Consider the following 1,153,433-nt stretch of genomic DNA (forward strand, 5'->3'; position numbering starts at 1 on the left):
CCTCCTTCTTCACCCTCGCTGTGAAATGATACCTTAGAACTTCAATTTAATTCCACAAAATGTTGCTGAACATCTAAAGAAGGTGGAAATGAGACTGTGATGCAAAGATAAATAGGACATAATCTCTCGTCTTGGGATAGTTCTGATTTATGTGTGGGGAGGAGAGAGAAAGAGGAATAGAAAACCACCAGACCCAGTCTGTGCCCTCGTGCAGGGACTGAGAACCTTCTGGCCTCCAGGCCAGGTTGCAAAGCCACTGAGACCCATGGGAGCCTCCTTCAGATTCGGTGCACGCCTGACTTCTCCACTGAGCACAGGAGGAAGAATGTCTAGGACCCATGACACTTTCTGGGACCCCAAAGCTATTTTTACTTTTCTTTTAAAATCAGAAAAGAATAAAAAGCAGTAATAATGAACCTAGCTTGGATTATATTTGTCTTATGCCAACAGAGGCATAAACAATATTATGTATTTAGTCCTTTTCATAGAGGAAAGAGCCAAGGAAAGCTAAAGTGCCTGGGCCCAAAACAGTCCTCACTCAACTCTGCCATGATGGCCCAACCCCAACCACTCGATGCACCCTGGATTTTATAGGCTACAGAGAGCTGTGCTTGACTTGAAGTGAATACTCTGAAACTTGTGATAATGTTTTATTGACGATCTCAAGAAGGGATTCAACATCTCAAGATCCAAATGTGAGGGGGAAATGATTTTAGAACCATGAAACTTGGCCTCTATTATACCAGGGAAAGAAGATCTAATACCAGCATTCCTTCCATGGACCCCAGCAGTATCACTCTGATCCCTAGAATTAGTATGAATCAGTTGCTAAGAAAGAAGCCTGATCTGTTTCCCAGGCCTACTGAGGATGCAAAGCATCAAAAGCAAAAGCCACACTCTGGAAATGAGTGAGTAATCCATGCTGTCTGCTGGAGAGTCCAGAAGGCAATTTGCACCATCTCACCTGCTGAAACCTCAATGCCTGTCGATGCGGGCAGCAGTCAGGCCCCCTAGCCCACGACAGCTGCTGGCAGGGGAGATAGGCTCTTGTTACCAGCCAGGGCCTCCCTGAGAAGACTGGGGTGCCTCAGAGGAGGTGCCAAAGCTGAAACCCAGAGTATACCAGAGGGGTGGAGAATGGAATGCAGGCACCTCCAAGCGCTGGTCCCAGAGGTGGTGGGAAGGACAGGGCAGTCAGTGGAACCCAGATATCTAGGACCCAGCCTGGAGGACTGCCTGCTCCCCCAACATCTCAAAGGATGATCCTGGGTTTTAAGCTTCTTTCAAAATCACCATGAGGACTTGGAATGAGGGAGAGGGCAGCTTAGACAACACTGAGAGGGCTAAGATCAGACGATGACTCATGCTTGCAAATGCTGACCGAGTCTACCTCCTACCTGAAGGGCAAAGTGACATTTCTCATCCTTTCCCCAAATAAATCTTCCGTGTGCAGCGTTCTCTGAGGACCTCAAGGCCTGTCAAGGACTTGGCCCTGAGCTCATTGAAGCCACAGTAATTGCCAAGTTTTGCAGATGTTTGCACTGACTGCTTTATGTTTTGCAATATTCCTGAGCTGTTCCCAAGTGACGCGCATCCATTCACCAAGTTAATGCTTAATAAGAACGATCTACAAAGGGTGACCGAAAGATGAGGAGAGTGAAGACTGCCTCCAGTGAGCATGAATGAGTGAAATAAATAAATAGATGCCATGCTGATCCCAAAAGAAGGAAGGTGCAGGAAGGGGAACTTGCACAGCAATTCTGGGGAGCAGGTGGGGAGAAGGAGGACAATGTTTACTTGTGGACATGGGCATGTTTCTTTTTCTCAGGTGTGACGTGAGATCCCACCTGGGCTTGGGATGCTCCTGCCAAACTCAGGTTGAGATGAGTGTACAGATGAGTCACACTTGAAATATACAGAGATGAGCTATATCTGGAACATACATGGATGAGCTATACCTGAAATGTACATGGATGAGCTATACTTGAAATGTATATGGATTGGCAGCTATACCTGAAATGTACACAGATGAGCTATACTTGAAATATACACAGAGGAGCTATACCAGAAATATACATAGATGAGCTGCACTCCTCTGTGAACTGTGCAAGGTGAGCTCTTACAGAAACATGCATTGATTCCACAGCCAGGGAGGAGTTAGTTCCCGGGGAAAGGAAAGTTTGGTTAACTCTGAAGGAAGCACAATGATCACAAAGCTACAGAAATGAAATAACCAGTCCTACTTTTTAACCTGCTTTTGTCTATATCGTCTCATTTAATGTTTGCAAAAATCCTGTAGGCACCAGTATTAGTATCTCTACAAAACAGAGAAAGAGGTTAAAGGATTTTCCTGAAGGTCAGTCAACAATTTAGTGGTATATTTGGGATTCAAAGACAGGTCTTTATTCTTTCCCAGCATTTACATGATATATAAAATGCTATATCTCCTTTATATTTAACATATATATATATGTAATTCAATTCAGTTCAGTTGATCAGTCATGTCTGACTCTCTGCAACCCCATGGACTGCAGCACGCCAGGATTCCCTGTCCATCACCAACTCCCGGAGCTTGCTCAAACTAGGGTCCATCGAGTTGGTGATGCTGTCCAACCACATCATCCACGGTCGTCCCCTTCTCCTCCTGCCTTCCATCTTTCCCAGCATCAGGGTCTTTTCCAATGAGTCAGTTCTTCACATCAGGTGGCCAAAGTATTGGCATTTCAGCTGCAGCATCAGCATAATACATATTTTATACTGCAAGTTTTGGGAATTCCCAGGTGGTGCTAGTGGTAAAGAACCTGCTTGCCAATGCACGAGACATAGAGACATAGGTTCGATCCTTGGATTGGGAAGATCCCCTGGAGGAGGTATGGCAACCCACTCCAGTATTCCTGCCTGGAGAATCCTATGGACAGAGGAGCTTGGCGGGCTACAGTCTACAGGGTCATAAAGAGTCAGACAAGACTGAAGCGACTTAACAATGCATGCACATGTTTTACATGTAGTATATGTAATCCTCACCTCTATCCTGCAGAAGTGGTATTGTTATCTTCATTTAAAGATGGCAAAATGAAGGCTCAAGGAGTGAGATCATACAACAGATCTGAGGTCACAATTAATTTCACCAAATTTTAGACCTTGCTTTGTGCCAAGCCAGGGTTTTCTCAGCTGCCAACAAGAGCAAGCACAATTCAAGGGGGAAAAAATGACCACAAGGTCTCAGACGTCACAAGTTGAATTTTTTAAAATGTTTTAAAGGGCAAAATAATTGTCTGGTGCGTCGTGGTTTTTTTTTTTTTCCTCTCCTGCTAACAGGCTGAATTCCATGTAGGAATGGAGCAATGCCATAATTGCATAGGATTGCAAGTGTACGCTGGCTCGTTTTATTAATTAAGCAGGCCTGGATGCTAATTTAGTTGCTATGGACCACAGCTCCCAGGAGATGCACGTAGAGGCAAAACCTTTAAGGGGATTTATAGATAATGCAGGTGGGAATTTTTGAAGAGGAGGAATGTGATTGCACAACCATGTTAGCACAGAATCCAGCTACTTCAAGAGCGATGTCCATGGACTGTGCTATCCGCCAGCTGGAGGGCTTGGGGACGGATACCGGGAGTAATTATAACAATGAGAGAGCAATTTTCCTGTAACTCTGGACCTACCCTCTTTGCAGGAATCCTAGCCCGCCTTCGTCCTCCACATCTCCCCTGGGGCTTCAGGAGACTTGTCACCACAGTTCACACCAGCTTCCTCCTGCCCCAGCTCTCCCACCGCATCTCCAGTCTCTGAACCTGCAGAGCTGCTGATGCTGCTGGGGCCTGACGTCGCCCTGCAGCTGGAGGCCGCCCTGGCTGACCCTCAGCTGCCCTGTCCCTGTCTCACTCCAGAGACGGGCCTCGGGGGCAATCTTGTCTTTAACACGCGGCCTCCTCTGTTCCAGGGGTCACGGAAGACCGCCCAGAGCTCACCACGTCTCACGGAGATTTTAATGAAACAGCTCTTGTATTTATTTGTGTTGCTGCCTCCAAGGCCTGGGGCCATGACATCAGTCCCTGAGAGGGGAGGCCTGGGCTTAGGGGGACATCAGGCTTTCTGTCCAGTTGCTTAGGTTCTGACACTAACCCGGCTTTTCTGCTTCAGTCCTCCACTCTTCCCTCTGTTTTTTCTCAGGCGTGTCTGAGTCCTGGGGTGAATGCGGTTTACCTTGCACCCTGTGGCACTTGTTAAAAGTAAACAGGTTTTCCCTGAGCGTTGGCAGTTCCACCAGAAGGAGAACAAAGGTCAATGCAGTCACACGGAATCTGATTAACACCAAGCCGCAGAAACACACCCCTGGATTAGATGCTTTCCCAGCTGCCCCTGCCCTTTGGACAGAGGAGCCGTTCTAGCTGGTGTGCAGGCAGCAGCTATGCTTAGCTCGCTCAGTGGGAATGTGTTAACCCACATTTCAAGTTAGGTTTGCCTATTGTTATTTTTTAATTATATGTACCTTAAGAGTGATGTTATCATTTGAATTTTTAAAAATGTATAGAAAAAAGTTTTATTACATTGGAGTAAAAGAAAAAAGAAATTTTAATCAGGTTTACAGAGGTATAATTTACATTCAATGAATTCCACCCTCTTTAGTGGACCGTGTGATGTGGTGCGCTGAGTCACTCAACTGTGTCTGACTCTTTGCGACCCCATGGACTGTAGCCCACCAGGCTCCTCTGTCCATGGGATTTTACAGGCAAGAATACTGGAGTGGGTTGCCATTTCCTTCTCCAGGAGATCTTCCCAATCCAGGGATCGAACCTGCGTCTCCTGCATTGCAGGCAGGTTCTTTACCACTGAGCCACCAGGGAAGCCCCAACAAATATACAGGCAGCTGTGTAATCCCCACAGTCAAGCTTCCACTCCTTCCCACCCAAAGGTTTCCTGTGTCCCCTTGCAGTGAACTCCTCCCCTCTCTACCTCCAGGTCGCCCAGCCACTGCTTCGTTTTCTGTGCTTTTAGTTCTACCTTTTCTAGACTGTCGTTATGAATGGAATCACACACTGTATCTGGTCTTTTGTTTCTGTTTTATTTCAGCGAGCACAATGCCTTTCAGATTCATCCACACTGCTGCAGGAACCAGGAGTGCATTCCTTTTACTGCTGAGTAGTATTCCTTTATGCGGATGCACGGCAATCTGTATATCCATTCCCCAGCAGATGAATATTTACGTTGTTTCTAGTTCTTCTCTATTGAGAATCAAGCTGCTATGAATATTTTGTTTACAGGTCTTTGTGAAATCAAATGTTTTCATTTAATTTGGGTAAGCAACTCAGAGTGGGGTTGCCTGGCATTCGTCAAGTAATATGTAGGACTATTTTTTGAAGAAGAGGGGAGTTTAAGAATGCCATTGGGTAGTTCATACAAGGAGTAAAATACCAAGGTGGTGCATTTTAAGATAAAGTCCGCTCCGCCCTGGGCTCCATCCCACCTTCCAAGGTCTGGAGGTTAGTCGGTTTACTGCCTTACAGGTCTAGACATGAAGGGTGGGGCAGATAATTGCCATTATCTGGTGGCTCCCCCCACAATTTAGCAATGGGCAGGTACTTAAGCTCACCATGCTTTTGCTTCCTCCACTGTAAAATGAGCATTAGCCTACATAGATGTGCTGTGAGCATTTAAAGAAGTGTGCATGTAAGACTGTAGAAAATAGCGGGTACCCAATAAACACTGCCTATTTACGGTCTGGGGGAAAATCAGAACTAGCCTTTAAACTGAAAGATTAGAGCAGAGATCGTTTGTCTTCCTCAAAAGCTCTGATATTTTGAATGAAATATGCTCACCAGACGATGTGACAAAGACATTTATTCATTTAACTCATATTCATGGAGTGCCTGTTGAGTGCCAGGTGAGGCTAACAGGCAAAGTCCCCGTTCTTATGAAACTTAAGGAGAGGCAGGCAGAATGAAAGGTGTGTGTTATATTTAAGCACAAACGCTAATGAGCACAGTGAAAGTAAGGGGGTGGAGTGTGCAGCCCTTTCCAGCTTCTAATTCATCTCAGTTATGGACCCTGCATAGGAGGAACCAGAGACCAGCCCTTCCTGGTTTCCTTCATTCATTAATCATCAGCAAACATTTGCCTGACGCCCTTTAGAATCCGGCACTGAGGGCACATATAGACAGGAATCAGACATCACTTCTCCTGCTGGGGAGCTTACAGCCTCGTAGGGGATGAGACCAGGATGAATATACAGCGACAGCTCCTCTTCCTGCTGGAACTGCTCTGATGAAAAGGATCATGAAACTTTGATGAGTCCACAAGAGAGGCAGCTGAGCACTGTTTCTGTTGGCCTAGATTTAACAACGGGATGATGCCATAGGGACTAATGGCACCAACATGCTGTTTTGGGTAAATGGGATCCACAAACATGGAGGGCCTTCTCCTTGGGGTACCTGTGGAGAGGTTAAAGCCCCTGGAGGAGGAGGCAACACAAATCAGTCCCCTCCCTGCAGCCAGCTGGCATTTGCTAGAGACTTCCAGAGGAAACAGTATGAAAAAGCAGCAGCGCTGCTGTGCAGATATGCAATATGTCTTGGAAAATAACAACTGTTTCAGAAAATTGGAAAGGCACTGTGCTGAGAAGCCAGTTCCCATGCGGAGGAGTCACAGGGACTGACAGATCTGCCCTTCTCTTGGTCTAAGGCAGTGATTGGACAAGCAGTAGAGTTCATGCCACCTGGGTGTCCTGCTCCAGTTCTTACCTGGCTTTCAGCTGTGCCTATGGCTGCCTTTGAAGTGGCAGGCAGACCGCAAGCGGCCCTATGAGGGATCCAAGATATAGCCACGGGGCCCGCGGTTTTCAGCATCCCAGTTATTTGGGCACCCGTTCCTCCCCCACCCCAATCATGCAGTGCTGTGGGGTTACACATCACAGTTGCATACCCTCCTAGTCAATAGACGGTCATGACGTTCAGGCCTGAATATTCTGCCCCTTCCCCTGGTGGCAGAGGTTGGGCTTGGTGTGGTCTTATGACCTGAGCTGGGCCAGTTAGAGACTTTTCCTGGAACTTGTGAATTTGCAATCATGGGTGTGATGGCTTTATGGTGAACTACTGTCCTACATGGCATTTCCCAGAATTCCCTCTCCAGTACGTTTTCAGACAGGGTGGGCTACAAGGGATATTCTCTTCCGAGCATGAGGACAGGAGGGAAGCAGCTGCCACATACGCCACTTCTCCCAGTCATTCGATCAAACACTAACATGGGTGTTGCTGTGAAGGGGTTTTTCCCTTTGGACTTAAAGTCCTTGATCAGTTGACTTTAGGTTAGGGAGATTATCCTGGGTTGGCCTAACCTAATCAGTCAGAGAAAAGAAAGCTTAAATCTGCCCTGGACCACAGCTTCCATCCGTGCCTGTAGGTCCAGCCTACTTCTGATTTTCCTTTCTAAAGGCCGCTCTTTATGAACCCACTAGGCTCCTATGTCCATGCAATTCTCCAGGCAAGAGTACTGGAGTGGGTTGCCATTTCCTTCTCCAGGGGATCTTCCCGACCCAGGGATCAAATCCCAGTCCCTGCATTGCAGGTGGTCTCCTACATCATGGGCGGATTCTGTATTGACCAAGGAAGCGCCCTGTATGAGCTTAGCCAGCCAATTCCTCATGATAAATCTGTAGGGGGTTGTGTGTGTGTGTGTGGGGGTGTGGGTGTGTGGGGGTGTGGGTATGGGTGTGTGGGGGTGTGGCTGTGTGTAGGTGGGTGTGTGGGTGTGTGTGTGGGTGTGTGTGGGTGTGGGGTGTGGGTGTGTATGGGTGTGTGTGGGTGTGTGTGGTGTGGGTGTGTGGCGTGTGGTGTGTGCGTGTGTGGGTATGGGTGTATGTGTGGATGGGTGGGTGGGAGGGGTATGTGTGTGTGTGTGTATGGGTGTGTGTGTGGTGTGGGTGTGCGGTGTGTGCATGTGTGGGTATGGGTGTATGTGTGGGTGGGTGGGTGGGAGGGGTATGTGTGTGTGTGTGTGGGGGGGGGTGTGGGTGTGTATGGGGGGGTGTGTGTGTGTGTGTGTGTGTGTGGTGTGGGTGTGTGGTGTGTGCGTGTGTGGGTATGGGTGTATGTGTGGGTGGGTGGGTGGGAGGGGTATGTGTGTGGTGTGTGCGTGTGTGGGTATGGTTGTATGTGTGGGTGGGTGGGTGGGTGGGGGTGTGTGTGTGTGTGTGTGGGTGTGTGTGTGTGGGGGGGGTGGTATGTGGGTGTGTGTGTGGGGTGGGTGTGGGTGTGTGTGTGGTATGTGTGTGGTGTGTGTGGGTAGTGTGTGTGTGGGTGTGGGTGTGGGTATGTGTGTGGGGTATGTGTGTGTGTGTGTGTGTGGTATGTGTGTGGTGTGTGTGGGTAGTGTGTGTGGATGTGTGTGTGTGGTGGGGTGTGTGTGGGTGTGGGTGTGTGGATGGGCGTGGGTGTGTGTGTCCTATTGTTTTTTTCTGCGTGCCTGGTTGAATCCTGACTGGTACAAAGACAGGGCTTTGTGTTTGGGTTATTATTGCAGAGTCTGCTAGTTGTCCTGAGCTTCTATTCTGTTCTCTCTTTATAGGAGAATCCTTGATTTTTAGCTTGGCTCACAGCTAGTCAGAGGTTCAAAATCCAAAAGGGAAGTATTGACCCATGAGAAATAAGAACATAAAGCCACAGAAAGATTTCTGTGCTAATATTTGTAACATCTTTTTTCATAGTAGCTAAGAACCAGAAACAACTCAATTATCTATCAGGTAGTGAACAGATATATGGACCAGGTACATCTGTATAATGGAGCCTTACTCAGCAATAAAAGGGAATAACTGCTATGTACACAAAAACAGGGATGAAGCTCAAAATCATTCAAAAAGTAAGCAAGCCAGTCACAAAAAGCTACATATTTGCAAGTCATATATCTGATAAGAAATTTATATCCAAAATATCCATACAATTCTCATGACTCAAAAATAGACATATAACCCAGTGAAAAAATGGGCAAATAATCCTAGCAGACATTTCTCCAAAGAAGAAATGCAAATACCAATAAACACATAAAAAGATGGCCAACATCACTAGTCATTAGGAAATGAAATCAAAACCATAATGAAATACTCTTTCATATACACTGTGCTAAGTTGCTTCAGTTGTGTCCAACTCTTTGTGACCCCATGGACGGTAGCCCACCAGGGTCCTCCATCCATGAGATTCTCCAGGCAAGCATACTGGAGTGGGTTGCCATTTCCTCCTCCAGGGGATCTTCTCAATCCAGGGATCGAACCTACATCTCTTGTGTCTCCTGCCTTGGCAGGCAGGTTCTTTACCGCTAGCGCCACCTGGGAAACCCTTTCATATACACTAGGATGACTTAAAGAAAAGGGACAGACAATAGCAAGTGTTGGCAAGGATGCTGAGACACTGAGAATTGAAAATGAGTACCTGTCTTCAAGGCAGAAAGAGGAAGTGGAGTTACCCACAGAGATAGGGAGTATTCAGAGGTCGGAGGTCCTTTGTATTCCGAGAGAGGAAGGACTCCGGAGGAAAAGCCCAGACAGCTGCTTCGGGTGCTGTCAAGAGGTCAGCGAGGATCCAGACCAGTAAACAAGCGCATGGACCAACAAGTCATCAACGTCCCCCAAGAAAGCCCCACTGACTGCACCACCACAAAGTTCTGCAGAATTGTGGGGGCCACAGGGGAAAGCAGAAGAACCTGAAGAAGTGGGCAGGACTGAATGCTGCTCTTTAGGAAGACTTGGATGTATTTCTGGGAAGAAAGAGTCTCCTCCCCAGAGTGTGCAAAGTGGGAAGAGGCCATGAGCCAGCAGGATGGTGCGGGTTGGATAAGGAGTAGGGTAGGCCTTGGGGTCCTTTCCCAAACAATAACCCCTCTTCCTCCTTCTCTGGTAAGGATATTGGAAAGCTTAGTTTCTCTGGCTTAACAGCCCTTTGGTGTGATAAAAATAATTATCTGCTTTATTATAGATATAACTCATTGGATATAAGCAGGAAATGGTTTTACTCTTCCTAGTAACTTCTCTTTGATAAGGTCCATGTTGAATCTTCCTTTCTCATCAAGGGCCAGGTCCCTTCCTCACATGATTTTGACCAGATTGCATACATGTCCATCATTCCTGATAACTAAAATAGTTTAAATTTGGCATTTAAGATTCAGTCTTTATCGTTTAAAATGTCTGCATTCTTGAACTGGGCACATCACTGCTGTAAGAGGAGGAAGGGTGTGATGTGACTCTGAAATTCCTCCCGTCCAGTTAGAGCACCCCCCGCCCCATACGGGAGCAGGAGGGAGGTAGGGTCTGCCCTGGTGACTGTCACGGGCTGTGCCCCTGGCCTCACGTGGCTCAGCCTGGTTCTGTCTGCTCTGCGGTGGCCTCCCCTGAGGTGGTTACCTCCATGTCAGTACTGGGGGGGGGTTCTTCCTAGAGAACTCTTCGGTTTCACCTCCACCCCCGAGAATCGTTCAGCCTCACCAATAGGAACTGTTCCCCATCCGTTCTCCGCATGGGGCATCCAATTGACCTTGAAATGCCCCTGGCTCTTGTGCGTCCTGTAGCCCTGAGTTCTTTCATAGCACAGAAAGCACTGGGCTCCTCTTCCGCAACCTATGAGAGCCATGAACTTCACTCTGGAGGCCAGGCTGGGCTTCCAAAGCAGCAGCATTGAGAGACAAAACATAGGATGCCCAGGTAAATCTGAAAATTTCAGACAAACAATAAATCGGTTTTTAGCATAAGTATGTCCCATGCGGTACTGGAGACAGAATGAAAAAAAAATTATGCATTGTTTATTTGAAATTCAAATTTACCTGGGCATCCTATAGTCTTATTTGCTATTAATAAATCTGGCTGCTGTACTAAGAAGCAGACTGAAAAGGAGACTTGGATGTGGGAAGTTTGGGGGTGGTTATTCTCAGGATGGACACCCATGGGGGAGTGAAGCCAGCAAAACTGGGCAGAGAAAAAAGTTCAGCTGCGAGGCAGTCACAACAAAAGACCTCGGCCAGCTCGCCAGGGAGCTCTGGAGCTGGGATGGTCCTTGAGAATTGCCCTACACTGAGGGGAGCTGGCTGCTGCTTCATTCTCCCAAATGGATCAGTGGACCAGTCACTGGCTGTGGGCTGATCTCAGAAGGAGGCGTGACCCTGGGCAAGGCTGGGCTCTTGTACAAGAGGAAATCTGCACCTGAGAGGCTCAGCTGCGAGCTGGGAGCACCCAGCACTTCCGGTGTATGTATATTTCATCTCCAGTAAGTGGAAACCAGGTGCCTTTGGAACGTGTCCCACAAAGGGCTGACGTAGATCAAACAGCAACGAGTGGCAGGAGAATTCAAATTGTCGTGAGGATAAAGGGCAAGAAGCCAAAGTGAAAAGAAACTGCACTGCATTTGTGACAAAAACAATGATTTTCTTTCAGCCTAACACCCTTATCAGTCGCATCAGGGGAATAAAACGTGTATGAGGACTGTGGTTTATCTTGGTTGAGAACGGTAAGGCTAAAGTGTTTGTACGGAGTTTGATACCTCTTCACATTGAACCGTGGAGCTCCAGCAGAGTCCTCTGCCTGTAACAGAGGTGTGTGCCAAGCCCACATCCAGAAGCCAGGCTGGAAACCAGAGTGGGCTATCCCGGGGCATTGCTTCTCTCTGGAAGCCTGGCCTCTACCCCTGCCAGCACCCCCTCTGCTCTCCTCTCCTCTTTCCTCCTGGGTCAGCCCTGCGGCCCACTCACTTCCTTGCCTCTCACTGGCTCCCCGTCCCCAGGCAGGATCTGTCTTCTGACACACTGGACACGATTTTGGCTTGGCTCTGGCTAAGGGCTCCGAGGTGGGGCCTCCTCCTCTGGTGTCCTGGGATGCCCCGCTTCACTTCCTCCAGCACCGCTCGCTCCACAGATTCGGCAGCTACACCCACAGCCGCACCCAGCTCTTGTCATCACCGAGCCGCTCCTCAGAGACGCTCCTCTGTCAGCCCACCCGCCGGTCGCAAGCTCTGATTTTCCATTCTCTCCCTGTCTTCCTCCCCCAGCCTGTGTTCTCAGCCTGCGGCCCGGGGTCCCTCCCTAGATCACAATTCATCGCTGCAGTCTTGCTCTCACCTCAGCCTCCTCAGCCTTTTCCTCCCATCCCGCCCACTCCGGGCCGCCGCACCCCTTGGTCTCATCCCCTCTCCCCGGGCTGCTGGGGCTGCAGGAGAAATTCCCCCCACCACCCCGTCTCCCTGCAGAGTCAGAGCCCCGGGGTTGGCTGCCTCTCAAGGTCCCTCCACAGGCCTCCCTGAGAAGCTCCCTCCCTCCTGCAAGACCTTATCTGACCCCTGCTGCCGCCCACCCCCGCCCCCAAGGTGCCTCAGAGAAAACAAGGGGGCCCCTGAAGGAGACCCCACAGCCTCCTGCCATGCTCCCCCAACTCCCCCGCACCTGGCCAGCCTTGTCTCTTCCCTCTTGTCTCGGGGGGCCCTCCCTGTGCCGTGCTGCCTTCCATCTGGGCTCCAAACCCTCTCTCCTCTACACTTTCAGTCTCCTGCTAATGATTTCCTGTCTCACCAGACCTCTTCCTTTCTGCTGGCCCTGTCTGCTTTTTCTGATGTACAGACATACTCAAGATACTCCATGGCTTTAAAAGACATGATCGATGGACTTTAAACTTCTAAGAAGTGCTACTGGGTCTCAGTCCTATACTGGTTTTCAAATTCCCTACGAGAATAAGCGACACTTCAAGGGCCCATGTCCTCCGTCTACAGTTCACGTCCCAGAAATACGCCTCCTGATGCTGCCACGCCTTCCCAGTGATGTCTAAACCCTGGGCTGTTTCCGTCTCCATCTTACTGGTCTCGCTTGCTCCAGTTCTTGGTTCTGTTCTCGGGTCTCCCCTGAGACTCTTCTCAGGCTGCTCTTCCGTGGGTTCCCCTACCGGTGACTGACCCTCAGCGTTGTCAAGGGTTCTCTGCTCCATCTTCTCCCCTCCTCTCTCAGCTCATGCTCATTTTCCCAGGGCATAATCCTTTCCAAGCAGGCCCTTGACCCGCAAAGTGTCGTCCAGCCAGTCCTCTCCTGGGAGCTCCAGCCCAGACACCCAGCTGCTTCCGAGACTCCCTGCATCGGCATCCCAGGTGGAGGGCAGTTCCTTAACCCAGCGAGGCCTCAACGCACAGTCTTCTTCAGGTAGGTCCCTCGGCTTAACGTTCACACCACCTTCTACCAATGGGCTCATAACCAGAAGCCTTGGAAGTGTACTCGATTCTTCCCTCTTTATATCTTGTCTGGACAGAAAACTAACACACCAGACTGCGGTCCACCACCTGAGGCCACCCAAGATGATACCTGGAGTTTCTCAAGTGATGTTCTTATACTAGGACTCGCATCTGAGCATTCATTGCAGTGTTTGTTCATCCCTTCATTCTCTCCCTCACGTGTTCATCCAGCCACCAACCAGAGCTGAGCGTCTTCCACAGCTGGCACTGTGCTCAGTGTGGGATGCTGTCTCAGAGTCCTCCCAGCCAAGAACAAAGAGACCTGGAAACATGGTAACTGTCGTGTGGACAAGCACACAGGTGCTCAACAGATGCAGACGAGAAAAGGATACAAGGATATCCTTGTACACACCAAGGATGACGCCATTTGTACATTTTCTTTAGAAAAGGTCTATTAAAATGCTCTCTCGATTATTCAGTTGGCTTGCGTACATGTGTGCGTGCTCAGTTGTGTTGGACTCTGCGATCCCATGAACTGTAGCCTGTCAGGCTCCTCTGTCCATGCGATTTTCCAGGCAAGAAAACTGGAATGGGTTGCCATTTCCTTCTCCAGGGGATCTTCCCCACTCAGGGATAGAACCCGTGTTTCCTGCATCTCCTGCAATGCAGGCACATTCCTTCACCACTGGGGAAGCCCATTTTAATTGGCTTATTTATCTTTTTATGTTTGAGTTGTAACAGTTATCTTTATATTCTGAATACAAGTTCCTTGTCAGATATACGGTTTACAAATACTGTCTCCCATTCTGTGGGCTGTCTTTTTACTCTCTTGATTGTATTATTTTCAGCACAAAAGTTTTGAGTATTGACATAGTCCAGGTTATTAATTTACTTGTCACGTGTGCTTTTGACATCATATCTCAGAAATCACTGCCTAATTCAAGGTCATGAACATTTACTTCATTCATTGCTTTAAGCGTTTTAGTTGCCTTTAAAGTCTGTGATTTTCATGTATGTGTGTGTGTGTATATATATATATATATACACACACATATATATTTTTTTTTGCTGTCTTGGGTCTCAGTTGCAATACTTGGAATCTATGTGGCAGCCCTCAGGCTCCACAGTGTGTGGGCTTTGTAGCTGTAGTGCACAAGGTTAACCGCCCCACAGCATGCGGGATCTTGGTTCCCCAACCAGGGACTGAACTTGTATCCCCTAAATCAGAAGGTGAATTCTTAACTAGTGGATCACCAAGAAGCACCCATGATTTTCTTTATTGTATAAGGTAAGGGGAGTCCAACTTCATCCTTTCCCTCACTTGAATTTGCCTTCGGTGAAAATTAGTAGACTATATGTCTGTGTGTGGATCTATATTTGGACTAACAATCATATTCCATTGATCTTGATTACTCAGTCTTGATTACTTTATCTTTGTATTCAGTTTTAAAGTTGGGAAGCATGAGTTCTACAAGGTTTTTGTTATTTTTCATGGTTGTTTTCACTGTTCTGGATAGCTTGAATTTTCATATGAATTTTAGGATCAGCTTGTCACTTTCAGCAAAGTAGCTAGCAGGTCCTAGAAGATAATATAGGAGAAAACCTACCTGACCTTGAATATTTTAATGGCTTCCTAGGTACAACATCAAAGGCATGATCCATGAAATAAATAATTGATTAGCTTAGACTTCATTAAAATTAAACACTTCTGCTTTGCTAAAAACGAATGTCAAGACAATGAGAAGACAAGCACAGACTGGAAGAAAATATGTGCAAAAGATATCTGATAAAGGACTTTTATCCAAAATATCCAAAGAACTATCAAAACCTAACAACAGAAGAACAAATAACCTGATTGAAAAATGAGCCAAAGACATTAACGGACACCTCACCAATGATGTACAGATGACAAATAAGCACAGGAAAAGATGCTTCACTTTCTATGTCGACAGAAAAATGCAAGTTAAAACAACAATGAGATACTACTACACAGCTGTAAGAATGACCATGAACCAGGACACTGACACCACCAAATGCTGGCAAGAATGTGGAGCAACAGGAACTCTCATTCATTGCTAGTGAGAATAAAAAATGGTGCAACCACTTTGGAAGACAGTTTGGCACTTTCTTAGGAGACTATACATATTCTTATCATGCTGCTGCTGCTGCTGCTAAGTCGCGGCAGTCGTGTCCGACTCTGCAACTCCACAGACAGCAGCCCAACAGGCTCCTCTGTCCCTGGGATTCTATATGATCCAGCAAATACACTCCTTGATACGCACCCAAAGGGGTGAAAACCCGTATCTACACAAAAACCTTCATGAGGATGTTTATGGCAGCTTTACTACAAATGGCTAAACCCTAGGAGCAACCAAAGTGTCCTTCAGCAGGTGAACCAATATATAAGTTGTCAAACACTCAGATGATACAGTGTTATCCGGTGCTAAAATGAAATGAGCTGTCAAGCTATAAAAAGACTCAGAGGAACCTTAAATACGTATTACTAAGTGAAAGAAACAATTTGAAAAGTCTTCGTACTACACAACTTTATGGAAAAGGCAAAACTCTGCAGACAAGAAAAGATCAGTGATTGCCAGGGGTTGGAGGAATGAGGCTGTGAAGGCATGAATAGGTGGAGCACAGAGGATTTTTAGGGCCGTGGAAATACTCTGTACAATATCATAATGGTGGACATATGGATTATACATTTGTACAAATCCACAGAACGTATATCACCAAGACTACACTAGAATATAAATTGGAGACTGAGGATTACGATGTGTCAATGTAGGGGCATCAGTTATAACAAAAGCACTGCTCTGGGGAGGAATGTTGGCGATGTAGGAGGCTATGCGTGGGGGCAGGGCAGAGAATATACGGAAATTTTCTGTACCTTCACTTCGATTTTGCTATGAATCTAAAACTTCTCTAAAAAATAAAATCTAAAAAAAAAAAAAAGTCATGAGGGATTTGGTAGATATTGCACTGAAGCTGCACATCAATTTAGAGAGTATTACTATCTTAATAATGTCAAGCCTCCTATTCCATAAATACACCCTTCCATTTATCTAAATATCCTTTAATTTTTTTCAACAATGTATTGCAGTTTTCAGTGTATATGTATTGTATCATCTCACTAAATGTATACCTAAGTATGCTATTGTAAGTGAAATTGTTTTCTTAATTTCATTTTCAGATCGTCCATTGCTGGCATATAGAAACACAGCTGGTTTTTGTATATTGAGTCTTTTTATGATGTAAGAATTTTGGATTTTGTTAAATGTTTTGTCTGTGTCTATTGAAATGATTATGTGGTTTCTGTTCTTTATTCTATGGTTTATTACATAAATTGCTTTTTATATGTTGAGCCAACCTTGCAGTCTCAGAATAAGCCCCACTTGGCCATGGTGTATAATTATATATATCGCTGGACTTGGTTGATTAGTACTTTGTTAGGATTTTTGCATCTGTATTTATAAGGAATATTGGTCTGAATTTTTTTTTTTTTTTAACTTGTAATGTCTTTGGGTGGTTTTGGAATTAGGGTAATTCTGTAGCATTTTCGCCAAAAATACATAACTAACTCAATGATGAAGTAACATCAGACATACCTAAATTGAGAACAATTGTATAAAACAACTTGCCAGTGTTCTTCAAAAGTGTGAAGGTCATGAAAGATAAAGGAGGCCAGGAAAAACTGGCCCACGTAGACTAGGCTGACATGAGAGCTGAAAGCAAAGCATAATAGCAGATTGGGAACTGTAACATAAGAATTACATCAGTGGGGCAATCACTGAAACTTGAAGGAGATGAGATAATAACATGGAATCAGCGCTACGTTTCTGATTTTGATAATTACACTATTTAGGGAGGATGTTAACATTTGGGGAATTCTTTGTATTATTGTCACCAACTTTTTGATGTCTGAAATTATTACAAAATGAGTTAAGAATTATTTTTTTAAATGTAAGTATATGTGTATGTGGTGTCCTTGGTTCAACGAAGGAAAGAATGTGTTTGAGAGCCAGGAAAGCATGAAAATCAAGGCCGGAGTTCAGTATTTCTGGCAACAGCAAGTGCTGAGTGTTTCTGGAACAGAAAGTGTGGGGAAGTGGATGAGACCACTAGGAATGAGCACAGCCTGAAGGCCGTGGGCAGCGTGGAAGGACTGGGCCTTGGGAGACCAGGGGGAGACTCGGGAGAGGAAGTGATACAAATGGGAAAGTTACAAAGACTGGCCAAGAACTTGCAAAGAGAAATTCTGCCCAGGGATGTTAGAGTCTCCTTTTAGAATTTTACTGTAGATTAAAAAAAAAAAAAAATCTAATACTGGAAAGGAAAATAAAAGGCTCATGTTTTGTATCTAGAACAATAGCAATGTTCAACCCCCAATTCAATCTCAAGAGGATTGAGCCATTTGCTTGAGGGGCAAGAGTTGAAATGTGGGCTTTAAATGTGTTACTGCAGGAAGGGCTGAGGTGGGGAATTTCTTCACCATGCTAATGAGATTGAATCTAAGGGTCTGAAGATCCAGTTTTTAGGAGCTGAAAGTCCTTTTACTGAGGATGGAGGAGTCTCATGCTGGCCTCTAGAAGAGACTTGAGGGAATATCTCTCAGACAAGAACTAAGGCAAACTGAACATGAGCTGCCCTGACTCTGAAATAAACAGTTTGAGCAGAGAACTAAGGAGCTAAAAGGAATCATGGCCTGTAATGGGAAGAGCAGGGTAGAGAATGAAAAGCGAGGGGTTGTCCCCTCTTCAGCCAGATCCCTGGAGGTCCAGAGACTCCTGAAGAAAATGTTGAAACAAGCTCACACACGTTTTGCTGTATTTTAAAATGTTTATGTCCAAGAATTTTCTCCCCCTATATTTCAACTATATCCACTGGGTTGAACCATATGAAATTGACAAGCCAGTGGCAGTGAATTGTCAGGGAAACCGGATGTTAATATAAGACTAGCAATGGCCTGGGTAGGACACAGAGGAACGCAGGTAAGAGACAGTGAGAGCCTGAACTGAGGCTGAAGCTGCTTTGTGGGTAGACTCCCCGGAACCTGAACGCTTGACTGGCTGTTGAGAACTGGATAAATGAGAGTCAATGGAAGAGGAGATTCCAGAGCGAGTGACCAATGGAACAATGTACTTCTGCCAGGAGACACAGGGACTGAGAGATGCCAAACAGATTCGTCAATGAGGAGCTCTTGGAGACTGTTTCAGTTTTCTGTAGCCATTGTAATAAAATCCCATGAACTTGGTGCCTTAAAACAATACACATTTATTTTCTTAACGTTCTGGAAGCTGGAGGTCTGAAATGAGTCTCTATGGGGTAAAGTCAGGTTACCAGCAGGGCTGGGTCCTCTGGGGGCTCTCGGGGAAAAATCTCTGGGGGTGGGGAGTGGAGACACTGGTCACTGCGGTCTTGGCTTCCACTGTCACACTGACTTTTCCTCTTCTGCTTCTGATTTCCCTCTGCTTTGCTCTTATGAGGACGCTTGGGATGACATTTAGGGTCCACCTAGATAATCCAGGATAAGCTCCCCATCCCAAGATCCTTAACTTAATCACACCTGCAAAGTTTCTTTTGCCCTGTGAGGTGACACCCATGGCTCCCAGAGATTAGGATGTGCATATCTTTGGGGACTAATACTCCGCCTACCACTTGGCAAGAATATTTCCCTGCAGCAGCTGGGGGTACAGCAGCAGAACGCAGAGGCTGACAGGTGGCTGGGGCCTGATCTGAGACTTGAGGTGGATGTAGGAGGGAAGACACCAGCCCCTGAGGATGGGCAAAGGGTAAGAGTATGCACAGGACAGGGAGAATCAGCAGTTACAGCAGGCAGAGGGGAGACAGGGTGTGGGGAAGCTCAGAGAGGAAGGAGATTCTAGAAGGAAGAGGTCAGCACCATCAGGCACCACAGAGAGGATGAGAGAGGGACCGAAAGGAACCCACTGCTTTTGGTGCTTAGAGGCCACGGATAAACTGCCGGGGCAGGAGGGAATAGCAGGGTGTAGGGCAGGAAAGTTCATTAACAGAGGTCTGTATGGGAACACGAGGTGAGGCCGAGGAGACACAAAAATAGGCTGTTTTTGAGGAACTTAGCTAACATGAACATAGGGGTACAGTGAGGATAAGGATGGGCTTCACTGCAGCACCATTCACAATAGCTAGAACACGGAGGCAGCCGAAGCGTCCATCGACAGATGAGTGGATAAAGAAGTTGTGGTACAATGGAATACTACTCAGCCATAAAAAGGAACACATTTGAATCAGTTCTGATGAGGTGGATGAACCTAGAACCTATTATACAGAGTGAAGTGAGTCAAAAAGGGAAAGATAAATATCATATTCTAATGCATATATACGGAATCTAGAAAAATGGTACTGAAGAATTTATTTATGGGGCAGCAATGGAGAAACAGACATAGAGAACAGACTTATGGACATGAGGAGAGGGGAGGAGAGGGTGAGATGCGTGGAAAGAGTAACAGGGAAACTTACATTACCATATGTAAAATAGATAGCCAATGGGAATTTGCTGTATGGCTCAGGAAACTCAAACTGGCTCTGTATCAACCCAGAAGGGTGGGATGGGGAAGGAGATGGGAGGGAGGTTCAAAAGGAAGGGGATGTATGTACACCTATGGCTGATTCAAGTTGAGGTTTGACAGAAAACAACAAAATTCTACAAAGCAATTATCCTTCAATAAAAAATTATCCTTCCCTTGTGGCTCAACTGATAAAGAATCGGCCTGCAATGTGGGAGACCTGGGTTCAATCCCTGGGTTGGGAAGATCCCCTGGAGTAGGGACAGGCTACCCACTCCAGTATTCTGGCCTGGAGAATTCCATGAACTGTATAGTCCATAGGGCCGCAAAGAGTCGGACACGACTGAGCAACTTTCACTTCACTTCACTTAGGATGAGGATGAATGGTCCCAGGCTGTTAGGAATGGAGACAACATCCAAGTCTGTGAGAAGGCAGCCAAAATCTCAGCCTTTCAAGCTGACAAAGACATAGATGGACAAGGACATAGTCCCGAATGCTTCCACCCTTACTGCTAAGACATTCTACTATCTTCCATGTGTACAGTCTGTTAAAGCTCTGTTACAAGAGCATAAAATGACCAAGAAAATTCTGAAGACGTTCAGGTCTTTGTGCGGTTCCCTCTGGGCACGCAGCACCAGACAATTAGGAAACAGAGAGTTTGCAACCATGGCCCCCAGAGATGGGACGAGATGTGCTGGATGGGCAGCCAAAAAGATGCCCCTGTCTCTGGGCAAGAAGTTAGTAAGTCAGGGAAAAGTTCTTTCGAGAATAAAAGCTCTCTATGTGCCCCTATATGGGCAAAACACCTTTCTTTCTCTTTCTAAACACCCTTCCCTTTGAATGTTGAGGGCGCAGCAGATGTTTGAAAGAAAACAGGATATTCAACATTTCTCGTTAATCAGGAGAGAGCACAATAATCTGACCTTGCCTCTCTGGGATTAGTTTTCATTGTGTCTTTTAAAAACTGAAACAAGTCTTGTTTTTTAGTTTTACATCCCTTTCCCTTTCTTCTTCCCTGGGTTTGCTTATCCCTCCTGTTCTGGGAGAGCTCTGTCTTGGGTTGTGATGGTTTGTGTTGTACTCTTCTGCTTTGCTCCCCACTCTCTTTATTCCTGCCTGCCCTCCCCCCCCCGGCCCACCACTTGTCCTCTCTTATCCCTTTGATTCAGGAGGAGCTGCTCCCTAAATATCTGAGAATGTCTTCGGTCCAAGACATGCCAGGGAGACACCAGCATCCCTGCCTTCAGAGGGAAGGAAGGCCCAGGCCGGGCTGGCGCCCAGCAGGGACAGAGTGGCAACCCTCATCAGCCAGAGGCTGCGGGATCCCAGAAACACATTCGGGTCTGTCTTTGTGAAAGAAAATGATACTTGTGCAGGCAGGTGGTACTATTTTGGGGAACATTTTTATGTGCAGTTTAGAGTGCACATTCTATGCACAGCTCAGACAGAAATAATCAGTTTAACGTGTGTCTGCACCATCATGTGGTCAAGCTGTAGGTGAGAGCAGATTTACACACCGAAATCAAAAGGAAATAGCGGGAGCCGTCTTCTGCTACATTCCTTGACAACAAATGGTCATGCGGTGGAGGGCAGCCAACCCAGCGCTCAACTCCTTTCTCTCCTTCCCAGAAAGGGCTTTGAAAGAAAAACTGGTTTCCAAGGTGCTTGAGTGCATCTGTTAAATATAGATTTTTATTAACAGGGGGCACATGTAAACAAAGTCTACATAAACAGAAAGACGCCTGGCATCAAGGGGGAGTATGCTCAGTGTCAGGGAGTTTTTCTTAACATGAAGTGTACGGCAGTTTATGGGAATTCTTGAGCCAACATTTCAGTTCAGGAAGACATCCTGCTTCTCTGATGCCTGCTACAGAAGATGGTCAGACGGAAGAGCTTAATTTCCATGGCACCGAGCGGTTGTCATTGTGTGTTTTTGTTAAAGAGAAAAGGGTTTGTTCTCTGAGGGGCCAGGATGCTGGAGGAGCCACGGTAAGAAAATAAAAACAAAACATACTAAGGTTCACTGCGTAATTTTTCAGAAAGTTCAACTTGCAAATGAAAGAACTGTATTGAGGATTGTTTTTTTTTTTTTAAGTATAAGTTCCACTGAAAGTAGCCACGTGTGCACACCTCAAGGAGAAGCGCTTTCAGTCAAGCCACTATGCAGATCTACACCCAGGGTCACATTCAAAATATGTATGTGTCACCCCTTGGCTCCCCAAGCAATGAATCAGTGCAGACTCTGCAAAAAAAAAAAAAAAAGCAGCTGTATTGAGTCTTCGAGTCACCTTGGCCACAGCATTCAGAGTTGGAGAGGAGAAACTTTGAGATTAAAGGGCAACATTTTCCCTCTGAAATGGAATAATTGTGATATGGGATTTGCGTTTTTTTTCTCCCCTCCAAGTTTTGAAGAAAAACAATGTTCTTCCTGCTGTGATGAATTTATTCTGAGGTCTGAAAGGAAACCCGTGTCCCGAGAGGAGGCGGGCCCTGAGTCAGGAGGGTGAAGGCCGGCCTTTCAGCACATGTGTTCCCGTTTATCCAGGGGCGGCGCTCGGGTGTGAAGGGGGGAATACCCAGGGTGAAAAGATTCAAGGGGATCAAATTATTTTTCCATTTGTCTCAGAATGAAAGAAAGAGAGGAAATAAAAGGAGGAAGGAAAATCATTTCATTATGTGGTGATCCAGTGTAACCTGGGGTAGCAGGCGAGTGGCAACTTTATTTTTCAGAGAAGCTCCCTCTAGGGTATCCTGAGCCTCCCAGGGTGCGGGCCAGCACTGTGGAATCCAAACGCAGCAGGAGCACGGGAACAGGAGTTGCACGGATGTCTACACTTGTCATCTCTCACATGACCTCTGGGCTACCAGCCTCCCTCACCCCACCTGGGTGGATGGGGTCAAGGGGAAAGAGGAAAGAGAAAACTGTTCAAGCGAACATTTACTACTTGGTACCTACCATGTTACCCGCTTTACATGCATGGTCTTCGTCACCATCACCATAAGACTGAAAAGCAGAGATAGCTATTGTTGTTGTTTAGTTGCTAAGTTGTGTCCAGCTCTTTTGCCGCCCCATGGACTGTAGCCACCAGGCTCCTCTGTCCCTGGGATTTCCCAGGCAAGAATACTGGAGTGTGCAGCCGTTTCCTTCTCTGGGAAATCTTCCCAACCCAAGGATCAAACCTGTGTCTCCTGCATTGGCAGGAGGATTCTTTACCACTGAGCCAACAGCGAAGCCCAAAGGAGAGATTACTGTCCCCATTCTAGAGGTAAGCAGAAAGTTTCAAATATTTCTGTGGGCTGTTTTCCAAGTGCCACAGTTGGCCATGGAGGGGGCATATCTGTTACCAGACTCAAGCGCTTCTTGGCTTTGATGCACTGACTTCCAGCCAGGTGGCCTTGGTATGTGAAGTGGTGGTTTGAAGGTCCATTTAGCATCAGAGGATGAAGGCCACAACTGTGTCCCCCCACAGCTCACACGCTATTAAACATGGGAAAGCAAAGACCAAGTGAATGTCCTCAAAGGGCAGGAATGAAAACCGCAATTAGGACTCATTTGGGGAACAGGAAGTGTGCCTTCCAGTTACTGCAGGGAAGGCTTAATGAGGCCAGTCCTAGGGGCTCCCTAATTTACTGGATAAAAGGTGGGGGCACAGTGATTCGGTGCCCACTGGTGATCAGCTCAGCGAGGCCCCACTGCTTGAGGCCCGCCCGCACCATGACATTTCACACTGGCTGATGATCAGCTGCTTTGACAACATTTGAACACACACGTGGAGTGAAAAGCCTCAGGCCCTGTGGCCTTTCCACCTGCCTGTCCCCTTCGTGTCCCCGCGTCAGGGGTGTGGCACCCTCATACAGGAACTCAGCCCCAAGCCCTCCCAAAGCCCGTCCTCATCTCCCACAGAGCCAGGGACACGAGAGACAGTCCTGCTGGCCCCACACCCCAGAATCCATCAGGTGGGTCACAGGCTAGACTTCAGCTTGTCCTTGAGCACGGGGTCAGAGAGAGAGGTATTCTGCCCTGGGGCTCCCCATGACAGTGGGGAGAGGGGTCGAGAGAGCTCTCTCAAAGCCCAGGCCTCTTAGGAGTCTCCCACTTGCCTCTGAAGCTTAAACGTGGGCCTACTGATTTCTCCTGATCACAAGAAGCAGGGTCAGGAAAGAAAGACAGACAAGGAAGAGGAGGGAGGGCAAGCAGCAGTCATGTCAAAACAAATATCTGAACATCTAAACTCTGCTCTGAAGGGATGTTGACATGGCTCCACGGTTGCCAGGGGAGAGAGGGGAGCAGGGCAGATCCCAGGAAGGCTGGTCATGCAAGCTGGCCCTGCAGGCCAGCTCGAGCCCCTGCCTACCCTCATCACCAAGGAACAGACCGGGGTGGGGGGAGGTTTTGAAAAGACATCAGGAGAGCCATGAAATGCAGTCACTGAGAGACCGAGAAACGAGGCCCTCAGGGTGGTAGCTCAGGGCCTCCGGGTGATGGTGACTTCTGCTGACCGCCTGCTGGGGTCAGGGGGTGGCTCACACCCACAGTACATGGCCACAAGCCACAGGCTTGTGTGGTCTAGAACCTTCTCCTCAAGATAACAGAATTAAGTGTTTGGAAAGAAAGGTGAATTGAGTGACAGCTCGTGACCAGGCTTTGCGTGTGTTACAGCAGAGCCAGGGCCCCCTGTGGTCGGGTCAGGGCGATCCCTGCGGTCTCACCCACAGACACCGCCTCTGTGCCGAGACGCAATCTCCCAGAAGGATGACTGCGTGGGCACGGACCATGGGTCCGGGGAAGTGGGGCTGCTCCCAGACGCAGGAAGAGCAGCGGTTCCAGAATCTGTGCCCCCCAGCATCGGGGTGAAAGGCCTGCCCCGGAGCCCAAGGCTTCTTGGAGACAGACGAGCTGGGAGGAACTCTGGAGTCCAGCACTCTCCGTTCATGCATTAAAAACATGGCAGCTCAGGAAAGAGCCGCCCTGAGTTCAAGACCTCCTGAATATTTAGCCAGCGGTTCCCCAGTCATGAAGATGGAAACAGAATCCCTGCCTCTGGCGATTGTTGTACCAATTGAATGAGACAGCACAGGAAACCACCTGAGTAGGCCATCACCCTGCAATCATCATTTGTCAGTATGCAGACAGAAACAACTAGGGAGACCCATAAAGGTCACAGCCCTTCCCCGAGCCAGTCCGTGGAGGGGCTGGGAAGGTCAGGGGTAGGCAGCTCCCAAGATGCCCACCAGATCCTCTGAGTATTCACAGCTAGAGTAACTCCCTCCCACAGTGTATTCACAGATTTATATTGGTTCCAAAGTGAAGGTATTAGTCGCTCAGTCGTGTCTCTTTGCGACCCCGTGGACTGTAGCCTCCAGGCTCTTCTGTACATGGGGTTCTCCAGGCAAGAATGCTGGAGTGGGTTGCCAACCGCTTCTCCAGGGGATCTTCCTGACCCAGGGATCGAACCCAGGTCTACACTGCAGGAAGATTCTTTACTGAGCCACCATATCACTTCCAAGATGAGGTTAGACGCGTCTGCAGCTTAGAGTAGAATGGTGGTTGCCAGGCAGGGGTGGGGAATGGAGAGGCATTTGTCAAAGGGTAGGAAGTTGCAGTCAGGCGAGGCGAACACATTTTGGAGAGCTAACTTACAACTCAGTGATGACTGCTGACAATACCATATTGCACGCTTGAAATTTGCTAACAGGGTAGATCTTGAGTGTTCTTGCCCCCCAACCCCAAAAAGGGAACTGTGTGAGCTGGTGTTCTTTAACCTGACTGCAGTGATCATTTCACAGTGTATACATGTATTAAAACAGTAAGTTGTACACCTTAAATATGTACAATTCTGTCAATTATACCCCCCTCCCACAAGGCTAAAAACCCCAGACTGTGGCTGCCATCTTAGGCTGTCTTAGGCAACCAGAACCCGCGTAGACCAAATATTAGGAATTATCGAGCCCACACCCCTGCCCCGCCCCCGCCCTGACATTTCTAGAGACGAGGAGGAGAAAGACTTTGGATTGGAGCTGCATTTGTTTCCTGGGGCCGCGGTAGCAAAGTACTGCGAGCTTCAAGGCGTAAACAATGGAAATGCGTCGTCTCCCAGGTCTGGAGGCCTGTGGTCAAAGCGGTGGCAGCCGGGCTGGCTCTCCTGTGAGGGACTGTCCCCTGCCTCTCCCCAGCTTCTGACGCCGCCTGCAGGCACTGCCATTCCTTGGCTCGTGGAAGCATCGCCCTCATCTCCGCCTGCCTCTTCACAAGGTGTTCCGCCTGTCTGTGTCTCTGTCCCAACTTCCCCTTTTACTAAGACACCGGTCATACTGGATTAGGGCCCACCCTAATGGTCTCATCTTACCTTGACTACCTCTGTAAAAACTCTTATTTCCAAATAAAGTCACTTGCTGAGGCACTGGGGGTTAGGACTCCAACAGATCTTTTTTAAGGGTGGGGGGGGGGATGCACAATTTAATTCTTAACAGGGATGCTGTAGATTATTGGGATAAATTGAAGGAAGCCTTTCAGAATTTCCTGGAAGTCCATGAATAATTACAGTGTCCAGATGGCTTTTACAATATGCCCTGGGCAGTGAAGGGGGCAGAAACTAAGCAGTTCCCCTGGTGTTAGAGTGAGAAACCACATGATTCTTTCCATTTGGGGGCTTGCAAGAAAACAGCCCGTCTTTAATGGGTGATGTGGGCATGGTTTCCTCCCTCAATTAGTTTGCGAGGATGCTCTAACAAAACACTCCACACTGGGGGACTTAAACAGCAGAGGTGCATTTTCTCGTAGTTCTGCAGGCTGGCAGTCCAAGATCAAGGTGCCAGCAGGGCAGCAAGGTGCCAGACGCCTCTCCTAACCCCTCTCCCCTCCGCTTGCAGATAGCTCTCTTCTGTGTCCTCACGTGCTCTTTCGTCTGTGTGCACACACCCCTGGCTCTATTTCTATAAAGACACCAGTACCATCGAGTCAGGACCCACACTAACAGCCTCATTTTAACTTAGTCCCTTTAAAAAACCTTATGTCCAAATACAGTTACATTCTCAAATACTGGGGGTTGGTTCTTCAACATATGACTCTGGGCTGGGGGGTGGGTGGTGGACACAAATCAGCCTGTAACAAGCAGCTACAGACGAAGGCGGTGTCATGACTTGTTGAGGAACAGTGCAGTAGTTTTAGGTTGGTGTTTAAGACAGGATGGCTGGCTGCCTCCAATCCCTGCCCTGGGGAGTCAGGGGGAGATTCCCAGATGGGCCTGTCTTTAATCCAGGCCACCCCAGAATGTCTCCTGACTTTTTAAGTCCTGTCCCAGCACCCCACCTTTTGGTGTGTGGGCTTTTCTGCATGGCAAGCTCCTGTATCCATCCCCAGGTTGGAGGGATGGCTCTGCGCTCTGAGAAGGTCATTCTTTGCTATCAGGGTGGAGCGGCCTCGGGCCCCTCCGGCCAAGCCAAGAGGACTTCTGTTTTGACTCTTCATTTTCTCACATTTTCCCTTTAAACACAGCCTGTCTTATATCTCTTTCTTATTTTTGCTTCTAACCCCCTCTGTTCCTCTTCAATGTAATTTTAAAGTGAAAACACATGGCTGCAGACCCGCGTCTCCCCATTTACTCAGCTGTACCTACTTATTCAATTTAAACTGGAAGGCTAGTTTACAAACTTTCAAAAATAAGTCCTGGGCCAATGTGGAGAACTATATAAACACGGGTCTAATTTCATTTCTACTTGTTTCTTTTTTTTTTTTTTTTGGTCTTTCTTGCAAATGATCTTCCTGGTATAAAAGCCAAAACATATGCATGCACACACACACACACTTCTTCTTTCTGGAAGTTCCTCCTTGATTTTGAATTCTGTAACAAAATAAACAGGTCTTGAACAGAAATTGAGAGTTTTTAAGAGACAGTTTCCAACAAACTGTCAATTAACATTAGTGACATCATTCAACACAATATCAGTTTAAAGGGCTTCGGGACAGTGTTTGAATGTTAGAAAAATGACGAACTGAGTAAGTGAATTCTGCTTTCTCTCTATGAAAGGCACATATAGACTAGTTTGTCTGTTAATCCTAATCCTTTTTAACTTTTGGAAGAAAGAGGAAGGCAGTTTGGGAAATAAAGAAAAGGACATAATTTTTGGCAATATAGCTGTTCAATAGGGAAATAAGGAAGAGCCAGTTTTAAATGTTTAGCAGAAAATATAGCAAGGAGGAAATCTCTTTAGAAATAAAGAGAGCCAAAATGAGAAAATTAACCCCGAAAAACTCTGGAAATCAACTCAAGTTGCTTTTTCCTCAAATGACCCATATTGTAGTCATGTAAGTTCCTTGTCACACTCTTGTTAGCGCGCACAGAGCAATCAAAAAGTCCTGATCAACTACACTGTTAGTTTTCTTTCACCTGCAGAGCTCAGGGCTATACATTTTCACATAAGATCTTATGTGACCCTCACAAAAACCCTCTTTAGGAACTTGCCCAAGATCACCGCAGTAGAGAAGTGGCAGAAGATTCAAAGCCATGTCTTACGAAGGCAAAGGGAAGGCTTTTCCTCTCAGCTGGGAGGTATACACAAGTCTGGGATTTTGTCATAGTCTCAAATGTCACAAATGACCCTCCATAAAACAATATTCTTTTTTTTTTTTTGACTGCATTGTATCCTCCCCAAATTCATATGCTGAAGCCCTAAGCCCAGTGTGACTGTATTTGGAGACGGGTCTTTTAAGGAGGCATTTCAGGATAAATGAGGTCATGAGTGAGGGCCCTTATCCAATAGAAACGGTGTCACAGGAAGAGGTGGGCGTCCAGCCCCCTCACCCGAGCACATAGAGAGGAAAGGCCACACGAGGAGATAGCGAGAAGGCAGGGTCTAAAAGCCAGGAAGAAAGACAACAGCCCCCATGGCACCTTGATCTTAGACTTTGAGCTTCCAGAACTGTGAAAAAAGTAAATGTCTGTCGTTTAAGCTCCTCTGTCTGTGGTGTTCGTTGTGCAGCATGAGCTGATTAACTCAGTTCTGTCGGAGACTCCTGGCTGAGGGCTATGTCCCTACTAATACCCCACTGAAGAAACCAGATGCTTGTCCTTAATGGGGCCGTAAATTTGTGAACAGAGGCCTCTGTGACAAAACGTGGAGAATTTCTTGAATTTAAGACTTTGGGTAAGAAATGGAAACTTAGATGGCTGGACCCACACTTGGAAATGAAAACCATAATCACATAATTTAAAAAATATTACTAATATAACAGTGGGGTTATAAAACTAGCTTCTATTTCTTGCTTGACTTAAAAAAATGGGTGAAAATCCTTCACCAGGTGTGACCCAGGATGTCGCTGTGATGAGACGGAGGCTGTCCCGGCCCCACCCTCCTGCAGGTCCACAGCGCGATGGCAGGCTTACATGTCACGTGTGTTTTCTTGCAGGAGAATTCAGTCCATAGCTGTGTAATAGTTAGAGTTCGTATTTAGAATGCTATCTTATAAATAAATGTTATTTTTAAAGAGATTTCCTCCTGGCTATACTCTCTGCTAAACATTTAAAACTGGTTCTTCCTTATTTCCTTCTCAGGCAGCCAGATGATTCTCTCTTCAAACCTGTTGATAGTCTGCTCAGCGTCACCAGCTCTTCCGCACGAGATGGATCCCTGATTGGGGTCCATCAGAAAACAGATCCCCTGTTTGAGGCAAAGCCCTCCCTGTGTGACGTCATTTCTCATCCCCCAACACACACAGATTCAGGGGTGCTGTTTTAAGCCATCATGTGCCTGCTCTTGCATGGGCTACTTCCTGACGAAGTCCAGAGCAATAGCTGTTCATTCTTAATCCTGACTGCTTTCCAAACAGCTGTGGAAAACAGAATCAAGGCTACTGCTGCTTAGTCACTGAGCACTTTCTTTTCCCTGGTCTTACAAAGTCTTCCCTCTGTGTACATGGGTCTCAGTCCTCCAGTTCTTGGTTTGGTAACAATCAGAAACAAAAATAAGCCCAAGCAGGTTGAAGGTAACAGATCAAATACAACACCCGAGAAGGTTCCCCTGAGTTTACTTCGTCTAATTTTTTGTTTTGGTTTTTGCCTAAGCAAAACTTGTAATGTACAACAGATGGCAAAGGGAAACCTGGAGTTTGAGTTTCTTCAGCTAATAAACAAGATGGATCAGGGGTGCATTGGGCTGCAGGGCAGTTTTAGTAATGGTGGTTGTGGAAGGAGATATCCCCTGCTGACTTATCCAGGACAACTAACTGTCCAGCCTGAGGCCTGGTCACCTTGCCCCATCTGACCAGCCACCCAAAACTGAACAAAGTCCCAAGAAAAGAACTTCTGTATTTATACTACTTACTGGCTCACTATTTCTTTTTGAAACTAGGATTGGCAAGTGACCTTCAGGTAATAGTATTTTTTCATAAAATTTACCTCTCTGGACTCATGACTCAGTTTTGACCTCCTTTAGTTTTTTTTTTTTTTTGCCAATCCCAGCATTTTAAGATGCTTTGTAGTGGGATGGTTTTTGAATAGCTAAACCTCCATATTGTTTAAAAAAAAAGTCGCAATTGTTTGCTCTGATTTTTGCCCAAATTTTTACCTGTGTTTACTCCTTCAATTATGTGCCTTTCCTTATAAGCTCAGAAGGTGATCTTTCACCCAATCTTCTCCAAGGGTTACTCCAGCATCCCTGTGCCAGCATCTCCCCTTCTTTTTCATTTGCTTCGACAGCTTTCCCCCTTCAACTTGGGCCAGTTTTCTCCTTGGAACTTCAGCTCTGGATTTCTCATCATAGTATATAAGGAACAACTGGATCTCATTCCCAGAAACACAGCACTTCCACACTACCTTTTACCTGCTGCAGAAAAGCTGGCAAGGACAATTCAGCAACTATCTGCATTTCTTTTTGGCCTATATATGGATCAAACATTAATGCCCTTATAAAATCTGCATTCTACTTACAAAAATGAGTGGAGACTCAGGATGCTCTTACTTTGTAGATAGATGTTTGAGGTTCTGAGCAAAAGATTTTCCCCCCTCATTTTCAGTTTATAAATAAATGATTTGGTCTCACATTTGGATGAACTTATCAGAGGCCCCTTTGTCAAATAAGTAGGAAGATGTTATTCCTATAATAATGAATTGTGAAGGTTTTGATTTTGAAGTCCCTCCCATAAGAAACAGATACTCTCCAAGGAAAACTGGGGCTCCTGGTAGAGGTGGAATTGTTTATGTTATTCAGCTCTAGTTTTTTTTTTTTCTGCTTCCAGAGGCAGAGCCAGGGATAACATTGTACGTTTCAAGGAAGTAGATTTTTTATAATAAGAGGAGCAAAATATTTCAGATCAGTCCAACCACAGGGTAAGTTCCCTGGGGAAGCTCTGAGCCCACCACCCCTCACAGGACCAGATAGGAGGCACTTGTGGGGATGCTCATTAAGTCCATACAGGTGACAAGGAAGAAAATGAACTTTCATCACCAGAAAGACAGGGCTTGTTTCCATCTTCATTACAATGCATCAGTGAAACTTAAGAGGAAACCAACAGCTTACCACCCAACAAAGGCAGCCACACCTTCCAAAAATCATTTCAAATCAGTCCCCAAAGAAAATCCACATGTTCAGATTTGGGGGACACAGCAGAGAGTCTGCTGCCTCAATCAGGTGTGCCCTGGGAGGCTCCTGAAGTCTGAGAGGATGAGCTTGGCACGATGTAATAGCTGCTTTCAGAACCATCCAACCGGAGTCCCTTTTGTCTGTGCACCTTCTAAGAACCCACATGCTTCCCGAGGAGCCCCTGGCTTTGCCTGCACACTTCCCACGTGAAAGAGTGACAACGAAGGAGAAGCAATTCCCCGAGTGGGAGGTCACTGCCTCTGCTTCCTCACATCCTCGTCTCAGCTAAAACCCCCATCTTTCAGATCTCGGATCCTGTTGCCACCTCCTCCAGGCAGCCTACCCTGGCCCCAAACCCAGGCAGGAGTCCCCCCTACGCTCGCTGCTCTCTGCCCACAATTGTACTGAAGCAGCAGTGGCAAGTCGGAGAGGGCAATGGCACCCCACACCAGCACTCTTGCCTGGAAAGCCCCATGGATGGAGGAGCCTGGTAGGCTGCAGTCCATGGGGTGGCGAAGAGTTGGACACGACTGAGCGACTTCACTTTCACTTTCATGCATTGGAGAAGGCAATGGCAACCCACTCCAGTGTTCTTGCCTGGAGAATCCCAGGGACGGCAGAGCCTGGTGGGCTGCCGTCTATGGGGTTGCACAGTCAGACACGACTGAAGCGACTTAGCAGCAGCAGCAGTGGCAAGACCAGCTGGCTTCCGGGATTCTGGCCTTCCACGTGCTACTGAAGAACAGGGTTGCCGGAACTTTTCAGAATTCAATCTGAAGTCATATTTATTTATACCTTGATATGTGCTTGTATAAAATAGAGACATACTGTCTTTACGTCTCATGATGAACAAAACTGCAGCTGTTGAGAAAGTGCACTGATCGCCTCCCTTCTTGGTTTCGAACCCTTCCCACAATATCTCCCTTTCATTCCCTTCTTTTTAGTGTTTTCATGTCTCCTCAAAGCAATTTGGGATTCTAATCTACTTCAATAGGCTAGAGAATCATCTAGAATGAGGGTGGGGTAGGACACCTTTAAGCAAACAGGAGGAGGGTGTTGTGAGGGGATCAGGAGAGAGGATGTGGGGTGTGTGGGGGAGAGAAGTGGTGGAAGGCGGGGAGAGAAAGGGGAGCGAAGAGGGCAAGTTCCCAGACCCAGTTCCCAGGCTTCACCTGGAGCCAGACATCGCTCTTCTCCCAGAGAGGGGTCACTCCCCTCTCTTCCCCTCTCCACTCCATCCCTGCCTGTTTTCCTTCTGAACTGAAGTCAGTCCCGGAGAGAGCCTGATCACTCCTGCCCCGGACAATTTACTTTAGCCTGGACTGCCTTCCCTGATCATCCTTCATGAAGAAAGCAGCTGAAAGGACAGAGGAGCCTCAGGCTTGGCCCCACACCTCTCTTAGCGAGAAAAGAGCCCTGGGGACCAGCTTGGAAATAGTTATTTAACTGTAGGTGCAATAGTTTGGATACAGCTTATACATATCAGCACCAACCGGCACTTTCAGGATTCCTGCTACAACCTAAGGAATTGGAGACCTGGATTGTCATTCCCCGCACTCCTCACAGCAGTCATGCTGGGGACTGGGGTGGTGAGTGAGCCCCGAGTCTCCCATGGCACTGCACCCCTGCTCCGAAGCCAGGGCCTCGCACAGACCTTGGCTACTGCAGAAAAAGTCACAATAACAGCTGCATTTGCATACATATATCCCCTCAGAAGATACTAACACAATCCTGTACAGCAATTATATTCCAATAAAAATTAAATAAACTTACCAAAAAAAAAAAAAAAAACAAACAAACCCTTGCATCTGCCTGTGCTATAAAACCACTGCTCCTTTTATTTCTGGGTGTCCCACATACAGAGAGAATTATTTTCAGAGCTAATTGTGAGGAGAGCCTTGCGTGTGGCCTTCGACAAGATCGCTCCCCCCTCAGGCCTTACTGTGGACAACAGGAATGGTGATGCCGCCTGATGTGGCTGTTTTGAGGTGAGAAACTGCATTTCTGTCCCAGGACAGCGCACACAGGGCTCATAACCATCTGTAACTGGAGGTGCTCTGCTTCCCTCTTCTGTTTTTGAAACCACAGAAATCTGAAGTTCAGCCGCAGCAGCCGTGATTATTGTTTTGGTTAGCATAGTTGCTTACTTCTTCAGTTCAGTTGCTCAGTCGTGTCCGACTCTTTGCAACCCCATGAGTTGCAGCACACCAGGCCTCCCTGTCCATCACCAACCAGACTCACGCCCATCGAGTCGGTGATGCCATCCAACCATTTCATCCTCCGTTGTCCCCTTCTCCTCCTGCCTTCAATCTTTCTCAGCATCAGGGTCTTTTCAAATGAGTTAGTTCTTCCCATCAGGTGGCCAAAGTATTGGAGTTTCAGCTTCAGCCTCGGTCCTTCCAATGAACACCCAGGACTGATTTCCTTTAGGATGGACTGGTTGGATCTCTTTGCAGTCCAAGGGACTCCCAAGAGTCTTCTCCAACACCACAGTTCAAAAGCATCAATTCTTCGGTGCTCAGCTTTTTTTATAGTCCAACTCTCACATCCATACATGACTACTGGAAAAACCATAGCTCTGACTAGACAGACTTCTTACTGTTCTCTATTTTTTAAATTTTTGCTATATATATATTTTTTTTTTGGCCGCAGCATGCAGAACTTCCTGACCTGGGATCAAACCTGCGACCCCTGCACTGGAAGTGCGGGGTCTTAACCACTGGACCACCAGGGAAGTTCAACTGTTGTCTATTTTAAAATTCCAGTGTATGGATATGCATTTTTGTGAATGTTATTATCCTCACGCTCAGCCTGCCATTTCAACTATTCCATCTTCATTAGGAAGCCAAAGATCTCCCATTTTCTCATACATAAAAAAGACACACCAGCACAGAAACAAAGCACTTTAAGACTCACGATGCCCCGGGGAGAACTAGCATGTGCTGAGCGCTCGGGGGCCTCTGGGCCATTCCCGGGCCAAGGGCACTGCTGTCCTATCTCCTTTCTTCTGGAAACAACCCTCTCCTGGCGACCCAGGCTTCCACTTTCCCCCGGGGCTTAGCCTCTAGCAGTGGGTCTTTTGACCAGCTCAGCAGTGCATTTACACAATGGTTTTAGTATATTTGATCCAATATCTTAGTCTTTCCATTTGGGAAGGAAGTATGGTCTACCACTTGGCCTGAAATAGGGGTGCTTTCTGCTACCTCACCAACAAATCACCCCTCTATTTCAATAACCAAGAACTGGTTTTCTCTGCTTGTAAGAAACCTGGGTGATGGAGGGGAAGCCCCTTCTCCAATACCCTCGGGGCTCCCTCTCTTTCTGGTGACCTAGGGAAAGAAGTGAGAGCAGGGCGTGCCGGTGGGGCTAGGCTTTGGGACACTCGCACCCCCTCTATCTGGGCTCTGCAACCCCTCCTTCTGCCTCACAGGACCGGATGGAGGAAGGTGGACAGGGGCCCTCTAGGAGCAGCAGGGGTTTCTGACAGAACCTGTGTTCTCTGTGGGTGAGGCTGAGCCAGCGGCCTCCATGGCCTCCAGTAGATGTATGTTTGGATCTAGCGCTGTTTAACCACCTGGTCAGAGAGGAAGTTAGCTTGGTTTCATCCGGGGCAGAAGCTGGCACCCCTGGCTTGTGATGCCTCATCCCAGACTTTCAGGCCTGCTCTGCTCCTGAGGAGAGGTGCCAGGCTGAACCAGAGGTGGGTTTCAGGATTTCAGGAAAGAACATTCCAAACACATTTAGGGCATTACCTTTATCTGACCAGGGCTTCCACTTCCCTCATAGCTCAGTTTGTAAAGAATCCACCTGCAATGCAGGAGACCCTGGTTTGATTCCTGAGTTGGGAAGATCCCCTGGAGAAGGGATAGGCTACCCACTCCAGTAATCTTGGGCTTCCCTTGTGGCTCTGCTGGTAAAGAATCCACGTGCAATGCAGGAGACCTGGGTTCGATTCCTGGGTTAGGAAGATATCCTGGAGAAGGGAAAAGGCTACCCACTCCAGTATTCTGGCCTGGAGAATTCCATGGACTGTATAGTCCAAGGGGTTGCAAAGAGCCAGACACAACTGAGCAACTCTTACTTTCACTTTATCTGACCAAGACAGACATGAAAAATGACTATCTACAATTTCCACACTTTCATTTGAAAGCAAATGTTCAGCACACATAAAAGGCATCATCTCAGAATAAGAATAGTTGAGCAAGTGTAGTTTGAGGAGAAACTCAATCTCTGGCCTTTGATTTCACTTCAGACCAAGGCTATCTTCATCCTGGGCTTTCAGATCAGGCTTGGGAAGTGCTGGCCTAATTACACAGGGGAATACGAGGGCGGTCCCCCTCCTCTGCCCCATGCGGGAACAGACTGTGGTCGACTGCAGCTGCTGGCACTGGCAGTGGGTGCTCAGGGCCTCCCTCCCTCATCCCACACTCTGCACCCCTGGGTGCTGGATGGAGGGTGGGGGAGAATGACCAGGCAGTTAAACAGCACCAGATCCATTAGAGGCGGTGGAAGCCACTGGCTCAGCCTCACCCACAGAGAACACGGGTTCCATCAGAAAACCCTGGCTGCTCCTGGAGGGCCCCCTGTTCACCTTTCCCCATCTGGTCCTGAGAGGCAGGGGAAGGGCTTGCAGAGCCCAAGTAGAGGAGGTACAAGTGTCCCAAATCCTGGCCCCACGGGCAAGTCCTGCCCTCACTTCCTGACTTACTGCCTGTGTGGCTGGTGGAGGCAGAGGTCCTGACCTCCGGCCATCAGCAGCCTAGTAGGACAAAACAGATGAGTGGGTTGGATGACCTCTGAAGCCCCTCAACAACACACCTAAGGGATGCTCCCCTGGGGTACCCCCAGCTCTACTCCACCCCTGTCCCAGGCATAGCCTAGGGCTCTTCTGCTTTCAGAATAATCTCCGTGGGAACCTCCTGCCATCAGAGGGGAGGGAAGTCTGTACAGAGGCATCTGAGTTTCTAACCACAGGTGTCTCTACCAGGGTTTTGGCTCTAACCACCAACAGGGAAAACAGTTTACCATCCAAAAGAATGATCACTCAGGGAAGAATAAGAATAAGACGCTGGCTCTCCCAGCAGCGTTGAGTGACCTCCTGTTCTGTTTCTGTGTGATCAGGAAGGGGCATCGCAGAACAGAACTCAATCAAAGGGCATCCTTCCTTTCCTACTAGGTGCTAAACAGACCTGAGTCCAGATTTACGACTGCAGGTGGTGGCGGGAAGCTGCCGGCTCAGCCTCTCCCACAGAGAGCAGAGATTCCATCCAAGAACACATGCAACGCAACCCTCCTGTGAGTTTTGGCCACATCATAAACACCCTCCACCTGGTGCCTGAGGGCTTCGTTGTTTGGGGGAATACTTCACGGAGAGGCAGCCCATTATGATTTGGGAAGAATGCGGCACACCTGAAGAGCCGAGCCTCCGAGAGTCTCCATTACCTGCCCAAGGTCAGCGAGCAGGAGTTAGGGCTCAGACCCAAGTCTTCAGTTTTTTTTTTGCCTCCACATGACCCAGGCATTTACTTATTCATTGGTTTATTCATTCATTCAATCGACATTTTCAAGGGCTTAGCATGTCGGTTCACAGTCCGGTGGGGAAGACAGACACATAAACGACAGTGACAGCGTGGCTGTGTGCTGAATGCCTGCCACACCAGAAGGAAAAGTCTTGGCAGCTGAGTTGTCATGTAGTGGAAGGGAGATGTGTGTCAGTGAGAATACAGGGAGATGGTGCAAAAGGAGAGGCGTGTGCAAACAACCCTGTGAACAGAGAGATGGGTACCAGCTACGTGGGGATGGGGGCTTCCTGGAAGAGGTGGCATGGTGCCAAGGCCACTGTCAGAAGGAAAAAAGTGCTCATCAAGATGGGACAGTCAAGACAGTGGACCTAAAAATCACAGGAGAAAGGGGCAGGTGAAGATCGTGGGTGCTGGCTAAGGACAGGACTGGCTCAGGGCTGACATATTCAAAGCAGGCACAGGAGCCAGCGTGAGGCAGGATACATTTCTAACTTTTATTTATTTTTTTAAGATTTTTTTTTCTTGATGTGGACCATTTTTAAAGTCTTTATTGAATTTTTTTTTTTTTTACAATATTGCTTCTGTTTTATGTTTTGCCTTTTTGGCTGCCAGGCATGGGGGATCTTAGATCCCCAACCAGGGATTGAACCTGTACCCCCTGCATTGGAAGGCAAAATCTTAACCACTGGACCACCAGGATAAATCTCCATTTTTAACTTTTAAAAGTATACTTTTTTTTTTTTCTTTTTTCCACCAGAAAAGGAAACAAACTTTTACTGGACCACTCAGTGAATGCTTACAAAGTGAATGAGCTGCAGGAAACACGTGGCTGAGGAGGAGTCCAGCACTCTACCACACACCCCCAGCGCCCAGAAACCCCCTGTATGGCCCTTAATTAGTCACGACCTCCCACCCAGTAATCACAATGCTCATTTCTGAAAGCACGTATCAGTTTCACCAGTCTTTGTACTTTATATAGCATGGAGTCTGCACTCTCTTGTGATGGGATTTTTAAGTCAACATCTATGTTTGATTACCAGGAACAAAGCTGCCAAGAGCATTCTTTTCCATGTCTTGTTGATGGATGGAAGTAGGGGTTTCTTTTGGATCTTTACCTAAATATGAGATCGTGGGGTCATACATAGGCTAGGAATAGATGCAGCTTTACCACCAAATTTGGATTTGTCACGTTTTTCTAAGCAGAGCCAGGAGCAGGGAATTGTATTAATTAAGGACACTTTGATTTGTTCTCAAGCACCGAAAAATACAGCTTTGATCAACTTGGTGGGGTGGGGTGGGGGGAGTATTCATTGGCTATTGACTAAAGCAGGGGTCCAGAATTGGGACGCCTCTAAGAATGAGGGCAATTTGGGTGCCCAGGGACTCGTGGCTGGCAGACAAGTGTTCCCGCTCTGGCATCCTTTCACAGCTTTATTCTCTATTGCACATGGGCTTTCTCTACACAGTGGAGAACTGGTTGCTGGCAGGCCCTGGTTTCTCAGTGACAGGTTAGTAGGTGACAGTCCAGTGACACTGTAAGAAAGGGAAGACATCTCTTCCTAGCTTCAAAATACAAAAAAAAAAAAATTGGTGAGGGGCTTCCCTGGTGACTCAGTGGTAAAGATCCCGCCTGCCAATGGCAGGAGACACAGGTTCCATCCCTGAGCCGGGAAGAATCCCACATGCCTTGCACCACAGCTATTGAGCCTGTGCTCTGGAGCCGCAATCTCTAAACCCACCTGCTGCGGCTCCGGAGGCCCGCGGGCCCTCGAGGCCCTGCTAGGCAACCGGAGAAGCACCAGCAGGAGAAGCCCCTGCACAGCAACTAGAGAGGAGCCTCCTGCTCCCCGGCGACTAGAGACAAGCCCAGGCAGCAACCAAGACCCAGCACAGCCAAAACCAAACAAATAAAATTATTAAAAAAAAAACACACATTTTTGGAAGGTCACTGGTAAACCTACCCCTGACCAAGCACCGGGGTCAACAGAAAAGGGGGTGATGTGGTGGGACCAGGATGGAACCATGAGGTCCCAGGGGTTGAGTGCCAGTTTAAAAAAAAAGTCATATGATAAGTAGGGGAGGAGGAGGTACCCCCAGAAAATCCACAGCAGATAAACAGGGAAAGCGACGCCAAACAGGTGAAAATGAAAGGCGCCCCCTAGACTGTGGAAAGTGACGGCTACCTCGCCAAAGCTCAACTTAGGCTTTAAAACACCCCAGCGTAGAGACGATTAGCCCCATTTTAACTGACGAGAGAACTAAAAACTTACTTCCAGAGTGAGAAGTCGAATGACGCGACCCAGCCCTTCGTTGGTTGAAAATGCCCAGAATATGAGAAGCTCTTAAAACTCTGTTGGCGTCGCTTCTTCCGACGGGATGAAAGTGGGCAGAGAGTAGGAATTTAAGGCTTTGAATAGTCCTTCTTTTAAAGTCTCGGGCACTGCTGGCATTTGGAAATTCCCGGTACCTTCACGGGAAAGGCCCCCGGCTATGGCCTCCTCCCGCGTTTTTTGCAGTCAACGTCTTTGCAGCAAATAATTATGCTGTATAATTAACTGGCGTAAGGCGATTTTGTCGTAAAAGATGACCTAGCTGACCGTCTGATACACAGAAAAGGAATCACGACAGTCGATGATGATTTGCCCCAAGTGTTACATTTCTTCTTTTCAAACACATTACGTTGGAGGAGAAAGAGGCCGAGGGCCTGGAAGGAAGGTGCAGACTGGGACTCACATCTCCCACAAAACTCTGGAACTTCTATCAGCGGAGCTGTGGCAACACACCAGTGGAGCACACAGCAGTGTGGAGGCCTTTCACTACCCAGCACAGAGCTCAGTGACAAATATGCATCCTAGAATTTGAAAAGTGATCATCAGTACCTCTTTTAATGAAGCAAGAGACTTTATGGAAAAAGCGCAGTGCCAAATGAGGAAATAAATCAACAAGCAAAAAAAAAAAAGTAGAAAATACTATGAACATAAGACTTAGGAGACAAGTGTTTAGGTACAGCCTCCAAAGTAAAATCAGTTATTTGAGCAGTATTACCATGAATCTACACACATTTTAAATGTATTAAAGTGTTTGTATTTTGCCATTACTTTTTAAAAAAAATTTTGTTACTCATTGTTCATGTTTCATTATGTCCTTCTTAATGCCCTCTTCTATATTCCATTATTTTATCTTTTACAGCAAAATTACCTTACGGACAATTAGTTACGGCAAAAATGTTCGTGGAAAAGATGTCTACAGCAAAGAAACTTGTGGCAAAAATACCTGGAACCGTCCCTGTCAGTAACTGGATTGTGCAGAGGAAACAACAAGAACTGGTTCCTTGGGGTTGCAGGTGCCCCAGACCCCTGCCAGATGGTCAAGCCAAGCAGCTCAAGTGTCAGCGAATTATGGACCATCATTAGGACTCTAGTTCATGTTCATAGATGCTCTAGGCCTTTACATGAGGTGACACTGATTTCTTAAACTTGTAGGACAACATAATGAATGCATGTAAGTGAAGTGTCCAATGAAATGTGGAACAATCAGTGAATTCTTTGCATATTTTATTTTTCTTTTTTTGATTTCCAACTCACACACATCTGGCATATTTTACATCTTTGCAATAAAACATGGTTACAATAGCTTAAGGAATTTATATATCCAAAATATTTCACCATGATCTCAAGATGAAATGAACTTGTCTTCCAGATGTTCATTATCCTCCCAATTCTAAGCTACAAACTCAAGATATTGCTTACAGCCTGGTGATGAATAACTTAATCATTACGCCGATTCCCCAGAATTTCAGAATCTCATAAATACAAACAACAATGAAGAAGGAATTCAGTGCTAAAACTTACTAGTACAAGGTGGATAACAAATAAGTAATCACATCAATAAATAATGATATGTTTCTGGTGCAAAGTGCCAATACAAAGAACCCATTATCTTGTTTTATCTTTTTAAATAAATGACTGCAAGTGAGTGTAAGTTCTGAGAAAATTACATTCCTGTAACATGCCTCATAGCCCTACCGACACAATATGTACATCTATGACGATACGGTCACCAAATATACAAAGAAGAAACATGAATAAAGTGTATATACCCCTGGGTGTATAACTTGATCAGTACAATGTATGGAAAATCATTTGATAGCGTCATTTTATATCATAAAAGATGAAGTGCCTTAGGCTAAGAATGTGGCTTTAGGTGAGAATTTCACAAGAACCTAAAAGAATAACTTCAGTTATTGTTATAATAAAGTCTGACTTATTTATTAAAGAAACTAAGCTATTCAAGAACCAAAGAGAGAGAAAAATTAAAAAACAGCAAAAAAAAAAAAAAAAAAAGTTAGCATTAGATCTCCTCCCCTAATGTACACACGCTAAGCCAGCAGGATGAGTCTGGAAGAGTTGTCCAGGAGTTGGGAAGTCATCACTAAGGAACTAACAATCGGGATTCCTATTTATACAATAAAACCAGGACCTCATCCCTAAGCCCCCTTTCTGCTGTGTCTTCAAATTATGAAGGGTAGGGCTGAATTTTCTTTGTATAAAGTACCAAAAAATGGCAAAGAATGGCTTAGTATCCAAATGCTTTATGAGCAAATTTCATGTAGAGGGATGGAATTCAGATTAAAAAGTGCAAATTATATTTTGGTGAAAATGTGAAAAATTATCGATTGAGCCCAAATTCAATCCTTTCATACAAACGGTGTCCTTGGACAGATCTTACTATTCCCTACTGTCAGTGCGCCTGTTCCATCAAGACATAGGGATTAAAGAACATGCAAGTTGTAACTCCACAATAAAATTAAGAAACAGTTTTGTTCTTTATACAAGGTTTTACTTTTACAAAAGTATCCCTTTAAATAAGATGCATCTGATGTACAAAGTATCAAACGTGGTTTTTTGTTTTTTGTTTTTTTCTTCTCAGCTTGAAAAGAGGCTGGAAATGGGATGCAGGTTAGGTTCAAAGCTTAAACTTTGTAACAACTGGACACAAGGTTCCTCAGAATTGTCAAAAGTCTCTTGTGACACGTCCTACCACCTTTTCTCAATAAACAACAATATATGAAATAATTACCAAAACATCTCCTAATTCATATAATTTACATGATATAAGCTTGCCTGGTAGCAGCTGGTGTTCAGTCGTGAAAAAACACACAAAGTAAAATGGCTGCTGACGACAATGTACAGCTATTGCTGGGTGTGATGGAATGTACAAACGGAGGTCGATGTAGACGAGTTTTTCTTCCACCAGAGATATTGCCTTTCCATGCAGCACTTGTGCTCTCAGCTTTAACTTGGCTTTTGGTTCTTCATTTGTCTTCAATATCTGTTCTGATGCTCATAATGCCACCGATTAAAATCTATATTAAAAGCTACAATGCTACCAGAAGCCATGCCAGTGATCAGAGTCCTGGAAAAGCAGAGACAGTAGTTAAGAAAGACACAAAATCACTGACATGGTTCTACTTTACACTAAACAATAGCATGATCTCAAAGTTCACCAAGTTTTTGTTTTGCGTGCCCTGAGACAGGATTAAAATTTATTCTTGGTTCTCCTGAGAGAAGCTGACTCAATCCAACACCTGGACCGCTGGGCCAAGTGTTATCAACTTGATCCCAAAGCTCATCAGATAAATACCTTTTTGAGGACAGCATCTTCACTGCATGTTTGTCTGTCAGTGTATAACTCATGTGCACGTACTACTGTTTGAACCTATCAGGGGCATTATAAAACACCAAGAACAACTGAAATTAGGGATGAGCTTGAAAAAGAAATAGAAACTTGACTAGTATCTTTCCTCACTCCTCCCGGGAGATGCTAACACGAGTGCAGCCTTGTCTGTGCGCTCATCTAGTAGAGAGTATATGAGAGGGTGAGTATCTCACAAAGCCCTTCCTGCCCTCCGGCACCCCTCGAGAGGAGCTAATCACTTCCTCTTCCTGTTCCTATGCTCCTGCCTCCCTCATATGTATTTATTATGATTATTGGAGCTCCTTGGGATTAGTGGTCTTGTTTTATATCCTCCAGACTGTGCACAGTCCTTAATATACAATGGTGGCAGAAAATGTTTGCAACATGAATACATGAAAGGGATAAGAATGCCGGGGAATCTTGAAATACTTAAGAACACAAATTATTTCAAATACTTTAGAAACATGAATCTATTTACAAATAATTACACAGTAAGCCACTCCCATTTTTCACGAATATGGACTCTGCTTAAATTTTCTTAAAAAAAAGGTTGAGCTGCAGATCAAATATCTCTTCCCCAAACTAACTTAAATTTTATTGCTTTTCTTGATGACTTCAGGATCATTTTACTATAGTGTGAAGATACTTCATCATGTAAATCTTAATATTCATACTATTTTAAAACCAATACTTATAAAGAATACATATACACATAGTTGAAATGAGTTGCCTAATGAACTTTTCTTATTTCTGTTAGATATATAGCAAAAACGAGAAATTATTTACCATATTAAGATCATATAGTTTTAATTTGTTTTTTAAATTTGGAAAATTTAGGCTTTGCATTCCAAATATTCATTTCACTTTATAATAAATGCAAAGACAAATTTTAGGAAATAACAAAATCCTGTTGCAAACTGAGGAATAACAGAAAACTATATTACTTTGTTAACATTCTTATTGATTCCTTCCAAGTAAAGATTATAGTATCTTAGGGCAATACATAAAATACCACAAAATAACATAAATGAGAGATATGTGAATAAGCAAATGGGAGGTGAGACGGTTTCAAGTAACCAGTGCCTTGTATTTGTAAAACAGAGGCCAGCTGTAGTCTGCACTTTGCATTTGGCTGCATTTAGCTAGACCTATGCCTCCAGCCAAGACTCTGCTAAAAAAATGTGTGTCTTTCACATTATGGAAGCCAGGCAGGCCTGTCTGAGACCAGGTAAAGATCTGAGAACAGAGAAGTTGGTGGGGATAACTCTACGTCTTGGAAAGTATCTAGATGAGTCTGTTCTTCTCCAGACTCATTTCTTTCTTTTTTCCCTTTATTCTCTTCCTGTTTCCTTCTTCCCAGTATCCTTTCCTAAAGTACTTACTCCTCTCCTCAATCTGCCCTTTTCAACAATAGTCCTTGTTCTATCTGGATGCTGGAGTATTTTTCATCACACGTTTCACCCTTGGTAAAATCTAAAGAACTTTCAATGACAACTCTTGACTGATTACATTTCTCCCCGACATGGCTCACCTCTGGTCATGGGATAAATCCATTGCTCTAATGCCAGCATCACAGCCAGGGTAAATGTACAGCTGCTTAAAGTCACAGGCCTGCCAGACCTCCACCACACCATTGTCCCCTCCGGTCACCAGGTTCTGCCCATCGCTGCTCAGGAGAATGGCCTTCAGACAAGGTAGAAAAGCAACCATTTCTTTCAGTGTTTCCCAAATGACCAGTGGTCACTACTGAAAGGCACTTGCCACAGGTCCCTTATCATCATCTACTTTTAGCCCTTTGTCCAAGTTTTCCAAAGTCTAACCCATAGACTTCCCAATGTAGAATTTATCAAAGTAAGTCTTACACAAAGGATCCTTTAAAACCAATTTAGGTTACAAAGTAACAGAAGTTCCAAAAAGAATATTACCCATCTAGTCCAGAAAGAACTTGAGAATTAAGTAACATGATGTTTGTTACGTTCTGAATACTAACAATGTCAAGACTTTTTAGAACAAATTGCAGAACACATTTCAAAACTGTTTTTAATAATGATAAACCAGAAATTCTAATTCATTTCTGAGTGATGGGCAATTCAGTATGTAATTTTGGTACAGGGTTTGAAAGATAAGTTTCTATGAAAATAAACTCACTTTTAAGGTCAGGAGAGTGCAGTGTAGGAATAGCTTTTTGTCAGGGGAGTTTAAGAAAAATCTCCTTAAGGGTCTAGTGAAGGAGTGAGTGAAAGTTGCTCAGTCCTGTCCACTCTTTGCGATCCCATGGACTACACTGTCCCTGAAATTCTTCAGGCCAGAATACTGGAGTGGGTAGCCTTTCCCTTCTCCAGGGGATCTTCCCAACCCAGGGATCAAACCCAGGTCTCCCTCATTGCAGGTGGATTCTTTCCAGCTGACCCACAAGGGAAGCCCAAGAATATTTGAGTGGGTAGTCTACCCTTTCTCCAGTGGATCTTCCCGACCTAGGAATTGAACTGGGGTCTCCTGCATTGCAGGTAGATTCTTACCAACTGAGCCGTCAGGGAGGCCCCCCTTAGGGTCTAACCTCTAATCAAGCAACAGCTGTCACCGTCAAAGTCTAATTCACTGAGTTAACTACTGGAGATTAAATGAACCCTGGCTTTGTTCAAAGCATCATCAATATGAATTCATATGTTTTTATAAACCAGTACACATTTACCTGAATACCTGAGAACTTCTACTACGAGTCACTGAATGCAAAATAGTCAATCTTTAACCTCTTGGCTCAGTCCCTAGTTAGACTCAACATGCAGATTTACCCGTGTTGAATCGTTGATCTCCATTTGAGCCAAAAGTTTTCCGTTGATGCTGAAATTGCTGAATCGCCCTCGTTCATAGTAGATGATACAGTGGCCTTCACTGGAAACAGAAATCAGGCGTGGAAACAAGCAGTTTTCTGGTCCTTCGAGGGCTCTGAGCAAATCTCCAGTGATTGTGTGGACGAGGCAAGGGCCCTCTGCAGAGTAGGGAACAGCAACGGCCACTCATGTTACTCTCACAAACCCGCAATCGGCACCTGAATATACACTCAGGTTTGTAGGAAGAGGCAGAAAAGAAAACTATGCTGGCAAGAGCCAAGCACTGATGTTAGATAGCAACAGACAACTGTTATGTGACACACACATGTGTCTTCCAAACTTTTCATCTGGTAAATACCTGCTCTTTTCCTTCATAGGATAATATTCATTAAAACACGATACAGTCCATACATTACATGAGAATAAAAGAGACTGTATGTCCCACAAGTGTTCTCATGTGTTTAGAAAATTTTTCTTTACAAAGTTTGGGAGAATTATCAAAACAGTTGCTAAATTTCTTTAGTATCATCAAAATTTTAACATTGTGCCACATAAAGATACATTACTGTCAATGTACCTTTTCTATGGTCTATATATAAAATGTAAAAGGCAAAATTGAGAAAATTAATCAAGTAGTTCAGACTGTAGGAACATTGTTTCAAATAAATGAAGACTGAGGCAAGAATGTAAAAGTAGCATGGGGAATGATTTATCTTGCTTCAACTGTTTCTCCCCACCCCCCACCTCAGGCAGAAACAGCACTGAGATAAAATATTCACTGCTGCTGCTAAGTTGCTTCAGTCGTGTCCAACTCTATGCGACCCCATAGACAGCAGCCCACCAGGCTCCTCTGTCCCTGGGATTCTCCAGGCAAGAACACTGGAGTGGGTTGCCATTTCCTTCTCCAATGCATGAAAGTGAAAAGTGAAAGTGAAGTCGCTCAGTCGTGTCCGACTTAGCAACCCCATGGACTGCAGCCCACCAGGCTCCTCCGTCCATGGGATTCTCCAGGCAAGAGTGCTGGAGTGGGGTGCCATTGCCTTCTCCAAATATTCACTAGCCAAGTTCATAAAAATAATTGGTTAATATAGTTTGGTATTACCTAGCCAAGGCAATGGCACCCCACTCCAGTACTCTTGCCTGGAAAATCCCATGGATGGAGGAACCTGGTAGGCTGCAGTCCATGGGGTCGCTAAGAGTCGGACACGACTGAGCGACTTCACTTTCACTTTTCACTTTCATGCATTGGAGAAGGAAATGGCAACCCACTCCAGTGTTCTTGCCTGGAGAATCCCAGGGACAGGGGAGCCTGGTGAGCTGTCGTCTATGGGGTCGCACAGAGTCGGACACGACTGAAGCGACTTAGCAGCACATCCTTTAGAAATACTCCATAAAACTGTATATGAATTTTATTCCTATTTTTCAATCAATTGATTTCAGTAGATATATATTTTTCAAAACAAGTGATATTATGAGGCTATACCCGAATTTTTTCCTGATTACTAAAGTAACAGATGTGCATTCCAGAAAATATGAAGAGTTAGAGAGAAAAATAGCAATCACTTATAATATCAACCATCATCTATAGAAAGTTATTGTTTTTACCCTATGTGTATTATGTGGCTTGTGTTTTCCTTTTCTTTCTTTTTTTTGCTTTATAGAATAGAATGATGTTATACATATTATTACTAAAACAGACACTTATTAAAAGACACTTATTGAAAATACCTTTTGTATTCCTCCCTGGGTTATTTACTCTTAAATACAAAAGCAAAGTGTCCCTGTGTTCAGACATCATATCCTCTATGTATAAAGCAGTCAGAATAAGGCCCTAGAAACAAAATCTGATCATCTCATCATCTTGCTAAAAACCTTCGATGGTTTTCTACTATGTTCAAAACAAACGCGAATTGCAAATCCTTGTGCCTCAGGTCTCCCGCCTCTTCACTCTTCTGTCTCCTCACCTCCGTGGTGTCCTCAGCACACTCAGCCCCTCTGGTTTTCTTTCAGTTTCTCTTAAGCATTAGGCTCCTTCCTGCCCCAGAACCTTCCATGGAGAATTGGTATCTGAGCCAGAATTAGAATCGAAGTTTCCTGACTTCTCCCGAAGCAGTACTTCTTCCATAAAAAGCCAAAAGAACTAAGTCATCATATTTCCTCTCCCACCTACCCAACCTTGAGAAGAAAGGACTAGCGGAGGGGGTGGACCCAGGGCTATGTCTGGTGAACCGCCTGAGCCCCCGTGATCTCCTTGATCATGGCTCTCTCCCCCTTGGCTTCTGAACGTGATTTGTAATGACTGCATCAGATGCGTGTGCTGCAGTTTGATTTACCAGTGTTCTGGCTAGAATGCTGGTGACCACAAAGTACTTCATAAAAATTTACATCTATCTTATATTAGTACTAGCAAATATTAATAAAACTAAACAGCTGCAAAGAACCTAGGGATTGCATTTGTCTACGGAGAGCCTCCTCAAGGAAACAAATCATAAATCATGGTTAACTTGTGAAAACAGTACAGTTTTTAAAGACCTAAAATGAAAGAAATGTCTCCTGACCTTTAGCACCACTGATAACAAGTCCAAGTTCTGCACAGACAGAAACGCAGACAACTTCATGGTCATGGCCCGTGAGGACAGCTCTTGGAGCAGGATAATCACCTGGAAGGGAACAACAGCAGTGAGTGTCCACAGACCAATAGCAGGAATGAAGGGTTCTACCATTAAATTCAACACTTAAAAATAACAATCATTAATGTTTAGTAAGGGCATTTACTATTAACAGCTGTGTGACCATGAGGCAGTTATTTAATCTCTCTGCTTTTTCCTCATCTGCAAAATGAGGAAACCTACTGTGCCTACCACACAGGAAGCTTTTGCTGTTGTTCAGTCACTCAGTCTTGTCCAACTCTTTGTGACCCCATGGACTGCAGCATGCCAGGCTTCCCTGTCCTTCACTGTCTCCCAGAGCTTGCTCAAACTCATGTCCTTTGAGTCGGTGATGCCATCCAACCATCTCATCCTCTGTTGCCCCCTTCTCCTGCCTTCAATCTTTCCCAGCATCAGGGTCTTTTCCAGTGAGTTGGCTCTACGCATTGTGGCCAAAGTATTGGAGCTTCAGCTTCAGCATCAGTCCTTCCAATGAATATTCAGGGGTGATTTCCTTTAGGATTGACTGGTTGGATCTCCTTGCAAGTCCAAGGGACTCTCAATACTCTTCTCCAGCACAGGAGTTTGAAAGCATTAATTCTTCTTTATGGCTCAGCTCTCACATCCATACACGACTACTGGAAAAACCATAGCTTTGACTCAGGATGCTTAGATGACGGCTAAGTCAACAAATGTGACCTACTTATAACATCATGATAGTGGTGAGAAATACTTTTTTTTCTTCCTGATTACTGTGAAGAAATAGAAATCAAGCTTGCCAAAACATAGGAGGTAGGTACAATTATTTTTTCTATTTTATAGAACTCCAAAGCTTTGAAAGGTTGTTCAACTTACACAAGTTCATATAGGAGCAGGTGTTGGAACTGAACCCAGAGCTAGGTAATTTTGCAACACTTGCTCTTACCCCTTTAAAAATGTTCCTTAAGATCTTCAACAAAACAGGCTGTGGTGCTTTGATTTTTTTGGAGATGGGAACGGAAAGTAGTAAAGCAAAGAAGAGACAATCAGATAATCATCTTAATTCTCCATCTGACTTTGGTGCGATCCTAGCCAAGAAAGAGCAGCTGAATATTCTGCATCAGCATTCTGACTGCCAAGTGCTTTGCCCTCTGTACCGAGTGCATGCCTTCTAAGTGACAGGTCTTCTCAGCGGGTTAGGAGTTGGGAGTATCAAGAAGACGTACGTTATAACCTGCAATTGCTTAGAACACATCCAACAACCACGGCACATCTTCCACAGGCTGACCACTGGAGGCACTCAACAATGACGAGTGTGAAGAACAAACGTGGGTGCACAGAGTGAAATGGGATTACACAGAAGAGAAAAGAGAAAGAAAAAATCCACAAATGAATGGAGAGAAAAGCAGAATATTGGTGAATAAACTGCATGCCTGTAAGACTGTGAGAAGGACCAGCAAAACTGAGAGGGCTTCTTGCCCAGCGACATCTTGCTGGGAAAGTCATTCGGAGAAGCCACTTTTGAGATGGAAATGAGGGATTGCTACAGTCTCCGTACAAAAGTGTGGAGGAAAAGGAAACAACAGAAATTCAGAGAGGAACTTTGGAAGGTGCACTGGGTATGCTGCCATCCTGGGTACAGTCTGGAGTGGCTGCTTTGGTACAAGCGAAAAGAAAGCCAGTGTCAGCTGTACAGGATAGGATATGAGGACCCAACAGACTCTGCAGTGAAACTCTGTTGAAGGCAGGGTGATCTGAAGAGGGACATGAAATGCTTATTAACAATTAACATCTGCCTATTCATGTCAGATCCAACAAATATTTATCAATGCCTTGTAATATCCAAACTATTTCCACTTTTCATTAACAACGTCACACTTATTAATGCCTTATATTGTCTCTTTAATTATTAAATAGTTCCAGCAAACCTGTATGATTTTGTTATTCATCTTGGATGTATTGTTCAGTTGATTCTACAGTATAATTTCAGCAAAGAGCAAGTATTATACATAAATAAGCCTTTGTGCATATATAAAAATATCATTATTTCATGTTGTCAGTATCATTTGACCATTACTTTTTCCTGCTTGAGAAGTCATGTTGTAACTTGGCTTGTGACTGCAACTCTTCCAGAATTCTTGGTATTTATCAAATTATGGTCTGTGTATCCTGGGATCTGTGGCTATTTTATTGAGACTGAAAAGTTCTATGAAAAATTTTAAATTTCAGATTTACATTTTGATGATACTCTATATTTTTAACCAGTTGTAAAGATGAAATCTCTCTCCACCATCAAAAATCTATGCTGTGGCAATTAAAAGTTGAAATGCACTTAAAGATTACGATGAGCTAATTAAGTCAATGTTTCTCAAACTAGATTCAAGGAGTCCAAGAACACATTCCTTAGAGTCAGAGATTTTTGGGGGGGTTAGTAATAATTTTGTACTTTTTAAAAGGGGTCAGTGTATTAGAAAGTTTGAGGAATATTATTGTAGACTATTTTTATTGATAATTAAAAAATTCAAGTTGGTAGCTTCCACACAACTATGTGCATTTTCATTTGCTTTTAGATTAAAATCATTAATTATATATTAAATATTTATAGCATATATAAGGTTAAGAGAATAAAATGAATTACCTTGTACTCACCCCCAGCTTAAAAATATAGACCATTACCAGTGGCTTTAATGTCCCCTTTCTCATACCTTAGAAAATATTAAGACTTTTGAGAAAGTTCTGTATTTCTCTCCTGTTCACTCTGCTTCATCCGGTTGTTGGGTCTGTGATCTTTCCTTTATGCTGCCTGAGATCCTGCATGCTAGCCTGTTTTTCTCTGTGAACTCATACTTTTTTCTGGATCAGGCTGAACCCCCTCCTCCATCTCGTTTCTCAGAGAGACATCCTACGCTTCCTGGGCTGCAATCCCCTCACCGTGAAGGAGGCAGTGGAGGAAGTGAATGTCCAAGGGCTAGAGCCTGTGCCCGGCTCCTGGGTCAGCCACTCCCCTGGCAACGATCCAGCCCTGGACAGTGCTCTGATTCCTGCCCCAAGTGGCAGGAGGGAAGGCTTCAATAGGTCATGCATGGAAAATTCTGTGAAGAAAGTACATAATGAAAGCGCCCTACCCAGCAAGGTACTCAATACTCTTTCCATCTGCCAATATCTCCTCCTTCAGACCCACTGGTGTTCTGTCTCCCCAGGAACTGCTCACTGTTTTCTGTGAGTTTCCTCACATCCATCAGCTTCCATTTTGTGTTTGAGACATTTCTTACCTAGATGGTGAGTGGGAGGGGAAGCTAAAAGCCCATGTTAGTCTGCCATTTGACTCTAAATTTATGCTTCAAAGATGCCCTACGTTCCCTGGCAAAATGAGGATTAATTACTGACACGATTTTATGTGTAATATCATCCTTAATTTTTCTAAGTGATTATTTTATCTTGGAGAGACTGATGAATTAAACATCTTACAATTATATATTTAATAAAATTTATATAGTTTTATAAACCTTTCCCCTATATGCCACAGAAAAAGTTAAAGGCAATCTAGTTCTATTGCAGGAAATTTAAAAAATGTACAAAAATAGTAAACATATTCCTTAAGTATGTAATACATTTTCTATGAGGAAGTAAGTTTTTCCAAGGCTTACCTCTGATTTAAAAATTTTAAAATGTTTTATTTTTCATTACAATTTCCCCAGGCCATTTGAGTAAACTGCGAAACTTAACTATTAGAAGATTTTGTAGGGCCCCTGAGAAGCATGGTTTCCTGCTTTCAACTACAGAAGAGTAAATAACATGTTATTCTGGGGTTTTGAGTTGGGGAATCTGCAGCGGCAGCGGGAGTGGGGGGTAAACATATTCCCTATATTTCATTTCACTGCCAGGGACAGATGTCACCCACCCGGACAATCATTCACAATCCTAGAAATATTCCGTCAGTGTCACACCACAATTGATGGATGTAGCTGAGGGTCAAAGGGCGCCGCACAGAGGGAGGTGCAGGTGAGACCTCTCCTCTGAGGACCAGAGTACCACTGCCCTCCTTTCAGAGTCACTTTCTCAGAAGAAGAGCTTTCTGTGTGATGGAATTATGATGAATGAAAAAAAAGAAGTCCGATTTTGAGATTCCTTCTAAGCAAGTATTTGGAAAGAGCAAACATACCAGGCTTACAATAAACAGATTCCATCCCATTTTTATCACAAGTCATTTCAATATTTTTTAAATGGATTGTGAAAAAAGTACAAAGGTATCCGATGCTGCTATCCACATAGAACTGACAAAAGAGCCTTTCAGCGTGATAGGCTGTGGCTTTCAGAGAAGTGATCAAAGTAAAGATTACTCATGGTCCTTATTATTTTAAACCTCATTTACGGGACTACTGATATGCAGGAGAAGCTTGAGTTCTTCTACATTAGAGCTAAACAAAAACAGCAGAGATTTTCTGTGATCCTCAGTGTGGTTCTGCTGGAGTCAGAAAATGAACCTCCTGATGATATATGACATTCAGATTTTATCCCTAGCCTTTGTGGGGTCATTGCAGAATCACTGCAGAAAGTATTTTCAGTCATGTTTATACCTATATAAAAATGATGGATTTTTGACCTGAGTTTCCAGAATAAGAGATTTGAAAGGGTGCAGTATTTTCATCAGGGCTCTCTGATTTCAAGATTTATTTTGGAAAAAAAAAATGATGCTAGACATCATTTTAGTCATGAGGAGTCCCTTCTTGAGACACTGTGTCCTTGGCCACCTGAGGGCCTGCTGCAGAGGTTTGTGGCCCAAGTACTAGAAACACCTGGGCCTGCATTTTCCACAGGTCACAAGGTAACCCACATAAAAACATTTCATGGGTTGGAAAAAGTCCCATGATGTGGTTTCATTTTATCACGCACTCATGGAGTACTTGAAAAAAACAGACGATAGATATAAACCTATCTAGTCATTAAGTCTAAGTTATTCTTTTTCTTCTTCAGAGAGGGCACTGACCACATTTTCCCCCTGAGCATTGCTGTTTCAGGGCAGATGTCTGTCCTTGAAGTCCTGAGCCTTCAAGACTAGGATCTAGGTCACAGTGCACAACTGTGCTACCATCCTCTTTCCCAAATAATCTACAATATCATCCGCCTGCCTTTCCCCAGGAGGTGCGATTCTGCATGGCGCCCAGAGATCCCGCTGGTATAGATCCGAGACACCTGGATCACGAGAGCACATTAGTCACGTCTGTTTCTTAGATTGCTTCTGGCTCAAAACAAAGACTCTTGCAGCCTCAGTTCTTTAAAGGGGGAAGGAAAAGCAGAAGCTGAGTGGCAAGCAGTTCCCTTCTTAGTCAAGAACCCTATAAAGTCTCCTAATGTTGGGCTGAGGGCACGGGAGGAGGTCTCCTGCAGAATGGGCCCTGTACTAGGGGCGCTACATTATGGACATTGTCTTTTGGCCCCCAGGAAGCCCTACAAGGTAAGAATTATTACACACGTAACTACACCTCCTCTCAAAGTTATTACACATGTAACTACTACTACTACTAAGTCGCTTCAGTCATGTCCGACTCTGTGCGACCCCACACCTCCTCTCAAAATATATAATTATATATATTATACATATAATATCTTTAGGTTGTTCTTTGTCCAAGCTTTCTTCATCCCCCATAGCACCGCTGGTTAGTGGTGGCTGTGGAGCTGGGCACCAGGATGGTCATTTGAAAAGAAGGCTGGATGCAGACAAAGCAAGGGATGTGATTTGGCAGATGTTTAGTGATAGGTTGGAGCTGGCAGGAGTGTCAGTGTCCAGAGCTGAGGCTTACACAATGGGAGCCCAGGGAAAAGATGTGTGCACAGCTGGAGTCTCCTTTTCAATGGGCTTCTCATTTCATAGTTTGTTTTGCATAATGCTCAAACGTGAGCTAAAGCCTTGTTTTTCAAAAGTGAAATTGAAAAAGCACAATAACAAGCTCTTACACATATGACTCAAAGTGTATTCGTAGATTTGATTTGCAAAGATGAACAGTAAATTCTCTTTCAAAGTTTCCTGTTGCTGATTAAAAAAAAAGTCAACCAGCTCTCTATCCAGCACCTTGTACCTGGTATAGACATTAAACCACATACTTTACAAGCAGACTGGATTTGGAGCCGAGGCCCTGATGTGTTTTAAGTGTCTGCTGAAGAGACAATGTTGACTTGCCCCTCTTGTGACTATCTCGTTGGAAGCTACAGCACGTAATGAGAAATGTCAAGTCCCAAGATCAATGAAATTTGGGGCTCTAGGGATTCAATAGGAATAGCATTGATCCTTTTAAAGAACACCAGTCAGAGATGGGCTGTAATATATTGTAGAGAAGGGCTCAGGAGGATAAGCGGCCAAGTCCAAGATACCTGCCTGACAAAAAATTCAATCAGCTTTGAGCACAGATTGCCTGCTCCGCTCGCCTTCCTTTCAGGCGGTCGCCTGCTTCCAATTAAAGTGCGCAAATTAATTTTTATCACTTCCAAATTAGTTTCACAATTTGTATAAGAGTCTGCTTCAGATCAAAGCGTGTGTCCTTCACATCTCTGCAATTCTGTTATCTCGTCAGGCACCTATTTACATCTACAGGAAAATTGTCTATGTTCGGAGTTGCAAGTTTGAAAGAGTAGCAGTGAATATTAGCCTGCAATATATTAATAAAACCAGTATAATTAATTCAACTGGAACCTAGGCCAGGTAGCCTTTGCATGTTTCTTTTATGGTCTGAAACTCTGTAATCATCTGCTTACACATTTTCATTGTCTTTGTGGCAAATTCATTAAAACTGTAAAGACAATTAGAAAAAGATTTATTTAGGAGATGTCCAAGTTAGTCACAACAATATATGTATTTGATACAATGAAGCCATTAACTTTTTCAAACTTACCTAAAAAAATGCAGAAGCATTATTTTTTTCCCTCTGTGACACCAATAGAGCTATCCATTAAAAAATAATAATGACAATGTAAAAGAAGCATACATCTATTAAAGTGCTTGAGTTTATCTTGAGGAAGTTTTAGTGATGTGCACATAAGGTGAGTACATGAATCCTATCACATTATGGTGGTGTGCTGGATAAATATGATTCAGCCTCTGACATACAAAGCGAATTTAATGTCCACAGCAAGACCAAGTCCTGAATTCTAACAGCTACTGGGATATTACATTTCATGCTAGGACTTCCCTCTTCAAGTCTAGGTTAATATATACAACCCTTGAAACCTAAGGGCACTGTGTCACACACTTTAATATGAATTTAGACGTAACTAGCTTTTTGGTCTTGTGTAGCAATGCATTATGAGAGAGAAAGCACATATAGCCTGTGAATTGGTAAAACAGATTAAACTGAAACTGGAAAAAGAAAAGCTTTTCCCTTTCATATTGTGGGTTTTCTGATGGCAAATACCCATGGCAGATCCCTGACGTGACAGTCAATTCAGTGTATACTTTGACTGCCTCTGCAAAAGGTGAATTGACCAACATATAAGGTCTCTCTAGGCATGCCTATATGAGCTGGGAGGTTGCCTTTTCTAACAGATTAAGTCAGTTACAAATCAGTCAAGTCGATCAACTACTAAAAATGACTTTTTTACTATCAGGATTTTTACTATCCATGTGGCAAAAAGCTGAAATCAGTTTTTATATAATCATCCATCTGTGCCCAAGATATAACATTAAACATTTTGTAGATACAAGTACTTAGGAAACTAAATATTATCTGATAGCAATTCATGATTCATGCAATACTCAGTACACTTGATAATTCCAAGCAGGATAAGCAGTTTTGTGACCCTCATAATCTATATACATTATAATACAGACTTTTGGGTGAACCCCAGAAAATCAGAGACTTTGACTGCCCAGCCCTCCCAGCTGCTAATATAGTACCAGGACACAGCACATGTTCAGTACATGCTTGCTGCTTGGCCAATACTTTAGCAACTCATCCTGTTTAATCTAGAAGAGCATTTCTTCCCTTTTATGTTAAGGATAACAAATACAGTGGAACCATGCTATATATGCTCACATTAAATGTCTAGGAAAGTCTTGGCAGGGTGGGTTTTATGAAAGTCCTTTAGGTTTATAATGATGATGACAGTTTTTAATAAAAAAATGTATATCCCCACAAATGGAGACAATACTGTATATGTAATATTATGCAATAATTTCTTAGGGATAATCCTGTCTTTATTTAAAGCTTAAATAAAATGCTACATTTTAACAAATCTCAGTCACAGTTTTGTTCTTAAGAATTAACATAAACATTCCTATTACACAGCTCCTACCATAGGAACTTTGAATACTCTAAATAATACTACATTTCACTCTTCTTGCTAAGTGATGGAGCAAAGATACAATCAATTGTCAACCATCATTTCGTTTAGAAGATAATTAGAAAATAAAGTAGTTAACAGATAATTACTATAATTTAACATTTTTATCTCATAGCAGGACATTATATTATCTTCTCTACTACCAGATGGTAGTTTTTAAGAAATGAATTCTTTTTGGAAACATCATTTTCATCATTTCTGAGCTTCATTTTGAAGATGTTAATTAATGGGATTTAAAACACTATTTTGCTTCTTTTTTTTAATTTTTTTAATTTTTTTTAATTTTTTTTTTAATTTTATTTTATTTTTAAACTTTACATAACTGTATTAGATTTGCCAAATATCAAAATGAATCCGCCACAGGTATACTATTTTGCTTCTTTATAAAGTTTTTTCTATCTAATAACTTCTAATTTGTGTCAATAATAGATGGAAGATACCACACAGCTCTGGTGCTCAATTCAACTTCTCTTGTAATGAATGCTAGTCTCAAAAAAGGAAATTTGGAAATATGTAAAAATACATTTAGACAAAATACATGTGATAATGTACCATGATTAAGAATGATAAAGTATAATAATAAAGTAGGTCAAATATATTTTACACACAACACAAGAATCCTGTTAAAAACAAAGCTCTTTTTTTTTTTTTTTAGGGATACAGTTTTAAAAAGAGTAAATGACTTATTAGCAGTTAGAGTATGATGTTTTGTATACTGTAGAATTGGTGGCTGATTAGTTGCGCTGGTTGGAAATCAAGCAACACTGAATATGTGTTTTCCTCAAACCAGTATCTCACAACTTGGAGCAGAGGCTAAAATGTATAATTACACATACTTTCTCTTATTCAGTATCTACAGTCAGAGACACAACTTCATAATACACTTTCAGTCGCTTCATCTACTTTTCTTCACCTCTAGCTATGGGCGACAAGACTAAATCACCGGGTCATCTAAATCACCCGGTCATTCATTCTCTCACTACCTTCATATACACATGAAGATTTCCATGCCCAGCTCTCTCACAGTTATACCTTGGTCTCCTGTACATTTCTTTTTTCTCTATAGTATTTCAGTGGCAGGTACATAGTATTCCTGGGAAATTCTTAGCTCTGTTTCGTCATAAATATTCCCAAACTCATGTTTTCAGAGTACTGTTAACATTGTGACCAGTGTATGAATTCTAATTGGAATAACCCTAGTTTAGGTACTCACCATTATTAATAGTTTACAGAAATCATTCTCTATTGTACAGGAGATACAAGCTTGGTAGTTAAAAGCAGTAATTATTTCTAGGAAATCTATTTTCTAGTTTCTCAGTCATTTAACAGTATTTATTGAAAACCTATAATGTGTGCAACTATGCCAGGAATCAGAACCTTCAGATGCAAAGAGAGGGTCTCATGGTGCGCTTCAGAGCTTCCTCAGAACAACATTTCTCAGGAATAATAACTGCTCTTTCATGAGCAAAAGGTTCCTTGGAAAACACGTTTGAGAAACCATGTGCGCGTGTGTGTGCTCAGTTGTGTGAGACTCTTCGCGACCCCATGGACTGTAGCCCACCAGGCTCCTCTGTCCGTGGGATTCTCCAGGCAAGAATACTGGAGTGGGGTTGCTATTTCCTTCTCCAGGGGAATCTTCCCAACTCAGGGATCAAACCTGTGTCTCCTGCGTTGGATTCTTTACCACTGCACCAGCTGGGAAGCCCTTGAGAAACTCTGGTTTATGCAAACATCAACAGACGTATTTGTGTGACACTTTTAGAGCTTACATAGAGAATAAGAGTATATATACTGTGTTTTCTAAAATTTATTTTACTCTGGAGTACCTCATTTTTTCCCCTATGGAGTATTTTTGGGAGCCCTGTTGAGTAAAAAACACTCAGGAATCACCCTAAACAAAGGAATCATCTTATTCAGCTTTTGCTCCCCTCCATGCCTAACCTGAAGGGGTACTCAATCATTGTCAAATAAATAAACAGAGATACTGACTATACTCCTGATAGAAAGCAGGAGGTGTCCTCAGGAGGCACAAATAAAGTGTATGGAATTTCAGAGAAGGGAGAGAATACATTCAGCTGAGAGAAATCACAGGAAGTTGAAAGGACCAGGTGACATGGACGGGAATTCCGAAAGGATGGGGACATTTGGAGACTGGGGAAGGGCAGCTGGGCAGACGGTCACTGGGAGGGGATCTGGGAGTTTCCTCAGGCTGAAGGTTACAGTGGTTGCTTTCTTTTTACACTTTGAATACAGCTATATTCCAATGCTATTTAAGCATTCATATTTTAAGATCCTTACAACCCCAGCAAAAGTTATTAGGGAAATTAAAGGAATTTACAGTCTGATGGGACAATTCCAGACCAATACTTACTGCTGTTCGGGTTGTCCCCTATGATGTGGTGTCGCCCACTCCAGTACCAGAGCAGAAGGGTGGCATCGCGAGACCCAGACACAATGTAGCAGTCCCCACCAATGTACGACTCAGACCTGGCCAAGCACGTCACCACGTCCCAGTGGCCAAACACAATCTGAGTCAGCTTCCCTGCAACACAGAAACGGCAGGTCGAATCCAATGGCTGTTTTTCTTTAAATGGTAGTAAACTTAACCTTATTTTACTAGATTTGTGGAAAGTGACTCTATAGACCTGCAAACTTGCAAGGTAATTCAAATCTAGCTACAGATTTAGGTTCTTGAATCCCTTCTGAAAAAATGATACAAGAACGTCACTTTGGTTTTTTTTTAAGGAAAGAACTTATAAAATAACACAATCATGACTTTTTTCCTCCCAGGCTAGGCTAGACTAAGGGGAGCTTTAAGGCCTTTTACTGGATTTAATTTGGGGGAGGCGGACAGTAGTCCCTTTTGTCCCATGAATTCAGGGCTCAACTCACGCTAAAATTCAGAATGGATGAAATTAGAAGCAGTCAATTACTTAAAATGTGGACATTTAATTGGAATCTTGGCATCAAGATGAAGACACCTACATTAAGAAGTATGACTTCATATGAAGCTTTAGGTGAAACAACAGGCATTCTGATGAGGATAAGGTATTTCATAGCTCAGTTTACCTGTTTCTGTAGAATAAACTCTGAAGCTCTTATCCCAGAATCCACAGATAAGAATATAGCGATTATCTGCCGTGACCACAAAACAATGTGCGTTGATTTGTATGCTCTGGTCAACGAGGTCTGTGATCTGCCGTTTATTCACACCAGAGTTATTGGCTAAACATAAAACAGATACAGTAATTTAAAGAGAGATTCTACAAAGAGTTTCACCAAGCACTTACAGAAGGAATACTTTTATGCTTCATTTATCTAGAAATGGGTTCTAATGCTATATGATTAAGATTTTAGCATTTCCTCATGAGGAATATAAACTGTTTAGTAGCAATGATTATTTATGAACCATATTATATATTTAAAAAATTGTTGGAAATTTAAGTAGTTCTTCCACTGATATGAGGAATTCAAGATGGGAATTTACAACATAATAAAAATATTTATATGCACTTAATTCAATAGATATTCACCCTGCACAAGTTCATTATTGTCCAACAAGTTCAATAATAATAAGGAATAAATATTGTATGAAGTATGTTACATAAGGAAAAAATGTCTTCATATTTGCCCCCATCTGTCATTTTCTGATGGCCTTTATGATTCATGGGAAAAGAAGAAAGTAGGGATTTGTGAGAGGGGTGTTGTTATGTAGGTGGCCCCTCAGGGAACTTTAGGTCAGCAGCTTTAAAGACCTGGATTGTCAACAAACAGAAGCCTTTCCAGAATGGGCTGGCAGGGGAGGAGGGGAGTGAGAAAGATGGGAGAGGGGCTGGGGAAGAAAGAGACAGGCAGAGCGCCATGGGCAGCACTGGGACTGAATCTGAATAAAGTCAGGAACTCAGAGACGCCCTGTGATTTCCCCAGTGCCCGTCTGCATGCCAGCCTGTCCCTTACTCCACACCGTCCTTTCAGGCCAAATCCCTGGGCTGAATTCTTAAACAGAAAATGCAGATGTAGAAGATCACCATCACTTCCTAACACCAATTAAATTTAAGTGTTACTATTTGTGGACATCGACTAACACTATAATAATAATTACTAGAGAAGGCAAAAAGTAAAAAAAAAAAAAATGTAAACAACAGCAAAGGAAAAGAAAATCAAAGGTCTGAGTCCCTTGAAAACTATGTAGTTGGTGCTTGATTAATTAGAATACAGCTATTAATCTTCCACAGTTACATTCTAGCCGTACGTGAAACTGTTGCTATTTTTTTAGCAGAGAAACAGCTAGAAGCTGGACTCCACTTGAAAAATATTCCTTGTCCTAAGCATATATTCTCCAAGAGAAATATAAGTGCTATTCTGTGTAGGAGTATAGGTAACTAACCTAAATGGCTGCCTTGCATCTTATTTCTGGGTTCAAAGATGAAGGCGGAATTAATCTAAGGAGAAAATACCATAAATTGTTTATGGCTTTATAATTTTTCAAACCACATTCTATTTTTTTCTTATTTAGCTCTCATATGATCCCATGAGAACAGGCAGAATGAACATTATTAGGAACCATCCTACAGATATGAAACTGAGGCCCAGAAAGATTAAGACACTTGTTCTGCATCACACAGCTAATAAATGTGTATGTGATTATTTAAAAATACTTTGAATACTGCTGCAAACAGTTACAGCTCCTGAGTTTGCAATTCATATAAAATCTTAAATTAAAAAAAAATGCTTAGCTCTATTAAATGGAGATTTCCAGAAAAGTTATTCTTTAGTATCAACTTTCTTAATAATAGCTTTGAGTCCTTATATATTTGAAATACTATAAAGTTGTTAAAGAAGAGTTGTGGCTGAAAGAAAGCACAGTTTGGAATTATATACCTTGTTTAGAACCAACCTAAATGACCTCTGGAAATACCAAGAAAATACCACAAATCATTATTTTAATAACAAAAAATTCTTAGATGACATATTATGATTTGCACAGCTCCTTGATGGCAATTTGACATTATTTGTACATTAATTTGTGACAGCAAAAGTATCATTCAACTGTCATTTGTGATAAATAACCACATAGGAATCTGTGGATAGGCAGCATTTATGAAAATGCATTTTTTGTTGTTAACATACCAATTAGTGGATCCATTTCAATGGGAAGATGATGGGCTTGGTCCAAGGAGTAACCTGGAGCTCCTCTGAGGCCTAAAGATTAATTAAAAGAGAAAATGACCATAAAGTTCTCAGAATGGAGGAATTTCCTAATAAGCAGTGTTTTATAACAATTATACAAAATATATATTTTCTTAAAAATTATTTGGTAAATTACTGTAAGAATCATTCAGTCACACTATATGTTTTTGAAGACAAATCTTAAAAAAAGCATTACAACAGGGACTGTTGGTTTCCACTTAAGATGGAGAAAGCTGGGAAGAGTGTTGTTATCCTAACAACAGAAAAAGCTGGATAAAATAGAAGACTATCACATTTCTGGAATCCATCAGAGAGCTGAAATCTAAGAAAAGGTTATGTCTACATGTAGAAATGGGTGTAAGCATGGGCTGACCTGGGCCAAGGCAGAGAGGAAGATGGGACTCCCATCCCTTCCAGCTTCTTTCAAAAGAAAACAAGTCAACTGAAGGTATACAACTGAGCCACACCTAAAATCTTAACCTAAAAGCTACTTTCAGAGGATTAATATTTAGAGCTTGACTGAGTTCTTTAGTCATAATTTCTTACATGGGGTAACATATAAAACTTTAGAACAACTCTAAAGAAAACAAAAATCAAATCTTTACAGCTTTCTCTCAGTGCAAAATATTTCTAGAGGCTAAGACTCCTGTGAATAATAAAGTCATATTTGGGTTGGTCTGAAAGTTCATTCAGGTTTTTCTGTAAAGTATTATGGAAAAACCTGAACAAACCTTTTAGCCAACCTCAGATATTTTTAAGAGATGTCTTCTCCATATTTCTGAGTGAATGGAACTCGCTCTACTTCATGTTGAAAGTGTTACCAATAACCATAAAACAGGGGTATTCAGAAATTCTTAGGAGATTAAGCTAAAAGTAATCTGGTTTTCCAGAGTGATGTAGAAGTCAGTAGAATTAAGATTCAGGTGAACTTGGTGTGGCTCAGCCATTCAAACTTAGAGACAGTGGGGATCTTGAGGCTTCTAGGGAGATCATATCAGTAATGAACTGGGCCAACTAAAGCATTTAGTCACATCCACTGCTGTCCTGGCTGGATAAGTATCAATTTGTTGAATTTTCATGACAGAATTATATCACTTCAAGATGTACTGGTTGGAACCTTCAGGAATGAGTTTGGAGAAAACACACATGAAATAGCTGAACAATTTAGATTTTGTCTTCTCTCGGACTCAAAGCTCCACAAAGAGAGGGATGCTATTTGCCTTGTCCACTGCTGCACTCCCAGTGCCCAGGACCACTTGACACAAAGTGGTCATTCAGATATTTCCTAAATGAGTTAATCAAGTGGGAGAAAAAGGATTTGAAACCACCTCGATTCAAACTTGTTTTTGTTTAGTATGGGATAAAATTTGTGTGTGTGTTTTTTTTTCTTCCCCTTGCAGGAGCAGGGTGGGAGGACCTGAATTATTTGTAGAACTGCTTCAATTCATCAAATACTTATTAGATACTGACCCATTAGCCAAGCATTCTGTGAGCGTCGCTGTGGCTCAGTGGGAAAGAATCTGCCTGTCAATGCAGACACAAGGGTTCGATCCCTGGGTTGGGAAGATCCCCTGGAGGAGGAAATGGTAACCCATTCCAGTGTTCTTGCCTGGGAAATCCCATGGACAGAGGAGCCTGGTGGATTACCATCTATGGGGTCACAAGAGTTGGACATGACCGAGTGACTAAACAATAACAAGCACTGCGTGCGGCACTGTAACACAGCAGCAATGAAGAAGGCAGACGAGTTATTTAGTGAAGTCTGGCAATTATTTATTCTGCTGCTTTCTGTAGCTCATTTGGCACACTCGCTAGCCCTCCACACATTTACCTGAACCACAGCGTTTTAGACCCCGCTAGTAAGTGACTCCCTTAGGCCCACGTACCTACTGTGTTGTGCCATCGGTTCACGGCGAACAGCCTGCTGCAGGTCACCGTCACCACCGCAGGGATGGTCAGGTGGGGGAGCGTGTTGGCCGCCACGTGCGTCACTGGGGAGTTTGACGGAAACTTCAGCACCATGATCACATCCTGCTGCATCTGATCTTTAAACATGAGTGGACTCTGTGGAAGGAAACACTGTTGAATAGAAAGGGAGGAGAGCAAAGAAAACAGAAAGAATAACAGAGTTAGTGACAGCGTGGGGGAGCGTGAGATTCAAACAGGCTAGCATGAGCACACGCAGGCAGCACAGCAGTCGGTGCTCTGGCCTGTGAGGCGGGCACAGCCAAAGGAGCAGGCACTCTGCACAGTTGCTGGGAGAGGACCCCAATTACTAACAACCAGCTGCAATTTAGGTGCTGCCAGACGATGGAAGAGGGCTTCCCTGGTGGCTTGCATGGTAAAGACTCTGCCTGCAATGCAGGAGACCCAGGTTCAATCCCTGGGTCAGGAAGATGCCCTGGAGAAGGACATGGCAACCCACTCCAGTATTCTAGCCTGGAGAATCCCACGGACAGAGGAGCCTGGTGGACTACAGTTCATGGGGTTGCAGAGTCGGACACGACTGAGTGACTAACACGCTTCCAGATGATTTAAGAAGTTAGCTTAGAGCTATGTCCACATGATGCAGTGTAATTTTTCAGTGTGGTTACAACACCACTGTGGTGGAAAGATCAGTCAAGCCAGTTCCTGACAGTGTTTATGTGAAATACGAAGTGAACTGATTCTTTCATTTTTTACCTGGCTGATGTGGGGGCATGGCTACAGTCTAAATAATTAAAATTCCACAGCCTCCCTTGTCCGTGCTCCATGGGCACGTTTCTGCTGTGTCTCTGATGACTGTGGTTTAGGCTCCTTCCCCTGCTCGATGGTGAGCTTCCTGAGAGACAACACTCTCTTTGCTTTTTTAATCTTTGTTTCTCAAACATCTAGTATATGACTTGACAGAAAGGAGACACTATTAGTACTACTAGTAAGTAGTATGGTGGTGGTGGTTTAGTCGCCAAGACATATCTGACTCTTTGCCAACCCATGGAATGTAGTCTGTAAGGCTCCTCTGTCCATGGGATTTCCCAGGCAAGAATACTGGCGTGGGTTGCAAAATACTATACACATTATTACATAAAAGACAGATAAGAATGCTGGAAATAACCACTATTTAGCTTTCATGCATATTTTCTAACTGTTCACTATTTTATATAGACGTATGGGGGTGTGTGTGGGGGTGTGTGTGTGTGTGTGTGTGTGAATTCTCTGCTACATAAACTTAAAAAGCTGATTTTCTTTATAAACAGTTCCATGTCAATTTAGCCTCTAACAATTTCCCCTAGGAAAGTAATGAGTTCTGATTGGGCATTTCTCCAGGGTAAATATTTTTTACTACATTATTATTAAATAGAGAAAACCAACACGGGGATAAAACTCTTCTGCCAAAGGATTTCATAAAATAAAGTATGAGAGAGATTCTCTTGGACAGTTTGTTAAAATGCTTCCTCTCAGGTCTGCAGGCTCCATGTCTACGCTGCGCCTGGGTGTGGGGCTGGGGACAGCACGCGTGGTGAAAGCCTCTCTGTTTGGTTGCATGTGAGGACCCACCTCAAGTAGCAGAGTTCATTAAACAGTGAAATTGCTCAGCTGAGTTACTGTATAGGAAAATAAATGTTTTCAAACACACACATTTGTTTATGCTTCAGTAGGTGATGGACTACCAACCCTTCGACGGTGTAGAGGATGCCTTGCCTCTGTCCTGCCAATGCTTAGTGTCATGCCTGGCATACAGAGGGGGTCGATTCAAATGTGTAAAGTAGTTGACAGGATAAATGAAAGGTATGAACAATACTTCCATCACACAATAACAACTTGTACATTTGTTTATACATATATTATGGACCATATTCCAGGGCATTTTACTCCAGTATGAGGATATCTGGTCCCTTGACAATTATCTAGAAAAGTTGATGAACTGTAATTCATTCTGCAAATACATTTTTGCCATCAAGCTTTTTTTTTTTCCCCCTCAGTAAAAACTTAGTGGAAAATCACAGTGAAAAAGTAAGTTCTAAAGTAGTTTCTTAGAAAAATTTTTACCTTCAAATTAAATAGAGAAATGTTAACTGCTAAAAACTGAAAAGGGTCGTATTCTTATGAAAATGGATCTTAAAAGATTCAGATTGAAATGAAAAGAATATTACTTCTTCCCTTGCAAACTGAGAATATAAGGCCAGCTAACATTTACTGAGTACCTGTATGCCAGGGGCTGGTCTAAGTGCTACATACAGTACTGAGTCATTGCATTTTCAGGGCTGGTGCGATTTGTTACCCTCAGGCTACACAGGCTGAAATGTAAACAAAGAGCTTAAATACCTCGCCCAATTCATTCATTAGTTCGTGGCAGACGTGGTGCTTGACCCAAATCTGGCTCTGAGGTCCTTATTTTTAATCTATTTTCTTGACTGCTGCCATGCAGAGGCTGTATATTATCTTTATATTTCTTTCCTTTTCTTAAAATGAACTACTTCCTCTACCACACTTTGACCCCAAAGATCAAACCAGCTACCTTTAGATTGTGTTTCTTTTATATTTTTCATTCTAATTTATAAGTGTAACCTAATTTTGGTGCCTGTGTATGTCTATAAGCCTGTATGTGTATGAAGGAGTTTATGTATATGAGCCAACTCCTAATAGAGAGGGCGGCGATTTTTGTGAATCCAAAATTGGGCTAGCTGAAGCCGAACTTAAAGGTAAGAACTATACTCCTTTTTCTGTTTCTTTCTAGGTAATCAGTATATCCTGAGGCTGAAGAGTTAAGCCAATACATTGAGAAGCTTTAAAATGCTGCTAAAAAAAGCACTATTTTATTTGAACTCTACTCAGGTACAAAGAAAGACAGAAATGTTCCGCAAGCTGCTACGTCTTACCAGGTGCATGGCAGAGCTCCGAGGCGGATGTGGCTCAATAAGCAACTGAGATGGCGTTTGTCCAAAGTTCTGTATCTGTGCCTCCATGGCCTGCAGGGGAAGGAGAGTGACTGTCACAATCAGTATGCATCAACGAGAGAGGTCAACACACTCTGACAACGCAAAGTGTATCCCAAGTCAGCCATGAAAAAAGTCCAGAAAATTCACCGGGTGCTCTTCTCCCAGGGTGCAGAATCATCCAAGTGTTAGTATTTTGTAGACAAGCTCTGCTTCTCCTTCCAAACATGCTTCCGTTAAGTCACTATTCTTATTTAGAAGCTGGGGTTAAATGTGGAAATGTTATCCTGTGAGTACATGCAAGCAGCTAGAGACCAGAGAACACTCTGAACACTAAATACAACACAAATACCTTAATAAAGTCCTTTGTAAGAAGAAACGTATGGGGATCTCTAATGAAATAAGCTTCTGGAATCTTAATAGGAAAAAAAAAGAATGAAACATAAAGTCCACTAAGGATACAAGATAAAATTCAAATAAGCATGTGTTCTAATCAATTCAGAGAGTAATAAGTAGAAAGAACATTAAGACTTCTGTATAGTCATCAAATACAGCAAAACTTTCACTACAAAAAATTCAGTTTAGTGTGCTATGCTATTCTAAGATATATTCTGAAATATTATTTATAAACTATGAATTCATTCCTCTCAAAAATCTTCTGAGATTTTAGAGAGAACTAACCCAAAGAGGAAATAATTCTTGGGGCATCCTGACCTATGCAATATGTCATTAAAACCTATGCAATATGTCATTAAAACCTATGCAGATGGAAATATTAACGAGACTTTGTTATTTCCAATGAATATTTCTAGATCTCAAACTGTCTGAAGTGTATAATACGCCTTTTTGGTGCATATGTCAAAGAGAAAATCTTAAAAGAGATTTAAGTATTTCTTCTGTACATACGTTTTACAGCCAAAAACTGCAATATATTAAACCAGACTAACAGAAATATTTTTCTGAAATATTTTAAGTATGTAATTTAAGTCAATAAGGAGAAGCACAATATTTACTATAATTATCACTCTGTTACCATGTTAATTTTTCCCCTAAAATTGTGTGCAGTTTGGTGGCACATAAAAGTGAAATACGAAAGTCATTGCTGAATGCTTGGGAGTCAGGTAAGTTGGTAGATGACTCTTGCCACAGCCCTGCCACTAATCGTATCACTATCTTCAATTCTCATTTATAAAGTCTTTAAATTTAACAATCTGTCCTCCTGGACTGCATTTTAAGAAAATGTTTATCAATAAAAGTGTGAATTTTCAAATTTATTAGCAATATTAAACATGAATGCATCATTATCTGCCATATTTTAGCAAGTGCATAAATGGGGCTTTGGCTCTTTATTTGCAGAGGCAACAGGATGAATTATTAAATCTCTTTAAGTACGGTCCAATTTTAATGTATACATTTATTTGCATGGTGTCCACTCACATGAGAACTGTGCTGCCGCTGCTGCTAAGTCGCTTCAGTCGTGTCCGACTCTGTGCGACCCCATGGACTGCAGCCTACCAGGCTCCTCTGTCCATGGGATTTTCCAGGCAAGAGAACTGGAGTGGGGTGCCATTGCCTTCTCCATGAGAACTGTGACTACCAACTAAATTGTGCTAACACAGATACCATCATACTTCCCCATACATACCCCAAAGCAAGATTTATGATTAGAAAGGGGAGAGACTATTTCTGGTTAGGTTCACATTATTAACAATAAATTCTGAGAATTATTTGATGTAAGAAAAAAGTAAAAAGTAAAAAAAAAAAGTAAGAATTGCATTGTTAAAAGCTGCCCTGGTTAGAAAATGTCCAATACCTAGCTTAATGCATCATGAACTAAATATAATGATATCTACTATTACTTGTGTTTTTACTCCTCCAGATAGAGGACCAGGGAGTCGGGAGGGAGACAGAAGTAAAATCAAACACATTTAAATTCCTAGATCAGTGCCCTGCATTTGAGTAGGTAGCTTTTAAATGTTCAAAACGGAAGTGAATCAATAAACATGCTTTGCTTGACTTTAACTTTTTTCCTGAAGGGGAACTATTAAAATTATATTAGAAAATGTTATGAAACTGACTTTATTTCTAGAAATCGTCTGTACAGTTTGCTTTAGTGGGTCCTGCCACTGATCCTTTTGGATTGAGGCAGAGTACACATGCACATATATATATCTTAAATGCTTCAAATGGCATCAGGGTGAATTTTAAGTTGTACTCAACCTTACCTTTTCAATAAGGCAATCTGTTCCAAACAGTCAACATTTATTTCTTTTAAGACAAAACTGAATTTCTCTTCCCTACAATCTACATCACATGCTTTTCATGACCTAAAGGTTCCTAGTTCAATATTTATCTTTAGCTATCATGTAATCCTGTCCTCCAATAATTTCTTACCCTTTGAGTTTAAATTGATCAGACCTTTCTGATCTTGAAAAAGCATGTTGTCTCTCCTAAGTCTATTAAAATGTTTGAATGGTACGTGAGCACCTACTGATTTTCTTGACTGGCTCCCCCACATTTAGAAAGTAAGCAAAGTCTTCTTTTCACCAACATGGGAGGTACTACTGCTGAATATCATTATTGGGCAAGTGGAAATCTGTTATATTATTATTTTTATATCATTCTCTCCACTTTCATATGTTCAAAGATTTTGATATTTTTTAAAAAGTGATGCTGAGGAGAAAATAGTTTTCCATGGGCAGGTTAGGCTTTGAACAGAGATACAAATAAAACTAGAGCAGAAAGGGGTGGGGAACTGATTAATTTTTATGGTTTCATTTCTCTGTTACTAGCTCATATTTTTGATTGCCTATTTCATTTCTTTAAACATATTAAATCTTTTAAAAATAAAAAAGGGAGGGAGGTACTTTCTATGGGCACATGCCCAGGGATATACACAGTCCATACTGCAACTTGTGAAGCATAAAGATTGAATAGTTGTTCTGATGGAGAAGAAAACACCTCCTTCATGCTAACCTTGGGCAGGGTTTTAAATCCTTGCCAGATGTCCTAAATCATAATCAATGTCCTCCATATTCTCACAGCATATCTTCCCCTTTATCATGGAACTCAACACAGAATTCTTTATGTGTGTCTGTTTGCTCAGCCTGCGACTCTGCAGGTTAAGGCTGTGATTTAGTCCTTCCAAAAATGTCTGAATACAGAAGTGGGGAAATGGTAGGGCATTTGGGCAAAACCAAAAGGTAGCCTGAAAAGAGAAAAGCACAGTAGCGAGGAAAACTTCAGAGCTCTTGATTTTTACAACTCAATACCACAGAAATAACTTAACGAACATCTTTTGAATGTTTACTCTACGCCAAGGAATACAAACTCATACAGCAGACTGTCCCCCAGAAGTTTTCAGCCCATGAGGACATGAGATGAGGACATCAAGGTGCATGTTAGGGAGGATCATGGGTGAGGCAAGCCCAGAGGGCCTGGGAGCCCCGAGGAGTGACAATCAGACTCAGGTGGAGGATGGGGGAGGGAGAGAAGGGCTGTAAGGACAGGGACTTCCAGAAAAAGAACAAGAGCTGAGGTTTGAAGGTTAAGTAGAAATTAGCTGGTCAACATCATAAAAAAGAATTTTTGCTATGTGGACTTTTTTTTTTGCCATGTAATGGAATTTTCCCAAAGACATCAAGTAAAAAACATCCAAACAACTACTTAAAGTTAATTATAACTTGGATTCTTTCTATATTATCAGAAATGGGATCTTAAAAAATTCAACATATTTCTATTTCTCTATATATTGCTCTGCATGGGTCAGAAAGATAATGTTATTCATTAAGATATGTATTTATTTTGCACCTACCATTCTAGAGATCTCTGATACTCAGCAAACAAAACAGATACAGATGACTACTCTTGTGGAGGTTACATTCTAGCCAGGATGTCATAGGGGCTTACGTTCAGCCAGATGTCACATACTAGCATCCCATGGGCTAGATTCAGCTCACAGGCACGGTTTCTATTTGAGTCAACATGTACAGGTCGGGAAATTTCATACAGTAAACTGGGGTTTTTTGGCTTCTCTCATAAGAATCAGAAGCTCCTGCATGACCCCATCATCATTCCTGTGTGGTAACACTCAGCTGGAGCACAGAGACTCCTTTTTAAGGCCCATCACTCATGTGACCCGTGCATAAACTGCCGCCTCGCCCAGCTTCAATAGTTTATCCCCTGCCTGACCACTTGCAGACATGAGCATTTGTGAATCCTTTTAAAATTGAATACCAAAACTTTAGTTTATGTTACAAAAAATCTATTGCATTATGTATATTGTCTATTGCCCTTTTCAGTGAAGAAAGGATAAATTAACATTTTATATGAGAGCACATGAATTGTGTAATATGTATGACACACACAGGTGTTGTACACTTGAAACACCGCAAAAATCAACTATACTTCAATAATAAAAAAAGAAACAGGTATATTCTAAAATTAGAGGGTAAAAAGACTGCTTTTAACACCTTGAGGGAAGTTCTAAGACAGGAATTCTGCAGGGAAAGGCAGAGAAGGAAAGGAAAATGTGAACCGAATTATGCTTACGAGGACAATGTAAGTACCTCTGATTTCCAGATTTCATACACACACATGACACACAACTCAGTTTTACCTGCTTACATGGAATATAAAGCTCCTACTAGGGAAAGTTCCCATGCACACTGTTTCCCTTTTGTCCTCCCTACTTTCTGATTGTTCCTCTTAGTTTTGTTAGGCTCTCTCTGTAAAATACTCCAGGACCCACCTGTCAAATTACAAAATTACCCCTGCCTTCAAGCAGCTCTCCTGTGTGTGCATGCTCACTGCTCAGCCGTGTCCTACTCTTTGCAACCCCCACGGACTGTAGCCCACCAGGCTCCTCTATTCACTGGACTGTCCCCGCAAGAATACTGGCATGGGTTGCTATTTCCTCCTCCAGGGGATCTTCCCCACCCAGGGATCGAGCTCCAGTCTCCCGTGGCTCCTGCAGATTCTCTACTGCTGAGCCACCTGGGAAGCCCCATCCAGCTCTCCCTTTCCCCACTTATTCTCAACGAGCTCTCTCTAGTCTTTCAACTTCCCCACAGGTCAGGGCACAGTGTATGGCGGGTGTCATTGAAGATGCCACGTACCAAGGTGCCCAGTTGGGGGGTAAATGAGTGATAGAATTGACCCCGATTGCCAAAGAAAGGAGCCCTTTTTGTAATTCAACCTCCTGAAGAGGGTGGCTTTTTAAATTTGCATAAAGAGGCCCTACAGTACAGTTCAGTCGCTCAGTCGTGTGCGACTCTTTGTGACCCCATGGACTGCAGCACGCCAGGCCTCCCTGTCTATCACCAACTCCTGGAGTTTACTTAAACTCATGTCCATTGAGTCAGTGATGCCATCCAACCATCTCATCCTCTGTCGTCCCCTATGTGTTTGCAATAGCTGTGACACAAGCCTTATTCCTCTGACCTGCTGTATCTCTTGCTTAACTGTTTTGTTTTTCCTTCTTGCCTTTCCTCCCAAGAAAGTTCTACCTCCTATATGAACAAAGATACAAATTTGGGATTAGAAAGAAAGAAAAGAAAGTGAAGTCGCTCAGTCGTGTCCGACTCTTTGCAATCCCATGGACTGTAGCCTATCAGGCTCCTCCGTCCATGGAATTTTCCAGGCAAGAGTACTGGAGTGGGGTGCCATTTCCTTCTCCAGGGGATCTTTCTGACCCAGGGAACAAACCCAGGTCTCTTGCATTGCAGGCAGATGATGCTCTACCCTCTGAGCCACCAGGGAAGCCCAAGTTCGGGATTAAATCCTCAGAAAAGAGAGTGAACATGCTGTGGTGCATGTGTGTTGCATGTCTGCCCATTAATACAAAAAACTTCACAACCAAGGTACAAGGAAACATGGTGACAGTTAAGTCAAAGTTCAGAATGATGTTCAAATTAATGGTAAATTCAAAATAAAAGACAAAAGTTAGGTGAACAAATGTGCTTTCTCCTTCCCTCTGTGTAGTCTGGTTATCTACTTACGCTTTCCCTGGTATGCATCAGATAAACACTTTGATTATTCTCTTTTCCTTAGTGCAGATGAATTTAGCCCAGATATATTTTTCTCTGATGGAATCTTTACAAGTTCCAGTCTTTTTTTGGCAAATGTTAATTTAGCATTGTCTTTCAGATGAAATGCCATCAGGTCTAAGTGCCATGAGAGAGATAGTAGGAGGAAGCTAATAAGGTAGGCTGTCAAATGACCTGTTTTATATCCATTTTCCTTGGTTTGTAAAATCTTTTAAATGGTTTAAAAAAAATCAGCATTTCGTAAAGTACGATAGGCTATGCTATCCATAATGCAAAATATCAGATTATGTTCAAATTACCAATTATCAGCAAATTTCAGAAAATTTAAGAAAAAAAAGTAAAAGCTTGGGAACACAGAAAAAGATTTTAAAAAAATTTACTTAGTGTTGTACTTATCTCAGTATACAGCTCTTATTTAGAATGATTTTATTTTAATGCTTGAGAGTGGATATTCTTTTTTTTCCCTTTGACAGAAAATACAACTTCAACATATAATATAATTAAAAATATATATGTGATTTTTATCACTCGGTTCTACCTCCAATTCTACCAATTCTCTATCAAATAAGAAAAATATGGAATTCTGAAAGCCTGAAATGATAAAAAGAAAGATTACTTATTGGCAGAATGCATTTTAACTGATAAGCCTTTGCTTCTGGTTTATTGTTGCAATAAAACAAGATCATATAAAGCATTACTTTTTAATGCTGGAAAAATAGCAAAATAAATCAAGCAAATAATATCTGCACTTTATTATTTCTTGCCTTATAAACATTTAACTATATAAAAAATTAAAATGCTATTTTATATTAAACTGCTTCTAGTTTTTCACGGAAACTACAAAACAGAAGAACCAAGATGTCTCCTTTGTTTTAACAATCAACTGCAGTAAGGCTAAGCCTATGCGTGCATGCGTGCTTAGTCACAAGTCTTGCAGGACTCTGCAACCCCACGGACTGTAGGCCACCTACACTTGCAAAAGTATTAGAATATTTAAGCAAATATTTGATAACTCAAGCAAAAAAGGACCATATTTGCTTTAACTATCAGACTATGTTAGAAAATATCTGAGGAAGGGGTTCCAATTTGCTCATTTACTTGCCTCAGTGCTTGCTTTTATTTTTTTGGTATAAAGCTGATATATATATATATCAGCAAATTTTTATATACACATATGTGTGTATATATATATTCTTTTGGTATAAAGCTAATACATATATATACACAGATACACACACATACTGGAGATTTCTCTTCCTACTGATTCCTACACTTCCTCCTTGGAATGATAAATTATAAGGATATTACATAATTGACTTAACAAATTAATGTGAAAAACACCACATCCTCTAGATAACAAAGCTCTGTCTGGAACATCTAAAAAAATATATTAGGTCAGTGCCACAGGTGGCAAGCTCACTCAATTTTTCTGCTGAAAAATAAGTCAAATTAGGTAGAAAAATCCATGTATTTTAATGAGAAGGTAGTGGCTGTTCTACCCTGAATGCCTTAAATAAGTTTGCTCCAGAGTGGTGGCTCACTCAGGGCACAGAGAAGTGAACTAGATCGGCATCCTTGCCCCTCAGCATCCCTGGTCCTGGGTTGGCCTCTGATTGGTTGGGACGCAAGATAGAAGGCAAAGCATTTATTGTGCGTCCCTTCATTGTCAGGTCACAGTTTGGCACTGGCTGTGTTGCAGTTCTCTACCTGAGGCCACAGGTTCTACCGGGTGACCAATTCCCAGGGCTACTTCTCCTGCCAGCTTCTGGCAACAAGCTGCCTCCCCTTACACCCTCAAGCCTAGGCCTGGTAACCAGATGTTAACCTCAGGGGGCTTCCCCTTCCCTTATCTACTTTAATTTGCCCCACATTTCTGTAAATAGGACTATTTTTAAACTCTTGATTATCCCTTTAAAATTTGTTAAAACTGTGGTTAAGATTTACCACATAAAATTTCAGTGTAAAATTTGCCATCCTAACAATTTTTAAGTGTACAGTTCAGCAGTGTTAAACACATTCATATTATTGCGCATATTCTCTAGAACTCTTGTTAGCTTGAGAAACTGAAACTCTGTACCCATCAGACAACTGCTCATTTCACCTTCCCCCAGCTCCTGGAAGGGTTTCCCTGATATCAAGGGCTTCCCTGATAGTTCAGTTGGTAAGAATCCACCTGCAATGCAGGAGACCCTGGTTCGATTCCTGGGTCGGGAAGATCCGCTGGAGAAGGGACAAGCTACCCATTCCAGTATTCTTGGGCTTCCCCTGTGGCTCAGTTGGTAAAGAATCCACCTGCAATGCCAGAGACCTGGGTTCGATCCCTGGGTTGGGAACAACTCCTGGAGAAGGGAAAGGCTACCCAGTCCAGTATTCTGGCCTGGAGAATTCCATGGACTGTGCAGTCCATGGGGTTGCAAAGAGCCAGACAAGACTGAGTGACTTTCACCTCACAGCTGCTGGAAACCACCCTTCTACTTTTCCTCTCTCTGATTTTGACTATTCTAAGCACCTGGAATCAAACAGTAATCTGTCTTGTTGTGACAGGCTTATTTCACTTAGAATAATGTCCTCAAGGTTCATTCCTGTTACAGCATGCCTCAGAATTTCCTTCCTTTTTAAGGCCAAATAATATCCCATTATATCTAAATGGCATACTTTTTTATCTGTTCACCTGCTCATGGACCCTTGGATTGCTTCTACACTTTGACTGTTGTGAATAATTCTGCTATGAACATGGATATGCAATATATTTCTTTGAAATCTTGCTATTAATTGTGGATATATAACCAGTAGTGAAACTGCTAGATCATACAGTAAGTCTCTCTTTAATTTTTTGAGGAACCTCTATATTGTTTTCCAGAGAGGCTGCACCATTTTATATTCTCATAGTACTCTCAAGGATTCCAGTTTTGCCAACATTGCTATTTTCTGTTTGTTTGTTTGACTATATCCAACCTAGTGGGTATGGAGTGGCACTTCACTGTGGTTTTGTTTTGCATTTGCATAACGATTAGTGATGTTTAGACTCTTTCCCTGTTCTTCTTGACCATTTAGATATCATTTTTCAGAGTCTTCATTATCCCTCTGAAAGGGCAATGTGCTGAGATACACGCAGCACACTGATGGACACAACTAGGATTAGTGTTCAGGTATAATAAATAAGAAAAATGCTGGCTCGCTTTTGCTTCATTTCCAAGTAGGATTGACCAAAAGGTGATTACACACAAGTTAGATTTGTATTGAAGATTTAGAATATTTGAGGGATAAACACTGCTATAAGCTTCTTGGGGGAGGCCATGGAGTCTTTTTCAATCTATGCTTGTTAACCCTCAAAAAAAGAACTATAACATTTTGTTCTGGATAATTTTCAGATTGACCTAGAAGCAAGAGTTTTAGCAGATGAGTTCTTAAGGATGCCCCCAGGTTTTTGGTTCTTTGCCCACTTTGGGTTTGATCATTCAATAGTACATAGTAGAAGACTCAGTCCAGAAATACTTAATGATATGTGAGAGGTAACAACACTACAATATCCATGCCAAATTCTCCCTTGATGAATAAATTCACATAAAGCAAACTCTATGCTGGCTGATTCAGGAAATGGAGGAGGAAGGAGGTTGAGGAGAAGGCGGCGGGGGGAAGGGAGAGTAGTATCGGTGGTGACCTGCTTCACTACACAAAATAAATTCACTTGGAGTGTCTGATCATGGAAAGACAATAATGAGAATAATAAAGCTGAAATGGATTTGTTTGGTACATAGAAAGATATGAAGACTAAGGTTCACCAGGTGTGGGTATAAACATTACAAAATGAAATCATACCCTTTCACTCAATTAAATTCAAATTAAAAATAGTACTGCATGTATTTGGCAAAACAAAATGCTCTTCTTTGACATAAATGGGAAACAATAATTTAGATATACTATACTGAGATCAAATGGCTATAAATAGACTCATTATCAATATGTTTAAAACATTTAAAAATGAGTCCTAAACATCTAACTAAAATGGTTAGGTACTTAGCTTGAGTAATACCCACTTCAAGAAACTGAAGCATGCAGTATGTTTTGAATAATTGTTAATTTATGCTAAGGTAACAACTGTGTAATATAACTGAAATCTATGTTAATTGAAGATAAGGAAGTCTCTTCCAGCTATTCCTATTACAAACAGCAGGCTGCAATTTTCACCCTTCTTCCTTGTGTAAAATATGACTTTAGATGCTTGTAAAAGCATTTGCTGTTAATTTCTGAAAATCAATAATTAGCGCTTCTCAGCACCACACAATAAAAATAACACAAAGAGAGAAGAAAAGCATACCTCACATAAATGACATACATCTCACTTTGACTAAGTGCATTATTTATGCTTTTCTATGCACAATTGATGACTATGGACTAGCTAAGGACTGCAGTAATTAGAAAGAGAAAAGATAAAACTAAAAGATTTATTCACCAATCAAAATTAAATGTGTATCATTAATTTTCTTGATACTAATTTCTATATAGAAACTGTATTCTTGAATTATCTCAATGCATGCCTTATTGCTACAGATGAGAAGCACAACAACAGATACATTTGAACCTATACTCTTACCAGATTTAGGGATCATAATATTCTTGTTGTTCCCAAAATGATTCTTTAAAAGTAAAAAAGACCCAATGTGTATTTCTACTCCAACAATTTAAAATGTATGGCTTTTCTTTCTATGTTAATTTGGCTTTTGAGTTTGTTAAGATTTTCAGCTCGTAAAATTTCTAGTAATTATAGGGGGGGAATGAAATGGTTTTAAGAAATATTTATCTGCCCTTTTGTTGATCATTTGTTATCATGCCTCAGAATAGTCGCCTAGGAGAAGAACCCTGAACATCCCCCATCTGAAGACAATTAGGCAGCACGGCACCAGTAAACACACAATATTGTTCTACAACCCACTCAAGCGATCCAGGAGGGGTGGGTGTTAATATCCCTTGTCAGATCAAAGAGAGAAGTCAGAAATGAGGGAAGGTAAAGACTAGGAATAACAGATTCTCAGAAAGAATAGGCAATTATTATAGAGGCCATCAACGTTGTCACGATAAATACCTTCATTTACATGATCAAGATGAAAAGTGGGTTCATTTTTTTTTTTTTCCTTATAAATTTTATGAGTTCCTTTTCTAGGAAAGTCAGCATTGCAGCTGTTTTGGTTAAAGACACATTTGTCTTGCTGGTTCCTGACAGCCCTATCATGTCAGTTCTCTGCAGTAGCAAGGAATGTTTCAGCAAGAAAATAAAGTGAAAACTGAAGAGATCTATTCTACTTCCTATGGGCATATTTTCACCATAGCAGATCCAAAGGAATGCTTTGTTATCCCTGTCAGATTGAAGAAAGAAAGAAATGAAGAATATATAGTCTAAGAAATACTGGTAACAGAAAATTAGACTAAAATAACCACATTTTTATGACTACTGGTAATATCAAAATGTATAAATAAATGCTGCATGGTCCATATGTTCTAATAATTTGCCAGCAAAACAAGCCTTTTATGGTAGACTTCTGTGTATATCTCTTTCACAGTCAAAGAGAAGTCATTTAAATCATTTTTCAGTTTGGCAGTGTTGACTACAGATATCATGATACAGAGAAATAAATTATTAAAACAGAAGTTCTTCCACGATACTTCATTTACTTATGTTTGGGGGTAGGAGTAATCAATGTCCAGTAGTGCTTCACGGTTTACAAAGTATTTTCACATATCTTTTCACATACAATCCTCAAGTACAGTCCTATGAGTGAGATATCATTTCAATTATATTTTAGGTGGTTAAATAAAAGTACATTAAAGTGACTCCCTTATGTCACTCAAATAATGATGCTGGGGCTGTGATATAATCTGTTATCTGATGTCCACCTTTCCATCATCTTCCATTGACTGCTAGGGATCAAACAATCATACTCTGAGGCAGACAGGCTTGACTAATTATACTCCTGATTATAACAGAGATAATTTTAAGAAACAATTTTAGAATATTTTTCACTCATAAGAGTAAAGGACAAACGAGAAAAAAAAATGGCTGATAAAGATTTCTTAAAGTTACCTTAACATTTTCTCTACAGTTACTGAAGTTTTACTGAGTTAAAAGTTTTAATAAATTTAAAAGCATAAACAAATAGAAAATCTTACAGTTTAAATTAAAATGGAAATGCCCATTAAAAAGCCTTTTACTTTTTAAAGAATCATTTTGGGAGTAAGAAGAATATCATGTCGAAAAATAAGTAAGGGACCTCCCTGGTCGGCTAGCGATTAAGACTCAATGCTTCCAATGCAGGCGGCGCGGGTTCAGTCCCTGGTCTGGCAACGAGGATCACACATGCTGCAGTGGCACAGCAAACAAACAAAACAAAACCCTAAGTAAATAATCTGTTATTTTAAAGAATTTTTTTTTTCAAAATAAACTTGCTTGAGCCCTCTTCCTGGATGTTCTGAGATACCCTTGGGATGCAGGCAAAGAGGATGGAGAGTGGATGGAGCTAGGAGACAGTGGAAGGCAGGGAAGCCTGGCGTGCCTCAGTCCACGGGGTCGCAAGGAGTCGGACATGACTTAGCAACTGAACAGCAGCACAGTGCTTCCTACACTGTAATGCCTCAGGTCACCAGGGGATTTCCTAACATTCTGATTTACTAGGCTGTGTGGGGGCATTGCTGAGAGCAGAGTATGAGGTTCTATCAAGTTCCCAGGTGATGCTCATACTGATACTGTTGGTCTATGGACCATATTCGAGTAGTAAGGAGTTAGAAAACCATGGGACCAGATATAAACCAGAACAGCCTGTTTCTCATGTAGGTCATAGGATTAAGTTTCTCGGCCATCATTTGGGGAGTAAAAACATAAAGCAAATCACATAATTTTATTAACATGAAAAAATATATATGAAAAACACTCATTATCATGCTTGAAAAATACTGCTTAAATAGTCAGATGAGCTCATCTACAAAAAAAAAAGTGTCTAGAAGACTATGATAAAAGCTCAGGCTTAAGACAATTTAAATAATACCTAATATCCCCCAGATCTAGTGTTTACATGTTATGAAGAGCTTGGTACCAAAACTGTTCTGTCATGTTTCTGCCCAGAGGCTGTCATGATAAAGTTTATTATCAATTACTGCTTTACAAGTATAAAATAAGTTAAGCTGTCATATTTTTCTCAGCCAGAGATCCTAAGCTGTCAAAGAATGTCAATTTTAAATCTGACATAGAGAAGAAAATTATCTGTTATTCTGACCTCTAATTTCTTGACATTTTAATGCTATAATTGCTGTGGTTAGTGCTGCTTCATGATTTCACCTGTCAAGGAAGAATGAATCAATAATCTTAAGACATTTTTCGAATTTTAGCCCTAACTTCAAAGTTCTAGGTAGACTGTAGATGTATATATGTGTGTGTGTGTGTGTGTGTGTGTGTGTGTGTGTATCTTTTCTATTCTCTTTTACAAAAGGGACATATGTGGATTTTTGTATATTAAATTTCTCCTTTAAATCAGCATTTGTTAAGGCATTAAAAATTATCTTCTTTAGGCTAGTTGGAGCTTAGTGTAAGATAAATGCCACTTTCTTTTGGTTTTATCTTTGTGAAATACAGTGATTTCATATTTAAAAATACTGAAATGAACTTTGGGGCTTCCCTGGTGGCTCAGACAGTAAAGCATCTGCCTGCAATGTGGGAGACCCAGGTTTGATCCCTGTGTCAGGAAGATCCCCTGGAGAAGGAAATGGCAACCCACTACAGTACTCTTGCCTGGAAAATTCCATGGATGGAGGAGCCTGGTGGGCTACAGTCCATGGGGTCACAAAGAGTTGGACATGACTGAGCGACTTCATTTCACTTTTCACTTCACTTCAACATAAACTTTATCAAATAAAAGGAATGCACTGAACTCAATAAAAGGCTCAACGTTTTGAACACTACTTTTCCCAAAAGCCTCTGTCTGATCATTTAGGTATAAAGCAACTCTCTCAAATCACAGCATCACAGAGCAGACCTCTTGGAACTCGATGTTGATGTTCTGATGGAAGGCAGCGTGCCTTGCAGACAGCCTCCTCACTGCATAGGGGCAAAAATGACCACCAAATAATGACGATACTATACTCTGTTCCACTTATCCACAGGGTTCTTTCTTGTGACAATAGACGCTAGATGCTTTTATGCTGGCAAACATATGTTTGGTATTATCCCTTCTTTATGGACAAAGCAATGGAAGTGGAAGAACACTAAATGACTTGGCCACATTAGAAAGCTCACAGGATTCAGGCAGGTTCTCATCTTTGTAGTTTCTTAAATATTAATACAGAATTTATTTTGTGGAAATATGTTAGTTGTGAAGTAAAGGAGGTGAGCATGGGGAATGTGGAGGGGGCAATTAACTCCTATTCCTTGCAAGGTCATTTCATCTGTCATATCTGCAACGTCCTAAGTGCTTCCCTAGTGGTCTTAAAGAGATAAAGCTATCTTGAGTTGACACAGGGCCTCTGGGTAGGACGGGCTTCCCAGGTGGCTCAGTGAGTAAATAATCTGCCTGCCAATGCTGGAGACATAGGAAACATGGGTTCGATCCCTGAGTCAGGAGGATCCCCTGAAGGAGAGCATGGCAAACCACTCCAGTAATCTTGTCTGGAAAATCCCATAGGCAGAGAAGCCTGGTGGGCTACAGTCCATGGGGTCTCAAAAGAGTTGGACATGACTTAGCATCTAAACCACAAAACACTGGGTGGGTCAGGGCCGGTGCTCTGCTAGTGTGTGTGTGAGCCCGTGCTGCCTGGCGGAAGTAAGGTAACAGTGTTCCAAGTACATGCTCTCTCACCTAGTATTTTGAGAACTGACAGAAGAGTTTTTCGGTGAGAGAGGTGGGCGAGGGGCTTAGGTAGGGAGGACATACATGGCACTGAGTGACTCTGGGAGCTTCTCTAATGGAACCTCAGTGTTCAGCAACTATGCCCTCAGACTGGGAAAGCTGGAACCCCTTCCCAACCATATTTTTTAATTTTTTAAATTACTCTCTTTCATGTAAAGTTTCATGGAGATTTTCTACAGTTTGACAATTCTATACAGTTTTTTTTTTTTTTTTTTACTGTCCAAAGCAATGGAGTGTTACCTTGTAGTAGCAGGTATTTTTATAGAATTCAAGTAATAAACACTATATCCACATTTAAAAAGTCTCAATCCTAATTCCATTTCCTTTTTTTTTATTTTTCTCTTTTTTTAAATTTTATTTTATTTTTAAACTTTACAATATTGTATTGGTTTTGCCAAATATTGAAATGAATCCGCCACAGGTATACATGTGCTCTCCATCCTGAATTCTTATTTATCTCTTTGTTCTCATTTAAATATGCTCAGTCACTCAGTTGTGTCTGACTCTTTTCGACCCTATAGACTGGGGCCTGCTAGGCTCCTCTGTCTGTGGGATTTTCCCAGTGAGAATACTGGAGAGGTTTGCCATTTCCTTCTTCAATTTAAGTTGGAAAGATCTGCTATTTTCAGTCAATTTTAATGCTGCTATGTTCTTTCATTATGCACAATATGCTTAAAATATTTTTATTTTGCTGAAGATGATCAACTTGCAACTTAAGGACAGCACATTATAATGGGTGGAAATGTACACTAAGATATTCAGGAGCAAAAATGTTTATGATATTTAAAAGTCAATAAACAATCTGGAGTTGGTCTTGCCATAAAAGGATAAGCTACTGTAATTCTTTTCTCTTTTTTTCTGATTCTAAAGGTACTGGTTCTGAAAAGAGAATATAGTGGTAAGGCATTTATAACACTGAGTATATGTTAAGGGTACATTGTTAAGAGAATAATTAAGCTCAGAATTAGAATTCCCAGTTGTGAACAAACTAATCAGATTATTTTGTAGACAAAATCCCTTATTTCACCTACAAATGTTCAAGTATCTGGCTCTTTTCTCACTCATCCCTTCTCTGTCCTATCTCCTTCTTCCAGCTTCAGGCAATAATTCCATTTCCTTGTGCATACAACATGGTAGAACACTACACCTAATAATATGCTTGCAACGTGTTCTCCAAATATTTAGCCCCAAGGGCTCAATGATCAAGGAGCATGAGGCTCTTCCCTTCCCTTTCCTCTCCTCTTCTCTGCTTGAAGCCATACAAATAGAGTCATTTTGTCTTTATAGAAGTCTGTAAGAAATAACTTTATGGATGCAAATTTTTCTTTTAGAGCTTTACTTCCCAAATCTATGAGTTTTCCACCTCTAAAATTAAAAAATAAAAAAATAAAAAAGCATCCTAGTGACTGGAAATGTAGAAATGATTGCTTGTTTTGCATAGAGCAGATGGCAGATATCTGGTAGAATGGAAGACTGAGATACAGCTTCCTTGAAGCAAGACTCATCTAGCAGCTGTTGCATCTTCACTCTTTTCACCTATCTGAAATAATTTTGTGCAACGTGCAAGTGATTTAAATAATATATTTTATGAATATTTTCATAAAATATACTTATACACGAACTATAGCATATAATTCCCAACTGTTAGCTATAAAATTTCAGGGTGAGAATGTGCAGGAATAACATACTATAATCTCATCTATTTTACTGATGCATTTTGAGTATTCCGTCTAGCAGGCTGTAGTTCTGCTTTTATTAAAAAAAATAGGTACTGGCAGGTTATTTTAATGTGAACTATTCATATTTAAATATTCAATGCTGCTGCTGCTGCTGCTAAGTCGCATCAGTCGTGTCCGACTCTGTGCGACCCCATAGACTGCAGCCCACCAGGCTCCCCCGTCCCTGGGATTCTCCAGGCAAGAACACTGGAGTGGGTTGCCATTGCCTTCTCCAATGCATGCAAGTGAAAAGTCAAAGTGAAGTCGCTCAGTCGTGTCCGACTCTTAGCGACCCCATGGACTGCAGAGGTTTCATTAATTTATAACGCATAAGGCATTAAGCATTTCAATGAAGATGCTGAAATAAAACAAATAAAAGAGGGATACTAAAGTGCACTGTATATGTCTGCATTTCAGAAAGGAACTACATGGTAGCCTCATTACTTGTTTTTGACATACAACACTCACTTTTCCACATTTGTCAAGAACTTGAAATCTATGTTTTATAAAATTTACATTGGAAGGAGATTTATGTAGAAGGAGATGGAGAGCCAAGTTTGTGTTGAAGGGACGGCAGAAATTTTCAGAATCATATCCAACTGATTACCTACCTCCCTCAGCACAGGGTCAGTGATACTGTCCAGGTTCACAGAGCCCTCATAGGTTAGGTAGTGAAAAACATTCAGAGCCCGCACTGCTTCCGGTCCTCTCTGCTTGTATCCAAATACAAGGTCAATCCACTGATGGAGTTGGCAAGAAACAAATTCACTTTCCAGGGCCTGAATCAGTCAGGAAAGAGATAAACAGACCATGAAAATTTAGTAAATCTCCATTCTTAGCTTGAATTATTCTATATAAATAAGTAGAATTCATTCTTTGCCCTCCTGTATTTCACCTCTATGTGTCAGACCTATTCTTAGAAATGACAAAGTACAACCTCTAATAAAACACAGACCTAAAAGAAAATTTTCTTTTTAATTATTAAACGTACTCTTGACTTAACTGAATATGTGATATAAATTTTAACATTAAATAGATTTCTTTAAAAAGACACATTCATGTTTAAAAGGAATTTGAATTGCCTGTTTTAGTGCCATGCATAATTATTTCATTTTTAATTTTTAAACATTAGTTTCAAAGTAAACAATTTCATTAGAAACTTTGATTTATATTTACTTTCCTGCCCAAAGTCTTCAAATTTACGTCTACATTACTAAAAGGGAATGACCTGATATGAGTTAACTCTGCTATTATACTGTTTAGGAACCGCTGGGTAATTTGGGGTATTTGCTAGCCAGTGGGAAATGAATGCAAATTACTGAGAGTTAGGGACTATAAGAAACTTCCAGAAAGAGTCAGGAAAAAAAAAAAGAGGCCTTTTCATTTCCTGAGAAGCCATCTAAGCGTCACAGAGGTGCCCTGGCAGGTAGGCATGCAGCCCTGTCGCAGCCGTGTAGAGCAGTGGCCATCACAGTGCGGCTCACCATGCCTCTCGCCTCCCACCCTCACTCACTGTCAGCTTCGTACTGATTTGAAGGGCACACCGATTTCAGCAACATGAGGAAAAAGCTGTAGCACTACCTTCTTAAATTTCAACTATGCAAAGCCACAGAAAACAATTTTTGCAATTACAGCTGTAACTAAATATGTGAATGAAGTCATTCTTTGGCTGCATGCCCCCTGATTTCGAAGGCATTGAAACCAGCTTGGAATTCAATTAATAAATGGTTTCTTAAATTAGCCCTTTGATAATTATATTTCATGTTTTTAATCTAAAAAATATCTGAATGATACTTTTCAACTTTTCCTGTGATCACATTTTTAAGAAATAGTTTTATTTATTTATTTACTTATTTTTGGCTGTGCTGGGTCTTTGTTGCTGCGTAGCCTTTTCTCCAGTTGCGGTGAGGGGGTGCTACTCTCTAGTTATGATGAGTGGACTTCTCATTGTGGTGGCTTCTCTTGTTGCCAAGCATGGGCTCTAGGGCGTGTGGGCTTCAGCAGTTCCGGCTCCCAGGCTCTAGAGCACAGGTTCAGGAGTTGCGGTGCACGGGCTTAGTTGCTCTGAGGCATCTGGGATCGTCTTGGATCAGGGATCGAACCTGTGTCTCCTGCATTGGCAGGTGGATCCTTGATCACATTTAACTAGTAACTTATTCCCATCAAACTCCCTTTTTATTTATTTCAAAAATTTTGGTATTTTGTTTACACCAGTGATTATGAATGTTTCTCATTCAGAAATATAAACAGATATTTTAAAAGGATAGCTTTCATACTAAAACTAAACTGAATTTCTATTCTCTGTATCTCACTGGACAAAATAGTTCGGACTAGAGAACAAGAAAAGGGATGAAAATACAAAAGATACATTGGTTAAAATCCCATAATGATTATGTCTATCATATTGGTTTGGTCAATTTGTATAAATGAGAAGACAGTAATTATTCAGTGCATGTGCAATAAATGAAAGGAAGAAAAAAAGACAATAAATGGAAGTTCATTATAGAGTAGCTATTGCACAAATCTGTTCACTGGAAGTCAAACAGTAGTGAAATTCTTTAAAGGAAGATCTTACCAACATAATTACATAATTAGCTCAGCAGTGACCATTTCAAATCAGTCTTGTAGAGACTACTAGACATATTTGGAAGAAAGGGTCAATGAAATTTACTGCATTTGAATAAAAAAATTATTGAACTAAATGCCTAATGCAACTATGAGGGGTGAAAGCAATGATCACTGTTCCCTAATTTGAGTTTTAAAACATTTATTTAGCATCTCCAACTGCTTCTTTCATTTTCCTGTGCCATGGGCAATGCTATAAAGTGTTTAATGTTTCTCCTTTTGTTTGCATGTGTCTTTATAAAACATTACACATGTAATTTTTTTTTTTACATTTTTTTTACACACAAACATTTTTTTGGTGTGTATTTTTGACTCACAAAAATGGAGTGGGGTTACAGATTTCATTGTTTCTTACTTTCTTCACTTAGCCTTGTTTTTTAGGATCTAGCTGTGTGGCTAGGCATAGCGAATCCACTGCTTTCAGGGGCTGCTCAGAACTTCCCCAGCAGTGAGCACAAGACTGCCTCCAATGTGCCGTGACACAATGCTCTGTGACGAACGTCCACTCCTGCATCCCTGTCTGACTCTTTATGAGAATTTCTTTGGGACTCATAACCTGGAGTAGGACTGATACATCCCTGCACTAGATGTGCTAAACTGAGTCTGAGTCATTAGTTAGATTGGCTGTTTCTGTCTCCACTCCCTCAAGCAGTGCATGAAGGTGTGTCTACATGGCCACATCCCCACTGACAACTGGGATTGTCCAGGCGCTTAATATTAGCCTGTGTTACAGATTCAAAACAGTATCTCACTGCTGTTACAATTTGTTTTCCTCTGATTACTGAGGGGTTTGACATGTTTTTAATATGCTGTTGGCCATTTGGGTTTCCTCTTCAGTACATTTTCTGTTCATGCTTTTTGCCCATTCTTTTATGAAAGTTCCTGTCTTTACATTTTTTTTTTTCCAGAAATTCTTTATATATTTCAGGTAGTAGTTTGTTGGCATCAAATTTTGCAATGCATTCTCCCAAAGGTCACGTCCATTAACTTTATCCATGTTGTTCTTTGTTGAATAGAAATTCTTAATTTGGAAACAACAAACCTTTTTTCTTTATGTTTATGATCTTGGGATTTTGTTTTAAAGTAACTAAAATAACTTTCTATATTCTGATGTGTCAGCTGTGTTATATTTATGGTTTTACTTTTCATATGCAGGCATGCATGCTAAGTTGCTTCAGTCATGTCCAACTCTGCAACCCTATGGACTGCAGCCTACCAGGCTCCTCTGTACATGAAATTCTCCAGGCAAGAATATTGGAGTGGGTAGACGTGTCCCCCTTCAGGAGAATCTTCTCAACCCAGGGACTGAACCTGTGTCTCTTACATCTACCTGAGTTGGTAGGTGGGTTCTTTACCATTAGAGTCACCTGGGAAGCCCTACTTTTCACACACTGGCCTTTAATCTATCTAGAGTTCAATTTCACTATATGTGGCATTAGATCAGTTCAGTTCAGTTGCTCAGTGGTGTCCAACTCTTTGCAACCCCGTAGACTGAAGAATGCCAAGCTTCCCTGTCCATCACCAACTCCCGGAGCTTGCTCAAACTCATGTCCATTGAGTCGGTGATGTCATCCAACCATCTCATCCTTTGTTGTCCCCTTCTCCTCCTTCCTTCAATCTTTCCCAGCATCAGGGTCTTTTCCAACAAGTCAGTTCTTTGCATCTGGGGGCCAAAGTATTGGAGTTTCAGCCTCAGCATCAGTCCTTCCAATGAATATTCAGGACTGATTTCCTTTAGGATGGACTGGTTGTATCTCCTTGCAGTCCAAGGAACTCTCAAGAGTCTTCTCCAACATCACAGTTCAAAAGCATCAATTCTTTGGCACTCAGCTTTCTTTACAGTCCAACTCTCACATCCATACATGAAAAAACCATAAAACTGGAAAACTGGAAAAACCATAGCTTTAGACTAGACAGACTTTGTTGGCAAAGTAATGTCTCTGCTTTTTAATATGCTGTAGAGATCCAGTATAATTTTTGTTACTATAGTAAGTCAGTTTTTCCAATACCATCTATTAAACAAACACACTTTTCTTAAGCAATGTGCACTGTCATCTTTAATGCTTGTATATTTGAAACAAAGATATAAAACTTCTGTTGTTTACAGTTAATATAATATTCTTCCTAATAGAAAAAGCAATACAACCCTTCTTCCCTTTTGCTTCTTCCCTCTTCTATCATCTACCCACCTATGTTCCTACCCTGACATTTATCTGTCTAGACATGTGTGCGTCCCCAGCTCTTTGAACCTTTTAGTTCTACTGTTATCTTAATTTATCTTTATGTCTTAGATATCTTAATATCTGGTAGATTCATTCTTTTAAGAGCCAGCTAAGCTATTTGTGGACCTTTATTCCTCCCTGTGGGCTTTACTGGTGGCTCAGTGGTAAAGAATACACCTGCCAATGCAGGAGACCTGGGTTCAATCCCTGGTCGGGAAGATCCCCTGAAGAAGGAAATGGTGATCCACTCCAGTATTCTTGCCTGGGAAACCCCATGGACAGAAGGAGCCTGGAGGGCTACTTCCATGGAGCAATAAAAGAGTCAGACATGACTTAGTGACTAAGCAACAACAATTCTTTCTTGTAACTTTCACAATAAGTGTATAGATACATCAAAATAATTTTGATTCGGATTATGATAAATTTATAGGTTGATCTGAGAAAATCGATATTAGGTTTTCCCATCCATGGTCTCAGAATGTCTCTTTATTTAAACAGATCATTTTCTAAGTACTTTGTTACATACAGAAGTTAGTATTTTCTCTATAAAGTGTGGTGTCCCAAGGACAAAAAAACAGAAAACAAAAAACAAAAAACAAAAAACAAAAAAACCAAGGAGGGCCTTGGAATGTAGGAATGGAAAAAACCAGACCCTATCATCCTTCCCTCCCCATGTTGTTAACTATTAATGAATTTCAAGTACTCCTGAACAGTATAACCTGTCTTCCCTCCTATCCCATCAGTTCAGTTCAGTTCAGTTCAGTCGCTCAGTTGTGTCCAACTCTTTGTGACCCCATGAACCGCAGCATGCCAGGCCTCCCTGTCCATCACCCTATGCCATAGGGAGAAGGTATTTGCCTTAGTCTTCCCCCACCTAGTATACGTGCCTCATACAATCAACACATGATCCTCAAGACCCCTATCCTGCTCCCTTGTACCCTGGCTCTAAAAATGGACTAAGGACACCTGTTCAACGTTGGCTCTCCCTTGAGCTAGCTGGCTGTTCTAATAGCATCTCCCACTTTAATAAACTTTATTCCCTCTCATTCTGTTTCGTGTCTGGAAATTCTTTTCCAACCCGCGCATGGACCACGACATAAAGGACATGGGTAACCCTGGTTAAGTTAATTCCCAGGAAGTTCGTAAATTTTGATACAAGTGTAATATTTTAAAAATTATATTTTAAACTCAGTTATAGATGACGTAGTAAAATGATATTGATGTCTATAAGTTGATCATGTTCCTGGTGACTCTTACTAGTTAATATCTTTATTTTTTCTTATAGAATTGTTTTCAACTTTGAGGACTATATTAAACAGTGGTGACATGGGATATCACTGTCTTTTCTCTGATCTTAAAAGGGTCAACGCAAAAAAAAAAAGGGTCAATGCACACACACACATTTAATATAGATTTAGAATTACTGGGTTTTAGATTATTATTACTTAGAGTGATATTATTACCCATAGTTTTCATACTTATATCCATACATGAATCAGCCCTATTAATTTTTTCCTTTCCTTCCCTTTAACTACTTTGGAATCAAGATCACAGTAGTCTCATAAAATGAGCTGAATGGCTTGTTATATTTCCTAGAATTGTTAGGGGAAGAACACTGACTGAAACCGCCCACCCTGGCCAGGCCCTTTAGTAACCATTCACATGAGTTGTTTTATGACAGGAGATCCTGGTAAGGAATACGGAACTAATAAGCCACCACCAACCAGAAGAGTTCCGGAAAGGTCAAAAGGAGACACCGCGAGTCCGTCCACTTCCCAGAATCCCTCTCGCTAGCACCCATCTTGGCTGAAAAATGTGTGAGCCACCAGGAAAGACTCTGATCTAGAATGATTGGCCAAAGACCACGTGGAAACTAATCCCATCACCATAAAACCCGAGACTGCGAGCCACGCGGCAGAGCAGTTCTTCTGGGTTCCCTTACCCTACTGCTCTCCACCCAGGTGCCCTTTCCCAATAAAATCTCTTGCTTTGTCAGCACATGTGTCTCCTCGGACAATTCATTTCCGAGTGTTAGACAAGAGCCCAGTTTCCGGCCCTTAAAGGGGTCCCCCTTTCCTGCAACAGAATAATCTGCCTAAGAAAGTTATTCTTTATCTCTTAAAAATTTGGTAGAATTCACCTATAAAATAATATGGCCTTGGATATTCTGGGGGCTGGAAAGATTTACCATTTAAATTTCTTTAAGGTTTGTAAGGTCTTCTGGTGCCAATTTTGACATGTGATATTTTTCCTTATATTTATCCATTTCATCTCAGTTTTCAAACTTATTAGCTCATGGCTCTCTACAAAAATCTTTAATTACATTAAAAAATTCTATGCCTGTACTTACTTACCCTATTCTATACATTAGATAGTTGAGTCAATTAATAAAGAAACAATAAAAACTAATTTTGCCTCAGGTTTTTTTTGGGGGGGTTATAAAATTAAATGACAAAGGAATAATCAGGTAACAGATTAAACAGACGGTCTTACAGATTGTCTTGCTAATCACTGCAAGAAAAAGAAAAGAAAATCTAGTCAAAACACTTAAAAGCTAAGTCTGGTTCTAAATCAAATGTGTATGTAAGAACTGAATTTTAGATATCACATAATTAGAGCATAAAGACCTATCTAAAGTTGAAGCCTGACACTGAGATTAACTGAACTTTGAACAGTATTAATCTGTTAGTAAATACATGCTATATCTACTTATTTGTTCTCTTTAGAACTGTGTTTTCATGCATGAACCTATTTTGGACTTTGAAACAAGATTTTATTGCAAACACAATTGAAAAACAAAGAAATACTTGATTACTAAGCTATTAGAGTTATAATGGTCTTAATAGCTTGTTTTACTCTCTGCTTGCATATCTAAAAGCAGAAGCAATTGCTTTAAGCCCAGATAAACCAATTCCCAATCCATAATTCTACCCTGGGGATCTGAGAGGAAGGAAATAAAGAGTGAAATTTGAACCAGAGAGGATATCTCTTAGATGAATAATAGTTACCTAATTCTAATTTCCATATTGTCCCGTGGATATTAGATTGCACAGAATTCTTTCTCTGGTAGGTTTAGGACAAAGCAGCTCAGAAACTTATGAAAAAGGAAACGAGGCTAGTGGAATTAACTGTGAGGAGGGAATGTTATTTTCTTCAGAATTCTTCTATTTAAGAATATCGAATTTCTATTTCTTCTTCTAGACTAGAAGAGGAACATTTCCAAGCCCTTTCTTGCATTGCCTCAAAAATCTGCTTCTGATGCTGGAAAATCTAACCAGATAAGAGTTGCATATATACTAGTGGACAATGACAAATTCATATTGCTACTTCTTCTGTAGTGTCTATGCTGGCTTCTCTTCATGATTAAATTGAAGTTATAGTAATGACATAGCAAAAGACTTATTTATTTTTTGGCTGCACCATGCAGCTTGCAGGATCTTAGTTTTGAAACCAGGGACTGTAATTATTTTAAATAAACATAACATCTGTTCAATTGCTAAATCATGTTCAGGTCTTTGAGACTCCATGGACTGCAGCATTCCAGGCTTCCCTGTCCATTGTCTCTCAGTTTGCTCAAATTCATGTCCATTGAGTCGGTGATGCTATCTAACAATCTCATCCTCTGCCGCCCCCTTCTCCTTTTGCCTTCAATCTTTCCTAGCATCAGGGTCTTTTCCCATGAGTTGGGTCTTTGCATCAGGTGACCAAAGTATTGGAACTTCAGCATCAGTCCTTCCAATGAATATTCAAGATTGATATCCTTTAGGATTGACTGGTTTGATCTCCATGCTGTCCAAGGGACTCTCAAGTCTTCTACACAATTTGAAAGCATCAATTCTTCAGCGTTCGGCCTTCTTTATGATTCAACTTTCACATCTGTAGATGACTACTGGAAAAACCATAGCTTTGACGATATGGACCTCTGTCGGCAAAGTGATGTCTCTGCTTTTTAATATGCTGCCTAGGTATGTCATACCTCTCCTTCCAAGGAGCAACTGTTTTTTAGTTTCATGGCTGCAGTCATCATCGGCAGTGATTTTGAAGCCCAAGAAAATAAACTTTGCCACTGTTTGCACTTTTCTTCCTTCCATTTGCCATGAAGTGATGAGTTTGTTTTAAATGTTTATTTTGGAGGCTTAAATTATTCTCTTACTTGATTGCTTTCTGGGTGTATAATGCACTGCATTATTTTCCATTCCTGCTAGCATCGTCCTAGGCTGAGCTCTCACTGCTCTCCACATGGGCTACTGTCAGCCTCTGACCTCCTCCTCCACTCCAGGTCCTGCACCCTGCTGGCGGAACAGATTTCTGAAACTATCAGCTCTTACTGTCATTCTTGATTTCAAATCTTCCAAGGCTCCTCCTAGCAAAACACATTCAGTGTAAACTTTACCTGACCCCTAAGACCTTTCAAACCTTGATCCCACCCTCTCCCACTATTTCTTTAGGCTTCTAGATACAAATCCTTGGCTCCAGCAGCATAATTTACAGCCCTGGGCACATAGCAGCTGGTATGACCTCTGAACCTCTGTTGATCCTTTCCCCTTAACATGAAAGCATTTCATCCTGCTGCTGCTTTTTCAAGTCCGAGACATCCTCACTCAAGTCCAATGTTTGTTTTCTAAGTTCTCCACCTCAGTCTATGAAGTCTTTTATGAATTTTTATGACACTTATCATGAGTACCCTCTTGTTTAATGTAGTAAATAATGTATACAAATTTACTTGTGAAAATCAATTTGCATATAAATTGTAAAGTGCTAGACAAAGGAATGGGGTTATTACTGATTAACACTTAATTGTTTCAAACAGGCCGCACGTACTACATCCTCAATTAGAATCAAAGCATTTGGAATGTAGAGACTGTATCTAATACTTCTATTCCATTTCCTATAGCTCCTAATCAGCATTAAATAATAAATATTTATCGGGTGATTATTTAAACTATGGGAAAGATGTGTTGGTCACCAAAAGAAGGAAGGAATGTCAGGAAGTGAGGGTGAGTGGGAAAGAAATTCATTCATTCTTTCAACAAATACTGACTGATGATCTGCGATGTGCCAGACATTACTGCAGATCTTAGGATTAGAGCCAAAATCCTTGTCAGAGAGAGAGAGACTGACTAAGCCCAAGATTATTAGTGAGATGGAGTGTATGTCGAGAGGTGATAAATGTTAAGGGAAAAAGAAAGTCAAGAGATATGTATGGATGGGAAGCGGATTGCTGATTTAGAGCAGGTAGTCATAGAAAGTGTCCTTGAGTTTGTGACAATTAAGGACTACAAGGAGGAAGTGAACTGTAAGGGCATCTAAAGGAAGACGATCTCAAACAGGGGGATCATTCATTCATTCATCATTTATTCATTCCATATGGAGCACCTCTTATGTAACAGGAAGTGTCCCCAGGGAGACCTTAACAAACAAGGCAAGATCTCTGACCTCCAGCACATCCCACTGAAATGCAAATAATCAAAGTGAGCCAGGTCCCAACCTACAGCCCACCTACTGCATGCCAGGCGCCAGCCTTGAAGGATATACAGATGGATAAGTAAGGCATGTACTTAAAAACGATCACAGTTTGGTAGAAGATAAACATGTTGACTTGGGCTTTTCCTGATGCTCAAATTTCTGTTAAACCTGATAGGCACTAACCCTGCCCCCCCACCCCCGGCCCATTCTCCCCTTCCCGTCATCCTAGAAAAAAGCACCAAAATGCAGTGGCTCTTTCTTCGCTGCTCTAGCCATTATGACTCTGTACACCTGGCTCCCAACCTTTCTTTATCTGACTCTGTGAGACTAGAGAAATCTGAAGGAAAATGGCCACTGCAAGGAAGTTGCAGAGGGAAACTGTTGGCTCTAACTTAAAAATTCTCCAGAGCTGATCAGTTTCTTACTACCTTCACGGCTACTGCGCTGGCCCAAGTCACCATCCCCGCTCCCAGGACCTCCAACAGATGTGCCTGATGCTACCCTGTGCCTGAACAGTTCATCCCCAGAACTGCAGCCTGAGAGATCCTCTCAGAACACAGGTAAAATCTGACATCCACTTCCATATTTCTGATCCCTTTGCCTTGCACTACTTCTTTTTTTCCACAGTACTGATCACCTGCTAAAACACCAGGTACCTTACCTATTAATTTCTGTTTATGGTCCATCCCTCTTTGATCGAGAGTAAGCTCTATGAGGGCAGAGATCTCTCTCTGTTCATTGGTACTATACCCCAAACACGCAAAATAGCACCTGGAGCTCTCAGAAGTTAGCTGCTGACTGAGCGCTGACTGAGCCTGTGTGTTTACTCGTGTGGGTTCCTAGCTAGAGGGTGACCTTCTGAATGGCCACTGGCTCTGCTGCTCACGCTTATGGCTCCAGAGCCCAGGGCAGTGTGAAGACTGGGGTAAATGAAGGGATCCCTAAATCAGGCTTTACTCTAGCTTGATTTAGAGTATGATTCATGAGCACATCTTCTCTGTGTTTTCCATCCTTGTTCAGAGCTGGTTCTCAACAAAGGTTACATGACCCGCAAACCCCCAGTTTTCAGAGATAAGGATGCTCTAAAGCTCTGAGGGATAAGGATACCCTATTCGTCCAGAGTGTCCTGGCTAACAGGTGGCAGGGCGGGCACTCACACACAATGTACCAATGTACCAATCACAATAGTGCTGATTTAGTCACTAAATCATGTCCGACTCTTTGGAACCCATGGACTGTAGGTTCTGCCAGTTTCCTCTGTTCATGGGGTTTCCCAGGCAAGAATACTGGAGTGGGTTACCATTCCTTTCTCCAGGGGATCTTTCTGACCCAGGGGTTGAGCCTGGGTGTTCTGCATTGCAGGCGGATTCTTAACTGACTGAGCCACTAGGGAAGCCCTATCTATTTTTTAAGACTGCCAGTAATTCTTATGTTACGCTATTTGCTAAACTTCATCTTTGAGCAAGGTACAATATACCCTAAATGCCGATTTTCACCTATTACAAAAGACACTTTATAAAGGATGTAATACATTCAAAGGAGAACGCCATGGCATTGCACTCTCGGCCTCAGTGCACCGCGCCTGCTCTGCAGACAGCCAGGAACACACTGAGCGGAGGGCTGGGGAGATTAGCAGTGCACACCCATGGAAGCCCTTCTTCTAAAACAAATTTTAAGAAAGGGCAGATTATGATTGATGAACCCAGCATTAGGGTAATGTTATCAGAGATACTTTCTATTTCTGCCCTTTGTGAGGAGGTCAGATTATAATCATGTTAGAACTGAACACAGTGCTTTATTAATGTTTCATGAGTGCGTCAGTTGCAATCAGCCTAGCTTCATGTGGATAAATTAAACCGATTCTTGATGTATGAACTCAATGCACTGAGAATTTATTGAAATGCCTACTCAAAGTATCTCTATCACTTTTCCAGGTTTGCTAATGAAACCAAATTTTGAATGTCACAGTTCTTCAGTGAAACACAAAGCTTGTCACCATATTTACAAAATACAAACAACTGCAATCAATTATAACTAAAAAAAATGGACTAAAAGAAACATCATTAAAAAATCCAAGTACTGCTTCATTTAAAAAAAAAATAAGAAAAGGAAATGAAGCTGTCAGGATGTAAAGACTTCTACAAACACATCAAATGCTTTTTTAATTGTTGGCATAGAATAATGAAACATCATTTATAATCAATGATATCTCTTTTTACAACATTATTTTTGTCTACTTTGCCTTGAAGTTGTTAACGACAGCTTGATAGAAGAAGGAGGGAATGTTCCTTTGTATGGATGCAGAATACTAATCCACACGAGAGCTGAAGGCCTTTTGTGGTAATGTGAGTGTCATTTCTTTGGGCTATATGACATTTTCATTTTTTAACTTAGGCTCGTTACAAAGAACTCCTTCAAATCACTGAAGATAATCCCAGTCCAAGTTATAAATATACTAAAGTACGTTTTCTCTAAACCCATTTCATAAGTACTAAATCCTGTATGAGCTTCAGAGCCAGTATAAAGACAGAAACTTTTAATATTACAAAATAATATTAAAAAATGGATGTTGTATTCATAGAATTCATGGAAAACTCATGAAAATTTAAATATTTCTATATTTTATATTACCACCCAGGCTTTGTATATTATAGAAAGATTCATCAGGTAAATATTTCTTCAGCAAAAAAGAAGAGAGGTAGATAGCTGCTTACATTTTCCAGTTTTAACACAGATGACTATTTCTTCATAATATCAGTATGATCATTTCCCATCAGTATGATGGGAAAATGGACCAGAAGTTGGAGCAAAGGAAACTATGAACAGAATGCTGTGAAGGAAAACTTCAATTTAAAGAAAAGCAGTACAGGAGACCCTGAGACAGGAGAGCAGTTGTTAGACACACCAGCTACACTTGAAAGGTGTCTGGATAGCTCTGATGCATTAAGAATCTTCCCAGAGGCAGCAGCTTGGGTCTGGCCTTTGGCTCAATTCTGATACACCAAGAATGGTGGCTACAGACACAGAATCTTGCTGATGCGTGTGGTACCTTTCCCTTTCTAGCCTATAGAGTCCCTTCAAGGAAAACCCAGGTAAAGAAGACCCAGAGAATAACCTGTTCTCAAGCCGCCTATTGTGTGCTGGCTAGGCACTTCCTATAAAGGACTGATTCAACCTGGCACTGCCTCCTTATGCCTCACGGAACCAAGATGCAGGCAGTTTGACTTTCCCAAATAAGCAGAATTTTGCGTAAAATCTTTCATTCTATGTAGAATAGGTTTAGTTCACAAGCTTTACGATATTCATTGATGCTTAAAAGATACCAAGAATTGTTTTTAAATAGAGAAAAAATATGGTGCTTTGCTTCTTTCATTTCTTCAAGAAACCAAGTTGGAACTTGTCATGTGCTCAGTTGTATTTGCTTCTTTGTGATACTATGAACTGTAGCCCTGCAGGCTCCTCTGTCCATGGAATTTTCCAGGCAAGAATACTGGAGTGGGTTGCCATTTCCTCCTCCAGGGGATCTTTCCAACCCAGCCACTGAACCCGAGCCTCTTTCATGTCCTGTGTTAGCAGGCAGATTCTTTACCACTGAGCCACCTGTGAACTGGAACTTATTACTTATAATAAAAACATTTTATGCCATTTTCAGAAATGCACATGTATTTATTTCTCATATTTTAGTTATAAAACTTATTCTTTTGGAGAGAGAACGCAAATGTTTGAGAAACAGTTACTTCACCATATTATACACAATCCTTCTAGTTCCTAGTACACTGAACATGAAGGTTGATAATATGTTTACAGTGATATTATACAGATTTATTTTGAAGAAGCACTGTATTCTGAAAATAACAAGTGTTGAAGAGGATATGGAGGGACTAGAACAGTCAGTCATACATTGCTAGTAGGAATGCAAGATACACATTCACTTTGCAAACAGCTAACTTTGTAAAAAGCTAAACATAAATTTACCACATGACTCAGCAATTCTGAATTTTAAGTCTGAATTTTGCAATACGGAGTTCATGATCTGAGCCACAGTCAGGTCCTGCTCTTGTTCTGGTGACTGTATACAGCTTCTCCATCTTTGGCTGCAAAGAATATAATCAATCTGATTTCTGTATTGATCATCTGGTGATATCCATGTGTAGAGTCTTCTCTTGTGTTGTTGGAAGAGGGTGTTTCCTATGATCAGTGCGTTCTCTTGGCAAAACTCTATTAGCCTTTGCCCTGCTTCATTTTGTACTCCAAGGCCAAATTTGCCTGTTATTCCAGTTATCTCTTGACTTCCTACTTTTGCATTCCAGTCCCCTATAATGAAAATGACATCTTTTTTGGGTGTTAGTTCTATAAGGTCTTGTAGGTCTTCATAGAACTGTTCAACTTCAGCATTAGTGGTTGGGGCATAGAACTTAGATTACTGTGATATTTAATGGTTTGTCTTGGAAACAAACAGAGATCATTCTGTCATTTTTGAGATTGCACCCAAGTACTGCATTTCATATTCTTTTGTTGACTATGTGCTACTCCATTTCTTCTAAGGGATTCTTCCCCACAGTAGTAGATATAATGGGCTCCAAAATCACTGCCGATGGTGACTGCAGCCATGAAAAGACACTTGCTCCTTGGAAGAAAAGCTATGACCAACCTAGACAGCATATTAAAAGCAGAGACATTACTTTGCCAACAAAGGTCCATCTAATCAAAGCTATGGTTTTTCCAGTAGTCATGTATGGATGTGAGAGCAGGACTATGAAGAAAGCTGAATGCCAAAGAATTGATGCTTTTGCACTGTGGTGTTGGAGAAGACTCTTGAGGGTCCCTTGGACTGCAAGGAGATCCAAGCAGTCAATCCTATAGGAAATCATCCCTGAATATTCATTGGAAGAATTCATGCTGAAGCTGAAACTCCAATATTTTGGCTACCTGATGTGAAGAACTGACTCACTGGAAAAGACCCTGATGCTGGGAGAGATTGAAGGAAGGAGGAGAAGGGGATGACAGAGGATGAGACGGCTGAATGGCCTCACCGATGTGAGGGACATGAGTCTGAGCAAGTTCCAGGAGTTGGTGATGGACAGGGAGGCCTGCCATGCTGCAGTCCATGGGGTCGCCAATAGTTGGACATGACTGAGTGACTGAACTGAACTGAGCAATTCTATTGCTGGGTATAAACCCCAAAGAAAGGAAAAAAACTTGTCCATATAGAGACGTCCATTGGAATGCTCACAGTAGCATTGTTCCTAACAGCCCAAAAGTGGAAAGAACCCAAAAGTTCATCAGCTGATGAATGGATAAACAAAATGTGGAGTATCGTTATGAAAGAGAGGAACAAAGAATTGATATACACTACAACATGGATAGACCTCAAAAACTACGCTAAGTGAAAGATGTCAAACAAAAAAGAACACATATTATATGGGTCTATTTAAGTAAAATATCAAGAAAAGGCAAACCAAGGAAATTGAAAAAAGATTAATGGCTGTCTGGGGTTGGGGGTGGGCACAGGCTCTTTCTGGGGTAAAAGCAATGTTCTAAAATTAGATTTTGGTGATGGTCACAAAACTCTGTAAATATATGAAAAATCATTAAATTGTACAAGTAAATTTTATGATAAATAATGCTTTTTTATTAAAAGCATTTTAATAAAATGCTTTTTATTTTATTAAATAAAAATACCATTTTTATTTAAATATATATAAGGTATATATATACCATATATAAGGTATTCCCACCTTACAGATGAGACATACGAGGACAAAAGATATCTCATAATTTGCTCAGGGCAATGAAGCTAGTAAATGGGAGAGCTTAAATTCCAGAGCCAGGGAACTTTTAAACCCCAAGTCAATCTCTCTCTAATATAAACACCTGGCACTTATTATGCTTACTCCTTGGAAGGAAAGTTATGACCAACATAGATAGCATATTAAAAAGCAGAGATATTACTTTGCCAACAAAGGTTCGTCTAGTTAAGGCTATGGTTTTTCCAGTGGTCATGTATGGATGTGAGAGTTGGACTGTGAAGAAAGCTGAGCACCGAAGAATTGATGCTTTTGAACTGTGGTGTTGGAGAAGACTCTTGAGAGTCCCTTGGACTGCAAGGAGATCCAACCAGTCCATCATAAAGGAGATCAGTCCTGGGTGTTCATTGGAAGGACTGATGCTGAGGCTGTAACTCCAATACTTTGGCCACCTCATGTGAAGACTTGACTCATTGGAAAAGACTCTGATGCTGGGAGGGATTGGGGGCAGGAGGAGAAGGGGACGACAGAGGATGAGATGGGTGGATGGCATCACCGACTTGATGCATATGAGTTTGGGTGAACTCTTGGAAAAGGTGAGGGACAGGGAGGCCTGGTGTGCTGCAGTTCATGGGGTCGCAAAGAGTCGGACAAGACTGAGTGACTGAACTGAACTGAACTGGCACTTATTAATTATCAGTGCCCACAGGAAAACCTGTGTTCAATCAGTTCAATCAACAGAAATCAACGAGCAAGAGAAAAGTTGGTCCAACAATTTTTGCTACTTTGCTTGCCTGAGTGCAAGATTTGCTTTATTTCACTAGTTTGGACCTGACTAGACAGCACTAAGCCATGCCCGTGGGGCAACCCAAGATGGGCGGGTCATGGTGGAGAGATTTGACAGAATGTGGTCCACTGGAGAAGGGAATGGCAAACCACTTCAGTATTCTTGCCTTGAGAACCCTATAAACAATATGAAAAGGCAAAATGATAGGATACTGAAAGAGAAACTCCCCAGGTCAATAGGTGCCCAGATTGCTACTGGAGATCAGTGGAGAAATAACTCCAGAAAGAATGAAGGGATGGAGCCAAAGCAAAAAGAACACCCAGCTGTGGATGTGACTGGTGATAGAAGCAAGGTCCGATGCTGTAAAGAGCAAGATTGCATAGGAACCTGGAATGTCAGGTCCATGAATCAAGGCAAATTGGAAGTGGTCAAACAAGAGATGGCAAGACTGAATGTCGACATTGTAGGAATCAGCGAACTGAAATGGACTGGAATAGGTGAATTTAACTCAGATGACCATTATATCTACTACTGCGGGCAGGAATCCCTCAGAAGAAATGGAGTGGCCATCATGGTAAACAAATGAGTCCGAAATGCAGTACTTGGATGCAATCTCAAAAAGGACAGAATGATCTCTGTTCATTTCCAAGGCAAACCATTCAATATCACAGTAATCCAAGTCTATGCCCCAACCAGTAACGCTGAAGAAGCTGAAGTTGAAGGGTTCTATGAAGACCTACAAGACCTTTTAGAACTAACACCCAAAAAAGATGTCCTTTTCATTATAGGGGACTGGAATGCGAAAGTAGGAAGTCAAGAAAGACCTGGAATAACAGGCAAATTTGGCCTTGGAATATGGAATGAAGCAGGGCAAAGACTATCGATAGAGTTTTGCCGAGAAAATGCACTGGTCATAACAAACACCCTCTTCCAACAACACAAGAGAAGACTCTACACATGGACACCACCAGATGGTCAACACCGAAATCAGATTGATTATATTCTTTGCAGCCAAAGATGGAGAAGCTCTATACAGTCAGCAAAAACAAGACCAGGACCTGACTGTGGCTCAGACCATGAACTGCTTATTGCCAAATTCAGACTTAAACTGAGGAAAGTAGGGAAAACCACTAGAGGCATTGAGGTATGACCTAAATCAAATCCCTTATGATTATACAGTGGAAGTGAGAAATAGATTTAAGGGTCTAGATCTGATAGATAGAGTGCCTGATGAACTATGGACTGAGGTTCGTGACACTGTACAGGAGACAGGGATCAAGACCATTCCCATAGAAAAGAAATGCAAAAAAGCAAAATGGTTGTCTGGGGAGGCCTTACAAATAGCTGTGAAAAGAAGAGAAGCGAAAAGCAAAGGAGAAAAGGAAAGATATAAACATCTGAATGCAGAGTTCCAAAGAATAGCAAGAAGAGATAAGAAAGCCTTCTTCAGCGATCAATGCAAAAAAATAGAGGAAAACAACAGAATGGGAAAGACTAGGGACCTCTTCAAGAAAATCAGAGATACCAAAGGAACATTTCATGCAAAGATGAGCTCAATAAAGGACAGAAATGGTATGGACCTAACAGAAGCAGAAGATATTAAGAAGAGATGGCAAGAATACACAGAAGAACTGTACAAAAAAGATCTTCACGACCCAGATAATCATGATGGTGTGATCATTCACCTAGAGCCAGACATCCTGGAATGTGAAGTCAAGTGGGCCTTAGAAAGCATCACTACGAACAAAGCTAGTGGAGGTGATGGAATTCCAGTGGAGCTATTCCAAATCCTGAAAGATGATGCTGTGAAAGTGTTGCACTCAATATGCCAGCAAATTTGGAAAACTCAGCAGTGGCCACAGGACTGGAAAAGGTCAGTTTTCATTCCAATCCCAAAGAAAGGCAATGCCAAAGAATGCTCAAACTACCGCACAATTGCACTCATCTCACACGCTAGTAAAGTAATGCTCAAAATTCTCCAAGCCAGGCTTCAGCAATACGTGAACCGTGAACTTCCTGATGTTCAAGCTGGTTTTAGAAAAGGCAGAGGAACCCGAGATCAAATTGCCAACATCCGCTGGATCATGGAAAAAGCAAGAAAGTTCCAGAAAAGCATCTCTTTCTGCTTTATTGACTATGCCAAAGCCTTTGACTGTGTGGAGCACAATAAACTATGGAAAATTCTTCAAGAGATGTGAATACCAGAACACCTTATCTGCCTCTTGAGAAATCTGTATGCAGGTCAGGAAGCAACAGTTAGAACTGGACATGGAACAACAGACTGGTTCCAAATAGGAAAAGGAGTTCGTCAAGGCTGTATATTGTCACCCTGTTTATTTAACTTCTATGCAGAGTACATCATGAGAAATGCTGGACTGGAAGAAACACAAGCTGGAATCAAGATTGCCGGGAGAAATATCAATAACCTCAGATATGCAGATGACACCACCCTTATGGCAGAAAGTGAAGAGGAACTCAAAAGCCTCTTGATGAAAGTGAAAATGGAGAGTGAAAAAGTTGGCTTAAAGCTCAACATTCAGAAAACAAAGATCATGGCATCCGGTCCCACCACTTCATGGGAAATAGATGGAGAAACAGTGGAAACAGTGTCAGACTTTATTTTTCTGGGCTCCAAAATCACTGCAGATGGTGCCTGCAGCCATGAAATTAAAAGACGCTTACTCCTTGGAAGGAAAGTTATGACCAACCTAGATAGCATATTCAAAAGCAGAGATATCACTTTGCCAACAAAGGTCCGTCTAGTCAAGGCTATGGTTTTTCCTGTGGTCATGTATGGATGTGAGAGTTGGACTGTGAAGAAGGCTGAGCGCCGAAGAATTGATGCTTTTGAACTGTGGTGTTGGAGAAGACTCTTGAGAGTCCCTTGGACTGCAAGGAGATCCAACCGGTCCATTCTGAAGGAGATCAGCCCTGGGATTTCTTTGGAAGGAATGATGCTGAAGCTGAAACTCCAGTACTTTGGCCACCTCATGCGAAGAGTTGACGCATTGGAAAAGACTCTGATGCTGGGAGGGATTGGGGGCAGGAGGAGAAGGAGATGACAGAGGATGAGATGGCTGGATGGCATCACGGACTCAATGGACGTGAGTCTGAGTGAACTCCGGGAGTTGGTGATGGACGGGGAGGCCTGGCGTGCTGTGATTCATGGGGTAGCAAAGAGTCGGACACGACCGAGCGACTGATCTGATCTGATCTGATCTGAGACAGCATGCTAAAATCCTTACTACCCCTATGTGATTCACTCAGCAAATATTTGGTGACTAAATACTCCTGCAGGCACCAGGGCAGATATGACTGAGAAACTGAGAATCACTCAACTCGGAAACCACTCAGTACGTAGTGGGTTCTAGGGTTGAATTTGTAGATGTAGTATCTTTACACTGATATCATAGTCAATATTCAAGTATGTGGGGCTTCCCTGGTGGCTCGTGGCAAAGAATCCACCTGCAATGCAGGAGATATGATTTTGATCCCTGAATTGGAAAGATCCCTTGGAAAAGGAAATGACAACCCACTCCAGTATTCTTGCCTCGGAAATCCTATGGACAGAGGAGCCTGGTGGCTACAGTCCACAGGGATCACAAAAGAGTCAGACACAACTTAGCAACTAAATGACAACAATAACAAATTCAAGTATGTACGGGTACTGTGGTAACAATGGACTACCTGTTCTAAAAATAAGCATAGATTGTTAGAAACATGCATCACTAAAGTACAGATCCTTCACATTAAAAGATAAATTAAAGAGATAAATCTCTTGCCCAAGAAGATAGTGTAAAATGACAACATATATCCAAAAGTACCAATTTATAGATTGAGAAGTGAGAGAAATCCTACAAAAAAATTTAGGTACTACATGATATCACCTCACTTCCCAGGTGGCTCAATGGTAAAGAAATTGCCTGTCAATGCAGGAGACACAGGTTCCATCCCTGGGTCAGGAAGATCCCCTAGAGAAGGAAATGGCAACCCACTCTTCGATTGTTGCCTGGAAAATCCCACGGAGAGAGGAGGCTGGGGGACTACAGTCCATGGGGTCACAAGCAGTCGGACATGACTGAGCACACATGCGTGTGTAGAAGATATTACCCCAGGATGAGACTAGATTACAGATGATCTATTTAGTAACTTTAAAGATAGGTTAAATGAGTCTTTAAACTGAGTCTACTGCCTCAGTACCAACTTTCTAGAATAAGTATATTGAAAGTAAAATATTTCTTAGAGACAGAAAAAATAGCTCTAAAATTGAAGGCAGCATGTGACTGACTGACTGTGACAAAAAGAGACACAAAATCAGGGGTAGGGTAGAGGAAGGGATCACATACTTCCTGATCCTGTTTATTCAGAAAAGGCAAATCTTTATAGAGACAGAAAGTAGATTAGTGGTTGCCGAGGGCTGGTTGGAAGAATGGGGGCAATTGTGAGGATGCTAAAGGGAAATGGGTTTCTTTACAGGATAATAAAAATGTTCATAACTGACTGTGGTGATGGTTGTGGAACTCTATGAATAGACTAAAACCCACTTTTTTTTAACTTTAAATGGTTGACTTGCATGGTATGTGAATTATATCTGTGTGATATATGTGAATTACACAGCTCTTACAAAAGAAGGGACTCGGGGATATATGAGATCCACTGTAATATGTGGGCATTATTTGGATTCTAATTCAAATAAATATACTGTCAAAACAAAATAAAACATATTTATGGGATAGCTGGAAAAAACTGGGAGTGAAACAGGGTTAAAAATATATTTTAGGTCATTGAGTTTATTGATCTAATTCTTCAATTGGCCAAGAACCAGAAAAAGAACACTAGAGAGGTTGTTTGGTAAATCAGTTAATTCCATATACCAAAACCACACTGAGACTAAAATCTCCTTAAATATGGATAAATATATTAAAATCTATAAAATAACCACATGCAAACATTCTATCAATATCTACACATTCTTTTACACCAGATATCTGTCATACAGATTTAAAAAGCAGTGGCATTTTCCATCTAAGAACGTTTACAGTATGAGTCTTCTCTTAAAGTCAAGTATATGATACTTTAAGGTATGTTTCACCCACTTCAGTGTTCTTGCCTGGAGAATCCCAGGGGCTGGGGAGCCTGGTGGGCTGATGTCTATGAGGTCGCACAGAGTCGGGAACAACTGAAGTGACTTAGAAGCAGCAAGGTATGTTTCACAGCTTACAATTTCTTACAGATAAATATGTTCTAAATGTACACTATTTTGTTTTGAATATTTTATGAGTGAAGAAAGAGAACAGATACAGCCAGTAGACAAAAATAAGGAATGGGCATTAATGTCAAGCATTTTAGAATATGTTGCATTAGTCAACAGATGCTCATCTGATTGTGTTCTCCTAAGGGAGCATAAATAACTAAATTACCATTCCTTTATTAGTCCTCATGAAAGGAAAATCCACTTTACAATAAAGAACACTGTCAAAAGACAACTGTAAAATCCTTTCTTTTTTCTCAAAAAATTAACCTTGTATTTATAGATGTTAAATGAAAATTTGTTAATAGCTAAAAATATAAAAAAACTACAGAATATTTTTTACTTCCTTGTGACTGCTCAAGAAAAAACAAAATTGCTCTTACCATCCTGTTGATTCGTACAAAGTCTTCAGGTTTTTTTGCCCAAGGGGGAAGATCAACATCATTTACCACTACTTCATCTTCTCTGACTCCAAGATTATATCCATTACTGTTGACAAACATCTCCGGAAGGTAATAGAACTCTGGAATTAGTTCCTGCCAGGAATAAAAAATGTAGCATATTAAACCACTTTAAAAATCAGTTGAACAGAAGTATTAATTTATAAAAACTATATAACAGAATTAATTTCTTCACTTAAATCCAGTATTTTATTACTTGATTCTAGTCTTCATTTAATTTTCTTCATATAAGAGCCTAAGAAGATATTTTTCTTCAACAATATGCTTGACAAATTATAAGATTTTCAATCTTATCTTGCCACAGATTACTTAAGAGAAATGGGTTACAGAATCAACAATAGTTCCCAACAGTATTAGTAAACAAGTATACAATGCCATATATACAAGTCTATGCTGTTCAACAAAGTTTTCTGAATACTATTAAAATACAAAAATATAAAAAAAGCTTAAAGTATTGCTAATATTGTTTAAAAATCATGCAGCATCTTCTACTTTTCTTTTTGATTCCCCTGGCAATTACAATACATGACTTTCATGAAGAGACTCAGAGTTCCACTTTATAATTTGGCAAAATAAATTATTCTTATACCTACCACTAAAGAAAACTAAGAGATAATGCAACATAATAAGTTTTAAATATTCTGCACATGCCACTTGAATAGTAAATTCTTAAACTGAATGCAAAGACAACTTGTGTTACTTAGTGTATGTACATACGACATTAACAACTGGGTTCAAGGCAAACTTGTGTTTGATGCACAATGTCTAGCATGTGGTTTGCGTAAATTTAGAATAAATATGCCACAGAAACTGATTTCACAACCTTAAAAATTTCTGTTGTCCTTTCTTTTAAAAAAACAACTGCAGGAAATGAAAACAAAAAACTACAGTTTTTATGTATACCATCGAAAACACGAAAAATACTAATCTTTACAAATATCAAGATGAGGGTGAAATTGACTTTATACTGTGAAAATTATAAGAACATTTATTTGAGTAACATGTCCAACATGGATGGCATAGTAACCAAAATTTGCATCTCACTATGGATACACAGGGATGCATAAAAACATTAAAAAAACCCCCAAACTCCCCCAAGCCACAGAAAGGAAAATAAAAACCCCACAAAACAAAGCAAGCAAGCAAACAAACAAACAAAACAGAACAGACTCTGAGTTCTTCAAATAAATTGGGTTCTTCAGCCCAAGAAATGCATACACACAAGCATTCTCTTTACGGTTCTCATACTAAAACCAACATTTATCTGCTATAGCATAAGAGAGTTTTCATGTGAGCAAATCCTCTGTGAGAAATTGATCCTTATCCATTCTTATGATGATAAATGTGAACCATAAGAAATATATAATAATGTTTACTTCTCCAGCATTATCAGAGTTTGAACAGATTCACAAAAATGAATTTTCTGTATAAGCAGAGCTTAGGTTTTTAAGAATCCATTTCTTCCATTTAAACCATTTAAACAGAAATTTCCAAAATCCATTACATAATCCCCAATATTTATTTATTCACGTAGTAAAGTCTGAATACCAGACATTTTGATGGGTACTGAGAAAACAAATAATGAACAGACATGGCCTTACCTTTGAGTGATTCATATTCTGGCCTATGGGGCAGATGTATGAACTGGTGGTTACAAGACACAATAATAATGAAAGAAGTACAAACAAGGCACAAGGGAGCAGGAAGGATAGAGCAGGCAACTCTGGCAAGTCAGAAAAGATTACACTGGAAATGGGACATTGAGTTTGATAAAGATGGGGAAGGGGCAGGGGGACCAGCAGAGAGTACTGCCAAGAAGTGGCAGGAACTGAGTATGCGTAGAGTGTAGGATATTAGGGAACAGATCAAGATAGGGGGATGAGGCATACGGAGTCAGTTGATTAAGGAAGTTTTATGTCCACCTAAGCTGTTTGGATTTTGTACTGCAATAATTTTAAAGAAGAGCTATTGCCATGGTTACATCTGTTTTAAGGCAAGACACTAAGAGTCAAAGTAAAGAATAAAGGTGGAGAGGAGGGAGCTCAGGCATATAAAAAGGTATATAAAAAGGGTGGCTCAGACAGTAAAGAATCTTCCTGCAGTGCAGGAGACTGGGGTTCAATCCCTGGGTCTGGAAGATCCCCTGGAGAAGGGAATGGCTACTCATTCCAGTATTCTCGCCTGCAGAATTCCATGGACAGAGGAGCCTGGTGACTACAATCCATGGGGTCACAAAGAGTTGGACACGACTGAACGGCTAACGCTTTCACTGTTTGAGAAAACATGGGAAATTAGTTCAAGATGTAGAACATTGCTATTTGAATGTTACCCATTTTATATATGATATAGAGTAGAAGGAGCCTCCCAAATGGTCCCAAATGGGGAGAGGAATGAAAGCTCGCACAGTTGCTCCGTGTAGAGGGTGATTTATATGTAAGAGGCTCACATAAGTCAGGGATTTCCCTTCTGTCTTTTGTTGGATGTTTGTGTTCATGTTCTGTGTCCAGAACTATACTACATAAGCTTTCTTAAGGACCAAGAGGGATATGCTGTACATCCACATGGATACGGCAACACAATTTATTTTTTTATTTAGACCGCCCAAAGAGTTTCAGTTTATCTTCAACTGTTTCGGTGCTCTCATGTTTTCCGTACATATTATTTTCCATTGTTTCCTGTGGAATAGGGTCATATAAAATATATGGTTATCATTAACCTACATGCCTCTGTAATACTATTTAATATTTCACTGAATGTTATTCAGTTATATTTGCAAAGGCATAAGAAGCCTAGGATTTTATATTAATAACAATTTGGGCAAAGCAGATTTTGAGCCTAATGTTGTGAGGTTTATATTTTGTTGAATCCCCCACAGCTTGTGGTGCTATACTCTGTACACAGCAGGTGCTCATTAAATATTAAACTGTTGAAGATGCTAGACAAAGTTATTTTAATATCACTAGAAATCCTCTGGGGAATATGCAAATGGTTGGAAGAATGCTTCAAGATAGGAAAAGAGCCAATGGAGTACTTGAGTAAACAAAAGAAAAAAGGATGCATGAAGAAATAAAATTTGCATCTCCTGACAGGAAACTTTTGAAGCTTAAAAAATGTTATCTTGTTTATTTTAGTTATGCTGAAAGGTGCAGAAGTGGAAACGAGTCCAATTTAAATTTATGAAAAGTTGATTTTAACAATGCTAGAAAAGTAGCAAATCTGAAAACGTGGAAGACCAGGTCCTTTTCATTTTAATGTGAGCGCTCCAGAAAAAACGGGCTGGAAACTGGCTGCCACCAAAGAGAACAAAGTGAGGCTGAGGAACCTCCACCCTGATGGTTATTTAGGGAGGGTTCAACAGGAACACTCGGGAAGGCTTGAATTGTGCCCAATCATGAAAAAGTAGGACCATCAGGGCCTTCGGGATGATCCTTAAGTGAGACATTTTCTCCACTCTGGTCCTCTTCTGGCCGACCAGACCATGGTCATAAATTAGGGTGTTAACTAAGATGTTGGTGTAAGCTCTTGGTGGCTTGACATTTGACAGGATGAAGAAACTCTCCCTGAATCACTCTGTCAGTTACTTTTGGTTTTTTAGGATACAGATTAAAAAAAAAACACACACACACAGACACACACACACACACATTTTAAAGCAATATGAAAAATTCCTGAGGCACAGCATATTTGTAAAACCTTGAAGCTCCAAAAGACCAAAGTTGCAGAGCTGGGGAAAAAAATTTTTTTTTCCCCCCTTTTTCCCTGAAGGGGAAGAAAGAGAGAGTAAACCACAAAAAGTCTAGGGAGAAGTTGCCAAAGTAGCTGAGTGGGTGCAAGTTTTTATGCCTTGATTTTATTGTTTTAAAATCTTGTTTCAAATGGCATTTTGATTTTAAATTTAATACATAAATACAAGGCATTTGTACATAATTTATGCTCACATTTATATTGCTTAAGACATTTATTCTTTTTAAAATTTCATGAATAAGAGAGTTTCATCGCTGAGATTCAAATGTTAGGTCCAAGAAGATAATAATCACTATGTCTGGGCTCCAAGACAAGCAAAGAGCTGAAATGTCACATCTGGTCATTCAATCTTGAAACAGCAGGAATTATCATTTGTATCTTACTGTGTCATGCACTATTCTAAGAACTTCACATCTTTCTCTTAATCTTCACAAAATCTTCCTAGGACAGGTATCCTCATTCTTCCCACTTCACAGAAATGAACATTGAGGTTAAGTGATTTGCTAATAACTATACTGCAAATAGGTGATAAAGACAGAAGCCAAGCCCAAACACTTTAGATCCAGGTCCCTGTGCTCACATTCTGTTTTTCCTTTTAAAGCAGTAACAACTCTGTATGACTTCATTCTGTTTTAATTTTCTGTGTAGCAAGTCTCCTTTTCTTTCTTTTTTTTTTAAATGTACTTATGCTCCCGAGTCCTACTGTGATGCAAATTCCATAGACACAGATCTTGTCGGTCTTGTTCACCTGTTCACCACCGACTTGTAAGAATGGTGCCTGACATATAAAAATGGCACTCAATACCTATATGTGGAATGAAAAATAAATAGATCATTGTGATATGTTCATTAAATCCTGAATTTTTGCCATGAAATAGTGGTAAAAAGTTTTGAAAGCTGTGGTTTTCAAACTGTGTTAGTTAAAGCAGTTACCTCAGGGCTACCAGTCAGTTGTAGTGAAAGGGAAGGCTGGCAGGCTGGCAGTCTGGGGACTGTCCCTTCCAGTGGGGAAGTGCAACTTTCTGTGCATTGGGATCAAATCATTCTGAGTTGAGATCCAGACTTCTTGCCAGTCTGGGCAAATTTCTTAAGCTTTAAGAAAAAAACAGTTCTTGATATACAAAATAGTGATGTATGTGACACATACATCACAGATTGTGTATGTGACAGCAACTAAATCACAGTCTGGATGTGAGGATTAAAGGGGGGTGGCATGTGTGCAACAACACATTCCATAGCTTTATGCAAAGCACATTTTTGAAGCTATTCACTCAGTTGATAGAGTTTATCCAGTATCAAAATACATCCTGTAATCAGGTTTTTTTTTTTTTAAAGTTCTGTCACTTTGGATATTTATGTTTGAATGGATATCTATGTGGACATTTCAGATGATTTAAATGTTTTTATCAAATATTTAGACTAACTTATATGTAACCTAAGCTAAGCAGATGTATAAGTTACTTGCACTTCAGATTTTGGTTTTGTCCAAATGCACAATCAGATTCAACAGAATGGTATAAAGCAAACTGAAACTTAAAAATTTCTAAGAATTAGTAATTTACAAAGTGTTTACAACCATCTCTGTAACAGTCTCTCCCATCCTGCCTGCTATCTGGTATGTCCATTTGCCCATTCCTCCCACAAAGAGGTGGACTCTATTCTCCCTACCTCTGAATACGGGCTGGCTAATTTCAACACCGAGAATGGGACAGAATGACACCCCAGGGCTTCCACAGATGCCTAAGACTTAAGAGGCTTGGCAGCTGCCTCGTTTGTTTCCTGAGAAGCCAACCATCACATAAAACTGTGTGGCTGCCATATGACTGGAAAGATTGTACGGACAGACAGACAGTCCTGGACAGTCCCTGACCACTTCATCAGCTCAGATGAGGCACAAAACATGAGAATAAAGCCATCTTGGCCCGGCTAAGCCTCTCCAGCTCCCACTGAAGCACAGACCTGACTGGTTTCTACTGAGCCTTAACTCCAATTTCATAATGGTCAGTAAATAATAGTTGATGTTGTTTTAAGATAGGTTTGGGGTGATTTGTTACACAGTGATAGGTAACTGAAACAGAAATTGATGCCTGGGAGTGGAGTCCTGAAGTAATAAAAACATGTGCCACTGGCCTTGAGACAGGCAGGAGGCAGAAGCTGGAAGGATGGAGGTAAGGAGGTGAGGAGACTGTTGGAGGCGGGTCAGTCAGGAAGTTGCTATTGGAAGCAGGAGAAAATCAATGCATGGTTTGCAGTATGGGAAAAATTAACCTGATGCATGCCTGCAATCATTTCAAAGACAGAAAAAGATCTAATGAACTTATGCTTCTGGTTAAGGATGTTTCTAAGCAGAATGTCAAAAGTGACCACTGGTTTCTTGTAACAGTATTTGTTGTTGTTGTTTAGTTGCTCAGTTGTGTTCGACTCTTTTTCAACCTGATGGACTGAAGGATCCTCTGTCCATAGGATTTCTCAGACAAGAATACTGGAGTGGGTTGCCATTTCCTACTCCAGGGGATCTTCCCAACCCAGGGACTGAACTTGTGTCTCCTGTATTGCAGGCGAATTCTTTATTGCTGAGCCACCAGGGAAGCTCCTTTACTAGTACATGGATAAAGTATTATGAGCTATGGAATAATCTGCTCAGATTTAAAGCAGTACTTAGAGAAACACAGGGGCCTAGGACAATCTTGTCAGATTCTCAAAATTAAAAAAAAAAGTTCAGACAAGGATATTCTAAGGTGCTGTAAGTAAAATATAGCCATAGGTAAAAGGGCACCTGTAAAACCCTTTGTAAGTGTTCAGGAAAATTTAAGATAGTCGTTTGCAGGCCCACTTGGCCACAAAAAGGGATTCCAAGAATCGTATGAGCATGACCAAGGGCATCCTATTCACAGCCTGGAGTAGGGAGGATCCTTCTTGAAAGAACTAGTGAGCAACTGTTTTTTTTCTGATAGTGAACTATAATTTGATACACAGAAAAAATCCACAAGTTCTTAAAGTTGCTGCACCAACTTGGGCAAAAGAGGGTTTGACCCCAACTTTCTGTGACCAGGAGTTGTACCTTCCATAGTACCCCCTTTATGAACAGAGTGTCTGTTGAGGTTTACCTGTTCCTGTCTCACCTCTGGGGGCTGAAAGTACATGGGACAGATAACTTGTCTTTTTATCTTCCAGATCCCCAAATTAGGAATTTCTGCACCTCATCTGTATCTGGACCTGATAGACATCATCAGCTACTAGATTTTGAGCCTGACCCAATAATGGGATGAGACTGTGGGGGATAAGCTGAGTATATTTTGTTTGTAGGAGGAATGTGAATTGTGACTGGAAAGAGGACTTAAGAACATTTTTTTCAAAGTTGACCACAACAATCCCATCAACCTCCATGTACTTCTGAGATGTGACTTTGCAGCTCATTTCATGGGGATGTGGAGTCCATTTATCCTGTCCCTTGACTTGGGCTGGCCCTGTGACTTGCCTTGACCAAAAACAATGCTATGGAGGTTAGTAACAGTACGTGACTTCCAAGCCTAGGCAATAAGTGGATTTGCAGCTTCTGTTTTTTATTTTCTTGGTAGGGAGACACCATGAAAAAAAATTGTGATGGTCTTCCCAGACAGACTATACAAAGAGAGGGAGGACCAGACAGTCCCCATCAGTTCCAGCCATACTTGCTAAGGCACCAGGCATGTGAAGGAAGTCATCTTGAACTTTTCAGACCCAGAGGAGCCAACCAATTGGACCCCACATGGATCAAGGACAAGCTGTACCTTGAGGAACCTTATTCTGATTGCAGAACTCTGAGAAAATAAATGGTTGCATTAAAAAAAAAATTTTTTAAGCCACTAGTTTTGAGGGGTGGTTTGTACACAGCAATTAATGATTAGAGTATGACTTGATCAGTCAATTACTCCAAACTAGTCAATGTGGCTGGGCTTCCTAGGTGGCGCTAGTGGTAAAGAACCCACCTGCCAATGCAGGAGACATCAGAGACGCTGGTTTGATCTCTGGGTCAGGAAGATCCCCTGGAGGAGGGCATGACAACCCATTCTAGTATCCTCGCCTGGAGAATCCCATGGACAGAGGAGCCTGGCGAACTACAGTCCATAGGGTCACAGAGTCGGACACGACTGAAGAGACTTAGCACCAGCTGGTATGGCTGGATATGACTGTGAGATCATGCAGAAAAACCAAAGCAGCAGACCATCCAACGGATAAAGCAGTGGAAATAACCGAATGGCCCTCAGTGCTGGTTCTGGCTCCCTCTTTACCTGTGGTGTGAACTTAGGCGAGTCACTTAATATCTGTGAACCTACTTTATGGAATAGGGATAATGATCTCTATCTTATGCTACTGTTTTGAGGACTGTATCAAATAACCAAGAAAAGAGCCTGTTTGAAAACTATTGAGAATTACTCGAGAAGAATGAACTCCCCTATTACAACTGGTAAGTGCACTCCTACAGTCACGTAAGGCACCAGCTTGCCTACTTAAAACAACAGCTCTTCTATTTACTCTCTTCCCATTGACAGATTTCCGTTAACCAGCTTCTCTTTAAGGAAAGAGGCCAAGTAGTTTAAAATTTCCTAAATGAAAAATAGTGCAGAAAGACACCAAATATTATTAAAGAAATGGCAAGATGAATATTAAAACAGGCATTTTGTGTCTGTAAATGTGATTTCTAGTATGTTTTAACAGCTATACTAAAACCCCATGGTACAGTTAATAGTATTATATGTGTCCCTCAATAATAAGAAAATATCCTCAAAAAGAATTTCTAATTTACAAGCTTATGACAAGTTCAAGCTGCTGAGAAATTGGACTTGAAAGTATGTCTTAGAATGATAGAAGACCACTATTAACACTATCATAATTGTATACCTATTGCATCAAATCTGACATTCCAGTTTAATATATTTTGCTGAGAGAGCATACCATTTTATGGCTTCCTAGTGAAATCAAATCCAACCCAGACGTTTTCACTTTTCTAATATAATTCACTGCAAGGTTTTAAAACCGCCATCTCTTTTCTTCCTTTTCCCCAAGACTGATGCCCTGGCATTCGTTAATTCCACAGGAGCTCATAATGGGTCAATGAGTCAGTGGTGAGCACCTCCATTAGCTGCATTAATTTACACTATGTCACCTTAATGACATTTTGTCACAGCTCCCTTTTCTGACATCTGCATAGCTATTCAAAAAGTAATATAACAACTTTTGAAGGCATTAAGGAAAAATTAGTATAAGAACTTCAGTAAGTTGAATGTCACTGTTACCAAAACTATGCTAGAGCAGAGAAATTTTTTAAAAAAAAGGTAAAAATGAACTGGTCTGACTTAACTCGTAAGACCTCTCTTCAGAGAGGTCATTTCACCGTGGATCCTTCTCTGCCCAGCTTGCACTCATTACCGCAGGACAAGACCGACGCTAACAAAGAGAGAATAAAACCATTCCCTTTGTCCTAGTTCTCTTTTATACAAGACCTTAAATCTACATTAGGAGATACTGCAGAGGCATTTTTCTTTAGAAATATAAAAACACTGGTCCTGGGACTGACATGTAACTAGGCGAGATATCTGGTGATCAGAAGAATCAATAAAATTCTTAGGATAGAAGGTAAAGCCTAAAACTCTACCTACATACATAAATTAGGATGACTGACTCATGTGTGGGCTTGTGAGGGTGAATGTTTGAATGAAGTTGAAAAACCAAGTTTCTGTTTCCTGATGATGTCAAGAGTCAAGAAAATGGTGTCACGAAAACAAGCATTTTCACTTGAAAGTTTGATATAATATGGACACAGGTCTGAATTAAGATAATTAATAATCTTATGTAGATAGAAAGCCTTAAAATATAGATAAGAATATTTAATTCACATTTAAAATAGCTATTGAATGCTTTTTAAAGTTACTGTGTTAATTCTAAAAGCCTACTGACTCCCCATTTTATGATAATTCTCAAAGCATTATTAAATAAGAAATGGATTCTCTTCTTGATATCATTCTTTGTAAATCAGTTTAAATGATGGTTTATGGATCTTTCAGAGTTGAATTCCTTAGTGAAATCATAAGTTTGATAGGAGGAAAATATGGGCCTTCAGAGTTTCATATAGTAAGAATGCATGTTAAATTATCTTATTTCCAAATGTGAATACATTGTACATATAAACTAATATTCATTTATGCAAACTCTGACAGCAACAAATAAGACACATAAAGATGCTGCAGTTTACTTGGATCCATTCCTTTTGTTTTCTGCTTTGAAAGAAACTAAATAAAAGTTGTACTCATTCAATTTCTTATAGTTCAGTAACACTGTAACTGCCTTTTAAAAATGTTTGCAATAGATAAGCATAAACATGTAAATGACAATTTTTACTTTAATTCACCACCTTTTGTTGGATTAAAACACTAAATGGAATGATACTATAACATTTGTATATTCAGCAGCATGAGTGGCAGTGATGAGAAAAGTCTGAAGAAAAAGGGATTAAAATAAGAAACGTATACCTATGTAATAACCGGATCATATAACCTTATCAGAAAAACATGAGGAAAAAATTGAAGAACAAATGTATTTTAATGTTTTGAATAAGACTATTTTTTTAAAAATGAAAGTCCATACAAAGGAGTAATACATCTTTACATGTACCAATAGGTAAGCCAGTAGAAACAGTAAAATGACTCTGCTCTCCGGCTGGCCCAGGATATTATGTGTGTGTTGGTTTAATCTAATGTGTATTGTTGCGTAGTATCCCCAGGCACAGTCAAGTAAAAGCTAAGGCTGTACAGAAAAGCCTACATTTTAAATGGGTCTTGTCATTAATGCTTTATTAATTGCCCCAGGCTACGTAAACCCAAAGCTGGGCAAGCTATAACAATATGACACATTAAGGTCAAATCCAATTCCTGCTGTGTTTTCTGGAATGGGCCAAATATTGAGTTAACAGCAGGAAAGGCAATTTATAGGCTTTTCTTTCCATCTACCGATTATTCGATCTAAATTAGATGGGAATTTTTTAAAATAACAAAAACATCTTAACTGAATCATATAAAAGAATCTTGAGTCATTTTCTGTGACACTCAAAATTATTTTCAAGTTCCTCTTAGGTGTACCACATAATTTTAAAATATAATGGAACAAAGCTGCAGAATAAAGTATCTTATACACCCACTTAAACAAATAAAAATTTCAACACAGTTTGAAATTAATATCAACAAATAAAAGAGCTTACCTTTACATCAGAAGTATCTCTCTGACTAGTTCTCCAAGACCTCGCGACGGACGAGAATGTTCGATTAGGATGGTCAAATTTTCCATCATTTGCATTCAGGAAGAAGGTTGTGAAGGGTTCCTAGAAGAAAAAAAAAAAGAAAGTCAATAATTTGACCCTTCCGAACACAACTGTTCTCTTTCTTTGTAAAACATGACTTTTTTGGAAACCCTTTTGAGGTGGAAACCATTTTGAAACCCTTTTGAGACCCTTTTGATCCTGTCTTTTGAGGCAGGATCCTGTCAGGAGGGGCTGGTCTGAGTCACTCTGGGTCGCTGAATCACCTGTCACTCTGCAACCTTGGCAGCTTATGTTGCTTCTTGGCCTTCAGTCTTCTGACTTATAAAATGGTGGAGTTCTAGTGCTCTGTGATTTTATGACGAATGACTTTGCATTGCTGTCAACATGTAACTCAGATCTACTTTCTCATAACTAAGGCCACACATAGTAACACTGCAAAAGGAAAATCTCTCCAATACTATGGTGTGAAAATTGCGTAGCGGATGTCCATCTTAGACTACCTGAAAGTCTCCTAAGCTTACTATATTATGACCTGATGTTTCTAAAATGCAAATCTCCTTGATTGAAATCCTGCCATAGGTTTTCAGAGCTCTTAGGAAAAAGCAGAAACTATTTGATTTGTCTTAAGAGAGCCTGAGTGATATGGAACCTGCTTAACTCTTTATCTCTTGCCATTCCCTTATTCACATCCTAGGTCTTGCCATGCTGGTGTCATTTCTTGTCCTCTGTATGGGATATTCCCTCTTCCTGCTACAAACTTAACCCTCTACCTCATCATCCTGACTTGGTTAAGCTCTTCTTATCCTTTAAGTCTCAGCCCAAGATGTTGTTTCCTTCTGAAAGACCTCCCTTGATTTGCCAAGCTCTCCTATGTTCAAATGGCAACATATATTTCCTCTAACATCCCTGAAGAATTTGTGACTGTTTTTTGAAATTGATTTTTAAACATTTTTTACTGGGGTATAGTTGCTTTATAATGTTGTGTTAATTTCAGCTGTACAACAAAGTGAATCAGCTATATGTATACATATATCCCCTCCTTTCCACCCCATCACTCCATCCCATCCCACCCCTCCATCCCACCCATCTAGGTATCACAGAGCACTGAATTGAGCTCCCTGTGCTATACAGCAGATTCCCACTAGCTGTTTTACACAGGACATATGTCAATCCCCATCTCTCAATTCATCCCCCCTTACCCTCAAGTCCACCTTTCTGTTCTCTATGTCTGCATCTCTGTTCCCGCCCTGCAAATAGGTACACCAGTACCATTTATTAGATCTCATATACATGCATTAATATATATTTGTTTTTCTTTTTCTTGTCCATCTTCCCCACTATATGAATAGGTTCCAATGCTCCCTGGAAGAAAAGCTATGACAAACCTAGACAGTGTATTAAAAAGCAGAGGCATTACTTTGCCAACAAAGGTTCACATAGCCAAAGCTATGGCTTTTCCAGTAGTCATGTATGGATGTGAGAGTTGGACCATAAAGGAGGCTGAACACTGAAGAATTGATACTTTTGAACTGTGGTGTTGGAGAAGACTCTTGAGAGTCCCTTGGACTGCAAGAAGATCCAACCAGTCAATCCTAAAGAAAATTATTCCTGAATATTCATTGGAAGGACTGATGCTGAAGCAGAAGCTCCAATACTTTGGCCACTTGATGCAAAGATCTGATTTACTGGAAAAGACCCTGATGCTGGGAAAGATTGAAGGCAAGAGAAGAAGGCGACAACATAGGATGAGATGGTTGGATGGCATCACCAACTCAATGGACACGAGTTTGAGCAAACTCTGGGAGATGGTGAAGGAAGCCTGACATGCAGCAATCCACGGGGTCGCAAAGAGTCGAACATGACTGAGCAACAACTACCAGATTCACTGTTTTATCTCCAACACTTAGATGAACTCCTGGTACACCCAAGCTGCTCAATGTATTAAAACAATCTGTTGAAGGAATGAATGAAATGACACTAAAACAAATCAGATAGGACTAGATCAACTCTAGTCCTTCTAGTATTCTGTGACTATTACCTTACTGCAACATGGTGTCCATCATTAAGTACATATTCCCTTAGCAGGAAACCTAGGAATAACGTTATCACAAGGTCCTAATGCATTTAAATTTACTGCTTTTTTGTTATGTTACTCATCATAACAAAGATGAGTATTTATTTACTTTCCTATGGTTCAGTCCCTCTCTTAAATCTAGGACAAATGACATGTCACTCCTAGGTTCAATAACGTTAAGAAATCTTTTCTACATATGTAGGTTTTATTTTTCTTAATATATGATCTCTGTTCATTCTTTTATATCTGTAAAACATACTCTGTCTCTTTAAACTCCTCTTTTTGCCACTCGTCGTAAAGTCCAGTTGTCCGGCAACAGCTATAAATATTTATATTCCTCAGTATCTTCCTGAAATTTAGTATGGCTGGATGTCATCAATTTTATAACTTTGTAACATGCCACCAATTTTCATGTCTAATACTGAATAACAGAAAAGTATGGTGAAAGAGATAAGATGAAGAATGATATAACACTATATAGGTAAAGAGGGTATTACTAATTTACCTCAAAATCAAATATGCATCCAGTAGGTCTAAATTGTTGTTTTAAGATTTTAAGTGATTTGACAGACAGATAGATGCCACCAAAAATAAGTATGGAAAAATAATTTAGGGATGTCTTTCACTAATTAATTTACTTTGTAAATTTTAGACTCCCTATTAAATATAAGGTAGTCAATGCAGCATATCTTATCACTAAATTAAAGTGGGGATAGAAAAACTCTAGAAATAGCAACAGTAAACTGAATGAAATATGACAGATCTAAGTTTGAATCTTGGTGGAACCATTCACCTCTCTTAAGCAAGTTACTTAACCTCAAGTAGGTAGCAATATGAAGTAACCACATGTCAGTTCCTTCATCTGTGTTAACTGGGAATAACAATACCTGGCAGGTAATTCAGATTAAATAATATTGAGAAAAGCTGTAGCATCAGAGATGACACAGAGTGGTGATGATGACGACCAGCTTCATGCCTGGTGTCAAGTACCCATGTTGGGCTCCAGCCAGACTGACAGTTCCTTAGGTCGTATTCATCCCTCTATCCTTAGAGCCAAGCATGGTGCTTGGGTCACAGTTAGTGCTTAATTAATGTTTTTGAACATACATAAACATACAAGGTACTGCTGGGAGAAGGAGTATGGTTGGATAAGAGTAAGATACAGTTTTTTTGGTCAGTTTTTAACTACTAGTTTGACCAAAAAGTTGCATCTTCAGAATCCACTTCTTCTTTATTCTAGGATGCTGATGTAAGGGCATTTATGTTTTCTTTGTAGGTAATAGGTAGAGAATAATTTAGAGGGATCCAAGTTGTCTTCATGATTTTTAACCTATTATAGATATGAGTGAAGACCCATTTATACATGAAGAGTCTTACTTCTTATCATCAACCACTAAAAGCTGATCTCTACCCTAGCCTGAATTATCAAACCCTTCCTTAGTTCTGAACCTTAGTGAAGTCATGCCAAGAATAAGTGCAGATGGGCACAGTGAAAATAAATCTGAAATTGAAGAATTATTACTTCTGGTCATGAAGTTGATGACTCTGGTTGTACCCAAAACACAGAATATTGAAGAATTCCACATTTTTTGCTGTTCCACATAGCCTTTAAAAAGATCTGGTTAACAACTGTTTGAGGGTCACATACTACTTTACTGATATATATTCTCATTATTTCCAAAGGCCTCCAGCTGCTACAGTGGTAGAGTACTAACAGAAAGGGATAACCTATTTGTTTATAAGTGGGTAATGATCTTTCAAGCCCTGCTCACTGCAGAGATTACCTTTTCCCATGTGTTTCCATGTTACCTTCAAGGCACAGTCCAAGGACTTTCTGTTTCATTTGATTCATGCTTGACTAACATAGAGGATCAAGCTCTATATTAAGTTTAAGAAACTTTAATATTTATTCACCTGACACATGTTGATCAAACCATTTTCAATGTGTGTGCTCAGTCACTCAGTCATGTTTGACTTTTTGTGACCCCCATAGCCTGTAGCCCGCCAGTCTCCTCTGTCCATGGGATTCTTGAGGCAAGAATACTGGAGTGGGTTGCCACTTCCTCCTCCAGGGGATCTTCCTGACCCCGGGATTGAACTCATGTTCCTTTCTTTCTATGTGTATATCACCATATTAGATATTTTATCATTCTTCTAGAAAATTTTTGCTTTGGCGATAAGGTGGACAAATAAATAAATGTTAAACAGAAATTTCAGAAATTAAATTACTTGGACTTGTTGAGCTTTAAAAACTTTAGGTTCTGTCCTGCAGTATAAATGGCTGATGGCAGACTTCTTTCTCCTGATTACATCTACCCTAACCTTCCAACTCTTCCTCGGGGACAGAAAGTCAAACTAGCCTGTCCTACATGGGAAGTACAAGGCCTACTGAATTATGTCATAACCTTCAGTGCCTGCAAGGACACTAACAACCTGTCCTGCCTTCCAATGATGTGCAAAGAAGGTGAAAGAGTTACTCGCTCAGTTGTGTGTGACTCTGCGACCCAATGGACTATAGCCCGCCAGGCTCCTCTGGCCTTGGAATTCTCTAAGCAAGGATACTGGAGGGGGTTGCCATCCCCTTCTCTACGGGATCTTCCCGACCAGGGACTGAACCCATATCTCCTGCATTGCAGGCAGATTCTTTACCATTGGAGCCACCAGAGAAGCCCTCCCATGGTCTGATCGCAGACAACTCACCCTTCCTGGGCCATCCAACTCTGTCACTCTTCCCCTCTGCTCTTTAGACAACTCCTTTATTTTTCTGTCTTACATGACTTCCGCTCAGTCATCCAGAAGAGTCTTTTTTATACCCCTCTCCCCTCTTCTTTCTCTTAGTTTCATTTGAAACAAACCTCATTCCTTGGTAATAGTGCCGGGACATAATTTTATCAAAGAAAAGATATATATACCTTGAAGTTATATAAAGCATAATAAAGACCAAAGGGAAGGGAACTAAAGTTATGAGCACTTTTTGTGCATGGCACTGTATTATCTCAGTTAACTAACTCAATCGTCCCTATTATCCTTTAAGTGGGTGTAATTATCCCCGTTTTACATCTGAGAAAGATCACATTGTCTGAAATGGAGGAATCATTGTTTACACTGTGCTGTGTCTAACTTCAGAAGTTTATTTTCTCCCAGTGTTTTCAAAAGAAGTCAGAAGTATCTTTTAGAATCTTCAGAAACCTTTGTGTTTCCCATACACCAGGCTCTTGTTTAAGAATCCTCATCTTTCTCAAAGTAAACATACATTGTCCGTTAAGTATCAGCAATCAAGAGAAACAGGATGGCAATATTCTATTCAGTAGCATTACATTTTGGTCTTAATTACAATGTTTGCATTAAGTGCTTTTACTATTTTTTTCCCCCACTACAAATATATACTGCTGAAGATACATTACAGTTTAAATAGGCTTTTGGGTAGGATTTCAAGACAACTCATAATTTATGAAGTAAGTCCCCAATTCTAAACAATTTATCAATTAACTTGTTGTACAACCTATTTAACCTCCTAAAAATCATGATTAAATGTTTGATAATGGAGTTTTGAACAGGTAGGTTGAATATACTGAATTTGGAACTTGAGTAGGTTACTAAAGGATATAAGAGTCCAATTTAATTACTTCATTGAATATATTTTATATTCAGGGTAAGATTTAAAGCAAAAGTATTCCAAGTAAAATGTGTCCTTTTATACTATTTAATGCTGAACAAACTCTAAAATTCTGTAATAGTTTATTCATCATTTGCCCAACAGCAGGTAGCAGAGAAACAGCTTTTTCAGAAACTTGCTATTTAGACAAGTGACTTTACTCGTGGTGTGTCTAAAATAATACTTTTAAATTTCAAGTAATGAGGTATGTAGCTAATTTGCATTTTAAAGCAATTATTATCAATGTCATACTAAATATATTGACTGAAACTAATAATGAGTTTAATGACTTTGGGTCTAGAAGGCTTGAAAGATAAAGAAAAGATATTTATTTTAATCTATATTTTATTTTTATGAACAAATTTTCATTGACACAAATTTTAATGTATTTTCTACTTCATAAACTCCTTGAGATGGGAGTGAGGAAATCACAATTCCCTGGGCCATTAGGTTAAACACTTAGTAAGCTATTAGACTGTGATACTTCTATTTATAACAGTACAACTTGAGATGCATTGGCTAAATGAGTTCCATAAAAGCAACCCTATAGATTTCTTCTTTCAATGCAGTAGCCAGAGGTCACATGTGACTACTGAGTACTTAAAATATGGTGAGTTCAAGCTGACTGTGCTATAAATAGAAAATACATCTGGATTTCAAAGAATACCAAAAAAAAAAAAGTGAAATATCTTATTTACAATTTTTATATTGGTTACATGTTGAAATTACAACATTTTGGATCAACTGGGCTAACAAATATATTTATTAAACTAATCTCACCTTTTTACTCTTACTCTTCTTCTTGTTTCTTTTTACTCTTTAATGTGGCTACTAGAAAATTTAAATTATATACATAAGTGGCTTGCATTACATTTCTGCTGTTCAGCACAGCTATAGACAATTCTAAAAGGGAGTGTGTAGGATAAACAAGGATAGCATTTCTGCTGTACCCCTGCAGAGAGTCAAATTTGTACTCCATTTCTCTAGAATAAGAAATAAATTTAGGGGTGAATTATAATTTATTATTTGATAAAATGTTTAGTTTATCAGGGATAGAAGTGTTAAGTCAAGCTATTGATAATAAGTATTTTTATAAATTCATATTTAAATTCTTAGAAAACCAATTTTAGACTTATTTGATTATACAAAAGCCACTGAATATCATTTTATATATCTCAAAATACTATAATACATAATATGTATAATATACTGTCATATAATTCTCAAACCAACCGACTTGATAATGGTTTTTTCAGAAATGGTTCCTGACTTGTTTTTAATCCCAAGATGCCCTAAAAAGGTGTCTTACGCCCCCCCAGGGTGATGGCTCATTACAGCAATAACTGTTTCTTGCTTTTTGTTTTCTTGTTGGTCTATTTTTGAGCTCAGATAAAATATTTTACATTTATTGTAAAGGACACCAGCTGTTTGAGATCTTGACTGGTGAATTTTTGGGTTTCTGTGTTTAGTTTTGACCTGTGGCTGAAACTGCTGCTATAAAGTTCTCTATATATGTGTGACTGTAATCAGAAAAGCCTTTACCTCTTTATATGAGCATCTAGTTATTTTCTTACACCTGGAGAGAATTAATAAGTTATTACAACCCATAAACTAAAGGTGTTTTGTTCTGATTGGTTTACAGTGGTAAACAGACACGTATAAATCTAATATTCCCCCCAAATTAACAGAAAGTTTTTTAAAAATAGAACTTCTCTAAAAGTCCTATAGTTAAAAAAATTCTTAAATGGCTAGCTCAGAAACATTTTTATAAAAGGATCCAAATTTACTTAGTTAAGGTGAATTTTTGAACAAATTAGACAAACAACTTTGGTCTAAAAAAGTTTTATGTCTTTTCCTTTAGTTTATAATTACAGACTTTGTTTTTTAAAATAAGATTTGAGTTTGTTTCCTTACAGACTAAGCTAAACTTTAATTTCTTACGTTGGTTTAGGATTATGAAAAATATAAAACAGGCATCCAATTAAACTGAATCATAATTCTGACAAGCTTTTTTCATAACAGTAATTATTTATAGTACATTACCTACCATTAATTTACAAGTTACCTAAAACATACACATACTACATGTTTGTTATGAGTTCAATTTGCTTGAGGAAACTCTCCAAACCAAACTGTTTTTTTAGGCAGTGGGGAAAAAAACCCTTGTCAGTTGGAGATGCATTCCCTACTTTGTCAATGTGTTTCTGAGGCAAATCAGCCTCATGCAACAGAGTAGTCTGAAGTATATTTTGGTAAGAGGAGATAGCATTATATATATTGATTGTATTGACTGAGAGATTTACTCCACAGTCATTTATAGTTTTAAAAATATCTGGCCATCTGACTCGAGTAATTGCTCTCAACTAAACTAGATTGAAGAGGGCGAAACCAAGGCAAAGAAATTTTGTTAAGATTTTTTGCAATAATATAGATGAGAAAGAAGAGGAACCTGAACTAAGGAAGTGCCAGAGTTAATAGAGAATGGAGATAGACTGTAGATGGTGGAACCTATCACATGTGATGTCAGACTATATGTAAGGGGCTGATAAAATGGAGAAAATATCCAGGTTAGGTAACTGGGTGCGATAAATGCAGATTATTTAGATAAGTAATCAGTAGGAAACACCCCTGCACATTTATGAGGGAGATGAGAAGTTTATTTTTGGAAATGCTCTTTATAGTACTGTGAGGTGTTCAGGTACAAAAATATAGAAAGACACAGAAATAAGCAAATATATTCATATCTTAGAAATTCAGGTTAGGAGCCCAAGAGAAATGTCTGCAATAAGAGAGAAGCTGGCAGTCATTAGTTTAGAACTGAATGATACAGTCCAGATAACACATAGGAAAATCCTGGGGAACAGAATTATTGAGAAAAAGAAAACTGAGCATGAGATAGGACAGGACAGTTAGAATGACAGGAGGGAAATCAACAGAGGATATTGTCAGAGGAGCCATGAGATGGAGAAACTTCAAGTGGGAGGAGGTGAGCAATGGTGCCACATGCTTCAGATACACCATGGAGCTCTGCCATGGTGCCCTTCACAGAGACAGCTCAGTAAAGTGGTGGGAGTGGAACCTGCATCAAGCAGGATAAAGACTGAATGTGGTGATAGACCAGCACAGTGCAGAACCGGATAGTACCTTTGACTATGCAGGGGGAGACATGGGAAGTCACTAAAGAGTGGGTGGGGGCTGGCAGGAGGCATGTACGTATGTGCATTTGTATGAAAGTATGTGTACGTGTAAACTGCGTGCTTAGTCGCTCAGTTGTGTCCAACTCTTTTATGACCCCGTGGACTGTAGCCCGCCAGGCTCCTCTGTCCATGGGATTCTCCAGGCAAGAATCCTGGGGTGGGTTGCCATTTCCTCCTCCAGGGGATCTTCTTGACCCAGGAATCGAACTCCCGTCTCCCGTGTCTCCTGCATTGCAGGCAGATTCTTAGCCTACTGAGTCATGTGTAAGTATGCATTTAAAAGATTGGAGAGATTTGAATTTATTTATGTCTTAGGAGAAAGACAAAGTAACAGAAAGTCTTCAAAAACATTAACTGTTTTTAAAATACACAGTCTCATGAAGCAAGACTGGGAGGGCTGGGAAGAACGCCAGCCGGTGACAGTGAGAAAGGAAATGCTGGATATTAAGGACACAATCTAGGAGTCTGGTTCCTTTTGTAAATGGTTTAGGTTTAAAAAACTCAATCTATCTTTCTAACCCAATTTTGCAAATAAGGCAACTCATTAACAAAAAGGAATCAGGTTTTGCTAGAGTTTGGCATCTTTCATTTCTAATTCAGTGGTCTCTAATCTCTGCTTAAAACTAATAAGTATATTTGATTTTTATTTAATTCCTTATATTAAATACTGAGATATTAAAGGCAAACTGTAACTTAATGAAGGCACTCACGATTCGAACAAGCCAGGATAAGGTGGATGTTGCCGTAGAATAATGTGTGTTGTAATGGTAGGGAGGACTCTGATCATCTTCCCAGGTCTCGTAGCGCTCTGCATAAAACACAGCTCTCTTTGGGTTCAAAGCACCGATCGGCTGTAAAAAGAGAAAAAGAAGCACTGTGTTTAATACAGTCATATTAGATATTCAACATTATAACTCTTTACTTGAAAGTATTTACTGTGAATTCATTTTAACAATAGACTATGTGTTATTTTGCATTATATTTTTACCAAATTTGATTTTGATATTGACATTTGATTTTGATAATCACTACATTTGTTAAAATTCACTCAAGAAATGATTTATGTATGCAGGGTTTCTAGGTTTTATTGAAAGTTTCCATAAACTAGATTGTCAGAGATGAGCCAGTTTAAACTGTTAAGGCAAAACCAGTATTTTGGTGTTATTTTGTCTACCTAACCACAGCCATAATGAATATTTAGCTTGATCACAGGAAATCAAGTGAGAAAGTGAAGAAGCAGTTGACCATGTGACCATCACATTAGAAAAATCTTGTCTTAATAGCCAGTTACCCAGAGTGTGAAAGACAGTAGTCACACATATGGAAACCCTGTTGGAATTTTAGTCCCATTATTATACAGATGCAGCAAGTATTCTTTTTATTAAATTCACCTGGAAATCTGAGGCTGGTGGAAATAATCCAGACAATTCAGATTCCCTGGAAAGCATTGTGTTCAGGCCATTAAGTCTTGTCCTAGCAACACCACTACACTACTGATTACGACATTAATCCCTACAGTGGAACACATGGTAAAATGCTCAGGATACTACATATGTGCGTGTGTATATATACATATATATTTTTTTTTTTTTTTTCCCAGCAAAGTATATGTTAGTTGGACCATTGTCTCCAACTTCCCAGGACACCATTTATCAAGATTTTCTAACATGTAGTACTCACGATTTCAAATAGCAAACTGCCTTAGCTTAAGTTTTTGTCTGATTTTGACTTAATGGCATATGGAACCCATTCATATAAACCTAATAGCTACAATGCTTTGTTTTAGGCTGCATACTGTAAGAAACAAAAGTTTCTCTAGAAAGCAAAAGATGAATAATATGTAAAATATATAATTCCTTTATTTCAAAATGTAATATTACTAGTTAGCTATGAAGTTCCCCCCAGGGCTTAATTTTAACAAGACAAGTAGTAGAAAATTAGTGTTTCAATGGAAGACAAATAATGTTACACAAGAGAGAAAGATTAATAAATTGCTTGTAAGCTTTTTCTTTGGGTCTCAGGGGACTAATTCAAACAATACCATGATGTCAGCAGTTAAAAAGTCTTTTAAAATTTTCATAATAAACTCTTATTTGCAAGGATTCTTATCCTGAATATTAAAACTATTTATAAATTATGTTATTTTCCCTTAAACTTAATTATGACTTAACAAAGACTAAATAATTTAATGTTTTCAAAACTTTGGCTTAAATATAGTTTTTAAATATTCTAAGGCTTAAACTTTATTCTCTGCTAAATGTTACTGCCTATCTCTCAAAAATTTTTTACTTGCATACAGAAAGCAATGTAACTTCATTAAATGTCAACAAAATATTAATAATATTTAACATAAACATATAATTTTTTGGTAAAAGGGCAATTACTACAATAAAATTAATGTTGAGTTCTATTACAAATTAAAATAGTAAGTTGTTCATTTAAACTGGCCTATATATTTTATGGTATTCTCAGGTGGCACAGAATCTGCTTGCCAAAGCAGGAGACGTGGGCTCAATTCATGGATCGGGATGATCCCCTGGAGAGGGAAATGGGAAACAACTCCAGTATTTTGCCTGAAAAATTCCACGGATAGAGGAGCCTGGCAGGCTACAGTCCAAGGGGTTGCAAAGAATTGGATATGACTGAGCATGCATGCACATATTTTACACTTTTTAGATGTGCAGATAAGTTTTTCTAACTCAATATTATAAATTATAATATAATTATTTTTTCAGAGCATTTAAATGTTGAGTACTTTATTCTGTCTTGAATAGGCTTATAGATCTTTCATATGCATAAAATGTCTACACAATCTCTCAGGATTGACCTTACCTGACACTGTTCTGCAAGGCCTCACAAAACCAAACCCCCAAAAGGGCCTCATGGCCCTTCTTCTAATCTTTTCCAGGCTTCCCTCAACTACTTGAAAGTAGAAAAAATAAAAATAAATCTGTACGCTTTTTATTTTATTCAAGTTCCATCAAAGTCATTTTATTGGAGTGTTTTACAGAATAATATGTTGTAGGAAACAGCTGCCCTGTATTAAAGCTTATATATGCCTCCACGAGTAATTTCTTAAAATACATGTCACTGTTGAATTTTCATCCAATGCATTTAGAAATACATTTTATAAAACAGGTATAAATAGTTTGGCTTGTACTTATTATTTTTCTATTATTTTACTTCAATCAAGAAGCAATACTTTATTTAAAGGAAAAATGCTTCAAAATATCTGTTTGGGAAATGAGAGCTTCATCACAGATGACATATCTTCTTATGAGATCCAAATAGATATATCTATCTATCTCTATCCATCTATTTGGCCTACGTACCATACTATCCAACTACTTACTTACCTACCTATCATCAATCAATTAGTCACCTACCTATACCTATCTACTCAGTCACTCACTTGTCTGACTCTTTGTGACCGCACAGACTGTAGCCCGCAAATCTCTCTCCATGGAAATTTCCAGGCAAGAATACTGGAGCAGGTTGCCATTTCCTCCTCCAGGAGCCCGACCCAGGGATTGAACCTACATCTCCAGCGTCTCCTCTATCGGCAGGTGGATTCTTTACCACTGCATCACCTGGGAAGCCCATATACCACCTACTTAACCCATGTATAAAGTGATAGGGCTGCAAATTTGTTACCCTTTTAAAAATTGAGCAACTAATGCAATGTCAATACCACTTGGATTTAGTAAATAAATAAGGTAGAATTATGATTTAAAAAACAAAACACCTAAAACTACACTTAATGAAATTTATACATTATTTTGCAATCTTTTTCAATTTTCATCATAACTACCATAGCAACAATCAGTTTTATTTTCTCTCAAACAGTAGGCATTTAGATATAGCCAGCTCTGGGCTTTTGAGGAATTCCCACATGAAATTTATAACTGAAAGTTTACAGCTTGCTACTAGATTTGTTATTTTGTCTTTGTGAATTTGTATGTCACAAGTTGATGCTTAACATATTGCAGAAAATTATGATAATAACAATGCAAAATTAAAAAAAATTTTACCTCTATATTTTATTATTATAATTCAAATTCTAACACTGCTATAAAGCCTGTATAGCTTGCAAAAAGCACTATTTTCAATATAAAATTGATGGAAATTACATGCGTAACATTATCATGTCCACATGAAACACTATTAAATTTACTGAAGAAATGCTGTTTGAGGATTTTCTCTGCTCTATCACTTAATTTACCTGTTTTGAATACTGAGAGAGAGATTTGTTTCAGCAATAGTATCATAAAAAGCTTTGTTTCCTGATAAACTGTGATTTTTATTGTATGGGACAAAATTCCTGACAGATGCTTATGGAGATTTACATTACTAAAGGCTCTGAGAAATATTACTGTAAATAGCATTGCTTAATTGTGTCTATTCTTACTAGAACATCATCTTTCTTTTGTTTTGCTACTAAATGCAATAGAATTAGTGTCTGCTAAAATGTACTTTGAAAAATTCTGGTTAGAATAATAATAGTATATATTTTTGACTGTTAACTTTTTTTTTGGTTTCCTTTTCCTATTTTCTTTTCCCTTCTGTTCTTTTCAGTTCAGTTCAGTTCAGTAGCTCAGTTGTGTCTGACTCTCTGTGACCCCATGAATTGCAGCACGCCAGGCCTCCCTGTCCATCACCAACTTGCAGAGTTCACTCAAACTCATGTCCATCGAGTCGGTGATGCTATCCAGCCATCTCATTCTCTGTCATCCCCTTTTCCTCCTGCCCCAAATCCCTCCCAGCATCAGGGTCTTTTCCAATGAGTCAGCTCTTCGCATGAGGTGGCCAAAGTATTGGAGTTTCAGCTTCAGCATCAGTCCTTCCAAAGAACACCCAGGACTGATCTCCATTAGAATGGACTGGTTGGATCTCCTTGCAGTCCAAGGGACTCTCAAGAGTCTTCTCCAACACCACAGTTCAAAAGCATCAATTCTTTAGCACTCAGCTTTCTTCACAGTCCAACTCTCACATCCATACATGACTACTAGAAAAACCATAGCCTTGAATAGACGGACCTTTGTTGGCAAAGTAATGTCTCTGCTTTTGAATATACTATCTAGGTTGGTCATAACTTTCCTGCCAAGGAGTGTCTTTTAATTTCATGGCTGCAATCACCATCTGCAGTGATTTTGGAGCTCCCAAAAATACAGTCTGACACTGTTTCTACTGTTTCCCTATCTATTTGCCATGAAGTGATGGGACCAGATGCCATGATCTTCGTTTTCTGAATGTTGAGCTTTAAGTCAACTTTTTCACTCTCCTCTTTCACTTTCATCAAGAGGCTTACACTACCATGAAAAAATAAATAAGTTACAGGGATATATTGTACAGCAAAGAGAATATAGCCAGTATTTATAATAACTTTAAATGGAATATAACCTATAAAAATTTTGAATCACTGTTTTGTACCTCTGTTACTAATATAATATTGTATATCAACTACACCTCAATTAAAAAAGGGATAAGAAAAAATAAATCGCTCATTAAAAAAAAAATTACTCTGTGGTCCTTGACTGAATACTATCTCGAACAAACCAATTTTTAAAGACATACAGTAGGTAACTAGAAAAACCTGACTATGGTCACAGTGTTAGATAATATTAGGGAAATACCATTAAGTTTTGTTAGGTGTGAAGATAGTATTCTGGTAATGGAGGAAAATGCATTTTTCTTATTAAAGTATTTAGGGATAAAGTGTAATATCTTTAATTTACCTTAAAAGCACTTCAGTAAAACAAATAAAAGCTAAAATGTTAATAACTAACATCTAGGTATTGGGTAAGTGGTATTAATAACTGTTGGTGCTTTTCTTTTGAAAAGTTTTATAATAAAAAGTCAAAATAAAAAAAAAATGGAATGTAAAAACAAAAAAAAATATCTTTCAAATTCTAACCAATAGTGCTTATGTTTTAAGTTGTTCTTATTGATAAGAATGCTTTTAAATTGGAAATTTGTGGTTGCAAAATGTGTGAAAATTTTGGTCTCTTAATAGATTAAATCTCCCCTTTGCAGTTTTATGCACACTATTAACTTGCTTAATATGGCCTTTCATCATCAGGTGAAATTCCGCTAATCACAACACTATTCCCACTTACATTCTTAAGAAATGGAGTCTGAAGTAATGAAGCATTAATAAAAGGAAGTGTTAGGAATTATATTTTGTTGGTTTTAACCGAGTGTATTTCTTTTAATACTTTTTCATAGGGTGAATAAACACAATTAATTATATTATGAAAAAAGATAAACTTTGAGCCAAAGTTGCAATTCGATTAGCAAAGTTTATGAGCACGTTAGTACATGGGTCGGTTCCACATGGGACCGAAGTCTCTGCAGAGGGACAGTGGCTCACTCCAGGCATTGCTGTTGCCTCCTCTGTTTCTATTTGACATGGGTGTCCCAGCGTTTAGGAAAGGTGGAGTGCATCTAGGAGATAACGTAGTCAATAGGCATTTAATTAAAAAAAAAAAGTACATTCTACCTAACTATTGTGGACAAATTATAGGTAAGAAATGAGAAGGAAATAAAACCTGTGTTAACTAGTACAATTTCTCCTAGAACTGTGGGGATAAAATGAGAAAATCTATGTACACTGCTTTAGCACTATTCCTGGAACATAACAGTATGTGTCAAATGTGGGCTGTTATTATTCAGTTCAGTTCAGTTCAGTCGCTCAGTCGTGTCCAACTCTTTGAGACTCCACGAATTGCAGCACGCCAGGCCTCCTTGTCCATCACCAACTCCTGGAGTTCACTCATACTCATGTCCATCGAGTCAGTGATGCCATCCAGCCATCTCATCCTCTGTTGTCCCCTTCTCCTCTTGCCCCCAATCCCTCTCAGCATCAGAGTCTTTTCCAATGAGTCAGCTCTTCGCATGAGGTGGCCAAAGTACTGGAGTTTCAGCTTTAGCATCATTCCTTCCAAAGAAATCCCAGGGCTGATCTCCTTCAGAATGGACAGGTTGGATCTCCTTGCAGTCCAAGGGACTCTCAAGAGTCTTCCTCAACACCACAGTTCAAAAGCATCAACTCTTCGGTGCTCAGCTTTCTTTATAGGCCAACTCTCACATCCATACATGACCACTAGAAAAACCATAGCCTTGACTGGACGGACCTTTGTTGGCAAAGTGATGTCTCTGCTTTTGAATATGCCATCTAGGTTGGTCATAACTTTCCTTCCAAGGAGTAAGCGTCTTTTAATTTCATGGCTGCAATCACCATTTGCAGTGATTTTGGAGCCCAGAAAAATCAAGTCAGCCACTGTTTCCACTCTTTCCCCATCCATTTCCCATGAAGTGATGGGACCAGATGCCATGATCTTCATTTTCTGAATGTTGAGATTTAAGCCAACTTTTCCACCTTCCTCTTTTACTTTCATCAAGAGGCTCTTTAGTTCTTCTTCACTTTCTGCCATAAGGGTGGTGTCATCTGCATATCTGAGGTTATTGATATTTCTCCCGGCAATCTTGATTCCAGCTTGTGCTTCCTCCAGCCCAACGTTTCTCATGATGTACTCTGTATATAAGTTAAATAAGCAGGGTGACAATATACAGCCTTGACGTACTCCTTTTCCTATTTGGAAGCAGTCTGTTGTTCCATGTCCAGTTCTAACTGTTGCTTCCTGACCTGCATACAGGTTTCTCAAGAGGCAGGTAGGTGGTCTGGTATTCCCATGTCTTTCAGAATTTTCCCTAGTTTATTGTGATCCACACAGTCAAAGGCTTTGGCATAGTCAATAAAGCAGAAAGAGATGTTTTTCTGGAACTCTCTTGCTTTTTCCATGATCCAGCGGATGTTGGCAATTTGATCTCTGGTTCCTCTGCCTTTTCTAAAACTAGCTTGAACATCTGGAAGTTCCCGGTTCACGTATTGCTGAAGCCTGGCTTGGAGAATTTTGAGCATTACTTTACTAGCGTGTGAGATGAGTCCAATTGTGTGGTAGTTTGAGCATTCTTTGGCATTGCCTTTCTTTGGGATTGGAATGAAAACTGACCTTTTCCAGTCCTGTGGCCACTGCTGAGTTTTTCAAATTTGCTGGCATATTGAGTGCAGCACTTTCACAGCATCATCTTTCAGGATTTGAAAGAGCTCAACTGGAATTCTATCACCTCCACTAGCTTTGTTCATAGTGATGCTTTCTAAGGCCCACTTGACTTCACATTCTAGGATGTCTGGCTCTAGGTGAGTGATCATACCATCGTGATTATCTGGATTGTGAAGATCATTTTTACACAGTTCTTCTGTGTATTTCTGCAACTTTTCTTAATATCTTCTGCTTCTGTTAGGTCCATACCATTTCTGTCCTTTATCAAGCCTATCTTTGCATGAAATGTTATCATTTTGCTGTTATCATTACCCTGGAATAATTCCTAAGGAAGTTAGTTTAAAATATCTTAGTGAAAAGTACTCAATTTTACATAAAAACAATAGAGGTAAAAATAATATACCTTAAATCTTCATGTGTCAGTTCTAAAAGATGTCAAAGTGCTAAATAGTGGGGTGATGATGAGTCTGTAAGTTTCAAGATCATCACTACTCACTGTTCCATTTCAGCTGGGAAACAAGGTTCAAAGAGACTGACTCTGGCGTAATTTTGCCACAATGATGCTATATTTTAGATGTGAGACATGGCAGGTGAAATAAAAGCACATACAGCACACACAAGAAAAGTGCTCCAGTTGTTCCCAGTTCCTTTTTTAACAGCTTACATTTTTAAAAGTAGGACAGCCTGCAGTATTTTCACCTCTCTATCTCCCTTTCTGAAAGGATAGGACACTTAGCTAAATGGGAAGGCACAAGAAAAGAGGCTAAGCGGACTTCAGCATAAGCAGACAAAGCAGGACTGGGTGCGGACTTCTGTGTAAATCCTTAAAGCTCCCTGTCACCCTCTATGTGTCCCCAACAAACAACAGTGGAGAAGAAAACAAACCAAAAATGTATCGCTATTTCTGGGTGTGTGTGCATACTAAGTTGCTTTAGTCGTGTCCAACTCTTTGAGACCCTATATATAGACTGTAGCCCGCCAGGCGCCTCTGTCCATGGGAGTCTCCAGGCAAGAATAATGGAGCCTGCCATTTCCTACCCCAGGGGCCCGACCCTGGGATCGAACCTGCCTCTCTTCTGTCTCCTGCATTAGCAGGAGGGTTCTTTACCACTAGAACCACCTGGGAAGCCCTTCTGGGTACTATGTTTCTGTGTTAGTCACTCAGGCTGGTCCAACTCTTTGCAACCCCACAGGCTGTAGTGTGCCAGGCTCCTCTGTCCATGGGATTCTCCAGACAAGAGAATGGCTTGCCATTTCCTTCTGCAGAGGATTTTCCCGCTCCCAGGAATGAACCCTGGTCTCCTGCATTGCTGGCAGATTCTTTACCGTTTGAGCTACAGGAAAGTCCTGGCTACTATAGTGAATGTGAATCAACTTGTTTCTTTGTCTGCACTTTTCATGGTTTTTCTTCTTTCCAATTAGAAGGAAAGGAGCATAATACACAACCAGGTGAACTAAAAATGACTGTCAGCTATTCAGGGTATGAGCCAGTTCTTAACTGTCTTTTTCTTTCCACTGCCTGGCACAGAGTAGCTGTGCAATAAATGCTTATGTAATGAAGGAATAAGTGAATGAATAAAATTATTAATTTGAAACTGGTGCCCTTTTGCATAGTACCCCTTGCAAATTATTGCCTTCAGTTTGGATTATTCCATGAGTTTGAAACAGTATCCTCTGCCCACAGGATTCTCCAGACAAGAATACTGGAGTAGTTTGCCATGTACTCCTGCCTGGATCTTCCAGATGCAGGTATTGAACCCAACCCCTTCATACACTGGCAGGTGGGTTCTTTACCACTAGTACCACCTGGGAAGCCCAAAACAGGATCCAGATTTTGCCAATACATACCTTGTCTTAAGCAAAGGAGAAAAGGAAAGATGTACCCATTTGAATGCAGAATTCCAAATAGCAAGGAGAGATAAGAAAGCCTTCCTCAGTGATCAATGCAAAAAAATAGAGGGAAACAACAGAATGGGAAAGACTAGAGATCTCTTCAAGAAAATTAGAGATACCAAGGGAACATTTCATGCAAAGATGGGCTCAATAAAGGAAGAAATGGTATGGACCTAACAGAAGCAGAAGATATTAAGAAAAGGTGGCAAGAATACACAGAAGAACTATACAAAAAAGATCTTCATGATCCAGATAATCACGATGGTGTGATCATTCACCTAGAGCCAGGTATCCTGTAATGTGAAGTCAAGTGGGCCTTAGGAAGCATCACTACGAACGAAGCTAATGGAGTAATGGAATTCCAGTAGAGCTATTTCAAATCCTGAAAGAGGATGCTGTGAAAGTGCTGCACTCAAGATGCCAGCAAATTTGGAAAACTCAGCAGTGGCCATAGGACTGGAAAACGTCAGTTTTCATTCCAATCCCAAAGAAAGGCAATGCCAAAGAATGTTCAAACTACCACACAATTGGACTCATCTCACATGCTAGTAAAGTAATGCTCAAAATTCTCCAAGCCAGGCTTCAGCAATACGTGAACCGGGAACTTCCAGATGTTCAAGCTAGTTTTAGAAAAGGCAGAGGAACCAGAGATCAAATTGCCAACATCCGCTGGATCATGGAAAAAGCAAGAGAGTTCCAGAAAAACATCTCTTTCTGCTTTATTGACTATGCCAAAGCCTTTGACTGTGTGGATCACAATAAACTAGGGAAAATTCTGAAAGAGATGGGAATACCAGACCACCTGACCTGCCTCTTGAGAAACCTGTATGCAGGTAAGGAAGCAACAGTTAGAACTGGACATGGAACAACAGACTGCTTCCAAATAGGAAAAGGAGGACGTCAAGGCTGTATATTGTCACCCTGCTTATTTAACTTCTATGCCGAGTACATCATGAGAAATGCTGGGCTGGAGGAAGCACAAGCTGGAATCAAGATTGCCGGGAGAAATATCAATAACCTTGGATATGCAGATGACACCACCCTTATGGCAGAAAGTGAAGAAGAACTAAAGAGCCTCTTGATGAAAGTGAAAGAGAGTGAAAAAGTTGGCTTAAAACTCAACATTCAGAAAATGAAGATCATGGCATCTGGTCCCATCACTTCATGGGAAATGGATGGGGAAAGAGTGGAAACAGTGGCTGACTTGATTTTTCTGGGCTCCAAAATCACTGCAAATGGTGATTGCAGCCATGAAATTAAAAGACGCTTATTCCTTGGAAGAAAAGTTATGACCAACCTAGACAGCATATTAAAAAGCAGAGACATCACTTTGCCAACAAAGGTCCGTCTAGTCAAGGCTATGGTTTTTCCAGTGGCCATGTATGGATGGAGAGTTGGCCTATAAAGAAAGCTGAGCGCCGAAGAGTTGATGCTTTTGAACTGTGGTGTTGGGGAAGACTCTTGAGAGTCCCTTGAACTGCAAGAAGATCCAACCCAGTCCATCCTAATGGAGATCAGTCCTGGGTGTTTATTGGTAGGACTGATTTGAAGCTGAAACTCCAATCCTTTGGCCACTTGAAGCGAAGAGCTGACTCATTGGAAAAGACCCTAATGCTGGGAAAGATTGAGGGCAGGAGGAGAAGGGGATGATAGAGGATGAGATGGCTGGATGGCATCACCAACTCAGTGGACATGGGTTTGGGTGGACTCCAGGAGTTGGTGATGGACAGGGAGGCCTGGCGTGCTGCAGTTCATGGGGACGCAAAGAGTCGGACATGACTGAGCGACTGGACTCAACTGAACCTTGTCTTAAAATAGTACTTATCCGTCAGTTTTGCAACAGAAGGCAGTCTAACAAAAATGATTTTCAAATTGGGTTCTATGTTAAGGCAACCTTCAACATACATTTAGAAAAGATTTCTTATTTGGCCATAGCTTTTTTTGGCAGATGGTATATAATTAAACTTATACATTCACATTTTCATATTCTAACCAGTTTATATCATCATAGTCAGCTACCAATATACTTAGTTTTGCCCATTTTTCATGTTTTGTTAAAGCCTGAGCATTAGGTAAATTACATGCTAATGCAAATAAAACTAACTTCATCATAGATATTGTTGATCTATAATGAGAAAGAAAGATAAAATGACCGTAGAAACTTGCACCACATTGTGTAGTTGAGCACTCCTTACGCTAACAAGGTAAATAAACCCTTTTCTATGTGGTATGTCGGCGTTTGACAATATCAAGGGTGGACAGTTGAGAGTATTCACACTTCAGTGCATCCATTTGCATTATCACATTTCTAAACCTCGAGGCATTATCACTTCCTTTTTAAAGTGGCATAATAATTTGGGAAATAATGGTAATGCTTATCATCATCTGTCAATCAAACAACTCCTGTGTTAACAAAACATATTTTTTCCACACAATGAATGGGTGTGTGTGTGATGTCCTATGCTCATGTCAATATTAGTAAGATTTGGCTCTTGTGATTAAACTATTTCGTTTATCAGAGGGCTTGACTGGGAAATAGGAAAATTCCATTTACACTTTAGTGAGCAAGGGGCTGTGCTTCATGTCAAAGCCACATAACCACTCTAACTGCAGAGTAAAATTCATGGGTGTATGTAGATAACTGAAACAGTGGCATATATCATGCTTTAAGGTAGAGTCTGCCACAAAGTCACATCTCCATGAGGAAAATCTGTATAAATTTGGAGAAAAATCTCTACACTCAGTGTTGGTTGAGTACTGAAAAGATATGTCAATGATCGGTTGTTTCATTAGCTGCCCATCATGTCAAACAATACATATGACCTCTAACCTGCACATGTAATGAATAAAACTTGAACTTGTGATGTCTAATCTGAAGAGAGGTCTAATATATTTTACTGATGAGGCACTTACTTTCATTGCTCCTGTGCTCTTCAACTGTTCAGTTAAGTGGGTGAAGGAAGAGTAAGAATATTATAAATGCAATAAAATATTTCATTTAAATAAATGTGTATCTCAAATTTAAATAAACATTTAACTTCAGTAATTTGATGTTCAAGGCTTTCGTTAACTTGGAAATCTACACAGATGAAAAAATAGTCATTTATTGCATGAGAAACATTTCATATTTTATTAAAAATTGTTGCTTTTGATTTTATTAAAATAAAATTAAACCGATCTTCATCACTAGATTGTTTTCAATCACAAACTCTCAATTGAGAATTACAGAATTTTGCTTTATTGACCCCTAGTCACTGAATGCCACTGTGTGTTGGGCATTATGACAGATGCCTTACCTACATTATTGCACTTAACTTACAACTCCATGTGAATACTATTGTGTTCATTTTAAAGAAGAGGAAACAGAGGTTCAGAGAGCTTAGGAAACAAGCCTAAGTCTGCATAGCAGGTGAGAGAGCTACAACTGAAGAGCTCACATTCTTTCCATGTTCTGTTGATGACCTCTCCCTTTTCTCCTCTCAATTTTAATACCGATACACATAAAGGAAAACTGAAAAGGTGCGATGATTCTGGAGCTAGCCTTTCCCAGCAGCCAGTACAGAGAACAGAAACCTCCAGTATTCCCCTCTCTCTATAACTGAGAGCTGAGTGCCTGCTGAAGCCGACTTTGTGAAGAGGAAGAAAGCCATCTCCAATTCATATCACTATCCTGCCCATGGCACTGAAGCCCCAGGGAAGGTATGTCTGGGGCAGACCCATTATTTTTATTTATTTTCTCATTTTTGGTTCTTGTCTGGATCCTTTAAAAATATCATTACTAATTTTTCCAATGTGATTTTGTTCAGTATTGGTGGTAGTTTAGTTGCTAAGTCGTGTGCAACTCTTGAGACCCCGTGGACTGAAGCCCACCAGGCTTCTCTGTCCATGGGATTTTCCAGGCAAGAATACTGGAGTAGGTTGCCAATTTCCTTCTCCAAGGGATCTTCCCAACCCAGGGATTTAATCTGGGTCTCGTGCACTGCAGGCAGACTCTTTACCAACTGAGTTACCAGGGAATTCCTGTTAAGTATTAGATACGGCTTAAAAATGAAACAGCCGTTGCTTTGTTAATATTGTCAGAACATTTTGGGGAAGTATGTAAGAAATGCATGTAACAGCTGAATTATGTACTTAGATCATTTATGGGAAGAAACAGACCCAGTGTACATAGATGTTTTACACCCTTTCATACCCCTCTCATTTGCTTCAGTGAAGCATCCAGGATTCCTTGAGAGAGAGATCCTTCTTTGCATTTAGAGTAGATCTGGATTTTATGATACAAGCAATTTGTAGGAGAGGGGCTCTTTAAGAAAAGGAGCATAAAACTATAGACATACAATTAGGGGCAAGTGATAAGAAGAGGCCCCTGAAACTTGAGGAGCTTTGAAGTTTAAGTTTCACTAGCTTAAAGTAATTATGATAAATTTATTTCTGACTCCACTTAATGTCATATATTACAACCATTGTGTTGTTTAGTCACTAAGTCACACTCAACTCTTTTGTGACCCAATGGATTGTAGCCTGCCAGGCTCCTATGTCTTTGGGATTTCCCAGGTAGGAATACTGGCCATTTCCTTCTCCAGGAACTCTTTCCAACCCAGGGATCAAACCCGTGTCTCCTGTACTGGCAGGTGGATTCTTTACAACTGAGACACCATGGAGATTCATATATTATAATTATTATTGTCGTTCAGTTGCCACATTGTGTCTGACTCTTCATGACCCCATGGGCTGCAGCATGCCAGACCTCCCTGTCTCTTACCATCTCCTGGAGTTTGCCCAAGTTCATGTCCATTGCATTGGTGGTGTCATCCAACCATCTCATCCTCTGTCATCCTCTTCTCCTTCCGCCTTCAACCTTTCCCAGCATTTGGGTTTTTCCCCAATGCGCTGGCTGTTTGCCTCAGGTGGTCAAAGTATTGGTGCTTCAGCTTCAGCATCAATCCATCTGATGAGTATTCAAAGTTGATTTCCCTTAATATTGACTGGTTTGATCTTCTTGCTATCCAAGGGACTCTCACGAGTCGTCTCCAGCACCACAGTTCAAAAGCATCAATTCTTTGGCACTCTGCCTTCTTTACGGTCCAGCTCGTACAACTGTACATGACTACTGGAAAGACAATAGCCTTGACTATATGGACCTCTGTTGGCAAAGTGATGTCTTTGCTTTTTAACACACTCTCTAGGTTTGTCATAGCTTTCCTAACAAGAGGCAACTGTTTTCTAATTTCATGGCTGCAGTCACCATCCTCAGTGATTTCAGGACCCAAGAAGAGGAAATCTGTCACTGCTTCCACCTTTCCCTCTTCTATTTGCCAGTAAGTGATGGGGCCAGATGCCATGATCATAGTTTTTTAATATTTAGTTTTAAGCACAGCTTTTTCACTCTCCTCTTTCACCCTCATCAAGAGGTTCTTTAGGTTCTCTTTGCTTTCTGCCATTAGAGTGGGTGTTCATTGGAAGGACTGATGCTGAGGCTGAAACTCCAATATTTTGGCCACCTCATGCAAAGAGCTGACTCATTGGAAAAGACTCTGATGCTGGAAGGGATTGGGGGCAGGAGGAGAAGAGGATGACAGAGGATGAGATGGCTGGATGGCATCACCGACTCGATGCACATGAGTTTGGGGGAACTCCGGGAGTTGGTGATGGACAGGGAGGCCTGGCGTGCTGCGATTCATGGGGTCACAAAGAGTCAGACACGTCTGAGCGACTGAACTGAACTGAACTGACGACATATCTGAGGTTGTTGATATTTCTCTTCACAATCTTGATTCCAGCTTGTAACTTATTCAGATTATATATGTAATAGGCAACCTAGTGCCAATTAGTTTGTTCTCCTTCATAACCAATCAACATTCCTTGAGAGTTAGGTCTATATCTTAAAATCCTCTTAGCACCTTGGAAAGTTCCTTTTACACAGTAGCTCTGTGCATACAAACCTGTAGTTCACTTGCTATTGTATAGATTACAGAAACTATAAAGAAGAAACTTTAAAATACAGTATATTTGATATTTTATAATAGTGAGTTAGTTTAAGCTCCCTTTCTTTATTTAGGGTATAGGAATTCAACATTCCTCTTGTCAACTCTCAGCCTTGCACATGAGGAGACATTTTCTGGGATTTCTAAGAAAGCAAAGTTTCTTTTGTCTTTCATATGAGGAACTTGGTGAGATGCTTTCTTTGGATAGTTTGATATGAGTCTGGAACTGTCATGGTCATTTTGCTCCTAAAAGGGGATTTATTGGAGCTACTGGAAGCCATCCAGTAGAGAATGAGTACGAAGCTCACAGAGGGGAAGGCAGAGCAGAATGGTGGAAAGAACTCGGTGCTTGGTGGCATTATTTGCATCAATGGAAAAAGAAACCTGACTGAAAACTAAACCTTCCTCCTCTGAATTTTTTTTTTAAATTTTATTTTTTAACTTTACAATATTGTATTGGTTTTGCCATATATCAAAATGAATCTGCCACAGGTATACATATGTTCCCCATCCTGAACCCTCCTTCCTCCTCCCTCCCCATACCATCCCTCTGGGTCGTCCCAGTGCACCAGCCCCAAGCATCCAGTATCGTGCATCGAACCTGGACTGGCGACTCGTTTCATATATGATATTATACATGTTTCAATGCCATTCTCCCAAATCATCCCACCCTCTCCCTCTCCCACAGAGTCCAAAAGACTTTTTTAGTTGTGAGAACCAATAATGTTGATTTACTGTTCAAGCCAACTGCTTAAGCTGGGCTGTCTGAAACCTTCATCAGAAGTCCTGACACAACTAGTATTTATGAAACCAATGCAGTGCAGAGGTATAAAGAAAGAAAAGAAATAATCCGTCACTTTTTAAAGGACTGTACATTTCTTAATGTCTTAACTTTTATGCAGTAAGGAACTAAAAATTAGTTGAGGCTCTAAATGTTTACTAAAACAAATTCTACAATTTATTCACTGATAGGAATTATGACTTGGGTCCTAAATTTTGTGTAGGAAAAACTTTTGTTATTGGAGAGCTTTTAGAATGTTTCTGGTTAATACTACTGTTCAAATATTCCAAATATCCCTTGAATTTCTGAAGATTAACAGACTTTTCATTAAAAATTTTATTTGTAGTACTGGTTATAACTACAAGAATTTCATGTGCTCCTCAATGGTAATCTCTTCACTGTAATATTGTTGCATCATTAGAAGTTTTTCTTTCCAGTTATATTATTATGCTTCAAATATCATTTTCCCATTAGGCATATAATATGATATATTTTCATACACTAAAATCTTATTAATGATTTTTATACAGGATGGTTTCTAGTTTCTAGCCCATTTGTAAGAAGTTCCTATTAAGAAATTCAATTAAGCATGGGAAACAATGTAAGAATAATTTATTAACAGATCAAGGTTTCAATTTGCTACCATTTTCTATCATGTTATTTTGACAGAATGTAAAGAACAAATTGCTAAAGAATGGAACATAGAATTGGAAGAAAAAGTGATCTACCTTTTAAGAACCATGGGTTCAAAAGTTCACAATATGAAGGACTCTATGTTTGCAAAAGCAGTCAGCGTTCATGTCGCCTAATTTGTTTAGGCTGTCTGTTTACCTCTTTTATTTATCTAACACTAAATAAAATCAGGAGAGCACATGTGGGTCACAAAAGGAAAAGTTCTGGCAAAAGGCATACAGGTTACATAGATCATCTTTAAAAACTTGAAGAATGTTTACATATTCTAGTTACTTTAGAAATTGTGATTTCCTCATTTAACTTATCTTTTCTATAAGAATAAACTAAAAATCTATTATTACTAGTAAATATTTTACCATATGCCTTATCTCATCCATATTAATCAAGATGAAGGCTGTATTTTCTTTGGTTGGGATAATGTTTCAAGAACCTTTGAGTCCAAATGTCTTAGTGTACTTGAGCTTGCATTTTTCAGTCTGTTCCAGCCCACACTATACCTACTGCCATAATGCTGGATTCCCAGATTTCTGGTATCTGAGTCTTCCTCTCAGCTCTGGACTGGAGTCTCTCCAAGATGGCTAAGATACGTCTTTACTGACTCCTGTACACTCCTTCACCTAGGACAGGGCTTAACATACATACAATTAAGTGTGTGGTGTGTGTTGCATTAATGACTGAAAGAATGGACACGTAAATGGAGGAAAGAGAGGAACTTTGGTCTGTAAGCCTCCTTTCATCATAATATCCCAGTTGATTTCAAAGAAAAAGGGCTTTCTTTCCTGTGCTAAAAATAATCTGAAATACCTATAGCAGTAGTTAACTCATGAGGTTATAACACTATGTAACATGCTACATGACTATCTGAATGATAAAATCATTTTCTGTAAAATTAAATAAGGATGAACTATATTATATAGGGAACTACATGAGAGGAATTCTCATGTAAGATGCTATATGAGAATCTACACTATACATTTCACTGTGTGTGTATAAATATATATATATATATACACATATGTACATGTATATACACACACAGTGTCTAATACATAATGACTTGAATTAATGTTAAATAAAACACATATTAATAAGATTTTGTTAAAGAACTAATTTAACAGTTTTAACCTCCACATTTATAAGTTAGTTTGGTCTTGTTTTACATCCAAAGATTATATCTCAATCTTAGAAATTCATGTCAGAAATGCATATCGTTCAAACATCCTAATTTCAATAAGGATGTAACAGTGTATATTTATCATTCTTATTTGAAACTTGAAAGATAATTCAAAGTATATATCAATGATTTACTACATTATATTTATACACAATGTATTAGCTAATGCTGCTATGCCAGGTGCTCTCAGTATTTTTACACTTACCAATTCAACAACAACCCTATTATTACTGTCCTCATTATACAAGTGAGGAAACTGAGGAAAAGAGAAATGAAATAGTTGTCTGAAGCCTCAAAGCCAGTAAGTGGCAGAATTAGGATCTGCCAGGCAGTCTAGCTACAGAGTTCTTGTTCCTAACCTCTATTTACTGCTTCTCATGTACTTCCCTATATAATATAGTTCATTCTTATTTAATTTTACAGAAAATGATTTTATCATTCAGATAATCAATAATCAGATTTGCTTCTGAAGGGCAGGCCTTATGAATTCTGCCTGACTCTGAATACTTATTTGTACACAGTAAATGATTAAAGATTTTTGTTCAGTGCAATCACAATGGAAAAATTATTACTTTTGCAGCCATATTGAAATTCAATTGCTAGCACTTTTCTACCAGCTATGTGACTCTCAGTAAGATGCTGGCTAACTGATCCCTTATGTCCCTGGAGTACCTATAACAGCACAGCTAAAATCAGCAATGAGCTAGCAAGTTTGATTGGAAGTCCCATAAAATATAAGAACTAGAGAGTGAAGGGCAGATAACATGGAAAAATTAGTACACAGGCTTCAGCCACAGGCCAAGAAACATTCCATATGTAATAACAGCTCATATTCATGAAGTGCTTCTATGATCCAAGAGCTATGTTACATTCTTTAAACGCACATGTCATTTGACCTTCACAACTGTACGAAGTAGGACTTATTCTCATATTACGAATGGGGATACTGAGGCAAAGAGAATGGCTTCAGCTCCCACAACTATAAGCAGTGACATAGAGAACTTCAACTTATGTGGATCTAATTTTCAAAGGCAAGAAAAAAAGGCAAGAGAAGGTGTGCTAAATTAAAAACTGACTGTGAGATTAAACTTAAATTGGTTATATCGCTCACTTTCCTGCCTTGCAGGGCTTATGCTACACTTTTTCATGAGCTCTTTAACCTCCTCCACGCCAAAACCAAAAGTATACACATATGCACATATGCCTTTCATGCTGCTGTGGAATACTAAACTAGACAACTAAGGAAGATAGAAAATCCAGAGAGGACGAGCTGAGGCTTAAGATGGCTAAACTATCTAAACTTTACGGCCTGGCTCTGACATTAGCTGAGGCTAGAGAGAAGCTTTTGGGGCTGAGTAGTTCTTCACTGAATTTCAAAGAGTTTCATATCCCACATTAAGTTTTGTCTCAGCAAATGAGGTGAACGAACCAAAAATTGGCTTTTTATTCTTATCATTCATTATGTATTTTTTTCTTGCTATTTTTGGGACAAATCTTCTCTCTTTTATCTTAACAGATCCTTGATAAATTAGTGTGTCCTACTTTCTTTTTCCTTATAAAGCTTCTCTCCAATGTATGTATGTACTACGGTTAAGATAACATGTCTATCATCTAAGAAATATATCGCATAAATTATTGGTCATATTTTGTACTAATTTGAAGTTTCTGGCCTGAACCTTTAAAACCTAGAATATCAGAACCTCTCCTTACATATGCTATTCGTCAAATAGCCATTTCATTTTGTCTATACTAGTACTAATTTAACTTCTTATAGCTTAACTCCTATGCTAAGGGTTGATGAAATTTAGATGGTGAGTGCAAAAAGAGGAGACATTCAGCTTTACCTTTCTTACAACACTAATTGAACATACATACTCTGGTAGAAATGTTTTTAGAATATAGCCTTATGAAGAAAATTGACTTCTATGTATTTAAAAGTTACCTTTGATAGATCCCTGAAGTTTCCTGGAAGAGTCAAATCCAGCTCTTCTGATTCATAGTTTGTTAATACCCATGGAAACACGGGGTATTGGTTCAGATCATTGTATGTCCGTCCTAGTAAAGAAAGAGAGACATGAAAATCTGTATACACTAACTGCTTAGGAAAGTGTTGACCATCTTTATAATCAATGAGGCAACTATTGCATTGCAGAAGTAACTCTTTTGTTTATTGAACTATGTCTGTGTTTAATCAAAAGCACTTATAACAACGTGTTTCAAGTGAATTCACTCAATAATAATTTAGAAGTAAGTAACAAGAATTACTTTTTTGTAAGATAACTTGAAGTGATTGCTAGCTATCTGTCATAACCAATCTCTCTTCTTCCTGGCCTAGACCATGTTTCTTAGGCTCCCTTATGAGTAGCTATGGCTGTGGGGCTTAAGTTCTAGTCAACAGAATGTGAAGACAGTTGGTATTGGCACCTCCAGGCTTGGTTCACTACAACTTGGCACTTGGATGCTCCATGTTCCATCTCTTTCCAGCTGTATGTGATGAAGATGCTTCTGTCACCTTGGAAGCAGAGCCTTGTAGGCCAAGCTCCCTGAAAGTGATCGTGGGGGAGGTCACCAGCTGGCCTGCCCACTTGCAGATCATGTGATGGTATTCTATTATACCGAGTATATATCTAAAAATTCTATTGCCGGCACCGAATACTACATTGTGCTTCTCTTGACAATCAAAGTAGGGAATTTTCAAGTTAATGCAAGTACACTGAAGTCAGTATGGAAAAGCAATGAGGCGGATGTCAAGCACGCTTTTTTTCACTCCCTTAAGCTCACAAATTTTCTTTTCCTATTATGTTGTTTCAGTTTAGCGGAGAGCTGCTGAAAGCTAGCTGGATATTTTTTCCTGTTTGTTTGTTTTTTAGTTTTAGACATAATAATTTTTTGGGGTTAGGATACTGAAGCCTGTGGGGCTGTGGCAAATTTAGGGAGAGCACAGCACAGGCTCACCCTGATAAACTGATACTGAAATTACAAATGATCAGATGAAATTAGGAGAAACATGATTAAGGAAACAGGGTCCAAAGACAACTTTTGTTGGACAAGATTGTTTCTTGTAAAAATATGATATGAGAACATAGGCCTTTCTAGATTTCCATTCAAGCCCATAAAAAATAGCTATATCCCTGATATTAGTGATATGGATTTCATCTTGCATGCCTTGGAGCACACACCATATTACTGTAACAGTAGCACAGATATACATACATTTTCTTATCTATCTTCAAGAACTGACATTAAATGATACCTACTCTTGTAGCAATTGCTCATTGATTGTGAAATAGAAAAAAAAAACACATAATGTGAGGAAGAACTAAATCTGTTAACAATTATAAGCATGAAATCAAATTAATTTGATTATTAAAATTATATTAAATATATATATTTATATATATTAAAAATAAAATTAATTAATTCACTGAGTAAACATTTTATTGGGTGATTGTTTTATCTGTTCTTATGCGAATCTCTGCATTTTACAACAAAAATACCTATTGTTTTAAATGCATAAATTAATGTAGGTGCTTATCATATATGAAGGCAATTGAAAGGAAGCAGAATGTCACTCCCACTTTACATTTCCTGAAATGAGGTGAGAGTAACAGGATCTTTGTTCTCTGCCATAGCACTGTTGCAGATGTGTTACAGCTAATATTCGTCTGCTTCTCCACTAGTCCTGTAAACTCCAAAATGTAGGGTCTGAGCTTTAAAAATAAAAAGCAAAACTCTTTGTGTTGAATATTCTGTTTGTCTGATGGATATCTGTTGAAAGAATAAATACATACGTGATAAAAATGGGATAAATTGAGCCAGATTTTAAAACATGAACAAACACAAGCCAAATAAAGAATGGAAACTGCAGGATAGTCCTGTTGGAGGATGAGGACTGTGTAAAGGCACAGAAGTACACAAGAGAGAGAATGGGCTCGTGAGCATGCATGTTAAACCACAAGAAGGGCATATTGGCAGCCAATGAATGTGCTTACTTTACATTTGCAACTCTATTGTGATGAATAATAGTGATGAGAGTAAACAAGAATTTGGAACCTTTTAATTAAAGTTTTTCTTTAGCAGAATATGGAGACATTCTTCTAAAGCAGTCACTGTAAGATACACAATGTGAAATTCTAAGATTTAATATTATTACTGAGAGTTCATGTTCATATTAACCTAGGACCCCTGATGACTCTCAGGTGTCTTTTCTATGCTTGTACATACACAGGGAATCTAGCCTGGCTGGGCAGAGCTATCTCTAGGGTTCTAAGTAGTTCCCTGCCATATTTAGTGCTCTGCTCTTTCAGTTACCATTCTCCTTAAAAATCTATAGATTTTAATGAAAGCGAGGTCTTCCAATATAAGTGTATTTTCCAAGATTAATTTGATGTTATTTATGTAACATATTACTTATATAAATAAATGAACAGCTGAAAATTATATATATTTAAAAAAATTTCTGATGACATTTCATAACAAGGAAAAACTGTCAAAATAAATAAAATGCCAATTTACATTAACTCAGTACTTAAATGTATTGTTTAAGCACAAACAGCATAAAAATAGAGACCATACTTGAAGACACTGGCTTTTTCTAGAAATGATTTTCTAATAAAAGACATAATGCTATTTTTAGAAAAAAAATTTTAAAAAGAAAGTATACTCTTTACCACACACACACAAATTGATGACTGCCAAACAGTCACAGCTCACCATACTTAACCTGTCCTGCATTTTTTGTAATTCACTTTTAATAATCTTTGGAAGATTCTTTAAAAATAAATGCTTAGAAAACTTTGGTAAGTTTTATATTACTAAAGCCATTTAAAATCTAATAAATACAATAAACAATAGAAATAGCTGTTCTGACAGTTACATTAAAATCTTTTTATATAAAAATCTCCACATAAAGGCTTTGCAACATGGACACCAAATATATATTCTTGATTTTAATTAAAAACTCATGATGTATTTAAAACCCTCATGGATGAAGTTGGTACTCTGGTATTTTCCATTTATAAGTTTTAGCAACAAATTAGCTATTTTACTAAACACCTTTGTGAAATGAAAAAACAACAACTGCTGTTTACAAAATTAACCAAAAAAGTGAAATATTTTCAAAGTAATACCTGTTAGGTTCTGGTAAATGTAGGTGTTTATGAATTTTTTTGGATAATTGAAATTTAGTAAATAACCTTGTGCTGTAATTGGTAGGGTTCCTTTCTTTTCCCAGTAGTAATAAGTGAAGAGCTTTTTTTTTTTTTTTTTTTTTTTTTACTAACTATGCTTATAAAGACTTATCTTGGAAGATGAATATTAAATATCATAAGCTTATGATACTAATCTACTCAAACAATAAAAGTGAACACAGTAAATGAGATCTCAAAAACACTAGATATGTTTCTTCATTTAAAAAAAAAACTTTTAATTAAACCATCCAATTTAATGTTTTTATATGGCACTTTAGTTTTGAAGGTAAAGTGATCTAGAGACAGCTGACAAAGAAATTATAACTGCAATTCCTTGGTGAAAATGTTAATGACAGCAAAATATTGTTTAATTAGATGATTGCAGCATCTGGATTAACACTCTTTAAGAGCGATGTTCCTGTGCTTGTCTGCTTCTTCACACTTTACAGACATTTTGTCATCTCTAGGTCATTAGGAAAGAATTTTTAATGATTTTTCTAGAAGCAAGCAGTTCAAGTTACATCTAATTAGATGACAATAATAAGCCCAACACATGCAGTAGCTAAATATATACATAATTAACCAGGGAGGGCTTGTACATCACAGAGAAAAAAAGTGGAAAATGCTAAACAGGAGAAAAAGGTTGGGGTTGAGGAAGTTGTGCTGAATTCATTAGCTGATCATATAGAAAACAACTCAGAAAGCTTTTTAAGAAACCTTCCAAACCTAACAGGATCACCTACATGAAGCTATGTTAGCAGTTACTCTATTTTTTTTTTAATGCCAGATTTTAACACTTTGTTCATAGTCTTATCTAATAAAGTACAAAATGAGGCATAGGCTGTATCTTTTGAAGCATAATAAACAGAAATTAGGTCAACTCTGGAAGTTAGAGGTTGAGCTCACATTTTTAGTCAAACTCGAAGCATCATTGAAAATCTTCCAAAACGTAATGTTCTTTCAGTTCAGTTCAGTTGCTCAGTCGTGTTTGACTCACTGTGACCCCATGAACCGCAAACACCAGGCCTCCCTGTCCATCACCAACTCCTGGAGTCCACCCAAACCCATGTCCATCGAGTCAGCGATGCCATCCAACCATCTCATCCTCTGTCGTCCCCTTCTCCTCCTGTCCTCAATCTTTCCCAGCATCAGGGTTTTTTCAAATGAGTCAGCTCTTTGCATCATGTGGCCAAAGGATTGGAGTTTCAGCTTCAACATCAGTCCTTCCAATATTGGAACACCCAGGACTGAGCTCCTTTAGGATGGACTGGTTGGATCTCCTTGCAGTCCAAGGGACTCTCAAGTCTTCCCCAACACCACAGTTCAAAAGCATCAATTCTTCGGTGCTCAGCTTTCTTTGTAGTCCAACTCTCACATCCATATATGACCACTGGAAAAACTATAGCCTTGACTAGACGGACCTTTGTTGGCAAAGTGATGTCTCTGCTTTTGAATATGGTGTCTAGGTTGGTCATAACTTTCCTTCTAAGGAGTAAGTGTCTTTTAATTTCATGGCTGCAATCACCATCTGCAGTGATTTTGGAACCCAGAAAAATAAAGTCTGATACTGTTTCCACCGTTTCCCCATCTATTTGCCATGAAGTGATGGGACCGGATGCCATGATCTTCGTTTTCTGAATGTTGAGATTTAAGCCAACTTTTTCACTCTCCTCTTTCACTTTCATCAAGAGGCTCTTTAGTTCTTCTTCACTTTCTGCCATAAGGGTGGTGTCATCTGCATATCTAAGGTTATTGACATTTATCCCGGCAATCTTGATTCCAGCTTGTGCTTCCTCCAGCCCAGCGTTTCTCATGATGTACTCGGCATAGAAGTTAAATAAGCAGGGTGACAATATACAGCCTTGACGTCCTCCTTTTCCTATTTGGAAGCAGTCTGTTGTTCCATGTCCAGTTCTAACTGTTGCTTCCTGACCTGCATACAGGTTTCTCAAGAGGCAGGTCAGGTGGTCTGGTATTCCCATCTCTTTCAGAATTTTCCAGTTTATTGTGATCCACACAGTCAAAGGCTTTGGCATAGTCAATAAAGCAGAAAGAGATGTTTTTCTGGAACTCTCTTGCTTTTTCCATGATCCAGCAGATGTTGGCGATTTGATCTCTGGTTCCTCTGCCTTTTCTAAAACCAGCTTGAACATCTGGAAGTTCCCGGTTCACGTATTGCTGAAGCCTGGCTTGGAGAATTTTGAGCATTACTTTACTAGCGTGTGAGATGAGTGCAATTTTGTAGTAGTTTGAGCATTCTTTGGCATTGCCTTTCTTTGGGATTGGAATGAAAACTGACCTTTTCCAGTCCTGTGGCAGCTGCTGAGTTTCCCAAATTTGCTGGCATATTGAGTGCAGCACTTTCACAGCATCATCCTTCAGGATTTGAAATAGCTCAACTGGTATTCCATCACCTCCACAAGCTTTGTTCTTTAAAAATTAATTTCTTTAAAAATTAAAAAAACCTGTTGTTTTAAAATAGTTAAATAAATTTTACAACAGTTCTATATGAGACTTTCATGTAGTTTTAAAGATTATGCTTTCAAATACTATTTAATGAGATGGGAAAAATAAAATGTAAACCTTTAGGTGTAGCAGATTCCTAAAGATTACCACACACAGAAAAATCACCAAAATCTTAAATATGATATTTATGGCTAAACTTAGGACTGATTAAATTTTTAAATTATAATTTTCTATATTTCCATTTTTCTATAGTGTATTTGTTAAATTTATAAACATAACAAAATAAAGGCCATGAAAGCATTTATGGGCCTTTAGGTGACTTTTCAAAACAGTATGTTTTCTGAATATTTGATAAGCTTCTTTTACTATGTGAAGTATTTTTACAAAATGCACATATATAAACTATTTATATGCAATTGTATATATATATACATATGTTACATGAGGGTCTAAAAATCTACATACTGTATTAATACTAGGACACTGCTGCTGTCTGCTTTAGTCTTATTTTTAAAAGACTCTATAATGGAGAAAAGACAAATTGTCCAAGTATGAGAGACCTCAAGAAACGGACAGCAAGAAATGAGTCATAAAATGTAATTCACATTTCATGTTAAAGTTATGGAGAAAAACGGTAAATCTGAGATTGTAAGAGAATTACTAGAATATTTTTTACAGAACATGTGGATTTATTAAGTCACATTGCCCTATATTTTAAAAAACTTGAAGCCAGAAAGGGTTGTTTCATCTTCTCAATCAGTTTCTATTCTGTAACTCTTTTGTTTAATCCAGGAAATTTAAAGAATCCCTCATCCGGTGATTCTAGTGCATTCACATAATAGATTATAAAATCATGCCAACACAGAGTATGAATATTAAATTAGCTCAATTTGATGAGAGTTTATAGAGCAAAACTTTGACTTCATAATCTTATTGGAAAGAAGTGATACAGACATAAAATGTTAAGGGCACATCACCTTAAGTGCCAACATGCATAGCACAGACAGTGCCACAGAAGGTGTGAATGCTATAGGAGATTAAGACAATTATTGTAAAGTATTTCTTTTAAGAATATAGGTGTAACATGGTGGTTCTCCAAATGTGGACACTGGAGCAGTGGCATCGGGATCACCTGGGGACTTATTAGAAATAGAAACTTTTAAGCCCCACCCTAAACCTAATGAATCAGAACCTGTGTTTCAGCAAGCTCTCCAGATGATTCTGAGAACCACTCCATCCTGGATGTGGGGTTGGTGACTGTGTGGCTCGTGTCGTGGCTGGTGGCATTCTCCAGGAGTTGTAATCATCAGAAGAAAGCCCTCTCACCTAAGGTTCTAAGTCTTTCCCAGGAGTCTCCATCCACTGACTGCTAACTGTAGGTAACAAAGGCCTGGCCACCTTGCCTCAGGGCAAGACATCTCTGAAAGGTATCCCAGCTCCTGGTTTCCTGTGGGACCTGCTGAGGCTTTTCCTGAAATTACTCTGGGGCTCAAGTTCTCCTGCTCTGTTCTACTTTCTTCACTCCCCTACAGACACTGATCCCAAGGACACTCTCCAATAAACTTCCTGCAAGCACATTTCTGCCTCAGAGTTTGTTTCTCTGGATCTGAGACCCAACTGAACATGTACCAGGGTCTACATTAGAGATAATACTTTAAGGCCCAGATCTAGTGCTAGCATATCCATATGGACAAAAGTCATGATGGTAAATAAACGTCAGAAGTTCTTTTGATGAAATACAAATTAAAAATGATTGTCTAAGAATCATTAATTTTTTTTTCAGTCTTAAAAGCAGCTATGGATGAAGGCCGATGAGGTAAAAATTGAACAGCACCATGAATATCCTGAGACGGTGAGGTACAGAAGTTGAGTGATGCTCTACAGCTAAACCACCTACATTAGAATCCCGACTTCACTTATTAGTTCTGTGATGTGGGCAAGTTATTTACTTCTCTGTACCTCATCTCCTCAATGGTGAAATGGGGTTAAGGACCAGGGCTATTGTTAGGACTAAATGAGTAAATACACCTAAAACACTTAGGACCACTTAGTGGAAACACTAAAGAAAACACTTAATGGAAAACACTTAGAAGGAAACACTCAGTGTTTGCAACATTATAAATGTCTCAATAAACATTAACTTTTACCATTTTTTTCTGAATGCTGCTATTAATATTAAAGAAGTGTTTAAAAAAGAAATAATAAGACTAAACAAAGAAATAATAAAAATATTTTTCCTGAATCTTGATATTAAGAGTAATTAAAGAAATGTTTAAAGAAGACTATGATAAAATATAAGCCAACCATTTGTTGCCTTTGGGTTACCCAGGAAATTAAATATAATGTGTCAATAAGAACACTGATAAATTTAAAGTTTTAATCAATTGACCTAAGTATTTACTGAACAATAACTATATCCCTAAAACTGTGCAATGAAACAACATGATTATTTAGTAGAACTGTGTTAATCAAAGTGGTCCTGGTACAGTTTAACATCTTTATAGTTCCCTTTATTCTAGGATCCTTTAGAGTCCTGCCTTTAAAGAACTGTGAAAAGTGTTCCATTAAGAAGAGATGAATGCACTGGAAATTAGATGAAAATGGAGTAATGTCTTCATGTTCAGAAGAAAAATGAATTTCATCCCCAAACTATTAATAAAGTATGAGTATAGAATAAAAAAAAAAAGAAGAGATGAATGGATATATATGATATTCTCCACAATTCAGGAAAATAGGCAATTCTAGCTGCTTCTTAATCAAGTACTCAATAGTGGCTTTAGTGAAGTTTCTTTATAAAAGCATCACCCAACTCTTTAATGCTGGGTCAGTTCAGTTCAGTCACATCCAACTCTTTGTGACCCCACGGACTGCAGCATGCCAGGCCTCCCTGTCAATCACCAAATCCTGCAGCTTGCTCAAACTTATGTCCATTGAGTCGGTGATGCCATCCAACCATCTCATCCTCTGTCATCCCCTTCTCTTGCCTTCCATCTTTCCTAGCATCAGGGTCTTTTCCAAGAAGTCAGTTCTTCGCATCAGGTGGCCAAAGTATTGGCGTTTCAGCTTCAGCATCAGTCCTTTCAATGAATATTCAGGACTGATTTCCTTTAGGATTTGATCCTTTAGGTTTGATCTCCTTGCAGTCCAAAGGACTATAGAGAGTCTTCTCCAACACCACAGTTCAAAAGCATCAGTTCTTCAGCTTAACTAATGCTGGTGCTCAATATAAACTGGCTTCTCTACTTAGAACTTCAAGACTATAGCAAACGAAGAATTTGCAGGAATACATGCAGGGTGAGTACCTCTGTATGTATTTTATAACTTTTACAGGTTGTCATTCTACTCTTATATGAAGGTTCATTTTATCCACATAATCATCTATGTATGACAAAATCCTTAGAATACATTTAAAGCCCATCTTTTTCTATGAGGCTTCCCTTGATTAGACTAGGTCATACTAATCTCTCACTTCTCTAAATTTTTATTACAGTTAACAACACTTGACTGCATGCTTTCTTGTATGTTCTGTATGCATTCATATGTAAATCTTGTTTTGATAATTAGATCTTAAATGGTTAGTTTGACCAATCATGGTCAAACTTTAAGCATAAGAACCACCTAGAAGGCTCCCTGCAATGCAGAGTGCTGGGCCTCACTTCAAGTTTCTGACTCAGTTGGTTTGAGAAGGGATCTGAAAAATTGCGTCTGTAAGTCCCCAGGTGATACAAATACTGCTGGGTGGGGGACCTACTTTGTAAACCACTAAACTAGAGTATATTACAGTGACTTCTACTTTCTGTATAATGACACTGTGCATTAAATTATTTACTTTTTTTCCCTGCCATACTTGTTACTACAACTGTAATCCAATTTTTGAGCCCACATTTTCTTTTTTCTTGGAATGACTTCTGCTTTACTTTCTAGTGAATGCTTATTCCTATTTCAATTTTCAACTTAAATGTTGCCTATGAGAGAAGCCTATGAAAGACTACAAGAAACTTTTCCTGTAAGTATATTGCCTTCTGGATTTAAGACTTCAAATGAAAGTGAAAGTCGCATCTGACTTTGCAACCAGAATAACTGGAGTGGGTAGCCGTTCCCTTCTCCAGGGTATCTTCCCAATCCAGGGATTGAACCCAGGTCCCCCACAATGCAGGCGGATTCTTTACCAGTTGAGCCACAAGGGAAGCCTGAGAATGCTGGAGTGGATAGCCTATCCCTTATCCAGCAGATCTTTCTGACCCAGGAATCAAACCGGGATCTCCTGCATTGGAGGTGGATTCTTAACCAGCTGAGCTACCAGGGAAGCCCAATAGCTTTGTATATTTTCTCATTATAATAATTACGACTTTTTGCTGGAATTGCTGGTATACATATCTGTTTTCCTGAGCATACCATGACCCCTTCAAAGGCAGAAACCATGCACTGCTCTCCTCTGAAGTGTTAGTGCCAAACACAGTACATGCCACATAGTAGAAGTGTTCAGAATGATGAACAAGTCGATTTCATATCTAGAGTCCTAAAGGCTCTCCCAATAGCTCTTCCTAACTTTAAGGAATCTGATTTCTGATTCATGTGAAATACAGCTATCAGTTTAATTTTCCTAAAATTTCATATTGCATTGCCTTCTACTACAAAACTATACTGACTCCTAGATTCAGGCTCTTTATAGTCTGGCTGTTAACCAACAGCTCCAGTAGTAGCCAAGCTGTGATACTCATGTCTACTGAACACATAACACATATTCAACTGGCAGAAATTTGTAAAGCTCTGTTCTTTTTTTTTTTTCCTCCCCAAACACATTCTTAAAATTCATCTGGTTTGCTTAGCTCTTACACCATTCACTATTTATAGCACTTATTCAACACTTAACCATCAGCTGTCTTAAAATGCTCCCTTATGTATATTTCATTCACCCGAGTAGTTGCAATGCTCTGATTCCTAAACGTAAATGTGAAGTTGCTCAGTCGTGTCCAACTCGTCATGACCCCATAGACTGTAGCCCACCAGGGTCCTCTGCCCTGGGGATCCTCCAGGCAAAAATACTGGAGTGGGTAGCCATTTCCTTCTCCAGGGATCTTCCCAACCCAGGGATCGAGCCCGGGTCTCCCATATTGCAGGGAGACTCTTCACCCGCTTTATACTTCTTTTTACTCTATTGTCTACAATAGACAGACTTTCATGTTTAGTTATAATCATATTAAGGAAAATACCCAATACATTCTTTTAAAAGATGCCTGTGGTCTATACATTTTTGATGTCACCAAATAAAACAGACCACAATTATTCAAAAGAAGTTAGGAAGACACTCAAATTCCCCTTACTATCTGTGTGTCCTGGCTCAGAAACCCAAAGATTGTCCCAACCAGAAAGAAAAGCTCTGTCTATACTGCTCAGGGTGGGCTTGCCTGGTGGCTCAGACAGTGAAGAGTCTGCCTGCAGTGCAGGAGGCCTGAGTTTGATCCTTGGGTTGGGAAGATTCCTTGGAGAAGGGAATGGCAACCCACCCCAGTATTCTTGTCTGGGAAATTCCACAGACAGAGGTGCCTGGTGGGCTAGAGTCCACGGGGTCACAAAGAGTTGGAGACCACTGAGCGACTAACACTTTCACTTCATACTGGTCAGGGAAGCTTTTAGACCAGATCATGATGTTATCTCTATCAAGTCTGCAATTTTTCTAGAGTTAGACAGAGAAACTGCCAGAAAGCAACAGGCATGAAGCAGGTAGTGGTGACAGGGGGAACTGTGGACCACACTTTGGGAAATGTAGCTGACATAAGTAAAAGGCAGTGAGAAGGGACAGAGACTAGACGTGTCCTTTAACACAGCCAACTAGATAACACTCCATCCAGGACAGGCAGAGAGAATTCCATTTTAGAACAGCAAAACCTTTTAGGAAAAATGCCAGCTCCACTGGAAACTGAACTAGGAGTGAGGCATACCACCACGTCTTTCAGTTTTAATTCCAAAAGCTCCAAAAAGGTATCAGAATCTAGGGGGAAAAGTCATACGCTTATCTATGACATATGATAGACCATGAGTCTTGACAGATCTTTGAAGGATAGATAATAGAGAAACCTAACACAGGGAATATGGAAGAATACCGCAGAAGGAAATAAAAGAGAACTTTATCCTGAAAAATCAGGTAAAGATCCATGTGAAAAGTGAAAGTTGCTCAGTTGTGTCCAACTCTATGACACCATGGACTATAGCCCAACAGGGTCCTCTGTCCATGGAATTCTCCTGGCAAGAGTACTGGAGTGGATTGCCATTTCCTTCTCTAGGGGATCTTTCTGACTCAGGGATCAAACCTGGGTTTCCTGCATTGCAGGAGGATTCTTTTGAGCTACCAGGGAAGCCCCAAAGATCCATGTAGCTGAAAACAATATACTGTATTAATGAGAAGATTTTAATAAAAAGTCAAAACGCATCTTAATATGCAAAAATATATGGACTGCAAAAACAAGTGTTTCATAATAATATGGATTCTGGTAGTAAATTATATTGAAAAAGATAAGCAATGAAGAAGTACATTGAGTGGAAGTTCTTATTTTGCATAGGACTGATTTAAAATGTTGATTCATTTTTTAGTTCAAAGGTAACAGAAATATATTTCAGAAAGTTTTTTTAAAAAATGTAAACATATCAGTATCAATTCTCTAGGAGAAGCAGTAACAAAAAGCTTATGTTATAAATCTGTAAAAAAAGTAGGCAGAAATTTATTTAAATGGCCAAAGAAAAACAAAACAGCGGGGAAAGCAAGAAAATATTACAAGCAATAGTATAGGACAAGATGATATAAGACTAAACATATCAGTTGTTAAAACATATGCAAAGAAATATCAAACATGGCTACTAAAAGATTTAAAGTCCAAGATAAAGTTAAAACTTGAAATTTCACCTATGGTCTAAGACAGGAGGTTGGCAGATTTGATATTCTATCCTTTTTTACTTTGGCAATGATACTTATGTTACATCATGCTGTTTACCTAAATATACTAATGAAATTAGGTTTTTTACATTTTAGATGTTTAAGTTCATTCTACTCTCTATATGTATATAATATGTATTAATTAAATAGTATAACATATTTCCTTTATTTTTGAGTAAGTAAATAGGTTTTTTAAAAGATATATACATTGTACAGACTATTATGTGAATATATATAAATATGTCATGAAGATATGTCTATATAATGGTTATGTGTGTATAAAGTATACAATAAGAATTAATATATGTAATAAAACAGTTCTTTGGTTGTACCCCTAGCATCCTATTTAACAAAGGCATTAATACTATAATATGTAGTAAATGATTAAAATGCAAAACCATTTTAAACAACTATTTATCCCTTTATGTCAACAAATTGAGTTATTTTGTCTATTTAATACATATCTATATCATCCGTATTTAATATAAGCCTATAGCATTCATATTATACACATATAATAGATTATAAAAGAGCTATACTACACAGTTATCCTTTTAAGCAGTGATTCAGAGAACAGGGCTCTAAATCCACAGTTCTGAGCATTCATTCACACAAAAAGAATAATCATATACATATGCTGCTGCTGCTAAGTCGCTTCAGTCGTGTCCGACTCTGTGCGACCCAATAGACGGCAGCCCACCAGGCTCCCCCGTCCCTGGGATTCTCCAGGCAAGAACACTGGAGCGGGTTGCCATTTCCTTCTCCAATGCATGAAAGTGCAAAGTGAAAGTGAAGTCGCAGAGTCTTGTCCGACTCTTAGTGAGCCCATGGACTGCAGCCTACCAGGTTCCTCCATCCATGGGATTTTCCAGGCAACTGCATAGTTATTTAAATTTATCTTATTGTAAAAAAAAAAGTTTTTGTAGAACCTGATTTACAGAAGCAAACTCTTTGTAATTCAACATGAATAAGGGCTTTGGAGCCTAACTTAAGAAAAAAAGAAACAGGTACTTAAATCTCATAGACATACTCAGCCACTGATGACCACTGATTTAGCAGAAAAATAAAACCACTACCCTCTGTTAATTTACAATGGTATTGTTAAAGTTGATGGCAGTTACTCATCATTCAGAAATGCAATCTGATTTTATATTTTCATTTGAAGATTTTTAAGGAAAAAAACATGTTGTAACCCAATCATGCCACAATCCAGGTGACATCTGTACTAGGCAGAATCCTGTTGTTATTCTCCTGTCTAGCTGCTACTGATGAGAATGACAAAGTAGTGAAATTACATTTTCCCATTATTATTTCCAGACACTCTCTGGCAATGGTTTGTTGACTCTAATAAACCTTCAGACAAAGCTGTCAGCAAAGGAAATGGCTGAAGGAGAGTAAGGAAAAGCCCCTTCAACAATAAAATGCAACTAAACCTTAGTGCTAGCTGGTATAGCTTCTGATAGCAATCTAATGTGAGTGCTTCAATATTTATTCTGATGCTGTATTTGAATCCCAAGGAGAACAATGTATTCCATCAAGTCACATTATCGAGGATTTTGATGAACATAAACATATTATGAGATTAAAGAATGAGATGTCTTACCTGCTATAGTATTAAGAAACATCAAATATTCGAAGTTTGAAATTTCCCTTCTTTGCCAGCGCTGAGTCATGTTGGAAGATTTATAAAGCTGTCGAGGAGTGGCCAGTGATATCCTCCTAGCAATTAAGCAAATTATAACAATTTCTTTAAACTCATTACCTTTATAACTCAAATAATAACTAATATATGGATTTGATATAATTTGATATATGGTGTATCCTTCTTAGATAAATTACAAAAAACATTTTAGTTATAGAATTAGCAATATTTGAAAAAATCTATTACAGAGAAGATACACATATTTATTTAGAATAAATCAATATGAAAGCACCTATTTGTATAACATTGCTCCAAGTGGATATTTTACAAGTCAACAAGAACAAAAAAGGCGAAACTGTACTCAAAATAAGTCAAAGTAGCTTTTAAACAACACAGCAAACTTACCCCATGCTAAGATGCTAGGTAGATGGTCAGGTAGCAGCTTATAAGCATTTGACTCAAACCTTATATAATAATGACCCCACTGAACTTTTTAAGCCTGTCTCCCCACAGAGTGTGCACATGAGCACAGCCTCTAACCACATGACACATAATCCTTTAGAAGGTCAAAAGCAAACAACTGAGAACTTTGAAAATAAAGGAATATCTTTGAAAATATAGGAATAGAAGAAGGAACATAAGAATATCTTAAGAGAGTAAGTCAGGAGAATTTATGTAAATTATGAACCTTTGAAGGGATGTGTTTCTCTAAAAGCTGACTGATTTTGTGAAAGCATGATAAGGCTGAGTTTCTAAAACAATCACCACTTAACAAAGAAGTTCCCAAACGTTTTGAATTTATGCCACCTTTAGTGTCTCAGGAATTTTTTCCTGGTTCCCCTAGCCCAAGAGAAACATCTAACAGTTCTCCTTATTGAGTAGTTAGAAATAACTTAACACTTGAGCCATAACAACTTAGTAGCTGTCTGAGAATACAATATTCAAAAATTGAAAGAAAAATAGTATTTTATTTCCTTCTTAAATAACCACAATTACTTACTAAAGGGGTGCAGTGCACACCTGTTGGGCACTGTACAGCTTCTTAAACCTGGGAATCATACCTGACACTACCATTTTCATTTCCTGTCCCACATGAATTTTCATGGAGTGACTGTTCTGTTTTTAAACCACAGCAACCCCTGAAAATTCGTTTCACAAAGCTAAGATGTCATCAAAAAGAATACAAGAATGCAGTGCCATCAAATGTTGAAGATTAAAACTAAGTTGAGCTGAGTTCGTGCAGCATTTGATACATGCTGCTGTATTTCCCTTAGAGAAGGCAATGGCACCCCACTCCAGCACTCTTGCCTGGAAAATCCCATGGACGGAGGAGCCTGGTAGGCTGCAGTCCATGGGCTCGCTAAGAGTCGGACAAGACTCAGCGACTTCACTTTCACTTTTCACTTTCATGCACTGGAGAAGGAAATGGCAACCCACTCCAGTGTTCTTGCCTGGAGAATCCCAGGGACGGGGGAGCCTGGTGGGCTGCCGTCTATAGGGTCGCAGCAGCAGCAGCAGCAGCTGTATTTCCCTAAAAAAACGTAAAATGCCCTGCAGTAGGCCTGAGATTTCATTGTGATATCTGAGGGCTCCATGGTGGGAGCTGCGGACCTAAGACTATTTTTATCTCACATGTTTTATTATCATGTTTACATTCACATGAGATCTTAATAACCATGGCAAGAGCTAAGACATATTTTGCTCTTTAGTTGCTAAGTCATGTCCAACTTTTTGTGACCCCATGGACTGTAGTCAGCCAAGTTCTGTTCGTGGGATTTCCCAGGCAAGAATACTGGAGTGTGTTTCCATTTCCTTCTCCAGGGGATCTTCCTAACCCAGGGACTGAACCTGTGTCTCCTGCACTGGCAGGTGGATTTCTTACCACTGAGCCACCAGAGAAACCCAAGATATAAGGGTTGAAGAAAAGGAAGGAGGAAGAAAGAATGGGAATAAACTCGGTGTGTCAAATTTAAGAATTTAAAAAATAATTATGTCTAACTCAATGCTTAAAATGTTAACTTAATATTTTGTAGCAGCCTGGTCACATATTAACATTTTTGGAGCTTTCCTAGTTATATATACTTGAGATAATAGATCCTAAGGATTCCATAAGAACTATATAATCCTAATTGCAATGGTCAGGGGAATATATATTTCATACTTAAATACTATATCTTAGTACACTTTTCAATTAACTGGCAATATGATTTTCACAGGGCTACTAATAGGGCTTCCAGATTTTAAGTCATTCCAGCACCACTATTCAAAAATTTTCCAGGCCAGATACTTTCACTTACACAATTATCTTTGTTATAAATTTTAGCCTTGATCCTGGATTTGTCATAGCAACATGCTAAAATATTTTCTGAATTATCAATTAATAAACTATATTGATCCAATTTTTATTTGCCACTATTATAATTATGTGCTTAGTCCAACTTTCACTGTATTACTATTGTAATCATATTCTTGCTAATCTGACTACAACTATTACCAGCAGTATGCTTAGTCTGCTAAAAGCAAAGTATAGAATAAAGTTGTAAATTTATTTGTTGACATTTTAAACCTAGAAAATTTAAGAAGAAAACTGCTGATATGGAAATAATCCTGAGCACCAAAAACACTCAAAAACCAAGACCTAACAAATTGTGATAAGGATAAATAATGGGACTCATGGGAGAAGGTTATCATGTCATTCTTAGAGTATGAAGTTGTGAAGAAAAATACAGGCATACGAAATGAATTTAGAAAATCTGATTACTATTAGCAAGTTCATGGGAAGGACCAGTTTTTCCTGTTTACTGCTCTCTCTTTTCTACTTAAACTCGCTGAGAGCAGGAACTATGTTATACATACTGTTACATCCTTAGCATTTAACAATACTTGAACTAGAGTGGGGTCTAAACCAAATCACTTGAGTTATTGGATTTCTAGCCCTCAAAAAAATAATGGATAAAGACAGATGAAATTCAAAAAATAAATACATAAATTCAATCATAAGAAGAAGCAAAATGGTAAACAGTAAATCAATAGGGCTATTAAAAATATCCTAAAAACATTTAGACATTTGAATGAGTATAGTTGGTACATATTTGGGCTACACAAAAATGCTTTTACAACTGGGGAATAAGAAGTAGATAAAATTGCCTTCTGGAAAAAAATACTAAGTACTATAACAAATGGTGACCATTTAAAATCATTAACTCTATATATGCAACAAGGTATATTCTTAGTAAGTAAAGAATCTAACTATACTCAACATTTATTGATTATAATGACCGCCTGAATAGAAAATAGCAATACATTAACCAAACAATGGCAATCAGTATGGAGTCTAGATAACGGACAAATTCTTTGTCAGTATTTTTCTATCATTATGCATGGGGTAAGGGTATTGCTCTTTTGACTAATGTGGACCACTTTGATAGATGACACCAAATAGAAATTAAGAGAGTGGGCTATGATCTTGGGCAAGATAAGTAACTTATCTAAACCAAAAACTTCCTATCTGTAATATGGGATAAGAACTCCATTAAGGAACTTCCTTGTCCATCTGGTGGTTAAGGCTCCATGTTGCTGCTTCAAGGGGCAACCATTTGGTCACTGGTGGAGGAACTTAATATCCCTCATGCCACATGTATGGCAAAAAAGAAAGAAAGAAAGAAAAAAATTAAAGAAATCCATTAAGAATCCCCATGGTTTTAAGAATTAAGGGCTGAGTGCCCCTCTGCCACATGAGGACACATGGACAGGATGACCATCTATGAACCTGGAGTTGGGCCATCAGCAGACACCAAATCTGCTAGTGATCCTGGACTTTCTATCCTCCAGAACTGCCAGAAGTAAGTGTCTGCTGTTTATAAGCTAAAAACTAATGCCTATAAATTTGAACACAAAGTATAGTCCCTGGGACTTAGAAAGTGCTCAGCAAATGAGACATGCATGTAAACTAAAAGGGTGTTCATTAGGCTCTGCTCAGTTCAGTTCAGTCATATCCAACTCTTTGTGACACCATGGACTGCAGCACGCCAGGCTTCCCTGTCCATCACCAACTCCCGGAGCTTGCTCAAACTCATGTCCATCAAGTTGGTGATGCCATCCAACCATCTCATCCTCTGTCATCCCCTTCTCCTGCCTTCAATCTTTCCCAGAATCATGGTCTTTTCTGCTAGCTTTATGGAAATATTCCTTTTGTTCTAAATCTTTGCAATGTGATCTCTTTGGTGGGCTTGCCCAAGAAGTGGCATAAGTGATACATGAAGTCGATTTTCTGGCAGTATACCTGCCTTTGAGTTTGATCATTTTTGTCTGTTTGCTTCTAAAGCAGTCTCCTTGGGGCTTAGTTTAGGGTATATTCCCTAGTGTTTGATAAGTGAAAGTGAAGTCGCTCAGTCGTGTCCAACTCTTTTGCGACCCCATGGACTGTAGCCTACCAGGCTCCTCAGTCCATGGAATTTTCCAGGCAAGAGTACTGGAGTGGGTTGCCATTTCCTTCTCCAGGGGATCTTCCTGACTCAGGGACTGAACCTGGGTCTCCTGCGTTGTGGTCAGACACTTCACCATCTGAGCCACCAGGGAAGCCCTTGAAGCGTTTCATAAACTCTGCTTTAAACTGACAAACTGCTACTGCTAAGTCACTTCAGTCGTGTCTGACTCTGTGCAACCCCATAGATGTCAGCCCACCAGGCTCCTCCGCCTCTGGGATTCTCCAGGCAAGAACACTGGAGTGGGTTGCCATTTCCTTCTCCAATGCATGAAAGAGAAAAGTGAAAGTGAAGTTGCTCAGGTCGTGTCTGACTCTTAGCGACCCCATGGACCACAGCCTACCAGGCCCCTCCATCCATGGGATTTTCCAGGCAATAGTACTGGAGTGGGGTGCCATTGCCTTCTCCGAAACTGACAAAACCTGATGTCAAAGAAACAAAGTAAAGAATGGATCCCTTGGTGATTTTACCAAGATACTCTCAGCTGGAAGACTTCTATTTGTAGGAGTCAGACATCATCCCTTCCCTTTGACAATTTTCTAAATGTAATAGGATCTTACATATCATACACTCTTTGTAGGTGTCTGTATGTATATCTGTTTACCTACTCACCCAGCTCCCTACCTCCTTACCTACCTACCATCTATATCTATGTGTGCATGTCCACATGCATGTGTATAGTGTATATGTGTGTTCACAGTCCACAAAGTGCATTCATTTTATGGTCTCAGGACATTTGTTGAAATATCTTTCATAAAATACTGTGCCCATTTTATAGCAGATGAGAACTTCAGTCTTCTTGCTTCATGTTATTCATTCTTTCAACATATAGGTACTGAGTTCCTACAATCATATCAGACCCTATCATTGTTACCCAGCCAGTAAGTGGCAGATCTGAGCCTTGATTCAATGTTCTGCCAACCTCCATCTGCTACCTCCAAGGCTAAATATCACAGGAAATAAACAAAACTGAACTTATGAGTATTTTATTGGGAAACTTAATGAGTTGAGTCTTTGGGGGGAACACAAAAGGGGCAACAAAAAAGTGTCTTCAGATAGAATCTCCAGTTACTAAACATATGTTTTGTTTCCAGTTTTTCCATCAAGAGGAAAAGCATTCCAAAAATCTGAGACTAAATGTGGTTGAAAGGAAAATTATACTCATAAGAAATAAGGAATATAGTAAAAGAGTTTCTGGTTGTTTTAAATGATTTCAGGTCCTGAAAAGTAGAAGAATACCAAAAGAAATCAGAAAACTCTACTGGTAATCTTTGAAGAATCATGGTCATTGAGAAATATGCCAGGAGGCAGATGATTATTCTTTAAAAGGAAAAAGTTAGGCCTATTTGTGAGTTCTTAATGTCAATTCCTGGAAAAATCCTTGACTTGATGATTAAACAATTTGTAGGTACTTGCGAAAGGAAGTAGTGATTACTAAGAGCTTAGATTCAGTACGAATAAACCTTGCAAAACTAACGTCATTTTTTTTTGCTAGATTAAATGCATTTTTCTTTTGACCTGTATTTTATATAAGTACTTCATTGTCTACTAATGTCTTAAGTGAATTTTGTTGTTCAAAACAGCAAATATCCTGAGCATGTGCATACATGTCTGCGAATTGGTTTTACACTATAAGCTTAACATGGGAATAGAGACTTTGTAATGTAGGGTAACTCTAGTTGAGTAGCACTTAAAAGCGCCTTTGCAATTAGGCAGTGTGCTAGGTATTGTAGATTAAAAGATAAATAAGACACAGTTCCTGTCTTTTAAATGTCTGTAGCCTATTTAAGGGGAAGGTAGACAAAGACTGGTTTTCCTTTCCATGCATGCAGTGCTCTGGAATAACTCCCAGGCACTTAATGATCTACACGGAAGACACTGTTGCTTGTCTGCCCAAAGCCGATTATTCTCTTTCTTCCTTAACAACACAAAGTGTATTTTTTTCAGATAGGAAGTGGCAGGGAGTTCAGAGGTATATTTTTCCTTGACTTGTAGGGGATGATTTGGTTTCACATTCAGTGTTCAGTGATTGTTTGAGGGGCAGGAAGGTGACTCCATTCTGGACAAAGGGACTTCTAAATATATTCCATTCTAAAACACAGAATTTCAAGAAGTCCTTTGTGTCCTTCTCGTACTTGAATGCAGTTGTATGAAGATGTGGTATTCGGAGCAGTAGTGGGTATTTTGTGAACATGAGGCCAACTTAGAGTCCTGACATTACTGAACCTCTGAGCCAATACTGGCAACTCCTTTTTTTATGTTTTATATTTTTATTTATACATATATTTATTTTTGGCTGTACCGGGTCTTCCCTGTTGCTTTTCTCTCGTTGTGTGTGGGGACTACTCTCCAGGTGTGGTTTGTGGGCCTCTCACTGTGGTGCCTTCTCCTGTTGCAGAGCACAGGCTCTAGGCACGCAGACTTCAGGAGCTGCAGCACAGGCTCAGCATTACGGCTCACAGGCTTTAGAGCACAGGCGCAGTAGTCGTCGTGCACGGGCTTAGTTGCTCCATGGCGTGTGGGGTCTTCCTGGATCAGGGATCAAATTTGTGCCTTCTACACTGGCAGGTGGATTCTTTACCACTGAGCCACCAGGGGATCCCCTGGAAACTTCTTTTTAATTCCACCTCTTTAATAAAACAAACCTCCCACAACCAAAACCCTATTGGTTAAACCACATTTAGTCAGTTATTCAGTTACTCGCAGCCAAAACCAACTAATTGATATTAGTGACACACATAATTACTGACCATGTTTTCTACACAGAGCAGTATCTTTGACGAAGTAAGATTTCAAAATAATGCATTTAAAATACAAAGATGAAAGATTCAGGAAATGATTATAACTACACCATAATGAATGACTCTTAATCTCAATAAACCCTAAGAGTTTTATTACTGTAATGAAGAAGTCTTTTTACACAACTTTTATAAAAAACTATATGTTATTACATAACAGTTAATCAGAAACATCATGAGGCTTTTGGTATGTCTTTCATAAGATCTTCAGCAAAAATGTCTTAACATGCTTACTATAAGATGCAATCAACTTTCTTACTTTGTCATTTAAATAAAATTATGTTAAATAAAATTATGCCCTATTCTGTCATTCTTAAAATAGCTGTTTTCATAACCTCTTTCCCTACAAATGACCTGCAGAGGAAGACAATTCCTAGGTTTTCAAAATAATTACAATGGCATAACTCCTTTCAGATTTTTGTTGTATTTAGATGGAAATATGTTAGCAAACCATAGATAATGTGTAATATGATATAATTACCTGGCTTGTGGCAAACCATAGCTGGTCCCTACTCCAACCCGAGGCAAGCTATAGACGACTTTTTTTACTGTTGCTTGATCAGGGAAATTAAACATAACTGAAGCTGTGGCAAGAAGAAAAAACATGATTTAGAAAACCACAGGAGAGCTAACCATCAATTTCAGAAATCATTTTTCAAGTGTCTTTCATGATTTATTTGTAAAGGTAATGAATCTTCATGGAAATTAGATTTCCTTATAAGTTTATCCTAGGATTAACATTTTCAAACAAATACATTCTTTTTTAATTTTTATTTTTGCATTAGCAGCAGCATATCAAAGAAAGAAATACAATGCAAAAAATCAAGTCAGTGTCACATCATGTCAATCATTAACATTCAAATATGAGCAGCACATTTTTTTTTAAATATTTAAGGAGACTTACTTCGGTTTGCCATAAACACTTCCAAAGCAGTATTTTGTAGAAGATAACGTCTTGAAAATACAGCTCGTATCTCGCTGAACATCCATTTTCCATGAAGTCCCTCAGTGTACGCAAGGACCTAAAATACACAGTTTGAAGGGAAGGGTCAGTCAGTGGAATATGTGTCTCAGATTTAGTCTGACAATACCTTAGTGCTGTATAAAAGTCAGTAAATTAGGGCTTATCTTCCTGAATTCATGATGTATCACAATACTGTCAATCATCTGATTCTGTATATTTACAAAATTTCTACCTCTCTAAATTTTTTGTACCTGGCTCATGTAGAAATGAAGGAACAAAGGAACAGAAAAGTTGTAAGTTCAAGGTGACCCTGTGACAAAACAGAAAATGTGTTATGCCTTGGTGGTCTTATATACGATCGGTTAGACCAGGTGGCTGTATATATATGGTTGGTACTTTTCCAATGCCATTTTTCCTCCTTAATGGAAAACCATTTAGTCCTCAAAGTGGTCAACCCCAAGCAAGGGTTCATGATTGGTCTAAGCCTGAGGTCAATGAACATTTCTGGTAAAAGGTGAAATAGTAAAAATTTTTAGGACTTGCAGGTCACCTGTCCTTCTCACAACTATTCAACTTTGCCATTGTGGTAGGAAAGCAGTCCCAGACAATGTGTAACTAGGTGGGCATGACTCTGTTCCAACAAAACTTTATTTGCAACAATGGCCTGAATTTGTTCCTGAGGCCAGAATTTGTCTGACCTTTGATCTAAGATAGTGATGATAAAGTCATCCTTGCTTTGTCCAAATTCCCTTGCAACTGTAAGTAAGGACATGTGACCCAGAACTGGCTAATGAGAATGAAACCAGTCATTTGGGGATATTCCAGAAAAGCTGATAAAAGGTGTCATATGTAGCTGGCATACTTCTATCTCCTCCTTACTTGAATGGAGATGTAATGGCAGAAACTATAGAAGCAATTGTGTAGCCATTAGAGGAAGGCCAAGGGAATCCCAGCGAGGCTGACCATAATACTAAGTTGCTGAAACATTCTCAGCAACTATCCATATGTGGACTTCTTGTTTCATGATACAGATAAATTCACATTTGATTATTCTGCTGCAGTCAAATCTGCAATAAACACATTTTTGGAGTTAACAGAGATAGAGAAGGACAGGAAAGTCTGGCATGCTGCAGTTCATGGGGTCACAAAGAGTCAGATACAACTTAGTGACTGAATAACAACAAAATGAGTATAATCTCAGAAACAAGAAGAGATCTTTCCATGAGAGCTATGATGGCACCTTTATACTAAAAGTGGTATGCCAGGAGGATGGGTGATTTTATGTCTACATATATTATATTAGACTTTATATATATTAGTGTGTGTATATGCATACACACATTAATATTTTTATTTTTCTCTTTGAGGACCATGATTTAATGGATATTGAACCTAGTATTATTTTCCATTAATCATATTATAAGTTTATTTTATTGAATATCTTTAGCAGGTATTCAATAAAATACCTTTTATTGATATCTATGGCTCACACACATAGAAGTTGGGTTGAGTCTAAGTGCTTCATGTAAAACTGCCTTACCAACTGTGCCAGTTAGTCAATGACTGGCCCTCGGCTCTGGAGTCACCCTTAATTGCTTATCATGTGAAAATGAATCTGTGCCCTTAATTTTTCCTTTGGTAGCCAGGAGTATGTTGAGGTCCATCAGGCAAGGACTCTGAAGAGATGATGCTGAGGCAAGGGGTTTTTCTTCCCCATTCTGTATGTGTACCTAGCAGGTCTCTGCAGAGCGTGGGCTTCTCCAGGGCCTGGCTCCTGCAGTGTGTGATGGCCAATAGCACCCAGTGACTAGAAGTTTTTTCCAGTACTTCAGTGCCCCAGGTACTTTTATAGCAACGTGCTCTGATGAGAACCCTCCTATAAGGAGCTTCACGAATCCCTAGAGGGTGGTTTTCTGGAAAGTTCCAAAAGACAGAGCACCAAGCTCCCCCAGCAGGGCACCAGAGTGACTTGGTACCATGAAGGGCGCTATAAGCCATGCCCTCCCTACCTAAGTCAGGGGCCCCTGCTTGGGTTCAATGTCAGCTCAAAATACAGTGGCTGCTCCTCATGTATTCTGTTCCTATGTTCTTTAGAGTTCTTTTTATTTCTTACTAACTTGTTTCTCCAAAATTCTACCAGAATTTATATTATAATTATTTCTATGTTATAGTGTTTATAAATTATAACACTTTCCCTCTTCAAATTGCTATGTGGCTTCTTTCTCTTGACTGGTTACAAACTGATATAGGAACTCAATCAGTTCTCCTCCAGGCTGGGACCACAACAGTCCTCAGGGGCCCTCAGGGACCCTTGGGAGAAAGAAAAAGGAAACTGAGATAATCAGAGGAACTCAATAAAGCCTGGAGGTGAAGAGTAAAAGGAGACAGAATAAAATTAAATTATTTTGCTAGCAAGTAATAAACAGCTTAGGCTTCCATGGAGGCTCAGTGGAAAAGAATGTGCCTACCAATGTAGCAGTCATGGGTTTGATCCCTGGGTTGGGAAGATCCCCTGGAGAAGGAAATGGCACCCACTCTAGTATTCTTCCCTGGAAAATTCCGTGGACAGAGGAGACTGGCAGGCTACAGTCCACGGGGTCACAAAGAGTCGGATATGACTGAGCAACTAAATTAACATCAACAACCATAAACAGCTCAGGAGGCAAATTCCAGAAGATAGATCCGAAGTTCCAAGCTGTTTTGAACAAGGACAGCATCATCTGAATAAGCGGTACAGCCCCCATTCAGAGAAGCCAAGGAAAAGAAAATTTTCCTTTACAGTCACTGACGTTATAGTTAAGCTTTTGAAATCCTTAAAAGGGGCTGATAAAAGACAGTGCTCTGAGGCATTCATAATTTCCTTCCAGAAAACTCAAGAGAGCCAACAGTCCTTTTCTTTTTTTAAAGCATGTCACCTCCTACTTTCGCGTTTCCTTTCAGATTGATTATGGCACGAAACTCTCCTAAATTAATTAAAACTTCTCTTTTAAGTATCCTTTCCTGTGAACTGCCTTTCCTGGTATCCAGCTTAAGAGTTATCGTGTACTAACCTCCAGTATCTCTTCTATGACATCATTTTATGTCAGTTCTGTGCATGGAACTTATTTATTTATTTGTTCGCTTTTCGTCGGTCCCCTCCCTGTGATGTGAAAGTTCCATGACAACAAGATCCTCAGTCATCTTATTACTGCTCAATAATACACAGAGCCTAAAGCAATGCCTTGCACATATGTGCTCCATATACATTTGTTTACTGACTAAATCACCAAGAGAAACGGACAGATAATGCATATGGGGAGGGTTACAAAGAGATCTTACAAAGTATGTGCATCTTTGACTCCTTTGCTGAATTGGAAAGAGCTTTCCAGTTTTACCTTCAGACTTCTCATGTTTATTATCCTAATGTTGGAGCCTGCAAGAAGTGTCTCCTGACTTGAGATTTAATCAAGATCTAAACAAAGTGATCTAAATAGAATAACTGTTTTATATTTTCTAGTAGGTTAATTTGCACTCACAAGGAAATCTAGATTGGGTTATGTGCTGTGCTGTGCTCAGTCATTAAGTCAAGTCTGACTCTTTGTAATCCTGTGGACTGTAGCCCACTGGGCTCCTCGTTCCATGGGATTTCCCAGACAAGAATACTGGAGAGGATTGCCATTTCCTCCTCCAGAGGATCTTCCCGACCCAGGGATGGAATCTGCATCTCCTGCACTGGCAGGCAGATTCTTTATCATTGAGTCACTAGGGTAGACTGGGCTATACCAAATCCTGAAAGGTCTGTCTCCATAAAAAAGGATTCCTTCATTCTAGAGGGGCTATGGAAGGTCTTTTAGGCTAAGGCATTTCAGTAGATAGACTTAATGCCTCTCATTTAAGAAAATATATACTGAGGTGTGTCATAGAATATCATTTGACACCCCTGTTAAACATCGGTTTCATTTCTGTTAGGCAATTAGACATTTTTTTTTGGTAGTGAAATTACTGCAAATAGGATGGAAAACAAAATATTTAAAGAAACGATGAACTGTTGAGATAAACCACTAGCATTCATATAACTTCACTGATTGCCGTGATCGCCTGGGACTATGCCCGTCCCCTTTCCTCTCCTCTGCTCAGATGCCAAGAGAAAGCCCTGAAACAGAGCATGAGGGTAACTAGAGAGACTTTACTGACTCACACTCAGGGGGCTCATGGAGGCCAAAGTAGAAAGCTGTGACACTGGAGGCAGAGAGGCTAGTAAGGATGCTACTTTGGGCATGCGATGAGTTTAATCAATTTGTATATGCTTCAAAAGGGCAAAAGAATATCATTTATAGTTGATTAAATACTGAGTTTATGGTATGTTTCTATAAAATTCTGGGCATCAAGCTTAGGTCTGAAATATGACTTGATACTATAAAATTGCCTGTATTTTATTTATACCTCCACTAGTTACATCAGTTCAGTTCAGTCGCTCAGTTGTGTCCGACTCTTTGCAACCCCATGAATAGCAGCACGCCAGGCCTCCCTGTCCATTACCATCTCCTGGAGTTCACTCAAACTCAGGTCCATTGAGTCAGTGATGCCATCCAGCCATCTCATCCTCTGTCATCCCCTTCTCCTCCTGCCCCCATCCCTCCCAGCATCAGGGTCTTTTCCAATGCGTCAACTCTTCGCGTGAGGTGGCCAAAGTACTGGAGTTTCAGCTTTAGCATCATTCCTTCCAAAGAAATCCCAAGGCTGATCTCCTTTAGAATGGACTTGTTGGATTTCCTTGCAGTCCAAGGGACTCTCAAGAGTCTTCTCCAACACCACAGTTCAAAAGCATCAATTCTTCGGTGATCAGACTTCTTCACAGTCCAACTCTCACATCCATACATGACCACAGGAAAAACCATAGCCTTGACTAGACAGACCTTTGTTGGTAAAGTAATGTCTCTGCTTTTCAATATGCTATCTAGGTTGGTCATAACTTTCCTTCCAAGGAGTAAGCATCTTTTAATTTCGTGGCTGCAGTCACCATCTGCAGTGATTTTGGAGCCCCAAAAAATAAAGTCTGACACTGTTTCCACTGTTTCCCCATCTATTTGCCATGAAGTGATGGGACCGGATGCCATGATCTTTGTTTTCTGAATGTTGAGCTTTAAGCCAACTTTTTCACTCTCCACTTTCACCTTCATCAAGAAGCTTTTTAGTTTCTCTTCACTTTCTGCCATAAGGGTGGTGTCATCTGCATATCTGAGGTTATTGATATTTTTCCCAGTAATCTTGATTCCAGCTTGTGTTTCTTTCAGTCCAGCATTTCTCATGATGTACTCTGCATAGAAGTTAAATAAGCAGGGTGACAATATACAGCCTTGACATATTCCTTTTCCTATTTGGAACCAGTCTGTTGTTCCATGTCCAGTTCTAACTGGTGCTTCCTGACCTGCATATAGGTTTCTCAAGAGGCAGGTCAGGTGGTCTGGTATTCCCATCTCTTTCAGAATTTTCCACAGTTTATTGTGATCCACACAGTCAAAGGCTTTGGCATAGTCAATAAAGCAGAAAGAGATGTTTTTCTGGAACTCTCTTGCTTTTTCCATGATCCAGCGGATGTTGGCAATTTGATCTCTGGTTTCTCTGCCTTTTCTAAAACCAGCTTGAACATCTGGAAGTTCATGGTTCACGTATTGCTGAAGCCTAGCCTGGAGAATTTTGAGCGTTACTTTACTAGCATGTGAGATGAGTGCAATTGTGCAGTAGTTTGAGCATTCTTTGGCATTGCCTTTCTTTGGGATTGGAATGAAAACTGACGTTTTCCAGTCCTATGGCCACTGCTGAGTTTTCCAAATTTGCTGGCATATTGAGTGCAGCACTTTCAGAGCATCATCTTCCATGATTTGAAATAGCTCAACTGGAATTCCATCACCTCCACTAGCTTTGTTCGTAGTGATGCTTTCTAAGGCCCACTTGACTTCACATTCCAGGATGTCTGGCTCTAGGTCAGTGATCACACCATCGTGATTATCTGGGTCGTGAAGATCTTTTTTGTACAGTTCTGTGTATTCTTGCCACCTCTTCTTAATATCTTCTGCTTCTGTCTAGTTACATAGTGTTCTGTAAATTTCAGGCTCTTCTATAATAACGCTTTAAGTTACTTTTTCATTTAGTCCAAGATATTTTTCTAAACCATAGAAGTACTTTCATCTAGACTTGAGGTTTGTGGTTTTGCTTTCTTTCTTATGTTAACCTTTCCATATTATCTGATTTGTGCTTCCTGGGCTGTCCAAATTTCTTAATATACTATGAAACCAATCAACAAATGCTAAACTATTCAGTTTCATTTTCTGAAAAGATGAATAAAGAATTTTTATTACATCATACGGACAGAGGAGCCTGGTGGGTTAGTCCTTGGGGTCGCAAAGAGTCAGACACAACTTAGCACCACACACATAGGTCATAAAAGGGAAAATTAAAGCATCTTGATCACAAATTTTATGAAACTCTTGTGATTTTCTTAAGTGACCACTGACCTGCTTTGAACTAAGGGCTTAATATCCAAAAACAGTGAAGGGAGAGAGAGATCACACTGGGTTTATACCCTGAGGTCTGCCCCACTCACTTACCAACTGAAGCACACAGGACGCAATCTAAAACAAATGTAATAGAGACCCCTTGTAAACCACTTCACCCAAATGTGTGCTTAACACATATTATTTGATGACTGTGTTGAAGAAAAATAGGGTTGCTGTGCACTCATGTGTATCAGACATGCATATTTGTCAGAAACATGGGTATGGCTGTCAAATCAGTTTCATCTTTTTTTCCTTTAAAGACAGTTAATATTGTGTGACCTAAAACGTACTTGTTTCGTGATAGCTTTGGTGATCTCAAATCGTCTGACTGCATATATCAGAAGAAGTATTTGGATATGAAAAAACTAAATTTTGCTTCAAGCTGTATTTTCTGTTAAGAATTGATGAGAATGATGCAAAGGGCTGGCTAGACATGCCCTGTTCAGTGTTCATCGGGTCATCACATCCAACCGACACTTGCAGCTTGAACAATTTAATTAAAGGGCTGTTAGTGCAATGGGAAACTGTAACCCCCATTACTTTTACAATTCTGTACAAATTACCAGTGATTCTGGATGTAGCAAATATATTCAGAATGGAAGAGTACAAGAGTTGTTTTAGGTCTGCATTCATACACGGTCTTTTCCCTTTTGCCAGATGAATAAAGAGGATTCTAAGGCCCAGAAGAAAACCAGAACCACAGAGTAGAAGAAGCTCGGGTTCTAAATTGACCATGTTGTGGAAGATCATCTCTGACTGGCAGTCGAGGTCATGGAACATGAGATGAGGAAGTAGGAAGCAGCAAAAACGGCCAAATGTTTGGAACTGCCTTCTTCCAGTTCTCACTGCATGTCCTGGTGATACCAGTTCTTCACCAAAGGCATAGAGAGAATAAGATATAAGAAGTAACTAATTAGAAGTGTATGGAAAAAAGGAAATAGCAACACAATGGACTATTCTCTTCTAATTGGGCAATGAATGATTTTCCAAGAGGTCAGTTATGTACATATGCACAAGTTAAAAGTAAGTTTTCAGATCCTTACCTTCTTAAAATCTATCTGCCTGAGGATGAATATGTGAGAGAAATACATGTTGTCTTTCCCATCTCTCTTTTCCCATTGCCATTCTCCAATTACAAAATGGGAAGGGGACTCTCTATGATGTATCATCTGGGGTACAAAATCTGTTGAGGGTAGGAGCCTCAAATAAGGGACAATTCATTAGAAAGTGTATGCCCTCAATGACTGGATTTGAAAAATCTTTAAGTTAAATGATTTCCTAATTCTTTACTTTCAAAGAGCTGAAGTTGGATCTAATTGGGTTGATAGCTGGAAGATAATTTTTGATGATAGATCCACTAGATGATTTTTAGCATACAACCTAGAAGTGGCACAAAAAGCTATATAAATGTTGCTGGAATACAATGTCAATATCCTTATATTTACTTATAGTTTAAAATTGTGAACAGCATTTTTCAACAGAACTACAAAAAAAGAAAGTTAAAAACTATAAGAGTTATCATTCACACTGGTCAGAATGCCTACCATCAAAAAGTCTATAAATAATACATGGTGCAGAGGGTACAGAGAAAAAGGGATCTTCCTCAACTGTTGGTGGTAATATAAATTGCTATAGCCATTATGGAAAGCAGTATGGCGGTGTAAAAGCTACAAACAGTTAACATATGATCTAGCGATTCTTCTCCTGGGCATATATCTGAAGAAAACTATAACTCAAAAAGATACATGCATCCCAGTATCTCTACAGCACCATTTATAATAGCCAAGACATGGAAGCAACCTAAATGTCCATCAACAGATGACTGGATAAAGAAGATGTGGCATAAATACACAATGAAATATTACTCAGCCACAAAAAAGAATGAAATCATGCCACTTACAGCAACAAGGGATTATCATACTAAGTGAAGTAAACCAGAGAAAAACAAATATCAGATGATATAGTATGTGGAATTTAATTTAAAAAAATGATAAAAATGAACTCATTTTCAAACAGAAATAGACTCAGACATAGAAAACAAACCAAAGGGGAAAGGGCAGGAAGGGATAAATTAGGAGTTTAGGATGAACACTTGTACACTGCTATATATAAAATAGATAATCAGCAAGGACCTACTATATAGCACAGGGAACTATACTCAATATCTTGTAATAACCTATAATGGAAAAGAGTCTGAAAAACAATATACATCTGAATCACTTTGCTGTATATCTGAAACTACCACAATATTATAAATCAACTATATTTCAATTTTTAAAAAGTTAGGGGTAGCTTTAATATTGATCCCTGTATTGTTTTAGCAATAAATAATATTCCTATGTAGATATACTAACCATCTCATTGAGATGAATTTCCCATAGCATTTTAACTTTTTATGTTTTGTAATTATTTTTCAAAGCTCACAATAAATGGAAATATTTGTTGAGTAAGAAAGAGGAATTACATAAAATGTCCACTTGAAAAAAGATTATTTATACATTTTAAAATGGATGTTGATAACAGCCAAATCATTATTTCTTTGGATATATTTGATTCTATTGGGCATATCTGAAAAGTGATTATTTTTAAGAATTTTATTTTAAAATATCAATATGTAGAACATGCTGGATACCAACCACATCTTTAAAAAAGGTTAAACTTATACAAAGTATTAAATGTTAACATGTGTAATATGTAAATTGTTTTATACATGTGTAACGTGTATAAAAGTTTTTTACAGGGTGGGTTAAAAAAATGTTAGAGGACAATTACAATGGACCCACACTATACAATAAAGAAAACCTCAAATTTCTCATGGAAAAGTCTCACTAAATCTTTTTATCCAATTAATAATGAATAAAGTCATCAAAATAAAACTCAGGGGTAGGCATTGTAATCAGTAAAATATAATATGGACCAAAAAATGATCACTGAGTCAAATCTTTTCATTAAAATTTAGATGGAAAATAATTAGTCCCAATGAAAATAAATAATTCATGTAATATACAGTTGAAAATGGAAAAAGCTGAAAACGGTTTAACTGTGAAGTAAATGAAAATGATCAAGAAATTAGGCTAGCAAAAAGACAGTTTCCAGGAAATACATTTTCAATGAAAATTTTATAATATATACTATATTGTTATACTCCTGAGGTTAAATATTCATAAACACAGTCATCATCACTATATGAATTAAAATTACATCGTATAACTGAGAAAAATTTAGGCAGCTCATCTATACAGAGTTTTTCCTTTAGTTTTATTTTATTTGGCTTTGCAGTGCGATATGCAGGATCCTAGTTCCCCAACCAGGGATGGAACCCGTGCCCCCTGCAGTAGAAGTGCAGTCCCGACCACTGGACCACCGGAAGGCAGGGAAATCTCTAGAGGGCTTTTTATTTAGCATTTTGCTCTAAGTCATCACTTTACGTACCTGCCTCTCCTACATTTAAAGCCTTCCTAGGGTCCACCTCTCTTATAAGCTGTGAACCCTCAGGCAAGTTAGTTCATTTTTAATTCTTCAGCTTCCACATCACAAGATGGAGGAAATGACAGTACCTAGACTCACAGGTTAGTTGAATGAGTTCTGAATGAGTTCTTTTTAAAAATGCTTAGTACAGTTCCCAGCTCACAGGAAGTGCTTAACAAATGTTAGCCTTCTACTCTAATGTCTACCTTCTCATGTGCACGTGGTACAGACATACACACATACATGCACTGAGTACATCTCTGGTTTTAACCTTCAATAATGACACTGCCAGTGAGAGAGTAGAAAACTTGGACCACAGCATATGACCTTTAAAACTAACAGCCATAACTGTTTCCTTAGTGGCAGTTTGCATTCTAGAAGTTTTCCAAATCACAACTATTTGAGACCTCAGCTACCACATCCATTGTTAGCAGTGACAACTCTAGGAAGTGAAAGTGAAAGTTGCTCAGTAGTGCCTGACTCTTTGCGACCCCATGGACTGTCCATGGAATTCTCCAGGCCAGAATACTGGAGTGAGTAGCCTTTCCCTTCTCCAGGGGATCTTCCCAACCCAGGGATCGAACCCAGGTCTTCCACATTGCAGGGAGATTCTTTATCAGCTCAGCCACAAGGGAAACCCAAGAACACTGGAGTGGGTAGCCTATACCTTCTCCAGGGGATCTTCCCGACCCAGGAATTGAACTGGGGTCTCCCACATTGCAGGCGGATTCTTTACCAACAGAGCTATAGTGTCTTCTCCAATTAGGCCAGTTCTTGCTCTTTTCATGATTTATCAATTGATTTTTTAGTGACTCTTATTTAACAAATATTTATTGATTGACCGTCACCAACCAATAGTGAATGAGAGGCAGAGTCCCTGTTTAAAGAGGTCATAGGCTCATGGGGACTCTCCAACAATGGGGAAGGTGTGAGCGGAAGCAGGGAAGGAAGAGGGTCTCAAGCAGAAGGAACATGTAAATATAGTGCCTTGGGGAATGGGTTCAGGCAGTCTGAAATACATATTGTCAAGAGGAGAGAGGTGAAAAATAACGTAAGAATGATGAAAGGTACGTAGGGAACCAGGATGTGGGGGCTAAATCAAGTAACTCATGTTAAAGAGTTTGGACTTCTGATCTGAGAGCAATGATGAGCCCCATTTGTTAAACAAAGAGGTGAGATGATTAAATTCAAACTTTGGAAATCACTGCTGTGACTACAGTTTAGAGGCTGTTTTGACTGGTGAAAGACAATGCTCTTCTAATAAACTATACAAACATTATTTTATACTCATTAGTAGAAAGCCATGAACTCTTTCCAAAAGGTAGGATTTGTACCACTCCAATAATCTCCTTCACACTATGGGAAGTACTTTTAAAATGATCTGTTCTATAACATACATTCCCGCAACTGCAGAGTTCATAAGAGTAGAGACTAGGTTGTATTCCTTATAGAATCAGCACATGAAAGGAACTCATTCAATTTTATTGAATAAAATATTGCAAAATTTAATTTACAAACAAACTTTGATTTGCAGTTGGAGTCCTCTGTGCCTCCTTCATCTTCAAAGGCATGTAACTCTCAAAATTAGGGTAAAACTCTCAAAATTAAAAAAAATATATATATTGGCAAGGTTGCTTCATTTTTGTCCTACTCATGAATGTCCCCATATGTAAGTGTTATATATTTGGCTGTGTTTCATTTTCTCAAATTTGGCAAACTCTGAAATCTTGTGTTTGTCCCTCTGCTGTAATTTTACACAGGGAAGGGCCAGGAGATGGAGAACTCTACAGTATTAGAAGGAAACTATTTTCTAGTTTCTACTACTCACTTTCATTTCTACACTGAGCATATTAACTTCCCTGGTGTTACTCTGCATAGTGACAATTTTTAAAGCATTCATGCTTATATAGCTCCAAATAATCCTATTGTGTTATTTGGGTTTCTGGGTTAGTGGGTTTCCTTTGAATCAAACTGTTAACAGGGTATGATTTTGTAGATACTATGAACTGTCAACACAAACTGTTTTTCTCTTTTTGGAAATATTTCTTATTAAAGTTTTTAGATACAGTCAGAAATGATACAAGATTAGATGGGAGAGCTGCAGTAATTATTGTTGTAGAGGTAATTACGTCTGCAATGAGCAGACATAAAGGAGAAACTGCTTTTGACTAAAGATCTAATCAGGGTATAGAGAGAAATATTTGAAAACATTTTAACATTTTTTATGTTCCACTTTTTATTTTACAAATTTAAAACAAAAATTTAATTATGTATTTCTCACTTAGTGAGAAATGCATAGTGAAAAGAGGTGTTTTTTTTTTTAAAGTTTAAAGGTAAAACCATTCTTTTTTCTCAAGTTGATGTTTATGTTATCCTGAAAACAAAACAAAACTGCATGCAATACAGATATTCGTGCACTTTTCAGTTCATACCATGAGGGCTTCAAACACTGGAAAAGAAATCTGGATCCCAGCACATCATGAAAATCCTAACAGAGTTTAAAAAGCATATGTGCGTATGCGGAAAAAAAAAAGTGTATGTGCATATGGTACATAAGCAGGTATTTAAGAAGTGGTAACTGCTAGTACTAATAGTGGTATAAAACCCCATATTAAGCTACAAGGGGTATTACATTCTAACATTCTAACATTCTAACATTCTAACCACCTTGATCGCTTTCCGCTCCCAAATGTGCCATCTTCGGTCACGCTTCTGCACCCTTGCACATGGTGTTTCTTCTGCCTGGCAGATCCCTCCCTAGTCTGTTCTTCTGATGAACTCCTATTGATACCTAAGCTCAAAGAGCCTGCTGTTCCCTCTGAGAGCCCTCTACCCAACTCTGACACTCACCAAACCATCATTATCATGGTTGATTTACTTGCTGGTGTCTCTTGCAAACCTGTGAACCCACTGATGGCTGGAATTCTCAGTGCATCTCTGCGTTTTTCACATGTAGCACAAGGCTCAGCATGGAGCACTCACTTAATAGTGGTGATTAATTATGAATGCTTTTACTGATCTATATTTAGTAATACTCATACACAGAAAAGTTATTAATTTATTTGGCCTATATTAATTAAAAGCTATCACATTAAGACAGTCCAGAGTTGATTCCCAATTTATTATGTACCAGACAGAGCATGAAAGGTATCCCCTCCTGGTAAGTTTCTTTTCACCATGTTGATTACCTGACCCTACCACTCTGGCCTTGATGGACTGAACCAGGATTGTCACCTAATATTAAAGTAGATACCGTGACTTCCCTGATGGTCCTGTGGCTAAAACTCTGAGCTCCCAATGCAGGGGGCCTGGGTTTGATTGCTGGTCAGGGAACTAGATACTTCATGCTACAGCTAAAGAACCTGCATCCTGCAACCAAGATCAGAGATCCTGTGTGTGGCGACTAGACCCAGTGTGCATGCCTGCTAAGTACTCTCAGTCATTGCCGACTCTGTGACGCTATGGACTGTGGCCAGACAGGCTCCTCTGTCTGTGGGACTCTCCAGGCCAGAATACTGGAGTGGGTTGCCGTACCCTCCTCCAGGGGATCTTCCCAGCCCAGGGACTGAATCCACATCTCTTACATCTCCTGCATTGGCAGGTGGGTTCTTTACCATTTGCACCACCTGGGAAGACCAGCACAGCCAAATAAATAAATATTAAAAAGAGTAAGTAGTTATCTAACTAGAACAGCCACAAATAGTGGCAGTGAGAACCCTGTCCATCATAGTCATTTTATTATGAATGCTGGCTGGCTGACCCCATCAGATAATCTTTTTATGATTTCAATGTGAGATATTCAGGGATAACTCTAGCAGGAGGGTAGGAAGAAGCCAAAAGATGGAGAAGACAGGCATCAGAAATCATAAGGCGGCAGGAATCCTGAAGAAGCAGAAGCCAAGACATTTTAAAAAAGATGAGCCTAGTGGTGGATGCAACCATCTCCTGCTCCAAACACATCTGGGACCACTTTGCTCTGCTGGCTCCAGTCCCATTGAGTTTTTCCCAGTCCTGGGTCCATACCATGCTGTTTCCTGTCACAGGGCCAATGCACATATTTTTCCCTCTCTGGGAATAGCCTCCCACCCGTATCTGCCTACTTTAGTTCTACTCATCCTTGAGCTCTCTTGACTTCTTATTTTCTCAACTGACCTCTCCTACTGGGTAAAATCACCCTATCACACGCTCTCATAGCACCACATGTGAGAGACATTCTCTTCAAAGTGTCATTTCGCAAATCTATTATGTAATTTATTAATGTAATTGCCTGCCCCCCTCCACCTTAATCATTTGCTTCTCTTACTACTATATCTCCTATTGCTTAGCATGGTACCTGGCACACTGTAGAAACTCAATAAGTACTCTGCTCAATGATTAAATTTTAGGTGTATTTAAAGTCAGGCAGTCTGTAGTAGCAAAAATATAAACAATTGGCACCATAATGTTAATGGATGGCTGGGACTGAAGGGGCAATTAAAAGACCTGGGCACTGGAACTCAGATGGAATTTCAGTTTTGCATAAGGCCTGAAGAGATATTCCCATTTGTATTTTACTATGGGACTTGCCTGGTGGCTCAGGTGGTAAAGAATCTGCCTACAATGCAGGAGACCAGGGTTTGATTCCTGGGTCAGGAAGATCCCCTGGCGAAAGAAATGGCAACCTACTCCAGTATTCTTGCCTGGAGAATTTCATGGACAGAGGAGTCTGTGTCCCATTTAATTTGCTATTACGGTTTTGCTCTCCAGGAATAATATAAATAAACCAAATGATGTTATTTCCTCCAGACACGGAGGTTATTTACAGGTCTCAGTCCTAACCCCTTCTTAACGCTGCTTCCCCTGGTGCTCGCCATGGTGTCTGGCACACAGGTGGGGGCAGCTGCATGAAACTCCACTGCATGTTTCTCCAATACTCAGGCTTTAGTAAACAAATAAAAGCATAGACTAGAGATGTCCACATAAACTAATTCATAAAGAGTGTTAATATATTTAGCTAATTATAAATTATGTCATGCAGTTAGCAAATTTTTTTTTTTTTTTGTCAGAGGGGAAACATTCTTACTGGGTAAGTAGGTAGATTAGAAAGATCCTTATCCTCATAACTAATGCCATTAAGACTGGGGTGGGGGTATTCCACAGAGGAATAACAAATTAATCTAGATGAGAAGTAGGGAGAGAAAAACATGTTTATATACACATATGTATATAATTTTAATATTTCTATGTATCTAATACACAGAGATACATGAGACAAACTATATTATTTACCAATAATCTCCTTCTATAAACACTGAGATACAGTAAAATTCTGCTTAAAAAGAACTCCAGAGAACACCACAAATTGCTCTTTCTTGATTAAAAACATGATTAACCTCCCCCAGAGTACAGCTGAAACAATATGGAGATACTATTTTTATCTATAAGACTGGCAAAAATCTAAAACTTTGATTGTGAGGAAAACAGGCAATCATATTGCTGGGGAAAGTCCAGGTTAGTATAATATATTAAGAACATTCTGTCACTGCCTATCAAAAATGTCAAATACATATGCCCTTTAATGCAGCAGTTTCATTTCTAGGGATTTATCCTGTGGATATACACTCAACAAAGCAAGATGAAGTATGTACCAGATTTTTCACTGCAGAATTGTTATAATTAAAGAACAATGGAAAGAAGTGAACATGGGTGGGAAGGAGGAGGACACTAAATAAAAAAATATACATTAAATAAAAATTTTTAAAAAGTGTCAAATAAGCTTACATTATTTGAAATGCCTTTTTAAAGAAAAAAAATACAAAGTTACAAATAAAAATTAGCCATGTAAGTGAATAATTATTTAGAATGAGAATAGAACAATTACAACAAATACTGGAGGCTTAGAAATGGAGGTTTTTATTTCTTTTCCCTGAGGCGTCTTAAGGCAATTGAGTAAAGTGAGATAACAATAGAATCCTTGGTAACTCTGATCTCTCAGAAGGCCCTGTGGAGTAAGGGGGCCTGATGTAAAAGCTTCGTTAGATTGCAGATTACAGATTACAAGCAAATCTAGGTGTCTCAATGATGCATATACTAAAAAATTTCTAGTTGCAGTAAGCTTAATTTCTCAATATACATTTTATTTTTTAAAATGTGCCAATATAGATCAGAACTGTCAGCTATGCCTTAAACAGGTAATAACTTCCTTAAGTTTACCATATCTCTAACAAATCTTTTTGACATCACAAGCAATATATTTAGTATTAATATTAAGCACAATATTAATATTATGTAATTTTAATTAACATTGTGTTTTTATCTCATTTTTATTAATAGTAAAATACCTAATGCATGTTCAACATTATATTTCAAAGTATTTAAAAGATATTGGATAATCATGGAAAAATACTATTTTCCTGCCCATTAAAAAACAAACAACCAAAAAAAAGACCAATGCTTTCTTGCTCAAGGACTGATACGCCGGTGTTCAGTTGCTTTATAGTAGCTTTGCCTGAAAGCATTTCTCATGTGATGAGGAAAAGATATTTTAATGCATTTTGAAATAAAAACTCTAACCTCTAATAAATGCCTAGGCATCTAGGCATTAAAATGAAATTCAATGGTAAATCAAAGCTAAACAAAAATAACATTTCCTCAAACTTTTTAGCTCCAAGGTAAGGTTTTACAAAGTAATATTAAAAAGAAAGTTTAATATATGATAGCTGACAATTTCAAACTAATCCCTAACTCTACTTGCTTTTTCTTTTCTGAACCGCTGAAGCAAAGTCCAATAGACAGCAGAAGATGAATCTCAGGTCCAGTACAAGCTTTTCAAGCCTAATCAAATGGGTGTAAAAAGATATATAACAAGATGAAAGTGCTTTGCTTTTACATATGGCAAAATAAATCGGTGAAAAGCTGAAAAAAGAAGTGAGATGTTCCGCAGGGGCAGGTTAAGTCTGATGCTAATGCTTACTTAAAATGGTGACAGTCTGGAGTGGTGAAGCCTTGCTGGGCTGCTTTAATTTCTCCCTGGAATAGCTCTCTCCCAACCTTCTGCAGCACATCAAAGTCTCAGGAGCTCAATTAAAATTGGATTATATTGAAATGCTCTATCTATGGGAACTGTGTGCTCACTAACACTTTTCTCTCAGTAATACTCCAGATGACAGTTGCCCATCCCAATTTAAACAGTTGTCATAGAGACGGGGAACTAAAGCAGCAGAAACTAACAATACAAAGGAAAGGTAAGGGCTAAGATTTCTGTGAATGAGGAGCTTGCTTTTTTCAGCAACACTATTTATTACACCGATGACAAAGTACAAGAGACACAAACAGTATTCCATTTTGTGTCTTGCATGTGAATGGAATGATAACTAATGGTAGCACTAAGATTATGTCAACATACATAGCCAAGTGTTTTCTATTTGGGCATGTTCTGCTTTTACTAAAAATTAAAATCAACTGTTTTTCCCAGTGGAAAGCAGCTATCAGATACTGTGAGAGTAAAGAGACTACGGCTATCAAGCCTATGAAGATGCCAATATCTACTTCTTACGTGCAGGTAAAATCCACAAAGAATTATTTCTTGGCTAAAGATCTGTTTTCCTTGCAACAACACAGGTGTAAAAGTTTAAATTTGGGGTTGAAAATGATAAAGCATGACCTGCATGCATGCATGTTTCAAACGTATACCAGTTTTTAGTAAATCCAGTTAACTTTAAAAGGTGTCCTAATACTGACAAAAAAAATTACCAAATTTGATTCTGTAACTTATTTCTGGTTTTAATTAGCAGGTATTCTATAATCTTCTATAATTTCTCTTCCTGGCATCAGAGTTTATCAACATGGGTGGAAAATTCTGTCAGCTCCTTAAAAGCCCAAGAATGAAGATAGCTTAAATTTCTGGCAGTTCTAAAGAGCAGTGTATTTGAGAGTGTAGGCTGCTACTAATGACACTATGTTCTCATGTAGATGGCATGTCTCTGGCACCAGGAAAACTCTTAACCTTTCTTGTAATTGGCTTATCGCAAGTCCCAAGGTTGTTTTCTAATCACTGTGCGGATCACCATGGAAATAAACTGACTACTGCGATTTTAGAGTACTGTGTTTTGTTTTTTTCTTTTAAGATCTCAATACCTGGGGTTCTTTTTCTCTTGGGAAGACTCTGTTAGGATTTTGAAGCAGCAACAAGGCAGAGTGCACAAAGAGCAGGCCAAGAGGGAAGGAAACAAAAATGTGTCAGAAAATCTAAAAACTGCGCAGATCAAAATTTGTCAAAACAAGGCCCTGGTTTAAACCAACAAGGAGGGCCCCTACAGCTTGGGCCTTGACAAAGCACAGACTTTTTATTTATTTATTTATTTATTTATTTTTAGCCCAGCTGTAGAAAACACCATCTAATGAACCTGTCTGGGGCGGCTGTCCCCATCCTGTCAGGCATGTCAGGAAATGACAAGCACTGGGGACAGGCCGCCGCCAGTCATAGACAGGCCTGCCAGCTGGAGAGTTCAGCCCCAATCTAATCACACCACCAGAAAATAACTTTCACGCTTTCAGCCTGACAGGATGGACTCGAGGAAAAAAAAAAAAAATAGGGCTGGAAACAATGCTTTTTATTTCAATTACATATCATTTTTACGCAGTAATTAAAAGGAAATTTACTAACACACACAATCCATGTTACTTTGTATTAATGCAACAAAGTGTAAATGTCATTATTAGAAATGGATATAAAGGTACTTTGCTAATATGGACACAGAAAAAGAAAGGGAGAGCACCTCCATCTCTTGCCATACCTAGGCTATATTGTATTGGAAATTTAACATTGTTTTCAACTTGGTTTATTGATATCATAATCAGTTATCTTCAAAGAGTTTTCTTGAAGAGATCACTGGGGAGCAGTGGTGTTGATTTTATTTCCTGCATTTTGAAAACTAGTATGTATGAACCTGGGTCTCCTGCACTGCAGGCAGATTCTTTATGAACTGGGCCACCAGGGAGGCCCAATGTATGAAGACAGTAACAGGATAAAACTATTTCCCAATGCATATTTATTTATTTATATTAATAAATATTAATATAATTTTTATATAATTTATAATATATAAATTTATATATTTATATATTATTTCTTTAATAATTTATTAAAATTTATTTATTTATTTATTGCATATTTATTGCATTTGTGATGTTGAAAGTGTCATTATGAATAAATACGACCCAATGAGGACATTATGACTTGGCTTGTGTTTATACTGCACAACTTGACACAAGGGACTAAAAGAGTTGTAAAAATCACTAATTAATTTCTGTGCATCAGATGGTCGTTTTAGCATCAGGTAGATCATCACATAAGTATGTTCATTTTACACATAACTACTGAAAGTAGAGTTACATGTAATATGTATAGGTCAACCCTTGGTTCATGATAGGACCACTATAAATAAATGATTATATAATAAAATACACTTAACACTCAGTAGTGTTTTTCACTCACATTTCCCATAGGGTAACTGCAAGCATTTGCACCAAAACAAAAAAGGCTCTGTGTGTATTTGTGTGTCTATAAATGCACAGAACAGGCTGAAAGTGCTATTCATTCTGATTGCTAAAAATACACTCCCACTTATTTTTGAAGTCATGAGTCACAACATTCAATTTAATGGTTTTAATATTACATTAAATATTAATATGTTTGAGATATGTTACTGAAAATGTCACTATTGAAAATACAAAGTTAGAGTCTAATAACTGCCATGTACTAGTTTGGCTGATTCAGTCAACTTAAGTGACCTCTGTGAGCCAGTTTCATCTATAAAATGATAAAAATAGTGTCTGCCTCATGGGATTGTGTGGATTAGACAGTGTGCAGGGGGTATCCAGCACAATGCCTAGAACACAGTGCATGACTAACAAAGTTGCTACCGCATTTTACTTAAGAGAATCCAAAGAGCAAACGATACAAAATTAGGTTTTACTGTCTAAAAATAATACTCCCTATGGAGAGCAAATATGGGGCTGGATATTGATTTTACTGTATAAAAGACAAGTCCTTCATAACAGCCCAATCACACTGAAATCACAGTAAGTAAACAGAATGCAGCAACTGAGACAGGAATATGCCTAAACTATGGTTACTACCCTTACTCCCCGCAAATAACCATGAGAATCTCAATGAATACAAGAGAATAGGACTAAGCTACTCTGTTCTAAGATAACTGAGGTGAAGTGGGCATGCATTAAAAATGTCACATTTTCTTATACAAAATACATGTTTCTAATATATAATGACTTCACTCAAACTTTTGTGTATAATTTTGTCATTAGTTTGCTCAGTACTGTGTTTCTGGCGCATTATTTAATTCATTTCAGTCATACAGGAGTACGGAGAGCTATGGCCTAATGACCTCAATTTTCACTTAAAGAAACAAATTTCCTTTTTGCAAAATAAGAGAATTTTTCTCCTGTCAACCTTGTTTTAAAATATTAACCTTATTCCCATTACAGTAAATATTCATATTTGTCATCCAGGTTTGCTTATAATTGCAACTTTATCAAGTTATAAAATATTGCTCCCGCTCTTACTTTACCTATCCCAAATAAAAGATGAAAAATAAATATTTTCAATGAATTATCTTTGCTACCATGTAAATGCACTTAAAAATGTCTTCTTTATTTTTGTTTGGCATCAACTAACATCAAAATTCTCCAAGCCAGGCTTTAGCAATACATGAACCGTATTGCTACGTACTGAACAACTTCCAGATGTTCAAGCTGGTTTTAGAAAAGGCAGAGGAACCAGAGATCAAATTGCCAACATCTGCTGGATCATCGAAAAAGCAAGAGAGTTCCCAAAAAACATCTATTTCTGCTTTCTTGACTATGCCAAAGCCTTTGACTGTGTGGATCACAATAAACTGTGGAAAATTGTGAAAGAGATGGGAATACCAGACCACCTGACCTGCCTCTTGAGAAACCTGTATGCAGGTCAGGAAGCAACAGTTAGAACTGGACATGGAACAACAGACTGGTTCCAAATAGGAAAAGGAGTACGTCAAGGCTGTATATTGTCACCCTGCTTATTTAACTTCTATGCAGAGTACATCATGAGAAATGCTGGGCTGGAAGAAGCACAAGCTGGAATCAAGATTGCCGGGAGAAATATCAATCACCTCAGATATGCAGATGACACCACCCTTATGGCAGAAAGTGAAGAGGAACTAAAAAGCCTCTTGATGAAAGTGCAAGAGGAGAGTGAAAAAGTTGGCTTAAAGCTCAACATTCAGAAAACGAAGATCATGGCATCTGGTCCCATCACTTCATGGGAAATAGATGGGGAAACAGTGGAAACAGTGTCAGACTTTATTTTTTGGGGCTCCAAAATCACTGCAGATGGTGACTGCAGCCATGAAATTAAAAGACGCTTACTCCCTGGAAGAAAAGTTATGACTAACCTAGATAGCATATTCAAAAGCAGAGACATTACTTTGCCAACAAAGGTCCATCTAGTCAAGGCTATGGTTTTTCCTGTGGTCATGTATGGATGTGAGAGTTGGACTGTGAAGAAAGCTGATCACCGAAGAATTGATGCTTTTGAACTGTGGTGTTGGGGAAGACTCTTGAGAGTCCCTTGGACTGCAAGGAGATCCAACCAGTCCATTCTAAAGGAGATTAGCCCTGGGTGTTCTTTGGAAGGAATGATGCTAAAGCTGAAACTCAGTATTTTGGCCACCTCATGCGAAGAGTTGGCTCATTGGAAAAGATTGATGCTGGAAGGGATTGGGGGCAGGTGGAAAAGGGGATGACAGAGGATGAGATGGCTGGATGGCATCACTGACTGGATGGACGTGAGTCTGAGTGAACTCCAGGAGATGGTGATGGACAGGGAAGCCTGGCGTGCTGCGATTCATGGGGTTGCAAAGAGTCGGACATGACTGAGCGACTGAACTGAACTGAACTGAACATCAAGAAAGAGAGCAAAACAAGGCAAATAGAATATGATTATAGGTTTTCTTGATGATGACTAGATACACTCTTTCTGGAAATCTATGGCCTGCCCTTCTGTTAAAAGCCATCATAATGGATGCACTTATTCTTGGAGTAAAATTACTGGATATATGAAATACTGAAAATTCAATAGGAAGTCTAAATTGAATATGATCAAATTACTATAATGCACCATAAAATAATGTGGAATTCCTAGGAAAAAAGGAAGAGAACAGAACCATGGTGGAGTACAACTTGTATCTGTAATGTTTTGTTTCATAAAAATTATCAAAAGCAAATATGGCAGAATTTTATAGTATGTTAAAGGCAGACATCAGATACATGGCATTGATTATATTACTCTTATTTTTTTTCTGTTGAATTATTTCACAGTAAGATAATTTAAAATATTAACAAAATGAAAAGTATTAAGTGTATGCTTTTATATCTACCTCTCTAAAGATGTGCCAAACATTTTCACATGTTCAACTTTATTTAGTCATCATAAAATCACTGTGTGATGTGTAGGGACAGAATTTCTACTTCCATTTTATCAGTGAGATGGAAAAGACTTAATGACATTAGCCTACTTCCATCAAGGTCACAAAGGCCTGAATGCTGGTGGAGCTGAGACTACAGCCTCAGAGTTTCCATATAGAGCACATTCTCCCAAAAATATGGGCAGGTTTTCTCAAATGTATTTCACTAATAATATTTTCAATGATTTCTATAATAATTTAATGTATATCTTGGTAAACATTCAATGATATGCTATACAAGGCACTAAAGCAAAGCAACTACATTAAAAGCAATAAAATTTAATAGACTTCGATAGTAACTCACTAATAAGCATTAATTTGTCTTAAATTTTTTTCTGAAACATGGTAGGACACCAAAAAAAAAGTAATAAATGTTGTGATTCAGCATAATACTAAATAAATGACACCAATTTTAGTTCTATATATAAAAATTAAAATATGGATCCATGTCAAGGATCAGAATACATTGTGCCCTACCTTTATTATGCTGTCTGAATAAAAGCGTTCTAATCATTCATCCAGGTGGTCTGTTCTCAAAACAGTACCTTGCCTGCTGATCAGGAACATTCAGATAAGTGCTTGCAGTTGTAACTCTTCAACATTGTATAAACAAGCCTTTATTGGGAAGACGGTTGTTTTCCACTTTTCCATGATATATAAACCAATATGTTCATTTATAAAATTCACATTATATACACTAATTAATGCTATGTTTAATAATGTGAAATAAAATCCAAGTGATGTACTATGGCATTTATGTTTTCCTTGGAAAATGTTCGGCTTAATTGGGTTTGCTAAGAAAGACAAACTCAATGTTGAAGTAAAGGAACTTAAAAATGACAATATGGTTCAATGACATAGACCTTACTACAGAACTTACTCTAACTGGAATAAATAATCTATGAATGTGTTGAGGATGGTCCTGTAAATGGAGCTCATAGGAAACACTGATAAGCACTTGTGGGAGTGGGAGAAGTGAGTCATAGGAGATGGGAGGAGGGAAGAGCTTTGGGGGCACTCTCTGTACCCCTTTACTCACTCATATGACATTGCTCAATGCTGATGGCTGTTTGGAACATAACTAAAGGATTTGATTTGTTCCTTTGGAGCACAGACAAAAACAGAAGGATCTTTCTCTCTTTTAACTTCTAGCACAGTTCTTCCTGATGGACCCTGAGTTGGCTCCAACTGTGGTGTAGACCTAGAGGGAGCACATGAAGCGCTGCAGTCTCCTCTCTGCCATGCCTCAAGGAAAGAGCTCTTATTAAAGACATCCTACCAATTAGCTTCATTGGGGTGATTATCAATCTTTTAGGAATCAATACAGCAAAAGAGTAATGAGGAAACAATGAATATTAAAACATTACCATGGAATGTGATGAAAAGAGGCTGGAAATATACGTTCTTAGTTTTAAATGTTTTCATCTAACAGAAAAAGAAAACACATTAATCAAGCATTCATTTTAATTTCAAAGAAAGAACACATCAAAAGAAAAAACAGAAAGAAATAAAAGTTAAAATAAAAACAAAATCAATATAAAGTTAAAGAGGTAAAAATCTTGAAAGTCTAAAAATGGTTCTTTGAAAAAAAAAAAAAAGTGAAAAGACAGCACTTGGTAAGTATCTTTAAAATAGAGGGAGAAAAGAGTACACAAATCTAACAAGTAGGGTTGTAACAATGGATATAGAAAGATGCTTACAATTGAAAATGAATACTCTGAAAAACTATATTTTAAAATAATTTCTGTTTTACAATGTTGAACAACTCCCAGGAGAGGTAAGTATTGCTTGGATAGTAACTAACTGGGTGTCCAAATCTGGAGGGGTTTCTTCCACCGTGAGTTTCCACTTCAAGTTACTGTCTCTCAAACCTGAGGGTCCAGCCCAGACCTCCCCCGAGGCACAGAAGCATCACTCAGTGTCCCCTTCCTGTGAGGCTGAATGCCTCACAGGAAACTCAATGCAATACATCCCATATGAAACTTAGTGAAGACCAAAGGTGCTAGTCACTCAGTTGTATCTGACTCTGCGACCCCATGGACTGTAGCCTGCCAGGCTCCTCTGTCCATGGGATTGCCCAGGTAAGAATATTGGAGTGGGTTGCTATTTCCTTTCTCCAGGGGATCTTCTCGACCCAGGGATCAAACCTGGGTCTCCTGCACTGCAGGCAGATTCTTTACCATCTGAGCCACCAGAGAAACCTGTTTTCCTTAAAACTTGCTCATCTTTCTTAAGAAAAGTAAGCTTAAAAAATTGATCATTCTGAAGTCAAGAATGAAATTCTGTGAAAATTAACTTTATACTTTATGAGTTAGGTGATTATATTCAAAGTACATAAATTCTTGAAGGCTTATATTTCTTATCTATAGAATAGTGAAATAAGATAAAAATTCACAGAAACATTATGATGAATAAATAAAACAATGAATAGGAAAATCTCTAGCATGGTGCTTCTGTGCGACATAACTGCTCAGAAAAAACGTTAACTATTACAGTAGTAAAGTTCCCATTATTATCTTAATGGATGGCACTATTATTCATTAAATAATCAAAGATGAAAATCTGGAACTTATCTGTAAATGTTACTTTAATCCCTATCTCCAACTGATGACTAAACAATGTTGATTCTAGCTCTAAGTGAAAGTTGCTCAGTCGTGTCAGACTCTGCCACCCCATGGACTGCAGCCTGCCAGGTTCCTCTTTCCATGTAATTCTCCAGGCAAGAATACTGGAGTGGGTAGCCATTCCCTTCTCCAGGGGATCTTCCCAACCCAGGGATTGAACCCAGGTCTCCCACATTGCAGGCGGATTCTTTACCATCTGAGCCACCAGGGAAGCCCTCCAAAATAGTTCACAAATCTGCCCTTTCCTCTCCATTTCCAGGTCTAAAGCCCTCACTTGGCCGACAGCAAGTCTTTTAACTGGATCTGTAATCTGTTTTGATCCATAGTATACCCTGTAAATTATGTGTATGGTGCACTCACTTCTCCCCAGTCATAGCTGATTGAGACCAGGGTGAACACCTGTTTCAGACACTAGACAATCAGATCCCCTCTCCTTGAAATTTTAAATTGGAATTTTAGTTTGTATTGGAGCAGAAATAAATTGTAGGGAGCCAGTGAGGCTACTTTGGGGTTTTGAGCAGGGAGATTTAGGGAAATCTATCAGTGGAGAGAAATAACAACGGAGCAGAAGCAGAGACAAGAGTCCACATGGCCAAAAAAGGAAGAAATCTAGACTCTCCAAATCTAGAAATTTAGGTTTTCCAACTCTCAGTTCCAGTCTCCCATCAAGCTCCAGCTGTACTTGTCATTGGATGTAATAAATCACCACTAACTGCTTAAAATAAGTGCTCTTTTAGTTTAAGCTAGTTTGAGTTCTATTTCCTGCAGGCAAATGATTCCTGAAAGTTTATACTTGTGATAATAATGGAATCAGGATTAGAACTTGTGTCTGGCACTTGGCTGCTTACATCCTATCAGATTCTATTTTCTCCTGTAGGGTTCTTGACTAAGAAAACACACAAAAATAATACTAATCAGGTGCAAAGCTAAGAACGTTAAAATAATTAATAGCTGATACTATCCTCTCTCACTGCAAGGCTATTCTGGCAAGAGTTGGATTGAAGAATTTACTGTGGATCTGAATCCAAAGCAAGGCTTCCACCACCCAGCATGAAAAGAAATTTGGGGGTATAGAGACCTGGATAGCTCTGTGGGGAAAAATGTCTGGGCTTCAAAAGAGACCTATCTCAACTTGATGATTCTACAGAAGAAGGTAGAAGAAGGCAGGCTGGCTAGCCTATCTTGAGGGATTAGTTCTGTCCAGATGTGTTTACCTCATGGGAGCCCTGACAATTTAACATTATACTGACCCTACCAGTAGTGAATTTTTATGGGTCATTGAATACTGCAAATTCTGGAAAATCAGAGTAGAAATTTCTTTCCCATGGAAACAAAACCAAGCAGTAGTTTCTTCTCTATGGACAAAGCAGAAATGTGAGGAAATAAAAGGATCTCCCCTCAACAGAAGTCTTAGCAGTAAAAATTGTCCAGACAGAAAAAGTTGGGCTATGGTATGTCATAAATAAATCGTGAGTTTCAAGAGCAATCTCTCCAACTGAGGCAATAAAAACCCGCTGAAACCTCCAATGGACTTTATTCTGGTTTAAGAGAGAGGAGACTTGTGAGAAGTGTGAAGACTGTGTTATTTTCCCCTGCAGGGTCAAGAAGGAAAGATGGTCAGGACGAAAATAACATACAGCCATAGTGGAAAAGGGGGAGACCAGTTCCTGGAGCGATTGGGGCAAAGGATGGTGGTCACTTGGGTGGTGTCCCTTGGAGTCTGGTGGTCAGGATGTCCCCGGTTTATCTGCATCTGTGCTCCTGTAGCCCCAGACAGTCTCACCTGCTCCATATTACTGCCACCACTAGCTGACCCCTCCTCTTGGGCCCTTATTCTAATCAATGCTCCCGTCCTCAGTGCCACCAGAGTTAAGCGGAAGAAACATTTCAATCTGTCCGGTACAGGGAGAGACATGGTGCCTGATGCATTCTCACCACTGGAGCATTGGTTCACTTGGTGATTTTATCACTGAAGCATAGTTATACATGGCAACTGTATCACCATGAGGCACTTTAGGCTTGCCTTCTTAACTAAACAAATCATCAGATTACATTAGGCTTCCGAAAGTATACCGACTCTTGTCTATATTATACTGAGTGCTATTTTCAGACTTTTGCTCATATTACCTTTAAATGAAACTAATATCTTATTCATGGATGCCTAGGAAATCAAAAGGTAAATGAGATAATATCACTATAAAAAGCATTTCTTTATAACTATTTGGGGATGCCAATGTGATAAGCACTATATAAAGCCAATTAGAGACTTGAATGATCTTTCCCTTTAAAAGACTCAATTGAAATATAAAATTAGAATGAACTCATAGGTGCAAACAATTGACTGCAAGTAAAGTCCTAACTTATCTGATATTAAGGAGTGTCATTTTGTGCACTAGGAAGCAGTCTAAAATTTTGAAATTTGGGTAATGTGAGACCACGAGAAAATGTCTACATTTCCCTCCCCAAAAGACTGGATTCAGAAACAGTTTATAAGACAAGGAAAAAAGAGGTCTTAATAAATAAGGGAAGTTTGAATTCTAAAAGAAAGAAAGAAAAAGAAATTTAGGCATAACAACTTGGCAGGCAATTTGAAAGGCTAAGTAGAGTTGTCCTGGCACTTTGTAGATGTTTACTTCTTGTCTCCATAACTGAGCATCAAAATGTGCTAAGAGTGAGAGAGGAACTAAGTCTACTTCTTTTGCCATCTTCTATGCTTGACTTGGGCCAATGGTTTGTCTCTTACAGTCATCTGAGGGGCAGCATGTACAGTGGAAAGGGTCAGGCTCCATGAACTAGCCCACAAAACTCCTCTCCCAAATGGCAGGTTCCAGGCGACATTCTCCCTGACCTAACTGGCAAGGAAACCATGTGTACTCACACCGACTGGGCATTTGTACACGAAAAATAGAATGCTGTTTTTTATGCTTCTCATAAAGCCGCTGCTGCTGCTGCTGCTGCTAAGTCGCTTCAGTTGTGTCCGACTCTGTGTGACCCCATAGACGGCAGCTCACCAGGCTCCCCCGCCCCTGGGATTCTCCAGGCAAGAACACTGGAGTGGGCAGGGATGTGTTTTTCTCTACATTTAATAAGTAATAACCATTCTACCCATCATCTGACATAATCATGACTAATGCTTCCTGCCTTCCCTAAATTGAGGCAACTGGATCAACACAGGAGTCAGAGTTAAGAATGCCTGTCGTATAGCATCTCTCTCACTAAGACAAGGACACGTAGAGCCTAGCGGTACGGTGGGAAAGCAGGGACTCGGGCATTAGATAAACTTCAGTTCCACTTGCGAGTCTGTCATTTCCCTGCTTTTGTGCTTTGCAGAAAGTAATTTGGACTCTCAGGGTCTATTTCCACATTTGTAAAATAGGGATAAAAAGTACTGATATTTTAGGATTGTATAAGAATAAGTAAATATAATAAAGCGCCCTATATTTTGCTCTTTCCTTATCTCCATGTACCATCAATATAACTGTAAGGGAATGCTGTTGTGTTTAATAAATTTGATTCAAATGCCACATGAAAAGAGCACTATCTTCCTAACCATGCAGGCCACTTCATGAAGGCAGGTTCTTTACTCTCAGGACTGAATAAAGGTAACTCTTTGATAATTAAGTGGGATGTACAAATCAGCATTCGAATGTTAATGTTAAATGTTAAATAATCAAAAGGTTAATATTAAATTTCAACATGAGAAAGTCAAAGCTCAGTCATATGTAAGGAAAAATAGTATAATGTAATATATATAATATTATATTATATATAATTATATATGTAATATAATTATAATATAATCATATTATGATATAGTATAATAAAAAGTATAATAGTATAAATAGCATAAAAGTACTCGAGGAATTCTCTGGTGGTCCAGTGGTTAGGACTCAGTTGTTTCACTGCTGTGGCCCGGGTCCAATTTCTGGTCAGGGAACTAAAGTCCCTCAAGCTGTGCAGCGTGGCCTAAATAAATAAATAAAAGTACTTGGTTGCGATTGTTTGAGAATTTGATTTTATTCAAATTCAACAAATATTTATTTGGATTCTTGTTAGATTTCTTCTGTTCTGGAGCCAGGAAAACTTGGGTACAAATTAAGTGTATGGAGATTTCAGTGAGAAACAGATAAATTTAATGGTTTTGGGGGAAAACTTCTTATTAAAGAAGATATTTGATATGGACTTTGAAGGGTGCCTAGTCTTTAAAATGTGGAAAAGGGATGGAGGATGGAATTCAGCAGCATATAAAGGTAGGAAAGGCTTGTAATGTTAGGTTGAAAAACATCAAACTAATTAAAATTGGCAACAAGGCCTTGGTGATTAGAAGAACGGTTTCTTTTAAGGTCAGGAAGTGAGAAGAAAATTTAGGAAGAAAAAGAAAATGATGCATTTGGTTTGGGGTAAGCAAGGCATCCTGAGAGGACTCCCTAGGAGAGGAGGGAACTAAGACTACGGAGCAACAGCAAGAAAACAAGATGAGGAGATGTTTGTCATTATCTACACAAAAAGAGCTTAAAGCATGGAAAGGGATTAGGTCTCTAGGCTAAAGAATGAAGGGGACTGAAAAGATGCACCTTTGGGGATGAGACAGTCTATATTACGGTCAAAGCAGAAAGAAGAGCAGCCAGTGAAAAAGACTTAAGGGCCATTGAGTTAGTAAAAAAGTGCTTGAGGATTTGGGAAGCTCAGTGTGAAATGGTGTATAGAAATTGGAGACTACTAAGACATAAAAAAGCCACTGAATTTAGATCCTGACGGATCTAAAATACAGGATAGATGTAAAAAGACAACAGGATTTTGACTGAATATATATATATATAAGATGCGTGTTCCTTCAGTTGTGTCAGACTCTCTGTGACCCCATGGACTGTAGCTTACCAGCTACCTCTGTCCACAGATTCTGCAGGCAAGAATACTGGAGTGGGTTGCCATGCTCTCCACCAGGGGAACTTCCCGACCCAGGGATCAAACCTGGGTCTGTTCCAACTCCTGCATTGGCAGGCACGTTCTTTACTAGCGCCACCTGGGAAGCCCATATAAGATACAGTAAATACAAAGGAAAAGGGCTATGTAGTATTTGAACAAATACGAGCTTTGGAGCCAGGAAAACTGGGTATGAATCTTTGACGTTTCAAAGTTGTGACATCTTTAATGTCAAACCTTTTCTTTTGCAAAGTGGTGATAATGAGGTCTAACTTCCTTAGTTGTTATGAATATTAAATTTGGATATTGTATGTAGTGCCTAGTACAGTGTCTGGTCATATTATGTGCTTGAAACTAACGAATGTTAGTTTCTTTTCACTTGCTCCATGGAGACCATCAGGCAAAGGATAATCCTTCATTGAAGGGGCATTTAAGGTATTCAGAAAGATAGATGTGAAAAGTAGTAAAACAGCAAGAATCAGGGTGTGGCATGAATAATACATTTAAAAATCAAATAAGGACTTCCTGGTGGTCCAGTGGCTAAGATTTTGTGCTCCTGATGCAGAGGGCCCAGGTTCAATCCCTCATCGGGGAACTAGACTCCACAACTAAAGAGTTTTCATGCTGCAACTAAAAAGATCCTGCATGCTGCAACTAAGACCTGACAGCCAAATAAGTAAATAGAAATAAATATTAAAAAAATAAAAATAAAAAAGGGAAAAACACTGGACCAGGTGTCTGAAGATGTTGGTTTTATTCCCAGAAACATCATTTACCATGGAACTCTTTGATAAACTCATTTAAGCTTCTACTCAGAACTCAGCTTTCCCATTTATAGAACTGAAATAGAAATTCTAGTTCCGCTGAACAAAAATGACTATTTTGGGGATCAAAAATAAGATGTATAAGAAAACAGTTTACAAACTATTACACAATAAAAAGTATTACTGGAAGGTATACACACCTAGCATTTGGTAGCATTACGGTTATCCGTGTCTGCATGTGCATGCACACATTAAACTGTCAGTTGCTAGCTGGATATTAACCTTGAATGATTCTCACTTCTCTCTGACACCTGAATCCTAACCATTTGTTACTTTTCCTGAATATATAAACCCACTATGTAGACAAGGATGAAATTTAGGTTTTAGGTTCAGGTTCATAAATTAATCTCCAACTTTTGAGTATCTCCATTCAGGATATATTTAAGCTTGTAATTTGGTCATCTGACTTTCCTGCAGGCTCAGTACAAAGAAATATAATATATTTTTAACATTTCTGGAGCATTTAAGATTAACTCCATGGCAGGAGTAAATTACAATCAGAAGGGAATTCAATGCCCCCAAAGATTTCTTAGATTTCAGCAAAAGACCTGTGTTACTATTTTGCAAACAGGATAGTGGTTTTTACATTATAATTGCATCTTACTCTGCGTGATATAATGTATCCTTTGGAATAAGTGACCAAATGCAAAGTTATAAGAAACAGGTAAAAGAGGAAAACAAAGACTGGAGTGTTTTAAAGTTTCAATTACTCATACGGTCATTTGATAAAAGGAATGTATTTACTATTATTTAAGAAACACATGCATTATATGTGAATGGGAAATGTGCTTAGAAAATGAAAGTAACAGTCAAAATTGATTATAAAATATACTGTTTCCTTAACCTAATGTTCTCAGGACAATTAAGATAATAATCTAATGGGTTTTGAAGTGTTCCATCACTGACTGAATCTCTAAATTTAAAGGAGCAATTTTGGGGGCAATGAATGGAAAGATGCATTTCAAAATTTTATGATTTTTGTTTTTTAAAGGTATGGCCAATAATAGAAGTTGCTACAAAATAAAACAATAAATATCCTGGTTGCTTTTTGTTGTGTCTTCAGAATGTCCAAAAGACAATAGTGATTATGTGGTTTTTGATAAGGGAGGTGACTAAAAAGTGCCTTGTCAGTTTTCCATTCCTTGCCAGCTGCATTAAAATGCAGCTCTGAGCACCTTTTTTCCCCCTCAGTCTGGAATTTCAGAAGCAAAGAGTACAAAAGAGCTGATGAGCAATGAACGCTTCTCCCTTCCTCAATTAATCTTGTCTCTCTACCTTTGCTTTTGCTTTCCCTCTACATGAAGGTAATAATGACACCCTCATCCATTATCCTTTTATCCCTGTTATTCTCGTGAAATTGCTTAATAATATGTTACAGATTCGTCTTCACTCACATAATTCTTCCTGTCATTTGCAGTATATCATCCTACAAACATACAGCCCACTTTCACTGGCCGTTCTTTGAAGATTATTGTCAGTGACATCTTCAGGATGCGTTTGGAATCTGGAGCATCATTTCCGTTGCGATGGGGAATTACACTGACTTATCTGTCATTGCCAAAAGCACAACAAGCAATTCAGTGTTAATGCAAAGGTAACATGGGTTTTTATCCTGCCTCCAGAACGAGAGCTCTTGTAAATTTATGCTAATATGGTTCTTTTAGAGTTTAATAACCTCTTACCCTACTAGAAAAAGACTTACACATACACAAACACATACGGACTCACGCTCCCATGTACCGGAAAGATAGCTGGTCAATGGGTAATTATTGATTTTCAACCTTTTTTTCATATTTGTATTCATTTCACTTGGAATATTATATAGATATGTTATGGAAATTAGTATAAATGAAAAGATTACATTTCAATCCCTAGTACTCAACTATTTTTGATGAAAAAAAATATTTCAACCAAAAGAATTTGTAAAAGTTCCTCCACAAATGGTGTTTTAGTTAGCTTTTCTATCAAGAGTTCAAGACCACTACAAATGAGCAGTTTTCCCTGATTGAGGGTGGCATTCCAGAGGGACCCAGGCAATCCAGTGTGTGTGCCAAGTCTGACAACACATGACAAGCTGGTCGGCGTGCAGTAATTTGACTAATTATACCGGATTAGAGCATATTAATGCAAGCTGTTTTCTCCAGAGTTAATGACCTGCTGACTGGGTTCTGTTAGGCCCCACTAGGTCTACAGGCAGCTAAAAAACAAAACCCTGTTTTGTAAGCCCTCGTCATTTCACATCAGCAAATGAGTATATCAAACGATGGAGCAGCAAAATGTAAGCGACATTTGTCTGCTCGAAACTCCTGCAGCCTTCCACAACTTTCCACCTCATGGGCTTCTTTTATATAAATTTGATGTCAGTTTTCTTTTTTCTTTTTGAAAAAAGGAGTAGCCAGGAAGTAAAATCTGGGAGAAAAAAGAAGTAATATGGGGAGTATGTTATTGTTGGAGGCATAGAGGCTGTTGTTTTGAAACAGGGTTTATGTGAAAAAAACTTAAAGTGGACATTGATTTTATTACACATCTATGTTCTCCATAATAAGACTATGTAACAAATGATGATGAATGCCAAAAAAAGATGTGTAATAAAATCTTTTCTATCCCTAATTTTATCTGAAAGATATTTCTATTTCAAAGGGATTTTTAAGTTTTAAAAATGTGGCTGGATAATTTAATAATTACATAAATGTAGGAAAAGGTAAGATGTTAATATTTTTAAATTATTTGTCCATTTCTTTAAAATTAAGTCACATTTAACTCAAAACTAGCTAGGAACTTTAACATGTCCCTGAGTGTTAACATTTATATAATTTATGTTTATAATTTTTACTTCTGAAAAGATATAAAGTGACTTATGGGAATATATAAGGTATTTGAATTGGAAATACATGAAAAACAAGGTCAAAAACAGAAGATTAATCTAGATGTAGGATTAATAATAAAAATGAAAGAGCACAGCAGAGTCATTTAGGCTTTCATTGTTTGGGCCACAAATTCATGAACTCCCCAAAACCAAGGGAAAACAAAAGAGGTAATAAATTCACCATAAAGTTAATAAGACAAAAACCAGTTCAGGAATAATTGCACAATTATTTCTAATCCTAAAGCTCGAAATAAACTTAAGTCAAGGGTTTTCACAAAAAAGGGCACTGTTTAGTATAATAAATAATGTTTCAACAATATCAACACACTGAATTTCAAGGCTTTTAGCATTTCCCAAAGCATAACTTAGAAAAATGACTCCTACAGAGAACTAGGAGGACAGAGGCCACTCTTGCCTTTTGAGAGAAGGGGGCTCATCCAGAGTTTCTGTGCAAGGGGCTGACTTACAAGGGCCAGGAGGTGCCTCCCCCAGGCAGAATCAATGGCAGCTAATCCATGCGTTTGCCAATACTCTGTGGTTTGGCCTGGCTCATGAGTATGAGCACAGGGAATCAGATTCCTGTAGAGAACTGGAAACAGGAAACGTAGAATGCACTGTATAACTGGCAGGAGGAACTGCAGCTGAAATGTGTCATGATGTAGTGAGAGGACAGGGGAGCCAAGATGGGACGGGGGCAAGTCTAAAATTCAAGTGACCCAAAGCTATGTCCAAGTACATGAAGCTTACGTGTTGAAGGAGAAACGAGGATGTCTAGAGATGAGCAGACCAAGTGGTTTAGGAAAGAGAATAGACAAGAGCAGTCCCTGGAGCTGACTGACTTCTTGACTTTTAATATTCCAGACTATAAAAAACATATATCTTTACAATAAAGTTCCTGTTTCTGGAGGTAACTTGGAACAAAGTCTAGTCCATGCAACCAAAGGATCTAACCAAAAAAGAGGTCAACACAATGAGCCAAGTAATTTCTGCTAACCAGGTTTAACCAGGAGTATAGAATATTTAGGAATGAATAGACTCAACGGGCTTCCCAGGTGGGTTAGTGGGTCAAGAATCCACCTGCAATGCAGGAGAAGCAGGAGACTAGGGTTTGATTCCTGGAGGAGAGCATGGCAACCCACTCCAGTATTCTTGCCTGGAGAATCCCATGGATAGAGGAGCCTGGCAGGCTACAGGCCATGGGTCACAAAGACTTGGACACGACTGGAGTGACTGAGCACGCATGCACACAAATTTCTTAACATTCAAGCAAGCTTCTATAAATGCTCTTTCACTCAGCCAAAATTTTAATTGATGTTGGGCGGTATGTGAAGATTTTGCTTCCCGCCATGTACCTATAGAAATTGAAAGCAACACTATATGCTTTCACTGACAGTGCAAGACACGGGTAAGTCTGACAAGCTCCTTTGGATATCTAGTGTTTCTTTTTTGTTTTTAATGCCTGCCTGAATAGAAGACCATCCCATTTCTGCTATGGGTAACCAGGAGCTGGGGCTAAGACAGATTTGAGAAAAGATGTCTGAGATCCCTCAAGAAACAGAGAAAAATCTCATCCTCAAATTTTTGTTGTATAGTTGCTAAGTCGCGTCCAACTCTTTTGTGACCCCATGGACTGTAGCCCACCAGGCTTCTCTGTCCATGGGATTTCCCAGGCAAGAACACTGCAATGGGTTGCCATTTCCTTCTCCAGGGGATCTTCTCGACTCAGGGATCAAACCTGTGTCTCCTGCATTGGCAGGTGGATTCTTTACCACTGAGATGCCAGGGAAGCTCCACAACTAATAGTCATAAAATTATTTGCTTAAAACAAGTAATAAATTAAGAGGGAGAGATAAAAATAAAAATGTTTATGTTGGGCATTAAGGTCACTTTTCAGCAAAGGTCTCCAAAGTCAGTGCAATTTCACAGATTGCTTTTTAGTTACTTGACTATAGCAGCGATTCACAGACACTATTCTTTGGGTAATTCATTTTCACTACCACTACTACCCACTCCAGTATTCTTGGACTTCCCTGGTGGCTCAGCTGGAAAAGAATCTGCCTGCAATGTGGGAGACCTGGGTTCAATCCCTGGGTTGGGAAGATCCCCTGGAGAAGGGAATGGCTACTCACTCCAGTATTCTGGCCTGGAGAATTACATGGACTTATAGTCCATGGGGTCACAAAGAGTCGGACATGACTGAGAGACTTTCACTCATATTCCAGGTTAGACCATCAAAAATTCTTTCAATTCACTCTCATACTAAAGTTAGAGTAATTATTGAGAAAAGTAAATCTGCTTAAAATATTTTACCAGCTTTCCCTTCCCAACACTTGATAGTAAAGTGTAAACTTCTCAATATGGTCTATATTCTCCCTCAGAATTTGGCACAATCCCTTTCTAATCTAATTCTTGCCAGCATCCTATCCCTTACAGTCTCCCACTATACAGCTTCTTTCAAAGCCTTGAATGTATCATGTTCTGTTTCATCTCCAGGCCTTCATATGTAGTGGGCCAAGAATGAGCATGGAAGTCACACAGATCTCAATTCTATTGCCAGTTCTACTAATGTTTAGGTCTGTGATTTGGGGCAAATCGCTTAGCTTTTCTGAATTGCTATTTCCTCATCTGCCAATTTGGATTATAATATCTATCTGTAAGAGACTATGGGGATAAAGTTGTGTAGGTAAGTATGCAACAAATGATAGTCAGTGTAATTACTTTAGATCAGGGCACCAATCTATCAGCAATTAAGATCAACATCAGTGAGTTTGGGTCAAACATCAGGGAATTTTGATTATATTACAGTCAGCACTGTAACAGAAGTACTAAAATGGTCTTTGCAAACCTAGAATAAATTATTATGATGGAAAGGGATATCCCTTTCCTGAACTGTAACATGTTCACTCAGGCCATTTTTGAGTATTATACTATAAGAAGTACACTTAAAATTAAAGAATGCCCAGAAGAGGCTGGCCCATGTGGCAGCTGTGCAGGTGGTGAGAAGTGATAAAGTATTTTGAGGTAGTGATAATTATTTGCTGAGATTGTATATGTGAGACATGAGAGAGAGAGACAAGAGTCAAGCAAACTTCAAGGCTATGGCTTGAACAACTGGATTGCTAAGGTTACAAAAAAGGTTAGATGAGAAAGACTATAGGTAAAACAATTTTTTTTGGATCAGGTGCAGAAGGAAAGGAAAACAGGAGCTCAGAACGACAAGGCAAGCTCGATTTATCTATTAAAACAGACATCCAAGTAGAAATGCCTAGTAGACAGCTGAGTATAATAGCCTGGAGGGTAACACAGAGATCCAGGACACAAATATACATTGTGGATTTTTCAGAATATTAATGATATTTAAAGTCATATGACTAAATGAGATTACCAAGGGAGTAATTGTAAAATGAAAATGAAGTTCAAGAACTAAGCATTGGGGATCTCCAAGGTAGGGTGGGTAACGAGAAAAGAAGATTCAACAAAGGAGACTGAAAAGGAGAAATGAGTGAGGAAGGAGGATAACCAGGGTTTCTGGAAGCCAAAGTAAGACAGTGAGTCAAGGATGAGAATGGGATAAATTATGTTGAACAGAACTGACGTTGGTCTCCAGATTTGGCAAAATGGAGATCACTGGTGACGATGACAAAAGAACGTTCAGTGACGTGGTGAAAGAAAAGTCTTTTTTGAGTGGATTTAAAAGAGAAAGGAAGAAATCATTGGGAACAGCTTTACAGGAAGAAAGTGTATAGTAGCTAGAAGACAAAAAAATAAGAGGAGATTTGTATTGGTATATACATTCACGATGGTGGGTGGATACTGAGAAAGTGTCCTGTAATGTGAATTTAGACCAGATGACTTAAAAGTCCTTTTTACCTCTATGGTAATAGTTCTATAATTGAGAAATGGTTTGAAGTTAAATACTTTTAACTAGGAATCAAAAGAATGGACTGTTCTAGTTCTTCTAACTAGCTGTATGATCATCAACAAGTTATTTGGGGGCTTTATTTGTACTGAAAAATTGGAACAATGAAATAATACACTGCAAATTCTAACTCTAAACATTTAAGAGGTAATGTACTAAGAATTTATCTTTTGACTATGTTGCAGGGAATGAGTAAGAGAGAAGCTGAACACTAATGGGTTGAGCGTTAGGCATTTGCTAGTCCTTACACACTATTCATACCTTCCCAAGATCCTATGAGGCAGATCTTAATGGTTCCAATTTTTGGATGAGGAAACTAAAGACAAGAAAAGAGGTTTTATATCCAAGTTTGGCTAATTGTACAGCCTGAGTTGTTTTAAACATAACATCTTGATGTCACAATTCTGTGAAGTATTTCAAATTAGTACTGCTAAATTAATATATATGATTTCTCAAACACTTCCAAAACCTAATAAGACAGACCTATAAATCTTTCTAGGATAGAGTGAGTAGCCCATCCCTTTCTCCAGTGGATCTTCCTGACCCTGGAATCGAACTGTGGTCTCCTGCATTGCAGACAGATTTTTTACCAACTGAGCTACCTGGGAAGCCCATAAATCTTTCTAAACATTTTAAAACTGCCATAAAAAATAATAAATCAGACACATTTAATAAATAAAACTGGAAATATCTGAGATATCCTAAAGAATTAATATGAACCTGGTTTAAATGATTATAGGAATTTACTTTCTCAACTTACCAGTTATTTAAATTTGAATTAAAGATCAACTTAAAGTAAATATTATTTATATACACAAGTTAAAACATTTATGAATAAAATAAAATCTGTAAATCAAACTTAAAGAATAAAGTAGAAAGTTTTCTATCATTAAAACTAATTAATTTAAAATCAATTAATTGAATAATTACAAAAAAATTTTTTTAAAGTTCTCTCATGCACAAAAGATTTCCCAGATACTAAAACTCACTAATATTGCTAAGATTATTTATTTTATTATATTATTTCTTAGATGAGGAAAATGTATTTATTAAGGAAATTTCCCCAAGAGGTAATGGAAATTGAAAGCCACATATTTTTAACAACATTCTATTTCTTCCATCTTGTACTTTGGCTATCCCTTCTAAGATGCAATCACAAATTCAGAATATAGCTTCAACTCCAGTTTAGGTCTAGATGTATTCCTGATAAAACAAGATTTTTTTTTTTTTTCGAGCACACTATATAAACCCTGGGAGCTCAGACAGTCAAAAAATCTGCCTGAAGTGCAGGAGACCTGGGTTCAATCCCTGGGTCAGGAAGATACCCTGGAAAAGGGAATGACAACCCACTCCTGTATTCTTGCCTGGAGAATCTCAAGGACTGAGCAGCCAGGTGGATGATACTCCATGTGGTCGCAAAGAGTCCGACACGACTGAGCAACTAACACTAGCACTAAATATAAACGAGGAGTTGAAAAGCTAATAATTAAAAGTGGATTAAACAATAAAAATTAAGTGATTATACTTTTAGTTCAGAACTCCTACTTCCATTTTTCACTCCCAATTCTCAAATTCCAGATGAATTGTTGTATCTAAAATTTTAGAGGAACCACAGAGCATAGTGAGTTAATCTTAAAGCAACAAAGGTCAAAGACCAAATATCTATCCCTGAAATAACAGTTTGCTATTTCTAAGCCTAAATTAAAAATACTATGTATCTTTACATACTAAATCTTGTAAAAATTCAGTTTTCACCCAAATGTTTGGATTCCATGTGAATTTATCATGGTTCCAAATAAGAATATATATATTTTATTTACATACATATTTTGATATGCACAGTAATAGAATAGAGTCTCATTGCAAAAGTAACTTTTAGAAATGTTATTTTGAATTCTGATTTTTTCCCCATTCATATTCTTTACAATAATATACCTACCTATATATGTATTTACTATTAAAAGTCAATTAAATTCTACAGTTTATTTATCTATGTTAACTGGCCATTTGGATATCCTCTTTTGTCAAATGCATGTTTAATCTGTGCATATTTTTAATTGCGTTGCCCATCATTTCCTTACTAATTTGTAAGTTGCTTTCATTCCAAGGATATGAGCTCTTTGATACTGCTTCATGAATAAGTCACAAAACTATTTGTATACTATCATTTGTCAACATACATCCATAAGTATATAGATGTATATGTGAATATATATCCTGAAAAAGTATGGTATTATAAATGCCAGGTTTTATCTCTGGACTGTTAGATTATGGGCACTGTTAATTTTATTTTTTATGCTATTCTATATTACTTACATTTTAACATTTAGCAAGTATTATTATATTATGTGCATTAAAAGCAATAAATGCAGTCTGTAGGCTAACAATATACCTTTAAATTTATGCAGTCTGCAATTACACTGGGAACTAGTAAATATTTACATGAAGAAAATAATTATTTTAAAAAGGGAATCATCACTGAATCCATGAGGAAGAGCTGTTATTGATTATTTCCTTGAAAGTTAAACAATATCATTAGCTAAACTTTTATACATGGAGAAATGGAATTTTGTAACTGTAAGTTTTATATGCTCATAAAACTTAAAATACCCCCAAACTTGACTTTATATTTTCTAGTTTACATTTCCCCACAGGGAAGCTGTGAGAATTCATGGACCCTTTCCAAGTCTATCAGTAGGCCCAGACCCGGTGTACGGTATCAGATATGATCAAGAGGGTGCAGATATGACCGGCGGGGTGGCCAGGCTCAGCTGCAGGGCATGCCATTCCACCACCGTGGACCTCAAGCCCCTCAGGTGTGGTCACTGGCTATGCAGTTCGGAAAAGAAGAGCACATGTGACTCACAAGTGTATATAGCACTTGCCTCCAGCACGTGGCTGGTTTCATACTGGAGATTTCCAATCTGTTTCTCCATGGTTAGAAAATAAATCATGAAGTAAACCTCATGGAAAGAAGAAACAAACAAACAAAATACCAGAGAATATGTAACCAAGAAAGACACACTTCAGAAGTCACTTGCTCTTTTCCCATCTGTGAACACAGTCTAAAAGAACCCTAACACTTCCCTTTGATATTATAATTATTTATAACCCTCTCAGATACTTTTTTCTACATGTTCTCTCAGTTAATGTAGTATCAATAGAAAGTTTCACTATGGTTGTAAATGCTGAATTGAAAGTGTATGTGCAAATTTCAGGTCTTTGGAATGAAAGTAAATAAAAATGATTTCTGTATAGCAAGGTGTCTTCAACAAGTCAACTCAAAGTCACTTTCTCAGGAAAATCTTCCCTGAACTTGCTGACCGGATCACATTCCCCAACAAGTGTACGTTCAACGGTCATAAATTTACATATATTTGGGTGCCTATTTGATTTATTCCTGTCTTCCCACTTCAGTAAAGCTCCAAAGAGCAGGCTGGCATTGTTTTAGCTCTCTCTACTATTAGACAGCCCAGACTCTGCACCAGTACGGCATTCAAAATATTTTAAATTAAATACATAAATAAATTTTTAACGGTGTGAAATTTTTATGAAAATGTTATTTTAAGATCAATCTTTACAGACATACACTCGTATGTGTGAGTATATACACATGGATACACAGAGCACTTCGGAAATGTGAACATTAAAATTCGGTGAAGGAATCTGAAATTTAAAGGAATTAACAGGTTTTCTTTCTCATGTTGGAGGCTCTGGTGATGAACAAGAAGTTGAGGAAATGGAATTCGACATGGAGTACATGGGTTCAGAATTAAATGATTTGTGGAGAGCAAGAATCATATCCACCATCTACTACTTTTCAAGAAAGGGAGATGTGTATTCAAAAGCCACAAAACACACACAAATGGTAAAGTGGGTCATTAGTGCTGGAAGCTCTGTGTTTGCAGCCACTGTGGTCCAAATACAAACAAAGATGTAATCGACTGCATATAATCTAGCCTGATTGCTATTTGCCAGGCTGGCTCTTAATTCTTAGCAAGTCAGAGACAAAGCATGTAAAAAAAATTAATGGAGAACCCAAAATAATATTCTGGAGGATTAAGAATTATATCATCCTGCCAATTTTTTTCTTTTTTAAGTTGGAAAACTATACTATTAGAAAGCAGCAAAATGTTTTATATTAGACCCTCCACTAAACATTTAGCTGGTATTTTCCACACAGTGGTCCAATGAAAAAGGGTAAGCTGTAAAAATGTGCTTCTGAGAGTTTTAAACCATATTGTACAGAAGTCACATCAAATTAATACTGAGGACCATTTAGGGCTTTTATTCTGAAAAGCTTTTGAAAGGGGATTAAACTATGAAAACTCTCATGATACTAAAGTACCTATTAATGGGTTGAGGAGGTAAGAAAGGAACAATGAAAGTGTTATTTTTAGATAAATCTTTACTTTTTGTGTAGCAGCACAAAGCTTTGCAGAAGGGCTCAGCAATAGTTCTCTAGCAATATCCCATGCATGGAGACGCTGATTAGTGGAATTCTGTTGCCTTTTCTTTTTAGAAATAGGTCATTTTCTTTACATCGATGCATTAGAGGTAGAGCACATTAACTAATATACACGTAACTTGGTATGGACAAATCCAAACAAAACGTTATTCTAAGTATTTCAATCTGAGGAGACCCTCAGGACTCTTTTTTTTTACTAGGACTCTAACAAACAACTCCCTTAAAAAAAGGAGTTTCTACCCTCTCTGATAGTATTTTACGGAATGAACAATTATGTTTTCAAAAGAAGAAGTAGGAAACAGCTTTGAGGAGTGAGAACATGAACCTAGATAGTTGTCATCTCATCAAAAATAATGAACGCTCAAGAGGCTGCAACTTCCTGTCTCCCAGCCATTGGTCCAATCACAGCAGGCTACCGAAGAGAGATTAGCAGGCGAGGAAACCGTCTTCTCCATCAGCCCCAGCCAGCACCTGTAACCGCCAAACAGCTATCGACCAGTGGACCTGACAAGGTGACAACCCCAAAAGACAACTGGAAATGTCTCTGCTCACCCACTGAGCTTCCCTTGGGTGCAGCCCAGGGTGGGGTGAGGGTGCCGCATCTGCCCTATTGCAGCCTTCCCTGCTCCACCCTGACACACAGCCTTGCCCTCACACAACAGTCTTGGCTAATGATGCAAACATGAAGTGTAAAGTCTCCTTAATTTGACCCTTGTTAAACTCCTAATTGGATTGAAGTGGGCTCTGGGTGGAAAGCAACCCTGGATTATTCAGGGAAACTCTTACCAAATGAAGCCCAAATTACAAAAGGCTGCTCTGGCTGCAGGACATCACAAAGAATAGGCAATGAACTGCAGCTGTCACTTAACTTAAAAATCTAATCAATTGCCTTTTTTTTTAAAACAGGTAACTTTTAGAACAGTTTCTTCATTGTGATACTCTTCAGAGGACGCTTGACCCAAATTTAATAAGCTGCTATTACAGCAGAAGAGCAGCTGTAGTGCAAACACTGTCGAGTGATACTGTGCATTCAGAGCCTTAATGATTTTAAAATGACTACAACCATTGCTTCATTCATGAGGAACAAAGCTCGGGCTCTCTGCTCACAACGTCTTAACACAAACTGTCTGAGCAGACAGCCTTCATTTGTCCTCCCTGCACCCCTGAGGTCAGCCGCCTGGCCGAGGTATCTCAACAGTTTAATTGTATTTCTTCTGGGTGAAGTCTGGGTGAAGAAACTTAGGCGTCCTTGTATATGAAACCTCACTTTTCTGCAAGGAAATATACAGCTTAAGTACAGAGACAAGGGGGCGCAGGATATGCAGACAGGTGTAAAACATGAAGTAATTATAGAAGCTCAAATTAGTTCTTAGGCCTGAGGCAAAAAAGAGAACAGTGCCTTGACAAAAGGGAATAGCAAATAAGGGTAGCAAACAAAAAATGGCTTGAATGTGTAAATTAGCAAGAAAAATGAGACAGAAAAGCAGCTTTACTCTACCATTATTCCCCACATGAGAACAGAGCAGCTGAACGTGATCAAGAGAGCTTTGGAGGAGAGAGGCAGGCATCACCACGGACTCGAGCCAGAGAGTGGCAGCTCCGTGCTCTCTCGTCAGTCACTCATTATGTGCTGAAGTGCTCTTGAGAAGTGCCTCTTATACTTGACCTATCATATTACTTCTTCTGTAAACACATAATCCCCGCTTGTTAGGTGGTGTCAACACTAGCATTCATTCACGATGGTTGTCTTTTTGTGAATAGACACTTTAGAAGTGCTGCCAAAACCCCAGAATTGACACCATAATAAAACAATTCGAATTTCAACCAGGTAAACAGATCTTATGCTCCTTCTGTAAAGAGCAATGTAAAAAGCATTACAGCAATTTTCTCTCATTTGGGGAAAAAAACAAAACCAAAACAAAATTGCTTGCTTATGGGAAGGCTATTTTTTTTTTTTTTTAACAAGTGATTAATTTGGGATACAGATTCAAAGCAGAGATAATACCTCATCTTAAACTGCTTGGTGTGGTCACATCAGTTCTACTAAACACTATCTTTAACAACAAAACAGCACATGAGTCTCAACTACAAGGTCATGAACAAATGATTTGTAGTATCAGAAAAGTATGTCTATATGCCTCTTGTACCAGGCACGGCTGACCATAAGATACTAGAGGAAAAACATTAATGGGCCATTTGCTATGCTATGTGTCCGTTAGTGAAGACAGATAGTCATTTAAACGACAATAGAAATTAAACATTTAATGTAGCTTATTGACAAATATATTTCTAGTATGTTTATATAAATATTCTTAGGAAAATTCAGATTCGATGCAAAAATACTTTCAGGGCACATTTGGATAGGTAAATAGTCAAGGAGAAAGTATAATTTATTAAAGAGATGGGAGCACTTTGTTTTTGAACTTCTTTTCTTCAAATTATCTGGAAGGACATTTGAAAAAAATACTAAGTAATTCTGTCTCTCCCAGTGCTTTAAGAAAAGTATTTCATCGTCTAACATTGTTACAAGCATCTCTAAGATAAACGAACCACGATGTCTTCACGTGGCAGTAGTGGTGTGTCAGTGTGGCTTATTTTACCAGGCATCGGCAACAGAGACTCCTGCTTTGGCCCCACTGCTCTGGGTATTAGGTAGGAACCAACTTGCCCGAGGGAGGAAAAAACTGAATAGTGATTAGCAGTTATTTGCCACACCTCATGGAAGATATTTTGGTAATTCTTACTGAATACATAAAAGACAAGATGTGCAATGAAAGGTTTTCAACCCAGGAAGGATGGAGTGTTACAAGTATCTACCCCCTACCTCAGCAGTAAATATCCACATAAGCAAGTAATTCTTAACACGAGGAAAATGTCTGCTTAATATCCCTAATGAATTTCCTACATGAACTTTTATTTATATGACACTTAAAGAATAGAGTTTTTGCACAAAACAAAATATGCTAATATCTACAATGTTATAAATCTATTATTAAATAAAGTGGCTCCTGAAATAACAACTGTGTGCAGGAAAAGAAGTACAAGTAAATAAAACAACATATTCAAGGTAAAAAGAGCCACTCTTACAAAGAAGGTTTAGTAAGCCATAAACAAATGTTCATTTTGAGTGAATTTTATTTTAAATAGACTTCTCTTTAAATATTTGGTAGAAAATTAATGGAAAAGCCTAAGTATACTTATTTATGTAATACCAGATAAGACCATACATAATCTGAAGTCTCCTAGATATACTTAAGACTTTAGATTTCTCTTAAGAGAAGTCTCATCTCCCATCATTAAAAGAGACAATAAACCACTATATTCTTCACTTATGAGGTTCAGGGTGCTATCTAAATTGATGGGTCAATAGTTAGAAAAGAGAAATGACTAAAAGATGCTATACCCAGACTTACACCAATCTTCCTGAAACGTAAATTAACCTCATGGGTACACCAGACAATTTGGGAGCTAACTTCTTCAGCACTCAGAGGACATTAAGTCGTTCACTGGAAGAACACAACGCTAAGGGAACCCCACAGTATAAGAGAATATGCCTAACTTATGCTAGTAGTGTAACTTATGTTCTAGGTGAATGTTCTAAGTGAAACAATTTTTCTTATTAAGATATTTTTGAAAATTCTACTCTCAATGTCTTAATGAAGAGAAATATAGAACTTAAGAATGGCAAAACTGATCTACATTTTTCAGTCCATTCACATGTACGTGTCCACACATGCATGCTCAGCAGGGGCATTCCTCAATTCCCCCAGAGAATCCTGACTGAATAACTCTGAGAAATAAAGTTCACTACTTACAAGAAAATCTACTGGAAGCGACTGTGGTCTTTCATACTGTTAATTTCTGTACAGTCAGAATTTTTGAAGATTTTACATGGACACACCTAAACAAGTCAATTGTTACTTAAGTAGTTCACAGTTTGAATGATTAGAACATAGATTCTCTCTAGAAATTCAGGCAACTAAGGACTGGGCTTGATAAAGGTAAGGAAAAGATCCCAAACATAAGGAAAGTACATAAGACTTTATTTTTAAATTAGTTACATTTACTTTGGGGGGACATTATTTTGAGAAGTTCAGTAGACTGCATCGAGGGTCTAAGCTCTAGACCTGACCATGGGTGGGGCAAGAAAAATTCCTAGGGATTTTTCTTGATTTTTTTAGAAAAGATGCTTAATAAGAACCATATAAATCTTATAACCTTTCTGGGAATGGAACGTTTTTTTAAAGCATTGTTATAGATTATTGCTTAATTTTCTGATATAGGATTCTAAAAACACATTTGAAGGGACACAATATATGCAAGTACAAGACTGCCTATATCTTACTAGAAAGTACTATTAGAATAGTCTTCCTTACTCTGTGCTATAACTTCCATCCATTGGTTTTACTTGTATCATCTGGAAGTTCAAATATAATTATACTCTCTATTATAAATGACAGACTTTGTAGAGAAAACTACTTTGGTCCTCTGTGTACCATCCAAGTTAGTTTCTTAGGCTAAACTAGCCTCAGTTCTTTCAAGTCACATGACATGATTTCCTAATCATTTATGAATTTTTCTGTCAAAGCATTTGTTAAATCAGGTTTGTGTCACTTGTAGATTGTATTTAAATTTAATTCCACTATGTCAGAGAAGATTCTCTGTATTATTTATATCCTTCTAAACTGAGTCTATTCTTATGGCCTAACATATGGTGTAGCTTGGAGAATCTTACACTGGAACACTGGAAAACAATTCTGTTGTTGGGTGGAATGTTCTTCAGAAAACCATTAGGTCTGGTCAGTTCATAGTGTTACTCAATTCTTCTATATGCTTGTTAACCTACTGTCTCGTTAGTTGACTCACTATTACCAGTGGAATACTGAAGTCTCCAACTATTACTGGAGAACTGTCTGATTCTCCCTTCAGTGCTGTCAGATTTTGCTTCATGTATTTACGGCTTCGTGTTAGGCACAGAAATATTTATGATTGTTATACCTTCTTGAGGCATTAACTTTTATCTTTATAAAATGTTTCTCTTTATCCCTAGTAATATTTTTTTAGTTAAAAGTATATTTCTTCTGATATCAGTACAGTCATTCCAACTCTTTTATGTTGCTGTTTACATGGTATACCTTTTTTTCACCTTTTTGAAAAATTTTCATCCTATCTGTACCTTTGAGTCTAAACTGGGACAAAGCATATAGTTGATAGCATATAGTTGTATGCAGATAGCACACAGTTGGATCTTGTTGCTCTAGAAAAAAATCAGTCTAATAATCTTTTTCTGATTGGATTGATTAACACATTCACATTTAATGTTATGGTTGACATAACTGGATTTGCAACTGTCTTCTCTATGGCTCATGTCTATTTTTCTTCATCTGTTTCTCCTTTACTCACATTAAGTAAACAGTTTCTAGATCAACACTGTAATTGCTTTAATGATTTTTAAAACTATATATATTTGAGAGCTTCAGACTTTACAATATACATCTTATCAGAATACAAATTTATTTTTTTAAAAAATTAGATGCTACTTGCTTACCAGAAGGATTTGAGGCACTTTTAAGTTTTCTCCTTAAGTGTTTAACACTTCTCTGTTAACAATGTTGAATAAGAAACTGCAAAGTACAAAACTTCCTAATATTTTGCTCTTATCTGCTTTTCTGACACATCTCACATTCTCCATAATTTCTTTTTTTTTTCTCTCCATAATTTCTTAACAATGATTGGTTTTTCAGCCAAACTTACAAGTTCTTTTAGTACCCTGAAATCATGAATTCATTTCAAGTGATCATTGCTTTCTTATCATTTTCTTATTTAGCATCAATTTTGTTTTTACTCTTAATTGTATTCATTATATTCCTCCTAAAGATATAAAGCTAAATACATAGAGTTGTGCTAAAAAATATTTAATAGCCAAAGGTTTATTTTTAAAATGATATACCATAAAGAAATCTTTAAAAGTATAAAACAGATTGTTGTTTCTAAAAGAATTATTATGGGGGAAGGGATAGTTAGGGAGTTTGGGATGGACATGTACACACTGCTATATCTAAAACAGACCTACTGTATAGCACAGGGAACTGCTCAATGTTATGTGGCAGCCTGGATGGGAGGGGAGTTTGGGGGAGAATGGACACATGTATATGCATGGCTGAGTCACTTTGCTGTCCCCCTGATACTGTCACAGCATTGCTTGTTAACTGCCTATACACCAGTACAAAATAAAAAAGTTTTTTCTTATAAGCATCCTTGGAAGAATAAACTCAAACAGATTTGACTATAATCCAAATGATAGAAATATGATTTACTGTTAAATTTTCAGGAATACATACATACTGCATATGATAAACTATACCTTCAAAGATAAATCTGCTGATGTTTTGTGCTGACCTCAAAAACTGAACAAAGTACAGAGAACTGAATGACTTCAGATGTGGATGGGTATAAGAAGCTTTAAAGATCTATTCTAATGCTTTCATCTCATCATCAAACTGGACAGAGAGATTAATGAAATCCATTAATAAAGGTCAGATAGTTCTTTTGTAAAAGATCAACCCCTGGCACCCGAGTGTTCTTCCTAGTCAAGGTCTTTACTCACTCTACTGTGAAACTAAAGGAAGCTATGTATTTTATAACCAAAGACTTAAAGGAAAAATATTTAGGGCAGTTTTACAAACCTAAAATGAGCCAGATATAATTGGTTTATACAGAAATATCCTGAGACACACTTTGGCAGCATCAGATACAGATAAAACTACTGGTTTAAGACAAAAAAGATGTCCTCTTCATTATAGGGGACTGGATTGCAAAAGTAGGAAGTCAAGAGCTACCTGGAATAACAGGGAAGTTTGGCCTTGGAGTACAAAATGAAGCAGGTCAAAGGCTAACACGGTTTTGCCAAAAGAATGCAATGGTCATAGCAAACAACCTCTTCCAACAACACAAGAGAAGTTTCTACACATGGACATCACCAGATGGTCAACACCGAAATCAGATTGATTATATTCTTTGCAGCCAAAGATGGAGAAGCTCTATACAGTCAGCAAAAACAAGACCAGGACCTGACTGTGGCTCAGACCATGAACTGCGTATTGCCAAATTCAGACTTAAACTGAAGAAAATAGGGAAAACCACCAGACCATTCAGGTATGACCTAAATCAAATCACTTATGATTGTACAGTGGAAATGACAAATAGAATCAAGGGATTAGATCTGATAGACAGAGTGTCTGAAGAACCATGGAAGGAGGTTTGTTACATTGTATAGGAGGTAGGGATCAAGACCATCCCCAAGAAAAAGAAAGACAAAATGGTTGTCTGACAAGGCCTTGCAAATAGCTGAGAAAAGAAGAAAAGCTAAAGGCAAGGGAGAAAAGGAAAGATATACCCATTTGAATGCACAGTTCCAAAGAATAGCAAGGAGAGATAAGAAAGCCTTTCTCAGTGATCAGTGCAAAGAAACAAAGGAAAACAACAGAATGGGAAAGACTAGAGACTCTTCAAGAAAATTAGAGCCACCAAGGAAATATTTCATGCAAAGATGAGCACAATAAAGGACAGAAATGGTATGGACCTATCAGAAGCACAAGATATTAAGAAGTGGTGGCAAGAATACACAGAAGAACTATACAAAAAGATCTTTATGACCCAGATAACCATGATGGTATGATCACTCACCTAGAGCCAGACATCCTGGAATGCGAAGTCAAGTGGGCCTTAGGAAGCATCACTACGAACAAAGCTAGTGGAGGTGTTGGAATTACATTTGAGCTATTTCAAATTCTAAAAGCTGATGCTGTTAAAGTGCTGCACTCAATATGCCAGCAAATGTGGAAAACTTAGCAGTGGCCACAGACTGCAAAAGGTCAGTTTTCATTCCAATCCCAAACAAAGGCAATGCCAAAGAATGTTCAAATTACTACATGATTGCACTCATCTCACATTCTAGCAAAGTAATGCTCAAAATTCTCCAAGCCAGGCTTCAACAGTATGTGAACCATGAACTTCCATATGTTCAAGCTGGATTTAGAAAAGGCAGAGGAACCAGAGATGAAATTGCCAACATCTGCTGGATCATCAAAAAAGCAAGAGAGGTCCAGAAAAACATCTACTTTTGCTTTGTTGACTACGCCAAAGCCTTTGACTATGTGCATCACAGCAAACCATGGAAAATTCTAAAAGAGATGGGAAATATCAGACCACCTGATCTGCCTCCTGAGAAACCTCTATGCAGGTCAAGAAGCAACAGTTAGAACTGGTCATGGAAAAACAGATTGGTTCCAAATCGGGAAAGGAATACATCAAGGCTGTATATTGTCACCTTGCTTAATTCACTTCTATGCAGAGTACATCATGAGAAACGCCAGGCTGGATGAAGCACAAGCTGGAATAAAGACTGCTGGGAGAAATTTCAATAACCTCTGATATGCAGATGCCACCACCCTTATGGCAGAAAGTGAAGAAGAACTAAAGAGCTTCTTGATGAAAGTGAAAGAGGAGACTGAAGAAATTGGCTTACAAGTCAACATTCAGAAAACTAAGATAATGGCATCCAGTCCCATCACTTCATGGCAAACAGATAGGAACATAATGCAAATAGTGATAGATTTTATTTTTTTGGGGCTCCAAAATCACTGCAGATGGTGATTGCAGCCATGAAATTAAAAGACGCTTGGTCCTTGGAAGAAAAGCTATGACCAACCTAGACAGCATATTAACAGCAGAGACATTACTTTGCCAACAAAGGTCCATCTAGTCAAAGGTATGGTTTTTCCAGTAGTTTTGTATGGATGTGAGTTGGACTGTAAGGAAAACTGAGCGCCGAAGAATTGATGCTTTTGATTTGTGGTGTTGGAGAAGACTCTCGATAGTCCCTTGGACTGCAGGGAGATCCAATCAGTCCACCCTAAAGGAAATCAGTCCTGAATATTCATTGGAAGGACTGATGCTGAAGCTGAAACTCCAATACTTTGGCCCCCTTATGCGAAGAACCAACTCATTTGAAAAGACCCTGATGCTGGGAAAGATTGAAGGCAGGAGGAGAAGGGGATGACAGAGGATGAGATGGTTGGATGGCATCACCGACTCGATGGACATGAGTTTGAGTAGGCTCCGGGAGTGGGTGATGGATGGGAAAGCCTGGTGTGTTGCAGTCCATGGGGTCACAAAAAGTTGGACATGACTGAGCAACTGAACTGAACTGACTTCTAAATAGATTTTCATATATCAAGGTCTTTTAAAACTTAAAAATTCCCTAGCTACATGAATATATCTAAATACACTCTAGTATCTCAATTGTTGATAAAAATTTTTAAACTGAATATCTTAAAAATATTCAAAGCATCAAACTAAAAATGATTTTGTGAGGTTGTCTTTGGCTTCCAATATTTCAGCAACCCCTCTAACTCATTTGTTTCCTTTTGTGCAACTTCATGACCCCGATAACCCAGTCCCCGCCCCCACAGTGGGGACTCAGCCTGTTTTCCTCTCTATGCTCTCATTCTATCCCTTGTGGGTTTTCTTCCCCAAAGGTTCTTCTTTCTCTCTCTGTCCAAAATCTTGTCATCACTTTTCAAGAATTCAAGATTCATTACTTTCAATATTCAATCTATTCCAAGTTTAATCTTGAAATTATTTGATTTCTTGAATTCTATCTGTCTCTTTCTATGGTCATATTCTGTTTCAAGTTCTACTCTGCATCCTACCTTTAAATTATTTCATTAACTCATCTATTCAGGAATATTACTTCATCTTCTCCTCACTCTCATCTGGGGCTGCCAGATAAAGTACAGGATGCTTGTTCAGACAAACAATGAAATGTTTATCTAAAAAATACATTTAACTGGAAATGCTGTATTCTCATATGCTAAGATTTTGGGTAGAGATGGAAAGAAGGGGGGAGTCCTGCATTTCCACATGTTAAACCCCATAAGATGTCCAGTTTCTTCATCACCCCATTTTCTTCCAATTTATCAATCTGACTATACTTTTTTCCCCTCTAGTCTAGAACCAGTAGTCTATCAGTCTAATCATATGTCTTAAATATTTTCACATCCCTATCCTTCAGCCATAAGCTCTCCCCAAATTCTTATTCAAGATATATTCTGTTACTTAGTTTCTCCCCTCTTTCCCTTCTGTATGGCTGAGTGATATGGATCATTGACACCATTACAAATTTATGATTTCCATCACGGTGGTTCTTTCCTCTTCCTCCTTGATCTTTTACTTCTTGACCAGTGTATTATCTCCATTCTTCTTAGTGATGATTTAAACATTCAAGTCCCTCCTTAACCCTTACGTAAGGCCCAGTGTTTTCTGTCACCAAGAGAAAATTGAAGCCTTGTTTATATACTCCATCAACTGTTTAAACCACTATCTATAAACTTATCTCTATCCATAGTTACCTCCCATAATGCAGCAGGCTCCTCCTCATATATTGCTAGACCTCACTTGTCTGTTTCAAGCCAAGGTCCTCATTCTCTATTGTTACCAATACATATGGCATGCAGGAAATGCAATGCAATACTAACAACTGTGTGGAGTTTACCTTCAAGAAAAACTGAGCCAGCTCACAGTTGTAGGCTCAAGAGAATGATACCATTTACTGCTCTGGTTTTAGAGATAGGTCTCCAAGGATGAGCCCCCTTGTTTTCAAATTTTAACTTCTCTTCTAATGCTCCTCTCTCTAAGCCATAAATATGTGCAGGTCTCTTTTAAATTTTATTCTGCATCACTCCATAATTGCCACCATATCTCTTACATTTCATGTATATCAAGTCCCCTTGAAAGCATATTTTACGCTTCACTTACTCCAATTTACTCTTCAACCCCACTGTAATCTGCCTTCTGTCTCTGTGATTCTGCTGAAAGTTATGTGGACAGACCCAAAACTTTTCTTTTTACTTGACCTCTATATAGTAGCTTATATACTTTGTCTGCACCCTTTTTATTAAAACTCCCTTGTTTTTAGCTTTTAGGACAGTCCTATCTCTTTGTCTTCTTCTTTACTTCTCTGAACATCACTTCTCATTCACCTCTCCTGGGGCATCTTCTGTCGGTGATGCTCAGGATAATGTCCTTGGGCTGAGCTCACTCTATACTCTCTCCTGGCCACTTTCAAGCAAGCATGTCTCTAAGTACGAAAAATATGATTCTAACTACAGAAAATAGTATAATGAATCCTAGACATTTCTCATATGTTTTAGAGAAAGTTTATGTGTGTGTGTATATAAAATCTGCCCTCTTGACTCTTCCACCTGGGTAAACCCACAGATCCATGGTTAAACCTGAACTCATGATCTTCCCAGAAAACCTGCTCTTGCTCCGTATTTCTGTATCTCAGTTGGTAGGGTCTCTGTACTCCAGTCACTCAAGGCAGGAACTTGAGAATTATCTCAGGTGTACTCAAATACTCTTTCATGATTTCTCTGCCTTCCTCATGTAAATGCTTTTTACAGTGGAGAGATGAGCTACATATCCACTACATTAGTTAGCATGATGCTTGAGAACAGGATAGAAAGAGAAAAAAATTATGCTCAATAAATGTTTGCTGACAGGATCAATTCCATCCTTCAGTTTTCCCACAGAAAGCTTTCTTAGCTTGTGTTTCCATGCCCCTCCTTTATGATCCCTAGTAATTACTCCTCTTCTAATCACCTAGTATTTCCCTCTGAATTGTTACTATGTGCTCAGTTTTTTATAATCACCTCTGGCCTGAAAGCTCTGTGAAGGCAAGAATAGTATCACCAGGGCACAGTAGAGGGCTCAGAAGATAATAAATATCTGATAGTTGAATGACTTAAGAAGTTCTTTGCATGAGTCTTCTGCAGGCGATTTCAAAAGAATGTTTTCCACATTCCTGATCTAATGTTTAGAAAGCATTACAACTGCATTTTCCTCCCTTGCATTCAGCGGCCAGGTGATAAATTTTAAAATTTTCAAATACTGCTTACACATGTGTTTAATACTAGAGGTATCATGATTCATGAATATTGAAGATATTTATTTCAAATCTCTCTAAATTCTCCTGAATGAAGATACTTAGTTGGAAGGAGTGTCTTCAGGAAAGACTAATGATTTAAAAAAAAAAAAAAAAAAAGTTCAAAACTGCCAGTTGTGGCAACATAAGGCAGGAAAGAAACCCAGGAACTGCTTCCTTGTTGTCTTATGACACCAAGATAACAGTGGTTGAATGAGATGGCTATGCAGAGTATCAACCTACTAACCAAATTTTGGTTTTTAATAATTATCAGGAAAGAAAACAGAAGCCAGACTGTTTGTTCAATACGCCAAATATGTTTGTTACATACATCATGGATGAAATGCAAAGTATGAAAGTTTGTCCAGTTTACTTGTGATCAGTCTGTCGATGAAATGGCTACTAAGAGCACTGCCATCAGTCTTGCTTACAATCACTAAACCTGTCCTAATCTTATTTCTTCTTATAATTTTTATACCTTAAGATTAAGAAACGTTTTATCACTCAACAATAGATACTCATCATCTACTATGCAATAGTCCTTTTCTAGGCATTGTGAGGTAAAGGTAAGAAGAAGGGTGAATTTTTGCTTGTCATCCAGGAATTCTGAATCCATTTTGGGGACAAAAGACAACTACAAATTTAAATTACTTTTTTAAAAAAACACTCATCTATACTATACCATAGGGTGTCGCTGGTGGCTCAGACAGTAAAGAATCTGCCTGCAATGCAGGAGACCCAGGATTGATCCCTGGGTTAGAAAGATACCCTGCAGAACGAAATGTCAACCCACTCCAGTATTCTTGTGTGGAAAATCCCATGGACAGAGGAGCTTGGCAGGTTACAGTCCATGGAGGTTGCAAAGAGTTGGACACAATTGACTGACTACCTCTTTACTTTATACTGTCAATGGTAGAAAGGCTGATATACAAGACTACTGAGATGGAAAAAACCATTTTTACTTAGGAAAATCACAGAAAGGATACATTTTGTTTTAAGGAAGGAAGGAATGAAATTCTGATAGGTTGAAGAGAAAGAGGTAAAAAGGCAGAGAAAAAAATGGAAGAACTACTTTTAGAAAATAGTATATAGTATGAAAAGCAAGGATAGGTGTCAAGAAGTTAATATTAGAACGCTGCTGTGGTCCGATAGTGAAGCACCTTGAAGATCAGAGAGGCATTTTTCCTTTGCTCCCTCACTTTCCACCCTCTTCCCTTCATGAGGACTGGGAGTCAATCTAAGGTTTTTGAACAGGGATGTAATATGATAGAAGTTGGTCTGTAAGAAAGTCAACCCAGCAGCATTCTTCATGATGGCCTAGAGAAGGGAAAGACAGAAAGAGGGATACACAGTCCAGTGACCAAGTGATAAAGACCTTGAACTAGAGTGATGGTGGTGTGGATGACAAGAAGACATGTGAAAGATTCTAGGTGAGAATGAGAATCCACAAGACTTGGTGATTAAGAGAGCATCAATATGTTAGAGAAGGAACAAAGGGCAAGAGAGTCAGCCACTAGGATGTCAAGTCCTTGAAATTATATGTGACTCAAGTCACTGACAGAAACAAAGGAAGAAATGAGAGATAGTGATCCTCAAAAAAGGCTTTTGACTTAAACTTGAGAGGAAGATGGTCCAATAACATGGGGAGGACACGGGTATCAATTTGGAAAATACCTCCCAGAATGTAGAACATGACAATGATGAATTAACAGAAGTCAGGACTGGAGGTACAGATTTGTGACACATCCACAGAGATGATGGCTCAAGCTCTATAACCATAATGCGAGATGAAGTGAGACAGCATGCAACTGACCCCCGAGCAATGTGGATGTCAGGCGTTCCAGTCCCAGCACAGTCAAATACTCTCCACAAACTTAACAACTAATAGCCTGCTGCTGTCCAGAAGCCTTACTAATAACATAAACAGTCAATTAACACATATTCTGTATGACCTATGTTTTATATATTATATTCTTAAAATAAAACAAATTGTTATTAAAAAAATCATAAGGAAGATAAAACAACTTATAGTATATAAAAGTATTAATTGGAAAAAAATCCATGTATAATTGGACCAACAGACCTCAAATCTGTGTTGTTCAAGGGTGAACTGTGCTTGTATTTGGCAATATAACCTTGACAGGAGAAGCAGCTAAACTGTATACTCATATTTAGGAAGTTAGAGAAGAAAGACAGATGGGAGTCACTGGTGAAAAATCAGTGCGGTAAGAAGCAAGACAGGATATGAATGCAGGTAGTGGGCAGAGCAGAACAGTTATGTGCATGGATACTGAAGTCACAAGGAATGGTTTCATGACCTAGCCCCAGCCAGAGGACCTCAAATACCTATTCTAAGCTTTACTTTTCTTATCTTCAAAATAAGACTACAGAACCTACCCCTCAGAGCATTTATTACCACCTGACATGTCACAGATTTGTTTCCTTGCTTATGGGTTTGTTAGCTTGGTGTCTCCCCACTAGCACTGCAAGCTCCACTATGCAGTCCTGGTTGTTTTCAGCTCTTTAGAAGGTGAGACATGCTTCTTGGAGCCACAGGAGAAATCCTACTCAACCAGGTGCGGCACACATCAAGTTTTTAGCAGGGACTTGCACAGAACAACCATTCAATAGCTGACATTATTCTTTTTGTCAAGAGAAGAAAATTTCCAAAAGGAGGAGGAGGTCAACGGTGTCAAGAAGTCGGTCAGATATGTGAATTAACAGGTTGCGATGCATTTTTTTCCCCTTAGCATTATTACAAACATAACATTCAGCAGAATTAAATGATCATCTCTGATTATTCTATCCCTCTTTCCATTTTTTCCCCCTTGATTGAGCCCTTCTTTCCTTCTTCCCTTCCTTTATTTAAGCAGATATTTATTGAGCACTCATTATTAGATGGGCAGTGTTTTAGATTCTGGGTATGGTAGCAATGAAGAGACAAAATCCTTACCCTCATTAGAGATTAGATTTAAAGCGGGGTGGGGGAGACATTAATCAAGATAAATAAGTAAAAGCATATGTTAGTGGTAAGCAGTAGGAAGAAGGCCCAGAAGGGAACAGAGAGTCTGGGGGAGAGAATGCTGCCATTTTAGGTTAAATATCTGAATGGCCTGAGGGAAAAAGGCATGTAGATCCAGGGAGACAAGTTCCACAGAGGAGCCAGCACATGCCTGGCCCCCATGTGAGTGGCTGCCATGGTGCTTGGTGACATTAGCAGGTGATAACATCAGAAAGAGAGGTGGGTGAAACAGAGTGGAAAGGAGCTGACTGAAGGACTGGTAGATCATTTTAAGGATTTTGCCTTTTACTCTAAAATGGGAAGCCATTAGGGAATTCTGCACTTATGGATGTCATGAGCTGACTTTATTTTTCACGGATCTTTCAGCCATGTCAATAAAAGAGTGGAAGGGGATAGCAGGACTGGGATAAGGAAGGAAGCCAAGATGCTTTTGGTGTAACTAACAATACACCTCAGAGATGATGGTGACTGAGCGGGACTGAAGCTATATAAAGCTGGTGAGAAGACTGGTTCTGGTAAGATTCGCTGATGTCACTGGGTGTGGGATACAAAAGCTTGACAGGAGTCAAGATAGCAGCTAAGATGTTGGCCTAACTAACTGGGAAAAAGGAGTTACACTTAGTAGGGCAAAGATGGGGCTTCCCTGGTGGCTCAGACAGTAAAGAATCCACCTGAAAAGCAGGAGACCTCGGTTCGATCCCTGGGTTGGGAAGATCCTCTGGAGGCAACCCACTCCAGTATTCCTGCCTGGAGAATCCCCATGGACAGAGAAGCTTGGCCGCTACAGTCCAAGGGGTCCCAAAGAGTCGGACACAACTGAGCGACTAAGCACAGCGTAGTACAGGGCACAGATGATGGCAGGAGGGGCAGGATGGAGCTGATGAACAGTGGCTCAGTTTGGCTATGTTGTGTTTGAAATGTATCCTGCAAGTGTGAGAAGATGTGGGGGAAACAGCTGGATGAATGGGTTTGAAGTTGAGGGGAGAGATCTTGGCTGAAGCTATACGTTTGGGAGTCATCAATGTATTTTACAGGGGGAATACAGCATGAGTAATCATCAGACGACCATCATATCTACTACTGTGGGCAAGAATCCCTTAGAAGAAATGGAGTAGCCCTCATAGTCAAAAAAAGAGTCCAAAAATGCAGTACTTGGGTGTAATCTCAAAAATGACAGAATGACCTCTGTTTGTTTCCAAGGCAAACCATTCAGTATCACAGTGATCCAAGTCTATGCCCCAACCAGTATGCTGAAGAAGATGAAGTCGAATGGTTCTATGAAGACCTACAAGACCTTCTAGAACTAACACCCAAAAAAGATGTCCTTTTCATCACAGGGGACTGGGATGCAAAATAGGAAGTCAAGAGATACCTGGAGTAAAAGGGAAGTTTGGCCTTGGAGTACAAAATGAAGCAGGGCAAAGCCTAAGAGTTTTGCCAAGCGAATGCACTGATCATAGCAAACACCCTCTTCCAACAACACAAGAGATGTCTCTACACATGGACATCACCAGATGGTCAATACCAAAATTAAACTGATTATATTCTTTCCAGCCAAAGATGGAGAAGCTCTATACCGTCAGCAAAACAAGACCAGGAGCAGACTGTGGCTCAGATCATGAACTCCTTATAGAGAAATTCATACTTAAATTGAAGAAAGTAAGAAAAACTGCTAGACCATTCAGGTATGACCTAAATCCCTTAGAATTATACAGTGGAGAAGTGACAAATAGATTCAAGGGATTAGACATGATAGACTGCCTGAAGAACTATGGACAGAGGTTCGTAACATTGTACAGGAGGTGGTGATAAAAACCATCCCCAAGGAGAAGAAATGCAAAAAGGCAAAATGGTTGTCTGAGGGAGCCTTACAAATAGCTGAGAAAAGAAGAGCAGCTAAAGGCAAGGACAAAAGGAAAGATCTATCCATCTGAATGCAGAGTTCCAAAGAATAGCAAGGAGAGATAAGAAAGCCTTCCTAAAAGATCAATGCAAAGAAACAGGGGAAAACAATAGAATGGGAAAGACTAGAGATCCCTTCAAGATAATTAAAGATACCAAGGGGACATTTCATGCAAAGATGGGTACAATAAAGGACAGAAATGGTATGGACCTAACAGAAGCAGAAGGTATCAAGAAAAGTTGGCAAGAATATACAGAATAACTATATAAAAAAGATCTTCATGACCCAGATAACTTTTCCTTGGAAGAAAAGCTGTGACAAACCTGAAGAGTGTAATAAAAAGCAGACACACTACTTTGCCAACAAAGATCTGTCTAGACAAAGCTATGCTTTTGCCAATAGTCATGTATGGATATGAGTTTAGTTGCTCAGTTGTGTCCAACTCTTTGCGACCCCATGGACTGCAGCACGCTAGGCTTCCCTGCCCATTACTAACTCCCAGAGCCGTTCAAACAAACATCCATCGAGTCAGTGATGCCATCCAACCATCTCATCCTGTCATCTCCTTCTCATTCTGTCTTCAATCTTTCCCAGCATCAGAGTCTTTTCCAATGAGTCAGTTCTTTGCATCAGGTGGTCAAAGTATTAGAGCTTCAGCATCAGTCCTTCCAATGAATATTCAGGACTGATTTCCTTTAGGATGGACTGGTTGGATCTCCTTGCATTCCAAGGGACTCTCAAGAGTCTTCTCCAACACCACAGTTTAGAAGCCACCAGGGAAGCATGGAAGTGAGAGTTGGACTATAAAGACAGCTGAGCACTGAAGAATCAATTCTTTTGAACTGTGGTGTTGGAGAATACTCTTGAGAGTCCCTTGAACTGCAAGGAGATCCAACCAGTCCATCCTAAAGGCAGTGAATATTCGTTGGAAGGACTGATGCTGAAACTGAAACTCCAATACTTTGGCCACCTGATTTGAAGAACTGACTCATTTGAAAAGACCCTGATGCTGGGAAAGATTGAAGGCAGGAGGAGAAGAGGACGAGAGAGGATGAGATGGTTGGACTGTATCACCGACTTGATGGACATGAGTTTGAGCAAGCTCCAGAAATTGGTGATGGATAGGGAAGCCTCGCGTGCTGCAGTCAATGGGGTCACAAAGAGTTGGACACGACTGAGTGACTGAACTGAACTGAGTCATCCACTCATTCAGCTATGATGGAGTGATGGAGTATGTGCTGTATGCTATCAAAACAACCATAGAAATCAACCAATTCTTCCATCAGAAGCACAGGACAGATGATATTCATTTAATAATTCATTTAACAAATATTCTGGAGAAGGCAATGGCACCCCACTCCAGTACTTTTGCCTGGAAAATCTCATGGATGGAGAAGCCTGGTAAGCTGCAGTCCATGGGGTTGCTAAAAGTCGGATATGACTGAGCATCTTCACTTTCACTTTTCACTTTAATGCACTGGAGAAGGAAATGGCAACCCACTCCAGTGTTCTTGCCTGGAGAGAATCCCAGGGATGGGGGAGCCTGGTGGGCTGCCGCCTGTGGGGTCGCACAGAGTCAGACACGAATGAAGTGACTTAGTAGCAGCAACAAATATTCACCCAAGCAATATGCTAGATAAGCTCAGGGATCTAGAAACAAAATGAGTTGGGTTTGAACCCTACCTCAACAGTTACTATTTGGACTTGGGTAAAAAGGTTAAAAGTAGTCTAAGCTTTTAATATGTATCAATTATTTTAATCTATGCCCCAAATCTATAATGTAGATATCATTATCCCTATTTACCAGTGAGAGAACAAGTTTAGGGTAAGTTTAAAGGGTTAAAAGGATGACTGAGAAAGTAGGATCTAGGCAGAACTTAGCACAGTCTTAGTATAATAAGTACTCAAGTATAATAAAAACTCAATAATAACTAAGTTTATCAACTCATTCTTTATCTGTTTTATTTATTTATTTATTTTTGGCCATGACATGTGGCTTGTGGGATCTTAGTTTCCTGACCAGGGATCAAAGCTGGTCCCAGTGAAAGCGCTGAGTCCTAATCACTAGACACCAGGGAATTCCTACTTTGTCTCTTTTTACGTGCTTAAAAAAAAAAAAAAAAAGATGTTCTCGGAGCCCAATAAGTAACAATGATCTCCAACTTTGCCCTTCAAGGTTCTGAACCATGCTGTTTGAATGGTTAACTCACTTTTTGGCAGATGGTTAGAAATGAGGAAGCCTAATGACCAAGGTCAAGGCATACAGTTAAGACTAGCATTTATAAACGGCAGCACTAAATATCTTGTAATGAGATTCAGGAACTCTCCAACTGGTTCCTAGGTCAATACTTAGGTAGTAGAGTGGGTATTTTAGGTATTTCAGTGCATCTAATCAAGTGGTACTTGCCTTAAAGGTATTTATTATCTGGGCTCTACAGTACAGTGAATACTAAATACTGAGATCAATAGATAAAACTAGTAATTCTTAACAGCAAATCCTGCTATTGTTTCTAGAAAACAGGAGAATGAATAGGACATAAGGTACAAAAATGACCTACCTGAAGAGACTTCAGTGTCGTATTTACTGAATGTAAGGCTTTAATAAAGTTGTAGCTTTCCTGTGTTGGCCACTGTGTCTGTCCTCATTCTAGTATGCCCTCAGTAAGCTACCAGAACTTAACCTGCACAACAAAAGTGCCACTCATTGAAACAGTTATAACAGGAAAGGAAAGCAAGTTGATGGGATTTAAAGTGTTACAGGCCACTGAATCACTGACTACTTGGTGAGGGCATGTAGAGAAATGTCATTCTCAACAATGCTGGTACAGTGAAGCCATATTAATGAAACAGTTTTGAAACATGAAGGCTATTCATAAGGATTTTTTTACAATCTTCTGATTTCATTGGGAAATTTAATCCAGACAGAGGAATCTTCCATTAATGATTTTACATTATTTTACTTGTGGGTTATATTTCCCAGTGGTACATTTTATTAAGAGGCTCTTATCACTTGATGTTTTCAATCCTATTATCTACTCACGGGCACCATAAATATATTGAAATTCAAACAAACAAAAGACGGCCAAGAAATGGCATTCCACTCAACACTGGGGACTAACAATATAAACTTTTACTCTGAAACGTGTTTCTTAGCATTTAAAATACCTGATTCATTTTTAATGCACATCAAATAAACAAAAATAGAGTAGCTGTATCAGCACAATGCTAGGAAAAAAATGAGTGGTATAGGTTATGACTTGGAGAATGTTTTTGGAATCAGACAAGAGCCTGAGAATAAATCATTTAGAGAATAAGCTGTGTTCTGAGCTTCATTAGTTCTGATTATCCCCCAAATATGCTCAGCAGAATGCACTTGGGTCAGCTGGGACTGACACACAATAGAGCAGGCAACTTATAAACTCCTCACAGCATGAAAGAGCTCATGAAACACTGCTCGTACATTTAGAGTCATGTGATAACACCTCTTATTGCATAAGCCACCAGATGAAACAGATGGGGCAGCTCTGCACTTTAGAATGTCTCTTTTGTAAAAGCATGGGACTTCCCTATTCTCCATTTGAGACCAAACTGCAAGAAAGCTAAATCTGAGGCAGGCTTGCTTTGCATTTTATTGTCTAGATGTCACAGCAATAATAAGTAAAGTATTAATAAAATATCCTCATTTAGAAAAAAAAAAGTTGGCAAGCAAAAATCTCTGCCTACAGTTAGAGAAATTCAAGACTTTAACACAGTCACCAAAAAAGTTAATATATATATTTTTTATAGTTCACAGTAAAGACACATGGGAAACTTTCAGATACCATTAGTAGACAAAAAGTTTGTTGACAAAGTAAAATTGATAAATATGTCAAAATATATAAAGTACACATTTTACATAAATGGGGGTTATTGGCTATATATTTTGACAAGGTCATGAAAAACAAGTATTAGAATTTCAAGTGTCTGGCAAAAGAAGTAAACAAATAAAAACTATCAAAAGGCTGTGGAATGTGTAATCTATTAATGTAATCTATCTACAAATCTCATTAAGTAGATAAGCATCTTAGTATACCTAGGCTGAGCAAAAACACTATGTTCATTATAACTAAATTCTGTTTTGCTATGAATGTTCTATATGTAGCCTAGGACAAATTTTAGGAAAGAACTGTTATGCTTGTTAATTCATATTTAAAATAATAACAAATTTATTGTAAGTCAAACCATGGGAAAAAGAGCTAAAAATAGTGAGATAAAATGAGCTGGATAAATAAAAAGAAGTCATGAACTTAGGACCCCACCGTGAGCTTAAACAAATGAGATATCAGTTGACACACATCTTGGCAACTGTACCAGAGTTACGGAGGATCCCAAAAGGGTATAATTGCCTTGTTTCACTTAACAGAGGTCTACTCTGTGTTCACCAGTCCATTCCAGGTGTAATGAATTCTAGGCTCCACATTTGATGGACAAGAATGGCTTCTGAGTGATGAGGTGCTGTAGGTGTGATGTCTGAAAGGCCAGACTGTATTCAATTTGATACCCAAAATTCTGAGTTTAATGGACTTATTTCCATTAAAGGGGAAACACCATACAGAAGGCATCAAAAGGTAAAAGTGTCAGACACTTTTGGTTCAATATTAGGAAGAGCATTCTAACAATCAGAACTGTATGTACGTGCGAGTATCTACCTGAGTAGAAAACGAATTTCTCATCAACAGGGGTAAAAACAGGCTGGATAAGCATTTTGTAGAAATGTCATAGAGAAGATCCAGACAGTTAATGAGGAGGCTTGTATTATATTCTCCTCTAATGTTCTCTCCTGCTCTCATATAAAATGCCTCCTTATGAGGTGGAATTAGTTTCTAACTCCTAGCTGTAATTGGTTGGTGTGTCTATGTGTGTGTTAGTCGCTCAGTTTTATTTGACTCTTTGTGATCCCATGTAGCCGCCAGGCTCCTTTGCCCATAGAATTCTCCAGGATTCTATTCTGGAGTGGATTGTCATTCCCTTCTCCAGGGGATCTTCCCAAACTAGGGACTGAACTCAGGTCTCCTGCATTGCAGACAGATTCTTTACTCCAAAGCCATGTCTGAGCCACTATGCAAGCCCCTTAAATCTTAGTTGTTGTTGCTTGGTATATTTTAATAAAATGATCACTGTAAAATTTAAAATTTACTACATACTAGTGTATATAGTTCTTATATACAGTGGAATACTTACAACATATTAATCATTACTATTTACTAGTAATTATAAGTAATTCTATAACTAAAATACAGATAGACCATTTATAACAGCAGATATATCACTGATAAAAATCCTGTAGTATCTAAAGAAAAGCTTTTATTGAGGAATAAAAACAGTCTGTATTCAGATAGCTTTCTTGAAATGATTGCATTTAAATTCATGATAAAAGGAGTTTTCAATGTGTCTTGAACTGAAAGATGTACAATATTGTGGCTTATATAACTCATTGAGTCACAGAGTAAAACCATATGTATAAAAACAGTATACAGATAAGTAATTGTGGAAGACTTATTTTTCCTCATCATTTTCATAAAGATATATCCCATTAAACTTAGGTTGGACAATGAAGTGGTTCTTAGGTGAATTAGTCCAATTTGATATTTATTAGATAGTCTATGCATATTTCCCTAAGTAGTTTCTCCATATGGAATAGATATAATATCATAAAATGAAAATCTGTAACATAAAAAGTGTCTCAATATTAACTTATTAAAAACCTCCTAAAAAGAATGCAATCTTTAATAAAATTAATCAATCATATTTTTAATGTAAACGTAAGTCTGCAGTTTCTCTTCAGAATAACACGTACATCCTAGTCACTGTTTAGTGCTAAGTTGAGTCCAACTCTTGTGACCCCACGGACTGTAGCCCACCAGGCTCCTCTGTCCGTGGGATTTCCCAGGAAAGAATACTGGAGTGGGTTGCCATTTCCTTCTCCAGGGGATCTTCCTGACCCTGGGACTGAACCTGCGTTTCCTGCACTGGCAAGAGGATTCTTTACAACTGAGCCACATGGGAAGGCCCTTACATCCTTATTGTTGTTGCTGTTCAATCACTAAATCATGTCTGACTTTTTGCGACCCCAAGGACAGCACCACTCCAAGTTCCTCTGTCCTCCACCATTTCCTGGAGTTTGCTTAAGTTCATGTCCATTAACTTGGTGATGCTATCCTAGTTCAGTTCAGTTCAGTTGCTCAGTCGTGTCCGACGCTTTGCAATCCCATGGACCACAGCACGCCAGGCCTCCCTGTCTATCATCAGCTCCCGGAGTTTACCCAAACTCTTGTCCATTGAATCGGTGCTGCCATCCAACCATCTCATCCTCTGTCGTCCCCTTCTCCTTCTGCCCTCAATCTTTCCCAGCATCAGTTCAGTTCAGTTCAGTCTCTCAGTCGTGTCTGACTCTGTGACCCCATGAATCGCAGCACGCCAGGCCTCCTTGTCCATCACCAACTCCCGGAGTTCATCCAAACTCATGTGCATTGAGTCGGTGATGCCATCCAGCCATCTCATACTCTGTCATCCCCTTCTCCTCCTGCCCCCAATCCCTCCCAGCATCAGAGTCTTTTCCAATGAGTCAGCTCTTCACATCAGGTGGCCAAAATACTGGAGTTTCAGCTTCAACATCAGTCCTTCCAATGAACACTCAGGACTGATCTCCCTTAGGATGCTAACATTATCTCTAGGTATAGACAGGACATACATGTATGTATTCGTGCATCAGATCAGATCAGATCAGTTGCTCTGTCTTGTCCGACACTTTGTGACCCCATGAATCGCAGCACGCCAGGCCTCCCTGTCCATCACCATCTCCTGGAGTTCACTCAAACTCATGTCCATTGAGTCAGTGATGCCATCCAGCCATCTCATCCTCTGTCGTCCCCTTCTCCTTCTGCCCTCAATCTTTCCTAGCATCAGTTCAGTTCAGTTCAGTCTCTCAGTGGTGTCTGACTCTGTGACCCCATGAATCACAGCACGCCAGGCCTCCTTGTCCATCACCAACACCTGGAGTTCATCCAAACTCATGTGCATTGAGTCGGTGATGCCATCCAGCCATCTCATACTCTGTCATCCCCTTCTCCTCCTGCCCCCAATCCTCCCAGCATCAGAGTCTTTTCCAAGGAGTCAACTCTTCGCATGAGGTGGCCAAAGTACTGGAGTTTCAGCTTTAGCATCAATCCTTCCAAAGAACACCCAAGGCTGATCACCTTTAGGATGGACTGGTTGGATCTCCTTGCAGTCCAAAGGACTCTCAAGAGTCTTCCCCAACACCACAGTTCAAAAGCATCAATTCTCCAGTGCTCAGCTTTCTTCACAGTCCAACTCTCACATCCGTACATGACCACTGGAAAAACCATAGCCTTGACTAGACGGACCTTTGTTGGCAAAGTAATGTCTCTGCTTTTGAATATGCTGTCTAGGTTGGTCATAACTTTCCTTCCAAGGAGTAAGCGTCTTTTAATTTCACGGCTGCAGTCACCATCTGCAGTGATTTTGGAGTCCCCCAAAATAAAGTCTGACACTGTTTCCACTGTTTCCCCATCTATTTGCCATGAAGTGATGGGACCAGATGCCATGATCTTAGTTTTCTGAATGTTCAGCTTTAAGCCAACATTTTCACTCTCGTCTTTCACCCTCATCAAGAGGCTTTTGAGTTCCTCTTCACTTTCTGCCATAAGGGTGGTGTCATCTGCATATCTGAGGTTATTGATATTTCTCCCGGGAATCTTGATTCCAGCTCGTGCTTCCTCCAGCCCAGCGTTTCTCACGATGTACTCTGCATAGACGTTAAATAAGCAGGGTGACAGTATACAGCCTTGACGTACTCCTTTTCCTATTTGGAACCAGTCTGTTGTTCCATGTCCAGTTCTATCTGGTGCTTCCTGACCTGCAAATAGGTTTCTCAAGAGGCAGGTCAGGTGGTCTGGTATTCCCATCTCTTTCACAATTTTCCACAGTTTATTGTGATCCACACAGTCAAAGGCTTTGACATAGTCAATAAAGCAGAAATAGATGTTTTTCTGGAACTCTCTTGCTTTTTCGATGATCCAGTGGATGTTGGCAATTTGATTTCTGGTTCCTCTGCCTTTTCTAAAACCAGCCTGAACATCTGGAAGTTCATGGTTCACGTATTGCTGAAGCCTGGCTTGGAGAATTTTGAGCATTACTTTAGTTACATATATATATATATATAAAAATATATATATATGCTAAGTGCTAAGTTGCTTCAGTCATGTCTGACTCTATGCAACCCTACTGTAGCCCGCCAGGCTCCTCTGTCCATGGGATTTCCCAGGCAAGAATACTAGAATGGGTTGACATTTCCTACTCCAGGGGATCTTCCCAACCCAGGGATTGAACCCATGTCTCGAGCCTCCTGCATTGGCAGACGGATTCTTTTCCCCTAATGCCACCTGGGAAGGATACAGACACACACACATACAATATACAGTCTAGATACTGTACTGCCAAGAGCAGTCGCAATCAGACAGCCCTAGTTCTACAATTACTTTTATGACCCTTGGTAAGACACTTAATCTTTCTAAACCTCAGTCCCTTCATTTGTAAATGGGCACTAATACTTGTTGTGAAGATTAAAGGAAATTAAATGTTCATTAAGTAGTAGTCCCTAGTCCTTATCACCCATCTCTCAAATCACTGAATTAAGTATCAGATGAATAAATGCATATAAAAGTCTTTTATAAATTGAAAAGAATGTTGCAACTGTAAAGTATTGCATTTGAAACTGTAAAGTATTGCATTTAACAGGCAACATACCCCCTGCACTACATTATGGTTAATGGTATTCATTAACGTTTTCAGCATGTAGTAGATGCATCGTAATATGATAAATATCTGTAGCACAAATCAGCAACTTAGAAGAAAAGATCAAGATAACAGAGAAAACAATCATCTGTAACAAATATTCTCTATGTCATTTTGTTATAATACATAGAATTTTAGAAAAATATATCATTTATCTGCAATGGGCTGGGCCTGTACATATAACAGGAGAACAGAGGCTTTATCATGCAGGTGAAGAAAAGGAGAACAAAAATTTTTCCCCCAAATTTCACTAGCCTGTTTTCTAGTGCAAACAATCTGGATAATTTTGTCAATAATTCACACTACTTGAGTTATATTCAGGGTTGACGCTCTAGTGTGTTTATGAAGTATATCTTTCCTAGACTTTCTGATTTAAGAATATCAGAGCCATTTAAGGGTAAAGCAACATAAATTATTTAAAAATTGGAACATTTTCTTAAAAAGTGAGCTCGTGTAATTTGATAATGCTCTGACTTTTTAGTTTTAAAGATACAGATATTGAAACTATCCCAGCTGATAATTTCATTCTGACATGAGTTTAAAAGGTTAAGTTACTCTCTGAAGAAAGGTAATCTGGTTGCCTTTCACGGCAGCCTGCAAGCTCTGCAATCTGCATAGAGAGGGGCATTTGTCATCATTAGCTGAGCTGTGACAGCTGGCACCCAGGGTGTCCCAGAATCAAGGGGTGGCAGAGACACTCTTGGTTTAGGTTGCCATTAAGTGTAGCAGGTTTCTTGAGGATCAAGTATATTTTATGAAAAGCTTTGTGATGTAACTAACAACAGTGAACATATTTGGATTTTCCATAACATGGATAATACAATGATAGCACATAATTAGCAGGTTGCCTCTAGACAACAAGATGCCAGATTACAGGATGAATAAATATCTACTGCCTGCCACTTAGAGGGGGAGAATTGTTTCAGCACCCAAATAGCTCCAGCAGAGTGTTTTTTTTTTTTTTAAAGGCTACATTAAAGTGATCAATTGATTACGTATATTTAAGGAAACAGACTGAGGATAGAAAGTATACTTCTCAGACATGTTTTAAATTTGGTTGTAAACAATGCATAATGTCTTAGGAGTGAGCTCAAGTATACACACTCAATATACTACACAACCTTTTGATAAAATGAATATGAAAACTAAAATCATTTGCACAGATGAAATCCTCCAACTGTTGGAGGTATCTACAGTTGATAAAACATATTTTAAAATATTCCTCGGCAAAAGTTTAAAACCAGAATCTTTTTACCAAATGAGTGCTACTAGCCACGGGTCTGAAACAGTTGCAGTTAATATACCTATAAACTAGTTTTCAAATTTTAACAGTTTATAAGCATGTTTGCTTCACACAGTGCAAAACATATAAAGCAAAAGTAAGTTTATATTAAGAAATAGGTTGATCAGATCTTTGAAAAATAAGAAGGCTACAATCCCTTTAAAAAATCATCAATGCTTGGAAACATAATCAATAACACTAGGTTTTATATTATTATGTAAACTAGTTTTCTACAAATAAAACTAATTTTTGTGTTAATGTAAAATCTATGCAAATACATGCAGTCATTTATCAGGAAAGCTGACAAGCATTCCATATTGGAGGGGGAAATGAAACTGCCTCAAGAATAGAGGCAATTAATTATTTCTGTATTTTTTCTTCTTCTGTCTTGAGGCACAAAAGTTATCCATCCAGTTAAAACAGCAAATGAAATAAAGAGATTTTTTTTTTATTTAAACACATATGGCTTTTGCCTGCAATACTGATCACCACAAGGTCTACAGATGCCCGTGGCTAAATTGTACACTGGCAGATGCACACAGGGGAAAACTGTGGTAATGCAGCGTGGAAAGCAAAACAAATGAAGAACTGAGTCTGCTAGTAAAAGGGGGAGACAAACCAACAACAAAAACAACAACAACAAAAACCCAAACCCCCAAATCAAAAAACCCACATTTTTCCTCCCAGTGAGTTATTCATTTATCAAACACAGGTTCATGTTGCAAAAAAAAAACCTCAAACACGTGACCTTGGTCTGTTGCAAAAAGTGAAAACAGTTTTAAGTAAGTGAAGGTGTTTTTCTGTATACACATGCAGATGATGTATGTGAGGGACTGTATATGAGGGACTGAGCAATATATTTTTATTTATATGGACAGGATGACTAGTAACGTTTAAACCTCTCAATTTCACAATTAAAAGCGTATGACATTCAAAACTGCCACAATATATATGACTGGATAAATACTGTTGGACCCCTTAGTTATTATTACTTTAAAAATCCATTTAGCTGCAATCTCCTAAGGTATTATTGAAAACTATAAGGGTTATTACAGAATAATCTTGCAGATGTGATATTAAATTCTGGTGGAGACAAGAATCCTGTATTTAGAGGCTGCTTCCTTTTAACAGGTTAACATAAAAATGTATAGAAGCCAATTCAACCTTTTACTATCTGAAACACTGTGTGTGTGTGTGTGTGTGTGTGTGTGTGCGCGCGCGCGCACGCGTATGTGTACATACAGCCTGCATGAGCAGGCTATTTTGCAAACCATAAAAAGAGCGTACTTCCTAAAAATGGTTTAAGATTATTAAGAAAGCAATAACTTCTTTCTTAATAGGCCTGTAAGCATGCATAACATTAAAATTCCTATTGTAATTGCCAAATTAAAATAGAAAACTGAAACCATTTAAATAATTTTATATCTTGAGGGTAGAAAGAGAAGACTAGTTGTACTATTCCAAGTTGTAAAAGAGCAAAATACTTGAGAGGGCATCATTATCAATGAAGATGTTGGTACTATTACAATTTAAGAATTCTTTGTTTGGAATATTTATAACTATTTAAATTTAAATGGCAATGTATATTTATACAAAATTAGGATTCGAAGCATATGTTCCAAGAATATGTATATATTAATGAATATTAGCTCTAGTAAACTCTTTGGCATCATCCCCCACCATCAAGGGAGGATTAATTTACTGAAAATGTAAGGTAATACACAATGCAAATGTTGAGAGATTTACTTCTCCAAAGACATAAAGCTAGTAATGTTACAAATATTGCTAACTTACATAAGGAACTTAATATGCATTTTGATGTGTAAACTGTAAACTATATTCCTAAATCTAATATATATATTCATGTGAGCATAACAAATATTACCAGTACCTCTGAAAATGAATCCTTTACTAACCATTTAATGTCACATAGTAAAATTAAACAACTTTCATGTAAAATGAAAACTGTTAACCTATTGCCTGTGTATCTGAAATAGCATTTTATATTTTGAGTCTATTTTGGGACTCTCTGATTAAAACTGGTCTTAAAATAGAATCATGATTAAGATAATAAGTTCTAGGGGAATAACTAAAGGTGTTTATAGTCTAAAGTTATTTGATATAAAACTAAAACACCCAGATACTTATAAATGAATCATAAAATTTACAAATAAAAAAAATTAAGGGCATGAGGCAACTTCTTGTGTCCACGGCAATGTTCTATGTGCCAGATGTTATACAACTCTACACATTTGTCAGAACTCATAGATGGGAACATTCATATTGAAAAAGCATAGACTAGAACAGTACATATGCAAAATATACATAATAAACCTGACTTTCATAATAAAAATGATTTCCCATAAAAATAATAATGCTATAACTTTTTCCAGTAGGGTCACAAGTTTTTATCAGAGACACGATGTCTTACAAATTCTTTATGTTCTTCATGTTTTTGATTTGATCTAGATGTTTAGATAAAACAAACATATTGAGATTAAAAAGTAGTAATAACTTATTAGTACTTTTGACTTGATATTTTTGACAAATCACATGGAAAAATTGTGCTTTCATGAAAATAGTACACAGAGTACTAAATAATAGTAATAGTACAGATAGGTATACTAAAATGTATATTACTAGTATCATGAAGCAATTATACAGAAGTGGAAATTAAATATTATTTAGGTGCTCTACTCTCAGAAAATGGTTATAATCTGTATCAGTATGTAAAGTTATCCAAGAAATTGCTATTCATAAACTGATTTCCTTTTTTTACTATAAAGTATTTATTTTATTTGATATATGTGACAAAAGGTAATAGGTTTTACTAATGTAATTATTCTTTTAAATTATTACTCTAATTAACTGATTAAAAAAAAAATCCTATTTTAGAAGAACTGCTTTGCTAATTAAGAAATAAGCTCCAAAATTGTAAATTAGTAATAGAAAATGTTACTTCAGACATGCAGTCACTATAAGTTGATTATCTACATCCTGGATTCTAGTCTCAAGGTTACGTAGAATGTTTTCAGTGGCTAATCACATACAGTCTGGGACAGTAATGAGAGCTATGCAATCCTGGATGACCCATTACAGATGGACAGATTAACAGACACTAATCACATCTGATTCCATTGTTTTCTCTAAGTGCAATAAAACTGTACTGTACTAAGAGTACTAAGGATACAGTCATATGCACAAATGTCTATAAATCCATGTTAGTGATGGTTTAAGGAATACCTAATTTTCATATATTCATATGGAGAAGAATCACATGAGTCCATTTATGTCACAATATGTTTACAATATCCAAATTAAAAACATAAGTTGAAATCTAGTAAAATGAATTTAAATTTTATAGTTTATAAAGATAATGGTGACTTTCTAAAGGGTCAGTGGGGAACTGGAATGTTGGAACACTCCATAATACTCATCAATAAATGACTGATTAACCTCACTACCCTTAAATGTTTGCAAACAGTTAGAGATCACAATTCATTGTGAACCATAAGAAAATCTTTTGGTTGATAACCCTGCCCCTTAACTTTGTCAGTTTACAGATACAACTTAAAATATCCTGCATCTCTGTGTCTACATTCAAAATAAGTGAGGAAACTGAGACAATGATCTGAATAATCAAGGCTTAAATTTATTTTTTCTACCAAAAGAAAGGTTTTGGCCAGAGTTATCCAGAATCACTCAAATGTGCAAATCTAGCAGTGGTGATGATTCTGGTAAAGTACACTTCCAATTTCTATTTTTAATCTCAAAATTACTTTCAACATTTATTAAGACCAATAACAAATTTTCTAAGCAACAAAGTAGCAAAAAAAAAAAAAAAAAAAAGTACTCCCTGCTACCATTGTGACTGTATGATCATGTACTAGGGGAATGAGGAAAACTGAGGCAACAGTCTAGAATATTCAAGTGAAGAATTAAGAAAATAATTTTTAAATGTAACCATAATTATCAAGATACTCTGGTTAAAGAAAAATAGGGTCTAAATTGTGCCAACAATGATCTCAATTCTCTGCTTTCCTTTGCCATAGATGATATTAAAATATGAAATAATTATTTTAAGAACTCACTGAAACTTTTGAAGCTTTCAAGCTATTTTGTTTCAAGTATTCTTATATAAGGAGTCACAATAGAAAGAAAGGTAATAGATGCACCATCAAATCACATCACCAGAAAAACTCCCTCTATTTTTATTTAATGTGACACATAAAGAAAACCCTGCACAAATATCTGTCTTTAATTTCTCCAGTGTTAATAAAGAAATATATTGTGTCTGGCAGAATGAAACAGATGAAATAGCCTAGGTGCATTTTAAAAAAAGAAGAGGTGAGTTCTGGGGTGGGGGGTGGGTGGGGGCAGAGGAAGAAATCAGATGTGTACAATGAGCCTTCAAAACCACTCCAGCAGTAGGGATAAATAATTTAATAAACTCAACTTCATATTCTTTTTATCTCCCCAGTGTAATAAGCACATATTAAAAAAATAGAACTTTATATTCGTGAATACTTGTGAGTAGAATAGCAGCCAGCAGATAATGAAAAAACAGAACAGTATCTATCTGTGCATTTAACATGTGTGTGCATAACCTCTAACAGATACATTTTTCCAGATGAAAGGTCACAATTGCTTAAATTTATGAACATGTAATTCATATTTAAATTAGGATAAAAAAACAGAAACCCTGCATTCCTACATTTCTCAACATAATAGAGTTTTTCTTTAATCTAATGGGGTGTCTCTTTGCCCATTATTTTGTGTGTCCCATATAAGTTATGTAGGTTTACAGAAGGGAGAATAAGTTACCTAGGAAATACCACTTTAGAAAAAAGTTATTTCGCCACTGTTATTTTGAATGCTTGGAAGTAGTAAGGATCACAATATCTAATTATTTTATATTCATTAACATTCTTAAAATTTTTGACAATGGTGTGCTTGTGATTTTCTCCATTTTTTAAAAATAATAGAACATTCTAAATCAAAGCCACCTAGTGAACTAAGTGAAATGGAAAAGTCAAGTTGGTTAGACCTTAAAATCCCAAATACCACTCAAATATGAGCATCTCAAACAATCATTAAATCCTGAGATTCTTGGGGTCTTCAATTAGGTCAGTTTTCTTCAATTATCATTCTATTATTAGCTCTTGTCAAAGATGTCTGCACAGCATATCAATGAAAACAATTAAGTATTTATATCCTGAAGCACTGGACACACACAAACTTTCATTCTAATACTAACTACTACGATTATGTTTATAGTAAAAAAAATTATACAAGACTGGTGTCATTAGAGCTGTTTTATGAACTTTTCACAAGTAAATAAAATTGATTTTAAGCTATTTCCGTGCATTACACAACCATATAAAATAATTAGTTCCATAGGTCAAATGATATTTTATAAAAATTACTTTAAAATTGTTAAATACATCGCTCCCACAAATCAGATCTATCTCCGAAGCCTAGCTGAAAATCAGCAGAATTACACAAAAGCGTACTATATATTTTAAGTTCCTCTCCATAGGTCATTTCAATTAAAAAAAAGGTGGGTGGGAGGATAGAAAGCACACTCCTCAGAACAGTTTAATTTTCCCTTCAACAATGAGAGGTGTCTGAGATCACTGGAAGGATCAGCTACAGAAGGCAATTCATTTCACGTGTTCAGTGTAACAGAAAATCACGGTGTTGCAGCAACAAGCAATACTTGCGCGGGAGTATTATTCTAGGGCGCCCAGTTCACCCGCGGTGATGAGAGCGGGTGGGTGAATGCTATGTTATGTAAATCACTGTTAGCTCCCAGCGTGAAGGGTGCTGAAGGAAGCAGCTCAGAAAACACGGTCCCAGCGTCCTTGAAGCCCAAAGACTTCACTTCCCGGGAACACTCTAGGACTAACGAGTTTCTTAGTCCTTTTCTCACCATCCATTTTTCTTCTTCAAAGTGCAAATCGTTAGTGAAAAGGCCTTGCTTACACCAATTAGTTTGCACGAAGTGCTTTGGCGTTTAGCTCTGCTTTAACCCAATTAAGCCGCACAGTGAGCCCCGAAGATGCGCCACCTGCGCGCCTGGCTCCAGCGCTACCGCCCGGCGCGCCTCGAGTCCTTCGAGTCCGACCCACCCGGACGGCCGCCGCCGCGGTCCCCCGAACGGCCTCGGGGCCTCCGAATCCCAGGCTGCCTGACGTCTTCGACAACTGGGGGCATTTGCAGGTGGCCCAAGAAAACAACGGTCACTCTGACCTGAACCCAAGGGAGAGCGCGCTGGGCGCAAGGGTCCCGCGACCCCGGGACCAGAAAGCGCGGTCTCGGCCGCGACCACACGTGCGCCCGGGCGGCGGCGGGGAGCGTGGGCAGAACACTTGGCCTGCAGCAAACGTGGAGAAACCCGGGACCCTTAATAAGGTTTTCACATACCACATAAGCGCGCACACACAAAACCTATGGGACATGGAGCAGATAGAGGCAAGAAGGATGGTCAGGGAGCGTAGGGCCGCGGGACCGGCAGGGAGCACGCGGGACGGGCACTGGGTGGGGACAGAGGTGGCTTCCCCCAGAGACCACCGGCACATCTTCGTCTTCGTGGCCGCAGGTTCCTCGGCGGTGACTTGCCTCCTCTTCCTTCTCTTCCAACTGCCAAAAGATAGTAGTGCGTTCACCTACATCGGTGCCAAAGTAGGGAGGGGCTGGCGGTTACGCCCAATCCCTGCTCCTAAGGGGGTGCAAGGTTCTTGGGGAACAGTAGGTGGATGCCGTGGGCCCCGAATCTAATATACTATTTTAAGCTAAATAGGAATCTACCACCCTTGGATAACAAAAAAGTATGATGCTGTACCTGTGCAAAGAAGAAAGGAAAAAAAAAAAAAAAAAAAAATCAAACGCTAGAGTAGAAAGTGGGAGCCCTGAACAAGATCTTGTTACAAGTGGCTCTGAAAGAAAGTGCCTACAAACCTGTTCCAGGAATTATAGGATTTTGCTGGAAATAGTCTTCATTTGAAAGAGACAGCATCTAAATTCAAGGTAGGGTGTTAAAAATCTGCCTAGGTTTAAAAACAACTACAGAACCCCTAAGTAGTAGTTCTTCTACTTCCAGTAACATCAAGCACGCAGTTGGTACCAACAGGGGGAAAAAAAAAGCTCTACATAAATCCATTTTGCCCTCATTTTTTAGATTCCCAAATTTAAAAATATTGATTTCTTTCAAAGTTTTTTAAAAAATGATATGTAAATTTTAAAATCCCAGGTGACTGCAAATTAATTTTCTTTAAAAATCTTAACCATTTCCCTTAATCAAGTCATTGCAATATTATAAAATTAGAAGTCTACTGTCAGATGACCACTAAAGATCCCTTAGGAGAGAAGATATATCCTAAATTAACACATCTGTAAACAAGACAGAAAGCCCGAACACACAAATTTTCAGGATAGGTATCTGCCCCTAGGTCTCATCTCCATGACCTCTCCTGAACTTTCACGTATTCAAACACACCTCATTATGAACTCACATTAAGATAATCTCTGAATCTCAGAGAGTTTTATTTCACAGATATGTCTGCCAGTGCGTACAAAAAGTTAGTGTCCTGGTTATAATGTTGGGCAAGTCTACCAAAGTACAAAGAGGACTGCAGATGGGGGGAGGGGTGTACTAAACATTTTTTAAACATCCCAACTTAAGCTGGAGTAGACAACATCTAACAGCAATCATTTTCAGATTCCTTTCAACAACTTCAAATGAGGAGAAAAACATAGGTAAAACACTGCTGTTAACATAAAAAAAAAATCATTCTAATATGGGAACATCCAGAAAATTACACTGGTATCAGTCCATCCAAAACCAGCCTGCATATACACTGAAGAGCAAACTCCCAACGTGCATTCAAAAAGACCTCCAGGATTAACAGGCGTTAATTATCTCACTCTAAATGCAAGTTAGTGACTTTTGTTTTAGAGAACCCCATCTAATTCACCAATTGATGGATGACCATTAGTACACCTGTATTTGCATTTCGTCGGTTAAAAAGACAAGCAGGATTTTTCAGCACAGAAGAGAACCACTTTGCCAAGTCTTTTCAAAACGTCAATATGCTTCAATTAATACCAAAGCTGAGAGATTCCTCCTGATTTCCAAAACTGTCTAGGTGGCCTGGGTGGTTTTCTGCCCAGCAGCAGCCTCCTACCTTTAGTTTGTGTGCCTATATCCAAGAGGGGGGATTAATTAGCCGGGCTGGAGCTGACGGAGGCCGTCGTGACGAGCCCAGTGGCGATTGGCCGCCAGCCTGCCTGGCCCTGCCTTTATAATTTCCACATGAGTGCATCTGGGCTCTTAAGACGAACCAACAGCAGCTTCTTCTGACATATACACAGACGCACACTCACCCCCGACGCACACTCAGCACACTTTTCCTCCATCCGATTCACAGCCCGGCACACACCATGATCACGGGCAAGCGTAAATAAATACGGAAAGGGTTGATTATTTTGACTCCTGGAAGAGCTTTGCTGGGTCTCACCGCAACTTTTGTTTTTATAACTGAGGTGATCTCTGCACGCGTTTCGCTCACACAGGAAGGATTCTTTAAAAGAGGAAGAGAGACGGAGAGAGAGAGAGAGAGAAGGGGTGGGGGGAGAACAACCTTTCACTTTAAGGCCGGCTGGGCTCAAAGATAAAAGGCAGGGGAGAACAGCGCGAGGGAGTCCCCGGCCGCCGCCGCACTTCGGAGAGACGCTTCTGGTACAGTTTCCGAGCGCCGCGCGGCCCGTTTCTCCACCGAAGTTGGCTCCAGCTCTAGCAGCCGCGTTGGATCCCACAGCTTACTGCGAGACTCCGGTGTACAACCCGGATCTCTGCCCCAACATGATAGCGGCCCAAGCCAAGCTGGTTTACCATCTGAATAAATACTACAACGAAAAATGCCAAGCCAGGAAAGCTGCCATTGCCAAAACCATCCGGGAAGTCTGCAAAGTAGTTTCCGACGTCCTGAAGGAGGTGGAGGTGCAGGAGCCCCGGTTCATCAGCTCTCTCAACGAGATGGACAATCGCTACGAGGGCCTCGAGGTCATCTCCCCCACCGAATTCGAAGTGGTGCTTTACCTTAACCAGATGGGGGTGTTCAACTTTGTGGACGACGGCTCGCTGCCCGGCTGCGCCGTGCTCAAGTTGAGCGACGGCCGCAAGAGGAGCATGTCCCTCTGGGTGGAATTCATTACTGCCTCCGGCTACCTCTCGGCGCGCAAAATCCGGTCCAGGTTTCAGACGCTGGTGGCTCAGGCGGTAGACAAGTGTAGCTACAGGGATGTGGTAAAGATGGTGGCGGACACCAGCGAAGTGAAACTGAGGATCCGAGACAGGTACGTGGTGCAGATCACCCCGGCTTTTAAATGCACCGGGATCTGGCCCAGGAGTGCTGCCCACTGGCCACTTCCCCACATCCCCTGGCCGGGACCCAACCGGGTGGCGGAGGTCAAAGCGGAAGGGTTCAATCTCTTGTCCAAGGAGTGCCACTCCCTGGCCGGCAAGCAGAGCTCGGCCGAGAGCGACGCCTGGGTGCTGCAGTTCGCGGAAGCGGAGAACAGACTGCAGATGGGGGGCTGCAGGAAGAAATGCCTCTCCATCCTCAAAACCTTGCGGGATCGTCACCTGGAACTGCCGGGCCAGCCCCTCAACAACTACCACATGAAGACTCTGGTTTCCTACGAGTGCGAGAAGCATCCCCGGGAGTCGGACTGGGACGAGTCCTGCCTGGGTGACAGGCTGAACGGGATTTTGCTGCAACTCATCTCCTGCCTGCAGTGCCGGCGCTGTCCTCACTACTTCCTACCGAACTTAGATCTGTTTCAAGGCAAACCTCACTCGGCTCTAGAGAACGCTGCCAAACAAACGTGGCGACTGGCGAGGGAGATCCTGACCAACCCGAAAAGTTTAGAGAAACTTTAGAGCACAATTTTAATCGAGAGCCGAAATGTGATTATACTATTCATTCTGAAAAGTTCTCATGCAGTGTAAACTTCCTGTTCAATTCCTATCTAATATTCCACTCAGCAGTGCAAACAATCTCTTCCTTCAAAAGGAGTGCTAAGGCAACCGCTTAAAGCATCATCTCACCCACCCCTCCAAGGGGAGAAAAAGTAGGGAGAGCAGATGGAGAACACCCCAAACCCACAAGTATTAGAAGACTTCTTTACAAAGGATTTCCTATCGCCCTTGAAAAGTACACAGGAACACCCGGAAAACAGCCTGGCTGTAACGCAAGACCGCAGTGAATGCTAACTATCAGAGGATTATAGCAATCTTGGCTGTGAGTAAACATGATTTGGATATGCCATCTGAAGGAAAGTGTAATGTATATTTTGATTTGTAACAAATATTGTGATCTCACATTGTCTTTGAAAGTGTGGATGTTGGTATTTTGTGATTTGGTGAACAAAAGTTAAATTGGCATTTTGGATACTTCCAGACATTTTCCACTAACAAAGATATAATTTAAAGGTAGATTTGCTCCTGGTACTTTTATCTGTCTTTAAAAGTGTCTGAACTTTAAAAAGTTTACATTTTGTTTCAAATATATTGCTTGTTCTATTTCTAACATTCCATAAATATACTTGAAATGTTATTTAAATATATTCAAAGAAATTTGAATTCAGCTTATATAATAACGCTTGAATATCTGAATTATATATTTGAAAAATGCACTTGAAATACACTGGATAATTACTTTTGTGATTTAGATTTTAATTTCTGTTGCTGGTTTTTATTTAATTAGAAGCTAATAAATGAAGTAAAATAAAACTTGTTGTGTCTCACTTTAAATTGTTTTCCTGTCAAAAGATGTAATCCTTAAATTTGAAAACTGAACCACTTGAATATTTTAAACATTTTGAGAAATATGCTAATGAAATAATTAAAAATAAAACCTTAAAATATTGGCAAAAAGCTCTTTTTGTATAGTTACACAATATAATGATCTACTGTTAGCTTCTGACTTACTTATAAGACTATTCCATTCGACAACAGAAACAATTTAAATCTACCCTTGAAAGCCTGCTCTTTTGGGTTAATTATTTATGTAGAATTTTTGACACTATAAGGATGAAATATGTCATGACAGTCATGGTTGCCGAGTTAAAAATCAGACAAACTCCGAGAAAAATGAACTTAACAAAGTCCTAATAAAACTTTTGAAATTTGTATATGAAAACTATACTAATAAAATGAAGGTAATTTCTGACCTAATATATGTCAAACCTTATTTTATGCAGTAAGGGTTCCAGGCAGGATAAATTAATCAGAAATCCAAAATTACCGTTTACTTCATAGAGCAAGCCAATGATAAAAGCATAAAGACAAACTTTAAATGATTTAAAATCAAATGCACTACATTCAAACTCATTTTCAAAATTCTATTCTTTTGGAGCTAGAAATAAAAGAAGTCCTGTGACTATCCTCCAGAGTATTTTAAGAGTCAACACGTCTGGGAGGGGCTAATCACCTAAGGGCCTTGGTTAGTTAATTCAGGTGGAGGTAAATTTGAGACTTTTAATTGCTATTCCACAAATAGCATTTTATAATGTTTTACTTCTATATATAAATTAAACACAAATAATAAAGTTTTGGATCTTTTGGAGTATTTTGTTTTTTGCTATTTTAGAACAACTGCCTCTGAAAAATACTTTAAAGGCAGATTTTTGTAAAATGATGCTTGTTTATCTAGCATGACTTATGTTCTTGAATTGATAGCCTCAGGAAAAAAAAGTTTACAAATGGCACAGTAACATAAAAGTTAAAACAACAATGGAATTGATTTCAGAAAAAACTTCAGAGGTATAGAGCTGCTGAATACTCAGGTTTTAAGTTTTACAAAACAAAATATAATAAACAAATACTTATGCATTTCAAATCATCCAAATATATGTTGTCAGGCACTACAACCATAGAAGACCTCATCTTTAAACATCTGAGCACCAATACATACTATGTATACACATTTTAAAGCAATGCTTCTCGGAGAATCGATTTCTCTTCTTAAATTCACATATAAAACTCATTCTTATTTCAGGAGATGAAAACTGGATGTAATAATGGAGATGAATTTATATCTAAATGCCCCTCCATAGTTTTCTTACAATCTTTTAATAAACAGTGATTCATACTTCAATGTATACTTTTGGAAATTAAAAGTGACCTTAGTAAGAAATTCCATGAGCTCTTTCCCAGTCTTCCCAGAGAATCTGAGATGCTGTACCCCAGGGACTTGGGAGCAACTGGCTTCACTACCAAATCTGCCCAAGTGCACACAAAGGCACTAGCACAGAGAGACTGTTAAAATGTAATAACAGGATTTAAGATGGTTACTATATTCTCCAATCCCATAAAATAGATCAAGTGTTATATCATTCATTTTATTTTCTATGAGGAGGATGGGAATGTGCTCCCCTCCCCCACTGTCATTTAAAACCAAGCAAAATTGAAAACCACTTCCTGCCTGCCACAAAGCCACCAGTACTGCACACGGAATCATTTTAACTCACTTTTGTGTCGATCTTCTTGAAGGCAGGATCATCCTCATCTACCTCGAAGTAGATTTCGGTCGTGGTGATGGAGAGAGTCCCCTTGGCCACTACCACAGGAGCGATGAGCTGGGCAGGAGTGCTGAGAACCACTGGACCTGAAAGAAGAAGGCACCAGAGGAGTCAGGCTGTGCCTCTTTGCCCTTGCTTGATCCCTCCCGGAAGGGCACCTCAGGTTTTTAAACGTGCACTGAAAAAAAGTGTCTATATTATGTGGCAAGCTCCTTTCATGTGAGATAGGTCTGGTTAGTTGTTACACATTACCTTATAACCAGACTGGAGATAAATAATTCTATAAAAACCCAAGAGGTCACAAAATCGAATAAGTGACCCTCACTAAGCAAGTTTGCAACCTCTGCCTAGAAATCCTACATGGTTAGTGGGGCGCTGACATTAACCAACTTAAAAGTGCAGAATGACTCTCTCAGGCCCTGATTTTCTATTGAGCACGCACGGGCTTTCCGTTCGGAAGAGACGCTCAGGGCAGTCAGCACGGTCCCCGAAGACCAGCCAACGTGTAAATCCCATCCACTGGGCAGCAGCGGCCCCCCAGGATGGGCGGGAGGATGTGAAGAGGTACAGGTCTAATATGTAAACCCCACTGCACTAACGGGTTTGCATCTTGCAGGAAGGTATCCCCATGCGCACATCGATATACTCGCAAAACGCGGACGTTAAATACATTGTCTATGCAGAAAAGCAGGAAAATTGTAGCAGTGATTTTTTTCCTCACCTGTAATAAGCCAAACATTATGAAATTGTAAGACGACTGAACAAAACGATTCTCAGAAGAGCATCTGCAAAGTGCCCTTTCTCAACTTTGGGGACTAGAAAAACTAAGCTTCAGTAAAGGGGTTTTTAGAAAGTGTGCCTACTAAGGTGCTTACTTCGAATTCCTTCCATCTGAGTTAAAATCGAAAATTAAAAAATCTCACGTATTAGAATATTAATTCAAAAGGGTTACTTAACTGCCCCTTTAAGATTCCCCGTAGAGCGGGGACATTCTTCGCTCCCCTCAAGTCTGTACTTAAAATATAGACTTAGAAAAAAAAAAACACGTATTCGTTATTCTGTAGCCAGGGCTCATTATATTCCCTTCTACCTCCGCACCCCCTAACCCCCAACCCACCCTCTCCAGTACACACTTAAATGAGTCACAGTAACGGTAGAGGGAAAGCAATGAAAAGGTAGGTCCCCTGCGGCCGCTCAGGCCCGGGCCCCTCGCGAGCGGCGGCTCCTCGCGGGGAGACCCGTTCGCACCGCCGGAACCGCGGCGAGCAGGCCGGGCCTGGTCCCCGTCCGAACGCGGGGACCGCGGCGGAGACCACGATTCCAGGGAGCGGCACACGCCGAGTTCACGACCATCCTGCACAAAGCCGGGCGTTTCTGCTGCAGGAGGACCAGGGAGGAATCGGCCGGCTGTCGCGCTTATAGGGCGGGGGGTTGCGTGTGTGGCTGTGGGGCAAACTGGGTGTCAGCCTGCATCCCGGTCGGGACCGCCCGCCCGGGGCGGGCTCACGAGGAGCCCCTGCTTTCACTCTGCCGCTTCCCAGCCCCTTCGAGCCCGCAGCCGGGGAGCCCTCCCGGCTCCGGGGCGCGCTGACTCCCGGCGCGGGTCTCGGGCGGGCAGCTTCCGCTGGGGCCGAGCGGAGTCAGGGGTCCGCCTTGGCTCCATAAGGTTTTTCTTTCCAAAGGGCTAGGCGGTCGATCTGAAGCGCCACTTTAAAGGCTCATCAATCTTAATCTAGGTTGCTCAAGTAATTATGCCCGAATCTGTTGTACGATTACAAGTGGATTTGGGTTTCTATTCCCCAGGCCCTCCTTTGTGTTTATTGGAGGGTCTGCGCGCGCGCTCCTCCGAAGCCCCCCGCGCTCCGGCCGGTTCGAACCGCTCCCTTAACCCTTAAGCCGCCGTGTCGCTCGTTTGGAGGCCACTCTTCGTACTTCTCTCCGGTAGAAATCCGGGAGGTTTACTCTTGACTGGGGCGAGATGAGAAAGAAGGTGACCTGATTCACATCGGAAACTGTGTCTTCCTACCCATCCTAGGGCCTTGATGAACCTTCAGCAAAGTCCTCATTCTAAACACGGAAAGCTACTGATCTCTGGTTTCATAGAATATTCTGGTGTTTGGAGACGATGAATGGTCAAAAACATTAAAAATGGCGAACTGCTTCGTTCTCTTAAAAAACAGTTTAAAATATCCAAACAAATTGGAAAAAAGGTAAAAATCATGATACCCGTTATTAAAACCACAGAAACTGATTGACCGAAATAGACGGTATTACGAATTTTAATTACACAATTCTGTGAACTTTTAACGGGGAACACATTTCCGCTACCTGTTTCTCTGACTTTCTGAAAGGCGACTGCGTTTCCTTTTGATTTTACTCCAAATGCGTTCTACTGAATTCGGATTTTTTTTTTCTGGGGTGGGGGGGGCGCGGTGGTGGGCGGTTATAAAAGGGCTTCGAACTGGTCCTTCTTTAAGAAAGGCACTCATGAAATATTCAGCTTTAATGTGTCATTTTTACCCCTGTCCTTTGGAAATCTCCAATTACAACTTCCAATTCCATAGCATGTTTAAGGAGCGCTGAGTCTTTTTGTTGTAGCCTTCAGGGAGCAAACCAGCCCTAGAGAGAACAGAGTTAATCCACTACAGCGATAACAGAGAGGGGATTATGTTTTAATCCCCTTTGGGGGAGCCTCTGGATTTTAGGGATCCGATATTAAAATGTTTACATAAGGCAAGGTCACAAACCAGCACCCAGCATCTTCCAAGTGGAAGATCTGGTTATTTGGAAACCTTGGATTCCTTTCCAAATAAAAATAGTTAAGAAAGGGCAGCATGTCTAGACGTCAGAGTGATGTGGCAGATTCTGTTCTAGAAGATAACTAGATACATATTTCATCTCCTGTTGGGTGTAGGGAACTGGGGACTGGATGTAGATCTATTCATGCTAATCAGTACCATGGCAATAAAAGGATCCATTATATCAAGGTCCTCAGGCACACACAGAAGTAAAGTGATGGATATTAAAAGATAGTGAAACAAATGGATGGAACCAAACCACCCCCCTTTTTGTTGCTACATCCAGTGGTTTAAAATTCTACCATCAAAAGTGCTAACTAAAGGAAAAATAAATGTTACTTACCTTTTAGAATTGGCAGTATAATGTCTAAGAAGTATTGATCCATTACTATTTGAGAGGACAGGGATATGACTTGCCATTTAGATGCTAATTTAAAATCTGAACTAGAACAAAGATTATTACCCTAGCACAATGGAAACTCTTAAGAAGAATTAACTTCTCTTTAGAGCCATGGGATCTTTATTCAGTGGAGGGGTAGAGTAGAGTAGAAAATACATATGTTTTATATTTAGGAAGGGAACTATTCATCAAATATATATTTAAAAGTAGAATGTTAAAAACCACTTGTGGGTTTGGAGAATTTTACTGAGAACAAAATTCTAAGCCTAGAAGTCATGATACATCAACTTTTAAACAGAACTTTACAGTTTACACAGGTCTTTTACATTTTTACTTAACTACTAGTTCAATAGTCACAATTTGGGGGCTACGGATGTATCAATACCCTCCTGCCAAAAACCACCAGGAACACAACTGGAGTTGAGAAGGCGGTGCTAACTGCTCACTGCTGTGAGGGAGATAGGAAGGAACCATGAGATGACTAGGTAAGAGGGTTCAGAAAGGACTTGCTGTAGGATCAGAGCTCTGGTTAAGTGATTTGGGGAAGGGTTCAAAGAAGAGCTTTGCTCTGGATTGGGCTCTGTTAGGGCTGGCAATAATTCTGTGATTGGATAGCTTAATCTTATCTAGGACTAGACCTTCCCTGGTAGCTCGGATGGTAAAAACTTTGCAGTGTAGGAGACAGGGTTTCTATCCTTGGGTCAGGAAGATCCCTTTGAGAGGGAAATGGCAACCCACTCTAGTATTCTTACCTGGAGAATTCCATGGACAGAGGAGCCTGGTGGGCTACAGTCCATGGGTTCACAAAGGGTCGGACACAACTTGGCGACTAGACCTAGGCTAAAACTGTGATTGATAGAGAAGAAGCAGTCACTCCTATAAGGAGTAAAGGAGGATGTTAATGTTCAGGTAAGTTGTATAGAGTGATCTTACTTTTGTCTGTGCTTAGACAAAATTATAGTGTTTTTTTGCCTCACATCATCATGTGGACTTGTCTGATGCTGGTGTTCTGTGAGGTTGTTTATGTCCAACAGGAGAACACCATGACTGAGCTGTGAGCCCCAGGCCAGCTCCCAGTGATCCTGAGGCCTCCTTGTAAGGGTCAGGCCAGTTTCCTGAGGTCAGAGGCTGCTTTTCTCTTCCTCAGATTCAGGAATTAATCATTTTTTTTAAGGGAGAGAGTCAACAGCATTCCAGCTGTTAAAAGTCAATTATGGTGATTAAATTCTCAAACTGCTAAAATTCTTACAAGCTTCAATATAAAGCAAGACAAAGAATATATATATATATGGACAAGGAGTTGAAATTCAATTAAAATTGGCATTGTTACAATTACTTGATGACTTTTAGTTGGCAAAAAATATACTTAGTATACATGAAATTATGATGTATTTTAGAGTCACTTGAATATTTTCTAAACTTAGTTTAATATTAATAAAATTTTTATTAGCTATATGGATTTACTCCAATCTCAATTACTCTGAAACCACATGTTCAATTTGCTGTTGGAACACGTAAAAGACCATTATTTGGGGATAATAAGCATTGACTAATCTTTGTAAAATTACTAAACGTACAGTCCTGCATTATTTAGAAGAAGTAAAACTAATGTGAGATTCTTTATGTTTAGTGGAAAAGAATATCATCCCAGAAAATTTTAGCACAAAAATACAGTATGTAAAATTTTACAAACGCTTCTATAGTGAGAATAGAATTTGTAGGAAAATAACTCATGGCAGGAGTGACCGAACATATCTAAAATATTTATTGCTGCTTTGAACTTATTTTTAAGTAGGGCACTACCAATTTAAAAGAATGTTTACACCATATGATTACATGAATGAAATGTTTAATCTCAAAGCAACTGAAGACTATGAGAATATGAGAAAGCTAGAACTTTGTTTTGGAATCCTAGGAAAACTTTAACCATTAAGAAAATGGAGGTGTTTGTGTATGTGCCTAAGGGCGAGGGCAATTGGGGTGAATGCTGCAGAAGATCTGAGTTTCCTACTACCCAGAGTTTCCTGGGTTTCAAGCATTTGAAATGCCTCAAAAAAAAAAAGGAAAGTAACAAAATGTCTACCAGTGACGGTTTTCTTTAAATGCAGAAAATATTGATAGTTGTCCAAATATATTACCAGAATAATGATGCTCTGAGATTTTTCAAAAACTTTTCTTGCAGTGAAAAGAATTCCAGAATATTTTTGCTTAAATCAGGAAAATATAACTTGAACAACTCATAGCATACATAACCCAAGAGTAATAAATTTGCATTCCAGCATTATCACCTCCTTCCCTAACACACACACACACTCCCCACACTACCAATTATGAACACTCTATAAATCCAAATTTTATACAAAACTCACTCTACCCAAGAAATGGCCTCTTTATGCTCTTTGGGGACTTTTTGAACATAAGTGAAAGTCACTCAGTTGTGTCTGACTCTTTGTGACCCCATGGACTATACAGTCCATGGAATTCTCCAGGCCAGAATACTGGCATGGGTAGCTGTTCTCTTCTCCAGGGGATCTTCCCAACCCAGGGATTGAACCTAGGTCTCCCGCATTGCAGGTGGATTCTTTACCAGATGAGCCACCAGGGAAGTGAACCTAATCTATCCTTAAATTTTGAACATAATCTATCCATAAATTGAGATGAACAATAACCAATCATCCCACTGTGCAGTGTCTTCCTTAGATTGTTACTGTGTAAAATGAGACAGATGCTTCAGAATACACATGAGTCTTTTCAGAGGTGAGCAAACTTACTTCTGATAAAACTCAGCTTACCAGAGTCTGAAGCAGAAACAGAAACAATGGAGCCCTCTATATAAGATAAACTGAAGACTGCATTTTAACAAAGTATCTATTCACCATGGTAGAACATCTATCTAAAATCCCATTTAATGTGTTTATAATAAATAATTTTATAAGTCCTAAGAGATAATCTGATAGGCCTTAACTTTAGTTAACCTATCATTTATGTTTGTGATTCTTTTGTAGACCTGATAACTCTTTATGTTAAAATGAAACCAACAAAAACCAGTGCATTTTCGGCAAAGACAACTCTACAGAAAAAACAGCTTACAAAGCATATATACTCTAAGTAAAATATTCCTGAATTATTTCCCAGCATAAACATATACTAAAAAGCAGTTATAATTTCAATGTTGGTGGGTGATAATTTGCTCTGCCTTTGGATTCACTAGGTGAGCCAGCTGAGAACTGTGATTCTAGTTATATCACGTTCAGTACAGCATATGGAATCCATTCTTCAGTTTCTGGAAGGGTACTGACTCTTTCATGGCACTAGGATATCATTTAATGATCAAGAAGAGTAACTTCCTACTAGATTGGATGAGTGAATAAACTGGGGGACATGATTTAAATCTACTGGGCCAGGATGACTAAGTCTTTGCACCCCTTGGTTGGAGGACTGACTTGTTTTTACTTTTTCATGGTTTCCTGGGCACATCTTTATTGCAGCACTTAAAATGCATCAGATGTCTGCATTTAGAAGGCTGTTGCTCCCATTTGGCATAAGCTACTTGAAGACAAGGAAGAGAATTATTTTCTCTCAACTGAATACAGAAAATGATATACATCTTTGTTGCATTTATATATCATAGTAAAACGGTCAATTAAAATAACAGATTACATCTTTTATATTTTTCTGGAATTGATTTCAAGTTGTTCTTTAAAAATATGCTAGACTTTGCATTTTATAGAAGAGATCAATTTTAAAATATGCTCCAATAGGAGTTAAAATGCAGCTGGTCATTCCAGCTATATATACATATAACATGCATACTATTATTTTTTAAATGACATAATTTTATAACTGCCACATTTTTCCCAGTGTGTAAGTTGTTTTCTCTTTGTAAATTAAATACTGAGACAAATGTTGAACTCATTTAATTCATTCATTCATGTAGCTAGCAAAAATTATTCAATTATTCACTGTTTCAAGCACTGAGAGAATGCGGTAATGTATAAGGTGTGGATCTTACCCACAAACTGCTTAAAATACATAGCAAAGATAAGAAATATATAGGAATAAGTATGGAATAAGGGAGAAAGAGTTTACCTAAGCATTGTTAAAGCACTTGACATGTATGAATCTCATTTGTTCCTCATAACACACCAGCAGATAGGTACAGCTATGATTTCCATTTTACAGAGAGGAAATGAGACTGGGAGCTGAAGCAACTTAGGGATGGTCACTCAACTTGGAAAGGGCAGAGACATGATTCAAACCTGGTGACCTGACTCCAGGGTATTTACTGGTAAGTATACTGCCTCCCGGGCTTCCCTGGTAGTTCAGCTGGTAAAGAATCCACCTACAATGTGGGGGACCCCAGTTCAATTCCTGGGTTGGGATGATCCCCTGGAGAAGGGATAGGCTACCCACTCCAGTGTTCTTGGGCTTCCCTGGTGGTTCAGACAGTAAAGAATCCTCCTGCAACACCGGGAGACCTGGGTTTGATTCCTAGGTGGGGAAGATCCCCTGGAGGACAGCACAGCAACCCACTCCAGTATTCCTGCCTGGAGAATCCCCATGGACAGAAGAGCCTGGTGGGCTACAGTCCATAGGGTTGCGGAGAGTTGGACTAACTGAAGTGACTTAGCATGGCACAGCAAGGCATACAGCCTCCCACCAAGAGCAGAACATAAAAATAATAAAAATCCTATAGACAGTCACCGAACTGTAAGATTTCCAGTCTCTTGGGGAGGATATGGTGGGGCCAGGTGAGGCAGTGAACTGAAGTGAGTTGTGATGGATGGATGTGTAGGATTCAGATAGGTGGATGTTCAGGGAAGAGTGTGTGAGCAGGAAAAGAGTTTGAACGAATAGGGCGGGATACGCACAGGAGAAAATCAGATGGGACAGCAGTTAATAGATGTGAAGGGGAACAGTGCCGGATGAGACTGAAAAAATACATGTAGCCTTGAATGTCATATTTTTTAGGTTAAGGAACCAAAGATTAAAGCTCAGGTATCACAGTGTGGAGCGGCGGTGTCTGTCCTTTTTTGAGCTCACACATCTCTTGAAGATGATTAAATATTTGGTCCCTTCCTAGAAAAATCCACATATGAACATTCATCCATCCTGACTGCATAAAAGCGAAGTACTCATATTTTGCAGAAAATAAAATTTGGTTATTTATCTTGATGTCCTCCTCTATCTAAAGATCTTTCTGCCTCTGTATTTACTGTTATTTCTTTTCCTCCAGTTTTCTTCAGAAAAAAAACTGCTCATCCTCAATTTGAACTTTCGTACTGTTCAAGTCAGGTACTCTCTCCACCTGGCTATCGGTCCTACCCTCCCCCACTTCTGCTTCTCTCTTATCTTGGTTTCCTCTCTTTAGTTAAGCTTCTAGACACCAGTTTTTACCTCTTAGTTCATCACTCCCATTCACTCCTTTTGTCTTCACTCTCATCCTCTACCTAGGCCAAGGTGTTAGGGACCTACATGTTAATTAAAATGCTAAAGGCTTGGAAAAGTCCTTCCATTCATTAAAAAACATAAAAAAGAAAACACAATCTGTGTAACGTTTTATTTTTAAACCCAGAATTCCCCAAATATATTTAACTACATATTTTCTTTTTAGCATATTTCAAAATAACTGTGTTCCAAGGAATATCAGTTTGAAAATTACTGAGTCAGAGTTCCTTGATTTCTGAAGTATATTACAGATGAAACTCATGCTTATTGCACTTTATAGAGTTTTTTTTTTTTTTTTAACAAATTGAAGTTTGTGGCAATCTTGCACACAGAAACTCTTATCAGCACCAATTTTTCCAACAGCATTTGTGCACTTCACGTCTGAGTGTCACCTTTTGGTAATTCTCATAATATTTCAAACTTTTTCATTATCATTGTATTTGTTACAGTGATGTATGACCAGTGATCCTTGATATTACTACTGTAATTGCTTTTGGCCACCATGAACCCCACCAAGATTGTGAACCTAAGTGACAAATGTGTTTCTTCTGACTGTTCCATTGACCAGTGCATTCTCTTGCTTTTCTCCTTTTCCCTGGGTCTCTCTGTTCTCTGAGACACAACAATATTGAAATTAGGCCAATTAATAACCCTACATTGGCCTTGAACTGTTCAAGTGAAAGAATCAGTCATAGGTCTCTCACTTAAAATCAAATGCTAGAAATGATTAAGCTTAGTGGGGAAGACATGCTAAAAGCAGAGATAGGTCAAAAGCTATTCCTCTTGTGCCAAAGAGTTAGCCAAGTTGTGAATGCAAGGGAAAAGTTCTTGAAGGAAATTAAAAGTGCTACATCAGTGAACACATGAATGATAAAAAAGGAAACATCTTTATTGCCGACTGGAGAAAGTTTGAGTGATCTGGATAGAAGATCAAACCAACTACAACTTTCCCTTAAGCCAAAGTCTAACCCAAAGGTTCTAACTCTCTTTATGAAGGCTGAGAGAGGAGGTGAGGAACTTTTTCAGAAAAGTCTGAAGCCAGTAGAGGCTGAATCATGAGGTTTAAGGAAAGAAGCTATCTCTATAATATACAAGTAAAAAGTGAAGCAGCAAGTGCTAATGTAGAAGCTGCATCAAGTTTTCCAGAAGATCTAGCCAAGATATTTAATTCAGTATCTTGAACAACAGATTTTTTTTTTTATGTAGATGAAAAATGACCTTCTATTGGAAGAGGATGCCATCCTTCTAGGACTTTCAAAGCCAGAGAAGTCAATACCTTAAGCTTCGAAGAACAGGTTGACTCTTGTTAGGGTCTAAAGCAGCTGATGACTTTAGGCTGAAACCAATGCAAATTTGCCATTCTGAAAATCCTAGGGCCCTTAAGAATTATGCTGCAACTATTCTGTCTGTGATCCGTAAAATGAACTAATGAAGCCTGGATGACAGCACATCTGTTGACAACCTGGTTTGCTGAATATTTTAAGCCCAATGTTGAGACATACTGCTCAGCAAAAAAAATTCCTTTCAAATTATTACTGCTCCTTGACAATCCACCTGGTTACCCAAGAGCTCTGAAGGAGATGTACAAGGAGACTGATGCTGTTTTCAAGCCTTCTAACATAATGTCTATTCTGCAGCCCATGGATCAGGGAGCTGTTTTGACTTTCAAGTCTTTGTAAGAAGTACATTTCATAAGACTGCAGCTGACATAATAGTGATTCCTCTTATGGGTTTGGGGAAAGTAATTTGAAAACTTTCTGGAAAGGATTCACCATTCTAGATGCTATTAAGATTTGTGATTCATGGGAACAGATAAAAATGTCAACAGGTGTTTGGAAGAAGTTGATTCCAACCCTCATGGATGACTTTGAGGTGTTCAAGACTTCACTGGAGGAAATAATTGTAGATGTGGTAAATACAGCAAGAGAGCTAGAATGAGAAGTGGAGCCTGAAGATGTGACTGCAGTGCTGCAATCTCATGATAAAACTTGAGCAGTTGAGGAATCGTTTCATATAGATAAGCAAAGAAAATGGCTTCTTGAGATGGAATCTACTGCCTGTAAAGTTGCTGTGAAGACTGCGGAAATGACAACAAAGGATTAAGAATGGTACCTAGGGACTTCCTTGGTTATCCAGTGGCTAAGACTCCACGTTCCTAGTGCAGAGAGCCCGGTTCAATCCCTGGTCAGAGACCTAGATCCCACATGCCACAACTAAGACTCGGCCCAGCCAAGTAAATAAATACATACATACTTAAAAAAAAAAAAATGGTACATAAACTTAGCTGATAAAGCAGTGGTGGGGTTTGAGAGGACAAAGCTCAATTTTAAAAGATTCTGTTGTGGGCAAATGTGATCAAATAGCATTGCATGCTACAGAGAAATCATTTGTGAAAGGACGAGTCAATCCATGTGGCAAACTTCACTGTGGTCTTATGTTAAGAAATTGCCACAGACACTCCTGCTTTCGGCAACCACCACCTTGATCAGTCAGCAGACTTCACATAGAGGCAAGACCCTCCACCAGCAAAAAGATTATGACTAGCTGAAGGCTCAGATGATGGTTGACATTTTTTAACAATAATATTTAAAATTAAGATATTTTCACTTTTTTAGACACAATGCTATTGCACACTTAACAGACTATAGTATAATTTAAATATTAACATAATTTCTATGCACTAGGAAAACAAAAAAATCATGTGACTTGATCTACTCCAATACTCGCTTTGTGGAACAGAACCTACAATATCCCCCAGGTGTGCCTGTATTCTCTCCTGTTCTCTTTCTTCCTGACCTCCTTCTTGGTATCCCTGAGACATTGTCCTTTGTTGGCCAATTAAACCTTATTGTTACACAGGGGATCTGACTTTGGGCTGCTGTTCTTCTCTTTATATATTCTTACTTTCCTTGGGTTATCTCAGAGGTTTAAATTATGAATTCTATGCCCAACTTGGCTCTCAAATTACAAACCTTCATATATATTTGAAAAACTCAGATATCCAACAGACCAGGATGACCAGTCATCTTCATTTCTCTTTCCCCTAAAGCCCTGCATCTTTACATTCCCAAACACATTTAATAGCTTCTAGATAATTTCTTCTCCCAGGCCAGATTCCCCTCATTCCTACTCCTCACAACTGATTAATTATCATGGTCCCTCACATCTGACCTCCTCCATGTTGTTCGAAGCTGTCCCCTTCTCTTTCTTCTACCACCAGTTTAGTTCAAGCTTTCATTACCTCTGATGTGGGCAACAAGAGCCTCTTACCTCAAGTCTAGACATCCTAAAATCATAATCAGCACAGTAGCCTGAGTAATTTTTTTAAAATTAATTAGTTCTTTCCATTGCCATGCTTAAAAATCATTATTGTCTCACTGTAGCCTTTAGGGTAAAATATAGGGTCCTCATGGCACAAAATGCACCACCTGTAACCCTGTCAATCTCAGCTTCGGAGATTTCTGCCTCATACTTCGACCTGAATAACTGAGAACTAGTGTAGTTTCACAGGGAAGGTGATATTTTAGCACATGATGTTTACATGTTGTCTGTAAAAACTCCAAATTTTAACTTATGATTCCAGACTCAAAACAGGAAACATCCATTCTAGGAAGGCTTTCCAGAATACACATGGTGGTCAAGGGCCCTGTTTTGTGTTATCATGGTTTCCTTTGTATATTTAGGACTTTTTTTTAAATTCCATTATCTGTTCTCCCACTACACTGTAAACTCTTTGAAAACAGGAACTTTAATCATGTGTCTTTTTACCCCAAATACCCACCATAATGTCTTACACACAGTATATGTTGAATATTTTATATTTGTTTTGCTTGGATAACCACATCCAACCTGAGTCAAGTTAGGATCTGACAACAGAGAATAAGGACTCAAATAGGTCCTTCCAGCTCTTATCTTTATTGTGTGTGATGAATTTTGACATTTTCTATTTGAATCTTTTCTCTTTTATTTCATTTACAAATAACACTGGTAATAGTTCAAGTACTTGATTTGCTAACCCATCAATAGGTTATAACTTAGAATTAAAAAAAGAAAACAGTGATGTAGTAGATGAACAAGGGCTTTTGGTGAAAGAATGGGTTCACTTCTTGGCCCACTTATTTGTTATGTGATCATAAATAAACACCCCAAAGTCTGACCCTAAGTTTACACATCTTAGAATGAACTGTAATACCTAATTCATAGAGTTGTGAAGTGTTCAGCCTGTAGGGCTGTTTTCTCTCTTATGCAAATTCTATCTCCCGGCATCATTTGCCCATTTGCACTTACTCTTTACTACTTAACTAGCTCATCCTCTCCCCACACCCTGAAAACTGCCTGGTGAATACAGACTTATCCACACAATCCATTTTTAGATGCAAGATTTATTTGTGTGTGTGAGTGTGTGTGTGTGTGTGTGTGAGAGAGAGAGAAAGATTTTATTTTTTTACACTCCTCATTTTGTACTGGGGTATAGCTGATTAACAATGTCATGATAGTTTCAGGTGAAAAGTGAAGGGACTCAGCCATACTTTTTAAGAAAGTTTTCCTGATACTTGGTTCTTAAGGTTCCTATTTTAGATACAAATTGAACATATTTAGCCGCTTCATCTGCTAAAAATGAAGGGAAAATTCAACAGAACTTTTCAACAAAAAAACACATAAAACATTACTATTGGTCCTCTTTTGATCAATAAAACTGCCTAAACCCTTTGTCTGGAAAGAAGATATTTAACAATACTTGGCCAGCAAATTCTGCCTGACTTTCTCTTCTTTTTTACTGATACAAAGTTCTAGATTTATAGTTTATTGGACTGATGCCTGAACTGATGGAGCAGATTCTACTGGAATAACTACATATAAATGGATTTCCATGTAAAAACTTATTCTTAGTGCTATTTATGTTGGAGATCCTTCTGCAGGCTGTGACTCTGGCTCCGAGGCACTAAGTCATTGAAGCAAAATAATTAAATCAATAAAATATTTTCAGTATGCAGAAAGACTTATTTGTCCTTTTGTATGGCACTGCTCTGAGAAGACAATGGCACCCAACTCCAGTACTCTTGCCTGGAAAATCCCATGGACGGAGGAGCCTGGAAGGCTGCAGTCCATGGGGTTGTTAAGAGTTGGACACGACAGAGCGACTTCACTTTCACTTTTCACTTTCATGCATTGGAGAAAGAAATGGCAACCCACTCCAGTGTTCTTGTCTGGAGAATCCCAGGGACGGGGGAGCCTGGTGGGCTGCCATCTATGGGGTCACACAGAGTCGGACACGACTGAAGTGACTTAGCAGCAGCAGCATGGCACTACTCTAAATGTGGGGGCAAAATCAGTTTTTCACCTAATTGTGAATTAGTGCCAAATTCTTTCAGAGGGAGCACAGAACACTCTGGAATGAGGCAGTGATACCATAATGAAACTTCACCCCTTCCTCTTCTTCAATTAACTAAAACCCACAGTCTGACATTGGGAAAACAGTTTTGTTATCTCACACTTTTTTCCTCCAAGTGTGACAAATGAGGTGACCCATACATTTTCAACAAGTGAATAAAATTCACTCATTCGTATACTTTAAAAAAAAAAAAAACATGGCATATGAAACATTAGCTTCCTAGGAGAGAGATGGTACTTGAGTTGCAAGCTGCCCCTATTTTGCATGTTGGTGGTATAGTTTAACTATAGTTTATAGTTTAACTATAAATCTGAAAGAGATTACTTTGTGGGATACTCTCCATACAGCGAAAACAGTAAAAAATAAAAATAGGTCTCATCTAAAATGCTTTATTAGAAAGAAAGAGATCTCATCACTGTGGTCTTGAAAGATCTACAGCATACAAAGAAATGCTTATTCTTAAAATTAAAAAAGATGCAAGAAAATTATATATGATTGGAATCATGGTTTATGTGTAATAAACATAGTTGAATTATATCCTTTTATATTTTAAATTTACAGAATTTGATTGGTGGGATATCATTACAGTTAAAAGTACCTTTAAAGTGTTTTTATGGACTACAGAATCCATGGTTGGAGGAGACACATACTTTGGCAGATAAAGAGAGATGGATATAGTAAAATGTTTGCAGACTCTAAAATGGCCATGGAGACACTAAAAATAATGAAGAAAGGCTAAGAAGGATAGATATTCAAGGTGAAGCCTTCACTGATTTTCACAACTCTTCAACTGAATTTAAAAATTAACTTAGAAGTTTAAATATTTTAGCTTTGGTAAGAAATGAGCATATGTTAACACTGTCTCTAAGATCTTTGTGAATTCTGTGTTTGAAACTGAACACGAACCCTTTGGGTATACTATTTATGACTGCAAAGCAACTTTCTAATTCAAAGAGAGAAAGACTTACAAAGACTCATAAGGCTTTTTCAACATCAAATAGCTTTTACTAAACAACATTTTGATGAGTTAAGTGTGACTGAGTCGGGGACATATGGATTAAATTTCCCTTAAAATACACATGGGTTTAAAAATTAAGGAAAAAATCCTGAGCAAAAAATAATGCTTTTCAGAGAATCTAACATGTTTAAAAACTATTTTCCTTTAAATACAAATATCAGGTTGACTCCAGTCTAGTTAGACTTTGTAATTAAAACTACTTAATTATAAATGCCAGAGATTTTTAAAAAAATATTAGTTCTATCAGGAAAAGAATCTTCATTAATTCTATTTGATTTGAGTTGTGTGGAATAGTTAGGCCTAACTCAAGCAGACAAGATCTGAGTCAGAGTTTATCTCCATCTATGAAACACTGACCTTGTTTTCATGTACAGAACTTATTCTCTTATTCCATTAAACAATTACAATATTTTTTTTTCCTGTGATTTCAGCTCATACTCTTTTTTTCTTATTTAAATAACACATTTCCTTGAAAAAGTCTTCGGTTTTAGAATTCTGCTGTTCCTTTCATTTTATTATTATAATTGTCTAGAATCTTGAGTTCTTCCTTCTTGTTTGCCCTATGTTTTGCTTTACCTTCCTTTCTTAGCTCAGTTTTTAGGTAACTTTCACTTGCTATATACACAACTTTGTCTCTGGGTGCTGAACATTCCAAGTTAGAACATTTAAAGGCCTAATTATCTCTCTGATCATCTTAATTGTCTACTTTCACTTACCTAGGGTAGACATACTCTGTACCATAATTTCCTGGTTATTTGATTTACTGAGGAGTGGAAGTAGAACTAATTCTCCTGACGACTTTCTTCCCATCAGTTTCTGAACCCCAGAATTCTACATAGTCACTAAGTACTCAAAAGGTGTTAATAAGTAAGTAAATGAGTACATGAAATGCAGTCAAGTAGATTTAGGGAGGTAGGAATGGTCAAACTTAAAAAAATTTCTAAAAAACTGGTGTAGGGAGTCAACTGTACAGTAATGGAAGATAATTAAAATTGTGAAGGTGAGTACTTTATATGTATACAGATGTTGAATTATAATGCTGAATACCTGAAAATTTCATAATTTTAAAAACTCGAAACAAGTTTCTCCCCAATTCACATTTGATAATTGCTTTCATTTTGAATTGGTAGAACAAAGACTGAAAGAAATGCAAACAATTTTACCAGTTAACAATGAGAAAAGCAGTCTGAACAACTACTGCCCAATAAACATCAGTGAAATTGCACTGGGAACTGTTATGAACATTAAAGGTGAGCCATGTGAGGAAGGTGACTGTCATGTAGGAGAACCTCCCATTGACTACATTCTATTTTTCTTAGGTCTCCTACTTATATCTATATTTTTTCTCAGTCTTAAATTCACATAATGTATTTCTTATAAATTTCAGATTCTTGACTTTGCTTAGAAAGTGTGTGTGTATGTGTGCACTTGTGTGTAAAGGATTGTAAATCTACCACCTCACCACTTTGAAAACCTTCCCTCACAGAAAAATCCAACTGCTTACATTCTAACACTTCTTCCTCCTAATGCTAGTTTCCTGTACTAATTATAATTACTCTTTTCAAAATATTCAAAGCAACAGTATAGTCCATTGGTTACAGGACATGTTTTCTATGTGGTAGAGAAAAACAATTTTTTAATTAAGAGTTCACAGTGGTATCTTGATGTTAAAAATGGTGGAACCTCAAGAAACATTTAGTTAAAGTGACATAATCCCTGGAAATTGGGATGGAACCAAGATTAGCTTAACTGTAGGTATTCTTACTCTGGAAAAGTCAAGTGATTATTTGAATGAATGAATCAGTATGAACATATGATCTGATAATTCAAGCCCCAAACACTTAATTTCAATAGCTTAAAAGAAGTTTTATTTTGTCTCTTGATTTTGGTATAAATTATCCAGTAATTATCTCAGCTCTCCAGCTTACGTAAAATGAACTTTTTCAATGGGAACATTTTAAGGGCAAGTCATTTTTTTAGACAATATCCTCATGGTTCAAAGGTACAAGGGATGTAGTTGCTAGTGTTACAGTCTAAAAGGAGGGAAATATACAGAAAAGCATCTGCAAAACAAGGCTTCAGTAATAAAGTGTCTTGAGAGTGATATAATCAAAATTTTATGGGTTAGCTATAATAAAAAGATAGATAACCAGCACTGGGAAAAATGTGGAGAAACTGGACCCTTGCATACTGCTGACAGGAATATAAAATAATGCTGCCACTTTGGAAAGCAGTCTAGTAGTTCCTCAAAAAGTTAAAAATAATTATTTGACCCAGCAATTCCATGCCTAGGTATACACCCAAGAGAAATAAAAGCATATGTTTGCATAAAATGTTGCAAATGAATATTCACAGCAGCATTGTTGTAATGGCCAAAAGATGAAAACAAACCAAATGTCCATAAACATTTGATAAACAACGAAGGATGGATAAACAAAATGTGATACAGTCCAACAATGGAATATTATTCACAGTAAAAAAAGACATACACGTTACAACAGGGATGAGCCTTGAAAACATTATGATAACTAAAAGAAACTAGTCACAAAAGACTCCATATTATATGATTCCACTGACATGAAATGTGCAGAATAAGCAAATGTATGGAGACAGAAAGCAGGTTAATGGTCCTCTAGGGCTGGAAGGAAGGGAGGGAAGATGAGAATTTTGGGAGGAATAGCTAAAGAGTATGAGATTTCTTCTTGGGGTGATGAAATGTTCTTAAATGGTGGTGATGGTTACATAACTATAAATATACAAAAATCATTAAAATCATTGTGCACTTTAAATGAGTCAATTGTATGGCAACAGAAAAGTTGCTGCCAAAAATTATTATGGGAAGCTAAGATTGGCTAGTGAGTATTTCATAAAGTATTGTATTTAAGTAGGTATTTTAAAAGGGTAGAGATTTTGATAACAGGAAATAAGGGATGATGTACTGCAGAGATGTATCAAGGACATTTTGGGTGGAAAGAGAAGTCTGAACATTGGTGGTGTGGGCTTGCAGAAAATCTTTTCAGTTATTTGACATTAAGTATATGGATGGATTGTTGGTAATAATAGCTTACATACACACAAAACATTTTTCTACCACTTACAGAACTGATCAAGCATAAAGGACCATTGTCATTAACTCAGAATTCCCTAAATTAGCAAAATTACTAACATTTGGAAGCAATAATAAAGGAATCCACATGCATTATAATTCTATTATGTAAAATATTTCTATTGTTTTACAAATATGTGACAGAATTACTACTCTAAAAAAAATGAAATACATTTTATCAGTGGGAGAAAAGTCTTTCGATCAATTAAATCATTCACTTGTCAATTCACATAAATTTGAGTTAATTTTAAATTTTACTCAACAATTGTTTGAAGAAATAACTTGCCAAATTAAATTTCAGATGAAAATAAATGAGATTTTAGATTAAAATCAGTTGAATTAAAATAATTTCAATGTTTTAAGTAAAAATTAGTAAATTGAAAATTTTAGTTACATAGGATATCTTAGGTACTAATTCACATTGGTCAATCACTATAAACTAAAACAGCAATTTAAATAAATTAAGTTAGGTGTTATTGTAATAATTACTGAATTGATTGACATAGTTCTATATTATAATCATATTAGCCATTTGCAAACTATGTAATAAATTGAGCAATTAATAATCACACACATTTATTTAACTTGCCTCTTGAGATGAACAGCTTGGGAAGAAAAGGAACTAAAAGTGAAATAGAAAATTGTTGACATTTAAAACTATAGAACTTTGTCGACATTTTATCTTTATTAAAACTAAAAGAAAATGGAGAAAACATGAGAAAGGGTCAATATTTAAATCCAAATGTGCCAAAAATGCTCTGTCAGATTTTAACTTACAAGATGATTTGGGGAAACCCATATATAAAGGTAATATTAATTACCAGGCTTATTCATAAACTTTTAAGTACAGTATACTGGGAGTCCATAAAAACTGAGTTATAAACCAAGGATCTTGTTCTACATAATTTTAGAAGAGTCTTTAAATATATATACATATTTATTTAAATATACTACTTGGTTCATTTTAGTTCATGCCATATATTATGGATTTCTAAGGAAGTATATTATTATATACTTCTTAACCTTATGCAAGCTACTTACATTTGTCTTGGCCTCTATATCCTGATTTGTAAAATTCAGGTAATATAGGTTATTACACATGAAGCTCTTTGAACAGTGACTGGTTTCTAGCAAGACATGCTAGCTATTCTTACTCTTTTTTTTTCCTATAAACAGAAACTGACCCTAAGAAAGGCATTATTAATGAACAAATTTTAATTTCTGAGACAGAGATAACAATTATTTGGATCAGAATTCGTTAGAAAACAAATTATATATATATATATATGGTTTAAAACTTATTAACAGCTGATTTTTTGAACCTAAAAATACTGGTTTGTAACCAACTTTCCAAATTATTTTTCTGTAACATTGTCACTATCACAGCAGTCCAGATTAGTAAACAGGCTTTAGTATTTACAAAATGAATCTATGAGACACCTACAAACTATAGAGATGCTTTCTGTGACCCTTACTTCTCGCTTCACAAAACATCCATACCCTACTTCTTTCCTACCGCATTCAGAGATCAGGGTCACATCTGTGCAGTGCTGATTTAAACGTGAACACTGAAGATCTGGTAGAAGATCAGTGTTTTAGGACACTTTGTAAGGTTTTTCAGACACATGGATTCTACAGAGACTATGAGTTAGGACCAGGTAGAAAGTAAAGGAGCAAATTTGCTCAAAGAAAAATCTGTTTAAAAGACAGAAGTGGGAGGAGTACTGAGAGAGTGAATTGGTCAAGGGCCGCACAATTGGATTTTTAAACAGTTTACTTCAAGTCTACTTTCTTTGTTCTTCAAGTATTTTAACTTAAGGTTATTTTGAGAATTTTGCTTATAAGCATAAATTAATATTAATAATTACTCTGTCTACTATTAAAAGAGAGAAATACAAAGGAGTTATTAACCTTTATCAGATTTTGCCTCTGGTATTACTGGGCAGATCTTATCATAATAAACTTCAAGGCAGTAGCCAAATATGTATTAACTACCTTTAGTGGAAACTGAAGTCCAGAGATGCTAAACTAAATAACTGTATAATTACTGAACATATCTGTGAGGATATGGGAATAAGGAAAGACAACACATTATCTAAAAATGTCGGGAATCATGTTTGTGAATATTCACCAGTTCATTAGGATCAAGAGTAAGACCGGAAAAACAAAACAAAAAAAAATTGTGGCAAAAAGAAATAATGACTTCATTTGCTTAAATTGCCAAATGGCCTCAGATAAAAAAGTCTGAAGTATTTTTAACAAATACAAAAACAACAGAACCAAAACTTGAACATTTACTTAGGAATCTGAGGCAAACACTGGTTTATAGACTTAAGATTAGTTTTGAACAGGACAAATCATTTTCATGATAGAGAATTGCTAATAACATAGGGACATCCAAGAGCTGATATTAGAACCGCCTTATTAAACATTTTCTAGGAGAGGGACAATAATGTGCTGTCTCCAGTTTACAATCAACAATAACTTCTCTTTGGTAAAATGAGTTTTCTAACTGGCAGAAATATGGTTGGAGACATTCCTAAAACATGCCAGGTAATTTTTGGCACACTTGTAGAAAAAGGAGCACTATTTTATAAACAGAAGGATAATTATAAGTCCACTTCTCTGTTGCCATCTGCCACTCCGAAGTTGTATGGGGTGAAAATGCAGAATAAAGGTTAAGACTCAGTCCCTTTTGAGACTCTAAAGCAGGAGTTTTTAGTCTGAGATCCAGGATATAATTCCATACATTGGTTTCCAGGGGTCAGTGAGCTCTCTGTACAGGACTGTATGGGTATCTTCATGAAACAATCTACTTCCATTGGATTCTCAAAGTGGTTTAAAACCCCAAAATGGTTATGGGCCAACACTAAGACATCTATAACCCATCGGGCCATTGATCTGCTGCTCTGAATTGACCTTAGACGAGCGCCAGAACGAGTGAAAATTGAGAGTAGGCATGCAGTGATTGTTTTGTAGTAATGGGGATTAGTGCTGTGGGAACAGAGGAAAAACAGTAATGGGGAAGGAATTCCCAAGAGTGACAGCAGGGAGGAAATGGCTAATTCCACAGTCACCTGGTTGAAGTAACTATTTTTCATAGCTCTTAGCATGTCAGTCATAGGTTAAATTACCATCGTGTTCCCCTTGCCACCCTCACCCCCAATTATTTAGGCAGTTAGTGAGAACAATTTGTGCTCTCCATTATTTTTTCTATATTAAAAGTTGCTCTTCATTACACAGAGAGTAGATGCTATTCATTTATCATTAGCCTGATGTTTAGTTTCCTCTTTTCAATCTTAGAAATGAGATAAATTATTAACATTAAGATGACTGAGCACTGTTCTAACCACTGGCACAAGCTTATTCACCAGAAGATTGACCTCAAATTCACCAACATCATGTGCACTTATTACAACAAATAAAAAAATAACAATTTACCTGCGAGATTGTCGATTTCTTTCTCTTGGAGTAGACTGACCGCATCGTCATCTCCTTCCAGCATAAGCTCTGTCTCTGCATTCTGATTCACTATCGCTTGACTTCTGAATGTTTTCTTTGACTTTACCACATCTTCTTCAGTCCCTAATCACAACCAAAATATAGTCATTTAGATCACTGTGATTGTTTTACTTTCAGTAAGTGTTAGAGAAAAAGCTATTACTTTCTTATAGATATATACTGCATTTACATATTACTTTCAACTATAGAAAAAAAAATGTACCTTTTGTATTTCGTTTGTTCTAAATAACTCTGTGAGAAAGGCAAGGGGTGTTAATGTCACAGGTGAGGAAACAGGCGGATAAAGCTACATGCATGGTTGGGAACCTAGAACTTGGCATTCTAAGATCACTGTACTTTCTACAAAAAAAAATCTGTACTTCACCACAAACTAGGTTTTCTGAGCCATAAAAGTTATACACGTTTACACAATTACACTTTAGTGTGAATCAGATAATCAACTGATCAGATCATTCACAAAAGTAGATAAGTATGAAGAAAATAAGAAAGCATTCACATCTGAAGGGAGAAATGGCTGTTATTGGAAAGCCACAGAAAGAGTACGGAAAGATGTAGGCATAAAATGTAAATACTTCAAAACAGCTATTTCCTTAGCAATGAGGAGAAGGGGATGACAGTAGATGAGATGGTTGGATGGCATCACCGACTTGATGGACATGAGTCTGAGCAAGCTCCAGGAGCTGGTGATGGACAGGGAAGCATGGTGTGCTGCAGTCCATGGGGTCTCAGAGTCAGACATGACCGAGCAACTGGGCTGAACTGAAATTAGCCGTGACATCCTTATTTTGATATATAAAAAGTAGTACGAGGGCTTTCCTGGTGGCTCAAGGGTAAAGAATCTGCCTGTCAATGCAAGAGATGCGGGTTCAGTATTCCTGAGTTGGGAAGATCCCCTGGAGAACAGAATGGCAACCTACTCCAATATTCTTGCCTGGGAAATCCCATGGGCAGAGGAGCCTGGCGGGCTACAGTTCATAGGGTCGCAAAAGAGTTGGGCAAAACTTAGCGACTAAACAACAATGAAAGTAGTACAAATGGCTAAAATTCAAACACACAAAAAGTAACTGAGAAAAATTAGTTGGCCTAGCATTAACATGTTAATCTATGTGAATGTTAGAAATTACAATGCATTTAAATGTCTCATGGATTTGACTCTTTAACAAATATTTCAATATTTAATTCAGACATCTGCTTTGGCAGGTGATAATGAATGTGAAATTATCAGAGCTATAAGTAAATTATATATATATATATATATATATATATATATATATATATATAGCTAAGAAATACCTATATTTCATGTCACCTGAAGTTGGAATTCAATATGGAGGAATATGGTTTAATTTACTGTGTTCCAGCTTTAGTATTAGGGTATAGGGTTCAAAGGGCAGCATTAACTAGAAAAGTATCTTCACATTTCATTTGGTGTGCTGCATATATTCCTGAAATGAAAGTGAAAGTCGCTCAGTTGTGTCCGACTCTTTGCGATACCATGGACTGTAGCCTGCCAGGCTCCTCTGTCCATGGAATTCTCCAGGCTAGAAAACTGGAGTGTGTAACCTTTCCCTTCTCAAGGAGATCTTCCCAACTCAGGGATCAAACCCAGGTCTCCCACATTGCAGGCAGATTCATTACCGCCTGAGCCACCAGGGAAGCCCAAGAATACTGGAGTGGGTAGCCTACCCCTTCTCCAGGGGATCTTCCTGACCCGGGAATCGAACCAGGGTCTCCTGTATTGCAGGTGGATTCTTTATCAGCTGAACTACCAGGGAAGTCCATTTCTGAAATGGAGGCAAAATAAATCATTGCTATATAGTATTTTTGTATCATAGTTTCAGGGGATGCTATGGTTTTGTGTACAAACGTACTTATTTTCCAAATCTTGTCATACCTTTGGCCATAAATCCAGTGAACAATGAACACTTTTGGTTAATTCTCCTAGTCCAATATAGGGATTTCCAACAGTCCTTTCTGTCTACTGATACTTGCTCAACCATTTCTTGGTTAAGCATCTAGCTGTGGTAAAACTTGCATCGTAAACCAAAGTGTTAGCTTCTTTCTTTGCAGCATTCACAATTCTTTTTTTGTTAGCTATTCAGGGCCAGTTCTGTTTGCTAAAACATTAACAAATTGACTCAAAGGTAGCCCATAGAGGAGTAAAAAATACTGTTGAGGTACACAGTCATGTCACAGTAGCACTGTGTCATTGGCTGAGAGATATACTCTGTCATCCTAGCTTTTGTCGGACACGACTGAGCGACTTCACTTTCACTTTTCACTTTCATGCATTGGAGAAGGAAATGGCAACCCACTCCAGTGTTCTTGCCTGGAGAATCCCAGGGGAGAATCCCAGGGACAGGGGAGCCTGGTGGGCTGCCGTCTATGGGGTCGCACAGAGTTGGACACGACTGAAGCGACTTAGCAGCAGCAGCAGCAGCAGCAGCATTTAGAGAGCCCAGTTTAAATACAGCTTAACAGTATAAAGTAATGGATTGTTAAATATATCTTTCAATAAACACTTAAGAAAACAAGCAGTACTATTAGAGATCAATGCTGCTTGGAAGGTGAGGAGACTTAAATGGGTTATATGTGTAGTCTTCTTTCATTGGCCCACAGATGATTCTCATTTCTGGAATAAAAGATTGAGGACTGATTACTGTATGCTCCAGTACCTCATCTTTATTTCATTTGGAGTCTTGGAGATATAGAGCCAGCCCAACAGTGATCTTCTGGGGGCAGCTATCTATATGCTGTTTGTTGCTTGCTTAGTATCTTAATTTGAGAAATTCGAAGCTTGCACCTTTTGGAACAAAGAGGCAAATCCAAAGATTAACAACCAAGAGCTCTCTCCTGAGTCCTTTATAGCCATATGTCTACTAGACATCTTCAGCTGGATATTCCTAATTCCACATTTCCCTAAATGAACGAATTATCTCTTGTTCCTTCACCTCCTCCTATTTTGATCAATACGCTTCATTAAGCCACAGACACGTGATTCACCCTGTAAGGTGATGGTCTCAACTGTAGTTCAAGCCATCACCATTTTGGTTTAGAAGGCCTTGCTGCTGCTGCTGCTGCTAAGTCGCTTCAGTTGTGTCCAACTCTGTGCGACCCCATAGACGGCAGCCCACCAGGCTCTGCCGTCCCTGGGATTCTCCAGGCAAGAACACTGGAGTGGGTTGCCATTTCCTTCTCCAATGCATGAAAGTGAAAAGGGAAAGTGAAGTTGCTCAGTCGTGTCCGACCCTTCGTGACCCCATGGACTGCAGCCTATCAGGCTCCTCTGTCCATGGGATTTTCCAGGCAAGAGTACTGGAGTGGGTTGCCATTGCCTTGACAGCTCCCTTATTTACACCATCCTTCATACTTTTGTCAGATTATTATTTTATTTCAACACTAATAACTTGAAAATATTTTCCTGCTTAATATTATTTATTAACTCCTCCAATCAACAACACTCAATGCAAGGCTTATACCCTAAGATAAAATCTAAGCTCCTTAGTATGACTGATTAAGGCCTTTTATCCTCTCATTACCAGTTTTGTTTAACCTTTTCTTACTTTCCCATGAGCAATACTGAACCATTTACAGCTTCCAGAATATGTCATGCTTTCTTGGATCTCTTTATCTGTGTTAAAAGCATTCCTTCAATAAGGTATGTTCTCTCTTTCCTCCTTTGTTTGGGTAATTTCTACTCGGCCTTCAAAACTCACCTCTTTTGGGTGCCTTTCCTAACCTACCCATACTTTCGCAGTCTACATAGAACTCAACCACACTGAGTGGGTGCTCTCCATTATGAGTATGTCTTCTCCTCTGGGCTGTAGCTTCATTCTGCAGCATCAGTGCCTGGTACTAAGCACGTGTGCCACAAACACTTGCTGAACTGAAGTTCAAGTCTACACATCCCGAGTTCCCCTCTCTGAATTCTTTAGGTAGGTCTGTGTGCTCTTTCCCTATACATCCATCATATCTCATAAGTCTTGCTACTACAGTAGTTACATGTATTATAATTGGTTGTGTGCTTGATATCTCCACAGAGCCTGGAAGCTCCTTCCTTGATGAGTAGAAACATCATTCTGCCTTGGTATGCCCAGTTCTCAGCACACTGCCTAGGACAGAGCAAGTTCTCATAAAGTTACCTCTGGATATCTCTTAACCTGAAAATCCCAGGACATCTCAGAGATTCTTGGTGAACTGCCTTCAGTTTGAGAGATAGTTGAAGAATCTTACGTATTAACACAAAAGGGAACTTGGTTCTTAACAAGAAATAGTCAATAACCTCCTTTATGTATGCATGAGTCAGCTTGATAAAGTAAGTTTTTGCTCATATCACAACCGTCTGTATTCTGCTTTGTCTTTAAAAAAAAAAAAGGCTTTACATTACTCTTGTGTTATTAAAATTAAAATTTACCAATAAGCAAATTGCAGTTAAAGGAATGTGAACTCTCAAATGTATATTAAGCTTTCAGTGTTACCCCCTCTAGTTTTAAAGCAGCAAAACAATTGTGTGTTTAAAAGATATGTAGTAAATGAATTCCTACCAACACACCAGAACTTACCATCCCTGTTGAAGTATTATCAGTTTGCAGCTCGGTAAACTTCCTAATTTTATGGTACTGCACCAAACATTTATCTAAATTAATGTGTATGAGATCCAAAAGTGCTTTTCAATCACAATATCCTTTATGAATTAGACTTTCATTTATCAAAATTACAGGCAAAAAGAGGTAAGGTCTCAAAGGGCTGTCTCATTACAAGGCTTATAAACACTGTCCTTAGGAAGAATTGGTTTAACACCCAACAAATCAAAATCTGATTGGGAAGGGAATTTATCTGAGATCATCTATCTTCAGAAGACAAGTTGGACTGAGAGCACCTCTTGGCCTCTTTAGCCATTCATCAAGAAATTAACGAGCGGGTACCACAAACCACCAGAAAGCCTTAGATTCGAAAATGTGAATTATGTGTAAACCTGGACAGGACAGACATATATGCTTATTCTCCAGGAAAACATTAAAATGCCATAACATTTGAAAGGTTCCAGAATAAAAAAAATCCCATCAAATTATAGATTCAAGAAGTCAAATCCAAAATTACACTTAAAATATTTTCCACATCATATTACAAATGCAGGAAACTATCCTATACACATTAGATTTCTTAGTATGTAAATATGCTTAAAGCTCTGTATGTGAAAATGTTATCTAATATAGTACATGGCATTACATGACCCTAAATAAAGCTCCTTTCTCATAGTATTTCTCTTACTAATAAGGATTCATAGGAAACAATATATATTAAAAGTGAAGTTAACAAGAAAACTAAGATGTTTCTAGTTTCAGTACTGTTACCTATACTCTAGCATTACTATTATAATACAATAATAATTATCATTTAAAAGTTTTATTGCTATTTTAAACAAGTATAAGTTAAAATACAGATATCAGACACATTAACTTATCTTGATAATGTTCAGAGAATATGTCTTACTGGAAACTCTGGGCAATTAAGGCAAATAATTTATTTCATTTGCCCATCATATCTTTTTCTACTGATAAACACAAGCAGTCAGTGTACAAAAAGTACTATTCAGTAGTTTATTTCTGTTTAAGGAGTTATTCTATAGTCAATTCTAAAATATCTATACTAATAAGGAAAAAAATTAATTTATAATAATAGGTAAACAATAAATAAATATCTATACCAATAAGGAAAAAAGTAATTTATAATAATAGGTAAGCAATAAATCATGTCTGTTTTGCTAATGCACAAAGAAAAGATAAACCCACAGCAAGCCAATTTTAGTGTGGCATGTTTCTTATCAGTTTTATATTGTAGTTATTACTTATTCTGCATTGAGTTTGGAAACGTCTTTAATTTTCATTTATTAAAAATACATGGATGTATATATGTATCTATCTACCTACCTACCTACCTATGTATCTACCTATATACTGTATATTTACTCTGTGAGAATCTCTTCTCAATGTTATTTGATCTGTACAATTTAAGTATATGGTCTATAATTCATGATCCTCTCCCTGCCTGTTTAATCTCACTAATTTGCCAATTTGATCTCTTCACACTTTGTGTTTCCCAAGAGCTGAAAGCTTTTGTTACCAAACATGCCACACTGTTTCAAACCTTTAAGTATGACATGTGGAGTTTCTCTTACACAGAATTTGCTCACCTGCTTTGTTCTTCAAGATTCAGTTTGATTACTCTCTTCTCTGCATACATTTTGTATCTTATATATAGTCCCAATATACTGTTGTTTTTGATATTTTTTCCTAAGGTTTTCATTTAGGTGTACTCAATTAGATTTTTATTTCCAGTGCAACAAGTGTCAAAAAAGTGGCAATCAATAAATATGTGTTGAGTGAGCACATGAAAATAAATATATAATCAGTATATTAATCATTTTATATGTACAGCACTTCAGTTTAGTTCAGTTCAGTCACTCAGTTGTGTCCGACTCTTTGCGACTCCACGGACTGCAGCACGCCAGGCTTCCCTATCCATCACCAACTCCCAGAGCTTGCTCAAACTCATGTCCATCTGAGCTGGTGATGGAGAGTTCTGACAAAACGTGGTTCACTGGAGAAGGGGATGGCAAACCACTTCAGTATTCTTGCCTTGAGAACCCCATGAAGAGTATGAAAAAGTACAGCACTTAAGTTACTTTTCTCTTTACGTCCTTTACAATTTCCTCATACGTGAGGAAGGTGAACTATGTGATTTGCAATTCTTTTCTTCTTTTTTCCCGTAAGCATCCATTAAGAACATACTAAAAAAAAAAAATCCAGACCAATCTCCTAACTTCAGTTTCCTAGGCTGTTGGAAGAGGACTAACTATTTACTAAGTGAACTCTTAAAGGATTATTGCAGTGTTAAAATGAGACAATGGATGCTGAAATACTTTGAAATGCATGAGTATTTTTTGTACAGTGTTAGTCGCTCAGTTGTGTCCAACTCTTTTTGACTGTAGCCCACCAGGCTCCTCTGTCCATGGGATTCTCCATGCAAGAATACTGCAGTGGGTTGCCATTTCCTTCTCTAGGGAATCTTTCTGACCCAGGGATCGAACCCACATCTATCACATCTCCCATAATAAGTTCTTAAAATGTTTTGTTAAAATGTTGAGAAAATAACAAGAGTATTAAAAAGAGTTTACTAAGTCTTTAATTTAAAACGGAACAAGGATACAACCAATTCTTTATTGATTACAACACTGCTGCGGCTGCTGCTAAGTCGCTTCAGTCGTGTCCGACTCTGTGCGACCCCACAGAAGGCAGCCCACCAGGCTCCCCTGTCCCAGGGATTCTCCAGGCAAGAACACTGGAGTGGGCTGCCATTTCTTTCTCCAATGCATGAAAGTGAAAAGTGAAAGGGAAGTCGCTCAGTCATGCCCGACTCTTCGCGATCCCATGGACTGCAGCCTACCAGGCTCCTCTGTCCATGGGATGTTCCAGGCAAGAGTACTGGAGTGGGGTGCCATTGCCTTCTCCTGCCTAAGGTTTATGCAAAGGGCGAAAAATGCAGGCTGATGTGAGGATCACAAAACTCAAATAAGCTACCAAATGCATCTTAGGTCTTATGAGCACAATACCCAGCAGATACTGATTATTCAATAATGGTTTCCCTTCCTTCAGTTGGGATTAATCTTCCTATCACCATGCTGTTGTGATACTCTGTTTGTATTCATTACAAGGCAATATGAGCCTTCAATGCCTCCATTAGATCAGATGCTTCCTGAAGACAGCAAGGACAGCATGTAGGCAGGTACCAAGAAGTGTTTGTAAAGTTGAAGAGAGTGTAAATAGCTTACATTAAAAATCGTTTTCCCTCAATAATCATATCATTCACTTAAAGGTATTATTAAATAAAATGATATAAGAATCAATATATTTGAAATTTGTCTTTGATTTTGAATGAGGCATCTTATGAATATAAATATTTGTAGTATCTTACATAAGGAAAAAGTTGGACACGACTGAGCGACTGAACTGAACATAAGGAAAAAAAAATGCTTTCTCAACAAAGTTGATATCATAATTTGTTTTACAGAATTATATAGATGATCCACAAAAAAATAATTTTCTTCCATAATTGGAAAGAGATGGAAAGAATGGAAATTTCATCTCATTTTATCTAAATATATTAATAGGAAATTCTAACATTACTAAACATCTTAAAATCAGTTTAAGATGGCATTCATTTTTGGGGAAGAAATTCTTTTCAATATATAGCATTTCACAACATTTTTAGCTTATAAAATGTGTTTTGACAAAATGGACTAGGACTATTAATGACATATGATACTTTGGCTAATTTTAAAATAGAGGTTGTTCTTTCTCATTAAAGTTGAAATCAGAGCAAGAAATACCTTTACAGAATAGTGCTTTTAGTAACTCCTAATGATATTATTTAATTTCTACTTTAAAAGAAAATGATTTTAAGATAAATATACCTCTCAGCTGATTACATGAGATATGGTGATAATATCTCATGCAATAATACATATGAATCAATCTATTATAGAGAAGTTTACAATTTTGAACATTACAAAAAAGATGAAAAAATGCTTTTTGTTGTATTGAGAAGCCTACTGTTCAAAAATATTTTATGCCACTTAATGTGACATAAAAGCAGCAGATACATACATAGAACAAACTTTACTGTAACAATCATTTACTAAAAAAATAAATAATCTCTCCATAAAGTAATTTAAATTCAAAATTAAATTTTGCCTTTGACTTTATAGTACAAATATAGCATTTCCTTTCTTAAGAAGCATGAATGATGAAGACAGAGAAATAAAGATTTGCTGAAGACCAAGGACTGAAAAAATACTCTTCTGTACAGAATAGGATTAAAGGAAAAACAGCCTTTGTAACAGAAAAATCCCAATGGTGAACACTGTTAAAGTGACACTGAATAAAAACACTATTGGAAAGAATGACTGGAAATCTCAGGATCTTTTTTTTTCTCCTTTATATCTGATGCTGAGTCAGGAGCCTTGCTTTATCAATACAAAATTATTTTATGAAAGCATATACTTTCATAAGTGAAACAGACTGTTTCTATTCAAATAGACAGTTCCCATCTGTTGTTTCAAACAGACTTTAAATAAAAAATGTGAAGTTACTGACCACAGTTAACAAATATAGAAAAAAAATCTGGACAGTTTAGACTCCTTCCTTAGTTGTGGGTATCTTAGTCTGAATGCACTGGATTTAATCATGGTTCTTACTTCAATTCATTTTTGTTGACAGAGAATATATTTTATAATCCAAAATAGATACTATCTATACCACCATAAAACTATGAAGAAACTAGTTTCAAATTTACAATGAATTTGATTCAGAAATGGTAATCCTTCCCTGAACTAATAATTGATGCTACTATTTATGGTCCATCTAGCATATCATTGTATCACATAAAATTAGAGTACAGCATCCTTTGTGCTTTTACTAATGAAATGAGTAACTTGTGCAGACTCTGTTTTAAACGAGATATAAACCTTATATCTGCAAGTAGGTTGTTCTCTGAAAAGCCCCCCCAAAATATTTCAGTGGCAGGATAAATATGCAGAATTAGCAATATGGGCATTAATTAAGATGGAATGTTCACAGATTATTCTTCTAAGTGGTAAGTTCTTATTCACATTAGTTGTGCTTGTAAACGATTTGCTAGACTATAAGAAATAACAGAAAATGGCTACCTAACATCAACAGTTATTGCTCTGTGGAAAAGGACATCAAGGACACTTGCAAGTAAAAGAATTGGATCAATATTAACGTGATTTTCATTTCATGCTTCCCCAACTCCAGTAAGCTGACAATATACTCTGATTATATGAACTGCCTCAGAGTAACACAGAAGAGGTTATTAGAGCAAGAGGTGGAAATGGAATGCACTTTTTATATTGACAGGCCTGCTAATAGAGTATACTGATTTTCAAAGACAAGCAGTGCATTTTTACAATTTGGTTCTGACAGCAAAAACGGAATTTCATTTATTCCTAATTCAAAATATTTATATGTAAGCAGTATTTCTTAGAGCAGACCAACAAAGGGGATATTCATAAACAGCATTTTTTAACATAAAAAATGCAATTAAAAAGGTTCGAGAAAATATTGTTGAATTTAAGTGCTGCATGCTAACTTAACAATCTTCTTAATGCAGTGAACACAGAAAACTGCTCTATGCTTTTTAAAGGAAATTTGATAAATCATACTTTAAGACTATACATGATGATAAATGTAGAATCTCTGTGTTTTAGACTGAATATTATGTGGTAGGACTCTGATTAATCATTAATTTAGGGTGATTTCAGAATATTTTAAATAGGATTTCATTACATTAAAAATCACATGGCACACTTGTGGGAAAAAAACGCTAAAACATATAGAAAATTTGGGCCAGTTTGGAACCCTCTAAATAGCATAAAGCAGAGAGATAATGGATTATTCACCTTTGTGACTTCTTGAATAAATAGCATAGTGTTTGGTCCCTATGTTAAAAAGTATGCTTAGAAAAAGGTCAGCAGGAAATAAGTATGTCAAAATGGTAAAGGCAGCTATCTTCACATGGTTGTCTTTGAGTGCCCTTTTCCTCCCTTCTTTAAATTTTTTGAGCATTATCTAGATTTTCTACAATGATCATGTTTATTTTCAGGAAAGAAGGAAGGGAAGATGAAAGGGAGGGGAAAATACATAAAAGAAATTTTTCACTATGAGTCTAGGGTAGATGGCAGATGAGTGGCAGAATGGAAAAGTTTTGTAACTCTTGGAATGAAAGAAAAGATGAACTGGACAACTTGAACAGGGGATGAGAGGGTGGGGAGACTTCCTCTGGCAGTGAATGGAATTAACCTGGGGAATGAAGCTTGGTGTTTCTTTTTTCAGATCAGTCGCTCAGACATGTCCAACTCTTTGCGACCCATGGACCGCAGCATGCCCGGCCTCCCTGTCCATCACCAACTCCCAGAGTTTACTCAAATTCATGTCCATTGAGTCGGTGATGCCGTCCAACCATCTCATCCTGTGTCACCCACTTCTCCTCAAGCCTTCAGTCTTTCCCAGCATCAGGGTCTTTTCTTTCTTAAGCCTTACATAAAATTCAGTGTGGATATTTTACTTTAAAAATATGAGAAATGGGAGTAGGAGATGTTTTGGATAAATAAGCAACTGGCTCGGAGACGTGGGAGTGTTAGACACTTCAGTTGTGTCCAACTCTTTGTAACCTCAGGGACTGGAGCCCCCCTCCAGGCTCCTCTGTCCATGAAATTCACCAGGCAAGAATGCTGGAGTCAGTTGCCATTTCCTTCTCCAGGGGATCTTCCCGACCCAGGAACTGAACGCACTGTAGATAGATTCTTTAATTTTTTAAAAATAGGATAGTTAAGAGATGGTGTTGGTATAGGTTGTCTAAAACACTTTTAAAAACACCAAAGATATTTTAAATAATGTTTTTATAAATGACATTGAATGCACAGTCTGTGAATGACTGTCAGTTCATCTATACTGAGAAACCTATGTGGATGACAGACTAGACCAGTGGGCCAAATTCAGCAGATTAACTTTAGAGAGTGGAAATGTTCAATGAGACTCTTGTACTTGGAAAAATTTCAAATGTATCTACAGCAACACATTGTCTAGGAAAAGAATGGTGTTTAGATTGAGATTTTGCACTATATAAAATTTATTAGTTAAAGCCTTCATAGGTTGGTCAGTGGCAAAGAATCTGCCTGCCAATGCAGGAGATGCAGGTTTGATTCCTGTATCAGAAGATCCCCTGGAGAAGGAAATGGCAATTTGCTCCAGTATTCCTGCCTGGGAAATCTCGTGGACAGGAAAGCCTGGTGGGCTACAATCCATAGGGTTGTAAAAGAGTTGGACCAACTTAGCAACTGAACAATAACAAGCATTTATTAGTTAGCATGACACTTAATTTCTATGCTTTGTCATTTTCCCAAATAAAAATCCACTTCTGCTCTGCTGACAAAGTCTTTCACAGGATAGCTCCAAACAGCCTTTTCCTTAACTCCCCATATTATCTTTTTGTTCCCCAAACAATTCATGTTGTGTTGTGTGGTCCCTTTGTCCATGTTGCCAACATTCCACTTACTGGCTTGGGAAGATCTCCATTCATCCTTTTAAGTCTAACTAAAATTTATTTATTCAATCGGACAGCCTTATTCACTGAGTTTATGTAACATTTTTAATATACTTTGATGAAAACATTTATCATACTCTATTTTAATTATTTATAAATGTTATTTTGGGGTACATTTTATAAAAATTAGTCTAAAAATATGGGCAAGAATATGAGCAGTTCCATGCCACTCAGCAATAGATCTATCGATATAATTTTGTCAGCTCCTTACCTTTGGTGGCTTTTGATTCACTAGGTGGAAATAAAGTACAGACATAAAAAAAACAATTTCAGAATTTGAAAATACCATACTTATAGACCTATTCCATACACTGTCATGCTTCAATGTGGTCACTGAAAGGATGAATATATGTGTTAAAATGCTGTAAGTATATTTTGAAATAGCAAGGAAAGATAAGAAAGCCTTCCTCAGCGATCAATGCAAAGAAATAGAGGAAAACAATAGAATGGGAAAGACTAGAGATCTTCTCAAGAAAATTAGAGATACCAAGGGAACATTCATGCAAAGATAGGCTCAATAAAGGACAGAAATGGTATGGACCTAACAGAAGCAGAAGATGTTAAGAAGAGGTGGCAAGAATACACAGAAGAACTGTACAAAAAAGATCTTCACGACCCAGATAATCACAATGGTGTGATCACTCACACTCACCTAGAGCCAGACATCTTGGAATGTGAAGTCAAGTGGGCCTTAGGAAGCATCACTACAAACAAAGCTAGTGGAGGTGATGGAATTCCAGTTGAGCTATTTCAAATCCTGAAAGATGATGCTGTGAAAGTGCTGCACTCAATATGCCAGCAAGTGTGGAAAACTCAGCAGTGGCCACAGGACTGGAAAAGTCAGTTTTCATTCCAATCCCAAAGAAAGGCAATGCCAAAGAATGCTCAAACTACCGCACAATTGTACTCATCTCACACTCTAGTAAAGTAATGCTCAAAATTCTCCAAGCCAGACTTCAGCAATATGTGAACCATGAACTTCCAGATGTTTTAGAAAAGGCAGAGGAACCAGAGATCAAATTGCCAACATTCACTGGATCATCAAAAAAGCAAGAGAGTTCCAGAAAAACATCTATTTCTGCTTTATTGACTATGCCAAAGTCTTTGACTGTGTGGATCACAATAAACTGTGGAAAATTCTGAAGGAGATGGGTATATCAGACCACCTAACTTACCTCTTGAGAAAACTGTATGCAGATCAGGAAGCAACAGCTAGAACTGGACATGGAACAACAGACTGGTTCCAAATAGGAAAAGGAGTACGTCAAGGCTGTATATTGTCACCCTGCTTATTTAACTTCTATGCAGAGTACATCATGAGAAATGCTGGGCTGGAGGAAGCACAAGCTGGAATCAAGATTGCTGGGAGAAATATCAATAACCTCAGATATGCAGATGACACCACCCTTATGGCAGAAAGTGAAGAAGAACTAAAGAGCCTCTTGATGAAAGTGAAAGAGGAGAGTGAAAATGTTGGCTTAAAGCTGAACATTCAGAAAACTAAGATCATGGCATCTGGTCCCATCACTTCTTGGCAAATAGATGGGGAAACAGTGGAAATAGTGACAGAGTTTATTTTCTTGGGCTCCAAAATTACCGCAGATGGTGACTGCAGCCATGAAATTAAAAGACACTTACTCCTTGGAAGGAAAGTTATGACCAACCTAGACAGCATATTAAAAAGCAGAGACATTACTCTGCCAAAAAAGGTCAGTCTAGTCAAGGCTATGGCTGACTATTCCAGCAGTCATGTATGGATGTACTATTCCAGTGGTCATGTATGGATGTGAGAGTTGGATTATAAAGAAAGCTGAGCACTGAAGAATTGATGCTTTTGAACTGTGGTGTTGGAGAAGACTCTTGAGAGTCCCTTGGACTGCAAGGAGATCCAACCAGTCCATCCTAAAGGAGATCAGTCCTGGGTGTTCACTGGAAGGACTGATGTTGAAGCTGAAACTCTAATACTTTGGCCACCTGATGCGAAGAGCTGACTCACTTGAAAAGACCCTGATGGTGGGAAAGATTGAGGGCAGGAGGAGAAGGGGACAACAGAGGATGAGATGACTGGATGGCATCACTGACTCAATGGACATGGGTTTGGGTAGACTCCGGGAGTTGGTGATGGACAGGGAGGTCTGGTGTGCTGCAGTTCATGGAGTCACAACAGGTCGGACACAGGTGAGTGACTGAACTGAATTGATACCTTGAAATGAATGAACTGTCAAGTAAACAGCAGCAATTAAGTACATGAAATTGTATTAATATGAATGCTTTAAATGAAATGGTTGAAAGATATGATTCCTGCCCTCAACTTATTTTTTTATCTCAGAATATAAAATACCTAAAATGGAAACATTTTCTGATAACTTCATAAGGTGAGCTACTACCAAGTACAAAATATTGATCCCATTCAAAGAAGTAAGTTAGGCTTTTTAATGCCTCCATGTCTTGGAAATTTCTGTTATTAACTCTGCTGCTTCTGATAAATTCCTAACCTTCTCTCAAGTCAGTTCATAAGTAACTATTTCAGTGAAGCTGATTCCAACCCACTATCCCCAGAGTCATCCATCTTCCTTCCTTTCCTTTATGAAGTACCACTTCCCTCTATGAGAATAGCTTATTTCTTTCCACTATACGAGGATTTTTCAACCTTGGTACTACTGATGTTTTCGGCTGGATTTTGTTGTCCTTTTGATGAACTGTCTGGTGAATGGTTGGGTATTTTAGCAGCATTCTTAGTTTCTACCCTTTAGACAGCAGGAACACAGGCTGACTTCCATCCCTGTTGAGAATCACTGCACTAAACTAAGTGCTGTGAGGAGGTAGAAACTGTGTCTCAGCCTCTGAACCTTGTACATCGTGCATGCATGGCACGTGGAAGATACCTGATAAATGCGTTCAAATGAATGAAGCTACTTGTTTCCTCTTGAGTCAGTTTAAAGCCTTCCATCTAAAGCTTCAACATAAAAACAGGGGAGTTGTTAAAACCTTGGTTGTCATGAAAATGTTCTTATATGAAAACTTTAAAACGCATTTTATAAACATATTTTATAAGTCAGCATTTAAATAATCCATTTTAGTTCTTTTAAGAGACTATAAAACTATGAGGTAAAGATGAGATTATATTAAAATGTGCACTGGCATCAAAAAGAGCTGAAAGATGATTCCATGTATGTCTTTTTCTCACTCATACAAAAGTTACATCATTAATTTTTCAATAAATTATTTTAACAATAATCAGATCATCTGTTTCATTCAGGTATGAAGATTTAATTAATAATAGACCAACTAAAATGAACTTATCAATGAACAATTATAAGATGTCTGCTAGAGACAATATGGTACAAACAATCGAGACCACTAGGTTAAAAACTCAAATAATCTTTTCCAACTAAGTGTAAAGTCTTCAAAAAATTGAAGTAAAAAAAAAAATGAAGTCAGATAATTTGAAGTGCCTGTCTCAACAACTGTATGTAGCTGCATTAGTATTCTTTAAATTCTCAGTGCTTTTCTTGTTTCTTGAATATTGCAAGTAGCACTTTACAGTAGTCATGCATATACCATCAAAACTAATTTAATTCCAGATTTATTACAGAGCTGCTTTTTCTTCATCAAGGTCATATCATGATGGCTTCACAAGCTTGGATAAACCAGGTGCTAAGCGGACACATCTCTGAGGAACCTAAGGACGTTCTCATTTGCAGTTCTCAGCATATCTTATTATTTATTGCCAAAGAAATGACTGATTAACTTTGTCATCTTTGCTCCAAGTTTTTTTTTTTTCCTCTGGCTAAAGCAGCCTGCCTTCCTCTGCGATGACTGATCAGACCTATTTAGGATGATGTCTTTGATCACAGACATGGGGGACTCTGAGATCTTAAGCTTTGATGAAACATTGTTCCACTATAATTTCATGGAAGGGAAAGAGAGTCCAAAATGATAATTGACAGTCAACAAGACAACCAAACTTATTAAGATTTTAACTATTTTTTTGACAGCATAATCTTTCAGTGCCAGAATCTGTCTAGTTTAGGTTTTATTTTAATATACAAGCAATACATAGAACACTCCTATTTCAATCACTTGCTTATTAGCTAATTTGCCCTGAAGAAGCAAGTCCAGCAGATCAAAAGATGAATTTATAGTTTAAAATATTTTCACTATATTCTTCCATTGCTATGGTCTGCAAAATTCCTTATAATCAATTAAATTTGCACTTTAATGAGATTTTAGTATTAGAAAATACTGAAATAGCACATTGAGTACATTTGAAATTAGAACATTAAACACCAGGAAAAAAATTACATGCCTCTAGGTTTTTATTAATCACATTCCAACACCAGAGGCTAAAAGTATATCAAATCACACCAAATCTTTTGCACATGACAACCTCATAAATTATTCAACTCATTAGTATTACTAAGAAGCATGAAAAACTCCATCAGTGCTAAGGATGTTTTCCAACTGAAAAAGGTCAACCAAAAGTTTCAATAATGAAATGCAAGAAAACACTTTTCAATGTAAATATGAAATAATTCTCTTTTATGTCTCTTTGAAAATATATTCAATTCTGATTATTTGTTCATTTAAAAGAAAGTATTGCTAATGTATTTTATTGCTAATGTATTTGTTTTGTGGCTCCAAATGAATTACCTAAAAATAATGTCATGAAATTTAAATTGCAGCTGTTTCTGCCCAGTACACAAAAGTTTAAGTATAATTTAATCTAAAATGTTTGAATTGAAGGAAAAGTCTACTGATTCAAAACATATTTATTAAAACATTAACTCTGCAAATTGTTTCACTTCTGTTATATTGATATAGGCTCACATTCTTGAAACATAGTGTACTACACGAACAGAGAGACATGACCAGTGATCAATCTCAGGGACTGCTTTGATGGCCATGTAAATAAATATTCTCTATTTAAATAATTTTAGGTTATTCTTTCAGCTTGTACGACTTGGTTAACATTCTGAAAACTTAGATCACTGATTCAAATACTTCTAGCCATACTTAACATTCCAGTCATAAAATATCCTGTTGTTCCTAAAACAATTTTGTTGCCACAATGTAGATGAACAGAAAAAAAAAAAAAAAAACCAAACTGACTATAGATTAAAGCAGAGTTTCTCTGTGCATTTAATGTTTAACTTTCAAGACAGAATTTGAAATACTGCAATTATTGAATACAGAAGAAGAAATAATTGAATTTCAATTTGTTCTAGAAGCTCTCTCAAAATTTGTAGGTTTGTGCTATATTTATACCCTTCATCTACATCTACACAAACCAAAACATTAAATCATTTGGATGTTAGTCTACACAGTGCCAGACTTTAAGGTACTTAAAACACATTTAAATGTTTAATGGCAGGCAGAGTGGCCAGATGATGGTCTGAGTTTTGTTAGCTTTTATGAATGTTCTGGGAAAATGTGAATACAAAAGCTTTCTTTAAAATATACAAAATATGTTTTCAATTAAGTCTTTCAACATCTATTTTCATTGAATGAAGTGCTTTGTAATAATTACTGACATTTACTTCCTATTTCTTCTGAAGAAATACTTTATACATAGGTTAGAAGGCACAAAAGTGTTTGGGAGAAGATACAGGACTATGTTCCTGGCCATCTGTAATTCCTCTTTCTACTTCTAGGTACAGATCACTCCAGGGAGCACTTTTCACTCACCTCTGCACATCCTCCATACTTCACCTTACTCCCTACCTTCTACCCACTTCCTAAAGTCCTCCGATGTGAAGTTGAAGAGGAGTGTTCTAGAACTGTTTCTGGAAGTAGAATTGTTTGAGTTCTTTTTTGTCTTCTACTACCCATCCTAGGGGCTTCCCAGGTGGCTCAGCAGTAAAAGAGTCTCCCTGCAATGCAGGAGATGCAGGAACCATGGGTTCAATCCCTGGGTTGGGAAGATCCCACGGGTTCAATGCCTGGAGAAATCCATGGACAGAGAGTCTGGCGGGCTACAGTCCATGGGATCATAAAGAGTTGGACACGACTGAGGCGACTGACCACAGGATAGAACACTCTACCTTACCTCCAGGAGTGACTACAAAGTAGACCTGGCATGGGCACCATGTAGATGTCCTGAATGCTTCATGGCATACATGTGCATGCATAACATAAAAACATACACTACCTTCCTTTTATCAAAGAATCCAACTCAGGAGGGATAATAGGTTCTGAATATTTCCAATGATCTACTATTCAAAATTCATAAACACCTGTGTCATGCTGTGCTAAGTCACTTCAGTCACGTCTGACTCTCTGTGACCCCATGGACTGTGTAGCTCACCATGCTCCTCTGTCCATGGGATTTTCCAGGCAAGAACACTGGAGTAGGTTGCCAGGCCCTGCTCCAGGAGATTTCCTGTCCCAGGGATCAAACCTGCATCTCTTATGTCTCCTGTATTGGCCAGGAAGTTCTTTACCACTAGCACCACCTGGGAAGCCCTCATAAATCACTATATATTTTAAGACACATTTATACTACACAGATGTTTACTATCACCTATATCTTTCATCTACTTAAAAATCAGAATTTAATATTTTAGTTTAGATACATTAATAGTGGTTACTGTATTACTAAAATACATGACAATCTTAAAAAGGTGTTAATAAAAAAATAAGTTTATGTCTGATAAGGATTGACACTGGTTTAGCAAAAGAGACATTTTACAAATTGAACATACACAATAAGGCATCCATTTTTATAGAGAAGCAAAATAAATATTTTTCTAACAAACCCTTTATACAAGCAACCTGTAGAATGACAAATGTGGTATAATGTGAATCCTATACAAATGTGGTATTGGCAACTCAGTGTCACTAATAATATCATGCCAGCACAACCTCTATTACATATTGTTTTAAAGACCTATATATAGAAAACTATAAAACACTGGTGAAAGAAATCAAAGAGGACACTAATAGATGGAGAAACATACCATGTTCACGGATTGGAAGAATCAATATAGTGAAAATGAGTATACTACCCAAAGCAATTTATAGATTCAATGCAATCCCTATCAAGCTACCAACGGTATTCTTCACAGAGCTAGAACAAATAATTTCACAATTTGTATGGAAATACAAAAAACCTCAAATAGCCAAAGTGATCTTGAGAAAGAAGAATGGAACTGGAGGAATCAACCTACCTGACTTCAGGCTCTACTACAAAGCCACAGTCATCAAGACAGTATGGTACTGGCACAAGACAGAAATATAGATCAATGGAACAAAATAGAAAGCCCAGAGATAAATCCACACACATATGGACACCTTATCTTCGACAAAGGAGGCAAGACTATACAATGGATTAAAGACAATCTCTTTAACAAGTGGTGCTGGGAAAACTGGTCAACCACTTGTAAAAGAATGAAACTAGAACACTTTCTAACACCATACACAAAAATAAACTCAAAATGGATTAAAGATCTCAACGTAAGACCAGAAACTATAAAACTCCTAGAGGAGAACATAGGCAAAACACTCTCTGACATACATCACAGCAGGATCCTCTATGACCCACCTCCCAGAATATTGGAAATAAAAGCAAAAATAAACAAATGGGACCTAATTAACCTTAAAAGCTACTGCACATCAAAGGAAACTATTAGCAAGGTGAAAAGACAGCCTTCAGAATGGGAGAAAATAATAGCAAATGAAGCAACTGACAAACAACTAATCTCAAAAATATACAAGCAACTCCTACAGCTCAACTCCAGAAAAATAAATGACCCAATCAAAAAATGGGCCAAAGAACTAAATAGACATTTCTCCAAAGAAGACATCCAGATGGCTAACAAACACATGAAAAGATGCTCAACATCACTCATTATCAGAGAAATGCAAATCAAAACCACTATGAGGTACCATTTCACGCCAGTCAGAATGGCTGCGATCCAAAAGTCTACAAGTAATAAATACTGGAGAGGGTGTGGAGAAAAGGGAACCCTCTTACACTGTTGGTGGGAATGCAAACTAGTACAGCCACTATGGAGAACAGTGTGGAGACTCCTTAAAAAACTGGAAATAGAACTGCCTTATGATCCAGCAATCCCACTGCTGGGCATACACACTGAGGAAACCAGAAGGGAAAGAGACACGTGTACCCCAATGTACATCGCAGCACTGTTTATAATAGCCAGGACATGGAAGCAACCTAGATGTCCATCAGCAGATGAATGGATAAGAAAGCGGTGGTACATATACACAATGGAGTATTACTCAGCCATTAAAAAGAATGCATTTGAATCAGTTCTAATGAGGTGGATGAAACTGGAGCCTATTATACAGAGTGAAGTAAGCCAGAAAGAAAAACACCAATACAGTATACTAATGCATATATATGGAATTTAGAAAGATGGTAACAATAACCCTGTGTACGAGACTGCAAAAGAGACACTGATGTATAGAACAGTCTTATGGACTCTGTGGGAGAGGGAGAGGGTGGGAAGATTTGGGAGAATGGCATTGAAACATGTATAATATCATGTATGAAACGAGTTGCCAGTCCAGGTTCGATGCACGATACTGGATGCTTGGGACTGGTGCACTGGGACGACCTAGAGGGATGGTATGGGGAGGGAGGAGGGAGGAGGGTTCAGGATGGGGAACACATGTATACCTGTGGCGGATCCATTTCGATATTTGGCAAAACTAATACAATATTGTAAAGTTTAAAAATAAAATAAAATAAAAAAAAAATTAAAAAAATACATATTGTTTTCAGATGTTTATGAAAATTGCTAAATGGATGTATATAAAATAAAGTTTTAAAAATTTTAAATTCATATTATAAAGCATGCTGTTTTAAGTAGATATTTTTAAGAATTTCTTTTGTAAGACATAAAGGTAACAACTCATTTTAAGTTGGTATTAATTCCTTAGGTATCAGAATCCTTAGGTGATTTTTTTTTTTGAGTTGATTAAAGAAATCACCTACAGTACAAATCAACTATAATATATATATATATTATTAATATATATATATATGTTTTAGCACTGTCTCTCCTGTAGTTACTTTTACTGTATAGTATTATTTTAGGTATAATAGTTTTTGGGCTTCCCTGGTGGCTCAGACTATAAAGAATCTGCCTGCAGTGCAGAAGACTGGGGTTCAATCTCTGGGTCAGGAAGGTCCCCTGGAGAAGGGAATGGCTACCCACTCCAGTATTCTTGCCTGGAGAATTCCATGGACAGAGGAGTCTGGAATCCTCACATATTTATTTTTGTTGTGATCCTCAGTAAACTATATCAATTCACAGACTGTTTATACAGTAAATATTCAAAGCTGTGTACATTTTCTTTCTATTAAGGTTACATATTTTCTCTATTTAATCTATCAGAACATGAATGGCATCAAAACACATGGCTCACTATTGTGTGTTGGTGTTGTTTTGTCACTATGTAAAGTTCAAGTCTTTTGTGACCCCACAGACTGTAGCCCACCAGGCTTCTCTGGCCATGGGATTTTCCAGGCAAGAATACTGGAGTGAGTTGCCATCTCCCACTCCAGGGGATGTTCTGAACCAGGGATAGAATCCTTGTCTTTACCACTGAGCCACCCGGGAAGCCCCATGGCTCACTTATTACTCTCAAAAAAAAAAAAAAACCAAAAAAAAACCAAAAATCAAGTGACTGTGAGAATAAAAGTAGTTAATAACAAAAATATATGGACAGTATTCAATTATGGTATTTTCTGAGGGTATGTGGTTTATAAAATTGTGACATGATCAATCAAACTTAAATTTCTTAGACTATTTAAAATTAGGTGCACAGACAGAATAGCCCTATGTACACTTTTTGGTGGACAGAAATCTAAAGTATTTAGGTTTTTAAAATTAAATTTATTAATTTTAATTTTTATTAAATTTTTATTAAATTACAAAAAATTTTGTAATTTAAAAAAATTGTATTTTTATTAAATTTTTATTTAATTAGAAAAGCAGCATTTTTATTAAATTACAAAAAATATTTTGATATTTACTATTTATTGCACATTTTATAAAGGACAATTTAGGATGCAAGTCTACTGTAGTGTGATAGCTCATGCTATCTTTAATATAGGATGGTATTTTTCAAACTTTATTTGCAGTTGGAGGATTGTGAACTTACATGGGCATATGGAGGCATTATTTATTTTATTAGACTGAAAATGATAGAATAGAATAGGGTTAAAATAGAGAATGCCATATAGTGAGATTATTAATATTTAAATACTCAAGCATGTGCAGGTATATGTGTATATACATAACAGTACACATGTTTGTATATATATTTCATGTATACTCACACAGTGTACATATGTACACATACCCACACAAATTATACATAAAAATATATAAATTTGAATACACAGTTACAATAGTAAATTTTTTAAGTGAAAAAAATCTGAAAGACCAAAGTTTGAAACATGCTGAAAAGGAAAATGACTTTACTCTTGTTTTAGGCTGTGTGAGAAGGTGGTGGGTAATCACCAATTATGTAAAGTCTTCCTAATCTATTACAGGAAGCTGAAGAGTCTAACATACATCAAGTGGGAGAAATACTGGGTTAATTAAGTGTAACCTAAATGATGCTGCACAATAAAGTAGAATGTAACATTTTTGACTTACGACATGGAGAACCTGAAAAGGTACTGAAAGAAAAAAGAACTATCAACCACAGAGAGTCACCTCACAATGGAGGAGCATTCCAGTGTAAGAGGCACCGGTACTCACCGTACTCGATCGCAGCTTTGAGCAACGCTTCAGCATGAGTGGAGCCAAATGCATTACGGACAAACCGTCTCCTTCGACGAAGATCATCTTCCCAGTAATCCAAACGCCAGAAATCATGCAATTGGCTAAGAATGGGAACATGAAAAATAAGAATGATTATTAATAATGATGTATAACTGGAAATACACTTTTTCAAGTTATATGAATTAACAGACTGTTTACACAATAAAATTTAAAAGCTTTGCACACTTTCTTTTTATTAGGATTAAATATTATCTGGAGACCTGGGTTCAATCTCTGGGTTGGGAAGATCCCCTGGAGAAGCAAAGGTTATCCACTCCAGTATTCTGGCCTGGAGAGTTTCCTGGACTGTATAGCCCATGGGGCTGCAAGGAGTCGGACATGACTGAGCAACTTTCACACATTCAACCCCTCAAGAACGTGAATGGCATTATATATTATGGTAAATCTAACTCTTAATAACGAATACAATTAAATCTTTATTTCTTTAGTCTCATTGGAAAATTAAGGTAACTTTTGAGATATTTCTGTTTTACAATTGCATTTGTATACTTATGTTTTCTCTGCAAATGAACAAACTTAAAATAGTAACATTCTCATATTTTAGGCATTATAACATTCAGGTCTGCTTTCCATACAATGTTCCTTCTTTTACTAAAAACATTAATCACTGGGAGTTTAGAACAAATGCAGCATCAAATTACAAGTATTAATGGCATAGTTTGCATTCTTTTACACTGTTTTTAACAAGGCTTGTAAATCACAGGATAGACCTCACTACAAATAGTTTGCAATTTAATGACCATGGTTTCTTAGTAACTGAATTAAGAACTATAAAATATTGCCCACTTGGATTTGGTGGAACAATGATTAAAATAATGTGCTGAAATATTCATTGAAATAATTCCCTACTGCCCACAGCAACCTGAGAAAAGTGCAATTTTATCCATTATTAATAATACTGAATTAGAGCTGCAAAAAATTCCAGTATGTGGTAATTGTCTTGGTAAATTATTATTCTAATGCTCACAGAGTCCTTGGATGATTTTACAGCTTTCAGCTAATACAAGCCATTAACAATCATGGCCATCATCGGGTAACACTGTCTAAACTATGTTACACTTTAAACCAATGTTAAAAATCTACGTGATATTAGAGAAAACAACTGAAATATATTTGTTGTATATTGATGGAACATTTTACGATATCACTTTTAAGTTCAATTTAGTTTTGTAAACATTAGTGATAAATGCTGCTGCTTGAAAAGTCTGTTTCTCTCTGTATAATACTTGGAGACATAGACTCAAAAGATAATATCAACATTCTGACTTTCCTGAGCATCACCACTCATAAAAACATATAAAATGCTTTCACAGAAGGTTCAATTTCAGTTTTTACTTTGATATTTTATTATACGAGAACACTGTGCTTGATTAAGGCAGAAACCATACAATTTGCTCATCATTATCTCTCTAGCACAATGTCTGGCACATATTATGATTTTAATAAGCATTCAATGAATTAATTTAAAACAATTTTTGTTACTTTGAAAATCTGCAGAAAATCATAGTTATTGAGAACAAAAATTTTACATTTTATGGCTATTTGATTTTTTCTATAACTTAATTGTAAAAGGACATATCAATATAAGGGATACATAAAAACATTAAAATTATAATCATTTAAAGTGTATTTTAATATACTTGTTTTTCTAAACATATTATTTTTCTGTCAAAATAAGGATTATCTGTTGATTAATTATTACAAATAGTGTACCTCTGTCATTAATTTAAAACAGGATAATTTCTTTCCCTACAAATGCAAATTAATTCTAATAGTTTGAGGAATACCACTTGCTATAATGATTTTCCTTGAAAGTATGTTAAATTTAAGTAACCAATTTGATGTGCAGAAACCTGATATCTGATGTTTTCGCCAGTTTCTAACCACAGACATACTTTCCTCTATTCGTCCAATTAAATATAACTTAAAAATAAATTGGATGATACAAATATACAAAACAAAAATAACAAAATTCTGAATGGAGCATGGAAGGCAGACAGGTTAAGGACCACAGGGCCTGAGAACAACAAAGTGGTGAGTTTATTTTAAAATAAAATAAAACTCAAATAAAACTTAAAAATAAAACCTCCCTGGTTTATTTTTTTGTCTCAGATACCCCAGATTTAGAGGCAAAGAAGCTAGCAATCCAGACAGGACAACAGGTACAGACAAAAAAAAAAAAAAGGAAAAGCCCCTTAAAAGCATGTTTCTCTAGCAGAAAGATGAAGAAAAGGGCATCCTAGGAAGACAGGAAACTTGATGACAATTACTGTACTCCAACCAAACACCATAGAGAAGCTATGTTCCCACAGACACACACTAGCAGAGGATGAATGGAGAATGTAGATCTGAAACCTCATGATGGTCTAATGGGGTGCCCTCACACCCACACTGGGGTGGTGATATCAGAGAAAGTGAAAGAAGGAGCCAGGACCCTCATCTCTGCTGGTTGTTGACCAGGTGCCCCACCCTCAAGGGGTCAGTGGAGAACACGTGGAGAGCCTGCATTTCTTTCCCCTATGGACAGAATGAGGCATCCTTCTCCCTTTCCTATGGGATGGTACTGGAAGGAGCACAGTACAGTCAGGACTTCTACTACTAATGGAAAGCAATGAGGCTACCCCCCACCCCTCTAATAGTGGACAGCATGTGGGGAGCTGGAACTCCCACCCCTGGCAAGCAGTAATAAAGAGTTGCCCACTCCCTAGATGTCAGTGGAGGGGAAGTGGGGAACCTAGATTGCTATCTCCATCTGGTGGTGAAGAGGCTGTTCTCCCTACCTGCCCTGGTGGAGCGATGTAAGAGAAAGTCATCTAAAATAGAAGAGTTAAATGAGATAAAAATATCTCAGAAAATAATAACTTAAAACATCATGTTTCAATTTCAAATTACTTGTTATACCATGAATCTGGAAGATCTCAAATGGAATGTAAAAAGATCATCAATAGATGCCAATGCTGAGATGACAAGGATATTAGAATTTCCTGACAAGGATTTTAAACCAGCCATGATGAAAAAGGCTAGGCTTCAGTGAGCAATTAGGAACATACTTGAAAGAAAAAAACAAGGAAAGACTCAGCAAACAGTTCCAGCAAAATAAATAAATAAATAAAACAGATGATATAAAGAGGTACCAAATGGAAATTTAAGAACTATTAAATATAGTGGAAAAAAAATAAAAACCTTAGTAGACGGGTTTAACAGAAGAATGAAGGGGACAGAAGAAAAAAAATATTTAGTTAACCAGAAGATAGAACAATAGAAATTAACCAATCTGAACAGTAGAGAGTAAACAGACTGAAAAAAATTGAACAGCGCCTCAGAGATTTATGGATTACAACATCTAACATTTGGGTTACTGGAGTCCTGGAAGGAGATGAGAAAGAAAGCAGGACTAAAATAGAGTCTGAAGAAATAATGGCTCAGTACTTCCCAAATTTGAAAAAGAGAAAAACATAAATGTGCATAGATTTAGGAAGCTGAGTGAACATAAGAAACACACAGAAGCACAGTAAACCCAAAGAAATCTTTGCTAAGACATGCTATAATTAAAGTTCTGAAAAATAAGGACATAGGAAAATGTAAAAGGCAGCCAGAGAAAAATGACATCTCTTCCATAGAGGTAAAGCAATTAGAATGACAGCATATTTCACATTCAAAGCTATGGTGGTCAGGGGAAGTGTAAAATTTTTGCTATGTGCTAAAAGCAATGTCAACCCAGAATCCTACAAACAGTGAAAATATGCTTTAGGAATAAAGAAGAAATGAAAATATTTTCAGACAATGAAAAAGAATTTGTCAGCCTCAGAACTAGTCTAAAACAATGGCTAATGGCAATCATAAACACAGGGAAGCAAGAACAGGCTTTACTTTTCCTCAAGTGTTCTCAAAATTGAGAACACAATTTTGCTTTTGAAGCGAAAATTACAACATTGCCTGATGTGGCAGTTGTGCCTAAATTGTGTACAGAGGTAATGTTTAAAACAAATATAAATGAGGGAGTGTAAAGTGATGGAAGGGTTTCACCGATGGCTCAGCTGGTAAAGAACCTGCCTCCCAAAGCAGGAGACACAAAGAACGTGAGTTTCACCCCGAATCACGAAGATCTCCTGAAGGAAATGGCAACCAACTCCAGTATTCTTGACTGGAGAATTTCACGGACAGAGGAGCCTGGTGAGCTATAGATCATGGGGTTGCAAAGAGTATGATACAACTGAGTGCACACACACACACACACACACACACACACACACACACACAGGTAAAAATTTCTATACTTCACAGTCTACCACAAGTAGACTGTGATGAGCTATGTAGATAGAATGTAATAATTAGAGCAACCTAATTATTGAGCTATGGATGGAGGTTCATGACATTATACAGGTGACAGGGATTAAGACCATCCCCAAGAAAAAGAAATGCAAAAAAGCAAAATGGCTGTCTGAGGAGGCCTTACAAACAGCTGTGAAAAGAAGAAAAGTGAAAAGCAAAGGAGAAAAGGAAAGATATACCCATTTGAATGCAGAGTTCCAAAGAATAGCAAGGAGAGATATGAAAGCCTTCCTCAGTGATCAATGCAAAGAAATAGAGGAAAACAATAGAATGGGAAAGACTAGAGAGCTCTTCAAGAAAATCAGAGATACCAAGGGAACATTTCATGCAAAGATGGGCTCAATAAAGGAGGGAAATGGTATGGACCTAACAGACGCAGAAGATATTAAGAAGAGGTGGCAAGAATGCACAGAAGAACTGTACAAAAAAGATCTTCATGATCCAGATAATCACGATGGTGTGATCACTCACCTAGAGCCAGGCATCCTGTAATGTGAAGTCAAGTGGGCCTTAGGAAGCATCACTACGAACAAAGCTAGTGGAGGTGATGGAATTCCAGTTGAGCTATTTCAAATCCTGAAAGATGATGCTGTGAAAGTTCTGCACTCAATATGCCAGCAAGTGTGGAAAACTCAGCAGCGGCCACAGGACTGGAAAAGGTCAGTTTTCATCCCATTCCCAAAGAAGGCAATGCCAAAGAATGTTCAAACTACCAAACAATTGCACTCATCTCACACTCTAGTAAAGTAACGCTCAAAATTCTCCAACCCAAGCTTCAACAATATGTGAACTGTGAACTTCCAGATGTTCAAGCTGGTTTTAGAAAAGACAGAGGAATCAGAGATCAAATTGCCCACATCTGCTGGATCATCAAAAAAGCAAGAGAGTTCCAGAAAAACATTTATTCCTGTTTTATTGACCATGACAAAGCCTTTGACTGTGTGGATCACAATAAACTGGAAAATTCTGAAAGAGATGGGAATACCAGACCACCTGACCTGCCTCTTGAGAAATGTGTATGCAGGTTAAGAAGCAACAGTTAGAACTGGACACGGAACAACGGACTGGTTCCAAATAGGAAAAGCAGTAGGTCAAGGCTGTATATTGTCACCCTGCTTATTTAACTTCTATGCAGAGTACATCATGAGAAACGCTGGGCTGGAGGAAGCACAAGCTGGAATCAAGACTGCCAGGAGAAATATCAATCACCTCAGATACACAGATGACACCACCCTTATGGCAGAAAGTGAAGAAGAACTAAAGAGCCTCTTGATGAAAGTGAAAGAGGAGAGTGAAAAAGTTGGCTTAAAGCTCAACATTCAGTAAACGAAGATCATGGCATCTGGTTCCACCACTTCATCGCAAACAGATGGGGAAACAATGGTAACAGTGACAGACTTTATTTTCTTGGGCTCCAAAATCACTACAGATGGTGACTGCAGTCATGAAGTTAAAAGATGCTTACTCCTTGGAAGGAAAGTTATGACCAATCTAGACAGCATATTAAAAAGCAGAGACATTACTTTATCAACAGAGGTCCGTCTCGTTAAGGCTATGGTTTTTCCTGTAGTCATGTATGGATGTGAGAGTTGGACTATAAAGAAAGCTGAGCGCTGAAACATTGATGCTTTGGAACTGTGGTGTTGTAGAAGACAAGAGTCTTTTGGACTGCAAAGAGATCCAACAAGTCCATCCTAAAGGAGGTCAATCCTGAGTGTTCACTGGAAGGACTGATGTTGAAGCTGAAACTCAAATATTTTGGCCACCTGATAGGAAGAGCTGACTCATTTAAAAGACCCTGATGCTGGGAAAGACTGAAGATTGGAGGAGAAGGGGACAGCAGAGGATGAGATGATTGAATGGCATCACCAACTCAATGTAGGTGAGTTTGAGTAGACTCTGGGTGTTGATGATGAACAGGGAGGCCTGGCGTGCTGTGGTCCATGGGGTCACAAAGAGTCGGACACGACTGAGAGACCAACTGAACTGAACTGAATTATTGAGCAACCTAATTAGAGCAACACTAAAAAGCTATACAAAGACATATGTTAAAAATGACTATAGCTAATGAACTATCAGAAAGAGAAGTTAAGAAAAACCCCATTCACAACTATGTCAAAAAGAATACCTAGGAATAAAATTAACCAAAGAGGTGAAAGACCTGTATGATGAAAACAAAGACACTGAAGAAAGAAATTGAAGTAGAGACAAAAAAAAAAAATTATATTCCATGCTCACAGATTGAAAGAATTGATTCTGTTGAAATGTTCCTATTATCCAAAACACTCTACAGATTCAATGCAATCTCTATCAAAATTACAATGGTATTTTTCACAAAAATAGAACGTAGAATCCTAAGATTTGTATGGAACCACAAATGGCCCAAATAGACAAAGCAATCCTGAGAGAGAGATAGCAAAGCTGGAAGCATCATGCTTCCTGACTTCAAACTATATTACAAAGCTATATGAACCAAGACAGTATGATATTGAGATAAAAACAGACACATAATGAAACAGAATAGAGAGCCCAGAAATAAATTGACATATTTTTTTATCTCAGTTAATTTATGGCCAAGGAGACAAGAATACACAATGGAAAAAGGACAGTCTCTTTGAAAAATGGTGTTGGGAAAACTGAACAGCCACATGCAAAAGAATAAAGCTAGACCAACCTTACATGATACATGAAAATTAACTAAAAATGAGTCAAAGGCTTTAAAACATAAGACCTGAAACCATAAAACTCTTAGAAGGAAACACAGGCAGTAAGCTCCTTGACATCTGTCTTGGCAATGAGTTTCTGAATTTGATATCAAAAGATCCCTTGGTGGCACTAGTGGTAAAGAACTTGCCTGCCAGTATAGGAGACATAAGAGACATGGGTTTGATCCCTGGGTCAGGGAGATCCCCTAGAGAAAGACAAGGCAACCCACTCCAGTATTCTTGCCTAGAGAATCCTCACAGACAGGGGAGACTGGAGGGCTGCAGTTCATAGGGTCAGAAAGAGTTGGCTACGACTGAAGTGACTTAGCACACATGGAAAGCAAAGGCAATAATAAAAACAAACAAGTGGAACTAAATCAAACTAAAAAGTTTCTGCATAGAAAAAAATCAATAAAATGAAGAGGCAGCCTACCAAATCAGAAAAAATACTAGGGAACCATATTTCTATATCTGATGAGAGGTTAATATCCATGTATCATGAACTTGTAAAACAAAACAACAAAAACACCAAACAGCCTGATTGAAAAATGGGCAGAGGATCTGAATAGACCATAATAATAAAAACGTTTTTATCTGTAATTTCTAAAATCTAAAATCTATTATCTTTTTTCTTTTTTGAGGGAAGTGGGAATTGAGAAAATTCAGATATTTATTCTCTGATTTGTTCTTCTGGTGTTTTCCCTATTTTCTGTGTGGAAATTATCTTGATATTACTGAGAGTCTGGTCTTTGATCATTTGCAGGATTTTCAATATTTGAACAGACATAAACTCTTTAAAAAACACCAAAGTTCTGTTTCCTTTGAATCATGCTTGTTTTTCTGTTTATAATTTAAAGATAGTGTGAGTATAAGACAGGTATTGAGAGTTGTGCTTTCAACTCTGAGCAAACAGCATCATCCATTAAAATGAATATTCACTTATTTTGTTCTCTCCTTTCTTCAATGTTTTCATTCAAAAATATATTTACTGAGTACTTATCCTGTATTAGGCAATGTTCTTGGTGCTGAAGATATATTTTAGCAGATTAATATGTATAAGATATATTCCTTTCCTTTTATTCTCACTCACGTTATTCATCCTGCTTTCCCACTGAAATTGAATATGTATTATTGACCCTTTAACACTCCTCTACCACACCTCTTATTTAATATTTCAACAGATGCATTTAGCTATATTCTTCTGTAACATGTGAACTATTCCAGGAAAAAAGATAATAGAGACTACTCTAATTTTTAAATTATTAATTCAAATTTTTAATTTTTAATTAAAACATAATTAACTTAAAAAAATTTTAACTTTAAAACTACTCTAAGTTTTCAGTAAGTTTTAACCCTAGATGTGATTAATAATTTGCAAGCACCATCAAAATTTTTTACTCTGTGATGTACCTATTTAGGTGACTAAATTTTGAGTACTCTAAGAGAGTCTTTTAATACCTTACATAAGGTCAACAAGCACTTCTCTTCTTGAAGGAGAGCTCATTTAGATTTCCTGCACTCGGAGAGCAGTCAGGTGGACACACAGCGGACCCACCGTGCCATCGCTCTCATGGTTGTGCAGGTAGTCATGCTGCACTGAAATTTCACTTGTATGTGCAAGTTTATAGCAGCTATGAGCTCATGTGTGAAAGCTCTAATGATGTCAGCTGGGAGGATGAATGTGCTATCATATGTACTATTTCTCAATATTTATATATTTTGGTCCTTATAGCTTTGTTTTGCCTTTCAAGACTGACTGTAGAAACACTGAGCATTATATACACATTTTATTCATGATTGTGATTTTACAAGTATAGTACATAATTTCCAGAAAAGAGGAGGTAAAGAGCCAGTAATTAACGAAAGGAAGATTCCCAGTTAGGTTGTATTATGATAATTAACGTCACTATCAATGTAACACTGTTCACTAATTGGAATTTGGTGTTATTTTAGCACAAATAGGGTTCAGGAAGCATCACTTTTCTCCAGGAAATTTCTGATAAGTTACATTTTAGACTTATTAGAATGCACTCAATTTTCTTAAAAAGGATATCCCCGCCTCCACACCCCCAACCCCAGCCAGGAATCAATCACCTTTGTAAGCTAGAAGGAAAAATGAATTTACCTGGTGAGGCACAATTGAACAGTTAATTGGTTACTTGATATTTGATAACAAAAACTATCCAGCGGAGCAGACAAAAGAGTAAAAGGAACAAAAGAATATTTTGCTAAACATACACACAAAATACAGTCAGAACTGAATTTTGGCTTGACTAGAGAACTGGTGGTGATCACTTAATCTCAAGGTTTCTGGGCATGACCTAATTCTGTCAAGATCGACCAAAAACACAAATGCTAACAGACTAATAGTTAAAAATTGTTATCCTCTCCTCCTCCAAACACACTGTAGATGGCATTCCTCCATCTGTTTGGAAATAAAATGTCAGATTTGAGTCACTTCCAGACAAAAGTTTTAAGAGTCAGTGGGAATTTATTGTGTTCCCCTCCCTTTGTTGTAGGCAACAAGAAAACAAGCACTGATGTGGAGTCTCCATCATTTTCCATCCCTGAGTGACTTCAATGTGCAGAGCTTCCCTATTGTCCCAGGCTGAACTTGTAGCATGAAGGAGAAATAAACCTTAATTGTGTTGAACTGAGATTTGAAGGTCCTATGTCACTGTAATCTAACTCCAGAACTGAGTAAGTTCCTAGAATAATAATACTTCCAGAAGGGCCAGTATTTACTGAGAGATTATGGTATTCCAGGTACTTTTCTAAGTATTGTGTATGCATTAAGTCATTTACTCTCCATAACTTCCCAACATTTTACAAATGAAGAAATGGAGATGCAGGAAGCTGAATGGAGTGCCCAAGATTAAACAACCAGTAGGTGGCAGAAGTATCTGTCCTCACCCCAGCTGACTTCCTAGCTCACACCACACTGCCTCTAACAGTAGAGAGAGCAACCAAGAAATGATCTATCTTGAGGGTATTAACTCTGAAAGTAATGTCCGACTTTAGTTGTGTCTGACTCTGTGCGACCCCATGGACTGTAGCCCACCAGGTTCCTCTGTCCACGGGATTCTCTAGGCAAGAATACTGGAGCGGGTTGCCATTTCCTTCTCCATAGATGAATATAAAGACATGATTCCTATCTTTGTGCAGTTTGCAGTCCATTTCATAATGTAAATAAATTTATAGTTTTTTTTTGTAAGTGTTAAAAAGGAAAGAGATGAGATAAATTCTCTTTAATAAAAATGGGGGAAACAATTTACTGTATAAATGGATGTGCCAGTACACAAGCATGACTATGCCAATGAAACATGATTACAAAGTATGTTGGAAAAACAAATTCTGTATTTATTGGCACTTAGTCCTCCTCCGTAAGAAAAATCATCAACCTTTTATTTAACATGTCTGGTGTACTATTGAGTTAATTCCTAGTGATCTACATTACATCAATGTTATGTGTGTGTACACACATACACTCTAAAGTATAAATCAACATAGATAAATTTGACATATGTCTAGCTGTTAGTACTGTTCTAACCCTCCTATGTATTACTAAGCACTTCTCCCAAAGTTTCATTTCTCTGACACTTTTACATCCTCTCTGACCTGAGGCTGTGTATTATATTTGGTGATTTAAATGACAAAGTGATTGGTGATACTTCTAAAAAATGCAGCCTTCCTGTCTTTGAAAAGTGTACCCTCGCATCCTGACACTGTAAAGTCAGTTTACAAAGCCAAATCCTAGACTTTGGTCCAGGGTTTTCAAGCCAGGCTAGTTTGTTCCCTCTCCCTGCATTACTGAACCTGAAAAGAAAGATACGATTCCAAATACATCACGGGGGATGCATTCCAACGTCTGTCCATGTCATTTGTTCCCATGCCTACCAGTGGGGAGGAGTTACTGTGAATGATGATTTTTGAGACACTCTGAAACGTTTTGGATTCACAGACAGGGAGACAGTGACTGATGAATGTATATGAATTAAACCAGGCTTCCAATTAAATTTAATGAAGCTTTAAATGAAAAAAAAAAAAGAAAAAAAAAAAGCGAATACTATTAACCTGGTTGGGAAGATTACCTGGACTAGGAAATGGCAACCTGCTTCAGTCTTCTTGCCTGGAAAATTTCATGGACAGAGGAGGCCGGTGGGCTACAGTCTGTGGGGTCGCAAAGAGTCAGACACAACTGTGCAGCTGAGCATGCACACACATGTAGATTGCACAAACCATACTTAATAATGAGAAAAGCTTTGTTAGCAGCCAAATCGAACACCTTAAAGGCATGAAGAAGAAAGTGGGTAGGAAAGTCAACTTTTTGCTTAAAATTTTGTTTCCATTACAGGTTTCTTACTTTAATCAGAGTTAAGTCTAACTTTCTCTTAATGTTGCTACTCTTCAGGATGGTTCCATGGTAGCTTATGCTACCCTCTCCCTTCCATTTCCACTGTATTGTTTACTGCAGTGACAATCTGTTGAACTTCTTTTCATCTTGTTTGCTCCTAATTTACATTTTTTAATAAAAAAAAAGAAAAAGGTAGTATCATTTGGTTATAGTATAACAGTATAATCTTAGTCCTAGTGCATGAAAAGTAAAAGCTTTCAGCATAAAATACACTGCACAAGAAAACCCTTAGTTTATTCAAGGTGACCTTTGAAAAGCCACAGTGATGTTGCCCAGTAATTTTAAAGAGATATATTTATACTGCAAATTTGAAGGTAGACAGATATCTATTTGATAAAGGGCAGAACAAATCATTCAAGAAAATATCACTCTGTCCTTAAAGTAATTAATCATATCTGATGGCTTATATTTCTTTTTTATTTATTATTGTTGAATGAAAAGTCTCCTAATCGAGTACTGTATGTTTGATTTGATTCTCTAATTTGCATTTTGCTTTCTTCAGGGAAAGCAGTTTTTTTGAGGACAAAAATGTTATCCTTTTGCTTTTCGGGTGCACCAACGCTCCTTATGAGCCTGTTTTTTTGGTATTGTAAGGAATACAGTGGTTTTGAGTCTTTAAGGGATAGTTTTCCATGTGAAAATGAGATGAGAAAAATAAGCCCATAAGCATCTGGTCAGGTTCTCTGTAATTTTGGAAGACACGAGAGCAGCTATTTTAGGTGTGGTGTCCAAGAAATTGGGCTCAATCCTTACAAAATACTTATTTACAATGTTTGAAAATTCTGAATCTCTACTAAAGAAAGAGGAACAAATACAGTTGTCGAGTATCTAGCAAAGAGTTAGAGCTGGTTCTTGAGCTTTCTGTAACCAAAAGCTGAAGAGGAAGGGCCTTTCCATTGGAGTCTTATTAACTCCTTTCTTGTAAGGGTTACCTTTACCAACGAGGTCGCCGGGTGAGATCAGAAGAGGCGTTCAGTTCAGTCGCAGAGTTATGTCCGACTCTTTGCGACCCCATGAACTGTAGCACACCAGGCTTCCCTGTCAATCATCAACTCCCAGAGCCTATTCAAATTCATGTCCATCGCGTCGGTGGTGCCATCCAACCATCTCATCCTCTGTCGTCCGCTTCTCTTCCCACCTTCAATCTTTCCCAGCATCAGGATCTTTTCCAATGAGTCAGTTCTTCACATTAGGTGGCCAAAGTATTAGAGTTTCAGCTTCAGCATCAGTCCTTCCAATGAATATTCAGGACTGATTTCCTTTAAGATGGACTGGTTTGATCCCTTTCAGTCCAAGGGACTCTCATGAGTCTTCTCCAACACCACAGTTGAAAAGGATCAATTCTTCTGCACTCAGCTTTCTTTATAGTCCAACTCTCACATCCATACATGACTACTGGAAAAACCATACCTTTGACCTGGCAGACCTTTGTTGATAAAGTAATGTCTCTGCTTTTTAATATGTTGTCTAGGTTGGTCATAGCTTTTCTTTCAAGGAGAAAGTGTCTTTTAACTTCATGGCTGCAGTCACCATCTGCAGTGATTTTGGAGCCCGAGAAAATAGTCTCTCATTGTTTCCATTGTTTCCCCATCTAGTTGCCGTGAAGTGATGGGACCAGATGCCATGATCTTACTTTTTGAATGTTGAGTTTTAAGCCAACTTTTTCACTCTCCTCTTGAACTCTCATCAAGAGGCTCTTTAGTTCTTCTTCACTTTCTGCCATAAAGGTGGTATCATCTGGGTATCCGAGGTTATTGATATTTCTCCTGGAAATCTTGATTCCAGCTTGTGCTTCATCCAGCCTGGCATTTTGCATGGTGTACTCTGCATAGAAGTTAAATAAGCAGGGTGACAATATACAGCCTTGACGTCCTCCTTTCCTGATTTGGAACCAGGCTGTTGTTCCACGTCCAATTCTAACTGTTGCTTCTTAACCTGCATACAGATTTCTCAGGAGGAAGGTAAGGTGGTCCGGTATTCCCATCTCTTTAAGAATTTCCCACAGTTTGCTGTGATCCACACAGTCAAAGGCTTTGGTGTAGTCAATAAGGTAAAAGTAGATGTTTTTTGGAACTCTCTTGCTTTTTCGATGATCCAACGGATGTTGGCAATTTGATCTCTGGTTCTTCTGCCTTTTCTAAATCCAGCTTGAACATCTGGAAGTTCATGGTTCATGTACTGTTGAAGCCTGGCTTGGAGAATTTTGAGGATTACTTTGCTAGTGTGTGAGATAAGTGCAATTTTGCAGGAGTCTGAATAATCTTTGGCATTGCCCTTCTTTGAGACTGGAATGAAAACTGACCTTTTCCAGTCCTGTGGCCACTGCTGAGTTTTCCACATTTGCTGGCACATTGAGTGCAGCACTTTTACAGCATCATCTTTTAGGATTTGAAATAGCTCAACTGGAATACCATCACCTCCACTAGCTTTGCTCGTAGTGATGCTTCCAAAGGCCTACTTGACTTTGCACTCCAGGATGTCTGGCTCTAGATGAGTGATCACACCATCATGGTTATCTGGGTCATGAAGCTCTTTCTGTGTATTCTTGCCACCTCTTCTTAATATCTTCTGCTTCTGTTAGGTCCATACCATTTCTGTCCTTTATTGTATCCATCTTTGCATGAAATGTTCCCTTGGTGGCTCCAATATTCTGGAAGAGCTCTCTAGTCTTTCCCATTCTATTGTTTTCCTCTATTTCTTTGCACTGATCACCGAGGAAGGCTTTCTTATCTCTCCTTGTTATTATCTGGAACTCTGCTTTCAGATGCATATATCTTTCCTTTTCTCCTTTGCCTTTACCTTCTCTTCTTTTCTCAGCTATTTGTAAGGCCTCCTCAGACAACCATTTTACCTTTTTGCATTTCTTTTTCTTGGGGATGTTCTTGATCACTGCCTCCTGTACAATGTCATGAACCTCTATCCATAGTTCTTCAGGCACTCTATCAGATCTAATCTCTTGAATCTATTTGTCACTTCTACTGTAAAATCATAAGGGATTTGATTTAGGTAATATCTAAATGGTCTAGTGGTTTTCCCTACTTTCTTTAAGTCTGAATTTGGCAATAAGGAGTTCATGATCTGAGCTCAGAGGCAGAGAGGCAGGCTTGCGACAGCCAGAGCTGGAAGGCAAGGGGTTGTTACAATCTCAGCCCCAGAGCCAGCATCTTCCACTAAACTGTGAGCAGGCTCCCAACTGCTAACCACAGATTCCTGAGATCCTGGATGATTGACATCCGCCAGGAGGGTCGCAGCCTGAGATCAGCTATCCAGAGGAGACACACGGCACACTCGGGAAACTAAGTGGCCGGGACTGGGGAAGTGATTAAAATGCACGGTACACCTGGGACAGTGTGCTCACCAAACACTTGGTTGCCTGAGCTGCTCAGACCTGGGAAGGACACAAAACGCATGCCCAACCCACAGAGACTGAGCCAGAACTGTGTCTGAGTGTCTCTTGTGGTGGTATGGGTCATCAGTGGCCTGCCACAGGGGCTCTGGGTGCAGCAGACCTGGGTATGACATAAGCCCTCTTGGAGGAGATTGTGATTAACCCCTCCATAGAACCACCAGAACTTACAGAGGACTGTGGAAACAGACTCTTGGAGGGCACAAACAAAACCTTGGGGGAACCAGGACCCAAGAGAAAAGAGCAGTGACCCCACAAGAAAATGACCCAGACATGCCCATGAGTGTCCAGGAGTCTCTGGCAGAGGTGTGGGTCAGCGGTGGCCTGATTGAGGGTCGGAGTCACTGAGTGCAGCAGTGCCTGCATGGGACCTTTTGAAGGAGGTCTTCATTATCTTCATTACCTCCACCATAGTTTGGCCTCAAGTCAAGCAACAGGGAGGGAACACAGCCCCATCCATCACCAGAAAATTGGATTAATGATTTACTGAACATGGCCCCACCCATCAGAACAAGACCCAGTTTCCCCCTCAGTCAGTCTCTCCCATCAGGAAGCTTCCATAAGCCTCTTATCCTTCTCCATCAGAGGGCAGACAGACTGAAAACCACAATCCCAGAAAACTATCCAAACTGATCACATGTACCACAGCCTTGTCTAACTCAATGAAACTATGAGCCATGCCGTGTGGGGCCACTGAAGACAAACAGGTCATTTTGGAGTGTTCTGACAAACGTGGTCAACTGAAGAAGGGAATGGCAAACCACTTCAGTATTCTTGCCTTGAGAACCCCATGAACAGTATGAAAGGGCAAAAAGGTATGACACTGAGATGAATTCCCCAGGTCAGTAGGTGCCCAATATGCTACTGGAGGAGTAGAGAGATAATTTCAGAAAGAATGAAGAGACGGAGCCAAAGCAAAAACAACACCCAGTTGTGGATGTCATGGGTGACGGAAGTAAAGTCCGATGCTGTAAAGAACAATATTGCATAGGAACCTGGAATGTTAGGTCCATGAACCAAGGCAAATTGGAAGTGGTCAAACAGGAGATGGCAAGAGTGAACATCAACATTTTAGGAATCACTGAACTAAAATGGACTGGAATGGGTGAATTTAACTCAGATGACCATTATATCTACTACTGTGGGCAAGAATCCCTTAGAAGAAATGGAGTAGCCATTATAGTCAACAGAAGAGGCGTGGTTCCAGCAAATATGTGGAAAGTTTTTATGATAAAATAGTTTAAAGGACATCTTCACTTTTATAACTTTCACTTTTATACCTTTTCACTTTATTCACATTTGTTAAAAAATAGTGGTTCCAACATCATGAACAATTAAATAAGGAGGCAGGACTGGAGAGTAGAGAAATCAGTTCCAAAAAGAAAAAAAAACAAAAAAGAACTTTATTCAGTGAGCTCTCTGGGACACACATGATTAGCAAATAGGGTGAACTGAATTTTCACTCTTTGTCTTTGCTTCTTTAACCAACTTTTTTCTGACTCATTCTGTATTTATTACTTATTTTTGGGCAACAGCATACAAGCTTTTTGGTGCATCTTTCCACTCCTTTATGAATTTTCTTCCTTTTCCAGTAGAGCTAGTCTCAATTTAAAGAAATCTTAGGGCAGAAATAATTACTTTTATCTTAATTAGGCAAAGTGTAAAGTTACTTATGAAACATTTAATTCTATAAAGCAATTATCCCACTTGAAGAAAGGAGATATTCTTTCATCTTAATAATTACTGCTGTGGTGGATAGGCTTAAATTTTAGAAATAATTAAAAATTATGTCCCATAAGACTTCAGAAATTGATCACTATAAGAAATTACACAGGAAAGAATTTGCTTAACTTTGAGGAAATTCTTATGCTAAACTGTACAATTTTCAGTTATCTTTAATATTATATCTATTACTGCAAAGTAAATGTTTTCAATAACAAAAAATTTCATATAAAAGATATATTAGTTACATAACACTTACATACCTGGTATTATTTAAAATGAAGTTTATGATTTCACTGTTACATTTTCTAAATCATGGTTCATTTATAAAATGGGGATAAATAAACCTACTTTATAGAATTGTTGCAAGGAAGGCATTTAGCGTTTGGCCCTGTGCATGGTACACAGAAGTAAGCAGCAGTAGCAGGAGGCAGAATAGTTAGAAATAATTTCAAATCCAGCCTTGCCTCTCACTTAGGTAAATGACAGCTTGTCTTGAGTATTAGTTTCTTATCTATGTGGGAGTAATAGTTCTCATTAAAGCTCTTTGTTCAGTGCTTGCTACAAGTCCACCAACAAATAATAATTATATCAGCTCTTATACAAATTGGATACAGTTATGTATTTCTATTAAACAAGTTTGCCAGAAATTCAGATGTATTTTTGAAAGGTCTAGCATTTTTTAATCCAACACCTAACTGTAGTGACAGTTATGCAGAAGTAATAAACCTTTTATCATCCTCTGCAGGGTCCCTGGAGTGTTCCTCTTTCCAATATCATCACCCCTACTGCATTATCTAGAACCTTGGTTTCCCTCAGAGTGTCCCCCAAACCTGTGCTGTTCATTCCTAGTCATACGCTATTCCTTTCATTTAAATGTACATGCTCATCCAATTAGCAATTAATTGTGCATTATTCTTTGTGATGTTTCACATCGTTTTGTATCATATGCCATTATTCTCCAGAACAGTCTTGCTTGTAAATTTGGCAATTAAATATTTGACTGTATTCTGGCAGATTTCAACTTTTCATTTCTTTGTTTATTTATACCTCGACTCTCTTACTAGACTGTGAACAGCAAGACACCAGTTTCTAATTTACACAGCTTCACAAGTCTACGGTACTTTAGAAGAGTTTGCAAATAATAGGTAAGAAATAATGCCTGTTAATTTAATTGTTCCCTCATGGTGTTTTCATGTAATAAAATTAGATTTAACTTAATTTTTCTAAATTTTTATTTACTTATTTATTTTTTGGTTGCATCTGCATGGCATGTGGGATCTTAGCTCCCCAACCAGGGAACGAACCCATGCCTTCTTCATTGGAGGTACTGAGTCTTAACCACTGGACCACCAGGAAAGTCCCTAGATTTAACTTTTAAAACAAAATTATAACAGTGACAAGTCTTGAAAAGCAGAGCAAAACTACCAATTTCTAAACATGCTAATAAATTTTAACAAAACCATACATGGTTTTTTGTCTTTTACACTAATACACACTAAGTGGGGTGGAAGAAGTTATCAAAATCTCTTAGAGGATAACATGCTTAGTAGAAGGAATGATTTGCCAGTGACATATTTAATTCAAACAGAAAAATAGAACAGCAAATTTAAAACATGGTGACAAATTAGTGAGCTTTGTGAAATTTGTTTTATGGTGCATGATCATTTCAGTAATCAAACACAAGCTGGTCCATTTGTATTTGATTCATTCTGTTATTTGTGAGGCATGCCAAGAAAAATGTTCTGTCCAAAAACAGTTATCTAACACGTATATTTTAAATTAATTGAAAAAGTATGGTTACTTGTTTCACAATTAACTTTTTATTTACAAAAGCTCTTAACTCTGTTGACATTCAATTTTGCCTGTTCAGAAAACAACCAACCCCACACCCCCTCTACTTTCTTTTCCCTATATCAGTCCTTAAAAATATGAAACCATTTTTCCAAGTGATCTTCCTTTCTGATTTATATTTGTCACACTAACAGAGAAGAAAGCACCTACTAGTTGCATAAAAATACAGCAAACCATTCATAATATATTTACCTTAATTCTCATTAATACAGATATTAATAAATATTTTAAAACTGTATTCACAATAGAGGAATAATTATGTCACTATTTTAAAGCTAATATTTAAGAATAACATGTAAGTTTGAATTCAATTTTAGTGTTCAGATAAAATGTTTTTCCAAAGGGTAGCATAACACTTGTGTTTATATAATTTAAGTATATTTAAATGTTCACCTCAGTGTTGATGATTCAGTTATTAGAATTATATTTAAATTTTCTATTAAAATATAATATTTGAAAATTTTCTTACTCTTTTTTTTTTGAGTGGCTATAAACTATTTTACCAATTTGGATAAGTTTCTTGAGTTAAATTTTACTTTTTGTTTGACTCAATTTTCAAAATATAAATGGCTTGTGTAAATTTAATAATTAGGACACACTAAAAAAAGATTTGTTCTATACATCCTTTAGTTATGGATGGACAGTTATTACTCAGTATTTAATAAATTTCATATTTCCTCCTTTACATAAAGGTAGTTTATATGCTTAAAACAATAACATAAAATCATGACAAGGAAAACAGCACCTAGCTCACAATTCACTAATCCGTATCTATTGATTTGACCTTCATTGGAGGTAATTTTGAATATAAGCATAAATAATGAGGATAAAATGATGTAGAGTTTAGTTGATAATAAATGACTTCTGTCTTCCCTAAAACCATATTCTTTCTAAAATAGACAGATATGATTGATTAATGAACTACTTAAAGATGGCAACAACCTTTTGTAAAATATTGAAACATTTTTCTCCTACAATTGCCTCAAGATAGAGGCAGAGACTATTGGCAAATGTTTTAGAATACTGTTCCATATAGAAAAAACTCAATTAACAAAATGTTTAGGGGTTCTAGTGAAGAGTTTTCTGTGTAAGTGGAAAGCTGCATTAAACATCCCAACTCAACATCCCAAACTCATTTGACCATGTAATACTTTACTCAAGTAACACTTCCTGACAGCCCTTAGGTCATACTTTGGAGTATGTTGTAGAGATATAGTGATTTTTCATTTAAAACCACTAGGTTCTATAAGCCAGGGACTGATCAGTACGTTAGCTCACTCATGAAACCTCCCACTTGTTCATGAGGACAGAGACTTTTCTGTCTTGATCATTGCTATATCCTCAGTCCTTAGAAATAACCTGTATTACAGTGCCTGTTTTCAGTGACTACCATCTCTACACCTAAAGCAACTAGAAAAGGAAGAAATTAAGAACCCCAGGGTTAGTAGAAGGAAAGAAATCTTAAAAATTAGAGCAGAAATAAATGCAAAAGAAACAAAAGAGACCACAGCAAAAATCAACAAAGCCAAAAGCTGGTTCTTTGAAAGGATAAATAAAATTGACAAACCATTAGCCAGACTCATCAAGAAACAAAGGGAGAAAAATCAAATCAATAAAATTAGAAATGAAAATGGAGAGATCACAACAGACAACACAGAAATACAAAGGATCATAAGAGACTACTATCAACAATTATATGCCAATAAAATGGACAACGTGGAAGAAATGGACAAATTCTTAGAAAAGTACAACTTTCCAAAACTGGACCAGGAAGAAATAGAAAATCTTAACAGGCCCATCACAAGCACAGAAATTGAAACTGTAATCAAAAATCTTCCAGCAAACAAAAGCCCAGGTCCAGATGGCTTCACAGCTGAATTCTACCAAAGATTTAGAGAAGAGCTAACACCTATCCTGCTCAAAACTCTTCCAGAAAATTGCAGAGGAAGGTAAACTTCCAAATTCATTCTATGAGGCCACCATCACCCTAATACCAAAACCTGACAAAGATCCCACAAAAAGAAAACTATAGGCCAATATCACTGATGAACATAGATGCAAAAATCCTTAACAAAATTCTAGCAATCAGAATCCAACAACACATTAAAAAGATCATACACCATGACGAAGTGGGCTTTACCCCAGGGATGCAAGGATTCTTCAATATCCGCAAATCAATCAATGTAATACACCACATTAACAAATTGAAAACTAAAAACCATATGATTATCTCAATAGATGCAGAGAAAGCCTTTGACAAAATTCAACATCCATTTATGATCAAAACTCTCCAGAAAGCAGGGATAGAAGGAACATACCTCAACATAATAAAAGCTATATATGACAAACCCACAGCAAACATTATCCTCAATGGTGAAAAATTGAAAGCATTTCCTCTAAAGTCAGGAACAAGACAAGGGTGCCCACTTTCACCATTACTATTCAACATAGTTTTGGAAGTTTTGGCCACAGCAATCAGAGCAGAAAAAGAAATAAAAGGAATTCAAATTGGAAAAGAAGAAGTAAAACTCTCACTATTTGCAGATGACATGATCCTCTACATAGAAAACCCTAAAGACTCCACCAGAAAATTACTAGAACTAAGCAATGACTATAGTAAAGTTGCAGGATATAAAATCAACACACAGAAATCCCTTGCATTCCTATACACTAATAATGAGAAAACAGAAAGAGAATTTAAGGAAACAATTCCATTCACCATTGCAACGGAAAGAATAAAATACTTAGGAATATATCTACCCAAAGAAACTAAAGACCTATATATAGAAAACTATAAAACACTGTGAAAGAAATCAAAGAGGACACTAATAGATGGAGAAATATACCATGTTCATGGATTGGAAGAATCAATATAGTGAAAATGAGTATACTACCCAAAGCAATTTATAGATTCAATGCAATCCCTATCAAGCTACCAACGGTATTCTTCACAGAGCTAGAACAAATAATTTCACAATTTGTATGGAAATACAAAAAACCTCGAATAGCCAAAGCGATCTTGAGAAAGAAGAATGGAACTGGAGGAATCAACCTACCTGACTTCAGGCTCTACTACAAAGCCACAGTCATCAAGACAGTATGGTACTGGCACAAGACAGAAATATAGATCAATGGAACAAAATAGAAAGCCCAGAGATAAATCCACGCACATATGGACACCTTATCTTCGACAAAGGAGGCAAGACTATACAATGGATTAAAGATAATCTCTTTAACAAGTGGTGCTGGGAAATCTGGTCAACCACTTGTAAAAGAATGAAACTAGAACACTTTCTAACACCATACACAAAAATAAACTCAAAATTGATTAAAGATCTCAACGTAAGACCAGAAACTATAAAACTCCTAGAGGAGAACACAGGCAAAACACTCTCTGACATACATCACAGCAGGATCCTCTATGACTCACCTCCCAGAATATTGGAAATAAAAGCAAAAATAAACAAATGGGACCTAATTAACCTTAAAAGCTACTGCACATCAAAGGAAACTATTAGCAAGGTGAAAAGACAGCCTTCAGAATGGGAGAAGATAATAGCAAATGAAGCAACTGACAAACAACTAATCTCAAAAATATACAAGCAACTCCTACAGCTCAACTCCAGAAAAATAAATGACCCAATCAAAAAATGGGCCAAAGAACTAAATAGACATTTCTCCAAAGAAGACATCCAGATGGCTAACAAACACATGAAAAGATGCTCAACATCACTCATTATCAGAGAAATGCAAATCAAAACCACTATGAGGTACCATTTCACACCAGTCAGAATGGCTGCGATCCAAAAGTCTACAAGTAATAAATGCTGGAGAGGGTGTGGAGAAAAGGGAACCCTCTTACACTGTTGGTGGGAATGCAAACTAGTACAGCCACTATGGAGAACAGTGTGGAGATTCCTTAAAAAACTGGAAATAGAACTGCCTTATGATCCAGCAATCCTACTGCTGGGCATACACTCTGAGGAAACCAGAAGGGAAAGAGACACGTGTACCCCAATATTCATCGCAGCACTGTTTATAATAGCCAGGACATGGAAGCAACCTAGATGTCCATCAGCAGATGAATGGATAAGAAAGTGGTGGTACATATACACAATGGAGTATTACTCAGCCATTAAAAAGAATACATTTGAATCAGTTCTAATGAGGTGGATGAAACTGGAGCCTATTATACAGAGTGAAGTAAGCCAGAAAGAAAAACACCAATACAGTATACTAATGCATATATATGGAATTTAGAAAGATGGTAACAATAACCCTGTGTACGAGACTGCAAAAGAGACACTGATGTATAGAACAGTCTTATGGACTCTGTGGGAGAGGGAGAGGGTGGGAAGATTTGGGAGAATGGCATTGAAACATGTAAAATATCATGTATGAAACGAGTTGCCAGTCCAGGTTCGATGCACGATACTGGATGCTTGGGGCTGGTGCACTGGGACAACCCAGAGGGATGGTATGGGGAGGGAGGAGGGAGGAGGGTTCAGGATGGGGAACACATGTATACCTGTGGCGGATTCATTTTGATATTTGGCAAAACTAATACAATTATGTAAAGTTTAAAAATAAAATAAAATTAAAAAAAAGAAAAAAAAACAATTATAATATAATGGGGTGAGTGATGTCTGAATGAAGTGTTTTGAGGGCAAATGAGAAAGACTTAGGAATTTGCCTGGAGAGGTCAGGGAGAGATGATGCTAGCAATAAGGCTTTAAACAATAAAGAAGGATGGACCAGGTGAATAAGGAAAGGGGCGGTATGGATTCTGTGCTGCAGTCACAGGAAATAACCCTAAGATCTGTAACTCTAATAACTGATTTCTTAGTGATTTTCTCCCTTTCTTCTAACGCTGGAGTGCTTCATAAATAAGTGAATGGATAAATGAATTTTGGTTCAGTGAGACTTGTGATTATGTCAAACATTCCATAGTTTGAATCCCACGCAAATCTTCCCAGGGAACTTTCCAGTCTATAAGTTCCAGATTGGAAGTGGTAATATATGGAAAAGAAAGGTTACTGTGAATTTGAAGCAGAAGCAGAAGGAAGGACTGAGCCAGATTACAGATAGCATCTAGGCCTGCATGCAGTTTAATCATCCTCAGTGTTCTGAATTCTGAAGTTTTCCCCCACTCATTGTCTTTCCCAAGACTGTGCTATGATGCTTTAAAATTATATAATTTTTCTTGCTCTGAAGAAAACATAGCATGTTATATGTCTCTCTTTTCTTTTTTGTGACACTCTTTGAGCTAATGTTTTCTGAGTAGCAAATATGAATCAGGTATATTATATTCTACAAACATATCATTTAATCCTTACAACAGTTATATAAGGTATATATATTAATCCCAAAGTTCACAGATAAGGAAAGGGAGGGTCAAGAACCCACACACCAAGCCCAACCAGGCAGATTCAGTATTCAATAAACACATATTTAATTTAATGACTATTTTAGAATAGGCACTATTTCTAGGAGATAGGGATACAGTAATGATTAATACTGAAAAGGTCTCTGTCCTTATGGAATTTACATTTTCACACAGCAAACAGACAATAAGTATGCAAAAATTAATAATAAGAGTTATGATGAAAACAAAGTTATGGGGTTTAGAGTGACTGTATTACACACAGTCACAGTCATATTTAGGGAAATGCTCTATGGGAAGGTAACATATGAACAGGTATCTCAGTGATGAAAGAATCCTGTCACCCAAAGATAAAAGATAACAGCATTCTAAACAGTAGGGAGAGCTAGCTTAGAAGGCATCACATTGGATATGAGCTTGCATGTTTCAGTACAAAAAGGATGTTAGTGTGACTTACAATTATAAGAGGATCAAATGTGCCCTGAAATTAGGCAGGTGCAGGATTATTTAGTGTCTTGAAGGAGTCTCTGGAAGATTTTAAGAAAGGAGCAGTGATAAGAGCTGATTTACCCTTTATGTCATTATGGCAGCTGTGTGAAGAAAAAAATGATCCTAAGCTAGTGTGAAAGCTGAAAAGCAGTTTAGGGGGATGGTGGGAAAGCTAAGATGGAAACAGTTGTGGTAGGCAGCATTGGAACTTGAGAGAAGACATCAGATTTGGGATATATTTTACAGACAGAGCCAACAGGACTTGCTAACATAATACAGAGGCAGAGGAAGGGTACTGAGTGGTGAGGGAAAGACAAGGATGAAAAATCACTCCTAGCTGGAGGTGTAAGCTCCCAACAACAAACTGAATCTTTCACAGATAACAATCATTAAGATCACAGCAAACTAGAAACAATAACAACCAGAGAGCTGTGGAGAGTAAAGAAAGACAGTGTGACTTTGGGAAAGTGTTAAAACTAAAGAAACTGGTCAATATGAGGTGAGGTCTTCATTTCTGAGGGTTTGTCTCCAGGGCAGCTACAGTCATGGCATCTATGCAGGGTGACTGAAACTCTGATAGAAAGCTTGCTCCCGGAAATAGGTATAACAAGGAGCTTGAGGTAGAATGTTGGACAGTGAGGTGGGAACTACTGAAAAGAGAGTGCCTGAGAAGGAGAATGCCAAATTCTATATGTTTAAATCCTGTTCAAGTCTTTTGCTGGATCATGAACCATAAGACAGAAAAAAGCAGCATGAACTGAGATCTGAGCCACAACCCACTGTAAATGTGATAGACTTTTCACTGTTTGAGTCTAATCTAGTTGTTGCTGTTCAGTTGCTAAGTCGTGCCCAACGCTTTCGAACCCCACGAACTGCAGCACACCAGGCTTTCCTGTCCTTCACTATCTCCTGGAGTCTGCTCAAACTCATGTCCATTCAGTCAGTGATGCCATCCAACCATCTCATCCCCTGTCGCCCCCTTCTCCACCTGTCCTCAATCTTTCCCAGCATCAGGGTCTTTTTAAACGAGCAGCTCTTTGTATCAGATGGCCAAAGTATTAGAGCTTCAGCTTCAGCATCAGTCCTTTCAATGAATATTCAGGGTTGATTTCCTTTAGGATTAACTAGTTTGATCTCCTTTCTGTCCAAGGGACTCTAAAGAGTCTTCTCCAGTACCACAGTTCAAAAGCTTCAATTCTTCAGTGCTTAGCCTTCTTTATGGTTCAACTCTCATATCCATACATAATTACTGGAAAAACCATAGCTTTGACTATATGGACTTTTGTCAGCAAAGTGATGTCTCTGTGTTTTAATATGCTGTCTAGGTTTGTCACTGCTTTTCTTTCAAGGAGCAAGTGTCTTTTAATTTCGTGGCTGCAGTCACTGTCTACATTGATTCTGGAGCCCAAGAAAATAAAATCTGTCACTGTTTCCAGTGTTTCCCTATCTATTTTCAGTGAAGTGATGGAACCAGATGCCATGATCTTCTTAGTTTATTGAATCTGAGTTTTAAACCAGCTTTTTCACTCTCATCTTTCACCCTCATCAAGAGGCTCTTTAGTTTGTCTTTGCTTGCTGCCATTAGAGTGGTATCCTGTGTATATCTGAGGTTGTTGATATTTCTCCCAGCAATCTTGATTCCAGCTTGTGAGTCATCCAGTCTAGCATTTCACATGATGTACTCTGCACAGAAGTTAAATAAGCAGGGTGACCATATACAGCCCTGACAAAGTCCTTTCCCAATTTTGAACCAGTCTGTTGTTTCATGTCCAGTTCTAACTGTTGCTTCTTGTCCTGTATACAGGTTTCTCAGGAGACAGGTAAGGTGATTTGGTATTCCCATCTCTTCAAGAATTCTTCACAATTTGTTGTGATCTAAACAGTTAAAGGCTTTAGCATAGTCAGTGAAGCAGAAGTAGATTTAAAAAAAAAATTCCCTTGCTTTTTCTATGATCCAACGGATGTTGGCAATTTGATCCTCGGTTCCTCCCCCTTTTCTAAATCTAGCATGTACATCTGGAAGTTCTCTGTTCCTAAACTGTTGAAGCTTAGCTTGAAGGATTTTGAGCATTATGTCTGTAGCATGTGAAATCAGCACAATTGTGTGGTAGTTTGAACATTCTTTGGCACTGCCCTTCTTTGGGATTGGAATGAAAACTGATCTTTTTCAGTCCTGTATCCACCGATGAGTTTTCTGTATTTGCTGGCATACTGAGTGCAGCACTGTCACAGCATCACCTTTTAGGATTTGAAATAGCACAGCTGGAATTCCATCACCTCCACTAGCTTTGTTTGTAGTAATGCTTCCTAAGGCCCAATTGACTTCACACAGAATGTCTGCCCCTTGTGGTTATCCAGCATCATGGTAACCCAGGTCATTACGATCTTTTTTGTACAGTTCTTCAGGTTATTCTTTCTACCTCTTCTTAATCTCTTCTGCTTCTGTCAGGTCCTTGCTGTATCTGTTCTATATCATGCCCATCTTTGTATGAAATGTTTCCTTGTTATTTCTAATTTTCTTAAAGAAATTTCTAGTTGTTCCCATTCTATTGTTTTCCTCTAGTTCTTTGCATTGTTCATGTAAGAAGGCTTTCTTTTCTCTTCGTGCTATTCTCTGGTACTCTGAATTCAGTAAGGTGTATCTTTCTCTTTCTCCTTTGCCTTTCGCTTCTCTCCTTTTCTCAGCTATGCTTAAAGCTTCCTCAGACAACCACTTTGCCTTATTGTATTTCTTTTTCTTGGAGATGGCTTTGGTCACCACTTCCTGTTATGAACCTCTGTCCATAGCTCTTCAGGCATCCTATCTACAAGCTTTAGTCTTTTGAATTTATTTGTCACCTCTACTGTATAATCATAAGGGATTTATTTAGGGATTTATTCATACCTGAATGGCTCACTGGTTTTCCCTATTTTCTTCAATTTGAGCCTAAATTTTGCAATAAGGAGGTGATGATCTGAGGCACAGCAGCTCCAGGTCTCGTTTTTGCTGACTGTGTAGAGCTTCTCCATCTTCAGCTGTGAAGAATATAATCAATCTGATTTCGGTATTGACCATCTGCGATGTCCATGTGTAGACTCATTTCTTGTGTTGTTGGAAGAGGGTGTTTGCTATGACCAGTGCGTTCTCTTGGCATAACTCTATTAGCCTTTGCCTTGCTTCACTTCATACTCCTAGGCCAAACTTGTCTTCGTATCTCCTGACTTTCTACTTTTGCATTCCAGTTCCCTATTATGAAAAGGGTTCAGGATGGGGAACACATGTATACCTGTGGTGGATTCATTTTGATATTTGGCAAAACTAATACAATTATGTAAAGTTTAAAAATAAAATTAAATTAAAGAAAAAAAAAAAGAAAAGGACATCTTTTTTTTGCTAATAGTTCTAGGAGGTCTTGTAGGTCTTCATAGAATCGTTCAACTTCAGCTTCTTCAGCATTAGTGGTTGGGGCACTGACTTGGATTACTGTGATTAAGACCTGTGTTAAATCCTAGAAGGAAAACTCCTATTCTCATTTGTCACAAATTTAAGCAAATGCAGAGTATCTGTAATTTATTTTACTTCTCAATAATATTACTCAGTTGCCATGTTATAGTCCTACCAAGTATACGCAAACCTTATTTTTTGTGTGCTTTATTTCATAAATGAAGAAATCATAATCTTATTAGTCTACTAGAGTCCCTCTAAATAAGATTAATAAAAATTCTGGATATAATTTATGAGTAATGGCATTTGCAGAAAAGTTTATTTTTATTGATTTGGTATAAAACATACAAGAGCAACAGTGTGCTTGTGACCACTTCTATCAAACCGACTGCTGTTATTCTGGGGTCTATTCTACAAACAGATTCTAGCACCAACAAAGATTAGAGTCAGATGAATGAAAATGGCATCAAAAGTGATATGGATACATCTGAGATCTGAGGGAAAATTCAATTCAGTCATATAGAAAATTAATTTACATGGAGAAGGAAATGGCAACCCACTCCAGTATTCTTGCCTGGAGAATTCCATGGACAGAGGAACCTGGTGGGCTATTGTCCACAGGGTCACAAAGAGTCGGACACGACTGAGCGACTTCACTTTCTTTCTTTCTTTCTTTCTTTCACTTTACATTTATTCCTGGTTACTTTATTTTTTGTTGTTGACACTTTTGTCCATTATTTTTCATTGTTGATACTTTATGCATGATACTTTTAAAAATTGATACTTTCTAATTGACTGCTGGTGGTATATAAAAATGCAGCGGATTTTTGTGCAATGATCCATTTACTTTAATAAAGTAGTATATTAGTAAAAAAAAAAAGAAAGAAAATTAATTTACAAAGCTGACATACATAATTATACTTGAAGACGATTTAGTAAGAACTAAGAAATAACTTCATGATGGCCTGGTTTGACAATTAATGACAGAGATCAAATCTTCAACCAACTTGTGTATATTTCTCAATTTCACTTTTCTGAATATTGAAGTCTAATTCTTATAAAAATTATGGGGAGAACAGAAATTTCCCTCTTGGAATTCCTTCATGTTCCGCATTTCCACACTTCTAATTTACTTATCTATATATACCCCATGCATCTATAATTCTTGTTTATCAATATAAGTCTATGTAAAGTATCAGCATACATACATATACAAACATATAATATTCTTTAAACAAAGCTTGGTATTAAATTAACAAGGAGTTAAATTTAAAAAACAGAGTAAACCTGTAGAATTTACAATGATTTTGTATATTTTAAACCATCCTTGTTATTCATAAATTCTTTCTAAATCATGTCTATTCTCTTTATATCACTTCCCTAATATCTATGTTAACTGGCACATAACTGCAATTTCAAATACCCCCACTCATACAACATGCATGAAACTCAGTACAGTAATGAAGAAAAGAAGGCTAGACATATCCTTATACTAAGTTATTATTTCTAGAAACCTTTATGCTATGCTATGCTAAGTTGCTTCAGTCGTGTCCGACTCTGTGCGACCCCATAGACGGCAGCCCACTAGGCTCCGCCATCCCTGGGATTCTCCAGGCAAGAATACTGGAGTGGGTTGCCATTTCCTTCTCCAATGCATGAAAGAGAAAAGTGAAAGTGAAGTTGCTCATTTGTGTCCGACTCTTAGCGACCCCATGGACTGCAGCCTACCAGGCTCCTCCGTCCATGGGATTTTCCAGGCAAGAGTACAGGAGTGGGGTACCATTGCCTTCTCCGAGAAACCTTTAAACTAAATGCAAAAAATTTTATGGTATATAATAAGTGATTTAAGATTTTTCAGGTAAGTTGTAGGAATAAAAATACTTCCTAGTTTAATGAGGTATTTTGCATAGCAATGATATAAACAAAATAACTATGAATATTGTTAACATGGCATATAAAAATTAGAGATGATATGATTTGAAATTCTTCAAATAAATATAAAATCTAAAATTAAAAAGTGGTGCTTCCTTTACTGCTTTGGTAAAAAAATTTTTTTCTACAAAATATTCTTGAAGACTTATGTTCAAGATACCTATCCATGCACAGTACTTGCCAGGTGATCTTTGCTTTCAGAAAGTTTAAAATCTCTAAAATGACATTAATATCCCTTAGCCTAGTCCCCTACTTCAGAAGAGCCAGTTTTTTTTTTTTTTTTCCCCTGAATTTTGCCTTCTACCTACCCTGACACTTCATCGAGTGCTTCATTCTCTGCAGACAAAGATTCCCTAACTGTTTGCTTACTCTAGTACTAGTTGCTAGCCTGGAAAAAAGCAGGAAAATTCATTTTACTGAATTCTAGCATCTTTCAAAATATTGCATCCTGCATTTTCTTGTATCTGGCTTCAGATGGACAAACGTCTCAAAAGAAAGAATGTTTTTAAATTCTGTATCTTTACCTCTGAGGAATTAGGAAAGATAAAAAAATACATCTACTCTCAGCTCTAACAGTATTGATTTTTATAGAAAAGATATTAGCACAGAATAGGTCTTAAATCTGACAACCCCTGGGTATTTATTTCTTTAGGACTGTTTTTACCACAATTGGAAGAAAAATTACAAGGTAACTAGAAGTGATTCAGGTAACAGACTCATCTTATATACCAATACTTTTAAAAATAAAAAATAAATTATAATAAAAAGCCATCTAAGGCAAGATACTGTATGAACGTAAATTCTACAACAAAGATTACATATCAACAGTACTGACTGCTACTTATTTCTGAACCTCCTGTCTTTCAGAAAACACACATATACACAGAAACCCTACAAAAGACACAACCATGGAGAAGACTAGAAGACAGGTTATTTATTAGAAAAAATTGCACCCTTAGTCACAAAAATTACTAAAGCAAATGAACTAAGACAGAATAATAAAATTAGTATAGCTAGCATGGAACCATTTACCAAAAAGGACCACTTTATCTGTGCTCTTTTCTTTTGCAGAATCCAATAAACTGCCATTATATTCCTTCTAAATGGTTCCATTACAAGGATTCTATAACAACAGCCTAATCTCTTGATAATTATAATAAATGCTTGTAATCAAAGAAGGAACCATTTAAAATATGAAGGAGAAAGGCTGTTTTCCATCAAACTCATTGTAGTTCCATGACCTGTGAAGTATCCAGCTACAATACAGCTTTCTATCCAGTTTTGTTCAAATAAATATTTAAGAAAATACTAGATCAATGATAATTTGGATTGAGGTATTTCCGCATTTTTTGTTTCAAAATTTCAAACCGTGTTAACATTAAGAATAAAAGGGCTTTTTTGTCTAGAGTTTAAGTTTCCAGAATTTAAATGATAAAATGATTTGATTAGATTTGTTTCCTTTGTCGGGGAACAAAAGCAATAGTTATTTTAGAAAACTGGAATGATGAGCGGTTCACAATGCTTATGGCTTTGAGGAAGTATTATTTTCCTAGAAGACAGCACGTCTCAACACAGAAGTTGGGGCCCTATTTACTTGAATAAACAATGATTTCCAGAGCGCACAGAAATAGCTGAAGGCTGATAAAGTTACGGGAAATGACTATGCATGATCAGAATGGCTTTCATCTGCATTTTGTTAGGCCAAGCATTGATTTCACTTTTCAGCTGTGAACAGCAAGAGGCCAGCTGTGGCCAGAGTGGGAGCAAACTGTGAACCAGGGATACACTGGAGGGGGAATAGTTTAAAAAAATAAAAAGTAAGACTTTTTAATAAGTCTTAGTAAAAAAAAAAAAAAAAAAAAACTACTTGTTTTAAATGTTTGGAGAAATATATATATAGGGATTTCCACAAACTGTCAAGAGTGGTGAATCTAATTTATGACAAAATGAAACCTTTGTGCTCAGCTGTGGGAATAAACAGAATTATGAGGAGAAAATAAACAAAGAGAAGGAAAATATAAAATATACTGCCTTCAAGGCAGAAACAACTACATTTTACTTGGTATTCCCAGCTGTGGAAAGAGGAAATTTATGACAGCACACTGAAAGCAAGACTCCCTTTGTGAAGCCTTTCACATCTATTTAACTAAGCACAGTCATTGAAAATGACCTCTACCCAAACCCTTCACAGGAGTCTTTAAATGATCTAAAATGACTGCCAGACATTTTTAAATAATATTACTTAACTAAAAGTCATTACCCAGGGGCAATATTAAAGTACTGGAAAGTAAATACAGATCTATTTTTGGCAAAATATAACATAGGCTTAATGAAAAATTGGTAACACATTAAACATCTTTGTCAAAAAGCTAATGAATAAAACAAATTATCTGAGTTTTTCAGAATTGGTAGGGAATATATGTTTTTCACACAGAAAGCATCTTACTTGCCTCTTAATGAAGATAAGCATCATAGAAAAAGAATCAAAAAATAGATTAATGATACTTACAATTGTAAAAAATAAGCCATATACCCAGAGAAGGCTACTAAATGAACTAAATTTTCATACTTGCTAAATACATTAAATTTCAGAAAACTAATAGATATTTATTTAATGACCTCTCTTATTGTCATAAGTGTATAAGATCTGACCATCTCTATCTTTTCTCTTTTTAATATACATTTAATGGCAGATCAAAGGCTACCTAGTAGACTGGTAATGGCCTAAGGATAAGTAAAATAGGTCAGGAATAACTGATAGTTGATTAGAAATGTGTATACTTGTGAACCCCAAAATATGAAACAATTTCAAGGCTTAATAATGCACTTCTGTTTCAGTTAGGAAAACTGGACATGCTCTGAGGGTGGGGGTAGAATTTCCTCTATTAAGAAGATGATTAGTTCAGTAAATCATGGCTTTGAGATAAAGATGATTACTATATCTCCTTGATGGGAAAAGGAGAAGGGTATAGGAGGTTCATTTCACCACAAAGCAATTATGGTGAGCCGGAACGTTACCATTTATCATGGCTGAAAGATGACACTCACTGTTAGCCAAGGGAAACTGCTACTCAAATGCTCCCATTGAGATCAATACACCATGCTTTTTTTTTCCCCCTAGCAAAAAGTAATTATACAACAGAAACTTCACAATCAATACCTTCTCAGGGTAACTTAAAATCAGCTATAAAGGCATGAAGGTATGGCAGTATCAGCTGTCACTGAAGTCTACCCCATTAAATCCAAATTAAGACTGTTTTTCTGTGTTGTTAATCAAATCATTCCTATTGTTATTTCAACTCCTCAATACTGGTTCCTTAGAAATAAAGTGTCAGGTTTTTCTGTGTTTTGTTACTAAAGCATACCAAGTTACTATCGACCACATAACAATATAGGAAAGTTGCCATTAATTAACCCATTCGTATTTTTCAAGGAAATTAAAAAAAAAATCGTATTTTTCAAGGAAATTAAAAAAAAAAAGAAAAAAAAAATCAATTCACATGGAAAAAACAATCAGTGTCTCTACTCAGTAAAAACTAAAGTACCTCACTGGAAGCATGTTTCCTAATCTTGCAATTGAGGTTCTGAACTTCTCCGAACTTCTGAGATCCTTAAGGAGAACAATCTACAATTTCAAAATGTGCAACCCAATTTTTCTCAAGATAAACAATCGTTACAATTAGGATGGCAGATCTTAAGATGATCATATATACGCTTATTTACACACATGGATCAAAATAGGTGTTACAATCATTTGAAAATCTATCCAAATGTCAATTTGACAACTGCTTTCTGTAAGATAGGGCTTAGTCTTATAAACCAATCTAATATATCAGAAAAGGTTAAAGGGCATGGAAAAATCACTCTTTCAGTGAAAAAAATTTTGACATCCAATTTTCAAGCTGATTTATCAGTGGAAAGCTAAAATTGATAGGTTGCCATTACTGGGGAGTAGTGTGTCTAAGAAAGCTGTTACAAAACCTCTCGTTTTGATTTAGCCACATTAATCAATACAAACCTATACTGTTTCAATTTTTAAAACATTGATCTTCTGCGTAAGCTTAGTACAGCCACATTTATCAACAATCATAAAAAAACTCTATATATTTTTAAACAAAGGTTCAGAAAATAAAAAGATCAAATGAAATTCAAGTTTATTTGCCTTATTGGTTAATCATTATTACCAAATATTGTTTAGTTAATCAAGATATTGAGGGTTTTTTTTTATTTTTTTAGGAAATAACTGTTACTTTCACTTTGTTCTCAATTTTTACTAGTCCAGTATCATTACCTAGGTTTCTTAGTTAATTTAGTCTTACTTAAACTTATCCTAGAGTTATTCTATCCTAAATTATTTCTAAATACTTACAATTAAACAGATAAAAATTATAGAGTGAATTATTATTTACTATAGAAATACGTTTACTTGTTAATCAACAGCTGAGAGTGACAGTCAAGTGACAAAGAATTTCAGAATGTGTGGTAGAAATATTATGGGGGCACAGTAGTCTTAAATATTTCTGAATTCACAACTATATAAATGAAAATTCTGCTAGTAAAATGAGAATTTTGCTCAAAGTCATCCATTGTGTTCTGGAAGATTTAAAGTAGAAAAAGTAAAAGTCAATACATTTTGTAAACAAAGTGCCAGTATGTGTTGTCACACACTATTAGTATTTTATTCTAAGTGCTGTTTAAGTATCTAGAGGAAATGAGCAGAAGGAAATATTATTATGGGAAAATCCTGCCTTTAAAATTTTTTCCACAATAAAAACATTCAAGTTATATATTTAGAAAATATATACTCATATTAAAAGCTTATCACATTTACATAATTTTTTATGCATACCTGAAATACCACTGCATTTACTGTGGATCTCTATAGAAAACTATATAAAACATAATGAGAAATGGAAAAGAGTGGGAAATGATGTGAATCATACATGTTAACTGTTATTTATTAAGATTCCCTTTCCACATGTGCATATCATTGTGGTGAGTCTTATACAAAGTCAGATAAATGGATTCAGTCCCTGCCTACTCAGTATGAAACAGATAACATCAGAAGAGATTTTATTGTATTAGACACATACCACAGATAAGACATTTCCAACTAACATGTTAAATAAAAGAAAATATTAATTACTTAAAATTTCAAACCCAGAAACACATGACTTGTATTTTTTAACCAGGTAGAAGTAAACAGCTGAACAAAAGAAAAGAAAGACAAAAATTGGTTATTATAAAAACAACTGTAAAGTTAAAACAAGAACATTTTAAATTTATACCATATATAATAAAAAAAGAAGTACTCTGTAGATAATATATAGATACACTCATGCCAACCTTCATTTATCAAAGTTTAAATTAATAAAACTGAGCTTCCACAGAACTTACTAAAAATTTTAATACAGCAAAGACTCAGAAAGGTTTACCTGAAGAACAAAAATAATGTTTGAAGAAGAAAATGTACTTCAATCAATGCAGGGTTTCAGACCTAGAGTATCTAAGCCAACAGTGGCAGAAATATATTTTTGAGAGGAAAAGGTAAAAAAAACCGGATGAAATCTTTAAACTGAATTCTGTCTGGTGATCCTTAAACAAGCCTCATAATTAACTTTGGGAATGGTACAATATTATGTTCTTATCTCTCTAGAAAAGGTATCCATTTGCAAAATGGACATGGTTGAAAATAAGTAATTTAAAAATGTCTTACAATTCTAGGGTTGTAGGTGCTAAAATACTCTGATTTAGAAAAAAAGCATAAATAAATTTGAGTAATGACAAAAATAGTCTGTAACCTTCTGAGTGATTAAAATATTCCTCTGATTATGTATAAGGTACTTCTGGAGATATATTACTCTTACATATCTCAAGGATACTACTTAATGCCTTAGAGATGTAACTTACTACTTAAATTAGGGAGAATTTATTTAGGTATAAAAATTGAGGATAAGTAAATACTCTTTAGAACATGACAAAGGACTCAATAATAAAGTGCTAATCCAGGTGGTGCTAGCAGTGAAGAACCAGTCTGCCAGTGCAGGAGACATAAGAGACATGGATTCGATCCCTGTGGCAGGAAGACCCCCAGGAGGAGGACATGGCAACCCACTCCAGTATACTTGCTTCAAGAATCCCATTGACAGAGGAGGTTGGCGGGCTACAGTCCATAGCATTGCATTTAAAATTGATATTAATTGTGTTCATGGTTTTTCTATTTTCTGGCATTTGCTTGCTGTGTTACTCACTAAGCCATGGTATGCTCTGCCCATCAGTATGTTTGTGACTGGGTTTGGGTTTTAGAATCTCCTTTCTTTTCAATCTTTATCTTAGTCATTTCTAGAAACCACCTGGGCCTCTGTGCTAGATTTATCCCTCTCATATGGCCAGCCCATCATATCACAGGCCAGTACCAATCTGACTGGCTATTTCACCACAGCCCCAAACATGGAAGAAAATACCCGTTTATCTCCAACATAAAAGAATATGTTTAAACAAGAACACACACACGTCTGTATCTTCTCCTGAAATTATTTTCCCTATTTATTTTTTTAAAACACTAGTAGAAATGTTGTCAACATTATTTTTGTCATTAAGGTCAAATTTTATGAATATTTTTAATAATTTTAAACTTTCCCAACTTTTACATATTTACTATCTCTTTCTATGTTTCTCCCAGCAGCAGAGAAACACAAAGTATGTCCTGTTTACTACAAGCTGCTGATGGGCGAGGAGAACGCCCACACCAGGACAAGTCACATCTAGCCACGCCTGACCTGCTCACCGCAATGGTCTCTCAGTGGCTTTCTTCTCTGTCCTTTCCACTCAGCCCAGAAGTTCACTAAAAAGTGGTTTTTCCAAAGGCACACTGATGATTCCTTGGAGCACGTGAAGTGAAGTGAGAGTTGCTCAGTCATGTCCAACTCTTTGTGATCCCATGGACTATACAGTCCATGGAATTCTCCAGGCCAGAATACTGGAGTGGTTAGCCTTTCCCTTTTCCAGAGGATCTTCCCAAAACAGGTCTCCTGCATTGCAGGCGGATTCTTTACCAGCTGAGCCAAAAGGGAAGCCCAAGAATACTGGAATGGGTAGCCTATCCCTTCTCTGGCAGATCTTCCCAACCCAGGAATCAAACTGGGGTCTTCTGCACTGCAGGAGGATTCTTTACCAACTGAGCTATGAGGGAAGTCATGTGGAGGCCTGTAATTCTCTGAAATAAGACTCAATTCTTACTTCCACTTTAAGGAACCATGTCTGTTTTCTCTGTGACTCAGCAAGTAAAGAATCCGCCTGCAATGTGGGAGACCTGGGTTCGATCCCTGGGTTGGGAGTATCCCCTGGATAAGTGAAAGGCTACCCACTCCAGTATTCTGGCCTGGAGAATTCTACGGACTGTGCAGTCCGACTTGCAAAGAGCTGGACATGACTGAGCGACTTTAGACTGAGCGACTTTCACTTTCACTTCTGTTCTATTTCCTCATCCCCTCTAAGTAAAGCTATTTAAAGTTTATACACTGATTAGACATAGCTTGCTTTTGACTGACATTATTTTAATTTCTGACTTTAGACAATATATCAGTTTCTTTGATTCCCAATTGTGACAGATCTTAAAAATTCTACCAGTCATCTAAACTCTCTCATTTTAATGCCACCTAATCCACCTAACGCGGGCAGTCTTCCTAGGTGGGCAGTTTTGATCAATGCTTACTTATTGCTTCTATAAGCTATGTCTAAACTTCTCTTCTACTGAATGCTCTTATAAATTCAAATCTCTCTCAATCTGTAAGGTACTGCTATGTACAATCGCTTATAAGGAGGTGTACATCCTGCCGGCATTAATGTGTTTAAGGACATAGGGCAAAGTAGCTACATTATGCATCAGTATCTGCTGGTCCCCAGATTATAGAAAGGCAGATGACACAAGAGAATCATGTGCTAAGGTACATTGTTCATACTAGACTGATTACTCGTTTCTAGTACAAGTTCAACTGAAATACAGCTCATAAAAGTCAAACTAGGGGCTAAACCAAAGTTTCCTTTGTTGCTAAAGTTAAGAATTTTCATTTTCAATTACTTTAACTTATGAATTTTCAGTTCATATTAAAAATTTAGATTTATCATTAGAGTGTATATTATTAATAACTATAACACTTTTAAAAATATAAGCCTATTACAAAATTGAGATAAACAGAAAGTGAATGAGAAAGGAAGAATGCCTTACTTCCAGGCTTATGAAAGAGTGATAATAACAATTCAGTTATTTTCTCCATTAATTCATTCATTATACATATCATTGACCATTTTTATATGTAGTAATGTCTTCTGAAATATATAATTTACCTCCCAAAAGATATTATGCTACATAAAAGTAACAACAAAATTATTCACTCCAATATCCACTTAGTACTTTTTTCTCCTTTAATGTTTCTTGTACTTCTGACTCTAAATAAGGGCTAACCCATGTGATGCTTAAACATGTGTTAAAGAAAATAGAATTACATGATTTGCTTTGAATATTAAGATTAAAAAGGACAGTACAAAAAAGGGAATATGCAACAGCATTTCATCATCCCTAATAAAACCTGTGGTCCTTGACCTTTTTTTAAGAAAGCTTTGAGTTAATGGGATAAAGAAGTCATCATGAAGAGAGTCTACAGGCTTCTGGTATCATGACCACTATAGAAAAACCCTGTTATCATGCCACCAGAGTTTTAGTATAAATGATAAATATCCTGGCCAGTACACCCATAAGATGTTTCCCGTCACATTCATCACCCAGAGGTACTATATTGCTTGTTTCCTTTTCTCTAGTGCCCTGTGACCTCATTTTAACATTCAGTATCATATGACATGAATGCCTATTATATCTGTCATGGCTAAAGAATAATTGCTTTCCCCCTCCCACTTCTCATCAATTTGATTTTACAACTGAGCATTATATACGGCATTATATATAATTAGACATAGAGGAATACAATTAAAAAAGACAAGAAACAAACTATTTTTATAAATATAAAGTCACACCATTGTAATAATTAGTCAAATAAACTAGTTTGGAAGGGGTGGAAAATTTCATTAAGGATCAAGACGATTACATTTTTTCTTCTCATGAACTCCAGTTCTGATGTTGTATCACCACAGGCAGGTCATGACCTCTCAAGACTTATTTTCTTATCTGGTAAAATTGAGTTGCCTTCACATCCAGGTCTAATCTTTCACTGGGCATTAAATATCTTCCTTGATTGAATCTGAACTCTCTTGGAGTCTTATCTTTAACTACTAACAGTCTTGTACTTTATTCTGGATCATTTACTGTAATGAAACAAGCCTGGCTTTTTCAATTCTGTGCTATTTCTTGGGACTGCAAAGATGAACATTCATCCATTTCTTTATAAAATATACAATCTAATCAATGCTTCACTTAACTGCTATTAAATATTGCTTTATGTTAACATTACAATTACCTAACAATCGGTATGATCTCACAAACTAGATTACAGCTCCTTGGAGCTGAGACTGAGACTTACATATCTTTGTATTCCACACAGTACATAGCACAGTGGCCTGCTGTGTGTCATATCATTGCATAGTTGTTTAACATTTATTAATTTGGATGGAAGAATGTATATATTCTCCCAAATGACATATTAATTTAACTACCAGTTAGCTAACAAAACACCAATCCATGTCCTAGCACACTGCCAGGCACTTAAACTCTTGAGAAGTTGCTAGTCTGAAAAAGTCATTAACCAGCTTAACAATCAACCTTTGGTATATCAACTTAACATTGTAACACCAATCAACTGAATCACTACAATAATAGAAAAAAAAGAATAAAAATCATATGGGCACTACAATAAATCAGGAAAAAACACTGACAAAATTATTTACCTATTAGGATAAAAAGTTTTTAACAAACCAGTATGGAAAAGGAAGGGAAGGGAAAAGAAGTTCCTTTTACTTAATAAAGAATATCTACAAAAAGCAAACAATGCACCCTATGGCAAATATTATGTTTATGGCAAAATATTTAAAGCCTTTCCCTTGCCATTAAGAACAAAGACAAGTATGTCCACTATCACACTTCAATTCATTCAACATGTACTGGAGTTCCTAGGCACTGTAATAAACTAAAACAAACTAGAAGGTATGAATTTGGGAAAATGCAGACCAAGACTATAATTCAGTACATTTTACTTCTACCTGAATGTCCAAAATGAAACAGACAGAAAATACCAACTGTTGGAGAGAATGCAGAACAACCAAAAACTCTGGCAAACTCTTAAGCAGTAAAGCTAAACATAAGACTATACTTGCTGTTGTTTAGTCTCTAAGTCATATCCAACTCTTCTGCGGCCCCATGGACTGTAGCCCATCAGGCTTCTCTGCCCATGGGATTTCCCAAGCAAGAATACTGCAGTAGGTTGCCATTTCCTATTCTATGGGATCTTCCAGACCCAGGGATTGAACCTGTGATTCATGCTTTGCAGGCAGATTCTTTACCACTGAGTCACTGGGGAAGCCAAGCCGGTATTATCATGTGGCAATCCAATTCGAGGTACATGCCTACCAGAAATATATTTATTTCTTTATCAACAAATAATGGAATCAAAACAAACATATGAAAATGTTCATAGCAACACTATACATAATAGTCACCATCTGTGTAATTCATAAATAAGTTCAGGTATATTCACAAATGGACAGACTACTATGCAGCAATGAGAATAACCAATTATACATGCAAATGTATCTATTGTTTTTCAAGTTATTATCCCCTTTAGACTGTTATATAATATTAAGCATAATTCTCTGTGCTAGTTGACTCATTGGAAAAGACTCTGATGCTGGGAGGGATTGGGGGCAGGAGGAGAAGGGGACGAGAGAGGATGAGATGGTTGGATGGCATCACCGACTCGATGGACATGAGTTTGAGTGAACTCCGGGAGTTGGTGATAGACAGGGAGGCCTGGCGTGCTGCGATTCATGGGGTCACAAAGAGTTGGACACGACTGAGCGACTGAACTGAACTGAATACAGTAGGTCTTTGTTGGTTTTCCAGTTTAATTGCATAGACAGCCTTAGTTTTTGAAAATTCATTGATATTTTTCATTACAATATATGCACTTTTACTATATTTTAAAGTTAAAAAAATTGCTAATTATTTTAATGCCTTTTGTTTGCTTTCTTATTTTCTGCTACAGTAATCTGTGGTCCATACCATTTCTGTCCTTTATTATGCCTATCTTTGTATGAAATGTTTCCTTGGTAGCTCTAATTTTCCTGAAGAGATCTCTACTCTTTCTCATTCTATTGTTTTCCTCTATTTCCTTGCACTGATCACTGAGGAAGGCTTTCTTATCTCTCCTTGCTATTCTTTGGAACTCTGCATTTGGATGCTTATATCTGTCTTTTTCTCTTTTGCCTTTAGCTTCTCTTGTTTTCTCAGCTATTTGTAATGCCTCCTCAGACAACCATTTAGCCTTTTTGCATTTCTTGTACTTGGGGATGGTCTTGATCACTGCCTCCTGTACAATGTCATGAATCTCTCTCTCTGTCCACAGTTCTTCAGGGACTCTGTCTATCAGATCTAATTCCTGAAATCTATTTGTCACTTACACTGTAAAGTAGGAAGGGATTTGATTTAGATCGTACTTGAATGGTCTAGTGGTTTTCCCTACTTTCTTCAATTTAAGCCTGAAATTTGCAATAAGGAATTCATGATCTGAGCCACAGTCAGCTCCCAGTTTTGTGTCTGCTGACTGTATAGAGCTTCTTTTCATGCAAAGATGGACACAATAAATGACAGAAATGGTATGGTCTAGCAAAAACAGAAGACATAAAGAAGAGATGGTAAGAATATACAGAAGAACTATACAAAAAGATCTTCATGACCCAGATAACCATGATGGTGTGATCACTCACCTAGAGTGAGACATACTGGAATGAGAAGTCAAGTGAACCTTAGGAAGCATCACTACGAACAAAGCTAGTGGAGGTGATGGAATTCCAGTTGAGCTATTTCAAATCCTGAAAGATGATGCTGTGATAGTGCTGCATTCAATATGCCAGCAAATGTGGAAAACTCAGCAGTGGCCACAGGACTGGAAAAGTTCACTTTTCATTCCAATCCCAAAGAAAGGCAATGCCAAAGAATGCTCAAACTACTGCACAATTGCACTCATTTCACATGCTAGAAAAGTAATGCTCAAAATTCTCCAAACCAGGCTTCAACAGTATGTGAACCATGAAGTTCCAGATGTTCAAGCTGGATTTAGAAAAGGCAGAGGAACCAGAGATCAAATTGCAAGCATCCACTGGATCACTGCAAAAGCATGAGAGTTCCAGAGAAACATCTACTTCTGCTTTATTGACTAAGCCAAAGCCTTTGACTGTGTACATCACAACAAATTGTGGAAAATTCTTAAAGAGATGGGAATACCAGACCACCTGACCTGCCTCTTGAGAAATCTATATGCAGGTCCGGAAGCAACAGTTAGAACTGGACACAGAACAGACTGGTTCCAAATCAGGAAAGGCGTACATCAAGGCTGTATATTGTCACCCTGCCTATTTAACTTATATGTAGAGTATATCATGTGAAAGGCCGGGCTGGATGAAGCACAAGCTGGGATCAAGACTGCCGGGAGATGTATCAATAACCTCAGATATGCAGATGACACCACGTTTATGGAAGAAAGCAAAGAACTAAAGAGCCTCTTGAGGAAAGTTAAAGAGAAGAGTGAAAAAGTTGGCTTAAAGCTCAACATTCAGAAAACGAAGATCATGGCATCTGGTCCCATCACTTCATGGGAAATGGATGGGGGAACAGTGTTAGACTTTATTTTGGGGGGGCTCCAAAATCACTGCAGATGGTGACTGCAGCCATGAAATTAAAAGACGCTTACTCCTTGGAAGGAAAGTTATGACCAACCTAGATAGCATATTCAAAAGCAGAGACATTACTTAGCCAACAAAGGTCCATTTAGTCAAGGCTATGGTTTTTCCAGTGGTCATGTATGGATGTGAGAGTTGGACTGTGAAGAAAGCTGAGCGCCGAAGAATTGATGCTTTTGAACTGTGGTGTTGGAGAAGACTCTTGAGAGTCCCTTTGACTGCAAGGAGATCCAATCCGTCCATTCTAAAGGAGATCAGTCCTGGGTGTTCACTGGAAGGACTGATGCTAAAGCTGAAACTCCAATACTTTGGCCACCTCATGCGAAGAGTTGACTCACTGGAAAAGACCCTGATGCTGGGAGGGATTGGGGGCAGGAAGAGAAGGGGATGACAGAGGATGAGATGGCTGGATGGCATCACCGACTTGATGGACATGAGTTTGAGTGAACTCCCGGAGTTGGTGATGGACAGGGAGGGCTGGCACGCTGCGATTCATGGGGTCGCAAAGAGTCAGACACGAGTGAGCAACTGAACTGGACTGAACTGTGAAGGTAGAAGGCAAATGCTTTCCAAGCACTGGGCCAAGAAAGCAATTTAAAATCAGTCTGAGACAACTGGAAGGTTAAATATCTGGGATGGATAAGTAATCATCACTGGGCTCTGAGCTCGAGGCTTATTCATTGGAAAAGGTAAATTTTAACAAGGTTATGAAATGAGAGATGGCACCTTGCTGCTTCATGACAGTTCAGATGTAAAAGCTTGGAAGCATTTGAACTGGGGGAAATTAACCATCAAAATTATAGGGAATAGAGATTAACGCTGTAGAAGAAAAGGATATCCTGTCAAACCCTAATCCCCACAGGACAGTTTCTTCTTATTACCAGCCTCATCAGTTTAACCTAAATGGACCTTTTAGTTCTTCACTGGTAGGGGATTGGATTTTGCCATTTGTCTTCTTCCTCAATCACAGATCAGGACTTAAGAAGCTTCGTCCTCTACCTAGCAATTTACCATCTCTGCTACTGGTCCATGCTGCTCCTTAGCTGATACTCCTTTTGATCAACACCAACAGTCCTACCACCACTGTAGATCACTTCCACAGGGGTAGGAAAATCTGTCTCTTCTCTTAATCTATGTCGAGTTAAAATATAACCCTCTCCCTGCCAAAAAACATCCAAAACCAAGCCAAACAGCTCGACCCCAACCTGCCAACAAACAAAACATTTCACAGCAGATACTCAGTTCTTATCAGTGCTTTCCCTATTGATTAATTCTTTAAGGAAATATGAAACAAAGGATATTGATAGTCATAGCCTTTTCATTCCCATAGAATTTATCCTCTCACTGGGAAGCAAGGGCACCTAAACATTTACTAGGATGAAATGCTGGACAGCGGCCTCAATACAGGAGATCTCCAGGCTGCTCAGTTGGGAACAACACTATTAAACCTAAGCAGGCTTATCACAACTTATCTCCCTTTATTGGAGCATGTGCCCACAACTTCACAACCCTTTTTCCTTAACTACTTCACTACTCTTAATCTTCCTCTCCTTCAACAGTTTCATAATCTGGAAGGGAGGAACACCCCATTCCTTCTGTCATCAATCTCCCCTCAAGACTTTTGCCTCCTGGAGACCATTCCTCAGTTCTTGCATAATTCTAGACAACTGGGATAATTTACAGAATGAATGAAAAGTAGGGGGAAAAAAAAGAACAATGAACCAAAGGACATGTGTGACAGCAAAAGACTTGTCTTTATTCTAAAATAAGAGTTGCCTTGTGCAAACTTATGTTTTATGAATAACAGTAACATTATAATTATATTGTCATTAATGTGATGGAAGTTCTAAATAAGGAAAAAATTCAGGCTTATAAAAATGTTTACAGACACTTGAAACACAGTAGGCAAATGAAATTTAACTAAATTTAAAATGAGAGGAACAACATTTTTAAAAAGTGATGAAGGTTTCTCTGGAATGATTGCAACATTCATATATAGCAGCCATATCAATGAACAAATGCCAGACAGCAACTTCATAATGCTTAAGGGCTCTGTGCTTTACAGCACTACCCGTAATGGAAAAGTTAATGTAGCATTGAATAAAAGTGAGCTGCTCAGCTGCTGCTGTAAAACCTCTAGATCATGGAAATAATGGGCCATTCCCCCCCCACCCCCCATTTTCACCAAAAACAACAGTTTAAAAAATAAAAAGAAAATTTTTAAAAAGTAACAACAACATCAAAGATTTATGACTTATACTACCCAGTGAATCCCTGACAAATCATATGCCAGTTAGGTTTCCCCTCAAAACACTTTAAAGGTAAAAAATATTTAACAAAGAGGTGTTGTCTTTCAAATATTCAAGAATCAATAGTTTATTAAGAAACTGGAAACAACAAAAATATCATTCATATTAAACTACAAATTAAAAAATTAGGAAACATGCCTAACATTTTCCCTAAACATTAGGCCTACATATGTTAACTTTTAATTTTTAAAAAGCCACCTCAAAATTTTAAAACCAAAGGCTGAATTTCTGACTTTACAGCATAGTTGGTGATATTTTTTTCTTAGAAAAACTTTACTAATGAACAATACTCTCCAAAGGTTTATTTAGGAAAGTTATTTCTACTAAATATTCTAGATGTATAAAAATACGCATACTGTCATGTATTTCTATATATTTATAAAAATGCTTACTCCTTGGAAGGAAAGTTATAACCAACTAGATAGCATATTCAAAAGCAGAGACATTACTTTGCCAACAAAGGTCCGTCTAGTCAAGGCTATGGTTTTTCCTGTGGTCATGTATGGATGTGAGAGTTGGACTGTGAAGAAAGCTGAGCACTGGAGAATTGATGCTTTTGAACTGTGGTGCTGGAGAAGACTCTTGAGAGTCCCATGGACTGCAAGGAGATCCAACCAGTCCATTCTAAAGCAGATCAGTCCTGGGTGTTCTTTGGAAGGAATGATGCTAAAGCTGAAACTCCAGTACTTTGGCCACCTCATGCAAAGAGCTGACTCATTGGAAAAGACTCTGATGCTGGGAGGGATTGGGGGCAGGAGGAGAAGGGGATGACAGAGGGTGAGATGGCTGGATGGCATCACCGACTCGATGGCTGTGAGTCTGAGTGAACTCTGAGAGTTGGTGATGGACAGGGAGGCCTGGTGTGCTGCAATTCATGGGGTCGCAAAGAGTCGGACACGACTGAGCGACTGAACTGAATGCCAATTACTAAATGCTTTCATTTAGATGACAGTGAGAAGTATAAAAGAAAACCATAAGGTAAGTAATTAGAAATCAGACTGGTAAAGATATGTTTGCTGCTGCTGCTGCTAAGTCGCTTCAGTCATGTCCGACTCTGTGTGACACCACAGACGGCAGCCCACCAGGCTTCCCTGTCCCTGGGATTCTCCAGGAAAGAACACTGGAGTGGGTTGCCATTTCCTTCTCCAATGCATGAAAGTGAAAAGTGAAAGTGAAGTCGCTCAGTTGTGTCCGACTCCTAGCGACCCCATGGACTGCAGCCCACCAGGCTCCTCCATCCATGGGATTTTCCAGGCAAGAGTACTGGAGTGGGGTGCCATTGCCTTCTCCGAAGATATGTTTAAGTGTCTGTTAATATTGTGGGCTTAAAATATTAATTTCTTAATAAACACTAGATAAAATGTTGCAGGATAGTGTAGAATAGGAATTGTGCATGAGTGCTCAGTCATGTCCAACTCTTTGCAACTCCATGGACTGTAGCCTGCCATGCTCCTCTGTCCATGGAATTCTCCAGGCAATAATACTGGAGTGGTTTGTCATTTCCTACTCCAGGGGTCCTTCCAGACCCAGGGATCAAATCCATGTCTCTTGTGTCTCCTGTACTGGCAGGAAGATGCAGTAGGATATTGTTTTCTAATTTATCTAATTTATATTCCACAATTGTATGAAATAAGCTATTATGTTGTATTTTATAAATGAAAAATATTGAAGCTTGGAGAATTTAGGAAATTTACCAAAGTTACACAAATATTCAGCTCTGGAGATAAATTTTATTCAAGTCTGAGTCCTTGAACGTAATACTATCTATATAATTATTTAATTAATACTTACAAAGCAATAATGTAATGAACTTAAATTTTACATTTATCAATTTAGTTTATTTTTCTTATGTTCAAAGTTTCCCAATGATGCACTGAAAATTAGAATTCTGTTAAACACATAAAATATTATAGTTAATATATTCAAAATATTCTGAATTATAGTATTGCTCATTCTTTCTATATTGCAAGGTAAAAAAAGAAAGTCAGAGGTGGAAGCTGAAGTAAAGTCCTTATTTAGTACTTTATCCAAACTTAATAATTTCTGAAACATTAGCAAATAAACCTAAATAATATTATTATTCTTTATTGAGTACATTTGGTAACATTTCAGAATCCTTTGGGACCAGTTATAGGTACTTTGAACTCCTGCATTCATTAATTCTTTCATTCAATTACCTCCTCACTTACTCAGCAATATTTATTTACACACCACCTCTTACATGTCAGGTACTCTGATACATACAAAGAACTTTGGCTCCTGAGGAACTTGGGGTTTGGGTAGTAAAGTAAAAAGATAAATATACATGTATGGCAGGGATATAAGCCAAGTAAAAATGTGTTAAAGAAGCGAGGAGGAAGGAACTAAACCAAAAATGTAACACTTAAGTTCAGTCTTCTCCACTTTAAGCTCTCACAGACGTCAAGTAAACAGTTGGAAATTCTAATCTGACCAGGTGGCATTTCAACAAGTCAGTCTGTGGACAACAAACACATGCTGGGATGGTCTGAGTGTTTGATTCTGGGCAGAGGCTGGAATAGCAAACCCTCCTTAACCATACTTTCTAGCCCTAGCATCTGAAACCCAAAACACACTGAACTGAGTTGATATACTACTTTTTAGGTGTAATTTAAGTATTTTTGGATTTTTTAATATTTAAGAAGTTATCCTTTGGGGAAATATGGGGTAAGGAGTGAAATAATCATAAGAATTAAAATAACTAACATTTGTACTTACTGTTTTTAACCATCACAACCTACTTAAGAGCTGGCTATATCAATAATAATGTAAATTTTAAATGTGAAAAAGAGATCAGAGAGGTAATTTTAAAATATTTGGAGTACAGAATGTTTCGAAAGATGAAACAAAGAATACTAATATAAAGGGATTTATAATATATACTCTGAATAAAAACAAATAATCTTGGGTTGCAGGAAGATGGATGAAACTGTAATTTCAAAGTGAAAAGCATTATTAAAATGGCAGGGCTTCAAGTTGGACAGAATAGATACTGAAGAACCTCAAGAAACACAGAGTGACAAATGTGAGGTATTTTATTTCTCTAGATCCTGAATTATATATACCAAAATTAGATGAGCAGAGAGTAGTCACAAAGGTACTTTGTGGAGCATATGTTAGGTTGTATTATAAGATGACTCATTTTATAGATCAAATGAGTTACCAAAGTTGAGGTTTCATCAAAACGATCTGCGAGATGGTAAATAAGTAGTAATTAGGTTAAACCAGAAAAGAAAACTTTACTTCTCATATGGATTTAAAAGACCAATATGTGACACAGAATACCTGTGGCGGATTCATTTTGATATTTGGCAAAACTAATACAATTTTGTAAAGTTTAAAAATAAAATTAAAAAAAAAATAAATTTATATTAAAAAAATAAATAAATAAATAAATAAAGTAAGTAGCAACTATTCCTTAAGGGAACAGTGCCCTTGAACATTAAGTTAGTGCCTTTGAACTAGCAATACTTGAAACCAATGCTCACATAACTCTGACCATGACACCATCAAATCTACTGTAAGGTGAAAATTGTAATTATCACTCAATTATTATATTTGTAATGACTGCTCCTAAAGAAGTTAACAAGGTATTTTGCTACTTATCTTTTTCATATGTTAACTTACTGCTTAATAATGTACCTTAAAGTGCACTAAAACACACTCAGCTTCTCAGCTGATAAATCTAAAGCTTTAAAAATGCCTGTGTGATGGTTTATATTTGGCATATTTTATTGCGCAGACCTCAAATGTCTTTCTTCATACAAAAGTCAGCCGTACTCAATTTTAAAATTTATATTAAGATTCAAAAGGCATAAAAACCCTCTTTATGGAATACCCCATTCCCTGGCTCTGAACTGCATCTTCATCTGTAGAGTGTTTGACTGCAATTTGGTAACTATTTACTGAATAATGGTAACACAAAAGAACTCCACTTGAAAGAACACAGTTTCTTACTGTCTACAAAGAGATATTACAATTTGTAACTTCTACAAAAATCATATGAATCAAGTTTTTAGGGCTTATATTAGCTTGAAAAGCTATTAAAACAGTTTTTCTTAGGGCTCAGTTGTCTATACCTAAAAGTAGAGGAGCTGATTATATCTTTAATGATACACATCAGCCTTTTCTTCATGGAAGATTGTTTTCAACTTGATGCTAATGGCCTAAGATTCAATTAGTAAAGATACATGATTCATCTTATTTTTCTGGGACTTGTATCATATCGGTAATTGGTCTTTCCTGACAGACTTCAGGGCTTCATTTTCTTTGTTTCCTTCCTGAATTGCTACTAAAATGCTTATGGGCTTGTTTTACAGATTTTTTATATTTCTAAAGTAACATTATAAAAATATAAATATCATGCTTCCCCCATAGAAGAATTCTCCCCACAGATTTTACATTATATAGCACACATTTCAAGTTTAGAATTTATTATTACCATGCAAATTGGATTAATAGTAGCCAAAGTACCAAATCCTATTTGAAAAGAGGATTAAAGGTTTTACCATGCCAAACAAAACTGACAAAAAGTTTTTTACATAAGAAGTTGGTAGGAGACAAATGTAAACTAAGATCATTGCAATAGGAGTATTAATAACATTTACTTTCACAAAATGTTGAACAAAAGTTGGATTTTCTTCCGGTTGTGGAGATGGTCTCGGGTATGCAGTGCATTAAGACGTGCTAGACTGTTTTAGTTTCTTCCACTAATTATCCTAGTGCCACACTTTTTTTTTCCTTCTTGAATGACTCAATACCCTCAATTTTTGTTTTTGTTGTTTTTCAGAATGCCTCACTAGTTGTTTACAAAAAAGTGGGATAAAACAAACAGATAAACAGATATTAAGACTTTATGTTTGAGAAACCATATAATCTCAAATATTAAAAAAAGTGCATACAGAAAAAAACTAATACAAGGATGTGATACAATGAAAACACAGTATAGGACAAAGCTATATTAAAACATCCTTGTAAAAACCAACCTTATTATATTAACATTAATAATCTTAAAATGCCAAAAAATTAAACTTTAAAAAATAGTCACTTGCATATTATTTGCATTTATTTTCCTTTTTTCTTAATGAGTATTAGATACTGAAAATACTATTTGAAAATAGAGTATAAATCACAATAAATAATTATTTTCTAGCATTACTTAGAAAAAGGGAGTGGTAAAATGCATCTGGAGTATCACTATCTGGGCCACATTTATTCCATCACACAGTTAATTCCTAAAGCTGAAACAATCATTACATTTTGACGTTCATCTGTTTTATTGAACTACCACATGGGAGATTTATGGGAATGCTATCATGTCAGGGTCACAAGATTAAGTGAACAGTGATGACAGTAAATAAGCCATTTCTCTATATTCCAAAGGGTTTAACTCAGTTACTTAAAATGCCATAAACATAAATAGTCTTCTCTCTCTACATTGTATTTGTGACAGATGACTTCAAAATACAGCACTCTAGGGCAATGGCACTTTCCAACTGAACAGGCAACCCTTGTTGACAAAAGACACAAAACGACTTGTAAACACAAATATTAAAAGCAATTTCACATTTTAACCCATAAAATTTTAGTGTGCATAAAATATAGAGCAGTATCACTGTAAACTACTCATTTATAAAAGCAAAAATGATGTAGTTATAAAAACGGTATTTGCTGAGGAAAATATTGTTCAAATTCAAATTCTTAAATGTTTGTAAGAATGTTTTCATGTCATTTCATGAGTTTCAAAGAGTCAATGAGTTTAACACATTATTTTAGGGAATGTAGTGATATTTAAGTAAAAATATCTAAAATATCTTTAAAAAATATCAAAAAAGCAAGCTTATAAAAACAATTACCTCAAAGGCATCCAGAGAGTTTTCTCAACAGCCTAATAATGTACTATCTCCAATGATTCTTACAAAATTGCCAGATGCCAAGATAACAGATGCTACTGCCTGAAAAATATTTTCTACAGTTTGGTATATGAATATTTTAACTAGCAGCCAAATAAAGGACTGAGGTACTGTGATAAACTTAATTTGACTTTAGGCACTTATTTCAAGTGGTCAAAAATCTTTTAACTTTATGCTATTTGAAGGTCAAGGAGAAGTTTTGTTACTGTGGAGATCCAAAACATTAATTTTTATTTTAAAACTAATTATGTCAATGCCTGAGAAAGTGTCTAATTTTTGTGAGTTTTATTATTTTATATTTGTTTATTGATTTTTTTCATTATTTTCATTTGCGTAAATTATGTCATTCTAATGTTATATGACAGAATGTGGTCCACCGGAGAGGGGAATGGCAAACCACTTCAGTATTCTTGCCTTGAGAACCCCATGAACAGTATGAAAAGGCAAAATGATAGGATACTGAAAGGTGAACCCCCCAGGTCAGTAGGTGCCCAATATGCTACTGGAGATCAGTGGAGAAACAACTCCAGAAAGAATGAAGGGATGGAGTCAAAGCAAAAACAATACCCAGTTGTGGATGTGACTGGTGATAGAAGCAAGGTCCGATGCTGTAAAGAGAAAGACTGCATAGGAATCTGGAATGTGAGGTCCATGAATCAAGGCAAATTGGAAGTGGTCAAACAGCAGATGGCAAGAGTGAACATCAACATTCTAGGAATCAGCAAACTAAAATGGACTGGAATGGATGAATTTAACTCAGATGACCATTATATCTACTACTGTGGGCAGGAATCCCTTAGAAGAAATGGAGTAGTTATCATGGTCAACAAAAGAGTTCCAAATGCAGTACTTGGATGCAATCTCAAAAAAAGACAGAATGATCTCTGTTCATTTCCAAGGCAAACCATTCAATATCACAGTAATCCAAGTCTATGCTCCAACCAGTAACGCTGAAGAAGCTGAAGTAGAACGGTTGTTCTATGAAGACCTACAAGACCTTTTAGAACTAACACCCAAAAAATATGTCCTTTTCATTATAGGGGACTGGAATGCAAAAGTAGGAAGTCAAGAAACACCTGGAGTAACAGGCAAATTTGGCCTTGGAATACAGAATGAAGCAGGGCAAAGGTGAATAGAGTTTTGCCAAGAGAAGGCACTGGTCATAGCAAACACCCTCTTCCAACAACACAAGAGAAGACTCTACACGTGGACATCACCAGATGGTCAACACCGAAATCAGATTGATTATATTCTTTGCAGCCAAAGAATAGGGAAGCTCTATACAGTCAGCAAAAACAAGACCGGGATGACTATGGCTGAGATCATGAACTCCTTATTGCCAAATTCAGACCTAAAATGAAGAAAGTAGGGAAAACCACTAGACCATTCAGTTCAGTTCAGTTGCTCAGTCGTGTCCGACTCTTCGCAACCCCATGAATCGCAGCACGCCAGGCCTCCCTGTCCATCACCAACTCCCGGATTTCACCCAAACTCCTGTCCATCGAGTCGGTGATGCCATCCAACCATCTCATCCTCTGTCGTCCCCTTCTCCTCCTGCCCCCAATCCCTCCCAGCATCAGAATCTTTAATGAGTCAACTCTTCGCATGAGGTGGCCCAAGTATTGGAGTTTCAGCTTTAGCATCATTCCTTCCAAAGAACACCCAGGACTGATCTGCTTTAGAATGAACTGGTTGGATCTCCTTGCAGTCCATGGGACTCTCAAGAGTCTTCTCCAACACCACAGTTCAAAAGCATCAATTCTCCAGTGTTCAGCTTGAAGAAAGTAGGGAAAACCACTAGACCATTCAGATATGACCTAAATCAAATCCCTTATGATTATACAGTGGAAGTGAGAAATAGATTTAAGGGCCTAGATCTGATAGATAGAGTGCCTGATGAACTATGGATGGAGGTTTGTGACACTGTAGAGGAGAGAGGGATCAAGACCATCCCCATGGAAAAGAAATTCAAAAAAGCAAAATGGCTGTCTGGGGAGGCCTTAAAAATAGCTGTGAAAAGAAGAGAAGTGAAAAGCAAAGGAGAAAAGGAAAGATCTAAGCATCTTAATGCAGAGTTCCAAAGAGTAGCAAGAAGACATAAGAAAGCCTTCCTCAGCGATCAATGCAAAGAAATACAGGAAAACAATAGAATGGGAAAGACTATAGAGCTCTTCAAGAAAATCAGAGATACAAAGGGAACATTTCATGCAAAGATGGGCTCGATAAAGGACAGAAATGGTATGGACCTAACAGAAGCAGAATATATTAAGAGGAGGTGGCAAGAATACACAGAAGAACAGTACAAAAAAAGATCTTCACAACCAAGATAATCAAGATGGTGTGATCACTCACCTAGAGCCAGACATCCTGGAATGTGAAGTCAAGTGGGCCTTAGAAAGCATCACTATGAACAAAGCTAGTGGAGGTGATGGAATTCCAGTTGAGCTATTCCAAATCCTGAAAGACGATGCTGTGAAAGTGCTGCACTCAATATGCCAGCAAATTTGGAAAACTCAGCAGTGGCCACAGGACTGGAAAAGGTCAGTTTTCATTCCAATCCCAAAGAAAGGCAATGCCAAAGAATGCTCAAACTACCACACAATTGCACTCATCTCACACGCTAGTAAAGTAATGCTCAGAATTCTCCAGGCCAGGCTTCAGCAATATGTGAACCGTGAACTTCCTGATGTTCAAGCTGGTTTTAGAAAACCATGGACATGGAACAACAGACTGGTTCCAAATAGGAAAAGGAGTATGTCAAGGCTGTATATTGTCACCCTGCTTATTTAACTTATATGCAGAGTACATCATGAGAAACGCTAGGCTGGAAGAAGCACAAGCTGGAATCAAGACTGCCGGGAGAAATATCAATAACCGCAGTTATGTAGACGACACCACCCTTATGGCAGAAGTGACGAGGAACTAAAAGCCTCTTGAGGAAAGTGAAAGAGGAGAGTGAAAAATTTGGCCTAAAATTCAACTTTCAGAAAATGAAGATCATGGCATCTGGTCCCATCACTTCATGGGAAATAGATGGGGAAACAGTGGAAACAGTGTCAGACTTTATTTTTGGGGGGCTGCAAAATCATTGCAGATGGTGATTGCAGCCATGAAATTAAAAGATGCTTACTCCTTGGAAGGAAAGCTATGACCAACCTAGATAGTATATTCAAAAGCAGAGACATTACTTTGCCGTCTCGTCAAGGCTATGGTTTTTTCAGTGGTCATGTATGGATGTGAGAATTGGACTGTGAAGAAAGCTGAGCGCTAAAGAATTGATGCTTTTGAACTGTGGTGTTGGAGAAGACTCTTGAGAGTCCCTTGGACTGCAAGGAAATTCAACCAGTCCATTCTAAAGGACTGGTGTTCTTTGTAAGGAATGATGCTAAAGCTGAAACTCCAGTACTTTGGCCACCTCATGCGAAGAGTTGACTCATTGGAAAAGACTCTGATGCTGGGAGGGATTGGGGCAGGAGGAAAAGCGGATGACAGAGGATGAGATGGCTGGATGGCATCACCGATTCAATGGACGTTGAGTTTGAGTGAACTCCGGGAGTTGGTGATGGACAGGGAGGCCTGGCGTGTTGCAATTCATGGGGTTGCAAAGAGTCGGACATGACTGAGCGACTGAACTGAACTCAATGGTATGTAAAGCATATTATAAATTATTTTATTTTGGAGAGACTGACAGGCTGTTAAAGTTTTCTCTCTCTCTCTTTAAGGGAAGATGAACTTTGATACTTCTAAAAGTATTTGCTGAATCTGGTAATACCACTTTGGTCTTTTCCCCATTTGGAATATTCTCCCAGCTTCACAGGCTTTTCCTTTCATTTACTGAAGACTCAGAAGTTGCTCACAATTTTCCTTTCCATCCCAAATACTGTAATTATATGTCAAGGTTGTATACATCATGCACAATACCGAGCTGGATGAATCACAAGCTGGAATCAAGACTGTCAGGAGAAATATCAATACCTCAGATATGCAGATGACACTACTCTAACTACAGAAAAGTAAAGTGGAACTAAAGAGCCTCTTAATGAGGGTGAAATAGGAGAGAGAAAAAGCCAGCTTAAAACTCAAAATTCAAAAAACTAAGATCATGGCATCCAGTCCCTCCACTTCATGGTAAAAAGAAGGGGAAAATGTCAAAGCAGTGACAGATTTTCTTTCTTTGGGCTCCAAAATCACTGCAAGTGGTGACTGCAGCTATGAAATTCAAAGATGCTTGCTACTTGGAAGGAAAGTGTGACAAACCTAGATAGGATATTAAAAAAGCAGACACATCACTTTGCCAACAAAATTCTGTACAGTCAGAGCTATGGTTTTTCTAGTAGTTGTGTATGGATATGAGAGCTGGACCATAAATAAAGCTGAATGCCAAAGAATTGATGTTTTTGAATTGTGGTGGTAGATAAGATTCTTTAGAGTCCCTTGGTGGAGAAGGCAATAGCACCCCACTCCAGTACTCTTGCCTGGAAAATCCCATGGACAGAGAAGCCTGGTAGGCTGCAGTCCATGGGGTCGCTAAGAGTCAGACACGACTGAGCGACTTCACTTCCACTTTTCACTTTCATGCATTGGAGAAGGAAATGGCAACCCACTCCAGTATTCTTTCCTGGAGAATCTCAGGGACGGGGGAGCCTGGTGGGCTGCCGTCTATGGGGTTGCACAGAGTCGGACACGAGTGAAGCGACTTAGCAGCAGCAGCAGAGTCCCTTGGACTGCAAGGAGATCAAACCAGTCAATCCTAAAGGAAATCAACCCTCAATATTCATTGGAAGGACTGATGCTGAAGCTGAAGCTTCTATACTTTGGCTACCTTATGCAAAGAGCTGACTCACTTAAAAAGACCCTGATACTGGGAAAGATTGAAGCCAAAAGCAGAAGGCCGCAGAGAATAAGATGGTTAGATAGCATCACTAACTCAGTGGAGATGAATCTGAGTAAACTCTGGGAGGCACTGAAGGACATGGAAGCCTGGCATGCTGTAGTCCACAGGTTCACAGAGTCGGACATGACTTAGCGACTAAACAATAACAATTCAACTTGAGTGCCAAATGCAAGATTCCATCCTTTCAGTTTCTTGATCTCATTATTATGATTTTCAGCTTGACTCCACTTAATTATTGTATTTTTATGACCACATTCTGGTTGTGTTAACCTGTTCTTATATATTTCTGAAATCTTAAAATCAAACATCTGAGAGATTCCCATAGTTTCAGTTCACTGACTCTTATTTTCTTGACTCCATTATTTTCTGTGTATCAGTCCCCTGCTTTCTTTACTTTGCTTCCTTCCTTAACTATTTAAATTATCACTTATCACTCTATCACTTCAATCACTTTCTTATTTTTAACTTAATATGTTTACTCCTTTGCCTTGATGAAACTATCCAGCAATAAACAACCCTAGAAGTGATGAATTAAAGATAATGTGCTTTTTAACCTATTTAAAGATAGAGCTTAATAGTCACAGATACAGTTCTTTCTCTTTTTGGCTGTTGACAGAATATAAGCAGTTTCTTACATATTTTAAAAATTTACAATTAGGCTCCTTCCTTTTATTTGGAAGGAAATGGAGTACAGACCTTGTAATCTATTGTAATCAAATGTTTTGCGGTATCAGAGAAAACATCATGTGATACAATCAGAGAAGTTGGGAAAATAATTCAAAATATAGTATAATTAACTCAAAATAAAATCCCACTACCCTACAAGAATCCATATTCTAACAACTTTTGGTGGTTGGAAGAAGAAAACATATAGATGTATTGCTGACATGATCTGTTGAGGGACAATGTGTGTACGTGTGCTGTATGGGGAGTGGGAGATGAAAGAAGTAAATCAAGGAATAAGAGAGATGAGATTTGTTGGGGATTGGAAATAAATATTTGGCCATGTCTAAGAAGTGCATCACATGCACGAACAGTGACCTACTGTCATATGGAGCTCTATTTTCTTCTTCATGGTAGACTTTTCCATTAAAATATGATCCGGGCAAGGCAAACTCAATAATCATCTTCCCATCTACACCACTTCTTTCAGTGTTTCTGAGTTCTGAGAATGGCACCACCATTACCTGGTGAGTGATGACAGCAACCTGGACAACATTCTTGATTCTTTACTAACCATTTAATCATCAAGTCACAATGACATTACATAATTTTAGATGTATGTTTTCTATTAAAGTGGTTAGAATCAGTGATCTAAATTAATTAGAACACAATGAGTTGAATGTTAAAGATTCAAGTACCCAATGTTAAAGATTTCCAAGTACCCAAGGAAAATGAAAATCTGTTCCATGGTTACAGAACCTATAGTTCAAACAGATGGTTGCAAAAAAGTCCCAGCCAGAGAATAAAATGGATCAGAAAACTAAGCAAAATCCCCACTACACTGTATGCCAACTTCTCCAAAATAAGCAGGGTTTTGGATCTAGAAATCTGAGGCTATTTTTACCTTCTTAGCAGATATGAGATACTCCTTTTAAAAGGCAGCTGAACTATCCCAGAAGACATGTTGGACAATGAGTCTTGAGGGAAGAAGAGACTGAGGTATCCAGGGTTTGGGTAGTTTATTGTAAGACTAAGAAGATGATGTAAGAAGAGGGTCCTGAAAGTGAGATGGTACATTTACTTCCAATGAAAGGGCAGGAACATGTGCAGCTGTTCCCCAGGTACCACAGCTCGTTGCATTAATGCAGAAACTAAAGTCTAATTTTGTCCAGAAACAGACCTGCTTTTAAGAATAAGCGTATCTCTAGAGCCCAGAGTAAAATGAAGATCCAGAGCTTTACATTAATAAGATTAGCGGAATCTCAGCATAATCCTTGAGTGTGTGGGGCCCTATTAATAAATAAGACTGAGTTTTCCAACTCCCATGGAAGGGACTCAGGGCAAATTAATTCAGGTTTAAATAAAATCTGAGTACAGTGGTTGTAGTTCATACCCATTATAAATGGCATCAGTAAACATTTTAAGTCAAAGGACAGAGAAATGGAGCCAGGAAGTGAAAGTTAATATGACTGTTTCAAAATATTTCAAATCTAGACTTTGTTTCAAAAGCATATGATTTTCACTTCAAATACTACCTGCTCACTCCTTGCTTTATGTTTTAGTGTTTAATTTACATTACTTTAAGTTAATATTTTGTGCTTATAATGCTGATTTTGGGTTATTTCATTACTTTGACTTTAAATTCTTGATAGAGTGACAGAACTCTTGATACAGATCAAGTCTTGTTTTGAAAGTGTAGACTAGCAGATTGAAATCCAGTAACTATGTCCATCCTCTCATTTGAACCTGTTATATTTATTTATATAACTTTTTAGAAGTGATGGCATGCTATTCTATGAAGTTTCATAGCCATTAAATGAGAATGAGCTATGATACGAATATTTTTTTATTTCTAAGCAGGTTAATTTTTTCGTCATCTTAGATTTCACAGTATTAACAAGATCACAATTAATATTAATAGATTGTTTCTTCTACTTAGTGCTACCAACATACTTGTCAATACAACTTGTAATGTATATTTTAAAAAAGCTCTCAAATTCTAGTTTTTCCACAGGGAAGAAATCAAGATCAATAACATTATATGAATTCAAAAGTTAAAATATGTTAGAGCCAGCGAGCAGCATAATTGAGTCAAAAGATAAAGTTAAAAGGAATTGTATGTTAAAACTAAACATTTTATATAAAACAGGAAGTAGAACATTATAGAGATGAAATTCCTTCAGATTTAACATATATTTAATAACAAGAATATATCTATAAGTGGTATTCAACCTCTCCACTGAGGAAACTACAAGGCTATTGGAAGAGACAGGCACATCTACGTTGTTATAAAACATTAAGTGATATACCATAGATAGTTGCAATACAGATAATTACCACAAACTATGAGGAATCAGGTTTACAAAAGATAGAGAACCCAGGAAACTCTATAGAAAGGGTGACATGTGATCTCAGCTATAACAGGTTGACCATATTTTCCTATTTCTTCTAGTATATGTCTTCATAAAGCAGCCAGACTAATCTTTTTAAACATAAATCAGATCATGTTACCCTTCTGCTCAAAACCGTTCACTGTTTTTCATGCCACTTAGGATAAAGTCACAAATCCTTGTGATCTACAGGACTTTAAATCATCAGGCTCATATGTTCCTCTCCAGCCTCATCTCAAGACACCACCCCCACCGCTCACTGAGCTGCAGACATAAAACTCCCCTTTCTGTTCATTTTATTATCTTTATTATCTCTATAGTCTGAGTCTTTGTAATGTTTGTCTCCTAATGTTCTATATTCCACACTTTGCTGATGATTCCCTTCTCATCCCTCAAAACTTGGCCTAAACTGACCTTCTTTGAAAAAGTCTTTGCATCTATTGAGATAATCATATGGGGAGGGAAGAGGGAGGGGGGTTCAGGATGGGGAACATGTGTGTACCTGTGGCGGATTCCAATACAATATTGTAAAGTTAAAAAATAAAATAAAATTTTAAAAAAAGGAAAAAAAAAAAAAAAGAAAAAGTCTTCCCTGAAATCTCTAATCTAAAATAAAGATTCTCTGTTACACTCTTTCTTTCAGAGTACCCTATATTTTTCTTTCCTAACATTTGCTGAATTTTGTTATTAATGTTTTATTTCTGTAATTATTTGTTTACTATCAGCCCCTTCTACCAGACTATAATTTAATTATGTGAGGGCAGGCCAGGCTTTGGTGCTCAGCTGTTTCATCAAATACTAGTCTAGATGTTGCTGTGAAGGTATTTTGTAGGTGTGATAACATGTATAATCAGTTGACTATAAGTAAAGGATATTATGCCCAGTAATGTGGGTGGGACTCATCTAATCAGTTGAAGGTCTTAAGAGAAAAGACCTAGGTTTCCTGGAGAAGAAGGAATTCTGCTGCAAGACAGAAATCCTGTCTGGGCTTCCAGACTGCCAGCCCAGCCTACAGATTTCAGATTTGCCAGGTCCCATAAGCATGTGAGCCAATTCTTTAAAATAAATTGATATCTATATATCTATATTCATATCCATACCTACATCTATATCTGTATCTTATACATATTCTGTTGGATCTTTTCTGTTTGTCTGGTGAACCCTGACTGATACAGTCTGCTTCTACTTGTAAAACTGTGTGATACTACACAGGTTTCACTTAAACTCTGAAATCTTCAAATTTCTTTATTGTAATATGAAAAAAAAAATTCAGTATCAACCTTAATAGAGATTTTCTGAATGTTAAAAAAAAATCTCATTTAACATTCTTAGTATAGTGCCTGGTAAACAATAAATATTTAATTAATGTTAGATGTGGTGGTATTGTTATTATTATAAGAAACAAATATCTAGAGTTAGCTATTTTTAAAGATGTTTATGTTATAATATTACTTTAAATTCAAATAATAAAGTTTTCTTAAATCTATCTTATACTTGAGATCCAAGGACAGTTGATCAACTACTATCCTGGTCATATTCCAGATGTTCTCTCTAGCTAACAGAATCACTTCTACCAGAATTTTTCTTAGTGTCCTTTCCACAGTTAACCAACTCCTAAATTCTGCCAGACAGAGACTGGATAAAAACATTCAATGAGATAAGACAATACTAATATATACAAATGAAGGACCTTAGCAATCTAAATATAGTGACCTGACTCACTACTATTTTTCTAGAAAACATTGTGCAGAAGAAAACAAAACAATTTTATGCCCACAAAATTTTAGTAGAAAAACACTTTTTATTATTGTCTCAAAAATAGCCTAATTTGAGATGAAAACCTTTCCTAAGAAAAAATGAATAGAGAAATGTGAAATAAAATATTTTTAAACAATGTATTACTTCTCCATAATACATGCTTATATTATTATTACTTTTATGTAAGAAAAATTAAGAATGATATAAATCTAATAATTTGAAGAGTTGACTCTAAAAGATTAAAAACAAACCATTTCTACACCCTTGCTATATATGAGAAATGACAGTCTAAAATACTTGTCTAAACAAATTATGTATTGTCATACATAATTATAAATTAGAAATAACTTCCATTAGATTACTTGTAAAAGTTTAGATTTTCTTTTAAAGCCATTCTAAAGAGTCATTAAAAAGATTTCAGGAAAAAGATTAAGCAATTTATAATACTTTAAAATAATAGTCTATGAGTAATTTTTAAGTTTATAGTTATTTTTTATTTATAACTTTTAAAATTAACCTATGGGTTACTATTTACTTCTAGTATTTTTTTTTACAACTCACCTATGAGAAACTGCTCCCCATGCACCATGCTTATTTGTGAGAATGTTCAAGATTTTCTGTTTCAACTGATTTGCAGTCACGTGGTCCCGATGCTTTGCGGCACTTATGAGATGGTCACACATCTTCTCTTCCTCTCTTCTATCAGCAGCATATTGGGCACACTGTGACTAAAAGAAATACCAACAGTGCATGATAATACACCTCTATCTATATAGGAAAGAAATGGTATCTAGCCTTGAATTAAAGGGTAATCATTATCAACTCAATTTTTAAAACTCAAGATAATATAATATTTTGAAAGTTATTCTAGTATATATGTATGTGTATATATATATGCATATACATATGGTCACTTTTCAAACTGGTAAAACTGTGTTCTTCCTATGTGTTTATACATAAAGTATATGGAAAGCAATTTGAATGTTAATAATCTGGGTCTCCCGCATTGTAGGCAGATTCTTTACCATCTGAGTCACAAGGAAAGCCCATTAAGTAATATTATCAGATAATTTATGACTTTTAATCTACTTTCCAATTCTGAAATTCTGATTTTAACATATTCTAAAAGTGAGCATTTTAGAAACAAAATAGTTTATCAAAAATGTAAATCTACTTATTATTTTACCAATACAATGTTGTTGTTGCTGTTTCGTTGCTACGTAGTGTCTGACTTTTTGTGACCCCATGGATGGTAGCCTGCCAGGCTGCTCTATAGATGGGATTTCCCAGCAAGAACACTGGAGTGGTTTGCCATTTCCTTTTCCAGGAGATAGTCCTGACCGAGGGATTGAACCCAGGTATCCTGCATTGGCAGGGGAATTCTTTACCGCTGAGCTACCAGGGAAGCCCCTATTTAGTATTTAAGTGTTCGTTGTTCAGTCATGTCCAACTCTTTGCCACACCATGGACTGTAGCCTGTCAGGTTCTTTTATCCATGGAATTCTCCAAGCAAGATTACTGGAGTGGGTAGCCATTCCCTCCTCCAGGGGATCTTTGTGACCCAGGGGTTGAACCCAGGTCTCCTGAATTGCAGGAAGATTTTTTTTTTTACCATCTGAGCCACCACGGAAGCCCTATATAGTATCAGCTCAGTTCAGCTGCTCAGTTGTGTACAACTCTTTGCGAATCCATGAACTGCAGCAAGCCAGGCCTCCCTGTCCATCACTAACACCCGGAGTCCACCCAAACCCATGTCCATTGAGTCAGTGATGCCATCCAACTATCTTATCCTATGTTGTCCCATTCTCCTTCTGCCCTCAATCTTTCCCAGCATCAGGGTCTTTTCAAATGAGTCAGCTCTTCACATCAGATGGCCAAAGTATTGGAGTTTCAGCTTCAAAATCAGTCCTTCCAATGAACACCCAGAACTGATCTCCTTTAGGATGGACTGGTTGGATCTCCTTGCAATCTAAGAGACTCTCAAGAGTCTTTTCCAACACCACAGTTCAAAGCATCAATTCTTTGGCACTCAGCTTTCTTTATAGTCCAACTCTCACATCCATACATGGCCAATGGAAAAACCATAGCCTTGACTAGACGGACCTTTGTTGACAAAGTAATGTCTCTGCTTTTTAATATGCTGTCTAGATTGGTCATAACTTTCCTTCCAAGGAGTAAGCGTCTTTTAATTTCATGGCTACAGTCACCATCTGCAGTGATTTTGGAGCCCAGAAAAATAAAGTCTGACACTGTTTCTACTGTTCCCCTATCTATTTTCCATAAAGTGATGGGACCGGATGCCATGATCTTTGTTTTCTGAATGTTGAGCTTTAAGCCAACTTTTTCACCCCTATTTCACTTTCATCAAGAGGCTCTTTAGTTCCTCTTCACTTTCTGCCATAAGGGTGGTGTCCTCTGCATATCTGAGGTTATTGATATTTCTCCTGGCAATCTTGATTCCAGCTTGTGCTTCTTCCACCCCAGGGTTTCTCATGATGTACTCTGCATAGAAGTTAAATAAGCAGGGTGACAATATACAGCCTCGACGTACTCCTTTTCCTATTTGGAACCAGTCTGTTGTTCCATGTTCAGTTCTAACTGTTGCTTCCTGACCTGCATACAGGTTTCTCAAGAGGCAGGTCAGGTAGTCTGGGATTCCCATCTCTTTCAGAATTTTCCACAGTTTATTGTGATCCACACAGTCAAAGGCTTTGGCATGGTCAATAAAACAGAAGTAGGTGTTTTTCTGGAACTCTCTTCCTTTTTCCATGATCTAGCGGATGTTGGCAATTTGATCTCTGGTTCCTCTGCCTTTTCTAAAACCAGCTTGAACATCTGGAAGGTTCATGTATTGCTGAAGGCTGGCTTGGAGAATTTTGAGCATTAGTTTACTAGCGTGTGAGATGACTGCAATTGCACGGTAGTTTGAGCAGTCTTTGGCATTGCCTTTCTTTGGGATTGGAATGAAATGTCTTACTTAAAAATGTTATGTTCCTAATAATTATATATAAATAAAAACTGTGCCATTTAATAGTGTTCCATGTCATAAATGGCAATGTGGTATAGAAGATAGTTTAGGAATTTAGAGTTTCATTCAATTTCACACTTCATGTAAATTCTTTTTTCTCTGTATTCAGTTTTATATTCATAAAATAAAGGGCTAAAACAAGATTTTCTCTACAGAGTATCTTAGCTCTGGAATTTAATGTATTCAAAGTGTCATTGAATGATAACTACTCTCTTAATCTTCTCTACCTAATAATCAGTTGTCCTCTCAGCTATCTGTATTCAAGTTCATTGGTATTAGAAACATAGGCAATCTTGTGTATCAAAAAGGTTCAATACAAACATGAACATTTGATGAAACATCTCTTTAATCATAAGTCTTTTTTGTATAATGATTTACGTATAGAGTGACTGCATATTTTAATATTATTGAATATTAATATGAGTCATATAATTATAAAAAAGTTTCATACATCTAAAATATACATATAATGAGTTCACATTCATTATTACAGAGTAAAAATCCTTCATGGAAGGTATATGAGCATAATCCTTTCAACTATCTCTTGATTCAGACTACCAAAGTCATGTCTTCCAGAGTAATAATCCTTCAGTAACCTAAGAAGGATTAATTCATTTTCCAATTTATCTTTTTGTACAGGGAATCACCAATTAGTACAATGATCTGCCTCCATAATGAGGTTAATATTTCATTAGCTCATTGGAGAGTAAAATTAAATTTCCATTTTTCTTCCTTAACAATTACAGTGGTTAGCCAAAAAAACTTAACTGTTAAGTACCCATCTCAAATTAAATATACTTTTTTTCTTAATTACAGGCTTATATGGGAGATATAGAAATTCCTCAAAAAGTCCTAGTATAAAATGTTATGGCTTTTATAAAATCTCTTACAATTTAAAAGTGGAATATGTTTGGTAAACTACACATGCACACAGATACACACACATCAATGCACTTTATTAATATAGCTTTAACCTAAAAGGAACAAATAGAAAATCTGGGTTAAAAAAAACAATGCACGTTCATTAAGTAACAATAATACTACTCTCAAAATTTGGTTTACATCAGTATTTTATGTGTACACAATCTAAAAACACTGAGTTGTTCACATTCCCTTCACAGCATCTATACCTCCTTTAGCTGTGTGTCCTCAATCAGAGAGCTCTCATTTTCACCAAGATGGTGAAAATGGTATTAAGGGTGTGTGAAAACAATCTTACTCTTTAAATGTATAAAGCATGCATACACAGTACATAAACAAATAAACAGCATATTGGTGATAATTATAATAAATCATGGGAGGGGCTGATTAGGGTGACAACTATTTAAAAAGTTTCCTTAGAGGGGACAATAATGTACAAAGGTTGAAAAACATCACTCTTAGCTTAATATCATCTTGGTTAAATATATGTTAGAGCTTGTAATTAAAATCTGATGGCTTGAAAATGTATCTTAAATGCTTTCACATGTCAAATATTGATCTGCTTATATCCCCACAAAATAACTTGCTTTTCTTAGTAGAAATATGATCAACTCAAAACTGATTCTGCAGGGAATTCAGTTAATATTCTAAACCTTATTACTAAACAAGGTCGAAAGTCAACTGAACATTGCTATTTTGTCTAGAGTTCTGTCGTATCTTATACCTAAACATATTATTCAAAGCAGATAACTTAATCTTGTCTCATCATCCAGATTAGAGTATGATACCTGATTTGTAAAGATTTGATGTTATTTATGGTTGGAAAGATACAAAACTTCATTCTGACAAACACTTAACTGTTGATGTATTTTTATCAGAATTTATATTTTTTTCAAATAAGACTGCTACAATCCCATATGACAGGTGTGTGCTGTCTCATTTGACAAATGAAGTGGATATTATGGTTATTATAACAAAACAGTTATTTCTGCCTTATTCTTTTCAGCGAGGTAGATCAGAGATCTCTAGACCTATATCAACCTGCATGACTAAGAGAGCTGCTTTACTGAGATAAAAACCTCAAAACTGGAAATATGGGTTCTGGCTTCCAGCTGCACGACACTTGCTCATATGTTGTATCAGGAGCATAAATTGGTGGACTTAGGTATTATTTTCAAGGCCAACCTAAGTCTAACACCAGGTCACCTAAATATTTCTGAAAATAAGTTTATTGAATCAGGGTAATATGTCAAATAATAATTGACATGCTAGAAATATAAGAATAATATTTATTTGAAAAACTATTAATATGTACTATGTACTACTTGGAATACCTTAAATTTTTGAATATAAAATAGAAATGATAGTTTGTTCTTTATGCAAATGATAATTTGTGCTTATGAAGATTTTAAACTATTATGTTTCCATATATACATACAGATCTACATATACATCATATATAATAGGATTGCTTCATCTGTTAATAAAGTATAAATTATAAAAATAAAATATGAACTAAAATGATCTTTGGCCACTCTAAATAGAGATGAATACATTATTAAATAATAAATTACAGAAGAGTAAAACTGTTTCTTCACATAACCACTATTACACCCACATCTAATGGTGTGTAAACTATGCTTAAAAATTACTAAAGGAATTGCACTGTAAAACTGTATGTGCCTTTAAGAATAAGTTAGAACAACCTCAGTCTATCAAGCGGTTAAGCATAATGCTAGAGTGGTCTTTTCATATTGCAAATGAGGTAATAAGAAATAAGTGCCCTGTCTGACATTTACTAAAGCTTTTAAAAACAACTGAAATGCCTTCAGTGAAATTTTCATCTTGAAAAAAAAAAAAAACAAAAAAAAACTTATGTAAGGTTACCATTGGTGACAACTGACTTGTAACAGAAAAGCAGAATTTAATTCACTCCCAAAACCTTACCTCAAACTCTGCATGTTTATGTACATCCTCAGCTCTCTGTCTGTTCAAAATAAACTCAGCTTCATTTGCAACACGAACTATATGGTCCTTCATAGCATGGCATAGCAATCTGAAAAGAAAAATACCTTTGGAATTAATATTAATAACTTTGTGCAACTCAACTTTTTTCAGTAATCAAATTTCAGTATTGTAAATATTAACTATGCATAAATTTTAGATAAGTCTAAATCATACAATTACAAAATATGCTATTAAACTGTTTCAGCAATGCCTCTTAAATATAGTGTGTCTTGTGAACAAATGATTCAATTAATTTAATAAAGTTATTAAACACAAGAAAAACAAGGATTTTGGACACTTTTAAAATGGTTAAAACAACAGAATTCAGTGTCATGAAAGTAAAGTTTTACCCAAAACCTGGATAATCGTACGTTAGAAAATCTAGACTGGATTCTTAACTTTAATTAATATAGACACTAGGACTAAATGACATCTAAAATTCACTTATATGCTCAGATCCTTAATTCTAAGATGGAACCTTCCTGAAATAAATTCTGAGGAGCAGTGAGTTCAAGATAGTTTCTCACTAAAAATCTTAGAAAAATCTATGTCTGTTCTGACATAAACTTTGTTATCCCATGGTGAGATTTGGGTTAAATTGATTGTCACTCTAGGAACAGCAGGAACTTCCTGGCCATAGGACGGAGGCCTCACTTAAGAGGAATGCAGGCACATTCCAAAGGGGATATTGTCTAGTTTTCAGGATGGATGTTAACAACTTAAGGTATTCAAAGAACGTAAGAGTAAGGGGAAATCTACTAGAAACAATAACACTTGGGGGAAAGTGGCTCAAACACTTCTGTAAATAATGTTGGAGGGCAAACAATCATACAGATAGTCTTAAATTTAATCACTGAGGAAGCCGGGAAAATAAAAGAAGTTAAAGACTAAACTTCCCAACTATTAACTTTTGATGACCTCATTGGTCTATATTTTATAGATAATCTTCAAAAGAGAAGAGGTTGTAGTCTTTGGTTCAATGGCTTTATCTAGTGCATGAAGGCTGAAGAAAGCCAGGAAGAAATCTAATATGTGTGAATTAGTGCAGATTACAACATTTAAATAGATTAACAGAAGACAGCAGGAAGGGAGAGACTCAGGGTCTGGCTGGTTAATAGGTATTATACCATTCTTAGGAACAAAACAGTGGATGACCAAAGCCAAGAGGCATGGCAGTAGAGCAGGATGGGGTAGGAGAGATTCATGCCTCAGATACACCAGAGAAAATTGTATTGGTTGTCTGAAAGTCTGTCCTCCCAGTTCTTCACTGAGGAGTTATACATCAATTAATGCGTGATATGTTTGTATGTGTATTTTTTTAAAGCAGAAATTTATTAAGATCCATTTATATAGTTTTTTACAGACCAAGTATATATATATATATATATATATATATATATATATATGTCACACACACACACACACACACACACACACACACAGAATCCTCAACATTCAGGCAATCAACACTATTCTCAGAAGTGCATCGTAAGAAGACAGACTTCTTTGCCTTCATCCCCTAAAATGACACTTCTGTTTATACTCCTAAAAATGATGAATTTATTACACCACCTCTCAAGAACAATCCCACTGAATCCCAAAGCCTCTTCAGAGGGTGAAGAGAGATTAGCAGAGAACCTTCTCCACAACACAGTGCCACACCCAGATGGGCAGTGCAAAAGACACAGAAATGGCTTCAAGGAGTGTGTGCCCAATAATGGGGCTGTGAGGAGAGCCTGGGGGCCCTGCTGGGGGCCAGACAATACTGAATGGCTTCCAGGGCCTCTTATTCCTCCTCATCTTCTCATGCAGCCATGGCTCCTGGAGATTTAGGCTCCGGGAGTACATCTGTCACCTTACTAGGTGCTTTGCCTAAAGCCCCTATGGTGATGTCAAACAGAATTCTGTCAATTCTATTGCTGCTGCTTCTTTCATTTCTTCTTGATTGCCCATGCTTTCAAAAGAGTCCTCTAACATCTTTTCTATGATCCCAGCCTTCATCGTCTCTTTGGACAGCTCCCACACGGTGGCCTGGATTTCCAAGATCTTCACAAGATGCTGCATGGCCTTCATCACCTCTGTGTTCTTCTGCAAGAGAACCAGCCACTCACACAACTGCTGGCTGGTTCTTTACCCCCGTGAGCACAGAGTTCATGTGCACTTTGGATGTACAGAGCTTGCTCATGGCCTTCCTTGACCTGAATCATCTCCTTGGCCAGAACCATGTAGACATCCTTCTGATCCTTTCTGGCAGCATCATTCATAGACTGTTTCACTTTTTCTTCTTCTCTATGGATATCTCATATCTGCCCGTCAACAACTCTCATTTCTTATCTTTAGTGACCATTCACTGACCAGCTCTTTGGGTGGCTTCTCCTGGGTTTTTCCAAATAGCCCCATGGCGAACTGAACTGAACTTGCACTTCCCAGCTTTCCATTCCCTAAGCCCAGGCAGGTCACAGGCAGCTGCTTGGGTGGGGCCATTGAGAGGCATGTGTGATGTTTTATTTCCATGCCTCTACTTATCTGACTCTTTTAAAGGGGAGCTAAAAATCCCCACATCTAAGATTCCTTTAGAATCTTCAATTCTATCTCACTTCAGGAAGTTACTCTATTGGCCATAATCAGCTTCACATACTATATTTTTAAGCTCAAATAATCTACTCTGTGTCACAGTCACAGATAAGAATCCTAACCTTTCTCTCTTCCCTTCACTTGTCTCTCCCTGGTTCTAGGCAGGAAAAAAAAAAAAAAAAAAAAAAAAAAAAGACTTCCAACACTTCTGTGATCCCTCTGTTTTCTCCTAGTCCTTCATCCACTGCTCGATTTATTTCCTTTTTCACTAACTTGGATCCCGTGATTCCACATTTTAAGCATCCTCTTGCAGCACCTTCACTCAATCCATGCTCTGTGCTACAGCTGCTTAGGAAATACGTAATGCTAGGTAAAGATGGGGGTATCTCTTCTCAGTCCTACATCTGAACCTCTGAGGAAACTTAAGTTGACTTTTCTAAGCTAATTTTGTTAAGGCTGTATTCCTCGTCATGTGTGGTTATTTAAGTCTCTGTTTTTATTACGTTAGTGGAAGTTAATGATTAGAAAAAAATTTCTTTAAATGCCTGAATCTAAAAAAATCTCCCAGACTTTCTCAAGGAGCTGCGTGTATGTGTTGACAGTCCTTGAGCACTCAACCAAGCAGGTTTCAACCCTACCTTTGTGTTTACTTCCTTCTGCCACAGAATCTTAGCATCCACAGGTGAGAGTCTGGAACTTTCTCCTCTTTCTAGAGCATGAAAACTAAGCATGGGCAGGGCCCTTTAGAATTTCAGAAATATGTCCGAGCTTTTCAAAGTGCTGTGTACATTTTGGAGAAGGCAATGGCACCCCACTCCAGTACTCTTGCCTGGAGAATCCCATGGACGGAGGAGCCTGGTGGGCTGCAGTCCATGGGGTCGCTAAGAGTCGGATACGACTGAGCGACTTCACTTTCACTTTTCACTTTCATGCATTGGAGAAGGAAATGGCAACCCACTCCAGTGTTCTTGCCTGGAGAATCCCAGGGACGGGGGAGCCTGGTGGGCTGCCGTCTATGGGGTCGCACAGAGTCGGACACATGACTGAAGCGACTTAGCAGCAGTGTATGTTTCACTCCCCTGCTGTTCCTCTCAAGCTTTTCGGTTTGTCTACCATTGGCCTCAATTGTTCTCTATCACCTCAGGCAATGGCAACCTAAGATACTGGCCTATAAAGGCCTTCAACAAAGGCCCTCAGTAAAGAGCTTTCTTTTCACACTGGGCCAGTTCCAAGTTAGGCAAAATGAATCTTTTAACCTATTCTTCCAGGGAGTCACTAGACAGATCAAAAGTAAGTGATTAAAATTCTTTGCTAATGATGTCTATTTCCCTCTGGCAGAGTGGCTTATAATGTGTGCTTTTTTAATTGTTTCCTTTGAACTGGGAAGCAAAGGTTGGCACTGGAGTTAACTTAAAATGTCACAAAATTACTGCACCATCACACCCCCTAATAGTTTTTGAAAATATTTTTGTTGTGTATACAATTATTGAGACTTTTTTCTTCAAACATTGAAAGTATTATGTCCTTATCTTCTAGCTTTCTTTGTTGCTATCATTCTACTTTCCCATTTTTCTAAATGATCAGTTCCTTCTTTCTGGGTGCTTTTACCTCTTTATTTTTGGCTTTGCCCAGTTTCAGTACCATGTGTCTAGCCTGGGTTTCTTTTTATTTATCCTACTTGGGGTACACTGTGATTTTCATATTACTATATTTTTATTTTCAATTAGCTTTTAAAAATTCACAAACATTATCTTTTAAAATATTTCATTTCACCTACTCTGTATTTATTTTCCTTTTTCAATTCTGATGATTTACAAATTAAACTTTCTTATTCTACATCCACACCTCTTAATATCACTTTCATTTTTCATTTCTTTCTCTTTCTGCATTTTGGGTAAAAATCTCAAAATCTATTTTTCAAGTCAGTATAATTCCCTTCATCTTTGTATAATCTGATGAATCATTAATACACAAGAGTTTTTCCAAATTGTATTTTTAAAATCTATGAAACTGTTAGTCACTCAGTAATGTCTGACTCTTTATGATCTCAGGGACTGGAGCCTGTCAGGCTCCTCTGTCCATGGGATTCTTCAGGCAAAAGTAGTGGAGTGGGTTGCCATTCCCTTCTCCAGCGGACCTTCCTGACCCAGGGATCAAACCCAGGTCTCTTACATTGCAGGCAGACTCTTTACTGTCTGAGCCAGCAGGAAAACCTTAAAAAAAAAAAAAAAAAAAAATATATATATATATATATATATATATATATATATATATCCCAAGGACTATCAAGATTAGAATTAAGAAATTCAGGAAATAAAATAGTACAAAACCGAATAAATAAAAAGAGACCATGGGAAGCTTTGAAAAATTGAGAGGTGACAGAATTTAAGGCTTTCCTGAGCAACCAGGAAAGCCATATTCATATTCATCCTAGGGGTAGGATGTGAATGTTCTATAGCAGAAGATAACCCTCACTGACCCATTCAGCTTTATTCACTCTTCAATATGTTGAAATCTGACTTTAAGATCATCCTATATTAAGCACTAATCTTGTCAATTTTATTTATTTTTAATCTGCTTCTTTATTACTTAAACATTGTTTTAATTCAAGCCTAATCATCTGTCATCCAATTACAACAGCCTCCCAATTTCTCTGACTCTCTCAAATCTTCAGTTCCTCTGTTACATTTTTCGCTCTGCCACTAGTGTTATTTACACTTCTTGGCTACTTTTATTGACAAGATAATAGTTAAACATTATATATAGACATCGGTCTCGGAGAAGGCAATGGCAAGCCACTCCAGTACTCTTGCCTAGAAAATCCCATGGATGGAGGAGCCTGGTAGGCTACAGTCCATGGGGTCGCTACGAGTCACTTTCACTTTTCACTTTCACACAATGGAGAAGGCAATGGCAACCCACTCCAGTGTTCTTGCCTGGGGAATCCCAGGGACGGCAGAGCCTGGTGGGCTGCCTTCTATGGGGTCGCACAGAGTCGGACACGACTGAAGCGACTTAGCAGCATAGACATGGGTCTACTTTTCCAACTTTATCTACCGCCTTTTCAGTATATGTTTTTTGTGTTGCAGAGGACATAGTTCTTTTAATGGTTCATGCAACTTCAGGATTTCTGTATGTGCCACTTCTTTGTGGAACTCTTACCACTCACTCCTCTCCATACAACTAAGAGACCTTCTCCCAATTTCTCAGATGTTCTGGGAATTATATTTATCATGCTGTCTTATGGACTTCTCCCCCTCTTTTTTCCTTTTAACAAGTCTCTCTTAGACTGTGAAGTTCGTTAAATGAAGTACAATCCCTATTCCTCTCTGTATCCAACATGATTTGCATGGTAGCTGTTGAGAAACATGGACTCACCAATAACACATGACTAAATGGAAAAAATGACTGAATGAATTCCTGAGCAGGTTATGTAGGAAGGAGGGGAAAAGAGGAAATATAATTTTAATGATAAATTAGCTTAACACTATAAAATTCTATTATATATTTAGCACATAGAAAACGGGTAAATAAAAATATCATATAACTTGGTAATTATGGAACATTTTCTTCCTCAGAGTATCTGTACAACACAGGAAGTAAATGAACTGGTCTTCATCTTCTACTCTAAGTTTATTTTTCAAAGGGACTAGAAAAAGAAAACAATTTGTTGAATCCCATTCATTCTTCTTCTAGAATGGAGCTGTCATAGATACAGGAAAGCAATCAGGGAACAAAACAAAGCATTCTCTTCCAAATGGAATACATATCATTATGGCAAGTTCTGTTTACTAGGAAGTCTCTAATTCTATGCAATTTGTTTTAATTTAAATTGTTTTTCATTGATCAGAAGCCCTGAGATCCTGAATTCCAAATATAAATAGCTTCTGTTGTTTTATTGAAAGAAAAAATGTCAACCGAAAAGGCAAAATAAATCTTTCATCCTCTACAGATGAATGGGACAACAGAAGGTAGTTTATTTTTAAATTCTGCTTTTTATTAATGTTATAAATTTGGACAAATAATTTTCCATGTGTCTTAAGTTTTAGTCTTCTGATTAGAAAATGGGTGTGTACTGTCTCACATATCCTAAAAACTAGAAGAAATAGTACATGCTCAAGCTGTAAGATTAGATTTTTAGATCCCGATTTAGTCAAGAAGACAGGTCCTTATCAGAAGGGAAGTGGCCACACAGTGTAGGAGCAGATGTAATACCTCTGTGTTAATTTCAATGGCCCCAGAATTTAAAAAGAAAGGCATAAAGTTTCTGGTGACACTGTAAGGAAAAGTTTGACTGAATCAGAAAAGTTCAATTTCTTCCTGTGATTTTTTTAAAGACTATTAAAAAATCTGGAAAAAAAATACGATTTTCATTTTTCAATTTAAATAATATAAAATTCAAAGGAGATTATAATTTTTAAAATAAAATTATGTCCATATTTGCTTTATTGGATAATAAAAAACATAAAGGTATTTTTTATTGTTTTAAATCTTATTTTCACAAAAAAAAACTAGAGTTGATTTTTTTTTCTTTTTTTAATCCTACATAGTGTGCTTATATCTGTTTAGGCCCTAAAAGAAGCCTTCCCCAATCATTACTGTCTACCGGAACTGGTCCTTCTACAGTCAATGCAATTTTTATACCATTTTTTTTGCATGACTTATTAATAATGCCTGTGACATTTTGAACTGTTTAATATTTTGTGCATGTAAACTCTAACTTCTCAATTACAAATTACTTTCAGATGAAGACCAGATGTAAAATGTATTTATATCACTGCTAAAACTATTTAACAAGTATTTTATAAGCCTTTATTCAGTTTTTTTTTCCTGTATGTATGGTAATCATATAGAAATTAAGAATGTCAGAAATACCTGTACAGCTATTACACTATTTTTGGTAATTAGAAAATAACTAATCCTTTTAGCTTGGACTGTGACTCTTTATAACAGTCATGCTATAAAATAAGTATTCTGTTTTTCCACACATTGTTCTGTAGTGAGCAACTGAGGGATATAAATCGTCTGTGTTGTCACCTTATGAATATGGGAACTAATCAGCCTATAATCAATGCATTGAAGCCATTACCCAGACACCCTGGGGAGAGTTCCTAGACTAACTTAATGGCTAGGCCATGACTATGTGCACACGTGCTCAGTTCCTCAGTCGTGTCTGATTCTTTGCAATACCATGGACTGTAGACCACCAGGCTCTTCTGTCCATGGTACTATCTACACAGGCAAGAATACTGGAGTGGGCTGCCATTTCTTCTCCCAGGGGGTCTTCCTGACCCAGGATCGAGCTCCTGCAACTCTCACACTGGCTGACAGATTCTTTAACACTGAGCCACCTGGGAAACCATGCCATGACTGGTTTTTTGAATCCTAGCTGGCATTTACTTGTAGTAAGTAAGAACAATAAAAACAACAAAAAAATTATGTCTTTAGGAAAAAAGGAACAGGAAGAAATATGGCACTGAAATGACACTACCAAAAATAGGGTACCTTTCCCTTTTCATTGTTTTAAATATAAGAAACTATTTGTGTCTTATGAAATAAACTACTTCAGTTCAGTTCAGTTCAATCGCTCAGTCGTGTCCGACTCTCTATGACCCCAAGAATTGCCCCACACCAGGCTTTCCTGTCCATCACCAACTCCTGGAGTTCACTCAAACTCAGGTCCATTGTGTTGGTGATGCCATCAAGCCATCTCATCCTCTGTTGTCCCCTTCTCCTCCTGCCCCCAATCTCTCCCAGCATCAGAGTCTTTTCCAATGAGTCAACTCTTCGCATGAGATGGCCAAAGTATTGGAGTTTCAGCTTTAGAATCAGTTCTTCCAAAGAACACCCAGGACTTATCTCCTTTAGAATGGATTGGTTGGATCTCCTTGCAGTCCAAGGGACTCTCAAGAGTCTTCTCCAACACCACAGTTCAAAAGCATCACTTCTTCGGTGCTCAGCTTTCCTCACAGTCCAACTCTCACATCGATACATGACCACTGGAAAAACCATAGCCTTGACTAGATTGACCTTTGTTAGCAAAGTAATGTCTCTGCTTTTGAATATGCTATCTAGTTGGTTATAACTTTCCTTCCAAGGAGTAAGTGTCTTTTAATTTCATGGCTGCAATCACCATCTGCAGTGATTTTGGAGCCCCCCAAAAAATAAAGTCTGACACTGTTTCCACTGTTTCCCCGTCCATTTCCCATGAAGTGATGGGACCAGATGCCATGATCTTCGTTTTCTGAATGTTGAGCTTTAGGCCAACTTTTCCACTCTCTTCTTCACTTTTATCAAGAGGCTTTTTAGTTCCTCTTCACTTTCTGCCATAAGGGTTGGTGTCATCTGCATATCTGAGGTTATTGATATTTCTCCCGGCAATCTTGATTCCAGCTTGCGCTTCTGCCAGCCCAGCATTTTTCATGATGTACTCTGCATAGAAGTTAAATAAGCAGGGTGACAATATACAGCCTTGACATACTCCTTTTCCTATTTGCAACCAGTCTGTTGTTTCATGTCCAGTTCTAACTGCTGCTTCCTGACCTGCATATAGGTTTCTCAAGAGGCAGGTCAGGTGGTCTGGTATTCCCATCTCTTAAAGAATTTTCCACAGTTTATTGTGATCCACACAGTCAAAGGCTTTGGCATAGTCAATAAAGCAGAAATAGATGTTTTTCTGGAACTCTCTTCCTTTTTTCCATGATCCAGCGGATGTTGGCAATTTGATCTCTGGTTCCTCTGCCTTTTCTAAAACCAGCTTGAACATCTGGAAGTTCATGGTTCACGTATTGCTGAAGGCTGGCTTGGAGAATTTTTAGCGTTACTTTACTAGCATGTGAGATGAGTGCAATTGTGTGGTAGTTTGAGCATTCTTTGGCATTGCCTTTCTTTGGGATTGGAATGAAAGCTGACCTTTTCCAGTCCTGTGGCCACTGCTGAGTTTTCCAAATTTGCTGGCATATTGAGTGTAGGACTTTCACAGCATCATCTTTCAGAATTTGAAATAGCTCAACTGGAATTTCATCACCTCCACTAGCTTTGTTCATAGTGATGCTTTATAAGGTCTGCTTAGACATCACATTCCAGGATGTCTGGCTCTAGGTGTGTGATCACACCATTGTGATTATCTGGGTCATGAAGCTCTTATTTGTATTGTTCTTCTGTGTATTCTTGCCACCTCTTCTTAATATCTTCTGCTTCTGTTAGGTCCATACCATTTCTGTCCTTTATCGAGCCCGTCTTTGCATGAAATGCTCCCTTGGTATCTCTAAATTTCTTGAAGAGATCTCTAGTCTTTCCCATTCTGTTGTTTTCCTCTATTTCTTTGCACTGATCGCTGAGGAAGGCTTTCTTATCTCTCCTTGCTACTCTTTGGAACTCTGCAATCGGATGCTTATATCTTTCTTTTTCTCCTTTGCTTTTCACTTCTCTTCTTTTCACAGCTATTTGTAAGGCCTCCCCAGACAGCCATTTTGCTTTTTTGCATTTCTTTTACACGGGGATGGTCTTGCTCCCTGTCTCCTGTACAATGTCTCGAACCTCCGTCCATAGTTCATCAGGCACTCTATCAGATCTAGTCCCTTAAATCTATTTCTCACATCCACTGTGTAATCATAAGGAATTTGATTTAGGTCATACCTGAATGGTCTAGTGGTTTTCCCTACTTTCTTTTTTTTAGGTCTGAATTTGGCAATAAGGAGTTCATGATCTCAGCCACAGTCAGCTCCCGGTCTTGTTTTTGCTGACTGTATAGAGCTTCTCCATCTTTGGCTGCAAAGAATATAATCAATCTGATTTCAGTGTTGACCATCTGGTGATGTCCATGTATAGAGTCTTCTTTGTGTTGTTGGAAGAGGGTTTTGCTATGACCAGGGCGTTCTCTTGGCAAAACTCTATTAGCCTTTGCCCTGCTTCATTTCGTATTTCAAGGCCAAATTTGCCTGTTACTCCAGGTGTTTCTTGACGTCTTACTTTTGCATCCAGTCCCCTATAATGAAAAGGACATATTTTTTGGGTGTTAGTTCTAAAAGGTCTTGTAGGTCTTCATAGAACCGTTCTACTTCAGCTTCTTCAGCATTACTGGTTGGGGTATAGACTTGGATTACTGTGATATTGAATGGTTTGCCTTGGAAATGAACAGAGATCATTCTGTCCTTTTTGAGATTGCATCCAAGTACTGCATTTGGGACTCTTCTGTTGACCATGATGGCTACTCCATTTCTTCTCAGGCAGGGGTTCTGCCCGCAGTAGTTGATATAATGGTCATCTGAGTTAAATTCACCCATTCCAGTCCATTTTAGTTTGCTGATTCCTAGAATGTTGATGTTCACTCTTGCCATCTGCTGTTTGACCACTTCCAATTTGCCTTGATCCATGGACCTCACATTCCAGGTTCCTATGCAATCTTGCTCTTTACAGTATCGGACCTTGCTTCTATCACCAGTCACATCCACAACTGGGTATTGTTTTTGCTTTGGCTCCATCCCTTCATTCTTTCTGGAGTTGTTTCTCCACTGATCTCCAGTAGCATATTGGGCACCTACCAACCCGGGGAGTTCCTCTTTCAGTATCCTATCATTTTGCCTTTTCATACTGTTCATGGGGTTCTCAAGGCAAGAATACTGAAGTGGTTTGCCATTCCCTTCTCCAGTGGACCACATTCTGTCAGACTACTTAACTCTCACCAAAGCTAAAATAATGGTGCTAGAAGGAAAGTCCATTTGAAGTCATTCTCAGAGGGACTAAAAAAAACCTAAATACATATATATATATGCATATATTTTTTAAACATGGTTCTAAATGTAATTCAGATAAAATTTATGATTACTAATCTTGAAATAATTTCCTTTTTACTTGAAATTTAGCCATTATTAAATGGGAGCTGTTTATCTTAGTTTTCAGTAAATGTATTATTCATTGTCAATAAATTAAAGTCTATAAATTAGCAATACTATTTAAGATCTAAACATTTTGTAAAAGCACAGATTTTTTTACCTGATTTATGAAGCTCATATGTTTAATAATTTACTAATATTTAAAATGAATAACTGAATAGTAAGAAAAAAGTATAAATAAAGTATTAGATGAAAAAATATAGAGGGAACTTTGTTTTTTAGGCAGTTCTATGGTTTCTTGGTTCAAAATCATTATCTTAACTCTAAGAAAAAAGTTTCTTATAGAGTCTGAAGGTGCTGGTTTTTAAAACATGTGCTTTGCTGTGCTTAGTTGTTCAGTCGTGTCCGACTCTTTGCGACCCCATGGACTGTAGCCTGCCAGGCTCCTGTGTCTATGAAGATTCTCCAGGCAAGAATAATGGAGTGGGTTGCCATGCCTTCCTCTAGGGGTTCTTCCCAACCCAGGGATCAAATGCAGGTCTCCCGCATTGCAGGCACATTCTCTACTATCTGAACCACCAGGGAAGCCCAAGAATACTGGAGTGCGTAGCCTATGTCTTTTCCAGGGAAACTTTCCCATCCAGCAATCGAACCCGATCTCCTGCACTGTAGGCAGATTCTTTACAGCTGAGCTACCTGGGAATCCCCTTTTTAAAACATAGTTTTTGCCAAATCAAGGACACGAAACAAACTCAAGCAAACTAAAGCTTATTGGTTCAATTATTAAATAGCATTTGTTAAATTAAAGAGGATATTAAAGTTTAGGTTATATTATCAGTAAAAAATTATACTTGAATGCAATATGCTTCTCTTCTTCAAAATGTAAGCAATGTAAGGTATACATTTTCCAAATTTTAAAGAACAAACCGATAAATTGGAATCTTGTGAACCATAGGTCAAATTCAGTGCTAAACAAGAATACATTCTGACTTGTCATGAATATTCATTAATTGTATCCTATACGTTTCCAAAAGAGTGATAAAGGTTTATTTTAGGCAAATGATTAATTTATTTCAAAAGATTACTCAAGTTCTATAATTTAAAAGTCTTTATTTGCTTTATAGTTCAATTCATATTTTAATAATTTAAAATCCAATTATTATTGCCAAGATATTATAGGCAATTTTACATCCCATTAACCTTGCTTTGTTTTAATTATAAAGATCCTTTGTTAGATTCCTTTAAATGATCCAGTTTATAATTTCAGTCTGTCCTAGGGAGTATTTTAATTCAGCTGCACATTCATCAACTGTTTTTGTCCTGTTAATTGTAGACAACTGCACAATTGCTTTCTCCACCTATGATTGATGAATTTTATTCACGAGTGTGGCTGTTAAGTAGCATAAACATTTATAACAATTTCCACTTAAAGATTTTTATCTTCATTCCCACAAGGACAAATTAAAACTGATATTTAACAACCAAGAGAAAACATTTTGTGTATGTTTCATTTTACAGTATTAGCAAATGTTAAGAAAAATGTTGCATTTCCATGCAAATGTGCTAAAAGTATATGCAAAGAATCTAACATGTGCCTGGATATAGTGGGCATCAACAAATATAGGCCAGATAAACAAAGCAATGTGTTTTCACTATAACTACATCCCAACCATTTAAATACGATATTTTTTTGATTTGGAACTCCCAGTTCAAATTTATGAAAGAGAAAAGTTTAAATTGAAAAGGAAAGGGCCAAAGTAAATATAGGAGTCAGCAAAATATTATATGTCATAACAAAAAATAAAAAACTTCCATTTTTAAGGTGCCAATATTACTGTAGTTGTAAAAAAAAAAGTCATATATTACTTCCAACTTTCAGAGAAACTAGGCAAGATGTGAAACAATGTCAGAGGGAGATTATATTACATGCCTAGTTTATCAATAGGAGAACTGGTATTTGAACCTTGTATAAAGAAAGTATTTTGAGATAATGCTACTGAATCGATAACTCAATAAGATGGTCAGGGGAGCCTCTCTGAGAGTGTGACATTTAAGCGGATTCTCAATGATGGGTGGAATCAATCATGTGAAGATGTGGGGAAAGAAGACTCCCAGCAGAAACAGCAGTAAGAGCCTGGCCCCAGGTTTTCCACTCCACACACTCTCCCTGAGCACCACATTTGCATCCTTATCCCCCACTGACCACACGCAAGCTGAGAACTCCTGAATCTAAATCTCTACATGAGCTGTCTCTTTGGGCTTCCCAAGTGGCTCAGTGGCAAAGAACTCACCTGCCAATGCAGGCGATGCGGGTTTGATCCCTGGGTCAGGAAGATCCCTTGGAGGATGAAATGTCAACCCACTCCAGTATTCTTGCCTGGGAAATCCATGGACAGAGGAGCCTGGTGGGCTACAGTCCATGGGGTCAGAAAGGAGCCAGACACAACTCAAGTGACTAAACAACAAGAGCTGTCTCTTTGAAGCCTGACACCCAAAATCTAAGACATCAATCTAACATTTCTACTTGGAACTTTCACAGGTGCTACGAATTCAGAGCATGTGACTCCATGTTCAGTCGTGTCTGACTCTTTGCGACCTCATGGACTGTAGCCTCTGGCTCCTCTCCTCATTCCAGGCAAGAATACTGGAGTGGGTTGACATTTCTTACTCCAGGAGATCTTCCTGACCCAGGGATCAAAGCTTTGTCCTGCACTGGCAGTGGTTGGTGGTTTAGACACCAAGTCGTGTCTGACTCTTGCGACAGCATGGACTGCAGACTGCCAGGCTCCCCTGTCCATGGGATTCTCCAGGCAAAAATACTGGAATGGGTTGCCATTTCCTTCTCCAGAGGATCTTCCCAACCCAGGGATCAAACCCAGGTCTCCTGCATTGCAGGCAGATTCTTTACCCACTTAGCTACAAGGGAAGCCCTAACGGATTTATTTACTTATTTATTTATTTTTACCACTAATGCCACCTGGGAAGCCCTATGAACTCAGTGTAACCAAAAATAAAAACATCTCTTACTCAACCTACGTCTCTCCTTCTGTATTGTTCTAAGTAAACTATACTTATTGTAAATTATCCAGCTGTTAAACAAGAAAGCAAAGTACCCATGATTCCTTCTGTCCTCTCTACCATTCAATCTATCAGCAGTTCTATAGATTTAATTTCTAAGTGTTCTGTTGTGTGTTGAGTCGCTCAGTCTGTCCAACCCTTTGTGACCCCATGGACTGTAGCCCACCAGGCTTCTCTGTCCATGAGATGGATTCTCCAGGCAAGAATATTGGAGTGGATTGCTAGGCCCTCCTCCAGGGGATCTTCCCAATCCAGGGATTAAAACCAGGTCTCCCCCATTGTAGGTGGATTCTCTACCACCTGAGCCACCAGCTACTTCAAACTTGTCCACTTCTTCCATCCTCATAGCCACTCTTAGTTGGTTTATGACACCATTCTCTTCAATGAGATTCTGAAATTTCAGACAGCTATCTCGTTTCCAGTCTCCAGCCCCAGAAATCCATTTGTCACTCTGCAGATTATGCCAAACTTCTTCCATCCTTTACACTCCTGCATCCTTAGCACTACTTACAAACCCCTTCATGGTAGGATTCTTGCCATAAAGGGATGACCCTGGCCTCTCTGTGGCTGGCATACAATATGCGCTGAAACAGCTGTTCGCATGCGCATGAAACAGCATGTTCATGACTGAGAAGAGCTCTCCAGCAACACGTCTTGCTGGCTCTCACCAATAGGCTTTTGCACTATACTATTCCCTCAGTCCAAAATTTTATTCCTACTTTTTTTTTTCTTTCATCTAGCCATGTCCTAATCATTTCTCAGTTCTCAACTAACATGGTGCTCTGTTTACTGTACTATACCAACTAATGAGCGCTCAGTCATGTCTGACTTTTTGCGACCCCATGGACCCTGCCAGGCTCCTCTGTCCATGGGCTTCTCTAGGCAAGAATACTGGAGTGGGTTGCCATTCTTTTTTGGCAATAGGGCCTCCTACTTTCACTCTTTTTATAGACTAATTTTAAGAACAGTTTAAGGTTCACAGCAAACTTGAACAGAAGTTACAGAGATATCCCAGATGTCCTCCCCAACTTATTGTACTCTCCTTCATTATCACTAATCCCCATTAGAGTGGTTACATTTGCTACAAATTATGAACCTACATTCATAGACTGCATTATCACCCAAAGTCTACAGTTTACATGACGATTCATGCTTTGTGTTGCATATTACAAAGGTCTGGAAAAATGCAAAATGATATGTATCTAGTATTACAGTATCATACAGGGTCGATTCATGCCCTAAAAATCCTCTGTGCTTTGCCTATTCATCTCTGCTTCCCCTTAAGCCCTGGCAACCATGGATCTTTTTACTGTGTCCACAGTTTTGCCTTTTCCCATAATGTCATATAGTTAGAATCATACAGTAGCTTTTTCATATATTGGATTCTTTCATCTTGAAATATGCAATTAAAATTCCTTTATGTCTTTTCATGGCTTGATAGCTCATTTCTGTTTAGCACTAATTAATAAATACTCCATTGTCTTAATGCATCAGATAAATGGGTAGTTATTTATCTATTCACCTACTAAAGTGCATCTTGGCTGTTTACAAGTTTTAGAAATTGTGAATAAAATGATTCTAAACATCCACATGCAGGTTTTTGTGTGAATGTAAGTTTCTAATTCCTTTGGGTAGTACCAAGGAGCATGGCTACTGTATTGTATGGGAAGACTAAGTTTAATAATGCCAACCTGTCTTCCAAAGTGGCTGTACCATTCTGCATTTCCACCAGTGAAGAATGAGAGTTCCTGTCGCTCCACAGCCTGAGCAGCACTTGGTGTTGCCAGGGTTCTGGGTTTTGGCTCTTTTAATAGGTGTGTAGTAGTATCTTACTGTTGTTTAAATTTCCATTTTTCTGATGACCTATGATGTGGAACATCTTTTCCTTTGCTTATTTTCCATCTGTACATCTTTTGTTTAGGAACTTGTTAAGGTCTACGGCTCATTTTCTAATCAGTTTTCTTATTGCTGAGTCTTAAGAGGTCTTTGTATACTTTAGATAACAGTCTTTTATTAGATGTGTCTTTTGCAAGTATTTTCTCTCAGTCTGTGGCTGTCTTCTCATTCTCTTGATACTGTCTTTTGCAGAGCAGAAGTTCATTTTAATGAAGTCCAGCTCATCAGTTCTTTCTTTCAAGGATCATGCCTTTAGTTTTAGAACTAAAAACTCATCACCAAATGTATCATCTAGATTTTCTCCTTTGTATCTTCTATGAGTTTCATAATTTTTCATTTTACATTTAAGTCTGTGATCCACACTGAGCTAAGTTTTGTGAAGAGTATAAAGTCTGTGTCTGCATTTATTTTTGGATGTCCAGTTGTTCCAGCATCATTTGTTGGCAAGATTATTTTTGTTTCATGGTCTTGGCTTTGCTTGGATGCACTTTTTGAAAACCCTGACACTACCACCAACTGGAGAATGCACCCCTCCAGACTAGGTTAAGTGCTCTTCCTTCTTCTCAGATTAGTACCTGTAACATCCGACCCTATCACAGCACCCTTGTGTTACTGTATGTGCTAGTCTGTTTGTCTTTCCTCCAAAATTTAGAAACATGTTTGTCTCATTCACTTCTCTATTCCCAGTGCCCATAATGGTGTTTGGTATATGAAAGTGAAGTCGCTCAGTCAGGTACGACTCTTAGCAACCCCATGGACTGTAGCCTACCAGGCTCCTCTGTCCATGGGATTTTCCAGGCAAGAATACTGGATTGGGTTGCCATTTCCTTCTCCAGGAGATCTTCCTGACCCAGGGATTGAACCCAGGTCTCCCACATTGTAGGCAGATGCTTTACCATCTGAGCCACATACAGTAGGTGCTAAATAGACATTTGCTATGTTAATATATATATGAGATGTGATTATATATTTATAGCTAGCTATATTTCACTATTTGTTCCAAAATCATTTTTACTGGAGAAACTATTGGTATAAAAATGGAAAAACAAATCTAAAATGGCACAAAGAATATTATGATGAGCATTTAGAGGTTTTCCTGGATTAAATTAAAAAAATTATAACTACTTTCTATAATTCCAACTTCTTCCCTAAATCAAAATAAATGCCAAACACTACCAATGAATAACAAAACAGTTTCAAAAGCTAAAAATCTCTACTACCAAAATTTTCACTCTTCTTCTTTTCCAAGAAATAACTATAATCTTAATCTTACAGGCTAGAGGTTCAATTTGTTAACTCTTCAGAATTCCTGATAAACAGCATAATTTTCGTTTTTTTAGTTCACAGATGAAATGAGTTAGCAAAACTAGCATTATGTGAAATGAGAGATTTTATAACTCATATGACAATGAACTGCCTGAACAAATAATTTTTTTCTATTTTTCATTGCCTGAACATGGATAATAATTATTATCAATTATTTTCACAATAAAGTTTTATAAGAAGTAGAGTATATTACTATGTTTAAAATGATTATGCTATAAAAGAAAACTAATATTCTCTTGTATCTTTTGCTTGGCAGTAGGGCAAATTTCATTTTAATATTTAGAGTTGTAATATTATGACTAAAAATAACTCAATCATAAAATATCTAAGTGAGAAATGCACAGTAAGATGAATTGTTGTAAAAACAGAGGCTATTTCTCAGAATATAAAACATTGATGGAAAAAAACCACTAAATTGTATTTAACTTTTTTCAAAATAGGTATTTATAGCATATACAACTTAGGTTTCAAAGACTACCCTGTAAAATATTCTTTAATGACACCTCTTTTGATAAAGGTAAGTTTTATATACAGTAAAATTATTTCCTTATTAATATAATTAAATATGGTTTCAAATGAGACACAGACTATGCCAAATCTTCAGGCATTATTTTCCAAAGAACACACTCTGTCACAGATGAAACTCAAGTTGTAAGGGATGCAAGTCTTTGGCTAAGAGAAGCTGTACATGTCAGAATGCTGTCCGTTACATCTATCTTACTATATTCATTGCCAATAAAGTATAGGAAAAATCATAATGAATGACAGTTTATCATAAAAGTGATAAATGCAATAATGAGCTCAAACATAAATCTCACCATGACATCATTTTAACAATGGTATAAACATGTTCCTAGCCAGACCACTGTAGTTCCTACATTTAACTTCTCTCGCATTTTTACTGGGATAGCAGAAAGCATGATATGGTCGAATGAAACTACTTCATACGAACTGAGACGGGCTGAGGGAGTAAACACTGAACATGGCTTTGAGAACAGATGGAGCAGCAGATGGGACTGCAGGCTGGGTTCACTTGATCTGTGTAAAACAACTTTACTATTTGGTAAGACATGGCTCAGAACTCACACAAATCTTACAGACTTTGTCCCTTTATTTCATACCTGCTTCCCCTCTCCCAAATGAAAATTGCTAAACATTTTAAACTTTGTTCCTTTAAGGTATAAGTACCTGTGTGATAAATCATTTAACTAAAATATATTTTGTTACATATTTTTGGAACAGATGGCAGGAAAGAGCAGTCACCCAGTGGAATAAAATGTACACTGACTAGTTGTCTAAATACTGTACAATTAATTACCTTCCTTCATTGATGAGCTCAATAAATGCAAGTCCTGCATTCTTCTGAATAGAATTTTGCCATTCCTAAAAGGAGAGAGCAGACCACGTGTAAGAAAAATGAGCACGTAAATGAAAGTTAACATCTGGTTTAAGGATCATGTTGATGCTAATAACTTCCACGTGATATTTCTAAATCTTTCTAAAAGATTGTTAACAAATGCTATTTTCTGAGAAATGAAAATTTTAAAAGCAATCCTTTATTGTTTAGTTAAAAGGCGCTTTTGAATTCCCAGTGATGCAGACTGAGATAGAAAGTGAGGTCACAAGAACAGATCCTCACTGTGACAGTAAAATGTTGCTTATTTTACACTTTTTATGGCATATTTAGAATATGTTTTAAAGAGCTTTTTGCTTATTAATTTATTCCAGGGACTTTTATTTTCTTGGTCTTTCTAATATAGCTGGCAAATTTAGTTTTTTAGATTAAAGATTATACCCCTTTCAATGATACTACAAATAAATATTTGCCTAATAAAGTTTTATTAAAAATCCTTATTGATCAGTCATGCCACCCATCCATAGAGTTTTCCTCCATGATTTTCTACTAATTAAGTGTTGGCCATGACTATGGCTTTGGAAACACAGTCTCCATGTCACTCCTTCACTCTGTTCCTGATCTTGTTTCCTTTTAAAGCTTTGAACACATGCTGGGAATAAGTGTGGTCCCCCAAAGTAGGTAATTGCTTTGTAAATATTCTCTGTTCTAAGTAGCTCTGTTAAGAAATAGAAATAATCATGAATCTATATTTCCCCAGGAGACAGAATCAACAACTTGGAAACAGGGAGGTGATAGTCTGAGGACAGGAATGATCTAATAAAAGCCTAAATGACTCTGTTTTCAGCAAAGCCATTGTGTTTAAATGCTTCCCAGGTAACACTAGAGGTAAAGAAGCCACCTGTCAATGCAGGAAACTCGGGTTCAATTCGAGTCAGGAAGACACCCTGGAAAAGGAAATGGCAACCCATTCCAGTATTCTTGCCTGGAAAATCCTATGGACAAAGGAGCCTGGCAAGCTCCAGCCCACGGTGTTGCAAAGAGTCAGACGTAACTGAGCACATTATATTTTATCTGCCATAATCTTTATCAAAATGATAAGATCTTTGTTGCACTATAATGAACTTATTAAACCTTTCAAATAATTTTTGTTGAAAACAATTATAGGCAACACTTTTCTCTACATTTTAACAAAATGACTTATTGCTATCCTCATATATTTTGCATTAATTGAGGCACAGCATTAAGTCAAAGTCTCCAAAGAAGAATAAACAGGAAGACCTAGGCTGATTCTTGGGAGCCATTCACATTTTTAAGATTAGAAAAAGAGTAGTTGAAAAGGACAAGAAAAGATCTAGCAAAATTAAGGACAGCTGCAAAATATTAGAAAACATCCATGTACATACATTGGCTCAGGAAAACTGAAAAATACAAGACCCTTTAATCACTAACAGCATTTTTTAATAATAAGCTAAAAATATTATTATATGTGAACTGAAAAATTAAAATATAGCAAACCACAAAATATATGAAACACAAAAGTGAAACTACAAAAATAAAAAAGACACCATTTCAGAGGAGAGTAAGAGACGCTCTGGTGGTGGAGTCGCACCAGAGCCAGAGGATGGCCTGAGAGCTGGTGCCAACTCAGGCTGAAGAATGGGCCCAGGAGCTGGTGCCTGAGCTGGCTCTAGCTGTGGGGAGACTCCATCTCTGGTGCTGGTGCTGGATACAGCGCTGAGGTTGGCACTAGGTGTGCTGTTGACCCTAGTTCTCTCTCTGGATTTGGTGCCAAACTAACTCTAGCTCAGACAGTAGTGCTAGAACTGGTTGTGAATTGGATCCAGTTCTGGGACTGATTCTAATTCTCGCACTGGTGCCAGGCCTGGTGTGAGAATTGCTGAGAGAAATGACTCTAGACAACTATAGATCTGGAGCTGATGTCACCTCTAGAGCTGAAGCCAGAGCTGGCGTTAAAAAGGAGCTGGTAAGCTAGCTGGCTCTAGATCTACAGGTGGACCTACCTTTATCCCAGTGCTAGTGCAGGCACTGGTTCTAGCTCAGAGGTGCTGCCGGGACTGGTTCTAGTATTTGCTATAGCTGTGTAGCTGCTGATGGAGTTGTTTGACAGCTAATGATGGAACTACCTCTATCTCTGGAGCTGGCTCCACTTACATAGCTGGTTCTAAAGAGAGAACACAAAAAGAAAGGATCTCTATTTCTATTTTTTCCCATCCATAGGAAGGGAAACTATTTTATGTTCTCTGAACCCAAGCCAAAAAAAAAAAAAAAAAAATTATGGGTTTAGTCTATCTTGCTCTTCTGCCACCTCTAACTGTCCTGGTCATCCTTTCTCAGACATGCTGCTGCTGCTGCTAAGTCACTTCAGTCATGTCCGACTCTGTGCGACCCTATAGATGGCAGGCCACCAGGCTCCCCTGTCCCTGGGATTCTCCAGGCAAGAACACAGGAGTGAGTTGCCATTTCCTTCTCCAAAGCATGAAAGTGAAAAGTGAAAGGGAAGTTGCTCAGTCATGTCTGACTCTTTGCGACCCCATGGACTGCAGCCCACCAGGCTCCTCTGTCCATGGGATTTTCCAGGCAAGAGTACTGGAGTGGGGTGCCATTGCATATCAAACACTTATGTGACATAGGATTTTAAGATGACAAAAGCTAAAATGCCAATTTTCTAACACACAGTTTAAAACTTGATAACATAATAGTACTTTCCATATGTCTCTGCAACTTCATTTTTGTATGTTTATATGCATATTATATGATTAGATTTTAGATATTGAATCATTGCAGGAAGAAGCACATTTTATTCATCTGTGGTAACCACAGAAGCACAAGAAATAGAAGATGCAAACTGCACAATGACTATATACAGCATTAAGGCAACAAGAGTTCAATTCTGAAGTTTAGTGATGTTGGATGGGAAACATAGAAAAAAGATCTTACATATAATATTTATATTATGTATAAAACATTATAAATATACATTTCCCTGTATCTTTTTTCTAGTTCTAGTAGTTATTTGCTTGCCAAACATGAATATTATATTTTCTACCACAGAAGCCTACTGGTTACACTTTAAGGTTATATAGCTTGGGGTACAAGAGTAGTTTTCCAGGCCTGGTTTTAAGTAAGGACCAAAGCAGAATTCACCTAGTGTGAAGATTTTCAAAATTTCGCATCAACTACAATAATCAATTTGGACAATTTTAATTTATTAAGTCAATTTCTTTTAACTACATTAATTAATATTTATAAGGCTAAAAAAGTGTTACCAGTTGTCTTTCCTTAAGAAAGTGAGTTTAATTTTTTTTATTTTTCAAATTGCAATATGAGATCAAAGTCCCAGACAGGAGACATACTAAGTCCAGGTCATACATATTCATTTATCTGATGTCTGAGAGGAAAAAACAAAGCCATATAATTTAAAATTGTAAGTAATATAAGAAAATATAGTAAATATGAATTTTAAAACATAAGAGCATAGAATGCTCCTGTTACGGTGGATGGCATGGGTTACAGCTTGTATCACCCCTTTATCCACTGCACCCCGGGGTGCTGCTTCAATAGAAGGCTTAGAGAAGTAACAAGCCATAAAAGTAACAATAAAACTAGATATTTTAGACATAAGTTTTTAAGAGTTTAAAATAATTGTTTTCTGGAATCTTGCATGAGACATTTATTTTAATCTCTATTGTTACGGTGAATTTTAAATATACCTCATAAGGGAATGTGGATATTTCTTTACTTTAAAAAACGGTAAATGAGAGAGAAAAAGGAAAAACAAAATATTCCTCACAAAATAAAGTATATTCTCTCAGAAAATGTCAAGATCGAATATGGTTTGTTTGTTTGTTTTTAAATTTATTTGGCTGTACTGGATCTTAGCTGCGGCACGGAGGATCTTCGATCTTCGTTGCAGCATACAGGTCTTTAGTTGCCGCATGTGAGATATTTAGTTCCAGCATGTGGGATCTAGTTCCCTGACCAGAGATCAAACCCAGGCCCCCTGCATTGGGAGCGTGGAGTCTTAGCCACGGGACCACCAGGGAAGTCCCTTGAATGCAGGTTTTAAGCTTGTTTAATGATTTCTGAAATGACAGTTGTGCTAGTAGTGAGGTGAAGTCGCTTAGTCGTGTCTGATTCTTTGCAAGCCCATGAACTGTACAGTCCGTGCAATTCTCCAGGCCAGAATACTGGAGTGGGTAGCCTTTCCCTTCTTCAGAGGATGGATATTTCTGACCCAGCTGAGCCACAACAAATAATCAATTTTGAGGGCATCTTTAGTTGAAAACTCTAAACTCCTTGAATTGTCGGCAAAATATGGTATACAGTATTTGGTGGTAAACAAGAATGTGTAAGTGCAAAGAAAAAAAATGAAATGTGAAGTAAAAAGTAACCCATAGGAAGTGTAACAAATAGCATGTTCTCCTATTCTGTAAATGAGTCTTTAGATTTTACTCCTATGAAAAAGAGCAATACTATAACAATAATTTATGTTGGCAAAGCAAATATCAAAGTGTGTAAAGAAATAATTTTAAAACTTTGGAAATGAGAAATGGATCAAGCCTACATCATTATTTTCTCAACACTTAATATTACTTTTATTACTCATGGAACATTTGCTCTGAAATATAATTATCTATAATTTGTAGTGGTATCTCACACATATGTGTCCCCTCTAGATCATAAACTCATTTATAAAAAGAAAGATCTTATTTTATCCAACTATGTATATGTAGTAAGTAGCAAGTGACTGGCATACTATACATACTCAATGTATTTCTGTTGTTGAATTTATTTCTCTAAAATCTATGGTATCACAAATCCATGAGTTCTGACTGAACAAACAAACAAATAAAAAATCAACAGGACTGTTGCTAAAAAGCACCAGTCATATCAGAATGGTCTCTGAAGATATGCCCAGGCATCAGTGTTATTATATTTTAAAGCTTCCCAAGTGATTGTGACGTGAATTTAGTGCTGAGAACTACTGACTGAAGTCATTCTTCCCTCTCAACAAGACTGCACACACACAAACCTCAAAGTTCCTAACTCAACAGCATGGAGTGATTTAGTTATTATAAAGTGATGTGTATATTTCCTTTCAAATTGTTCAATTATTTAAATTCCTTCTACTTATTTGTAAAGTAGTATATTATTGCATCATAACTACATCATAATTATTGTAGTGTCCACATCCTTTATTACTATGGCCCTTTTTAGCTCTCAGTATTTCATTCCCATAATATGGTATTTGTGTAAGACTGAAAGTGTTACCTTATAATGAGCATGTAAAAAAATGAGTAATGAATGAGGTTATGCAGTGATTCTATTCCTTTACACTGATACACATTTGTTTCTGCATTTCAAAACGTATTTCTTAAATGCATGTTGCTGTGTAACTGATTTTAGAAGTTTCAAAAGAATTATTAGGGAGGACCTCCCTGGCAGTCCCATGCTTTCAATATAGGGTAAGGGGCTTTGATCCCTGGTCAGGGAACAAAGAGCCCATATGCCACCTTGCACAGCCAAAATTAAAAAATAAAAATTAAGTAAAATACTGAAAGGGGAGATATTAAAAGCTTTGTGACAAGAAAAGTACACAACATATAAAGTACACTGAAAGTTAAGAAACAGGATATAGCTGGGCAAGGAAAGGACACTTTAATCACTGTCTCAAAACAAAGTAAATGAATACATGAAAATGTATACAAAAGGATAATAATAGTAATTCACTGTCATCTCAACAAAGTCAATTTCTTGGCAATGACAGGGAAAAAGTATACTCAAAAATCTTAGCTACAAAATCATTCCGAAGTTTTCTGCCATTTGAGAAAACATACACTCACTCACTTGCTCCACTACTGAAGAAAATGAGCAGCCATAAGATAAGGTGTAAATTAAACTTAGGCATCAAATTTTTATCCTCGTGGGGAAACATACTAAACTGGGTTTGAACGCGTGTTGAGAGCTGTCAAGTATAGACAGGTTTGTCACAATTTTTTAACTCTTCTACATGGATGCATAACATTTCCTCAAGATGAAGGACTTTTTCAGAGATTTGGATATCAAGTTAAGGATCCTTTGAAACTAAACACTTTGAAGACAAATAGGTTCCAGAAGGATGACAATGAAATCCCCATGTTCTCTTCACAATCACTTTATGGCGGTTAGATAACACAGTAGAAATATCGGACCCTGCACATAATTTTTCCCCCACCAGTGTTTTCTCCTCTGTATCAATTCAGTGTACAGTTTCCATTGCCTTCTGTTTTGTATGTAATTAAGTTAACCAAGTTAATGTCCTTAGAGACTTAATTCATTTCAAATTTCTTGAAAATAAGGGGAATATTTCAAGGTAAAAATGGGAGGTTAAACTGAGATCTTGTCTTTTGGAACTCCAGAATCAGTTTTTACTTCCTATATCTTTAATGCCTATTTATCATTAGTTGCCAATAAAAGAAATAGGTATGTTCCTCAAAACAACTTTATAACAAATGTTCATTATAACTGGCATGCTTATAATTCTGTTCAATAAGAAAAATTGTTAAGTACAAGGACTGAAGAAAAAAAAAATACCATGCAGAGAGAAAAACAGAGATGAGTAATGTTTTCAATGAATGCAAAATAATGGAAAAATAAGCAAGTACTCAAAGTACAGACTTTTAAAAAATTTTTCATTGCTTATTTTTATGAATAGTTTACAGAAAGCATTGTAGGAAAACCTGAAAGTAAGAAATGGATAATCAATGACTAGTACAAAGAGATTATTTATATGAAGGTCAATAATAGAAAAATCATTAGGCAACATGGAAATATATCTGGTTGATCACTAAAAGAGTTGGTGTACTGTACAAAGATAATGAGGTTACGTAGGATCTCAGTAGATTGCTGAATTGTGTAGTAAAATTAATACAACTTTTAATAATAAATAATCTTATGAATATATATACATATACATAGTTATATTTGTATTCATAATGAAAAATAATCTAGTTTGGTTTACAATATATATTTTTAAACAGCATTTTCTATATCTATGAACATATACAACATACAAGCAAATTTATATTCAGCTGAACTTGAGAGGATACTCCTTCTTTACTGCCTGCTACCAGAAATGATCAGAAGAAATAAAGGAAATGCCAACTTTATTAAATAAGAGAATGTTTCATATTTTAAGATTTACATAGGTAGGAAAAGAGTAAAAGCTAGAATAGGGTTTTAGACTGTAGTTTTGAAAAAAAAAAAGAACTTTTAAAACTTAAAACCAATAAAACAAAATCCTACTGGTCTATAGTCAATGAAATAACAAGGAATGTCTTTCTCTAATATCAATGATTAATGATAAAAAAGATAAGTTACATTTAACAGAACACATAAGAGCGAAGTCTTGACTGATATACTATTTTATCTTAAATTATATAATACTGTTCATACCACTCGATGATCATCTTTGAATGTTATGTTTTTCTAGAGCTAAGAATAGGTGTATCAGCACAGTGATCCTGAAAACTTGATAACTTGAGATACTTGGCCAGAAAAAAGAGAAAAAATAAGATAAATTAAAATATGAATATAAGAGAAATTATACCTTTAGAATTAAGAGCTCTAGACTGTATGGGACTATCATAAAAGTGCTGGATATTATTATATTAAACTATGATGCAAGTTTAGCTTGTCAAATATGTTCACAGATAAACCAAAGATAAAACAGACATTTAATGTTTCTCAAGATGTATTTTCTGAGACCTTTTATATACTAATACTTTGTGGCTAACTTCTGTACTTATATAGAATCAAGAAACCATTGAGAAAATTTCCTTATTTTCAACAATAAATAGGGAAGCAACCATTCAGGATTGAGCTGTTGATGCTTCGTTGTCTGCTTGGCTTATTCACTCCCATATAGCAAACATGTAGTGCACACTATCTCAATTGACATCTTGGCAAAATAATAAATTATCCATTTATATATATATATATATATATATATATAACTTAATTATATACAAATTATACCCCCAAATACCTCATAGCCATTATCTATGCTACCATTTAAAAATAGAAGGAAGTTCTAGTATTAAACCTGGAATGTTAAAACCCTGTTTGTGCTTTATTACCATGAAGCAAAGTTATGTACAGTTACAGTAGAATATTTTATATTTATTCATGAATAACAATGCAATTATAGGTGGATAAGCCATTAGAATTTTAGTGTTGCACAGAAACTGATGTATTGTCTGTCCTTTTTACCCAGGGCAAGAATCTTTGACATGATTAGCTGATCTTTGCTTGAAGACCTACAATATTCTGGACTTCTGGAATACCTAGTTTTATGTTTAGACTACATTAACATTTAAAAAAGCACAGATGTCATATATGAAGAAAGAGCTGTACTGACCAATACAGAATCTACATCACATGCAGCTATTATAAGTACCTCAAATGTGGTTAGTGTGACCTGATAAATGTTCTAAGTATTAAACATATGCCTGATTTGAAAGGCTAAGGAAAAAAGAAATGTAAAATACCTCATTTTAAATACTTTTATATTGATTACATGTATGCTGAAATTATATTTAGGTTACATGAAATATACTATTAAAATTAATCTCACGTACTCTTTTTTCACTTTTTAAAATATAGTTTTAAAAAATTTAAAGTCATATGTACCTCACATCATATTTTGATTGGACAGCACTACTCTAGATTATCAACTGGGAAAAGTAATTTGTAAGCTATTGCTGTTACAACAGCAATTTTTGCTTATACTAGTAACAATTTTGCATTTATGTGTAGAAATATAATTTGAAAGGATATATATTAAATGATAATTTTTTACTACTCCTGGGTAGTGAAAATATGAGGTAATAGGAAATTTTATTCAAACCTCTAATACTTATTTTTAAATTGTGCTTCATTTTCAGGGACTACTTTTGCATTAAAAATCATCATGGGCATCTATGCTCAACTGATTTTCAACAAGAGTACCAAGATCTGTTGATGGGGAAAGGATAGTCTCTTTAGCAAATGGTGCTAGGAAAAATGGATAATCATTTGCAAAAGGATAAATTTGGATCCCTATACATACTGGATATAAAAAATAACTCAAAATGAATCTAAGATCTAAATTGAGGTCCTAAAATAACAAAACTATTAGCAGAGAATAAAGGGGGAAATCTCCATGAGCTTGAACTTGGCTATAGGTTCAAAAACATGATATCAAAAGCATAGGTAACAATAACAAAATTTGATAAACTGGACATCATTAAATTAGAAACTTTTGTGCATCAAAGGACACTATCAAGAGAATGAAAATAAATAACCTACAGAATCAGAGAATATTTTTGCAAATCATATATTTGATAAGGATTTAATGTCTAGAATAACACTTTCAACTCAACGACAAAAAACTCAATTAAAAATGAGAAAGGATTTTAATAGGCATATGAAAAGATGTCAACATCACTACTTATCAAGAAAACATAAATAAAAATCACAATGAGATACTACTTCATACTTACCAGGAAGGGCTATAATTTAAAAAACAACAAATAAACAAACCAAAGATAAAGAGGGAGAGAGACAGAAAATAATAAGTGTTGGAGAGGACATGGAGAAAATTGGAACCCTGGTTTATTCCTCATAGAAATATAAAATGATACAGACTTTGTGGAAAACTTGCAATTCCTCAAAAAATTAAACCCAGAATTACCAAATGACTCAACAATTCTACTCAATTATACACCTGATACCTAAAGGTATAAGCTTAAAAGAAGTGACAACAGAGACTCAGATAACTTGTAGGTCAATGTTAATAGCAGCATTATTCACAATATTCAAAGAATTAACTCTGTAAGTAATTAATAAATATCTATACTAAGTGCTGGACACTGCAAGGTGTGGATGGCGTGGTAAGGAGCGAAACAAAAAACATCACTGGCAACATAAAAATAAAATGATTTTTTTATGGTGTAAATGCATAGCATAATTAAAATTAATAACATTCATAATGCAACCTTGAAAGACTCTAAGGTTCTGTCATCTTTAAATTTAGTCTTTCTTTTTGCATAGTTTAAAAAAATTCTACAATTCAATGAGATCTCAATTAATGTGAAATGAAACTATACAAAACTTATTTTCTCCATTGGCTGAATGAAATGCTTCCAATAATGAGGAATGGTTGGCATGATGCTTACTCTAAAGGAAACTCCAATTTAATAGATAAAGAATATCATGCCTTTATCACCTATAAGAATATCTAATTAAAACATGTAAACAGGGACCTATATTTCCTGTCTAGATATATGTATTTCAAATGTAAAAGGGAAGGATGGATTGATTAAAATCATATAACAATAAACCTGAAAAGTTTCATGAAAGAAAAGAGTTTGAAATAACTGGGAAGATATGAAGTAATAGTAATAATTCTGAATTTTATATTTTGATAGTGGTAGTGGTTACATCAATATAAGGAATAAAATAGCACTGATAGTAATGAAATAGCACACACACAAATGAATGCATGGAAAGGATAGTGAAAGCTGAAAAATGTCTGTAATCTAGTTAAGAGTATTATACCAATATTGATTTCCTTCTATTGACGCTGTATTACATTTATATAAGATGGTGCTATTGGAGAAGGCTGGGGAAAGGGTACACTGGATTCTGTGTACTATTTTTGCAACTTCCTATGAGTCTATAATTATTTAAATAACAACAACAAAACCACAGAAAAAAATGATCACGAAGAAATGTGCAAGCGAAGAAAAAGAGGACAAATAAAATTACCTACTATAAAATATTTTATATAACTTATTATAAAATAAAGTATGTTGAAGTACAGAGGATTAAATGGAAAAAATCCACCGAAGAGCAAGAGAATATACAAAATGGAAGGACAATGAAATATATACTGCTGTTTTCACTATTTTTCAAATTGTTGTAATGCTCCTGAAGAATTTATATAATGTAAATATAGAAAAATAAAAATTAGAAGAAAACAAACAAACCCAAACAGGGAAGAGAGGAAAGGGGTGGACATTGTAGCCAAGTGTGGAAAGGAGTTTTAGTTCAGGGAAGTGGTCTATCAGTATCCAAGGAAATCTGTGTACCTCAGAATATACTATATTCCTTCTCCTGTGTCACAGACACTGTAGCACTCTTAAAGACTATCCTGCAGGAGGCCAAGGCTTACCGATTTCTTTTTGTCCCAATTTTGGCAAAAATTGATGAGAATTCATACATAAGAAAATAACTGTTGTTTCTCTTATATTAGTACCATTTTCACACAAATGAGCCCAGCACTGAAGTTTAGCCGTCATTTTCCTTCTGTATTTATAATTCAGGTTGGATATGAACTAATCATTATCAAGGATTGAAGTGCTGCATCATGTACAAGTATCATACACATTAAGGTAGCTTAAAAATATTTTATAATAGAAAAGTGATCAACTCCAACTATACCTGCCAATTTTTCCAGAGTTGAAATAAGAGAAATCAACAATAAAAGACCCCATGCTTCTGCTGTTGCGGTTCAGTCCCTAAATCCTGCCTGACTCTTTGCAACCCCATGGACTGCAGCACACCAGGCTTCCCTGTCCTTAACTATCTCCTGGAGTTTGCTCAAAATCATGTCCAATAAGACCTCATGGAAGTGATCAAAAGTAATTTGAATTCCATGCTCTTTAAATCTTTGATTAAATTTTCATAGAAGATGGTGTAAATAATTGGGTAGACAATTATTGCTGTGATTGTTCGGTAGCATTCTCCCCAAGACACATTAAATAAACATTTTCTGATTACAAATACTTAGTAATACTTTGGAGAAGGCAATGGCACCCCACTCCAGTACTCTTGCCTGGAAAATCACATGGATGGAGGAGCCTGGTAGGCTGCAGTCCATGGGGTTGCTAAGAGTCGGACACGACTGAGCGACTTCACTTTCACTTTTCACTTTCACGCATTGGAGAAGGAAATGGCAACCCACTCCAGTGTTCTTGCCTGGAGAATCCCAGGAACGGGGGAGCCTGGTGGGCTGCCGTCTATGGGGTTGCAGAGTCGGACATGACTGAAGCGACTTAGCAGCAGCAGCAGCAGTAATACTTTAGTAGTAATACTTACTAAAAGCTTTTTTCTTTAGAATGTATACATTTCATTGTATAATTTTCTCCCTATTTTCTAATAATTGAAAGTGATTATTATGACCCATATTGAGAATGGTCTATATAAGTTACAACATTTTCAATTTCCTACTTAACTTTTATTTATATTTAGGATATATTAAAAGTTTCTGGCAATAAAGATGATACAACCATATTAATTCCAAAAATCTTTAAATGCCTGATTTGCTCCTTTAACTTTGAGATGACATTATACCACAGATAAAAGCTGGGGTTAGGTTAGGCATGGTCCAGAGATAAAGGTAGGGATTTCTTAGATATTCAGGAATAAAATAGTGGCTTTATTTCTTTAAAAAACACAGGCAGAAATGGTAACAGGAAACAACACGGACTATTAAAAGTATTTACAAGTGAGATGTTTCTTATCAATCTCAACTCTAGGCTATTAACATACTATAATCTTTTATATGAGAAACCACTCTTTTGAGATGTACTGCATGGAAATGGGTCTACCTGTATTACAAATAAACCCAAATAATCACATGTCTCCTACTTAATTTCTGATACACTCCAAAATGAGCTGGTCACTGGTCTGAGCACATACAGGTTCATTTCATTTCTCTCCAGAACTTTGTTTAGACTGAATCTCCTTGCCTGCTTAGGCTGTGTAGAAAGTCTATTTACTTCAAGAGGTACGTCTTTAGTCCATCTTATTAAAGCCTTTCATGAAAATCTTATTTTTATAGTTCACAGTATCAATTTTCTATACCACATATAGTTATCACTTGATGATATTCAATTTAAAATATCAAGCCATTACTTTTTATTCTTCCTTCATTTCAAATTCAGCTAGACTAACAGGCAAGTTTCATGGAGAACACTAGATTTTAAGAAATAGAAAAATATATCAACAGATCTTAGAGATTACAAAGCTAAAATAGAAAAAGTTGTAACTAAATAATTCAATGTGACATAATTTCACCATGATAATTAGTAAGATTTCATATTTTCAAAGATGCTTGAAAAAATGTAGTTCATGTATATTTTTCTTAAATTTAACACTTTATTTTAAACACCAAAAACTCTTTAAATATTGTGTACTTATGAAGAAATATTCTTTTGCAGGCCTCTATATTCATCTTAGCTATGTCTTTGCACCTCAGTCTTAGGTTTATTATACTTAGAAGAAGAAAAGTATGTCTTTTCCTCTGTACCATCTGATTAAACTGTATCAAATTGGAGAAAAAATAAAAAAAATTAAAAGTTCAAAGGCTAAATCATTTAAAAACAGGAAGATAGTTCTTTAGTTGTGGTTCCTTTTGTAAGTGCTGTGTTTAGAAGTCCTGGGTTATGGCCTTGATCACATCAGTGAAGTCACTAGAATTCTTTTTCTTTAAGTATATGATGTATTTAAAAAAGAATAAAGGCAAACAAGACCACAAAATATTTCATGTTAGTAACTGCATACACAGATCTTAAAGAGACTTGCAAGGCTGACTTCTACTTTATGTTACTTATATATTTTGGGGTTTCTAATGAGAATAAAAATGATTTATTAAGCATACATTTGCTTAATCAGTGTTTCAAGTCATAAAGTACTTAAATACTGAGAGATATTTTTTTTTACATAAAAGTCTCTCAATTTATAAAACATTTTTTATTGACAGATAAGGCACAGAAAAATGCAAGTGACATCTGCTAAGCTTTACTTATGAAAACTTAAAGAAATCCTATGGGATAACATCACTCAATTTTTCCTGGAGTACCTCTGATGGAGACTTCCTAAAAAAAATCTGGAAATAATTAGAAAGTATTATAGTACCTTAAAAAGTTTACTTGAAAACTAAATCTGCTCTTCATCAAAGAATATAATACATTCAGAATAATGTAATGGAAAAATAAGGTACATATACAGAATAATGAAAAGCATCTCAACCACATCTGATTTTGAAACTTAAAGAAGTTGACAGAGGACAATAGTAGACCTGTGAGATACTGAAGAACTCTGGAGGAAACACTATATTCACTGATTAAGCACTGACTTTTCAAGACACTTTATATTATTTTACTCCAGTTCATTTTACTCTTAATTTTTAAAAAAGATACTACTAAGTACATTTTAAAAACAAATTGAAAGCAAAGAAGAATAGGTAAATCCTGAAATTTACTTTTATGACATGAGATTTATAGGAAGAAGAAAACTCCATATCCAGTAAAAAAATGTTTTTGAATATCTGTGGAACAGTTAATGCAATATAATGATAATGCTAATAGCACCTTAGAACTTAAAATATGTTTTTCAAGAGACCTAAAATTCCACTGGCATGTATGTCCCTTAGAGTTTAAAAGACTGTCCATATGAACTGAATTATCCTTGACAAGTACCTTCAGACACTTGTAATATGATCGCATGTAAATTTAGACCATATTTTGCACACAAACCACTGGCAATAGTAAGTTTATTCAAGAGCTCAAGATAAAAAGGTAAGAAAAGCTGATAGACTTAATAATATGTGGTAGTTAACATGAAATTTCCGAAATCAAAAGCATCAAAATAAAGGCATCTAATGAAAGAAAAACAAATGCTGTGAGAAATGCTGCTTTTTCCTTTCCTTTTTCCGTTCTTCACTACCTGGTTTTCTCCAAACAAAATGTTATCTTTCCATGTTTTATCCAAATTTAGAGGAAAAAAACAAATTCTAAACAAATAAATAAACCAGAAAATTCCATTTGCATTGAAAACTTATTTTAACCAATAATTAAACCACAGTGTGGATAACATCTTTGTTGTGTGTTCCCACTGTGGGAAAAACTTATTCATGCAGTCCATCAAGATAGTTATTCATTCAGATTTCCAGCTTTTTATTAGTACTAATAACTGCTGATCATAATAACATGGAGTTATATCAACATTTGCAAAGGGCTAACTGTAAAACAGAAGAAAAACAACTCAAAACTCTGCTGTTTTAAGAATTCCTCAGGATTGCCTCTGCCTTGGCACCAAAAAAAGCCTACAGAACCATGCTAATTCTATAGGGATCAGCTCCATTGTCAAAGAAATGCATTAAGGTCTGAAGGAGAGAACTTAGCCATTGGACAGAGCTGCTTGCTAAGCAATCTCCACAGCACCCGCACCTATATTTATCTCTCTTTATCAGAAGTCTGCCACTGCTATGTTGTCTGGCTAATGGATGAAAACAGGATATAAATCATCATGAATTTGAGTCGCGGAGAAAATGGCAGATTATTTTAAGAAATTCTGAAGACATGTCCATTTTTTGTGTCCTCAAAGCCAAGGTTTTATATATCTGTCCAACAATGAATGATCTGCAAAAGATGTTTTTATAAGCTAATTTTAAAGTAGAACAGTGAATTCGTCCCATCTGAATTGCATCAAAGGAAGATTACTGATTTATCACTTATTTCTTTAAAAATATTTTGTGGAAAGTAAAGTTTTTCAGTTTAATAGAAAATGAAACAACTGCAGCTTGTTTTTTTTTTTTTAAATAAAGACATTTTTAAACCATTTAAACAAGGTATTTTAAATCAATTAACCACTTAAATATTTAAAATGCACTGAATTATTTTAGACATTCAACCTAAAGATCAAGTTGAGAGACATGTTTATAATACAGCTTTGCTGAAACACTGAAAGAAAGTGCACTGCATAGAGAGCTTAAATTTCTCACTCTTCCTTTCAATCAATAACTGAGGCAAAGTTTCATCTCTAGGGCCCTTAATGGCAGGAATTCCTGGAGCCAGCAAATGAGTAATGTTAAACCTATGATTAGATGATGAGGCCATCAAAGACACTAGACCCTAATGCTACATTCTTCTTTATTTTTCTGAACTGCAGTGAAACCAGGAGCTAAGGAAGAAGGAATTTTACATTATTTTCCCCCATGAAACCATTTCTTTCAACCTGGCATCATCAAGAACCTATGAGGTCCAGACAGATTTCACAGAATGTCTCTCGAACTCAGGACTCTGGCTTTGGGTAACAATTCTCAAATGTCCTGCAGATGAACTCCTGCCAGGGATGCTGTTTCCTTTAACATCTTCCTTATTTACGTATCTGGATGAAAAGTGGAAAATGGATCTAATGATTTCCCTATGAATATATTCTTGAAGAAAGTAAACCTGAAGACTGAAAAATAGGTAAGTTTTGGTTGTTTTACTTTTGTTGATGCTTTAAAGGATTGGTTGAAGCCCTATTGCTATTTATTTGGAAGTTAGTTGTGGTTTTAGTCAGACCTCAGGTCAGTAAATGGAATCAGTATATATAAATTTTCCTTTCTACTGAGGAAATTAGGATGTAAAACTACTTATTACAAACATACATAAGTTCTTTTTTCATTCTCATATTACAAAATATTTAATACTTATGTGAAAATCAGGACCACCAGGAGACTTGGCAGAGCTGGCGAGAAAAAAGACCATTAGGTCCCTATTTTGGTTATCAGAAAAATGTTACATACTATTTTCTTCTAATTGCTTAAAAAAACAATAGCCAGAAATTATAATTCTATTTTTAATTCTGATTATTAAAGATAAATAGTATAAGTAGATTTTTAGATTTTATACTGAAATACATAAATTACATTAAAAAAGGGAAAGCAGCAATGTATCATATCAAAAACCCCTCGCTGATCAGCTGTGTTTTATACTCTGGCAACTGCATTAAAAAAACAACCTCCAGTTTGCGTTATCTCTAACAGTGAAAAAGAAACCATATTAATTAACAATGAACATCAAAATTATAAATACTACTCTATCATTTAAAAAAGATGGATGTAAAGAAGGGTATCAAAATAGCTATAACAAATTATATATATATATATTTGCAGAAATTAAAAAATAAGGAACAATAGAAGGCTAGGTAAGATGGAAAATAAGACAGCTAACAGGAGGGGAGAAGGAGGGAGATTAAATCAATATTTGCATGGTAAGATCATTTACATAAATATATATCTCTATTTTCTTCATCTATGAGATAATAGATATTTTAAAATACATAAACATATACATATTTATTTACATCCATTCTCCTGTTTAATGACATAAAGCAATCCTCATGTAGTTTAATGTAATCACGTGATTAAGATTTCATACCTGAGAACAAAGCAGCATAACAAGCTCAACTACAGATGTGCTGGACTTCATACAAACGAGGCCTACAAAAAAGAAAGGTTAAAACAAAATGAAATAACAGGGGTAGAAATCATCATTCTAAGTTAATTCATTATGTAGTTTTAACTTATAAAACATTATTAAAAAATAGAATTCCTAAAGTAAAATGAATTGAGATACTCAGTAACACATTCTTATAGCATTAATTTCAAAATATACAGATATTTCAAGAAGATATGAAAAATACATAAAAATTGACCTCAGACTTGGGTTATTTATTTGGTCAAGACATTTCTTATATTTAAACAAGGCATGTGTAGCTTTCAAAACTGATAAGCCAGTTAGAGCTCCTTTTATTCCAATGACATTTACAATGTGATTGTCTCCAGAAACACAGAACAATAATCACTGAAGATCTATCTAAATTTTCTTCCAAAAGACAAAATTAAAATAATTTTTACTTTATTATATCTACCCATAGGTTGTCAATGGTTAAATGAATTTTGAAATATTAAAAAATGAATTTCTCATACAATTACCATGTTACACAATACTTATAAAATAAAATATTCCATTGTTCTGCTTCCAAAGTCTCTGAATAGAAGTCAGAAGTAAAAAGAATTCAATGTTATAATGGCTACTACTCATTGATCACGTGCTATGTGCTGGGTACTGTGTTAAGTGCCTTATGTACAAATAACTCATTTAGTTCTCATTATATTTTGTGACATACTATTATTATTACCATTCTACAGGTAAGAAAATACTCTTCTTAAAAACAGTCTAAATGTTGATTATATATATTATTCATCAACTTTTTTTCCATTCAAAGGATGACTGCTGTATAAGAAGAGAAGGCAGGTCATGATTGGGTAGTATTTTTAACATATAGAGAAAAATGTAACCAAGGATTAATAACAATCTCTGGAGGAGAGTATGTTAATCATGATGTTTGCTAATTTAAAATATATTTTTTAAAGTTTTTAACTGTTTCTAAAATTAACTAAATTAATAGACTCATTTTTCTTTTAATATGAAGACAAATATAATCAGTAAAAGCACTGCATAATGAGAAATGCCATGCTACCAGGGAAGCCTGATCTTACATTAGCTGTTGCTAAATAGCTAGCTAAAGTGAAACAGTTATTTTTTCCTTCTTAAGGTGATTTCAGTAAAGAGTCTCAAATGTCTTCCAGACACTAGCATGTATATTTATTGTAGGGAGTGGATAAATACCCTTTTGTGCCCATTCTGCTAACAACTCTACCCTTAATGTGCAGACCTACAGAACAAGTTGTAAAAAGGCACTAGTATTCCATTTTATCAGATCTTTGGGCAGACAGCTAACTAATGAAATAAGAGGCAGATGTGAAAAGCTCATTTAAGAGACAACTGTTGTAATTGATCAGCAATTCTAATGCTCAGGAGCTAGAGTCAGAAAGATTAATGGGACGTTTATCACCTGTTGGCTACTCAACTATTTGAAATTCAGACAAAGAAAAACTAAGTAGAAGGCCAAAGAGCTATGCATAGTAGAAGAATCAAAATTAAAATTTGCACTCCATATCAATTTAGATTTTAGATTGTAAGGCTATATAATGAAGTATTAGGTTACAAGGCTATATAATGATTGATTATACAAAGAATTATTCATCATATATTCCGTGTACTAGAGTTTTGAAATACAGTTTTTACAAATCAGAAAAAAATATGCAGTTATATTCATTTCTCACAGACTAATTTTAAATGAACTTCTAAAGAACTGCATGTAACAAGAATATTCATATTTTTCCCCAAATATATACTATCATTCCATAATAAGAAAAATATAGACAAATGCTCCATCAATGCTTTTGTTCAAGGAAGTGATAACAAAATGACAGGATAGTGAAACTGCAATTTGATAAAAAGTATTCTGGGAACTTTGAAAATGGCCATTGTGATTTCAGGTCACTATATCTTTGCACCTTTACTAATGAGATGTAATTAGAACGAACAGAATGATAATGGACCCTCTTCAAATTAAAAAAAAAAAAATAAAAATGAAAACCTAATTTTGCCATGAGAACACAAGCAGAGACAATTTTGGAAGGCTCATCACCTTTCAAAAACTTTATAATCATTTTGGTTGGCACTATTTCTAAGTGTCAACAAAAGTATTACTATGACAAATGGATTTTTTATTAGAGATACGCACTGAAGATATCTAGAGATATTGAGACATTTAATAGAGCTATTGAAAATACAAACACTGACGACAGTATCCTTGCACATTCTATAAATAAAAAAGCACTTCTTTTTGAAATTTTAAGGTGAAAGCAATAAATGTGATTTTGTACAACTTTAGCCATAAGCTTAAGAAAGCCAAATTTATCTAGCAATGCTACAAATAACTCAGGCTATATATGCATAAAGCAAGTATTTTACAAGCATATGTCTCAAATGAGATGTGATTTTGTTTTCCTTTTTGTATCTGGCAAGAAATTCATAATCAAATCAACTCATTTGAAAACCCCTTGTATGAGCAAAGGACAATGTTAGCACTCAGGAGTATAAATAATACGACAGTATCTCCATCTTCCTAAGGGCTCCATCTTTCAATTCAAATCTAAGATTATCTAACACTTACAAAGAACTTGATCATTTATAGGTTGCATTTATACATGCTGTTTTATTGGATTCTCTTAACAACTATTTGAACTAGTTATTATTACCTCATGTGGTAGGTTAAAAAATAAAGGGATTCAGTGACTAGCCCAAGGTGTTTCATTCAGTCAGTGGTGGAACTGGGACCTGAATTCAAGTCATCTAACTCAAAAGCCCATTTCTCATCTGCTGCAGAGCTGCTTAAACAATTTGATACTAACAGGATAACAATATGTGACAGTGAGAAAGAAATGGTTAATTCCATCTTGGGTGATTTTGACAGTTTTCTTGGAGAAGATAACATATATGTTGGTCAGATGTGGGAACAAAAAGCTTAACAAAAAGTACAGAGGGAGCAGAGGACCAATAAATCCTGAGAAGACCTTTCTAGTAGCTTGGGCGACTGGCTGATCAAAATATACGCAGTGTGAGAAAGTGGGACTGGAGGGTTAAGATAAAATTCAAAGATTATATATCTCCAAATGAAAGAAATAAAATTACACGTTTTTGAAAGTTAAGAAGAAGAATATAGAGAAAGGGATACAATGGGAAATGATACTAAGGATTAGTTATTTCTATTCCATGATGACTTTTCTCACCTTGTCAATTAAGAAGTAGGCCCCAAGGGAGTTAAACATATGTGCTCCTCCAACAAATACAACAACAAAAAGCCACCTTTATCCGCACATATATGCTAACCAGAATAAATATTCTGACTAGAAATAATGATGGAACACTGTATATGAACTATGGATAGAGGTTCATGACATTGTATAGGAGACAGGGATCAAGACCATCCCCATGGAAAAGAAATGCAAAAAAGCAAAATGGCTGTCTGGGGAGGCCTTACAAATAGCTGTGAAAAGAAGAGAAGTGAAAAGCAAAGGAGAAAAGGGAAGATCTAAGCATTTGAATGCAGAGTTCCAAAGAATAGCGAGGAGAGATAAGAAAGCCTTCCTCAGTGATCAATGCAAGGAAATAGAGGAAAACAACAGAATGGGAAAGACTAGAGATCTCTTCAAGAAAATTAGAGAGACCAAGGGAACATTTCATGCAAAGATGGGCACAATAAAGGACAGCAATGGTATGGACCTAACAGAAGCAGAAGATATTAAGAAGAGGTGGTAAGAATACACAGAAGAAATTGTACAAAAAAGATCTTCACGACCAAGATAATCACGATGGTGTGATCACTCACCTAGAGCCAGACATCCTGGAATGTGAAGTCAAGTGGGCCTTAGAAAGCATCTCTACGAACAAAGCTAGTGGAGGTGATGGAATTCCAGTTGAGCTATTTCAAATCCTGAAAGATGATGCTGTGAAAGTGCTGCACTTTATATGCCAGCAAATTTGGAAAACTCAGCAGTGGCCACAGGACTGGAAAAGGTCAGTTTTCATTCCAATCCCAAAGAAAGGCAATGCCACAGAATGCTCAAACTACCACACAATTGCACTCATCTCACACGCTAGTAATGCTCAAAATTCTCCAAGCCAGCCATCAGCAATACGTGAACTGTGAACTTCCAGATGTTCAAGCTGGTTTTAGAAAAGGCAGAAGAACCAGAGATCAAACTGCCAACATCCGCTGGATCATGGAAAAAAGGAAGAGAGTTCCAGAAAAATATATATTTCTGTTTATTGACCATGCCAAAGCCTTTGACTGTGTGGATCACAATAAACTGTGGAAAATTCTTAGAGATGGCAATCCCAGACCACCTGACCTGCCTCTTGAGAAACCTATATGCAGGTCAGGAAGCAACAGTTATAACTGGACATGGAACAACAGACTGGTTCCAAATTGGAAAAGGAGTATGTCAAGGCTGTATATTGTCACCCTGCTTATTTAATTTCTATGCAGAGTACATCATGAGAAATGCTGGGCTGGAAGAAGCACAAGCTGGAATCCAGATTGCCGGAAGAAATATCAATAACCTCAGATATGCAGATGACACCCTTATGGCAGCAAGTGAAGAGGAACTAAATAGCCTCTTGTGTAAAGTGAAAGAGGAGAGTGAAAAAATTGGCTTAAAGCTCAATATTCCGAAAACTAAGATCATGGCATCTGGTCCCATCACTTCTTGGGAAATGGATGGGAAAACAGTGGAAACAGTGTCAGACTTTATTTTTTGGGGCTCCAAAATCACTGCAGATGGTGACTGCAGCCATGAAGTTAAAAGACGCTTACTCCTTGGAAGGAAAGTTATGACCAACCTAGATAGCATATTCAAAAGCAGAGACATTACTTTGCCAACAAAGGTCCATCTAGTCAAGGCTATGGTTTTTTCAGTGGTCATGTATGGATGTGAGAGTTGGACTGTGAAGAAAGCTGAGCGCCGAAGAATTGATGCTTTTGAACTGTGGTGTTGGTGAAGACTCGAGAGTCCCTTGGACTGCAAGGAGATCCAACCAGTCCATTCTACAAGAGATCAGTCCTGGGTGTTCCTTGGAAGGACTGATGCTAAAGCTGAAACTCCAATACTTTGGCCACCTCATGCGAAGAGTTGACTCATTGGAAAAGACTCTGGGAGGGATTGGGGGCAGGAGGAGAAGGGGATGACAGAGGATGAGATGGCTGGATGGCATCACTGACTCGATGGACATGAGTTTGGGTGAACTCCAGGAGTTGGTGATGGACAGGGAGGCCTGGCGTGCTGCAATTCATGGGGTTGCAAAGGGTCGGACACGACTGAGAGACTGAACTGAACTGAACTGTAGATCATAGTAGCTTACCAGTGTAAAGTGAATTCAAAACATGCTGAAAGATAAGGTTGGCTAGCTGACTGGCCAAGATACATGTATTTGATAAGATGAATTAGGTGGACAAAATTGAGGTGGTCCAGACCCATGCAGCAAAAATTTGCTGGGTCCAGATGAGTAAAGGACCATTCATGTCACTGGCATTTTTATGGGTTTCCATTTACTAGGGGTGAGAAATCAGCTTCAACTTTTAGAAACAGCAAGAACAAACCCCCCACCAAATCCCACTAAACTGTAAAATGAATGTTAAAAGTTTGCCCTTTGGGATACAACCATCTTTCTTTAATACAAGAAATACTGACACTTTTGTTCAATGTTTGAGTCTGACTTCATGGATTTGCAGAATTACAAGATCAAGTTTACATGCTTTAAGATAGTGTGGAAAAATTCCATGTCTAACAGGATGGCCCCTTACGGCGGGAGGTGAAGAGTATGAGGTGTTATGGTGACAAACAAGGAGTCATACTTGGAGGTGGGACTCATCTTCTAAGGAACATTGTTTTCTTTCAGCAAGGGCCCTCTCCCAAGAGAGAAGAGCCTACACGTCTATGCCTGGGCCAGTGCTCTGAGTATATTCTCAGTAAACTTAAATTAAAAGAATAAGTCTAAAAACCACCATTCATTGAGTAAATAAATAGTTGATGTATATTTATATAAATGTTGGAGAAAAAAGATTTTAAGGAAAAGTAAGAGTATTCTTTTAAGAACAAGAGCCTAATGTATTAAAAAAGCATTTATTGAGCATTCTGTCTTATGTGCCAGATACCAGGCCATGTGCTAAGTTTAAAAATAAGTGAGGAAAGCAGGACAGTTTATATAAACAAATAATCATGACACAGACTCTTAGGAGATACACAGAGACAACAGAGTGTTAGACACACAGAAAGGGTAGTGAGCAGCTCTGCCGAGGAGAATTCATAGGGACTGTGACTTCTGAGTTGCATGATGCTAATCGTATAAGCAAAAAAGGGGGAAAGTCATCCAATTTAGTTTTTAAATAACTTTCTAATGATTTTAACTTTTAGAAGTGCCCAAATTGTGGCTTCCCAGGTCACTTGGCGGTAAAGGATTCACCTGCTAACGCAGAAGACATGGGTTCGATTCTTGAGTTGGGAAGATTCCCTGGAGAAGAAAATGGCAACCCACTCCAGTATTCTTGACTGAAAAATTGCATGGACAGAGGAGCCTGGTGGGTTACAGCCCATGGGGTCGCAGAAACTTTGACATGATTTAGTCACTGAGCACCAGCACAAAACTTAATAAGGTCAAAAACTTATCAATTATAAAACTGAGAAATTAGTGTGGCTTTATAACTTAAAACTAAAAAATCAAAATTAAACAAAAAATTAATATTAAATTAATATTAAATATCCTTTGAAATACCAATAATGGTCTGAATTTGTATTATTATTGCTATTAATATATGTCTATGTAGTATTACATACTATTTTAATTGGACACTTCAAGATTTGCCTATATGTTTCAGGGAATTTAAAACTGTACAACTAGAAACAATGCATAATATTACCTTCAAGAAACAAAAATAACAAAAATAAAATTAAGTTCATTTCCCTTTTTAAAATGTAATTAAACAATTAAAGCTTATTTCTATATTTAGACTATAAATTTTAATTGAAAATTAAAAAAAAATATTTTCAAAATACTACACAGACAACGAAAGTTCATTCACTCAGAGATTTACTTTAGTTTACATAAATATTAAGCTAAGACAAATTTATGGCAGTCTTACTCTCTTTAAAAGAGGAACATAACTGAAGTCTGGAGGTATTAGGGCTAGCACACATTTTCTGTAAAGGCTCAGATAAAATATATTAGGGTTAGGGTATGGGGTCAGGTGACAATAATAAATTTCTGCTACAACTACTCAACTCTGCCATTGTATTGCAAAAGCAGCCACAGACAATACATAATCAAATGAGCTTGGCTGTCTTCCAATAAAACTATTTCCTCATTCCAAGGTTTGTTCATGTGAGAGAGAGAGAGAGACAGACAGAGACAGAGAACACAAACATATGCACACATACTTATATGTACATCTTCAAATTTTTAAAACTATAGGGGAAAATATTTTAGATGTATGTCTATGACATTTTATAATTTCAAAATCCAAAAAAGCTCTGGAAAAAATCTTTCTTGCATGATTGTCATAACCTTAATCATCGGCCATGGCACCCCACTCCAGTACTCTTGCCTGTAAAATCCCATGGATGGAGGAGCCTGGTAGGCTGCAGTCCATGGGGTCTTTAAGAGTTGTACATGACTAAGCGACTTCACTTTCACTTTTCACTTTCATGCATTGGAGAAGGAAATGGCAACCCACTCCAGTGTTCTTGCCTGGAGAATCCCAGGGACGGGGGAGCCTGGTGGGCTGTCGTCTCTGGGGTCGCACAGAGTCGGACATGACTGAAGCGACTTAGCAGTTACAAACTTTGGAGAAGGCAATGGCAACCCACTCCAGTACTCTTGCCTGGAAAATCCCATGGATGGTGGAGCCTGGTAGGCTGCAGTCCATGGGGTATCAAAGAGTCAGACACGACTGAGTGACTTCACTTTCACTTTTCACTTTCATGCATTGGAGAAGGAAATGGCAACCCACTCCAGTGTTCTTGCTTGGAGAATCTCAGGGACGGGGGAGCCTGGTGGGCTGCCGTCTACGGGGTCGCATAGAGTCAGACATGACTGAAGTGACTTAGCAGCAGTTACAAGCTTTATTCTACTTAGTGTGATTAATAGTGTGACTATCCCTACATGTTGCTGTAGATATATTAATGTGCTTAAGTAACAAGTTAACCCAGGGTCCCCTGAAGATGCTATGAAATACATGTACAAGCACCTATTACACTTCTTAAATTCTAAAATATCTGAATTACAGAATATATCAGGCTCTAAGCTATTAAAATATAAGAGATGTGAGTTTGTTTTTTAAGTCAGAAATCAGTGGTACTCTCACATGAAATATTTTCAATGATTCATAAAGAAATTAATATTAATTTTAATTGCCATCTCAAAGTAATTTGATATTGCATCTTTTCCCATGAAAATTCTGTATGTTCAGGACTAAAAATCTATTTCCATATGAGAATAGTTGGCTAAGTGCTTTTAAATTATAAATTTAGAATGTTTAGATTGCTCAGGGACAAGACTTAACTGTAATTGTAGCTACATAATCCCCTGTCATTTTGACTGACTTATTGAAATAAACTCTAAATTGTTTTTCGTTTATTTTTGGTTTTGGTCATTGTATTTACACAGCCTAGGAATCTTATTGACTGTGAATATGTTTTCTTTAATATCATTTTGCTCCTGCTAAGAATTTTTGCATAGTGATAAAGTTGAAGTTCCTAATATTCTTTCATAGATAACTCTTCCGTGGAATGATAGGTTACAATAAAAAAAAAAATGAACCTACATAGATATTTCCTTCTGCTTGCTGAAGAGAATATTCTTATGGTACTATTATTAACACCTATAAAATACGAAACACTGATGTAAATTTACTCTTTTTTACTTATGCTTTAGAAACCATGTTTGTGCTAGCCTATCAAAAGTGCTGCATCAAGGGAAATATCTTGGAAAATTCTTGGTATTCAATGTCACTTTTTTTTTTGTTTCCACCTGACTTTCACTTCTCTTTGTACATCCCACAGAAATACTATTTTACATTTACACATGCTAAACAACAGATTATAATTTCCAAATCACTTGGGATTAAGTTTTGAGTTGGCTGTCTCTTGAGATATTCTCATTTAAACTATTTATTTTAGGAACTATAAGTAAGCCACAGAGATGACGCTATCTTTGACCTCAAGGAATGAATTCCCAATTACAAAAATAAGGCACATAAATATATGTATATATAGGTGTCCACAGAGAATATTATACAGAAAAAATTATACAGTACTATGCCTCCAAATAACTTAAAACAACTATTGTTTTAAATAGAGGTCTTCATTAAATACTGTTACCTACAGTATTAGACTCAAGTCTTCACTACAGAAGTAATTGACCTGAGTGTCTTGCCCTTTTCTTTAACTTCCTGATTTAATCACAACAGCAATGAATAAGGGTGAAATAAGGGAAATAAGAGACATTTTCACTATCTTGCAATTCTCTTTGGGTTAAATTTAATTATAGAACCAATTGTTATTCCTGTATCACTCCTCTGCAACAACTTTCTTCTCTTCTCCCTGTGCTCCTTCAAATTCCAAAAGCCTCAATTAAATTTTAAAACTACTAAACTATGTCTGCTTCAAATTTTGACATTACCTTAGAGACTCAGATCCTGAATAATTATTAAGAATAATACATATATATTTAACCATGTAATTCATGTCAAGAAATATTAATAATCAAGAGAAAAAAGCAAGACATTTATACAATTAAATCTCATGAATAGAGTTGAATAAAAATGGCTATACCAATAGCTAGTTATGAAAAATGAAACAATAATTTATATTCTATAAAATATGGGCTCCTCCTTTTAAACAAAGTATGTATAAGTGAATAATTTGTATATTGACAGTTCCAAACTATCCAAATTCTGACTTTCATTTATTTATATTCTTAAATAAATATATTTAATAATTTTAAGTTCTCAAGTTTAAATAAATTTAAATTTAAAATTGCTTTTTAATAAAATACACCTTTAAGTTCTTTATTTTTGTATTCAGAAAAACACTGGCTCATTTTCTTTTAAATATTTATGTAATACACAATGGAAATACTATGAATTCCTTTTCTTAATAATGGATTCTAAAAGTCAAAGATAAAAACTAAGAAACATAATTAGTAAAAGAAAATTATTTGATAAATATAATAGTTAAGGCATAAACAAGGAAAGAGAGGGTATAGTTCAAGGTAGGCTCAAGTAGAGGTCAGTCAGATGAACCTTACATATTTTCAAGAGTACATTAACTCTATCCAATTATAGGCTTAAACTGTCGAAGCGCTCTTGAGAAAACAAGCTAGAACTTCAGAAAACTCGTTTGTGCTCAAAGCAATAAATTCTCAAATTTGACCCAAGCAGAATCTTCTTTACTAAATCCTCCATTTCAAACAAAATATCAAATAGAGATGAGTAATCAGTCCAATTTTATTCATTCTTAAGAATAAAATAAAGCTTTTGTAACATGGAAGAACTTGAAAATTCCTTCAATTTTAAAATTGAATGTTTTTTTTTAAGATACTGCCAAAAGTCACAGAAATTATTCTAAGTATATATTCTGCCTAAGTAATAATTTAGAGAGATTATATGCCAAAAATTATATAATCAAAAAAGAATAGATCACTAAATTAACAAGATTATTTTACCCATACCAGAAAACTCTATATTCAACTCATGTGTGCATGCTAAGTCACTTCAGTCGTGTCCAACTCTTTGCGACCCTATGGAATGTAGCCCTCCAGGCTCCTCGAACAGGGGAGATTCTCCAGGCAAGAATACCGGAGTGGGTTGTTCTGCCCTCCTCCAGGGGATCTTCCAGGTCCAGGGATTGAACCAGAGTCTCCTATGTCTCCTGCACTGGCAGGCAGTTCTTACCACTAGTGCCACCTGGGAAGCCTATCCGATTCATACCTATCCACAGCTCAGAGTCAAATTATATACTTCTGTAAGTACCAGAGTACTATCTGATAATAATAGAGAAGTCAGTGTGTGAAATGCTCTGTAATTAAAATAAATAACAATTCAACATAAAATATTATACCCATTTATTAAAGTAAATGGTGTTTTTATTTCTTCTAATTTTTGCAATAATAGAACTATTACAAATAACAGCTGCTTTTTGAAATTGTATGCATTGGGAAATCTATGAAGTGAGATATAATAAATGGTAATAAAAAATATCTGACAAAAAAGAGCTAGTCATTCCCAAGAATTAAAGACATTTCATGATTCAGTTGTAAAAACAATATTGCATACTTACTATATGCAGGGCACAGATATGAAACAGATATGTTCCATGTGCTAGAGAATCCTGCATTCTAATAGAGGACACAGCAGATAAACTGATCAGTTCAACATGAAGAGAACTGTTATCTCAGAACCATTACAGGGTGTTGACTTGGTAAACAAAATAAATGATGTCATTAAAGTAATTCTTATTGTGATATAGGAAAAGGGTGAAATGTCATAAGGGGAAATATTTAACCTAAACCTGCTCCAGTATTCCTGCCTAGAGAATACCATGGACAGAGGACCCTGGCCCACTACAGTCCATGCTGTCACAAATGGTCAGACACAACTGAGCAACTAGTACACACAGACACTCACACACAGTGTGCAGTTATTAATTTTTTTGGAAAAACTGACTTAGAGATAACTCTAAGATAAAAAATCACCAATATTTCGACTTCTAAAACAGAATTTGTTTAATCTGATATATAAAAACACCCATTAACAGAGTATCAAACCTCAAGATTTCTCCATGAATCAAAACAAATACACTAATAGAAAGCAGAACTAAAGTGAGAATACTTGCTAGATTATATGTTGCAAAGTACAGCTACTGAAATAATCTGTATAACTTTTTTACATAATCAGTTTTCAAGTTTAAATAATATCCTTGATTAGAAGATTATCTTTGGTTGGGCTTAGTGTAATTGGAATAACCCTATTGAGGACAGAGAGAACAACATTCTAGCCGTAGATAATAACATGTGTATCATGAATCACAGGTCCTATTTCTGTATAGAGGAGGAGAAAATAATCCTCCAGCAGTTAAAACTGGTATAACAAGTCTAAATTGTAGCTTTCATGGATTCTATTATGCACAATAAAGTTTATATTTGCTTTATATGCAATAAAATAATTTCTGGATGGATAGATAGATAGATTTAAAGGATTGATTCTACATGGAAAGGCAATGTATATTCAAAAGAAAGTAAAGTAAACAAGTTACCCAGGAAAATAAACTTTAAAGGAACATAAGGGGGAAAAAGCTTAGACCTCTGGTAAAAGTCCACAAAGGTAACTATTTTACTGGCTTAAGCAGAGCTGAAACAGAAAAATATTATCACACAATCAAAATCTCACCATGTATAAAAATTATACAATTTTGGTTTTCATTATTATACAATATAAAAATTAAAGATGACATCAATATTCCACTGATCTTTGAAATAATGGAACAAAAAATAGTTTATAGTACTACAGTTTCTGAGGGATGTAATGAAATAAAGTCTGTTTGTGAGAAAAATAGGATGGTACAATGTGAGTTCTAAAAAACAGTTACAAGAAATCAAAGATTCTCACTTGGCAGATGGGAAGATTTCTGGGGAAAGAGTTACTGCAGAAGGGGCTTATCTCTTGTGATCCAGGGCCCACCTAAATAGAGGCAACTCTACATAAATGAAGGTCATCTGTAATGTGGAAACTGTGTTTTGATACCTGAGAAGGACAGACTGGAGACTGATGGTCAAGGGTGACATGCCCTGGGGCTGACCTCAATCTCTGAAACTAGAGACACTGAACAACATATCTGGACAGCAGAGATCATGGGCCAAGAAAAAATTTGCCCGTGTACATTCTCTTTAGTTGTAGTGGTGTTTAAAATACAATGTAGGTAGATATTTTAAATTATTCGAATATTAGTAAGAACTAATTGGTTTGTTACTATTAGAACTTCTCCTGAGCTCTCAGAACTAGGCAATTTTATTAGCATTATAGAATTCTTTAATCTGGATCTAGTTTTTAATTAACTCAAAGAAGATCTAAATTGAAAATCTGAAGACATGGCTTTAGAATACAAACTAAACAGCTGCATACTCTTGAGCTAAGATATCTGCCTTTACTGATACTAAAGTTCTTTACTGGTAAACAACAGATTAGTGATTTTGAAACTTTTTGTTTTTTACTACAATAATTCTTCAGCACTCAGCCTTCTTTATGGTCCAACTCTCACATTCGTATGTGATTACTGGAAAAACCACAGCTTTGACTAATCAGATCTCTGTCAGCATTTCATGTCTTTGCTTCTTAATATGCTGTCTAGGTCTGTCATAGCTTTTCTTCCAAGGAGCAAGAGTCTTTTAATTTTATGGCTGCAGTCACCATCTGCAGTGATTTTGGTGGTGGTGGTGATGGTGGTGCAGTCACTAAGTCATTTCCGACTCTTGCGATCCCATGGACTTTAGCCTGCCAGCCTCCTCTGTCCATGGAATTTTCTAGGCAAGAACACTGGAGTGGGTTGACATTTCCTTCTCCAGGGGATCTTCCCAAACCAGGAATCAAACCTGGGTGTCCTGCATTGCAGTTAGATTCTTCACCCACTTAGCTATGAAGCCTAAGAAAATAAAATCTGTCACTGCTTCCAATTTTTCCCCTTCCATTTGCAATGAAGCGATAGGACTTGATACTATGATCTTAGTTTTCTGAATGTTGAGTTTTAAGTAAGCTTTTTCACTCTCTTCTTTCACCCTCATCAAGAGGCTCTTTATTTTCCTCTTCACTTCCTACGTTTAGAGTGGTACCATCTGCATACCTAATGTTGTTGATATTTCTCCTGGTGATCTTGATTCATGCTTGTGATTCATCCAGCCCAGCATTTTACATGATGTACTCCGCATATGGGATTCCCAGGTGGTGCTAGTGGTAAAGAATGTGTCTGCCAATGCAAGAGTGTTAAGAGACGTGGGTTCGATCCTTGGGTTGGGAAGATCCCCTGGAGGAAGGCATGGCAACACAATCCAGTATTCTTGCCTGAAGAATCCCATGGACAGAGGAGCCAGGCAGGTCATGGTCCACAGGATCACACAGAGTTGGATATGACTGAAGTGACTTACCAGGCATGCACACTCTGCCTATAAGTTAAATAAACACGGTCACAATGTACAGCCTTTCCCAATTTTGAACCATTCAGTTGTTCCATGTAAGGTTCTAACTGTTGATTCTTGATTCACACATAAGTTTCTCAGGAGACAGGTAAGGTGGTCTGGTATTCCCATCTCTTTAAGAAATTTAAATTTTGTTGTGATGCACATAGTCAAAGGCTTCGTACAGTCAATGAAGTAGAAGTAGGTGTTTTTCTGGAACTCCCTTGCTTTTTCTCTGATTCAAAGAATGTTGGCAATTTGATCTCTGGTTTCTTTGCATTTTCTAAAACCAGCTTGTACATCTGAAGTTCTCAGTTCACATACTGCTGAAGCCTAGCTTGAAGGACTTTGAGCATAACCTTACTAGCATGTGAAATGAATCACAGTCTTGTCATGGCAAAGGGGCTTGCTTAACTCAATGAAGCTATGAGCCATGCTGTACAGGGCCACCCAAGACAAACTAGCAGCAGTGGAGAGTTCTGACAAAATATGGTCCACTGGAGGAGGGAATGACAAACCACTCTAATATTCTTACCACGAGATCCCCATGAACAGTATGAAAAGGCAAAAAGTTTATGATACAAGAATGTAGAAGGGTCAGCCAGGCAAATACAGGTAAATGGAAAGCATTCCATGATCATTACAAAAGAATTCAAATATGGAAAGACTTTTCTGAAGCCCTCATATTCTTTAAAAGTCAGAAATATATTGATTTAATTGAATTCCCTAGGTATAATGTATAAAACATATAATCACCATGGGAAAAATTAATTTATCTGATATGTGTATATATATATATATATACACACATACACACACAAACACACATATACAAAGTATTACTGAAATGTATATAAGGTTTTATATTTGTTGGCTTTATAATTAACTGAAATTAAAGGATTATATAATCAAATTATTTATATAAATAATTTATATAAATATAAATATATATATTTATACTTATATAAATAAATATAAATAAACAAATTAGCCTCTGTTTCATTACCTGGATCAACCCCTCTAGCAACTGGCATGCAGTATACTTATATATGGGAAATACACTAGTCCCATTGCCAGATGCTGCTGTTTCATAATTTACAATGATAGTCAATTGTTATTCTGTAGGAATTTTGTCCATAATTAACTGAATTTTACATCCTCCCTGATACCTTGGGCTACAGAAGCTAGTGAAAGATTTCCATGAACCTATTAAAACAGAAGCAAAAAGTAATATTCTCAAGCTTTTAAGTTTAATAATATAATATCATAAACTTAAAAGAATATTTATATTTCATGATCCAAAACAATCAGAATTCAATTTTAAAAAAGAGGTGGATTCACCTTAGAGCAACTGAAGCATACAGAGAGCCATCAAGCTACTAAATAAACTCAGGATAAACACTGTAAACTAATTACATATTATAACTATATTATGTCCATGATAAGAAAATAAAGTGGCTGAAAAATATAACCACTGTAAGTGCTCAGCAGTATATTTCCTCTTTTAAATTTTCTAATTTACTTTTTCTTTCCCAATTATTTATTTCTTCAATGTGCATAAACATCAGAGAAAGGATGAAATGATGAAAGCCTGTAGTGATTTCAAGCTTAGTTTATGGAGGGTTCCATGTAGTTTACCATATATATAAACGCTGTATCTAAATCAGAACGTAGGCAATTTTCACAATATAAAAACAAATTATTTTTATGCCTCAGTAAAAACCACATGTGTAGCCTCCAAAAACAGACTTTTTATTTGATGTAACATGTTTCATGGAATATATACACCATTTCTTCTCATTGTTTATTGATTTAGAGCATCCATATGTACTGATTTGCCAAGATAATCCAAGCTGATGCCTGCATGAGTGTAATTTTAAATATCCGCTTTTTCTCTTTTAAAAATGTTCTGTTTTGCATGAAAATTTGTATGAATAATTTTATTAGAACACAAGACAAAGCTATTTTCTTTCTAAATTATATTATTATGGAATATTGGAGAAGGCAATGGCACCCCACTCCAGTACTCTTGCCTGGAAAATCCCATGGTCGGAGGAGCCTGGTAGGCTGCAGTCCATGGGGTCACACAGAGTCAGACACGACTGAAGCGACTTAGCATAGCACAGCATGGAATATATGATATAGGTAGCTACAATCTATTATTTCTTGAAACAAAAATACTTTCCAAACACCATATTAAGGTTATTGTTCCATCAACTGTGGCCCACCAGGCTCCTCTGTCCATGGAATTTTCCAGGCACGAATACTGGACTGGGTTGCCATTTCCTCCTCCAGGGGATCTTCCCAAGCCAAGGACTGAATCTTTCTTGAGTCTCCTGCACTGGCAGGCAGATTCTTTACCACTATGCTACCTGAGAAGCATCCCATATCAAGGAATATGATCCATTTCTTGTGTGTGTGTGCGCACGCACATACACACTCAGTCACATCCAACTCATTGTGACCCCATGGACTGTAGCCCGCCATGCTCTTCTGTCCTCCACTATCTCCTGCACTAAACATTTAGTTGTTATATCTTATTAGTATCCTTTGACCTACAACAGTTTGCAGCTTTCTTTTATGTTAAAACTTCCTGTTTTTCTCCCCCAAGATGTCCTTCTCCACATTAAAAAAAAAAAAATTCCCTATGTTTAAATTCAAGCTATATTATTTGGCAAATAATACTCCATTTCAAGGTCTACTTTCCTGGTAGCTCAGACGGTAAAGCGTCTGCCTACAATGTGGGAGACCTGGGTTCGATCCCTGGGTCGGGAAGATCCCCTAGAAAAGGAAATAGCAACCCACTCCAGTATTCATGCCTGTAAAATCCAAAGGACCGAGGAGCCTGGGGGGGCTACAGTTCATGGGGTCCCAAAGAGTTGGACATGACTGAGCGGCGTCTCTTTCCTTTCCCTTCCTTTCAAGGTCTACTCTTGTTTGTATGCTGCTTTCATATCTCTTATCTCTTTGGAAAAGATGCAATTCAATATGCTTTTACTCCTAATTTCTCTCCTGGGAAACTAGGAAATAATATTATCTCTGACTGTATCCATATAGTATACTACAAAATACTTTATGTAGTATCTTATACATACCACTACATTTGATATACTATATGTATCATATTCAGCAAGTCCTTTTGGTAAATAAAGTTTCTCTGAATTTTCATCAGTCCTTAACTTTATACTGCTGCTGCTGCTGCTAAGTCGCTTCAGTCGTGTCCAACTCTGCGCAACCCCATAGATGGCAGCCCACCAGGCTCCTCCATCCATGGGAATTTCCAGGCAAGAGTACTGGAGTGGGTTGCCATTGCCTTCTCTGAACTTTATACTAGGTTGTTGGAATATGGTTCCAGTTTAGCTAGCCAATGAGTATATGGTGAGAGTCATAAAAATTCTAGTGAATGAAAAAATAATACTAGTTTGAGGGCTTTAGTAAAACCATTCTCCTTGACAAATCATGTCTTCTTTAATCATCTTCATCAGCTAAAATGAGATTCCCATATTGCAATACAAAACTTAGCAGTTCGAAACTTTTTACTTATGATGAGAGTATAATTTCTCCTTTTAGAGGATATTATTTTCTTGTTAGAAGTTACCTATGATGAAAAAATATTTGTTAACATATATATTTCACATATATCCATATATTAACTATCTCCTGCACCCTCCTTTGTGTGTATCTAGTTTCCAACCCTGTTTCACAAATGTATTCACTGCTGTGCTGGCAATGAATTTCATTATCTTTAATTGTCTGTAAAAGTCTTCATTTTCCCTTCATTTTTGAAGAGTATTGTCGCTGGACAAAGAATTTCAGGTTGGAAGTCTACCAAAACTTAAAAGATGTTCCATTATTTTCTGATTTGCATAATTTATGACTAAAAGTTGATGATAGTTTTATTTTGAAATCATGGTTTTTCCTGAGAGTGATCTCAAAATTTTAATTATAGGTTAAAATGGACTCTTTTTACTTTGTGTGTAACTTTCCGTGAGATATAACATATATATTGATCCATGTATCACCATCATCCCAAAGAATCCCTTGTAATATTCCTTTACAATAACACCCTTTCCTACCTATAAACCCTGGTCAACACTGATCTGTTTTGAGAATGTCCAAAAAATAAAAAGGAGACATAACATACAGAACCCCTGAGATGGCATTTCTTTCACACAATAATGCCAACGAGATTCAACCAGGCAGTAAGGTTTACCAATAGTTTGTCCCTTTCTTCTGCTGTCTGAATCCACCACAGTCCTTTTTAAAAAAAAAAAAAAACAAAACTCACTGAAAACCATTTTCTCCAGTTTTGGCTATTCCATGAATATTCATGTAAAGGTTTCTGCATGAAAGTAAGTTTTCATTTCCTTAATGTCAAGGAATGGGATCACAGGGTCATATAACTGAATGTTTAACTCAGTAATACTCCCAAACTGTCTTCCTCAGTGACTGCCATCATGCAGTCTCAAAGCCATGGATAAGGTGTCAGTTGTTTCAACTTCTCCCCAGCACTCGGAATTATTGTTATTTTTTTTTACTTTAGTCATTCTTCTATATGTTTGTAGAGCTCAGCCAACCTGGTTTTAATTTGCATTTACTTTCTGATAAGATCGACCATCTTTTTATGAGCTTATTTCACAGCCTAATGTGATCTTTTCTCAAGTATCTGTTCAAGCCATTTTTAAATAAGTTGGTTTGCTTAATATTGATGACTACTTTTGAAATTTTCTCTTGAAACCTGGTTTTGAACAGTTTAATTATGTTGTTCCATGGATTTTTTTGGTTTTTCCTTTGTGTTCATCCTGACCAAGGTTAGTGGAATTTCTTGGATCTTAGGATTTGTAGTTTTCAAATTATTTGGCTGTTATTTAAAAAAAAAAATACACATACACCCATATCATCTTAACTTCCTATTTCTTGGACTCCAATTTTATGTATGTTAAACTGCTTGATTTATCTCATAGGCTCCTATGGCTCTGTTCCCTATTTATTTAGTCCTTTTTTCCTACTTCAGTTTTTAAAGATACAATTCTATACTTCTAATTCAGTATTATTGTCTTAGTGTATGATAAGCCATTAAATCCATCAAATGAATTTTCCAGGTTAGTTACACTGGGAGGGCAAGTCTACTTCCTATGATTCTATCATAAAAAAGTCAAGATCACACTAACTCTTTTAGAATTTTCCGTCAAAATATTACACTAATGCATCTTTCTTCCTGTCAATAGCTTATAAGTAAGTAAGTGTTAGTTGCTCAGTCCTGTCTGACTCTGCAGTCCCGCTGATTGTAGCCCGCCAGGCTCCTCTGTCTATGGAATTCTCCAGGCAAGAATACTGGAGTGGGTAGACAGTCCCTTCTCCGGGAGATATTCCAGACCCAGAGATCGAACCCAGGTCTCTTGCATTGCAGACAAACTCTTTACCTTCTAAGCCGCCAGGGAAGTCCTGCCAAAAGCTCTTATAGGACATTATACCAGGTAGTGATAGCGGTAAAGAGCCTGTCTGCCGATTCGGGAGCCATGAGAGATGCGGGTTTAATACCTAGATTGGGAAGGTCTCTGGGAGGACAGCATGGTGACCCACTCCAGTATTCTTATAAGGAGAATCCCATGGACAGAGGACCTGGGGGAAAACAGTCCATAAGGTTACAAAGAGTCGGACAGGACTGTAATGACTTAGCATGCATATTCAACTTCGATTACTAGAGAAATGTTAATCTTGACTAAAGACTGTTATTTCATGATCTTCCCATTTTTGAAACTAGTACAGTGAAGCAAAACAGGATCTTATGCATTTAAAGTAAAATTCTTAAACATATACAGTTTATACTGTGTAACAGATACTCAAAGATATTCTAAGGTCATGTTCAGTTCAGTTCGGTTCAGTCGCTCAGTCGTGTCCTACTCTTTGCGACCCCATGAATCGCAGCACGCCAGGCCTCCCTGTCCATCACCAACTCCCAGAGTTCACTCAAACTCACATCCATCGAGTCAGTGATGCCATCCAGCCATCTCATCCTCTGTCGTCCCCTTTCCCTGCTGCCCCCAATCCCTCCCAGCATCAGAGTCTTTTCCAATGAGTCAACTCTTCGCATGAGGTGGCCAAGTTAGATTATAATATATGAAGGCAATCTGGCTGTCAATGTTGAGTCAAGCAATACAGCTAATCCAACAGGCAACAAGGGAATCCTTGTTGATTCCTATGAAAAACTCTTTTTTGAAGATGTTGTAAGTATGATAATCTGATTTTCTTTCAATTTAATTTATGTTTTTATCTAGATGCTCAGAGTGGTTTTGTTTTGTTTTCTTTAAAGTCCATTAATTTTACTAGAATGTATCCCAAGGTTGGTCATTTAGGTAATTTTCTCAGATATTCAGTGTGCCTTTTAAAATATATTTTTTAAAACTTTTTTTTAATGCTAAGAGTTTCTGTGAATTACTGGTCCTATTATCTTGTATTTTTCTGTTCTTTGCTTTGTTTATCTATTTTGGAGACTCATATGAATGTTGAATATTCTACATTTGCCCCTTTCACTCTCATCTTTTCTCATCTCTTTAAGTCACTATTTTTTTGATATTTATAGTTTCTCTTTTTACCTTATATTTTTTTTATAGGCTTATCTGGTGAACTTATTTACTTCTTTATTTCTTCTAATTTAATTTTAATTTCTAAAATTATGTTTCCCTTTATTTCTAGTTCTTTCTTAATTCCTATCAGTACATCTGTGGGTTTCTCTACCTTCTGATATAAATTACTTCTTATCCTATATTATTTCCTAATGTTTATTAAAATTTTTCATCTTTTTTTTCCTGGTATTTAAGGCTTTGAGGCATTTTCTACTTCCTCTCATTTTTCTTTTCCTAAAATATGGTATTTTGTTCCTTTTTGTTACTATTTTTTGTGAAGTTGGGTTATCTGAACTTTTAGATCATTTTTAGATAGATTTTCTTTTCCTCTTCAGATTCTAGGGATCTCTCATTTGTTTTTATGTAGTTTTTTTTTTAATTTTTTTGTTTTGTTTTTCTTTTTTTTTTAATTTAATTTTATTTTTTAACTTTACAATATTGTATTGGTTTTGCCATATATCGAAATGAATCCACCACAGGTATACATGTGTTCCCCATCCTGAACCCTCCTCTCTCCTTCCTCCCCATACCATCCCTCTGGGTCGTCCCAGTGCACCAGCCCCAAGCATCTAGTACTGTGCATCGAACCTGGACTGGTGACTAATTTCATATATGATATTATACATGTTTCAATGCCATTCCCCCAAATCATCCCACCCTCTCCCTCTCCCACAGAGTCCAAAAGACTGTTCTATACAGCAGTGTCTCTTTTGCTGTCTTGTATACAGAGTTATTGTTACCATCTTTCTAAATTCCATATATATGCATAAGTATACTGTATTGGTGTTTTTCTTTCTGGCTTACTTCACTCTGTATAATAGGCTCCAGTTTCATCCACCTCATTAGAACTGATTCAAATGTGTAGTTTTTTTTTTTTTTTTTTAAATGAGTCTACTTTCTGAGATCTATTAGCTCTGTCTGTCTTCCCCGGTTTTATGTGGATGTTTTGTCTCTTTTGTTCTCTGTTGCTCAATTTGGATTCTATTCGTAGCAGTTTCTCCTCAATGTGGGACTTTGTTCTGGAAGAGAACTCTGCTTGGGTTAATTTTTCATGGTGTTTAGATGCTCTCACCCCTTCTAAACACACCAGGGAACCCCTGGATTCATCTCCCTGTTTTATCTGCTGTTTTCAAATTGGCCTTCTGGGTTTTCCAGTCAGTAGTTGTACAACACCATATTCTTCAGATGTTCTCTTGCTTCCCACAATCCTATCCAATTCATCTGCTGATACTGTGTATATCTCCTAGTTATAGCTGGATTGTCCACCCCCCCCCAGGCTACTTTAGGGTTCAGTAGGATACACTGTCACCTGGTTTTGATGTAAAGGTATACTTGTTGTTGTAGTTATTGTTTTACTATCCACTGTTCTGCTCATGGAGGAATTCAGGGATATTTAAAAACTAAGCCCCCATTGCCATCTACCATAATTTGTCATGTACTTTTTTTGTATTATTGCAATTTTAAAAGTGGATAACTACTGAAACTATTTTAATGTGTAAGTTCTGAATTAAACATACTCAAGTTTTTCTAATTATGTGGGCATATTGTTACTGTGAATAATTCAAAGGTGATGTAAGTTCTTTGAGTAGGCTCATTCCTTTCATAACATTTCAGTGATGTTCCTAATTTAAACTATAAATATTCTTACTATATAATTTTAATAACATTTATCAGTGTTAGTAAAAGTATAGTAGATACTTCAGTGACATTTCCTGCACTGCTATTATCCCTTTCTAAGATGTTTCAACTTAAACGCTGCTTCTAAGGTGCGTTGTGTCTTATGTCCAGTATTGCCCCTACCCTCCACCCCAGTCTTAACTATAACAGGGATAGACACCTAACCCAAGGTTGGGCCATTCAGATTCTCTCATGATAGGAAGTGACTATAGTCAGATGGTAAAAGAAGTTTATATTCAGGCACATTGACAGTCAAGTATGGGGTGCCATGCTGGGCCACAACCTGATGACTAAGAAAATGAAGTTAGTCTGAGAAAGAAGTGAAAAATTTGAGTTGATAGAGACAAGCAAAGATAGGAGGATATAAAGCTGCCTTTAGAGGTAAAGGGAGTAGCCCTGGTTACTGACTCCCTGTTTCCCTTTCTAGGCTGCCTCAAGTCTATCTGTATTTCATTTCCTGTTTCTGGATGCTTATGAGACTAACTGCTGTATCCCCATCATAATTAAATTGTATGTAATGATCTTGTGAGTTCTCAACCAAATATAAATAATGCTCACAGAATATAACAGTGATATTCAGAGCCACTCTGTGCTGTTGTGGAATAAGAAAGAGTAAAGAGCACTAGGCTAACACACACAAACACACACACATGCCCACACTGAAACATCTTCCCTTCTAATTAACTTGGGTGATTACTGCTTCTTTATTACTATGGCAACTCTAGACTCATGGTAGTTCTAAGACCTCCTGAATAAAAATTACAAAGATCTAATATCAGCACTCAAACTACAACTGGACTTTCTTCTTAAATCTTAACTCAAGATTAAGCTTACACTTATAGGCTGCTCTCAACTCTTTAAGAAAAGGCTCATGGTTCCTCTGAAGTGAATCCTCCATTGCTCCTTAAGATAAATAAAACAATTTTGGATCAAAGGTTGTTCTGTCATCTTGGGCTGGTATATTTTGATACTTGCATACATACCTACCCTAATTTTTACATATTAGTTTGAAAATTGAAAGGCTATTATTTTTCTTAGAAAAAGTTCACCAAGCTCCTAAAAGTTCATACTAAAAAATCGTTAATTATTGCCAAGAGGAACACACACACAAACACACACACACATCAAAAGCTATGCAAAAACAGCAAATGTTAATAAATGAACTTAAAAGATGTGAACAATGCTGATTACTCTAGAAACATACAATAATAAATTTAACACAGTTCAACTAATAAAAGTGATAGACTAATTAAGAAAATAAAAGGATATTATTTTGACATCTGTTTTAAAGGACATAGACCATATAACTACTGATAATTATTCTATGAGAAAAACTTAAATGGAATACATGTGAATTAAGAAAAACTGAATATAAAACAACAAAAAAAGATGCAATTCAAATATATTTTATGATTATTTGAAATTAGGAGTAAGTAATTGCTTTCTCTTTTCATAAGATGCTAAAATATCCTCAGTTACCTAAATCCAGTTTTGTTCCTACCATGTACACATGATGAAATCAAAAGCATTGAGATTTATTCATTAGAAGGATTATTTTTGAACAGAAATATTCAACAGCTACAAGTAAGATATTCTTATCATGTAACTCTTCTGCTCTTCAGGATAGTTTGACAGTTTTTCTTCTCAGAGGAGAGAAATAATGTACCAAACTATGGAAAGAGGGGAAATAGAGCAGAGGGAAAAAGAAAGAATGATCAAGAATACATGTTCAAGAATGAGAACATGACAGGATACATAACTTCCATAGGCTGGGGTAGAGAGTAAGAACAGACTTTGTGTACATAGAGGAGCCATCTCATGGGTGTGGATGATTGATCAATATTGGGAATTCTCACCACAGAACACAAATTTTATCTATCTCCCCTTATTTTATTTTCAAAACTTACCTCTATTAAACATTATCAGTAACAAAAATAATGTTCTATTCAAGTACAAGAGAAAAAGATACTCAATATTACGTACAAGAATCTAGGCTAGGCAATGTTAATAAAACCAATAAAATACTTCCTATTTACAAACGAAGATAATTTTATTAATACTATATAAATAAAACAGAAGAGAAGAACAGACGAGAAGGCATCAATTTGGCATAAGGAATCTGAAGCAGGACTCAATGGATGAGAATAATTTTGAGGAAATAAAACCATAAAATGATCCAGCGCAGAAGAAAGAGTTATACAAAAACAAAGAGATGGGACATGTGTGACTCACTGAATGTTAAAGGAAGGTCTTCTATAGCAAAAGGACAGAGACTAGTTGAGTCTGAAAAGGAAGGTTATGACTAAAGGTTATGACTAAATTGTGAGGGATACCAAATGTTGTTCTGGAATACAGCAGAGAATTCTAGATTTTTTTGATTGTTCAGCCTAGCAGAAATTTGGAGGACTGTACCTTAACATGGTCAACTTTCTATTTTGTCAAGGAATGGCATTTACAAAACAAAACTCAAAACCGAATAATCTCCCATTTGCTATCATCATTTTATTAAGAAAAATAATTTTAACGAAAAAGGAGGAACATTAAATCAACATAGTTTTAAAAACTGGATATATTAAAATTTATTGGATGTAGAAAAGTGAAGAAATAAAATTATATTCTGCTAAGTAAACACAAAGTGAACTTTGAATATATAACTCATTCTAATGCTTCATTTTTAGCATAGTTACCTTTTTAAAAAATGCAATAGGAATATTCCTAATGCTCTTTCAACTCAATTCAGAGTTTTTGAGGTAAACTTAGGGAAGCCCATGAAAAAAAACTCGTAATTACCAGGGTATTTCTCCATCTTCTCTGCAGTGCTGGGAAGAAATAAGAAACACACCAGATGTCTGACCATGGAAAATTCTGGAAAAGGGGGCTGGCTACATATGTGGGATTCTGACTGACCAATGTAGAGCAGTTAAAGGTCATCTGATAGTAATTCCTTAGAATTTAAAATTGTCACAAATTATCATTTAGAAACCAATAATGTAAGCCTCATAACTTCAAATAATTCATTCCTTCTTTGCTTTGGCTACTGAAAAACAGTGCTGAATTTGTGTCCTAATTTTAGTAACAGTATAGGATCCATCACTAACATTACTACATTACTAACTTTATTCCATGTTTAGTTTAGCATGTCTTTGTTCACTATTTATGATTTTCTTTGGTAAATTTGTAATCATTTCTGGAAAATATATACATAGGAAAAAATATTTGGGTAATAAGGAAACATTTGAGATTTATTTTTCAATAAAGCTTATTGAATTTTTTTCTTATTATAATTATAACACGTGTTATAGGGTCACTGCACTAACCATTCTTTTGACCAAGGACACTCTTCTAGTAAACTGCATGGCTTATCTCCTTTAAGTCTTTGCTGAGATGTAACTTTTTCAATTGAATAATTTAAAATTAATCATCCTTCTTTAAAACTGCAACCTAATCCTGAGTACTCTTGCCTGAAAATCCCATGGACGGAGGAGCCTCGTAGGCTGCAGTCCATGAGGTCGCTAAGAGTTGGACACGACTGAGCAACTTCACTTCACTTCACTTTAATCCTGACACTGCTATAATCCCAATTCCCTATGATGTATTAGTACTTATCATTTTACACAGCACTGGTACCACCTTCTAATGTGCTATCTCATTTACTTATTTATTTTGTTTAGTGTTTATTTGTATTTTCTCTTTGATAGAATATAAGGTCCACAAGGCTCTTTGTTATTTACTAATATATTCCAAGTATCTAATAGCACTTAGTCTAGAGCAAGAAGACAACCATATGACTCTATTCTAAGAGCTTTATATGCATTATTTAAAATTTAATTCACACAAGTTCTCTATGTGGGAGTATTATCATTGACTACATCTCACAGAAAGAATCTAAGCAACAAAATGGATTAAGTAACTCACAAAGGTCATATAGCTAAGAAAGTAGTGAAACAAGGATTTAAATACAGGTTATTAACTATTATTGTCTCCACTAATAAGAGACATATTGTGCAAAAGCAATTAAGACAATAATAGAGCAGGTACAGAAAAATATCTACAGTAAATAGGAAGTGAAAAGCAAATATATATATATATATATATGCAAACATATATGAAATTTGCTTACTATAAGTCTGATAAATCCAAGGAATAGCATCTAAAACCATCATTTACTTATAAGATATCAACTAGATATTGATTACCCCTTTCTGAAGCTCATGAATATTTATAAGTCAAAACTTCTTTTTAAAGAAATAAGGCTTAAGACAACCATATTTTTCATATCTCCTAATACAGGTGCATGTATTAAATCTTCCCAACAGTTTATTTATCTTCTTTACCTTCTCACTTCATTTGACCTGCTACTGAGTAGAAGATAACAGCTTCATCAATTCCCAGTTAAGTATTTCTTTATATTTTCTCAGTTAAGGACTGTCATATTACATGCTATTTGTGACTAAGCAAAGTCACTTAAAGAAATATCAATCTTATAGTTAGAAGGAGATTTTAGACATCATTGCTTAGCAAATACACAACCTAAAAAAGGATATATAGCAGCCCTAACAGATTGAGATTATAAGGGCCAGAGTTTCCCTTTCCAACAATTTTTCAAAGTTTTTCATTCTGTTATGAGCACTGATTGTGAAAATACTCTATGTTTTTTTAATAAATAAGGAGAAAGCATACATGAATATCTTACTAAAATTTGTGGAAGCAATGTCTTTTTATTCTTTTGGCAATAAATATTCCTTTAGTAACACAAGTTAGGTCATGATTAATAGATACATTACAGGAAACTAAAATAATCAGAATATAGAGAGAAATCATACCTTCTATCAATAGCTCTTGTCCATGACTGCCAAGAAGTGTACGAGATAGGAATGGGGCAAAGTCTACAAAAATTTCACGAAGAAGAGGAGCAACTTTTTCTAAAGCTCTTTCAAGTTTTGCAGTGATGCTGTTGAAATTAAGACATAAAGACTAGTAAATATGGTTCGATATAAAATTTCAAATAAACTTTACTTCTGAATTAAAACCTTTAAAAAAAGTCACAAAAGTCCAGTTCTGACCCACTAAATAGTAACAGCTTCATGTAGAAGGCACAATGTAGAGTTTCACATTAGTCACAAAGCTACTCAAAAGGCCACAGCTAAATCATAATGATTATACTGTGAAAAGGAACCAGGGTCCTGTCACCCACAAGAGCCACAGATACTGGCCATAACTCTAGGAGTTTCAAGAAAAGAAGCTGCTATATGTCTTCTTTGTCTATCCTCCTGTTCACCAAAGAAAAACTGTTTCGAATACCTACTATATGAGTCACTGTGAAAGTTACAAAGAATAAATTCTTGTTCTCAAGAGTTCCCTGAAAAGCTGGACAAATAACGGAATAACTGGAATTCAGTATGACTGAGCTGAATTGCTTTGCCAAAGTAGGTATTTTCTATATCATAATAAGCCCACTCACTTTTTATTTACCCATCATTACATCATTATTTATATTGTTGAATATTAAATTTCAAGGTACATGGCCTTACATAAGCACTCTCTGATATTCTTGAAAATACCTCAAATAGGATATGTAAAAATAAAAACATGGATAAAGAAAATAATTCTGCTGAAAAATAAATTCTGCTCAATAATTCTACTCAAATAAATAATTTGGTTATATCTAAATATCTCTCTTAGAAGTAAGTGCTTTAGAGTAAGAATGCTTGGATTGGAAGGTTGACTTCAATGTATGCTACCCAGGTGACCCTGGGACATCAAACTTTCTACAACTGCAAAATGAAGATGATAACTCTACTTCCCCACTGAGAGTTAATGAGCTAAGGCATGTGAAATGCACAGAAAAGAACCTGACATACAGTGAGAGGTCAACAATGATAGCTCTTGTAACTGTTACTTTGAATAAAACACACCTATACTTACTTATACAAAATGTGACTCATATATTTGAACCAAAACAAAATCAATATAGTAACCTTAGATAAGCACACACTCTTCTACATGGATGACATATACAGTAAGGAATTAAACCATACTTCACAATAATAAGAGTTCTTCCACAGTGCTAAGTTATATTTTTGTTATATATGAGAAAACCATAAATGACAAAAAATTAATCACAAAAAATGTGCAGCATATGATTAACATTTAAAATGAAACTATTTTATTAAGTGAATAAAGTGGAATTATGGAATAATATAGGATAATAATAATAATATCCTATATAATAATAATATCCTATATAATATAGGATAATACAGAATTATATAATAAAGGATGCTTTCTTTCCTAACTTGGAATCAGCATGATCTGAACCCTCTCTTTGTGTACACAAAGCCTCACCATTAGCACTGCAATTTAACTTTTCCTCCTTTTATATGGGTCAACAGCTTTAGAGAAATAAGAACTCAGGTTTAATAACTTAAAGAGAATATCCTGGAGGAAAATTTTTAGGCAAGAAAAAGGGAAATGGTGGGGTTTGCAGACTTGCTAAAGATAAAGAGCTTTCAGTATTTGCCCCTACTCTGTTACTCTAGGAGCAAATACCTACATTAGGGCTAGGGTTCTCAATTTCTCAATCTTTATTTAGTGTATTGCAGAAACATCACTAAGAATGAAAGTCATCTTTCTTTAAAAAAAAAAGAAAGGAAAAAAAGCACAGAAAGAAATGAAGGATACTGAATATTATCTTCAAAGCCTTAAAAGAAAACAGTTGCCAACCTAGAATCTATTCTGGTTCAAAATATCTTCAAAAAATAGAGGTGAATTTCAAATATTTCTAGTTAAAAAAAAAAACGGAAAGAATTCATGAGTGGCAGGCCTACACTAAATGAAACAAAAGGAGTATGGAAGAAAGAAAATAATAGCACATAGAAGTCAGACATTCAAAAAAAAATGATGAGCAAGAATAAATGATAAACACTTGGGTAAATATAAATACATGTTGACCAGTATTTGTATTCTCTTGAGGCATTTAAAATTTAACATGCACACACAGAGGCATATATATGTGTAAATGTGGTTACAAAATTTGGACTAAATGAAGTTAAGCTATACTGAGATCCATGCATTGCCTGGGAAGAGGACTTAGATAATCAAGAATTAATGTTCCAATCTGGAAGATGATCACTTAAAACACTGCTTCTCAAAGTGTATTCTCAGCAGTACCAAGATCACTTAGTGAAATGGTTAACTTTATCTGTCACCTTGACTGGACAACAGGGTGGCCAGATGTTTGATTAAATATTATTCTGGGTTAAGGTCTGTTAGAGTATTTCTGGATTCGATGACAATTTGAATGGGTAGACCGAGTAAAGCAGACTGTCCTCCCTAATGGGCCTGTGCCTCATCCATTCAGTTGAATATGTAAATAGAACAGAAGGCTTGATAAGAGGGAACCCCTTCTACCTGATAGCTGGTCTTTGCTGGCCTTCAGACTCAACTGAAACATCAACTCTTCTGGGGTTTTGAGCCTCTCAGCTTTCAGACTGGAACTTATACTATCAGGCTTTTAGACTTGAATTAGAACTACATATTGGCTCAGCAATGTGTTTTAATAAGCCTCCTATCTAACTCTGTTGCATAGAGATGCTTAAGATCCATTGCACTAAGCAGAAGAAATAAGGTATAAACTCAGCCTACAGTTTGTTACTTCTCTGTAGTGAGTATTTCTTAATGGCAATATGAATAAAACTGATTAATCACTGCCAAGAATTGGAAGGAAGGGAAGCAGAAAGCAAACTCATAATAAATATTAAGAATAAAAAGGAAGGACTTTCCTACAGACTACATGAATGTTAAAATAATAATAACAGAATATTGTGAAATATATTGTAACAATAGAATCTACCAAAGGTCACACAAGACAAATATAGAAATTCTGGGGATAACTGTAAAAATTTAATTTATAAACTTTTCCTCAAAAGGAAATCTAGAATCAGACATCTTTGTTTGTGAACTCTACCAAATATTTTAAGAATAAAAAAACAAGACAAATTAAAAAAAAATCATATGCAACCTCTTCAAAGGATAAAACAGGGGAATATAACATCATAAAAAGATTGGATTTCTTTTAGAAAGTAAAGGTTTAACATTTTTAAAATTAAAAGTCATTATAATAGACCACATTAACAGAAAAAGGAGGAAAATCACATGGTCATCTCTATTACTCCCCTCCAAAAAGAGATAAAATTTAACACTCATAGTGATGGTAACTCAGTTAATTATAAACACAAGAGAATTATTATATTTGATAAAAAGTATCTTTAGTAAATAGGAAACATCATTATTAATGATGACATATTCATAACTTTTCATTTAAAGTGAATAAAAGAATGACTGTTCTAGTCACTTCTATAGAAAACTGTTCTGGAGGTACTAGGTGATACTAAAAATAAAGAAAAAGAAATAAAAAAGTGTAAGGATTTGTGTAATGGGGAATAAAACTGTCAATATTCAAAGATCAAATGACTGTGTACATATATGCTTATTTAGAGATAATAATGGATAAATTAGAAAAAAATAAAGGTTTCATGAGATTAGCCCAATATATTGAAACAAATTATATATACTGGAAAACAGTTAAAATGAAATTTATACAATAAACAGATTTACATTAAAAATATCAAATTCCACTTTTCACCTTAAAGCGGTTAAGAGTCTACACTTACCTCCCATGCTAACAACAAGAAAATTTTACAAAATGCAGAGAACAACTATTTTCATACAAAATGCAGGGTATGACACCATAAATCCCGAGGAAAAAGAAATAAACGACGTGAGTCCCACCATCACTCAGATTTCCTACATGGAGGTATTTCAAAAAGACTAAAACTGTAGTTCAAGGAGAACAGAATATATAGGACACAGCACCCACAAGGAAGGTGTCATGGAGAGAACAGCAACCTTTGGCTGAATAACAATCTCTGTATGTGATATCTGAAAGCTCTCAACGTTAGAAGAGAACAACTTAGAAAGAACAATTATGGAAGAGTCATAACAGCCATCTGCATCCCAAACAGGGCCTAGAGACTTCTGTAGACACACTGAGCATTTTGGAGAAATCCAGCATTCTTTCTAAGCACGGCAAAATTAGTCCAAGAATAAAGGCCATTCTAGATATGGAAGAACAGTGTTTTTGAACAAATAGTCCGACACAAACTAGACTTTCATAATCAAAAATATAAACCTGGACACAGATCTCCGGAGAAGGCAATGGCACCCCACTCCAGTGCTCTTACCTGGAAAATCCCATGGACGGAGGAGCCTGGTAGGCTCCAGTCCATGGGGTCGCTAAAAGTCGGGCACAACTGAGCGACTTCACTTTCACTTTTCTCTTTCATGCACTGGAGAAGCAAATGGCAATCCACTCCAGTATTCTTGCCTGGAGAATCCCAGGGACAGAGGAGCCTAGTGGGCTGCCGTTTATGGGGTCGCACAGAGTCGGACACGAGTGAAACGACTTAGCAGCAGCAGCAGCAGGACACAGATCTCACCTCTTACATAAAAATCAGCTCAAAATGGGACCCTGACTTAAAACTAAAACTGTTACTGAACCCACAGAACTTTACAGAATACACAGGAAAAAAATCTTTGGGACTTCGGGTGAGGTGAAGATTTCTTAGACAAGACACCATGATAAACTAGACTATAATAAAAATTCAGTTTTCCTCTGCTACAAAGAACATAAAAATAAGCCATAGTCTGAGAGCAAATACTTGGAAACATTTCTGAAAATGTACTTGTACTAAGAATACTGAATGCACAAGACTCAAAAGTGAAAAAGCACTCTAATTATAAAATGGGCAAAAGACAAAAACAGACATTTCACTGAAGAGGACATACTAATAGCAAATAAGCACACAAAAATATGTTCAGAATCATCCACTAGGAAAATTCAAATTAAGACCACAATGAGATATTCTTCTATACCTACCAAAATGGCCTACAAAAAAAAAAAAAAAAAAAAAGATAAAACCAAATTCTGATAAAAATGAGGAGAAACTGGACTATTCATATGTTGCTTGTGGGAGTTTTTTAATAAACCTGAATAGGTACTTACCATATTAGTCCAGTAATCTCACTCTTGGGCACTAATCCCAGAGAAATGAAAACATATGTTCACATAAAAATAAAAAGGTTTATTGTAGCCCCCTTTTTTTTTGGTACTAGCCAAAAACTGGAAAAAACCTGAATGTTCTTTAGAGGATGAATGGTTAAACAGTCATACATCCATATCATGAAATATTACTCAGAAATTCAAAAGAAACAACCCATTAAAACACTTGGATGGTTCTCACGACTTTACGCTGAAAAAGGTCAATCTTCAAATTCACTTCTGAAACACTTATGAGTCAAAGAAGAAATCACAGAGAAACTTAGAAAAAATACCGAATGAAAATTAAAACAACATTAAATTTGTGAAATATAGCTAAAATAATGCCTAGTGGAAGTGTTATGGCTTTAAATCCTCATAATAGAAAAGAAGAAATCGAAACCAAAGAATTAAGCAAGCCTTGGCAAGTATTTTCTACAGAGGGTAGGATACAAAATACTTTAAGATTTTAGGCAATGTTATCTCTGTTGCAACTACTTAACTCTGCCATTGCACTGTGAAAGCAGTCACAGGCAATACGTAAACAAATGATGTCACTGTATTCCAATAAAAGTGTGTAAAGTATATGATGACAGGCAGATTTGGGCCCTGGGTGGTAGTTTATAGACTCCTGATCTACTATCCACCTTAAGACTCTAGAAAAAGAAAATTAAGCAAACCTGAAATAACTAAAAGGAAATTTTTAAAAAGTAGAAATTGATGTAATTGAAACAGAAAAAGAAGTGATGAATCAAATACCTACTTTCTGGAGGGAAATTACAGTATTGAAAAATCAATGGTACTCTACTAATGCTAAAATGAGAAAAGGCATAAAATATTAATAACAAATTCAAAGATGAAAGAAGAAACATCATTAGAGAGTTCCTACAAGTATTTTAAAATAATAAAATTATGAAAAACTTTATGACAATAAATCTAACCATGTAGATAAAATGACTGAATTTTGGTTACAAATGACCAAAACCGATGCAAAAAGAAAACAGAAAATCTGAATAGTCATCTACCCACTGAAATAATTTAATCTGTAAAATATCCTCAGTAAAAAAAAAAAAAAAAAAAAATTCCAGAGATTGCTTCACTGGTGAAATCTCAAACATCTAAGAATAAATAACATTAAAGAAGAGCTGTGGTACATATACACAATGGAGTATTATTCAGCCATTAAAAAGAATACATTTGAATCAGTTCTAATGAGGTGGATGAAACTGGAGCCTATTATACAGAGTGAACTAAGCCAGAAAGAAAAACACCAATACAGTATACTAACGCATATATATGGAATTTAGAAAGATGGTAACAATAACCCTGTGTACGAGACAGCAAAAGAGACACTGATGTATAGAACAGTCTTATGGACTCTGTGGGAGAGGGAGAGGGTGGGAAGATTTGGGAGAATGGCATTGAAACATGTAAAATATCATATATGAAATGAGTTGCCAGTCCAGGTTCGATGCACGATACTGGATGCTTGGGGCTGGTGCACTGGGAGGACCCAGAGGGATGGAATGGGGAGGGAGGAGGGAGGAGGGTTCAGGATGGGGAACACATGTATACTTGTGGTGGATTCATTTTGATATTTGGCAAATCTAATACAGTTATGTAAAGTTTAAAAATAAAATAAAATTAAAAAAAAAAAATAAAAACAGTTGCAAAGATAAGACGGTCGATCTGAATGCAGAGTTCCAAAGGATAGCAAGGAGAGATAAGAAAGCCTTCTTAAGTGATCAATGCAAAGAAAGACGAAAACAATAGGATGGGAAAGACTAGTGATCGCCAAGAAAATTAGAGATAGCAAGGGAACATTTCATGCAAAGATGAGCACAATAAAGGACAGAAACTCATCAGTGGCCACAACTGGAAAAGGTCAGTTTTCATTCCAATCCCAAAGAAAGGCAATGCCAAAGAATGCTCAAACTACCCCACAACTGCACTCATCGAATATGCCAACAAAGTAATGCTCAAAATTCTCCAAGCTAGGCTTCAACAGTATGTGAACCAAGAACTTTCAGAAGTTCAAGCTGGATTTAGAAAAGGCAGAGGAAACAGAGATCAAATAGCCAACATCCGTTGGATCAGAGAAAAAGCTAGAGAATTTCAGAAAAATATCTACTTCTGCTTCATCAACTATGCTAAAGCCTTTGACTGTGTGGATCACAACAAACTGTGGAAAATTCTTAAAGCCTTTGACTGTATGGATCACAACAAACTGTGGAAAATTCTTAAAGAGATGGGAATACAAGACCACCTTACCTGCCTCCTGCGAAATCTGTACGCGCGGCACGAAGCAACAGTTAGAACCAGACATGGAACAACAGGCTGATTCCAAATCGGGAAAGGAGTACGTCAAAGCTGTATATTGTCACCCTGCTTATTTAACTTAAATGCAGAGTACATCATGTGAAATTCCAGGCTGGCTGAAGCACAAGCTGGAATCAAGATTGCTGGGAGAAATATCAATAACCTCAGATATGCAGATGACACCACCGTTATGGCAGAAAGCAAAGAAGAACTAAAGAGCTTCTTGATGAAAGTGAAAGAAGAGACAGAAAAACCTGGTTTAGAACTCAACATTCAAAAACCTAAGATCATGGCATCTGGTCCCATCACTTCATGGCAAATAGATAGGGAAACAATGGAAACAGCGAGAGACTTTATTTGATTGGGCTCCAAAACCACTGCAGATGGTGACTGTAGCCATGAAATTAAAAGACGCTTGCCCTTTGAAAGAAAAGCTACCACCAACCTAGACAACTGGAAAAGGTCAGTTTTCATTCCAATCACAAAGAAAGGCAATGCCAAAGAATGCTCAAACTACCACACAATTGCACTCATCTCACATGCTAGTAAAGTAATGCTCAAAATTCTCCAAGCCAGGCTTCAGCAATATGTGAACCATGAACTTCCAGATGTTCAAGCTAGTTTTAGAAAAAGCAGAGGAACCAGAGATCAAATTGCCAACATCCGCTGGATCATGGAAAAAGCAAGAGAGTTCCAGAAAAACATCTATTTCTGCTTTATGGACTATGCCAAAGCCTTTGACTGTGTGGATCACAATAAACTGTGGAAAATTCTGAAAGAGTTGGAAATACCAGACCACCTGACCTGCCTCTTGAGAAACCTATATGCAGGTCAGGAAGCAACAGTAAGAACTGGACATGGAACAACAGACTGGTTCCAAACAGGAAAAGGAGTATGTCAAGGCTGTATACTGTCACCCTGCTTATTTAACTTCTATGCAGAGTATATCATGAGAAACGCTGGGTGGGAAGAAGCACAAGCTGGAATCAAGATTGCTGGGAGAAATATAAATAACCTCAGATATGCAGATGACACCACCCTTATGGCAGAAAGTGAAGAGGAACTAAAAAGCCTCTTGATGAAAGTGCAAGAGGAGAGTGAAAAAGTTGGCTTAAAGCTCAACATTCAGAAAACTAAGATCATGGCATCTGGTCCCATCACTTCATGGCAAATAGATGGGGAAACGGTGGAAACAGTGGCAGACTTTATTTTTTTGGGCTCCAAAACCACTGCAGATGGTGACTGCAGCCGTGAAATTAAAAGACGCTTACTCCTTGGAAGGAAAGTTATGACCAACCTAGATAGCATATTCAAAAGCAGAGACATTACTTTGCCAACAAAGGTCCGTCTAGTCAAGGCTATGGTTTTTCCAGTGGTCATGTATGGATGTGAGAGTTGGACTGTGAAGAAAGCTGAGCGCTGAAGAATTGATGCTTTTGAAGTGTGGTATTGGAGAAGACTCTTGAGAGTCCCTTGGACTGCAAGGATATCCAACCAGTCCATTCTGAAGGAGATCAGCCCTGAGTGTTCTTTGGAAGGAATGATGCTAAAGCTGAAACTCCAGTACTCTGGCCACCTCATGCGAAGAGTTGACTCATTGGAAAAGACTCTGATGCTGGGAGCGATTGGGGGCAGGAGGAGAAGGGGACGACAGAGGATGAGATGGCTGGATGGCATCACTGACTCGATGGACGTGAGTTTGAGTGAACTCTGGGAGTTGGTGATGGACAGGGAGGCCTGGCATGCTGCGATTCATGGGGTCACAAAGACTTGGACACGACTGAGCGACTGAACTGAACTGAACTGGGTCATCTTGACATCCATATCACTTCTGCTTCGTAAAATTCACAAAACTCAGTTCCAGATGAACTATGCATCTCAATATGAAAAGCAGCCAGAGGATGAGTTGGGGAAAATTCAGGCAAAGATCTCGTCTAGAACACAAAAAGCATGAAAACCCCAAAAACTTGATAAATTGAGTTTCATTAAAATTTACAGCCTCTTTTGATGAAAACAGATTCCACAGATGATAAGAAAAGCCACAGAATGGGAGAAGGTATATACAAAAAACATATAACCATCAAAGGGTTCATTTTCAAAATGCATAAGGAGAAAAGCCTTTACAAATTAAGGAGAAGACAACTCAATGTTGTAAAATGAGTAAGAGATTCAACAGAGAAATCACAAAAGAGGAAAACCAAATAAATATTGGTCCCTTTGTCCATGCCAAAAAGTCCATTTGAGGAATTTACAACTATCTAAGATAGTTAAGACATTATATAAGATATTACAATATATGATATTACATAAGCTATTACAATGGATAAGCAGATGCTCGATCTCATTAAGTACCAGAAAAATACAAACAAAATACAATGGAATGCCACCGACTCAGTGGACATGAATTTGAACAAATTCCAGGAGACAGTAGAAGACAAAGGAGCCTGGTGAACTGCAGTCTAAGAGGTGGCAAAGTCAGACACAACTTACTGATTGAACAACCACCACCAGCACTATGCTTTCACCAAAACGCAAAAACGGAAAAGTGACAATAAGTAAGTATTGTTACAGATTTAACGAATCACTCACTCTCGTAAGGTGCTAATTGAGTTTAGTAAACTTGTATCAACCACTTTGGAAAACTTTGGCATTATCCAGTAAAACTGAAGAGACACATATGAACCAGCAATTCCACTTAGTTATTTATCCAACATATATGCATACAAATGTGTAGTATACCTAAGAGTAATGTATAAACAGCATTGTTATGTAAAAAAGTAGCATTACTTGTAATAGTGCAAACCTGGAAAATTTCAAATATCCATCATCAGTAAAACAGATTAATAAATTGTAGTATACACCACTAAGAAATAAACATGAACAAAACTATTGCTACACGCAATACAGATAAAATCTCAGAAACATAATGTTGAACAGAAGAAGCCAGAGCAAAAAGAACCCATACTGTGCAATTCCATTCATATAAAATTCAAAAAAGACAAAACTAATCCAGTTTCAAGTCAGAGTGGTGGATGTGAAGAAGAGCAAGAATAGAGTCAAAAAAAGGCACACAAGATGGGGCTTTGAGGTACTCGCAATACTCTGTTTTTTGCCTTGAGTGGTGGTGACACAACATCGTTCTTTGGGCTTTTACGGTCTGTGTGATGCTTGAATTGAGAACATGAATAAACGTGTGTGTGTGTGTGTATGTACAATTTAACATCAAGCATGTGGGCCAATCTCTTCTAGGAATGCTCTTCGATGTATGCATGCTAAGTTGCTTCCGTCATGTCTGACTCTTTGCAACCCCATGGACTGTAACCCATCAGGCTCCTCTGTCCATGGGATTCTCCAGGCCAGAACACTGGGGTGGGTTGCCATTTCCTCCTCCAGGGGATCTTCCCAACCCAGGGATCAAACCTGACTAACCTGACTATCAAACCTGACTACCACTGAGCCACCAGGGAAGCCCATGTTGTTTGATATGTTACTACAAATCATTTTTATCTATTTGTCAAGATACAAAAGATAATGTTTGGTAATTCTACCTCCAATTATATATGTTATATGTAACTGTATTCTTAAAACCTATATTTTAAACTCACCACCCCACCAAAGATGTCCAATTTTATCATGGTGCCCATGTGTATGCTTCTACCTTACATGACACTGTAACATGTGCTATATGACAGTGGATTATAAACTCAGGAAACAGATCTTGAAAACCATTCAAGACTTCTCAGTTTAGACTCTGAAATATAATAAATGATTTTTACATAATGAATAATTATCTAAAATATCAAAACAACGAAATATATACTTAAACATTCTTAGGAATTCTTAACTGTATCTTTAAACTTAATGAATACTGTTTCACTCTTTTTTGAGGTGGAAGGAAGGGAGTAAAATGAGTGAAAACAACAATTAGTTATGTATACCTCATGTTTTCAGCCGAATCTTCTGGCATTGGAGCAACAGTTTGAACAGCTGGAAGGTTTTTGCTGGTAGCACCATTCACAAAACTAGAAGACGAGGAAGAAGACGAAGATCCCGAATCCACGGCACCTGTTCCCAAAATAATAGTTTTTAGTCTTAAACACAAACTTATTGAACAAAATAATTTTCATTACATCATTACTGAGTTTGAAAAAAAAAATCATCTGAATTTCAAAATACATTAGGCCATTTAAAAAATCATTTGGCCAACAGTACATTAGTAACTATAATTATTAAAAATAGCTATTGCATTGAAACAGTTTATTTACTTATATTATGCTAACAAAACTACAGATTACAAATGGGGCATAAATAAAAGACATCAACAAATGAAAACAATTTTAGATAAAATGAGTCTGATAAAACAAAGCAAATTTGGATGTGAAAATACTATCTGCTTTTTCATTGCTATGTTGTTATACTTTTAGTTTTCATCATTTAAGACATAATTAGCAATAAACTGTCTCAACATGAATTTGTGGCCCTGAAGCATCAATGCTTATTTCAATAATATGATAGCTTAAGAAGGACTGTAATAAGTATATTTGTACCCAATTTTAAATTAATGAGTTTCCTCAACGATATGAAGATGCCATTTTAGAACAGATTTTCCTATATTACACCATATATTAAATAGCCATGGAGTTGAGGGACATCTAGTGTTCCTAAATGTTATCTTTATCTTATCTTACATTAATACCCATAAAACTTGGGATTTCACAACAACACTTACACAGCACGTTTGTGCCAAAATCTAAACTAGCTTTGGGTCCAGTTTAGATGCTAACCCTCAGGTTATTTGTGTGTGTGTTTGTGTATCTGTATATATGTATTTCTAAGGAGGATATTCATTGCCTACATTTTTATTGTAATATACGTTTTATACTATGACTAGACCTCTGGCTACCATCACTTTCTAAATCTATTATTAATTCATAGAATAGAAATTCAAGGAAAATATCATACCTTGTTTCAAATAAATGTAAAAAAGAAATTATTTGCTTTTTACTCATAAAAGTAAGGATTTAGTCCATAAACACCAAATGCAGATTTTTTTTTTTCCTACTACACTGGCATATTTTAAAGTTCTTAACACTTTTCTGAGTTTACATTTTGCTAAAAGGAAAACATTTTTATTCTTTCCTCTAGAAAGCAGAATGTATATAAAGAGTAAGGCTATAAACTAGATAGAAAAAAAAAAAACAACTTTATATAAGAAGTCTTCAAACAAGTTAGAAATAAATACTTGTTTTAGTATGTATAAATCAAAGATGTTTTGTTCTTTAACACAATGCCATTAATGATGTTTATTTGCTAACATAAATATGCTTCATAGAGTACATTCTACTTACTACAACCCCATAAATGTGCTGTTCATGATGTGTCAGGACTCAGGTGGTATGATAAACAAGATAAATACAGAAAGCACAAAGAGCTATGAAATTAATAAAAATGGGAATAATCTAAGTAATGATAATAGATGGAAAAGTTCAAGGCTATACAGTTTGGAGAAGAGAAGGCTACTATAGTCAGGGAAGGAAAGTCAGGGATCATCTTGCGTTGTGTAAATACCTAAAATGGAATCACAAAGATTTGGGTAAGGATTTATTTTGCTAATAATCAACAGGAACATTTCTGGAAATTTACAAAAAAAGAAAAAAGTTATTTTAGGCAGGCTTTTAAAAATTGTAGTGATTTGGAATTTTTCTGTTTCTAGAATTTTTAGGAAAATGTTGGACAATGAATGGATATAATTGTAATCTAAGTATATAAATTAATACAATGTCAAACAATGGTTCTTATTCACATGCAGTTTTTGTTAAGTTGAGGCTCTTGCATATCGTCAAGGTTCTTAGGGGAGCTTTGTGAAAAGTATATATTAGGTTTCAACCAGAAAATGTAACTAAATCCATTTGTTGTCACTAATATATATAGTATATTTTGATATTCTTGATACAGTTTACTAATTTTTACATATCAAATGTCAGTGTTCAAATTATATTTTGGCTTTGCTCCCCAAATATCCTTCAGCAATCTGAGTTCACTATGAAAGTAAACAGCATGTTGTTTTGAGAAGACTCAAAACAAAACCCATAGTGTTCTCAAAAGTGCCTAAAAAGTTTACCCTAGAATTACAAAATCTGAAAACATGAAGAATAATCTTCTTAAAGATTAAGATAATCTTAAAATGATCACAGTATTTTAATTTTTAAGATCAAATAAGCAGAAAAAATGAAGATACAGAAAACAGAAAGAAAAAGATGAAGTATCACAAAAATAGATAAGGACAATACCTGTTGTATTAATCATACTTTTTGGTGTAGCTCCAGTAGCAGCAAATATATTAGAGGTACTGCCTGTTGGCAGTCCACTTCCAGCAGCAGTGGCTCCTACAGTGGTTACAGCTAAGCTACCCGGAGGTGGCTTCTTAACAGGGACCACAACACTCCTGCAAAGAAATGATGAAAAATAATACAATGTCTAAGATGAATTCTAATCTTCTATTGGCAGATACCTGTAATCAACATTAAATTATCTTTTAGAAAACATTTTTTTGATGTGGACCATTTTTAAAGTCTTTACTGAATTTGTAACAATATTGCTTCTCTTTTACATTTTGGTTTATGGGATCTTAGCTCCGTGAACAGGGATTGAACCTGCGCCCCTTGCATTTGAAGGTGAAGTCTCAATCACTGGACCACCAGGGAAGTCCTATCATCAAATTTTCTCCTCTTTCTTTTTCCTTTTTCTGATTGCAACTTCATTGGTGAAAAGAATACAGACATTAAGGATATACTGTAAAGTGTTAACTATTATCATTTATTTGGCAAATATTTACGTAGAATCTAGAATTTGGACATCTTTTTTAAAGATGACATGTGGTCTATAATCATGACTTTAGGAAAATGTGAAAAAGGTGTGCTCTGGTTAGAATATTTTTCATATATGCACATAGGGATTTTTTGTAAATATACATATATAAAGTGTCCATTGTATCTCTATTACATTCTAAATGTGGAAAATAGTCATAAAAACATTTGAAAGCCAAATTCTGAACTTCTTCATAGTAAAGCTAAATATTAAGGCAAGGAATACGGAATAACAAACTGGTTCAGTGGTGAGGAGTCTGCCTGCAATCCAGGAGACATGGGTTTGATCCCTGAGTTGGGAAGATCCCCTGGAGAAGGAAAAATACTCCTATTTTTTTTTTTTTGCCTGAGAAACCCCGTGGACAGAGGAGACTGTAAGGTTACAGTTCATGAGGTCGCAAAAGAGGCAGACACGACTTAAGAGAATAAACAACAACAAACAATAAAATTAAACTTTATTTCCCTGAATAAAATTGAGTTGTTTTTCATAATAGGGATGCTATTATAATGAAAGAGAAATGAGAGGATACACTGGACATTCGGTAAAAGATCTCTTTAGCTTTCAAACACTGACTTTGTGAGTTTAGGAGTTGAAAATGTTCTCGTTTCTTTAGCATACTTAAAGGAATTTCATTAAAAAAAAATTCTGAACTTAACATTTGTGTTAACCTTAAATAATAAATGGATGTGAAGAGTCAATTTAAAAGATAAAGAAACTATTTCTTTAACATAATAAATATTTTTACTTTCTTTCAGTGAAGCTTCATCTTTCTCAAAGATTACAGTACACCAACTCTATTTAATAAATACTTTCAAGCATTACTCACTTATTTATCTTGAAAGTAGATCTTTGAGTTATTTTAAGTTCAAATATAATGCCTGAAAACAAGTGAATGTCAGAAAAAATATACCCAATTTAAATTAGGTCTTTTTAAAGTACTGTCTCTGAGATGTTATTTTATTTTAGTTTTTTGGCTGTACCAGGCCTTTAATTGAGGCATGAGGGCTCTCAGTTGTGGCATGCGGGGTCTAGTTCCCTGACAAGGGATTAAACCCAGGCCTCCTACAATGTGAACATGGAGTCTTAACCACTGGACCATCAGGGAAGTGCCTAAAATAGACCTTTTAAACTAGGTCTTCAGATTGTAAAGAAAAATTTAATTTTCTTATTAAAAAGCTCTATTTAAAGGAAACTGTATCAATGGCTCATTGACAAATCTATGGTTTAAACTTCTTTAATACCAACAATTTTTAAAACAAAAATGACTTCAATGTAAAAAAATTTAAATTTGTAAGGATTATTATTTTCAATTTCAGGGGCATTTAAAATATTTTTGTGACCATAGTAATTATAATGTTAGATAATTTTAACCTCTGCCCTCCCAAATTCTTCCATTAGCTCTTTCTGGATACTTTTTTATTTTTTCCTTAATAGATAGAGTCAATTCATTAGACTCAACCTTGTACTTTCAACTATCTTATTAAATTTCCAAAAGCACACACTATGCTTTCAATCCCTTCATTGACCATTCCTGATCGAACACTTTAATTTACTTCACTGAGAGGTGGTGTGACATTATGGAGAGTGTATAGGATGTGGAGTTAGAAGATTAAGGCTTGACAACTAAATCACTTCAAGCTATGTGATATTAAATTTCAGTTTTTCAGTAAAAATGGAAAGGCAAATGTGATTTATTTCACATATACCTGGATAAATTAAATGAGACTGCATTTAAAAGAACCATGTCAAATTAAGAGATGTCCTGGTACATATACACAATGCAGTATTACTCAGCCATTAAAAAGAATACATTTGAATCAGTTTTAATGAGGTGGATGAAACTGGAGCCTATTATACAGAGTGAAGTAAGCCAGAAAGAAAAACACCAATACAGTATATTAACGCATATATATGGAATTTAGAAAGATGGTAATGATAATCCTGTACACGAGACAGCAAAAGAGACACAGATGTATAGAAAATCTTTTGGACTCTGTGGGAGAGGGAGAGGGTGGGACGATTTGGGGGAATGGCACTGAAAAATGTATAATATCATATAAGAAATGAATCGCCAGTCCAGGTTCAAAACAGGATGCTTGGGGCTGGTGCACTGGGATGACCCGGAGGGATGGTACGGGGAGGGAGGTGGGAGGGAGGTTCAGGATGGGGAACATGCGTACACCCATAGAGGATTCATGTTGATGTGTGGCAGAACCAATACAATATTGTAAAGTAAAAGAAATAATAATAATAATTTTTAAAAAAGAGATGCCTTATAAATGTTAATAATTGTTACCACTTTCTAAATTGAAATAATTCTCTGCCTATAAGATAAGCTATTTATTTACAATGATATACACAAAGATCAACAGAAAAGAAACCAAACTAATATTTTGGATTTATCATCAAAACTCTTCCCTAAACTTATAAACTATTTCATTGACTAGCTAGCAAGAAAACAAAATTATCAATTTTTGATTTGAAAAGAAATAAAACTATCATTTTTCCCCTAAATCTTTCATTAAAATTCCTATGGATAAAATAAAGAAACACAAACTGATCGATACTGCTATGAGGTGTATTTGTAAATGGTACAAAAATATATATATATAGCCAAAGTTTCCTGATTAACTGATCATTACCAACTTTGTACAAACTCTCTGTAACAAGGCATCTTGTCAAGAACTGAAGCTCTGAGATGTGTATTAAGAAAAATGAGTTATGTGAATAAGGGAAAAGAATTTCATCTCAACAACTTGTACTGATGGCTTGTAAATAAATGCAAACAACATTAAATGTCTTCCTACTAAAACTTCTGAAAACATCTGATTTAATATTAGCTGACATTAAAGCCTCCAGACACTTCACTGACCGCAAACTCAGCAGTACATTAGTTACTACAACATGGGATATAAATAGAGTACACAGTGACTAGAAGCCTGGTTTTTAATGTCAGACAGATCTGAGTTAGAATTCTACCTCTAAGGTATCAAGCAAGTAAATTCTCTAAGCCCCATTCTCCATACCTTTAAAAATGAGACTCATAATAGTTTGCACCTCATAAGATTGTTACAAAGATAAAATGATATACTATTAATACATATTAAATGTTTAGCATTTTACCTGGAACACTGTAAGTGGTCCAAAAAGCTTAGCTATCATTAGTACTGCTATGGCTCTCAAATGACACCACCCTTATGGCAGAAAGTGAAGAAGAACTAAAGAGCCTCTTGATGAAAATAAAGAGGAGAGTGAAAAAGTTGGCTTAAAACATAACATTAAGAAAACTAAGATCATGGCATCTGGTCCCATCACTTCATGGCAAATAGGTGGGGAAACAATGGAAACAGTGAGAGACTTTATTTTTCTGGGCTCCAAAATCACTGCAGATGGTGACTGCAGCCATGAAATTCAAAGATACTTGCTCCTTGGAAGAAAACCTAGACAGCATATTACAAAGCAGAAGCATTACTTTGCCAACAAAGGTCCATCTAGTCAAAGCTATGGTTTTTCCAGTAATCATGTATGGATGTGAGAGACTATTAAGAAAGCTGAGTGCTGAAGAACTGATGCTTTTGAACTGTGGTGTTGGAGAAGACTCTTGAGAGTCCCTTGGACAGCAAGGAGAGGCAACCAGTCCATCCTAAAGGAAATCAATCCTGAATATTCACTGGAAGGACTGATGCTGAAGCTGAAACTCCAATACTTTGATAACCTGATGTGAAGAACTGACTCATCTGAAAAGACCCTGATGCTGGGAAAGATAGAAGGTGGGAGGAGAAAGGGATGACAGAGGATGAGATGGTTGGATATCATCACTGACATGATGGACATGAGTTTGAATCAACTCCGGGAGTTGGTGATGGACAGGGAAGCCTGGGGTGCTGCAGTCCATGGGGTTGTAAAGAGTTGGACACGACTGAGCTACTGAACTGAACTGAACTGAACTGATGGCTCTCAAAAATGCTGATGCAATCTGGGTCTACCACAGCAACAGTATCCAGAGTGAAAGAAGCAATAATCCTGATATATTCTGTGTCTGTTAGACCTCATAAAATCCTATGTGCAGTTTTAGACACCATATTTCAAGAATAACAACAAAAGCATCATGTTTATAAAAGAATAGTTAGAATGACAGTAGATCTAGAATACAGGTCGTGTCGGTCAAGAAAGACTGAGAGTCTAGATAACTATAGTAAAAAATCTTAAAAAAAATCTTAAAGATCGCCATTAACTAGTTATGTGAATTTTGTAAAAAGGTTACTGTTTTATCTGCACAACTCAAGAACTGTCTTAAGTGTAAACTGAGATAGTGAAGATAAGAAATGGCTTTTAAATAGTGACTTAATAAGACAAGTGGGTTTTATGATTGCTCATGGATTTTAAAACAACTCCTTTCTTCTTTCCACTTGCTCCCTCTTTTCTGTAACACTTATTGAACACCGAAAGGTTAAGGGAATTACAACTACACTGACAAGTCAGGGGATACATAAGACAAGTTAGGACACAACCCATGCCTTAGAGATACTTAAAAAAAAAACAGAAGGGACAAATAAATCAACTTTTCAACATATTTCAGTAACCACTCTGATTAGAGTTAGGCACAGGAACTTTCAGAAACATAAAGGATGAACATTATCAGGGAAGAATAAGCTGAATCAAAAAGGATCAGTGGGATTCAGCTAAGAAGATAAAAGTTCAACAGCAGAAACTTCTTAAGGCAAAGAGATATGAAAAATCATAAAAGATTGAAGAACTGTAAATAGATCATTATAGCTGGTGAAAGGTGAGGACTTTCTATTTCAACCTAAGAAGTCCATCTTTTATTGTGTAAGAACAAGATATTATTTAGAAATCTTCATGAGATTTACATTTAAGAAAAACATTTCTAGCATAAATGTGCAAGGTCCATTTGGTGGGCCAACACCTGGAAAACAGTGAGGCCAGATGGAAGGTAACAGAGGGAACACACTTCAGAGGTGCCAAGAACCTAAAGTGAGGTAATAGCTTTGAAAAAGGGCCTACTGAATCTTTTCTGGGGTTCAGGTCTTTTAGCAAAGTTAATTATCTACTACTTTTTGAAACTAATTATAAAGCTATCTCATTTATTCCAGGATTTTCATACTTTATGGGACTTTCTGGAAACAATGTATTATTTTCCATGTTGGGAAACTGAGTCCCAGAGAACCAAAGAGAATAGATAAGGGTCACACAACTAATTATAAAGAGATCCACTACTAAGAGCCACTTCTCCTAATTCCTATATTATTACTTTTTTTTTTTTAATTTTTTTAAAATGTTTTTAAATTTATTTTTTTAACTTTACAATATTGTATTGGTTTTGCCATATAACAACATGAATCTGCCACAGGTATACATGTGTTCCCTATCCTGAAACCTCCTCCCTCCTCCCTCCCCATACCATCCCTCTGGGTTGTCCCAGTGCACCAGCCCCAAGCATCCAGTATCGTGCATCGAACCTGGACTGGTGACTCATTTCATATATGACATTATACATGTTTCAATGCCATTCCCCCAAATCATCCCACCCTCTCCCTCTCCCACAGAATCCAAAAGACTGTTCTATACATCAGTGTCTCTTTTGCTGTCTTGTATACAGGGTTATTGTTACCATCTTTTTAAATTCCATATATATGCATTAGTACACTGTATTGGTGTTTTTCTTTCTGGCTTACTTCACTCTGTATAATAGGCTCCAGTTTCATCCACCTCATTAGAACTGATTCAAATGTATTCTTTTTAATGGCTGAGTAATACTCCATTGTGTGTATGTACCACCGTTTTCTTATCCGTTCATCTGCTGATGGACATCTAGGTTGCTTCCATGTCCTGGCTATTATAAACAGTGCTGCGATGAACATTGGGGTACACGTGTCTCTTTCAATTCTGGTTTCCTCAGTGTGTATGCCCAACAGTGGGATTGCTGGGTCATAAGGCAGTTCTATTTCCAGTTTTTTAAGGAATCTCCACACTGTTCTCCATAGTGGCTGTACTAGTTTGCATTCCCACCAACAATGTAAGAGGGTTCCCTTTTCTCCACACCCTCTCCAGCATTATTACTCTTTTTCTAACAAGTTTTACTGACATTAGACATTTATCTTGAAAGAAAAAAAATTAAACTATGAAGAAAAAATAATTATTTCTGATTTTAAGGTGATATTACAATTTACTGAAGCTCATTAGAAATTACAAGTCTATCATTTTCATGATTTATTAATTGCTACTTTGTAAAATATTTGGAATACCTTTTTTCTTTGGAAGGAATGATGCTAAAGCTGAAACTCCAGTACTTTGGCCACCTCATGAGAAGAGTTGACTCATTGGAAAAGACTCTGATGCTGGGAGGGATTGGGGGCAGGAGGAGAAGGGGACGACAGAGGATGAGATGGCTGGATGGCATAACTGACTCGATGGACGTGAGTCTGAGTGAACTCCGGGAGTTGGTGATGGACAGTGAGGCCTGGCGTGCTGCGATTCATGGGGTCTCAAAGAGTCAGACACGACTGAGCGACTGAACTGAACTGAACTTTGTAAAATATTTAGAATACCAATAGAAAAATAGGATGTATGAAAAACAACTATTTCATTAATTCACACTTTAAAGAGAGATGGCTTTTTCAACTCATTGAACTGTCTGTGGAAATGTCAGGAGAGAAAAAAGCAACAATATTGGGAAAATTAGAATACAACCATGCTGGGTCAAAACTGCATCATCTGGCAGCTGGCCTTAAATACCATATCCAGGGCACTTGGAACATAATAAAAGGTGGGATTTCAGTAGCTCGGTATCATTGAAACTTTGAATTGTAATGGCTGGCAGAGTATTAATCAATTTAGATTACATTTACCTGCTCATCCTTTAAGTGATATGATCAAAATACTGTCTTACCAAAACATTAGAAAACTATAAAGACAGAATTTGAAGTACTCAGTAATTATAAGTTTTTATATTCTTACTTAATTCTAAGCTTAAAGAAATCAATGTAGGAGGATTCCATCATTTCTACAAAAATTTTTTTTATTTATCCTAAACTATCATTCTTAGCACTAATATTTAAAGCACCGATGTTAAAAAAATCTATAGGGAAAATACTTAGACAAAGCCTATACTTGAAGTTTAGTAATATGAAGGCTATCTATATTGTTTTTTAATCAAACAGTATTTATAAAATACTTTTTTTCTCCAGAGATTTTCTTTTTCAGAGAATGAAACACTGGAAAGCAAGGATACTTAGTGTTTGAGAGGAAAAATACTAACTACTTCACTTGATCATATCAAATCCAGTAATTCAAACATAAGCAGGTCTTTAAAATCAAAAGGGATGAAGTATACACCATAAGATCATTGTCTGTTAGTCAGAGAAGCAACACAATTACAAGCTTTTGATGATAACCAAGATGAAAACCAATTTTTTGAAATATAATGACAGTTAAAATGTATGGAGACAAACATACTGTCCTCTGCCTTTTTTTTTGTCTTTTGTCCAAACTAAGGGGGTGTCTCAGGAATCCTAGGGGATTAAGACTTAGCTAAATCACAGATATATACACCAAATTCTCAAAAGATTAAAAGCATTTGGATATGCAGGATTAAATTTTAGTTTAAAAGATGTGGTAAAACATAATGGATGGTTTTAGAGAAAACTGTTCCCTCAATCTAAAAGTTACAGTTGCTGTTACTAATACATTAAAAAAAAAAGAAAAAAAAAAACACAGCTCAGCTAGACTATTTTATAAACCATACATCTATACAGAAATCTATCAGAAGAAATAGAATTATTGAGGAACTTTGCAACTATACTCTAAGTTCTATTATGAGATTATTAAACTGTTCTCTTAGAAATAAAACCATAAGTATTTATTTTTGCTTCATAGTAATAGAACAGTAGGAAAGTTCTTACAATTTCATTATCACACTTCCTCTACACATACAGTGTTCCCTCTACAGAATAGCACTAGTGGATGTCTAGCAGTTTCATTGCTTTACAGTCACAAATATAAATTTGTTAGGGTCACTCAGTGAAATCAAAGACATATACTTCAATCTGCACAGATGATGTCTGGAGGAAATGAAAGAAAAAGAATCGGTGCTTTCCATATATGCAGATGAGAATATTTATATGATGTCTCATAATACAACCTGATGGAAGATTTAATACTAAAGGAAGAAGGTTTATTTTAGTTAAGTCTAAATGTTTCTAAATTTTGATGTTACAATTTACCTAATAAAAATGATATTACAAACTTCAAAATGCTGAAATTAGTCAAAATGCCATCCTAAGTGAAGAGAAACTCCATATGAAAAATGTAATTGAATGTATGACTCTTATGACATCAATTGTTTTAGGAAGTTATTCCCAAACTTACAATCTAGAGAAAATATAAAGAATGCTTCACTAGCATGTTTTCAAAAGAACCAATAAAATATTGGCTAAATCAAGGAAAATCCTAGGTGATTTCCACTGGGATTGTATAATAATATGTATGATTTAGTTACAAAGAAATGAGCAACTGAGTTTATAGCTATTTTCAACCAAAGATAAAAATGAAAAATACATTATTGGTAGAGTAAGACCCAAGATAATTCTGTGTTTGAAACTAAAAGTATTCAGGACTTTGCATCTAAAGTCTGTCTTCTTGGATCCTATTTTCAAGGAACTCAAACTGATGCTAAAAGACATGTCATAACTTGAATTTCAGATTTTAGTGCTTCAGAAATATGTTTATATGCTTCATAATGTAATTATAGCTACCTTAAGACAGATAACACTTTAAGGCAAATGGTAGCAATATATCACAAATATAATTGAAAAATGCAGTTGTCCAGAAGCACTTGTGGGGATGATGTCTCTGAAAAGCTGCTCAAAGCTCCAGAGTTTGAAGTTAAATTTTTGATGTTGTCACTCTCAATCTATTGAATGGCTGACAGACAATCAAACCCGTCTGGCTGGCTGGCAGCTCATTTTGCTGGCAGGTGGCAAACAATTAGACACACCAATTTGTGCCTCCTGATGACATTAAAGCATGAAACTAAGTTGTATGCAGGGCCTAGTGATTTGTGTGAAAGCATTTCAAAAATAATACTCTTTGCCGTGGCAACTCATTTCAGACTGCCACCTCCCATTATGGCTTTGAGCGGTGAAGACGACAGACTTGAGTTACGTGCAGCGCAAGGCCGCTTCTGTTCAATCCGTCATCAGCGCCCCCTGAGACCTCAATCCCCTCCTTTCATCAGTATCACCTCATCATTTACATTTGATAGTACTTGAGCTACTGCATATATTAACTACACTGGAGACCCTTCTCCTAAAAAGAATTGGAATACGCTTTGTGCTCCACGATTTCATTTCTACTTATGCAATTTTGAATAATGACTGCACTCCCACTGCATTTTGCACAAATGCTACTAAGAACAAATGGGAAGTTCTATTTTTTGTAAAGCAATATCCTCAAAAGTGTAATAAATTTTGAGTGGCTAAGAATATTGGCACTCAGGCGACAGCTTTGTTAAGTTTTAATGAAAAAAATTGTCCTAACAATAATCCAAATTAGGAAAGATTTTACCTAATCTTTATTTCATTGGATTCTCTTATACAAATCACAATATTTCTCTTTTTCTACTGCTTATATGTTAACAAAATTTAGATACAGAACTTTAAATGGAACATAAAACTTAAGATCCCAAATTAAACTATTATAACAGTTATTTATAGATAGATTTATAAATATATACAATTAAAAATACTTATGTGGTTATGCTTATATAAATTCACTAGCACACATACACATATCTCTTAGGAATGCAAACTAAATATGAAATGGCATAGGGAATATCCAAGGAACTATATGAATAAATCTCTAAACTATTAAAAAAAAGAAATAATTTCTTATATCCCTGCTTTTTTAGTTGTTAAAAAATGTTTGATACTTAACACATTTTACCTTATATGACACATATTTGCAAACATTTTATCTCCTTTAACTCCTGTAGGTGCACAGAAAACAAAACTGATTCAATCTCTTTATATCTGACATGATGACTAATGTTATTTATATTTTCACAATAGATTTTCAAAAAGTATCTGTAGGACACTGGTTAAAATGTTTATAGGCAATTTTAAAATCCTATTTATGTATAAAAAAGATAATGCACCCTAACTGAAAATGCCTTTATTGCCACACCTCAACCCCGAAACTCAAAAAGTACTGGCTCTAACTTGGACAAAGCAGTTTATCTATTTTAGAGAAAACAATATGGAATAGAAACTGCATTCTGACTGTATATTTATTTTGACATTACAGTTTAAGAAATATCTGATTTACTTACTTTTTTCTCTTTAAAACAAAAAACAATTACTTGTCGATTACCTCACATATATGTATATAGCTATAAACATATATGTATACATATTTTTATATATATATGTATGTACATAATATAAACACACATACACATATAAAATGACTTCTCCAATGTACAGTAGTCACTTGATGATAGGTCATAATCAGAATGTGTTACCCTATTTCCAATTCAATGTGTCATCCCCCATACTGAAGCCCCTTTTTTGAAACATATAATTAAAATGTCTGACTATGAGATCAATTAGGTTGGCCTATCACTTTGATAGTCTTTGTGATAAGAATCTACAGTAATAAACATGTTTTCAAGATCTGCCTAATTTTTTTTTTTTGCCTAATATTTTAAAATTAAACAGATACTAATTTTCCTTCTATACATGGAGCACTGTGAACAGTAAGTTCAGAACCTACCTGTCAAAGGAATGAAACTGCATAGGAAGAATAGCTTGTGCTTCTCTCTTCAATGCTGGGTCTGGGTATGGGATAGGCTCAGGGCCACATTCTGCAATTTCGACTGGGGCGGCCACAAGACTTTTCAGTATTTCCTTGACATTGATGCCTTTGGTTTGACTTATGCTAGATATCGATGGTGCAGACTTCAATATTTCACTGGGGTTCTCGGTCAGGCTTTCCTGTGACTTTTTCACTTCATTTGACAAAGTGGATAACAGTTCACTCATAGCATCAGGGCCTGTGCTAGTCTCTAATTCTGCCCCATTCAGGATGTTAGCCACTTGCTCCTCTCCAATTCCTGAATCGGTATGAGGAATGGAACTTTCTAGATGAATATCCTCACCAGGGGTTGGTACTTCTTTTTCCTTTACAGTGTCCGGGAATGCAGCAGGTGTTTCTATAATGATAGAAGTCAGTTTAAACAAAATGCTTCACAAATGAAAACCCACCGTTATTAATAAAATATACTCACAGAAAAGAAAACCTGTAAGAAAAAAAACCTCTGCTAAACGGATGTGTATAACAACACAACTTGGTTAAAACATATCACCTATATACACCTGTTATTTTATTCAGTAAGCATCAACAGAGCCCTGTTTCTTTTATAAATCATCTGGCATGTCAAAAGTGATACTTTTATAAACATGGAGAAATAATTCCTACTATAATTTCTTATAATGGCTTATAAATACTTATATTAAGCTCCCTTTTATCCTTTCATTGTCAGCTACCAATCATGCAAGATAAATTATACTCCTTTAATATTTTCCTTAAAATATGAAGCCATTTTTATATCGTTTTTGGTATTTCAATAACCAGTAATGAAATAACTAATTGAAAATTTTAAACTAAAGACATTTTTTAAAATTATGTGTAATACATAAAATTCTAAAGAGTTAGTTGCAAAAAGCATGTCAAATGATTAGTTCAAAAGGATAAATGCTTTAATAATAGAATAGTGAGCCTTGAGAATTTAACCTATATATGCCTTTAAGAACAATTATTTTGGAATATTCATGATGAATCTCTATGAATAAACATAAATTTCAATATGTGGAAATCGAATCACAAATATATATGTATGAAAACATATATAGTATTACCAATTAAAATAGATAAAAAGAAAAACATCTTTTAAAATGTTAAATTCTTATCAAATCTCATTATACAAAGGGCACTATAATAAAATATTACCAAATTCTAAATGATGACCTTGAAAATTTTATCTAATCTAGTATAGTGGAGGAATTTCCTGGTTGTCTAGTGGCTAAGATTCCACACTCCCAATCCTGGGGACCTGGGAACAATACTTGGTCAGGGAACTATATAGATCCCACATGCTGCAAAAAAAAAAAAAAAAAAGGATCCTGAGCACCACAACTACAGATCCCGCATGACACAAAGACTGAAGAGACCCAGGAGGCCATTAAGACCCAGTGCCATCAAACAACAGCTTCACAGGTGGCTCGGTGTTAAAGAATATGCCTGCCAATGCAGGAGACATGGGTTCAATCCCAGGATCAGGAAGATCCCCTGGAGGAGGATTGGCAATCCACTCCAGTATTCTTGTCTGGAGAATCCGATGGACAGAGGAGCCTGGCGGGCTATATAGTCCATGGGGTCAGGGAGTTGGACACACCTGAGCATGCACACACAGTCAAATAAATACTTTTTTTAAAGTATTATGGAAATAGTAATAGTATTTAACTTAATAAAGTTATGCTGAAGCAGAAAATAAGATACATATGTAGATTACTTGCAGTTCATTCATAAAATAGATATTTAGTAAATGGTAGCTATTTGTATTACTTTAATAATTAAGTTATTCTTTATAAAACAAGAAGGGCAAACTCAATTATTTTGATCTCTTTGAAATTAACATTTGTAAGTTCTATAAAACTAACCTTAGGTGTTTTGCTGCTGTTATTTGTTTAGAATTTTATTGGACAAAGAAATTAAAAATATACATCTCTTACAAGTCCATGATATACTGTAATTTTCCTCATATTTAAGAAATAGCTTTTAGTTTTGCTTGCTTGCTTAGGCAAGGGCTTTAATACTACTTTGTAGAATATGACAATAGTATTAAAACACTGGATGAACAAAATGAAAGACAGGTTGCTCTTAGTTGTTCTCAAGGTTAAAACTTAACTGCATAAAGTATTTTTAAGAAGTCAGAAAATTTCAGTAGTATTTCTGGCAAAGCAGTAGAGAAGGAAAAGGGTAAGAGGTAAACATAATAATTTCACATTCTTAAATAAAACCTTGTAACAGACGATTAAGATAAAGTAGAGAAACTGTATCAGGAATAAGGACAATAAAGAATCAAGATGCTTCTGGAGTATCAAGCTGAAGAAGAAAAAAAAAAAAGGGGGGGGTATCTCACTAACCAAAAAAGCACGTGAAAAAGAATCAAGTTGTTCAGGAAGATAATGAATTAAATTTTGAATGAATTGAGTCTGCAGAATCTCTGGGACATTTATATCTGGAAGTCAAGAAAACTATAGCCACGTATTTGGGGCTCATTCAACCAGAGGTGGTAACTGACACTTTGAAAACTGTTGAAATTACCTAGGAATACAGAATGAGAAGGTGGTTAAGCCAGTTATTTCCACTCTTACAGAAACTACTGAATTTACTAAATTTACGTTTAATCTATAGACTATACATTCATGGAGAGAAAAGAGTTACAGTAAAAAAATCAGGATGGAATTAAATAGCAGTAGTGACATTCCTATACTAGTAGAACAGAGAATGTAAACAGAGAAACAAAACAGAACTCTAACAATAAATTATCACAGTGGAATAGCTACTAGCCTGGGCTAAATTTTCTTACAGAGTTCAACTGCCACAAGGCATTCAGTCAAGGATAGAACTTAGTCTAAATTTAGCTCATTTATAGATTTGGTCTACAGGTTTGGTTTTACCCTAAACGTGTTTCAGAATCTTATGATGTGTTTCACATCAACAGCTAGACAAAAAAGTAAACTTTTCAACTCAGGCTAAAATATAAGCATTGTTAGCATATAAAATATCTAAGAACATAAAATCTTTGATTTGAGTTCATAAAGTACCATATAAAAATATTTTTCTACTATCTATAGAGCTTTTTGCTTTTCTGTTCAATAGACTCTCTCACTAGACAATTAAAATTAATAACTCAGTAGATTGATACATAGAACTTCAATGTAAATCTTGACTTCTTGATTATAAAACAATTAAAAGTTTATTAAATTTGAATATTAAAATATTTTCAGATGATGTGTCAAAATATTATTGCTGTCCAGTCACTCAGTCATGTCCAACTCTTTGCTACCCCATGGAATGCAGCACACCAGGCCTCCCTGTCCATCACCAACTTCCAGAGTTTACCCAGATTCATGTCCATTGAGTCAGTGATGCCATCCAACCATCTCATCCTCTTTTGTCCCCTTCTCCTCTTGCCTTTGATCTTTCCCAGCATCAGGGTCTTTTCAAATGAGTCAGTTCTTCACATCAGGTGGCCAAAGTACTGGAGTTTCAGCTTCAACATCAGTCCTTCCAATGAATACTCAGGATTGATTTCCTTAGGATGGACTGGTTTGACTTCCTTGCAGTCCAAGGGACTCTCAAGAGTCTTCTCCAACACCACAGTTCAAAAGCATCAATTTTTTGGCGCTCAGCTTTCTTTATAGTCCAACTCTCACAACCACACATGACTACTGGAAAAACCACAGCCTTGACTAGATGGACCTTTGTTGGCAAAGTAATGTCTCTGCTTTTTAATGTGCTGTCTAAGTTGGTCAAAGCTTTTCTTCCAAGGAGTGAGCAGTCTTTTAATTTCATGGCTGCCATCACCATATGCAGTGATACTGGAGCCCAAGTAAAGAAAGTTTCTCACTGTTTCCATTGTTTCCCCACCTATTTCCAGGAAGAAATGGGACCGAATTCCATGATTTTAGTTTTTTGAATGTTGAATTTTAAGCCAGGTTTTTCACTCTCCTCTTTCACTTTCATCAAGAGGATCTTTAGTTCCTTTTCACTTTCTGCCATAAGGGTGGTGTCATCTGCATATCTGAGGTGATTGGCATCCCTCCCGGCAATCTTGATTCCACCTTGTGCTTTATCCAGCCTGGCATCTGGCATGATGTACTCTGCATATAAGTTAAATAAACGGGGTGACACTATAGAGCCTTGACAGACTCCTTTCCCAATTTGGAACCAGTCCATTGTTCCATGTCCAGTTCTAACTGTTGCTTCTTGACCTGCATGCAGATTTCTCAGGAGGCAGGTAAGGTGGGCTTGCATTCTCATCTCTTTAAGAATTGTCTATAGTTTGTTGTGATCCTACAGTCAAAGGCTTTAGCATAGTCAATGAAGCAGAAGTAGATGCCTCTCTGATATTCTCTTGCTTTTTCTATTATCCAACAGATGCTGGGGATTTGATATCTGGTTCCTCTGCCTTTTCTAAATCCAGCTTGAACATCTGGAAGCTCTCAGGTCATGTACTGTTGAAGCCTAGCTTGGAGAATTTTGAGCATTACTTTGCCAGTATGTGAAATGAGTGCAATTGCACAGTATTTGAGCATTTTTTGGCACTGTCCTTCTTTGGGACTGGAGTGAAAATTGACATTTTGCAGTCCCGTGGTCACTGCTGAGTTTTCCAAATCTGCTGGTATATTGAGTGCAGCACTTTCACAGCATCATCTTTAAGGATTTGATATACCTCAACTGGAGTTCCATCACCTGTACTAGTGTTGTTCGTAGTTATGCTTCTATGGCCCATTTGACTTTGCATTCCAGGATGTCTGGCTCTAGGTGAGTGATCACACCAATGTGGTTATCTGGGCCACTAAGACTTTTTTTGTATAGTTCTTCTGTGTACTCTTGCCACCTCTTCTTAATATCTTCTGCTTATGTTAGGTCCATACCATATCAAAATATTTACACAATGATAAAAACCTTAATTTTATTTTTACTGTAAATGATAAAAGAATTATTTCAAAAAGATGCAGTAATTTAGATATTTCATAAGAATTCTATTCAAATACATAAGTTTTGTAAAGCATACTTTGTGATGTTATTCATGTAGAAATGAAAATAAACACCAGTGAAAAATTCTATAATAATAACTGCAAATAGAAAACAGGTCAGGCATGCATGCTAAGTCAGTTCAACTGTGTCTGACTCTTTGTGACCTCATGGACTGAAGCCAGCCAGGCCCTTCTGTCCATGGGATTCTGGAGTGGGCTGATTTCCCTTCTCAGGGGATCTTCCTGATTCAGGGACTGAACCCGTGTTTCTCTACTCTCCTGCATTAACAAGCTGGTTCTTTATCACTAGTGCCACCCACAGGTCAGTATTCAGAAAACCTACCTTGATTTCCCGTTATTCATTAACCTTTTACAAAACATGCTCTCAGAAGATAGCATAAACTTCAGCTTAAAATCCACGTTTCCAAAATGATTCTTTCCACACTATGGTACTTTGAGAATTTAACCCAAGTGATTTCAATAGAAGCCACGCTTGAGCAGCACACAAAGTATAAATGATTGCACCTGTGCAAGTTGTATTACTGACAGGAGACTTGTAATTTTTCAGTAGTTCTCAACAGTTTCTATAGCAATAGGCCATGTCAGTACACAAAGGAGAAACATTCCCAGCCTAAGTGATCTTAACCTGGTCAGAAACAAGCAGTTGCGTGCCAGATGCCTCCTTTTCTTACTGTCTTTCATTGATTTCCATTGAACCTAATGAGTTCATCTAATGCATTTTGGAAAATATGGGGTTAAGTTCAGCAAATGACATACTTTCTACATGGTGACCTCATTTGTCATATTCCTTCCTCCAAAAAAAATTTCTTGTTTTACAGTGATTTATGAAGTGTTTCAATATTTCTTACTTTTTCAATTACTCAAGTTTCTATTTTCCAAACAACCTTAAAAGTAATAACATGAAACGAACATACAGTGTCTTGCTAGTACAGCACTAAAAATTACATTAAGATTAATTATTTGATTTTCATATAGCAATATGAAGTAAACTATTCACATTCGAGTAATTTAAAATGAACTAAAAATCTGTATGTAACATACTTGGATCTTTTACTATATTAAATGCAAATTAGGTAAACTGCTTCCATTGTGTAATTGTAAGGGATTTGATCTAGGTCATACATAAACGGTCCCGTGATTTTCCCTACTTTCTTCAATTTAAGTCTGAATTTGGCAATAAGGAGTTCATGATCTGAGCCACAGTCAGCTCCTGGTCTTGTTTTTGCTGACTGTAGAGAGCTGCTCCATCTTTGGCTCCAAAGAATATAATCAGTCTGATTTTGGTATTGACCACCTGGTGATGTCCACGTGTAGAGTCTTCTCTTGTATTGTTGGATTAAGGGTATTTGCTATGACCAGTGTGTTCTCTTGACAAAACTCTGTTACCCTTGCCCTGCTTCATTTTGTACTCCAAGGCCAAATCTGCCTGTCACTCCAGGTATCTCTTGACTTCCTACTTTTGCATTCCAGTCCCCTATAATGAAAAGGACATCTTTTTTGGGTGTTAGTTCTAGAAAGTCTTTTGGGTCTTTATAGAACTGTTCAGCTTCTTTCAGCATGACTGGCTGGGGCATAGACTTGGACTACTGTGATACTGAATGGTTTGCCTTGAAAACAAACAGAGACCATTCTGTTGTTTTTGAGCTTGCACCCAAGAACTGCATGTCGGACTCCTATGTTGACTGCGAGGGCTTCTAAGGGATTCTTGCCCACAGTAGTAGATAAAATAGTCACTTGAGTTAAATTCGCCCATTCCAGTCTATTTTAGTTCACTGATTCCTTTACTTCCATCACCAGTCACATCCACAACTGGGTGTTGTTTTTGCTTTGTCTCTGTCTCTTCATTCTTTCTGGAGTTATTTCTCCACTCTTATCCATATTGGTGCCCATCCATATTGGGCACCTACTGACCTGGGTAGCTCATCTTTCAGTGTCATATCTTTTTGCCATTTCATATGGTTCATGGGGTTCTCAAAACAAGAATACTGAAGTGGTTTGTCATTCCCTTCTTCAGAGGACCACATTTTGTTAGAACTCTCCTCCATGATGCATCCATCTTGAGTGTGGCTCTACAGGGCATGGTTCATAATTTCATCAAGCTAGACAAGGCTGTAGTCCATGTGACGTTTGATTAGTTTTCTGTGATTGTGGCTTTCAATCTGTCTGTCCTCTGAGGGATAAGGATAAGAGGCTTAAGGAAGTTTCCTGATGGGAGAGACTAACTGTAGGGGAAACTGGGTCTTGTTCTAATGGGCGGGGCCATACTCAGTAAATCTTTAATCCAACTTTCTGTTGATGGGCCAGACTATGTTCCCTCCCTGTTGTCTGACCTGAGACCAAACTACGGTGGAGGTAATGAAGATAATGACAACCTCCTTCAAAAGGTCCATGCACACACTGCCACACTCAGTGCCCCAGATCCTGCAGCACCCACCGTTGACCCACGCCTCCACAAGTGACTCCTGGACACTCGCAGGCAAGTCTGGATCAGCCTCTTGTGGGGTTACTGCTCCTAAAACAAATCCGTTATAATTATAAACTAGAAGTGACAAATAGATTCAAGGGATTAGATCTGATAGACAGAGTACCTTAAGAACTATGGATGGAGGTTCATGACATTGTACAGGAGGCAGTGATCAAGACTATCCCCAAAGAATAAAAAATGCAAAAAGGCAAAATGGTTGTCTGAGGAGGCTTTACAAACAGCTGAGAAAATAAGAGACTCTAAATGCAAAGGGGAAAAGGAAAGATACACCCATTTAAATGCAGAGCTCCAAAGAATAGCAAGGAGAGATAAGAAAGCCTTCCTCAGCAATCAATGCAAAGAAATAGAGGAAAATAATAGAATGGGGAGATCTCTTCAAGAAAATGAGAGCCACGAAGGGAACATTTCATGCAAAGATGGTCACAATAAAGGACAGAAACAGTATGGACCTAACAGAAGCAGAAGATATTAAGAAGAGGTGGTAAGAATACACAGAAGAACTCAACAAAAAAGACCTTCATGATCCAGATAATCATGATACTGTGATCACTCACCTAGAACCAGAAATCCTGGAATGCAAAGTCAAGTGGGCCTTAGGAAGCATAACTACGAACAACACTAGCACAGGTGATGGAATTCCAGTTGAGCTATATCAAATCCTTAAAGATGATGCTGTGAAAGTGCTGCACTCAGTATACCAGCAAATTTGGAAAAATCAGCAAGGGCCATAGAACTGAAAAAGGTCAATTTTTACTCGATTTACAAAGAAAGGCAATGCTAAAGAATGTTCAAATTACCAAACAACTGTACTCATCTCACACACCAGGAAAGTAATGCTCAAAATTCTCCAAGCCAGGCTCCAACAATATATGAATGGTGAACTTCCAGATGTTCAAGCTGGATTTAGAAAAGGCAGAGGAACCTGAGATCAAATTGCCAACATCTGTTGGATCACTGCAAAGCAAGAGAGTTCCAGAAAAATATCTACTTCTGGTTTATTGACTACGCCAAAGACTTTGACTGTGTGGACCACAACAAACTATGGAAAAATTTTCAAGAGATGGGAATACCCGACCACCTGACCTGCCTCCTGAGAAATCTGTATGCAGGTCAAGAAGCAACAGTTAGAACTGGACATGGAACAAAAGATTGGTTCCAAATCGGGAAAGGAGTACGTCAAAGCTGTACATTGTCACCCTGCTCATTTAACTTATATGCAGAGTACATCAAGTGAAATTCTGGCCTGATAAAGTACAAGCTGGAATCAAGGTTGCCGGGAGAAATATCAATAACCTCAGATACACAGATGACACCACCCTTATGGCAGAAAGCGAAGAAGAACTAAAGAGCCTCTTGATGAAAGTGAAAGAGAGTGGAAAAAGTTGGCTTAAAACTCAACATTCTGAAAATTATTATCATGACATCTGGTCCCATCAATTCCTGGAAAATAGATGGGAAACAATGGAAGCAGTAAGAGACTTTTTTGGGGGGAGCTCCAAAATCACTGCAGATGGTGACTGCAGCCATGAAATTAGAAGACACTTGTTCCTTGGAAGAAAAGCCGTGACAAATCTGAAAAACATATTAAAAAGCAGAGGCATTACTCTGTCAACAAAGGTCCAACTAGTCAAAGCTATGGTTTTTCCAGTAGTCATGTATGGATGTGAGAGTTTGACTATAAAGAAGGCTGAGCACCAAATAACTGATGCTTTTGAACTATGGTGTTGGAGAAGACTCTTGAGAGCCCCTTGGACTGCAAGGAGATCCAACCAGTCAATCCTAAAGGAAATCAGTTCTGAATATTCATTGGAAGGACTGATGCTGAAACTCCAATACTCTGGGCCACCTGATGCAAAGAACTGACTCACTGGAAAAGACCCTGATGCTGGGAAAGACTGAAGGCAGGAGAAGGGGATGACAAGGATGAGATGGTAGGATGGCATCATCGACTCAATGGACATGAGTTTGAGTAAACTCCGGGAGTTTGTGATGGACAGGGAAGCCTGGCGTACTGCATTTCATGGGGTCGCAAAGAGTGGGACACGACTGAACTGAACTGAACTGAGGTAAACTGCATAAAAATTAACCAGAATGCCAAAGAGAAAAGAAAATACAGAGCCCAACCACTCTACCAGTTATTCTCTTTTGATCTTCAGTTCCCCTAGCTTTGGCCTCTTTATATGCAGATCAGTATCTCCCGAACAGCCAGGTGTTATCTTTGAGAACATCACATACCCTAATGTGCCACATCCAATCTGTTACCATATCCTGTCAAATTTTACTTCCAAAATATGTCTCTTATTTACCTTCCTGTTTAATCTCTACTGCCACCACCCTCATTCTAAGCCACAGCATTTCTTACGTAGAAAGCAACAGCCTCCAACTGGTTTTGTCAGTTTCCCTCCCTGCTCCTCTATTCCCTCACTGTACTCAGAATACTTTGTACAACTATATGATACTTGTAGTAGGCAGAAGAACGCTCCCTCCCTTCCAATGATATCCACATCCTACTCTCCATAGCCTATGAATATTACCTTACATTCAATGTAAGGGCTTCGAAGAGACCATCCTGAATTACCCAGGTGGACTCAATCAAACTCCAAAGCAACAAGTCTTTCCTGGTTGTGCCAAGAGGAAGATATGACTCCAGAACAGTCTGAAAGATGCCCTGTTCTTGGTTTCAAACATGGAGGGAGAAGGAAGAAGGCCATAAACCAAAGAATATGAGTAGCCTTGGGAAGCTGGAAAAGACAAAGAAAATGGATCTCCTCGAGAGCCTCCAGAAAGGAATGTAGTCTTGAGGATGTCATGATTTTAGTCCAGTTAGAAGTCCATGTTAGACTTCTTATCTACAGTAATGTAAAAGAATAAATTTGTGTTGTTTCAGGTCAGTAAGTCTGTGGTAATTTGTTATGGCAGCAATAGAACACTAATGCAACACTCCTCTGCTTAGTTTAAAAACCACAATCTTAGTGTAAAAACCACAATCTTGCAAGCCCTACATGTTTTAGTTCCTATCTATATAAATTCATGGAATGATTCTCTTTCCCTTCATTCTTGTGTTCCATTCATATATGTTCGCAAAATATGCCAAGGAATTCCTCAGAAAACGCAGCCACATATTCATCCTTTGTTTCAAAGTTTAATATTGCCTTCTTGAGGCTTTTTTTGAACCTTAAATTCAGTCAGTTCAGTTGCTCAGTTGTGTTCGACTCTTTGTGACCCTATGGACTGCAGCTCTCCAGGCTTCCCTGTTCATCACCAGCTCCCGGAGCTTGCTCAAACTCATGTTCATTGAATCGGTGATGCCATCCAACCATCTCATCCTCTCGTCCTCTTCTCCTCCCACCTTCAATTTTTCCCAGCATCAGGGTCTTTTCCAATGAATCAGTTCTTCATATCAGGTGGCCAGAGGATTGGAGCTTCAGCTTCAGCATCAGTCCTTCCAATGAATATTCAGGATTGATTTCCTTCAGGATGGACTGGTTGCATCTCCTTGCAGTCCAAGGGATTCTCAACAGTCTTCTCCAACACCACAGTTCAAAAGCATCAATTCTTAAGCGCTCAGCTTTCTTTATCGTCCAATTCTCACATCCATACATGACTACTGGAAAAACCATAGCTTTGACTAGATGGACCCTTGTTAGCAAAGTAATGTCTCTGCTTTTTAATATGCTGTCTAGGTTGATCATAGCTTTTCTTCCAAGTAGCAAGCATCTTTTAATTCATGGCTGCAGTCACCAACTGCAGTGATTTTGGAATCAAAATATAGGCAGCCTCTAAAAGCTAGGAAAGAGAAGGAAACAGATTCTCCCTTAAAGCGTTCCAAAGGAATACCATCCTGAAAACACCCTGGTTTTAGTTCAGTAAGACCCAGTTATTAATGAGGTTATTAATGTTTTTCCTGGCAATCTTGATTCCAGCTTGCACTTCATCCAGCCCAGCATGCCTTATGATGTATACTCTGCATATAACAGCCTTGATGTACTCTTCCCGATTTGGAACCAGTCTGTTGTTCCATGTCCAGTTCTAACTGTTGCTTCTTGATCTGCATGCAGATTTCTCAGGAGGCAGGTAAGATGGCTTGGTATTCCCATCTCTCGAACAATATTCAAGTTTGTTGTAATCCACACAAAGGCTAAACTCAAAGGCTTTAGCATAGTTGATGAAGCAGATGTTTCTTTGGAACTCTTTTGCTTTTTCTATGATCCAATGGATGTTGGCAATTTGATCTCTGGTTCCTCCGCCTTTTCTAAATCCAGCTTGAACATCTGGAAGATATCAGTTCAGGTACTGTTTAAGACTCACTTGGAGAATTTTGAGCATTACTTTGCTAGTGTGTGAGATGTGTGCAGATGTGCAGTAGTTTGAACATTCTTTGCCATTTCCCTTCTTTGGGATTGGAATGAAAACTGACCTTTTCCAGGGTTGTGGCTACTGATGAGTTTTCCAAATTGGCTGCCATATTGAGTGTAGCACTTTCACAGCATCGTCTTTTAGATTTGAAATAGCTCAGCTGGAATTCCATCACCTCCATTAGCTTTGTTTGTAGTGATGCTTCCTAAGGCCCACTTGATTTTGCACTCCAGGATATCTGGCTCTAGGTGAGTGATCACACCATCATGGTTGCCTGGGACACAAGGCTTTTTTTTGTGTAGTTCTTCTGTGTATTCTTGCCACTTCTTTTTAATATTTCTGCTACTGTTAGGTCCATAGTGTTTCTGTCCTTTATTGTGCACATTTTTACATGAAATGTTCCCTTGGTATCTCTATCTTGAAGAGATCTCTCATCTTTCACATTCTATTGTTTTCCTCTATTTCTAAATTAAATTAGGTTTCTTCTTTTGTATGGTCTCATGAAAGCGTTAGTCACTCAGTCGTGTCTGACTCTGTGGCCCCATGGACTATAGAAGTTCAGGCTCCTATATCCATGGAATCCCTCAGGCAAGAATACTGGAGTGGGTAGCCATTACCTTCTCAAGGGGATCTTCCCAACCCAGGGATTGAACCCAGGTCTCCGGCATTGCAGGCAGATTTTTTAACATCTGATGTACCAAGGCTCATAATACTGTGAAATTTTATTTTTTAGAATACAACATAGCTTGCAATTATATTATTTAATTGTGTGGTTTCTAAAAATCTATCTCTTTCACTAGAATGGTACCTTCATAAAGATAAAAACTTAGTGCCCACTATTATGTATCTCCAATACCTAGTATGTAACAGGAAACTATTTATTCAGCAAATATATACTGAATAAATCTTAAAGTAAATGGAAAGATTAAATTAGAAGATGAAAAAAAAAAAGAGGTGGCAGGCTTTTGTTGGCTTCCTTTACTAATACCGAAAGCAGACATTTATTTTAAAGAGTAGAAGTTTTAGAAAAATATTTGCTAGGAGTAACTGAAAATTACATAATTTTCACCTCTAAATAATATAAAATATATAGTGTATCTGACATCAACATGTAATTAAAACTCGAATGTAACTATTTATTTAAAAATATGAGTTTAATTTCTAGGTATTAATTACATAAAAACTGCGTGGTAAAAATATTTGCATATAAACTGTTGGCATATCCTTCATTGTTTCCTTTGTATACAATTCTAAGAGTATAATTAGTGGGTTAAGGATTATGAATATTTTTATGCTAGGTAAAATGCACATATCTGCATTCTTACCCTTCAAAATTTTACCCAATTTGAAAATTATGCTGCAGTTTTGCTTCAACATAAATGTATTGATTATTAGTAGACTTTTTACTTTTTTTAATCTTTTATTTTATATAGGAGTATAGCTGATAAACAATGCTGTAATGATTATTAGCAGATTTACATAAATCTTATTTGTACTTACATTGCCTGTTAACTGTTCAGTTTTCTTTTTTAATATTTTTTCATCACTATGATACATTCTTTTAATTGATCTGCAAGAACTTTTTATTTACTAAAGCTTTTATTTATTAACTTTTATCAATAAATATAAACTTTTTCCTGTTTGCATTTTTTCTTTTAATTTTGTTAATATTTTTAGAGATGCAGAGAGATAAAACTTTTTAGCTGTATTTTTACAACTTCATATTTTGATGTTATGATTTAAAACATCTTTTCTTATTTAAAATATTAGTTTTAATTTTCTTGAATGATGTTCAGTTTCCTTTTTAGCTTTAAATTTTAATACATGCAGAATTTATTTAGCATGACATATGAAATAAGGATATAAATTAAATTTTTTTCAATTGGCTACCTCATTTGCTAATCCTACGTCTTGCCAAATACTTCTCCTTAAATTTGGTTAGAAAAGTTATACTCATCATATATGAGATACTCATACAAATTCCAGCCTGATTATCAAATGCTTACACCATACATCTATTCTTATACAAGTAGCACAATACCCTAATTATTAAAAAGAATTATTTAGCACAATACCCTAATTATAAATTATTTAGCACAATACCCTAATTATTAAAAATAATTCTTTTCCCTGAAAATAAATTGTTAGAGGAAAACTATACAATGTATTTATGTTTAAGTTCACTTAAATATTAATGTTGTTTCAAACCTAATGTGAAATAATTACCATAAAACTTCAATCGCAACTAGGACATGTCATCAATAAAAATTTATTTTCTGTTTTTAGTGTTTATTAATTAAATACATTTTATGTCTACCATCAGTATTAAACTTTAAAAAAAAGTGTTTAGCATTCTCAGTGGCTTACTCATTTACTTAACAAATATTTTTATTTTATTTTATTTTTTAACTTTAAAATATCATATTGGTTTTGCCATATGTCAAAATGAATCCGCCACAGGTATACACGTGTTCCCCATCCTGAGCCCTCCTCCCTCCTCCCTCCCCATACCATCCCTCTGGGTTGTCCCAGTGCACCAGCCCCAAGCATCCAGTATCGTGCATCGAACCTGGACTGGTGACTTGTTTCACATATGATATTATACATGTTTCAATGCCATTCTCCCAAATCCTCCCACCCTCTCCCTCTCCCACAGAGTTCAAAAGACTGTTCTATATATCAGTGTCTCTTTTGCTGTCTCGTATACAGGGTTATTGTTACCATCTTTCTAACTGTATTAACTTCCAAGTGTCATGCTAGGATTAGGGATTACCTTCTTCAAGCACACATTCTAATAGACAATTAAACAAATAAATAAACTGTATAAATTCAAGAAAGGAAATAAAAAGGATGCTATGATAGAAAATAAGGTTATTGTGGGTGGAAGCTACTTCGCTATGGTAGCAGGGAAAGCTTCTGTGAGGAGGCGATGACCTTTAACCAGACACCTGAAGAATGAGTACTCTCCAGTCATATGAAATATAGGGAAGAGAGCCAAAACTTAGAACAACAAACAAAGATCACGAGGCAGGAAAGTGCTTGGCATAATTAAAGAACGAAGTTTGATTGTGGCATAGTGAGCAAAGGCAAGAACCACATGAAATGAAGTTACAAAGGTTGTGATATTTCACTCTAAATGTTATGAGAAATGTTTTATGTTAAAAGAGACATAACCTCATTTATATTTTTAAATGAACTTCAGCAAAACTATAAAAAAAAAGAACAAAGATTAACAAGACAAGAGGTGAGAAAATCACTTAAGAGATGATTGTAGTAATCCAGGAAAGTCAGAACCAGAGTACTCTTGCCACAATTAAGACATTTTAACTTTGTTCACAAAACTATAGGAATTCATTAGAAATTTTTAGAAAGAAAAATCATTATATTGGCTCTATTAGAAAAGATTTATTATATGAATATATTATATTAAATATAAATTATACTTCATTACATTATTTTATTATTTTATATAATAGTGTTACTTAAAATTTTGTCATCAGTAACAGACTAGAGACAAGTCCAATGAAGAAACTATACAATTCTCAAAGAAGGGCTATGGCTTTGAACTGAAGAACTATCAAAGATGAAGAAGAGAGAGGCCAAAGAGCTAGTTCAGAATTTTCTAAAAGGCTTAATCATGAGGGAAAAAAAGGGGGTGAAAAGTGAAGGAGCTGAAAAACAGTCCAGATCAGTCTTCTCAAAACAGAAAATAAAGCACAATAGCTTGTATTATTTGACTCCATAGACATAAATTTAAACTTCAATAAATATCATTACAATGAAGGTAACATTGGGAAAAAATACAAATATTATCCATGTTGTTCACTGAGAGAGTGTGCACAGGTGATCAATCTACACAAATGTCATTATACTTGTAACTTTTTCAGTATACATAATAAATAAAAAGTTTTAAGCAAAGAGTGATTCCCCCAAAGAAATGTCTCTATAAACATTTTGAACAAATATTGGGAATACAAGTACTTAAAGTTTATAGTGTGATGAACTTTTGCTTGTGAACTTATCTAAGTAGAAATGGCAATATTAGTATTCATGGGAATAACATACGACTTGTCTATTTTTGTTTTGTTTCAATAACATGCAGAATGGAGAAAGCTATTTTACAGAGGTATGTTGACAGAATGAGAATTCCGAGAGCTCAGAACATGCATCTATTTTACAACTTTTATCCAAAACGAAGCTAGAAATACTATATCTTCAAAATACATCCTAAATGTTCATCAACACTCAATTCCAATAATTTATATCCTACAGTTATAATCAAGCATATATTTCAATTAAAGATTCCATTTTCATAAATGTCTTAATTATGAATCTTATTTTAATGAAAAATATAAGACATTCTATCAAATACATAAAATGATAGGAGATAACTTTCCAAGATGAGTAAAATTAAGATCACTTAAAGATTGAGATACTTTACTGGTAATAACTATCAAATATTAAATAATATTATTAAAATAATTATTACTAAACTATGGAAAATGTTGTAGAAACTGCATATTACCAAAATTATAACTTTTATTTTTGTCCTTTAATCTATTCTGATACATGCTGCAATCTCTCCTGCTTGAAAGTACTGAGTTCATTTAACAAATATTATATGTCTGACAAAGAAGCCAGCCCTATTACATATTTACAACTGTAATGAAACTATTTTCTTATCTTGCAAAAATACTATGAATTGACTTTGCATTTCCAACATCATCAACAGAACTTTTCTTCTTAATAACCACTGCATGACAGCATGCAGTGATAGTCATTTATGATCACCTTCCATATTATCACATAATAAAGAGAAGAGGAAATTCACCACATCAGCCTTAAAGTAATTCAAAATTTTAAAATACCCTTAAGACCTTTGTGCAGTTCAGCTAAAATTGTTTCATAGCAAACCTTTCTAGATAAAGAAAGCAGTGCACAGATAATTCTGATGCAGGCTTCTGAATCCGGTTAACTACTCCAGAGTATATTCCAGTCACTGCAGTTAACCTTTTAGAACAGACTTCTACACAAAACAAACTCCAGACAACAATCCATCTAATCTAGTCTAATCCTTCTTAGTTTATACAACTCAGAGTTAGATACTTTTTGTAAGCACCAAAATCTGAAAAGAATTTTTTCCCTTTATATTATCATTATGTTCAAATTTGCATTTATAAAAAAAATCAGTGCATTCAAATTATAATAAACACTTTCCTGCTTTATTTGTTCTATGAGTTGATCTTCCATATCATTAGCTGATGGATGAAGACACTGGTGATCATCTGGAGCTCAGGTACCTTCTCTAAAATTACTCCTGTTATTGGCAGAATTCAGTTTGTTGATGTTTGTAGGCTTAAGTCCCCCACTTTCTTGCTGACTGTTAGCCGGGAAGTACTCTCAGCTTCTACAACACAATCTCAGGTCTTTGCTGCTCAGCAACAAAGAACTTTATGTCATATCCCTTTCACACCAAGGTGCTCTCACATCCTGTTCTAAACAAGCCAGAGAAAACTCTCAACCTTTACAGGGCTCCTGTGATTAGGTTACTTGAGCCATCTGTACAATTGCCTTTTCTTAAAAGCAACTGTGCTAACATATACTATATAACCTAGTCACAAGAATAACATCCATCATATTCCCTGTGCCAGGAATTATGCAGAGTGTGTACACAGGAAAATCCTGGGTCGGGGGTTGGGAGCAGAGTTTGGCTCACCTTTGTTCTTCACAGAATAATCTGTTAATCTTAACCAGAGACATCATTCTGGCTGTTTTATTTTTCATCTCTGAAACTTTCAATTGGTTCTTTAAAAACGCTTTCATTTTTCTCTGTATTATGTTAATTTTTTCCCTTAGATTGAAAAACATCTTGGACATACTTAACAATAGCTGTTTGAATGCCTGATCTGACAACTCTGCAATATGTATGTATCCCTTCTGAATCTGCTTCTGTTGATTGATTTTTTTGTTTCCAGCTTATGCATCACATTTTTTTTCTTTGCACACTTAATAATTTTTATTGAATGCTTAATGTTGAATAATTGCATTGATTGAAGAATTTTTTGAATTCCTTTGAAAAGAGTTGGAATTTTGTTCTGACAGAAAGTTAAATAATTATAGATCACTGTGATGTTTTTGAGGCTTGTTTAAAATCTTTTTACTTGTCATTCTACAGTAGCCTTCATTTTAGAGCTAATTCGGTCCCAATAACATGGTGGGACTTTTCTGTGATCTCTTCTGCATGCCACCACTGTGCATCTTATTATCCATATAATTAGGCAGCCTTAATTTGAAGATGATACTTAAAGAAATACAAGGGAATACAAATATAAAAACTATTTTGCTCTCAATAGCCAGGTACAAATACAACGTATTATATCTCCATGAAACCTGAGCCATATGCTGAGGTGTCTATAAACAACTATATTAATGAATGGTTATTGTATAACAATTGATGAAATTTAAGAATACCCAAACAGGTCAGGAGATGAGGTCAATATTACCTTTGTAAAATGAGTGGGCAAAGCTCTGCTCAGGAATTAACTTGGCAAGGAATCCATGGTTCAAACTTGGATGAGGGATAGATGGTATGACCACAACTGTGGAGAAAATCATGGAATCAAATTTGAGCCAGCATGTAACAACCTGCAACATGGTCCACTGAAGATCCAAGACAATTCTATATCACTGCAACATGCAAACAGTACTAGCAATAAAGACCGTGTCTCTGGAGGAAGGAAAGAAGTTATGTATTAAGGGAAAGGAAATAACATACTTGTTAAGTAGAGTCATTTGCAACAAACACAGAGACATACAAACACACAAGAAAATAAGAACTGGAAGGTTTCACTAAAATATTGCTTGCTTTATACGTACACGACTGAATGCATTAAAAATGAAGAGACAGTTGATTAACATATAGAGTCTCTGTGTTTTAAATGGTTGAAACACAGAAACTGGAATGTTAGGATAACATTTAATTTGTCAAGTAAAAAGTTAAAAGTAAGATTATACTACAAAGAAATACCACGTTTATATACTCAAAATAAATACAGCATGCAACAATAAGGAATTAAAGTTAAACATAATCTGTATTTCCACACAGAAACAAAAAGTAAATGAGATATGATATGAGTATGGAAAACAAAATGCAGAGATTTGACCACTAATTTCTACTCGTTTTTTAAAATATTCAATAAATGTATATATCATATGCATTTATTTAGGAAGGATAATTTCCATTACAAACTAATCTAGTGGTACATGAAATAATCACTGGGCTGCTAAGGCAACACTGCAAACAATAGAGAAACAACCTTGAGGTAAGCACCTGGCAGGAAATGCAATAGACAAAAGGCATCCTGTGATATTAAAATATTAGTTGCCAAAAATGTATTTATCATTTCCAAGCAGCGTAAACAAAGCTAATAATACATGAACTCCTACAACATAAGCATCTTCTATAGATGAGAAAGACAACATGACCCAAAACGGTTCACTGCTGTCTAGAAATTTCTGACTTTAGTCGATGCAACTTTGGTATAAAATTCAGAGTGTATGTTTGTTTATTATAAATCTCTGGCTGAATATTTAGCTACTGAAATAACTACACATATTGAAAGAAAGAAAGGCAGACAGAAAGAAAGAAAGAAAGAAAGATGCTACTGAGCTTGGCTACAAAGATTTCTAGTTTGGCTTACTGTTGGTTTTGAACTACTCTATAAGGACCTCCTACTTTCATATGTTTATAAAGGTTAAAAATAATACATTTAAAATATATGAGTTATTTGTATATTAAGTAGTAGCATAAATGTTTTATGCTAATAAACAGAAAAACTAAACCCAAAACCTTGATAAAATGAGAATATAGCCAATATCATTCTACATTTTTGTGTAATTAAACAAGATTAAATTGGCATTTATATACTGCCTCCTTATAAATACTTGAGATGATTATGAATAGAACCAGTTTAAATCTAGATGTAAAAGTTAAATAAAAAGGAGATAAATGATGATGAAAATTCAAATAATTAGACAAATATTAAGTACCTGTACTTGTTGGTGAATTTATTTCTTGTCTGATGTTTCTACCTGGTTGGCTTCCAGTTCTTGCAGTCTCTCGCTGGGGTTCTAAAATGTCACGATACTTGGAAACCATCAGAACGGAAATGAAGTAAACAACAGCTAGAGCTAAGAACTGTGCCTGCTTGCTATCATCCTGCATAAAATGAAAAGGTAGTTTTGACACTCAAAAAATTTTAAGTATAAGTTCTCAGAGTATAAGAAACTATTCCTGTTTTATTTTCTTTATGGAGGAAAACATACGACATTTAACTTTTGCTAAAACTTGCTAAGTATATACTGTTAGTATTATCTAAGTATATATTAAAAAAAAAAAAAAAAAACTCCAGAAACATATCATCTGATTTATAGGTTGAAATATAATTTAAAAAATGAGAATGTTAAAAATTTGCTGAATATGCCACAAAATTTATTATTTATCCTCTTCACTAGTATCTATTACTTCTATAACATCAGAGAATGCATATTTATAAGATATGCAGATAGCACAAGTTTGAAAAGAATAATTTAATGTCTGGCTAAAAAAGTCTAGAGTTTCAAATACTATAGCTGAAAAATAATAACAGAATAAAGTTACTATTGGACTACAGATACAATTCTAACATATCACTACCTGAGCAGGAAATATGAGTAAAATAAGGGAGATATAAAAATCAGGGAGCATAAAGCATGGATTTTATACAAGTTCCATATGGCAGTTTCAGAAAAAGCTAATGCAATGTTTGACACATGAACAGATAAAAATAAATAACAGCCACACTATTCTGTACTGGAAAAATAACCTCATTTTTCCAGTGCAGGATTGGGAGCCAATATTTGAGGGTCCAAATTTCAAAACCTCAATGACAAAACGAAGTTATTCCAGAGGATAGCAGTGATGTGGTAAAAGATCTGAAAAAGGCTGACCATGTTAGGATAAAGAGATAATAGTTATTTATTTCTTTCTTTGAAGCAGAACTGCATATAACCTTGAAAGCTCTATCGAAAAAGCCTAGGTAATCATCCTATAGGGATAAAAATGTTAAATGACCTCTAAAACTATTTTCAGATTAGACTATATTTAAGGAATCATAAATAGATGGTTATTAAGCCTTTTTTCTAAGTTAGGTAAAAGTGATGCTTCAAACCAAAACTGCAAGTAATTACCATGGCCCATAGATAAAACAGAAATAAGGAAAACAAACATGCATTAAAGTCTATTAACTCCATAAACAGTCACTTTACATTTATTACTTCATTTCAGCACTAGGTGAACAAGACTCAAAATTCATGTGCATTTGTCAGGAAAAAAAAGCAAACAAGAAAGATGACTTAATACTCTGGAATAGAATTAGTATAGGTAATGGAGAAAATGACCAAAATAGATTACATTTGTTCTGAAATATTGTGAATTTAGTGTTTCATACTCTGTGGGTAACAGACAGCTTTTAAATACATTACTTTTCCTTAAATACCTAAATTTTAAAATCTCATATGTTTCTGAACTTAAGGCAACATAAAGTGACTTGAACAATTCAAAGGTTAAGTAGAAATCTTATAATACCTACACCTGACTTTAAAATATAACAATTCAAAAATACTTTCAAATTCTGGAGATTATTTAAAAGAAAAAAAGCATTTCTTGGAGTTTATGAAATATGGTGGTAAAAGAGAGAGAATGCTTTGCAAAGGCCTAATTTGGGATTCTGACTCTATTTCATACTAGCTGTGTGATCTTAATGTTTTTCAGTCTTAGCTTTCTCTTAACCTTTTACTGAAAGCTGAGGGTAATATATATGTGTCTGATACACAGTGTAAATTGAATGAACACAAGTTACATTACCTCAATGATGTTTGGAAGGAACACCTGAACATTAATTCCCTTCCTTCAGGAAGAAAGCTAGTAAGAACCACTGTAGGGTTATCCAATATACAATAGTTACAAAACATCTATAGATATTAGAAAAAGTATACAATCCACCATAATAACCTGATACAGAACTTACTAACAATTTAAATGCAATGTCACACAACATAAATTCCTTCTATGTTAGGTCTGAGTGAGTTTCTTGGAGATGAAAACATGATCCGTGTTTAAATCATCTATCATTTAAAAAAAATTCTTCCACAACACATTTTTTTTTTTCAGGATAATTCCCATTTCTGAATGGTTAAACTGTTCATAAATATTTTCTTCTACGTCCAGATTATGCAGATCCTTACATCAAGATTTTTACACTATTAATGTGTTTTATCTCCCATTTTAAAAACTACTTTACTTTTATTAATTATGAAAGCAATACAGGTTTATTATTAAAAAAACCTGAAAATTTTAAAAAGTACAAAATAAAAAGTGTTTACCTATAGATAATAACTGGCAGCATTTGGATGCCTTTTTTTAAATAAAGGTGAACATGTGCATGTATGTATACTTGACACACAAAAATGCAGCATTTGTGTAGTCTAAGTACTTTTGTATAGTGTTTCTTTCCCTTACAATATATCATGAGTGTTTTACATGTCACAAAGTTTCCCTCAAAAATATGATTTTAATAGCTACATAACTTCTTGCTAAATGAATATACTGTTATTTATTACGCTCTGCGTTGGATATTTATGACACTGCCAATTTTCCTGAAGACAGCTATGATAAGCATATGAGTAGAACCAATGGGTCATAGGCATCAAATTTATAAGAGTTTTAGCACAATGTAAAAAGCTATTTATAAAGTTTATCCAATTTGTACTCCTACCAGTGATAAATGATAGAGCACTTTCAGTATACCTTTGTAATGACAGATAGTATTATTTTAAATTTTTAGTTTTTGGTAAAAATATCTTGCTGCTGCTAAGTCGCTTCAGTTGTGTCTGACTCTGTGTGACCCCAGAGACGGCAGCCCATAAGGCTCCACTGTCCCTGGGATTCTCCAGGCAAGAAACTGGAGCGGGTTGCCATTTCCTTCTCCAATACATGGAAGTGAAAAGTGAAAGTGAAGTTGCTCAATCGTGTCCAACTCTTAGCGACCCCATGGACTGCAGCCTACCAGGCTCCTCCATCCATGGGATTTTCCAGGCAAGAGTACTGGAGTGGGGTGCCATTGCCTTCTCCGAAAAATATCTTACTCTTGTTTTAATTTGCATTTCTTTGACTACTAGTTATAATGACTTTTAAATCACATGTTTATCACCTTATTTTCGTATTTCATATCTACTGCCTATTTTTCTGTTGGTATGGTTGCAATTTTCTTAGTGATTTATAAGAACTGATATACATTAAAAAGAATGTAAATTTTTCTATTATATATTTCTACCATGTAGTATGTATTAAATATTTTAACCACTTTCTCAAGTACAAAGTACTCTATCCAAGTTATTATTAAATGCAAATTTAAAGTATAAATCTCTATGTTTCATAAACCATCAATTAAAAAAAGCAAAAAAGAATCCAAAATTGCTGATAAATAGCAACTATAGTATGAAGTACTACCAACATTCAGTCTGCTGTGAAATGCTATGGATGCTTCTACACAATTTGTGGAAGGGCCAATCTTATTTTTACTTACTTTGAATAAGTGATCATATAATTGGAGGAGTCTATGAAACTGTATCCTTAAGCTATATTTTCAATAAGCTATTAAACAACCTTTCTAACTCAAATTCCCATTGGTGTCTCTATTTCTAAATGCAGATTCTTCTCTCCAAAGTAATTGCCCCCAAAAGTAATTCCCAAGAACATCTTTGTGAATTAATCTCTTTTACCAATAATATAAGGAACATTGATAATAACAAAATATTCAGAACCTAGAGATGGAGCAAGGAATACTAAAAGACAGGAATTGTTATTCAAGATAAAATCGGTTATAATCTTCGAAGTTATCTTCATTCTTAGTATACATACAAATTAACTATAATTTTCACATCATTAAAAAATAAAGTGAATAAGCTTTCAGAGAAAGCTAAGCTCAATCATTTTACAAACAGAAGCACATTATAAACCTACAAGCCCTGACACTAGGACATTTAGTTTTAAAATGCAAGTTTCCTATGAAATTTAAATTATTTTATACAAATTACAGTGAAAAGTTTTCTTTTTTCTCTGGGAAATCAAGCAGGCATAACTCACCACATCCCGAAAGACAACTGCACGAAGGCGATTGATATCAACATCCTGAAGAAGCCTATCGGGATCCTTAATTGGAGAAAGGTTACCTGGAACATTCTCTAGTGGAGTCTTAAAAAAGAGAGAGAGAATTGTGAAAAAATAGTATAATACAGAAATTTATATTAATTTCTATTAATAATACCTTCAATTTTGTAATTAAACTGGCCACACACTTTACCTTCTCTACTGATTGAACAATATTTATTGACTGTTCTCTTCTACTTTTACCATGGTTTCACTTACTAGTGTTCTTGTTCTTCACCTGCATAGCTACCGCTATAGATAAAGAAAGGCTGGAGGACTGTGGCAGAAAAAAAGACTAAACTTTTACTCTGGGCTCAAATCTCTCCTGTGCAACTTCAAACTTGTTACTAACTTTTTCTAGGCTTTACATTCCCTACCTCTAGTTAACAAGCCTCTTTAAGTCATCAGGTTCATTTATTCGTCATGTTTTCATAATATATGAGATTATTATATTACATTATTATATGAGATTTCATCTGTGAAAGCATTCCATGATCCACAAAAAGTCAAAAAAGGTAAGCAAAAAATGTTTTACTCATGGCCTTAATATTAAAGCTAAAAGACATTAAAGATCATTACCACTAAAATCCTTTTTATATCTGAAGACACAAAAATCCACAAATTTTAGGTAACATGTCACATAGTAAACTCGTAAGACAGTCAAGATCCCTGAAACTCAGTCAAGTACTTTTTCACTTACAAAACATAAGAATTGTGTGAATTAAATTAGATAATATATGTAAAGTATCAAATACAACTCCTGCATATAAAAGTAACTCTATTTAATAATAGACCTCCTTCTATTTTCTATAAACCTCAATTATACTATTCCCCTCTTAAATTAAAATATTTGATTCTCTTGCAGCACAAAAGCGTACAGTATTTAAAGGTTGATAGTTACTTTACTTCCATTACAATTCCAAAACTTACCAGCTATATAAGCTTAGGTGAGCTTGGCTTTAATATTTAAATAATAGGCTAATGATCTTTATCAAAGGATGATTAAAGAAATAATATACTATTTACAATATAGCTGAAAAAATTACATATATTTTAATCTACATACTACTTTACAGTTTACAAAGTACTTATATGTCCATAATCTAATTAGAGATGTGTTTTGTAGGAAAATCTTATTTAATATCTCCTTTTTAGAAAATATAAAAAATGAGGCCGAAAGAAAATGTGGGGCTAATACAAGTCCACTCAGGTTCGTAACACATTGAAATTATTGTTAACTACAATGGCAACCCACTCCAGTACTCTTGCCTGGGAAATCCCATGGGCGGGGGAGCCTGGTGGGCTGCAGTCCATGGGGTCACACAGAGTCAGACTCAACTGAGTGACTTCACTTTCACTTTTCACTTTCATGCATTGGAGAAGGAAATGGCAACCCACTCCAGTGTTCTCGCCTGGAGAATCCCAGGGACGGGGGAGCCTGGTGGGCTGCCGTCTATGGGGTCGCACAGAGTCGGACACAACTGAAGCGACTTAGCAGCAGCAGCAGCATGGTTTACTTACTCAAGTGCCACATTAAAAATGCATAAAAATAGGGAAACAACTCTCACAAACTGGGTTCACTGATTCTCTGTTTTGAAATATGTTTTCTTACCAAGTCAACTTTTCCTCTAATAGTTCTGTAACCATAATTTATAATCTAATTTTCATTGCCAAGGTTCTTGCTAAAAGGACTGACTAGCTCAATTACCATAATTTCCTGCTCATTGAGCTTTTCTGTCCATAGTCTATCATCAGTGTACTATTAGGTTGGTATACAAGTAATTGTGGTTTCAGATCATGAATTTTAAAGCATTATAACTAGGCTCAAACACATCTTTATTATTGAAAACAGGAACCATTACAATCAACACATTTTGCCAGCAAGAAATAAGTTTTGCTTATTCCTGTAGCATAAAAATATGTGTTTCAGGATTCGATGAACTCTTGGAAAAGTTTTCTGCCTCTTGCTGGTTGTGGAACCGGTTTTCCCTGCAAAAAGTTGTTGAGAGGCTTGAAGAAGTGAGGTTGTAAGTCAGGTGAATAAGGCAGCTGAGGCAAAACTTTGAAGTTCAATCCATTCAACATTTGAAGTGTTGGTTGTGCAACGTGTAGTCAGGTGTTGTTGTGGAGAAAAACTGGGCACTTTTTGTTGACCAACACTGGCTGCAGGCGTTGCAGTTTTTGGTGCAGCTCATTGATTTGCTGAACAATTACGTTTGCACCAACCTAATACTTGGTTTGACAGGCCTGAAAAGTTCCCCATTATATACTGAATTAATAACTATAGTCACCTTTAAGATCTCAGCACTCAAAAATACTAACTTATTTATTTCATGACATAAATATTGATTGGTTAACTCCTAGAGAGAAGAAAGGAATTACCATTAATTAAATGCTCACTTCATTTCTCAAATTACTAAGTACTTTAACATATTACTGTTTTTTATTTAATTCATACAAACACCATACAAATTAAGATATATGTCCACTTTAAAGACTGGAAAATTGAGGAACAAGAGACTAAGAAATTTGTTTCATTTCACAAAACCAGTAAGTGGTAGAGGCAAGATACAAACTCCGAACTGTTTGATTCTAGAGTTTGTGCTCTTTTATAAAGTATTCACAATGCTATACACAATCTGCAATTGAAAAGATGTAAAAGATACGAACACACTCAAGTAACGTACAGTCTCCTGTGCCTACACAAATAAGTAGAAGCAACACTGCTAATGTGTTTGCATTTAATTTTCTAAGCAATGGAGGCTTTGTGGAGACTTGTCAACAGTAAAATATATGGTTTAATTATTCTAGGAATGTGTCTCTAACAGTAGTGAAAAAGAAAGAGGCTATGATACAGATACACTAAATGTGTGGTTGTTCTGACTGAAAACTGCAAAAGTTTGAAGCGACAGAATTTTTTTAATGAATTAAACTCTTCGTACCTTCACTTATTGAACCTTCACTAGTCAGTGTCAAACATTTAATTACAAGTAGTGTGAGTGGTAAGAAACATACTGGGTTTTACAGAAGTATCAAACAAAGGAACCTCCTCTAGACTGAGTTGGCAGTGAAGGTATTAGAAAACATTTTACTCAAAGTTGAACTTAAGGTAACACCAAAAGTGGAACATATTTACTGGGGTGAAAAATAAGGATGGGAACCTGAAGAAAAACAAAGCTATGCAAAAGTTAAAAGGTTAAAAAAATTCTTCTGATGAACTGAATGAAGTCTCCAGTGTGACTAAAATAAAATAGTAAAAGCAAGGGTAAGAGATTCCAAGCTGTAGCTGAAGTAAGCAACAAACATACAGGACCTAAAAATCATTACTGAAACTTTGGAAGTGATGCAAATGGTCAAATCAAATATAAACACATGTTGCTGCTGCCGCCGCCGCTGCTGCTAACTCGCTTCAGTCCTGTCTGACTCTGTGCGAGTCGGCAGCCCAGAAGGCTCCCCCGTCCCTGGAATTCTCCAGGCAAGAACACTGGAGTGGTTTGCCATTTCCTTCTCCAATAAACATATGTTAAATAGAGCCAATTTAGAATGACAATCACTGCTGCATTCTGAAATACTGCATACCACATATTCATTTCATGGGCATTCAATAATTTTTGTTGAATGCCATGGGAATTCTATCCCCCAAAGCACAACCATTTAAAAAGTGCATTATTCATACACTGAACTCGGTGAAAATTTAACTACTGAAGCTAGTAATAGTTAAGAACTTTTCAGTGCTATGAACTGATACAATCTTTATAAGAATTCTATGAATTAGAAATTACTAGAATCTTCCTTTGAAAAATGAAAGTGTTAGTTGCTCAGTTGTGTCTGACTCTTTGTGACTCAGTGGACTGGAGCCCATCAGGCTCCTCTGTCCATGGAATTCTCCAGGCAAGAATACTGGAGTGGATAGCCATTCCCTTCTCCAAGGGATCTTCCCGATCCAGAGACTGAATCCAGGTCTGTGCATTGCAGGCCAATTCTTTAGTGTCTGAGCCACCAGGGAAGCCTAACAATTCGGAAGAAGAGAAGCCAGCACAGGAGACTCCTTGTCACTTTGTGCTCAGAAACTTAAAAAAAAAAGTAAATTATATTTAACTTAGAAAATGTTTAATTACCTTGGAAGCTGCTGTGGCAGTCACACCTTGGGGAGCTTCTTGAGGTTTACTGCTTCCATGGGAAGATTTGTTCCCTCTGTCTCTCTGTCTCTGCCGACATTCTAAACAGTTTCTCACAGCAACACAGCAAACTATTTTAAAAAATGAAAGCATATTATTAATATAAATTGTTGACTCTGATGCTGTTTTTAAAAGTTGTTTGGTTCTATTTTTTCTTTCTTTCAACTTTCACCATCCCACTATGGTTCTTAAAATCAACCAGATCAATAAATATTTTTAATTAGAAAATACAGTAATGAAAAGCACACAAAAATATTCAGGTAATTAAAAAAGTGAAAACAAATTACCATAAACTATCAACCAACTCAAGAAGTACAACACTACTAGGATATTTGAGGCTCCTCCCTATTCTATCGCCTTCCATCCTTCAAAATTCTTAAATTTATGAATTAAAATTAAAAACATACTCATATTTGATGATTTTTTAAAATAATAATTATCTGCCCATAATTTGACCATCTTAGTGACTATGCAGAGCACGGCTCCCCATTTTAGGCAATAATAAAGAGGTACTCCATATAGCCAAGTCTCACAAGTGCCAATATCAACTTGTTTTCATGGTGGCAAAGTCACCTTCATCAAGCAGCACATTCAATAATTACATACTCACTTTCTGTTTACTTAATTATTATAAGAAGCAGCAAAGCATAGTAATAAATAGTATAAATTTTGGAATCAGTCCACATAAACTTGAAATCTGGCTTTGCCACTTATGAGCTATGTGATCTTGGGCTAGCTGCTTCAACTACCTATGCCTCAGTCTCCTCATATGTAAAATGAGTATAAACACAATGACTTCCTTAGAGGACTACCCTGAGGATTAGCTGGATCGATATATGCAAAGTGCTTAGAAGAGTAAACAATACATATTGATACATAATTGTTTACCTCATTATTACTCACTTATAAAAATTCCCTGTGAATGATAAAAACCAAATCTGCTAAAAATTATCATTTTAAAAATGAAATCAGCAGTAAAACTTAGGAATATATTCAGAAATAAAAGTTATCAATAACCAAATAAATGCTGTTTTTAAGATATTTAGGCATTAAAAAATATTTCTCTTTCTCACAAAGCTCAATCTGTCAGCTATTATTAAATACCAATGGAAATGTCCATATGGCCCACAGTAAATAATCCTACACCTCTTGGCTGAAGTTATCCATATGGTCAATCTTTCCCTAATAGGATATGAAATGATTCGTCACAGGAAATACAAAATAGCAGTAAAAAGTAGATTTATTCCACCATTCTTAAATCAAGTTCTTATTCCTTTCTTGGATCAGAAACTTGTACCCTGAAACTATACATATGAAGATTTTTACATAACTTTTTAAATAATGGGTGAAAAGAATACATGTAAGAACATCCTATCAAATGCCTGACTTTCTCATATCCTCCCTGTTCACACTCTAAGGCAAGTATGAACAGTAGCCATTTTTCTCTAAAAACAGTAGTTGTCTGGTCCCCTGTAAAGACTATAAACAGTAAAATTAAATTTTGCCTTTATAAAAGGTAAAAGATGTAAGAATGAATACTGCCTAAGGAATTGGTCAAATTTACCAAGAGTTTTCAGGGGTAAATTTTATTTGTAACACAAGATAGCAACAAAAAAATCATAGCTATAGTAATATCTACTAGTATTTAATGTTCATTCTGAAAAACAGTGAGACTGGCATAGTCAATTTTAACCTTTAGCATTGTTTATAAAGCTACACTATTGGTTTTCTGATGTATTTGTGGGCTCAGGATAACTGGCCTGTGTATTCATTTACAGAAAAAAAAAAAGAATTCATAAATGGATTTACATTAAAATCACTTCAATGAAAATTGCTATTGTTCTACTGATTTTGAAAGAGCTCAAAATATATTCGACATTGACTTTATTTCAAATTTCATTGTTGTTCAGTTGCTAAGTTGTGTCCGACTCTGCAACCCCACGGACTGTAGCACACCAGACTTTCCTATCCTTCACTCTCTCCCATTGTGGACAAATTCACAGTCCATTAAGTCAGGATATTATCTAACCATCTCAATCCTCTGCCGCCCCCTTCTCCTTCTGTCTTCAATCTTTCCCAGCATCATGGTCTTTTTCAATGAGTCAGCTCTTCACATCAGGTGGCCAAAGTGTTGGAACTTCAGCTTCAAATTAGAATCCATTAAAGATTTATTCCATGAAATCTCCAATGTGATGATATTATATTTTTTTAATTTAGAAATTCTATATTACATAATCAAATTGTATCACTGATACTTTATGTATCACAGAATATAAAAAAATAATCTGTAGGTAATTATTTAACATGCACCATTATTCTTAACAGACTTACCTAGCCTTAGGCACTGTCGCATTAAACCTCCAGAAGACATGTTTTTTTCAGCTTCAATCTCACTAAAATTTAGAGAACTGGCAAATACAAGTACATCAACCATAGCCATCAATCGGCTGAGGAAAGTTACTGCTGTTTCAGCTGACATGCCTTGTGTCACTTCAATATTTTCCAATTCCGTCTTTAAAAAAGTAGATATAAATCTTGTTTAAAATTTGGAAATATAATACATGCACATACATACTGCAGCTTAAAAGTAGTTTAGTATATTTAGTATATTTTGTAAACAAAATAAGCTATAAATCATAAAGTAATTCCATGTAGTGTAAGAGGTGATTATCAAGTTTACTAGCTTAGCTATGAATTAACTTCAAATAAAGAAAAAATTTATTTTTAAAATCAATGTTAGATTTAAATATCATTACTTTAAACACTACATTCCAAACTTAAGATCATTTCATAAAGACACTTAGAAATAATCAATGTAAATATTTATACTAGTTTTGTTCTAAGTTTGTTAACAAAGACATGCAACTCATATTTCTTTCCTAAAATCCTCATTCTTATTTGTAAAAATATGCTAATTTTTCTTTCCTATGAATGTATGATAATAGGAAAGATATATGGCACTTTCATTTGATATCAAAGGGAGACAACTGTCAATGGTCCAATTAGAATACATGATAATTTCTTATCCATTTCAGAATAAATGAGTAAGAAACCACTAGGTACCTTGTATGAGTAACAAAAATCTAGGGTAAAAATACTCAAGATCATGAATTCCTCTACCACTATTAATCAGTGACACTAGCAATGAGAAGAATTAGTAGCATTTTAGATTGGCAAAGCTGTACTTTCACTAAAATATTGTCTATGCTAAAATACAATTTTCTGCTTTGGAAGGAAATGGTACAAAGTATTCTGTTTTGTAAGATATATAACTTTGCATCTTACAAGCAATAGCAATATTTCTTCTTTTATTTTTCATTGTATGTTGTATAAGATTTTAATTATTTTGGTTCATTATGATGCTCCTGCTGCTAAGTCACTTTAGTCGTGTCTGACTCTGTGCGACCCCAGAGATTGGCAGCCCACCAGGCTCTGCTGTCCCTGGGATTCTCCAGGCAAAAACACTGGAGTGGGTTGCCATTTCCTTCTCCAATGCATGAAAGTGAAAAGTGAAAGTGAAGCTACTCTGTCGTGTCCGACTCTTAGCGACCCCATGGACTGCAGCCTACCAGGCTTCTACATCCATGGGATTTTCCAGGCAAGAGTACTGGAGTGGGTTGCCATTGCCTTCTCCTGGTTCATTATCACTAAGCCTCATTTTCTCAGTGCCTCAAAAACACAGAAAAGTAAGGAATACTTTATAAATAAAAAATACTACTGTTTAAATCATCTGAAAATGGGCAAGCTAGCCATACTGATTAACTTTACTTTTTCACCAAATGATAAATTCAACTACAAAGTAAGCATGTATTATAGGTATCTGCTCCTATTTAATGCTTCATTTGACACTATTCACACCCATCATTCTACACAGACATACACCCACTCACATTAACAGGGAAATGTCAGCAGGAAACCTATTCAAAAACAACATCTTCAACACTTCTTGTTTAAAACATGGGTAAGAAAAATGATAGCTGACTAGAGTAAGCACTTATATAACTGCTGCCGCTAAGTCACTTCAGTCATGTCCGACTCTGTGCGACCCCATAGATGGCAGCCCACCAGGCTCCCCCGTCCCTGGGATTCTCCAGGCAAGAACACTGGAGTGGGTTGCCATTTCCTTCTCCAATGCATGAAAGTGAAAAGGGAAAGTGAAGTCGCTCAGTCGTGTCCGACTCTTAGAGACCTCATGGACTCCAGCCTACCAGGCTCCTCCCTCCATGGGATTTCCCAGGCAAGAGTACTGAAGTGGGTTGCCATTGCCTTCTCCCACTTATATAACTAAACAATTATACATGGGTAATAAAAAAGAACAACCTTTATCCCTTCCATTTAACATCAAAATATTGTTAAAACATTCCCTCTAAGAGGAGCTTGGAAATAGACAATTTTTTTTCAACTGTTGATTTATAACATTATGCCAATTCAGCTTCTATGGCCTAAAGAAATGATTAATTTCATTACTAGGATGTTTTTAAAAATAAAGATTCATTATTTGCCAGCACTTCACTAATATACAGCATCATTTCATAGCATGAATTAAAAATCTGTTATCATAATACAATAAAGGCAAAAAATGAAATTTTATATAAAACTTCCTTTTAAAATCTGTTATCAACATAAGTGTTTTACAATGGAATGGAAGATCTGGCCATTGCTTAGGCCTATTAGCATTCTGAAAACTTTCAAAATATTAGAATTTTAGGATATCTATACATGGATTCTCAAATTCATCATTTTGAATTAGGAAAATTATGGGAAATCTAACTTATTTTATTAATTAATGATTTTATTTTGAAGTCTTTTAGAGTCTATAAAGTGTAAACATCAAAATATTCAATTTTAAATTAATAAATTATGTAGACATTATAAAAGCATTATTAATCATCCATGAAATTTGCCAAACTGCTATTTTTGACTAAACAAAATAAAATTTTAAAATAATAAGTATTCTTAACACAACTAATAACCTAAAAGGAAGTGCCCATTAATTCTAATTAAAAGCAATTTATAAATATGATGAAATGTTATATAAACATCATAATATAGGTCTAAAAATAAAGAACATCCACATATGATTATTATTAAACCTTAATATATATTCTATCCAATTTTCTTTCAGTGGCACCAGTTAAAATCTGATGGTACATATGACTGAAATATTATTGTTTTCATTATATTATGACAGTTTAGTCTAAAGATTAGTGTGAATAATAAAACAGTAATTCATCAGTGCATTGAGAAAATAACCCTCTGTTGAATCTTTCAAATATACCAAAAATGTGCCTAATGTTAAAGATGGTATGGAAACTCAAAATATAACCAAGTCAAAAATTTCATAAATAAGCAAAAATAAAATTTAAAACTGAAAACCTGAAAAATTACTAAAGTAATACTAACCTTAGAACCCTGGACATGCATTAGACAAAACAGACAACAGACCAAAAAAAGTACAAGAAAAGAAAATCATTAAAATTAAATGAAAATACAATGTAAAATTGAAACATAAAATAATATATTAAAAATTATATTTGATTATTTTATTAAAAGCAAAAATACTCAGAAGAGATATTCATTTTATAAATTATGTATGATTAAGATTAAATATCAAATAGACTTCTATTTATTTTTTCCATTAGAGTAACTTCCCAAATAATACATATGTAAATAAAGTTCATATATTATAAATATGCAAATTCTATTTTACAAAATAAATATCTTTTCCTAAAAAATGACCAAGGAAACATTTCAATAAGCAAACTGACATAATGTCTCTGTAAAAGCCCTAACTTACTATCAGTTTAAGCAGAAACAACTTAGAAAAATAAACTATACCAATACCTTCTAAAATTTTCATTAAGGAATAATGCTATTTTGTTTCCTAAAATATTTGGAGCCCTTCTTATAAAACAAAATCTCCAGGAATTAGTTAGATAATAAAATATTTGAGTGATTCTAACTTAAAAACCACTCTCCTTTGCTAGAAAAGAACTTACTGATACACTAAACAAGACTGTATGTGAACTAAGATAATCAGAGACTTTGTACCACGTTTCTATTTTAAAAAACTGGATAGAATTAAGTTTCATGATAAAGTCAACAACTGTTCTTAATCTTTGATTTTTGACATTATATGTAGGCATAAATTTCTAAACACTATTTTCAAAGAGTGGGTGCTGTGCTGTGCTTAGTCACTCAGTCGATTCCAGCTCTTTGCGATCACATGGACTATAGCCAACCTGGCTACTCTGTCCATGGGATTCTCCAGGCAAGAAATACTGGAATGGGTAGCTAATCCTTTCTCCAGGGAATCTTCCTGACTCTGGGATTGACCCAGGTCTCTTGCATTGCAGGTGGATTCTTTGCCGTCTGAGTACAGGAGAACATTTAAAAGCATTCTGAGAATACTGAAGTATAGTAAGTGTTATGAGATAAACAAAACAAAACAAAAAAATTATTAGTGGTTTTTCCAAATTTATTAGCTACATTTTCTAATAATGGTAAGAAAAAGTAAAAAACTAAAACTAAGTCCTTATCTTTATTTTTTGCCAGAAATGGTTGCTCTTCATTCTTATGATTATAAAACTATTAGGAAAGGCAGAAATATCAGTCTTTATTATTTTTCTGTAACAGAGAATGAAACTGAATGAAATTCTAAACACTCAGTATGGTTGACCAAAATGGTTGACCACAACCCTGAAGTGACTATGCAATTTGTAGCTGATCAATGCTCTTTGTTTATCTTCATTTTTTCCCTCCAATTCCTTGCTTTCCATTCATGACCAACTTGGAACAAAGTGTAGAAAATAAGTGAGAGGATTCAACTGACTAGTGATAGAAACATTAACTTCAAAACCTCAAGAACAGTTGCTTCAGTTGTGTCCAACTCTTTGCAACCCTATGGACTGTAGCCCGCCAGGCTCCTCTGTCCTTGGGATGAACTCTCTAGGCAAGAATACTGGAGTGGGTTGCCATTTCCTCCTCCAGTGGATCTTCCCAACCCAGGGATTGAACCTGCGTCTCTTATGTCTCCTGCATTGGATGGCAGGTTCTTTGCCACTAGAGCCACCTGGGAAGCCCAAAGAAAAATAATGCTCCTTCCCAAAACCAGACTAGTCAAGCTACATACTAAGAGTTTTAAATTTCTTTATACAGAGTGAAGTAAGCCAGAAAGAAAAACACCAATACAGTATACTAACGCATATATATGGAATTTAGAAAGATGGTAACAATAACCCTGTGTAAAAAAAAAAAAAAAAAGAAAAAGAAAAAAAAATTTCTTTAGCTGACTATTTAAGTTCAACTATTGTTCTAATTTGAAGACTTGCAACTATTTTGTAACTTATTTTCTATGCTACATAACATTTTACATAATCGAGATAAAACTGAAACTCCAATATTCTTCAAGTTCAAGGTGTCAGTATAACACAAATAATGTATATCTATACTCTTTTCTTCCTTAAAGTTTCCACTGAAGTATTTCTCTAGAAGTAAGATTAAGCAGCTGAAATTTTTTCATGAGATGACACTACTACAGCAACACACAAATGCTAGCCTTGCATGAGCTATGGTATGCACATAAGGCACAGGGCAGGAAGTGGACCACCTCTATACCCATGCCATGGAGACAGCACACGAAAAGATTACTCCATTTTACTTCTTGCCGTCAAAGTGGATCACCCATAATAAGTAACATGGCTCAAATATCCTATTTTAAACTTCAGAATTCTACATTTGACAGGCTTGTTTTGTAAATGGGAAGATCATTCTATCATGATACAATTCTGAATAAAAAGCTCCAAAAGGAAGTAAAAGAGGGAAACATTCAAGAAGAGCCTTCTCCATCTAGTGACATTACCTAACTTAAGTGTCACAAGTTCCTGTGGGGTAAGTAAAATTAGCACTGTTAAAATGAAGAAATTAAGGCTGACATCGTATCTAGTAAGTGGTAGAAGCCAGGTTAAAATACAGATTTATTTTATGCTAGAATGCAAATGCCTTCAGTTATATCCTAACTGAAAAGAAAATCGTGTCTGAATCTTATTGATTATTGGAAAACAAGCTTGTTTTTGATGAAAAGGAGTAAATTATTTGAGATACACACTTACACTGAGAAATAGAAAAGGTATCTTCCTGGGTTGAGCTTTTAATAGTGATTTACAAAGAATACTTAGCATTCTACTTACCCATTCAAAATTGCATACAATTTCAACATTAGATGTGTCAAATGCTAAAAAAATTTAGTTGGTTGCATGTGAAAAAGTTACATATCTTCTAATAAAACATAATGACCACAATATTCAGTGAATTTGTTGAAATTAACTTTGATAAATGCCCATTAAGTCAAATGCAAGCTCTTATTTAATAGGAAACCTGGATTTATCTTACACTCTAACTACTAAATTTTAATGAATTTTTAATTTAATGCTTTACACTGAAACATTATACTATGGTATTCGTATTTTAGGTTAAAATGGTGCCATAAGTCAGTGGTCAGCAACCTAGGACCCACAAATCAAATATAAATAAAGTTTTATTAAAATACATTCACATTTACTCCTCTGTGTTATGACATATATCTGCTTTTGCAAACACAGCAGATTTAAGTAGTCAGACAGATACTGCATAGCCCCCAAAACCAAAAATATTTATTATATGATCATTTATCAACCACTGCATACCAATATTACTCATACTTATTCCTTAGATACATATCTGTATATGAGTATTTTTAAAAACTCCACAAACCTAAACAATATTACAGATCATTCAAACATTAGTTTCAAATGCCTCTATCTCTCTTCATATATTTAGGATTGAAATTCTAGGGTATCCATGACAATGCTTCCCCCTTTGGTAATATGCATATTGACAATGTTTCCTTTTTGACTTATTCCATCCAGAATTCTCTTTCAGCTTTTTATGTTAATATTTTAAATCTAATTTAAAGAAAGTTAACACAACATTGTAAATCAACTACACTCCAAAAAAAGTTTCTTTAAAAATCTAAGTTAAAAAGCTCCATGTCTTTAGTTTTAATTTCTTCCTTTATTCAACCTCCTCCTTGCTCACTTTTCCCCACTATTACATTAAAATTTTTAGCAAGAGAATTAGGCAATCAAGGAAAAGAAAACATTACTCAAAATTGACACCAACCATGTTTTCTCCCAGTAGGAAGTGGGATAAAAGGTTCTTGATATTTCTTTTAAGGAAGCAATTCATTCAAAGAATATAAAGTTAGCTATGTTGGAGAAGCAGGCACAGGTGCAATCAGTTAATCAGCCAAAATAGCAGAAATACAGAGACAGAGACAATGAAGAAAAGTTTCTACAACTGAATGAATTCCAAAGTCTATTAAAACAGTCTAAAGAAATAAGTACTGTAGTTTTAACTTCTGAACTATGGTAGTTATAACTGCACAGGTAATAATTTTGGAAGTCAAAATATCAGTATCTTTATTATACATTCATTATAAAATAAAAAATGAGCAAATTTTGGTAGTATATTATTTAATTCATAATGTTTATTAACACTTTATTCATTATTTTCTTTATCTTGATGGAGATCTTCTAGTTTATAAAACTCATAAATATTTCAAGTCTACAAAACTTTTCTTATCTACTGCTAATTTTATATAAAGATCACTTCTACAGAAGATTTTAAAACAGTATTATACTTTAAAGTAAATTTCAATATAACTTTTTAAAATTTCCTGATAACAATGATAATACATAAACATAAAAAAAGTATACGATGGAGAAAAATCCCAGGATGAAACATTAAGTCAATCTTCAATGGATAGAAGAGGCAAAAACCTCTTCCTGTCTCAATATTAGAATGTATTCTTAACATCACATGCAACTCTCAATTTACCAGAATTTGGTATAAGTTACGAGAGGAAATCAGAGATGAAAGAGAAGGGATGGTATGTTACAGGATACCTGCACCCTTCACACACCATCAGCTGTTTTTCTTCCTGATTTTGTTTCCTTGGTCAGCTGCTAATTTCATGAAGGCCCTAATTAGGACCTGTTCTGTTGCACTCCCTCCTGAACTAGCCTTCTTGCCTTTGGAGACTCTTGAATAAATTCATGGATGAAAGAGAAATATATGTGTGAGGCAGAAGTGTGCTGAGGATGTATACACTCTTTTGCTGCTAATATTTAAGTTTCAGTGCTGCTTCAGGGATGATGACAAAGGGAGAGTGAGAAAAAGTCATGTAGAAAAAGCTTGTTAATGATGAAATAAAACCAGACATCAGTTTGGAAACACTGCCTCAACAAGTAAAAGACATCCTAATAAAATGGCAAGTTTCTCTCTGGAAAAGTGATCTATTTTGGGCTTACAGATGAGTTTCCAATATGGCAGCAAGAACACAGTTATTAATATGAGAAGCATATTCTCGCCCATCTGATCAATTAGCTATGGCGCTTGTTTTTCATTACATGAATCAGAGATATGTTTTTAAATGAAAACTAAAACACTGAATTGTTTATCTATTATATGTTAAATGACATATAAATAACATTGAATATCTTTCAATTTATGTTAATAGATTCTGATGTCTTACAAAGAGAAAGTCTATATTTTTAAAAAATAAATGCTGAACCACAAAATCATGTCAGATAAAAATTCTAAAAGATGTCATATGACTAACATAAAGTTCTTTGAGATTTTTAAGAATTACCAAATTTTTCAAGTACAGAAATGTTATGACATTTATAGTTTTTCTATTTGAGGTACCTAAATTTTAAGTAAGAAACACTCTAAGAATTCATCTGATTCTCTTTTTGAAGCAAATTACTGGCTTCGAGATTAAATCTCAAAGAATAGAAATATAAAACTACTATAAATAGCTTAAAAATAATATTTTAAGCTAATCATATCAGACTGAATATCTAAAGATGACTTTTTCCTATTTTAGATTCATGACTCTGTTATATAATAAATATGTACTTGTATTCCAAAATTCAAGATTTACATAACAAGAATTTTAACAGTCTATTTTAATGTAGATTTGAAGAGATAAACAATATAGAGAAAATAAAGTTAAACCATTTATGGTTATAGCTCTTCCTAAGTTACATTCATCAAAATTATCAGATAAATATTTTCATAAATACACACAGCTGAAACCCAACACTGACAAAAGAAGTGAGAATATAAATGTATGTAATTTCAAATTATATGATTAAAAATTTTTCTCAGGTGAACAAGTCTTGTTAAAATCCATGTTTATAGTACAGAACGCCACTGACATGCTCTGATAATGTAATTATAAAACATAACCACTAGATGGAGTCAAAGTACTTACAGTTGGTGATGTAGCAGCAGAGAGCAAAGGTAGGATTCCTCCACAAGCAATGATGATGTTGTCTACCATTTGGGAAATGAGGTGAATTGTGTTATGTACAAAAATAATATTTTCATTGCTATTGACAAAATCCATCACAGACTTTGTGGAATGGCTAAAATAGCAGAAAAACAAAACACAAACAAACATTTCTTTGGTTTAAGAATAAAAAGTTTACAACTTATTTTTAATGTCATTTTTAAAGTGAAAAATAAGAGCTAGGCAAATTTAAAATGGAGTTATTAGAAAAGAAAATAATTTACAACAATTTAGATGTCATATTACCAAAACCAGCATTCATCTCATCATGGATTTTTTGTGAGTCCAAGCATATTAACTTATTATTTTATTTCTACTTAAAACACTACAGTGTCCTAACTCGATTCAAAGACACATGACTAGGTCAATGAATTTGGCCGAAACATTTATTTTTGCCAAAAGCTAGTTGTTTGGTATTGAAAAGCAGAGGAAGTGGATAGTTAGCTGACAAATTGTTGTATCACCAGACCGCAGTTCCAGCTTTGACCAGACATATTGAAAACATATACTGCTAGTCACAGAAGTTACATGACAGGGTAGCATAAATGAGTCAGTAAAAATTCAAGTACTTACTGAATAAAAAATGGAAAAGACCTCAAAAGTCAGCAGTGCAGCTTTGCCATACAAAACATACAATTCTGATTCCCAGAAAAACACATGCACTGCTTCAGTTTGCTTGTAGATCAAGAATATGAACTATTCTCTAACAGAAAAAATTTTACTCCATGATCAAATTTAAGTCAATGATTCTAACCTTTTCTGAATTGCAAAACATCATCTATAATATCTTAGATCTCAGGATGATTTCTCATGTCCTAAAAACTAAAGTGCTATCTATCATTTAAACTTTTTAAAAATTTTGTTAAATTACACAAAATTATGTCTGGGGAATTTTATGAGGGTCCATGAAATAAAGCACTGAAAGACACACATAGATGTTAAGAGAAGGAAAGTTGAGTATCACTCACTCAGCGGCTACTAAAATATAACAGGTAGTAAATTACACAATGTCTCTCCACACATTGATACTCATGTTAATAGTAATGTATTTCACGGTATTCCAGTCTCCTTATTTACCATCCCCCTAGGTATCTTGGCATGTAACATTAGCAATGGAAAGACCATTGTTTCTACCACATAAGTAGACTAGGGACAAATTAACCAAATAAAATCAGAACTAAAAACTGTCTATGGCAGACGCTGATTTCTTCTGTAAAGTTATTTCTTTTTCCCTGCTAATGTGATCTAGATTTTGTTCTATTGCTGAGCTACATCAGGTATAGGAAAGATTGGTTTCACCACAGCTACTGTGTTTGTGGGCAGCTAAAAACACAGCTACTGTGTTTGTGGAGGCCAATCATTATAATCCCATTCCTGTCTTCTGGTAATTGACTTAGAGAAAGCATATGATCCAGCTGATATATGAGATATCAATACGGAATTTCATGAGGGGATTCACTTAGAAAAAGTAGAACAGAATAGGAGGAAGTGGAGGAGAAGAAAAAGGAGAGAGAGGAGGAGGAAAAAAGACACAAGGAAGGAGAATGGGGTGACAGCCGCAGCAGAAGAGTCCTGCCTTCTAGTTGAGGGAAGTTTCCTAGGTTGAATTGATTCTGGGAGCTGAAGCAACCACCTTGAATCTTCGAAGGATAACCAAGAAAAGCAAAGGAAGTTATTTGCGTGTTGAGAATATTGTGCCACTGATTTTTTGAATCGCTGACAGTAGGGTATTGCTATGTACAGCCATCCGTTTCCTAATTTATCTGCATGAACATATGACATTTCAAAACTGATTAATCTGTTGCATATGTGCTATTACAAAATAAAACTGGAAGTGAGGCAAGGTAATTTTAACATTCATGTAGGCTTTGTTTTCTTTTTTAGAATTTATTCAATTTATTTAAACTGAAAAACATAAAACAATTGAACTTTTTTATGTTGTTTTCTTTCAATGATTATACCTGAAATGATGTCCACTTACCACTTAAACAGTACAAGCTCTAAAAATGATGTCATAAGTGATTTTAAAATTTTAGCACTATGTGTTAAATCTTATTACCAAGAATAAATGTAGTATATGACATTAATTTTAACATTGAAAGATAAAAATGTAGAAATTTATCTGAACCGGTATGGAACCTTTTTTTGTTTCATTCTCTTTTGTATATAGAATAGGTGATGGCAGATGTCAAAGTTTTGCTTTTTAATCAATTTAAGCCTAAATTCTTGATTAGTTTTTAATGTGAACCACCCCAGGTCATAACTCTTATGAAAATATTTATGTTTCTACAGAAACTTCAGTGTTCTTTTTAATACATTTGTGAGATTTTTAATGATATAATTTACTTAATAATCAGGTAATTTCACTAATATAAAATAGTCATTTTTTTTCCCCACTGAAAGTAGTCTTATTTATAGAAAAGAAACATTTCTACCTCCTCCAAACATGTACATCTGTTTCTAACGCAAATAGCAAATCGGTGAGAAGTCGCTGGTGCATTGGAGACCATTTAAACTCAGGAATACGAAACATTGTAGTGCGTGGACCTGGGCTGAACTGGCGCCGCTGTTCCTCCGTCATTGGCATTCCTCGAAATCCTAAATCAACTCGGAGATCTCTGTCTTGTTGTGTGATAGACCGACTCTGAACAGCCTAGAGATGGAAAAGATGGACTTTTGTATCGTGCAAAAATGTCTGATTTCAAAATGAAAACAGTTAAGTATGGTTAAGTGAGCAAAGCTTTTGCATATGACTTTAATAGATTAGTATATCTGCTTTTATCATTCACCTGGTAATTGCTTGCACAGGAGCTTTTCTGACAAGAAAAGGATACTATTATTATTTTTATTCTATTATGTTTCAGAAACTAGGCAAGGCAATCCAATACTTAAGTTTAACATCAAATTTCACGCTGAAAACCAGGTCCTCTTTTGCCCTCTTTGAGTCTTTACATTAGACCACATTCCTTCTTTATGAAAGTGAGCAAATACTCAAAGTGAAAAATACTGGATATATATCATCAACTAATTATAATCAGAAATACAAGATTAAAAGAAATATTACTTAAACAGATTCAAGTTAACTTCAAAGTGAATTTCACTTACAATATTTCAACTGAGAAAAACAAATGCCTTTTATAATTTAGAAAACCAGACAAAGGTCTGTGAACTCAGAATGAAAACCAGGCAAGCCTAGTATTATTAAGCTCAGTAAACAATGTACCATGGTTTCCTTTATTTTAAACTTGGGCTTAATTTAGCATTTTCATTCCTCTGCTAATTATCACGGTAGCACAACTGCCACAAAAATAGAAACCGGCAGTATTTAACAGAAAATAAATAAAAATACCTTTTCCACATACAGAATATATTTTCAAAGATTTTTATTTGAATACAAAGACACTAGTGAGGTACAGTGTACTCTCTCTAACATAATGCTAATGGACACATGCTAAATTATTCTTTGATATTAAAAGGTGAATGGAAAACCCAGGCAACAGCAACAAAAACCAAGTCACTAAGGGTAAAAATTTCTTCAACTCTTAAACATAAGGTATTATTTAGTGGCAAGTATATACTCAAAGCTCAACAATTAAAATTCATATCAGAAAACATAATATGTTTCTAGCTTTAGTATGGTGAGGCCCAACTGCAGCACTAACATTTCCTCACTACCAAGCCTGAGAGTCTTTAATTTTCTCATACAAATCCCCATACATGTGGCTATAAGGAAAACTCTCACTGCTAATTGCAAATTTTCTCAGTCATGTTGTCTGCCTCACAGGGCTGCTGTGAGGATTAAATCTGAAAACATATGGCACAGTGCCTGGAACACAGTAGTGAAGTGCAAGTCGCTCAGTAGTGTCCGACAACTCTGTGACTCCATGGACTGTAGTCCGTGGAATTCTCCAGGCCAGAATACTAGAGTGGGTAGCCTTTCCCTTCTCCAGGGGATCTTCCCAACCCAGGATTCAAACCAGGTCTCCCGCATTGCAGGCTAATTCTTACCTGCTGAGCCACAAGGGAAGCCCAGAACATAGTAAGCACTTGATAAATAACAGTTCCCTTTTCCCTTTCCTGTTCATTTCATTAATTAGTTTAATATGGACTCCAAGTCCTCTTCTCTATAATTCATAGAACAGGGTTGGACTTGAAGCTTAAAAGGTTAAAATTAATCAAGTATTCAGAATTAAGATCTTGAGTACAAATGTGTAAAAGTAGTCACAGAGACAGAAAATATTCAAACTGGTAGAGACCTTAAAGGTCATGTTTCAATCTGGCACAAGCTCTTGTACTATATGAGAAAATTCAGGCCCAGAGAGGTTGAGCAAAGTTATACACACAGAACGTGGTAGAGGTGGATATCTGATTCAGATATTTTGAATTTATTTTATATGTAAACCCACACCACTCAATTCCATAAATTATTATTCTACCATAATTAAGTATAAACATGGTGTGACTGGTAAGAAATTACTCTGCTTTGGTGCTAACAACTCCGTATGTCTTCAATGAATTTTGAGCACATGAAGGGTAACTTACTTGCGTCGTGGTGGTGGTCTGGATTTTACGGATTTCCTTTCCTGACTCTTTGCCATCATCAGATCTCTCAGTGTCTGAAATTATACTTCCTGCATCAACATTTGGTACAATTTTGCTACCAGAAGATTCCATTTCCAGGGTTGTAGCGGTCATTTCAGCATATTCTAACCCTTTAGATGATGATGCTAAGTCTCTGTCAGAAATACTGCTCATTCCATCTGAAGTTGTATGGATTTTGAACTCTTTTTCTTCTATTATACTTGATGTACAAGTCAAGTCAACACTACCAGTCATGTGAGCAAGCAATCCAAGATCATCACCAAGATGTACTTGAGTGTCCTGAATATTTGGAATAATGTGATTGCTAGAAAGTTCAGGAAGGAGTTTCTCCTCCTGCTTGGGTATTTTATCAAAGAGAAATGATGTGCTACTGTTGGGAAGTTCATCCTTCTCATCTGCTAATGTTATCAATGGACCGTTATCCTTTTCTTCATTTTTTTTAATAATACCAACACTTCCATGTACATTGTTCTGGAGTTTCTCAACAGCAGCACTATACACATTATCCAACAAAGACTCAACCTCCACAAGAGCACCATTCTCTCCACCTACTAAAGTCTCTGGTGATAAATCCATATCATCAAGCTTCACTTCTGTTGCTTCCACTTTCTCTGCTTTTATGTCAACTAAAAGATCATGTACTTCCACATGCACACCACTTCCTGGTCTATCTGAATTTCCAAGAATATCATCGGGCACTTTTGTTGACATGAGCAAGTCTCTCGTGTCTGTGCTGACAGGGTAATCTGTCTCACTTTCTGGGCTCTGGCTTTGTGAGAGGTCCTCTATCTCTCGAATTTCCATTCCACCTTTTGCTCCTGTTGTCTGTGATGAGAGACCAGAGATGGTGCTCACATTTCCCTTCTTTCCCTTTTTAATATTTTCCTCCTCTTGTCTCTGATATTCTTCATACATTTTGGCTAGGTATTCCTTATGTGCTTCATAAGTGACCTTAGAAATGGGTAAAGAAAACACTTAAAGGCATTTTTGTATATGTTAAAAGAAAAAAAAAAGATATAAACTTATGATAATAGCAAAAATGGTATCAATAATTTTAAGGTATCAAATATATATTAATAACCCTAAGACAAATGCTTAACTTCATCAAATAATTAGAATATCATCAAAATAGTCATATATGATTTATTACATGATTTGTCAACGCACAGGTAAACTAGCATTAAAGATTTAAATAAAATGATATCTTTAAGTGAAGTATTTCAATGTTACCCCAGTTAATATGCCAGCTGAACTCCTACATATTTTGTTTATTTGAGCTAAAACAGAACTGGCTAATAATACACAATATCCAAAGTACCATGGTGTGTGAGTATGTGTGAGTGTGTGTGTGTTTTAGTCACTCAGTCATGTCCAACTCTTTGCAGCCCCATGGACTGCAGCTCGCCAGGCTCCTCTGTCCATGGGATTTCCCAGGCAAGAACACTGGAGTGGGTTTCCATTTCCTTCTCCAGGGGATCTTTCCCACCCAAGGATCAAACCCAGGTCTCCTTCACTGCAGGCAGATTCTTTACTATCTGAGCCATCAGGGAAGCCCCAAAGTACTATTACTACATCAATATTCACCGTATATTTAAAAAAGAAAAAAAAGTGTGTCTATTGCAACAAGTGAGGTCAAAAAAATAACACATATTTATAAATATATATATAGTTATAAAATGTTAAAACAGTGCATCTTTATAAAGACTACTTTAATTTGTTACTTTATATAGTCTTGTTTAGGAATAATCAGTACACCGTGTAGCTAGAAATAATATATATTTCTCACACAAAGACTTGCAATGAGTTTCCCCATAAAACACTAATATCAAACTTATTAATGCAATGATAAAAATGAGGTGCTGATATATTATACAATATAAATTTATAACAGAAATAAAGGTCTTTAAAATTTTTAATGTTTAAAATCCTGTAGACACATATGATGATAATTTATATTTAAAATGACCGTATAATAGAAATAAGGTTGAGATCTTGCTTTGAGGATTACCTTAATATAAAACCCCTTTATTTTACAGAAAAAAAATCAAGTCCCCAAAGTAGGGCTTAGCAAACTATGGCCCATGGATCAAATCTGCTTATTTCCTGTTTGGAATACAGCCATGTTCAAACTTTATACATTGTCTATGGTTATTTTCACAATGCATGACAGAGTTGAGTAGTTGTTATTAGAGGGTGAACAGCCAACAAAGCCTAATAACCATTGTGCAAAGGGATTAAATGAGTTTCCTAATGCCACAAAATTGAACTGTGGCAGAGATTGGATCAAAAGCCAACTTCTGACACCTATGCTTTTCCTATGACACCACCACATGATGAGAAATCTTAACTGAACTTCTGTACTCTAATATGTACATATTCTAAATTTTAATTCACTACTTCCTTTTCCCCCAAATCAGACAATATTTAAAATATAAACAAACATTGATTCTTAGGATTAAAAATAAAGATTATGCAATTAAGAACAACACTAAACTTAAGTACTTTAAATGTATTTATTATTCACTTAAAAACAATTTCCAATTTAGAAAGGCTTAAAAAGTATATATCAGACTCTATTTCATGCAACATTCTTATAAGACCCAGTACAGATGTTTGATTTAAAAGATTCAGACATACGTTCCCAGATATCCTAAAAAACATATGTGGGGGTCACATCTAGAGTGTAAAATTTAATTATAACAGGACCCTAAAATACAGAGAGAAACAGAAACAGAGCAGAAAGAAAATTGTGATAAAGGAATCAGCTATAATGCAAGATGCCCACAAGATGGCGCCAAGAGAGTGTTTACAGACATTTAATACACAGCTGAAATCCTGGTGATGTAAAATGTTAAATCCCTTGTTACCTTGGAATGGGCTATTGAGAGTGTATCCACCCAGACTCTCCAGCCTCCCCATTCATATTTTATGGCATGATACAAAAGAATCCGGAAGATATTGTAGACCATCTCTGTGATCTTCTGTTCCTCAGAATTTTTAGGATTGATATAGCCAAGAGAAAACATCCAATCTTGCCACACTGAACACTGCAATAAGCATCTTGTGGAGGGGGGAGAGAAACTCATTAAAAATTCTTAGATTATATTAGAATTTACTATTTGAGATAAATAGAAAAAATATGATCTGACTTAGGTAAATCAAAGTATACAGTTATTCTGCACATTTAATATTCTACCCTGGAATGACTTTCTCCATTTTTCTACCTAGATAAATCCATACTATAATTTAAAATTGCTTTCCCAACTCTTCCAGTTAGATTAGTTATTGCTTCCCTACTCCCTCATCACATGTAGTACTCACAATGCACTTAACACATTATAAATTAATCATCATTTCACTGTTATCTTTCCCACTAAACTGTACCAAATAAGATGTACACCAAGACAACCTGTGCGGCACAGTGCTTTATATACGGCAGACATTCAATCAATATTTGTTAAATTTAACTCATGCAGAAACCGTGGTTCCAAACTGTACCCCATGTCCTAGCCAACCAATTTAAAAATACATGACAATAATCAGTTATCAGACCACCTTAAGAAAAGCACAGATGATCTGAGTAAATCCAACATAATTTCATTTCAAGTATTGTTGGTGGTAGACAATGACCAGGAAAAGGAATTGTACATTTTAAATAAGGGGTTTGGTGTATGTATATTCATATATACAATTAAAATATATTACCCATAAAGTTAAATAAAATTATACAAAAATAAATAAAAGTATGCAAACTATATCAAAGAGACATAAATGCCTTTTCTAATGATTAAAAGCATTAGCAATATAGGATATGTAAATTTTTTCTTTGCAAGATACTGAAAATAATGGAGAGAAAATAAGATTAGTTATGGGATAAAGCTTTGTTTTGTATTCAAACTACTCACCTTCTATTTTCTCGGCTGTTACTAAAAAGTTTTATCATATCAGATAAAAATAAACGGCGAACTTCCATGAGTTCTGCACTTGGTGTAGAGTTTTTCAACAAAGTTGCCACCACTTTAAGAATCACTGAAAACAAATAAAAGTTACAGTAAAGATTTATAACTGCATCATATTTTCTGCTCCAATAGTATTCACTGATTTTCAACTAAATGCTTAGCATGATGGTAGGCGAGTTGTAAATGCCGTAAGTTAAACTATAAATACCATACTGACTCAGGTGGTTGGGAAAAGTTTTGATTTAGTTTCACATGTTACCATGTTACTACTGCATTAAAGAATTGCTTTTTGCTCACTTGGATTCTGAATTTTCACTGTAGAATCTGGCTCTGGATGTGGTTTGTGTACAACTTGAGTACATACTTGCTCTGTCAAAATCTGAAAGACAGAAATTGAATTTCATTTAGAAAATAAATTCATAATTGCAAATTATAGATATACAAAGAATCTGCAAAAAATGTCTATTTGTTCAAATCAAAAGAAATACATCTTTTAAAGGGTCTTCCAGTAAATTCCACATACTTCTAAACTCTTTTAACTCTACAGTCTTCAAATTTTGTTTGTTACAGATACAGACAAAACTAAAGCCAGTATCTATAGAAGGAGATTCATTAGGAATTCCAAGAACAAATTCTGTTTGAAATCACTTTTCAGTGCACATCTTTATAACGTTTAAATTGGGGACTGTAAACATTTGGCTGTTGTCATTAAAAAAAAAAAAACAACTTAGAAAATCAGTAAATAAGAAAATAATGTCTGAGTCTGGATCCCAACTTCAAATGAAGAAAGATAAAGAAAAAATCTTTATAAAAAATGTGGCTCATTGTCATTAACCAAGGAGGTGTTTTTTTTTTGTTTTTTTGTTTTTTTTTCAGTTTTAATTAATTTATTTATCTTTGGCTGCGCTGGGTGTTTGTTGCTGCACGTGGGCTTTCTCTAGTTGCGGTAAGCAGGGGCTACTCTTCATTGTGGGGCGTGGGCTTCTCATTCCGGTGCTTCTTTTGTTACAGAGCATTGGCTCTGGGTGCCCAGACTTCAGGAGTTGTAGCCCATGGGCCCTAGAGTGTAGGCTCAGGAGCTGTGGGGGCATGGGCTTAGATCTTCTAGGACCAGGGATTGAACCCATGTCCCTGGCATTGTAAGGTGATTCTTAACTACTGACCACCAGGGAAATCCCCCAATGAGTTTTTTTTTTGTTAAACTTCTTTTACGTAACAAGAAATTACCAAAGTTAACCATATAAAGGAAAAGACAGAATTCTAAAACATTTACTGACTTTTCTACTAGCACCCAAGCTCTGTGAGTGCAGGATTCCTATACATCCTTTTCACTGCTACATTCCTAGCAATTAGCAAACTGCCTAACACACACTGCCCATAGTCAGTAAACATCTGTCACAGTAAAGAATGAATAATCATATATAAATTATGGATATATGATTTTTCACTATATTTTAGGCTATACCCTATGTTTACCTCTTTTCTTACATATATTAAAAAACCCAATAAATTATATTTAATAAGGATATCACTTTATATTATGACTTAATTTCATGACTTAGGTTAACACACTGAGTTTTGAATGAAACTTTTTAAAATAGTTCAACATAAAGTAATATAGAAAACTTTGAGGAAACTATACAAGTTACTTGAGAGCTTAGTTATACATCAGATCAGATCAGATCAGTCGCTCAGTCGTGTCCGACTCTTTGTGACCCCATGAATCGCAGTACACCAGGTCTCCCTGTCCATCACCAACTCCTGGAGTTCACTGAGACTCACGTCCATCGAGTCAGTGATGCCATCCAGCCATCTAATCCTCTGTCGTCCCCTTCTCTTCCTGCCCCCAATCCCTCCCAGCATCATAGTCTTTTCCAATGAGTCAACTCTTCGCATGAGGTAGCCCAAGTACTGGAGTTTCAGCTTTAGCATCATTCCTTCCAAAGAAATCCCAGGGCTGATCTCCTTCAGAATGGACTGGTTGGATCTCCTTACAGTCCCAGGGACTCTCAAGAGTCTTCCCCAACACCACAGTTCAAAAGCATCAATTCTTCGGCACTCAGCCTTCTTCACAGTCCAACTCTCACATCCATACATGACCACAGGAAAAACCACAGCCTTGACCAGACGAACCTTTGTTGGCAAAGTAATGTCTCTGCTTTTGAACATAGCTACTTATAAAAGTTGGGGATGGAGAGTAAAACAATCAAGAGACAGGGATGGATGGCCCTTTCAGATCAGAAAAAGATCATGACATCCAGCAGTGGCATTTTTCCTACATTTCTGCTCAGACTTAAAAATAACAAAAAAGAAGATAGGATGTTTACTTAAGTGTACTAGTTACTTAATGTGTATCAAAAAGGTACTGACTGAAAATTAAAAATAACCTACTGTTATTAAAATAATAAATACAGGGCACAAGCATCCCTCTTCACTCCCATACTTTTATTGAAACAAACATTTTGCTGTTTAAATACTCAAAGAAAAGGCCTAGGCGCAACATAGGAAGACTGCCAAATAATTGTACGTGGATACGTTTTAAAACAAAGTTTTTAAAATGTAACTATGCGTTCATTATTTTTTAAGAATTACTACCTTTTTAGATTAAATGACCAACTACTATTTGAATCACATAGAAGAGTTTCCACTCCATACGTTTAAAATTCTCATCACACATTTAAAAACTTTTACCTCATAAAGTGTGTTGTATGTGGTCACAGTCACAGTGTTTGTGTGCAACATCAGCCTTTCTCCAAGAAGAGTGAAAAGGCTGTGGGTATGCATGATTTCAACTTTTCTTCTGAAGAAAAAGGGAGAAAAACATAATACTATTAAACACACAGGATTTTATAACCATATGACTTTAGGATAAGTAGTAAAATCTATAAGCAGATACAGAATTACAGAAGTAGTTATGTTTACTAACTTTCATCTTCTAAAATAAATGACAGTTTATAGCATAGCTGCCTTCTAAATTACCAAGACTGCTACTTAAACACTTCTCAAAACATCTGCACAAACTGAAATGTTAGGTATACAAATTACAAAATATTATATAAATGTTGACAGCTGTAATTTTCAAATTTCTAATAACTATTTAGGAGTTATTGTATTATGCTAAATTATTGGTTTCCCTTAACACACAGAGCACAAATTTTTCAAAACCTTTCTGTCCAAATTCTATGAAATAATCTATGTAAAAATTTAATAACAAAAATTTTAAATTATGGTTAAAAATGAATACAAAGCAAAGTAATTTTGCAGAAGTAAAGGAAACTCAATACTGCTTGTATTTGTGGCTCATTTAACTGCTCCTCCCACAAATCCATACCTAGAATTTTTGTTGTTGCTCAGTTGCTAAGTTGTGTCCAGCTCTTTGTAACCCCATGGACTGCAGCACAGCTCTATTAGAGATCTCCTGGAACATTTTCTCACCTCTCATTCACATCACTTTCTTACAGGTCTGGATCTGGATCTTTTTGGCTTTCAACCCTCAGTATTTCATTTCTTACATTGATTTTCCTTGTTGTTTGGATTTGGCAACTATGACATAAACTGACTAGATAATCACCAAACTTTTGTTCCTTTTTTCCTGAGCCCATAGCTGTACTGTAATTCTAGTCTCTAGTGCAGCTAGGTGTGGCCACTAAACTGAGTTCTAGTCAATGTAATTTGAGCAGAAAGTTTGTGGGTCAATTTTAGGTCTAGCCCACAGAAAAAAACTCTTCCCCATAGAAGCAACACAGAAGCTTTATGATAAGGATGAAGAGGTACCAGATGAAAAGAGCATCGCTTGAAGAAATCACCTACTAGGATACCCACTAGGCTCTTAAGTGAATAAAAAAGAAACAACTAGTGTGGTAAGTTACTAAAACTTCACTGTCTGTAACAGGAGCTTTCGCCATCTTAACTAATATAGAAATCAAATAATGAACCATTTATCTGGACATCACTCACCAGGAAATCCTCTTTTCCATTAGCCTTCTAACTCTACAATACACAAAAGAGGTAGGACAGCTGATCCCCTCACCCAATCCTCCTCAGTCCAGACAGCAGAATTACCTAAACCCAAGAGGCAGCTAGGGCAAGTGTCCAACGGCTATGTTTGCAAAACAAATAAGACTGACAAGTCAAATGGTTATATGTATGTCACGACAGACGGATATTACAGGATTACCAAGGGGGAAGACTTTGGTCTCTTCCAACTCAAGCCACACCTAAGGAAAGGAAGTCAGGCACTTTCATTTGTTCCCGGTCAGGAAAACACAAATGCCAATATATATCCCTTGATATATCTTTTTGATACACAGAACTAGTTAAATTAGGCTATCTGAAATTTAGGGCAATCTCTTAACTGTGACACTACAATTTCAACTACTAAAGAAATGCATGCTCTCTTGATTATCTCCTACAGTGTAAATGCTTATTCAGGAGCTTAATTCCAGTTCTTGGGGGGACTTGAAGAATGTTGTGTTTATACCAGGGAAGAGATGAAGCAACTTCCTATTGCAGTTTCCTTTAAAACAATGCTCACCAATAAATGCTGCTGCACAGCAGTCAAGATAAAGCCAAAAATGGCATTCATCATTTCAGGCATAAAGCGGGTGCACTGGCCCTGTCAATCACATGATTTTGTTTCCCACAGGACATCTAATGAAAGACCCAACTCTATGCATTCAGTTCATCAGCAATACATGAGGACTGCATTGTGGTTTTGCTTTTATTCAAACCAAATTATCTTCTATTTTTCATTGTGATTTCAAGTGTGGTATTTATTTCATCTAGCAATTTCACAAAACTTGTGATGAAAATATTTTCTTGTGGTAAAATCTATGCTCTTAGAAACTTTCAAATATACAATAAAGTATTGTTAACTATAGTGACCATACTGTACACTTCATCCCCAGACCTCATTTATCTTACAATTGGAAGCTTGTACCTTTTGACCTCATCCACTCCTTTCTCCTAGTCTCTACCCTGCAGGCTGTGGGAAGCGCCCCATTTGTTGTCGATTTCTATGAGTTTGGTTTCTACAGATTCCACATACGACTGAGATGACAGAGTATTTGTCTTTCTCTGTCTGACTTATTTCACTTAGTATAGAGCCCTCAAGATCCATCCAAGTTGTGCCATATGACAGGATAGCCTTATTTTTATGCTTGGGTAATATTCCACTTTATAAATAAAAAAGCAGGGAAATCTACAGCCTAGCTGTCCACATTTTCTTTATCTATTCTCCCACAGATGAACATTTAGGTTGTTTCCATGTCCTGGCTATTTGCAAGTAATGCTGTAATGAACATGAGGGTACAGAAATCTCTTTGAGATTCTGATTTTAATCCCATTGTATATAGACTCCCAGAAGTGACATCATTCGACCATACAACAGTTCTACTTTTAATTTTTTGAAGAATCTCCATAATGTTTTCCATAGTGGATGCACCGATTTATATTCACACCAACAGTGCACACGGACTGTTTTCTTTGTGTCTCTTACCTTTTTGATAACAGTCATTCTAACAGGTATGGCTTAGATTTACATTAGGGATACTGAGCACATTTTCCTGTACCTGTTGTAGGTCTTCCTTGGGAAAATGTCTATTCACATCTTCTATTTCTAAATTGGGTTGTTTGCTCCTAAGTTTATCAAGTATTTATATATTTTATATATTAATATCTTATCAGTGATATGATTTGCATATATTTCTCCCATTCAGTAGGTTTCTTTTTCATATTGTTGATTTTCCTTTGCTAGACAGAAATTTTTTAGATTGATATAATTGATTATTTTTGCTTTTGTTGTCAAATCCATAAAACCACTGCCAAGACTTACATCAAAGAGCTTACCTCCTCTGTTTTTTGGTGTAATGCTCAAGTCTTTAATCCATTTTGAGTTATTTTTTCTTTTTCGAGATAATTTTTACTTAATGCATAAGACAGAATTCCAGTTTCATCCTTTGGCATTTGGTTGTACAGTTTTCATGAATCTCTGCCCACAGTTCATCAGGCACTCTATCAGATCTAGTCCCTTAAACCTATTTCTCACTTTCTCTGTATAATCATAAGGGATTTGATTTAGATCATAACTAAATGGTCTAGTAGTTTTCCCTACTTTCTTCAATTTAAGTCTGAATTTGGCAATAAGGAGTTCATGATCTGAGCCACAGTCAGCTTCCAGTCTTGTTTTTGCTGACTGTATAGAGCTTCTCCAACTCTGGCTGCAAAGAATATAATCAATCTGATTTCAGTGTTGGCCATTTGGTGATGTCCATGTGTAGAGGCTTCTCTTGTGTTGCAGGAAGAGGGTGTTGATCAAGACTATCCCCAAGAAAAAGAAAGGCAAAAAATCAAAATGGCTGTCTGAGGAGGCCTTACAAATAGCTGGGAAAAGAAAAGTGAAAAGCAAAGGAGAAAAGGAAAGATATAACCATTTGAATGCAGAGTTCCAAAGAATAGCAAAGAGAGATAAGAAAGCCTTCCTCAGTGATCAGTGCAAAGAAACAGAGGAAAACAATAGAAGGGAAAGACTAGAGATCTCTTCAAGAAAATTAGAGATACCAAGGGAACATTTCATGCAAAGATGGGCTTGATAAAAGACAAATATGGTACGGACCTAACAGAAGCAGAAGATACTAAGAAGAGGTGGCAAGAATACACAGAAGAACTGCACAAGAAAGATCTTCACAACCAAGATAATCAAGATGGTGTGATCACTCACCTAGAGCCAGACATCCTGGAATGAGAAGTCAAGTAGTCTTTAGGAAGCATTGCTACGAACAAAGCTAGTGGAGGTGATGGAATTCCAGTTGAGCTATTTCAAATCCTAAAATATGATGCTGTGGAAGTGCTGCATTCCATATGCCAGCAAATTTGGAAAACTCAGCAGTGGCCAAGGTCAGTGCAAAAGGTCAGTTTTCATTCCAATCCCAAAGAAAGGCAATGCCAAAGAATGCTCAAACTACCGAACAATTGCATTCATCTCACACGATAGCAAAGTAATGCTCAAATTTCTCCAAGCCAGGCTTCAGCAATGCATGAACCGTGAACTTCCAGATGTTCAAGGTGGTTTTAGAAAAGGCAGAGGAACCAGAGATCAAACAGCCAACATCCACTGGATCATGGAAAAACGAAGAGAGTTCCAGAAAAACATCTATTTCTGCTTTATTGACTATGCCAAAGCCTTTGACTGTGTGGATCACAATAAACTGTGGAAAATTCTGAAAGACATGGGGATACCAGACCACCTGACCTGCCTCTTGAGAAATCTGTACTTAGGTCAAAAAGCAACAGTTAGAACTGGATGTGGAACAATGGACTGGTTCCAAATAGGAAAAGGAGTACGTCAAGGCTGTATATTGTCACTCTGCTTATTTAACTTCTTATTTAACATCATGAGCAACACCAGGCTGAAAGAAGCACAAGCTGAATCAAGATTGCCGGGAGAAATATCAATAACCTCAGATATGCAGATGACACCCTTATGGCAGAAAGTGAAAAAGAACTAAAGAGCCTCTTAATGAAAGTGAAAGAGGAGAATGAAAAAGTTGGCTTAAAACTCAACATTCAAAAAACTAAGATCATGGCGTCTGGTCCCATCACTTCATGGCAAATAGATGGGGAACAGTGGAAACAGTGCCTTACTTTATTTTGGGGGGCTCCAAAATCACTGCAGATGGTGACTGTAGCCATGAAATTAAAAGACATTTACTCCTTGGAAGGAAAGTTATGACCAACCTAGACAGCATACTCAAAAGAGACGTTACTTTGCCAACAAAAGTCTGTCTAGTCAAGGATCCAGTTTTTCCAGTAGTCATGTATGGATGTGAGAGTTGGACTATAAAGAAAGCTGAGTGCCAAAGAATTGATGCTTTTGAACTGTGGTGTTGGAGAAGACTCTTGAGAGTCCCTTGGACTGCAAGGAGATGAAACCAGTCAATCCTAAAGGAGATCAGTCCTGAATATTCATTGGAAGGACTGATGTTGAAGCTGAAACTCTAATACTTTGGCCACCTGATGCAAAGAGTTGACTTACTTGAAAAGACTCTGAGGCTGGGAAAGATGGAAAGAAGGCAGGAGGAGAAGGGGACGACAGAGGATGAGATGCTTGGATGGCATCACCAACTCAATGGACATGCGTTTGAGGAAACTCCAGGAGTTGCTGATGGACAGGGAGGCCTGGCGTGCTGCAGTCCATGGGGTCGCAAAGAGTCAGTCACAACCAAGCGACTGAACTGAACTGAACATGGTCCAGTTTTCCCATCATTTACACCAGAGATTATTTTTTCCTCGTTGTTATGTCTTGGCTTCTTTGTCAAGAAGTACTAGTGATGTATGTCAGCTGTTATTTCTGGACTATTTGTTCCTTTGACTTATGTGTCTGTTTTTATGCTAAGACTATATGGTTTTGAATCGGAGAAGGCAATGGCACCCCACTCCAGTACTCTTGCTTGGAAAATCCCATGGACGGAGGAGCCTGTTAGGCTGCAAACCATGGGGTCGCTAAGAGTCAGACACGACTGAGCGACTTCACTTTCACTTTTTGCTTTCATGCATTGGAGAAGGAAATGGCAACCCACTCCAGTGTTCTTGCCTGGAGAATCCCAGGGACGGGAGAGCCTTGTGGGCTGCCATCTGTGGGGTCGCACAGAGTCGGACACGACTGAAGTGACTTAGCATAGCATACGGTTTTGAAAACTGTAAGTTTGGATTATAATCTAAAATCGGGAAATGTGATGCCTTCAGCTTTGCTCTTTCTCAAGAGTGCTTCAGTTATTCAGTGTCTTCTGTGGTTCCATAAACATTTTAGAATTGTTTGTCTTTATCTGTAAGGAAATGCCACTGTCATTTTCATAGCAATTGCATTCAATCTGTAGATCACTTTGGGTAGTATGGGCATTTTAACAAAATTGATTCATCCAAACCATGAGCATGTATATCTTTACCTTTGTCTGTGTCTTCAACTTTTTTTTTTCCTTATCAATGTCATAGTTTTCAGTACACAGATCTTTCAATTTCCTTGGTTAAACTTATCCCTAGGTATTTTATTCTATGAAATCTTTCATGCTTTCTATACACACTTAGCCTCCTTTCCTATTTGTCATCTTTGTTTCTAGGTGCTCCTTACACATATTTCTTCTAGTTCACCAATTCTTTCTTTTTTTTTTAAATTTTATTTTATTTAAACTTACAATATTGTATAGGTTTTGCCATATATCAAAATGAATCTGCCACAGGTATACATGTGTTCCCCATCCTGAACCCTCCTCCCTCCTCCCTCCCCATACCATCCCTCTGGGTCTTCCCAGTGCACCAGCCCCAAGCATCCAGTATCGTGCATCGAACCTGAACTGGCAACTCGTTTCATACATGGTATTATACATATTTCAATGCCATTCTCCCAAATCATCCCACCCTCTCCCTCTCCCACAGAGTCCAAAAGACTGTTCTATACATCAGTGTCTCTTTTGCTGTCTTGTATACAGGGTTATTGTTACCATCTTTCTAAATTCCATACATATGCATTAGTATACTGTATTGGTGTTTTTCTTTCTGGCTTACTTCACTCTGTATAATAGGCTCCAGTTTCATCCACCTCATTAGAACTGATTCAAATGTATTCTTTTTAATGGCTGAGTAATACTCCATTGTGTATATGTACCACCGCTTTCTTATCCATTCATCTGCTGATAGACATCTAGATTGCTTCCATGTCCTGGCTATTATAAACAGTGCTGCGATGAACATTGGGGTACACGTGTCTCTTTTGATTCTGGTTTCCTCAGAGTGTATGCCCAGCAGTGGGATTGCTGGATCATAAGGCAGTTCTATTTCCAGTTTTTTAAGGAATCTCCACATTGTTCTCCATAGTGGCTGTACTAGTTTGCATTCCCACCAACAGTGTAAGAGGGTTCCCTTTTCTCCACACCCTCTCCAGCATTTATTACTTGTAGACTTTTGGATCGCAGCCATTCTGACTGGCGTGAAATGGTACCTCATAGTGGTTTTGATTTGCATTTCTCTGATAATGAGTGATGTTGAGCATCTTTTCATGTGTTTGTTAGCCATCTGTATGTCTTCTTTGGAGAAATGTCTATTTAGTTCTTTGGCCCATTTTTTGATTGGGTCATTTATTTTTCTGGAATTGAGCTGTAGGAATTGCTTGTATATTTTTGAGATTAGTTGTTTGTCTGTTGCTTCATTTGTTATTATTTTCTCCCATTCTGAAGGCTGTCTTTTCACCTTGCTTATAGTTTCCTTTGTTGTGCAGAAGCTTTTAAGGTCAATTAGGTCCCATTTGTTTATTTTTGCTCTTATTTCCAATATTCTGGGAGGTGGGTCATAGAGGATCCTGCTGTGATGTATGTCAGAGAGTGTTTTGCCTATGTTCTCCTCTAGGAGTTTTATAGTTTCTGGTCTTACGTTGAGATCTTTAATCCATTTTGAGTTTATTTTTGTGTATGGTGTTAGAAAGTGCTCTAGTTTCATTCTTTTACAAGTGGTTGACCAGTTTTCCCAGCACCACTTGTTAAAGAGATTGTCTTTAATCCATTGTATATTCTTGCCTCCTTTGTCAAAGATAAGGTGTCCATATGTGCGTGGATTTATCTCTGGACTTTCTATTTTGTTCCATTGATCTATATTTCTGTCTTTGTGCCAGTATCATACTGTCTTGATGACTGTGGCTTTGTAGTAGAGCCTGAAGTCAGGTAGGTTGATTCCTCCAGTTCCATTCTTCTTTCTCAAGATCACTTTGGCTATTCAAGGTTTTTTGTATTTCCATACAAATTGTGAAATTATTTGTTCTAGCTCTGTGAAGAATACCATTGGTAGCTTGATAGGGATTGCATTGAATCTGTAAATTGCTTTTGGTAGTATACTCATTTTCACTATATTGATTCTTCCAATCCAAGAACATGGTATATTTCTCCATCTATTAGTGTCCTCTTTGATTTCTTTCACAGTGTTTTATAGTTTTCTATATATAGGTCTTTAGTTTCTTTAGGTAGATATATTCCTAAGTATTATATTCTTTTCGTAGCAATGGTGAATGGGATTGTTTCCTTAATTTCTCTTTCTATTTTCTCATTATTAACGTATAGGCATGCAAGGGATTTCTGTGTGTTGATTTTATATTCTGCAATTTTACTATAGTCATTGATTAGTTCTAGTAATTTTCTGGTGGAGTCTTTAGGGTTTTCTATGTAGAGGATCATGTCATCTGCAAATAGTGAGAGCTTTACTTCTTCTTTTCCAATTTGGATTCCTTTTATTTCTTTTTCTGCTCTGATTGCTGTGGCCAAAACTTGCAAAACTATGTTGAATAGTAATGGTGAAAGTGGGCACCCTTGTCTTGTTCCTGACTTTAGAGGAAATGCTTTCAATTTTTCACCATTGAAGATAATGTTTGCTGTGGGTTTGTCATATATAGCTTTTATTATGTTGAGGTATGCTCCTTCTATTCCTGCTTTCTGCAGAGTTTTTATCATAAATTCAAATCAATAAAATTAGAAATGAAAACGGAGAGATCACAACAGACAACACAGAAATACAAAGGATCATAAGAGACTACTATCAGCAATTATATGGCAATAAAATGGACAACGTGGAAGAAATGGACAAATTCTTAGAAAAGTACAACTTCCCAAAACTGAACCAGGAAGAAAAAGAAAATCTTAACAGACCCATCACAAGCACAGAAATTGAAACTGTAATCAGAAATCTTCCAGCAAGCAAAAGCCCAGGTCCAGACGGCTTCACAGCTGAATTCTACCAAAAATTTAGAGAAGAGCTAACACCTATCCCACTCAAACTCTTCCAGAAAATTGCAGAGGAAGGTAAACTTCCAAATTCATTCTATGAGGCCACCATCACCCTAATACCAAAACCTGACAAAGATGCCACAAAAAAAGAAAACTACAGGCCAATATCACTGATGAACACAGATGCCAAAATCCCTAACAAAATTCTAGCAATCAGAATCCAACAACACAATAAAAAGATCATACACCATGACCAAGTGGGCTTTATCCCAGGGATGCAAGGATTCTTCAATATCCGCAAATCAATGTAATACACCACATTAACAAATTGAAAAATAAAAACCATATGATTATCTCAATAGATGCAGAGAAAGCCTTTGACAAAATTCAACATCCATTTATGACAAAAACTCTCCAATTCTTTCTTAAGTACATAATCTGTTTAACATGTCCATGGAGTTGTTAAGTTAGTACCTTTTCATTTCCAGAAGTTATTTTTGTTATTTGTTTAAAAGCTAAATAGCTTGTTTCAATATGATCTTCTTTTTTTTTTTTTTTAATTTACAGTTTCTGTTCAATACGTATTTATTTATTTATTTTTTTGCAAATCATTTTTTTAAATTTTATTTTATACACAATGGAGTATTACTCAGCCATTAAAAAGAATACATTTGAATCAGTTCTAATGAGGTGGATGAAACTGGAGCCTATTATACAGAGTGAAGTAAGCCAGAAAGAAAAACACCAATACAGTATACTAACGCATATACACGGAATTTAGAAAAATGGTAACGATAACCCTGTGTACGAGACAGCAAAAGAGACACTGATGTATAGAACAGGATGGGGAAATTATGATCTTGTTTCTTAAGAATTATGACTCTTATTTTGTTTGATATTCATTTTTGGCATATGAGAAAATGTTCCTTACTTTTATGTACTGAGCTACACATCTGAAAGGAATTTTGTTATATTTTCCTCAACATTTTTAAGTTTTAATTGGTACAAAGTGTTTCAGGATATCTTTTTTACCCATCTTGTTTCTTCTCCAATTATTCTTAACAGTCCTGGTAAGTCTCCTATGCCTTTATATTTTCTCTCATTTTATGTTTTTGGTCCATGCTTTGAGATCTTCAGTTTACTAATTTGGGTGAATACAGAAAAATAATAATTTAAAGAGGCAGAATGTCACCTTTGGTAGTCTACTTGAATTTCAGATGCACTTACAAAAAATAAAGTTGAAAGATTCCATCAAAGCTTCCACACTAGTTCTATTTCATTGAGTACATAACTCGATTCTCTCTTATCTCTTGTCTCTGTCTTTTATGCCCCTTCAAATGAGTTGTTATCTCCTGTTTTCACAATGTTGCACTCAGATCACCCTGGTGTGAATTTTATATGAAGTCCCTCCCTGAGGTTGTTGTAAGGCAAAGATCCCTCTAAGCACACTGATCTGAAGTACGTAACTTATCATGGTGTGGGTCCTGAAGCCAGCATCCTAGTACTCCAATATCCTTTTACTTCCAATATCCATTTACTTTTACAAGTTCAAAGACAAGGAAAAATCATCCCATCATTTCAGGTACCTCTTGCCATTCTGATGGTAACTTACATAGAAGTCAAAGTTAATATGCCTTGGAAGGGGAAGACAGAGGAGAGGAGAGAGAATGGAAGGCAGAGATCACTGAGATCAAGATTTGCTGCTTTTTAGTCTTTTACTTAGGCTACTAACATACTTCATTAGCTGTTTGTCAGTACCATGGGAGAGGAAAAATCCCTCAGAGACTGCCATTTTTACTCTACTGGTACCCCAACAGAACATCAAGACTCATTTATACCTATCCAAGTACCTACAAAAGCCAACATTTTGGTAGAAGAGAGCCAAGCTTGGAGTTTACAGTAGATGAGAAGACAGCTTTTTTTTTTTTTTAATTCTTTTAACTGCTGTATCCCCAGAATCTGCACCAGTACTTTTTACTAACAGACAATAAAGTGGACTAATTTCAACTAGTCCAAAAAAGAAAGAAGCAATTAGGTTAAACAACTGTCAACACGTAACAGGCAATTGCTAGAACGAACAACTAACAGACAGCATTTTGATTCATCTAACTACCAACAGTATACTTTTTGGAGAAGGCAATGGCACCCCACTCCAGTACTCTTGCCTGGAAAATCCCATGGATGGAGGGGCCTGGTAGGCTGCAGTCCGTGGGGTTGCTAGGAGTTGGACACGACTGAGCGACTTCACTTTCACTTTTCACTTTCATGCATTGGAGAAGGAAATGGCAACCCATTCCAGTGTTCTTGCCTGGAGAATCCCAGGGACGGGGGAGCCTGGTGGGCTGCCGTCTACGGGGTCGCACAGAGTAGGACATGACTGAAGCGACTTAGCAGCAGCAGCAGCAGTATACTTTTGAGTGAAATTATCTTTTAGAATTATCCAAAAGCAACAGTGTTTGAAATTTAAGACTTTAGACAAACATACTTGGTTGAGAAACTTTTATTTCCACAATAAATATTCAGTAACATGTACTTTAAAAATTTTAAGCTGAAATAGTCATAGTTTTACTATGGTACAACATTGGGCATTTTGATCATCTAGTTGAACCATTTGTAAGAATTCTGTCCTGAGAGTAACTGTAATTAAGCCATTTTCATGAAGGGCCAGTTTGGCTTTCTATTCAAGCACATATCAAAGAGAAGGTTACTCAATTATCTATGTCTTCTTATTTTGAAAATTCTTAAGATTTACAGAAAAGTTGAAAGGATAGTACAGAGATGTCCCTTATATTACTTACCCAGCTTTCCCATATGTTAACATACCTAATCATGGTACATATGTCAAAACTAAGAATGAACACAGGTATAATATTATTAACTACAGACTTTATTTAGATTTCATCATGACTTTTTTTTTTTGCTGTTCAGTATCCAATCCAGAATACCACTGTACATTTAGAACTTTCTGGTCTTTAGCAGGTTCCCATCCATTGTGTTTCATGTCTTTTAACAGTTTTGAAGAGTATTGGTCAAGTATTCTGAAGAATGTCGCTCAACTGGGAGGCAAATGATGCTTTCTTATAATTAGACTGAGGTTATTTGTTTCTTAGAAGAATACCACAGAGATGAAGTGCCCTTCTCATCATATCGCATCAGGGAACATGCTATCAAAATGACATATGACTGGTGATGTTAATCTTATTCAATAGTGAAAAACTCAATCAGATTTCACTATTTTTTGGAAGTTAGCCAGTAAGTCCACCCCTCACTCAAGGAGAGGGGGTTTAAGTTCCATCATCAAGCAGTGGGAGTAACTACATTTATTATTTGGAACAGACTTCTCAATTTTTATGAGAGATGCCAAACCTATCTCTAGTTCAGCTCACAAAGTATATGGATTATCTCCCAAGCTGTGTCCTAGGTACTTACAGAAATAAAAAACTCAGTAGAGACGACCCCACCTAGACTTCAGTTTAGTTTCACCCACAGACACAATTTCGCTTCACTATAGAATGATTCCCCCATACACAAATGAGATGCTGACTCTGGGTTGTATCTTATTTTTTAACAGTTTTAAAGATGTCTCTCTTAGGATTTTAGGTATATTAATTACGGCACCTATTTCCTGCTACTAATAGTGTTTTGTTTCAAATCCTGAAATGCTAGTAATGATTAGATTATAGTAAAATCATCCCAATTCTATTTGAATACCACTAGTGTTTCATATTTATATTTGGTGTCAGGTATGTAAGATATCATAAGGAAGAAATATTCTACTTTTATCAAAACTGCACTTTAAATAATTAAAGTGCAGTTAACTTTTTGTTAACTATTCAAATTAGCATGTAGCAATATGCTGTGAACTCTTTATATTTATTATATAGTATATATTTTAATGATAAAGGTCAATGAGGGAAGCAGTATGATTTTATTCATTTATAGGCATAAAAACTGAGATTCAAAGATGTTTCTGAAACCACTCAGAAAACACATGGCTAAGGTAAGATCCAAACCTAGGCAGTCCAACTTGAGAGCCAATGAACTACGTGTATATTGTTAATCAATTATATCTATTAACCATCAAGCTGTATATGCTTTAAGTGTTTTTTTTTCTTTTTACTACTAAATTTAACTTCATAATAACATTGATAGGAATTATTTAAACTGTGTAGGTGTATTTAAGCCTAGTCCTGCTCCATCATTCTCCAATAGATAACTCATTTCAACTAATCAGTCATTGATTCTACTTAATTAATTCCATTAATAACGTATTTCCTGAAAATTCTTTCAAGATTTTAAAGGTGCTTTTTACATTCAATGATTGCAGTTTTTTAAACAATTTGTTCCTGAAAAATTGTTTCTATAACATCAATATGATTAAAATATTAACATAATCTATATATACCTTCATTTCTACCAACTCCCCATTAGAAACCACTGTTCTTGATTTATTTCTTATGAATTTGACTAGACTTTCTCAGTGCAAATATAATAAGTACCATGTTCTCATGTTCTCTTCTTTCAACAAAAATAGCGTCTATAAATAATACATATCCATCTTTACTATTTATTTTTAATCTTTTAACAATATAGTTGTTATATCTGTATGTAGAGACTTATCTCATTGGTCTTATAACTACATAGTATTCCATTTAGTAAATGAACTATAACTTATTTGTTAACAAATTCCCCCATTAATAGAAATTTAACATTTCTCCTAACATTTACTATCATAAACAAAGAAAAAATGAATAACTCTGAATAGCTATCATATCACATGCCTGCAACTGATGAATTGTTAGGTTAAAAAGTACATGTATTTGTAATTTTGACAGATATCAATGAAAATAAACTGCACTCCATATGGGGTTATACTAGTTTATGCTCTAGTTAGCAATATGTGAGATGCTTGCTCTTCCCATGTGCGTCGCTAACAGAGAAGGATGCTGAATTTTGAGATTTCTATCCATCTAATACATGAACAATGTGCTTAGTTTTAGATTATATTTCCCTTACTACAGGTAGAATTGAGCCACCAGGGAAGCCCCAACAGGTAGAATTACATATATATATATATAATATATATTCTACTAGAGGTAGAATTTACCTCCTTTCAAATACAGTTGTGCCACATGTATTTGCCTCTATAAATTGCCTCTATAAATCTCCATACATCCTTGCCTATTCTTCTACTGGGTTGTCTTATCAATTTCTAGAGAAAGCTCATCAGGCAAGATTCTTTTAACTTCCTCAGTTTCTATACTAATTAAGAAAATTATCACTGATTTTGTACATTCATTACGTTTACCCTTTCTTCAGTTGCTTAGTGGTTAGCTACCATTTTTATTACAATTTTTTTAAAATCAGATTTTAAATGATTATCTTTTTAAATCTTTAATTCCTACTTTCTAATTTATTATTTCCATTTATTGTAATTCCTTATCTAATGTTTATGCTTTAATTCTTTTATTCTGTATTTCTTTTCTATTGTTTCATAGCTATGATATTCCTCTAAGTACTTCTTTGCTGCTGCTGCTAAGTTGCTTCAGTCGTGTCCAACTCTGTGCAACCCTATGGACAGCAGCCCTCCAGACTCCTCTGACCCTAGGATTCTCCAGGCAAGAATACCGGAGTAGGTTGCCATTTCCTTCTCCAATGCATGCATGCATGCTAAGTCACTTCAGTCGTGTCCAACTCTGTGCGACCCTATGGACAGCAGCCCTCCAGACTCCTCTGTCCACAGGATTTTCCAGGCAAGAATACTGGAGTGGGTTGCCAGTTCCTTCTCCCAAGCACTTCTTTAGCTGTATTCAATGGAGTTTTGAAGTTGTTTTCTAAAAATTCTGCAATTTCAGTGTACTTTCTCTTTGACTCTCTCTTTAATAAATTTTAAATGTCTAGGAAGAAGAAACTTTATTTTTTAAATTTTATTCCTATTTTCAATTTTGTTGCATTTTAACAAGAAAATCTTGACCGTTGTCTCTCTGTTTTGGATTTTTTTTCTTTGACCCTACTACACCCTACCATATCCAGCCTCCCTGGTGGTTCAGATGGTAAAGAATCTGCCTGCAATGCAGGAGACCCGGGTTTGATCCTTGGGTTGGGAAGATCCCTAGATAAGGGATGGCAACCCACTCCTGTATTCTTGCCTGGAGAACTGCATGGACAGAGGAGCCTGGTTGACTACAGTCGATGGGGTGGCCAAGAGTCGGACATGACTGAGAGACTAATACTTTCACTTTCACACCAAGTCAAATTTTCATTCGTGTTCCATAAGCACTTGGGAGTTACAGTCTTCATTAATATGGTACCTACTGACTTCAAGCTATATTAATCAGATTTACTTTACTATTTACATTACTCTCCGTTTTGCCTTTTTATGGACTGGGGTGAATTAGAGTTTGTTTCAATGTTTTAAATTATTAGTGATTATTTCTCCTGTAATTTCTATTTCATGAAAGTTTCAACCTTTAATATTATAAAGTATCTTTGTTTATGTTGTTTATTGCTTTTTGGCTTGAATTCTAACTTGTCCAATAATAAGACCATGATTCCTGATTTTTTTCATTTGTATTTATGTATTACAGTTTTGGGTTTCCCAGGTGGCACTAGTGGTAAAGAACATGCCACCAATGCAAGAGACTTAAAGATATGTGGATTTGATTCCTAGATAGGAAGATCCTCTGGAAGATGGCATGGCAACCCACACCTTAATTCTTGCCTAGAGACTCTCATGGTCAGAGGAGCCTGGTGGGCTATGGTCCATGGGGTCACAAAGAGTCGGACACGACTGAAAGGAGTTAGCATGCATATGTCACGTTTTATGCTTCTTGAATTTTATAGATTTTTAAAAATCATCCATTATATGCATTGTTCTCAGTTTTATTTATACAGTATTTTTTAATATATTGACAGCATTACAGTTTTCTTTTTTTCATCTTTTCTTTTTCTTGGCTGCATGGCATTTGGGAGCTCAAGTTTCCCAACCAGGGACCAAACCTGTGCCCCCTGCATTGGAAGCACAGGGTCTCAACCACTGAACTACCAGGGAAGTCTTGATGAGCATTACAGTTTTAACTGTTCATCTTTGTTGTTATAAAGGAATAACAAGTCCTTTATGTGTAGGCACTTCATGTATTTCCCAATGATGGGCAATGATAAAATCTCCATATTTACTCAAATTTTCCTCTCTCCTAAAGCATCAAATTTTATTCAATAGGCCTACATTTTTATTGTCAGCTTACATGGATATCCTTTGATTCTTTGAACTTTGAGTTTCCTCCTTTCCCTAGTCCTTTCTCAATTCATTATAACAATAGAATTTCTACCTTATTAGGGTATACAAAAAGGAAATACTGGTCTGTTATTTGTTTTAGTCTTAGTTTTACTATTAAATTAATTCAGTGTTCATCAAGAGTACTTGGCTGTAGTCTGTCCAGTCAGTCCTAATTGGCTGAATTTAACCCACAGTAATTTTCTCAAGAATTATTCAGAAAAACAGTTCCTTAGACGATTAAAAATTGTTTGGCAGCACACTTTTATGTAAAGGATACTTTGGTTTCCATTTTCTTGAGTACTTTATGGTTACTGCTTTACATTTTCTACTGATGGTTGTCATAGACAAGCTGAAGCCCAGAGTAACTTTTTTTTCCCTTTAACTTGTGAATGTTGAAAAAAGGACTTAAAAAAAATTATATTTAAATCCAATAGTATACTTTTCTACAGACCATTTCAAGAAAAATGTTCTTGGTACATAGCATATACCCTTTAATATGGATGGCAAGATCTATATTAGAAGCTCACTGAATTATAGATTTAAAAACACTTGTTTAGTTACATTGTTCTGCTTTTCTTACTTGGAAACTCTATTTATGTCATTTATGTTTTTGGAATTTCTATGTCTTCTGTATGGATCATTTCCTCTTTAATCCTTCTGAACTCTTTTATATTCATCCATATAATGTGCATCCATACATTCCATGCACATTATTTGCTTTGTTTTCATTTTTATCTTCCGTGTATTTTACTGTGTTATCCACAGAGTTTCTCTTCCTTGAGCATCTTCCAATTTCATTTTTGTGTGAGAGTTTTTCCTTCCAATTTGTTTGAAATTTTTGTTAGCTCATGATTCAACATTTCAAAGTTATTCCATCATTTCTTCTAACTTCGTAAATTTCTGCTTTGGAGCTTCCCTTTCTCACAAGAAATTCTTTCTAACTTCTTAAACTTATGGTAAAAATTTTAACTATATTTATTGTGTACTTCATGGCAATATTTTCCAGTGACTATTCTTCATGTACTGGCTAGTTCTGCTTATCTTTTGCACATTTCTATGTTTTAAAATGTGTGTTTCTTGACAATTTTTAAGAGCTTGCATAGAGGGAAGAAGCCTTTATTAATTATTCCCAATCAATTTCCTATTCTTAACCAAAGTTAAATGCTGCTAAGCTGCTAAGTCACTTCAGTCGTGTCTGACTCTGTGCGACCCCATAGACGGCAGCCCACCAGGCTCCCCCGTCCCTGGGATTCTCCAGGCAAGAACACTGGAGTGGGTTGCCATTTCCTTCTCCAATGCATGAAAGGGAAAAGTGAAAGTGAAGTCGCTCAGTCGTGTCCGACTCTTAGCGACCCCATGGACTGCAGCCTACCAGGCTCCTCTGTCTATGGGATTTTCCAGGCAAGAGTACTGGAGTGGGGTGCCATGAGCCATATCTCTTGAAGTTAAAACTGAATATGCTCTCACTCCTGGTATTCTATCACCTAGTAAACTTACAGTTCCTCAAGTACACATTACTCTTTTCTACAATCCTGGCTTTGTTGAACTATTCTCTAGATCTATAATATCACTATTCTCTCTTAACTATTGATTTGGTACCAAAATGAAAATAATATTTACTTTTCTAGACTATTTAGCATGTTAGACATGTTTTATCTGAATGGTGTGAAATTTTCATTAGTGTTATTGATCACTCTCCACAGTTCAAAATACCAAAAAAAAATTAGCAATTCAAAAATTCTGAGAGGAACCCTATCCATCATTGCTAAATGGCAGTATTTGGGCTCATTTGTATATAAAATGGATTTATACAAGACTATTCATGCACAGGACAACATAGTATGAAAAACATTCATTATATCAGCAAGTGATTTTTCTTTATTTTTTTCTCAGCAAATGATTTTTAAAAGTGTCTAAACTCTGGACTTTGGGGAAAAAAGGAATATTGTAGGATCTTCAAATCACAATAAGCCTCAAAATTAGAAAATTAAACAAACAGATATTAAATATTGACTTAGCTGTCAGCAAAACCTCAATATACATATTTGCCTGTGTCAAGAAAGCTTTCATTGAAAGCATATCCCCATGTCCTTTATTTTATTTGATGAAATATGTTACATTATCTTTAAAAGCATGCAACAGGAATAAAGTAAATTACTTAAGTGTGAGAAACTGTTAAAAAAACATTCTTTTATAAAATGTTTTTCTTTTTACCACAAGAAGTTATTTTCATTGTAACATCATTCCAATCAAATTTATGTGTTACTAAACCAGTAAAAACACAATTTCAGTAGATACTTCTATAATTCATTATGAAAAACATCAACTTACTTGTGACCTAAATGCTTCAGAAAATATCCCAGAACCTTCAGAGCTTGAACCCAAATACTTTCACTTTTAGAGGCCAATAATTTGTAGATTACCCTAAAATATATAGAAACAAATGATCTTTTGAGCACATTTGAATATTAAAAATATAAGCACTGTATACTTTACAAGGAAATTATACATGTATAAAACATAAAATATCTCAGAATTTTAAATTCTTTGAAAAAAGTTGAAAACTAGCATATTGGTTTTCTTTATATTTGAACTTCAAATACATACTCAAAAGGACAAAGCAATTGGTTGTTCGTAAGTAATGCCTCCTAGCACACTGAATATAATTTTCAATGTTAAGACTCATGCTCAGTTAAGCCACATTTCTTCTTCTATTAGAATTTCCCCTAACATTTGTACTTAATGACCTTTTTTCCTGGTTATGGCTAATTGGACCACGGGAGTACATACCTGCTCAATTTTTCTTTTCTGAAAATTTGGAATAAGTTCTGAGAAACAATAGCTAATCTTTGTTGGGCTCTTGAATTAGGAAATGATTTAGAACAGAAACTGTAGGACAGCCTTGCTCTGTTCATAAAGGTGAGTCTATATACAGAAGAATAAAGCAGCTATATAGGAAGTAGCAGAAAAAGCAAACTTGTTTCCTCAAAGAGTTTCAATTCTTGGTTCCTACGCAAATGTGTTGTACAACAAACTAACACATGACCTAACTTACAATCCTTTCAAATAATATTTATATGTACTTCAGAAATTTTATCTCATTTTTTTCCAAAAAATAATTTTTTTTTTTCCTGTAAGGTGTGTGGATACTTAGTTGCTCAGTTCTGTCCGACCTGTTTGCAAAGTATAATTTTCCTATCATTTCAGGGACAGTAACAGAGAAAAACAAATAATTGAAAGTTAATAACATCTATTTTAAATTGTTTAACAGTAGCTTATACTATTAAAAACAAAATAATATATTGTTGATAATACTATCTTATTACTCTACTGAAGAATAGATGATGAGAAGAGTGACTACTTCCTTCAGAAGATAGTTTTTTAGAAAAGCCTCAAGTTATTAGCATTAGTCACTCAGTTGTGTCCGACTCTTTGTGACCCACCCCATGGACTGTAGCCTGCCAGGTTCCTCTGTTCATAGGATTCTCCAGGCAATAATACTAGAGTGGGTTCCCACTCCAGTTCTTGCCATTAAAGTTCTTAAATGAATGTAAATTTACACTGAAATATACTTTCAGAATTATTAAGGACCAATATCAGTAATGAAAAAAAAAAGACAAGTATGAGAACAGAAAACTTATTATTTTGTCATTGATGTTTTAGTCACTAAGTCGTGTCAAATTCTTTTGTGATCCCATGGACTGTATGCAGCATGCCAGGTTCCTCTGTCCATGAAATTTCACAGAAAACAACACTGGAGTGAGTTGCCACTTCCTACTTCAGGGATCTTTCTGACTCAGGGATCAAACCTGCCTCAGATGCACTGGCAGGTGGATTTTTTACCACTGAGTCAACTGGAAAGCCCATAGAAAAGTTATACATGTCAAAAAAAAAGAAATATTCAGGGAATCATAAAAAGAACATTCAATAGCAAAAATAATCTTGAAAACAAAAGTAAAACCTCACAGCATAAAAATGTGACTCTACTCAAACATGTAATCAGAAACTCCACAGAATTCCTATTCTCTAGGAATAACTGAGTTTAAGGGATAAAAAGGTATAAATACACCTGAGATCAACAGAAATTATGATTTAATATTTGAAACATGAAAGATCTAAGGCCATCAGACATCTATGCTACATAAGATATTTTTTACAACCAAGTACTTATTTAAAAAATAATATGAAGAATGAATAGGAAATTTACCAACGATTCAGTTAATGACTGTTTACTTACAATATAATATGATAGGTGAATTCTAGGTAATTTGCTTTAGCCTACTATATTCAGCCAGAAAATGATGTAAAAAAGAAACTGTCTACAATGGCACCCCACTCCAGTACTCTTGCTTGGAAAATCCCATGGACGGAGGAGCCTGGTAGGCTGCAATCCATGGGGTCGCTAAGAGTCGGACATGACTGAGCGACTTCACTTTCACTTTTCACTTTCATGCATTGGAGAAGGAAATGGCAACCCACTCCAGTGTTCTTGCCTGGAGAATCCCAGGGACGGGGGAGCCTGGTGGGCTGCTGTCTATGGGGTCGCACAGAGTCGGACATGACTGAAGTGACTTAGCATTAGCATTAGCATTCTTTTCTTTAAAGGTTTTGAGATACAAAAATATTACATTTTCTGATGCTCAGTTCAGTGTTGTATTACCACAAGGTTTTAAGACCAGTTTAATATTATCAGTATTAAATTAAGTGCAATCTTTGTGTTCATGTCTTAGTATGTACGAATTATAATTAATCAAAGATTTCCCCAGACATAACTGTTACCCTTTAGTTCCTATTTTCTAGGGTACAGAATTTAAAATTTTATACCTAATATATCTATTTTTTCAATATTTTAAATAAGAAGCTACATTCTCCACATTCTTTTTAAAATGAAAAACTGAAGTAGCAAATTTTTCATCTTTGTGATTGTTTTTAACATACTGGTAACAAACAATGTGACATGTTCAGCTGGTATCAACTATGAGAAACATGATTGTACCATATGAAATTGCTATTATTCGGTAAAATCACTAAGTTTCAGCAATTTCATAGAGTTCAACCTCACAGTAAAATATACCTGTAGTTGTTACTAATGAAATGTATAATCTTATTATTCAAATAGATTAGCAACCCCACGGGTTGTAAACTCAATGGTAAGAGTGATGTCACAAGATGGATATCCACATAGAAATAAAGTGATGGCTTCTCTAACTTGAAAAGGAAATCCTTCAAGATTATAAAGTTGTTATTTGCTGATATAAATGACCAAGTAAAAGAAGCATTAATAATATAGTCTTTTGACAGTTATTAATATATTATTTCCAAACTCTTTTTATAACCTGTGAAAGCTCACTGAGTTACATGTGGCATTACCTAGATTTCTTATTTATACAAATAACTCAGATTCCAGAAAAAATGAGAGAACCGCTAAGAGGCTAGGTTATAGGTTTAAAGTACTTAAGAATACTAACCAAGAAACTGTTTTATTCATATCTACACAATTACTTTACAATCAACATAACTAAAGTTTTCAAATTCTTCGGTTTTGGATTCTAATTCAAAACATTTCATCCCCATCTTCCCATCACATTGCCATTGTCCTGGCTCATCATCCCTAATACTTATGAATAAAATAATTTCTCTACTGGTCTTGCTACATTAGTTTTATCCCTTTCCAACTCATTTTCCACATTGCTCCTTGGAAAAATAGAAATCTGCAAATCATTTCTATATTCAAAATTCTTTAGTTTTCATCACCAACAGAAAAAATTTAAAGTTCTTACCATTTAATGGATCTTTCAACCTGGCCACTCTCTATCTCTTGAGCCCAAGCTCATAGAATTTTCTAGAGCTCTCTTTAGCTGAAATATACCACGTGCTCTCGTCTTTTTGTCAAAAAATTTGCTCTTTCAACTTCCTGAAATGTCTTTACTGCAGTAACAATATAATTACTCTTTTTTGAGACTTGAGACCCATTTTCTATACATTTCATCAGTTTCCTGAGTATTAGGAGGATTAATGACAGCTTTCTCCATCTATTCCCTTCTTATGTGTAAGATTTTTCTATATATACTCAAAAGTTAATTGAATAGGATTATTCTGGGAAGCATACGTGTACTAAATTAAACTCTAATAATGATACTTATATTATATTCATACCTTATTCCATTTCTTTGATCAAAGGCTGGTATCATTGATGCTGGGTGTTCTGACATTAAAGCCACTAGTAACTGTAACACATCATGAATATTTTCATCCTGCATAATAAGGATCATCAATATTTATTAAATAATAAATGTTTTTAATGCATTGAATAAAATTGTTAAAATGGAAGACCCAGACCATATCCTACCTCATGCATTGTAAGCAGGTAATTTAATATACTCTGAAGTTCATCTTCCTTGACCCCTCGATCCTAATTCAAAATATATATATATTTAATTTAAATCTAAAATTAAAACTTTAATTAAAGACATACATCAAATTAATCATTTTAAAATAAAATATAAACTACTTAAAAGTAATGATGCTTTAATTATAACACTCAAATACTTCATAACCCATAGGCTATATCAAATCAAGTTAAATAAGTAAATACTTAGAAAAGTATATTAGTCTAAAATTGCTAATATTTGATTGAATTCACTATCAAAAATATTATATTTTCTTCATCTAAGTATATTCAATCACTATTTTCTAATCCCGTATTCTTTTCTTAAAATGATGCAAATTATAATAAGACTTTACAATATCAATTACTGTGTATTTTACCTTTATTTTCTATATATCTTAATCTTTTAAAAATCCTACTGTGATAAAATATGTAACATATGACTTCTCAAACAGAAACACAGATGATTTTCTAGAATAAAATCTTCATGCTCAATTTTCATGCACATATTCGTCTGTTTTTGTTACATCCCTCAGTATGGAGACTTTCAGAGAATATTTAACACAAAGTTTAATGCAAAGTGAAGTTCAACAAGAGTTAATACTGAGATTTATAGAATATTGAAAGTAATTCATGAATTGAAGGTAGTTATTACTTATTTTACAATGCTGATTTAAACTCTGGCAAAAATTCTTTTCACTTAATATACTGCAATTATGCATTATGTAAAACTGTTTACCTTTAGTATAAGCTGTTTCAAGAAAAGTAACATAAATGCCCGCAGTGATATAATTTCTTTTTGTGATGGCCGGGGACCATCTAGAATAAAACAGAAATCAAAAAAATAAACCAAAAACCTCCCTCATTGTTATTATTAAATAATAAGCTTAATGAAATTATATTGTGATATTATGGAAAATTTAAATTATATACATTGCAATTATTATATAAATTAGTAGTAATTCTGTACAGTTTCAATAATAGAGAATATAAAATTTCAGATTGTGGTGATTTCAAATTGCTTACTAATGTCAGATTTGGGAAAAAATTATTTTTTTTAAATTATAATATATTACTATTCACTGATAAATTATAACACCTGTCTTACATGGATACAGTTCCCTACTTTTATCAACTTAATAAATTCCCTTTTCCCCCTCAAATCAAAGTTTTCCCAATATTTCTTCATCCAATTTCTTTCCCAATTTTATCACCATGGCACAACTTACACAGGTAAATACTGCACTTACCTAAACCTTTGGGTGTAATGCCACTACTGTCAGCAGGATTAATGACCCAGTAGTAATATTTTAGTGTATGCATAAGCTGTAATACTGTTCCTACTCTGCGTATGGTGGTGTAAATGGTAGCAGTTCCAATAAATTCAGCAGACAAATAGGTGTATAGGGAAAGCTGAACCTAGTACAGAATATTAACAAAGCATTAAAATAAATTTAAAATGCCTCAAGTGTTTACATTAAAAATATACATTCTATTCTAATTTAAATGTAAATTTATATAAAAGCTGAGAAAGAATCATCTATTATAAGGTTAAAAATAATTATTTACTAAGTGTTATTTATATTATAAAGATAATCTGCAATCAACATATTCTAATAAAATTATTTAAAAAGCCAGCTAGACTAAAGCCCTTAATCAAAGTACAATGTAGCAGTTGAAAGGAACATAATATCAGTCAGCTATATCATATTTAGAAAAATTATACATTGTTGTCATAGACCCTAAAAGTTCATGTAATTTCAAATTTTCTTAACCTGTTGTCACAGTATCGGAATCTAGCATGTAAGTATAAAGACAACAAGTTTAACCACCCTACTTAAAGAATGAACAAACACCAGGTTTGACTTTTACCACAATAATTAAAATGACAAACCATAAAATAATAGAATTTTGAAGTTATGTGGGAGACTTGAAAATTATAAAAGGCAGCTCAAAATGTCCCTTGATTTCTACTAGAATAAAAGAGAGCTAAATTCAGGTATGCAAAATAATAAAAATGTTATGCTGATATCTAAAAAATTATGAATAAATTTCTTTTAAAACAAATATTTTTACATATCATGATATCATGAAAAAAAAAAAATCTATGCTCAAATAGAATGAATTTTCCAGCCACAATGATGACAATTATTGTGATATAATTAGTTATCTGGTATTTCTTTCTTTTCCTAATCTTAACAATCATTGTACCAGATTTTCGTTCTTCGAAAGGTTATAAGTCACTATCTAATGACTTCAGAATGCATTTATTAAATCAAGCCTAATATTTTAATATTTTAGCATTGATTTTTCAAGAGTTCCTTTTACATTCTGAATGTTTTTAATCACTATTTTCTCCAACTTTTTAGTTTGAAAATTTTCAAAAAAAATAGTTATGTAACTATCATAAAAGATTTACCAACTGTTAATATTATCCCACATCTGCTTCCTTTATTCCTATTATATTATACATATAGATGTATAAATATATTTTGATAAAACTGTTTTTTTGATGAAATGTTTGAAAGGAGGTTGTTAGCATTCAGACACTTCACCACCAAATATTTCGATGTGAATCTCCTAAGAATAAGGCCATTCTCCTACATAGAACATAATATAATTCCTCTACTCAGTAAATTTAACATTTATGCGATACTAATATCTGAATCGAGGCTCATATTCAATGTTTCCCTCTTATCCCAATAGTTTGACATTGTAAAATACCTCCTATTTATCATTTTGGAGAAGGCAATGGCACCCCACTCCAGTACTCTTGCCTGGAAAATCCCATGGACGGAGGAGCCTGGTAGGCTGCAGTCCATGGGGTCGCGAAGAGTTGGACATGACTGAGCGACTTCACTTTCACTTTTCACTTTCATGCATTGGAGAAGGAAATGGCAACCCTCTCCAGAGTTCTTGCCTGGAGAATCCCAGGGATGGCGGAGCCTGGAGGGCTGCCGTCCATGGGGTCGCACAGAGTTGAACACGACTGAAGTGACTTAGCAGCAATCTATCATTTATTTATTAACATCATCTATGGTGATCATTTAACAAAATCCTTAATTTTGGTATTATCAAATGCAGTACTTAACCCCCTAAAAAGAGAGGTTTGGAAGGTCTTAATTAAGAACCTTTTGGCTATCATCAAACTGTAAAGGTATCTTTCAACAATTTCTCCTATAAGCTTTATAGTTTTACCTCTCAAATTTTGGTCTTAAATCTAAGTGGGTTTCACCTTTTATAGGTAAAGAAATACAGATTTGATATTTTTTTAGCAACCATCACCACTATCTAGTTCCAGAACTTTCTCATCACCCCATTAAAAAAATATAATTTTTAACTATAGTTCTACTTATTTTAATATTTGAGTATTTACCTTTTTGATTTTAATACTGCCTAATATGACTGCTTCAGACTGACTATAACATAAATTGAAAAATTTCAACATTTTCTACTCAACAGTTTAGATCCAATAACTATATATTTATAATTTACAATATTAAAATAAAATAACTGAAGTTAAACAGTATACCTTTGCAGGTGTATGTATCCAGATGGCTGGGTTGAATAAAATGTGATCACAAAGCTGCTTCAGCAAAGGTGCTCCATGAGATAAACCATCAAGGTATTTTGCAAACGATAAAAATTGCTCCAGGACAGCTCTAGTTATATGAACTCTTGATGACTAAAGAAAGAAAGTAGAAATTCAAGCTCATGCTTTTCATTTAGTACTCAGGAAATATGTATGTTTGACAAGTATGCCTCTTGGCACTGAGGAAAGACTAGTTAACAAAACAGAAAACTGGAAAAAATAAAAATAAAAAACTTATATTCTAATAAAAGAGAAGACAAGGACATCCAATATACTTAAAAAGGTAAAACATGTAACATGATAAATATAACAAGTGTATGAAAAGTGTGAAAAAAGAACATGAAGTGAATGGAAAATGTGTGGAAGGGTGGTTTAAAGAGATTTTACTGAGAAGGTAACATTTAACTAATTTGAAGTATATGGCTAGCAGGCTGGCAATGATTTTGCATTAGTAGGCTATGTGACAAAACACAGACAGTGAGATCAGCAACAGTCTGACAAAATTCAAACCAAGCCTTAGAACGTAACTTTAGATGAAAACTTCATAAGATGGAAGAAATAATCCTAAAAAAATAACTTATTGCAAGGGGGAGGTAGACAAAGATAAATAAATATTTGAGTTACAAAAAAAGCAGATTGGTCACTCATTTTAAAGGAACTTTAATACAAAAAGTAATACTACTTTAAAATTCTAAACTATTTTAAGCATGGATAGGGGAATAAGGCTATGGTTTTTCCAGTGGTCATGTATGCATGTGAGAGTTGGACTGTGAAGAAAGCTGAGCGCCGAAGAATTGATGCTTTTGAACTGTGGTGTTGGAGAAGACTCTTGAAAGCTCCTTGGACTGCAAGGATATCCAACCAGTCCATCCTAAAGGAGATCAGTCCTGGGTGTTCACTGGGAAGGACTGATGCTAAAGCTGAAACTCCAATACTTTGGCTACCTCATGCAAAGAGTTGACTCATTGGAAAAGACTATGATGCTGGGAGGGATTGGGGGCAGGAGGAGAAGGGGACGACAGAGGATGAGATGGCTGGATGGCATCACCAACTCGATGGACATGAGTTTGAGTGAACTCCGGGAGATGGTGATGGACAGGGAGGCCTGGCGTGCTGCAATTCATGGGGTCGCAAAGAGTCAGACACAACTGAGCGACTGAACTAAACTGAACTGAGGGGAATAAAATTAAAATAACAGACAACCCTGTATGCGAGACAGCAAAAGAGACACTGATGTATAGAAGTCTTTTGGACTCTGTGGGAGAGGGAGGGGGGATGATTTGGGAGAATGACATTAAAACATGTATAATATCATATAAGAAATGAATCGCCAGTCCAGGTTCGATGCAGGATACAGGAAGCTTGGGGCTGGTGCACTGGGATGACCCAGAGGGATGGTATGGGGAGGGAGGAGGGAGGAGGGTTCAGGATGCGGAGCACGTGTACACCTGTGGCAGATGCATGTTGATGTATGGCAAAACCAATACAATATTGTAAAGTAAAAAAAAAAAAAAAAATAACAGAGCAATAGTTAGAACCTATCTTATAGATCAGATTTTAGCCTATAAAAGTTGTCATGTGTCTATAAAAACACTTAAGTGATATAAAATCAGATTGACCATTATGAACATATTCATTTGAGGAACTAATTCATAAATTGGAAATAAGCTTTTAACTTCTCCACCTAATTAAAAGATATGCTTAGAAGCATCAGGTGGGTCCTTTAACATTATTTAAAAAAAAAAGTTACTTTGTTCTTCATAGCAATTAATACTGTTGGGTAGCTTTTTAAATTCTAAAATTTATCTTTAGGACACATTTTTCTACATTTTTGCTTTTTTATTGGCCACACAAAATCCTACCAGGCATAAAATGAAAGGTCTCTTCATAAGCATGTGACCTTTACCTGTAAGTATGCAGTACTTATTCTGTCTACCTTGGATAACTGTTATTCTGTCTACCTTGGATAACTATTATTTACATATCTTTCTTTCCTGATATTAAAAAAGGATACTATCTTATTCATCTTTTAACTGTCTGGAACCTGCCATAATTCTTCACTAATGTTTAACTGAATTCATGTCAAATTCAAGAACAGAGTAAGAATAAAACAGGTAAGACAAAACACTGATCAGAAGAGGATAGAAGGATATCCAATTTTGTTTTAATGTTTTAACTAAGATAGATTTATTGAAAATATTTTAAAACTATTATATTTATTTTCATTTTGTCAAGGAAAGCTATTTTAAAAAGAGACTTATTATTGGATAATTTATATTAGTTCCTTAGTCACTCAGTCGTGTCCAACTCTTTGGGACCCCGTGGACTGTATCCCACCAGGATCCTCTGCCCATGGAATTTTCATGGCAAGAATACGAAGTGGGTTGCCATTTCCTACTCCAAGACAATTTATAGTTATAAATCTGTAAAATGCAAGCTCTGAAATTTAAACTATATGATGTTACTTTTGTGTGGTAACTGAACACATAGTTTGCAAGAAGTGTTATATAAGGGGTGAATAAACACATTTGGAAGCATAATCTGGGAAGCTAGAAAAAACTATTTTATTATAGTATCTACTCTAAAAAGTTATTAAGCCAAATAAGAGTGATGAATGTTAGAGAAATTGCTATGCAGTAAAAAGAGGTCTTCCCCACACTTGAACCAGCCCACAATGAAATGGATTGCTAGAAATGTTTTTAAAGAACCTCTTCTATCTCCCTCTCTCTCCCTCTCTCCCTCTCTCCCTCTCTCTCTCTCTCTCTCTCTCTCTATATATATATATATATATATAAAACATGCGTCATATATCAAGCAAACTATACATTGTGGGAAATTATTTTAATAACTAGAGGTGTATCATAAAGTAGTCGATCTTCATTACCCATTTAGCTCCTTATGGACACCAAGATCTATCATTAATGTGTATTACTGTTGTTGTCAGAGAGAGAGCATCAAAATTTTCACAACATTAAGTTCAAAAGAGACCGAGACCTATGCTGATCAGTCAAACTGGAGGGAAGGATCTTCTTCAGTAATTGGGAGAAAAGAGCTCTCTCCACTTGGATGTGAAGGCTTATAGCACCAAGTCGGCCCAGCAACTGTATGACCACAAAGAATAATAGCTACAGCACAAAAGCATAACTGTAGGTAGCAGTAGAGAGATAGAGAAAAACCTGGTCTCTGATGACATACATAAATGACAAGCTAACCCTGAAGTCCAACTTACTGGATATGTTTTGCTGGCTGTAATGATCTATTTTCCAACTTTCCCCATCCTATTTCTGTGCTTCCAGTGGGTTTGGCTAGTTGAAGACTCCAGCAGGAAATTAAAGGATAGGAAGAAAATGAAGTCTGGGACATTCATCTCCCTGGCTTCCCCCCTTGAGGTCAATACATTATATTCCTTTATTAAAGGCCACACTCTAGTCAGGTATACTTCTCCTATACTTAAAGTATCTTTCTATTTGAATTGTGTTTTAAACATACATTCCTCTCATCTCTTCAAATGTTGATGATTTCCTTTAACAATGCTCAGAAATCTTTTAAAGAGCCTTGTATGAAACGCTTTCAATAATCAAGTTTGAGCACAGCATCTGTTTCCTAACAAGACAACTGATAAGCCACCTATCACTAGACTTCCAGTTACACTAGCAAGCATATTCCCTTAATGTTTAAGATAATTAATCAAATTCTTATTAACCACAATAAAAACACTGAATACATCAAACTGCCTCCAAGTTTTTTTTCAAATTCATATTTTGGCAAATAAAACAAAACAAAAATACCTTAAAAGTTTTTCATGAAATAGTCTCAACATAATGAATAAGATGGCCTCTCATTAGACTATTTTCTTTAATAATTAACTTGCATCTTCTAAAACAAGGAGATAAAGCTAAGTGACAGTTAACCATTAACTTGTTATTAGTTGATAAATAAAAATGGAACTTTATTATCTACACTACTCACCTAACAGATGATTATTTGAAAATAAAACAGGTGAACATTAATATAAGAAAAAATAAAAAGTTATTTATTCTTTTACCCTGATGCTGGGAAAGACAACACAAAAGAAGAAAAGGGTGGCAGAGGATGAGATGGTTAGATAGCATCACTGAGTCAATGGACATGAATTTGAGCAAACTCTGGGAGCTAGTAAAGGACAGGGAAGCCTACAGTGCTGCGGTCTATGGGGTCACAAAGAGTTGGACACAACTTAGTGACTGAACAATGACAACAATTATTTTATGTAATCAGATAAATATGTAAGCCCTTTACATTTATTTAATTCAATTCAACAAATACGTATAAAAGAAGACATACTTTTAGGCAGAAGATACAGCAATAATGCATGTAAAATGTTGTCCCTGTTTTCATGAAGCCAAGGCATACACTATAGCAGAAGGAAGCAGAAAACACAAAGTAAAAAAAAAAAAGCCAGATTGGTGCTATAAAAATTAAGCAGGGAAATAATCATTGATGGTTAGCAAAGGAATACTATTCTATTAAGAGTTATCAGAGAAGACTTCTCTGATAAAGTGTCATAAGCAAAATCCTAAATGAAGTGTAGAATCAAGCCATGTGGATATCTACAGAATTACCAAAGCAATGTGAAAAGAAAATGCAAAAGTCCTATGAAGAGCTCATGCTTACTATTTTAGTTTTTAAGAGAAAGGTCTGCAAAGAGGCCTTTGTACGGTCAGTGTGGCTGCAAGAGAGAAAGAAAGAATGAGAGTGGTAAGGGATACGTCAGAGGTAAGAGACTTATGAATTTACTTTGAGAAGGATGGACTAGAAGGACTGGCACATTTTCAAAAGACTAATCTGACTTCAAGCAAAAAATGGACTGCGGGTAACTAGTGGTGAACGATGATGACAGTGTCAATAAAAATGGGCATAGAAACAAGTAGAGTAGTATTAATAAGTAGCTCCAGTACTCTTGCCTGGAAAATCCCATGGATGGAGGAACCTGGTAGGCTGCAGTCCATGGGGTCGTTATGAGTCAGACACGACTGAGCAACTTCACTTTCACTTTTCACTTTCATGCACTGGAGAAGGAAATGGCAACCCACTCCAGTGTTCTTGCCTGGAGAATTCCAGGGACGGGGGAGCCTAGTAGGCCGTCTATGGGGTCGCACAGAGTCGGACACGACTGAAGTGACTTAGCAGCAGCAGCAGTCACTGATTCTGTATATGTTTTGATACTAAAACAACACAGTATGCTGCCAGAAGGAATTCTGTGTGTGAAAAAGAGTCAAAAAGAATTAACATTTTTTATCTGAACTACTTGTTGAAGGGCAATACTGCTAACTGAGAAAGAGAAGAGTAAAGGACAAAAGATTTGAAAGGAAAATCAAAGGTAACAGTTTGGATAATTTAAATCTGTGAAACTTATTAAGCATCTAAGTGGAATCAGATTCAAGGGAGAGGCTGGTAGTTGGGGATACACATTTGAGTGTAAGTGTCTGCAGTAAAAGGAAAGCTAAGGGAACCCTGAGCTCAGAGTAAAGTGTAAACAGAAAAGTGACAAGATTTCTAGGATTAAGCACAAGGACACCACAGGCTTTGAAGTTTAGGAAGAAGGACTAGGAGAGAATTAAAGGAGGCCAAGGAGATAAGAAGAAAGCAAAGAAATAATGTTACAAAATGCAATTGAACAAAGCAGTTCAAGAAGGAAAGAATGTTACACTAAAATATCATTAAGTCAAATAAGACTTAACATTGATATGTCATTTTAAGAGAAGCATAAGGATTAGAATGGGAATGGATCTATGACTACATAGGATTCCAGGAATATAAAAATATTTAATTTTGAAAATCAACTAATGTAACTCAGTAAACTAAGAAAAAAATGTAGAAAAATCATAATTATCTCAAATAATGTAGAGAAGGGCTGATGCTAAAGCTGAAACTCCAATACTTTGGCCACCTGATGCAAAGAGCTGACTCATTTGAAAAGACCCTGATGCTGGGAAAGACTGAGGGCAGGAGAAGGGGACGACAGAGGATGAGATGGCTGGATGGCATCACTGACTTGATGGACATGAGTTTGAGTGAACTCCACGAGTTGGTGGTGGACAGGGAGGCCTGGCGTGCTGCGCTTCACGGGGTTGCAAAGAGTCGGACACGACTGAGCGACTGAACTGAATTGAACTGAATGCAGAGAAAGTATCTGATGATTAAGAGTGTGAAAAGGTAAGTCACAGAGGAAGAGATATTATTGATGCATATCCAATAAGGACTCATATCCAAGATATATACAATATTCCCATGAATCAATAAGAAAATGACCAACAATTCAAATGACAAAGTGGAAATACTCTGAATAGGTATTTAGCAAAAGAGCACAATTTAAAGGACAACGAACATGTAAAAATGCTCAACTTAATTTGTAATAAAAAAAAAAATGCATATTAAGACATAAAGTGATCCATAGAATAGAAGACTATCTTTGCAAATCATATACCTAATAAAGGATTAGCATATAGAATAAACATTTCCTACAATTCAGTAATAAAAAGGAATACCACAGTTTTTAAAAATGGTCTTTGTAATAAATATTTCTCAAAAAATACACAAATGCTCAACATCATCTAGACATCACAGAAATGCAAATACAAAAGTGATAAAACATTTCACATCCACTATGATGGCTAGAATACTAAAAAAAGTCAGATAATAACAAAGGCTTCCAAGGCTGTGAAAAGACTAGAAACCTCATACACTGCTGAAGGACTGTAAAATGATGGAGCTATTATTATTAGTCTAATGTTCTTTTTATTTGATTTGAAGACTTTTCACAATATTTCTAATTTTAAGCTAAGTTTTAAGTGTACAAGTAAACGCTCACTTTAAAATTATGCTAATAAACCCTCAGTAAATCAATTAAGTATATTTAAAAGGTAGTTCCTGATAGTGATCATGTCATATATAGCAGTGTCACAAAGGTATTTCATAATATCTAACTTCTATAAAATATAATTTAACACAAGTCTTGTAAACAGCTCTTAATACTTCAGACATAGGAAGAGAGTATTCTATTATTAAAAATAACTAAATAGACTTAATGAAAACATTAATAAATTTACTGAAAAAATTATCTGACTAAAAAATGCTGCCTATTATCTCTTTTATAATTTATTACTCCTCTATCCTTCCCACCACTTCATGGGAAATAGATGGGGAAACATTGGAAACAATGTCAGACTTTATTTTTGGGGGCTCCAAAATCACTACAGATGGTGACTGCAGCCATGAAATTAAAAGACGCTTACTCCTTGGAAGGAAAGTTATGACCAACCTAGATAGCATATTCAAAAGCAGAGACATTACTTTCCCAACAAAGGTCTGTCTAGTCAAGGCTATGGTTTTTCCAGTGGTCATGTATGGATGTGAGAGTTGGACTGTGAAGAAGGCTGAGCGCTGAAGAATTGATGCTTTTGAACTGTGGTGTTGGAGAAGACTCTTGAGAGTCCCTTGGACTGCAAGGAGATCCAACCAGTCCATTCTGAAGGAGATCAGCCCTGGGATTTCTTTGGAAGGAATGATGCTAAAGCTGAAACTCCAGTACTTTGGCCACCTCATGTGAAGAGTTGACTCATTGGAAAAGACTCTGATGCTGGGAGGGATTGAGGGCAGGAGATGGGGATGACAGAAAATGAGATGGCTGGATGGCATCACTGACTCAACGGACGTGAGTCTGAGTGAACTCTGGGAGTTGGTGATGGATAGGGAGGCCTGGCGTGCTGCAATTCATGGGGTCGCAAAGAGTCGGACACGACTGAGCGACTGATCTGATCTGATCCTTCAAGAAAGAAAAGTACTTGTTTCAAAGAAAAGACAGAAGAATTTTAAATGTAGATCAATCTGAGGTTAAAAAAATATTTCCAAAAGGCCTCTAAATTTTATTTCTCAAGAGAAAAATAAGTTTATTTCTCTTAGTTCAGGTCTCACCTCTATTATTTTCTTGGATAGTTCCATTTACAAAGCATCTGAATCTCATATGAATGTTAATGATTAACTCATAAGAAGAGGTTTGGGAGCACTAATGATGGTGATAGATATTTCTTAAGGAAAGAAAAAAACTTATTTATGAAATATCACTTTACTGTTTGAAGGAAATCACATGGTACAATCAAACTCCTGTGAGACCATTATCATAAACTCAGCACTCATTGCCATTATAGTACAGTTGTAACTAAAGCAAAGGTCATTAAAAAAGCAGGGCATAGATGACACACATAGGAAGAATTAAAGTGATCTAGTTTGCACTGTTTACACTATGTATTGATTAGAAAAAGATGCTACTTTAAACATTCAAATATATTAAAATCAGGGACAAAGCAAAAAGTAGTGTTTCTGTTGCTACCAAATATAGGTTTTTGTTTATTACCTTAAAACTGAGAAAGAAAGCAAAAAGAAAAAAAGTAAATCCACTTAAAACTAAAATTGATAAAATGTGTAAGAAACTTGGTTTGAATGCAAAAGACAGCAAAGAATCAATTAGAAAAATAATTAAGAGAAACATTTCTAAATTTGAAGAAAAGTAGATGAAATAATTTTTCTTTAGTTTCTATTTTTACTCAGAATTTCTTTATTATGTAGATTTTCTAACACCCAATTTAGTGTCTATACATACATTCAAGTACAAAACTTAAAAATATTTGTGAATTAACCAAATATATGACCTCTGCAGTCAATGTAAAGGGGAGACTACAGAAAAAAAGTATAATGAGTGACTGTCAGTGGCCCATCTGTATAAAGCCATCAATAACATTTCACTTACCTTTTCAAGTAAGTAGCCAATGACTAAAAAGCCTTTTCCACCCAGCATCTGTTCTTGCATGGCTACTGAACTTTTAAGTAGCTCAACCAGGAATGCCAAAAGAGTAGCACTGCATGTAAAGTACAGATAATTCCATTATGTCACCATCAAATATTGATCATAAACACAATTTTATTAATCTAAAAGGTAACAATCATATTCAATTTTAATCTATTTTGCTGTTATCTTAGGTAAGAATATTTCTCACAAGAATGAAAAAAATAAGGTTTTATATCTTTAAAATTAAACATTATATAGAAACATAACTATGGAGTTATTTTACATTTCAAGGTAAAATATCTAAGTTTATCTTTATACATATATATTCCCTGAAGTAAATCTTACATAAGAAACATACTTCTCCATAATAAAAACTACCATAATATTCTTTTGAAGCCCATGCTCTCTTAGAAAATTTAAAATATTTTAACAATATTATTTTGGTCACCTTTTTTTTTTTTTTTAATAAACTTTTCATTTAGACCTATTTTTCAAAAACAACTTATATATATACATACACACACATACATATATTAAAATATCTAGAGAAATATGCAACATATTACTTATGTCCCATATATGCCCTCAGGAAAATTCATGAGAGCAAAGAAAATAAGATGATTTATGTCATACTGAAATAAAAAGTGACAACTGATTACACAATGTATACACAAATACATAAAAGCACAAAAAGATATGTGCCAGACAAAGATAATGTACTTGGTATGTCTGTGGAATGAAGGAAGAAACAAAAGAAAAATAAATGATTGCATTACATTAAGCTTTGTTAATGTATTACTTCACAAAATTACACAATTTTCAAATCAGCAGCATTGATACATGGCAGCATTCCTAATCAAGAAAATATATACTCTTCATAATATATCTTTGTTGTAGTTTATAATAATAAATAACTCCAAGCCAAACTTTATCAATAATTAAAATAATATTCACTTACACTGGTTTATAGTATAGCCCAAATTGTATATTTAGATTCATATAAATTTCTAAATATATTTTAGATTCACAATTACTCATTTCTACATGAAATTAAGAAAATTTGATAACGAGGAAAATGTGAAGACTCAAAAGGAACTAAAGTTATTCTATTTTCTAAAGTTGCTCTAGTTCTTCAGGTTTCTATAGGATTAACACCACATTTCTCTGATAATGCGGCTATTTTTGTTCAAATCAGAAATATTCTCATAAAAAGAGTCAATAGAAAATTAGCATCATTATTATCACTATAAAAATTGATAGTTTAATGGAAAGCCTGATATAAGCTAGATAGTATACAGTAAATATTTTAAATAAAATACTTTGTTTCAAGAAATTAAATTCAATTATATTAACTGGCCCTCTGTCTTTAAACCACATAAAAGAAAATAGTAAACTAGTACTGCAAATCACTGATATTCTTGTACTTTGTCCTAAAGTCAAAGATAGATATTTGTAAGAAGAACACAAATAGCAAGGCATCCCCTGGGATTTTATTTATTTATTTTTTTAATGTTTCTGTAAAGAACACCTATAAGCAATCTAGTCCATTTTACATGAATTTTATCAATAGTCAAAGCCACTTCACGAATAATTGCTTAAGCACTAGCACACATAATAGGTCTGCCTAAGTATCTGAAAAAAAAATAAAGAAAACTATTGCATAGAAATTATACAATTTCCTGACCTGTTCATGGAATTCTTACCTACACATGAGTTAGTGATTTAGTGGGAAAGAACAACTAAAATTCCTAAACATCAGCACTGCCAAAAAGAAAGACTAGAAATGCCTCACCATGGTTCCTATGGTCCATGAAATAAAATGCAAAGTAAGTATTTCTTACAATAAATCACGCTCCTATATGAAACTATACAAAATGACAAAGATGCCCTAGACGTTCTTATTCGTTTATGTCAAAAGGAACACTCTTTCTCAAACAACTAATGAATTAATTAAGACTTCTAAACATGGTGGAGTTCCCTTACAAAATCAGAAATATTAATTTTATTATTCCAAAATATTAACAAAGACTAGCCATATAATGTTAATTTTACTTCAATTTTAACTATGACAACAACTGAAAAGTAAAACGCATTCACTAACAAAAGTATTTTTAATTTATACCTAAAACCCAATGCAATAGCAATACTACATCTTTTCAAAAATATCTTTAAAATAGGTATATTTGACATGGTGGACTTATTAGTAAATAGATGGCCATCTTCGAAGAGGTACATTTTCAAACATAATTTAACAAACTTACCAGTAACTAAAATGCATCGGATTGCTTCAGGGCTCACAATAAACTTGCAAAATTCTGTGTACTGCCATACAAAATTTCTCTCCATTCTTGCCTATTTCCAACTCCCCTAGATACAAAGGCAAATATAAAGGATACTTCAGCCCATTCCTATATCTCCTACATACCACTTCCTGTCTAGACACATCAGTTCATCTGTAGAGGATCTAAATATTTAGGATAAACCAAAAAGCAAGTATTTGTGTCAGCCAAAACTAGTATACACAAGACAGAACATTCTTTTGAAAAGTATAGCAATACCCAGAAACAGATTTTCACAGGAATATTTTATTTGATAGAGAAAAAGTAAACTGATTTTTACCTCAGAAAGTCAAATTGCTAAACTTTTCAACAGATAGTACTATAACATGTTCTGTAAGTAGTGATTCTACTTCAGGAATGGTTAAGGGTTTTTAATACTGTCTTCTTCTTTTAAGGAAAATGACACTAATAACCTACAGGGTTATTTCTTCAAAATAATTACCATCTTTGGATTCTTAATGAATTTTAATTAAGAAATATTTATTTCAAATATATTAATAAAGGGCTAGACCTTAAGCAAAAATGAAGGAAATAATATGATAATACCTCTATGACTTAGCATATTAATAATCTCTTTACTGGTCTACATTATTAAGAATAACCACAATAGTCTTGCCCCATAAATAACTGATCATAATTAATAACTATGTATAAACATGACTCATTTTTGTTACTAATGAAAAAATATGTACTACCTTTAGGAGTCATTAAAATTTATGTCAATATAGATCTTGACTTTATTTTAATATAACAATCCATTTCAATTTCTTCACTATTTTTTAAAAAATAACTAATGTAGATAATCCATGTAATGTGATTTCAATTCTTATTATCTTGAAGGAATTTTACTATTTAAATATACAATATATCATAAAGATAGACCTAAAATATCTGAAATGAGTAAGATTGAATATATAACCTAAGTTCAATTCAAAGACAGTTCTTTGGGTACAGGAAACTGGCTTCTCAATTTATGTTGTACTGAAACAATGAAATTACCTCAGCCAGATGGGCTTTTTAAATGCATTAAGAAGAATGGAATTAATAATGTAAAAATCTGAAGGTTCCCCCTGAAATTCAACACCCTCTCCACTTACTTAAGGGTGCTTTTAATCTCTTAAGAAACCTAACAGGCAAAATAACTGTCAGAATAAATTCAGAAATAGATTACATTCTAACAAGATTTAAGGTACCTGTAACAGAGGAAAATCTTTTGACTTTTTCATATGCTTTCATCTTTTGGGTAGCCCAATCTACTACTGAGAAACACTGAAATCTTGCAAAAGATTAATACATATATAAAATATCTAAAACATAGTTTCTATGCTACTTCTTTCACTACAAAACTCTTCCAAGATGAAAGCGATCCTAGTAGGAATAAAACTGTAAAAGAAATCAACTCAAGTCCATACCCAAAATAATTTCACACTCAACATAATTAATTTCCAGTGATACATACAAAAAACATCCCACAAGTTAGAGGAGTTAAATACATTCACAGTTCAAAATTAGAAAGGTCTAAACCAAAAGCTTCTAACTCCAGGTACTTTTAGCAGTCACTTTTGGACCAAATGTACCTGAAGATGCTATCTCAAAAGACCGCTACCTAACTGGCTACTTAGGCAATAAACCCTGATACACAAATTGTCATTCATCAATTCAGACATCAAATGGAGATACATGCTGAAATAAGTAAAATACATTTATCTTCAAAGTCAAATAAGGAAAACAGTGAAATGTGGGACAGCAAAATGTGAGGACAGATGAAGTACACTGGGGAGCACATGAAATCCTTAGGCCCTAAGCCATGGAATCTCTCCTCAGTAATTTCTACCTTTTCTTTCAGCTTCAGGACTGTATTGCTATCACTGTCTTGGCTGTCAGGGAACATTATTTAAAGGCCCTACTAAATATTAGTCAGGCTATTACACATTTTTGCCTTTCTTGCTCTGGTAACAGATTTTAATTTTATGTTTCATCAGCCTATTTTGTTTCTGACAAGATATATTAGAGCAAAAAAATAGACATTTGTAAAACTGCAACTGAAATCTTTCAAAGTTTGTCTTATGAAGAAAATGAAATTTTAAAATTTGTACATGTAAAGGAATAAATTCCAAACCTCTTATGGCATCATTATGTGTAAGTTTATAGCATTTACCAGAATGTACACAGTATGACAACCAAACAGCCTTTTGATCATCTCTGTTCACAGTTCTCTATAAACAATTAATAGGTATTTATTAAAAGGTTCCAATGTAAAAAAAGATAATGCTTAAAGCCTATGTGTAATTTAATTTCAGCCAAAGGATGTTCACAATGCTCTAAATGTCCTAGGATCTTTACAAAAGCTTTCTGGGCATGTTACAAGTGGGACCACCACTATATATGTAATCCATGAATACATGCGAAATTTAGAAATTTAATGATGAAACTCCCTAATACCTAAGAACTTCAAAGCTTCAAAGGAAAAATAGAGATAAATTATAAGGACAAATAGGTGATCTTAACTATATATTCACATGCTAACGCCTTTCAAGAGCAAAACATGCAAAGCAGGGAGGCCGAATAGCCAGGTTCTTCTCCTGATGCTGGCTCTACTTTCAGCCAAGCCCCAGCCTATTTTACAGAGGTAGGATTAAAAACATACCTTGTAAGTGCTGAAACCGCAATAAAATAAAATCAATATTAAAACAGCTAGCTACACAGAAAGGTGAAATAATTATTTGATAGTTAAGCTTCACATATGTTCAAGAATTTTCTATCCTTTTCATAATTTATTTCATTTTTAAATGATCTTAGTTAAATCAACTCCTTTACTTCTTTTCTGTGTGTTTGTGTGTGTATATAACATGTTACTGTAACTCCATCACAATCAAGATAAAAACAAGTTCGATCACACACAAAAAACTCATTTATCCTTAGACCTTTACAGTCACATTCTCCCAACAGCCAAAACAACCTTGGATAGCTACTTGTCTCTGATAGCGATATAGTTTTGACTTTTCAAGAAATATTATATATATAGAATCATACTGTATGTAATCTTAATATGTACTTCTTGACCAAAATATATTGTCTGAGAATCATCCAAATAGTTGCATGTATCAGAAGTCTCTTTTTTTTTTCTTAACTTTTAATTGATGAAGAGTATTCCCTTGAATGAACAGACTATCTAAAGGGCACATCTGAATTGTACCTGTGCATGCTAAGTCGCTTAAGTTGTGTCTGACTCTTTCCGATCATATGGACCATACCCTGGCAGGCTTCTGTCCATGAGATTCTCCAGGCAAGAATAATGGAGTGGGTTGCCAGGCACTCCTCCAGGGGAACTTCCTGACACAACCCAGGGATCAAACCCGTGTCTTTTATGTCCCCTGAATTTGCAGGCGGGTTCTTGACCACTAGTGCCACCTGGGAAGCCCAAATTGTACCAAGATTATGGCAATTATGAACAGTCGGACTACTATAAACATTCACATAAAGGTTTTTGTGTAAACACTTTTCACTCATTTTCTCACAAATACAAATCCAGGAGTTGAAAGTTGTTATATAAGTACATGTTTAACTTTATAACAAACTGCTAATTGTCAGAATGGCTGTACCATTTGCCAATCCCACCAGTAATATGTTCCAGTTGCTCTTCATCCTTGCTAGTACTTGGCATCATGCATATTTCATTTTTTTTTAGCCCTTCTAAAAATGTTCAGCTACATCTCAGAGCCTTTTAAATATATCTGATAAGAATGTTAAACATTTTTTCATGTGCTATTTTGACATCCTTACACCTTCTTTGGTGAAGTATCTGCTCAAATCTTTTGTCCATTTTTTAAAACTGGATTTTATGCTTTCTTACTAGTAGTGTTCAAGAGTTAGTAGTCTTGATATACATCCTTTGTCAAATAAGTGATTTTCTATCATCTTCCTCCAATCTGTAAAAGGTCTTCTCATTGTTTCTTTTGTTGAGTAGAATATTTTAACTTGGATGAAGCCAGTATCAAATTTGCCAGTCTTTTTTTGTATATATCACACTTTTGGGTCATGTCTGAAATGACTTTGCCTAGCCTAGATCACAAAGATTTTCTCCTATGTTTTCTCAAAAAATCCTACAGTTTTATATTTTACATTTACAGTTGATATTTGAGTTAGATTTTATTAAGGTGTGAGGTTGTAGTCAAGATTCATTTTTAGCATACAACTATCCTTCCTCCTATAGGGTTGATTTTGCACCTTTGATAAAAACCAAACAAACAAAACTAAGAGTACCTATTTTAGTTTTAGACAGAAAAGACTTCAGGGGAAGGAAAGTATCAGAGATTACGAACAGCATTACCCAACGATAATGGAGTCAATTTTCTAAGAAGACAACATCTAAAGTGTATATACCTAACAACAGAGTTTAAAACTATGTAAAACAAAACTGATACAATAAGGAGAAATAGATGAAATCATTATCATAGTTGGAGATTTCAACATCCCTATCTCAGAAATGGACAACTAGTGGTTAGAAAACCGGTTATGACTTAGTTGAACACAACAATAAACAAACAGCTGGAGATAACTGACAACTATATACTACTTCATTCAACCACAGCAGAATAAACATTTCTCTCAAGCTCACATAGAACATTCACTAAGATAGACTGCATTCTGGGAAACAAAACACATCTAATAAGTTAAAAATAATGGATATTACACAATCTACTCTCAGATCACAATGAAATTAACTAGAAACCAGAAAGACTTTAGACAGAAAGATAAATAGAAAATCCCATAATGTGAACGTTAAACAATACACTTCTAAATAAAACATGAGTCAAAGAAGAAACCTTGAGAGATAGTAAAAATATTTTGAATGAAGAAATGAAAATGAAAATATGACTTTATCAAAATTTGTGGAATAAAATGAAAGCAATGATTCCTGGGAAATTTATAACATTGAATGCTGTGATACTGTGATTTTAATAAAAAATATCTATTTGTTCTTGGCCCCCATTTCTGGCACAGAGCTCTGACACAAAGCTCCCTTTAAATTTCTTAAGGGAGGGGAGCAATAAAGGTGTCTTTTGTCATGTTAGTGAAGTGATCTTTAGAATTTGCTTAAGGATGAAAGCTAGTTGCCAACATGCCCCTGCTGCTGCTGTTAAGTTGCTTCAGTCATGTCTGACTCTGTGTGACCCCATAGACGGCAGCTCACCAGGCTCCCCCATCCCTGGGATTCTCCAGGCAAGAACACTGGAGTGGGTTGCCATTTCCTTCTCCAATGCATGAAAGTGAAAAGGGAAAGTGAAGTCACTCAGTCGTGTCCGACTCTTAGAGACCTCATGGACTCCAGCCTACTAGGCTTCTCCATCCATGGGATTTTCCAGGCAAGAGTACTGGAGTGGGGTGCCATTGCCTTCTCTGAGTTGCCAACATAGCCAACCATATAATCAGAGGTTTGGAACTTTCAGTCCAGTCCCTCCCTCCTCCCACCCATTTACTTCCAGGGAGGGGAGAAGAGCTGGACAGTGAGTTCAATCACCAGTAGTCAATGATTTAATCAGTGATGCCTATATAATGAAGCTACCATTAAAAAAAAAAGAAAAGAACAAGGCTGGGAGAGATTCCAGGTATGTGAATAAAAGAAGGTGCTAAAAGGTCTGGCACATCTGGAGAGGGAATGAATGCTCTGTGTCCTTTTCTCATAGCTTGCCCTGTGCATCTCTTCCATTTGGATGTCCATCTGTATCCTTTATCATCCTTTTATAAAGGAATTTATAAAGTCCAGTAAATAAAATGTTTCCCTAAGCTCTGTGAACCACTCTAGCAAAGTAACAGAATCCAAGGATGGGAGGTTGAACTTCCAGTTTATAGCCAATCAGAAGTACTAGTAAGGATTTGGACTTGTAATTAGCATCTGAAGTCCAAGGAGGAGGCTATCAGAACCTACAATGTACAGTCAGCTGGTGAGAAGCACAGGTGATAATCTGGACTTGCAACGGGCAAATAAAGTGAAGAAAGCAAGTCCTGTGAGACTGAGCCCTTAACCTGTGGGATCTGATGCTATGCCAAATTTGAGTGTCAGAACGGAGTTAAATTATACAATACTCAGCTGGTGTCACAGAGAATTTCTTGGTGGAATGGAAGGAAAACCACACTTTTGCATGTTGAAACAGGGGTATTCAGACCTCTGTAATGAGGTAATTTTTAAAAATATATTAAAAAAAACCCCTAAAATCAATAATATAAATTTCTAATTTAATAAGCTACAAATACAGAGAGTAAATTCAATTCAAAGTAAACAGTAAAAATAAATAATAAGAATCAGAGTATAAATCAAAGAAATTGAAAATAGGAAATCAACTAAAGCAAGAGCTGATTCTTTAAAAAGATCAATAAAATTGATAAGCCTCTGGTCAAACTAACAGGAATAAAAAAAGAACAAGACAGGAATACTAGTATTAGAAATAAAAGAAGAAACATAGCCACACATCTCATGAAAAAAAAGAAAGTGTGAGCAATTCTATGCTGACAGACTTGAAAACCTAAATGAAATTCAGAACCATTCTGCCAAAAGTCACACAAGAATAAACAAACATTTTGAACATATCTACATCTATTAAAAAAACTGAATCAACAATTAATAAGCAGAAATCACCAATCCCAGATGGGTTCATTGGTGAATTCTACATAACATTTAAGGAAGAAATTATACCAGTTAGTTCTCTACAGATTTTTCAGAGCATGGAAGCAGAGGAACTATTTTCCTAACTCATTATATGAAAAACTAGAATGAGTTAGGAAAAACTATCACTCAAATCAAAACTAGACAGTCATAATAAGTACATTCTAGACCACTATCTCCCATGAACAAATAGGTGAAAATTCTCAACAAAACCTGACCAAATTGAATTTAAACAAGATAAAAGAATTATACACTATAACCAAATGAGATTTATTCAAAGTATGCAAGACTGGCTCAAGATTCAAAAATCATTTTATGTCATCCAACACCCATTACAAAGCATCCCTGATGGCTCAGTGGTAAAGGACATGCCTGCCAACACAGGAAACTCAAGTTCGATACCTGGGTCGGGAAGATCCTCTGGAGAAGAAAATGGCAACTCACTCCAGTATCTTTGTAAGGGAAATCCCATGACAGAGGAGCCTGGTGTGCTACAGTCCACAGGGTCACAAGAGTCAGACACGGCTTAGCGACCAAACGACACCAACAACAATTATCCATACAGCAATATGCTACAGAAAATTCTCAAGTTCATGTCTATAGAGGTAGGAAAAGCACTGGACCCAATCGAACAGCCATTCATGATAAAAACTCTCAGGGAACTAGGAATAAAGGGAAACTTTCTCAACTTGATAAAGACTATAAAAAACCTACAGGTTATGTCATATTTAATGATGAAAAATTCAATTTTCCCACTAAGATCAAAAAGAAAGTAAGGATGTCCCCTCTCACCATTCCTTATCAACACTACACTGGAAGTCTCTGCTAATGTGATAAGACAAGAAAAGGAAATAAAACATATACAAATCAGGAAAGAAAATACAAAACTGTTTTGTTCACAAATAGCATGATTATCTATTTTAAACATTTGAAATAACTGATTGAAAAAAAAAAACCCTCCAGGAACTAGGAATCTATTAGTTCATTCATTGCTGGTAGGAATGAAAATGGTAGAGACATTTTGGAAGAGTTTGGAGGTTTTTTATGGGACTAAACATACTTCTACCAGATAATCCAGCAATCATGATCCTTTGTATCTACCCAAAGGTGTTGAAAACGTATATATACACAAAAACATGCACATGGATATTTATAGAAGCTTTATTTTTAATTGCAAAGACTCAGAAGCAACAAAGATGGCCTTCAGCAGATGAATGGAAAAATAAACTGTGATACATTTAGACTATATTTAGTGCTAAAAGGAAATGAGCTATCAAACCATGAAAAGACACGGAGGCACTTTCACTGCATATTACTAAATGAAACAGGATAATCTGAAATAGTTGCACACTATATCATTTCAATTATATGATTCTGGAAAAGGCAAAATTATGAAGACCATAAAAAGATCAGTAGTTGCCTGGGGACAATCTACAGGGTAAAACAAAAAATAAATTTAGGGAAGTGAACATACTTGTTATGATATTATAATATGGCTATACGCCATTATACTTTTTTCAAACTTATAAAATGTGTGACACCAAGATGAGGTCTTAAATATGGAGTTCAAGTGATTATGATCTATCAAAATATATTCATCCTTTTAAAAAAGATGTTAAAATTTTGGTGACTGACACCGATAATAGGGAGGGTATGTATTTGTGAAGAAAGGGAGTATATGAAGATCATTTCTGCTACTTCCTTTCAATTTTATTATAAATCTAAATGTTTCTGAAAAATAACAAAAATAAAAATCCATTTTAAAAAAAAGAATGTCAAAAGTAACAGAAAATGAAGAACAGGTTATGAGCTTTTATTTGGAGGAGGCTCAGTCTGAGATAATTTCCTCATGGTTTGGGGTATATGAGCCTAAATATAAGGATGCTAGAGAAAAACCTCTGGGTGTTTTCCATCCAGGTATTAAGACCATGAATCCAGAAACAAAATAAAATAAAAGTCCATAAAATTACAATACTAAATTAATTAGAATGATACCTTATTAATTATTTTATTAAAGATTTCACTTATTGCACCTAAGGTCAACATATCCATAGGAGGGAACAGGAAGAGAGCAGAAACACTTGGGAGTTTAATACACAGTTTCCACCAGAAATATTCTGTGCTTCTGAGTATGAACTGTGAATATTCAGGCATATGGTAATTTTTCTCAGAAAAGCTAGTGATACTTACGCTAGTTTTAGACTGTATGAGTATCATAATATCAAACTGAATGAAACAATTTACCTTATTTCAGAAGCAATGTAAAGACATAGAAAAACTAAAAGAAATGAATGCTATTCCATGCATAAAATAACATCTTCAATTACAAAATATTATTAAAATGTTGAAGAACAAAGAATGTGGATATGCAAACTAGAGGAAAATTGAGGCAACAAATGCATGAAGATGTGACTGGTTGTCAAAATTCCTGAAATTAATAATTTGTATTTCATTCCTTTGCCAAAACAATGCCTTTGTTTGTTTGTTTCTGGTCAAATATAAAGCAGAAGCCTTCCTTTATGGCAGGAAAAATTCACAAAGCAAAATTACGTGTTGTAAATTAAAACAGCACAAAATAACAGAGCACTAAAAACAAGTTTCAGTAAATGTAAAGGAAACTTTTTATGAAGGAATTATTGTAGAAAAGCGACCATTTATGGAAAATACTTTAAAATGGGCTATAGAAAAAAAGCTTATTTGAAAAGTCAATGTAATCAGACATCGTAAGTCTGAAAGAAACAAAATGTCCTTTCTTGTTGATAGCTGACAAACCCATTAAACTGTTAGATTACTACAAACTGTATTACCAGGTATTTTCTGTAAAGGATCCACTGAGTAAAAAAACTTTGCTGACAAAGAAAAGGTTATTTGAACATTACACTATATTTTCCCTATGTTTCAGGCAGAATACTGTATTTTAATTTTTATTTACAGATTAATTTCTACAATAAATTCAATGTAAATTCCATTTTACTCTACTTAAATCTCACTAAACAAATTATTATTTGGTTTTCCTCCTTTAGTAGTAATAGGGGTGTGTGTGCTGTTGTTGCTATTGTTTATAGTCACTGAGTCATGTCTGACTCTTTTGCAACCTCGTGGACTATAGCCCACCAGGCTCCTCTGATCATGGGATTTCCCAGGCAAGAATACTGGAGTGGGTTGCCACCTCCTTCTCTGGAGGATCTTCCCAACCCAAGTATTGAACTCCAGCACTGTCAGGTACGTTCTTTACTACTGAGCCACATGGGAAGCCCCAGTAGTGGTACGCTGCTACTGCTAAGTCACTTCAGTCGTGTCCGACTCTGTGCGACCCCAAAGACGGCAGCCCACCAGGCTCCCCCGTCCCTGGGATTCTCCAAGCAAGAACACTGGAGTGGGTTGCCATTTCCTTCTCCAATAATAGTGGTATACATACATCAAATATATTTTCTGAGTCTGTTTTGCTTCAAAGAACACTTTCATTACCAATTTTATAAACTTAAAAAAAAAAAAAGCCAAAATAGCAAATATGCATATAAAGAAGTGAAAGGTATATATATTCCTAAGAAATATACAGAAAATAATTCTACAGATACAGAGTCTTAAATGTTTAAATACTTCTGGAAACCAAAATGATAATAATCATATTCTACATATACAAACAACAACCTCCATAAGGGACAGAACCATTACACACAAGAACTGATTTAACTTCTTTAGCCTATCAGTTCCAGTGAAACATATGTAGAAATATTTGATATTATATGTATAATAGGCACTTTTCCCTGAACTAAAAACAAGAAAACATGGTCAAAGAATTTTTATATCACTTTGAAGTGTAAGTGGAAATTTAGGTTGTTAAGACATTGAAATGCTAAAATTTTCAGGTAATTTTGTTAGTTGATATATGACCATGATGTTAATCAGAACTTCAAAATGAAAATTTAATTATTAAAGGGGCTATAAAATTCAAGAAAATTACTGGAATATCTTTGGCTAGCCAGATATTTTTTAGGGAAAAAAATCGATTTACACCCACTGAAGAAACGAGTCATAAATATTCACCTTACAAGAGTATTCTTAATTATAAGATCATTGACACAAATGTTTTATGGGATTTGCTGAATTTTTTATAGCTTATATTCGATCAGTCTATTAAACAACCTGTATTATAACTAGAAACAGAAAGAACACTTTTCTGATAAAAATATTTATATAATTACAAGAATTCATTTACATGATCACTTGTGGTTGGTTTTTAGTTTATAAAATTTGTCAGTTAAAAATAGCATTAAAATACATTTTAGTAATACAAAATTCCATCACATCAAATAGACTACCTACTATTCTCTGAGGAAATAAAACTCAATAATGCTTACTATGTACCAGAGGCTCCTTGTGATAGATATTTTATATATTCTATCTTACTTTAATTCATATTACTATCAGATAAAGACTGCATTACTAAAATCACTCCACACCTTGCAAAGGTGATTCTTAAAGAGTTAATAATTATGGCAGTTCAGAGTGAGAGTTCTGGAATTAGGCTTTCAGAATTGTAATTCTGGTCCTAATCTGCCACTTAATCTCTGTGACCTTTAACAGGCATGAAATTTTTCTCTCCCTTATCAGCAGAGAGGATTAAATGAGATAATATAAACAGCTAATGGCATACAGTAAGCTCTCAGTAAATGCCTTGGGTTAGTACTACACGCCCTCAGATAGCCCCAGCACCTAAGAACAGATAGTTTAAAACAGAATACAAGTTTGAGCCTTAGTTTGCCCTAACAACAAAAGATGCATAACACTGTCTCTAAAAAGAGCTACTCAGTGTATTTTTAATCCTTTGATATACAAAATCCTACTTATATCTTGTGCCAGTAAACAGGTATTTTTTCAGAACACATTATTCCTAAGTCAAACACATGGGGAAGATTTGTTTTGCTTTCTATCATCTATAGAATTCAGTAACATGTACTCAAAAAAAGAAGTTGGCGGCTAAGTTGGAGAAGATAGGACATTAATTGTTAATGTCTTGATATATGATCATTCAAATCTAAGGAATATGGTATTTCTAATATACAGACTCTTCGTTACACATAAAATACAGAAGCCATGATTATTTCAAGATTGGAATTATACTTCTTGAAATCATTTATTAAACATTTGTTCATTATTTACTCATTATATAAGTATTTATTAAACCTTTAGTGAAAGGCAATTTGTTTAATTATTGCTCTCAATGACCGCTTGACAGAATGGGATTGAAAAGTCCAATACAAACATTATTAATCCATGAGAAATGAAAAAACTTCCAAATAGCTTTCATCACTGGCAGAATTACTCAAGGTGATGATGGTGATTGAGAATCATTATGAATAGGATGGAATCACTATAACAACTCTGCCTAGATGACTTAGTCAAAAATATCACATTAAAAATACTGTATGTGTTTTCAAAAGCTATCATTTATTACATTTTTGGTTCACTTGTTTGTTTCACGATAAAGGCTAAACTACATGTCAAAAGAAAAAGCAGTGAAAAATCTTACTATTGGATATTTAATGGGGATGCTAATGGGGTAGCTACAAAATCTAAAAATCAGCTAAAGAACACCATCTCAAATTCTTGCAGGTATTTTATAACTCGGTATTGGCTTCCAAACATGGGTTAACACATTCCTCACTTTTAAACCACTATACCTAGAAAATGGATAAACAGTTCACAATCAGTTTTAATCACTACAACTGAAATTCAAAGTATGAGTCCTACTTCATCACTTAAATAAGTAATTTTCCATTGTAAATAACATCATTGGTAGAACAGCTCAAACAGAAAATAATATGACTCCTACCATAACAAGCAATCTCTATGCTTGATGAAATATATTTAAAATATAAAACCGTAGTATTAAGATAATCTTAAATAACCCACTGTCATCCGAATAACAAACCCAGCATATATTCAGTGCCTATTGTATCAATCTACATATTTTATTGCATTTAATAATCTAGTGAGCTATTTTTATTCTAATTATATAATGGTAGAAACTAAAGAACAAAATAGATAACACACTCAAAGTTGTATTAATAATAAATGCTATATAACACAACACTTCAAAGCAATTATACTCCAATAAACACTTCTTAAAATAATCATTGTTGCTGTTGTTCTTCTTCTTCAGTCCCTGAGTCACGTCTGACACCTTTAGACCCTATGAACTACAGCACCCCAGGCTTCCCTGTCCTTCACCATCTCCTGGAGTTTGATCAAACTCAGTGATGCCATCCAACCATCTCATTCTCTGGGGCCGCTTTGTTCTACTGCCCTCAATCTTTCCCAGCATCAGGGTCTTTTCCAATGAGTCGGCTCTTCACATCAGGTGGCCAAAGCACTGCAGCTTCAGCATCAGTCCTTCCAATGAATATTCAGGACTGACTTCCTTTAGGATTGACTGGTTGGATCTCCTTGCAGTCCAAGGGACTCTCAAGAGTCTTCTCCAGCACCACGCTCAAAAGCACCAATTCTTCTGCACTCACCTCCTTTATGGTCCAACTCTCACATCCATACATGACAACTGGAAAAATTAGCTTTAAATATACAGAACTTTGTTGGCAAATTGTGTCTTTGCTTTTTAATACTCTGTCTAGGTTTAGGTTTGTCACAGCTTTCAAGGAGCAAGTATCTTTTAATTTCATGGCTGCAGTCACCATGTGCAGTGCTCTTTGAGCCAAAGCAAATAAAATCTGACACTGTTTCTACTTTTCCTCCCATCTATTTCCATGAAGTGATGGGATGGGATGCCATGATCTTAGTCTTTGAAAGCTGAGTATTAAGCCAGCCTTTTTACTCTCCTCTTTTACCCTTTTCAAGAGGCTTTTTAGTTCCTCTTAGCTTTCTGACATTAAAGTGGTATCATCTGCATATCTGAGGTTGTTGGTATTTCTCCTGGCAATCTTGATTCCAGTCTGTGCTTTCATCCAGCCTGGCATTTCACATGATGTACTCTGCCTATAAGTTAAATAAGCAGGATGACAATATACAGCCTTGGTGTACTCCTTTCCCAATTTGGAACCAGTCTGCTGTTCCATGTCCAGTTCTAACTGTTGCTTGTTGACCTGCATACAGGTTTCTCAGGAGACAGGTAAGGAAGTCTGGTAGTCCCATCTCTTGAAGAATTTTCCACAGTGTGTTGTGATCCACACAGTCAAAGGCTTTTCTATAGTCAGTGTAGCAGGAGTAGATGTTTTTCTGGAATTTCCTTGCCTTTTCTATGATTCAAAGGATACTGGCAATTTGATCTTTGGTTCCTCTGCCTTTTGTAAATTCAGCTTTTATATCTGGAAGATCTTGGTTCACGTACTGTTGAAGCCTAGCTTGAAGGATTTTGAGCATCACCTTGCACACATGTGAGATGAGCACAACTGTACAACAGTCTGAATTCTTTGGCACTGCCTTTCTTTTGGATTGGAATGAAAACTGATCTTCTCCAGTCCTATGGCCACTGCTGAGTTTTCCAGATTTGCTGGCATATTGAGCCCAGCACTTTAACAGAATCATCTTTTAGGATTTGAAATAGCTCAGCTGGAATTCCATCAGTTTCACTAGCTTTGTTCGAGTAATGTTTCCTAAGGCCCATTTGACTTCACACTCTAGGATGGCTGTTTCTGGACCACACTGTCTTGGCTATCCAGTAAGACTTTTTGTCTAGTTATGTGTATTCTTTCCACCTCTTCTTAATCTCTTGTGCTCCTGTTAGGTCTTTGCTGTTTCTGTCCTTTATTGTGCCCATCTTTGCATGAAGTGTCCCTTCAGTATCTCAAATTTTCTAGAAGAGATCTTTAGTCTCTCCCATTCTATTGTTTTCCTCTATTTCTTTATATTGTTCACTTAAGAAGGCCTTCTTCTCTTTCCTTGCTGTTCTCTGGAACTCTCTTCAGTTGGGTACGTCTTTCCCTTTCTTTCTCTTCTATTTGTAAGGCCTCCTCAGACAACCATTTTGCCTTCCTGCATTTCTTTTTCTTGGGGATGGTTTAGGTCACCACCTCCTATACAATGCTATGAACCTCTGTCCATAGTTTTTCAGGCACTCTGTCTGCCAGATCTAATCCCTTGAATGTACTTGTCACCTCTACTGTATAATCATAAGTGATTTGATTTAGGTCCTACACTGGAGGTTTTCCCTACTTTCTTCAATTTAAGCCTGAATTTTGCAATAAGGAGCTGATGATCTGAGCCACAATCACTTTCAGGTCTTGTTTTGCTGACTGTATAGAGCTTCTCCATCTTTGGCTGCAAAGAACATAATCTGATTTCAGTAATGACTATCTGGTGATGTCCATGTGTAGAATCATCTCTTTTGCTATTGGAATAGGGTGTTTGCTATGACCAGTGTGTTCTCTTGGCAAAACTCTTGTTATTCTTTGCCCTGCTTCATTTTGTAGTCCAAGGCCAAGCCTGCCTGTTACTCCAGGTATCTCTCTGACTTCATATTTTTGCATTCCAACTCCCTATCATGAAATGGACATCTGTTTTTGATGTTAGTTCTAGAAAGTCTTGTAGGTCTTCAAAGAACTGTTCAACTTCAGCTCCTTCAGCCTCTGTGGTTGGGGAAGAGACTTGGATATTGCATGGTTTGCCTTTGAAACAAACTGAGAGAACCAAGAGCATTTGTCATTTTTGAGATTGCACCCAAGTACTGCATTTTGGGCTCTTCGTTGACATGAGGGCTACTCCATTTCTTCTAAGGGATTCTTGCTCACAGTAGTAGATATAATGGTCATAGGAATTAAATTTGTCCATTCTGTTCCATTTTAGTTCACTGATTTCTAACATGCAGATGTTCGCTTTTTCCATCTCCTACTTGTATGCTGTATGCTCAGTTGCTTCAGTCGTGCCCAACCCTTCGCAACCCTACAGACTGTAGCCCACCAGGCTTCTCTGTCTCCTCCTTGATCACATCCAATTTACCTTGATTCATGGACCTAACAGTCCAGGTTCCTATGAAATATTGTTCTGTACAGCATTGGACCTTACTTTCACTACCAGACACAGCCACAACTTGAGTATCATTTCCACTTCTGCACAGCCTCTTATTTTTGGAGCTATTTCTCTGTTCTTCCCCAGTAGCATACTGGACACCTATCAACACGGAGGGCTCATCATCAAATGTCATAGCTTTTTACCTTTCATACTGATCATGGAGTTCTTGAGGCAAGAATACTTGAGTGGTTTGCCATTCCCTTTCCAGTGGACCATTTTTTGTCAGATGGCAATAATAATAAATAAACTTGGGGTTTGAATTCAAGTTTTTCTAACTTGAACATTCACACTAGTTAACAACTATAATATGTAGCCTTCAAGATAAAACAAAGTCATAAATTTCTCCTGTACATACAAAGCCTATTTTTAAAGGCTCTACAAAATAATTTCTTCAATAAATTATTTTAATATTAAGACTGCAATATATACAGTAAAACTCATCAATGATTAGAATAATAAATTATAGTGTCAACAGAAGTGAGACTTATATAAACAATAAAATGCTTCATAAATCAGGCTACTGAGTGGAGGAAAGTACATGAAACTAAGATGTTTTAGCTTGAAACATAAAAGGCAAAGAATTAACTTACTTCAGAGCTTATCTCAATTTTTCCAAAATGTAGTCAAGAATTAGACAATATTGTAATTTGGGGCATATATTTATTATACAAAAAAAACATTTTCTAAAATAGGCATATATAAAATATTGTTGAAGATTTTTAAAGTTCAAATAGATTCTCATTCATCTGTGCATGCCTGCATGTGTGCCAAATCATTTCAGTCATGTCCAACTCTGTGTGATGCTATAGCCTGTAGCCAGCTGGGAGCCTCTATCCATGGGATTCTCCAGGCAGGAATACTGGAGTGGGTTGCCATACCCTCCTCCAGGGGATCTTCCCAACTTAAGGATAGAACCCACATCTCTTTAAGTTTCCCGCATTAGCAGGCAGGTTCTTTACCATTAGCACCAAGGGAAAGGGAAGTTGCTCAGTCGTGTCTGACTCTTTGCGACCCCATGGACTGCAGCCTACCAGGCTCCCCCGTCCATGGGATTTGCCAGGCAAGAGTACTGGAGTGGGTTGCCATCACCTTCTCTGATGGAAAGCCATCCCTATTCATCTACAAGTTTAAAGTTAACTCCAGTACTTTGGCCACCTTATGCAAAGAGTTGACTCATTGGAAAAGACTCTGATGCTGGGAGGGATTGGGGGCAGGAGGAGAAGGGGACAACAGAGGATGAGATGGCTGGATGGCATCACTGACTTGATGGATGTGAGTCTGAGTGAACTCTGGGAGTAGGTAGGTGATGGACAGGGAGGCCTGGTGTGCTGCAATTCATGGGGTCTCAAAGAGTTGGACACGACTGAGCAACTGAACTAAACTGAACTGAAAAATAAGATAACATATCCTATTTTAAATTCTCATTCATATATATGAATTTAAGATGTAGCCCCAAATTAAGGAATTCTATCAATCCTTGCCCTAAAGCTAACAATTTATGTTCTTCAAGTAGAGGGGTATGTTCCATTAAAAAATTTTTTTCAACGTTTTAAAAACTGAAAGACAGTACTACCACCAAAATGGTGGCCCTCCAAACTTTAAATATAACAAAAGACTTCATTACTGATACACACAAATGTCAAAAAGCCAACCTCAGACATTAAAAGCTTTGAAGTAACTAATGAAAAACTATTAGATAAGAATTCAAAATAGCACATAAGTGAACCACATGGGAGGGCTGAAATACATACCCAAAACAGGTATGTATTATTACTGAAACAGAAAGTGATACATTTCTTATTACACTTTTTTTTATTGGCCATAAACTAAGAACATATATATCACTGAAAAAATTAAAGTTATTGCATGGAAAAATTAACATGAATGATATAAAAGAACTAAAAACAAATCCAAATGAAAATCAGAAAGCTGATCCTTTATACTACCTTTTATCTGTTATAAAATAAATACAATTTAAATATCAAAATATAATATAAACACTAAAATGAGTTTTGAAAACAGGATACGACAAATAATCATGTCCTTGGTCCTAGTCCTTGGATGAATGGACCAGATACCTGTTAAATAGTTTAGCACTGAGATTTTATAACTATTCAATAATATAAATTATTGTAATCATTTTAGGTGTAACATTCAAACTGCATAATCTTTCTAATTTTTCTACATGAAGCAAATAGTGATTTGCTTCTGGTTAAATATTATATATTAATTATATATTATAATCATAATAATTATATTATAAATATATTATAAATATAATTATTATAATATATTTCAGGTTAAAATAATTATGGACTTAATATTAATTCATAAGAAGTATTTAAAGTACACATCAAGTTTTCTAATTGCTATTTCACCTCTAACTTCTTTTCATAGCACTTAGTAGGTTTTAAATTACTGATCATAATGTGTCCTAGTTCACTTAGATGATAAAGAACAAAACATTTGCATTTAAATTAGGACTGGGATTTAAAGTTCCATTTTTCAACTAAGCTGATCTACTTCTCAGTAAAATGACTGAAGATCTCATAGCAAAGTAATATCTCAGCAGGACATGGCCTCCATACTCATTTTCACATCAAATGCTAACCATTACATTATACTGATTTAAAAAAAAAAAGAAAAAAAGCATGACCCATGGATGAGAGCTGAGTTTTGTAAATGTACAGGTCAGATTTAGATTTAGATTTATACTTTACATAAAGATAGTCCCAATATAGGGACAATATTAGGAGCAATATTAAGGCAGAAGTTTGTTAATAGCTAATTTAAATAATTAATATGAAAAATCATGTTACATTTCAAGAACTCTAAATTTTTCCCATCTTAATTTTATTCACTAGTTTTTCTATCAATTCAAAATTGGATGATCCATAAAGAATCTCATGTATATATGTACATATTAATGAAGCATTTCTATGTTACTGTTTAGTAAACTAAATTAATGTTTACTTATATAACTTTCCCTTTAAATTCTCCAAACATATACAGAAATAGTTCAACTATTTGTGTAATTCACATTTAACTTATGCCATAAATGATTCTACAAAATAAGGTTAAATTGGAGTTTAATACATGAGGTATTTTTTTAATTAAAAAAAAAAAGAAATTATAAAAATTGCACATGAAATAAATCTAATTAGAAATTCTGAATATATAAAACATGGATATGCCACTGGTTAGATTTAGGCTCTTAAACATAAGGAAAAAAGCTAATTTCAATTAATATTGTGCTAGTATTATGATACTAGCATTATAGAATAATACTAATATTTAGGATATAAATTGTATAACTGTTATTAAATACTATTCTTGAGAATAAACTTTACCCTAGTAATTTTGTTTAATCTGACAGGATTTCACCAACAATTCAAACAATGAGCATTCATTTGCAAAGTGAAAGGCCAGGACTGACACTTTTCCTACTTCATATTATAATCACTATGCTATACCTAGTAAGAATTTTTTTATTTTTTATCAATGAAGTCACTCCTTTGTGGTTATAAAATTTGTCAACTTTTTTTTTAATTTGCGTAAATATATCTGCCTTAATCCTGAAGAAACTTTATTAACATTTTAAGGATAAAAACCACTATTATAATATATTTACATAGCACCAAGGGCACCATGCATAATCTAAACAATTAAAAAATACCATAAGTTACATATTGAAAGAAAACTTACCAGACAGTGGTTTCCACTTGACTGTCATTGAGCTGCCGGTTGTCTAGTTGTGCAAAAAGTGGGAAAAGCACTTGAATCCCTCCAATTGAATGAATTGCACTATGAATTGAATGTGTAACTATAGCTTTTACATCCTATGTTCAAAAACAAAAATGTTTATTAAATTTTCTAAAGCATGTTATCACTATTTCCTTGTTTCAAATAACTTTGTAAGAAAATGAAATAAAATAGATATTTTAAAATCTATTTTTAAAATTTTAAATCAAAATTATATAATTTTATACACATTTAAAATAAAAATTTGAAATATTTTGATAATCACTTAAATTTAAAGCTTAAGTTGAGAGATTTTTACACTGAAAATATGAGTGGCTAAATCAAAATATATTTTAATATAAGAGATGCTATTAATCAATACAAAAGCACTCAAGTAATTTTTATGTTAGGGAAAAAATACTTATAGGAAAGTATTTTTATATTTACAATTATCTATTTACTAATTCACTGATTTTATTTCAAAGGATAAGAAACATAAAATACAACAGAAAAGACAGATTTCCTACTAAGGAGACAAATCCAAGGTAAACTATATTGCCAAATAAAATGCAGAAGGCAAAAACACCGTTCAAAGAACTAGAAGACCAAAAAAGAAAAACAAAGAGCAACTGGAGATTTACAGGCAAGCAATGAGGGTTCTTGCCTGGAGAATCCCAGGGACAGAGGAGCCTGGTGGGCTGCCGTCTATGGGGAGGCACAGAGTGGGACACGATTGAAGCAACTTAGCAGCAGCAGCAGCAGCAGTAGCAATGTATAAAATGTAAAATAAAGACACAGTGTTGATGAGAACATTAAGACTAAGCTACTATTTACCTACCTGGAGCATTAGAGCATGTGGGGAATGCACAAAGATCGAAGCGTTTTCCTTTGGTGATGATTCCAGGCATAGTTGAGCATCAGTGGCTTTAGCATTATATGTAAATGCAATACTACTTGCAAGTTTCCCATCATACAGAACCTGTTTATGATGTTCTGCTAAATGAATATCACTTTCAGACTTAAACTTGAAGGTGCTCTGAAAAAATAAAACTTAAGTTAAACACTCTTTAAATGAAACATAAAAATCTCAAATTTTAAAGCAGAAAAAAATTTAAGATAAATGATTTGTTGTGACATTTCCATGTGTTGGGAACTTGTCAGTGGCATTATTTTGTTATTCTCACCTCAGTTCTGTGAGTTACAGTTTATTATGCTAATAAACATCTTCATGTTATCATTTTTACTAAAACTGTGATCATATATAAAATAATTTTATTAAGATATTATAAGGTCAGATGGTATTAAATGTAAATAGGCTTTTACTTCAATAATTCATAACATAAATTAAAATTTTTCTTGTTAACACTTTCAAAAGCATGTATAGAAGTAAACAGTGACTGGCACATGAACTATTAATAGAGAAACAACACTATCAGTTGAGACTAAAAAAAGTTTATTCACAAAAATATGTCTTTATTACAAAAAGTGTATCAAGATAGTGATATCAATGCTACTTCATAAAAAATCACAATAGCCATTTCAAAACCCAGAAGAAAAGTTCATGTTATCACTTTAAATAAAGGACAAGAAATAAAGGACTACAATAAAAAAAGTATGGTTAGAAACAGTTAAAATTTCTCTGCAGGTGTATGAAACTGACAATGATAAATACTTTTAACCTTTGCAAAAATCACATATTAGTATCCCATCACTTTAAGACAAATAGATGTGGAAACAATGGAAACAGTGACAGACTTCCTTTTCATGGGCTCCAAAATCACTGCAGATGGAGACTGCAGCCATGAAATTAAGACACTTGCTTCTTGGAAGAAAAGCTATGACAAACCTGGACAGCATATTAAAAAGCAGAGACATTACTTTGCTAACAGAGGTCTGTCTAGTCAAAGCTATGGTTTTTCCAGTAGTTATGTTTGCATGTGAGAGTTGGACCATAAAGAAGGCTGAGCACTGGAGAATCGATGCTTTTGAACTGTGGCGTTGGAGAAGACTCTTGAGAGTCCATTGAACTGTGAGGATATCAAACCAGTCAAATCTAAAGGAAATCAGTCCTGAATGTTCATTGGAAGGACTGATGTTGAAGCTGAAACTCCAATACTTTGGCCACATGATGCAAAGAACTGACTCATTGGAAAAAACCCTGATGCTGGGAAAGATTGAAGGTAGGAGGAGAAGGGGACGACAGAGGATGAGATGCTTGGATGGCGTCACTGACTCAATGGTCATGAGTCTGAGCAAGCTCCTGGAGTTGGAGATGGAAGGCCTGGAGTTCAATCCATGGGATCACAAAGAGTCAGACACAACTGAGCGACTGAACTGAACTGCATGCAGATCAAACATGTCAGGACAAATTTAGCCAATTATCTACAGTTTTCTGAACTACTACTGAAAGAGTCTTACTAACTTGAACCTAGATGCAAATTGTTCATTATTAGCATGTCAGAAGACAGGAGCAGCATGAAAAATGAAATCTGTGTGTATGTCTCTATAGATGGTACCTTTACTTTTTAAATGTATGCATGTCTATATATTTGAATATTAGACATAAGGTAAGAAAATGTCACTATTTTGGATCAGATCTTTTGCTATCTTCTCAATTAAATGGGATGTAGAACATTATCTCTCAACTCAATGTTTCCTAATTTAATCGCTTTTATAACTCACAGATTCATACAAGATAGAGGTAACAGGTAAATTAAAATCTGAATCAAAGACTCTACTTCAATTCCTAATGTACTAAAGAATAGGTGACAATTATAACAGGAAATTGAAACAAAAAATTCTTTTAAAAATATTTTAATAAATATATGAGCTAACTACTGGCAATACAAAATCCATGTAATTGCCTCCTTCACTGATTGCCTTAGTGTTATAAAATAAATACTTTATTATGTATGTCAGAAAAATCATAACTGGTCAAAATGTTTAACATCTGAATATTTTTAAGATGTTATTTAAAAAATTATTGGAGTACAGTTGATTTAAAATGTTGTATTAGTTTCTGCTACACATCCACTTTTTTTTATGCATTCTTCCCATACAGGTCCTTATGGAGCATTGAAAAGGGTTTCCTGTGCTATACAGTAGGTCCTTATTAGTTATCTATTTTATATATAGCAAAGTGTATATGTCACCTTTTTAGAGTAAGATTAAACAAATATGTTAGAATTTTGACCTATTTTGTGAACCAAAGATCAAAAGCACTATTATTTTAGAGTAAAACCAAAGAGCTAACTTGTAGAAAGGAGAAGGTGATGGCACCCTACTCCAGTACTCTTGCCTGGAAAATCCCATGGGCAGAGGAGCCTGGTGGGCTGTCGTCTATGGAATCACATAGAGTCGGACATGACTGAAGCGACTTAGCAGCAGCAGCAGCAGCAGCAACTTGTAGAAATAAAATTATTTGAGGGAATTTGGGAGAACAGTATATAGAACACTGAGACACTGGAGAACCTGACCAAATAAGTAAAGACTACAGGAGTTGGATAAGATAAAGGCAAACTGTAGGACAATCAAGTAGAGAAGTGATGTCTCTTTATGCTGTTAATAATATACCAAGAAGAGCAATATGTAAAGGATGCAAATAGCAACTGGAAAAAGAGCAACATATGCTCTTAGTAGAGGCTACATTAGGATTTTTTTTAAAATTTGACATCAAAAGCAAAGACAACAAAAGGAAATATTAACAACAAAAGCAAATATTAACAAGTGGGACTACATCAAACCACAAAGTTTCTGCACAGAAACAAAGGAAACGATCAAAAAAAATGAAAAGGAAACCTACCAAACTAGGAAAAGTGAAAGTGAAGTCTCTCAGTTGTGTACGACTCTTTGTGACCCCATGCACTGTAGCCTAACAGGCTTTTCCATCCATGGGATTTTCCATGGACAAGAGTACTGGAGTGGGTTGCCATTTCCTTCTCCAGGAGATCTTCCTGACCCAGGGATTGAACCCAGGTCTCCTGCATCGTACGCAGATGCTTTACCGTCTGAGCCACAAGGGAAGTAAACTAGGAGAGAATATCTACAAATCATATGTCTGATTCAGGTATGACCTAAATCAAATCCCTTATGATTATACAGTGGAAGTGAGAAATAGATTTAAGGGCCTAGATCTGAGAGATAGACTGCCTGATGAACTATGGAATGAGGTTCTTGACATTGTACAGGAGACAGGGATCAAGACCATCCCCATGGAAAAGAAATGCAAAAAAGCAAAATGGCTGTCTGGGGAGGCCTTACAAATAGCTGTGAAAAGAAGAGACGCAAAAAGCAAAGGAGAAAAGGAAAGATATAAGCATCTGAATGCAGAGTTCCAAAGAATAGCAAGAAGAGATAAGAAAGCCTTCCTCAGAGATCAATGCAAAGAAATAGAGGAAAACAACAGAATGGGAAAGACTAGAGATGTCTTCAAGAAAATTAGAGATACCAAGGGAACATTTCATGCAAAGATGGGCTCGATAAAGGACAGAAATGGTATGGACCTAACAGAAGCAGAAGATATTAAGAAGAGATGGCATGAATACACAGAAGAACTGTACAAAAAAGAGCTTCATGACCCAGATAATCACAATGGTGTGATCACTCACCTAGAGCCAGACATCCTGGAATGTGAAGTCAAGTGGGCCTTAGAAAGCATCACTATGAACAAAGCTAGTGGAGGTGATGGAATTCCAGTTGAGCTATTTCAAATCCTGAAAGATGATGCTGTGAAAGTGCTGCACTCCATATGCCAGCAAATTTGGAAAACTCAGCAGTGGCCACAGGACTGGAAAAGGTCAGTTTTCATTCCAATCCCAAAGAAAGGCAATGCCAAAGAATGCTCAAACTACCGCACAATTGCACTCAACTCACACACTAGTAAAGTAATGCTCAAAATTCTCCAAGCCAGGCTTCAGCAATATGTGAACCGTGAACTTCCTGATGTTCAAGCTGGTTTTAGAAAAGGCAGAGGAACCAGAGATCAAATTGCCAATATCCGCTGGATCATGGAAAAAGCAAGAGAGTTCCAGAAAAACATCTCTTTCTGCTTTATTGACTATGCCAAAGCCTTTGACTGTGTGGACCACAATAAACTGTGGAAAATTCTGAACGAGATGGGAATACCAGACCACCTGATCTGCCTCTTGAGAAATTTGTATGCAGGTCAGGAAGCAACAGTTAGAACTGGATATGGAACAACAGACTGGTTCCAAATAGCAAAAGGAGTACATCAAGCCTGTATATTGTCACCCTGCTTATTTAACTTATATGCAGAGTTACATCATGAGAAACGCTGGACTGGAAGAAACACAAGCTGGAATCAAGATTGCCGGGAGAAATATCAATAACCTCAGATATGCAGATGACACCACCCTTATGGCAGAAAGTGAAGAGGAACTCAAAAGCCTCTTGATGAAAGTGAAAGTGGAGAATGAAAAAGTTGGCTTAAAGCTCAACATTCAGAAAACGAAGATCATGGCATCCAGTCCCATCACTTCATGGGAAATAGATGGGGAAACAGTGGAAAAAGTGTCAGACTTTATTTTTCTGGGCTCCAAAATCACTGCAGATGGTGACTGCAGCCATGAAATTAAAAGACGCTTACTCCTTGGAAGGAAAGTTATGACCAACCTAGATAGCATATTCAAAAGCAGAGACATTACTTTGCCAACAAAGGTCCGTCTAGTCAAGGCTATGGTTTTTCCTGTGGTCATGTATGGATGTGAGAGTTGGACTGTGAAGAAGGCTGAGCGCCAAAGAATTGATGCTTTTGGACTGTGGTGCTGGAGAAGACTCTTGAGAGTCCCTTGGACTGCAAGGAGATCCAACCAGTCCATTCTGAAGAAGATCAGCCCTGGCATTTCTTTGAAGGGAATGATGCTGAAGCTGAAACTCCAGTACTTTGGCCACCTCATGTGATGAGTTGACTCACTGGAAAAGACTCTGATGCTGGGAGGGATTGGGGGCAGGAGGAGAAGGGGAGGACAGAGGATGAGATGCCTGGATGGCATCACTGACTCAACGGACTTGAGTCTGAGTGAACTCCGGGAGTTGGTGATGGACAGGGAGGCCTGGCGTGCTGCGATTCATGGGGTCGCAAAGAGTCGGACACAACTGAGCGACTGAACTGAACTGAACTGAACTGATAAGGGGTTAATACATAAAATATAAAAGTAACTCACACAACTCAACAGCAAAGAAACAATTCATTTAAAACACAGGCAGAAGATGTGAACACACATATTTTTTCTGAATAAGATGTAAAATAGATAGCCCAAAGGTACATGAAAAGCTACTCAAGGTCACTAACCGTCAGAGAAACACAAATCAAAACCACAGTGAAGAGTATTATCAGAAAAACAAGAGATAATAAATGTTGGTGAGGATGTATAGAAAGGCAGAGAATAACAAGGATGTTCACATCCAAAGATAAATAAATGAACAAAGAAAAAGTGGGATATATGTACATTGGAATGTTAGTCATAAAGAAAGTATGGTATCTTGCCATTTACAACAACATGCATGGGCCTTAAGAGCATTATGAAAAGTAAAATAAGTCAGACAGGAAAAATATAATATATGATCTCACTTGTGTATGGTACCTAAAAGAAAAAAACAAACAAACAGCAAGTTCACAGATACAGAGAACAGATAGATGGTTAGCCAGAGATAAAGGAGGTGGTGGTGGTGTTCAGTCTCTAAGTCATGTCTGACTCTTTGTGACCCCATGGGCTGCAGTACACCAGGCTCCTCTGTCCTATACTATCCTCCGGAATTTGCTCAAATTCATTTCCATTGGGTCGGTGATGCTATCTAACCATCTCATCCTCTGCCACCCCTGTTTCCTTTTGCCTTCAATCCTTCCCATTACCAGGGTACTTTCCAATGAGTCAGCTCTTCCCTTCAAGCAGCCAAAGTATTGAGGAGTTTCAGCTTCAGCAATGAATATTCAGAGTTTATTTTCCTTTAGGATTGACTGGTTTGATCTTGCTGTCCAAGGGACTCTCAAGAGTCTTCTCCAACACCACAATTCGAAAGCAATTCTTCAGTGCTCAGCCTTTTTTAGGGCTTCCCAGGTGGCACTAGTAGTAAAGAATCTGCCTGCCAATGCAGGAGATGTAAGACACACAGGTTCAATCCCTGAGTTGGGAAGATACCCTAGAGAAGGAAATGGCAACCCACTCCCATATTCTTGCCTATAAAATCCCACGGACAGAGGAGCCTGGAGGGCTACAGTTCACAGTAGCCAAGAGTCAGACATGACTGAAGCAATTTAGCACAGCCTTTTTTATGGTCCAACTCTCACATCCTTACATGAGTAATGGCAAAACTATAGCCCTGACTATATGGATCTTTGTCAGCAGAGTGATGTTTGCTTTTAATGTGCTTTCTAGGTTTGTCATATCTTTCCTTTCAAGGAGCAATCATCTTTTAATGTCATAGCTGCAAGTCATGGTCTGCAGTGATTTTGGAACCCAACAAAATAAAATCTGTCACTGCTTTCATTGTTTCCCCTTCTACTTGCCATGAAGTGTCGGGACTGGACACTATGATCTTAGTGTTTTGTGTTTTTTTTTAACTTTGAGTTTCACGAATTTGGGGGGGTGGCTAAATTGCTGAAAGGGGTGAAAAGGAATAAACTTCCAGTTATAAAATAGGAATGTAATATACAGCAGGGTGATAGTGTATGGTATATTTTAAAGTCGCTAAAAGAAAAAAATTTTAAAGTTTTTATTACACACACAAAAAATTTGTAACTATGATGATGGATGTTAACTAGAACTTATTGTGGTGATCATGTTGCAATATACTCAAAATGTACAATCATGTTGTACACCTGAAACTAATATATTTCAATTGTATGTTAATTTTTCTAAGTTAAAAAAAGGGAAAAAAAGTTTTGTAGAGATTTATACAGCAAACAAAAGACGAGATCATGAGTAGAATTAAGATTCTTCTGCACAAACACTTATGTACTGGGCGTGCATACTTCAGCTATCTTGAGTATCGTTGGTAAACGCTGATTTCTCAATTATTCTGTTGTAGCCAGAACCAGTGGGAAATATCTAAAAGCGTCACCAGAATTATTGTTCATTATGAAGCATAAGTCAATATAAGGTGCTGCTGCTAAGTCGCTTCAGTCGTGTCCGACTCTGTGCGACCCCATAGACGGCAGCCCACCAGGCTCCCCCATCCCTGGGATTCTCCAGGCAAGAACACTGGAGTGAGCTGCCATATCCTTCTCCAATGCATCAAAGTGAAAAGTGAAAGGGAAGTCGCTCAGTTGTGTCCGACTCTTAGCGACCCCATGGACTGCAGCCTACCAGGCTTCTCTGTCCATGGGATTTTCCAGGCAAGAGTACTGGAGTGAGGTGCCATTGCCTTCTCCCAATGTAAGGTAGGTCTATCCTAATCCTATTCCCAAATATCTTATAAAACATTCTACCCAGGAAGCATGTACCCAATGAGGAGATTATTCTGATGTTCTAGTTTTTTTTTTTTGCTTTGTTTTCTTTTAAGCACAGCTTCCTAGAGGAGATTTTGCTTCCTAATTACAGACTTTGCTTATTAGTGCTTTTTAAATATAAAATATGGGCAATTCTGACAAATCTATATAAAATCTCTTCTTTAGCTAATAAATCAAATACAAATAGGCCCATTAGATGATTTTCTGCTGGTTTCACTGGGATCCTTCAAATATGGTATTGCTAACAGACTCATTTTTTTTTTTCAGCTCCAACAGATATTCATTCTTCCAATGTGAATTAATATAAATAATGTTTACTCATAAATGTTTGCCAAAACAGTAAAATGCATGAAATAATAATGATTATAAACAACATGCTACCTAGTGTTCACTCATAATCAAGCATTTTAATTTAAAAATGTATCTTAAAATACATGCAACACCAGCAAAAACAAGGCAAATTTGTTAACTCTCCCCTTACTAGCTTTCAACATAAATTTATATTTTAAAAATTTATTTTCCTAAATAAAATTCTATGCTTATGGAACAAAAATAATTATTAGTCTTGAAATATCTAGAAAATAGAAATTAGAAGTATAAATAAATGTACTTCAAAAATTCTCTAAAAAGGCAGCATGTAAACATGTTAAATGTTATACAATCCTCAAATTGTCTCTTAACATGTCAAAGTGTGAAGGTATAAATAATAGAACTTCCTAATTCCGATGAGCTGTCATATTCACTGTTCTCAATGCAGAATGACATGAGCATCTGACCCTTTGGAGGACAGAGGAGGTAAGTAACACAGATAGTAAAACTCTTGAGCAAAGAGCAGATGAAAATTGTTTTTAGACCACACACACTGTTGTATCTAAAATTTTGTAGAATTTGAACCTGAAATTCTTTTCGAAGAGCAAGATAAACCAAAGTCTAAGCCTGTAACCGAAATTCATGTTGGAAAACCATACTTTATTGATTCCAATACTTAAGACAGTTTTTAGTTTACCATGCTATACCACCTAGAATTTCCAGTGGAAATTCAAGCTTCAAGAACAGCTTACAAATATTCAATTAACTATAATCTACTATTGCATACTGTTAAACTTCTGACATTGTATTTATTTTATCTGTAAAACAGCCCATCTTGGGTAAAGATTGCAATAGCCATCTTTGTTTTCTTCGAAAGCTCCACTAAGAGTTGTTGAGTGAGTTATTGCAGCCACTACGGAAACTGGTATGGAGTTTTCTCCAAAAATTAAAACCAAAACTTCCATGTGGCCCAGCAACTCCACTTCTGGATATTTATCCAAAGAAAACAAGAACACTAACAAGAAAAGATATACGCAGCCCCACATTCACTGAACATTATTTACTTTAACCAATACATGGAAGCAAACTAAGTATCCACTGATAGATGAATGAATAAAGATAAGATGGTATTAATTATTTCATGGGGTCACAAAGAGTTGGACGCAACTGAGCGACTGAAATGAACTGAATTATTCAACTATAAAAAAGAAGGAAATCTTGCGATTTACAACAACATGGATGGACCTTTAGGGGATTGAAAGTGAAAGTGTATCCATGCTCAGTCATATCCGACTCTTTTCAACTCCTTGCGACCCCATGGACTGTAGTCCACCATGGTTCCTCTGTTCATGGAAATCTCGAGGCAAGAATTCTGGAGTGGGTTGCCATTCCCTTCTCCAGGGGATCTTCCTGACCCAGAGATCAAATCAAGGTCTCCTGCATTGCAGGCAGATTCTTTACCATCTGAGATACCAGGAAAGCCCCTTAGAGTATTAAGTCAAGTGAAATAAGTCAGAGAAAGACAAACATTACTCATACGGAGAATCAAAAATTGAGACCTACATACAGAGAACCGACTAGTGATTGCCAGAGGTAAGTGTAAGGGATGGGAGAGTGGATGAAGGTGGTCAAAGAGTACAAACTTTTAGTTATAAGATAAATAAGTTCTGGGTATACAATATATAGAATGTTGACTATAGTTAATAACAGTATGTTCGAAAGTTCCTGAGAGTAGATTTTAAAAGTTCTCAATACACACAAAAATTATAACTATGAAAGGTGATAAATTTGTTAATTATCCTTACTGTGATAAATCTTGCAATATATACATGTCAAATCATTATGCTCTACACATTAAAGTAAGAAATTTGTTGTTGTTATTGTCTAGTCACTAAGTCATGTCTCACTCTTTGCAACCCCATGGACTGTAGCCCACCAGGCTCTGTTGTCCATCCATGGGATTGTCCAGGCAAGAATACTACAGTGGGTTGCTATTTCCTTCTCCAAGGGATCTTTCCAACTCAGAGATCGAACCTGCATCGTCTGCTTGGCAGGTGGATTCTCTACCACTGTGCCACCAGGGAAACCCAAACTAAGAGAAGTTATGTATCAATTACATTTCAATAAAACTGGACAAAAAGCTTTAAAAATTAAAAAAGAATATCATATTGTCTGTACAGTACAATGGAGTTAAAATCTGTAGCTTCAAAACCAGTTAGACTTGCATCTGAATCTCAACTCTATCACCTACAGTTGTGAAACCCACCCACAAGTTATTTGTCTTTCATCTGCTACACACCCTACACACAAAATACTATAAATAAAGGACTATAAACAATACCTGGTACTTTTAAAGCCAAATGGTAGCTGCTATTATCACTATATCCTTTTCTACTTAATATTATACATCTTCTATGTTAATTTTTCTTAAACATTACTCATAAAACATTCACCATAAACTTTATGGTAATGGCATAATGTATGGATGACAGTGGAATTCAGGTAACTGACATAGCTGCTAATTAGGCAAAATTTCACTGAGTAGAACCTTAATCAATCAAACTGGAATTACTTAACACGAATATGAGAAAATGTGTCACAACACTGCTAAATGCAAGAAAACTGTTTATCTAATTATTATATGAGCAGAGGCATGTTATTTTCTAACACTAATCTCTGAAACCTTCACAGGCATCAAAAATATAGTCATTTATCATTGAATTTATGTTAGGATAACATACATATGACAAAACCTATTCCTTTCCCCAGACTCATTATGTGACAAATGTTGCTGATATTAACATAGTAATGAAATTCCAATATTCAAGGAATCACTTTTCCTGATATACAATTAAGAGAATGTTTCCACTTGTATAATGTACAATGATTTTCTCTTCAAAATGAATAAATAGTCCATCTGAATTCATTAAAAAATTAGCATCCAAACTCTAATATCTCCAAACTTCTCAAGGCAAATACATAAATAGGATTAAACCATTCTCCTGCTAGCAATTTTTTGATAATTCCACATGAAAGGAAATTATTTTGATATTCAAATCCTTCATCAACTTGGTTTCAGCTTACAGTAATCACTCTCACATTCTACCACAAATCACTCGATCTACTCTCTATTTTGCTTTGCAGTCACACCTGATTATGGAACAATCCATAAACATATCCCTTGCTTCTATCTCTTCATTCATGCTCACTGTCCTGCTCTGCCTCTTAAATTTATTTTTTCAAGAACCCTAAAAAATATAGTTCTCTAAGAAGATTTCCTAAATCTTCTGTAGCTGGAATTAATCATCATTCCACAAAATGTTAATAGTATCTGCATTATACTTTCTTTGTGGTATACATACCAACTTTTAATTACAAATGTTTACATATACAATTATTCTCATAAATAAAGTATAAGCTTACTCATTTTTAACCCCCAAAGCTTAGAACAGTTCATTGAATAAAACAATTATTTAATATGTTATTTAATTTTACTCAACTACATGCCCTGCATGCATGCATGCTAAATCACTTTAGTCGTGTCTGATTCTTCGTGACCCTATGGACTGTATGTAGTCTGCCAGGCTCCTTCATCCATGGTATTCTCCAGGCAAGAATACTGGAGTGGGTTGGCATTTCCTCCTCCTGGGGATCTTCCCACCCAGGAATCAAACCAACGTCTCTTATGTCTCCTGCATTGGCAGGCAGGTTCTTTACCACTAGCGCCAGCTGGGAAGCCCATCACATGCCCTACAATCATGATTACCAGTCCCTGATAAACAAGAATGTAGAGAAAAGAAAAGATTATATAGTCACAACTGTGCCAACAAAAAGGGCAAATGGATTAGCATAGAATATTTCAATAATGAAGTGAAGACAGTACTTCAACATAGCTTAAAATGACCCAACCAATCAAATCCTAAAATTATGACAAAATATCAAATTAGCATAAGTGCCAAGTAAGAATCATTAAGTACAGATATGAAAGCACTCATGTCCTTTGTCCTACACTGAACTTTTAATGAATTTAAGTAAATTTAAGTAAAAAGTTATGCAACAATTATGCACTGAATATTTAATGATTTTAAGTAAATTTAAGTAAAAAGTTATGCAAAACACTAAAGATACCACTCTGGCTCATAATCACTACTTTTTAAAAACAATTTTTGTGAAGCAGTTTAGTGATACTTCTTACCCTTTTTTGTTTGTTTTTGGGGGGAGTATATGTATCATAGGTATCATTATAACTATGATGCTTATGAACTCAGAGCCTATGGTTTCTAAAAATAATGACCGAAATAAAATACTGCAAATGTATAAATAGCTTCTCCATGTCTGCATTTTAACATTGCTGAAATATATGTACATTCCATTATCAGATAATAAACCTTTACTTTCATTTTGTTTATAGAGCTTTCAAAGTAATATAAAATGTTTAATATAGTCTCTTGAAAGTTATAAAATTTTGGGAGGGGAAATATAATGTAAGATGTCTAATAAAACCTAGCCTTACTTGGGAAAAAAATGGTCTTAATTTTTTCAATCTGTTATACAAAGATCATTATTTTGTAGTTTGGCTTATAGCAGCAAAACAATTTCATATCATAATTAATTGTATCATATTTTTAAAAATATGATCCAATTTAAATGACTGTAAACATATAATCAATCATGTAAATGTAATTGTCTTGACTTAATCCCATTTGTGGCATTCAGATCACTACCAACTAGTCAAATAATAAGCTGATCTATGCATAAATATAAATATTTATTGCATTATTACTTTAAGAAGCATTTTTAAAAAGAGAATTATTATATAAAACGATATGAGTAGGATGGGGATGAGAACAAGGAATGACTGTGAATAGGCATGTGAGATTTTTCTGGGGTGGTGGTAATGTTCTAAAATTGGATTGTGGTGATGTTTGCACAACTCTATAAACGTACATAAAATAATTTGTATACTTAAGAGGAGAGAACTGTAAATTACATGTCAATAAAACTGCTACATATGTTAACAATAAAACATTCAAGAACATTTTGCACTAATTATTCTCAAAGGGGGATTCCCTTGTGGCTCAGCTGGTAAAGAATCCTCCTGCAATGCGGGAGAGCTGGGTTTGATCCCTGGGTTGGGAAGAGACCCTGGAGAAAGGAAAGGCTACCCACTCCAGTATTCTGGCCTGGAGAATTCCATGGACTGTATAGTCTATGGGATCGCAAAGAGTCAGACACGACTGAGTGACTTGCACTTTCACTTTCATTCTCAAAGGAGTGACATATGATGCAGCTTTCTTAAATATAGAACACTTCAGTATAATATTTCAATATGGAATATTACATGAAAAAACAGGACAAGATACATTCTTTTCAAGGACACATGGAATGACTAGCAAAAAGAACACATTTGGGTTCATAAAACAAACTTTAGCAAATTTCCAAAGACTAAAATCATATGAATGAAATGCATATATTCCTTGAAAAGTAAAATTAAAAAGCATTCCAAGAAATATAAAATATGAATTCTCTGACATTTGTTTAAAAATCTGTATTTATGTTTTAATTTCTATACAGAGAACACCATAGGCTGGAACTTCAATAGTGAGTTCTTACAAATACTGAAGAGAAAATTAAAAGAAGAAAATTGAATGTATACAACAGTCTTTTGGACTCTGTAGGAGAGGGAGAGGGTGGGATGATTTGGGAGAATGGCATTGAAACATGTATAATATCATATATGAAACGAGTCGCCAGTCCAGGTTCGATGCACAATACCTGATGCTTGGGGCTGGTGCACTGGGACGACCCAGAGGGATGGTATGGGGAGGGAGGAGGGAGGAGGGTTCAGGATGGGGAACACATGTATACCTGTGGCGGATTCATTTCGATGTATGGCAAAACCAATACAATATTGTAAAGTTAAAAAATAAAATTAAATTAAATTAAAAAAAAAAGAAGAAAATTGAAAACGACACTAAAGTAATCCATGTAGTCAATAAACAAACAAGCCACAGAATGTGAACAAGGCTCTAGTACCCAGACATGCAACAATATATTACCTAAAAATGTCTGCTTTCCAACCAAACATCGAGAGAGAGAGAAAGAAAGAGGAAAACATGACACATATATGGAAAAAGAAGCAGGCAACAGAAACGGCTTGTGAGAGCAGCCCAGATGTCAGATTTAACAGAAAAAGATTTCAAAGAAGCCATTAAAAATATGTTCAAAGAACTAAAGGAAACCACAATCAGAGAAGTAAATACAGTTATGAAAAGGTCACATTAAACAGACGGTATCAATTAAGAGATAGATACTGATACATAGGAAAGTGAAGTGAATAAATTTTAAGGGTTCTAATCACAGGAAATTTTTTGTCTTTTTTCTTTTTTTTATATCATATCTGTATCAGAAGATGGATATTAGCTGAATCTATTATGATAGTAATTTCACAATCTATTTAATCAAATCACCATGATGTATGCCTGAAACTTACTCAGTGATGTATGCCAAATACTTCTAAATAAAAGTGGAAAAATTAATAAAATTAGTATTTTATTAAAATAACAGTAAAATTTGTATTTTAAAATAGTAATATAATTAAAATTTAACATTATTTCTTAAAAGAGAGAAAGATACTATAAAAACAATCCAAATAGAAATTCTGGAGTTGAAAAGTGTAACTGAATTGAAAAATTCTACAGAGGGTGTGAACAGTAGGTGTGAAAAATCAGAAGAATTAGCAAATATAAATACTGATTATGTAATCCAAAAATCAGAGATGAAAAGTACTGAAGAATGATCAAAGTCTCAGAAAAAATGGAGGAAACAAGTGTATGAACATATGAAGAAAGAGAATATCAGAGGTAGACAAGAAAGAGAAAAGAGAGGCAAATATTCAAAACCTTAATGGATAGAAGTTATCAATTTATTGAAAAGCACTGTATTACTCATTCAGCAAGCCGATGAACTTGAAGAAGAATTAAAGCAAGGAAATCTGCTAACAGAAAAATCGTACATAGTAATGCTGAAACACAAGGAGAAAATCTTAAAAGCAGCAAGAGAAAAATGACTATTTACTTAAAAGAAAACAATAGTAAGATCAACAGCAGACTTCTCATCTGAAAAAATGGAGGCCAGAACACAGAGGAATAAAACATTCAAAGTATTCAAAGGAAAAAAATAAAAATCAACCAAGAATTTATATCCAGCAATCTAAAAGGAAAACAAGATACATGCCCAAGTAAATAAAAACTGATATAATGTGCTATTAGCTGATCTAAGTTCAGTTCAGTCGCTCAGTCATGTCAGACTCTTTGCAACCACAAAAACTGCAGCACGCCAGGCTTCCCTATCCGTCACCAACCCCCGGAGCTTGCTCAAATCATGTCCGTCGACTCGGTGATACCATCCAACCATCTAATGCTCTGTCATCCCCTTCTCCTCCTACCTTCAATCTTTCCCAGCATCAGGGTCTTTTCCAATGAGTCAGTTCTTCGCATCAGGTGGCCAAAGGATTGGAGTTTCAGCTTCAACATCAGTCTTTCCAATGAATATTCAGGACTGATTTCCTTTAGGATTGACTGGTTGGATCTCCTTGCAGTCCAAGAGACTCTCAAGAGTCTTCTCCAACACCACAGTTCAAAAGCATCAATTCTTCAGCACTCAGCTTTCTTTATGGTTCAATTCTCATATCCATACACGACTACTGGAAAAACCATAGCTTTGACTAGATGGACCTTTGTCGTCAAAGTAATATCTCTGCTTTTTAATATGCTAAGTTGGTCATAGCTTTTCTTCCAAGGAGCAAGCGTCCTTTAATTTCATGAATTACATAAACACAAGAAATAACAAAGTCTTTCAAGCTAAAAGTAAAGAGCTCAGACAGTAATTTGAATTGACATGAAAAACAATGAGCATCAAGTAGTCATGAAGTTATAAAAGATGGTAAAAATGTATATTTATTCTCCTTTATTCCCTCTTAATTGATTTCAAAGCAATTTTATAAAATATATATACATTATGTATGCTTTTGCCTATAACATTAAAATGTAATGCATTTGCTAATAACAAAACAAAGGAGGAGGGTGGAAAAAGCCATATTGAGCTAAAGAAGTAAGTTCAGGTGGCAAATGAACAAATGAGGGAATCATAAATAAAAAATGAGCTTAATATAACAAAGTCTATAAACCAGTTACTTTTCCTCTCTTGACTTCCTTAAAAGACATATAAGTATATAATATAATAATTAGAATAATGTAAGGTTGGGTTTGTAACCAACATTGTAGTATGTACTACATATAACAATTTAACACAAAAAGCAAAAAACACAATAGACCTATAAAAGTAACATTTCTATATCTCACAGGAATTAAGTTGGTATAAACCTGAAGCTGATTCTAAGTTAAAATTTAAGTGGCAAGTACTATTGCAAACATTAAATAAATAAGGCCAAAAAAAAGTGAAAAAACAAATGAAAATGCTACAGTAAAAAATAATCATTTAATTCAAAATAAAGCAGTAAAGAAAGAATAAAGGAATCAAAAGAACATAATGCATAGGTAACAAATAAAATGACGAATGTAAATTCAACTATATCAGTAAAATTAAACGTGAATGGAAAAACAATACAATCAAAAGAGAATATTATTAGACAGGATAATAAAACAAGACCTACACTGTGTTGCCTATAGGAGACATACTTCAGATTCAAAGTTGAAAATGGATTCAAAGTAAATGAAAGGGAAAATTCATCAATAAATCACAAGCTCCAACAACTGTGCTAATATCTGAGACAAACACTTCAAAAAAAACATATTACTAGATATAGAGAATCATTTAATAATAATAAAAGAGTCAAACCATCAGGAAAATGATAATATATGTGGACCTAACAACCAAGCACCAAAATACACGAAGAACTTGACAGGTAAAAAGAAAGAAATAGAAAAGTTGACAGTAACAGACGAAAACTTCAGTTCCCAACTTGAATAGTGGAGAGAACAACTAGACAGAAGTCAACAAAGAAAGAGAAGACTTGAACAAAAATATAAAGACTAAGAATTACAGGAAAAATTACTAGAGAATAAGACAAACAAACAGCAGAGAAAAATACAACAAAACCAAAAAAGCTGATTCTTTGTAAAGATCAAAAGTGGCAAACCTGTACCTAGACTAATTAATATGTTAATATTATCATCTCAAGAGGTGATCATCTTAATAAACACAGAAGTATTTGACAAAATCCAGTACCTTTTATTTTAAACTGTCCAGCAAAACAGGAACAGAATGAAGTTATCCCATTCTGATAAAAAGCATCAATGGAAACTTCACAGATAACAACACATTTAATGCTAAACACTGAAAGTTTTCCCACTAATATCAGTAACAAGACAAAGATAACTGTGCTAATGTTCAATCTTATACTGGAGATTCTAGATAGATAAGAAAAAGCACTCAGAAAGTAAGAAGTAAATGTATCTCTATCTGCAGATGACATAGCTTTTGTACATAGAAAATCCTAAAGAATACACACACACACACACACACACACAAACGCAAACTATTAGTGTGAATAAATTCAGCAAGATTGCAGTATACAGAAATGAAACACAAAAATCTACAGTATATATTAGCAAAGAAAATCCAAACATAATATTTAAAAATAACTGTGTCTTACAACAGCACCAAAATAATAAAATACTAGAGAATACATTTAATAAAAGAAGTCCAAGAATTCTGGCATTTGACTTATGGAAAAAAGTACTAAAGACCCTCTTGATGAAAGTGAAAGAGGAGAGTGAAAAAGTTGGCTTAAAGTTCAACATTCAGAAAACTTAAGGTCATGGCATCTGACCCCATCACTTCATGGCTAATAGATGGGGAAACAGTGGAAACAGTTGCAGACTTTACTTTCTTGGGTTCCAAAATCCCTGCAGATGGTGACTGCAGCCATGAAATTAAAAGACACTTGCTCCTTGGAAGAAAAGTTATGATCAAACTTGACAGCATATTAAAAAGCAGAGACATTACTTAGCCAACAAAGGTCCGTCTAGTCGAGGCTATGGTTTTTCTCCAGTAGTCATGTATGGATGTAAGAGTTGGACTATAAAGAAAGATGAGTGCTGAAGAATTGATGCATTTGAACTGTGGTGTTGGAGAAGACTCTTGAGTGTCCCTTGGACTGCAAGCAGATACAACCAGTCCACCCTAAAGCAGATCAGTCCTGAGTGTCACTGTAAGGACTGATGCTGAAGCTGAAACTCCAATACTTTGGCCACCTGATGTGAAGAGCTGACTCATTTGAAAAGATCCTGATGCTGGGAAAGATTGAAGGTGGGAGGAGAAGGGGACAACAGAGTGTTAGATGGTTGGATGGCATCACCGACTCAATGGACATGAGTCTGGGTAAACTCTGAGAGTTGGTGATGGACAGGGAGGCCTGGCGTGCTGCAGTCAATGGGGTCGCAAAGAGGCAGACATGACTGAGTGACTGAACTGAAAAAGTACAAAACATCTTTGAAAGAAATTATTAAGACACAAATAAATCTAAAGCCATCCATGTTCAAGGACTGAAAGACTTACTATCGTGTAGTTAGTAAATGTCCCTTAATTGATCTGAAGATTCAACAGTATCTCCACAAAATCCCAACTGGGTTTTGTTGTTATTGTTTTGTTATTTTTGACCCCAGAAATTGACAAGCTGATCCTAAAATTCATGTGGAAATGACAGAGATCCAGCATTTCCCAATTTCAAAATTTACATGAAATGCCCAGAATAGGCAAATCTATAGAGTGATTGCTTAGGAATGAGGTAGACTGAGAGAATAAAAAGGTGAGAGCTAAAGGGTACAACGTTTCTTTCTGAGATGGTAAAATGCTCTAAAATCCCCTATGTTGATAGCTGCATTACTAAAACCACCGATGTATAGATCAGTCTTATGATCTCTGTGGGAGAGGGAGAGGGTGGGGAGATTTGGGAGAATGGCATTGAAACATGTATAATATCATGTATGAAACGAGTCGCCAGTCCAGGTTTGATGCACGATACTGGATGCTTGGGGCTGGTGCACTGGGACGACTCAGAGGGAGGGTATGGGGAGGGAGGAGGGAGGAGGGTTCAGGATGGGGAACACATGTATACCTGTGGCGGATTCATTTCGATATTGTAAAGTTTAAAAATAAAATAAAATTTAAAAAAAATAAAAAATAAAAAAATAAAACCACCAGATAATTCAGTTTTTAAGCGAGTGAACTGTGAATTGCATATATGTAAATTATACCTCAGTAAAGCTGTTACACAAATAAAAACAAACTCATGGATGCTGGGGGAAGGGATAGTTAAGGACTTTGGGAAGGTCATGTGTGTACACTGTTGTATTTAAAATGTATAACCAACAAAAACCTATTGTATAGCACATGGAACTCTGCTCAATATAATGTTCCAGCCTGCATGGGAGGTGGTTTTGGAGGAGAATGGCTACAGGTATATGTATGGCTGAGCCCCTTCACTATTCATCTGGAACTGTCACAACATTTTTAATTGGCTATACCCCAACATAAAATGTTTTGGGTGTTCAAAAAAAATAAAAATAAAAATTTTTAAATGGAGCTCTTTTCCTCTTGCTATTTTCCCTGCCTTCCTGAAAATTCATAAAGCTAACAGGAAGGGCTAAACAAGGTAGGAGTTGGCACTAGAGGAAAGATGAGGAGTTGCAGTGGCCAGAAGCATAGCAGAGCCCTGAGCAAAGTCAGGAGCATAACCACACAAGGAAGCATCATGGTGTCAAAGTCCTATAGAGGTGAGGAGGGTGTTCACCCAACAGAGTTATCCAGGTATGGGAGACAAAGACTAAGAAACTGTTTTATTGAGCAGACAAAAGATACATTATATATAACTCCTGTGAACTAGATAATTTTCCTATAAAGGGCATTATGGGTCAATTAGCAAAATTCTAACGGGGTCTGTGAATTAAATGGTAGTAACACACTGATGTTAGAAATTCTGTAAAAGAATGGTCTTGTTTGTATAAACACAATAGTCAGGGAAGACAGGGCATTATGTCTGCAATACTCTTAAATGGTTCAGGGGAGAAATTTATCTTACTACTGTGCTTGTAATTTTTCTGTAAGTTTCACTTTCTTTTCAAATTTAAGAATGAGAAAGAAAAAAGGATGAAAATTCAAGGGATAGTGACAAATATTAAAGATAAGCAAAGTAAACCAAACAAGTATAGTCAAGTCTCTGAAGAAAACAAAAGCAATGAAATAGAACAAACAGTAAATAGTATCAAAAATTCCTTGTAATACAAAAACATGCAATACTGCATACTGAAAGTGTGTATCACTTAACTGAGAAATCAACTCAGGCAGGATAACCAAGACATATCCAGCAAAATTGCTGAATTCAAAGGAAAAAGTTAAAAAAAAAAAATAGTCCTTTGAACAAAATACTTTAAGCCAGAAGAAAATCAGTAACATGTTTGAGTGGTACAAAGAAATGTCAGTCTAGATATAGCCAAGCAAATGGCTGTCAAACATAATGGCTCTTGATACACTAACACGGAAATGTAGCTCTCAAAAACATTATTCTGAGTCCTTCCTGAGGAATAAGCTATATAATTAGCTTCAGATAGGTAAAACAGAATGGGCTCCCCTGGTGGCTCAGACAGTACAGAATCCACCTGCAGTGCGGGAAAACAGGGTTCGATCCAGGTTGGGAAGAACACCTGGAGGAGGGCACAGCAACCCACTCCATTATTGTTGCCTGGAAAATCCCCAGGGACAGAGGAGCCTGGCGGGCTACAGTCCATGGGGTCACAAAGAGTTGGACATGACTAAGTGACACAGCACAGCACAGGCAAGACAGATCAATGTAAGGACTGTGATGAATATCAAATATATACTTATAAAACTATGACTAAGAATTTAAAAAGAAGGAGAATAATATGTAATACGTCAAGGCTGTATATTGTCACCCTGCTTATTTAACATATATACAGAGGACATCATGCGAAATGATGATGCAAAAGCTGGATGAAGCACAAGCTGTAATCAAGATTGCTGGGAGAAATAGCAATAACCTCAGATACACAGATGACACCACCATTATGGCAGAAAGCAAAGGGGAACTAAAGAGTCTTTTGATGCAAGTGAAAGAGGAGGGTGAAAAAGCTGGCTTGAAACTCAACATTCCAAAAATGAAGATCATGGCATATGGTCCCATCACTTCATAGCAAATAGATGGGGAAAACATGGAAACAGTGACAGACTTTTCTTGGGCTCCAAAATCACTGCAGATGGTGACTGCAGCCATGAAATTAAAAGACGCTTACTCCTTGGAAGAAAAGCTATGGCCAACCTAGACAGTATATTAAAAAGCAGAGACATTACTTTGCCAACAAAGGTCCATCTAGTCAAAGCTATGGTTTTTCCAGTAGTCATGTATGGATGTGAGAGTTGGACCATAAAGAAGGCTGAGTGCCAAAGAATTGATGCTTTTGAACTGCGGAGTTGGAGAAGACTCTTGAGAGTCCCTTGGACTGCAAGGAGATCCAACCAGTCCATTCTAAAGGAAATCAGTCCTGAATATTCACTGGAAGGACTGATGTTGAAGTTGAAACTTCAATACTTTGGCCACGTGATGCCAAGAGCTGACTCATCAGAAAAGTCCAATGCTGGGAAAGATGGAAGGCAGAAGGGGGCGGCAGAGGATGAGAGGGTAGGATGGCATCACCGACTCGATGGTGTAAGTTTGAGCAAGCTCCAGGAGATGGTGAAGGGCAGGGAAGCCTGGCGTGCTGCAGTCCATGGGGTTGCAAAGAGTTGGACATGACTGAGCAACTGGACAACAACAACAATAATATGTAATAACTACGTGACTCACAATGTAGCTAATATCTTATATTTAGTTTTCTAGGACTGTCATAACAAAATACCAAAGTCTGAGTAGCCTAAACAACAAAAACTTATTTTCTCACAATTCTGGAGGCTAGAAATCCAAGTTCAAAGTGTTAGCAGGGTTGGTTTCTTCTGAATCCTCTCCCAAGCCTTTCTCCTTGGCTTGTAAATGGCCCACTTTCCTCCCTGTGCCTTAACGTGGTATTCTGTGAGTGTCTGTATCCTAAGGTCCTCTGCTTATAAGCACAATATTCATATTGTATCAGGACCCACCCTAATGACTGCACTTAACTTTACCTCTTTAAAGACCCTATCTCCAAATATAGACACATTCTGATACTGGGAGCTGGAATTTAAACATATGAATTTTGCGGGAACCACAAGTCAGCCCATAATATACCTCAAAATTTAAAAATGCAAGGAGAATAGAGAGAGTATATGCAAAACAAGGTTAAGTGTTTTCAGTTATCAGTAGGATAGTGTTGGCACAGCTATTCTTAGACTGTTACTTGTGTAATTATGGGCTTTTCTAATTCTATAACAATATGTGTACTTGCCACAAGAACTCTCAAAGTGGAAGAAAAGAGATACATATTTAACTAAGAGGAGGTCAAGACAAATTTTATATTTCCCATTAATAAAAACTAGGGATTCCTGGAGTAACGATTGACTTCAGGGCTGAAACAATAAAACGTTCAGGATGAGCCAGACATGTCGTCATAGGAAATAGTAAGGATGTTATGAAAGACTAGAGTCATGTCAAAAGGACTAAGGGACCAACTAGAAGGGATATGAATTGCCCAGATTTGGAGCAATCTGAACTTCTTAAAGAAAAACACAATAACTACAGTTGGTTGAAACACCTCAAATACACTTAAATCTCTAACCTTATAATGACACTTTAAAAATAGTAATTGGACATCTCTGAACAATGAGGAATGACATTAGATTATATTATTTCCCCTGAGAGAACATTAGGTAGCTTTATTAATCAGAGTTGGCAGAGGAGAAAGTTGTTAGTACATTAACTAGATAAAAATCTGGTAGAAATAAACCATTTTATGACCAATGGGTAACAATTATTTGACTATGGGAAATAAGATTCTGCTGAAGGCATTGCATTGAAGGAATAAAACTAGAACTTTGGAAGAACATACAGAATAGTTTTCTTTCCATTCATGGAAATTCTAGCATTCTAAATATACTATAGCTATTAAGTAATATGCCTGGTATTTTAAAGCAAATATACCTTAACAAATATGACCAAATGAGTGTTGTATTTTGCAAAAGAGTTCTCTCAGAACTACTTACACATATATTCCAATACTCAAAATATTCATTATATCTAGGGTTTTAAAAATATTTGCAGAATCTAAAGAGTTTTTAAAAGACCTTTATTAACAGATGCTTGCAATTTGTGGACATTTTTGGAAAAAAATCACATCGTAAACTTTTATTACAAATTGAAAATGAGGTTCTCAACTTGAATGGATATGAAAGAAAAACTTTTAAAGGTATATATAAAAAACAGGCTTTAAAAAAACAAACAACAACAAAAAAAAACAAACATGTTTGTCATTATTGAAGAGTCTTTAGGTAAAGATAATAAAAACTCGAGCCTGCTCAGGTAATGTAGTGCAGGTAATAGTTCTACTATCTGGTTATGGGGTAAAAGATGGCAACCCACTCCAGTACTCTTGCCTGGAAAATCCCATGGACAGAGGAGACTGGTGAGCTACAGTCCACAGGGTCATAAGAGAGTTCTACACGTAAGAAAGTTATACAAGTTAGCCAACTAAACAACAACAAACAAGGGCTGAAAAGCAAGTACTTGAGGGCTGAACCACTCTCATGCATTTCTTGTTGCTGAAATGCTGTATTCATTTCTTCTTGTGATGAGATTCCTGCTTCTGTGCGCAGTTATTGAAGATGTAAGGTGACCAGGGCCACTGCTCCTGGTGGTACGGCTGGTCGTGCTGGGGCCTGGATGCTCATGGCTGCAATAATGACTGGGGCCAGCTGAGGCACTTGGGGAGATGATGATGCAACTCGGGGCTTTCTGGAGTTGGCTTTGCACTCCCACTACCAACTGAATTCTATAGCATTTTAAATTATATTTCTGAAGGCAAACTGTCATCCTCAAGGGATTGATTAAATTTTGGGAAAAAGAATAAAATAAAAGACCTGAAGCCATCATAAAACCATCTTTCATCAAAAATACAGTTTATCTCTAAAGTAATGAGAACTGTTTCCTTGTGTCACTTAAAAACTGACCCTGCAGGCAATTTCAAAAAAGAAATGCAATTAACTTGAAAAATGGTAACATATTTTGAATATGCATATATCTTCCAAAAGAAACTGTCTAAAAAGGAAAATCATTTAAAATATTATAGTTTAAAAATAGTTTCTCTATTTTACATAGCAAATTTATATAACCATACTTCATAGGCACATTAAGTACCAATTACTCAGAGGTTTTTATTTCTATAAAAATTTAATTTACAAATGTATTGGACATAAATATATGTGTAAGACAGCAAAAGAAAATAAGAATGAGATCAGAAAAAAAAAAAAAAAAAAACTACATATAAACAGATCCTCAAAAGCAAAAAAATGATGGAAATGGAGTAGAGAGATATTACAGTAGATTCCTGTGATTCCTTGTGGATTCTAAGGAATTACATAGCTGGCAACAGAAGAAGAAAAACTGATCTTAGGATTGAGCAGGTATTTCTGCCATGGGCAAGGTCTGGTTAATGCATAATGCAGATGCACAATCATACTAAAAGGGAGAAAGGAGTTCAGAGAGCAGAGAAAAATCTTATGTTTACATTTTTCTTGTCTTACCTTCATACGTGAATTTTTAATTCATCATTTTGCATACTAGATTTCAAGGTTGCACCCATACAACTCTTTGGTTCTTGATCCCTCCATCTTTTCTACCTCTCTTCTAATGTTGCTATCAATCTATATCCAAGTTCATTCATATCTCTTTCATGTCCATGTTCATTTCTCTTTCTGCCAATAGGCAAAGACTGGATTTCTTTTTTACCTTAGATACATTTTTCAGTTCCAAAATTTCCATTGATATTTGTATGTTGCAGTTAATAATTTCCACCTATTAATTAATTACAAGCACTTTTTTTTTTTACCCTATTAGTTACAAAAAGTCCCCAAAAGTCCTCATGTGATAATTAAACAATTCTAGGTTATCCTGGAGTTGGGTATGTGCTAATTTTCTCTTCCCTTGAAAATAAGTCACACTTTCCTGACCTTTCATAGGATGAATAATTTGTGATGATATGCTGGACATTTTGGATATTATTCTGTGGAGACTATATTCTGAAATATCCTGATGCTTTTGTTTCAGGGGATCATTTCCTCTTTTAGATATGATTACAGACTGTCATTTTTTCTATGTGTGGCATCTCAGATGTCAGTTCATTTCTTGAACTGTTATTTACAATCTAGTATCCATTTATCATGATCATACATGGTTTCATGGGTCAGCCACACACTTCAACTGTTTTCTTTTAGTTGTTGTTGTTAACACAGAATTCATACCCTTTTATGACTGCCTCTTTTCTAGGGGCCCATTACTCATACTGTATTGCTGGTTACCCCAATGCTTGTTACCTTATATTTTCTGGCCAGGAAGATTGCCTATCATGATAAAAAATGAGGAACTCAGCCCATGCTGACTGCCTGGTTCCATGTTTTGACTCTCCTCTAAAACTTGCCTGCTTTATATTCAGTCTCCAAGGCTCTGATATCTTCTGCATTACATCCAGACTTCTTATATGGTTATCTGTGGGAATATCAGTTTCTTAGGAACTTTCTCTTCCATACAAGTACTGAAAAATCTCCAAAGTGACTTTTAATTCTGATGGTTGTCTTATACATTTTCCCCTATCACTTAGATCTTAATCTTAATATAAAACAGTTAAAAATCATGATGCTACCATTTTCTTGAATGAAAGACAGAACACAAAACTAAATACTGAAATATACAGCAAATAAAGATTGTTTGTCACATGTTTATTTCACAATTAGGAAATCTCCAGTAATGATTATAAAATATCTAAACTCTGTAAACATCTGTTTTGCAAGTTTATGTCAAAATGCCATCTTATATTATAGATGACTCCATAACCTTGCAAACAATTCAATAACCACAATCAAATGGAGCTCCAAAATCAAATCTAACTGAGAGTGAAAAGTGAAAGTTGCTTAGTCATGTCTGACTCTTAGAATTCTCCAGGCCAAAATACTGGAGTGGGTAGCCTTTCCCCTCTCTAGGGTATCTTCCCAACCCAGGGATTGAACCCAGGTCTCCCAAATTGCAGGCAGATTCTTTACCAGGGAAGCACAAGAATACTAGAGTCTGTAGCCTATCCCTTCTCCAGAGGATCTTCCCGACCCAAGAACTGAACTGGGGTCTCCTGCACTGCAGACAGATTCTTTACCAGATGAGCTACAACTTTACAAAACTAGAGAAAGTTACAGTGAGAAATTCTGTATTCCATGAATTACTCACAAACAATGATTTATTTAATTAACCAGTGATATCCTACCTCATTTACTGTTTACCAAAGATAACCAGGTACAAAATATTCACTGACAAGTTACAGAGCTTAAAATCAGGCATTCCAGATAAAGAAAATTACCTAGCACTCTAATGATCTACAGATGAAAATCGCTTGAGACAGGTTTCATGGTATAGATGGTGTGAAGATATTATTTGTGGAGAGAATTAACTTATTTATTTCAAAGCCCAGATGTTGACATGCTATCAACATTAAGCTCCAAATCACAGACAATATGGTCTGACTATTATACTGCTTTCTGTGGTGTCTCTCTTCTGCAGACATTTTGAGGCAAAAAAATACAAATATTGTTATTATATAACAACTAATGATATAAGCTTCATTTTTAATTTAAACCAAATGCCAACTAATTAATATACCCTACCAAAATCTGATTGATTATACTGTTTGCAGCTGAAGGTGGGGAAGCTCTATACAGTCAGCAAAAATAAGACTGGGAGCTGACTGTGGCTCAGATCATGAACTCCTTACTGCACACTGCAGACTTAAATTGAAGAAAGTAGATAGAACCATTAGACCATACAAGTTATGGCCTAAATCAAATCCCTTACAATTATACAGTGGAAGTGACAAGGAGATTCAAGGGATTTGATCTGATAACTCTATCAGATGCCTGAAGATCTATGGACAGAGGTTTGTGCCATTGGACAGGAGGCAGTGATCAAAATCATCTGCAAGAAAAAGAAAGCAAAAATGGTTGTCTGAGGAGGCCTTACAAATAGCTGAGCAAAGAAGAGAACCAAAAGGCAAAGGAAAAAAGGAAAGTGAAATGGTGAAAAAGCTGGCTTAAAACTCAACATTCAGAAAATTAAGACCATGGCATCATGGTCCCATCACTTGATGGCAAACAGATGGGGAAACAATGGAACCGATGACTGGCTTTATATTCTTGGGCTCCAAAATCACAGCAGATGGTGACTGCAGCTATGAAATTCAAGATGCTTGCTTCTTGCAAGAAAAGCTATGACCAACCTAGACAGCATATTAAAAAGCAGAGACATTACTTTGCTGACCAGGATTGGTCTAGACAAAGCTATGGATTTTTCCAGTCGTCATGTATGGATGTGAGAATTGGACCATAAAGAAGGCTGAGCACCAAAGAATTGATGCTTTTGAACTGTGGTGCTGGAGAAGACTCTTGAGAGTTCCTTGGTCAGCCAGGAGATCTTTTCAGTCAATCCTAAAGGAAATCAGTCCTGAATATTCTGAAGCTGAAGATGAAACTCTAATACTCTGGCCACCTGATGTGAAAACTGACTCCTTAGAAAAGACCCTGATGCTGGGAAAGACCAAAGGCAGGAGGAGAAGGGGATGACAGAGGATGAGATAGTTAGATGTCATTACTGACTCGATGGACATGAGTTTGAGCAATCTCCGGGAGTTGGTGATGGACAGGGAAGCCTGGCATGCTGCAGTCCATGGGGTCACAAAGAGTCGGACACAACTGAGCAACTGAACTGACTGACGGACATACCTTAAAATTTCCACTGCAATGCACGACCCCCTCTCTCTCAGGAAGTGATTTTGCCTCCTACTTACCAAGGAAACTGAGACTATAATGTGTGAGCCACCTCAGCTTTGCCCCCTGTCATAACACAATCTGATCTTCATTTGCATCCTCTGTACTCTTCCTTAATTTTCTAAATTTCCAGAAATAAAGTTTCAATGTCAAAATTTTTGTAGGTGCCTGTCCTGATGATATTGTAATTTTTAAATTCACAAGTTGAGGAAGTACACACACCCATGAACTTAAGAGTCAACCTCCATTAACAATAAGGAAACCCACAGGCTTAAGCCTAGAGACTGGGAACTTTCAAAACTTAAAATTTTTTTCATGAAATGCCCAAAAGGCATTTTATTTTTCTTTCTCTTTTTCTTAATGTATTACTTTAATTCTGGGAATTTTTTTTTTTTGGGGGGGGGTACATGCCACACAGCATGTGGGATCTTAATTCCCCGACCAGGGATTGAACCTGTGCCCCCTGCAAGTGGAAGCATAGGGTCTTAATCATTGGACCACCAGGGATATCCTGAGAAGCATTCTCTTTTAAAGGTTCTGACTCTGATGCAGATAATGACATATACTCTATTGTTATGTTAAGGTTCAAGGAATATATTATCACATGAGTACTTGCATATAGAACAAAGTGACAAAGAGTTACTACTTATTTTCACCGTTGGTATAAAATAATGTGATAAGAAAGAGCCACATGACAAACTGTTAAGTTTGTAAAGTAGTTCAGAACAATATTTGCTCCTTTCTGAAAGAGAGAGTTAATACCTGCTCATATTTAATCTTTTCTTTTTTCCTTTGCTGCTAATAAGGTCCCATCAATTCTGAAGTTTCACTATAGCAATCACACTGGATTTATGGCTTTCATAGCTGTATTTTATTTTCTACTTTAGTTATATTTCACTGGTTTGTCACCTGACTTAATATCATTCTGTTAATGCCTGAAGAAACCAACTTCAAATATTTATATGGAATAAGGAAAAGAAGTATGAAAGGAAGGCAAGTTGCATATTAACTCAAAAATTTGAATTATAGAAACATTTCCATGCAAATTCAACACATGGCATAACTAGGACTCAAACCCAGCAGAGTACTCATGAAAGAAAAAGTGGCTGTAACAAGCACAAATTCACTTCTGTGGATAGCAAAACAAATACAATGGACAAAAGATGGCAGCAAGTACTGTTACCTTGACAGAGAAATGAGAGCACTATTGTCATTCAATATTATTATGGTTATTAAAATCACTGGGAGCAGAAACATCTTTTCATAAGGGTAAATTCAAACTGTCACTTACATGTCCAATATAGAACATAAAATTTTAAACAGAAATATTAATGCAAAAATGCAAAGGCAAAAGGAAAAATATTTTTAATGTTTACTACTCCCTTTCCCATAGCACAATCTTCACACTGATTATTTAAACACCAAGTTTTAAAAAGGAAAAACAATTCTTCCATGAAAGATCGTCAGAATTATAAACGCTTTGAATTATACTGTAGTATTCTCTCTCAACTCCATATAGTTTGGGATATCACAATTCCAAATGTGACTTACACAAAACTTATATATTTCCCCAGCCAGGTGTACTGCCCATTAAGAATGAATTCATATATGTGAAAGCAATATCTTGCTTAAATAAATCTTTGTTTTTAAAGTCAAAAAAACAAAAAAATATGGTAAATCACATTAAATAATTAGTCTTGCAAAATTACAATATGCACTACTCTGCCCACTTCCGTGCAACAGCAAAGAACAAACAAAAAAATAGAAGCTAACACTGAGTAGTTTCAGCTACATGTAATTTTTTACATCATTTTCCTTCAAAATCATTAACTATTCTATTTGGGTTATCTGTAACATTTCATTTGTTCATAACATAATTCATATATTTTATAATTTGAGATTTCAAATATCATGTTAAGCAATATGGTTTTACAAAAGTTATTTAAGAATTATGTCAATAAAAGTTCTGGCTTCATCATTAGAAAACATTCTAAAGAATAAAAAAATGTTCAGGAAGGGAAGGGGAAAATAGTTAAAAAGAGAAAACAACACCTCTGAAACAAAATGAAACAAAATAATGACTCAGTTCCAAAATACCGAAATGACTTTTAAACCACATTTAAGAAAACCTATCATTATATACCATATTGTGTATAGTATTTCACCTTTCACACCTATAATTTTCCACAGAATTTATAATAAGATGATCTTCCTACCTTATATCCAGGTCCTAACTGATGAATTGCAAATATCTGTGCAGGGTTGAGGGCTTCACTGAACACATACACGGCACCAAGTTGACCACAGAATACCCTATTTGCATCAGCAGTTTCTGAAGATCCGAGAAAGCACTTGTCATAGCTCTATTTTTAAAAAAGTCATAAAAAAAATCCAATGTTTTATTTTGCAATGACAAAATATTTAAGGATATCTGCCTTCATTGTCAGTAATACCATAAAGCATAATAACAGTAACAGAAGAAACCAACAATTAAGACTCTATGGATTAGTTAAATAAAAAAACAAAAAAAACTAAAGATTTTTTGGGGGAAAGTTAATCAGTCAAATGCTTCATATTTATTGGCAAGCAAACAATGACTATTCTATAATCACTTGACCAACTTTCCAAATTCTACAGTTAAAAGCAGAAGAGCTTAAAACTATTTATTTACAAAAGTATAACTTACTTTTTAAACTATAATGATTTGTTATTGTCCATAGATAGTTACCTGAATCAAAAGAATGACTCTCAAATTTAACCATAAACACAATGGACCAAAATTTTTTAATTCTACTTAATTTCTCCATTATGGATATATTTCTCAATTTCTCTACCCTAAGTTAAAGACACAAAGAAAAATCACTTCCTTCTCCTAGATGAATTGGTATAATGCAGAATCAAATAAACAATAATTATCAAAATCTGCTGACAAAAGCAGATGGTATTATACAATGCTCTCCATCTGGGGAGTTTAGCATCTAATAAATCACATTTAACAAGATCCTTCCTACCTCTAATTCATACATCTCACCTAACTCGTGGCCCCATCTATCCAGACCAGCGAAAGTAGTCACTATTCACTACCCATCCTCACAGGTTATTCTACGAGGAAGACATTATATATGTATGGCATCCCTTTGATGCTTCAATAATATAACTAAAAAATTGTGAATGAGGTCCAAAGGAGAAACTCCTCATAGAATACTTAATCATTAATTAAAAGCACAGGAACTGAAGAACTGACTACATAATGTATGTGTGCATGTGTGTGTGTTATTCTCTAGGCCTCTCCATTTCTTGGAATATTATTGCAAATAATTAAAATATCAGTCTTTGTTTCCTTTCTTTTTTAAAATATGACTATAGAGTCAATGGCAGTCAACAAGATCACCCTACAATAAAAAGACAGTCCCCTCTGGAAGGCAAATATGAAGCAGAATTTTACTGAATATTCTTATTTTGGAAAAAACTATTCTCATAAATATGTATTGACTATGACCCAACTATAAGTTTCTAGGACAGAACAAGCAAACTATTCCTATAAAGGAACAGATAGTAAATATTTTCAAACTTTGCAACCTACAACTTGCTTCGGTCACAGATTCTTCTTTGATTTTTTTGTTTGAGCCTTTAAAGAAAAAAAATAAAACTTTAAAGAAATGTAAAAACCAAGATAAACTTTTCACTTCTGCCCCAAAGCCTTTGCATTCATGTTTCCACTGAGTGGGATATTTCTTGCAAATACCCACATGGCTTTCTCTAGTCTCATCACTAAGGCCATCTCTGGATGATCTGGCATCTCCCTTCCCTACACCTACACCTTCTATATTTGTTCCCACTTAACCTTTCTCCACAGTATTTACCACCATTTATCTAATAAACAATATTAACATACTATACATATTTATTCTATTTAAGGTACTCCTTTCACATCAAAAGTATAAGACACATCTTTTAATGCTTACGATTCTGAAACGAACAGAATATTGCATTTAAATTTTGACATAAAACTTAATAATCTGCCCAACCGATTTTCTTTTTTTGTATCTCTGCTAAGTTGCTTCAGTCGTGTCCGACTCTGTGCGGCCCCATAGACGGCAGCCCACCAGGCTCCGCCGTCCTTGGAATTCTCCAGGCAAGAATACTGGAGTGGGTTGCCAGCGTCTTTTAGCAATTTCATTATTATAAATTAAGGTAAAATTCACTTAATAGAAAAAAACTTCAAAATAAAGCTAGTTTCTACCAATTATATTATTCAATTCATGCTATAAGCAGTGATATATCAAAGACTCAAATACATTAAAATACAGATAAATAAAAACTTACATCATTTGTGTTAACATGCCAAGCCATATCACCATAGGATACCAGCTGTCCATTAACATAACATCGAATTTCACTGTTTCTCCAACGATTGTAAATGTGGACAATGCTGATCATGTACCACTTAAATGAAAAATAAGGAAATTAATATGTAATGTTTAGTTATTATTGATTAAAGGCAATCATAACATTTATCCCACACTACAAAAAATTACCTGAAGGAATATTAATGATAATCCACTACGAATACTTCAAATTCCCTCTCCCATTTCTCATTTTACAGATGAAAGAAATGATTTATAGAGAATAAATGTATGATGGAAATAGAGCAAGAACCTTTGGAGCCCTAGGCTGATATTCCTTTCACTATACCAAGATCCAAAAATTGTGGAAACACAATTATATTTGTTGTCATTCATTTAATAATATTTGCAGTATGTCAGGCACACTGACAGTTTTAGATCCTAGGTCAAGATTTATTTATTCAAGATTCCCTGGAATTTAGGGAGCAGTGAAAGGACGCATACATTAGACAAGTAAACGAATACAGAATTATAAAACCATGATGATGACTGTGGGTGGAAAAGGACACTGTAAACTGAGAAAGAATAATGTAGGATTCTACTTTGGATTGCATAGTCAGGCAAAATCTGTCAAAGGAACACCATTTTAATAGCTATAATAAGACTGAGATAATTTCAATTTCACAATGTAGAATTATTAAATCTAGGAGTAATTATATTTTCTAACTTAACAGTGTATGACTATAAATTAAGAAACAAGGAATAAGTTTATACCGACCTCTAATTTTATAGTTACTAGTGTCAACAAAAAGCACTCTGACATGAGATGGTTTAAGTTCTCTAACAATTTGTGAATCTAATCCTTAGTCTAATTCAGATAAAAGCCTGCTTCAGATAATTGTGTATTACAGATAATATGTAAACATTATTTCTAAACAACAGAAAAATACAAATGATTTACAGATGTTTGAACAATTTTGCTTTCACTAGTAAGGAGGGATTTAGACTCATTTCCCCCCCAAACATAAAAATATAAAACACAAACTTTGTTCTTCAGATTACTGAAAAACACTATTCAATTATTTGATATAAAATTACTTATTACTTTGCATGATATTTATAAAGCCATAACAGTAATTCTCAACCACTAAAATATTATTTATTTCAAGGTACCTGAAATACATTGAACAAAAATTAATTTTCCTCATTTTGATTTACAAAATAAAATAGTGCACTAAAAAACTCACAAAATAAAGTAACACAAAATGACATTCTTCCTCAGTTACAAAAAAATGTCAGGTCAACTGGAAAAGGTCAGTTTTCATTCCAATCACAAAGAAAGGCAATGCCAAACAATGTTCAAACTACCACACAATTGCACTCATCTCACAGGCTAGCAAAGTAATGCTCAAAGTCCTCCAACCAGGCTTCAACAGTACGTGAAACATGAACTTCCAGATGTTCAAGCTAGATTTAGAAAAGGCAGAAGAACCAGAGATCAAATTGCCAACATCCATTGGCTCACTGAAAAAGCAAGAGAGTTCCAGAAAAACATCTACTTCTGCTTTATTGACTATGCCAAAGCCTTTGACTGTGTGGATCACCAAAAAATTGTGGATAATTCTTAGAAAGATGGGAATACCAGACCAACTGACTTGCCTCCTGAGAAATCTGTATGCAGGTGAAGAAGCAACACTAAGAACTAGACATGGAACAACAGACTGGCTCCAAATAGGGAAAGGAGTACATCAAGACTGTATATCATCACCCTGCTTATTTAACTTGTATGCAAAGTACATCATGAGAAATGCTAGACTGGATGAAGCACAAGTTGCAATCAAGATTGCCAGGAGAAAAATCAATCACCTCAGATATGCAGATGACACCACACTTATGGCAGAAAGAGAAGAAGTAAAGAGCCTCTTGATGAAAGTGAAAGAGGAGAGTGAAAAAGTTAGCTTAAAACTCAACATTCAGAAAACTAAGATCATGGCATCTGGTCCCATCACTTCATGGCAAATAGATGGGGAAACAATGGAAACAGTGACTTTATTTTTGGGGGCTCCAAAATTACTGCAGATGGTGATTGCAGCCATGAAATTAAGATACTTGCTCCTTGGAAGAAAAGTTATGACCAAACTAGACAGTATGTTAAAAAGCAGACGTTACTTTGCCAACAAATGTCTGTCTAGTCAAAGCTATTGTTTTTCCAGTAGTTATGTATGGATTGAGAATTGGACTAGAAAGAAAGCTGAGCACTCAAGAACTGATGCTTTTGAATTGTGGTGTTGGAGAAGACTCTTGAGAGTCACTTGGACAGCAAGGAGACTCCAACCAGTCCATCGTAAAGGAAATCAGTCCTGAATATTCATTGGAAGGACTGATGATGAAGCTCAGGCTCCAATACACTGGCCACCTGATGCGAAGAACTGACTCACTGGAAAAGACCCTAATGCTGGGAAAGAATGAAGGCAGGAGGAGAAGGGGATGACAGAGGATGAGATGGGTGGTTGGTATTAACTCAATGGGCATGAGTTTGAGCAGGCTCTGGGAGTTGGTGATGGACAGGGAAGCCTGGCATGCTGCAGTCCATGGGATTGCAGACTCGGACACAACTGAGCGACTGAACTGAACTGAGTGCAGTATCACTAAAGAATTTTAGGCAGGAAAGTGAAATGATCATCTCCATAGCTTAGGAACATAACTGACAGCAGTGAGGAAGTGAGACTGTTGGGACTAAGAGGTGTTGTTGTTCAGACGCTCAGTTGTGTCCAGCTCTTTGCTACCCCACAGACTGGAGCACACCAGGCTTCCCTGTCTATTATTATCTCCTTGAGCTTGCTCAAACTCCTGTCCATCAAGTGAGTGATGCCATTAAGACAAAGGCATCGGTAATTCTAAAAGGGGGGGACAGGAAGTAGCTAACAAAACTGACTGGAGGTGCTAATTTTAAAAAGGGAATCTAAAAAGGTTTCCAATTTTTCACTTAAATGGATAGTGGTAACCAACTTAATTAAGTTAGCCAATTATTAGCCAGATAATTAAGTTTGGAATTTGCTTTTGGTCATAACATCAACATGTATGATTAAATGGGTGAATAAATAAATAAATACACAATTTAATGAATGATCTCAAAATGAATAATACTTATTTATAAGAAAATAAACTTTTCTATCTTCTTTCCTTAGGAAAATCAAGATGTACTCTACAGATGACAGACAAGTGACTTTTTGAACCAAAAAAAGCCTAAGTTTTGACTTGATAGTTTTTGACTAAAGGAAACAGGAATAAACTTGGAGAGTGTATATGTATACAGATACTATAAATGTACACTGAGGTCTGCCTTTAGTTTGAGACTTAAAAATAGCACTATAAAAGAAAGATACTAACAGGAACAATAAAAAAGGCCTATATTAAGAATTCAGTAGAAAAATATAACATGATATTTATACAAATATCAATAGTAGTTAATATGCATTGAGCACTTACTACATATGAGGTAATATACTAATCATTTACATTCATTTCCACAAGTTCAAACATCTGGTTAAGTGATAGCACTAGGAAAACACTCCTTGATAGTCTAATTAAACTTCTTAGGAGGAAAGATAACAACTTAGCTAGGGTATCACCTGAAAAAACTAAACAAAGGGAAAAAATAAGAGAGTGGAGTTATCTTGACTGATGTAAAAGTAAGAACCAGCCTGCCAAAGTTGGAAATGTAAGAGCCACAGGTGTGATACCTAAGTCAGGAAGATCCCCTGGAGAAGGTCATGGCAACCCACTTCAGTATTCTTGCCTGGAGAATCCCATGGACGGAGGAGCCTGGCAGGCTACACTTCATAGGGTTGCAAACAGTTGTACACGACTGAAGCGACTTAGCACAAAATAAAATACTTATGATTTTCAAGATTTTATAAAAATCTTTACAGAAGGCCTTTCAAAGACCCACTTCACTCCCTGATCCTACCAAGATATATGTACATACACACACACACATATATACATATACATATATATATATATATAGAGAGAGAGAGAGAGAGAGAGAGACTTGTTACAAATAGGAATGTATTTTTCAAAAGGCAACAATGTAAAAACCGAGAAAGAGAGAGAAAAGAGAGAGAGAGAACAATCAGGTTAAACTGATTTTTTTTAATTAATGGCAATTTTATTTGATTCTTAAGTTTTCTTACTTCTACTATTTGAAGCACTGTTTCTCAAACCTGTCTGATGAAAAAAATCATACAGAGCATTTGTTAAAAACTCATATTTCTGCCATGAAAATAAGTCCAAGATCAGTATTTCTAACAAATTCCCACTAAAATCCAAAATAATTTAGCACATTTGACAGATACTGCTCAGGTCTCATCCCAAAGCTAATAAATCAGAATTTCTAGAGGACAGTCAATGAGACTTATATGAAAATAAGTGGGATCTGTATCCAGACAAAAAGAAACCCCCTTCTAACGTATAAATTTATTTAAAATCATTGCTTTAAGCTATTTTCTAATATATTAATTATTGCTAAATTGTCATTCTTTAATAGAAATAACAAATTATCCCTTACATAAGGGAAAATTTTTATTAGACTCATGTAAAAAATAATGGTGTATATTCGAGAACCCCATTCAAAATAGTATCTTCTTCAGTTTGTGGCACAACACACATGGGATAACAAAAAACAAAGAAAAAGAAATGAAGTAGTCCCTCCACCTTACATGAGTTCCAAATCTGTTAGGATGGGTTCCTGAGGATATGGGGTAGAATATGCCCTGAAACTGAATAAAACTCCCTGAACAACAACAAAAAAAAGAAGCTCCACAAAAGCAAGGGTGTTGTTTGTTTTGTTCACTGTCATCTCTCCTGTGCCTACAACAGTGTCTGGCACTCAGTAAATATGCACTGAGTGTTCATTGAAAGAATGTCACAGCAAGAGAGAGAATGAGAGAGTGAATGAGAGAAAAAGACATGGCAAGAGGTCAAGAAACCGTTTTATGTCAAAAGTTAGACATAAAAGTAGAAAGAAAATGCAGACAGAGATAAGAGAGAGGAGTCATGAGAAACCCAATAAAAGAGAATATTATGGAAGTCAAAATAGGTAAGTTTTAAGACAGTGGGAATGGTGAATTGCATTACTCTAAATAGATGATTTACTTATACATACCTTGCGTGGCTGAAAATCATATTTCACACAGTGCTGAAAACCTTTTCCTTTGGACTTCAGTGATGTAACGATCAAACAATTGCCAACAAAATGAGCAGAGTAACCAACTCCTTTGCTAGTACGAAAACTGCAAAGAAAACTGAAAGTAGTATACTATCTTCTGCTACAAAGAACAATATACCTGAAGATTACTATTATATAAATAATAAAAAACACAATTATAAAAATAAAACTTGGATACCTACAGAGTAGAAAGGGTATTACAGGTACCAGTAAAGACTAAAACAGGAAAACTTTAGAACTAAAAGAAGAAATTTAAGTTGGGAAAATAGAAGACTAAGGAATATTTTAACATTTCAATTTCACAAATACATAAAGTAACACAAATACATAAAAACAAATTAATGGTCAATAAAAGGCTACCAAGTAGATTTCATAAACTTTCAATGATCACCTGGATTAGCATATATAGAAATCATATACACAGTTAATGTTTCAAAAACAACTTCCTCTTTAATTTTACTATATCCCTGAAAACAGCTTACAAATTTACAGAAAAAGTGAAAGCCAAGTTTGGAAAAAAAGGTAGGTAATCAAGCAAAATCAACCAAAGGAGTACATGTACTGTCTAAAACAGAAAAAAAAGAAAAAAGATGTGACTAAGATAGAGTTATTTTCTTCCAGAGAAATACTCATCCAGCTGTGAATTCAATCACACATAAAAACCTGTAAATGTTCTGACAAATGACAGTATTACTGCAATAAAAGTATGATCTCCCAAAATGATCTTTTGGAAGTTGAACCCCATTTACGTTTGGAAGTTCAGATGTCCGTTAAAACTCTCTCTCGTACTATCCATACATACTATCCACATGTAATCTTTCTGTAGTAGAGTCTACAACCTATCAATAGCTCACATTTTTCAACACTCACATTTCTGAACTAGTCATATATAAAAAGCACATAAAATATTATGCTACCATTAAATCCTACATGATAGGTACTATTATTATCCTCATTTTATAGCTGAAGACACCAAAGTACAGGATAAACAGTGAGTGGTAAAGGCAGGACTTAAACTCAGGCAATCTTATTTCAGAGCACTGTATTAAATGATGTAATACAAGTAAGCACTTATAATGCCTAGTACATAGTAAGGTAATAAAAGAAAGTTTGATGTTCTTGTGACTTGACATTACTGGTAATCTAAAATGACCAAGTTCTGAGTCTTACAGGTGAACTGTTGGGATGATCCACCCATTCTGTTAGTTATCTACTAAATAATCAATCTTACCTAATTATAACTTATCACATGGTTATCCAGAGAAGGAAATGGCAACCCACTCCAGTATTCTTGCCTAGAGAATCCCGTGGACAGCGGACCCTGGTGGGCTGCTGTCTATACGGTCACTAAGAGTTGGACACGACTGAGCAGCTTCACTTCCACACACTGGAGAAGGAAATGGCAACCCACTCCAGTATTCTTGCCTGGAGAATCCCAGGGACGGGGGAGCCTGGTGGGCTCCTGTCTATGGGGTCGCACAGAGTCAGACACGACTGAAACGACTTAGCAGCAGCACATGGTTATCAAAATCAGTATTTCAAAGCATATCTTAATTATGCCCACAGAACCATCATTTAATACATGTAAGTGAAAAGGCAAAGTGAAAGATATCTGAGAGTAGTTTGTTTTTCATTTTCTCTTCTCGATCAGCATCTTCACTCAGAACATACAATTGATATGTGCAGACTCGAGACAGAAGGTCTGTAACACTTGATTCTTAAAATGGAATTAAGGGGAAAAAAAAATAGGGCAGATAGCCTAGAATCAACAGCAAAAAATGAATAAAATAAACTGACACAACTATATCTTTATAGGTTTAACATATTTATTTACTTACTCTACATACTATGTTGCCTTGACACTATGTTATATATTTTTAAAAATTGAAATGCTTAAGACAAAAGTACTAAAATTAAATATATAACTTACCAATATAGATAAGGTTTATCCTTATCAACATTAATGTTATTTAATGGATCCATACGAAACCAAGTATTTAGGGTGAAGCCATTCTGATAAGGCCACTTTGCAATAGGAGGCAATGCAATTGCCTACAAGATAATGATAAAAAATAGGAAAGTATCAGTTAAAGAAAATGTGACAGTAACTAAGGTCAAGTATGGCTTTCACAGATTAAAACACAATGAAGGTATGAGTATCAAAGAATCATGGACAAATATAAAAATAGAAATTATTATCTTATTAAAGTAATCTATTAATATTACTTGTTCACTATAGAAGCATTACACTTTCATATAGTCAATAGATCAAGTTTCATCTCTAAGTTATATAGTACGGTTCAAACTGTACTCCAATAACACCTCCTTCAACTTCACCAATATACAGTCCCTTACACATATGCTGCAAAATTTTCAGTTTTCAGCTTACATTAGGTTTTCAGTAATATTTTACTTGATAAAGGAAGCTGAATTTTCAATCAAAAAACAATTGTGTTAGAAATTTTAATGGAATCAATATTGAAGAAACAGAAGTATTAAGAAATAACACTAATACTGAAACAAAGAAGGGGAACATGAGGTTTATCATTCAGAAACTGAACCATTGAAATTTATGATCAAAAAGGACTCAGATCCACTTACAAGTAGGAAAGGAATTAATACAGTATTCAGTTGATAATAGTAATTAAAAAAAAAAAACACACAAAAAAAACTAGCCACTCTCGGGAAAAGAAATGAGAAAGCAATATATTACTTGACCTGAAGTCAAGAAATATCTAAGTGGATTCACTTATCTTCCTATGAGATATCTAAATTCCTTCACATAAAAGATAACTACCCTTAATGATTTTATTACTGATATGTTCCTCCAAGAAGATCCTTCATATTGCTGCTAATGAACTTACTCAAATATAACATACAGCTTCCATATTAAATATCCTCTGCATATAAAATAAATTCTAAGTTTCTTAAGGTTACACAAGGCTCTTTACACATTGGCTCCAAAAAATCCTTTCAATCTTATTCTCTTCTAGTGCCTTACTTTACATCCCAAAATATATCTGAACATACCAGCTGTTCCAACAGTTACATGTTCTGATATGTTACCTGTTTCCAAGTTTCTACATGATGCTACTTCTGACCGAAACACAGCCTCCAATAAGATCCCAGTCAGCCAGTTCAGTCAGTTCAGTCGCTCAGTCATGTCCGACTCTTTGCAACCCCATGAATCACAGCACGCCAGGCCTCCCTATCCATCACCAACTCCCAGAGTTCACCCAGACTCACATCCATTGAGTCAGTGATGCCATCCAGCCATCTCATCCTCTGTCGTCCCCTTCTCCTCCTGTCCCCAATCCCTCCCAGCATCAGAGTCTTTTCCAATGAGTCAACTCTTCGCATGAGGTGGCCAAAGTACTGGAGTTTCAGCTTTAGCATCATTCCTTCCAAAGAAATCCCAGGGCTGATCTCCTTCAGAATGGACTGGTTGGATCTCCTTGCAGTCCAAGGGACTCTCAAGAGTCTTCTCCAACACCACAGTTCAAAAGCATCAATTCTTTGGCTTTCTTCACAGTCCACCTCTCACATCCATACATAACCACAGGAAAAACCATAGCCTTGACTAGATGGACCTTTGTTGGCCAAGTAATGTCTCTGCTTTTGAATATGCTATCTAGGTTGGTCATAACTTTCCTTCCAAGGAGTAAGCGTCTTTTAATTTCATGGCTGCAGTCACCATCTGCAGTGATTTTGGAGCCCAGAAAAATAAAGTCTGACACTGTTTCCACCATTTCCCCATCTATTTCCCATGAAGTGATGGGACCGGATGCCATGATCTTTGTTTTCTGAATGTTGAGCTTTAAGCCAACTTTTTCACTCTCAACTTTCACTTTCATCAAGAGGCTTTTGAGTTCCTCTTCACTTTCTGCCATAAAGGTGGTGTCATCTGCATATCTGAGGTTATTGATATTTCTCCCGGCAATCTTGATTCCAGCTTGTGTTTCTTCCAGTCCAGCGTTTCTCATGATGTACTCTGCATGTAAGTTAAATAAGCAGGGTAACAATACTCCTTTTCCTATTTGGAACCAGTCTGTTGTTCCATGTCCAGTTCTAACTGGTGCTTCCTGACCTGCATACAAATTTCTCAAGAGGAAGATCAGGTGGTCTGGTATTTCCATCTCTTTTAGCGTTTTCCACAGTTTATTGTGATCCACAGAGTCAAAGGCTTTGGCATAGTCAATAAAGCAGAAATAGATGTTTTTTTGGAACTCTCTTGCTTTTTCCATGATCCAGCGGATGTTGGCAATTTGATCTCTGGCTCCTCTGCCTTTTCTAAAACCAGCTTGAACATCAGGAAGTTCACGGTTCACATATTGCTGAAGCCTGGCTTGGAGAATTTTGAGCATTGCTTTACTAGCATGTGAGATGAGTGCAATTGTGCGGTAGTTTGAGCATTGTTTGGCATTGCCTTTCTTTGGGATTGGAATGAAAACTGACCTTTTCCAGTCCTGTGGCCACTGCTGAGTTTTCCAAATTTGCTGGCATATTGAGTGCAGCACTTTCACAGCATCATCTTTCAGGATTTGAAATAGCTCAACTGGAATTCCATCACCTCCACTAGCTTTGTTCGTAGTGATGGTAAGGCCCACTTGACTTCACATTCCAGGATGTCTGGCTCTAGGTTAGTGATCACACCATCGTGATTATCTGAGTTGTGAAGATCTTTTTTGTACAGTTCTTCTGTGTATTCTTGCCATCTCTTCTTAATATCTTCTGCTTCTGTTAGGTCTATACCATTACCCCTCAATTCAAGGCTAATACATCTCTCTCTTGTGAAGCTCTCCTGAACGTCAACATAGCCTAGTTTCTTGTTTCATTGTTTTCCCATAGGAGTTAGTCCCTAGCACAAAGCACTTAGTAGCTTGTTATAACAAGGTGCTTTTATGTATACCAAAGAGTTGCTAAAGAGTCAGAAATACAGTTTATACTCCCAGCATTGTGACTTGAGACATAGAAAACATTCAATATGTGATCACTGAAAAATCTCAAAGTAGCAAAATGCCTACTGCATTGAAAAAAAAAAAAAAGGAAAACACACATACAAACACATAAATGGAAACATACTATTTGAAATGAAGACTGAAACCTTAAAAATGAAATGCAAGTTTTCCTATACAATATATTTCATGTCCTTTCAGATTTTAATACTAAGAAATTAGTCCACTTTGTCAATATAGCTTTTTTAACTTTTTAAAAAAGGAAAATGTTTTACTGAATTTTTTTTGTTTGCTTGTTAGTAAAATGTAATTCTTGCTAAGTGGATGAGATGGGTGGATGGCATCACCGACTCCATGGACGTGAGTTTGAGTGAACTCCGGGAGTTGGTGATGGACAGGGAGGCCTGGCGTGCTACAGTTCATGGGGTTGCAAGAAGTTGGACACGACTGAGCGACTGAACTGAACTGAACTGATACATCCGTAAGTTTCACTAAACCAGACTATAGCTGCTTCAGAGTACCAAGGTAAACAGGAGAAATATTTATTGAGGACATTGAATGGTGATTCTACAGAATTATAAAAATAACTTACATGTACTCATTTGTTCATAATGCCTGTGGAACACAACAGGCACAGGGTTAGATTCATGGTTTCCAAACTCTTGCCATGATCAGCATACCCAAGTGCACTTCCATATCAGCAACAGCAAGTCATGACAACACCGCCACTGCAGCATTAATAAGCATTCAGGAGGGCAGCTCACTCCTTCTCTTTTCCCCCAGTACTCCACATATCCAAGCAATCTCTTACTTCCAGCCAACGGCCCCAGCAGTTTCTATTAACACATCGCCAGTCTCATCATATGGTCTACTGAGCTCTACATCAGAACTTAGACAATGCATTGAACTAAGACATGCAAAAAAGAAATTGAATTGAACTGCTCTTCAAGTTTTCCAGAACTATTCTTCCACCATGGAAAAGACATGTGGTACTCATTTGTTATTATCCAAATGGTAGGACGGAAAGAGTCCTAAATCACATTCAGTTGTAAACACCAGTGAACTAAATACAACACAAAAAAGAAAAATCTCACTAAAGAAAAATATAATAAGCTTCAATGATAATGATATGACAATAGTCTTTGGTCTTGCTTCCCATATTATAATGATATAATAACATTCTTTGGGGCTTCCCAGGTAGCACTAGTGTAAAGAATCCACCTGCCAATTCAGGAGATGCAAGAGACACAGGTTTAGTCCCTGGGTCAGAAAGATCCCTTGGAGTAGGAAATGGCAACCCACTCCAGTATTCTTGCCTGTAAAATTCCATGGACAGAGGAGCCTGGCAGGCTACAGTCCCCGGGGTCACAAAGAGCCGGACGCGACTTAGCGACTGAACAACAACTATAATTCCATAGATAAATAGGGATCTTTATTTATGGCCAATCTCTTCAACAAGATGGTTAACTCAACTGAAGGACATTCTCTTAAATTTATTTTTTATTACATGTATATTCTAAAATTATCTTTTATTGAAGTATAGTCTTAAATTTAGTAAGTAACAGCTAGAAAAAATGTTTTGGGGACCTAAAATGTCCCATTTCTACAGGGTATGACTCAACTTGCTGTTCTTACTTATGTACCAGCCAAAGTCTTTCATACAGTACACTTTGTATCCCTAGTTTTTTTAAACTCCTTAATGCATACATGCTCCTTTAATCAGTGCACAAAAAGCTAACTTTGTGAGAGGACTGCCTAATATAGAACTCAGGTTCATTTACTCCCAAATCATTCAGGCCTAAATACCCATTATCCCATGGTGATAATGGCATCTCCTTTGGACTATGTCTGTGATTACGGATTTAAGCTGCTTTCACATTTGTTCCATACTTCCTTCTACAATATTTTGGTATCCATAAATAGGGTCTCTCATTGTGTCCAGTGAATCCACAGAACTCTGAAACCTGTATCCCTCACTGCCTCCTAGACTAGTTGACTCCAAAATTTACATTTCTGTCTCATTTCGCAAAAATACAAATGGAGAAGATTCTGATGTTCAGATGGGATGCGTTCAGTTAACTATTTCAATGAATATAGAAGTGTACTATTTCTTAAATTAAGCAAATTCATGAAATAGATAATAATCATGAAAAACAAATCTAAAAAATATATTCAGAAAGTAACAGGGCATATAAAATGTAATCTTACATTTATCATTCACCTTCACACATATCACTGAAAAATTCATTTAACTCTCTGTAAATATTACCAAATTGCTCATATGGAGGCAACAAAACTCATAGAAAGTATCTCCACAATGTGAAATACAATTCAGAAGGCCTAATATGTTATTTTGGTCATTTTGGAGGGAAAGTAAATGGTATCATGATTTTAATCATCTAAAGGCACCAATGTGAGCAGCGGTCCAAACACTATGTACTTTTTTATTACTAAAATGCCACTGGTTCATGCTCATTCAGAAGCAGATCATCAAAACACTGTGATAGGAAGGGTTTAAAATCAGCTCCTATCTAAATTTTTCAGCAGTTCAACAGCAGAAGTAACATGTTTGATAATTAGCCTATTTGTTGTTAAGTGAAATACTGGATTTAAGATCAGGCAAATTCTTAAGGTTGTGACTCTACTTTAAGGCTATGAACAATGTTTACACTGAGGAGGCTTATTAGTTTCCTTAACTGACAACAGCAGTAATGTCACTTATCTTGTACAGACTGCATGACTCAAATGAAATAATAGTTATAAAAGTTCCAGTTCCTTCCCTACTTTCTTCCTTTACACAGAATATACCCTTGATCCAAACTACTCTTTATGAAAATGAGTGATGCAGGGAAAACCAGGAAAATGGGAATAGATAGTATAAGTCAACCAATATCCCATGAGCAAAAAGAATTCAAACATATACTACGAATGACATTAAAATTATCTATGTGTGCGTTCTGTGTATGTAAAATGTATTGCATACTGATAGGTAATTGATGGCCAAATGGCTAAAAACATGATGAACTGCAACCATACTGAGGCAATTCAGGCAATTTATTAAACCAGAGTCATTCATTAGCTTTAGCTAAACTTTGTCAATTCTATATATAAAACAGGAACTTGCTTATATTTCATTCAAAACACTTTGCTCTTCTTTCCCATACCTTAGACTGAAACCTATCAGACATCAGATCAACAACAGTTCTGTAAAATGTGTTAGAAATATGTATGTGTGTGAACAGAACTATCATATCTAAGAGAACCCTCACCCACTTAGGGACAGTGACAGTGTTTTCTCTGCAGATTATATATGTTCCACTCTAACAAACAGGTACATAAAACGATTAACTTCCATCGTAATTTTTTTTTAAATGTTCCTATGTTTTGTTCATAGTTGGTGAAACTGTAACTTTAAAAAAAAAGATTAGTAACAAAATATTCAGGAAAAAATATAAAATTAGGAGAATGGCTGAAAAAATGGGAGATTGCAAGAACACTGAAGTACTTAAAATAACCAAAGAGCAATAAATATTTACATGATGTTTTACAACGTTACAGTGCTTAAACAGTACATTATTTCATTACAGGCTCACAACCCGTATTCCATTATAAAAGTACTAATATTTTACATGAAAGTAAGCCAAGAAACATTAAAGACTAGTCCTCTACAATAATGAACTAGAGGATTCAGAAATCAAAACTTGTTCTTCTAGCCAAAAATTCCACATATGCTCTACAATATTACCATATAGATTGAGATGATTAAACCAAGAAGATTGAAAGAGCTATTTCTTTGAAAAGAGGAACAAAATGGAAACACCTCCAGCTAGACTTGGGTTCTATCCCTGGGTCAGGAAGATCCAAGGAAATGGCAACCCATTCCAATACTCCCTTGCTTGGAGAATTTCATGAACAGAGGAGCTGGGCAGGTTACAGTCCATGGGATTCCAAAGAGCAGGACATGACCGTGTGACTTTGACTTTAACGTTCCAGCGAGACAGACTGAGGGAAATTACAGTAACAAGAATGGAAGAGGAGGCATCACTACACATCCTACAGACTTATTTAAAAGGATAATAAGAGGATAGGATGAAAATTTTATGCCAATATATTTGATAACTGAAATTAACCAAAAGAATTACTTGAAAGACACAAAACTACCAATGTTCACTCAAACCAAACAAAAAACTTTCCTGTATCTATAGAAATGAAATTCGTAATTTAAAACCTTCTCACAAACAAAATCCCAGACTCAGATGGCTTCAATAGTGAATTCCAGCATACATTCAAGAGTGTGTGTGTGTGCATGTGTGCTAAGTTGCTTCAGTCGCGTCTGACTCTTTGCCACCCTATGGACTGTAGCCTGCTCCTCTGTCCATGGGATTCTCCAGGCAAGAATACTGGAGTGTGTTGAGTGCGTTGCCATGCCCTCCTCCAGGGAATCCTCCTGACCCAGGGATCAAAGGTGCGTCTCTTAGGTCACCTGTACTGGCAGACGGGTTCTGCACCACTAGTACCACTTGGGAAGCCCACATTCAAAAGTAAGTATTATCATACTACACAAACTCTTCAATAGAGAGAAATGAATACTTCCCAACTCATTTTACAAGGAAATGAGTTTATGATTCTTAAGATCACAAATGGAGAAAGATTTTACAGGAAAAGAAAAATGTATCCTCAAATCAATCATAAAAATAACTAAAATTTCTTAGTAATATATTAGCAAATCAAATCCGGTATTGTATGAAAAGGTCATTACACTGTGATCAAACAGATTTTTTCCTAGGAATGCAAAGGTGACTTAACACTGAAATATCAGTTACTGTAACTCACCACATTTATAAGATTAAGAAGAAAAACTATATGATCATTTCAATAAAATCAGAAAAAGCATTTTACAAAATTCAACAATGATATTAACATACTGATGGTGAAAAAAAATGCCCTGCAAATATGAATAGAAGTGAATTTCCTCAACCTGATAAAGGACATTATCTTAAAATGTAATGCTAATAGCATATGTAATGGTGAAATATTTAATGCTTTTCCTAAGACTAAGTCAAAACTCTTATGATTACTAACTGTAGGTCCTAGCCAGTGTAATAAGGTATGAAATGCAATTAAAAGGTATCTATTAAAACTTGCTAGGACAAGTAAGTGAGTTTATTAAGGTCTCACGATATAAGGTAAACAATAATAAAATTTTGCATTTTTATATATTAACACAAAACAATATGGAATATTTCTGAATAAATTTAACCAAAAATGTTTAATACTTGCTAAAAACTACAAAATGCTGAAAAATCAAAAGAAAATGAAACAAAGGGAGAAATATATTGTGTTTCATGAGTTGGAATATTCAGAACTAGATCCACACAAAAATGGCCAGTTTTCAAGAAAGGTAGCAACACAATCCAAAGTGAAAAGAACTGTTGCTTCAACAAATGGTTATGAAATAATTAATAGTCACATGTTAAAACAAACAAAACTTAACTTCCAATCTTCCTTCACACCATATTTTAAAAACTTCACACAAAAGGGATCTTTGTGCGATCCTAACATAAGACCTAAATAAGAGCTAATATAACCAACTTTCAGTAGAATGCAGAAGGGAAAAAACCCTATAACCTTGGTTTATACCAATTCTTAGACTACAGAAAGCATATGCCATAAAAGAAAATTTTACTTGAACCTCATCAAAATTAAAAACTTTTGCACTTCAAGAAATATTGTTAAGAAAATAAAAGACAAGCATCAGATTGGGAGAAAATATTTGACAAATGCATTTCCAAATTAACTTATATCCCAGATATATAGTGAACTCTTGAGATAACAAGACAAACAATCACATTTTTAAAGTGAACAGAAGATTTGAACATAAACATCACAAAAGATTTAAGAATGGCCAATAAATACAAGAAAAATCCTCAGTATCAGCCATAAGGACAACACAAAATTAAAACTACAATGAGATACCTTTATACTACCATTTACAAGTCTCAAATTAAAGAGACAGGACTGAAGTGAATGAACTGAATATCCAGGATGCAGATCAAGTGGGATTTTCATATACTGCTTATGAGAATGCAAAATTTTTCACTACAGAAAGCAATTTGCTTGTTTATTATGAAATGAAATATACACTTAATAAGAAACCCAGCAATCCCACTCTTATGTATTTACTCAAGAGATAAGAAAACACCTGGAGAAGATCTACATTCAAGACCTAATAGTTTTACTTATAATAACCAAAAACCGAAAACCCAAAAGTCCATCAACTAGTGAATAGAAAGCTGTAGTATATATCCATAAAATGTAATACTACTCAGAATAAAAGGAATAGAATAAACTCCTGATAATCTATTATAAAATGGATAATCTCAAAAGCATTAGGCTAAGTAAAAGAAGGCTGACAGAAAAAGACTTAGATACTATTTGATTTGATTTATATGAATTTTTAAAAAGGTAAAATTATACAAACACAAAATAAATCAAGGGTTGCAAAGGAGAGGACCAGGGAGAGGGAACTGGCTTCAAAGAGACAAGGGAATTTTGGTGAGTAAGGGAATTGTTCTAAAACATGACTGTGGTGACAGTGAAGGGATTATTCAAAACTCATCAAACTGTACTTTTTAAACTGCTGAATTGACTGTGGGTAAATTATGCCATAATAGAATTGACTTAAAGTAAATAAAAACAAACAAGTATTTAAAACTTACCGCAGCACTACAACCAGGGAAATTGAAAAAAGTATCAGGACCATGTCTTTGTGGCATTTGATTAAGAACGGATAATAATTTTACTGCATGCCTTGGCTAAGGAAACAAAAAAGAGAAATGTCACTGTACAAATTTAACAAAAATATCTAATATATCACCTTAACCATCAGACTGTTTTCTAACTAGAGAGAAAATTATTTTTAAATCACTTACTGAACTATTTAAGAGGAACAATTTCTATTACCAATTCAAGTTAATAGCTCTCTAGAGACAAATTGTTGAACATTAAGTATTAATGCACTGATATTGAATACTTTTCCCTTTGACCACAGCTTACCCAGATTCCACTTTCTCCTCGAAGCATGCTGAACAAAAGCTTCAGTTCCTTGACAGTGATGCTGTAGCTGGCAAGAACCCCCAACATATCAACTAGAAGATCTTCAAAGGAAAATAAAGTTATTCTGAACTCTAGTCATAAGCTGTCATCTGTCAAGGTAATACACTTTTAGAAAGAGCAAAAGTTATCTCGTCATTTCTACATATATATTGGTATCCATTATAGCCAAATGACCTCATGAATAGCCATTCAAATTAACAATTATCAATCATCATATAAGAAAAAAATACTTTAAAGACTTTTTTCCCCACCCAGAATTACGATTTCAATTAAGTTCTCTTTGCAAAGTCATAAAAAAATGATTTTATAAATTCAAAGAATATACACACATACACATAAATCTGCTATATGCAGGGAAAGACAGGCAAAAATATGCAAAGGTACAATGATTTAACATTGTAAATTTGTTACTTTCAAATGAAAACTGATGTTTGACCAAATTTTGTTTTGGAATTATCTACTCTTAATAAAATATATTCTTGAAATATCCCTTGGCCCATCAGCAACAATTCTGAGTACTCACTCCTTGCCTGGCATCATTCCAAGTGGTTTACAAGCATTAACTTCACAAATCCCTGTAACAAGCTTAAGTATTACCATTAACCTCTTCTAAAAATGAGGAAGTAAGGCACAGGTAACTTAATTCCATTGCCAAAGCACACACTCTAGTAAGTGGTACAGTTAAAATTCAAACCTAGGCAATATGTCTTCAGAGCTCTGATTTTTACCCACTAGTCTCCAAATGGAAGCACTATTTCAACCCCTGACTAGTGATATCCATTATGACAATGTATTTATTGTGCATATAAGAGACATACCAGCTCACTAGATAATAAGAAAAAAATATACATTTAATCTCTTGTCTCTGATTAGTTTCTCATCTCTATACACTGTGAGTCATAGTACCTTCATGAGTCATTCTTTGCAAGATATTAAACATTTAAATCTACATATCTCAATTTCTAAAGCACTTACTAAGAATTCAGATACTACACAAGTTATAATAAATACACATAAACATTATAAGAAGCTTATCATCAATAGTTTAGGTTAGGATAAACTGAAATAATTAGTTATTGATATATACATTATTTAATATCACAGATTAATAGCTGAACTTTGAGACTTTAAAAATATTTATTATGTATGTATTTCAAAATAGAAATGTAATATGGTTAAGTCATCAATAAATTGACTTACTCATAACACCATTGTAAGTAAGCAATCTCTATGATAAAACTGTGACTGTGGATATGCCATTTTAAAGAGACATTTTTAATGAAAGATCATTCATTATTCAAATTATAAAAATGTCCAAAGTTACTACATATTAGCCAGGTGATCTATTTCTAAGAAAAAATTCTAGATAAAAACCAAGCACCTTAAAACCTCAAGTTAATATTAAGCATTTTAAAGCAACTAGCTGAAATGGCAAAATCTTCATCGAAGATTTCTTTCAGGTATGTCTACACATACTACAGTAAAAGAATTGTATTTCCAAACCTTTATCTCATCTCCTATATACGTCACAAAAAAAGATGTACTAAATTTGCATTTAATTACATAATTATTAAAATTTCTTATTATACAGGTAACATAAACAAGCACCTCAAGTTTTAATTTCACTATAACAACTCTTCTTTTCTCATATAAGATTTTTAAAGAAAAATACTATGAAAATATACTATCAATTTACAACAGATGTTTAAACACCTTCTAGTGATACCTTCAACATTATTACATGAAAAGAATCTCTTTTAATGTAGCATGTTACAAAATACTCATAATGAAAACTTAGTAGCGTTTTGGTGGTTACTGGGGCTTCATTAGTATGTTATCTAGATTTTAATTTCTCTACTGAAAAGTAAGGTAGAGGAAATTTTTCAAACACTTTTTTAATGTTTAAATAACAAAAATTGAAAATTTTGTGTTATCCATACTATTAATGAGAATAAGGGAAAAGGGAACTAAGAGGCTTTATATAACAGAAAATGTGAAGATATGAGCTTCTTGGTAATATCAAGCTTACTATCACCTTACTTCAGTACTCATGAATTATGTACAGTATGTTCGTAATTGTGGCTCACTCTCTAAAGTGTACTCTATAAAGTGCACTTTATTTACAAAAAAGAAAGAAAGAAAAGGGAAAGAATTTTAAGGGTTTAAACTCAGATATGAGGATTTAAAGATCAAATGATGTTCTATACAACATGCGTACACGAAGTTTATACAAATAAATTCATGCTAATGCTAAAATTTAGCGAAATGGTACCATATCTCCATCAAAAATACCTTTTAATTTTGATTCTTATTTTTCAAGTTAACCATCAGTAACAAAGACAGAGAATGCTAAATTATTCTAAATAGAGATACACGCCACCTTGAAAGCAATTACAAATGATTTTAATATATTCTATAAGAAAAACAAAATTGTGAAATATTGTTTAAATTTTAAAAAGCATTGATCTTTGTTCTTCATTCCTTCTTTCCTGTTTAATATTTTGTTCTACTGATATTAATACTAATTATGCATAAAGCAAAACATTATAGAGGATTTTCTGGTGTTTGAATTATTTTTAAGGATCAGATATGATCAGATATTGTGAGGAATTATACTAGCACTTTTAGAATTATGAAACCTTTTCATGTCAGAATAAAGTCAGGCTAAAGACTCATGGCTTAAGAGAATCATCACAAACTCCTTATTTTCTGGGAATAGCTGGTGCTCTGGTACCATCTTTCAAAATATTTGTACTTAAGTGCATTTAACCAGAGGGAAATGGATTTGCAGGTGAGTAAAGGACTGATGATGAAGAATTACACATATCAAAATTATTATTTCAAATAACACATAACAACACAAAATTATTAAAACTTTTATCTTAAAATTTCACTCAAATTGTCTAATCCACAATGTCTGCATTTAAGACAAAAGTTCCTCCAGAAAATATCAGAGTAAGATTGACACTTTCAAAAATCACAACATGCTTGTCCTAAGGCTTTTAGCATTTCCTGTTCCATAAATGTCAGACTGAAGAAGATGGAGTTCAGAGAACTTTTAATAAAGTACTAATTTTATAAAAATGTAATATGTATTGTAGTATTTTAATTATGTAAAAGTTTAAGTTCTACATCGAAAGGTACTGTTCCTTTTTCTGATAGATCTCAGAGCACTTATACCACATTACTCAGATTTTCTAAAACCTGGAAAACCAAAATAGTAATTATATCTGTCTAATACAGAAATCATCTTTCATTCTTCAGGTTTTCTCTTAATATAAAAGGCACATTTCCAATACATCTTGACTTATCTATTTTAAAACAAAGTAGCTTCAACAAACGTATATTAAACTAGAGAATAAAAGAAGTATATGAACATTTAAATTATACTTTCCTATCAGATAATCCCATACCTGCTATCATGTCATCTACAGCACTCATTTTCAGCAATACTTGCTCAATGAGCCCAACTTCTGTACTAGTCTGTAAATTCCGAACACTTTTTCGTAGGATGGCTGTAAACATGCTCCATATTTCTGCTTGACATGTGACATCACAGTGTTCCAAAAGCTCTGTCATGCATGTTATGCTCTCAGCATCTTGGATAATAAAGTTCATCTCCAAGTCAAATTCTCCACCAACCAGCTGAAAAGAAACAGAAAAAAATCACTAATGATAATATGAGAGGTTATATATACAACAAAACAAATATTTAGCTAGCAAAAACATATTAGGAATCTAAAAAATTTCAAGTTTTCTAGTCAAAAACTAATTTTGATTTAAAAAATGTCACTACAGATAAGTGAAAGGCACTGTAAGAAATAAAACTATCTAAGAGAATTTTTTTTTTTCTTTCAAATGGGAAAAGGCAATTTCAAATCTAGAAGAATAGAGCAAAGTAGAACAAATGACTAAGAGGTAAGTTCCGGGACAAATCTTAAAAAAGGCACTGAGTCTGAAAAGGGATAAATCCTAGAAGATGCAGATCACTAAAGATGAATATCAAGGCATGGAAATTCATTTTCTTTTATATTACTAGACTGACAAAAAAGATGTAACAAAAAAAAAGAATAACTGGGTCTAATCTCCATGTATAGAATATGAAGAAATGAGAAACTATATTAGCAAACTTATAATAAATGTTGAAAGAATTAATGGTAAAACTGTTTAAAAGAGAAATACCTAATATCCAGTGGTACTTTAAAAAAAAAAAAAAAACATGTAAACTGGGAAAGGCGGCAACATATTTGACTTGTGACATTATGCTAAGTGAGTCATAAGTACTGCTGTCCCTCCTAAATGCTCCTTTAAGTACCATGACAGACAAATACACTTGGAATAAAAGATATGATGATCCTCTTAATTCTATACTGGTCAACTCACACATGAATTAGTTTATACAGTAATCAGTACCATTTTTAAGAAAAATATTAACAACGTGGATATCTTTTTGATCTAGAGAATAGGAAATTTAGGCAGAAGCTAACAGGCATATACAAAATATGTGACAAATTTGAAGTTATTTATTTCCTCATTCAATAGATATTTTATTTATTAAAGACTAGAACTTCCTGTTCTAAGAAATAGAAATATATCTGTGGACACAAAAATCCCATGCACTAACAGTGCTAAATTCTAGAAATAAAAATGTATATTCGTATTTAAATATATTCTATTTTATTCCAAAAAAGGTTGAGGTTGGCTTACAAATTATATAAAGTATAAAAGAAGACAAATAGTGAGTAGCTAAGAAAGAGGAAATAAAGGAAGATAAGATTAGGGACTAGAGATTAGACTCAAGAAGTGGAATTAATTTTCCATCCATGAAAGATGTTCATTAATACAGATGGATGAGCACATAATATAATATAGATGGGAAGATAATTGCAATAATAACAACACTACTTAAACTTATTTAACTTATATGAAGAGTACATGATGAGAAATGCTGGACTGGATGAAGCAAAAGCTGGAATCAAGATTGCCAGGAGAAATATCAATAACCTCAGATATGCCAATGACATCACCCTTATGCCAGAAAGCAAACAACTAAAGAGCCTCTTGATGAAAGTGAAAGAGGAGAATGAAAAGCTGGCTTAAAACTCAACATTCAAAAAATGAAGATGATGGCATCCAGTCCCATCACTTCATGGCAAATAGATGGGGAAACAATGGAAATAGTGACAGACTTTATTTTCTTGGGCTTCAAAATCACTGTAGATGGTGACTGCAGCCATGTAATTAAAAGATGCCTGCTCCTTGGAAAAAAAGCTATGACCAACCTAGACAACATATTAAAAAGCAGAGACATTACTTTGCTGAAAAAGGTCCATTTAGTCGTGTACTGTATGGATGGGAGAATTGGACCATAAAGAAAGCTGAGCACCAAAGAATTTATGCTTTTGAACTGTGGTGTTGGAGAAGACTCTTCAGAGCCCCTGAATTGCAAGGAGATCCAACCAGTCCATCCTAAAGGAAATCAGTCCTGAATATTCAGTGGAAGGACTGATGCAGAAGATGATTGGCCACCTGATGTAAAGAATTGACTCACTGGAAAAGACCCTCATGCTGGGAAAGATTGAAGGCAGGAGAAGGTGACGACAGAGGATGAGATGGTTGGATGGCATCACTGACTCAATGGACATGAATTTGAATAAGCTCTGGGTGATGGACAGGGAAGGCTGGCATGCTGCAGTTCAGGGGGTCACAAAGAGTTGGACACAACTGAGCGATTGAACTGAACTGAACTTCATATGTCATTTAGAACTATTCTAAGTGCTTGACAAAGAACTCTACTATTATCTTCATTTTACAGGTAAGGAATCACAGGTACAGAAAGTTCAAGCAACATGAAAAAATTTCACAAAACCAGTAGATAGAGAACCCAGGACCAAAATCCACTAAGTCTTTCTTTACAAAACTTCAAAAAAGCAATAAAATCTCATTTAAGAACATTTTAAAAGTCTTCTAAAATTTAAGAGTTTAAAAACAAAGTATTCTCAAATTGTGAAATATTATATGCCACATATATTATTTTCTTTGTAACAGCTCCAAAATTCAATTTTATAAGAGACTATAACCCTTATGCTGACTTCTGACCTTTTACTGAACTAACATTTTCTCTGGTTAAACCTTGGTTTTACTTTTACATGGCAAACAATTTCAACTCCTCCTACTATTTCTGGTTTATTAACAAAAATAGCTATGAGGAAGGTTAAGAGATTGGCTCTGAATTCAGACTTCCTGTTGGCTGATTTTTGCTGTACCACTCACTTGCTATGTGACCTTTAACGATGCTACATCTCTAAGCCTCAGTCAATTCATCTACAATATGGGACTAAAAGTTCCTAGCTAATAGCCTGTTGTGAAGATTAAATAAATAAAGTAGCTGGGTTATAAGCACTTAGTAACAAAGTCAGGAGCATTCAATCAAGGAGTTAAAATTAGATAGTACTTACTCTCTAACCCCAACTTTGAGGTAAAAAAAGTAGTCATCTGACCACATACATCTAAAGTACAAAGAAACAGCCAGTGTAACCTTTATGTTTCTGGTAAATGATAAATTATTATGGACTGTGTACTCCCTTAGATATTACTTGTCAATCTAGCAAAACCAACTCAAGCAACATTTTAACTATGCCATCTTCAAATCAAGAACTGCTTATTTATTCATATTTATATATCCAACTGACTTGTGTCACTACTGTCAACTTGTAGACCTATCATTAGTAACTCAGAAGAGGTTCTCTAGAAGCAAACCATACAGAGAAATAAAGTAGGTTGAAAAAGAATGACGTGGACAACTTACTGACTGAACTAAAAAAAGTAGATTCCAAAGTTTAATTCTGTGAGCCTCAGAATAAACATACGTAAAATTAGCATACACTAAAATGGAAGAACACTGACAAATTCTTCAGACTGAATTAGTTGTAAATGCTTAAATAGAATCTAGTATAATCAAGAAACATTATCAAATGTATAAGTAGCAGAAATGGGCTCAGTAGTAAAAAAAAAAACAAAACTCTGTTCTTAAAGGAATGAACAATTATAATGTTTAATTCTAACAATCAGGCTATTATGTGAAGCCTAAGTTTCCATCTTTCACAATTAAAAAAAAAATGCCCCTTTCTACACATCACTTAATTACAAAAAAAAAAAAAAAGTTACAGCTCCTTGATTTCACTGCCAGAAACTGTAACAATATTTACTATATGCATATAACAGAATGGACCTATGTTTTCAGATGGTCTTTCTAACCCTATTAATTTTTAACACATTAGTGTTAACACATTAGTATTAAGGAGGCTAACTGCTTATAACTATAATTCCACCACTAGGGACATATTATAGTTCAGTATTTATCAAAGAATACATACAATAAAAAGTAGAAACAATCAGTCTTCATTATTTAAATAATTCTTTAACAACACTATGAGGAAAAGACATAGTTGCCTTCAGAGAAGGAAACTGAAGATAAATGAGGGTAAGCAATATAAACAAAGTCACACATGAGTTAGGTGGCAGATCCAAACTTGTAATCTAGACTAAAAAATGTAATGAAATGCCTTGTTATGAAGTCAAGGGTATAAACTTAAAACATCAATCTGGGACACGTCATAGTAGCTCTATGAAAAAAATCAGTGCCTTAAAACCTCCGATATGCAGATGACACCACCTTTATGGCAGAAAGTGAGAGGAACTAAAAAAGCCTCTTGATGAAAGTGAAAGAGGAGAGTGAAAACGCTGGCTTAAAACTCAACATTCAGAAAACGAAGATCATGGCATCTGGTCCCATCACTTCATGGGAAATAGATGGGGAAACAATGGAAACAGTGTCAGACTTTATTTTTTGGGGCTCCAAAATCACTGCAGATGGTGAATGCAGACATGAAATTAAAAGACATTCACTCCTTGGAAGGAAAGTTATGACCAACCTAGATAGCATATTCAAAAGCAGAGACATTACTTTGCCAACAAAGATCCGTCTAGTCAAGACTATGGTTTTTCCAGTGGTGATGTATGGATGTGAGAGTTGGACTGTTAAGAAAGCTGAGCACCGAAGAATTGATGCTTTTGAACTGTGGTGTTGGAGAAGACTCTTGAGAGTCCCTTGGACTGCAAGGAGATCCAGCCGGTCCATTCTGAAGGAGATCAGCCCTGGGATTTCTGTGGAAGGAATGATGCTAAAGCTGAAACTCCAGTACTTTGGCCACCTCATGCAAAGAGTTGACTCATTGGAAAAGACTCTGATGCTGGGAGGGGTTGGGGGCAGGAGGAGAAGGGGACGACAGAGGATGAGATGGCTGGATGGCATCACTGACTCAATGGACGTGAGTCTGGGTGAACTCCGGGAGTTGGTGATGGACAGGGAGGCCTCGCGTGCTGCGATTCATGGGGTCGCCAAGAGTCGGACACGACTGAGCAACTGAACTGAAATGAAGTGAACTGAAGAACGGTGTATGGGTAAAATGAAGAAAGACAAAATGATTTCTGTGGGTAAGAAATGAAACATTCAGAGATAGCAAATCACAGTAAAGAAAACTGAAGGCCCAATTACATGAAAATTGGCAATAAAAAAATAAATAACTAAGAAAATAAACAAAAATATTCTTTTTTAGTTAACTAAATTGTGTTTACATAAAAGCATAAAAATTATTGTATAAAAATTTAGAATATAAAATCATGGCCTGGAAATGTACTATCTTCTGAAAGTTCTAAGGTTTATAATAACTAGCAATTCAAGTATCTTTTATTTTTTAAGTATTGAGTTTTAAACATCTTTATTTTGAAAGATTATTAGTTAGGATCATAAAGAATAATTCAGTTTATGTTAATTAGATCAAACTGGATAATCATTAACCTGTTAGATTTCTTTGCAACTCTGTGGATAAACTCTAAGCTAGATAACATTGCTTCAGTTCAGTCGCTCAGTCGTATCCGACTCTTTGCGACCCTATGAATCACAGCACGCCAGGCCTCCCTGTCCATAACCAACTCCTGGAGTCTACCTAAATTCATATCTGTTGAGTCCGTGATGCCATCCAACCATCTCATCCTCTGTTGTCTCCTTTTCCTCCTGCCCTCAATCTTTCCCAGCATCAGGGTCAGTTCTTCACATCAGGTGGCCAAAGTATTGGAGTTTCAGCTTCAACATTAGTCCTTCCAATGAACACCCAGGACTGATCTCCTTTAGGATGGACTGGTTGGATCTCTTTGCAGTCCAAGGGACTTTCAAGAGTCTTCTCCAACACCACAATTCAAAAGCATCCATTCTTCGGTGCTCAGCTTTCTTTATACTCTAACTCTCACATCCATACATGACCACAGGAAAAACCATAGCCTTGACTAGACAGACCCCTGCTGACAAAGTAATGTCTTTGCTTTTTAATATGCTGTCCATGTTGGTCATAATTTTCCTTCCAAGGAGTAAGTGTCTTTTAATTTGATGGCTGCAATCACCATCTGCAGTGATTTTGGAGCCCCCAAAAATCAAGTCAGCCACTGTTTCCAATGTTTCCCCATCTATTTGTCATGAAGTGATGGGACCGGATGCCATGGTCTTAGTTTTCTGAATGTTCAGCTTTAAGCCAACTTTTTCACTCTACTCTTTCACTTTCATCAAGAGGCTCTTTAGTTCTTCTTCACTTTCTGTCATAAGGGTGGTGTCATCTGCATATCTGAGGTTATTGATATTTCTCCCAGCAATCTTGATTCCAGCTTGTGCTTCATCCAGCCCAGCGTTGCTCATGATGCACTCTGCATATAAGTTAAATAAGCAGGGTGACAATATACAGCCTTGATGTACTCCTTTTCCTATTTGGAACCAGTCTGTTGTTCCATGTCCAGTTCTAACTGTTGCTTCCTGACCTGCATACAGGTTTCTCAAGAGGCAGGTCAGGCAGTCTGGTATCCCCATCTCTTTCAGAATTTTCCACAGTTAATTGTGATCCACACAGTCAAAGGCTTTGGCATAGTCAATAAAGCAGAAATAGATGTTTTTCTGAAACTCTCTTGCTTTTTCATTGATCCAGCAGATGTTGGCAATTTGATCTCTGGTTCCTCTGCCTTTTCTAAAACCAGCTTGAACATTTGGAAGTTCACGGTTCACATATTGCTGAAGCCTGGCTTGGAGAATTTTGAGCATTATTTTACTAGTGTGTGAGATGAGTGCAATTGTGCAGTAGTTTGAGCATTCTTTGGCATTGCCTTTCTTTGGGATTGGAATGAAAACTGACCTTTTCCAGTCCTGTTGCTTATAAAGCCCCAATTCAGCATCCCACATTCAGCTTCCTATACTTCCCAGTCCCTGCTACTGCTAAGTCGCTTCAGTCGTGTCCAACTCTGTGCGACCCCATAGACGGCAGCCCACCAGGCTCCCCCGTCCCTGGGATTCTCCAGGCAAGAACACTGGAGTGGATTGCCATTTCCTTCTCCAATGCATGAAAGTGAAAAGTGAAAGTGAAGTTGCTCAGTCGTGTCCGACTCTTAGCAACCCCATAGACTGCAGCCTACCAGGCTCCTCCGTCCATGGGATTTTCCAGGCAAGAGTACTGGAGTGGGGTACCATTGCCTTCTCCTCCTAGTCCCTAGCTACTATCATAAAGAACATTTCTGTAACGCCATTTCTCATTTCATCTAAAATTCTTTTTAAAACAAATATTTATTTATTTGGCTTGTATCTGGTCTTAGTTGCAGCGCATGGGTGCTCCAGTCGTGGCAGGAGGGCTTAGCTGCCCCATTACATGTGGTATCTTAGTTCCCCAATTGGGAATTGAAAGAAACCATGTCCCCTGCATTACAAGGCACATTCTTAAACACCGGACCACCAGGGAATCCTTTAAAACTCTTTTTAATGTTATTCCCTATTCATGAGATAGGGCTCTCTCCCAACTTCTAATTTTAACTTCCATTAAGCCTCCAAATGACCAACCTAGACAGCATATTAAAAATCAGAGACATTACTTCGCCAACAAAGGTCTGTCTAGTCAAAGCTATGGTTTTTCCAGTAATCATGTACAGATATGAGTGCTGGAGTCAGTCCTAAAGGAAATCAGTCCAGAATATTCATTGGAAGGACTGATGTTGAAACTGAAATACTGAAACTCCAATACTTTGGCCACCTGATGTGAAGAACTGACTCCTTAGAAAAGACCCTGATGCTGGGAAAGATTGAAGGCAGGAGAAGGGGACAAAAAAGGATGAGACAGATGGTTGGATGGCATCACTGACTTGATGGACATGAGCTTGAGTAAGCTCCGGGAGTTGGTGATAGACAGGGAAGCCTGGTGTGCTGTGGTCCATGGGGTTGCAAAGAGTAGGACACGACTGAGTGACTGAACAGAACTGAAGCCTCCAAATATCAGTTTAAATAGCACTTAATGCAGAAAGTCCTCCCACTAACTACAAACAGAGCCTTTCCCTGAACTCTCATTACAACCTATCCAAATCACCACAATCATTTCAGTATATCCCAGATGTTTACAAATTTTTTTCTAACCCTCACTTTACAGTAAGCTGTGTAAGGGTAAGGACCGTTTCTTATCTATCAACCTTATCCGGATTACTGGCACACTGACAAACCTATGCAAATTATTCAATATTTAACATGAAATGAAAAGATAGCCAAATGAGAGGAAGAGGGAAGGAAGCAAGCTGGCAGGAGGACTTCACGGATCATGGTCCATCATCAGGTTGTAAGCCAGACTTTCTACTACCATAATCCACTTTTCTCTTTCGGCAATGAATTGCTCTTAATGCTATGTAACTTTTAATATTCCAGTGATAATCACAAAGCCAAAGAAAACATTTCCTCCTTCTTGTTTATATCCCTTGGTTGCCTTACTTTTTCTTCTTTTATAACTTAGAAAATATGTAAGGTTTCACAGGTAAAATTTAGGAGACATTATTGTCTAAGTAAGAGGCTAAGTATTCAGCACACAATTTTTAGTTATTAAAATCAGGCTTAAATATATTTTCACTTCCAGTTTCTATTTTCAAGTGAAATCAGTTACAACATCTTCCTTTGAAAAAGAATGTTGGAAATGATGTCACCAAAAAACAGCAGACTGGGCAGTTATGTCCTCCTAAAAAAAAAGAGAGAGAGACAGAAAGAAACAAACACACTAATGATCTGGAAAAACTGGCACATTAACTTCTGAAAATTTCTGAAATAAAGTAAAAAATGTACAATAAGCAAAGGAAGACTTGGTTAAAAAGAAGTTATCGTTTTGTGGTGAAAAGCACTATCCCACCTTCAATCTCTGCAGCCCAGACTTCAGTAGTTACAAGGACTCCAGCCTGCACCATGGTGAGGGTTGCTAGTTCCAAAGGGAGCACTAAGGACCTTATTTTCAAAGAACTGTGAGTCTAAACCTGACTTCCAGCTCCGTCAAGGATAGACCCAAAGAATTCCCTTTGCTTTAACCAACTCATAACGTCGCAAGAGTTAGGACACTTTTGCTAAGAGCATTTAAAGTCACACATATTACCTGCAGCAGTCTGGAGCAAGACAACACTTGACACAAGCAACAGACAGATCTAGAAGCCTGGCAAGGAAGATATGGGGAAAGAAGGCAATTGTGGGTATACGGTGGATAATGGGTAATCCAGAAAGCCACATGTATGCCCAGAGCAGGTCACACATTCAGAAAAGGCTTACAAAGACTTTAAGATTTCATTTGTAGCTGACCTTTAGGTATCTACACTAGTAGAAGTAAAAGCTATGGCAGAGATGTAAACAGCCTAAGTATTGAAGAGATCTCCAGCACAGAGCAAAATAAAAGGAAGATAATTATCTTTTTCTTAATAGCACTAACAACCCACAATATTAACTACAAACAAGAGAGAGTAAGGAAAAGAATTCAATTTTCAGTTTCCACTTAACAATATTCAAAACATCCAATTTTCAAAAAAAAAATTATGAGACACACAAAGTGACAGGAAAGAATGGCCTATCAAAAGAAAAAAAATAATTTTCTCTTCAATATCTGATAACTACTTTTATCTTATCTCCATCCTCTATTCTGTCTTTCAGCTTACATTTTGTTTTCTATTAGTATACAGATGTCTTCTACTCTTAGCCAATCAAATTCCTTTTAGAAATTATAAAGCTCTTGAATTAATGTTTTCTAAAGAATTGATCTTCAGTATAAAGCTATGCTCAGTCGCTTCAGTCACGTTTGACTCTTTGTGACCCCATGGTCTGTAGCCCACCAGGCTCCTTCTGTCCATGAGATTTCCCAGTCAAGAACACTAGAGTGGGCTGCCATTTATTTACTCCTGCAAGGGATCTTTCCAACCCAGGGACTGAACCTGCATCTCCTGCATTGGCAGGTGAATTATTTACCACTAAGCTACCTGGGAAACCCCATACATGTATGTAATTTTACAAAGAAACAAAAAAGTGAAAAACAAGATAATGAAGAACCACCATTTTGTGAACATGTTATGTCTTGAGTAATTAAAGCATATAGCCTCATTTATTCTCATAACTCTAAGATGAGAACCTTAAACAAGGAAACTGAGGTGAGCATAAGTTAAGTAAGCTTCCCAAGGTCCCTAAGCCAGTGTCAGCATCAGAATTCTCTTTTCAATATCATAAAGAATTAAGAAGCATATCATTACCAGACAGATCATCCACAAGACATAAATATGTATTTCCACCAGTCATCTACCCTTCCAGATATGGTGCTACACATTAACATGTATAATAAATGACTTTTAACAAAATGTTCAGTAAATAACAGAAAAGCACTTTATAATTTGGACATGAACACAATAAAAATTAATGATCCTATACCCAACAAACCAAGGCAAGAAAAATAGAAAAAAAATTGTTTTTTCCTGTTTCTTTCCCACCAGGCCTCTCTAGAAGTAATTTATATTGACAATCTTTCTGTGGTATAGAAATAACTATACCCAAGAGTACAACAATTGCTGCTACAAATACCATCAATAAAAACTCTAGGGAAGGGAGGAAAAAAACAAAGGGAATGACTATCACACAGTAAGTGCCTTCTATAAAGTATGTATTAAACAACATGCACTTTATTAAAAGCAGTACAACCATTTTTTAATAATTGTTTTGTAAGACTACACAAGCAAAGATGATAAATACATTGAGCTAGCAAGGAGCCAGTTGATGTTTGAAGGAAAACTAAATCTGTTAAATGCCAAACTACAATATGCCTTTAAATTCTAATTCTCAGGCAAACACTGAAAACATTAATGTATTTCATAAAAAAAAAAAACAAAGTAAAGACTTCTGCAGACAAATAAAAGCTGAGAGAGTCTGTTGCCCACAGTCTTTTACTATAAAAAAAATGTTAAGGTAAGTTCTTTCAACAGAAGGAAAACAATACCAGATGGAAATATGAAATGTCACAAAAAAACCAAAGAGAGGCAGAATTGTTAAGACTGTTGTTAAATACAAAAGACATTCTTTTTTCTCATTTTGAAAATTCTTTAAAAGAAAACTATCTAAAGCAAAAAATAATAATACATTAAGGAATTTATAACCCATGAAAGTAAAACCAATGACAGAAAGATTACAAATGACAAGAAAGGAGAAATGTAAGTACACTTTTAGAAGATATTCATACCCTATACTTGAAGTAGTATATTATTTGAAGGTACAGAGTGATAAGTTAAGAATGCATATTGTAAACTCTAGAGAAAACACTAAATGTGAAAAGAAAATAAATACTAGAACCTTAACAGCCACCCCCTTAAAGAAGACATGGATTTTTTTCCCCCCAATAAATACTACAGTACTACAAGATCCTCTCAATTGGTTGAACCCTTGAAAGCAGGCGCCCTGGATACAGAGGGCCAACTATGTGACTTGAGCATCCTCAAATTTTGGTATCCAGAATCAATCCCTCATTGTCAATCAACTTAATTTAATTGTTGGGCTTCCCTGCTGGTTCAGATAGCAAAGAGTTCACCTTCAATGTGGGAGACCTGAGTTCAATCCCTGGGTTGGGAAAATCCCCTGGAGGAGAGCATGGCAACCCACTCCAGTATTCTTGCCTGGAAAATCCCATGGACAGAGGAGCACGGTGGGCTATAGTCCATGGGGTCTCAAAGAGTCCTAAGTGACTGAGTGACTAAGCACAATCTAACTGTTGCTAAGTCACTTCAGTCATATCCGACTCTGTGTGACCCCACAGACGGCAGCCCACCAGGCTCCCCTGTCCCTGGGATTCTCCAGGCAAGAACACTGGAGTGGGTTGCCATTTCCTTCTCCAATGCATTAAAGTGAAAAGTGAAAGTGAAGTCGCTCAGTTGTGTCCGACCTTCAGCGACCCCATGGACTGCAGCCTACCAGGCTCCTCCGTCCATGGGATTTTCCAGGCAAGAGTACTGTAGTGGGGTGCCATTGCCTTCTCTGATCTAACTGTTACAGAGGCAAATAAATCACTCTATCAAGCAACACATTTCAAACACATATCAAATATTCACCAGAATGAGAATATCCTGGGCTATAAATGAATTCTCAATAAAGTTTAAAATTTAGAACACAGCGGAATTAAGTAAAAAATCAATAAAAATACATAACAGGAAAAAATTAATAAAATATCTGGAACATTATTCTAAGTACACTGTGGGTCAAAGAAGGAGTCACAAGGAAAACTACTTTTTATCTCTATGAATAGGAAAACATAACATATCAACATTTATGGGATACAGTAAAAGAGTGCTTTAGGGAAATATGTAGCATTAAATGCTTATGTTACTAAGGGGGAAGGGGAAATTGTATTTGAACCCACATCCGTGTGTGCAATGATGTCTGACTCTTTGCAACCCCGTGGACTGTAGCCCGCCAGGCTCCTCTCTCCATGGGGTTCTCCAGGCAAGAACACTGGAAGTGTGTTGCCGTGCCCTCCTCCAGGTAATCTTCCCAACCCAGGGATCAAACCCAGGTCACCCACACTGCAGGCAGATTCTTTACTGTTGGTGTGAGATTTCAAATTAATCACTTCTGCTTCTACCTTAAGCAATTAGAAAAAAACAATTGAAAAAGACACATCCACCCCCAATGTTCATTGCAGTACTATTTACAATAACTAGAACATGAGAGCAACCTAGATGTCCATCAACAGATGACTGATTAAAGAAGCTGTGGTATATATATAAAATGGACTACTACTCAGCCATAAAAAGGAACACATTGAGTCAATTCTATTGTGGTGGATGAACCTAGAGCCTATTATACAGAGTGAAGTAAGTCAGAAAGAGAAATATAAATATTGTATATGGACACATATATATGAAATATAAAAAGATGGTACTGATGAATTTAATTTCAGAGCAGCAATGGAAAAACAGACATAGAGAAAAGACCTATGGACACGGGGGTAGGGGAGGAGGGAGAGGGTGAGGTGTATGGAGAGAGTAACACGGAAATTTACATTTCACACATGAATTCTTTCAATTACTTAGAATGACCACCATTTTTGCACAATAGTTTCCTCAAATTTTAAAATGAAGGAACAATTCCAAACTCATTTTGTGGGCCAACAATATCATGATAATAAAAACAGAAAACCATGTCAGGAAGAACAACAAAAAACTATAGCAAAATAACCCTTATGAACATAGACACACAAAAAATCTTAACAAAACACAGCAAGTAAATCCAGCAGCATGTTAAAAAAATAAAATAAAAAAAATCATGTCTTCATACATTTTATCCCAGGAAAGGAAGTAGGTTTTACCAATGAAAAAATGAAACACTGTAATTCAACAGATTCACAGATAAAGAACAAAAGTCCCATTATCATTATAGGAAAATCATTTGAGAACATCCAAAACTATTCATTAAATAAACTTTTAGCAATAGGGATATAAAGAACTTAAACTGATAAAAGGCATCTATGACACATCTACAGTAAACATCATACTTAATGGTCAATGAATATGCACTTTTTAAGAATAAGGCAAGATTTCCTCTCCAAACACTTCTATTCAGCATTATACTGGATGCTTAAGCTAATGTAAAATGATAAGAAAAACAGATATATAAAAGGCATGTAAATTGTAAAAGAAAAAATACATATACAAATCTTGTACCGGTCTCCATGGAAAATCCTAAGGAATCTATTCCAAAACTTCCAAATTAATAAAAATTTTACTAAATTCTCAAGATTTAAAATCAATATACAAAAAACCTTTACATTTTTTATACAGGCAGAGAATAATTAGAACAATAAATTCAAAAGGAAGATCACTTGAAAAAGCATAAAGCAGGGGCTTCCCTTGTGGTCTAGTGGTTAAGAATCTGCCTTGCAATGCAAGGGACACTGGTTCGATCTCTGGTCTAGGAGGATACTACATGCTTTGGAGCAACCAACTCTAAGCACCACAAAGACTGAAGCCTGTGCACCAATGGTCTGTGCTCCACAACAAGAGAAGCCACAGCAATGAGAAGACCAAACATCACAAATAGAGAGCAGGCCTTGCTTGCCTCAAATAGAGAAATGAAGACCCAGAATGGCCGAAAATATATAATTCAGTTCAGTTCAGTTCAGTTCAATTGCTCAGTCATGTCCGACTCTTTGCGATCCCATGGACTACAGAACGTAAAGTTTCCCTAACCATCACCAACTCCCAGAGCTTACTCAAAACTCATGTCGATCTAGTCGGTGATGCCATCCAACCATCTCAAGCTTTGTCATCCCCTTCTCCTCTCACCTTCAATCTCTCCCAGCATCAGGGTCTTTACTAAGGAGTCAGTTCGTTGCATCAGGTGGCCAAAGTATTGGAGTTTCAGCCTCAGCATCAGTCCTTCCGATGAATATTCAGGACTGATTTCCTTTAGGATGGACTGCTTGGATCTCCTTGTAGTCCAAGAGACTCTCAAGAGTTTTCTCCAACACCAAAATTCTAAAGCATCAATTCTTTGGCACTCAGCTTTCTTTATAGTCCAACTCTCACATCCATACCGTACTACTGGAAAAAACATAGCCTTGACTACACAGACCTTTGTTGGCAAAGTGATGTCTCTGCTTTTTAATATGTTGTCTAGGTTGCTTATAACTTTTCTTACAAAGATCAAGCGTCTTTTAATTTCATGGCTGCAGTTACCATCTGCAATGATTTTGAAGCCCCAAAAAAGAGTCTTGCGCTCTTTCCATTGTTTCCCCATCTATTTGCCATGAAGTGATGGGACCAGATGCCATGATTTTAGTTTTCTAAATGTTGATTTTTAAGCCAACATTTTCACTCTCCTCTTTCATTTTCATTAAGACGCTCTTTAGTTCCTCGCTTTCTGCCATAAGGGTGGTGTCATCTGCACATCTGAGCTGACTGATATTTCTCCTGGTAGTCGATTCCAACGTGTGTTTCATCCAGTAGGGCATTTCTCATGATGTACTCTGCACAGACGGTAATAAGCAGCGTGACAATATACAGCCTTGACATACACCTTTCCCGTTTTGGAACCAGTCTGTTGTTCCATGTCCAGTTCTAACTGTTGCTTCTTGACCGGCATACAGGTTTCTCAAGAGGCAGGTCAGGTGGTCTAGTATTCCCATCTCTTTAAGAACTATCCACAGTTTGTTGTGATCCACATAGTCAAAGGCTTTGACATAGTCAATAAACCAAAAGTCGATGATCCAACAGATGCCAGCAATTTGATCTCTGGTTCCTCTGCCTTTTCTAAATCCAGCTTGAACATCTGGAAGTTCTCGGTGGACACACTATTGAAGCCTGGCTTGGAGAATTTTGAGCATTACTTTACTAGTGTGTGAGATGAATACAAGTGTGGGGTAGTTTGAACGTTCTTTGGCATTGCCTTTCTTTGGGATTGGAATGAAAACTGACCTTCTCAGTACTGTGGCCATTGCTGAGTTTTCCAAATTTTCTGGCATATTGAGTGCAGTACTTTCACTGCATCATCTTTTAGGATTTGATATAGCTCAACTGGAATTCCATCACCTCCACTAGCTTTGTTTGTAGTGATACTTCCTAAGGCCCACTTGACTTCACTTTCCAGGATGTCTGGCTCTAGATGAGTGATCACTCCAGCATGGTTATCTGGGTCATGAAGATCTTTTCTGTATAGTTCTTCTGTGTATTCTTGCCATCTCTGTATAATATCTCCTGCTTCTGTTAGGTCCTTACCATTTCTGTCCTTTACTGTGCCCATCTTTGCATGAAATGTTCCCTTCGTATCTCTAATTGTCTTGAAGAGATCTCTAGTCTTTCCCATTCTATTGTTTCCCTCTATTTCTTTCCATTAATCACTGAGGAAAGCTTTCTTATCTCTCCTTCCAATTCTTTGGAACTCTCAATTCAAATGGGTATATAGACGGTGGAGTAAAAGGACCTGCACTCATCTTCTCCTGTGAGAACACCAAAATTAAAACTTTCTGCTGAACAACTGTCAATAGGAGAATGTTGGATCCCACCAAAAAAAGATATCCCACATCCAAGGGCAAAGGAAAAGCCCAGGAATATGGTAGGAGGGGTGAAGTCATGTTTAAAATCAAATCCCATACCCACCAGAGATGCTCGGAGGGCTCAAACAAGACCTTGTGCACACCAGGAGACCCCACAGACTGACAAGACCTGCCTTTGAGTGTTTGAGTGTCTTCTGCGTAGGTATGGGTCAGCGGTGGTCTGCCACAGGAGCAGGGGTTTTGAGTGCAGCAGACCCAGGTATGTCATAGGCCCTTTTGGAGGAGGTCACCATTAACCCCACCATAGAGCCACCAGAGTTTACACAGGACTGAGTAAACAGAATCTTGGAGGGCACAAAGAAAACCTTGTGCCTACCAGGACCCAGGAGAAATGAGCGGTGACCCCACAAGAGATTGACTCAGACTTGCCCAAGAGTGTCCAGGAGTGTGGGTTGGCAGTGGCTTGCAGCAGCAACCTAGGCACTAAGAGCAGCAGTCCTTGCATGGTATCCTTTGAAGGAGGTCACCATTATCTTCATTACCTCCACCATAGTTTGGCCTCAGGTAAAACAACAGGGAGGGAACACAGCCCCTCCCATGAACAGAAAATTGGATTAAAGATTTCCTGAGCATGACCCCGCCCATCAGAACAAGACCCAGTTTTCCCCTCAGTCAGTTTCTCCTATCAGGAAACTTCCATAGGCTTCTTATCCTTCTCCATCACAGGGCAGACAGAATAAAAAACAAAATCACAGAAAACTAACCAAACTGATCACATGGACCACAGCCTTGCCTAACTCAATGAAACTATGAGCCATGTCATGTAGGGCCAGCCAAGATGGATGGGTCATGATGGAGAGGTCTAACAAAACATGGTCCACTGGAGAAGGGAATGGCAAACCACTTTAGTGTTCTTGCCTTGGGAACCCTATGAACCATATAAAAAGGCAAAAAGATATGACACTGAAAGATGAACTCCCCACATCAGCAGGTGCCCAATATGCTGCTAGAGAAAAGAGGAGAAAGAACTCCAGAAAGAATGAAGAGACACAGTTAAAGGAAAAACAACACCCAGTTGTGGATGTGACTGGTGATGGAAGTAAAGTTCGACACTGTAAAGAGCAATATTGCAAAGGAACCTGGAATGTTAGGTCCATGAATCAAGGTAAATTGGAAGTGGTCAAACAGGAGATGCCAAGAGTGAACATCAACATTTTAGGAATCAATGAGCTAAAATGGACTCGAATGGGTGAATGTAACTCAGATGACCATATCTACTACTGTGGGAAAGAATCCTTTAGAAGAAATGGAATAGCCATCGCAGTCAACAAAAGAGTCCAAAATGTAGTATTTGGAGGCAATCTCAAAAACAACAGAATGATCTCTGTTTGTTTCCAAGGCAAACCATTCAATATTACAGTGATTCAAGTCTATGCCCCAGGCAGTAATGATGAAAAAGTTAAAAATGAATGGTTCTATGAAGACCTACAAGACTTTCTAGAACTAACACCCAAAGGAGATGTCCTTTTCATCATAGGGGACTGGAATGCAAAAGTAGGAAGTCAAGAGATACCTGCAATAATAGGCAAATTTGGCCTTAGAGTACAAAACAAAGCAGGGCAAAGGCTAACAGAGTTTTGCCAAGAGAAGGTGATGGTCAGAGCAAACACCCTCTTCCAACAACACAAGAGAAGACTCTACACATGGACATCACCAGATGGTCAATACTGAAATCAGATTGATTATATTCTTTGCAGCCAAAGAAGGAGACGCTCTATACGGCCAGCAAAAACAAGACTGGGAGCTAAATGTGGTTCAGATCATGAACTCCTTATGCCAAATTCAGAATTAAATTGAAGGAAATAGAGAAAACTACTAGACCATTCAAGTATGACCTAAAGCAAATCCTTTATGATTATACAGTGGAAGTGACAAACAGATTCAAGGGATTAGATCTGATAGAAAAGAGTGCCTGATGAACTATGGATGGAGGTTCACGACACTGTACAGGAGGCAGTGATCAAGATCAAACTCAAAAGAAAGAAATACAAAAAGGCAAAATGGTTGTGTGAGGAGGCCTTACAGACAGTTGAAAAAAGAAGAGAAGCTAAAGGCAAAGGAGAGGTATACACATTTGAAAAATATATAATTAATTAATTTTAAAATATAAGAAGAAAATAATTTTTAAAAATAGCATAAAACATAAAATACTCAGAAATTTATCTAAATATTTGTAAAGGCTACACATTTAAAACTAGAAAACATTCCAAAGATTTTTATTAAAAGAGAAAACTAAAACCTAAACAGAAATAGAAATGCATCATTTGTTAATCCCACCCCAGTTTTTCCATACTCCAAATCAAAATTGTAACTTTTTGTCAGAAATTCACAAGCTGATACTAGAATGCACATGGAAATTAAAGGGGATTATAACAGCCCAAGGGCTTCCCAGGTGGCCCTTGTGGTAAGGAAGCTGTCTGCCAACACAGGAGGCTTAAGGGCAGTGGGTTTGATCCTTAGGTTGGAAAGATCCCTTGGAGGAGGCAACCCACTCCAGTATTCTTGCCTGGAGAATCCCATGGACAGAGGAGCCTGGCAGGCTACAGTCCCTAGGATAACACAAAGTCAGACACAACTGAAGCGACTTAGCACACATGCTTAACAGACCAAATAAATCCAATGCAGAACAAACTTGAGAGGTCCTAAACTACTAAATTTTATGACAAAGTAACAAAAAGGAAGACAACGTGGTACTGCCATTAGAATTAACATCTGAATTAATAGAACATTACAGGAAGTCCAGAAATAGACACACACAAATCATATCAGTGGATGATCAGTTGACAAAAAACAAGGTATCAATGATAACTGGTCATTATTTATTAGCAGGAAAAACTGGACACCCACATGCCAATAAATGAACCTTGACTTATACTTTACACTATTCACAATGATAGGAGTTGAGTCTATAAAACACCTACAAAAATCTCTTTTACTACTTTAGATTCAGTTCAGTTCAGTTGCTCAGTTGTGTCCAATTCTTTGCGACCCCATGGACTGCAGCACGCCAGGCTTCCCTGCCCATCACCAACTACTGGAGCTTGCTCAAACTCATGTCCATCGAGTCGGTGATGCCATCCAACTATCTCATCCTCTGTCAATCCCTTCGCCTCCAGCCTTCATTCTTTCCCAACATCAGGTCTTTTCCAGTGCCTCAGTTCTTCACATCAGGTGGTCAAATACTGGAGCTTCAGTTTCAGCATCAGTCCTTCCAAGGAATATTCAGGACTGATTTCCTTTAGGATGGACTGGTTGGATCTCCTTGCAGTCCAAGGGACTCTCAAGAGTCTTCACTAACACCATAGTACAAAAGCATCAATTCTTCAGCACTCAGCTTTCTTTATGGTCCAACTCTCGCATACATACATGACTACTGGAAAAACCATAGCTTTGACTAGATGGACTGTTGTTGGCAAAGTAATGTCTCTGTTTTTTAATATGCTGTCTAGGTTGGTTATAGCTTTTCTTCCAAGGAGCAAGTGTCTTTTAATTTCATGGCTGAAGTCACCATCTGCAATGATTTTGGAACCCATGAAAAGAAAGTCCACCACTGCTTCCCCATCTATTTGCCATGAAATGATGGGACCAGATTCCATGATCTTCGTTTTTTGAATGCTGAATTTTAAGCCAGCTTTTTCATTGCTTCCCCATCTATTTGTCATGAAGTGATGGGACCAGATTCCATGATCTTCGTTTTTTGAATATTGAATTTCAAGCCAGCTTTTTCATTGTCCTCTTTTACTTTCATCAAGAGTTTCTTCAATTCCTCTTTGCTTTTTGCCATAAGGGTGGTGTCATCTGCATTATCTGAAGTTATTGATGTTTCTCCCTTCAATCTTGATTCCAGCTTGTGTTTCATCTAACCCACCATTTCTCATGATGTACTCTGCATGTAAGTTAAACAACCAGGGTGACAACACACAGCCCTGAAGTACTACTCCCTTCCCAACTTGGAACCAGTCTGTTCTTCCACATCCAGTTCTAAATGTTGCTTCTTTATGAACATACAGATTTCTCAGGAGGCAGGTAAGGTGGTCTGGTATTCCAATCTCTTGAAGAATTTTCCACAGTTTGTTGGGATCCACACAGTCAAAGGTTGTGAAGTAGTCAATAAAGCAGATGTTTTTTCTGGAACTCTCTTGTGTTCTCTATTTTTCACCAGATGTTGGTAGTTTGATCTCTGGTTCCTCTGCCTTTTCTAAATCTATCTTCAACACGTGGAAGTTTTTGGTTCACATACTGATGAAGCCTCGCTTGCAGAATTTTGAGCATTGCTTTGATAGCATGTGAGATGAGAGCTATTGTGCAGCAGGTTGAACATTCTTTGGCATTGCCTTTAAATTAGGTAGATACTCTTTGGCATTACTTTAGATTAGGCAAATATTTTTAAACAGGCAACAAAAAGACAAACTACATAAGATATATTGCTAATTCAGAATTCTGCAAAATTAATTTACTGTTCAGAGAACAGGAGATCATGTATCTGATAAAGGACCCATACCAGAATTTATAAAGAGCTCTCACATGATAATAAAAACTCATTTTTTCAGTAAGCAAAGGATCTAAACATATTTTTAAGTAGATATAAAAGTGTCCTATAAGCACAAAAAATGATGTTCAACATCATTTGTCATTAAGAAAATGCAAATTAAATCCACAGTAAGTAACCACTATGCACCTACTAGATTCAAATCAAAAAGACTATACAAAGTGTTAAAGAGAATAAGAAAGAACTAGAACTCCCCTTGTTTCTTGTGTGGATACAAAATGGCATAGCCACCTTTGGAAAACAATTGATCAAGTTTCTAATAATGTTAAACACACATTTACCCATATCTCCCAGTAATTCTACTATTAGATATTTACCCATGGGAAATGAAATATGACCATGCATTTTACTAATAGTCACCAAATGGAAACAACCTCACTGGAAACAGCTAGAAACAAGACTCTTCTGCTATATTTTAATTTCATTAATTTAATAAATTCCTGTGTAGCTAATGTGACCAAAACACTATACCAGATCTACACTTCCTTTGACCCTGCCTCTTTCTACCACCACAGAAAGATCTTATTAAAACATCAGTGTCACTCCTTTAGCCTTTCAATGGCTTCCCACTGCTCCTGTTACACAATATAAGCTCTGTCCCCCAGTTTGTCAAACCTTAACAAATCTCAATGTCTACCTTATGGGCTTCATCTCACATTGTTCTTCCATTTTGTCTCTATAGGCTCCAATCACCCAGATTTTGATCAGTTCCTCAAAAAACCTTGTTTCCTCCAACTCACAGACGTTTTGCTCACTGTTTCCTCTGTTTGCAGTGCTCTTTCACTATTTCTTTGCATGACCAACTCTTTCTGACTTTTTAGTTCTCAGTTTGAGCTGCCATCTCTTCAAAGAGGCATTTACTGATTACTCTACCTAAGGTTAAGTCTCCATCATTCTATATTGAAACACATTATTTCATTCGTAGAACTAATTAAGACCTGCACTTGATTTACATGTACTTTATCTGTATCTCATAAAAAATACAAGCACTGAAGGACAGAGGCCGAGTCTTGCTCTCCGTTACACATCCTAGTGCCTACCTCAGTGTCTGGTACATAAGGGAACTTTCACTGAAGAGGTCCTAGAAAGTAAAGGAGCTGATGAATCAATTACTACAAACTGTATTTCTCAATTAGACCCAGTACTTACTCCATTACTCACCATAAAACTTAAAAATCCCTTCACAAATAATTTTCCTTATATATTTTATGTGTGTGTATAAATATATAATTTTCATTATATATTTTACATGTGTGTATATTTTACATGTGTGTACACATGCACACAAACACATATGGTAGTGTCTGTTGACAAAGAAATTATGCGGAATCAGCCACATCTAAGACTAACTCACAAAAATTATATGACAGCATAATGCATTTCACTTCTAACTTTGAAAATTCTAATTATAATAATGCTTGAATATTTGAGGGTTTTAAGAGCTGATGACTTTGATATAAAAATATAACTTTAATTATTTGCCTGAGGAACGGCCGAGAGGAGCTACCCCGCGTCCGAGGTCGAGTGGGGGACTGCCGAGAGGAGCTACCCTGCGTCCGAGGTCAGGGGTGATGACGAGAGGTGTTACCCCGCGTCCGAGGTCAGGAGCGGCAGCCGGGAGGAACTACCCCATGCCCCCAAGCCCGAGGCCAGGGGCGGCGGCAGGGAGGACCAACCCCATCTCCAAGGAGCTGTGGCTGCGCAGGCGCAGGAGGGCCTAGAGGAGCTGTCCCATGTTGAAGGTCAAAAGGGGCGGCAGTGAGGAGATAGCCCTCGTCCAAGGTAAGGAGCAGCGAGCGGCTGCACTTTGCTGGAGCAGCCGTGAAGAGATACCCCACGCCCAAGGTAAGAGAAACCCAAGTAAAACGATGGGTGTTGCAAGAAGGCATCAGAGGGCAGACACACTGAAACCATACTCACAGAAAACTAGTCACTCTAATCACACTAGGACCACAGCCTTGTCTAACTCAATGAAACTAAGCCATGCCCGTGGGGCAACCCAAGATGGGCAGGTCATGGTGGAGAGAACTGACAGAATGTGGTCCACTGGAGAAGGGAATGGCAAACCACTTCAGTATTCTTGCCTTGAGAACCCCATGAACAGTATGAAAAGGCAAAATGATAGGATACTGAAAGAGGAACTCCCCAGGTCAGTAGGTGCCCAATATGCTACTGGAGATCAGTGGAGAAATAACTCCAGAAAGAATAAAGGGATGGAGCCAAAGCAAAAAGAATACCCAGCTGTGGATGTGACTGGTGATAGAAGCAAGGTCCGATGCTGTAAAGAGCAAGATTGCATAGGAACCTGGAATGTCAGGTCCATGAATCAAGTCAAATTGGAAGTGGTCAAACAAGGGATGGCACGAGTGAATGTTGACATTCTAGGAATCAGCGAACTGAAATGGACTGGAATGGGTGAATTTAACTCAGATGACCATTATATCTACTACTGCGAGCAGGAATCCCTCAAAAGAAATGGAATAGCCATCATCGTCAACCAAAGAGTCCGAAATGCAGTACTTGAATGCAACCTCAAAAACGACAGAATGATCTCTGTTCGTTTCCAAGGCAAACCATTCAATATCACAGTAATCCAAGTCTATGCCCCAACCAGTAACACTGAAGAAGCTGAAGTTGAATGGTACTATGAAGACCTACAAGACCTTTTAGAATTAACACCCAAAATAGATGTCCTTTTCATTATAGGGGACTGGGATGCAAAAGTAGGAAGTCAAGAAATACCTGGAGTAAAAGGCAAATTTGGCCTTGGAATACAGAATGAAGCAGGGCAAAGACCAATAGAGTTTTGCCAAGAGAATGCACTGGTCATAACAAACACACTCTTCCAACAACACAAGAGAAGACTCTACACATGGACATCACCAAATGGCCAACACCAAAATCAGATTGATTACATTCTTTGCAGCCAAAGATGGAGAAGCTCTATACAGTCAAAAACAAGACCAGGAGCTGACTGTGGCTCAGATCATGAACTCCTTATTGCCAAATTCAGACTTAAATTGAAGAAAGTAGGGAAAACCACTAGACCTAAATCAAATCCCTTATGATTATACAGTGGAAGTGAGAATTAGATTTAAGGGCCTAGATCTGAGAGAGTGCCTGATGAACTATGGAATGAGGTTCGTGACATTGTACAGGAGACAGGGATCAAGACCATCCCCATGGAAAAGAAATGCAAAAAAGCAAAATGGCTGTCTGGGGAGGCCTTACAAATAGCTGTGAAAAGAAGAGAAGCGAAAAGCAAAGGAGAAAAAGAAAGATATAAGCATCCGATTGCAGAGTTCCAAAGAATAGCAAGAAGAGATAAGAAAGCCTTCTTCAGCAATCAATGCAAAGAAACAGAGGAAAACAACAGAATGGGAAAGACTAGAGATCTCTTCAAGAAAATCAGAGATAGCAAGGGAACATTTCATGCAAAGATGGGCTCGATAAAGGACAGAAATGGTATGGACCTAACAGATGCAGAAGATATTAAGAGGAGGTGGCAAGAATACACAGAAGAACTGTACAAAAAAGATCTTCACGACCCAGATAATCACAATGGTGTGATCACTCACCTAGAGCCAGACATCCTGGAATGTGAAGTCAAGTGGGCCTTAGAAAGCATCACTAGGAACAAAGCTAGTGGAGGTGATGGAATTCCAGTTGAGCTATTTCAAATCCTGAAAGATGATGCTGTGAAAGTGCTGCACTCAATATGCCAGCAAATTTGGAAAACTCAGCAGTGGCCACAGGACTGGAAAAGGTCAGTTTTCATTCCGATCCCAAAGAAAGGCAATGCCAAAGAATGCTCAAACTACCGCACAATTGCACTCATCTCACACGCTAGTAAAGTAATGCTCAAAATTCTCCAAGCCAGGCTTCAGTAATATGTGAACCGTGAACTTCCTGATGTTCAAGCTGGTTTTAGAAAAGGCAGAGGAACCAGAGATCAAATTGCCAACATCCGCTGGATCATGGAAAAAGCAAGAGAGTTCCAGAAAAACATCTATTTCTGCTTTATTGACTATGCCAAAGCCTTTGTGTGGATCACAATAAACTGTGAAAAATTCTGAAAGAGATGGGAATACCAGACCACCTGATCTGCCTCTTGAGAAATTTGTATGCAGGTCAGGAAGCAACAATTAGAACTGGACATGAAACAACAGACTGGTTCCAAATAGAAAAAGGACTACGTCAAGCCTGTATATTGTCACCCTGCTTATTTAACTTATATGCAGAGTACATCATGAGCAACGCTGGGCTGGAAGAAGCACAAGCTGGAATCAAGATTGCAGGGAGAAATATCAATAACATCAGATATGCAGATGACACCACCCTTATGGCAGAAAGTGAAGAGGAAAAAGCCTCTTGATGAAAGTGAAAGTGGAGAGTGAAAAAGTTGGCTCAAAGCTCAACATTCAGAAAACGAAGATATGGCATCTGGTCCCATCACTTCATGGGAAATAGATGGGGAAACATTGGAAACAGTGTCAGACTTTATTTTGGGGGGTCCAAAATCACTGCAGATGGTGACTGCAGCCATGAAATTAAAAGACATTTACTCCTTGGAAGGAAAGTTATGACCAACCTAGATAACATATTCAAAAGCAGAGACATTACTTTGCCAAGAAAGGCTCATCTAGTCAAGGCTATGGTTTTTCCTGTGGTCATGTATGGATGTGAGAGTTGGACTGTGAAGAAGGCTGAACACTGAAGAATTGATGCTTTTGAACTGTGGTGTTGGAGAAGACTCTTGAGAGTCCCTTGGACTGCAAGGAGATCCAACCAGTCCATTCTGAAGGAGATCAGCCCTGGGATTTCTTTGGAAGGAATGATGCTAAAGCTGAAACTCTAGTACTTTGGCCACCTCATGTGAAGAGTTGACTCATTGGAAAGACTGATGCTGGGAGGGATTGGGGGCAGGAGGAGAAGGGGACGACAGAGGATGAGATGGCTGGATGGCATCACTGACTCGATGGACGTGAGTCTGGGTGAACTCCAGGAGTTGGTGATGGACAGGGAGTTGCAAAGAGTTGGACATGACTGAGTGACTGAACTGAACTGAACTTAATGTAACTACATAATGAATTATGTCTTTTGAATGGATGAATAAAAGGTCACCAGGATTATACAAGAATAAAAAACATCCAATTTCATTATTTTTCTGAATTTCAATTTTTAGTCATAAATATACCAGTACATTGTGAAAATATATATAAAACCTACACACATAAATCATTATGTATTTTTCTGGTCAAGTAAGGTTATTTTGTAAGTTCTCTAAAACAGCATAGAGAAGGACTTCTATAATAAATGGATTTTTATAGTATACATTCTTCTATATATAGAAAATCTTTAAATGTTAAATTAAATTCTAAAATATTTTGGCAATTATAATTATTCTAATCTTAATTCTGAAAAATGTTGTCTGTATAGTCAAAGCTATGGTCATTACTGTAGTCATGTACAGATGTGAGAGTTGGACCATAAAGAAGGCAGAGCACTAAAGAACTGATGCTTTCAAACTGTGATACTCGAGAAGACTCTTGAGAGTCCTTTGGACATGAAGAAGATCCAGCCAGTCAATCCTAAAGTAAATAGACCCTGAATGATCACTAGAAGGACTGATGCTGAAGAGTTCAAATATTTTGGCCACCTGATGCGAAGAGTCAACTCACTGGAAAAGAACCTGATCCTGGGAAGGACTGAAGACAGGAGAAGGGCAAAAGAGAGTAAGATGTTTAGTTAGCATCCCTGGATCAATGGACATGAGTTTGAGCAAACTCCCAGGAGATGGTGAAGGACAAGAAGCCTGGTGTGCTGCAGTTCATGGGATCAAAAAGAGCCAGATATGGCTTAACTACAACAACAACAATTATATCATTTAATATGACATTAGTTGTCACAGAGCAGTATAATGACTTATTTCACATAAAATAAATCTAAAAACTAATATTGAAAAAGAGTAAAAAGTACTTATAAACACTGTTTGTTCACTTTGGGTTTTTATTTTTTAAGGATTTCTAGCATCAAATAAAGAAACCAACAAATAAACAGCTGAAATCATATTACAAAAATACCAACATTTTAAAGTAACTTTGTACCTATAAGACGAATGCAATAAAACTTCAATTTGTAGAAGAAAAATAAAAACATTTTGCATAAAAAGGAATAGGAAACAATCATTTTTATCATGTTCCATTATCACTTTTCTTACATCTTTAAATTTTCTTGGAATTCTAGAACTTTGTAAAATTCATTAATTACATATACTGTTGGGTTCATTTTATAAAAACAAAGTAAAGCAAACAAACAAAAAACATCATTACAGTGTATTACTTCAAGTCATGGGTTATCAGTATTCAGCTACTACTCAGAATACTCTAAGTAACACAATCTTGAACTCCTCAAGGTTTCAACCTCTCTCTTGCACATTTCTTTCCCAAGTAACAAGCACACAATCTCTATAATGTATGACAAATTAAAACAATGAAGAAAAAAATTAACTAAATCTAAGAGCTGATGTTCAGCTGAAACAGAATACATTTATATAACATAAAACACATCCCTCAGAACTTCAACTTCTTGGAAAAAGACAATCATCATCCATTCTGCAACACATCATGAATTGAAAAAAAAAAAAAACTAAAAACTATCTCCCTAAAATAAAATTAACTACTCTCGTAGTTCAGTCATAAACCCTTGATGCCTTCACATTACCTTTGACTGTTCTGCTTTTTTCATGTCAAGCCCTAGTATTTCATCCTTATTCATACCTGACTCAGACCTCCTTCATTTTCCCTAGCTCTCACACAAGGTATTTTCAAAATCACTTTTTTGCCTTCTTGCCATATCTTCCTACTTCAAGTCACCACTGCCAAATTAATCTTTCTACAACAGCCCTTAGATATTAATAATCAGTTTTTCAACAACCTTTTTACTAAATGAACTTTTATTTCTTTAATATTTGAATATCTAAGTTATCTGAATTATCTGAATTTATTAGCAGAAACTCTTCTCACACAAGTACTCACCAGGCACAAACTGGTAAAATGGAAAACAGCTAGAGCCCTGCTTTTAAATCAAAGCTCTGCTAAAACCTATGGGCAAAAGTATACTTCATTTAGTATGGTAGGTACATCAGGGTATTTCTCTCCCAAACCTAGTTTACACTTCTTTATATATAAGGGAATATGCCAAAATTATATGTTTTCTAGATCTTCTAGTTCTACGATACAATGTACTACAACCTCTAATTGAGAAGACCACTGTGATGTATGCAACAGCTATGGTATATATCATAAAACAAGGAAAGAATTTATAATCTAAACACCAAAGTGGATAAAGTCATTTTTAAAGACTGCAAGTAAAGCAATGAATGAATTCCAAAGGTTGACTGATGAGGTAAAAGCTAAAGAGATGATTCACTAATTCAAAACTTCTCTTTGAAAGATATAAAAAATGTAATTAGAGTAATAAATATTAAACTTTGATTCCTACAATTCACAGAAGTTGCATGAAATAAAAAGTTTTTCACCAGTAACAACCAAGACAGGAATGTGACTTCCCAAAGGGCTGTTTATATCCTAATAAAAATGAATTCCTCCTTTAAAAGGCTTTCAAAAAAAGCAAAAAAACATAAAAAAATAAATGATTCGAACATTTAACTTAAGAGGTTGAAAAAAATTTTAAAGCAAGTAAATAATGACAAAAGAAATTATAAATGGTAAAGAAGAACTCATTTCATGGGTTCAGTTCAGTTCAGGTCAGTCAGTCAGTTGTGTCCGACCTTTGCGACCCCATGGACTGCAGCTTGTCAGACTTCCCTTTTCATCACCAACTCCCGGAGCTTACCCAAACTCATGTCCATTGAGTCTGTGCTGCCATTCAACCATCTCTTCCTCTGTCATCCCCTTTTCCTCTCTCCTTCTATCTTTCCCAGCATCAAGGTCTTTTCTAGTGAGTCAGTTCTATGCATCAGCGGGCCAAAGTATTGGAGTTTCAGCCTCAGCATCAGTCCTTCCGATGAATATTCAGAACTGATTTCTTTTAGGATGGACTGCTTGGATCTCCTTGTAGTCCAAGGGACTCTCGAGAGTCTTCTCCAACACCACAACTCAAAAGCATCAATTCTTTGGCACTCAGCTTTCTTTATACTCCAATTTTCACATCCATACACGACTACTGGAAAAACCATAGCTTTGACCAGACAGACTTTGTTGGCAAAGTAATGTCTCTGCTTTTGAATATGCTGTCTAGGCTGGTCATAACTTTCCTTCCAAAGAGTAAGCGTCTTTTAATTTCATGGCTGCAGTCACCATCTGCAGTGATTTTAGAGCCCAAAAATACACTCAATCATTGTTTCCATTGTTTTCCCATCTATTTGCCATGAAGTGATGGGACCAGATGTCATGATCGTCGTTTTCTGAATGCTGAGTTTTAAGCCAACTTCTTCACTCTCCTCTTTCACTTTCATTAAGAGACTCTTTAGTTCTTCTTCACTTTCTGCCATAAGGCTGGTGTCATATGCATATCTGAGGTTACTGATATTTCTCCCATCAATCTTGATTCCAGCTTGTGCTTCATCCAGCCTGGCATTTCTCATGATGTACTCTGCACATAAGTTAAATAACAGGGTGACAATATGCAGGCTTTACATACACCTCTCCTGATTTAGAACAGTCTGTTGTTCCCTGTCCAGTTCTAACTGTTGCTTCTTGACCTGCATATAGATTTCTCAAGAGGCAGGTCAGGTGGTCTGGTATTCCCACCTCTTTAACAATTTTCCACAATTTGTTGGGATCCACACAGTCAAAGGCTTTGGCATAGCCAATAAAGCAGAAATAGATGTATTTCTGGAACTCTCTTGCTTTTTCAATGATCCAATGGAAGTTGGCAATTTCATCTCTGGTTCCTCTGCCTTTTCTAAATCCAGCTTGAATATATGGAAGTTCACAGTTCATGTACTGTTGAAGCCTGGCTTGGAGAATTTTGAGCATTACTTTACTAGTGTGTGATATGAAGTACAATTGTGCAGTAGTTTGAACGTTCTTTGGCATTGCCTTTCTTTGGGATTGGAATGAAAACTGACCTTCTCAGTACTGTGGGCACTCCTGAGTTTTCCAACTTTGCTGGCATATTGAGTGCAGCACTTTCACTGCATCATCTTTTAGGATTTGAAATAACTCAACAGGAATTCCATCACCTCCACTAGCTTTGTTCGTAGTGATGCTTCTGAAGGCGCTTTGACTTCGCATTCCAGGATGTCTGGCTCTAGGTGAGTGATCACACCATCGTGGTTATCTGGATCATGAAGATCTTTTTTATATAGGTCTTCTGTGTATTCTTGCCACCTCTTCTTAATATCTTCTGCTTCTGTTAGGGCTATATCATTTCTGTCCTTTATTGTGCCCATCTTTGCATGGAATGTTCCGCTGGCATCTCTAATTTTCTTGAAGGGATCTCTAGTCTTTCCCATTCTATTGCTTTCCTCTATTTCTTTGTATTGATCACTGAGGAAGGCTTTCTTATCTCTCTTTATTGTTCTTTGGAACTCTGCATTCAAACGGGTATATCTTTCCTTTTCTCCTTTGCCTTGAGCATCTCTTCTTTTCTCAACTATTTGTAAGGCCTCCTCAGACAACCATTTAGCCTTTTTCCATTTATTTTTCTTGGGGATGGTCTTGATCACTGGCTCCTGTACAAGGTCATGAACCTTCGTCCTTAGTTCTTCAGGCACTCTATCAGATCTAATTCCTTGAATCTATTTGTCAGTTCTACTGTATAAGGGATTTGCTTTAGCTCATACCTGAATTGTCTAATGGTTTTCCCTACTTCCTTCAATTTAAGTATGAATTTGGCATAAGGAGTTCATGATTTGAGCCACAGTCAGCTCCTGGCCTTGTTTTTGCTGACTGAACAGAGCTTCTCCATCCTTGGCTGCAAAGAATATAATCAATCTGATTTCAGTATTGACCATCTGGTGATGTCCATGTGTAGAGTTTTCTCTTGTGTTGTTGGAAGAGGGTGTTTGCTCTGACCATCACCTTTTCTTGGCAAAACTCTGTTAGCCTTTGCCCTGGTTTGTTTTGTACTCTAAGGCCAAATTTGCCTGTTACTGCAGGTATCTCTTGACTTCCTACTTTTGCATTCCAGTCCCCTATGATGAAAAGGACATCTCTTTTGGGTGTTAGTTCTAGGTCTTGTAGGTCTTCATAGAACCATTCAACTTCAGCTTCTTCAGCATACTGGTTGGGGCACAGATTGGGATCACTGTGATACTGAATTGTTTGCCTTGGAAAAGAACAGAGATCATTCTATCATCTTTGAGATTGCATGCAATTACAGCATTTCAGACTCTTCTGTTGACTATGATGGCTACTGCATTTCTTCTAAGGGATTCTTGCCTACAGTTGAAGATATAATGGTCATCTGTATTACATTCACCCATTCGAGTCCATTTTAGCTCATTGATTCCTAAAATGTTGATGTTTACTCTTGCCATCTCCTGTTTGACCACTTACAATTTACCATGATTCATGGACCTAACATTCCAGGTTCCTATGCAATATTGCTCTTTACAGCATAGGACTTTACTTCCATCACCAGTCATGTTCACAACTGGATGTTGTTTTTGCTTTGGCTCCATCTCTTCATTCTTCTGGAGTTATTTCTCCACCAATCTCCAGTAGCATATTGGGCACCTACTGACCTAGTGAGTTCATCTTTCACTGTCCTGTCTTTCTGCCTTTTCATACTGCTTATGGGGTTCTCAATGCAAGAATACTGAAGAGGTTTGCCATTTCTTTCTTTCATGGGTTAGAAAACAGAAAAATTATAGATTTCGTAAATAAATCCATAATGTGATTCATAGGAGAAAATGAGTAATATAGTAATATACAATCCTCAGACAAAAAGAGAATAGACTCTGAAAATTAAAATTTAAAAGAGAGCTACATTAAAACAGTAAATTTTTCTTTATCTCAAGAGACAAATGTTCTAGCTGTGTTAATAAATTTACATGGAGAGAAAAGGAATAAAAATGTTTCTAAAACTGTAACTGAGTTGTAGGCAATCTTTTCATCTTTACATATTTTTGACTCTATAAATTTTCTAATAAGAAAATCTTTTATTTTTACAATCAGAAGAAAAATATAAGCTGAGGAAAGGGCTGTAATAACTGTAATTATCAGGATTTGTATATAAACACTAGACCATAAGCTCCCTGAAAACAGGGTTCACATTTGTCTTATTAATCAAACCATAAGCAGCACCTATACAGTATGCACTGTAATACTGAAACTATTATGTACCTACTAAACAAGCATTTAATATAGTTCTGTGATCTTAGTACATTTAAAATGAGATATAAACTAGTATTTACATTTTTAGAATTTTCAACTTTATAGTTTTTTGGCCTTTTTGATCAAAGAATTACTCCCAATTCTCCCAGGAAAATGAGGTATCCCTTACATACAGAATCAGAAGCAACCCTAATGCCATTCAACTTTCCACCTCCAGTTCCACTCTGTAATATCCTAAGTCGCTCAGTCATGTCAGACTGTTTGCAACCCCATGGACTGTAGCCTACCAGGCTCCTCTGTCCATGGGATTTTCCAGGCAAGAGTACTGGAGTGGGTTGCTATTTCCTTCTCCAGGGCATCTTCCTGACCCAGGGATCAAACCCGTGTCTCCTGCATTGTAGGCAGATGCTTTACCACCTGAGCCACCAGGGAACTCACCATAATATTCTAAGCAGTCCCTTCCTTGTACAATTTCTCTTCATCCCCTAACATGTCAATTTATCAAATTCTAATCAGAATATAAAATAAAAGCTAATTAAAGGAAGGTGATGTAGTCCAAGGAGATACTGATTAAGAATGCCACTTAACCAAGAAGAAAAGGAACAATTTACTAATACAAGGCTAATAATCCACTATTCTGTTTTTATATGCTATGTAAAAAGTGGTTTTTACTGACCCACAGTTGATCATGACACAAATTCTTCCAGTTGGGCCAACTTGGGACCAAAGCCTGACTCTGCAGCTCACTGAATTCATGGCTTGGCAAGTAAATTCTTGATATAACACCACCTACCTCACAGGTACATTGGTTGATTAAAGAAGCTATTCCATGTAAGTACCCAACAGTAACAGCTTAGAACAGGTACACAAAAAACGCTTATTTCCCTTATTTTTCCAGGATGAGATGGGCAGCCAAAAAAAAATAAGGAAGGAAAAGGAAACTTACCGGTTTACATGGGAACAACACTCATGACATTAACTTCATTAGCATCATGTGCTAATCAACAGATCTAAATGACAAGTGATTAATACTATTACAAGATAAAACTACAATATTATTTAAAAAAACAAAATTACCAAAAACTTTAAGAGATAGTAAAATATAGGAAGTGTTAGTTTTGCTGTTTAGAAAATACAAACACACATTTCATACATGGGCATAAAAACTAATAATTTCCCTTGTAAATACAATAGCATAATTGTGAAGGATTAAATAAGTAAAATATCATCTAGCCTTAAATGAATAATCCTTAAAATGAAGATACATACCTAAACTCAACTTCCATAAATCCTTCTTAGAAATCCTAAGGAGTATTAAAAGCAGCATTTAGTTCTTGCAGGAATTCCCAACTAAGGATAACTGCCGTAGTTTTCCTTGATCAACAGTTTAAACTACATAAAGAAGTCACTACCAAAATAATTTTTACTTGAAATACAGTTTGCATTTTATGTCATATGTCCATCAACTAATGTAATACATATGTGTATGTAGACTTCAGTTGTTTTTACTCTTTGAAAATTAAATCAAGAGAAATAATCCATGTAGTTTCAGTGTGTGGTAGTCAATCACTTATTGATATTGAAAGGAATCAGTATATGCCATCCCCAAAAATGCCATTTTGGCATACGGGTTATTTAAAGCTGAAGGCAATTAAGAGTCAACAGATACAGAAAGAGTTCTCCACTTTCCCCTTATCTGCCTGAAAGCTAGACATAAATTTCCCACTGTGAAAGTGCCATAAATATTCCACCTCTTCAGTTCTACCATGAGAGAGCAACCCTTGTCACTGAAGATGGAGAGCAGCCCCAGGATGAGTCTGCATACCCTAAACTATACTAAAATAACCCTTATCTTCCATTAGTTATCCCATATATGTCCTAGTAACTTCCCCATAAAGTATTCCTTGGAGTCCATGCCCTCTTCCCTTTGTTAAAAAGGGTATATTAGCTCTTTGGATGTCACTTTTTTCCCGTGAATTGTTCTCAACCATAGATGTCTCTGTAGATCATTCCCTCTACTGGGTTATCCCCATCAGTACTACATAACACACTAAAAACACAATAGATACTACCTAAAAGTGTGTCTAGGGAATAACACACTAAAAACTACCTCTTCTTAACAAAATAAAAATCAAACTCTACCTCACTCTTCAGCCATTGGCCTATTTCTCTACTCTTGTTTTTGAATCCTCCTCATCCCCAGGACTTACAAAATTTGAACTGTCCCTCGTCCCAATATTTGTGACTCTTCTCTGTCCATTCTAAGCAGACATTCAAACCCACAGCTTTTAATACCAACTAGGCACTCAGTTCAGTTCAGTCGCTCAGTCATGTCCAATTCTTTGTGACTTCAAGGACTGTAGCATGCCAGGCTTCCCTGTCCATCACCAACACCAGGAGCTTGCTCAAACTCATGTCCATTGAGTCAGTGATGCCATCCAACCATCTCATCCTCTGTCCTCCCCTTCGCCTCCTGCCTTCAATATTTCCCAGCATCAGGGTCTTTTCTAATGAATCAGTTTTTTGCATCAGGTGGCCAAAGTATTGGAGCTTTAGCTTCAGCATCAGTCCTTCCAATGAATATTTAGGACTGATTTCCTTAAGGACTGATTGGTTTGGTCTCCTAGCAGTCCAAAGAGTCCAAGACTCTCAAGGGTCTTCAACACCTCAGTCTCAAAAGCACCAGTTCTTTGGTGTTCAGCCTTCTTTATGGTCCAATTCTCACATCCATACATGACTAGTGGAAAGATCATAGCTTTGACTGGATGAACCTATGTCAGCAAAGTAATGTGTTTCTTTTTCAACAGCTGTCTAGGTTGCTCATAGCTTTTCTTCCAAGGAGCAAGTATCCTTTAATTTCATGGCTGCAGTCACCATCTGCAGTGATTTTGGAACCCAAGAAAAGAAAGTCTGTCACTATTTCCATTGTTTCCCCATCTATTTGCCATGAAGAGATGAGACCAGATGCCATGATCTTCATTTTTGGAATGTTGAGTTTTAAGCCAGCTTTTTCACTGTTCTCTTTCACTTTCATCAAGAGGCTCTTTAGTTCCTCTTCACTTTCTGCCATGAGGTTGATGTCATGTGCATATCTGAAGTTATTATTGATATTTATCCCAGCAATCTTGATTCCAGCTTGTGCTTCATCCAGCCCGGCATTTTGCATGATGTACTCTGCATATAAATGAAATAAGCAGAGTGACAATACAGAGCTTTGACATAGTCCTTTCCCAACTTGGAACCAGTCTTGTTATTCCATGTCCAGTTCTAACTGTTGCTTCCTGACCTGCATACAGATTTCTTAGCAGGCAGGTAAGGTGGTCTGGTATTCTCATCTCTTGAAGAATTTTCCACAGTTTGTTGTGATCCACATAGTCAAAGGGTTAGCGTGGTCAGTAAAGCAGAAGTAGATGTTTCTCTGGAATTCTCTTCCTTTTTCTATGATCCAAAGGATGCTGGCAATTTGATCTCTGGTTCGTCTGCCTTTTCTAAATCCAGCCTGAACATCTGGAAATTCTCGGTTCACATACTGCTGAAGCCTGGCTTACAGAATGTTGAGCATTACTTTGCTAGTGTGTGAGATGAGTGCAATTGTGCAGTAGTCTGAACTGTATTTGGCATTGCCTTTCTTTGGGATTGGAATGAAAACTGACCTTTTCCAGTCCTGTGGCCACTGCTGAGTTTTCCAAATTAGCTTGCATACCGACTCACAAATGTATAGCTTCAGCTAAGACCATCTGCACCTTCATATATCCAACTGATTTCCTGACATCTCCTCTCTGATAGATAATAAACATCTAAAATTTAAGGGGACCAAGATCAAACTCCCAAGCTTCTCCCCACTGCACCTGCTTATTAGATTCTCTAGCGAAGTTCCCAGTCTCAATCATTGGCAACTCTCTCTTCTTCCACTTAGTAAGACCAAAAGTTCCAGAGTCATCCTTGACTCCTCCTCTTTGTCACATGCTCACATCCAAATTTCCAGCAAACACAATCAGCCGTGCCCTCACAATATATCTATAATCTGATCAATTCTTGCTGCATTTACTGCTACCACCATGATCTGAACAGTATCTAGCTCTTGTCAGGGTTACTGAAAGAACTTCCTCCTCAAGGGTTTCTCTTTATTCATCCTCACAACCTAGAACTTATTCTCAACACTGGTTCTAATGTGAGTGCTAAGCATATCGTATCTCTCTGCTCACTCAAATGGCTTCCCAACTCAGTTCCAGTACAGTTCAAACTCATATGCCACTCTACATAATCTGCCCCATCCTCCACCTCTCAGATCAAATCTACCACACTCATTTCTGTTCCAACCACCCTACTGTCTTGACAATCTCCACATATTCATGACTATCTGCTGTTCCCTCTGCCTGCCAGGTTCTTCCCCAGATATCCACATGGCTCTTTCCCTTCAGGTCTCTCTTCAGACATCACTTGATAAAAGAGGGCTTTCATGAGCTACTTTACTTAGAAGAGTTAGCACCCCAGAACCCCCTCTATCCTTATTTCTCACATTATTTTCTCCACAGAAAGTTAGAATTCTACATACTATGTATTTTCAGTTCAGTTCAGCCACTCAGTCGTGTCCCACTCTTTGCGACCCCATGGACTACAGCAGGCCAGGCTTCCCTGTCCATCCCCAACTCCCAGGGCTTGCTCAAACTAATGTCCACTGAGTCAGTGATGTCATCCAACCATCTCATCCTCTGTCATTCCCTTCTCCTCCTGCCTTCAATCTTTCCCAGCATCAGGGTCTTTTCAAATGAGTTGGTTCTTTGCATCAGGTGGCCAAAGTATTGCAGTTTCAGCTTCAGCATCAGTCCTTGCAATGAATATTCAGTACTGATTTCCTTTAGGATGGACTGGTTGGAGCTCCTGGCAGTCCAAAGGACTCTCAAGAGACTTCTCCAACACCACATTTCATTTTTTTCCCCATTTTTTAAAATTTATTTTAATTGGAGGCTAATTACTTTACAATATTGTGGTGGTTTTTGCCATACATTCACATGAATCAGCCATGGGTGCACATGTGTTCCCCATCCTGATGTCCAACACCACATTTCAAAAGCATCAATTCTTCGGTGCTCAGCTTTCTGTATGGTCCAATTTAGTATATGTTTATTTCATACTACCTGTCCCTAGAATGTCACCACTATGAGACCATAGATTTCTCTCTGCTTTGTACACAGCTATACGCTAGCACCTGGCACCTATATGTCATTCAATAGATACTCGCTGAATAAATGAATTCAGCTGTTCAGGAAAATTTGTGGAGCCCACCCCCACTGTCATCCCCCTGAGAACTAGAAAATATAAAAACAATATTTTAAGACATCAGGATCTCTGAAGACAATAAAGAATTCAATTCCCAAGCCAGATTTAGAGAGGAAGAAAGCTCAGAGAAGTAAATAACCTCAGTATTAAAGCTATTTTTCCCCTGAAGCCAAATGCAAAAGAAATAAGTGAAAGGCTGAGAACCTGAACATATATTTTCACCTACCTCTGGAAATAGTGAGACAAAAACTATGGTTCAGAATCTTACAAGGGAAGAATCTTTACAAACAAGGACCTCTTACTTGCTACCATGAAGAGCTACTAACCAGGGGTAAGGCGGAAAAAAATATAGCCCACACATACCAAGTAAAAGAAGTCAGTCACAAAAGACCACCTATTGTATGATTACACTTAGAAAAGGCAAATCCACAGGAACAAACAGTAGATCAGTGGTTGTCAAAGATGAAGAGATGGGAGATTGGGAGGTAAACAGTCTCTTTTTCGGGTGATAGAAATATTCTGGGATTAGACAGTGGTAACAGTCATACAGCACTGTAAATATACTAAAAGCCACTGAATTGTATCCTTTAAAATGGTTGTGGTGAATTGCTCAATGTGAGTTTTATACCAATTTTAAAAAGAAAGAAACAGAAAAGCCCTTGCAGAGATGAAACAGAAATTCAAACCATCTCAACTCCTAACTGCATTATGACAATCTGAGACTGCTAGGTTCTCAAGCCTGGGCGCTTGCCTAAAACAAAAGTAACCCCTGGAGGATGACAACAACACATAAAGCCTCAAATTAGCTCCACAACTTTTTATACACTTTATTCAGACCTTACACAAAAATAGCCAGTCATAAGAAAAGATGGGAATGAAAGCCAAGAAAAATAAGAGACATATATGAAGCAAATATATTTTTGTTTTTAGTGCCTAAGCCATGTTCAACTCTCTTGAGATACCATGGACTCTAGCCACCAGGTTCCTCTGTCCTTGGGATTTCCCAGGAAAGAATACTTCAGTGGGTTGCCATTTTCTTCTCCAGAAAATCTTCCCAACCCAGGGATCTACCCCCCATGTCTCCTGTATTGCAGGTGGATTCTTTATCACTGAGCCACCTGGGAAGCAAATACAAGGAGTTATGAGACTCATAATTTAAACCAGTTTTAACTAATGTGCTCAAGGAAATAAGCAATAGGATTTAGGATTTCAGCAGTTAATTGGAAACTATAAGACTATAATACGTACTTTCTACAACTGAAAAATAAAATAACTGAATTTAGTAACTTAACAGTGAGTCTTATAGCTGACTACAAACAGCTGAAGAAAGAATTAGTGAACTGGAACATGCTTGTAAAAAATGCAGACATATGCACAGAGTAAAATAAAGATTAAAATAGATGAGGTGGGGGGAAGGATATGAAATGAAATTAATAGATCTATTATATGGATAATTAGATCTCTAGTCAGACAGGTGGCACTATTTAAACACACAAAGGTAGAGGAATTTTCAAGGCTTTTTAAAGAAATTAAGCCATAGGTTTAAGAATCACTTCTATCATTCAGTTCACTAAGTAAATCACATCTGTGCACATCAGAGAAGAGGTGCCAAAAATATACAAAGAAATATCTTAAAAAGTAACCAGAAGAAGCACATTACCTTCAAAGAGGTAGCAAGATACTGTTTTAAAACTGAAATAACAAAAAGTCAGAAGATATCAAAACAAGTCATTTTATCTTCTAAGTGAGGAGAGAAAAGAACAATCATTTTTTATCTATATCCAGAAATACATCCTGATGCCAGGAAAGACTGAAGGTGGGAGAAGGGGGCAACAGAGGTTGGATATGGTTGGATCGCATCATCGACTGAATGGACATGAGTCTGAGCAAACTCTGGGAGATAGTAAAGGACTGGGAAGCTAGTCCATAGGGTTGCAGAGTCGGACATGACTGAGCAACTGAATAATAAGAAATACATTCTTCAAAAATCAAAGGAAATTAAAACAGTTTCATACACACATAGGCGACAGAAGAATTACCACTTAGGAAAAGGGTAAAAATATGGGTAAATCTAAATAAATATTTATTATATATATATATCCCAGTAACAACAAAGTCAAAAAAGGCTTAAAAGATACAAAAGATTAAAATAGATAAAAACAAAAGCTCTAAAGCTGGGAGAGAGATAAAAAGAATGGATTTTATTTCACCCTTTAATAAATCAAAGATATACATTATAATTTCTAGTATAACCACTGAAAGCGAAATAATACACTTCTAAAACTTAATAGAGGGGATGAGAATAATTTTTAGAAAGTAAATATAAAAGTCAATAAGCATGAGGAAAACATGCTAAACAGGCAAGAAAAATAGAAAGCTAAGAGTAATATGATATGACTAAAGCCAAATACATCAGTAGTTACATTACATGTAGAGAGATTAAACACTCCAATTTAAAGATGAGGATTGTCAAACTGGATATATTTTTAAGAACAAAACACTCAACTAGGTGCAGCTTACAAGAAATGAAAAAATATATCTTAAACATGAGGAACAGCACAGAATAGAATCTGTGAGAGATACGAAACGGTGCCTGTATTCCAGAAGTTTAAAATGTGAACAAGATAATTCATAAACACAAAACAAAGTGTAAGACAATCATGCACACACATTTCAAGAAGTATAACTCTTTTGCATTCCTGTAGTTTCCCTGGCTAACTTCTCTAGTTTTTATCATGTCAGTTCCCTCAGAAAGTTTTCCTTGATTCTCTTTAACGAGGTTAGCTAAGTGTTCCTGGCAGGTACTTCAAAACTAACTGTAATTACCCATCACAACAATTATCACAGTGTAGACTGTTTCATAGTCTGTCACTTCCACTAGAAAACAAATTCTGTAAGATCAAGAACCCAGAATCTACTGGGTCAAGAACTATACTGGGTCAAGAACTATGAAAGAACTATGAAAGGTCTGAGGTTTTGCCCTACTTGCAAGCTAACAAATTTCATAAATGCTGACAAAAGCCGGAGGCTACTGGGTCAGAGACAGGGCATTCTATTACTCAAGCACAGCAGGCTGTTTGAGCTTCAGGTGTGCATTGGTTTGCTCTGCCCTCCAAAGTCCCATAAAGCTGATGCAGAGAGAAGCCCAAGCAGTTGCTGCACACAAAGAAACTCCAATCTTTCACAGGGTTTGCTAGCAAGCCTGACTAACCTTTGCCTTAGAGGGAGACATCTTCTTTATTATGGTTAGGAAAAGAATCTGCCTTGTGTCCTAAATATCTCCATCAAGTATGTTTTCTATACAAAAACCCATGAAAAGAATGAAAAGATTCAAAGATTCAAAAATTATTGAAAAAAAAAACATACAAAATATGCCCCCCAAAATGGAGAACTGTCTTCCAAAATATAGTTCACTATTTTACATACAATAATTAATTGCCTGACACATAAATGGTAATCAGTAGTAGCAGAATGCATGACAGATATATAATAAGTGAAGCAATGAAAAACTGGGAAAAATAATAACTGTCATCATAAAACATTAAATCATTTTGAATTCTCAAGCTTTCTTAAAATAAAGACATTAGCTATATTTTGATTCTACCATGTGTATAACTGCATTATGTCAACTGCAAAGTCACACTGTTTGTTCTATTACTCTCTTTTCAGATGAGCAATTTCTAGGCAAGCACTGGTTATTCTAATTTCTATTTATTTTCAATCTTCAACCAGATAATACCTTTATGATGTTATGTACTCACTTGGAATGTCATGACCATTTTGTTCAATGATAAGACTTGCTGAAATAAATAAGCTAAGTGCAAATCAAAGAAATGCACTGATAATTTCTGCAGAGGCAAAAATATAAAGATATCCCTAACACACAAGAATTGCTTCCCAAACGGGATATTATGGACCTAAAAGGCATTAACAAAACAAGAAACTATTCAAGAGGAAACAACAAAGCATAGTAGTGACATATCCAAGTTCAGTTGCGTACTCTTCAGTTGCAGCATTTTGTTTTTGTGTGTGTGCTTTTATTTCCTTTTTCAACTCAGCAAAATATTTCAAATATCCTGCAACTCACAAAAGATTTGACTAGACTTACGATCTAGAAGAGAAGATAAAGCATGCTCCTAAGTCTAAATCAGACCAAAATTCAACTTAAGAAATAAAATGTACATGGATGAAAATTTTAGGGTGTCATATTCCTGAATCATATGGGAACACACAATCACAAACTTGGTGGAATCAAAATCATTTATAGATTATGAACCCAAACATAATCATTTAATGACCCTCTTTATCCTCTTTATCTTGAATTCAAATTTGTGTACTCTTTAAGAAAGTTGCTTAATTTTTGGTAAGGGATGGTGAAGAGGAGTGCTAATCACCTGGCTCATCTTCTTTGTACCAATTACATATTTGTTGTAAAAAGCATACACTGGAATTTCCTTTTCTTCCCCAAAGTATAATCTCAGTCATATATGGTTAGTTTTTCTTTTTTTGGGGGGGTGGGGGGTGGGGGGCGGTGTGCAGGGAGGAGATGGCATGTAGCACATGGCATGCAAGAGTTCCCCACCCAGGAATGCAACCTGTGTTCCCTGCAGTGGAAATAGAAGCCTTAACCACTGGGCTGCCAGGTAAGTCCTCACTCATGTACTTAAATTACACACACTCCACTATGACTTATTAACACCTCAATTTTTTTCTATCATCTTTGTGCTTTCTATTGTTGAAATAAGTTTCTAGGTCCAGGATGGAGTAGTTACTGCCCACTGCCACATCAGCAAACCAAACTTTGGTGCTCGTATAGATGCTTCCCTTGCCCAAAATAGCAGTATATCCAGTCAGTTGAACCCCAAATGCAAAGTCAAGGCTGGACTCTATCCTTCTTTCCTTGTTCCTCAGTCTTTCTAAATAATGATTGATATGCATCCCTAGCAATCATGCTTTGTTTCTACACTGCAGCTCCCAGTGCTCTATAAAAATCCCTCTGGTCCAAATCCCTCTGGAGAGTTCCACAGCTGTGATGCCTCTGAACTTACTTCTTCAACCCATGCACTGCTTTCTTTTGATTAAAGAATAAACCCATTAGAAAGTTGTTTTAGTTTTGTCATTTGATACTATCTATCCTCTTGAGAAATCTGTATGCAGGTCAGGAAGCAACAGTTAGAAATGGACATGGAACAACAGACTGGTTCCAAATAGGAAAAGGAGTACGTCAAGGCTGTATATTGTCACCTTGCTTATTTAACTTATATGCAGAGTACATCATGAGAAATGCTGGACTGAAAGAAACACAAGCTGGAATCAAGATTGCCACGAGAAATATCAATAACCTCAGATATGCAGATGACACCACCCTTATGGCAGAAAGTGAAGAGGAACTAAAAAGCCTCTTGATGAAAGTAAAAGTGGAGAGTGAAAAAGTTGGCTTAAAGCTCAACATTCAGAAAACGAAGATCATGGCATCCAGTCCCACCACTTCATGAGAAATAGATGGGGAAACAGTGGAAACAGTGGCAGACTTTATTTTTGGGGGCTCCAAAATCACTGCAGATGGTGACTGCAGCCATGAAATTAAAAGACATTTACTCCTTGGAAGGAAAGTTATGACCAACCTAGATAGCATATTCAAAAGCAGACATTACTTTGCCAACAAAGGTTCGTCTAGTCAAGGCTATGGGTTTTCCTGTGGTCATGTATGGATGTGAGAGTTGGACTGTGAAGAAGGCTGAGCGCCGAAGAATTGATGCTTTTGAACTGTGGTGTTGGAGAAGACTCTTGAGAGTCCCCTGGACTGCAAGGAGATCCAACCAGTCCATTCTGAAGGAGATCAGCCCTGGGATTTTTTTGGAAGGAATGATGCTAAAGCTGAAACTCCAGTACTTTGGCCACCTCATGTGAAGAGTTGACTCATTGGAAAAGACTCTGATGCTGGGAGGGATTGGGGGCAGGAGGAGAAGGGGACGATAGAGGATGAGATGGCTGGATGGCATAACTGACTCGATGGACATGAGTCTCAGTGAACTCCAGGAGTTGGTGATGGACAGGGAGGCCTGGTGTGCTGCAATTCATGGGGTCACAAAGAGTCGGACACAACTGAGCGACTGAACTGAACTGATCCAAGGTTTTCTATGAATCATTTTTCTCCTTTCTTGCTGTTTTTGGACTGAGCTGTTCAGTCTTAATACATTGCATTATGATCAGAAAATGCTCTTTTTATTATCTCCATTCTTTGTAAATTAGAGTAATTTTGTTGGCCTCTATCCTGTTCAAAATTCATTAACATTCTGTGTGTGCTTAAAAAGTAAATATAATGTCATGGCTTAGAATTTGCTATAATCAAGATCCACTCTTGATCATATCTTAAGGTAGTCTACATACTTGCTTAGTTTTCATGAATATGATCTATCTTGGATGAAGAGGGAAGTGTTAAGAGGGAAGTGTTAAAGTCTCTGATTATTAATGTCTCTTTCTCCCTGAACATATTGTGTGTGTGTGTGTGTGCACGCACTCAGTCATATGTGACTCTTTGCAGCCCCATGGACTGCAGCCCACCAGGCTCCTCTGCCCATGGAATTTTCCAGGCAAGAATATTTGGAGTAGGGTGCTATTTTCTACTCCAGGGGATCTTCTCAACCCAGGGATCACAACATTCTCTTGCATCTCCGGTACTGGGAGGCAAAAGTCTTTACCACTAGCGCCATCCGGGAAACCCAAACATATTGTAGCTTCTGCTGACAGATGATGTGAGATAATTCTGTGATTTATAATAAGGATTTTATACACTTGACCCTTTAACAACACAATGGTTATGAGAGCCAATGCGTCATGCAGTTGAAAATCCACATATAATTTGTCAGTCCACTGTATCCCTGGATCCTCTCTAACCAAGGTTCTGTATTTTGAGCTTCAATTAATCACACAGTGTACTATTATTATACTCTTTCCTATTGAAAAAAAAAATTCACATCTAAGTGGATCCATGTAACTCAAATCATGTAGTTCAAGGGTCAACTGCTTTCTGTCTGTCTTCATTCCCAACAGGGAGCTCCCAAAACTTGACATTTTCTAGAAGAAGAGAGCAATAAATATCTTTTGTCATGTTAAGGTGATGTGGGGAAAGCCTTTAGGTAACCTTAGGTGGGGGACTGGTTGCCAGGGGAACCAACCACAGATCAGAAGGTTGGAACCTGGAGTCCAGCCGTCCCATCCTCCCACCCTCTGGGGAGAAGTGTGGAGGTTAAATTCAAGCACCAATGGCTAAAGATTTCATCAATCATGCGTCTGTAATAAAGGGTCCATAAAAAACAAAATAATGGGGTTTGAAGAATTTCTGAGTTGATAAACACCTGGCAATTCAGGGGAGTAGTGCAAAGAGCACAGAAACTGCACACCACTTTCTCCAAACTCTGCCCTATGCATCTCTTCAATCTAGGAGTTTCTGAGCTTCTCTAATAAACCAGTAATATAGTATGTAAAATGCTTCTCTGAGTTGTGTGAGCAAGCTTCTCTAGCAAACTAAGCAAACCTAAGGAAGGAATTTGTTAGAACCTCTAATCTTACAGCCAGCTCTTCAGATACAAGAGACACATGGTCTTACAAGTAACATGAGGTGGGAAGGACAGCAGTCTTGTAAAACTGAGCCTTTAACCTATGGGACCTGATAGTACTATCTCAAGTAAACAATCAGAATTAACTGCTTGATGGTATGGGTGGGGGGAGGGGAAACTACATCAGAATTGGTATTAGAAAGTGAATTGGTGTCAGAATGTAAGCTCATGACAGAGGTGGGATTTGCTAGAATGGCCTAGCTCAGGGAAATGTGGCTTAGGAAGAGAAAGGATGAAAGTGATTCTGATGAACAATCTATGATTCTTGGGTGGCCACATGGTCAGCCATGATATGGAGCAGAAGCTGTTCTGTAATTACTAAAGGAAAAAGTTACCAAAGGAATTGAGAGACAGCTCCCTAGGAGCTGGTTCACAGGATGCACAAGGAAATATAAACTAATAATAAAAAGATGAAATATACAATTTCTTGGTTATCATTATCTATAACAGCTAAAACAAAATTAGGAGTGCTGAGTTGGACACTGACAGACCAAGTTCAGATTTTTCCACCTGGGCACAGGCTTCAAATCTGTTGCCCAAGAGAAAAATTATGCAGGACAACAGAAAGCATCCCTAAGACCCCTGGTCACCACAAAGAAGAGGTGGTAGAGTGTGAAGGATTTGTTTAATGTTGTAGATCAGTTATCATCAGGTTCCTAAGGAAACTTTACTGAAATGGATTATGAGAGTGACTAATTTAGGTCTCTCTGGTTGTGAATGATGAAGAGTAAAACAGCACCACTACAGAACAATCACAGGTTTGTGATCCAGACATGTAAGAGATTATTCCTGAGAAAACAGCCAGTATGGAAGACTAGATTTTTTAGAAAGCCACTGTAAGGTCTGATTTCCCTGAGTAAGGGGAATTGTCCATCACAATCCATAATTGTCAAGCAGAACACCCCAGATGAAACAGCTGATATACTCTTCAGGCAAGCCATGTTGGACCGGCCTATAGGGATACTCACCCGCTGAATATACCCATTATGAATATCATCATAAATGCCTTTCTTTGTTAAGGGGGCCCTTTCACATGAGTATCCCGTATATACCTTACTGCCCATGAACCAAAACAGTTCCAGGAACTTTATCAAATTTGCTGACTCACCTTCCCCTCATAGGTCTCACAGATGCTAATAAAAACATTAGGATAATCAGAGAAGAGGCCCAGGGGAGAGTCAAGGGACTCTTTCCAATAAATGGAAATGTTTAATGGTTATTAAGAAATAAGGTGAATAAAGCAACTACTGATAGGAATGAAAAAAGAAGAATGACAGAGGGAGAATCACAGGACTCATCTCAGCAGGATGCAAAGTGTTTGGAGGTTGTTATGAAATAGGATAAACAAATAGGTTATCCTATTTAACCTATGATAGGTTAAAAAGAGTTTTTAATACAGTCATTTACCAAAGGCTAGGTGAGGTAGAGATCCCGGTCCCCTGCTGGCCTTCCAACATTAAACGGCCTGAAACAAATCCATCCTATTTACCCTAGTTTGGAAAAAAATTAAAGTCAGAAAGCAGAAATTACAATGAGAAACCTGACATGCAACATCCTGGTACAGTGGTTCAGCAAATTATTCAAAATAAAGACTGAAAAAAGGGCAGGGTGCCTTGGCTCAATCTCTCACTAAGAATCAAAGCTTTCTGCACAAGAGTAAGTAAACTGATAAGGGACAGGAAAGTTAAGTTTTCATGAATGATAGCTCAGTTGGTAAAGATTCTGCCTGCAATGCAGGAGACCCCAGTTTGATTCCTGGTTCAAGAAGATCCACTGGAGAAGGGATAGGCTACCCACTCCAGTGTTCTTGGGCTTCCTTTGTGCCTCAGCTGGTAAAAAAAATCCCCCTGCAATGTGGGAGACCTGGGTTCGATCCCTGGATTGGAAAATACCCTGAAGAAGGGAAAGGCTACCCACTCCAGTATTCTGGCCTGGAGACTAGCATGGACTGTACAGTCCATGGGGTCACAAAGAGTCAGACACGACTGAGCGACATTCACTTTCACTTTCTACAAGAGTTTTGTGAACTGTGGTAGCGAAACCCCTTGCCTAAGTCCTCACTTGGGCTACAATTATATTGAAAGCATGTAAAATGTAATGGATGGCATGATGTGGAATGAAAGTTGGAATGCTAAAGCAGCTATTATGTAAAAAAGTTGTATCAACTTCACCTGAATGTCTTATGGAGATGGATGTTCTATCTGGGTGACGACACCTTCCTTTACCAAGTATTGTAAAACCAAAACCCAGGGAGGAAGACCTATCAGTAGTTGTTGTTGTTGTTGTTCAGTCATTCACTGGTGTCCGACCCTTTGCGACCCCATGGACTGCAGGATGCCAGGCTTCCCTGTCCATCCACCAACTCCCGGAGCTTGCTCAAACTCATGTCCATTGAGTCGGTGATGCCATCCAACCATCTCATCCTCTGCCGCCCCTTTCCCTCTTGCCTTCAATCTTTCCCAGCACCAGGGTTTTTTCCAAAGAGTCAGTTCTTCATATCAGGTACCTGAAGTAATTTCAGTTTCAGCTTCCGCATCAGTCCTTCCAATGAATATTCAGGACTGATTTCCTTCAGGATAGACTGCTTGGATATCCTGGCAGTCCAAGGGACTCACAAGAGTCTTCTCCATCACCACAGTTCAAAAGTATCAATTCTTTGGTGATCAGCTTTCTTTACAGTCCAACTCTCACATCCATACTTGACTACTGGAAAAACCACAGCTTTGACTAGATGGACCTTTGTTGACAAAGTAATGCCTCTGGTTTTTAATATGCTGTCTAGGTTGGTCATGTATTTTCTTCCAGGGAGTGTCTTTTAATTTCATGGCTGCGGTCACCATTTGCAGTGATTTCGGAGCCCAAGAAAAGAAAGTTTGTCACTGTTTTCCATTGTTTCCCCATCTATTTGCCATGAAGTGATGAGACCAGATGCCATGGTCTTAATTTTCTGAATATTGAGTTTTAAGTCATCTTTTTCACTCTCCTCTTTCACCTCCATCAAGAAGGTATTTAATTTCTTTTCACTTTCTGCCATAAGGGTGGTATCATCTGTCTACCTGAGATTATTGATATTTTCCCAGCAATCTTGATTCCAGCTTGTGCTTCATCCACCCCGGCATTTCACATGATGTACATTGCATTTAAGTTAAATAAGCAGGGTGACAATATACAGCCTTGATGCACTCCTTTCCCAATTTGGAACCAATCTGTTGTTCCATGTCCAGTTCTAACTGTTGTTTCTTGACCAGCATACAGGTTTCTCAGGAGGCAGGTAAGGTGGTCTGGTATTCCCATCTCTTGAAGAATTTTCCACAGCTTGACACAGTCAAAGTGTTAGCGTAGTCAATGAAGCAGATGTTTTTCTGGAATTCGCTTGGTTTTTCTATGATTCGACGGATGTTGGCAATTTGATCTCTGGTTCCTCTGCCTTTTCTAAATCCAGCTTGAACATCTGGAAGTTTTCAGTTCACATACTGTTGTAGCCTCACCTGGAGAATTTTGAACATTACTTTGCTAGCATGTGAGATGAATGCAAATGTGCAGTAGTCTGAGCATTCTTTGGCACTGCCTTTCTTTGGGACTGGAGTGAAAACTGACCTTTTCGAGATCTGTGACTACTGCGGAGTTTTCCAAATTTGCTGGCATTATTGAGTGCAGTACTTTAACAGCATCTTTTAGGATTTGAAATAACTCACCTCGAATTCCATCACCTCCACTAGCTTTGTTCGTAGTGATGCTTCCTAAGGCCCACTTGACTTTGCACTCCAGAATTTCTGGCTCTAGCTGGGTGATCACATCATCGTGGTTATCTGGGTCATTAAGATCTTTTTTGTATAATTCTTTTGTATATCCTTGCCACCTCTTCTTAATATCTTCTGCTTCTGTTAGGTCCATACCATTTCTGTCCTTTATTGTGTCCATCTTTGCGTGAGATGTTCCCTTGGTATCTCTAATTTTCTTGAAGAGATCTCTAAAGATTTACAGGAAAACTGGTACATTTGAACAAGCTTTATATAAAGTGGCTGCACCCTTTTACTTGACTTTATTACAGGGACGAACATTGTATCTGACTGGGAAACACTCCCCTTAGGCATGTAAATCCATGTTTCAAGTAAGATTAATTGAACATGCTAAATGGGAACTAGTAAAACTGCTTGAGTGTTCGTGGTGTGGAACAGAAGCTAGAGTGCTAGAAGGGACAGGTTCTCTGTGTAACAGCAGTATATGCAGCAAACTGGGGCTTAAGGCAAACGTCTGTGAGCACCTCTCAGCAATGACTACTGGGACTTCAGACTGGAGAATTTCCAATTAAGGGGCATTTACTATCCTGCCATTGGACATTATTAACTGAAGCTACCCCTATGACTGAAGGACATAAAATGATCTTGAATCGTGAAATAGCCATAATGTCTAGGATGTCTGAGAAACACTCTAATGGGGAAGGCCTATCCAAAAGAGCAAAGTAACAAACTGGACATGGTTTATCTAAGACCATGCTGCCTGGGGAATGCAAGGAGGAGATTCTCAGGAGTAGGGAGCCTTTTTTCCCTAGGACTGACTCTGCAACTGTATGAGGAGTTGCTGGATTCCACCATCACTTTGGCAGTTCCCTATAAACAGTTCTTAACTGACCTACAAAGAGCTGCTTGGCAGTTCCAAGGTGAATGGACAACATCCTATCTGGATGGCCACCACTCTGATCAAAGACGATACAAAGAGATCAGTCTGTTGTGCTGAATTGCATACTGTTTGCCTAGCAGTGATGGAAAAAGTGAATAGAAGTAAAAAGGGCCTATGTTTGGGTTTTTTACTGACACTTGGGTAGTAGCCAATAGCCTTGGCCCTATGGTCAGGCAGGAGGGCAACGGAAATCTGACCTATTTGAATGATGCCCATATGGGCTACATCCCTAAGGAAATCACTATGGGAATTTGAGGGGTACATTAGAGTAACACATATTGATGCCCACCAGAAAAACTCTCTTCTAGGTGTACAGGGTGACTGAAATCAACAAACAGGTCTCCCCCTGTACTCACTCAAAGTGGCCCCCTGGACCCGTGTAATGAGTACACATTGGGGCACTGCGGCAATGACAAGATGTGCTGAATCTATTAATAGACATGTTCCTCTTGCACCCTCTGAAGCACAAAGGGCCAGGAAGATCCATTCCATTGGCCAACAAGAGGGAAAAAGACTGCAGGTGGTCATGTGGCAAAATGTGGGATTTTGGTGCTGATCATAGATGGCAAATCAGACTGATGCCAGTAGCCCTGGGGACTGCCAATGGATCTTGACAGGAATAGATGCTGACTCTGGGCTGGGTTTAGCTTAGCCTGTGGTAGATAACAAATCGAATACTATAAAAGAACCAGGACAGGTGACACCACACCAACTGTACAGCTCACAGTCATTTCTTCAAACTAAGGAATGTACTCTACAGCCCTAATATCCAACCACGGGCAGAGAGAAACTATCAATGCACAATTAAAACACAGATTGTATAAAATGGAGGAAATAAAGGCATGGAGAAGGGCTTGCCTACACACCTTCACAAGTGTGTGCTCACATTCAAGATATACTTATGTATGTGTGTGTTCAGTCTTGTCCGACCATGGACACCTGCCAGGGACCCTGCCAGGCTCCTCTGTCCATGGGATTTCTCAGGCAAGAAGGCTGGAGTAGGTTGCCATTTTCTTCTCCAGGGGATCTTTCTGACCCAGGGATAGAACCCATGTCTCTTGCATCAGCAGGAAAATTCTTTTACCACTGTGCCAACTGGCAAGCCCCAAGCACACACACACACACACACACACATATATACATATTCTCTTATAATACCTGTAAAATGTTTACAAAGTGTCTAAATTGTAGCAAGTAGTAGTTTTTTTCCTAGCCAAATCGAATGTTAGCAAGTTTATCCACCTTTCCCCAAACAGGACCAGAACCATAGCTTACTACTTTGTTCTCCCCTACACTTGCTCCTCTTCCAACCCCCATGTGATTTTTCCAATCATATTTAGGTTTAACAACATGTTTTACTGCTTTCTTTGGGCATCACTACATCCTGTATCCAACTATTTTATCTCAGTTCACTGCTCCTCATGCTGCTGCTGCTAAGTCACTTCAGTCGTGTCCAACTCTGTACGACCCCATAGACGGCATCCCACCAGGCTCTGCCGTCCCTGGGATTCTCCAGGCAAAAACACTTAAGTGGGTTGCCATTTCCTTCTCCAATGCATGAAAGTGAAAAGTGAAAGTGAAGTTGCTCAGTCGTGTCGGACTCTTAGCGACCCCATGGACTGCAGCCTACCTGGCTCCTCCACCCATGGGATTTTCCAGGCTAGAGTACTGGAGTGGGGTGCCATTGCCTTCTCCGGCTCCTCATGCTAGAGTATATCATTATTAAGTCTTTCAGCAATGATGAACGGACAGGATAGTTTCTAAGTTCCCAAATGATGAAAATTGTCTTTATTTTTATCCTATTCAAAAATACCCCTTTTATCAGTGCACTGTCTTCTGGAATAACAATGTTGCTGATAAGAAATGTGCTGTCCTTCCATCTTAGTCTGAGTCATCTGCAGATAATCTGTTGATATTTTAAATACATGTAAATGTAGAGACAAAAAGAAAATAGATACAGATATATCCACGAGTGGGCATCACAGTTTAACATGCATTGCCCTGATTACTAGTGAATGTGAGTACTGTACAATGTCTAAGAGTTTGGAATTTGAGAAAGATTATCTGTGTTAAAATTTAGACACTGACACTAACTGGATGTACAATTTTAGGCAAGTTACTTATATATTGTGCTCAGCTTCCACAACTGTAACATGTGGATAGTAACAGTCTAACTCATAGTTTTATTGTGAGGTTTAAGGAAGATAGTCAAATGAATGAACTCAAGGCCATGATAGAGAATTTTTTAAAAAATTAGAAAAACTCACTGCACTTGGCTTCCATTTTTTGAAAGCATATTTAAGAAATCAAAACTAAACAGTAAATGGCTAAACTGCATGTGTGTGTGTGTGTGTGTGTGTGTGTGTGTATATACACACAAAACCATGTAAAATAGAGTGATAAACAGAATAATCACAAAATTAGTTACTCAGGAAAGTGGGACTGGGAAGTAACACAAGGGAAGGGGAGTTTCAAGAATATTGATATTATTCTAGATCTTAAGTTGGAGGGTGGGTTCCTTATTTTATTAATATTATTGAGAATGATACATGGATGAAGAATAGAAGGTAATTACCAAATGTATAATATACAAACTTATTTTATAGCAGTACATCTAACCACAAGTCTTCTTATGCATTAGAAGAAATTTTGGGGGCATATACAAACAAAATTAAAAACATTTTAAAATTTAGAGACATTAAGATAGGAGATAAGATTGTAGAACATACATTTCTAATACCCTAATGAAGATGAATATGTGCTTATCCTTCCCTCTGCCCAGCAATGCCAGGCACACTTACAGCTAACACAAAAATCATACAGATAAATGTTTTATGGGATTATCAAAAAATAAGAGTGCCAAGGTCAAATAAGCCAAAGATTCTCACATATGTACCTAACTGAAACAGTCTTTGATCAGATCTGAATTTGATATAAACAAGAATGAAGTAAAGAAACTTAAGACACCAAGTGTCTCAACGAACACAAAAGCCAGGTTACTGGAAATGGAACATGGAAAGGTATGTTGATATCAGAATAGGTAATTATAACATTAAGATTTTTACTATTTTTTTGTTTTATTTATTTGGCTACATGGGGTCTTAGTTGCCACAGGTGGGATTTTTTAGTCATGCAGCACGTGGGATCTATCAATAGCTCCTTGACCAGGGATGGAACCTGGCCCTCTGAATTGGGAGTGTGGAGTTTTAGCCACTGGACCACCAGGGAAGTCCCAATTTTAACATTTTTAAAACAACCATTCTAGTGATTCCAAAGTCTGATGTCTGGCTATATATGTTAAAGTGGCATGAAAATACAAGCTGATGGAATAGCATCAGAGGCCTGCTACACAGGAGACATTTCCCTGTGAGGTGAATTTATCCATGATGCTTAGGAAAGAGGTAGGTTACAAAGGAAAACAGTGAGCCATGAAACAAGAATCCTAGATGGATACCCATAGGCTAATAGATAATGGCAGTAAGTATAGAAGTAACTATGATAAAGCAGGTATAGCACAGATTTCAAGGTGAGAAAAGATTATTGAAAGAAGGTGATGAAAAGGGGATCTGGAAGCAAAATATCTACAGAATGCCAAGTTCTTTGCTCATCTTGAGGTATACTGGACTTGAAAGAATGAAAAAGCACTTAGATTTCAGGTGAAGTAAAAAAATAAACTAGTTTTTCATTAAATAGATTATTAGACAAAAGAGTATGGTAAGTTTGAGGGATATCATATCTGTAACCCACAACTTGTATTATACAGCACAAATATATTAAAATAACTATATTCACAGGCAAAGATTTTGGGTATATTAGCTTGGTTTGGAAAGCAAAATATAATAATTACCATTTTGGAAATAACAATAAAATCAAGTTCATACACCAATGTGCAATGGAGTCAGAGCATCAGCATTTTAAACCTGAAAAGTATTTTATTACAGACTATCTACTCCAGCGGCTCCCTTGATGGAGACCACAGGCTTTTACACAGTCAAATGGGCAATGTTCAATCTACTTCTAATACTTTAAAAAAATCTAACATACCATATCCTCCTCATAATTAAAATTGTATCTGCTAACCTAAATATCATCTTTCTTTGTTCTTCATTGGGTACAGATAAATGCAGTGTTGTTACATTATTTACCTCACAGGAAATCAGATTTTAATATTTAATAAAATAATTTATTAGAAATGTGACAGAAGGAAGGGTAAGAAAAGGAATCCTTCGTGATTAAAAAAAAAAAGTTTATGAAACTCCTACAATAGGAATCAACAACTGCAGTTATAGATAAGTAGAACATCCAGGCTTCCTACCTTGCAGAAACAGTGTTCTTGCTTCCACACCTCTTTAAATATAGAATGTAAATAATGGCATCAATGAATACCAAAGTGTTTACAGCAATTACTATGGAGCAATGAGATTACTGGTAATTTTTCTTTTTTTTTTTTTTTAACTTTTCAGACCCAGTTTATTATAGTATAGTCAAAGATCCAAAGGATTTCTTGGCAGTAGGAATTTTTCACTTGTTTTATTTTATCTTTTGTTTAATTTTTTAACTTTTTATTTTATATTGGAGTATAGCTGAATAACCATGATGTGATAGTTTCAGGTGGACAGCAAAGAGACTCAGCCATACATATACATGCATCCATTCTCCCCATTAATTTTTAATTTCTTTTTCACATATATTTTCAAAATGATCTATAATGAAAATATACACTATTATAATCAGAAAATACAAAAATACACACTTAAGAGTGACCTTTCCCCAAACCAAATCTGTTAAACACACAAGTCATGTCCAAATGCATGATTTTCCAATGTGCCCTATCTTCCATTCACATAATTTCTTGATCATATTTCCTTATTTATAAATTAAAGACAACAGTTTTAGGTTTCACTACTTTTGTTGTGACAACTCAAAAGAGCAAAAGCAAAAAAATTCTTTAGCAGATCACTTCTAAAACCAAGTTAATTTTCAGTTCAGTATAAATCTCATCATGATCAAGATTACATATACATATAATTCTTTTAAAGGCCCAACTCCTCTGACTACTATTTCAGGTAGCAGTATTCATTTCACAAATATTTATTGAAGTCTAATATTGATAAGGGCTTCCCTGGTCGCACAGGGGTAAAGAAATCAGCCAGACAATGTAGGAGATGCAAATTTGATCCCTGGGTCAGGAAGATCCCCTGGAGGAGGAAATGGCAACCCGCCCCAGTATTCTTGCCTGAAAAATTCCATGGACAATGGAGGCTACAGTCCATGGGGTTGCAAACAGTCAGGCACAACTGAGCCACTGAGTACACAATATTGCTAAAACTTCAACATAGTGTGGCAAGTTAATAACCTGGGATGAAAATCAAAATAAAACAAAGAATAAAAGCTATACCAATTTTTAATTTTATATAATTTTATATTTACATAAAGTCAAGATTAATCTAAATATTCAAGAATATTTCTCTAAGTAGCGGGTTATTTTTTAGGTCCTCTAGCAATAACCACACTTTGTAAATTAACTATGAGTTTGCACTTCATTTTAACATTTCAGACAATGTTATACAGCCAAAGCACTATACAGTTAGAAGTGCACATAAGATGTGGATCTCAGTTCTCACATCACCTCAAGTTAATAATGTGATCTTGGTAATAATGTGATGGTTGAATCCCTGCTTTTCCAAACTCCAACAGTACAGGTAACAAAAGCTCAGGTGCAGAGCTAAATCAGTCACACCTAGCAGAGTAACAGGACCCAGGTCCCACAAGCAGGTAAGATTATCTTTCTTTTGTGCGTTCTAATTCAGATATTCGAAAGAAATGGCAACCCACTCCAGTACTCTTGCCTGGAGAATCCCATGGAGGGAGGAGCCTAGTAGGCTACAGTCCATGGGGTCGCAAAGAGTCGGACACGACTGAGTGACTTCACTTCACTTCACTTCAGATATTCGAAGGGGAGAAAAGGTAAACTTTTAACTTCTAATCCTCTTTGGGTTTAACTAGTTCTAGAAAAGAGATTCTGCTTTGGTTTCCTTACTTAATTATACTCTCCTTGCCAGAATATCAGGGGCAAAGAAAACATAGAGCTGGGGTCCCTAACACCTAACAAGCTCTCAAAAGTCCCTATCTCTAGGTCTGTGCATTTATCTCTAACCACTGACTGAAATTCTGTTTCAACGTATAATAATTCTTCTTTGTAACCATTAAACTATTAACTACTCAAATAAAAACAACATTTGTGCATACTACCCACCATGTCAGAAACTCTGGGTAACAGAGCCAATCTAAAAATCTACTTAAATGCACCAAAACCTCAGATATGGTAATGTGAACTTCCAAGAATGTGCCAAGAAGCAAACTTATCATTTCACATATTTCAGCTGAATTCCCTGTTGCACAAGATCTCTCACTATGCCAACTCATCTACATGGTATCTGGTGATCAAGACTTACAGGAATAATTGTAATGAAACCCTTTTTCTCATCTAAAACAGTAAAGGACAGATTTTCTCCAAAATCAAGAGATGAAAAAATTAAGAACAAAAATATGGGAAATGTAGCTGAAAATAATAATTAAAATTTATTATACATATAAAAATAAATTTCAATAAGTATTATCAGTTTGGCTCCAAATTAGAATAAATAAGAAATAATTCCTGTGAAAACTGTACAATCCTTTTGTAAAGCCAATTTCAGTATGCATCAAGAGTTTAAAAAAATATCCCATTACTTAAAAAAAAGTATTCCATTACTTTGACCAAGAAGACAAGCTTCAAAAAAATAATCCTAATGATGGAAACATATTCATGCACAAAAATGTTCTCTGTAGCATATCTTTCATACTCAAAAAGTGGAAACAATTTTAAATACCACGAAATAGAAAAGTCATATATATGTATTATATGTACAGTTAAATATTACATATCCATTCTAAATTTGACAAACTATATAAGAAATAAATATTCATAATGTTAGCTAAAAAAGATTTAACTTTATATACACAAACACACAATTACAATTATACAAATAAACATGTTCTCTGTATTAGGTTAAAATCTAAAAGAAAAACAACAAAAACTTTAGCAGTTGTAGTATTTCAGGGATAGAACAAAAGCCATCTTGTTTCCTGTTTATCCAATTTCCCTGTAAACTGTTACACTGATTTTAAAATAAAAATTCTCATGATATAATCAAAATACACAAATTTCATGTGCGGATATATACTTGGGAGTCTATATATAAACACACACACACACATATATATAGACTTCAAGAATATAAAATAACCATTCAGCTAAAAGAAAAACATCTAAAATTGAATAGCTTTTCCCTATTTCTATACTGTACATAGTATTATTTTTGCATAACGTGAATTCTTTTCATCAACAGCATGCCTATTTGCATCTTACAAACATCTTTTACATCCCTATAGGGAAGGAAAAGAAAGGAAAGTATAAGTCAGATCTCATAAATTTTACAATTTACTTGGGTATACATAACACAGGGCTAAAACAAATCTAAGAAAACTTTAAACATCAAGACATAAAGTAGTCACAAAGTTGCTTTAATGCACTTTGATACCAGGTTGTATTCGTTTGCTAAGGCTGTGTTAACAAAGGAACACAAACTAGGTGCCTTAAATAACACATCTATCCTCCCACAGTCCATAGGCTAGGAGTCCAAGACCAAGGTGTCAGCAGAACTGCTTCCTTCTGCAGTCTGTGAAGGAAAAATCTGTTGAGGCCTTGGCATACAGATGACCATCTTCACATTATCTTCCTTGTGTCTCTTCATATCATCTTCCCTCTATGCATATCTGTCTCTGAGTCCAAATTTCCCCTTTTTATAAGGACATCAATTATGTAGGACTAGAGTTCACCCTAATGATGGCATTTTAACTTGATTTCATCTCTAAATAAGGCCATATGGCTAAGATTAAGATTGCCAGCCTATCTTTTTTTTTTTTTTTTTTGAGGGGGTTCAGTTCAGTGACTCAGTCAAGTCCAACTCTTTGCAACCCCACAGACTGCAGCACGCCAGGCTTCTCTGTCCATCACCAACTCCCAGAGCTTGCTCAAATTCATGTCCATCGAGTTGGTGATGCCATCCGACCATCTCATCCTCTGTCATCCCCTTCTCCTCCTGCCTTCAAACTTGCCCAGCATCAGGGTCTTTTCCAATGAGCAGCTCTTTGTATCAGGTGGCCAAAATATTGGAGTTTCAGCTTCAGCATCAGTCCTTCCAATGAATATTCAGGACTGACTTACTTAAAATTAACTGGTTTGATCTCCTTGCAGCCCAAGGGACTCTCAAGAGACTTCTCCACCACCACAGTTCAAAAGCATCAATTCTTCAGCGCTCGGCTTTCTTTATGGTCCAACTCTCACATCCATACGTGACTACTGGAAAAACCATAGCTTTGACTAGATGGACCTTTGTGCATAGAGTAATGTCTCTGCTTTTTAATATGGTGTCTAGGCTAGTCATACCTTTCTTCCAAGGAGCAAGCGTCTTTTAATTTTATGGCTGCAGTCACCATCTGCAGTGATTTTAGAGCCCAAGAAAAGAAAGTATCTCACTGTTTCCATTGTTTCCCATCTGCCATGAAGTGATGGGACCAGATGCCACAATCTTCGTTTTCTGAATGTTGAGTTTTAAGCCAGCTTTTTCACTATCCTCTTTCACCTTCATCAAGAAGTTCTTTAGTTCTTCTTCACTTTCTGCCATAAGGGTGGGGTCATCTGCATAGCTGAGGTTTTTGATATTTCTCCTGGCAATCTTGATTCCAGCTGGTGCTTTATCCAGCCCAGCATTTCACATGATGTACTCTGCATATAAGTTACATAAGCAGGGTGAAGATATACAGCCTTTGAGGGGGTAGGTGAGTACTGTTTAACTCATAGCACCACATCTTCGCTGCAACACTCCAAACGTGTACCGACATGGTAGAGGCTGCCTTTTATTCTGTCTAATGCCTATCCATTAGAGACAGTGAATTCATAATTTTTATTTTGTTGTTGCCATTGCAGTGTCTCATCTAGAAATTATATTTGGGGCAAAGGGAATATGGTGATTTTATTCAGTCAATCCTAAAGAAAATCAACCCTGAATATTCACTGGAAGGACTGATGCTGAAGCTGAAGCTCCAATACTTTGGCCACCTGATGAGAAGAGCCAACTCACGGGAAAAGACTCTAATGTTCTCCTCTGTCTGAGGAGAAAGGGATGAGAGAGGGTGAGATGGTTGGATGGCGTCACTGACTCAATGGACATGAATTTGAGCAAACTCCAGGAGATAATTAAGGACAGGGAAGCCTGGGATGCTGCAGTCCATAGGGTCGCAAAGAGTTGGGCACAAATGAGCAACTGTACAACAACAGTGCATATCCAACACAGAAAAAGAAAAAACAAACAAACAAAAACAAAAAAACCTAGAAAGAACTACTGCTAATTGTAAATATTGACTCTCAACGACATTGTGGATGGCTGTTACTTCCTAATACCTTGAAATTTTCACTGAGGGAATTTTTTTTAATTATAAAATGTTTAATTAAAAAATATTGAAACTTCACTGGTCTCTGACCCCAAACCATTCCTAATTACAAAATCTGGTAAAAGTCTCCTCTTTGGGACAGAAGTTTCACAGGCTTTGGTTCCTCTCTGCTACTATGATTTTCTAGACAGAATATGAACCATGGAGAAGAGTTTGAACAGTTCAGACAACATGAGATGTTTTATCTCAAATTTTAAGCAAGATCAACTCTCACTTTTAAAAAGTGTATCTCATTTTTAGAAGTCCATTATGACTAACATATACACACCACCATATATAAAGCAGATAACTAATGAGAATCTACTATATAGCACAGAGAATTCTGCTCAATGCTCTGTGGTTACCTAAATGGGAAATAAATCCATAAAGAGGGGAGATATGTATACATATAGCTGACTCACTATGCTGTATAGCAGAAACTAATATAACATTGTAGAGCAAATATACTCCAATATTTTTTAAGTTAGTCCATTATGTAAGGCACCATTAAAAAAAAGAGAGGGAAAGAAAAAGTGCAACATTCATGTACCGCAGACTGCTGCTGCTACTGCCACTAAGTCACTCGGTCGTGTCCGACTCTGTGCGACCCCATGGACTGCAGCCCACTAGGCTCCTCCGTCCATGGGATTTTCCAGGCAAGAGTACTGGAGTGGGGTGCTACTGCCGACACATGCACACATTTGCTCTCAGGGACCTTAAAATAAAAATATGCATTTATGGTTAGATGGCATCACTGACTCAATGGACATAAATGTGAGCAAACCCTGGGAGACAGTGAAGGAACAGGAAGCCCAGCATGAGCAGTCCATGAAGTCACAAAGAATCAGATATGACTTAGTGACTGAACAACTAATTCTGTATGACCCACTGAAACTAGCAAGTGCTTTAAATAAAACTAGGCAATCACAACTGGAAATAGCTGAGAGGTCTTACCCAAGCCAGCTGTCTTTATTCAATGAAATATTTTAAACTAATATTTTCCTACTTTCTTCTTAAAAGATCTTCAAAAATGGACTGTCAACACCCTAACTTCCTAGAATATTCTTTCTATGCTGATTTCACCCTTAATCATCAAAATGTGCTTAATCTGAAATAAATTTCCCCTGTTGAAAGATGTATTTTTTTTCATCCATCACTAAAGTAGATAATAAGTGATTAGTACAAACCCCTTTCATGTCATTGAAATTTAACAGAGGCATCCTTTCAATTATTTAACATAAGCCATCCAACATTCAACCTGTTTTCGTAACTTAAACTATGTGACCTTATGCTTGTTTCTACATAAATTTTCAAAAAAAATCATAATCAAAACTGGGTTCAAACAGCTAAAAACAATTAAAACAGCTTAAATTTTTTTAATAAAGAGTATAGAAAAAATTAACATATCTCTTATTTACAAATATCTTTTTTTAACTAAGTGAAAGTCAGACATAATGTTATTCACTGTGCTTCCAAGTGTGTACTGGACACCATCTACATAATAAGCACAAGAGCTTGATCAGCAATTCAGTCCAGCTCAGTTCAGTTGCTCAGTCATGTCTGACTCTTTGCCACCCCATGAACTGCAGCACGCCAGGCCTGCCTGTCCATGACCAACTCCTGGAGTTTACCCAGACTCATGTCCATTGAGTCGGTGATGCCATCCAACCATCTCATTCTCTGTCATCCCCTTCTCCTCCCACCTTCAATCTTTCCTAGCATGAGGATCTTTTCCAATGAGTCAGCTCTTCGCATCAGGTGGCCAAAGTATTGGAGTTTCAGCTTCAACATCAGTCCTTCCAATGCACACTCAGGACTGATCTCCTTTAGGATGGACTGGTTGGATCTCCTCGCAGTCCAAGGAACGCTCGAGAGTCTTCTCCAACACCACAGTTCAAAAACATCAATTCTTTGGCACTGAGCTTTCTATATAGTCCAACTCTCTATATAATCCAACTCTCTATATAGTCCAACTCTTACATAGAGTATCTTTCCAACTCTCTACGGAAAAACCATAGCCTTGACTAGACAGACTTTTGTTGGCAAAGTAATGTCTCTTGCTTTTTAATATGCTGTCTAGGTTGGTCATAACTTTCCTTCCAAGGAGTAAGCACCTTTTAATTTCATGACTGCAGTCACCATCTACAGTGATTTTGGAGCCCCAAAAAATAAAGTCAGGCATTGTTTCCACTGTTCCCCCATCTATTTGCCATGAAGTGATCTTAATTTTCTGCATGTTGAGCTTTAAGCCAGCTTTTTCACTCTCCTCTGTCATCACTTTCATTCACTTTCATCAAGCGGCTCTTTAGTTCCTCACTTCCTGCCATAAGGGTGGTGTCATCTGCATATCTGAGGTTATTGATATTTTTCCCAGCAATCTTGATTCCACCTTGTGCTTCTTCCAGCCCAGGTTTCTCATAATGTACCCTGCATATAAGTTAAATAAACAGGGTGACAATACACAGCCCTTGATGTACTCCTTTTCCTATTTGGAACCAGACTGTTCTTCCATGTCCAGTTCTAACTGTTGCTTCCTGACCTGCATTCAGATTTCTCAGCAGGCAGGTCAGATGGCCTGGTATTCCCATCTCTTTCAGAATTTTCCACAGTTTATTGTGATCCAACCAGTCAAAGGCTTTGCATAGTCCATAAAGCAGAAATATATGTTTTTCTGGAACTCTCTCGCTTTTTCCATGATCCAGCGGATGTTGCCAATTTGATCTCTGGTTCCTCTGCCTTTTCTAAAACCAGCTTGAACATCTGGAAGTTCATGGTTCACCTACTGTTGAAGCCTGGCTTGGAGAATTTTGAGCATTGCTTTACTAGCATGTACTACTGCTAAGTCAGTCGTGTCCGACTCTGTGCAACCTCATAGACGGCAGCCCACCAGGCTCCCCCGTCCCTGGGATTCTCCAGGCAAGAACACTGGAGTGGGTTGCCATTTCCTTCTCCAATGCATGAAAGTGAAATGTGAAAGTGAAGTCGCTCAGTCGTGTCCCACCCTCAATGACCCCATGGACTGCAGCCCACCAGGCTTCTCCGTCCATAGGATTTTCCAGGCAAGAGTACTGGGTTGCCATTTCCTTCTCCAATGCATGAAAGTGAAATGTGAAAGTGAAGTCGCTCAGTCGTGTCCCACCCTCAATGACCCCATGGACTGCAGCCCACCAGGCTTCTCCGTCCATAGGATTTTCCAGGCAAGAGTACTGGGTTGCCATTTCCTTTTCCAATGCATGAAAGTGAAATGTGAAAGTGAAGTCGCTCAGTCGTGTCCCACCCTCAATGACCCCATGGACTGCAGCCCACCAGGCTTCTCCATCCATAGGATTTTCCAGGCAAGAGTACTGGAGCAGGGTGCCATTACCTTCTCCGAGGTGCGTGCAATTGTGTGGCAGTTTGAGTATTCTTTGACATTGCCTTTCTTTGGGATCGGAATGAAAACTGACCTTTTCCAATCCTGTGGCCACTGCTGAGTTTTCCAAATTTGCTGGCATATCGAGTGCAGCACTTTCACAGCATCATCTTTCAGGATTTGAAATAGTTCAACTGGAATTCCATCACCTCCACTAGCTTTGTTCGTAGTGATGCTTCCTAAGGCCCACTTGACTTCACATTCCAGGATGTCTGGCTCTAGGTGAGTGATCACACCATCATGATTATCTGGGTCATGAAGATCTTTTTTGTACAGTTCTTCTGTGTATTCTTTCCACATCTTCTTAATATCTTCTGCGTCTGTTAGGTCCATACCATTTCTGTCTTTTATCGAGCCCATCTTTGCATGAAATGTTTCCTTGGTATCTCTAATTTTGTTGAAGAGATCTCTAGTCTTTCCCATTCTATTGTTATTGATAGGCACTACTCATAATATTCTAACTAGGGATCATACTCAAGCAATATGACAATAAATCTCTAAAAGCAGTTCTCATATATCTTGGTTATTTAGTTTCAGAGATTTACCTCCCCACTCTGATAATAAAACAAGCAGGAATAAATTTTTCACCCTAATTTTCAAAAATTTACTTCTTGAAAATCAGCTAAGTGGAATTCCAAATAATCAATTCATTCTTGGATTTATTTATTCACCATCATTCATTCATGTTTAATTGAGAAAGGGGCTATATGTAAAGGGTTATATTAGGTGCTCAAAATACAGCAACAAACATAAAACACTCTTGGTGTCAGAGAGCTTAAATTCTAGCCCTGAAGCAGATTACTGCAAGTTTATCTGGTAGACTATGAACTAACTTTAAAAATTTAGCTGAGATCATTGGGAGTGGAGAAAGTAATGATGGGAAGATAAAAGAAATGAGGAAAAGAATCTCAGGCAGAGATATTAGGATTTATCAAAGTCTTAGAATAGGAAGAACCTCTAACAAAAGATGACCAGTGTGGCTGGCATGCAGAAAGCAAGGACAAAGAGGAAGGAGTAAAGAATGGAGAGGAGGAGGAGATGATACTGAGGGGTTACTGGACCATGTGGGGGCTTAAGTCATACTGAGAATTTCCAGCTTTAAGTGCAATGGGTAAGCACTGAAGGATACTATTCCTCTTTCAAATACCTCTTTATCAAGTCAGAAGGTTAACACTAAAAGATTTATTTCATTTAGTTCCTTTTCTTCTCATTAATGGACTCTGGATTTCAAAATTGAGTCGACTTTCCCCAAATGGAAGATTACAATTTCCTCAGCTCTCAGTGACAATTTTCTGAGGAGCCCAACAACTGTTAACATAGACATTTAATCTAGCCCTTAAGATTAACTGAGAACTGTCAGCAAAAGTAAAAGGTACTAGAAAGCCTCTGCTGAAAGTTATGTACAAATAAAACAATCCCTGATGCAAACAGTTGCATTAAAATAAACTAGCTGATCACAGACCTTAACACTGTTGACTGATCAATTCACAAACAAAAATTAATTCTTATTGGAAGCTTATCACTGTGATCTATGGGTTACAATCTCTATCAGCTGTCCCAGCTGTTTGAAAAGCTGACAGATGTCAGGACCAGTATCAGAATTCCACGGACAGAGCAGCCTGGGAGGCTCTAGTCCATGGATCTCAAAGAGTCAGACACGACTGAGCGATTATCACATTTATGTTCTAGCTCTCACTCCTCCCAGTTTCTGGGTCATTACAGTGCTAATCTGAAGTATTTGTAGAACACAGAGGAAACTGTCCAATTTATACTGGAATTCTGTAAATCAGCACATCAGAGGAGCAGTAACCCAATTATCAAAGTCGCGGAAATCTCAGACATAATAGAAGAAGGAAAGATAGGACAAGTTAAGAATGGTTTTAAGATTTCCAACCAGACCTGGCTCTGTGTTTCACATCATTCTTTCATCTTTACATTAAAAGTGATCTCTGAAAACACTGTCCATCTGTCTTCCCTCCCCATTTTCCTGAAAACACGTATTAAAGAAGTTTAGCAAAATGTTAAATGTACCATCGATATGCTGGGTATATGTGTGTTCACTGTAAAAAAGTTTCCAATTCCATCAGTAAAGACTGATTATCAGAGGCTAGTGAACCAGCAATAAATCTTATCATTAACAAATATGACCAATCCACAGTCTTTCTAAATATTTCTCTAACCGATTGTTACTTACTTTTTGATCAGCATTGCTTAGAATATGCCCAAGCACAGATAAGAACACTGACTAAAGAACAACTTTACATTATATGTGTATCCTTCTCTACTTCCCTCTCTCCTTCCACAGTGACTAAATCTCTAGTTTTTGACAAGCAGAGGAAATATGAATCAAAAAATCCTGAACCTTGTGAACCTTAATCTAGAAAGGAAAATTACTCCAATCTTCAAAACAGATTAGAATTGTTTAAAGTACTGATTAATGATAGCATCTATTCTGTTAAAGATAATGTTGTACAATCTACATTCACTTATATACACACTGAAATCCACAAGCACAGGCATGCAAACAAGTAGAGGAGGAGTAAAGAAGCAGAGTGGTACTAGGTAATACCTCTAGAAGAAAATACCACAACCACAAAGCCTCAAATATCTGAATTTTATTTTCCAGAAGAGAAAGCAGCATGGGATAGTTTGCAACAGGCATCAGTGAATAAAAAGATTAGCTTTATGACTGGTCACTCTTCATGCTGTGACCTAACATTCAATGTCTTCCAAGCTCAAGCCTCACTTTAATGTTCACATCATCTTGCATGTCTCTTCTTTACACCACTTTCCCTGAGGCTCACTCCTCAAACAAGCCTCAAACATTTACCTCGTCTCAGAAAGTTTATAATTTTTAAATTTCTCTTTTAAAACTAAGGAAATTTGTGTCTACTAGGAAGAAACAGACTTCTAAAAGGATTGGGCATCAGGCAATCAACTTTACCTGCAGAATCTTATTTTCTCACATGTGGACTGTAGACAACAGGACTTTGTCTCACAATGTTACTGTGAAGATTATTAAGTTTAGCCTCCTGCATAGACCACTGGATAAAAATTATCATTATTCTATTATTATCTCCATATGAGCCTACTTCAGTACCAACAATGTTTAATAGTTAAGTCAACTTAAAAAAATACTTCAACTGAAGCAGCAGGTGAATAAGCTATTCATGTGTTACTGATTGACAGAATATTGCTGTTGACCCATACATATAAATTGTTGTTGTTTAATTGCTAAGTCGTTTCCAACTCTTTTGTGACCCCATGGACTGCAGCCTGCCGGGCCTCTCTCTCCATGGGATTTCCCAGGCAAGAATACTGGAGTGGGTTGCCATTTCCTTTTCCAGGGGATCTTTCAAACCAAGCGATGGAACCTGCGTCTCCTGCATTGGTAGGCAGATTCTTTACCACTGAGTCACCAAGGAAACCCATAGATACAAATACTTTTAAGTAACTTTTTATGTTTATGTAACATAAACATAAGTAGCTTTTTATGCCTTTTTATGTTTAACAATGATGCTACTAAGTCATCTGTGGCTATTGACAAAAAAACAAATGAGCTTCCCTTTGATTCTTCTGAATTTTGCTTTTATTTTAGTCCTAAAATATTACATAAATTTCCATCACCTTCATTTTCATCAACATTTCTGCATGGCTTCATGAAGGCAATTCTTTCCACTCCTTACCCTAAGCTAATAGTTGTATCACCTAAACACATGAATGAAAGCCAACTGGAACCATACCATCCCTATTATAACAGTTCTGGTTTTCACCCAATTTTCCTTGGTTAGAGGCCTTTCCAAATGTTCATCTTCATGAAAATTTGAAACTTCATATATACTAAGACATAAACAAAATAATTAAGAAGAAAAGTTGAAAAACTGTTAATAGCATGATTATTCATTCCATTGTGAAAGGAGAGGAAACAATTCATACTCTGGCAAACAGGAATAAAAAAGAAGGGAGAAACCAAAAGTCTTCAATACAAAAGTCCATGCCTTGATCTGAAATACACAGTAATAAGTGTGATTTCCATTGTCTCACTAGACAGCTCTCATAATGTGGAACTTGCATAGGCTCCCTTAGTCAAAGGTATAAAACTCAAACCCAAGGCTCTAGTTCTTTTCACTAAAAAAAAAAAACAACAAAAAAAAAACAAAAGGATGGGGTTCAAAATAAAAACAACAGAAAGAAAACAGCATTCCAATAGCAAAAGACTACACAAAATATCACTAATCAAGGAATCCAATAAAAATCATGGTTAATCAACAGAACAACACCTATCAGCTGTTTCCCAGCATGTACTATTCAAGCCTACTTACTCATATTAGCTAAAAGGAATTAAACATCTGAGAAGAATTTTCTCAATTATTAAAACATATTAGTAATCAATGTACATAAGTGAAAAATTTCCTTGTTCACTCACCAAGCACCTTAAAAAGGTCTCTCTATAGGTAGTGCCACTGAATTATACAAATTTTCCCTAAAATTACATCACTAGGGTTGTAAGGTATCATTTAAAAATTCTATAAAATAGTGTATCAATTAAAACTTGTAAAGAAATAAAAGACAGTTTAAATGTCATCTTGCAGAAGCCTTTCCTGTTTTTCTAGAGCAAGGGTCTTCAAACTACTCCTAAATGTCAATTTCAGCTTGCTGCCTTACTGTAAATAAGGTTTTACAGGAAAAGTCATGCCCATTCATTTACATATTGGTTAAACCTGCCTATAGCATAATTTAAAACTTATATATTTGACCTTTGCCCTCACAGAGCTTTGAAAATCCTTGAAATTTCATGAGTGATAGGAATTTATTTTTCTATTCACAATTAGCTTCTTTTGATCATACCTAAAGTTACGCTAACAAGTGACTCAAGGTGGGCCTTTGGATAGTTTCAAGAGAGGGGATGTCCAAAGAAAGACCAAGCATGTGATTAGAGGGTTGGAGACTGAATTCTGTCATGTGGCCATCATTAAATCAACCATCCTACACAATGAAGACTCCATACAAACTCTTGAACAATGAGGTTCAGGGGCTTTCTGGGTTAGTCAATGCACTGATGTGTTTCTGGGTACAGAAAGGGCATGGAAGCTCCGTGTGCCCACTCCAATGCTTTGTCCTAAATCTCTTCCATCTGGCAGTTTATGATTTGTATCTTTTACAGGAAAACTGACAGTACAGTGCTTTCCTGGGTTCTGTAAGTCATTCTAGCAAATTAGTGACCCTAAGGGACTACTGTCAGCCAGGCCAAATTCAGGTAACCCCATTTGCAGCTGGTATCTGAAATGGAGGCATTCTTATGGGACTAAGCCCTTATTGGGGTTTGTGTTAACTTCAGGTTATGTCAGAACTGCACTAAAGTCTGCCAGAAAATCAGTGTTGGAAAACTATGTACTTTCATTTAAATACTGGTTATGACTGCATTCCCATTACAACTACAGAACTGAGTAGTTGTGATAGACACCATATGGCCTATAAAGCCTAACATACTTGCATCTTTATAGAAAAAGCTTACCTACTCCTAGATGGTTTCTCACGACCTCCTCTTTCAACATTTTTGGTCCATATCACTAACACATCACCTACTCCATTTGTATATTTACATGTATATATACAGTTGATTCTTGAACTGCATGAGTTTAAACTATGCAGGTCTAATTCTATGTGGGCATTTTTCAATAAATACTATACAGAATTACAGGATCTGCAGTTGGCTGAATCCCCAGATGTGGAACTATGGGCATGGAGGACTAACTGTAAAGTTATATGCAAGTTTTGAGTGCTTGGCGTTTGCACACCCCTAATTCGTTGGAAGGAATGATGCTAAAGCTGAAACTCCAGTACTTTGGCCACCTCATGCGAAGAGTTGACTCATTGGAAAAGACCCTGATGCTGGGAGGGATTGGGGGCAGGAGGAGAAGGGGACGACAGAGGATGAGATGGCTGGATGGCATCACTGACTCGATGGACATGAGTCTGGGTGAACTCCGGGAGTTGGTGATGGACAGGGAGGCCTGGCGTGCTGTGATTCATGGGGTCGCAAAGAGTCGGACACAACTGAGCAACTGGACTGAATTGAATCCCCACACTGTTCAAGGGTCAACCTTGTTCTGTTTACCTATTTCCCCTTAGAGATTACTACTTTTCATTAACCATTCTATCTTTAGAACCAACTTCCTGGCATATGGTTGACTAAAGTTTAATAAAAATATCTATTTCAAAAACAAGCTTCTTACAGTATGTTTCTATCCTAATGCATCTTATCTTCAACTTTAATAAACAATTCTCTGTTCTGGCTCTTAAAAAAAAAAAAAGAAAAAGAAAAAAAAATACTATTTAAAATCACAGAGTAATAGCATGTTAAACCCTGAAAGGCCCACATGTTATTATCTAACCTAATCCTTATTTTCAGTCAAGCAAAGTAAGGTCTATGAAATGTAAACAACATTCTCAACTAATTAGTAACAAAGACAAGATTAGGATCCAAGTCCAAAATCAGTATCTTTTCACTAACAGCAGTGAACCTTTCTAACACCACACACAAAAAATAACACAAAACTAAGTTTTGTTCACTGGAAAAGTACCTTTAATTCAAGCTATTCAGAGTACCAGCCAATGAGAAGTCAACTGAATCAAACATGCATTTACACACTGCTTCCCTCATCAAGAAAGTCTTTAAAAAAAAATTAAAAAGTTATTATGGGGGGAAGGGAAGCATTTGAAATAAACAGTGTGCTTACTGACAAAATTATGTATATTCTGTCACAAGCTCTGTATCTCATTTTAGACCACAAATATTTTCACAAATATTTAAACCTGATCTGTGGCCCACATTTTGAATTGTTTTTGTTTAATTGCTAAGCTGTGTCCAACTCTGCTACCCCATGGCCTGTAGTCTACCAGGCTTCTCTGTCTATGGGATTTTCCAGGCAAGAACACTGGAGTGAGTTGCCACTTCCTTCTTCAGGGGAAGATACCCTGATAGAATCTGAGTCTTCTGCATTGGCAGGGTGATTGTTTACCACTGAACCACCAGGGATGACCACCACACTTTGAATACCAATGTGCTAAATGAACATTCTGTACAGCAGGAGAAATTTAATAATACAATGATATGTCATATATGTAATTCACATCCACAGTTCCCACACAAGAAGAATACAAGAGAAAATAACATCTTTTCAGATATATTATATATGAATATACATATATAAAGTACATACAGTGGGATACATAGACCTAGACATTGATAGACACTTAGACTCAAAGAACGAGAAAGAGAAACAGAGGGTCAGAGAGATGAAATACTTGCTTCAAGGTCACAAAGCCAAGGCAGAGCCAGAATTTGAATTCAGATCAGTCTTATCCCAAAAGTCAAGCTCTTTACAGAAAACCAGGATACCAAGACTGGTTTGACTCAAATAGTATTTACACAGTAATTTATAAATCTAAACACAGGGAGTCAAAAATATTAGTTCAGTTATAAAAGTCCTAAAAGAAGCAGGTACAAGATGGAGCAAGAAGCAGCATCCACAAATAACACACTTGACCACTGAACAAGCTGTCCTCTCTGACCAATCCTGTTGTTTCACGATAGAACCACAGACAGCTACTCAAAGAGTAAGACAACACTGGTCTATCTAATCAGATCAGCTTACATGGAATGAACATATTGCTTTGCTCATGTCTCTATTGCCAAAATGTCTTGCTGCACACTGCCCAAAGTTCTCAGCTACAAATACACAAAGTTTCACTTTTCCCAAGTCCTAAATGGGGACAGGAATGCCTCTGTCATCGAGTTCTTGTACTAAAGGATAACATCGTATTTCTTTTATTCTAAGGAATATTTTCCACATTTTAACATTTCTGAAATCAACATATAACTCGTAACAGATACATAAATTTAACGTAGTTGTGTTTCTTCTTTCTCCATCAAGACGTGTTACTAAATCAGTTAACAATCTAGCAGTATAACTAACAAAAATGGTTTTTAGTCACCAAGTCGTGTCCAACTCTTTGCGACCCACAGACTGTAGCCTGCCAGGCTACTCTATTATTTTTATTATACTGGTACAAACAAGCACCAGATGAACCTGGTTTGTTTTGGAAATGGCTACATTATAGAACTTTTGTTTATATACTTATATACAAATATACAGGTTTAATGCATTGTTTTTTGTTTTCTTCTCCCTAACCTTTGTTGACCTTGACCTTGACCTTGACTTTGCCAACTGAAGTTTTGCCATGCCGTTTTGCCAACCATATTACATTTCAAGAATGTGACTCCTAAGGGTGTTGGGAGATTGATGTATATAGAAGGCACTAATAGAACACAAAAATGGAATTGCTTAACTGCCTCAAAAGTTAGAGAAGGATCTGCAGTAGAGATATAAACCTAAGCTAAGTCCAAAAAGATAGGAAGAAATCTGCCAGAAAAAAAGTACTCCTAGAAAGATGTTAACTACTTTATAATGTGCCGATTTAAATTTCCAGATCTGGAATGTCCTTAACTCCACTCTATTTACTCAGCAAACGCCTGCTCCCCTTGAAGCCAATTTCAAGAGAATCCTCCACTTGAAGTCTTTCCTGACTCCTGCAAATAGTTCATCACTTCCTCCTCTCTGATACTGTATTCTAATACATACTTCTACTCAAGGTCACAAGAGAAAAACAAAAGCAGAGCCAGAATCTGAATTCAGATTAGTTATACCACAAAGGTCTGATCACATAGTTGTTTTCTTTTCTTTTCTTTTTCTTATTTATACAGTGGTCCCTTTTTCTAGAATTTGAAGTCCTTAAAGAAAAAAATCATCTTTCCAATCTCACTCTGTCCCTAGGTTTGATTATACTATCCCTAAGTATGGATACTCCAGCTCCTAACAATTACCTAGAAATAAAAGTATGTTTAAATTAACCTCCCTCTCATCTCCATCAAGTATGATTATTATTGCTATTATTAAAGTAAAGATCTCAATTTTCTACAAATACTGCAGCAGATATAAAACTATAATTAACTAAAGGAAAGAGTTAATTACGGAGAAGGCAATGGCACCCCACTCCAGCACTCTTGCCTGGAAAATCCCATGGGCGGAGGAGCCTGGTAGGCTGCAGTCCATGGGGTCGCAGAGTCGGACACGACTGAGCGATTTCACTTTCACTTTTCACTTTCATGCATTGGAGAAGGAAATGGCAACCCACTCCAGTGTTCTTGCCTGGAGAATCCCAGGGACGGGGGAGCCTGGTGGGCTTCTGTCTATGGGGTTGCTCAGAGTCTGACATGACTGAAGCGACTGAGCAGCAGCAGCAGAGTTAATTATTTTAGTCCACTGTTTGGACGAGAGGTGACACCAGTAAATATGAAATGCCTTTGAATGCATAGACAAAGGCATACGAGAATAAAAATATGAGGGAGACAAGGAGGAAAAAGCTGAAGAGAGGAAAAGGATAAAGTGATTCAAAGTAAGAAAACAGGGGCACTGCAAAAGGAACATATTGTAATTTCTCTGTGCCTAGGTTTCCACATCTGAAATCAAGATAATCTTTGAAATCTTAGCAAGATAAGCACTAGCATTACAGAACTTTAGTATTTTAGTATTCAGTTATGAGTCTTGTTTAAAACATGGTATTCCTGATAATTAGTACTGAAATTAGCAACCTAAATACAATAGAGAACTCTTATCATGATAGATAAACCTCCATGAAGCATGTGTGTATATATATATATAAAATCTGCTCTCTAGTGTTCTTGCCTTGAGAGTCCCAGGGACAGGTGAGCCTGGTGGGCTGCTGTCTATGGGGTCGCACATAGTCAGACATGACTGAAGCAATTTAGCAGCAGCAGCGAAAGGTAAGGTTACTTCTGGATTTGTGGTTTTGGTAAACAAGGCATACATGCATTTCCAGAAAGTATATTTTCATATAAATTTTTAATAGTTAACTTACAAAAAGCAGTTGTTTACTTCATTAAGAAACTATCCAGCAAATTTTATAAGCAAAACATGTTAGAAATAACTTCATCCAACTCTTATAAAGCAACTCCAACTCTTATAAAGCAACTACATTTTATTCTGCTTCTTCAACTCTGTAACAATGTCTACAACTTGCCTTCCAAAGTATTTGCTGACAATAAAATGCATTTTAATTTGTTGCAATATTGATTGCCATGAATTATTTAGGCAACTTTTACCAGGGCAGGGAGAACAAGTTCTTCCCTAGTGACTTGTGGTTTTTAAATTGTTGCTATTAAGTCAATGCATTAGTTAGGTTGAGGTTTACTGACATATAACAGGAAAACCCACAATATGAGTGTCTCAGACAATATAAATACTATGTACATGCCTGTATGTCTAAGTATATTCAGTATATGAATACATAGTATATACATGCTACACACACATGCATAGGCATACATATTTCTCTTAAAAGAGAGAGCAGCTAGAGCATCTAATAGTTTCTTCCTATACTCCCAACAGTTCATCAACTTTTGAGATGCCCCCTACAAATCAATGCTGTAACTCAGTGCCAATAAAAATATAAAGCAAGCCATGTAATTTAAAATTTTCTATTAGCTACATTAAAAGAAAAATAGAAAATAAGCAAAATTAATTTATATTTTATTTAACACAATGTATCTAGAGTATGATTTCAGCATGTAATAAATATTTTGAAATAATTAATGACAGTTTTATGTTTTCTATACCAGCTCTTCAAAATCAAGTGCACATTTTATGCTTATGGAACACTGCAAGTGCTCACTTAGCCACATGTGACTGGTAGCTACCATATGACTGCACAGCCCTACACAGATCAGGCCATCTTCCAAAACTCAACTCAAACATCATCACTTTCATGAAGTCCTCCCTTGATTCCCTTGGCACATTTCTCCCTTCGGTGTCACCCCCTATTCGCTAATTTACGTCTATCACAGAATTTACACATTTCATTGCCTGCATTTTTCACTTCCTACAGTGCTATAAATTCCAGGGTGGGGACTGTGGTCATGATCATTATATCCTCAGAGCTTAGCATCACACATGGTGTAAGTATTCAAAAAAGTATCTGTGGAATAAAGTGGTTATGTGGTCAGATAGGCATTAAAATGAAAATACATTATTTCCTTTATATACAAAGATAATAAATTTGAGCTCTAAGATACAGAATGCATTATAACAGTGATCTAAAACCCCAAGCCCTATTTCACTAGAAAAATCTCTCTTGTAAATGTCTATTTCCCATATTTTCTAAGCAGGGCATCTTCAATTTATTTCCGAGTATGGCAGCATAATTTTTCAATGTAATTGGGTGCAGCTGTCATTCTGAATGACAGTTTGTCACGCAGTAACTAAAATACATTAGTTTACCTTTCGGTGTGTAGATCACTAATAAGGTTAAACATTATTTTTAGAATTAAAAAGCCCAGGATAATGAAAAAACCAGTAGATCTGACTAAAATCTATTTGCTCAACATACTTCCCATCAAAGTATCTAAATGAATATGTTCACATAGAAAAATGCTTCTTCGTAGTTACTCCACCCACCCCTAAAATAAGGCAGTCATCCTAAAAAATGAATGTTTTGATCCTAAAGCCCAGGATGAAAAAATGCTAATGGTTCAAAACAACTCCAAGACCACTCAGGCAATCTTGCTGAACTGTGACCAATTAACTTAGTCAGTCCCTGAGTGGTACTAATGAGACCAAACTAATGGGTTATATTTCCATTTGAATCTAAACTTAGAATATAGTCAATGGTTAAAAGACTGCACCTACAGTCCCACGCAATTAAGGTCTGCTGTCTGCCAGGTGGATAACAGCAATGAAACAAGCAGATTAACAGATTAACACGCAAAAAGAAAAAGGAAAACATAAAATTGACACCTTAGCATATTTTATTAATAGGCTCAGAAACTCCAAAGAAAGGAAAATGTGAAAAGTCACACTTTGATAAACATTAATCATTAAATCTCAACTCTTAAAAATCATGAAAATATACAACTTTATAAACAGTTGGAGGAGTATTATATATAACATTACTTGACTTAGTGTCTGACAATTTTTTCTTGAATGTTCTTTCAATTTTGTAATGTTGGTAATGAAAAAACTATAATTTGATTTGCAGAAGGGAAAAACCACTGTCCTTATGGGGCGGTGGGGGGGGAGGGGGGGCGGTGGACAGGATTTCCTTACAGAGGAAGTTTAACAAAACAGTACTAATACTAGACCAGTTAAGCAAAAACAGCTTATTCATGGCGATCCTGATACTGAACAGTATCAGGAGCACTTGAATTTTCTTCTAGATTTTAGAAAACCATTAACTGTACTTTGATAAAATGTTAAGAATTCTGATTTTATAAAACTAAAAAAATTAAAAATAACTTTCAACACCCTCAGTTCTGTTCATCTCTTCACCTTTTCTCTTACTGATGAAACAAAAATGCCCACATAAACAGAACTCCTGAAATAACTCACTTAATTGGACTCTAATAAATTTTACCATTTCCCCTGGGCAAGCTTGAAAGGGCTTTAAAAAACATTAAGCCAATAAACACTCATGGAATTAAAAAAAGATGTGGGGCGGATTTCTACAAGCAGAAATAAAGCTTATCTGACTGTAGTTTGTAGTTAACATTAGGGGACACAACCATGGAAGGACTTCCTCTTTCCCTCTGTGTGGAAAGCTTTTCCACTCCTGCCCTTTTTATCCTGGGAAACAGTTACTTGTCCTTCAAGATGCAATCCAAAGTCGTCCAACCAATGATAACTTTCCAGACTCCTCCAGGCAAAGGCAGTGGAACCACTAATATCTCCAGAGCATTTTGTTAAAATCTTTATAGTATCACTTTTTGCCAATGGAATCTGTGTGTCTTTTCCTTCCTTTTCCAGTACTGAATGTTGAGCTACTGAAGGCAGAGACTATAATTCCTTGTTATATTCCCAATGAGTATCTTGACTCTGGCAAAAGAATCCTAGGTTAGGATTACTCAGTAATTTATTTAATCATCATTTCAAATGTTCTGAGTGTGTAGGAGTGTTTTTTTTTAAAGTATGCGCCTTGATGAGAGTTGTAACCTCAAAATGGGCTGAGGCAAAGTGGAACTACAGGCACAAAGATAAAATTAAAAAAAAACAAACAAACAAACAGTGGACTGAGAATCTAGGTGGTAATTCAAATTCGGTGAAAAGCTGTGGGATCTGACCCAACTGGTCTTTCTTCACCTATGCAAGTGACAGAGTCAGACTATTTACCAGATCTGAAGACTCTATGACTCTGTGTGCGTACATACACACATACACACATCCACCCTCCCCTATGACTCCGTGTATGCGTGTGTGTGTGTCAGGTTATTCACCAGATATGAAGACTCTATGACTCCACACATGTGTGTGTGTGTACATACACACATACACACATCCATCCTCCCTTCTCCTCAAAAAATAAAAAAAAATAAAAACTGGTATGTTAAAACAAGAAGTAAACACAGAAATTAGGAGAACAAGAATAGCCTGGAAAGAAAAGATTCATACCCAAGCCAGAAGTGACAAAAACAAGCAAACTATATCAAATGTGAAAAAAATCCTCATTCAAAGAAAGTTCACTAAGCAGCACTAAACTTCTAGATTTTATGTTAAGTACTCAGGATACCAAGGTGACAACACTCTGATCTCGAGGGATTCAGAGTCTCTATGGCAGTCCAACAAGTGAAAACAAACAATTAAAATAGATCAGGCAATCTGAACTACTTTAAATCTGAATTGAGTACAAAGTGTGATGGGAGAGCACAGGATAGGAGAAAGCGCTTTTAGGGGGACATCAACGAAGACATTACTTAAGAGGGGGATAAGAGTTAATTCTTGAAACATTTGCAGGAGTTCTTTAGACCAAAAAAAAAAAAAAAGACAGGATGACTTGAGAAATGCAGTGATTGTTTAGCAAGTAATAGTCAAGACAGTATAACAAAATAAACATTCTTCCACTGATGACTCATATTTCATAAGCTTTAAAAATAATTTAAATATTTAATTTAAATTCAAGGACTTTTAAAGGGTAATCAAGCTACAAAAAATCATTACAAATCAAGTAAAATAACTCTATGACATTTTATAATAAAATACTGCTGATATAATTAAACTTGCAAGCACTTCTCTTTTAAAATATCAGACTTAGTTTAACCCTGAAAGACAATGACTATTTTTATTTCATTGAAGAGTTTATATTCCAGGTCAAGATAATAAGATACTGCATATTATATGCTAAATATAGTGCTTGGCATGTAAAGATTCAATAAGTATCAGTTATCACTGTCATCATCATTATTAAAGCACAACTTAGAACCTCTAGCTTTGAGTCTAATTTCTGCAACTAAACAGATTTGCAACCTTGAACAAGCCCCTTAATTTTTGTCATAGTTTAGTTATTATATTGGAGAAGGTGATGGCACCCCACTCCAGTACTCTTGCCTGGAGAATCCCAGGGATGGGGGAGCCTGGTGGGCTGCCGTATATGGGGTCACACAGAGTCGGACACGACTAAAGTGACTTAGCAGCAGCAGAAGCAGTTATTATATTAAAGTATAGTTATTTCAAATATATTTATTTGAAAGGGCTTTATTTCAAAGGGCTTGTTGGAGGATTTTAAAAGCATGAGGTATGAAATTAAACCCAATTTTATAAATGCCAATTCCCTTTCTCACACGTGAGAAGTTTTAAAATAACACTAGAAATACTTATGTGCCATTTTTAAATCAGCTGCAGCTTACTTCTCTTAGAAAATGGAAGTAGTTTCTAAAGAGGAAAATATCTAGACATTTACCCTTCCATAAAATTTTCTATTAATCAGTGAACTGAAAAAAGAGAATCATAATTATTGGAAATGGTATCACCTAGACTCTATTGTAACTCCTTCTATAATTAATTCATCTGTTTTATCCAAGCAAACATGATTTATGCAGTGGTTCATCTGATTAACACTAAAACATAACACATTTACTTTATATAAAAATATCAATGCATACTATTTTCTTTTTCATAGTAGTATCTAAAATATCCACACTTTGCCTAGTGAAAAGTTGTACAAATGAAAGCTAGTTAACATTAATAATACTGTATAATCAGTTCCCCCAAACTCAAAAATTAAAAGTTCACAATGTAAGTCATTAGATCATTTTGTAAACATATCCATCAAATTGTCCTGCAATCATTTTATTTTCTGTGGACCGAGTCCTCTATGGGCAGCATTTTTTACCACAGAATCAGCTCACTGAAGCTGGCTGGTCCCTCACCTTCCAGCACCATCTCTTCATGTAATGCAGTGCTTTGGGATAATTTCTAAGTAGCTACATTTTGTTCAAATAATGCAGAAGACTACAGTCTTTGAATCTGAAGGCCTGAGTCCGAGCTATGGAAACTAATACCTGGACACCTGACTAATACTTCATGTTTCCTGCAGTCTTAGTTTCCACATTTGTAGAGAAGAAATTGCAGCTGAAAAGGAAGTGCTTCTGAGGATGAGTTAACACAGCACAATTCTGTAAGTACCCTGTAATCAGTTAAGAGCTATTAAAAGATATTCTTACACTAATATTATTTTCTAAAACAACCGATCACAAAATATTTTCTAGTCCCCCACCTTGCCTCAAGGTTTGTTACTGAAAACAATTTATAAATATTTAAGCTAATACTCCAAGAGGGAGGTATTATTTACCCAAGATCACCCTTCATGTCCTAGTACACATCCACACATGACACTCAGCTGTCAAGAAAGCAAGAGATAGCAGGGATTCTAGGCAAAGGAAGCTGTCTGTGTTCCTTCATCCTATTTGTTCCCCAGTTTTTCATTATGATAAAAACCCCAGACACTGTTAAAGACTATGCAGGATTCAGGACAAACTCCTGTTTCATTAGGAGATTATGATCTTGGACACTTGAGATCCCTTCTCTGATAGGTTCACCAGCTCAGGTACTTCAAGCTAAATCAGAACTCAGTTTTAGTTAGATCATTATTTTCTTTCTATGATCAGATAATCATCAGACTCAGGATAATAAAAATAACAATAGTAAGTACTACACAAAGTTAACTTTGTACCAAGCACATTACACAAATTAATTCATTTAATCTGTGCAACAATCTTATGACGTAACCCCTTTATACATAAGGAAACCGAGGTAAGTAAACTTTTAATGGCAGTATAATATTTCACAACACAGACTTAAAATTACCTAACCTTTTCCCATTGTTGACCATATACTTATTGCAGAGTTCTATTTATATCATTTAACCTTCATACTTGTCAACAGGCAATTTTTCCTTAACCTAAAGAATGAATGATGAAGCAGACAAAACTGTATACAGAAAATTATGACACTGATGAAAGAAATCAAAGATGACATAAACAGATGGAAAGATATTCCATGTTCCTGGGAAGGAAGAATCAATATTGTGAAAATGACAACACTACCAAATGCAATCTACAGACTCAATGTGATCCCTATCAAATTACCAATGGCATTTTTCACAGACCTAGAACAAAAGATTTCACAATTCATATGCAAACACAAAAGACACCGAATAACCAAAGCAGTCTTGAGAAAGAAGAATGCAGCTGGAGGAATCTACCTTCCTGACTTCAGATTATACTACAAAGCTACAGTCATCAAGACAGTATGGTACTGGCACAAAAACAGAAATATAGACCAATGGAACAAGATAGAAAGCCCAGAAATAAACCCATGCACCTATGGGTACCTTATTTTGGCAAAAGAGGCAAGATATACAATGGGGCAAAGACAACCTTTTAAATAAATGGTGCTGGGAAAACTGGCCAGCTACATGTAAAAGAATGAAATTAGAACACTTCCTAACACCATACACAAAGATAAACTCAAAATGGATTAAAGACCTAAATGTAAGAACAGAAACTATAAAACTCTTAGAGGAAAACATATGCAGAACACTCAATAACATAAATCAAAGCAAGATCCACCTCCTAGAGTAATGTAAATAAAAACAAAAGTACACAAGTGGGACCTGATTAAACTTAGCCTTCTGCACAGCAAAGGAAACTATAAGCAAGGTGAAAAGACAACCCCCAGAATGGGAGAAAATAATAGCAAATGAAACAACTGACAAAGGATTAATTTCCAAAATATATAAGCAGCTCATATAACTCAATACCAGAAAAACAAACAACCCAATCAAACAGTGGGAAAAAGATCTAAACAGACATTTCTCCAAAGAAGACAGATGGCTAACAAACACATGAAAAGATGCTCAACATCGCTCATTATTAGAGAAATGCAAATCAAAACTACAATGAGATATCACCTCACACTGATCAGAATGGCCATCGTCAAAAAGTCTACAAACAATAAATGCTGGAGAGTATGTGGAGAAAAAGGAACGCTTTTGCACTGTTGGTGGGAATGTAAATTGATAAAGACACTATGGAAGACGGTATGGAGATTCCTTTAAAAACTAGGAATAAAACCAGCATATGACCCAGCAATTCCACTCCCAGGCATGTACTCTGAGGAAACCAAAATCGAAAGAGAGACATGTATCCCACTGTTCACTGCAGCACTATATACAATAGCTAGAACATGGAAGCAACTTAAATGTCCATTGACAGATGGAAATTATGGTACATATACACGATGGAATATTATTCAGCCATAAAATGGAAAGCATATGAGTCAGTTCTAGTGAGGTGGATGAACCTAGAACCTATTATACACCAGATATGAAGACTCTATGACTCTGTGTGCATACATACACACATACACACATCCACCCTCCCCTATGACTCCGTGTATGCGTGTGTATGTGTCAGGTTATTCACCAGATATGAAGACTCTATGACTCCACACATGTGTGTGTGTGTACATACACACATACACACATCTATCCTCCCTTCTCCTCAAAAAATAAAAAAAATAAAAGCTGGTATGTTAAAGCAAGAAGTAAACACAGAAATTAGGAGAACCAGAATAACCTGGAAAGAAAAGATTCATACCCAAGCCAGAAGTGACAAAAACAAGCAAACTATATCAAATGTGAAAAAAATCCTCATTCAAAGAAAGTTCACTAAGCAGCACTAAACTTCTAGATTTTATGTTAAGTACTCAGGATACCAAGGTGACAACACTCTGATCTCGAGGGAAATATTATTCAGCCATAAAATGGAAAGCATTTGAGTCAGTTCTAGTGAGGTGGATGAACCTAGAACCTATTATACAGAGTGAAGTGAGTCAGAAAGAGAAAGATAAATATTGTATACTAATGCATATATATGGAATCTAGAAAAATGGTACTGCAGAATTTATTTGCAGGCTAGCAATGGAGAAACAGACTTAAGAGAACAGATTTACGGACACGAGGAGAAGGGGAAGAGAGAGTGAGAGAGTGAGATATACGGAAAGAGTAATATGGAAACTTACATTACCATATACAAAATAGTTAGCCAATGGGAATTTGCTGTATGTCTCAGGAAACCTAAACAGGGGCTCTGTATCAACCTAGAGGGGTGGGATGGGGAGGGAGATGGGAGGGAGGTTCAAAAGGGAGGGGATATATGTATACCTATGACTGATTCATGTTGAGATTTGACAGAAAACAACAAAATTCTGTAACGCAATTATGCTTCAATTAAAAAATAAATTAATTAAAAAAGAATGAAGGATTAATGAAAAGAACTTCTTAAATTTCTTGATGCATATCAGGAAAATTTCATTAAGAACAGCTGTAACATTTTACAGACCCTATAACATCATTTAACATTATTTTAGCATGCTGATGAACACCGGTAATTTTCTTTTTAATCATTCCTTTTTCATGGTATCTCAGTATTACCTTATGTTCTTATTTAGTGAAGATCAATTATTAAAATAATCTGCAATGTCTTTTTTTTTCTTGAAATTTATCAAGCCCTCTGCCAAGTTAATATTTTTCTTAAGATTTGCCTGATGATACCTAATACCTAAAGTTTTTTCTTTTAATTTTAATTCTAAGTATTAGTTAGAAATCACTGGGATGCGGCAAAGAGAAACCTGATTCAAAATAGCTTAAGCAAAACAAGAAATGTATTGGTCTAATGCACTGAAAAGCCTGGTAATATAAGTGACTCAAAAGGCTCCAAAGATGTCATCAGTAATCTCTCTCTTGGTTCTTGGAGCCTGTATGATAGCACCATCCTCAAGCATCCTCTGCCTTCATTGTAGCAGCATGCCAGTCAAGTCTAGACTTACATTCTAACATCTTAGCAACTCCAGTAGTGAGCATCTTCTTTCTCCAGCAGAAGGAAAGGAGTTACAAAGCTTTCACAGATGTGCAGGTAGATATTTAACCATAATGTTATTCATGGGCCAAGTATAGTCTCTGTTTCTAGTCCAGGAAAGCAGAAAGGAGTCCAGGGAAAGCTCAAAGCATGCAAACCAAACATCAAGAAGAGAAAACTTCTCAAAGGAGTATCAAAAATTTTAGAAGGAATGGATGCTAGGAAGTTAAATCAATAGAAATCTGTAACATTCTAGCCCTTGGATCCCCAACCACCTATACATTCATTTCTTTCCATATATCAGATCAGATCAGATCAGTCGTTCCGTCGTGTCCGACTCTTTGTGACCCTATGAATCGCAGCACACCAGGCCTCCCTGTCCATCACCAACTCCGGGAGTTCACTGAGACTCATGTCCATCGAGTCAGTGATGCCATCCAGCCATCTCATCCTCTGTCGTCCCCTTCTCCTCTTGCCCCCAATCCCTCCCAGCATCAGAGTCTTTTCCATTGAGTCAACTCTTCACATGAGGTGGCCAAAGTACTGGAGTTTCAGCTTTAGCATCATTCCTTTCAAAGAAATCCCAGGGCTGATCTCCTTCAGAATGGACTAGTTGGACCTCCTTGCAGTTGAAGGGACTCTCAAGAGTCTTCTCCAACACCACAGTTCAAAAGCATCAATTCTTCAGTGCTCAGCCTTCTTCATAGTCCAACTCTCACATCCATACATGACCACAGGGAAAACCACAGCTTTGACTAGATGAACCTTTGTTGGCAAAGTAATGTCTCTGCTTTTGAATATGCTACCTAGGTTGGTCCTAACTTTCCTTCCAAGGAGAAAGTGTCTTTTAATTTCATGGCTGCAGTCACCATCTGCAGTGATTTTGGAGCCCAGAAAAATAAAGTCTGACACTGTTTCCACCATTTCCCCATCTATTTCCCATGAAGTGGTGGGACCGGATGCCATGATCTTCGTTTTCTGAATGTTGAGCTTTACGCCAACTTTTTCACTCTCCACTTTCACTTTCATCAAGAGGCTTTTGAGTTCCTCTTCACTTTCTGCCATAAGGGTGGTGTCATCTGCATATCTGAGGTTATTGATATTTCTCCCGGCAATCTTGATTCCAGCTTGTGGTTCTTCCAGTCCAGCATTTCTCATGATGTACTCTGCATATAAGTTAAATAAACAGGGTGACAATATACAGCCTTGACGAACTCCTTTTCCTATTTGGAACCAGTCTATAACTTCTTAAATACCATGTTTAACAATATTACTATCTTAACTGTAACAGAAAATGCGCCCATTACTTCATCATGGGTGGGAAGGCAGGAAGGAAGACAAAGACAATGCCAAGTTACTGGATTCAACAAGTCTGAAATGTTTGTATTATGAATATTATTCTCAAGCAGGTCCAACATGAATTTTTTTGGTGGTACCTCACAATCTCACAATATATATCTATATAATAAATGTAACCATCCCCCATGTAATTAATACACAATGGTAAAAGAAACAATAAATAATCATAATGCCCACTTAGAAGAGTGGAAAATGTAAATATGGAGGAGATAATCAAGAGGACATGACTGTCAGCTGACCCATGAGCTGGATCTGGGCAATCAGAGGCTCCTTACCCCCTCCCCTGTCCTTCGAATGTATACTCTGCCTACTCTTCCCACAGTGGGAAAGAGCCTTGAGATCAAGGTGGTATTGAAACCATCTGGATGGTACAAATGACTGAACTCAGTTAAGGCCTCTGTAGTTTAAAGATTCTGGTAGGCAGGTGTGGAGACCATTCATCTTGTGGCTGCCAAAGACAAGCCCTACACATTCTCCTGCTTAATAAACCTGCCAGCGACCAATTTGGAGTCTCTGCCAGAGACCAATCTGGTCTCCCTCTTTTCTTTGATATCTCCTTGCCCTCTGTGCAATATGGACCAGTTCACAAACCAACAGTAAACATATCATGGTTATTAATTCAAACCAATAGACCATATACTACTGATCAGAGTAGCAAGAATTGCCTGTCGTAGCAATGGAGTCTCTTGGTCAACCAATCTGGATGCATCACCATCATCATGGTGGTGATGCACCACCACCTCAGAAGACCTCACTTGTCCGTTATCCTCTATGGCCTCAGATCTTCCTTCTAGCAGCTGTACTGTTTTAGTAGCCCACTTCCTCTTATTGAGGCTGAGAATTGCCTTAGACGTAAAAAGAATACAAGACTTTGTTTACCAGGCTTGAGGTTATCCTGGAAATAGTGCCCCTAAAAGCTCAATAAACTTTTGGTCAATTTACTTCAGTCAACTGGTTGAACTAGCAACCAAAGCCAGAGATCTTGTCAAGATACCAAACTGCCTTTTAAGTTTCATAGCAATACTGAATCTCATAGCAATAAGCCTTCACATTACTCACCCATTAAAAGCCTCTGTTTAATGATTTTCCTTGAAGCAATGTGAAATAATATGCTGGAAGAGGAGGCACAGCTACTCTATCATTTGTTCCCTGGTTGGATCCTCTTTCAAAACTCTTTAGTAACTGGACTGTTACTTTGGTCAGGAGACTGGGACTATAATGGATGAGGTGCTTGAGAAAAGTTGTAAACCAGAACTTTGCCTGAGCTTAATTTAAACTCCTGTCTTTCCTCTTACTAATTTTAGTACAAAGTTAAAAAAAAGAAAATCAGAATTTCCAACCTTCAAGATTCTTGATTTTCTGATTCTCTTAGATGGCAGCTATAGGCAGAAAAGGCCTCTCTTACTTGGAAAGACAATCTCTTCTTCCCAGCATGCCAGCTTGGACCAAAGAAAATTCCTTTCTTATGAGGCAAAAACTGGCCAAAACACTTGAGAATCCCTAAAGTGCCAGCCTCAGCAGCTCTATGGCCAAAGACAACCCAGGTAACAACCCAGGTAACAATCGAAAGAGCTATTTCATAATTCCTTAAAAGGAATTGCTGGGGGAAAGCAGTCCTCACTGCCTTGCACTCCATTTCAACATTCAGGATCTGTTCCCACATTGTCCCATTTCCAGTTATTAATCTCTAAGCTAGCAAGGAAATTTTTCCAAGTGACAAAAATGCAATTTAAGCTGACTTGAAAGTAATAACAATAAAAAATAATAAACTTTACAAGAGAGACATTAATGGTTAGAAGATGATCACCACAGACAAAGAACTCCAGGTGCTCAAGCAGCATCAAGATATAGGTCTCTGGGAACCTCACTGGTGGTCCAGTGGTTAAGAATCCACCCTCCAATGCAGGGGACAAAGGTTTGACCCCCGGCAGGTGAACTAAGATCCTACATGCCTTGGGGTATCTAAGCCCAGGGCTCTGCAACTACTGAGCCTTCAGGCCACCACTAGAGAGAAAAAAAGATCCTGGAAGTTGCAACTAAGACCTGACACAGCCAAAAAGAAAGAAATATATTTTTTTTAATTCTTAAAAATATATATATATTTCTCTCTCTTGGCTTCATACTTGGTCAAATTCTAACATAGGTCAATTCTAACATTTGGTCAAATCCTACAGCTATAGAATGGGTCTACCAATTCAACAACCCCAAAAGGAAGAATTTCAGTTCAAGTCCTGTGACTGATCCTGTGGCTCCCCTCAGATTAAATGCTCACCTAGGAAGCAGTCATGGTGATTCTGGACATGTCTGGGTTATACACCAGCCCATGTGAATCCATCTGAACCAGCTGAACTAAGAATGGAGGATGAGTGGTTCATTTAAGGAAAGTGGGGTACTATTACTAAAAAGCAGAAATGTATGCAAGATAGACAAAAAAAGAAATGTCCACTATTCCTGGTAACATGACAAATAGTAACAATATTTTTAATTTCTATTCAATGCCATATATATACATAATTTACTTAAAATAACATGTTCTTAGTTATGAGTGTATACATCTGACAATATATACCGAAAAACAATGAACAGATTCTTATTTATTCCAAGACATCACTTCAAAATAATATTAACTTATAGAGTAACACCCTACATAGGAAACATTCATATATAGTCAACAAATATTTCCAATTATAAGAACAGGAAATACATTAACTTTTTATGAGTCATTTATTTCAAGATCTTGGATCCGGACCCTACTGCTGAATGGAATTTCAGAAACTTGCCCTCTACTGACTAATAATGGTGTCCTGTACATTCTCAAAATTCACTTAACTTATTATCCAAGAGCCAGAAATACCAAAAAAAAAAAAAAAAAAGTATACATAACATAGCCTTCTGCCCTCACAGAGTTCACAGCATAGGCAATGAAACATGTATAATTAACTAGAGACTAAATACCATACACAAAACTAGAAAATGATGGTTATATCTTTGTATAATAAGGAAATATGCTTACACTGCACAAAATATCACAATTAGAGGCAATAAATGAAAAAAACCTATGAAACTGATGCAAACTACTATTAAAGTAAATAATCAAAAATGTGGACAACTGAATTTTACAATACTGCCACATCAGTGATCCAAAATGGAAGCTGGAACCAATAAATTTGACACTGTATTTGGAGAATGTAGAGCAAAAGATGAGAGAACCTTGAGATACATTTAATTAACCACAAAGTATTTGCCAAAAACTGACGAGCAATACAAAAAATACTTATTTAAAATTACTATAACTTGATCACAAACTCATAGAACACATTCTACTTAGTGGTTAGTTGTATTAATACAACTAAATACTTTAAAAGAAAACCTCAGAACTCCTCAGGATATTGAAATTCCCAATATTTACATACACACTCAATTTAGTTTTCAATACCTAATAAGAATAAAATATAATTCAAATTAATGTGAAAGGACTTACATATGAACAAAAAATGAAGGAAATTCTATTTTAATATAAATAAATGTGGTTCTGTTGATATTAAGGGCTTCCATGACTCAAAAATCCAACTACATATATTTAAAAGAAATTTAGTTCAAAAGCAGAACACATCTTTTGTTCGTGAAATTATAAATAGCTTTAAAATTAAATTATTCTGATTATGAAGCTGCAGATGAAAAAAACTCTAAGGAAGAAAAGTCACTGTCACATTCAAGTACAGAAAGGAAAATCTTTTAAATTTCTTTTTAACAATAATACCACAATCCATATATCAAGACTAGAGAGGAACTTAGCACATAAAGTCCCCTCAAAGTATCTTATTATACTTTTAATACAATATACAGTATACCACTTAGAATGTAAAAAAAAATTATCAAAGGAAATGTTTTCTACCATTAAAGATATACTAGTATATTGCATGATTTGTGAAAAAAATCAAATGCTATAGATTTATACTACCTAAGACAGCAATTCCAAAAAATAAACCTATTGTGAATTAAGTAAACATTAATGTTGCATTTTATCTGTTCTAAAAATGTTTATATTAAAATCTATGATAAGATACTTTCATGTTATAAACAAAGAACATGTTATGTATACACAGAATTTACTTCAAGGAAGTAAAAACCTTATATAAACATACATTATGTTAACAAAGTAAGCGACGGATTAAGTAGTATGCCTAGTATACCTGTTTTATAATTGAAACAGCCAACAAAATTCCTTTTCTATAGCTAAATGCTCTTATTCTGCCACATTGAATAATACCTCTCAAAGCCAAACTTTGCCAATGATCAGTTTTTTCCATTGATAAAGCTGTAATGCAAAATCCTTGACAATATACTCTCATTGTAATTTATTTACAAATTAACTTACTCATATCCCTGATCCTATCCATCTCATATTTGAACGTTTCAAGTGAACTATAATATCATCATACAAATACACTCATCTACAGTGGAAATTACTCATTTTATTTCTCATTCCATTGGTGATTCTTCAACAAATTCCCATAACCCACCTAACAGTGGAAATGGATCTCTACCTCTGGTCAAAAAAGGACCCAAACTTACAACCATGGCTGTATTAAACTAGTCTTATATTTTAGTGTATACTTCAACTTTGCTCTATAAAACTTTTAATTCTTTGGTTAAGGTATGTGAGAAACCCAAAAACCAAGTATTAGTAGTTTCATCATATAAAGAAAAAGAATATACAGGAAAAAAAATATTTTGACAAAGGTGGCTGAGACAGGGTTTTAAGCCAGGAACTGTTTTGTTTTAAAGTTTCATTAGTTCTTCTTTTCTGTCATAGAAAGCACTGTGATACATATTTCATTATTCCCAACTACATTTTAATTTAATGTTTTAAATTAAGATCATAAACAAACCAAAAAAAAACACCTCATTTTAAGAGACATAGAGGCTTCCAACCTTTAGCAGGTCACAGAGAGCCCTAAATCGATTTTACTGATATACTCATTAAGTAAACAGAATTAAGTTTGATAATTATTTTTAAACATATTGATCTTCAAATATTTTCTCAATCAACAAATTTTCACATGACACTTTCATCATGAGTATATGGGAAAGATAAAGCACTAAACCTTCCATTCAAGAAATATTACACTGCAAATGGCTAATGTGCATTCCACAATCAATATACTTAACAACTTAACAGTAATAGATGCTTTTGTTATTTTTTTCCCCCAAAGTTTCTATCAACTGTACTCTCTAAGTATGTACAAAGAAATTTTAAACCTGATTTTTAACAGCAAAAACCAATGCAGTTACATCTTAAATGGATTTGGGGATGTACCATGTCAGTATTAACTTATTTCTGGTTACTCTAATTAAGCTTACCAGTAAAGTTAACCCTTAATAATGTTTGCATATGGAGACTTCATGCCAGATTTTCAGTGCACTGAAGATAGTTAAAATTCTTTTTTACCTCAACAGAAATATTTCACTTCCTTTCTTAACCTACTATGTATCTATAGAACCCCATCTGTTAGGAACTGATCCAGCATACATTGCTACTGCTGCAGAGTCCAAACTGGTTACACATTCAAATCAGTTTCCAGCTTGTAACAGTCTCTATTGCCTCTTCTCACAGAAAAATGTATTAGGTAAGCATATAAATACTTCTTAAAATAACCTAAAATCACATCATCTAAGGTAAAAATGGTATTAGAAAACTGTTAAAAAAACAAAAAACTTTAAATGTTTTCTTTTAAATTTACAGAACAGTACCTGCTAACCTACTAACATATTTTGAGATTTCATCTCTTTAAAAAAGGCAAGTACTGACCTCCTATTGGCTGCTGGTTAAAATTAAAATGTCCAAGAAAACAGTATTTCTATTAGCGTTTTGAAAAGAATTTGGTTATACCAAGGAAGTGACAGTCCCCCAAACTTATACTGACTTTCTTGTGGTGATTTGTTTGAAGGGTACACAGAAGTACAAAGAAACGTTTGGTACTTAAACAGTAATAAATATAACAAAGAAAAGTCAGATATTTTCCTATCTTTCACTTGACACCCCAGCAAGAAAAAAAAAAAAAAAAGATAAAGATAAAAACAAACAAAACCCAGCAGCTTTAACTTTTCTGTACATTTAAGAGGTACATATACCATAGACATTATCTAATTCCTGTCTCAGGGCACTGCTGCTGCAGCTTTCTTTCAGTTTCCCAATAGATCAAATAAAAATAATTGCTTAGCTGAAAATTCTGACTGCATGGGTGTTATCAAATCTCCTTATAAGCATATTTTTATATTCCTGTGACTCCACATCAAATACAATAGTCAACTGATTGCTCCTGATTTAAGCCTTGCCTTCCAAAACCCAACCTGACATTTTGTCAAAGGCTAAATATTGCAGAGGAAACTGTTTAAAAAGCTGTGCTGCAGCAAAAACTGCATTTACAAGGCATTTAAAAAAAAATGAACTAATTTTAAATGAACTAGTCTTATTATCCGAAATCTATAATTCTCCTCTCTTTAGTTCTTCCCCATGTCTTTCCCTGACATCTTGAAGATTCTTAGCCTCTCCGTAGACAGATATCGCCAAACATTAAGTCATACACAGTTCTGCAGTAACTCTTTCTTATCATATAAGAAACCAAAGCCTAGGACTGAATTTAACACCTTTCCTCTCGTCTTTAGCCACATGCCACGCTCTCTGAAGGCAACCATAGAAACCAACCTGTATGATTAGGTGCCCCCACATTTTAACACCTCATGTGCACAAAAAAATGACTACGAGGTCAGTGTATTCAGGGCCGTATTACAAAGAAAGAAAGGCTACCTAAAAAGAGATGTGGGCGGGGGTGGGGGTGGGGGGGTGGGGGCGGCCTGGGGAGGAGAAACAGCCACAGCACTCTCCAGTACAGTCTGGGAATATATTTACAGGCAGATGCAAAACTGCATCATTTTCCTCCTCGTTAGAAAACATCACAACCCAGCTGCTCAAGTTGGAGCTAACGTGCTTCTCACGTTTCAGGAGCACCGGGGAATTTAGGCTCCAGGGGCAAGGCTTCCATCCTGGGAGAGCCACCGCACCGACAATTATGAGTGTGGCAGGAAGGACCCCAGATAAAAGGAGGCCTTCCTCTCCCCGTGACCATAAACTCTCAAGAAAACCCAAACCCTGTACGGCCAGGGACGACTGACGACTCGCAGTCATGAGAAGTGATCCTAGGCGGTGTGAAGTTGGGCACTGCGCTCAGGCGCAGGAGAGGACCGGAGGAGAGAACGGGGAGGTGGCGTGGCTCTGGCAGCGTGCAGGCAGCTCACCCGCTGGGCGATACCCGCTGGACGATCTGTGCTCGCGGGGACGCGCTGCGTGTGGTACCCGGGGAGGGGGGTTCAGGGGTGGGAGCCAGCGCCTGGGGAGGAAGGCAGGCCGTGGCGGGGCTGGGAGGCAGATGGCGAGCACGCCTTTCCCCTTACCAGGTTGAGCACCGTCTCCACGATGTCCCTGTTGCTGACCTCTCCGACCTGTATGAGTCCAATCAACACTGCGAATTTCATCCGGATGTTGCGGATCGGCACCGAAGGGTTAATCATCCCCGCGGGCAGCACCACCGAGCCGGAGCCGGACGCCCCCCTCAACTCCCCTATCCCGCTGCTCCCGCTGCCCCCGCCGCCGCTGCCCCCGCCGCCTCCGCCGCCGCTGGCCCCGACGGCGATGAGCCCCACGGGCTGAGGCTCGAGCCCCGGGCCCGGGCCCGGCTTCTCGCTCGCCATTTGCCCCCCTCCTGACGAGAAGGGAAGAGCCGAGGCGCCGCCGCCGCCGGTACCGTTATACCTGCCTCGGCCCCCGCCCCCCGGCCGTCGCCTCGGAGCCCCAGCATCCACCAGCGCCGCGGCGCTGGGCCCGCTCCCCGCCTGCGCCTCGACCCGGCCCGCTCCGACGCCCTCCCCGGCGGAGGCGGTGGGTTATTCTCAGGCTTATTCCCGGCGGTGGCGGCGCCGCTAACCGCTGCCCGGCGAGCGGCAGTGCCCGCCCAGCAGCTGTGCCGCTGCCGCCGCCGCTGCCTCCTCACGCTCCCCCTCCCAGTCCGTCCGGCCCGGCCCGCCCCCCGCGGAGATGCTGCCGCCGTTCGGAATAACCCTGGGGCGCAAGCAGCTGCCTGCGGCGCTGGCCGGCGCTGAAGCTCAGAACTGTGACTGCCGCCGCTGCTACAGGCGCCACTGTTGTTGTGAAGCCCCGACGCCGCCGCTCACTCCGCCATGTTGCCGCCCCCTGCCTGCGGTAGCGGCCACTGCGCCTGCGCAGAGCCTCCGGGGGGGCGGAGCCCTCGTGCACCCCCTCTTTCGCCCTGCCCTCCTTCCCCTTCCACCCACCCAGCCCGACACCCCTCGTCCCTCCCCCAACCGCCCTGAACGGATAGACAGGTGAGCAGGTGCATGGGGACCGCTGCCAGACACTGGGGCGAGCTGGCAGAGGCGGGGCGGGTGGTGGTTTCCTCAGAGTTTTTCCCTTGAGGGTGGACTCTCCCTGTGGGGAAGGACACCCGAGTGTGTGTCTCGCCTTCGCTGCCACCTCCTTATTCCCTCACTATCCTCTTGCTAGGAAGAGGTTCGTCATCTTCGTCGTCGCATCCAGCAGCTGCTACAGCCAGTGCCACGTGCCTTGTAAGGTAGGGGAGTGGCAGACGACCTCTTTCTGCCCCCTCAGGTCCTTCCCTCAGTCCTGTCCGCCTGCCCGCCTTGGAATTGCCCAGTGAAAAAAAGTGGCTGGCAAAGCAGAAACGAACGCACTGTGGGGAATAATCCTGCATTGTCGGGGGAAGGATACAGATGGAGTATAATGGGTCTTTTTCTACAGCCATCAAAGAGGCTGACACCTGCACACACAGGCACGACTTAAAATAGAACTTGTCAGTGATCCTCTCTGGATGGAGCTCTGAACAACAAACAGTTCTTGAACTCACCTCCCAGATTAAAAAGGCTGCACCGTGTGACACTGTGGGGTAGTAGGTGGTGGGAGCGACAAATCCCACATTTAAAAAATCCTTAACGATCCTCAGGTATGACGCCAACTAATGATGCGCCCCTTTTTGTTAGGCATGTACAGTTCAGAGGATTTTGAGAATTATCTTAAAATATAAGTAATTCTCTGCCAGTCTTAATTTGTGGTTAAAGTAATAGATTTCTGTGTCTTCACGTATAGAGAATGAAAAAAAAAATTGTTTTACTTTTGAAAATTAAAATGTACACAACAGTCTTGCCGCTCGTGTCGAATTAAAACTAAATAGGCAGGGCTAATGTTTATCTCGAAATGAAGGATTTTTTTTTTTAATATTTCATGAGGTATACCCTTTTCAATAGAAATATATTGTCAGACACCAGAACTATTAGGTATCTTGAGGTATATTCAAATCATTTTAACTGTCAACTCAATTGAAAATAGTCAATATACAAATCTGTCATAATCCGATTTGTTAGTGCTCATGTTTAATTGGATTGGCTAGTCAAGTTAACTCCTGGGTTATTGGGATGCATTAAAATTCTGAAGTGCCATAAGTCATGTATACCAAAATTCCTTAAGACCGGTGCTTGGATTAGTCCTTGATTGTGTGCTTCTGTTTAAACTTTTCCTGAAGTAATTGAATTATTAAAATAGCTCAGCAAAAATTTCTGAAAGAAATGGTGATTGGTATGTCCATATAAATTAAATAGCAAGTGAATTATAAAATGTTAGAAAGATTGAAAGCGACCTCTAGATCTAAATAGTGTGACTTAGATATGCTGCCATAGAAAAATCCTGTGACGTATATCCACCTATTTCCTTTTATATGTCCCAAGTGAATAATGTCTACTTTTGCAAGCACTTTTTTCATGTGCAAGTTTAAAATGATATATCTATCTTATATCTGTAAATCCAGATTGAAAGGTCATCACACTAGCTTCTTTTTACCCTGCTGTTCAATATGACAGCAGGTTCTACTTCTTGCTACTTTTAGACTTTAAAAAGTGTTCACCAGTTCCCTGGCAGCTCCTTGAAGTCGGTGTGGTATGGTGGAAAGTACACAGGCCTTTGAACCACACTCACAACTAACCACCTGTGCAGTCTCCTCAAGTTATTGAACTCAATCTTCTATTCACCAATAGGGGTGAGATTATCTATCCCACAGGGAGTGAGAATTCAATGAAATAATTTCAACTCAGCAGCCAGCATATAGTAAATATGTCCTTGTACACAGGAACAATCTGTGTTGAATTACCTATAAACACTTGTAAGAACAATTATAACCACATGCAAGTCTTTATAATTGCAGTTACATGTACTATAGTTTCAGTACTGCCCTCTGAAACATAAAGTTTTGAAAATTCAAGCAGGTCTGTTTCCTTATAGTCAACAAAGCCTCTTTCTAACAAAGACACAAATAACTTAGCATTTGCATTAACAGTATTTTGAAATATAAAAGAGATTACCTATAATGTTCATTTTTAAGTCTCCAGATTAAAAATATTTTATGTAGTAAATGTCAATTGTGTATGCATTCATGCTTTAATAGATGCATACCCATACTTCCAAAGGACAGTCCTTCAAAGATAAGCCCATGAAGTTCTGAGTTTCAAGAGGCAATACTGTGTAGTGGTTATGAACACAGGCTCCAGACTCAGTGGAACCTGGGTTTGGATTCCAGTTTCACTACCCACTTATCCATGTGATCTTGGGCAAATGACTTCTCTTCAAAGCCCTGTTTTACCCAACCCAAAGTAGAGATTGATAGGGTTAAAGGATGAAAGGAGCTAATACATTTAAGGTATTTAACTTAGTAGCAAGTGTCAATAAATAATGTTTCCTTTCTCTGGCTGTGGGAAAAGACTACACTGTAATTATTTGTGTGTCTCCTGCACCTTATATGTGACCAGAAAAAAAGAAAGAAAACAGCAGTTGGCTAGGCTAAATGTTCCCATTCCCTTCAGCTGTCCTTTAAAAAGCATATTTCTTTGCTTTCCTCTAAGTTTTATCTGAACAAAGTACTCCAAATCCTAGTTGAATTTAGACAGTATAAAACAGAGGGAAACTCTTACCCTGAACCTCCATCTTTAGAAACAGATTTTCTGTTAATGTATCCCAAAGTTGAATTAGTTGGCTTTGGTTTGGTTTGGTTCTGGGTTTTCCAGAAATATAGCACCAGTGGTTCATGTAATGCACAGTGATTCATACTTTATGTGTAGTAGGTTCTCAAACAGTTTTGGTTCCATTCCCTTCTTATCTGAAAATTACTGTGAACTGAAACAGCAGAGTTCTGTTTTGTTGTTGTTTTGTTTTGTTTCTAGCCATTCTGCTTCTAGGCAGCAGCACATATCCAGTAGGAGCTTTGCAAGTAGATTTGGAGATAGCCAGTGCAGAACTGTACATATCTATTTTAGATTTAATTTTATTTTATTTAAATTTTCTATTTAATTTTCTATTTAAATTTAATATGCTAGGAATTTCTTAATCCTGATTATATCATGCAAAAAAAATTATCTTCTTTTTATTATCTTATTATCTGCAAATCTGAGAACAGTCCTTCTATGTCTTCATCCAAATATTTTATCAAACGGGATAAAAACAGCTCTGTAGTTCCTAGAAACATTCTGATTGAAATCACATTTTTCAAACTGTGCCTCCCAAGCCAGTAGTGAGTCATGAAACAGATTTATTAGGTTATAATCAGCAGTTTTCTTAATGAAATATAATAGAAAAATATAGACTGAAAAACATGACAGTGCATCCATTTTTTAAATTATGCATGTGCACATACTACATACATGTATGCTTACTGGATAATATGAAAAATCTATTTCATACTGCAAGTCATTGTCAAAAAGATTGAAAAACATTGATTTAAGTTGTATATAAACATCTGTTTGGCATAATCCTTCAATTATTAAATAGTTACCATCCTGTGCTGAAAAACAGGCCATATTTCTCTAACTTGTCCAACAGAATATCGTAAGGGACCTTGACAACTAGTTAGTTGAAGTCTGGATACACTCTGTTTCTCTGAGCAAAATTAAAGTGAAATGCATAGATTTATTATCTACAATTATAGAATTATTATCAATTTTTCCAACATCTATTTCACAAATAAGAAAATGTTTTTGATTTGATAATGGGACTTATTGCTCTCTTTCTAATGAATGAGTCATTCCATGATCTCACCTACAGCTAGTATTAAACTACTTGCTATGGATTTTCAAGAATTTATCTCCTCCTTCTCCCTTTGGTGCTTTAATCCTCTGGCAAATCTCATTTTCTACAACTCCTCAAAGATGTTTAAGAGTTGCTAAGTGATCTAGTTTTCAGATGTTTCAGGATCAATGGATATAATTTGTCCTGCCTTGGGGACCTGAATCCATTTAGACTAGCTGGATTCCTATTTACAGTTTCTTCACCAAACTTAAACTTCTATTATTAGTTCTACCTTTCACTCCATTACTTTTAATCCTAAACAGAAAACAGACACATAGAAATTCAATATGTGTTAATAAGTCTGATCTAGTTTGGGGATGGCTAAAATGATGCAGATGGTGACTGCAGCCATGAAATTAAAAGACGCTTACTCCTTGGAAGGAAAGTTATGACCAACCTAGGTAGCATATTCAAAAGCAGAGACATTACTTTGCCAACAAAGGTCCGTCTAGTCAAGGCTATGGTTTTTCCTGTGGTCATGTATGGATGTGAGAGTTAGACTGTGAAGAAGGCTGAGCACCGAAGAATTGATGCTTTTGAACTGTGGTGTTGGAGAAGACTCCTGAGAGTCCCTGGTACTGCAAGGAGATCCAACCAGTGCATTCTGAAGGAGATCAGCCTTGGGATTTCTTTGGAAGGAATGATGCTAAAGCTGAAACTCCAGTACTTTGGCCACCTCATGCGAAGAGTTGACTCATTGGAAAAGACTCTGATGCTGGGAAGGATTGGGGGCAAGAGGAGAAGAGGACGACAGAGGATGAGATGGCTGGATGGCATCACTGACTCGATGGACGTGAGTCTGAGTGAACTCTGGGAATTGGTGATGGACAGGGAGGCCTGGCGAGCTGCGATTCATGGGGTCGCAAAGAGTTGGACACGACTGAGCGACTGATCTGATCTGATCTGAAAATGATGCTTACCAGCCAACAAATATCTGAGCACCTACTGTGTGCAAGAAAGTACACTAGTTGAGATGCATATTTTCAAATTTCCCATTTAGAGAAATACTGTGTTTATGTATGGAAAGTTAATCAGCAAGTCAACACATTAAAAATATCAAACAGAAATAATAAGTACTCTTGAATTTCAAAAGAACTAGACATGCAAACACCCTAATGTTCATATACACCCTTAAACATCCACATAAATCTACATATAGATGCACACACACACATACATACTCAACATCAGATTAGCCATACCTCTACGCATTCTTCCTTGGCAGTTTGTCTAGCATGCATTTCATTCTTCATTCAAGTGAGATCCTGCTCACTTCATACCTGGTCCCCTTGTGTCCACACTCACTCTTGTTCAGTGTATCATATACACAGGTAATTTTCCTAGAGCTCTACCTTGATGGACAGATTGATGTGGTTCAGAATTTTAAGTGTTTTTATCATATTATCTTCTACATGCATACATGTAGAAGAAAAAAAAAAAAAAACTCAAAAAATCACGTAATCCTCTTTGCCTAACAAATTAAATCCAGAGTCCTTATCTTGGTACCAGAGACCCTTCATACTTGACTTTAGCTTACTTTCTTATTTTACCTCATTCTGTTCCTGACAGGAACCCTATAACAGTGGCTCCCAACCTCTTTGCATGTGTGCAACTCTTTTCATCATTAAATTTACAGACTCCTAAACTCCTGCCTCAGAGAAGGCAATGGCAATCCACTCCAGTACTCTTGCCTGGAAAATCCCATGGGCTGAGGAGCCTGGTAGGCTGCAGTCCATGGGGTCGCTAAGAGTTGGAGTTGACTGAGTGACTTCACTTTCATTTTTCACTATCATTCATTGGAGAAGGAAATGGCAACCCACTCCAGTGTTCTTGCCTCGAGAATCCCAGGGACAGGGGAGCCTGGTGGGCTGCCGTCTCTGGGGTCGCACAGAGTCAGACATGACTGAAGCAACTTAGCAGCAGCAGCAGCAAACTCCTGCCTGAGACTTATCCTTTTAATATCCATTGATTGAGAAAAGTATGGTAAAAGTATTAACAATTTAATATGCTATTTAAAAATGTTTACATTTTAAAAATCATAACATCTACATATAATTGAAACACACAATTGTGGGTTGCATTGTGTCTCTCAAAAAGATATGTTTTAAATCCTACCCTCAGTATCTGGGAATGTGACCTTGTTTGGAAATAAGGCCATTGCAAATGTAATCAAGTTCAGAGGAAGTTATACTGGAGTTATAACCTCATTATAACTAGGAAAGATTCATCCTTAGAGCCTTCAGAAAAAGCATGACCCTTCTGATACCTTGCTACTTCTAAACTCCAGAACTGGGAGGGAATACATTTCAGTTATTTTAAGCCACATATTTTATGATATTTTGCCACAGCAACCCTAGGAAACTAGTATACCTACATACAACATAAATATGTTTGATACTTATTCTGTCCACAAACAATGCCTACTATATAAATATTTGTGGATCATTTTCAATAATTCTCAAGTCCCTGGGTTGGGGAAAAATGCTTTAGCCAACCCCAAACTACTTTGTCCCCAGTTAATACATTGTGCTTTTATATTTCAGTGTTTTACTCGTATTTGTCCTTCTATCCATAGCACTGTCCTCCTCATCTCCCCTACTGAAATTCTTACCAGCTGAAATGCCATCTTTGTGAATACATTCAGAATGCAACCTAGAGAAAAATGATCTGAAACTTTCTACCATTCCCAGCATTAGAAAAAAAAAAGATTCTGCCTTTTTTCCCCCAGGTAGCATAGGTTGACACATTTTTGCTTAAATAAATTAATAGTTTCCATCCTCTCAGCCACATTTGCCAAGAGTGAGGAATTCACATAACAATATATGTAGTCACCTAAACAGTCTTCACTGAAAATTTTTTAAACGTACATGAATATTATTTCCATACTAACAACATGACCAGTAAGTTTCTCTTTGTTTTTACGCAGTGGCAGCCAGTGCATTGTCATCATTGTTGTGTTTGGTATGCATGTGTTATAGAAAGACAAGTACGTTAAAGAGTGAGGTTCATAGTTGATTATTTTTAATAATTAAAGCTGTCATATCCTGTTCATCTCCTATCTACCATGCATTTTTACATGTATTATTTCTAACTCTGACTTCAGTTCTCTAAGTAAGGTTTTATTGTCTGCATTTTTCAAATGAGGAAACTAGTGTGAAGAGAAGGTATCAGTTGTGCAAATCATAGTTTAGGAAGTGACAAAATTAGGATTCCATCCCACTTATGGCTGGCCAATTCCTCAGGTGTATTCACTATTCCTCAAGGCCACATTGGGACCTAGAATGAGGTCCTTGTTTTATTTATACCAAATTTACCAGACGCAAGATAAGGAGACTGGGCAAGTTCATGGAAAAAACAACAAAGTCATCATGGTTTTACATGTTTTGGTGAAAGCACCCCACCAAGGGATGACCTTTTGTTTGTTTGTTTTTGTTTTAGTTTATTTGCTGACTGGGCTGTTTGTTGTGGTGTGCACAAAGCTCTCTAGTTGTGGCACGCAGGCTCTAAAGGGCACAGGCTCAGTAGTCTCCATGTCTTGGCTTAGTTGTCACATGGGCTTAGTTTCCCCAGAGCATGTGGAATCTTAGTTCTCAGACCAGGGATTAAACCCATATCCCCTACACTGGAAGGCAGATTCTTAACCGCTGGACCAGCATGCTAGTCCCAAGAGATGATCTTTAGAGTCAATATGATTGTATTGTCTTTGTGCCTATAAAGGTTCAGAAAACTCTATTAGCCTTTTTGTTTCCTGGGAATCACTTTAATTCTAGACAAAAATTACTTGGAATAAATAAATTGTTTTTAATTATGTTCATTAAGGTTAACCAAAATTTAATTGCATGGTTCCATTGATATATCACTCCTTATTATGCTTTTCTGGCAAAGATTTTGTTGTATGTCTAACTAACCATTAATCGCCTAGTCCCTGTTGAAAGTATTATTATCATTGTATGTCTATATAATCATAATTTTTTTTTTAAAAAAAGCACATACTCTGCCTAGAAAGAGGGAAAGCATGCTATGAGGAAGTGTCCAAGAGTTCTTTAGAATAGTTATCTCATTAATAGGATCTCTGCACAATAAGAGAGGGATCTTTATCAACTTTAGCCCAATTGAGAAGCAGTGCATAGATTCAATCTGAGCCTGATCCTGGTGCATAAAACTTTAGATTAGAACCTTCCTCTAATGATGCCGGCAGCCACAGATTAACCAGTGGAAGAATGTCTTGAGATAACCACCTCATTAATCAGTTAACAGATAGTACATGGAGACAATCTGAGGTTTATGTTTCGATATTCTGTAGCTATAGTATATCTCTCTTAACAGATACAAGAATCAGGATGAGAAAAGAAATGGAGAGGAAAAGTGGAACAGATTACCAGGACTGTAGCTTTTCCCTGGGAGTTGAATCTTACACATTTTGGGGAATTTGTTATATACAGCCTCTTTGTTGTTAATGTGAAAATGAATCTTAAATAGCACAGATAATCTTAAGGTTAACAGATATCTTAAGAGTCAAGATGCTTCATCACATTCAGTATGTTTGAGTATCTGTTAAAGCACCATAAATGTGTATATCAAACTTTATTTCTGTTTGGCTAATCTAAGTCTGTGAGAAGTAGATGGAATGTTCTATGTTGGCCACAGCTTTGTCATGGGTTTCTTTGTTTCCGTTAAAACAAACTCAACGTGATTTCTTTTGCAGTGGCGAAAGACATAACAGAGCATGTTTCGGGGCTGTTTGCATTCAGTGAAGCATAGAAAAATGATGGCTACATGATTCGCACCCATAATTAACACCATGGTTTTTTCTTTCATATGCATAACAGAAAACTCACATGTTTACCTTATAAAATAAGACATCTTATTTTATAAACATTTCAATATTTTTTGTTTTACCATTTGCATCCTAATCCCAAGTAGTCCTTTGAAGTAGAGTGGCTAAAGGAAGGGTTTTGAAATCAGATAGATTGGGTTCATATGCAAACATATTGACCTTGAACCTCATTCTACACCTGTAAAATATAACTACCTCACATGTATGGAGTTTTTAAATACTCCAAGCATGTACTACATGCTTGGAGTATTTAAATAGATTAAAGATATATAACATTTAAAACAATGCCTATAATAGGTACTCAATAGATGGTAGAAATTGCAACTATACACTAACACAAAAAGACAGCAGAATCTTGAATTTTCAAATTATGTAATGGAGTACACTAATATCTGCTTATTTTATCTTTATTCATTGACCTGATTTTCCCTTCTTCAGAGAGCAAATAGAACAACATTTTCTTGTTTAGTTTTGTTAAATAAATAGCTATACACATTCTGTATTTATAAGACTTCTGACAATTCCCCTTTCATACTTAAACGTTGTATCTCTTTTAAGTACTTAACACCTAATTAGCAATATATCTTTTCTTTGTTTTTTCACTAGCCATGGGGATAGAAGGCATATTATGAACTGGGGATTTTTCTCTGAGACTTTGCAAAGATAAAATAGCCAAAAGAATAAGCAAATAATAATAAGATGATCCTTCATGATTTACTAACCCACACAAGTATAATGTCTACCAAAATATATCTGAAGGTTTAAACCCAAATTTTGTCCTGTTGTTTCAGTATCTGATTCTCTACTTCTCATTTTCACTAAATGTTTGGTTATTGCTTTCTTTGTAAATAAAGTTTAGTATTTTGAATTCATACCAAGACAAAGATATTTTCCCTGACTTTCTTTTTTGAAGAGACAATGGGATTTCATGTAATTAATGTTTTCAAATTATTTCTTAGTTATGTGTGTTTAATTTTGACATTGATTGGCAGGAACCCACAACACTAATGACATCATTCATATGCCACAAACTTCTCAGCAATTCCTAAGGTTACCCACATAGCTTCCAGTTATTAAAATGTGAGTTGACATTGGATATTTTTGTATCTCTACTTTCTTTTCCTATTTGCTAGTTCTTTGGATTGTTCTAACCTGGAATGTTTATAGAAATCATAATGTCTTTTTCATTGCCTTGATACCTTTACTAATGTCTAAACTGAAAATGTCTTATATTGAATCACTGTAAAACATATATTAACTTTTCACATGTAAACAATACTGTTAATTGTTTTGAAAGCAAACCAGAGAGATATGGTCTCAGCACTCTAGAACTGTAAAATATAATCTATTTGATTTTTAAATAAGGAAAATGCCAAAGGAAATATAGTCATATACCACACAGTTTAGACCAAGAGAAGAGGTGCAGTGAAACTTAGAACTTAGCAACTATAAACATGAAATAGTATAATTGAAACATCAATCCTTTGAGCTTTGTGACCATGTACTATTCAATAAGCATTAACTGAAAATGAAATTTCATGTAGACTAATAAATTAATAAGAACTTATTCCTCCAATATTATTATATAAACAAGTAGCAACTGTCTAATATTCATTAGATACTTCAGAAAGCATACTAAAAAGTCTCAAATAATGGAACTATGAAACAGGACAACTTAAGAGAGACATTATCTACTTCTAACAGTGCATATTTATTGTTAAATAACTAAAAGAAATGCTATACTTAATAGATGGTATATCTGATGGATAACAGACATAGATGTCTGTGTGATAAGGTAGAAAACTTTTCTCAAAAAGTTTAAATTAGCCAGAAGTTTGGGAGAAATGCATTGAATTTGTGTATCTAATAGATTGTCTTCATTCACTAAACACTCAGTGTAATTTTTTTAAAGCCTAGAAGAAACTAAACATAATCTTCCTTACTGCATGTAACTGTTGAGTATGTTGTACAAGGTGTAGATAGTTCAAAGCCACAGAAAATAGAGCAATGAGTAAGACAAAGTCCCTGTCTTCATTTGTTCATATTCTACAATGGACACTGGCAATAAATTAGTAAAATTTATATAAATAATATGATTTCAGAAAGTGTGCTTTTACATTATAATTACTTTATGCAAAAAAATATGGTGGTGCAGCAATTCATTATACGTTTTTTTTTTTCCCTCACTAGATCAGCAGCTACTTGAAGACAAGGACTATATCATTCTTACAAATAAAACCTTCAGCAATATATTGTGATCATTGACTGATACATGGTAAGTACTTAATAAATGTTTGGATAAATAAAAGGAGGAGGAAAGAAATTAAAAATAGAGATTTTAATAATTCAATATATTCAACAATGTGAATATATTCAAGATTTAATTGGCTCAACTATTGAAGAAATAAGAGTAGACTTTTAAAATCTGAGTAAAATCATTCCTCTAAAGTATTCTTAAATTATTTAAAACATGAATTTTGAGGAGGTTAAGTTCCTTAAAACTAGTGTTCAAGTTATTGAATTGTCACTGTTTAGTAAACTCTTCAACCTCTTTGAGTCTCAGTTTCCTTACCAATGAAATGGGAATGAACAATGCTTCTTATATAATGAGATTATTGTGGTCTCACAAATGATATAAATCGTGATCCTGCTTTGAAAAGTACAGAGTATTACAGTGAAAACAGTAGCATGAATTCTGACAGACGTCCGAAATGAGGACTACTTTCTCAGTTCTGGGAATGCAGGCAGTAGTGAGTCATGAGTGTATATTCAGCAGGAAACTGGTTTTGTTTGAGGAGAAGGAAGTTCAATGCCGAGAGCTAGTAAATAGTCAGAATTAAATGGTCAGGAATCAAAAGCCACAGTGGGGGCAAACTTGAAAAGGAAAGTTGAGGCAACCATGAATCCTCAAGAATAGAGGCAGAAAGCAATCCAGAGGTGGGCAAACAGTTGAGTCAGGAAACACTAGTGAACAAAAAACCTAGGTAATCTGGGTCCAGCATCACACTTAGATGCCTGTTAAAATGTAAGTTGGTCTAATAACCATATATGTAACACAGAGATTGGTCCATCCACTGAAAATATATTGGGTATTGGTGACATCGAAATACGTTTATAGTTGTTGTTTGTATATAAACAAATATATGTCCATATCCAAAATTATGCAGAACCCAGATTACCTAGTTTCTAATGAAGATTATATATTAGTTCAAATATGTCTATTCACATATGAATGGCTTTTTTCCAAATTAGCTAACATTTTCAGAATTGTATTTTAAAAATTGAAATATTAGAAAATTTTAATGCATGAATTTACAGTCATTCTTGGAGTAGACATTTTTGGAGTCTACTTTTTGTAAACTTTTGGAGTAACACTTTTTGGTTATTTCTGTAAATTACTAAATATATTTTGACTTCCTAGAGATTTTAATGTGCTTTTTTTCAGCTTATTTGGAAATGCACATAATATGAAATAATATATTACAGTTGCTCATCAACAGTTCACTAATTGTTTTATTCTTCAAAGCATGTAGTAAAAATATACTGGTTAAAATTTCTATGAAAAATGATAATGCACAAGAATCCTATGACTATGTTTGCAAAGATAATTTTTCTTTAAAATTTTGTTTTTTTTTTCTTTTTAACTTTTACAGTGAAGTTTAATTTGATTAAAGAACTTTAATTCATGATTTTATTGTTTTTCTTTCTTGTATTTTGCTCATATTGAGAAATGGTGGTTCGCTGTTGTGCTAGATTTTAAATTAATGAATATAAAACAAGAAATATTTAATTAGGGTCATCAATTTTCCACATATTATGGGTTTCTGTGACTGAGGAGAAATATAACTATTTTTACTGCATCAGTTTTGCATATAGCAAGAATAATAACAAGAACAACAACAACAAAACATTTATAGAATGCTTCCCTTGTGCCTGCGCTTATACTTAGTCATGTAAACCTAGCGTTTATTTGTCTGTATTATGGCATTCACTATTATCAGGGAAGATTTCTATCCCTGGTGCTGAAATTGTGTAGTCTCAGTGGTTGAAGAATGAAACAGTTTCTGTAGATGTACCCTTTCATTGAAATTATGAACTAGATAAATGTTCATATCTAGAAGGAAGTATTAAATTTCATCTATGTTAACATCTTGATGAATAGTTTTCAAATCAATATATTCTGTTTATTCTGACTATTTTATCTTTGGAAATTTTTTTTCCAGAGGATAATTAGTAGTTCAAAAAAAAGTTAGTACATAGGACATTGAGAAATCAGTAAATGTTCCAGATATCAAAACATATTAATACCCACCAAAAACTTGACTTTGTTCATGTCAACTAGCATTTTGACTTAATGTGTCAAAATTAAAGGATTTGTTTTAGAAATAAATACATGCAATCAAATTCCTAACTGTATTACAGCCCACTTGATTGCAGGTAGTTAGTGCTTATTCAACACTGAAAATAACTTAGAATTATGGCAAAATGGGCTTTCTCCAAGAGAATTGCTTTGTTAATCCTGAGTCAGGGTAACAAATCTGGACAGCTATGCTTTTATATGTTCCTGTAAATAGAAGCATGTAAAATGTTGGTACAAGTTCTTCTTGGACAGGTAAGCCCAGAGTAAATACACTGGCACTGTTTTGTTCTGACTCCGTCACCTGCATTTACGTGCCCACTTGGGGACTTTGGGAACCAAAGAAGTCTATGCTGGGAAAGCAGCATCTGCTTCTGCTTGATGTGGCCAACCAATTTTGCCTTCGTTACTAATAAAATCATAAATGTAATCTAAACTTTTTGTGTGTTCTCTCTTTTTGTGAAATTATACCTAATCTGAAAGTATTGTGTTTGTGTGTGTTGGGAGATAGTATATAAAAGTTGAACATGAATGAAGTTAAACTAGTTATTAGTTTTATCCTACAAAATGTTGTGGTTTTTTTTTTTTTTTTCTTATGAATAACTTTGTTAGTAACAATAAATTTCCTTATTTTTAACTTTAAACTTCAAGCAAGAGTTTCGGGGTCACTCTTTCAAGCAGAATAGTTCCTGTATTTTGTGCCTGAATGAGTTAATTTCTTTTACTGTTTTCTCAAGACTTGACTTTACTATATAAGCATATTTTTCAAAGAATACTTCTCCTCCTGTATTCCTTATTTCTGCAGTTGGCACCTCCAACTCCTCCAGTTTACCTCTGCCATCTAACTGTTTAGCAGGTCCTACAAATACTAATTCCTGAGTATTTTTTAGGCCTATCCTTCCTCTTATCACTACTTACTTAAGTTCAAGTTCAAATCCTTATGGTACCTTCCCTTGATTATTGCAGTAATCAGAGTCAGTCTCCTTGACTCAAATCTCACTTCTGATCTGTTCTTTGCACTGACATCACAAAGATATTTTTAAATGAACTGAAATTAATTTTATAAAAAACACATATACACATAAACACACACTTGAAATCCCTCAGTGATGTTCCTAATTATGTGAAATAAGAGGCATTTTATGATCAAGCCCTGACCTTTCAACCCAGACTTGTGTCCTGTTACTGTTTCCCTTGAACGTTATATCCCAGCTATTAATATTTCAAAATAATAATGCATAATTTTCATGGAGCCCTCCCTGGGTCCCAGCCACTATGTAAAATAATTTACTTATATTATGTCAGTTAATCCTCAAGAACTTTATTAAGTAGGTCCTATTATTATCCATACTTTATAGGTAAGGAAAGAGAAGTTAAAGTCTTCTCTTACTGATTTATACATCTAAGAAGTACAGCAGCTGGGATTTGAATCCAGGCAGCCTGTCTCTAGTGTCTACAATGGCTTTCTTTTGCTAAACTTGGAGTTCCTAATCTTGACGCTTCTGACAAGCCTCTGTGTCTTTCACATGGTCTTTCCATTGTCTGGAAAGCCTTTCCCAACTGTATCTGCCTATAGGACCAATGCTTGTTCCACAAGACTTGACTCCAGCTGTCCTTTCTTAGTGCAGGATGCTTGGGGCTGGTGCACTGGGATGACCCAGAAGGATGGTACCAGGAGGGAGGTGGGAGGGGGATTCAGGATGGTGAACACGTGTACACTCGTAACAGATTCATGTTGATGTATGGCAAAACCAACACGATATTGTAAAATAATTAGCTTCCAATTAAAAATAAATAAATTTATATTAAAAAAAAAGTTGCTGTCTTCCCAGATAGGGTTAAAGTCTTGGCACCCATGGCACCTTGCAAAGCTCAGGGAGACTACAGAAGTTTAGTGGACAGAGTACAATTGTAATGTGAGACAGACTGATTTTGATTCATGGCTCCGTTGCATATTGGATTTCTGACTTTAGGAAAATCACTTCAGCCCTCTGAATGTTAGTTTCTTTGGAGATTAATAATGTTTTTTCAGGGAGTTTCTATAAGGGATACTGCTACTGCTGCCAAGTCGCTTCAGTCGTGTCCGACTCTGTGCGACCACATAGACATCAGCCTACCAGGCTCCCCCATCCCTGGGATTCTCCAGGCAAGAATACTGGAGTGGGTTGCCATTTCCTTCTCCAATGCATGAAAGTGAAAAGTCAAACTGAAGTCGCTCAGTCGTGTCCAACTCTTAGCGACCCCATGGACTGCAGCCTGCTAGGCTCCTCCATCCATGGGATTTTCCAGGCAAGAGTACTGGAGTGGGGTGCCACTGCCTTTAAGTGAGTTAATTTTATGAGGTGCATCTCCCACAATGACTAGAGCGTATTAATAGCAAGAGTTCGTTAGTTTCTTCAGTGCCCTCTTCCACTGCAGCCCTCAGAATCTGCGTGGTGGTTGTTCGTGTCCTCACTTGCCTGTGAGCCACTTCCCCTTTCACTGGTGGCTCTGGTAGGCCCTAGTGAAACGTGAGATGAGCAAATGAACAACTGAATGTTCAATACCTAGTTACATGATTACATGAGTCCTTTTGTTCATGTTGTGGCTTGAAAATTAGTATGCTTAAGAAATAACAACTGGCAAAGAAGAGGAACTCTTTTCCTCATATAGTATCTAGAACTTTTTCCTTCTAATAAAAAATATGACTGTGATCTCTTTGACTTTGTCTCAAATTTTATATAAAAAACACATACTGATCTCAGACCAGTATAACATTAAAAGATTATGTGATTTTTAAAAATCAGTTAATAGTCTTATGGTCTTAGAATAGAAAAAAAGAATATATATATATATATATATACACACACATCTCTTCAAATATGTGATGTTGCTGCTTTTCTGAGACTACTTATTGTTTTATTTTTTATTTTATTTTATTTTATTTTATTTTTAAACTTTACATAATTGTATTAGTTTTGCCAAATATCAAAATGAATCCGCCACAGGTATACATGTGTTCCCAACCCTGAACCCTCCTCCCTCCTCCCTCCCCATACCATCCCTCTGGGTCATCCCAGTGCACCAGCCTCAAGCATCCAGTATCATGCATCGAACCTGGACTGGCAACTCGTTTCATACATGATATTTTACATGTTTTGATGCCATTCTCCCAAATCTTCCCACCCTTTCCCTCTCCCACAGAGTCCATAAGACTGTTCTATACATCAGTGTCTCTTTTGCTGTCTCGTACACAGGGTTATTGTTACCATTTTTCTAAATTCCATATATGTGCGTTAGTATACTGTATTGGTGTTTTTCTTTCTGGCTTACTTCACTCTGTATAATAGGCTCCAGTTTCATCCACCTCATTAGAACTGATTCAAATGTATTCTTTTTAATGGCTGAGTAATACTCCATTGTGTATATGTACCACCGCTTTCTTATCCATTCATCTGCTGATGGACATCTAGGTTGCTTCCATGTCCTGGCTATTATAAACAGTGCTGCGATGAACATTGGGGTACACGTGTCTCTTTCCCTTCTGGTTTCCTCAGTGTGTATGCCCAGCAGTGGGATTGCTGGATCATAAGGCGGTTCTATTTCCAGTTTTTTAAGGAATCTCCACGCTGTTCTCCATAGTGGCTGTACTAGTTTGCATTCCCACCAACAGTGTAAGAGGGTTGCCTTTTCTCCACACCCTCTCCAGCATTTATTACTTGTAGACTTTTGGATCGCAGCCATTCTGACTGGTGTGAAATGGTACCTCATATGTTTTATTTTTTAAAACATCTAATATTGTCTGATGTGTTGGGTCTAGCTCTCTATGATTAAGAGAAAAAAGTATTCCAGGGACAGCTCCACAAGGCTTTGAATCATGAGATATGAAAGTAAAAGTCAAAGAAAGCAACCTTGGTAAACTGTTTGAGAACACTTCTTGTTAATGTTTCTTACATCAACTTATATCCTCCCTTCCTCTTACATGTTTGATAGATATTCAAGCACTATGTATCTGTGAGTTTTTGAATCCAAACCATTTAACCTTAGAAAATGCCCACAGATGAAAAGACACAGAAGGTCATTCTAAATGAACAAGAACAAGTAAGAGCTCTACAGAATTAGAGATCATCATAGCTAGAGTCCAGAGAGACTTAATTGCTTCCAGAGGAATTAAACCATAGATAATCAGGTGACAGATTTCAATTGATCATGATTTCTAAAAATAATTTTATGTAAATTACCTATGGAAACACATTGCTATTTGAATTATTTGAAAAATGAATAGCAGGTCCTCAGAATAGCCTGACATGTAAGTATATATAGTAAGAGCATGGGTTTAGGAGCAAAATTTTTATGAAATTACCTGTCATGATTTTTTCAGTAAGATTCTTCTATTCTGTTTTCTGAAAATATCCATTACATTCCTATTATAAACCTTGTAGGAAGTTAAAAGAAAGCCTCTTCTTTTCTTTCTTTTTTTTTTTTTTTTGTTTCCTTGAAGTTCCTGCTCTCCAGTTCTAGGAGTTAAAAATAGTCAGAAGACCTCATCTTTAGTTCTAGAACATTTGAGTGCAGGGCCAAGACAGGCTGTGAAGTGTTGAACTTCATGATCTGAGTTCCTTTCTCCTTATAGAGTCCCATTATCCCTTATCTGATACATGCCTTGACGAAAATGGAAGATGAGATAGAATGCACCCAAGTTCTTTTCTTAACTATATAAAAGGTCATTAAAATAACAGAAGAAACACAAAGCATTTACTAATGCAAAAATGCACAATCTCAGTTCTCAAAGAGTTTATGTCCTAGTATTATGTCAGTCTCTCTTTTTATTAATAGATGCTCAATTTTTAGGTAGTTTCCTGGGTTCCTGCACTAAAGGTTGTACTTCTTAGCTTCTCTGCAATTACTATGCCAAGAGACCATTAGTCAATTAAATGTGAGCAGAAGTGAGGTTTTTAACTTCTAAGACGTACCTTTAATGGCATGTCCCCTCTCCCCTTTCCATTGGTTAGTGGGTCTGTTAGCAAGCTCTCTTTAGACATTCAGATGAAGGCAAGGTGACATGCTAGTCAGAGAGAAACAATAAGAAGCCTGATCCTCTGATGACTTCGTGAAACAGAACTACTTCTGTTGTTCATGAAACAATACCAGCTTGGACGGTTAAGTGTTAAAGAAATAAACTTTGATCTTATGAACTTATGTTAGATTAGACATTTACAACATTAGTCATAGCTATATCTTAATTAATATGACAGGTTTAATTAAGCATTGTAGTAAAAGTGACAGAATTCACTAGAAAGGCTATCACAAAACAGAGGATTCTCATAAGTTTCCTTTTTTTTTTTTTTTGGAGAAAGTATTATTCTAGACTTAATGTAAGACTAGAAAATTGAAAAAGAGCACAGAATCATTTACTTCCAACTTTATAAATGCACTTGATTAATTTCAAAAAGATATCTATGCTACTGAAATGTATGTGTGTACATACATATTTATGTTACTGAATTTAATAAAATAAAGACAACATCCAAGTCCTTAATCTAATGTAAATTAAGGAATGAGGAACTCAAAATGTAAGAATAGCTTTTTTTGTGTCATCTATTGTATTCTTTTTCTGGGAGTAAAGCCAAGATTTATAATATGAGGAATTTCCCTCTATGAGGTAAAATTGATGAAGATTGTAACATTTCAAATAGCTTCTGGCTTTTCTTGATTTATTATCATGGATCTGTCTAAACTTCTTATGTAGAAATACTGGGTTATAAGCAGTGGTCAATAGTATTGTTCAAAATTGATTCTTTTATATTTATTGAGCACGCAGAGTATACAGGACAGTATGCTAGGAGTTAAAGATTCAAAGGTAAATAACTTGGCTCCTTCCATCAAGGAGCTCACGTCTAATGGAGAAGACAGAATATTAATAATTATGAAACAATGATAAGAAGTAGTATGAAGGGAACATAAATAAACAGACCTAATCAGACCAAGGTGAAGAAAGGTAGGAAGTCTTCTTAAAGGAAAAAATAATTGAACTGAGTCTTAAAGAAAGAGTAGATATCATCTATGTGATAAGTCACTGCAGTCCATGGGGTTCCAAAGAGTTGGCCACTGTAGAACATGCATAGAAAACAATTGTTTTGGGAGGATATGGCATGTGTGATGGCCTTCATGTAGCTAGAACATACTGAGAAGAAGGTGTCTGAGAGACGCTTAAGAGACGAAGCTGAAGAAGGATGAAGAACTGAGGCTATGAAGAGCCTCTATATCTTGTTGAAGTATGTGAATTTTATTCCTGATTTCAATTGAGAACCATTGACTTCCTCGCCACCCGATTATTTGAGAATAAGCATTCTCAAATACGCATTTTAGAAAATCAGTTTGACAGCAGTAAGGAGATAAATTGGAAAATGCAAGCCTAGAAGTAGACAGATCAGTTAGGAGACTATGAACAGGTCTAATGCGATATTAGGAAGAGTAGAAAGACTGTGTGATCTTGTTTATGGCGATTTAAATGCAAATGTACATACGTTGTGGTAGAATTAACAAGACTTGATGGCTCATTGAATAAGGATGGATGAGGTGGTGAAGAAATAAAGGAGGGGGAGGATTCAAGGTCACTCACGGGATTCTTGATTGAACTAATAGTGTCTTTCATAACCATAACATATCCAAGAAATAGAATCTGGGCAGGTTCTATGGTGGTTCATATTTAGAGGTTTGATAATTTTCACAGTTTGCTAAGTTGGAAGTGACTGTGGATATCCAAGTGGAGCTGGAGATAGGCAATTATCTACATCAGATCTGGAGCTCAAAGAGTTAACTAGGCTGGGACTTGGACAGAGAGGAGATTCTGGAAATTAATGTGGCAGTTGTTGTTAGAAGGTGAGGGACTTCCCTGGTCCACTCACAAAGGCTCCACACTCCCAATGTAGGGGGCCTGAGTTCGATCCCTGCTCAGGGAACTAGATCCCACATATTGCAGCTGAAGACCAAAGATCCCATGTGCTGCAACAAATAACTAAACAAGTGTGTTTTTTTTTAAAACAGATGATATGCCTGGATGGGAAGTTTTTATATTAGGGTAAGCAACAATGATTCAGAATAGGAAACATGGAGCTAAAAGCAAACCCACTTTTAAATCCTGTGACGACTTAGTCTTTGGGAAAATAGCCAGCTTCCGCTTGAATACATTTCAAGAGAAGCAATGCCTCCACAGAGGAAAGGAACTTTTAATTAAAGCAAAGAAATGAAATGAATATCCTACAATGTTTCTGGAAGTCACAGTGGAAAAGTTGGAGAGGGAAGAAAGTTTGATTCAGAAGTAAGGCACAGAGAGGTATGGAGATAAGAGAATGGAGATGTTTCCAAAGAGGCAAGATTATTTTGCAGTTGCCTATATGTTCCCTGATAGTTTTTAGGGAGATATAACCAAAGGGCCTCCAAGGGAGTAATTACAGTGTCTCCAAATATATCCTATTTTCTGTCCACAGAGTACAGAATAAGTTAATTTCCTAGAAGCCTTCCTGCAGGAAGGAATTAACTGTTTTGACTCAAGGCAGGAAACTCTATGTCAATAACAGCAAACCTATCTCTGATGTCACTGTAGGGAATAGAAAAATTTCACTTTGAAAACAAAGTAAAATCTTTTCTACAAACAATACTGACCCAATGTCAATTTTAGGGCTCATCTTATAATTCAGAAATGCCTTTTGCATACCACTTAACTGTGCCTTTTTCAGTGAAAGTAATGTGCTGCCTTTAGGGATTGATTTCTCAGTGAAATCAATGAGAAATCCAATGTCTATTTGTCAGTAAAGATATGTGAAATTTGATGGGTCTTTTGGGACTGGACAACCAGTTAAAAATTCTAAAGCAAAACTAAGTGGAGCATAGATGCCAAAAATCTCAAGAGATTTCTGAAGAATGAAATGTGAAAGATGGAGACGAGAGAATGCTGGCATAGACCTGAACTTCCTAAAGAATACAGTAATGGGATATTATACAAAGAAACCAAAAACATTAGAACATTAGCACTTTTTGTTACCAAAAAGAATAGTTTAAAAAGTTGAAGAAGGATCTTTTAAAAATATGTAAACAAATAAATGAATGCAATTTGAAAAAATATCCTTTTGGTATTTAAAAAAAAAATCAGTCTTTCATAGCTAATGCCTCATTGCCAACCCTTTGACGAGTGCTGATTTCAAAATTATTATTATTATTTTTAAAAGGTAAACATTTACATATGTAAATTAGGAGAGAACATTTTCAAATTATCAAATTTAATTTTATTAAGTGCTTGGATCTACTTATGAATATGCATTCATAATCTGAGATTGGTATCTAAGGGCCTATCATCCAAATGATTTATTTATACAGCCTCCCAATATCTGTTGTGGGCTACAGTGTACATGTGCTCACCATCTCCTCTGAGAATCCAATATGCCTCTGATCATCTGTTTTCTCATTCATAGGTAGTAAACTATAGCCCTCTTTTGTTAGAATCATTAAAGAAGAAATATCACTTACTTAAAGTAAAAGACCAACTTAAAGGTAATCCTTTTGTCACAGTAAATGGGTTCACCCTAGCAACTCTAAAGTATTAAGGAATTTAACAACAGTTTAAAAGTGGGTAACACAGTTTGAGTCCAGACTTAACTAGGCAATTTACAAACTGTGCTGTTAGGGTGTTACAGAGCCTTGGTCACATCTTTCTGGGAGGCAGCAACAATGGTTGTGCATATGGTTCTTTCAGATGTTCTGTTTCCCTATTACTGTAGAGATGATTCTTGAACCTGAGGTAATGGCATGCCTATCTATATTTTGTTAATATTCGTGGGCAACAGTAAATAAGACAATATCTTAAGATCCTACACAAAATTCATTCTATCATCACTGAAGTTATAATCACAGAATGTCAGCTGTGGAAATAAAGGAAAGCAGGGTTCTTGAGTTTTAGCCTCAGGATTCACTTAAGTGAGAAGGTAAGTCACCACATCAGCCTGTATTTCTCAGGGTGCAAAGCCAAATTAGAGTAAATCAAAAAGTTTTTGCAAATGTTCATTGCAACATCTCTGTACCTGGCAATGACCTACTTCATTTATTCAGTCAGTAAATACTGAAAGCCTACTTGTTCCAGGCACTAAGGGTCTAGCCTAGTGCATAAACCCTAGGAGTTCTCTGCTCTCATGGACTTAGCTGATATATATAGGGAGCAGATAACAGGTGAATAAATGTAACAAGTGCAATATGTGTGATGAAGAAAACAAAGCTATAGTAAAAAATTACATCACTATGAAAAATAAAAAAGAAGCATAAAATGTTATTAATTGCAGCATATGTTTGGCATCAGAATAAATAGTTTAAAATGCCCATCTTAAAAATGGAACTAATGTTCGAAAGGAACATTTAAATTTAACTTAAAATAGGTTTTTATTTTTATTAAAGAGCTAAGTTGAGAGCAGTATAAACTAAGAGAAGTATTTTTTAATTGAAAGATTAAAGCAGAAATAAACACCAAATAACTGACAATTGTAGTTTTTAGAGTCTATAAATGAATGGTTAAAATATAGCAGAAGATTTATAGGACTGGTGAAAATAACTGTAAAAATTCTTTATATAAGCTATTAAAATGGCTAGCTACATGATCCTTTATATTTAGAAACTGCAATTTTATTTCTGGACCTTCTAATACTAATGATAAATAACTAATGCTGTTTTTTCTATTGATAATTTTTCTAGTATATTATTTGTTTTCTTATATATTTTTACTGAAATAGAATTCACATGCCATAAAATTGACCGTTTTTAGTGTAGTCACAACCATGTACCCCCATCACCACTATTTCAGAACATTTTTATCAGTCCCCCCAAAAAACTGTGACTTCATTAGAAGTCACTCCCCATTCCTACAACCCCTGGCAACCATTAATCTGTTTTCTGTCTCTATGGATTTGCCTATTCAGAACATTTCATATAAATAGAATTAAATAATGTATGTATGGCATTTTACACCTTTTTTCTCTTCTTTACTTAGCTTGTTCTAGCATCTTTCAAGATTTTATTCCTTTATATGGTCATACTTGGGCTTTGCAGGTGGCTCAGTGGGTAAGCAATCCACCTGCAATGCAGGAGCCCCAGGTTCTATCCTTGGGTTGGGAAGATCCCCCGGAGGAGGGCATGGCGACCCATTCCAGTGTTCTTACCTGGAGAATGCCATGGAAAGAAAAGCCTGGGCTGCATACAGTCCATAGGGTCTTAGAGTTGGAAATGACTGAAGCAGCTGAGCATGCACACACACATGGTCATACTGCTATTTCATTACTGATGTCACTCAAGTGTCTCAGCAATTAGCTTCATTATGAAAACTTTCTTGATGCTTTCTTAGCCAAACCCCCATACAGTAGCCCTAAGCCTTACTTACCTATGGAGGCTGAACACTCATTTGATGTTATTTAAAGAATGCTAAGCAATTCCCCTGTAAAATTTATCTTCCCCACCTTATCATATACTCCCTGACTTCTTCTATACTTCTTTAAATACCATCGCTAAAAACCTTCCTGTTGTCTTAACTACTTGAAAATACAGATACCCTTTAGAAGTGTATTGAACTGTAATTAATTATCAGTTGATTAGCTCAGTTTCTCCACTGACAGTAAGCTAATAGTGCTGCTTAAAAGTTGTGATTTTTTTAGTAGAGGAAGGAATAAGATAAAAATAATTTTGGAGTAAGGTGCTTTTCTGAAGCAAAAGTGGTCCAGAATCTCTGAGCATCTGATAAAAGGAAATGATTAGTATTTTAATTCACCCAACAGTCATTTATTGAACCCCTACTTGAATGGTGTCAAGCCTTACTCTTAGAACCGAGGACTTAGAGTTGTATCTTATTTTAAGCAACCACAGTTTTGTACAGGAGGCAGACATATAACCAAGTCTAATGCAGAGTATTGAGTGCTGGAATAAATGCTTCTAAAAAGAACTAAAGGACTTCCCTGGTGGTACAGTGGGTAAGAATCCACCTGCCAACCCAGGCGACATGGGTTCGATCTCTGGTCCATGAAGATTCTACGTGCTGCTGAGCAACTAAGTCCATGTGCCACAACTACTGAAGCCCACCTGCTTCACCTACTGAAGCCTGTGTGCCTAGAGCCTGTGCTCTGCAACAAGAAAAGTCACCACAATGAGAAACCTGCACACTGCAATGAAGAGTAGCCCCCACTCGCCTCAACTAGAGAAAACCTGCACGCGTCAATGAAGACCCAGCACAACCAAAATAAATAATTATTTTCTTAATTTTAAAAAGAGCTACAAAAGCCTAGGAGAAGCTAAATCAGATTGAAGTGGAAAGGTAAGGAAGGTTTCCTGGAAGTGACATGAGAAGAGATTTTTAAAGTGTGTGTTAGCTAGATGGATAATGAGAGAAAGGCATTACAGATGAAGGAAGCAACAAGGTAAAAAAAAAAGCTCAGAAGAATGAAACCACAGGCTGTTTTCAGAAATGTGAAATAGAACAATACAATCAAAGGGAAGGAAAGAGAAGAATTAGAAGGATGGTCATAAAGACAGGCTTCCTGGATGGCTCAGATGATATCCACCTGCAATGCAGGAGACCCAGGTTTGACCCCTGGGTCAGGAAGATCCCCTGGAGAAGGGAATGACTACCCATTCCAGTATTCTTGCCTGGAGAATTTCATGGACAGAGGAGCCTGGTGGGCTATAGTCCATGGGGTCACAAAGAGTCAGACATGACTGAGCAACTAGACTAACACCCTCAGTCAGCTAAAAAAAGTCAGCCACTATCAGTCAGCTGCTAAAAGTCAGTAGTTGCTCGGGATGTGCAGGCACTACTATACCTGTTTTACATGTCTCCTCATTCAATCTTTCCAGCAGTCTTATCTCATAAGTGATATCATGTATGTTTTCAGATGGAGGAAACCAAGGCATGGAAAGGTTAAGTTATTGTCTACATTTCCACTGCTAGTAAGTGTGATGCTGAGTGTGAACTTCTCACCATTGGATCTTGATGGGCCTTGTGTGCCAGTCTGAGGAGTTTGGCCTCTATTCTGAAAGTGATGGGAGCCCAAAGGGTTTGAAGCAGGAAAGTTACCTGACATGAACAGATTTATAGGTCTAGAAAAATCACTGTGGAGACTGGGGCAGAGAAAAGGGTAGGTACAGCCTAGAGAGAGCAGTACTCCGGGCAAAAAGTAGTAGTGAGGGCCTAAGATCATACAGTGTGATTGGCAAGCAGGAAAAAGAGCCCTGACATATATTTAGGAAGCAAAACCCAACTCTTAGGAGATGGAGATAGAAGGGACAGATAGAATGACTGGGTTTACTAGGTCATTAGGGAAATGATTGGGCCTTTAGTGAGGGGAATGCAGAGGAAGTAAAGAAGTTTTAATTCATATTGTATAGGAAGTGAGTAGAAAACGTTTAGTTAGAATTGTCCAACACAGAGCAGATGCTGTGGGTCCAGAGCGCAGCAGTGATGTCTGAGCTGAGTATAAGGAGATGGAGACACTGGGTCTTAAGCGGTCATTGAAAGAGAGCGGAGACTTAAACATGGTGGCCAATGAGAACATATGTGGACAGAGGAGCACAGGACAGAAAATCAGGCCCTAAAGCTGTGGTGGCAGCATCGCTGAGGCAATCACTGGAAGAGCCTGCTTTTCAAGAAACTGAAAAATGATCAGAGAAGGAGGTGAACAGCTAGGCATGCATGGTGTTACTAACACTAAAGGCGAGTTTTAAAGAAGAGAGAGGACAGCAGTATCAAATGCCACAGTGAGGTCAAAGGAGGCTGGCATTTGAGGTCAAAGTGTAAACTGTTATTGAATTTAACAATTTGAAGATAAATGATGACTTTACTGAGAGGACTTTCAGGGAGTGGAGTCAGATTACAACAAAGAGTGAATATGAGGAGAGGGAGTGAAGAAAGTGAGCATAGAAACTCTTACTGTGCAACATGACTGTGAAGAGAAAGAAGGTCAGGACAGGGGAAGAAAAAGAGCATTTGAGTGGATAGATTTATTCTGACCATGTGTCTAAACATGGGAACCATATTCTAAACCTTCATTTTTAGTTTTGCAGCTATGAGCAAATAAGTAAGAAAGGGATGTGCCATTTCAAGAGTTTGCTAAAACAACAGGCTCTGCAGAGCCCTCTGTTGCCTTTGGAGCATGAAGGACCCTGATGAAATAATAGCGTGAATCAGGAGAAGGCAGAGATCACCTTCAGCTTCCCCTGGAACCAAGCTCAGCCTGGGGAAATTCATAGGCTGCTGTGGGCTTGGGGTCAGCTAGGGAAGGTAGCTGAGATCTTGGTTGCATTGACAAAACTGTAACAAGAGGCTTTCAGTGGAGACAAGGCCTCACATCCTAAATCTATGGGGGTAGACCATGTGCTAAGGATTCTCCTTACAGAACCTGCCCAACCAGGCTGATATAACTGATAGGGTCCACATGCTTCACTGATAAGAAGGTCGTTATGTCCACCTTCCAATGTCCCTTATGCCACAGTGGGACATGGTCTTGGAGGAGGCCTTGGCTTGAGGCATGAGCGGGCCCAGGGCCCAGGTGGCTTCATTTCTTTGTTGGTTGATGGAGGCTTGGAGCCATGTAGGGCAGTGGCTGAAAGGTGGTATTTGGCCTGATCTCGTTGGGCCTTTTCCAGGTTTGCCTATTCTTCCTGGTTATTGAAAATCTTAAAGTCTGAACTTAAAAGGTCTTGTTGAGGGGTTTGAGGGCCTTCTGCCTTTTTACAAGTATGAATGGCTGGCTCAGAAGAATTAGGGATGAGTGTGGCAGGGTCGAAAGTAGGACTGCGTTCAAAGAAAAACTCGAGATTTGAGAGCGGGACATGAACTCCAACAATGCCTTCTGCTCCAGCTACTTCCCATAAAGGGAGGAGTGGAGCAGGGGAAGGAGCGGGGTCCTGCAGTGAAGTTTCCTGTTATAAAGTTGTTTGGATCGGGCATGGGGAGGGGATCTAGGGAGGTCCGGGTAAAGCCTTGGGACTTTCAGGGTAGAGGGTGGGGCTGAGGTCTCAGAACTAATCTCTGGCACAGGCTGGGGAGGGGGGCTGGGAGCTGCAGTGGTGGCTTGTGGTGGAGGCCTGAGCTTGTGAGGAGGGAAGGAGGAGGGGACGTAAGGTGGAGGTTGTGGAACTGGATCTGGAGTGGCTGCAAGGGAATTGGGAGCGCTAGGGGGCGGGTGGGCTGTGGTCGGAAGAGTTGAAGGAAGAAGAAGAAAAATCTGAACAGGGATCCGGGAGACATTATATTAGAAGGATGTGGCCCAGAGTAGGCTAAGAGTATTTGAGAAGTAGAACAGGATTCACAGAGAGAGGGTCGAGAGCAGAGTGAAGAAAACCTGAACATACAGGATTTCTAACCACTTGCTGTCGCAGCAGCAGAAGTTATCAAGGTCCCGTAGAGTATTATAATCGAGAGTTCTGTTTTCTGGTGATTGGGACCTTTTATCAAGTTTGTATTGCGGCCAGACGGTGTTAGAATAGTAAATAAGTCTTTCTGGTCTTATCTCCCCTTGGAAGCCCGAGGCTTTCAGGTTTCGGAGAAGGCATTCTAGAGTAGATTTTAAGGGCTGGGACTGAGAATTTCCCATTGTGGCCGAATAGGAAGGGTAGACAAGGGAGAGATAAAGCGAGGAGAAAGGTCTGAGAGAAAAGGCATCCCCATTCTCAGGACTTTCTCAGAGAGTAATAATAGTCTGCTTTGAAATGAGTGTCCCCTGTTTCAAAGTCAGATGGGACCCAAGGCCAAGGGCCGGCGGGCGGTGGGATCCTCCCGCCTAGTGCTAGGACTTGGAAGAGGAGAGAGAGAGAGGATCTGAGGGAATGGGGTTTCACTTACCATTGTAACCAATGGATGGAATGTGAGTGGATGTGGGCATGTCAGTCCAGCAAGGCAAGTGGAAAGTCCCGTCCCGGAGCTTGTCTCCGTTCCTTGGCAGGGTCCAAGGGTGGGGACCACCCAGTTGTGGTAGATCTTCCCTCTGGGGTTTCAGCACCAGAATGTAAGGGTGAGTGCAGAGAAAAAGAGAGAGAGCCGGGCAGTCAGGCAAGAAAAGGGAAATTTATTAGAGGAAAAAGAGAGGGTGATTGGCCCTTAAGGAGAACCAGTGTCCTCCCTTTCTGACAGAGTCCTTCTTATAGACTGCTATGCTATGCTATGCTAAGTCACTTCAGTCGTGTCCGACTCTGTGTGACCAGACTGAGCACCTTATAAACAACTGAAATTTACTTCTCACAATTCTGGAAGCTGGGAATCCCAAGATCAAAGTACTGGAGCATTTGATGTCTATTGAGAAGCCGATTCTTGGTTCAAAGATGGCCATCTTTTCACTGTGTCCTCACAGGGTAGAAGGCGGGTAGAGGGCTTCTAAGGTGTCTTCTGTAAGGCTGCTAATTCCACACAGGGGCTCTGCCCTCACGAGCTAATTACCTACCAAAGGCCCTACCTTCTAATACCATCACATTGGGGATTAGGATTTCAGCATATAAATTGGGGGGGACACAAACATTCAATCCATTGCAGAGGAGGAGAATTGTGGGCAGAGGGAATACTCAGCTGGACAGTGACAGGTAATAATAATACCTGCATTGGATTGAATATTTGCCAGAGAGGTACTCAATTTTAAGTCAGAAGCATTTGGAAATTTTATTAGTCTAGACTAAGTTTTCTGTTAGACCAAATTTAGTTTTTCTGCTATTGAGAAATAATGGGGCTTCTCAAAGGAAATATGGGGTCATCATAAAAACAGAACAGGCTTTGTGTTTCCACCAAGCTAATTGGTGACATCCAGGCCATACTCAACCATACCTGCTGTTTAAAGTTGCAGAAGAGCTTATAGAGCAGGTTAGGGTGCTGCCAGGAGGACATGAGTTTGAGCAAATTCTGCAAGACAGTGAAAGATAGGGAAGCCTGTCATGCTACAGTCCATGGGATCACAAAGAGTTGAACACAATTTAGCCACTGAACAAAGCAATAAAAAATAAGAGAATGCTGAAAGTCTGCCTCTCAGGAGGTCGGGTCTCTCTGTGGCCAGGATCTAGTCAGTTGCTTCTGCTTCATGCACAGGTTTGTTTTTCTCATAACTTTCTAGCTCATCTTGTCCACATTTGGTATTCCTCTCTCAGTTCAGTTCAGTTCAGTCGCTCAGTTGTGTCCAACTTGTGACCCCATGAATCGCACGCAACATGCCAGGCCTCCCTGTCCATCACCAACTCCCAGAGTTTACCCAAACTCATGTCCATTGAGTTGGTGATGCTGTCCAACCATCTCATCCTCTGTCGTCCCCTTCTCCTCCTGCCCTCAATCTTTCCCAGCATTGGGATATTTTCCAATGAGTCAACTCTTCACATCAGGTGGCCAAAGTATTGGCATTTAAGCTTCAACATCAGTCCTTCCAATGAACACCCAGGACTGATCTGCTTTAGGATGGACTGGTTGGATCTCCTCGCAGTCCAAGGGACTCTCAAGAGTCTTCTCCAACACCACAGTTCAAAAGCATCAATTCTTCGGTGCTCAGCTTTCTTCACAGTCCAACTCTCACATCTATACATGACCACTGAAAAAACCATAGCCTTGACTAGACGGACCTTTGTTGACAAAGTAATGTCTCTGCTTTTTAATATGCTATCTAGGTTGGTCATAACTTTCCTTCCAAGGAGTAAGCGTCTTTTAATTTCATGGCTACAGTCACCATCTGCAGTGATTTTGGAGGCCAAAAAAAATAAAGTCAGCCACTGTTTCCACTGTTTCCCTATCTATTTCTCATGAAGTGATGGGACCAGATGCCATGATCATAGCTTTCTGAATGTTGAGCTTGAAGCCAACTTTTTCACTCTCCTCTTTCACTTTCATCAAGAGGCTCTTTAGTTCTTCTTCACTTTCTGACATAAGGATGGTGTCATCTGCATATCTGAGGTTATTGATATTTCTCCCAGCAGTCTTGATTCCAGCTTGTACTTCCTCCAGCCCAGCATTTCTGATGATGTACTCTTCATATAAGTTAAATAAACAGGGTGACAATATACAGCCTTGACGTACTCCTTTTCCTATTTGGAACCAGTCTGTTGTTCCATGTCCAGTTCTAACAGGTTTCCTGACCTGCATACAGGTTTCTCAAGATGCAGGTCTCACAATTCCTCTCTGGATTGTGCCAAATTCTCCCTTAACCTTTGCTTCTTAACACTCTGACCCAAACTGGGATCCTCTACCTCTCATGGGCTCCCTTAGCATGCCCTGATCATGTACACATCAGAGTGTATTTTAAATACCTGTTTGCTGATACGTCTCCCTCTCCTGACTTAATACCTTTAGGGCAGGAGAGTAATGCTGTCTTCTTGCTTGTTCCAGATGATTCCACTCTCTTCTGTTACCTGCCTCAGCCTTGTAGTTATTCTTCCATATTAATGGGGGTGTTCTCACCTCTGGCTATAGATCTTCCTCTCTGATTCTAATCCTGGGGGACTTCAACAGCATTGTGACTATTGGAAATGGAAAGACTAGTGAATGGAAAGTCTTCACCTCCAAATTTACTGCCATCTTACTTTATCCCACATCCTTCCTTCCCAGGCTATAGACTCTCTCCATCATCTGGAACTGCTCTTTTTACTGGAAGGCAGGACTAAATTGAGTTCTCACTCAGTCTGTCCTGGTAGCAAGGTTGAGGTTGACTGGATCAAAGGTTAAGCTGAATTGGAAGACAGGCTTATCGAAGGTAGCATATGGCGTGGCAGCCTGGGGAATTGGCTCAGTCATCCTGTTAACAGTGGATGTTATACTGGAGCAGCTCTTTGAGGACTTGTGGCATGTGCTTTGACTGGCTTTTGCTTGGGGTAGCGGATACTGGCAAGGTGAATTTGTTCTCGGGTGGCCTTTAAAAGGGCTCTCCAAATGGGAGACATATCCTGGATTCCTCAATCTAACATACGAATGTATAGTTTGCTAGAGTGGTCATAACAATAAACCACAGACTGCATGGCTTAAAACAATAAAAATGTATTTTTCATAGTCCTGGAGGCTGGAGGTTCAAGAGAAAGGTGCCATTAGGATTAGTTTCCTCTGAGGGCCATAAGTAAAGAATCTGTTCCAGGCCTCTCTCCTTGGCTTGTAGATGGTCCTTGTCTTTTTGCCTCTTCACATGGTTGGCCCTCTGTGCATGTGAGCTGTGGTGTTTCTTCTTATGACATCAGTCATATTAGATTAGGGCCTCACCCTAATTGCCTTATTTAAATGAATCACCTCTTTAAAGACTTTTAACTCCAAATATGATTACATTCTGAGGTACTGAGGGTTGGGACTTCAACATATGAATTTAGAGACGGGGAGACATAATCCATTCTCTAACAAAGAACAAGGTTAGAACAGAGCAAGTGCTCATTAGTTATTCCTTGAAACTTTTTTTCATGTTATTTATATTCTTTAGTTACTTTTTTTTTTAAACCATTGGAGTGAATAGGATATTAAATGAAATACAAAGTGGAAATCTGCTTAACTGTGAAATATACTCTTTGTAAACAAATTTCTCAATGAAAGTTTTGATAGAATCAAATAAAGTCACACAAAAAATTAATCAGGCCAGAAAAAATTTTTTTTCTTTTTAATTGGAATATAGTTGATTTATGATGTTTTTGGAAGTTTTACATATTTTTGAAAATGTGGATAAATTTTGATATTGTATATGTGTGTGTTAGTCAGTCATGTCCGACTCTTTTTGACCCCATGGACTCTAGCCCGCCAGGCTCCTCTGTCCATGGAATTCTCCAGGCAAGAGTATTGGAGTGGATTGCCATTCTCAAGTCTCCAGGGGATCTTCCTGACCCAGGGATTGAACCCAAGTCCCCTTCATTGCAGGCAGATTCTTTACCATCTGAACCTATTACTTATCACAAATTGCACTTACATTGGTCTAAGAGGTAAATACTGTTAAGAGAGAATTTTCAAAGGGGAAATATCATGATTCTCAGACAGATGTAAAACACTGTGTTAAAAATCTGTTAATTCATTGATCAGTGACAGAACCAGGCAGATGCTGCAAGCAGTTCAAAGAAAGATCTAAAACAAGTACATTTCTAGATCAGGACAACTGAAATGAATGTACCAATGGAGAGAAAACTGTTTTTTCATAGGTTGGAGAGTTGATCCCAGTTCACCTGTGTGCCTACAAACAAGAATCATTTTACAGTGCTGTCAGCACCCTCCACATTACAGATTTTGGGGGAAAAAATTCTCCCATAGAATCAGAATCAAGTAAGTGGGAGAGCATGCTATCAATAATGCACCATTTTCTATCAAAATTCAGGCATCAACATCATGTTGGTGGGAAAGCAACTTTACAGTTGTGGGAAGAAGCTTTCTCATATCAAACACTTTGATCATGTAAGGTATAAAATCACATATAGACCCTCTACTGTCTTCTCCATTTACTCAAAAGTTTATTTTAGTACCAAGTTAGCAGTTATTTGAAACTGGGAGTTCGTTGACCTTCCCTTATTTTGAACAGAGTAGAGGATTTATTATATGGAAAACAGAATGAATTAACAGATAATAACATATCTGATAAGTTTTGTGTTTTTTTCACTATTTTCCTGTAAAGAAATTCCTTCTGAAGTTCAACACAATTGTATGTATATTTAAAAATATTTTTCTAAACACCCAAATACCCTTACCTATAAGATATTCTTGCGGATGATAACATTTTCAATTATTTTTCTTGGTTTTGGTCTCCTGAGCAAGAATTAAAACTCCAAAAATAACAATCTTTTAGCCTGCTTTCCAGTGTTGCTTTTTATTGTTCTCTTTAAAATAAAATACTTGAACCTTGTATTAAAGAGCATTCTAATGCTGATGGAACTCATCTTGGTAAATTAAAATCAACTCAAAAAGATGAAAATACTTGATGATGTGAATCCTCATTGATCTATAGTAGTACTTTGCTGTGATATTTTTACATCACAAAAACTGAATAAATTATGCCTTAGGTGTGTGGCTGATAGATCAGAGAGATTGCCCTCCTCCTTTAGAAATGATAGTGTTAATGTGGTTTGTGTGTCATGAATTACACACCTGCAAAGTCAACTGGTCATTGGCAGGCCCCCGCCTGCCTCCCCCCGACCCCCCACCAACCCATTCTTTGAAAGTCGGCACCTATTTTCCCAGGTTCTGGGAACGTGAGAGAAATGAACCTAAAATGACAAGCTAGGGAAATAGGGGCAGCTGAAAACATTTATTCTGCCACCCTCAACATAACCATCAAGTGGATAATCTGGCTGAGGCGTGGCAAATACATGTCTTATGGACCACCATTGAACATTGATAATTCACACAATACTTCTTCTGCTGACCCAGAAATAACCTCAGCATCCTAAACACAATGCTCAGGGCAGCCACTGAAATCAGAGTTGGCATGCGATTTAGAAGTTATTTGCCATCCTTGCTCTGTCTCTTGATTTTGAATTTCAGTCTCCGATGAACACCATGAAATAGGCAATGACTGATAGGATGTAGAATGTGAGCCCTTAGGCAGAACCCAGGCTGCAGACAAATTTGATCTGGCCTAATTCAACAGTACTTTTGTTTGTTTTTTTGATTTACTAGTTCCCAACAGTAAAACATCAAGAAATGTCTTACAAATACTCAGATTTCTATCTTTCCTTTAAAAGACAGATTTGGCAACACTTGACTTTTATTGCAGTCTTGCAGCCACTGACTGGATGTGAGAATTGGCTCTCCCCTCAACATTGCAAGCTCCCAACTTTGTCCCAGGCCCCTCTCATCCAACTTGGCTTTTTTACATGATAAACTTTGACTGCCCTTCCTTGTTCTACTGTGACTCTTAAGTGCCCGTGGCTCTTCACTCTGATCTCCCAGAATTTTCAGCCTAAAAAGCACAGGCACAGGATCTATAAGCCCTCTTTCGCATTAAGGCGGCTTTGGAGGTGAGGAATGAGAGCAATAGGAACCTCTGTAAATTACCTTCTTCCCCTGTGGTTCAGGCCATCAAAGTAGGACACAGATTTCTCAGCCAGAGCCAGAGTCCAGAAGGCCAGGATCCCCTCAGGTACTGAATCATTTCATTTCAGTGAGATTGGCATGAGGTCTGTCACAGCTCTCAATGAGGTGTCACCTCTAAGCAATTAGGAACACAGTGGGGGGTGGGTGTGGGTAAGAAAAATGAAAATAGATCCAAAAAAAGTTTAATTATGGTCTATATATTTAGGACAAATAGATATGAAATGATTGCTTTTAAAGTAAACTGGCCTAAGCTGCAGAAAAAGTCGAAGGCAGCTTCTAAAACCCTCTGCGTGCTAAGCAGTTTTTATTTTCTTTTTTTAATATAAATTTATTTATTTTAATTGGAGGCTAATTACTTTACAATATTGTATTGGTTTTGCCATGCATCAACATGGATCTGCCACGGGTGTACACGTGTTCCCCATCCTGAACCCCCCTCCCACCTCCCTCCCCATACCATCTCTCTGGGTCATCCCAGTGCACCAGCCCCAAGCATCCTGTATCATGCATCGAACCTGGACTGGTGATTTGTTTCACGTATTATATTATACATGTTTCAATGCCATTCTCCCAAATCATCCCACCCTGACCCTCTCCCATAGAGTCCAAAAGACTGTTCTATACATCTGTGTCTCTTTTGCTGTCGCTCATACAGGGTTATCATTACCATCTTTCTAAATTCCATATGTATGTGTTAGTATACTGTATTGGTGTTTTTCTTTCTGGCTTACTTCACTCTGTATAATAGGCTCCAGTTTCATCCACCTCATTAGAACTGATTCAAAGCATTTCCCCTAAAGTCAGGAACAAGACAAAGGTGCCCACTCTCACCATTACTATTCAACATAGTTTTGGAAGTTTTGGCCACAGCAATCGGAGCAGAAAAAGAAAGAAAAGGAATCCAAATTGGAAAAGAAGAAGTAAAACTCTCACTGTTTGCAGATGACATGATCCTCTACATAGAAACCCCTAAAGACTCCACCAGAAAATTACTAGAGCTAATCGATGAATATAGTAAAGTTGCAGGATATAAAATCAACACACAGAAATCCCTTGCATTCCTATACACTAATAATGAGAAAATAGAGAGAGAAATTAAGGAAACAAGTCCATTCACCATTGCAACAAAAAGAATAAAATACTTAGGAATATGTCTACCTAAAGAAACAAAAGAACTATATATAGAAAACTTTAAAACACTGGTGAAAGAAATCAAAGAGGACACTAATAGATGGAGAAATATACCGTGTTCATGGATCGGAAGAATCAATATAGTGAAAGTGAGTATACTACCCAAAGCAATTTATAGATTCAATGCAATTCCTATCAAGCTACCAACGGTATTTTTCACAGAGCTAGAACAAATAATTTCACAATTTGTTTGGAAATACAAAAAACCTCGAATAGCCAAAGCAATCTTGAGAAAGAAGAATGGAACTGGAGGAATCAACCTGCCTGACTTCAGGCTCTACTACAAAGCCACAGTCATCAAGACAGTATGGTACTGGCACAAAGACAGAAATATAGATCAATGGAACAAAATAGAAAGCCCAGAGATAAATCCACACACCTATTGACACCTTGTCTTTGACAAAGGAGGCAAGAATATATAATGGAGAAAAGACAATCTCTTTAACAAGTGGTGCTGGGAAAACTGGTCAACCACTTGTAAAAGAACGAAGCTAGAAAACTTTCTAACACCATACACAAAAATAAACTCAAAATGGATTAAAGATATAAACATAAGAAATTCTTAAGACAGCTCAGGGATCTCAGATGCAATATGGGTCAAGAAAGCTTAAGAAAAAGAGAAATCTTCCCTGATGACTCAGCGGTGACAAATCAGTCTGTAGTGCAGGAGACTCAAGCAGGAGACATGGGTTCAAGACATGGGTTGAATCCCTGAGTCAGAAAGATCTCCTGGAGGAGAAAATGGCAACCCACTCCAGTATTCTTGCCTCGAGTATCTCATGGACAGAGAAAAGTGGTGGGTTACAGTCCATGGGGTCACAAAGAATTGGACACAACTGAGTGACTGAGCACACGCATACTTTAATTTTATATCACATTTTTCTCTATTTGAGGAAACTTTAGTTCTGAGAGGTCTGAGAGCTGTGGTTTCTGGTTTCTTCAAGGGCTCCCTTTACCTGCAACTCTCTCTTCTTTTAGGGCTTTGCATGATGTCTCAAAGCTCTCATCATGCCACAATAACATTCCCACCTCCCTTTCCTTCTTTTTCTTGCTTGTGCCTATAGTTATCTAATATATAACATCTAATATACATTACATCTAATACATCTAATATGTATATATTAGATGTATATATACATATATATATAATATATACATATTAGATGTAATATGTATTTATTTTTATGGTTTCTCTTTTCATTTAAGGTTAGTTCCTTCCACCAGCTAGGTAAGTGAAGAAACTTCTGTCTTCCTTGTTCGCTGATACATTCCGGACAGAGTTGGGTACATCATAAGCACTCAGTAAACATTTGCAGAATGCTGTGAAAATTGCTTGGATGCAGTAATGCCAGTCTCACAAATTATGAGTTTAACAGGTTTCCCAAGTTCCACAAACTTCAAAGAAAACTAGAGCAGGGATGACAGAGTGTAACTCCCCAGCCTCTCAAATTTCATTATTTAAAAACTGCAAAAAGTTTTCCTTAGGTGGGAGATAGACGCTCCAAGCAGCTTCCAGGCAAACTGTTTCTTTATGATGGAGATAGACATCTTTAAGTTACGCAAAGGTAAAGAAAAGTCTTGGAGTCCAGATGTGGGTCAAAGGAGCTTACAGTGCTTTGGGGATGAGACTAAAAGGGCACAGTGATTCAAGGCAGTGGTACCACTTGGTCTGCTTGAAGGAGAAAGAGACTGGAGGTCTTTTTTGTGGAGACAACATAAAACATTATAAAACAAATCAAAACATAGGAGTGGCCCATATTAACCTCTGAAGCAGGGCTTATAGTTTATAGTTATCCCAACTTTTTCCATAGTTTTAACAGAAAGAAAAACTAGCCAGCAACAAAACAACCCTTCTGTGTGCATGGTGATGTAGCTGGGGCCTGAAGCTGCACCTTGGTAAGGCAAGTGATGTACTCTTAACTTGTTTAAGAATGGGCTTAACTCAGTAACTGAGGTGCCCAGCATCACAGCAAGGAAGGGATGACAGCCGTGCTGTGCTCTAGTAAAAAAGGTTGCTAGGTTGAAAACAATTGCCTCTAAATTTACTCATTAATCCTACTTGGAGAAATATATGAACATGAATTATTTTATATTCTAGATGATTATCATTTAGTTTCCAAACCTGGAGCACCAGGCAGAGTCTGTTGGAGGACTGAAAGATACTTTGGAAGCGATGTGTCCATCTATTTTAATACACTGTGCAGTGATCATCATAAGAGGTTAACAAGAAAAAAATCAAGCATGACTATAGAAAAAAAATTACTGTATTCTGTGGTGCCAGTCTATGACATTCTAAAAAGATAGAACAGTGGGAGAAGTAACACATTATGGCATCAGATTATTCCTTATTTCTGCCTATAGTAAAAAAAAAAAAAAAGAAAAAATATCTGTTGAAAAGGGAAAATAACAGAATCCAGTAATATAAGTTCCAACAACAATGAAGCCTTTTCAAAACTCTGTGCCTAGTGAACAAATATTGCAACTTCAAAGGGGAAAACAGATTTAACAACCTGGAAGATAAACCTGTGATGCCTGAAATAAGTAACGAAGGCTGACCTGTATGTGTAAATGAACTGACACATACTCTTTTTGAGAAGTAGTTAAGGAGAAAATAAGGATTGTAGAAAAAGATTAACTATGACAATGAAAGAAAAATTCTAAACCAGTTAATACTATTGATGAACTAAAAATATTTCTGGAGGCTGTGAAGAGCAGTAATAAAGCAAAAGTGAACCAAAATGTCTCCCATCATGGATAAAACATATAAACTAATTATAGTACAAGAGAAAATGACCGGCCTAGTAAATAGGTTAAGGAAATTTAGTATACAAATATAGGTAGCTGAAAATTCAATGATGTAGGAAGTCTCATTTGAGGAATAATTAAATTTTTTTTCTTGAACTGGACCTTTTAAAAATACCATCAAAGACAATAAAATGTTTTTGGCTATATTAACTGAAATATAAAAAAGCATTAAGGTAAGACTGAAACTTAAAATGTGGTTCAGATAACTGATACAAACTTGTTACTTAAAAATACTTCACTGCCAGTTTTATATGTGAAGTTACGGATACTCAGATGGTAAAGAATGCACCTGCAGTGCAGAAGACCTAGATTTGATCCCTGGGTTGGGAAGATCCCCTGGAGGAGGGCATGGCAACCCACTCTAGTATTCTTGCCTGGAGAATCCCCATGGACAGAGGAGTCTGGTGTGCTGCAGTCCATGGGGGTTGCAAAGAGTTGGACATGACTGAGTGACTAAGCACACATGAATACTTAAGAGGTCATGTGAGAAATTATCAAGTGGGGAAAAAGACTTTAGAATCATAATTGTCCAAAGAGTAATGTCATACTACCTTTTTGTGTGTAGGAAGACAGAAAAACTCAAAATGGGAGGAGAGGGAAAGTTTACAGCAGAAGCTTCTACAAAATATTCATGAAACATTCTTTCCTGTACTTTGAAAATCACAGTATGCAGTGAAAGAAAATGTTGACAGGAAATGAGTTCTGTGTGTGAAGGACATGGAGCCAAAAAAAAGTTGACGAATACTTATTTTTACACAAGAAAAAATAAGCAGTAAATGATCATTAAAAACATATGTTTTGGTAACTATTGATATGTAAATTAAATTTTAAGATATAATTGAATTGGCAAAGTAAGTTAAATAAGATTCATGATTTTAAAAGTTTGTGCATATTGTAGGTCAATGATATTCAGAAGCAATATGAAAATGTAGCTTAATTACATATAACTTTTAAGTTCACATGTGTGTATATCTTTATAGAGAAGTGTGTATAGGTAAAGATATGTATATGCATATATGTGTATATATACATACCAAATTGCCAACATCCGCTGGATCATCGAAAAAGAAAGAGAGTTCCAGAAAAACATCTACTTCTGCTTTATTGACTATGCCAAAGCCTTTGACTGTGTGGATCACAATAAACTGTGGAAAATTCTGAAAGAGATGGGAATACTAGACCACCTGACCAGCCTCTTGAGAAACCTGTATGCAGGTCAGGAAGCAACAGTTAGAACTGGACATGGAACAACAGACTGGTTCCAAATAGGAAAAGGAGTACATCAAGGCTGTATATTGTCACCCTGCTTATTTAACTTCTATGCAGAGTACATCATGAGAAACGCTGGACTGGAAGAAGCACAAGCCTGAATCAAGATTGCCGGGAGAAATATCAATAACCTCAGATATGCAGATGACACCACCCTTATGGCAGAAAGTGAAAAGGAACTCAAAAGCCTCTTAATGAAAGTGAAAGAGGAGAGTGAAAAAGTTGGCTTAAAGCTCAACATTCAGAAAACGAAGATCATGGCATCTGGTCCCATCACTTCATGGGAAATAGATGGAGAAACAGTGGAAACAGTGTCACACTTTATTTTTCTGGGCTCCAAAATCACTACAGATGGTGATTGCAGCCATGAAATTAAAAGACGCTTACTCCTTGGAAGGAAAATTATGACCAACCTAGACAGCATATTGAAAAGCAAAGACATTACTTTGCCAACAAAGGTCCATCTAGTCAAGGCTATGGTTTTTCCAGTGGTCATGTATGGATGTGAGAGTTGGACTGTGAAGAAAGTGGAGTGCCAAAGAGTTGATGCTTTTGAACTTTGGTGTTGGAGAAGACTCTTGAGAGTCCCTTGGACTGCAAGGAGATCCAACCAGTCAATCCTAAAGGAGATCAGCCTTGGGATTTCTTTGGAAGGACTGATGCTGAAGCTGAAACTCCAATACTTTGGCCACCTGATGTGAAGAGTTGACTCATTGGAAAAGACCCTGAGGCTGGGAGGGATTGGGGGCAGGAGGAGAAGGGGATGACAGAGGATGAGATGGCTGGATGGCATCACCAACTTGATGGATATGAGGTTGGGTAAACTCCAGGATTTGGTGATGCACAGGGAGACTTGGCATGCTGCAATTCATGGGGTTGCAAAGAGTCGGACACGACTGAATATATCAGAACTGATCTGATATATAAACATAGAGAAAGATATTTTCTGGTTAGAAAAATAAGTAAATAACCCTTTAACCACATTTTAAATTCTACTCTACTAATATTTATTTTTCCTTGGCACTTTTCTATTCCTTTCTTTATGTATGAGGTATAATCCTGAAAGTGATACTACAGAAAAGGAGGACAAAGAATTGGGATGAAAATATCACAGGGCACTAAAATAACTCCACTACTGTTTGGGCTCTGGCCATGCTGGCTTGACTCCTGAACATGTTTCCTTGAGGCGAGTGTCCCTGAAATGCTCTGGGAAAAACTGGAGATGGTTTAAAATCATAGCCTTTAAATTCATCCTAATCACAAATTTGATCTTTTCAAAGAGAACATGCTCCTGAAGGAATTTTACACATGGTAGCAGACTTAGAAGGCTTCCAGGTGGCTCAGCTGGTAAAGTGTCTGCCTGCAATGCAGGAGACCCAGGTTTGATTCCTGGGCCAGGAAAGATCCCCTGGGGAAGGAAATGGCAACCCACTCCAGTACTCTTGTCTGGAAAATTCTATGGATGAAGGAGCCTGGCAGGCTATAGTCCATAGGGTCTCAAAAAGTTGGATACGACTGAGCAACTTCACTTTCACTTTTTCATCAGATTTAGAAAGCTTTTAGTGATAAAGCAATAATTCAAATATTAGTTTGAGGTGCATTCTAAATGGTGACAAATGTGGAGAGAGGGGAATTGAAAAAACCAAATAGAATCTAATAACTTAATTTATCATAATAAATTTCATGAAGGGGGCATAAAAAATGGAAGAGATAGAGCCATTCTGAGGAATTATTTTATCTGCTGTTTCAGATATATTGACTATATGTGCTGTTTCCAGATTTGAGCTCATCTAATCCAACCAGTCCATTCTAAAGGATATCAGTCCTGTGTGTTCATTGGAAGGACTGATGCTAAAGCTGAAACTCCAATACTTTTGCCACCTCATGCGAAGAGTTGACTCATTGGAAAAGACTCTGATGCTGGGAGGGATTGGGGACAGGAGGTGAAGGGGACGACAGAGGATGAGATGGCTGGATGGCATCACTGACTCGATGGACATGAGTTTGAGTGAACTCCGGGAGTTGGTGATGGACAGGGAGGCCTGGCATGCTGCAGTTCATGGGGTCGCAGAGTCAGACACGACTGAGTGACTGAATTGAACTGAACTGAACTGAAGACTTTGTGAATTTAATTCTTACAGAAATTTTCCCATAGTTTTAAAGTTTGAGAAAATTAGCTACCTGTTTTGACTAACTCTTCATTGCAAAAAAATTTTTTTTAATTCTTTGTGAATTTACTTCTGTCAATTACACAAGATACAGCAAGAGTACCGTTTTCTTAAATAAGAAGAAATAATAGGCTCTATTACAATAGGAAACATGGGCATTATGTTCTTAAAATGATACAGATATTGTGTTATTGAAAAAGTAAATAGTGCACAAAATTTCTAAACAAAGCAAGAATCTATAATGGTCTTAAAAGTGCATCTGCCATATTTTAATACAACTTTGATTCTGTTTTGTATCTGTCCTTCAACTTGGAATGAGGATGCTCTGTGGGTAGAAGAGATACTTATGGAATGAAAATTAGAACAAATGAAACTTCCTGCAGATATCCTAGAATGAAAGGCGTCAAAGGGAAAAAGTTAGTTTCCAAAGAACTACAAAAGCATGCTTATCCTGCTGAGGAAAAGATTCATGGTTACAGATTATGTGTTTGAGTTTGAAAGTGCTAAGCAAACCTTAGCGAAAATGTAGGAATATGGTCCAAAGAGATTTAAAAGGAAATCTTGAGTCATAAAAGAACATTGAGGAGATTCATAAAGAAAGACAGACATGTAGTAACAAGTCATAAGATGAAATTTGTCTGTACCATCAACACATATGCTCAATAAAGTCTCCTGGGAATTTTATAGAAAATGCAAATTACAGTGTAATTTAAAAGCTAAAAAAGTTGAAATAATTATAAGAAAAAAGGCAAATGTGAACTGCTGTTTGATACACGAGGAATAGTAGAGATGGGTTTCTTTGTTCTTGTACCAGAAACAGCTTCAAACACATTGTATGGCTTGCATCCGTTGCATTTGGGGTAGAGTAGACTGATGCAGTCCATGGGGTCACCAAGAGTTGGACACGACTGAGCGACTTCACTTTCACTTTTCACTTTCATGCATTGGAGAAGGAAATGGCAACCCACTCCAGTGTTCTTGCCTGGAGAATCCCAGGGACGGGGAAGTCTGGTGGGCTGCCGTATATGGGGTCGCACAGAGTCGGACACGACAGAAGCGACTTAGCAGCAGCAGCAGACTGATGCTCAGCGCTGAAGAACTGATGAAATACTTTGGTCACCTGATGTGAAGAGCTGACTCATTAGAAAAGACCCTGATGCTGGGAAGGATTGAGGGCTAGAGGACAAGGGGATGACAGAGAATGCTTGGATGACATCACTAACTCAGTGGATATGAGTTTGAGCAGACTCTGGGAGATAGTGAAGGACAGGGGAGCCTGGCCTTCTGCAGTCTATGGGGTTGGAAAGTTGTACACAACTTAGCAACTGAACAAGATTGATGCTTTTCTCACAGAACAGGGAGCTTGTTCTAGGATCCAAAGACCTCAGCTCTTTGCTGTTGGCTGAGCCATTTGGTTCTGACCTTTGTGAATTTTAATCTTAAACTTATAAAATGAAGGAGTAGGGCTAGATGATTTCTCAGTTTCTTCTTGGATGCAGTTCTGAGTGTCTTATCTTTAGTTCATTTGACTAAACTTGAATAATGACCATGTTAAGAAAAACTGATGTGGCCAGGCTGGATTTTGTTCGTGAGACCAATAAAAAGATCCTCAAAAAGAAGGCTCTTCATATTGCCTTCTAGAGTCAATAATGGTTCAAGAATATTTTTCTTTTCAAATAATCATAGAAGTAAATTATGGGTTCTCTGCATGACACAGTACTTAAAATAGCCATTTAGATTATTCCGTTGCAAACTCTTCCACCCCCAGCTGGTTAAACCTCTCTCAATCCTTTCTGGTGGGGCTCCAAGGTTCAGTCTTCTGGTATTTAAAAATCAAAACTGAACACTGGCAGCCACTGATCATGAATTGAATTCTTTGCATAGATCCTAAAACCAAAACACTATACTTGTTTTCATCACTCAGATCTTTTAAGCTGGGTCAAGTTTTATAAGAAGGTTTTTTCATTTAGCCTTGACTCTTAAAGCTCCATCAAAATGCCCCATTCTTGCTGGCTTCCCGGAGCTCCTAAATTTGTGTTGGTTTAGTGCTTGCTTGTTTTAAGTTTACTCCCACTGATATTCTCTTCCACAAACACACATGAAGGAAGCTTGTTAACCTCCTTGTCCTTTCCAACAATCTCAAAAATCCCTGCTCTGTTAGTATTATCTTCCTCCACTCCCAGTGGCCTGATTTGGTCATCATGAAAGGATGAAGAAGGCAGTTCAAATGCAAATAGATAAAAGTCAGGGTTTAGATCATTACAGACATTGAACTAGAAATTTGACTGATCTTCAATCAGTCAGTCAGTTCAGTCACTTAGTTGTGTCCGACTCTGTGACCCCATGAATCACAGCACGCCAGGCCTCCCTGTCCCATCACCAACTCCCGGAGTTCACTCAAACTCATGTCCATCGAGTCGGTGATGCCATCCAGCCATCTCATCCTCTGTTGTCCCCTTCTCCTCCTGCCCCCAATCCCTCCCAGCATCAGGGTCTTTTCCAATGAGTCAACTCTTCGCATGAGGTAGCCAAAGTATTGGAGTTTCAGCTTTAGCATCAGTCCTTCCAATAAACACCCAGGACTGATCTCCTTTACAATGGACGGTTGGATCTCCTTGCAGTCCAAGAGACTCTCAAGAGTCTTCTCCAACACCACAGTTCAAAAGCATCAATTCTTCGGCGCTCAGCCTTCTTCTGATCTTACTTATAGCCAAACATATGTGTTTATCAGTATATAGAGGGAGAAATGTATTAGATCTTTAGGGAAACAACTTTGTGTGGCATTAGGTTCTGAGTGACATTTCTGGGGTGTGACATCACACTGAAAAATGTCCCCCAGTATAGTACATTTTTGAGTCTACAGTCCCCTCAATATGAGTTAAGGACAGAGAGCTCAAGTGGAACTTAGTGAAAGAATTTCTGGGGACTAAGACAAATACAAGCATATGAAGTTTTGTGTGATCTGATCTGGCCTAATAGACATAAAAATGGACTATTCTTCAAACATTATTCCATTTTTGCTCTCTCAGCTAGGGTTTTGGTGTAAGTTGGGCAGCAAACTGTTTGAGGTTACTCAGGTATGTACCTGTGATCCCTAAATATTATGAAGAGGATTCCACACTTGTTCAAATTCCACTCTTTATCTCCCATATACTTTCTCTTCTACTGCAGAGCTGTCAGGCCTATTTCTCTCAGAGTTCTTTCCAAAAAACTTGTTTTCCATTCATAGCCTCTGTATCTCTTTTCTAATTTTGCACCATTGAATAACAAATAATGAACCTGGCAAAGGCAGAATCCTCCTTGGAAGGCAGGGAAGGGGGAATAGATAGACAGGATCCTTAGCAAGGTTAGTGGTTAAAAGCCAGCCTCTGTTATTAATTTTTATTCAGTTACACATACATTATCTTTGTTAAACTTTATAATGATGTAGTGTGACATGTATTGTTTTTCTGTTTACATGCAGGAAACAAAGTTTCCAAGAGTTTACAGAATTTGCTCAGAGTCTCATAACTAGAAACTGTTTCAGCTGACATTGTGAATCCTGGTCCTGTAAGAGCCTAGAGGGCAAGTTTTCTGTGGGACTGGTTAAGGTCAAATCCATTCCCTGTAAAGACTGGATTAGCCAATGGTAATGCTGATACCCTTTTAACAAAATGGGTGGACAGGTCCTGACTCAGGATCTCACTGGTTTCAATGACTTGACTGCTTACACATAGGTTTAGGAACCTTCCACATACATACAAACCTAAATGAATGCAATGTATAGCAGAGCACTGTACAATTATCACACATGTACTCAATACAGAAGTTATATCACAGTCTTGCATTTTCCATTCAGGCATATTAGCAAAGATAGTTCCATGTTTAGGGATCCTCAAGATCACTCAGTTTCAGTGATTTGCTAAAAGGGCTCACAGAACTCAGAAAAACTGTAATATTCATAGTAATTGTTTATTGCAGCCAAAGGATACAGATTAAAATCAGCAAAGGCAGAAGGGTCACAAATTGGAGAGGAGAGACCAGAATCAATTTTTAGTTGTCCTTTCCCAGTGGAGTCACTTGGCAGAGCTTAATTCTCCCAGCAATGACACGACAGATACACACAGTGCATTGCCTATCAGGGAACTCACTCAAGCATTAATGTCTAGAGCTGCTATTGCAAGTTGGTCAAACCAGTCAATCTTAAAGGAAATCAACCTTGTATATTCATTGGAAAGACTGATGCTGAAGCTGAAGCTGCAATACTTTGGCCACCTGATGTGAAGAGCCAACTCATTGGAAAAGACCCTGATCCTGGTAAAGATTGAAGGCAAAAGGAGAAGGGGGCAGCAGAGGATAAGATGGTTAGATAGTATCACTGACTCAGTGAACATGAATTTGAGCAAACTTCACAGTGAAGGACAGGGGAGCCTGGCATGCTGCAGTCCATGAGGTCCCAAAGAGTTGGATAGGACTCGTGCATATGACTGACTTTAGTTATTTCATCTCTAGCTCCCCCCAGAGGTCATACTGACTCAGCATGGCCCAGACTCCCACTATAAATCACATTGATCAACTATCTGGCAAGTCCCAAAGCTACAGGTATATAAACACTCTTATCAGGCAAGATATTTAAAGAGTCTAGAGGATATCTCCCAGTAGCTGGTCAAGGGCCATTAATTTTTTGGAAAGTTACAAGATTTGAATACCCCAAACCTGCTAACTTAACTCTTTGGGGAAGTCGCTCAGTTGTGTCCAACTCTTTGTGACCCCATGGGCTGTAGCCCACCAGGCTACATCCATGGAATTTTCTAGGCAAGAGTACCGGAGTGGGTTGCCATTTCCTTCTCCAGGGGATCTTCCTGACCTGGGGATCAAACCCAGTCTCCTGCATTGCAGGCAGACACTTTACCACCTGAGCCACCAGGGAATCCCTAAACTTAACTCTTTACTGCACAGTTAAGATAAATCTAATAGGTATATGCAGAAATAAATTGAAATAGAATTGGCCACCTAAAATGTAGCTTCTTAGAGAAATTTTAATCACTTAAAGAGTAGCTGATTTGGAACATAAAATTTTATTTTCCAATAGAAAGTGTTACTCAACACAATAATTGAGAGAAAATATAATCTTTCAGAATATTTTATATTTGTAAGAAAAATCATTCAAAGCCAGAGTTTAAATAGATCAGTGGTTTTAAAAATTATGATTCAAGGTTCCTGAGTCACCACTGGATTCGGGAGTTTTGAAAACGGGACTTGTTGGGTGAATGGACAGGCTTTTGAGTGCCTGCTGTTCTTTCAACCAGAGCAGCTGTGTTTCAAACTATTTTCCTGATTTATATTTCTGGGTAAAAGCTCATCTGAAGAAAAGGTTTAAAAATGCAAAACAGAAGTGAAAACCAATTGTTACAGGTTTAATTGTGCCTCTCAAAGACATTATATTGAATCTGAACCTTCAGTGCCTCAGAAAGTGACCTTTTTTGGAAATAGGGCTGTTGCAGTTATAATTAAAACCAAGATGAGGTCATACTTCAGTGGGCAGTATGGAGTGGGCCCTTAATCTAACCTGACTGGTGTCCTTGTAAGAAGAGAAGAAAGATGCTCAGGGAGAAGGCAGTCATGTGAAGACAGAGGCAGGGACAGGAACAGCTGCAAACCAAGGAGCATTGAGGAATCCTGGGAAACACCAGAAGCCAGAAACAGCCAGGAAGGATTCCCCTCTCTAAGTTTCAGAGGGAGCGTGGCTCTGCTGATACTTGGATTTTGCACTTCTAACACTCTGTACTGTGAGACAATAAATTTTGTTGTTTTAAGCCACCCAACTTGTGGTGCTATCTTACGACAACATTAGAAAACTAATGCACTGACTAATTTGATTTCATTCAGCTGATTGAAAATTAAGAGGTTAGGCAGCTTACTGAAGACTGAGAGTACCAAAGAGATCTACTGTGTATCTGTTCAAAAAATATGCTGTAATTCTGTGTTTTAAATGGATCACATTATTTAGTTAGCAACAACAACAACAAAGTATATTTTTATAGATAAAACTCAAGGTTTCTTAAGCAGTCTTTATCAAATCATCATATTATACACCTTAAATATATAAAATTTTTGTCAATTATATATCAGTAAGTTTGGGGAGGGAAGACATAGCCTGGCTGATAAAATTAGGCTCCTGAAAGCAGTGCAGAATTTTGCAGCTGCAATTGAGGAATGGAACTATGTATCAGTTTTTTTGGCCCAAGTTAAAAGAAAACGGGCTAGTAGGTTTTTTAATACATTCAAGTACTCATTCATTATTATTTTCACTAGAGGGAAAAGAACTTGGTGTGGGGGTGGAAGTAGAGAACAGCGTTTTCAATAGTTGACTTTGTTTAGTGGAATAAGCAAAGCACATGCAAGAAAAAAGAAAGTCGTAGTCCTTAATTAGATGTTACTCAGGAGATGTGGGTTTGATCCCTGGGTCAGGAAGATCCCTTGGAGGAGGGCATGGCTACCCACTCTAGTATTCTTGTCTGAAAAATCCCATGGACAGAGGAGCCTGGAGGGCTACAGTCCATAGTGTTGCAGAGTCAAACATGACTGAAGCAACTGAGCACAGTAGCCCTATTTTTGCTATTTATCTAATCTTAAACTTAACCTTTGAATCAATTACCCATGACTATATTGCATTCCAGCCCAAAACTCAATGGCTTAACAGAAACAACATACTGTTGTTGTATCTGCAGGAGGTTAGTCTTGGCTGGAGTGTCTCTGATTCAAATGTCTTTCAGGCTCCTTAGATCAGCAGGATGGTGTTAGAGAATATTTTTCTCATAACAATGGAAGAAGTAGGTGTAAGAGGGCAGGTGAAAAAGTGAGCGTGAAGTTTCTTAAGGCCTAGGCTGTAGGCTGGCATACTGCTATTCCAGCCCTGCATCGCTGGGCAAAGCAAGTCATGTGGTATGTTAGTTAGCTAGGGCTGCTATAGCAAAGTACTGTAGACAAGGTACCTTAAAACTATGGAGATTTATTGTCTCACTGTTCCTAAGCATCAAAGTCCAAAATCAAGGAATTCCATTAGACCAAACTCATCCATTTTGAACACTCTGGCCATCAGAATTTTTTTGTTTGGCTGTGCTAGGTCTTAGTTATGGCGGGAGCCGTATCTTCTATCTTCACTGTGGTACATGTGGATTTTGAGTTGAGGCATGTGGGATCTAGTTCCCTGGCCAGAGGTGGAACCTGCATGAGGAGCTCAGAGTCTTGGCCACTGGACCACCAGGGAAGTCCTTGGGCATCAGAATCTTAAGGCAGTGTGAGAGAGGCCATCAGGTCCTGCTGTTCATACTTAGAAATTAAAAGAGCCTAACTCAGGTTTTTATGAAGAAATCAAAGAACGTGTTAATAAGACTATAGCTCCACCATAAGTAGAAGATTGGGAAAGATAGCCCAAATATTTTGTAGTACTGCCTGTTGAGAGTCTTTTTTCTCACCCCTTGAATCTTGCTTCAATTTTTGGAAAGTGGTGTTGTTTAAGTTCTGGATCTTAGGATTCCAAAGTCTTGCAGCTTTCATCTTTGCTATCTCAGAATGTTCCCTAAGACCACCATGTGAGGAAACTGATCTATATGCTGCAGGGTGAGAGGCCATGTGGAGGAGAACCATGGTTGCCCAGGTGATAGCCCATGACAGCCAGAGTCATGTCAGGGTGGCAAAGTGTAAAGTTCTGGTCCCATCTTAGTCATCTACATTCTCTAGTCTCATACCAGCTGCCCCCAAATCTCTGCTTCAAGCTATGTTTTATATAAATGATAAGAAAGATTTTACTGTTTTCCTTTGCATGAACTCAAATTATAAAACTTTAATAACAAAAATTTTAATTGATTGATTGATTTGGGAAATCCACTTTGAATGAAGGGTGGCTTCCTGAAGTTTTCCGCTTTGCTAACATGAACAGGCAATTCTGTGTTCCCTCCGCAAGATCAGCACACTCTTCAGTTCAGTGTTGGGAAGGGCATTTATGCTCTTGGAGAGAAGAGTAATTTCCTGTTTGTTGTCTGAGCTGGAAAAAGATCTCTTCTTGTGCCAAGAACATCACATAGATTTCATCTTGTCTGATAATTCTGATTTGTGGTGACTGCCTGGAGTAATATTAAGAAATATCGCAAAGCCACATCCAGGTTCAGTTATAAATGATTGACAGTGTCTTTCCTGGAGAGGAAATAGGTGCTTGGTACACCTTCCATTGTATTTCCTACTGTTGGCCATGGTACTTACTCTGAAAACAATTAAATGGCTCCTTTCCTCTAATAGTAGCAACACTAGGGGATTTCTGTTTAATCACTTTGTACCCAGTAGGCATAGTTTATAAAGTTATATTAGCTAGCCTAGATAGAGCTTAATAAGATTCACTGATAACTGACATCATTAGAGATAGTTATCTCATCTAAAGTGTAAAGGCTATTATTTTGGTCATTCTTATTTATGCAGCTTCTTTAATAATCATGTATAATGGTTACTTATTTAATCCATGGCAATATTTTTTGCAATAAACAATATTTTTAAACTATAAAATAAAGCTACAATGATAAAATTGCAGAAGTCTGTAAGAGTTAAATTGAGAGGTGAGGGTTAGCCAACTATGGCCAATGGCTAATGGGCCAAATTCAATCTACCACCTGTTTTTTGTTTTTGTTTGTTTGTTGGTTGTGCCAGGCAGCGTGTGGGCTCCCCAATCAGGGATCAAACCTGTGCCCCCTGCAGTGGAAGCATGGAGTCTTAACCTCTGGACCACCAGGGAAGTCCTATCTGTTTTTATAAATAAAATTTTATTGGAACACAGCCATCGGCCTATAGCTGTTTTTGCACCAGGATAAGAGCATCCAGTAGTTGCAGTGGAGACCAGCAGAGTTGAGTAGCTGCAATGGAGACCTTATAGCCTGCAAAACCTGAGATATTTGCTATCTGACCTACTACAGAAAAAGTTTGCCAACCCCTGATGAATTGAAATGGTTAAGGAGCTAATGCCTATTAACTGCTTTCCATATTCAGGGAACTGGAATGGACATAACCCTTTGATGGGCTCTTTGCTACTTAAAAATGGTAGCACAAGAGGTATAGCCCAAGTAGTGGTTTTTAATCCTGTCTGCATATTAAAATTAACTGAGTAGAGTTGTTAAAACTATTAATACTGGGATATGACCCATGTGAGATATGCATATTTTTGAAAGCTGCTCAGCTGAATCTGATGTGCTATAAGGTTACAAAGCATTGATCAGGGTTATTATTTTATATTTCAGCTGTTTGCTCTTACAGAGGTTAGATGGTATAACTAGCCTGTTTGACTTACAGTGGTTCAAATATTATAGAAAGTAAATCTGAAATAGCTTAACAAAATGGAATATAAAAATTTCTGGGAATGTCCGGTACTAATTCAGACTGAGCCATTTTAAAGTCCCAAGCTGAAAGAATTTTTGCTGATCCAATTTTCTTTTTTGTAAAGCATCCACAAATCTCCAGATTCAAAACTGAGAGTCAGGCTAACAAAAAAGTTATTGAAGTCTATTTTTTTTTTGTGTGTGTGCCTTACTTTCTTAACACTCTTGAATCATTTACTTAAGAAAATAAATCCTGATATAGCTATATTCTGTCTTACAGTTAGAAATCTTGTTCACATTGAAATACTACTTAGAAAGTACTTGAAAAATTGGGTAGAATACAAGAGGATTTAATTTTGGCTAGATAAAGACAATTTTTTTCTAGTTCAACATGTGGCAAATTATAATGGGCACCCCAGGAATAGTGGCTCAGGAAGCTCTTTCACAGCTCTGGCTCTAAGGATATATACTCTCCTTGTCCTGTTTAGTGCGCCACTGACTTTTTATGAGTTTAAGTAGTAATTTTGATACCAAATTTTTTCATAGACATTTGAAAGTAAGACTTCTGTGAATTGCTGGAATTACACAAAGGCAGAAGTTATTTATAGATGGAGAAACTCACACTTTAAGATGCTTATTCCAAAGATGTATCTTGAGAATTTCCTAGGCAAGTTAGTGCACCAATAGTAAAATTATACATTTATAATTTAATTTTAACCAGCCTAGCAACTAGTTCAAGCATATGTGGAGATGAAAATTTCCATCCATTTTGCCAAATCACACTTCATCAATCTGAAAAACCTGTCTTGGCCACACCCACCCTATTTGGTGCCAGTTCTCTTCACTACTATGTTCTTCTTCACTACTATCTTCTCAAAGCCTGAAATTTCCTCTCCCATCAAACTAGGAAAACTTGGAAATCTCTTGGCTAGAGATGTTCTTACAGATCCTTAACGAAATTCTGATAGATTGTAATGATGAGAAGAATCCATCTTATTTTTCTTTTAAATCATGCTCTCTTTATACTCTTCTGTTCTTACTTTCTGTGGAATTGGCAATGCCACCATGAAAACCAATCTGTTCATCATCATCCGAGAATATCTGTTTTCTACTGAGACTAGTTTCTCTTTAAATGATGCATGCATTTTTCTTTGCAGAAGACTGCAAAATCCTGGGTCTGCTTCCCTAAAGTGTCTCTGTCTTGGAGCAGGACCTCAGACTGTATCAGAAGTAACATTCTCCACAGTGAGAGGATAACATTCTCTTAGTGCATATATATATATATATATATATATATATATATATATACTGTACATATGTTCAATTGCTCAGTCATGCCCAACTCTTTATGGCCCCATGGACTGTAACCCGCCAGGCTCCTCCATCCAGGGGATTTTCCAGATCCACAGATAAACCTGTGTCTTCTGCATTGGCAGGCAGATTCTTTACCAGTGAGCCGCCTGGAAATATATGTGTGTGTGTGGTGTGCGTACATATATGTATATGCATATATATATATAAAATTTCTTTTTTATATACTCATTCCCATTTTTAGAGAAAAAGTACTAAGAAGCACAGTGTAAAAAAGCACAGTGATAACACAGGAAAGAAATTTGTATTTATTTAGTATCTAATATATGCAAAGCCTTGATAAGCACTTCACATATGTTATTTAATCGTCATAAGAAATCATCATACAGGTATCGTTTCTATTTTTACTAATGAGTAGGTGGGTTTTCAAGGTCATAAGCTGCTAAACAATCTGTTTTTTATAGTCCTATGTAACTAACAAGTGATCAATTAACATTAATTATAAATCAGTGGATTCTTATTTAATGAGCTCTTGCTCATTAAATTTGGAAATCGCTTTTCATTTTTTCATATATGCCTCAGGATGCATCACAGGCATTTATGAATGAGTAATTTCCACCTCCATATGAGGAATGTGGTAACTTTCCAAAAATATCTACATACCCAGAGTAGCTTCCCACCACCTCCTAAGAGTAAGTTAGGTCTCTTTATGATGTCAACCCTCTGAAGCTAAGTCCTTTTTCTTTAGTTGAAGGGTACAGCTTTGAAAATGACTGCAGTTTGATGTCTTACAACTTATTGCAGTTCTCTGCAAGTTCAGACATTTTCTGCAGTGAACAGAAAGTACAAATGTAGCTAAGTGTTAATTAAAAAGAACATCTTGAGTGTAAACATTAAAAATTGATCACCTTCTGTGAGCAATTTAATTTATGAGCATTAACATATTCTAAGCTGATGTCTTGAGTTTTACTAGAACATCTCTTGGTGCATAATGAAGGGAAAGAAGGAAGAACCCTTAACACGAATTTATTTAAATTCCTTTCTTCCTAGTCGGGAGAAGGCAATGGCAACCCACTCCAGTACTCTTGCCTGGAAAATCCCATGGATGGAGGAGCCTGGTGGGCTGCAGTCCATGGGGTCACTAAGAGTCGGACATGACTGAGCAACTTCACTTTCACTTTTCACTTTCATGCATTGGGGAAGGAAATGGCAACCCACTCCAGTGTTCTTGCCTGGAGAATTTCAGTGACGGGGGAGCCTGGTGGGCTGCCATCTATGGGTCGCACAGAGTCGGACATGACTGAAGCAACTTAGAGGCAGCAGCAGCAGCTTCCCAGTCACAGTGGGTGTGCAAATTCTAAGGCCAGAGACATGGTTACTTCAGTGTTGGTCTAACTGCAGCAGCTGAAGAGCAGCGGCATCCCAGTGTCCCTGGCCCCCCACTCCTCATGTTCGGATTCACACCATCAATTCTGCATCGTTGTAATTGTTTTTGGCAAAGTGGCAGACCTGTGGAGTGGCTCTGACAGCTTTCCTTTCCTTTTGGGTTATACTAAATCATTAATGAGTACATTTATTTATTGAATTTTCAGCTTGTTCAGTAAGGTGTAGCAGAGTGTGCATATGAGAGAATGAAGAAAAGAATAAATTAAGTTTCATCACCAAAGTCAGCCAACTATCTCTGTGAGCTTAATTAAGGGAATAATTTTTCCCTTTAGTTCCAGAGTCTGTTTTCAATGTCAAGATCCTGATGCTGCATTTTGAAAATATTACTAAATACAGTTAGTGTCATCAAAAATGAGAACTCGGGGGAATTTCTTGTGGGTTTCTCTTTAGGTCCCTTAACATGTCCTACCTTTTATTGAGTCCCTTCCCTAGTCCTGGCAGTCTAGTGACTCAGGGCTTTTCTGATGCTCCCTGCTTGCTCAAAGCTCCATGCAGTCATCCTGTACATGTCTTCTTCCCTCCCTCCTACTCCTCCAAAAATTCACTGATTCTCTACTCCATTCCTTTAGCATTTCATTCTAATAGGAAATCTGATTTATCTATGGCAGGTATGAGCAGTTGACAATGACTCTTCAAGGAGGTACAAAGGTGCCTGCTTTTAAAAAGTATTAAGTGACTTCAATTTTGAGAGATGAGAAATCTTCAAAATCCTATTGTGTAGAATGTCTTAGAACTGAATCTGCCATGTCTTTTTCATGCTTGACTGTTGTATGGGCAAGATGAAAATAAGTTCAGAAAAAATTTTTCTTTTTAATTTTAAAATTTTTATTCATTTATTTTTGGCTATGCTGGGTCTTCATTGCTTTGCGGGCTTTTCTCTAGTTGCCACAAGTTGGGGCTACCCTCTAGTTGTGGTTTGTGGACTTCTTATTGCAGTGGCCTCTCTTGTTGTGGAGCATGGGTTCTAGGGTGCAAGGGTTTCAGTACTTGTGGCCCTTGGGCTCAGTAGTTGTGGTTCCTGGGCTCTGGAGCATAGGCTCAATAGTTGTGATGTACAGGCTTAGTTGCTCTGAGGCATGTGCTGCTGCTGCTGCTGCTGCTGCTAAGTCACTTCAGTCGTGCCCGACTCTGTGAGACCCCATAGATGGCAGCCCACCAGACATGTGAGATCTTCCCAAATCAGGAATCGAACCCATGTCTCCTGTATTGACAGGCAGATTCTTTACCACTGAACCACCAGGGATGCCCCCTCAAAATTCTTAACTAGATTTATCTTATAATAACCAAGAAGGGATTTCAGAATGGGCTTGGAAAAGAATTTTAGGTACCCCAATATTCATCGCAGCACTGTTTATAATAGCCAGGACATGGAAGCAACCTAGATGTCCATTAGCAGATGAATGGATAAGAAAGCTGTGGTACGTATACACAATGGAGTATTACTCAGCCATTAAAAAGAATACATTTGAATCGGTTCTAATGAGGTGGATGAAACTGGAGCCTATTATACAGAGTGAAGTAAGCCAGAAAAAAAAACACCTATACAGTATACTAACACACATATATGGCATTTAGAAATATAGTAATGATAACCCTGTATGCGAGACAGCAAGAGAGACACAGATGTCTAGAACAGTCTTTTGGACTCTGTGGTGGGGGGATGATTTGGGGGAATGTCATGGAAACATGTATAATATCATATAAGAAACGAATCGCCAGTCCAGGTTCGATACAGGATCCTTGGGGCTGGTGCACTGGGATGACCAGAGGGATGGTATGGGGAGGAAGGTGGGAGGGAGGTTCAGGATGGGGAACACGTGTACGCCCATGGCGGGTTCATGTTGATGTGTGGCAGAACCAATACAATATTGTAAAGTAATTAGCCTCCAATTAAAATAAATAAATTTAAATTAAAATTTTGCTTCGTGTAAAAATTAGGGTAATATTTTAATGAAGACGTGTTTCAGTGTAATATGTGATCATATGTGTAGCAAATTATAAGATTTAAATCTTAAAACTCTACCTAATAGCTCATCAAAATAAAAGTGTATTGAGTGCTGATGGCCTCTGGCTTATTTTTAGCAGGTAACTTAGTGGAGGGCTTGCAAAGGTATAATTGTTGGTGTCATTCTTCAAACCCCAGCACAAAAAGAAGACAGTATCCAAGTGAAATTCTAGTGTACTAAAAATAAAAGGAAGCTTGAAAGACAGAGTTTGGTTTTATTACATTGTCAAGAAAATAAAGTGAAGTAATTTTTTTTAATATAAACTTAATCATCAGTGAAATTTTAAAATAAATAGTATTTTAAATGTTTCAATCCAAACTAAATATTTCTTTTGAATGTTTTAGGGTAATGGAGCAAAAAATGAATACTGTTTCCCAAATCCTACAGCTTTAAGGACCACTTTCATAGCAGTACAGAGAATATATCATTAAAAAATGGTGGCAGTTTTATGTATTTTATTTTGGCTCTGGACTCTTGTGTATTTATGAGAAGAAGGAATGTGGATAAAAGAGATCTTTCTGTTCATTGTCTGATGAATACCTATGTGTGATTATTGCTGTAACCATTTCCAGATATTTTTGCCAAGTTTCCAAAAATATATGCATTTATCTACTGCATTAAAAAATGATTTAAGGTTCTTAAAAAGTCTGATTATACTATTAACTTATCAAAAATTTGCATATGAAAATTAAACTCTAGCTGGATAATAAAATTTATGCTGTGATTTTAATTCCTCAAAAAAGATAATCACACAGGTTCATAATTTCCCACTGGGCATTTTTCACTTGGCATCTTAAGGGGCTAGTACTGATTATAGTGGCATTGACATGATGGGTCTGGATTCAGGGAGAGCAGGAATCAGAAGTGTGCATCACTGTCAGAATGACATTCCAAGTACCAAATCAATCACTTTGTAGCTGATCAACTTTAGAACACCACTGCAAAATGGGGATAGTAACAGCCATTTCATAGAAATTGCAGGAGGAACACAGGAAGCTATGTGAGGAACTATATTATGCCAATTAGTTATTATAACCTGGAAACGAGTAAGGGAAAAACAAGACAAGTCAATTTTGTCCTCCCCACCACCCATCCCACTAAACCATCTTGGTCAAGGATTATTTGTGCCTCCAACAGACAGTTATCCAGAACAGCTGATATTGAACAATGAGGATGCTTTTCAGTTGTGACTGAAAGCAATTTATTAATCTTAAGGAAAAAAAAAAAAAAGAATTCATTGGTTCATGCAACTAGAAAGCCTTAGAGATGGGGGAAAAGATGTCATGAGGAATCTTCTTCTTTTTCAGCATTTCTTGGCTCTGTTGTCCTCTGTGGTATCTTCATGCTCAGGCAAGCCTCCCCCAGATGGTGGTGAGAATGGCCCCAACAATTCCCAACCTTGTGAAGTCCCTTTGTGCTTGAGATCTCAGAAGGGCGGAGACTCTCAATTCTCTTATCAGTCTCTAGAAAGGGATTGTAAATCACCGAGGGTGGGTTTTGTGCAACAGCCTCCCCCTTCACCCCTAGGAAGAGAAGGGACAGTTCCTAAAATAAGAGCATCCAAAAGGGTGATGGGCAGACAAAAGTTGTCTGATATCTAGTACTCTGGTTCAAGTGAAAAAAAAATAGACCTTATTCTATAAGGGGTAAAGAGGAATCTCATAGGGTTAGAAACAGGAAAGGAGATACAACAGGGCCACAAGGAGATTGGAACTGCAAAGTCTCCCCTACAGCTAAGTGGGGTTGGGTTTCCCACTTTTCTGTCCTTATAGTATCCTGAACTTTCCCTATCATAACCTTTGTGGCATTTATCATAATCAGTTCCTCTCAGTCCTTTTTGAAGAATCAAGCCTATGAATGCGTGGGCTTTTATTGTCCCATCTGCTGTTGAATCCCTAGCATCTATGGTAATGTAGGGATCCTAGTAAGCTTAGCAAATATTTGAATGAGTGGATAAATAAAAGAGGTTGCTCACTTTGTCTCTCATGGATAATCCATCATTTGTGTACATCTGCTCCATTTATACGCTCTCCCTGCTATACATTGGTGTCTTTGTTCTCTCGTATATGCTTGTCATTGGCTTTGCCCTGCTATATCAGTAATTTGACCCTGATTTTACCTGTTCTTTTGGCTCTAGAGTCTCTCAGTTTCTCAACTGTAAATTTAAGAAGGAGAATAAGAAACATTTGTGTCATTGTCCCTGCTTTATCTAGGCAACTGCAGGTGGGGGTGGGGCTATGTTGTCACAAACTATGTAGGGCTGCATAACCCATCTCTTCAGCAAGGGCTCAAGTGATCCATAGAGGAAAAGTGATATAATCAATTTGTCTCAAATCAGATTTTAGTAAATGAAACATATCCATAAAAATCTTATTTACTAGCTCCCAAAAGTTCACTTTTCATTCCAATCCCAAAGAAAGGCAATGCCAAAGAATGCTCAAACTACTGCACAATTGCACTCATCTCACACGCTAGTAAAGTAATGCTCAAAATTCTCCAAGCCAGGCTTCAGCAGTACGTGAACCATGAACTTCCAGATGTTCAGGCTTGTTTTAGGAAAGGCAGAGGAACCAGAGATCAAATTGCTAACATCTGCTGAATCATCAAAAAAGCAAGAGAGCTCCAGAAAAACATCTCTTTCTGTTTTATTGACTATGCCAAAGCCTTTGACTGAGTGGATCACAATAAACTGTGGAAAATTCTGAAAGAGATGGGAGTACCAGACCACCTGACCTGCCTCTTGAGAAATCTGTATGCAGGTCAGGAAGCAAGAGTTAGAACTGGACATGGAACAACAGACTGGTTCCAAATAGGAAAAGGAGTACGTCAAGGCTGTATATTGTCACCCTGCTTATTTAACTTATATGCAGAGTACATCATGAGAAATGCTGGATTGGAAGAAACACAAGCTGGAATCAAGATTGCCGGGAGAAATCTCAATAACCTCAGATATGCAGATGACACCACCTTTATGGCAGAAAGTGAAGAGGAATTAAAAAGCCTCTTGATGAAAGTGAAAGAGGAGAGTGAAAAAGTTGGCTTAAAGCTCAACATTCAGAAAACGAAGATCATGGCATCTGGTCCCATCACTTCATGGGAAATAGATGGGGAAACAGTGGGAACAGTGTCAGATTTTATTTTTCTGGGCTCCAAAATCACTACAGATGGTGATTGCAGCCATGAAATTAAAAGATGCTTACTCCTTGGAAGGGAAGCTATGACCAACCTAGATAGCATATTAAAAAGCCAAGATATTACTTTGCCAACAAAGGTCTGTCTAGTTAAGGCTATGGTTTTTCCCGTGGTCATGTATGGATGTGAGAGTTGGACTCTGAAGAAAGCTGAGCACCGAAGAATTGATGCTTTTGAACTGTGGTGTTAGAGAAGACTCTTGAGAGTCCCTTGGACTGCAAGGAGATCCAGCCAGTCCATCCTAAAGGAGATCAGTCCTGGTTGTTCATTGGAAGGACTGATGCTGAGGCTGAAACTCCAGTACTTTGGCCACCTTATGCGAAGAATTGACTCATGGGAAAAGACCCTGATGCTGGGAGGGATTGGGAGCAGGAGGAGAAGGGGATGACAAAGGATGAGATGGCTGGATGGCATCACCGACTTAATGCACATGAGTTTGGGTGAACTCCGGGAGTTGGTGATGGACAGGGAGGCCTGGCGTGCTGTGATTCATGGGGTTGCAAAGAGTCAGACACAACTGAGTGACTGACCTGACCTGAATTCCCTTAAAAGCCATAAGTGGTCTAGTATCTTGAATATTATTCAGGGCTACTATAGGAGGTAGATCTTTCATGTATCATAACTATGACTTTTCCTCTCATCTGTTCATATATTAATAAGTGTTGGTAGTTCCTGCTGAGGCAATAGAGTCTAGACTCTACTCTCTAGATGTTGAAGAAGTTAAATATTGACTCTGTCCTTGAGAACCTTACAAGGGAATCATTCATTCAGTCAATATTGATTGAGCTTTGAGTTCCTAGAATATGTTAGGAGCCATGCAAGAAAGTGGGGGTGAATGAGATAGACAGTCCCTGGTTTGCAGAGTCCTGGTTACCTTAGTGGGAAAGATAAACAATTAAAATAATTAGTATAATATTCATGAAAGCCGTAAAAGAGAAAAACTTTAAGGAAGCAAATAAGGGGCGGACTTAACTTCAGGTAGGGGACTAGGGAAGTCTTCCTGAAAAAGTGGAGTAAAGGTGGGCGTGGGAAGAGGAACAAGGACTTTATAAAAGGAGAAAACTGGAATGATAAATATTTCAGGCACAGAGTCGTGTGAAGAGAAGTAGAGGAACTGAAAGGAAACACACAACACACACATGCCATATAGTAATTAGGGTTTCAGGAGAGACTTTTATTTTAGAAAAAGATATCCCATTATGTGTAGCTTTGTTGTTATGCCTTTCTCGTTTACTATGCATCATGAAAATCGATCCAAATTAATTGGTAAAGATCTAATTCAAATGCATTATTTTAATGACTGCCTACTATTCCATGTTGTGGATATGCTGCAGTTTATCCAACTCTTCACAAATGGGTGGGTCTTTCTTTGATTCCATCTTTTGCCACTAAAAGAATACTGTGTAAACATCATATTCTTATATGTACTGGAAATTTTTGTTTCCTAGGAGTGTTGTTGCTGGACCTAAGATGCATGTAATTAAAAATCATACAATAGTGAAAAGCTGAACGCTTGTCATGTAAGACAAGGAACAAGACAAGGATGCTCACTCTTCCCGCTTTTATTTAGTATAGTACTGGAAGCCCTAGCCAGAGTGCTTAGACAAGGAAAAGAAATAAAAGACATCTAAATTGGGAAGGAAGAAGTAAAACTATCACTGTTTGCAGATGACATGATATTAGATGTAGAAAACCCTAAAAATGTCACCAAAAAACTGTTAGAACTAGTAAGTGAATTCATTAAAATTGCATGATACAAAATCAGTATACAAAAATCTGTTGTATTTCTATACAGGCATAATGAACTCTCAGAATAATTAAGAAAACAATGGCATTTACAATTGCATAAAAAGAATAAAGTAAATTTCAGGTGGTGAATAAAGAATCTGCCTGCCAAACAGGAGACGTGGGTTTGATCCCTGGGTAGGAAGATCCCCTGGAGAAGGAACTTGCAACCCACTCCGATATTCTTGCCTGCGAAATCCCATGGATAGAGAAGCCTGGTGAGCTACAGTTCATAGGGTCACAAAGAGTCAGACATGAAAACATGTAAGATGTTAATGAAAGAGATTGAAGACACAAATAAATAGAAAGATATTCTGTGCTCATGAGTTGAAAGAATTAATATTGTTGAAATGCCAATGCTGCTATAGTACTGACCGTAGTTAGTATCTCATATTTGAAAGTTGCTATGACAGTAAATCTTAAAATTTCTCATAAAAAGAAACAAATGGTGCACTTACTGCGGTAATCATTTCATGATATGTAAAAATACTAAATCATTATGTTGAACACCTGAAATTAGTATAATGTTATATGTCAACTTTTTGTTGTTGTTGTTTAGTTGCTAAGTTGTGTCCCACTCTTTGGGACCCCATGGACTGTAGCCCGCCAGGTTCCTCTGTCCATGGGATTTCCTAGGCAAGAATACTGGAGTGGTATGCTGTTTCCTTCTCTACGAGATCTTCCTGACCCAGGGATCAAACCCAAGTCTCCTGCATTGCAGATGAATTCCTTACGGCTGAGCCACCTAGGAAGCCACGTAGGAAGCCAGGTCAACTGTGTGCTCATTCGCTCTGTCGCGTCCGACGCTGAGACCCTTTGGACTGTAAACCATGAGGCTCCTCTGTTCCTGGGATTTTTCAAGCAGGAATACTGGAGTGGGTTGCCATTTCCATCTCCAGGGGATCTTCCCAACCTAGGGATGGAACCTGCATCTCCAGAGTCTCTTGCCCGGCAGGTGGTTTCTTTACCGCTGAGCTGTTGAGGAGCCCCATATGTCAACTATCAGATCAGATCAGATCAGATCAGTTGCTCAGTCGTGTCCGACTCTTTGCACCCCATGAATCACAGCACGCCAGGCCTCCCTGTCCATCACCAACTCCCGGAGTTCACTGAGACTCACATCCATTGAGTCAGTGATGCCATCCAGCCATCTCATCCTCTGTCGTCCCCTTCTCCTCCTGCCCCCAGTTTCTCCCAGCATCAGGGTCTTTTCCAATGAGTCAACTCTTCGCATAAGGTGGCCAAAGTACTGGAGTTTCATCTTTAGCATCATTCCTTCCAAAGAAATCCCAGGGCTGATCTCCTTCAGAATGGACTGGTTGGATCTCCTTGCAGTCCAAGGGACTCTCAAGAGTCTTCTCCAACACCACAGTTCAAAAGCATCAATTCTTCGGTGCTCAGCTTTCTTAACAGTCCAACTCTCACATCCATACATGACCACAGGAAAAACCATAGCCTTGACTAGACGAACCTTTGTTGGCAAAGTAATGTCTCTGCTTTTGAATATGCTATCTAGGTTGGTCATAACTTTCCTTCCAAGGAGTAAGCCTCTTCTAATTTAATGGCTGCAGTCACCATCTGCAGTGATTTTGGAGCCCAGAAAAATAAAATCTGACACTGTTCCCACTGTTTCCCCATCTATTTCCCATGAAGTGATGAGACCGGATGTCATGATCTTCGTTTTCTGAATGTTGAGCTTTAAGCCAACTTTTTCACTCTCCACTTTCACTTTCATCAAGAGGCTTTTTAGTTCGTCTTCACTTTCTGCCATAAAGGTGGTGTCATCTGCATATCTGAGGTTATTGATATTTCTCCCGGCAATCTTGATTCCAGCTTGTGCTTCTTCCAGCCCAGCGTTTCTCATGATGTACTCTGCATATAAGTTAAATAAGCAGGGTGACAATATACAGCCTTGACGTACTCCTTTTCCTATTTGGAACCAGTCTGTTGTTCCATGTCCAGTTCTAACTATTGCTTCCTGACCTGCATACAAATTTCTCAAGAGGCAGGTCAGGTGGTCTGGTATTCCCATCTCTTTCAGAATTTTCCACAGTTTATTGTGATCCACACAGTCAAAGGCTTTGGCATAGTCAATAAAGCAGAAATAGATGTTTTTCTGGAACTCTGTTGCTTTTTCCACAATCCGGTGGATGTTGCCAATTTGTAAAACCAGCTTGAACATCAGGAAGTTCACAGTTCACATATTGCTGAAGCCTGGCTTGGAGAATTTTGAGTATTACTTTACTAGTGTGTGAGATGAGTGCAATTGTGCGGTAGTTTGAGCATTCTTTGGCATTGCCTTTCTTTGGGATTGGAATGAAAACTGACCTTTTCCAGTCCTGTGGCCACTGCTGAGTTTTCCAAATTTGCTGGCATCTTGAGAGCAGCACTTTCACAGCATCATCTTTCAGGATTTGGAATAGCTCAACTGGAATTCCATCACCTCCACTAGCTTTGTTCGTAGTGATGCTTTCTAAGGCCCACTTGACTTCACATTCCAGGATGCCTGTCTCTATCTAGGTCAGTGATCACACCATCGTGATTATCTGGGTCGTGAAGATCTTTTTTGTACAGTTCTTCTGTGTATTCTTGCCATCTCTTCTTAATATCTTCTGCTTCTGTTAGGTCCATACCATTTCTGTCCTTTATCGAGCCCATCTTTGCATGAAATGTTCCTTTGGTATCTCTGATCATACCTCACTAAAAAAATAATATACATATAAATTGCCCCCCACATGCTAGCATTTGTGTTTTCACCAATTAGGTTAGAAATTCTTTTTTATAACATCCCTAACAGCAATAGATATCATCAACATTTTAAGTTATTATTAATTTAGTGATTGTTAGTTACTTTATTTGTAGTTCTCTCAGTTCTTTGGAAGATAAAGGTCCTTTCATATGCATACTCAATTTTACTTTCCAAACTGTTATTAGCTTTTCCTTTTAAGCATAACTTTTTTATTTCAAGAATCTTTATTTAGCATGTATTTTGCCCATTCCCAGTTATTATCTACTTAAATTTAAATATGCATGTTGCTAGGTAAACTTTCACTGCTGTCCTTTCATCTTCATCTTTCCTTTTCCTGCGGTCTTTTTTGTTAATTTACTGTCTGGTTGTAGATTTATCTCCAGTGTGCTTCTCATTGGGAGTTCTCTGAATTTCTGCTTTTGGGCAAATATTTTTCCTTTGATCTGGTTGGTATATGGCACCTTGGATGGCTTTAAGATTCTTGAGTTCTGTCCTTTACTCTCCATCAGCTGAAAGTGGTGTGTCATTTTCTGGGTCCCTCTGTTGTGTGTCGATGAGAAGCCAAGCTTTTCTGATGATTCGTTTTGAACTTAATCTTTCTTTCGTAAAACTCTTGTAAGAGTTTTTCGTAAGTTCAGGAATTTTACCTGCATATGCCAAATGTGTGTCCTGCTGGGAACTTAGCCCTTTACATCTATTCTCTTCCATCAACTCAGGGACATTATTTTTCTTTTATGTGCATAATTACTTCCTCTTCTGAATCTGTAACTTTTTTCTCCTGGAATTCCTGGAATTATGTCCCCTGGATCTGTCTATCTAGCCTTATGTTTTCTTTCATAATATCGAGTCCTTTGTAATTGTTTTTTCCCTTTTTTTAGTCCCACTTGATGTTCTAGATTACTCATTTAGTTCTCTTTTTTATCTTTTAAGTGGGAGAATCAGAGATTTTCTTTAGCAGGTGTCCTTTTTAGGGGAATATGTGATGAAATTAAATTTCTTTCACGTACTGCTATTACTGTTGTGATGACAGGCGGTGGTGGTGGTAACGGTCGTAGCAGCAGTAGTAACAATAGTAGTATTTTGGTTTGGATTGATATCTGTCTTCTTTTACAGTTCCATTTTGCTAGAAATTCTCTCCTGGGTTTTTAAAGATTTATGTATTTATTTATTGGCTGTGATGGGCCTGTTGCTGCTGACGCAGGCTTTCTCTGATTGCGGAGAGTGGGGCCTGCTCTCTAGTTGCAGTGCAGAGAGCAGGGCTTCTTATTGCAGTGTCTTCTCTTGTTGTGGAGCATGGGCTCTAGGCATGTGGGCTTCAGCAGTTTTGGCTCATGGGCTCTAGAATGTGGGCTCAGTAGGTGTAGTGCACAGGCTTAGTTGCTCCGTGGCATGTGGGATCTTCCCAGACCAGGGATTGAACCAGTGTCCCTTGCATTGCAAGATGGATTCTTAATGACTGGACTGCCAGGGAAGCCCTCTTCTGGTGTTTTAACCAAACTTCTTCTCCTGGGTTGTTGTGACTCTCTTGGATAGGTTTCTTGTTTTCTTTGCCTTGCAGCTGGGTTATGGGGACTAAATCTCTCTCCTCCTAGGTCCCTTTGGGTTTAAAGGCAAACACTTTGTCTCAGAGGGAAAGAGGATTCAATCCCAAGGTATTAGTTGTAAGGATGATATGAAATTCAGCTGAATGAAACTTAATGTATTCATTTCTAAAAATTCAGGAGTAAGTACCAAATAATTTCCCACTTAAATATTATTCTCGATGTGCCACTGTGACTCCAATTGTGATAATTTTTATCTGTATATTACAAGCTCCTAAACAAAGCACTGACTCCAGGGGCATCTCCAGTCCAGCCTTCACTGCTAACCATCGAGGATGGGCAGTTCCCTGACCTCAGCATGCCCCAGTTTCTTTATCTTTAACAAGGGATAATAATACTTGTTCTACTTCCCTCACAGAGTTGTTGTGAGGCTAAAGCAAAACAACAGAACAAATTTAAAGTGGTATAAAATATACAGTGTTGATGTTATCATAGAACATTGGCTGAGTGCATTTTAAATGGGAAAATGCAAAATTCTTTTCTATGTGAGGTTTCTATATTTTATGGATCTACATTCTACTATTAAATTCTTCTTACTCCTTTGTTTTAACTTGAAGAGAAAGAAAAAAAAACTAATGTGTGGTAACTTTTTGCTAGATAGCAAGTACTCTTGTACAGTTTGTCTCAAAAAAGTAAGGATTGTTCCCATTTCACAGATGAGAAAACCTTAGTCAGTGCCAGAGTGAGAATTTTAACTCTCTTCTCCTGACTCCCATGACGTGTTGGTACTTGTTTTGCTGTCACTGGATTCCAGGACAGAAGCTCCCTCACTCTGATTTTGGCTGTGCCCTGCTGTCGCTGGGCTGATGCACATTTGTTGACATTTGTATACACGGCTGCCTTAGAACTGCTTTCTAATTAATGTCATTACGTCTCATCTTCTCAGTCACGCCCTATCTTCATTTCATTTCTGTCTCCTGCCTCTCCTACACTGGCAAACTTAGTGAATAACATTTCTATACTTGGTCTCTCCCTTCTTTCTTTCACTCTTTTTCCACAAAGCACTGTATATCATTTACTTTCTATCTCCATTGAAGCTGCTTTCTGCAGGGACATTAGTAGCCTCTGTTTCCTTTAAACTAATGAACGCTTCAGTAATTATCTTACTTCACTTTTCAGCACTACTTTATAGCGCTAACACTCTCCTTCTCCGACAAATTTCTAGGAATTTTACTCCCCTTGGTTTGTCTCCTCCCTCCTTCTCCAGTAGAATTTCCCTGCCTTTTCCAAAGGCTCCTTTTCTTCTCTATTATTTTTAAATATAGCCCTCCCTCTGGGTTCTGGTTATTTGTGCTCAACTTATTCTCTCAGAGAGATTGTAGAATTGAAAGCTATATGCTGATGATACTGGAATCATTTTATCCACTCCAGATTTTAGTTTGGCCCTCCAAACATGAATGTCCAAACTATTGGACATCTCTACTTAGTGGCCTCTTGGGTTTCTCAACTTAACAAGGTCTACAATTAAACATCCTATGTCTCCTTGTAAACAGAACTGTTACCTACCCAACTCCTTAGATGAAAAGCTTGGAAGCTTTTTTTGTTTTGTTTTTTCTCTCCCTCATCACTCACTTTAAATCATCCCCCAGAATCCTGACCAGTAGCTGACAGGTCTATTTTTTTCTTTTCATCATTGTAGCCACCACCCAGTCCAGACAACCTTTGCCTGCTTACCATTTTGTTTCTCCCCAATTCATTTTCCATTCTACATCCAGAATGAGCTTCCTAAACTACAGCTCTAGAGGGAACCAGCAAGCAGGTGGGGGCCTAGATGGTTCTTTCAGATCCAGATAGAGAAAGTTAACACAAACATCAGCTATAAGCAAGGTGACAAATTCACTCAGCTGTGGTTGAACGCTAATTAATGAAAGGCAACGTGATTGTCTTGATGAATTTTAGTTTGGATACCATGGAGTGAGGCTGTGGGAAACTGTAGCCAGATACAGATGCAATGCTGGATACCACCTACAACACAGATGTGTGTTCTATCTCTGAATCAGGAAGATCCCTTTGAGAAGGAAATGGCAACCCACTCCAGTATTCTTGCCTAGGAAATCCCATGGACCAAGGAGCCTGGTAGGCTACAGTCCATGGGGTTGCAAGAGTCAGACACGACTTAGCGACTAAACCACCACCACCACTTAATTTAGTTTTAGAAACTCAAGCATCACTGACTCCCTAGCTGCTTGTTAACATCCTAATTATCAGCTAACACCTTCAGAGGAATTTGTACACTATCCTCTGGAAGAGAGACCCAGTAGGAAGGATGGCCTCCTGTCAGGTTATACATCTTGCATCTTGTACTCAATTTATCCTCACATATCATGCCCAGGAGGACAGTAATGGAATATTTTCATATTACAAATGTGGAAATTCTGAAAAGGAACAGAGAAAATGACTTGTCTCATGTCACTGCTGCTGCTGCTGCTAAGTTGCTTCAGTCATGTCCGACTCTGTGCGACCCCATAGATGGCAGCCCACCAGGCTCTGCTGTCCTTGGGATTCTCCAGGCAAGAACACTGGAGTGGGTTGCCATTTCCTTCTCCAATGCATGAAAGTGAAAAGTGAATGTGAAGTCGCTCAGTCATGTCCGACTCTTAGCGACCCTATGGACTGCAGCCTACCAGGCTCCTCCATCCATGGGGTTTTCCAGGCAAGAGTACTGGAGTGGGGTGCCACTGCCTTCTCTGGTCTCATGTCACAGAGCTCACTAAATGGAGAGCAACATCTGGGCCGTTTGTCCCTGACTCTCTGAAGCTTGAAGTTGCCAATTCTGAGACTAAGCCTCCAGGAACAAGAAATTCAGCCATGAAACCACGTTCACATGCTTCTTCACCTGGTAATTACTTTTTGTAAAGACATAGTAGCTTTAAAAATATCAAAACCAGCTCCAAGAGTGGGCATGACTCAGCAGTATACAAACTAGTAAAAAAAGAAAAATGTCATTAACTATTTTGAAATTTTAAAAACTCACCATAAGACTGGCACTTTCAAATGTAGTCATTATTTCCAGGCCCTTGGCTATTTATACAGACAAAAATTTATTCTTTTTTAAAAAGTCATTCACAGAAATCTTCTTTCAAGTTCTTGGATTTCCATAGGAGACAAAGATCATATTCTTATTCATAACCAAGCTTGAAGAGATTTAGAATTCACCTGTGCTGAGATATTCCTAACTCTCATAATACATGTACCTCCTGGAAAAAGAAATGAAAGCATCTAAAATTTATTGGCCTGTGTTTTTATTCCCTACCTCCTGCCCCTTTCCCCAGGGCGAATATAACATCCTGTTAAAAAAAAATTACTTGAACAATTTGAAGATCTAAAAAAGAAATTAATATAGAACCAGTATGTGCTTAATGTAGAAAATTTGATAAATACATAAATATTTTAAAATCCAAACCAGATCACCCTAGGATCACAATCTGAAGATCACCATGGGGTCACAATGAAGTGATTTTGCACACACACACACACACACACACACACACAGTACCTGTATATGCTAGTAAATGCTTGTGACCATACCGCATGTTCTACTAGGAATTGCACACACGTTGCATGTGTATGACTACTTTCATGCCTAGGGCAGATATTAGTGATCACAGACCACCTTACCTATCTCCTGAAAAACCTGTATGTGGGTCAAGAACAACAGTTAGAACTGGATATGGAACAAATGATTGGTTCAAAATTGTGAAAGGAGTACAACAAGGCTGCATATTGTTACCTTGCTTATTTAACTTATATACAGAGTATATCATGTGAAATGCTGGACTGTATGAATCACAAGCTGGAATCAAGATTGCTGGAAGAAATATCAACAACCTCAGATATGCAGATGTTAACACTCTAATGGCAGAAAGTGAAGAGGAACTAAAGAGACTCTTGATGAGGGTGAATGACAAGAGTGAAAAAACTGGCTTAAAGCTCAACATTCAAAAAACAAAGAACATGGCAACCCAGTCACATCTCTTCATGTCAAATAGAAGGGTGAAACATGGAAACAGTGACAAATTTTATTTTCCTAGACTCCAAAATCACTGTGGACAGTTACTGTGGCCATGAAATTAAAAGACATTTGTTCCTTGTAAGGAAAGCTGTGACAGACTTAAACAGCATATTACAAAGAGAGACATGAGTTTACCGACAAAAGTCAATATACTCAAAGCTGTGGTTTTTCCAGTAGTTGTGTTTGGATGTGAGAGTTGGACCATAAAGAAGGCTGAGCGCTGAAGAAATGATGCTTTCAAACTGCAGTGCTGAAAAGACTCTTCAGAGTCCCTTGGACTACAAGAAGATTAAAGCAGTCAGTCTTAAAGGAAATCAACCCTGAATATTCACTGGAAGGACTGATGCCAGAACTGAAGCTCCAGTACTTTGGCCACCCGATCAAAGAGCTGACTCATTGGAAAAAACCCTGAAGCTAGGAAAGACTGAAGGCAAAATGAGAAGAAGGCAGCAGAGGATGACATTGTTAGATAGCATCACTGACTCAATGGACATGAATTTGAGCAAATCCAGGAGATAGTCAAAGACAAGGAAGCCTGTCATGCTGCAGTTCATGAGGTTGCAAATAGTCGGACATGACTTAGTAACTGTCGGACATGACTTGGTAACTGAACAACAAGTAATATTAAGCTGCCATTTTTTGAGCCATTGTTTGTTATTTAATCCTAACAATCACCTTAATGAGTTGGATATTGTTATCCTACTTCTAATATACTGAAGCTCTAATTTGCAGAGTTGTAAAAAGCCTTTCTAAGAACATGTGGCATTTCAAATGATATGCACAGAGTGACTTCTTAGTGCCAGACACTGTTTTAAGGGCATTATCTCATTTAGTCATCATAGAAATATTGTCAGGCCAGTCTAGGATGGAGGAACAAAGATTAAGTATCTTTTTTCAGGTCATGCAGAACTGGAAGGTGGTATACCTGGGATTAAATCCCAGATTCACAAACTCCGTAGGTCCCTTGTCCTCGCTCATCAGCTATTGTGTTAAGATGGAAGTGGCAGAGATGAGATTCAGCGCCATCTCTACTGATTCCAGAGCCCATGCTCTTGAACCAGAGATGCTCCCAGATGTGGAGAGTAATCAGTGACATTTTGCAATCACTTGTGAACTGTGTAGCATCTCATTAATGCTTAAAGTTAATCACTAAAGTATTGAAGTTTGTGAATGGTGTGTTTTTAAAATCAGAGTGAATTAAAAGTTTCTTTTTTGTGGCTATCCAAATTTCTTATCTCGATAAAAAAGAAATTTCATATTTCCATAATGTTTGCTTTTCTTGTGGTTAAGAAACATATAATGTGTTATCTGTCTTCTTGACAAACTTGTAAGTTTATAGTGGCAATACTATATCATTATATCATGCACCATATCATAGCAGATCTCTAGATTTTGTTCAGGTTGAATGACTGAAATTTCATGCACCACTGAACAGCGACTCTTCATTTCCCAATCCCCCAGCCCCTGGCAAGCACCATTCTACTTTCTTAGAGTTGGCTACTTTAGATACCTCATGTAAGTGGAATTATACATTAGTGATCTTTCTGTGACTGGCTTATTTCACTTCTCTTAGCCATTCAATTATACTTCCCTTACGAGGATGTTACAAGATTTTTTTGAGTGCAGGACTCTGATAAATGTGACTTTAAAAAATCAATGCATAGCATAAAATATATAAATAACATTACATAGAATGTGTGCTCAGTGAGTTATTTTTGAATAGAATTTTAAAATTTAGTATTTGATACTTTCCTATAATCCATTACATATATGCATATGATTTTATGTGATGTTCATTCTTCCTTTTCCTGTACTTAACACATGGTACCAACATGAAAATTTCCTGTAAATCATAGGAGACATGACATAGAGAGGCTATTATCTTGGATACTCTGAACACTGTATTTCTTATAAATAATTTTCTCTTAGAGCTACACAAGGAAGTGGTCACTAGAGTCACTAGAGTCAGAGAATAGAGATTGGTGACCTCTTGACTGGATCATTGAAGCTTAGATGAAAAAAACCTCCTCATGTGCTCATAGTCACATTTTCAAAATTCTAAATTAATATTTAAATTTGTCTTCTCTAAGGCTCATACATGAATTTTCAGTTTTCACATTGATTCTTAGTTTGATTTTACAACTAGCTCTAACTGAGAAAGTTTGAGAATATTTACCAAGAGCTCATTCATGTGGAGGAATTAACCTGAAGCCTTGTTGTGATATCAAAATAAAGCTTAAGTATTATGAATTTTATTGTTTAGCCAATGGTTTTATTAGCCAATTTTTCACTTTCAGTGAATGGGTCTTTGAGTTTGAAGTATGATTTGGTAGGTCATAATTTTGGTTTCTTCTCTGTATTCTGAAGTCAATGCATCTCTATCTCACCCTCAAACAAAGTGGATATATCACTCTTATTCTGAACACATATGATTGCTTTGAATTGTTAAGCTTTCTAGAAAACATGTAATATATATTTAGCTCTGTACAGTTAAGAATTAGCATAAATCTTACATCTCATGCTTTAACAAATTTATGAGCATGACTAGTAAAAGGGAACCTGGGGTGGAATTGGAGAAGGCATTGGGAAGTGAAATAGGCTGTTGAAGGACAAGAAAATTATACAGAGGTTAGATTTTAATTCCAAGTATTTTATTATGCATTACCATCATCATGGCACAGGACTTTTCAGAGAGGCTAAAGTACAAAGTTACTCTGTCTGGGCTATTGGTGATTTATACAGTAACTGAATATACAGTGATTATTGTTTAAAGCTAGTTTGTGTTCTTGCAAAGAAAGTCTTGAAGAGTGTGAAATATTCTGGCCATCTATAACACTAGGTTGTGCATTTGTGCATGTGAACACACATATATGAACAAGTTATAAATGAAGGAGAAAGAGGCTCATTTAGGAGACAAAACAACCTCCTAAAATGTTTCTTAATAATTGGTCTTATTGGGGCTGGACTCAGATTTTTTCTGGTCTTCAATAGTTTCCATTAACTTTTCAATTTTGTTTCTTTTATTCTTGTCCTTCAGTTTCAAATAAGTGGTTTTTAAATTCAATTGAATTAAATTGTCCTTCAATCCACATTTCTCCATCAAATCTACAAGGATATTGTAAGAGACTTCTTACATGTCTTGCTCTGACATAAGTTCTACAGTAGTTAGAATGCAACTTTGCATTTGCTCTAGACTGCAGATAATAGAAAATTTGCATACCATTCAATTGACTTGAATGGTAAAGATATGTATTGTCTTAAGAAGCCCACATTTGAAGCAGCTTTAGGGTTGGTTCCCTGGAGAAGGAAAATGGCAACCCACTCCAGTACTCTTGCCTGGAGAATCCCATGGAGGGAGGAACCTGGTAGGCTACAGTCCATGGGGTTGCAAAGAGTTGGACACGACTGAGCGCCTTCACTCACTCACTAGGGTTGGTTAATTCAGCAGTTCATTGACATAAAGGATCTGATTTCTTTTCATCTTTATGTCCTACCATCTTTATTATACTGGCTTATCTTTAGGATATTGTTCCTCTTGGTCACAGGATAACTGCAGAAGTTCCAGGCATTGCATCTGGACAAAACACTATTATAAAAGCATATCTTTTTCTGTGTCTTTTTGTTTTATACATCAGTGAAGAGATCTACTGAGTAGACTTCTATCTTATGTTTCATTGATTGGATTATACCACATACCCATTTCTAAGGTAGTCACTAGCAAGGGTTTTTACCATGATTAGGTTAGAGTACTCAGCATTTACTCCTTAGGAGAATGGCATTGAAACATGTATAATATCATATAAAAAATGAATCGCCAGTCCAGGTTTGATGCAGGATATAGAATGCTTTGGGCTGGTGCACTGGGATGACCCAGAGGGATGGTATGGGGAGGAAGGTGGGAGGGGGGTTGAGGATTGGGAACACATGTACACCTGTGGCGGATTCATGTTGATGTATGGCAAAACCAATACAATATTATAAAGTAATTACCCTCTAATTAAAATAAACAAATTTAAAAAAAAGGAATTAGATTATACTTCATAAGCACTTGAACATAAGGAAGTAGGATAGACAAATGACACAAACCAAAAACAGGGATCTTCCAGGAAGGAAGATATTTTCAGTTTCTGCCTGTTTCTGCACAGTTCTTTCACATGTCCAGCCTTTGATTTGGTCAAAGATTTATACTTGAGACACCAGGGTGCATATGGGAACATTTGCAAAAAAAAAAAAAAATTAGAATCAGAAGTCTTTCATAAAAGGTAGAAAAAGGAAAAAACAAAAACCCCACAAAGCAAAGAGCTTCAGTCAAACAAAAACAGACTCCTTCCAAGTGTGGAAATTCAGACTTCAGTCAGTAGAGATGAGGTCAGTCTTGGTCCTTCAAAATTTATGCCATGTTGGAAGCTTCTTCCTTCACATACTGGGTAAGGATGACCTTGTTGAGTGTAGTTACACACTGACCAGGAAGGATCAAGATTGTCCAGGGAGCACTGGGGACCTCTTTGATGTCTCCCACACATTTTGAAAGAATAATTCTACAACTAGAAAGTCAATTACTTTTTTTTTTATGAAAATGAAAAGGCAGGCATCCATGTGATTTCAGCCTCTCATTGGAAGCTGAATGGTTGCTGATTGCTAGAAGCTGAATTCTATTTTATTTACCTAGTATTACTGTTGTTACTAGGAAACCATGCTTCATAGTTTTGCACTTTATTATGAAAAATAAAATGTCCAATTATTGCAAAGGTATCTTCATGTGTGATTTAGCCTTTTTTAAATAGCCATATTTAAAACCTCTATGTGTTTTTCAGAAAGTTATTTTATAGTGAATTGGCTGACGCATATTTAATTTTTTTCAAAATTATTTATATCCTCCTCTTTTAAGCTGATTTATGTTTTACAGCTTAGGCAGTTTATCTGTTATTAAAAAATATTTGCAAAACTGTTCCAGAATTGAGGAAATTGTCTAGTGAGTCACTGGATGGTTTTAAAGTCATTGTTATAAATCTCTCTACTTGGTTACTATGGAGCTTTTTGCCTATAAGTCCTAAGCGAAATTCTTCAATGAAAACTGCATGGACCCTGAAAGTTTTACTGTGTTAAGTGCAAAATTTATCTGTTCTATCTGATTTATCTAAGTCACTCGTAGGTGGCGCTAATGGTAAAGAACCTGCCAGTGCCAGTGCAGGAGACATAAGAGATGTGTGTTCGATCCCTGAGTTGGGAAGATCCCCTGGAGTAGGAGATGGAAATCCACTCCAGTGTTCTTGCTTGGAGAATCCCGTGGACAGAGGAGCTTGGCTGGCTACAGTTCATAGGGTGGCAAAGAGTCAGACACTACTGAGCGACTAGCACTTTCACTTTCTTTCATCTGATTTATAGTGATATATATTGCAGCCATGAAATTAAAAGATGCTTACTCCTTGGAAGGAAAGTTATGACCAACCTAGATAGTATATTAAAAAGCAGAGATATTACTTCACCAACAAAGGTCCGTCTAGTCAAGGTTATGGTTTTTCCAGTGGTCATATATGGATGTGAGAGTTGGACTATGAAGAAAGCTGAGTGCCAAAGAATTGATGCTTTTGAATTGTGGTGCTGGAGAAGACTCTTGAGAGTCCCTTGGACTGCAAGGAGATCCAACCAGTCCATCCTAAAGATTAGTCCTGGTTGTTCATTTGAAGGACTGATGCTGAGGCTGAAACTCCAATACTTTGGCCACCTTATGCGAAGAGTTGACTCATTGGAAAAGACCTTGATGCTGGGAGGGATTGGGGGCAGGAGGAGAAGGGGATGACAGAGGATGAGATGGCTGGATGGCATCCCAGACTCAATGCACATGAGTTTGAGTGAACTCTGGGAGTTGGTGATGGACAGGGAGGCCTGGCATGCTGCAGTTTGTGGGGTCGCAGAGTTGGACACAACTGAGTGACTGAACTGACTGATACATTACAATACAGTATACCTCTGGGAAACTATTTTACAAGAATGTACGAATGTCCATATCTCTGTTGAAATTCCCTTTAATATTGCAGCTGAATCTGTCATTTTCCAAACCTACTCTCCAGAATATTTGAAGAGTAAAATTATACTGGTACAGTAATAACAATGAGTGATATCTTGGATTTATGTTTTTCTTTCAGAAAATTATCTCATTTGATTTCATGCTTATACTGCTACTGCTACTGCTAAGTCACTTCAGTCGTGTCCGACTCTGTGCGACCCCACAGACGGCAGCCCACCAGGCTCCCCCGTCCCTGGGATTCTCCAGGCAAGAACACTGGAGTGGGTTGCCATTTCCTTCTCCAGTGAATGAAAGTGAAAAGCACAAGTGAAGACGCTCAGTCGTATCAGACCCTCAGCGATCCCATAGACTGCAGCCCTCCAGGCTCCTCCATCCATGGGATTCTCCAGGCAAGAGTACTGGAGTGGGGTGCCATTGCCTTCTCCGATGCTTATAATAACCCTACATAATATGTGATGAGATGCTATTATTCCCATTCTATCCAAGTAAGAAGTTGGATATTTGGACAAGTTAAATGAAGTTTCCAATGTCAGACAGCTGATAGGTGGTTGAGCTGGGATTTGAACTTAGTTTTTCTTACTTTAAGTCCAGTGCTACCACCTACTTCTGTGATGCTGTTACTGTGTGTTTAATGTATGTGCTTGCTAATCTGTATTCTCTAAATTATGGGGGAGTGTTTCTTGTTGCAGGATTTTATTTGAAATATTTACTTTCAATCAGTAAAAACTGTGTGTGTGTGTGTTCAGTCTCTCAGTTGTGTCCGACTCTTTGCGAACCCATGGGGTATAGCCCGCCAGGCTCCTCTGTCCATGGGATTCTCCAGGCAAGAATACTGGAGTGGGTTGCCATTTCCTACTCTAGGGGATCTTCCCGACCCAGACAAACCCTTGTCTCCTTCATTGCAGGTAGTTTCTTTACCTCTTACCCACCTGGGCTTCCCTTTGGTAACAACTGAAATAGATTCAGTTGAAATATTTATAGAGTGCTTAAACTTGCCAGGTTGTGTGTTCAGATCTTGTAGTATATACATTTCACCTGTACTGTCTGTCTCAGTACTTTTAAGGGATTTTTCAGTTTATTCCACCTCTAGGATTCTGTAATTATTGGGTGTCTGACTTATAGAAGATACATCTTTGTAGAGGCTCTAACTTCTGCAGATGATGTAGTTAGTTAGGCTTCAGCATTTATTCTGTTAAAAGGGCAGCAGCTCTAAATTAAAAAAAAAAATTTTTATTGTCTTTTTCTTTTTTGACTGTGCTAAGTCTTTGTTGCTGCTCAGGCTTTTCTCTAGCTGGGGCCAGCAGGGGTTACTCTTTGTTTCATTGTGCGAGGTTCTCATTGCAGTGACTTTTCTTGTTGTGGAACATGGGCTATAGGGCACACGAGCTTCAGTAGTCAAGGCTCCTGAGCGCTAGTGTACAGGCCCAGTAGTTGTGGCCCATGAGCTTAGTTGCTCCATGGCATGTGGGATCTTCCCAGACCAGGGACTGAACCTCTGACTCCTGCATTTACCATGAGCTACCAGCTGCTGCTGCTGCTGCTAAGTCGCTTCAGTCGTGTCCAACTCAGTGACCCCATGGACTGCAGCCTACCAGGCTCTTCCGTCCATGGGATTTTCCAGGCAAAAGTACTGGAGTGGGGTGCCATTGCCTTCTCCGATGCGCCACCAGGGAAACCCTAAATTTTATCATTTAAATGACCTTTTTGGAGAATTCCATTAAGATTTATAGATAGACTTTTTTTCTATAAACTTGCATTTGCAGTTCTTTAATTCTAATCCTTAATTTCTGTGTTTGGAAATTTATTAATCATTTAAACATCATCTGGTTACAATGAAGTTACAGTGGCATTGGACACTTATGTGCCAGTCTGTGAATAAAGATCTGGTATCAGGGTTTGGATTTGCTTGTCTGGCTTTTGTTTGCCTTTTTATATTGAAAGAAGCATTGGTTTTTCAAAATATAAATAGCAATGGTGTCTCTTCCAAGTGGTTAAGGCAATTGCTTTTGATTAAGACACTTTTTTTCTAGCCTATCAGTATATGTGTAGTCATAGAAGAACACTAAAGTCTGACAGATATATTTAAAATTTGAATTTGCTCCCTTGCTGCTAGGCCACTGAAGTATGAAGAACAGAGTCAGGGATTCAGAACCTTTAGTATTAGGAAATGTAGGCAGCAGAATTAAAAATATTAAAGGACAGTTTTTCAGCAGGTGTATGTGTGTAATGGATTATACATATTATGATTTGACTCCCTATAAATAGATACAGGAGATGGCTATCTGTAATAAAACCAAGAAACATGTGGCATTGTCTTTGGGACTTTGTTGTGGTCAGAAACCAAAAGGGCTTTGAGGAAAGTGTCAGTCGGATCCACCAGTGTGTTGAGAAAAGGGTCAACAGATGCCTAAAGAGGTCAGGTGGGATGATGGTGGCAGAATGTTCACATCACATTTTTTCCCAAACTGCTTAAATCCAAGAAAAGAAAATTACTTAGATTGAGGCTGCTTTTCAGTGGATAAGAGCAAAAATAATGTTACTCTTTGGGTTCTGAGCAAAAATAGCCCACCTTCACTGCATTTCTCATTTTGCTAGCAATTCTTATCTTTTCAAAATAGTGTTTCTTATGTGATCCTATTTTATACCTTAAACAGCCTACTGAAGTAAGCAGATCAGCTATTGCTGTCTGATCTCGTTTTAAGACAAGCAGATCAAGAGGTTAAGTAAGAAATGCAACTCACCCAGTTCTCTAAAGGCAAAGGCAGTACTAGATCGCGTTCTCCTTAGTCATGATCCCACAGAAGAGGGTTTCCTGTAGTGGGTGGTAATTTAAGAGTTGCTACCATTTGCACAAGGGCAGGGATAGTCCAAGGGGCTGGAGAACAAGAGATAGGCTAAGCAGGTTCCATCTGACTGCCCCTTGACATTCCTCTTTCAGAACATACATTCTGGGAGAAGCAGAATGTTGTAATTGTATTTTGTTTTTCTTTCCTGTCTTAGCTCTTTGTATTCTGAGTATAATTCCAAGTAAATATTTCAGGTTCTGGAGGGTTGGGTTTTGCTCCAAGAACTTTAATATTTGATGAGTCTGGAAACTGAGAATCTGATAAGCATACAACACAGGTTGCTATTAGATTGGGTTTATACTGTTTCCCTAAAATTCATATTTAAAGGTGAATCCTAGATACAATTGACTGTCTAATTATATGTGATTCTTTCTAAATAGGAAGAACCCACAGAGGAGGAGAGGAATAATTTGTGGATGAGTCTTCAAAGCAGGGACCGTTTACAGGGTACCTGTTTCTTTAAAGGTAGCAGACAGATTGCAGAAGACAGATTGCAGGCTATTTTTTCTTTTTTAAAAAAATTCTATTGAAGCTTAGTTGATTTACAATGTTGTTTTAATTTCTGCTGTATAGAAAAGTGACTCAGTTAAACACACACACAAACACACACATTTTTTTCATATTATCTTCCATTGTGATTTATCACAAGATATTGAATATAGTTCCCTGTGTTATACAGTAGACCTTGGACCTTGTTGTTTATCCATCCTATATATACTAGTTTGCATTAGCTAATCCCAAGCCTCCAGTCCTTCCCTCCCCTAACCCCCACTTCCCCTTGGCAGCCACAAATCTATTCTCTATGTCTGTGAGTCTGTTTCTGTTTCGTAGATATGTCGTATTTTAGATTCCACATATAAGTGATATCATATGGTATTTGTTTTTCTCTAACTTCATTTATTCGGAGAAGGCGACGGCACCCCACTCCAGTACTCTTGCCTGGAAAATCCCATGGATGGAGGAGCCTGGTGGGCTGCAGTCCGTGGAGTCGCTAAGAGTCAGACATGACTGAGCAACTTCGCTTTCACTTTTCACTTTCATGCATTGGAGAAGTAAATGGCAACCCACTCCAGTGTTCTTGCCTGGAGAATCCCAGGGATGGTGGAGCCTGGCGGGCTGCCGTCTGTGGGGTTGCACAGAGTCGGACACGACTGAAGCGACTTAGCAGCAGCAGCAGCAGCAACTTCATTTATTATAATAATCTCTAGGTCCATCCATGTTTCTGCAAGTGGCATTATTTCATTCTTTTTGTGGCTGAGTAGTATTTCAATATATATGTACCATATCTTCTTTATCCATCCATCTGTTGATGAACATTTAGTTTGTTTCCATGTCATGGCTATTGTAAATAGTGTTGCTATGAACACAGGTGTGCGTGTAATTTTTGAATTATAATTTTGTGTGGGTATATGCCCAGAAGTGGGGTTACTGGATCATATGGTAACTCTATTTTTAGCATTTTAAGGAATTGCCATGCTGTTCTCCATAGTGGCTGCATCAACTCTCATTCCCACTAATAGTGTTAGAGTGTTCCCTTTTCTCCACACCCTCTCCAGCATTTGTTATTTGTAGGCATTTTAATGATGGCTATTCTGAGTGGTGTGAGGTGGTACTTCACTGTAGTTTTGATTTGCATGTTTTTAATAATTAGCTATGATGAACATCTTTTCATGTGTCTGCTTGCCTTCTGTATGTCTCCTTTGTAGACTGTCTATTTAGGTCTTCTGGCCATTTTTTGATTGGGTTGTTTGTTTTGTTGTTGTTGTTATTGAGTTCTATGAGCTGTTTGTATATTTTGGAAATTAAGCCCTTTTCTGTCACATCATTTGCAAATACTTTCTCCCAGCCCATAGGCTGTCTTTTTGTTTTGTTTATGGCTTCCTTTGCTCTACAGAAGCTTGTAAGTCTGATTGGATCCCATTTGTTTATTTTTGCTTTTATTTCTGTTGCCTTGGGAGACTGATTTAAGAAAACATTGCTATAATTTATGTCAGAGAATGTTTTGCCTACATTCTCTTCTAGGAATTTTATGGTGTCCTGTCTTATATTTCTTCAAGCCATTTTGAATTTATCTTGTGTATGCTATGATGGTGTGTTCTAACTTCATTGATTTACATGGGGCTGTTCAAATTTCCCAGCATCACTTGCTGAAGAAACTGTCTTTTCCCCATTGTATCAGGCTGTATTTTAAACCTCTGAAGTGATGCAAATATAATAATAATTATCCAAGATTTTTCAGTTCAGTTTAGTTCAGTCACTCAGTCGTGTCCAACCCATGGTGACCCCATGCCTGCAGCACACCAGGCCTCCCTGTCTATCACCTATTCCCAGAGTTTACTGAAACTCAGTCTGTCAAGTCGGTGATGCCATCCAACCATCTAATCCTCTGTCGTCCCCTTCTCCTCCGACTTCAATCTTTCCCAGAATCAGAGTCTTTTCCAATGAGTCAGTTCTTCACATCAGGTGGCCAAAGTATTGGAGTTTCAGCTTCAGCACCAGTCTTTCCAGTGAATATTCAGTCCAACTCTCACATCCATACATGACTACTGGAAAAACCATAGCCTTGACTAGACAGACCTTTATTGACAAAGTAATGTCTCTGCTTTTTAATATGCTGTGTAAGTTGGTCATAACTTTTCTTCCAAGGAGCAACTGTCTTTTAATTTCATGGCTGCAGTCACCATCTGCAGTGATTTTGGAGCCCTGAAAAATAAAGTCTGTCACTGTTTCCACTGTTTCCCCATCTACTTGCCATGAAGTGATGGGACCAGATGCCATGATCTTAGTTTTTGAAATGTTGAGTTTTAAGCCAACTTTTTCACTCTCTTCTTTCACTTTCATCAATGAAACATACTGAGAAGTCTGAAATAAGGAAGGGTAAGAGGTAACCCCTTGAGCTTTGGATCATCAAAAAACTACAAGATAGTTTCTGAACTATATTAGTCTCTTTAGTTTTCTCTTTTACTGGAGGATTGGGCCATTACTTCTCCACTCTCCTAACTTCCCATAACATGCCCATCCTGAGTGTTTTTTCCATTAACGTTGGTACCACCTATGGAATTTCTTTTATCATTTGAATAATCAAAATCAAATCATGAATCACATGCCTGGCAGCCTTCTGTCTTAAGGAGTAGCACCAGCAGAGCTGGTGAGCAGAACTCTGGCCTCAGAGCAAAGGAGATACAGCAGAAATAGTTACATAGGCCTTGGAAGGGAATCTGCATGAAATGATGGCATCTGTGAGAGAGCACTTTGTAAACTATAACATGTTCTGCAAATATGAGGCTTTACATAAGTTAGTCTCAAGAAGTTGTCCTCAGAGTTCAAGCACTGTCTATATCTTCTGGACCCATTGCTTACACATGCTGACACTGCAGTGAAGATCAAATTTCAAGACAGTCACCCATCAGTGATAACTATATTAAGTGAATTAAGCTAGTGGCATTTGCTGAAAATCTCTGAAAGACAATGTGCTATTCTCAACATGCTATTATTTAAGTAAAAAGGCAAAAGGAGAAGTGGGTGGCAGAGAGTGAGATGGTTGGATGGCATCACCAAATCAATGGACACGAATTTGAGCAAACTCTGGATAATAATGAAGGACAGAGGAGCCTGGTGTGCCGTAGTCCATGGAACCACAAAGAGCTGACTTAGCGACTGAACAACAAAAATGTCTAAAGTACCTCAATCCCAAGGGAAATTTATGGAACAGTTTGCTTGCCCATCTTTTACAGAAGAAAAAGAAAATAAGATGCAGAATATATACCAGCCTTTCATCTCCCACCCCCTGGCCCCTTTGGATGGACCTACTGTCTGTGTGACCATGCCTCCCCTGGCTGCAGGTATTGGGTCAAGGTGAACCCCTGGCTCAAGATTGGTCCACTTATTGCTTGCCAATGACCAGAGACATGGGTGGATGGTCTGGCCTGTAAAGATGAGTTGCGACCATCTGATATTCTTTGGGCAGGGAACCAGCAAATCCAGCAGAGAGTCACTAACTTAAGGATCTATAGGCGTAAAGAGGAAGCTGCCCATTATGATCATGTTTAAGATGGATAGAGAAGCTGAACAATAGGAAGGAGAATGACAGAGGTATTCTAAGATGCACAGAAGTGGTGAGAGAAATGAAGATAAGAAAGTGACTGCTGGGACTGTGGTGGTGGTCCAAAGGCTAAGACTTGTGCTCCCAATGCAGGGGTCCTGGTTCAATCCCTGGTCAGGGAACTAGATTCCCACATGCTGCAACGAAGAGTTCACATGCAAGGCAACTAAAGATCCTGCATGTTGCAATGAAGATCGAAGATCCTGTGGCCACAACTAAGACCTGAAGCACCCACATAAATAAGTAAATACAAATGAAAAAAAAAACAAAAACAAAGTTACCTTGGAGTCAGCCCATCCTCTGGTCTCTGGTTGGATGTTTTTTCTTGGTTTCCTATGATACTTCACTGAATTTAAAATAAATTCTCAATCAATATAGTGAAAATGAGTATACTACCTAAAGCAATTTATAGATTCAATGCAATCCCTATCAAGCTACCAACAGTATTCTTCACAGAGCTAGAACAAATAATTTCACAATTAGTATGGAAATACAAAAAACCTCGAATAGCCAAAGCGATCTTGAGAAAGAAGAATGGAACTGGAGGAATCAACCTACCTGACTTCAGGCTCTTCTACAAAGCCACAGTCATCAAGACAGTATGGTACTGGCACAAAGACAGAAATATAGATCAATGGAACAAAATAGAAAGCCCAGAGATAAATCCACGCACATATGGACACCTTATCTTCGACAAAGGAGGCAAGAATATACAATGGATTAAAGACAATCTCTTTAACAAGTGGTGCTGGGAAATCTGGTCAACCACTTGTAAAAGAATGAAACTAGAACACTTTCTAACACCATACACAAAAATAAACTCAAAATGGATTAAAGATCTCAACGTAAGACCAGAAACTATAAAACTCCTAGAGGAGAACATAGGCAAAACACTCTCTGACATACATCACAGCAGGATCCTCTATGACCCACCTCCCAGAATATTGGAAATAAAAGCAAAAATAAACAAATGGGACCTAATTAACCTTAAAAGCTTCTGCACATCAAAGGAAACTATTAGCAAGGTGAAAAGACAGCCTTCCGAATGGGAGAAGATAATAGCAAATGAAGCAACTGACAAACAACTAATCTCGAGAATATACAAGCAACTCCTACAGCTCAACTCCAGAAAAATAAATGACCCAATCAAAAAATGGGCCAAAGAACTAAATAGACATTTCTCCAAAGAAGACATCCAGATGGCTAACAAACGCATGAAAAGATGCTCAACATCACTCATTATCAGAGAAATGCAAATCAAAAGCACTATGAGGTACCATTTCACACCATTCAGAATGGCTGCGATCCAAAAGTCTACAAGTAATAAATGCTGGAGAGGGTGTGGAGAAAAGGGAACCCTCTTACACTGTTGGTGGGAATGCAAACTAGTACAGCCACTATGGAGAACAGTGTGGAGATTCCTTAAAAAACTGGAAATAGAACCGCCTTATGATCCAGCAATCCCACTGCTGGGCATACACACTGAGGAAACCAGAAGGGAAAGAGACACGTGTACCCCAATGTTCATCGCAGCACTGTTTATAATAGCCAGGACATGGAAGCAACCTAGATGTCCATCAGCAGATGAATGGATAAGAAAGCGGTGGTACATATACACAATGGAGTATTACTCAGCCATTAAAAAGAATACATTTGAATCAGTTCTAGTGAGGTGGATGAAACTGGAGCCTATTATACAGAGTGAAGTAAGCCAGAAAGAAAAACACCAATACAGTATACTAACGCATATATATGGAATTTAGAAAGATGGTAACAATAACCCTGTGTACGAGACAGCAAAAGAGACACCGATGTATAGAACAGTCTTATGGACTCTGTGGGAGAGGGAGAGGGTGGGAAGATTTGGGAGAATGGCATTGAAACATGTAAAATATCATGTATGAAACAGGTTGCCAGTCCAGGTTCGATGCACGATACTGGATGCTTGGGGCTGGTGCACTGGGACGACCCAGAGGGATGGAATGGGGAGGGAGGAGGGAGGAGGGTTCAGGATGGGGAACACATGTATACCTGTGGCGGATTCATTTTGATATTTGGCAAAACTAATACAATTATGTAAAGTTTAAAAATAAAATAAAATTTAAAAAATAAAATAAAATAAATTCTCTTTCTTTCTTAAGATAGATGGAGTGATTTTTTTTTTATTTGTAGTAGTGTTAAGTAGAAGAGAAAGTTTATTGTTGGAGATTATCTGCCTAATAATTGGATCTAAAATCAGGCCTACATGACCTTTCAGATTCTCCTATCTCAAAGCTCCTTATTTTCTCCCAAGAAACTTTTTCAGCATTTTCTAGGATCCTTCTGAAAGTCTCAAAGAATAGGTCAGATTTTGTGGATTCCAAGCACTATGACATCCCATTAATAGAGAGAGCTCAGAACAACCTTTAAATTAAACCATGTAGGCAGTCACCTACTTTGTTAATGAACATTGCTGTTTCATTGGTTTTAAGGTAAGTATAATTTAGATCAATGCCTTGAAGAAACACTGTAAAATTATCACTTGGAGAGCCTCTCATTCTCTTTCAAGAGCAGCCTCTATCTTCACTGTAACAAGTGTGCTTTTTCTAGAGAGACTGTGCCTGCAGTAACTATTCATGAATAACATCCTAAGTTCCGGTATCACTTTTGTTGTAATGTAATCCAGCTTGTATTTATTCTGCTTTACAATTAACCTGGGGAAACAAAGAGCAGTTGAACTATTGGAATGAATTAAGCCTATAAGAATTTTTATCTTAAGAAATTTATTCTGAAATGTACTTCTTTAGAGTTCTGATGTATTTGAATCAAAGATTTGAGAATACTAAAGTCACTGTCAGTTATCACCAGGGAATGCATTTAGAAATATTTTTCAGTTGGGTGATCACAAAAGAAATTTGACATACATTTAAAAAGCTGTCAGTTTATAATTTTGTAGTTATCACCAAGGATAAAATACATCCTAATTTTAAATGGCTGAGTTTGTTATAGAAATCAATTTTGTCATTGTCTTTTGGGTATTGCAAATACAAAGACTGTATAAAGTCAAGCCTTTATATAATCCATATAGAATTCTAGGATAATCCAGATTTGTTAATTTGTATGACACAAACATTAGATATGTGTCTATGGAGTTTGTAGATGATTGGTAAGCTTGTTCTAAGTCCTTATTCACCTCCCATATCTTTCCATCCATCATTCTAAAAATGAAATGGACTATGACCATCATCTATTGTGTAAGAATGATTTAGAAATCATAGTGACTGCACTGTCCAGTGTGCATGTGGGGAGTTTGTTCTTGGATATTTAAAAGCATTAAAGTTCAATATATTAAATGTAATTTTATCTGAATTAAAAAAAAAAAGAAACAGAAGCAAAACTTAAGAATTTTCTCTACTTCAGATAAATGTTTTCTCTTCTTCCTAAGAAGTTGTACTGTTTCTTCAGAGATTCATCTGGCCTCTGGTTCAAGATACAGGTCTAAATATTCCTTTATTCACATCTCTCAGTAAATTTCATAGAGATGCTAATTAAAATACATAAAAGAGAACAGAGTCATGATTAGTTGTGAAGAAGGTCATGTAGGCTGGGGCATCAAAATACTAAGCAATTTGGCAAAGAATTTCTGAAAGAGTGAGAATGATGGGATTATTCTGAGGAATAAACTAGACAGGAGGGCATTTCATCTCACACATGCACTGAAGTCTTCGGTGGAGAGTTATCCCTTGTAAGGAAGAATGGTTCCTCACTGAGAGTCTTGGAAACAAGCATACAGACAGAATGAAAGGTGCCAGGAAGGACCCACTGAAAGGACGAGTGGAAAGGACATCTTCAGAACAGGTGTGCTAGCCTTCCCTCTTCCATCCTTCTTACTTTCCTCCATCATCAATATGCAGAGTTCCTGATCTCATGTGTTTATCCTCAGACTAAATTCAAAGAACTGTACATTAAAGAAATGAATTGCGGTGTTGAGGTGTAGGATTGGTTTTGGCACAAAGGATGTAGCCCTTACCATTTTAGCTTGATTAGAGAGGCTGGGGGTTGGATGTGGTCCAAGTATAAGTGTCTGTTCTATCTCCAAGCACCTCCATGAAAGACTTGCTTGCAGCCAGCCTCCCATGAAAGGAAACAGATCTTTGTACTTGCAGGGATATGCCATTCCAGCTACCTTCATTCATAAATATGGATGGATGTCTCAGGACTGTCAGATATTTGGGGAAATAAATAGCACAAGAAGAAGCAGTAAAACCAAGTGGCCTAAAAAGAATCTGATGAATTTTGGACAGCAAATAATTTTAAAAATCATTTACTTGATAATCATTTAGCATATGTTTCCTAAATATCCAGTGTGTTCCAGAAACTGTTATAGGCACTTGGGCATATCAGTGAATGAAACAAAGATCTCCACTTCATGGAGCTTACATTCTAGCAGAATAATTTATGTATAATATCATTTATTAAAAATAAATAATAAACAAAAGGAATATGTAATGCATATAAGATGGTAAAGATGCAAATAGAACACATAAAATAGTGTAAAAGGGATAAAAGTATTGTGATGGGGCAGAGTGAGTTGTGGTTTTAAATAGAGTAGTTAGACCAGGCATTATTGGGAAGATGCCATTTGAGCAAAGAATTGAAACTAGTAAGAGAATCAGCCAAGATTCCAGAGCTTTTTAGGAGGAGGGGACAGTCAGTGCAAAGACCCTAACACAGGAGTTCATCTAGTATCCTTTCAGATGAGCAAGGATGCTTCACTTCTGGTTGCAGCAAAGGATTGAGGCAGAGTAATAGGAGGGAAATAACCCAGTCCAGGCCTTGTAAGGCCTTGTAGGCTTTTACTCTGAATGAAATGGAAAGCCCTTGCAGAAAAAAGAGCAAAGAAGTTACATGATCTGTCTTCGCATTTAAAAGGATCATGATGTCTGCTATGGGGAGGGCAGGGCTGAAAACAGTTCAAAGGCTGTTGCTGAAATCCAGGGAAGACATGATGATGAATGGGACTACGGTGTTAGCAGTGGGGATGGTGGGAAGTGGCTTATTAGAGTATGTTTTGGAGGTAGAGAAGGCAAAGAAAAATCATACCCTTGTTTAACAGCTACAGTGACCTGATGGAAGAAGTCCAAGCTCAGTTACCAGATGACATGAACCAATAGAACAATGACAAAAACTTTATCAAAAAAGTAATGAAAATCTTCACAGAGATGCAATAAGATCATAGGAAGGACATTTATGGGCATTAAAAAAAAACTCTGTAATTTTTCCAAAACTAAAAATGAACTGAAGAAAATATAATTCACTGCTGAGAGTTACAGAAGATAAACAAAGGAAATACCTTACTCTGCAGAGAAAAATAAAAGTTAGGATAGATTTGAAAGATAGGTTCAGGAAGCTTAACTTGTGAATATAATGAAGCCCAAATGGTGGAAAATATCTAGATTGAAAGGCAGATCAAAAAATTAATTTGTACAGGAAAATTTTCTTAAGCTTATGAAAAGGTGGAAAAAAGGCTTGACATCATATATTGAAAGGATTTACAAGACCCAGGCACACCAAGACTTATTCTAATGAAGTTTCTGAATTTCAGGAGTCATGAGAAAATCTTTTGTTTCTAGATTCAAGGAAAATTACTCACAGAGAAAAGGCAGTTAGCATCAGATTTCCATTTGCTACAGTGAAACCTGAAAGATAATCTTTTGGGAGAAATAGACTGTGATCTAAGCTTTAAATACATTGATAAGATATTTCTCATCTTACAGAGCCACTAGAAGACATGAACACTATCTGAAGAAAACTCTTAGGAAAGAAAACTGCCAACAAGGAAAATAGAGTGAATTTCACTCAGTTGTTGTTCAGTCACTAAGTTGTGCCTGATTCTCTGCAACCCTATGAATTGCAGGATGCCAAGTACACAAGTCCTTCACCATCTCCTGGAATTCACTCAAATTCGTGTCCATTGAGTCAGTGATGCTATCTAACATCTCATCCTCCACCACCCCCTTTACCTTTTGCCTTCAGTCTTTCCCAGCATCAAGGTATTTTCCAGTGAGTCAGCTCTTCACATCAGGTGGCCAAAGTATTGAGCTTCAGCTTTGGCATCAGTCCTTCCAGTGAATTTTCAGGGTTGATTTCACTCCATAGATTATGTAATTAAGAAAAATTGGAAGATATTAGTAATTATGATGAATATAAATATTTCTTCTCTCAACAAGAATAAAATAAAGTCAAATGACTATCTACCTATCTATCCATCTGTCTACCTCAATGGTTATCTATCTATCTACCTACATCAATAGATACTGATCATATTACTGAAAAACGACAATGCAAGTGCTAAGTAAACTTTAAAATGGAAAATACATGTAATAGAAGACTGAATGACAGCCTGCAGCTGAAATTCTGAACTATTTTGGCAAAATCCAGAAAGACGTTGAGTGCAGAGCTAAGGAAAGTGGGCTAGAGGTGGGAGGTAAAGGCAATCTCGTTTCATTTCCAGAGTTGGGAGAATGTTGGCGAACACTTTGATGGAAGTAATAGTTGTTGCATTTTTATGTCATCAGCCAATGTGAAAAGCATAGGAGAATTTACAAATTAATGTTAGTAGGTGGGGGGGGATAAAAATAACTGATGCAGACCAAGAAGTAACAAAGTGAATGAAAGAAAATCACACAGGATAAAAGTAAAAACATAAAGAAGATAGAAGGTAAAATGAACTATATTACTTTTCAAGATAAGAACAAACTGAATTTACCTATCAAAAGACAGAGAGCAATAAGTTGGGATGGAACAATAAATCCAGGTATATGTTGTTTTTAAAGAATCTACCCAAGTCAAAGTGACCAAGAAAAGTCAAATCTAAAATCTCATTTTAAAAAACATATATAATATTCCTTGCCTTTCAGTCCACCAAAGGTTTGAGCTTAACAGAATTCCCTTGAGCTGTTCAAGACACCCGAGCAGTTTCCATTTGAAGAATTCTGGGTACTAAATCTTCATTGGGAATTCTAAACGATCTGATCAAAGGGTACACGAACTGAACTGATAATTAGCCAGAGTTCCTACAGGTGAGAAATGCAAAGAAGAGTTAAACTATCTCATTTTTGTGAGAACCTTCGTTGTCAGTGTGTTCCACTAAAAGAGAAGATTCTCCTCTGGGCTTCCACCTTCATATATTTTTCAGTATAATCAGATTCAGATGAGGTTTTGGAATTTGTAATTTTTGTAAGCTCCCTGGTGATTCAGAAATGCAGTTGGGTTTAGAAATGATTCCTCTAGGCTCAGATGCAACCTATGTTAGTGTTATATGATACAGTGAATACAGAACAAAAACAGCACCAGCTTGAATTGTACTCAAAATTACTTACATGTGAGTAGTCTTGACAATCCCTGAATATGGCCTTTGGTTGAGGAGGGACTCTGGGTGTCTTTGGCCTGACAGTTGACAAGGTACCTATGCCAATAGGATCAGGCAGCCCTTAAGGTCAGAAAAGACTACTTCAGTTTCAGATAATCACTGTTAGCAGGTAGAAAACTTCTATACCATATTGATTAAATTAATTTTTCTTGCTCAATGGCAAAATTCTAAAATCAGGAAATATGTGTCACAAGTTAGTATTTGCTATCTGTGCTAGCCAAATGAATGCTGATAGGTTTCTCTATTGAAGGAACCATTGCTACTTCTCAATGAGTTCCTTGACATGCTATATAAAATGCATTTTAATTATGTTTCTCTCTTTGGTCTTTGCCCTCTCAGGCTTTTTACAAAAAACAGCAGGAACCTCTACAACATTTGATGTTATTTTTAAGATACAATCCAAAAACTAGTTTGTTTGCCAGCATGCAGTAGTGTTACAAAATTATACTTAGACTATCCAGGGATATTTTGGGGGGAAAGATCTATAGTCTAGCTGTCATTTAGTTTCAGGCTTAGAGTAATGGAAGGGGATAAAGTAATGCATAACTTCTTCCTGTCCACAATTTTCTCCACACTGAGGTCTTGTGCTTCTAACAATTACTATAAAACTCTGGCTTGCGAGTCCTTCAGTGTCAAAAATTCTGTAACCTTCTCAAACAGCAGTTCTCCAACCTTTTGTGCTTGCTTCATACTTTTGATAACTAGACTTTTTCTCAGGCACAGTTAAGAGATTTACATATTCAAAATGGGATATTTGCAAGGTGTTACCTGAGTTATTTATTGTTCTCACAGAGATCAATCTTAGCATCAAAAATAGTAGGACAACCAGATATTATGTGCCTTCTGATATGCAATATGAAATTCACAGCATCACCTACAAAGTATTCATGCCAAAAATGCTTAACTGAAACTAATCAAGCTTTTAGCTCTAACTTCCAGTTTATAGAAAATACAAAGGAAAGGAAAAGGGAGTTAAATGATACTGTATCCACACTCCCTGTAGTCCATCATTTAACAATGTCTTTCCCTGCAGCTTCAAAGTCCTCCACCTTATCTCTGTTCATTGTACTTTACTGGCAAAACCTTGCTTTGGTTAAATCTAACATTCCATTCTCTCAGCCAACTGCATGAGCAACAGTTTATGGCTGATAGAAAGCACACAGCCCTGCTGACTGGTATCATTTTGAATCTCTTACCACAAACCTCAAGTGAGCCCTCGGGACTCCTTGGCAATTTCACTGTCCTCAAACCTCCTAAACCACTTTCCTCTTCCTCACTCACAACTGATCAGCTCGCTTCTCATTTTACTGAGAAAATGAAAACAGTCATTAGAGAATTTCCTTGCCTACCCACCACAAAATCTGTTCTTCTACTTTCAGCTTTCCCATAAATTCAGTCTTTTCCTTTTCAAGGGTGAATAAACTTATTGTGCTCCTAGGTAAAGCTAACTCCTCCCTTTCGGCCGCAATCAGCACATAGGGACATTTTCCCCTGCAACTTTCCCTGTTTTTTTTAATCTTCCAAATTTCTCTATAAGTTGGATTAGCATCAAGAAGACTGTAATATTTTTATCCATTAATCCTGTTGGCCTGTTACTTCACACTGTAACAAATTTCTAGAGAAGGCCTTGTGTAAATCCAGTGTATCAGCTTCTTCAGTTCAGTGCAGTTCAGTCCCTCAGTTTTGTCCAACTCTTTGCAACCCCATGTCCCTCAGTTTTGTCCAACTCTTTGCAACCCCATGAATTGCAGCACGCCAGGCCTCCCTGTCCATCACCAACTCCCGGAGTTTACCCAACTCACGTGCATCGAGTCGGTGATGCCATCCAGCCATCTCATCCTCTGTCGTCCCCTTCTCCTCCTGCCCCCAATCCCTCCCAGCATCAGTGTCTTCTCCAATGAGTCAACTCTTCGCATGAGGTGGCCAAAGTACTGGAGTTTCAGCTTCAGCATCATTCCTTCCAATGAACACCCAGGACTGATCTCCTTTAGGATGGACTGGTTGGATCTCCTTGCAGTCCAAGGGACTCTCAAGAGTCTTCTCCAACACCACAGTTCAAAAGCATCAATTCTTCGGCTCTCAGCTTTCTTCACACTGACCTACCTCTTGAGAAACCTATATTCAGGTCAGGAAGCAACAGTTAGAACTAGACATGGAACAACAGACTGGTTTCAAATAGGAAAAGGAGTATGTCAAGGCTGTATATTCTCACCCTGCTTATTTAACTTCTATGCAGAGTAAATCATGAGAAACGCTGGGCTGGAAGAAGCACAAGCTGCAATCAAGAGTGCTGGGAGAAATACCAATAACCTCAGATATGCAGATAACACCATCCTTATGGCAGAAAGTGAGGAGGAACTAAAAATCCTCTTGAGGAAAGTGAAAGAGTGAAAAAGTGAAAAAGTTGTCTTAAAGCTCAACATTCAGAAAACTAAGATCATGGCATCTGGTCCCATCACTTTATGGCAAATAGATGGGGAAACAATGAAAACAGTGTCAGACTTTATTTTTGGGGGCTCCAAAATCACTGCAGATGGTGACTGCAGCCATGAAATTAAAAGACGCTTACTCCTTGGAAGGAAAGTTATGACCAACCGAGATAGCATATTAAAAAGCAGAGATACTACTTTGCCAACAAAGGCCCTTCTAGTCAAGGCTATGGTTTTTCCAGTGGTCATGTATGGATGTGAGAGTTCAGCTTCTTAACCTATTTTTCCTACCTCATCCCTGCCCCCCAAATTAAAGAGACTAGTATTGTGAACATCTACACTACTGCTGCTCAGCTTCAGAAGTAAAATGTTACAAACACACTTAGAGCTTTTCTTTTCTGTCTCCTGGATCACAGTTCCCACCCCTGAACCCAGAGGCAGCTCATGTGGCTGGAAAACTGGGATACTCATTTCCTCTGCTGCAGGAAACATAGTTGATGATGGTCTTAGATGATTTTCTTCTGAATTTACCACCGTATTAATTCCCCCAGGGTGTTCCCAGTAATGACTGTACATTGTGGGGACACAGATTCAGGCCTGTTTCTCTTTGTTGCAAAATTTCCATAAACGGTGACTGGCTTAAGGACTCCTCATCGACCCTGCCACGACATTCTTTTGTCCCTGGTGCAGGTGAGTCTCTCACCCGATCCTTCATTTCCTGTCTCCTTTCGCAGGTACCAATCTTGCCTTGGAGAGGGAGAGTTTTCCTGATACTCCTGCTGCTTCTCCTTCATCCTTCACAGCCATTTTCCCTAAAAGTTTTTTGACATCTAGTCCTATCTTGGAATACCAAAGTACCACAGACACTATCCTGATTTTTGGTGTTTATTATTTTCATGTCTGTTTGTCTTTCTGTCATATATATATATATATATATATATATGACAGAATATATATATGACAGAAATATATATATATACATTATATATAATATATATGTGTATATATATATACACATATATATATTTGCTTTCTTAAAAGCAGTTCTATTGAGAGATACAATTCACATCCCATCCAATTCACCCATTTAAAGTATACTCATATATTATTGTTTTAGGTTATTAAGCTTTGTACATAGTTTTATAGCTTGCTTTTTTCACAATGATATTTAAGATTTATCTATGTTATATAGCTGATAATTCATTTTTACTGCTGTATTAATATATTATGTAAATATATAATTTATTCATTCATCAACCTGTTAATGCACATCTATACTGTTCCAAATTATTGTTCTTGTAATATTGTAATGAAGACTCTTTTATCTGTCTCCATTGTATACTCCTATAGTTTCTCTGTGATATACAGTAGTTAAATGCTGAGTCATAGTGTATGTGCATCTTTGATATGACAAGGTGTTGTCAAATTTATCTCCAAAGTTGTCGTTTCAGTTTGTACTCTTACTAGCAGAAAATGAGACATCATGGTTCTCTGCATTCTTGTCATCTATTGATTTGTCAGATTTTTTGGTTTTGGTAATATAATGGATGAAAAGTATCTTGCATGTGTGCTAAGTCACTTCAGTTGTGTCTGACTCTTTGTGACCCTATGGATTGTAGCCCACCAGGCTCCTCTGTCCATGGGATTCTCTGGGCAAGAATACTAGAGTATGCTGCCATGCCCTCCTACAGGGAGTCTTCCCAACCCAGGGATTAAACCCATGTCTCTTATGTCTCCTGCATTGGTAGGCAGGTTCTTTACCACTAATGCCACTTGGGAAGCCCAAAAAGTACCTTCAGATCAGATCAGATCAGTCGTTCCGTCGTGTACGACTCTTTGCGACCCCATGAATCGCAGCACGCCAGGCCTCCCTGTCCATCACCAACTCCCAGAGTTCACTCAGACTCACGTCCATCGTGTCAGTGATGCCATCCAGCCATCTCATCCTCTGTCGTCCCCTTCTCCTCCTGCCCCCAATCCCTCCCAGCATCAGAGTCTTTTCCAATGAGTCAACTCTTCACATGAGGTGGCCAAAGTACTGGAGTTTCAGCTTTAGCATCATTCCTTCCAAAGAAATCCCAGGGCTGATCTCCTTCAGAATGGACTGGTTGGATCTCCTTGCAGTCCAAGGGACTCTCAAGAGTCTTCTCCAACACCAGCACTTCAAAAGCATCAATTCTTTGGCGCTCAGCCTTCTTCACAGTCCAACTCTCACATCCATACATGACCACAGGAAAAACCATAGCCTTGACTGGACGAACCTTTGTTGGCAAAGTAATGTCTTTGCTTTTCAATATGCTATCTAGGTTGGTCATAACTTTCCTTCCAAGGAGTAAGCGTCTTTTAATTTCATGGCTGCAGTCACCATCTGTAGTGGTTTTGGAGTCCAGAAAAATAAAGTCTGACACTGTTTCCACTGTTTTCCCATCTATTTCCCATGAAGTGGTGGGACCGGATGCCATGATCTTCATTTTCTGAATGTTGAGCTTTAAGCCAACTTTTTCACTTTCCACTTTCACTTTTATCAAGAGGCTTTTGAGTTCTTTTTCACTTTCTGCCATAAGGGTGGTGTCATCTGCATATCTGAGGTTATTGATATTTCTCCCGACAACCTTGATTCCAGCTTGTGTTTCTTCCAGTCCAGCGTTTCTCATGATGTACTCTGCATATAAGTTAAATAAACAGGGTGACAATATACAGCCTTGACGAACTCCTTTTCCTATTTGGAACCAGTCTGTTGTTCCATGTCCAGTGCTAACTGTTGCTTCCTGACCTGCATACAAATTTCTCAAGAGGTAGATCAGGTGGTCTGGTATTCCCATCTCTTTCAGAATTTTCCACAGTTTATTGTGATCCACAAAGTCAAAGGCTTTGGCATAGTCAATAAAGCAGAAATAGATGTTTTTCTGGAACTCTCTTGCTTTTTCTATGATCCAGCGGATGTTGGCAATTTGATCTCTGGTTCCTCTGCCTTTTCTAAAACCAGCTTGAGCATATGGTTTTAATATACTTTTCCCTGATTACTAGTGAGATAGAGCATATCTTATATATTTACTGGCACCATGAGTGTCCTTTTTTTTGACATATCTATTTAATAATAATACATTTGTCCATTTTTCTACTAGGTTGTTTGTCTTATCAACATTGGAATTCTTTATATATTCTGGATATCAATGTTCAGTCAGTTATATTCATTGCAAATATATTATTCCAGGCTGTGACATGTCTTTTCACTTTTTTACAGTAACTTTTGAATCACAGAAATATAAAATTTTAATGTGGTCAAATATTTCAGTCTTTTTCTTTAAGCTTCTCTTTGTCTCTCCCCTTTCTTTTGGTATGTCTAGTTCCAAAAATTCTACTCTATCTTGACATCATAAATGTATTCTCACAATTTATTCCAGAGGATTTAAAATTTGCTTTTCACATTTAGGATTTCAGTGTATCTGGAACTGATTTTTGCATATTGTTACATAACAATTCAATTCATTTTTTTCCTATTCGAATAACAACCCAGTATTGTATGTTGAGTAGTCTATTCTTTCCTTGCTGATCAGAATGCCATATATCAAGTATCCATATATTTGGATATGTTTATGAGATCTGTATTCTGTTTTATTGATCTATTTTTCTGTTCTAGCATCATTATCATCGGAGAAGGCAATGGCAACCCACTCCAGTACTCTTGCCTGGAAAATCCCATGGACGGAAGAGCCTGGTAGGCTGCAGTCCATGGGGTCACGAAGAGTCGGACACGACTGAGAGACTTCACTTCACGTTTCACTTTCATGCTTGGAGGAGGAAATGGCAATCCACTCCAGTGTCCTTGCCTGGAGAATCCCAGCGACGGCGGGGCCTTGTGGGCTGCCGTCTATGGGGTCGCACAGAGTCAGACGCAACTGAAGCGACTTAGAAGCAGCAGCAGCAGCACCATTATCACACCTTTTACAAACTATTACAGTTTTATGAGTCTTGCCATCTTTTTCTTCAAAACTACCTTGACTCTTCTTGACTTTGTATATCCATACAAGTTTAAAATCAGCTTGTGATATTCCATGAGAAACGCTGTTGAGAATTTGATTGGAATAGCATTGAAGTATCCAATTAATATGGGAGAAAATGGGCATCTTGACAAAACTGACTCTTTCGATACATGGACATGGTTTATCTTTTGATTTATTCAGGTTTTTAATTTCTTTCAATAAAGTTTTAAAATTTATTCCTAAATCCCTTATATTTTTGTTGCTACTGCAAATGGCTGTATAAAAGATATATACAATTTCTTTCTTTGTACCTGTTTAACCTTTAACTCTATGTCACAATTTGAATAAAACAATATCCTGTCCCAGGTATATTCATTGCAAAATTTTCACCTATCTTAGCAAACACACACTCTTCCTCTAGTCATGACTGAATGGTAACTATTCCATTCCAATTTTTTTCCCCTGAAGTCCTGTCTGTTGCATCATAATCCCTTTAACTCAACATTTTATTTTATATAAAGCACTTTGACTAGAAACAAAAATAAAGTTTACATAATAATCAAATTTGGTGGCACACAAGTGAAGGACTGGCTCTCTAGAATGTTATCTCAAAGAAAACATTTTCTATGGTAAAGTCTCACTTCTAGCTACGTTAAGACCACAGAACTGAGAATAAATTTTTCTAACTTAAACTGACACTATAGGAAAATAGGATGTATTTATTTTCTGGCTTTGACTTAGTTGTCTGAAGACATGATATCAGCTGATAGAAGGAAAATCCCAGGGTGGTCTTTTGTTTTATGGACAGTCATGCCCTCCACAGGGCTTCCCAGGAGGTGCCATGATAAACAATCTGCCTGCCAATGCAGGAGATGCAAGAGACGAAAGTTTGATCCCTGGGTTGGGAAGATCCCCTGGGGGAGGGAATGGCAACCTACTCCAGTATTCTTGCCTAGAAAATTCCATGGACAGGGGAGCCTGGCAGGCTATAGTCTATGGGGTCACAGAGAGTTGGAAATGACTGCACACACACGCTTAATGCACAATGCCCTCAGCATTGTATCTTTGTAATCATATTGTAGTTGGCCTGTGTGTTTACTCATACCATGACTGAAATGTGCAAAGAAAAAGTAATTTGATTCCTCAACACTTTACTTCCTGAAACAGATCTAATCAGTGTCACAAACCCTTCTGTGCTGCAGAGAAAGTCTTAAACTGCCAGGAGTGAGTTCTCTGTGGCTTCCAGTTTAACTCAATATTGTGTTTGGTGTGGTGTCTCTGCTTGTGGCATTGGCATTGCATATGTGCTCAGTTGTGTCAGACTCTTTGTGACCCCATGGACCGTAGCCTGCCAGGCTCCTTTGTCCATGTGATTCTCGAGGCAAGAATACTGGAGTGGGGTGCCTACTTTAGGGGATCTTTCGACCCAGGAATCAAACATACATCTCCTGCAGCTCTTGCATTTGCAGGTGGATTCTTTACCACTGAGCCACCTTTGTGTGTGGAGCATGAGTTATTTTAATTGTGGATTTAAAAAAAAATTGTTATGAATTCCTTTCTATAAGTGTTTGAAAAGGCTGTTGCTTGTAGATGAATGTTCAGACTTCTTTCCTCTGTGTGACTGTCCTTTTCGTGGCTCTGTGGACGTCCTTCTGTTACCTTCTGGCTCCCTAGTCACCTGTGCCTTTATGCTGTCCCTTGTTTCACTGGCCACACTTCCACTAGTGGCCTCTGCTGCTGACCTTTTCCCTGAACTCAGGGGTCCCCTTCTGCTGAGGGGTCCCAGCTGAGTTTCACAAACTCCTGGGTCTTTCTGGTGATGAGATCACTTTGTCCTTGTTGTAGCAACTCCCTCCAGGAAGTTTCCTGGTCTAATTCTCTACTACTTTGCAGTCACTCCTGAGTCTTTCCCATGCTACGTGGAAGCCAGACACAACCCAGGGGTATTAACTCGGGCTTTGAGCTGAACTCTGCTAAGTGGCCACTGCCAGCTCCTGGGGCTGCCCCCAGAAGAGGGGTGCTGAGGGCACTGAAGAGGTAGTCCCTTTTCTTTCCTTTAAAGGTATTTTTGATATAGGCCATTTTTAAAAGTTTTTATTGAATTTGTTGCAATATTGCTTCTATTTTTATGTTTCAGTTTTTGGCCGCAAGGCATGTGGGATCTTAGCTCCCCAACCAGGAATTGAACCTGCACCCCCTGCATTGGAAGGCAAAGTTTTAGACACTGGACTGACAGGGAGGTCCCAGGGCAGTCACTTTTCTAAGGCTACAAATGTAGCATGGGGAAAATAGTCTCTCTGCTTTTGGCTTTGCCCTTGGGATCTCACTGGCATGTTGACTCAGGCTAGGGTGTGGGGAGACAGGAGCAAAAAGTGAGGAAACTCCTGTTATTCGTGTGACTGCTTTCCTCCCTCTCCATGTCTTTCTTCCCCTTTCCACACACCCCTTGAGTTTCCTGTCCTTTTCTGATAGTGGCTTTCCCTATATCATATCTCCTTCTTTGCTGTGGGCCACCTGGCTTTGGGCCACAGTAGTAGTTAGAATTTAGTAAGCAATTTCTGATGATAGGAGATACAAAAATCTTACCGATGTTATGTATGCAAACAATAGGTTTAGATTTTTAATTGTGTTTTTATTAAAATAGCATGCTAGGTGTCTTAAAGCTTTAGCCTATACCCTATATAAGGTGGTGCTACTCAGTTCATTTCAGTTCATTTGCTCAGTCGTGTCTGACTCTGCGACACCCTGGACTGCAGCACGGCCGGCCTCCCTGTCCATCACCAAATCCTGGAGTTTACTCAAACTCGTGTCCATTGCATCGGTGATGCCATCCAACCCTCTCATCCTCTGTCAAGCCCTTCTCCTCCCACCTTCAATCTTTCCCAGAATCAGGGTCTTTTCAAATGAGTCAGTTCTTCCCATCAGGTGGCTAAAGGATTTCAGCATCAGTCCTTCCAATGAATATTCAGGACTGATTTCCTTTAGGATGGACTGGTTGGATTTCCTTGCAGTCCAAGGGACTCTCAAGAATCTTCTCCAACACCACAGTTCAAAAGCATCAATTCTTCAGTGCTCAGCTTTTTTTATAGTCCAACTCTCACATCCATACATGACTACTGGAAAAACCATAGCTTTGACTAGACGGATGGACCTTTGTTAGCAAAGTAATGTCTCTCTGCTTTTTAATATGCTCTCTAGGTTGATCATAAATTTTCTTCCAAGGGGCAAGTGTCTTTTAATTTCATGGCTGAAGTCACCATCTATAGTGATTTTGGAGCCCTAAAAATAAAGTCTGTCACTGTTTCCACTGTTCCCCCAACTATTTGCCATGAAGTGATGGGACCAGATGCCATGATCTTCGTTTTTGGAATGTTGAGTATTAGTCAACTTTTTCACTCTCCTCTTTCACTTTCATCAAGAGGCTCTTTAGTTCCTCTTCACTTTCTGCCATAAGTGTGGTGTCATATGCATATCTGAGGTTATTGATATTTCTCCCGGCAATCTTGATTCCAGCTTGTGCTTCATCCAGCCCGACATTTCTCATGATGTACTCTGCACATAAGTTAAATAAGCAGGGTGACAATATACAGGCTTGACATACTCCTTTCCTGATTTGGGACTAGTCTGTTGTTCCATGTCCAGTTCTAACTGTTGTTTCTTGACCTGCATACACATTTCTCAGAACGCAGATCAGATGGTCTGGTATTCCCATCTCTTTAAGAATTTTCCACAGTTTGTTGTGATCCACACAGTCATAGACTTTGGCATAGTCAATAAGCAGAAGTAGATGTTTTTTGGAACTCTCTTGCTTTTTCACTGATCCAACAGATGTTGGCAACAGATCTTTGGTTCTGCCTTTCCTGAATCCAGCTTGAACATCTGGAGGTTCATAGTTCACGTAATGTTGAAGCCTGGCTTGGAGAATTTTGTGCTTTACTTTGCTAGCATATGAGATGAGTGCAATTGTACGGTACTCATTATGATTATGAGGCTACTAACACTGTGTTAATAGGCTGTTGTGAGAATTCAAATGAAAAAAGCAGTGGACAGAACCCTTGGAGAAGGCCTGGCTTGTAGACTCTGGCTCAGAACTGGCTCGTTGCTTCTCTCTATCCCTAATGGAGTGTTATTATTTTTTTTCCTAGAGCTTGAATTGTTTTAATTATGGATGTTTTAAAAATGTTTGTTATTAATCCCTTTCTATAAATGATTTAAAAGCCTGCCTCTCTTCTCTGTGCACTTAGTTAAAAGCTTTTCATCCTTAATGTAGGCTCCCTAGAAGGAAATGTTTGAGAAAAGAACCGTGTGTAGGAGATGCCAAGAAGCTATTACTGGTTAAGTAATCTGATACTTAATATGATTAAGAGGTATCATCTTACCAGTCACCACACATCTTTATCAGTTAGTAAGAAAATGCATTATTTTCAATATGGAAAAAAAAGATGAGAGGAAAGTTATGTGCTTTTCCCCAAATCAAAGCAAACTGAATATTAGAATGGAGTCAGCCTTCCTGGTTTATAATCTGGTCCTCTGGGACTTTACTTCTATAGGAAGAGTCTTGAATTTGGCCCATGTTTGAGCTAAACAGCAAAAAGATCATTTTAATGATTTTATAATTGGGCTGGATAATGCTTATTTTTAATTTTAATATTAGCAAAAGTGAAGAATATCTGAAACTATTACAAAGGAGTAGTGCTAGACACTGGAGAAGGCAATGGCACCCCACTCTAGTACTCTTGCCTGGAAAATCTCATAGGTGGAGGAGCCTGGTAGGCTGCAGTCCATGGGGTTGCGAAGAGTCGGACACGACTGAGCGACTTCACTTTCACTTTTTGCTTTCATGCATTGGAGAAGGAAATGGGAACCCACTCCACTGTTCTTGCCTGGAGAATCCCAGGGACGGAGGAGCCTGGTGGGCAGCCGTCTCTGGAGTCGCACAGAGTTGGACACAACTGAAGTGATTTAGCAGCAGCAGTAGCAGTGCTAGACACAATTGCCAAGTTTTGTACTTATGCACATCCCCAGGAATTCAGTTAAAAGCATTTCAAACTTAATGTAATCTATAGGAAAAAAATGCTGCAAAGAATTGTGTACAGGAGATGCCATAAAGTTATTGGTAAGGAATAGCTCCAAGAAAATTGAAAGTAGGCTTTTAGAGATAGTAGAGTTTGAGAGAAGCAGTGAATGTATTTACTCTCTGTTAGTTGAAAGCAGTCAATGCTAGACTCTGAGATTCCCTGAGGGATTTGGTTTTTCTGCTTAGTGAGAGTAAATAGGACTAAGAGGACAACTGTACTACTTTGCTAATTCTTAAGGGAAGGATGTTTAACTCTAAATTGTGAAGGTAGAACAGGCATTGAGATAAGCATTCAGTGTTGCTGCCTCTCCTGCAACGTGGAGGACAGATTGAATTCTAGTGACTAGGGTAGGTCACTCAGAATAATTCAGTATTCATTCATTAGTCAATCATGTGTGTATTCCTTCAACAGATTCCATGCTAAGTGCTGACGGTATCAAATAAGACACAGGCTCATACTCGGAGGATGAGTTTCTGCCTTTGCAAAGATTATATGGAAAGGGGAGGTAAGGGTGTTAAAAGAGGACATGTATTTGAAATCTTGTAGCAACACCTGTGGCCTCTGGTTGTATAGATAGAATTTTAGGCATATTAGAAGGAAATTCTGGACTCTTTTGACCAATCCAAGGGGAACATTCGGTACTCTCATGGTACAAAAGAGACCTCCAAGTTGAAGATGTTGAATCAGGTAAGCAGAGAACATTATGAGTAGTTATGTGACTGGAATTCCCACTTCAACTGGAATAACTTCTTTGAGAGAGCAGAATATACGTGGAGTGACAACTCCAGCAGACTTCTGACTCATGGGAGAGCTTAGTACTAAAATATTTATCCTATTAAACCAGCAAGTGATAAAGAGGGACACTTATTCTAGTACATTGGGGAATATTAGGTGGTTATAAATATCTACAGATAATATATAATATTTATTTCATTTTTAGTCCTAGTTAAAAAAAATATCCTACCAGGACTTCTTTGGTTTCTGAGTAGCAGCTTGAGAAAAACCCAAGCATAACACTGCTATACACATGCAATAGAATTTTATGTAGGAAAGCTATGAATGTGGACTATAAATTTGCTGTTGTCGTTGTTCAGTCACCAGGCTGTGTCCAACTCTTTGCAACCCCATGCACTTCAGCCCTCCAGGCTCCCCTGTCCTTCAGTATCTCCCAGAGTTTGCTCAGATTCATATACATTGAGTTGGTGATGCTATCTCAGCATTTCATAGCTATTAGTGATTGCCCTCTGCTCTTCCCCAGTAGCATATAGGATACTTTCCAACCTGGGGGTCTCATCTTCTGGTGTCATATCTTTTTGCCTTTTCATACTGTTCATGGGGTTCTTGCAGCAAGAATCCCTGAGTGTTTTGCCATTCTCTCCTCCAGTGGACCATGTTTTGTCAGAACTCTTCACTATGATCCCTCTGTCTTGGGTGGCCCTGCACGGCATGGCTCATAGCTTCATTGAGTTAAGCAAGCCACTTTGCCACGACAAGCCTGTCATCAATAAAATGTCATAAATTCCTTATTCATCCATCCATCTATGTAATCATCAATTCATTGATAAAATATTTATCAAGCTTCTCTTCCATTTCAGGCATTTTGCCTACCACTGGAGATAGAGCAGTGAACAAGACAGATGCACCTTATCTTAAGAAGTGTATGGTGTTGCCTCTTTAACTATTGGATTTAGTGGGATTGAAGAAAAAACACATGGAATCCTTTTCTTTCAAGGTCCATCTATTGTGGTGGGTGTAGAAGTGAGGGCTGTACTATTCACAGAAGATTGTTTCTCTTTGCCCTGCTCCAGCCTGTTTTGTGAGAACTCAGAATCATCTTCTAAAAGTTAAGCAAGACTTCAGGAGTATCTTCTGCTGTTCCACCTAGAATTTACAGTTTTTCCCCTCTTCTCCAGATTATTGTGACAGTCTTTTATTTCTGCTAATGTTAATAGTAGCAGCTCTGTTGCCTGCCATTTCCCTAATACTTCCAGTAACTACCCACCTTTCTCTCTTCTACCATTTTCCTCTTATTTCTCTGAGAAACCAGAAGGTATCATAAAGACAACTGCTTCATCTTTCTAAAGCCAAATCAACCAGTCTCTTAGTTATAATGGATGGACACCCCTGTTCTTTTTTGAGGAAGCTTCTCCACTTGAGCTCTGGATCCTCTATTCCCTCCCTTCTCCATCTATGCAGGGACTTGGCTCCAGCAGTAATCTGTTTTCTCTCCTGTGCTTCTCTCTCTCTCCCAGCTCATTCCCACCAGTGTGGAAGCATAATACATGTAAAGTACTCAAGGCAGAGCCTGTGAACAATAAAGGCTCATACATATCATCTGTTAGTATTGCTATTACCATCATCTTCTTCAGAATCATCCACATTGAACTTTGTCATAGTGATATGTATCAGGCCTTCCATATAAAGTCTTGAAAAAATCCTCTCCAAAGATTGTCATCAAGACCAACATTTAGGTGCTCAAAGATGATGAAGATGAGAAATGAGCTCTTAATATTTTCTGCCTTTTTGTAAAAAAAAAAAAGATAGGAAGACAGAATGAGCTGACACCACAAGATGTCTATGCTAGCATGGTGGTTAATGGGGAGAGTGCAAGTGAAACAGTGTAATTTAGTGTTCCACATGACAGTTTATGGAGAAATCTCAAAAGTGCAAGTAGGAAAATAGCTCAAAAAAAAATCCTTAGCTCAATGAAAAGAGGGATTAGTTAACATGTCAATTAATTATTGAGAGTTGGTATAAATATAGGGCATGACTTTTCAAGGTTGCTCTAAAAGATAAGAACACACAGAATTCTTTTTTTTTTTTCATATAACAAAAGGATTTGTTAGTGTGCTTTTATTGTTATTTACATGATTAATACTAAAAAATGACTTTTCTGGAAAAAGATGGTTTCGTTTCCATTGTTAATTTTTAATTTTTATTTGAGGTTTATATCTTCGAAGACTCCTGATGCTCATATGTTGAAAGCTTTGGAACCCATGTGGAATAGGTTAGAAGGAATGCCAAAACTTCATACAGTGGAGAGACGTGTATAGATTAGGAACCCACAAGACTGGTGCTCTGAGAATTCACCCAGCAACAAGATGATTCCTATAGTGGAAATTTTTATTTTTTACAGCTTAGTGTCTATTCTCCCTCCTGGTGGTAACAACATCACAACTGTGCTTTGAAGAATCACTCCTCTTCTGTTCAGTTCAGTTCAGTCACTCAATCGTGTCTGACTCTTTGCGACCCAGCAATGGAAAGAGGGATTAGTTAACATGTCAATTAACTATTGAGAGTTGGTATAAATATAGGGCATGGCTTATTAAGTTAAAAGGCACTAGCAAATCCTTTTGTTATATGAAAAAATAAAAAAAGAATTCTGTGTGTTCTTATCTTTTAGAGCAACCTTGAAAAGTCATGGTTGGATCTCCTTGCAGTCCAAGGGACTCTCAAGAGTCTTCTCCAACACCACAGTTCAAAAGCATCAATTCTTCGGCGCTCAGCCTTCTTCACAGTCCAACTCTCACATCCATACATGACCACAGGAAAAACCATAGCCTTGATTGGACGGACCTTTGTTGGCAAAGTAATGTCTCTGCTTTTGAATATGCTATCTAGATTGGTCATAACTTTTCTTCCAAGGAGTAAGCGTCTTTTAATTTCATGGCTGAAGTCACAATCTGCAGTGATTTTGGAGCCCCAGAAAATAAAGTCTGACACTGTTTCCACTGTTTCCCCATCTATTTCCCATGAAGTGGTGGGACCGGATGCCATGATCTTTGTTTTCTGAATGTTGAGCTTTAAGCCAACTTTTTCACTCTCCTCTTTCATTTTCATCAAGAGGCTTTTGAGTTCCTCTTCACTTTCTGCCATAAGGGTGGCGTCATCTGCATATCTGAGGTTATTGATATTTCTCCTGGCAGTCCTGATTCCAGCTTGTGCTTCATCCAGCTGGGCATTTCGCATGATGCACTCTGCATGTAAGTTAAATAAGCCAGTCTGTTGTTCCATGTCAAGTTCTAACTGTTGCTTCTTGACCTGCATACAGATTTCTCAGGAGGCAGGTCATGTGCTCTGGTATTCCCATCTCTTTAAGAATTTTCCATAGTATATTGTGATCCACACAGTCAAAGGCTTTGTGTAGTCAATAAAGTAGAAGTAGATAACAGTTTTTCTGGAACTCTTGCCTTTTCGATGATCCAGCGGATGTTGCCAATTTGATCTCTGGTTCCTCTGCCTTTTCTGAATCCAGTTTGAACATCTGGAAGTTCACAGTTCATGTACTGTTGAAGCCTGGCTTGGAGAATTTTGAGTATTACTTTGCTAGTGTGTGAGATGAGTGCCATTTTGTGGTAATTTGAACATTCTTTGCACTGCCTTTCTTTGGGATTGAAATGAAAACTGACCTTTCCCAGTCCTGTGGCCTCTGCCGAGTTTTCAAAATTTGCTGGCATATTGAGTGCAGCACTTTCACAGCAACATCTTTTAGGATTTGAAATAGCTCAACTGGAATTCCATCACCTCCACTAGCATTGTTCATAGTGATGCTTCCTAAGGCCCACTTGACTTCTCATTCCAGGATGTCTGGCTCTAGGTGAGTGATCACACCATCAGGGTTATCTGGGTCATGAAGATCTTTTTTGTGTAGTTCTTCTGTGTATTCGTGCCACCTCTTCTTAATATACTCTGCTTCTGTTGGGTCCATACCATTTCTATCCTTTATTGTGCCCATCTTTGCATGAAATGTTCCCTTGGTATCTCTAATTTTCTTGAAGAGATCTCTAGTCTTTCCCATTCTGTTGTTTTCCTCTATTTCTTTGCATTAATCACTGAGGAAGGCTTTCTTATCTCTCCTTTCTATTCTTTGGAACTCTGCATTCAGATGCGTATGTTTTTCCTTTTCTCCTTTGCCCTTAGCTTCTCTTCTTTTCTCAGCTAGTTGTAAGACCTCCTCAGACAACCATTTTGCCTTTTTTTATTTCTTTTTCTTGAGGATGTTCTTGATCACTGTTTCCTGTACAATGTCACAAACCTCCATCCATAGTTCTTCAGGCACTCTGTCTATCAGATCTAAGCACTCTGGCTCAGATCATGAACTCCTTATATCCAAATTCAGACTTAAACTGAAGAATGTAGGGAAAACCACTAGACCATTCAGGTATGACCTAAATCAAATCCCCTCTTCTATTGCATGTAGTTAATAGTGATGGCTGTCTTCCTCTGGTCAATGGGTGGGCACATGTCCCAAGCTTAGCCAACCTGATGCCTTTTCTCTGGGCTTGAAGCCTTGCAGAATGTGTTCAGAGTAAATTCACTCCAGTGATGCCCACCTGGAGAGGTTGTCCTTTCATTCCTGCTGTGTCAGATGCCCAGTACAGCTCTGGTTTCTGGCCTTTCTGAACTTTGGTTCTTTAGAATTTCCTTTTGCTCTGTGAGCTACTCAGCTTCTTTCCAATATGTTTCTCTTTTCTTTCATTAAGGATGCTGAAATGATTTGTGTCGCTTGCAACTAAACAACACTTACTGATACACATCCTCAACCCAATTGAGGGAACAGCTTGCAGTGCCTCTGGATCACAATGTTCATGGGGGTATGGCTGGCTGCCTTCCTCATGAAATGGTGTTTGTTTTCTGGGGTCCAATTTGAGATGTGAAACTAGATGCAGTTTTTATGACTTCTGTCTGAATTGGAGAATGGGCCCATCCTATATTGGAAGTAACCCAGAGATAGGCACTTTAATATTTGAGGAGAGTGCGAATGAGTGTGGGAGAACCTGGCAAGAGCTATGAAGAGGCTTCCCTGAAAGCTCAGTTGGTAAAAATATCCTCCCACAAGGCAGGAGATCCTGGTTCGGTTCCTGGGTCGGGAGGATCTGCTGGAGAAGGGATAGGCTACCCATTGCAGTATTCTTGGGCTTCCCTTGTGGCTCAGCTGGTAAAGAATCCACCTGCAATGCAAGAGACTTAGGTGTGATCCGTGGGTTGGGAGATCCCCTAGAAAAGGGAAAGGCCACTCCAGTATTTTGGCCTGGAGAATTCCATGGGCTATAGTCCATGGGGTAACAAAAGTCAGACAGGACTAAGCAACTTTTACTTTTTCAGGAAGCGGATTTGGGTACTAAATAAACCATTTGGAGTTCAGGAGAGTGCTTCAGTTTCACTGGAAAATGAAATTCACTCCTAAAACAAAGGCAACAGAAAATTAATAACATTACAGCCTGGGAGGCAAAATTCCTAGGGCCCCCTCAGACTCATCAAGTAATGGAATTAAGGAAGCAAGATCAATTCAAGAATGAATCAGTTGGGGATAATGGGTACCTAGTGGAATGATTTAAGGAGTCACATAAAACTGAAACCTACATTAAAAGCCATTCTTTCTCTGGTAGTGATGAGACTGTGGAGAATTCTTTATGGGTGAGATGAATGTGTCTTCCTCTGGGGTGTTTTCCCTGCCATTTCCACTTTTCAGTCTCTCCACCCTGTGTTGGTTGTGATGCTCCTACCATGTGTCCCAATGGTAACCTCTACTTGACCTGCCATGTTATTTACTTGTCTCCCCAAACAGACTGTCAACTTCACAAAAGAACAACCATTTTCTTTCTTTACTTTTGTATCCTCAATGTCAAGCACAGTGCCTGACACAATAAAAACATGCTGAATATTGAATAAGCAAACAGGAGCTAAGGAGTTTATCAGAGAGGTAGAAGGAGATTATGTGAAAAGCAAGGCAATGAAAAACCTTATTACTTCTTGTTGTATTATATTAAGTAATGTATTTACAAAGTACTTTATCTGAGGTCAATTGTAAATGATAAAAATAAGAGGTCTCCTGGCAGTAATTATGGGATTTTAAAGTAATAAAGTAAAACTTCTCTAAAGCATGTTAAATCTTTTCACACAGGGTATTTGGTTTTTACTTAACCAGGCCAATCAGCTGCTATATGTAGGAAAATGTTTTTCTTCAAAATGACATATAACAATTTTAATAGCACCTATTAAAGTGTTTTATACATAATAGTTGTTCAGCAGCTGTTTGTTGACAGAGCAATATATTCAGCAAAATTGGCCTCTTTTTGTAAAACACTTTTAAGGCTAAAAGTATCTACTCACTATTTAATTTCATAATAGCTTACATTACAGCAAAAGATTAAATGAGAATGAAAAAGAAAATATGCTCTCTCTTTTCCTGATACGAACTTTGTGTCATAAATTCCAACCAATGAGATCTGGATTAAAAACTGAATTGCAACACATCTTGTCACCTGACACAAGAAAACTTTTGATAAATCTTAACTGTACACATAAACTGTGTTAAAGTGTTAATCCTACATGAAAGAACAGCTCCATTTACCCAATGAGAGTTGCTTTTTCCTCTTGTTAGAAAATAAAAGCTTGTGATATTTGAAAAGGTAGACTCTGCCAATGGACTTTTGTCTCTATAAATCAACATAGACAGTGATTCCTTGCAAAACAGGTTTCATGTAATATTTATGTAATCTGCACATGACCTTGAATGAAAGCAAGGGTTAGAAGAAACAGTGTTCTTATTGTTCAACAGAATGCTCCTTTATTTTGTCAAATATTACTTACTCAGGTCATATGCAGATTTTTTTGAACTGAATAACAGTTGTTTACTTCAAAGCTAGGCTGTAGGAAAGTATGGCATTTCTTTTTAGAATCAGTTCTATTTTATCTTATACTTGTAGAATATTTCTTTATAAAAGCAAAGAGGAATACCAGCAGCAAAGCTGGATACAGAATGAATGTGGGTAAGTAGAACATTAAAATGTCCTCTGACCATTCATGGCCTTGATTCTGGAGAAAGTCATGAAAGCAGATGGAGAAGATCAGATGTCTGGTTGGCAGGGTGCAGGTTGCTGTGTTTGATAAGTGTTAGTTTGCTCAGTTGTATCCGACTCTTTGCAACCCCATGGACTGTGCCTGTCAGACTCTTCTGTCCATGGAATTTTCCCGGTAGGAATACTGGAGTGGGTTGCCATTTCCTCCTCCAGAGGGTATTTGATAAACATGTACCCTCATCCAATTCTGCAGCTTCGTAGGAAGTCTGTATAGTAAGGTTAGGCATGTAGAATTTATTAGCTATAAGACTTTGGGCAATTCATTTAACTTCTCTGAACTTTTCATTCCACATAAAATGAAATAGAGAATCCTTACCTGCATTGTAACGTTTCTACCACCTTTCCTTCTTACCACTCCCTTCATAGGTTTTAACATGCTAAGTTCCAATCATGTTCGACTCCACATCATCTCCTTTTCTTTTCTGGATAAGACTCTCTGAAATGACCTTGTTCATGTGTTTGTTTTCCTTCACTAGAATTTAAGTTTCATGATAAGAGAGGTCATTGGTATTATTTTTTTTTACCATATACTATGTCCTAAAACAATTAATTGGTACGTAAAAACAATTAGTGAATTACTTCTAGGTATATACCCAAAGGAAAATTGAATGTGGGGATTCAAACCGATACTTGTACACATATATTCATAGCAGCATTATTTCCAGTACCTAAAAGATGAAAGCAACTCATGTATTCCTAAATGGATGAGTGGATAAACAAAATGTGATCTATTCATAAATATTATTCAGTCCTAAAAAGGAAGGAAAATCTGACACATGCTACCTGGATGTACCTTGAGGACAGTGTACTAAGTGAAGTAAGCCAGACACAAAAGAACAACTACTGTCTGATTCCACTTATATGAGATACCTAGAGCAGTCAAATCCATAAAAACAAAGAGTGGAATGTGATTGCCAGAGCTGTGGGACGGGATAATGGGGAGTTGTTGTTTACTGTGTGCAGAATTATAACTTGGATGATGAAAGGTTCTGGAGATGAATGGTAGTGATCATTGCACAACAGTGTGAAAGTGCTTAATGTCACTGAACTGTACATTTAAAAGTGGTTTGGGAACTTTTACATTATGAGTACTTTATGCCAGTTTTTTTTTTTTTTAAATGGTGAACAAGTCAGTGTGGAGGTCCTTCACACAAGTGTTTCTCGCCCTTGGAACATGTTCTCTGTAGTTTCTCCACTCGGCATTTCCTCCCCTTCTGCCTCCACCTGTCAACTCCTAGTTGTATATCAGCTCAGCCTTGGTCAAGGTTTCTTAGCTACAGCTCTATTGACATTTTGGATTGAATAATCTTTTTCACAGGACTGCAGGTAGCCTTCTAGCCACTAAAAAGCAGTAGTACTTCCCACCTTTCAAAAAACTGAGATGATCAAATATATATTGATACGTTAGGAAATGTCCCACAGGTGGGGATGCAAATGAAACTGCCACTGGATGAGAACCACTGGTTTCGAGGTTACTCTCACTTTCACTGGAAGTCTGGGCTAAGAGCTGATTTTGTGCATCTTTTCTACTTTAATGCTTCTACCCTGCCCTACACCACTCTATTCTACTCTGTACTTTCCTATCATGATATTTATTACATTCACTACACTGCCTCTGCACTGTCTGCAGATACTGTAAGTGTGCTGTGCTGACCATCATTCCTAACACAGCACCTGGCATGTAGTATGTGCTCAACATACAAATTGTGTTTTACTTATTCAATTCGGTCCCCACATCTTCAAAATGGAAATACCTGATTGTTTCCCAGAAATGTGAACATTGTTTAATAAGAGAAGCACTTTTTTTACAAATTACAAAGAACTGTTTAGAAATGATTTCACATTATTATTGCTGTAATAAAAAAAAATTCACCCAGCTCTCATCTACCAGAGTTTTATCCTCCTAACCTCTAACACTTCCTGTAGTTCCCTTGCTGTACTTAAACAGTACTATATCTTACATAGGACATAGTGTTAGTCGCTCAGTCGCGTCCGACTATATGTGACCTCATGGACTATAGCCAACCAGGGTCCTCTGTCCATGGAATACTCTAGGAAAGAATACAGGAGTGGATTGCCATTTCCTTCTCCATAAGATCTTCCTGAGCCAGGGATCAAACCCAGGTCTCCCACAACGCAGGCAGAGTCTTTACCATCTGAGCCAACAGGAAAGACTTGTATTATGCAGTGAGTCAATGACTGAATTGGGATACAGTAAGTTCTATCACTAAGCATACTTTTATCTTTAGAAACTCAATCTGGGTATATAAAAGCCATGCATTGGAAATTCACCACAAGATTGCTTATTTGGGGCTTGATCTTTGGAAAACAAAAACTTAAATACAGGTTTAAAAAAAAGAATTTGTTTAGACTTGTGAGTTTTTACAAAAGTGTTCTATACTTAATATGCCTAAAATAGATAGCTTAATTGCTGTCATCAATGTGCTATAAAGATTTCAAATTCAGAGAGAAATCAAAATTATGTTCAATTTTTTCTGATAGAAATAATTTGGAATTATGGTTTCACATCTGAAAGAGATTTTTATCGTTATTGTTAGTCAGAGTCAGTATGTGTTGTTATAATCACAGGGTGCATGTTTCTGTACAAATGAAAAAGAATGCAGTACATTCCAAATCACAAGCTAAACTAGAAGAAACATATGTAATAGTAGAAAAATTTAGAAATCATGATATACTAAAAACAGAACAAAACAACCACCTGAAAAGAAGAAAGTAAATAATATTTTTGAAGAAATAATCTTATATTTTGTTAATTAAAAGCTAAATTTGAATTGCTTAAACAGAGCAATATGGAGGAGTTCAGATAATAATTGTGTGCCTGCATGCTCAGCTGCTCTGTTGTGTCCAAGTCTTTGTGACCCCAGGGACTGTAGCCCGCCAGGCTCCTCTGTCCATGGAATTCTCCAGGCAAGAATACTGGAGTGGGTAGCCATTTCCTACTCCAAGGGATCTTCCCAACCCAGGGATCAAACCTGCCTCTCCTGCATCTCCTGCAATGGCAGGTGGATTCTTTACACTTGCCACCATTACAGCCCTTTTATTTTTTCCTTCTATCTGTTCATTCCTCCTTATCATTTATTAGGCATTTATGGGAGAGGAACTGCAAAGTTGTTCACTCATCGCCTACTCTAATCCCCTTTTTAGCATTTTATCTGCCTTACACCTTATAATAGCTTCTTTTTTGCATAACCAGCTTAATTGGATACAGTGTCGAGCAACTATGGAATCTGATGGACAACATTTGTGATAGGTACTAAACGTAAAAAAGTGGATTTATGCCCAAATCTTCATACTCACTAATATTCCTCCTGGAGCACTCTAAAGTCTTGTGGATGAGGCAAAAATAGGCATGTAAATAACAGCAAAAATGTATTTATTATTTTACTTTTTAAAAATGTCTTAAAATACATCTTAAAAGTTGCTTTCCATTTGTTATTACAAAATATTGGCCGCATTCTCAATGTAGTACAGCACCTCCTTAAGCCTACATTATACCCAACAGCTTATCCTCTCTTCCCTCATCCCTATATTACCTCTACCTACTGGTAACCACTTGTTCATTGTCTACATCTATGAGTCTGCTTCATTTTTGTTATACTCACAAGTTTGTTGTAGTTTTAGATTCCATATATAAGTGATATCGTACAGTATTTATCTTTTGTCTGACTTATTTCATTTACATACTGCCCTTAGAGTCCATCCATATTGCTGCAAATGGCAAAATTTTACCTCTATTTATGATTGAGTAGTAGTCCATTATGTGTGTATATGTTGCTGGATCATATGGTAGTTCTATTTTTAATTTTTTGAGAAACTTCCATACTGTCTTACACAGTAGTTACAACCATTTTACATACCCAAAACCAGTGTACAAGAGTTCCTTTTCTCCACATCCTTACCAACATTTGTTAGTGTTCTCTTGGTGATAGCCATTCTGACAGGGTTTAACATTCTTTGGCACTGTCTTTCTTTGGGATTGGGATGAAAATTGACCTTTTCCAGTCCTGTGGCCACTGCTGAATTTGAATGTTCAAACTACCACACAATTGCACTCATTTCACACACTAGCAAAGTAGTGCTCAAAATTCTCCAAGCCAGGCTTCAACAGTATGAGAACTGAGAACTTCCAGATGTTCAAGCTGGATTTAGAAAAGGCAGAGGAACCAGAGATCAAATTGCCAATATCTGTTGGATCAGAGAAAAAGCAAGAGAATTCCAGAAGAACATCTACTTCTGCTTCATTGACTAGGCCAAAGCCTTTGACTGTGTTGATACCAACAAACTGGAAAATTCTTCAAGAGATGGGAATACCAGACCACCTGACCTGCCTCTTGAGAAATCAGTATGCAGATCAAAAAGCAACAGTTAGAAATGAACATGGACCAACAGACTGGTTCCAAATCGGGAAAGGAGTACGTCAGGGCTATATATTGTCACCTTGCTTATTTAACTTATATACAGATTACATCACATGAAATGCCAAGATGGATGAAGCACAAGTTGGAATCAAGTTTGCTGGGAGAAATATCAATAATCTCAGATATGCAGATGACAGCACACTTATGGCAGAAAGTGAAGAGGAACTCAAAAGCCTCTTGATGAAAGTGAAAGAGGAGAGTGAAAAAGTTGCTTAAAACTCAACATTCCAAAAACTAAGATCATGGCATCTGGTCCCATCACTTAATGGCAAATAGATGGAGAAATGATGGAAACTGTGACAGACTTTATTTTTTAGGGCTCCAAAATCACTATAGATGCTGATTGCAGCCATGAAATTAAAAGACATTTGCTTCTTGGAAGAAAAGCTATGACAAACCTGGACAGCATATTCAAAAGCAGAGACATTACTTCGCCAACAAAGATCCGTCTAGTCAAAGCTATGGTTTCTCCAGTAGTCATGTATGGATGTGAGAGTTGGAGTATAAAGAAGGCTGAGTGCTGAAGAATTGATGCTTTTGAACTGTGGTGTTGGAGAAGACTCTTGAGAGTCCCTTGGACTGCAAGGAGATCTAACCAGTCCATCCTAAAGGAAATCAGTCCTGAATATTCATTGGAAGGACTGATGCTGAAGCTTCAATACTTTGGCCACCTGATGGGAAGAACTGACTCATTTGAAAAGACCTGATGCTGGGAAAGATTGAAGGCGGGAGAAGGGGATGACAGAGGATGAGATGGTTGGATGGCATCTTCGACTCAGTGGACATGAGTTTGAGTAAACTCTGGGAGTTGGAAATGAACAAGGAAGCCTGTCATGTTGCAGACCATGGGGTTGCAGAGTTGGACACGACTGAGTGAACTGAACTGATTCTGACAGATGTGAGTTATATCTCATTGTGGTTTTGATTTGCATTTTCCCAATAATTAGTGATAAAATAACAGTAAAATTTAATAGATGTTGTTGTGGGCTTTAAAAGAGTGAGAACAACAACAACAACAAAAAAAGAACAGTGCCCTAGAAGTGTAATTGGCTGTGAAGGGTTGTTGGACTGAGGAAGGTTTAATGGGAAACTTAGTATTAGATCTTTAAGAATGAATATGTCAGGTGAAGAAAATGGAAAGTTATTTTGATGAAAGAATAGAATGTTCAAAGTTATGGAGTGATGATGCTGGATGGGACATTCAGCAATGTATTACAGAAATTTTGTTCTATCAGTATAGAATTGATGTCAGGGATATAAACCTAGGAAAAAGAGGTGGGGCTTTGTATGTTAGACTTAGGAGTTTGGATTTGAGGATTTTGAGCTAGGGAATAGCATATGTTTCAGGAAGATGACTTGGGCAGCCATGCGTAGAATAGATTTGGAGAGGTCACTATTAGAGACAGAATGCAGGGAAGATTTAAGACACTACCGCAATAATGCAGGGGAGATATGGTAAGACTGTGGCACACGGAATGGAGAGGAACAGATGGATTAGAGAGATACTGTAGTTGCTGGCCCACGGCAGGAACTCAATAAACATTAGCTGAATGAAATACAAGGAAGAAAAGATGAACAGAACTGAAGAGTTCTTGGCTTGGGTGAATAAGAGGAAGGGAATGGGCTTTTTATTAAATGCACAGACAGTGTGCCCTTGTACTTAGTCTCTACCTTATTTCAAGGCAGAAAAATGTGATAACATTATAAAATATTCACTTACTTTCATTCATCTGTTCATTCATTTATTCACTAAGTATTTGTTGAGTTCTGTTAATGTGGTACCCACCCCAGCCAGGCATTGTGTATTCCATATTGACTCAGCCAGTCTGGAGGGAAGGGCAGACATAAAGCAAATAAGGCTAGAATAAGTAATTGTAGTCAGGATGAGCATTTTGAAGGATAAACCAGTATATTATGTGACAGGGAAAGTTTAGGGATATATGAGCCAGAGGGGGAGGTGATGTGGAATAGTGGGCATTGTTGGTGTAATGAGACTAAACCTGTTTCTGAGAAGGGGTGTGTCTTTACAAATCCATCATTTCATCCAGATTTCATAAAAGCCTTTGTTCTTAGGTCTTTAAGGCTATGGTGTCATTGTTGGAAATCTTTCTCTATACAGGGCAAATCTACCCATTCATTCTGCCTTCGGCCATTATCACTAGAGACTTTTCTGATTAATTACTAACTAGCAAGTGCATCTCTAGAACACCTCACTAAGTGATAACATATTAATGAAGATGAATTCGAGGTCCTACTCACACTTCTTGAGGGAAGTAAGCTGGACTGTGCTAACAACCAATCCCATTGATCACTTTCTGTTAGAGGCATTGTGTGATTTAGATTTTTTTTTTTTCCATGGGGCTTCTTTCTTACATTTAAAAATAGATATTTTCTCCAGATAAAGGAAATGCCTTGCAATGTGCAGTGCCACCACCATGCTAATTTAAAGAGAAAGGCTGCATGGATTACTAGGTAGAATATTTATGGGTTTGTAGACCAATATATTGGTCTTGACTATCACTTTGTAAATGACACAGTCATCTCTAGGTGTATCAAATTAATTGAAGAAGCCTGAAATAAAGTACAATATTTAATTGGTCTAGAGCAGTGTTTTTCAAACTAGATTGAAACTCATTAATGGCTTGTGAAATCAATTTAGTGGGTTGTGACCAGTGTTTTTTAAAAGAGAAAACAGAATAAGAAAAATAATGGAAATAGCAGAGAATATTGCCTATAGACAGAATAAGTAATACTTTGTAAAATTTCCTTTTCAGGGACTTCCTTGGCTGTCCAGTGTTTAGTACTCCTTGCTCATAATGCAGGGGGTGTGGGTTCGATCCCTGGCCAGGGAACTAAGACTTGCATGCCACACTGTGCAGCCAAAAAATCCCATTTTTATTTCATATGTATATACATATTTTATACACATTTGTCCCTTGGTAGCCACAGGGGATTGGTCACAGGATCTCTTGGATACCAAAATAAGCAGATGCTCTAGCCCTTCACAGTTGGTTCTCTGCAGGTGCAGAACCTGTGGATATGGAGGGACAACTGTACATTCTATTGTACATGCATATTTGTAACATGCAAAATGTATATATATATATATAAACTTATTTATATCCATATATACTAGATCAATACATAAAACATCAAAGAAATTTTAAAGCCATAGATCTGGAGAAAAGGGTTCTAGATAAAGCCCCCTTTAGTCAGATCTTCCATTAACATACCTATCCCAGATTAATTTCTTATTACTTACAGCACATTGAAAACTACTGAAACTATTGGGATGAAGAATTATTCACACGTTTTAGCTCTGAATGAATGCTGCATAAAACAGGGAAGTAAAGGTATTCTTGGTTTGATAAATAGATTATTTCATATTATTTCAAGTAAAGGTGTTCCAAACCCTAAAGGCTTATTAATTTTGTTATTTAGAAAGAGTTTTATTTCTTTTTACATTTAAGGAATTCTGTATCAAATAAGTAAGAGATTGACTTATTTTCATAAGTATATTAAATATAGTAACCTGGAGAGATCAGAGATTCAGACTTTAAGTTCTTTTTTTATACCTGACAACAGATTGGTTTGGGATCTATGAATATTCATCATGAATGCCTTCTTTATGACCCACATTTAATCATTTATAAATCATTTATAAATAGAAATACTATTATTTATTGTATTTATGGAATTTTATAAATAGTAATTTCTTAACACAGCATATAAAGATTTACAATTTTCAAGGCATAATTGTTGACATTCCTTTCCATTTCTACACTATGTAAAAGACAAACTTATGAATAATGTTCTATTCTATATTGCTATGGACATTCTCCAAAGACTCCTGCTTTTGATTTCATGCAGAATTTATTTTGGTACTTTGTAACATTGATCCCATCATTTCCACTGTTCACTGCCTGGTCTCAAATTCAGCCTTCCAAGACAACAATATAGCCTGATAAAAAAGTGGCTATTTCTCTACAAATGCCCAGGATTTTTTCTATTCCATAGGATACAGACACTGGCTATTTCATACCTTCCTAACACTTATTTTAGAAATATTGCTTCAGACAGGTTCCAGATGGGGCAACCTTATCACCATTTGATTCTGCACCCTGACCAGAGCTGACTGCAAGAGGTGGAGGCTTAGGAACTGAAGCAATCAGAATGGAAGAAACATCAGGTATTAAAATAATTAGTCTTGTAGAACCAGGGAAAGAATCTGTACCATGGAGAACCAGAACTACCTGCCTGTCAATGATTCAGGAAAGAATAATCAATAGTTTTGAAGACAAAGCTAGAAAACTAGAGGCCAGAGCAGAGAAGCAGAATGGAGGGAAGCCACGTGTCTTTGAGAGATGCAGAGCCATCTTGGTCTTCATCTTCATTCTGACTCCCAGCCCTGTGTGAACTTAGATTTCATTCTCTGGAACCTGTGAGATCCCTCTTTATTTAAGCTGCTGCTGCTGCTGCTAAGTCGCTTCGGTCGTGTCCGACTCTGTGCGACCCCACTGACAGCAGCCCACCAGGCTTCCCCGTCCCTGGGATTCTCCAGGCAAGAATACTGAAGTGGGTTGCCATTTCCTTCTCCAGTGCATGAAAGGGAAAAGTCAAAGGGAAGTCGCTCAGTTGTGTCTGACTCTTAGCGACCCCATGGACTGCAGCCCACCAGGCTCCTCTGTCCATGGGATTTTCCAGGCTAATTTTAGTAAATTCACGTTTCTAAATGTGCTCTGATTAAGACATGTCCCTTTATTCAGTTTTCCTTATTTCTCTCCCAACCCAATCCCTTCATGCTGTTCAATTCTGATTCTTTCTCTGAGATCCACAACCATCTCATTTCTCCAGTACTTTTGAAATTTGTCTATAAAGTCCTATTTCTGTCATCCCAAGAAATATTGGCAATGATAAGCAACTGAAATAAAGCAGAGAAAATGACTATTTCAATAAAAGTTAAATTGAAACATATGTAAAATTTTGAATCAGAAAAAAAAAGGCAGTCAAAGCCCAACACTTATTCAATATATGATAGTAAAACCCATATTTTTGTTCTAGTCCTTTATCTCCAGGTATTTCATGAACATGTTGCTTTCCAATCAATCTGTAAAATTTAAGATGTATTTTCTACTAAATAAGATGTGTGGAACAGTATAGTTTTCAGTCGAGAGAGCTTTCTCTCTAGAATTTTAAATTACAGTGACTTTGGGCAGGACTTCGCCTTAAAAAAGGAGTTGAATTGATACCAAAATTAAATGGTTAGTATCTTAGATTAGATTTTTTCCTCAATAAACAACCCACCTCCAAGAAATGATTTAATATTGCTCAATATGTTGATATTTAGTAAGTATTTAAAGATATTAGCGTTATAGAAATTTTGTTTCTTTTGATCTAAACACATACTCATTCTAATTACCATCAACATTTTTAAAACCCTGACATTTCAGTAGTTTTTGTGGCCTGGCAAACATTAAGAGATAACTTTTAAAAATATCTAAATCTCCTGTCTTAGCATTTAAGAAAGATTAATAATGTTCAATAAAACTCCACATATAATCAAATTATAGTAATGATTCTCATAAAAAGGACAGAGTTTTTAATTCATTCATCAGATTCTCTTCAACTATTTCAAAGGTCTTAAGTAATTATGTTATTAGTTATTCTATTCAGGCCATTTCGTGAGGAATATAGAAGCAAATTATTTCTGGGAAAAGACACTGATAAAACATTTACAAGATACACACTTTCCACTAAGTAGTTGGTCCTCATTCTGTGGCTTTCATTGGTCAAAAATTCTGTGTGCTATACCTGCATTTATGAGAAGAATCTACGTTAGAAATTCTGAATTCAGATTTCAGTTCTGTCATAGACCTTGTTGCTGTTTAGTTGCTAAGTCTTTTGTGACCCTATGAACTGTAGCCCCACTGGGCTTCTCTGTCAATGGGATTTTCCAGGCAAGAATACTGGAGTGGGTTGCCATTTCCTTCTCTAGGGGATCTTCTTGACTAAGGGAGTGAACCCAAGACTCCTGCATCTGCAGGCAAATTCTTCGTCACTGAGCCACCTGGGAAGCCCATCATAGACCTTATGTATAGTCAGTATTCTTTTTTTCTTTTTCTCTTGATTTATTCCTCTATATAGTGACTAAAACTAAAATCTATTTCTCTCACATGATAGCAGGTGCTTTGATAATAAGAAATATGAGACAAATGTTAAATATTTGCATCGAACTATAAAACTGAGAAAAGAGGTGATTTACTGTTGTTTGCATGCTAAAAAAATGTTTGCCTTTCTCCTGTGTGAAGCACAACTAACATACTCAAAGGAAGTAGGTGGGATTAAAAGCAGTACATACACACAGCCAGGGATTCCCTAAGCAAAGAGCTATTTGCAGTTACTATGCATAAAAAAAATCATCATATGATCTGTTGAGCTAATTTTATGTATTTTCTCTGCACAGCCCTTGATTATGAGGTCGAGAGGACACACCATTGTTGTCTTTTGAGTATCACTAGTAAAAGTAACTGGAATTTAATTTCAGAGGATCCTCTGAGTATAGTTGGTATTATAATAGATCAATGTTGAAATGAGCTTTGAGTATGAGACTGATGAAGTCCATTATACCAGCATACCTAAAATAATTATTCTACTCTTAAGACCCCATTTCAGAAGAACTCACCTTATACATACCAAAGGGATAGAAACAGCTGGTGACTATCCTAATTCATTTGCATTCATTGCAAAAATCTGGCCATCATTATAAAGCATCCCCTTACCCAAAGAAAAGAGATGTTATCTTTGTTGCTGTTCCATCCTGCTTATAAGCACATCATCCTGGATTGCATCTCTCTTCATCATCATGCAACCTATAGTCTTCCCAGTACTCTGTCCTTAAAGAGAATACTGTATCGACTTATGAGATTTAGAAACTATTGAGTGTAACTGTACAGACCTGTTTGTGTGTTTATTCTGGTGAGTGCTGGTTACTAAAGGGCAGAGGTGGGCACTCTAACCACAACTAGTACTTAGTAGGCACTTAATAAACAATGATGATGGAAGCTGAATTGTGCTGATTGCAAAGATGCCTGGAGAGAGAAGTGTCTAGAGAGGACTCTTGACTTTAAGATTATCTTCTAGTGTTTACTTTTATTTTTTTAGTTATTTTAAAATAATTAAAATGATTATACTTGCTAGCGACAGAATCCTGTTAACCACACAGCCTTTTTCACATGAAGGAGAGAAAATACATTTGCTTTGCCTGTTTAAATTGATAGCTGTGAGCTTACCAAAGGACAAAACTGGAATTCCCCTGAAGCAATAAATATTGCTGTGGATTAAAGAAAGAAGCACTGCTTTTCTTAAAGTGCACCCTTTATAAATAGAAAGCGGATGCAGTAACAGCAGAGTTGAGATATTACTCTTTCTGAGAAGGGGAACTCAGAGGCTCCACAGCATCAGAATATAGAGATTAAGGCAGAAACGGGGTCAATGTGGTCAGAGCTCTTTTCTTTAACAGGAGATACAGTAGTCCAGTGGTCATAGGCGCTGCTCCATTTGCATGATAAACATGTAGACATATTATCTCCTATGGACTTCCCAGGTGGTTCAGTGGTAGTGAATCTGCCTACCAGTGCCGGAGACACCAGAGGCTTGGGTTCAATCCCTGGGTTGAGAAGATCCCTTGGAGAAGGAAATGGCAACCCACTCCAGTATTCCTGTCTGGGAAATCCTATAGACAGAGAAGCCTGGCGGGCTACAGTCCTTGGGGTTGCAAGAGTCAGACAGGACTTAGCAACTAGACAACAACAACAAACTACTAAGGGTTACAGAAGAGAACTCATTGCCAGTTCACCTTTGTTCAGACACTTCAGTGTGTTCCCAGGCTCTGACAATGAGTGTCTTAAAATGACTATGAACTGAAAGAACTGTCTGGTAACCAACATGCAAATAAGCACCCCCAAAATTCTTCCCCTGGCAGAATTCAGTATGGGTTGCCTGGAGTGCTTATTTGAATGTCAATTCCTGGGATCTTCCTGCTCACTTTATTTCACTTGCTGGCTGGGTTTTAGTTCAAGGAGTGAATTAGAGAGCATTACGTAGAATTGTTGTCTCCTTTGGTAATTTGCTACCTTTGGTAATTCACCCCATTACCTTTTTACTCACTTGTAGGTTGTACTTCCTAATAAGCCCTACAGCCTTTCCAGAGTCTTGGGAAAACCATTCTGCTGTTCTAGTGTTCTCCTCCCATTATTTTATGGCAACCCACTCCAGTATTCTTGCCTGGAAAATTCCATGCACTGAGCAGCCTGGTGGGCTACAGTCCTTGGGGTCGCAAACAGTCAGATGTGACTGAGCGACTTCACTTTCACTTTCCCATTATTTTACTATCCATTATATTTCAAAAGTGCCCGCTGTGGGGAAGGGAAAAACTTTTCTCTATCCTTCTAGGTTATTTGGCTGGTCAGAATTAAGTGAGCATGAGAGAGATCAACAGGAGAAAATAAAATTTAATTATTCGTGTTCAGAGGCTCCATAAGAATATGAGTCTAAGGCAGGCCAGGCAACTGAAGTTTCTATGCCATCTGAGAGAAAGAGAAGCAGGTAGGGGTTTGGGACTTCAAAGGGAAGGGAGACCATTTATAGGAAGATGACGTCTATTAAAAAAAAAAAAAACATGCACAATGTAAGAGTTGTGAGTAAAGTTTTATTCAGGGCAAGTTGAGGTAAAAAGCATGGGAGAAAGCCTGTCAGATAGCTCTGAGGAACTGCTCAGAGGAGATATTGGGGGAGGTCTCTATGGACATGATTTTAGTAAAGGGTGTGTACATGTAGTTAAGCACACATTTAGGCAGAAGGTTGAGGCTAGTCACAAGAATGTTACTGCTAGTCATGAGGAACAGATATCTCCTTTCATGATTTTACTGCTTTTCTGGATATGAGAAGATTCAAGATATTGGGCTTATAAATCTTCTGAAAATATCTACCTGAAGGCCTGTTCTGCCAGTTTCTCCCAGACTACAGAGTGCGTCATTCTGAGCTCTTCCCTGAACACCTTTCAGAGTGTGTTGAAGGTCAGCAGCTGCAGTGGCTAAGCACTGTATTCTTGTAGAGCCTGATGACAAGTGATACTTCTTAGTTGGCAATGAAAAAAGCAAATGTTTGGCAAACAAATGATTTCCAGGCCACACAGAGACAATGGGCAGACATAACACTTTGAGCAAACAAAATGCTTAGTTTCTCCTACAGTGCCACACCTAGTTCATATTATGTTTCAGTACTTTACACTGATAGTTCTTCCTGGAACAGGCCTTTTATATGAATTATTTCAGGCAGTTAATGGGAGGAGATGGCTTTTGTTTCTTAAAAACAACCAGCCTCGAATAATCATCAAGTCAAAGAGACATATTTTGTCATAGTAAGTTTTGTTAACCAAATAATGCATAGCTCTGGGGTATCTCTTTGTTTTTTTTTTTTAAACTATTACCATTCCTTTTATTTATTTATTTAAAATATTTATCTATTTGGCTATGCCAGATCTTGTTTGCCCCACATGGGAATTTTAGCTGTGGTATGTGAACACTTAGTTGCCGCATGTGAGATCTAGTTCCCCAACCAGGGATCGAACCTGGGCTGCCAGCATTGGGAGCACAGAGTCAAGAGTCTTTGCCACTGAATCACCAGGGAAGTACCCTCTAGGATGTGGAGCATACTTCTTGCCATATCTCCAATGATTGAATAATCCCCAGTCACATCATTAAAAATGATGGGCTAATTGAAGATTGCTCCTGCTCCTAATATTATTTATTTATGCGTATTATTCTTCTAGAAAAGATTTGAAGAGCTGTGTCATTTATGTATGAATAATTAAGTATATCAACTGTCCTTACTTGAAGTGGTCTCTGGCATATGTTTTCATTGTACCTTTTAGAACTGTTTCAGCTAAAGTTTTATTTCCCACCTTGTGATACTTTTACATAAAAGAGACATATATTTGATCTTGTCCCTGGTCCTGGCACAAAACTTCCAAACACTTGTAATTTCTTTAGAGATAAGGCTAAGAAGAGAATGTTCTGTTATTCACAATAAGCCCCTTTCAACCACACCTTAGTTTGTGCTAATGAAGTGATTCTTGGAGGATGGGACCTGGTTTCCAGAGAAACTAAACATGCAATGAGATGGTTGGATCTTTTAGCCCCACCTCCCAGCCTGCCAGACTAGGACTGGAAATTGTCTTCCTCTGTCTGAATTATTTCACTTAGCATAATATACTCTAAGTCCATCCATGCTGTAGCAAATGGCAAGATTTATTTTTCATGGCTGAATAATATTCATTTGTGTGCTATGCTAAGTTGCTTCAGTCATGTCCAATTCTTTGTGACCCTATGGACTGTAGGCTGCCAGGCTCCTCTGTCCATGGGATTCTCCAGGCAAGAATACTGGAGTGGGTTGCCATACCTTCCTCCAGGGTATCTTCGCTACCCAGGGATTGAATCTCTTACATTGCCTGCATTGGCAGGAGGGTTCTTTACCACTAACACCACCTGGGAAGACCCTATGTATATAAATGCAACCTAATGACTATCCACAGTAAGTGGATAAGGAATCTTCTTTAACCACATCTTCTTTATCCACAATGAAATATATATATTAAAAAGATATATTTTAGGTTTCAATTTTGGGAAGGCAACATATGAAAAGTTGTTAGGAGATTTGAATGCTTGGTTGAGCCAGAATGGGCTTTCCAGGTGGCTCAGATGGTAAAGAATCCACCTTCCATGTGGGAGACCCTGGTTCAATCCCTCATGCAGGAAGATCCCCTGGAGGAGGAAATGGGAACCCACTCCAGTATTCTTGCCTGGAGAATTCCATGGACAGAGGAGCCTGGAAGGCTACAGTCCATGGGGTCACAAAAAGTTGGACACAACTAAGTGACTAACACTTTCACTTGTTTTTGAGCCAGGATTATGGGATATTTGGCTAGCTAAGATCATGGGATGCTTAAATACCAAAGTGACTATAAAATATTTTAAAAGTAAGCCTGGTGGGCTTTATCCCAGGGATGCAAGGATTCTTCAATATCCACAAATCAATCAATGTAATACACCACATTAACAAATTGAAAAATAAAAACCATATGATTATCTCAATAGATGCAGAGAAAGCCTTTGACAAAATTCAACATCCATTTATGATCAAAACTCTCCAGAAAGCAGAAATAGAAGGAACATACCTCAACATAATAAAAGCTATGTATGGCAAACCCACAGCAAACATTATCCTCAATGGTGAAAAATTGAAAGCATTTCCTCTAAAGTCAGGAACAAGACAAGGGTGCCCAGTTTCACCATTACTATTCAACATAGTTTTGGAAGTTTTGGCCACAGCAATCAGAGCAGAAAAAGAAATAAAAGGAATCCAAATTGGAAAAGAAGAAGTAAAGCTCTCACTATTTGCAGATGACATGATCCTCTACATAGAAAACCCTAAAGACTCCACCAGAAAATTACTAGAACTAATCAATGACTATAGTAAAGTTGCAGGAAATAAAATCAACACCCAGAAATCCCTTGCATTCCTATACACTAATAATGAGAAAACAGAAAGAGAAATTAAGGAAACAATTCCATTCACCATTGTGACGGAAAGAATAAAATACTTAGGAATATATCTACCTAAAGAAACCAAAGACCTATATATAGAAAACTATAAAACACTGGTGAAAGAAATCAAAGAGGACACTAACAGATGGAGAAATATACCATGTTCATGGATTGGAAGAATCAATATAGTGAAAGTGAGTATAATACCCAAAGCAATTTATAGATTCAATGCAATCCCTATCAAGCTACCAACAGTATTCTTCACAGAGCTAGAACAAATAATTTCACAATTTGTATGGAAATACAAAAAACCTCGAATAGCCAAAGCGATCTTGAGAAAGAAGAATGGAACTGGAGGAATCAACCTACCTGACTTCAGGCTCTACTACAAGGCCACAGTTATCAAGACAGTATGGTACTGGCACAAAAACAGAAATATAGATCAATGGAACAAAATAGAAAGCCCAGAGATAAATCCACGCACATATGGACACCTTATCTTCGACAAAGGAGGCAAGAATATACAATAGATTAAAGACAATCTCTTTAACAAGTGGTGCTGGGAAATATGGTCAACCACCTGTAAAAGAATGAAACTAGAACACTTTCTAACACCATACACAAAAATAAACTCAAAATGGATTAAAGATCTCAACGTAAGACCAGAAACTATAAAACTCCTAGAGGAGAACATAGGCAAAACACTCTCTGACATACATCACAGCAGGATCCTCTATGACCCACCTCCCAGAATATTGGAAATAAAAGCAAAAATAAACAAATGGGACCTAATTAACCTTAAAAGCTTCTGCACATCAAAGGAAACTATTAGCAAGGTGAAAAGACAGCCTTCCGAATGGGAGAAGATAATAGCAAATGAAGCAACTGACAAACAACTAATCTCGAGAATATACAAGCAACTCCTACAGCTCAACTCCAGAAAAATAAATGACCCAATCAAAAAATGGGCCAAAGAACTAAATAGACATTTCTCCAAAGAAGACATCCAGATGGCTAACAAACACATGAAAAGATGCTCAACATCACTCATTATCAGAGAAATGCAAATCAAAAGCACTATGAGGTACCATTTCACACCATTCAGAATGGCTGCGATCCAAAAGTCTACAAGTAATAAATGCTGGAGAGGGTGTGGAGAAAAGGCAACCCTCTTACACTGTTGGTGGGAATGCAAACTAGTACAGCCACTATGGAGAACAGTGTGGAGATTCCTTAAAAAACTGGAAATAGAACCGCCTTATGATCCAGCAATCCCACTGCTGGGCATACACACTGAGGAAACCAGAAGGGAAAGAGACACGTGTACCCCAATGTTCATCGCAGCACTGTTTATAATAGCCAGGACATGGAAGCAACCTAGATGTCCATCAGCAGATGAATGGATAAGAAAGCGGTGGTACATATACACAATGGAGTATTACTCAGCCATTAAAAAGAATACATTTGAATCAGTTCTAATGAGGTGGATGAAACTGGAGCCTATTATACAGAGTGAAGTAAGCCAGAAAGAAAAACACCAATACAGTATACTAACGCATATATATGGAATTTAGAAAGATGGTAACGATAACCCTGTGTACGAGACAGCAAAAGAGACACTGATGTATAGAACAGTCTTATGGACTCTGTGGGAGAGGGAGAGGGTGGGAAGATTTGGGAGAATGGCATCAAAACATGTAAAATATCATGTATGAAACGAGTTGCCAGTCCAGGTTCGATGCACAATACTGGATGCTTGGGGCTGGTGCACTGGGACGACCCAGAGGGATGGTATGGGGAGGGAGGAGGGAGGAGGGTTCAGGGTTGGGAACACATGTATACCTGTGGCGGATTCATTTTGGTATTTGGCAAAACTAATACAATTATGTAAAGTTTAAAAAAAAAAAAAAGTAAGCCTGGAAAGTAACTTGATTGGAAAGAACCTTAACTTTCTCCTAAATGAGAAACATTTGTTTTCCTGAATAATCAAGGAAATAATAAACATAATCTGTGAAAATGAGTCTGTAATATAGAATTTTTTCTATCTAGACAGAAGATAAAAATAAACTTTCATGACTATTTATCAAGTCCTAGTCAATAATCCAAGACAAATTTTTTAATTTTAACAGAAAACTAAATTCTAGTTTTACATTATTATAATATTTGATATAAAGCTCTTTTTGAAAATTTTATAAACAAAACTATCAAACTATAGCCACCTCTGACCAGGATGAATAAAATTCCCTTTTACTGAACCTCTGTAACTTCCTATTTCCTATATAGTCCTTATAGTACAGGTTTTCAAAGTGGAAAAATATGAAAACATTCATAAAACACCCCAAATGTAGATTCTCCATGCCATCAAAAAATAAGAGATAAAAAGCATATAAACTTATAGTTATACGTAGTAATTAATGCTTCAGTGAGTATTCCATCTTACTTAGAAATGATCTGGTATTTAATGAAAATCCATTAATTTATTCAATTTAATATCAGTCCAAGATTTTAAATTATCTAAAAATCTTGGAAGCTATCATTTAGCTGACATATTATAAAATATAATTAATGTTGAAATAAAGTTATTAGATTAGTGATTTAATTTGATTAAACACAAATTCACAGTATTCAAAACCTTAAACAGTTAGTAGAAATAATGCTCAGTTCAGTTCAGTTGCTTAGTCCTATCTGACTCTTTGCAAATTCAGCACGCCAGGCTTCCGTCTCCATCAACTCCCAGAGGCTACTCAAACTCATCTCATCACATCAGTGACATGTCATCGCATCATGTTGTCACATCTCATCCTCTGTCGTCCTCTTCTCATCCCACCTTCAATCTTCTCCAGCATCAGGGTCTTTTCAAATGAGTTGGTTCTTTGCATCAGGCAGCCAAAGTATTAGAACTTCAGCTTTAGCATCAGTCTTTCCAATGAATATTCAGGACTGATTTCCTTTAGGATGGACTGATTGGAGCTCCTTGCAGTCCAAGGGACTCTCAAGAGTCTTCTTCAATACCACAGTTCAAAAGCATCACTTCTTCAGTGCTAAGCTTTCTTCATAGTCCAGCTCTTACATCCATACATGACTACTGGAAAAACAATAGCTTTGACTAGATGGACCTTTGTTGGTAAAGTAATGTCTCTGCTTTTTAATATGCTGTCTAGGTTGGTCATAGCTTTTCTTCCAAGAAGCAAGCATCTTTAATTTCATCACTGCAGCCACCATCTGCAGTGATTTTGGAGCCCAAAAGAATAAAGTCTGTCACTGTTTCCATTGTTTCCCCATCTATTTGCCATGAAGTGATGGGACCAGATGCCATGATCTTAGTTTTCAGAATGTTGAGTTTTAGGCCAACTTTTTCACTCTCCTCTTTCACTTTTATCAAGAGGCTCTTTAGTTCCTCTTCGCTTTCTGCCATAAGGGTGGTGTCATCTGCATATCTGAGGCTATTGATATTTCCTCAGAAGTAATGCTAGCTTATTGAAGTAGTGCTAGCTTATTCCATAAGTAAGCCTGTATGAATGTAAGAACATACCCAAGTAAAATAAAAATGTAATCTTGGTATTATTCTTAAATGATGATATCCCAGAGAAGATATAACTGTTTTTATCAAACCAATATTAGTCTCATTTGCAAAAACTTATCCAAATTATGTGAACTTGAATTCTTAAATTATTTCAGTTAATTTCATTAAGAATATCTTTTTTTAGCTCACTGAAATTATTAAAAGATAAGTTTCTTTCATTTCTCAGAATTTTAGTAATATTCAATTTATATAAATACCATTTATCCCTATAAGTCAATTAAAATAGAGCTCCTTTAATTGGAGAGACTTTGTTATCTAATTTATGTATCTTACACACTCACTCAACACTTAAAGGTCATTGTAAATTATAGATGTATAAAGATTCAGAAAAGATATATAATATTTGTATGTTTGAAAAAGAGCTTATTATAGCTTGAGTTTTAAAATTTCAGCCATGGGTCAAACATACATATAGAAATACAAAACTCACAAGTTCAGATATTCACTTCCCAATGGGCATGACATTCTCAAATGATTTGAGCTCAAAAGAGAAAAACAGACAAACAAATGTCTTGAACATATCTCTTCTTACAATTCAGATCAGGAAAGTGAATCCCTTGAACTTACAGAAGAAATGGAGCTAAGAATTGTTTTATACTTTGAAAAGGCTATGTAAAAAATGCTGATTATGTGACACAGACTCTCTGTGGCCCACAAAATCTGAAATATTTACTATCTGGCCTTTAACAGAAAATGCTTCCCTACCCCTGAGACTCAGTCAGAGGCCTCCAAATGGTTGTAGAAGCATTTGGACTCTTCTCTTACGAAGGCACAAGAAGCCTATTCAGTTTTTGAATTCTAAAACAACCTCTGAAGCCTACATCAGAACAGTAGTTTCTAAAATTAAGGTTTTTCCTTCTCAAGAACTTAGCTGGTTTGAGAGTAAAAAATAAATGCTTCTTAAAAATCAAGAGAGATGTTGGTACCATAACAATTTATTAGAAAAGGGATGAAGACTCATTTTGCTATGGCCCAGGGAGATCAAAAGAATGCTGGGTTGTGCCTGAGTAGGGTGTGTGTCCTGTCTTTAAAGGAGGTCAGTGAGCCTAGAAGGAGGAGAACCTGGTGACCTCTGCTCTCAGGAAGATGGACCAGTGCCTGCAATCTGCCTACATTTGAGATGCCAACTTCACAGTATCTGAGCTGAGGCATATGGTGAGCTGTTCCTCACTTGGGTGTGAAGGTCTCCTTCCACAGATGTCTATAATTGCCTGTGGATAACTCAGCAGAAGATACAACCCCAAGATTTAGTGGTTGTCATTGCTTAATCACTAAGTCATGACTGACTCTTTGTGACTCTATGCACTGTAGCCACTAGGCTTCTCTGTCCATTGGATTGAGTGGGTTGCCATTTCCTTCTCCAGGGGTTCTTTCTGGCCCATGAAGCAAACGCAAGTCTCCTGCATTGGCAGGTGGATTCTTTACCACTGAGCCACCTGGGAAGCCTAACACTTTATGGAGCCCCATTCAAATTGCCTATATGCACACCCCCACATTTTAATGGCCCAAAACATAGAAGTTAGATATAGGGGTAAGAAAACTGGCTTTAATCCCAGAAAGATGATGACGGTGCAGAGGACAAAATGCATGTGTATATTTGGGTAGGTCTACACAACAATAAAACCTAATCCCATTACATCTCTGGTAAAAGGAAGATAATAACCTCATACAGTTGTTTCAGAGATTAAATGAAATAATAAGTGTAAAACTCTTAGCACACAGCCTGGCACATGATCAGTGCTCAATAAATGATAGTAGTATTATCTAAAATGACTTTTTAAATTAAATTAGGGCCGTAGAAAGCCTGGGAAATGGCACTTTACATACACAGAGAAGCCTTCATTGAGTTGTATTCAACTCAGTCCCACAGTCAACATATAATATGTGCAAGGCACTAAGATCTTTGGAGGAGACCATGGTGATAGACACAGTCCCTGTGCTGGACAGGGACTTCCCAGGTAGCTCAGTGGTAAAGAGTCTACCTGCCATTGCAAGAAACCTAGGAGACGTGGGTTCTATCCTTGGGTTGGGAAGATCACCTGGAGGAGGAAATGCCAACCCATTCCACTATACTTGTGTGAAAAGTCTCATGTACAGGAAACTGGCGGACTTCCAGGGGGTTGCAAAAGAGTCAGACACGATAGTGGCTGAGCATGCACCACCACTGTACTGAATGGAGTAGGGTCAAAATATGTTTTAAAACAGTTTAAATAAGACAGTATGAAAAAACTGCCATGAAAGCTATATAATTATTTCAACGAATTAAGAACTCTTTAATCTCTCTAGCACTTTCTTTTCCATCTATCTAGTTTCTATTTTCCTTCTAATGTATTTTTCTTAAAATTCAAAAGATGTATTTACTAATGAGAATATTAATCTATCTTATACATTTATTGGCCATACTGAGTGATTATTTATGGGCTTTTAAATAAGGATTATCAATAGACGGGATTCTTCTCAAAAGTGTATAGATTGCACTTCATAGATGACCTATAAGAGTTAAATATCTACTTTTTTCTTACTTTGTCACAGTTAATAGTTTTTCAGCTCAAATTGTGAGAAGGGTTCTGGAAGAGTATAATTACAAAACTGATGCTGAAAGAAATTTACAGTGTGACTTGTGCTGTCTATGGTCACCACACAGTGCCAGAAATAAAAATTATACTTCGGTGGAAAATTAAGTACTTTCAGTCTTCCTGGCTGTCTTCCTGTCGCTCTACAACATATTCTAGAATGTTGTCTTTGCACTATTTGGCAGGGTTTGTAAACTGTAGGTAATTGACAGATATGTAAACTCTGTCTTGTCCAGCAGACTTCCTTGCTCCTTGAGAAAAACCAGTTTTGTCCCCATTTACAATTTGATTCCTTTATTCCCTTAAGTTTGTGTTTTTATTTTTCCTTTGAACTGGTTATAACATGTCTGAGTTAAAGAAAAAGAATATGCTTATGCTTGTTCAAATGGTAAGGAAGACTTTTTTCAGGACTATTGTGATAAATGTCAAGACTATTGAGATACTGGGCTCAAGTCCAAATACAGCAAGTGAGTGAAAGTTGCTCAGTCATGTCTGACTCTTTGCGACCCCATGGACTGTACAGGATACTGGAGTGAGTAGTCTTTCCCTTCTCCAGGGGATCTTCCCAACCTAGGGATCGAACCCAGGTCTCCCACATTGCAGGTGGATTCTTTACCAGCTGAGCCACCAGGGAAGCTCAGGAATACTAGAGTGGGTAGCCTATCCCTTCTCCAGTGGATCTTCCTGATCCAGGAATCCAACCGGGGTCTCCTGCATTGCAGGCAGATTCTTTACCATCTGAGCTCCCAGGGAAGTCCAAATATAGCAAAAACAGCTGGGAATTTATAGCCAAACAGCTGAGTGAGCAAATGAACAATGAAAATTTACTAAGAGTGGATTTCAAGGGTAGAGGGATTCTTTCTAAACCAACTTAACAGGATTATTCTTGAAGGCAGGCCAGGGTTATCAGATATCAAGGATTGAGATTCTAAATGGATTCTTGGTAAAACTGGGCTATGCAGGTTCATCAAGGACTAAAGGTTGAGACTTAGTTGAAAATAAGACTCAGATGTCATGGAGAGAGATTCACATAATGAGTAAGATAAATATTTTAAACACATTCATTTTCATATGTTTATAAGAAACATGATTCTATGTTTTCTGAAAATAATCTTTTAACACAGACAAAACATTTCTTTGGTGTTTAACCACCACATCCAGGACATATATTGACTGAATTATTTTTAAAGAAGCTCTGAATTCTCAACATTATGAAAAAAAGAAATATGTCAGTTTTTATTAGAAAACACTAAAATATTAAAGGACTCGCATAAACAATAGAGCAACAAATACACCACATTATTTTTCTTCTAGAGAGCCACCACATTTAACAAAATTAAGTTTAATTAAAAGAAGAAAATAAAACAGGAAGATACTGCATGTAACTTGAATATAAAGACATTCACATAAGATGAACATTTCAGGAAATAGAAGGTCTTAAATGCTGATTATGCCAGTTCCATTTAGTAAGAAAATAGTTACCATGGAAATGGTGAGTGTATATGGTATTTCACTTCCACATTAAGACAGCTTCTAAAAGGAATGCATTTCGTGAACACTTGTTCTTAGCACTGTATGAAAGTAGCAGTGGCTCATAAAGAATGTGACATTTCAATTTAGATTCATTATATTAGTAAGTCTGCTTGTTTTTTTCATTTCACGATAAAATAATTTGAATAAACCTGACCTGTTTTAGGGGTTTTTATAACCTATATACATCATGTATTTTTACTTCCAGTCTAGGGCCAGAGCGCCATTTTGGTCATAGGTTTTCTTTAGAATATCACATCTTGGGGTGCAATTCTACTTCTAGCCTGCAACATTCACATACAGCTAATCAAATTTACAATGTAAAGTAAATCAGAAAGAGCAAAACGAATATCATATATTAAAGCATATATGTGGAATCTGAAAAAATTGGTATAGACAATCTTTTTTATAGAAATAGAGACACAGACATAGAGCACAAATGTATGGATACCAAGGGGGAAGAGGGATGGGATGAATTTGGAGATTGGCATTGACATATATACACTGCTGTGTTTAAAACATAACTAATGAGAACCTACTCTATAGCACAGGGAACTCTACTTAGTGCTCTGCAGTGACCTAAATGGGAAGGAAACCCAAAAAAGAGGGAATATATGTACACGTATTACTGATTCACTTTGCTGTACAGTAGAAAGTAACAGAATATTGTAAAGCAACTACACTCCAACAACAATTTTGAAAAAAATTTAAAAAAATTATGTTGGTCCAAAGTCACAGAACACTTAGAATATGGGGACCTGGATTAGGAACCTGGATGTCCTGAAGGTTTACAAATTTTAGGTTCTTAAATTCATGGACTCAGTTACTACTTCCATATCTCCACCCTTGCCCAGGGCTGGTCATGACACCAGTCTTAATCTCTGGCCTGGCTGAAGCTGGCCCCAGCCCCTGTGTCCAGCTGCAGGCTCCCCCGCCTTTCCAGCATGCTGCTTCCATCTGTCAGCAGCACTCAGGTGCACTGGGCTTTTCCCCATCTCTTTGTGTTACACCCAAAAACAACCACTCATCTTAGCCAAGAAATATATTGATTCTGGGTGAGTAAGTATCAATAGCTATTAATTTCATGATTCTAGTTCTAATGTACCTTTGGGCATAAGGATGGATTGTTTAAAGTGTAGCTTCTCTGACATTCTGTGTATCTTTAGAAGGCTATTTTAAATATTTATAAGTACACACCAAGTTGAGAGATCAGTACCGTATTAGAAACCAGAAGGATTTTAATTATAGCTCTGCCACCAATTAGCTAAGTGACTTGGGTAAATCACCTCCATTACTCCCAGAAAATAAGAGGACTGGAATACTCCTTTTGCGTATTTCTAGCATGAACATTAAGAAGGCTCTAGACATCAGAGTGGGAAAAAAGACGCTAACAATACAAGCCAAAGTCCTCAGCATCCAAATTTTTCTAGCTTGTGATTTCGATTACTCGTTCCATAAAAGCAATTAACATAGTCTTGGGCTCATGAATAATGTTTGAATGGTTGAAGAATGAAGGGGACAAAATCAATTTACTTCCTAAATATATCTTGAATCTGTCACTTCTAAATCCATGCTGTCACTGTCCTACTTCAGCCATCACTTTTTTTTTTTCCCCTGCCCAGCTGCCAGCTAGCCTCTTATGGGGTCTTTTTGCCCCTGTTGCCATATCCCCTTACACTCATATTCCATGTGACCATCCACGTGCCAAAACCTATCTATCTGCCTCCTGCTCATCAAGCATTTTTTTCCTCAGTACATTTAATATGCTACTCAGCATCTCTCCAACCCCAAATCCTATTCCCATGCTCCGTTTCATTGTGGACACCAGTACCTACAGAGTCGCCAAACATGAAAATTCTGTTAGCAGTTCTTTCAAGTCAGGCCTTGCACGAGTCAGCCTGTCTGGTGTCACTCGAGCCCACCCACAGAATGAGACTCAGTTCAGTTCACAAGCAAAGTCTTTATCAGAGAATGGAGACATGTGAGCGTAAACGCTCTCTTGCGGTGGCATCAGGTGGTGGGCAGGGCGGCTTTTCGGGGATCTAGTCAGCGAGGCGCAGTGGGGTTTGGGCCGGGCCCCGCTGTGCGGTTCCCGCCTCCCTTCCAGGATCGCGCAGCCTCTCTGCACCTGGTCTGCCGCCTTCTTGCCTGAGGGCTGTTTTAGGCGCTTATACACGCCCTGAGGAGAAGGCAATGGCACCCCACTCCAGTGTTCTTGCCTGGAAAATCCCATGGAGGGAGGAGCCTGGTGGGCTGCAGTCCGTGGGGTCGCTAAGAGTCGGACACGACTGAGCGACTTCACTTTCACTTTTTGCTTTCATGCATTGGAGAAGGAAATGGCAACCCACTCCAGTATTCTTGCCTGGAGAATCCCAGGGACGGGGGACCCTGGTGGGCTGCCGTCTGTGGGATCACACAGAATCGGACACGACTGAAGCGACTTAGTAGCAGCAGCAGCAGCACATGCCCTGAGGTGATGTGCAGCCCAGCCGGTTCATACCAGGAACTTGGGTCTGAAGCTCCAGGTATTCGGCCTCTGCACGCGCCACCTTATAAAGCCAGTGGAACTAAGCACAAAGGAAAAGGGGCGGCGGTGGAGTGGGGGTGGGGGGACAGTTAGACTTTATCTTTTTACCCGAAACCTATTTTTATTTTTTGGGATTCTTAAAGGGCTTTGCCATTGACAACTGGGAAGTGACATTGACTGTTTTCTCATCCCAGCTCTTTATCTATGATCAATTCAGTTAATTCTCTCCATCTTTAATATCTTTAAAATGTGCCCCCCTCTCTTGTCCACTGATGCTGATTTCAGTAAAGCCACCTGGGTTTTACAGTAATAGCCTCTGAACTAGAGACTGGCTCCTTTAGTCTTGGCCTCTCTTTCCTTCTGTGAAGGTGCGCACAGGTGGTCTCCACTCTAGATGGATGGTTACTCCCATAAGTTGTAGAGAGTCAATAATTTCCTTACTCTGCCTTTTCTCTATAAAAGTCTCTGCCCAGTCCCTGTTGGTAGAACATTCCTAACCACTTCTGGTTTGGTGCTGTTGGGTTGAAATTTATCGTTGCTCAAATAAACTTTTTCAAAAAATAATTTTTTGGCTGCTCCGGATCTTAGTTATGGCATGCTGAATCTTAAGTTTTCATCATTACATGCAGGATCTTTTAGTCCTTGGCACATGGATCTAGTTCCCTGTTGTTGTTGTTGTTCAGTTGCTTAGTCATGTCTGACTCTTTGTGACCCCATGGATTGCAGCATGCCAGGCTTCCCAGTCCTTCACCAGGGATCAAACCTAGACTCCATGAATTTGAAGCGGGCAGTCTTAGCTGCTGGACCATCAGGGAAGTCCCTGCTTAAATAAGCTTTGAACTTTGAACACTCCAGAGTTCATCTTTTAATAGTGGCAAACCCAGGCCCCAGACTCTGGCCGCTCTGCCTCTGGAGCCTCATTCTCCTGTGCTTCCTGGCCTTACACTTGATGTTTCACCCCCGTAACTCTGAGTAGTTGTTCCAAATACAGATTGTTAGATCCTGTATTCTAGGTCTCTGCTCTATTAGAACTTGCTTCCTATACCTCCTTTAGTCCTCAGCTCAAGTGTAGCATCTTTCAGGCTCTTCTCTGACCCGTCCTTCCTCCTCTTTTAGGTGCTCCAGTTCACACTTCCACCACGCTCTGTTTGCATCTCCAGCATTGCATTCAGCATCCTGGATGATATAATTACCTGCTTTTTTAATATCTTTCCCTGACTGGGCTGTGTGCATCTGAAGGCAGGGACTGTGTTCTGTCTTCTGATGGAGGAATAACCTTTGGTTGGGGACTGATTGCATGTGGGATGGTGGAATTGCCAGGATTTCCATGTAGAAGGAGCTGAGAGTTGAGAGAGGGGGTTGGGGAATAAGATGAGGCTAAAATGTGAGCAGTGGCCAGACTCTGAAAGCTTTCCAAGCCATTGTCCATTTCTGAGTTATTTTTCCTCTTATTAATAGGCATTGTTTGGCTATGCTTTTCCAGACAAAAATGAAGCAGAATATAAATGCAATGTTTTTTGTTTTTCTTTCACAGAAGCAAAGAAAGTGATTTATGTCTTCATTTGGGGGGAAAAAAAAAAAGATCAGCTAACAAAGGGAGTGGTTGTAAACAACAGAATTAATTGCCTCTCCTAGGACTATTATTTGGTATCTATTTAAGGCTACTAGATTTTATTTTAATTACTCTGTTGTATACTCTATTTGCATATATTTGCATACCTCTCAGTGATGCCTTTAAGGAATCTAAGATGACTTCAGCTGTCTACAAGCCTTGCCTTCAGAGCTTAAAAAAAAATAGAATATCTCACAGAGAACAAAAGAAAGTGTCTCAGGGCAGAGATATGTCAGAACATCAAGGGTTCTCCTCTCAGTATTGTGAACCCAAGATCACATGCCCAATACACAGCAAGGCCAAGCAAACCAAAAAGTCAGAGTTTGGAGTGCAGAAAGGTTTTTTTGCAAGGGCCACACAAGAAGAGCAGGGAAGCTGATGCCCAAATCACCTGAACTCCCCAAAGAGTTTCAGAGAAGCATTTTAAAAGACAAGGTGAGGGAGAAGAGTCTTAAGGTGTGTGATCAGTTCCTTAACAATTCTCCGATTGGTTGATGGTGAGGTAACAGGGCATTGCCAGAAGGGTTAATATTATCAATCCTCAGGCTTCACTACATCTGGGGGCTACAGGCTCATGGTCTTCAAGTAGATTACCTAATTATTTCTGGTACTCTTTTTACAAGGTATGCTAGACTGAATAATGGGTTCCCAGAGACTTTATATCTAATCCCCAGGATGTAAAATATGTTACCATAAAAGACAAACTGGTCTTTGCAGACATAATTAAATTAAGGTTTTTGAAATGGAAGATTATTTTGCATTATCTGAGTGAGACCAGTATTATCATAAGGATTATATAAAAGAGAAGGGTATGTGGTGTGATAATGGAGGTAGAGATTGGAGTGATATGCTTTGGATATGGAGGAAGGGACCATAAGCCAAGGAATGTGGGTGGGCTCTAGAAGCTGAAAAAAAGAAGGGAAATGTAGTCTCCTCTCAGAACCTCTAGAAGGAACCATCCCTGCCAATGTCTTGATTTTAGCTGATTGAACCTTGCTTTGTATTTCTGATCTCCCAGAAATGTAAGGGGAGCTGTATTTGTGTTGTTTTAAGACAAGTGGTGGTGACTTGTTACAGTGACAATAGCAAATACATAAGTTAAAGCAAAACAAATCTTTGTGATTTTCCAAGTGTGCAAGCGTGCTCAGTTGTGTCCCACTCTTTGCAACCCCGTGGACTGTAGCCTGTTAGGCTCCTCTGTCCATGGGATTTCTCAGGCAAGAATACTGGAGTGGGTTGCCATTTCCTTCTCCAGGGGACCTTCCTGACCCAGGGATTGAACCCCATGTCTCAAAGGCAGATTCTTCACCACTGCACCACCTGGGAAACCCCAGGACCCTCTGGAAAACACCAAAGTCAGTTTAGGTGTAAAAAACACTTTGAATTTTCTCCCCATTTTAAAATCTGATACTGAAAGGAAAAAGTCAGAAGTTTGGGCAAATTTGGTCCCTTATTAACAGAGTAGCTTCCGAAGTGTCTCAGTGGTAAAGAATACTGCTGCCAATGCAGCAGATGCAGGAGACCGGGTTTAATTTCTGGGTCAGGAAGGTCCTTGGAGGAGGAAATGTCAACCCACTCCAGTATTCTTGCCTGGGAAATCTCATGGACAGAGGAGCCTGGCAGGCTACCATCCATGGGGTTGCAAAGAGTTGGATAGGACTAAGCATGCATGCACACAGACATACGTATGAATACATATATGTCTCAAACTTGAGTTGTATATATATACACACACACATATATGTAATCTTTGCTTCTGCTTATATTGCAATGGGCTTTTCCTTGAAGTTGTATTATTCAGGATTTCTCATATAATATATATACATGTATACATATAAAACTATGCTTTCTGACAAATGTTATATTTTATCTTATTAGAAATTACCCCCAGAAAAGAATTATCCACGTGTAACTAAATCATTTTGCTGTAGAGCAGAAATTAGCACCTTTTAAATTAGCTGGACTTCAACGAAATTTGGCTTCCTTGGTGGCTCAGATGGTAAAGCGTCTGCCTGCAATGCAGGAGACCCAGGTTCAATCCCTGGGTTGGGAAGATCCCCTGGAGAAGGAAATGGCAATCCACTCCAGTATTCTTGCCTGGGAAATCCCATGGATGGGGGAGCCTGGTAGGCTACAGTCCATGTGATTGCAAAGAGTCAGAAACAACTGAGTGACTTCACGTTCACTTTCAACAAAATTTAAAAAATTATCCAGATACCCAAAGATTATTTATTAATTAACCCAATTTAATATTATCTTAAGTTCTTAATGTTAACCAAAGATCTTGAATATTATGTGTAAATTGGTATATTATAGAACACAGTCACTGATGACATTAAACAGATTTAATTATCAGAATTATAATTTAATTTTTTAATTTGTTACCAGAATTTGTTTAAATTAAATAATTTTATGTTTTTTATAACCCCAAATTTTATATGAAATATGTTGTCTTGTCTGAACAGTAAACACATAGGGGTTTTGAGGACTTCAGATGAAATTGTTTATTCATGAGAAAAAAAAATAGAAATCTATTGTGAAATATTTTCTTGTATTATAGTCTACATAGATAAAGTCAGGGAGAAGATATATAGCTGCTTTTAAATTGAAGTGGTCAAACAAGTCTAATATGTCCAAGGATTCACTTTGGTTACATAAACTTGGGTTTTTACATAAAAATGCTTCTCAGCAAGCAGTTGTCCTGTTAGCTGTTTGTTGGTTTGTGAATTTGGGAAATGAATGATAACATATTTAAAGTATTAGAAGTTTAGTTTACTTTCTGGGAATTCTGGTAATATTAGATTTTTGTACAGGCTTATTATTATTTATAACACAATCAGAACAGAGCTCCTTTGTGAGGTTTTATAATCTATTTTGTTAATACTTGCCCAGTGTAGTTACGTATTTGAGACTTAGGCAACAAGAGGGAAGTGAAAGTGAAGTTGCTCAGTCATGTCCGACTCTTTGCAGCCCCATGGACTGTAGCCTACCAGGCTCCTCCATCCATGGGATTTTCCAAGCAAGAATACTGGAGTGGGTTGCCATTTCCTTCTCCAAACAAGAGGGAAAGAAAAGTGAAGTCTCTCAGTCATGTCTGACTCTTTGTGACCACATGAACTTCAGCCTACCAGGCTCCTCCATCCATGGGATTTTCCAGGCAAGAATACTGGAGTGGATCGTCATTTCCTTCTCCAGGGGATCTTCCCAACCCAGGGATTGAACCTGGGTCTCCTGCATTGCAGGCAGACGCTTTACCATCTGAGCCACCAGGGAAGCCAAACAAGAGGGAAAGATGTTCTCAATGACAAACAGCTGGACAAATAGCTTGACTCTCCAGTTCTGCAACATCAGCCATAGGTCAAAATCACAAAACACAAGTGGACACTTTAAAAAACTGATTTGAGCTTGCCAACAACTTGACAAAGAAATGAATATGCCAGCAAACCAGATTTTCTGCTTTTTTCCTGATCTCTATCATGTTTGGGAATCTTGTGATAGGACAACCCCCCCCCTCTACACACATACACACACACACAAACTGCCAAAATGTTATCTTTAAAATTTTAAAGTATTACTCTCATACAGATATGGACTAAATGCATGTAAAAGACTTATTTAATTCATTGGTAAGGGAACCAGACAAGTGGTAAAGCTGGTTCAAAATGCATTTGAGGCACAGTGCATTTAAAGGCAATGAAAAAAAGAAAAAAAAAAAGATTGCCAGGTAGTTACAAAATTGTTTTATAAAGTGCAATAAAGGTATAATCTTTGGAGTTATTTTTTTCTGCACAGAAATCATTTAATTTCTATAAGATAAAAATCTGATAGTCACAGTTTAACTTCATAGCATCTGAACCCTAATTAACAGTAAATGGTATGACAAAGGTACAGTCCCATGGAGAATGTCTATCAGACAATGATTCAGTATAACAGTGAAACAGGACAAGCAACCTTCCTTTTTCCTCATTTTGCAATTTTTTAACTTTATGAGTATGATATTCTCCTGTAGTTGGCCCCAGGGAACTTACACAGAAATGTAGATTTCCACTCTCAGGAAGGGAAGGTCTCTTTAATTCATTCAACAAAAATATTTGACATGTATTTTGTGCTAGACACTGTACTGGGCCCAAGAGTGTAGCAATAAGCAAATCATTGCAAAATATCTGATGGTCCTTACATTCTAGTAGTTTCCCTGGTGGCTCAGACAGTAAAAAAAAAATCCACCTGCAATGAGGGAGACATGGGTTTGATCCCTGGGTTGGGAAGATCCCCTGGAGGAGGGCAGTAGGAGGAGATAGATTATAAGCAACAGGTGTCTACATGTTAGGTGGAGACTGTTGGGGTGTTGAGATGTGTGACAGTGTCAAATGATGGAAAGTGCTAAGAATCAAGCAAGAAGTGGAAAGGGGAGTGTTACCATTTTTAGGAAACACTCATAGAAGTGACACTTGAGTGGATATAAAGGGAGCGAGGAGGACTGGTGCCAAGGTTGGGCACAGGGAGATGATGGAGTTTGTATTGTGCTCCCTCGGAGAGAAGGATGTGAAGAGGGAAACTTCTAACAGTCAGGTATGGACTTAGGTGCCATTTCAGAACTTTGGCGTTATTGCATGTAACCATTGGGTGGTCAAATACTGTGCAATAATCATGCATAATAACCATTGTATGGTTCTAAAAGTTTGGCCTTTACCATGGCTGTTAAATTTGGGGCTCAGTTTTTGAATCATAGATTATATTTGGTTAATTTTTAATGATAAAGGCATTTAAGTGATAAAATAATTATTATATTCCTTTAAGGATTTTTAAAAATGATATAATGTCATAGATGCTATTCCACCTCCTGCTTTAAGCTCTTTTGGGAGAGAAAAAAAAATGCTACATCATGTTTTAGTCTTTTCTTTTCCTTTATAAGCCTGTCTGGAAAGTGCCTGTCATTGATTTTGATCTGAAAAACTTTATCTTTTTTCCATAACTTAATTTCATTTCTACAAAAGAAAAGTACCACTTATAATATTGTATATGTCATGCAGAGAAGAGTAGAAATATTAATTGCCAGTGCTTCAGTCTAATTTGTGCATCTCTCAGAAATGTCAGTAATAGGCAGCATGCACTTCTGAGGATGGTGAGTCAGCAGAACAGAGAGCGCTTAAATAGAAACAACCCAAGCATGTGATAAAAGGTACTCAAGGGTGATTGGCAACCCTGATAGGATGGTGCACCAGTTAACTTGATAATATGAAGACACCCAGAAGACTGTATTACCTTGGAAATACTAATGGAACCAAGTAGTCTTAAAACAGGCCCTTTATGTGATTAAGGATGATTTTTTTCAGCACTACCGCGTCACAGGCTCTGCAGTATTTTGGTAGTAACAGATCTGAATCAGCAATGCAAGGGGAATTTCAATTTTGGTTAAAATTCCTGCTTGACCGTAACTTCTTCTCTTTTCAAATCAAGTTGAGTCAAGTTATTTGTGTACGTACACAGTTAGAAACTCTTTGCGGGCACCTACTGCCTTCATAGGTGTATTGCCAAAGTTTGCAGATATGAATAACAGCACTGTCTCTGAATCTCATGCCACTCATGGACACTGATCATGACAGTAACTGCTACTGAGTTGCCATGTGCACAGCACCAGACACTGTAAGAAGTGCTATGTAGATGTGCTCTTATCTAATCCTCTCAGCAACTTTAGGACTAAATCTTAAAGATAAATCTGTTACTCAGAAAATTAAAATAGTTTGTCCAAAACTATGTGGCTTTGTGTAAGTCCTAAGCTTGGGGTTTGAATTTTCTTTCTACCATGCTAGTTACTCTGCCCTCAGATAATCTTTTCAGTTTTTCATAAGAACCATAATAAGCAAATGGAAATGTTTAAAATTCTTCATGTATTACAGTCTTAGGTTAAAGTGCCAAATAAGGTCACACATGGAAAGAAACTTTAGTGTAGATTGAAAAATGAGGACTTTTTTACTTTTATAGCTCTGTCCCACTTAGAATCACTTTTCATCTAGTAGGGAAAAAAAAGCAATTTCATGAAGTGCTAATTATAATCAACTTGCATCTGTATAAGGACCTTAAGCCCTCCTCTTGCATATTCCATTATATAATTCCCCTCTTTCTAGGCCTGACAGTGCTGAAAAGATTTATACCTGGACTTGTAGTTCGATATACCGGTGAAAACATGTGATGTTTTTTCCAATTTCCAATTTCTTCTCTTTTCCTGAATATTAGTTTACAGAAGGGCCTTGCTATATACTGTGGTACATATCAAATTCAACTAAAAATCAGAGTAAATCTCAGGTTCTTTCTGCATGTAAGAGAAGTCTGCTTCTTCTGTTGATTTTTTCCTAATAGGGTTACAGATTTCAGTAATTTTTTAATTGAGGGGAAGAGATCAAATATCTTATTTCTTAGCTTTTCTTTTCATAATCCAGATATGCTATAGAGGCTACTGGAATGGTTTTTACCACTCAGCACAGATGTTATAGCTTGATGCAGTTGTTTTTGCTAAAGTATAATGGCCTTTACTGCCCTAAAACCACTTCACTAAGGTTCAGAGGGGAAGCTTTTTTCCCCCAGAAACAACTTTAAAAGGCACTCTGTGATTTCAGTGATTAGGGGCCAGGTTAGTTCCCAGAAGACATAAATGGAAACAGCTTTTCCAGAAGCACAAGTCTCCATTCTAAGGAGTCCTGGCATTGTTACTTAGGTAGACTCAGACTTACTACTCCTTATGTCGTGAGAGATACCAGCTCGATGGTAGTACCTCTTTCTATGTGGGCCCTATCCCTAGAAGATGCATCAGTTAGGATTCCTTGTAATACTGACAGCACACCCATATAGGGTAACTGAGGAAGATTTAATGAAGGGTCTCAGTTCCAGGGTGTAACTAGGATTAGGAAATCCATAAAGGATGGTGAAGGCAGTCAATAGGAGGGGTATTTACTTGTGCCATGGCCTGTGGGGGCAAAGGGAAGGAAGTGACTATTAGAACCTGGAGCAATATAGCTATAAGAAAAGTCCCTGAGGAGGAGCTGTGGCCTTAGCAGAGCAACCTCCGCCAACTGTGACCTGGGAGCAGGGAGCTGGGGAAGTAAGTACCTGGTCCCTGTTCTGCTAGCGTGTTCTGACCTCTTATTGGTGCTTCCCCTTGGCTGGGTCTAAATGGAAGCCAGATTAAAGCCTTGGGTGAAACAACTAGGTTAGTGGATTAAAAATGGATATGTGACTTCAAGGATGGCTGTTCCTTCATTCATCCATTTATTCAAGGAAATATATATGTCTTTTGTTTTGTTTTTCCTGGTTACCTTTTGGCATACTGATGATGAGCACTGGCATTACAAAGACACAACCTTGCTTTCTTGAAGCTTACCATTTTATAAAGGAAGGCAGATAATCAGACAATTAACCAACAATGAAGTTACAGCATAGTGCTTACAGCAGAAGTTTAAGCAAAGTGCAACTGAATCGCAATTAAAAAGAGGTGTCAACTGTCAGTTCTCCAAAAAGACCTGTTGACTAAGCAAAGTTTAGTTTGGTGAAAGTGAAAGTCGCTCAGTTGTGTTCGACTCTTTATGACCCCATGGACTATACAGTCCATGGAATTCTCCAGGCCAGAATACTGGAGTGGGTAGCCTTTCCCTTCTCCAGGGGATCTTCCCAGCCCAGGCATCAAACCCAAATAAAATGAGTTTATTAAACATAGCCAAACTACCAGTGTCCAGAGTTTTTGATATAATAGTTTCAGGTTGGTAAGCACACAGTGAGTTGATGAGTGAGTCTTGATGAGCGCTCTGTTTTGATATGTAAACTACTTGACTCATTGTTTTATCTTATAGGAACAAATATTTCCTGGAGGAAAGAGCAAAGTTATTTTTGCTTCTGAATATTTTTTAACATAGGAAAAAGAAAATATTCTTGGTTCCAGGACTATTTAACAAAGACACAGTAAATTAATTCAATTTCAGTCTCAGAATCCAGAAAGAAAGTAACATTTATTAAACACCAGTTATTAACCAGGTAATACTGCATGCTTTAGTCTTCACTCTAGCCCTTAAGAGTTAAGTGGTATTATTAGTTGACTCATTGCAAATGACCCTGATGCTAGGAAAGCTTGAGGGCAGGAGGAGAAGGGGGCAACGGAGGTTGAGATAGTTGGCATCACTGACTCAGTGGACATGAGTCTGAGCGAACTACGGGAGGTAGAGAAGGACAGGGAAGCCTGGCGTGCTGCAGTCCATGGGGTCACAGAGAGTTGGACACGGCTTAGCAACTGAACAACAGCATTCCTGTTTTATAGATGAGGACAGTGAGACTCAATTACCCAAGGTCACAGAGCAACTGAGAGTGCCAGGAATTTACTTTCCTGTGGGAGTGGAGAGTTGGGGAAAGATACTAAAAGGAGAGAATATTCTAGATGACCTCAAAGATACATAAGATTGCAACAATTGGGGAAGAGAAGATGGATAGGAATGGGGAGAATGAATTCAGGGAAAGGAAACAGTATGAATTTTCTTCACCCCAAGGTGTCACAGTGCCTAACACGTTTTAGGGAAGGCCTGCAGGTTTGTGGAAGATTGGTAAGAGGCATGAGGAACCCATGTAATTAGAATTAGGGCTCATGAAGAGAAGCACTTTTCTTCATCTCCATCTGTTGCTTTTGTTAAATAGGGACTTTCACCAGCATGTCCACCTTCTCAGGATTGGATTGAGGATGTAGCTTAAACTTGAACTTCTCAAGTCCTCAAAGCAAGGGGTCACTAAGCTGGTTAGTGAGATGGGGTGAAGTTCCCTGTGCTTTGTGGGCTGGTGTCTTAAATCTCACTCTCTCGCTGAAAACGGTGGCCTGCCTTCTCTCCTGCCTTTGCAGCATTAGCTGCTTATTTTTCTATCCCCAGCTTGGAACAATGGTTGTATCATGTTAACTGTATACCTTCCATGATAAACATTAATTCAATGAGTGATTAAGTAAATATATGGAATGAAACATAACCATTTTGGGGAGTATTATTGGAAACAAGAATGGTTGTGAATAATTTTGTTCATTCCAAACATACCTGTTTTCTTATTCCTTGTAGACTCCAGAGGACTTGAAGAGATTTCTTGGTTTTTTATTTTTGTTTCTTTCTTTCTTTCTTTTTTTTTTTTTAAAGCATGAGTTTGTGATACTCTTTCATTGTTAACCTGAACGGATGTCACTGTTGGCTTGTTCCAGAGTGGATTTCAGGCAACTAAAAGTAAGCTAGGTGTCAGAAATGATTGCATTTGAAAATTATCCTGGTTCTTCCCCTGAGTCATGGAATAAAGATCTCGCTCCTTGAAGTATCTTTTTAATCCTCCTCCTTTTTCTTTCCTTTTCCTTCCCCTTTTATGTGGCAGATACAGAGAGACATTCACAGGCATTCTGCCTCTGTTCTGTCTGTCTCTCTTCCACACACACGCACACACACACACACACACACACACACTTGGGCAGGTCATTGATAGAGAGCATCTTCTAGAAGCTGAAGCTAGTTCTCTACTTTCAAAGTGATGAGTCTGGTTGAGGCTAAACAGGGGCTGGAAGAGGTTTGAGTTTGCAGGGTAGTGGTTTTGTGTTTGGGGCTACACTTTACCTTGACCAATTGAACATCTTTGATCCTTTCTTACATCCGTTTGTTTTCCCCTGTCTGGTGGGATAACAGATCTGAATGTTCATAAAACATAGCTGTTCATTTTCAAAGTAATTAGTTTATGTTCCAGGCATAACTAAAATTCGATCAGATAATTGCTGGTTGACAGCATGTATACCCAAAGGTGATTTAGTCTGGTTTATCTTTTATTTTCAAGGACTAGTCATTTGAATATAAACCTTCGTAGAATGTTTAAGCCACCAGCATGATTCTTCACTAAAGTTCCAAATAAACGATGTCTCTTCGATGTTTGTATATGGCAGAACCAATACAATATACTAAAGTTTAAAAATAAAATTTAAAAAATAAAAAAAAAATAAAACTGAAAAACCAGTTTAAAAAAAAAAAAAAAAAGGCAGTAAAAAATGAACCGCAGTTGATTACCTGGTCAGTTTTACTACATTGGGATGAATTATTCTAAAATTAGTTTTATATCAGTCCTTAGGAAGATAAATTTAATTCTTCCTCTCCCAAATGTGTCTTAATATCTTTATAATCCTAATTCAAGTTTTTCATCACAGGAAGATAAATATATAGTATGTATCTTTTTCTTTTCTTTTTTAAACAAACCTACATTTTAAAAATCCATTTTAAATGAATTAAAATTTACAACTATGTAAGTAATTTGAATAACAATTTTGTTATTTTGTTTACCAAAGCAGATGGGAACAGTTAATTGTGAAAACACTGGGAAATGAGCCGTTTCCAATTCAGACAGGTAATCATAGATATTTGGGAAAGATGTTTGCCAAACCGTGATAAAAGGATAGTACCCATCACCAAGCATCATTTTTACTTAAATAAGGCAATAAAATTATGTTTTCTGACATAAATTTATACAGAACCAGCATGTCTTCGTTTGGCCTTAAGCTGTGTTAGTCACAACTATTATCCATTGTGGGTTTTATAGGTATTTTCAGGCTACTTTTATTTTTCCTATTTTATAGAGAAGAAACCAAGATGCTCATCTGTTATTTTCTTCTCGATCTTGTTTCTGAAGAGTCAGACTCACAATTTGAATTTAATGGGACTGTCTACCTCCTATTGTGAAGAAACGTTTTCTAAAGAAATAAATTAATTCTAAAGAATTCAATTCATAAATTAAAATTTGTGAAATTTCTGAAATCAATTAAACTGGAACCTTAAGTGTTGAATAGGGCTTAGTGAGTTAATGGCTTCTTGTGACATATTAACTTGAAAGAAAAGTACTCAAAATGTACAACATAATTAGAAATTAGTGTTTTATCCAGTTTGAGGAGTTTTAGAAAATCCTAAATGAAAAACCTTCCACTGCACAGTGAAATACTGTTTGCTGTAGATATAAATATGGGTAGAAATATATTTGTTTACTGTATTGAGTTTTACATATTTTAAAGCTTTATTTATTTGAGGTATAGTTGAAATATTAGTTTCAGGTGTACAATATAGTGATTCCACATTTTTCAAGGTTATGCTCCATTTCAAATCATTATAAAATGTGGGGTATATTCCTTGTGCTGTGCAATTTATTCTTGTAGCTTATTTATTTTATACATGATAGTTTGTCCCTCTTAATTCCCTACCACTAGTTTGTTCTCTCTCTGAGTCTATTTCTGTTTTGTTACATTCATTCATTTTATTTTTTAGATTCTACAAAAAAGTGATCATGTAGAGTATTTGTCTTTCTCTGTCTGACTTATTTCACTAAGCACAATACCCTCCAGGTATTTTTGATAGAAAAGCATTTTCTTTTTTCCTTTTTTTTTTTAATTTATGTATTTTTTGAGGCTAATTACTTTACAATATTGTATTGGTTTTGCCATACATTCTGTCATTAAAAATATTTATTTTTAATTATGTTACTCTATTTGTGTTTTTTTGAAAATGTACATGTAAAATTACAAAAATTTAAAACTACACAAAAACAAAAAACAAGCCTTCTTTCTGCTACATTTCAAAATTCTCAGCTCCCCTTCTAGAGTTAATGACTATAATAAATGGTCTATCACTTAACAAAATTTTATGCATATACAAGTGTCTATCCACATTGTTTTCTTTAAACACAAACTATTAACATGCTATGCAAACTTACCCTTACCTTGATTCTTTTGTTTAACCATTTTTCTGATAGATTGTTCCATATTGTCTTGTAAATTTTGTTTTGGGCTACTTTTATTTTTGCAAGATAAAAATCTTATTTTTTATCTTTTTTTAAACAGCTACAAAATATTCTCTTGTATGAAAGAACCCTAATTTATCTAATGTGTCTTCAGTTTAACAATCACCTCAGATAAATGAACAAGAAGACTTTCATATTTTTTTTCTATCTCTTTCTTACTTTTTCATGTGTTGAGGCTTGGCTTGTCCTGACACTTGCATCACCCCTCTGCTCTACTATGCCTCAGCAAACAATTTATATGACATGTGGTTTACTTTTCCACATTCCCACAATCTCAAATTCTGTTTGCAAGCTTACTTTGACAATGAATCGAGGATTTGGGATCTTTGTGATAATCTGTTGAAAACTAAGTTGAGGTTCATCAGTCCGGGAGTCTTGAGCCGCTGTGTCATTTAAGTCATTTTCATTCTGTCAGTCCTGCCCAAGAGGAATTCAGTATTTTCCCATGACAGTCTCTGTCTGGATAAATAATCTAATCCACACAGTTGTTAATAAAATCGCTTATTTATTGTACTGATGAACTTTGTCAGAGTCAAAATATAAATATCAGTAAGTGAATGCTCAAGTTATGAAAAAGCACTGTAACCTATTCTTCAGTTAAGCAAAACACATTAATATCTGCAGTGTTCCTGGTAATAGGCTAGGTATGGAGGTGCAAAGACCTCCTAGGTGGTGCTAATGGTAAAGAGCCTGCCTGCCAGTGCAGAAGACGTAAGAGATGTGTATTCAGTCCCTGGGTAGGGAAGATCCACTGCAGGAAGGAAGAATTCATGCCTAGAGAATCCCATGGACAGAGGAGCCTCGTGGGCTACAGTCCATACGGTCTCAAAGAGTCAGACAGGACTGAAGCAACTTAGCACACACCCATGCATAGAGAAACAAAGATAAATGGAGTATGGTTTTTGCCCTCAAAGGGCTTACATTAGGTTTCAGAAATAGATATAAAAAGAGACAATGTCTTTTCAAAGGTGGAGGCTTGATTTTTGCATCATGCTATTTTCCATGTATTGAAAGCTTGCATACATCAAAAAACTGTGTTAAAACAAGGTAACTGGGGTATACTTGGATTATTTCAACCACTTCAATGACTATAACCCTCTAGCTCAGACCTAACCTATGGGTAGTGACCTTGAATGTTACAAGTACACTATGAAGCATGCTATCTTATTTGTCTCTCTGTCTCTCTTTTTGGGCTGTGCCGGGTTGTTTGTGGGATCCCTGACCAGGTATCAAACCCAGGCCCTGGCAGTTAAAGCAACAATTTCTAACAACTAGACACCCAGGGAATGGCCTGAAGCATGGTATCTTAGAAATCACAGAGCAGAAAGGATCACAGACCACAGGATTTATTAAATAAACTTAACACACACAATAATATCAAGGGTAAAGAGATAGAGTAAGTAAACGTTCTTAGATTAGGGTACAAGCAGATGGAAAGACCATCGTATCTAAGACCTGGAGTTCATAAGGCTCACGTATCCTCTTTTCCTCTCTGTCTCTCTTTACCACTGTTGTCCTCCCTGCTCATAGTATGCTTGTGAGGACCAGAGTTGATGATTGAGGTGGAACTTCACAGGTAGTAGTCCTGGGCCATGTATATACTTGTTTTATTAGAGACACTCAAGACCAAGGACATTTGGACATCACAGTGAATTGTCAGCCTGCTAAATAGCCATGGGTCTTATGTGTGATTACAAATAGGTGTAGAGTACTCGAGTCATCTGGGGTAGAGTGCAAATGGGGCCAGATGTCACCAACGGATGACCGAATTTGAGGGTGACATAGTATTCATCCTGAAGTTGGCATGATTTGGTCTTTTCATTCCTTTCCACCTCCAAACAACAATCTTGCTTATTCTATCATGGTTTTTATTAATCAGTTGTTGGCATGTCTTACAGGTTGCTAACTTGCCGTGTATTTTAACATAGCACATGAGTTCTACCTATGTCTCATGAGCAACTTGCCTACTTATTACCTGCTTGCTTATTATGTACATATAACATATCCTATAAGTTTTACCTATTTTTTATAATTTATATGAACTATATTTAACATTTCTTATGGGTTCAGACCCTCCCATTTGTTTTCTTATCTTCTGTAGTACAATTGAATATTCTCCAACAATATGGGAAATGCACATTTTGAGACTTTGTTCTTGAATTCCAATCTCATTTTGTATATGGGTTTTGAGACTCAAGTTCAATAGTTCCAAATTGGACTCATCATCTTTCTATATATATAGAATACTATAAATGCTTCCTTGAATATTCTACAGTGATTGTTGACACGAATTCTCACCTTAGTCTTAAAATTCTCTTTATGTCTTCCCTATCTTTACCAGAATCAACAAAGAATTTGCTTTTACCCTAAAATTATCTCTTTTATCTTCTATTTCTGATGTTCCTAGGCTTTCCAACTTGCTGACAGCTTTATTTTTCTGCAATACAAGCTGATTCGTAGCTACTTGTTCAACCTTCTCCCATCTCAATCCCTCCCCCAGTATTACTTGCAATTTTTCCTAAATACCATGCATATTCATACATATGAGTATTAGCATATAAAATAGTAAAAAAAATTGAAATAATTATAAATTCACAGGAAGTTGGATAACTGACATAGGTCTTATTTATGTATGCTTCATCTATTTTGCCCCAGGTACCTGTTTTTTCTATGTTTGGGATATCACTCCTTCCCTTAACTGATTGACATATTAACATTTTAACCAACCTTCTTTTAATACCCAGCTTCAAAGTCATAAAGCTTTCCAAACTTCACCCCACTGTTGCTGCATTAATCTACTTCTTCCTTTGTGCTGAGTTTTTCCCACATGGCATCATAACTATCTTCTCTGAGAATCCATAACATCTTTGAGAACGAGGACTGTGTTTTATTCATCTTGGAAATCACAGGATGTAGCTCAAAGCTTGGCACATATTAAGTCCCCAAGGCTTCAGTGATACGTGAACCGTGAACTTCCAGATGTTCAAGCTGGTTTTAGGTTCCTCTGGCAGAGGAACCAGAGATCAAATTGCCAACATCCAATGGATCATTGAAAAAGCAAGAGAGTTCCAGAAAAACATCTATTTCTGCTTTATTGACTATGCCAAACCCATTGGCTGTGTGGAGCACAATAAACTGTGGAAAATTCTGGAAGAGATGGGAATCCCAGACCACCTGACCTGCCTCTTGAGAAACCTGTATGCAGGTCAGGAAGCAACAGTTAGAACTGGACATGGAACAACAGACTGGTTCCAAATAGGAAAAGGAGTACGTCAAGGTTGTATACTGTCACCTTGCTTATTTAACTTATATGCAGAGCACATCATGAGAAACGCTGGGCTGGAGGAAGCACAAGCTGGAATCAAGATTGCCGGGAGAAGTATCAATAACCTCAGATATGCAGATGACACCACCCTTATGGCAGAAAGTGAAGAAGAACTAAAGAGCCTCTTGATGAAAGTGAAAGAGGAGAGTGAAAAAGTTGGCTTAAAGCTCAACATTCAGAAAACTAAGATCATGGCATCCAGTCCCATCATTTCATGGCAAATAGATGGGGGAACCGTGGGAACAATGTCAGACTTTATTTTTGGGGGCTCCAAAATCACTGCAGATGGTGACTGCAGCCATGAAATTAAAAGACATTTACTCCTTGGAAGGAAAGTTATGACCAAATAAGACAACATATTAAAAAGCAGAGACATTACTTTGTCAACAAAGGTCCATTTAGTCAAGGCTATGGTTTTTCCAGTGGTCATGTATGGGTGTGAGAGTTGGACTATAAAGAAAGCTGAGCACCGAAGAATTGATGCTTTTGAACTGTGGTGTTGGAGAAGACTCTTGAGAGTCCCTTGGACAGCAAGGAGATCCACCCTGTCCATCCTAAAGGAGATCAGTCCTGGGTGTTCACTGGAAAGACTGTTGTTGAAGCTGAGACGCCAATACTTTGGCCACCTGATGCGAAGAGCTGACTCATTTGAAAAGACCCTGATGCTGGGAAAGATTGAGGGCAGGAGGAGAAGGGGATGACAGAGGATGAGATGGCTGGATGGCATCACTGACTCAATGGATATGAGTTTGGGTAGGCTCCGGCAGTTGGTGATGGACAGGGAGGCCTGGTGTGCTACAGTTATGGGGTCACAAAGAGTTGGACATGACTGAACTACTGAACTGAATTAAAATATTGTGAATTTGCTAGAAATTATATTTTATTTCAAGAAAACAGGATGTAAAAGTACAATTGTACAAAGCAGATGCATTTAGTAGGTGGTGTTTTAGTAAGTGTTAGTCCCTCAGTTGTGTTCGACTCTCTGTAACCCTATGGACTGTAGCGTACCAGGTTCCTCTGTCTGTGGAATTCTCCAGGCAAAAATATTGGAGTGGGTAGTCATTCCCTTCTCCAGGAGATCTTCCTGACCCAAGTTTGAACCTGAGTTTCCCACATGGCACGCAGATTCTTTACTGTCTGAGCTGCTAAGGGATGTTATTGCAGATTCCTTTCAATATGATATTCCCTGGAAATTTTTAAATATAATTCAGTTTCAAAAAAAAATTATTATGTTCATGAGTACGTCTATTGAATAGTATGTGATAAATATTGAAGAAGTATGCAAATAAAAAATCCCAGTCTGAATTTTGGAACCAGTTTTATTCTCTGTCCTTCCTTCCTGTTACAAAGATGTAGTAATGACATCACTCCTGGAATCAGGGATTCTTACTTTCTGCTCTGTTGACTCCTGTCTCATTCTCTGGGAGAAAAGTTGCATGTGATCTGAATGTGTGTTGACTTCTCCAGGCTCTGCGTGTGAATGAGGAGGCCACATGAACATGGTGACCTGTCCCTCCTCAGAGTCTCCTAAGCTTTGTCTCACTAGTGGCCTTGATCAAGACTTCGAATCTTCTCCCTCTCTAGCTACCCCAGCAGTTTAGCTGAGGGAAGCTGCTGACTACAGTGGCTGCATCTGGCAACCCATTTGCTGTGCTGGGGTGGTGGGCACTTTCTGGCTGCTGTTCATCCTTATCCTATAGCTTCCATTGCTGCACAAAGGTTGTGACAGAAACTAATGCACACCCATCACGTGCACCAAAAGTGTTTGTATGAACAGCTTTTAAAAAGGCATTATGTTGACATTACAGTTAAGATTGTGATGGCAGGAAAATGAGGAAGAAAGTGAAAATAAGACTGTGATATAGATAGAGGAAATAGGTAAATGTGGTACTTTTCATATGCGTGCTCACTTCCTCAGCTATCGCTGATGAAAATCTTGCCAAACAACACACCACCCGCTTTGGCTGGCTTCACCATGTCTTAGCACCTGGTCATATCTCTGAACTCTGTTGGAGTCATATTCTCTCCCTTGTTAACAATATAAACTCAAATTTATATCCAGCGTCTCATAAGTTTCTTCATAAAAAAAAACATTTTCATCCCTTTCTGAGGAAGGTTAGACCTAGTCCGTGAGTCTGGTTTAGGCTATCTTGTCCTCTCTATTTTTTGTGTCTTTTCCAACTACACTTTTCCCCAGGGCTCCTGCAAACACTCTTCTCACCTCCGAAAGTGCAAATATGAAAAGCCCTCATGTCAGGCATGGTAGGAAGATCCTACTGTAGGTTGGTTAAGTTTGAAGTTTAAGGAGGGAGGGTTGTTTTTCCCATAATCGCGATCCCTGTTAATGAACGATGCATGTTCTAAACATTCACCACAGTTTCTTTTGTCTTTGTTCTCTCACTGAATTAAAAATAAAGTATGGATTTTTTTCAAGACAAGTGAAGTTTTTTAATTCACCAGAGGATTAAAAAAAGAGAAGAATTGCACTTCATGTCCCCCTGTTGACTTTAGGAGCAACTGGTGTTCGGAAATGATCACACAGGCATGTCTACTTCTGGGCACTGAAATGACTTTTCTCTCTTTTCATTCCCTGACATCTTAGAAGGGAAAACAAGGACTTTTCATCTGTTTGGGGACAAAGAACTGATGGAGTGAGTGACACAGCACTTTTATTCTTGGCAAGACTTGACATCGAAAGAGCAGTGGGAGATAGCTTTCAAGTGGGCCTTAGGAGAAAATTCAAAGGACTGTGTTTCTGCAGGGTCAAGTATCTCTATCCTGAGAAAATCACTCAAAACAACAGGGCTAGAGGCAGTGGGCACTGTCACTCGCACATGCTGTTAGCTGTCACATTCTGTTCTGTTATGCAGAAGACCTTACAAGAATAGTGATTCATCGAATAAAATAGTTCATTAAGATAAAATTAGATGGTCAGGAAAGTAAGTCAGCATTTTAGAACTGTTACAGTAAAAAAGTACTTTGTAATAGGTTTTAGAATTCATGTCCTAAATAGTATTATCTTGATTGTCTGTGGAGGGCATATGTTTTTGCATACAAGCCTTTTTTCCATCTGTACCAAGCTAGTATCCTAGATTGATTATGAAGGTGCAACACTAGGAAAATAAATAATGTAAGGTGCTAAATTTTTGTTCTTTGAATGAGGTTATTTAGGTCAAATTTCATCCTAAGTTTAGTTATTGTATCTCACCTGGGCATCATTCTCTCATTGATTCAAATAATTTTTTAGTCATCTGTTTCCTTCCCAACTTACAACTAATACCACATCTTAACTCTACCTGCAAACATAGTCTTGTCTCTGGAATTAATGAAATTAAAATGAAAAAAAGCAAGGAGAACAAGAGAATTTGGACATTTTATTTCTGTATTTCTTAATAGATTCCTTAAAGTAAAATCCATATTTCACAGTTAGACAAAATTATTTTTTAATCCCATTGAAATATCCAGTACACAATTTACATTTACTGATTGCCAGCGTTATGGTAGTAGGTTTCTCAGAAACCCAAAGCTGATAATTGTCTCTGAGGAAGAAAGTACTCTGAGATACTCAAGATCCATAGAGATACAGTGAAATGTCTTATATAATTTAATTCTAGTAGTAATATTAAAAAACCTAAAAAAATACATTAATTTTTAATTTTTATTGAATTCAACATATCTAACATTATTTCCGTATATAATCAAAACGTAAAAATGGAGACACTATATTTTATATTTTTTATTATACCAAGTTTTCAATATTCAGTATGTATTTTATACCATCTAAATTTGAACTAGCCACATATCAAGTGTTCATTAACACTTGAAACCACATGTGGTTAGTGGCTACTATATTAGACAACAAACTCAGAGATAATAAGGGTAATAAAATTGGTACATGTTCTAAATATATGCATAATTTTAAAACATTTTATACTTCCCACAACCTTGGCTTTTCTTAAAATACATTTTTACAAATTAGATTTTGAAATCTCATAGGTGCTAAGGCATGTTATAGATGATGGGTATATAAAATAAATTTAATTTTAAAATATATTTTTAAAATATGGGTATGATGTATTTTTTGTATGTGGATTTATGAACACATGCCAACTGAATTTCTTTTATTAATTTTGATCTATAGATCCTTTTTTACAAAGTCTTCATTATATTTCAATGGCCTAAAGTTTGACTCAATTTTTCTTATTAAAAATGTATTGAAAGAATGAATTCAAGAACCAAGCATTTTTAGAGCCAGCATTACGAACTTTTCACTGTTAGTTGGATGTCTATTTTGACAGGTGTGGTTTTTATTTGCAGTTAGAAATGCAATCATTTTCTTTCTTTTTATTTGACTGCTGTTGAGATAAATGCAGCATACTCTACTTCATTGGCCTCACTTTCTTTTTTCCATCTGAAATTCTGTTTAAGTCAGATTCACCTTTGAAAACTCACACTGACTCATCTCTAAAATTTCTGCTAAAATAGACCCATACCATTTTTGGATTTAATGTAAACAGTCTTGTTTTCTTTAAATATTTTAGATATATTTTCTTTAACAGTGAAAAAAAGTCACTGTTTCTAAGTGTCTTTGAGGTCAGAGAGTGAACTTAAACTTACAGGTAGTGAGACCAGAATGTGGGCATCAGTCACTAAATTTGGAAGTGAATAGAGCCAACAACCAGAAGATTGTGCCTTATCCCACTGGTTTTCCTTACTTACCTTTGTGATGCACTAATTCTTGTGAAGCAATAACATCTTTTCATGAAAAATGGTCCTGGGATTAAGTGCCACCGAGGTTCGTCTAGTCAAGGCTATGGTTTTTCCTGTGGTCATGTATGGATGTGAGAGTTGGACTGTGAAGAAGGCTGAGTGCCGAAGAATTGATGCTTTTGAACTGTGGTGTTGGGGAAGACTCTTGAGAGTCTCTTGGACTGCAAGGAGATCCAACCAGTCCATTCTGAAGGAGATCAGCCCTGGGATTTCTTTGGAAGGAATGATGCTGAAGCTGAAACTCCAGTACTTTGGCCACCTCATGCGAAGAGTTGACTCATTGGAAAAGACTCTGATGCTGGGAGGGACTGGGGGCAAGAGGAGAAGGGGACAACAGAGGATGAGATGGCTGGATGGCATCACTGACTCGATGGACGTGAGTCTCAGTGAACTCCGGGAGTTGGTGATGGACAGGGAGGCCTGGCGTGCTGCGATTCATGGGGTCGCAAAGAGTCAGACACGACTGAGCGACTGATCTGATCTGATCTGAAGTATAATTACTAGGGAGAGGAATGAGGGGAAATAGTTCTTTGACAGAAAATATTGTATCTGGATAAACTGAAAGAAAGATGTTGAATATTAAAACATAGATGTGACAAACTGCCATACGGAAATAAGAAAAAGTGGTATCTGAAATTAGTTCACTTAGAGTTCGTGTGGCTAATGTCTTTCAAGACAGGGGCCATCAAACTTTTTCTGTAAAAGTCCAGATAGTAAGTATCTTTGTGGACCATATGGTGTCTGTCAGAATGAATCAGCTCTGCTATTGTAGTTCAGACGGCAGCCATAGGCAATTACAAATGAACATGGCTGTGTTCCAATAAAACTTTATTTACAAGCAGGTGCTTGGCTGGATTTGACCCATGTAACTCCTGTGTAAGAATATGTTGGGTAGCTGCACTGCAACTTTCACCTTCTTGGATACTTCTTGAAAATATCCACATAATGGATATGGTTTCTCCTGAATCACCTTTCCCACAATGAGACACATTTCTTATCCCAAAGTAGCTATTTTATAACTGTTTTATAGTTAGGTTATGAATTTGGCTGCTCTAAGAGAGATCTGAAATTATAGTGGCTTTAAGCAATAGAGGATTATTTCTGTCATGAGTAACTTTCCCTAGAAGTGTATAGCTCATATAGTGATTCAGGGTGTCACCTTATCTTCATCCCCATACATGGCTCACCATCACCCAGTCTGCCTTTGGAAGGAAAGGTAAGGATACAACCCGGAAGTTGGTCACATCACTTCTGCTCAGATCTCACTGGTCAGCACTTAGCCAAACAGCCCCATCTAAAACTGCAAGAAAGGCTGAGAAACAGAGCATTTATTCTGGCCAGTCATGTGCCCAAATAAACTTCCAGAACTCTTTACTACTGCAGAAAAGATGAACAACAATGGGGAGGGCATGTAGCTGTAACTAGCTTTTCTGCTTAACTCTTGTATTTATAGAACAGTTTAGGGCCTGAAAGGAGATACTTACATTTTAAAGTTATATTTTACTGTAATTCATGTGACAGATTATATGCTGTTGTGTTATTTGAGGATAGAGACTGTCCTAAAGTCTTCAGGCATTTTTTGAAACACAAATAACAGGGTATGTACTATACTTGGTTAAAATATCATTTTACAGCTTATGTAATGGAAACTATCTTGCATATGCTACTTCTTTTCCTGAGTCTATGATACACATTACTAATAAATCTTAGCATTCTTTCCCCCTGAACTCAGACTTGGCCTTGGGCTCCTCTGTATTCTGTTCCAATCAGGTAGAGATGGCATTCCATCAGCAGTTTATTTGTTCTTCTTGCTTAAGGTTACAGCATTCTTCTTTTTGTATCTTTGACACCAATCTTATCTGCAGACAGTGGTGTGACAATAAATAAATGAAATGTTGTTTTTTGTCTTCTTAAGTCAAATCTTCCTCCCTTAAATTTTGTTTAATTTTCATCTTGCTTTTATTTCCAGACTATGCTTTATATTTCATTTTATATAACTAATTTTATTCACACAACCAGAATTGGAATAATTTTATTCAACTTCTTAATTTTTTAAATAGAAAAAACTGAAACTCAAAAAGATGAAAGGACTTACCCATGGGAACACAGCTAGATAGTGCCAGCATTGAAACTAGGTTTCTGAATCCCTACTCTACTACTCTAGTGCTCTCCTTTTGCCAAGATGAAATCAGTAAGTGACAAGAATATTTAAAAGTCAGGAATAATTATAGCACTAATTAGATAAGACTGATCAATATCAGAACTTTAATTTTTCAAGTTTCTATTTCTTACATCTGTAGGTAAGAACCAACATATTTCATCATTTTTTAATGTAAAAGAATTGGTACCCTAAGCAATCCTTGCTCTAATGTTTGGCTGCTTCTAGAACTTTTCAAATTTTGCAAAATGGATTTGACGTTGTGAAAAGTAGGATTTGAAGATTGCTTTCTAGTACGTCCTCATTTTAGTCTATAAAGAATGATGCTGCTGTTCTTTTAATACCTGGGCATTTCCTGCTTCAGTAAGTAAGGTGCCTTTATGTGAGATTCAAAGAACTGACTTTTGTAGAATATTTTCCAGAGTAATTTATAATAGTGATTTTAAAATTTGTTTTAGTGTATTTTGAACCATGGGTCTATCAGGTTATGTTGCTTCTCATTTTACTCAGATCTTTTCATGCATTCAAAATTGCTTGTGTTCTCTCAGGCAAGGCTGTCCACTTCACTTTTCCTTATGTGCTAACAGTTTTTCTCAGCAGGTGTGCTGCTGCACCTGAAAACCCTCATAAACAGGCAGGTGAAGTTATAGTATCTTATTGTTTCAAGGACAGAAAAAAAAAAAAAACCATCAGCAAAAATAAGTTCAAGACAGAGAAATCAATTATAGAGCAAGAAAATCTAACTACAGTGTGCATCTAAGAAAGTATACTTAAAAAAACATATTTTAAAATATGGACTAAATCTTCCCATTTAAACTTTGAGTCCTCTAAGTTCCAAAAATGATGACACTTTCGCATGACAGAGAAAATTAGTCTAGTACAATAGACCAAAAGAAATTTTGATAGATCAAAATATACTAAAAGTAATTCTGAAGAAGTACTTGAAAGCAATGAAACTTCATGAGTATAACCAAAAGACAGAACATAATTCATTCTGATGGAGCTAATCCTTGAGCTTACCTCATATTCCACACTTTGAGAGCATTGTATATTCAGACACAGAGAAGACAGGATTCTCCTGCATACTGAAACCATGCTCAGGTAAATCTGGAATGCCTGCTCATCATTTGGACACCTTCCCTGGATGCATGGTATCTACTTTTACTTTTTTGCTTCCAAGTTGGCCCAACAAAAAAACCTTTCTCAACAGATAAACAGTGACTTACAAACAGTCCATGTGACTTTTCATATAAGCAATGACTTACAAGCAGTCCATGTGGCTGTTTTAGTGGTTCATTTATTTAGTAAATATTTAATGAGCATTTGCTATGTGTTAGATGCCATGGAAACTTATGTTGGAAAAGTCAAAGTTATAGCCCTCAGAAATTGACCATCTAATATGCAAGATAAATAAATGAACAAATCATTTCTGGACTACACAGCCAGTTACTGCGAAAGCAGGGAGTTTTGCCCAAGTGTCGACAGAGGAGATGGTTGGAAGCCGTCTGTGAGGCTTCGGGGTTCATGAAGTGGAGAGGGTGAGACAAAGAATTCAAGTTGAAAGAAAGATAAAGTAATGGGGTGCAATATGGCCTTTTGGTTGTTTGGTGTGGCAGGAGTGTAAGGTGAGGGGGAGGGTATGGCAAGGAATTGCATTTAATAATTTATCAGATATTGAACAACTCTTTCACTTGGGCTCTGTGCAGGAACTCTTTCACAGATATTTTTTAACATCTTTATTAAGATATCATTCATATACCAGAAAACTTACTTAAAATATTCAATTCAGTGGTTTTTAATATATCCAAGTTATCTAACTGTTAACATACATTTTTTCCTACTATATGTTAATAATATTTTTTTCTATAATGTTAGGTTATTGATTTGAGATCTTTTTAAAAATATATGTGTTTACAGCTATAAACTTCCCTCTGAGTACTGCTTTCTCTGCATCCCATCCATCTTGGTATATTGTATTTTTGTTTTTATTCATACCAAGGTGTGACCAGCAAAGGAACTGCAAAAGAATGAGTAATGTAACAAACAAGAAGAAAGGCAGAGCATTTAGGTAGCAACAGGGGTAGGGGGTGATGCTGGAAATGTGAGAGAATTCCTATATGGTTATATCTAGCTTCTCAGAGAAATACAAGTTGAAGTCAACAGTTAAAAGAGTGGATTGGGAATATTGGAGGTCAGAAAACAGACAAGAAAGTATTAAATGGGCTTCTTGGAGAATGTGGAAAATTTGCTTATAGGAAACATTAGATTTACTGGGCACTTTTTGGTACCCATTTTGAATTCAAGAGGAGCCCAGTCAGCAACACTGTGCTCATTTTCTGAAGGCCAGGCTCCCAGTCGGTGGAGAGTTCAAGTAGAGTCAGTTGTTCTCCCAGGTGAATGAATAAAGGATCATTAAAGTATCAATAATAGTGTTAAATGTGCTTCATCACACATATACAGATCCAGACACAGCACACACAGACACGCACCCCCCACACCACACTTATTTACGTACACACTACACTGCCATGTGCATGCCTACACACTCGTATGTATCACACTTATATATATATACCCTCACCACACTTAGAACTAGCCCCCTTAATTTTTGCAAAAACTCCCCAACAGCATTTTACTACTATTTTTGAAGAATGTGACGATTAAAGGGTGCTTGTAGTTTCCTCTGTGTGAATCATTCTCCCCAAATCCTTCAAATGTTTTAAACTTGATTATGAAATAAAGTAGAGCCAGTGTTAGGATTCTGTTATGTCCATTTGAACCACTTCTTTGGTGAACTTTGCCTTTGGAACTTTGTCCTCTGACACCTACTACTCTCCCAACTGTCCTAGGATCTCCTCGTGCAGTGAACTATCTCCAGATGCTCCTCTCCACTCATCCACCATCTCTACCCACTCATCAATGTCCTTAAAATTCAGGCTCTGCTCCTCACTGTCTGTGTGATCAACTTTGTAATAGTTGATTACAAATAGGGAGCAATAATAATTCATTGTGAGGATTCAAAAATAGAATGCAGGGACATAATATGTATTCAAAAAATGCCAGATTGATCCTTCTCTCTCAGTCTCAATATTTCTTTACCTATTGTACCTGTCCTCATCTTATTTCCTCAAGGATCTTCATTTAGCTAAGCATTTTTTACTAGTATAATTTAATTCTTTAATTTTTGATGATAGAATTGTAAGTTTATAGGGTTCTTCTGGAAATAATGTCAGAATCTGTGTTAGTCACTCAGTCGTGTCCAAATCTTTGGGACCCCATGGACTGTAGCCCGCCAGGCTTCTCTGCCCATGGAATTCTCCAGGCAAGAATACTGGAGTGGGTTGCCATTCCCTTCTCCAGGGGATCTTCCTGACCCAGGGATTGAACCCGGGTCTCCTGCATTGCAGACAGATTCTTTACCATCTGAGCTACCAGGGAAGTCAGAATCTATGTTGACTCAAATGCAACTTCAGGTGGGCAAAAGCATTATATTTGGGGCATGTGGATTTTTTCACTTGATTCAGATCATGCAGAAGAACTGACTTTGATAATCATGAGTTAAACTGTAACATTGAACACATTTTTTTTTTCTTGCCCTGGTTGTTCAAGTACTTCATAAGTAAAATGAATTATTAGGTCTTTCTGAAATATCACAGGTTTGTTCTGTTTCCAAGGATTTTTGACAATGTAGCAGAACAACATTTCAGTATCATAAAAAGGTGTTGTGTGACTGGCGTAAACTCAAAGGACATTTCTTTAAAAAGCATCCCCTAGGGAATGAGATTGAGACCATTGCTTTCACTTCACTTTTGGCTCCTGTGACACTGGCTGTCACATCTGCTGTCCAAGTCCCAAGTTGTGAGTCATTTTTGGTCTCTAAGGACAAAGGATTTTAGATAAATGCACCTCTTTGACTAGTCTGTTTTTCCTGCAGTGATTATAATTCACTGTTTTATTTTGAAAACAATACTAATGACTAAGGTTAGTCCTGAGTGGTGGCAGAAAGTAATAAAATGAACGTATTCCTGCTTTTTAGAAGTTGTAAGATTGAGTACATTAGCTTTTTGTGATCCGTGGCATACAATTGTCAAGAGGCAAAGCTGAGAATTTGTTTTCACCTTTCACATTTCCCTTTTATTCCTTAGTTCTTAGAAATAGTGACAAATTATATGGTAGTCAGTGACTTTGTGTATATTGGCAAGTGCGATTAATACTACACTTAAACTGATTAGCAGCAATGGCTCATAATCTATGCAGAATACAACCACCCCCATCGCTGGCATTATAGTCATGTGGTATTATGCATGCAAAGCTATGTTCCTATGGTTTTGATGTAATGGGAAGTAGCAGACTGTTTTCTTAATTCTCATAAGTTGAATTTCCCCCTAAAGACTCATTATGAAAAGGCATGTTGAAACGCGTGGTGTCAGTCCAAGATTGTTCTCACTCGGTGACAGGCAACAAAAGGAGAAAAACGTTTTTGACAATTTCTGAAATGTGATCATTAGAAATCACTCTCTGAAATTAATGAGATGCTAGAGAAAGCCAAGAGCTTAATAGATCATATCGTGTGTGCAACTTGATGAGGGTTTTAAATGGGAATGTGGTTATTTGCCAAATGAAAGCAACAGTTTTCATGATCAACTACTTTCTCACTAATTCTGCTTAATGAAAGTTGAGCAGATCTACAATGATAAACATTGAAATGATTAAAACAATTCTGACCCTGAGGAAATTATTTGTAATTAACAACTAAAATTTTAGTTTTACTCACCTAAATAGTCTTCTATTTATTTTATTTTTTTGAGACGAAATATTTAAAAAATCAGCTAGAAGGTAAATCCTCCCACCCAAACGACTGAGTCTCTCATTTTAGTTTCTTGTTTTTCCCCATCTGTTGACTCTTGGCGTTTCCCTTTGCTGCTTCTGGTCCCCACCTGGCCCCGTCGTAATTCTTCTGTTGAGCGTCTGTCTCCATGGAGACCGACTGCTCACAGGGAGGAGCCCAGCACAGCATCCAGCCCTCTACCTCACCGGACCCCCTCGGTGGATCAGCCTCGGTCTGATCGCGGTGTAGAGGAGAGACGTTACCTCATCTTTAGAGGACCATAAATGTGTTTGGGACCTAAATTCCTCCCTCTGTGTGGGTTCTGAGACGCAGCTCGATAAAGCCCTGAGAGGAGAGCTAGGGCGCCATCTGTTTCCCCCGCATCAGTGTCAGGAGAGCCATGATGATTGTCGGAAGGACGCAAAGAGGAAAAGAAGATGAGGGAGAAAAGAAAATTAAGGATTCTCTGACAAATTTACAGCAGCAACCCAACTGTGCAGGGGAAAGGTTAACTAGAAACTCGGGGGAAAAAAAAAAGAAAAGCTAACTGTATATACCTCTGTAAAATACACCATTGTTACAAATACAAAAGTACTAAAATTCATTAAAAAAAAAATGTGTCCCTTAGTGGCTAGAGGAACTAGGCCATTAAAGAATGTCAGAAAAATTGTTTATTTTACAGAAAAGGCACACGGGTTTATAGGAAAGCATAAAATCACTGAAATTCTGTTGTTGGGCTGTCTTACACTTTGAACATTCAAGCCCTTTTATTAATATTTGTTTCTACCAACAGTAATATTTCTTACACAAGTATATCTGGAAAGTTTTTTTTTTTAAGTAGATTTTTAAACCTGAATAAAAAGCTGTAATTGCCTATGTGATAGATACGTGTTAAAGTTTAAGTTAAATACATATGGCAGACATTGAGTGAATGCCACTTATAATTTCAGGGTATCAGAATCACTATGATATTGGAGGCACCAGAACTGAGAGACAAATTCTTTTGTCTTCTAAACAAACTTGTGTAGAAAGACATTATTACCTTCCTGGTGTGCAGTGATGTCTCTGGACACCTGGATGAATCCACAATTTGATTTTCAGTCACTCCATCACACTGGAATTCACTTCCAATTTGCAATTAGATCTCTCTGAATTACTGCTTTTAAATTGGGTATTTTCCTACAGTATAGATCTTTACCTTCTAAATATACAGAAAGAGACATCTATGAAAACAATAGTGAATAACATTTTTTATTTCTTTATGGTTTACGGAGTCTCTAGGAACATACCTGGCTTCAGCTGGATCTTAAAAGAAGGCTGAGAAATGGGAATAGTTATAATAACCAAGGTTCAGAGAGGTCAAGTGATTTGCCCAAGGTCATATAGCCAGTAAGTGGGAGATCTAAAACCCAGTTCTTTTCACTCCGGTGCCTGTGCAAGCCTACATGCTAATTAACAGTTTGCTAACGGTAAACCTAGATGCTTTTTCTTTAAAGAGTCACTCAGGTGTTAGACTGTAAAATCAGTGTAACAAAACTAGGGAACAAGACAGGATTCTGTCATTCTCTGGGAATGATTCCTCAGTACCTTTGTTTGCTGTGCACTTTTCAGTATAAAGAGAATCCAGCTGTACTCATCCACTACAAGGCATAATACTACCTATGAGTTTTCTAGGAATGAAAATAGAAAATCTCTTTACTTTTAGCACTGTTTCTTTGGTATTTATGCAATACCTGCTGAAAGCAAGTAACCTGAAATAAGTGGGCCTTAAAATCCTAGAATCTAACAAAGCTATTTTTCTCCGTGTTGAAAGGAGTGTGTGTTACTGAGTTAGTCCTGTTTAGATGGGCTCTTGACTCCACGAGCTCGGAAGCCACGTGGGCTTTTGTGATTCTGTAAGCTATCTTGGGCTAGTCATTCTCATCATCCCTGTGCTCAGTAGTGCCAGATAACAATAAGAAGGCCTGTCCAATCAGCCAGTGACTAATAGAGCTCATTCATCATTTCGTGTTCTCACTGTTAATAATTTAGCAAACATTAATTAAATATTTTCAGCACCAAGTGTTGTGCTCACTACATATAAGAAAGGATAAAACATTGTTCCTAGCATTAAAGATCTTACAGTCTAGTTAAATTTGCCACCCATATGAACTATAAATTCTGCTACTAATGGGCTGTTTCTGAGATTTTGAAAAAGAGAAGCTGATACACTCGGAAGTCATTTAAACCTGGTTATTTAAAACCATACAAACTGGTGACAAACCTAGGAAAGGGTTCCTATATGTTCACCAAACTGATCGCCACTGCTAGCCCACCTTGTAAAATACGATTGCATCATTTCAGGATGAAGAGTAATGCTGATTATTGGCTAATTTGGGCTCTCTGTGCTTCATTATCAAGTGCACTTCCTGAGAGCCCTGTATTTCCTGGTTTAAGTGTGGCTGATGACGTACTTGTAACCAGGGGACTCAGTTCAGCCCAAGTGCTTCTCTTGGAGTAACAGGGAGCATGCCAAGTAAACAAGCACTTGGCTGTGCTATGTCTGAAGGAAGGAATGCAAAGATTAATTCACTGGCCCTAATATCTTTAATCCAATGATTCACAAACAAAATGATGCCATTTGAATTTTAGTAACTGTAATGGTACAATTATTGACTTTTATTAGTATGTAATTAACCCTGTAGTGTGTCAAGATGACAGTAGTAATTTTCTGTTCACTCAGAGTTGCTCATAGACCTCCATATAACCAGTTGTGTTATTTTCAAGGATATATTCATTCAATACTCTGATGGTCAATGTCAACATTTGTGATCATGTTGACAGCTAACAGTGATAGGTATGCTTATTACATTTCACAGCGTAGTTGTTTTAATCCTCAACGGATTTAAAGTTCTGAGGCAAAGGTGGAGTGTGTGATTGGAGATAGCAATGGAGAGGGTGTGGGGAGAGTTGGGCAGTCCATCAAGCCAGTACTCCCAGGTTCAGGACTCTTTCATCTGACCTGTATGACTGTCATTCCAAAGATGATTTGAATCAACCTACCATGCTTCCTTATATGAAGCCTGTCCTGAATGATGCAGTTACCTCTCTCCATGTCAGGTCTTGTCTATTCCAGGACTGTCCATTGCTGAGTTCGCCAAAGCATTTTTGCAGTCTTCGTCACTGTCATGGCGAATCTTCTATCATGTCCACACGGATACCTGCTCTAGGCCACTGCCAGAGCGTGAAATACTGTTGTTACAGGGGCTCATAGCTGTGTGTGTCTCTGGCGAATGGGTACCTCTCTTCCCAGTGTTCCTCTTCTTCTGGCCTCTGAACTCTCAAAGCATGACACGCCTCATGAAGTACCCCTTCAGGGCAGGAATCAGACCACGCCTGCCTATGTTTTACCTGTGGTACATTTCAGCGCCATCCTCAAAGCTTAAGGCCATTAAAGTAGGGCAGAGGCCACGGGTCTGAGCTAGGCTGTAGGAGACATGTCTTTTCTCTCTTTTTTTAAAGCCTGTCTTTCCTATTGTAGTGGCCACTTTCACTTTCCCTATCATCCCTATAAGGTGAGTTTCCCTCCTTCCCAAAGCTTGGGACCTTACACAAATAGGTAATAAATTTCCATAGTCTGTATATGAAGGAAATGGCAATCCACTCCAGTACTCTTGCCTGGAAAATTCCATGAATGGGAGCCTGGTGGGCTCCAGCCCATGGGGCCGCAGAGTCAGATACGACTGAGCGACTTCACTTTCACTTTCTATATGAACCTGAGCCACACATACTGTTCAGAGGAAGCCAGACGGTTGTTTTTATCAGTAATGGTCCCAGTGTTCACGAGTGTGTAAAACACAGTTAATAGTCATAGAATAGATTGCACATTATTGGCCTTTAAGGCCTTAATTAAACCTATCTTTGCACTCAAAGCAAGTAGCAACTGGTTCATATATCTACCTAAAGTTTGTCAAATTCTTGAAAATGATTCTTTTGGGATCATTTGATAAAAACGAGCAGAGATGGTAGCTCAAGTTATTTTCTGGGTAATAGATCTTGTTTAGGCTTTTTTTCCCCTAGTGCAGCTTGAAAACCACCTGACAGTAATTAAATTATTCTAACAACTCACTCCCACCTCCCACACACATTTTCTCCTTTTGTTTTGTTATTTGGTGGTGTGTGCAATTATCTTCTTTTAAGAAACAAGCACAGCCGCCCACAACTACACGCGTTAACTGTGAATCTGAACTTGTGGCAACGGGAAGGAGGCATTCTTTTCCCTTTTCCTCACAGGTTGTAAACTGGTTATTCACATTTTCTTTGATGAGAATTTTAAGCACCGAGCTCTGTCTTCATAAGCACATGCAGCAGATGGTTGGGAATATTGTGTGATAAGGAAAGCTAGCCGATTTCTTTAGTTATTTTCACCTCCTGAACACATTCCAGAGAAATGCAATGGCATATTTTAGGGCGTGTCTTTACAGGACCTCTTTCCTTAAATATGAATATAATTTGCTGATCTGCTCACTTTAAGATTAGGATTCATCTGGAGGATGTCTCTGCTGTAAGGGATCTTGTAGCATTTTCATATAAAATTAGACTTCTGTCGAAAGCTCTCCTGGGTGTTGCTGCCTAGGAATTAACCCAGCTGTTCCTTCTCTTCATGTAGGCAGACTATGAGGCAGGAGGGAATGAAGCACAATATTTAGATGACCTCTAATGACCTCCACGCACTTTATCTGTGTGATGAGATAATCTGCGTAGAGGAGGAAAGACATTTCCAGGTCTCTGACTTGCTCTGTGAACTAACTTCACTGTTTACTAGCTTGGGGGCTTCAGCCATAGTTCTTAGACTCCATATATTTCTGTAAAATGGAATAACCATTACTATTTCCTTGGGTCTGTGAGGATCAACAGACATTAGGGGGTAAAGCCTTTTTTTTTTTTTTTTAAATCAGAGTGCTCAATGAAAAATAGTGACACTACTGGACAAATGATATAGAAATGTGAATACACAATCTGATTGGTATGCATGAGGGCTTTCTTTCTTTCTTTTTTTTAAGATTTTCCTTTATATGGACAATCTTCAAAGTCTCTACTGAATTCATTACAATATTGCTCCCTCTTTATATCTTGGCCCTTTGGCCATGAGGCCTGCAGGACCCCAGTTCCCAAACCAGGGACCGAACCCACTACCCTTGCACTAAAAGGCTCAGCCTCAACAAGTGGGCCACCAGCAAAGTCCCTGCATGAGGACTTTCTTTCTGCAGAAACATCTCAAACATCTCAAAGTCCTCTGACAGCCAGCAACGCCCTGTATGGTCTCAGCTCAACTGAAAATGCTTGTTGGCCTTATATTGCTTCCCAATATACTTCCTTGTCTCCAGTTATTGCTTTCAGAGAGCATGCAGGCTAACAAATTGACTCCAAAATTGTAGATTCAGGGGCTGCTGCTAAGTCGCTTCAGTCATGTCCGACTCTGTGCAACCCCATAGATGGCAACCCACCAGGCTCCGCTGTCCCTGGGATTCTCCAGGCAAGAACACTGGAGTGGGTTGCCATTTCCTTCTCCAATGCATGAAAGTGAAAAGTGAAAGTGAAGTCGCTCAGTCATGTCCAACTCTTAGCGACCCAATGGACTGCAGCCTACCAGGCTCCTCGGTCCATGGGATTTGCCAGGCAAGAGTACTGGAGCGGGGTGCCATTGCCTTCTCCAGATTCAGGGGAGATTAGGGTAATAGACTGTGGGAGTTAGAAGAGAGCTCCCAGTGGGAGAGGTGGTGGTAGTAGCCAGAGCATTCAGGCTGACAGATTGACTCCAAAGTTGTAGATTCAAGGGAGATTAGGGTAATAGACTGTGGGAGTCAGAAGAGAAGTCCCAGTAGGAGAGGTGGTGGTAGTAGCCAGAGCAGCAATAAACCTCCAGGGAAGCAATGGGATAGACTACTGAGTGGTTAACAGATCACCCACTAATTTGGCATGTATGAACCACTGGTGTATTCAACAAACAATGGGTTAAGACAGTATGCTATTTTATGTCACTATTTCTGTTTATGTAAGCAATTTTAGTGTTGTGTGTTTTTGCTTGTGTGTTTAAGATATCCAGGTCTTCTCATCCCATGATTTTTATGTATATTTCTACCATTTGCATAAAGGATTTGAAATTTTCTTTATTTGGATTTATCCATTTACCTATATATGTATGTACATATTTTATAAGGACACACTACAACTTTTTGGAGTGTGATTTACATTCTTTGTAAAGATTTGCCCTTGGTCTTACTCTGAATATCCAAGTAAGGTTTTAGATAAACTTTGGTAAATTTATTTTTAATTATTTCAGTTGTATAGAAGTTTTCATGTCTCCAGTCCAATGACTGTATATATAGATTTTTACATTTTAAATGTTTGGATCAATTTTAACTTTGGAGAAGTAGTAATAATTCATCCATTGAAACATCAGTATTAGAGAGAAAGGATCAGTTGTTTAAAAAAAAAGGCAAGAGTGATTTAGAAGAAATAATAAACCAGAAACTTTTTCTCACTCAAATAATGATCAATAAATTGATGCAAATACGAATTCAAAGAGAAAAGAGATTGTGGTGGAATTAAAAGTTTCTATTTCCTGATGATAATTCTAGCTTCAGGTTTATTTGGAAATAGTCCACTTTTTTGGTTTGTTCAGTGTAAGTTTCCTATTTCCTATGCCCCTGAATCAGTTAATGTTTTTAAGAGGCCACTATCAAAATGCAAATAGATTTTGCATTGTAAATGAATTCCTTAGGTGACTTAGGCAGATAGAGGATGACCTCAGTGGTCCTAGACTAGAAATTGTGAAGGATCTTAAGAGTGAAGTGCTAGTCACTCAGTTGTAACCAACTCTTGACAACCCCATGGACTATAGCCCACCAGACTCCTCTGTCCATGGAATTCTCCCGGCAAAATTACTGGAGTGGGTTGTCATTTCCTTCTCCAGGGGATCTTCCTGACCTCGGGATTGAACCTGGGTCTCCTGCATTGCAGGCAGACTCTACCATCTGAGCCGCCTGGTTTATAATTCTAGTGCTACACTGTCCAATACAGTAGCCACTAACCAAGAATATTGAAATGGGTTGCCATTTTCTATGCCAGAGGATCTTCCTGACCCAGGGATCCAACCCATGTCTCTTGCATCTTCTGCATTGGCAGGCAGATTCTTTACCAACTATGCCACCTGGGAAGCCCCTTACCAGTGAGACTGGTCTATAATTCTTGTGCTACACTATCCAGTACAGCAGTCACTTGAAAAAAGTGGGCATTGAAATTTAAATTAATTAAAATTACATTTAAAGTTTAATCATCAAAGAACCTCTTTGATTCAGTCAGTTCAGTTGTTCAGTGGCTCAGTCATGTCTGACTCTTTGCAACCCCATGGACTGCAGCACACCAGGCTTCCCTGTCCACTGTCAACTCCCAGAGCTTGCTCAAACTCCTGTCCACTGAGTTGGTGATGCCATCCAACCATCTCATCCTCTGCTGATGCCTTCGCCTTTTGCCTTCAATCTCTCCAAGCATCAGGGTCTTTTCCAATGAATCAGTTTCTTCACATCAGGTAGCCAAAGTTAGGCTACAGTTTTTTAGAATATTTGGAGGCACTTTTATTTCTATTCATGCTGTCTCATTTCACTCATTCATTCAGCAAGTATACATTGAGTGCCTAATATGCACCAGGGGATACAGCAGAAAATGAGCAAAATTCCTGCTTGAAAAGAACGTCTCCTTTATTAGAGGTAAGCAGACAATAAACTGAAAAAAAAAATTGGTAGAATACATATTGATAGTAGTATTAGTACTGCTTTAGCTAAAGTTTTGCAAATCTCCTTAATATTTGGCTTCATAGAATACAGTTAGATTCTCGTATTTCCTACTGCATTCAGTCTGCTGTGATATGTTGTTTTGGTTGAAGTATATGAAGAAAATCTATTCTTACAGAGATATGTTCTTGGAAAAGGGAAGTGTTTTCAGGTAATAGTGGATATTCTTCTTTGATATTCTACCAGTATTTATAAGTAATAATTCTTTGGGACTTACCCTGTGATCCAGAGATTGATTCCTTCTTCCGGTGCAGGAGGCAGGAGTTTGATCCCTGGTCAGGGAACTAAGGTTTCATATGCCACAGAGTGTGGTCAAAATTTTTAAAAAGTTAATAGTTCTTCAACGTTATTTTCAATATCAATTCAAAATATATTTGAGCAATATAATTTTATTGAAACTGTATCAACAAACTTTTCATACTCTGTTTTATTAATACTCATTGATCTGTCTCATGCTGTGAATACATCTTTATTCATGCCTAATTTGACAACATCATGAAGTGGTCATTTGGAAAATATTGAATATTGAGTTATGCAGATTTCCAAAATGGTATGATGCATTTTACTGTATAATATAAAAAGCACATTCACTCATATTGCCACCAGTCTTATCAAAAAGTTTTCAACTATTCAGAGGCTCTCAAGCCCCAGCGGCAGATACGCCTTTTCAAAAATTCTGATTTCCCCAAAGAATCTTCAATTTTGTCATTGGCATCAAATTTCTGTGGTTCCTTTTCCTTGAAAAGTGACAAACTCTGTTCATTTTTCAGGAGAATACCTGCAAATAGCCAATACCAATGATGATAGTTTGTCTATCAATTATTCTTTTAAGTTAAAATGGTCTTCCTTGGAGAAAGTGGTTAGTTGAGCTTACAACACAAAAAATTGCACATGTGTATTTCAGCATTTAACAAAGTATTTTATTTATGTTTTCTATTTTATCATCTAGAGTCTTACAAAAACATGAACTCAAAGGTTGATATTTAATAACATTAAAATAAAAAATCGATAGTGATTCATTAAGGGCATTCTTAAGTGAAAACTGGCTCCCTCTCCCTTACTGCCTCCCACCATGAGTGTGTGGCAGTGAGAAATACAGATCAATAGTGCAGTTTTGTACCATTGGTTGGATTTGTGTTAAGAACAGTTTTCTTGGCCATTGTTTTTTTGTACCATCTCTGTAAGCAACAACACAGTGAAGAAGTCAAATATTTGAGTATTTTGTAATTTTTTTCCCTTGAAGTGATAGGCTTACTTTGTTGGACTGTCCCTTTCCCTGTAAAGTTCTTGGGGACTGCAGTGGAAGGTGAGGTATTGTCTACTATTGAATACATTTTCAAGAATTTGATGGTATTTTAGTTGTGGAGTGTGAGAAAAATAGCGGAGGCAAGGAAGACTCCAAAACTGATACCTGAATAACTAGTGTTCTTATTTGCTGAGAATGAGAAGATGGAAGGAAACAGGTGATGGAGTGGTGATAAAGGAATAAGGGTAGAAAGTCTGGGCTGGGTACAGAAGATTAGGAGTTAGGTATTGAACTTTCTGCCTTGGGAAAACTTGTTGGCTAGGTTTTGAATTTTTTATTTCTCAGTTTTGAAAGCTGGAGATTTATGATTTATTCTGACTTTTAAGCATCTGGAGCATTTTTCCGATCTTTTACAAGTTTGTGGAAATCATCTGACTGCTCTTCATAGCTAGTGTAGCTTTCTTAGTTCTCTCTTTAAGAACTTTGCCTTCATTTGAAAAACTCTTTTCTTAGGACTCTCTATAGAAGTGGTTTATAATGCTAGTATTTGGGCCAAATAGCCCTTTGGGAATCTGACAACAGTTTGTGGACCTCCAGTTTACTGCTGGTCAGTTTTAATGTTAACCATTCAGAGTTAATGTCAGACTCCACAAGTTTAAGGGCACAAGTCCCTCCAAGGCTGTCCTCACTTCGTATGTCCATTGCAAGTTTGGGGTTCCCAGGCAACCTGTACTTTTAACCAACTGGCCAAAAATTCAGGAATTTTTATAATTCACCAGAACAATTCATAGAATTCAGGGAAGTGTTAACACTTAAACCAGTTTATCGTAAAAGACACAAATGAGGACCTGTCAAATGAAGAGATTCGTGGGACAAGGCTGAGACAATTTCAAACAGTTTCCACTGTCCTCTTCCCATGAAATGAGAATTCATCACTTCCTGGATATTGATGTATCAGTGTGTTCAACAACCAGAAAACTAGCCTAAGTCTCTGTGTCCAGAGGTTTTACTGGTGCTTCAGTACATGAATTTGGTTGATTGAAGCACTTGTCATAGGGCTGAACTCGCTCTCTAGCCCTACTCCCATCTTCAGAGGTCAGGCTAGGTTAAAGCCCCAGTCATATGGCTGTTTGTTCTGGTGAGCAACTCTCATCCTGAGTCATCTCATTTAGTGTAAACTAAGGGGTGATCTAGGGGCTCATAAATAACAAAGATAATGCCATCACTCAGGAAATTCTGTTTCAGAAGCTCCATGCCAGAAACCCAGAACAAAGAACAAACAAATTCTTTATTATAAAACCAAACCCTCTTCACAGAAAACATCCCAAATTTTGCTTAAAATGTCAAGGGTTAATGAATACCTGTAAAACCCCAGGGTAAAAAAATCCCTGGTTATAGAGTTGAAGGCAGACTTCTCTAATGCAGAGTTGAGGCCAGTACCCAATTCAGCCTTAAACTTAATAGGTGCATGAAAAGATTTCTAAGCTTGAGGTGTAAAAACAGCCTTCCGAGAGTCTTAGGAATGCTTTTACTAATCCAACCAAATCCAACCAAGGATAATTTCAAAAATATTACTAGGATTTTTTTTTTTTTTTTTTTTTTTGCTGTAGTATGTAGGTTAAGAGAAAATGCTCTTTTGTAGGACAAGCTGTTGAAGGGAACAGAGGTGTTTAGGAATTCTGATTGATCTAAATATTAAGGGATAGAGAGTTTCTGCACATGTTGCTTAAGGTTAAGCCTTTACAGCAGGATTCATTGTAACACTGAGTTTAACAACCCCACCTGAACAGACTCTCCAGCTCAGTTGATCAGGCTTTCGAGGCATTCGGTATTTTTTCTGATTTATTACAGAAGGAATTTTTGGTAAATGAGAGAAGACTGTTCTTTCTTAGCGAAGGGATTGCCTCTGACTTGAAAGGACCTTTTCTTAAGGTGACTTGTGTTCGGGATCACGGGCATTGTACTCTCTAAGCTCATAGGCCTCATGGCACAGTGTTGAAAAAGCTATGGTGTTAACATAGCTGTACTAGCCAAATTCCAGGCCAGCTAATTACATTCTTTCTATCTTAAATTCTACCAATTTTCATAAATTCCTGTGAGATAGTTGTTTTTAAATACTTACTAATTTTTAATTTTATATCTTGGAAAACAGACACGCTATACATGCAAGGTGAAGTAGAGAGTGAAGGTTATTATCCTGGTCAGATAATTGACGTAATGTTGTTTTAATTTAGCTGTAATTACAAAGATAATGAAAAAACAACAACAACAACAAAGGTAATGAGTTTACTTTCCCTATTTTAATCTCTCAAAAGAAAAGGATTCACTCTGTCAAGATATGTAAGATAAATTCTTTCAAAATATAAAAAGAAAATCTTAAGTATACTGTACTCTGTTGAGGTGAGAATACTGCGGTTCAATTTAAGAGGAGGTACTTGTGTGAATTGTATTATGAAATAGGTGCTTGCTGGGGCTCGATTGGTCAATCTTGTATTAGTTGTATGGAAGTGAGAATGGTTCTCAACATCTGCTTTGTCGATCAGGATTTTAATGATTCTACACCTCTTTAATAAATAGAGATAAGCAGAATAGTCCTTTCAAGGGCATTTCTGAATCCCTTTAAATTCATCATGTTATGAGAAATAAAATCATTTATGTTCAGGGAAATATATTTGATTATTCTTTCCTTTTTTTGAATTTTAGAAGGATATTGTGTGTGTTCAGTTCGGTTCAGTTCAGTTCAGTCGCTCAGTCGTGTCCGCCTCTTTGCGACCCCATGAATTGCAGAATGCCAGGCCTCCCTGTCCATCACCAAATCCCGGAGTTCACTCAGACTCACGTCCATCAAGTCAGTGATGCCATCCAGCCATCTCATCCTCTGTCATCCCCTTCTCCTCCTGCCCCCAATCCCTCCCAGCATCAGAGTCTTTTCCAATGAGTCAACTCTTCGCATGAGGTGGCCAAAGTACTGGAGTTTCAGCTTTAGCATCATTCCTTCCAAAGAAATCCCAGGGCTGATCTCCTTCAGAATGGACTGGTTGGATCTCCTTGCAGTCCAAGGGACTCTCAAGAGTCTTCTCCAACACCACAGTTCAAAAGCATCAATTCTTCAGCGCTCAGCCTTCTTCACAGTCCAACTCTCACATCCATACATGACCACTGGAAAAACCATAGCCTTGACTAGATGGACCTTTGTTGGCAAAGTAATGTCTCTGCTTTTGAATATGCTATCTAGGTTGGTCATAACTTTCCTTCCAAGGAGTAAGCATCTTTTAATTTCATGGCTGCAGTCATCATCTGCAGTGATTTTGGAGCCCCCCAAAATAAAGTCTGACACTTTTTCCACTGTTTCCCCATCTATTTCCCATGAAGTGATGGGACCGGATGCCATGATCTTCGTTTTCTGAATGTTGAGCTTTAAGCCAACTTTTTCACTCTCCTCTTTCACTTTCATCAAGAGGCTTTTTAGTTCCTTTTCACTTTCTGCCATAAGGGTGGTGTCATCTGCATATCTGAGGTTATTGATATTTCTCCCGGCAATCTTGATTCCAGCTTGTGCTTCTTCCAGTCCAGCGTTTCTCATGATGTACTCTGCATATAAGTTAAATAAGCAGGGTGACAATATACAGCCTTGACGTACTCCTTTTCCTATTTGGAACCAGTCTGTTGTGTGTGCGTAAAAGAAGTCACTTTTAGTGATGGTAACCTCCGTCTCTCTTGCCTCACTCTCTTTCTGTTTACTGTGCCCCTCTGCCCTTGCAGCCCAAGACTCTATATCCATTGATGTGGAACTTGCATTAGAGATCATGAATCTTAATTGCCACAGGGTCTTTTCTTGTAGTTACTATATACTGGCTATGTTTTTTAGAGGATGTTGACATATATCCACATGGTATTTTCATGATGACTAGATTATTTGATCTGAAGAATAAAGGTTTCATACTAATGTAGGGACAGAGTCACATTTATCCATAAGAAATGTAACATGCATCTCTTTTGGTTTTACACTGACAGACATTAATATAGACTCTTTGTTTGCATGTTTATCCTAGTGATGTTGCTGCCTCTCCTGGCATTCTGTGTAACTGAGCATCACAGTGGTAGAACAGTCATGAGTTAACTCATGTGGACTCATGAACCTGTTGGTGGTGGGTAGCCTACTGCTCCTGCTGAAAGGGTATTCTATTTTAGAGAATTTTTTTTTCTCATTTCCATGATCCAATTAAGTATGATTCTAAAAAGAGTAAAGATATGGTAGAGTTATTTTTCAATTATTTTTTATTAACTTCTAGTCATTTATTTTCTTAAGCAGAAAGGAACTGTTCTGCTGAAGATCATTTAGGGGGCCCATGGCACCCCACTCCAGTACTCTTGCCTGGAAAATCCCATGGATGGAGGAGCCTGATAGGCTGCAGTCCATGGGGTCGCTAAGAGTTGGACACGATTGAGCAACTTCACTTTCACTTTTCACTTTCATGGATTGGAGAGGGAAATGGCAACCCACTCCAATGTTCTTGCCTGGAGAATCCCAGGGATGGGTGAGCCTGTTGGGCTGCCATCTATGGGGTCGCACAGAGTTGGACACGACTGAAGCAACTTAGCAGCAGCAGCAGCCTCCCTCTTGGTGTTACTTATATTTCACCACTATTTTACTATGTTACTTATATTTCATTATTTTATTGCTTATATTTTATTAACTAAATTTAAGTTTTTAAAGGCAAAGATGATAACATTTTAAACTCATATTGCTTTAAACTTAGCTACTGGTAGATACTTCAGTTCACTTCAGTTCAGTTCAGTCACGACCCCATGAATTGCAGCACGCCAGGCCTCCTTGTCCATCACCAACTCCCAGAATTCACTCAGACTCACGTCCATCGAGTTGGTGATGTCATCCAGCCATCTCATCCTCAGTCATCCCCTTCTCCTCCTGCCCCCAATCCCTCCCAGCATCAGAGTCTTTTCCAATGAGTCAACTCTTCGCATGAGGTGGCCAAAGTACTGGAGTTTCAGCTTTAGCATCATTCCTTCCAAAGAACACCCAGGCCTGATCTCCTTTAGAATGGAGTGGTTGGATATCCTTGCAGTCCAAGGGACTCTCCAGAGTCTTCTCCAACACCACAGTTCTTACTAATTGATGAAACAGATGACTTGAAAGCAGGACTTTCAGATCAAATAAAATGAAGATATAATTGTAAACGTTATCATAAGAGATACAAAATTTTTGTCAGAAGAATTACTTGATGTCTTTAAATCACATTGTCTGCTCTGAACACCCATAAATTAAATACTTGCTCTAAATCCTTAGGTGTGCTAGGAAATCTAGTGTCAGATTTTTCCAGTGCTCAGAAAGTTAAAAAAGTATTTTGGGGATTCACAGTATTAAATGCAATAATGACATCTGATGTGCTTTTAAGTTAGAAAAATCAAACATCGAAATTATTATTTAAATCTTGACCTTTTAAAAGTGAAATTTGAGGGTTTCTATGTGTATGGTAGGCAGCCTTCAAGGTAAACTGCTGTGACTCTAACCTTTTAATATTTGTGATCTTGGATAATCATTTCCCTTTGAATATGGATTGGAGTTACTGAGTCACTTCTCATGAATAGCATATAGCATGAATAAAATACACTTCTGAGGTTAGTTTATTAAAAAAAAAAACAAAAAACAAAACCTGTTGCTTACATCTTGGGTTCTCTATAGATCTTTATTGCATCACTTCCTCCAGAGGAAGCCAACTGGCTACTGTGTCATGGTGCAGTCCTGTAAAAGGGCCCAAGTGAGCAAATTTGGAGTGGGTCCTCCCCTTTTGAGTCTTGAAATGACAGAATCTTTGGTCAAAAACTTAGCTGTAGCCTTAAGGAAAACCTGAGTCTGAACTACAATACTTAAGCTATTCCCAGATTCCTGACCCTCAGAACCATGAGATGATAAATATTTGTTGTTTTTAGCTGCTAAATTTTGGATTAACTTATTACACAGTGACAGATAACTAGTATAGTGCATGCCCAGTTGTTGGGAGAGAACAGTCACAAGCAGCAAAAGACAAATTAGACTTTGTGAAAATTAAAAACAGTTGTACATCAAAAGACCCTATTAACAGAGCAACAAAGAAATTACATAAAGGGAGAAAATATTTAACAAATTATACTTAAGATACAGGATTAATATCTGGAATGTATATAGAAATCCTAAAACTCAGCAACAATTAGTATGGGTACTATTTAAAAAAACAGAAAATAAAAAGTATTGGTGATGATGTAGAAAAATTGAAACTTTTGTGTACTGTTATTGATGGGAGTTGAAAATGGTGCAGCTGTTGTTGAAAACAGGATAGTGGTTCCTCAAAAAATTAAAAATAGAATTACCATCTGACCTAGTAATTCTGCTTCTAAGTATATACCCTTAAAAATTGAAAGCAGGATCTTGAAGAGATATTTGCACACTTGTGTTCATTGAAACATTTCTATCAGCAAAATATGGAAGCAACCTAAATGTTTGTTTATGGATAAATGAATAAGTAAAATATGGTATATACAATAAATGTACCTTTAAAAGGAACAAAGCTCTGACATATGCAACAAAATGGATGAAACTTAGAGACATTATGCTAAGTGAAATAAGCCAGTCACAAAAACACAAATACTGTATGATTCCACTTAGAGTAGTCCAAATCATAGAGATGGAAAGTATAATGATGGTTGCCAGGGAATAAGGGAAAGGAGATATGAGCAGTTATTATTGAACGGGTACAGAGTTCAGTTTTGTAAGATGAAAGCATTCTGGAGAAGAATGGTGGTGATTGTACAATATTATGAAAGATGAGAGAGTTGAATTCCACTCAACTGTATACTTAAAAAGGATTAAGGTAGTAAAATTTATGTTAATGTGTATTTTACCACAGTAAAAAATTAAAAAAAAAAAGAACTCTATAAATACACAGTTTATTTCTTCTTGAATGAACTTTGGTATTGTGTCTTTCAAATACTTTGTCCATTTTATCTGAGTTGTTAAATTTATGATATTTTCCTTTTAGCATTGTGAAATCAGTAGTGATATCACCTCTCCTATTCTTGACAATGGTAATGTTTGTCTTATCACTTCTTTCCTTATTTGTCTAGATATTTTTTTTCATTTTATTGATCTCAAAAATATGTTTTTCTTTGTTTTCATTTCATTGGTTTCCACTCTGATGTTTATTATTTCCATTCTTCTGCTTACTTTGACTCCATTTGCTCTTTTATTCCTCTAGTTTATTAAGATAGACAATGAGGTCATTGATTTAGGATCTTTCTACATTTCTAATACACAGTTCTAGTACTATACATTTTTATTTTAATGGCAACCTACAAATTTTCGTATCCTGTGTTTTCCTTTCCATTCAGGTCCAAAAAAATACTTTCCATATTCCATTTGATGTATTCTTTATCCATTTGGTTATTTAGAAATGTTGTTTAGTTTACAAATATTTGGAATATTCTAGAGAAATTTGTTATTGATTTCTATTTTTATTCCATTTTACACAGAACATACTTTGTGTGACTTTGATAATTTGAATTTACTGATACTTGTTTTAACAGTCAGAATATGATCTATTTTTGTAAGATTTCTTTATGCACTTGAATGTGTATACTATTGTTTTTAAGTGGTATATTCTAAATGTGTCAATTAGGCCAGCTGGTTGGTGATATATTTTCTATCACCCTGTTCCTGGTTATTGTCAGAGGATATGGAAATCTCTGCTTTTAATTATGAATTTTTAAATTTCTTCTTGTGTTTTTTTTTTTTTTTTAAACCAGCTTTTCTACATATATCTTGAAGTTTGTTTGAATTTTTCTGTCCTTCTGGAGATTTATTGCTTTAACATTGTAAACTGACCTTATTTATCCCTGAAAACCACTGTTTTCTCTGAAAAAGAGAGTAATAAATAATATTAACAGAGTCACTCTGGCTTTCTATTTGGTTAGAATTGGCATGCTATTCCTTTTTCTGTTTTTTACTCGCCTATTTGTATCTTCATGTTTAAAGTACATTTCCTATTGGCAGCATACATAATCCTCGCCTTTTAACTGGGGGAGTTTAGGCATTTTACATTTAATGTGATTATTGACGTAATTAGGTTTAGATCTGTTATCTCAATTGGTGAAGAATCCACCTGCAATGCAGGAGACCTGAGTTTGATTCCTGTGTTGGGAAGATCCCCTGGAGAAGGAAATGGCAACACTCCAGTATTCCTTCTTGGGAAACCTGATGGACAGAGGATCTTGACAAGCTACAGTCCACGAGGTCACAAGAGTCAGACACGACTTAGTGATTAAACCACCACCACCAGATCTGTTATCTTACTATTTGTTTTTTATTTCCCTACTTCTTCTTTTCTTTTTTTTCAGGAAGCTAATAATGGTGTAGAATAAAACACCAGTATAGATATATTTGTGTAGAATTAGCCAATATTTAAATTGCTTTGTATTTTCCAAGTGTAGTCATAGCTCTTCCTGGAGAAGGATATATAGTAAAGAAGTAGGAAAGTGTACCTGGAACTGTATGTAGAATGTCTTTTTTATTTGTTTCTATATTTTTATTGTTTTCACTACTAGACTACCATATGCTTCATAAAAACCAAAGACTTGTCTGTTTTCTGTTTATCTAGCTATCCCTAGCTAATATTAGGTGAAAAATAAATATTTGTTTACTGACAGACTAAAAGATTCTTAGGAGATCACCTAATCCAGGTACAGTAAAATGAGAGGGAAGCCAGCCAACAGGTGCACATTTCTTAGGTATTTAGTGTTCAGTTCAGTTCAGTCGCTCAGTCGTATCTGACTCTTTGCAACCCTATGGACTGCAGCATGCCAGGTGTCCTTGTCCATCACCAACTCCTGGAGCTTACTCAAACTCACATCCATTGAGTTGGTAATGCCATCCAACCATCTCATCCTCTGTCATCCCCTTCTCCTGCCTTCAATCTTTCTCAGCATCACGGTCTTTTCCAATGAGTCAGTTCTTCACATCAGGTGGCCAAAGTATTAGAGTTTCCACTTTAGCATCAGTCCTTCCAATGAATATTCAGGGCTGATTTCCTTTAGGATGGACTGTCCAAGGGGCTCTCAAGAGTCTTCTCCAATACCACAGTTCAAAAGCATCACTTCTTCAGCATTCAGCTTTCTTTATAGTCCAACTCTCACATCCATACATGACTACTGGAAAAACCATAGCTTTGACTAGATGGACTCTTGTCAGCAAAATAATGTCTCTGTGTTTTAACATGTTATCTAGGTTGGGTATAACTTTTCTTCCAAGGAGCAAGCGTCTTTTAATTTCATGGCTGTAGTCACCATCTGCAGTGATTTTGGAGCCCCCAAAATAATGTCTGTCACTGTTTCCATTTAGTGTTAGAAAATCTAAATAAAAGCATGAGGACATGCAAGAACCTAGAACTGGGAAAAAAATTGCAGTCGGACTTGCTACGAACCTGTGAAGAGAGCAAGAGATATCAGAAATCACATATGAGAGTGCCTACAAAGCTGCTTGAGTGCTCTTCTCCTTTACAAACTCTTCTGATGATCCATGGCCCAACTACCAACACAGTGCATCGATTGCTCTGAAATATATTCATTTCTCTATGAATTTAGTGGAAATTTATTGAGTGCTTTTTTGTTGTTTCAAGATTAATGAAGGCTTATCACAGCTTAATAAGGAGATAGATATTTCCATATGTAGATAAATTATTTTAAAGCATAATGAAGAGTGTAGTAATGGGTGTGTATGTGCATACATCTGGGATAGAACTATGGAAGACAGGGAAGAAGACTACCTTTTCCAGGGTGGCAGATCAAAGAAGATCTTCATAGAGAAAGTCTTAAAAAATGGGCAGGAGTTTCTAAAGTGAACAAGACAGTGAATGGTACCATAGTAAGATAAAAGAAAATGTGAAAAAGCCTAAGGACATGAAGCACCGTGGCCTATTCAAGTTAAAACAAAGAGATTCAGAGAAGAACTTTAGGTCTGCTACTTACTGCCTGTGGATACTTGACCAAGTTACTTAATATCTCAGAGCCCCACTTCTTCCAACTGTAGAATGGGAATAATAATACCTGCCCTGTGGTGATATTATAAACATTTAATATTTTATCTCTCATGTAATTGATGCTCCATAAATGGTCACTGTTATAGTTACAGATATTTCTAATACTACCATTTCTGTTAGTATCGCTGGAGCATAAGGCATAAAAAGGGAGCAAGATTAAACTGGAAGGGTAGGCAAAATCCAATCCAAGAAGAGCCTTATATGAAAGAACTGTAGCTAGATATTGTGGCTACTGGGGAATATGTTGTTAAAGAATTTTATCAGAGGATTAATACAACTTTCCAAAACTTGACCAGGAAGAAATAGAAAATCTTAACAGACCCATCACAAGCACGGAGATTGAAACTGTAATCAAAAATCTTCCGGCAAACAAAAGCCCAGGTCCAGACGGCTTCACACCTGAATTCTACCAAAAATTTAAAGAAGAGCTAACACCTATCCTGCTCAAACTCTTCCAGAAAATTGCAGAGGAAGGTCAACTTCCAAAATCATTCTATGAGGCCACCATCACCCTAATACCAAAACCTGACAAAGATCCCACAAAAAAAGAAAACTACAGGCCAATATCACTGATGAACATAGATGCAAAAATCCTTAACAAAATTCTAGCAATCAGAATCCAACAACACATTAAAAAGATCATACACCATGACCAAGTGGGCTTTATCCCAGGGATGCAAGGATTCTTCAATATCCGCAAATCAATCAATGTAATACACCACATTAACAAGTTGAAAAATAAAAACCATATGATTATCTCAATAGATGCAGAGAAAGCCTTTGACAAAATTCAACATCCATTTATGATAAAAACTCTCCAGAAAGCAGGAATAGAAGGAACATACCTCAACATAATCAAAGCTATATATGACAAACCCACAGCAAACATTATCCTCAACGGTGAAAAATTGAAAGCATTTCCTCTAAAGTCAGGAACAAGACAAGGGTGCCCACTTTCACCATTACTATTCAACATAGTTTTGGAAGTTTTGGCCATAGCAATCAGAACAGAAAAAGAAATAAAAGGAATCCAAATTGGAAAAGAAGAAGTAAAACTCTCACTGTTTGCAGATGACATGATCCTCTACATAGAAAACCCTAAAGACTCCACCAGAAAATTACTAGAACTAATCAATGACTATAGTAAAGTTGCAGGATATAAAATCAACACCCAGAAATCCCTTGCATTCCTATACACTAATAATGAGAAAACAGAAAGAGAAATTAAGGAAACAATTCCATTCACCATTGCAACGGAAAGAATAAAATACTTAGGAATATATCTACCTAAAGAATCTAAAGACCTATATATAGAAAACTATAAAACACTGGTGAAAGAAATCAAAGAGGACACTAACAGATGGAGAAATATACCATGTTCATGGATTGGAAGAATCAATATAGTGAAAATGAGTATACTACCCAAAGCAATCTATAGATTCAATGCAATCCCTATCAAGCTACCAACAGCATTCTTCACAGAGCTAGAACAAATAATTTCACAATTTGTATGGAAAAACAAAAAACCTCGAATAGCAAAAGCGATCTTGAGAAAGAAGAATGGAACTGGAGGAATCAACCTACCTGACTTCAGGCTCTACTACAAAGCCACAGTTATCAAGACAGTATGGTACTGGCACAAAGACAGAAATATAGATCAATGGAACAAAATAGAAAGCCCAGAGATAAATCCACGCACATATGGACACCTTATCTTTGACAAAGGAGGCAAGAATATACAATGGATTAAAGACAATCTCTTTAACAAGTGGTGCTGGGAACTCTGGTCAACCACTTGTAAAAGAATGAAACTAGAACACTTTCTAACACCATACACAAAAATAAACTCAAAATGGATTAAAGATCTAAATGTAAGACCAGAAACTATAAAACTCCTAGAGGAGAACATAGGCAAAACACTCTCTGACATACATCACAGCAGGATCCTCTATGACCCACCTCCCAGAATATTGGAAATAAAAGCAAAAATAAACAAATGGGACCTAATTAACCTTAAAAGCTTCTGCACATCAAAGGAAACTATTAGCAAGGTGAAAAGACAGCCTTCAGAATGGGAGAAGATAATAGCAAATGAAGCAACTGACAAACAACTAATCTCGAGAATATACAAGCAACTCCTCCAGCTCAACTCCAGAAAAATAAATGACCCAATCAAAAAATGGGCCAAAGAACTAAATAGACATTTCTCCAAAGAAGACATACAGATGGCTAACAAACACATGAAAAGATGCTCAACATCACTCATTATCAGAGAAATGCAAATCAAAACCACTATGAGGTACCATTTCACACCAGTCAGAATGGCTGCGATCCAAAAGTCGACAAGTAATAAATGCTGGAGAGGGTGTGGAGAAAAGGGAACCCTCTTACACTGTTGGTGGGAATGCAAACTAGTACAGCCACTATGGAGAACAGTGTGGAGATTCCTTAAAAAACTGGAAATAGACCTGCCTTATGATCCAGCAATTCCACTGCTGGGCATACACACTGAGGAAACCAGAAGGGAAAGAGACACGAGTACCCCAATGTTCATCGCAGCACTGTTTATAATAGCCAGGACATGGAAGCAACCTAGATGCCCATCAGCAGATGAATGGATAAGAAAGCAGTGGTACATATACACAATGGAGTATTACTCAGCCATTAAAAAGAATACATTTGAATCAGTTCTAATGAGGTGGATGAAACTGGAGCCTATTATACAGAGTGAAGTAAGCCAGAAAGAAAAACACCAATACAGTATACTAACGCATATATATGGAATTTAGAAAGATGGTAACAATAACCCTGTGTACGAGACAGCAAAAGAGACACTGATGTATAGAACAGTCTTATGGACTCTGTGGGAGAGGGAGAGGGTGGGAAGATTTGGGAGAATGGCATTGAAACATGTAAAATATCATGTATGAAATGAGTTGCCAGTCCAGGTTCGATGCACGATACTGGATGCTTGGGGCTGGTGCACTGGGACGAGCCAGAGGGAGGGAATGGGGAGGGAGGAGGGAGGAGGGTTCAGAATGGGGAACACGTGTATACCTGTGGTGGATTCATTGTGATATTTGGCAAAACTAATACAGTTATGTAAAGTCTAAAAATAAAAAAGAAAAAAAAAAAGAAAAAAAAAAAAATATGTTTTGAAAATGCCTGTTCAGAGCATTGCTACTGACACCAATATACAGGAGTTGATTGGGAGATAGTGAGGAAAGTTGGGAAATATATCAAATGTCAAAAGAGTTAGCTCTTAATGAAAAAATATTTGCCAAAGATAAGTACGAAGTAGATAGTTAGAGACTGAGCATGTAGTAGGCCAAATACAGCAGCAGCAGCAGGCCAAATACATGTAAAAACCAGACAAGCACATATATAAAAAGATTGATAGATAGAATTTCAGTGTTGACTTCTATTCAATAGATGATTCACAATTGTCCTCATATCTCTTTTCAATGGAATTACATCAGTCACTTATTCCTATCATATTTTCTGCCTCCTCCTGTAGCCTCTCTCCCTCAATATAAAAAGATACACTGTACTATGCTATATTGGATGTTTGGCCACTTCTAATTGTAAAGTTACACTTAATCAGAAATGCTGGATTCACACTGAAGTAATTGACTGGCTAATTACTCTTCTGGGAATGTGGCCTTAGATTAATCATTATAAATACTGGGAAACCAGAGAAGCTTACTCTTGCATCCAAAACAAAGAAGAAACAGTATTATTTTTATGGTTTTAGCTTCCCTCACTTTCTAGATGCTGCAGCTGTGTCCTCATTGTATTTTATAGCCAGAAAAAAATCACCCCTCAGCAGTTCCTATAATTTCAAATTTATAACTATGTCCAGGGTAATTCACTCGTAAGCCAACTAGAAATAAAAATAGAGGAGATAGGCCCATCTGTTGGAGTGATTTTTTAACTGTAGAAAACATTTTCCTTTCTTTAAAAGCAAAGCTGTAAAATCTGTATAAATTCCAATTCGTAAACCATGAAACTCTAATTTTTCCACTTTTCTAGTCACTTTGAGTAAATGATTTTGCATATGTAGGATGTCAAAAATCACCAAAATGGTCCAAGGGAGTGTAAGAGATTGATTTTAACTACATGAAAGTCTTCTAAGTGATGGCAAAAGATTCTTCAGGTAAATTAGGACCATAAAGAATTCTGTATTGCTTGATACTGAAAGATCCGTATCTTTAGTTAGTTCCCCCCCACCCCCGCCCCGCCGCTTTCAAGGGAGCTTCAACATCTTAATTATTTTTAGTTAACTATATGTTTCCTTAGTAATTGAAAAATTAAACTTCTTTTCTTAAAAATTGCTGGGAGCCGGCATATTGCATATTGAGTGAGGATCTGGAATAGCTCAACTGGAATTCTATCACTGCTGAGAGCCAGCGTGAGGCACTCCACCCATGACAAAGGTCATGAGGAAGGAGGCTCGGCATACGCAAAGGCGGGATCGAGCCTCAGGAGTCCCCCTGGAAATTCTCGAGCATCTACCCCCAAAACCAGAGTCTGCCTACTTTCTGCTTTGTGCTTTCACCTACACCTCTGACTTTACGGGGGGCTGTCTCCCACTACCTCTCTCTGAAAAAAGAGTTAGCTTACAGCTCCAGTTAATAATTCTTGGATGTGACAGTGTTTAACCTACAAACTCCTTTGGAAATCCTCTAGCCTGCCTGAATAGGTTTTTCTGGCCACATGTGATTGTTCAGAGCCTCCCAACTGTGAGAGGCAGGAGATGTTCTAAACTGCCTAAACACAGATTCCTTTGAGTAGTTAAAAGATTGATTAGAAAATGTATTGGTGAAGGGTTTTTCACTTGTTGGGCCAATGTTTGCTGCTAAGTCTCCATACTCCTTACCTACTGTGTCTTTGGCAGTGTATTGATTGATATAATGGGTGTATAGAAATGTAAAATGCCGCTTTGTCCAATGCTTTTTGGAAGGCTGGCGCCTGACTTTGGAATAATCACCTTTAGAGAAAGATAAGTTTCTTAAAATGTTAACAGGCCTCCGGGCCAGAAGATGATGTCAATCACCTGAACTTTTGCATATGATAAGTTTGCAGGAAGAAAGCCTGGCTTGCTGCATGACTCTACCCCTTCCCCCATTATCCTCTATGCATACCTTAAGGTATAAAAACTACTTTGGAAAATAAAGTGCGGGCCTTGTTCACTGAAACTTGGTCTCCCCATGTCACTCTCTCTCCCAAATTCCAGCTGAGCATCCATCTGGAGCGCGGATGTCCTCTGCGACCATTTATTTGCCTGGGCTTCTAAGACCCACTCGAGAAGGTGTCTAAGGTGGGGCACCTTCCGCTATTCGAGAGGGCGCCTGCGGCCTCCGTGGTCAGAGCTAACCTGGTGTCACGGGTTATATTGATTTTCCGCGTAAACCAAGCCACTCAGCTTCTTTTCTCCACTGAATTTCCTCACTGAGCTATCCTTATTCTATTACTCTTTGTATCCTTAATTAAAGTGTAATTAAGCAGTTATTCCCTGACCCTCGCCTAGCCGTCTCTCCTTCGAATACCCTGGATCAGCCGGGGCTGGTCCCCGGCAAAAAATCTTTTATCTCTATTCATCAAATAAGTTGCCACTTAGAGATTCTGATAGGGCTATTTAAATTACTCTGGTAAAGCCATTATTTAAGGGGAGAAATACCTTATCCTGAATAATTCAGGCAAGAGTAATTGTTTTGCTTGAATGTTCTGGCTATGATTCTATCAAATTCCCTCTTACTCTGCTTGCGTAGAATGAACTTTAGCTGGCAAAAGAGGCTTTTTATTTTATGGAGAGTGTAATCTTGGTTCTTTGTGTGAAAAATCCAAGCGTAAGGCATTTGGAGTATCACCACTTGTGCAGCAGAAACTACTTTGTTCCAAACCCACACACCTGCATTCTGTGAAAACAGAGGTTTTCCCATAGAACACCACAGAATGGCAATGCTTTCACTTTTCACAAGCTGGTAAAAGCACACACAATGAAGCACAAGTGCTGCACAGATAATGCCTTACACCACCACATAATCCTCTTCTCAATGAGATAAGCCGGAAGGCTAGGAACCTCCAGGCAGTCATGCTACAGTTATACCCAAACCATTTTGCGAAAGTAGAGTAAGAATCAACACTTTTTAATGCAACTGTCATCACTACTCTGAGGCATTCCTAGTGTCGTGCTATGTCCTACCAAGTGAAGGGATCTGAAAGAGGAAGGATCTTTAGTGATATTTAAAGCTTATAGCTATTGAGCAGTCATGGAGAGTGATTATATTTTAATCAGATTGTCTGCTTCCCAAACCATTTGCTTACCAGGTTGCTTCCACCATATTTTGCCTTCTTTTTTTTTCTTTGTTCTTTCACTTATTCACCCATTTAATAAATATTCTAGTGCTTCTGTAGATTGAAGAGCCCAGAACGTGTTAGTGGAATTCAAGAAAGATCTGAGGAGGTGTGGTTTTTCTTTCCTGGGTAATCAGAAAGATAACTGGACTGAGAACAGTTGAGTTTGCATCATGGATTGAACTTTAGAAACTCCACTGAACACTTGACTTAAACATAAGCAGACATAGAGTGAACTGTGGTTCCTGTAAGGGCTTGACGACGTGCGTGGCTTGGGTGTCAGAGGCAAGCCTCCCTCCCCGGAAGTCAGGAAATTGGCAGGTAGAAGGATGGACTTTAAGACCGAAAACGTTGGTGAAAATTCTGCCAACTTTCTAGTCTGCCTCAATCCTTGGCAAATTGCAAATAAAGAGAAATGTGTCCTCAGCATCTCCCAAATGTTTGTCCTTTCCTCCTTTCAGGATAAATTCTTCCTGGTTCTTAAAGTCAGTTGAATCGCACAATTTTTTCTCAGGTAAGAGTTGATATCAATTGATATTATTTTTACTTTGATGTGAATTTAGATCTCTCGGTACTGTTTGCATTTTAACAGGTGTTCAGAAATGAAATATCATCTTTTATTGAAGGAAAATCAACAATAAATGACTCTATAAGGAGACATTTTGGGATCACAGTCCATTCCAAACAGCAGCAAATGTCTTCTTTACAATAGGCCTAAGATTGCCCTCCCTGCAGCCCTCATCGATGGGTTAGTTGGTAAAATGGGCTTAAATTTCCTTCTCTTTGAAGTGAAGCCAACCCGTGGGATCACATGAAACCATTTGTATCTTCTATCAAGCAGTGTTCGATGAGAACTATTCAATGAAAAGCATTTCTGAGTTAGTACAGAATATATGATTTGTCATAGATCTAAAAATAGTGGCAGAAATGTGTTACCAGAATGCCTTCAAGTAAGAAATGATTAATTGTAATTAGAAAACAAACCATGTACCAAGCACTCAATCATGAGAAATCTTATAGAAAAGGAAACCTCTATTAATAGGACATAATTACACATGATACTCACACACCTGTTGTTCCATTTATAGAATCCTTTGTTCTCTAAAATGTTTCTCTGGTGGCTCAGTAGTAAAGAATTTACCTGCCAATGCAGGAGGTGCAAGAGATGGATTTGATCCCTAGGTCAGGAAGATCATCTGGAGTAGGAAATGGCAACCTGCTCCAGTATTCTTGCCTGGAAAATTCCATGGACAGAAGAACCTGGTGGGTTATAGTCTGTGTGATTCGCAAAGAGTCAGACATGACAAAAAGACTGAGCACGCATGCATGTTGTCCTCTAAAGAATGACTGGAGTGATAGTGTATATTCAGCAAGAATAAAATGGGAAATTGTAGCATTCTAGTTGGTCGTGACTTATCAAATGCTTCTGCATGAAATTGGTTTCCTGTAATAGCAGTTCTAGCCTTATTTAGTTGCACAAAAACTCTCTCATGTGCTACTTCATATACTAAGAAACCTTGTGTTTGTGTGGTCATTTGTGTCTGACTCTTTGTGACCCTGTGGACTGTAGCCCATCAGGCTCCTCTGAATTTTCCAGGCAAGTGTACTGAAGCAGTTGCCATTTCCAATTCCAGAGGATCTTCCCAACCCGGGGATGGAGCCTGAGTCTCTTGGATCTCTTGCATTGGCAAGCGGATTCTTTACCCCTGCACCACCTGGGTAGCCTGAAGCGTTATGCCTTATTTGTTTGTATCCTTGGTGGCATTCAGAGGGCTCAGAGCTTAGATGTTCATCTAGTGTCTCTTGAAGGCTGAATAAAAGTATGAATGTTGAAAAGAGTGAAAAAAAAATGTGTATGAGTAGTTAGAGAATTAACATGAGGAAAAAAGAAGAGGCAGGGGATTAACAAAATAAATACAATTAATTCTACCTACCTTAAAACTTAATGTATCTCCATAATTATCTAAAGTCCCTGAGGTGGAAAACCTCAAAGAGTTTTCAAATAAGTGTCTTAGGATGAATTCTGGGTGAGAATTATTCATAAGTAACTAGATTTACAATAGTCAGATTATTCTTTCTTCTTTTTCTTATACATATAATTTATTAACTTCTCTCAAGCTAGTAGTCAACCACCAAGTATGCATTTTACATTTTCAGTTTGCTTAGCATAATATGGACATTGTAAGATCCATTCACAGACATAAAAAAACGGTTTCTATTTTGAGATGCCCACACTAGATGCCACACTTAGAAAAACAGGAGCAACACAGGTCAAAGTAGAAAACAAGAGAAGGAAAAGAGGGTTTGAAGAGCACTTTTTTGGATAGCCCTACCTTCTCTTACCAATGGCTTTTCTAGAAAGTCAGGTCCCTGCAACACTGATCTAATTTGAAGTATCAGAAATCATTAGGACAATAGAGTTGTTGGGTCAGAAACCATGCTGACTTTACTTGCCACTTTGGCTATCCAATTTAAACTTTCCAGTGAAGTTTCATCTCCTTTATCATCATAGTATTTTGTACACATTGTAACTTCAGGTTCAAAATAAAAGACTGTCACAAAAGGGATGCAGACACGCAAAGAAGAGTATGAGGCTCCAGTTCTTTTCTTTACCATCAAAATCAGAGCCATTGAGACAGATAACATATCAAGACAGTGTGACAAAGGGATGCAGTAGTTAATTTGTAAGCTATTTTCCTTCTCATTGATTGGATTTCCTGTCTTCTTTAACATGGATCCTTTATCTTCTCTCTCTCTCCCTCCCTCCCTTTAAAATGTATATTAAGTTCAGTCACTCAGTCGTGTCTGACTCTTTGCGACCCCATGAATCGCAGCACGCCAGGCCTCCCTGTCCATCACCAAATCCCGGAGTTCACTCAGACTCACGTCCATCGAGTCAGTGATGCCATCCAGCCATCTTATCCTGTCGTCCCCTTCTCCTCCTGCCCCCAATCCCTCCCAGCATCAGAGTCTTTTCCAATGAGTCAGCTCTTTGCATGAGGTGGCCAAAGTACTGGAGTTTCAGCTTAAGCATCATTCCTTCCAAAGAAATCCCAGGGCTGATCTCATAGCAAACCTTGATTTTCTGAATTTAAGTATCCCAAATGTAAATAATATACTGATCAAACCTCCTAATAATTTTCTATCAAGTAACTTTTTATATCTCATTATATGAATTTGTATACCATTTTCCTGAGGTTTTTATCTCAGCAGTAGAAATATCAAAATGCTAAGTGAATAATATATAACTGAAACACTATGCCAAATGCCCAAATCAATACAAAATAGGGCACTGAATATTGTAACAAATTGCTAGTGGTAACCCCCAAATAGATTCCTTCCTTCTGTTGCTCAGTCACCTTGGCCTTGTGAAGCTCCAACTATGAAATTAGTGATTTGAGCCCTGGAAATTCAGGATCCTGTGATGCACACCTTGGAGAGGTCCTTGACAGTTTACAGAATTGTAAATTTCTGAGGGATTATTTATCACATCATCAGAGTCAACATTCTACACCAGCTGTTAGATTCAGCTTCTTCTACTTTAAGAAAATGGACCTGAAAATGTTATCTTCTGAATATTCAGTTGGAAATTATTTCTGTATTACAGACTCAACAGGTGTTTATTAACCATCGATTCTTCCTTGTCTCACTTGTATCTTTATTTGGTGTGGTGGAAGAACCCACAGAAGAACATCTAGGCTTTCTGTTGTTCGTAACTTTGTCAACTGGTTGAACTAAGACCTCCATGGGAATAAGACACAATCAGGGAAAAAGTCATATAAAATTATGTGGCACTTACTGTGTTTGCGCTTGGAATTCAAGGAAGAAAATGATGACCATTTGTGAAGTCAGTGCATGCTGTGCAGAGAGCTTTGGATCTAAGGTGTATCTTGAAGGATTGGCAGAGTTTTGATAGGCAGAAAGAAGGAAAATAATTACTATATGTAGAGAGATTGTTGGTGGGAGTGTAACTGGCAATGACCAGAAGGCATAGAGAACGGGGTGAAGAATGTACTAACTGAAGGAAAACTGCCTATTGGAGGCTGTGGAAAATCATTTCAATTGGCAGGCTTGTGTCTAATTCTTTAGTATTGAAATGTAAGCTGAGGAACTCAGGAGCTGCAAAAAAGGAGAGACCAGAGGTTACAAGTAGAGAGGTAGCAAGTTGTGTAAACAGAAGACCAGAGTGGCAGATGGAACAGTGGCTAGAAATCAACTAAAAATCACTGTTAACAGGCAAGGTACTGTGTGTAATAAATAACCAATACACCATGCTGTGCACCAACTTTGTCCTTTTGTTTCACAATGATTTATTTGTTATATCACCACCCTCATTATCTAAAACAGAACACTACAATTTCATATACCATCTGTGAGCTCCAAATGGTCATAATTAACAATCACAAATGTTCTAAAAAGGTGATATGCTAAAAATAGCCTTATCAGGCTTGTCAGCAGGCTGCTTCTGTGGCTACCGTGACATTCAGTGACAGAAAGACTACGTTTTGCTATGCCTTTACATGGTTATATTTATTACACAGATTATAAAACTATGAAAACATGCTTTTCTAATTAAACATCTCAAGGCTTAATATTTTGACTAATGGTCAATTAGGGGCAAAAACATCAAGATCACTTCAAAAGTAAGTTTCCTTCAAATGAGATCTGGCTACTGTAATATCTAGAACATAGTAAATATGCTCCAAAATGCTTGTTGAATGTAGGAAAAATGTCAGCCACTTGGGTGTATTTGTGGCATATGTGAAGGGCCGTTACATTGCTCTGTCATCAAAGATTTCCATTCTTCACGATTCCTAAGGAGAGCTCAACAGAGACATCGTGTTTTGGTGCTGAAGGAGAATGAGCCTTCTTTAGAGTATGCACTGGAGATACCCTGAGAAGCTCAATGGTCTCAACAAAGTCAGGATTAAGAGCCTTGGGTTTAATTTCCACCACTGAAAATGGTCATCTTTATTGTATGTCCTTATGGCTGTCTAAACTGTTACAGCCAGCTAGAAAAGCAATGAGCAAAAAAGTGTATAGAATTTCATCGAATTAAAGGTGCTACCTATTGTAAGGTGCACCATTATCTTATATATTACTTGCTGCTGCTGCTGCTGCTAAGTCGCTTCAGTCTTGTCCGACTCTGTGTGACCCCACAGACGGCAGCCCTCCAGGCTCCCCCGTCCCTGGGATTCTCCAGGCAAGAACACTGGAGTGAGTTGCCATTTCCTTCTCCAATGCATAAAAGTGATAAGTGAAAGTGAAGTCGCTCAGTCGTGTCCGACTCTTAGCGACCCCATGGACTGTAGCCCACCAAGCTCCTCCACCCATGGGATTTTCCAGGCAAGAGTACTGGAGTGGGGTGCCATTGCCTTCTCCTATATACTACTTAGAGAAAATAATTCAAATTAAACCATGGCACAGTGCCTCTTTCCAATTAAATAACATTTTGTATATTGAAGAGCTCTTTTAGACTTATTTAGCATAGTTTAAAAGATGATTTATCACTTGTTCCTTTTAGAAAGGAAATATAAATGAAACTGGTTGGTTAAAGCATTCCTGAAATACTTCCCATTCATGGTCTGACTCTTCTAAATGACTTTTGACTCACATCCATAAATGCATATGTCAGAAACCTTGATGATGCAACAGTTCTTGAAAGAATGCTCCTTTGTTTTCTCTGGAATTTTTCTCCAATCCACCAACAGTTTTAGTGCTATCATTTTGTTGTTCTTGCTAGAACTGTCTAGACACATCTCAAAAGCATCCAGAACTAAAATGCTTGATGGGTTACTTAGGTTCTTTGGGGCTTCTTTGATAGAATTTAATCACTCAGCTGTCACAAATAATTATTTGGGGGGAAGCGATGTTTATTTAGGGGGTGATTTCTTACTCTAGATTTTATTTTGCTTTACACTCTTAAGTATGGAACCAAACTTTTGGCCATTGGCAATTTAACATAGCAACACAGTAATAAACCACTCTTTGTTACTCAAACTCATGATTTTGATTTCTTGATTTCATTATATTCATAATATAATTTCTAAGCATGTCAAAGAATACTGGAGTTTCTCTAGGGTTTTCTATACTTGTCTAAATTCAATTTCATGTTTTTATCAATTAAATCATTTTATTGAAAGTTAAATAGTTCCTGTCCAAAATTAGAAGACAAAATAGTGTTTGGTGCCTTAATGCTAGTCCCATTGGATGCACAAACCAATCACATCAACCTCTCATTGCTTTGAATTTTCCTTCATCCATATGATGGTCTGAGCAATTTCCTCTCCCTTCACATATGTTGCTTAGGTGTGATTGTCAGTTCTTTTCCATTGTCTCTGTAACAGAATGTAACACAGATTCATTTAGTTGTGGGTGTTCTTTTTTAGTTCCTACAAAGCACTTGATTATTGTTTTTTGCAATAAAATATAGAATTTCAGTCATTCTTCCAATGACAAAGTTTGGCTTTACTAAGATCAAACTTGTGTTCCATTGCTGTTTCCATTCCTTCCTTCATATATAGCAGCTTTTCATGTCAAAGCTGAATCATAGTATGATCTTCCTAAAGATATTTTACATGGAAATTCAACTCATCGTAGTTATCGATCAACGCATATCACTTAACAGAAGGGACCACAACATGAACAACTCTGACCAAGTTTGTACAGGCACAGCTACATCACAACTGACCAGCAGCTATTACAGGATACAATCAATGTCAGACTTACACTGGGTGAGGAACCTCCTGAGGAAAAGTAAAACTTGACCCACATTCACGTTAGACAGATTGGGTGGGTCTAAGAATGGGAGCTGGGAGATGAGGATGGGAGTTGAGCAGTAGAGGTCACGTTGCAAGATGCAATGGCAAAGGCCCTGCCCTGCCAGGGGAGCTTTCCTGTGAGTCCTGGCTGTATAACCAGACTCAGACTCAGTGACAAGGCATATGGGTTAGAGGAGAGGACCCAGCAACCCTGCTGTGTTGGTCCTCCCACCTTATCTAAGTGTAACATAGAGGAGAGAAGGCTTGTGCTCATTTTTCATGACCTGATGTAGTAATAAAAAAAAGATGAAGAGTAGCTGTGGTCTTGGATGGACAAATGCTTATAGAGTAAAATGCTGGCTAGTGAGATCACCTAGGCTCAGAAAGAAAAAGATTACTGGAAGCTTGCACTAATTCAGGGATATAGGCACCTCTCAGGGACTGTCCAAATATTTACTGTGCAATTCTTGTATGCAAGGTATTGTGCTTTTAAATATACTGAAATTCTTTCATAGCTCTAGCAAGGGTATAGATGTAATGTGGCCTCCTCCATAACCATGGGATGGTGATGCTGAGCAAGAGTTACATGACCTGTTTCAGTATTAAATGTCTTAGAATTTACAAAGAGATAGCAAAGAAATGGATTTTCCCATTCCTTTCTTTTTAGCTCATACCTCATAGATAGATTTTTCCCTTTCCTTTCTTTTTACCTCATAGATAGGACTTACCTCCAGTTAAGTCCTAAATTTGTTTTTCTCTAGTTTTATTGAGATATAATTGACACACAGTGCTGTGTAAGTAAGTTTAAGGTATATATTGTGAAATAGTTACCCAAATAAGTTTAGTTACATCCATCATCTCATATAGATACAAAAACAGAAAACAAACAAAAAAAAAAAGAAAAAAAATCTCTTTCTTTTGTAATGAGAACTCTTAGGATCTACTCTGTCAACAACTTTTAAATATATATTAGTGTTAACTATAGTCATCATGTTGTACATTAGTACTTGAAATATGGCTAGCATGACTGATTTTAAACTTTTATTAAATTTAACTTTAAATATCTATGTGTGGCTAATAGTACCAAATAGGGCAGCAAGAGCAGGGTAACAGGCAAGTTTTAATATATTAATCTGTAAGGCTTCCTTGGTAGCTCAGTGGTAAAGAATCTGCCTGAAAATGCAGGAGATGCGGATTCGATCACCGGGTTGGGAAGATCCCCTGGAGAAGGAAATGGCTTCCCACTCTAGTATTCTTGCATGGAGAAGCCCATGGATAGAGGAGCCTGTCAGTCTTCAGTCCATGGGGTCGCAAAAGAGTCAGACATGACTTAGCGATTAAACAACAATATTAAACTGTAAGTTCAGAAGGGCAGTGTTTACACGTGTCACTGCTATATTCCAATGTCTTTCATGGTGCTTGGACGATCAGAGAGACTTAGCTCACCATTTTATCTTGCTCTTGGAGACATACTCAGAGTAACAAGTCCTCAGTTTCTTTGGGGATAAAGATTTTTGCTAAGTATGGTAGACAGTTTTTGAACTTCTTCCAGCTCAGTTATCCTGGCAGCAGATGTGAGTCTCAAGGTGAAAGAGGTTTAGATCTATCTGTGGAATTTTTTTTTCATGATTGTCAGTCTTCATCTTTTGCAGTTTCTCTGAAAATAAGCCATAAGATAAACATGTTACATTTTTGTTCAGTCATACTAGTCTTACTGAAATGGCAAATTGAGATTTTTTTTTTCTTATCTTTTAATCTGTTAGAGTCACTTGTATTGTATTAAAGGTAGTTTATATAAGAAGAAAATATTTTTATGTTTTGTGTTCAGGAAACCTGCACAGTCCCTTAAAGAAGTAGAATTAATTAGCTCTAGTTGTTGAGATCATGGTGAGATATGATTGGTAGTTAATCTCCTTTGACAGCTGTGGTTTACCACATCATAGAACACACACAATCTTATACCACAAACAGTTTAAATAGTTTCCTATAGAAAGCAGTCTGGTGTCAACTTTACAAATCAACAATTCTGAGAACTCTTAAAAGAAATCCTTACATATTAGGAAAACTCTTTTCCTTCCTTAGAAAACAGGCTGACACATACATTCAACTTTAAAATGGCAAGTTAAATAATGGATATTCTTTAAATTTAAAGTATAAATTAAATAATGGGTTTACTTTAAATTTAAAGAGAACAAGTATGTAAAATTTCACTGACGCTTACCTTATCTGCCCGATAAGACATTATGGGCAGCTAAGCATGTAGCTTTTCAAAGAAGTTGTTTGAACCATATTTCATTGTTTCAGAGTTTCATTGAATCCATGAACTTTCTGGTTTTAGTTATACTTTTAAAGTCAAGGCTCTGTAAGATCTGGGAGAAACACACCACAATAACTAAAAAAGAGTACAAAGAAAACAAGAGGCAAAACACACTCAGTAAATGCAAACAAAATGAAAACAGGAATGATACTACAATTTTCTAGAATGTAGAATCCAAATCTCAAGGAATTAATTGGGGTATAGAGGGTTATATTATAATAATAAAGAATATAACCTACAAAGGTATTATCTTTGTTTTAAACTTTTCTATGACAAATAATAAACCAAAAAAAAAACACCCCACAAATAAAAATAAAACCCCAAAATACAATGTCCCGGAAACATAAGAACTTGATAAAGCCATCATAGTGAGTATACAGTAGTATACTTGAAGTATATTTGAAATTAAGAAGAAAAGGAAATATCAGATCAGATCAGATCAGTCGCTCAGTCATGTCTGACTCTTTGCAACCCCATGAATCACAGCACACCAGGCCTCCCTGTCCATCACCAACTCCCGGAGTTCACTCAGACTCACGTCCATCAAGTCAGTGATGCCATCCAGCCATCTCATCCTCTGTCGTCCCCTTCTCCTCCTGCCCCCAATCCCTCCCAGCATCAGAGTCTTTTCCAATGAGTCAACTCTTTGCATGAGGTGGCCAAAGTACTGGAGTTTCAGCTTTAGCATCATTCCTTCCAAAGAAATCCCAGGGCTGATCTCCTTCAGAATGGACTGGTTGGATCTCCTTGCAGTCCAAGGGACTCTCAAGAGTCTTCTCCAACACCACAGTTCAAAAGCATCAATTCTTCAGCGCTCAGCTTTCTTCACAGTCCAACTCTCACATCCGTACATGACCACAGGAAAAACCATAGCCTTGACTAGATGGCCCTTTGTTGGCAAAGTAATGTCTCTGCTTTTGAATATGCTATCTAGGTTGGTCATAACTTTCCTTCCAAGGAGTAAGCGTCTTTTAATTTCATGGCTGCAATCACCATCTGCAGTGATTTTGGAGTCCAGAAATAAAGTCTGACACTGTTTCCACTGTTTCCCCATCTATTTCCCATGAAGTGATGGAACCAGATGCCATGATCTTCGTTTTCTGAATGTTGAGTTTTAAGCCAACTTTTTCACTCTCCTCTTTCACCTTCATCAAGAGGCTTTTTAGTTCCTCTTCACTTTCTGCCATAAGGGTGGTGTCATCTGCATATCTGAGGTTATTGATATTTCTCCCGGCAATCTTGATTCCAGCTTGTGCTTCTTCCAGCCCAGTGTTTCTGATGATGTACTCTGCATAGAAGTTAAATAAGTAGGGTGATAATATACAGCCTTGGCGTACTCCTTTTCCTATTTGGAACCAGTCTGTTGTTTCATGTCCAGTTCTAACTGTTGCTTCCTGAAGATAAGTTTTCTTGATTCATAGTAGGGATTTACCATAATTTTGAAAACTATTCTGCTAGTGATGGGTTTTGGGTTTTCAGTGAACATATTTATACAAATATCTTTGTGCATGTGTGGAATATCTCTCTGACAAATAACAAAGAGGTGGAGTTTTGAAGTCAAATATACCATGTGGGACAAAGTCGGAATTGGCAAGGAATTGTCATGAAGTGTGAAAAGTAGACCTAAATAGTTGTAAGGAACTGAGATTGGGGATTTTTTTTTTTTTTTTTTTTTTTACAGCAGCACAACTTTGAATACATACAACATCTTATTTTCCTTAGAAACTAATAGCAACCTTTCTAATGTTTCACTGTGTAGTTTCCTGAAGGCTTCTGCCAGTCACCCATTATCACATTAGCTACTATAATTAAGGAAAGTCAAATTCATTTGAAAGTGTTATTTAATTCATTTATGGTGTCTTGTCCTGTATTTCCCCAATCAATTAGTAGTAAGATATAATTCCTCCATCATTAAAGTGAGGTGAAATTTACTAAATGTTTTTTGTCATATTTCAAAATGATCTATGGGTTTTTCTCTTTTAATCTGTTCATGTAGATTTTCCTAATACTAAAACATCCCAAAATAAGCCCTACTTAATCGTTGTGAATTAATATTTAATAATAGGCTGAATTTAATATATTAATGCTTAGAGTACTGTATATTTATCCTGTATTCTTCAGTCATAATTAGATTATGCTTTACTTTTTTCTTGTTCAGTTTGGGTATCTGGCTTATGTTAGTCTTGGAAAAAATATTTTCCAATTTCCTGGAATAGTTTAAATATGACAATAATTATCAATTCTTTGAGAGAGATTCCTTCTAGCATACAACTACTTATCAACTTTTCCAGTGTTGTCTATATTTAAAGACCACATTGTTGTTGTTGTTCAGTCGCTAAGTCATGTCCAGTTCTTTGCGACCCCACGGACGGCAGCACACCTGGCTTCCCTGTCCATCACCGTCTCCTAGAGCTTAGTCAAACTCATGTCCATTGAGTCAGTGATGCCATCCAACCATCTCATCCTCTGTCGTCCCCTTCTTTTTACATCAACTTTAATACTTTGTATTTCCTGGAAAAAGCTTCAAAGTTTATAGGTTTTAATATGTAACCTTTTAATACATTTTTACAAAATGTTGTATTTGATTTTCTCTTTAATCCAAATATTAGAAAAAAATGTCTTCAACTGTCTATGGTGGCTGGGCTGCTTCATATACACTGCCTCTCCCATCCTTTTGTTTAAAACTCCATTGTCAGAGAATGAAACCTCCAATATTTATTAACACAATAGTTCCAAACATTTAAAGAATGAAATTCTCACTTTAACCATTAAAAAAAAAAAACCCTATACACTTCTTGAAATGGAGAATTTGTATTTTAATACTTACTAATTGAGAAAATGTAAGGTTAGATACTGAAAATGAATTTACTAGTTCTTTGAAATTCATACGAATTTATCTAATCACAATGGAACCTAATACATTTGAATGGCAGTAGTAGTATTTATGTGTAAGGGTATTATTCAGTCTGTCTGCCAGGAGTCTGATACCTTGACTTACAGCCCTCTTGTAAGAGCTGCTTAGCCCCAGGTCCCGGGCCCACAGGCTGAGAACTACTGTTCTGATTTCTACTCTTTGTTGAGTCTGCTTACCTGACTCCTGTTGCTTATGTCATTCCTTGGGCTTGAATGTTCTCCCTCCGCCTACCCATGACCCCAGCTTTACTGAGATATAATTGACATATAAAATTATGAATTTAAGGTGTAAAATGTGTTGATTTGATGCATATATACTGTGAAATGGTTACCATAGTACCATTAGTTAATGGTTCAGTCAAAACCACATGATGACCTTTTTTTTTGTAGTGAGAACATTTAAGATCTACTCTCTTAGCAACTTTCAAGCATGTAAAACAGTATTGTAAACTATACTCATCATGCTGTACATTAGACCCCAGAATTTACTCATCTTGTAACCAAAATTTCCCCCATTTCTAGTACCTTTCTCTAGTGTTTGACTTTTTTAGATTCCATATGCAAGTGAGAACTTACAGTATTCATCTTTCTCTGATTTATTTCACTTAATTCAATGACTTTAAGTTCCATTCATGTTGGGTTCTTATTTTATGAGGAAAAAGTTAATCCCTATATTATTTAGGCCACTGTCATTTAAGTTTTCTGGGAAGGAAGTTCAAACCATCAAAAATTTCAAGAATTAAACCTCACGTGCATCTCTGTGACTGTATGCACAACCTGCTCTAGAGGTGGACTGGGGCACCATTTGTGAATGACCAAACCCAGAGGTAACCCCGTCTGCTCACCCAGGTGTGGTCTCCCTGCACTGAGCTCTCTAACATCTTTCATGCACATGGCTAGTGGATTCTGTGTGTACTGCAGTTGGCACACCAGGAATTACATTATTTTAAATTGAGTTAGTTTTGTTATATTAAAAAAATAATGTCTTTCTTTTCCACAGTTTGTTGTGATCCACACAGTCAAAGGCTTTGATGTAGTCAATAAAGCAGAGGTAGATGTTCTTCTGGAACTCGCTTGCTTTTTTGATGATCCAACGGATGTTGGCAATTTGATCTTTGGTTCCTCTGCCTTTTCAAATCTGGCTTGAACATCTGGAAGTTCACAGTTCACGTCCTATTGAATCCTGGCTCAGAGAATTTTGAGCATTACTTTGCTAGCGTGTGAGATACGTGCAGTTTTGCCATAGTTTGAGCATTCTTTGGCATTGCCTTTCTTTGGGATTGGAATGAAAACTGACCTTTTCCAGTCCTGTGGCCACTGCTGAGTTTTCCAAATTTGCTGGCATATTGAGTGCAGCACTTTCACAGCAACATCTTCTAGCATTGGAAATAGCTCAACTGGAATTCTATCACCTCTTCTAACTTTGTTCGTAGTAATGCTTCCGAAGGCCCACTTGACTTCACATTCCAGGATGTCTGGCTCTAGGTGAGTGATCACACCATTGTGCTTCTCTGGGCCTTGATGATCTTTTTTTTTGTATAGTTCTTCTGTGTATTCTTGCCACATCTTCTTAATATCTTCTGCTTCTGTTAGGTCCATACCATTTCTGTCCTTTATTGTGCTCATCTTTGCATGAAATATTCCCTTGGTATCTCTAATTTTCTTGAAGAGATCTCTAGTCTTTCCCATTCTATTGTTTTCCTCTATTTCTTTGCATTGATTTATGAGGAAGGCTCAGAGAAGGTGATGGCACCCCACTCCAGTACTCTTGCCTGGAAAATCCCATGGACTGAGGAGCCTGCTAGGCTGAGGTCCATGGGGCTGCTGAGAGTCGGACACGACTGAGTGACTGCACTTTCACTTTTCACTTTCATGCATTGGAGAAGGAAATGGCAACCCACTCCAGTGTTCTTGCCTGGAGAATCCCAGGGATGGGGGAGCCTGATGGGCTGCTGTCTATGGGGTTGCACAGAGTCGGACATGACTGAAGTGACTTAGCATAGCATAGCATGAGGAAGGCTTTCTTATCTCTCCTTGCTATTCTTTGGAACTGTGCATTCAAATGGGTATATCTTTCCTTTTCTACTTTGCCTTTCACTTTTCTTCTTTTCAGAGCTATTTGTAAGGCCTCCTCAGAAAACACTTTTGCCTTTTTGCATTTCTTTTTCTTGGGAATGGTCTTGATTCCTGCCTCCTCTACCATGCCACAAACCTCTCTTCATAGTTCTTCAGGCACTCTGTCTATCAGATCTAATCCCTTGAATCTATTTGTCACTTCTACTATATAGTCATAAGGGATTTGATTTAGGTCATACCTGAATGGTCTAGTGGTTTCCCCTACTTTCTTCACTTTAATTCTGACTTTGGCAATAAGGAGTCCATGATCTGAGCCACAGTCAGCTCCCTGTCTTGTTTTTGCTGACTGTATAGAGCTTCTCCATCTTTGGCTGCAAAGAATATAATCAGTCTGATTTTTGTATTGACCATCTGGTGATGTCCATGTGTAGAGTCTTCTCTTCTGTGTTTGGAAGAGGGTGTTTGCTATGACCAGTGCATTCTCTTGGCAAAATTCTATTAGCCTTTGCCCTGCTTCATTCTGTAGTTCAAGGCCAAATTTTCCTGTTACTCCGGGTATTTCTTGATTTCCTACTTTTGCATTCTAGTTCTCTATAATGATGGAGAAGGAAATGGCAACCCACTCCAGTACTCTTGCCTGGAAAATCCCATGGATGGAGGAGCCTGGTGGGCCACAGTCCATTGGGTTGCAAAGAGTCGGACATGACTCAGTGATTTCACTTTCACTTTCCCTATAATGAGAAGGACATCTTTTTTGAGTGTTACTTCTAGAAGGTCTTGTAGGTCTTCATAGAACCATTTAACTTCAGTTTCTTCAGCATTAATGGATGGGGCATAAACTCGGATTACTGTAATATTGAATGGTTTGCTTTGGAAATGAACAGAGATCATTCTGTCGTTTTTGAGATTGCATCTAAGTACTGCATTTCAGACTCTTTTGTTGATGGAAATACTAGACCACCTGACCTGCCTCTTGAGAAATCTGTATGCAGGTCAGGAAGCAACAGTTAGAACTGGACATGGAACAACAGACTGGTTCCAAATGGGGAAAGGAGCACATCAAGTCTGTATATTGTCACCCTGCTTTTTAACTTATATGCAGAGTACATCCTGAGAAACGCTGGGCTGGATGAAGCACAAGCTGGAATCAGGATTGCTGGGAGAAATAGCAATAACCTCAGATATGCAGATGACCCCACCCTTATGGCAGGAAGCAAAGAAGAACTAAAAAGCCTTTTGATGAAAGTGAAAGAGGAGAGTGAAAAAGTTTGCTTCAAGCTCAACATTCAGAAAACTAAGATCATGGCATCTGGTCCTATCACTTCATGGCAAATAGATGTGGAAACAATGGAAACAGTGACAGACTTTATTCTTTTGGGTTCCAAAATCACTGCAGATGGTGGCTGCAGCCATGCAATTGAAAGACTCTTGCTCCTTGGAAGGAAAGTTATGACCAACCTAGATAGCATATTCAAAAGCAGAGACATTACTTTGCCAACAAAGGTCCGTCTAGTCAAAGCTATGGTTTTTCCAGTTTTTATGTATGGATGTGAGAGTTAGACTAGAAAGAAAGCTGAGCGCCAAAGAATTGATGCCTTTGTGGTGTTGGAGAAGACTCCTGAGAGTCCCTTGGACTGCAAGGAGATCTAACTCGTCCATCCTAAAGGAAATCAGTCATGAATATTCATTGGAAGGACTAATGCTGAAGTTCAAACTCCAATACTTTGGCCACCTGATGTGAAGAACTGACTCATTGGAAAAGACCCTAATGCTGGGAAAGATTGAAGGCAGAAGGAGGAGAAGGGAATGACAGAGGGTGAGATGGTTGGATGGCATCACTGACTCAATGGACATGAGTTTGAGTAAACTCTGGGAGTTGGTGATGAACAGGGAAGCCTGGCATTCTGCAGTCCATGGGGTTATAAAGAGTAGGACACAACTGAGCCACTGAACTGAACTGAATGTCTTCCTTAGACTTCTCACTTTTTTAGTGGGAAAAAACTGAGGTAATTGTTTTGTATGTCAGATAAACATTTTGTTGCATATATGCCTGAATATATATTCATATATGCATGCATTTTATCTCGTGTTTTGAGTAATACAGAATTCTAGTTTCAAAAATTAACACTGCCACCCTCCTCCCTTCAATTTGAAGATTTTGTTTCTTTACCTACTTGATAGCAATGCTTACTGGCTATTATTATTAGAATCCAGTGTTTCTGATGAAAATTATGGTGTAAATCTGATTATTATTTCTTTAAAGAAATTTGTTTTTCACCTTTTTATTGGGAAGCTTTTCAGTTCTTTTTTTATCCTTACTCTTAAATTTCATGAGGATAAGATCCGTTAATCTTGCCTACACTTTCCATCTGAAGATGTCTGGGTTTTCCCATAGCTCTAAGCCTAGTTTTTGCCTATCGGCTTCAGTTCTAGCCAGTACTTTAAGTCCAAGAAAGAAAGTAGGCCAACACATGTTGCCACAGAGAGAAGTTGTCAGAAATCTGCATTTTCCTTGTGGTTAAGAGAGAGATTTTACATGGTGTAAATAAGAGATGTCAGTGGGAAGGTAGGGAATCATTTCAAAATCTGGCAGCACCAAGATATAGGGGATACGTGTTTACCTGAGAGTCATGAAAATCAAGTTCTAGGCTTGTCCTTACTTAATAAAATCTGGAATGGAGTTCACTTTCTTTATCTACAAAATAGAAATGTGGAACCTTGACGACCTCAAAGATCCTCTCCAAGGGTTCAAAGATCTACTCAGTGGTTCTCCTCAAGGGAATTTCATCCTCACTAGGGAGAGTTTTTGGGTCACTTTTGGCATTTAGTATGCAGGGGCCAGGGATAACAAATATGTTTGAGTAAATGAGAAAAGCTTCCAAATGAAAGAATTGTCCAGGAAAAAATAAAAGCCAGTGATGTCCCTCTGGGAAATACCGTGAGAAATAGGAACAACTAGCCGTGAAGTGATTTCTTCTGCTTCCTGGCTTCTCTTATCCTAGCCCTTTCCTGCACGAGTGGAACGTAATGGAAACACCCTCGTGGCTGACAGAGCAGTCTAACTTTGGCTGCAGATGAAATGTGCTGCTTCTTTGTCTCCCAGATTGCTGGAATTGAGCCACTCTATCTCTTTGACTTTCTAGGTCAGACAGATGTCTTTCTCCAACGATCAATAACTATGCCCCATTATAAGTTTGCATGTTTTTGTGTCATTTTTCTGATCCATCTGGTTATGTTCATCCTATTATATCCACTTTCTTCAAACCAAAGACTGTGGAGAACAAATGTCGTTCCCCATGGCGGAAATGGAGAAGACTCAGTCTAAAAGGCCAACTCTTACTACACAGAACCCAGGGAATATTGAAATGGTTTAGATGTAGGAGGCCTCTAAGTAGGACAAGGCCTGGCATAACGATTTTACATCTGCTCTGCATACCTGAGAGGAAAGACTTCAAATTCGGTAAAGCAAAGCACAGAAGATTAAGAGCTACTGAGTCTCGCCTTTACTGCACTTTAATTAGCTTTGTAACTTGTATTGACTTAAGTGTAATTTGAAGATTCACTGTTTTATCTTGAAATATGTGTTTTGTATGTAGAAACCTGCTACTTACTTGGCTCAGATCCTCCTTAGAGACAGATTTTAACTGAAACAGGTCATTCCAAGGGAAATATTATTTTTCAGGAATAACTAGTACAACTCTCACTATAGCACAATCTGAGATTCAGAGAAATTTGGGAGGAAGCAACTTATCTCTTGCTTATTTGCTTCAGGTCCACCTGGGGCGGCCCTGGCCTTCTGCACATTCTCTAACTCTGGATCTTGCTCCCATGGGACCTTGATCCCTAGGGATTTGTATTTATTTTCTCTAAATCCTTTCCCCTTTACCCCCTTTTAATTTAGTTACACTTAACTGCCATGGAGCTTCCTTGGTGGCTTAGACAGACAGTGAAGAGTCTTCTTGCAGTGCGTAAGTCTGCATACTGTTTGATCCCTGGGTCGGGAAGATCCCCTGGAGCGGGAAATGGCAACCCTACTCCAGTATTCTTGCCTGGAGAATCCCATGGACAGAGGAGCCTGGTGGGCTATAGTCCATGGGGTCACAAAGAATCAAACCTGAGCAGCTTCACTTACTTTAACTGCCGTATTTTCCCAGTGTTGAGTTTCATCTCTCAAAACCTTGATCAATTCTGTTTTTCTGTCTAAAAGCTTCACTCTACTTCCCTATTCTGTGTTTAGGTAACTTCCACTGGTCCTTCAACCCTCAGTTCAGGAGCCATCATCCCAGGAAGTGTCCCTTTCTGTTCCTAGACTTGTCTCTATTATAAACTTTCTCTAAGTTTGGTCTCTAGGTCCATATAGTCAAGGCTATGGTTTTTCCAGTAGTCACATACTATTGTGAGAGCTGGACCATAAAGAAGGCAGCACCAAAGAAGTGATGCTTTCAAACTGTTTTTCCAGTAGTCACATACTATTGTGAGAGCTGGACCATAAAGAAGGCAGCACCAAAGAAGTGATGCTTTCAAACTGTGAAGTTGGGCAAACTCCGGGAGGTGGTGAGGGACAGGGGGTGCTTGCTGCAGTCCATGGGAGCATGCAGAGTCAGACATGACTTGGTGACTGAACAACAACAAGGTGTGGTCTGAGAGACTGACCCCAGGAAGACCTCTTACAAGTGCAGATTCCTGGCCTGTATCCCATTCTTGCTGAATCAGAACTCTGGGTGGGACCCAGAATGCACAATTTTCATAAGCTACTTAGTGTGGTTTTGAGTGTATTTCTCTTTTTTTTAAATATTAACTCATAAACCATTTGAGGAGAGCTGTGGCATATTGTTTACCTTTGTATCCATAGTATCTAAACAGCACCACACACATAGTAGGTATTGAATACAATTGCACTAAAATGCAATTTAAAACCCAGGTTTGAGTCCTGGCTCTACCATTTGCTAGATATGGGGTTGGGACAAGTTATCAAAAGCTTATGACTCTAAATTTCTTAAGAAATAGAGATGATAATACCTACCTGTCAGTGCTTTGTGATGAACATGAGACATATATCATTATCAGTCTCATAGATTTTTAGATTTGAAATTTCCAACATTAAGAGGCTAAGAGGAAACTCCTAGGAGTGGAGGGATTTCTATGAAATGACATTTCAAAACATTGTGTGAATTGAAAGTTTTAACAAATAACCCAGAACTGAAAGGATTGACCTGCTTGGTTATCCCAGTTCTCTTGCATTGATTTGCTGGACTGGTGATTTTCTAGTTCAGCATTTCTGGTATTCAGTCTTTCCAGACAGTTAAATGCCGGTAAACAAGGTGTTTATGTCTATACCTACTGAGCTGTTTGCCTACTGTCTCCAACTCTCTTATTTCAGCAATGCATCCATCTATCCATCCAATCAGTCTCTGTTGAGCATGTACATGTTCAAAGTGCTATTAATTATAATAGCTACCATTTTTTTCTGAGCATCAGTGATGGAGCAGCTACCATGTTAAAAATTTTTATGTACTTTCTCTCAATTTTCATAGCAAGATTATGGTACAGTGCTGTTATTTATTCTTATTCTACAGAAAAAGATCTTAAGCATACACTTGCCCAAAAATCTTATGGAAAGAAATGATGGAACCAGGTTTTAAAACCAAATCTAGAATAAGAAGGGTCTTACCCTAGAGCCCTCTCTAGGGTAACTGTTATAATACCCTGCTTCCTCTCACTTCAGTGTCCTTAAATCATATGCACCTAGGAAGAAACATAACAGGAAGAAACACTGCAGTGTTTGCAGGAAAAAACATGTCAATGACCAAAAACAAAAAACAAGCAGAAAACAAAATAATTCTCTCTTGATTACAAAGATCTCCTTTCTCATTATTCTTCAAGGAATTAACAAAGTCAATTTTTTGTCCCATTTGTGCAGGCTTATATCTGTTTTGACTTTGTGTTTCATATTTTGTTTAGTTTCAACTTTAGAGAATGGTAGAGACACTTTTGTCCTTTCAGTTTTCAATTCTATAGCTTTTGAATGCCATAGCTGTGTTTCTCTAAGCACTACTGAATGGTATGGCTCTGAAATATTAAGCCAGTTCCAATTTTCTCCCTAAGCCCAGTTATTACCCCCACTATTATGGTTGAAAATGGTTCCTTAGAATTTTCACCAGAAGTGGTGTATCTGTTCTTGATCAGATTGGTCCTTCACAGTCGAGGCAGTTTTTTGATGATTGTCTTAGTAATGCCTTGTTCACTTTACTAAGCACCAAACGTTGTCAGCCATTGGGGATTTCCGAAATGTTACAGGGATGATTAACACCTTGTCTTCTGAATTCTGCATATCAAAATTGGCTCTAAAATGTGAAACATTACTCAGGTGTGTGGCATTGCTTTTCTCTAATAGAGTATTTAAAGCTTTTATCAGTCATGACAGATTGAAAGGATGAGTTTATCTTGTAAATCTTTAGTACAGATTGAGGCAATAAATTAAAACACCATAGTGAGCAGCTTTCATACTGGCTTAAACAAATAATTAAATGATTATAGGCCGAATGAACAAATCCACAGGTTATTATGAAGTATACAGGAAAACCAATACATTACATTCTAAAGCTTGCTTAAAAAAAATCAGATTTTCTACTAAAGTGGTTTTTAAGTATTTGAAGCTCTGTGGAATAAAATAAATTAATTTGCAATCATTATTTTTCAAGGGAATGATAAGAAATGAAATAAAAATGCTAGATATTGATATATGCTGAGGAGGAAAAGAACTATAATCAGTATTTATTGAACACTAATGAATGTTCAACACAGTAACTTAATAGGGCATTAGTCATTTATCATCAAATTTCAAAAACTTGTGGACTGGAGGGATGATTGTAGATTAGAGGGAAAAATGCCTAGTCCTTAAAGTTTCCCTCTAAGAACTAGTCACAGTTGAACCATTCCTATAGAAATCTATAATAAAATTTTGGTTTTTATTTTAATGTTTTCATGATGAACATGCCATTAAAATATATTTGATATTTATGGAGGCATAATCACTACTACAAGATTATCTATTAATATTAGTGATTGTAAGATTAATGAGATTGTAGAATTTACCTAGTTCTTGTGTAAAAAATAGTCCAGTGACATTGGCTATGAATATTCTTCTTGATTTCTGTTGTAGATTTTTTTAGCATGTAAACAAATGCTTTTCCAAAATAACTCAGACTATATTCTTCATCCCTATAAGAACAAGTCAGACAGAGGAAAGTCTGGCATGGCTAATTTTAAGGCTTTCTATCAAACTCAATGCCATGAATAGGACGGTAGTGCTAACCAGCAGGACAGTTACTTCCATGGATGATGACATAAAGACATCTTCATGGTTTCAGAAGAAATTATCTCTAGTTTATAAATGAGGGAACATATTACAACATGCAGGGGGTGGTTGAGGCTTCCATGGTAGCTCAATTGGTAAAGAATCTGCCTACAGTGCAGGAGACTCGGATTCAGTCCCTAGGTTGGGAAGATCCCCTGGAGAAGGGAATGGCAACTGGCTCCAGTATTCTTGCCTGGAGAATTCCATGGACAGAGGAGACTGGAAGGCTACAGTTCATGGGGTCCGAAGAGTTAGACATGACTGAGCAACTAACACTTTCACTCAGAGGGTGGAAGAAAATAAACAGATTTATTAATGCATTAATTGTGATAAATATTCAGTTTCCAGAGGTACACTGATTTTGTACATATATAAGTTTTTCATATGTTTTTCATATATATGATAGTCTAATGGAATATTTTATATGTTATTTCCACATTATACCTTTAAAAATATTTCTGTGGAGAAAAACTTTTATATTTGAATAAAAATCTGTTTTACTAAGAACTTGCAGTGAGTTTATGTTATGCAATTAGCTTTGTTGCTAGGCAGCCCCAATAGCAGTTTTGATGTGTAATTTGCTTGAAACTATTAAAAGGGCTCTGCTGAAGTTTTGAAACCATCTGAATTAGCTGCAGAGAACATTAGGTGTTGCTATTTTAATGAACTGAAGCTTTGCGTTTGGGATTAAGTTTAGTGAAACAAAATAATTTGGCACTTTGGGAACTGAAATCTGTTGAGCAAAGTTGAGAGGAATTTAGCATTCACTCTTATCTCTTGGGGCATCCTAACCTTCGCCCACTAGTGCCTACTCCATATCTTAATTCAGAAACACTTTTTTCTTAAAAGTGCATGCTGTACAACTTCTGCTCGGAAGCGTTTCCTCTGTTTATATCTGCTCTGTCCTTGCTTTCTTCACCCCATACAGTCAAGTAGTGGACATTATGATGAGGCAGGTCAGGGGGCCTCAGGTTTTCCCCCAACATGTCTGGCCGGCTCCCGTCTTACTGGTTGGAGGGCCATCCCAATGTCTTGTACAGTTTTCACCTCTGTGACCAAGCCTTTAATCTGATGCTTGATTTAGACTTTTAAAATTCTGATTTTGCTAGAAAGTTATGTTGGTCTCCTATAAGTTGTTATTTTGAGGCCTCAGACCCACCTCCCTCACCCATGGGCTCACCTTCCAGAATCCTGACCCAGGTATGATGGCCAGAGTTTGTATATTCCAGTTGTAAAATTAGAAAGCTTCTCTTTGCCTTATTCTAGAATGGGATTTCCAGATAACCTTTGGCCTTGGGTGATTTAAAACCCCTGCTAGTACAAATTCTAATCTGAATGGCACTTGGAAGACTGCTCAAAAAATCAAAAGAAACTGTTTCCTCCTTTAGTTTCTTTTTGAGTTTATTTATTAATTTTTTTTTTCTTAGCAGCAGTTGCAAGAATTACAGACTACCTGCTTTCTGCTGGTCCTGGGATGTGGCTGCTTAAAGAATGAAATCTCATGACCTGCTGTGGTTATACCCAGGTGAGGTGTTTGAGTATATGCTTAGTTAAGGATGTGAATATATTATTTCTTTAAAAATTACTTTATTATAGTTCTGAGTTTTCTTGTGAAAGGGAAAAATAAAAAGCAAAATATGATTCAGGCCTTTGAAAAAATACAGCTTGAGTCATTTTCCCATGATTACCATAATTCTGATGGTAATTATTTTATATAAATTTTTCATTTTGCTTTTGTTATCATGTATTCTATATCACAAATAATTAGATAAAAAACAGTAGTCTACTAAATGATTTGTTTCTGGATGCATGTGACTTAGAACAGTGTTTGATTTGTGGAGTTGATTAATGTCAGAGTATTTTAATTTGAACAAATCAGGGCAGAGTATTCAGATTTGGAGATGAAACTCATGCAATGCTTGATACTCCAGTGATTCATAATAGTAAGTTAAAGCTTTTATTTCTAAGACTGTAAAATTTTATTTCTATTAATGTAAAAATTTCCAGTATGATGATATCTTAGACTACAAGCCATTAGCATCTCAGTTAAAATTAATTTATCAGATTTTTTTCCAACATAAGAATTGTCTGAGATGGAATAGTACATACAACTGGAAAATTTTGAAAGGAGCACACATGAACTAATTTACAAAATAGACTCATGGACTTAGAGAATGACTTTATTGTTACCAGAGGGGAAAGGTGATGGGGGATGAGATCATTAGGGAATTTAGGATTGGCATGTATACATTGCTATATTTAAAATAGATAACCAACAAGGAGCCACTGTAAAAGAAGAGGTGGGGGGAATTTTACCAGTAGCTTCACATTTTATTCTTATCCTTCAGTTCAGTTCAGTCACTCAGTCGTGTCCGACTCTTTGCGACCCCATGAATCGCAGCACACCAGGTCTCCCTGTCCATTACCAACTCCTGGAGTTCACTCAGACTCACATCCATCAAGTCAGTGATGCCATCCAGCCATCTTATCCTGTCGTCCCCTTCTCCTCCTGCCTCCAATCCCTCCCAGCATCAGGGTCTTTTCCAATGAGTCAACTCTTCGCATGAGGTGGCCAAAATATTGGAGTTTTAGCTTTAGCATCAGTCCTTCCAATGAACACCCAGGACTCATCTCCTTTAGGATGGACTGGTTGGATCTCCTTGCAGTCCAGGGGACTCTCAAGAGTCTTCTCCAACACCACAGTTCAAAACCATCAGTTCTTTGGCACTCAGCTTTCTTCACAGTCCAACTCTCACATCCATACATGACCACTGGAAAAACCATAGCCTTGACTAGACGGACCTTTGTTGGCAAAGTAATGTCTCTGATTTTGAGTATGCTATCTAGGTTGGTCATAACTTTCCTTCCAAGGAGTAAGTGTCTTTTAATTTCATGGCTGTAATCACCATCTGCAGTGATTTTGGAGCCCCAAAAATAAAGTCTGACACTGTTTCCACTGTTTCCTATTTCCCATGAAATGATGGGACCAGATGCCATGATCTTAGTTTTCTGAATGTTGAGCTTGAAGCAAACTTTTTTACTCTCCTCTTTCACTTTCATCAAGAGGCTTTTTAATTCTTCTTCACTTTCTGCCATAAGGGTGGTGTCATCTGCTATCTGAGGTTATTGATATTTCTCCCGGCAGTCTTGATTCCAGCTTGTGCTTCTTCCAGCCCAGAGTTTCTCATGATGTACTCTGCATATAAGTTCAATAAGCAGGGTGACAATATACAGCCTTGACATACTCCTTTTCCTATTTGGAACCAGTCTATTGTTCCATATCCAGTTCTAACTGTTGCTTCCTGACCTGCATATAGGTTTCTCAAGAGGCAAGTCAAGTGGTCTGGTATTCCCATCTCTTTCAGAATTTTCCACAGTTTATTGTGATCCACACAGTCAAAGGCTTTGGCATAGTCAATAAAGCAGAAATAGATGTTTTTGTGGAACTCTTTTGCTTTTTCCATGATCCAGCAGATATTGGTATCCTTACCCTCCTGTTTCTTTTTATGTACTGAAAGTAGATTTTTTTTTTCATATTTGGGGTTTCCTATAACATCTTTCTTTCTTCTGTAAAAGATTGAAAATCCTTTAATGCCTACAGTAAAAAATGGACATGACTCATGGTTTTGGGTTCATGTAGACAATAATGAACTTTCCAATTTGGGCAAATTTTGGCTTTGTGTTTTTAGCAATTAACGTTGTGTTATAATTTTTTATTTAGCTATCTGTTTCTCTATTATTAATGAGGGAGACCTGGGTTTGATTCCTGGGTTGGGAAGATCTCCTGAAGAAGGAAATGGAAACCCACTCCAGTATCCTTTCCTGGAGAATCCCATGAATGGAGGAGCCTGGTGGGCTACAGTCCACGGGGTTGCAAAGAGTCGGACACGACTGAGCGACTTCACTTCACTTCCCTATTATACTGTGAATTCTTGTGAGCCCATGGTTGGTAGGAAACCTGTTACATCTAGCATAGCACTTAGTCCCATAGTATTGATAGATGTCTAGCAAACATTTTTCCAAATAAATTTATTTAAATGCCAGGCAAATAAGTCAAAGTAATTCCACTCTTGAGCTTATTTTCCATTGAAAATATCCTCAATGGCAAGCAAATACACTGGCCTCTAAAATATACTTGTCCAAAATATCTGCCTACAGCAAATCAGCATCATCTTTAAGTTGGTGGCTTAGTTGTACTTCAAGAAAACAGCTTTATGATATCATATAAATATAGGCAGAACTTGATTGTCTAGCCTTTGAAAGTGTGATGGATTGCCTCTTTCCTTAAGAAGTGAATAAATCATCACAACCTCATAAATCTTAGTAATCAGTTTCCCTCCTAGTTTAAAGAATTTTCATGAATAGCTCACAGGGGGTCCATTAAACAAGGGTGGTAGAAGAGAAGTAGGTAAAAAAAAAGAAAAAGAAAGCTAAAATGAAAAGGGTGTGGGTAAGCCATGGTATGCCTAGCTGACATGGATGTAACATGGTTTCTGTGCTATCTTTGACATGTGGAATAAAACTAGGCTCCCAAAAGGAGACTTTTACTGGTGAGTGGTAAGTAGATGCTTGTTGCCAGAAAAGAATGCTTCCTGGCTCTCTCCATTGCAGGGCTCTGGTTGGGTGACTTTGGGGAGTTTTTATCTTCGTGTCTGGAAGGAACAACTACAGGGAAATTGGAACCTAAAATTTACCTGATGGATAAATCACCCAAGGCCCAAAGCATATTTTCTTTTTTTGTTGTTGTTCTTAAATTTATATATTTATTTATTTTTGGCTGTGCTGGGTCTTCATTGCTGAGTGCAGGTTTTCTCTAGTTGGCAGCAAGTAGGAGCTACTCTTTTGCTCTGCATCATGTGGGGTCTTCCCAGATCAGAAATTGAACCCATGTCCCATGTACTGGCAGGTGGATTCTTAACCACTGGACCACCAGGGAAGTCCCTTCAAAGCCTTTCTTCTATGTTTACACTTGCCTTTGGTGTCATATGGACTTGGGTATAGAAATGTATGCCATGTGGTATCATGCAATTTGTATGCAAAGAAAGTTTTCGGGTTGTTTTTGTTTTGTTTTGGTGTCCTTTTGTATCTCTGTGCTGGCTGTTGCAAAGCTTATTCCTCAGAAGGGAGGAAGAAGAGAAGGTATAAAGTGCATTTTCTCTAATGATATTCCTCATCCATTTTTCCCCTTTGATGTCACACCCAAGTCCATTCAACACCAAACATGTTTGAATTTTTCTTATAAGTGAAAACTTAATGTGTCTTTGGTGGTCACTGGCTTATTTTTAATGCTAGCAGAATTTAACTAAAAGACGGCATATTCAGTTGAGTATGGGAGGTTTCTGTTATATGCTAAAGTGACATGCTTTTGTCATTCAGTCATATTCATTAAACAAAAACTAATTTTAAGAGCCTATTTATTATGTGTCAAATCCAGTGCTAAGCATTGAGATTTGAGATACCAGCAGGAAAGATTATATTTCTGCCATCCTGGAACTTCAAGTCCTGTGAAAAATCACAAACAAGTACTGGACAATTTAAACAATTTAGTCTGCTTTGTTTAATGACGTACCTCCATACTTTCAATACTGACTGATGTATAATTGGTGCTCAGGAGATGTTTATTAAATGAAGACTATCTATGAGGTAAATGCTATAATGAGGAAGGAAAGAGTGCCATGGGATCAGAGAAGTCTTCCCCCACCCCAGCTTTATTGATGTTGGCAAATACAATTGTAATATATTTGAAGTGTACATTGTGATGGTTTGATACACCCACTCAAATACACACACGTGTTATTTTGTTCTTTTGATGATAGCCATCCTAATAGGTGTGATGTAGTATCCTATTGTGCTTGAGTGAGCATCTTTTCATATACCTGTTGGTCATTTGTATATCTTATTTGGGAAAATGTCTATTCAGGTTCTTTTCCCATTTTTAAATTGGGTTTTTATTTTTTGCTGTTGAGTTGTAAAGAGAGTTCCTTTTATACTTTGGATATTAGCCCTTTATCAGATATATGATTAGCAGCTATATTCTCCCATTCATTAGGTAGCCTTTTTTGTTTTAATTGCTTCCTTTGTTTTGCATAAACTTTTCAGTTTGATGTAGTCCCACTAGTTGAATTTTGCCTTTTTTTCTTTTGCAATGGTGAACTGAAAATGTGCCCAGTTAAGACCATATAATGATGTTTCTATTGATAGAAAAAAGTGAAACTGTAGCTTGTAACCGTGGTACAAGCTAGGGCTGCACATGGTCTCATCTCTGCATAGAACTGCATGTAAATTGTAGTCCAACAGCCAAAATTATTTTAAAAGGAGTTTTTATACTTTACTTGACTCTCTTAAAGAACATTGAAAAGAATCCAGATTATGTCTTCAAACAGAGTTGGAAAGCTTTCCTCTCCTCATATTTTTTTGTATTTCACAGCTGTGAACCATGAGGTGACATCCACTGTAAAGATCACACCTCTCTGACTGCTTTTTTGATGTCTGAGACAGGGACAGTATCAGATTGGTCAATTTGCTGATTATAGCTCATCAGGTGTTCATGGAGACATTTTCTATCGTCACTGTCTGTCACATTCATCTAGAAATCCCATTGTTACTTATGTCACACACATGCACATATACCCACACTCATACAGACATATTAATCAATTAATGATCTTAGTGTGATGTGATTTATCTATTTGTATATATTTGATATTGTGAAATATATCACACATAGGTCTTGAAATGATTCAGTAACATTTCTGCCTGGACACACTGAGATTTAAAACAACTTCTGGCCCCATTTAATAGCAACAAAATCCATAAATCTTCATAAGCAGTGAAGTGTAATGAAGGTTGAACATTTTAAAAGTCTTTTATATCATTGCATCAATGAAGGGAAATGCGTAAGACTAGAAGCAATTCATGCCATATGGTTGTAATAAGAGAGACACTCCAGAAAAAACAAAATTAACAACAACAAATGGATCATTCAGGAGCCTGTACAAAAGGCAGAAGTCAGATGGGTCAGGGGAAATACCCATAACCCCTCACCTCCAACTCCTGCTTCTCACTAATACTGATCCAAGCCATAGGTTCTTGCCCTCATCCTCAAGAAGCAATGTCAACTGAACTATTTCTGTTTCTCTTCTCCTATTTCAGGGGTAAATGTATACAGCCCTTAGCCCTCCTAAGATATCGTGCATGCTGCACGTTGACAGGAGATGAAACTACATATAGTCTCACATAAAGATACAAACAAATGCCATATGCTTAAGAGGGACTCTGACTTTCTTCTTGGTCAAAGTATATTTAAGACATATGACAAAATTTGAAGACATTCTGCTAGGTGATTTTGCCAGACACAAAAGGTCAACTAATGCACTTATATGAAGCGCCTGTAATAGTCAAATTCATACAGATAGAAAGTAGAATAGTGTTTGCCAGGGGCTTGAGAAGGGCTAACTGGAGAGTTTTTATTTAATATGTATAGACTTTAAGTTGATGAAGACATTCTGGAATTGGTTTGTGTTAATTATTACACAGTAATGTGATTTATTTAATGTTACTGAACTGTACACTTAAAAATGGTTCACATGGTAAATTTTATGGTATGTGTATTTTGTGCATGCATGAATGCTAAGTTGCTTCAGTTGTGTATGACTGTTTGTGACCCTGTGGACCATAGCTTGCCAGGCTTCTCTGTCCATGGGATTCTCTAGGCAAGAATACTGGAGTGGGTTGCCATGCCCTCCTCCAGGGGATCTTCCTGATCCAGAGATCAAACCCACATCTCTTATGTCTCCTGCATTGGTAGGTGAGTTCTTTACCACTAGTGCCACTACCCACACACAAAAAGACAGTGCAGGGCAAAACTAACCACATTTGAAATATACTGAATATTCTGGAGCTGGAACAAGTCACTTCCTCTCAATCACCAGAGTACAGGCCATGAGAGTTCAAAGGAGACTTATTAATATGACTTGCCTTTGTCATCTGTTGCATCCAGGTGCTCATTACAGATGGCCCCGACACCCTAAAAGAGAGGGACCAATCAATGCAGGGGCTTCTGAGTTAAGTGCTTATCTCACTATTAAACATCAACCTCAAAGACAAAAAAATACTCCAACATAAATATATCATTTGCCTTTGTTTATTTCACATCTACATAAATTAAGAGGCTAAATGATATGAGAAATATTTCATTGATAGAGTATTAATCACTAGATAATACACACTGTGAAAACAGCTCATCAGAATCCATTAATGTTTTATTAATCCCATTTTTGACACGATATTTTTGATTTGAAAAACAATGCTCTCTTTCAGCATCTGGTGACACTCCAATGCACGATACAAAACCCGTGGGGAGCATTGCTGCTGCTGCTGCTAAGTCGCTTCAGTCGTGTCCAACTCTGTGCGATCCCATAGACGGCAGCCCACCAGGCTCCCCCGTCCCTGGGATTCTCCAGGCAAGAACACTGGAGTGGGTTGCCATTTCCTTGTCCAATGCATGAAAGTGAAAAGTGAAAGTGAAGTTGCTCAATCGTGTCCGACTCTTAGCGACCCCATGGACTGTAGCCTACCAGGCTCCTCCATCCATGGGATTTTCCAGGCAAGAGTACTGGAGTGGGGTACCATTGCTTTCTCCACGTGGGGAGCATCAGACACCTTACATAGAGTTTTCCCTGTTTGGTGTTACAGGTACTCCATATGTTGATGCTATGATTGTGAATTTCCTTCTACATTTTTTACTCTAAACACGATTTTTCAAAAGATTCAGTGGATCACAGTTTCTAGCGTCAAAGAGTTACAAATCAGAAGTCTAGGCAAGAAAAGTCAATATTTCTTTCTCTTAAACTTGTTTGACCCCCAAAGTGGAAGGCTGCTAGAGCTTGGCTGGCTTTCCTAGTTCCTCCACTGTTTGTCCTGTAGGTAATCTTCCTGGAGACAGGAATGTTTTCCCAGCTTCTGTTTGCTTGTTTAAATGCTAAACCGATCCTTTAAGACTTATTGGAAGCCCTGTCAGCACCATGACCCCTTCCTGATTAGCCTAACCTCCTGCAATGTTCTTGCACAGCATTTATTTTCAGAATCACTCCCTCAGAATTATCATTCACTGAACTTGCACATGTGCTTGTGTAAGGATGTATGTGTGTTAGCTTCCAAGGTGGTCCCCAGCGATCCCCACCTCCTGGTTTTCACACACTTGTGTGGTCCCCTTCCACATTTCATCAGAGCTGGTCCGTGTGACTACAGCCCGTGGCAGGAGTGATGGTATGTCGCTTCTGATATTTGAATGTAGCTTCCACCTTGGATGCCTTCTCTCTCAGATTCTGCTCCTCAAGCAAAGCCAACTACCATGTCCTGAGACCACTCAGACCATCTGTGGATAGAGCCCTGTGGTAACTGAAGTCTCTGGCAAACAAGCAGGCAAAAACTGGAGGCCTGACAACAACTACGTGGTTGAGACTGGAAGTGGTCAATCCCTTCATGGATTAGTCTGTGGCCCCAGTGGGTGTCTTCTCTGCAACCTTCTCAGATACTTTGAGTCAGATTCACCTGGCCAAACTGCTGTCAGCTCCTTGTCCTATAGCAACTGTGAGATAATGAATGTTGATCTACTAATCTGGGGGTAATTTGTTATGTAGCCTTAGATGACTAAGTATTTTATCTCCCCAGCTAGACTATAAGCTCCTTGAAGGATTCCCAGCTTTCTGATTCCTCATGGTGCTCACATTTATCTATTCAACTCAAGATAGAAAGAGAGAAAAGTATTTTTTATCTACCTGCTTAAACTTTTTCACAGGTACCAACTATTCTGAACAGTGCCTGTGAGGTCAGGAGGAGAAAACTGGCCCTACTAATGCTGTTCTAATATGAATGGGACAAGTTAAAGATAATTATTTGAACATGGGCCTAAAACTTAACAGAAGCTGATGTCTAAACCCTGATTTAGAAAAGAATCTATCAAGTCAACATGTTTCAAATCTTTTGCTTCCCTGAGCTCTCTGGAGGTCCCACATTGTCCTCTTCTGCTGCTGGTTCTTTCGCAGGCACTGCTCTCATTAACCTGCTCTGAGTACTCTGGGTTCTGCAGCCCTGATACTCTCAGCAGAGTCACATCACAGATTGAACAATGCTTGGCTCTGACCCATGACTTCCATTGCTTCCTTCTTTGGTATTGGCCCTATGATTTCAGATAAAGATAACATCACAAGCCTGTTGCAAAAGGAGGAAGAAAAGAAAACACACCATCTTATAGAAATGTTGCAAACTAAAAAATTGAAGTGTCTTCCCTCCCACTCTCCTTTTGTCCCCCATCCCTGTTCATCAAGGTGCTTTGGCAAGAGAGATATTTTCAGATAAACAGTAATTGGTATGAGGAACACATGCTGATATTCTGCATCTATGAGATATAACTATTAACAGATGGATGTTATTTATAAACTCTTGCATGTTTATCCTGGTTCTTTTGAACTTTTTTCTGAGTCTGTCAGCTGCTGCTGTTGGGATAATTAATTACACAACCCAATTCAGTTAAAAATTTTGAAATGTACATTGTCTATATGATCTGCATATTGAATCCTCTTGTTCATGCTGTCCAGTGTTTTAGATGCCACTCATTGCCTAAGACACACACACACACACACACACACACACATACACATAATGTGCCAATTAGTTTTTAAAACTTCATTTAGATTTTCCTTTCACTATAGTCCTTCTCTTTTCTAAAATCTATTTTTTAATGTTTCCCTACCCCCAGCCATACCTGTTTCAACCTAAAATAGAACCAATAAAAAAATGTGGCCTAGAACGTCATACATGTTTTTACTTTGTTTTATTTATTTATTTGGCTGTGCTGGGTCTGCATAGCGCTGGGGCATTGTCTAGTTGCAGCAAGTGGGGGCGACTCTTCCTTGCAGTGGTTTCTTTTGTTGCGGAGCACGGGGCTTCCGTAGTTGCAGAGTGTGGACTCAGGAGTTGTGGCATAGGGGCTTCATTGTGCTGCAGCATGTGGGATCTTCCCAGACCAGGGATCAAACCTGTTTCACCTGCATTGGTAGGTGGATTCTTTACCATCGGACCGCCAGGGAAGTCCCATAGAATGTCATACATATTTTTCAGTGTTTTAGTAAAGTAATTTAAAAGCATTATTAAATAATTTTTGATAATATAATATATTATATTCCTTATAATAAGGAAACTCTTGGAGCAATTAAGTTTAATTGAAATCAAGATGGCTTTCTCCTCCTAAACAGGAGAACGTTTTATAACCAATAAGCAAGTTGATCATTTGTCCAGAACTTCAAGGGAGCAAGGGAAGGAATGAAATAATGAAGGAAAGTAAGAGAGAGAGAGATTTTATGACTACCTGTGAATAGTGCTACAATCCATACAGTGGAGCTTGAACTCCCTTTATCAACACTAAAATCCAGTGTCTATATAGCTAGGACAAAGTAAGTTAGGTTGGAAGAAGAGTACATAAATGCCACAGAAGATTGGGAAGGGTTGAACCGGTTTTGACTGGCACTTATTTGCCAGTTGAAAACAGATTCCAAATTCCCTCCTTTTTGAAATTTTCAAAGAATATCAAAGGAATTGCTTCTAGGTTCATCTTTCTCTCCAAATGTCTGTAAAAAAAAACTTAAACTATTGCTAATGGAAATGGATTTTTAGTCAGCAGGAATTCGGAGTGCTAAGTCATCATCAAAGTTGCCAGTAGGGTAAATAAATAACCATATAGATGAAAACAGGGTGTGATGTGTTAAATATATCTTTAGAAAACAATTTTAGTCATACTCTTAAAAATATTCTGCATCCATAAAATTCATTACCTAAGAACCAGTTTTTAATTCTATCTTAACAGTGATGTGCTTTTTCCCCTCTTAAATAGGAAGTTAAGCAGCTTTACAGATATTCAGAATTAGAGCGCATAGGAAATAAATGGGTGTTTAAAAGTGGCCAATGGGCTCACTTATACTCCTGGGCAGGTAGGGTAAAAGTGCTCGAAATTATTCCTATTGGCCAAAGTCCATATATTCATGTTAAGTAATCTAGAGCTGAAGCACTACATAGATTCAAATATTCTCATTAAGGTTCACAGTCAACCTTTATGATTCTGAGATTTGAGGATTCTCTTATTCTGTAGTAATTTTTTATTCTTTAATACTTCCATAAAATTGGCCCCTAGTTTTTCTATCAAGTTTGTTCCTGAGAACATACAGATATTTAGTGCATTTACTTCTAAATACTTACAGCTACACTGTTTATATACATTTGTGTTATGGTGAGGATCTTATTGTAACTAATTAACCTTAGTACATACTCTGCAGCCAGGAGAGGGAAACTTTTTGTGAGGTCTCTCCTTGGAAGATTTTTGGAGAAGCAGTGCATTAGGACTTCCCTATAGCTCAGATGGCAAAGAATCTGCCTGTAAGGCAGGAGACCTTGGTTTGATCCCTGGGTCAGCAAAATCCCCTGGACAAGGAAATGGCAACCCACTCCAGTATTCTTGCCTGGAGAATCCCATGGACAGAGGAGCCTGGTGGGCTACAGTCCATGGGGTTGCAGATTCGGACATGACTGAGTGACTAACATACACGGTGCATAAGAGGCTAAGAGCATAGGTTTGGGATTAAAGAAGACTGCTAAGAGGAATGGAATGTAGGGTTTAAGAGCATGGGTCCTGGAGTCAGACAGTCTGGTTTCAGCCAAATTCCAGCTCCTCCAATTATGTGCTGTATGATCTTGCATATTTCATTTAGTCTGTTTGTGTCTTAGTCTCCTCAAATATAAATCATAAATTAATCATAGTATTTGTCTTATAGAATTACTTCACACACAAAGTATTTAGAGCAATGTTTCAACACACTCAGAATGTAGTCAGTTGCTATTTATCATTGTAATTGTTATTATTAACAGTTTCACACTCCAGCTTCATCACATACCAATATGATCTTGTGTAATGTCTTAACACTTCCGTTTGTCCATCTATAAGATGAAGATTATAAAGACCTGTTTCACAGGGTGGGAATTAATATTAGAGAAAATAAGAGCAGAGAACACAGAACTTGGACTATGTAAGTGCTTCAGTTCAGTTCAGTCCCTCAGTCGTGTCCAACTCTTTGAGACCCCATGAATCACAGCACGCCAGGCCTCCCTGTCCATCACCAACTCCCGGAGTTAACTCAGACTCACGTCCATAGAGTCAGTGATGCCATCCAGCCATCTCATCCTCTGTCGTCCCCTTCTCCTCCTGCCCCCAGTCCCTCCCAGCATCAGGGTCTTTTCCAATGAGTCAACTCTTCACATGAGGTGGCCAAAGTATTGGCGTCTCAGCTTTAGCATCAGTCCTTCCAAAGAACACCCAGGACTGATCTCCTTTAGAATGGACTGGTTGGATCTCCTTGCAGTCCAAGGGACTCTTAAGAGTCTTCTCCAGCACCACAGTTCAAAAGCATCAATTCTTCGGCGCTCAGCTTTCTTCACAGTCCAACTCTAACATCCATACATGACCACTGGAAAAACCATAGCCTTGACTAGACAGACCTTTGTTGGCAAAGTAATATCTCTGCTTTTTAATATGCTATCTAGGTTGGTCATAACTTTCCTTCCAAGGAGTAAGCGTCTTTTAATTTCATGGCTGCAGTCACCATCTGCAGTGATTTTGGAGCCCAGAAAAATAAAGTCTGACACTGTTTCCACCGTTTCCCCATCTATTTCCCATGAAGTGATGGGACTGGATGCCATGATCTTCGTTTTCTGAATGTTGAGCTTGAAGCCAACTTTTTCAGTCTCTTCTTTCACTTTCATCAAGAGGATTTTTGGTTCCTCTTCACTTTCTGCCATAAGGGTGGTGTCATCTGCATATCTGAGGTTATTGATATTTCTCCCAGCAATCTTGATTCCAGCTTGTGCTTCTTCCAGTCCAGCATTTCTCATGATGTACTCTGCATAGAAGTTAAATAAGCAGGGTGACAGTATGTAGCCTTGACATACTCCTTTTCCTATTTGGAACCAGTCTGTTGGTCCATGTCCAGTTCTAACTGTTGCTTCCTCACCTGCATACAGGTTTCTCAAGAGGCAGGTCAGGTGGTCTGGTATTCCCATCTCTTTCAGAATTTCCCACAGTTTATTGTGATCCACACAGTCAAAGGCTTTAGCATAGTCAATAAAGCAGAAACAGATGTTTTTCTGGAACTCTCTTGCTTTTTCCATGATCCAGCAGATGTTGGCAATTTGATCTCTGGTTCCTCTGCCTTTTCTAAAACCAGCTGGAACATCTGGAAATTTACGGTTCATGTATTGCTGAAATTTTGAGCATTACTTTACTAGTGTGTGAGATGAGTGCAATTGTGTGGTAGTTTGAGCATTCTTTGGCATTTCCTTTCTTTGGGATTGGAATGAAAACTGACCTTTTCCAGTCCTGTGGCCACTGCTGAGTTTTCCAAATTTGATGGCATATTGAGTGCAGCACTTTCATAGCATCATCTTTCAGGATTTGAAATAGCTCAACTGAAATTCCATCACCTCCACTAGCTTTGTTCGTGGTGATGCTTTCTAAGGTTCACTTGACTTCACATTCCAGGATGTCTGGCTCTAGGTGAATGATCACACCATCGTGATTATCTTGGTCATGAAGATCTTTTTTGTACAGTTCTTCTGTGTATTCTTGCCACCTCTTCTTAATATCTTCTGCTTCTGTTAGGTCCATACCATTTCTGTCCTTTATCGAGCCCATCTTTGCATGAAATGTTCCCTTGGTATCTTGGTAACTACGAATGTGTGGCCTAATGTGTTTCTGAGATTCCTGGCCAGTGAGTTTTCAGGATGAGACTGAATTTGAGCTTTACAAAAGGAAAGGTTCTTTATCAACTTTGAAAAATCAAGATATGGTTTTACTGTAGTTGAGGAGACTCTGAGAAAAACCCCTTTCCCTATGCTAGTCAACCCCAGTCTGGCATATAAATCAGAATGCTGCTGAGGAAGAGGCTGGTAAGTAGACTGTGGAGAAGGTACATTCCTTTCTCTCCTGTAGTAAGTTTCACATGGAAAGTCATCGTGCCCTCAGACAATTGTTTAACTGTGATCATCAAGGACGGGACTCCACGGGGTCTCCTCCAAGTCCTTGAGACCCTTTAAGGCATCTCTGAAGCCAAAACATTTTTGTAACATGTTAAGAGATTATTTGCTTTTTTCACTCTCCATCATGAGTGTATAGTGGCATTTTCCAGAGTCTGCATGATATATGATGATGATATCATTCTGACAGTTAATAGGAATTTCCAATTAAGTATTTTGCATTTAAACATTTTCTCAGCTTTAATTTCTATTATAGTAAATATCAATAGATATAACTCAGTTTAAAAAGCTCTTTGAGGTCCTCAATAATTTTGAAAGTTGTAAGGGGTACTGAGACCAAACTGTCTGGAATGTTTACTCCAAGAGGGGACCATTTTATTTTGGAATGGGTCCATTCTCTAGCTTTGGTCTGGAGGTATTTTATGCCTACATACTCTCCTGCATCACTGATTCTTTACTTCCCTTTCCCCAGATTCTTATGAAGATAAGACTTGTACTGTTCTGTTGAAACCTTCCTCTCCTACAAATTACAGTATAGGTGATTAATGCAATTTCCTCTGACCAGTCATTTTTATGCCTTCCTGAAACTGCCCGTGTCATGTTAATTGAACTGCAACCACATTCTGGTATTCCTGAATGGATTTTGAGTTCATCCTGTTCCTCAAATCATCACATTTACAATCCACCTCTCAGGGTGGGCCATTTGGTTTATGTTCCTCAAACTTAGTCCCAGAGAACATCCCAGTCTTTCAATTTCTAGGTCTTTTTAATGGAGCTTTCACCACTCTACCTGCTGTGCCTGCACATGTGTGCTCAGTCGGGTCTGACTCTTTGTGACCCCATGGACTGTAGCCCATCAGGCTCCTCTGTCAATGTGATTCTCCAGGCAAGAATACTGGAGTGGGTTGCCATTCCCTTCTTCAGGGGATCATCCTGACCTAGGGATCAAATTTGCCAGGCAAGAATGCTTGAGTGGATTGCTGTTGCCTTCTCCAGGGGATCTTTCTGACCCAGGGGTTAAAATGACATCTCTTGTGGTCTCCTGCATTGGCAGGTGGATTTTTTAACCACTGTGCCACCTGGGAAACCCAACAGTAAATGCTTAATAGGAAAAACAAATATGGGATTTGTTAAAATTGTTCCAAGTTAAATTTGGTGTTTGTTCTTTGCTATCATGTATTGATGTAATCACTAAAGCCTGGTAGAATTATTCACACACATGAAATGACATCTGGAAAACAAAGCCATATTACTGTTCATTTTAACTGCTTATAGAAAGCTATTAAAGTGAATAATTTGAAGAGCTTGGAAGTATTTTAATATTGTATGAGGCAATCATGCAAATTAGTAGAAGCCTATAGGTCCTGGGTCAAATTGGATAAGGCCCGAAAGAAATTTGATTTTGAACAAATACAAATTTTAATAAATCTTAAAAATATTGTCTACATTTATTGACCATAGAGGCTTGCTTTAGTTACATGTCCTTGCCTCTAACTGTAAATTACAAAGACTAGTAAAATATAACAAGGCTCATGAATTCTGAATTTTTTTTTTCTATACTGCTGCTGCTAAGTCACTTCAGTCATGTCTGACTCTGTGTGACCCCATAGATGGCAACCCACCAGGCTCCTTTGTCCCTGGGATTCTCCAGGCAAGAATACTGGAGTGGGTTGCCGTTTTCTTCTCCAGTTTTTCTATACTGCCAAGTTTAAATACTTAATTGTGCACATGATCATATTTTATATTCAAATGAACTTTTTGGAATGCTATACTAGAGGTTTGCAGATTTTCTCATTTCAGCTCTGATTATTAACTCTATACAAATCTCAATTTTTAAAAATTTAAAGTAGAAATAATAACCCCTTCCCTTATCAGATTAGGTGGGCATCAAATTATTCATAAAGTGTTGTAAACACTAGTGGCCTTCTTAAGGTCTCCCTGTGAGAGCATAGACTTAGATTTGGGTTTAAATCCTGGTTTAACCTTTTACTGGCTTATTGGCTATGTAGTTTTAGACCTGGTAGTTTCTCTGAGCCTCAGCTACTTCACTGGTAATATGAGAATAAAATGCAACCCAGGAAAAAACTCTAGTTCCTCATAAATTTATCTCAAATAGTTTTGGGTTACTTAGAGAGGTGCCACGGGTACCCCATGAAGTGTTACTCTTACTTATCTGGGACTCCCCATTTCCCTCCTTTAATCCTTTGCTTCAAGGAGGCAATGTCTCTCATGGCTGCAGCAGATACTGATATATTATTATCTGTTCATTTCAGTTCAGTCGCTTAGTCGTGTCCGACTCTTTGTGACCCCATGAATCGCAGAATGCCAGGCCTCCCTGTCCATCACCAACTCCCGGACTTCACTCAGACTCACGTCCATCGAGTTGGTGATGCCATCCAGCCATTGCATCCTCTGTCGTCCCCTTCTCCTCCTGCACCTAATCCCTCCCACCATCAGAGTCTTTTTCTATGAGTCAGCTCTTTGCATGAGGTGGCCAAAGTACTGGAGTTTCTGCTGTAGCATCATTCCTTCCAAAGAAATCCCAGGGCTGATCTCCTTCAGAATGGACTGGTTGGATCTCCTTGCAGTCCAAGGGACTCTCAAGAGTCTTCTCCAACACTACAGTTCAAAAGCATCAATTCTTCAGCGCTCAGCTACTGAGTGACAAATTGCCTCAACATTTTGTGGACTAAACAGTAAACATTTAGTATCTCACAGAGTATATGGGTCAGGCATTCAGAGGTGGCTCAGCTGAATGCTTCTGGCTCAAGGTTCTTCATGAGGTTGCAATGGAGATGTTAGGTGGGGCTTCAATCATCCAAAGGCTTGAGTGGGGCTGAAGGGTCTGCTTCCACGATGGTTCATATGCAGGGCTGGTGACAGGAGCCTCAGTTCAGTGGTGGGCTGAAGCTGGCTCATTATTGCTTTTAAAAACTAATTGTTAACATCTAAGAATTTTGCAAGCCAATTGTTAAACACAGCCATTATTAAAAATTAAACTTTGTAAAATGTATTTTTGAGAAATGTACTAAAAGTTAAGGTAATAAATCCTCAAAAGTACTCACTTACTCAATTTTTCCTTTATTGATGCCCTCGTGTTTCTTTAGGTCTTTTATATCTTTATGGAGGAAATAATATATTTCTGTGCCCTAAAGCACATATCAGTCCCATCCTATCTCTGAATTCAGTGACATTATGTTGGTTGCTTGAAATCAGTCTTGGTGGAAGCATTTATATATAGATATCAGCAAGCACTACAAATAAAAACCTGGTTTATTGTATTATTGATTGTTTAGACTTTAGAAAGTATAATTTGTGCCCTGTACATCCTTTATAATGGTTAAATTATGTGTGTGTGTGTGTGTGTGTACATGCACTCCATTGTATCTGACTCTTTATAGCCTCATGTACTGTAGCCTGCCAGGCTCCTCTGTCCGTGGACATTTCCAGGCAAGAATACTGGAATGGGTTGCCACTTCCTACTCTAGGGGATCTTCCCGACTCAGGAACTGAACTTGTGAATCTTGCATCTGCTGCATTGGCAGGTGGATTCTTTACCACTAGTGTCACCTGGGAAGCCCATAGATATATATATTATAATATATATGGTATTGATATATATAAATATAATATATATATGGTATTGAGATATTATATATATTATATATATATGGTATTGAGATATTATATATATATATGGTATTGACAGTATATAGAGAGTAAACAATCCTCCTGCAATGCAGGAGACCTGGGTTCGATCCCTGGGTTGGGAAGATCCCCTGAAGGAGGGCATGGCGACCCACTCTAGTATTCTTGCCTGGAAAATCCCCATGGACAGAGGAGCCTGGTGGGCTACAGTCCATGAGGTTGTAAAGAGTCAGACACAACTGAGTGACTAAGTACACACACACACACACACACACACACACATATATATACATATACATATAAATAAAATATATGAGTCAGGGAACATTGCGGACTACTTTGGAGGCTGACAGCTAGTCTGCCTTTTAGCCCCCAATGATTCATGTCTCTTCCATATGCAAAATGCACTCACACGCCTCCCAGCACACCCTACAGTCTCAACCAGCTACAATTTCAGATTGAAGTCCAGAATCCCATCATCTAAATCATGCCCAGATATAGATGCACCTCCTCAGGTATAGTTTTTCAAGTATAACTCCTTGAGTACAATTGTGCTTTATCTGAACGTTTATGAACCTAAAGAGGCAAGTTTTTTTTTCCCTCTAGCACACTGAACAGACAATGGTGAGCGATACATAAGGTAACTGCTAGAGAAACTCCTGTTAAAAAGGTAGAAAACAGGAGGCACAGAAGTGCCAGTGGCCTGAAGCCTAACCGGGCACATTTTGGAAACTGCTAGATTATACCTGTGGCGGATTCATTTCGATGTTGGGCAAAACTAATACAATATTGTAAAGTTTAAAAATAAAAAAATAAAAAAATAGAATGTGGTTGTACCTCTCTGTGGTTCATGGATCTGCCCTCCAGGCTCTAGTTTCTGCCCTCTGAGTCACTCATCACTTTCCATGAGAGGTAACTCAGGTTTGCAGCTGTGTAGCTTTCCAGCCTGATCCCTGCAACTTGAATTTTGAAAGACTAAAACCTTTTCTTTTTCATTTTGTGCTGTTTCTGCCCCATTCAGTCCAGGGAAGCAGTGTTTCTGCCAAAATAATTGTTCTAAAAATTTTGTATGTTCCTTATTAGACAGGAAGCATGTCTGCAAATCTTTTTGAGATAAGTCCCTCTCTAACTTGGATTTCTGCTGAAATCGCTGAGGAAATCCACCCTAAAGTTTCTTAGAAGCTCTACTGTGTGACTGAACAGTTCTTTGAGGCACCACATCAAATGTATAAGACGATATTTTCCTGGAAATGTCTTGGACTTCCCTGTCGCCTGGAAGCCATTTCTTAATTATAGCATTGTCAATTATCTGGAGAGGCTAGGGATTTCTAAAGCCAGAAGGTCCTATTTCCTTTTTGTTTGTCTTTCCTTTAGCGTATCTCTCTCTCTCTCTGCTTACATTTCACTGTAAGTGGCGAGGAACTTCCAATGTATTAAACACCTGCATTGATATTGGTTAGGTCATCCCATTTTACATGGTACATTTTCTGCTTCCTATATAACCACCGGAAGCAGTGTCACTAAACTTGCTGATGCTGTACAGCAGTATCCCTTTTCCTCCCGTTTCCAGTGACTTTTTTGTACATCTCCTTTCAGCCTTGACTCATACCTTCCTCAAAGGCATTCTGACTTTTACTTGTAGTCTGTTCAGCACACATGAGGCTCACACTAATACTCTCTCCGGAGTCTTTGCTGCTCCTGTCCACTGCCTTTTCCAAAGCCATTTCCATATTTTTAGTTATTTGTTACTCTGATGCTCCACTTCCAAGTACCATAGTAACACAATCAATAATATTATCTATTGCTATGTAATAAATTACTCTGAAACTTGGTTACTTAAACTAGTAAACATTTATTTTTTCACCATTTTTATGGTCAAGAATCCAGCTAGTTTGGGTCATTCTGGCTTGAGATCACTAATGAGGCTAAGGTTAAATTTTTGGCTTGGGATGAAGTCAACTGAAGGCTTGACTGGGGCTGGAAGATTTGCTTCCAAGATGGCTCACTTACAGGGCTGTTGGCAGAAAGCCTCAATCTGTCACTGGCTTTTTGGCAGGAGCTCTTGAGTTCCTCATCACATATCCTATCCATAGGGCTGTTTGAGTGTTCATGGCAGCTGACTTCTTACAGAGCAAATGATTCAAGAAAGAATAAAAAAATATTAGAGCTGCAGTGTCTTTTATGATCTGTGAAACCAGTTGAATATTGTAGAAAAGTCAGTTAAAACACTGACTTCTACAATATTCAACTGGTTTCACAGATCAATTATATTTATTCTACATGGGAGGGATTATACAAGGGGCTGGATACCAGGAGAGAGAGAACTTTGGAGGGGTACCTTGGAGGATGACTGTTATAGATACTCAAATCAGCATCTATGCCACAGATGTTCACTGACTATGTCTTTCCATTGAGACTTCCCATATTGACCAGAGCTCTATACATTGGAGCTGAGCTAGGTGCCTGGGCTGAAGCTGAGGATTCTTGAAGTTGAGATTGTTGATGCTTCTTAGATAACACAATGTACATAAAGCACTCAGCACAGTGCCTAGAGCCAAATAAGTGCAGCAAAAATAATGTTTTTCTTGTCATTCCTATTTTATTGAAGATTCTGAGTCAATTCCTGACCCAGAAATACAACTAGTAGCTTCTGGCACAGATATGGAGGATAATATTGCCCTCTCCGTGCCCATTAAAATTGTAAGAAAAAAAACTCAGAGCTTTTGTTTCTCCTTAACACCTCTCATAGTCCTTTGACTGAATCTCTGGTGAGTTGGGCCTGTGGACTATCAGAATAATGAACACTGTACTTCCCTTTAGTCCAATGACTGGCTTCTACCTTTGAATAAAATTTTAGCCCCTCCCACTTCCTTTCCACTTTCCCTAAAAATTAATTGTTGTCACCACTTATTTCCAGCTGGTGTCTCTTCAAAGATTCCTGCAAGTAATCCCTGGACGCTTCCCTCTAACTCCAGGCTTGCTGGTACATGCCCGAATCATGTTTGTGCTTGGGCTGGGACACTTCCCGCTGTCAGCAAAAGAAGCAGCTAGAAAATGGGGGTCAAGGCGAAAGCTAAGCTTAGGATAGAAAATTCTGAGTTATCTGAACAAGCAGTGTATTTTCTCAAGCTAGGAAGCTGGTTCTTTTTTTTTCCTCATCTTTAGCTCACCTCTGAGTAATCATAACTAACCCCAAAACATGAATAATATCATTGTTGGATATCATTTTTTGATCACATTTGTTGAGGCAAAAGGTATTGCCTTGAAGTGGATTAACCTGTTTGATTTCTGATGAAAATTAGGATGAGAACCAGGGAAGTGTGGAATTGTTTGAAGACTTTGATGCTTGACATTAAAAAAAACAATTCTTTCTCAAAGCACAGTTGTTCAATCAAGGTAAAGGTTTTTGTTCAATGTATTACTTGCAAGACAGATCAGGTACATCTTTTCAGAGTTGTCTTGTCCTGTGTATGTCCTACCACTGAATACTTGAGTGATCCTGTTTTCTGAACGCTTTGTGAAGCCCCACATGCAGACACCCTCTGAACTGGAATCACCTCCCAGGAAACAGATGGACACTGGCATTTCAAATATAGTAACCGTGGCCACATAGAATACAGATTATGGAGATAAAAGCCACCATTATTTAAATACTAAAAGAATAAATTATTTCATAAAGCAACCTAGACTAGCTACAATGGGGTAATATTAGAGGAAATTAATTGTTATGATGAAATTTGACACAAGGACCATGATTTATTATTTGGCCTAATAATTTTAGGTGATTTGAGTCCAATAAGCCAGGGGTTTATCAACTCTTTACATTGTCTCTCTGGAGGCAGTATGTGAGGTGGACTGGGGCATAAAGTCTTGAAGTCCTAGGGGAAGTGGGTGAATAGTAGAATTTCAGGAAAAATTGGGGAGAAACCATGAGGCTAAAAAACGGAATCTAGAGCTCTATGATGAAGTTATAGAGGGAAGAGAAAAGCTGGGCATAAACAGGTATATAAAAGCTGTAGGCATGTAGGAATGATAAGTGGTGATGGATGCCTTATTTAACTTGCTGGTCCGTGTAGATTCATTTGTTTATCCATTGACTCACTCATTCACTTGTTCTTGCCGAACTTTTTCTGCACTGCTTCTCTGTGTCAGATACTGAGCAAGCTCTGCAGAGCCAGTCCCACTACTCCAGGCTTCCACCTTGACTAATATCTGTCAAGCCTAGTTCAAGGTATTGCTCATTCATACAATCAATACCTTATATACCAAATACAACACCCCGCAGCCATCCCTCAACAGCAAAGTGTGTGTGCTTTTGAACTTCAACACACAGTAGAGACACACACAGAGAAAGAGAAGGCGCTTCAGATCCATTCCTTTTAAAAGTCAGGCTTCAGGTAGTCCAGCCTATTTCATTCCTCAAAGGCAAAAGGATGTGTGAAGGCAAAGAAAAAGAAGATAGAACTCTGAAAACATTACCTAGGGGGGTTACATTAAACCAGCTGTAGCAGAGGAAGCGTGGCTGATCTTTGCTCTTGAGGGGACAGAGCTGATTTTCAGCCTGTACCTCTCAGATGATTTTCACTGCTGACATGGTTGCAGGTTCTCTGTCAAAGGCAGATGGCTTGCTGGAATACATTTTACTTTCTACATACCTTTCACTAGCATTAGCAGCCCTGTGGGTGCCTCCTACTTCTGCTTTTCTCACCCCAGAGGAGTGCAGTAACAGGTGGTCCCAAGCAGTCTGTTTTTCTTCTTGGCTTAGTCCTTGCAATATATGACTTTATTAAAGATTGTATAAAAAAGGCAATAGGGAGGCAGAATCGAAGTCATAATTTGGCATAGCCACTATACTAAAGCAGACATGAATCTTGCTTAAATATTTTCCAAAAGTAAAAGGAAATATGAGAACAATTCAAGCCCTCCAGCCCTCATTCTGTTTAGAAAGGGAGCTGCAACCCTGGCGATGGAGGGAGCCTGCAGGCAGAAACAGCCCTGAAGTCTCACACCTACGCTCTGGGGGACGGTGAGCTGCAGCCCTTGGAAATCGTCATTGTTACAAAATGACAGCATGCAAATTAAAAAAAGAAAAACTATTTAAAATGTATTGCAGCTAATATTCTTTGGGTTTGTGTTTTAGTATTGTTATATTTTGAAATGCATGGAAAAGTTTCTCTATTTTGAGTGTCAGTTTTGCTACTAAGCTAATTATCCTTTAATTGACACCATAATAGTATTAGAGAAGCTTTAAAGGGCTGTCCAGGGTGGAGAAAGCACAGCTTGTAACTATTCTGCAAATCTGAGTATCTAACCACCCACACTTTATAACCATACACTTTATTTTCATACTTTTCTTTTTCAGCAAGGTCCTTAATTTGAACTCAAGCAGCTGAAACAGTTTCATTATTTTAGATAAAGTTTGGTCTCTTTTCTTTTGTTTTTAACTACCTTGTTGAACATTATGCAAGTTAGTGTATCAAAAACAGTATTGGTCTCTATGTATATGAGACAAAGTGATTATCTTTAAACTCAAAATAATTGAGCGTTTTGAAAGAATTGCTGTGCATTTAATTATATTTTACATTAATCAGTAAAATAAACTGTGAAGGTTTCTGTACAAATCTCACATTAATTATTTGATAAGGTTGAGGAAATCTTGACCCAGGTGAAAATTGGAGTCAAATATCTGCCTAGAGTGATTATATTAAAAGAAGGAGGGAAAAAAAAAATCCCAACATTTTAGGATGTAAGACTTGGAGGACTTCACGGTTGCTTAATTTTGCTTTTTTTTTTTCCCCCAGATAGAAATGTACCTTAGGCAAAGACAACTTGTTTTTGGTAATTTTTCTGCATTGGTTTTCTATGATTAAGTGTTATTCTCCAGCTATTTCAGCTAATTATCATTGTCTCCCCAAAGGCTGATGAAACCAGGAATCTGAGCAGAATTAGGCTAATTTTACTCCATGGCTTATTAGGCATCCACATGCATGTGTTACTGTCCTAAGTACTGTATCAAGCAAGTTAAATAGCTATTATCCCTGCCTTCCACATGGTCCTTGCCGAAGATTTACCAGGGCAACCTGGCGAAGTGCAGGAGAATATAAGCAGCTATACACCCCTTTCCATGTAGCCTATGCAGGGAGAGTCAAAGTGTGAAGAGAACGTACCTTGTAAAAACTGAGGAAATATTGACACTGTTCATCTCTTTGAGTCAACTGCACTTTGAGTCATCTCAGTTCTTTGTGTGGGAGCATAGGTTGGTACACTGGCTGTTTGGAAGGAGGTGGACCGAGAGAATTGTCACTGCTGTCATTTCATCTGCAGCAGGATTATCCACATTTTAGCCTCTTGTCTCTAGGCTCCTGCTGAGCTCTGATGCTTATGTCAGGTAGCATGCATCCTCTATTCTCTTTCTTTGTGGTATCTATTCTGTGTATTGGGGAATGATGAAAATACTTTTTTGGGGGAATAAGTAACTTTGCTTTTTTTCATTTTGTGTGGCACCCGTTATTGCCTTGTATGTGGTGAGTCATCAGAAATTCACAGTCCTCAGAACAAACACATTTAGAATACAGAAAAATGAACTGAAGGCCTATATTTTGTTTAATCACTTTTTGAAGTGTCTACATTAGTAAATTTAACTATCTTCCCAGTCCAAATTTATAGTGCTTATGGATATCAAACATCCCGAATGGAAAGAACTCAATAATAACCTAAGTAAGATTTTTGAAGTGATCTGTGGCTCTTCCCCTGGATCAGCAGGTCCTTCTTCAGAGTTTTGAATTTAATTGGCTTGGGTAAAGGCCAGGCATCATTAGGTTTTTAAAATTCCCGTGGGGATTCTGATACAGAGCCAGGTTGAGAACTCCTTTAGAAGAGTAACTAGATCAGACATTCAGTATATAGAAGACCAGAACAAATAAATACATTTTCTGTTACCCTGATTAGTAGAAGAAGTCTGAGAAAGATTTGCTAATTATATTTTTAAAATTCCATTAAAATTACTATGTAATAAACTTCTCGCACTCCTAAACTGATTATCTGATGTATGTGATTTCATTTTGTTATGCTTAAAAAAAGTAGCAAAATTAAAGGAATTAAAAATAAAAATTTAAATCATGTTATAATTATATCACCTGAAGAAGTCAGTACCAAAATCAGATTGATATATTCTTTGCAGCCAAAGATGGAGAAGCTCAATTTGGTCAGAAAATCAAGACCGGGTGTGGACAGTGGCTCAGATCATGAACTCCTTATTGCCAAATTCAGAATTAAATTGAAGAAAGCAGGGAAAACCACTAGACCATTCAGGTATGACCTAAATCAAATCCCTTATGATTATATAGTATAAGTGACAAATAGATTCAAGGGATTAGATCTGACACACAGAGTGCCTGAAGAACTATGGACGGAGGTTCATGACACCATACAGGAGGAGGGATCAAGACCATCCCCAAGAAAAAGAAATGCAGAAAGGCAAAATGGTTGTCTGAGGAGGCCTTACAAATAGCTGTGAAAAGAAGAGAAGTGAAAGGCGAGGAAGAACAGGAAAGATATACCTGTTTGAATGCAGAGTGACAAAGAATAGCAAGGAAACATAAGAAAGCCTTCCTTAGTGATCAATGCAAAGAAATGGAGGAAAACAATAGAATGGGAAAGACTAGAGAGCTTGTCAAGAAAATTAGAGATGCCAAGGGAACAATTCATGCACAATGGGCACCATAAAGGACAGAAATGGGATGGACCTAACAGAAGCAGAAGAGATTAAGAAGAGGTGGCAAGAATACACAGAAGAACTATACAAAAAAATCTTCATGACACAAATAACCACGATGGTGTGATCACTCTCCTAGAATCAGACATCCTGGAATGTGAAGTCAAGTGGGCCTTATCACTATGAACAAATCTAGTGGAAGTGATGGAATTCCAGTTGAGCTATTTCAAATCCTAAAAGATGATGCTGTGAAAGTGCTGCACTCAATATGCCAGCAAACTTGGAAAACTCAGCAGTGGCCACAGGACTAGAAAAGGTCAGTTTTCATTCCAATCCCAAAAAAAGGCAATGCCAAAGAATGCTTAAACTATTGCACGATTGCACTCATCCATACGCCAGCAAAGTAATGCTCAAAATTCTCAAGCCAGGCTTCAACAGGACATGACCGTGAACTTCCAGATGTTCAAGCTGGATTCTGAAAAGGCAGAGGAACCAGAGATCAAATTGCCACCATCTACTGGATCATTGAAAAAGCAAGAGTGTTCCAGAAAAATACCTACTTCTGCTTTATTGACTATAAGCCTTTGACTGTGTGGATCACAACAAACTTTGGATTAAAGAGATGGAAATACCATACCACCTGACCTGCTTCCTGAGAAATCTGTATGCAGGTCAAGAATCAACAGTTAGAACTGGACATGGAACAACAGACTGGTTCCAAATGGGGAAAGGAGTACGTCAACACTGTATATTATCACCTGCTTATTTAACTTTTATGCAGAGTACATCATGAGAAATTCTGGGCTGGATGAAGCATAAGCTGAAATGAAGATTACCAAAAAAATATCAATAGCCTCAGATATGCAGATGACACCACCCTTATGGCAGAAAGAGAAGAGGAATTAAAGAAACTCTTGATGAAAGTGAAAGAGGAGAATGAAAAAGTTGGCTTAAAACTCAGCATTCCAAAAACCAAGATCATGGCACCCAGTCCCATCACTTCATGGCAAATAGATGGGGAAACAATGAAACAGTGACAGACTTTATTTTTCTGGACTCCAAAATCCCTGCAGATGATGACTGCTGCCATTAAGTTAAAAGACACTTGCTCCTTTGAAGAAAAGTTGTGACCGACTTAGATAGCATATTAAAAGCAGAGACATTACTTTGCCAACAAAGTCCATCTAGTCAAAGCTATGGTTTTTCCAGTAGTCATGTATGTATTTGTGAGTTGGACTATAAAGAAAGCGGAGCACCAAAGAATTGATGCTTTTTAACTGTGGTGTTGGAGAAGACTCTTGAAAGTCCCTTGGACTGCAAGGAGATCCAACCAGTCCATCCTACTTGGTCCTGAATATTCATTGGGAGGACGGATGCTGAAGCTGAAACTCCAATACTCTGGCCAAGGTTGGATAGAAAAGGTTGAAGGTGGGAGGAGAAGGGGACGGCAGAGGATGAGATGGTTGGATGGCATCACCGACTCAATGGACATGAGTTTGAGTAAGCTCCAGCTGTCGGTTATGACCAAGGAGGTCTGGTGTGCTGCAGTCCATGGAGTTGCAAAAAGTCAGACACAACTGAGCGACTGAAATGAACTGAACTGAAGAAGTCAAGCCTTTTTCTTTACTCTTGATTCCCTTATATAGGTGTCATCATATGCGAACTACACTTATGTATTCACTTTGCTGCTTAAATCAAAAGATGTGTTTTGTTTTCCTCATCAGTATGTTTATTACATTCTATTGTAATCATTTATTTACTTCTCAGTTTCCTGTAATAGACTATCAGAGTTTCATGAGACCAAAGAAACTTTTTCTTGCTCACTCTTAAGTTCATAGGGCCTCACACATCCCTGGTGCACGTAGTGGATAATATTTGTTAAATAAACTATTTTTCCTCTGTATGATTCAAAATAAATGAGTTAAGTCAATTAAAGTGCTCAGAATGGAGCCTAGAACATGAAAAGTGCACAATAAATGTTGGCTGTGTTTTCATCTTAAAGAATAGTAATTCTGCATAATATTCTCAAAGTATTGTTTCTTGAACATTTCTTTGCTTTTGTATATTTGGGGTCTTCCCAATTTTTCCAACATTGTAAATCAGATTAGATGATTATTTTCATGCATTTAGTTTGTTTCTTCTTTCTGATTATTTTCTAGGATAACTTTTTCAGAAGTGGAATAACTAGATCAATGAATAGATCATTTTTATAATTTTGAAAAATGGTTACCGTGTTACTTTAAAAATACTTATGGAAAAATTTCAAATATATGAAAGGCAAATGGGACAGGATAATGAACCCCTATGCATCAAGCATCCAGCATCAATGGCTATCAGCTTTCTACGATTGTTTCATCTATGGCTTACCCTAGTTCCCCATTGAGAGCTATACTCCAGTTTGTTTATCCAGTTACTGTTTGATGGACACTTGAACTACTTCAGTTCGGCTGTTATGAGTAAAATTATGGTAATCAATCATGTAAAACTTTTCATTTTGATACTGTATTTTCATTTTTCTAGTGTGGAATTTTGAGTTGTGCATTTAAGAAAACTCTTTACTTGATAAGAAACTGTACAGTCTTTTCCGAAGTGGTTAAACTGTCTCATAGTCTCATCAGCAGTGTATAAAAGTTCCAGTTGCTCTATATCCTCAACAATGCTTGCAGTTGTCAGACATTTTCAATATTAGCCATTCTAGTGACTGTATTGCTATTTCATGGTTTAATTTGCAACTCTCTGATGATGATGATCTTGAATATCTTTTCATGTTCCTTTTGGTCATTTGTTTGTCCTTTTTGTAAAGTAATTATTCTGATCTTTTTCCCTTTTTTTTTTATTATTATTTTTTTAATTTAATTTTATTTTTAAACTTTACATAACTGTATTAGTTTTGCCAAATATCAAAATGAATCTGCCACAGGTATACATGAATTTTTGGCCTTTGTATTATTGTTGTTGTTCAGTTGCTCAGTTGTGTCCAACTCTTTGCGACCTTGTGGACTTCAGCATGCCAGGCTTCCCTGTCCTTCACTGTCTCCCAGAGCTTGCTCAGACTCCTGTCCATTAAGTCAATGATGCCATCAAAGTTTCTCGTCCTCTGTCATCCACTTCTCCTCCTGCCTTCTATCTTTTGCAGCATCAGAGTCTTTGCCAGTGAGTTGGCTCTTTGCATCAGGTGGTCAATGTATTGGAGCTTCAGCTTCAGCATCAGTCATTCCAATAACATTCAGGACTGATTTCCTTTAGGATTGACTGGGTTGATCTTGCAGTCCAAGGGACTCTCAAGAGTCTTCAACACAACAATTCAAAAGCATCAATTCTTCAGTGCTCAGCCTTCTTTATGATCCAACTCTCACATTCATATAGCTACTAGTGAAACCATAGCTTTGATTATATGGGCCTTTGTTGGCAGAGTAATGTCTCTGCTTTTAATATGCTGTCTAGGTTTGTATTATGGGATTTGTTAAATATTCTATATGTGTAGCCTTTGTTGGAAATATGTACTGAGGATATTTTCTTCTGGTTTTGTACCTCCTTGTCACTTTGTTACCAATGTCTTTTGAAGGTCAGAAGTTTTTAATTTTGATAAGATTCAATTTACCAAAGTATTTTGTGCTTTATATTTTTTGTGTCCTAAGAAGTTCTGTGATGCAAAAGTTGCATGAATTTTCTCCTGTATTCTCTTCTAGAAGCTTTATAGTTTGGGGATTTATGTTTCAGTCTAGAACCATTTAGAAATAATTCTTGTGTGCTGTGAGTAAGCATTGTTCTTCTTTTTAAAATATATGTATCTAGTTGTTCCACTACTATATATTGAAAAGATTATTCATTCCCTTTGGCACTTTTGTTGATAATCAACTCACCATGTCTGGGTTAATGGATTTGAATGTGCACTTATTTATGAACGGAATAGTTTTATGAACCTTCCCTTGCATCACCTAGATCAGCAACTCTCACCATTTTGTTATTCTTATTTCATTTTTGCTTCCTTCTTCTACTACTGTTTATTATTTTTGATAGTCTTTTTTGAGATAAAACGTTCATACATTTCTTTTAAGTGTTTTATAGTTTTAACTTTAATGTTAGGTCTACTGTGTGTGCATGCATGCTCAGTTATGTCTGACTCTTTGAGACTCTATGGACTGTAACCTGCCAGGCTCCTCTGTCCATGGGATTTCCAGGGAAGAACACTGGAGTGGGTTGCCATTTCCTCTTCCAGGGGATCTTCTTGACTCAGGGACCCAACCCATGTCCCTTGTGTCTCCTGCATTTGCAGGCAGGTTCTTTACCCAGAGAAGCACATACATATGGGCACCAACAGCATCTGTGTAGGAGTATTTCTGAGAATGACAGCAGCAAAATTTCCATCATTTTCCTCTCATAGCATCATATATAGCCCTGGAGACTTTTAGCTGCTGTTTTGCCACTCATTTCTTTACTTCAGTACTTTTGCTATCTTGAGATGAGCCTTTCTTGTTATTATGGAGAGACTTGAAATTATTCAGCATTTAGTTGGTTAATATTTGGCTTTTTGATGTGATACATAGACAGATAAATGATGATATAGTTGATCTGTATATTTAAGATGTCTTGTCCATGAGTTGTAAGTAAGTGATTCTAAATTCATGATGGTTTTTAATGGCTCTTAGATATCCAAAGCTAAATATGGAACATTAAAATTTACAGGAATCTGTTGTATGGGCGGCTAAACTAGATATTTGTGATATTGTTAGCTTTCTACTTGGTGTGAGACTTGACCTAGCAGCTTTCATCATGAACTCAAATTCTCTAGTGGACAACAGGAAGCACTTTTGATTGTGCAGGTCTCTATAGGAATTTCTGAGTTCTCTTTGAATGAGACCGAAAATAGAATGTTGTGTTGCTGTGAATAAACAAGGCAACTGTAGCACTTCTTCTGAAGCAATATCCATTTAAAGGAGACTGTCATGTGCACAAGTGAGCATTCAGCTAGAGTTGCTCTATATTTTTATCTTTTTAGACTTATTCAGATTTCTGAAATGCGGGAACTGAAGTGGAAAACATTTCTTGATAGGCTTACCTGCATTTCTAAGTGTCTGAAACATCTGAAGTAACCTCTAAAACTGTTAAAGCATATGAAATTGCTTTATAAATAGTACTGTTCTATACAAATTTTAATTATTAATATTACCACAAAAATTAATCTCCAGACATTGATTATAGTTGAAGATAAATTATGCCTGTTTCATTTAATAAATGAAACAATTTGACTTAAGAGTTGCTAAGAATGAAATAGTTGGTGAAAATATAGTTCAGAATAAACCAGTCCAAAATCGATATTTGAGATACACACATTTATTTTATTAATGGATATAACTAAACAGAGAAACTTTAAATAGGTTTAATCAAAATGGTCTCACGAGAGCAGGTATGAGAGGTTGTCCAGGAATAATGTCTGTCTGGCCATGTGAGTTAGCTCAACAAGCAAAAGAAGAAACAGAATAAGAATCCAGTTTAGAAGAATGACCTATACGTTGTGAGTTTCATGTGAATTCCATTTTCCTCCTTGGTTGTAAACTTGACACTGCTGTTTCACTGCTGGGTGAGGTAAATTACTACCACAGAGGTTAATGTTGACAAATGCACCCCTGGTATTTTTCTCAGTTCTCGTATCTAGAGCATGGATGTGTGCTCAAGTCGCTAAGTCATGTCTGAGTCTGTTTGGCCCTGTGGACTGTAGCCCAGCAGGCTTCTTTGTCCATGGGATTTACCAGGCAAGAATACTGGAGTGAGTTGCCATTTCATTCTCCAGGGGATCTTCCCAACCCAGGGATTGAACCCATATCTCCTGTACTGCTGGTGGATTCTTTACCAATGAGCCATGTAGGAAGCCCATGGCTAGAATAGACATTTCTAAATGATCATGGTCGTTTTTTTTTTCTCACGGAGCCTACATTCAGACTTCTAAATCTTCTAACCTCCCTACTTCAAGAACCCACTATAAATGGGTTAGCTTTGGCATATGAGATAGAAGTTTTTTTGTTTTGTTTTGTTTTAGGTAACTCTCTAAGGCAGTGTTTTCTAACATTTATTTTATGAAATATTATTTGTATAGATGTTAAAAGTTATTATGGGTGAAAAAGGATTCTATGGACAAAAAATCTGGGTGACTTTGGGTTAAACCATGGTAAATAGGACTCAAGACTTCTCAGAAACTTTCATAAAATAATATGTATTTTTGCACAACTAGAGAGGGTGATGGAATTTAATTAAGTAATTTGAGTAATGCTAACTTTCCCCCAACAAAGTTTCCTGCAGATCCAAAGTTTCTATAATATTCATTGTGGGAAAACCCATTTAAAGTTTTATTGTATTAATGTATGTGAAATATCTTGATGATTTATGGAAAAAAGTTAGTTAATGATTTTTGATAGTGGCTTTGTACAGCTTCAATTTACCTAATATGGAACGACATTTCTCAGAAATTTCCCTTCCAGTATGGTCCTGGATTGATATTGTCTGTAAAGTCATTAAGCGCAAGATTTGGAAGGTGGATGTGAAAAAGAAACTACATTTTTAACTTTTTGAATACCCGTTAAGGGCCAATCCACACATGTTCAAGGTCATTTATCTGCACATCTTATTGGAATGGAGCAACATCTGGTGATTCTTTCAGATCCTGAGAGATGAGCCAACTGTGTATACCTCTTTATGGGAAAAGACAGTGGCTTCCCTTGCAGGTCACCCACAGCACTGAAGTGGGAGTTGGTGAGACACATGGCCTCTAGTTTTACAAGTCAATTTGACTATTCCTGTAGATTCTACTTCTCTTTGCTCTCATCCATAGCCAACTTTCTTTCCTGACATCTAGATTGGCTGACCTAAAGGAACTTTAGGCTCAACTTTAGATGCAGAGGCATCAGCCTTCATAGACTACTCCCATCAGTTTTCACAGCTGAGTGAGTTCTACTCCTGCAATAAGAATTTTCGTTTCAGTTCAGTCGCTCAGTTGTGTCCAACTCTTTGCGACCCCATGGACTGCAGCACACCAAGCCTCCCTGTCCATCACCAACTCCTGGAGCTCACTCAAATTCATGTCCTTGAGTCAGGGATGCCATCCAACCATCTCATCCTCTCTCATCCCCTTCTCCTCCCACCTTTAGTCTTTCCCAGAATCAGGGCCTTTTCAAATGAGTCAGTTCTTTGCATCAGGTGGGCAAAGTATTGGAGTTTCAGCTTCGGCATCGGTCCTTCCAGTGAATATTCAGGACTGATTTCCTTTAGGATGGACTGGTTGGAGCTCCTTGCAGTCCAAGGGACTCTCAAGAGTCTTCTCTAACACCACAGTTCAAAAGCATCAATTCTTCAGTGCTCAGCTTTCTTTCTAGTCCAACTCTCACATCCATACATGACTACTGGAAAAACCATAGCTTTGACTAGAGGACCTTTGTTGGCAAAGTAATGTCTCTGCTTTTTAATATGCTGTCTAGGTTGGTCATAACTTTTCTTCCAAGGAAGAGGCATCTTTTAATTTTGTGGCTGCAGTCACCATCTGCAGTGATTTTGGAGCCCCCAAAAATTAAGTCTCTCTCGGTTTCCATTGTTTCCCCATTTGCCATGAACTGATGGGACCAGATGCCATGATCTTAGTTTTTGGATGTTGAGCTTTAAGCCAACTTTTCACTCTCCTCTTTCACTTTAATCAAGAGGCTCTTTAGTTCTTATTCACTTTCTGCCATTAAGAGCGCTGTCATCTGCATATCTGAGATTATTGATATTTCTCCAGCAAACTTGATTCCAGTTGTGCTTCATCCAGCCCAACCTTTCTCATGATGTACTCTGCATAGAAGTTAAATAAGCAGGTGACAATATACAGTGTTGACATACTCCTTTCCCCATTTGGAACCAGTCTGTTGTTCCATGTCCAGTTCTAACTGTTGATTCTTCCTGAATACAGATTTCTCAGGAGGCAGATCAAGTGGTCTGGTATTCCCTCTCCTTAAGAATTTTCCAGAGTTTGTTGTGATCTACATAGTCAAAGACTTTGGCATAGTCAATAAAGCAGAAGTAGGTGTTTTTCTGGAACTCTCCTGCTTTTTCGATGATTCACTGGATGTTGGCAATTTGATCTCTGGTTCCTCTGCCTTTTCGAAATCCAGCTTGAACATCTGGAAGTTCAGGCTATTGAAGCCTGGCTTGGAGAATTTTGAGCATTACTTTGCTACGTATGAGATGAGTGCAATTGTGCAATAGTTTAAGTATTCCTTGGCATTACCTTTCTTTGGGATTGGAATGAAAACTGATCTTTTCCAGTCCTGTGGCCACTGCTGAGTTTTCCAAATTTGCTGGCATATTAAGTGCAGCATTTTCAGAGCATCATATTTCAGGATTTGAAATAGGTCAACTGGAATACCATCACCTCCACTAGCTTTGTTCATAGTAATGCTTCCTAATGCCCACTTGACTTCACATTCCAGGATGTCTGATTCTAGGTGAGTGATCACACCATTGTAGTTATCTGTGTTATGAAGATCTTTTTTGTATAGTTCTTCTGTGTATTCTTGCCACCTCTTCTTAATCTCTTCTGTTTCTGTTAGGTCTGTACCATTTCTGTCCTTTATTGTGACCATCTTTGCATGAAATTTTCTCTTGGTATCTCTTGGTATCTCTAGTTTTCTTTAAGAGCTCTCTAGTCTTTCCCATTCTGTTATTTTCCTCTATTTCTTTGCATTGATCACTAAGGAAGGCTTTCGTATCTCTCCTTGCTATTCTTTGTCACTCTGCATTCAAATGGGTATATCTTTCCTTTTCTTCCTCGCCTTTCTCTTCTCTTCTTTTCACAGCTATTTGTAAGGCCTCCTCAGACAACCATTTTGCCTTTCTGCATTTCTTTTTCTTGGGGATGGTCTTGATCCCTCCTCCTGTATGGTGTCATGAACCTCCGTCCATAGTTCTTCAGGCACTCTGTGTGTCAGATCTAATCCCTTGAATCTATTTGTCACTTATACTATATAATCATAAGGGATTTGATTTAGGTCATACCTGAATGGTCTAGTGGTTTTCCCTGCTTTCTTCAATTTAATTCTGAATTTGGCAATAAGGAGTTCATGATCTGAGCCACAGTCAGCTCCTGGTCTTGTTTCTGCTGACTGTATAGAGCTTCTCCATCTTTGACTGCAAAGAATATAATCACTCTGATTTCGGTATTGATTCGGACATCTGGTGGTGTCCTTGTGTAGAGTCCTCTTGTGTTGTTGGAAGAGGGTGTTTCCTATGACCAGTGTGTTTTCTTGGTGAAGCTCTATTACCCTTTGCTGTGCTTCATTCTGTACTCCTCAGTCAAATTTGCCTGTTACTCCAGGTATTTCTTGACTTTCTTCTTTTGCATTCCAGTCCCCTATGATGAAAAGGACATCTCTTTTGGGTGTTAGTTCTAGAAGGTCTTGTAGGTCTTCATAGAACTGTTCGACTTCAGCTTCTTCAGCATACTGGTTGGGGCACAGATTTGGATCACTCTGATATTGAATGGTTTGCCTTGAAAATGAACAGAGATCATTCTGTCGTCTTTGAGATTGCATGCAATTACAGCATTTCAGACTCTTCTGTTGACTCTGACTGCTACTCTATTTCTTCTAAGGGATTCTTGCCCACAGCTGCAGATATAATGGTCATCTGAGTTAAATTCACCCATTCAAGTCCATTTTAGCTCACTGATTCCTAAAATGTTGATGTTCATTCTTTCCATCTCCTGTTTGACCACTTCCAATTTGCCTTGATTCATGGACCTAACATTCCAGGTTCCTATGCAATATTGCTCTTTACAGCATCAAACTTTACATCCATTACCAGTCACATCCACAACTGGGTGTTGATTTTGCTTTCGCTCCATCTCTTCAATCTTTCTAGAGTTATTTCTCCACTGATCTGTAGCATATTGGGCACCTACCAACCTGGGGAGTTCATCTTTCAGTGCCCTGTCTTTTTGCCTTTTCATACTGTTCATGGGGTTCTCAAGGCAAGAATACTGAAGTGGTTTCCCATTCCCTTCCCTTAAAATGATTTTAGTTTAACATCATTTACAAGCAATTGTGCTTTTTAGTTAAGCTGAAATGATATAGAAATTAGTACTAGAAAGTGGTACTAGAGGAAAAGAACCTTAGAAAATGTGGTGAGGAAGTCTCTAAAATGTAAACCTTATCTTATGTGTCACATATTTCTGAAAACCAGATCCAGAGACTAATTCAATGGGTGACAGAATTGCAATTTATCTGTAAGTGATGATGGACAGTGGCATGACAGTGACCCTAGTGGACTATTTTATGTGGCACACACTTCCCACTAAGGGCTTCCCTTGTGGCTCAGCTGGTAAATAATCTTCCTGCAATGAGGGAAACCTGGGTTTGATCCCTGGATTAGGAAGATCCGCTGGATAAGGGAAAGTCTACCCACTCCACTATTCTGGCCTGGAGAATTCCATGGACTGTATAATTCGTGCGGTTGCAGAGAGTCAGATGTGGCTGAACGACTTTCACTTTCCCTACCAAATGAAAAGAAAATAGTAATTCTTAACTTACATAGTTAGTGGGGCACCATTTGCCGGATTCCAATGTAATTTTCTAACCACCATGTTTGAAAATAAGATTTAGAGATCATTTTACCTGTAATAAACCTTGAAAAATATATACATCTATAAAATTCAAAAAAAGATAATTTCTAAGGTCAAGGGGAAAATATATGCCATAAAGGACTTTAGGCGATTGGATGAACAACTCAGCTTGCCATACTGAAGATGTGACCAATACAGGGGAGCCTTGAACACTGAATGCAAAACTGTAAGTGACAAACCAAGTGAGCTTAATAAATGGATTTTGATGATAAAGTTCAATCTAAGGGTTATATTGGAAACATTTAATATTTAAAAGTGAACAAGGTAAAGGGTGGTGTGCTTTATAATGGAAAAGACATGGGGTTCGTTGGAGCCAATCTTGGCTCCAACATTTATTAGCTGTGTAATTTTTGACAAGGTACTTAGTTTCTTCACTGTAAAAATGGAAATAAACTTACCTTCCAGGGGTTTTAAAGAAGATTAAATGAGGTAAAATCTGAAACTGCAGATGGTAGGTGCCATAGCATTTCTCTCCCAAAATGATTGCTCAGTTTTCTTCCTAGGTATTATTTTAGGCAATTAGGGAAGAAACTTAAACCTTGAGGCTAATCAGCTAAATCAGTGCTTCTCAAACCTTAACATGCATTTGATTTACCTAGGATCTTGTTAAAATGTAGATTGTGCTTCAGGAAGTCTGAGGAAGGGCCTGAAATTCTGCATTTCTAACACACTCCAAGGTGATGTCAACACTGCATTCTGCAGACCTCTTTGAGTAGCAAAGACCCAAACCATGGCAACTTCCGTTACGACACAGTGAAATTGTCCTTGCTATGAAAATTAATAAACAGAAACCACATTTAAAATGGAGTTGGGAAGCCAGAAGGGGAAGCTCTCATAAACTAAGGGAACAATTTAAGACCCTTCAGGAAAAGAAGACTATCTTCATCTCCAGTGGGAAGGAGGTTACTGCTATTACCACTCAGCAGTAGAAAAAGAAAACTTCCTCCTTGCCCAGCAACAGCCAAGGCAATGAGAGCCTGTCACAACTCAACCAATGAAAAGCTATTACACTTTGAACTCCCAGTGTCCTCCAATGGGCTTTTTGTTTATAATATTAAGCCTCTCCCAAATCCCCTTACCCATTATAAAAGAAAGAGTCCTTTTTTCTCCAGACTTGTCTGTGATTGGCCATAAATTACATTTACTAGTCCTTGTTATTCCCTAATAAATCCATTTTGCTGGTGTAAGTAGTGTCTCTTTTGTTGTTTTAAGTCAAAATTTGGTAAAGACTTGGTGCAACAGGAATGGGCTGGCTCCAGTTCAGATCAGATCTTGCAGTATAGTCTGTTTGACTATTTGGCTATTATTTTGATCACTATATAATATCTTATCCTTTGGGTGAAATGATGAGTACTTGATTAAGTGGGTCAGAAAGTTATCCAAAATTTAAACAGACACTATATGTAAACTATATGTAAATCTTAGCTCTCATTAAAAGAACTGAAAGAAAGAAATAATCTTGTAATATTTTCTGCCACTCAAATCAACTTTACCTGGTTTATTGGGGGTGAGCGGGGTTAAAATAAAGAATTATGCAGTCAAGGTGAGGTTCTTTTGTTTTTTGTCCTTTGGTAGTGATACAATCAAGACATTTATAAAGTATCAATTTACAAAGACCCAGTTTTAGTTGAGACTCAGTAATTTTGCATTGCAATCTTTTTATTTAATTTTTTTCAAGGGCTGAGTTGCAGAACACTGGTAATACCAACTAATTTCATGGTTCCTGATTGAACATAAGGCTTTAATTCAATTGTGGACATTTAAAAGATATTTTAAACAGCAAGCACAGTGCAAATTCTTCATATTCATCCAGAAATGAGACATTGTTATTTATAATAGCTGCAAAAAGATTTGCAATCACCTAGTCATTAGGTTTTTAAAAAATCTATCCAACTGGAGGAGAAGACTTAATTCATGCAATGTAGGAAGAAAAAGATTACTGTGAATTGAATTTTTAGAGGGCAGAGATTACTAAGAGGAAACCACAACCCTGACTGTGAAATAATCATCTTAAAACTATGAGAGGCACGCAAACTCTATAAATACGAATGGATTGATGATTTCATGAATCTTTATGATTTTTATTTATAATCCTTTAAACTTTCATCTTCTACCTACATTTTGTCCTGGAAAAAAAAAATTAAAGTAAAAGTGATATTTAAAAAGATAGCTAAGGACCAATTTCCAAGTGTATTCAACAAAAAAGATATATATATATATAGACACACAGTAAATTGCCTATCTGTGGGCCTACAGTTGTCTAACAAGCACATACTTCAGCCATGCAAGTGTAAGCAGAAACCCTCCATTTCATCACTCAGCTTTTTCTAAATAATAAAAATGAAGCTTCTCATAGGTAGCAAACTTTGTGTGTGCATGTGTGCTCATTTGCTCAGTTGTGTCTGAGTCTTGGCAACCCTGTGGACTGTAGTCTGCCAGGTTCCTCTGTCCTTGGGATTATTCAGGCAAGAATACTGGGGTGGGTTGCCATTTCCTCCTCCAGGGGATCTTTCTGACCCAACGATCGAACCCATATGTCCTGCATGGCAAGTGGATTCTTTACCTCTGAGCCATTGGGGAAGCCCTAAGGCCAGCATTCTTTTTTAGTTCTATTTGGAGGTCTTGATGTCAATTTAACTTTCAATTACCTTTAAAAAATTCTAGCTTCAAATAAGGAAGTAATGTTAAACATTTTGGTTTTGAAAGGAAGTCTTTAAATAACCCACCAACAGAAAAGTGTTTTGCAGTTAAAAAAAATAAGCCTAATGAAAATAGAGCTTTAAACATTTTATTAAATAAAGGTTACATGATTCCAGTTTTGAATTCTTAATGCAGTTTTTCACTGTGTATTCAGCACTGTGTAAAAGCCAAGCAGCATCCAGTTCATTCGGTTCCTAGTCCTTCTGTCACAGAAGGTGTAGTGGGAAGCATATCTGAATAGCTGGTTTGAGGCGGAACCTTGGGTGTAATTGCACCTTCCTGGATCATAATTTCCTTATATGTGAAACAATAGTGTTGGTGATGATAAAAGTGACATAGTTAGCAAGTAGTAAGGTAGTAATAAGTTAATAGTAAGTCATGAAGTGAGGATGAGAACTGTGTTCAGGTCTATACTCCACCACTGTGCTATCCTGTCTCAGGTGGACCAGCTGATATGCGCAACTCTAAATAGATGTAAGACTATATTTCCATTTCTCCTCCAGGCAAATGCCTACCCAAACCATTAAGCAAGATGGTTTTTCATCTTATTTTTTAAAATATTTCTAGGGAGACCATTGGAATTATTTTATATTGGTGCAAAGTGGATTAATAATGTTGTTAGTTTCAGGTATACAGCAAAGTGATTCAATTATATATATACATGTATCCTTTTTCAAATTATTATGAATATTAAGCAGAGTTCCCTATGCTATACAGTAGGTCCTTGTTAGTTACCTATTTTAAATATAATGTTGTATACATGTCAATCCCAATCCAAGGACAGCATTTTTTAAAAGTATAAATGAAGACTTTATATATGCCCCAGTTATGATGAAAGTGTTTCTTCATGTTTAAATATACTCTTTGACACAATTTTAGCACATTTCCTTAAATATGCCTACTTATAATTGTGATAATGTGTTACATATGTGAAAATGGGCTATCTTATATCCTGTCTTTCCTAGTACAAATATTCCCAATATTTTCATTTCATGTCTTCACAAATCCATGTCTTTTCTCATAGCTTTGTGGTGTCCCCTTTTCCTCACCACAGTTTTCCCTCATTCCTCTAATCTATTTAGTCAATATGTACACACATTTAAATGCCACTACATGTCAGGGACTGTCTTGGATGCTGGAAATATCAAAATGAATAATTTCTCCAGAAATCATTAGAGGCTAATAATCAATAGATGAGTAAGTGCTATAATGTTAAGCATGACAATTTCATGTGAGAGAGACTATACCAATATCAAAAGGAAGTACTTTTTACATTCGCTGGAGTGTAAAAAATACTTCCCCCTAAGAGAGAATGCTTGAGATAAATATTGAAGGAAGAAGAGGAGGAAGGGCATTCCGAGTAGCTGAGGAATCAGGCACACACGTGTGTCAACAAAAGAGGCCCACAGAGCGCAGTGTGCTCAGGAAATAGACAGGTAGTGGCAAAGGCTGCTCCCAAGAGCTTGGGTCAGGAATAACAAGAAGTGAAGAGGAAGAGGTAGGCTGAATTCAGGGAATGAAAGACCTGTGTATTCAACCAGCAGATTTGAACTTGACTCCCAACACGCTGGAGAACAGTGAAAGATTTAAAGCATGGGAGTGACATGATCAGATAGGCATTTTCTAATAATCTTCTTGAGAGAGAAAGGGCTAGGAAACATCAAAGATGGATCAGTGAGATTTTCCTTTACTGTATTAATAGCTGAACTGAAGCTAGTTTCTGCATCAGCAGGGAAATTTCATTCAGAGTACACTCTCTGTATTGAAATAATTATTTCTCAGATTTAATCAATTTTTCCTAGGTTTAATAAGATATAATTGACATACAACATTGTATAGGTTTAAGGTATACAAAATAATCATTTGATATATGCATATACTGCAAAATGACTGCTATAATTATGTTAGTTAATCTGTCTGTCACCTCAGTTTTCTGCCAGGGATTTTAACTAGTCCACCCAAGGGGAAACCAGCAGGCAGGGCTGGTGAAACAGTAGATAAAACTCAGCCTCCCAAGGCTAAGCCGGGCAGGGAAGGGTGGAAAATTGATCTAGAGAGGAAACCAGAAAATAACCAGCACAGTATAATTGAATATTACACACGGCCAATTTGCTCTTCAACCTTCTCCAATATGACTTCATCTTCCATATGCCAGGAAATCAGGTCTTGTCAAGGTCACCAACATGCTCAAGTTGCTGAATGCAAAGAACACATCTCTTCCTTTATCTTGACTTCCAGGAGCATTTTGCACAGTTGCCAACCCTTTGGCATAGTTTCTCTTTCTCTGTCCAAAATCCGAGTGCTCAAACGCCTCAGACAGAGGTCTAGCCAGGTGTGTGTGGCATGGTGCTTATCTGATGCAGAGGCATTCTTAAGTAAAAAGATACAAAATTATAAATACATAATTAACTATGAAAGTAAATATGTATTCAGAAAGAGAAATTGCAACAATTTTTAAATGTTTATAAACCAAAAACATCTTAAAATTCTTAAAAAACATATGTTTAATTAATTAGCTTTAAGACATGCCTTCATAGTACTTTTTTCCCCCTACAATTTTGCCTGGATATTTTTTGGTCATCACTTTATATGACAGTGATTTTGTAATATTTTCTGTAGAGAGACTAGAAAAATAATGCAGTTATTTCTTTTGGTTGAACAGAGATTGTTTGATATTATGTGTAGCTTACTGACTTTTTTTCAGCTCTGAATCATTATTGGTAATACCATATAAAGTTTTAGGATGGTTAACTTGCATAACTTCAATCAAGTTTCTTTGGTATTTAAGGTGTAATTAAGATTTTATGACACTTCAAGTCTCCTTGTAGAGTGATTAATTATAATTACTATGAAATGACAACATTCATTAACCGTTTGTCATCATGTCCTCCTCATAGTGAGGTAGAATGAGATTTATATTATCTTGTACATTCTTAGTATTTTGCCTTAAATCAGCAAGAGCTTTAATTCCTTTCCAATGTGCTACTGAGATTCACTTCTTGTCCTTAATCGGATTATCAAACAACATAAATCCTATTCTTTGCTATTCTAAATTTATCTTTTCCTCCTAATAAATAACTGCTCTTAGTATGATATATACATATTTTTTTTACCATTTGCTTTTTTAGAATAATTTGTATTGATTTCATCTCTCATCTTTATTGTGTTTGTTTCACAGTCCATTAATAATTTTACTTGGACTTATCTTTTAATTCTATAATTAAATAAATTTAAAGACAACAAAAGAAGGAACTCTTTATATGAAGCTCAATTCAATGTGAAGTTTCTCAGTTATTTCTCATTCAGAATTGTAGTTAAAATGCTGTGTTGGAACATTAGTAACTTAAAAAAATCTTTTTATTTAATATTGAAGTGTAGCCAATTAACAAGGTTGTGATTGTTTCAGGTGGACAGCAAAGAGTCTCAAGTATACATATACATGTATCCATTTAAGTAACTTTTTGAATAAACTTTTTTGCTTCTTGTTTATGTTCAAGTTTTTCTTTCAACTCTTCCACAACATTTTAGGGTATTTAGAATATCAGTGTATCTAGGTTGTAGGGCTTGAACAGCTTTGTAATGGAGACATTGTCTTGTTACATTTAAATTTTTAACAATCAAAGTGAGGTATTCATAACTGTTTCAACCTGCTGAGTTGTCCAATAGTATTAGGTGATGTGGCAGCAGCTTTTTCTCTAGAGCAATTAAGGGAATAAGCTGTGCAAGGTATGTATTATAACTACTTATTAAGGTTCTTAAAGTGTGTTTGCAGCCCTTTGTCCTTACTTTCTATATAGTTGCATTGTCATATGTTTTATATAGTTGCCTTGTCATATGACCAGCCATGAACTGTGTAGCTCAATGTCAGGTTAAAACTGCCCAGAATTTCTTTCACTTTGTAAACTTGAGAAGCATTTTATGCTTCACATGCCTTCTGATGGTGAAAAAGTTAAGAATTGCCATGGAATTTTTCCCTTATAAAAGTGGGGCATGATAATTGCCAACTGACCTGTACTTGTAACAACCAACATAGAATCTCTAAGTAAGATGGTGATTAGAGTGTTCCTGTAATCTGTTCCTATATAAAGATAGTAAAAAGTTCCTATATAGAGATGGTAAAAAGTAAGTTAACTATACAATAAAGAGGCTATGAATCACAGAAATATGGCTTACTGAACCTACTAAATATATTCATAATTCTACCTCCCTTTAGCCAAGTTCCAAAAAATGACCTTGTCCATCCCAATACTACTTGACTAGGTAAAATAATTGCTAAGGTCAACTCTGGTTCTTGGAAGGGGCCAGAGTGAGTTTACCGACTTTGGGACTCAGTTATTGGTCAGATTTTCTTTTCTATTGATTTTCTCTTCCTGATCTATAAACTTATCCAGTCCTAAGATTTTAAATCCCTCTATATTCCAACATATTTCAAATTTGTAGTTGTACATATAGTCAACTGCCAACTTGACAATTTTATTTGAATGTCTAATAGTCATTCCAAAATTAATATTAAATGTTTACAAAATGCAGATTTTGATAGGTAACTCCTCAACCCATTCCTACACCCCCATCATCCTTGTGCCCAAAGTAACCCCCTTCCCAGTCTTTTCCTTCTCCGTATATGGTACCATCATCCACTTAGTTGCAAAGCCTCAAAAATAGGAGTTATCCTTGATTCTTTATCTTCCCTCTCTTCTCTCCAATAGTAAGTCCTGTAAGTTTCATCTTCAGTGTATTTCAAATTATTTTTCTCTCCATCTCTAGTTCACTACCTTGAATCAGACTCCCATTATATCTTACATCTTGATCTTCCACTCTTGACCTTTTCTAATATGTGGATTGGATTGTGTCCCTTCCCTGCTTTAGACCCTTCACTTGGCTCCTTCTTCCTTCAGATAATGAAGCCCTGGCTATTCACTGTGATTTACAAGGTTCTGCTCATCTTCTCATCTTTCCAATCCCATCTCAGTTTACTCTGCTATGTGCAGTCGTGTCCCACTCTTTGTGACCCCCTGGACTGTAGCCCACCAGGCTCTGCTATTTATTCAGTAAGCAGCAACACAGTAGGTTCTTCATGTTTCTTAAACACGCCAGGTCCTTTTCTGTTTTGAGCTCTTATTTTCACCTTGTGGGTGGAATGACTTTTGCCACTTCTTTTCATCCTTATTTTTCAAATCTCAAGGCAAAGTTCACCTCTGCAAGGAGGACTTCTCTTAGTTGTTTCTCTGAAGCAGCCTCCCCCAGGTACTCTATTGCATCACTCTGCCTGTTTCCTTTATTGCACTCAAACTGTGATTGTCTAACTCATTATTTCTTTTTTTGTTGACTGTTTACTGCAGAAGAATGTAAGTACTATGAAAGCAGAAGCTTGAACTAACTTGCTCACACTGAATCCTCAGAGCCTAGCTTAGTGCTCATGTCTAATAAGGGCTTAATAAATGGTTATTAAATGAATGAAGGCCTACTCCTTATTTTCTTCCCTGTAACATAAGTGGCATAGTTTTTGCTAGCTCATAGAAAGGTGAGAATTAGTGGAATCAATGCTTTCATGAACATAATGAAATATTTTCTTTTTCTGACTAAGTTTGTGCTCATTTTCCTTCCCTTCTCCTCTTCCTTCTTAAGATTCTGGGTCCATTTCCCTCCCACTGTTCTCTCCTCTGAATGTACACATTATCAATGTATTACCACGAATTGTCAGTAAGCTACATTTCTAGTCCTTACTTTCATCCTGAGGACAAACCTGTGTTCTGAAAAGATGTGAAGTGGAATTTAACCTCTCCTTCAAATAAATCTGTTTCTTCTTTTGTGTTAATAAAGTCAGCATTTCTCTGAATTACTCAGAGTGTTGTTCTCAACCTTCCTCTTTCACCTCCTAAAGCAAAGTGGGTAATGGGACTGTTGCTCTATCTTCCCCATATATTTTGAATTTGTTCAGGCCTTCCAGTTCCTAGGGCTTCTAACCAAATATAGAACCTTACCATCTAGGACCTGAGGTGTCAGGCCTCCTAACAAGCCTTTCCAAATTCAATATTTCATTTGATCAGAATATTCTTCCATTTACTGCCCAGATCATCTCTTCAAATATAGTCACTGATACTACCTTGCTTGGAAATCTTTGAAGTTCCTTCAGCTTCAGAGTAGAAACCAAAACTTCAGCAAATCCTTCAAGGCACTCTGTAATCTTGTTTCAATACATTTTCCAGTTTTCCTGCTCATGATAATCCATTGCAACTGCATTCAGGGCAGTGGACACAAGTTATAATCCCTTACTATTTGAATCAACTCATGCTTTACTCTATGACAGGATTATCTTCTTCTCAAATTTGTACCAGTTTAAAGCTTATTATTTTAAAAGGCTAACTCAAAACCACCCTAACTCAAAAGCCATCCCTAGTTGGCTTTCATCTGTTATTTGCTAGTTTACTCTGAAAGCTCTTATTGCATTCTTCTTGTATCCTGTTCTTTTTAACCCCTTGGTTTTTAAAATGACAGCAGAATACAAGTTCTCAAGGCAGTCTAACAAAAAATTCAAAAATTGAACAAGTAGATATATTTCCTCTTCTCTTCCTTCCTCAATCCCATTTATTCCCTAGAGTAAACCAATGGCAAGTGTTACTTTCAGAACTTTTTCCAGACACTGATAAACATATATCATTTTAAAAAATATTGAATGGATGCTAATAGACATATGACTCCATAATGTGACTTTTCACTTGGAAATATTTATTGGACACCTTTCTTGTCAGCAGAGAAGGATTTAGCTTCTCCCTTCCAATTGTGTCACTATAGATGTTGCAGAGACAACTAATTGTCTTCCAGTAGCTTTATTTTTCCTTCCATAGTAATCAAATACATGAGTGTTACCCAGGCACATGTATGTTAAGAATAAAGGCCACATTTCCAACTTTCTTATAGCCAGATATGGCCATGTGAGCTAGGTCTAGTTGATAGGATATAAGGGGAAGTGAGATGTGTAACTTCTGAGAATAATCCTTAAGGGGAGGTGTGTATGTTTCTCCTTCTCTTCCTTCCTTTCTGCTGGCATGAATGCAGATGAGTTGACTGGAGCTGGAGCAGCCATCCAGGTCTATGATAACATTGGCAATGGAGGCTGTAAATGACAGATCAACAATGTGAAAGCCTGGGCCCTTGACTCTGTAGAAAATCCTCCAGTTTTGAACTGCCTATTCTATATTTTTGTGAAGAGACAAAAATTTAAGAATTTTTTGAAGAAAATTTAATCTTGTTAAGTAAGCCTTTGTTATTGTGAATTTTCTTCCCATTTCATTTGAACCTAATCCTTTATAAGCAGTTGTGCTTTAAATGATTGCATTTTGTCCATTATTTATTTTTTTTTTCTTCCCTGTTAGACCCTAATATCTTTGAAGACTTACCTATGGCCTTGTTCATACTTGTCTTTCCATAAAACCTAGTACAGTGTCTGGTATATTGTCAGAGCTCAATTGGTATCTGTTAACTTGAACTAAAAAGATACTTGAAAGAATAACATTTCTGAACTGCAATGACAAAGTGGACTTCCCTCATTTTTTAATTAATCCCAGAACCACTGCCACAAGCAAGTTGTTTCTTATGATTAAGAATATGTTTTAACTTTGCAACAGTGCTGATATTGATAATTAAAATATTTATCTTAGTGGTGCCTAAAGAATTTTGCTTTGTTTTCAGATCTGTGTTATTAACTACAACTTACTTTTTCAAATAAATTTGTCTCATAAATTTTTATGTCTTGACAGTTTCTGCTATAAAATAATAAATAGCATGATAGCTTTTGTGTGGAAATGGAAGGTTGGACCGAATCAGTCATTTTTATTCTTTTGTTGGTCAAAAGTAGGAAAACCATATAATTTAGCACCTAAACTAAATGCAAGCTGCGACAAGATCTGTTTGTTATAGGCCTCTATAAGAATGTAAAAAAAAAAAAAAAAAAGGTGGTTTTATTTTGGAGAAACACACACACTTGCAGCCTAAAATTTTCATATAATTTGAGTGGTGCTTGATCGCACTGCTGCTGCTGCTGCTAAGTCGCATCAGTCGTGTCTGACTCTGTGCGACCCCAGAGATGGCAGCCCACCAGGCTCCCCCGTCCCTGGGATTCTCCAGGTAAGAACACTGGAGTGGGTTGCCATTGCCTTCTCCAATGCATGAAAGTGAAAAGTGAAAGTGAAGTCGCTCAGTCGTGTCCGACTCTTAGCGACCCCATGGACTGCAGCCTACTAGGCTCCTCCGTCCATGGGATTCTCCAGCCAAGAGTACTGGAGTGGGGTGCCATTGCCTTCTCCGAGCTTGATCGCACTGCAGTTTATCTGTTGAAATATAGGGATCTCCTACAGGTTTCTTTCATTGAGTTAGATAGACAAGGCTGTAGTCCGTGTGATTAGATTGACTAGTTTTCTGTGATTATGGTTTGTGTGTCTGCCCTCTGATGCCTCTTGCAACACCTACCGTCTTACTTGGGTTTCTCTTACCTTGGACGTGGGGTATCTCTTCATGGCTGCTCGAGCAAAGCGCAGCCGCTGCTCCGGCAAAGCGCAGCCGCTGCTCCTTACCTTGGAGGAGGGGTATCTCCTCACAGCCGCCCCTCCTGACCTTGAATGTGGAGTAGCTCCTCTCTGCCCTCCTGCGCCCGTGCAGCCACTGCTTCTTGGACATGGGGTAGCTCCTCTCGGCCGCTGCCCCTGACCTCGGACACGGGGTAGCTCCTCTCAGCCGCTGCCCCTGACTTCGGGCATGTGGTAGCTTCTCCAGGCCGCTGTCCCTGACCTCGGACATGGGGTAACTCCTCTCGGCTGCCGCCCCTGACCTCCGACGCTGGATAGCTCCTCTCGGCTGCCGCCCCTGACCTCGGACGTGGGGTAGCTCCTCTCAGCCACTGCCCCTGACTTTGGGTGGCCCTGTGGGGCCAACACAGGCAGGTCATGGTGGAGAGGTCTGACAGAATGTGGTCCACTGGAGAAGGGAATGGCAAACCACTTCAGTATTCTTGCCTTGAGAACCGCATGAACAGTATGAAAAGGCAAAATGATAGGATACTGAAAGGAACTCCCTGGGTCGGTAGGTGCCCAATATGCTACTGCAGATCAGTGGAGAAATAACTCCAGAAAGAATGAAAGGATGGAGCCAAAACACAAACAATACCCAGTTGTGGATGTGACTGGTGATAGAAGCAAGGTCCGATGCTGTAAAGAGCAATATTGCATAGGAACCTGGAATGTCAGGTCCATGAATCAAGGCAAATTGGAAGAGGTCAAACAGGAGATGACAAGAGTGAATGTCAACATTATAGGAATCAGCGCACTAAAATGGACTGGAATGGGTGAATTTAACTCAGATGACCATTATATCTACTACCGTGGGCAGGAATCCTTTAGAAGAAATGGAGTAGCCATCATGGTCAACAAAAGAGTCCAAAATGCAGTACTTGGATGCAATCTCAAAAATGACAGAATGATCTCTGTTCGTTTCCAAGGCAAATCATGCAATATCGCAGTAATCCAATCTATGCCCCAACCAGTAATGCTGAAGAAGCTGAAGTTGAACGGTTCTATGAAGACCTACAAGACCTTTTAGAACTAACACACAAAAAAGATGTCCTTTTCATTATAGGGGACTGGAATGCAAAAGTAGGAAGTCAAGAAACACATGGAGTAACAGGCAAATTTGGCCTTGGAATAAGGAATGAAGCAGGGCAAAGGCTAATAGAGTTTTTCCAAGAGAATGCACTGGTCATAGCAAACACCCTCTTCCAACAATCAAGAGAAGACTCTACACATGGACATCACCAGGTGGTCAACACAGAAATCAGATTGATTATATTCTTTGCAGCCAAAGATGGAGAAGCTCTATACAGTCAGCAAAAACAAGACCAGGAGCTGACTGTGGCTCAGATCATGAACTCCTTATTACAAAATTCAGACTGAAATTGAAGAAAGTAGGGAAAACCACTAGACCATTCAGGTATGACCTAAATCAAATCCCTTATGATTATACAGTAGAGGTGAGAAATAGATTTAAGGGACTAGATCTGATAGAGTTCCTGATGAACTATAGAATGAGGTTTGTGACATTGTACAGGAGACAGGGATCAAGACCATCCCCAGGAAAAGAAATGCAAAAAAGCAAAATGGCTGTCTGGGGAAGCCTTACAAATAGCTGTGAAAAGAAGAGAAGCAAAAAGCAAAGGAGAAAAGGAAAGATATAAGCATCTGAATGCAGAGTTCCAAAGAATAGCAAGAAGAGATAAGAAAGCCTTCCTCAGCGATCAATGTAAAGAAATAGAGGAAAACAACAGAATGGGAAAGACTAGAGATCTCTTCAAGAAAATTAGAGATACCAAGGGAATATTTCATGCAAAGATGGGCTCAATAAAGGACAGATAACATACCATTCTGTTAGGTATAGACCTAACAGAAGCAGAAGATATTAAGAAGAGGTGGCAAGAATACACAGAAGAACTGTACAAAAAATTCTTCACGACCCAGATAATCATGATGCTGTGATGACTCACCTAGAGCCAGACATCCTGGAATATGAAGTCAAGTGGGCCTTAGAAAGCATCATTACAAACAAAGCTAGTGGAGGTGATGGAATTCCAGTTGAGCTCTTTCAAATCCTAAATGATGCTATGAAATTGCTGCACTCAATGTGCCAGCAAATTTGGAAAACTCAGCAGTGGCCACAGGACTGGAAAAGGTCAGTTTTCATTCCAATCCCAAAGAAAGGCAATGCCAAAGAATGCTCAAACTACCACACAATTGCACTCATCTCACATACCAGCAAAATAGTGCTCAAAATTCTCCAAGCCAGGCTTCAGCAATACCTGAACCGTGAATTTCCAGATGTTCAAACTGGTTTTAGAAAAGGCAGAGGAATCAGAGATCAAATTGCCAACATCTGCTGGATCATGGAAAAAAGAAGAGAATTCCAGAAAAACATCTATTTCTGCTTTATTGACTATGCCAAAGCCTTTGACTGTGTGGATCACAATAAACTGTGGAAAATTCTGAAAGATATGGGAATACAAGACCACCTGACCTGCCTCTTGAGAAACCTGTATGCAGGTGAGGAAGCAACAGTTAGAACTGGACATGGACCAACAGACTGGTTCCAAATAGGAAAAGGAGTACGTCAAGGCTGTATACTGTCACCCTGCTTATTTAACTTCTATGCAGAGTACATCATGAGAAACGCTAGGCTGGAAGAAGCACAAGCTGGAATCAAGATTGCCGGGATAAATATCAATAACCTCAGATATGCAGATGACACCACCTTTATGGCAGAAAGTGAAGAGGAACTCAAAAGCCTCTTGATGAAAGTGAAAGAGGAGAGTGAAAAAGTTGGCTTCAAGCTCAACATTCATAAAACGAAGATCATGGCATCTGGTCCCATCACTTCATGGGAAATAGATGGGGAAACAGTGGAAACAGTGTCAGACTTTATTTTTTGGGGCTCCAAAATCACTACAGATGGTGACTGCAGCCATTAAATTAAAAGACGCTTACTCCTTGGAAGAAAAGTTATGACCAACCTAGATAGCATATTCAAAAGCAGAGACATTGCTTTGCCAACAAACGTCCGTCTAGTCAAGGCTATGGTTTTTCCAGTGGTTATGTATGGATGTGAAAGTTGGACTGTGAAGAAAGCTGAGGGCCGAAAAATTGATGCTTTTGAACTGTGGTGTTGGAGAAGACTCTTGAGAGTCCCTTGGACTGTAAGGAGATCTAACCAGTCCATTCTAAAAGAGATCAGACCTGGTTTTTCTTTGGAAGGAATGATGCTAAAGCTGAAACTCCAATACTTTGGCCACCTCATGCAAAGAGTTGCCTCACTGGAAAAGACTCTGATGCTGGGAGGGATTGGGGTCAGGAGGAGAAGGGGACGACAGAGGATGAGATGGCTGGATGGCATCACCGACTCGATGGACATGAGTTCGGGTAAACTCCGGGAGTTGGTGATGGACAGGGAGGTCTGGCATGCTGCGATTCATGGGGTCGCAATGAGTCGGACACGACTGAGCAACTGAACTGAACTGAACTGATAGGTTTCTTATAGATTAAGAAAGAACCCCTGAGTAAAATTACCCCAAGTTCCTGCATTAAAATTCTGTAACTCCATTAATCTAGTATGCTGACAATCTGAGTCATTTATAGTGCCGATTCTGGACAGTTTCCACTCTAAATACTCAGCCCTTACTACAAATCCACACCTGGTGTCTCTTTATATTTATGAGACTTTACACTTTACATATAAGATATAGCTTCTTCCACAATCACCCACGGAAGAAGGAGAGATTGGACCAGCCACTGCAGCAGAAACTCTCTGCCAACCTAAGGAATAGTGCTGCTGAATGGCTCAGTGGAGTTCACCAGGTGCTCCCCAGCCCCATGGTTCCTGACTGCCCTACACCCCAGATCTTAGTCCTCCTGAAATCCCTGCTCAGGGTAGCTATCAGACATAGTAGGTGTGAGTGATTGTGCAGGTGGAACATGGTTCCCAGTCACAGTACTGGTTAAAAAGCAAGTGCAAATGTGTATTTTTCAAATGCATATAAAATCATGGACTCAATTTTCATTTGAATAGAATAAAGACATACTGGCAGTTAGAAAAGTATTTAGAAAATGAAAATCAGGATGACAAAGGAAGGAGTAACTTTCAATTTCACAAAGGGAAAAAAATAGAAAGGAGAATACACCTGAATGAAATCCAGTATATAATGTGGCATAGAGATGGTTATCATTTGAGAAGGTTTGAATCCACTTTTCTATTACCAAGGCAACCATCAAATTATGGACTTGGAAAACAAGAAGGAAAAAGCAACAATAATCAGAATACCAAAACTACAAATGAAAAGGACAATTTGTATACAGGTATGACTTTAATGAAGAAAAAACAAAAAGCTGCTTTGTTCAAACTAACTTTTGTTGGTAAACAAAAGAAAATGTATTTGGAAAAATTAACATTCCCTTCTGCATTTTCAGAAAATTTCAGAAAAAATACACAAATACCATTCAAACTATATATTAACTCCTGATGAATTCATGGTAGGGTTTTATTGGTCCTTTCTTTCAAAGATGTGGGTATTTCATACACAGTGATATTTGATATTTAAAGCTCTCAGTGTGATAAGTATCTTATTAAAGATACTTATTTCCTCCAGAAGTTTGATTTTAATTTAAACAAGTGGACAGATTGAACAACGTTTTTTCTCTTCTTTGCTTTTGTTAGGAGGCACTTAATCAAAGAGATTGATACTAAGCATTTAAGATAAATTTTGCATGAGAATGTTGACTAGTTAATTTCATAAGGAACACAGTGAAAAGCTAATGGAATGTTAAAAGTAATGATCATCACTTGGTTTTTACTGAAAGCCAAATTAAGGTGCCAAGTATATACATAAAATTTACATCAGGCTATGTAGAAAGCACAGAGTTTTTCCCAGATGTTTTCTGAACTTCTTAGTTTTTCTTTTTCTTTTCTTTTTATTCATTCCAACCTGGATCCTCAATCTAGTGTGCACCCACATACACAACACACATATATACACTTATATGTGTAGTGGTGGTATAGGAAGAAATGATAGAGGGTAAGCTATTAACTTGAAAGACACAGTGCTGTAGGGTCAATTTGGAGAACAATTCTATAATTTTCTATTGTTGGATCTGGTTCAGGGGCTGCCCAATGCCTTTTAATGGTAGCCTTACTGATATGTTAGTGACGTAGTCATGGCTGCTGTAACAGAAGTACCATGGATTGACTGATTTTTAAACAACAGATATTTATTTATCACAGTTCTGAAGCCTGGAAGCCAAAGACCAGGGTGCCAGCATGGTCGAGTTCTGGTCAGAGCCCTCTTCTGGGTTGCAGACTTCCAGCTGTGTCCTCTAGTGGCAGAAAGCAGAGAGAAGCAGTCTCTCTTGTGACTCTTAAGAGCATTAATACATTTTGAGAGGGCTCCACCCTCATGACCTCATTTAATCCTACTTAACTCCCAAAGCCCCACCTCCCAGTAACCATCCCATTAAGTGATTAGGGTTCCAAAATACGAATTTGGGCAGGGGCACAAACATTTAGTCCATAGCACGTGTTCTGTGTAGCATTCTTATTTTCATGTCAGAGTTCTTAGTGTCCGATTGCATAGAGGAAGCCCAGTGCAAAGGCAATCTGCAGTTCTGATGACCAGAAGCTCACAATCCCAGTGATGGAAATATTGTATTTGGGAGATTTGAAAACCCAGACTCTTCTGTGGATAGCTGCTGTTTCTACAGTTGGACTAGTAAAATTCAGCTGAGATGGCAGAAAACTGCTGAAAAGCAATTGTCAGTGCTACCCTGTACCCGCTTTCCCTGGTTTGTATCTGTGCCACACGGGGCCTCCCTTGGTTCCTGACCCAGTTTCTCTCCTAAACTTTGAGAAAATGCCTGTCCTGCGAGTCAGCTTGCCACAAGGACCATTGCTGTAAAAAGCACCCCTCCATCCCTTCCACCCTGTCTTGTTCTACATAGTGGGCAGAATAGAAATCCCACTGCCCCTGACATTGAACAATTCTTTCTCTTTTGAAATGTCCTCAAAATTGAACATTTGCCCCTGCCTCCCCGTTGTAGGCAACGAGGGACTATCACATGTACCTGAAGACCAGTTAGAAAATCTCCCACCTCCAAAAATCCCACCTCAACAGAATGCTTGCCAATCAGACATGCTCTCAGTACTTGTTCTTTTAACTTCCATAGAACCTACACCCCTGGACCCCTACTGAATCAAGAACAAGGGCAGAGCTGGGTTCCTTTACTGCAAGTTTATGAATCATCAGCCTTTGTTAATTTAATAAAAGCCTTTGTTAATAAGCCTTGGACTTCTTAGTGCCTTGGACAGCTTCAGTTCTGAGCCTGGTCGTTATGTCAGTTTTCATTTTAAGTCCTGGGTATTTATATTGTCACTGTACTTCTCTTCTGGGATTGGTACAGATATCAGAGCCACCGTGGTTTGGGGTCACAGTTAATGCAGCCGAGAGGAATCAGGATCCACATTAGCTGGCCAGTCTTAGTCTAAGGGGGTGGGGGTGCTAGGCTGTTTCTCCAATCCCCTTGTTACTGTTTTCATGATGGCTCCTTCCTGTGCAAGAGGGCATCTTTTCCATGTGTATATCCTCCAGGCTGGTTTTATGATCTTCCTAATTCTATTCTGTGAGCTCCGTGGTATGTTTTGATGAAATCTCCTTTCTGACTACATTGGCCTGAGTTGGAATGTTACGCTTGCCAGAACCCTTCAGATAGATAGTCTCTTTGAAATAAGAATGAACCCAGTGTCCACTGTTCTTGGCTTCATCAGGCATGCTGCTTCCTGAAAGTGCTGACCTCTTTATTTAGGAAGCTTGATAAGCATTTATTCATATGATGGGACTGTAGGGAGGGTGGAAGCAGAGATTGTGAGGGACAGAGCAGCGTGCAGAAGGGGCACACAATGGCTTTGAGACTTCCTTGAGTCTTGTTCTGCTTCCAATAAATGCAATCTGAGGGAGTGGAGTGATGAGGAGGAGTCTGAGAGCTCGGTATAGCATTAGGTGACTTTCCCATATGTGGGTTATTTATCTATTGAATGTGGTATTGATCTTTTTCCAGGTTGGCAAAAATCCCAGGGAGAAAAATTTACCACCGAAGATGGTGCTGGATCATTGCTTTCAGAATGATATCCATTTTTACAGGCTCCTTTGGAATTTTGAAAATACTCAAATAGAACTACTGGTTTCTAGATCACTACAGCAGAGAGATATTTTACTTTGGCTTTGGGAATCAGAACTGTGGTTCATTAATACTTTCCTTAAGGCTGAGAATAAGAATTTTAACACCTGAGGCTGTATTCGACTCCAGATTTGCATATATTACATGAGTGATAACTAAAATTGCTGTAAAAGTGTGTAGTCACAGATTCAAACCAAATCCTGTTTATGATTGCTTTTTTATCTGTGAAATATTCAGGATGTGAAAAGAAAAGGCAACTGAAAATATGTGACCACAATTTTATTATTATGCATTTGTTATCATGAGTGTATCTTAATTACTTTCCTTTATGTATTTTTGAAACCAGTTGATTAAATATCCAGGGTTTTTTTTTTTTTTTTTTTTTTTTGGTTTGATTTTGGAGAGAATCTTGATTTAAGGTAAGATGAAGTTAGAAGAACAAATGTGTGGATCCCAGTGGGGGAAAGAGGTGGGGTGGATTGGGATGTTGGGATTGGCGTATATTCAGTACTATCTATAAAACAGATAACTAATGAGAACTGACTGGATAACACAGAGAATTCTACGTAATGCTCTGTGGTAACCTAAATGAGAGGCATATCCACAGAAGAGGGGCTGTATGTGTACGAGTGGCTGATTTACTTCACCATACAGCAGAAACTAACATATTGTGAAGCAACTATCCTCCAACAAAAAATTTTTTTAAAGAATAGATTGAGTTGGAAAGTTTCATGTTGGTTAACTTATATAGTCTGGTCTATAAAGATTCACTTTTTAAAGGGGGGATTATTGAAACAAATAACTTGCATTTGATTATTAGCTTGTTTGGATTTTGTTATGAGACTAGAAAAAATGTTCTTTAAACTAGCATGTTTACTTCCTTGGTATGAAATAGCTGAGTTGTGTTTTTACTTTTCAATCAAATCTTATTGTTTAAGCCACTAAAGTGAGAGAGCTGACAAACAAAAAGGACCTGGCATTCCTGGAAAGTGACAGTGATATCCTTCAACACTGTTTTTTTTTTTTTTTATTATAAAGATTTTGAGCATAACTGCAGTGCAGTGCTGCGTATTAAGTGGCATAGGAATTAAGCATGATAAGTTGTCAACTTTACATGAAAACACAGATAAGAAAGATTTTAATTTAATGTATTTTTGGAAGACGGGGGCTGTATAGTATTTATCTCTGTATATCAGGCAGTGGGCTACTACTGTCTGACCTGTAGTTTGCACTCAGCAAGTACTTAAATGAAGGATGTAATGATCCTTGAGGATGTAGCATATGTCAAGTTTTTCACTTTGCTTTTCAGACACCCCCCCCTTTTTTTTTTTGTTTTAGTGATTCATTCAGCAAAAGTGGTTTGAGGGACCCCTTTGTTTGAGGGACATCAAAGGTGGCATTGAACTGAAGAAGACTCTCTGGCTTCTGAGATCTCACCGGTGGTGGTCATTTGAGGGGAGGGCATCTTTGTCAGTCTTGTCAACTGCCTTTGAACTAGCTGACCCCTCACTGATCAGTTTCCATGTGAGACGTTGGAAGGATGACAGCTGTAGGAAAGAGGCTAGTAGGAAGGGTCCTGGTTGTTGAGTATCACCTACTCAGGGAGCTGGTGTGCTTGAATTTGAATAACCTTTGCCAAAGAAGCACCAAGAAAAGTGATACAATGGGATGAGAATAAAAAAGTTTCTGTGAACCAAATAAGACTGATTAACCAGGAAGAGGAGATACTAGTTGACACCAAAGCCTTGATGAGCACTCAATCTCTTCTGTGAAACGAGTATTTCCTTGATTACAATCTCTTGAAAAGTGTGGGAGTCCTCTTACAAAGATTGTATTAATTAATAGCAGAGCATGTTACTAAGAACATTTGTTTAGATTTGTTTATTTTAATCAACTAATAAAACTCAAGCAGAACAGAGAGCCAAATCAGGTCTTTTATTAAAAAAAAAAAACAACAATTCCTGATATTACTGTTTATGTTGAACAGACTCTTAATTTAATTGAGACCATCTGAAAACTATGTCTTAAGCATAATCTGTGGGTTGAAGTAGAGTACATAATTGCCAACAAAGGTCTGTCTAGTCAAGGCTATGGTTTTTCTAGTAGTCATGTATGGATGTGAGAGTTGGACTAGAAAGAAAGCTGAGTGCCAAAGAATTGATGCTTTTGAATTGTGGTGTTGGAGAAGACTCTTGAGAGTCCCTTGGACTGCAAGGAGATCCAAGCAGTCCATCCTAAAGGAAATCAGTCCTGAGTATTCATTGGAAGGACTGATGCTGAAGCTGAAACTCCAATACTTTGGCCACCTCTTGTGAAGAGTTGACTCATTGGAAAAAACCCTGATGCTGGGAGGGATTGGGGGCAGGAAGAGAAGGGGACGACAGAGGATGAGATGGCTGGATGGCATCACCAACTTGATGGACATGAGTTTGAGTAAACTCCGGGAGTTGGTAATGGACAGGGAGGCCTGGCGTGCTGCAGTCCATGGGGTCACAAAGAGTCAGACACGATTGAGCGACTGAACTGAACTGAACATAATTGTTTATTGAATGTTGTTGTTTGTTGTTAATTTGCTAAGTCATATCCAACTCTTTTGCAACCCCATGGACTGTAGCCCACCAGGCTTTTCTGTCCATGGCATTTCCCAGGGAAGAATACTGGAATGAGTTTCTATTTCCTTCTCTAGGGGATCTTCCCCATTAAATAATGTAATTTTTGATTGGCATATCTATTTATTAATCTTTGAGAGGTTCTTTCTCTTGTTTGAATGTACATTTTCTTTTGGTTTCTTCTGATTTATTTTTCCTAATTTTTATTTGTTTTCAGTCTGTTGAGGCTGACTAGTCTGAAACCCAAACTCATCATTTTCCCTCTCTTTGCGCTATTCTCCAACCTTGCTATTTCTTTACTTTCTTAATCCTTAAAAGATCTATGATCTTCTACCTACTCTGAGCTCAGAAGTCATTGGGAAGCCTCTTGTGTTTTAATTCCTCATATCTAATCAGATTTCAAGAACTCCAGGTAGTGCATCCAAATTGTTTTTGCCCCTGCTCACTTCTTTTCATTCATGTTTCTAGCATCCTGCAGCCTCACTTCCTCTTGCTTGGACTATGAAAGTATGTTGACCTATTTCCAGTAACTTCTTTTTCAGTTCCATTTTACATGTTAAAATTAGATTAATCCATATAAAACAAAGCTGTGATCATGTAGCTTCCTGCTGTTAAATTTCCCATGAGACTTTATTGATGTAACAAAACAAATACAAATTCTTTAGACTGGCACCCTGGTTTCCACATTCTGGTCTTCTATCTCTCTCTTCTCAGTCTTATTTCCTACCATTTCTGGAAACACATCCTATATTCCAGCAAAGCAAATCTCTTGTTGCTACAGGACTGCACCGTCCAATACTGCAGCCACCAGCCTTAGCGGTGAGAGAATGCATATACAGATGTGAAGACCACATATGAAAATAGAACTCTGACACACCATCTGCAGCAGATAGCCCAGAATACCAGCCCGTGATCTACTGTAACCAGCTTGTTGTCTATATCGAAACTATAGAAAGTCGGACCTCTATCACTAGCAACACTCCAGGAAGCTGAACAATAACCCCTGCAACAGTAGCGCCCCCCAAACCAGAACTTGACTCATAACTGACAGTTTCTCTCTTTTTTGTCTCCATTTCCAGCATAGGACAAATCAGAGAAAGCCAACTGTGTACACCTAACCAACCACATAGGTTGCACCACTTCTAAATGCCTGCACCTTCCCCAGGCTGACAGCCTCCAGTCAGGGCACACCTGAAGCCTTCCTTCCCTTTTTTCTACCATAAAGCTCTCCTGCTCCCCTGCCTGCCTTTGAGCCTCTATAAAATGCAGAGTGTAGACTGACAGTGTCTGACTCCCTTGTTAGAGCAACCTCTGTGTAAAGAGACTTAGCCTGTTCTCGTTTGGTTGGTCTTCATTTATTTCCACAGTGGCTAGTTAAGTTAATTAAAATTATATTAAATGACAAGTTCAGTTCCTCAGTTGCACTAGCTAAATTTAAAGTGCTCAGTAGCCCCATGTAACTTGTAACTATTGCACTGGATGGTGTAAACATGGACTATTTCCATCATCTCCAGAAGTTTCACTGGACACTCTATACATGCCTATGGTTTTCCCACCTCATGCTGCTCCTTCTTGAACTGCCTTCCTTCTACATGTTTACCTGCCGAACTCCTACCCAGTCTTCATGACCTATCTTACTGTTTCCCTCAGTAAGCCTTCACTGATGCCTCTATTTAGACATCACCTCTCATTTCCTGGATTATACCTTTCTGTTGGCACTTTTCACAGTCTTTCTTCTCGATCAGTGATCTCTTCTGTCATGCTATCCTGCTGTATTATAATTACTTTATCCTTGCAGGCTCTCATGCTTCCTGTGGAGTAACCCCATGGTAACTTTTTTTTTTTTTTGCTTAAATTGGTTTGTGGAAAATAAGAGTAGATTGAATTACTCACTCTAAGAAGCCATGGAATGACAGATAGAACTTAAGTTTATATTTTATTTGGGACATAGTCTGTACAAACACCAGTGCACATGGCTTTGTTCTTCCCTTTCTGACTCTGCTTCCTTTATCCTCTAGACAGCTTCATTTAACATCAGAAGGATGTTTATAAAGTTAGCTGGTGACCATCTCAGAGTCTCCCATTGTTATTTCTCAAAAGTTGTCTGAGCCTTCGAAAGGCTTTTCATAGAGTAGCAACTAGGAAAGAAGCTAGAGGTCTACGATTCCCAAAATACTCTTGGAATGACTACCTTTTAATAATGTCTTTAACACACCAGACATATTCATGCCTCTGTGCCTTGCTCATATTTTCCCCTTGCCTGAAATATGACCTCAGAATTTCCATCCTTATACCACCTCTGTGCCTGGTGAACTTCCTTCATATGCGAAGTTAAATATCACATTGTGAAGCCTTTCTCACTCTCATTAAATGGAGTCACTCCTTTTTCTGTCTGTTTATCAATATCTGCTTGCGTATCTCTTTATTCTCAACGTGGTGGATAAATGTAAACCCTGACTCTTAAAGTAATACTACTAGGACAAGTACACATGGCCAGTGGAAGGAAGTTAGTCCACTTATGTTTCTTTTCAGGATGGGGGCATTGCTGCTATATTTGAATAAAAGTCACCACAATCCTGAGAGAAAGCTCTACTGTTTCTCTCCTTTCACCATCAACCTAAATGCAAGGATTGTGAGCTCCTAATTTCCTAAGTGGGGCTAGGGAACCCTCTTTCCAGTTTGTGTACCAACAGAAATGGTGTCTGGGAGAAAGCTTTGCTATGTACTGGGTGCCTAAAGTTGTGAAATTTCCAAGAAGCAGAAACTGACTAGAGTCATGACTCGAGTTCTAATGAACTGACTAGAGTCAGTTATTCTAAGAAATAATTATTCGTTAGAGGATTTGGGATATCCTGAGGTAAGGAGGGAGACTGTGATGTTAGGTCATAGGTGAGGATGGAACTTAAAGGGGGAGACAGAAAGAAGACTAGAGTAAGAGAAGAAACTGGACCATCCATGTGGGGCACCTTTGAAAGAAGAGCCTCTTCCTTTTGAGGTTGGAGAGAGTGGGGTGCTCACTGGCATAGTAATTGATCCCATCCTTCACCCTCACTTCTCTCCTCTGTCAGCTTTTGGAAAAATTACCTGAACCCTTCAACAAAGAAATAACCTAACCCCTCATAACATGTTTACTCATGTTTGTGCAAGAAAGCATTCAGAATGGGTAGGGGTACCCTGCTCTGCTGTTCATCCAACAGCAGTCCACACCCTCATTATGGGCTATTGGGTGCTAGGCTGAAAACACTCAGCCAGAGGAATAAGAAAATTCTCTTTTATGTTAACAAGCTCAGGTGGTGCTAATGAAAAGGAAGATTCTTCCCCTTAGAATAATTATTACAGGGTCACAATAATTTTTCATTCATTTATTCAATAATATTTGGAACAAATATTTGAAAAATTGTTGGTGTAAGCTAAGCAAGGAAAGCAGATGCTGTATCTTATCTTTCTTTGAATCCTGAATGCAGCCTGTGTCTCTGATACATGGTGGGTGTTTTTTTTAAAAATTTATAGAAGGATTTACCAAACCTGCTAATTTATGAGACTCAATTGTTGGGCTGGAAGTAAATGCACTAGCTATTCCATTGTGTGGGGTGGGGGGTGGGGGGCGGGTAATATGAGAATTTCTTTTTCAAACTCATGAGCTTTCTTTCTTCAGGCTGTTGAAAGAGATATGGATTTAACTTGAAAAAGCTATGGCCAAAATCCTCTCATGAAGACAATTATAGAATTATAAGATCTCAGAGCCTCGAGAATCTCAGGACCCACTTATTCCCATACTTCTATTTTGTGAATGAAGATACTGAGATTCAAATAGTTTTCATGGAGCTTTTAAAATGTGAAAATATTCTATTAGAGTCTTGCCAACTGCCCGGTTAATTTAAAGGTTTGGGCTCTGTAGTTCAAGTTCCCATTCAGTTTCTCAGTTTCTGAATGCTTCCCACTGGGACACAGGTCTGGGTGTGGCGCTTATTACTTCCCATCCTTCCATCCTGCTTCTTTCAGCCCGCTTACCTAGAACTCAGCTCACTCCCACCTCCGCCTCTTCCTCTACTGCTAACTCTGGAAGAAACACACATTCAGCTCAAGGACTCTAATTTCTCCATGGAGAAGGGAGGATTTGCGGGGACCCAACAAGTTAGGGAATGGCTCCCGGTGGGTGCCACATTGTCTCTGTGACTGCACTTGCTGCAAAGTGTCATAGGTTGGACCACTAGAAACCCCAGAAACCGAAAAATGCCACAGACGTAGGGAGGACTTTGGCTGGGGGATCTCTTGAGAAACTTTTCTGGGTGATCTGCCTTTTCAGCATTTCTCCATCTACCCTTCATCACCTAGCTCCCAATGTCCCTCAACAAACTGAGGACTTCAGGGAAAAGAGTGTCATTTAATTATGAAAACACATAGTTGCTTTTTTTCCCAAACTAAACATTTTCTGAACAATAAAGAGGTTTTTGAAAGCCATGGCAGTGTTTTAAAAATGTCTTATTCATTTTACCAGATTAATCCAGAGTTGATATAAGTTGTGCAAAGAAAAAGTGTGAGACGCTGATCTACATTAGTGATATATAGGAGTTGGAACATAGATCTGACCAGACAAGGTTCCACTTTCTTTTGTGATTGTTCTGGGGTCCAAGTCTGAACTATGACTTTTCCCATCATTTTGGGGAATGGAGAGTGGGCACTTGTGTCTTGGCTCAAAAAGAATGAACAGGGTGAACTACTGGCTCTTCTTTCTGCTTCAAGTTGCAGAAAATCCAACCAATAGTGGCTTAAACAAACTGTGGTTTATTCTCTCATGGCAGGAATCCTGGAGGTGAGGGAGAGCAGGGTCATTTCAGTGGCTTGTTGATTTTGGAGACCTGGCAGGAAAACTTTTCCTTGACCAAGTGAGGTCTGAATGGTGGTGGTTGGGACCTGCGAATTAATTGACAATCTGGAGTTTTCTTCAGAGTAACAAGAGAAAATGTTATCATACACTCATGCAGCAGCATTCTATAAAGAGAATCTCTTTGAACACCCATGGGTAAAGGTTTATATACTATCAGCATAATAAGGGCATGTTGATGGTCAGAGCTTCTGTGGGAAAGTGTGGGAGGTTCTGATAAGGTTTGTGACACATTTTCACAATTCTCATCAGGTGCTGGTGCGAATGGTCACTCTCCTGCCTGTCTGGAAGGTCCCTGGAGGGGGATTTGTGGCAGCAGAATTCTCACATTCTCTAGGTGCTGAGGGTAAGTCTTCTCTCTCTCTCTCTCTCTGGCAGCTGAATTCTCAGAGAGCTCTGTTAAAACAAAGTTCAGAGAAACTTTTCTCAGCTGCTGTTTGTTCAGATGTTTTCATCTTGAAGTATAGCTGTCCCTCTGTAACCGTGGGTTCTGCATGCACGGATTTAACCAATCTCAGATGGACTATAGTGGTTTTCAGAGTTTTGAATGTTGTGGAGTTTTTCCACTCAGACTAAAACTTGATCAGGGAATCCTGATGCTTCTCGAGCTTTCTCAAAGCTTGAATGTAATGTATGTGCTCATGTCTGTACGTGAGCTTTTAGGTGATAGGTCACCATGGTTAAAAGTAAGATTGTAAAACTACTTCTGTCTCCAACAGGGCCATTATAATTATTAAGAGGATCATTTAGGAAGCCGAAGATGCTTTGCATTCAGTTTGAGGTGATATTTTGGTAGGATTGATAGGGGCCCTTTGGGCAAATGTTCATTCTGTGGATTTTGAGAGAAAAAGGGATGTGATCTAAGGCACCTGCACGCGCAGAGGATGCGGGCCTGTCGTCATGAGGATGCTGGTCGGAAACAGACTCCTCCTACGGGAGATGGGGAGAGGAGGAACAGCTCTGCAGGCTGGGACATGTCTCCACCCTGGCCTCTTGAGTCTCACCTTGGCTTCTGAGTGTCAACTATCTCACTTGTAAAATTATTTATTTTGAATGAGATAATGTATGAAAATGTGCAGAGTAAACTATGAAATGAAATTCTTCATGATTTCCCAGTACAAGCATGGGCAGAAAAGAGGTTGAGTGAGTTATTTGGAGGGGTTTGTTCAGCCCTGAATAGGGGTCCTCAGTGCTTTTTACTGTCTTTCCAAGAGCAGTTATGACTCCTCCTGTGTCCTCATGGCTCACCCTGCAGTACAGGAAGCTGGGTCCTCATTAGGAGGTAACTTCCCATTATTGACAAAGAGTCTCTCCTTGACCAACCTTCATTCAGGCTCCTCTGAATCTTCTCCCTAACTAAACCCCAACTTTGGGGCTTCTGTGTTTGTCTTGACATTGCCTGATTTTAGCAAGAGTCCTGCTAAGTTGATTTAGCCAGAATACCCCATCCCCGAGATCTGATCATCCTTGATATCTGATTGGGTTCCTCACCCCCACCATCCCCCAGGTGACATCTGATCACCATGGCCTGCCTTGAGCAAGAATCCTGGTAGGCTAGTTTAGCAATAATTGCCCTCCCTCTTAGTAATTTTCCATTTATTGACCACCAGCCTCACCTCACTCCTTGGCTGTAAAACCCCTACTTCTTGTTCTATTCTGACTTGAGCCAGATCACTGTCTCCTCCTGCAAAATCCCACTGCAGTGATCCTCACACCTACTGCCTGGTCCTGTATAAAGTCGCCCATACCATTCTTTAGCAAGTGTCATAAAAAATTTTTTTCTTTAACATATTCTCTGGGACAGCAATGTTGTATCTTATTTCATGGACCAATTTGTTGTAGGTAATTTTTTCTCCCAGCTTTCCTAGCAGAATGTATATGTGGAGTGACATAAACTTTTATAACTATTTCCAGAGAGGAATATAATTTGGACTATTTTTTCCTTATGCTTGGTGTACTGGTAAAGGAACCAGGCAATAGAATGTGAAATTTGTCTATTCTTGGGACAGTAAAACTCTATAGAAAAGGAACACAGGGATATGCCTATTCAGATCTGCCTGTGGGAAAACAAATCAAGATGGAGTGGCCGAATGTGAATTGCTTCATCTAAAAATGAAAACCATTTTAGTATAATATGGGCTGGCGTCTTTGTCTTATAAGCCTTGGTTTAAGAATATTTACAACCAAGCGGTTCCAGAGTCTTAAGGGATTTTACTTCCCTTATATTCCACAGGTGTTGGTTTTGCTACCATTGATTTCTGTAGCTGTCCTCAGCTCTACTCAGCCCAGGTGGACTATGGTTTCACAAATTTTAAATGGAGAATATGTTCCTAGTTTTCATTTTATTTCTGTTATCATGAGGCACTTTGGACAAGTCTCAACCTGGGGAAACAGCTCATTTTCCTGCCATCTATTGAGTACACTGATATTAGGAGAGGTAATGGCACCCCACTCCGGTAATCTTGCCTGGAAAATCCCATGGACGGAGGAGCCTGGTGGGCTGCAGTCCATGGGGTCGCTAAGAGTCGGACACGACTGAGCGACTTCACTTTCACTTTTCACTTTCATGCATTGGAGAAGGAAATGACAACCCAGTCCAGTGTTCTTGTCTGGAGAGTCCCAGGGACGGGGGAGCCTGGTGAGCTGCCGTCTATGGGGTTGCACAGAGTCGGACACGACTGAAGCAACTTAGCAGCAGCAGCAAGAGAGATTTAAAAGATTTGGGGGGACAGGTATGTGTTGCTCATTTCCAAACCTCGCCTTGTCCAGTAAATGCTGGGAGGACCTGAAGATCCATATGTTACTGGAGGAAGCACTGGAGTGGGCAACGCTGCCATTCAAAGGCACTTCCCTGTCACCCAGCCATTTTATGTTTACAAACGGAAACTAACACAAGACTGTAGAGCAACTATGGATGTGGATGTGTTTGTTCAGTCTTGTCCGACTCTTTGCGACCTTAGGACTTTAGCCTGTCAGGCTCCTCTGTCCATGGGATCTTCCAGGCAAGAATACTGAAGTGGGTTGCCATGCTCTCCTCCAGGGGATCAAACCCATGTCTTTTATGTCTCCTGCATTGTCGGGCAAGTTCCTTACCACCAGCACCACCTGAAAAGCAACTATACCTGCGTGTGTGCTGTCACATCAGTTGTGTCCAACTCTGTGCAAACCCATGGACTGTAGCCCACCAGGCTCTTCAGTCCATGAGATTCTCCAGGCAAAAATACTGGAGTGGGTTGCCATTTCCTCCTCCAGGGGATCTTCCTACCCCAGGAATCGAACCTGGGTCTCCTGTGTCTCTTGCACTGAAGGTGGATTCGTTACCTGTTGAGCCATCAGGGAAGACCCTGGGAAGCAACTATACTCCAATAAAAAATTTAAAAAGAATTTCAAAGGGATAACTTCACTTAGTATAGATTCAGCTCTTCTAACTGTAGGTGGAAGAGACTAAAGCCCACTAAATGATTTTTTTTAACTTAAAAATTACCACAGAAGTACATTTTCTTTCAAATTACTGTATTTGCTCATGATAATGAAATCAATTCGTATACTTAAATCTGTTCTAATTCTTAGCTGCTTTTGTCTCTAAAACATACTAATACTTGAAACAAAGACTTATCCATCTTCATGCTTACCTTCCAGTTTGAAATCGTGAGTACATCAGCAAAGCTCTCCTCGTTAACACAAGAGACTCAGGAAAAGTCATGTTGATAGAAGCCCCTTCTTAATAATTTTTGGAACATGAAAACCGAAAAATGTCTGTCAGGAACAAGGTCAGCAGCCTCATTCTTTATGTTCTTTAGTGGCTGCCTAAGTGATATTAAATCAGAGCTCATGCCTTTAAAGCTAGCTCATGCTTCTGCTAAGGAGGTAATGTGGCTCTCAAGAATTTCTCTGTGTCTGTGAATTGCACTGGAGGCCAATCAGCTTCACCCTTCCAAGTCTCCTAATTATAGGCTAAATATGGGAAAGTAAATCTAATAAGGGATCCCTTTCCTGGTGCAGTTATTTTTAGAAACGTATTTAGATGACAGGGATTCTCTTCAAGTATGCCTATTATGTTTAAAGGTGACCTTAGGGAGGGTGTGGGTCTTCATTATTTCTCCACAGTAGAGCCAGCCTTGTGCCGGTGCAGTCGAGCTGTCACACCTGGCTCTCTGTGATCAGAGAAATGTCAGGAGACAGAGTGACACTCACAGGCCCTGAGAGCGGATCCAACCCACGACCTTTGCCTCATTAGCAGCCTGACCCAACCAATCAGAGAACAGCCTGCCTTTGATTCTGTAGCACAGACATGGCTGTGACAAGGACAGTGATCACCTCCTTGGTGTGACTCCAAGAGGAAGTCCTGAAGTGCTTTGTCAGTGCCGACCACCATCATAGGATGCCTTTCACTGTGTGTCTTTCTGCCTTCGTGGGTCTCATTCTCTCTTTAATTAAGATGCCAGGATGCTCAAGCTATTCACTGATCTTATGTAAATGCAAGCAACTTGAAATCTCCATTTTATTATTCTCAGAAATGCATCAACTCCTTGCAGATATGCACTGAAATCCAATTATCTAGACTTTCAGATTTGTTTTTAATTTAAAAAAACTAACTGTTCCTTTAAAAGGATTCTGGACTTATAAAATATGTAGCAAAATAGTACAAAGAATTTCGATATACCCTTCACCTTACTTCCCCTAATGTTAACATCTTATGTAATCTTAGTTTAATGATTGAAACCAGGAAGCTAACATAGGATAGTCTTAACTAATCTACAGACCTTACAAAAATGTTTCTAATTGTACCACTAGTATTCTTTTTCTGACCTAGGATCCAGTCCAGGTTTACACGTTATATTTAGTTTTCCTGATTTCTTAGTCTCCAATCTGGGACAATTTCTCAGTCTTTATCTTTCCTGACTTTTGAAGAATATCATTCAATTATTTTGTAAAAAGTTCCTCAATTTGAGGCTGTCTTTTCCTCAGATCAAATTCAAATTATAGATTTTGGTAAGAACTTCACAATAAGTTCCCTAATATGTATGAGTTCCATTCCGAGAGCACTATAAGATGATTAATGAAAGCATAAGAATAATACTTTTAGCAGGTATATGTATGGTAACATTTCTAACAGGTATCTCTTCATGGAGAAATACAGAACATGAAAAAATAAATCAGGATGTCTGTTAAACATAGAATAGATTGGTGATTATTTGTTTAAAAAATGGAGATTCTATACCACTTCAGACTTTTCCTGATGTAAGACAATGGGAAAAAGAAATGTACCATTCATTGTATTCTACTGGGCTATGTATCTGCCAGGTCATTTATGAGGATATTAATGCATATTCTCAACCATTTCGGCTCACTCTTCCTTTTTATTCTGATTTGGTCACCCCCTTTATCTGTTTTTATTACAAGGCTGAACAGATCTGGTGTGGTGATCAATAAGGATAATAACAACAGTCACATAACTGCCAAGACTTCAGAAAAAGCTCTGACTTCTGGTGAATCCCATGTCCCCATTTCCCTGCATCCCTTTTGAGAAGCAGGTTCTGTTTCACAAGGCAGTTCAGGGCACCCCACATGTTGCGAGGCAGGTTAGCAGTTACTGGTGGAGAAAAGGAACCCCTCCCCCAGTGTTCCAGCATGCTGTGTGCTTAGTATTCCAGGTCAAAGACAGCAAACTTGCTGATCATAAGACATTGTGAATATAGTTCTTTCCAAGTCTCTGGGTAGATAATCATATTGTTAGTTATTGGAAATCTGATACTCTACCTAAGTGTTTATTAATAGGCAGGGCAGTCTTGCTTGCTCAAAAATAGCTAAAAGCTCTTCATAACATGTTTAAATGGAATACAAACCAACATTTATAGAGTGGTTAAATGTAATTCAACTCCATTAGTAAAATAACATGCTATTTACAAATAAAACACTCAAATCAACTGGGGTCTACAAAATTCTCCACACCCCTTCCTATCCCTTTCTCCTTTTAATGTCCTCTTTGAACATTATTTGAAAAGCATGCCTAATTGGTCTGAACCTAAACAAAGCTAGATTTCCCCAACTTGTTTCCTTAAAAAAATGGCTGTGCTTTTTCTATTTAATCTGAAGCTTTAATAAGAATGATTATCAGTTACCAAGTAGGATTACATAGCATTTGTCACTTGGTCAGGGGCAACACTAGGGAAAAAACAGCCCAGGTGGTAATGTGAATGTGCTACCCAGATCATGAACAACTATGTGTCTCCAAGTCTTCCTGAACCTTTAAAATGGGAGGCAAGGAAGTGGGTATGGCTGAGTTGAGTCAAGAGAGGGGTGAGGGAAAAAAGGAAGATGTTTTGCTGTGGCCACTGGAGGCTCTCACCCCGCTGACAGACTGTGACCTTGACTTCCTGCCAGTGTCCTGCATGGGCTGCATCCATGTTGCTTTAACACATTCCAGTCCTTTCCCTGTTCCAGAACTGAATTTGAGTGCTTTTATCTTGGGAAATTGACTTACTAGTTAAATACGGTAAATCGATTCCAGTGTAATGTAGCGGCTATAATAGATAAGAAGCCCAGAAAGAATAGCCACATTTTTATTTTTTTTTATTTTTTTTGCAGACATTGGCTCACATTTATTTAAACTGTCACAGGATGACTTTTTTTGTGAGCAGATTCCAAATATTTGTTGTTTACTTAAATCTTGGATGGATGTCAGAAATGCAATAGTACATTGTATTTGAAGGAGTCAAAGGTGCATACAAACATTAGCAGAGAGCAGCACTGGATATTATGGTTTAGCCTTCCTGCAATTTAGATCTTTTTTTTTAATTTAATTTTATTTTTTAACTTTACAATATTGTATTGGTTTTGCCATATATCAACAGTATTCTTGGCAGGAAAAATAATGACTGAAGAAAAGGGTGAATTACTGTGAAATATGGCTTTCCAGGTGGTGCTAGAGGTAAAGAACCCACCTGCCAATGCAGGAGACATAAGAGACACAGGTTCAATCCCTGGGTTGAGAAGATTCCCTAGAGGAGACGTGGCAACCCACTCCACTGTTCTTGCCTGGAAAATCCCATGGACAGAGGAGCCTGGCAGGCTACAGTCCACACGGTCACAAAGAGCTGGACATGGCTGAAGTGACTTAGCATGTAGCATGGCCCCATTGATGATGTCTTTGGAATAAAGCTATTTTGACAATTGTCAAATAAATAGCAAAGTGAAAAAAAGAATGAAAAAGTTATACATATGCTGTAATCATGACTCCAGAAAATAAATTAGTGCATATGACTATGATTGGGAAGAAGCACAATAGAATGTTAAAAATGTCATTTCTGTGTGGTAGGGAATATTGATGATTTTCATCTTCCTTTTACTTTTTCTTGTTTCCCACACACTGTATTAATATAATAAACATGAATGCCTTTTCATAATAAAGCAAAATGAGTAAACTAAGACACATACACACATGTACATGTCCTGAAAATGTATTTGAAAAGGACTTTTAAATCATACAAACCACTGGGTTTATTTGGAGACTGAAATTCCCATTATAATCCCACTTTGAGTTGATAGCATTGTCTTCAGGAGGATCTCATTTTAAAATATAACATGCTGCTTCTAGAAGGTAATATAAATCCATTAACATCTCAGAAAGAAAAATGTGTCTAATTTTCTGGCCTGGGCAGACTGCAGAGGACATGAACCTAAGGGCATGGGAGACATATTTTGACGGAGAAAAGCCCAGGACTTGGAAATTTTTGGCTGGTTCTCCATGCAAATGCTTAGGAGGAAGTGACACTGAAGAAGAAGTTTTCAAGGTAGAGAAACATGGTCTGGCCTATGGGAAGGGTCAAGGGGAATGGGGTGAGAGGAGCAGCCAAACTAAACTTGCTCTATGTTTTATCCTCGTTTCATTCTGCAGCAAACACGCCTGTTCATAACTCTGTGCAGATATCTGTTTCTTTAGGATGAATCCCTATAAGTGAAAATACTGTATTAAAGGGTATGGATAACCTAAGACTTTCCATAGTCAATTTCAGGCACATTCTAGGTAAAAGCACTATGTAATATGTGCCAGACTGAGAGCACCTGACCCTGAAGAATTTCCATGCGACTTTACACAAAAAGGAAAAGCCAGCCACTCCCCACACTCTCTCAGGACTTTCAGGAGGACTTCAGTAGTTGCACAGGGAGTTACTTTGAAGTCACTTATTCTGAGTAACAGATGGAGCTACCTGAACCTGGAAGTGAAACACGCCATCAACCAAGGTTTTAAGGAACCAGATCCCATCTCAGCTTGCACTTTCAAACAGACCTCTTTGTTTACAGCAGTTGAATGCGGCTGTCTACTAGGGATCAAATTAACTGAAAATAAGCTCTGGAAGGCTGACAGCTTTAATTGTCATTTAATAGACCCATTTCCTAAACTCCCTAATATCTTGTGTTGATTGTGATTGTCAAGGGTCCCACGATTAAATCTAATTTAAATTGATGCTCAATTTGGCCAGGATTGAAGAACTACTGGGTGGCAATTGTGCAACATAACTGGGTAAAATTCCTTTCATCTGTCGGTGGTTAAAAGTATTTGAACTTTTATACTTAAAATACAGCCCATCTGGAATCCTTAAATGAAAGCTTTAATTCTCAGAGAAAGGATTTGAAGGTCTCTTTGTCTTCCGCAGAAGGCTTTAAAAGGCAGTCTGCAATTAATGGATGAAATCATGGGCAAAATAAAATTCTTTTTTAAACCAGATTTTAATAGGCTCATATCTCAACCTTGGCTTGGTAGTGTTTAGGATGAAAGGATGCTGGTTATTTGTATGACCTCTGGGACACCTATGATGATCTGGTGTAAAGAAATTATAATCCTTCAGCCATTCATGCTTGGAAGATTACTTGCAGTAGGCACATACATTATCCATGTCGTGCTTTCCTTCTGGGGAATGTTCAAAGGTTATTACAATAACCAGCAAGTGTATAATGGATCAATATTTGCTGCACTAGTCTTTTTGGTGATTGTTGCTCTTTCCCCTTATTCTCTATTAGGTTCATCCATATCAGTTAAAGAAATCTAGATATATGTGCTTCACATAAGGTATCCCTCTGCTCTTCCTGACAGAGGGATAGGCAGATGCCAGGCACAGTTTATACAACTTGAGGGTCTCATTAAACCTTTGCACGAGATTGAGTCCTGTCACATAAATTAATCGAGCTTCTCTGAAACCTACTTAAGGATTATGTCCCTTTTATTGCCAGCAGTCCCAAAGCAGGTTCATTACAAATATGAATCAGACAGGAGACACAATTGTACGTGCACTTCAGAAACCTTAAGGCTGTTGATTCTGTTTTAGAAAATGTGGTACTTCATCCATGACAAAAGGTGAGAAATGATGTCTCCAAATCCCTAGCACATGTCTACACCTCAAAATTCTTGGTAATGACAGTTAATTGAAAAAGTCACCATTGGGTGAAAAAATTTTGGGGGGATCAATACATTGGTACAGTTGCCCAAAACTGGGGTTAATAAACCATCCTGGGTTATAAGAAGGAGATGATGTGGTGGAAAGAAGAATATTCGATATATATTGTCTAATATGGAAGATAAAATGAGTTTTAAGATGATGGTTCACATTTTGGGATAATGCTTGATTCTTTCTGTTTCTGTATGACCTTTATTCTCTTTCACAAAGTGCCAATTGTGCTCTAGATAGAAAATCAACAGAATTTGCTGTGATAAAATTTCTTGCCCTCAAATTTGCTGATTGGAAAAGAGGCTAATATACAAAGGGACCTGTTTCATTTTTACTTATGTAAATAATGATGTAGAAAATAACACTGTGAATCTGAAAAACTAAACATTTTTTAAACTTGTGAAAAAACCCTTGATGTATCCCTCTGGTTGAAAAAGATATCCTAGTTTCTTTTTCAAGATTTGAAAGCAAGGGCCATGAGCTGGAGCTATTTGCTCATTTGAAGTAAATTGCCTTGACAGTGCATAAGAGAGAGAAGTGCACTGAGATAATTGGGTTCAAAACAAGTGTTTGCAGAGTGGAGACAGGAAGCTTTTCGTACAGGTGAAAAGATGTGTATATGAATGATTGGGTTAAAGGTTGACTTTGGGAAAGGCTACAAATAAGGATCATAATTTTATGAGAGCATAAAAGGGAGAGAATATTTGAATGTTCACTCAGGAAGTACAATTCCCTACTATGTGCACAGCTGAGCATCTGGTGGAATTCAGGCATCTGCCATGGTGGGCACCATAGTAGGAGCCCCGTCAACATCCCTTACCCACCTTTGGTGCGTGGTTCCCGACCACACTGAGGGCTTTCTCCCTCAAACATCTGGCTTTTCCCTCTTCCTTGGCTCACATCCCCTGAGCTACACTCTGCTTCCTGGAATCACTTCCTAAGTAAGTTACTTGTACTCAAGATTTTTCCCCTGACTTTTCTTTGGAGGGAATCCAAAGATACATGCAGAATAGATGCGTGATAGAGAACAATTGAGGGCATTTTTGCAAAAAAAAAAAAAAAAAATTGATCATGTTTGATTTACATTCAGAAGAAAAGAGTTTATTGGAGCTGTAAGTATTTTGATGAATGATAGTGAGGAAAAGTCATTAAGGGAAGTATTTAAGGGAAATAGCAAGATTTACTCCCAGAGTGGTCACGAGGTAACTGATTAACAGTTTGCAGTGGAAGGTGATTCTTAGTTTGGGGTATGGTTACAAAGTTTGCATCATCAGTAATGATTGGTGGGACTTCCCTGGTGGTCCAGTGGCTAAGACTCCATGCTCCCAATGCAGAGGGCGCGGGTTCAGTCCTTGGTTGGGGAATTAGATCCCAAATGCCGCAACTAAGACCCAGGGCAGCCAAATAAACAAATAAAATAAATATTAAAAATAATGACTGACGATGTGAATAGGAAGAAAATAGTTGGGAGGAAACCATACAAGGAATGAATAATTGTGTTTAGCATGTGAAGTCCTTAGAATTTCTGATCTTTCCCCTCAGTGGGCTGTATCATTGTATTCTTTCCAGTGGAAGTGTTCACTTGTACAACTGCAGCTATATTTTTTTTCTTTTCTTTAGAAAAAGACCAATGTAGGAAGATGAAGGCAAGGAAATCCAATGTTCTTGGGTTTCTAAATGATTTGTAAGGCTTCCTTTGTGGCTCAGCTGGTAAAGAATCCAGCCTGCAATGTGGGAGACCTGGGTTTGATCCCTGGGTTGGGAAGATCCCCTGGAAAAGGGAAGGACTACCCACTCCAGTGTTCTGGCCTGGAGAATTCCAAGGACTGTATAGCCCTGGGGTCGCAGAGTCGGACACGACTGAGTGACTTTCACTTTCACTTTCAAATGATCTCATTGTTTGTAATGCGTGTTTGTTTTTTTCTGCCAGCCTCAAACATCTCAAGAAACAAACAAAAAGTGCCTTATTACAGAGCAACACTAGCTCAGCCGTTCAGGTTGACAAGGACACCTTAGAGCTGTTTCTTCTGACTTCGTATAGTTGGATCCTCTTAGCATTCAGTGATACTGAACTAGTGATTCTCATTAATCTAGGGGTTTTTTGAAGCTGATGATACAGTGTTTCTTATAGTTTAAAATTCTTTCTCTACTTAGCCTTTTTACACATTTACAGTTCTACTCTGGATTAGTGAGGGTGCTGCCTTTCTGGAACCATCTGAATGAGTTTATAACCCGTAGGGCCCAGGTCTGCTTTCAAGGTTATGCGTTGAGTTAGGAGATGACAGGATGACAACAGTAAAATGGAAGTGCTTTTCCCCACCAGCCTCTCTCACCATCTGATGTGTGGAATTTTTTCCAGCTTTCACAGCTGAGGCATTGCTAATTGTTGAATCTGCATTAAGATTGTAAGCTCTGGCAAGCCTGAAATTCATTTTGGCTCATGTCCTCAGCTTCATTCCACAAATAGTATCTCCAGCTCCAAATGCTGAGGCCAAGGGAGAAGCTCCCGAGGAATGTAAGGCAGTGTAAGACATAACTTTGGCCTTTTCTTATTGTAGAAGGATGCATTTGATAAAAGTAGAAAAGAATTCAAAAACTTAGAAAATGTTCCCTTAGCAATACCTTTCATGTGTCATTTTAAACCAAATTACTTCACATTCTGTGGGGGAGGGACTGATTTTCTGTTCATTAGGAGCAATTTGGGCAGAGGGAAAATTAGTTTTTTTGGGGGGGGGGGGAGCGTGGATTTTGATCATTTCCTTCCAGCTTCTTTCAGTTCTAGCCAACAACTCAAAGATGGTAGCTATGTGGGAGGTCGATCTGTGTTTAAATCAACACTGACTCAACATATATCCAAGCCTTGCTTCAGAATTCATCATGTGGTGATAGCAAAAACAATTTCAAGGGTAAATGAACATTTTTTGAAGGTGGGGATTTTTTGTTGCTGAAAATACTGCATTAAATGATTATGCTTCTCTGAGTTGTAAAGAGCTAACATGGACAGGTTTTTACAGCATGAAGATTTTTTTCTTCCTATAATTTCAGTTGATTTTACTAAAAATGGAATAGGGAGTGTCAAAGGGAGGAGTCAAATTGCAAACCCACCCCCACTTTTTCCCTTCCTATTAATCACACACAGTCACTTTCTAAAGAGCAATTAGGATAAGCAACAATTTTTTCATCTTAAATTAGCTTTTAAGAGCATCCATCTATATTCAGAGATTTAATAAACACATCTCAGCTCAACCACCTACATCGACCATTATATTATAAAATGTGATCCCTTCTCCTCTGCATTTTCCCTAGACTGATGATTATTTTATTTTCTTAATGAATGAAGAATGCCTTTAGATGTCAGTTATCAAATTGGCAAATAATCCTGTTTAATAGCCAAGAAAAGAACAAAGAAAAAGACAGACTGTCCCCTCCTCCAAATGAAAAATTCAAAGAAATATGGCTGGTTTGATGAATTCTGAGAGGAAAAAAATGTGAGACCAATAAATCACTGATTTTATTGCATGTTTTGAATTTTGAATTGTTTTGGGATAATATGGAAGCAATTGCAAACAACTGGAACAGTTCAGTTCTTAAATAATTTGCATATAAACAGGAGGAAAAAATTATCATACTAGAGTTATTTATTTCTTGATGAAAAGAGCAGAAACAACATTAAGACCTTGCGATCAGTTTTTCCAGATGCCTGAGTTTATAGTATAAATGTTTACATTGAGGGGAAAGAACTGATTTTGTAGCTCTAACTTTCAGAACTTAGATTGGAGTTAGAATTGGGGGAGTGGGTAAGAGGGAGGTGTCAGAGTCTTTGTGACCCTGTAAACTGTAGCCCACCAGGCTATATATATATACATGTAAATATATATATATATATATATGTATATTTAAGTATATGTATTTATGCACACACACACATGTATATGTATATATGTATATGTATATTTAGTCACTCAGTTGTGTCCAATTCTTTGTGACCCCATGGACTGTCTATGAGCTTCCCCAGTGGTTCTAGTCGGAACCCATCTGCCAATGGAGGAGATGTAAGAGATGTGGGTTCAGTCTCTGGGTTGGGAAGATCCCCTGGAGAAGGGCATGGCGATCCACTTCAGTACTCTTGCTTGGACAATCGCATGGACAGAGAAGCTCTGTGAGCTACAGTACATAGGGTCACACAGAGTTGGACACAACTGAAGCCACTGAACACGCATGGATTGCCTATACGCTTATGGCTGATTCATGTTGCTGTATGGCAGAAACCAACACAACATTGTAAATTGTCCTCCATTGAAAAATAATAATAATACAAAAGGAAGCAGAATTGGGGAGTGGAGGTGGGAAACAAAGAATATTACAGGTTATATGTTGCTGTGTGATAAATCACTCCAGACCTGAGTGATTTAAGCCGCAGTCCCTGTATCATCTCTCATGATTGCTAAAATACGGTAGTTCTACTTATAGTTTTTGGAGGAAACTTTATATTGTTTCTATAGTGGCTGCAATTTCCATTCCCATCAACAGTGTAGACTTTTAATGATGTCCATTTTGACAGGTTTAGGTAATATCACATTGTGATTTTGATTTGCACTTCTCTAATACTTAGCAATGCTGAGCATCTTTTCATGTGCCCGTTATCCATCTGTATGTCTCTTAACACACTTTTAATCTTGCTCTGTTTGTTTTTAGAAGAAACTGTAAATAGGTATTTAAATACTCTTGTTTACATTTAACCTTCCAAAAAGTAGTACTCTCAGAATTTAAAACACAAGGCTATTTAAGTGCTTTGAATGATGGGAACAAGTTCTTTTCTCTTAGGCTGACTGTATGGGGGACTCAGGAACATCTGCTGTTCTCTAGATCCATCCATCTACTCTCAGATTTAGCTGGTACCTGAGGTCTGACTTGGATAAATTGGGAGCAACATTATGATGAATCTCCATGCTTATTCCTTAGATGAATTTGGCTCTGAGCTGCAGTCAAAATTAGGAAAACTTTTGAGAGGCAAGCTTTGGTCCAATGACCTTTTTCTGCATCCTCAATGTTAAGGTCCGGCTAGTGGGTAAGGGTTGTGGGTAGAGAGTAAACTGATGAGAATTCTAGAAGAATCTCCTCTCCTGCCCCAGGAGTTTCAAATTGGCCAACTGGTTCCTAGGGTAATACCAGCTTTTCTTTCCTCAGGCAGTTCAGTGAGGTAATGCATTGTCTATAAATGATAAACAGTTAGACACAGTTTAGGTATCATAGTAGCAGCAGATTATAAGGGAGAAAGTATAGCATTTGGAATCAGAGACCCAGGGATCCAATTTTAGCTATATCACCTAACGACTGGTGAGCTTGGTGATGCAGGTTTTTTTTTTCTTTTTTAAATTTTAGGTTCATAATTATAAAATGAAAGCGTGACTACCATGGGTTGAATTATGTCCCCTCCTCCACGAATTCATAGGTTGAACTTTTAACCTCCAATTCCTCAGAATGTGAGTGTATTTGAGATATATCTTTAAAAGGTAATTAACTTAAAGTTTTGTGGATGGAGTCTAATGCTATATGCTGTTGCTGTTTAGTTGCTAAGTCAGGTCTGACTCTTTGCGACCCCATGGACTGTAGCTCGCCAGGCTCCTCTGTCCATGGGATTTCCCAGGCAAGAATACTAGAGAGGGTTGCCATTGCCTTCTCTAGGAATGCAATATGACTGGTGTTCTTATATGAAAAGGAGATTAGGACACAAATGAACACAATGCATAGATGAGATACCCAATGAGAATGGCCATCTACAAGCCAAGGGGAGAGGTCTTTGAAGAAACCAATGGTGCCAACATTTTGATTTTGGACTTCTACCATCCAGAATTTTGAGAAAATATATTTCTGTTGTTCACATTGCCTTGTCTTTGTTACTCTATTATGGCAGACCCATCAAACTTATGCATTGCCTTTGGAAAGGTTTTTAAATATTCAAATCACTGTGTAAATATAAAATTATTAGTAAAACAATATTTGTAGCTACTATCCCAAATATTTTGAGATTGAAGGAATTTGAGAATTGGGTAGATTCCACAAAGTTCCCAGCTATGGAGATTTTTCCAGAACACCAGTAATCAGTGTGTCAAAGGGTGTTTCTTGACTTGGGCTCTTTTAGTAGCAAAATGTGATGGAAATGGAGGCATTTCCTAATTCTGGCCAGGCTATGAAACCCAGAAAGAAAGTAAGGAAGCTCTTTGTTCTGTGGTCCTACATTAGTTAATGGCTGTCTTTCAGCCCAGAAGGAGAATCTAGTTCCCTCCGTATCACTCAGAATTCCCAAGAGTAGCTGAGCTAGCAGACAATTTCTAGGAAAGAATTTGAGTCACGGGATAGAAGTGTGGTTATTATTTAAGAAAAGGGAATCACCTCAGGTGATTTGTAAGAGACAGAATAAATACACTGAAGTCTGGGTGCTTATTTTTATTTGTGTTGGATAGAAGTAATTTTTTTAGTCTATACTTTTCAACTCAGTATTTATTTAGTCAAGCTCCTGGAGTACTGGGCACTGCCCTGAGAGCATTATGGGGTAGATTGAATACACAAAAATCACAAGCCCTTTCTTTGAAGTCGATACAACATAATTTGTGTGAGATAGGCTGAAAGCAGCCAGGCGATTGTGCACAGAGTTTGCAAGGGAAAGAAAAAAGTATGTAAGATTAAGTTGGGAGAAAATTTCTGTACTTATGTCTTTTAGTCTGAGAACACAACTTTTTAGAGTCTGCATGGAGGAGTCAGTCATTCATTATTAAAAAGACTTGGAATCCATATTTAGGGTGTTCACAGCAGATTTTTAATTTAGTATCTTCTTCCTCTTTCTATCCCCCACCTTCCTAAACCATGTTATAATTTCCATGTACAAGTTTTCATGAGCTCTGACCCCATCAAGAGAATTATAATGATGAGAACCTTGGCAAAAAGGATTATCAACTCAGAAGCAGGGTATGAAAAGAATAGATTCTTCAATAACTTTTGTATGACACCCAATTTGTAATTTTTTTTTAAAGACAAAACTATGAAGATTAAAGCACTCAATTTGATAGCAATGAGCAATGCAAAAATTATAGTGAATTGGAACAAATTATCATCAGTGAAATGCTTTGATCAACCTAAGATGAAGGCAGTTTGTAACTATAAATGGTTCCTTTTTCATCAGATTAATTGTGTTGATCTGTTTTGGGGGTGAAATTTAGGGTGGGTAATGATGGTAAACATTAGCAAAGGAACCATTATCCTGTAGGATTTGTCAGAGCATTTCACTTCTATTAATATCACTTACACAGAAGCAATCATTTCATTAGGAATTTTATCACTAAATTCATTTTTTAAAAAATGAACCCTTTAGGGGGAAAAAAAAAAGAGTTAAAAGTGCTTTCAAAGAGGAAGTGCGTGCCAGTGTGTGCTCAGTCATGTCCAACTCTTTGTGATCCCAAGGACTGTAGCCTGCTAGGCTCCTCCGTCCATGGAATTTTCCAGGCAAGAATATTGGAGTGAGTTGCCATTTCCAACTCCAGGGGGTCTTCCCAACCCAGGGAACCCATATCTTTTGGGTCTCCTGCATTAATAGGCACATTTCTTACTGCTAGTGCCACCTGGGAAGCCCTCATAGAAGAAAGTACTAACTTTAATAAAAAAAAAAATGAGTTGCCAAGTTAGAACTCATTGAGGTGAGGGCAAGGTGAAATACATGGATGAGCAGCAATGGTAGAGATTTAGGAGAGATTTAAGCTGGACGTTGAGGAGTCTGGACATGGCTCTTCCTATATCTGTGGCTGAATCTGAGGCAACTACTCCTTCCGCTAAGGAAATATCATGATCATCTTCCCTTTCTCCTTCCTCCTACATCTCTCCTTACTCAGTCAAGAGTAACAGTGTGGTAGATGATTTTCATGGCTTTAGAAGATATACTGTAGTCTCAGGCTATGTACAAAATGCCTGGACCCATTACAAGTTTTCGCAGAGTTATTAGAAGCTGCTGGTGCCAGCCACCTTGAAATGACTTCGGACGAGTGGGCTGTAGGTCTGGAGCAACAGACCTGTCGAACAGTGGCACACCAGTCAGTACAGCTGTTAAGAGGTGGGATGAGCCAGTGTGGTTGCTTTTATTTCTTTTGAATTCCTGTTAGCAGCAAGGCCCATCTCCATTTTGGTAGTTGGGTGCGAAGGGACAGTAGGGTTGGCTTCGACTCAATTCAGTTCAGTCGCTCAGTAATGTCCAACTCGTTGCCCAGGTCAGTATGGGAGTCAGTAGAGAAATGCTTTATTAATAAAGATTTGCTTGTACCTTGCCTAACATGCTGCTGCCCAACACATGTTTTGGTGAGCAGGTTGGAAGGACAGGAGATGATATGAGCCCTGTCATAAGTATTTTGGGTAAACACTTGGATGTAACTTTCTCAGGGGACCCTCTTTGGAAATGGGGACACAGTGATGAGTTTAAGTCCTGTTAGACAACTTTCTAGAGTACATGCTCAGAGATTGTTAATGCATAGTATTGTTTTACTCTTACCACAAAGAAATATGTGTTATTTTGGAACACTGAGAAAATACAGAGAAACAAAAGTGAGATAATGAGTGGATTGAAACTTCCCACCTGAAGAGAACCACAATTTACATATAAGTGTCCGTTTTTCTTATCTCTTTTCTTTGCATGTACATTTATACATATATACACAGCAAATACAGATTTACCAAAATGTGATCGTTTTATTATAAACATTGTTTTCAACAGTTGTATAATAGTCATTCTAAGATGATACCATAATGTATTTAAACAAGACTCTATTGTTTCATATTTCAGTTGTTTCTGAATTTCTCTTAGTATAAATCACATTTTCCTGAATATTTATATAGATAATTACATACATACATCCATTATTATTCCTTGGGATGAATCTCTAAAGATAATTAAGAACTTCTGGTACATATAACCAAATCATCATTCTAAAAATTTGCGTCCAGTCATCATGCATTGACCACACATTTACTAACTGAGCACTGCCTATGGCCAGAGTCATGCTGTGAGATGAGGATTAAGCAGTGACTAAGACAACACAGACCCTGTCCTCGTAGAGACGTCACTAAGTATGTAAACAGCAGTATTGGCTGTCAGACAGGGGAGACCCAGGGACTACCGGGGCTTAAGCAGAACCACACAGAGTTTCCAACAGTGTGTGGGTGTGCCTGTGTCCCTTTGTCCCGGCCAGTGTGTTCTAGTATCACTTCACTTGTGTTTTATATTGAAGTTCACAGAAACAAAGATCGTGGGTAGAACTATGCTTTGCATTTGTCTATCTATACAGTCTAACATAGTGCATGGTACAATCTTTTATGATCTCTGTCTCACTTAGAATTCAATCTTTTGAAGCACCTTGTTCAAAGATTTAAATTTAATAAACTGAATCAGCAAATGGGGAGGGAATAGTTTCTCAGGTTACAGAGCCCAGCCATCTGCTTCCAACCCCACTCTTCCCTCACAGAATGTCACACATCCATCTGTGGTGGTGGTGCTGGGGGGACTTTTGATCATCTTTCTTTTAGGGAATACAATGAGTTCATTATATTTTTCTTTTCATACAAGTGTATGTTTTCCCTCCATAGATTGTGAGTAAGTTAATGAGTTGTATTCACAGTTTCAGGATGCAGGAACTCAAAGTTGCTCAAAAAATGGTTGACTGATTGACTGACTGACTGACTGTCACTTGGCTGTTTTACTGCTGCCTGATGACATTTGTTAGGACTTTGGGTTTAAGTTATAGAATTCAGATGTACTTAAAGAGGCTATTAAAAAAGTATTGAGCTTGTTAGTTTAAACATTCCTCTCAAGTTCTCGTTTTCCTTAAAGTCTTCCTTTATTGTCCCAGGGTAGAGGAGGACAACTCATCATCATTTTAGTGGCATAGCAGGCTTGGGGAGAGGTCTTCGAGTCCTATATAAGGGAAGCCTCAAGCGGACAACAGATGGAGAAACCCGTCCCTATACCAGGCTGATGGTGAAAAGGAGAGAAAAGACTGAGCTGGACATTTGCCCAAGAGGGGCAGGTGTGCTAGGGAAATCGATGGAGGCACAGAGGACAATGGTTTTCTGTGTGATACCCCAGGAAGCTGCAGAGGCTGGGCCTTAGAGGCACCCTGTTGCCAGAAGTTGAAGTCTCAAGGAGAAAGCAGCTGAGGCTCAGAGTAGAGTGTTCTGTAGCCACTGAGAGGCAGAGGAAGAGGTGCTATTGGAGTGCAAGCAGAAAGAGGGTAGACCATGGATTACTGCAGGGGCTGCAGCTGTGCATGTTGTCAGGGTGTGAGCAGTGGTCAGATGGACAAAAGACTCCTAACCAGAGGCCAGAGGCGCCATAGAGCACTAAGAACTTCTGTGCTCCAGAGCCCAAGGCCACGTGAGCTCTGTTCCCTTAATACCCAATACCATTAGGAGGGAGCTTGCAGACATAGGAGTGAGCAGTTATCCCAGATTAGAGAAAGTCAAGTACATTTTCTCTCCTTGAAGGCCAGACAAAATTTCTATTTTCTCTGCATATGAGTTGAACTGTGAACGATTTTGCCACTTTTTAGATTAGTTCATCTGTGAGTGGGAATTTATTGGTTCACAGATTCCAAAGGGTTATAAAGGACACACTAAGCTGTGAAAAGCGTACAGTCTAACCCGGAGGCAGGAGCTCAGCTTTGTTCTCTTCTAATCTCTGCTTTGTCCACTACCGACCTGCTTTCTCACTATGAATCAGATCTTCCACATGGGGAAGCTTTATATTCTATAGTTTAACCATTAGAGGAAGGGAGGTCTCCCTCAAGGTTGTTTTCCTCTCAAGTTCTAAATCCCAGGGAATGATTGTATTAGTCTACGAGTCGGGTGTCCCATGTGGAACAAATATCTGTATAGTCTGAAGAATGTTATTTCCTTTACTTTAAACATTTTAAAATGTTTTATCTTTATTATTTATTTGGTTGTGTTGGGTCTTTGTTGTCATGGGGGATCTTTCTTGTGGGTCATGGACTTTCAAGTTATGGCATGGGCTTAGTTGCTCCTCGACAGGTGAGATCTTAGTTCCCTGACCAGGGATCAAAGTCATGTCCCCGGCATTGCAAGGTGGATTCTTAACCACTGAACCAATAGGGAAGTCCCTGGCAGGCAGTGTTATTTTTAATGTTCCTCCCCGCTCTTGGGTCAGTTGCCTGATACTGAACCAGCAAACTATGGTTAAGCAGTCAGGATCGCATAAGTCCAGAGTGGTTCCCATGGTGGCCGTGTATTGGAGGGACAGTTCCCAGAAGAGGTAAGAGTGAGGGTGATGGTGAAAGAAAGTGCCAGATATCCACCAACATGACATCACCCCTCTGCCACCATGTATACACTCCCCAGGACATTCTTGTTTCTTGGGGGAGAAATGGTATATTTGCAGACTCCCTCAGGAAAGTCCAGAGTAATCATACTGGCCTCCAAAATGGACCCAGTGATACCACACACGTGGTTTTACCCCATGTTGAATCCAGACTGGCCTGTGTGATAAAAAGAACAGTGAGGCGGATGGAATTATGGCTTTGCAGGCTGGGTCATAAATGGCACTGTGGCTTCCACTTGCTCTTACGGGTTGCTTGGTCTGGTTGTCAGGACAGTGAACAAGCCCCGGGAGAGGATTACATGGAGAGGAGCCAAGACCTCCTACCACTCAGCAGCACCAACGTGTCAGTCATGTGAGTGGTCATCTTGCTAGCTGATCCTTTTGTCTTCAGATAATTGCCCTTCTGACTACTGTTTCATGAAGGACTCTTACAAGTCAAACTGCCCATCTAAGTTGCTCCCAAATTCTTGGCCATGAAAAAATGACAAAGATAATAAGTACTTACTGTTCTTTTTTGAGGTACTAGGTTTTGGAGTAGTTTATTATATATGATTAATTAGTGTCATGTTCCCAAACCAGGCAAATTAGGCCTGAAGTAGGCATGATGCCTATCTAACATGACTCAAATAGAGAGGAAATGGCCACAGAAACCTAGTTATTTTCCTTAGATTCTACAGCTAGTCTGTCAAAGAAAAAAAAAAAGAATACAGAAAACAAAGAATCTCTGACCTGTATTTTTCCTGGTTTGCTAATACCGCTGGAACACTGGGAGAGGAAGTATTAGCATGGTATATTGAGAGAGGGAGGAAGAAAATAAGAAACACTGGAAAAGTATTTAGAATCTCTGTGTTTTCATCCCCATTCTTTGTCAAGTCATTAAGCCATTTCTGCTCCAACCTCCCTGGGTGGCTGGAGGATCACATGAGATAACAAAGGTGGAAGAGCTCTAAATATTTTCTGCACCTTGCAGATTATCACATGTCATTGTCACAATTGTGGGGACAAAGTGTGGATTTGGGTTAGAATTAGAAACTGGGGAAGAGAGAAAACAGAAGAAATACGTGAAAAGCTGCTTATTTTTCCACCTAAGAAGATAGCCTCCTGATAATAGGAAAACATTTTTAGGCAACTTTGAATATTACCTTATTATGATTTGGGAATATCTTTGTATGTCGAAATCTTTGTGTCAGATCTCTCCGGTTGCAGAGTTGGTAACAAGCAGATTCCTAACAATTCTTTGTTTGCTGACACACTCCTGACATCCCCCAGCATAAAGCAAATGCAGCTGGGTGTGAGGGTCACAGCTCTTGCTAATCGCGTGATGCTCACTGATGTATGACTTCACCCTCTGAATGTGTTATCTGTATCAGTCTTCCCACAGGGACCTCATACCTCAGCAGGTATATTTCATGAGTAGAGGTGTAACTGATGAATCTTCTAATTTTATAGTCTGAAATGGGATGATAAAATGGTAGATTTATAGATATTGTTTCATTGTGCACAACACTCACGTTTCTTATTCCCATCTGGTGTGAAGAAAAGAAATTTGCTCTCCCTTTAACGTGTCATGCTGTTAAATGTATGTTGCTTAAGATTTTGAGCTGAAGCAGAGCTGCCCACCAGCATAAAAGATACGGTGCTGTGGGCAATACTTTAATGCAAGCAGAACTTAACCTAAGGAGTTTTATTGCCATTGCAGTTGGTTTTTTTTTTTTTTTTTTTTTTTTGGAAGGGGACAATAAACCTTTATATCCTGGTTTATTAACAAAACTTGTCCTCAAATTAGGATGGGCTTTCTTAGATACACGCTTGGCTGTCAATTCTTACCCAAATTTCATGCTATTAAGTGTGCAGACTCTTCCATTGTCATAGTGTATCAGAAATTCTGCCCAAGGAGTACATTTTCAACTGCAGCCTTATCAGGCAGCCTTCCTATGGCCATGGAAAATGGCTTCTGATAGATTCCAAGGAATTGAAATTGCAAGCTTCTCTCTTCTGAAACCAGAACCAACATTTCTCCCCAGTACCTAACAGGGATTGCCCTCCTGATTCCACAGATTCCATAGAAACACTATTTTTTTTTCATGCATATACTTCAGTAGTAAGCATATTCTCATTAACAAGTCATTTCTTTTATGAGAGAACAATTAGGCATTCATCTTACAATAGATGAGATACATAAAAATAAAAAAAATGAGAGTCACAAAGGAGATGAGAGAGGAAAATAAAGGAAAAAGAATGTGTCTGTGTTATTCAAAATCTCCGCATTCAAATGATATTGGTCTTTACATAACTAACAGTTCAAAAAAGGAGAAGACAATGCAAAATGAATCTGTGAAAGAAATGTACACAAAGGAGTGATAAGTATCAAAGGGCAAATCCTCTTTTTTGGAGTGGAGCAGTAGAAATATCAGGTAGCAGCATTTGTCACTTGATTAACATCAGTGTATACATTTTTTTTCCTTGACATCAGTTGATACTGCTTTATGGTTTTTTACTTCTCACTATTTCATTTCCTAGCACTTTTTCTTTTCTGGATCCGCATCATTCTGAAACCTACAAAATTTTACCTTAATATTGAAAATGACAAGACCTTTTCTGTGTAAAAATAAATGATGAAAAAATTTTAAATTGCATGTTTTCAAAAATACTGTTAAATAAGCAATTTGAGGGCATGTAAATAAAGCACAGTTAGGATCGAAAAGCTAATTGTTTTCAAAGGATAAGAGAAAGAGAGATGTTTTTATTAAAATTATAATGATGCAATTTTGTTCCTGCTAATAAATGAACTCTACATTGCCTCTCCCCACCCCAGTCCTGTAATTGGTTCATCTATTCCTGCACAGCTCTGACCCTCATTGTTTTATAACAACTGCAATATTTCAAATGGAAGCTGAAGATAACTGGCTTAAAGGCTATTGTGAGGTAAGGAGAAGGGAGGAATGTAGGAAAAGATTCTATTTTTAGTAGTTAATTTAAAAAATGCAGATTCCCAAGTGTTGCTTTCAAATACCATTTTGCTATCTTGCCCTTTCAGTAGCTAGCTGCTGCAACATGCTGAGCTAACTCATAACTCTTGAGCTACATCACTATATGTTAAAGTAGGGGATGGACCCTGTACATTTGGTCTGATTTCTATGGCACATGGTTTATGTGTGTGTGTGGAAGAGCATATGTATATGTATCCTGTTTACTTTTCTTGGAATCAGTAATATATTTAAACTCTCATTAAATAGCAGATTATGGGCTGTGTGTTCCTGTGGGTGTGCTTCAGAAACCATGTATATTGACTAAGGTACTCAGGGACTCATAAGAATGTATCAAGTTTGAGGATGGGCATATGTCTTTCAAACTTTCCAGAGTGTTTGAGTTTGTTTCTTTATTAACATGGCAACCCACTCCAGTGTTCTTGCCTGGAGAATCCCAGGGACGGGAGAGCCTGGTGAGCTGCCGTCTATGGGGTCGCACAGAGTCGGACACGACTGAAGCGACTTAGCAGCAGTAACAGTATGTTATTAATTGAGGTAAAATTAGTACATAACATTACCCAAGACTCAGGTGTACAACATTATAATTTGATTACAAAGTGATCACCAACCTAAGGTCCAGTCACCATCCATTATCACCCCTTTCACTCACTTTTCCCTCTTTCCAACCCCTTTCCCCTCTGGTAACCACCAAGCTGTTCTCTTTGTCTATGAGTTTGTTTTGTTTGTCCATTTGTTTTCTTTTTAGAGTCCATACATGAGTGAAATCATATGATCTTTGTCTTTCTCCATCTGACATTTCTCTTAGTATGTAATGGCAAGATTTCATGTTTATGAGGCTAAGTAGTATATCCCATTGTGTGTACGTGTGTATATTATATATATACATACACACTACCTTTTATTTCTTTTTTTTTGAGTTTTTAAAAATCTTTAATGTTGTGGATAAAACTTTAGCTATCATACTACCTTTTCTTTATCCATTCATCCTTTGATGGATATGTTGTTTTCATATCTTGGCTGTGGTAAATAATACTGCAGTGAACATGTGGTGCACATTGTCTTCTCGAACTTGTGTTTCCGTATTTTTTGGATATAATCTCAGAAGTGATTCCACTAGCTAGATCAGCCAAATACTAGATCAGTATTTTAAAGATTAATTTTAAAGCACAAGATAGTGTTATTCAAATCCTCCCTTAAGGATTTGCAAACTCATAAATATTTAAATAGGGAAAAAACTCTATCACTCATCTTATTTTTAATAAAATAATTTGGAGACCTGGTGGCTCAGACAGTAAAGCGTCTGCCCGCAATGCGGGAGACCGGGGTTGATCCCTAGGTTGGGAAGATCCCCTGGAGAAGCAAATGGCAACTCACTCCAGTATTCTTGCCTAGAAAATTCCATGGATGGAGGAGCCTGGTGGGCTACAGTCCATGGGGGTCACAAAGAGTTGGACAAAACTGAGCAACTTCACATTTTTAATAAAGTACTAATGTATTTATTATGTATGTATATATGATAAATAATATCTTCACAGAGAAAGAGATTTAATAGCTCTTTTTCTTGTTACATGAAGAAATAATCTGGTGTTCCCTAAATACTGGTGTGCATTTCATCATTTTCAATCCCACATATTCACCTATTGGTTTTACAAGGGACTTTTGAGAGATCTCAAAGTGATGTTAGGAAGATAACAACAAATACTTAGCAGAGAGTTATTAAGGAAAAAGAATAATAAATAATTAAAGTTGGAAAGTATTCAGCATTTATTTTGTACCAGGCATATTTATATATTTACCTACCATCTCATTTGACACAAATTATGTGTAAGTGTTTGCTCAGTCGCTTAGTCGTGTCTTTTTGTGATCCCATGGACTGTACCCACCAGGCTCCTCTGTCCATGAGATTTTCCAGGCAAGAATACTGGAGTGTGTAGCCATTTCCTCCTTCAGCGGATCTTCCCAACCTAGGGATCGAAACTGTGTCTCCTGCATCTCCTGCATTGACAGGCAAATGCTTTACCAATGCATTGCCTAGGAAACCCATAACTTATTTAAATCTCACCATAGTTTTCACAAAATTTCCGTTTGATATAGAAACACATTCATGATGATTAAGAAGCTTGATCAAAGATAAGAATATAAACTGGGAGAAATGATAGTGACTTGGGAGGTAGGGTCAGAGAAGTCTTGTTAAGGAGGCAGCTGTTGGAGAGAGTGATGGAGCGGGGGATGGATGAGATGAGTTGAGTCTGTGACGTGTGCTCTGACTTTCTCAGAGTGGTGGACATCTCTCATGTAAGAAACGTGATTGTGCATCATCTCACTGGCTGCACTGGATTCTACTTTATAGTTGTGCCATGACTTTCTTCCCTTCATTCCAGTACCTACTGCTATAAACAGTGCTTTAGGGAGCTGCCTTGGTCACACATACAGAGCCCTCCTGATTATTTCCTTTTGATCAATTCCCAGAAGTAGGATGGAGAAGGCAATGGCACCCCACTCCAGTACTCTTGCCTGGAAAATCCCATGGACAGAGGAGCCTGTGGGCTGTAGTCCATGGGGTCGCTAAGAGTCGGACACGACTGAGCGACTTCACTTTCACTTTTCACTTTCATGCATTGGAGAAGGAAATGGCAACCCACTCCAGTGGTCTTGCCTGGAGAATCCCAGGGACAGGGGAACCTGGTGGGCTGCCATCTATGGGGTCACACAGAGTCAGACACGACTGATGCAACTTAGCAGCAGCAGCAGCAGAAGTAGGATTATATAGTCAAAATGTGTAGGCATTTTGTGCAAGCCCCACAATTCTACGGGCTTCCTAGGTAGCTCAGTAGTGAAGAATCTGCCTGCAATACAGGAGACCTAGGTTTGATCCCTGGGTATGGAAGATTCCCTGCATAAGGAAATGGCAATCCACTCCAGTATTCTTGCTTGGAGAATATCATGGACAAAGGAGTCTGGTGGGCTCTGGTCCATAGGTTCAAAAAGAGTCAGACATGACTGAAGCAACTTAGCACACACACACACAGGCACTACAGTTCTACACAGCCCTCTGTGCCTTGTAGGTGGCAGCAGCAGGACTCCAACCAAAGGCCAGGTGACCCAGGGCAAGGTTCCAGCCACCAGAAGACTCTCCTGTAATCCATTGGAAGCCCCTCCGCAATCTTTTTTTTTTTAATCTTTAAGTATTTGCCAACCTGGTACTTAGAAATTTTGCAAATCCTTATTACTCTTCTCCAACATGCCCAATCCTGAAATCATTATTTTCCCCATTAACCGAAAAGGAAAAAAATCTTTTTCTTGTTTATTGTTACCACCATCCATTCAGTCGTCGAGACTAGGAATCTTGTTGGCCTCTCTCCTCCTGTTCACCAGGCACATCCCATCACCACCAGGCTTTGCCCATTCCATCTTCTGTCTTTGGAATTTGTCCCTCTTTCCTAGCTCTGCTAACAAAGACTTCCTGCAGGTCCTTACCATTTTCATATGTCCTGTATTCAATAATTCTTGTCTAGAATTACAAACCTTCACGCTGCCAGTGAGAGGTCTTTGTAAGAGAAAATATATGGGAAAGGATCATGTAAAACTCCAGCTTGAATCCCTTCAGTGCTCCCCATTGCCACAATCCCTACAACATCAAGTGCAGACACTGTAATTAGGTGCATTGGTCTTCCACAGTTTGGCCCTGCGATTCTGCCCTGCGTCACTCCTTGTTTCAGCCCCTGTAGTATTTCCAGTCTCCAGAGAGCCTTTGTGCTTTGGCCTTTCCTGAATTTTCTCTGTGTGGTGAATCTGTATCGTCATTTAAGACAGGGTTCATACTTATCTACGCTGATGCCTTCGGTGGCCTCGTAGAATGGTTGCTGGGCACCCTTCCCCTCATGTCCTCTGTGTACCTTGTGCACCTCACCAGCAGAGCGGTATAAAAGGGATTTTGTTTTCCTTAAAGCCAAACAGTGAATCTTGGTCTGGACCACAGAAGGAGGAAATAGCGTATATTCTTTTGGTAAATTTATCATGAGAGGATCACAGACGCACCACTGTCATCAGGTGGCTGTGAGATAATGCATGTGAGCCCCTCACTGCATGTATGGCTCACTGTAAACACTTGCTATCTATTAATTATCATTGCTCTTGTTACTGTGATTCATTCAAAAAAACTTCTGATCCAATGGAAATTGTAATAAGAGGGACAAAACAAATTTACAGTGGGCTAACAGATGAGTACAAAAAAGCTGTAGAATAAGTAAAGGGATGCGTCTTTCCTAAATGATATCAAATAATGTTGCTGATTTAATATGGAAGTTAATTTTAGGTGTCTGAGATAATAGAATGAGAATAATAACCCTGATTTTGGTAATAATAACAATATAAATAATAAGACTAATAGTCATTCATTGCTTACTCTGTACCACATCATACCAGACTAAGTATTTCTTATGAATTGTCTCATTTCATTTCCACAGAAGCCTCTCAAAGCAAGCATTTTTGTCCTTTTTGACAAATGAAAACCCCTGAAATTTAGAAAGTTAATTGTGTTGTCTGAGCTTCCACAACTGGACACAGCGGAAGAAGGGTTTGAAGGAGGTGAAATTCATTGTACTTACACCAAGCCCTCAGTGCTCCAGTGCTCAACCTCTGAATTAAGCCTCTTTTGTAACTTTGCCCTCAGTCTTTATGTACAAAGGTCCTTCCCCTTGGAGACTGATAAAAGACACCTCAACTTGCAACATCTTTTCTTTGAAGAAAATCAGGAATCACCTCCTGGGTGATGATCCATGTGCACTTTGAAATATGTTTTTGAGAATTCTAGGGGACATATGAAGAATTTGAATTCTAAGTTCAGCCACTGAGAGCTTTAGCATTCCTTGTGATTTGTGGTTTGTATTACCAATAAAGTAGTTAGACAATGGATACTATAGGATTGAGAAACACTGCCCTAATTTTTCTTTTTTTTTTTTTTTTTTGTCATTGAACACAGTCATAAAAGCCACCTGTTACAAATCAAAGCTACCCATCTTTGACCCACTGGAGCCATCTTCTTTTTGATGTATTGAATTTGAGGTATCTAGATACCAATATTCAGTACCAATAGGCAGTTAGAATTATGAGTCTAGACCTTAGATATTAGGATATCATCAATATATAGAAGTCATAAAAATGGCTAAGAGACTCAGGTAAAGCATATAGAATGAAAAGACAGTGGAAGCCAGGATATATAAAACTCAGGTGAAAGTGAACTGATGGTCCTAAGACTTTATATTTGGTGAAGAACACTTACTCTTCAGAGATTCTCTTAACTTTGGTATACACAAATCATTTTACCTTTGTGTACCCTTGTCACTCTTACTGCAATCCCTAATTCCATGGCCAAGTCTAAATATGTATATTTACAGTTACTTCTAAATTCAGCTACTGAAAATCAAGTGGGAGCTGATCAGAGCAGAGTCTGAGATCAAATTCATTTGTGTGTGTGTGTGTGTGTGTGTGTGAATTTCCTCTGACCCAGTGATTGATAATGATTACTTAGTGATAGAATGATGATGATGATGATTATGGAATAACATGCCATTTTAGCTAAACTAAGCCTTTCTCTCTTCCTACAGAGATAAGGTTCTGCATCTCCTTTTGCTGTCACCCTTACTGATATCTCATGCATCTTAGACTATCATCACTTTGACATTCTGTCACTGCTGCGTGCCATTAGCATCCTATTCCATAGCACTTGAGGAGAATCTTGACTGCCCTGTGAATTGACCCAGCAATTTTGGCCAAATGCTTTAGGAATGCTCTTGTACATTATAAACACATCAATGGGCAAGCGATGTGATAATGATGAAATTACCATTCTCTCCCTTTCAGTAGCTTCCAGAAAGCCACTCATATGGGGATGCTTCCCATCCTAAGGTAAAGCTCCCTGCCAAGTCCCTGCAATGTTTGGGCCCCTGAGATCTGGGCCAAGAAATGGGTTCAATACCTTTGTCTTGGTTTTTGTTTCTGCTTATTCAACAAGAGACATAAGAATAGTATTACTAAAACCCTCCAAGATCTTTTGCTGTTCATTTGCTCAGTAATGTCCAACTCTCTGTGACCCCATGGACTGTAGCACTCCAGGCTTCCCTTTCCTTCACCATCTCTTTGCTCAAATTCATGTCTACAGTCAGTGATGCCATCCAACCATCTCATCGTCTGTTGTCCTTCTCTTCCTGCCCACAATCTTTCCCAGCATCAGGGTCTTTTCTAATGAGTCGACTCTTCCCATCAGGAGACCAAAGTATTGGAGCATCAGCTTCAGCATCAGTTCTTCCAATGAATATTCAGGACTGATTTCCTTTAGGATTGACTGATTTGATCTCCTTGCTGTCCAAAGGACTCTCAAGAGTCCTTTCCAACACCACAGTTCAAAAGCATCAATTCTTTGGCGCTCAGCTTCCTTCATGGTCCAACTCTCACATCCATACATGACCACTGGAAAAACTGTAGCTTTGACTAGACAGACCTTTGTTGGTAAAGTAATGTCTCTGCTTTTTAATATGCTGTCTAGCTTGGTCATAGCTTTTCTTCCAAGGAGCAAGTGTCTTTTAATTTCATGGCTGCTATCATCATCTGCAATGATTTTGGAGCCCAAGAAAATAAAACTCTTTCCCCATGTATTTGCCATGAAGTGATGGGACCAGATGCCATGATCTTAGTTTTTGGAATGTTGAATTTTAAGCTAACTTTTTCACTCTCCCCTTTCACCTTTATCAAGAGACTCTCTATTTCTTCTTCCCTTTCTGGCATAAGGGTGGTGTCATCTGCATACCCGAGGTTATTGATATTTCTCCTGGCAATCTTGATTCCAGGTTTTTCTTCATCCAGCTCATCATTTAGCATGATGTACTCTGCACAAAGTTAAATAAGCAGGGTGACAATATACAGCCTTGACATACTCCTTTCCCAGTTTGGCACTAGTCCATTTTTTCCATGGTGCTAACTGTTGCTTCTTGGCCTGAATGCAGGTTTCTCAGGAGGCAGGTCAGGTGGACTGGTATTCCCGTCTCTTTAAGAATTTTTCACATTTTGTTGTGATCCAAACAGTCAAAGGCTTTAGCATAGTCAATGAAGCAGAAGTAGATGTTTTTCTGAAACTCTCTTGCTTTTTCTATGATCCAATGAAAAAATCAAACTGTTGGCAGTTTGATCTCTGGTTCCTCTGCCTTTCTAAATCCAGCTTGAACATATGGAAGTTCTCAGTTCACGTACTGTTGAAGCCATCTTGGAGAATTTTGAGCATTACTTTGCTAGTGTGTGAAATGAGTACAATTGTGCTATAGTTTGAACATTCTTTGTCATTGTCTTTCTTTGGGATTGGAATGAAAATTTTCCAGAATAGTATTACTAGACCCCTCCAAGATCTTTACACTTAGTGAATTTACAGACATTATTGACATTAGAAAATTCCTTTTCTCTCAGATGAAAGTTCCCACTTGCTAAAGATTGCATGTGTTGATCATTCACATGAACTTAAAAGGTTGTAATGGGGGAATAAAAGAAAGTAGAATCAAAACTCTTGCCTATATCTCCCAGTCCAAGGAACTACCATTGAGATGATGCTCCCAGTTCCTAAAAACTGACTCCTTGACTTCTCTCTGATGACAGCAGTACCACTCAAGGATGGTCATCAACCTTTGAGTTGGGTAGTATCTATGTGTTGAAATACGTGTTGGGAGTTTGAGGAAAGAGGAGGTCAGATCCAGAAGAAGCACTCCTTTTTACTAGAGACTGACACCTATTGCAAACCATGCAGGTGCTGTCACTGGAGTTTTAATCTAAAGTTTCAGAATTTTATTAAGAACGCTGCTTATTTAACTCATATGCAGAGTACATCATGAGAAACGCTGGGCTGGAAGAAGCACAAGCTGGAATCAAGATTGCCAGGAGAAATATCAATAACCTCAGATATGCAGATGACACCACCCTTATGGCAGAAAGTGAAGAGGAACTAAAAAGCCTCTTGATGAAAGTGAAAGAGGAGAGTGAAAAAGTTGGCTTAAAGCTCAGCATTCAGAAAACTAAGATCATGGCATCTGGTCCCATCACTTCATGGCAAATAGATGGGGAAACAGTGGAAACAACGTCAGATTTTATTTTGGGGGGCTCCAAAATCACTGCAGATGGTGATTGTAGCCATGAAATTAAAAGACGCTTACTCCTTGGAAGGAAAGTTATGACCAACCTAGATACCATATTCAAAAGCAGAGACATTACTTTGCCAACAAAGGTCCATCTAGTCAAGGCTATGGTTTTTCCAGTGGTCATGTATGGATGTGAGAGGTGGACTGTGAAGAAAGCTGAGCGCTGAAGAACTGATGCTTTTGAACTGTGGTGTTGGAGAAGACTCTTGAGAGTCCCTTGGACTGCAAGGAGATCCAACCAGTCCATCCTAAAGGAGATCAGTCCTGGATTTTCATTGGAAGGTCTGATGCTAAAGCTGAAACTCCAGTACTTTGGCCACCTCATGCGAAGAGTTGACTCATTGGAAAAGACTCTGATGCTGAGAGAGATTGGGGGCAGGAGGAGAAGGGGACAACAGAGGATGAGATGGCTGGATGGCATCACCGACTCAATGGACATGAGTTTGAGTAAACTCCAGGCATTGGTGATGGACAGGGAGGCCTGGCATGCTGCAGTTCATGGGGTCGCAAAGAGTCGGACACGACTGAGTGACTGAACTGAACTGATGCTTTCTTTTTATCACCTGTGATCTTTCCCTGTTCTATACCTGCTTCTGGTTGTTGGGAAAAATACACTATGGTTGCCCTAATATTAACTATATTCTTGGATCCAAGAAGGATCTCTATAAAGATTTAATTCTGTGTTTTCAGCTTTGATACTATTATCTAGAGCAAGACTCTGAATCTCTCTGGACTATTGTAGTTTTTTTCTTCAGTAAAACAAAAGGGTGAAAAGTAAGAGAGCAAAAAGATTCTGACTTTTTCTTTTGTACATTCATTCATAAAATATTTAATGAAGGAGCATGAGGTATATCAGTAAGATACAGACCAATCCACCAATAAACTTCATTGTAGAGCAGAAGAGAGAGACCTATGAACAATGGACACACACATTGTGTGACAAATGCTGTAGTAGGGTCATTACTATACTAGAGGATCACATTTTCCAGAATAAATTAAATTAGGAAGACATTTGGGAGGGTTTCCCCAAAGAAGATGTCAGTTGGGTAGGGCTTTGGACAGTGATTAGTGTTTGATCCAATGGGATTGTGGGGAAGCAATTCCAGACAGAAGAAAGAGAATAAGCAAAGTTTCCCAAAGTTTAAGGAATGAATGATGGGCCCTCAGCTTTTACTAAATCGAATGTATGGATGATGGGGGGTGGCATTAGATGGAATGCGAAAGCATACAACACAGAACCATTAGGGGCATTGAATGCTACGGTAAAGAATGTAAGAGAATGGGAAATGAAGTACTCTTCTTCCTTATTGTTTGTCTTCTTTTTTTTTTCCTCTTCCTTATTTTGAAAGCAATATGACAGTCACAATTCATAGAAACCAAGATAATTCTTTAAAGATGATAATTCTTTGTTGGGTTACCTCTTAATGAAAAATAAAGAAAAAGAAATATGTATCATATTATCTTGAGTGTTCTGTGGATTCAGAGTAAGTTGCCTCTTTCAAGTGGTTGCCTCATCTGTTAGTGTTTACCATGGTTACTGGTGTTTGGTTTGGCTCTTGAACTGTCCTGGCATTGATTCATCTTCCCAGACACCTGCTCCTTTGAAGCATCACTGCAAGAGAACTTTGCTACTTATCTAGACAGTGTACACTTATCCATCAAAACATAAATAGCACCCAAGTAACCTGCATGTCTGGAGGCCAGAGGCTGCTTTCCCATTGAACATCTGCCAAGTTTAGAGTGGCCAAATTCTTACTGAGCTCTCTGAAACTGCAGAGACGGACCCCAACACTAAAACTTCTGCTTCTGCTCTCAGTCTTTTATATACACCCTTTACTACTCTAGTTAAGAAATCTCTACAGGGCTTCCCATGACCACAAAGGTACTGCACTGAGGTACTGTACTTGCTGTCGGGCAACCGAATAGGATTTTCCATTGCTTGTCTTCTTCCCTACTAGCATTAGAAAATTTTTGCTTTTTTACCACCCTTCACCATGAAATGTTCAGGCTTGAAGTTTCTCATTATTCTAAGTATTGAGTTCCTTTTCTCATGGGGTCTGAGAGGGGGTCTATGAGGATAGTCAGTGGGTGTCTTCTATTCATAGCCTCTGGATCAGAGCCAGGAGGGAGATTGATCCTAGGAATTTATGCAAAAGCTTCAATAGGGCTTGTGATGCACCAATCACATTTCTCAGGATGCCTCAAAGGTGGTGAGTGTGACTCTTTCTGTGGTCCATGGTCTCTCTCCCTTTCCAAAGAGTGCCTGGCTAGCAATCAGAGATTTGGCAAAGCCCGAGAGGCTGAGTGCCACCAAAATCAAAGAGTTTCTGGTTCAAATTTGTTTTCCTGTTAGGTGTTGCTGGGAGACCCAGTCCCTTGGAACCACTGCCAACTATGTGGACTCCAGCAATTTGGTAGAGCAAAGAAATTTGTTGGCAAGCACAGAACAACAAATTGTTGGCTAATAGCAAAAACTGGAGATGACTCTATTAATGGATCCAGCAAAGCCTTTTGTCAACTCGGTGAGAAATCTAATCTAAATCTGAGAAGCTGGACCTGTAGCAGGGACAGAGAGCGCAGGCAAATTGCAGAAGACAGAGGGTATTTTTCCACCATTAGGAGCTGTTTGTTATTTGGAAAGGACTCCCAGGCTTAGTACTCATTATGGAAAACAGTGATGTGATTGGATGCTTACAGCCCAAGTGCTTTGAGAAATGGTAAGGGAAGAAAAACACGTAGACCGTATGCTAGCATCTGCCCTTTGAATTCACAGACTTTTCTCACCAGTTTCTTTGACAAAGAAAGGATGTCATGATAATGAAAATGTGTCATTCTGTGAAATGAGATGGAGTAGGAGTTAGATGTTGATAACGTCAGTTCTCAGAACATATCCCTGTCACTGCCTAACCAGCTCTACAGATTTTTTGTGTATCTTTTGATGTATAATGTCACTGTGTTCAGAATGTTATATGTGTGGATACATATCTGCATACATTTAGATTAGGCATATCTGAATTTTGTTGGATCCTTACAGGAAAAAATTGTTGATTACCATTTGTTATGGAAATTCCTCACCTTTTATTAATTTATTAAACTATATCAGTAAATATTTATTGGTCATTTAGTATGTGTTCAGCTCTATATTAGGTGGTGAGGATACAGCAGTGAACAAAATTAAGTAAAAATTCCTGTAATCACAGAGGTTATATTCTAGTGCAAGGAGAGGAATATAAGCAAACATGTAAGTAAAATACATAGTGTGTTGATAAATAATAAGTATTAAGTAGGAAAATAAAGCAGAAAGAAGGGGTGGGGTATTGCAATTTTAATTAAGGTGGCGAGAGACATCACTAGTTAGGAGTCATTTGTACAAAGATTTGAGGGAAGTGAAGGAACAATTCATGTAGAGGAATAGTGTTCCAGACAAACGGAGGTGCAAGTTCCAAGGTCTGGACTGAGCCTGGATCACTCCTGACATATCTGAACAAGAGCAAGGAGACCAGTATAGCTCGGGTGACAGGATACAAGAGAGGGAGAGCAGTAAACCTCAAGGCGAGATCAGAGGATTTCCCCAGGATGAGTGAGCCATGGTGGGACATTGTGTAGGGCTTGGTAACCATCCGCAAGGACTTTGGCTTTTATGTAAGGAGGTGAGAGGTGATGGAGGACATGACTTAAGTCATGTTTTAAAGGAATCATTCAGGCTGTAGCAAGTCAAGCACAGAATGAGGGAGAACAATTACAAAATTATTGCAAGAAGCTAAATGAGAGATAAGGGAGGCATGGCTCATGGTGGAAGCAGAGGAGGTATAGAGATGGAGTTGGATTCTGAAGATATTTTTAATTTGGATCAAGGAGTTATTGGAGTAGGCAGGCACCGGGGACAGACTTTGGGAAAAGTTGAGGGTAAGTCTCAGAGAGGGATGTTAGCAGTCAACTCTCAAAAGTGAAAGTGAAGTCACTCAGTCATGTCTGACTCTTTGCAACCCCATGGACTATACCCTACCAGGTTCCTCCATCCATGGGATTTTTCCAGGTAAGAATACTGGAGTGGGTTGCCATTTTCTTCTCCAGGAGATCTTCCCAACCCAGGGATTGAACCTGGGTCTCCTGCACTATAGGCAGACACTTTACCATCTGAGCCACCAAGGAAGTCCTGAGAGCTGGGGTAATCAGTGATTTGATCTGCTGGACATCTGGATACCCATTACGTCTATTTCTATACCTTCCAGGGAGGTAACCAGAGTTAAAATCGTTATTCCCATTTTACAGGTAAGAACACTGAGATTTAAAGAGATTAAATAGCTTACTCAAATTCTCAAAGTTGCAAATGGTGCATCTAAGTATTAAACGGGTCTTCTGATGTCATGTCCTGCCAACACTCTTTCCTCCATCACATACCCCACCGCCTCCTTGTCACAGGTATCTACTTCCTAAATAGAAGACCAGATTCCCCCTGCAGTGTTGAAATGCCTGTTCTTAGAGTGAGATGCTGTGATTAAACTGCATGTCCTTGTGTGTGTCAGCCTGAGGATCTCTGTCCTCCAGCGGAGGCGTGGGCTGGAACACACCTGTGTGTGCGTGTCATGGAGTGGGCACCTTGCCTCCTCCTCAGTCCTTCCCCCCCTCTCTTCTCTCCCTTCCTCTCGTCCTTTCTCTCTTTCTGTCTTCCTTCCGTCCTGCCTTCCCTTTTTCCCCTTATTTCCTTCCTTCCTTCCCTTGCTGCTACTGCTGCTGCTGCTGCGTCGCTTCAGTCATGTCCGATTCTGTGCGACCCCAGAGACGGCAGCCCACTAGGCTCCTCTGTCCCTGGGATTCTCCAGGCAAGAACACTGGAGTGGGTTGCCATTTCCTTCTCCAATGCATGAAAGTGAAAAGTGAAAGGGAAGTCGCTCAGTCGTGCTCGACTCTTAGCAACCCCATGGACTGCAGCTTGTAATAATGAGAACTATGTTTTGTCCCCAGCAAACTACTAACCGCTGTTTATGCATTTCCCCATTTATTTGTTATTGAAAGTATGAACAAAAAAGCTGCTGTAAGAACCTGAATATGGATCCTTGGAAGGGGAGTGACTTGAAGTAGGGGAGGGTCTCTCTTTGAACCTGTTCCTGCAGGGATGCCTATGGAGCATTTTGCATGAAAGATACAAGGTTTTAGGTCAGAGAAATCCAACTGGAGACGGATTTGAGAGATTCTGAACATGTTCTTCTAAATGTTTGCTTCCTAAACCTCTGACCGGTAATCCATGAGCTAGTTTCCTACTTCATTTTATCCTTCCTGTTGTTTCTAACTGTGAGTAAATGTAACAAACAAGAATTGCATTTAGGACAATCACAACTTTGCCTCTCACTCCTCCTTTAAGCTTTTTCAATGGAGGTTTCCTTCTTCAGATGCTGGATGGAGATGCTGGCAGATTCCAGCATCTGGGATTTTAAAGCATCATCCCAGTATCTGGGATAATAAAGCATTCTGTTTATTTTTGGAAAAAGCACATTCTTATGGTGATTTGGGGTTGCAGGCATAATCTCAATTTCAAACACTTAATGTCCAGTCAAAGGTATTACTCAAGAAGTCTCCCTTGGTTTAACATCAAAGAAAGCATCAGGCTTTTCCTGACACATACATGGGCCAATGGCTTTACACTCTGGGCCTTGCAGATATTAATAGCTGTCTTTTGTCCTGTTTAGGGCCATACACTCTGTAGGATCTGATGTGGGCCCTCTCACCTGAAATCATCGTAAGAAAGCATGAGTCTCTATTTTTGGTGGTCACCTGTGGTTCCTTTCTCAGCTCGAGGCATCGTTAGGATCCCTACCCCATCTCCCAACAACCTCTTTCTGCAGGCGGCTCCTTGCACCTCCTGGTAACTCTGTCAGTTGGGACAGGACCCAGGTACTCACACCAACACCCTGTGTCCTTCAAGGCCCACGTCTAACCTGGCATAGAAATGTGGCCATGGTACCCAGTGGCAGGGTGGTGTGTTGCCCCGCTCCCCAAACCCTTACTGGATTTCCTGTGCAGGAATCAGACCACACCTATAGTTGTCTTCAGCTTCCTCCAGTGAGAACAGGTAGCGGGTTCCTGCACTGTGAAGTTTCAGGGGAGACAAGCCAAGTGCTCCAGGATGAGAAAGAGCTGTGTGCCCCTGAGAAATACTCTTCCTCTTCCTGCATTGAGGAGGAGAATGAGGCTTTGGTAAAAGAATGATGAGAAATCACCCTTCTTCCAGCATACTTCTCTGTTCCTCACATACATGGGTAAAAATATCCTAAGTGAGAAATAAAGGTGATAGGAGGCGGTTACTTAGGCAGCAAATTTGAGGGAGGTCAGGGAGCTTCTGGAGGAAGGGTGGCTATGATGACCCCCACAGGAAGGAGCCTTGGAGAAGCTGGAGGAGGGAGCAGGAAGTGGGTGCTGTCACTTCCTCCCATTACTCATTGATTCCTTTGCCTCACATAACTTGGGGTGGGGATTCAGTGCTTCTGGCTTCCTGCCCTACTATGTGCTGTGATGTCCCTTAAGATGTGGGATGCTCATGTCCCAAAGTGGCATCCAACAATGAGGAGACAGGTGTGGGGCTGGAGATGGGCCGAGATGCTCACTCTCAGAAAGTCTTCCTCATGCCTGTAAATTATGCTTCTCCATAACTGTTAAGTAAAGGGAAGTAGGTAATTTTGTGAGTGGAAAAACCACTCTCAATTGCAAAAAAAAAAAAAAATGCTTATAAGATTCCAAGAATTTCAGCTTGCGAGTCAGAAATTTCACACCCAAAATGAAATTGGCGAGAAGCCCAGAACTCGCCATTTTCACTTTAGGTACTAAAATTCTCACGTGGATATACTTAAAGAGTAACCAGGGTATTAAAATGTCCTTTGGGCTTAAGATTTATATACATATGATTCACTGGCATGGTTATTTACTTAGCAAATAAATTCAGAGTTGGTTTTGTTATTTTGGAAATCTCTAAGAATCACACATTTATTTATTTCTAAGACGGTTTATGATCAGAAAGCATTGAGATTCTTACAAAGAAGATGTATATAATTAATGATCTCTTGGCATGCTTTCACATCTTGCATATTCTTTGTGAGAATCAAATAGTACAGTGTTTTTCTCTAACTGGATGTGCTAGGATCTTAAGTGGTTAAGTCAATTGAATAAGAGAATCTTAGAAGCTTAATCCTCTCCATTACCATTGGATATGGTAATTGAACATTTGTTACACACCTATAGAGGGTTGTGAACTACATAGGATAAACTGGCAGGGTCTGTTCTCCATGTTCAGTAAATCTGTACATATATACACACCCTTGGGCTTTCCAGGTAGTTCTAGTGGTAAAGAACCCACCTGCCAATGCTGGTTCAATCCCTGTTTCGGGAAGATCCCTTGGAGGAGGGCATGGCAACCCACTCCAGTATTCTTGCCTGGAGAATCCCATGGACAGAGGATTCTGGTGGGCTACAGTCCACAGGGTTGCAAAGAGTTAGACACAACTGAAGCGACTTAGTGAGTATGCATGCATAGGCACCCATACATACATGCTTCACAGAGGCAATAAGCCTTTTAACAAATATAGTTGAGTCTCATCATTTGTGGACCCTGTATTTGTGAATTCCCCTACTCACTAAGATTGATTTGTAACCCCCAAATCAATATTTGCAGTATTTTGTAGTCATCTCTGGACATGAACAGAGCAGTGTAAACTTTGAGTTGTTGGGGGAGCATGTTCCCAGCTAAGGCCAAGCACAATGACATTGTTTCTGCTCACTGTGGACACATGTCCTTTTCACAGTCTAACCTGTGTCCTGTTTTTGCACTTATATAATTTTTATTGGTGATTTCAGTGTTTACAAGGCCCCTGGATGTAGTACTGAAGAGCTGTCTAAGTGTCCTAAGTCTGTGAAAGCTGGGATGTGCCTTATGGAGAAAAGGGTGTGTGATCAATAAGCGGCTTCAGACATGAGTTATAGTGTTGTGAGGTCAACATTAATGAATCAATAATAGATATTAAATGAGATGCCTTAAACACACTTAAAACAAGGTTTTGTGTTGATTGGTTGATGAAAATGTGTGACTAGAGGCTCCTAGGAACCTAAATGTATCTGCTTTAGGAATAGTGCTTTAGCATCATGAATGCTGTGTTTACGTCAACTTTATAGATCAAAACTAATACAAATAACAAGAATCAACTGCATCTGGTCTCAAATGATATATTTCTTTAGGTATGCCATGTCCTTTGCCTACCGGATTTCATTCATGTACTTAGGTAAGTCCTGTTTTCACTCAACACAATTTTACTAGGGGCTTCCTATATGCCAGGCCCTGTGGACAGTTTTAATTCCAATCCCAAAGAAAGACAATGCCAAAGAATGCTCAGACTACTGCACAATTGCACTCATCTCACATGCCAGCAAAATAATGCTCAAAATTCTCCAAGTCAGACTTTAGCAATTTGTGAACTGTGAACTTCCAGATGTTCAAGATGATTTTAGAAAAGGCAGAGGAACCAGAAATCAAATTGCCAACATCTCATGGATCATTGAAAAAGCAAGAGAGTTCCAGAAAAACATATATTTCTGCTTATTGACTATGCCAAAGCCTTTGACTGTGTGAATCACAATAAACTGTGGAAAATTCTGAAAGAGATGGGGAATACCAGACTCCCTGACCTGCCTCTTGAGAAACCTATATGCAGGTCAGGAAGCAACAGTTAGAACTGGACATGGAACAACAGACTGGTTCCAAATAGGAAAAGGAGTACGTCAAGGCTATATATTGTCACCCTGCTTATTTAACTTGTATGCGGAGTACATCATAAGAAATGCTGGGCTGGATGAAGCACAAGCTGGACTCAAGACTTGCCGGGAGAAATATCAATAACCTCATATAATGCAGATGATACCACCCTTATGGCAGAAAGTGAAGAAGACCTAAAGAGCCTCTTGATGAAAGTGAAAGAGGAGAGTGAAAAAGTTGGCTTAAAGCTCAACATTCAGAAAACTAAGATCATGGCAACTGGTCACATCACTTCATGGCAAATAGATAGGGAAACAGTGGAAACAGTGTCAGACTTTGTTTTTTTGGGCTCCAAAATCACTGCAGATGGTGACTGCAGCCATGAAATTAAAAGACATTTACTCCTTGGAAGGAAAGTTATGACCAACCTAGACAGCATATTAAAAAGCTGAGACATTACTTTGCCAACAAGGGTCTGTCTAGTCAAGGCTATGGTTTTTCTAGTGGTCATGTATGGATGTGAGAGTTGGACTATAAAGAAAGATGAACACCAAATAATTGATGCTTTTGAACTGTGGTGCTGGAAAAGACTCTTGCGAGTCCATTGGACAGCAAGGAGATCCAGCCAGTCTATCCTAAAGGAGATCAGTCCTGAGTGTTCATTCGAAAGACTGATGTTGAAGCTGAAACTCCAATACTTTGGCCACCTGATGCAAAGAGCTGACTCACATGAAAAGACCCTGATGCTGGGAGGGATTAGGGGCAGAAGGAGAAGGGAACGACAGAGGATGAGATGGTTGGATGGTATCATCGACTCAATGGACATGAGTTTGGGTACACTCTGGGAGTTGGTGATGGATAGGGAGGTGTGGTGTGCTCTAGTCCATGGGGTCACAAAGAGTTGGAAACGACTGAGTGACTGAACTAAACTGGATATTGATGATAAAATTGGGGATTGAAAACAGCCACGATCCCTGGCTCACGTGGAAAGACAGGGTGTAAATGCACAGATCAGTATAGAATTACAAAGTGTGATAATGCTGTAAAGGCAAAGTGGAGAGCCTGGGGGGAATGGAGTGAGTATCGGAGAGACCTGTCATCACCTGGCAGGATTAAGGCCTGAAGTTCAAGCTGAGGCCCGAGGCAGGCAGAACAGTTAGTCTGTGTATGGGAGTGGATGAGAGTCCCAGGCAGTGGAGGCAGCACAGACTCCATGGCTGGAGGGTCTGTGGCACCCCGGGGAGCTGAAGGCACCTAAGTGGCCGGAGCATGGGGAATGAGGAGGGCCTGGAGCGGGCTGTGGCGTGGAGGTGGGCAGGGCACAGGCATAAGCAGGCTTACAAGATTGTCGCTGGCTCTGGTTTGTAGCTAAACATCCTACATCAGTCATTAAAAAGATTTTAAGCAAAGACATGGTCAGATTTGTATTTTAAGTGATCACTCTTGCTGCAGAGGAGAGAAATAGATTGAGGAAAATGAGGAGCCTGGGAAGTCAGCTCTTGTATAAGTTCCTGCACAAGATGGTGGTGACATGGGGTGAACTGGTGTGGGGAAGACAGAGTGGGAGTGTTGTTAACTGTCAAAGAGGTAATATAGCTGTTGTTTTCAACAGACTGATCGATATTGAATCGCAGCAGGTGCAAGAGACTAACGATGACACATCAGATGCCAGCCATATGCATGTGCTGTAAGAGGATGACGCTATGTGGTGCTCCCCTGCCCTAAAGCATAGAGATTTGTGAGGCTCGTGCATAAATATGAGATGTGGAGCTTCAGAGTTCCCACATTTGCATGTAATTCGCCTCTAGAATGGCTTTCTATGAGTAAAGTGGTTTTTGAGAATGTGATTAGAAAAAAGATACAGGGATATGCTAATATGACCTTTCCCCCTGATATTTTATAAAACAGTACAAACACAGATAACAAAATGTATATTAAAAAATTTCCTGGCCATTATGAATTATTATATTATTGAAACTGAAAATACTGATTTTATATCTTACTTCATGTCATGGCACCACTTAATTTTACTTTCTGATATGTTTATAGGTATAATTTATGTTGATCTATTTTTTGGATATTTTTCTTCGTATCAATAAAAAATTTTTAAAGGCATTTGATGTTCTAAAAAGTACTTTCCTAATTGTTTTTTGAAGGGATAAAAATAATTCAGTCTTTAAAATCTGAGGATTAATGGATCTGTGCTTACATGAGATAATATCTACCTCAAAAAAAAAGTGTAGGTTGGCATTATTTTGATACTATTGGTTTGGCCAAAAAGTCTGTTTGGTGTTTTCTATTACATCATATGGAAAAACCCAAATGAACTTCTTGACCAACCCAATATTTTGTTTTCCCATCTATTCTGTGCATTGAATGGATATGTAATCTTTCCCTTTTGTGTTGAAAAACATCCAGAGAGAGGTTATTTTTACAGAAAGTGTTTGTGATCAACAAGTTAGATGGACAAGCTTACAAAGTAAAAACATTGCTCAAGAGCTAAGGTTTCCACCTCCACTTTTATTTCTCTTGTCAGCTTACTAAATGTTTAATTCAGTTGCAGGACCCCACAAAGTTCTGGAAATACAAATGGGAAAGGAACATAGTCTTTGATCTTTAGAGTTTACTAGAAGAGATGGACATGGGAACTAACCAAACCTGATTATTTACTGGGGGAAGTTTCCACAAGCTGTTATGACAGCACAAAAGAAGAAGAACTATCAGGATGGTGTTCCAGAGGAAGGGCCAGTGAAGGCTAGAAGGTAGAGCTAGGATTGAGCAGACTGGGACTGGCCAGACAGATGAAACACCATGTGTCCAAAGTAGGCAGGGGTTAAAAATATAGCATATTTGGAGAATTGCAAGAATTTAGATGATAGTTATGAATGAGTAGAGAAAAATGAAAATCTCATGTCAGATGACTTTTTCATTCCCCAGTGTGCATTTTGGCATGGAAAATTGTGTTGGCTGTGCAAGGGGAGACATTGTGAATAAAGTATTTGATATAATTTCCTTTAATTTAATTAGATAATGAAGAGTGTAGACAATAGAATAATGCATTTGGACTTTTTATAATTAATTTAGAAACCTTATACCTGCTGGGATGCAGATGAAATAATTACAAGGATCTGAATCTCTTAATAAATTGCTTTCACATTTTTTAGTAGCCTGAAACATCCTCTGTAAGCATGTCTATTTTCTTCTTTCTCCTCTTTTGTTCCTTTCTTATTCAAGTTCAGACACAGTAAAGATCATTATTTACCATCTTTTTAGTTTTAAAGGTAAGACAGGTTTCACAGGTGGGAAGAGATCATGCTTTTTAATGTTAATTTATTCTTCAATTCAGTTCAGTTGCTCAGTCATATCTGACTCTTTGTGACCCCACGGACTGCAGCACGCCAGGCTTCCCTGTCCATCACCAACTCCCGGAGCTTACTCAAACTCACGTCCATAGAGTTGGTGATGCCATCCAACCATCTCATCCTTTGTCGTCCCCTTCTCCCACCTTCAATCTTTCCCAGCATCAGGGTCTTTTCCAATTAGTTCTCCATATCAGGTGGCCAAAGGATTGGAATTTCAGCTTCAGCATCAGTCCTTCCAATGAATATTCAGGACTGATTTCCTTTAGGATGAACTGATTGGATCTCCTTGCAGTCCACTGGACTCTCAAGAGTCTTCACACCATAGTTCAAAAGCATCAGTTCTTCAACACTCAGCTTTCTCTATAGTCCAACTCTCACATCCGTACATGACTACTGGAAAAACAATAGCTTTGACAAGATGGATTCTTGTTGGCAAAGTAATGTCTCTGGTTCCTTATAACTTTCCTTCCAAGGAACAAGCATCTTTTAATTTCATGGCTGCAATCACCATCTGCAGTGATTTTGGAGTCCAAAAAATAAAGTTTGTCACTGTCTCCATTGTTTCCCCATCTATTTGCCATGAAGTGATGGGACCAGATGCCATGATCTTAGTTTTTTGGTTTTTTTTAAATTTTATTTTATTTTTAAACTTTACATAATTGTATTAGTTTTGCCAAATATAAAAATGAATCCGCCATAGGTATACATGTGTGCCCCACCTTGAACCCTCCTCCCTCCTCCCTCCCCACACCATCCCTCTGGGTCGTCCCAGTGCACTAGCCCCAAGCATCCAGTATCATGCATCAAACCTGGACTGGCAACTCGTTTCATACATGATATTTCACATGTTTCAATGCCATTCTCCCAAATCTTCCCACCCTCTCCCTCTCCCACAGAGTCCATAAGACTGTTTTATACATCAGTGTCTCTTTTGCTGTCTCGTACACAGGGTTATTGTTACCATCTTTCTAAATTCCATATATATGCGTTAGTATACTGTATTGGTGTTTTTCTTTCTGGCTTACTTCACTCTGTATAATAGGCTCCAGTTTCATCCACCTCATTAGAACTGATTCAAATGTATTCTTTTTAATGGCTGAGTAATACTCCATTGTGTATATGTACCACCGCTTTCTTATCCATTCATCTGCTGATGGACATCTAGGTTTCTTCCATGTCCTGGCTATTATAAACAGTGCTGCGATGAACATTGGGGTACACGTGTCTCTTTCCCTTCTGGTTTCCTCAGTGTGTATGCCCAGCAGTGGGATTGCTGGATCATAAGGTGGTTCTATTTCCAGTTTTTTAAGGAATCTCCAGACTGTTCTCCATAGTAGCTGTACTAGTTTGCATTCCCACCAACAGTGTAAGAGGGTTCCCTTTTCTCCACACCCTCTCCAGCATTTATTACTTGTAGACTTTTGGATCGCAGCCATTCTGACTGGTGTGAAATGGTACCTCATAGTGGTTTTGATTTGCATTTCTCTGATAATGAGTGATGTTGAGCATCTTTTCATGTGTTTGTTAGCCATCTGGATGTCTTCTTTGGAGAAATGTCTCTTTAGTTCTTTGGCCCATTTTTTGATTGGGTCATTTATTTTTCTGGAGTTGAGCTGTAGGAGTTGCTTGTATATTCTCGAGATTAGTTGTTTGTCAGTTGCTTCATTTGCTATTATTTTCTCCCATTCTGAAGGCTGTCTTTTCACCTTGCTAATAGTTTCCTTTGATGTGCAGAAGCTTTTAAGTTTAATTAGGTCCCATTTGTTTATTTTTGCTTTTAACTCCAATATTCTGGGAGGTGGAAAGAAATCTTAAAAATTAGAGTGGAAATAAATGCAAAAGAAACAAAAGAGACCATAGCAAAAATCAACAAAACCAAAAGCTGGTTCTTTGAAAGGATAAATAAAATTGACAAACCATTAGCCAGACTCATCAAGAAACAAAGGGAGAAAAATCAAATCAATAAAATTAGAAATGAAAATGGAGAGATCACAACAGACAACACAGAAATACAAAGGATCATAAGAGACTACTATCAGCAATTATATGCCAATAAAATGGACAACGTGGAAGGAATGGACAAATTCTTAGAAAAGTACAACTTTCCAAAACTCGACCAGGAAGAAATAGAAAATCTTAACAGACCCATCACAAGCACAGAAATTGAAACTGTAATAAAAAATCTTCCAGCAAACAAAAGCCCAGGTTCAGACAGCTTCACAGCTGAATTCTACCAAAAATTTAGAGAAGAGCTAATACCTATCCTGCTCAAACTCTTCCAGAAAATTGCAGAGGAAGGTAAACTTCCAAACTCATTCTGAGGCCACCATCACCCTAATACCAAAACCTGACAATGATCCCACAAAAAAAGAAAACTACAGGCCAATATCACTGATGAACATAGATGCAAAAATCCTCAACAAAATTCTAGCAATCAGAATCCAGCAACACATTAAAAAAATCATACACCATGACCAAGTGGGCTTTATCCCAGGGATGCAAGGATTCTTCAATATCCGCAAATCAATCAATGTAATACACCACATTAACAAATTGAAAAATAAAAACCATATGATTATCTCAATAGACGCAGAGAAAGCCTTTGACAAAATTCAACATCCATTTATGATCAAAACTCTCCAGAAAGCAGGGATAGAAGGAACATACCTCAACATAATAAAAGCTATATATGACAAACCCACAGCAAACATTATCCTCAATGGTGAAAAATTGAAAGCATTTCCTCTAAAGTCAGGAACAAGACAAGGGTGCCCACTTTCACCATTACTATTCAACATAGTTTTGGAAGTTTTGGCCACAGCAATCAGAGCAGAAAAAGAAATAAAAGGAATCCAAATTGGAAAAGAAGAAGTAAAACTCTCACTATTTGCAGATGACATGATCCTCTACATAGAAAACCCTAAAGACTCCACCAGAAAATTACTAGAACTAATCAATGATTATAGTAAAGTTGCAGGATACAAAATCAACACCCAGAAATCCCTTGCATTCCTATACACTAATAATGAGAAAACAGAAAGAGAAATTAAGGAAACAATCCCATTCACCATTGCAACGGAAAGAATAAAATACTTAGGAATATATCTACCTAAAGGAACTAAAGATCTATATATAGAAAACTATAAAACACTGGTGAAAGAAATTAGTTTTTTGAATGTTGAGTTTTAAGCCAACTTTTTCACTTTCCTCTTTTGCTTTCATCAAGAGGCTCTTTAGTTCCTCTTTGCTTGCTTCCCTGGTGGCTCAGACGGTAGAACATCTGTTTGCGATGCAGGAGACCTGGGTTCGATCCCTGGGTTGGGAAGATCCCCTGGAGAAGGAAATGGCAGCCCACTCAAGTATTCTTGCCTGGAAAATCCCATGGACCGTGGAGCCTGATAGGCTACCATCCATGGGGTCACAAAGAGTCGGACACGACTGAGTGACTTCACTTTCACTTTCACTTTTGCTTTCTGCCATAAGGATGGTGTCATCTGCATATCTGAGATTATTGATATTTCTCCTGGACATCTTGATTCCAGCTTATGCTTCATCCAGCCCAGCATTTCTCGTGATGTACTCTGCATATAAGTTAAATAAGCAGGATGACAATATACAGCCTTTCATTCTTACAACATAAGAATTGAAAATCTCCCCCACATAATATTTCTTACTATTAAAAAAAATTATATCTGATCCAAATTATCTCAGATATAGTCTCTGTTTGAGAACTACCTGCCCGTAGAAAGTCATTTGTCCATGAGATTTCTAAAATCGAGCTTTTAATGAAGAGCATACAGATTACTTTAAAGGGACTATTTCACAGAAAGCAACACTGAGTATTAACTAAAAACCATTTAAGATAACTATTTAAACACCTGCCCTGATTATAAAAGTTGAAGATCTTAAAATATATTTCATGCAAATTGTAGGTCTTTTCATATTAAAAAAATTCTATTCAGGTTTATTATTCTAAAAGGTTTTAGGTTTTTCATTCCAAATTGGATTCAGATCAAACTCCTAAATAAGTGAAACATCTTTTTTTCCTTCTATAATCTGTTTTCATTCTGAAGGCATTGGTTTCCTTGGGTTGGAGTCGTTTCAACATCTTGAAATGAAACGACTAATTAGAGTGCTTTTGTTTTTGGCCAGGAGTCTTTCTTTTTCTCTGGCTGGAGTTCTGACTTCTTTAGGTGCAGCCAGTACTGTGTATTCCCACTTCCAAATTTTGGTGTAGAAACTACCATTGGTTGGGCAACAAAAAATATATGAATCAAGTTTCTGACAATTGTTTATTTCTTTCCCTTGTTGTTCAGTCACTAAGTGGTATCTGACTCTTTGCGACTCTATGGACTGCAGCACGCCAGACCTCCCTGTCTTTCGCTGTTTCCTGGAGTTTGCTCACTCATATCCACTGAATTGGTGATGCCATCCACCCATCTCATCCTGTCATTCCATTCTCCTCCTGCCTTCAATCTTTCCCAGCATCAGGATCTTTTCCAATGACTTAGCTCTTCGCATCAGGTGGTCAAAATATTGGAATTTCAGCTTCAGCATCAGTTATTCCAATGAATATTCAGGGTTGATTTCCTTTAGGATTGACTGGTTTAATCTCCTTCCACCCCAAGGAACTCTCTAGAGGCTTCTCCAGCACCACAGTTTGAAAGCATAAATTCTTCAGCACTCAACCTTCCTTATGGTCCAGTTCTCTCATCTGTACATAACTACTGGAAAAACCACAGCTTTGACTATATGGACCTTTGTTGGCAAACCGTTGCCTGCTTGGTACCCAACAGGACATATGCCAAGAAACCATAATCACTTTCTCATAGCTTCATACCAATCAGGCCCTATAAGAAAAATAGTTTTATCTGTCTATCAACTCTATGTAGTATCTTCTGTTCTGTGTTTATGAATGCTATTTTGAGAGCCTGTATTTGCCAAGTTTTGAGGCTCTCATACACTTTGATATTATTTCTTACTATCTCCCCCTGCCACTAGACATAAGCTTCTTTAGGGAGGACCCACTCTCCTGCTCACTGTTGAATTCCTCTTCTAAGTCATAGCGTCTGAACGTGGTTAAACACTAAAGAAATAGTAACTGAGTGAATGAGCATGGGGGTCAAATAGACAAAGTCCCTCCATTCGAAAACAACACAGACAAAAGAGGACAGGGGAGCAACAGAGGAATTCATAAAAAAGTTAACAATGAACCAATGACAGATCACTTCCTGTGTGCTCAGGAGGGGATACCAGGAAAAGATTCACAGAGAAGATACTGTCTTAATATCACTTTATGGCCGTGTTTAATTTGAGGTGTTCCAGAGACATGAAGGGGAGATATGCAGTGGGTTTGGAGCTCAAGATAAAGTCTTTTAATGTGAGCTCCTTGCCTAAACTTCAATTCATGTGTGTGTGTGTATTTAAATATATATATATATATATATATATATATATATATATATATATAATGTGTGTGTGTGTGTGTGTGTGTGTGTGTGTAAAAATGTCCAAATACAGTGTTTGGGATCCTATGAAGACTAAATAAATAAAACACAATTTGTAGACTGATTAGATTTGGCATAAAGAACACGTTATACACAATTGAGTAGAATAGTTTAAAACTGTTCAGTTAAGAGAGTGCAGTGCAATTCTTTCAAGAAGTTCCTCAAAATATAGTTGTCCCTTTAAGAAATCTGGCCATGGGTGACTGTCTTATTCTTACACCATTCCTTGCAACAATTTATTCTATGTGGGTAATGTCAGATATTGGTAGAGAGGATTTGGGGAGTGGTATCCCTATTTTTTAAGAACTTACAATATAATGTGCATTTTTATATATTAAACATAAAAGGACACAAAATAAAGAAAGAAAAAGCATTGTAAATAAGTTTACCATACATAATGGGCTTCATAATGTTAAAAACAATAAAGAGTGAAGAGTAGCAGCAGCTCAGAGAGTACAGTTGCTTTGTGCATGCTGACCAATACAGAAAGCACTCTGGACTAGTGGAGCCTCAGGAGCTTTCTCAAGAAGAGAATAGTTTGGGGAGATAGGAGTGGGCAACGGCTGAGTTTGGAAAAGTGAGGAGGTCGGAACTGGGTTGCCAGTGTTGAAGGGGAGCTAGAATGTAATTGTGTCCAAAAGAAGCAATCTAGGGCAAAGAGGAAGTGTTTGGGCACAATGAAGGTAATCTGTACATTGTCTTTAGTGTAAATCACGGTATAAATATTCAGTAAATACCTCTTTTTTCCAAGAAAAGACTGTTGCAATGGTTAAAATTGAAAGTGTTAGTTGCTCAGTTGTGTCTGACTCCTTGCAGCCCCATGAACGGTAGCCTGTCGGGCTCCCCTGTCCATGGGATTCTCCAGTCAAGAATACTGTAATGAGTTGCCATTCCCTTCTCCAGGGAATCTTCCCTACCCAGGGATTGAACCTGGGTCTCCTCCATTGCAGACAGATGCTATGCTTCTGCAGGTAAACCACCAGGGTTATAAATCTGTTTATCTAATCAAATCTTGACTTTGAGATGTCATTATTTTAAAATATCTTTCTCAGGTAGGGTCATTAAGCTTAACAGAGCATGACAGTATCTGTCTGAAAGTTCCCCTCCAGGTGCCTTGTGCTAAGTAGATGTATTTATGTTTTGTTTCAACATGGGCACCCTGAGATCCCTTTATGTGAGAGTCTTGATAGTTGGCCTCCTCTGGTTATGTTTTCACCGGAGAATCCAGGAAGTATGAGAACTGAGTCCTATTCCAGTGACCTGTGGAATATATGCTATGTTTGTCTCCTCTGCTGAGATAGTCATCAATTATGTGTGCTCTAAATGCATACTAATCTTTCCTTTAGAAGAAGGTTAAAGGATGTCAACAGCATGCCTCTGTGCTCCAGCTTATTAAGGAGAATGAAAAATCTCTAGAGATGATAAAAAGAAAAGAATTCAGGAAGCATCATAAAAATATATTCTAAAGAAGTAAGCGTGAGTACTCGAAAAATCAATGCCGGTGTTAAGCAGTACAGCAGTGAATGAATGTGACGTTGGGGGAAAAGACAAGGAAAAGTATCGTCACCAGCACAACATAACAGAACTCTGCTTGAGGAAACAGTGTGCTGCTTTTCTAGGAATAAGGGTTTCTAAGTACTATTAGTGAGTGAGTGAAATCCTGCTAGCACCTCAGGAAGAAGTTACTCTCCCCACCTCTTCAATACACATATACACAGTGATGGATGTTGGTGGATAAGTCTATATCAAGAAATATGTAAGAAATAAACGTGTGAAAGTGTTAGTCGTTCAGTAATGTCTGACTTTTTACAACCCCACGGATGGTAGCCCACTATGCTCCTCTGTCCATGGAATTCTCCAGGTAAGAATACTGGAGTGGGTTGTCATTTCCTACTCCAGGGGATCTTCCCAACCCAGGGATCAAACCCCGGTCTCCCACATTGCAGACAGAGTCTTTACCATCTGAGTCACTTGGGAAGTCCTAGTTATAATATAAAAGTGTATTAAAGAGAGCCTGACAAAACCCAACGGCCTTCTTATTTTCATCTACCTGATGCATTTGCTTTCTGTGTACCCACTTGAGAATGCATGTTTCTGCAAAAATGAACTTATGGTATATTTCTAGTTATTTGGAAGTTCTGAATAGAAAGCTGGTGGACTTAGATGCATAGAGCATGTTATTTATTCCTCTAAAGTCAAAGCACTGAAAAGAAGATAGGAAGATATAGGAAATAGGATATACGTTAGAAAACAAATGAATTTGGTCCTCTCATGTGTGGTTTATGATAGCAAAATGATAAGAAGTATTCCATGAAGACTGTGAAGAAAATGTTGTTCAGGAAAGGAGCTGACTGAGTCTCTTGAGAGCAAAGTCCTATTTTATTCATGCCTGCATCTTTAGCATCTAATACAGTGCTCTACAAATAGTAGGGGCTTAATACTGAGGCTTTAAGAGGTAGAAAGAAGAAAATGTTAGGCCAAAGAAATCACAATTCTATAACTGATAATACATTAGAGATAAAACAAAAAAAGACAACACAAACTAAAGTGCAAGAAGAGTCCAGTTATTCTCATGAGAAAGCAGCAGAGAAACTGGTCAAGAATAATAATTTATGGCCAAACTTGTTTCCATGTAAGTGCAGAACAATGAGGAATTCAAGCAAAATGAGCTTGAAACGTTCATACAAGGAAGCAGAGGTTATCTGATGGCTATCAGTATGTTTCAGTGAACCGAAATAGAAGACAACATACTGTTCCAAAGAAATACATTTGATACGGACCAGGGGTCTAGCAGAGCAAATCAAGAACACAGATAATTCAGATCAATAGTGTGTCTGTGCAGAGGGTGTAAAGATACAAAGATGTCTAAGACTTAATATTTGATATCAAAGAATTTACAAGCACAAGGGGAGATGGATACGTAAATATTTAACTAAAGAAGAGGTAAGAATTGTAACTGATATGCCCGGAGGGCTCTGCATTCATTTCCTGGAGCTGCTGTCACAAAGTACCACACACTGGGTAGTTAAACAACAGAAACGTATTGTCTTACTGTCCTGGAGACTGGAAGTCTGAGATCCAGGAGTGGGCAGGGCTGGTTCTTTTTGGAGTCTGTGGGGTAGAATCTGTCCTAGGCATCCCTTATAGATTCTCATGGTTTGTTGGCAATCTTTATCACTCCTTGGCTTATAGAAGCACCACTCTGATCTCTGGCTTCATTTTCACGTGATATTCTTCCTGTTAAATGTGTCCGTGTCCAGATTTCAGTATTTTCAAGGTTAGCACTTACACTGGTTTACATATTATTCTCATGCGTGCAGCCTTACTTGATGATTTACTAAGCTTGTTTCCAAATGGGGCCCCATGCCTTGGGGCTGGGAGTTAGGACTCCAGTAGTCTTTTGGGTGACATAATTCAGCCTATAACAGGCCATAAAAACATTGCAATCATGGTGGCATATAGCACAGCATGTCCAACTTGGTGTGGGATAATAAAAATAGCTTTAAAAATTGTTTTAAAATACAAAATTGGCTCAAAGGTAAGGAAAAAAGTGATTGGACACGGGGAATCCTGCCTATTCAGTGAAGAAATTGAATTTTTAAAATACAACTTAGTTTATTAAATTGGGCTAACCATTTTATAGACCATGGCTATGGGCCAGAAACCAGATAAACAAAATTGATAAGATAGTCACCATCTCCAGAATATCTAATAAATTCTTCTTATTTTTTTTTTTGGCAGGGGTGTAGAGCTCAGTACGTAGAAAGAAGAGTGCAACTGTGAGTGGAATTAATTCCTATTACCTGGAAATAAGGGAAGAACTTGCTACTGACTGTAGGGGAAATTAATGTAAACTTAGGAGAACGTGACCACATCATTGAGAGATTTTAATTTTTTGGCCTCACCATACAGCACGTGGGATCTTAGTTACCCCACTACCAGTGTTCAAACCCAGGCCCCCTGCATTGGAAGCGTGAAGTCTTAACCACTGGACTGACAAGGAAGTCCTTGAGCAATTTTTGTACTGAGAGAAAGAATGTTAGATGTAATCAGACATACCCCCACACTTTAAGAAAACAGATGTTACAAAGTTCAAGGAGAAAGTAGTTATAGTTCTATGACCAGAGGGAACCATAGGATGTTAGAAGTCTCAGTGCTGACAGCATCTTCCCATGAGCTGTCCCCAGCTTGGTGAGGTGCCCAGCAGATTATCTGTCTCCCTCCCAACCCTGGGACTGACTTTCACACCAGCACTTGGGACATGGTAGGGCCTGAATCCATCCTTGCTAAATGATTATAATTATGGACCTGTTATAAAAATAGTGTGGAACACACACACAGACGTAGGTACAAAATCACATTCTGACATGAGATTTTGGAAGTTGAAAACCGTTTTTTGGCATATAAAAACTTTAAAAAGTGGTGGTTTAGTTGGTTGTCAGGTTTGCATTCCCAGAAGCAGAATATCTGGTATGGGCTTCGGTATTTGCCTGCCTGTTTCTGTAGGATCTGTATTACCTTTGTTACTGCATCCAGTGTTACTCACTGTTAATCTTCCATGCTGTGGCCAGACTGAACCATGTGACACCAGTTTCTCCCCACTGCCTTCAGACTAGGTGTTTACAATATTGACTCCACCTAGCCTCTAGCCTCTTGTCCAGTCATAGTGAGCAACATGTATAAATCAGTTTTACAACTCTGTCTGTGTTCAGGCTATTTATTATTGTTGTTTAGTTGCTAAGTCATGTCTGACTCTTTTGTGATCCCATGGACTGTAGCCCACAAGACTCGCCGTCCATGGGATTTCCCAGGCAAGAATACTGGAATGGGTTGCCATTTCCTCCTCTAGGGGATATTCTGGACCCAGGAATTCAACCCGTATCTCTTGCATTGGCAGGTGGATGCTTTAGCACTGAGCCACCTGGGAGGCCCATGCTCATGCTAGTCCCTTTCTATCTTTACTGATTCACACTTAGTCCCCTTTCATGATTCCAGAAACTTCCCTGAATTCCCAGCCTGGGAGAAGTGCCAGTTCTAACTCCACAGCATCCTGTGTATAACTCTAACTCAGCAAGGCACCAAAATGGTCTCTGGATGTGTCTTTCCATGCCCCTGGCAGAGTTCAAGCTCCTTGAAGAGAGGGGCATGAATTTTCACCCTTGTCGCCACACAATGGTGAGCACAATGTGTAATGCCAGGCTTCATATATGTTGAAGTTTAATACTCATTACCATGGACATAAGCTCACTATCTGTGCTGATGGGCCATAACACACACTGCCAACAATTGGTTCGTTGATGAGAACTGACAGTTTGTGGGAAGGAATATGTAATAGATGGTAGGCTTTTCAGAACATTCTGTGAATGAAAGCTCGTAGGTGGCATCAGCCAGAACATTGTGGTCCAATGTCAATGCTCAATAAGCCTTTGTTGAAATTGAATGAAATCAATCATTTATTTAGCCATTCATTCAAAAATCTTTTATTCAAATGTTGCAATGCCCCAGTACTGGTGCTGGGGAAATCAAGAGATACAAGTCGATACAGATGTGTAAGCAAAGCATACTATGAAATGAGTGTTATAATAATTTTCTGCGTAGTGTGCTGTACAGATACATAGGAGGAAGAAGCTACCTGTGTCAGAAAGCATAAAAGCAGATGTATGGGTTGTCTGCCTGTTTTCTCTACATGCATTTTCTGTCCTACTCTTCTCTGTAGTAAAACTCGGGGAGCAATATTTCCCAGGATCCCTTGCCTCCTGGCTTCCAGTGAAGCCAGTAGGGAGGCAAGGTGGAAAACGTAAGGGTCAGATGAGGAGATAAATCACGGTCTTTCTCCGTCATCTCTCTGCTCGGTGTGGGGTTTGCAGCACTAGCTGCTGAGTCTCCTGCATGGCTGCCAGACCTGCTTGGTAAGCCAACTGTTCCAGCTTCCTCCAGGTGGCCCGGCTCCTTGGCACTGGAAACACTGACTTCTTCCTGTAAGGCTCATGCTTTTTCTCGTCTCTTGGCTGCCATGGCCCCCACCCCTACAGGCTCCTTGGCTTTTCCATCACCTGTGAAATCCATACCCAACAATAAAGTCATTGAAACGCCTTGGGTGCTGTTTCCTTACTCAACCTTGGCTGATTCAGAAACTTCTCAAAGAAGGGCATATTTTAAAAATATTTTCATTTATTTACATGGCTTGCTGGGGCTCCTCTGATCTTTGCTGTGGCATCTTCATTGCAACATCAGGGATCTTTAGTTGCAGCATCTGGGATCTAATTCCCTGAACAGGGATTGAACCCAGGCCCCCAGCATTGGGAACTCAGAGTCTTAGACCCTGGACCACCAGGAAGTCCCAAAAGAAGGGCATATTTAAAAGCTAATGGAATGGGGCAGTTTCTAGAGATTTCATCCCTTTTTATATCAGTGCTTAATATCCTATTGTTGTCTTGTTGATGCTGTAGAGAAAATTTTAATTTTCCTTGGACTCAGATTTCTCACCTAAATAAAATCAGAAAAATGTAATGTATTTTGCCATCTTGGAATTTTTTTCACTCATTAATCCAACATATTTTGTGGAAGATCTACTCACCAGAGGTTCCATACAAGCCCTGAGGGTGATAATCATCATCACGACAGATAGAATCGCTGCTCCAGAACATCACAGACCAGGGGATGAAAGGTGTGTGCAACACAGTCACTTAGAAGATGCTGACTTCAATAGCAGTGCCTCAGTAGTCGTATTTCCTTTAAAGCACCCATTACCTTTTCAAGTCAGTGTTAGTAAATGACCATGTAACTGTTTGAGGATCACAAAGCATGTGGAAATGCTCTCATTAAAACTAGATGGAGACCATGGATGCTTTTAGTCCAAGGAGTTTTATAAATGAAGCTAAGAGAGGTGTAAAATGTATACTGTTTTAAATAACCCAAAAATGATTTGTTGTAACCTTCTTAATCAACAGACCTATAATTAGGGAATAAATGTGCCCTCTTTGTGACTCAGTCCCCAGGTGAAATACGTTTGGCAAGAATATCTTTTCAGAAATTGCTTTGGTTCAGGAAGTGCTTGTCATGGTTTATATGCTAGGATAGGTTCTTTTAACATTTAACAATGAATGATTATTTCAGAGGTATGAAGGATGAACTTAATCAGTCCTTTATTCCATAAGTGGGAAGTCAAATTCATTACATTTTGATCAGAAGAAATCTTATTTTTACATACTTTCAGAATATAAATTTTAATATCCTCCAGAAACACATTTCAGTGTCAGGAAGTTTTTTCCATCTTGTCTAAATCTTCTAGCTATTCTTAGCAAAGATGAAGGACAATTAGCTACAATCCTTTGTATAATAGACCAAGATTATAGCTATATATTTATTCACTCTTTCATTCAACATGTTTTTATTGAGCATCTACTAAAACTAAGAGCCAGACCCTGGGAAAATATTTAGCAGAACAAAAGTGCCTCAGCCTTTTAAATTTATTTTCATGCTCTAAGAATCTTTGCTTTTTTTTTCTTAGATCAATTTTTACAACCCTTAATTTCTATTCCTATCTGTTGCATTTACATGCTACATGGGATAGGACAAGCCAGTTACACTATGTAAAATAAGTTTTCTACATCTGTACAGCGGGGATGATTGTAGTGCTTACCATGCAGAATTGTCTGAGGCTTGAATGGGCTAATAGATGCTCAACAAACATTAGGTCTTACCATAGCCGTTATCATTTCATTGGAGTCTCTCCAGTTGCACTCTACAGTCAATACAGCCAATTCAAGACATGTAACTATTTAAATTTAAATTCATTAAAATTAAGCATAGTTAGAAATTCAACTCCTCAGTTGCTCTAATAAAATTTCAGATGCTCAGTAGGGACATGTAACCAGTGCTAACCATATTGGATAGTATAGCAAATATGGAACACTCCCATCATTGCAGAAAGTTCTGCTGGACAGTACCTCAAATGAGAGAGAGCGAGAGAGAGAGAGAGAGAACAAAAAACATTGTCCCCAAAGATATCAACTGGTGCACAGAATGAGTAAAACCTAGAGCCAGCCTTATTTCTGATTGCTTTGCTGCAATTACCACCTATTCAGATAGTCATTTATCTGTTGTGTCCCTTCTGAGGAGCTCTATAAGACAGCATTTATAAACATAAGTTCTGGAGTTAGGTTTCTGGAGTCTAAATCCTGGACCTACTACTCACTAGCTGTGTGATTTGGGACAAGTTTTTAACCTCTCTGTCCTATATTTTCTGCGTATGAAGTAGAGACCATACAGTTCCTATCTCATGAGTAAATCCATATAAACCACTGGGAATGGTGTCTGGCCATACTAAACCTTCAATAAAGCAATATCAGTAGTAACTCTCAGGCATGTGTAGTCTGTACAAACAGTTTCCACAAATGCTGAGCATAGCTAGCCTTGCCAGATTGGGAGCTATTTTTAAATTAGTTCCTCCACTTACTTTTTCTGAGTCTCAGTTCTTTTTCTTTCTTTCTTTTTTTTTTTTTTAAAATATACTACCAAAGGATGTGTTGACTGTTAAGCAAGATAACATATGTAAAAGCAAAGGCATGTTGTAGGCATTTAATAATGTTATTTCCTTCACAACTTTTTAAAAAATTAGAACCACTGGATGGTGTAGGGCGTTCTGATTTCCCTCCAAAGTTATCTAGCCTCTCATGTGGACATAAAACAGAGAGCCCTGTAAGATAACACACAGATATTGTGAAGCAGATAATCCATTTTCCTTCCCAACATTCTGATTCTTATTTTATGTGCTCTTAGGACAACTCAGATTGTAGTACATTTTCAATGACCTAACCAAAAGAAGGGATAAATGGAGAAAATAATCTAATATGACAGATAACCCAAACCGTGGATTGATGCAAAGAATTATTAATATTCATTTATTTTAAAATGTTTGCTGATTCAAGGCATATTTATCAAAAGTCTTCCAGGCAAATCATTGTATTGGTGCTATTTGTTTCAGAAGAATTTTGGCAGCAGGTTTGCCCTAGCAGTTGTTTTCAGTTCAGTTCAGTTCAGTAGCTCAGTTATGTCCGACTCTTTGCGAGCCCATGAATTGCAGCACGCCAGGCCTCCCTGTCCATCACTAACTCCCCGAGTTCACTCAGACTCACGTCCATCGAGTCGGTGATGCCATCCAGCCATCTCATCCTCTGTCATCCCCTTCTCCTCCTGCCCCCAATCCCTCCCAGCATCAGTCTTTTCCAATGAGTCAACTCTTCGCATGAGGTGGCCAAAGTACTGGAGTTTCAGCTTCAGCATCATTCCTTCCAAAGAACACCCAGGACTGATCTCCTTCAGAGTGGACTTGATGGATCTCCTTGCAGTCCAAGGGACTCTCAAGAGTCTTCTCTTTAGTTTGGACATAAATTTAATTGATTTACATTCCGTAAACACAGGGCAACTGATGTTAGAAGATGAGGAAGCTTAGGGTAGAGTGGTAACAGGAGAGAGTACAGACTGAGATTAGAACACCACTCTATCTATAGCTTGTATGTAATTTTATTTGTAAAAGGATGACTTCTCAAGAAGGAAAGGGTGTGTGTGTGTGTGTGAGTGGAGGTGTGTTTGTGTGTGTGTGAGGGGGTGTTTGTGTGTGTGAGTGTGTGCTCAGTTGTGTCTGACTCTTTGTGACCCTATGGACTATAACCCTCCAGGCTCCTCTGTCCATGGGATTTTCCAGGCAAGAATACTGGAGTGGGTTGCCATTTCTATGGGGCTTCCCAGGTGGCTCAGATGTAAATAATCCACCTGCCAAACACTGGTTCAAACCCCTGAGTCAGGAAGATCCCCTGTAGGAGGAAATGGCAACCCACTTCAGTATTCTTTCCTGTCCATAGGGTCACAAAGAGTCAGACACGACTGAGTGTGCACGCGCGCACACACACACACACACACACACACACACACACACGTATTAGTTCTTCATGAGCCGTCCTTTCAGCCTCAGAGATCCTGATGGACATGTCCATGTGACTGAGCACTGCCCCCTCTTTGTACGCTGCAGTGATGATCTTTAGTCAGGTTCTTCCAGTGGGCCATGGATAGAGTACTGAGCACAAGGCAATAGTTACACAGTGTGAGTATACAAGAGTGTCAGGTGCTAAAACAACATATGCAAACTTGACCAGATCTCCCCCTTCTTCACATGATTCTCTTCTGCAGTGGAGGCTGGCAGCAGCAGCCAACTCTGCAAAGAGAACACCAACCAATAAGCAGCAAAGCCTTTTCTCTATGATGTCTTTAAATTGGTCCTGGTAATTTAAGATGAAAATATCTAATTGTTGGATTTAAATGTAGGTTTCATCTACTGGTGCACCAAGCAGATTTGGGAAATGAAGGGCAGCAAAACTGCAGCACACTGATTAAACATGTTTGGGGCTCAACAGGAAAGCATTTGAAATCTATGAAGTGTGGCTTCAGATATCAGAGCACTTTGGAGGCTGAGAGGATCAAGTCCCATTCTCTCCATAGTAAACCTGGGTAGCATTGAAAGTATCAACTCCAGAGCATTACTTTCTCGTTCAGTGTCCTGGCAACTAAGAGATTGCATGGACCAAGAAGGAGGGCTAGTGATAAAACGTGGAGTTTGAGGGGAGAACATTGATGGAGAACTTGTGCGCCTATGGTTAAGTCAAAGTAAAAATTGTTCAGTCGTGTCTGACTCTTTGCAACCCCATGGACTATACGGTCCATGGAATTCTCCAGGCCAGAGTACTAGAGTGGGTGGCTGTTCCCTTCTCCAGGGGACCTTCCCAACCCAAGGATTGAACCCAGGTCTCCCACATTGCAGGCGGATTCTTTACCGGCTGAGCCACCGGGGAAGCCCAAGAATACTGGAGTGGGTAGCCTATCCCTTCTCCAGGGGATCTTCCTAACCCAGGAATCTAACCCAGGTCTCCTTCATTGCAGGCTGCTGAGTCACTGGGAAAGCCCCACCTATGGTTAGGGAGAGACATATTTACATTTTGGCATTATTATCGACAAAGTTAGAGATGAATGGATGAACACAATTTGATATGCTGTTTATGTTCAGTTGAAGGCTCAGTGTAGAACACTTATAATTAGTATATTTGAAAACATGTGGTTTTGGACATTTTTCTCTTTCACTGGTGAAGTGCATGGGGCACAGCAATTAAGGGTGCCAGTAGCCCCAGAGACTAAGGGGATATTCTTATTTTTTCTCGAATTCCCCCTAATCAAAATGCTTCTTCTCTTTTACTGTCTAATATCACCAGTGTATCAGGAAACACACATATCCATGATCAATCCTGGATCCAAATAGGATAAAATGAAATGAGGTTTTTTTTCCCTCCTGTTCAAAAATCCTTTTTTATTACACAGTGAATAAATAAATGTCTACCAAAGGAATATGAAGAGGAACTAAGAGGGGAATCTAATTGCCCACTTCAATCACTCCCACACAAAATGCCTGGGTCAAGGATGAGCAGGCAGAGCAGCAGCATTTTGGCAATGTTTTTAAATAAAAAGCAAGGCAAAAAAAAAAAAAAAAAAAAAATCCAGCAAGAGTTCTGTAGAAAATGGAAGACAGCTGTTGCATTTTCTCCAGCCTGCTATCACTTTCAACCAGACCCAAGACACCCCAGCTCTTGGCTTAATGAATCATTTGCTGTTGTTGATGGTGGAGGAAAATGGGGCTCACTTGTCTACTGCTCTCTTAGCCAGGGAGCAAAGTTACCCCCAGAGGAGTGGAATGCATATCAATTGAGGAAAAGAACCACTTGAGGGACCAGAATGTGAATTATTTCTTATTGTTTCCTCCTCACTAGCTTTTACTTTCATTCTAAGGAAGGTTTGCACAGAACCCCATTCTGAATCCATTCTAACCTTTCAGCACCCACATTCAAACTCATAGTAATGAAATTATTTTGAGTTGTGTTCTAGTCTTTCCTTAAAAATCTAAGCTCTCATTCAAATAGTTTATGAGATTCCTTTCCCTCCATGAAGCTGCCCTGGATTAATTAAAACATTCACATTATCTGAGAACCTCAGGGTAAAGGTTACCTGAGGAAGATTTCTGGGGCTTAGGTCTAGCCCAGTTCTGAGCAGTTGAGACCAGAAGGATAAGAGCCACTCAAAGAGGCAGAGAAGCCAGAGGTCAGTTTTGAAAATCAGCAGAGTTAGTCTTGAATGAAATTTAGAGCTAAGAGTTAAGACACAAGGCTGGGACCAAGACTCTGAAAAGGCATACTTAAATAAGGTACCTGTGTTTAATGCTGTTTAAGAAGACAAGGTCAGGACATTGACCTTGAAAGAGATGAATTCCCCAGGGTCCACCCTTGCTGGTTTCTGGCTTCAACATGTGGCACTGGAGTATCAGCCTATAGGGTTCTTGAATGGCTCAGGTTACACTAAGTACTAATTTATGCATTCTCTGTTTTCACGTATAACTCTGGTAAAACCAGAGGCTTCTGCTTCTCAAGGAGGTCAAGTTGGAGAGGCTCAATTAGTGTTCAAGCAGAAATAAGAAGAAATTGATTTTTTACCTGCATCTTTGAAAGAACTTTCAAGGGGATCTGATTCCACCACATTGGTCTTTCCTTTTCCTTTTTTCCCACCTCTCCACTAGCCTTTTCCATAACAAACTCCAAACTTTCTGCCACTGCTCAGCCTTAGAAGGCTTTATACCCTTTGCCCTTCCCTGCCTGAGCCATTTACAATGTATATTGTGAAATCTGTCACTTGTTCTTACAGGTTTCTTCTCAATCTCCTGTTCAGCCCCTCTCAACCCATTCTCCAGACTGTACATCAGAAAGATCTAGGACCTGGACTGGACTAGCCTTGTTAAAAGGCTCAGGTAACCTTCACCTTGGCCCTAAGGATCTCAGGTGGTTGGGAAAGCAGGCAGCAGGCAGTGGCTCATTAGAAGGTCTTCGTTCTGATTCAGATTTTTCTCTTTTGTGTCCACTCATATGGATTTTCTAGTTTTTAATGAACCCTGCTTTTCTGACTCCTATAAAATAGTCTGTTCCATCACTGTGACCTTTCCCAAATTTAAATTTCCAGAGAATAAGGTCTAACATATTAGGCAATTTTGAATCACTTACAGTGTGATGCTAATAAGCTGTTAATGATTAGAATGATGGTGAAGAAGACTAGATCTAAAATGACTTAGAGAAGAGTTGAAATAAGAGGCTGAATCTTACTAGGCAGATGTCCAGGGGAGTCAGCCGTACTAGGAGGGATTGAAGATATTTGTATATCACTCAACTTCTTTTTTTCTTTAAATGTATAAATTTAAAAAAGTTTTTATAGTGCTGTGTTGGTTTCTGCCATTAATGATCTGTTCATAATACCACACTCGTTTTCAGGACATGTGTAAGGACATACCATGTAGAGGCAACCTTCTAAAGAATAAGGAACATTTAAGGGGAGGTATTAATGATAGATATCATTTAGTGAACACTCAGTATATGTTAGGCTTTATTACCTATGTCTGATAGTTCTCATTATAACCTTAAAATATAGCTACTTATCCCCATTTTACAGTTATAGAAACTAAAACTCATTTTGAAGAATTTTTCTAAGGCCATGCAAAGAATAAACAACAGAACGTTAAATTAAACCTATGCTTCCTCCCCCATTTAATATTGACGCATAAATGCATCAACTCATACCTTGCATATATGCCTTATGTGACTATAGGCACTAGATATAGGACACATCTAATATATCTATAGAATCTATTGTTATTGTTTAGTCACTAAGTCATGTCCAAATCTTTTGTAACCCCATGGACTGTAGCCTGCCAGGCTCCTCTGTCCATGGGATTTCCCAGGCAAGAATACTGGAGTTGGTTGCCATTTCCTTCTCCAGGGAGTCTTCATGACCCAGGTATTGAACCTGTGTTTCCTACATTTGCAGACATATTCTTTACCACTGAGCCACCAGGGAAGCCCCATAGAATCTGTAGCTGTACAATTACATATGTATATATACACATGAAATAGAACTGAATGTATCTATTTGTATTCAGTTATATCAGACTGAAATAGAACTACTCGGCAGTAGAAGGAGGTGGTGGATTGGAATTGTTGTGACCAGAAGGACCAAGTTTCATCCGGAACAAAACTTGGCTTTATAAGAGTTTTTTGAAAAGACAGAATTATCAACCTTTTGGTTTAACCTGACATGCTGTCACTGCAGTTACCATGTCATTTTCTCATGTAGTGTGAATTTGATAACTAAATTTAAGGAAAGAGTTTCCCATTTAACTTAAAGATGTTAAATGGAAAAAAAAAATGGGGCAGATAAACTTGGTTTTTAAAGTGTGGGAGAAGAAAAAAATCAAAGAGTGTGGAATGTGGACTCCAGGGAGAAAAGAAAGGTTCATGTCTTCATTCACTCATATATCCCCTTAATACCCAACACACGGCAAGTTCATTGCTGGGGAGGAGGATACAAAAGTCTCCATCATCAGGGAGCTCAGCCTCTGGTGAGTCCATGATGAATAGGGCATGGTTTGTGCTCAGTGATCTCAAGCCATGGGAATGCAAAGGAGAGAGCAACTTGTTTTCTTGATAAAAGGAGGGATTGGAAGGAAGGAAGTTTTCTGCTGTCTCAAAGGATGTATGGGCATTTTAAGAACGGAGAACAAAGAACAGCACAGGTCTGGCTCTGAAGGGAGATCTTGTATGAGCAGAGGCAGGGAGGTGAGTAGGAACTGGGATACACTGGGAAGAGCAAACTGGGAGTGTAGTTAGGTAGCTGAGTACTTGGGGGTGGAGGATAGGAATGAAGAGAAGGAGAGCGTGGAGAAAATAAATCTGTATGTGTACTAGTTTAGGTTCTTGAGGAAAACATGAAAGTTGTCTTTTCTTTGGACAACTATTGGAAAGCTGACATAGCTAGAGGAGTATTTGTTTTCTTTAATAATTGGGCTTAACTGTCTACCTCAGCCAACTGAGGAAAAAGCCTAGCAGTAGGATCTTATGGCTGCAGTGACAAATTACTAAAACAATGGAATTTTATTCTCTTGAAATATTGGAGGCTAGAAATCTAAAATGAGTCTTAGGGTCCAAAATCAAGGTGGTGGCAGGGCTGTTCCTTAAGGAGGCTCCAGGGAAGAATCTAGTCCTTGCTTCCTTCAGCCTCTGATGGCGCCAGCATTCCATGGCTTAGAATTCAGCTTCTGCTCTGCCATAATAGGACCTTCTCCTCTGTGCTCATATTTCCCCCTTTCTTTCTTATAAGGTCACTTGTGATAACATTTAGTTCATCAAAATAATCCAGGATAATCTCCCCAATTCTAGATAGATCCTTAATCTAATCACATTTGACTAGTTCTTTTTTTTTTTTTTTTCTTTTGCCATAAAAGCTATTAATCACAGATTCCAAGGACCAGAACATGATATCTTTGGCAAGTTATTCAGACTACTGTAAGCATCCTGGCCTCCTGGTTCTCTGATCCTTCCCAGAAGAACTGTTTGATTCTCCAGACACTTCTGAGATTTGCTTGGCCTCTTGGGCTGCAGCTTTCTCAGAAAGTGAATTCTGAAGCTATCTGAGCCACTCTCAGCCTTGAGATCTCTATGCCTTCTGTGGAGGGGAGAATCTGGCTAAACAACCTGTGGATGTTTAGGGTTTGAATTAAATAACATTGGGCAGAGAATGGTTGCAATGCAGCTCTGACAACTGAGAAATGCGAGCAATAAAATGTCAGCATACATAGAAGGTGCAAAGTGGAACAGCTTGAAAAATTAGTTGGATGCTGAAGATACAGGACCAGATAACAAGAGTAGTGAACAAAGAAAGGGCAGCTCAATGGACATATTTCTGCAGACACCAAAATACATCTTGCCAGTTTAGCCTTGGAGCCATCTTCTTTTGCTGTTTTTCCACACCCACGTCCAATCTGGCAAGTTAGCCTGCTGGTTCTCTCTATATATATTCCTGTGTCTATTCTCTTTTTTTCTCTGCCCTTGTTTATATCTGTGCTTAGCTCTGACTCCCCCTACCTGACCCATGAAAACCTAAGCTTATTTCCAGCACTCACCCCTCCCCAGGAACCATGCCAGTCACATTTCTCTCTGCTTATTATCTTGCTGGTCTCTTCTCTGGTTTGGTCCAAATGATGAATCCCTATCATGTTCTCCATGGACTCTTCTTTCTTACCTTCATTTCCAGGCATGGTCAAGCTCCCTATATTGCCTAGGTTTTCTTATCTTACAGTGTTTGTATTTCTTTTCAGCCATGGCAATTCATGGGTCACATTTTCTGCCTTCCACATCTCTGGACTTAGCCCACCATCCTCTAAGCCCATCAACACTGGTTAAAATAACCATTTTTCTCCCCTAATTCTGTGATTAAATGGAGAACCAACATAGATCAACCTTATAGCTTCAACAAATGGAATACAGGGCCCTGAACACTTTCACTCTATACCTCACCAGGAGATAGTGAAATTGAATGATATATGGCACAATAGCTTAGAATAATGTGAGAATGTAGGAAGAACTTAGTAAACATTAACAGTCATTGTTATTGTTATTAGCTTAGTTTCTCATTATAGATCAATTCTTCCTTGCATTCAGTTCAGTTCAGTTCAGTCGCTCAGTCCTGTCCGACTCTTTGCGACCCCATGAATTGCAGCACTCCAGGCCTCCCTGTCCATCACCAACTCCTGGAGTTCACCCAGACTCACGTCCATCGAGTCAGTGATGCCATTCAGCCATCTCATCCTCTGTCGTCCCCTTCTCCTCCTACCCCCAATCCCTCCCAGCATCAGAGTTTTTTCCAATAAGTCAACTTTTTTATGAGGTGGCCAAAGTACTGGAGTTTCAACTTTAGCATCATTCCTTCCAAAGAAATCCCAGGGCTGATCTCCTTCAGAATGGACTGGTTGGATCTCCTTGCAGTCCAAGGAACTCTCAAGAGTCTTCTCCAACACCACAGTTCAAAAGCATCAATTCTTCGGTGCTCAGCTTTCTTCACAGTCCAACTCTCACATCCATACATGACCACAGGAAAAACCATAGCCTTGACTAGACGAACCTTTGTTGGCAAAGTAATGTCTCTGCTTTTGAATATGCTATCTAGGTTGGTCATAACTTTCCTTCCAAGGAGTAAGCGTCTTTTAATTTAATGGCTGCAGTCACCATCTGCAGTGATTTTGGAGCCCCCAAAAATAAAGTCTGACACTGTTTCCACTGTTTCCCCATCTATTTCCCATGAAGTGATGGGACCGGATGCCATGATCTTTGTTTTCTGAATGTTGAGCTTTAAGCCAACTTTTTGACTCTCCATTTTCACTTTCATCAAGAGGCTTTTTAGTTCCTCTTCACTTTCTGCCATAAGGGTGGTGTCATCTGCATATCTTAGGTTATTGATATTTCTCCCGGCAGTCTTGATTCCAGCTTGTGTTTCTTCCAGTCCAGCGTTTCTCATGATGTACTCTGCATATAAGTTAAATAAGCAGGGTGACAATATACAGCCTTGACATACTCCTTTTCCTATTTGGAACCAGTCTGTTGGTCCATGTCCAGTTCTAACTGTTGCTTCCTGACCTGCATACAAATTTCTCAAGAGGCAGATCAGGTGGTCTGGTATTCCCATCTCTTTCAGAATTTTCCACAGTTTATTGTGATCCACACAGTCAAAGGCTTTGGCATAGTCAAGAAAGCAGAAATATATATTTTTCTGGAACTCTCTTGCTTTTTCCATGATCCAGCGGATGTTGGCAATTTGATCTCTGGTTCCTCTGCCTTTTCTAAAACCAGCTTGAACATCAGGAAGTTCACGGTTCACGTATTGCTGAAGCCTGGCTTGGAGAATTTTGAGCATTACTTTACTAGCATGTGAGATGAGTGCAATTGTGCAGTAGTTTGAGCATTCTTTGGCATTGCCTTTCTTTGGGATTGGAATGAAAACTCACCTTTTCCAGTCCTGTGGCCACTGCTGAGTTTTCCAAATTTGCTGGCATATTGAGTGCAGCACTTTCACAGCATCATCTTTCAGGATTTGGAATAGCTCCACTGAAATTCCATCACCTCCACTAGCTTTGTTCGTAGTGATGCTTTCTAAGGCCCACTTGACTTCACATTCCAGGATGTCTGTCTCTAGGTCAGTGATCACACCATCATGATTATCTGGGTCATGAAGATCTTTTTTGTACAGTTCTTCTGTGTATTCTTGCCACCTCTTCTTAATATCTTCTGCTTCTGTTAGGTCCATACCATTTCTGTCCTTTATCGAGACAATCTTTGCATGAAATATTCCCTTGGTATCTCTAATTTTCTTGAAGCAATCTCTAGTCTTTCCCATTCTGTTGTTTTCCTCTATTTCTTTGCATTGATCGCTGAGGAAGGCTTTCTTATCTCTTCTTGCTATTCTTTGGAACTCTGCATTCAGATGCTTATATCTTTCCTTTTCTCCTTTGCTTTTCGCTTCTCTTCTTTTCACAGCTATTTGTAAGGCCTCCCCAGACAGCCATTTTGCTTTTTTGCATTTCTTTTCCATGGGGATGGTCTTGATCCCTGTCTCCTGTACAATGTCACGAACCTCATTCCATAGTTCATCAGGTACTCTATCTATCAGATCTAGTCCCTTAAATTTATTTCTCACTTCCACTGTATAATCATAAGGGATTTGATTTAGGTCATACCTGAACGGTCTAGTGATTTTCCCTACTTTCTTCAATTTCAGTCTGAATTTTGTAATAAGGAGTTCATGATCTGAGCCATAGTCAGCTCCTGGTCTTGTTTTTGTTGACTGTATAGAGCTTCTCCATCTTTGGCTGCAGAGATTATAATCAATCTGATTTCAGTGTTGACCATCTGGTGATGTCCATGTATAGAGTCTTCTCTTGTGTTGTTGGAAGAAGGTGTTTGTTATGACCAGTGCATTTTCTTGGCAAAACTGTATTAGTCTTTGCCCTGCTTCATTCCGTATTCCAAGGCCAAATTTGCCGGTTACTCCAGGTGTTTCTTGACTTACAAATCAGTTATCTTCGTAGATCCATTGTTTGTAACTTTATTTGTCTTATTGTCCTTTTCTGTAGCAAATCCATGTCAGTATAGATGACTTTTGAATGTAAGCCCTACAATTCAGTCACCAATGTTTTGATTAGTGTCTGGCACAGGATAAAGCCCTTAGGAAAATTTATAAAATATTATTCAAATATTATTCTTTAAAAAATAATTGAAAAAATCTGTTGATGCCTCATGTCACCTTCATCACATGCTTTGCTGTGTGCTTAGTCGTTCAGTCCTGTCCAATTCTTTGCAACCCCATGGACTGTAGCCTGCCAGGCACCTTTGTCCATGGGGGTTCTCCAGGCAAGAATACTGGAGTGGGTTGCCAGGCCCTCCTCCAGGGGATCTTCCCAACCCAGGGATTTAACCCAGGTCTCCTGCATTGCAGGTGAACTCTTTACCTTCTGAGCCACCAGGGAATGCTTTAATTGTCATTTTAAATCAGAGTTACAACATACAGAGACTGGAGAAGGGACAGTTTATTAGGAGGATATCCACTGACAGATGGGACTAAAACTGTTCTGACTTGATTGGACTACTTGTCCTCTTGACCAACGCAAACTCCTAGAGGCAAAAGGATAGTTCATATAAGCAAGTTGAATTTTAAAAATAGTTTCCATCTTCCTAATCCAATATGTGAGATTATTACCTGACCAGGTAAAAGAAGACCTGTTTAAAACTATGCCAGATTAGACCGTTCTTCAGGGGTGAACTGAGTATTCTCTTGATCCAAATCTATCTATGTATAGTCCTTCTGCTTCATCTGTACTCACTTCATAAGAATGCATTGCATGCTCTTCCAAAGAAGTGTACTTCAATGTCCATAGGAGGTTGTTGTTGTTCAGTTGCTCAGTCGTGTCTGACTCCATGCGACCCCATGAACTACAGCACACGAGGCTTCCCTGTCTTTCCTATCTCCTGGAGTTTGCTCAAACTCAGGTCCACTGAGTCCATAGGAGGGGAGGGGTAGGAATATTGGAAAAGAAACCAGTCAGAAAGAAAAGAAGGATTATGTCCCCCTTACTCACCAATGCGTGTCATTGCATAAATGGATGGATGAGTGAATGAACAGATGAATCTGGGGACCGTAGAGAAGATTTGACTCTCTCATTGAATGTGAGAAGGTGATTCTTGCATTTTGTCCCTTACTGAGGCAGGTCAAATGGAGTACAGCTCCTGAGGCTCCTCTCTCTCTGTAAAAGTCTGCCTTGGGCCTGAAAGCTTCCTAAGATTGGGGGTAGAGCTGGGAGTGTCATAGCTGTTCCATCTTCTCTCTTCAGACTCCACAGGGGCTAATTTATTATACATTAGCTCATTAAGCCTTTATTCTAATGCAGTTACTATGCCTTTATTTTCTCCTTAATGTGCAAATTATGAAGATTGCTCAGAATGTGAAAATTGGCCTTTATTTCTCTTGGAAAAAGTTTCCATACACTCAACAGCTCTTTGCAATGTTATTTGAAACTACATCCAAGGCATTAAAACGCCAAGAGACCTAACAATCTTTCTCACTCCTTTTCTGCACAAAATCATTACCTCTTTTTTGTTTTTACTGTAAAAAGATAATTCTGTATCATCCCCAGCAACAGTTGGACACATTTATGGATGCAGAGTAGTAACCCATAGTGGATTTTGCTATGATTAGCCACCCGGCATCTACCTAGCTTTCCTACTTGGAGAGAATCCCATGGAGGCTGAAGAAAGGCAAATATCCCCTTCCCCAGCTCCTTGGCTGCTATAAAGTGAATGAATAAATAAGCCTGGTCCATCCCATGTCCTCACCAGGGTATTGAATCCAGAGCCTGTAATGTAAATAGATGGGAAGGACCTGGATGTCTTGCTGTGCCAGTGACCATGGTACCCTGGGTTAGGTCGCAGGGTTCCATGTCAACAGGCCTCCACAGTCAGTATTGGTCATGGTGTCCACGTCCGTGATGATCATGTGCAGTGACCAGCAGCAATGGCAGCAGCATCCTGACCAGACTCCTTAGGTATGGTTGGGCTGTATTTCTGGCTGCCTGGACTTTAATGGTTTTTCATGACTTTTTCAAACCTGGTTCTATAGACTTCTCATTGATACTAGAGGAGGATAGTCTTCCAAAAAGTTTTTGTGTTTTTGGTACTAAAAATGTGGTACCCAGCTCCTACACACTTATAATTAAAGAAAAGCTCCTCTTAAAACAACCCCAATAAAGTATATGAAAAATGTAGGTTTACAGACCTGATAAATTAAATACTAATTATGTCTTTTCTTGGGGCTGGTGCACTGGGACGACCCAGAGGGATGGAATGGGGAGGGAGGAGGGAGGAGGGTTCAGGATGGGGAACACATGTATACCTGTGGCGGATTCATTTTGATATTTGGCAAAACTAATACAATTATGTAAAGTTTAAAAAATAAAATTAAATTAAAAAAAAAGAAAAAGAAGGAAACTCCATCCTACATTCCCAGTGAACTGCAGACTATGTGCCTGGTAGCAATGGAGATCACATACCTACAGCTGAACAGGCCTCCTGGACTGATAGACACCAGATTCCATACTAAGATTTCCCTTCACCGTAAAGAATGTAATAATCCCCTATGTAGTCAATCACCTTTGTAATCTTTATGGCACCCACTGATATAGGTTACAATGTATAACCAGCTGACCCTTCTGATTATGAATCATGTCTATAACCTGACTGTATCCCCCTTTAATATTTTCCAGTCTAGGTTTAAGGAATTTGGGGATGTGGACTTAAGCACATACACCTAAGATATATGAGGTTTTCATAAAAGTATTTCGGGGTCCCTGGCTAAAAAAGAAACTCTGCCTCGGACCCACCAGTGTAATAAACTGCACTCCACTAAAAAAAAAAAAAAAAAAAAAGATTTTCTATAAATTGTTAACTTCTCCCTGTGAATTCTGAATAAAGAAAGCAGTAGACAATAAATTAGGTAAATATGGCTATCAAAATAGATTACAAGAGGACACATTGTTTAAAAAGCATGTGGATTGCAATGGCTGTTTTTGGTTATATCAGAGTCTGAGTTTGTAGGGAGGGAGAACAGTTCTAAATTCTTGAGCCTTGAAGCTTTTCTGGAGCCCCTGGTCTCCACAGAATGAATGCTTATAGGTTTTTCCTCTTAAGCTTGCCTTCTGGTTCTGAACCTCTCCAGTTCAGCTAACAAGATCATTCTGCCTTTAGAAGGAAGCACTGCATTGTCTAAGGTTATGCTAGAAGAAATGGTGGTAGTGGGCAGTGACATTTACAATCAATTTTAGAAGCACTATCTTGCTTGATTTGCCTCCATACTGTGTGGATTTGTTTCTGTTTGAAACATATGTACTTTCGACATTTCACTGTAATCAAGGAACCAAAAATAACTCGTAAATGGGCCTAGCATTTTTACTCCAGGTGTGGATTTGTTGTTGTTGTTGTTGTTTGTTTGTTTCTGTCTTCAGGCCATGGTGTAAGAATCCACTTCGCTGATTCAAGTTTTGCTATAATGTCAGATGATATGCATCCTGTTCCTGCACCCACCTAGTCGATAGCTTAATTTTTAAATTAGCTCAAAGATAGACTTTTAAATGGAAATCAATGGTGAAAATGAGGAAACATTATTACCCTAGTAATTGATAACACTTCACTTTATTACATGAAAAGTTGAAAGTAGTATGAACAAGAGTAATAAATGGAAAGTAGTGTCTGTATTTGGCCACCCACTCTAGTACTCTTGCCTGGAAAGTCCCACAGATGGAGGAGCCTGGTAGGCTTTGGTCCATGGGGTCGCTAAGAGTTGGACACGACTGAGCGACTTCACTTTCACTTTTCACTTTCATGCACTGGAGAAGGAAATGGCAGCCCACTCCAGTGTTCTTGCCTGGAGAATCCCAGGGATGGGGAAGCCTGGTGGGCTGCTGTCTATGAGGTCGCACAGAGTCGGACATGACTGAAGCAACGTAGCAGCAGCAGCAGCAGCAGCAGTGTCTATATTACTCATGTGTTTTTAAACTAAATGATCCCAGATTTTGAAGGGGAAGTAAAAGAGAAATTCACTAAGCTCAGATTACATTTCTCCAAATCTACATGCCTAAGAAAAAGTTCTTGTTAAAAAAAATATGCAAAAAATGCATACACCTGGCATAAATAGTCACATTTTTATGTCCAAAGAACTTTATTTTGAACTTTAATTGTGCTCATATGCTGTGCTACATCTGTGCTGAGTGTGCTCAGACATGTCTGACTCTTTGTGAACCCATGGACTGTGACCCATCAGGCTCCTCTGTCCATGGGATTATCCAGGCAAGGATACTGGAGTGAGTTGCCATTCCCCTCTCCAGGGCATCTTCCTAGCCCAGGAATTGAACCCTTCTCTCTTGCATCTCCTGCATTGGCAGATGGGTCATTTACCACTAGTGCCACCGGGGAAACCTATGCTCATATATCTTAAGACTAATATTGACTAATTTAAAAAGATATTGAATTGATCTTATTTGAGAAGCTTTAAGGGCAGATTTGGGTTTCCCTGTTGGCTCATTGGTAAAGAATCCACCTGCCGATGCAAGAGACACAGGAGACCTGGGTTTGATCCCTGGGTCGGGAAGATTCCCCTGAAGAAGTAATGGCAACCCACTCCAGTATTCTTGTTTGGATAATCCCATGGACAGAGGAGCCTTGCAGGCTATAGTCCATGAGGTTGCAAGAGTCAGACACGGCTGAGCATGTACACATGCACATGCATGCACACATACACACGCATGCACACATACACACAGAGGCAGATTTGACAATTTTGGAGTCTTTCCTTTTTTGTGATTCAGAATGATTAACTAATTCATTTCTGAAACCTAACCTTTTTCCATTAAACCATTTCATGCCTTCCAAGCACTTTTTACAAAACTTTGCATTGGGTACCTTGAAGTCATCAGGTGAACACATTCTTTAATTCCTTCCCCGCTACATATCAATTCCCCCCTCCTCTAAATGCTAAGCAGCTCAGGTCTCTCCTGCTCTTCAGCATCTGCACTGTGAGCACCATGCCATCTACACCCCCAGACTTTTCTGGCAACCACTACTCTTTTTACTTCAATCTCTCTTTTCTACTGACATCCCACCGTCTTGTCCCTGCCACTCACTCTTAACATAGAAACATATACTCAGCTATCTCCCAAGTGAAAGCAAAAACATCCAAACTCAAAACATCAACATTTTATTGAGTCCGAAACACCCTCTCTGTTAGCTATGTAAAGGACAAGTCCACCTTGCTCTCTGTCTCTTTTATTTCACTCTTACTCTGATTTCCAGTCCCACCTGCTCTGAAAAGACTCTGATGAGGTCTTGATTCTTCACATTTCACCAGAGCTGGTAGATACGTCCAGGTTCATATCTCACTAGATCGCTCTGGCATTTAATCCAAGTTGCCATGACCTCCGCTTAAAAGTCTCTTGCATTGGTTCCCTTGGCATTTTTCTCTTGAGGTCCTCATCCTTCCTTTCTGGCCTCTCCTTACCACATTTATAGATTTACTATTTCTGGATAAACTTTGATGTGACTCAAGGATTATATCCTTGAACCTGCACACTCCTCATTGTATTTCCCACCAAAGCCCATGGTTTCTGATATTATAATGATCCCATAATAGATATTGTCTCTTTAGACCTTTTTGCTGACCTCCAATCTTGTATTTCCCATCATGGTTGGACAAGTCCAAGGCTTTATTGCATTTTACTCCAGACCTACTTTGCCTCCCCCAGTGATTCTCAAGGGAAAAAAACTAAAACAAAAAAACCGAGAAACACCTAAAACATCTTAGAGAGTTTCCGGTCACAAGCTGTGTCCTGATCCCACCATGTTTCTGTCTATTACTAAGTCTTACACTCTGCTTAGGTGACATTCTCTCTGATCCACAATTTCTTCTTTGTCATTTAGTGCTAGTCTCAGGCCATATTCCCCTGTTGATCATCCTAACAGTCTCCCACAGATGGTGTCTGTTTCTTCTCTTACTCCCTTCACTGCAGTGCTCTCTGCTGCTGCCATAGGGGGACCTTCTGAATCACGAAGCTGCCCACATGACTCTTCTGTTTGAAAGCTGTCACGGTTCATCAGAGCTCTCAGGGTTATTCTGGACTCTTCTCATTACTCTGTTTACTGTTTCCAATAGTGCTGGATTCCAGGAATACTGAGGGAAAGGAAGAGAGGGGTTTTGTTCACTATCAATCTTACCAGAGGTAGATAACACCACACAGTGCTTCTCAGAGTTGTTTGGATAAGGAATCTTTTTTTTTTTCCCAAAGATAATGTCAGAGTTCTGAGAGTCCATGTAACACATTTTGGAACATCCCCTTCCAATTTTATTTCCCAACACTTGCCCTTACTCACTGTACTCTAGCCAAATGGAGACCATTGAGGTTCCCAGAAAATATAATACTCCTCCTCACCTGTGTGCCTTATACAGGCCTTCCCTTTGCCTAGAGTATCTTTCCCTGAGTTATTCATCTAAATAGCTCCTATTTTTTCAGGATGAGCATCACTGCCTCTGAGTGTCCTTCCTTGCTTGCCCTCCTCTTCTGTATCTGATTTTGAATTTCCTCCTCTGTGCATCCATTAAACTCATAATATATACAGGATCTACCTACATCCGACTGTATGACTTTGTCCTACTTGACTTTTGTGGCATGGGAATCTATATATTGCCTAGCACAAAGTAGATGTTCAGTAACGGTTTATTAAATTCACAAATGAGTTCATAGATCAGATTGGAGAAGATGAAAATCTGACCCAATGGGACATCCTTGTGGAAAGGTTTGTGATCAGGGCAATGGCTGAAACCAGCTGTACATGTCTCAGAAAGCTGCATCCTTGTGGAATGGAAGGAGAGGAATTAAAGAGGGTTTGGGATGTTCTAGATACAGAAGAGAGGGAACAAGTGCAGGAGCTAGACTGGTTCCTGGCATCCCTGGTAATACATAACAGATAATTTAACAGAATTAGATTTTTACATGGCTTTTTCCTGATGACAAAAGCTGTATATAGTTAATTGTAGAAAATTCAGAGATCATGGAAAAGCACCGGGAAGGAAAAAATAATCCCATTGCTCAAAAAGGATCTTTGTTAAGATTTAAGGTGAAGTTCCAAGTCAGACTCATCAAAATTCAATCATAGTGTGATACTAATTTGAGGTATGGTTTTCTTTATTTAATGATATGCTGTAATCATTTTTCTAGGTCATTTTATATCCTTACACAACTTGATTTTTTAATAACTGCGCATTCTATTGTATGCTACCTTTAACTTCAGTTTAATGATTAATTATTGTTGAACTTTAAGCTGTTTAAAAATTTTTACTACTTTAAATAACATTGTGATGAATATATTTATACATAAGAAATTGCTGTATCAAAGAGTTTGTTTTTTCTGATGGTTTTGATTTGTACCACCAACCTGTCCTCTAGACAGATGATGTCAATTTGTACTTTAATCAACAAGATATGAGAATCATAATTTTCACTTAGTCTCATCAATTGGATTCCAAGGAAAATCCTGTGCTATTTGTGAGATGAAAAATGTTATCTCCTTTATTTCAGTGGTTTTTGTTATTAATGATACTGTAAACTTACTCAATTATCTTTTTAACCATTTGTATTTATTTCTTTATAAATTGTCATTTGCCCATTTGTATTGGGATATATATTTTGATTTTACTGATGAAGATGTAATGAGGTTTAACTTTTAAATTATATTTTGAAACACAGATTAGTACTATTAAAATCATTAATGATAAATATTACAGGTGTTCTGAATCTACAAAATTAGCTATCAATGAGTTCTTAATAATAAATGGATGGCAGTCATTTAAGTCTTTGCAGTTCTCAGGAATGAAAATGTAGAACTTTTGATCAGATTGTCACTTCCCCCTCTTCTGGGTTCTCAGAATATATTTTAAATCACACTGTATGCACTCTTTGTGTGTGCATCTTTGTTAAAGACCATAGGCTTGGATTCATAAAAGAGCTGAGTTAGAATTCTTGCCCCATTTCTATGAGTTTGTGAATTTGAAACTCAACCTCCTTGAACTTGTTTTCTTTTTCTGTAAAAGTAGGTGAACAAATCTTTGACATTGGGTTAGTGTTTAAGAATGAAGTGAGATACAAGAGAGAAATCTAGGTTAGTAGTTAGAACATAGTGGATGTACTGTAATGAATCTAACAATTGATGCTACATCCTGATGGTTGACTGTATATGGTCTGGACTAAAGAATTATGCATAAGCTTTGTGAGGAGCAGCCGAATAGCATAAGGGACTAGTGGAGTCACAATGGGAAAATGTTTAAGACTGATTTCTAGGAGTCTGTGAGGTGACTGAGCCTGTGAGATTGAAATGAGCATGCCGACCTTTCCATTCAGAGCCTGTGCCCTTGCCATATCTCATATATTTTATTTTTAAAATTTATTGTTTAATTATTTTTTAAATTTTTTTGGCTGCATGGCATAGCATGTGGGATCTTAGTTCCCTAACCAGGGATCAAGGCTACATCCCCTGCATTGGAGGCATGGGGTCTTAACCACTGGACTGCCAGGGAAGTCCTGGCTCATATATTTTAAACCAACTTACTATCTATTTTCTAACTTAAGTTGTCTGCCTAATAATCTAGTTTCTGTGAGCAGTGTCACTTTGGATCTGCCTCTGTTTCCATCCTCTTAGTTAATTCTCTCAGGCTTTTTGAAATGTTTTAGTGTCTCCCCCTTTCTCTTACCATTTCTGCTCCCTCATCGAGGCCCTCATCAATTTTGATCTGGGTAAATGTGAGCTGCCGGGTGGTGGGTGGCTCTGGCTTCAGTCTCTCCCAACTGCAGCCCATTTGTGAATGGGCATCAGGTGGCCAAAGTATTGGAGTTTCAGCTTCAGCATCAGTCCTTCCAATGAATATTCAGGACTGATTTCCTTTAGGATGGACTGGTTGGATCTCCTTGCAGTCCAAGGGACACTCAAGCATCTTCTCTAACACCACAGTTCAATGATTCTTCATCATTTACCATACCAAATCCAAGACCTCTTATTCTTTTAAAGCCCTCTCTAATTTGGCTCCGATATGCACATTCAGTTCAGTTCAGTTGCTCATCATATCCAACTCTTTGTGACCCCATGGACTGCAGCACGCCAGGCCTCCCTGTCCATCACCAACTCCTGGAACTTGTTCAAACTCATGTCCATTGAGTCGGTGATTCCACCCAACCATCTCATCCTCTGTCGTCCCCTTCTCCTGCCCTCAATCTTTCCCACCATCAGGGTCTTTTCCAATGAGTCAGTTCTTCGCATCAGGTGGCCAAAGTATTGGAGTTTCAGCTTCAGCATCAGTCCTTCCAATGAATATTCAGGACTGATTTCCTTTAGGATGGACTGGTTGGATCTCCTTGCAGTCCAAGGGACACTCAAGCATCTTCTCTAACACCACAATTCAAAAGCATCAATTCTTCAGCACTCAGCTTTCTTTATAGTCCAACTCTCACATCCATACATGACTTTGTATACAATTCTCACATCCATACAAACTATAGCTTTGACTAGATGGACCTTTGTCGGCAAAGTAACATCTCTACTTTTTATCCAATATGCACATGTCCAATATGCACATGTTTGATGATAACTCCTCATAGTATCCAACATGCCTTTTTTGTCCTGCAGAACACAAATCATACTTGTTTTTGACCTCCCCACCTCCACCCTGGTGCTCCTTTTTTCCACTCCCATCAGCCTATCAATATCCTGACCAATCTTCAGGGCTTAGCTTGAGACCTTTTCTCCATGAGTCTTTCTCAAATCTTTCTCTTACTTCTCTGAATTTCTGTTTCCAGATAATTGGTATGTTTAGGGTTAATGGTTTTGTGTGTGTTGGTTTTCCCTCTACAGCTCTGCTGTGAAAACTCTGGATGGAATGCTTATCTATACACATTTCTAGCCTTCCCAGTGCCTGCCCAGATCTGGCTCAGCAGGTCCACAGAACCCTCTATCAACGCTTGTGAAGAGGACGTGGCTGCCATGAGGCAGCCACTGAAGTCCGCGCTCATTGTGCCTCTGAGCCTTCACTTAAACTCTTGCTGCTGGGAATGCTGTCTTCCTCCAGCACTTCCTGTGCAGTCCTGGAAGATCTAATGATCTTTCTTTCAAACAGTAGCTCTGTTTATCTTTATATATCTCATGATTTTTCCCCAGTGTATAATGATTTCTGCCCTTATGTCACATAGCACAAATCATCAACTCTTTTTTCAACATAACCATATGCTGTTGGTTATTGTAACATCAGAGCTTCTTGTTTGGTAAACTGTGAACATACCCTGCTTTGAGAATCCTGGGCCCTGTTTTTAGGCTGGGGTTATTCCTTAGGTTCCCCCTTCCATTCCCGGTCCTGGGGATTCCTCAGCTTTTCTCTTCTCTTTGCAATAACCCCCACCCACTTTATATCTTGGGTTCTCCTACTACTTGCTGAAGACTTAGCTCCTGGTATCAGTGCACACAAACATGTAGGTTCTTTGTACTTTTAGGATCCAGCTGAAGTTGAGGGGAAATACAAGGGGATACCCTTCTATTTATTATATGAATATAATAAATAAGCTACAGAAATACAAGATATAATTATTATACTTATAACATCTTGCTTATAATTTGGGGTATTTTTTTGCTCACTGGGTTCCCAGAAATCCTGCTTGTCTCTAGCATTTGTCTTATAATTGAATAATTTAGTTATTTCCACGGTGATCCACTGTGTATCAGGTACTGAACTGGGAGCTAGTGATGAGTCAGAAACGATTCTTGCCATTGACCTATAAATATTCTCAAATCCTTGTATTGGAAAAATACCAGGTGCTCTTTAAACCCCTTCATTTATTCAGAGTCTGAAATGTAGGTCCTTAAGTCCCATTTTTCCATGAAGCTCTTTGGTCCTAAAACTATAATTAGAAGGAGAATAATAGGCTTTAACTAGAATTCCGTAGTTGCAACTTCAGTGTGACTATAAAATGATGACACTGATATTTTAATAAGAATGGTACAAGCTATACACACACATGAGATTTGTCATTTTAAGTAATTTTCTTGAGAGGCTACACATTCATTTTTACTGACGTTGCTGTTGCTAAAAACACATTTAGCATCTTTTTTGATATTGCTTCCAAACCCATTTGATCACCATTTAGCAAATTATACCCAACACATTTTAGCTGCACCTAATTTTGTGTCCTAAATAATAGACTCTAGTTTAATAACAAACCTTATTTTTCAGATTCAGCTTGGAATAACTTTAGCCTTTTCCAAAACATATACATACATACCTCCCAGTAGGTAAAGATTTGGCACTTTAGGACAGATCTCCCTAAAAATGTGCTTTTGTTTCTAAAAACAGACCCTCAAATGTAATTCTCAGTAGGTTCTGAGCAAGGGCAGAATGATTAGAATTATATAAAGCTTCCCACGGGGACCATTTTGATTGACAACCCCATGTTAGGCTGGGTTACCTGAAAACAGACTTTTGAGATGTAAGATCACTTTCAGAGTGGTATGCTGGGTGATACTCTTGGGAAATACAGTCTTGGAAAGTTAGAAAACTGGGATTCAATAGAGGGGAGAAACTGACCCTCAGTGCAGTTGTTACATGGAAGTAAGAATTTAGGATTCTGAAAACCCATAAAAATTGTTCTATTCCAATAGGTCACATGTTCTAAATGTCCTTCTAATTGTACAAAAGACCAAGACAACTTAGTAAGGAATGCTGTTTCATGAATACAATATAAATTGATGATCTGCCAGTAAGCTTCTCATGTGATAGTTGTAGGCCTACTACTGCAAATAGAATTACGCCATTTAATAAAATGGCCAACAAAGGGCATCCAGTTAGGGAATCCCAATGTAATTTACATTTCTTAAATAGATTGTAATTATATTATAAATACAGGAATTATTTCCTAGTTTCCCTACTTAATTCAAATCGGCCCAATTTCATCGCTTGAAGTATATTTTGATTAACATTGAATCTACACTAGCAGGTTTATATGGAGAAAGGAATCCACGCTAATCAGTTAAATCAGACTCAGTGCCTGAAGAGTAAGGGGCAGCTGAATTCTTGCCTTGGAGTTAGCATTTCAATACAATCCTTAGCCTTGACTGATGCTTGCTACTTCTTTGTCCAAATAGGAGCTGAAAGAACAAATGAATGCAAGTACATTGTTTTATTAGTTTCACTTTACTCTCAAACAAGAAAGAGAACCTTGGAAGTTCAGCCTGCACTTTTAGACTGTGTAGGTAGGATTCTCTGTTAGAACATGTCAGGCTAAATGAGCACAGAGGAGCATTAGTCCCTATATTTGATAAATCAGAGTTTTGTCTGGACTGCAGGCTCTTCCACCATCTACAAACTCCTCTTCAAGTCCCCTTCTAGCTAGGTCCCTGTGCTTCCACATAACTGCATACACCTCTCTTGCAACATTTAGGCATCTGTGTGCATATTTATCTCCCCCATGAGATTATAAGCTACTCAGCAGAAACAGTATCCAACTACCTTAATTAGGTAATAGGAGCTTTAATATCATCACTTTGTAGATGAGAAGGAAACAGTAGAACCTGTTCAAAGTCTCATGGCTATTCAGAGATGAAGCCAGGATTTAAACTCAGGAAAGTATATCTCTCCTTATGCCTGTCTGTGAAGTGCTCTGCCCTAATTATGTCTGTATCTCCATTAATGAGAAAGCACCTAACCCATATGAACCCAAGTCTCCTACATTGCATGTGGATTCTTTACCATCTGAGCCACCTGTTTACATCCCCCCAGTGAACTGATAACGGATAGTTTTTAGCTCTCCAAGTAATTCAGTGGCCTCTGTAATAGACTCATCTTTATCGAGGAATGTAGAATTTTTTGTCTTAACCAAGGCTTTATCCCACACAGACAATCCAGCAATATCCTCCGTCCCTTATCTAACTGCTGAGACATAGAGACTATGATTGACTGTCAGGAAGTACCCTTCCAACCTGTAATGGGATCCCTCCCTTCCTTTTCTCTAGAGTTGGAAATCTCAGGGGAGAGACTTCCTTTGGGAGAAGAAGGCAGGTAAAAATGTAGTTATTTGGTACCTGAGTTCCACTTGGCCTTTCAAATCATTCATTTACATTTTTTAAAAATTCCCTTTCCCTATTGGGAAGATTACCAATAACAACCATGCTAAGAATGATCCCTGATACATTGCTGGGAGAGCACGTGAAGAGGGAGTGTTCATGTTAGTTCTCTAGTATAAATTTTGATGTCTAGACTCCTGACCTGATATTGAGTGGAGAGGCTGATGGGGCCAAGTCCAAGACGAATAAAAGCACCAGAATCCTGAGAAATAAGTTGTTATACAAACTGTTGGTAGCCTAAAGGATTCCCAAATCTACCTGCTCTTATCATGGTTACTAAGGACACTTGGGTGGAATACCTCAAGTCTTGGGTAGAATCACCTGGATAGAGCAGTCAACTGGTCTACCATAGTGTGACACTATTTCAAAATAAAGAAATAGCAGCTAATTGATTTCCCATTGAAACTAGACTCATTGGGCTGCAGATCACATTGGTGCAATGGTTTTTCTGCCAGTTTGCTATAGGACATACTGAACTTCTTAGTTTTCTATCTCATTATCACTGCATTTTATGCTGCTTAGGTAGCAGAACTTCATGACAGCTTATAAGGCTGATTGAGATCTTTGGGCATCTGTTGGTTTCTCTGGCACAGGCTGCCATATAACCCCACACAACCTCAATCCTCTACAAAGGTGTTATGCCATCATGATTGTCCCACGTTGTGTCTGTTGCAGTGTCTAAATTCTTTGCCTACTCTCTTTGTATGTGAGGATGAGGGCTGAACCAGGATGAAGGATGTATTACAAAAACATAGGAATTATTTCCTAAATGACAATTTCTAGGACTTCTTAATATTTCTAGCCTTTTTAGTTGAAGTTAACTCCCTGATGTATAAAAGCATATCCTAACACTAACTTACAAATGTTTTATACATTAGGGTACAAAATAGGGCCCTAGCATAGACTACACCCTGGAAAAAGAAAATGCATATTTAGATTGAAGACATCAATGGAAACAAGATATTCAACAAAGACATTGTATAAGTTTCCAGTGGTTGCTGTAACAGATTATCACAAATTTAATGACTTAAAGCAGCAGAGATTTATGATCTTATAGTTCTGAAGGTCAGAATTCTGAAATAGGGCTTATGGGGCTAAGATCAAAGTAGCACTGCATTCCTTCTGTAGGCTCTATGAGAGAATCCATTCCTTGCCTTGCCTAGCTTTACGAGGCAGACCACTGTCCTTGGCTCATGGCAACATCCCTTTGACCTGTACTTCTATCATCATCATCATCATCATCATCATCTCACATCTCCTTCTCTATCTCTACCCCTCCTGCTAACCTTGTGACTGCATTTGGCTCACCGAGATAATTCAAAATAATCTATCTGAAGATCTTGAACCACATCTGTAAAGTACCTTTTGCCACTATATGGTGACATATTTGTGGAGGTGCTGGGGATTATGGATGTCTTCAGGGGGTCATTTTTTTTCTGTCTACCATGGATACTATTGCTTCTGGTGTTAAATAAAAATTCTAGTTGGGGAGATAAAAGATATGATCTTTTGCCTTCCCAAAAGACAGAATGAAGATCATTAGTAAAATCAGTCATTTCGCTCTTGTCTTGTCACCTGTTGTCAACATCTTCAGTGACTGATGACTTTTGTGTGACACTTTTTGTATTGACACTCTTTTTGTGTGCACTTGCTTATCTTTCTCTTTTCTTAGCTATGAACAATGATTAAGTACTGCAGTGTGCACATGTCCACATGTGCATGCATAAGCCCCACAAGAACATTATTACAGGGGCAAAAGTGACCTGCCTTCCACACGCACAATGATTTCATGCATGTCTTTGAGCTGTTCTTCAGAAATTAAGACCTGCCCCCCTCAGGTTGAGGATTGCGACTACATGCTGACCACAAGTACATAGACCGCAGACTGATTGGAGTGAGAAGGTGAATGATTAAGATTTTGGAAACATCAACACCATCCTATTATCTCACCACCAACCAATCAGAAAAAAAAAAAGTCCATGAGGTGCAACCCTTACCCCAATTGTTGCTTTTTAAAACTGTTACTTGAAAGCCATTGTGGAGTTTGGGTCTTTGAGCATTAGCTGCCCATTCTCCTAGCTTGGCACCCTTCAATAAATGCTGTTCTCTCTTTAATCATTTGAAGGGAAAAAAAGCTCCCTTCTGAAGCATTTGATGGTAGCATCTGTGGTAGCCAAGAGATCTTACAGCTCGAGATTTCTCCAGTGTTGGAAATTGTTAAGGTTGGAAATAGTTGCCTTTCGTTCTCAGGCTCATGGCTAAGAAGAATCCTGTCAGACTAGGTTAGAGTTTCTGGAATTTTCAGAGCATATTGCTTTATAGTGACTCTTCCGTTCCTAGAATATCTTAATCTTATCTATCTCTACTCATTTATTTCACAGCTCTAGGCAGAATAGAAGCTGGTTAAAATCTCAAATATCTTGGGTTTTTTTTATAAATGAATTTTAAAGTTCTAGTTACATTGATGACACAAAAATATAAAAATCAACACATACATGTATATGAGAATGTTCTATTTATGTATGTAGTAATTGTACACTTCAATAAGACTCAATGATTCATAGCAGTTATCAGAAAGAAGCACAAATATGAATCTTGAATCTTCTAAAAGATCTCTTATGTTTGCCCTTAAGGGAAAACTGAGTTTGTTTTTGCTAAGTAGTATTTTCTTTTTATTTTATATTATATCAGATTTATATAATTTACAGTTTTCAAGATGTTCATCAAATATCTAGTTTTCAAAAAAACTAAGTATTAATTTTCCCTTTCGAAATTATGAAAGTTCTCTAGAATATTTATGGTGTAGAATAGTAAGAAATGGAATGCAATGCAGTATGTTGCATTCTCTATTATTCAAAGGTCTTTCCTCAAGCAGAAGCTTCAGATACTTTGTGATTTTGTGGTAGAGTGCTTAAAACCATTCTTTGGTTTTCCCATTTGTAAAGTGAAGAACACTGTTTTTGTTTGTTTTTTAGAATAATAATTTGAGCAAGTTCATGAGGAAAAAAATTGCAGTAATAATCAGCTGTTTCAACATGCTTTTAAAAAATGAAAGAATAATCAAAAAATGGATTTACAGATTCTTTGAAAGCTAAGAGATCTGGAGTCTGGTCCAGGTAGAAGATGATTCACCAGCAAATAATGTAGAATGTTCTGTAGTTTGTTCTCTGATGGCAGTAAGGACTAGGCTCTAAGATAGTGTCAAAGCCAAAATGCCTCATTTTTCTGAGTAAGCAAAGGAAAACTTCAGAGAAGTAGTTTATTTGAAATGTCTTTAGGTCTTTTTTGCTATTTCAGATACGGATATTACTGGGGAAGGATGCTGTGGATTGACAAATCAGCCAGAGGGGTGAGATGGAACTTTTTTTTTCTCATATAGATCATAAAGCTGTTACAGGCATGATAAAGAAGTGATACAAGACTCTAAATATATGGACATGTTTTGAGAATATCATTCTGCTAAAAGTGGAACAGCTGATAAGCTTATGCCTATTTTTGCTGGCAGGTTCATCATTTATAGGCAGTAAAGAAAGAAAAATGTTAGTGAGATAGCTTGTCCAATTTGAAAAGTTTTCTGACTTTGCAGAAGAAATTTATCAGATGATTTGATGACTGCAGTTTTGCTCAATAATAAACCACAGACTGAAGTGTCAATCGAACCTAGATTCAAATCCAAGACATACTATTTACTGGCTGAACTACCTTGAACAACTTAGTTCTTTGAGTCCTCAATTTTTCACTTGTGTAATAAGGAAAATATTAATTCAGACAACATAGAATTGCTGTCAGGCTTAAACAAGATAGTGCTTATCAAGTGCTTAGTTCACAGTAGGCACACAAAAGTTTGTTATTACTAGGATTAAAAATAACTTTAGAAAGGGATAAATAAATGAAGCCTGCATAGACCTTTGCTATGCTGTCTTCCTCAAGAACATTACCTAATTTTGCAACCTAGATGCCTGGCATAAAAAGGAGGAACTGTCTTTGAGGAATAACAAACAATCATCTGTTAACAAGACTAACATGTATTTTAACCCTTCTGCCGCAAATTAATCTGAAGCTTTGCTAATAAAATTTGATATTTTTTTCCTTCTTTTAAAACTTGCTGTGAATTGCATCTAAATTTACATTAAGTCGGCTATCAAAATCTTCCGCTTTTATTACAAAGACTCTTGTAGCAGAGGGAGAGAGTTTAAATGCATAAGGGATGAAGTAGAATAATGATTTGGGGCATATATTCTGATAATTACTACTTCCTTTCCCTAAGCTCCCCTGCAATAAATGGACTGTCTTTTAAAACTTCATTAACAGGAGATTACAAATTTTAATGGTGTATGATAATTTTACCTTAATTTTAGTAATGTATTCCAGGTATCTGTTCTTCCTATTTTCCTTGAAAGATCCTCATGATTCAAAAAGTTCTTTAAGAATTGAAGTATTATATAGCATTGGTACCAAATGCTTTTATATTTTAATTCTCATGTAGGAGATTATTAAACCATTTAATACTGCAAGTGAATCAACAGATGAGTTTGTTCTTACACAAAAGCAAATTCTTTTTATCAACTTTTAAATTTTTAATAGAAATTAAGGCTTTCTCTGCAGTGCATGTGGCTTAGTGGATAGTGCACTAAGAAAATCTGGCAACCAGTGCTTTTAACCAGACCTAAGTGCCTAAATTGCCTGGGCTATAATTCAAGAAAACATTTGGGCCATTTTAACATTTAACAAAAAAATCACATTAGCAATGAATAGGCTTTCATGCTGAAAATGGCAGTTGTCCAATTCAGAGACCACCAAGGACAAAATGCTGATCTTTCATTCACTGGTTTGGCAACTAACCTTTGTAACAGTGACATTTTTTTTTCACTCTTTCTGAACATGTTTCATATTCAGTGATGTTTTTAAACCTCTGAATTTGAGGAATGTTAATATACTGAAGCAATTAAGTAAACAGATTATGCAATTTTATGCGAAATCCATTTCCAAAGTTTCAGAAAGAGCCAAAAAGCTTTCCTGGGATAGTCTTGGGTTTAGAAGTAACTTCTAAGTAGGAAAACAGAAATTTCCTCCCCGAGAGAAGTTGTCCTTTAAAACTGTCAAGAATAAACAAACAACAACAATTATTCTCTGGTTCTTGCTTCCTCAAACTCTAATAGTTCTGCAGATTGGTCCTGTGGGACACAAGAAGCCTCTGCATTTTCTCTAAGTAAGAAGTTTCAGATTTAACTTCATACTTGAAATTGTTCTTCCTGTCTCATCATGTTATCAATTATACCCTGAGACATTTTTCAGCTTCTGTTTAATTGATTCCCATACTCTTCTATAGAGACTGTCACTGACGATCAATTTCTCCAGAGTTTAATTTAAAAAAAATTTTTTTTGGGGGGGGCAATTTTCAATGGAGGATGAGTAGGGGAGATGAAGAAAATGGCAACCCACTCCAGTATTCTTCCCTGGGAAATCCCATGGACAGAGGAGGCTGGCAGGCTATAGTCCATGGGGTCACGAAAGAGTCAAACACGACTTAGTGACTAAACAACAACAATGGGTAGGACAGGATGACATTTTAAAATATGTTATTGTGAATCTGTACTTCAATATTATTTTATATCCAGCTGATCCAAGAGTTGAAGATGTGACATTTATAGCTTTGAGGGTATTTATGTACTTTGGGGTTACTATGTACTTCAATGTACTAGCTCGGGGAGAGGACAAATTAAGATATTAAATAATTTTTTAAAAAAAGAACTAGCAGGTTCATTTACCTTTTTCTCAGCCAGTTCATTGGCCCTCATGAGTTTTACCTGTGGAGAAATTAGGTGGCACATTGCTTTAGAATAATCTTGGCCTTGTTCTCCACTCCCTTTGCTCTCAGCCAGTCTGAGGACTCCATGTCTCCTGTGACCTCAGAGCATCCATTCTCTGAAACTATTTTCTGCTTCTGCTGGGAAGTATGATATGGAGGGAGTTCTGGTATATCATAGAGAGACTTGCAGTTAGACAAGTTGGAATTTCCTTGATTTTTCTCATGGTAAAATGAGTGTCTCGGAGGAAAAATATTTCTCTTACCCTCTTAGTTTGCTACTTGGGGACTGCAATTTAAACTAACAAAAGGCAGATTAACAAGAAGAAAAAGCACACAACTTTATTAATTTTTACATGCACAGAAATTCACAGGAAAAAAATGGAACTCAAAGAAGGGGTTATACTCAGGGGCTTATATATCCTTGTAGCAAAGAAAGGGGATTTGGGCTTAAAGGGTCAATGAATTATGGGGGAGTGACTAGGAAATAAATGGGGCAACTAATGGAAAACAGGGGTTATTTTAGTGAGGTTTATTTATGCAAAAACATTTTTATGTCAGCTGCCCCTTCAGTGAGAATTTTGATCTTCTCTTATTGGGGGAGGAGGTGAGAAATGAGGGGGGCTGAAGTGGGAGGTACCTTCCTCAAAGGGAAACATGCCCTGCTTTTAGTTAGATGAGGAAGGGGAGGGAACTCTTCTGCATCTGTTGATTCTCAGTTGCCTTTAGGTCAAAATAATACTTATGCCAAAGTGGCATGTTTTAGGGTGGCCTATTTGGTGCCTGTCATGAGACTAATTGTAGGTGGCTCTTCAATAGATGTCAAATTCCTTCCCATTCAACCGTCACTTCACTGCCCCCATTCATTTCTTCTCGCATCTTTCTCTTGGCTCAGATAACTTCCTCAATGTCCTTGTCTGGTTTCCTCATTTTCTGTGGTTTGATTTTTCTGACATTGAATCCTACCCTTCTTACCCTACTTGTGTCCACAAATGAACTTGACTTTCTCTTCCTTAACTGGATTTGCTGGGCTTGATATGTGACCTCAGGCCACGCCTGACCATCTGGACTCCTAGGTCAGTGACGCCTGCCCACTTCTGCAGCTGTCATTCAGTATAGATTACAAAGTCAAGGTCCAGGGTTGCATCCTGTCAAAGCATCTGCATCTATGATGACATTATCACCTGATGAGAGCTTGTCAGTGAAAGCATGTTGAGATACTTTTGAAAATTATTTGACATGTATTATCAGTCTTTGTCACCAGCATTAGTTTTTTCTTTCTAATCAAATAGCTTTCAGCTCATTAAATTATGTTCAGTTCTCTCTTGCTGCTGCTAAGTCACTTCAGTCGTGTCTGATTCTGTGCGACCCCATAGACGGCAGCCCACCAGGCTCCCCCGTCCCTGGGATTCTCCAGGCAAGAACACTGGAGTGGGTTGCCATTTCCTTCTCCAAGGCATGAAAGTGAAAAGTGAAAGTGAAGTCTCTCAGTCGTGTCCGACTCTTAGCGACCCCATGGACTGCAGCCCGCCAGGCTCCTCCATCCATGGGATTTTCCAGGCAAGAGTACTGGAGTGGGGTGCCATTGCAGTTCTCTCTTATTTCTCCATAATTAGTTATGACCAAGCCCTCTCAAATTTTCTTCCATGTATTTCTTACTTTAGATAGTTCTCTTCTGCCCTAGACCATTGTCACTTCGCCTTATATCTGAATATTGCTTTTAGTATTTACCCATTTGATTTTTAAAATCTCCCTCCATTCCACTTTGCCAAATTGATCTTAATATTGCTACTTTGGTATTTTGCTATCCTACTCAAATACTTTCAATGGCTCCTTATAGTCTAAAAGATAAAACCAAACTTTTTTTTTTTTTTTTTTCATGTAAGATGTTCTACAGCGGGAATCCTTTCTTTCTATCCCTATTCTTATCTCAAACTTCATTCAGAATTCTTTAGCAAGGACTGATGAGTCTCCTCTCGTCACAGTTCTTAAAAACACTACATGACCCCTGGCATTTGCATCTCGTGGCATTTCTGCCGTTTAATTTCCATTCTTCCTTCAAATCTTAAATTCAGTGCTTGCTGACCACTCTTCTGGTTAGTCTGAAATATACATAGTTTATACCCATTGCCTCACATACGTAGTGAGAACACCCTCTGTCATTTAGAAGTGCCCCATCTTGGAGGAGAAATGGGATAGTCACTCTACTTCTGAATCTTTCCTTTTCTATGCCAAACACAGTGATTATTTTCCTCCTCTGAAATCCACTGGGGCTTTCCTGACTAAAGCTCTGCTATAACACATAGCTGCTACTGCTAAGTCACTTCAGTCGTGTCTGACTCTGTGTGACCCCATAGACGGCAGCTCACCAGGCTCCCCCGTCCCTGGGATTCTCCAGGCAAGAACACTGGAGTGAGTTGCCATTTCCTTCTCCAATGCATGAAAGTGAAAAGTGAAGGGGAAGTCGCTCAGTTGTGTCCGACTCTTCGCAACCCCATGGACTGCAGCCTACCAGGCTCCTCTGTCCATGGGATTTTCCAGGCAAGAGTACTGGAGTGGGGTGCCATCGCCTTCTCCGATAACACATAGAATACACCATAAAAATAATGTGCCTACTGTATGCTAAAGGCTTTAATATACTATCTTTAATCTATGATCAATTAAATCTATTTTCAGATAAGAAAAATACAAAGAGCAGTTTTCCGTAACTTGCTTCTCAGAGACGGTGCTGGAAGAATTCTGGTTTACACTCGTGCTTGAGCCACCACAGTGTTGGCAGCTCATCCTGGCTTTCCCTGGATTGTCCCAGTTTGAGGACTGAAAATCCCACATTGCAGGAAACCCACGTGGTCCCTGGCAAACCGAATGGTTGTTCTTCCTCCCAACACATCTTCAAGACTTCAGCCACCTTGAATACACAACAGACATTCCCATTGTGACTCCCCATCTGTGTTAGAAATAAGCCCGTGATACACAGTCCAAGGCTTTTCCTCCATGCTTTCCTCCAAGCCTTGAATGATGCTCCACTGAAATGTCACATTGCTTTCTCCCCAGCACTGGTTCATGAGTGTCTTTGGTTTTTACAGTGACAGTGTAATTATCTTTGAGGAAGAATTGTGTCCTTTTTGTTTTATGTCCCCATGCTGCCAGCTCTGTGCTTGGCCTGCAGGTGATGAACACATGCTTGCTTGCTTAGTAGGAAAGCTTGATGGCCTCTGTTTTCTGAACATATGGGTTTAAATGGCAGCCTGTTAAATCCCGCTTCAGTGTTGTAAACAATCCTTTCCCTGCACCACTTTTGATGTCTCCAAGAATATCTTTCAGCACAAATAGGGCCCTGCCCTGTGGCATAGCTACCAAGGACACATAAGTACCATTGTGTACACCCCTTTCCTGGCCTTTCCTGGTTTAAATGCCTATGATAGTTCTGTTCCCCTCAGCCTCCTGATACTTAGCCTGAGAGAAATCACCCCTTAGGTAACCTACTAACCTCAACATTCATGAGAATAGAGATAGTGAATTATTGAGCAGGTTTAAATTGGAGAATTTATGGAGAGTTTCTGACCCAAAGGAGGATTTGATTTCTGTCCATTTTGGGGGGTAAGCCTCCTTTGATGGTGTTTGTTTTTTATGCTAAGTTTGAGGGCTGCTTTAAATGAACCCTTTCCTTCTGATATAATGCATCTGAGACAGCTCTGCTGCCTCCTTTCTCCCTCAGGCCATATCCAGGGACAAGCACAGTCACCGGCTTTAATAAAGCCTAAGGCTGCAGGGAGGTTTTCCCGTCCGTTTCTGAAACTGCAATTCCTTCTGACCTTTCTTTTTTTTCTTGTTGTTTCATATGGAAGTGTAGTTGATTTACAGTGTTGTGGTAGTTTCAGGTGTACAGCAAAGTGATTCACTTACACATATATCTATTCTTTTTCAGATTCTCTACCCATATAGGTTGTTACAGAATATGGACTCTCAGAGAGTTCCCTATGCTGTAGAATAGTAGGTCTTTGTTGATTATCTATTTTATATATAGCACTGTGTATATGTTAATCCCAACCTCCTAATTCTTTCCTTCAACTCCTTCACCTTGGAATTGCAATTCATGCCTCCTCTTTTAGGCCTATCTTTGCTCTACCTGTTGCATCCCCATAGCAAATCAGATCGTCTTAGTGTATGTGGGGATATTGTCAACATTAGAAGTTCCATTAACTTGATAAGGATTTTTTTTTTCTGATTTCATTACTGTGTCCACAAGGGTTTCATGCAAACCACCCACCCATCTGTGCCTCATCAGAAATTACCCATCTCAGAGCTTGCTTCATATCAGTTAAAGAATGTATATTTTGAGGCTCTTCAAAAGGAAAAAAGCCATTGTTGAAAGACGCTGCAGTCAGCAGTTGTCTTATTATACAAACTCTGCCTATAAGTTGAAATAATCCTCTTTATCTCTTCAAATGGAGGTGGACAAAGGCTATTAACTTTCTTTTGTCCTTATGTCCCTTCACCTATCCTTTTAAAATTTTTATTAGGTGCTTTAGTGTGTGGGTTGAAATCAATAGAGGACAAGCTATTAAAAATTATTAGTCGGCTGTGGCTCCTCACTAAATATTAGAGCAGCTTGGCAGATCAGCACGTACCTCTAGGCATTAGGCCTGAAAGAAATAATGGTCCAAGCAAATAGACACTATAATCCAAATAGAAAATATGGCCAGTGTGCTGCTTTGGGTTTCTTTTGGCTGCTGCTGTTCACTGTTAACATTATTCCGGTTTTTGCTTTTATTAGTGTGAGGAGACGGGATGGGGAGCATTAACTGTAGGAAGGATCCCTTTTAAGGAGACATTACATCAGGAACTAGCTATCAGAGCAACTGGGGAGAAATAGAAAACAGGTGCAGAAACAGGTGAGTGGAATATTGCTTATTACTGCTCTGTATTAAGTGCCTGGGAGAAATGGGCAATTTTGCTGGGTGCTGTGTGCCTTGTATTCTAGAAGGACTGGTAGACAACCTGTTAATGCAAACTATATGGGAAAGAATGTCAACTGAGAAGCTTAAGGCACAGGTAGGGCTGTGTAGGCAGAAAAGTTATGTTCTTGGGTGAATGAAGGAACCAGGAGCAGAGGGAGGCTGATTCTGTGGGCACATACTTGAAGCTAGAAGATTCTGTGTGAAGAATTAGTTCTAAGACAGGGTTGGGGGTCACCAGAAAGACTTGGATAAGACTGGAATACCCAGAAGTCAGAATTTGGCTTTAAATAAAAATTCCTTTACCTAACATTTTTATTCTTTGTAACTTTAGATACACAAGTCAGCACCTCAAACCTCATTTCTGTTGTTGTTGTTGTTCAGTTGCTAAGTTGTGTCTGACTCTTTGCAACCCTATGGACTGCAACATGCCAGGCTCCTCTTCCACTGTCACCTGGAATTTGCTCAAACTCATGTCCATTGAGTCGGTAATACTATCTAACCATCCCATTCTCTGTCTCCCCCTTCTCCTTCTGCCCTCAATATTTCCCAGCATCAGGGTCTTTTCCAGTGAGTCAGCTCCTTGCATCAGATGGCCAGAGTATTGGAGTAAGGAGCAAAAGAAAATAGACAAACTCCAAGAATGCACCTTTAAGTTTTTCTACTTATGAAAGTTCAAGAATGAAATGATATCTCTTGGGCCCCTATGGATGAAATGAGGAATTTATGGCCTGTCATTCTGTCTCCACTGCAATTAACACCCAGATTTTTCTAAGCTCATGTGGGGTGTGGAGCCAAAGATTACACTTTGCACCATGTTTCTTCATTGGGAAGAATTTTTTATGTTTACATTCTGCTTTACCATTTGTAACCACATTTCCAAAGTTATTGATGTTTAACTCAGTTTAATTAGTTCATAGCTTACATGACATTCCCCATTTGGAGATTCTTAAATTTTGTTTGTTTTTTGGCGAAATGAATTACATGAAGAAGTTTTCCTTAGGAAGTTATGTGACAGAGACTGTCTTTATACATAAATAGCAATTTGGCTGGGCTTAAGGTTCTTGACTTCAGAAGTTATCCTCTCCATGGTTTCGTATTGTTCTGTCTTCAGCCAGCCTTTCATGTGGCAGATGAGCGCTCTGAGGCTCACCTAGCTTTATTACCATTTGCATACTCTTGTTGATGTGTATGATAGTTCTGTTTTATCTCTTAAGTATAAACATTACTATACAGTATAGATAACTATTTTCATTTCTAGAATAAGTAATGGAGGATGTGTATAAGGCACTAGGAATAATCCGGAGTTACAGAAAACAATAGAATCTTATACTATGAAAAGAAAGGAAAGACTGATGGAGACTGAGGGTCACACATAATAACCAGGTAGAAGAAACCCCCTGTACTAAGTTGTATGATGTTAGACTAGCCAAGTGTCTGAAAAAGAAAGCTGAGCACCTAGAATGGTTCTTGTGAGATAAAGCTTCTGGATGATTCTATTGATAATAAAAAGAGAAAGATATGTCATATAAAGAGAAATAGTGATACACAATAAAGTAATTATAAAACTGAAGCCAGATATGACAAAAAAGAGAGGAACATTTATGTAGAAGGGGGAAGTTCCAGGGAGGGAGCTGGAGGTGGAAACGGGGTAGGGAAAGAAAGAACTGTATTTCTCTTGGTACGTACGTCAGATTTTCTATCTTGTCATTGAGTTTCTGCCAAATAAATTGAGAGGCAAGAGCTCTTGGGTGGAAGCTGTTCTGAGAGTTATTAGATTCAAGGGAGCACCACATATGAGTTAACTGAAAAGTACTCTTTCTGATAGATCTTCAGCCCTTTTAGTAGTAAACTTTAGGATGCCTCATCACTAGCCAAAGCACAATTTGGAGACAGGTCAACATCTTGTGGTATTTTTCTTTTATCCTTTCATTTAGAACCTCACAAAACAAACCAAAGTGTGTCGTTAGTTGAGAAATTCTTTCAATCTGCCAAGTTAGCTTTAAAAGTTAACCAAGAAACATTTCCTTCAGTTATCTCTGATTATTCTTTTTTTTTTCTTCCTTGAGTTCCACATTTACCTTACTTTCTCTCATTCTGTTTATTTGCCTTTCCCCCTGCTTTACAGGAGATCATCTTGAATTTTAATTCTAGTATCTAACTTATATTTATTTAGAATCCTTTCTTATTTCAACTTGTTCCCTATTTTTTTCTTATACTTTTATATGTTATTTCTCTTTATGGTTTTCTGTTCCTTTTCATGGAATGTGATATTTTTTCACTGAGGACAAAATAGTCTTCAAAGTTGGACTATTTTCCTTAATAACTTATCCTCAAAAATGTATCATTTCACTGAATCTTCCAGTGCCTTTATTAATCAGAATAAGCTAAACTATACTTTTAATAACAAAGAACTTCCCATTTGGGGGGCCTCATAGCAAAGTTAACTTCTCATTTCAGTGGCTTAACTATAGGGTTTACTTCTCACTCATTCAAAGTTCACTGCAGATGGGGTCTTTCTCCAGGGGCTTGTCTTCCATGCGGGAACTCACTTCCCGACACAGTGAAGTGACTGTGGTCCCCACCAGTTGCACAGCAGGGCAAGAGTCAATGCTCGGTCTGGTTCTGGGGCTGCAGGTGCAGAGAATTCACAAGTGAATTATGACTTCAAGTCATGGTGAAGAAAGCAGGACTGGAAATACAGGAAGTTCTTAGGTATCAGGAATAAATCTGAACCTTGTGATAAAACACTTGAGGGTTTCAGGGTGCCCGCGTGGCTGCGTTTATACTTTATCACAGAAATTATCAACTCTGGTTATGCATGTTGAAAAAACTGAAGAACTTAGAAGAGAAAACAGCTGAAGTTTTATTTGGTTATAGAATAATAATCCTGAGAGTGGTCATTTGTATGGCTACTTGGTATTTACATCTTTTTGCTGTATAGCAAAATAAACACTATGCATCTCCTCAAATTAAGGTCCTCTTAACTGTGTAAGCTGTCTTTGATTAAACATCCCACAAGTAGAGTCTCAGGGTTGACAGTTCAACAAATTGAAGTGAACATTGACATACATCATTCATTTTGTCACTGACTCACGGTGTTTTGTCTTCCAAGTTTTGCATGAACAGCATTTGTTTTCTCTTCCCAGATACACCAGAAACAAACTAAGGAAAAGTTACATCTTTCTTTTGTATTCTTACCTGATACCTAGAAGCCTCTCAAATACATATACAATAAACAAAAGAACGTGGGTAACAAAAATTAATTTTATTGTTTGTACTTTATTTCTTTTATAAGTAATTTTAACATCCCTCTTGAAAAGTCAAAATAAACATTTTCTTAATAATATCTATTAATTAATAGAATATTTTTGGATGCAAAGCATCAAAACAGACTTCAGATATTATTAATTCTAGTTCCTAGATCCTGTCTGGATTGAGTTGTATTAATAGTTTTAAGCCAGTCAGTTGGTTAAGCTAAAAAGTAAATCACATAGAAATATTATTTTCAGCTCTTCCTAATGCATTACCATAACAACAGTTTTGCAGTTCTCAGAGATCGTTTGCCATGGACTTTGAATTCAGTATTTTTTGGTTTGCCTTTGCCAATTCTTTTGGAATAAATCACTATGAAAATGAAAGTGTTATTCACTCAGTCATATCCAACTCTTTGTGACCCCATGGACTGTAGCACACCAGGCTCCCCTGTTCCTGGGATTCTCCAGGCAAGAATACTGGAGTGGATTGTTATTTCCTTCTCCAGGAGATCTTCCCAACCCAGGGATCAAACCCAGGTGTCCTTCATTGTAGGCAGATTCTTTACCATCTGAGCCACCATAAATCACTATGTCTGGATGCTTTTAGGAAACTTTGTTTATACATCACTTGTAGTCATTATGTCTTACATTTAATGACATATTTTTATGATATAGCAAACATTTTGACAAAATTTGAACTCCTTAAAGACAGAGGTGTTTGTTTTTGCGACTTGGTAAGTATCAACTGACTCCTGGAGTTCACTCTTGTAGGCCGTGTCCTGGCACAGGCAAGATTATCTCAGGTCTTTCAATTTGGTGACCAGTCTGTCTTCATTGTTGCTGCTGCTGCTGCTAAGTCGCTTCAGTTGTGTCTAACTCTGTGCGACCCCATAGACGGTAGCCCATCAGACTTCTCCGCCCGTGGGATTCTCCAGGCAAGAACACTGGAGTGGGTTGCCATTTCTTTCTCCAATGCATGAAAGTGAAAAGTGAAAGTGAAGTCGCTCAGTCGTGCCCGACTCTTAGCGACCCCATGGACTGCAGCCCACCAGGCTCCTCTGTCCATGGATTTTCCAGGCAAGAGTAGGTGTTCATTGTTATCATGCCTTTAATTTGAAAAGATTAAAGTTTCAAATTTAAAAAGTGAACTATGAATCAAAGTCTATTTCTGAGCAAACTCTGGGAGATACTTAAGGACAGAGAAGCCTGGAATGCTGCCAAGAGTCAGACGCAACTGAGTGACTGAACAACAACAACATATACAAATAATTTTTGATAAAATGTATTGTACTTTGAGATTATATATAATATGAGCTATAATGTCATATACATATGAATAGAAAGTACTTAAAAATTTTATATTTGTAATATCCTATTTCTCATATATCTTACTTTCTTTGATTAATATTTTTATGAAATGTCAGGCTTTTCTCTATCCATTTTCTCAAGTCCATATTTTTATTATATTTAAGCTCCAAGTTTTAGTTCTGTTTTAAATATTCTACTTCTCAAGCCCTCCATTACAGTCTCCTGTCCACATATCTTTGCTGACTGCTCTTATAATTGACTCCCAAGTTCCAGGGTCATCTCTTCAGCAGGATGTGTCCTGACCCCTCATCCTAAAAATCAAAATCTATCATTAGTCCAGTCACCCGATCACAAAGCCCTGTCTTAGTTTCTTTACCCAGGAAGGGTATAAGAAATTACATTAATATCTTTGTTGCTTTGCTTATTCTGTATGTCCCCTTCCCCAGAAGCCCACACCCCAGAATGCAAAGCCCACGTGAGACAGGCCCTGCCTTTCTGGTTTCAGGACTAATGCTCAGAGCCTGTTACACTGTAAGCTTTCAATATGTGTTTGTTCAGTGAAGGGAGTGTAAAATCATGTTTCCTAAATGTCAGTGAATCTGAAAGGAAATGTTTGAATTTATGGTGAAGAATGGGTTATCATAAATGATAAACCAGCCACACACCAGAAGCCTCCACTGAAGAAATCCTATTAAAATAGATGAAGGCCTGAGGGCTTCTGTGGGTGGCAGCTGCTCTCATTTCAAAATAGGCCTAGTTCCTCCTCCAGCCAGAAGCCCTCAATGCACTCTCTCCCCCATAGCTCCTTCAGCCTGTAATCCTTTCTGACGAAATTCCTTGCCTCAGCCCAGTCCAGCAATATTTCTTTCATGGCTGGGCTGACTGCCAATGGCCCAGATAAAGGCGGAAACCCGAGTGGAATATTTTGTTCTGGTATAGCTTTCACCTTCCAGCCTCTCCATCTTCCAGGAGGAGGGTGGTCAGTGCTTGAAGCGGAGGTGGAGAGACGTTTTCCACATCTTAATAGTATGCCTGAGATAGACCAGGGATCCTTTAGCATCCTGGGAGGAGCCAGTCTTCCTGAAATCCTGGGGACGTCAGAGCATCCCCAATTGTGCCATTCACCCTTCAGCTGCTTAGTGATAAACACAGTTTTATTACTCATGCTTGAATTTCTTTTCCTGATCTGGACTGACTTCCAGGAGCCTCTGAGTAATAATGACAGAAAGATAAGTTTCTTCAACCTTTCACATGGGCATCTCACTGGCATAAAGCAGTGATCAGAGGCAACTAATTCCTCTGACTTCAGCACAGCTGAAATAAAGGCCATTTGATGTCATCCAGTTGGAAAAATAGCATTAGGGCTCTTGAGAGAGTTTAGAAGTTTGAGTGGTGAAATTTCTGCAAGTGGTCAGGTCAGTTTAAGAAAGAATCTCTCTGGGGGCCCTGTCCTGGATATCTTGCAGGAGGGTTGGAGGTGTCAAGTGAATGGAGGCGGTGGGGAGGAGAAGAGAGAGATGACAGAGGGTTATGAACTTGGCTGCTGATGAATGATGAATATCTTCATATCTTCCTATCTTTTCTTAGGAGTGGCCACTTTATAATTCCAGGCTTTCCTAAGGTCTGTTTTATACATTTATATTTTGCTCGAGCCTTATGACATTCTCCAGGTACTATTCTCTGGGGGATAAAAGGCTAATTTGGGTTTCTTCTGCTACTCAAGTAACTTTTTTTCCTTACAAAATTACCTTGTATCTGCCCTTCTCAAAAAATGCGAGCAATCCAGATATTGTTGAGATCCTTTTCAGAGAACTAACCTCTCTAGGTTGTTAAACTCTTCCAGCTCCTGGAAAAATAGACTACTTTAGATGAGGTCTACAGGGCTGTTGAATGTGTTAAATCTACTATAATTCCCACAACTAATAATTTTTATAGAAGCCTTTCACTTGCATCATTGTTTGAATGAATAACAAAGAGTGAGGGGGTGGACAATGGACTCAGTTGGTTGTTTGCCCTCATGAATAATAATACATAAAACCAAAGACCTGAAGGAAACATTCTGAGATAAAAGCCTCCATTCACAGCTTCCAGGGAAAAATTTATTCCAAAACCTCAAGACATGAATTTGACTGCACTTAACAATCTCCATAAGAAACTCTGCCACTTTAATATATGCTCCAGTGTCTTATCAGTCCTTACAGACAGGTGATTTTTCATGAGCCCAAACATAAATAATTCCAAAACTAGGTAAAAAATGTTATTGTCTGCTTCACTCATCCACGTAGCTTCAATTTCTTGAGAAAGTGATCGGCATCTATTAGGCACTAACTGGGACAAGTAGCTCCGGAGAAGGCAATGGCACCCACTCCAGTACTCTTGCCTGGAAAATCCCACGGATGGAGGAGTCTGGTAGGCTGCAGTCCATGGGGTCGCTAAGAGTCAGACACGACTGAGCGACTTCCCTTTCACTTTTCACTTTCATGCGTTGGAGAAGGAAATGGCAACCCACTCCAGTGTTCTTGCCTGGAGAATCCCAGGGACGGGGGAGCCTGGTGGGCTTCTGTCATCGATGGGGTAGCACAGAGTCGGACACAACTGAAGCGACTTAGCAACAGCAGCAGCAGCATCAGGGACAGGTAGCTCAGCAGTAAAGAACCTTCTTGCCATTGAGATTTGGATTCAATCCCTTGGTCAAGAAGATCCCCTGGAGAAGGAAATGGCAACCCACTCCAGTATGCTTGCCTGGGAAATCTCATGGACAGAGAAGCCTGGCAGGCTGCAGTCCATGGGGTCGCAAAAAAGTTGGACAGGACTTAACGATTAAACTACAAAACTAAAAGGCACTAACTAAAATCTTTTGAATAAATGAATAAAAAAACTGAATAAATATGTTAAAATTAAGTACAGCAGATAAAGTGATGTAATTGTTCTAGTTACAAAGTATTATTAAAAACTTATTCTATCAGTTGGAGAAGGCAATGGCACCCCACTCCAGTACTCTTGCCTGGAGAATCCCAGGGACGGGGGAGCCTGGTGGGCTGCCCTCTATGGGGTCGCACAGAGTCGGACACGACTGAAGCGACTTAGCAGCAGCAGCAGCAGCAGCATTCTATCAGTTCAGTTCAGTTCAGTTGCTCAGTCGTGTCCGACCCTTTGCGACCCCATGGACTGCAGCACACCAGGCCTCCTTGTCCATCATCAACTCCCAGAGTTTACTCAAACTCATGTCCATTGAGTCGGTGATGCCATCCAACCGTCTCATCCTCTGTTGTCCCCTTCTCCTCCCACCTTCAATCTTTCCCAGCATCAGGGTCTTCTCCAATGATTCAGTTCTTTGCATTAGGTGGCCAAAGTATTGGTATTTCTGCTTCAGCATTAGTCCTTCCAATGAATATTCAGGACTCATTTCCTTTAGGATGAACTGGTTGGATCTCCTTGTAGTCCAAGGGACTCTCAGGAGTCTTCTCCAATACCACAGTTCAAAAGCATCAATTCTTCAGTGCTCAGCTTTCTTTATAGACCAGCTCTCACATCCATGCATGACTACTGGAAAAACCATAGCCTTGACTAGATGGACCTTTGTTGGCAAAGTAATGTCTCTGCTTTTTAATATGCTGTCTAGGTTGATCATAGCTTTTCTTACAAGGAATAAGCATCTTTTAATTTCATGGCTTCAGTCACCATCTGCAGTGATTTTGGAGCCCAAAATTAAAGTCTGTCACTGTTTCCATTGTTTCCCCATCTATTTGCCATGAAGTGGTGGGACCAGATGCCATGATCTTAGTTTTCTGAATGTTGAGACAACTATTTCACTCTCTTCTTTCACTTTCATTAAGAGGCTCTTTAGTTCCTCTTCACTTTCTGCCATAAGGGTGGTGTCATCTGCATATCGGAAGTTATTGATATTTCTCTCGGCAAACTTGGTTCCAGCTTGTGCTTCATCCAGCCTGGCGTTTCTCATGATGTACTCTGCATAGAAGTTAAATAAGCAGGGTGACAATACACAACCTTAACGTACTCCTTTCCCTATTGGAGCCAGTCTGTTGTTCCATGTCCAGTTCTATGCATAGTGCTATTTAGGCACTGTATGAATTTAGAAGATATAAAAAGTCTCTTAATCCCTGGTTCTATTTATTATAACTTAAGAAGGATATATCTGTACACACAAGTAACTCCAATCCATAACAGACTATAAAAGGTATTATCACTGTAATCCATAATATACTGAGATAGCATGAAATGAAGACCTGTAGTTGCATTAAGATGAATAAAGATGGCCTGGAGATAAGATTATGATCAGTTTTGAATTATTGGTAGGATTTGAAGGTTGAAGACCCTTCTATGTAGAGATGATGCCCAAAAAAAAGCAGAGAAATAGGAAAATGCAAAATTGGATTCTGAAATAGTGAGCAATCTGGTGTGCCTTGAGGGTCATATATGTCTACACGTGTCTGTCTGCTGGTGTTAATGATGAGGATGGCAGAAGTGGGTGGGGGTAGGCTGGAAAGACTTGCTGGAATCTGTAAAGGCAGAGAGTTCAGAGTAGAAAAAGATCATTCATGTCACATAATACTCCATTGTAGGCAATCTGGAATGTTTGTCCATTTTGCCTACTGTTCTGTGCATGGCCTCTGGAAGAGTACCTAGAACATAGTGTGTGCTGGGTAAATGTTTGTGAGTGACTATGAAATACCATTATTCTGAGGATGGCAAATGTAAGTCTTGTCTTTGTGGAACTGTTCAACTCTCATTTTGTTTACATTTTCTCTATCAAAGAGACAAAATTCAAACTGGAAATGTAAAACATTATCAGTAAAGGACATATAAAGCCAGGATGGTAAAATAACATCTAGAAGATTTTAATAAGCTCAATATTTTGGACTATTGAAAAATGACATATTAGGTTACTAAAATAATTTCAGATATAATTCCATAACTACTGTCAATAATTTTTTGAGAACTCATGGAGAACAGCAAAGGTAACAAGAAAATGTATGGGCTAATATTAGCCCAATTCTTAAGGGCAAATTCTGTGAAGCAATATACTAAATTTTGGTTCCCGTCTAAATTAAAAAATTCTAGATTATTACTAAGTGGTTTATTTGTAAGTGTTTGGGGTTGTTCATTAGAGTAGTTACTGTGCCACTCCTAGGTGGAAGGTAATAGGAGAACTAAGGATGAGAGATAGGCCACAGATTAAAGTGTGTTCTAGCATGCACTTTCAGAACATAGGAGTGGTAAAACCAGCGTGGTGCATAGTCATTGGAAATGAAGGGGGTTTTCTAGTCCAATGGTAATTAATCAATCAGTAAGACACTAATCACATTGTAAATGGTCTAAATTCTGCAAACATAGACTGTAGCTGTTAAAACAAAGGGTAATCTCTAATTGGAAATTACTACTGAACAAATGAACACATACATAGTACCTAGGCACAGAAGCTAGAGTCAGACTAATTTAAACTAACCCTTAATATAGCTTCAGCTGTTACCCAGGCTTTGTCACAAAATCCCACCTTTTAGGGTTATCTTTAGATTCAAATAAGGTAATTCTTGGATAGTTCCAAGAACAATGCCTGACACAGAATGAGGACTTGATTATGAGCAATTTTTAATGCTACAATAAAAATTGAACATCTTTAAAATTAAATCTTTATAAAACTTCTATAATTAGAAAAGAATAAATATCTTAGTTTTCATGAATTAAAAAGTGGGAATTAAAAAAATTCCTATTTTTCAAGAATTAAAAAGTAACAGTGAAAATATTTGTTGATCTCTATAGTTCATATGGGGCTTCCCTGGTAGCTCATACTTTCAGGCAAGAAACATTTATTAGGCAACTTCTATGTGTTAGTACTCCCCTAGATACTAAGACGGAGAAGGCAATGGCACCCCACTCCAGTACTCTTGCCTGGAAAATTCCATGGACGGAAGAGCCTGGTAGGCTGCAGTCCATGGGGTTGAGAAGAGTCGGACATGACTGAGTGACTTCACTTTCACTTTTCACTTTCATGCATTGGAGAAGGAAATGGCAACCCACTCCAGTGTTCTTGCCTGGAGAATCCCAGGGACAGGGGAGCCTGGTGGGCTGCCGTCTATGGGGTCGCACAGAATCAGACACGACTGAAGTGACTTAGCAGCAGCAGCAGATACTAAGAATGGAAAGACACTAAGACAATGTACTTATTCTTAAGGTGCTTGATATAGTGTAGAATCTGATCATTGTATCAAACATAAGACCTAAGATACATTATTATGTATATTTGTTTCATAACTATCTCTGTTAGATTGTAAGCTCCTTGAGGGCCAAACTATTTCATTTTCATCTTTATATTTCTGACACTAGAATACAGCCTGTCACATAATATACACAGATAAAGGAATGGTGACATCTCATCACGTAAAAATGAACTCCACCTTAAATACCTTGAAGTACATACTATGATAGAATAAGCATTCTTTAGCTGCATATCTGAGCTTGAAAGAGAGAAATGAAATTCTTCAGTTGCCACCACTAAAGGGATTGGGAAACCAGAGCTGAAAACTCATTAGCTGATGCTTCAGCTACTCTGAGTGCTGATGCTGGTCTCAACAAAGCATTTAGGCTTTAATGCCAAGAGGCACAGGGGTGAATTACTAAAGAATGGACTTCAGGGATTTCCCTGGTGGTCCAGTGGTTAAGACTCCATGCTTCTAATGCATAGGATGTGGGTTCGATCCCAGTCAGGGGACTAGGAGCCCATGTGCCTCCAGCTTCAGCCAAAAAAATAAAAACAAAACAAACAAACAAAATAAAATTAGGAGAAAAAACTCATTTAAAAAAGTGAATGGACTTCATAAAGAGGAAATTGAATCCAGAGGATCAATTGCTAGATAAGAAACAATCGTGAGCCAAGAAGATGGTAAAGATGGGTGAATGTACATACACATTGATTGTATAAAATATTAGCCAATGATGATTAATCTGGGATAGGCAAGAGAATTGAAATGTTGACACAAATGGTATGTGAGATGAGGAAAAGATACTTCCCTTTCTAGAGGAAGAGATCAGATCAGATCAGTCGCTCAGTCGTGTCCGACTCTTTGCGACCCCATGAATCGCAGCACGCCAGGCCTCCCTGTCCATCACCAACTCCCGGAGTTCACTCAGACTCACATCCATCGAGTCAGTGATGCCATCCAGCCATCTCATCCTCTGTCGTCCCCTTCTCCTCCTGCCCCCAATCCCTCCCAGCATCAGAGTCTTTTCCAATGAGTCAGTTCTTCGCATGAGGTGGCCAAAGTACTGGAGTTTCAGCTTTAGCATCATTCCTTCCAAAGAACAACCAGTGCTGATCTCCTTCAGAATGGACTGGTTGGATCTCCTTGCAGTCCAAGGGACTCTCCAGAGTCTTCTCCAGCACCACAGTTCAAAAGTATCAATTCTTCGGTGCTCAGCCTTCTTCACAGTCCAACTCTCACATCCATACATGACCACTGGAAAAACCATAGCCTTGACTACATGAACCTTTGTTGGCAAAGTAATGTTTCTGCTTTTGAATATGCTATCTAGGTTGGTCATAACTTTCCTTCCAAGGAGTAAGCGTCTTTTAATTTCATGGCTGCAGTCACCATCTGTAGTGATTTTGGAGCCCAGAAAAATAAAGTCTGACACTGTTTCCACTGTTTCCCCATCTATTTCCCATGAAGTGATGGGACCGGATGCCATGATCTTCATTTTTTGAATGTTGAGCTGATAATGATCAAATTTAGACATTGTTACACCAAGCACAAAAACAAAAAATTTAAAGGTAACCTTTAATAAATAGTTTATCTAAATTTCAAACTAATACAGAATAAAAAATTAAAACAATAACTGATAAAAGGTAGAAATGAAGGAAAAACATGGTAGATTGAAAGCATATTGCACTACGAGTCAATAACAAACATCAGTAGTCTTCAAAAACAAAAAAAAGAAAGCTTTAAATAAAATGGTAGAAATCAGTCCAAATCACAAATTTTAAATAAAATAAATGCTAATGACATAAATTTGCAATTAAAAATAGAGATTTTACAGGTGGATTTCAAAAATCTAGAATATGCTCTTTAAAGACACACACTTAGAAAAGCTCAGAAAAGTTAGAAAAAATGGAGGAAAATAGATCAAAAGGAATTGATATACCTCTGCTGACATATTTTTAAGTGAAAAGGCGTAATTGTATATAATAGGCTCTGAGTGAACTAAAAGTCGCTCAGTCGTGTCCAACTCTTTGCGACCCCATGTACTATATGGTCAATGGAATTCTCCAGGCCAGAATACTAGAGTGTATAGCTATTCCCTTCTTCAGGGGATCTTCCCAACCCAGGGATCGAACCCAGGTCTCCCGTACTGTAGGCGAATTCTTTATCAGCTAAGCCATCAGCAATTATAATTATAAGGCTTGCTGCTGCTGCTTATGCTAAGTCGCTTCAGTCGTGTCCAACTCTGCGTGACCCCATAGACGGCAGCCCACCAGGCTCCCCCATCCCTGGGATTCTCCAGGCAAGAACACTGGAGTGGGTTGCCATTGCCTTCTCTGATTATAAGGCTTATGTAACTTGTATTTGGAATTTAAGGATATATTGCAGTGGTGAGGAATTACATTTTTTCAGAGCAAAAGCTTAGAGTTTTTCATAATTTCAACTCTGGGTATGAATTATGGTCAAATATACTAACAGTACTAAGAATAGTAGCTAACAGACAGTGATAATAACTAGCATTATCTGCCAGCCACTATATAAGTACATTTTATTATTTAAAGTTTGAAACAATCCTGAGATAGCTATTCTTATTAACCCCCATTTTAAAGATGGAGAAATGGAGCTTTCTGGAAATGAAGAGATTTTCACAATGATATAAGCCAGACTGACATTCAAACCTGTGCCTATCTGACTCCTTAGTGAAAGTGAAAGTCAGTCAGTTGTGTCCAACTCTGCGATCCCATGGACTTTAGCCTGCCAGGCTCCTCTGTTCATGGAATTCTCCAGGCAGGAATACTGGAGTGGATAGCTGTTCCCTCCTCCAGGGGAATGCCGCTGACCCATTCAGCCTCTTTGTGTGCAATCAGCAGAAAGGCACCTCTTCCTCCTGGGGATGAGGAAGCCCTTGCCTAGGTAATGTGTCCCCCGTCCAGCCCACCTTACACAGGGGGCCATAATTTGTGGTGGCTGAGGGAATAGTTTGATCCCAACCCAGGGATCAAACAGGGATCTCCTGCATTCAGGTGGGTTCTTTATTGTCTGAGCCACCAGGGAAGCCCAAGAATACTGGAATGGATAGCCTATCCCTTCTCCAGGGGATCTTCCCAACCCAGGAATTGAACTGGGGTCTCCTGAACTGCCAGTGGATTCTTTACCAGCTAAGCTACCAGGGAAGCCTGTCGGACTCCTTAATAGTGCCTTTAATCATGATGCTCTGTGGCATTGGTGTGCACAGAGACCTCTCAGTAGATGTGCGAAGAGCCAGGAGACAGGTGGAGGAAGCACAAACTGGACGTGAAGATCCCATGCATCAGGTGCTGTGATGAAATATTCACCTAGAATTTGAAGGACCAGAGAGAGAAGGACCTTGTGGATTTTAGAGACCTTTCTTTCATTTGGAGAGCTCAGAAGCTGGAGGCCATGGAAGGCTGCTGGGATGGAAATGTTGAGGGCCAGCAGTCAACTCAATTTGTTCTGAAGCATCCCGCTATTCCCTCAGCCACCACAAATTATGGCCCCCTGTGTATGGTGGGCTGGTCAGGGGACACATTACCTGGGCAAGGGCTTCCTCATCCCCAGGAGGAGGAGGTGCCTTTCTGCTGATTCCACACAAAGAGGCTGAATGGGTCAGTGGCATTTGGGGCTGTTCCTTTTAGCCCTGGGAGCCCAAGCACCAGGGGTATAGCCAAGTCCTTGTCTTTCACACACATGCTGCTGCTGCTGCTAAGTCGCTTCAGTCGTGTCCGACTCTGTGCGACCCCATAGATGGCAGCCCACCAGGCTCCCCCGTCCCTGGGATTCTCCAGGCAAGAACACTGGAGTGGGTTGCCATTTCCTTCTCCAATGCATGAAGGTGAAAAGTGAAAGTGAAGTCGCTCAGTCGTGTCCGACTCTTCTTGACCCCATGGACTGCAGCCTACCAGGCTCCTCCGTCCATGGGATTTTCCAGGCAAGAGTACTGGAGTGGGGTGCCATTGCCTTCTCCTTTCACACACATAGATTTTCTTAAATATTTTATTTAGCTGCATCAATCTTCATTGGAGCATGCAGGATCTTTTCGTGGTGGCCTGAGGGATCTTTTTTGTTGTGGCATGCATGATCTTCTTATAATAGCTACAGCATGTGGAATTTAGTTCCCTGACCAGGGATTGAACCCATCCCCTTGCATTGAGAGCTTGGAGTCTTACCCACTGGACCACCAAGGAAGTCCCCCTACTCATAGACTTTTTAAGGGTCTATAAAGGCTGCTCTGAAAATTTATCTTAGCAGGATACCTAGAAAATTTTGCTTCTATTGTAATATCTTAAAAGTGGATGTCTTCTGATTGGCATAAATCCATTCATGCCCTCCTGGATTTCCCAGTGCAAATGTCTAACATGTTTGAAATTATGGTTGTCTCAGACAGCAATGAGTGCCACTGAAAGCATCTTCACCATCAATCATTCAATGGGGGAGAGATTTTTAGATCGCTCATGCATCTGGCCTCCTTTTCTGACCCCATTTTTCAGGTAGGAATATAATATAAGCCCCCTTCCTGATGCTTGGGAGCTCTTTTTCAGCATTTCAGTTTCTACCTTTAAGGTTGTCTAATTTCATACTGAGCACAAGTTCAACACTTGTCTCTGTCACTCCCCTTCATTTGGTTCAGTGCTCGTTTTACTTATATGTCTGTGTCTTCACAATTTATTTGCCTCCAGAGGTCAGGGAGGACAACGTCATTCACTAGTTCAGTGAGTAATTCCTAGATGCCCGTTATATGCCTGGCATTCTTCTAGTTTCTGAGGATACTATGACAAACATGGTAGTCATGTTCTCACCAAGCTTACCTTTAAGTTGCAGCCAGGGAGCAAGTAAATGTGCAAACATACACTATATGAGGTGATGATAAAGGCAAATGTGATGTGTGAAATACAGCAAGGATAAGTGGATAGGGAGTGACCAGGTGGGCGACATAATTTTATGTTGGGTTTTCAGGGAGGCTCTTCCTGATATTTGAGACAGAGAGGAGAGATTGAGCCAGGTGATATGGAAGTGGTGTGTCACGTGGGGAAAGAGCATCCAACAAAGACAAGAAGAATTACTGAAGTCCTGAGGCAGGAGCCTGCCTGGCATTTCGAGGAAGGGTACGGTGGCTACTGTGCCTGAAAGAGGGTGAGTGGCAGGAGAGTAGAGTGGGGGTCCAGGAGGGAGCCCATCACCCAGGCTGTGTAGAGCATGGGACAAACTTCTGCTGTAAGGGAACCATTTCAGTGTTTCATTTCTAGCTTTAATGTTGAATCTAAGTCCAGTTCTACAAGCCTCAGATTCTTCATCTTTGATTTCTCCCTCTAATGAGATATAAAACCATGGGGATATTTGAGCAGAGTAATAAAACCCGACTTAACTCTAAAAGATTCCTCTGGCAATAGCTAAGCAATGTTTATATCCTCCACTGGATGAAGCATATTTTCCATATAGTAGGTTTATTAAATAAAAACAGTAAAATAAAGGGAAATTCTGATTTTTCAGGGTCATTTTTATGTACATTTATTTTGGATTAAACAGCAACAAGTACACTGATATTTAAATTAACTCATATTTATTATTAACATATAGCAAGTAGTAAACATCAAAACAAAAATAATGAAGATTAATTCTTCCATTTTTTAGTCCTTCACTCTTTATTTGTAAAGTAGTCTTACTATTCTAGGAGATAACATTTGAGGTGAATAAATGGTTACCCTATCAAATAGAAAGGCTGTGTTCAGTTACTTTTAAAAAAGTTTATCAAAATCTGGTGTGCATCACAATGAAGTCAAAGACTGAAAAATAGAGCTCTAACCATATTGGAAAAATAATGTTATTGCTGTTCAGTCGCTAAGTTGTCTTCGACTCTGCGACTCCATGGACTGCAGCATGCCAGGCTTCCCTGTCCTTCACTATCTCCCGGCGTTTGCTCAGAAATCATGTCCGTTGAGTCGGTGTTGCCATCCAACCACTTCATCCTCTGTCACCCCCTTCTCCTGCTGTCCTCAGTCTTTCCCAGCATCAGGGTCTTTTCCAACGAGTCAACTCTTTGCATCAAGTGGCCAAAGTTTTGGAGCTTTAGCTTCAGTCCTTCCAATGAATATTCAGGATTGATTTCCTTTAGGATTGACTGGTTTGATCTCTTTGCTGTCCAAGGGATTCTCAAGAGTCTTCTCCAGCACCACAATTCGAAAGCATCAATTCTTTAGTGCTCAGCCTTCTTTAGGGTCTAACTCTCACATCTGTGCATGACTACTGGAAAAACATAGCTTTGACTATATGGACCTTTGTCAGCAAAGTAATATCTCTGCTTTTTAATACACTGTCTAGGTTTGTCAATGGCACCCCACTCCAGTACTCTTGCCTTGAGAATCCCATGGACAGAGGAGCCTGGTAGGCTGCAGTCCATGGGGTCGCGAAGAGTCGGGCATGACTGAGTGACTTCACTTTCACTTTTCACCTTCATGCATTGGAGAAGGAAATGGCAACCCACTCCAGTGTTCTTGCCTGGAGAATCCCAGGGATAGGGGAGCCTGGTGGGCTGCCGTCTATGGGGTCGCACAGAGTCGGACACTACTGATGCAACTTAGCAGTAGCAGCAGCAGGTTTGTCATAGCTTTTCTCCCAAGGAGCCAACTGTCTTTTTATTTCATGGCTGCAGTCACCATCCACAGTGATTTTGAAGCCCAAGAAAATAAAATCTGTCACTGTTTCCACTTTTCCCTCTTCTATTTGCTGTGAAGTGATGGGACTGCATGCCATGATCTTAATTTTTTGAATGTTGAGTTTTAAGTCAGCTTTTTCACTCCCCTCTTTCACCCTCACAAGAGGCTCTTTAGTTCCTCTTCATTTTCTTTATTAGAATGTTATCATCTGCATATATGAGGTTGTTGATATTTCTCCCAGCAGTCTTGATTCCAGCTTGTGATTCATCCAGTCTGGCATTTCGCATGATGTACTCTACATATAAGTTAAATAGGTGGGATAACAGTATACAGCTTTGTCTTACTTCTTTTCAATTTTGAATCAGTCATTTGTTCCCTGTCTGATTCTAACTGTTGCTTCTTGGCCTGCATATTTCTTAGGAGACAGATATGATGGTCTGGTATTCCCATATCTTTAAGATTTTTCCAGTTTGTTGCTTCAGTGGTACATGTACTGAGAACTTCCATATATACAAGCTAGATTTAGAAAAGGCAGAGGAACCAGAGTTCAAATTGCCAACATTGTTGGAGCATAAAGAAAGCAAGCAAATTCCAGAAAAACATTTACTTTTTCCTCAGTGACTACAGGAAAGCCTTTGATGGTGTAGTTCACAACACACTGTGGAAAAATAATATAATCTTAACTATTAATGACCATCAGGTTTGAAAATATTGATTGTGTACATTTATACTCAACTTGAGATTCAAATAGAAAATTATTTCATTCCTGCTTTGCTCGACCCGGGGTGATATATCAGAATACCAAAATATTTTCTCTTTTGATTTTTTGACAATACTTTTATTCATGTACACTTAGAAAACTTATTAGAATTGAAAGTAAAATACATGTGCCCCAGGAAGGTTGTTTGAAAATTTTGATGATGTTTTCTTTGAACTGACATCTAAGGAATTGCCTTCTGGTGGAACATTTTTCCCATGTTACTATATTCTCAAAATATTTTCTTTTAATTAATTTAATTCAACATATATTGATTTGCACAGTTTGAATGTTTATTTTATGTTAAAGTAGGAGTGCAGGTAGAAGGTTAATGAAAGAAGGCAGTGATGGAGAACCAGCCAGCTAGTGTTCCTCTGAGAAAGAAATTTTAAAACAAGAAACAGTCAATTAGATTTCAAGACGGCTTGTCAAAAAACATGCTGCCAATAAACTGTGGAAGTGCAAACAACAGACTGCTGAAGCCAAGAGGAAAGAGATAAGGCTGGCAAAATTGCTGACTGTGCTAAAAAGAGCTGGATGGATTAAATGGAATAAAAGCTTTTCAAATATATTGGAAAAAAGATACAGAGCACCAGAGAGGAGGCCTGCAAATGAATAGGGAGGGAGAAATCCATGTTAGTTAAAGTGACTCAAGACTGAACTGCTTTTAAAAATCTGTGTCTGACAAGGCAAACACACTTTGGGCAATTGGGATGTAATGAAGACCTGGTTTATTAGAAAATGACTTAGGCAGTCGATGGACTTTCTGCATACTAATGGGCAAAATTTCAAATCCTCAAGCATGCCTGCTGCTACCTGTACTAAAATGTCTATAAAGTAATTTGTCATCTAAGCTACTACCTTTATCCAGGAATGAAACCTGAATCTACCTTCAGCTCCTGAACATCTCTGTGAAGTTAAAAAAATTAAATAAAACTCATGGTACGGGGAGGGAGGAGGGAGCAGGGTTCAGGATGGGGAACACATGTATACCTGTGGCGGATTCATGTTGATGTATGGCAAAACCAATACAATATTGTAAAGTAATTACCTCAAATTAAAATAAAAAAAGAAAAATAAATATATTTGAAGAAAAAAAAACTTATAAAGTCTCAAAGGAGTTACAAAAATAACAGAGTATTAAAATGAGTTTTAACCTTCCTCTTACCATCAGCTTCCCCAGGCTATAGTAGCCTCTATCTGCATCTGTCTTCTGATCTTTAATAAGGATGATTATACTCACTTACCAAAAATATATGGCTCAAGAGAGTCTCACATGTGTCTGAAACATAATGTATTTGTGAAATACACAATTAGGAAAGAAAATAGACTTTAAGTCAGTAAGAATTTAAGTAGAGTTCAGTCAACCCATAGAGGTAATGCAAGTAAGTGGTTACTGCCTGTGTAACCTATAACAAATGATTTAACTGCTCTGGACTTCCTTTTCCCCATTTGTAAAATTAGACTTCACTATTATAAGGATTAAATAAGGTAAGGCACGCAGTGCTCAATAATATCAGCTATTTTCATCTAGAATCTTCCTAGACTCAAAAAGAGAATGACAGAATTCCAAGACTACATTGGTTTTGCCATACATCAACATGAATCCGCCACAGGTATACACGTGTTCCCCATCCTGAACCCTGCTCCCTCCTCCCTCCCCGTACCATGAGTTTTATTTAATTTTTTTAACTTCACAGAGATGTTCAGGAGCTGAAGGTAGATTCAGGTTTCATTCCTGGATAAAGGTAGTAGCTTAGATGACAGTGAGCTTATAAGAGTTGGGCTTCAAGCATGTTTTAAGAATATAGCAGCTGTAAATAGAAGTTGAATCAATGAAATATAAACAATCAATGTTGCATAGCTTGGCATATGTCAATAAACTTCAAAGGAAAAGATTAAGCATTGAATTGTAACTTATTGTTCAGTAGGAGAGCTGAAAAGTGCGGTGAGACCGATAAATTGCTTTCATGTTTGGCAGTCATAGGAGGGATGACGAACTCATAAAAGTCATAGAGATCTTGAGCTGTTAACTGGTCGAGTACTAATGTAATCCACATTGAAGGCATTAAATTCTGTGTATTTGTCTTTCCTACACTTGTCTACTCAGGAAGGTAGTACTGAATGACTCTCATAATGATTAATTCACTTGCTTAAGGGCACCCAGGGTGCCCTTAGAGGCAGGGCAGGGCGCTGAACCCAGGTTCTCACATCTTTGGCCACAAATCATACATTTTGTGGTTGGGAAACCCCTTAAAAGATACAAGAAAGAGTATTCCTTGCCATTGACAGCAGGAGCCATTGGTGGCCTCAGAACTTGAGAGCTCAGGATCAGCAAAACTTAAGCATAATGCACTGGGCTAGTTTACATGAATCACACCAAAGAGTGACTGAGCTTTTAACCAGACACTGAGAGAGAGCTTAGTCGTATGAAAGAGAGTCAGATACGATTTTGTGCCATGAAAGCTCAAAGTCTGGAATAATATTGTGTTACAACTGGGGCCAGAAACATCCATTCAGTAGCTCATTTCATTCATTCATTCAGCATATATTTATTGAAGTTCTACCATGTACCAGGCACTGCTCAAAGCACCAAACACAGGAATGAAACAGACATAGGTCCATGACTTAATTATTAAGTCTGTTTTCCATCAGGGAGAGTGGGTACTAGATGATACCTAATGTGACTGTCTCATTGTATTTATGGAATTTAATTTATGGAGGTGACTGAGTGATGATATAGAGAAACGAAGAAGATTTTGTTTACTCACATTTTCTGAGAGGAGGGGACACACCATGCCATGCAGGGTCACCTGGGGAAGCACCAGTGCCATTTAGGAGACGGAAAGGCAGAGCTTTCGTTGTGTTTTCCATGGAAAAGGCAAGGTAGGACAGGGTAAACATCTTAAAACTGACTAGTTTGAATATTTCCTGCAGACTTTGGGATTTAGGGTTTTCCCTGGTTATCTGATACTCAGCCCTTGGTTGATTAGTTTGCATATGGAAGTCCTGGCTGAGGACTTTATTATCTCAAGACTTAGCCAAAACTGGCAGTTTCTCTCTAGTCAGTGAGGCCACAAATGCCAGATCATCAAGAATATGGAAAATAAGAAAATGTGATTAATGTAATTGACCCTATGGTGAATGGATGCCAAAATAAATGTAGAATCTAAGAAAACACAATTAGAACAATTATAAATAAGCAAAATTTTCCAGTATGTTATAAGGTGGTAAATGTACAGAGAAAAGGAAAAAAAATTAGAGCTTGGCATAAGATTTAGGAAATGTCAGTGGGTGGCATATAAATAGATCACAGTGTTAAACAGTGTGGTCTGATAAGTCTCATGGAGAAGGTGAGACTTAAGGAAAGACCTGAGTCAAGACTTGCCTCCCAGAATGCGTGCATGCTCAGTTACTAAGTCGGGTCCTACTCTTTTGAAACCCCATGGACTGTAGCCCACCAGGCTCCTCTGTCCTTGGGATTTCCCAGGCAAAAATAATGGAGTGGATTGCCATTTCCTACTTCAAGAGATCTTCCTGACCAAAGGATCAAGCCCATGTCTCCTGTATTACAAGTAGATTCTTTACCACTGAGCTACCTGGGAAGCCTGAATCAGATATAGAAGTGAGGAAAAATCAGGCATCAGGAGTGAATTCTGGGTCTCTGGTTTGTACATGAGGAAGGAGGGTGGTGCCTTCACTGAGACAGGGGACAGTGGAAGAGATCAGGTGTTATGGTGAAGACCACAGGACTGATTTTGGACATAAGGCTACTGAGATTCCTTTACGGCATACAGAAAGTCCCTTGGACTGCAAGGAGATCCAACCAATCCATTCTGAAGGAGATCAACCCTGGGATTTCTTTGGAAAGAATGATGCTAAAGCTGAAACGCCAGTACTTTGGCCACCTCATGCGTAGAGTTGACTCACTGGAAAAGACTGATGCTGGGAGGGATTGGGGGCAAGAGGAGAAGGGGACGACAGAGGATGAGATGGCTGGATGGCATCAATGACTCGATGGATGTGAGTCTGAGTGAACTCCGGGAGTTGGTGTTGGACAGGGAGGCCTGGTGTGCTGTGATTCATGGGGTCGCAAAGAGTCAGACACGACTGAGAGACTGATCTGATCTGATCTGATCTGTGAGGAGTTCAAGTAGGCAATTGGTTTCTGACCTTGGAAGGAGGGATATAGCCTAGAGATATAAATATGCAAGTTACTTGTTTATATATGTGTAGCTGCTGAAAGGACTTGGGTCAGATTTCCAGGAGGGAGAACATAGAGTGAGAAGGACAGTCCAAAGCTTGGAGTATCTGACACTTCACGTAAGTAGAAAAAGATGAACCTGCAAAAGAAATAGGCCCCCAATGTTCTCTGGACTGCACACTTCAAGATCAGCCCAGGAGAAAGAATGAACACATGAAGAGGATTCGTCCTCTGATTACACTGATTCAGTTCAGTTCAGTCGCTCAGTCGTGTCCTACCCGTTGCAACCCCATGAATCGCAGCACACCAGGCCTCCCTGTCCATCACCAACTCCCAGAGTTCACTCAGACTCACGTCCATCGAGTCAGTGATGCCATCCAGCCATCTCATCCTCTGTCGTCCCCTTCTCCTCCTGCCCCCAATCCCTCCCAGCATCACAGTCTTTTCCAATGAGTCAGTTCTTTGCATGAGGTGGCCAAAGTACTGGAGTTTCAGCTTTAGCATCATTCCTTCCAAAGAAATCTCAGGGCTGATCTCCTTCAGAATGGACTGGTTGGATCTCCTTGCAGTCCAAGGGACTCTCAAGAGTCTTTTCCAACACCACAGTTCAAAAGCATCAATTCTTCAGTGCTCAGCTTTCTTCACAGTCCAACTCTCACATCCGTACATGACCACTGGAAAAACCATAGCCTTGACTAGACGGACCTTTGTTGGCAAAGTAATGTCTCTACTTTTGAATATGCTATCTAGATTGGTCATAACTTTCCTTCCAAGGAGTAAGCGTCCTTTAATTTCATGGCTGTAGTCACCATCTGTAGTGATTTTGGAGCCCAAAAAAGTAAAGTCTGACACTGTTTCCACTGTTTCCCCATCTATTTCCCATGAAGTGATGGGACCAGATGCCATGATCTTCGTTTTCTGAATGTTGAGCTTTAAGCCAACTTTTTCACTCTGCACTTTCACTTTTATCAAGAAGCTTTTGAGTTCCTCTTCACTTTCTGCCATAAGAGTGGTGTCATCTGCATATCTGAGGTTATTGATATTTCTCCCGGCAATCTTGATTCCAGCTTGTTTCTTCCTGTCCAGCGTTTCTCATGATGTACTCTGCATATAAGTTAAATAAGCAGGGTGACAATATACAGCCTTGACGTACTCCTTTTCCTATTTGGAACCAGTCTGTTGGTCCATGTCCAGTTCTAACTATTGCTTCCTTACCTGCATACAGATTTCTCAAGAGGCAGGTCAGGTGGTCTGGTATTCCCATTTCTTGAAGAATTTCCCACAGTTTATTGTGATCCACACAGTCAAAGGCTTTGGCATAGTCAAGAAAGCAGAAATATATATTTTTCTGGAACTCTCTTGCTTTTTCCATGATCCAGCAGATGTTGGCAATTTGATCTCTGGTTCCTCTGCCTTTTCTAAAACCAGCTTGAACATCAGGAAGTTCACGGTTCACGTATTGCTGAAGCCTGGCTTGGAGAATTTTGAGCATTACTTTACTAGCATGTGAGATGAGTGCAATTGTGCGGTAGTTTGAGCATTCTTTGGCATTGCCTTTCTTTGGGATCGGAATGAAAACTGACCTTTTCCAGTTCTGTGGCCACTGCTGAGTTTTCCAAATTTGCTGGCATATTGAGTGCAGTGCTTTCACAGCATCATCTTTCAGGATTTGAAATAGCTCAACTGGAATTCCATCACCTCCACTAGATTTGTTTGTAGTGGTGCTTTCTAAGGCCCACTTGACTTCACATTCCAGGATGGCTCTAGATGAATGATCACACCATCATGATTATCTGGGTCGTGATGATCTTTGTACAGTTCTTCTGTGTATTCTTGCCACCTCTTCTTAATATCTTCTGCTTCTGTTAGGTCCATACCATTTCTGTCCTTTATCGAGCCCGTCTTTGCATGAAATGTTCCCTTGGTATCTCTAATTTTCTTGAAGAGATCTCTAGTCTTTCCCATTCTGTTGCTTTCCTCTATTTCTTTGTATTGATTGCTGAGGAAGGCTTTCTTATCTCTTCTTGCTATTCTTTGGAACTCTGCATTCAGATGCTTTTATCTTTCTTTTTCTCCTTTGCTTTTCGCTTCTCTTCTTTTCACAGCTATTTGTAAGGCCTCCCCAGACAGCCATTTTGCTTTTTTGCATTTCTTTTCCATGGGGATGGTCTTGATCCCTGTCTCCTGTACAGTGTCAGAACCTCATTTCATAGTTCATCAGGCACTCTATCTATCAGATCTAGGCCCTTAAATCTATTTCTCACTTCCACTGTATAATCATAAGGGATTTGATTTAGGTCATACCTGAATGGTCTAGTGGTTTTCCCTACTTTCTTCAATTTAAGTCTGAATTTGGCAATAAGGAGTTCATGATCTGAGCCATAGTCAGCTCCTGGTCTTATTTTTGTTGACTGTATAGAGCTTCTCCATCTTTTGCTGCAAAGAATATAATCAATCCTATTTCGATGTTGACCATCTGGTGATGTCCATGTATAGAGTCTTCTCTTGTGTTGTTGGAAGAGGGTGTTTGTTATGACCAGTGTATATCTTGGCCAAACTCTATTAGTCTTTGCCCTGCTTCATTCCGTATTCCAAGGCCAAATTTGCCTGTTACTCCAGGTGTTTCTTGACTTCCTACTTTTGCATTCCAGTCCCCTATAATGAAAAGGACATCTTTTTTGGGTGTTAGTTCTTAAAGGTCTTGTAGGTCTTCCCAGAACCGTTCAACTTCAGCTTCTTCAGTGTTACTGGTTGGGGCATAGACTTGGATTACTGTGATATTGAATGGTTTGACTTGGAAACGAACAGATAGCATTCTGTCATTTTTGAGATTGCATCCAAGTTCTGCATTTCGGACTCTTTTGTTGACTGTCATGGCCACTCCATTTCTTCTGAGGGATTCCTGCCCGCAGTAGTAGATATGATCACACTGATTAGACTTGATTAAAACACCTCTTCCGGGTTCAAACTCTGAGCCTGCCACTCCCATCCAGGAAACCGGACTGAATCGGAGGCCTTTTGCCTACTACCTAAAATATCCCATTGTTTGTAAATGAGGCCTTCAATAGACCTCTCTCTACTAAGGGTGACAGTGAAGGTCTGAGGGCCCTTGAGGGAATCCTCTTTTCTGTCCTCTGCAAGACATTTCCAGATAAAAGTGAAAGTGAAAATCGCTCAGTTGTGTCTGACTGTTTGCAACTCTATTGTAGCCAGGAGTTCCGGGAAACAAACTCACTCACAAGAGTGATGCAGATAGTGAAGTGCAGTTTCACTGGCAGGCCCACAGCAGAGTCTCCTCTTAGCCAAGGACCCCAACCAGTTTTTGTGAAAACCTTAAATACCCTAAGTGTAGGTGCCCAAATCCATCTCCCCAGATTCCCTGAAACTAGTCTGAACAAAAGAAGAGAAAGATATAATCAAAGTTAACCCTTAATTCATACGCCTTAAGCCTAGGTAGTTAACAGTAGACAATTATCAATAGGCCTGTGGTCATACCCCAATAAGCATAATAGAATTTATGATTCTATTTGGTTACACAGATAATTAGGGTATTCTTTTAGGCAATGGAGAGTCTAGGTATGAGCCCTGGGGATCTTCCATCTGGGGTGTCTGGTTTTCCAGTTGGAATGTCATTTCCATGGATACTGGGCATATAGCTCAAAGTCCACAGTCGGGTCCAAGATGGAGTCCTGCTTTCAAGATGGAGCCTGTTCTGTCTGTTTCCTCCTCCACATGGACTGTATAGTCCATGGAATTCTCCAGGCCAGAATACTGGCGTGGGTAGCCTTTCTCTTCTCCAGGGAATCTTCCCAACCCAGAGATCAAACCCAGGTCTCCTGCATTGCAGGCAGATTCTTTACCAGCTGAGCCACAACGGAAGCCCAAGAATATTGGACTGGGTGGCCTATCCCTTCTCAGGGGATTTTCCTAACCCAGGAATCCAACCAGGGTCTCCCACATTGCAGGCGGATTCTTTACCAACTGAGCTAAAAGGAAGGAAGAAAGTCTGTCTTCCCCATTGAGGTGATAATGTTCTCTTTGAACATTTTCAGCTTCTAGACCCATCACGACACTTTTTCTTTGTCTGCTTCCTCCTGGGACAGGAGAAGATTAAGTTGGATATTAAAACAATCAAAACATAGACTTTATAGGCAGAAAGACCTGGTTCAAATCCCTAGTCTACAATTAATTTAACTACGTGAAGCCTGGATTTCCTCATTAATAAGATGAAAGTGATCATACCTACCTGTTAGATTCACTATGAGGATTAAAGAAGACAATATGGGTTGTGGAATAAGAAAAATTTTATCTTCTACCCTTTTAGGTTCTATAGCTGGTCCAAAAATTAAATTGACATAAAGCAGATAAAGAGAAGGGGAAAAAAATTTAATTATGTATGTATATGCAGGAGTTTCACAAAGATATGAGATTCAAAAGGCAGCTAGGTGATTGAAACTTATATACCATACAGATCTAAGGAAATTGATGGGGCTTTGGTGCTTCTGGAAGCAGAGGAGGCAATTTGAGGGAAGATGAGAGAAAAAGTATGGAAAACAAATGTTGCCTTGTTATTCAGATAACTCTCTCAAGTAGAAAAAAAAAAAGTATCTCTAATAGTAGCTCTCTTCCTGGAATAGGTACCCCTTCTAATGGAAATATCCTTTATGAATGTAGATTTCTTCCACAAACTCTTGTAGGTAGTTAAGAGGGAAATACTTTCTCTGCATCTGTTGTGTCTTGATTGCTTTCAGCTCAAAATTATCCATATGCCACAGTGGTATATTTTGGGGTGGCAAGTTCTGAACCCCTTCAGAGAAAAGTGCTTTATTTAGCACAGTGCTGAAACGTGGTATGCATTCAATAAATGAAAACCATTACTTTATTCTTAACATCCATTCTGATTTCTCAGCATTTTCATTCAGTCTGAAAATTGTCACTGTTGTAGAAGTGAAAGGATAATATAAAACAAAAGTCAATATTCTTTCACACTGAAACATTTTGGAAGAGTGGGAGGAGGAAGCACCATGAAACCCTATTTTTTTTTTTAGTAGCAGATTTATTAATCTAAGAGTTTTGTTCACCAGCTCACATGTGTATATAAACCAACCTGTCAACAGGTACGCATCTTTCTGCACCAGAAGTTCATGGTTACATGATCCGTGCAGAGGGGCCATCTCTGACCCAAGCCTCTGGGGAGAACCTCCATGGAAATTTGATTGTAAAATCTCCAAGCCCTGATCTTCTTGATATCTCTTTTATAACACCCAAACAACTTTCTGAGTTTTTTCTACCTAACTTATATATCATTTTATAGATCATCATTTTACCAGTTGATCTAGCAACATCCAAGTCTGTTCAGTCTGGCTTGACTCTATTAACCAGTGCTAGGTCAGTGATGGAATAACTGATATTCGGGAATCTCAGCCTTGTATGAAGTGGTCCCAATGTTTGTCTTTCATTCTTTCCTAGTCAGATTTCAATTGCAAGAATTAATTTACTAAGTCATGTTTTCAGCTAGTCTCCAAAAAATCATTCATTCATTATTTTCCCAGACTTCCATGCTTGGTTATAAGCATAGGTACAGTTGTTAAATTGTTATTCCCAAATCATTGCTAATAATTGGCAATATGCTCTACATTGTTCTGATGGTTTATCACCAGTGATCACTAGCTACCATTGCTCTTGTAAAATTAGTATAAAAATGGCTGTTAAAATCATTTGGCTTAGCTGTAACAATTATTTCTCCTTTAGCCTTCTTTTTAGAAGTTCTAACTAATCAGATATAATCTTTATTTTGTAGCTGAAGACACAAAAAGTAGTGTTCCATTCAGATTCAAATTTGATTTTAAGCCCTTTGAACTTCTTTCCCATTCCTATTGACTGACTATGAAATGGCTATTTTATCTTCTTTTTTTCACATCTGCCCAGTCTTTATGAAGCAGTCTCCAGGTAGTGACATAGTCTTGAACAGGGACCTACAAAAGTAATGAAGAGGCAAAATGTAATTTTTCTCTAAAATATTTTACTATTTATTTTTATTTATTTATTTGTCTGTGCTGGGTCTTAGTCGAGGCATACGGGATCTTTAGTTGCAGCATGCAAACTGTAGTTGCAGCATGTGGGATCTAGTTCCCTGACCAGGGATCGAACCCTGAACCCGCTGCACTGGGGGCCCAGAACCTTCTTTAGTCATTGGACCACCAAGGCACTCCCTCTCTAAAATACTTAGGCTTTGGTATCAGAACTCCCTAGTGTGTAACCTTGTATAAATCACTTAACTAAAACTCATCAATAATTAGACAAGAGAACACTTCTTCTAACATCTGAGAGTAGTGGAGGATATTCATTGAGGAATGTAAGTTGTAAGGGCCTTATATACCCGTAAATTGTTACTGGCCAACTTTCCTTGTAATCAATATACTAAGAATTTAAATCACATACACATATCATTGTAGTCTCTACATGATTTTTATTAGGTCCTTCCCTAATTACCTATGTGGCCCTCCCTTTAATCATTACCTTCCATGGTTTCTGGAACAGATACAAATGAACTAATAGAAGACAAGAATCTTCCTGGCACATGCACATATGGGATTTTCCCTAGTACAGATTCTGTTAAGGATTAACTACAAAGAAATTCAGAGACAGAGAATCTGCTTCATACTACTCTGTGTGTTTATTTTAGACTTCTGATTAGCCCATTCCCTTATGCTGGTTATTTTCATCCCGATTTCTCTCTTAAGCTTATGGTTTAGAATTTTCCCTATTATTAGTTTTCCAAATGCAGTCACTTTCATCATGAGAGATTGCCTGTAAATTAAGAACAAAACAATGCTCAATTTACCAGTAACTCTTTTCCTTACTTTTTCCATTCATCTTTTCCTCATGAGCTTTATTTGCACCCTTCTCTTAATGATGCTTCATATTTGAACAATGCTTAAAACATTCCCTCTGCTACAGATGACTGTTGAATGGGAACCTCAAAACAATAATCTGATGAGGTATGTAAACGAGGAATGACTATTAGTTGCTTTGTTTTGTGAATAAAGAATCTCAGTTTTCCTTTTTGCTTTCCCCATACTGGCAGCCATAGGTTAGGCAACCCTAACCCTAACCCTATTAGATTAGAACCTCCTTTGCTGACATCAAAATAATGTCTTTAACTAGATATAACATTGAGCCAAAATATTTACCTCTCCTTTTTCCAGTGTCCTAATTTATGAAAAAAAGGAGGTAGATTTGATGATCCCCAAGGGCTTTCCAGGTGGCACTAGTGATAAAGAACCTGTCTGCCAATGCAGGTGACACAGGAGATGCAGGCTTGATCCTTGGGTCATGAAGATCCTCGGGAGCAGGACATGGCAGCCAACTCCAGTATTCTTGCCTGGAGAATCCCGTGGATAGAGGAGCTTGGCAAGCTACAGTCCCTAGGGTCGTGAAGAGTCGGGGTCACGACTGAAGTGATTTAGCACATAGCACACAGGTCTTTTTAGTGCCATTATCCTTAAAGTTGGGGTCTAAGCCATAAAATATTTGTTGTGCCCTTATGTGTAGTGCTTCTAACTCCAGAGATACAAAGAGTTTATAGTATGCACCTTGTCTTCTGATAGCTTATAAGCCACCCGGAGGGTTATCAGATGCTAATATGAAGGTAGTTAGAGATTCAAGGTCAAACCTGCTAATTCCTATATGACTAACACACAAGAACAAGTGTTCTAAGAGAGGAGGGCAGTTACTGTGTCTCCATACTGTTGACTAATGGATCAGCAGCTAGAACTTGCAGTTTCAAAAAAGGGAGAAATCGCTCATTTTAATATTGGCTATTGGACAATATTGGGATTTCCCTGGTGGCTCAGTGGTAAAGAATCCACCTGCCAATGCAGGAGATATGGGTTCTATCCCTGGGTCAGGAAGATCTCCTGAAGAAGGAAATGGTGACCCCCTCCAGTATTCTTGCCTGGGAAATCCCATGGACAGAAGAGCCTGGCATGCTACAGTCCATGGGTTGCAAAAGAGTCAGACACAACTTAGTGACTAAACAACAGCAAAACAACAGGACAATATTAAGGAAACAAATTGCATCTGTTGATAAAAGGAGAAAGTGCACATAAAAAGTCAAACAGAAGGCAAAACATGGAGTGGTGCAAGCGGTGCTCATTCAGTTCAAAACTAATACAGAATTTATCATGGAAAATCTATAGCAAAAGACCTCAGAAATTTTTTTTCACTTGTTTCAGAGTTCTGTATTCATTGAACAGTAGAATGAAAATAAAAATCAAAGCAAAGCTGTAAAAGAACAGAAATATGCAGGCTAATGGACAATTTGTCTGAGGGAATAGCTTTTAGGACAGAAATTTCTCTGTGTGTATTTTTCCTCAGAATTTAATGTTTTTAAAGATGGTGCCCTGAGAGTTACCATGACAACCTGTAGATATCATCTTTCGAAGGCTAAGGCTACAGATCTCAGCTCAAAGTGTTTTGTTCACACGCTTTTACAAAAAGCCTGTTGATGTGCTATAGATGGAATGAACAAAACATGGGACACTCGATGCTATTATGGGCCATTTCTTTACAATATTATTAGTATGGCTGAAGAGTCTTCTAGAATGTTGAAGAACACCCTTCCCTTCCATTTCACAATTACTTTTCAAATCTGAAGCATCCTTCCTTTTCAGCTTTTTATTGAACTTCTCTCAATACAAGGTGAAACTAAAGGCTAAAGCTCATTTCCTGTTCTGTACCTTCTTTTAAAAGGGAGAAAAGATCCAAGCATTGTTAGTGATATTTCAGTTTCAGAGCTGTTCTTTGTTCTTGGGCTGTGTTTTCTCAGGATAGTATCCTTAGTAATGGTGGTGGTGGTGGTTTAGTCGCTATCATGTCTGACACACGATCCCAAGGACTGTAGCCTGCCAGGCTCCTTGTCCATGGGATTTTCCAGGCAAGAATACTGGAGTGGGTTGCCATTTCCTTCTCCAGAGGATCTTCCCAACCCAGGAATCAAACCCAGGTCACCTGCATTGCAGGCAGATTCTTTACCTACTGAGCTATGAGGGACACCTCATCCTTAGTAACAAAGCTGAGCAAAGACTAACAACTAATTTATAGTTGGGAAAAAAGGAACTGGAAAGTAGAAATGAGGTTAAGAGTTGTTTGCTGTCACAATTATAGTGTAGGTGAATACTTAGGGTGGCTGCCCTCACAAACATTCAAATTCAGCAAATTTCTCTGACAGAGTAATGATTGCGATGATGTGTCATTAATAACGTTTTCATCAATGAAACACTGGGGTGGGAAACTGACATACTTTGTAGAGTGATTGAAAACAAATATCGTCAACTAGTTCAGGCAAATGAAACATTTAAAAAAACACTATTTCAAAAAATATTAATAAAGATGTTGATAATTCTTGTCACTTGGTGTGATTGTCATGTAAGCAGTCTAAAACTGTCACTTCTCCTGAAGTTTTGGGTGAACCGTGAATTTCCAGATGTTCAAGCTGGTTTTAGAAAAGGCAGAGGAACCAGAGATCAAATTACCAACATCCGCTGGAACATGGAAAAACCAAGAGAATTCCAGAAAAACGTCTATTTCTGCTTTATTGACTATGCCAAAGCCTTTGACTGTGTAGATCGCAATAAATTGTGGAACATTCTGAAAGAGATGGGAATACCAGACCACCTGACCTGCCTCTTGAGAAACCTGTATGCAGGTCAGGAAGCAACAGTTAGAACTGGACATGGACCAACAGACTGGTTCCAAATAGGAAAAGGAGTACGTCAAGGCTGTATATTGTCACCCTGCTTATTTAACTTCTATGCAGAGTACATCATGAGAACACTGGGCTGGAAGAAGCACAAGCTGGAATCAAGATTGCCGGGAAAAATATCAATAACCTCAGATATGCAGATGACACTACCCTTATGGCAGAAAGTGAAGAGGAACGCAAAAGCTTCTTGATAAAAGTGAAAGTGCAGAGTGAAAAAGTTGGCTTAAAACTCAACATTCAGAAAACTAAGATCATGGCATCTGGTCCCATCACTTCATGGGAAATAGATAGGGAAACAGTGGAAACAGTGTCAGATTTTATTTTTCTGGGCTCCAAAATCACTGCAGATGGTGATTGCAGCCATGAAATGAAAAGATGCTTACTCCTTGGAAGGAAAGTTATGACCAACCTAGATAGCATATTCAAAAGCAGAGACATTTCTTTGCCAACAAAGGTCCGTCTAGTCAAGGCTATGGTTTTCCAGTAGTCATGTATGGATGTGAGAGTTGGACTGTGAAGAAAGCTGAGCACCGAAGAATTGATGCTTTTGAACTGTGGTGTTGGAGAAGACTCTTGAGAGTCCCTTGGACTGCAAAGAGAGCCAACCAGTCCATCCTAAAGGAGATCAGTCCTGGGTGTTCTTTGGAAAGAGTGATGCTAAAGCTGAAACTCCAGTACTTTGGCCACCTCATGTGAAGAGTTGACTCATTGGAAAAGACCCTGATGCTGGGAGGGGTTGGGGGCAGGAGGAGAAGGGGATGACAGAGGATGAGATAGCTGGATGGACATGAGTTTGAGTAAACTCCGGGAGTTGGTGCTGGACATGAGTTTGAATAAAGTCCGGGAGTTGGTGATGGACAAGAAGGCCTGGCGTGTTGCGATTCATGGGGTCACAAGGAGTCGGACATGACTGAGCAACTGTACTGAACTGAACTGTACTGAACATGGAGCAGAGTGGCCTGGATTTTATTGTTTTCAAAGCTTTTGCCTACAGGGTATTTTTTTGAACTTATGACGATAGATTTGGATTTCAGATGTCACATGGGTATCTGAACCTTGCCAGACCAGAAGCACTATGTTCAGTTGGTCACTGTCATTGATGGAGTGATGCATTAATTGTATCACTTTGTAAAAACATATTAATACATCTCCAGCCAATAATGTATTAAGTTCTTGCAGAGGCCTAGTGTTTTGTAGTTTACAGCAATGATAATGTCATGCTTTAGGGATGTTGAATTATTTGGTGAGTGTGAAATAATTTTCCTTTGTTTGCCATTAATCTTTGGGTCATTATTGTTTTTCTGCAATAAATTCTAAACTATTTAAATATTGAGTATCCAATATGTTCTGTTTGTAAGAATAATCTCAAGGATATATTACATAATAGCTCTCCAGGAACTTAACGAGAACAGGTGAACAGACATAATTTGGTATAATTAATGTAGCAAAAAGGCCTTATTAGGTATTTAACTAATGTGACTGTTGAAGCAACTGAACTGATTTTAATAGGCTTTGGCATTGTTTTAGTGTAAATCGGTGTTCATAAAAGTTAATGGTTATTATGTTTTTACTTATGAGAATTCACTTAACAAGTGGTTTTTCAAGAATAAATTATCTTCATGAGGCAGAGTAAAATTGTGCCCACCAAAATCATTCATTTAGTTACGTGAAGAAAGGCTCACAAAGAAAAAGCTGCATTCCGTTTCAAAAAGTATTTTTACTGAAAAATTAACAATGAATAAATTAGAAGAATATATTTAAGATAATTTCCAAAATTCAAACTAGTGAACGTTATGTTACCAAATTGGCCAATGTTGCCAAGATTACTGAAAAAGGCAGAGTAGTATTAGGTGAGATGAAGCTGATAGCCTGGCATCACCTCCCTCTCCTTTTCTCTCTAATGAAACTTCAAAACAACAGTGCAGCATAATAGAGTCACTACATATAAGTGGCCTGACTAACTATTGGAGAAAAAAAGCATAGAGTCGAGTATTGACAATAACAGTTTTTAGTTTTACTTTGAATTCTAACAGGAAACAAGATTTTTACTTTGTCACTCATTCTAAATATCCACAAGAAATATCACTTGCAATTATGAAGTATATAAACAATATGTTTGCCATCGGCAAGCTGAACAGTTAGTTCCATCCTGTGAAGATGATAGGAGATTAACAGATATTATGGCTGAGAAAGAAAGGCTTCAGATTTAACGGGAAAGAGGAGTGGCCCTGTGTTTGAAAAAATATTTTTACATTTTCTGCTTATAGAAGTTATACATGTCTGTTTTTGCGATTGTGGTTTTACTCCCTTTCTTTTTTTGTTTTTTCTTTTTTTTTTTTGCTGTGCTGTGCTGTGCAGCATGGGAAATTTTAGATCTCCAGCCACTGATGCAACCTGTGTCCCCTGAATTGGGAGTGCAGATTCTTAGCCACTGGGCCACCACCTTTTAACTCTCTATCTTGGCAGCAGCTTGGGTTTTTATCTGGGAACCTGTCGTTTCCTAATTTTCATTTCACTCGGTCTAGGTGGCTCTCCCAGAGAGCCTAGGACAGGGCACATAACCTGAGCTGACCAAGTGCTTCATATTCTCCTGACATGCAGTCAGTTTATTTTGAGCACAGAATTCAATGCAGATCAATCAAAATGGACCATAGGAGTTTTGCTGGAAGTGTTGACTAGAACATGGAAATATTTAGCTCCAGAACTGGGACCCCCAAGGGAGATTCTTTCTGAGAAGTAGCCAACACAAGAAGTACAACTTAGAAGAGAAATAGAATCCTGCTAGACTCCTTTAAGCCCCTGTATTTAGCCAAGAGGCAATGCCTGTCCCAGAACTTTGTATCATTAAAACAAATAAACTTTTTTTTCTTAAGTTAGTAGGACTGAGCTACAGTTGGAAAAATCCCAATAGATACACTTCTTCAGTTCAGTTCAGTTCAGTTGCTCAGTCGTGTCCGACTCTTTGCGACCCTATGAATCGCAGCACGCCAGGCCTCCCTGTCCATCACCAACTCCCGGAGGTCACTCAAACTCATGTCCATCGAGTCGGTGATGCCATCCAGCCATCTCATCCTCTGTCCTCCCCTTCTCCTCCTGCCCCCAATCCCTCCCAGCATCAGAGTCTTTTCCAATGAGTCAACTCTTCACATGAGGTGGCCAAAGTACTGGAGTTTCAGCTTTAGCATCATTCCTTCCAAAGAAATCCCAGGGCTGATCTCCTTCAGAATGGACTGGTTGGATCTCCTTGCAGTCCAAGGGACTCTCAAGAGTCTTCTCCAACACCACAGTTCAAAAGCATCAATTCTTCGGTGCTCAGCTTTCTTCACAGTCCAACTCTCACATCCATACATGACCACTGGAAAAACCATAGCCTTGACTAGACGGACCTTTGTTGGCAAAGTAATGTCTCTGCTTTTGAATATGCTATCTAGGTTGGTCATAACTTTCCTTCCAAGGAGTAAGCGTCTTTTAAATAACTTCTTAAAAATTAAATCATCTTTGATTCAATTTTTATGTATTTACTTCCTATTCTTTTTCTTATCTTACATAAACAGACTTTGATTACAACTTTGATGTATTTTTCCATTATTTTTCTTATCCTTGTTTATAACATAAGAATCTTAATGTTTGCAAATTCAGAATTATTTTTGCATATATGGATATAAATAAATGTTTTTACATATGGACATTCCCAGGTGGCACTAGTGGTAAAGAACCCACTTGCCAGTGGAGGAGATATAAGAGACAGGGATTTGATCCCTCGGTCAGGAAGATCCCCTGGAGGAGGGCATGGCAACCCATTCCAGTATTCTTGCCTGGAGAATCCCATGGACTGGGAAGCCTGGTGGGCTATGGCTCATGGGGTCACAAAGAGTCAGACACAGTTGAAGTGACTGAGCATGGATGCACACATACATATTTTACAAAATCACACTGAGATTAATTAATAATTTTATATCCTTGTTATGGCAACCCACTCCAGTATTCTTGCCTGGAAAATCCCATGGTCGGTGGAGCCTGGTAGGCTACAGTCCATGGGGTCACAAAGAGTCGGACACGACTGAGCAACTTCACTTCACTGTTCTTGTTTTTAGCTAACATTGTGTCATGAGCATTTCCCCATTTCATTAACACAACTTTTAATAGTAAAATGATATTCAATAGTACAGGCATACCTTGGAAGTGTTGCTAATTTAGTTCCAGACGACAATAATAAAGTGAACAGTGTTACAGAGTGTGTCACATAATTTTTTTTTGGTTTCTCAGAGCATATAAAAGTTATGTTTACATTACACTGTAATGTATTATATGTGCAATAGTATTCTGTCTAAAATACCAATGTACATGCCTTAATTAAAAATACTTGATTGTTAATAAGTGCTGTCATCTGAACCCTTGTGTTCTGTGTGCTAAGGCACTTCAGTCGTCTGACTTTGCAACCCTATGGACTGTAGCCCACCAAGCTCCTCTGTTCATGGGATTCTCCAGTCAAGAATACTGGAGTGGGTTGTCTCTAAGCCAATTGTAATTTTTGCTGGTGGAGAGTCTTGCTTCAGTGTTGATAGCTGTAGACTGAACTGGGGAGGTGGTTGCTAAATGTGGGAGTGGTTTTAATAATTTCTTAAAATAAGACAACAATGACGTTTACCGCTTCCTTGACTCCTCCTTTCACCTCATTGATACCTCCTTTCACAGTTTCTCTATAGTATGCAGTATTGTTTGATAGCCTTTTGCCCACAGTAGAACTTCTTTCAAAATTGGAGTCTATCTTCTCAACTCAACTGAATGTATGTAATATTCTAAATCTTTTGTTAGCATCTTTTTTTTTTTTTTGGCCATGTTTACAGCTTGTGGGATATTAGTTCCCTGACCAGACCAGGAATTGAACCCCTGCTGCCTGAAATGGAAATATGGAGCCCTAACCACTGAACTGCCAGGAAGTCCCCCAAGAAACTACTTTCTTTGCTCATTGACAGGAAGCAACTCCTCAACCATGAAAGTTTTATTAGATTGTAGCAATTTGATCATATCTTCAGGCTCTATTTCTAATTCTAGTTATCTTGCTATTTCTACTACATCTGCATTTATTTCCTCCACTGAAGTCTTGAATCCCTCAAAATCATCCATGAAGGTTATGTTGATATTTTGACCTCTTTTCATGAATCATAAATGTCCTTAATGGTAAATCCTTTCCAGAAAGTTTTCAGTTGGCTTTGCCCAGATCCATCAAAGGAATCACTATTTGTAGCAGCCATAGCCTTATGAAATGTAAACTAGTAAGACTGAAGATCAAAGGACTCCTTGATCCATGGACTGCTGAATGGAGGTTGTATTAGCAGGCACAAAAACAACATTAGTCTCATTGTACATTATCAGAGCTCTTGGGTGACCAGCTACATTATCAATGAGCAGTAACATTTTGAAAGGAATTTTTTTTTTTCTCCCTAGTAGTAGGTCTCAAACGTGGGCTTAAAATATTCAGTAAACCATGTTTTAAACAAATGCACTGTCATTCAGGCTTTGTTCTTCCATTTATACAGCACAGGCAGATGTGAGTTAGCATAATTCTTAAGCGCCCTAGAATTTCCCAGGATGGTAAATGAGCATTAGATTAGACTTAAGTCACCAATTGCATTAGCCCTTAACAAGAGAATCAGCCTGTCTTTTGAAGCCAGGCACTGACTTCTCCTCTCTACCTATGAAAGTCCTAGATGGCATCTTCTTCTAATTTAGTTGCTTCATCTACACTGAAAATCTGTTGTTTAGTGTAACTTCCTTCATTAATGCTAGATCTTCTGGATAACCTGCCATAGCTTCTACATCATCACATGCTATTTCACCTTGTACTTTTATGTTATGGAGACAGCTTCTTTCTTTAAAAGACAGCTGATAGTCTTTTGGAAATTCCCAGTATGGAAGTAGTTGTTTTTCTCTTATTTATTATAAGACTCTTCATCTTTTTTTATTATTATTTTAATTATAATGTTTCTTGGTGTGGACCTCTTTTTTGGGGACTCTCTGTGATTCCTGAACATGAATAACTGTTTCCTTAGGTTAGGGAAGTTTTCAGCTATTATTTATTCAAATAATTTTTCTTCCCTTTTCCTCTTCTCCTTCCAGGACTCCTATAATGGGAAATGTACCAAGCTTGATGTTGTCCCAGATATGGCTTAAACTATCCTTATTTTTTAAATGTTTTTTTCTGTTAGGCTTGGGTGACCTCCACTGTCCTTTCTTCCAGTTTGCTGGTCAGTTCCTCAGTATAATCTAATTTACTATTGATTCCTTCTTTTATTTTTTTATGTCAGTTCTCTTCCTGAAATTTTGTTTTGTTACTTCCCTTGGAGTATATTCTCCTGTCCTCTCATTTTGCGTAATCCTCGGTATTTATTTCTATGTGTTAGGTAGGTCAGTTACATCTCCACCTTGGAGAGGTCGCCTTGTATAGGGAGTGTCTTCTGTGGCCCAGCACACTGCTCCCCTGGCTACCAGAGCTGTATGCTCAAGGGGTGCCCCTGTGTAGGCTGCCTGGGCCCTTTGCCATGGCAGGGTTGACTGCTGTGGATTCACTGACAGGCAGGGGCGAACCTGTTCCAGTTGGCTCTGAGGCCCTGCCTTGTGCAGTGGCTGCAGGCCCCCTGGTTTGTGGGCAGACTCCCTGTGTGGCTGCTCTGTGACATGCCTGCTGGTGGGCATGGCTGCTGCTGGCCTGCTGGTGGAGGGGCCTGGGATGTTCACCATCTTGAATGGTTGCATTTTATGGTTCCCTGAAACAATTAAAATAGTAACATCAAAGATCACTGATCACAGATCACTATAACAGAGGCATAATAATAATAATAATGGAAAAGTTGGAAATATGTGAAAACTACCAAAATTTGACCTGTAGACATTTCATGCAAAGATAGGCACAATAAAGGGCAGAAATGGTATAGACCTAACAGAAGCAGAAAATATTAAGGAGAGGTGGCAAGAACATAGAACTATGCCAAAAAGATCATCCTGACTCAGATAACCACGATGGTGTGATCACTCACGCTCACCTAGAGCCAGACATCCTGGAATGCAAGGTCAAGCAGTCCTTAGGAAGCATCACTGTGAACAAAGCTAGTGGAGGTGATGGGATTCCAGTTGAGCTATTTCAAATCGTAAAAGATGATGCTGTGAAAGTGCTGCACTCAATATACCAGCAAATTTAGAAAACTCAGCAGTGGCCACAGGACTGGAAAAGGTCAGTTTTCTTTCCAATCCCAAAGAAAGGCAATGCCAAAGATTGTTTGAACTACTGCACAATTGCACTCATCTCACATTAGCAGAGTAATGCTCAAAATTCTCCAAGCCAGGCTTCAACAGTATGTGAACCGTGAACTTCCAGATGTTCAAGCTGGATTTAGACAAGGCAGAGGAACCAGAGATCAAATTGCCAGCATCCGTTGGATCATCGAAAAAGCAAGAGAGTTCCAGAAAAACATCTACTTCTGCTTTACTGACTACGCCAAAGCCTTTGACACTGTGGATCAAAACAAACTGTGAAAAATTCTTAAAGAAATGGAAATACCGCCACCTTACCTGCCTCCTGAGAAATCTGTATGTAGGTCAAGAAGCAATAGTTAGAACTGGACATGGAACAACAGAATAGTACTAAATAGGGAAAGGAGTATGTCAGGGCCATATATTGTCACCTTGCTTATTTAACTTATATGCAGAGTACATCATGTGAAATGCCAGGCTGGATGAAACACAAACTGGAATCAAGATTCCCAGAAGAAATACCGATAACCTCAGATATGCAGATGACACCACCCTTATGGCAGAAAACGAAGAAGAACTAAAGAGCCTCTTGATGAAAGTGAAAGTGAAAAAGTTGGTTTAAAACTCAACATTCAAAAAACTAAGATCATGGCATCTGGTCCCATCACTTCATGGCAAATAAATGAGGAAACAATGGAAACAGTGACAGACTTGATTTTCTTGGGCTCCAAAACCACTGCAGATGGTGACTGCCGTCATGAAATTAAAAGACACTTCCTCCTTGAAAGAAAAGCTATGACCAACCTAGACAGCATATTAAAAAGCAGAGACATTACTTTGCTGACAAAGGTCCATCTAGTCAAAGCTATAATTTTCCCAGTAGTCATGCATGGTTGTGAGAGTTAGACCATGAAGAAAGCTGAACGCTGAAGAATTGATGCTTTCTAACTGTGGTGTTTTAGAAGACTTTTGAGAATCCCTTGTACTGCAAGGACATCATCCAAGTCAGTCGTAAAGGAAATCAGTCCTGGGTGTTCATTGGAAGGACTGATGCTGAAGCTGAAGCTACAGTACTTTGGCCACATGATACGAAGAACTGACTTGTTGTAAAAGACCATGATGCTGGGAGAGATTGAAAGCAGGATGAGAAGGGGACGACAGAGGATGAGATGGTTAGATGGCATCTCTGACTTGATGGACATGAGTTTGAGAAAGCTCCAGGAGTTGGTGATGGACAGGAAGGCCTGGTGTGCTGCAGTCCATGGGGTCACAAAGAGTCAGATATGGCTGAGTGACTGAACTGAACTGAACTGACCTATAGACACAGAATGAGCAAATGCTGCTGGGAAAATTGTACTGACAGACTTGTTCAATGTTGGGTTGCCACAAACCTTCAATTTGTAAGAAGCATGATATCTGTGAAGTGCAGTAAAGCAAAGTGCAGTAAAATGAGGTCTGTCTGCATTTGTAAGCCACAATTAATTTAAACTTTACATTATTTTTTAACATTTAGGCTATTTTCATTTTATTAAAGCCTGGTTGTTTATGTTACTGGTATGTATATCTTTGTTCAACTGTCTATTTCTTTAGGTTGGTTTCCTAGCAAGAGCATTGTTGGCCTAAACTGGATACATTGTTAAGGACTATTTGTGTGTGTGTGTGTGTGTGTGTGTGTGTAAAATGGTTTTCAAAAAACTTAAATACCGAGTTATATTCCCAAGAACCTTGTCAAACTCAGGCATCATTATTTCTTTTAAAGTTACTAATTTAATAGTAAAAAATGCTCTCATATTATGTACTAGAATTTTTTAACTTTTGGGAGATTGAATATTTTTTCATACAGTATTTTTCCATTTCTTCTATGAATTGTTATTCTTGTCCGTTTTCCATTCTTTTAAGTGGCATTTAAGTTCTTTTCTTTCTTATTGATTTTAGGCTTTTCTTTTTCAAAATCAGTAATTGTGATAAGTAGTGTTATACTGTTAGCTGTTTTAATACTACTGGTGCATCACAAATAGAGTCCTGGGACTCTGGGCTCCCCTAATTCCAAACTAACCATGAAATAGGTTTTTCTTTCCTAAAAGTAGCAACTGAATTGGTTTCTGAAAACAAAAACCACACAGAAACTCTTTTTTTTTTTTTTTAAACTCGAGGTCAGGTGATAAGATTGGTTCTGATGGCTAAAGCATACAACTTCAGTGTGGTTGCCTATTATTATTGATTTAACTGCACAAAGGAAACTTGTGTACTATTCATTATGTGGCATTTTATCTCATAGTTGTGATTTTTACTTAAGGCATTTATTCAGTGTGAAATCCTGCTGCAGGGTTTAAAACAGCTCTTTATTCTCATAAACTGTCATCTACCAGCCTGCAACTTTATTTTCTAGAAAGAAAATATACTTTTCTGAAAGTAGGGTTGATTTTTTTTTTCCAGAATCACAGCATAACATCTTATCAATTCTTAACTCAAAATGCTATTTCCTCATGTTTCAATGTTAGATCATTTCCTGGGTACGAGAGATAGGGAAACAACTTCTAAATTCAAGTGTACAAAATCTCTAGTTTTTGAAAATCTGTTTTATTGGCTGAGAGAGTAAAGTTGGCATTGGATTTTTTTGCTGTGTAGTAAAGAAATCTCAATCTCAAGAAAAGAAGAAGAAGGAAAAGAAAGAGGAAAAGGAAGGGGAGAATGAAGAGGAGGAAAAAGAAAAAGCTTGCTGCATTAAATTTTTATGAAAGGCAAAAAAAAAAACTCAACATATTTTTCTTCTGATGAATCCTTCATTGCTGACAAAAATTTGCTAATTTAGTAATGATAACATGTATGTAAACTGCTGCCGTGAAATTAAAAGACACTTGTTCCTTGGAAGGAAAGCAATGACAAACCTGGATGTGTATTAAGAGCAGAGACATCACTTTGCCAACAAAGGTCCATCAAATCTATGATTTTTCCAGTAGTCATGTATGGATGTGACAGTTGGACCATAAAGAAGGCTAAAAGCCAAAGAATAGATGCTTTGAAATTGTCATCCTGGAGAAGATTCTTGAGAGTCCCTTGGACTACAAGGAGATCAAAACAGACAATCCTGAGGGAAATCAACTCTGAATATTCTTTGGAAGAACTGATGCTGACGCAGAAGCTCCAATATTTTGGCCACCTGATGCAAAGAGCTGATTTGTTAGAAAGATCCTGGTGCTGGGAAAAATTGAAGGCAACAGAAGTTGGTGGTAGAGGATGAGATGGTTACATAGCATCACCAACTCAGTGGACATGAATTGGAGCAAACTCCGGGAGACAGTGAAGGATAGAAGAACCTGGTGTGCTGTGTAGTCTATGGGGTCACAAAGAGTCAGACATGACTTAGCAACTGAGCAACAACAAATTTCTATAAAATATATCTCTTGTAATACTTTCTTGAGCCCACCTCATAACTAACAATCTGAAAGTGAAGTCGCTCAGTCGTGTCCGACTCTTTGTGACCACATGGACTGCAGCCTACCAGGCTTCTCCGTCCATGGGACTTTCCAGGCAAGGGTACTGGAGTGGGCTACCATCTCCTTCTCCAGGGGATCTTCCCAATCCAGGGATCGAACCCAGGTCTCCTGCATTGCAGACAGACACTTTACTGTCTGAGCCACCAGGGAAGCCAGTTTAAAAAGTGACAATCATTTTTTAGCATATTTAGTACTGTTCCCTCATATTTAGAAGCATTAATGTGGTTATAACATGTTTCCTCAGTGTTTTATAGTAATTAAACACTGAGCACTCTTCATTACATTTTCCTCATCATTTATTTTGATACCTTCAGTTCAGTTCAGTTCAGTCGCTCAGTCGTGTCCAACTCTTTGTGACCCCATGAATCGCAGCATGCCAGGCTTCCCTGTCCATCACCAACTCCTGGAGTTCACTCAGACTTACATCCATCAAGTCAGTGATGCCATCCAGCCATCAATCCTCTGTTGTCCCCCATCCTCCTGCCCCCAATCCCTCCCAGCATCAGAGTCTTTTTCCAGTGGGTCAATTCTTCGCATGAGGTGGCCAAAGTACTGGAGTTTCAGCTTTAGCATCATTCTTTCCAAAGAAATCCCAGGGCTGATCTCCTTCAGAATGGACTGGTTGGATCTCCTTGCAGTCCAAGGGACTCTCAAGAGTCTTCTCCAACACCACAGTTCAAAAGCATCAATTCTTCGGTGCTCAGTCTTCTTCACAGTCCAACTCTCACATCCATACATGACCACTGGAAAAACCATAGCCTTGACTAGACGAACCTTTGTTGGCAAAGTAATGTCTCTGCTTTTGAATATGCTATCTAGGTTGGTCATAACTTTCCTTCCAAGGAGTAAGCGTCTTTTACTTTCATGGCTGCAGTCACCATCTGTAGTGATTTTGGAGCCCAAAAATATAAAGTCTGACACTTTTTCCACTGTTTCCCCATCTATTTCCCATGAAGTGATGGGACCAGATGCCATGATCTTAGTTTTCTGAATGTTGAGTTTTAAGCCAACTTTTTCACTCTCCTCTTTCACCTTCATCAAGAGGCTTTTTAGTTCCTCTTCACTTTCTGCCATAAGAGTGGTGTCATCTGCATATCTGAGGTTATTGATATTTCTCCCAGCAATCTTGATTCCAGCTTGTGCTTCTTCCAGCCCAGAGTTTCTCATGATGTACTCTGCATAGAAGTTAAATAAGCAGGGTGACAATATACAGCCTTGACATACTCCTTTTCCCATTTGGAACCGTCTGTTGTTCCATGTCCAGTTCTAACTGTTGCTTCCTGACCTGCATACAGGTTTCTCAATAGGCAGGTCACATGGTCTGGTATTCCCATCTCTTTCAGAATTTTCCACAGTTAATTGTGATCCACACAGTCAAAGGCCTTGGCATAGTCAATAAAGCAGAAATAGATGTTTTTCTGGAACTCTCTTGCTTTTTCCATGATCCAGCAGATGTTGGCAATTTGATCTCTGGTTCCTTTGCCTTTTCGAAAACCAGCTTGAACAATTGGAAGCTCACAGTTCACGTATTGCTGAAGCCTGGCTTGGAGAATTTTGAGCATTACTTTACTAGCGTGTAAGATGAGTGCAATTGTGCAGTAGTGAGAGGGTAACAGGCAGGAAGGCCAAGGGTCTCCAAATGGAGGAAATAGCCTGCAAGTGTCAGACATTTTTATCTCTCTTAAGCGGCAGGAGGAAACAAACTAGCAATATTTTTTTCCTTCTCTATACAAATTTAAAGAGAGGTTTCTCTTAAAATACTGTGTTGCCATAATGACACCTGGTTTCACCTGAAGTTAGCTATTCTTGAGCCTAGAGATAACCAATGCCTTTTTCTTATGGAAATGTTTGTCTTAAGCTATGCTAAAGTACTACGCCTTTACCCCAAACTCGGTCTCCAAGTCGGTTCCGCCTCTGGGCCCAAAACCTACTTGACAAACCAGTATGTTATACTCAGATATTGTTCCCCTAATCTATGTAAATGAAACTATTTGTATTGTGGTCTGCCCTTCTTTAAGATTCAAGTTAATTATTTTATGGCCCAAGATTATCCCAAAATGCATCTTATGGGCGAGGGGCCTGGTGCTGTTCTGAATTACAAGACATTCCTTTCTTTCATTAACAGACTGCTAGTGACTATATAACATCCAGCTAAAGACTAGCAAGGGGGTACTCTTTCTGCCCCCTTCTGATGCCTATGTCAGAAGCTTTCTCTATCTCCTTTATACTTTAATAAAACTTTATTACACAAAAGCTCTGAGCAATCAAGCCTCGTCTCTGGCCCCGGATTGAATTCTTCTCCTCTGGGGGCCAAGAATCCCGGTGTATTCGCGTGATTCAACAACAACCTTTCAGTAGTTTGAGCATTCTTTGGCATTGCCTTTCTTTGGGATTGGAATGAAAACTGACCTTTTCCAGTCCTGTGGCCACTGCTGAGTTTTCCAAATTTGCTGGCATATTGAGTGCAGCACTTTCACAGCATCATCTTTCAGGATTTGAAATAGCTCAACTGGAATTCCATCACCTCCACTAGCTTTGTTCGTAGTTGATGCTTTCTAAGGCCCACTTGACTTCACATTCCAGGATGTCTGGCTCTAGGTCAGTGATCACACCATCATTATTATCCTGGTTGTGAAGCTCTTTTTTGTACAGTTCTTCTGTGTATTCCTGCTACCTCTTCTTAATATCTTCTGCTTCTGTTAGGTCCATACCATTTCTGTCCTTTATCGAGCCCATCTTTGCATGAAATGTTCCCTTGGAATCTCTAATTTTCTTGAAGAGATCTCTAGTCTTTCCCATTCTGTTGTTTTCCTCTATTTCTTTGCATTGATCTCTGAGGAAGGCTTTCTTATCTCTTCTTGCTATTCTTTGGAACTCTGCATTCAGATGCTTATATCTTTCCTTTTCTCCTTTGCTTTTCGCTTCTCTTCTTTTCACAGCTATTTGTAAGGCCTCCTCAGACAGCCATTTTGCCTTTTTGTATTTCTTTTCCATGGGGATGGTCTTGATCCCTGTCTCCTGTACAATGTCACGAACCTCCGTCCATAGTTCATCAGGCGCTCTATCTATCAGATCTAGTCCCTTAAATCTATTTCTCACTTCCACTGTATAATCATAAGGGATTTGATTTAGGTCATACCTGAATGGTCTAGTGGTTTTCCCTACTTTCTTCAATTTAAGTCTGAATTTGGCAATAAGGAGATACCTTAGTTATATTTATTATAATATCTGCTAAAAACTCCTCTTTGGAAAATTAAAAGGCATTCATTATGAATAAATACAGAATCTTTTCTCTCTCATGATTTCAGCATATATTTTGACACTAGTCAGCTTAGATGGAATTTGATATCATTCTATCACATATATAATATGTATGATACTAAAATTGTATATATTTTAGTTTAACATTTTTCTGAGAAGATGATAGATGAATAACAATTGCATAACAATGTGAGAAATGGTATTGATTCTTTAAAGGAGAGGGAATTGGAATTCAAGAAGTCAAAAAGACAGAAATGCTCATTTTCTCCTTTGTGGCCTCAGGGCTGTTGGCTTTCTTCTTCTTCCGTCTAGAAGTACATCAGGGTCTAATTTCCCCTGAACAGTCATAAAAGAGGTGACCAGAGATGTGAAGAAGTATGCAGTGGTGATGCAGATAGATGTGTCAAGAAGAAACAAGGCTGAGACCAGATGAGGGCATGGGTTTATGGAAAAATGGAAAAGGGTCTTATGGGAAAGGAAGAGAGAAAGCCCTAAGAGAATGCAGAGGTAGAAGATGGGAAGACTTGAGAGGGCTGACCAGATGCTCCACAGACAGGGCAAAGCCCTTGAGGAACAGTTATCTAGAGGTCACTGCCTCCAGTTCAGCTGTAGCAGGACAAGCCTTGACTGTCTCTACTTCATTCACCACACTGCTGAATCTTATTAATCTTACCTTCTTTATACATTGCAGGTCCAATCCTCTCAAAGCCATCCTGACGCCAGTGCAGTTCTGGCCTCATTGTTTCATTCCTGGGTGATGTCCAGCCTCTTGCTCCCTGAGCCATGGTTCTTTCTGCACCAGAGACCTCTTTCTAAAACACAGATTGTATCATATCACCCCTTATTTAAAATCAATTTGGGTGGACAAAAGACTTAAGTAGAAATTTCTCTGAAAAAGATGTACAGATGGCAGTAATCACATGAAGTCGCATAATCACCATTACAGTTATTAGGGAAAGAAAGTGAAAGTCACTCAGTTGTGTCCAACTCTTTTCAACCCCATGGACTATATAGGTCATGGAATTCTCCAGGCCAGAATACTGGAGTGGGTAGCCTTTCCCTTCTCCAGGGGATCTTCCCAACCCAGGGATTGAACCTAGGTCTCCCGCATTGCAGGCAGATTCTTTAGCAGCTGAGACACAAGGGAAGCCCTAGATACTGGAGTGAGTAGCCCATCCCTTCTCCAGCAGATCTTTCTGATCCAGGAATTGAACCAGGGTCTCCTGCATTACAAGCAGAGTCTTTACCAACTGAACTATCAGGAAAGCCCCAGTCATTAGGGAAATACAGAACCACAAAGGGATACCTCTTTATCTCATTAGGATCACTATTACTAAAAAAAAAAAAAATGTATAAATATTGGTGAGGATGTGAAGAAATTAGAAACCTTTGTGCATTGCTGCTGAGAATTTAAATTGTCTTAGTCACTGTCAAAAACAGTATTAGATTCCTCAAAAGTTAAGCATAAAAATTGTCATTTAATCCAGCAATTCCACTTCTGGGTATATACCCCCAAAACTTAAAGCAAAGACTCAGATAGTTGTACACTCATGTCCATAGCAGCATTTATTGACAATAACCAAAGTGTGAAAGCAACTCAAGTATCCTTTGACAGATGGATAAATAAAATGTGGTATATGTGTATGCTGCTGCTAAGTCACGTCAGTCGTGTCCGACTCTGTGCGACCCCATAGACGGCAGCCCACCAGGCTCCCCCATCCCTGGGATTCTCCAGGCAACAACACTGGAGTGGGTTGCCATTTCCTCCTCCAATGCATGAAAGTGAAAAGTGAAAGTGAAGTCGCTCAGTCGCGTCCTACTCTTAGCGACCCCATGGACTGTAGCCTACCAGGCTCCTCCGTCCCTGGGATTTTCCAGGCAAGAGTCCTGGAGTGGGGTGCCATTGCCTTCTCCAGTATATGTGTATAATGGTATATTATTCAACCTTAAAAAAGAAGGAAATTCTGGCATATACTATAACATAGTGAACCTTGAAGACATTCTATTAAGTAAAATGTCAGTCACAAAGGACATATATTGTGTAATTCCACTTATGTAAGTTTCCTAGAGTAGTCAAACTCCTAGAAACTGAAAGCAGAATGGTGGTTGTTTCCAGGAGATAGAAGGTGGGGGAATGGGCAGTTATTGTTTAGTGAGTTTAGAGTTTCAGTTTTAGAAGATGAAAAAGTTTCTGAAGATAGATGGTGGTGAAAGTTGTACAACAATGTGACTGTATTTATTGCCAATGAACTGAACTCTACCCCTGAACCTAAAACTGGTTAAAATGATACATTTAGGTCACATATATTTTATAATAATTATTTTCTGGATTCTCATTAGTTTTAGAATAAAATCCCAGTTTATTAGCATAATACATATATTTTTCATGTTATGGTCCCCAGCTCATTCCTCTGGCTTGTCATTTGTCACTTGGCCCAGACCCCAGTGCTTGATGCTTTGTCCTGTAAAACCTAGTTCAGCCTTTATTGCCTTCTCTGGCAAATTTTCCATGACTCACACTCACACTCCCTAATACTAATTCCTGCCCTCATTTTGGTTGGGTGAGCCTCTATCATAGCACCCCATATACACTTTCCTCTAATAGTAAATTTATTTTTTTTTAATTTGTTTTTATCAGTAAACCCCTGTTAGGTGGTCAGCTACTTGGGAGGAGAGACTTATTTCTGTTGCTCCACTGCTTGCACTGTGGTCTCATAACTTGTAGAAACTTCATATAAGTTTGCTATCTGCTCGAAGGAATGAAGGTAATTGGGGAGGACAAAGAAATTCTTCAGTTTGAGCTAAGCTTTTCATCCCATCTATATAAATGGATATAATAATAGTAACCACCTCTTGGGCTCTTGGGAGACTTATGTGACACTGATATTTGTAAAATGTACAGAACAACCTGACATGTAGCAAGTCTTCAGTAAATGTTCATTTGTATTATTGAATGACCTATGAAACTTAAAATGAATTCTCACATCCCTTTTAAAATAAGGATTTCCAAAGGGAAATATGGGGTAGAAATTGGCAAGGAAATGTCAGAGATGGTAACTGATTGTTCCTGGGGATCCCCAGCCCAACCTCCCCCCCAAAGCTTGTATTCAGAACTAGTGAGAGGCATGCCTACTATGTGTGAGCATGTGGGTGGTAGTACCTGGGTGGGGGGCAGGGGCGGGGAGTGGTTCCCATTCCAAACCAGACTTTCCTGATCTGACTGTGGATCAAACCATCCATTAGCCTGTCAGTCCTGATGATATCCAGCCTCTCCCAGAGGTGACTCCTCCCTCTGGTGGAGTGGGGACTTAGGAGAATGACCTTGGAGGCAATTGCCACCTCCCACTTGGTGATAACAGCTATGCCAGGCAATCTGAGTGCCCCCCCCCACCCCAGGTAGGATGCAACTACCTCAGGTACTGCCCAGCAGCCAGAGTTTCCCTTTGGGTCTTCTCCATCACATCAGGATAGTTTCTTGAGTCTGATTATGAATGAAGAATATGTCAAGTTTATTTTTCTCATTTGTCCAAAATGTGCAACTAAAATATATATCAAAGAGATGTGTATCAAAGAACATTTTAAATAAATTACACTATGATTTAATTGGGTTACTTTGCCCCCTTGCCCAGCTGGAGCTCAGGGAGAGTGTGACATATATGAAAGTATGTTTTCCATGTGTGTTAGAGGATGTTGATTTATTTCTACAGGAAATAAGAGATCTTGGGGAAAAGGGGTGGCTTTACCTGAAAACATGCAGAGAAGCATTCAGGGAGCTCAAATGTAACAGCAGAGAGTTGGAAATGCTCTAGCCTTTCAGCTAGAATGGAAGACGGTACCATGTAGGGACCAAGAGAGTAAACATTTTATAAGATCCTGTGGTATTACTGATTTCTCAATGATTGTTTTACTAAAACAATTAGAATACAAATCTAAAAACAGAAAGGGCCTGTGTGCTTAACTTTGGGGCTGCAAAGAAGGAGGAAAGTAAAGAAACATTAGCTGTTGGCATCATCTGTGTAGAATGTGTGTGTAGGAGTGCCCAGTGTCAGTTACAAAGTGAAGACAAAAGTAGACTGAGTCCTGACCCTTGACAAAGAGAAAGTGAATCCAAGTGGCCTTAGGGCTTAACTACAGAAGACACACTTGTGTGTTTCCGAGGTGAACACAGACAGGCAGTCAGCTCAAGAGCAGACCGTGGCTGTGTAAGAAGGCGAGAATATGCCTGTGGGTATTTATGAAACTTCTGGTGGTAAGCGTCTTTCATAGTTTGACCTGTAAGCTGTGATTTTAAGGAAATGTGATCGCATTTCCCTATAATTTTTCATTCACACTTTTTATGGTGGCAAAGGCCACACAGTTCATTTTCATCACCGAGGACCCCTTGGGTGATGGTGCTTTTCTGACATCCCGTGTGCAGGCAACCAAAGGTTATTGGGAGAAGCAGCAGCGTGTGGAAGATAGAGTTGAAAAGAAGGTGAAACAAAAGGCAGCAATAGTGTAGAAATTTCAATTTGGATGTGTCCAGGAGCTATTGCAAAGGAGGCTGCTCAGTCCAGGGAAGGGGCCACAGGGCTGGTTCACATCCTGCTTTTCACTTGACAGCTGTCATCTCTGTTCAACCTCAGACAATTGAGAGAGCAGGGTATGGCATGCTTTCTTTTATGATCCAGGTCATTGTTCCCCTTTATCAGTAGGGACGTTGACCACAGTTATATCTGGTGCTGTATCTATATGATTTAGACTCTGTCTACATGAACCTAGACTAACTGGGTCACAGTGAAATTTAGTAAGTCCTGCAGCCAAAGTTTTAGCACATTGTGTGTATGTTAAAGGTAGGAAAATGGGTCAGTAAAATGCAAAATAATAGGAGTTGTCTAATTTTCTGATATTCATATGTTTTCTGAATAAATAAATCAGAATAATAAATCCTATAATCATATTTGTTATGACTACAGCTCTGTTTATTCAGTATTTATATGAAAACTTAAGATTTATATTGAAGCATTAATTTGAATACTGTCAATACAAAGTCAAATTTATATGCACAATTGAAAGATTAACTACAGAATCTAGTGTTAAGAAATTTTTGCTTTTGTTGCTCACGTGATAAATAAGCTTTTCCTTCCTGTTTCTTCAGATATTAGTATTGCTTTTGACTCACTTTTGTGGGTTTCCATGATAACTCAGTTGGTTAAAGAATCCGCCTGCAATACAGGAAACCCCGGTTCGATTCCTGGGTTGGGAAGATCCCCTGGAGAAGGGATAGGCTACCCACTCCAGTATTCTTGAGCTTCCCTTGTGGCTCAACTGGTAAAGAATCTGCCTGCAATGCAGGAGACCTGGGTTCGATTGCTGGATTGGGAAGAGCCCCTGGAGAAGGAAAAGGCTACCCAGTCCAGGATTCTGACCTGGAAAGTTCCATGGACTCTAGTCCATGGGGTTGCAAAGGGTTGGACACAACTGGGTGACTTTCACTTTCACTTTCGGTAGTTGTTTAGTCACCAAGTCTTGTCCAACTCTTTGGCAACCCCATGGACTGTAGCCTGTCAGACTCCTCTGACCATGGAATTTTCCAGGCAAGAATGCTAGAGTGGGTTGCCATTTCCTTCTTCAGGGGATCTTCCTGACCCAGGGATTGAACCCATGTCTCCTGCATTGTAAGCAGATACTTTACCACCAAGCCACCTGGGAAACCCACTTTTTATAGTACATATAGATAATTTAATGTCTTAAAAAACACAAGTTTTGATATATTTATATATTTATGCACATTCCTGAAATAAATTATTATTCTTACTAAAATATAAAAGTTTATTAAAATATAAAATCCTTATTCAGGATTTTATCCTCATACATTTAGTGCTGAGTCAGAGATTTCTTACTGTCTATCTTCTTTTCCTAAAATAATTTTGAATCCCAGAAAGTCAAAACAATCAAACAAAGAGAAGAGTTAAATATGTGCCTAAGTGTGTTTCCAAATCATCTGAAATAGAGAAAGGGGACAGTATTTTGTAGTCTCAGATCAGAATCTGAATCTCTAACACTCATATCATATCATTAGCTTAAATAATAGAAAAAAAATTCAAAAATACTAAAATTTAGAATTTTCTGCAACTTTTTTGGAGATAAAAATTATAGAGCATTTAATTATATAACATTTTGATTATTTAAATACTCAGTGGGAACTAGCATAGATTCAAAGGACAAACAATAGACCGGGGAAAATATTTGCAATGGATATAGATGTGATGTTGTTGTTGTTCACTTGCTAAGTCATGCCGCCTCTTTGTGACACCGTGGACTGAAGTACCCCAGGCATCCCTGTCCTTCAGTATCTCCCAGAGCTTGCTCAAACTCATGCTATTTAACCATCTCATCCTCAGTTGCCCCCTTCTCCTTTTGCCTTCAGTCTTTCCCAGCATCAGAGTATTTTCCAATGAGTCAACTCTTTGGATCAGATGGCCCAAGTATTGGAGCTTCAGCTTTAGCATTAGTACTTCTAATGAATAGATGTGATAGATAACAGGATATCCAGTGTATTTGCTCTCCAGCAGCAGAGAGATCTTTATAATTAAATCACGTCATTCTTTGAGGAAAGCCTTCACTGGCTTTCAGTTTTGTTGAGTAACAGCCAGTGTCGCTACTATGACTGAGGAGGTCAGCATCATCTCGCACCTTCTTCCAACCTTCATCACTTGCTCTCCCTGCCCTGCCCTTGTTCACTTTGTCCTAGTCACACTGGCCTTCTTGCTGTTCCATGGATAGATCAAGCATGTGCCATCTCAGGGCCCTCTGCCTGTGCTGATCAGGCTCCTTGAGATGCTCTTATCAGTGTGGCCTTCCCCAAAACCCTACACAAATGATCAAACCTTTCCCACTTGGACTGTATTTACATGGCTTTTTTTTCTGCATAGCACTTTGATATATTCCTCCTACTCTTGCTTATTTGCTTTTAGTTTGTCTCTTGACCAGGAAGTAAATTTTTTGAAGTCAGGGTTTGCTCACTGCTCTATCCCCAGCCCACAGAAGTGCCCTGGGTATAGTCTGTGCTCAGTCTTGTTTGAACCGAGGAATCATACCATATGAAGAGCTTCTATAAAGTGATGAGAAAAAGATTAAAATCTAATGGAAACGTGGATATAAAACTCACAGAAGAAATCTAAATGGTCAATAAACATATGGCAAATGCTTAAACTTATAGAAGTAAGGGAATATACAGTAATAGAATGATACCATATGTTGACCCATCAAATTGTCAAGGTTGAAATGCAGTAACATCGAGTGCTGCTTAAATATGCAAGCCATTGGGCTTTGCCCTACCTTGTTGGTGAATACATGAATTGCTACTACATTTTGGGAAAGTAATCCACCAGTATTTGTTAAAACTAAATATGTAATATTGGCGCATAGTGAGGTCCTGAGGCCCAGAGCTTAAATTTCATTAGCTTCATACATTTTAGCCTTTTTTCATTATTCTTCCGGAAAGATTAAAGAAAATTAAATAAAAATAAAGAAGTCTGTGTAACCAGGGCTTTGAAACTGAAGCTTCTTTAACTTCCCAACAAATCATCCTCCATGGTACCTGCCCTTTGAACCAGCAGTCCCACTCCTGGGAACATCAGCTTTAGGAATAAGAGTTCCAGTCCATAAAAGATGTATATACAGGCTATTTACTGCAGAATAATTTATAGCAGAATAGGAATTGGCAATAATCTTAATGTATTAATAATGAGAATTTCAAATGAATATAGTACATCCATTCTATAGATTATTATTTAGTTCTTTAATATAATATCTATTCTATATTATGTAAGAAAACATAACTATAAAATAATGTGTATAATATAATCCAGTTTTTACATAAGCAATAGAGTAAGCAAAAACAAAAAGAAGAGCAACATCACATTTGTTCATCTGTATGTATATTTATATAAGTGTGTGTATATGTGTGTGTGTGTATCTTTGTAGGAGCAGAACACATATATGGAAAGATGTATTAACAATGGGTACCTCAGCTCAGGATTGGAGATGAGAATGGATGGGGGGAATGAATAATAAATTTTTCTTTATACATTCTAGAATAATTTGGCTAGTTCCAACAATGCATTCATGTTTTTCCAGCTTTATTGAGATATAAGTGACATATAACATTAAGTAAGTTAAATATTTAAAATGTGTTGATTTGATTCAATTATATGCTGCAAAATAATTACCATAATCAGATCAGATCAGATCAGATCAGTTGCTCAGTCGTGTCCGACTCTTTGCGACCCTATGAATCGCAGCACGCCAGGCCTCCCTGTCCATCACCAACTCCCGGAGTTCACTGAGACTCACATCCATCGAGTCAGTGATGCCATCCAACCATCTCATCCTCTGTCGTCCCCTTGTCCTCCTGCCCCCAATCCCTCCCAGCATCAGAGTTTTTTCCAATGAGTCAACTTTTCGCATGAGGTGGCCAAAGTACTGGAGTTTCAGCTTTAGCATCATTCTTTCCAAAGAAATCCCAGGGCTGATCTCCTTCAGAATGGACTGGTTGGATCTCCTTGCAGTCCAAGGGACTCTCAAGAGTCTTCTCCAACACCACAGTTCAAAAGCATCAATTCTTTGGTGCTCAGCCTTCTTCACAGTTCAACTCTCACATCCATGCATGACCACAGGAAAAACCATAGCCTTGACTAGATGAACCTTTGTTGGCAAAGTAATGTCTCTGCTTTTGAATATGCTATCTAGGTTGGTCAAAACTTTCCTTCCAAGGAGTAAGCGTCTTTTAATTTCATGGCTGCAGTCACCATCTGTAGTGATTTTGGAGCCCAGAAAAATAAAGTCTGACACTGTTTCCCCATCTATTTCCCATGAAGTGATGGGACTGGATGCCATGATCTTTGTTTTCTGAATGTTGAGCTTTAAGCCAACTTTTTCACTCTCCACTTTCACTTTCATCAAGAGGCTTTTTAGTTCCTCTTGACTTTCTGCCATAAGGGTGGTGTCATCTGCATATCTGAGGTTATTGATATTTCTCCTGGCAATCTTGATTCCAGCTTGTGCTTCTTCCAGCTCAGCGTTTCTCATGATGTACTCTGCATGTAAGTTAAATAAACAGGGTGACAATATACAGGCTTGACATACTCCTTTTCCTATTTGGAACCAGTCTGTTGTTCCATGTCCAGTTCTAACTGTTGCTTCCTGACCTGCATACAAATTACCACAATAGCATTAGCTAATGCCACCAACCCATCACATAATTATTTCTTTTTTTGTGGTGAGAATATTTAAGATCTACTCTCATAGAAATTTTCCAGTATACAGTATTACTTGCTATAATCACTACCTTGTACATTATAGCCCCAGAAGTTGTTAATCTTGTAACTGGAAGTTTGTACACTTTGACCAACATCCCCCCTTTTCCTCCCATGTTCCAAACCCTTGATAACCACCACTCTACACTCTGTTTCTATGAGTTTAGTTTTTTGGTGGTTTTTTTTGTTTGTTTATTTTAGATTCTTCATGTAAGTGATATTATGCAGTATTTGTCTTTTGTTTGACTTAGTTCACTTTGCATAATGTTTTCATGTTTCATCCAAGTTGTGAAAAATAAAGGATTTCCTTCCTTCTCATGACTGAATACTATTTCATTGTATGTTTATGCATCATATATTCTTTATCCATTCATTTTTTGATCAACATTTTGGTTGTTTCCATATCTTGGTTATTGTGAATAATGTTTCAGAACACAGAGGTTTAGTTGGTCTATTGGAGATACTATTTTCATTGTTAGAAGTGGGATTATTAGATCATATGATGGCTCTATTTTTTAATTTTTTGAAGACCCTCCTTATTATTTTCCATAGTGGCTATACCAATTTACATTCCAAGCACCAGCACACAAGTGTTCCCTTTTTGTCTATTTGAAGTCAGGGGAATGAACCAAATGACCTCTCCAGTCTCTCCATGGAGTTCTATGACACTGCACATGGAGAATGAATCTCATGAGAAGGAGGACTTTAACCCAACTGCTATGCTTCTCTGATGAAGAACGAAAGGGCTGTGAAGAGTCAGAGACATTTAGCTAAGTGGACCAATTCTTTACTGATTTGTTGACTTTCTGGATTTTAAAATCCTAGACCAGGCAGTGCGGATAAAATTGTTAACTGCTGCAAATAACTACCCATATGATTTTTATGGGATCGTTGTCATGTCAGAGCTTTTAGAACTGAGGAGTTGAGTCTGCAGATCTGAAGTGGCTCTTGGTCTGGAGAAGGGATAGAATTGCAGGTCCTCCTGAAATCCTCCCCGAATCGCACATTTTCTCCTCTACCTGTCACCTGTTCCTTTTTACACAGCAGGAAAATAACAGTCTTCTGGACCATCAGTCTTGAGTTAGAGGTTATTTCAAAGTCATCGGCCATGAAAATGAAATTGTTTACCCATTTTTCGTATGATGTCGCTTTCAAACTTGTTGATTGAAAAAGAAGGAAAAAGTCATGACCTAAGTGAACACAGGAGAAAGACAGGGGGATAGAACAGATGATATTTATGACTGACTGAGAATTTCAATCTCAGCAACTAAAATGATGAACTTGGGATCACTGGAAATGGAAATAGTTGACTTAACAGATGGTAGGCAGCTCTTGTCAGAGAAGACTGTTTTGAGCATGAGCCTAATTGAGTAGTTTATATCTGTATAAATTAACATTTTTTAAAGCTGTAATATTCTCAGGAGAATATTCAGGATAAACATTTAGCATTTTCTAGGTCTCCTTAATGGAAAACTTATCATTGGGCAAAGGTTAATTCCATCAGTTCAAAAATATACATTGGAAATTGAAGTGAACCATGATTTGTCTTTAAAATGATACAGAAATTTGATAGCTGAAGATGTACACTTTTTATAGCTCTCACAATGTTCTTCTGTCAGTTCTGTTGTTTGAACAGCTCCTTGGGGCAAACATCTGCCTACTTGAAATCTTATTAGGAAAATAACTTCATTTAAATCTTCCCTCATAGCCCTCATGCAAATTTCCGTGTACAGTCAAGCAGATGAAGGAAAATTAAAGCAATTAGATATGCCTAAATTAAACTATTTTTTATTTGTAGGTATATTCTATAATAATATTTACATATAACTACATGCTTAACACTAAATATCTGTCATTTTCTTCTTTAAATTCTGAAGACCGGTCCAACTAAAGCTCATGTCATTTTATATTGGGCCCAGTTGTTCCTGGGAAATGTAAAACTAAAAATTACTGATAAATGGGCATGTAGAAGTCCAAGTGTAGGACTCACACAACAGAAAAACAACAACAACACCTTTTTATTTCTAAGAGAATAAAATCATGTAAGGCAGAGAAACAAACAAAAATCTGCTGTTGTCAGACCATTGCCATGAGACAGAAGAGAAATCCATAGCAGACTTGTACTACTTGTTTTCGTAAGAACTCTTGGGCTCAACAAAAAATTAATTAGTAATGCTTGTCATCTGAGCACTGAGTAAAATTCAAATGATTGCTCTTCCTATATTTAAATTTCAACAGAAATGATTTATCCATAGTTATTCAAACAGAATAGAAGGACATAAAATAAAATGCCTCCTCCAACCCTTAAAATCCTCACCAGACCCAAGTTTCATTGCTGAGAAGGCACAAGTTTTAATCTTGTCTGTTTTGGTTCTTCCAGTGGCTACCTCCTTATATCTAAGTCAGGTAATAACAGCAATATTTCTTGATGCACTTTAAAAAGTTAAACATATCCAGTAACTTCCCTTTATGAAAGCTGAAGAAGTCAGCATACTTAAGTTTCCCTTTCCTTCTCCTCCCACTTCTCATGTTTTTGTTATTTATGTTATAAATTTAGGATTTTGTGTTGGTTACCTCTATAGCACTAAATAATATACTCACCCCTTTCTTCATCCATCAACTTTAGACAGTATCTCCAGACACCCATTAGGAGAAATATGGCTTCATACATTCCTCCAGAGAAGAGTTCCACTACTTTTACACTGACAGAGTTTCTGGTATTTATATTCCATTCTCCTCAAATGAGAAGGGCTGGAAAAACTCAAACCCACAGGCTAGTACCTCCAGCCTTTCATTGGTGGATTATAACTTTTTGAAGAGCAATTTCCCAATTTTAGCCTGGAAGGAGGTAAATACCACTGGTAGGCACCTGAGAAAGCAGGGGGAAAGAGGTGGATTACTGGCAGGATTCTTTCATAGACAGACCTTCAATACCACCAGATTTTTGCCTTACTTTCCTTTTCTTTTTGGCCAAACCGTAAGACATGTGAGATCCTAGTTCCCCAGAGATTGAACTTGCTTCCCCTGTATCTGAAATGCGTTGAAAGTGCAGAGTCTTAACCACTGGACCCCCAGGAAATCCCTTACCTTACTTTTCACTCCCATTCTCTTGCTTGCCAGTCTAAAGCTTTGAGCTTCTATGACCTTACCATGAAGAGTATTCATATTTTTGATGCTAAATGGAGACTTTCTGCATTCTTTTCTTATCCACAGATGTTCTGAATATCCATTAAAGTTCTGAAATTTTATCAGATTTTGAACATTTATCAAACTCTGGATGGTTGATAGACCCACTCTCATTCTCAGTGGTATTACAAATCCATGGCTTTTGTAATTCTTTGAGAGGAAAGGAAATGAAACTTGTGTACTTGGCCACCATCTCAAATAGAAAATCACTATCTCTTATTGTAATTTTTTGCTGTTTAGCCAATACATTTAAATCTCTTTTATTTATGCATGAATTGGAATCAATGCTCTTCTGGTCATACAGCCTCTGTTCAAAGACATGGGATGTCTTTCCAAGAAGTCTTCACCCTTCTTGGTTTATCAGTTCTCACTGACTCAGTACCAAAACAGCTCAACTACAGCCTTGCTTCCTCATGAACTCTTTACTCCAATCAAACTGAATTGCTAGCCATTTCCTGAAGATAATTTTAATTTCCTACTTCTGTGCTTTTATTCTACTGTTCTCTTCACCCTGCTCCCCCAACACACTATGCTTCCCCACATCAAATAATCTGCCACTCTCAATGTGATCTAGCCTGCAGGAGTGCAAGTCAAAGATTAGCTACTTTGCTAAGCTTCCTCTGACCTCAACCAGAGGTCCATGACTTTATTAAGTCTGCTTTCCATTGGGGATGGTGGGTACCAGATGATAAGTAATAACATGATTGTCTCAGTGTATGTGTGAAACTTCAATTTATGGAGGTGACTGAGTGATAACATGGAGAAGCTAATGCCATTGAAAGAAGATTTTGATTACTCACATTTCCTAAGAGAAGGAGCCACTCCATGGCACACAGGGCCACTGTGATCTACACCCTTCCTCACAGGGAGCAGGGTGTATGTCTTGATTATGTTGGGATTTTCTGAAACTCCTGTAACTAGGGTTTGCAGATTTCTCACGGGAGGAAAATATCTTCTTTCTATTTCAGAAAATATCTGCTCCCATACACTTTCTTAATTTCTCTTCTTTTTAGAATCCAGTGTGAAAAACTCGGCCCATCTAGGGTGTACTGGTCTTGTGATAGTAGAAAATGAGTAATGGAAGTGCTACATGATGGCTTTATAAGGTTCTGCTATAAAGGGGCATTACCACTTTCTCTTACATTTCATTGCTAAAAGAATTCACATGGTCAAGCCTAATGTCAAATGGAGCAAAACAAGGGAAATGTTAGGAAAAATCATATCAACTACCTCACCCCTGAAAATAAATATTAGCAGCAATGATAATAATAATAAATGAATCATAAAAGCTGCAAGTGGGCACCTCCATAGGCCAGACAATAAGTACCATTTTGCTTTACCTTTCGACAGTCCTGCCAAGTAAGTGGTAGGATAGGTACTTACCTAGTTTATTAGCTTAGGCTCACCCAGCTAGTTATGTGGGGAACAAAACTTCTGAACTAGGTTTCCTGGCACCTGGTAAGAAGTACATAGATTCCCTTATTAGGGCAAGGTAAAGCCATCAGGACAACGCACGGTCATCTCAGCGACGTGTAACAATGTGCCCCCACAGCACTGCATTATTCAGTTTCCCTTCCAACTCTAGCTAAAGCTGCCTTGGCAACTTCTGACCTTCTGGCTTCTGATCTCTTAGCATCGGTCACCTATGAAACCTGGGGCTTGTCATCATTTTTGTTTGACATCACCTTTTGGAGAGGCCTACTCTTCTGGTTCTCCTATGTTCTGTTACTCAGAGTAACCCTCCAGGTCCTAACTAGATATCTCAGAATCTACCCTCCCATACATGGTAATGGCACCAGCAAAACCCAACCCCAACCAAACCCTTAGGTGACTTGTTTTAAAAGAGGTTTGGTAAAGTCAAGCTCCTCTCAGTGACCTTCCATAAATATTCACAGGCAGGGATCTCTCTGATAATTTATTATGAATAGAAATTGTTTCCCTTGAGTTTCAAGTTGTCATCTATTAGGCAGCTGTGGTATTTCATCTTATTTTTTTACAGTTCATTTAGTGATATTCTCTTATAATTCCTGAAATTTGTCACCTATCATAGGAGAATAAGATTGGTTGTCCTCCAACATGTACTGGAGGCAAATCACCATCAGGAAAGAAGGTAAATATTCAAAGTCAGGACGGTTAGTTTTTACACTGAACAACACTGAATCATACATTGCAAAATGCTAATATAATGAGCAGCCTGTTTATCAACTCATCTGCATCACGACAGTGTGGAGGTGTATTGGCAATGAAGCACCTCCTTTATCTTCATCACATAAAACTCCTGGATAATTCATGAGGAGCAAACAAAGGGGGACCAGAACTGAGGCACAGGATGGCTCTGCAGGTCATCTGTAAAGGGTTTAAATGCATGCTCTCTTCCATATGTCAGGCAAGCAGATTCGCTTTGCTCAGAGTTCACATTAAGTCTGGTCTTACATCAAAAATGGAAGATCACTTTGTAATCATTAAGTGTTTTACTTCAATATTAAATATTAAAGTTCCTCTGATTGCCAAACCCATAATTAAGAGGGGAAAGGAAACCTGTAATGTTACAGATGTTTTCCCATTTGGTAATCATGTAGTGAAAGCAATCATGAATAGAGATATTATAGTTGTTCAGAATAAATGGGAACTCCTGAGGAGACTCAGAGATAGTAAAGAAAAGCAATGGAGGTGTGTGATTGTAATGTCCAAGAGAGAGGGAAAGGCCTGAGTGTGTAAGAATTTGGGGTAGCAGAGGAAGGGTAGCCGAGGGTTCCCTGTGAGAATGTTGCTAATGTGCAGCAGGGTCTGGATGCAGAATTGGTCCAGGATTCAGAACAAAATTGCTAAAGGACCCTGGACATGTTGTTCGGAACTTCATTCTTCTCACTGATAAAATAAGGATAATAATGCCTGCTTCAGACTGATCTGAGAATTAAATGGGGTCCGGGGTGGGGGGAGTGTTTAGCCCTTGATGATCATACCCATCATCATCCCTTGGTCTGTAAACTCCACGAGAGTCTGGATCTTGTCTGACTTATTCATTGACATATCTTTGGTCCAAGAATGGTTTCTGGACTCATAACAGTTATTGAAAGAATAAATTAAAAAGTTATAAATGAATATATATAAATGAGGAACTTGAATAAAATAGTGTATCTAAGAAGTTGGTTTATGAGAAAATTAAGAGACTTCTTGTTAGGTAATAGGATACATGTATATGAAAAGGTAAAGTCCAGGACAGGGCAGATGTTTCAAATGATCTTACAGACTTAGCAGAAATAAAGGTCTTGTGCATGTGCGTGCATGCTCAGTCATCTCCGACTTTTTTGCAACCCCATGGAATGTAGCCACCAGGCTCCTCTGTCCATGGAATTTTTCAGGCAGGAGTACTGGAGTAGATTGTCATTTTCTCCTCTAGGGGATCTTCCCAACCTAGGGATTGAACTTATGTCTCTTGTGTTTCCTGCATTAGCAGGTGGATTCTTTACCATTGGCACCAAGGGTCTTGAAGGAAAGCAAAATTTTTGCATTATCATCGCAGGAAATAGTTTCAGTGTTAACTTTATTAGCCTGTTGAGTGATGTTTTACAATGAAGGTGAGGGACCATTCTCTAGAGAAGAAAGTTGTTGGGCTATATAAGGAAACAACACTGCCCTGCAGTAGACAGAATAACTGTAACAGATTGCTTTTTGCTTCTGAGTCCAGTTCTCTGAAAACCTATAGGCAGAACAAGGCTAGACTCTTCTCCTGAGAACTTCAGAGATGTAGAATCTTAAAATTTTCAGCCCTCTGCCTACATATGCTTGTTTGAAAGCATGACATAGTTAGGTCTCACGGGATGTGTTCATACAGTTACTGCTGGCTGTTTTTGGAAAAATCCCCAAGCTTTGCTGCTGGCTCTGTAGTCTCACCATTTAAGGTACTCTGAACAATCATCCTTTATGATTTGACTATTCAAGTCTTTTTTTTTTTTTCTTGAAGGATAATTGCTTTATAGAGAGGGGAGGAGAGGGTGAGATGTATGGAAAGAGTAACATGGAAACTTACATTACCATATGTAAAATAGATAGCCAATGGGAATTTGCTGTATGGCTTAGAAAACTCAAACAGGGGCTGTGTATATGTTCAAGTCTTTTAAGACAATTCGTATTAAGATGTTAAAGGAATGGGCAGCAGTTAACTTCAAGCCAACCTAAGGAGAGGTTATAGCATTTTAAGCTTATTGCAAAGCAAATATGAGATGTCAAAATATTGTTGAAGGTATTCAGGCCAACTGTAGCTTTGAATAGGATTCTAGGATGTACGTTTCCACCAAGTTTTCAATAAAAGGGTTAATATTAATGTATAATTATGATCAAAGTCAAAATGACCTAATATTCTAGGACATCTGCAGATGGTTTTCTGAGGGCTGCACATAGTGCTATTCAGCACACATTCAGTATTAGGTTATATAGAGCTTAAGGCAAAGCAAAGTGAAATTACTTGCATTTTGCTGAAAAATGAGTCACTAAAGGCTCCAGAAATTGAAGTCTAGACGGAGTGAGTGAATAAGCCAGGCAACAGAAGGGCCAGTCATCACAATTGGTCCCGACAGCCTCGTCCACATCAGTCTGCACTGCTGAACCAGGCCATCGGTGTTGACTGGCTCAGATGGGCAGCTGCCCTTGTTTCTCCAGGAAGGACCTCGGTTTCACACGCCTGCAGTGAAACCACAACCAGAAGAAGAAATGGAGTGTAAGTGGCATAGCAGCATTTTGACATAACAGCGTCTTGAACTGTGATGCTGTGGGGGCAGGATTGAGGGACAGATGTCAGTTAGCTCCAGAATTTGCTTGGTGATTTTTGAATAAAAATTGATCTGTTCACAGGTCAACCGGCAATTACTCATTTCACTGTCACACCAAGTTCACTGAGGACCCACAGTTTCTCTTCTAGTGCAAGAGAGCCTCTCTCCTGAGTAAGTCATGCTGCCTTTCAAAGGAAAGATGAAGCCTTGACTTAGGAATATAGTACCTCCTTACAGGGACTGATGGAGTGGGAAACGGCAATCCACTCCAGTATTCTTACCTGGAATACACCATGGACAGAGGAGCCTGGAGGACTGCAATCCATGGGGTCACAAAGAGTTGAACATAACTGAGCAATAGAGCATGCAGGAGTTGAGAGAAATACAGTTGCCTTCAAGTTCCTGACAATTTGGAGGCCCATCCTTAGAATTAAAAGACAGAGGCTGGGCTCACGGGCCCCTGTGTGTAACAGTGTTATTCTGTTACTCCATCATGTGATTTCTTGGGATGAGTAATACCTGATCTCTCCAACACATATTCTTTGGAGAAGGCAATTTCTTAAATGAAGTTACTTTCATTTAAAGTGACTTGATTAAAACCATGTTTAAAAGTAAATGCCAAATTCTGTGCTTGTTCTGGCTGGATTTTATAAGGTTTATTTTCTTTGTATATGAGTTTCCTCATCGATTAAAATAAAAAAATGGTATAAGCATTACTCCTCCCAATCTTTTGATCATGTATCAAAGACACAAGAAAGCAGAAATCCAGAGCTAATCAATCAACGAGGCAGGGGACTGTATGGTTCAATGCCTCCCAGTGGCTCCAAGGCTGGGGTTGGTAGGAGAACCTGCAGGTGTCAGGTGGGGAGGCCCTGCTGATCCAGGCTGCAGCTGAGTTCCGTTTTCCTCTTGAGCATCTCACTGCTGCTCTGGCTGTTGCCAACTAGGCTCTTTTTGAGGTCCCCCACCTCTTACCTCACCCCTCTTATCTCATTGAGATGGTTAGAACTTTCCTTGAGGCTCTAACAAAAGAGGACAACAAAGAAACAAAAGACAGGTGTGCTCAGGACACGGTTAATAACAGTGCTTTTATTTTTTACTGAATATATCACCCAGACAGCAGAAGTGAGACCCTGGAGGTTTGGGGAGAGTGTGGATGTGGACAGGAGGTGCAACACATCGTAGAGAGAAGGCAGTTCCTGCAGCTTTTCAAGGAAATCTAGTTCCTGATTCAAAACCAGGGGCTCCTGCTACATGGAGACTTCCTCTTCAGGGCCTCACCTGCTGTCTCCTGGGATAGGATTGTGCTCAAAGTTTACCCCCCCTTTTTTTTTCCAGGCCCTTCCTACTCTTCAGGCACCCAGGGTGCCTACCCATCCATCTCAAGCTACTGATTTGGGTGTGAGCTCCTGGCTCTGTCTGGCCCCTTTTATCCTGTTTTGTTCCTCATCTCGCACCAGTTCTCAGCAGCATCCTAAAGTGCTGACTTGCAGCATTCTAATTGGGCTCCTCAGAAAGTGCCAGGCTTCATCTTCCCCACCCTTGCTCTCAGCTGACATTCTCTACCTCATCCTGCAGTGATTATTAGAAACTTGCTTGGTTTCAACTTAGTCATTTTTGATCCGACGACTGTCAGGCCGAAGACTTGAAGAGCTGGAGGCGTGCTTGGTTCTGTTTCTTTCCCTCTCCATTGTCTGGTGGAAGGAGAAAAGGCTTTGCCAGTGGATATATGTTTCTTCCCACCCTTGGGTTTGTTCAGTGAGTTTTGGAGGAATAAGTAGAAGTTTTAGCAAATTGAATTTTAACAAAACTCACTTATTAAACACCTTTTGTCCTCCAAGCAGTACTCCAGACCTTGGATGTGGGGAAGCAAGAGTGGGGATCACAGAGATTGGGGAGTTCCTATCCTCACTGATGGATAGGTGCTGAGGATAGGTACTGATGGATAGGTTTCTGAGCTGATGGTGCTGACTTGGAGAAGGACTGAACATTAACCCTTATTTAATGCAGAAAGGTCAGACTTTTTTAATTAGTTAAATAATTTCATAAATAAAGATGCTTATATATTTGTCTAAAACAGAGGTCATGCTCATATATGCAGATTTGTATTTGTGCTGGATAATCAATCCCAACTCACCAATCATCTGTGTGTCCAGATGACAACCATCATCCAGGCCTGCTCCCCCTTCCATCAGAGCCCCTGGCATTACTATCAGAGCCAGGGAAATCACACCTAAACTTCTTAAGAGATCTGTAATTTCAGAAATAAAGAAGCCATACATGGCAAATAAAATATGGAAATATGCCCTATAATATACATCATCAGGGAACTGCAAAATGAAATGATTAAAACCAGAAGACTGACAACACCAAATGATGGTGAGAATATGGAGCAAGAAGAACTCTCATTCATCACTGATGGGAATGCAAAATGGTACAGCCATTTGGCAGTTTCTCAAAACTAAGCATACTCTAATTATATGATAGAGAAATGGTGCTCCTTGATATTTAGGGAGTTGGAAATGTATCTCCACACAAAATCCTGACATGGATGTTTGTAGCTGCTTTATTCATAATTGGCAAAACTCTGAAGTGGCAAAAATGCCTTTAAGTAGGCGAATGGATAAACTGTGGTATGTCCAGATAATGGAACATTATTGCATGATGAAAGAAATGATCTATCAAGTGATGAAGAATCTTAAGTAAATATTACTGTGTGGAAGAAGAAAATATGAAAAGGCTTCATATTGTATGCTTCCAGTTATATGACATTCTTGGTCTCCTGCATTGCAGGTGGATTCTTTACTGCTGAGCCACCAGGAAAGCCCTATAAGACATTCTGGAGAGGGAAAAGTTATGGAAACAGTAAAAAGATTAATGGTTGCTAAGGGTGGGAGGAGGAGAAAGGAATAGACAGAGCACAGAAAATTTTAGGGCAGTGAAAATACTCAGTATGATGTTATAATGACTAATATATGTGATTCCTTTTTGTTGTTGTTGCTCAGTTGCTCAGTTGTGGATTATACATTTGTCCAAACCCACAGAATTTATAACACTAAGAGCAAACTCTAGTGTAAACTATGGACTTTGGGTGATTGTGATGTGTCTATCCTTGGTGAAAAAAAAAAAGATATACAGTTATGGTGAATGATGTTGATAACAGGGGAAGCTATGCATGTGTGGGAGCAGAAGGTATGTGGGAAATCTTTGTACTTTTCTCTCAATTTTATTGTAAACAAAACTACTCTGAAAACAAGTGTTTTTAGACTATTTTCAGCAGGTCTCCACTATGAGAGAGTGATGGTATATGATTGACCAGTCATGCATTCTTGTGAATTATTGGGGCAGATGGTTCAACCCAACATCTGAGAAAAGCATCTCTGAGCAGGGGCAGATCCTGTGGATCCCAGAGAGACCTGGGGGAGAGCAGGTCCTCAGTGGAGAGATTTGTTGGCTCCCTGCCCATGAGGTGTTTTAGGAAGAATGCAGAGAGGTGAAAAGGGCTGAAAAAAGAAAACTGAAATGAGGCTGAAATGAGGCTTAAGCCAGATATGCCATTTTTCAAAAGTTTTTTGGAAGATGGCTCTGAGCCAGGAAAACTAGAGAAAGTTGATTTTTCTTTTTTTGGTTTTTCTTCCTTCCACCCAAATAATCCTCAGAAATAGGATTCAACATCATGGGTTAAATGGGCCTTGTAAAATTGGTCTGAGACTTGATCACCTTGTGGGATTTTGTTCCTGTGGGAAATAAGTTCCAACTTCCAAACAACTGACCACTCTTCATAGTGGCTTAATAGGGATAGCAAGTTGCTTATCACTATATTAACTTTTGAAGGAATTTGGAACTAAATATTAAGCATTCTAATTGTGAGAGTTTGTGACTTTGACTTCATTAAGTAAATTTTTTATCTTTCCGATTTTGTGGTGCCAAGTTCTGAATACACTTTCATATTGACAATTCTCAGTTCACTTATAAGAAAAGCTCTATGTTCTACCCAAATCATAAAGTATCTATATTTTGGGAAAAAAACTGAATAACCTAATATAGAGATTATATGGTTATAGAGAACCAACGAATGATGTGGATTACTCTTCATTGGAGTTAGAAATACACTTAAGCTAAAAATATTGTCAGGGTGGTCTGACTTGAAGAGCCCACAAAGCTTCAGTGGATCAGGTCTCTCCTACCTTCTCTGAGCACGCCGCAGAAACTACCATCATCGTTCCTTCAGTCTTAGGCTCAGGTGCTTTATTGCTAAGGGTCCTTGGGTAGAATGGGAGGAAAAACTCATTTACTCTTTAATATAACATGGCCAGCAGTGCCTGTCCTCCTAACTCCGAATGAAATGAGATGATGTGTATGAGCACATGTTGTATGTTGTAAAGTATTTTCAAAGCTCACATGTCCATACGAAGTGAATAATTAAACGGCAAAATCCAGCCACCTTCCACAGGGGAAAATTTCTCATAGTACGACATGGGAAATAACAGTAGTGATAACTTCTGGGTGATAGAATGAGTTTTGTTATTGTTTTGTTTTATGCTGTTTTGCCTTGGCTTTTATTTTGTTTTAATTTTTTGGTAACTCTCAGTCTGAAAGTTATTTTCTGTTCTTTAAAAGGTAGGTTTGTGTGTGTGTGTGTGTGTGTGTGTGTGTGCGCGTGTGTGCAATTTGCTAGAAAACAGAGTCTAAAATAAAGCTTCTGTGCCAAAACTTTATTAAAGACTGAATCCCAGGGAAGCAGGAATGAGAGAGAAGCAAGGTGAGGTGGGAAAGGGCAGTGAACTAACAGAAGGGAGCCTTTTCCTGAGATGCTTGTACCTCATGATGATGAACTGAGTGCTTGGTGCCCCAGAAAACTTTGAAGAGAGGGAGGAGAATGATGTCCCTGGATTCCATCTCTTAGTGGCTGCAATGTGCCTCTGTAGTATATTTACACCCCTCCCTCCTCAGTCACACATCTGCACACACTGAGCAGCCACAGGGAAGTGCTAGGGAACTTGCAAGGCCTGGGTGTAAGGTGTGGCACCCGCCCAACGAGGGAAGTAGCCCAGGACCCCAAGTTTGTAAACGATGTAGCAGCTGCAAGCAGGCTCCCTGACTGTAAGCAACACCTGGCTCGTGTGTGGTCTGGGGTGATGCATAAACCCTACACTATAAACCACAGCATCAAGGAGGCCGCTTTAGATAATTTCTGCTGCCTCTTTTGCTGAGTAAACTTCTGAGAAAGAAGGGTATTTTTGGTTCTTGCACTGCAGAGCTGTGTAGAAGCCAACAGTAATGGAGATAATTAGAGGCATGGAGTTGATCACAACTTGACCTGTAACGAGCAGTTTGAGTAGTTGTGACAGAGTAAGATCTTTCTGCAATGCAGTATTTCAGATACAATACAAGGGAGCAACCTGATATAGATCAGTGTGACAGGACAAGAATACACAAAACAAAATGAGCCATTGATTCAGAGAAAATCGCAAAGCGCAAGATAAGATGGCTTTAAGACCAGTTAAGCTTCATCGAGCCTTAGCATCACAATTTACTGAAACATCAGATTGATTTTTTTGGTATCTACATATAATGTATGTATTTATTCATGCAATAGATATTTATTCAGAGACTGCTGGAGGCAGGGTCTGTTCTAGGCTTTGCCCACTCAGCAGTTTCTGCCTTCTTAGCACTTAAGATTCCAGTGGAGGAAGACAGACAATTGTGTGTCAGATTGTGCTGAGTATCATGAAGAAAAATAAAGCAGGGTAAGAGAGACAGTGTGCATCGTGGAGGGGCAGGAGTTGCTATTGATACAGGACAGTCAAAGAAACCTCTGTGATAAGGCAACATCTGAGCAGAGACCAAAAGAAGAGAAAGAGTGATTCCAGTAGAGAACAGAGAAAGCAAAGCTCGGGAAGGTCCAGTTGATATTGTTGAGGAGATAAACATTCATATGATGAGGACATGCACACACATTTTTCCAAAATAAAAAAAAAGTAAACTGCATATATTTAGTATTGTTATTTAGATATTCTCAATTTTGCTGCCATCACAAATGTCTGAATAGAAGAAACTGTTTATGTTATTATCTAAAAGCGATATTTGGAAATGGTAGAACCCATTGGCAGTTGCCATCAAGATCCTGGTTTCCATGATCCAGTAATAATGGAAATATGATCACCTAGGCAGGTAGGAAGGACTTGCCCATGGGTGGGTGTGATACACAGCAAAGTGTAGATGCCATATGGGTCCTGGAGGGACAGGACACCGGGCAGGTATGGTTTAAGGCTGACTTTAGAGAGAACCTTGAGCTATCAACCTGTGGTTGATAGCTCTGAGGACTTGTTTTGAGGATGCTTTGTAAAAATTTATAAACTGATGAATGTTTTAAAAAAATGTTTGAATTAGAGTGCCTTTGGATCTTGTGTGTGTTACTTCAGTCAGCTCTAATGGGGCTGTGAATTCATGGTATCCTGGCATGGTGGGGGCAGTGGTAAGGCAAGACCATCAGGGATGAAGAAGGCAGATAAAGTGATACACTCCAAAATGTGACTACAACAAGATTACTGAGCTTCCCTTCATGTATCTTCTGGCCTTAACATGTGACTGCTTCATTCATTCCTGTTGCCTGGGACTTGTAAGTTTGTGAGAGGTGGTCCTCAAGAAGGTGAAGAGGGAATGGGACACTCACTATGGTTGAGGACCCTGGGGACCAGTGGAACTGGGAAGCACTAGTGAGAAACAGGCACTTTTGCATCACATGGAAGCTGCATCTCTCTGCATTAGAAAGAATGTTAAATATGTGGAAAGAATAAGGCTGAAATCCAGATAATGTGTAACTAATCAAGTTTTCTGGCCTCCTTAATAGAAACCGATCAGAAATCAGTTAAGAAGTTCAGGCAAGTCTTTACTAAGACTCCTGCTGCAGCAGGGGAGCAAGAACAAGCAACAGGTCCCCTTGCTCCTCTCCAAGGAGGAGTGAACTGGTCTCTTGTAAGGGGTGAAGGTAGGAATGTATCCAGTAGTCTGGCCAGAGGGGTGGCTTATGTGGTTTGCCCAGCCTTTTGGCGGTGCTATGTGCAAGGGCCATGCATAGTACCCTGCTTTTGCTCTAGAGGCCCTACTTTTGATCCTGGCCCTTTAGAAGTGGAGGTTGGGTTTTTTTGGTCTCTTTCATGGAAAGCAGAGACGTTACTTTGCCAACAAAGGTCTGTCTAGTCAGGCTCTGGTTTTTCCAATGATCATGTGTGGATGTGAGAGTTGGACTGTGAAGAAAGCTGAGCACCGAAGAATTGATGCTTTTGAACTATGATGTTGGAGAAGACTCTTGAGAGTGCCTTGGACTACAAGGAGATCCAACCAGTCCATTCTAAAGGAGATCAGTCCTGGGTGTTCTTTGGAAGGAATGATGCTAAAGCTGAAGCTCCAGTACTTTGGCCACCTCATGCGAAGAGTTGACTCTTCTCTCATTGGAAAAGACTCTGATGCTGGGAGGGATTGCGGGCAGGAGGCTAAGAGAACAACAGAGGATGAGATGGCTGGATGGCATCACCGACTCAATGGACATGAGTCTGAGTGAACTCCAGGAGTTGGTGAAGGACAGGGAGGCCTGGCATGCTGCGATTCATGGGGTCGCAAAGAGTCGGTCACGACTGAGGGACTGAACTGAACTGAACTGATGATATAGTCTTTTTGTATCTTGTCCGTAATTTGCCCCAACTGACCATGCACAGTTATTTTTAGCCCCTTATAGTTTATTTGTATTTTGTTGCTTGAGACATTTGTCCAGGTGCAAGCATTGCAGCAAAGGGTCCCAAGTCACAGCCTCAAGTGTACACACATGAGGAGACACACTTAGAATCCAGAGAGGTGTCCTGACCATCAAAGAGCCACAGCTGTGCATCTGTGTTTGCTTCGAGGTCTAGGCTAATTTTTAAGATTTATAAATTGGCTATAAAAATGTATTTATGGATTTTCAGGCTCAGCCTGAGACAAAATTTTTATTTTTAAATTCAGATTTACCATTCCAAAACTCATTTTGGCACTTTCTTAGGGCTTGATGAATTGTTCCAAATATGTTTATTGCTTTTAAGTCTCTGTTTTATTGCCAACCTCGTAATATGTAAACTGCTTTGAATTTTGTTAAGACGTGAGTGATTAGGTAGTGACACAACTTTAAAACAGAAAACAGAGAAGAGATTTAACAGGATTAAGAGAGAAGAATAGTACATTTTATGTAGTTAGGCTGTTTCTAAGAATTAAAATATGCCTCCTCTGGATATGTGTTTCCATCATGTAATATAATAAGAGAGCTCCAAAAATACCACTGTGTTCTTTGAAGAAAGGATAACAGTTTGTTCTGTATCAACAGCAATATTGTGTATCTCAAACAGCTTTCAGCTAGGATCTCCAAGTTCTGTACAAACATTATCCAAACCATGTAATGCAGAATAGATGTTGCGATGGTTGATCGCTGATTAGAGAAGTAGGTTGAAAGCTACATCCCCTGGAAGCTGGCTCAATTTCTTATGACCGGAAGTCAAGTGGCTCAGAGCATCTGGGTGCTTTTCAGGCCAAGAGCCTCTTAAACTGCCAAACTCATTGTCAAGTATCTGATTGCCTTCAAAAATCACAGCTATTCCCCAGGTGGCGCAGTGGTAAAGAATTCACCTGCCAATGCAGGAAACTCAGGTTTGATCCCTGGCTTCCCCTGGAGTAGGAAATGGCAAACGCACTCCAGTATTTCTTGCCTGGAAAATCCCATGTTCAGAGGAGCCTGTTGGGCTACAGTCCGTGGGGTGGCACAGAGTTGGACACGACTAAGCATGTGCACGCACACACACAGCTTGATGCATCCTAGGATCTTAGGATTCTGATTGCAAGTTAAAAAAAATCAACTGAAATAAATAAGGAGAATAAAGGCAGTTTATCATACAGTACAGGGACCTCACAGAACACAAAACAGAGATGCAGCCAAGCCTCAGGAAGGCATGGGAAACTGGCAAGCCACCGGGAGATTCTTGTCCCTCCCTCTCTCCATGCGGATCCTTATTTTCTTTTTCTTAAGACTCATTTCCCTGCTCCTTCATTTACATGGCATGATGCAGCCATCTTCAACTGCTATGGTTACGTGTGTTAATTTTTGCTTCCCAAAAGGTCAACATCTCTGTTCCTTTAATTAGGTTCATCTGTTGCTGTATTAAAAATTTACCCCAATTCTTAGCAACTTAAAGCAGCAAACATTTATTATCTTGCCGTGTTTTTCGGAGCAGAAATCCAGGTGTGACTTAGCTGGGTGTCTTTTCCTCAAGATCTCATATAAGGCCATAGTCAAGGCATTAACTAGAGCTGTAGTCTTTTCAAAAGGCTCTTCTGAGGGAAGATCTGCTCCTCAATTCACACACATGGCTGTTGGCAGGTTTCTGTCCCTTGCAGGTTGTTGGGCGCACTGGCTATTGACTTCCCACAATTTCTTGCAATATGGGCCTCTCTGTAGGGCAGCTCACAGTATTGCAACTGGTTTCCATGGGAGGAAAGTTGCAAGAGAGGGAGAGCAAGAAGTTGCTTCTTTCTGTAACCTAATCTCAGAAGTGACATGACATGACTTGTGCCTGTTCAACTTGGGAGAAGTGAAACAGTAGGTTCAAAGCATAGTCAAGGGGGAAGAAGGCAGAAATTCTATGTAGAGCTCACTCAGGGCCTTTTAGAGACTGCTTATCACATCCGGTCTATCTTTGTGTTTCTCCCAGTTCCAAAGTCATTAGCACAAGCTTGTCATTGACTCAGCTTGGGCCTGCCTCTTGTTCCAGTGAGCTTAGAGGAGCGCAGCTTCACAGTGTAGATGGTGTTCCTCGTGGCGGCAGTGGCTGGGCAAAACAAAGGAAGCATCATGGATGAGGAAGGCAAGTAAAGAGTACAACCTGAATAAAACACTCCAAAATGTGACTCCTGCACATTTACTCAACTTTCTTACTTAATGGGAGTAAAATTTCCAAGCGGATTATTCACCTACCAAAAAGATTAGTTCTTTGCAGGAAGATTTTCTGAATAATTCAGATGCTTGAAGCCCTTAATCCTAACGTATTATATGTAACTAAAGCTAAAGTCGTTTTTAAAGAATTCATAATATGTTCCATTATTCTTTTTTAATTTGTTTTCATTTTTTAAATTATATATATATATAACTGTGTATAACATAAAATTTACCATTTTATGGCTAGGATTCCAGCCTTCTAGCAGTTTCCTCAGGGCTGGAGTAACTTGTAGCTTCTTTGGCCTGTTTATGCTGATTCCCCAAGCTTGGCTGGGCTGGGAGGGAGCAAAGCATGAAGTTTTGTAGAGGAACGGGGTCATGGCAGGTGACAGAACCCAGTGGTGGAAGTACTGCCTAGGCTGACAGCTTATCCAGCTTACCATCTCATGCCCTCCCATCCCAAACCACACTATTATCATACGTGTTAGGTAAGGTGGGCTAAACTGCTGACGAACAGCCCCAAAGTATAATAATAGCTCAACACAACACAAGAGAAGTTTCTTCCCTCTCTGACAAGCTCAGATAAATCCCAAATGAAAATATGTCCTGTCTTACAGAATATTTCCATGAGAAGCTAGAGATCACTTAGTGCTGATATGAAATCAATAAAAGCAAATGCTTTTGGCAGAGGGCTGAAGTCATTTGTTTGTCACGGGGCAAGGGTTTGGGTCTAGTTGTGACAACTCAAGTCAGGGCTACGCGTGGAAGAGGAAGCTTCACTGAATATTCCTGTGACCATTTTCTAGTTTTTAAAATTATATTTATATCCATAAATGCATTTTATAAGCTCACACTAAGGGAAGGGAAATACTTAAGTTTTTCAGCCTAAACAGCTCATTAGGATTTCAGTCTGCAACATTTTCACAGACAAGTCATTATTTCTGATGATTTCACACTGTTATGTACAGCTGCGTCATGACAATGTGGGGGCAGTGAAATATTAGGGTCAGGCTGGGCCATCCATTATCAGTTCTCATTTTAGTTGCTTATTAATGCCCTCCCCTTGCCCAGCACATGAATAAGCCCCTGATATCCTATGGTTTGATATCATACTCAAAATTATTCTTTAGAGAAATGAAAGTTTTGCTCAGTTTTTCTGTCATTATTATTTTCCCTTTCAGAGTATTGAATTGGTGTAAAAAAGTTCAACATGGCAGGTGTAGAGTCCTAAAGAATAATCATCTCTGCTGTGAATCCAGAGGAATCAAAGAGCCCAAAATATAGGTCACATAGCAGTATCTCTGAGCCCTTCTTTTAGGTTCTGACTGGCATTGCCCTGATTCCAGGGGCAGTGAGAACAGGGAGCCAAGAAGAGAGTAAAGAAAAGGGTTAGTGACTGATCACTTTGCCTATTCACGGGGTGTAAAAGCTCTCCCAAGGGCCCAGAAACATACAAAATTAACACACATGGAGACTTTGAAAATATTTAGAGATGGGACCAATATCCTAAAGATTCAGAATACAAACCTAGTTTTGAAATTAAAATTAGAAAATTCCCTCTTTGGTTTCTCATCAAAGTATAGGAAATCATGGCCTCCATAAAATAAAAGCAAGTAATCACAAGGAACCACCTGGATGAGGTAAAACGATGGGTGCCCAAACTCCCCTCCATGAGAAGTTAGGTTTTGAGGCACTAGATTCAGGTAGAGATTCCAGATTCCAGGATTCAAATCCAGGTCAGATTTGAAGCAAGGCAGGATTACAGAGTATGAGGCAGGGGAGGTCCATAAGAGCTAAGTAAACCTGTCCAGAGAAGTCAGCCTACCAGGCTGGGCAGAAGGGCAGGCTCCAGGACCAAAGGCTCAGACAGAACCCGGAGGAGTCTCTGATGAGGCCCTCCATGCTGATGCTTCCTGAGGCATTTGGTTGAATTTCATCTGACTGCCCTCTCCCCGCTTGAGGCCAGAAGAAATCTGCCAGGCTCTGAGCTGGTTCACACAAGGACTGAAACATGGGGTGAGATTATAAGGAAAGAATGAAAGGGATTAAAAAACATACCCTCAGAATTATAACTCTATAGAAATAGCAAGAAGTCAAGTCTTACCTCTGCCATAAACTAGCCGTGGCTTACTGAGAAATCAACTTACTCTTTCAAACCCTTAGTTTCTCTATCTGTAAAGTGGGGCTCAGAATTCAGTGCAAGTTCTCATGTCTGACACAATCAGCTGTTTGATTAGTAAAAAAAAAAAAAAAATCAGTTTGTGTGGGTGGGGCCTTGAGCAGTAATATGCATTATACCTGAGGTATTTTTGCATTTGTTACCCAGTATTTTGGTGCGGGCCAAGACATTTTTTGGAATAAGATTGGAGTCCTTCCCTTTACCTGCAGAAGCAACACCCATGATGAATCGTCAGTGATCTCATTTTTTAAAATTGATTTACTTCTATTTGGCTGTGCTGGGTCCTCGTTGCTGCACGCAGGCTTTCTCTTGTTGCAGTGAGCGGGGACTACTCTTTGTGCTAGTCCGTGGGCTTCTCACTGTGGTGGCTTCTCTTGTTGTGCAGCACAGACTCCAGGCACAGGGACTTCAGTAGCTGTAGCAGGCAGGCGCTGGAGTGTGGTTCAATAGTTGTGGTGCACAGGCTTAGTTACTTTGAGGCATGCGCAGTCTTCCCAGACCAGGGATTGAACCCATGTCCCCTGCATTGTCAGGCAGATTCCTATCCACTCTACCACCATGGAGGTCCTCTGGTTTTGTTTTTAAATGGAGTATACTCTTAGACTTAAGTTTAGACAGATATTTTTAATCTTTTTTCCCACTCCCATTATTTCCACTCGTCCCTGCCCCCCGCCCCGGGGGGTGGGGGGTGGAGGGGGCGGGTGGGGATCTGGCCCATGACAGTTTGATTAAAGTCCTTTTTTAAAATTTTAGTTGTGCTTACATGCGTGGTAAGTTGCTCCAGTTGTGTGACTTGCCTTTAAAATGAGTCCTTTCAGATTATTCGGCGTGCTTTTCATAGGAACAGCAGCTTTCATTCCTTTACCACTGTATTTCATTGATATGTAACTATTTCATTGTTGCTGTTTAGTTGCTGAGTCATGCATGTCCTACTCTTTTGTGAACCTGTGGATTGTAGCCCACCAGGCTCCTCTGTCCATGGGATTTCTCAGGCAAGAATGCTGGAGTGGGTTACCATTTTCCTTCTCCAGGGGATCTTCCCCACCCAGAGATTGAAGCTGCGTCTCCTTCATCGGCAGGCGGATTCTCTACCGAGGAGCCACTATCTCATTACCACTATCTCATTAGGTTGAAAGTGAAAGTTAGTCACTCAGTCATGTCTGACTTTTTGTGACCCCATGGACTATAGCCTACCAGGCGCCTCTGTTTATGGGATTATCCAGGCAAGACTACTGGAGTGGGTTGTCATTCCCTTTTTCCAGGGATCTTTCTGACCCAGGGATTGAACCTGATCTCTGGCATTGTAGGCAGATTCTTTACGGTCTTAGCCACCAAAGGCTTACCTAATTATAATTGCAGCTGGTTTGTGAGCAAATGCAACTGGTGTTTGGCAGGCAAAGAACTCAGATGGTGAGAGCAGAAGCCAGTGAACATACAGGAGAACAGCCTCCCACTGGCCACAGACATCTGCTGGCATATGGAGAGAATGAAGAACATCAGTTATTTCAGTCAGTCTGTTAAGTGAAGATGTGTTAGGAGTGCTTCTAATGAACCTCCTAAAATCATCAGGGGGGTAAAAGGAGAAGTGTTTAAAGCTTGTCAAATGGTTCATGTTCAGGAGAAGTTGGTCCCCTGTCTTTCCTTCAGAAGCCTTCCTAAAAAATACCTTGCAGAATGATGATTCCTTGGTTTGATAAATCATACTTAAGACTCCGATTTGAACTTTCATTTCCTTTATGTCCCTTGCTTCACTGCTCCAAGCACATCAGTCTGTCTCTTAGTTCTGGCCAGCTTTTCCTCTCCCTGCTCTAGGGCTATCTTGTTGAAGCTTCATGTCCATGATTTTGGAAACGCACAACTTTCTGGTAGAATGCTAATCTCAGGTTTCCAGAGCAAATTGCTGGGGAGGACACTCCTTAATGGTTAATGGATTTGGAGTTCCATGTGCTTTTTCCCAAACCTATAGGATATATATAGCTGCTTTTGATGTTCTGTGATGTTTGACAGTAGAGTTTTCAAAAAGTCAAATAGGTTAAAGTGCCCACCAATGAGCTGAGTGTGCCAAGATCACATTGGGGAGAAGTCATGCTCATTTGTAAAGTATTTTGCTTTAAAAGGCACTTTCCATATGGTACAGCAAAAGAAAGCAAATGTGAGGGAGGCAAATGTGCTTTCTATTTCTGATGATTCTGATTTTTCTTTTCCTGGCTCAGCAAAATTTGGGCTACACACACTCCTGAATGCCTCTTCTATCCTATCAGGGAGTCTCCTCTGATACGTTTATAATTGGACAGAAGGAAGAAATATTACAAACCCCATAAAGCTGCTCCCAACTTGTCTAGGTGCTTAAAGAAAGGATAAAGTTTGTTCCACTGGTCAAGTGAATTGTATTGGAGCACTTGAGAGAAATAAGTTAGAAAGCTACCTCTTTTGGGCAGCATCATTCCATGACCATGCATCGAGGGCTATCATTTCTCCTGTTCTTTGTGAGAAAGAACTACTCTGTAAAAGAAAGAAAACTCTGCATGAGGCTCTTCCAGTGGTCCACCACAGCCATAGAGAGATTCATAACACTTAGGAGAGGAGCACCCAGGGCCTGTGCTTCCTCTTCTGAGCCATTAATGGGAGTTAGTATCAAACTCAGAGGATCTCATCTTCTCTTAAGTGGGAAAGAGACTCTTCTACCCGTCATCTCTGGAGAGGAATAAATCTCCAGCATGAATAAAGAGTATAGATGTAGGGAACAGATATGGGATGACGAATTGGGAGACTGGGATTGACGTATGTGTACTGCCAAGTGTAGAACGGATGGCTGGTGGGAACCTATGTGTGGCACAGGGGACTCAGCTCGGTGCTCTGTGGTGACTGAGATGGATGGGATGCAGCTGGAGATGGGAGGGAGATCCAAGAGGGCCGGGACGCATGTGTGCAGGTAAGGTGATCGGCGTTGTTCTACAGTGGAGGCTAGCACCTCATTATGGGGCAACTATACCCCAATAAAGGAAGAGTATAGGAAAAATGATACAACTGAACTTATTCAAAACACAGAAACAGACTCACAAACTTAGAGAACAAATGTATGGTTATTGGGGGGAAGAGAGGTGGGTGATAGATTAGGAGTTTGGGACTGACATGTTCACACTGTTAGCTTTAAGACAGATAACCAACAAGAGCCTACTGTATAGCACAAGGAACTGTGCTCAATATTCTGTAGTAACCTAAATGGGAAAATAACTTGAAAAAGAATAGATACAAGTATGTGTGTATAACCGAGTCACTTTGTTGTACACCTGAAACTAACATGACCTTGTTAATCAACTATATTCCAGTATAAAATAAAAATTAACAAAGAGAAAGTGTAGGAGTTTCTTACAAATACGTTGCCTCTGTAGGTGTCAGCAGGGCTTGATCTATCTGTACTGTGGACATAAGCAAGCCCTCACTGCAGGAGACTTCACAGAATTCTTTGGAAAATAAGATGGCATAGTGGAGAAAGGAAAGAAAAGGAAACAGGTCATCTAGGACCCAAGTGCAAATTTCATTCTGACGTCATTCTGTGTGATTCTCGCTGGGGGTGACGTGGAACCTGGAGGAATGAGGTCGTGCTTTCAATCCCACTGCTTCTGTCCTCAGTGTGGCTCTGGGTTCACAAGGTGAACTTTTGGGTTACAAGATGGGATCCCTAGTGGGCACATAGCACTTTGCAAAATTTATTTAAAACATACAAGGAAGAGGCCTCCATGGTGGTCCAGTGGCTAAGACTCTGAGCTCCTAATATTGGGGGCCTGCATTCAATTCTTGATCAGGGAACTTGATCTCACATGCCGCCACTAAAGATCCTGCATGCCACGACTAAGACTTGACGCAACCAAATAAATGAATAAAAATAAGTAAAACATATGGAAAACAAGGAGGGCATGGCAACCCAAACCAGTATTCTTACCTGGAGAATCCCATGGACAGAGGAACCTGACGAGTTTCTACGGTCTATGGGTTCGCAAAGAGTCGGACAACACTGAAGCCACTTAAAACGCACAGGGAAAACACGTGATGATTATATAAGAAATGTGGCTTCTGCGTAAGAAAACAGAATCTTCTGATTGATCCTTAATGTCCATGGGAGAAATCCATTATTTCTTGGCCCAAGTTTACCTTTTTTTGTTGATACTGTTTAGCTCTTGGAAGTTACATCACCTTAACTTAAGGAGAAACTTTTTAATGATGAAACTAAGCAAGAAATAAAAGTTCCCAAAAAGAAATAAAAATGTAATGGTCTGCAAAGGTCTTGGGTTTGCATAGCCTAAGTGTCTCTGTCGAGACGTGTCCCAGGAAAAGACCACTTTTTAGTCTGAAAGCTCCTCGCAGACTTACACATATGCACCGTCCTCTGAAGCCAGCGTCACAAGAGGCAGACAGGAACAAACTCGATGACCTCAGAATGGCCTCAGTGTAAAACGGGTCAGCTGTTAATCTCAGTAAACTCGCTTTTATTTTCTTTTACATTTAGCGAATAAAAAGATTTTATTGTTGTAATAATGACATATGTTTTCTCCTTCATGTCTACTCTATTGAATTAGAAATTTTAAGTGCAGAATTATAGTGTTTTGGATCATAAAAGCTGCTGGGAAGCCACGATTCTAATACCTTTGAAACAAATTAACAAAAGGGATCTTTGAACTGCAGATTTTCCTTTATAAACTCTAAGATGCACAGAAAATCTCCAGCTTCAGTTGTAACAAAACCAATGGCCAATCTGAAACATGTTTAATTTTGGATGACTTAAAATTGCTAGATCGTTAATACTTCTGTTATCAACCTGCTTTCCTAATGTAAGATTTCTTTATTTCAAAAGATTAGAGATTTGCTCTTCTTGAGTTTGTAGTTTTTAAGTGACTGTTTCTTTCTTTTTAGAAACTTTTCCTTCAAAAAATAAAATGTAACGAGATGGCAGCCAGGACTCATCTTCCAATAGGAAGGGTTGATGATATTCACAGCTTTCTTGTTCAATTATACTTTATGCCTCTTTGGTATCTTTAATATTAAATCATTACACGAACCTTAAACATAGAGTAGCCAGATAGCCTATGGTCACAGGTTTAAATCTATTGTTCTGCATCATCCTGTCTCACATTCATTATAAATTCATTATTTTTAAATATAGTATTTTCATTTATAGTTGTATTAGAGTTAACCTGGATTGGCTTCATAGACCTTCACTTTGTCTTTCCAGATGGTGTCATCTTGTAATGTATGAGAGGTACTTACAGTAAACAGAATTCTCAGTTTAGCTCATGGTTGCATTGGGAACAAGATCCATGTTCTTTTCCATCTCTCTCCAGATGCACTGAGTTAACTCCTCCATTTTACAGACAGCAAGCAGGGCACTTACTGATAAAAAGAAGTGTAGTTGGACATTGGTAAATACTTGGATGGTGGTGGGGGAAGCAAGCTGTGCTGTGGCCTATGTAATGCTCTGTGAGATGCATGAAGACACCAGGCTACCAGTTGGTACAGTCAGTTGGAGTCAGTGAAGACCATGGGAAGTAATGATTTAGGTGTGCATGAAATGTGTCTGGGAAATAGGTGCTGAGAAATTCTGCAGTAGAGTATATCAAAAACAGTCTGAACACCCTTGCTTCAGTGGTTTTCTCAATAATTTTAAGCTATAATTCTATAAGTGCTTCTCATTACTTGGTAATATTTTCTTTCCCCCAGTAAACCTTTTTGACAGCCAAGTGCTACAAGAAAAATGAAAGTGCATGTTTAGTTAAAATGAAGTACTGATTTTCTGTTTCCTGAGAAAGTGATAATAACTGTGTGACTTGCACAAAATATTTATGAACATTTACTATCTATAATGATTTACTATCTGTTATGGGTGTCATAATGACATCACTAACTACTAGAAAACCAGAAAATAAAAATTTCCTAAAGAAGCAACAGCATATACTTCAAAAATTGGTAGGTATTTTTAAAATGCCCAAGGATAATAACTAAACATAAACAGTGGCAGGAAATGTGTTTAATTTTTTATATGACTTTTCATATATATGAAATGATTGTTCCTCTAAATTTATTTCACTGGTTAGATTCTGTTGTTTCCTTTGTAGGCATGAAAAGAAAAAGCTAGTTCTTAATAAAGTGGCCATATTTTTTGAAGAACTTGGTAAACATTTAAGGAATGTGAGTTTTATGTCAGTGCCATCAAATGATTCAAATAGAAATAACAGTCAAATTAATTCCAATCATAGCTCAGTATTTTCAGCCAATTTATGCAATCAAAAAAAAAAGCTTTGAATGCTCATTTAAGAGTAGATGAAATACTTGCAATTATTGTAAATTTTATTGTAAATTTAAACATTTCAATATTGAAGGTAAAATTATTTGAATATAAATTGGTGTAGTGCAGTCTTATGATAAAACAAACAAAAACTAAAAACTAAATCTCTGACTATAGTAAGAGATTGATCAAGGTGAACCATATTTGAAATTGATTGTAATGCACGCATAACTAATCAATGGACTTCCTACATGGCTCAGCAGTAAAGAATCCTCCTGCCAATGCAGGAGACTCAGATTCGATCTCTGTGTCAGGAAGGTCCCTTAGAGAAGGAAATGGCAACCCATTCCAGTATTCTTGCCTGGGAAATCCCATAGACAGAGGAGTCTTGTGGGATACGATCCATGGGGTCACAAAAAGAGTCAGACATGACTTACTGACCAAACAACAGCAACTAGTAGACTTCAGCCCAAACAATCTTTAATACTCTACCAGTTGAAGTAGAAATCAAGACTTGTCAAATTTTACAAACATTTTTATATATACAAATATTTTTATATATACATATACATACATGAGGACTTTTATCATGGATGCTGACACTCTATTTCAATCTCCTCTGCCTCCTGGGTTTTGTTTTGTATTTTATCTGTTTATCATTTCTTGGTGACTTCTGACATGGTACTATCTTTCTGATTCATAAATTCCTTTTTCATGAAATATATCTGACTACTTATTTAGTGTATTCTTTATTTCAACTATGACTTTATTTATTTATTTTATCATTTTGTTTATATTTAATGTTTTCTCTCAACTTTTTGGGCTTCCCTGATAGCTTAGTTGGTAAAGAATCTGCCTGCAATGCAGGAGACCTGGGTTCAATTCCTGGGTCGGGAAGATCCCCTGGAGAAGGGAAAGGCTACTCACTCCAGTATTCTGGCCTAGAGAATTCCATGGACTGTATCGGACTGTGTGATACAGTCCATGGACTCGCAAAGAGCTGGACAAGACTGAGCGACTTTCACTCACTTGACTTTTTAATATTATTTTTGACTATAAAGGTAAATAATATATAGTGTTTTTCTAAAAGATTGTATACTTAAAATAAAACTAGGTTTCAAGGGACACACATAGGTCTAATTTAGTACTTTAATCACCAATTCTTAATTTGCATTGTTTTATACACTATTTCCCGAGTATTTCAGGTTTAAATACAATCCTTCTTTTATGGGGTGCAATGGATGAATTATGTTCCCCTGAAAGATACATTCAAATTTTAGTCCCCAGTACCTGTAAATGTGGCTTTATTTGGAAATAGGGTCTTTGCAGATGTAATCAAGGTAAGGTTAAACTGAATTAGAGTGGGATCTAAAATCAATTTCCCATGCTCCTTGGAAGAAAAACCTATGACAACTTAGACAGCATATTAAAAAGCAGAGACATTACTTTGTCAACAAAGGTCCATTTAGTCAAAGCTATGGTTTTTCCAGTAGTCATGTATGGATGTGAGAGTTGGACCATAAAGAAGGCTGAGCACTGAAGAATTGATGCTTTTGAACTGTGGTGCTGGAGAAGACTCTTGAGAGTCCTTTGGACTACAAGGAGATCAATCCAGTTAATCCTAAAGGAAATCAGTCCTGGGTATTCATTTGGATGACTGATGCTGAAGCTGAAGCTCCAATATTTGGGCCACCTGATGCGAAGAACTGACTCATTGGAAAAGACCCTGATGCTGGGAAAGATTGAAGGCAGGAGGAGAAGGGGATAACAAAGGATGAGCTGGTTGAATGATATCACTGACTCAGTAGACATGAATTTGAGCAAGCTCTGGGAGTTGGTGATGGACAAGGAAGCCTTGCGTGCTGCAGTCCATGGGGTCACAAATAGTCAGACACAACTGAGTGACTGAACTGAACTGATCTG

The 1,153,433-nt window shown here is 37.9% G+C and overlaps 2 protein-coding genes, 1 long non-coding RNA gene, 3 other non-coding genes and 1 pseudogene across 10 annotated transcripts; 2 read left to right on the top strand and 5 right to left on the bottom strand.

Annotated features, from left to right (window-relative positions):
* Window positions 1-26,736: 26,736 nt before the first annotated feature.
* On the bottom strand, window positions 26,737-30,463 carry LOC129624101 (uncharacterized). Its single transcript, XR_008700752.1, has 2 exons — window positions 30,297-30,463; window positions 26,737-27,574 (listed from the first exon to the last, which is right to left on the bottom strand). It is a non-coding gene; the product is annotated as an uncharacterized LOC129624101 (long non-coding RNA).
* Window positions 30,464-41,762: 11,299 nt separating this feature from the next.
* Window positions 41,763-703,216, bottom strand: NBEA (neurobeachin). Of its 5 annotated transcripts, none has more exons than XM_055542371.1 (58): window positions 702,801-703,216; window positions 612,290-612,521; window positions 608,817-608,917; window positions 608,480-608,575; window positions 598,736-598,857; window positions 596,743-596,869; window positions 591,556-591,675; window positions 589,446-589,592; window positions 559,270-559,467; window positions 558,396-558,529; window positions 536,625-536,733; window positions 527,780-527,932; window positions 525,498-525,666; window positions 524,987-525,066; window positions 524,209-524,271; window positions 524,016-524,113; window positions 520,191-520,283; window positions 501,516-501,624; window positions 499,122-499,203; window positions 498,771-498,894; window positions 497,733-497,925; window positions 494,806-495,816; window positions 492,699-492,916; window positions 490,186-490,339; window positions 481,200-481,380; window positions 478,809-478,939; window positions 474,628-474,735; window positions 470,493-470,661; window positions 468,947-469,042; window positions 450,528-450,966; window positions 439,178-439,314; window positions 436,808-436,934; window positions 425,278-425,405; window positions 397,899-397,960; window positions 380,608-380,672; window positions 361,522-361,630; window positions 356,187-356,353; window positions 295,034-295,158; window positions 272,034-272,177; window positions 250,380-250,516; window positions 168,609-168,726; window positions 168,186-168,288; window positions 160,384-160,499; window positions 146,137-146,249; window positions 126,317-126,457; window positions 116,621-116,740; window positions 105,565-105,717; window positions 83,695-83,862; window positions 66,780-66,842; window positions 66,371-66,460; window positions 63,398-63,590; window positions 61,452-61,523; window positions 59,391-59,546; window positions 58,693-58,863; window positions 47,919-48,020; window positions 45,322-45,518; window positions 44,061-44,212; window positions 41,763-42,247 (listed from the first exon to the last, which is right to left on the bottom strand). In XM_055542371.1, the coding sequence occupies exons 1-58, from the start codon at window positions 703,095-703,097 to the stop codon at window positions 42,157-42,159; spliced, it is 8,874 nt and encodes a 2,957-aa protein (XP_055398346.1). In that variant the 5' UTR covers window positions 703,098-703,216; the 3' UTR covers window positions 41,763-42,156. The 5 variants fall into 5 exon arrangements, with proteins under 5 accessions (XP_055398346.1, XP_055398344.1, XP_055398343.1 ...); XM_055542369.1 differs by having other exon boundaries at window positions 63,398-63,575; window positions 439,160-439,314; XM_055542368.1 differs by having other exon boundaries at window positions 439,160-439,314.
* Window positions 246,199-248,640, top strand: MAB21L1 (mab-21 like 1). The gene has a single exon (XM_055542374.1). The coding sequence runs from the start codon at window positions 246,709-246,711 to the stop codon at window positions 247,786-247,788; it is 1,080 nt and encodes a 359-aa protein (XP_055398349.1). The 5' UTR covers window positions 246,199-246,708; the 3' UTR covers window positions 247,789-248,640.
* On the bottom strand, window positions 363,112-363,981 carry LOC129624439 (charged multivesicular body protein 3-like; annotated as a pseudogene).
* Window positions 703,217-842,220: 139,004 nt separating the features above from the next.
* Window positions 842,221-842,292, top strand: TRNAC-GCA (transfer RNA cysteine (anticodon GCA)). The gene has a single exon. It is a non-coding gene; the product is annotated as a tRNA-Cys (tRNA).
* A 1,148-nt stretch (window positions 842,293-843,440) lies between these two features.
* Window positions 843,441-843,512, bottom strand: TRNAC-GCA (transfer RNA cysteine (anticodon GCA)). The gene has a single exon. It is a non-coding gene; the product is annotated as a tRNA-Cys (tRNA).
* Window positions 843,513-1,013,197: 169,685 nt separating this feature from the next.
* Window positions 1,013,198-1,013,269, bottom strand: TRNAY-AUA (transfer RNA tyrosine (anticodon AUA)). The gene has a single exon. It is a non-coding gene; the product is annotated as a tRNA-Tyr (tRNA).
* Between the last annotated feature and the right edge of the window lie 140,164 nt (window positions 1,013,270-1,153,433).

Source organism: Bubalus kerabau, chromosome 12, assembly GCF_029407905.1.
Source record: "Bubalus kerabau isolate K-KA32 ecotype Philippines breed swamp buffalo chromosome 12, PCC_UOA_SB_1v2, whole genome shotgun sequence".
Classification (NCBI taxonomy): Eukaryota; Metazoa; Chordata; class Mammalia; order Artiodactyla; family Bovidae; genus Bubalus; species Bubalus kerabau.

Bases quoted from the DNA above. Each gene is read 5' to 3' on its own strand.
- MAB21L1 (XM_055542374.1), top strand. From the start codon at position 246,709: ATGATAGCGGCCCAAGCCAAGCTGGTTTACCATCTGAATAAATACTAC.
- NBEA (XM_055542368.1), bottom strand. From the start codon at position 703,097: ATGGCGAGCGAGAAGCCGGGCCCGGGCCCGGGGCTCGAGCCTCAGCCC. The intron at 498,895-499,121 runs GTGAGCAAAAAG...ATTTGTTTTCAG, and splicing joins AGTGAAAATTCAGAATCCAA to TGATTCTTAAAGTGGTGGCA. The intron at 63,591-66,370 runs GTAAGACGTAGC...TCTATTCAACAG, and splicing joins GGAGCTCTGCCATGCACCTG to TGTTTCCTTCCACAGAGTCC.